This window comes from Stegostoma tigrinum, chromosome 2 (genome assembly GCF_030684315.1).
Source record: "Stegostoma tigrinum isolate sSteTig4 chromosome 2, sSteTig4.hap1, whole genome shotgun sequence".
Classification (NCBI taxonomy): Eukaryota; Metazoa; Chordata; class Chondrichthyes; order Orectolobiformes; family Stegostomatidae; genus Stegostoma; species Stegostoma tigrinum.
Window position 1 is genome coordinate 129,317,196 of NC_081355.1, and position 1,153,433 is coordinate 130,470,628.

At 42.2% G+C, this 1,153,433-nt stretch overlaps 3 protein-coding genes and 1 long non-coding RNA gene across 13 annotated transcripts; 1 reads left to right on the forward strand and 3 right to left on the reverse strand.

Moving 5' to 3' along the window:
• Window positions 1-135,287: 135,287 nt before the first annotated feature.
• Window positions 135,288-934,256, reverse strand: LOC125463564 (partitioning defective 3 homolog). 6 transcript variants are annotated; one of them, XM_048554960.2, is made up of 25 exons: window positions 933,519-934,256; window positions 795,170-795,271; window positions 603,168-603,348; window positions 550,007-550,182; window positions 546,891-547,052; window positions 475,641-475,732; window positions 474,564-474,647; window positions 461,629-461,754; window positions 460,869-461,251; window positions 446,751-446,890; window positions 438,376-438,504; window positions 434,232-434,270; window positions 405,577-405,765; window positions 399,845-400,015; window positions 387,057-387,207; window positions 359,813-359,996; window positions 346,735-346,883; window positions 342,432-342,476; window positions 333,105-333,341; window positions 326,588-326,855; window positions 243,494-243,619; window positions 222,719-222,982; window positions 151,090-151,207; window positions 144,286-144,413; window positions 135,288-137,468 (listed from the first exon to the last, which is right to left on the reverse strand). In XM_048554960.2, the coding sequence occupies exons 1-25, from the start codon at window positions 933,636-933,638 to the stop codon at window positions 137,096-137,098; spliced, it is 4,137 nt and encodes a 1,378-aa protein (XP_048410917.1). In that variant the 5' UTR covers window positions 933,639-934,256; the 3' UTR covers window positions 135,288-137,095. The 6 variants fall into 6 exon arrangements, with proteins under 6 accessions (XP_048410917.1, XP_048410907.1, XP_048410936.1 ...); XM_048554950.2 differs by having other exon boundaries at window positions 342,432-342,479; XM_048554979.2 differs by lacking the exon at window positions 933,519-934,256 and adding an exon at window positions 798,052-798,168 and having other exon boundaries at window positions 342,432-342,479.
• LOC125463578 (uncharacterized) lies at window positions 674,640-743,842 on the forward strand. The gene is made up of 3 exons (XR_007249862.2): window positions 674,640-674,851; window positions 722,007-722,168; window positions 743,238-743,842. It is a non-coding gene; the product is annotated as an uncharacterized LOC125463578 (long non-coding RNA).
• A 52,795-nt stretch (window positions 934,257-987,051) lies between the features above and the next one.
• On the reverse strand, window positions 987,052-1,083,634 carry cul2 (cullin 2). 5 transcript variants are annotated; one of them, XM_059639325.1, is made up of 21 exons: window positions 1,083,432-1,083,634; window positions 1,072,970-1,073,095; window positions 1,063,731-1,063,833; window positions 1,059,890-1,059,981; window positions 1,047,022-1,047,127; window positions 1,046,061-1,046,143; window positions 1,038,614-1,038,710; window positions 1,038,006-1,038,116; window positions 1,037,727-1,037,901; window positions 1,033,911-1,034,035; window positions 1,027,243-1,027,350; window positions 1,020,720-1,020,779; window positions 1,019,389-1,019,517; window positions 1,019,066-1,019,152; window positions 1,017,975-1,018,130; window positions 1,009,833-1,009,910; window positions 1,008,954-1,009,020; window positions 1,003,113-1,003,315; window positions 998,399-998,500; window positions 991,719-991,835; window positions 987,052-987,758 (listed from the first exon to the last, which is right to left on the reverse strand). In XM_059639325.1, exons 2-21 carry the CDS (start codon window positions 1,073,086-1,073,088, stop codon window positions 987,627-987,629), a joined length of 2,250 nt encoding a protein of 749 aa, XP_059495308.1. In that variant the 5' UTR covers window positions 1,073,089-1,073,095; window positions 1,083,432-1,083,634; the 3' UTR covers window positions 987,052-987,626. The 5 variants fall into 5 exon arrangements, with proteins under 5 accessions (XP_059495308.1, XP_059495317.1, XP_059495311.1 ...); XM_059639334.1 differs by having other exon boundaries at window positions 1,037,739-1,037,901; window positions 1,059,890-1,059,984; window positions 1,083,432-1,083,633; XM_059639328.1 differs by having other exon boundaries at window positions 1,033,911-1,034,038; window positions 1,037,739-1,037,901; window positions 1,059,890-1,059,984; window positions 1,083,432-1,083,633.
• Window positions 1,073,263-1,075,011, reverse strand: LOC132206648 (uncharacterized; the record flags this gene model as incomplete). Its single annotated transcript, XM_059641140.1, has 2 exons — window positions 1,073,263-1,073,282; window positions 1,073,820-1,075,011. Coding segments are annotated over 2 exons (1,212 nt in total), but the record flags the coding sequence as incomplete, so codon positions are not given.
• Window positions 1,083,635-1,153,433: the final 69,799 nt, after the last annotated feature.

Sequence of the window (1,153,433 nt, forward strand, 5' to 3'; positions counted from 1 at the left end):
CCCAATGACCTTGCTTCCACAACTGCTGCTGGCAACGCATTCCATGCTCTCACAACTCTCTGCGTAAAGAACCTGCCTCTGACATCCCCTCTATACTTTCCACCAACCAGCTTAAAACTATGACCCCTCGTGCTAGCCATTTCTGCCCTGGGAAATAGTCTCTGGCTATCAACTCTATCTATGCCTCTCATTATCTTGTATACCTCAATTAGGTCCCCTCTCCTCCTCCTTTTCTCCAATGAAAAGAGACCGAGCTCAGTCAACCTCTCTTCATAAGATAAGCCCTCCAGTCCAGGCAGCATCCTGGTAAACCTCCTCTGAACCCTCTCCAAAGCATCCACATCTTTCCTATAATAGGGCGCCCAGAACTGGACGCAGTATTCCAAGTGCGGTCTAACCAAAGTTTTATAGAGCTGCAACAAGATCTCACGACTCTTAAACTCAATCCCCCTGTTAATGAAAGCCAAAACACCATATCCCTGGCAACATCGTTGCAAATCCTTCCTGAATCCTTTCAACTTTAATAACATCTTTCCTATAGCAGAGAGACTAGAATTGAATGCAACATTTAAAAAGTGGCCTAACCAATGTTCTGTAAAGCTACAATATGACCTCCTAACTCTTAAACAGAATGCATTGACAAACAAAGGCAAACATACCGAACACCTTCTTCTCTACCCTGCGTACCTGTGAATCCACTTTCAAGGAAATGTGAACCTACTTTCTGAGGTCTTTATGTTCAGCAACACTCCCCAGGATCTTGCCATCAAATCTATACATCCTGCCCAGGTTGGCACTACCAAAATGCAGCACCTCACATTTGTCTAATTTAAACTCCATCTGCCACTTCTCGGCCTGTTTGCCCATCTGGTCAAGGTCCCCTTGTACTCTGAGGTAACCTCCTTTGCTGTCCACTACACTACCAATTTTTTGGTGTCATCAGCAAACTTAATAACCTCACCTCCTATATTCACATTCAAATCATTCATACAAATGACAAAAAGCAGTGGGCCTAACAGCAATCCTTGCTGCAAAGTGCTGATCACAGGCCTCCAGTCCGAAAAGCAACTCTCCACCAACCTCTGTCACCTACCTTCCAGTCAATTTTGTACCCAACTGGCTAGCTTCCCTGGATTCCATGTGATCTAACCTTGCTAACCAGTCCACCATGTGAAACCTTGTCGAGTGCTTGGTTGAAGCCCAGATAGACAACATCCATCGTGCTGCATGGGCAACGAGAGACCGGCAATTAATGCTGGGCAGCCAGGGTCACACATGTCCCATAAGTGAATACAAAAAAAGAAATATCAATTTCATTATATTCAGTCTAGCACCTTTCCTGCTGGGAACCATGTAGAATGAAAGAGTATCTTTGCTCCAAGCATTAATATTCACTGTGGACCATGATCTCCATCGCCCACACATAATACTTTACAGAAGAAGATCTCAGCCGTAAGATCTCAATTACTACTAGTCTTACTTACAAAATCACTTATTAAATAATAAAAAAAGATTTTCACTTATAAGTAGCCATCTTCACATCACCAGCCATCTCAAAGTGCTTCAGTCAACAAAGTATTTTTGAAAACATGGTTACTGTCGTGATAACCGTGTATGCAACTGAAAAATTCCTGAACTAATGCTTTAAAACATGTACCTTTACACCTTTTTTTTCCATTTCCTTTTCTAGATTTCAATGTATAGATAAGATTATTACTAAAAGTGAAGGAGCTAGTCCCAAGGCTACAGCAGTAAATTAATCAAAACTTAAGGAAGGGTCACTGAACCTAAAACATTGATTCTGCTTTCTCTCCACAGATGCTGCCAGACTTGGTGAGTTGCTCCAGCTATTTCTATTTTTGGAACAGTAAATTATTATTGCCATGTTAGGCAGAGATGCGTCCTGCAGATAAAACATCTCAGAAAGTGCATGTGTGCAGCTAATTGTTTTCCAGCTGTTAATGCACAGAAAACATTGAGCTGTACATCTACAAATTTCTGAGATGCATTTTCTGTGAGCAGTTATCGTGCCAACACACCAAATCAACCCTTGTATGTTCTGTTCATGCCAGCTACCAGGTGCAATATGCCAACTCATATCTGATTAGTCAGTAACCAATCATTAGGCCTTAGTAGGGAATTAGTTAAAGAACTTGTCTCATATCACCCATGTTATAACCAGGGAATGAAAATAGTAGAGCTGAGATGGAGATTTATCTAAGGACAGGCCCTCCACTCAAACCTCCATGCCTCATTGTCTTACAACTTTTGCTAACATTGCTTTTTGGAACCTCCCATTTCCAACTTCAATGGGAAATGAACAATTTGCTCATGATAAAGAATATTGAGGTAGTTTCCCATTGTCATCCATGTTTGCTTGCAAGAGACACAATTTCTTATCTGAAGGATCTTCCACCAAAGAGGACCTGTTATCCCTAACGTTCTAACTCTTCCACCATCAGCTTTGATTGCTCACAAGTTCTGTCATTGACCATGGCCATAATTTTGAACATTCAAACCATACCTGTGCCTTGGAATGCCCCAGAGGTAAAACAGGGATGACCGTCCCCGAAGGCTTAAATGTCCTGACAACCCTAAATAGTTGAGATCAGAAGTGGCAATGAAGAGGATGTAGAATTAGATGCTCAGCCTAAGGCCAAAAAGATTGGGAACAGCCTGGTTCAGTCTCAAATTGTGATGAAGGAAAGAATGTTGGTTTCAGGAACAGAGGTTTCAATGTCAATGAAATAATTTCTCCCGCCACTGAAAGAATAAATACAGAAAGATAATAAAGCGTTACTGCCAAACATGGCTTTCTTTGGCAGTCTTGGTCAATAACAATTGATGCAGAAAGTCATTGCTAAAATAGATAGCATGCTCCTGTCTTAATTTTTCTGGAAACACTAAACCTCTAGGTGAATTGTAGCTGCAAACAACAAGCCAATTTTAGCTGTCTGCGAGCCATGTTGGAATTTACAACGTGTTCAGCTTTCCTCTTAATTACATTTTTCTGCTTTTCACAATTCTGCTTAGCACTGTATGCAAAGGTGTGCAATTTTACAACAGTGAAAGGTTGACAATTCTCAAAACAACTCACCAATAGCCGTTTGTTTTTGTTCTCTTACAATCTGTGGTATGTCGTACATCTCTTTCATCTTATACCATTTATCTCGACAGTGATATCGTATCACAGCTTGTAGCAATGTCTTTGATTTTTGTCTGATTTCATCAAGTGCTGGCACATTTGCAATCACATAATGTATAATCATGATGGTACATTTGGAAATGTGATGAGCTGTTACATAAAGCTCTTTCTCTCTTTAACTCTTCAAACAATTTGGAAGAGCAGTTTCCATGGGACTCTGGGTTTGAGAGTTAAGATCTTCAATCTGCCTCATTCCAATAATATTTTTTTCTGAATTCTAGTTTTAAAATATCACTTACTAAAAGGATAAAAAGTAATTTTGATATCACTGCAGAACACAATTCTTCTTGCTGAGCACTGTAGCATTATAGCAGTCTTACGTAAACTCTGAAGCAAAAACAGAATCTGCTGGAAAAGCTCAGCAGTTCTGGCAGCATGTGTGAAGAGAAATCAAAGTTAACATTTCTGGTAGATGCTGCCAGACCTGCTGAGGTTTTCTACCAATTCTATTTTTGTTTCTGATCTACAGAATCTGCAGTTCTTTTGGTTATTATTTGTGTAAATTCTATCCTATTTGAAGTGTTTGTAAGATGGCCGTCTTCAGTCTGTGTGCCTCATGGCAGATGTCACAGCACTATGCCAGACCAGCAAGAACATTTTATAAATGAATTCACTTCAATCCTTTTCACAAACAAAAAGAAAATCAAATTTGTATGCACTATCGTTTTGAAACTGTGAGTTACTCTAGTTATAGCATTGTACAAATAAATATTCTTATATATTAGCAAAACAATTTTATTATTCTGCTCAACTGACTCTACTGAATTACATTGCTGCCTTAGATACCTCTTTCCTTTAGTTTACATTGTGCTTGTGTGTTTGTCTCTTCTTCAGTAAGTGTAAACCTGCAAATCACTGTAAAGTATTTCGGGTTATTATTCCAAGAGTTTGACCTGCTTCAAAGTTCCGTGCTCCAACGATGAGCTGCTTGGTTTTAGCATAATTTCTGATAGCTGGGATTCCAGCCTTGCAATAACTTGGAGCTTTCAGACTATTGTTCTCTCCAAATCATCCAGATCGAATTTGGGAAAATATGGTAAATCAAAGACTAGAGACAAGAAAGGAGAGATTGACAAGGGAATTGATGTATGGATCAAGACAACAAGGAATTGCGTTGGCAAAACTAACAGTAAATCCACAGCTAAAGGTGGAGGTTAAACAGAATAAAATAACAAATCTGAATGCGTGTAGATTGGAAAGGGAACAGATGAACCAATTGCTAAATAAAACTTAATAATACAGTCTACGGTCATCAAAGGGACTTGTTCTGCAGAATGACTTAGATTAGAACGTGAATATTGAAGGGTATGTGACATTTGAGAAGGACAGGAAACAAAAAAAATTTAGAGGAATGGTTAATAGAGCATGCTAATGATTTTATTAGTGTAATAAAGAAGGATGATCTAAGTTCAGGAAGACAAGATGCAGAAATGATTTGGAAATGAGACATTAAAAAGGCAAGAAATCACCTGTGAGAGTGATGGACTGGTCTCCAAACAATAAATACCTGTACAATAAAGAATAAAGGAAGAAATGGGATTTTGTCATAAAAGTATGGCGAGAATCATAGGGGATTTCAATCGATTTATATACTGGAAAAATTCTCTAAGCCTAGATGAGGATTTTATGGAATGTTTCAGGATAGTCATTCTGTTGTCGCCCAACGAGCAGGCTATACTAGACCTGATAAGATTAGTTTAGGGCAGTATAGCGGGTCACAGCACCAGGGACTTGGGTTCAATTCTAGCCTTAGGAAATTGTCTGTATGGAGTTTGTATGTTTTCCTTGTGTCTGTGTGGGTTTCCTCCCACAGTCCCAAGATGTGCAGGTTGGGTGGACTGGCCATGCTAAATTGCCCATAGTGTCCGGGAATGTATAAATTAGATGGATTAGTTATGGGAAATGTGGGATTGCAGGAACAGGGTAGGTGGGTGAGTCTGGGTTGGATGCTCTTCAAAAAGTCAGTGTAGACTTGTTGGGCCAAATGGCCTGTTCCCACACTGTGGGGATTCTATGAATTAATGACCCCATAGTGAAGGCACTTCCGGGTAGAAATGATCATAATATTGACTAATATAGTTGAATATTATGTTCTGTTTGAGGGAAAAGAAGAGTAGCACTTTTAATTTGAATAGGGCAATTATGATGGAGAAAAAAAGCAGAATTAGTTGCAGTGGATTAAAGGATAGGTAGTTAGAAACTCAATGGTAAACATTTAAGGGGCTATTTTAGAATACAGAGAATAGATATATTCTAATGAACATTATTCTAACTATATTCTAAAGAAAATGTCCAGGGTGAGATTCCATCATCAATGGTTAACGACAAAAGTTAAATATAGTGGTAAACTTAAAGAAAAGACGTGTAATTACAAACAACGGATCTATGGAGCAACAGTAATGTCCCTATATCTGGACTAGTTGTTTGAGTTCACCTACTCTGAAGGTGGTTCATAACAATTTTGAACAGGTTGATTAAAAATTATCTTTTATTATAAAAAGATGGATGACAGATTAGAAGAAGGGGCAAAATATTTTTATAAAGAAAGAAATACAATAAGGTTAGTAAGGGTGGCGTTATGATCCCAACTGATGTTATTACTGGACAAGTCAGATCCCTGACATTACTCTGGTTTAATCGATCATATTTTGATATGTTTTGGTTTTAAAAAAGTGGACTCTTGTTGAAACATAAGCATGCAGTGCTGCACATTTTGCTTTAATGAAAAAAAACAGAACTTGATTTACAAAAGAAACAAAGGTAAATGAGACAAACCCAGCCATCTATCCATTACACACATTCAAAGATATTTAAACAGAAAGTAAAAGTACACTCCCATTGATCTAAAATATTGTTATGAATTGAAAAGAAAAATATGTCAGCTTTGATCCAAAATACCTTTCTACACTGAAAGGAAAAATATGACAGCTTTTGAATAATACCCAAACACACCCCTGTTAAAGTATCCAAAAAACACTCATACAATATTCCATCAAAGTCTCTGTGCCCAACACTTTGGTAAGTTTAAGTTACCTGTGGTTTCACTTTTATTTATTGATCCAGAACAGCAGACAGCTCCTTTCTGGTGCTATCAAACACTTAAGCTTCAATATATTCAACTTTAAGTAGCCTGTTCAGGGTTTTCTCCCAATACTTCTGGTCGGGGTCTAACACTAAGTCCTCTCTCTAAGGTAATCTAGTTCATATTCTTCCTTCTGGAGTGTATGGGCTTATACAGCTATCCTATTTATTGAACATCACAGGACTGTTCCATTCAAAATAAAAACTGAAAATCAAAAGTCCGTCTTTGGCTATAGACACTTCCCTAAGTGTAAAAGGATTTCCAGACATTTCTCATAAATTTTACGGCCCCATTCTTTGTCCGGATTGTTGTGGGTCACACAACAATCTAAAATAAACAGAAGTCCATTACTGGTGCTCATTATTCTAAAACCAACTCTGTTTTAAAAGAAATCACTATGTCAACAAAAATACTCACAAATTCGTTACTAACTTCAGAAGCTCAAAAACTCCAGTGGTTGCCAACTCAAAAAACAGAAACTAAATTTACAATAAATAAAACTAAAAGATGAACTTTAAAAATGTTCCACAGTTTATACAACAAGGGAAAAGCCAAGAGTACAGGAGCTAGGGCATCATGCTGTGGCTGTACAGGACTTTGGTTAGGCCACTTTTGGAATATTACGTTCAGTTCTGGTCTCCCTGCTGCAGGTAAGATGCTGTGAAACTTGTAGGTGTTCAGTGAAGATTCACAGGGATGTTGTCAGAGTTAGAGGGTTTGAGCTCTTGGGAGAGGCCTAATAGGCTGGGGCTATTTTCCCTGGAACGTAGGTGGCTGAGGGATGACGTTATAGACATTTATAAAATCACAAGGGGCATTGATCGGGTGAATAGGCAAGGTTATTCCCCAGGGTAGGGGAGTCCAAAACTAGGGGGCATAGGTTCAAGGTAACAGGGGACAGATTTCAAAGGGATCTAAAAAGGACAACTTTTTCGCACAGAGACTGGTGTGTGTATGGAATGAGCTGCCAAAGGAAATGGTGGAGGCTGATTCAATAGCAACATTTAAAAGGTTTTTGGATGGGTATATGAATAGGAAGGGTTTACAGGGATTTGGGCTAAATGCTGGCAAATGGGACAAGATTAATTTAGGATAATTTAGCATATTCAATGAGGGGTAGATCATGCCTCACAAACCTTATTGAATTCTTTGAAGAGGTGATCAAACACATGGATGAAGGTGAAGCAGTGGATGTGGTATACATGGATTTAAGTAAGACATTTGATAAGGTTCCCCATGGTAGGACCATGCAGAAGGTAAGGAGGCATGGGATGGGGGGAAATGTGGCAGATTAGATTCGGAATTAGCTGACCTTTAGAAGACAGAGAGTGGTAGTGGATGGAAAATACTCAATGTAGTGCTCAGTTACGAATGGAGTACCACAAGGTTCTGTTCTGGGTCCTCTTCTATTTGTGATTTTTGTAAATGATTTGGATGAAGGAGCGGAAGGGTGGATTAGCAAGTTCACGGATGATACGAAGGTGGGTCGAGTTGCAGACAGTGCGGAGGGCTGTTCTAGGTTACAAAGTGAGATTGATAGAATGCAGAGCTGGGCTGAGAAGTGGCAGATGGAGTTTAACCCTGAAAAGTGTGAGGTGATACATTTTGGAAGGACAAACTTGAAAGCAGAATACACGGTTAACAGAAAGATTCTTGGCAGTGTAGAGGAGCAGAGGGATCTTGGGGTTCATGCCCACAGTTCCCTGAAGGCTGCCACCCAAGTGGATAGAGTTGTTGATTAGATTAGATTCCCTTCAGTGTGGAAACAGGCCCTTCAGCCCGACAAGTCCACACTGCCTCTTGGAGCATCCCACCAAGTACCAGCCCCCTATAACCCACATACCCCTGAACACTACGGGCAATTTAGCATGGCCGATCCACCTAGCCTGCACATCTTTGGGCTATGGGAGGAAACCGGAGCACCTGGAGGAAACCCACGCAGACACGGGGAAAATGTGCAAACTCCACACAGACAGTTGCCGGAGGCTGGAACCGAACCCAGGTCCCTGGCACTGTGAGGCTGCAGTGCTAACCACTGAGCCACCGTGCCGCCCTTAAGAACGCACATGTTGTGTTAGCTTTCATTAATAGATGGATTGAGTTCAACAGCCATGACGTTATGCTCCAGCTATACAAAAGCCTGGTTCGGCCATACCTGAAGTATTGTGTCCAGCTCTGGTCACGTCATTACAGGAAAGATGTGGAAGCAATGGAAAAGGTGCAGAGGAGATTTACCAGGATGTAGCCTGGAATGGAGAGAATGTCTTACGAGAAAAGGTTGAGAGAGCTAGGGCTTTTCTCTTTAGAACGACCAAGGATGACTTGACAGAGGTGTACAAAATGATCAAAGGTATAGCTAGAGTGGACAGCCAGAGACTTTTTCCTAGGGTGGAGGTAGCTATTATGAAGGGACATAGTTTTATAGTGAAAGGAGGTAAATATTAGGGAGAAGTCAGAGGTAGGTTCTTTACTCAGAGAGTGGTAGGGGTGTGGAATGCATTGCCGGAGAGGGTAGTGGAGTCAGCCTCATTAGGGGCATGTAAGTGGCTATTAGTTAGGCTTATGGATGATGGCATTAGGTCTCGGTGAAGGTTAGGTAGACCATAGGTTTCAGGTAAAATTTCAGCAAAACATCGTGGGCCAAAGGGCCTGTACTGTGCTGTACTGTTCTATGTCCGACTTTCTATGTTTGGTAAGGATGAGTTAGATTGAAAGGTTTGTTTCCATGCTGTACATCTTGATAACTCCAGAGCACAAGAGAAAATTGCTAGAAATATAAAAGCAGATGGTCAGAGTATTTATGTATATCTCAAATAGAAAAGAGTTAACCAAGTGAACATTGATCATGCAGTTAATGATCCCTGGAAAACAAGGAGACAGCAGATTATTTCAGAGATAGTAGGAACTACAGATGCTGGACAATCTGAGATAACAAGGTGTAGAGCTGGGTGAATATTGCAGGCCAAGCAGCATCAGAGGAGCAGGAAGACTGACATTTCGGGCCTAGATACTTCAGAAAATTTTTTTCTGAAGAAGTGCAGTGACTATCACTCATCTTACACAATCACGTAGAGGAATGGCCATCCTCCATGTGTGTCAAAGATAAAGAGGATAAATCAATGTGTATAGCAGGCAAATTTTTGCCCATGTTTGCATTTAGTATTATCTATTATTGTTTTTTTTAAAGAAGAGTCCAGACCCAAAACGTCAGTCTTCCTGCTCCTCTGATGCTGCTTGGCCTGCTGTGTTCACCCAACTCTACACCTTGTTATCTCAGTCAGCAGATTATGTTGGTCCTCACTATAAACGATACATGTAACATCCCAGAAATAGCTCCAAATCAGGAAATGGAAGGCAGAGAAGAACTCAAGAAATTACATTCACTGGGGAAGTTATTCTGAGCAAATTATGTGAACTGAGAATTGACAAGATTCATCCTGGAATATTGACTGTAGCTAGTGAGAAATTTGATGCATTGATTTTAATCTTCTGAAATTCTTTTGATTCAAAGATATTTCCATTCTATTAGAAATTAGCAAATGACACTTTATTCATAAAAGATGGGGGCATGGGGAAAAAGTGGGAAATTACAGGCCATTTAGCATAACATCTGTCACATAGCAGATGTTAGAAGGTATTATTAAAGAGCAGGACACTCAGGGAAATTCAAGGTAATCAGGCAGAGTGTTGTGAGATTTTGGAACGCTCTTCTTAAAAAGGGCAGTGCAAGCAGATTCTTTGAATATTTTTAAGGCTGAAGTAAATGAATTCATGATAAGCAAAGGAGTGAAAAGTCATTGGGGATAGGTGAGAATATCAGATTATTCATGATCTTATTGAATGGCAGAGTGGTTCGCACGTTTACAAGTAACAATAACCCTGACAGCATGTGTTCAGTGCAACTTATGTTTGAAGAAATTAGAATTGTGGTTACCTGTGAATTTGAAGCTGTGCAATGTGACTTGGCTTTTAAGGCCAATCATGTTGCTCTGTATCTTGCCCAATTTTGCATTCAGTATTCTCAGTCATTCGTTTTCCATATTATGTATTGATATACAGCGAAATCAGTGCATGTGCATGTTGAAATCATCCCAGGATCACACAGCCTCTACAGCATGATCAGTGATTTGAGTATTTATGGCAGAAACAGGTGTTCGCTCAGTAGTTTGCACCTCGTTACGGTGCAATCACTCAACGCTGACTGCAATAACGAAGTAAATAACAGCTTGTTAAGGTCCAAAGTACAAAGTAGCAGGTAGGTAATCTTTCATCTCCACTGGAGTGTGAATGTCACTGACTATCTTCATGACTGTACTTCACTTATCATTGTTTACTTTTCACTTTCCTTATTACACCCACCAACATTCAACTTACTTCATTGATATTTCAGTTCTTTCTTCTGAAGGTCTCAAGATGGATGATCTTCACTCTGTACACAATAAAACTATGAATCATCAGGGATGTAGAACTAAAGTGCAGTGACTATCACTCATTTTACACAATCACACAGAGGAATGGTCTTCCCCCATATGTGTCAAAGATAAAGAGGATAAATGTGTATAGCAGGCAAATTGTAATGCCTGCTTTGCACAGGGGACTACATGCAACTAAGCATAAACCCTGAAAGTAAAGATGCAAAGGAATCTCGCATGAAGTGTAAATTCAGTAAACAGAAATCTGTTGAATTATTGACTTTGAGTCGCCATATGGTAGCCTTCCTATGTTTAGTATATTGCCCATGTTTGCATTTAATATTATCTGTTATTGTTTTTTTTTCAGATTTTATCCACCTCATTCTACAATTTCAGCGCTGCCTACTCTGATTTCATTGCTTCTCTTATTTTGGAATCTTCTACAAATTTGATTAGATTGAGGTTCTAAAATTATGTAATTTGTTTAAATAGTGTAATGATTGTGCCTTCTTTAAGCAAAACAGAGCTTCTGGGGATGAAGGATGGTGAATTCATGCTAAATGTGTGATTTGGTTATCCTGGGAAAGGGGCATGGGCAGAAAGTGCTAATTTTCACTCTTTGACTCAAAAGAGGAGCCTGCTCTTTTCCAAACACTCTGAATACATTTGGCACAAAGTGGAAGATGTGAAAGTTTAATAAATGTAGGAGTTTTAAAGGGTAATTTCTTCTTTTAACAAGGGTTAATCTCTCTTTAAAATTTTGGGCTGATTGATTGTTTTTACCATTCAACCTGTAAGTAAGATTTGCTCTTTCAGTTAAATGTAAAACCCAAAGGCTTAAACAAGGAAATTCGCTACTGACAGCAGGAATGGTGAGTTGGATAATTAGAGAGCAAACTAAAACTAGTTCCTGAAGCATAGCAGAGCAGATCTGATTCTCTAAAGTCACAAGCTATACAAATACAGACCTGTAAAGTGCAGCCAGCCATTGTGCCCTGCAGGCACAGAATGGAAATCTTGACCTTGTGGAAATTTAGTGATCTGGAGAAAGGAGGTGCACGATTGTTTACCTTTTCCTTATCTGGACTGCACCACTTCAGCTGCTGGGAGCCAGCATGCACTTTGTCTACAAAACAGAATCAAAACCAAGAGTGATATCATATAGAGATAACAAAGTGTGGAGCTGGATGAACACAGCAGGCCAAGCAGCATCTCAGGAGCACAAAAGCTGATGTTTTGGGCCTAGACCCTTCATCAGAAAAAGATGAAGAGATGCTTTTCTGATGAAGGCCCTATGCCCAAAATGTCAGCTTTTGTGCTCCTGAGATGCTGCTTGGCCTGCTGTGTTCATCCAGCTTCACATTTTATTATCTTGGATTCACCAGCACCTGCAGTACCCATATTCAGTGATATCATTTAGGTCCGGTCCGTTCAGCAGGTCATTCAATGTTTATATACAAATTTCAGTTATACATGTTAACAGTATTTAATAGATACAATGAAGATGTGATAAACACTAACAGGAATTTTGCATGACTGATGGAATTAACAGTTTATATACTAACTAATTAACACACAGATATTGGTAAGAGCTTCTGGCCTCAAACTGATCCAGCGTAAATTTATCTGGAGCACACATCAAAAACTATAGGAATTCCAACTCAGTAATTGAATTGGAGGCTGTGTTGAAGACATTGTGATGCATCAGAGAGAGGGAGAGACCTGGACACACCGTTTCAAAAGTTAGTCACATAGTTAATGGTAGGGCAGTTTGATTCCTTACACAGTAGGGTGTGACCATGAGTGAAGCAGTAAGGAGTGGACCAAAGCAAAGTCTGTAGGGAGGAGGAGCTGACTGGCCTTAGTTTAGAATACCTTGCAAGTGGGTGGAATGAAAAGAACTGGAATGGTAGACGGATATAAAATGAACATAATGGTACTAATGGGCTGATGTTGATTTCAACACAGTGAGTATTCCAGATAAGGCACAAGAGCTTAGAGCCTCGATCAGTACATGGGATTATGGTGTTGTGGCCATTACAGGGACCTAGTTGAGAGAAGGACAGAACTGGCTGCTCAATGTTCTAGGGTTTTGTTGTTTTAGATGAGGTAAAGAAGAAGATAAAAGAGGGAAAGGAGTTGCTTACTAATCAGGGAGAATGTTACACCTGTACTGAGAGACATGGTGGAGGGTTCATCCATTGACGTAGTATGGGTAGAGTTCAAAAATAAGATGGGTGCAATCACATGAGGAATATAAAGAAAGCAGGAAAATACTCAAGCTGGGAATTAGGAGAACAAGAAGGTGTCGTGAAATGGCCTTGGCAAATCGGGTTCAAGGGAATCCCAAGGTATTCTACAGATACATTAAAAACAAGAGGATAAATAGGGATAATGTAGGATAAAGGAGGGAACTTGTGCTGGAGGCAAAGAATATGGGTGAGATCTCAAATGAGTACATTGCATTGGTATTCACCAAGGAAAAGGATATGGAGGATAGTGAGATTTGCGTGGAGCATGCTAATATGCTAGGGCAGCTTCAGGTCAATAAAGAAGTGGTGTTGGATCTCTTGAAGAACATTAAGGTGGATAAATCCCCAGGGCCCAATGGCATCTACTCCAGGTTTTTAAAACAGAAAAGAGTGAAGGTTTATGGGGCCTTGACCAAGATCTTTGTATCATCACCAGCCAGTGGAAAGATTCTAGAGGACTGGCTAGTAGATAATGTGGTTCCTCTGATCAAGAACTGAAAATAGGGATAATCCAGGAAAATACAGACTGGTGAGTCTCACATCGGTGTTAGAACATAGAACATAAAACATAGACCATAGAACATAGAATAGTACAGTGCAATACAGGCCCTTCGGCCCATAATGTTGTGCCGAACTTTTACCCTCAATCTAAGATCCATCTAACCTCCACCTCTACCTTTTACTATCATTCATATGCCTATCTAATAGCTGCTTAAATGTCCCTATGAGGCCGACCCCACTACCCTCTCTGGCAGGGTATTCCATGCCCCTACCATTCTCTGAGTAAAGAACCTACCTCTGACATCTCCCCTATATCTACCTCCACTCATTTTAAAACTATGCCCCCTCGTAATAATTACTTCCACCCAAGGAAAACGTCTCTGACTGTCCACTCTATACCTCTGATCATTTTGTACACCTCTATCAAGTCAAAGGTTAGGAAGCTTTTGGAAAAAGTTCTTAGGGACAGGAATTATGCACATTTGAGAAAGCATGGGCTAATTAGGGACAGTCAGCAAGGCTTTGTGAAGGCCAGGTCATGTCTTACTGACTTGATTAAATTTTTCAAGGGGGTGACAAAGGTGATCGATGCGCGTAGAGCAATGGATGTTGTTTACATGCATTTTAGAAAAGATTTCGACAAGGTCCCTCATGGTAGGTTCATCCAGAAGATTAAGATGCATTGGATCTGTGGTGACCTAGCCACGTCGATTCAGAATTGGTTTGCCCATAGAAGACAGAGGGTAGTAGTGAAAGGGTGATTTTCTGGCTGGAGGTCCATGACTAGTGGTATTCCGTAGGGATCCATACTGGGACCTCTGCTGTTCATGATATATATAAATCATTTAGATGAAAATGTCGAGGGGGGGTTAGTAAGTTTGTAGGTAATACAACGATCAGTGGTGTTATGGATAATGTAGAAAGTTGTCATAGGATACAGTGGAATACAGACTGCAGGATACAGCAGAGATGAGCAGAGGAAGTGCAGATGAAGTCTAATCTAGGTAAGTGTAAGGTGCTGCATTTTGGGAGATCAAAAATTAAGGGAAAGTGTACAGTTAATGGCAGGATTCTGAACAGCAGTGATGTACAGAAGGAACTTATTTGGGGTTCAAGTCCATAGCTCCCTCAAAGTGACCACACATGTAGATAAGGTGGTAAAGAAGGCATATGGCATGCTTGCCTTTATTGTTCATGGAACTGAGTACAACAGTCAGGGTGTTATGTTGCAGCTTTAGAAAACTTTGGTTAGGCCACACTTAGACCATAAGAACAGAAGACATAGGAGTGGAAGTAAGGCCATTCAGCCCATCAAGTCCATTCCGCCATTTAAATCATGGCTGATGGGCATTTCAACTCCACTTCCCTGCACTCTCCCCGTAGCCCTTGATTCCTTCTGAGATCAAGAATTTGTCGATCTCTGCCTTGAAGGCATCCAACGTCCCAGCCTCCACTGCACTCAGTGGCAATGAATTCCACAAGCCCACCACTCTCTGGCTGAAGAAATGTCGTCTCATTTCCATTTTAAATTTACCCCCTCTAATTTTAAGGCTGTGCCCACGGGTCCTAGTCTCCCCGCCTAACGGAAACAACATCCTAGCGTCCACCCCTTCTCAGCCATGCATTATCTTGTAAGTTTCTATTAGATCTCCCCTCAACCTTCTAAACTCTAATGAGTACAATCCCCAGATCCTTAGCTATTCATCATACGTTAAACCTACCATTCCAGGGATCATCCGTGTGAACTCCACTGGACACACTCCAGGGCTAGTATGTCCTTCCTGAGGTGCGGGGCCCAAAATTGAACACAGTATTCTAAATGGGGCCTAACTAGAGCTTTATAAAGCCTCAGAACATAGAACATAGAACATTACTGCACAGTACAGGCCCTTCGACCCTATTTCCTAGGTCTGTATAGGTCTAGGTCTGAAATGTCAGCTTTCCTGCTCCTCTGATGCTGCTTGGGCTGCTGCATTCATCCAGCTTCACACCTTGTTATCTCAGATTCTCCAGTATCTGCAGTTCCTACCATTCCATAATCGCAGTATGCTTTTGACAAGCTCTCATTATTTCTTCTTTGATACTTTGTCCTGCCATGTGGTACTGTTAGGGTACTGTGCAGAACTTCTACAAGTGACCTATTGCCTTTATCATTCCTCATCTTTACCCAGACTGTTTCTATGTCCTGGTTTCTTGAATTTAATTCATCCCTCTCTGTTTTGCTAATATTACCTTTATTTAACAAAGCCAAACATGTACACTTTCCTAGCTTCCTGCCCTTCCTAAACAACACACTTCAATATTCAGATCCCATTCTAGGTCATCCTGCAGCCAGTAGCTTATTTACATGCATTCGAATACAGTGCCTTAGGTTTCATCCTTCTATTACTTCTGTAACGTCAAGAGAAGCACACCGCTGCTTTTATATTCCAACCCTCTTGAGATAGACGACAACATTACATTCACTTTCTTAATCACGGACTCTACCTGCAAGTTAACCTTTAGAGAATCCTGGACCAACACTCCCAGATCCCTTTGTACTTCTGCCTTACAAATCTTCTCACCATTTAGAAAGTTAAGAGTATTAAGAGTATTGCATTCAGTTCTGGTCACCGTGTTACAGGGAGGATGTGGAGCTTTGGAGAAGGTGCGGAAATAGTTTACCAGGATGCTTCCTGGATTAGAGCTATAAGGAGAGGCTGGAAAACTCGAGTTGCTTCCTCTTGAGCAAAGATGTCTGTAAAAATACAAGATGCAAAGATATCGTTGACAGTCAGAAACTTTTCCCAGAGTTGAAATGTCTAATACCAGAGGGCATGCATTTAGGGTAAGTAGGGGAAAAGTTCAAAGAAAACGTGAGGGGCAGGTTTATTACACAGAAATGGTAGGAGTCTAGAATGCACAGCCAGGAGCGGTGGTGGAGACAGACACGACAGGGCCATTTAAGACACTTCTAGATAAGCACATGAATACGCAAGTAATGGAGGGATATGGACCGAGGCCAGGCAGAAGGGATTAGTTCTTGACTTGCTCACCGAGCTGGCTGGTTCTCGTACAGACCTTTCATCACCATGCTCAGTAACATCATCAGTGTGCCCTCCAATGAAGCTGTCCTCTTGATAAAATGTCTGTATAATAACCAGCCAGCTCGGCGAGCAAGCCAACAACGTCATCCGCAACCCAAGCTACAAATCTTCACAAGAACCTTAAAGAAGGGATTAGTTTCATTTGGCACTATGTTCAGCACAACATCATGGGCCAAAGGGCCTCTCCCTGTGCCTACTGTTCTATGTTCTTTGTTCTCTATATAGTTTGGGAGAGGTGTAACCTCATCTTTGCAACCAAGAGCATGAGGCCAGATGGATATTTTGTCCACCCAGATTGAAGGTGAACAGAGGTGTAGAGTGAGAAGAAGAGGATCTAGTTACTCTGATCCATATAGGTATGAATGTCATAAGTAGAACTGAGAAAGAAATTCTGCTTAGGTAGTGCAGGGAGTAGGCTCTAAATTGAAGAACAGACCGCAAGGATAATAATCTCTAGATTATGAACTATGTGCTAACTGGCAGAGGGTACATATGAACAGTGAAATGAATAGGTGGCTCAAAGACTAGAGTGAGAAACATGAGTTCTGGCTCATGGGGCACTGACATCGTCCTGGAGAAGTGGGGGCTGTGTCTTCGGGATGGTCTGCATCTGAATCATGCTCCAATCTGTATTCCAGAAAACTATACAACTAAGGAAGTAGAGCCAACATCACACAAAACAATGAGATTAAGGGAACAAGCTTGGATATATCTAAAAAATTAATGAGTATAGTCAAGGTCAAAGATCATAAAAACAAAATACGAAATGAAGGTCAGAGAATAGCAGCAAGCGACAGAAACAATCAGCCTACAGATGAACTAACAGTCAAATTTAGATGGTACAAAGATAACAAAAGACTAAAAATCTGGCACATAGAGTATAACATCAGAAAGTGTGAAGTTATTCACTTTGCCCAAGAGATTTAAAGAAAGGCATTATTTAAAGGGAGAATTACTGCAGAATTCTAAGGTGCCGAGGGATCTAGGTACCTGAATGACATACAGTTAGTCTGCAGTGCAGAAAATGATTCAGAAAGCTAATGGAATGTTATTCTTCATTACCTGTGGACCTAGCGAACTTTTAATTGCAATGAGTATTACTTTTAAGTAAGAAGATACAGCCAAAAGATGACTGTAAATTTAGTGACTGTCTGGAGAGGAATTCTGGAATGTTACATCTGTATAAGAGTCAGAAAAATTTGAAGATTTAAAAGGCAAAAAGATAATGAGTACCACACTAGCTAACACCCTTTCCATAGAAAGCCATCTCCTATTGATATGTTTCTACTTAACCTTCCAGGGATCCCAAAAATGTGGTTAACGGCAAGTTTCAGCCCTGGACTGTGTGTGTTGATGGCCTGACATTTTAGTGTGTGGATTAGTGTGTCGTGAAGGTCACAGTTTTAAAAACAGCAATTAAACATTCCTGCACTTTAGAATAAGAAAGGGAAATCAACTCTGTCACCCTGAATGCTGCTAGACAGTAACTATAAAAACAAACAAAAGAATTTCAATCAACGTGCAAAGCCAAGAATCTTAATCAAATGTTCAGCATACAATGTCAAAACTACTCGTACCATCGACTGCAATGGTCACAATGTTCTGCTATAAGAGTTAACAAAGTGTGGAGCTGGATGAACACGGCAGGCCAAACAGCATCATAGGAGCACAAAAGATGACATTTCGGGCCTAGACCCTTCATCAGAAATGGGGGAGGGGAAGGACGTTCTGAAATAAGTAGGGGGAGGGGGAGGTGGATTGAAGGTGGATAGAGGAGAAGATAGGTGGAGAGGAGACAGATGAAGTTACCCTCCTCCCTAACTTGTGTCTCCTCTCTACCTATCTTCTCCCCTATCCACCTTCAATCAGCCTCCCCCTCTCTCCCTATTTATTTCAGAACCCACACCCCATCCCCCTTTTTCTGATGAAGGGTCTAGGCCTGAAACATCAGATTTTGTGCTCCTAAGATGCTGCTTGGCCTGCTGTGTTCGTCCAACTCCACACTTCATGATCTCCGATTCTCCAGCATCTGCAGTTCCCATTATCTCTGACACAATGTTCTGCTATCCAGTTGTATGAATAATTCAGAGATTGATTCATATATCTTCTTACTTTAACTTTTATCTTCTTTTTGGGCTCACTTCTCACTTTTAATCAGTGTTCATATGGCATTTTTCTTTCTTCTCGTGTTTAGCAACCGATTAGCTCACTCTTCGGTTAAGTATATTAAACTTAGTTAAGTTGACTCCATTTGAAACCTAAATTCATTTGGCCTGGAAGAAAGGTGTCGACAGGAAAAGAATAATTTTTATTTGTGCATGCAACTAAAACGGTGGATAAACAAAGAAACAGAGCAGTACATTGGTCCTAACCTAGGAGCTTAATCATTTCAGGTAGCCTAACTGAACTGTTCTAAATTGGGGAACATTGGACAGTGTTGGTTGTAAGACACAAAATCTTCAGTACTGTGTGCAGTTTTAGTCTCCATTTTTAAAGAAGAATATAAATGCATCGGGTACACTTCAGAGTACATTTACTAGATAAACTGGAATGAGAGTACAGCCTGGGCTTGTTCCTACTGGAGCTTAGAAGCATGAGCAGTGACTTGGTTGAAGTAAATAAGTTCCTGAGCAATCTTAACAAGGTGGATGTGCTAAGGATGTTGGGTCTGTCCAACACTGCGGGACATTGTTTTAAAATTGAGGGTTATATGTTTAGGACTGATTTGTGTTAGGCAAGGGAATTCAAGGAAATGAGGAGTAGATGGGAATGTGGAATTCTAAACACAGAGAGATCAAGCATCGTCTTATTGAATGACAGAACAGCCCTGAGGAGCTAAATGGCCTATTCCTAATTTGGAAAACAAGCCCAAAGAACTGCAGATGCTGGAATTCCAAAATGAAACAGAAATTGCTGGAGAAATTCAGCAAGTCTGGAAGCATCTGTGGAGAGCAAGCAGCATTGCAGTTTCAAACTGAATTTGTTCTTAATTCGAGAATTCTATGTTTTTCATACTCTTAGACTCAGAGACCCAGAGAGAGACCGAAACAGATGAGATTGAACGAAGCAAAGAGAGAGACTGTTTTGCGATAGCCATCAAATAAAATGCTGGGGTTATTTGGTTTTGCATTTGAAGGATTGGTCAGAGTGGGGCTTGTTGCTGCAAATCATTTTGGGGATTTTCGTATAACTTAGTAAAATGACTTCTATAGGACATTGGAAGATCTGGCCAGGTGAGGCAGGGAGAGGGAACCTGATGAAAGGCTTGGAGCAGTGTGCAACTCAATCTACCAGGCTAACATTTCAGCTGGGAGTATGACATAACAAGTAGTTAATAAAATATTTTAGAATGAATAAGTAATTAATGGGGATGTACATTTCTTTGTAGTTTGGCATTTCTTTGATGCCTTTTAAATGATATGTCGTTTATGTTTGGTTTTGTTTGGTACAGTAAAGATTTTAAAACGGGAAATCTAATTTTCATTGCTGGGAAGTTCATATCTGTTTTGAATAGCTATTGGCCTCAATGTAAAACATAATAGTTGAAAATTGTAGTATTCCGATCATTAATCCTGGACATTCAATGTAGTATGTCCTCTGAACTGAACAACTATTAAATACACCTTAGCATAACTATTCGCTTTTGTGTTAAACTATGTCAATGCTTTTTGTAAGACTCATTGCCTCGTGTTCCATGAATTTCCTACTCAAATTATGTCGTTACTTCCTCAAAATTGAGAAAGCTAACCATTCAAAATCTTTCCCTTCTAAGTCAATGTTAACTGCTGTTTACTAGGGCTACATTATGCAAAGAGTCCTCAAGGTGATTTTCATTTATCATGGAGAGGTAATGGCCCAGTGGTATTATCACTAGACTACGAATCCAGAGACCCAAGTAATGATATGGGGACCTGAGGTTGAATCCCAGCATGGCAGATGGTGGAATTTGAATTCAATAAAAAAAACTGATGTTAAGATTTAATGATGACCATGAAACCATTGCCAATTGTTGGGGAAAACCATATGGTTCATTAATAAGAAAGGAAACTGCTGTCCTTATCGAGTTTGGCATGCATGAGACTCCAGACCCACAGCAATGTGGTTGACTCTTAACTGTGTTCTGGGCAATAAATTCTGACCTAGCTCCTGTGAATAAATTTTTAAAAGTTCTATTATTTTGAAGTAATACTAATGAATCTGCTTTGGTGAATTTATCTGAGATGCATTTAACCTAGCTTCCAATCAATTTCCTCTACCCAAGTCCAGAATTACCCTTATAAAAATCATAATGTTTCATAAATTTCTTCACTTATTTCTCTCCTGGTACTCTGGACAAATACCATCTGGACCAAAGGAGTTCAATGATAGATTTCCAGTCAATAATGTCCTTCGACAGATGTCCTTCTACTCCCAATGCTTTTGCAAGTGGCTCCCGTTTAGCTTGGGTATATCACTGCTCTGCAGAGAAAACAAAATAGTTAGCACAACCATCAATTCTTCTTATCATTTGGAATTAAAAATGGTTCAGATAAACAGGATTCACGTTGATTCTAAATTCTATGTTTTTCTCACCATGTTGAAATGTGACATTACAGAATCACTAGGAAATGAATCTTTCCTCTGCTGTAAAGCCTTGTCATGCTTGTCTTCCCATTGCAATTTTCCATCTATCATATTAGTTCATATAATATTTCCGTGATGCTGATGAGGGGAGACATAAAGCATGAACCATACAGTTCTCATTTCAATTGTTCACCATGTACCAATTCAAAACAAATGGGTTTTCATCGAATTCCATTGAAGTTTCTTTTTGGCAATTAAGAGTAAAAAGGTTTCCTCTGATTTTCACTGTGATTTTTATTTACTTAGAATTCTAGGGTTGCATTGTCCAGGATCCCCAGTCATCCATTCCTGGTTGAACATTATATGGGCTAGGCAAGTTGTGTGGAATCTATGTCAAGACAACTTCTGAATTCATTTGTGAACTTTGTGTTCTACACTGATTGTTAGGAAGATTCATAATGTTTTGAGACCCTGCTGATTTACAGAACTTCAAAGCCTCCTTACAGCCTTGCAACATACATAGCTATATGTAAATAATCATTATCACTATTTATAGGCACCATGACTACCAATGATATCCCAGCTGTACAGTACTTGATTCTTCAATTGTATTATTTCTATACACCCTTATTTTCTTTATTAGAAAGATGATTTTAAATTCATTTTTGGGATATGTGGAATAATAAGAAGACCATTATTAAATTGCTTATCTCGAGTTACTTTTGCCGAGCTGGTTGTCAACTGCCGAACCCAAACACATGATTTTTGTGTAATGAAGGTGCTTCACAATTGGGAAGTGAATTCCAGCAGTTTGATCCAGTGAGAATGAAAGGTCCCTGAGAGATACATTTAATCTGATGATTGGAGATGAACTTGAGGTTATTGCATTACTCTTCTGGAGGTGGTAGATTTGGTTAAAAAAAAGGCTTTAATTCATTCATGGAATGTAGGCAATGCTGGCCAGCCAACATTTATTGCCTGTTCTTAGTTACTCTGAGAAGGTGGTGGCGAGCTGCCTTCTTGAACCATAGCAGTCTATGTACTGGAGGTAGACAGACAATTCTGCTAGGGAGGGGCTGCCAGGATTTCAATCCTGTGACTCTGAAGGAACAGTGGCATGTTTCCAATACAGGATGGTGAGTAATTTGGAGGGGACCTTAAAGGTGGTGGTGTTGCCATCTATTAGCTGCCTTTATCCTTCTAGATAGAAGTGGTTGTGGGTTTGGAAAGTAAATGCTGCAATTCGGGCAACTGTCTGTGTAGAGTTTGCACATGCTCCCCGTGTCTGCATGGGTATCATCGAGGTGCTCCGGTTTCCTCCCACAGTCCAAAGGTGTGCAGGCTAGGTGGATTGGCCATGCTAGATTACCTCATAATGCCTAGGGATTAACCATGGGAAATGTAGGGCTACAGAGATGGGGCAGGGGGTTTAGTGTGGATGAGATGCTCTTTGGAGGGTTGGTGTGAATTTGTTGGGCCAAATAACCTGTTTTCACACTGTAGAGATTCTAAGGAGTGAGTGGATAGGTGAACGGCCATTGATCGGATGTATGAGGGAGCAGGTGAATGAAGTGGGGAGGGTGAGTGGGTAGACAGGTGACTCACCCCATCTGCAGACAGCATGAGGGAGAGAAGAAGGAAATTGCATTGAGGGCTCTCAGCGGCTATGGCTGATATTGCATTCCTGTCTTGACAACATATCGCGTTTGTAGACAATGCATTTCCCCCATTAATGCCCAATGACCAGTTGCAGCTGCTGCCACCTCCCTCAAATCTCACCTGACTTATTCTGGCCCACTGCAACTGCACTTGCTGATGGTCACCTCAATACTGCACACTTTCCATGTTCTTCATGTTGAAACAACAGCAAAAGATCCTCTGCCACTGGCTTTCAACCTCAGCTTCAATATGCCACAACAGACCCTCAAAATCACTCTCTCCTTTTTTGGTGCCTACTGCACCAACTTCTGCAGGTCATAACCCAACCTGTCTATATATGCCCAAATTTTGACCAATTGTGCTAGTCTGAACCGCATCAATGCAGTCAAACCTGCTTCTCCTGTATTTCTGCTGCAGTGTGAAATCCCAATGCATCTCGATGGACTTTGTAGCTTCAGCAGTATAAAGAGGTGGGTCAGAGGTTGGCATTCTTACAGCAACATCAAGGTGACCATTTTCCCCTGCTCTTAATGATGCATTTTGTCCACTTTCCTGATCCATGCCTTAAAAATGCTTAAGGACCTCCAGGAGGTTTGGTGTCATCAATGTTGGTGCAGACCATAGCAGTTCTATGTTTCCTTTTCCACCTTTATATATTTCATCTTTAAATGTGAAATTATGACTTAGTAAAAGACAGTAAAATAGTTCAGCTTCATCCAGGCTAAGAATATTTCTTGGTGCACAGTCAATCAGGACGTGGTGATGACACCATGCTCCTGGCAAGCAACTTCAGTTGATCCATAGTTCACAGTCCAGATCCTCAGCTTTTCACTGGGATCATTCTATTGAATGTCCTGTTCTGTTATCAGGAATGGTTGTCAATTTCAACGACTGGAGTTTTGGTTTATCCAAATTTGACTCATCACGATTTCAGCATAAGCACACCAGTTTCTGAGCTGAAACAACATTTTGGTGCTATTTCTTTACCCCTGCACTCTATCCATATAAATAACAGCGTTCTGAACAAAGGTCACTGAAACATTAACTCTGCTTTCTCTGCACAGGTGTTGCCAGACCTGCTGAATTTTCCCGGCAATTTTTATTTTCGTCTTCGATTTTTTGTGTTCACCTTCTCTATAGCTTTATCAACCTGTTCTCATAATTTGAGGATATTATGTATTTTAAAGCCAAAGGATTCTTCATTCAGACCACACAGAATCTGTCCACTGGTGTATACTCCCAGTCCTTGTGTTTCACCTCAAATTCTATTATCTCATATATTGTTTTATCCTGAGGCTGTGAAAGTTGCAATAGATATGCACATTATTTTTCCTTAATCTTTTTATCCCTGAGTACAAGCGAAAATGTATATCTTGTCATAGAGAGAGAAAATGAAAACGAGCATGAATCTGATATTTTCCCCTGGGCTGTGTCACTTCTAACATTCCTCCAATGCCAGCAACACCACTTATGGTCACTTCTTGTTTCTGCTCCAAGATTGTTTCTAGTGATCAAGAATCTTGAACCAAGAATCTAGAGAATGTGAGTTCAAATCCCAGCATGACCATTTGAGAAAGCAGATTTGATTTTAAAGGTCTCGACATAAAAGGTTGACTTCAGGAAACGTGCCCATGAAGTTGATGGATTGTAATTGAAAACCAACTCATTTGCAAGTGGAAGTTTGTCTTCATATGACTCCAGTTCCACACCAGAAGCACCCACTCTTAGAGTCATGGAGATGTACAGCACAGAAACAGGCCTTTCGGTCCAACTTGTCCATTCTGACTAGATATCCTAAATTAATCTAGTCCCAATTGCCAACATTCGTCCCACAGCCCTCTAAACCCTTCCTATTCATATACCCATCCAGATGCCTTTTAAATGTTGTAATTGTACCAGCCTCCACCACTTCCTCTGGCATCTTATTCCATATCTACATGCCACCCTCTGCATGAAAAATATTGCCCCACAGGTCCCTTTTAAATCATTCTCCTCTCATCTTAAGCCGATGCTCCCTAGTTTTGGACCTACCCACCCTGGAGAAAAAACCTTGTCTCAAAATGTCAGCTTTCGTGCTCCTGAGATGCTGCTGGGCCTGCTGTGTTCATCCAGCTCCACACTTTGTTATCTTGGATTCTCCAGCATCTGCAGTTCCCATTATCTCTATTTATCCTATCCATGCTGCTCATGATTTTATAAGATCACCCCTCAGCCTCCGACACTCCAGAGAAAATAATCCCAGTCGATTCAGCTTCTCCCTCCAGCCCTGGCAACATCAATGCAAATCTTGTCAGAACTCTTTCACATTTCACAACATCATTCTTACAGCAGGGAGACGAGAACTGCATGAGGCGTTCCAAAAGTGGCCTAACCAATGTCCTGTTCAGCAACAACATCACCTCCCAAGTGAGACAAGCAGACCAAATGCCTTTTCACTATTGTATCTATCTGCGACTCCACTTTGATGGAATTATGTACGTGCACTCAAAGGTCACTTTGTTCAGTGACACTCCCTGGGAACTTACCATTCAGTCCTGCCCTGATAGGCATTTCCAAAATGCAGACATTTATCTAAATTAAACTTCATCTGTCACCCTTGGCCCATTGGCCCATCTCATCATGATCCCATTGTACTCTGAGGTACTCTTCTTAGCTGTCCACTATGCCTTTAATGTTGATGTTATCTGCAAACTTACTAACCATATCTCCTATATTCACATCCAAATAATTTATATAAATGAGGAAAAGCAGTGGACCCAGCACCGATCATCATGGCACACCAATGATCGAAAAATCCACCACTCCACCACCACCACATTCTGTCTTCTCCCTTTGAGCCAGCTCTGTATCCATGTAGCTAGTTCTCCCTCTAATCCATGTGATCTAACCTTCCTAGCCAATCTACCATGAGGAACCTTGTCTAACACCTGACTGAAGTCCTATAGATAACTAATTTCTCTCAATAGGCAAATATACTTATTTGTATTTAAATGAAGACAAGAACAAAGTTGGTTGGACTGATCAGACAATGAATCAGGATATGGAAAAGTAAATGCTATTAGTCCCTCCTTACTAAGGTCTAAGGACTGGCAGCAATATTTGGCAATTCAATAAATGTGGAGCTGGAAAAGCACAGCTGATCAGATAGCATCCGAGGGGCAGGAAAGTCAATGTTTCAGGCCAAAACCCTTCATCAGGGCTGGGAAGGGGAGGGAATCCCAAAAATAAATAGAAGGAGGGGGGTGGGGCTGGGAACATAGTAGGTGAGATGGAGGTAGGTGGATGCAGGTACTGGGTTATTGTGGTTGATCAATGGGATTGCTTCAGATTGCGGTCAAAGAACTTCAAGGCAGAGAAGATAACCAAGAGGGCTACAGTGGGAGAGGGACTTATTGATCTCTCTTCGGAGGGAGAAGGAAAACTTCTTCAAGGTGGGCATCCTTAGCAGTGACTTTGCATTATGGTTTTCAGCGTCTTGGAGATCATAAGGACTACAGATGTTGGAAGCTAGAGTTAATAAATGTGGAGCTGGAAAAGCACAGCAGGTCAGACAGCATCTGAGGAGCAAGAAACTGACTGGCTGTGCTTTTCCAGCTCCACATTTATTAACTCTAACTTCCAGCATCTGTAGTCCTTATGGTCTTGAACTCAATATTAGGAGAGTTGTCTTGCAGATTGGTTAAGCAACAGTCTCATTGTCATAAATGATAGTTGGCAATTAAGCAGCTAAAGGGAAGAGCAAGCTGCAGAAAGAAACACATGAAAAGCCAAAAAAACGTCCAACCATCTTCCAACAGGAGTGCCAGGTGGGTGATCCTTCTCAGCCTCCTTCAGAGGTCTCCTGTATGGCAGTGAGGAACCTAACACTCATATACTGTCAGTCATTGGCATAATCACTATACTAGGCAATGCCACTGTTTTACATTGGTCATTTGAAGGACTCAGTTCTAGGCCATTAACTGCTGAGGATACTTTTCTCTTTCAGCACAAGCCAGACAAAAGCTTATAGCACTGTCCTGCATTAGAGGAGGCCAAATAGGGGGGAAATGAAACATTTACTTTGAAAAGAAATGACAATGCTGCACAATATTAATACAAGACATTTGTCAGTGTGAATAACCAAACATTTAGCAGTAAAAGTTTCAATCAAAACCCAGTGGCTGGGTTAAATTAACCCTATATATTTTTAAATCCCTTTTTAAAAAAATAATTAACTTTCCATATTTGCAGACATCAGACTTATACCAAGAGAGCAGAAACATGATCGAGTGCTGCAAGGTGTAACAGGAAGTAGGTCAGAAGGGACTTTATCAGGGTCTCAAATGCAGCAAATCAAATTATACAAAGCATGCCCTCCAGCTCTTGTCTAATTGTTAAATGACAGAGGCAGTTAATGCAGGTGGGAAGTGTGTTCACACTTGTTTGTTATTTCCTGGTGAGAGTGCAAATGGCATATGCACTGTCTCACTCGGCTGGGTCATCAATATGCATCAGAACAAAAAATATCTGATTTTTTTTGATGGGGAGAGACAATGAGCAGCCACTGCCTTACAAAGCTGAAGGCAAATAACATTTTGGTAACTCCTGCTACCGTCTATAAACTGTTCTGCTCTACAATTGAAACTGTAATAAGTAACAGTGAAAGAAATGTTTGTTTCTCTTCCAAGCTGGTTCCAAAATTGTATTTGAATGCAAATTTTATATTTTAAAAATGATTGAAACATGCAAGGTCATCTGTCACATTCTGAAGCAAACTGGGTAATTATGCTGCAGCAGATTGTATTGTTTCCATTTCCAGAATATAATGTATGAGTGCAGGAAATATTGATGGGCAAAATCAAAGAAGCAAATTTACTTTATTCCAAGTCTTGTTTTGCATTGAAAAGGGAAGAAAACTTGTTGAAAATTATTTTTTAAAATAACAAATAAGAATTCATTTGGGTGAACCAAGAACATGGTAAACTTTGATTATTCATCAACTGGGTTGAGTTTCTTGTGTTGTGTAAGGTTACCAGGGACTAACTTCCCTGTTGTTCTTCAGATATTGCTGTAGGATCTTTTACCTCCATTACAAGGATAAGTAAGACCTTGGCTTTACACCTAATCCATAAGACAGCACCCCCAACAATTCAGCACATCCTCAGCTTAGATTTCATGTTTATGTCTCTCGAGTGTGATTTGAATCTAAAACATTCTGATTCAAGTAAAAATTCTACAACAGCTGAATGCTAATTGAGACACATCAGGTCATAAGTAATGCAAAGCTATGGGATCATATGACTTTACAGGACAGTAAGAGACCATTCAGCCCACTCTGTCCCTTTGACAGAGCTACACAATGAATTCCATTCCTTTCTTCCCTGCCATGGCATTCCAAATCATTCTTTTTCAAATGTACGTCAGAATCTCTTGCAAATGTCATGACATGACCCCTGGCAAGAGTCTCCAATCAGTAATGCTTTCAAATGAGATACCCCAAATTGTTATGCTCCCAAATGAAGAGGGACAAGCTGGTTCCCCTTCTTTACTCAACACCCCCCAAAATTAAGGACCTTTCCCTCATGGCTATCATTCCACTGTCCAAATATGGTCATCTTTTAAAACGAGCCAATTTAACCAGTTTCTTGAGTTGAAGTGGGAGTTTATTTGCTACTAAAACATGAGAAAAAATGTGACAAGCATACACACTTGTTAGAAATGAGGGGTCAGTCCAAAATGTAAAATTAATAAAAACATACAAATCTGGGCTTGGCTTGTATGCGATGAATAGGTTGTGAAGCATTGTGGCTATTAAACTGAATGATTCTGATAGTTCTGACTTTGAAAGTTCTGAGGTTGCCCGGAGATTCTTGGTTTTACAGTTCACTGAAAGGAGTTTGCCCTCTTCTTTCAAAAGTGGCATTGCTGATGGATTGTTTTTAACAATGAGAGAGACTTCATTTCTTTTTGTCTGCACACACAGGAGTATATAGCAGAAGTTCTCAGCTGTGCCCCTTTTATGGCACTCTTTAGCACGATGGAACTTGAGCCACAAGCCGGCGCATCAGCACCCAGAGGATAGGGGTTGCAGTTGGTTTTTAATTCCTCTATTGAAGAAGAGCAAAACACAAACATGTATTTGCCCCAAAATTGCCTTTATTTCAACTCACATCACTGTCCACCCTCTACGACATTACTCCCTGGAGATCATAGTTCTGCTTTTGGAATGACAACTCTTCCTTTGAAGTATTGCTATCTGCAATTCCCTTTATACTATTCATGTACGGCAATCTATGATTCCTCTTGGAATTCAATTGTGGGTTTTAGACTACCACTGAATTTATACGCATAGCCATCCTTTGGCTTGTATGTTTTGTCTTTTACAACAAAATGTGTATTGCATTTGAAAGCTCAATCTATCCAGAAGTAACCTGGGAGCTATGATCTGTTGTGACAACAAAAGTTACTAATAACCAACCTTTCAGCAGTGCGTTTCAGATTGGTCTGTTTTCACAATCAAGGATACGCTTGCCTTGGACTGGCAATGAACAAAGTTCACCAGGTTGATTTCTGAGATGAAAAGATTGTCTTCTTTTTGACTAAAGGATTAACTATTGTGCATTCACATAGAATGAGATGTCAATTATAATGATCCCAAGATAATGTAGAGGCTCTATAAGAACAATCAGTAGTTCAGACCATACACTTAACTATAATATATATAATTAGAGATAAATAACTTAGAGTTAAAAATCTAGAATTAAAAGATAGCCTAATTACAAACATGTCTATTGATGTAAAAATTCATGTCATTCATGAATGTTCTTTAGGGCAGGCAATCCACCATCATTGCCTGGTCTGGCCTACATATGACTCCAGACCCATAGCAATGTGGTTGACTCTTAACCATTCTCTGGCCAGTTAGGAATGGACAATAAATGCTGGCCTAGCCGGTGATGCCCATGAACAAATATGTTAAAAAAATTAGTAGTATGTAAATTGAGGATTTTTTAAAAAATTCTCAGAAGCTTGTCAGACCCCTTTCATTGAGAAGTGCACCCAATATTCTCTAAGATGCTGTACAACAACAGACTTATAAGGAGAGTTTTAAGTAGAATCACTGTATTCCTCTTAGAGTTCAGAAGAAAGAGAAGTAAGTGGTATCATTGAGATATATAAGATTCTGAGAGAGTTAGCCATGCTGGATGTTGAGAGGTTATTTGTTTCAGGTAAAGAGTTCAGAAATGTCTTAAGTGCAGCCTTAAAATAAAGGGATGGCCATTTCAGACTGAAATGAAATGTCTTCACTCAGACCGTTACAAATCTTTGAAATTTTTTTATCCCAGAAGATTGTAAATATTCAGTTGTTAGGTGCATTCAAAGTTGAGGACAATTGAAGAGATTTGATACGGATTTTTAAAATCACAAGTGAGCTGGACAAAGTAGATAATGAGAAGCCTTTCCTGATCTTAAAAGAGAAAAGAATGAGTGAGCATAGATTTAAAGTGATGTGCAGATGAAGCAAAAATGATGTGAGGAAAAATGCTTTCACTCAGTGAGTAGTTAAGGTGTGGAGTGCACTGTCTGGAAATGTGGTGGAGGCACATTAAATTGAGGTTTTTAAGAGGGAAATGGATAATTATTTTGATAGAAATGCAGGGGCCTGGACAAAAAGCATGAGATAATGGAAGTACTGCAGGCATGATGGACGAAATGGCAGCACCATAACAATTCTGTGATTCTGTAAATTTGCCTTTGGTTCTCCACAGTGTGGAGCAATCTGCACTGTGAGCGGTGATACACTATACACTAGACTAAATTTAACAAAATTTTCAGGCTCCAAGGAATCGAGGGATTGGGCAAGAAAATGGTATTGAGAATAAGAATCAACCATGATCTTACTAAAGGGCACAGTAGGGCTGTGTCGCTTACTCTTCCTTTTCTTATGTTTCTATTGCAATAACACAAAATTCACCCTCTGATTCTTTGGCCAATTATTTTAAATCTTTGTCCTCTGGTTACCAACCCGTCCAACAGTGACAACAATTGTTTCCTATTTACCCGATTTAAACATTGCAACAATTTTGGACACTTATGTTGAACCTCCCTTCTACCTTTGCTGTTATAAGAAGAATCATCCCAGCATCTCTCTCTCTGTCCACATAACTTTGCTGCTGCTATCATACTGCCAAGTCCCCTTGGTATCCTTTTCAATATCCTGGGATTCTTTCAACAGAGTGTTGCTCAGAACTGGGTACGACACTTAAATTGAAGCATAACAAATGATTTATAAATATTAAGAATAACTTCCTTGCTTCTGCACTCTGGTTTAAAAGGAAAGCAAAGAGCGCATATGCTTTCTAACAGCTGTAAACAACATCAACAAACAAGATCTGACTTAATTTTACTCACATCCCAAACAAATGTACTTGCCGGGAGGCTCTTAACCTAAGATTCAATGCAAGTTTGACAAAGATAAAAGCAAAGACAAAAAGAACAAGTCCCTCTTTTAAACAGTTTCAGTTCCCAGATTAACATATCAGTTTATATATAAAGAGATAGAGTAAGTATTCTTAGTGGGTTAAACAGGATATGTCCTAGAATTGGTCCACTTTCTAATATTCAGTTAAGTGCATTCTATTTCTGTAGCAGAGAGCGGAAATGGCAGGTGCACTAAATTAACTCTTTGTATCTTCATAAATAATTACTGTGATGAAATTCTGGGCCATTCTATTGTGACTTGAGAAACTATAACCCAAGGCCAGGACTCTCTTCATGGTGAAATTTCTCAAACTAAATATCAAGAGGGCACCTGAAGCAGACGGCGCATGCTCTGTAACTGATGAAACTATCAGTGGAAATTTGGTTATTACTTTTCCAAGATCCATAAATGCAGCAGTTATATCTGAAAACTAGAGGAATAGCAAATGCTAACCAACTATTCAAACAGGAAGGACAACTGGAATTCGTAGGTTGCAAATCAGGTTGCATAACACTGTAAATGAAAGAAAATTCTTGCATGCATGGTAAGAAATGTCTTTAATATTCAGCTTTGGGGTGATTATCAATTACTGAGGCAGGCTAACAAATTGCCTTTTGTTTTCAGTCTTTGGGGAAACAACTTTAATGCCTAGCCACCTGCTCAATGTGTGACTATCTTTTATCTGTTTTTTTTAAAGTTGTGTAAATATGCTCAGCTTTCTAAACAAAAACACATTCAAATGTGATTCATCCTTTCCAGACACTTTGTATGGTGAAACGGTTAAAAATTCAAAAGGTAGCACATAAATAAATACCAGATACGCACTCAAGAATACTAAACACACATGTACATGATGAGGAATTGCTCAGAAAGCACTGAGAAAAATGGAGCTGCGTATGTTTTCTTTGAATTTACACTTAAATGTACAACTTTAATGAGACAGACTGAGTACACAGATATGTCTTAAGAGGTTTCCATTACAACATTTGAAATAAGCTCAATGAAAATCTGGTTAGCATTGAGGTAGAGAGTTACGGGGATGTATTGAGTCATAGAAAATCAATTAAGGAATGGGACGTGATAACTCCTGGACAGTTTAAAACATGGTTCTCTCACCTACAAAGAATAACTCATGTTCCAGGAGCAGAGATATGTGTATAGACATGTATTGTGAAGATATGCTTTGGGAATAGGGAAAGATATTAGTAGCATTCTCCTTCAAGGTGAATTCACAGTGTGGTTTGATTAGGTAAATGGCCTTTTATCATTGATTGCTTTCTACTACGTAGACACATGTGGGACTCAGATCTTTGCATTCTGAGATAAGCATACCTAAGCTTCAAGCCTACCTGTTCACTTTTTTTTGTTTCATTTGTTGCGAACTCATTTGATTCACTGATTGATTCACTTCTTATTAAAAAAATTCTACAGTTATTCAAAAATATCATCAGATTGAGCAGAGTCGAAGTGAAAACAGAGGCTAGATATAAGTCGGTTAAATTACATGGCTATAGCTAGAGGCCTCTGCACGTTTATCAGCCAATCAAACTGAACATCTGTTTGTCTCCTCTGTTGCCAACAGCAACAAGGATGTTCAGAGTTCATCTTCAGATGCAAAGACTCGCTGCTACTTTGAAATTTATGCATTGAAAATGTTCTTACAAATTTCAGAAAACATTCACGACATAAATGACAGCTTTTCAATGTTAATTAGTAAGGTACTAAATGTGAAAAATGTTAAATAGTTTATTCATGGGTTAGAATGTCCACCATTTTACTGTCATCTTTAATCAGGCACTTTTTCAATCTGATACTGAATCCCTGGACAGAAATTGCTGTGCAGACAAATTATTTGTGAATTACTTGTGAATAAATTAATGAGGTGTGTACTGTCATACAATTCTTAGTTAAACATGGTGACACCTTATGACTTTACTTGTGTAAAATGGCGTTTCCCATATTGAAACAGAAAGGGGCTTTGGTAATCTGTAATCTCATGACCCATCAGTACAATCAAATCAGAGACCAATGTTGATTTGAAGAGGAATGTAAGAGTTGCCTGTTTGGAGCAGCACTGACCTAAAAGTCAGGTACTAATCTGTTGCTGCAGCACTGCGTTGCTACCTGAGGTAGTTTCAAATAGACAGAGCAAAGTGAGTCCACAACCAACAGATCAAATGCTGTAATCCTGTCACAAATTAAACAACATTGAACAACTAAATGAGGAGAAAGCTGCATGAATGTCCTCATCCTCATCGACAGGGGAAGCCAACGCCTAACTGCAAAAGGCACAACTGAAGCATTTGCGAATACCTTCAATCAGAAGTGCAAAGTGGATGATCTTTCTCAGCCTCCCGCTCCAGTGACTCATGATCACAAAAGCTGGTTGCCAATTCCTTCTATGTGAGATCAAGAAATGCAGCAAATACAATGAGGCCTGACAGTGTCCTGGCTGTATTTCTAAAGACTTGTGCATCAGAACTAACTGCTCCTCAAGCCCAGTTATTTCAGGATATCTTCAATACCAATGTCCACCCAACATAGTGTAAAATTGTCAATGTTCTATTCACAGGAAAGGAGAAATCCAAGATAACAAAGTGTGGAGCTGGATGAATACAGCAGGCCAAGCAGCATCTTAGGAACACAAAAGCTGACATTTCGGGCCTAGATCCTTCATCCAATTAGGCCAAACGCTTGGAATAATGTGATAGCGCGATCTACTACTCACGATGTTCAACACACACTTGCATAAGCTTGGCAAAAATTTTTATCTTTCCAGATTTCATGAAGGTGGGGATCTTCATCCTTTATTTAATCAAACCGGTGGTGGAAATGCGAAATGGAATATGGGTAATATGGCGAGAATCACTGGTCTGTTTACAAGTCTGCCCATTGAGTCTGGCCAAGCTCTCAGGCCCAAATCGCTAAATGCCTCTGACCTCACCAGAATCTTGCTGTGGTGCATTCAAGAGTGTTACTGCCATTTGCATTACCGGGAGCCTGTACACCCATAATATTTCTTTAAATATTTGCCAAGGATTAATTGGCATTCTTTAGCACCGGCCATTAGTGAATAGCGACCTGGTGCATCTTTGTATAATACTTGAGGTGGAGGGAGAGGCCACAAACATTCCTGGTTTTTGTTTGATATGAAATGCAAGCTGGACAATATATTGTGAATCTAAAGCTCCTTAACTGCTTTCTGAGATGAATTCACTTGTCTTTGTGCAGTGGGGAAGCAAGATAAGAGAAATTTATCAGGAGAACAGCTGTCAGTTTTGAGGAAATGTGACGGCCAGTTCCCCATGGTGCTGTTGATCGTCTATATTTACAAATCAAATGTATCAGAGATTGCCTGATGGTTTTAAAATGTTAATGCAACGTGAGCTGGCAGTTTCATATCAGAGCCAAGTTACTTGATATACAATTTGGATGCCAAAATCAATTGAAGTCCGCCAGTGTCCAGAATTCTGTTCTCCACAATGTGTGTCTTCAGTGACAAGATTATTTAAAAATCACAGACAGTTGACTGGTTGGATAGAATCCTTTTATCCTTGAATAGAATTCTGCCTTGCAAGCCCAGAGGTAAGAAAATTGTTATAATAAGTTTGGAATTTCCTGCTTCACCCGTTCAACTGGCTTTGCACGTCCTGACTTGGCTATATATTACTGCTCCATCATTTCCCTGGCTCAGAATTGTGGAAGCAGCTCCTATTAGGATGGCAGGAGAGCCTTCAGCAACACAGATAGTTGTGGTTTATAAAAGAAGACTGTCAGTCTCTTCCCAGGGCAACTATGGATGGGCACAGCCACTTTGAATATTGCGTGCCAGGGAAAATAAATATATATTCACAGAATTGCAACAAGATGCTACAGAGACAAGAGTTAGAACCATATAGATTTGAGCTTTGGGAGAAGCTGTGTAGACCAGGACTATTTCCCCTGGAACATCAGAGGCTGATGGGTGACCTTATAGAGGGATATAGAATCATGAGCGGGGTGGATAGGGTGAACAGCCAAGTGTAGGGGAGTCTTAAACTAGAGGGCATCAGTTTAAGGTGAAATGGGAAAGATGTAAAAGACACGAAAGAGGCAACTTTTTCATACAGAGTGTGGTGCGTGTATGGAATGAGCTGCCAGAGGATGTGGTAGAGGCTGGCACAACTGGATGGGTACATGAATAGAAAAGGTTTAGAGGGATATGGGTCAAATGTTGGCAAATGGGACTAGAGTAACTGGTCGGCATGCACAAGTTAGACCAAAGGGTCTATTTCTGTGCTTTAAGTGCACTGTCACATTTTTGAATCTGTGTGCTAGATCCCTTTTTGGATGCATTATCAATGACCACTTCAATAAGTGAAGCTCTCGACCGGCATAACCCAAATATCTTTCTTTGGATCTTTCAGCCTTTGAACAAACAAATAACAGAAACAGAAAGCCAGACAGTCTCCATTTAAGGGTGCTCAATGTTTGGCCAAAGAACTACAGTTTTCCTTAGTCTGGAATATTAACAAGCAAAATAACAATCAAACTAAAAACACCAATCTGCAGCAATTGCTTGAATTTATGTATCATCTTTGACATAATAACACATCCAAAAGTGCTTTATTGTAGCATAACTACGTAGAGAAAGAAAAAGACAATCCTTTTCAGGAATGTCACCAGAAATCACAAGACACCAGGTTATAGCCCAATAGGTTTTATTTAAAATCACAAGCTTTTGTAGCACTGCTCCTCTGTTAGATGAAGAATCACTTCACCTGACAAAGGAGCAGTGTTTTGAAAGCTAGTATTTCAAGTATATGTGTTGGACTATAACCTGGTGTCATGTGATTTGAAGGATTGGTTGATCGATTCATTGGCACATGTACTGAAATACAGTAAAAAGCTTTGATTACAAGCGGTATAGGCAGATCACAGTGAGCAAAGGACTTCTAACTTTGTCCACCCTAGTCTAAAACCGGCACTCCACACCACTTCTTGGGATGTGTTCTGACAGCAAAATCAGACAGACAAAAACATCAGCCAAATAATCAAAGGGCTGAAAAGATAGGTACATTTTATGTGGGTCTTCATGAAGGGCAACAAGGTGGATAGAACATTTTTGGTGAGGGAATTGCAGAGCTTGGGATAGCTCTAGATAGCTGAAGGCACAGGGAAGGGTATTGTCAGGGCAGGAGAACATAAGATATCAGAACTGAAGGATTTGAGAGCTCACGGAAGTCACAGAGGTGAAGAGCAAAGCTACAAGGTCAAGAAAAGCAATAACAGATTGTGCATTTTGTTTGCAATTACAGAAGGTTTAATTTTCAACTTCCATAAGGGTTGTCAGTGCTACGGCAGGACCTGAAACCTGAATGGAGATGACACAGGGAAAACCAATATAGATATGGGAGGGCACAACATGTCCAAGGACTTTACAAAACTAGGAAGTTTAACAGTGCTCACACTTCTGAAAGGTGGTACTTCATGAGAAAAAGCCATCAGCAATGTCAACCCTACGACAAGTGCTCACCCAAACTAAAGACCCACGCCCCGGCATGGACAGGACCAATGTCATCTACAAGATCCCCTGCAGTGACTACGAGAAACACTACATCAGACAAACAGGAAGGAAACTAACAACAAGAGAACATGAACACCAAATGGCTACAAAAAGACACGACCAATACTCACTCATCTCAATCCACATGGACAAGGGGAACCACAACTTCGATCAGGACAGCACCAAGATCGTGGGACAGGCTATGCAGAGACAAGCACGAGAATTCCTGGAAGCATGGCACACCATGAAGCAGGCTATTAATAAACACATTGAACTCGATCCCATATACATTCCACTGCGGAGGAAATCTGGAAGTGAGGCAATCCATCGCAACAGACCCCAGAGTTTAACAACCAGGCGGGAAAACACACCAACGCTTCATTGGAGGCTGCACTGAGGATATCACCAAGCATGGTTACGAAACATCTGCGGATCAATGAGCCAGCTCGGCGAGCCAACCAACCTCAATGTCAGCTATCCTGGTGACAGCTAGTGGGAAGGAATATTCAGTGCTCAGTAGTTTAGATGGTGTAAGTTCAAGACCAAGTTGTGTGTTTTAATATAAGTTTGGAGAGGGCAGCGCACGACTGGTGATTGCAACAAAACTGGGCAGAAACCATGTTGGACCAAATATATGCCCAAAGGTTACAAAAAATGGTTAAACCACTTGTGTGCCAGGCATGTTCATGTTTACATCCCTTGGATTAGATGGGGCGAAGATAGGGGCCATAATAGGGGAAACCCAGCCAAGGAAAGAAGTTAGGGTTAGATAGAGAACAAGGGAAAAGATAGCACGAGGAAGTGATTCAATAGATTGATAACTGCTGCAGTAATGTGGTAAAAATGGAAAAGCTAGACAGTTGAGAAATTGAAAGCTCCAGTGTAATTGGTGCCAGATCTGTAAGGAAATGGGGATTGCAGAGGGAAGGGGTTGAGGGTTATAAGGAAATGATTAGATCTTTTGTGGTGATAAGTCCTCCCGTGCAGGCCAGAGTGTTACTCTATCCTCTTCATATTTCTGCGAAACGTGCAGAAATTGTAAATATGCTGTTTCTGAACACGTTTCAGTTACCACTGGAATGCAGGGAAGATCTCCCCTCAGCCAATACCACTCATGTTGACAACCCAGCTGCGACGCCAGCAATTTGATTCCATTTTAAAAATCAATTAGCACTCAGCTCTGGTTACAGGCTCTTCAACCATGAGAGGGTGAATTACAGTCTCTGAATGCAAATGTTAACAAAAAAGCTCAGACAGGTAATCACCCCACAATGTGCGAGAAACATAAATCGGACACTGAGAGGTCAACAGTAAAGCTGACATAATCCTGGGAATACCCAACAAGTCTTTCAACATCTGAACAGAGAAAAGACATGTGACGATTGCAAACCCGGATAAAACTGTCTTTCCTCTTTCCAAATGTTGTTGGGCCTGCTGTGCCTTTTAAAATTTTAAGTCTGCTTTTTCGTAGTGACACTTTTGAGATATTATCACCAATGTTCGGATTCTACTTTGATCCACCTTATACCGAACATAACACTAACACAGATACACCTGACCCTGGGGTTTTACAATTAAATGAACTTGTTTTAACTTCTGTGTCGTATGACTCTTTGACTGTGATTATAAAGCTTTCTTCACTCGTAATTCAAGCTTAATGCAAAACAAAGGAAACTGAAGTATAAACAGAAGAAACATGCCAGATTCATTGGCTGCTGTGAAGAAAGATTTTGGATTGATGTTTTGATACAAGGTGTTCAGGCCTGCAATGGGGTGTAGATCAAAATCAGCTTTGTAGATTCTCCAACCTGCTCTGCTGTGGAGAGCTAAAAGGGTGGCTCTTCAGGGATTAGTAAACGTTTTTCTTGTTTATTGATACACAAAACAATGAGGTGAATCTTATCAAAAACTATCATTGTGTCTCTTTTACAAGACGGACGTGCTTTTCTCATTCTTCTCCGCCAAGAAATATTTGCTGCTTCATTTTCATGAAGACTGTGTCTGCTTTTAACATAATAGTCTAATCCAACCTCCATCACATTCTCTGTTCTTCAAGTTATAAGGAAGGGTAGATCCACTTTCCTCTTTTCTCTTTATCCACAGTGAAGATCATATGTCCCCCTTGAAATCAGTTGAGTAAGCACTTCAAGTATGGCCATCCCCAATGGAATGCCTTCACGAGATATCACAACATTTTATACAAGTAAATCTTGAATTTAAACTCATCCCCTGACATCAAATGTGCCAGAATGGTTTGAACCACATTCTTGGTTTGCCAAATGTGGGAACATTTAAATAGCTGTTAATTTTTTTTATTGTACATTCTTGAACCAGCCAGCAAAAGTTGACAGCAAGCAGGATCGCAGCCACAGAAATATATTTCTCTTCCATGCTGGGCTCTATTACAAGATCTTGGGCCTTAGCCCCACAGCTGACACTTGCCCCTCATTCCTGGTGACAGTGGCTTTGCCAGGCCCATTGCCGTGGGGTCCTAGCAGTGGGCCTGATCACACATTCCGACTTCCGCCCAACAGCAGTGACATCAATCACTTTGTGGCTTTGTATAAGTATCCTCCCTGTTGATGAGACCTGGAAAAGTTAACAATTCTCAGTTCTCGCCTTGCTGGGAGGATTCTACCCTGCTGCATGTTCCAGGCTCCTCCAGTTTTGCTGTCCAAAAGTTCAAAAGCATGTCCATTGTTTGCCCAACCTGAGTCAGATCCCCTGCAGGTATGGCCCCAGACTCAAAGTTAAAAGGATCGCTATCCTGTTTGACTGATCCTGTGTCAATAATTTCAGATCCTCCTCCTTCGGGGAACCACAGCTCTCAGGAAAGCAGAGAATTCCACTCTTCCCTTCCCTGCTGCCACCAACTGTCATGGAATGAGGCCAGAGATTTAAATTTTGACAGCTCTCCTCTGTGTTAATAACTCTGTCGAGAGTGCCAACAGCTCTCAGCTGCTGATGCCTTTGCTCACAGTCAGAAACAACTGAATGCATGGCTGAAACTATCAAAGAATATTAAAAGAAAAACTAACTCACTGTAGATATATATAAGAAAAACAGAAGTAGAATTAAGATGGAACATAGCCACCAGGGGAATTTCTTTTTCTTTAGTGGGATGAGGGCATTGCTGGCAAAGCAGCATTTATTGCCCGTCCCTAATTGCCCAGAGGGCCGTTAAGCAAAAACCACAATGCTACAGGTCTGGAGTCATGTGTGGGCCAGACTGGATGAGGGTGGCAGGTTCCTTCCCTAAAGGATATTAGTGCACCAGATGGAGCCCCCCCACTGGATTCATGGTCATCATTAGACATATAATTCCAAATATTGCATTGAATTCAAACTCCACCATCTGCCATGGCAGGATCTGAACCCAGGCCCCAGGAACATTATGTGGGTCTCTGGATTAACAGCCCTGCGATAATACCACCAGGCCACAAGGGAGATGACTGAAAAGTACGTGATTGATATAAAATAGGTATTGTGCTTCAGTTTTGACTGAAACAGCAATGATAGATGATAGAAAAAGTAAAGAGACATTTCACTTCAACAATCAAGATGAAAAGGAAGGAAATAATCTAAACTAACCAAACTCAAGGAGGCCAAGGTTTACAACACAGTCCCCAGCTTTTGAAAGCAAAGTAGTCTTTTAGAATTCCAAGGTGTCAGTCAGGAAATTCCTACTTCATCATGAACCAAAGCTGTACCTCCCACCATATTGGTAAAGGCCAACCAATACCCCTCACACTGTAACCATGACTGAAACAGTTGTTTTGCAAATCGGGGGCCTAATGCTTCACTGCAGAGTAGGATAATTCATAAAGGAGTTCAAAACAAGATCATATAAATAAGGAGGTATTGCTCTCCACTGTCAGGAGCAACAGTCATCGAACTAACTGACAAGGGAACATGTCAGTAGAACCTGATGAGGGGAATTTTCTTTAGCACAGTGTGTTACGATGATCTGGAATACACTGCCTGATAGGATGGTGGAAACAGATTCAATGATATCTCTCCAAGAGGAATTGCACATGTATTTTAAAAAAGAAACGTCTTCAGTACTATAAGGAAAGACTAGTAGATTCGGACTATTACACGTGAAATCTCGGTTTGTTGAGTATATTCAAGACTAAATTCAATGGACTTTTGGATTCTGGTAGAATCAAGGGATGTGGGAATTTCTTGGGAAGGATCAGCAATGATCTGACAGGATGACAAAAGTACTTCAAGGGCATTTACTGCCTCCTTCTGTTACTATTTCTTATATTTTTATTCGGCCCTACCGTAAGGCATTCTAAGAAGGAATTTCCATTTTTGGTTCCCTGCAACTTCAATCATCGCAAATGATTATGTTGTTGCCTTTGCCCAAATGTGAAGCAGATAGCATTATTCAAGTTGATAAGGAAGACTCCATAGCTCACTCTGCATTGTCACCAGATCTACAGTTGTATCTGGTGGCAACTGAGCCTGTTGTTCTGCTGCCTGTCAGAAAAATCCTGGTGTTTCTAAGAAAGTTGGTTGGAGACATTCAGAATCAATGTTACTTTAACTTCTAATCTCTGCTAAAACAATTATTAGAGCTGCTAAACATACTTTGAAAGATACATCCACTGTTGCATTTCTTCACCTGCAGTATCAGTTTATTCTGATGCTTTGCCAAAGCTGTTCTTTATAACCTCTGTGAAACCTCCTACACACCTGTCATGATGATGCTGTCACTAACTCCTCTTAAAGCCTTTCACACTGACTTCTCTAATGATTAATTAGACAGTTATAGAGCTATAGAGTCATGGAGATGTACAGCAAGGAAACAGAGCCTTCACTCCAACTCGTCCATGATGACCAGGTAGCATTTGGCCCATATCCCTTTAAATCATTCCTATTCATATACTCATCTAGATGTATTTTAAATGTTGTAATTATACCAGTTTCCACCACTTCGTCTGGTAGTTCATTCCATGTCTGCACCACTCTCTGGGTGAAAACATTGCCCCGTAGGCCCCTGGTAATTAGTTCCCCTCTAACTTTAAACCTATGGCCTCTAGTTTTGGACTCCCCTACCCTGGGAAAAGATCTTGGCTATCCACCATAACCATGTCCTTTACTATTTTAACAACTTTTAAAAAGTCACCCTCAGCCTCTGACATTCCAGGGAAAATAGCCCCAGCCTATTAGCCACTCCCTATAGGTCAAACGCTCCAACCCTGGCAACATCCTTGTAAATCTTTTCTGAACCCTTTCAAGTTTCACAACATCTTTCCTAGAGGCCAAGAAACTAGCTTAAGTTCTGAACACTAGTGCCTTCAATCCATATGATTTTAACCATAATGTCAACTCCTCATTCCAACATCAATGGCCTGGAAATCCATTCCATTTGTTAATCATTCTCTCTGTGAAAAGATATTTCCAGCAGACCTCCTGTTGTGGAGAGATTTTGATGCCTGTTGTCCAGTGCATTGAGTCGTGACTTCCGACAAAGCAGATATAAACATACAAATTAGGATCAGATGTGGGTCATTGGGGTCCTCAACTCTACTCTGCCATTCAATGAGATTATAACTGATCTGATTACCCCACATTCCTAACTGTTCCTAATAACATTTCACTTCCTTGCTTAGCAAGAATCTATCTACCTCTGTGAAATAACTCTTCACAGTCTGGCATCCCATCACTAATCACACTTTGTTCACAAATGCATAGCCTTTGACAATGGCACTGCCTCTCACTTGAGTCAAGCATTCAACCACTCAATATTCTTGGCATTTATCCTTTTATGTCAGCCAAGGCTCCCCAACTGGACCAAGTTAACAACCCCAGTCAGGGAACTCATATTTTATGAGATCCAGCTGGCTGACCTCATTCCAATTCTACCTTAAAAATATTCAAGAGCATGTCTTCCACCACCTTTTTAAGAATAGAGTTCCAAAGACTTGCAGCCCTCTGTGAGAAAATAGGTCTTTTTCTGTATTATGTTTGTGACACCTTCTTTGGAAACAGTGACCACTCCTCCAGTTCTAGATTCTCTCACAGCACCCTGTTAAGGCCCCTCAGGATGTTACATGTTTCAATCAAGGCACCACTTACTCTCCTATTGTCCGACAGATAGAAGCCTAGTTTGTCCATCCTTCCTTCATAAACCCACCCATTCCAGCTATTGGCCTAATAAATCTACACTGAACTGCTTCCAAAGGATTTACACATCTCTTAAATAAGGCAACAGATACTGCACAGTACTCCAGATGAGGTCTTACCAATGTGTCCTGTATAATGGAAGCATAATCTCTCTGATTGTTTATTCAATCCCCTTATGATACATGATGACCTTCTAATTGCTTACCTAAAAACTTGCTGTAACTGTGTACTAGACATTTGGAAACCATGCACTAGGCCACCAGATCCCTTTGAATGTTAGAGCCCTACAATCTCTTACCATTTGGATAATAGGCTTCTGGTTGAACCTTCCCACCAAAATAGATATTTCCCAATGACCTGCATTGTATCCCACTAATCAGGTCTTACTCTTACTCTCTACCGTTCTTTTTCCCTGCCTTCCATTTCCTAATGCATCACAGCTTCTGGTATATTGGTTGTTTGCCTATATTGCAAATCAGTACAAAATATCTTATTAATTTATCTGCCATCTCATTATTTTCCTTCATTAATTCTCTAGACCCACTTTCTACAGGACCAATACACACATGATTAACTTTTTTCCTTTTCAGATTTCATAAGAAAAACTTACTATCTGTTTTTATACCACTAGCTAGCTTTCTCTCATTTACTACTATTTCCCTCCATATTAATTGCTTAATTTTTTTCAATATTTATCCAATCTACCCATCTCTGATTTTAGCATCTCATCTCTTTTTTTTAACCAATTCATTTGTTCCAATGTATACATTGACCACTGGCTATTCACCTTCCAACTTCAAGGTGCCTTGTAGCCAGTCTAAGACATGTTTGACCCTAGCACCACCTGGAGACAACACACCCTCCTGGAATAACAAGGTGTACAGCTGGATGAACACAGCAGGCCAAGCAGCATCAGAGGAGCAGGAAAGCTGATGTTTCGGGTCTGGACCCTTCTTCAGAAAATGAAGAAGGACCCAGACCCGAAATATCAGCCTTCCTGCTCCTCCAATGCTGCTTGGCCTGCTGTGTGTGTCCAGTTCTAAACCTTGTTATCTCAGATCCTCCAGCATCGACAGTTCCTACACTCTCCTGAGGCTTTGTTTGCAGGCACAGAAATGCTGTCTGTTCCCCTTATGGTTGAATCCCCTCCAACTATGGCATTCTCACTCTTTATACTCCTTCCCTGTGTAGCAGATACAACAGTGATACAATGAATTTGGCTGTTGCTGCTTTCTCCTGAGAGGCTATTCCCGTTACCACCATCCAAAGTGGGATATCTGTTTTGCAGGAGACTAGTCACAGTGGACTCCTGCACTGCCTCCTAGTCCACTTACTCTTCCTGGTTGTCATCCCTTCCCTTCCTGTCTGTGAATTCTGATCTAAACGTGCTAGCCACAATACTCTTTATTGGCAGATGCTCCACAGTGTCTCCAAAACCCAACTTTCCAGGGTGCAACGGTGGACACTTCCTGCACATGCGCTGGCCCTGGAAACTGGAAATGCCCTTGGCCTTACATGCAAAGCAGGAAGAGCACACCATCGTTTTGAGCTCTTCTGCCATAACTTACACCTTTTGGCACATGCTTAACATCAAACAGTATCAAGCACTCTGGGCCATTCATTATTCTCTGGTCCTTATTACTATAGAATACAGTCCTTAAAAACTTTAAACCAAAAATAGCAGTAAACAAAAATCACCTTTTCCGGTCAGCACTGAATTCCCACAATGTTCCCAATTCCCAGACGCACATACTCACTCTGGATGTGTCTAACTCCGAATGGGCTCTCTCCCAACTGCTCATGCACAAAGCCAACTATAAATTACACTTTGTGACATTTTCAGATAAATATTTCTTATGAATTGGCTCAGCTATTGACTCAGAATATACATCATCAATCTCAGTGACAAAATATTTTAAAATTCTTCCTTCCTTGCAAAGAGTTACAGCTCTTTTTCTTCTCAGATTAACCCTGATCTCCAGCCAACAGTAACTCAAAACCAAAAATCAAACTCACCTGCAGAACCTCTTTAATTCTGCTCACAACTGTGAAGTGGTTAAGAACAGTTCGCCTCTACAACATCTGGTTGGCATAGATTCGCCATTAAAGCAATAGCTGCAGCAACTCTATATTTTCCATTCCTCAGCCTCTGGAATGAACCTCCATCTTTCCAAGCCTGCCTGAACTGTAACACTGGGATTATCATCTGCTCCTGATTGCTCTGCATCATTTTCTATGGTTTCAATCATTTCCACACACCCCCAGAAGCTTCAGTTTCTAATAAAGGCAAAATAAAATCAGTTCTGAAGAAAAGTCATCCTGGAACCAAAGTAATAACTCTCTTTCTCTCTCCACAGGTGTCCGTTGGAGCTATTGAGTTTCTACAGCATTCTCTGCTTTTGTTTTGTTTCTTATCTCTGTTTCAGTTTTGAATTCCTTGGAAACTAGAAGGAACTATATCCAATAGGGCATCTCCACCTCAGTTTTCCATTACCCATATTTGCTGTCTGAGAAAATATCTCAGCGGATGGGGTTAAGAGTCAGGGAGGAATGGAGAAACATATTTACAAAAAAAGAAGCAAATGTTGAGGGGAGAAATAAAAACTGAAAGTGCTTGACAAATTCAGTAGCCTTGGTCACATCAACGAAAGTAATTCCTGCGATTCTCCTTCAAAACAAATAGCTGTGCTGGTGTCCCTGAGAATTGAGGTGGGTCTTCTAGTCAGCTCCAGCACTCTGCTCAAATTGCAATGCAACCGCACATGGAAACCACCCCTTGCTTGAAAACAAAAGAGTATCCTGAGCAAAGTCAGTTGGTCATAAGTCAAGTAGACACTCCAGAAGATGCAAAATGGACTCAGCCCATATTCCAACATTCCTGGGAGGAAATGCCAGCTCCATTATCACTTAGTATCTAATCTGATAACAATCTGTCCCTCTCAGTCTTAACTATTTTAAATCAAACCACCATTCAACATCCTTTGTGGGATGGAGTTGCACATTCCTACTAATTTCTTGCATGATAATGAATTCCTGATTTCATTGCTGGCAGGGCAGGGACCCATGTCTAATTTTAGGATCTTGTCTCCTACAGTGATTGGAAAGAAATCAGCTAGGTGGCCCTCATAAAATATTAGTTCCATGATTGGGGCTATTAACCTGGTCCAACTAGGGAGCCCTGACTGACAGATATGAACTGTTCAGTTATTTCACCTCCTTTGTTCTGATAGGCCCCACCAGACTTAGAAGCTTCAATATCAGTATCATTCCTATTGAAACCTTTCTCATCTAAAGCAGCAGATCACTTCTCAGTCTCTCCTTATTTATTTATATTTATTATATTGATATAGTGCCATTAATGCAATACATGTACCAAGGGACTTGACAGAAACATTACAAAGCAATATTTGACACTGAGGTATATAGGAGGCATATGGGTAGATGATCAATATTTTGATCAAAGTGGTAGATTGAGCATGTTAAGGAGGGAAGAGAGATGTTGTTAGGTAAAAAGAAGTAGGGAGAGGTTTCTGGAGCGCAGGCAACTGAAAAGAAGGCAATGTATGGTCAAGCAATTACAATTGAGCAAGCTCAAGAGCAAGAATTAGATTAGCATAGACATTTTGGAGAATTTCGAGCGGGCGGAGATTGCATTGATAGGGAAGGATGAGGCAATCAAGAGATATTGCAACTAGATAAGAATTTTAAAAATCCATAAATTGCACAACTGGGAGCCAGTGAAAACTAGTGAGCATAGGGATAAAGAATGCATGGGACTTCATACATTTGGATGGTCTCAAGCTCATAGAGAGTTGAATATGGGAGAAGCTACAGTCCACAAGACACGTTTTCATGATAAACCTTTGAAAAGTCTTGAGCTTTTATTTTGTAATGAGCCTCCCATTTGGTAATTTATCTTTTGGAAGTCTACATCATGATGTTTTGGATTGTCACCTCATAATAAAAGTCCATGCGGCTCACTAGATAAGATTTATCTCTTTTGAAGATGCATGAGCTGTCATTTATTATTTTATTTATACACAGGTCAAAAAAAAATTTCCATTGTAGTTTGGATTATAGTTTAATTAGTTTTACAACTATAGGGGCCTGGCTTGTAGATCTGTAATTGCCAGAGTAAGAGACAAAAATATTCTAAAAATGTACAATGTATCTAAGACCATCTATAATGCAGGACAATAAGCTGGGAGCAATTCTTCAGAATTCAAGTTATATTTACCTTATCCCTTTCTATGTGTTTATTGTGGAATTTCAATATTTGCAGTTTAAAATGTTTTCCTTATGATTTACAGTCACCAGTTTCACTTCAATTAAGCAAGTTGATTACAGGAAATTCATTTGTTTGTTTCAATCACTCAGAACATCCTTACTTTCAATGACTCCTTCAACATGACCAATCCCCTCTCTGTCTTTCCAAGTGAACTGGGGTATAATTCATCTGAGTAAGAAATTATTAGCTTTCAGGCCTTTGATACTCTCTAGGCTTTCTGCTTTGCTCGTGTCAAAGCCCCAAAGCAGAGACGATGTGCATTTGATGACGGATGGTGCAGTGCTCATATCTTTCTTGGTAAAATCAAACTTCAAAACATAGCCATTTATCATGTTTATCCTTATTTTCAGCTTCATTCTGATCCCTACAGATTTTAACTTCATCCCTGACTACCTCTCACTGTTATAGAATTTTTTTCACATTATATTTTATATCTTTTGACACATCCCTTCCTTCGTCTCTCGACACACTCTTTTGTTTTAATAACCTGTTCTGTTTATTGTTTATCCATTCTAATTATTCCCAAACAAACTCTGAAAATATTGATTTCTTAAACTTCCTTTTAGTGTCTGTACTTGTCTATTGTAATTTTGTTTTGTTTATATTATATCCCTGTTTCACTTGAAGCTAGGCTTAGTGTGTATACTGCATGTAATATTTCTGTGGCTATCCATCAACTGTCTACAGTTTTATCCATAGTGTTCTCCACTTCATGGATAGAATTTTAACTACAAAAGTTGTGGAATGAAAGGGCAGGGTAGGAAGATCGTGGGAGGGTTCTGATTGTAGTGGCAAGGAGGGCTAAATGCTCCCATAACGTCTGGCATGTAAGGAAATGAGATTCATCCTGTCCATTTCTGAATTTCACCTGAGTATGTTCCGAGGCTAGCACAAAATTCCAGTGGAGCTGGCAGGTCAGTGATTTGAATATTTAAGCAATTAAGGCTTTAGCCTGGAATTTGGCCTTCTACAGCTAGTGTATATATTTCCTGAATGAATGGAACATCGCTGGGTAAATAAGATGAGAGCACAGAAGGGAGTCAGTGATCAATGAAACTGATTGGAAAAGCCCAGAAGCTGTGGAACTGTAGAGTTACTAGCCAACCTAATGGAAAGCCTGTGATAATGGGAACTGCAGATGCTGGAGAATCCAAGATAATGAAATGTGAGGCTGGATGAACACAACAGGCCCAGCAGCATCTCAGGAGCACAAAAGCTGACGTTTCGGGCCTAGACCCTTCATCAGAGAGGGGGATGGGGTGAGGGCTCTGGAATAAATAGGGAGAGAGGGGGAGGCGGACCGAAGATGGAGAGAAAAGAAGATAGGTGGAGAGGAGAGTATAGGTGGGGAGGTAGGGAGCGGATCCCCTCCCTACCTCCCCACCTATACTCTCCTCTCCACCTATCTTCTTTTCTCTCCATCTTCGGTCCGCCTCCCCCTCTCTCCCTATTTATTCCAGAACCCTCACCCCATCCCCCTCTCTGATGAAGGGTCTAGGCCCGAAACGTCAGCTTTTGTGCTCCTGAGATGCTGCTGGGCCTGCTGTGTTCATCCAGCCTCACATTTCATTATCTAATGGAAAGCCTGATGCTTGTTTGCTCTGAGAGTGTGCTTTAATCATTTCCAAATTTTTGGGAGTCGTTTTGCCTATCTTGTAGATCACTCCTCTGGGCATTTATTCTATGCTTTTCCCCTTTGCCAGCCTCCACTGCAGGATGATAGTTTGTTATCAACCAAAGCAAGGGCCCCGATAAGGAACAAGAGCGCTGGGAACATATTATTTTTATAATTCAGGTGTTTCACATATTTTGTTTCAGCAGCTATTTCTTCTAAAGTGAAAGCAATTTACAGCAGAGGTCACGTGACTATGACAAGCAGCACAAATACATTTCTTCAATCTCTGGAAATCTAACATTTAGTTTGGAAGTGCTAAGTTTTTTGAACACGAGGTAAGTGAAAACAGAAATAGTAGGAACTGCAGATACTGGGAAATCTGCGATAACAAGGTGTAGAGCTGGATGAGCACAGCAGGCCAAGCAGTATCATAGGAGCAGGAAAGCTGATGTTTTGGGCCTAGACCCTTCTTCAGAAAGTGAAAACACCTGTTTTAAGAAACTGTAAAACTGACCCAATGGTGTTCAACTTCATTCGTGACTCCTCAGATAATACAGCAGTTCATTTCCAAATGCATGAAGATCAGGACAAATCCAGGCTTGAGCTAAAAAATGGCAAGTAATATTCACGCCACACAAGTGTCAAGCACTAATCAACTGCAACAAGAGACAATCTAATCACTACCTCTTAACATTTAATGGTGTCACCATCACTGAGACCACACAATCAAACTCCTGAGGGTTTCTGTTGATCAGGAACTGAACTGGGCTCACCATATAAATACAGTGACCACAAGAGCAAGTCTAGGAATACTACAGTGAATAAGTTGCCAACTGACTCCCCAAAGACACAAGTAAGGAGTGTGATAGAACATTCCCCCACTTGCGTCAATAGGTGTAGCACCAACAACACTCAAGAAGCTTGAGACCATGCAGGACAAAGCAACCTGCTTAACTGATTCAATATTCACAATATCTGCTCACTGATCCAAGATGGCAGCAGAGTAGCAACGCAATGCACAGGCTTTCAGTGCAGGAGCCCAGAGCTCATCTACTTCATCTGCTTTACTTTCTTTTCTTTCTATGTTCTTTTTTATGTTACCATTTATCTTGGTAACTTACATACTTCTAGCAACTTCAGCAGAAAGCATCTTGTCCCAGCCTAGGACCAGAAACAAGCTGGCTTCCAATTGCCCAGAATGGTGATATAGGCCTGGCGCCTGGAGGCATGGTCTCCCGCTGTGATGGTCTCGTCCAGCAGGGGCAGTCTCGGCTGGTATGGCAGTCTTGTCCCAGACTGGAGGTCTTCTTTGGTGGTTCTGGGTCTTCTAGCAGCTCAGCATGGAGGTCTAGCCCCAGTGTGGGGGTCTCATCTTAGCACAGCACAGTTGCCTTGGCACAGCCCTGGCGTGGCAGATTTGGCCCGATTTTCCAAGTTACTTCAAACCTAGGAACCGTTAATTGAACAGTGATGAACTTTGATTTTACCTTTCTTCTTATTTCTGACATTTGTCATTAATTTAGGACCATGGTTTGGCAAGTTACTAAACTTTTCTTTTTTTTGTATAATTACACGTGACAATAAATTGCTCTTCTATTCTATTCACCACCAATGCTCAGTAACAGGAGTAATTACCATTTACAAGATGCATTAGAGAAATTCACCACAGCACCTTATGCAGCACTTTCCAGTCCCATGACTATTTCTATCTAGAAGGACAAGGGCAGCAGGCACATGGGAACACCCCCAGGTGTAGGTTCACCTCCAAGCCACTCACCACCCTGACATGGAAATAGATCATCATTCATTCCTTGTTGCTGGGCCGGAAACCTGGAATTCCATCCCTAAGCCCATTATGTTTGTACCTGCAGCACATGAACTACATGGTTCAAGAAGGCAGCTCACCACCACCTTCTCAAGGGCAACTATGGACAGGGAATAAATGCTGGTCCAGCCAGTGTCATACATCTCCCATGACTTACATAAAAAACATTCAATCCAACTATTGACTCATATTAACCTAAGATTAGAGCCTGAGACGTGAAAGCAATAGACAACAGGTATTCCCCTCTTCGCTTCTTAATGGAGTTTGAGAGGCTGCTAAGAGTGTAATAGCCCCCATTCAAGATGTGAATTGTTTTTGCAGAAATAGGGCTATCAAAACTCAGAAGGTTTCTGCGTTGGTGTTAACGAGTAAGAAGGTAGTGCAGCCTATACAGAGTATCGATTGATTGTGGGGGTGCTCAGAAGTTATCTCTGGTTTTGGCTGACCTCCCACTGTCACAATCCAAACTCTATATTCTGATCCCCACTCCTCCCACTTGCATGGGATGACATTGAATATGTGTCATGGAAACAGGCCATTCAGCCCAAACAGGTAATGCCATTTTTTATGCTTGAAACATACTTGAAATTCTTTTCACCTTCCCTCATTCAAATTTACAATAGAAACCTTCCATAATTTTAAATATCTCTACGAGGACACCAAGTCAGCCTGTTTTGCAGGAAAGTTTCCTCATGCTTTCCTGGTACATGGATATCTTTTTGATATAATGTTATGAATCTTCTCTAAACTCTCTACAGTGCGTGCATATCCTTCTGTAAATACAGTGACCAGAACTGTCACAGTGTTCAATGTATGACCTAACCAAGGTTTAAGACAAGTGTTGGCATAACTTTCCGATTTTTCATTTTGAGCTCTCCAGAAATAAAGCCCAGCAAGAGTCCCCAGTTGTGGCCTCATGAAATACATTTTCCCACCCAACAACTGGTTTGGTTTCAGGGCAGGAAAAGAACGGAAACAGTAATGAGGTCCAGCCATTAAAATTGGCAGAAACTCTGCACGCAGCCCTCCTTTAGCTGCTATCAGTTTCTCTGCTCCCTCTGTCCAGGCTACAGATTGTTGCCTCATCTCATTACATGTATGGAGCCAGAAATTTTCTTTCTATATCTTACTTCTGTAATATTGACCGTATTACCTGACTTCCCAGGTAGCTCTTACACTTAATACAGCCTCTCAGTCATTCCTGTCTCCCTTGTCTTTCATGAATCTCCTGTAAGCTACAATTATTTTCTATCTCCTCAGCTGCCTTCATTTTGAAATTTTTACAACATCATAATTACCAGTTGCCATCTTCATCTCTTGTTTAACTACTTTACTTTGAATGCTTCCAGTCCTCGCTTCTCTGCCTGATTGCCAAGCCTTTGCTGCCTAGATAATATGATATTCCTTATGATGTTGTACTCTTGTTCCTAACATGTTCACTTCCAATTATTTTGCCTGTTTCTGACTCATCACAAGCCTCTGGATGCCTGTCCTATTTAAATGCAGCACCTGCCACATTGCATTGCCAAAACAAATACACTCATTGAGAATCTTCACCTTTTTTTGCACTGTTCAACTAACCAAATGTTAACTTTCTCAGTTTTCTCATCCATTTACTTAGCACTAGAAATAGACACAAAAATACTATCTCCTGTCTCTCACATTGCAACTTATTCCTACCCCAAATTACATATCATAAATAGAGCATAACCTCAAAGTTAATAAGGGTGAGAAGTTCAAGGTAATTTATAGCAGCTGAAAAGAAGCATTGGACAATTTAAATGAATAAAAGCCAAACGTTGCCCAGGATCTGGTGGCCTTCATCCTAAAGTCCAAAAAAGCTGGTTGTAGAGACAATGGATGCACTTGTTATGATATTACGACATTTCCTAGATTCCAGAATTGCCACAGTGGATTTAACGTTAGGAAATATAATACTGTTGTTCAAGAAACATGAAAGAGACAGGGAACAGGGAACTACAGGCTAATTAACCTGACATGCCGGAATCTGCAGTTAAGGAAGTTATGACAACATACTTAAAAAAATCAAGGCATGATTTGAACAAGCCTATAAAGTTTTGTGTAAGGAAAATCATTTTTGCCCGAGAATTAGAGATATTTTAAGCACCTAATTAATAATGCAGATAAAGGGAAACTTGTAGATGTTGTATATTTGGATATCCACAAAATTGTCAATAAGGTGTCATACAAAGGTTACAATGCAAATTAAGTACTCACGGGGTTTGGGATGATACATTTGCATGGATAGAATTTTCATTAAAAGACACTAAGCTGAGAGTAGGCTTAGAGCAAAGACATTTTCACAGAGCCAGGTTGTGACTAGCTGTGTGCTACAATGTTGGGGGATCTAGAACATGAGGCCAAGAGTAATGTATTGAAGACTGCTGACAGTACAAAGTCAAGTGGGAACGTAATCTGTGAGGAGGACACAAAGATGTTATCTAGATTAAATGTGCAGGCTACAAGACAAAAGATGGAATATAAGGTGGAGAAGTGTGTGTTTTCACTTTAGTTGCAAGAAGGGAAGAAGGGAATAAGTTCTTTAAAACAATGGCATTTGTAAATGTTGATCTTTAGAGAATTTAAGTATACTTGCAAAAGGTAGACAGAAAGTTACATGCACCTAGAAAGGCAAATGACATGTTGAACTTTAATGCAGGGGCACTGGAGTACAGCAATAAATAAATCTTGCTACAGTTGTACAGGGCTTTGGTGAGACCACATCTACAGTACTGTGTGCAATTTGGATCACCATATTTAAGGAAAGATATATTGGCCCTGGATGCAGTAGAGTAAAGATTGAATAGTTGGTCCTGGGTGGATGAGAAGGTTGTCCTTTGAGGAAAGGCTGAGTAAATTGGACCTTCACTCTCCTCAAAGAATGAGGTGATCACATCATACTGTGCAAGATTTTGAAGGAGACATGACAAGGTAGATGTTATTTCTCCTAGCTAGGGTATCTTAAACACAGGATCATAGTCAAGATAAGGAGTGGATCATTTAGGACTGAGATGTGGAGATATGTGGAGAACTCAAAGTGTTTTGTGAATGCCCCAGATGGTTGTCCATCATTAAGTGCATTTGATGCCTAAGATAGACTGATTTTTGCTCTCTCAGGAAATCAAGGGATATAGGAAAGTGGAGTTGATGCAGAAAATCAGATCTGATCATTGTGAATGGTGGAACAGTCTCAAGGAGACTCAAGTAAAGCTATACAATTTACTCATGTAGTTTTCTCATAATCTCTTACGTGAGGCACTATTGTCCTTTCATTATCTGACCCTTCAGTACTGCAGCAATTGTCTGCATATCATGGTCCTTCCAGTATGCTGTATTGGCAATGTGACCTGTCTCTGTGTAAGCAGGGCACTGTCAGCATGAATTACCCTTCTGTCCAATTTGTTCAGAATGAACTGTCCCAGTGCCATTGCATCTGAGTCTCATCTGCTCTTACTGGTTTTTGAACCTGTCTTCCAGTTTGCTCATAGCCATCTTCCAACATTAATACTTGTTTGAGAGTATTTAAAGCAAATAGTGCTGTTGCATACAAATTAAGTATGAATTAGAGCTGGAGTAGGCCATTCAAACTCTTGAAATTGCTTCCCTATTCAATTGGATCATATTTGATCTGTTGAAGTTTCACAATCCCCCAATAGCTTATGATTCGTTTATCTAACAAGAATTTATTTACCTCCACCTTAAAAAATATTCAAGTCTTAAACAATATTAAATGACCCCATTTGTTCCACCTTCTGAGACAGAGAGTTCCAAAGGCAGTCAAGTAGATTTCCCCTCATCCCTGTCCTAAAAGGGAGACCATAATTTTGTAACAGTGACCTTTAATTCTGGGTTCACCCACAAGAGGAAATAACCTTTCCATGTTCACCTTGTGAAGGCCATTCAGGACCAGAAACACTTCAAATCGAGTCACCCCTCATTCATGAAAAAAGCCTAGTATGTCTGAAGTTTCCTCATAAAATTACCTGCTTATTCCAATTATCAATTGAGTAAACATTCCCAGAACCACCTCCAGTGCCTTTACATCCCCTCTTAAATACAAACAAAACTGTACTTGATATGTGGCCTCACCACTGCCCTATTAAACAGAAGCAAATATCCCTAATTTTATGATCAATTCCTCTCATAATAAAGGATACCATCCCATTAGCCTTTTTGGTTACTAATTTTTAGAGACTCATGCATTAGAATACTTATATGCCTCTGCTCCTCAGCTATTCTCTATTTAATTCACACACTGCATTTCCATTCTTTCTGCCAAAGTGAACAACTTCACAATTTTCCCCAATATAATCCATCTGCCAGATTGTTACCCAAACTGATTTTTCTAATTTATTTGTCATTTAAAATCATCAACAATTATTGCTGTTCTTTTGTCACAAGCACCCCTATTTCTTGTACACTTTGTTCCACATTGTGGTTATTTTTAGGGGGTCCATGGACCACATTCATGAGGGATTTCATTCTCCTACTATTCCTCATCTCCACCCAAATCTGTTCTACATTCTGGTCTCCCGAACCAAGATCACTTCCAGTTTTTGCACCAGTGCCATTCCTAATGAACAAGCAAATGCTCCTCCTTTATCAGGTTTATATACAGCGTATAAAATAGAAGCAGAAGTGAACCATTCAGGCCCTTGAGCCCACTGTATCTTTCAAAAAGATCATTTGTGAATCACATCTGAAACTTCCATTCACTTCACCCTGGGCATTTCTGGGCTTCATTCTTTTATTGTAAGTCCCAAATTGTCTTTGCTTCTCAAAACTGTCAAATCATTTTGTCTTCATTTCTGTCAACAAAGAATTTTATGCCACACTGTTGCTTGTGATCGGTATTTAAGCAGTCGCACCAACCTCTAACATTGTTTCCTTTGTGATCTGTCATATGGTTGATGGTCCCATTTGCACCACAAATGCTGTTGAAAAGCAATGCTTTCTAATGATACTTTAGTGCTTTCAACATTTGTTCTGCCATTTGTGTTTATCTGCAAATTTAAGTCTCATCAAAACTAGAAATCTGTTTAAACATGATATTTTGGCACAGTTTAATTTTTCATATGCCAGCACAGTTTGGGAAATTTCCGAACAGGGTTTCTGCTGTCTTGCATACAATCTAATGAATTCCATTAATCAATAATCTTCATTCTTGTTGAATTTGTCAAAATCTGACTGTGTCTCATTAACAATTATTAAATCACCATATTGATGAATTCAATCCATGGAAGCTAATAATCAGATAAGGTTTGGCTTCTTTGTGATCAGAGATAATGGGAACTGCAGATGCTGGAGAATCCAAGATAACAAAGTGTGAAGCTAGCTGAACACAGCAGGCCAAGCAGCATCTTAGGAGCACAAAAGCTGATGTTTCGGGCCTAGACCCTTCATCAGAGCTCTGATGTACATTGGGGAAACCAAGCGGAGGCTTGGGGACCGCTTTGCAGAACACCTCCGCTCGGTTCGCAATAAACAACTGCACCTCCCAGTCGCGAACAATTTCCACTCCCCCTCCCATTCTTTAGATGACATGTCCATCATGGGCCTCCTGCAGTGCCACAATGATGCCAAACGAAGCTTGCAGGAACAGCAACTCATATTCCGCTTGGGAACCCTGCAGCCCAATGGTATCAATGTGGACTTCACCAGCTTCAAAATCTCCCCTTCCCCCACCGCATCCCAAAACCAGCCCAGTTCGTCCCCTCCCCACACTGCACCACACAACCAGCCCAGCTCTTCCCCTCCACCCACTGCATCCCAAAATCAGTCCAGCCTGTCTCTGCCTCCCTAACTTGTTCTTCCTCTAACCCATCCCTTCCTCCTACCCCAAGCCGCACCTCCATCTCCTACCTACTAACCTCATCCCACCCCCTTGACCTGTCCGTCTTCCCTGGACTGACCTATCCCCTCCCTACCTCCCCACCTATACGCTCCTCTCCACCTATCTTCTTTTCTCTCCATCTTCAGTCCGCCTCCCCCTCTCTCCCTATTTATTCCAGAACCCTCACCCCATCCCCCTCTCTGATGAAGGGTCTAGGCCCGAAACGTCAGCTTTTGTGCTCCTGAGATGCTGCTGGGCCTGCTGTGTTCTTCCAGCCTCACATTTTATTATCTTGGATTCTCCAGCATCTGCAGTTCCCATTATCTCTATTTCATTCCTCATTGGGTTCAGAGGGTTTGAGCTGAATAGGCTGGGGCTATTTTCCCTGGCGTATAGGAGACTCAAGGTGACCTTATAAAGGTTTATAAAATCACGAGAGCCACGCATAGGGTAAAAAGACAAGTTCTTTTCCCTGGTGTGGGGGAGTCCAAAACTGGACAGTATAGGTTTAAGGTGACAGGGGAAAGATTTAAAATGGATCCATGGGGGCAACTTTTTCACGCAGAGTGTAGTGTGTGTATGGAATGAGCTGCCAGGGGAAATGATGGAGACTGGTACGATTACAACATTTAAAAAGCATCTGGATGGGTTTATAAATAGGAAGGGTTTAGAGGAATTTGGGCCTAATGCTGGCAAATAGGACTGGATATATTTAGGATATCTGGTTGGCATGGATAAGTTGGACCAAAAGGGCTATTTCTGTGTTGTACAGCTCCAAGACTCTATGACTATATCCCATTCCATGCTTTAACAAGGAAATCATTTTTCTTCATTTCAGATGTTAAGGTTTCTGTATCTCTTTCCACAGATGGTTCCAGACCTGTGGAGGTTCTCCAGCATTTTCAATGTTTCTTTCAGATTCCCAGCATCTGCAGTATTTTGCTTTTATTAACTTTTCCAAACATACCTATAATTGTTAGTCCTGACAACATTCTTGTAAATCTTCTCTTGTATTCTTACTAAAGCAATTAGGTCCTTACTGTAATGTGGGATTGATTGAGCAGACTATTTTCTCTTAGATATTGCATTCTGAATCATATGCATCATGAACCTGAATTAATTCCAACAGCCCCATTCTCCCACCCAAATTAAGCTTGGTACTTAACATTCCCATCATGGACAGACAGAATTTTAAGCCATAATATGCAACTGTAACATAGCCCCTAAATTTCCTTCAAACAATTACTCAACGCCTAAATAAATAAAACAGAAATTCACCATATTCATGTACAAAATAATATCCCTGGCCTAATACATGACTTTTCCAGCCACATCAAAATTGACCTTCATACTATGATGATAGTTTTAAACTTAGATTTTACAGTTTTATGTATTATTAGGTAGCAATCAGCCCTGTGTCACAAGCTCTGATTGAATAGTCTGTAATCTGTGGGCTACTGACTGTGTGCGATATCTACAAGTTTTCATTAGTAACTCTCATGCATTGTTTTCAGTTTCCCTTGAATGGAAATGTACATGCATAACTGTAACGCTTAAGCCAGCAAATCTACAAATGCACATTTTAGCTGTCCAATTATAAGTTTTGGGGTTTCATTGAGCTTTATTCAATTATTAAGGCAATATGAACTGAGTCTATGAAACGTAGCTATAACCAAACCACTAAAACCAGTGTTTCCTGTCTAGAGATGAACAGCAAAAATACAAATTAGTCACATTTGTGAATGGCAGCAAGTTTACTGTGAAAATTATGCTGACATCTGGAATCAATTTACTCACATCAAAAAGATGTATTCCAGGTTTTCAAAACCATCATAGGCAAAAATAATTGTAATTTCTAAATTAGATGACCTAAGAAAGGGTGTAGAATTATACTTTATTCTTGCTATTGCCATAAAGAGTGTGGGAATGGCTTGTTGTCTCACATCTTTCTGCTGTTAATGTATGCTGCTGCTTTTATACAATAACCTCTTCTCCAATTAATTGAATCTATTTCCTTTTGTGCCGTGTCCACACCTTGTGACAACATAAGGTGATTCACCTCCCACCTTGCTGGAAAACATCTGCTTTCAATTCTTCTGCATCTCCCCGTTTTTGTTTTCATTGAATATGCACAGACCAACATTCCTGATGCAAAATCTGAAAAACAAATGGTCTTTTTAGGTCTCACAACATCAGATCTTTTTCAGATTTAACTGCTTTTTGTGAATTAAGACACAATTGATGCCGGTGAAAATTGAATGAACTAAACTAAAACTCTCACTAGGCATATTAGTCTTATAGATGGAGTACTGTGCTGGTGAAACTGACTTTGAGTAACACAGGTTCCTCAATATTTATGAGTTCAATCCGAGCCAGTGAGCAGAGACACTGCCTGAGAGTGACTGCATTAAATCAATCTCATTTGTGCACAGAAATTGGACTAATTGAAAAATAAGCAGCCGTATACACACATATATCCTCCACACATATACGTACTCACCATTACTCATATAGCCAAGTTCTATGTTTCAGATGCTTGGAAAGCCAATCATTCCATTAAAAAGTACAAATGCTTAATAAAGTGCATTAATTATCAATACATTTCTACATGTAAATGTAATTAATTAATGGCTAATAAGGTTTCATTCCCAGAACTTTAACATCACCAGCAGAATTCTACTGGATTTTAAACAGCCAGGTATCTTGCAATAATGGAAATCCAAAACTAAGTTCAGTTATATCTCAAACAAGAGGTTGACAAATTGGTGACTCTGTGGATCTTGATATTGATTACATACTATCTCGGTGTAAAACTACATAATGATGCAGCATGGAATGGGGGGGGGGGGGCACCATGGCAGTGGCAGCTTTCTGATGGAGTTATCCGATTAGCCTCATTCCACTGCTCTTTCCACATAGACCTGCAATGTAATTATTACAACGTTACTGTTGAATCTGCTTCCAGACTCACTGCGTAAAAAAAAACTTTTCTGAAGAAGGGCCTAGGCCTAAAACGTCAGCTTTTGTGCTCCTGAGATGCTGCTTGGCCTGCTGTGTTCATCCAGCTTCACAATTTGTCGTCTCAGATTCTCCAGCATCTGCAGTTCCTATTATCTCTTCACATGTACCTCTGGTTCCTTCGCTAGGACAATAATTTGGATGCTCTGCTTACTGAGTTTCAACCACTGGAAACAGTTTCCCCTTAATTATTTCTATCAAAACATATTTTTGCTATGTTTCCATCAGAACATACCCTCAATTTAACTGCCTAATAATGCCATGATAAAAAAGAACACTTGTCAGATTTCTGTACTAAACAAGAAAACAGCTATTTGTCGCAGACAGTTTGTTTTTAACTGATGGCAGAAAAGAAACATGAACAACTAATTTATAAATCTTCTTTAACTTAAACTCTCCACCAATTTTAAAAATTCACATACAAACAGACACACAAAGAGACAAGACAAGTCACAAGTATTATGACAAAGGAAAGAATTTTTTAAAAAAGGTCAGTTCCAGCATCAGTCTGGGTTGCAGGTGTCATCGGTTCGCGATCGGTTCTTTCTGACTTTTTGTGGAGAACATGAGGCTGTGGAAATATCGATTTTTGACCATTCTTTCACTGGTTGAGGGTTTTCCCTTTCAATATTTCTGATTAGGCTTCCTCGCTTTCCTGTTTTAAGAAGGGAATTTGCAGAGAGAGAGAATAGCTAGTTGCTTGGAATATTCTTGTACTTTGCTGACAGAGCAGAATGAGAGAGAGAAAGAGATGCTTCCTCCTTCATAAGCCCTTGACGTTTCTGCTGTATTGCCCAAATCATAGCCATTTGTGCAGAAACCATTCAGGAAATTGCTACTATGCTGAGTAACCCTGGACAAATACGACTGTTCCTGGTTGAAAGGCTAAGCAGAAGTCTGTTACTGGGCAAAATTAGACCTGGGCACAAACCTATGGAGCCAAAAGATCTTCCCTCTTCCCCCACTGGTTGAAAAAGACATAATTGTATACGCAACACACAATGTGCTCGAGTAAGATGTTTCTTTTTTTAAAAACTGCACCATTGTCTTCCACATCTCTTATTTAAAGCACTACCGCTTTCCATTTTAAATCCACAGTCCAGAAAAATAGAAGTTTTTTTATAATTTACAAGATCCTTAAGATGTCAAGACTTTAGAGATATCGTAGAATCCTTACTGTGTGGAAGCAGGCCATCCATCAAGTCCACACTGGGTCTCTGAAGAGCAGCCCATCCAGAACCACCTCCCTTACCCTATCCCTGTAATGCAGCATTTCCCATGGCTAAACCACCCAGCCTGAACACTACAGGGCAATTTAACATGGCCAATCCACCTAACCTGCACAGTTTTGGACTGTGGGAGGAAACTGGAGCACCCAGAGGAAACCCACGCATACACAGGGAGAATGTGCAATCTACACACTGTCGCCTAAGGCTGGCATCAAACCTGGGTCCCTGGTGCTGTGAAGCAGCAGTGATAACCTCTGAGCCATCATATCACCCTTATGCAAAGGATGTGCAAGGGATACCAGGAACAACCAAAATACACCAAATTTACCTAAACGTACTTCCCTAATCACTATGCTCCACTGCCAGAATGCAATCGACCGAACCCTCCCTCCCCGCCTGGCTCCGGGAGGTCTTTCTGAAACAGCATCTCCATGAGAGTGAAGAGCGAAAGGAGCAGATCTTAGTCACACATACTTGCTCTTAAGTACTGGTCCACACATTTTGATGTAGGGATGCCAGTGTTGGACTAGTGTGGACAAAGTCAGAAGTCAAACGACACCAGGTAATAGTCCAACAGGTTTATTTGCAATCACAGGCCTCCAGAGTGCTGCTCCTTTGTCAGGTGAACTCATATGCCTTTCAGCCAGCCATGTCCAAAAATTCAGATCCTGCTGTACTGTTACAATACCTTGAGAACAGCGACAACACTTCCATTACTGTCCTTAACAATGCACGTAAGGGACAGCCTCCTGTTCCTGCATACAAGCCCATATCTCACACATTATCAAATATAATTCTTTATTCATTCATGAGATGAGGGCATCACTGACCAAACAGCATTTATTGCCCAGAGGGCAGTTTAGAGTTAACCACATTGCTGTGGGTCTACAGTCACATGTAGGCCAGACAGATAAGGATAGCAGTTTCCTTCCCGAAAGGGTATTAATGAACCAGACGACAATTGAATGGTGGTCATCATTAGATCCTTAATTAGATATATTTTATTGAATTCAAATTCCACCAAAGCCATAGCGGGATTCGAACCTGGATCTGCAGGACATTACCTGTGCTCTGGATTAACAGTCCAGCGACAATACCACTAGGCCATTGCCTCCCTATAAAACTAGATACTATGACTGTTGTGGTGCAGTGGTAGTTATAAAGTCACAGTCATGAGTCGGGAAGTTCAGGTTCAAGTCTTACTTGCCCAGAGGTGTACAATAACATTGCTGAACAGGCTCATTTGAAGACAATAAAACTAGACACAAGCATGCATACTTAGGAAAGACCGAACACATTGTCTCTGCCATAATAAAGGAAATGGCCCTAGCTCCCTGGAACCATCAATGTATGCCAGCACATTTAGATCTCTGACTAAGGTAGTTCCAACGATTGATGACAAAGCACACATAAATAACTTTAAGTCAACACAATATGGAATATTGACATGTGGAAAATTGAACATTTTAAAACATCAATGCCATTTTGTGTCACCATGAAGTCTTAAATTTTCTCTTACAAACACTATACCTTGGTACAACCCTAACAACAGCATCTGTTTGATGTACTGTCTCACTCATGTTCATGATGTGGAGGTGCCACTGGTGAACTGGGATGGACAAGGTCAGAAGTCACACGACGCAGGTTACGGTCCAAAAAGATTATTTGAAATCACCTGACAAAGGAGCAGTGGTCCGAAAGCTTATGATTTCAAATAAACCTGTTGGGCTATCACCTGGTGTCACGTGACTTCTGATCTCTCCAACATTCATACCAGTCAGGAGCATTTCCAAAGATCCAAGGTCTTAATAGGCTCCAGACTGCTGGGTCTGTGTACTGCTGCACCGAATCATACTTCATGGAGAAAGACTCTTCAGTCCAATTTGTCCACGCCAACCATAATCCCAAATGAAACTAAATCAATGCAGTGTGGAGCTGGAGGAACACAGCGGGTCAGGAAGCATCAGAAGGGTAGGAGAGTTGATATTTTTGGCCTAAACCCTTCATCAGGACTGGGGAGGGGGCAGGCAGCTGGGAAATAAATGAAGGGAAGAGGGGTGGGGCTGGTGTAGGTGCAATGGTGATAGGTGGATGCATGTAGGGGCACTGGAGATTGATCAGTGGGAAGGTGGGGGTGGATAAGTGGGGAAGGAGACGTACAGGGTGTGTCAGATCAAGGACGCAGGGGTGAGAGGGCCAGTTGGACATGGGATGAGGCCGGGGTGGGGAGATTTTTAAACTGGTCAATTCTATGTTTAGGCCATCGGGTGTAGGGTCCTGGAGTGGAATATGAGGTGTTGCTCCTCCAGTCCGCGTGTAGCGTTTTGTGGCACTGGAGGAGGCTCAGGATGGACATGTTGCTGAGGGAGTGGGAAGGAGAGTTGACATGGCTGGCAACCAGAGGTGGTGTTGATTGGAGCGTACAGAGCGCAGATGCTCCACTAATCAGCCACCGAGTCTGCACTTGGTCTCTCTGATGTAGAGGAGGCCACATCGGCAGCAATGGACACAGTAGCCAGGGTAGGCGATGTATAGGCGAATCCTTGTTGGTATGGAAAGAGGTGAGTGGGTGGTGTAGGGGCAGGTGTAACACCTCCTGTGGTTGCAGGGGTAGGTGCAGGGGTGGTGGGGTTTTTGAGGAGGGTGGAGTGGACAAGGGAGTTGCAGAGTGAGCAGTCCCTACAAAAGGCAGATAGGGGTGGGGAGGGAAGTGTCTGTTTGGTCGTGGGTTTGGATTGCAGGTGACGGAGGTGGCAGAGGATGATAAGCTGGATGCAGCAGTTGTTACATGTGAAAATATCGGTGTTGAGACGGTTACTGGAGATAGGGACGGATAGGTTCAAGATGTGGAGGGAGGTGCTGGACATGATCCAGATGAATTTGAGGTTGGGGTGAATGGTGTTAGTAAAGTTGATGAAGTGTTCAAATTCCTCATGGGAGCACAAGGCAACACCAATACAGTCGTCAATGTAGCGGAGGAACAGGTGCAGGATGGTATAACAGAAGAAGAGGGACTGTCCCACATAGCCTACATAGGGACAGGCACAAATTGGAACCATATGGGTGTCCATTGCCACCCCTTTAATTTGTAGGAAGTGTGGGGAGTTAAAGGGGAAGTTGTTGAGGGTAAGGGCAAGTTCCAGTAAGTGGATGAGGGTGTTGGTGGAGGGGTCTTGGTTGGGCCTACGGGAGAGGAAGAAGTGAAGGGCTTTTAGACCATCTGCGTGGGGAATACAAGTGTACGCGGATTGGATGTCCATGGTGAAGATGAGGTTTTGGGGGAATTGTTAGCCTTGGAGGAGGTGAAGGGCATGGGTGGTGTCCCGGACGTAGGTGGGGAGTTGCTGGGCCAAAGGGGAAAAGACAGAGTGAAGGTATGTGGAGAGGAGGTCAGTGGGGCAGGGCCGGCAGAGACAATGGGTCAGCCAGGGTGGTCAGGTTTGTGGATTTTGGGAAGGAGATAGAAACGGGCAGTGCGGGGTTAGGGAATGATGAGGTAGGAGGCTGAGAGTGGGAGGACTTCTGAGGTGATAAGGTTAGGAATGGTCTGAGAGATGATCGTCTGGTGATCAGGGGTGGGGCCATAATCGAGGTGGTGGTAGGACGAGGTGTCAGAGAGTTGGTGCCTGGTCTTGACGATGCAGAAGTCAGTGCACCATAACAATACTGCACTGGGTCCTTATCCACAGGTTTGATGGTGAGGCTGACATTGAAGTGGAGCTCTGTGTGTGCCGATGGGGAGAGGTTGGAGGGAGTAAGAGGGGTGGAGAGATTGAAACAATTGATGGAGCGTCCGCCGTTGGAGATGAGGGATGGTGGGAGGCCATTGGGTGGTGTGTCCACTGGCACTTTCCTTCATCTCTTCCTCTGCTACATTGCTGACTGTGCCTCATTCTCCCATGAGGAGCTTGAACAGTTCATCAACTTTACTAACACCGTATCTGGTAACCATCACAGCAGCAACATCTGTCTAGGACTGAAACATCAACTTTTCTGCTCCTCTGATGCTGCCTGACCTGCTGTGTTCCTCCAGCTCCACACTGTATTGACTCTGACTCCAGCTTCTTCATTCTTGCTATCCCCAAACGAAACTAATCCCACTTGCCTGTGTTTGGCCCATATCTCTCTAAACCTTTCGCATCCATGTACCTGTCGAAATATCTTTTAAATGTTATAGTTGTACCTGCATCTGCCACTTCCTCCAGCAGTTTGTTCCACACATCCTCCAAGTCAAAAAGTTGCCCTTAAGGTCTCTTTTAAATCTTTCTTCTATCACCTTATAAATACTCCCTCTGGCTTTGAATTCCCTTTTTCCTCAGGAAAAGACCTTTGCTACTCACCTTATCTATGCCCCTTATGATTTTATAAACCTCTATAAGGCCACCCCTCAACGTCCTACGCTCCAGTGAAAAAAAATTCCCGGCCTAGATAACCTATCGTTATAACTCAAATTCTTCAGACCCAGCCACAATCCTGGTAAATCTCTTCTGAGCCCTCTCTGGTTTAATTGTATCGTTTGTGATCTATGCTCTCCCCTACAGGAGGCTATCGGATCAATGGCACAGGGAAAAAGGGGAGGTGCTCACTGAGGTGCAGTAAAGATGCCGAGACAGCGGCACACACTCATTCCTGAGGAAAAGGATCACCTTGAGGGAGATCTATGTGACTGGAAAAATCTTGCCAATGGCGCCCATGGCTGGAATGACAGAATGCAAGTCAGAGAGCTTGTGATTGCGTTTGATTAGCCATCACTCTCAATCATCAACCTCTCCCTCGAGGAAACTGAGTGTCTGAGACATGGATTGCACAGCGCCCTCTATTAGTTTTGCATTACCCCTGATAGCGATGCCATATTTTTCCAACAGGCTTCTCATTATCAGTGTGGGGCTTAGTTCAGGCCTGGTCCCCAGTAGACCTCTGAGTGGCAGGTGCCTTGGGTACACAGTCTCCATCAGTTGCTGAGATGTGTGTGCAATGCAGTCCCCAGATTGTGCTCCTGAATCTAAATGTGAGCACACCACGACCCATGTTCATGTAACTGTGCTGGGGAATGCTGGGCCAGGTGACAGTGCATGGTTTGAGTATTATTAGTCTCAGAGTTGATATCATCGGGTTCCTGTCATTGGCTGTGCCTGGGTTTGGGATTGTGAGGACCTGTACGGGTCAGCAAACAGAACCACATTAACAATATTAGCACAATCCATTTTCTTGATGGCTTCAGTGTCAGCATCCAGGCTGGGTGCAGTCTCTCCCTCACTTACTGCCGGCCTCACTGTCAGTGATTACTCCAGCTCAGACTCCTCTGCAGGAGTGAACACGTTCAGGTCCAGCACTCCGCCACCTGTATTTGACCTCAGGTTGGAGGTCTGCTGCTTCTCACCCTAACCCTAACCTGCAAATCTGGTCACACATCAAGTGACGACTAACGCTGAAACAAAGGGTACGACAGAGATACTACATCAATATTTCACTTCTGTCTTTACCAACTTAGAAGATGGTGACAATAGCTCAGTTGGAATTGTGGATTTTGAGCAACTGAGCAGTATAGTTCTAGATATAGAAGAGGAACTAAAAAGGCTGGCGGAACTCTAGTTAGAGAAGCCACCGGCCCAGATTGGATGCATCTTAGATTGCTGAGAGAGGTAAGGGAGCAAATCCCGGAGCTGTTGACAGAAATTTTCCTAGCCTTCTCTGAACGCAGGATTAGTTCTGTGGGCTGGAGTTGTGCAAATGTGACACAGTTGGGTTTGAGAAAGGGGCAAAGGAAAACTCAGGAAACTACAGACCTGTCAGCGTGACATCAGCAGTGGGAGAACCCATGGAGGCCACAATACTGTATAAGATAAACATAGAAAAATATGTTAATACGAGATAGTCAACAAGGCTTGGTCAAGGGCAGGTCATGTCTGATAAACGTATTTGAGGTCTTTGGTGAGGTGACACAGGCAGTAGATGAGGGTCGTGCCGTGGATGTGTATTTGGGCTTTCAGAAAATATTTGATATAGTGCCGTATGGCATGTTGGTTAGCAAATTAGAAATGTTTGGGATTGATGGTCCTTGACAACATGATTTAGAATGGAGCTAAAAGATAGGAAACAGATGATGGGTATGTATGGGCATTTCTCAGATCAGAGATGAGTTGAAAGTGGTGTTTCTCAGAGATAGGTGTTGAGAATCTTGCTTTTTCTGATTTATGTAAACGATTTTGAGATGGGCCATGAGGGAAAAGTCTCGAAACTGGCAGATGATACTAAGCGAGAGAATATTTAATTGTGAGGATGACACTGAGTGACTTAGAGAGACAATGACAAGTTAGCCAAATGGACAGATACCTGGCAGATGAATTTCAATGCAGGGAAACATGATTCCTGTCATCTACGTTCCGGTAGAAGAAATGTGGAAAAACAAATTTTGGCTCAATTGTGCAACATTGAGAGAAGCACAGGAGCAAAGTGACCTTGAGGTTCACATGCATGATTCTCTGAATGGAGCCAATTAAATAGACGTGAAACAGTGTTAAGAAGGTTTATAGGATCCATGAGTTTATAAATAGAGGCACAAAGTATAAAAGCAAGAAGTGATGCAACACCTCTGCAAATCATGGGCCAGATCACATTCGGAGTAGCCTGATCAGTTCTGGGCACCTTATTTAAGGAAGTATATTAAAACCTTTGGAAAAGTTCAAAGGAGATTTACCAGATTGATACCAGGAATGAGGGATTATTGATACAAAGTGAAATGAGAGAAATCAGGCTTTTTCTCCTTGGGGTAGAGAAGCTTAAGATGTGACCTTATTGACATATTCAAAATTTTGAACAATTTTGTCAAGGTAAAGAGGTTATTCTGTTTCCACTAATTTGTATGTCAGTAGTTAGGGGTCGCAATGTTAAGATTGCCAGCCAGAGAGCTAGGAGTGAGAAAAGGAAATAATCTCTACTCAGAGAGCTGCTAGTATTTGGAATGTGAGATACCAAGGTGTAGAGTTGGATGAACACAGCAGGCCAAGCAGCATCAGAGGAGCAGAAAAGCTGACGTTTCGGGCCTAGGCCCTTCATCAGACCCTTCTGATGAAGGGTCTAGGCCCAAAATGTCAGCTTTCCTGCTTCTCTGATGCTGCGTGGCCTGCTGTGTTCATCCAGCTCTACACCTTGTTATCTCCAATTCTCCAGCATCTCCAGTTCCTACTATCTCTGATACAGTGTTTGGAATGTGCTGCTTCAGCGATGGAGACGGATCCACAGGCGGTGTCATAAGAAAGCTGGATATATATTTGAAAGTGATGAAGTTTGAGGGTTACCAAGATAGGGCAGGAGAATGGGACAAGCTGGTAGATCTTTCAAGAGCCAGTACAGAAAAGGATTGAGTGGCCTCCTTCCGATCTGTAAAATTCTCCAATACTGCCATGGCAGGGTTCGAACCCAGGTGCCCAGAACGTTATCTGGGTCTCTGGATTAATCACCTACCATTACTACTTTAATGCCATCACCTTCCTCCGGTTACCATTGCTGTGAAAGACCACTTTCTGTCATTCTCCGTTGCCTGGATGAGAACCTAAAGCGAGACATCATTAAACTCTCGGGCAGTTTCATATGTATGCAATTGAAGGGGCTTGAATGGAAGGGGTAGTGACCAGGACACACAGGAATATTCAGGGAAGTAATTTGAGAGATGAGATGGCTAAAAAGGGCAACAACAAGAAATTGAACAATATAGTACTGATGGACAAGAGTTGGAGAGAAAAGTTGTGGCAGTCAGAGTGACCAGAAAGCTCCTTTATAACCAGCCATACCTGATGTATTGCCACAGACAGCAGGGCACCACATTGACCCCTTTACCGTCTGCATAATCACACATCTCCAGTGTCATCAACTGGCCCATTAAATTCCAGTAACAATTGTGTGTCTGTCAGTTTTCAACAGGGACGTACAGAAAAGTGGTACCCAATTTCAGTTCTGCCATTGTGGCCTGCATTCCTCTTATTGAATTCTGACTGAGGACTCTGCAAAAGGATATAAATAGATTAAGTGTACCTGCAGCAAGTTGGCAGATGGTGTATGATATGGAACGTGGGGTTGTCTCTTTTGGTAGGAAGAATAGAAAAGTAGGATAATACTTAAATGGAGAGCAACTGCAGGCTGCTGCAGGATCAAAAGGATTTGAGTGCCGTTTTGTATGAATCAGAAAATGTTGGTACGCAAATATTGGGTGGCACGGTGGCTCAGTGGTTAGCACCGCTGCCTCACAGCACCAGGGACCCGGGTTTGATTCCACCCTCAGGTGACTGTCTGTGCAGAGTTTGCACATTCTTCCCGTGTCTGTGTGGGTTCCCTCCCAAAGATGTGCAGTTTAGGTGGATTGGCTGTGCTAAATTGCCCATAGTGTTCAGGGATGTGTAGTTTAGGTGGTTACAGGGGAATGGGTTCTGGGTGGTAGGGTCTGAGGATTGGTTGGGCTGAAGGGCTTGTTTCCACCCTGTATGGATTCTGTGAAATAATTAGGAAGGCAAATGGAATATTCACTTCTATTGCAAGGAGTATGGAGCATAAAAATAGAGGCATCTTATCTCATCTGTATCAGGCATTGGTGAGATTATACCTGAAACACTGCATCTAGTTTTGGTCTCCTTACTTATGGAGGGATACTTTTACATTGGATGCAGCTGAGATAATTTTCACTAAGTTGATTCCTGGGATGGAAAGTGCTCTCTTAATTGAAAAGGTTGACCAGATTGAGACTGCACTCATTGGTTAAAAATGTGAAAGGTGACCGTACTAAAATTTAAAACATTCTGAGGGGGCTTGACAAGCTGGGTGTTTCAAGAATGTTTCCCCTTACGCAGAAAGGTAGAACTAAGAGGCACCATTCCAAAGTATGGCGTCTCATATTTAAGAGGGAGGTAAGGAGGAATTTCTTCTCTTCGAGGTGCATTAATCTTTGGAATTCTCTACCTCCGAGGGCAGTGGAAACTGAGTAATTGAATACATTCAAGGCTGAGGTAAACAGATTTGTGATCCACAAAGTAATCAAAAGAGGATAGACAGGAAAATGGAATTCAGGTCACGATCAGATCAGTCATGATGGAACTGAAAGGCGCAGCAAGGCGGAGAGCCCAAGTACTCCTGCTCCATTTCTTCTGTCGTGGTGCTATAGTTCCATAAAAACATAGAAATACAACTTGTTTAGTCAAGGCTAAGCGCTATTACAGTTTTCCGGCATAGTGAAATTCAAAATTCAGAAACCTTCGAGGAAGTTTCACAGCCCTCAGTTCTCAACCCCTTGTCCTGCTACCCTGGCCCCTGGCTCTAAGCTATCCGGATAGGTAAGTCAACCCCTTAGTTTTCACCTCATTGAACCACCATTAGTTATATGGTTCAATGTGATCTTATCTCATTCTTCTAAACTCAACAGCCTGCTGTATTCATCCAGCTCCACACTTTGTTATCTCGCATTGCAGGTCAATTTTATTCAATCTCTCCTCATAGAACAACTTTCTCTGCTGAAGGTTCAATCTATTGAACTTAAACACTGCTAAAGAGAGACATGAGGTCAAAGCTTTTTGTCCTCCACTCATCAGGCCCGAAAGCAACCTGAGAAAGGAAAAAAAATTTAGATGGCACAGTGAGTGAATGTTGATCGGTTGGCCTATGGTTTCCATGGAGAAGCAACAGGAACAGTGAACTGACTTAGTCAACTGATACGTTCACACATTATTGCCCATGGAGACAGTCAATCCCCACTACATCGTAATGGCAAAACTCTGACAAACTGCATCAATTTGCCTGTCTGAGTTTAATCAGTTAACTAAAACAGTTAACAATTCCAGGTGCAGTTTTATGTCAACCTCATCCAAACAATCAGCATCTTCTTCTTAATATGTACAAATTGGTCTTATCCTCTGAACATTGATTTTCTTTTACTACAGTGTGTTGTGATTCAAACAATTGGTAAAACTGGACACGTCATGGGCCAAAGTGGAACCTCGTTTAATAGTCCATAAGTTTTATCTTTATTTTTGTTTCCCACAAAGCTGTACATTTATACAAAAGGCTGCCAATGTACTTCCAATAAAATAACATAAAAGTTTGCTTCATAAAAGAAAACCACAAACTGTGCTGAACTAGACAAGAACAATTTGAAAAATCTCATCACACTCATTAAAAAGAAAGCTTCTCTTTTATCCTAAAAATATCTTCACAAAAACCTCAATGAAGAATCACCCCAGCTCCATGCAAAAGCTTATTGCTCAGCTGGGAGAGCTCTAAACATTTTCATTTTGACAAATTTCTGCACATTCAATGGATGCAACATTTTATTTGGTTAATGACGCAGCGCCAAGTTCCAAACAGAAACACTAACTCAGTCCACAATTACATAACGTGGGTTCCTCAGATTCGTGGTTTCAACAACTTTGTATGATGTCTTACTCTCTGACACCCTTACCACATTCTACTTTCTTGTCACTGACTTCTAAGGCCCTGACACCTTGATCCTAGCCCTGGCTGTTTGAACCCTGCTAAAAACAGCACTTTTGCTGTTTTGAGATTCCTCCCCTTCTTCCAGCTCCCCCACTTTCTCTCTCTCTCTGTTTCTGTCTCTCTCTCTCTCTCTCTCTCTCTGATGATTGTAAAACTCCAGCCAGTAAACTTAAATTAATATTAATAATTAGTTGCCAGGTGATTGCTGATCATTTTGCTGTATTTATATGTCATCTTGTAAAGGTTGTTTTGAACTTACAGCTCAAGATGACTTTCTGACCTTTCTTAAAAAAAAGCTCATCTTCTTGGAACTGAAAAACTAAAATCATTTGTTCCTGCACTTTAGAACTCAAATTTCATATAATAATGTATTACAAACCTTCAAAACAAGTGCAAGATGAAAAGCTTCGACTTAATGTCCCTTTTTAGTCGTGTTTCAGACTTTACTACCAAGCAATCTTGTGAACCTTTGTTGCACCCCCTCTGAGCTAAATACATCCTTCTTACAAAAAGGAGATCAAAATTGTACACATGCTGCAAAGTTCTTTCTTCTTTTTAAATGAAGAGGAAAAAAAGGATAACCATACTCTTCTTGCCTTGCTACAATCAAAGTGGTCTCTGCATTTCCGGCCAATGCTTAGTTGTTGCCAGTGTCACTATTGTAAGCCATCCCCTTAGTTCCACATGATCCGTAGCAGCATGAACATTGCTGACGCTCCAATGTATTGCAGTAGATTGAAGACAGAGGAGTTGGCTTAATGATTTCTTTAGCAATTAGTCTCCACTAATAGATGTCTTGCAGCGTGAACAGACTGCTTTAAGTTAATCACTGTTGTTTCTCTTGTAATGGGTTCCAGACGACAGATGATGTTTTCAGTTCCTTTTCCCCACACGACTGAAAGCTGCCAAAAGGCCGGACTTCTCCAAAGGGTAATGTGGTGGTGATTCAGACCGTCCCGGTGGCGATAATTATCTGATACTTGCAGCACTGTGAGGGGCCTGAGTTACAATGGAATTTATGAATGAGCCTGTGGGTGTCTTCATCTGAAATATGACTCTGATGAGGTGGGGTTAGCAGCAATAGCAGGTTCAGAAGTTGGGTAAAATTGTACTAAAGAGTTAACAGACAACTTAAAGTGAAAACTGGAGTTAAAATTGAATAAGATGTTCTCTGTCCATCGCTGATCTTATCCAAATATTGCAGTCTTATGTTATTGTCCTCATCTCAAATTGATTGCAGCTGAATGAAATCCCTCTGGAACATTTTTGGTGCTAGTCCTACTTTGAGCAGTGAGAATAAAATCTATTCTGTCAAATAACTCACTGGATTCTAATCTTATCTCTGGTTAGACCAAGGAGTTTTTCTTCCCCCCCCCGGCATTTGTGAAACATGTAGACTTTTTAGAAATAATGTTGGGTTGAGGCACTTTGAATGGAACAATACTCTTAAGCAATTTCTGTCTCCCAAATGATGTGTTTGTAAGAGTCTCAAGTAACAAGAGTTACTTCTCTGGTCTTTGCAACAGAGTTGTCAAAGTTCTGTATCTCTTCCAGCGTCTTATACATTTTTCATAGAAAGAAACTATGTTTGGTTGCCAGGTTTAAGCTTTACAAGTTAGAACAGTAATGCAAGATACAATGCAAATACAAATTATTTTTAACACTCAGGATCAACATGAGGTAAATATGGGTAGTATACTTCAACCAAACGCCCGGCAGTGTATATAAAAATAGCAATTGCAATTAAAACATATCCTATGGATTTCTCAGCAATTCCCACCAGACGTTAATGACACTGTGGGTTATCAAATCTCATTAAACTTCACAAGGATTACACTTCTTCACTTTTGCTGATCCAACCTTCAACGGGGAAAACAGGAGGTGGGCCACTATATTTAAATAAGCACGTGACCTTGTAAGACAATGGGAAAAGTGGTTGCCAATAATTGAACACTTAGTCAACATTGATCTGCCTCTTTTCTGCTTCTGTTACAGATGCGTGTTGGAGATCAAGCCAGATTAAACACAGAGGGATACGATTTTGTCTTCAGTGCCTGAGTAGTAATCTGAGAAATCAGTTCATTCAGCTATTATGGCATTAAATAACATTTTTTCTCATTGAAATTAATGAAATGGTAATTAAGCACTTTCTTTAACAGGCAATCTGTCAGTTACTGCTCGAGAGGTGAAGACTAGAAGTTGCTCTAGATTGTTCCGATGTACATTGTGGGGATAAACAAGAAAACATTCTCCCAGTGTTTCTCCTTTCCAAAGTATGAAAAGCAAAATGCAAATGATTAAAAGTTCACCAATTATTTTCCAGGCTGCATGTATACAACAGCAGTTACTCCTGCGCATAGATTTTCTTCAGGCAGGTGCTTTGCATCATACACATGCTTGTAATTTGCTTTTAAAAAAAAGCTTCATTAAAAAAAATCAGTGGAATCATCAGAAAGCAGCTGACCTCACAGTCAGCAGAGGAGCCATCCCGCATGGTCACATTGACATCTAAATAGACTCTTAATTAATCTCAATTAAACACTGATGTTTGCAGCTGATAATGTGATGCCAGTGGTGTATAACTTTCCATTGACAACTGGATGTTAGGATGCTGTACATTAAACACAAGGAGTCATCAACCCTGCGTTCGCTAAAGGCTTTATTGATGTCTACAGTATTTTTCAGTAACAATTACTTTTTGCCTTACATATAGCAATAGGTAATAGAACATAGAACATAGAACATTACAGCACAGTACAGGCACTTCTGCTCTCGATGTTGTGCCGACACGCCATACCAATCTGAAGCCCATCTAACCTACACTATTCCATGTACATCCATGGAATAGTGTAGGTTAGACGGGCTTCAGATTGGTATGGCAGGTCAGCACAACATCGAGGGCCCAAGGGCCTGTACTGTGCTGTAATGTTCTATGTTCTATGTTCTATTACCTATTGCTATACGTAAGGCAAAAGGTAATCACCTAATCCAATATTTAAAATGATTATTCAATTCAGAAAGCTATCTTGCTCACCTTATAGAAATACATTACTACTTATTATCATGAAATGTCTGTTTGTTAAAAAATATAATTGCACTCCTAATTAATTCTGGGCTACTCATTCTACCACTTACTAAGCATACAGTTGAATGTTTTCCCATTGACAGTATTTGATACAACTTTTAGATAAAGAATAATTAGGAAAGGGCAACAAAATGCCTGCCTTTCCAGCAATGTTAAAAGGAATGGAATGGAAAAAGTTCAAATGTGGTGATTCTTTCAGGACTGTATAGTGGGAGTGCTGAGCAGACTAAGCATCCTAGCCTCGACTGTGTTGTTCTCCACCGGAGGGTTCTTTACACAGAGGGTGGTGGGTGCCTGGAACGCGTTGCCAGCGGAGGTGGTAGAGGTGGGCACGATAGTGTTATTTAAGATGTATCTAGACAGATACATGAATGGGCAGGGAACAGAGAGATACAGATCCTTGGAAAATAGGTGACAGGTTTAGATAAAGGATCTGGATCGGCGCAGGTTTGGCAGGCCGAAGGGCCTGTTCCTCTGCTGTAACTTTCTTTGTTCTTCGTTCTTTGTTCACCACTCTCCAAACTCCACCCCACTGTAGTTACCAGTCTGCAGCCAATTTAGTTCAGTTCACATCATATCAAGGCTCCAGAATTAGCTACAGTTTAGCCGTACCATCCCAATACAGCTACAAAATTGTCACCTAGATAGTTTAAACCAACCCGTCAGGCCATGTTATTTCATACATCTACAGCAGGCTGGACTTGAACCAGGGACACCTAGGTCAGATGTAGGGACACTACCATTGTGCCACAAGTGATCTCTACAATACTATCACCTACCTAAAATTTTAGAAAAGATGTTCCAATGTGCCCTGTCTACAAAAGTCAGGACAAACCTGGTCCATATAATAACCATCTGCTCTCAATCGTCTGCAAAACACAGTTGACACGATCACTGACAACGCTACCTAGGGGCACTTATTTAGTTCAGCAACACTCACTTCGGGGTCCTCTGGGCCACTCAGCTCCAGACCTAATAACAGTTTTTGTCCCAACAAGAATGAAAGGGATAAATTCAAGAAATGCAGTGCGGGTCAAGACTTTTGACATAAAAGCAGCGCATCGACTAAGAGTGATATCAAGGAGGCCTGGTAAAACGTTCCAATGATCAGAGTAATACCTAACACCAAGGAGGATGATTGGTTGTGAGAGGCCATTTATCTTGATTCCAAGATACCATTGCTCAGGTTCCTCTGGATGGTACCCTTGGACCAACCACCTAAAACTGCTTCACTAATGGTCTTCCTTCCATATTATTAAGGGCTCTTGCCCTCGCTTCTATTCTGGGCCAAATGCAGATTTCCAGTGAAACCCAACAGACCATCCAAACCACAACTCTCAAACTTACCTCATTGTTTCGTTTGCATGGGCTTCTCTCAGAAAAGTTGGTCTATTTTCTACAATCCTCACCTACCATTATTTTGTGTTTTGCATCTATTTCATTCTAGCCATTAGCTTTTTCTTTGTCTTTGCCTCTGGGCTTCTGCACCATCTGTTCCATTCACTTCTCCCATTTTGTCAATAGCACAAACACCAACATTTGCCATTCTCCTTCAATTCCGAAGAAAATGATTAGACTCAAAACATTAACTCTATTTCTATCTCTGCAGATACTGCCAGACCTACTGAGTTTCTCCAGCACTATTGTTTTATTTCAAAAGTAGGGATCTTCACTGATATTTGCAACACCAGCGCCCAGAGCCACACACAACCCTGACTTGGAACGACATTGTCGTTTTTTCACCATTGTTAAGTCAGGTGGACTGCAATGGTTCAAGAAAGTTCAATGGTTCACAGCAACCTTCTCGACCATGATTAAGAATGGGCACTAAATGCAAACTTTGCCATTGACTCTCACATCCCGTAAGTAAATTTTAAAATCTGTCAGGTAGATAGTTCTGAGAGGTGATAGAAAACATAATAACAACTGTAAACAAAAGCTTGAGTTAATTGTGCTACAGAGAATTGAAGAGTCTCATTGTCGTCAGCTCCTGGACCTCATGGGATACCAACAAAAATGTAAAATATGGTCATATGCACTTGTAGGGTTGATAAGTATCAGGGTTATCTTTTGTTCAATATCACACATATAACATCAAATACAACAATGTGGCAAATGTGAATTTTTAGAACTGGTGATGGACTTTTTGATAACTTCATACAGTATATGTAGGGACGGCAGAGGGCTCAGAGCTGTCAAGGCAGCATTCTGTTTCGAGTGATATTGTTGCTTTAGCAACGTCTGTTTGAATCAGCAGCCAGACATCCATGAATGGAAAGAAAAGAGTCCTAAGGAATAGTGTCTTGTTGTCATTATCTTCAGGGCAGAATCTTGCAGCCTGTGGAATAAATTTGTACTCAAGGCATCACAAGGGTTGAAAAGCCTTACAGTGCTGATTGAGGAGAATCCTAAATCTACTTGCATTAAAATATTTCCTCACGTGGACAATGGTCAGGGGCTTTGTGTGAGGTGTTATCACAAAGTAGGATTTATAACAAAAACTAGTTGTAGACAAGTTCAACAAAATCTGTAAAACGCCAGGGCAGTGAGGAATGGCATGACTTAGATGTATAAGACGTCTATACATAAGGGCATAGGATAGACAGGACAAAATATTTTTCCCTTGCAGAAGAGATCACTAATCAAGGGGCATAGATTTAAGGTAAGGGGCAGGAGTGGATGTGAGGAAATGTTTTTTACCCAGAGACTGGTGGGAATCTAGGACTCATTGCTTAAGGGCAGAAACATTTGCAATCGTATTTTGATGTGCACCTGCAAAGGTTATGGACCAAGTTGTGCACAAAAGGTTCAGAATAATTAAGTGACAAAGTGTGGAGCTGAATGTACACAGCAGGCCAAGCAGCATCTCAGGAGCACAAAAGCTGACGTTTCGGGCCGAGACCCTTCATCAGAAAAGGAGGATGGGGAGAGGATTCTGAAATAAATGGGGAGAGAGGGGGAGGCGGACTGAAGATGGATACAGGAGAAGATAGGTGGAGAGGAGAGTATGGGTGGGGAGGTAGGGAGGGGATAGGTCATTCCGGGGAGGACAGACAGATCAAGGGGGCGGGGTGAGGTTAGTAGGTAGGAAATGGTGGGTGCGGCTTGAGGTGGGAGGAGGAGATAGGTGAGAGGAAGAACAGGTTAGGGAGGCTGGAGCAAGCTGGGCTGGTTTTGTGATGCAGTGGGGGGGAGGGGAAAAACTGGGCTGGTTTTGGGATGCAGTGGGGGGAGGGGAGATTTTGAAGCTTGTGAAATCCACATTGATACCATTGGGCTGCAGGGTTCCCAAATGGAATATGATTTGCTGTTCCTGCAACCTTTGGATGGCGTCATTATGGCAGTGCAGGAGGCCCTGGATGGACATGCCCACCGATGCCCTCATCCGTTGAGTCGAACTCATCCTCACCCTCAACAACTTCTCGTTCGATTCCTCCCACTTCCTACAGACAAGGGGGGTGGCCACGGGTACCTGCATGGGCCCAGCTATGCCTGTCTCTTTGTAGGTTATGTGGAACAGTCCCTCTTTCGCACCTGCACTGGCCCTAAACCCCATCCCTTCCTCTGTTACATTGATGACTGTATCGACACTGCTTCATGCTCCCCAGGTGAGCTCGAGCAGTTCATCCATTTCACCAACACCTTCCACCCCAACCTCAAGTTCACCTGGACCATCTCCAACACATCCCTTACCTTCCTGGACCTTTCTGTCTCCATTTCAGGCAACCACCTACAAACCGATGTCCATTTCAAGCCCACCGACTCCCACAGCTACCTGAAATACACATCCTCCCACCCACCCTCCTGCAAAAATGCCATCCCCTATTCCCAATTCCTTCGCCTCTGCCGCATCTGCTCCCAGGATGAGGCATTCCACTCCTGCACATCCCAGATGTCCGCATTCTTCAAGGACCGCAACATCCCCCCCCCCCCGCAGTGGTCGGGAACGCCCTTGACTGTGTCTCCCGCATTTCCCGCACCTCATCACTCACACCCCGCCCTCGCAATAACCGCAAAAAGAGAATCCCCCTAGTCCTCACATACCACCCCATCAACCTCTGGAAATAACACATCATCCTCCGACACTTCCACCATCTACTATCCAACCCCACCACTAAAGACATTTTTCCCACCCCACCCTTGTCTGCCTTCTGTAGAGACCACTCTCTCTGTGACTCCCTTGTCTGCTCCACACTCCCCTCCAACCCCACCACACCCAGCACCTTCCCCTGAAACCGCAGGAAGTGCTACACCTGCCTCCACACCTTCTCCCTCACCCCCATCCCAGGCCCCAAGATGACTTTCCACATCAAGCAGATGTTCACCTGCACATCCACCAATGTGGTATACTGCATCCGCTGTACACGGTGTGGCTTCCTCTACTTTGGGTAAACCAAGCGGAGGCTTGGGGACCGCTTTGCAGAAAACCCCCGCTCGGTTCGCTGTAAACAACTGCACCTCCCTGCCGTGAACATTTCAACTCCCCCTCCCATTCCTCAGACGACATGTCCATCATGGGCCTCCTGCAGTGGCATAATGATGCCACCCGTAGGTTGCAGGAACAGCAATTCATATTCCGTTTGGGAACCCTGCAGCCCAATGGTACCAATGTGGACTTCACAAGTTTCAAAATCTCCCCTCCCCCCACTGCATCCCAAAACCAGCCCGGCTCGCCCCCGCCTCCCTAACCTGTTCCTACTGTTACCAATCCCCTCCTCCCACCTCAAGCCGCACCCCCATTTCCTACCTACTAACGTCATCCCGCCCCCGTGACCTGTCCGTCCTCCCCGGACTGACCTATCCCCTCCCTACCTCCCCACCCATACTCTCCTCTCCACCTCCCCACCCATACTCTCCTCTCCACCTATCTTCTCCTCTATCCATCTTCAGTCCGCCTCCCCCTCTCTCCCTATTTATTTCAGAACCCTCTCCCCATCCTCCTTTTCTGATGAAGGGTCTCGGCCCGAAACGTCAGCTTTTGTGCTCCTGAGATGCTGCTAGGCCTGCTGTGTACATCCAGCCCCACACTTTGTTATCTCAGATTCTCCAGCATCTGCAGTTCCCATTACCTCTAGTATAATTAGGGGGTTGTTTTTGACTGGCACAGACATGATGGGCCGAAAAGCCTTTTTCTATGACACTACGATTCTGCAACAATGGTGGGTATGAATCAGAAGTCACACAACACCATGTTTAACTCCAACAGGTTTATTTGAAATCACACAAGCTTTCAAAGCACTGCCCCTTTGTCAGGTGCAGTGAGAGAACAGGGCGCACAGACACAGAGTTACATAGAACATAGAACATTACAGCACAGTACAGGCCCTTCGGCCCTCGATGTTGTGCCGACCTGTCATGCCGATCTGAAGCCCATCTAACCTACACTATTCCATGTACGTCCAGTTTGGAGGCAGACAGATCAAGGGCAGAGAGATCAAAACATCTCACAACTGATGTGAGTGGAATGTCAGATATAAGTCTCTGCAAGTGACCAAGAGTGTTAGACAGTGTGTAAAGTGCTTATAATGTCAAAGTCAGTGCTGTGCTGTCATGACAACCTGGCAGAGTGATATGAATATACAAAAGGTGACATCTCAGGTCAGAAACTGAATTGTGGGTGTGAGGTCTTGTTTAGAACCTATCACAGAGTTTTAACCTGGAATCAGGGTAGTTTTATTCCAAAGGCAGGAATTTATATCATGCCAAACTGGTTGACTGTGACTACAAACTGTGTGTTTTTTGAACAAAATAGAATGTATCTGCACAAAAACAAACATCTTGGCTGAACCGATTTGCCCCATATCTTTGTGCGTTTCTGTGAGGCAGAGTGAGAGAGGGAGAGACTGGGGAGAGAGGGTGATAGAGAGAAAGAGAGTGAGTGTGTGTGTGTAGTGTGTGTTTGAGAGAGAGAGAGAGAGAGAGAGACATGGTGCGTGTGTGTGTGTGTGTGTGTGTGTGTGTGTGTGTGTGTGTGTGTATTGTGTTGTATGTGTTTGAGAGAGAGAGAGAGAGAGACAGGGTGTGTGTGTGTGTGTGTGTGTGTGTGTGTGTATTGTGTTGTGTGTGTTTGAGAGAGAGACCGAGAGAGAGAGAGACTGTGTGTGTGTGTGTGTGTGTGTGTGTATTGTGTTGTCTGTGTTTGAGAGAGAGAGCGAGAGAGAGAGAGACAGGGTGTGTGTGTGTGTGTGTGTGTGTGTGTGTGTGTATATATTGTGTAGTGTGTGTTTGAGGGAGAGAGAGAGACAGGGTGCGTGTGTGTGTGTGTGTGTGTGTGTGTATGTGCTGTGTGTGTGTGTATTGTGTTGTGTGTGTTTGAGAGAGAGAGAGAGACAGGGTGTGTATGTGTGTGTGTGTGTGTGTGTGTGTGTATTGTGTTGTGTGTGTTTGAGAGAGAGAGCGAGAGAGAGAGAGACAGGGTGTGTGTGTGTGTGTGTGTGTGAATGTGCTTGTGTGAGAATGAGTGTGTGTACGTGTGCATGTGTGTGAAAGAGTGTTTGTGTGTGAAAAAATGTTTGTGTGAGACTCTGTGTGAGACAGTGTAAGAAGTATTTCAAAACTGTACCAACTAATTGAGGTAGAGAGATCATAACAATTTTTCAAGGTGATGCTGTCAAAACAGGAAAGTGAGGGAGATTTTACAGATACAGAACAGTGTGATGGTGTCACCTGTAGCACAACATGAGCCCAAGATCAGAGTTGAGGCTGTCTTCATGGTTACAGAGCTTGGCTATCAGTCTCAGCTCAGCGATTCTGCACTGTTGTGTATCTCAGAGTCCACCTTGGAGGGCACTTACCCGAAGATCGGAGACTGACACTCTTAACTGTTGAAGTGTTCCCCGGCTGGGAGGGAGCATTCCTGTTTGGCGCTTGTTGAGTGGTGTCCACTCATCTGTTGTTGAAGCATCTGCATGGTCTCATGAATATACCATGCCTCAGGGCATCCTTGCCTGCAGTGTTTAAGATAAACAACATTGGCCAAGTCACATGGGTATCTGCCGTATATGTGGGGGGTAGTGTTCCCATGTATGATGGTAGTGTCCATGTTGATGACCTGACATGTCTTGCAGAGGTTGCCATGGTAGGGTTGTGTGGTGTTGTAGTCGATGTTGTCCTGAAGTCTGGGTAGTTAGTTGCCAACAACGGTCTGTTTAAACTTTGATGGTTGTTTGAAGGTGAGAAGTGGAGGCGTGGGGAAGATCTTAGTGAGATGCACATTGTTATTGATAACATGTCAAAGGCTGCAAAGAACATGTCATTTTCTCTCCACTTTGTGGAAGTTCTGGACATGAAGGGTACTCTATCTGTCTAATGTTGTGTCTTTCTTCTGAGGAAGCCATTGCAGTTTTTTAGCTCTGGCACATAGGAACTGGCGATCGATGAGTTGAGCATCATATCAAAGAAAATTACAGCACAGGAACAGGCCCTTCAGCCCATGATGTTGTGCCAACCTATTATCCTGCTCTAAGATCAAACTAACCTGCATACCCTTCAATTTACTATCATCTATGTGCCTGTCCAAAAGTCGCTTAAATGTCCTGAATGTAGCTGACACTACACAGAGAGTGGTGGGTGCGTGGAATTCACTACCAGCAGCAGTAGTAAAGAACCTACCTCTGACATCTCTACTGTACCTTCCTCCAATCATCTTAAAATTATATCCCTTCGTGATAGTCATTTCCGACCTGGGAAAAAGCCACTGGCTATCCACTCTATCTATGCCTCTCATCATCTTGTACACCTCTGTCAAGTCACCTCTCATCCTTCTTCCCTCCAGTGAGGAAAGCCCTAGTTCCCTCAACCTTTCCTCATAAGACCTGCCTTCCAGTCCAGGCAGCATCCTGGTAAATCTCCCTTGCAGCCTCTCTATAGCTTCCATATCCTTCCTATAATGAGGTGACCAGAACTAAACACAATATTCCAAGAGTCGTCTAACCAGGGTTTTATAAAGCTGCAGCATAACATCACGAACCTTAAACTCAATTCCCCTGCCAATGAAAGCCAACACACTATATGCCTTCTTAACAACCTATCAACTTGGGTGGCAACTTTGAGGGATCTATGCACGTGGACCCCAAGATTCCAGTGTTCCTCCACATTGCTGAGAATCCTGCCATTAACTCTGTATTCTGCATTCAAATTTGACCTTCCGAAATGAATCACTTCACACTTTTCTGGGTTGAATTCCATCTGCCACTTCTTTGCCCAGCTCTGCATCCTGTCAATGTCCCGTTGCAACCTACAACAGCCCTCCATGCTGTCCACAACTCCACCAACCTTCATGTCATCAGCAAACTTACTAACCCACCCTTCCACTTCCTCATCCAAGTCATTTATAAAGATCACAAAGAGCAGAGGCCCCAGAACAGATCCCTGCGGTGACCACTGGTCACGAGCTCCAGGCTGAATATTTTCCATCTACTACCACCCGCTGTCTTCTATTTGACAGCCAATTCTGTTTCTAGATAAACAAATTTCCCTGAATCCCATGCCTCCTTACTTTTTGAATGAGCTTACCATGGGGAACTTTATCAAATGCCTTGCTAAAATCCATATTCACCACATCCACTGCTCTATCTTCATTGATGTGTTTTGTCACATCCTCAAAGAATTCAATAAGGCTGTGAATAATGGAGCTACATCTGCCCCTCACAAAGCAATACTGACTATTTCTAATCAAGCTGTGCTTTTCCAAATAATCATAAATACTATCTCCCAGAATCCTCTGCAATAATTTCCCCAACACAGAAGAAAGGCTGACTGGTCTGTAATCCCCAGGATTATCCCTATTCCCTTTCTTGAACAAGGGAATAACATTTGTCACCCTCCAGTCATCTGGCACTACTCCAGTAGACAGTGAGAACGCAAAGATTGTTGCCAAAGGGGCAGCAATCACTTCCCTCGAATCCCATAGAAACCTTGGGTATATCCCATCTGGCCCAGGAGACTTATCTATCCTCATGTTTTTCAAAATTTTTAGCACATCCTCCTTCCTAACACCAACCTGTTTGAGCATATCTGCCTGTTTCATGCTGTCCTTGCAAATGACAAGTTCCCACTCACTGGTGAATACTGAAGCAAAGTATTAATTAAAACCTTCCCTACCTCCTCTGACTCCAGGCACAAGTTCCCTCCATTATCCCTGGTTGGCCCTACTCTCAAGCTGGCCATCCTCTTGTTCCTCACATTAGTATAGAAAGCCTTGGGGTTTTCCTTACTCCTGCTTGCAAAGGTGTTTTCATGCCCTCTTCTAGCTCTCCTAAGTCCATTCTTCTACCTTGTAGCCCTCTAGATCCCTGTCCGAACCTTGCTTCCTCAACCTTAAGTAAGTTTTCTTCTTCCTCTTGATGAGATGTTCCACAAGCCTTGTCATCCGAGGTCCCTCCACCTTACCCTTCCTTCCTTGCCTCAGTGGGACAAACCTATCCAGCACTCGTAACAACTGCTCCCTAAACAACATTCACATTTCGGTGATAACAAGGTGTAGAGCTGGATGAACACAGCAGGCCAAGCTGCATCAGAGGAGCAGGAAAGCTGACATTTCGGGCCTGGACCCTTCTTTAGACCCTTCCTTGTTATCTCAGATTCTCCAGCATTGGCAGTTCCTACTATCTCTCATTCACATTTCTGTTATGCATTTCCTGGAGAACCCAATTAATGTTCCCAATTAAAGCTCCTGAGTTCCTGCCTAACAGCATGAAAATTTACCTTCCCCCAATTAAATACTTTCATATATCGTCTGCTCCTATCCCTCTCCATGACAACAGTAAAAGTCAGGGAGTTGTGATCACTATCACCGAAATGGTCTGCCACTGAGAGATCTGACACCAGGCCTGGTTCGTTGCCAAGCACCAAATCCAATATGGCCTCCCCTCTAGTCGGCCTATCTACATATTGAGTCAGAAATCCTTCCTGGACACACCTGACAAAATCTGCTCCATCCAAACTATTTTCACTTAGGAGGTTCCAGTCTATATTAGAGAAGTTGAAGTCACCCACGACAACAACACTATTTCTACTGCACCTTTCCAAAATCTGTCTCCCAATCTGTTCCTCAGTGTCTCTGTTGTTATTGGGGAGTCTATAGAAGACTCCCAATAAAGTATCTGCTCTTTTCCTGTTTCTGACTTCTACCAATGCTGACTCAGAAGACAAACCCTCGTCCACTACCTCCCTTTCTGCAGCTGTGATACCATCCCTGATTAGCAATGCCACTCCCCACCTCTTTTACCTCCCTCCCTGTTTCTTTTGAAACATCTAAACAACCATTCCTGCCCCTGCATTATCCAAGTGTCTGTTATGGCCACGTGGTAGCTCCAAGTACTGATCCATTCTAAGTTCATCAGCATTATTCCTGACACTTTTTGTAGTGAAGTGGATACGCTTCAACCCATTGCACTGACTGCAGCTTCACCCTATCAATTACTTATCCTTCCTCACAGACTCCCTGCACGCCGTATATGCCTGTACATCGGTTACCCCACCCTCTGATCCGTAGCTCTGGTTCCCATCCCCCACCAAACTAGTTTAAACCCTCCCAAAGAGCTCGAGCAAATCTCCCGCTCAGGATATTGGTGCCACTCCAGTACAGATGCAACCTGTCCTTCTTCTACAGGTCGCACCTTCTCCAGAAGTTATCCCAATGATCCACAAACCTGAAGCCTTCCCTCCTACACTAGCTCTGTAGACACGTGTTCAGCTGCACTCGTTCTTTATTCCTGGCCTCACTAGCCCATGGCACCGGTAGTAATCCTGAGATTGCCACTCCGCTCGTCCTGCCTTTTAGCTTCCAACCAAACTCCCTATAATCACTTTTCAGGTCCTCATCCCGTTTTCTAGCTATGTCATTGGCACCAATGTGTACCACGACTTCTGGTTGCTCACTGTCCCCCTTAAGAATCCCATTGACTCAATTCAAGACACCCCTGACCCTGGCACCCGGTATACTTATTATTGAGGGGAACAGGGGGTCCCTGCACAGTCGGTCTATTCCCTTTCTTCCTTCTGAAAGTCAGCCAGCTACATTTATCCTGTAACTTGGGCGTGACTACCTCCCTATAACTCCTTTCTATTACTCCCTCAGCCTCCCGAATGTTCCACAGTTCATCCAGCTCCAGCTCCATTTCCCTAACGTGGTGTGTGAGGAGCTGGAGTTGGGCACACTTCTCGCAGGTGAAATCAGAGGGCCTTACCTCCCACATTCTACAAGGGGAGCATGCAACTGCCCTAGCCTCCATCTCCTCTACTCTAGGCTGCCAAAAGATAAAGAGGAAAAAAAAGCTCACCTTACCAACCCACCACACAGCTTTTATTTTGATTGGAGGAGGAGCATGGGTAGGAGACACTACATGTGTGGTGTTTCGGGTTTAGCCACTGTCCGACTACATTAGTTCACTTACCCAGCAGTCCCTGTATCCACATTTACTCCTGCTCAGCTTTTGCTCTGCCTATTCACACTGCAAGTTTTTTTTGCATGGAAACCTTACGTTCCCGGCTGCCCCTGGCTCGCACTGCCACCACTCCTGTCGCTGAAATTAGTGGATGATGGCTTATGATTTAGTCCACCCGGCATCTCCACATAATATTATGGATGGGAAGACAATAACTTGCTGAAACATTAACTTAGCTTTTCAAGATACCACACTTGCGCAACATTAGTCCCAGATTTCTAACATCTGCAGATTTTTTTTTATTAAACTGCTTTTTAGTTTATTCCAGCAATTGTTTTGTTTCTTGGGAATGACCAGTCCTCTGAATGGTTGTGGCAAAATTGCACACAGCCGGATCTTACCTTCCTTTACAGCCTCCCTTCAGATTTCAATTTGAACAGAACCCACAATTAGGCTTTGTCTGTGAATAGAATGGGCTGGATGAACTTAATTCTTGTTTCTGGTCTCATATTTGAATTTCCTTATATTTCTCAGTCATCAATAACTTCCACCATTTAAAAACACTGGGAATAGCTTGTAACATCGTTCAGTTTCATTCTGTTTGCATCCAATCAGTACCTCTGTTGCACATCCATTCTGAATGCTTTGTAAGTGCCTGGTGTTATTTTCGTCATCGCACTACACTCATATGCACATCATTTATACAACAATGCTTAGACATTGTCCAACTTACAGCTATGTATAAAAATTATTTCCAGCCATGTTTTTGACAAACTTTTCTTAAAGGAACAAAAGCAAAGAGTACCTGGGTACCTCAGTGGTTAACTTGGAACTGAGCCTCACACAGCAGGACGTTGCCAGATTGATTAAAATGAAACAAAATACTACAGGCCTTGGAAATCTGAACCAAAACAGAAAGTGCAAGAAACATTCAGCAGCTTTGGCACAGGGCTGGCAAACTAGGTGGTCACTTAGAGCAGCAAAAGTTATGGTGGAGGAATGGCAAATAAACAAAATAAACTTCATAAACCAACAGAAGTGTCCAAAAAGGCTTGAATAAAAACAAAGTTGCTAGAAAAACTCAGCGGGTCTGGCAGCATCTGCGGAGGAGAAAACAGAGTTAACATTTTGGATCCGGTGACCCATTCTCTGAATTGAGTAAGGAGCCGAAACATTAACTCTGTTTTCTCCTCCACCGATGCTGCCAGACCTGCTGAGCTTTTCCAGCAACTTTGCTCCCGATTTATAGCGTCCACAGTTCTTTTGGTTTTTAAAAAGGCTTGAATAGTTGGGCTGAAAGTTTTAAATCTATTGGTATACATTCAGATAGAGTGACATCCACCTGGATTTCCATGTACTTAGATTACATTTTATATTGTATTCCATGCTGTGTTTTAGCAACATTTTTACCAATTTGTATGGATATCTATGTGACTATTCCAAAGCTGTGAAGGGGTAAATAATATTTTAAACCTACTTTGGTTTAACCCACATTCCAGTAATGATTATTAATTGTGTAAACTGTGCATGAAATCATCCAGCAATTGCTGCAGGAACACATAGTATGGCACCATGAGACGCATATCACAATGTGCATTTCTCTAATATAAATCCTGAAAAAAATGTAGAACAATTAGAACGTACAATTAATATCATAAAATTCTCCAAGTAAACTAAATGACAACAATGGATGCAGATTTGCCATTCACATTAATGCACAATATTGAATGTTGAGAGTTAATTTTTGAATGGTGGAGTGCTCAAAATTGAAGGCTCGCCCCAAATTACCTAAATTCTTGCACTGACCCTGGTCTAGAAGAACCCGTGGAGATAAACAGAGTGCCTGCTTTGTGCTAAATTTGACTATAATGTACAACATTGTCCTCAACACTCCTGGAATATTTAGTGACAGAATTCCTGATTCAGATCCTGTTGAAAGGTCACATCTGGAGGTTGCATGGGAAAAATAATATCCATTGCCAAGCTCTCACCTAAAGAATGCCCCCCTCAGGTTCAGTAATGGAAAGCTGCTGATATCCAAGTTACCACATACTTCAGCAACAGTCTGTTTTTAAGTAGTTGACAAAGTGGAAGGCAGGGAAGAGAAGAAATGCTTTTTGTTTTAAATTAGTGAAGGCAATTTTATGAGAAAGAAAGCATCCAACTGGTTAACAGACTTCTGCAGAGCTTTATCCAGTGTAGTGACATTTGTAGGTATACAGCTCCTTTACTTACTTATTGCTATTACAAGTATCACACCCACAATACACAGCTTGCTTACACTACCAGCTATTCAATCTTGACAGCAGCTTGACTGTTGCCAGGAAACTGGGTACTGACCTGCGTGATTCACTGCTTATAGGCACACATCAGCTGCATGGTGAGAGAATCAAAACCTTTTCAATTCTATATTTGGCAGAACAGGCAAGTGTTGTCACAAGCTACATACATACAGTCAACAGCAACCTGTAATCTCAAGGTCCAACATCTACCACACTCTAACATTATTACTAAACCAGGAAACCAACCCTAGTTCAGTGACCAGTACTGTTCTGAGGAAGGGTCACTTGACCTGAAACGTTAAATCTGATTTCTCGCCACAAATGCTGCGAGACCTGCTGAAGGCTGTTTCGGATTTCCAACATCTGCAGTTCTTTTGGTTTTTATTTAGTGCAGGACGTCATGCCAGGAATAGCATCAGACGTACCTAAAAATGGCGTGCCACCCTAGTGAGGCTATAGCAAAAAACTACATGCAGACTATACAACAGAAGCAGTGTACAGCCCTTAAAGGGGTACAGTAATAGAATCACTCAAAAGTGAAATCAAAATGCACGTTAAAATATCATTTAGGACATTAATAATTATGCGCTCCTGCCCTATCTGTGCCCACTTATCATGGTATGTTCAGTCATACTTGATGGACTATTACTTCTTAATTAACTAATTAACTTCTTTTTGACAGCTTTGCTCTTTGATCATTTATCCCAAGACAATCTAGTCACCAGATCATTTACTTGCCACTACAGAAGTCAGCAATTCAATATAAATTTTTTGACCTCAAAAGCATCATATGTAGAAACGAGGCAACAATGACTGCCCCTGGCATCAAGGCAACACATGAATTAGTGTGATAGCAAAGAATCTTAGCAAAATGAAAGTCAGTGGGAACTGCAGAAAAAAAATGTGGTGACCAGAACAGGTCAGAGACTGAGAAGTCTGGGGCAAGTGATTCAACTCTCGACATCTCTAATCCTGCCCATTAACCTCAAAGCACAAGTCAGGAATGTGGAATATTCGCTACTTGCCTGGACAAGCGTAGTACACTTGACACCATTCAGGGCAAAGCAGCCCGCTTGATTACGACCACATCCACAAGTATTCGTGCCCTTCTCCGCTGACAAAGCGGCAGAAGTCAGTACTAAACACAAGATGCAGTTTAGTGACTCACTAAAGGCACTTCAACAGTACCTTCCCACTCTGCATTCTCTACTATCCAGAAAGACAAAGACACCACTGATGTCTAGAAATGCCATAAATTGCAAGTTATCCTCTGATGGAAACAGCATCTTGGATGTTCTTTTACTACCAATGTGTCATAAATCTGGAATGTCCTCTCTAACTTGACTGTGGAATTACCTGTACCAGATGGACTGCAGTAGTTTAGGAATGCTGCTCACTATCACTGTCAAGAGGACTCAATGATGGGCAACAAATGCTGGCCTAGCAGGTAATGTTTACTTTCCACAGGCAAAGAGAAACAGATAGAGCGGACAAACTCTGGCTGAGGAGTCGTACTCCACTGCCATCTTGGATCTGAATATTAACATCATGATCTGCATGTTTAGGTGATGGCACTTTTCCCTAGGTAATGAACTTCTGGGTTCAAATCAAGCTGCTGGAAAATAAAGCAGTGCTCCACTTTGGAAGCGATGTGAAACTACAGCCCTATCTGTTCTCCCCGATGTAACCGAAGCCCAGCGGCCTTGGTAATGGCATTATTTCAATGAAAAACTTGGTGCGTATACCAGAAGTTCTCCTTAATAGATATCCCTTAATATACATCACAAAAAATGCATTATCTAGTCATCGCATTGATTTTTGTGGGAATTCGCTGTACTCAAATTGGTTGCCACATTTCCTATATTACAGTAACTAGAGTACAAATGTACTTGTCGAACAGTAAAGTGCTTTGAGTTGTCTTGTGGTTGAAAAAGCGTTATAAATGTAAGACCTGATGTGCACATAACAACATGGTGACCTATGTAATTTATGACAGGAACTTATTATCGTCCAGGCATTATTTTAGTTCATGAACAGTACAAAGTGCTCAAATGAAGGGAGCTGCCAAGCTCAATTTCATGTCTATTTGTGGAGACAATGAAAACTTATGGACATAAATCTACGGCAGTTAGCAATAAATCCAACAGAAACTTGAGGAGAACCTCCATCCAGAGTGTGTTTAAGTATGGAACTTACCATCACAGGGAATAGCTGAGATGAATCACATAATAAACCTAAGGAGACCTTGATAAGCAGACGAGGGAAAAAGTATGACAAGGTATGGCTGATTGGATTAGATGCCTGAACACCAACATGAAGCAGTTGGACCAAGTGTCTATTTTTCCAGTAACTTTATTAGGTATTTTCCAATCAACCTATTCAGAGATGTTATTATACACCTCTGGGACTGGTGGGACATGAGCCTGAACTTTATGTCTTCCTTCAGACAAGCAAATTGGAATCAGAAATTACATTTCAAAGTGGTGAGAACCAAATACGTATCAGCAAGTAGTTGAAAATCTGCTTGTATGTATTTTGCAGTTAAAGTAAAAATTACAGGCAGCAGATGCAGTCAGATCCTTTGATTTCCTTCTTCTCCGGCAGTATTTTATTTTGGTTTTATCAGTGAACCATGAATGAATTTGCTCTATCAATAAATTAATTCTTGATATAAACTTTACCATCAAAAAAGACATTTTCATTGTATTACATGTAAAAACTGAAATTGCCCGTAATCTACATGTAAGAATTATTATGTCTATTCAAGCATGTAATGGAAATTATTTGCAACTGTTTAAATATATTCTTTTCTCATTTTTGTGACTCAGTGTTGTAAAGATCAAAACTACTTATATGTGCTCACAATTGCACTCAAATTTCTGAAGTTAAATGCTAAGCACTTAAAAACTTTTGGATGCTAACCAGAGGAACCATTATTTGTTTTGCCAATTTCCTGTCTGAAATTTCAACTGTTCCCACGGTCCTTTGAAGGGTACTTTCAATACTTGCGGTAGACTATAATTCAAAATAATTCTCACAGTATGTGAAATATCAAAACATATATTGTTATAACATGTATTGTTGATTTCAAATATGTGAAACACAGGAAAATATACTTTTAATTTTAATAGACTTTTTCCTTTTCTCTTTTCGAGCATTTAGTTATCATGTTCCTGTTGAAGCAGTTGGTAAGTTTTCGCACCCATTCTTTATTAACAGCATGAAATAAAATATACGCTAACCAAATTAGACATACACTTGCCATGGAAGACAACAGAAGAAAATGGCTCAAAATTCATTACAACCACCATGCAACCAAAAAATCCTAAAAAAAACTCCAATCATGACTGAAACCAAAGCAGATAGTGTCAGAGAAACTCAGCAGGTCTGGCAGTGTCTGTGAAAAGAGAAACAAATTTAACATTTCGAGTCCAACTGCTCTTCATTGGGACCATTTGAACAAGATTAATTAGTCTCAAAATATTCATTTTGTTTCTTTCTCCACACATGCTACCAGCCCTGTTGAGTTTCATCAGCACTTTCTGCACTTGGAATTTCAGACTTCCATCATTTGCAACACTTATTTTATATTAAAAATATTATGAAATTTCATTTAGATGTCGTAGTCAAGTATTGAGACAGATGATTCTTTTATTTAGTGTGAAAAGTTCTGCCACCATAAAGCAAAAACATTCATGATAATTTAAAAGCAGGAAATAGCCTTTTATATTGAGAAACCTCTTGGTTTTGGGTCAATCATATCTCCACTACCTGCATTACAATGTTATCAGCTTCTGACAATGGCACTATTGAGTGAGGCATTTTTAACCAAATGGTAAAAGTTACGGCACAAATGAATAGAGAAATCCATAAAAATTAGAAAACAAGTTGATAAACATGTTAAAATGCAAATTAAGATCCTAAATGTATCAGTGATAATGGGAACTGCAGATGCTGGAGAATCCAAGATAACAAAGTGTGGAGCTGGATGAACACGACAGGCCAAGCAGCATCTCAGGAGCACAAAAGCTGACGTTTCAGGCCTAGACCCTTCATCAGAGAGATCCTGGTATACCTTCTCTAATTAAATGATACCTTTCCTTAAATAAGGGAATGAAGATATGGCCTCACCACCATCTTGTACCGTTGCAGGAAGACTTCCTTACTTTTATTCTCTAACCCAATGAAATAACGGCCTACATTCCATTAGCCTTCCAGATTACCTGCTCCACCTGTGTGCTAGCTTTCTGAGTTGTGTGCAGAAGTACCCACAAGTCCTTTTGTGTTGCAACATCCTGCAGCTTTTCTCCATTTAAATAACATTGTGTTCATTTGTTCTCCCTTCCAAAATAATAAACTTCGCATTTTCTTGCATTGTATTCCATTTGCCAACTTTGTGCCCAGGTGAAGCAGATAATTGTTTTTATTCATTAACAGGATGAGGGTGTTGTTGGCCAGGCAGCACTTGTTGTCCATCCCTAATTGCCCAGAGGGCAGTTAAGAGTCAACCACATTGCTGTGGATCTGGAGTCACATATAGGCCAAATCGAGTAAGGATGGCAGTTTCCTTCCATAAAGGACATTCGTGAACCAGATGGGTTTTTCCTGACAATCGACAATGGATTCATGGTCGTCATTAGATTCTTAATTCCAGATATTTTACTGAATCCAAATTCCAGCATCAGACATGGCTCAATTCAAACCCAGTTCCCCAGGACGTTATCTGGATCTCTGGGTTAACAGTCCAGAGATAGTACCGCTAGGCCATCGCCTCCCCTATTTACACAGTCATCACAAGGCAGGTTTTAATTCCAGATTCTGTTGAATTCAAGTTTCATCATCTGCAATAATAGGATTCAAAACCTTGTCCAGAACATTAGCCTGGGTTTCTGGATTATTAGTTTAATGGCATCACCACTACACCGCTGTCACCCACTCTTACCATTCTCTGGGAGCTGAATCACAAATGAAAACTGCTGAAGTTTTAAAATCTTTTGAAGGTAGCAAGGTGGCCAGATTTTGTTCAAAGAGCTAGAAAGGGACCTTCCATCACACATGCAGAAGGATGCAGAGCTTCAACATTGACAAGTGAGTCTCTGTGCACAGTCCCTCACATCTAGTGGCAGAATTATTGCTATAAATATATAAGCTATCGCAACATAAACTTACAATGATGAAACAATGAACTTTATAAAAAACACTTGCCAGTACAACTTGAAGCATCAAATCAGCACACCAAGAGGTAAATCAAGGACTGAAAACTACCACTGAGAAGCTATCCAAGGCATTTGTGACTAACAAATCCAAGTTAGATCAAGCTAATGATGAGAATTCAAACATTAATCTGTAAAAATATAAACTGAAACTGCAACTGAATTTCCTTTAGCAGATCAAGGAATGACTCCAGTTTTCTGTAAAGTAGTAAGTCCCCAGACACCAGACTTTCTAGACCTGAGCAGTGCCTCAGAAAAATTTAATGGTGAACATCAAATGAAACATGAGAATATTAGAAGTTCCTAACATTTGGAAAAATACAACGATCTAAATGTGACTTCGTAACTAACAATCCAGCTATTAGTAGCACACACTGTTCAACAACAGAGGGACTCTCAAAATAGAAATTCTACCGTGACAGAAAATTAACATGTTGCGGGAGAGGACTGTGTTAATGCTGTAATGCATCCAAAGAGACTACAAGAATGTCAGTGGAGCATGTTGACCACAGAGCAATTATCTGAAGGATCAAAATAGACGTCCTTCTTATTACCACATGCTTCTTGCATCAAAAATGCCAGATGACAACAGTGAACCTGTTGCATTCTCAATGAATCTGCAGATCGCAGGATAACTGGGTGTCATACGCATCTGAGTCCTGGTGCCAGTATACAAGAGGGTCTATATTCTGCCAAGTTTATGCTGCTAAGCATTTTGACTTGTCATTATCAGCAGAGGAGCAGCTTCAAGGTGAAGCAAGATTGGATGTAATACCACTAACCACAGAAAGAAAAAAAATACTGTCTTAGAAGCAGTAAGTAGCTTGTCAGTTCCTCATCTTCAAAATGTTCCTCATATTTCATTTCACCTTCTATAATCATTACTGAATGAAGTGCTAAATAGTTCTGTTATCATCAAAGCATCTGTGGACTATACAGCTCTAAAGTTCTTCGTAGGAGCTGGAGGTGCTTTTTTAATATTTTAACATTTCTCCAGTGTGAAAAGCAGAAGTTAAGAATGAGAATATCAATTTATTATTTTACTCTTCATGGCAAATGAGGTGGTTTCACTCCTGGAAGTTTGTTTCTTGAATCAGATATTCATTGATCAGTCTTCACCACCCTTACATTTAGAAACTTCGGAAGAGAAACATAGAAAATAGATGTAGCAGTAGGCCATTTAGGCTTTCCAAGCTGCATGGCCATTCAATATGATCACTGCTGCTCAGGCAACTCCATACCCTGTTCCCACATTCTCCACATATCCTATAGAACCGTAGGTCATATTAATGTCAAAACCCAGACACCAACTGTTCTCAGAGGCTGGCATCCATCTCTGCCAATGTGGCTACCTTTCAAGGATGAGGTAAAGGAACACAGACATTCATCATCACCCAAAAATGAACCAAGAATACTGCTGGAGATAATGGGAACTGCAGATGCTGGAGAATTCCAAGATAATAAAATGTGAGGCTGGATGAACACAGCAGGCCAAGCAGCATCTGCTGAATACTGCTGAAGTGTGACATCTTTAACAAAGGAGATGTGTGATGCATTGAAAGGTGGAATTGGAAGTTGAGTGAAAATGAAAATGAAAATGTCAGCATTTTGTAGGTGCAGCGAACTTGGAGGATATGCTGAGTCGTCAGTGGTGTTAGATGGCATCAAATCACATGCCCCTGGCACCCCGAGGGAAGAGGATCCAGTTGATTCTTGCTCTGCATTGTTTCTGCATATAGTTTAATGGTTAATGAATGCCACTGGTTTGCACTAGTACGGTGTCCAGATCTCATCTGTCTACTGGTCCTAGAAAATCGCTTCTGACACTCCTCCAAAAATCATAGTAAAACTGTCAACATTCACCACCATTAATCCTCCAAAACTGACAGCAATTGCTGGAGTCTGCAGACAAGTGGTTAAATGTAGAAATCCAGATGCTGCTTTTAATGATTGTACACTTCACCATGTTCCCAGACAGCAGGCAGCTAGAAATCACTGAGAGAGGAAAACCTTCCCTATTACAGTAAAGACTGATGTAAACACTTTTGAAAAAGTTACATTTTGTGGAATACAAGAAAACTTGGTTTTGATTTGTAGATTAATCTCATTATTACTGTTGAATTACGTCACTTAGTTATGATGAAAATATAAAAGATTTTACAATAATTATTTCCAAAAAAAGTTCATGATACTTTATCTTCAGTGATTATCCTGTTTATTAATGAAGCAGAGGAGACAATGGCATAGAGGTAATGTTACTACAAATGAACGATTTCATTGTCATGTGTATTTGAAGTGAGAACAACAATAAAATACAGTGTAAAGCTTTCCCACTGCTCTAATAATCCAGAACTCTAGGCAAATGTTCTGGAAACTGGGTTCAAATCCCATGATGACAAATGGTGAAAATTTGAATTCAATAAAATTATCTAGAATTTAAAAAACTGGGTTAGTGGAAACCACGTAACCATTACCAGACACCATAAACACCCACCTGATGGGTGTTTTGGGCAATGGTGGCAGATTTCATCCCTAGTCTGGCCTATGTGTTATTCCAGGGTCATAGCAACATGGTTAACTTGTAACTGCCCTCTGGGCAATTAGGGATGGGCAATAAATGCTGGGCTAACCAGTGAAACCCACATCCCATGAAAGAATGAAAAGAAATAGTCCCAAGTGATAACGTGTTTTAAATTCTGGCTTTCTCTCTATGAGAACAATCAATAAGATTGGGTTCAGAGATAGTAGGAACTGCCGATGCTGGACAATCTGAGATAACAAGGTGTAGAGCTGGATGAACACAGCAGGCCAAGCAGCATCAGAAGAGCCGGAAAGCTGACATTTCGGGTCAGGACCCTTCTTCAGAAATAAGATTGGGTGGATTTCCCTGCTTCATGGTACCATTGTTGCGAAACAACTAGTTATCACAACAACATAGCAGGTGATCCAAACAGATTTCAGGAATGGAGATTTCCACACCACAGAGATCTTTGGGTTGCTGAAACCACACATATTTTGTCAAATCTTTTTGTGTTGCACTCATCAGGACAGTTTGCAAGAAATACCAAAGGAAAGGGGAAGAAAAGACATTTATTCTGTCATTGTGTTGGTAAGTGGGCTGTGATTAGTAGAGATAACAAAGTGTGAATCTGGATGAACACAGCAGGCCAAGCAGTATCTCAGGACCACAAAAGCTAACGTTTCGAGCCTAGACCCTTCATCAGAGAGGGGGATGGGGAGAGAGTTCTGAAATAAATTGGCAGAGAGGGGGAGGCGGACCGAAGATGGATAGAGGAGAAGATAGGTGGAGAGGAGAGTATAGGTGGGGATAGGTCAGTCTGGGGAGGACGGACAGGTCAAGGAGGCGGGATGAGGTTGGTAGGTGGGACATTGTTATGGAGAATGCACAAGTTAATGATTACAGCCAACAGCCAAGCTTTGATTAAATTTTGAGCAAGGAACCTTGGCTCTGGTTAATCAGACCATTGCCCTGAAAAATTAAACAGAGAATGAATGTCACCTAGTTCACTGTGTTCACACAAGTACAGTGTGTGTACGTGGTTTTTCTGCCTGTAAAGAAGCCCCAGTGTATTAGAGATAATAGGAACTGCAGATGCAGGAAAATTCGAGGTAACAAAGTGTACAGCAGGGTGAACACAGCAGGCCAAGCAGCATCTTGGGAGCACAAAAGCTGACGTTTTGGGCCTATGCCCTTCATCAGAAATGACGGAGGGGAAGAGGGTTCCGAAATAAATAGGGAGAGAGAGGAAAGTGGATCGAAGCTGGATAGAGGAGAAGGTAGGTGGAGAGGAGACAGACAAGTTAAAGAGGCGGGGATGGAGCCGGTAAAGGTGAGTGTAGGTGGGTAGGTAGGGAGGAGATAGGTCAGCCCAGGGAGGACGGACAGGTCAAGGGGGTGGGATGAGGTTAGTAGGTAGGAAAAGGGGGTGTGGTTTGAGGTGGGAGGAGGGAATAGGTGAGAAGAAGAACAGGTTAGGGAGGCGGGGACGAGGTGGACTGGTTTTGGGATGTCGTTCCCAACCACTGCGTGGTTGCCCGAGATGGAGACAGAGAAGTCCAGGAAGGTGAGGGATGTGTTAGAGATGGTCCAGGAAGACAAAGGGATTGGCCGTAGGCACCGTCATGGGCCCAAGCTATGCCTGCCTCTTTGTAGGTTCTGTGGAACAATCCCTCTCCCGCACCTACACTGCCCCTAAACACCACCTCTTCCTCTGTTACGTTGATGACTGTATCAGCACTGCCTCGTGCTCCCATGAGGAGCTCGAAGAGTTCATCCACTTCACCAACACCTTTCACCCCAACCTTAAGTTCACCTGGATCATCTCTAATACCTCTCTCACCTTCCTGGACCTCTCTGTCTCCATCTTGGGCAACCACCTAGAAACTGACATGCATTTCAAGCCCACCGACTCCCACAGCTAACTAGAATACACCTCCTCCCACCCATCTTTCTGCAAAAATGCCATCACCTATTCCCAGTTCCTTCGCCTTCACCACATCTGCTCCCAGGATGAGGTATTCCACACCCGTACATTTCAGATGCCCTCGTTTTTCAAGGACTGCAACTTCCCTCCCGCAGTGGTCGAGAACGCCCTCGACTGTGCCTCCTGCATTTCCCGCAACTCATCCCTCACACCCCATCCCCGCAATAACAACCAAAAAAGAATCACCCTCCTCTTCACATACCACCCCACCAACCTCCGGATCCAACGCATCATCCTCCGACACTTCCACCATCTACAATCCGGCCCCACCACCAAATATACTTTTCCCTCCCCACCCTTGTCTGCTTTCCGGAGGGACCACTCTCTGTGTGACTCCCTTGTCTGCTCCACACTCCCCTCCAGCCCCACCACACCCGGCACTTTTCCCTGCAACCGCAGGAAGTGCTACATCTGCCCCATCCTCCCTCCCTCACCCCCATCCCAGGCCTCAAAAAGACTTTCCACATCATGCAGATGTTCACCTGCACATCTGCCAATGTGGTATACTGCATCCGCTGTACCCATTGCGGCCTCCCTACATCGGGGAAACCAAGTGGAGGCTTGGGGACTGCTTTGCAGAACACTTATGCTCGGTTCACAATAAACAACTGCACCTCCCAGTCGCAAACCATTTCCACTCCCCCTCCCATTCCTTAGACGACATGTCCATCCTGGGCCTCCTGCAGTGCCACAATGATGCCACCCGAAGGTTGCAGGAACAGCAACTCATATTCCACTTGGGAACCCTGCAGCCCAATGGTATCAATGTGGATTTCACAAGCTTCAAAATCTCCCCTCCCCCAACTGCATCCCAAAACCAGCCCAGCTCATCCCTGCCTCCCTAAACTGTTCTTCCTCTCACCTATCGTCTCCTCCCACCTCAAGCCGCACCTCCATTTCCTACCTACTGACTTCTTCCCGCCCTCTTGACCTGTCCATCCTCCCCGGACTGATTTATCTCCTCCCTACCTCCCCACCTACACTCACCTTTACTGGCTCCATCCCCACCTCTTTAACTTGACTGTCTCCTCTCCACCTATCTTCTCCTCTATCCATCTTCGATCCGCCTCCCCCTCTCTCCCTATTTATTTCAGTATACTCTTCTCCTCCCCCATTTCTGATGAAGGATCTAGGCCCGAAACGTCAGCTTTTGTGCTCGTAAGCTGCTGCTTGGCCTGCTGTGTTCACCCAGCTCTACCCCTTGTTAACCCAGTATATTAACATTTGTGGCTACCCGCACATGCAAGTTCTCTACTGCCAAATGACTGGATCAATAGATCCATATGTTTTCTATGAGGTCAGCTTCAAGCTCCATTGCCACCCTTAAAACTGGAGCCTTTGTGTAAACACCTTACGTTAGGAAGAATGCTGAAGCCATGCAATAGATTCACTGAAAACTGAGTCACTATGATTTTATCAGGGATCAGATGCTTAAATATTGCTAAACAATAGAGCAAATTGCAGTTTTTCCTCGAAGACTTTAGGATGCAGACCAGGAGTTACTTGTTGAGGCAACTGTAAACTACCAAAGGGTGCTGCTGATTGCTACATCAGGAAATTAAAAAGTATATCTTTTTTAAAAATTGCTAAAAAAGAGCAGAATCCATAATGGATTTAAAATAAGTGTGGATGAATATTTGAAGATGAATTTAATTAGTGTATGGGGAAATATCAAAATCAATTAAATCATACTAAGTGGTTACATTCTTTTCACACAGAAACAGAATGGTTACGGGCAGAACAAAACTAATCAGTTCTACATGTCTGTGCTGGCCTTTGAAGGAGCAATTCAAGTGGTACCAATTCCCCATCTTTGCCCATTTGGCTGAACGCATTTCTCTTTTTCAAATAATAATCTAATTCCCTTTGATTCTGTTGATTGAATCTGCCTCCACTGAACTTTCAAGCAGTGCATTCCAGAACCTAAAAACTTGCTGCATGAAACAGTGTTATTTGATATCACCCTTCTTTTTTGCCAATTACTTCAAAGGCTTCCCTCCAGTTTTCAATCCTTTTTCAATCATTCATGGGAGGTGGGCATAGCTGGCTGGGGTACCACTTATTACCCATTCTCAATTGTTCTTGGGAATATGGTAGTGAGCTGCCCTCTTGAACTGCTGCAGTGCTTCCATCAATCAAAGCAGTTTCTCTCCTATCTCTTCTATCCAATTTGAATACCTCTATCAAATCTCCTCTGAACCTTACATTTTTCAAGGAAAACCTTCCCAATTGCTCCAATCTTTCTACGTAATCCATTTTCCTCATTCACTGTCATACGCATTATTAATCACACTTTCAACATGCCAACTTCAATGACTCATGCACAAGAATATTAGGGTCTTCTGCACCTATACCTCTTTTAGAATCATATCTTTTATTTGCTATTGTCTTTGTCCTCTCTCATGATCTCCACTGTGAATCTTTCTTCATCACTATTCTCTGATTCCTGTCACTCGGCCAATTTTCTATCTATTTTGCTCCTATCTCTTTTATCCCGCGAGTTCTAACTTTGCTCACATTTCTGTTGTGCAGAACTTTATTAAATGCCTCTTGCAAGTAATAGAGACAACATCAACAGCAATAACCCCCTCAACTCTTCTTGTTATCTCGCCAGAGAGACTCAAGCACAATAAATTGACTATGATTTTCTCTTAACATATCAGTCCACTTTATAAATTAGTCCACATGGCAGGTGACTACTAATTTTAACCTGAATTATCAATTCTAAAAGTTTCTCCATCAATGAGAATAATATGTACTTTTTTGAGTTTATTTGAATCTTACTTTGACCAAGAGTGTGAGTTTTGTAATTTCTCGGTGAAAATCAGAAAATTAAGAGTAGTGATCCTCAACTTTTACTCTCATTTCCCTTGGCATTCTTGGATGCATCTCATCCAGTCCTCGTACCATATACACTTTACAGTTATTGAGTCATCAAGATGTACATAAAAACAGACCCCACAGTCCAACTTGTCCATGCTGATTGGATATCCTGGATAAATCTTGACCCATTTGCCAGCATTTGGCCCATATCCCTCTAAAACCCTTCCTATTCATACACCCACCCAGATGCCTTTTAAATATTGCAATTGTACCAGTTTCCACCACTTCCTCTGGCAGCTCATTCCATATACGCACCGTCCTCTACCGCATAGGTCATTTTTAAATCTTTCCCCTCTCACCTTAAATGTATGCCCTCTGGTTTTGGACTCCCCCACCCCAGGGAAAATACCTTTCTATTCAACCTATCCATGCCCCTCATGATTTTATAAGCCCCTATAAGGCCACCCCTCAGCTTCCAACACTGCAGGGAAAATAGCCTGAGCCTATTCAGCCTCTCTCTATAGCTCAAACCCTCAAACCCTGGCAACATCCTTGTAAATCCTTTTAAGTTTCACAACATCCTTCCTACAGCAGGGAGACCAGAACTGCACACAGTATGCCAAAAGTGGCTTAACCAATGCCCTGTACAGCCACAACATCACCTCCCAACTCCTACGATCAATGTCAATACAGTGTAGAGGAACACAACAGGTCAGGCAGCATTGAAGGAACAGGAAAGTCAACATATAGATCATGCTCACCACTCTGCCCTCATTAATCCTCTTCGTTACTTCTTCAAAAACTCAATCAAATTAATGAGACATAATTTCCCACACACAAAGCCATGCTGATTATCTTTAATCAGCCCATGCCTTTCCAAATCAATGTAAATCCTGCCCCTCAGGATTCCCTCCAACAATTTGCATACCAGTGATATCAGGCTCACTGTCTATAATTGCCTGGCTTTTCCTTAACACCTTTCCTAAATATTGGCACCACATTAGCCAACCTCCTGTCTTCCAGCATCTCATTGGCTATTAATGTTGAAAATATCTCAGCGAGAGGGCCTAGAAATCATTTCCCTTGTTTCCCACAGAGTTCTAATATACAGCTGATCAGGTCCCGGGGATTTATCCATCTTCATGCGTTTTAAGCCATCCAGCATCCCCTTCTCTGTAATATGGACATTTTTCAAGATATCACTGTTTATTTCCCCATGTTCTCTATCTTCCATATCCTTCTCCACAGTAGACACTGATATAAAATACTCATTTAGTATCTCCCCGATCTCCTGCAGTTTCACACATTGGCGGCCTTGCTGATCTTTAAGGGACCTTATTCTCTTGCTAGTTACGTGTTTTTCCTTAATGTATTTGTAAAATCCCCTTGGATTCACCAGAAACCTATTTGCCAAAGAAATTTGAGATAATGGGAACTGCAGATGCTGGAGAATCCAAGATAATAAAATGTGAGGCTGGATGAACACAGCAGGCCAAGCAGCATCTCAGGAGCACAAAAGCTGACGTTTCGGGCCTAGACCCTTCATTAGAGAGGGGGATGGGGTGAGGGTTCTGGAATAAATAGGGAGAGAGGGGGAGGCAGACCGAAGATGGAGAGAAAAGAAGATAGGTGGAGAGGAGAGTATAGGTGGGGAGGTAGGGAGGGGATAGGTCAGGCCAGGGAAGACGGACAGGTCAAGGAGGTGGCATGAGGTTAGTAGGTAGGAGATGGAGGTGCGGCTTGGGGTGGCAGGAAGGGATGGGTGAGAGGAAGAACAGGTTAGGGAGGCAGAGACAGGTTGGACTGATTTTGGGATGCAGTGGGTGGAGGGGAAGAGCTGGGCTGGTTGTGTGGTGCAGTGGGGGGAGGGGACGAACTGGGCTGGTTTAGGGATGTGGTGGGGGAAGGGGAGATTTTGAAACTGGTGAAGTCCACATTGATACCATTAGGCTGCAGGGTTCCCAGGCGGAATATGAGTTGCTGTTCCTGCAACCTTCGGGTGGCATCATTGTGGCACTGCAGGAGGCCCATGATGGACATGTCATCTAAAGAATGGGAGGGGGAGTGGAAATGGTTTGTGACTGGGAGATGCAGTTGTTTGTTGCGAACTGAGCGGAGGTTTTCTGCAAAGCGGTCCCCAAGCCTCCGCTTGGTTTCCCCAATGTAGAGGAAGCCACACCGGGTGCAGTGGATGCAGTATACCACATTGGCAGATGTGCGGGTGAACCTCTGCTTAATGTGGAATGTCATCTTGGGGCCTGGGATAGGGGTGAGGGAGGAGGTGTGGGGGCAAGTGTAGCATTTCCTGCGGTTGCAGGGGAAGGTGCCGGGTGTGGTGGGGTTGGAGGGCAGTGTGGAGCGAACAAGGGAGTCACGGAGAGAGTGGTCTCTCCGGAAAGCAGACAGGGGTGGGGATGGAAAGATGTCTTGGGTGGTGGGGTCGGATTGTAGATGGTAGAAGTGTCGGAGGATGATGCGTTGTATCCGGAGGTTGGTAGGGTGGTGTGTGAGAACGAGAAGAGGATCCCCCTCGTTCTCACACACCACCCCACCAAGCTCCGGATACAACGCATCATCCTCCGACACTTCCGCCATCTACAATCTGACCCCACCACCCAAGACATCTTTCCATCCCCACCCCTGTCTGCTTTCCGGAGAGACCACTGTCTCCGTGACTCCCTTGTTCGCACCACACTGCCCTCCAACCCCACCACACCCGGCACCTTCCCCTGCAACCACAGGAAATGCTACACTTGCCCCCACACCTCCTCCCTCACCCCTATCCCAGGCCCCAAGATGACATTTCACATTAAGCAGAGGTTCACCTGCACATCTGCCAATGTGGTATACTGCATCCACTGCGCACGGTGTGGCTTCCTCTACATTGGGGAAACCAAGCGGAGGCTTGGGGAGGGCTTTGCAGAACACCTCCGCTCAGTTCGCAACAAACAACTGCACCTCCCAGTCGTAAACCATTTCCACTCCCCCTCCCATTCTTTAGATGACATGTCCATCATGGGCCTCCTGCAGTGCCACAATGACGCCACCCGAAGGTTGCAGGAACAGCAACTCATATTCCGCTTGGGAACCCTGCAGCCTAACGGTATCAATGTGGACTTCACCAGTTTCAAAATCTCCCCTTCCCCCACCGCATCCCTAAACCAGCACAATTCGTCCCCTCCCCCCACTGCACCACACAACCAGCCCAGCTCTTCCCCTCCACCCACTGCATCCCAAAATCAGTCCAACCTGTCTCTGCCTCCCTAACCTGTTCTTCCTCTCACCCATCCCTTCCTCCCGCCCCAAGCCGCACCCCCATCTACCTACTAACCTCATGCCACCTCCTTGACCTGTCCGTCTTCCCTGGACTGACCTATCCCCTCCCTACCTCCCCACCTATACTCTCTCCACCTATCTTCTTTTCTTTCCATCGTCGGTCCGCCTCCCCCTCTCTCCCTATTTATTCCAGAACCCTTACCCCATCCCCCTCTCTGATGAAGGGTCTAGGCCCGAAATGTCAGCTTTTGTGCTCCTGAGATGCTGCTTGGCCTGCTGTGTTCATCCAGCCTCACATTTTATTATCTTGCCAAAGAAATTTCATGCCCCCTTTAGGCCTTCCTGATTTTTCTCTTAAGTACACTTCATTCAAGAGCAAACTATAAAGTAAATGGAAAAGCCCTGGGGAAAATTGAAGTACAGAGAGATCTATGTGTTCAGGTCCATTGTTCCCTGAAGGTGGCAACACAGGTCAATACGGTGGTCAAGAAGGCATACGGCATGCTTTCCTTCATCAGATGGGATATTGCATACAAGAGTTGGCGGGTCATGTTACAGTTGTAAAAGACTTTGGTTCAGCCACATTTAGAGTACTGCGTACAGTTCTGGTCTCCACATTTCCAAAACGACGTAGACACTGTGGTGATGGCACAGAGGAGGTTCACCAGGATGTTGCCCGTTATGAAGGGCACTAGCTGTGAAGAAAGGTTGAGTAGATTAAGATTATTTTCATTAGAAATACGAAGATTTAGGGGGGACCAGATTGAGGTCGATAAAATCATGAGGGGTATAGACAAGGTGGATAGCAAGAAGCTTTTTCCCGGAGTGGGGGACTCAATTACTAGGGGTCATGAGTTCAAAGTGAGAGGAGGAAAGTTTATGGGAGATATGCGTGGAAAGTTCTTTAAGCAGAGGGTGGTGGGTGCCTGGAACCAGTTGCCAGCGAAGTGGTAGAGGTGGGCACAAATGTGTCTTTTAAGATGTATCTGGACAGGTACATGGATGGGCAGGGAGCAAAGGGATACAGACCCTTAGAAAATAGGCGACAGGTTTAGACAGAGGATCTGCATTGGCGTAGGCTTAGAGAGCCGAAGGGCCTGTTCCTGTGCTGTAATTTTCTTTGTTCTTCTTTGTTCTTTATGCTCTTACTGCCCTTTTACTCCTCTAGGGATTCAACTCGATCTCTGCTGTCTTTTCCTGACAAATGCTTCCATCTTATTCTTAACCTGAACTTCAATTTCTCTGGTCGTCCAGTATTCCCTACACCTCCCATCCTTGCCTTTCACCCTAACAGGCACATACTGTCTCTGGACTCTTGTTCTCTTATTTTTGAAGGTTTCCCATTTTCCAACCATCCTTTTACCTGCAAAATTCTGCACCAATCAACTTTTGAAGATCTTGCCTGATACCATCAGAATTGGCCTCCCACCAATTTAGAACTTTAATTTTTAGATCTAGACTATACTTTTGCATCACAATTTTAAAACTAATAGCATTATGGTTACTGGCCCCAAAGTGCTCCCCACTGGCACACCTGACACCCTCCTTGCCTTATTTCCCAAGTGTAGATCAAATTCTGCACCTTCTCGAAGAGGAATATCCACCTACTGAATCAGAAAATTTTCTTGTACACACTTGCAAATTCCTCTCCATCCAAGCCTTTAACACTATTGCTGTCCCAGTCTATGTTTCAAACAAAGAAACAAAGAAACCTACAGCACAGGAACAGGCCCTTCGGCCCTCTAAGCCTATGCCGATCAAGATCCTCTGTCTAACCTGTCATCTATTTTCTAACGGCCTGTGTCCATTTGCTCCCTGTCCATCCACGTACCTGTCCAAATATATCTTAAAAGACGCTAACGTGTCTGCGTCTACCACCTCCGCTGGCAACACGTTCCAGGCACCTACCACCCTCTGTGTAAAGAACTTTCCACGCATATCTCCCTTAAACTTTCCTCCTCTCACTTTGAACTCATGACCCCTAGTAATTGAGTTCCCCACTCAGGGAAAAAGCTTTTTGCTATCCACCATGTCTATACGCCTCATGATTTTGTAGACCACAATCAGGTACCCCCTCAATCTCCGTCTTTCTAATGAAAATAATCCTAATCTATTCAACCTCTCTTCATAGCTAGCACCCTCCATACCAGGCAACATCCTGGTGAACCTCCTCTGCACCCTCTCCAAAGCATCCACATCCTTTTGGTAATGTGACAACCAGAACTGTACACAGTACTCCAAATGTGGCCGAACCAAAGTCCTATGCAACTGCAACATGACCTGTCAACTCTTGTACTCAATACCCCGCCCAATGAAGGAAAGCATGCCATATGCCTTCTTGACCACCCTATTGACCTGCGTTGTCACCTTCAGGGAACAATGGACCTGAACACCCAGATCTCTCTGTTCATCAATTTTCCCTAGGACTTTTCCATTTACTGTATAGTTCGCCCTTGAATTTAATCTTCCAAAATGCATCACCTCGCATTTGCCCAGATTGAACTCCATCTGCCATTTATCTGCCCAACTCTCCAGTCTATCTATATTCTGCTGTAATTTCTGACAATCCCCTTCACTATCAGCTACTCCACCAATCTTAGTGTCATCAGCAAACTTGCTGATCAGACCACCTACACCTTCCTCCAGATCATTTACATATATCACAAACAACAGTGGTCCCAGCACTGATCCCTGCGGAACACCACTGGTCACAGGTCTCCAATTTGAGAAACTCCCTCCTACTACTACCCTCTGTCTCCTGTTGCCCAGCCAGGTTTTTATCCATCTAGCTAGCACACGCTGGACCCCATGTGACTTCACTTTCTCCATCAGCCTGCCATGGGGAACCTTATCAAACGCCTTACTGAAGTCCATGTATATGACATCGACAGCCTTTCCCTCATCAATCAACTTTGTCATGTCCTCAAAGAATTCTATTAAGTTGGTAAGACATGACCTTCCCTGTACAAAACCATGTTGCCTATCACTGATACGCCCATTTTCTTCCAAATGGGAATAGATCCTATCCCTCAGTATCTTCTCCAGTAGCTTCCCTACCACTGACGTCAGGCTCACTGGTCGATAATTACCTGGATTATCCTTGCTGCCCTTTTTAAACAAGGGGACAACATTAGCAAGTCTCCAGTCCTCTGGGACCTCACCCATGTCTAAGGACACTGCAAAGATATCTGTTAGGGCCCCGGCTATTTCCTCTCTCGTTTCCCTCAGTAAACTGGGATAGATCCCATTCAGACCTGGAAAGTTTGGAAAGTTAAAATTCCCTGCCATAACCACCATATCCTTCCTACAGAATCTATAACCTGGAACATTAAGGTGCCAGTCCTGTCCATCACTGAGCTATGTATCTACAATTGTTATGATATTTCGCTGTCCTATGTTCCCAACCGTGCCCTGAGTTCATCTGCCTGAAATAAATGCAGTTTAATTTATCAGTCCTACCTCTTTCTCTTCTTTGTTCCTGCCTGCCCTGACTGTCAAACTTGCTGTTTTTCCCCAACTGCACCAGTCTCAGATTGATTATCTCCTTGGTTCCCATTCCCCACGCCCACCCTTACTAGTTTAAATCCTCTCATCAGCTCTTGTAAATCTTCCCACCAGTATATTAGTCCCCTTCCAATTCAGATGCAATTCACCATTCTTATACAGGTCACTTCTACCCCAGAAAAGATTCCAATGATCCAAAAATGTGCATCCTTCTCCCCTGCACCAGTTCCTCAGCTATGCATTCGGCTGCTATATCCTCTTACTTCTACCCTTGCTAGCTCCAGGCACTTGGAGCAATCTAGATATTACAACCCTCCGGGACCTCCTCTTTAAATTGCTGCCTAAGTTCCTATATTCTCTCCTCGGACTCCTATCCTTTTCTCTTCTTATATCATTATTTCTAACATATACAACAACTTTCTGCCGGTCCCTGTCTCCTTGGAGAATATTCTGCACCCTCTCTGAGCTATCCTTGATCCAGGTACCATGGAGGCAACACACAATTCTGATATCTTGCTGTCGGCCACAGAAATGTCTGACTGTGTCTCTAACTAGAGAGTTCCCGATCAAAATCGATCGCTTGGAACCTGGTGTATCCCTCTTTACATTAGAGCCTGTCTCAGTACCAGAAACCTGGCTGTCAGTGCTACATTCCCCTGACAGTCCATCACCCCTACATATTCTAATACAACATACTTGTTTGAGGTGGGGGTAGCCACCACAGTTTCCTGTATGGCCCGCTTGCTTCTGCAACCTTAATAAAAACTGAAAGAAGTGCGGATGCTGTAAATCAGGAACAAAAACAAAGTTGCTGGAGAAGCTCAGCCGGTCTGGCAGCATCTGTGAAAGAGAAAACAGAGTTAATGTTTCAGGTCCGGTGACCCTTCCTCAGAACTAATGGTGGCTGGGGAAACGTCAGTTTATATGCAGAAAAGAGGGAGGTGGGTGGGGTATGGAATAAACAATAGGATAGAGCCCAAAGAGAGAGAAAGACAGTTGGACAGACAAAGGAGTTGCTAACGATCAGGCTGGGAGAGTGAATAATTGTTAATGGTGACTGTTAGTGACTAACATCATGGGGTGTGTAGTGGCAGGCTCTGTGGAAACAAGGCCTGCTGTGTGGGTAGGGGTTGGGGCATGGGAGAGTTTAGGCCCTAAAATTATTGAAGTCAGTAGTGAGTCCAGAGGGCTGTGGGGTCCCCAAGTGGAAAATGAGGCATTGTTCTTCCAGCTTGCGTTGGACTTCACTGGGCCATTGTAGCCAGAGACATAGATGTTCACCAGGGAGCAGGGTGGTGCATTGAAGTGACAGGCAACAGGCAGCTCAGGGTCATTTTTGTGAGCAGAACATAGATGTTCTGTGAAACGGTCACCAAGTCTACGTTTCATTTCCCCAATGTAGAGGAGACCACATTGCGAGCAGTGAATGCAGTAGACTAGATACTGAGAAGTGCAGGTGAAATATTGCTTAACTGGGAAGGTATGTTTGGGCCTTTGGATACTGGGGAGGGAGGAGGTAAATGGGCAGGTGTTGTACTTTTGCTGGTTACAGGGGAAGGTGCCATGGGGCTGTAGGGAGGTGTTGGGGGTGAAGGCTGTGTGGGCTAGGGAGCCCCAGAGGGAATGGTCCCTGTGGAAGGTGGACAAGGGAGGGGAGGGGAATATGTATCCACTGGTAACATCTCGCTGGAGGGGACAGAAATGGTGTCTGATAATCTTCTGGATGTGGATGCGGGTGGGATGGTAGGTGAAGATAAGGGGAACCATATCGGTGTCAAGGGAAGGGAAGAGAAGGGATGAGGGCAGAAGTGCGAGAGATGGGTCAGACCTGGTTGAGGGCCCTGTTGACAACGGACCTGGGGAATCCTTGGTTGAGGAAGAAGGTGAGCATTTCGGTGGCTCACTTGTCAAAGTTGGCCTCATCTGAACATATGCGACAGAGACAGAGGAACTGAGAGAATGAGATGGCGTCTTTATAGGAAGCGGGATATGAGGATGTATAGTCCAGGAGCTGTGGGAGCCATGGGTTTGTAATCTGCTACCTTTCCTGGTGATAATCCATCACCTGACTGTATCTGTGGTTTTTCTCCCTTGCGACAGCTGCCATCCATCATACCCCTTAGCTTCTGTAAATTCTTCATTGTTTCTAACTGCCACTCCAAACAATCCATGCGATCCTATCAGATTCACAACCAGACACATTTCCTACAGGCATAATCATCAGTAACATGGAAACTCTCCCTAATCTCCCACATCCCACAGGAAAAGCATATCATTCTACTAAACGCCATCTTTGCATCTTAACTATCTACTGACCCAGAAAATAGCACAGTTTTACTGCTCTAAATATCACTACTCCAGACTAACTTAGTGAACATGTTTTGTATCTTTAGAGTTTAATCAAGAGACAGATTTCAATTAAACAACTAATCAAAAAAGAACCCATTCTGTCCCGATTGTAGCATTACAAAATAAACAGTACGGTAACACTTTAAAAAGCTACTTAGCTGCTCCCCTGCTGTGAGCTCTCCCACACAGGTTTCTGCAAAAGGTCAGCTGTGAATTTCACTGTTTGGTAGTTTTTCTGAACTGAACTCCAATGTCCAAAGATATTTGAAATCAAACAGAAGAGGAAGTGGCTGTGCAGATTTGCTGCTGGGTCAAAGAACATCAAAGGTTTCTTTCTCCATTTAAACTACTTCCTATGGGATCACTGTCTTTGTCTGTCTTCCTCCTTTTCTAAAGTGCTGTTTTAATTTTATTCCCTAAATTCCAAAACAATGCAACTGCTCATAAAATAGTAATTTTCAAGAACAGATAGCTGCTCCAATACTTTCTCCTTGTCAATTTTTAAACTTGCCAAATATCTGAATAATCTATTTTACTTTGAGCTAACATAATCTTAGTCCTTGCTGAAGACAGATGTCGGTCTTAAAATTAGCATCTCAACATCTCCTTGGGTCCATGTGTGAATCACCTTTTTGGTTTCTGCTCCACTTCTCCATTTACCACCATCTTAGCATGGGCCAATCCAAATGAAACATTCATGGTGGCATTAGATGATAACTTAAACAAAAACAATGCCTGTGGTCATGCATCAAAGACAAGAGATGGGCACCAAGTCATAATGCTCATTCAGTAAGACAGCACAGACATGATGGACCAAGAGGCCCCATTCTGCATCATCATAATTCTGCAATGTACCGATAGCCTATCATAGATAAGAAGTATAGGAGGCCCAACCTACAGTATTGTGGAATCGAGAGGACAACATTAAATTGGATTTGGTATCTCCTTCACTAAAAGAAGAGGAAAAGTTATATCCTCTCCCAAAATTGTCCTCTGGAATGTCTCAGGGAGCTGTGATGCGACCTTTAATCTGGATGTGAGTTTGCTTGCTGAGCTGGATGGTTCGTTTTCAGATGTTTCGTCACCATTCGAGGTAACATCATCAGTGAGCCTCCGACAAAGCCTCTTCGGGCCAGTTTTAGCGTATTGCGCCCATAGGTGCTAGGGAGTTTTGAAAAGATTTGTAGCTCGTCGGAGGCTCACTGATGATGTTACCTAGAATGGTGACGAAACGTCTGAAAACGAACCTTCCAGCTCAGCGAGCAAACTCACATCCAGAACCTCAACCTGAGCTACAAATCTTCTCAAAACTCGTTAGCACCTTTAATCTTTCTGATACACATCGATGAGCTCTTTAACAAATTAAAAAGATATGGTGTGATTATTTGCAGATGAGTAAGTGGTTTAAACATTGTAACAATTTCAAGATGATATTAATTTGCTACAAGATGACCCGGAACTGTGAAAAATCTCAGGTCCAAGAGGAGTAACTTAAAACCTGCTATACCGTGTTAATCATTGACAAAGAATATCCCCCAACAAATAGCTTTAAGCTCCATAATCAAACTCTCCACAGTTTGATATACAACTGCACTTGGACTTTCATCTTAAAAAAACGATCTCCATTCGTGCTTCCACATGGTGAATTTCTGACCATGGTTTCCAAAGAAGATTCAAACCAGACTCGAAATGTTAACTCTGTTTCTCTCTCCACAGATGCTCCCATACCTGATCACTTTCTCGAGCACTTTCCGTTTTCATTTCAGATCTGCTGCATCTGCAATACTCTCTTTTGTTTGCTTGTCCAATCCCACAATATGCAAGTTTTGCACTCTGTCCTTGTCGAACACAGGAGATAAATAAATTGAAGTGATCCAAAGACATACTATGTAATTCAGCATGAATCAGAATGGAAATAACATCAGTGCCACATCCTTGACCAAAAAGCATGGGACAAAAATAGTCTGTCCATGTTTGATACAATACGAAATGGACTGGTTGGATTTGACAGCAGAGCAATGACAAAACACAACTTTGTCATCCACACAAAATACAAAGGCCATTTATTTTTAAGACAGTGTATCAACATTCCCTAGGATAAACCCACACTGGAATAGGTCACAAAAGAAGTTATCATCCCATCATTTGAAATCTTTAAGACCCACTACAGAACATTCTTATTTAAAAGTTCTCATAATCAGGACTACTGTCTCAGCAGGCCAGGCCTGGTTAGTGCCACAAATATAAATGGTGGAATACAGATATTAGTCCATGACTCAATAAAAAAGTCAAAAGAACGGCGGATGCTGTAAATCAAAAACAAAAACAAAACTTGTGGAAAAGCTCAGCAGGTCTGGCAGCATCTGTGAAGAGAAAAATCAGAGTTAACATTTTGGGTCTGGTGGTCCTTCCTCAGAACATGATCCCTTCAGTACCTAATATGCTTCAATCAAATTGTTCTTATTAGTTCATGAAGCCCACACTGCTGAAATATCTCGGACACTGGGCATTCTCCCTCTGTGCTGAAGTTTTCTATGACTCTCCATGAATTATGTTTAACATAACTTCTTATCATTTAAATAAATTTTATTACTGTCTTTGGCTCATCTCTCCCCTGTTGCTCTGTTTCTCCATGTCCTGTAAATATTGGATAAAGCTGTTTGCAGGTAACAGTTATATGGAATAGGCATGCACAAGCTTTAAAAGGATTCTCAGTGAGAACTGGGCGTGAGAGTGGTATCTGAGCTCCAGCAAAAATAGAATCATGAATTAGGAGTGGAAGAAGTCCACTTGGCCCTTCAAAGCCTGGTCCACCAATCAAAACAATCATGACTGATCTTATTACTCTACAGTCCTGCCTACCTGTGATAACCTTAGAGATAATGGGAACTGCAGATGCTGGAGATTCCAAGATAATAAAATGTGAGGCTGGACGAACACAGCAGGCCAAGCAGCATCTCAGGAGCACAAAAGCTGACGTTTCGGGCCTAGACCCTTCATCAGAGAGGGGGATGGGGGGAGGGAACTGGAATAAATAGGGAGAGAGGGGGAGGCGGACCGAAGATAGAGATAACCTTGTCTCGCCTTTGTCTAACCCTTTGTCTAGCAAGCATCTCTCTATCCCTGCCTCAAAAATATTCAAAGGCTCTCCTTCCACTCCCTTTACAAGTACAGAGTTCCAAAGAGTCAATCATCCATGAGAAAAACATTCCTCTTATCTCTGTCTTAAATTGGGCAACCTCTTATTTTTAAACAGTAGGTCATCATTTTTGAGTCTCCCATAAGTGGAAACATCATTTCCAAAAGCATCCTATTAAGGCTCTTCAGGATCTAATATGTTTCAATTAAATTGTTTTTGATTCTTCTAAATTCAAGCCTGGCCTGACCTCATAAGACAAGCCACTTATTTCAGGTATTGGCCCAAGTGAATAACATTGAACGTATATTTATAAAGCAGTTACAATAGAATCAAGTAACACAAAATCAGCTATGCTGTAAAATTAAGTATATATTTGTCTCTGCAGTACAATTTGCTGGGAGCAAAAGGAACACAGAATTTACAGTGAAAATTGCTTTCAGAACATAATTTCCAATGTGTTTGCTTTAATTTAAAGAGCATTGTCCAAGAAGCTGACACCCACTAGAAAACTGGATCCACTCCGAGATAAGGTTAATCACCACAGTGAATCATGTTCATTTGAAGGTTTTTGAATAGTCTAAATGAACAAATGAATAAATGAAAAAGTACAGCATAAGAACAGGCTGTTCGGCCCCCCCAAACCTGTGCAGATCATTAAGCCATAAATAATCTAAGAACAAACCTGCCCCATTTTTCAATCCATATCCCTCTATCCCGTCCCTAATCATGTACCCATTTAGGTGCCTCTCAAATGTCTTCAACATGCCCGTTTCCAATTCTTCTGGCAGTGCATTCCAGGCATTCTTTGTATGAAAAACTTCCTTTGCACATCTCTCTTAAACTTGCCCCTTCTGACCTTGAACCAGTGTCCCCTTGTAATTAAAGCTTCAACCCTGGGAAAAAACCTTTGACTACCCACCCTCTCTATGCCTCTCATAATTTTGACCCTCTATCAGGCTCCTCATAGCGGCCGTCTTTCCAGTGAAAACAATCCTATTCTTTTTGACCTTTCCTCATAGCAACACCCTGGTGAACCTTCTCGGTACTCTCTCCAAATCTTCCATGTAGTTCTGGTAATGAGGTGACCGAAACTGCTCAAAACTGCATCCACTAAAGATGAGGTAACAAGGTGTACAGCTGGATGAACACAGCAGTCCAAGCAGCATCAGAGGAGCAAGAAAGCTAATGTTTCAGGTCTGGACCTTTCTTCAGCATCAGCAGTTCCCACTATCTCGCTACCAGAGATGAGTTTCTTTTCTGGGGTCAAGGACACCAGTAGGCATATGCAAAATGCTGTAAGTATTTCTTATAATTTACTAAGAAAATGGCACAAAAATAAACAGAAAGGCAAGTGGTTACGATGACTCAAAGAGTCCGCAGAGGGATATAGGTACAGTAAGTAGGCAATAAACTTTTTAGATAGAATACCATGTGGGGAAAATGTATGGTTATGCCTTTTGGCAGGCAAAAAGGAGCTGAATATTGTTGAAATGAAGAAATACTTTAGAAAGCTACAGAACAGAGTGATTTGGGAGTCCTTGTGCATGAACCACACAAAGCTAGCATTTCAAGTTCATTGGATATAGGGAAAGCAAATGGAATGATGGCCTTTATTTCAAGGAGAATGGAAAATAAAAGTAGATGGGTTTTGCTAAAATTAAACAAGGCAGTCAGACCTCACGGGGAACACCATGAGCAATTTTTGGGTGCCTTGTCTTCAGGAAGATACGCTGACAGTGAAGACAGTTCAGAGAATGCTCACTTGGCTGCTACCAAGCTCGAAGGCACTGTCTTATGAGGTAGGGCTGAGCAGGTAGGGCTGTACTCATTGGGTTTTAAAATGAGAAGCAATCTTATTAAAATATACGGGATTCCTAGGGGATGTGGCAGGGTAGATGTAGAGTGATTGTTTCCCTTGTGGGAGAAACTAGATCCAGAGGGTAACATCTCAGAGAAAGGGCCTGCACATTTAAGAGAGAGATGAGAAGGAATCTCATCACTCAGAGGATATTGAATTGATGGAACTTTTTGTTACTGCACAGGGCTATTAAGGCTGCATCACGTGCTAATGAGGTGAGGAATAGGGAGAGAGAGGAGTTGAACACGTGGCTACAGGGATGGTGCAGGAGGGAGGGTTTTGGATTCTTGGATAATTGGGGCTCTTCCTGGGGTAGGTGGGACCTCTACAAGCAGGATGGCCTTCACCTGAACCAGAGGGGTACCGATATCCTGGGGGGGGAATTTGCTCAGGCTATTCCGGTGGGTTTAAAGTAATTCAGCAGGGGGATGGGCACCAAAATTGTAGTTCAAGTACAGAAAAGGTTGAGAGTAGGGAGGTCCGAAATAAAGTTTCAGGGACACAAGATGGCACCGGCAAGCAAGAAGTTGGCTTGAAGTAGGTCGACTTCAATGTCAGGAGCATCGGGAATAAGGTGGGTGAACTTGCAGCATGGGTTGGTACCTGGGACTTCGATGTTGTGGCCATTTCGGAGACATGGATAGAGCAGGGACAGGAATGGTTGTTGCAGGTTCCGGGATTTAGATATTTCAGTAAGAACAGAGAAGATGGCAAAAGGGGCGGAGGTGTGGCATTGTCGGTCAACGACGGTATTACAATTGCAGAAAGGATGTTTGGGGACTCGTCAACTGAGGTAGTATGGGCTGAGGTTAGAAACAGGAAAGGAGAGGCCACCCTGTTGGGAGTTTTCTATAGGCCTCCGAATAGTTCCAGAGATGTAGAGGAAAGGATAGCAAAGATGATTCTCGATAGGAGTGAGAGAGACAGGGTAGTTGTCATGGGGGACTTCAACTTTCCAAATATTGACTGGGAACACTGCAGTTCGAGTACTATAGATGGGTCAGTTTTTGTCCAGTGTGTGCAGGAGGGCTTCCTGACACAGTGTGAAGACAGGCCAATAAGGGGCAAAGCCACATTAGATCTGGTACTGGGTAATGAGCCCGGCCAGGTGTTAGATTTGGAAGTAGGTGAGCACTTTGATGATAGCGATCACAATTCTGTTATGTTCACTTTAGTGATGGAAAGGGATAGGTGTATACCACTGACAAGAGTTATAGCTGGGGGAAAGGCAATTACAATGAGATTAGGCACGATTTAGGGAGCATAGGATGGGGAAAGAAACTGCAGGGGATGGGCACATTAGAAATGTGGAGCTTATTCAAGGAAAAGCTCCTGTGTGTCCGAGTTAAGTGTGTACCCGTCAGGCAGGGAGGAAGCTGTAGAGCGCGGGACCGTGGTTTATGAAGGAAGTGGAATCTCTGGTCAAGGGGAAGAAGAAGGCTTATGTTAGGATGAGATGTGAAGGCTCAGTTAGGGCACTTGAGGGTTACAAGGTAGCCAGGAAAGACCTAAAGAGGGTGCTCAGAAGAGCCAGGAGGAGACATGAGAAGTTGTTGGCGGATAGGATCAGGGTAAACCCTAAGGCTTTCTATAGGTATTTAAGGAATAAAAGAATGACAAGTGTAAGATTAGGGCCAATCAAGGATAGTAGTGGTAAGTTGTGTGTGGAGTCAGAGGAGATAGGGGAAGCACTAAATGAATACTTTTCGACAGTATTCACTCTAGAAAACGACAATGTTGTCAAGGAGAATACTGAAATACAGGCTGCTAGACTAGGTGGGATTGAGGTTCACAAGGAAGAGGTATTAGAAATCCTACAGAGTGTGAAAATAGATAAGTCCCCTGGGCCGGATGGGATTTATCCTCGGATCCTCTGGGAAGCTAGGGAGGAGATTGCCGAGCCTTTGGCATTGATCTTTAAATCGTCATTGTCAACAGGAATAGTGCCAGAAGACTGGAGGATGGCAAATGTGGTTCCCCGGTTCAAGAAAGGGAGTAGAGACAACCCTGGTAATTATAGACCAATGAGCCTCACCTCAGTTGTTGGTAAAGTGTTGGAAAAGGTTATAAAGGATAGGATATATAATCATCTAGAAAAGAATAATTTGATTAGGGATAGTCAGCACGGTTTTGTGAAGGGTAGGTTGTGCCTCACAAACCTTATTGAGTTCTTTGAGAAGGTGACCAAACAGGTAGATGAGAGTAAACCGGTTGATGTGGTGTATATGGATTTCAGCAAGGCGTTCGATAAGGTTCCCCACAGTAGGCTAATGTACAAAATACGGAGGAATGGGATTGCGGGAGATATAGCAGTTTGGATCGGAAATTGGCTTGCTGAAAGAAGACAGAGGGTGGTAGTTGATGGGAACTGTTCATCCTGGAGTCCAGTTAATAGTGGTGTACTGCAAGGGTCGGTGTTGGGTCCACTGCTGTTAATCATTTTTATAAACAACCTGGATGAGGGCGTAGAAGGATGGGTTAGTAAATTTGCAGATGACACTAAGGTCGGTGGAGTAGTGGATAGTGACGAAGGATGTTGTAGGTTACCGAGAGACATAGATAAGCTGAAGAGCTGGGCGAGTGGTGGCAAATGGAGTTTAATGTGGACAAGTGTGAGGTGATGCACTTTGGTAGGAGTAACCGGAAGGCAAAGTACTGGGCTAATGGTAAGATTCTTGGTAGTGTAGATGAGCAGAGAGACCTCGGCGTCCATGTACACAGATCCTTGAAAGTTGCCACCCAGGTTGACAGGGCTGTTAAGAAGGCATACGGTGTTTTAGCTTTTATTAATAGAGGGATCAAGTTCTGGAACCATGAGATTATGCTGCAGCTATACAAAGCTCTGGTGTGGCCGCACTTGGAGTATTGCGTACAGTTCTGGTCACCACATTATAAGGAGGATGTGGAAGCTTTGGAAAGGGTACAGAGGAGATTTACTAGGATGTTGCCTGGTATGGAGGGAAGGTCTTACGAGGAAAGGCTGAGGGACTAGAGGCTGTTTTCTTTAGAGAGAAGAAGGTTGAGAGGTGACTTGAGACATAAAAGATAATCAGATAGGGTGGACAGGGAGAGCCTTTTTCCTAGATTGGTGACGGCGAGCAGGAGGGGGCATAGCTTTAAATTGAGGGGTGAAAGATATAGGACAGATGTCAGAGGTAGTTTCTTTACTCAGACAGTAGTAAGGGTATGGAACGCTTTACCTGCAACGGAGTAGATTCACCAACTTTAAGTACATTTAAGTTGTCGTTGGACAAGCATATGGACGTACATGGAATAGCGTAGGTTAGATGGGCTTGAGATTGGTATGACAGGTGGGCACAACATCAAGGGCCAAAGGGCCTGTAGTGTGCTGTAATGTTCTATGTTCTATGTTCTATTATGCACACTCAAGGTTGATAATAGGCAGAATTTCAACCACCAAGGGAATTGAAGGTTTTGAGGAGAGTGGCGTTTGAGAATTGACAGTGAATGACAGAGCAGACTTGATGGGGCAATCAGCCTACTTTTGCACTTTTGTCTCTTGACCTTATGGTTACTTGTCCACCAACGTAATTAGCCAATGGTCCGAGTCAGCTGTTTTATAGAATGATGTCCAGTTCTTTAAAATCAGGTTACTCATCGGTGGAAGGTTAGAAACCAAGAGGAAAATGTTTATTTTGTGATAAACCCATTTATCCAGCTGGATCTAATTAGCATCCCTAAATGTAATCAAGGAGCAGCTTTAATGAAAAACATTTTTAAGGAACGTCTGCTCGGTTGCTCTGGTTCTTATCGATTTTGCATTTGACAATATGCAAATATGTTTGGGTACAAACCAAGGAAATGAAACTTCTCAAATGAGTGTAATTTTGAATCCAATTTGCTCAAAGCAGAAACCTTTCACCTTTATATTTAATGGGACACTGGCTTATTTTCTTGCTGGACTATTACATCGAAAGGAATGCATTGAAAAGAAAGCAACGAACTAGCACCTATATCAGATACTTCTGGTGCTATAAAGTAATGTAGTGCTGCAATCCTCAAATCAACCGCCTTACTGAAGGTGTGGACCACTGAGTAGTGTCTTATGGCTTGTTTTCAAGAGACCAAAAATGATTTAGGGCAGTGCATGAATCCTCAGCTACCAAGATGGAGAGACTTGTGCAAAGCAGAACATTCAGGTAAAATATTAAATAATGAACAGAAAATAAAGCTAAAGGTTAACTTGCTGCATATCCAGGTAGGCTTGGGTTCAGAGTGAAAAAGACAAGGAGCAAACTAAAGCAAAATTACTTAATTGGAGAAAGGGCTATTTCAGTTGTTTGAAAATGGATCTGTCGCAGGTAAATTGGAATCAAGGAATGGTGAGCTACATTGTACATACAATATCATTAAGGAATTGATGGTTTGGATACAGTCCAAGTATTCCAGGAGGGAGAAGGAAAACAAACAATGCCAGAGAAAAGCAAAGAGAGAAAACTAAAACATTGAAGCATTCAGGGGAATGTGACAGATGCCAGGTCATCAATACAACTGAGAACCAACATGAATATGAAGCTCAGAGGGGAAATGAGAATGGAAATGAGGGTGAAATAGAGGATATGAAAAGAGATAGCAGCAACGAATTCAAAAGCCTCCCATAGAGAGACAAAGAGTAAAAGGTTAGTATAGAGAGAAGTCCTAAATAAAGAGCCAGTAGACAGGAGAATTTCTAGTGCTATACCTTGGCTCCATAGAAGATGCAAGGCTGAATGTAGCAACTACAGGCCAGTCAAATTTCCAAATCAGCCTCTACTAAGGAGAGAAATACTAATTTCTCCAATCTATTCAGATCATTGAAGTTCCTCATCTGCTGGAATCCACCTCATAAATCTTTTAAGCAACCTCTCTAAAACTTCCATGAACTTCCTAAAGTGTTCAGAATTTAACATAATACTCCAACTAAGGGCAAACCACTGGTGGGAATGCTTTGAGAAACTATCATTTGAGACAAAATTTAAGTTGCTTGGCTAAATGTTAATATCAAATGTCAATTTTAAGAAATCGAAGGCAGATTTGTTGAAGGCAACTCATGTTCAACTTGATAAAGTTTTTTTTTGAGAAGGGTAATGTAGTTATAATTTTGTATCTCTTGAAGGATTGTCAGAATAATGTAAAATACGGTCATATAATGACTTAATCCACAAATGTATCGGACAAGTTTTGAACGCTGCTATACTCTGCAGGATGCAAGACCTGGAGAAAATAAAATGAGTCACCTATAATTTAAAAGAAAGATGCATAAGCTATTTGTAAATGTTTAAAGGAATGTAAAAAGTAATTAGTCTGTCAAGTAGGAAATTCAGATATTTCTTACGGATTTTCCCAATGAGGCCCATTTCATTGCAAAGTTATGCAAGCAGAACATGAATTATATTAGTCGATCTTACTGTTTTCTCCATTAATTTACTATATAGCAGATTGTTTGATGTTGCAATCTGTTCTTTGCATTTTATGTAACATGGACCATTTGCAAAATATCATTATACAAAGATACAACCACAGGACGACCACAGAATTCATATGTAATATTGAATACGTCCTTTTCTTGCAGTATTCATGGACGATACATTTGGCACAGAAGTAGATCTGTTCCAGAGCCTGTAATAGAATCCTTTGGCTAAAGATGTGTAAATAAAATTGCATCCAGATTGCTTTGAAATACATGTTTTGGTTATTTCTTCCTGGTCTTATTTACCTTTTTTCTTACTCTTCTGTGCTCAGAGTTATGAAGACTTTTTTTGTACTTTTATGTATGTAATCATTCACCTTTAGAATTTAAAGGATTTGCTAAGTTTCTTCTAGTAATTCGCTGTCAATCTTCACCTCTGAGGAAGTACTTGTTGGTTTTAGCTCTACACTAAGATTTGATCACTTTGGTGTAGCACTATTGGACATACTTTCAGTTGAGATGTTTAACTGTGACGCTGTCTGACCTTTGAGGTAGAAATCCACTTAACCATTTGAAGACGAGCAGGGAAGTCCATGTGTCCTAGCTTACAGTTGTTACACTGAATGTCCTGCTTTCTCATCCCTGGAACATCTAGGCAACAAAGACGCCTATGTCAGACTCCTGCTCTTTGACTACAGCTCTGCCTTCAACACCATTATCCCTTCCAGACTGATCTCAAAACTCCATGAAATAGGTCTCGGCTCTGCCCTCTGCAACTGGATCCTTAGCTTTTTGACCCACAGACCAGAATCATTGAGGATAGTTAACTGCACCTCCTCCACAATAACATATAACATAGAACATTACAGCACAGTACAGGCCCTTTGGCCCTCGATGTTGTGCCGACCTGTCATACTGATCTGAAGCCCATCTAACCTACACTATTCCATGTACGTCCATATGCTTATCCAATGACGACTTAAATGTACCTAAAGTTGGCAAATCTACTACCGTTGCAGGAAAAACGTTCCATTCCCTTACTACTCTCTAACACTCAACACTGGAGCCTCCTAAGGTGCGTCCTCAGCTCCCCACTGCACTCCCTGTACACCTACAACTGTGTTGCCAAATTCTGAATGAACGCCAACTACTGATTCACTGATGACACCACCATAGTGGGATGGATATCTGACAACAAGTCAAAATACAGAAGGGGGATAGAGGGCTTGGTGATGTAATGTAATGAAAACAATCTGTCTCTCAATATCGTAAAACTAAAGAACTAATAATCAACTTCGTAAAGAAAGGAGAACATGCCCTCACCTACATCAATGGGACTGAGGTGAGAGAGTGAAGATTGTCAAATTTCTCAGAGTGACAATGACTGACGGTCTGTCCTTGGTTTCACACATAAATGTGACAGTCGAGAAGGCATAATAATGCATCTTCTTCCTTAGGCAGTTCAGGAGATTTGGCATGTCCATAAGGTCCATCGCCAACTTCTTCAGATGCATCATTGAAAACATATTGTCTGGGTGCATAACGGCCTGGTACGGCAACTTCTCTGCCCAGGACTGCAAGAAACTACAGAAGGTGGTGTGCACATCCCAGACGCCAAACTTTCATCCATGGACCCTACTTATATGGCTGACTGTCACAGAAAGTTGGCCAACATCAAAGACCCATCACACCCCAGTAATGACCTCCTACAACTTCCTCCATCAGGCAGAAGATACAGAAGACTGAACACACACCACGAGCAGGTTCAGGGGTAGCTTCTTTCCCTGTTGTTATCAGACTCCAGCCTCAAATAGTGTAACCTGCAATGTAACCTAGATGCCTTCAAGTCTTTTTGATCTGTACACACTTGATCTGCCTGTACTACCCGTAAGCAAAGCTTTTCACTATATTTCGGTACACCTGACAATCAAACCAAAATCAACTTCAGCCCTTGCCTGCAGCATGGTAACTCTCAGCTTAAACCCACTGCCTCTATCTAATGAGAGAGCTGCACTATGATCCTCTGAGACTATGGTGACCCTACCCTAACCTATCTCTCAAAGATTATCACTAAAGCAAATTAATTGGTTAATTAGCTCAATGCTTCTTGGGTGTAAAATTTTATGGCTTATCTTGGTATGTCAATTGGAATGTGTGTAAAGTTACTTGAGGAACCCAGCAAAGCCAATTCAGTACAATTTCCCTCCAGTTCATTAGCATGTACACCAGAGTACTCTCAGAAGACTGGCATGACTTGCTACTTGCATCCTGTTTGCTGGACTGGTAATGCAAACTGTGATCCAATAAGACTCATTCTTCCCAGCTGGCAAGATGCACCTCCATGAGCTACTGTTAGTGATACAGACTTTGTGTTGTACCCCGGTGTAATGCACCGATACAAGGTGGCAAAATGCATCTCTGCAACCAGTTTATAGATTCAGTTATTGAAATGACTCATTTTATATCAAGAATTTTGATGCTTACAATACAGGTATGCTGCTGTTTTAAACAGAATGTGATCTGGGGTTTGGAAAATTTCTAATTTTGATTTCTTCAGGCTTTGAACCAGTTGTTCAAATGGGAACAGTCATACTGGGCAACAGAGGAGCATCAGTGTGTGGCAGCAGAGAGGGGCACTGGGCAAAGAAAACTAGGAGGACCAGGCAACAACAAGACAAATAATAGCATTGCAAGAGCAGAATTTAAACAGAGAAAAAAAGGAAAACTAATTAACACACTTGAATTCCTACACCAAGCAAATGTGAGGATTTAAGCCCAAATAAAAGCAAATTACTGCATATGCCAGAAATCTGAAATGAAAACATAAAATTGTGAATAAACCCAGGAAGTCTGACAGTACCTCCACAGATGAAGCTTTTATCCTCCAGCATTTTCTGTTGTTACTTATAATTAACATCAATGGCTTAGAGTAGATTTGCCACATGGAAATATGCCATGGTGCTCAAAGAGGAGTTTTCGTAGTCGAAATGGAATCTAAGCAACATTAGGGATGAATACATTCAGAAGGACTTGAAGGCCTTGCAGAGTGCACAGTGGTTTATCAGGGCAACACTACCAATGAGGGACTTCAGTTTCTGGAGAGTATAGAGAGCTATGATTGTCTCTTTACAGCAGCAAGGGTAAGAGGAGACTGACCAAACATGTTCACAATAACAAGGGTATTTGTTTCTTTTTGAAATTGAAGCAATATCTAGAGATTATAAATGTAAAGAAATTAGATTTAAAGTAATTGGCAAATGAATGTAAGAGAAAATGTGGAGAAATCAGATTAAACTGAGAGGTGTTATAATGTAGAATGCAATATACGAAAACACGATGAGTACAGAAAAACTACAAATGGCAATTGGATATATATTTGAAGGTAAATAATTTGCAGGAAAAGCTGAGTTTTGAAATTAAAGCACTCAGATTTGGACAGCTCTGGTAGGAATGTGGCAGAAGCACAATAGGCCAAGCGGGCTTTTCTACAGCATAACATTTGATATATGTCAAACATCACAAAGATATTAGTTAAATACCCTAAAATATGAATGCAAGTTGAAAGATAACCTTATACTGTGCGTCGGTAAGCACTGCACTATTATTTGAATCTGAGAATTCCCATCAATTTTTGGAAGTTAAAGAGATGCAAGTGACATACATCCATGGTGAGTTGTGCATAAATATGTAAATAGTTGCTCATTTTATGTGCTTTTAAGAACTTGGCTTAATCTCTCAAAATACAACCTGCTCTGCAGATTATCATATTACACTAATTCTATTCTTTTCCGCCAACCAATGACAGCACTTTTGACTGAAATTTAGAAAGCTGTGTGCCCAAGACTAATTGCACTAATCTAGACTGCCTCCTTAATAAAGTATCGAACATTGTTGGAGGTGCTGGCTAATGTTAAGTCGATCCATCTGTACTTTTGGATTTGAAAGATCTCATGGCTTTATTGGAAAAGCTAAGCAGTTTTTCTGAGTTAGTGGTTAACATTAATCATTCAATCACCATCACCAATAACAGGCTGACAGGTGTTGATATCATTCTTGTGTGCGTAGTAGCTATAATATTTCATTGACCCAATTAAGAAGTAATTCATTGATCGTAATGCACTTTGGGGCCTTCTAAGGAGGTGAAAGGTGCTCTATAAATGCAAGTTCTTCCTTTCACTTATTCAAAGGTGGGTAGGAGTGACCCTGCATATTACAGAGAGCTCTCTGAAATATAGATAACTTTGAAATCAAAGAGATAGACTCTAATTGATCCATAATGCTCACAATTTGATCTCTACTGGGACTTTTCCAGCCTTGAATTGGCTTGAGAATGGTACATTGGGGTAAATGTAGTGTGACCATTCGCAAATTAATAAAAATTGATTTACAATCCACAATTTTCTTTTGCTCAGAGCCAGTGGCATAATTTCAAGTAAGAGGTGCAGAGGGAATATCAGGAAGAATTTCTTTATTCACTAAGTAGTGAGGAACCGGAATGCATTGCCCACGAAGCTGGTGGAGACAGAGATGACAAAGTGTTTCAAATATAATCAATGTTTTCAAAAGAAAACTGGGCACACACTTGAAAGAAATATTACCAGGATAGACTGGAGCAATGGGGCAGTGAGTGACTCTTAACTATCCTCTGAAATGGCTTAGCAAAACACTCAGTTGCAATAAAATCTAAAGAAAGGAATGAAACTGCACAATCCATACGCCATCGACCTCGGCAAAAACAATGAATATGTGATAACAGCAAACATAACCATATCAACATTGTAAATTTGTTTTTACCAATATTTGGAGGCTTATGCTAAAAATGGAAAAACTTTCCCAAAGACTGGTCAAGCAACAGTCGGTCATTGTCCGTAAAATTTGATTCTGAGAATATGACAATGTCCCAGACAACACCTTACCTGGGTATGCCCTGTCCCATCAGCAGAGGTGGTGGCACAGTTGTATGCAGGATGGAGGGAATTACTCTGGGAGTCCTCAAAATGACGCTGTAGCCCATAAAGTCTCACAGCATTAGATCATACATGGGCAAGGAATTCACATGTTGATTACTACATTTCCGCTGCAAACACACACACCTACCCCCTGCCCCACCATTGTTGACGAATCAGTGCTCTCTTCAACGTTGAACATCACTGGGTGGAAGCAGTAAGGGTAGCACTACTGATGAGTTGGTCCAGCCCTTAAGGATATATCTGCTTGAATTGGTCAGAGGTAGATGGTGAGAGAAGTTGCCTGTTGAGGAAGTATTGGTCCATGGCTGTATCGGTAGGAATGACCAGCATACAGTCCATGTGGGACAAAAACTCACCTTCCCATTAAGCAGACCCTCCATGATGTGTGATCCCTATAGAAAGCGGGGCAATAACAAGGGTCACAAGTTATAAGAGGGAATTTGAGGGAAAAAAAGAATCACTGTCTAAAAGAGTGGCAGCATAGGAACACTCAATGCATTTAAGAACTGTTTTGATGAACATTTGAAATGTCATTGTACACGAGGCTATGGGCTGAGTGCTGGAAAATGGGATCAGAATGTTTAGATAACATGGTGTGAAGCTGGAGGAACGCAGCAGGCCAGGCAGCATCAGAGGAGCAGGAAAGTTGACATTTCAGGTTGGGATCCTTCTGAAAACCTGAAACATCAGCTTTTCTGTTCCTCTGGTGCTGCCTGGCCCACTGTGTTCCTCCAGCTCCATACTGTGTTGTCTCTGACTCCAGCATCTTTAGTCAGGACTTGTCAGGAGCGACACCAGAACAAACTTGAAAATGCAGTACCAACCTAGCAGAGCTACCACAGAGGACTACTTGCACACACATCAGATGCAGCATGCAACAGGCAAACCTAAGCTCTGCCAACCGACCACATCCATATGGACTGATGGGATGACAATTAAACATCCAAGTTCAACCAGAGTGCTCAATGGATGAGCCAGCTTGTCTCCTCTTGAGGTCTTAATCTTTATCCAATTAGATTCAGTACACATGATATCTAGAAATATTCGAAGGCAGCTGATGCTTCAAAACGGAAGGCCCTGAGATTATACCAGCAATAGTACTGAAGAGCTGAGATTCAGAATTGGTTGTACCATTAGCTAAACTATTCCAGTACAGGTTATAGACTTGCTCGCCAAGCCAGTGTGTTTGGTTGCAGTTGTTTCATCACCCTGCTAGCTAACATCATCAGTGTGTCTCCGGCGAAGCATTGGTGTTCTGTCCCGTTTGTTATTTATATGCCTCAGTTTGCTGGGTGGCTGGCATCACATCCGGTTCTGTTTCTCAGTGGTTTGTACATTGGGTCCAGTTCAATGTGCTTGTTGGGCCTGTACTGTGCTGTACTGTTCTATGTTCTATGTCTCTGTCTCTGTCTGGTTGTGTGATTATCAATGTGTTGTCCCTGTTGAATTCGTGTCCTTCTTTGTCCGTGTGTACTGAGTCCAGTGTCTCTTGGTGGCTAGTTGGCATTCACATATCCTTATTGTCAGTTTTTTTCCAGTTTGGCCTAGGTAATGTTCCTCTCAGTCCTTGCATGGTAATTTGTATATTACACTGGTTTTATTGGCTGTGGGTATGGGATCCTTTAGGTTCGTCAGTAGCTGTCAAAGGGTAATTGTGGGTTTGTGGGCTACTCCGATACCTAGAACTCCATCAACAGACACATTAAACTGCATCCAACATACAAAGCACTGAGAAACAAAACCGGAACTGAATACCAACCACCCCAGAAAACCAAGGCCTATAAATAATGAGCAGGACCAAACACCAATGCTTCACAGGAGGCACACAGACAATGTTATCTAGCAGGGTAACGAAACGTCTGCAATCAAACACACTGGCTTGGTGAACAAGTCTCTAACCTCGTCCACAACCCAAGCTACAAAACTTCTCAAAAACTTCATTCCAGTACAGATACAATGCTAACATTTATTGACGATAAAAATAAGAACAAATCCAACCCGGCCAATTGTTGTCCTATAAGTCCCTCTCAAGTATCAGCAAAGTGATTATTGAGTGAAACTATTAAGTGGCACTTACAAAGGATCATCATGCTTACGAACACTCAGTTTGGGGTTCACCAATTAGGGTCTTGACCTCGTTAGTAAGGGTGCATAGTTAGTATGAGGGAGACCTCACCAGAATAAGATAGAGATGGAAAGCTAGTGAGTACACCTGGGAACTTGCTTGAAATTGGAAATTTTGTGCTGAGGGGTAAGTAAGTTACTTTAAATAAGATTTACTGCAAGAAGTATGCTCAGTGGAGAGTCGAAGGAGGGCAGGGCAGGGCAGAGGTGGACTTATTGCTTTCAAGTTTTCTCAGCAAATTAATCGGATGTGGAGAAACACACCTGCAGGAAATTTAGAGAGTTGTCAACATGTAGAGAATTGTAATGGGAGACTTTAATCACCAAAACACTGATAGTGTAAGGGCAGCAAGGAGTAAGTTTTGCAAGATTGTGTTCAAGAGAAATTCTTACAGCAGTATGTGTCCATTCCAACATGAACAAATGCATTCCACCTGGTTCTTGGAAATGAGGTGGGCAAAGCAGATGAAGTGTCAGTGGGGAACATTTAGTTGACAGCAATCATTGTATCATAAGGTTTAAGACAATGATGGAGAGTGACTATGGTTGATATGGTATAGAGTTTAGAAGGTTGAGGGGAGATCTAATAGAAACTTACAAGATAATGTATGGTTTAGAAGGGGTGGACGCTAGGAAGTTGTTTCCGTTAGGCGGGGAGACTAGGACCCGTGGGCACAGCCTTCAAATTAGAGGTGGTAAATTTAAAACTGAAATGAGATGACATTTCTTCAGCCAGAGAGTGGTGGGCTTGTGGAATTCATTGCCGCAGAGCGCAGTGGAGGCCGGGACGTTGGATGCCTTCAAGGCAGAGATCGACAAATTCTTGATCTCAGAAGGAATCAAGGGCTACGGGGAGAGTGCAGGGAAGTGGTGTTGAAATGCCCATCAGCTATGATTTGAATGGTGGAGTGGACTTGATGGTCTGAATGGCCTTTCTTCCACTCCTATGTCTTATGGTCTTATGATCCAGAGAATGAAGGATCAATTGATATCAACAGGGCAAGAACAGAGCTGGGTAGAATGGACTGAAGCTGAACTGAAGAGGAAATAGTTCCAGTACAGTCAAGGCACATTCTGGAAAAGGGAAAGACAGGACAAATGAATCCAGAGCTCCCTGCATGACAAAGGAGATGGTAAAGAAGAAAATGTGTGGTTCTAATAGGCATATCGTTAAAAAATACAAACTGGAAAACCTAGTCTTCAACGGAATAGTAAGAAGCCTATTAGAGAAGAAAAAAGGAAGCATGAATAAAGACTGGCAGCCACTGTAAAGGAGAATTCCAAAGTCTCCTATAAGCATATGTAAAACTATTCATTCTACTCTTCTGACCCATCACATGTCATTGCACAGTTATGTTTTTTCTTTAAACATAATATTATTTCTAACTTTTCCTTGTTCACCCTATGCGGAGGATCCATCCCTTGGCTTACTTGTTGGAATGTATCTATTCTGTGTATTCTAAAACATTTCCTTAAATATCTGCTCCTGAATCCATAATGATCCATCTTTCAACCGAATTAGCTAATTCACTTTATCCAGCTCAACTTGCATGCCTTTGTAATTATCCTTACTTAAGTTAAAACAAAGTTTTAGATCAACTTCTCTCTCCTTCAAGCTGAACATAAAAGTCAATCATACAATGGTATGATTGGAACTAATCATAGCTGATGGGCATTTCAACACCACTTCCCTGCACTCTCCCCGTAGCCCTTGATTCCTTCTGAGATCAAGAATTTGTCGATCTCTGCCTTGAAGGCATCCAATGCCCGGGGTTCCTTCACTATGAGATAAGCCTACTTGGTTGCACAATATGGAGTCTGGAATAGGTCGCTCTTTTGTTGGCACCATCGTGTTCTAACATTATTATGAAAACTTTCTTGAACTTATTCACTAGCTGACTTTTGCCTACCTGACTTTTCCAATCTGTGCGTAAGTAATCTCACAATTATTGCTCACAATGGGACCTTTCTGACAAGTTCCTGTTACTTCTCCATTTCTGCTCCATACCACCCAAGTAGTTACTGTTGGGAGCCCGGACATTACTTCTTCTTTTTGTCACTTCTACCTCAACTGTTTTCACATCATGGTTTTCTGAACTGGTACCATCGCACTCTCTTGAGCTATTAGAATAATTGCACAATAGTCAGGACCATTCACAATGTATCAGATATTGAAGCAGTCTATGTCAATATATAGCAAGAGTTGGAAAACATTCAGGCTTGGGCAGCTACATGACAACTAACATTCGAGGTCTATGGTATTATGTTGCTGAATCCAGCACTATTTACATACTGCGCATTACTATTGATCAGGAACAAAATTGGACCAGCCATGTAAATATTATAAGAGCAGTTCAGAGGCTAGGAACTCTGCAACACATGACTTGCATCCTGTTTCTCCAGTGCCTGACCAACATCTAGAAGGTAGATTTCAGAGTGTGCTGGAATACTTTCAATTTTCCTGGGTGGTTGTAGTCGCCCAAACACTTAAGAAACTTCATACCATCAGGAAAAAATTAATTTGCCTGATGGGCACCCATTTCACCACCTTGAAGATTCACTCCATTACCGCTGCAGTGGCAGCAGTGTGTATCATTTACAAGATACAATGCAATAACTCACCAAGGCTCCTTCAATAGCACCTACCAAAACTGACAGTTCTGCCATTCAGAAGGACAAGGGCTGCAGGATGCATTGAAACACCCACACCTGCAATTACCCCTCTTGTGTTGCATACTCTGCTGACTTAGGACTATATATTGCTAGACCTTCACTGCCGTTGGGTCAAAGTCCTGGAACTCTGTACCTAACTGCACTGTGGGTGTACTCCTAGAATTACAGCAATTCAAGAAGATCACCACCTTCTCCGGGGTAATTATGAATGGAGGGGGCAATCCATGCTGGTCGAGACAATGATGCCCACATCCCTTGAGCAAAGGAAAATGGCTTTGCATGAAGAATGATAAATACCAAATAAAAAAGAAACATAATTAATGAAAGTATAGTGGTGAAGAGAAAAATAGGGTTAAGCAAAGGATAATTTTAAAACATTTTTGTAAATTGGCTTTAAATCGCATATGTGCCATGTACAGGCTGCAAAGTTGGAGGTGAGCACGAACAGTCAGCATTCCTTGTAGGGTTTCTACCAACGGACATATCAATGAAATAAAAGGACAGTAGGTACTAGATAGAGTGGGTCAAAAGACCACCTTCTGCACTGCAAATTACTTGAAGACCCTACCTCGTCCTAATTGTCAGCCGCATACTGACTGTACCCTCTTTCATAGCATATCTTAGTTTCAAATGGGAAGCTTAAACAGCATTACATATTCATGAGAAGACAATCACAAATTGAAAAAAGTCAATAAGTTGGTTTGGTATAATGTTTTACAAACTAACAGTACATTAACTCTCACCATCTAAACATTAACTTAACCTTATGCAATTTAATGTCCCTGCACACATCTTGTCTTACCTGACTTCTCAAACATGACACAGAATTTACCACATCAAGCAGAAGCATTCTACTCCCAGACAGCTTCTCTTCCTATCTGAAGCATCATTCCTCATTCCAGCCTCTGGATAGAGGTCAGGTTTGCTGTCCTAGTCAATCCTCACTTGGTCATCTGTTTAGCTTTTTAGTGACTGTCCCTGGACTACTCAGTCAATCTCTTTGCTAAAATCTTTTCCTTAACAACATAATTAGTTTTACCCTGAATAAAACGCCCTGTCCCATATTGTACCATAGTCCAGTTTCTCTTCCTGTGCCCAACCAGAATATTGCAAAATGATGACTTTTTCACTGTCCCCCACTTCCAGCTCTGCTGCAATTTAGTGTTAATGATTTTTAGTTATTTTATGTGACCTTTGTAGCTTATCAGAATGATTCCTGGGATGATTGTGACAATTATGTGTAGAGGAAGAAGCAGCTGGGGCTGTTCTCCTTACAGCAGTGTAAGCAAAGGCGAGACTTGATACATGGTGGTAAGACAAGTGCTAGGGAAAAAGCAATGCGTTAGCAGAAACATAGGATAACACAGCAATTGGCTTCCTGGATTGAGATCAGCCATGATCTCATTGAAGGGTAGAGCACACTCAAAAGGGCTGAAAGGCCTACTTATTGTATCATGGTCTTAACCATTGAAGTTAAATTCTGACTGTGCACGGTCACATTTGATTAAAGCCAATTCTTGTAATTTTTAAAAAATATTCTAACTTTTTTCTTCATTTTAACCACTCTGTTTTAGTTTATTTTGGAAATGTTGTATCCTCTACAGGCGCTTTATGGGTTTCAGCAAATATAGCCAGTGAGATATGGGGACCTGAGAACCCACTGATGCCAACCAGGGCTAGCTTTCATGTTCATGGACTCAGGGATGACCATAGCTGGGGTATCACCAGCGCTGCAGATGATAAATGGGACCAGCTCTGTCACCAATAAATCCAGCTCAATCCAGACAGCCAAGTGCTGTGTTATCCTCTGATTCCATTAACTCATCGCTTTTTCTCTGCCACTTGCTCCTCCCTCCCTTTCAGTTCTTTCTTCCTCTCCATGTCTTCTGCAGATTGAAAACGATTATGAGGCAGCTGATATCAGAGCTCACTTCTGAACCGTCCAAATAAACAAACGCCAACTGTCATTGCAGTGTAATCTATGAAAGCAATTGCTTTAACTGGCTTATTCATTAGCAAAGTGTTGGCTGAGGATCACTAAGCCTAATTTAATACAATCATATGCCATTTAATTACACAATTGTCAATAGTAGGCCTTTTACATAAAGCTAGCACACTTTAATAAGTTAAATAATGGCATGAAGAAACAATGCTGGCTTTCTAATTAACCATAGTTGACGCTCACGTAAGATTTTTACAGTTTTGAGTTAGGTTTACACCAGTTACTCCTGACCCATATTCAAACAGACTGAAATTTAATTAAGTGGTGTGAACTTGAACCAAAACTGCATTAATCAGAGAACAGCCCATCCCACTAACACCAGTCCTTCAAAATTGCAGTGGATATGGCAATATTTCAATTATTTAAATTCAAAGCAGCAGAAAATGGGGAAAAATAACAAAAAAATAGCTTTGTACAAGCTATGTACGTGCTTTGAACATCAACATTTTTTACCATCTCAAAATTAAATCTGACCTCTATGGTTTGTTTTCAAATCCATAAGCCACCCCGCATTGTTAGGAATCCACTCTGATGGGATTCTGTCTTCCCCAGGGCTGAATGCAGGGCCTCTGGCTGCAGCCTCAAGCCTTGTTCTCACTTTCCACCCAACTAGTCACTGCATTCATTTCCACCACCTCCAGCAGGACGCCATCACCAAACACATTTTATTTCCTCCAAGACACCCTGGTCCATTTCTGCATCACTCCTAAGACTTCCTCACCTTCACAGCAGTTTCCCATGCAATCACAGAAGGTCTGAAGTCACAAGACACCAGGTTATAGTCCAACATGCCCATTTGAAATCACATGCTTTTACAGCGCTGCTCCTTTGTCGGGTGAAGTGGAAGGAAGTGCACAGGCACAGAATATATAGATGGAGAGATAACGGCAAGATAATTCCGGGTAATAAGAGTCAACAGGTAAGTCCAAACGGTGTAAAGTGAAGTGTCAACAGGCTGACTAACAAGTCTTTGCAAATGATGGGGAGGCGAGGGTCTAGTGGTATTATTGCCGGAGTATTAATCCAGCAGATCCAGATTCTGTTCTGGGGAACTGGGTTCGAATCCCGCCATAGCAGATGATGGAATTTTTATTCAATAAAGCATCTGGAATTAAGAATCTAATGATGACCATGAATTCATTGTTGATTGTCGGGGGCAGGAGGGGGGGACATCTGGTGCACTAATGTCCTTTAGGGAAGGGAACTGCCATCCTTACCTGGTTTGGTCTACACGTGACTCCAGACCTACAGTAATGTGGTTGACTCTTAACTGTCCTCTGGGCAGTTAGGGATGGGCAATAAATGCTGCCTAGCCAGTGGCATCCTCATCCTGTTAATGAATAAAGATAAAAAAGATCAAAAGTGATAGATGTTGTGAGTAAAGTGTCAACAGCTGAATAGCAATTAAAGGGATGACCTATGGTGTGATTACTTAACGCAGAGAGATAATTACAAAAGAAATCAAAAATAAGATGGTGCTAGAGACAAACCAAATGGCTGGAATAACATGATTGGTATCAGAGTTGCATGACGAGGGTCTGGCCAAATTAGCAAGCAATCCAAAACTAATTAAGAGACATCATAACAAGTTATCAAGGTGATGGAGCCAAAACAAGACAGGAAGGAAGATTTTACAAACCCAGAACAGAGTGGTGGGTTACGTGCGGTATGACATGAACCCAAGATCATGATTTGAGGCCGTCTTCATGGGTACAGAACTTGGCTATCAGTTTCTGCTCAGTGATTCTGCATTGTTGTGTATCTCAAAGGCCGCCTTGGAGGACGCTTACCCGAAGGTTGGAGGCTGAACGTCCTTGACCTCTCAGTGTTCCTCAACTTGGAGGGAACGCTCTTGTCTGGCGATTGTTGTGTGGTGTCCATTCATCCGTTGTTTGATACTCTTGATCTGCTGCAAAAACTTATCATTCAGCCTGTCGACACTCCAATCACACTATTTGTACTTACTGGTTGGCACTGTTAAGTACCTGGAATTATCTTGCCATTATTTTCTGTGCCTGTGCACTTCCCACGACGCTACCTGATGAAGGAGAAGCCCTACGAAAGCCTGTGATTTCAAATAAACCTCTTGGTGTTGTGCAACTTCTGAATTTGTCCAACCCAGTCCAACACCGACACTTCCACACCCTCATAAAAAGTGACACAGACATTCTTTCTTCTCCTCCCTCCTCACTGCCCAAAACTCCAAACACACCTTCCATGAGAAGCAGTGGTTCACTTGCACTTTCAATCTTATCTACTGCATTCACTGCTCACAGTGCAGTCTCCTTTACACTAGAGACCCCAATTGCCAAATGGGTCGCCACTTTATGGAACACCTCTCCTCTGTCCATAAGAATGACCCTAAATTCCCAGTCACTTGTCATTTCAATAAACCACTTTACACTGAGGCTGTCCTTTTAGCCTTGGACCTGCTGCAGTATTCCATTAAGGCTCAATGCATGCAATAGTACCTTTTCTTTTACTGAGGTACTTTACAGTCTTCGGGATTCAAGAAAGAGTTTCCAACTTCAAAGCATGGCCACTGTCTACTTTGATTCCAACAATCTTTTGCTCTTCACCATGTCTTGTAGCTTTGCTTTCAGCACAGGATGCCCATTTTCTTCTTTGCGCACTGATCCTTCATTGCAATTTTACCTATTTTTCTCTCCTGTACAACAATTAGCATTGTCCTTGTCCTTTTCTCTGGGTACTCACATCATTTGTTCTATGCGCTCCTCCTCCTCCCTCTCTGTCAAAAACATGAAAACATTATTCTCTAGGCCATTTTAATTCTGAAGAGTTCACAATGGACTTGAGGTATTAGCTCTGTTTCTCTCCCCACTGATGCTCCTAGACACGTCAAGTTTCTCCAACCAGTTCTGTTTTTATTTCAAATTTTCAGCATCTGAGGTATTTTGCTTTGACTTGGATATATTTAGTTTTGCTGAAACAAAACTGCTTCATTGGTCACCATGATGATGTGATGTTTCTCTTCCGAAGGAATGAGTAGGAAGCTGTATAAAATAAAACAAAGTCCAGAAGCAAATGTTCCGAGTTAATTTGGAAACAATGCACTCGGTTTCTTAGCGCCTCAGTAAGCAGTATAATCGTAACAGGAATGTAATGGATAAGAAAATTCACCAGCAAGTGCATACATTAAAATATGATTTTATTCTTGCAATTCCTTTCTATACACTCATGTGACAGCTCCAGAAGCTGTGGCAAAATATTTTGTCTTTGTGAATGGTTGATTGCACCTTGCAGTCTTTTGTACATCTAATATCAGCCTTTTATGTGCAAAGGATCAGGTTTGTGTCATTCTCTGCCCAAAAGACAAAGTGCAATAAAACTAATTCTATATGACAACTATGGTGTCCTTCTGGGCTGCAAAACTCACTGATAAACATCAGTATTCGTAAATGTTTGAAAGCATTGCAAGTACTTATCGAACACTTGTTAAAGAATGATTAAAAATAGCACATTGTATTCCATTGCTGTGTTTATTTTAACCATTTATTATAAACATAGTTTAATCACTTTCTTCATGTACAATTACCTGTTTGTGGGGAGAAAGAAGTCTTGATAGACATAGCAAATGAAATAGCAAAATCACAGACTGTGTTGCAAACAGGATGAAAGTCATTTTTATTCTAAAGTGATATGTACAAGAAGGTTGTTTTATACACGGTGTAAAAGAGCTGTTAAAAACTGATTGCACTGTGCTTACATTTTGTTTGAAACATTACAGTAAAACTGGAATAAAGGCAACAACAGACAGGCAAACAAGACATTAATAGTTGTGCAGAGGTTTCACTTACACCAAAATAAAACAGCTTGACAACAAAAAGAAAGTGCCAAACAAAAAGAGGCATAGTCTTCCAGGTTCACACACTGCGCACTATGATTAGTGTGTGTGAGAAATGATCAAAATTCATTCTCTCTCATATCTGGAACAGTAGGCACTTAATTGTTCCAACCTCTGTATTCCACACAATTCATGGGACGTCAAGTTTTTAAAACAATTATGTAAAGGAAAGGTTTCCAAATTCCCAAATGTACACTAGGATCTCACTGTAAAAGCAATAATAAAATGTAAGTCACTTATTTGTATGTCTTTTTATATATTTATATATAAAAAAATGTCTTTTCTTCCTTTCCTTTCTTGAGCTTGCAAAGAAGTAATTGTATACAATATAATCATTGCACATCAGGTACAATACAAAGATATAATGGGCACCTGAAGCATTTAAACATGGTCTCCTGCTTGATTTAACGTTCGTAATGTTACAGACTTGTCCGCAAACCCATCGCATTTCCCTTCCTTATACTACCCATACTTTTCAATAGCCTGATGCGAGAAGAATTTTTCTCCTTGTTACCATGAGAGCTTGTAGTAGCCAGGACATCTTGGCTAACACTTCCTTTCTTCAGGTTATTGGCTGTAAACAGAACTGAAATATGGAAGATTTAGCATTAAAAAATGGTAAGTAATGGTGAATCCACTCTCTCTTCCCTGAAATCATAATATTGGCAGTTACTCCTCTTCTCAATCAATGAACTAAAGGATTAGTGTACAGTGGTATGGTATGCTGCACATTTTATCATGTTCCACAGTTTTCAAAGGCCTTCTCAATCAGATTTAAAACATTACACAGTCTAAAAGTACACTGAGATTAATTCTTTTTTTGAAGTGTGACCTATTCCATTCAAAGACAGTCAACATTTCTCCAAGAAAAGAATATTAAAGTCGAAGATAATAAATGACAGAACATTTTCTAGTCAATATTGAAGTGAGTTTTGCATGTGAAATTGCCCCCTTGGGACTAATGTGGCAGAATTCCAGTAAAAATCATTTTATGCCAAGCTTAGCATCTGTATCTATATGGGGGGAAATGGGGCCATGTATCTCACAATACAGTAACAGAAGAGCATTGTGAAGGTAGTAAAATGAATCCAGCTACAAATTGCTAAAAATCAGTCACACTGTCTGGAGAAGAATCACAAGATTAGATCCTCATGACAGCACACTTGTTCTTCTGCTTCCACCTGATTGTCAAACTGTGAGAAAGTCTTTCTGTTATCGACCGATGAATGTGACAGACAGAAGGAGGCAGATTAAGGCCAGTGAGTCTTTTCTCAAATTACTAAAGGCACTGGAATAAACATCATCACAAAAATCCTGCTACACATTTGAAGGCCTTCTCCTTTGATATTCAGAGGAACATACACTAACTTTTTTTTTCAAAAAAAGTGACTTATTGCCTTGTAGGTTTAAGTTCTAACTGCTTGTCAGGGATAGAATGGTCGTGCTTTGTCCTGCATTTGTAATCTGGCAAGCCTGGCAACCTGAGAAGGGGACGGAGGGACATCTTGCCTGTAAGGACCTTTCGGAAGGCTGTAGCTGGGATCAGCTTTGTAAGAGTCATAGTTGTTACGCCCTTCTGCAGGCTGATGGTCTTTCTGTCGTTGTTCCTCTTGGCGAAGCAGTTCTTGTGTTTCCATTAAAACCCGTGCATTGACGCCATGCCCTAAGTAGCCATTTCGAGAGCCCTGATAGCTAGAGTATCTAGGATTGTCCTTTGCACTCTGGAAACCGTCACCGGGGACACAGCCTTTATCCCATGCTTCCTGAGTCATGGAACTGGAATTCTTTTTGCTTTGCCTGCAGGGAGCAAAAATGAGAAAAAAATGCAGACAGAAATTTGGCTTTTACTTTGCCACTTAATGGAAGCACACAAGACATTAACTGCTAAATGGGAACATGCTAAACAACAGCCAAGACAATATTAATTATTTATAATTATCTTGTTCATAAATCATGCATACACTATTGATAAATGCAATTATAGTGTATCTGCATGATATCACCTAATAAATCACAATCTTAGTCTAGTGGGTATAATTAAGTGCTTTACAGTCTCTTTTCCTGCAGTATAGAACATTATTTCTATCAAAAAGTCTGTGATACTCATACCGTAGATAGACTGTGTTATCTACCTTGTTTAAATAAAAGGGTGCACTATAGTGCCTTCCCATACTATCAGTCCCATTGTTGCTGGTATTGAGGTGTAGAGAAGTACACAGTTTTAGCAGTGGACTGCAATTGCAGAATACAATATTAAAGAACATTGCGAGATATATAATTTTATTCCTAACTCTCTGTAACACCAAAGTTTTGATCTTAATCACAGAGAAGAATTTTTTTTAGTAAAATTCTTTATATGACAATCATACTGACATCCCATTCCATCAGGAATAACAAACAGCATGAGTGAAAACATGCATCAAGATGTTTGAGAGAAATGAATTTCAAACACAAGTTAAAATGGCACTGAATTAATGTAGTTTTGTTTTTTGGCTGTATATCAAAACTAAAAAATGGGTACACAAAATGCAGGACAGATCCAATTTGACTGAACAGCACCATATCAGTTTTCTCTTCGTCAGTGGTCAAGTAATAAAAGTTGCTATGAAACCCACTGGTGAGGAACCTTGATCCAAATTTGGACTAGAGAGCTGAATTCCAGAGATGAGGTGAGACTGACTGCCCTTGATAGCACTTTTGACCAAATGTGTAATTCGTAGGCCCTGACAAGTGAAATCAGTTCAGTTCCATTTGTAGCTCCTCACATAATGGAACTGTGTGCACAGTTAAGTGCCAGAAAACATTCCTAGTGCTAAGTAAAATTCATGCCACATAAGGGGGAAACGTACATCTCCAACAAAGTAGAATCTCACCATCTCCCTTTGACATTCAAAAGTATAATAATTCTCAAATTGTCCACCATCCTGTCCTAAGGGCATCAACCATTGACTAGAACCTTAACTGGAGCTGCCACATAAATATGGAGACCATAAGGAATGGTCATAAGCTTTCCATCTACTCGGCAAAATGAGCAGCTCCAAAATACTCAGGATAAGCTTAACATCACCGAGGTCAAAACAGCCAATTTTGGTTTTTGATTCACTTGTGGGACATGGTTGTCACTGGCTGGGCCAGCATTTATCACACAACCCTAGTTACGCTTGAGAAGGCGGTGGTGAGCTGCCTTCTTAAACCACTGCTGTAGGTAGATATACAATACTGATAGGGAGAGAATTCCAAAATTTACATCCAGCAATAGTGAAGGAAAGGTGTTATATTTCCACATGAGTGGCTTGGAGGGGAATCATAGCATCCCAATGGGGCATATAAAAGCCATTTGGCCCATCGAGTTAGCACTGACCCACAGTAAGACACCCATCCAGACCCAACCCTATCCCCCGCAGGCCTGCACATCCCTGGACACTACGACGCAATTTAGCAAATCCATCCACTGAACCTGCATGTCTGTGGGAGGAAACGTGAGCACTTGGAGTAAACCCACGCAGAAACAGGGAGAATGTGCAAATTCCAGACAGTTGCCTAAGGGTGGAATCAAACCCAGGTCTGTGGTGCTGTGAGGTAACTGTGGTAACCACTGAGCCACTGGGCCGTCAGTCAGGAAACCCATTGTCAGCTACTGATGGTCCCCATTAGCAGCTATTGGTTCCCCAGGCTGGCCTTTACCCATTCCTTTGTCTGCCCAATTATTCTTCTCTCTCTGTTCTCCTCTTCCCCTGCACCATTTTCAGCAGATATATTAACCATTTCCTAGCTATCACTAGTTCTGAAGAAGCGTCACCAGACCTGAAATGTTAACTTTTTTTTGTTTGTGGCAGCAGCCCATGTGATGACAAGGCCTAGTGTGCAGACATTGGGGTAAGGACATGGAAGAAGGTGCTCCAGCCCCAAAATTATTGAACTCGATATTGAGTCCCAAAAGCTGCAAATGAGTTGTTGTTCTATTAGCTTGTGCTGAGCATCACTGGAGCACTGCAGCAAGCCTGAGACAGGGATGCTGGCCAGGGAAGAGGGTGGTGTGTTGAAGTGGCAGCTAATAGGAAGGTCAGGGTCATCATTCCAGACAGAATGTAGGTACTCTGAAAAGTAGTCAATCGGTCTCTGTTTCATCTCCCCAATATCGAGCAGACCACATTGTGAGCAGTGAATACAGTAAACCAGATTGAGTGAAATTCAGGCGAATCACTGCTTCACCTGGAAGGTGGGTCTCGGGCCTTGGATAATGAGGAGGGAGTACGCAAATGGGCAGGTGTTACACCTTCTGCAATTGCATGGGAAGGTGCCATGGGGCTGTGTTGGGAATGAAGGAGGATTGGAGCAAAGTGTCCCCGAGGGAGCAGTCCCTGTGGAAGGCTGACGTTTCTTGTTCACGATCATTACTTTCATTGCTGTTACTGGCGTTTGACAACGTTATGTGCAAAAAACCCGCTTCCACAGCCACACCTCGTTCCTCAGTGACTGCTTCTGGCTCTTTCACACCCCACTAGGATTCCAACTCAAATTCACCCTTCATGTTTTGAATCTATCCAAGATCACTGGTAGCTCTGTGATGTTTAACACTCCCCAGACAGCTATTCTCACTGGCTCACGTATTCCCTGTCCCCCAGGTTCCATTTCATCCTCATTCGGCATGTTAACAGGAAAAATTTTCTTTTGGAAATTTCCTCCCCTTTCCTTCCTTCTGACTCCGTCCCTTTCCCCAACCCCACCTCCTACATTGTATTTACTATTCCTTCTGACCATCTGTTCTCTGGTGCTGAACGTTCTATACTCACCGAAGGTCATCATTTCAACTCCCTTTACCCCCCCCCGCCCCTTAATGAATTTTGGGCATGACATGACACTGGCACTTTCGCCTCCATGCCCATTTCTTTGGACAAGAGTCCACTCATTGTCCCACAGACACCTTCGTCCACTTCAACCCCTTTCTCTGGGCCTTTTATCTGCATTCACCCTGTTCATTGAGAGCTGGCAACGTGACATCGGTCACCTTAATTTCTCCCACCCTCTTACCCATTCAAACCCATCTCCCCTTTGAAGTGACTGCATTCCGTGCTCTCAGATCCAACCCTGAGTTTTAATTAAACCTGCCAGCAAAGGTGGCACTGTTGTTTGGCGGAGTGACCTCTACAGTGCAGATGCTCCCGCAAACCATCCTCCATCTCCTGCTGGATCATGACCCCACCAGCAAACGTCAAGTTGTTGCCTCAACAACAGTCACTAATCTCATTTCATCTGGTGACCTTCTCCCCACTGCCACCAATCTCATAGCCCCACACTACAGTCCAAGCCTCATCTACTTCCCACCTAAAATCCATATCAATGACATCGCCGGTGCTGCTTCGCGTTCTCATCCAGAATTAGAAAAGTTTATCAATTTTAATTCCAATTTCCACCCTGATCTCACATTCAAGTGGTACGCTGACTCTTCTCTTCCCTTCCTCAACATCTTTGTTTCCATTTCTGGGGATAGACTATCCACTACAAACTCACTGACAGCCACAGTTACCTTGGCTGTCCATCTTTACACCTTGCTTCCTGTAAAGTCTTTATCCCATTATCCCAGTCTCTCTGTCTCTGTCACATCTGTTCTGATGATGCCAGCTTCTACAGGGGGCCTTAAAAAAGTTCATCTTTTTCCTCAACCGAGGACTGCCCATCATGGTTGACAGGGCGCTTAGCCGTGTCTGACCCATCTGCCACACTTCTGCCCTCACCGTCTCTTCCCTCCCGCAACAGCGATAGGGTCCCCCTCACCCCCACCGGCCATCCCACCAGCATTCACATCCAAAGGACCATTAGATGCTATTTCAGCCACCTCTAGACACATATTCCCCTCCCTGCCTTTGTCAGCCTTCTGCAGGGACTGTTCCCTCCAGGGCACCCTGGTCCACTGCTCCTCCCTCACTCTCAACACTTCCCACGCAATTGCAGGTGTAACACCTGCTCATTTACTTCCTCCCTCCTCACCATCCAAGGCCTGAGACACACCTTCCAGATGAAGCAGTGATTTAGCTGCACTTCACTCAACGTAGTCTACTGCAGTTGCTGCTCACAAGATGAAATGCAGACTGGGCAACCGTTTTGCACAAAACCTACATTCTGTCTGCAAAAAATGACTGAGCTTCCTGTTGCATTCCTCTTCAACTTACCATAATGTTCCCTGACCAACATCTCTGTCTCGGGCAATTAGAATCCATACAGATATGCAGCACGGAAACATACCCTTCAGTCCAACTCATCCATGCTGACCAGATATCCTAAATTAATCTAGTACCATTTGCCAGCATTTGGCCCATATCCCTCTAAACCCTTCCTATTCATGTACCCTTCTAGATGCCTTTTATTGTACCAGCCTCCAACATATCCTCTGGCAGCGCATTCCATACATGCACCGCCCTCTGCATGAAAATGATGCCCCTGAGGTCCATTTTAAATCTTTCCCCTCTCACATTAACCTATCCCCTCTAGGTTTGTACTCCTCTGCCCGAGAGAAAAGAGCTTTGCTATCTACCCATTCTGTGACCCTCATGATTATACAAACTTCGATAAGGTCACCCCTCAGCCTCTGATGTTCCAGGGAAAACAGCCCCAGCCTATTCAGCTTCTCCCAGGTTTGAAACCTTCCAACCCTGGCAACATCCTTCCAAATCTTTTCTGAAGCCTTTCAAGTTTCACAACATCCTTCCTGTAGCAGAGAGAACAGAACTGAATGCAGTGTACCAAAAGTGGCCTGACCAACGTCCTGTACAGCTGCAACATGACTTCCCAACTCAAATACTCAATGCACTGATCTACAAAGGCAAGCATACCAAATGCCTTTTTCACCAACCTGTCTACCTGTGATTCCACTTCCATGGAACAATGAACATGCACCCCAGCAATTTCTGTTGTTGTTGTTAAACAGCCTCTCATTTTTTTGCTTGGGTACTGTTTAGCCTCTGGGACTCAATATCGAGTTCAACAATTTTAGGCATAAGCACCTTCTCCCATGCCCTTACCCCAAACCCCACACACCAGGAATTGTCATCACATAGGCTGCTTCCACAAACAACCCACTGTCAGCTACAAATGGTCCCAATTAGCAGCTATTCATATTCCCAGGCTGACCTTTACCCATATTTTGTCTGTCCAACTGTTGTTCTCTCTTTCTGGGCTCCATTTCCACCTACCGTTGACTCCGCCCTCTTCCCTCACCCCATTTTCAGCATATATACCAAGCTTTTCCTAGCTACAATCAGTTCTGAAGAAGGGTGACTGGACCCAAAACGTTAACTCTGCTTTCTCTCCACAGATACTACCAAATCTGCTTAGTTGTCCCAGGATTCTTTTGCTGCAGACAGTGGTGTTCACAAGTATCTGTTGCGCTTGTCCTGCTAGGTGGTAGCACTTATGAGTCTGGAAGGTGCTGTCTTAGGGCCTTTTGTGACTTTGGAAATATCCTTTTTCTTCATCACCAGGGGGTCAAAAACCTGAAACACCTGACATGATGGTATGCGTATTTGCCTGGTGTGACACTGCATGTGTACTTAATCACATGGGCTGCTGTACATCAAGAAAATGACTCCCCAAACCTTCTCAAGGGCCTTTGGGAAAGAGTAACACATGCTAGCCCTTGTCAACCATGTCCACATTCCCAAATAAGGAAGTAAACCTTTAAGTTGGGTCACTTAAAGATGCCAATTTTTGATTGCAGCAGGCCAGTTTTTAAAGAAGCAGACTGCATGGGAGCAAATTCAATGGAGCTTGTGGCACATGCCCACCAGTTTGGGTAAGTGAGATGTAGCCAATGCAAACTTATCTGAGTGATAAACATTTGTACAAAACAACCTGGCGAAAAGTCACAATATTTCAGTCCTCAAATAAACAGTCTACTGAATTACTTAATACATTTTCATGCGTCTGCGCTTTTGTTTTAATTTATTTTTGTGCAAAATGACTTTTATAAAGAATGTCCCAAATAGCATACCAATAACCTGTCTGACCCATCAGAACAACTAGAAGTTGTTTAAAGTGAAATAGATGAATTATCAACATTATATAGATTACTGCCAACAAACGAGCCTGAAGACAGACATATGGCAGAAAGCCCCTGAAAAGCTGTCTTTTTTCAACACTTTCTAATCCTTGTGTGTATTGTTGGGTTAATTTAGACATACTAGGAAACAGCTGTTGCCAAATTCACTTGCAATACACTGTCCAGCTAAGGTTTTTTTTATTGACTTTGCCATTCAAAGAATTGCAGTAGTGTAATTGCACCATTTCGTTTTTTTTTTAAAAAAACAATTTATTCAAACTGATTTGCAATTCTGGCAAAACTGTGCAGTAACGAAGTGACCTTTAACTACTTCACTTTTATTTCCTCTTCATGACATCCAGAATTTTAATTTTCCCAACCACAGCAGATTTACAGAGCATGTGGGGCAATGAGAAAACATGCTTTTGTACCGCAAGCTATATTCATTATTCAAAAATGTTTAATATGTAAACCTCGCATGTAGATTTGTATGTCAATTACTTTTATGGCTTCGGGTATAAAACAAAATGAACCACCCCCTCCCCCCTCAATAAAGTCATGTGACCTTGGTGCTCTTACCTTGGCAAGGAGCTGTACTGTCGCTGAGCCTGCTGGAAACTCTCCCTTTCTTCTTGTCTCTGTCGTTGGAGTTGAACCTCTACAGACACAGAATGCCGACCGCTTTGGGCATAGGGACCAGAGCTGGGCTACAGAGGAATTACAAAGCAAGTCAATGGAAAGATTTTGGAGTGATCTTTTGTCATAGCAGATCAATTAGGTCAACTGAAGCTATAGATTGGCAGCACTCCAGTCCAGAACTGATAATATAAAAATCAGCAGCTTGTCTAGTCCATAGGTTGTACGAGTGCCCCAGGATTTCATGTCCTTAATCGCTCTGGAATAGAAGTGGAAGTGATGGTGGGTGTAGCAGGGAGAGAACAGGATTTAAAAATGACAACTGGTTTCAATTCTGGGACTTCTGTTCCCATTTTTGGCAACAATTTTCACCAGTGTAAGAGAAAAGTTGAGGGTCACTAGCACCTTCTACCGCCTCGGTCAATTGGGGGCCAGTTAGGTTCCTCCTCACCTGCTGAAATGTTTATGGAGTCAAGCCACCTCCTCCACCCTCGTGGTTCATGGCCCCTCAGAAGAGTTCTAAATCACAATCTGGATGCGGGAATCTTTCAAAACCTAAATTCCCTGACCCGTTTCAAGCTCCCCACGGGCCTTCTCTACCCATCTCTTATCAATTCCATGTCCTCTCTGCTGCTTACGCCCTCACCATTCAATTCAGGATGCACTACATACAGAATCAATGAGCCATATAATAATAATGGCATGTGTAGAAATGCTGGGGGAAAGACAAAAAGAAGAGGCATCTGTCTTTGCACAAGACAACTGCCGCTGCTACCTATATCCATGGAAGTCTCAATCAGACAGTCAATTCGGATTTAAGCATGTGAGGCTGTACCCTCTTCATGCTTTGTTTCCTTGATCAAACAAACTGACGTTTGGCCATCTGATTCTATTGAAACAGTTCTCTCCCGCTGCTCATTACAAATGGTTGGCTATGAACCAAGAATCACAAATGTTTGGATAACTGAAGTGGATTGCTCACTTTGCCTGATTGACATCTTTAAGTGGTTATAGAGTCACAAAAGCATAGAGCTGTACAGTATGGAATCAGACCCTTCAGTTCAACTCATCCATGCTGCCCAGATAGCCCAAATTAATCTTGACCCAATTGCCATTTGGCCCATATCCCTCTAAATGCTTCCTGCTCATATATCCCTCTAGATGCCTTTTAAATTTTGTTATTGTACCAGCTTCCAGCCACCTCCTCTGGCAGCTCATTCCATACGCGCAACACCCTCTGCGTGAGAAAGTTGCCCCTTAGGCCCCTTTTAAATATTTTCCCTCTTACCATAAACCTATGCCCTTGAGCTTTGGACTCTTCTACCCTGGGTAAGAGGCCTTGGTTATTCATCCTATCTACGCCTCTCATGATTTCATAAACTTCTTATAAGACCACCTCTCAGCCTCCAATGCTCCAGGGAATGAAGAAGTCTTTCTGTGACAAAAACAGAGATTACTGGGAAAGCACAGCACGTCTGGCAGCATTGGTAAAGAGAAATCAGAATTAACGTCTTGGTTAACATTTCAGTTTTGAGGAAGGTTCACCTGACCCAAAACATTAATTCTGATTTCTCTTCACCGATGCTGTCAGACCTGCTGAGCTTTTCCAGAAATCCCTATTTTTGTTTCTGATTTACAGCATTTGCAGTTCTTTCAGTTTTTATTAATTCTTCCTGTGATCTCTGTTGTCAATGTCCCAACGTTTATTTGGATGGGACTAAGAGGTGTGAAGTGGGTAAAATTTCTCCAATTCAAAGTACAATTGTCCTGTCTGATTGACACTTTGTAGGAACGATGTATATTTTCAAAGAAGAATTGGGAATTGATATTTTTCTCAGTATTTTCATATTTATCATATGGCTTAATATTCCAAAGATGTGTGGGTTAGGTGGATTGGCCATGCTAAATTGCCCATCGTGTCCAGGGATGTGCAGGCTGGACGGATTAGCCATGGGAAATTGAGGGTTAGGGGTTGGTCTGGGTGGGATGCTCTTTGGAGGGTCAGTGTGGAATCGATGGCCTAACTGGCTGTTCCCACACTGTAGGGATTCTGTGATTCTAGTTTTTCAAAGAATGGATCGAGGAATAAACTGGGGGCTATGATGGGAGAATGGAGTTCAGAGATGGGCTATGTGACCATGAAGAAACATGGTGAGTGAGTGCAGGGTGAATGTGTGAAGGATGATGGCTAGATGGCCCAACAGTTTATAAACATCTGTGACAGATTTCCAGGGAATCACGCAGTGCCGACCACGCTATCACCCCACCTCTCTGGAACAGAAAAGCAGGTAACAGAGTCCTTTAAACCAAAGCAGGTCGGCAAGTAGGCAAATTTCTTGACCTGAGTTACTTGCTTTGGAAACAAAAGCTCAGCACAGAATTTCTGACACTGTTATTTGCTTTTAATTGTCAGATTCATTTTTCTAATTTATGGTTTGAAGATATAACAGCAACAACGGGGAAGGTCATTCCCATTTCTCTCATATTATTTCAGGTCAAACTGTTGAACCTGACATAGCATTGGATATCTATTTAACACCCTTTTCCTGGGCATACGTTGAAGCTATGTGCAATAATTATCCCCATACTTCAATTACTGTAATTATTTCTTGTTATGTGCTTTAATACTAGTACAGGGTTGCTAATTGGGTCATTTCTTGGAAATTGTAGTATTTCATAGCAAATTTATAAATTGCAAAGGAAACACTGCAGCTTTAAGCACTATTCTATGTAGTGAAAGGTGAACATTTATTCAGCTTCGCTATTTTGCGGCAGAACACATTATGCACCAAAACTGAGAAATATTTGTGGAAACACAAGCAAACACAATTCACCTTAAAAACAATTAGCAAGCAGATTTTCATCCCCATTTTGCTTCATACTCCTCAATAGGGCACAAACATCTACACAAAAGTTATATTACACTGACAAAGCGTAATTATAAAAACCATTTCCAGCTACAAAGCACTCAAAGGCACCGGTGGAAACTGTACTGCATTCTAAAACACAAATAATGCTAGATGGTGAACACGAGTGCGTCAGACTGTCAAGACTCTCAAAGTAAAAAGGTCGAAGACGTGTATGAGGTAGATAGTGTTACTGGAATGAAATGAAGCTTTCTCAGACTTTAACAAGAAGTAGCAAGGCCCAGGTAGACAAGGTGTGGGGAAGATGTGAATCTGAATGGTCAGTCGTACCTCTTATGCATGAGATGGAATATGCATTATGTCCTGAACTAACTATGAAAACTCTGCACAAGGATCTGTTTTGACCTTGACAAGCGGAAGTTAGAGAACTTGGAATATAATCAAATCTGTAAAACCAAGGGCAGGAAGAAATGCAGCACAAGCCTTTATTTGTTTTAGTCAGAAAAGAACCATTATCCAGTTTTATGTAAAGTCAAATGTACATTTTAATATGGAGTTAATTTAATCCATTCATTCTAAGCTTGGCTCATAAAAATTATACAGCGGAGAAGGTCGGCATTCAGTCAATCGTGTGCACCACTGTTAACTCTTTAATTGAAGCTATCTACTCTAATCCCATTTTCCTGTCCAAGCCACATCCTTTTTTAATGTTCTTCTTGGCAAGTACATGGCAAATTTACTTTTACAGCCCCTGTCTCAAAGGCCAGTAGCGCTAAAGAATGCCATACTCTAGTAAATCCACCATGTGAAAAAAAATCCTTCAAACTTTTGCTTTGTTCTTCTTGTAATGGCAATTTTGAGTCATTGCTCCCTCAACGCAGTTCCAGAGAAAGCAATATGTTTTCTGCTTGAGCACATCAAAATCTGTCATAATTCTGATAAAACCTAGTTAAATCCCTCATTAACCTTTTCTGCTTTAGTCACAAAATAGTAATTTCTTCATAACCTTGGCACACGCATTACTAGCGTTATTCTATTGAATCTTTGCTGAACTATTTCCAATGCCCTAATACCCTGAAGGTCATAACAGGATGACGAGAATATGCCACATAAAGATTAAAAATCACCGTTGTCACATACATTGAAAATCTATCATATATTCAATCATACTTGAGATAATCTTGAAGATTTTACTGTTCTCATAGAAACAAGCTGCCATTTGTACAATTCCATAGTATGTATATCAAGTAGAAAATTGCATATTGACAAGTTTTGAGCATCTGTAGTGAATTGCATCATCCATGTAATTTTTCAATGAAATTTCATGGTTGCTTATTCTGATGATCGAACACGCATTCTGAATGGATACTCTCCTTAAACAATAATTAGTTATCATAAGATGTACAAATATCTTTCACGTGTGTTTATTCTGCAGTATGCGCTGCACTCTTCATGCAGTTACATTGATAAATTCTGCACTGATCAACCACATTGAAATTTTTATAGATGCAAATATCATTTTAAAGTAGAACATCTGAAACTTTGGAGTTGGCTCTCACATCAAACATCAGATTGACAACACACTGAATGAAGTTCCTCCCAGTCTGTTTCAAGATTATGTCCTACCTTTCAGCTTCAGAATAGTTTAATTAATACATCAATATAAATATTTCCATGTGCTGCAACAATTTACTTTTTGGCCTTGTCTGCAAATTTTGTTTAGTTAGTCCATTTGTGATGAATTATGTAAACTATTGTGTTATTCTACTTGCCAAGAGCTGAGCAGAGAACGTGCCAAGCCAATAAAGTGTTTTCAACATGGAAGGAAAAGAGCAGACTTTCTTGCTTTCTGTGTTTAAAATGCCGATCCAAAGATAAAACAATGTACCAACTTATTGTGATTCATGTTTAACTTAATGTCATACTTTGGTTAAAAAAATTAAACACCAGGGTGAGAAGAATGACCAAAACAGGAAAATGTCAACAGTGAGGATGATGAATGAAACAGCCATATAGCTTGGCCAATAAAAAAAAACTTTCTATGCAACAATTAAGCAAAGGAAATACCTGGGTTTTGATGAAACATGCAGTAACACTTGGCCATAGTTTGTTCCAGCTCTGACTCATGACTCAGCTCAGAACCATTGTTTTTAATTAGATACAAACAATTCTATTTAAATATAAATAAAATGTGTGCCCATTATATTCAGGTTTGATCACAATAAGCTTAATTCTATAACTGATCTAAACTCACAAACTGAACCCTGCAATTTAGAAAATCATTCTATTCCTTAAACTAATTGTGCCCCTTAGGAATCCACTCTGTTCATTACAGGAAACTATAAACTAAGGTTAAAATAGTCTGTTTAAAACTGTTATGAAATTTAAATACACAACAGTTTGCTCTTTGACCCACAGTAGTTAAGTTTCAAGTCTTTCAGAGTCCAAGCTTTTCTCACAGTCCTAGCTCCCAAACCATATGTTGCCCCTCCTCTCTGTTCACCCCAGAAGATAAGGGACATTCTACAAAACGGAAGCTTGCTAACAAAACAATGCTGCACAATGGAAAGTGGCATGCACTTCCACAGAGAGAAACAACTTTGTTTCACAATGGAAACAAAAATCCAGACTGTAAAGTAAAACACAGATTTTATCTTTAATGCAATTTAAATAAAAGTGGAATACTGGCACATACATTATCAGAACCAGATTTTTAAAGAAATGTTGATAACGTGGCTTGTTGCAAAAATTGATTTATCAGTTGATCTAGTATTAGAACAAAATGAATTTTTACATAACATCACACGACAGTGAAGGTTTTGATTGCCAAGTTAACTACAACTACATAGTTTCTAATAACATTTCCAAAAATAATGTCAGGGCTCTCACTGATCCTAACTTAGAGAAAGCATACAAATTTGCACATTGCCCCAGCAACAAGTTTATTGGGGTTTTGCTTTGAACATAGCTTGCCATGAATTTAATGCATGTTCTCGAGAACATTGTCTGTTCATTATCTCTCAACAAAATGAATGAGCACATTTAACTCTTGGCACTACAAACAGTTGATATGCAAGCATGGATAATGCATTTGCATCTACGTAGCTGTTTCATATCATAAATTTATTCTTTCCATTTTCCCTACTGCAGACATCACCAACTCACTGCCTAAAACTGCAGAGCCCAGAGGGGCAACAATTGTTGGCAGGAGGCAGTATAGTAAGTAGTAAGCATTCAGTGATTATTTTTAAATTTTAATGCCAACACACAAGTCTTAGTCATGAGAAGGTGACAGTTTGCTCAAATCAATACACCCTAAGCTGTAAACAAGCATGGTTTTATAATTTACATTCAAAGTTTTGAACAAGCAGGCACGATAATCAATCCCATTAGAAAGTCCCATGTTAAATAAAAAGTTTTACTTATTTTGTTTAAGTTGCAAATGAAAGTGTTAAAGTACTTCATAAATGTCATTGTTCATCATCGGCTGGACCACACCCGAAACTGCAACACACACTACTTTGAAAAATGTATGTCACCAATACATTACAAAACACCCAGTGTGGAGTGGATCTCATTATTCTTCTAATAACATAGGTTGTCCCTGAAGAATAGGATAATCCAGTTCGTCAGGACAGCATCAGGTTCTCCAAGCAAACTCAGTCCACTCAAGCAATGACAGGTTGATATCGCATGCGATGAAATTATCAACAATGCACCACAGATGTAGATAAAGGTTTAGAAGGGAACAGGTTGAAAGGCATGTGACTCTTCGCTGCTTCTGTTGCATACGGACCCATTAGGATCAGAGTTCGCAGATTCTGCACTCTAGTTAAAGTTCATTGCCCTCCACACCCATCCGGACAGTCTAAACACTCACCCAAGGCTGTTCAAAACTGTATGTACGCCTCCGGTCCTCCAGCTCCTCTTGCTTTGCTTGCTGGAACTCATTTCTTAGCTTTTGTATCCGATCGTGGTTACTCGGAGCGAGTCTGTTACTAGGACGGAAAAGGAAGGGAAAAGAAACTGAAATACATGAAGCAATACACTGCATTAAGCAGCGCTAATACAATTTACCTCAAGGTTGACAAAACTGGTAGCAAAGACTTCACTTTTAATTTACTGGTGTGTAAATCAAGCAAAGTGATGAGAGAACCAGCTGGCAAGAGGCTGCTGCTAACATTTGCTTCTTCCCAGCAATCAAATTCACACATTCGTGCTGGGGAAATCACCAACACTGGAAGGCAAATCAGCCACTCAGACATATTTGCATATGCACAATCCAATATCTTTTTATTGCAAGGTGAAGTAACCTTATCACCACTGGATTCCAACCGGGAAGGATAATTCTCTACAGGAACGTGTCCAATTTTAACTTGCATTGGGAAACAAAGTTGTCCTCTGCTTCAGAGATAATGGGAACTGCAGATGCTGGAGAATCCAAGATAACAAAGTGTGGAGCTGGATGAACACAGCAGGCCAAGCAGCATCTCAGGAGCACAAAAGCTGACATTTCGGGCCTAGACCCTTCAAAATGTCAGCTTTTGTGCTCCTGAGATGCTGCTTGGCCTGCTGTGTTCATCCAGCTTCACACTTTATTATCTTGTCCTCTGCTTCACCTGTTTCTCAGTTCTGTGTTAAAAAGGCCTTTGTATAGAGCGTCCCATGAAAATCAATACTGCAGATTAGTTCATCAGTTTTAACAGAGGCATCAATCACTTTGGATTTTAAAGCTAATTACCTAATCAACGAAACAAAATCCACAAGTGAAGTGAGACTAATCAAGATATCCAAAGTCTAAGTGAGTATAATGTTCATATGTCCTAAAGATCATGAACTGTTTCTCTAATAATTACAACTCTAGATATGGCATAAAATAGTCAAAGTTTTTGAATAATTAACATTGTGACAGCATTCATTTCAATTATATTAACGCTTTCGTAATGATTCATAATATGTGGATCAGCCATAATCTAACTGAAAAGGGGCAGAAGTTTGAGGCCCTGAATGGCTACTCCTCATTGAATGGTCTCCATAAACTGGTTAAAACAAGATTGGATCAATGGCTCTGTTTGTACATTTCCCATAGATTCTTTCTTCAGGGGATGCATGTTCCTGTTTGCACTAATATCATGTAAAAGTCTTCAATATAAAGATAGAGTTGGACAGTCAGACTGCACTGGGATGACCTTGACAGACATGTACCTTCTGTGAGCTATTTCAGAATCAGAGAATTGTTCCAGTGCAGAGAAACACCTTATCCTCACTTGTTCTCTGCTAAGTGCCAATCTCCTGCCTTTCTCCATAATTTTGGTTCTACCTAACTAATCATCTAATGCCCTCTTGACAGCCTCAACTGATCCGCCATCCTCCACATTTCCAGTCAGTATGCTCCCAGGCACTCACAACCCAATGTGTGCAAAAATTGTTTTTTTATTCTCATTTCACATTTGCTTCTTTTATAAAATATTTTACATCTGTGCTCTCTGGTTCTTGATTATTTTCATGACCAGGAAGTTTGTTCCATATCCATTGTACAGACCCCTGATGACTTTGAAAAATTCTATCAAATCTCTCCTCAGCCTTTTTCTCTCCAAGTAAAACAGTTACAACTTCTCTGATCTATCTTCATTAGTGAAGTTTCTGAACCCTAAAGCTATTTTAGTAAACAACTTCTACACTCTCTCTGATACATTCACATACATCTTGCATTGTAGCATTCAGAACTACACATACTACACTAGCAGTAACCCAACTAATGTTTTACGCAGTTCCAATATAACCTCACTGTTCTTGTACTCGATGGACCTTTAATGTAACCCAGAATAGTTTATGCTTTATTAAATGCTGTATCTGCACTGGCTCTTTTCATGATTTCAATCTGAATAAGTGTGAGGTAATGTACTTGGTTGGGATAAATAAGGCAAAGGAATGCATGATGAGTGGTAGGACCCTGGGAAGCACAAAGGATCAGAGAGACTTTGGTGCGCAAGTCCACAGACCCCTTGAATTAGTGGTATGTAACGTGATTAAGAAAGCATATGGGATTATTGCCCTTATTGCTGAAGCACAGAATTTCAAAACAGGGAGGTTATGCTGGAACTGTATAAAACATTGGTTAGGTCACAGCAAAAGCAGTGTGCGCACTTCTATAATCTGCATTATAGTAGGGATGTGATTGTACTGGAGAAGGTTTACCAGAATATTGCCCGGGCTAGAGAGTTTTAGTTATGAAAAGAGATTAGATAGACTCAGAGCAGAGGACACTGAGCGGGGAGATGAGCAAAACGCATAAAATTACAAGGGGCATGTATGGGAAGAAACTTTTCCCTTGGAGGGATCAATGAGCAGAGGGCATAGCTTTAAGCTAAGGACAGGACGTTCAGAGGAGATGTGACGAATGTCTCTGCATGGTTCTTTGCACCAAGATGTATCACTGCATATTTCTTTGCATTCAACTACATCTGCCACCTACCCACCCAACTCCAACTTGTTAATGCCCTTCTGAGATTCCACACTGTCATGATATCATTATAAAAATGGAGAATAAAGACAATCAGCTTCTCAAGTATTCAATAGCTATTTGCCCCTTGTCTCAACGCCTCATTGGTGCCAGCTCCTCAACTACCTGATCAAGTCGTCACAACTCTGAGGTTGAGAATTTTCCTGAGAAATTCTAGACAGTTACTACAGGATCTGATTGAAATATTTCAGAATATTGCCCAGTTTACTTCTGAGCAACTGTCTACACAGCTCTGAGAATGACACTAAGAGGATGAATAGACATATCAATTTTCACTATTCAGCATTGTACAGTATCAAGACCAAACACCTTAAAATGCAGGAATATTGGAAGCAAGGAGTTGTTAGGCCTTCAAAAATTATCTGTAAAGTACTATGGACACAAACAGAGCTCACTAACAAAATATTTTTAAGGGCATGCCTCTGTAGCAGTAGCATTCTAAAAGATATCCCCTCCTTCACCATTTCATCAAATTTCATGAAGTTATATCTGACAAAAGCATGGAAAAATGTAAGTCTGTACTGGCTCCCAAAAGAGCTACTGGCTAGTTCCATTCTTCAACCCTATCTCTGTGGGCCTTTAAATTCATCACTATGAAACAGATATCCAGCTCTTCTTTTGAAACATCCTATGAAATCCACCTCCACCACTCTCGCGTGGCAGCATATTCTAATTCCTAACAACTCTTTACATATAGAAGTTTCTCTTAATCCCAGATCTCTTGCTGACAATCTTGAAATTGTGACCTCTGGTTATTGGCATAGAAACTAGTGGGCACAGAATATCCTTCTTTACCCCGTCTAAATTGTTCATAATTTTGAATATTTCAATAAGGTCAGCCCTCAATCTTCATTGCTTCAAGGAGAATAGGCCCAATCTCTCTAACCTTTCCTTGATTCTAAAATCCTTCCTTCTTGGTATCATTCTTGGTATATCACTTTTGAAGGTTCCTCCAGGGCTTTAACATCTTTTCTGAAATAAGGCATCCAACAGCTGAACACAATACTCCAAATGCAGTCTGATCAATGATTTGGTGTAATCTTTTCCTTGCTTTTAATGGACTTGGTCACAAACTAATACAGAATTTCAGAAATAACAAGGTGCAGAGCTGGATGAACACAGCAGGCCAAGCAGCATCCTGAAGAAGGGTCTAGGCCTGAAACGTCAGCCATCCTGCTCCTCTGATGCTGCTTGGCCTGCTGTGTTCATCTAGCTCTACACCTTGTTATCTGCAGTTCCTACTATCTCTGAAACAGAATTTCAGATTGAAATTTTATTAGTGTAAACCACTAAGATACAAAAGGAACTTGTGCTCCAGGTAAGAAAGTTGCACAAAAAAAAATCAGTAAATTACCGGTATATTTTACGTCAATTAATTAAAAGGAGTGAGAAAGCTACACATTACAAATTTCAAAGTGCAAAGTTTCTAAAATACTTTAAGACACATCAAGTAGCAGCTAAATATTGTAGCAACATCCTCGACCCCCTTATAGCTTGCAATCTGAGGATAATACCGCTGCCAAGTTGGGTAGAGTATTTGTGGATTGGGAAGTAGGACATTAGAGTTTGGTGTTTGTAAAATGCTAGGAAGGTGGAAAGCATTGTCTGGACCCTTTAACATATTGTGTTTTTTCTATGCTTGGAGACATCTGCTAACAGTTTGAAAGTACCCAAATTGAAACATTTGTATTGAAAGGCCATACTGTTATCAGGGGATCAGCATTTTTTCCAAGACAACAGGTTTTTGAACTTGACCAATCAATTTGAACCAGGCACTCAGATACCAAAAACCTACCAAATTTGAACATGATGGTTTTGACAACCTAGGACCAATCCAATTATAAGAAACTGATATGTCATCAGGGGTATAAAAGAACAGGGCAGCTGGACAAAGACAGGAGAACTACCTGCCATCTGCCAGAGTTCACAGTTCTCAACTCTAAAGAGAGAATGGCTGGCTTTCATAGACTCCTTTAGGTGTTAGAGAAAGCACCATCTAAATATCAAAGATACCAATGGCACAACTAATTAATATTCCTGACAGAAGAATCAATAGAAGAGGCGTTCCTTACAGAACCGTTTGATGGAGAAGGTACAGGGTATTCCAGAAGACACGTAATCTGGCTGTAGTTTGGAGAGATTAAATTTTACTTTATGTTAGTAGGACTCATATAGAATGGCAACTATTACAATCTTGTTTTATTTAGAAATAATTAGTAGTTAGAAGGGGTTCATTCGGTTTGTTAATAGTTTAGTTAATTTGTTCACTTGTTGATTTTTAAAGTGAGTATCAGGAGTTTATTTTATTTAACCAATAGAAATTGTTGAAAGGCAGGTTACACCACTTTTCACGCTTCTTACCAGATTATAGGGAGAGGTGCTCCTTTTTGGGTGTTTTGGTTTTGGTTCTCGGTGGTGGGAGGGAGCTGAGCCTCCACTTTGTAACAATATATTCAGGGGATATTTCAGTTACACGTTGGAAAATTACAGATACTAGCAGAAAATATCTGTTATTAATAGGAGACATAGCTTGGTGAAGAATGTTTCTTAAGTGATGTGGCATTAGTTTTTGAAGTGCTACCGTTGTCAGGCTCTTATGCAGTATTGTAGGAAAGTGTTTCCTAGTCTTTTCTTTCAGATAGCAAGTGACGATTTAAAAATGTGGCTGTTCTCTGACTCAGATAGGTGGACTGGTTATCACTGCAGACACGCTTTATCTTCTGAATAAATAAATCCATAGTCTGCAAAAGGTTTGGAAAAATCATTTGGATTCAATGCTACTTTGAAGTGAAATGAATGGCAACTGGTGCTCAAGAGAATTATTGGCAAAAAGACAAACTAGAAATCAGAGAACAATTGAAAGATCACCTGATTTGGGCTGCGTGTCCAATAATGTATCACAATGTACTGCACGGAAAAGTCAGTGTGGATTAAAGTGTCAAATTCCGGACTGAGGCTTTAATTTAACTTCTCTAATCCCATGTCCCTGCTCCTTACCCTTTCCTACATTTTGCTAAAAGTTTAAATCCACACAAATCCCGCAAGTGATGTGAAGTCAATATTTCTTGCAGCAAACCATTTAACCTTCAAATGTCAATCATGTGCAAGAAAAAATGTTCCACACTCCTTTTTGTGTTACTATTAATCCAGATATAAATCTAGAACGCGGGCCAGAGCAATTTTTGTTTCAAATTCATTCACAGGATGTAGCCTTTGCTGACTAGACTGGCATCTATTGTCCATCCCTAACTGTCTTTCAGGAGATGATAGTGAACATCTTCTTGAACCAGCATAGTCCTTTGAGTGTAGGGACACCCACAGAACTATTAGGAAGAGAATTCCAGGATCTTGACTGAACAATTGTGAAGGAATGGTAATAAGCTCTAAGTATTTGTAGGGATCTTACAGGTGGTGACTCCCATACATCTGCTGCTTTCGTCCATTGAGGTGCTAGAAGTCATGAGTTTGATAGTTGCAAAATAAGAAACTTTGGCGAGTTAGTGCAGTGCATATTGTTGATGGTACACACTTCTACCGATGTTGAAGTTCATGAAGTGATGCCAGTCAAGCAGATTGATTGGTCCTGAATGGTATGAATGTTGAAGGAGTGGCAGCTCCTCCAGGAAAGCTGAATGTATTCCATCATACACTCGACTTTGGATTGAAAACTGGCTGGCTGACAGGAAGCAAAGAGTAGTGATAAACGGGTCCCTTTTGGAATGGCAGGTGGTGACCAGTGGGGTACCGCAAGGTTCGGTGCTGGGACCGCAGCTGTTTACAATATACATGAATGATATAGCTGAAGGCATTAAAAGTAAAATTAGCAAATTTGCTGATGACACAAAGCTGGGTAGCAGTGTGAAACGTGAGGAGGATGTTATGAGAATACAGGGTGACTTGGACAGGCTAGGTGAGTGGACGGATGCATGGCAGATGCAGTTTACTGTGGATAAATGTGTGGTTATCCACTTTGGTGGCAAGAACAGGAAGGCAGATTACTATCTCAATGGAGTCAAGTTAGGTAAAGGGGAAGTACAACGAGATCTAGGTGTTCTTGTACATCAGTCAATGAAAGCAAGCATGCAGGTACAGCAGGCAGTGAAGAAAGCTAATAGCATGCTGGCCTTCATAACAAGAGGAATGAGTATAGGGGCAAAGAGGTCCTTCTGCAGCTGTACAGGGCCCTGGTGAGACGGCACCTGGGGTATTGTGTGCAGTTCTGGTCTCCAAATTTGAGGAAGGACATTCTTGCTATTGAGGGAGTGCAGAGTAGGTTCACGAGGTCAATTCCCGGAATGGCGGGACTATCATATGTTGAAAGATCGGAGCGACTGGGCTTGTATACACGAGTTTAGAAGGATGAGAGGGGATCTGATTGAGACATACAAGATTATTAAAGGATTGGTCACTCTGGAGGCAGGTAGCATGTTTCCGCTGATGGGTGAGTCCAGAACCAGAGAACACATTTTAAAAATATGGGGTAGGCCATTTAGAACAGAGTTGAGGAAAAACTTCTTCACCCAGAGAGCGGTGGATATATGGAATGCTCTGCCCCAGAAGGCAGTGGAGGCCAAGTCTCTGGATACTTTCAAGAAAGAGATGGATAGAGCTCTTAAAGATAGTGGAATCAAGGGTTTATGGCGATAAGGCAGGAACAGGATACTGATTGTGGATGATCAGCCATGATAATAATGAATGGTGGTGCTGGCGCGAAGGGCTGAATGGCCTACTCTTGCACCTACTGTCTATTGGCTTTACCCTGTAGACAGTTGGCAGGCACTGGGGAGTCAGGAGGTGAGTTATTTACTGTAGAATTCCTAGCTTCTGATTTGCTCCTGTAGTCACAGCATTTATTTGGCTGGTCAAGTTCAGTTTCTGGCAACCCCTAAAATGCTGGTAGTGAGGGATTCAGGCATGACAATTCTAAAAGCGTCAAGGGAGATGGTCAGTGGTTGGCACTTGTGTAGTGCAAATGTTATCTGCTACTTATTAGGTCAAGCTCAGATGTTGTCCAGTTATTTTGGTAAATAAACAGCGGTTGCTTCAGTTTCTGATTGCTAGTAATAATTCCTGAATATCATGCAATCATCAGCAAACATCCCAACCTTTGACCTTGTAATGTAAGAAAGGTCATTGATGAAGCATTAAAGGTGGTTGGGTCTAGGACATGACCTGAAGCAAATCCTGCAGTGATGTCCTTATACTGAGATTATTGACCTCCAATAGGCACAACTCTCTTTCTTTACACTAGATATGACTCCAACAAATGGACAGTTTTCCCCATGATCTCCTGAGTTTAGATTTGCTTGGACTACCTGATAACTTGTTTGGAGCAAGGCTGTAAGGATGCTAAGTGTTGAATGTACTGCAGAACCCTAACCGAGCACAAATAAGCAGATTATTCACTTACAAATACCATTTAATAGCACTTTTAATGATCACGTCCATCACTTGGTTGATGTTCAAGAGTTGACTGATAAGGAGGTAATTGGCTGGAGAGATTTATCCTGGGTTTTGTGCACAGGGCATTTCTGGGTAATTTTCCATGTGGTGAGTAGATGCCGATGTTGAAGCCGTAGAACAGCTTAGTTAGGTGAATGGCAAGTCATGATGGACAAGTGCAAGTGTTTGCAATATTGTCAGGACATGTGGCCTTTGCAGAATTCAGTGCCTTCAGCTATATCTTGGAATGAATCAGATTGGTTAAGATTACCTCTTTGATGCTGGGAATGCTTGAGTGGATCATCTATTCAGCACTTCTGGCTGTAGATGCATACAAATGCTTCAAGCTCTGTCGTTTGCAAAGATATGCTGGACTCCCCCATTATAGAGGATAGTATTTTTAGTTTAGCACCTCATGTTGCTTGCTTAATTGTCCACCACCATTGGTGACTGGATGTAGATGGATTGTAGAGCTTATGGGATTGCTTAACCACGTCACTTCTGCTGCTGCTTGCCTTGCAAGTAGTCATGTGTTGACAGTTTCATCAGATTAACACTATTTTAATGACAATCGAGAATGGTGGCATTGATAGCGTTAGAACAGTTTTCTATATTTGCGGCAGCTTTTGTCGACATCAATTTTCACCATTTACGATAGCGGAATTCCAGGTAAAGTTAACAAACCCTGGAACAACTGATTTGTTTTTCCCACAAATGATACGCATTTGTGCGTACTAGTGAGAGGTAGAACTAGCCAATCCCTTGCTTAACAAGAGTCTATCTAGCTCTGACTTAAAAATGTTTAAGCACTCTTGTTTATACCAACTTTTCAGGTAGAGATTTCCAAAGACTCAAGACAAACAGAGGAAAAAAAAATCACTTCATCTCTAGTTTAAATGAGTAGCCTCTAATTTTGACCATTAGTTCTGGACTCTCCAATAAAAGAAAGAATCTCACTACATCTACCATGTCGCGATCCCTCTGCATCTTATATATCTCAGTCAAGTCACACCTCACTCTTTTAAAGTCCAGCTGAAACAAGCCTAGCTTGTCCAGTCTTTCCTTATAAGATAATGCACTCATTCTCGACGGTAGTCTGGTAAATCTTGTGTGTTTCTTCCAATACATTTACATCCTTCCTTAAGTAGGGCGACCAATACAGTACTCCAGGTATGGTCTCACCAATGCTTTGTATACCCGAAGCATAACTTCCATACTTTTTTATCCAATCCCGTCATGATAATTTTTAAAGTATGTAAGCATCACTGGCAAAAGCAGCATTGGTTGCCTATCCCCATTTGCCCTGCATGTGGACTCACATGTAGGTCCGACTGGGTAGGGATGCAGATGTTCTTCCCTACACTATGTAAGTGAACCAGACAGGTTTTCGCAACAATTAGCAATGATTACAGGGTTACCTTTAGACTAGCTTTAAAAGATGTTACGCATTTACATTTCCTAATTATTTACAATTTATGCATAAAATATACCCAGATCTCTCTGTTTCAGAGATCTGCAATCTCTCACCACTTAGATAGAATGCTTCTCCTTTATTCTTCCTGTCAAGATGGACAATTCACATTTTTCTCCATGATACTTCATTTGCCAGATCTTTGCCTACTCTCTTAAGCCATTTTTTTTTTGTTTCTGAATGTCCTCTTAACTACTTACCTTGCTACCTATTTTTTGTGCTATCAGCAATTTGGCAACAATGCTGTTTGTGCTTTCATCCAAGTCATTGACATAAACTGCAAACAGTCAAGGTCCAAGTATCAATTCCTGTACTTATTACAGATTGCCAATCTGAAAAAGACCCATGTATGTCCACTTTCTGCTCCCTGTTTGCCAGCCAATCTTCTACTCATGCCAACATGCTACCTCCTATGCCATGAACATTTATTTTCCACAGTAACATTTGACATGGCACTTTATTGAATTCCTTCTTCATCCTTTTCAGTATTTACTCAGGTAGGACAGGCACGACTTCATTTGAAGAAGATAAAAATGCTGTACAACAGGAACAAGAAGAGACCACTCAAACTGCTAGTTTCCCAAAACTGAAAAATGTAATTGCTCTTTCCAATGAGTGAAGGGTCTTTCTTTCAAAATTGTTGACTTACAAGACTGAGTCACAACAAAAACGATTAATTCAGAAACAAGATGAGGTCATTTTGACTTTAATCTCATGGGGGTTGGTGACCAGAGGAGGACTGATATATCTATGAAACTTAGGGGGGAAAAAAAACAATCACAGCTTGTCAGATAGGCAGTGTTTCATGTTGCACACATCTCTATCAAAACAAACTGTTATCATTAAACAACAAGCCCAACAATGAGAAATGATACGGATGCCTATTCTAATAGAATGCCTGAGAATGGGGTGAACATTAATCTTTCAACCTCCGATTCAGATTCAACATTGACTTCTTTAATTTGGTATTATGTTTTGCAAGCATCAAGGGTTAATTGCAAAGGCAAGAAGATAGTAAAATCTTTATTCGAGGAAAATTAATTCCACGGATAGCTACTGGAATGTGAGATTACACACCTCCCTAGCGCTTACATACCTAGTTTCAAGCCTGTTTGGAATTGCCTCTAACTGTGTGCTCATAGGGCATTAAAATACATTTTAATGCTTCACAGGAAGACAATTCAAACACCCTTTTCGCTCTATCTATCTCTACCTCCTATATTCCTTCATTGCGTTTGAACATTTTAAACAACAATACCTTTCAAAACTGTGATCAGCACTTGTTCACAACTGTTTTTATGCTAAAAATTTTTTAAGAAGCCTTTATGGACATCTGCCTACCCACTGATCGACAGCAGATGCTGTTTTTACCAGAACAGTCAGCATTCCTATTTTCTAATCATTCATGGTAAACCAGTGGCAATAGCCACAAAAAAAACTAAAGAAGCAACTTTAAGTCAGGTACAAACGGATACAATGATTTAATACATTTATAACAACGCAAATTAATCTAATATTGGAAAACTGTAAATGCAGGACACGTGAATTAAATATTTATCAAAGTCTAAAACATTTTAGACCCATGCCGCATTAACCTACAGATCAAAGACGACAAATATAAAAGCTTTTCTAAAGTAATTTTTAAAAGGACAATGCTGCAATTTAATTCTAAAAGCACTTTTAGCATCTGACTAATGGTGCAGCTTAGACTGAAGGAGGTCTTATCAGTGTTTACAAGACCTACTTTGACAGCAAGCTGTATATTGCAAAACCTGTCCCCATCGTAAGTTTATTAATGTAATTAATGCAGATTAAATAGATTTTTGAATATTATAAAACATCTCCCTGCCACAATTTTGTAGGGCTTTCTCTTACTAAACTAATTCTATTTTGATTAAATATTCCAAACACAAAAAGTCTGAGATCTAATGTGATGTACTCAGTGCAGTATAATAGAGTGACATGTTCATTTACATTGAGAACAATTTTGGTCAGTAAATGAAACATCTGATCATTTATTTGTTTATAAGACAATAATAAATTATTGTTCTTTGCAATAATTTATGGTTCTGAAAAAAATATTTATGAAGAAAGTTGAACAGCAGATTTAGTTACATGTGGAAGCATATTGTCATTCTTTGGACAGCATGTTGACTCAGTGGGTTGTTGTACTACTGCGCTGCAATATTCAACTTTGCACGTTAAATTGCTCACAAGGTGAGTTTCCGATCTCGACTAGTCTCTCCTGAGAGGAGCAAAGTGCTCTCTGTGACAGGAGGAAGGCAGCTACACATTGTGGATAAGTAATGAGCTGAAAGGGAGAAATCATCATCATCTCTTCAGTTATGTCAGGTTGGGGAAATGTACTGAGTGAAGAGCTGTGGTGATCAGGCTGAGACCCCCCACTGCTGCTTATGAGCATGAATGACTTGAATTCAGAACAAAATGTGAAATTCACAGATGATCCAGAGCAGCAATGTTTGATGAGGCAGAACTACAGAAAATTAAATTCATACATTACGCATTGGAAAAATGGGAACCTACGAGTGACAGTGAAAGAGATCCAGAAACAATAACAGTCTCATCATTTGTCCAGGCAATGCACACAAACATATGAATTAGGAGCAACAGTAGGTCACGCAAGCCTGTTGTGCCATTCAATAATATTATGGCTGATCAGATTACTCTACATTCACATCTACTCCTAATAACCTTTCATCCCCTGGATCATCTAGAGTCTACCTCTGCCTTAAAAATAATCAAATAATCTGCTCTCGTTGCCTTTTTAGGAAGACAGCTCCAAACACTCATGACCCTCATCATCAAAATGATGAGGGAAAAATAATCCATATCTGGGCCTTCATGGGCAACCTGTTATGTTCAAACAACTCAAGACCATCACAAAGAAGTTATACAGATCTCAGTCTTCAATGTAATGGCATGACTAATGTTTGGTTCCGTTCAATAACACAAAACAGAAACATACAAAATCCAAGCAGAATTGCAGAGAAGGCCTAGTAGGCTCAATTCCAGTCTGATTCCATACTAAATTGACTAGAAAAAGAACCAAATACCAGGAAGGGCCTAAAAGGAAGTAATATGAAACACAGTTAAGGTGAGTAATAACTTGAGCAAACTTTTCAGATGGATGCTACAGATGGTGGAGTCAGGTTTCTTTAAAAGGAAGAGTTTGATGATGGCATACCCTCAGCTGCACTTATCCCTGAGTTGTACGTGCATCCTAAACCGCAGCTCACTATAGGCCTCAAATCACTGTGGGCTATCCTTTACAATCTCTAGCATGGGTCTTCTGCAGAACATCCACACTAATGGGAATCAACTGAAATCTGGTATCCATAAGCACTGCGGGCCAAAAACAGAAGCACTACAATCTGCATCTTCATTCATGCCATGGCTTCAGGTGGTGTTGTTGGAGAATCCCTGCCGTTGAACCAGAAAGTCTGTTCAAGTGCCTTTCTAGGACTTATTGAACTTAGAAGCAGGGTTCACACCATAGTTCAAACAGATCTCTAATCAGCTTGTTGATTTTACCAGCACTTCCTCACTAGTCCTGAAAGAAGCAAAACATATTTGTGAAGAATCCAAACAAACAATAGCATGGTATACAAACAATCACCATCAAGGCAGATGACCAATTATGGCTCACTGCATAGCATAGTATTTGTATCACAAGAAAGGCTATTTGACCCGAGATAATGAGAACGGCAGACACTGGAGAATCCAAGATAACAAAGTGTGGAGCTGGATGAACACAGCAGGCCAAGCAGCATCTCAGGAGCACAAAAGCTGATGTTTCGGGCCTAGACCCTTCTTCAGAAAAGGGGGATGGGGTGAGGGTTCTGGAATAAATAGGGAGAGAGGGGGAGGTGGACCGAAGATGGATAGAGGAGAAGATAGGTGGAAAGGAGAGTATAGGTGGGGAGGTTGGGAGGGGATAGGTCAGTCCGGGGAGGACGGACAGATCAAGGGGGCGGGATGAGGTTAGTAGGTAGGAAATGGAGGTGCAGCTTGGGGTGGGAGGAGGGGATAGGTGGGAGGAAGAACAGGTTAGGGAGGCAGGGACGAGCTGGGCTAGTTTTGGGATACAGTGGGGGGAGGGGAGATTTTGAAGCTTGTGAAGTCCACATTGGTACCATTGGGCTGCAGGGTTCCCAAGCGGAATATGAGTTGCTGTTCCTGCAACCTACGGGTGGCATCATTATGGCACTGCAGGAGGTCCAGGATGGACATGTCGTCTTAGGAATGGGAGGGTGAGTTAAAATGGTTCGCGACTGGGAGGTGCAGTTGTTTATTGTGAACCGAGTGGAGGTGTTCTGCAAAGCGGTCCCCAAGCAACTGGTTTACATTGGTGTTTATGATCTGCAGGAAATTCCTTCCACTTTATCAACATTCCTTCCCCTTCATACAAATACATGAACATATGGAATAGAAGCAGAGGTAGACTATTTGGACCTGTAAGCTTCTCTACTATTTGATAATATCATAGCTGATCTGTTTCGTTGTGAATTCCATAGTCATCTAGCACCCCGCCCCCACCGACCCCTGATTCCATTGCCATACAAGAATCTACGTACTTCTGCTTTAAAAATATTTAATGATCCTGCCTGCACCATTTTCTATGGCAGAGTTTCGAAGTCTCAAACTTCTCTGAGAGAAAAAATATCTCATTATCTCAGTTTCCCATCTATACAAAACCCTAATTTTCAAACAGCACCTCCTAGTTCTGGATTGACCCATAAGAGGAAACATTCTGTCGACATCAACTTGTTAAGATTATTGAGGATATTACAGCTGTCAGCCAAGTCATTGCTTTCTCTTCTCAACCCAGCAGAAATAAGCCCAGACTAATCTCATAGAACAACCCATTCACTCCAGGTATCACACGAGTAAACCTCTTCTTAGCCACCGCCAATGTGTTTACATCCTTCCCTAAACAAGAAGGCTGAAGCCGCACAATTTTTGAGATGTATTCTCACCAATATCACCAACGATCTATCTTGGTAAATCCACACCAATGCTACAGTCAAAAAAGCACATCGATTCCTCTACTTCCTCAGAAGGCTGAGGAAATCTGACATGTCCACAATGACTCTCAGCAATTTGATAGAAGCACCATAGAAAGCATCCTATCCAGAGACATCACAGCTTGGTATGGCAACTGCTCTACCCAAGACCTCAAGAAACTTCAGAGGGTTATGAATGCAGCCCAGTCCACTATGAAAAGCAACCTGGCTTCAACTGAATCAGTCCCTACTTCCTGCTGCCGTGGGAAAGCAGCCAAAATAATCAAATACCCCTCCCACACCAGTTATACTCTCTTCCATCAGGCAGACCATACAAAGGTTTTAATACACATACCAACAGATTTAAGAACAGCTGCTTCACTGCTGGTATCAGACTTATGAACTGACTTCTCATGTTAGAGTTGATTTTTTTCTGCATCTTCTCTGTAGCTATAACACTATATTCTGCATTCTGTTCTAGTATCCTGATGTGCTTATGTAAGGTATGATTTGTCTGGTTAGCACATAAAACACTACTTTTCACTGTATCTCGGTACATGTGACAATAATGAATCAAATCAAAATATAACCGAAGCATAAGCTTCTTACTTTTAAGTTCGATTACTCTCATATTAAAGGAGAGCACATATCACTAGCCTGCTTGATTGCTTAGTGGCACCTGCATATTAACTTTTTGTGACTCATCTACTAGAACACCTAAATTCCCTGCAACGTGGAATTCTGAAATCATTCTTCATTTAAGCAATACCTAGTTAGTTCATCATACCTGTCAAAGTGAACAATTTCACATTATCCTACATGATACTCTACTTGCCAGGCTTTTTGCCCACTCACAACTTATCAATATCTGCATGTTTTCTTCAGAACAGGCATTCCTATTGATTTGGTGTCACCTGTGAATTCAGTTACCAAGTTTTCAACGCCCTCCAAGTCACTGATGTAAATTATGAAAAGTTGAGGGCCCAGCAGAGCTCAGTGGCAGAACACTCAGCACATCCTGCCTACTCAATAATGACCCCAAGACACAGTCTTTTTTCTGGCCAACCAATACTAATATGTTCACCCACACACCAAATTCTTATTTTGCTCAATAACTTTTCACGTGGCAACCATCACATGCTTTCTCAAAATACAAATACAGTTAGGCTACAGGTTCCCCTTTATCCATAGTGCATTTAACTTCTTCAACAGCCTCCAATAATTTGTGAAACATGATTTCCCTTTGACAAAGCCAGGCTGAGGCTGCTTTGATTAGCTTGAGTTTTTCTAATCTCTTTACTGATTGATTCTAATGTCTTCTCCATGATAGGTGTTAAGCTAAGTGACCTGTCGTTCCCGATTTTCTAGCTTGCTCTCTTCTCAAATAGAGGGGTCATATTCACTATTTTCCAGTTTGATAGAACATTTCCCAAATTGAGAGAATGTTGGCAAATGCATCTTCTATATCATTAGCCACTACTTTTAAGACACTAGGATGAAGTCCATCCCATTTATCTGACTTCCTTCAAATACAACTATGCTACCACCTCAACCTGGCCATGTGGTACACAATCCCAACTTCTTGCCACTCTGAGTAAAAAGATTTGATCCGACACCTCTTCCACTATCCTAAACATCTCCCTCTACACCTTCAATGCTTTGTATTTTTGTATTTTCTACAAGGTGTACTGAAACAATTCTTCAAGGTTTCTTTGGCAATATCTAAGAGAAGCCAACAGCTTCAACAGATTGTCATCTTCACTAAGTCACAAAGCTTCCTGACTTGGACATTTCCTGTGGTTCCTCCAGCAACCTGGGTCAAGGTCCTGGAACTCTGCACCTACACAATAAGAGAAAGGAGAAGCCCCACCAAGAGCATCTCAGAGCAACTAGAGATGGGAAATACCTACCACATTGCTTGCATCTCCCACATCCCTCAAATAAATACTAAAAGAACTGACTCGTAGCAGTTTAATTCTTGTCCATTTGCCATGGTTTATTTCAAAACTGCGGAATATAGCATGGACATAAAATGCCTTTCAAGCTGCACAACTTATAATCAAAATTTGACAAGATGTTAGTTCTTATTACTAACTCCATCAACAATGAATGCTATAATATTTACAAGCATAATGAAAGAATAGGTCAGCTTGATTTGTTGACATGTTTTAGTCAACTTGCTCAGGTGAATAAAAAGAAATATTCTTTAAATCCAAAAGAAATACAATGGTGCTAAGTTAGAAAGCAAACGCACAAAGAGCTTGCCTGTTGTCAGATTCATCATGACTATCACAAAGGTGCAAACTGCAATAATAACCTTCTGAGGGCAGAGCAATTACTTCTCAAAGTACGCATCAAGGAACGAGAGAAAGACGCGCAGTTATAAAACACTTTTACAAGCATTGACCCTGACAGACGCACAGAAGGTTACCAAATGCTGAGCTGATGTTCCAAAAATAGTAGCTACCAGAATAATGCAACGATTAGTTATTGCACATAAATAACACTTTATAGCCTAGCTTTTTATCGCATCTGAATGAAGACAAGCATCACAGCCAGTGCAATGTACCTAGGATACCTTTTTGAAAAAGATGATTTTGTCATTCATACAAATATTTTCTTAGCCTGCTAGCTCTTGGATTTCTGTGCAGGAGAGGAAACAGACTAGGTGATGAACCAGGTGATCTACAAATTACTGCTACTCCATAACTGAATGTTGCTTGTGCAAAGTACAGGTGGACACAGCTTTACCATAATGTCTCCATATGATGAGCAATGTACAACAGAAGGACACTTCATTGAGTCACACATTGTTCAGCAGCAGCAGGCCTCTCCCACTTAAGGTACTTAAGTATGTGACAACAAAGGAGAGTTGGATAAGCCTTCAGCTTTACAAAAAAGCTATAGTTTACAGCTTCATGCTGATCTGATCACAGAGCTGCATGTTTCAGAGATGTGCATGAGATATTGTAAATGATTTGGCAATTCCTACTTCCCTTTGTAAACCAAGTATATAAGAATCAAAAGGATCCAGACAAAGAGGTTAATAAATAAGCTGTGATGAGTGATATGGTATGTAGCACTGCAGGATTTTAGGTCACGACAGAGGGATCACCACAAAGTATAATTCAAAAGTGGAGATAAATTGGCCACATTTCCACAGGCATTCCAAATCTTTACAGAAGTATTCCTTTTTTATTCCAACATGCAAAGCGACAGCCAATACAATCTGAATTCTGATCCAGATTAATCCAAATTCAATGAGTAATAGTCAATTTAAAATTACAAAGCACCATTCTCATTACAAAAAGGCCATTTCAATTATGTGATTGAAGGATGCAAGTTTGGGATTCCATCCAAAATATTGTTGATTTCACCTTCTGGTCACCGACCTTCTGTGCAGGGTCAACTATATGTTTACATCATCACTGTGCAGTGCTTCACCTGGTTTCCTGTAAATGTGTACTAGATCATTGTGACAGTAGACAAGTTACAGACATACCTTTGAACAGTACACTTTTGGATCACAGGGTAGTTTGATGACATTTCTCGGGGATATGTGTGGGTCAGGGTTTGTTGGAACGTTGATAATAGACTTTGTAGATTTTAGCAAAGCACTAGGGTAGCACTGTTGCTGTATAGGTTCCTTTTTGCCTTCTTGCACGTGACGTGGATTATGTGTTTGGGGATGGGGAGGTTGTACTTGGCTGCAGTGAGAGATGAGTATTATTTTGTGGTCGGGGATGACAGCCCAGTGAAGGTGATGCATAGGGCAACATTTGATGACACTTTTGTATACAGTGAGTCTAGGAATTCAAATTACATCCAAGATATTTGCAGCCAGATGCCACACAAAAAGGGAGGACACATAAACATGACAGAGAATGTCATGCTTGCGACAGCTGCAACATTGACATCTACCAGACAATGTGGAAAATTGCTCAGGTATGTCCTCAATGCAAATCAAAACAGACTACATACAATCCAGTCAATTCTCACCAATATTAGTCTCCTCTCAACTGTGAAAAGTGCCATCAGTGCTACTAAGCAGCACTTGCTGAACAATAATCTGCTAACGGATGTTTAGTTTGAGTTATGCTACGGCCACTGAGCTCCTGACCTTATTACTTCCTCAGTCAAACATGGACAAAAGAGGGGAGTTCCACATAGGAGGTGAGAGCGACTGTTCTTGACATCAATACACATTTGAATAAGTGCAGAATCAAGCCGCCCGAGCAAAACTGGGGCAAATGGGAACCAGGGCAAAAACTCTCTGCTGCTCGGAGTCATACTAGCACAAAGGAAGATGTCGGTGGTTGTTGGAAATCAGGCATCTCAGTTCTAGAGCATCTCTGCAGTTCTTCAGCATTGTGTCCCAGGCCCAACCATTGTCACCTTCATCAATGACCTGCCCTCCATTCTAAAATCAGAATAGGGATGTTCATTGAAGACTACACCTTATTTGGTACCGTTCGCAACTTGTCAGATATTGAGGCAGTATTCATGGCAACATCCAAGTTTGGAATCAGAAATAGCACAGAATATGCATGCTATACCAGCGCTAGGCAACGGTCATCTCAAACAAGACAGAATGTAAACATCACCCCTTGACATTCAATGCCACTACCATCATCGAATCCCCCACTATCAACATCCTGGGGGTTACCTCTGACCAGTAACTAAACAGGACTAACCATATAAATACACTGGTTACAAGAGCAAGTCAGAGGCTAGGCATCCTACAGCGAGTACTCATTTCCTAACTACCCAAACTCTGTCCACCATCTACTAGGCACAAGTCAAGAGAGTGGTGAAACCATCCCCACTTGTCTGAATGAGTGCTACTCCAAAAAACACTCAAAAGGCTTTACAACTTGAAATGCAACCTGCGTGACTGGCATCATTATCTCCATTGCCGACGCTCAGTAGCAGAAGTGTGTACAATCTACATACACTGCAGAAATTCACCAAAGATCCTCAGACAGCACCTCCTAAACCCATGTCCTTCGAGGTGGAGATGGGTAAGGACAGCAGATACATGGGAAGACCACCACCTGCAAACTCCCCTTCAAGCTGCTCACCATCCTAACTTGGAAATATACTGCTTTTCCTCACTGCCAGTGGGTCAAAATCCTGGAGCTCTCTCCCTGGCAGCATTGAGTCTCCCTACAGGACATAGACTGCAGTAGGTCAAAAAGAGCTCAAAATGATCTTCTCAGGGGCAATCAGGGATGGACAACAAATGGCCCAGACTGTGACTCCCACATCACATGAATGAAGAAAGAAAAATGTGGTCTTGTGTGAATACATTTCCTTTTTAATGCTTGCCTGGAGTTTTCTTGATTGATATGCGTTTTAGTGACAGTAAGATGTTTTTTCTCAACTAAAAATGTTTGTCAGTTTACATACACACATAGTAAACGATTTCATTCACTCACAAATACGTTGCCAAATACTGTTGATGATGTTGTTTTAAATGATAGCTATTATAACATACTACACCTTTATTTGGCAATGTGTGCATTTAAAATGTGTCATGTGATCAGTCATTAACAATGAACACATCTGTAGAAAGGCAACAATGACAAAAATATTCGACAAAAGCATGTTCCGTAGTCTCTCAGCACCATGCTTGGGACACAGGATGGTTATTATTTCCAGAATTGGTCAAATCTGATACATTAGCCCTTTTATAAATAAAACAGAAAAGAAACTTTCAACCAAACTGTTTCCCACTATGTCTCATTTTGCGACATAAGTAAAATTATGTAGCAATGTAACTCATGCACATTTTTAGAAGTTGTGAGAACAGTTGCAAAAGATTTTGGGAATGACATAGTCAGTACAGAAACAATTTGCCGGAGAACATTATTAAACTTGCAGGAAGGGCAAGTAATCCTCAAATGAAATTTACCACAGATAAACGTGAGATAACTCATTTTGTTAGGATGGTTTGGGGTGGGGGGGGGGGGGGGGTTCATCTATCACTTTCAATGTGCAAATCTGGTGAAGTAAAAGAACAAAGGGATCTCGTAGTACAAATGCATAAATTACTTCAAACTTGTGCCACAGGTTAGCAAGGCTACTAAAATAAACAAACCAAGCACTAGGATTTCTGTCTCAAGGGATAGGATTGAAGCTGCAGGCAAGTCATTTTAAGCTTGTATCTAACCTTGGTTCGGCCACACTATGCATTGCATGTAGTTCTGGCTGTCCTATCATAAAATAGACATAGAAGCACTGGAGAAGGTGCAGGAAGAATTGACAAAGATAATACTAGAAATATGATATATACATATTTCAGAAAAAGACTGACAGTCTGGTTTTCTTCATATTGAAAAAAGTCTACAGGTTGACCTCATCAAGGTTCTCAATTATGAAAAAGTTTTGTTAAAGCCTTAAAGAGAGAATATTGCCTATTGGGAGGGATTGGGTCATCAATATAAAATATTCACAAAGCAACTCAATAAGGAAAATGGTAGCTGGACAATGGACTACTCTCAAAGAAGAGGTGGTTCCAACACACTCAAGGTATATTCCCTCGAAAATGGAAAGGTAATGTAAAATAATCCAGAGCTCTCTCAATGACAAAGAGGTAGAAATTACAATCAAGTAGAGAAAGTACATTTATGACAGACGTCAATTCCAAAATAACTGAGAACCAAGCTTAACTTTGGAGGGCTCAATGGAGTGGTAAAAAAGAAATCAAGTAAGAGAAACAAAATGGAAATGTATCCCATCACACATCTGAAAAATAAAGTAAAAGTCTTCAATAAGAGGATATTATTATAATTTAACAATTTAAACAAAAAATCGTTCTCAAGGTATTGTAAATACATTTTTCCACTGCAGTTTTTCCACAAATAATGTACTGCAGTATACAGGCAGTAATTTTTAGACTTTTCATTTAAGGCAGTCTTGCAGTTTCATTGTGCCATATATATATAGCTGCAATTCTGAGTCATCATAAGTAGACAAATTTGAATCACATAATTTATACAGACAATGAATGACAGGCACTTGCCTTTCAGTGCGCTTACTGTTGAGCACAGAATTTACAGACTTTTATACCTCAACCTCTGGTAATTCGAGAGTCAAAGCAACATGACACCCCCAACAGGTGATTTTATCTGTGCCTTGAATGAACAGGAAAAACAACCACAATTAACCAAGTTGAAAAGTTATCTGAGATATTTAAACTCTCTACCAAGAGAAAAGGAAAACATTTAATTCAATGCCAAAATCATGTACAGCAGCCATAATAGGAGAAAGAGCAAAAGATGGAATTAGCTGCTTGGTGATACAGAACTTCAGTAATGTTAAAACATGAAAGGTACTGCCAAAGCTTTCATGTCATTGGGATAGGATTGTGAGAACACCAAATCTCAAAGATAATAATACTTTACACTGCATGAGAAGGTAAGTAGTGCTGGTTTGTAAGAAATGTTGCTATACAGAATGCACCTGGAGACAGTTAATCCCAAGCTACTGCTTAACAGCAAAGCACATTATCTCTAATTAGTCAACGAGGACTGCACCAGAAATGGCTTTGTTAACAAAGCACAATGCTTGTAAGTGTTCTTATTGCTTGCAAAGGATGGTATCCTGTTTGTGAAAACACGTTTGTGATTGTAATGAAGTTAGCCAGGTGGATGTCATAGAATATGAGTCCGCTGATTGGGGTCGTTAATGTAATCCAATCAGGGAGCCCTGGCTGACACATATAAACCAAGGTGTCAGAGATTCTGTTCACTGAAAGCTGGTTCTGAGGAAGCCGGACCAGTGTCGAGTACTACGCACATGTAAATAAACGGTGACTTGGTGACAGGATACCAGCCTCTGTGGAGTTACTTCAACAACAGTCTTCTAGCACATGTAACTGAGCCATACTGAGAGTCAAAATGATTGGTTCTTACAGCAATTTCTCAGCAATATACGTGTTATTTAGCAAGTGTTGTTAATTGAGGAATCACAGCTAACGTTGGACATTACGTTCTGTGTTTTGCAGGCATTGGCTGCTTGAAGGGACACTCTGTTTGGTATGGGTACCAGCTGGTGGGATACATAGTCTACATTACGATGACACTGAAACTTTTTATTTCTTACTCATTTCTGTGAATTGCTGCCCACCGATTTGCCATCTGACTTATTTCCTGACAATGGTGAGCAGTGATATTTTTTCTGTTAATTACTCTTTCCAAACCCAGGCCTTAAAAGCATCTGCATCTTACTAATACAGGGCACAATGTCGTTACAGTGTGGGACAGAAACAACATACAGATTATTAAAATTCTTCGTTTTTTTAATAATGTAGACTGTTGCGTAATTGTTCAATAAATACTAAAGATGTGTCTTACAATATTCAGCGCATTTAACTGATCTGCTACGGGGAAAACATTTAGTAATCGCCAAAACCCAATATTATTTTTCTGGTGCACATGTTTCAGAAACAACGTCTTCATTTTGAAACCTGTAGAAAGATTGTTTCAAGAAATCAGTACTAAATATGAAAGTGTAAATGTAATTTAAATGTAACTAGTAAATGAAATAACTGAAAATATGTAAAAAAAATTTCAAAACTTTAAAATGGTTAAATAAGCCAAAGCTAACAACTTTTAAAAGAAGTGATATTAGCAGTAGCTTTAGGCCGACAATGAAGTTTATAGATTCTTGTCTGAGATGGTATCCTTAGATAAGGCAATATTATTGTCTTTCAAACAAAACTTCTGCCATATGCTATATGTAAGCTATTCAAAGACAGAGTAACGAAGGAGATAAAAAGTTTCTGAAAGGGACAGATGACAAGATCCTTCCATCCATTTGATACAATGACCTGCTACACTGACATTTTCATATACTTTCTTCTGTAAGAAGGACAATAGCATTTTACAGCTTTCCAGCTTTAAAGCTGAGTTAACAGCTTTTATGTCTTAGCCACGGTGCCCATTTTTCAGACATGTGAGAGTCATGGTCCCGCTCAAACAACATGCACCTTCTCTGGATCATTCTTTGTTTCTTGCCCCATTATTTTCCCATTTCCTTGCCTTATCATCCCTTTCCAGATTTTATGAGTACTTTCCTTTCTGATCATAGACCTTCCTTATTTGACTTTTCCCCTCTGCTGCCTTCCCTGGCTTTGTACTCACCAAGACACCACTGAAGCTCTAATTCTTTCCAGTTCTGACAATAGGTCAATGTTCAAACATGATCTCTGTTCCTCACACCACAGACACCAACTGACCCAGAACTTTTGCTGCATTTTCTGTTTTGTCCTGCTACATTGCCTGGGTAATGTTTTGTCCACCAGAAGGGATAAGTGAGCCTTACACAGCCTTACAAACTAACAATGAGAAGTAGGCCATTCAATTCCTCAAGCCTACTATGTCATTCAGCAAGATCATGGCTGATCGAATTGTAACCTCAAATCCCCATTTCTGCTGACTTCCCATAAGCTTTCTTTTTACATAAGAGTCTACCTATCACTGTCTTGAAAATAGTCAAGAATATTCCACTTCAACTACTTTTTCTGGGAGTGAGCTCCACTGATTCCCAGCTTTCTGCAACAAGAAAATAAGCAGTCCACTTAATAGCTGTTTTAAATGGGCATCCCTTATCCTTTAAACAGTGATCCCAATTTCTAGGTTCTCTGAACAGAGGAATCATTTTCTCCACATATAGGCCCCGCAGGATTGTATATATTTTGATAAAGTCACGTCTTCCTCTTCTAAACTCCAGTGGATACAAGTCTAGCCTGTTTGACTTTTCCTCATAATACAAACCACTCATTCCTGACATTAGTCTGGGAAACCTTTCCGAACTGTTTGCAATGCATTTACCTTGAGGTGACTGACAATATGCATAGTATTCCAGGTGTGGTATCTCCAGTGCCCTGTACAGGTGAAACGTAATTTTTTTTTAAAAAATCGATGTCCCTTGTCACAAATGACAACTTTCCATTAGTTTTTTCAAATTACGTATTGCACCTGCATACTATCCTTTTGCGCTTACCCACATCCAGATCCCCCTCTATCTCAGAGCTCTGCACCATTTACAGAATGGGCTCATTTTTTTCTTCTTTCTGCTAAAATGAATAATTTCATATCTTCCCATGTTATGCTTCTAGGTGTCAGTTCTTTGCCTGCTCATTTTATCTACAACTTTTTGGGACCGCTTTGCTTCCTCTTCACAACTTACTTTCCTATCTTCATGTCATTAGCAAATTTAGCAAACATTCATTCTGTCCCTTCATCCACTCTGTCATTTCTATAAATTGTAACCAATTGAGGTTCCAGCACTCATTCCTGTAGAACACCATGCATTACATCTGAAAAGACTCATTTATGCCTTCTCCCTGCTTCCTGTTGGCCCACTAATTTTCCACCTATGTTAATATCCTACAACTTGCACCTTGAGCTTTAATTTTCAACAATAACCTTGAGGTGGCACTTTATCAGATGCCTCCTGGAAATCTAAATACAGTAGATCCACCACTTCCTCTTTATCTATAGCATGTGCTACTTCCTCAAGAATGTTTAGTGCATTGTTTAAACATGATTTGTCTTCTGTAAAACCACAGTGACTCTGCCTGATTCGCTAGAATTTATCTAAATGCCCTGCTGTAACTTTACCAACAGCTTCCAGCAATTTTCCTGACAGGCATAATGCTAACTAGTCCACACTTCCCTGCTTTCTGTCTCCCTCTATTTTTGAATAAAGTAGCTTCATTCACTACCTTCCAAGCTAAAGGGACAACCCACAAATCAAAGAAGTTTTGAAAAATTAAGACCAACGCATCGGGACTCTTGCTCTTGTCAGCCCACATCTTCACCAATTTGCTCAGTATTCCTTCTCCATGGTTATGATTTTTTTTGTTTCCCCCAAGTTCCTCCTTCCCTTCCAATTCCCGATTTGTCTCTGCTTCTGGGATATTACCTATACTTCTATAGCGAAGACATGAAGCAAAATACCTCTTCAGTTCATGCGCCACTTCTTTATTTTCCATTGTTGATTCTTGGTATCATTTATGACCATCACTCCGTCTGTTAACTGTTTTCTTTTTAAAATATTTTTAGAAATACTTAATACCTGTTTTCGTACTATGTTTAACATTTCTGGTAATCCACAGATGGTGGATCCATTCCTTGGAATTTATCTTGTTCTTTGGAATGTACCTATTCTGTGCATTTTAAAATATCTGTCACCACGTGTCTATTCACCCATAAATTTGCTAATTCACTTTATCTACATCTGCTTTCGCAGCCTCATCATCCTAATTCAATTGTTTTAAAAGAAAGTATCAGATGCATTTCTCTCTCCCCGAGCCATGTAAAATTCAATGATAATGCAAGTGCCGTTATCTAGGATAATAAAATGTGAGGCTGGATGAACACAGCAGGCCAAGCAGCATCTCAGGAGCACAAAAGCTGACGTTTCGGGCCTAGACCCTTCATCAGAGAGGGGGATGGGGAGAGGGAACTGGAATAAATAGGGAGAGAGGGGGAGGCGGACCGAAGATGGAGAGTAAAGAAGATAGGTGGAGAGAGTATAGGTGGGGAGGGGATAGGTCAGTCCAGGGAAGACGGACAGGTCAAGGAGGTGGCATGAGGTTAGTAGGTAGATGGGGGTGCGGCTTGGGGTGGGAGGAAGGGATGGGTGAGAGGAAGAACCGGTTAGGGAGGCAGAGACAGGTTGGACTGGTTTTGGGATGCAGTGGGTGGAGGGGAAGAGCTGGGCTGGTTGTGTGGTGCAGTGGGGGGAGGGGACGAACTGGGCTGGTTTAGGGATGCAGTAGGGGAAGGGGAGATTTTGAAACTGGTGAAGTCCACATTGATACCATATGGCTGCAGGGTTCCCAGGCGGAATATGAGTTGCTGTTCCTGCAACCTTCGGGTTGGCCTGCTGTGTTCATCCAGCCTCACATTTTATTATCTTGGAATTCTCCAGCATCTGCAGTTCCCATTATCTCTGTTATCTAGGAGGTACCTTCCCTACGAGATGTATAAATCATGCTTTGTTACATATATATAGCAGGGTGAGTTTAGCCAGTTTTCTGATTGGCAAGAAAGCATGCTGTTACAAGAAACCATCCTGAAAACATTCTAGGAATTCCTCACTTAGGCTACTATTGTCCTGTTCTTGGACAGTACATTTCTAATGTTCGTGAGGTAAAGCTTCAGCACTTGTAGGCTTGTACCGGTGAAAATTCTTAAGCAAGTACGTAAACATGCCAAAGAGTTCAAGTCCAAACATTCTTTAAACCAATTTAACACAGCACTTGAGCCACACCCCACGAGATGTTAAACCCTATAACATCAGACAGCGTCTCCCAAAAGGGTATCATGCCATTGCTCTTCTGAAGCCAGAATTCTGGTGCAGTTTCCACAATGTAAAGTAAATAAACATACAAGTGGCTATAAATACATTCTTAGAAACTCATCTCAAATGACAATTTTGGCTCACCTTCCATTCACCCTTCCCTTGGTATTGCCAAGATACAGATATTAACTTTGGAGAACCACATATGAAACTCTGTCTGGTCACTCAATAACAACCATGTTCGCAGCTGCCACATTGCCATAATAGCAAAACAAGCAACAATAAACATGCTAAATTACATGACATTATTTCTTGACCTTTTGCTTTTGTTCATAAATACATCTTGCGTGGTTCCTTGGAATAATGTCAAGGGTCATCTTTAAAATTAGTTTCTAAAATAAGCTCAAAACATCTTCCTGTCAATTATTTCTCTGGGCATATACCTAAAAATTATTTTTCCTCCTACATGCTTGGTCTTAACTCACTTCACTTCTGAAAATTTTCCTAAATAGAAACATAGACTTATTTCCACAAATATCAAACTAGGATGGAGGAAAAAATATGATGCTATAAACGCTTCCCAACTTTACCTTTTACTTCTAAATAAGTAGCTTGCTTGGTGTGGAGGCTGATGGTAGGAGAGCTTGAGAGGAATACTCTCTCTAAATGTTTTTGCTGAGTGTAGCTCCAAAGATCACGTGCACCAGCAACTTCTGAAACTAGATGTCAATATGCTGGTATGTTATCAAGCATTCGAGGAACCATGAAGAGGCTGCACGGCCTCTGAGCTCAGAGGAGATGTTGCTGGAGAGGTTGTTGATGGACATTTTTTTAAAAACTGCTGCTGTCTAGCATTTTGGCACATTTTAAAGTAAAACAACCACCTGAGATAGCAACGGTCCTCTGATTCTCAAAGCTCCATCGCCTTACTTTTTTTTCCCCTTTAAGACACTCCATAAAACCTACCTCTTTGAACACGATTTTGGGCATCTGACCAGTGTATTTCACGGTGTCAAATTTTGCTTAATAATGTCTCTGAGAGATACTTTGGGTACTATCCAAATATTACTGCCAAAAAAAGACGAAAAATTCATTCTTTAAAATTATTGTAGTTCTTTAAATATTACCCCTTATTTTTACAGGAATAGCCGCAAATACCAAACAGGCAGAATTTGACAAAAAAACTTTTTTACTACTTTAATAAATCTTTCTACACTGCAACAAAATACAAAATTGATCCCCATTTTTCAAAACCCTGTTCCATATATGGACATTGTATTGCTAGGTGGGACCTCATTGCTAGTATTACATAGCAACAAATCCAAGAACCTAGCAACAAGGCACAGAGAACAAGATAATTACTAAATAAACAGAATTCCAGATGCTGGATATTAGATGATATACATAAACAATTTGTGGTAAACTGTCTTTTTGAAAAGAAAACTTAATTTTAGATTTAAGTTTTTCTTTAAATCACTCTTTGGGCAATGAATTATGTAAATAGTTGCAAAGCTAAACAGGATACCTCAACCACCTGGAGTATTATGTTACTTTCAGGTACTGTTATGAATTATTTTTTCTAAATAAAATGTTTCGATCATTGCAAGCTGCAGTGAAATATCAAAGGAGTGAAAGCTTTACCATCTTCATTCAACAAATATGAAAACTAATTTTAAAGCTCCACAAATACAGATTAATTTGCGTTACCTAACTTCTTTTCTACTGCACAGATTACCCTTGATCTTTTAACTTCTATCCATCACACCAAACCCCCATACACCCCCTCCAAACCAACTGCTAAAGTGATTCTTTTTTTCTCCACTAGCTAATTAAATGTAGATGAAATGAAACTGTGCTGTCACTTCCTTCCAGCACTCTGACCTAATTAGCAAACCTCAATAAAACAGCAGGAAATGGACATTTGTTCTGCTGTATGCTAAGAAGATATAATTTTAAAAAAATCTTCACCAAGTTCTATCTCCAAACCCCGAGGTCTTATCAGAAGGACGTGCTGCACGAAAATCCATCCACACACCAGTCACAGCAACACTCACCTATTTTTCTTTGTTATGAATTTGTGGCTGCTGGGCCTGAAGCCAGCAATTATATAATCTACAAGCTTATTCTAGGAGTACCAGAATCATCATAACCTTTCTCATATGTTACTAATTCAATGTAAGGATAATTCCTACACAAGTTATTTTCCTAAATTACCAACCATATGGCTATTAAACACTGGGTGCCTTTTAGCTGAGAAATCATTATAGAAGAAGCACTTTCTGATATTCGGGTAGACAAGTTTCGTCATGGTTTTGATTACCATTCTTGAAATTTTTTTGTATTTCTATAGAATATGCTTTTCCATTTACAAACTTAAGATATTATGCTAAAGGCCCAAATTTCAAACTCTACTAAAAATAAAACCAATAAAAAGCTGCCGATGGTGCACCTTGAACAATTTATGTTCTGGAAAATCAAAAATAAGTGGGAAGGCTGGTTGCGCGAGCAATACAGTTTAGACAGAAATATTGATAGGCCAAGTCAGTCAGCAAAAAGGTTGGCAAATAGAGTATGACATGGGAAAATGTGAAATTGTTCGTTTTGGAAGGGAGAACAAAAGAACTGAGTATTGTTTAAGCAGAGGAAAACTGCAGAAAGCTGCAACAACATAAACATACTTGGGATAGCTGTGCACAAAACGCAGAAAGCTAGCACACAGGTGCTGCAGGCAATCAGGGAGGCGAACAAAATGTTGGAGGATGAGATCGGAGAAGTCTTACTACAACTATACAACGTGCTGGTGAGATCACGTCTCAAGTCCTGTGAACAGTTTTGGGTCCATTCTTTAAGAAAAGATAGTGTTTCATTGGACATAGTTCCGAAAGGGTTCACTAGGACGATCTCTGGTGTGGAGGGATTGTCTTATGACCAAAGGCTAAAATGTTTGGACTCAACTCAGTGAAGTCTAGAAGAAGGAGAGGTGATCTCATTGAAATATATAGTATTTTTAAGGGACTTGATAGGGTAAATGCTGAGAGTTTGTTTCCCCTCATTTTCCCTTGAGGAGCAGAGAGTATAACCTCAGAATAAATGGGTGCCATTTAAAGACTGCAAAAAGGAGGAATTTCTTCTTTAGAGGGTTCAGAGTCTTTGGAACTCCTTGTCACAGAGATGTATGGGAACAGAATCCTTGTGTACACTTAAGGCTGAGATAGATAAAATTCTTGATCAGTAGAAGAATCGAGGATTAAAGAGAATAAAGGGCAGGGGAGTAAATACAAGGAATGTTGGTTCAGCCATGTTCCTACTGAACGGCTTAGCAGGTTCAAGAGGCTGAATAGTCTACTCCTGCTCCTTTTCCTTATGGTTTCATATGGAACTTGAAATGTGAACTCTATCTCTCTTCACAGACCTGCTGAGTTTCTCCAGCATTTTGTCTTTTTAGTTCACATCATGCAACTGTATTATTGCACAGTATCAATAGTGTTTTGATTATTAAATGCAGCTTCGCTTCCCAAAAGCAATGCCCAAACTCAACCAGCTATGAAACATCATTACTGGGGAAATCCACCTTGTCCAAGTGCATTCCATAAATTCCACTTGAAATGTATTCCACTCTGATATAGCCATAAATGTTGCACAGGTTAACACACACCTACTGAATATTATAATTGTAAAGAAAACCAGTAATAGCCCTACATATCAGATAATTACTTGGGGAATAATGTCAAAATGTCAGACTACTTGTCTGAAAAGCAAACACATGAAAAATCTGACAATAATGCCCCAATTTATGCTTGAAGTGAATATCGTGAATGTAACTTAACATTTTCAATTGCTGGCTCAGTTCGTAATATACAGTCTGCTGTTTATAAATTTTACTAACTTTAATAAAAGTGAGGTTCACACTGGAACATCATTTATATGCAGTAGATTTACAACCCCTCTAATCTGGTAGAATGCTTTCTTTTCTGAGGATACCTGTCAATTCTTGACAAAATGCTCAGGACGGAAGATTTGAAGCTTTATTACAGTCTCATGTGCATTTACGAGCACCACAGGATAAGCCAGGATTTTGAAACAATTAATTATCAGGGTATTAATTGCTGCTATCTGTGATTTTAACAACTGCACATTTGGATGATGCAGTGCACTTGTGATAAATATTTCAGCTAGCTCTGGGAGAAATATTTCTGTGCTCCAAGAAAATGTCTCAGAAGGAATGGAAAATTTTTCAGTGTGTCTCAACGGAATAGGAATGAATTTTTTAAAAACAGCAAAAACAGTCAAGTACAAAGAACCTGAGCAATCTTGCCTTCCTTTCAAGCCAGACATCCCATTTGATGTTTCTTGAGTAATATGTGCACCAGCCCCCCAAATTTTCTCCCCTTTTTCCTGATCAAGACATTTACTTGTGAATATGACACTTCCATCGGTGTCAGTATTCCTCTGAGACAATACTTAAATCACCTCAACTGCTTCCATCATCACCTTTATCAGTCATTTTTTTTTTGACATCAGAGTACATAGTTTCACCCAGTCCTTTAGCAAGATGTACTTTCTTTGGATACCTACCCAAAAGATTGCTCACATACTTGTCGGCACAACATTGTGGGCTGAAGGGCCTGTTCTGTGCTGTACTGTTCTATCTATGTTCTATACTTAGTGCAAACTCACTTCTTGTTGAAAACTAGCAGAGACCAAAATCTCTCACTTCTTTTCACTCCTTTCTCTGTTGAATACATATCAAACTCTCTCACTGAGAAGGTCTATGATGTTCATTCTGCAAATTATTCAGTCCCTCTTTGGGAAGTGCCAGAGAGTTGCTGACATCTGTAAAACAATCACCGTCCAACAGCCAGTACCCTAAGACGGTAAGTCAAAGCAAGAAGTTATTCTTGTACGAGTAAAGATGTCAGAATCACAGAGATCATCATAATTCAGGGTCAATTCGACCTGTATATTTCCAGTTGGAATTGTGGGTGGTAGCTTGGAGCATGGCAGTCTGAATGGCTCTTACCCCTCCACCTCTTCGAGCTGGGGCATGAGACAGATTTTCCTCTTTTACTGGTCGTCCCTCGAAGTGACAAGGGTAACTGGAGGGACTACTTTGCTTGGACACGAGGAAGAGCCTGGTGCAAGAACCTGTCTGTGGAATTTTTAATGTGCTGCAGTTACCACATGCGAGGTTCTGCCCTACCAGGATACTCTCGTCCAGTTTAGCAAACTCAATGCAAACTGAGGATTAGACGTGGTTGGCCTGGCACAAAAGAGACTTGGAAAGCAATTTTATTTTTAGATAAATTAAGAGTCACATACACTTCGGTTTTGCTACTTTGTTCATTACAACATTAGTAAATTCCTGTACCAAAGTAAGGGGTAGACTCCCCGACTGAAAATTAATCTGAAACTGAATTTGACATTGGACCCCAAAGATTCAGACATCTGTTCATCTAATACCTGTTTTCAGAATACATACATCTGTGAGGTGTACTTGTCACATTTTTTTGCACTTGCAAATCGATATGCTATACTTAAGAGAAACGACAGTCTGCAAATTTATTGCAGCATTCCTGACCACTTGTAGCCTGTAACTGACCTCAGTGTGGGCGCATTTCGAACAATCAGTCTTGGCAGCCTCAAAGGCACACTGCGATTTAAAAGTGACTTTGGGTGTTATGTCATACAACAATGCTTGCTTAATAAAACAATCCATTAGTTTGTTAGAAATGCCTTGGAAGTTTGGGTAGTGTGCAACAGAAAGGAAAGCTACAAAAAAAATTGCTTTACAGAAATAAGTTATTATGACCCATCGTACCTGACACATTAATACTTTGTCAGTTGGAATTACCATTTAATAGGTGTTTTCCAAGTGCAAATCCCTTAACATTTTAAAAAGCTGCTTCGACTCAATTTGAATCATAATTCATTAATGATCCTATGAGAAACTAACTGTATTTTTAGCAATCATGAAACAAATCTAACCAAACTTTTCACTTCACACAAACAAGCCATTGTACCAAATGCACCAGGATGGCAGCTTGTTGTCATCACACTGGTTGATGCAGGAAGGAAGATCACATTTTAGCTTAAACGCCAAAATGACAGATCCCTTCAGGTCCTCTTTTATGCAAAAATATCCAGATAACTCATAACAAAATTTCCTTTCAGACCTCATATCTGAGGACACAAAGAAAAATGTGAAATTCTCTACTGCATCTCCACGCCATTGATGGCCCTACCAATCAACTCCCTCTTTTCATGCTGCATTTGCTGCTTTTCTCTCCTCTGTTCTTTTGAGTACAAGATAAACAGTTTCAGCTACTTGTCTCTTTTTAGCAAAGTTTATTTCTAATATTTTTAACTGAGTTACAATGGAACGCTCAGTTCAAATTCTAACTGTTGCAAGTAATTGGTGGCAATGATTTAACAAGATTGTTGATGTAGATAGCATACTGTTAAGATGATACAAAAGGGAAGAGATTCATAAATGTACTGTGTGCAGCAAGTTAGTTGTTAAAATGCAATAAATGATACATTTTGGATTGTGAGTTTGAAAAGATATCCTTTGATGATGATCTTTCCTGCTTAGGGACATGGTATTACACATATGAAGATTACAAAATTATGTCTATAAAAAGAATGAATGAACGGGGCTCATGCTCAAGGGGCCAAAAGGTCTACTTCTGCTACACTTTTACATGCTTGTCTGATCTATTCTGAATTCTGCCTGACAAGAAGCTTGGGTGGCTTGGTTGCTAAAGGTTAAATGGGAGTCGGGGTTGTTTTACTGGGAAAAAGATGCAAGATGTTCATTCCACTCTCACAGGAGATAGAATGTCAGATTTTATGAATAGTTACACTTTAAACTGCATTTCATTTCAAATAGAATGTGAGATTTAGGACAGAACTAATTAGTACTTCTTCCTGGATACAAGGCCTGTGTGGGACTAGGTTTTAGGGAATAGCCCATGGAAAGCCGTTATGGGATCGAGAGAGACAGTGAGAGAAGGCACAGGCTACCAGTTTCTATTGTTAACAATACAGAATGTGGGTCAGAACTAGCACTCAGATTGAAGAGTACAAGTTGTGAGGATGTGAGGATTGTGAGGACTGAAGATTCACCCAGTTTTTACCAGTGGGAGAAATCTCCAGAGTACCCCTTCACATGCGAGCCAGTTGGGGATTTTAGGTTGCCAGACTGAAAAAGGAAGTAAGTTCAGTTACTTTAAAAGCTGGAAAGGGAAAGACTTCTGTAGTTTAGAGTACTAGCCAAATACTGTTTATTCAAATGCTTCAACAGTGTTTGTTTGTTACAGTGACAGCCTTAAAACTTATGATCCTTCCGGTCACTCACTGGAAATTTACTGGTCGCCATATGGATCATAACAGGCTTAACTTTGAAACAGAAAACATAACAGAATGCAGCTGTATTAAGCCCCGTACTCAATTAAATATTCCCTGATTAGGCAATAACGTTACTCTAGGCTGAACTACATTGCGACAGTGCTATATATCAAGAACTTCACTGACGGTAAAGCACACTGGATGCTCTTATGTTGGGAAAGATGATTATACAAATGCAAGTCGACTTCTGTTATCATAAAAATAAATGACCAACTTAAATAATGGAGTGCCAATGCAAATTAATTACACATTCTTGTAACAAAAACAATTAAGTAGATTTCACCTCCACAAAAGATTGGGTGAGGTCTGGGTAGATAGAAACATTTAGGTCCCACCCCTAATCCTCCCACTTCAAGGTTTAATGTATTGGGAACATGTAGTCATCCCTGTTCTCAAATTTTTCCAATTACACTGGGAACCTCAAAGTTTCACCTTGGTAGGCAGGATTCCTCTGGCCTTGGGAGGGCCAAAAGATGAGAGCAGATTCGATTAAAACCAATGTGCCCTGACAGAATTGTTTGTGGGTCTGGAGGTGCAGGAGTGCATCCTTTCAGCTTACTGAGCACTCCTGTTTCTCTAGGATTGGACATCCCCTTGGAGTCAGGTATGGATCAACTACACCTTTCTACCAGTAGCTGCAAGCTTCTTTAACTGCAGCCTATTCCACAGTTCTTGTTTGCGGACTGGAAGTCAACTTGTTTATTGGCTGACTTCTGAGTGGACATTCTTTCAAAAACAAACATATGCTATGGAGTTAAAACTCATCAGCAGCCATTCGCCCTATCCCTCTCCTCACCTCTTTAGAGGCTTGGAAAACTCAGTTTTGCCAACACTGGGACCCATGTTCATCATCATAGCGACATCAGCATCCCCTAAAAGAATTTTTAAAATGCGGCTGTCACTAGCCAGGCAAGCATTTGTTGCCCATCTCTAAGTGCCCTTAACATGGTGGTGCTGATCTGTCTCCTTGAACAGCTGCAGTCCATGTAGTGTTATCCAGACAGGAGTTGTAGGATTATGATCCAGCAACAGTGAAGGAATTACAATATGCTTTCAAATGGATGCTTTGGATCGGAACTTGGAGGCTATGATATTCTTGTGCAGATGCTGCTCTTGTCCTGCTAGATGTTACAGCTTGCAAGTTCAGAACATGTTGTTGAATGAATCTTGTTAATTTTCTGCAGTGCAATTTATACATGGTACCAGAGTTTTGCCACATAGCTGCTCTGGGCTTCAATGCACGCTGACTGGCGTGCTGACACGTTGACTTACAGTCTTGGAAGCCACTGCGACGCAGTGAAAAACAATTTGAGGGAATATTGCATGATACATTTCTGCCACTATGGATCAAAGATGAAGGAAGTAAGTTCAATGTGAAAAGAAGAGGACTGGATCCAAATCAAAAGGTAAGCTTTGTCCTGAATGCTGCCAAGTTTTATTAGTTGTTGGATTTGCGCTCAAGCAGGCAAGCAAAGAATATTCCTTGACAACCATGACGTCAACCTTGTAGATCATGAACTGGCTTTTTGGGATTCAGCAGGCAAGTTACCACAGGATTTTCAAACTCTGATGTGTTCTTGCAGCCACTGTATTTATATGGTTCTGAAAGAGAGTTGTAACAGTCTTAAAATAGTAACTCCACTTTTCTTTCACCACAGGAGCTACCAGATCAGTTGAGTTTCTCCAGCATTTTCTGTTTTTATTTCTATGGTTAGTTTCTGAGCAATGGTCAATCCCAGGATGCACAGAGCAACTCTTCAATGATAAGTAATGCCACTGAATGTGGAGAGGAGATGGGATATGATTAGGCTCTTTCTTGGTTCAGCTGGTCATTTATGAGGACTAACGGTAATTTCCTACTTATCAGTTAAGCCTTAATGTTGCCCAAGTTTTGCTGTATGAGATTAAGGCCTGCTTCAGCATCAGAAGGGTCACAAACGATGCTGAACATTGTGCGGTCTTCAGTGAACATCCCCAATTCTGATCTCATGATGCAGCAGCTGAAGGTGACTGCTTAAAGACACTATCCGGAGGAACTCTTGCAGAGATGTCCTGGTGCTGAGATGGCTGACCAACAGCCACAGCCTTCTTCCTTTGTGTTTGGAGTGGCTTCAACCAGCAGAAAATGTTCCTCTCAATTCCCATTAACCTCAGTTTTGATCAGGATCGTCGATGTCTCACACAGGCAAATGCTATCTAAACAACCAGGGCTGTCAGTCTTATCTCTTCTAGGCTCCAGTGTGCACATTTAGATAAAGACCTTTAAATCATGAGTTCAGAAGTTGAATGGATAAGCAACTGAGCTACAGTGAGAAGCTTGTTGCTGATGTGTGGCAGCTCCTTCCATCACTGATTGAGAGTAGACAAATGGGTGGTCATTGACTGGTTTGGGTTTTGTTCCTTTGCTTTGTTGTCAGGACACGTCTGAGTAATTATTCATTTGTTGTGTAAAGTGCAGTTTTGTAGCTATACGGGAACTGAATGATTTCACGTGGAGTGTATTGAATTAGCTGAAAACTGGCATGGGAAGCTGGGGACCTCAAGAGGAAACCAAGATAAATCAACAGGAACTCTTCAGGCTTAAGATGGTTGCAAATGCTTCAGCCTCATACTTAAATACATCAACGGTTGTGGGGAAAAAGTGTGAATATGGCATAGAGGTAGACAACCAACCATGATTATGTTGAATACAGAACAGGATCAGCATGTCAAATGGCCTACTCAATGTCTTAGTTTCTATGTGGTCAGTTCTCACATCATGGAGGCTGAGGATATTTGTGGAGCCTCCATCCCATGTAGTTACATGATTGGCCACCTCAGGATGTGGCAGGAGTGCAGAGTTTTGATCTGCTCTGTTACTTTTTGGATGGCTCTACTGTTTACAATGCTCATGTAAGAAGCTTGCAGGCATTGCAATTTTCGAAACATAATTAAGAAGCCTCTGAAGCCATCTGACATCTGTGCAGGCAGTACTGGAGATCAAACATTAGACTTAATCTAATAAATATAGATGTGTTGCACTGTGTCAACACTAGGCAACAACATTGTTGAAAAATTCACATACGTGGATTAACGTTAAAATTTGGGCTGCATTTAGGTGCCTTTACATAAATTAAGTATTAAATAAACATACAAAAAGGCTTTTTTAAAAAACTTTTACAATGATTCAAAAAATCCACACACATATCTGGCAGTCTGGTATAGCTCTATCATGTGGAAAAAATCCCTAAAACATTGACAAGATTTATATTTTCCAAATACTAAAGCATCATTCTATCTTAAAAAAATTGAAATAATTTGGCATTGCAGACTTGTCTGTTATTTTTCAGACTGCAGCTTCTCAGGCCATTAGCAAGACACACAGTTCCTGGTGTCATATGTCTTGGATCATTAAGTAGCATCTCAATATGATGTCATTCTCAACTGTACTGGATTCTTGGTTATTCAAAAAAAACACATTGTCAGAACAACACAACAAAACATACCAAAGAAAGCCACTTTGATCTAAGGAATGAGCTGGAGGAGAAAGGACGCCATTCACATTTGGACCTGAAATGATCAACTGGGTAGCCAGCAGCAACAGTACAATCCCTCTTTTCATTTCATATGTTCTGTTGGACATGAGATTTCATTCTTTTACTTTGATAAAAAGTGTTCTAAATGCCTATTAAAAAGTCTTTAAGCCTGATCTTATATCCAAAATGTCAACATGCCTTCCACGGGGAAAACTAACTTTCAAGCTTGAACGTGCAATTTTTGGGATTTGTTGCGGTGCTTTGTATTCCATTTTCACACTGTCTTAGAGTAATAAATCATAACAAATTAAAAGCACAGTGCGTTTGAACCTGGGTTTCAAGAGCCAAAGTCATGAGATGCTAATACAATGGCTGCTTTTGTTGTAGTTACTGAAACTGTTTGGATGGTTGGCCGCTAACAGAGAGGTCATGTCACTGGACGAGCTCCCTTAAGCTGCAAAGCTACCTTTCACACAAATTCCAGTCGATCGTTTCTTGTCAGGACCATCACTCTGTATCCAGTGAAATTAGGGGAAAAGTAGTCTAGGAATCCACATGGGCGTAACTAATGTGTTGAATACAACAGTGCATTTTAATAAAACTATTCATGTCTTCACACCGTCAAAATAAGACTCAGATTGGGACTTTATAACTTCACGTGTACTTATTTTAATCAAAAATGTGAAATGCTTAGCTTTTCTTCAGAAAAACCACTAATAGTTTGGGCCACAATCAGTGTGGTTCCTGATCAAGAGCCTGGCATCTCCCGGTGATGATCTGTCATCACCAATCATCTCAGTTCACATGGAAGTCCAACACAAGTTTTAATCTGTATGGAGATGCTATGATAACAGAGGTCTTTGAAGCTTGATGCAACCAAAGGCTCAAAATTTTCAAGTTTTTCATATTAGATTATTGATTAGGCAGAAAGAATATGGACTGTGCTAATATTCTCACAGATACTAGAAAAAGGAGAATGAACATTGGATTGCTTTTAAAATTCAACCTCAATAAACACCATGACTTCAAATTCAAATGGATTTATATGCTGCAGGTGATATAACAACAGAGAACTAAATATTGCTTTTTGGATAGGATCCCACACTATTTTATAGTTTTGCATTCGAGTTACAGGTTATATATGCCTTAATACTTTTCTTACTGATGCATATAGACCATAAGACCATAAGACATGGGAGTGGAAGTAAGGCCATTCGGCCCATCAAGTCCACTCCGCCATTTAAATCATGGCTGATGGGCATTTCAACTCCACTTCCCTGCACTCTCCCCGTAGCCCTTGATTCCTACTGAGATCAAGAATTTGTCGATCTCTGCCTTGAAGGCATCCAACGTCCCAGCCTCCACTGCACTCTGCGGCAATGAATTCCACAAGCCCACCACTCTCTGGCTGAAGAAATGTTGTCTCATTTCCATTTTAAATTTACCCCCTCTAATTTTACGATTGTGCCCATGGGTCCTAGTCTCCCCGCCTAATGGAAACAACTTCCTAGCATCCACCCCTTCTAAACCATACATTATCTTGTAAGTTTCTATTAGATCTCCCCTCAACCTTCTAAACTCTAATGAGTACAATCCCAGGATCCTTAAACATCCAAAACAATTGTGCAACCAAGATGATAGTGTGATAGAAGTCTACGGTAGCAGAATCTAAACCTAGAAACGTTAGACAATAAAGTTACATAAATGGTTACTTATGAAAGCAAAGAGCTCCCAAACTCACCACTATTATCTTCATGAAGCTGTCAAAGCTAATTATCTGAAAATCTGATTTCAAAATTGGTTTTTAATGATTTTTTTTAACTTCTAAGAAACATCTATTGCAGAGATCAAGGCAATAGAGAGAAAAAAATTGCAATTATCTTCTTAATTAAATGGACATTGAGATAACACACAGATTTATAGAATCTGTTTACTATTTTACAACGAGCTTCTCTGTAAATTTAGCAGATGGCGAAACAGTAGTTTTCAATCTAAAGAACTATCCTGTCCTGGTCCCATCTTTCCTGCAATCATAAAATCTCTACAGCGTGAAGGTAGGCCATTCAGCCCATTGAGTAAACCCCGACCCTGCAAAGAACATCCCACCGAGACTCACCTCTCCACCTTTTCTCCAACCTTGGATTTCCAATGGCTAATTCACCTAGCCTGCACATCTCTGGACACTATGGGTGATTTAGCATGCCAAACCACCTAAAGTGCAAATCTTTGGTTCTATACGCTTTCATTCGTGTGCAGTACAGCAGGCAACACATTAAAAGGAAAAATAACCCTTACTAAGAAAGGCAGAATCAGCTATTTGATCTCTAGAAATCTCCCAAACAATATTTTCTGTGATTTGAAGGAACTTCATAGCTAGTTGTGCCCTCCCCTTCAGTGCTGACCCACCACTGCTTTTTGAGTTATGACAGTCTCATGAGTCTTGTCCTAATGTCAATCAACTTCAAAGTCACTTCATATGGGACGTTAAACAGAGACAGTGCAACAAGACAGTAATATTCAATTTCTCATGCTGGTTCAAGCATCATCCATTTTGCATTTGTAGCATATTTTCATCTTTGACAGTCTCAATTAATCTAAATTATATACAAATCTACCAAAAAAGATAGACATGCCACTTCATTATGGGAACCCCAGCACAGCCAACCGAAAGATTTAACCTGTTTAGCAATCACAGTGCAAATCAACTCCAATAATTTATTATAATATTATATGATTAGTAATAGGTTGAGTGATTGCTATTATAACTATACAGTTCTGCATTAAATGAAAATATGATCAAATCAAAGCAAGTCAAATTTATAGCCCTGTCTTGGATTTCACAGCAGCTGTCTTCTTAAGTCTGGCAGCAATATGCCCAGAGAGACTTTTTTTTATGATGCTTAAAATAATCTATTATCACATTATTTTTGTTCTATTTGCAATTGTGAACAATATATAAACAGTCACCTTGTCAATATAAGTGACATTTCAAGGAGTTTGAATTTGTTCCCATTAACATTTGGGATCAGAATTTTCTAAAAGCAGAAAAGGCTAGGCAAACAAAACAAATTCAGGAAAGTAAAGGATTTGCATCTATAGAACACTGCTTTTAGGGTCTCAGGATATCAGAAGAAATGAGCACAGTTGCAACACAGGCGGGCACAGTATTTGTACACAGCAAGGTCCCAGAAATAATCCATGAATCAATAGCTAGAGATGTTGGTTGAGTGGGAATTGTTTGCCAGGAAAACTGTTACTGTACTCTGAGTAACAGCATGAGATTTATAACATTAACCTGAGAACAGAGCTTCAATTTAATGTCTTATTACAAAGAATGCACTTCCAACAATTCCTTCTGTACTTCCCTCTATCATTAACCTAGCCTAAATGTGCAAGATCTAGAAATGAAACTTTGTAAACACACGGTAAACAGCAAAAACATTAACCCTTCTTTCTAGCAGCATCCTTTGCAGATACTCAATCCCAGTTACTCCTATCTTCACTTTAAAAATCACAGATATTTCTCACTGAACTCTATTTAATGAACCCAAGGCTCTGACAGTTTTCAAGTTGTTTTTGAATTGTTTTCTTCTGAATTGCAACTTGCTTATGGCTTCTCCCTGAGTAGGTCATAAAAGATCAAGTCAACAATAAGCTGCAATTATCTCGCCAAGTAGCTTATTGATTTATGCGTTAATTTGCATGTTTTTTTAACCTACTGTTCAAAAATGACATTCTAACCTCTTTAAAAAAACAAGTCACCTATACGGAACCTAAAAACTCATTCACTGGTACATCAGATTCTAATTCCCAAATAATATATAATAAAACTTTATCACAAGTAAGATACACCATATTTTCTGCACTATTTATCATTTGATGAGAAAATGTAAAAAAATTGCGAGCAACATAATACATTCTGCAGCAAAACAAAATCCTATATCTCTCATTTCACAAACATGCAAATTATGCATGTAGGAGACATACTTATGCCTAAAGTGCATGAGGCAATCAGAGAAACTGCAGCTGATTTTGAAATTATGCTTTAGCATAAAAAAAGAAAGAATAATGAATGATTTGAAGTGTTTTTGTGTGACAACCTTGATCTCCAAGCTGCAGGTAGCCCTCTGAAATTGAAACACAAGTTCTACCACAGCCTGATCATCTCCTCCTCCATCTCTCACTGTCACAAAAGGCATCAGTTCAGTTAACATTCAAAAGCCAAATTTATCTTCTGAAACATGAACCATTTCCTGTACTTTCAATGTAAATTACTTCCAGCTAAATGACAATTCTTTTCTTGTTAAGGCAAGGATTAAAAATGATTTTTAATTTTCAAGACTCAATGATATATACTTGGTAACTCAACACTCACGCAGTTAAACTAAAAATGCTTAACTGTTTCATTCATTTACTGCTATCACCATTAACCCTATTTGCTAATTGATGACTCTTTATATTCAATTTGCATTTCTACAAGGTGAGAACTTGGTCACTTCACTATGAAATCTTCTGTAAATAAAGGAGAGTATCATTACAATAGAAATATATTATCATTCTTCCCAAAATGAACATCAAAAATGTTAAATATATGACAGAAAAAGTAAAACCACTCAACCCTGACCCAGGCAGACACCTTAAACATTCATTTTAGCACAGTATTCACTTGTATGAATATTTCAAGCTCAATGGTATAAAAAAGATCCAAAGTGCTATACAAAAGGGAAAACCTCATCAGACAAAGGGATAAACTGCCTCAATACACATTATGAAGAACACTTACTAGCTCCCTCTAATCCCTTGGATTTTATCAAATTCTTAATTTCTTTTGAGGATTAATGTACTTTATGAAAAGTCACTTGGAGGTAGCAAGAACTGATGATACTGGAGTCAGAGTCATTACAGTGTGGAGCAGGAGGAACACAGCAAGTCAGGCAGCAGTGGAGTAGGAGGAGGAGGCCCTGATGAAGGGTCTAGGCCCTAAACATTGACTGTCATACTCCTCTAATGCTGCCTGACCTGCTGCGTTCCTCCAGCTCCACACTGTATCAACTACCTTATTACAATGTAATCATGAAACAATGCATCTACTTTGGACAATAAGTCATCTCAAAATGATACCAACACTAATATTATTCCAGGGTTTTATGACTGATGCATTCAATGGTCTCAGCAATTTTCGTATTATTTATCAATGGCACGAGACTTGCAGAGACTTTCCAGCTCAGTGATACAATACTAAGTAATGAGGGAGCAGATTCAATTCTTAATATCTTCACCCAGCCCATGAGCCTGAAGTAAAATGTTGGCTTAATAAGTTGCCCCATTACATTCATAAAGAGTTTTTTTATTATAAACAACACACGCTTCAGCACTGCTGTCGAGCACTTATCTAAATAAATCATAAAGGGTATGTAAGGCTCTCCTTTCACATCTCTCTGAACAGGTGCAAGTTCTGGCAGACAGCGACACTTCGACCCATCTAACACACATCTGATGAGCTTTCCTGTTAGTTCACAGCTCACTTCCCTACACCAAGACGCAAAATGACAGGAGCAAGTCTCAGCACATGCACCTTCGGTGAAAAGCTGCCTCCAACAGTCTAATTAACAGAGAAACATTCATGTCACATCAACGAAGAGCCTATGGTTCTTATATATCCAAATCAAGAAGAAATAAAACCTGTAAGGCATCAAAAATGAAAAAAAAACATTATAATATGAAAGGAATACACTGCCAGCTTGACAAATCCAGAATCTGAAAAGTTTCTACAAATTTAAGCAGTGACAATAATGCTGCGCTGTTAATTAAAGAAGAAAGCCAATGTATTGGACTCTATATCATATATTACGAGTGATTCAGAAGAACTATTTTGTTTTCTCTTGATTACGTCTCAGAAATGGCTATTAGACTTTACTCTTCAGGTATAAATGTGAACTACAATCATCTATATTCAAGGCAGAGTGAGAGCTCTACCTAAAATACATACAAGAAAACCAAATGACTGGCAGAGGTTCATACCGTGTGCTGCTGGTTTCTCAGTATAAGGAAGAACGTAAATCTGCTAAATCTCCTGAAAGAGGGCTAAATTCATCACATTTTCATGAACTGTGCACATTGAGGCTTCTTGTTTAATTCACATGATAAATTTATTTTAGGAATTGGAATTATCATGCTGAGTTTAAACCAGAAAATGAGGAGGTGCACATTATTTTTTGCTCTTCAGTCTTAGGCAAATTGAAGCTTGAATCTTGTTTGACTTCAATGAGAGTAGCTGAACTATTTTTAACCTCATAAAACCCAACTTATTTGCAGAATAAAAGCAGAAAAAATGCTAAAACTAATCTGTGAGACAGGCAGCATCGATGAAGAAAGAGAATGCTGATGCACATTAATCAGTTCTGATGAAAGGTCATTGACATGATACATCTGCCTATAAAGCAACCTGCTATTAAAACTATAGCAACTTTGAAAATTATTGAAGCTTCTTTCGCTGACTTTGGTATATGCAACGCAATTCAATATTTGCAAAGTGTGCTTGGTTTGATGATTGTAGGATGTATTAATCTTTAATAGATATATAAATTGAGTCCTGAACAGCAACTCTATAAAAATACATTCGTGGGCGTCTGGCTATCAACCTTTGTTTGCCTTTGAAAGGCATTTAAATAAAGCAAAGCAAAGAGATTGTTCTGGGATTACAGCTGCTTTTTCAAACATTTGTAAATAAATTATTCCCAACTGTTCAGGAACAAACATTTTACTGACATGAAATAACTTTGCAAAAAGGTCACTCTGGACTAAGATTGGAGTGCTAACTTTCAGTCAGATTTGCAATGTGTGAAACAGGCACACAATATGTCACACACCAGTCGAACATCAGCAACACAACATTAATACAACCGAAAGACAAGGAATGAACAAAGCTGCCAATCTGATGACTTTATTTTAGAAGTATATGCTGGAATAAATGTTTTGTTGCTGCTGATATTCTCTGGTTTCAAATGTGTGTTGCTTTTAACCAAACGAGGACTACTTGAGCCAAAGATATTAATTCAAATCAAATGGACACACCAAAAGGTAATGTTTAGGCAAAGAAACAATTATTTTGGAATGTATTATGTACTAGCAGCAGATTATAGGAAGTATGTTTTCTCACTACATTTCTCCTGAAACCCTCTTGTTGGAAATCACATTACTCTAGTGTGAGATGCAACAGTGAATGTTCTTGGAATGTGACACTAATGCTTAACTGATGCATACACACACTTTCAGCGAGAAGCCAAATCTCTGTACTTCTCTTTTCCCTGATCTGGGCCAACAAATGTTATTTCTACTGTCCTTGTCACAAGTCGTGGCTACGCTCAGTGAATGCAGTCCAGACCAAAAGTCAAACCTTGGATGTTTCGGGACTGGACAGCTCAGCTATTCAAATGACAAACCAGCCAAGCCATTGTGGAGTTAAACAAGTAGTATAAATCCATTGGCTCTTTAAGTTTAACATAGTACTTTCCTCTCATTTTGGAATTTAATCATATACAGTAGCTTATTTTTCTGTTTTACCCGACAATGAGCATACCAATGTTCTCCCAGGATAGAGAACTTTGTTTGAGAAACTGTGACAGCAACACAGTTAGTTTCTGTGATGATGAGCAAGCATCTTTTTTGGTATAACTTAATGCAATTTATTCATCTTCAGGAAAAGCACAATATAAAGAAGGTAGCTAAATACGGTCTGTATACTAGGAAAGAAAGAGAAATCACTGAGCAAGTCAAGCCTGTATAATTCACTCTGCTTCAGGCTTCTTGTGAGTTATGAAGCCTGTCACTTGGTGGTTTATCATTCTGCAAATCATTGCTCTCCACTGCGCAACCTACATATACACTAAACAGCTCTCTAATCATATTGCAACTTGCATAATGCCTAAAGCTACTGTATTTAGCCTTCCAAAACAGGCAGCAGTATGAAGATGCAACAATAATTTAGAACAACATCATTTTAAAAAAACAAAATTAAATTGGAGCCTGGATTATAGGATATGGTTACTACATGATTCCATAGATTTTTGAATAAAATGAGACATTTAGAAACAATTGCGCTTTTTGCAATGTATGCTAAACATCAAAGTTATTTTGAACTTACAACATTAAAAAAAAGGAAAATTCTGACCAAAATCTTTTTCCCATCATACAAATACTCTACATTTCTAATTCTGTTTTTAAAATAAACAGCTGCATAGAACTTTCACAGAGGGAATTTTACAATAAATAAATCTGTTCTTAGCTCTGGTGAGCAGAGAAGCTCGGCCAATTAAAAAAAAGGCAAGTTCTAACCTTTGCACTAGGCAATTATGTCCACTCTGTTTATTGTTTTGTATTTGTAATTGTGTACTGAAATGGAAGAAAGGAACCCAAGGATTGTAGAAGGGATTACTACACTGTTTACACTTTTTAAAAGCAAATTGTCAATATTTATTGTAAGTGGTGTTTACAATGTTGCTTGTGCAACCATTCGGGAAACGTTAGTTGCAGATATATTGGCAGCAGTGTGTGTATTGCAAGATTTGGCCGTTAAAAAGTAGCTTATTGGTCTTTGGAGTGGTGACTTGATGATGAAGACAAAGGCTGACTAACTCTATACAACTATATGGCTGAATAGTTTATGGCTATGACCAATATGGCCAGAAGGCTCCGGGCCTCTGAAGGGGCATGTGATTTCACAATCTCTTTGAAATAAAATACACAAACTCTGAAGAAAGCTGGTTTACTTTTCAACACCAGTCACTATAAGCTGCGACTTTTAACGTTTTGAGCCAATTTCTCTGTGCCTTTTGCAAGGAAGTGAATGTATCTGGAGAAGAAAGACCATGGAGCAGCAAGTGCCTGCAAGCAAAAAGGATCATCTCAGTGAATCCTATAGACAGGGACTACTGAGATAATGGGAACTGCAGACGCTGGAGAATCCAAGATAACAAAGTGTGAAGCTGGATGAACACAGCAGGCCAAGCAGCATCTCAGGAGCACAAAAGCTGATGTTTTGGGCCTAGACCCTTCATCAGAGAGGGCGATGGGGAGAGGGTTCTGAAATAAATAGGGAGAGAGGGGGAGGCGGACCGAAGATGGATAGAGGAGAAGATAGGTGGAGAGGAGAGTATAGGTGGGGTGGTGGGGAGGGAATAGGTCAGTCCGGGGAGGATGGACAGGTAAGGGAGGCGGGATGAGGTTAGTAGGTGGGAAATGGAGGTGTGGCTTGAGGTGAGAGGAGGAGATAGGTGAGAGGAAGAACAGGTTAGGGAGGTGGGGATGAGCTGGGCTGGTTTTGGGATGCAGTGGGGGGAGGGGAGATTTTGAAGCTTGTGAAGTCCACATTGATACCATTGGGCTGCCGGCGGAATATGAGTTGCTGTTCCTGCAACCTTCGGGTGGCATCATTGTGGCACTGCAGGAAGCACATGATGGACATGTTGTCTAAGGAATGGGAGGGGGAGTTATTTATTTCAGAACCCTCTCCCCATCGCCCTCTCCGATGAAGGGTCGAGGCCCGAAAAGTCAGCTTTTGTGCTCCTGAGATGCTGCTTGACAGGGACTACTGAACTGTCTTTCTAGTTTTTCCTTCCAGGTCAATTTTATAAGGGAGCTTTAATAGTGGAGTTAAATGTTGATGGGTCATTGTTGTTTACTTGTAGTTAGAATTTACTTACTTGCAATAAAGTCATTCTGGTTAAAAGCAGGAACTTGCTCTGTTTTTTCCATTAATCTGGATCTAAAAACACAGCTAAACTGGGGATTTTTGCACACTTTGACAGAATCATCTATCGTGACACCTCTGGAAACAACAGGGCATGATTCACAGTTCACTACTCCAATTAGGTGTGATACCATGCCAGAACTCTCATTGTACCAGTATATCCAGTTGTTTGAGATAACCAGGTGTAGAGCTGGATGAACACAGCAGGCCAAGCAGCATTAGAGGAGCAGGAAGGCTGATGTTTCGGGCCTAGACCCTTCTTCATTTCTTCCCACTTTTGAAGAAGGGTCTAGGCCTGAAACGTCAGCCTTCCTGCTCCTCTGATGCTGCTTGGCCTGCTGTGTTCATCCAGCTGTACACCTTGTTATCTCAGATTCTCCAGCATCTGCGGCTCCTACCATCCTTATCCAGGTGCTTGGTTGGGAGTCACTAACTTAACTTGGCTCTCTTTTACCATCATTCAGCTTCAGAAGGGTATCAAGCTGCGAGATTACGAGAAAGATGTTTAGTTAATGGCCAGGTTATCTACAGAAAAATGCTGTTATTAATACTTCAGAATCTCCCAGGACAATGTATGGTTCTATTTTTAAATGTTAAATCTGGTATAGAGTGGCACGTTTTCTTGTAATAACAAAACAGCACATTTATAATGGGTCCAAGAAGTCCAATAATTTTACAGCAGATTAGTCGGTGCACAAGTTCCATTCTGTTCAGCAGTGTCAACAACTGTTCCATCGACAGGCAGGTTTAACTCTACATTCCTTTTGTTCTCTCATCGTGATACAAAGTGGTACTATTATTCTACACCTAATCTATAACATAATTATGTGACCCGGAAGGTGCATATGCTTAGGCTTGCACAATGCATTATTTCACATATTTTATACATGAAATCTTCATGAAATAGCAGAATTTTTTTTAGTCCTGAGAACTGGGTGGCACAATTGACGGTACTGAAAGCCGGGGTGACAATTGCTGCTACTAGAATATTGCAAACGGAGAAATTCATCATGCCTCATGAGAGCAATTAAATCAGAGTCCTTCAGCAAATTCGAAGAGTGTTGTCATTGCCTCAATTGTTTACATGCATGGATAGAACAGCATTTATAAAAGGTCGATCAATCTCTCCTGCCTGTATTACGTCTAAACCACTGTCCCAACATTGTATTGGCAATATAGCCAAGGGTCACATAATCCTACCCAGCATCAATCTTTACAGTACAGCAGCAGCTTTACTCAAACGTAGCAGGATTCAAAACAAAACCACCTAATGCCTTTACAAATGTCAAGTCAAAATTAAGTCTCCATCATAAAATCATTTGTTATTGAAATATACAAGTTGCAAACCATAAGTACACACAAGATAGCAACAAAACGTGCCAGAAGAACTCAGCAGATCTGGCAGCATCTGTGGAGAGAGAAAGAGAATTAATATTTCAAGTCCAATATGAATCTATCTCAAGACACAGAAGAAGTGCATTCCGAAGATGTGGCCACTGACTGAGTTTCTCCAGCACTTTGCGTTCTAATCTCAGATCTCCAGCATCCACAGTAATTCAATTTTAATAAATACTTAATTGGAGCTAGCTCCTTGTCATGTACATCACTGAATATCAGGCTATCTTGCCCAAAATAAGCCCAAATTGCAGAGCTAACAAAAACTCCCATTTGACATAGTCACCTGTGTTCTCTACCAGACATGCATTAAGCTGTTGATATGTTGAAATGGCCCTGTCCTCAACGTTCCGCCTCAGTTTTGGCAAAGAACATTTCAAAACCATCAATTAGTTTTTCAGATGCACTTAGGTTTCTTCAGTGGGCTCTACAAACTCTTTGGTCCTCTGTGCTTTTCCACAGGTGCGATTTGAGCTTTTAACAAAGAATGTCAGAATATTTACAACATACCTGCTACAATATATCAGCTAATGCTTCACCATGAATCTGCAGCCATGCAAATTCTCTCTCTTCAGGTGGTTATCAAATTTCCTTTTCAATGCCACAAATTAATCTTTCTTCACCATATATTCAGACTGTACATTTCAGATCAAAACCATATGCTGTGTAGAAAAAAAAAGTCACTGTTGCTTCTTTTGCCATTCACCTTGTATCAGTTTCTTCCAGTTCTTGACCCTTGCTTTAATGGAAACAGTTTCTCTCAATTTAGTCTGCACAGAACTCTCATTGTTTTGAATGCATCGATCAAATTTCCTCTCAACATTAAGAAAACCAACTCCGATCCATCCATAAAACTGCAGCCCTTCATCTCCAGTAGATTCATATAAATCATTTCTGTACCTATACTGAAGCCTTTATATCTTTCTTCGAGTCTGGTGCCAGAATTGGACACAATATTGCTAGTTGAGGCTAAACATATATGCATCAGGTTCTTTACAACATCCTTGCTTTGTACTCTAATTTTAAAGCCAAGTACACCATATGTTTTGTGACAGCTTTCTCAACCTGCCCTGCCACCTTTAATGATTGGTGCATATACCTCCATGTCTGTCTGGTTCTGTACCTCCTTTTGAGCTGAATGCTGCAATGACCAAGCGGGGTGGAGGGGGCAAGGGGTTTAGTTCCCTAGATGTGTCTCAATTGATGGTCACTGCAAGATTTTAGATCAGTATTCCGCCATTTGTAAAAAACATTTTGTGTTCATGAAGCTCTCTGTTATTAAAATTAGATGAACTAAGTTGAACATCAGTGTTTAACATTGCCTATCACTATTTGATATTATCTTTCCTCATGGTTCCTACCAAAATGCATTGCTGCATTATAAGGTGCAGAGCTGGATGAACACAGCAGGTCAAGCAGCATCAGAGGTGCAAGAAACCTAAACCCTTCATCAGCAATGCATTGCTGCATAGTTCTCTGCATTAAATTTCATCTACCAGATCTTCATCCATTGAACTAGCCTGTCTTCATGCCCTTAATGAGGGTCAACTTAGGTCAGTTGGCTGGACAGCTGATTTGCAACGCACAGTTATGCCAACAGTATGGTTCAACTCCCACTCTGGCTAAAGTTACCATGAAAGATTCTCAACCTCCCATTACCACTAATCTCCCTCAACCATCACCAGTTGTCTCTCTCTAGAGCAGCCCTACAGTCAGGTAAGACTGTGGCGACTCTACCTTTACTATTTGCTCTTCAAAACTATCATACACAAACACAATTTTCTGCCAATAGATTGGTGCTGGCCTTCCTTAGTTAATCCACATGCCCAAGTGAGTGTTAATTTTGTCCGGAATAGTCATTTCTTACATCACCACCACTAAGTTTCAACTTATTAGCTTTATTGGTATGTTTTATTGCCTTTACTGAGGAAGGGTTTAACATTTGGTATTCTCAATTCTCTGGTGTCATCTCTGCATCCAAGGAAAAATGAAACATAATACCCGCTGAGCACCTTCAACTCCATTCTATCCCTTCGCGGTAACTTACTAAATTGAAAATAATTAGTTTTTCCAATATCTTTCTAACAATGTTCAGTCCAGCCAGAGTCTTAGCTATGTCCTCTTTTACTATCATTCCTATGGACTCCTTGATAAAGTTGATGTACCAAACTCAGTTAGTACCTCAGTCGTACCTTCTGCTTCCTTGTACAAAACTCCTGGTGACCATGTAGAGGTTTGTAAAGTCATGAGGGGCATAGAGAAAGTTTTATAAAGTACATGAGGGGCAACTTTTTTTTAATCCACAAAGAGTGATTTGTGTGTGGAATGAATGGCAGAGTAAGTGTGAATGCAGGTACAATTATGATATCTAAAAGACATCTAGATAAACATGTGGATAGGAAGTGTTTGGAGGGATATGGGCCAAATGCAGGCAAGTGGGACTAGTTTAGTTCGGGATTACGTTCACTGTGAACTAGTTGGACCAAAGGGTCTGTTTCAATGCTGCATGACTCCATGACATCCCTCCTTTTTATGAAACTTTTTCTTATTAATATAATGATTAAAAGTGTAGCTTCACTTTTACATTAGCTGCCAGTATCTTCTCACACATCTTTGTATTTCTGTCCTTCTACATTTACATTCCCTCTGTAATTTTAATGGATCTCATTTGTAATTTCAACATGACAGGTGTCATATGCACCATTTTGCTGTTATATCGGGCCTTGCATTTCTTTCATCAACCAAGGATTCTGGGTTAGCTTGCCCTACCTTTCCACTTTGCAGAAAAGTACCTCAACATGACCTGAGCCATCATTTCAAGGACATTCATTGACGGGTTACAGTTTCGCACAACAACCTTTTATGCTGACTTACCTGGCTCAAATCAATGAAATTGACTCTTCTCCAGTTAAGTACTTTTACTGTGGATTGTTCCCTGCCCTTGCGCTTGCCTATGTAATAGTGAATGCATAACAAAAGTAATTCATCGTAAAGTATTTCAAGATGATATCAGGCATTGGTAATCCATTAAATAAATACAAGCTTGCTCTTCCTTCTTATTTGTATTCGGTAATGCTTCATTCCTCAGTCTTTACTAGGATTTTCCAGTTTAAGAGTCATTCACACGTGCAAAGGGATCTATTAATTAATGAATCTGAATAAATATTTCTGCTCCTTAACTTACTTAAATGCAAAACGGGACCATTTTAGTCCAGCCTAGATCTCGTCTGATATAAGTTGAGAGAGCTAAGTTACTTCGGAGGTGCTGCAAAAAGACAGTAAACATGGCATGTACTTATTTTCTAAATCACTGTCTCAGTGTGATTACTTGATCACACTCAAAACTGATATGCAAGAGTGAAATGTGGATAGGAATGAAAATACTGAGAGGAAAAATAAAGCTGCTAATGATATAGAAAATGCATCACCTCCGGCTTCTAAGCACAGGTCAAGTGTAAATATTACTTTAACAGGTCTGAAAGCTCAGAAGAAATATAAAGCTGTATAACACTACCTCCTTATGACACAGCCTCTCCAATATAATTGATGCTCCAGGTCCCAAATTTCACATAAACCAGTTATTGTACACTGCAATCTAACAACTGGCAGAAACAGGAAACTACTCTGAACTCAGATCAATAGACATGTCAACACAAAGCCACCTAATCTAATTCTATCTCATCTTGAGAAAGTCAAATTCACAGCACCATTGCAGTGTGGATCCTCTACAGCGGGAAACAGACCAGAAAGTTTGTTCTTCAGAACTCTGAGGGATACATTATCCGCAGAGGCCTTCAATGTTTATCTAGTAGACTGGTTGTTTTAAGAAGTGTGCTAAATGGCAGCAAAGTAAACAAGCACACTGGAATTCTCATGTGCAAGGCATGGAACAATAATTTATTAGGCAAGCTGGAAATGGCTTTTTTTTGGTAGCTAAATCTAACAATGCTTTATTTACAGGATGGCCAAGTGACAAAAAGGTTCAACAAATCAAAAGGAATTCCAGAAACATTGCAAACTTTCGCATTGTTGTAAAGGCTAATGTTAGAATTGTGATTTCAAAGTTGAATTTAAGTATGATATTCAGCTTCTCAACAGTGAATTAATCAATCCACACATCAGTTTTAGACTGCTTTTCCAGACTCTCAGACAGTTACTACACAGGACACAAAAAAAATTTTCAAGTAAGGGTAAACTTTCAAGAAAGCTAAAAGCTAAGCAACAACAGAAATCCAATAATAGAATCCTGGACATATACACATGTTGGCAGTACATTTTGATACAAATAGCTTTCTATTTCAACACAGTGCCTTGATTTACTCAATTATCGATCATAAATGATATTTAAGTCAAACAAAAGCAAAATATTGCAGATACTGGAGATCTGAAATAAAATCAGAAATTGCAGAGACACTTAGAACTGGCAGCGTGTTCAGGGACAGAAAGTCTGATATGACTTGTTTAAAAAAAGGAGTGCTATGGGATTCAAGATGCCAATTCTGCTCTCTCCACAGATGCTGCCAGACCTGCTGAGTTTCTCCAGCACCTTTTGTTTTTATTTAATATTTAAGCCTTTTTGATTTGTTTGTGATTCTTTAGAAGCCTGATGATTACAACCAGAAGTAACTCATGATCTTTACTGAAGATTTTTAATGACTAAAACTATTTGTGCATTAGGCAGGTAAGTAGGAGAAGGTAACTTAGTGTGAATTAATCTGAGATAATATATTTGAAGGAAATTCAGTCAATAGAAGAATCCAACAATATTTTATGCAGTCATAGACAAAAAGAACTGAACCTCGCGTTTGTACAAACAATATTTCGAGGCAAAATATTGTACATATTTTGTGATGCTCCACTACAGTAAGTCACCAAGATGGGGCAGCACAGCGGCTCAGTGGTTAGCACTGCTGCTTCACAGTGCCAGAGTTTCGATTCCAGCTTTGCATAAAGGTCTGTGTGGAGTTTGCATATCCGACCCCTGTCAATTATGGGTTTCCTCTATGTGCTCCGGTTTCCAAAGATGTGCAGGTTAGGTAGATTGGTCATGCTAAATCACTGCGTAGTTTCCAGGGATGTGCAGGCTAGGTGGGGTAGCCATAGTAAATGTGGGATTACAAGGATAGGGTGGGGGTCTGGGTGGGATGATCTTCAGAGGGTTGGTGTGGACTCAGAGGGTTGGTGTGGACTCAGTGGGCCAAAAGGCCTCTTTTCGCACTGTAAGGATTCAATGATGGCTCCATAGACGACAACCATCAGTATCTGGTTAGTAAGTGGAGGGCACAGATTCAAGGCAAGTGGTAAATTGAGCAGTAAATAAGAGATATTCTTTTCCAACATAATTCTTATTGGGAATCAGATTCAATCATAAATTTCAAAAGCGAGTTGGATAAATACTTTAGGGGAGAAAACTGACCGAGGAACAGAACTAACTGCGAAGCCAACACTGGCCGTGACAGGGCTCCCAATGTAATGCATCATTCTATGATTCTAGGAGCTCTGAGAAGACACAAAAAGTAACAGAAATATTTCCACTGGAGGAAGTCAGGATATAATTTAACAGAGGTTCTTAACATGAAGAGAGATCATCTTCTCTGGCTGTAGAGTCTTCTATCAACAATTTCAGATGAAGAAAAAATTAATAATGCTGACTGATTTTGAAGCATGAAATACTTTGCCCTGGGGGATGGGTGAGACAGATGCAATTACAACTTTAGGGGAGAGTTATAAGACCATAAGAAATAGGATCAGGAACAGGCCACTCAGTCCCTCAAATATGCCCAAGCATCCAGTGGGATCAGAGCCAACCTGCACCAGACCTCAACTCCTGTCTCATGTCAGCTCCTCATAGCCTCAGCTCCTCCATATTTCAAAAATCTACCCAATGTCTCTTTAAATACTTTCAATGATCTCACCTCCATTGCACTCTGCAGGTACAGCATTCTAGGCATTCTGAGTGAAAAATTCTCTCATATCTCATTTACAATATAAGAGGACATTATTTGAAACTATGCCCCCCCCTTGTTTCAAATTCCCCAAAAAGTGAAAACATCTTTTCAACATCTACCCTGCCAAGTCCCTATTAGAACTTCACATGTTTCAATTAGATCAAACCCCATTCCTCTAAACTCTAATAAATATAGGCCTAACCTATTTAACTGTTCTTGAGTACACAAAATAAGTAGCTGAAGACTGAGGGACATTGAGAAGGGGAGGGGAAGAAGAACACACTAATTTGTGGTTTTGCATTGCATTCAAATAAAGGCAAGCAGGGACAAGATAGCCTGAACGGCCTCCCTATGAGTTATGAATGTCGATGGTGCTGTGGCACAGAAACAATTTTTGAGAAATTATTGGCTCATGATAATTATGTTAAGTATGGAATTTTAATTTTCCCAAATTAAAAGCAGCTGTCACATTTCAAAAGCTGAAAATAAATAAAATGTATGCTTAGGATAGAACTGGCATAAACAATCAAATACAAGAGAAGCAGAATTAATTGACAGCTTGTTAGCAATGCAGACTTTTGTGGTGCACTACACTCCACGCCCACCTTTCTCTCAAAAGCTTATAAGGATCAAATTGCAGAGTTAATCAAGTTCTTTTAAGAGACAATATCCTGAGCCAAACGTGGATGCACTAGGGAGTTGATCAATGAGATGATCAGTGTTTGGAAATAAGTCCGCACTGCTGGCAGCTTCCAAGGTTTTATTTTCTATCCTGGTCTGAAAATTAGATGCACGAATATGATTTGCAAACAAAATAAAAGAAACCCCTTAGCCTCTGATTCTGAGTTCAGTCCGGGATAGTGCATTTTTTCTGTTCGTTCTTAAAACTGGAAAAACTCATACACATAATAATTCAATTCTGAAGTGCCAAAGAATGCTTTATGAAGAGAAATTTATAGAGTGGCAGACATCAAACACGATAAGATTAAAAATCTCTACTCTAGGTAATGTGTTGACCTTGGCATCTTTGCTGTTTGTACGTGATCTGACACGTATGTATAACGCAGACCTTTACTGAGAAACCTGAACTGACTGAAAGGGCTCTTGATCAAATTTAAACATGTGCATGAACCTAAAAGGCTCGTGTGACTCCTATCCCAGCTCTGCACTCAATGCAAACCTATGCAATAAATAAAGCAACCTTTGATGGCTAAACAAAACACTAGTAACTGGGGTTTCAAAACAACTTGCAAAAGGGACCACATGACCTGACAGATGTTGAGGTCAGGGTATACCACCTCAACAGCTGAGAGAAAATCCAATATGTCTCAGCGTGGACATGATACCTTCTAAAACACAAGTTTTTTTTAAACTCTTAAGTACTGACAGCAAATTTGTTTCCTGTAGCCCTTTATTTCCACATGGTACCAGACGGTTCAATCTAAGGATTAGACATCAATTTGAAAGAGCCACTGTTCTATTTAGCCCACATATCCAGAGAACTCATGGTATATGTAGGTACACAGGTTTCTGCCTTCATGCAAAAATTCTGTTGAAAATAATTGGTCTGGACTACAAAACAGAAAACATTACCATCATTATTACACAGATAGTGAGATATATTTGTAATCTGGGAGGTTTAATTAAAGTATTTCTAAATTTTTAATCACTGCTTGTGTTTCCCAAACAGTACACACTGATAATTAAATCTTAAGGTACTTAAAGGATTTGTTGGTTAAGAATATTTTGGAAATAAAAGGTGAAAGTGGCCTATTAGCATGCTCTTTCATAATGCAAGATGCAAATAGTCAACACGAAACAACCAGCCTTTTCATGAGGTTTATTTTCAAATACTAAAGTCTGCTGGGTAATCTGCTGAGCATCCTTTGGCAGAAGAATGGTGAAAGCTTTCATTCAACTAAGAACTACCGTGATGGTAGTTGTAGTCAATTATTAGCTGAATGGTTATTTTCTAAACGTTGAAGGAAGATTCTGGATCAGTTTTACTGCAAAGAATTTCAGGAATGCCCCTCATTTGGAGGAGAAACAGAAGAGCTTTTTTTTGACATGATTTGCAGGAAAATAGGTTAATTTCTCTTTTTGGTGGGGGTTAAAAGAGCAGCATTACATTGATTGGGGTGTGCTGTTTTCTCAATATACACCTTAAGCAAATTATATGCATAAACATAAATTAGTTGTAGATCACCTAGCTTGTTCCAGAAAATGAATGGATGTATTTAGTAATTAGCGTAATTGATGTATTTACTAATTAGTCTCATTCGGAGTTTTTTTGCACCGTTCTATTACAGAAATGGAAATGTTCGTTAATCTCACATACCTGATTCTGACAGCTTGGAAATCCTTTCTTGAAAGTTTTACTGCAGTAATGACACTTGTAAAGATTAAATGGCTTTTGCCTTTTCAACCAAAGTGATTCTGTCAATAAATACTCACCACAAAGACATGGTTTTGTGACCTGGTTCATCACGCACAGTCACTGCATTCAGTGTTGAAATACAAAGGGTAGGCCATAAACTGTTTTATTATCCTGTCTGTGCCCTCATTGATTTCAATCAGGAAATGCCAGAGGGGTGTGTTACAGATAAAATTAAATGGGTCGATGGACAGAGAAGATAGAAAAAGAAAATAAATGAAGACTTGGTGACAACCTGGCCTTAATTATCCAGAGAACTAGAAATAGAACTGAACCCATATTAGTATCAAGTTGAATAAAAACAAGTTAGTCAAGTTGAGCTGAATACATCTTTACATTTTCAAGATGGTAATTGTATAAAATGGATATAAAAGGAAAGATGTCTCAAAACAGCAGAGAATGGATGTAAGGTTTATTAATGTGATACCACAACTACATGAATGTGTGATGGTGATGAGCTGCCACTTAGGATTTGGAGGAAAATCAAAAACACTCAGTGAAAGCAAAATGTCTGAGTTTGAGACTGTTTATTGCAATGGGCTAATCTGATTTGAAACCGAATATAAATGTGTGTATAATCTGAAAAGTCTAATGCTTTATTGCATTTGCATTCTATTCTTCCATCAAAACTGCTGAAGCTAGATAAGGAAAGCTGATCTGAGTCAATCCACCCTGTAGTATCTTACAGCACATGACATAGCAAACAGATCAGGACTGCTAATGCGAAGAAACTGGCAGCAGCTTCAAGAGCTTGGATCATTTTTCATAGAACAGCACAGCTGACAAGCAAACAAGGGGGATGGCTTGATTCAGGGAGTGGTCCTGTCACTTTGGCATTAAATTCACACTCCAAAAATAAACAAAGAAGCAAAAACTTTAGCAAGGGTGTTTTGTCTCATTTTAATACCCAAGGAGATGATCCTGCTGCAACACTTAAAAAAAATCCATTTTGGATCTTGTTTAAACTTTTTGCCCTAGATATGTCAACTCAATATTAGTACACTCTCATGGGAGAATATCATATCCTCATATATTTTAAAACTTCAGTCTCTGCATTGAAATCTAGCTACGGTTTTGCTAACATCCCTGGGAATTCGAGAGAACTCCCTGCTTAGTAACTGGCCTTTGTTACCAGGACCTATATCTTAGGAGAATGATTCCAGTCCTTAAAAGCTACAGAACATCAGACCTATTGAACAACCAGCCAGCAAGCATTTGGAAGGTAGTTATACCTTATTAACAATTACCCAACTGCAATAGACATCCTATCATACAATCCAAGTCAATAAAATAATAATAGCAAAGCTATGAATTGATAATGTTAACCACGTGCAATCTCAATTATTCTATACTATTACTTGGAAATTCAAAACAATATTTACTTTTTGTTATTTGTTCAAAGGATGGTGGTGTCCCTAGTTGGACATTTACTGCCTTAATTGCCACTTGAACTGACTTGCTTGTGCAATTTCAAAGGGTGGTTAAGAACCAATCACATAGCTGTGGGTCAGGAGTCACATGTTGGCAAGACGAGGCAGGGCATCAGTCAAGCAGACAGATTTTTACGATGATCAACAATGGTCGACAGTAGACTAACATTGATTGAAATTTCTCATCTGCCACGGTAGGATTCAAATCCTTAGCCCCAGAACAAAAGCCCGGATCACTAGCCCAGTGGCATAACCACCACATCATCATTCCCGCTTAAAGTAAACAAGTAAACTCTTAGGAGTTTCAATGACCTGAATAGAACAGCTCATTGACTTATTAAAACAAAGCTGTTGCCAAAGATATACTGGAGTTTTCAATGACAATTTTAAATCTGAGTTGCCCATCATATGGTCAGAATTACAAACCAAAAGCACTGTGGATGCTGCAAATCAGAAACAAAAACAAAGTTGCTGGAAAAGCTCAGCAGTTCTGGCAGCATCTCTAGAGGAGAAAGCAGAGTTAACGTTTTGGGTCCGGTGACTCTTGCTCAGAACTGATGGTCAGAATCATTGTTTCCTGTGTGATAAGATTCTTACATTTAAACGGATAGATACCAACTCATGGCTAGACAAGGATACCTTAACTTCATAATTGTTGCAGAATCAACTGTCATTGTGTGTGTCTTTAATTGAGAACAAAATGAATGAGGTCACGTACCTTGTGTCTGCCTGCCAATGGGCTCAGTGTCAAGGGCTGTTAAAAATTAAAATGAGGCTTAGGCTGTTTTGCTGGAAGGAATGTATAGAAGGTCACAGATACAAGCAGAGTGGAGGAAGCAACTAGAGAATGAAATTCTCTACGGTTTACTACACAGGAAGGCTAGTGGAGTTGGAGAGCATGCATTGAAAATATCAGATCCTAATGAGGATTTGAAACCAGGTTGGAAAATTTGTCTAGCTTGTGCTAGGAGAACCCCGAGAAAAAACCAAGGCCATGAAAGATAATTCAGCAATTAAAATTCCAGGAAAGGAACGAAATTCAAAGTTTAGAAGATTTTAGGCTGTCTTTATTGTGAAACAGGAATGTTTTATTTTGTGCTTTAAAATTTTAAATTTTAAATCTGAGTTGCCCATCATATGGTCAGAATTACAAACCAAAAGCACTGTGGATGCTGCAAATCAGAAACAAAAACAAAGTTGCTGGAAAAACTCAGCAGGTCTGGCAGCGTGTGAGGAGGAGAAGACAGAGTTAACGTTTCGGGTCCGGTGACCCTTCCAGTGTTTTTATTGTTAAAGTAAAAGCTTTACATTTGAATTGTTGTTGTGTCACTCTTTCAGCTATCAAGTCTTTATGGAGATTGTAACACTTGATGCACTTGAGAGGTTGAGACAGCAAGATTGAATAAAATTTCAACATTTCAAATGCATAACAGTTGAAATAATTTTAATGCAAGGAACTTGTCTAAAGACTACAGATCCTGCTTCACATTACATTTCCTGAATCATCAGCTCATTTCCTTTATCTAGGAAGGTTTAATGGTAATCAGTACCAAAATGAACAGTAGAAATATGCTTAACAATGAATTTTATATGCACCACAAAAACAATTTAAGTGGAAATTAGTATGGTACTGCAAGAATGATGCCAGCAAAATTTTAAGCAATAATTTCAGACAATGTTAGCATAAAAATCAACAAATTTAGCATTTGATTTTGCAGATAAGTGTGATGATATGTGTTAAAATGTTTGCACAAACAATCAAAATGAGAGAAACCTTTTTGAAAAATTGTTATAATTGCTCCAGATGGTTTGTTGAACTAATATAGCTGGAGCGGTGCCTGTAATTAGGAGATCTCCATATAGCATCACACCTAAGGTGCACTTTATTTACAACAGAAGTTTGGCTGTTTTCTTCCATACGACCATAAGAAGTAGGAACAGGAGCAGGGTGTTCAGCTCCTTAAGCCTCCTCAACCATTCAACAGGATTATGTTTGATCTGACATTCCTATGTTTTTCCACAAACTTTGTTTTCTCCAATGTTCAAGACTTTATCCCCCTCAGCCTTAAATATACACAAGGACATTTGCCCCACATTCCTCCTCATCTTGTGTTTAAATTGGCCTCATTAATTCTGTGACTGTACCCTCTGGTCCCAGGCTCCTCCATCAATGGAAACATTCTCTCAGCATTTACCCTGTCAAGCCTCTTAAGAATCTTATGTTTCCATGAGATCACCTCTCATTCTTCTAAACTCCGGTGAGCAGATCACTCAACTTTTGTTCATAAGACAATCCCTCCATACCAGCAACTATCCTAGTGAATCCTCTCTGAAATACCGCCAACGAAACAATATACTTCCTTAAATAAGGGGATAAAAACTGCTCACATGACTCCAGAAGTTGTCTTACCAGCACCTTATACATTTCCATTCAGACTTCTACACTGTTATACTCTAACCACCTTGAAATAAGGGCCAATGTTCCATTAGCCTTCCAGATTACCCGGTGCACCTGTGTGCTAGCTTTCTGTGTTTTGTGCACAAGTATTCACAAGTCCCTTTGTGTTGCAGCTTTCTGCAGTTTCACTCCCCCCCTTCTGCTCATGGCTTAATTTTACATATTGCTTCTCCCCCGTCTTGATTAAGAGAAAAAAAACGATTCCACAGTGTAATTCTTTTTTCCAAACAAACATGCACATTTTATGGATGATTTTTTTTTATTATTCATTCATTCATGGGCCGAGTGTTGTTAGATTGGGCAGCACTTATGACCTATCTGTAACTGCCCTGGAGAAGGAGATGGTACACCATGTTCTCAAACTGCTAAAGTCCTTAACATGTAGGTGCAGCCACATTGCTGTTGGAAAGAGAGTTCCAGGAATTTGACCAAATGTTGAGATGGTGTGCAACCTGGAAGGAAACTTGCAAGTGGTGATCCCATGCATCAATGATCCTTGTTCTTCTCAGAAGTAAAGGTTGCAGGCTTGCTACTGAAGGCGGATAGGTGTGCTGTTAATGTGCATATTCTAGATAGTACAACACTGCTGCCACTATGCACTGTGGTGAAGGTAGCAAATCTGGAATGCAGCAAATGGGGTGTCAATCGAGTGAGTTGTTTTTTTTTCTGGATGGTGTCAAGCACCTTGGATGTTGTTGAAGCTGCTTCCACACAGGCAAACCAGGAGTGTTTCATTGCACTGCTGAAATGTTCATTGTAGATGGTTGCCAGGAATGAGGAACACAGGAGGTGACTTACTTGACACAGAATTCCCAGCTTCTGACCTGCCATGGCATTCACATTGCTGGCCCAGTTCAATTTCTAGCCAAAGGTAACCCCGAGAGATTTAGTGATAGCAATGCCAATGAAAATCAAAGGCTAGATTTTCTTTTGTTGGGCACAATCAATTGTCCAGAAAGTGCCTGGCAATATTACCTTCCAGTCATCAGCCCAAGCCTAGACACAATCCACGTCATGCTGCATATATTTCTATATTCTAAGCCCTGGCTAATGAAGACAAGCATTCCATGTGCCTTCTTCATCACCCTCTGTACCTGTGCTGACATGTTCGGGGATCTATGGACTTGTACACCAAGGCCCTTTTGCTCCTTAGTACTCCATTCATTGTGTATGTCTTTCCTTTATTAGACCTCCCAAAATGCATCACCTTGCACTTATCAGGATTAAGTTCCATCTGACGTTGCTCTGCTCAATTTACCAGCTTAATAATACCAGACTGTGGTCTGAGACTATCCTGCTCACTATCAACAACATCCCCAATTTTCATGTCATCTGCAAACTTAGTAATTATAACTTCTACATTCACATCTAAGTCATTACTGTACATAACAAACAGCACAGGTCCCAACACTGAACCACTGTCCACCACTGGTCACAGTCTTCCAATTATAAAAATAACCCTCGAACACCACGCCTTGCCTGAAATTTGTGAAATAATTTTGGATACAGTTTGCCAATTCACCTTGGATCTCATGGGCTCTTAACCTTTGGACCAGCCTTCCATGTGGGACCTTGTCAAAATGTTTACTGAAATTCATGTAAACCACATCAACTGCACTACCCTCATCGATGTATTTAGTCATCTTTTCAAAAAACTCAACTAAATTAGTCAGACAGGATCTCACACTATCGGCACTGATTATCCTTGATCAATCCCTGCCTTTCCAAATACAGATCAATCCTCTTTTTCAGAATTCCTTTCAATAATTTCCCAACCAGTGACATCAGAGTATAGAGACAAAAAAACTGCAGATGCTGGAATCCAAGGTCGACAAACAGGAGACTGAAAGAACACAGCAGGCCAGGCAGCATCTGAAGAAAAGGAGCAATCAACATTTTGTGTATTACCCTTCTTCAGGACGTCAGACTACAGGTCTGTAATTATCTGGCATACCCCTGCTGCCCCTCTTGAACAACGGAACCATGTTAGCTATTCTCCAGTCATCTGACACATCACTGTGGTCAGAGTGTTATTAAACATCTCTGCCTGGGCCTCAGCAATCTCCTCTCCCCTCCCGTAACATCCTGGGATAGACATCATCAGGCCCTGAAGATTTAGGCACTTGTATGCCCATAAAAACATTTCAAATACCTCTTCCTTATTAATCTTAATGCGTTCTAAAACCTCACCATCACAAATAAAATCCCCAGCTCCAATATCTTTCTCCTCTGTGAATACAGGTGAAAAGTATCCATTTAAGACTTCACCCATGTCCATTGGCTCATGCAAAGGCTACCTCTTTGGTCTCTAATAGGTCCCTGTTATTGAATAGGTTATCCTCTTTTAATATACCTATGAAAAGCGTTGGAGCTTTTTTTGATAGAATCTGCCAAAGATATTTTGTAGCCCCTTTGTGTCCTCTTAACTTCCTTTTTAAGTGACTACCCACACACAATGTACTTTCAAAGGGCTTTCCCTGTTTTAAAACTCTGTACCAGGCATATGCTTCCCTTTTTTTTACAAAACTCTTGATATCCCTTGACATCCACGGTTCCCTGGACCTGCTATCGTTGTCCTATATTCTTTAGAAACACACTGGCCCTGAATTCTCACTATGCTATTTTTTTTGAAAAGGTTCCCACTTTCCAAATGTAAGACATATCTGCAAGTAGTCACTCCCACTTTGATTTTGCCTGATCCTGTATATGTTCGTAAAATGAGCCTTCCCCCAATTCAGACACTTCACTTCCGCAACATCCCTACTCCGTTCCGTAATGACTTTGAAACTTACAGAGGTATGGTCACTGTCCCCCAAATTGCTCACTCACTGAAACTTTAATCACTTGGCTAGTTTAATTCATAGGATGACATCTAGCACGGTCTCCAGGAAGACTGTCTATGTACTGGCACCTATCTCCCACCTTCCACCCCAACCTTAAGTTCACCTGGGCCATCTCTAACACCTCCCTCAAGTTCCTGGACACCTCTATCTCCATCTCGGGCAACCACCTAGAAACCGATGTCCATTTCAAGCCCACTGACTCCCACAGCTACGTAGAATACACCTCCTCCCAGCCACCTTCCTGCAAAAATGCCATCCCCTATTCCCAATTCCTTCGCCTCCACCTCATCTGCTCCCAGGATGAGGCATTCCACTCCCGCACATCTCAGATGTCCTCGTTTTTCAAGGACTGCAACTCTCCCCCAACAGTGGTCGAGAATGCCCTTGACCGTGTCTCCCATATTTCCCGCAACTCATCCCTCACACCCCGTCCCTGCAATAACCACCAAAAAAGAATCCCCCCTCCTCCTCACATATCACCCCACTAACCTCGGGATACAACGCATCATCCTTAGACATTTCCGCCATCTGCAATCCGACCCCACCACCAGAAGATATTTTCCCTCCCCATCCTTATCTGCTTTCTGCCACTCTTTCCGTGACTCCCTTGTCTGCTCTACACTCTCCTCCAACCCCACCACACCTGGAACTTTCCCCTGCAACCACAGGAAGTGCTACACCTGCCCCCACACCTCCTCCCTCACCCCCATACCAGGCCCCAAGAAGACTTTCCACATCAAGCAGATGTTCACCTGCACATCTGCCAATGTGGTGTATTGCATCCGCTGTACCCGGTGTGGCCTCCTCTACATCGGGGAAACCGAGCGGAGTGTTGGGGACCGCTTTACAGAACACCTACGATCGGTTCGCAATAGACAACTGCACCTCCCAGTCGCAAACCATTTTAACTCCCCCTCCCATTCCTTAGACGACATGTCCATCCTAGGCCTCCTGCAGTGCCACAATGATGCCACCCTAAGGTTGCAGGAACAGCAACTCATATTCCGCTTGGGAACCCTGCAGCCCAATGGTATCAATGTGGATTTCACCAGCTTCAAAATCTCCCCTCCCCCCACTGCACCCCAAAACCAGCGCAGCTCGTCCCCGCCTCCTTAACCTGTTCTTCTTCTCACCTATCTCCTCCTCCCACCTCAAGCCTCACCTCCATTTCCCACCTACTAACCTCATCCCACCCCCTTGACCTGTCTGTTCTCCCTGGACTGACCTATCCCCTCCCTACCACCCCACCTACACTCATCTTTACTGGCTCCATCCCCGCCTCTTTGACTTGTCTGTCTCCTCTCCACCTATCTTCTCCTCTATCTATCTTCTATCCACCTCCCCCTCTCTCCTTGATAACAAAGTGTGGAGCTGGATGAACACAGCAGGCCAAGCAGTGTCTTAGGAGCACAAAAGCTGATGTTTCGGGCCTAGACCCCACTTCTCCCTATTCATTTCTGAACCCCCTTCCCCTCCCACATTCCAGATGAAGGGTCTCGGCCCAAAATGTCAGCTTTCCTGCTCCTACAACGCTGCTCGGCCTGCTGTGTTCATCCAGCTCTACACCTTGTTTACCCAATCTCACATTTCTCTGGTGAATATTTAACTGCCAACTTCAAAATAAAGAAAGCAAACTATGAAACAACTAACCACTGCCTCAATTTCTGTCAGCACACTGGCTGTTCTCCAAGATTTTTGAATTTTGGAGAAAAAAGTAAACTGTCGCCGTTAGCATTTCACCAGCAGCAACAGCGAGGGAAGAGGGTCAGAATATTAAATCCTTTCAAAAGCTTTGGTGCCAATAGTATCATTTCCCAACTGGTGTCTGTCAATAATTGCGGACCAGTGGTCAAAACACTAATGCAACTTTTTTTTGAACAGTGGAGCACAATGGTCTTTCACTGATGTCATTAAAAGCTTTGTCCCTCAATTTATCCAACTCCCTCTGTGGAAGCGTGGTTTCATGGTATATTGCATTACGTCTTAATATGGTATTATCATCTTAAAAGGCCTGTCATTTCCTATTTAATGCTGTAGTCAGGGCAGGCTCAAACAGTGCCAGATGCACATGCACTTCTGTGTCTGTCTAGCCAGCAAAATAAATCTTCATTGGGGTAACAGGAAACCACATATATTGCAGTGCAAAAAAAGCTGCGATGATGCATTTTCTGGAGTATATGTCTTAAGACCAGATGGTGATCTTGCTTTCAGTTGTAATGCTAGTATGCAACACTGCAGCTAAAAAGTCCTTTTTTATTCAGGCTAGGGTGCACATTTAATGGTAATCATTGCTTTCAGGGTTCAGGGCCGCCACCTCTCCATTTCCAACTCTACCCCAGAACCCCAAAGTTTTCTGACAGTGAATTTCATTACGTTTCTGTCTCAACTGTGTCTGCTGCGTGGAACGTCTGAACTGTTAATGTCTGAATTGCAAACAATACAGCAAAAAAGAACACAATTCTGCTGCGATGCATCACTGTATTCTGTTGCTCGACATCGCTTGTTTAAATGCGAATGTTACAGCCAACACTGAGCCCTCAGCCTTGAAAAGCAGTTTATGAGCTTGTCTTCAGTGCCCGAGGTCCTTTAGCTGAAATTTGTTGCAGCATCTACCTTAACATATCATACTAGGATCTGTAATCGCATGGTAAACAAGGAACAATAAAGAAATTAACAATTAGGAATCAATATTCAATTTCCAGGAACAGCTTATGTCTAAATCATAATATCAGGATTTGCCTACTTTGTCCTTTAAGTGCTGGAGACTGTTAACTGATGAAACAAATTATGCCTATGAAGGTTGACGCAATTTGATAAAATATTAAGTTAAATGCATATTGATGGAAATGAAAAACTCACTGATTGTGGAAGTCTTGAAACGAAATGGATTACAACTCAGTCAGTTCCATTTGTTGTCTGGACTGCTGTGCTACACTATATGGAATCCAACAGGACTTTGAATAGGTTCCAGCCGATAACTGTCCCAGAAAGAGTTATGAGTTGAATGTGTTGGAAATCTGACTTTGTCTTCTCCTGTGCAATGCTATTGAAAATATGCTATACAGCAAGGTGTACTCACACTGAGAGCACTTCAAAGTCTACCTTCAGTACAAACAATAGCTGGGAATGCTTTATGATTCTGGATACATACAGTTAGGCCAATCCTTCCCTTCACTACTCAGCAACCCAAGACTGTACATGTATGGATCCCCAAAATAAGTTATATACAAAAAATAATTACATTTGATTAGCAGAAGCAGAAAATAAACAAGTATATATTGTACTTTGATAATGAAATGTGAGGCTGGATGAACACAGCAGGCCCAGCAGCATCTTAAGAGCACAAAAGCTGACGTTTCGGGCCTAGACCCTTCATCAGACCTTCTGATGAAGGGTCTAGGCCCGAAACGTCAGCTTTTGTGCTCCTGAGATGCTGCTGGGCCTGCTGTGTTCATCCAGCCTCACATTTCATTATCTTGGATTCTCCAGCATCTGCAGTTCCCATTATCACTGATACAATATATTGTACTTTCCCTGATTTAAAATGAAATGGTATGTTCTTTTGCTCAATAGAGTAGGCTGAAGTACACTAAACAACCCCAACTAAATAAGATAGTCTAAATCTTTTTACATTAGTTACTACAGTCAAGTACAACATGGTTCATGCTGTGTCCTTAATTGTTTAAGATAGCTATGCCGTGATGAAAGTAGACAAAGAGACAAACTTTTCCAAAAGAATGGCCTGCTGCACAACAGTTTTAAATTAAAATGTTTCGCATTCCGTACTCCATCCGAACACACAATATGTACAGAATAAGCCTGACACAGGAATGCTGTGCACTTTTAACACACTTTTCGAAGCCCCATAGAACTTCACTACCAGCTATTACCATAAATGTCATTTTCAAGTGAAGGGTTTGAAATGACCTTTTAATGGAAAGAAAGCTCTGGCTTTATCAGAGCTGACTTCTACCAAAAAACAGATGGGGCATGAAAGGAAAATGACATCGGAACTAATCCAACTGTTAGCACTGTTTATAGAGACACATTTTGGAGGTATACTACTGTGCAACATCGTTCCAAGGCACGGAAATGTCACAGTATATCAGCTCATATTGAATAGTTTGAGCATATATAATTTTTTTTAATTTCAGAAAATAACTATGTAATTCAAAACTAGGAAAATATGTTTTTTTCAAATGCTTACGATCACTTCATAACTCTCTTTGGGATAAACATTGATAAAAATGCTGAATAAGTCAAAAGATATCAAGCAGTAGCTTTGTTTCTGGAGACAGCGCTGTACAACTTGAAATGGAAAGCGCAAGTGGCAAGTAAGATTTTAAAATACTGCATACCAAAGGATATAGGACTGAAAGGAACAAGAAAAGACAATTTTGGATTATCTGAGCAGCTGTGCTTTGACAAAATCCTTAGACCCTTGGGTTCAGTTATTTAGTTTATACAAGTGTTGTCTTCAATTTATAGGTATGGTCCCTTTCTTGTTAATTAAAAATGCTCCCTACGCCACACGCCCCTGCACTTCAAGTACAATGGCAGTACTTCAATTAATTGGCAATCCAATTTTGAAAGCAGAGGTTACAGAGGTCACTGAATAGTTAAATGACAAAGACTTGTATCTGCAGAGTCAATTTCTGGGAAGGTGGAGGGAAAAAATGTAAAGAGTTAAAAAAAAGATTGTCCATTCCTGAAACTGAGTTGATAGTTTTTTTGTTCACAGTGACTTTAGCAGCAAAAATAACACTCTGAAGATGTGACATATAGGTACAGAAACGCATGTTAAATTTTGGCACATATACAGTGTACAAAAGCACACTTAAACACCAGCAAAATGGGTGAATTCTTCTTGTCATCTCTTGATCGGTCTTGGGCCAACCTCTGGAATTGGGGTGGCAAGGTGGCTCAGTGATTAGCACTGCAGCCTCACAGCACCAGGAACCCAGGTTCGATTCCAACCTCGGGTGACTGTCTGTGTGGAGTTTGCACATTCTCCCCGTGTCTGTGTGGGTTTACTCTGGGTGCTCTGGTTTCCTCCCACAGTCCAAAGATGTGCAGGCTAGGTGGATTGGCCATGCTAAATTGCCCGTAGTGTTCAGGGGTGTGTGGGTTGTAGGGGGATGGGTCTGGGTGGGATGCTTCAGGAGGGCAGTGTGAACTTGTTGGGCCAAAGGGCCTGTTTCCACACTGTAGGGAATCTAATCTAATCTAATTGTCCTAAAGGTAAGTGTTACACTTCTTTGGTTTAGGTAAACTCGTGTAAGTTTCTCATCATGTGGATAAAATTCACTTTGCCTTGACAGATGATCTTGCTGCACTTGCAATTTCCGGACCAAAACAATGGATTAACTGGAGGTTGCATATTGGAAACTCTGCAACATTTAATGCCCCATGTAAGAAACTGTACGACTACCATTCCTAATTACAGCAAAGATTGTTTACAAGATGCTGACATCAATAGTAATTACGGTCTACTATTCCTGGGTGGGTCCACACCTTCATCCTGTCTCATGACCTTGGATAGGAAGTGGACTTCCTTGTTACCATCTCCTGTGCATTCTTCCTCTCTAATCACAGACAAAAGCAAGAGCACTTCAAAGATTATTTTTCTTTTCAAAAAGGGAAGAGTCATCAGTATTGCAAACTAATTGCTGTACCTTAGAATCTCAAATATTTTTCAACTACAATCAGACATATATTCATGAGGGGGTAAGGAGGGAAAGCTTCCAGCTTCAATTAGAAAGTTAACTGCTAAAACTGAAAACTCACTTGTGCTTTGTACAGTATGCATCATTTGAAGAAATTACAATTGCATTAAGTTAAAAAAGCATCATAAAATCATCCATGTACAATCAAGCATAAACTTGTTTTGAATCAACCACAATTTCCAGGTGTAATATGAAACTGCACCCAATTAGAAAATAGCCCTGTAATCATGTTACCATATCAATAAAGTACATGCATTACCAAAATTTATGATGAGTAGCTTAACTTGCATTTGGGCACATCACAATAGTCATTAAAGGTTGGGAGTGCTGTGTCAAGCATAAAGCTTGTTGGCCTTCCTTTTGAATAAAATTTACCATTACCATATTGTTCTGAGCTCTATAGAATAGTCATGCAAGTGCTAGGACTCAAGCATAATATTGCAGCATGTGAGATCTACACTGTTGTGTTAAGATGTCATAAGAATTTTATGAAGGAAATATACTATTCGGTCCATTTTGTTTCAGCCATTGAGAAATATCCTCTATGGTCCACTTGTGACATTTAATAATTTCGTAAATAACTCAAGGGCTTTCCCCTCTAATACTTTTCTATATTTCTGATTGCTATATTTAAATCACTTCTTGATGTTACCCAAATTATACTTTGCTAGTTTCAACCTAGATTCCCTTGGGTCCCTCTCAAGTTTATGTCTCAAAAAAAATCCTGAATTAACCCTTTCAATTCCTTGAGCTCAGTATGGTGTCTCTTTTCCACACCAACTCCAGTACACGAATGACAGAGCCCTTTACAGTTCAAACACTACATCCTCCGAGTTGTATTCTACTGCTTTGGCTGATTATTCTCATAGCTTGGCATTCCAGTTGTGAATTCTAACCACTGATTTCTAGGTAACATTTATGTATCAATTTGTCACAGCGAATCACAACTAAGATTCCACAAAAATAAAGAAAAATACCATTCAGAGATGAGCACCGATTTAAGGACATCCATGTTAGTTGAAAGCTTTATAGCTTGAAAATGATCTAAACTTGAATGGATCTAAACTTGAATGAATCCAAACATTTCAGATGGACAAGTGCCTAATCTGTGAAAACCAAGACAATTTCTTCTATGATGATTTTTGTTTTCTCCTGCACAAGGTGCTTAGTAGCTGTGTCCAACTGAGCTCACATTGGAAAAATATACGCTTCTGATTTCCTGTTGTTCAATGCAGTTTTACTCTATATATGTTATAGTGAGGTAATCAAAATATATTTGCACCTATAGCAAAAGCAACATACTGCATTTTGTTTCCCCCACCATAACAGTTCAAAGGCATTGACTATGCTATACCTCCCTCACTAAAACCTTCCAAAGTCAAATAAACAAAGATATTTCATTTGGGCCACAGTAGGCACCCTAAAATTGGCGTATATCAAGAGGAAGGAGAGTAGATAAAATTAGACACAACTCAAAAACAACCAAACTCTAACATTAAACAAGTTGAAGGTTAGATTTGAGTGACACATCGTTAAAGATGTTGTTTTCCAACCTGCTGTGTTATGAGACTGTTAAATAAGCTGGAACATTAATACGTGCTGAAATAGAAGTTAGTGAAATATTTTGTATTAAAGAAAGGACTATGGAAATGTACAACCAGCGTACACATCCCATGCAAAATCTTCGACTGCAGCTCTGATATGGTGGCTTTAAATTCTAGATCAATCTTTCGATAGAATTTTGTGTGGATGGTCAGCCTTTCAGGAAGCAAGCGCATGCTGCAAAAAGGCTTTCGGATTAAACTGCAAGCTTAAAATACATCAGATTACCTTTCCACAGATGGAATTTTTCCATTTCTTGACTTATTCACTTGAGCATACACCACTTCCATTGGTTGTGTGTCTTCTCTCGCATTCTGTGTTCTAGTATTTAAAATCAGGTTGTGCCCGCTGTCTAAAGAAGACTCACACCAACTCATGCCAGCATATGTTGGGTCATCGTCAGATCCATAGGTTCTATTCAAATCTTGTGGATCTGCATAGTCTCGTTCCCGGGCCTGTCGCTCCCGAATTTCACGGTGTTTTGCCTGAATTCTGTAAAATTCATGAACATCAAGTCATCTTGTGACAAAAGAGTCTCCACAAATGTAAGTTAGACTGAAGCACCATGCTCAAAGTGTCAAGAGCTTAATATTTAAAAAAAAACTTAGTGACAGATAACTGACAGTATAATTTCTCATTCTAGTTTGGAGGATCCCCAGGTCCAAACTCCAGCCTTGACATAAATGGAACTCGGCTATAATCTGAGAGTGGATTTCTCTGTTCCTTCGCCAGACAGGAATACTTCACGATGCCAGACAACTTCTTCACATGGAAGAAAATAAAAATCACCAACCTAGGGTGGGTGTTTTAGCCACTGCTTAACACATTTACCATTGACAACATACTGGGATTGCACAAGCCAGAAGACGTGACAAATCAAAATGTCCATGTTTGGAAGAGAAAGCTGATGATGTAATGCGACTGAGGGAGGTTTATATGTATTTTTAAAAATATAACAATACAACACAAAAGTAGTCATGCGTATAATACATGTCCTTCACATTCCAGAGGTTACACTACGTCACAGATGCAAAACAATCTTTTAACACATCATTCTGAGTTGTGGCCAGATTAATCACAGGAATTTATAAGTCGTTGCAGTCACTTGGAGTTGCCTATTTAGATCACGTTCTCATATGGCCAGGCATTATTAGTAGTTAATCAACACAATCCTGTACTACTCTTCAGGCTAATCATGAGCAGGGCCATGGGAGATCATCCAGTAGTTAAAAATAACACCTTTAGTATCAATATCTATCCTAAAAGGGCATTCAGATGCTGTTCTTCGAAAGAATAATTTATCAATTCTTAAAGCACCTATGGCCCCAAAAAAGATTACCTGGCATCTGTCAGTCAAACTATTATTAGCTTTATAATTTCTAGCCGTGCAATTATATTTAAAAATTCTGTTCTTATCAGGTCCACTGCAGGTTATCTGAAGAAAAAGAATTTAAACTACCTTCTTTTCATTCCATTTTTCACATTTACCCTTTATTAGACTATCTAAATTATTTGAATTTCTAATCAAACAATTTTATTGAGTTGACTAATTGAATTACTCCATATGCAAAAAGAATCATAAATGCCTGTCAAGGTAAGGCACACACTAGGCCATCTGTCATGCATTTAAACATCACATTGTTCAATTAATGTGTTGTTATTTTAAAACGAAACTTCCCTTTGATGAACAATGTAGTGCTTTCTTCTATTCAATAAAATTAGCATCACAAATACTCTGAAGTTTCAGCATCACAGCACAGCTCAAATAAAATCAGTTTAGGGATGCAACTGTCAGGATTATGTAAAACAAATGTGCCATAGATACAAGTATACTTTGTTAGTTTTCATAGGTGAAGTGGCTTGGCAAGTGGATTGATCCCAACGGAAAATACTGATCTACGTTTTCTGAAGTCTTTGCACATTGTGAACTGGCACATCAAACGGTGGCAGACATGACGCAATGAAGATCCGCAACCAGCCCATTCCTCTAGCTGAAGCATGACGTCTGATAAAGTCAACAGTAGATATTCACTTCTGGCTCATTAGTTGAACAAATCTGATGTGGTAAGCAATTTGGCAAATTATACCAGGTTTTGAGATCTTTAAGACAATTTGATGTATGTATGCATTGCTGTCTTTTTCTAATGCTCAATAATTTGCGGTCTATATTTTCCAAAATAAAGTCGTTCATTTAAACAATAATATTAATGGATAAATCTCTTGTGGCTAAAAGAATCTGAAACAGAACTTAGGGTATTTGATTTTGTAAATTGCTGGTCTGGGTGGGTATATTTCAAATAATATTTGGCACTGGGGATGAAAACACAGACTTTAGAATAATAATATTATGATCTCAGGGAACTTCTAAGGACACGGATGGGGGTTTCCTGGAGTTTGACCTTTTGCAAGCCAGCTGATCTTTAGTAGTTCCAGATGGGCCTCAGTGCAAGACAACACCCAATTTTTCTTTTGATATGACCTCTGGGGTCATAAAGTACCTGCATGGTGCATTCTGCAAGGGAATGTATACAAATTATAGAAGATCAGACTTCATATTTAAACATTAAATTGGTCATGATATTTTTTAAAGTCATGTGATAAACAGCAAAGAAACTTGCAAATGCTTAAAACGTAAAACAAAAGTCCAAAATTGTAGTAGTAGAGTGATGTCAACATCTCAAAAGAGCAAAAATAAGTTAACTGCAGGTAGTTCTGCTATAATGCGTGTTCTGTGAACACAAATTGGCTATAACGCAATTGATGAATAGTGGATGCTGTTTGGATAACATCAACTTTCTGCTGTACAGATATACAGATTTTCTATAGCGATCTCCCTATAACACAATTTTAAGGAAGCGATTTTCTATAGTGTGAGGTCACACAAGCACACAACTATTGCATTCTAGGAGAACTAACTGATTTGAATAAAGAACTTTCGTTTTATTTTGATGAAATGCTAAAATTTTTGGGATTGAATTTTGTGTGTTTTGTTTTAAATTTGATTCACAAATGTAATAAAATTTTACATTTTCTTTACCGATACACTGAGAATAAGATGTTAATTTCAGTCATGCATATAATATAGGCCGCTACACATCTAATTAAAAAGTATGCTGTATATTTTGGGAGTAACTGCACCATATTACTGTTGCTATTCATTCGCAGTTTACTTTCACAGTGATTGCTGCATCAAATCGATGTTGCTAAAGTAACATGAAAAGAATCCTTCCATCACTGCCATATGGGCAATGACACCCTGAAGAAAAGTAGCGAACAAAAGTCACCCTGTTCAATTTCTGAATTCGTCCCAGAGGACTGGACAATGTTGACACATTTTAATTACAATCTAGGTTGGGTCCCACCAACCTCCCATCTTACTGCTGAGCGAGGTCATAGCTGGGTCAATAGGTTGCAGATGACCACTTGCCAAGTAGAAATTTCTTGTATCTGTTCAACTGAAAAGCTAACTGTGAGAAATACCCAAGTTACGGCTCATTTATCACTGAATACCAATCGCCAAATTTTGCAAATGTTGCACATTGCGCAATTAAAAATTATACTATTTAGATGCTGCAATTCTCATTTGCTAAGTACACAGTCACTTTCTTGACTAAGTTCTACAAACAAACAAGCACAGCCAAAATCAGACAACAACCTATCCATGCATATCCGATTGCCTTTGCTCACAAAATTAAAAACAATTTCTTTCATCCAACAAATGAATTTTATGTCTCCCAGCCTTTCAATTTTCTTTATTTTTCTAACTGCTTCTGACGTTGTCTTTCTATCTACTTCCATTCATTGTGAAGTCACAAACGTTCACACATGTGCAATGCTGATATGATTGGATTAGGCCAACAAAGACTGATCCTCCTACAGGCAATCTAACTTTATTGTAAATTTTAACCAGATTCAAAGTGACTGGAGACTGTTGAATTCAATATAATGTTATTTCCTATTCTCTACACTGAAGTTTATTAGGCTGTCCAGACTACTAGCAAAATGGCTTCACCCAATCACCTCAAGTACATAGAAAGAAGGCAAGCCATACAATGCATCCTTTAAAAAAACTCAATAAATTTTTTTTGTCCCTAAATGATCCCACTTTTATGTGAGGAGCTGGATTCCAATGACACGAACATGAATTTATTCCTTTTATAAGTGTAAAGTTCCTGGATATTTATTTAACACTAATCTGGCTAATAATTTAGCAATTAAATATCTATTTTAATCTCTAGATTTAGATCATCCTGTGAATTAAATACATCTGCTTCATCTGTCTTCACAAATTGATTGGCATGGCAAGGATACTTTTATCTCTCATATCTAATTGTCTTGAGGAAGCCAGAAGTCAACTCTTTTCCCCACCCCTTTGATGCGTTACAATGGTGGGAGGTAGGGAGTTCCAGGATACTGACTCAGTGACAATGACACATATATTAGATGTAAGTCTGGATTCTTTGTGACTGGGGAAACTGCCATGATTTGATGCTCCTATCTCTCTCATTGGTTGAGGCTACTGGGTACTGAGGTACTGCATAAATATGCATTTTTGCAAAACATTCTCATAAACATTAGAATTTATTTCCATACAATAAATCAATTTATAATAATTGAGCTGCCAAACAAACAGCTTTGGAAACTATATCCCAGTATAATTTTTTAAAATGAAGTTGGTTCATATCGCATTTCTTCAGAATTGTGAAGTTCTGTGGTTCCATCATAGACTCCCAGATGTTGAAAATGAATTTCTCCATTGTCTTTTCTTCCAAATTAAGTCATTTCAGGTTTCCACGCACTTTAGAATTGCTTACATTGAACACATTGCCAAGTTATTTGCAGTAAAAATACAGAGAGGCCATTGAATTTCATTGCTACTTGGATTAAAACTGGGTAGCAATTTTTGGGAAATACACTCATCTAGTTAACAGTGGAATGTCTAAGTTGTTTTGTTCCACCAGGAGGAACAAGGGAATCAGCACTGAAATATATGAAAGGACATGACACTTTACTAATACGATAAATATCCACTAAGCACTAAGAGTCTATTTCAATGCAAGTAATTTTTCTAATGCAGTGATAAATGTCAATTAGTCAAATAACTCCACTGGTCGTAAAATTTGATTTGTCAATTGTGCAGTCTCATTCCCTCAATATTGAATTCTCTTTTGGTCTCTCGTATGTCTTAATCACACCCGTCTTTCTCAATTTTATCTCATTGATAAATTCTTAGATATGATTGGTCAAGGACATATATTATTGCTTGCTGATTGCATAGGTCCTAAATTCCCCATAGACTGCGCTGTACCAAAATAGCTTTCATAACAGCATGATTAAGTGCTAAATCCCATAACTCTTAAGTGTAATGAATTGCTGACATTATTCAATCACCAGCACCCAGAAAGGCTGCATTTTTGGGTTTAACTAACTTGTAAACAGCTTCAGTCGTTAAGGCTTCTTCAGTGACAACTGCTATTTTCATGTACGGCACTATTTCAGGAACATGGCACTGCCTCATCTTCTAGGCAAAAATTTCCACCATCCTTCAACCAACAACACAAAATTAGCTGATTGGATGAACACTCAGTGTGTTGCTCCTTAGGGTGACACGTTCTCATTCCTCTGCAGACAAGTTTTCAAGGATTATTAAGGTTCAAATGCAACAAATTTTTGAGACAGCCAATGAACTGTCTTCAATTTTAATTATCATTTTCAGTTCACTACTTTGACCTTTCTAAAATTTCTTTTCAGTGAGAATGAGAGCTTCATATCCTGTGTTAGAGGATTTGTGCGCAGTTTGCCGATGCAGACTTTCGAATTTCTTTGGATATTGATTGGCAACGCTATTTCATCATTTACTTTCAGAACTGTGATTTCTCTGTAAAAAGAGATTGAAATTTCTCTTCACCATGAACATTTTGTCAGTAGAGAATGCTTTTTCTGCTCTAATTGTATAAAATTACAGTGCATTAGTTTTTAAATGATTTCAGCTACATTTTCTTTCAGCTCAGCTTTGAGACTGCACCCAAATGAATTGCTATTTAGATTCTTGAACTTTAGAATCAATCAACATTTTTACTGTTTTTTTTAAATCTATAGCAGCTCTGCCACCATTATTCACAACACAGTTCACTTTTTTCCAGTTATAACAATACTTTTCCTCTTCTAAACCACTACAATTAATGTCTGAATTCATTTTCTGAAGAAGTGTCCAGACCCGAAATGTCACCTTCTTGCTCCTCTGATGCTGCTTGGCCTGCCGCGTTTGTCCAGCTCTACTCCATGTTATCTCAGATTCTCCAGCATCCGCAGTTCCTACTATTTGTATAATTAATATCTTACATTTTTATTTGATTTTTTTTGCCCACTTGTTCTTAACTTTTCTATTTCTATCCTCAAGTATTCCTTACTCACGTAAATTGGTTTTGTTAATGTTTAACTTCTTGACAATACCAAAAACCCACAAAACCTGAAACAAATACAAAAAATTTGGCAAACATTCACCAAATCAGAAAACATGCATGAAGAGAACAGAAAACGTGTTTCTGGTTGAGAATCTTTGATCAGAACTAAATGGGAGGCCTAATCCCAAACATCTTGTCTGTTTTCTCCAAGATGGGGCTTGACTGCTTAAATGTTTCCATTTTCTTTGTGCAGTCAACGAACAATTCACCACTAATTTAGAAAAATTCTCTTCAATGTAAATTGCCAGTTTCCTAGTGAAAAAATATCTACGTTAATCAGTCCTGATCTATACCCTGGAACTACTTACCACTAATTCCATTATTCGCATTCAAGACCATCTCTTCCAAATTTTATTGAGCTTGTGAAAACATGTTGCTTCACAATTTGCTTGCTGCAGGCACCAGATGAATGACAATAGTTGTTTTTTGCATTTCAGTAATTAATTTTACTTGCATAGATTTGAATACAACAAGAGTTCCTCCACCCATCAAGATTGTTCGCTCAGTTCTCAAAATATTAAGTTCAACTAACACTGAAATTTTTTTTAGCTACTTGAGGCAATTAATTGCATTTGGAAACAGATCAGTGTGTGTTAACATAATGCCAGGATCCACACAGCTATCATTTGGATAGCAGACTCATGAATCACTCATTGTTTAACAGATTTAATGCAGGTATGTTTGGTTTTCTCTTCCATTCTTGTGGCAATTTATCAGGCATTTTAACCAATCTCAGGTTTGGATTTGAGTTTGAATAATAATTATTGAATAGAAATGAATTAATATACCAGACCAATATGAGCAACAATATCCTTATTCATTATCTTCAAAATCTCAGCCAGAAGTTTACCAAACGAAGAACAGAATTATCTCCACAACTAAGCCCTTTTGCAAAGTAAGTATTAGAATTATAACATATCTAATTCAAGATGTAATAACATAGGTATCACATTGAAAGCACTGATAGCTACTATGTCAATTTCTGGTCGAAGTACTAAACTACTGCTCAACAGAAATGAAAAATGCATAAGAAAGGTACCAGCAGAAGTCCAAGAGCAAGTAGGTTGCCCTGTGGCTCAAATTCCAGAAAGGAATCCAGAACTTGTAAAGAAAGCAAATTGACTGTAGGGGGTTAGTTAAGAATTCTAACCGTTCAACCTCAGGTAGGTAAGTTGACTAAAGGAGGTATATCAGAATTCAGTCACTTGAATTTCTTTTCAATTGTGAGACAGTAAGACAGTTTGTTTCTTTACCCTTGTCACAGTGAATTATTTGGTTCTCGATCAAGCTGATATGATTACTGAACATGCCAACTACGTTGGTTGAATGCGCCCTTCACACAGCTGAAAATAAACTGTACAAATGTCCGTTTCCATGCTTGGGAGTAGGAAGAGGAGCAGCTTTTGACTTGTAATCCTTTCCCAAATTGCTGCAAAGATTTGACATACAATGCCAGTGGCCACAAGCATCTATTGTAGGTTATACCATATCAATTCTACTCCACTTCCCCCCGAATAGCATTCAGGTCCAATTCACTGAATTGCAACAGCTGTCAATCAAGCTATCCCACTGCTTTACCTGAAGCAAAAAGTAACACCAATAGGAGACTAAAGTAACCTTTGAAAGATGGCAAATGAGCAAGGAAATATACAATGGGGGGCCAATAATGTAGAAGAAAAACATTTTACAATGCTTTCAAGACAATAGGAGCTTAAGGTTGTAACGATCCTGCAGCAGCCTTTCTTTATCACAGCCCAGTTTGTACATCATCTTTTGACGGCCCCTGTTGTCGAAACTTCCTTCACAATGACCTTGGAGGAATGCTTCTATTTCCACTGCTGCAGTGAGATACTTTTGAGATTTGATAAGGACTACTTAAATGCAAGTCTTTCATAATTTCCTCACTTTAGGACCCAGTGGGGCTTCACAGAACATCAAACAGTATCGTATGGAGGATTACAGTTGATGCATAATCAACTTACAATGAATTTCTTGTGTGGCAAACGCAATAATAGTTTTGACATTTTATAAAATACAATCTCAAATTACTTTTCATAACTCTATTGTTTTACGGAATATTATCCTATCCCAATAAATAACACCTCAGTAAAACGTAATTTCTGATTACCGAGCCTTTTGAATGTTAAGGATTCCAATATTAGACAGAAAGACATCTGGTTACTAAACGAGATTTCATGCTTCCAAACATTTTGATTCAACCACATCAAATTTTAAAGCAATTCAACAAACAGTGTATTCCAACTGCATGACACTGTTAGGACAGGACCCACTTCAGAAGCAGTAATAAAACAAGGCCCAGTTTGCTCAATTACTTGAAAATTATCATGTTGCGGTTGTACAGGACATCAATGAGGCCATTTTTAGAATATTACGTACAATTCTGGTCACATTTCAACAGGAAGGGTGCTGTTAAACATGAGAGGTTGCAGAAAAGATTTACAAGAATGTTGCTGGGACTGGATGGTTTGAGTTATAGTGAGAGGCCGAACAGGCCGGGACATTTTGTCCTGCAGCATTGGAGGCTGAGGGTTGACCTTATAGAGGTTTATAAAATCATGAGGGGCATAGATAGGGTAAGTGGGCAAGGTCTTTTTCCTATGGAGGAAGAGCCCAAAGCTAGAGGGCACAGATTTAAGTTTAGTGGGGAAAGATTCAAAAAGGGCCTGAAGAATAACCTTTTCACACAGAGAGTGGTGCATACATGAAACGAGTTGCCAGAGAAAGTAGCAGAGGTAGGTATAATTACAATATTTAAAAGGCATCTAGATGGCTGTATGAATAAGAAGGGTTTCCAGTGATATGGACCAACTGCTTGAAAATGGAGCACCGTCAGATTGCGATGCAAGGTAAGCAGGGGTGAGCTGGACCGAAAGATCCGTTCCCATGCTGTATGACTTTATGACTTTATTAGGGAACCACTGATAGTGAGGAGATTGTGGGCCTATCTCAGCTATTACCACTAAAAACACAAGGGTTGTTCATTCTTCCCATTTGTTGGATATTTTTGACCACCAAATAATTGCTGTAAGAGTCTGCAGGACCACGTTCGCTAATTTACTGTGAGCAGCACTGAGATATTTCTAAGATTTGATGAAATTATTTACAAAAAAGAACTTTTCTTAATCCTTCATTCAGAGGTCCTGTGGGGACTGTGAGAACATTAGACAATCTGGAAGGGTGAATGTTTGTGATAGTTGACCGGACTTGGACCTGCAAATTTGGATACCACAATAATCTGAAAACTGAAATATTGTGCTTTGAGAGGGAGGAGGAAAAGGAAGGGATGGGTTAAGGGAAATGCTATACAGACATTGAAAATGCTTGTCACAAATAACGCAATTCTTTGAGAACATTAATTGTTTGAAACAGAACTTGATAATGAGCATTTCAAGGGACAGCAATTTCTGCACTATCTTAATCTTCGCGGAGAAGAGTATTGCAAGAGATGGTTAAAAGCCTTATTCATATCTTGAGAGCTTATGATAAAAACTACCATTGGGGCTGCGAGACACAAGCATAAAAGGCCCAAGATAAGTAGCTTAACGACTACTCTACTGATTTACTGGATTTAGCTTTTAATTATTAATGTTCAGCTTTAAATAAATAAAGTGGGAATCCAGACTATACAACCTCCATTGATCTCCAGTACACAACTTTCTGAACTGCATTTGGATAGTTTGGAGAAATGGATTTGCACAGTGTGTTCTGGCTGGCTTGCCGCATTCTTATGACCTCTACATCTGTTGGAACTTGATTTCACTTTAGAACACATTACGTGAAACATGGTGTCAGACATGTGGAGGCGAGACTGAGTGAATTTTCAGAGCTGTGAGAGATTCACCCACAATTAAAAACAAGTAAAACCTCAGTCTGCAACTTTGAAATAGCTACAGAATAGCGTAAGAAGCAGGCCCATTGAATAGTAGGAACCATGTCAAAGGTCCCAGGAAGAAGTTCTACAAGCTCCTTATACGTAGGGTGGAGAACCCATGTTGTAAAGATTTTGAAAGCTCTGAAACACACATTGAACCACATAGTAATGGAGTTTCTTATGAACTGAATATGTTCAACATCAGAGATCAGTGGAGGGGGGAGAGACTGTTGATCAGTATTTGATAGCATTAACACATCTAGTTGAATCCTCAACATTTGGATGACTAAAAGGTAAATTCGTGAGGTCCACAGGCTTCTGACTGTCACAATGATGACTACATAAGGAAAGTGTCTCAATGTGGTGACCTGGTTGGAGGGATATGATGGAACAATATTCATCACAAGAGAACGCAAGAAGCAGAGAGGCCAATGCAACCTAGAGAATGAAAATCTGCAATTTCAGATAGAAAATTTCAGGTTATGGCCTTTCACAAAACACCAAGGATAGACGTTTTTCTCTCCATAGATGCTGCCTGACTTGCTGAGTACTTCCAGCATTTTCTGTTTTTATTTCAGATTTCTAGTATCTACAGTATTTTGAAAGTGTGCAGGTTAGGTTGCAGTTCAATTTTCAGCCAATTTTTTTTTTGCATAACGAGAAATGCAAAAAGTTCCATGAACCAATATAATCAGGCCATATCATAGGATATTTTCCATTTCCTTCCTATGGCATACATTTTAGGAATCCTTTTGCATCCAGTTTGAACATCAACATGATGCGCTTACTTAGCACCTGCACCACATCTAAATATCCCAAGACAACTGGCAAGAGTGTATCAAACAATATTTAACAGTGACGCACCTAAGGCTGTATGAGGTCAGCTTGGTCAAAGAAGTAGACTTTACAGAAAATATTAATTTTAATGAGTGAAACCAGGGCATAGGGTCTGGGCAACTAAAGGCTTGGTTGCCACAGATGGAGCAAAAAATACCGGGGTATTAAAGATGCCAGAATTCTAGGAGTACAGATATAACAGAGAGATGTGGGAGTGGAAAAGATTACAGAAATGGTGAAAGGTGCACAGGTTAAGATGAATGAGAGTTTTGAAATTGAAGCAATGTTTAACCACCAGCAGAGATTTGGCAGAGAGAAGAGTGATGAATGAAGGGAACTTGCTGTGAATCAGCAACGTAGTTTTGGATGATTTCATATTTATGAATCGTTGAAAGTAGGAAGAAAGCTAGGACTGCATTGGAATAATTAGTCTGGAGGGAACAAAAGCAAAAAGGTTAGCTGTAGTGGGATTCAAAGGCTAACACTCATCACTGTTGTTGTGGATGGGTGGTTCGGTTGCATTGAAAATAATGGAACAAGTTAAAGGAGGAGAGGACTCAGCAGAGGTTACTTAAGTTTCCAGAACATGTAACAGGACAGAGAGTATGGAAAGTGTTAGGAATCTAACTTCAGGCTCAGCAGCTGAGGGGACAGCTACGAGTCAGGAGCAGTCAAGGCAGGACTGAGGATGTTGAACTTAAACTGACATAGTATATGAAACATGGTAAATTAGCTTGTAGCACAGACTGAAATATTGTGGCAATCACAGAGAGGTGGCTGCAAGGGTATCAGGGCTGGGAACTAGCTATCCAAGGATACAGGTTTTATTGAAAGGACAGGCAAGTGGGCAGAGGGAATGGTGTTGCCTTGCAAGTAAGAAATGATATAGAGTAGGAAGATGTAAAATCTGTGAGAATGCAGCTGACCACATTGGACCACTGGAAAATGAGACTGGCAAAGTGGTGATGGGGAACAAAGCAGTGGAGGAACTGAGTAGGTACTTTGCATCAGTTTTCACAATGGGAGACCAGTAGTATACCAGAACTTTAAAACAGTCAGGGCAAAGACTCTGGATTAGTACTTGGAGTTTAGAAGAAGTGGGAGAGATTTTACTGAAACTTATAGAATGCTGACAGGCCTGGATAGGGTGAGGATGAAGTTTCCACTAATAGGAGAGACAAAGACCTGAGGGCAGAGCCTCAGGGTGAAGGGAAGATCCTTTGGAACTGAGATGAGAAATAATTTCTTCAGCCTGAGGTTAATCTGTGGAACTCAATGCCACAGAGGGCCGTGGAGGCCAAGTCATTGAATGTACTTAAGACAGAGATAGGTAGGTTCTTGATTAGTCAGGGAATTAGGGCTTACAGGGAGAAAGCAGGAAAATGGATTTGAGTAAAGTAACAGTCATGACCAAACAACTGAGAGATTCAGTGGGCCGAATGGAATTCAGCTCCTATGTTTTATAGTCACTTCAGTGTTTCAAAACACACCCTCGAAAAGGACATGATCTTTTAGAATTCAAATTCTCAACTGTCAGCTGTTTCAACAAGCTGTTTCTTGTTGCAATTTTTAACTACTTTTCAACATTGAGAAGCTTTTGCTTTTAAAGCATTGTAAACTGAAGACGACTCTGATCACTTTTCACTCACTGCTTCACAGAGAGCTTTCACTCTTTTCTGTCTGATGTAGATATTTCACATGACATTCTAATGTCTTATCTGTTGTTTTCCCAGCTGCAAATGAATCTGATGAGGTCACTTCTTCATCAACTTTCTCTGTTTCAATCTTGTGCAAGGATACACATTTTCAGCTGCATTGTTTTACATATACTCCCGTGGTTAGTCATGTTGGCCAATGGGAAGCCAGGTAACGTTTGGGTTGTGGGCCCCGTTGTACATACCCATATTAGTACTGCCAGCTGTTTGGGCCAGTTTAAGGTGGATTTGGGTTAATGCACAGCTCTGAATCAAATTAACATGGCAGCCATGTTGGATGGTGCAGCTATCTGTCCCTAATTTGGACTCCACGATACCACAGGTTTTTACAGTACTCATTGCAGAAAATGCAAATATGAGATTAACATGAAAATGGGCTGGGAAGGAATTTAGCAGGCAATGAAGCTGATGAACAATGGCAGACATTTAAGAAAATACATCATGCTCCATAGCTCCTGAACCCTACTGCACATGCCAGTTGGTGAGAGGACACATCACCATCCAATTCTGGAAGGCACAACCACGTGTGGGCCGTGAGGCTCTGCCCAACAGCAGGAAAATTAAAAGGAATGTAGGTGAGACAGAAACTTGGTAGACAAATTTTGGAAAAAAATGTGAGATTATGTACTGTTAAGCAGAATAGAAGACCTGAGTATTATTTAAATAGAGAAATACTGATGTGAGTTTGCTCGCTGAGCTGGAAGGTTAGTTTTCAGACGTATCATCACCATTCTAGGTAACATCATCAGTGAGCCTCCAATGAAGCGCTGGTGTTATGTCCCGCTTTCTATTTATCTGTTTAGGTTTCCTTGGGTTGGTGATGTCATTTCCTGCATTGGGGATGTCATTTCCTGTTCTTTTTCTCAGAGGATGGTAGATTGGCTCCAAATCAATGTGTTTGTTGATTGAGTTCCGGTTGGAATGCCATGCTTCTAGGAATTCTCGTGTGCGTCTCTGTTTGGCTTGTCCTAGGATGGATGTGCTGTCCCAATCAAAGTGGTGTCCTTCCTTATCTGTATGTAAGGATACGAGTGATAGTGGGTCATGTCGTTTTGTGGCTAGTTGATGTTCATGTATCCTGGCGGCTAGCTATCTGGTGGAGAAATACTGTAGAAAGCTGCAGCACAGATGCTCTTGGGAGTACTTATGCATGAATCACAAAAAGTTAACATATAAATTCAGCAGTAATAAGGAAGACAAATGGAATTTTACCTTTATACGACAAGTTTTGTTAAAATTCTACATGACATTAGACAGACCACACCTATAAAATTGAGACACATTCTGGTCCCCTTTGGAAGGGAAGCTAAATGGGACCTGGAGCTAGTATATTAGGATGATCCTGGATAAAGAGGGACTTCCTAATGAGGAGAGGCTTAGTGGATTAAGTTAATACTCAGTGATGTTTAGAAGAATTACTGAATTATTCAACGTTATTGAAACATCGATGATTCCTCGGGAGCTTGACAGGACGGATGCAAAAAAGTCATTTCCCTTGTGGAAGAGCCTAGGACCAGAGGAGATAATCTCAGCGGTCACCCATGGAAAACAAAGATGAGGAAAAATTTCTTCGCTCAGAGGTTAGTGAATCTGTAGAGTTCTTTTCAGCAGGGAGCTGCCAAGATTGGGTCATAAAGAATATTGAAGCTGTAATTGAACAATAAGCCATCAAATTTTATGTTATGAAGAAAAGGTAGGAAACTGGAGTTGAGGATTACTTAAGATTTGATGGGTCAAGTGGTCTCTTTCTGCTCTATAGTTTTAACTGATATCCTGATCATTGTAATTTAAGAAACAAACCATTAATATCTCTCTTCACTTAGCTTGTAATACAGAAAAGCACAGAAGATGCAGAGGGGGGTTAGCTGCTAGAATCCTCACATTTTCAATAATTCAAAACCCATGACTTTTTAAACTTGAAGTGCAAAAATTTGATTTGCAATGTTTTGAAAGAACAAGAAGCCCATGGACACTAACTGGAGATAATTTGCAACTTGCCTTAGTTAAATATTCAAAAGTCACATTCTATCTTTATGAAACTTAGGGGCTATATTAGTTATGCTAAAAAATCTGCTAATTGGACCATATTTACATATGCAGATGAATAGTCCAAAATTGCTTCCCACTGTAATTAAAATAGCACAAATGGTGCGCTACACCATGTCTCTGTCCATTTGTAGAGCTAATTTCTTCATTGAAATTCTAATTTGTACATTATACTTCAACAAAGCATTGAAGTGCAAATTCTGTGCAGTAACTTTTAACAAAATCTCAAATAACTCAATGTTCCCTTCAGTATTTGCTGAATTTCTTTAACCGAAGAATATATCCAATGGGTCTTTGATTCTCAATTAATGCTTGCTGCAAGAGGACGCAGAAGCTTTGGAGGAAGGGTACAGAAAGGCAACAAGAATAAATCTGAACGACTTAAGAAGGTTAAAAAAGCTAAATAACCGTGTAGAAAGGACAATTAAAGGATACATGGCAGACATAGATTAATATTTAATGCATTAGGTAAGGTAAATCTTAACACAACTTTAAAAATAAACCAAGATAACAGAGGTCAGTCGTATAAACCACTGAAAACTAAATTTGAAAGAAAATCTTCAGCAAAAGCATGACAACAGCATACATTATCTGCTGAATGAAGTAACAGTGAGCCTTTGGGTTTAGGGTATTCAATTTACAGCTGAACACTAGAATGAGTGGGCTATATATACTGAGGTACTTTGGGATCTTTTTGTATAGTAATAATATCTTTCCTGACAGATCAAACCTTTAAGTTGTCACATTTTTGTAACCCGTCCCCTCAGCAGGGTGATCATCAGAATAATGTCAGAACCCAGTCATTTATGGAATAACTGTGTGTTTGGCACAAAAGTCAACAATAATGCTGAGCCAGTGAACATAATCTACCAGCTTCCCACAGGCCCACAACTGTTCGTGTTCAGTGTTATTGATACGCTTGGTTTGAACTTAACATTGTTCTCTGGTAATTGCAAATAAATTTTAATATGCATTATTTTGCTGACTTCAGACAGATGGAGAGTGATAGATGTGACAAGACCACATAAAAATAATCCCAAAACAACTGCAATCCCTAAAAACAATCCAAACATTTTAAGCTAAGCTTAACTTTTCATTGGAGAATAGCTCACGAACAACTGAGGCCCTAAATATCATTTAGGATCAAAAATGATCAATTAAAGAGTATGCACACATTTCACTGGGTTTGAAAGACTCCTGTGACAGTTTGAAAAGTTGCTATGGCAATTTGTTAAAAAAAAGTGCATGCACCCGAATTTTCTTTCATTTCTATTCTTCATTCCTGGAGAACACCTGCTCCTGTTAGGCTCTGGCCTGGCAGTTAGCTAAAGCTGGTTGGACAAGCAATTTAGATCAAATTCACAAACATTGGCCAGTTTTGTCTCCTCTGCTCTTGAAAAGCTAACCCATAGGCCTATGATTCCCTGGTGGAGATTAATGTTCACAGTGTCTCAGTGGTTAGCACTGCTGCCTCAGCACTAGGCACCTGGGTTTGACTCTACTCTCAGGCACCTGTCTGTGTGGAGTTTGCATGTTCTCTCCATGTGGATTTCCTCCGGATGCACTGGTTTCCTCCCACAGTCCAAAGTTGTTCAGGTTAGGTGGGCTGGTCATGCTAAATTGCTCCTAGTGTCTAGGCTAGGTGGATTAGCCATGGGAAACGCAGGGTTACAGAAACAGCGTAGTGGTGTGGGTTCAGGTGGGATGGTCTTTGTAGGCTGGTGTGAACTTGATGGGCCAAATGGCCTGCATCCACATTGAAGGGATGCGAAGAAACTAAAGTTGACACTGTTTTCCCAGACCATAGATGATCGTGGCACTTTAACCAGAGGGTCACCACACCTCAGGTGAGGTGAGAGGTTGAGAAGCAAAGTCCTTTATGGAATCATCAGCTGGTGTGGGAGTCAAATCTACGCTATTGGCCTCACTCTGCATCACAAAACAGCCGTCCAGCTGACTGAGCTAACCAGCCTTCACAGATAATGAATGGCCAGATTACTTATGCGGCATCTTTAATCTGGGTACTGATTCAATACAGCTATACTGAATCCTGCTCTGAGCTGAAATGCGCACTTCCTAGCATGGGTCAAGCAATGCTAGGAGTCCAAGTCATTTCTTTACTTCCTGATCAATGTCATTTGCACTGTCCCAACTGTTTACCGTGAAGTTAGCATGGATCTTGAATTTAACCTAAGATCTTTCTCTTTGAAATTACAACATTCAGTGTGAACATGTTTTAATTCGAAAATTTGTAATCAGCACTCTCAAAATTAGCAAATCACTACTAACACACATACAGTGTTATTTTAAGCAACTCAATTTCTGAATTTCTACTGAGACTCATCTACCATTTTCCCTTGAAACTTAGTCGGTAAATTCCAAACAATGTAAGAAAAGGTGGGAAACAAACAAAATACGTATAATATAATCAGGAAACATGTTTCTAATTGAAACTGAGTTACAAAACAAGCTGTTGCCGTGATCATTTGCTCCTTATATTAGGACTGATACTCATATATACATACTTTGCAAATGAATCAAATTTCCGCGTTTTACAAAAAAACTTCTACTTTTATGGAGGTCAACAAGTCAACAGGTTGAGAGAATGTTCCCTAGACAAGTGTTCATTTCACCCAGTTGTTTAGACTGAACACCCCAGTTCACAAAGGATTGATGGCAGATAGCCAAGTTGTTTATTTAAAAACTGGGACACTTTGTGAAAAAAGCCTATAGAAATGACACATTAGTAGCAGACAATACATGAATTGTACCCGATCATAGATACAATCGTGGGCTGTCCCACATAACTTATTCTTATTTAGGGAGCGGTGATTAAAAAAGTTGGAACCACCACAATAATTTGAAAGAGTTCTTGTGCTAAATTGCTCAAGAGGTTTGCAAGCAATTGTGTTTGTGTCATTTTATGTCTGGATATAGTACTTACAGCAAATATGCTTTATCTGTTAGGTCGAAGACCTTCCCCATGGTCAACAGTAGGGTAGCAATATGATCACCATTCTGAGACAGACAACAAAATTACTCCCTGAAGAAAACTACGTGATTCTTGCAAGCAGAGCTACAAATCTTTCATAATGAAGAAACTGTGGCAGAGTTGGGGCATGGAATATGAAGGAAGAAATGTGAAAAATGTCAAATGTTGAGAGGGTATTTTTGTAATTATGATAGACAAAATCATGTAAAGTGTCATTTTGATGGATTTGCCAAGATGACTTTGATCAATGAAAAGCATTTAAGACCCAACATGATGGAAACAGAAATGCTATCTAAAATTATGCCTAAATAGTCGAGCTCTAATTTTAGATTTACAACATCCTGCTCTGGGCTCAGCAGCAAGAGTGAATAATGGACCTGATTTACTCAAGAGTAGAAACCTCTATACTTTTTAAAGTAACGGAACAGCAACATATTTCTGTCAAGAGATTCTGGTCAGAGCTCTGTCAGAAATGCAGAGCTGTCCCTCTGTTCTGAAAGATCCCTTGCAGCACAGACCATGGAGGCCCCAAAATCCACTGCATCAACTGCCTTATTTTGAAATCAAACTGCCACTCAGGCAGTTCATGTGAAAGGTTAAGGGCAAATGTGAGGTTACTGGACTGGGGGTTGGGATACCAGCTAAGCAGGATGCAAGGGAGCTGGTGCCAAGTGTGCCAGGGACATGGGGCAGCAGGAAAGCGATGAGTATATCACAGCGGAATAGTGAGAACAGGTTAGTGGGAGCTTTGGAGGTGGCCAGGGGCGAAAAAATGGTGGGATATCAAGCCTGGCATGCAAGGATGGGCCTCCTGCCAGAAGAGGGTGAACGTTAGTGGTATTGGATCTGGAACAGGGGCTGGGAGAGATCAGCCTGGACAGGCAGTGTGGGTGGAGGGGCTTGAGGGTTGTCGAGTCCCAGGCTAGAAAGGGTCAGATCGTGGGGGTAACAAAGAAAGGGAGCTGTTGGGGCAGGCTGCCGCTATTCAGGTTTTATTGGTGTAAGGGGTCTGAGAGGGGTATGTTTAAGGGTATGTAAACTATGTTTGGGGTCAATTTAATCGTCACGAATGAGTTAGACTAGATATTTTATTGCCTATCTTCTGAGAAGCTATTTACTTTACAGAAGATGAGCCCTCCAAATTCTCAGATTTAAATGGATACTTTCAGAGGGTTTCAGGAGCAGGGAACTACCCAGTAGAATCTTCAAATCCCAGGTAATTCCATACAAAAATAGGAACAGGAGTAGACCTTGTGGGCTCTTGAGCCTGCTCAGCCATTCAAGAGGATCATGGCTGATGTGACATTCCTCATGGCAACTTGTTGGCCCTTTCTCTGTAATTAACACCGCAGGGCTCCCTCAGAGCCTGCTATGATGGGGATTGCGCAGGGGGCCATATACGACCCTCATCAATGCTGGGAAGTCCCAGAGGGCCATGGGTTTGTAAACCGCTTCAACAGAGATGACGATAAGAAGGTCACCTCGCCTCAGGCAAGGGGAGAAGTTGAGGAAGTGGGATCCTCACGGTAACCTCAGACAGGTTGGGAGTGGAACCCATGCTGTTGGCATCAAAAGCCAGCAGTTCAGCCAAATGAGCTAAGTGCTGGAAAAACATCTGCCAGTTTTTTAAAATCCTGGCCAATTTCTCCTTGTTCAGCCAAACACTACCTATATTCATTCCAAACACACGAATTATGTCATCTCTTAGCCTTCTAAATTCAATGCTGTTCCAAATCCAAACCATCTAATGCTGCATGATGTAGTCGCAAGTAAATTCAAAAGGTGGTATTTCCTAAACATAACGATTTAAATATATAGTTAAATATATTATAAAAATAACCGCTGATATCATAATATAAACGATTGTTAAGTATTTTATTCGCGTTGACTCGTTCATTTAGGTACCCAACGAAATAAATATATAATGAGGAGGCCTTTTAAAATGTTGACAATGCTTCTCATACTCCATATTGGTAAGTAACATTCAAACCATACAAATGCCAGGCAATGATCATCCCCTATAAGAAAGAATCTAACCATTATCTTTTCATGCATGATGGCATTCCCATCATTGAATTGCCTACATTCCAGGGTTACCATTAACTAGAACCTGAACAGGACCAGCCATATCAAAACAGTGGCTACAAGAGCAAGTCAGAAAAAAACCTACAACTACCTCACCTCCTGTCCATCCAAAGCCTGTCGACCATCTACATGGCATATATCAGGAGGAATATGATGGAATACGCCCCAATGGCCTGGATGAATATAGCTCGAACAACACGCAAGAGGCATGCCAGCGTCCAGGACAAAGCAGCCTGCTTGATTGGCATCCAATTTGCTACCTTCCTGCATTGACTTCCTTCACCACCAATGCACAATGACAGCAGTGTGCACCATCCACAACATCTCTTGCAGTAGCTTACCAAGCCTCCTTTGTCAGCAACTTCAAACCTGTGAGCTATATCACCTAGTAGAACAGAAACAGCAGACCCATGGGAACATCACCACCTGCAAGTTCCCCTGAAAGCCACACAAAATTTTGACTTGGAACAAAATAATTTTTCCTTAATTGTTGCTGGGTCAAAATTCAGGAGCTCCATACCTAACAGCACACTGATGTAATGACACCACAGGGATTTTGGTGGTTCAAAGCGAGAGCTCACATCTAACTTCTCCAGGGCAAACTGGGATAGATGTTGGTCTAGCCAGCAATGCCCACATCCACGACCAAATAAAAATAATTCAAATAACCACGTAATATGAATGCAACTGGCTGTGAAACAACGTTAGATCCTTAACTACTGTGTCATAGATTTTCTCATAAATCAATCAGATAAAAATACCATTCTTGAATATAATTCAGAATTCCACAGACTGCTTTATATTTTTGTGTTAGGAATTCAAACAGTGAGAGAATCTCTTTTCACTGTTATGATGTTTTTGTGATGTGCCATGTTGCAATGACTGGATATGCTGTGTGTATATTTTGGCAAATTCTACATGCAGTATCAGAAAGAATACACTCTTTTTTTTATATGTACAACATAGTCATACCTCTCTTGTTCTTGCTTCATTTGTGTTCGCTCGTCCTCAGACGGGTATGTTTCTTCCACCTTGCCCTTGTTTGACCCTTTACGATCAAGCTTCCCAACTTTTTCTTCTTTACGGTATTTGCCAAACCTAGCAACCACAATAAATTTGAATACATGGTCAAATTTTCAGAAATAATCTTATTAATAATGCAATGTGTTATTCTGAAGAACTTGAATGATTAGTGCCCTTATATATGTCTTGCAAAGGTCTTAAGCAGCACAACTTAATAAAAGTATGCAAGACTTTGAGGAGATCGGGGAAACAAATGTGGTTAGACAAGCTTGTTAAACTGAATGCACGCTTCTTTGTATTCCCTTTTTTTCTCCCAGCCCTAGCATTCTCCCTCTTCAACCCACTGAAAACTTTGATTGCTTGTTGAGTTATGATTCAGTGAACACACAAGTGACCACTGTTCAAATCTGAATCTAACTAATGTGCATTAACAGATGGCGCAGTCATGCAGGGGATCCATACAAAGCCAAAAATCTGCAATCATCCAAAACCTATCTATAAACACTTCCTTTAAGGTTAATCTGAGCCCTTTTCAGTGACCTTGCTATGGCCCTAACTGAAGAGACCCCGCTGATTTTTATGGCTCAACTAAAAACCATCATATCCAGCTGTTATTGGGAAAACCATAGGTCATTATTTTCTTCTTTTTCTCTGCTATGCTACTTATTGAAAGCTGCCTAATTCAGACTAAACAGGGGGGAATTATCTTCCATTTAGAGTCATACAGCATGGAAAAGAGACCCTTCAGTCCAACTCGTCCATGCCAACCAGGTAAACTAAACTAAACTGATCTAATCCCATTTGCCTATGTTTGGCCTATATCCCTCAAACTTTCCTGTCATGTATTTTCCAAATGCCTTTCATATGTCCTAATTGTACCCACCTCCACCAGTTTCTCTTGCTGCTCATTCCATACATGCACTACTCTCTGTGTGAAAATGTTGCCCCTCAGGTCCTTTTCACATCATTCCCCTCTTACCACAAACCTACGTCCTTTAGTTCGATTTCTCCAATGCTTGGGAAAAAGACCTCGTTACTCACCCTATCCATGCAATTAATGATTTTATAAACCTCGATAAGGTCATCCCTCAACATCGATGCTCCAGTGTCCCAACCTATACACAGCCTCTTCTTATAACTGAAACCCTCCAGTCCGTTCGACATTCTCATAAATTAATTCTCTTTAAAACTTGTTTTCAGAAGGTGGAGGAGGCCTCCAGACATAGATATGTTCACACAGAGAATGAACTAAGTTCATGAAGTTGGCATTTGGAGAAAAGCATAAATCTGTGCGGCAGGACAGAGGACTGCACAGGACTTCCGATTAACATACACACGGTGATCCAAAATAATTAAAGAAGGCAGCTTAACAATACCGTGTGGAGCTGGATGAACACAGCAGGCCAAGCAGGATCTCAAGAGCACAAAAGCTGACGTTTCGGGCCTAGACCCTTCATCTGATGAAGGATCTAGGCCCGAAACGTCAGCTTTTGTGCTCCTGAGATGCTGCTTGGCCTGCTGTGTTCATCCAGCTCCACACTTTGTTATCTTGGATTCTCCGGCATCTGCAGTTCCCATTATCTCTGAGCTTAACAATACCTTTGGGTAATGCAATTAAGCATGGACATTAAGTGCCGACCTCGCCAGCAATGCCCACATCCTACAAACAAAATCAAAGGAAAAACAGGAGTAGGAGGCAATGGCCTGGTGGTATTATCGCTGGACAGTTAATCTAGAGACCCAGATAATGCTCTGGGGACCCGGGTTCAAAACCCGCCAGGGCAGATGGTGGGATGTAAATTAGAAAAATACCTGGAATTAAGAGTCTAATGAGACTGTAAATCCATTGTCGATTTTTGAGGAAATATTGCCCTTCAGGCAAGTAAACTGGTCTAGCCTACATGTGATTCCAGCCCCACAGCAATATGGTTGACTCTTAATTGCCCTCTGGGCAATGCAGGAAGGGCAATAAATGCTGCCTAGCCAGTGATGCCCACATCCCATGAATGAATAAAAAATAGAGTGGGCCACGATCAGAGGTACAGATAGAGTAGACAGCAGAGATTTTTCCAAGGGTGGAAGTAGTTCTTATGAGGGGGCACAGTTTTGAAGTGAGTGGAGGTAGATATAGGGGAGACGTCAGAGGTAAGTTCTTTACTCAGAGAGGTAGGGGTGTGGAAAGCATTTCCGGAGAGGGTAGTGGAGTCAGCTGCATGAAGGGCATTTAAGCAGCTATTAGATAGACATATGGGTGACAATATAAGGTAGGGGTGGAGGTTAGATAGACCTTAGGGTTAGGTAAAATTTCGCACAACATCGAAGGCTGAAGGACCTGCACTGTGCTGTACTGTTCTATGTTCTTGCACTTCCTCCCACTTCAACTGAGGTCATGACTGATCTGATCTTGGCCTCAACATCAAGTTTCTTCCTCCACCCCAGAACAGTTCAAGATCTATCCATCTTAGTCTGATGTTGCCCTAATGCTTGCTTCAGGAGCTAGGCTATTATGACATGAAGGACGTTAAGCTTCAAACAAAGCTAATGATTCCACATTGCATTCTCTAACTTCAGAACTAACCATTCCCAGATCATTACCTTCACTAGTCATTCCTACATTATTCTGTGAGTATATCTCACAGAACCATGACAACCTTAAGTTGATTGACTTCTAAAGCAGCTCAGACAGTGCTCTGGCTTTGTTGACCTTAAATACGATGCCAAAATCTTCCTGTTTTACGTCCTTTTAAGTCTTAAAAATTTAATAAATTTTTATTAAAAACATGTTCTCCCCATCCCAGGATTGCCCAACCAAGCACAATTATTTTTATTAACTTATTAGTCATACTTTAGCATCTCAATAATTCTATGAATTTCACATGGACTTACCACTGAAGAGCTGACAGGGCTCACTTTCAGCCTAGCAGTCTGAGTGATAATCTAGTGGGACTGATCAAACTGTCCATTATCAAATCTGCCCAATTTTCATCCCATGCAAATTGGTTCTCTTTGTGCATAGCCTCTTTAGCTGTTATATCTTTTGCAAACTGTCATCTTTAAACAATTGGAGTGGGTCATCAAATAGTCATTTTTGATTGGTCGGCATCCCAAGGAAGGCTTTTACAGTGGAAGTGCTTTGCTTCCTAACGATCTTATTATTTTGGTAATTTCACCATCAAAATACTTGAGCATTAAAACTCTTTGGGACACACATTTGAATTCTATTTCACAGGGAATCAAGTTATCTTTAGGGAAAACAGATTTTCTGTGTGTAGTATGTTATGATCCCAGCTGACGTTATTACTGGACAAGTCAAATCCTAGCTTGAAACCTGTATTTATAAATCTTACTTTGTTTTTTTTAAATGAGGTGGCCTTTCACTGAAACACAAGCATGCAATGCTGCAGATTTGGTTTTAACAATAAACAGAAATTTTTCTGGAAAATAAAATGAAAACAAAATAGAATAAACCAAAACTATTTACAAATAATGAGTTTAAATGTTTTGAAAAACACAACAAAATACCACCCATCTATTCCCAAAGCACTTCCTTACAATACTTTAACATCAGGAAGAATTCCCTTCTCCACTATATACAGGGTTTGACTTAGCTGCAGCTTCAATTTCTGGCTTCGAGTATCTGACAGCCACCTGCTTCAGCAGATGCCTTCAAGAGTGTACTGGATAATTATCTTAACACGATTTGCAGAAGTGCAGGGAAAAGGCCAGGGAGTGGTGCTCTTCCAGTTAGCCAGCACTGATGGGACTTCCTACTGCACCATAACTGTGGTGTTCAGCACCAATGCCCACCACTGATACCATGTAGGAAGCACAAGGCCCTGGACCAACCATTGACAGCTCATGATCAAGGTAGCTTTTTTAAATTCACTTGTGGGACAGTGTTTATTGCTTATCCCTGGTTGCCCTTGAGAGGGTGGTAGTGAGCTACCTTCTTAAATCACTTCAGCCATGTTCGGCAGATAGACCCATAATGCTATTAGAGAGGGGGTATTCCAGGACTTTGACTCAGTGACACTGAAGGAATGGCAATATATTTCCAAGTAAGGATGTCGGTGTCTTAGAGGGGAACTTACAGATGTTATTGTTTCCATGTATCTGTTGCCCTTTTCCTTCTGAATACTTGTGGTGTGCATTGAGAAGGTGTTGTCTAAGGACCTTTGGCCAGTGTTACAACCAATTCTATTTTCTTTACTAATACACACGGGATATTCAGCAGTCTCTAGTGGGATCTCTGCAATAAGTCTCAGCAGAAGAGGCCTATCTTATGTAACAGGATACCAAGGTGTAGAGCTTGATGAACACAGCAGGGCAAGCAGTATCAGAGGAGCAGGAAAGCTGACGTTTTGGGCTTAGACCCTTCTTCAGAAAAGAAACAGGATGCAAGTTTGTTATATTTCAGCAAATATCCCCAGCTTACTGTAACCCTTAGGCTTTTTAAATACTGCTAACACAAGCTAGAAAAGAATCATGTGCCTCCAACATGAGTCCAACTGATTTCCACCAAGAGGCTAGGACACATCACCAGATGAGGCCGAGCACAGTGTAGTTCAAATATTAACTCTTTCAGAACTATTACCTATTCACCAGTAACCAATCTATGATTCTGTGATCTTGGTTAGAACTATCATCTTTAATTTACCTCGGGAAGTAAGTATATTTGCAATGTGTGGCCTCAAATGGACTCGTCAATGTTAAACATAGCTGCACAGAAAGAGCAGAACAATACACAACACAGTGCTCTGTTTGTGACACAAGTCCATCTCGATGTATAGTTGGTAATAGTGGGAAGTTTGCTTGTACTTGATAACATTACTAAATAACACAAAGCTCTACTGATCACCTTCTTAGTGGTTACGATGATGTAGGTTGCAGGAGTGGACTGAAGCAAATCTATTGTGGTTTTTTTTCCAATTAATCCAGAAACAAATCAAATAACGTCCATGATTGTCCAACATGGCAGAAATCTTTGATGCATAGTCAGTTGGTAGTGAATTTTCAAGAAATGGGCAAAGGTAGGTTGGCCTTCAGTGTAGCTTGAAGTAACAGCTTCTATTGAAGATATCACTTGAGCAGGAGCTATTTTAAGAGAGTATTTTTTGAGAAAGTGCTTTTCTTTCCCAGCTCTCCTTTTCTTATAAGTTATTAATAGTCCACCAAGTTTGCAGATGTATGAAACGTTGATTTTGCAGACCTGGACTACCAATCATGTGTATGGTGTGTGATGTGTGCTAATAATTTTTGTAAGTTGAATTATTTTATGGCCTCTGCAAAATGGGCAGAATTACTTTTTAATGATTGGCGCACAGAACACACATTAGGAATCATAAACCTGACTACTTTAATAGCTCATTTTCAGTAATACAGCTCTTTAAGCAGTTCAACGCACTTTGTAAAATGCATTGTAGAGAATGAATACTGACAATTGAGCTCCTTGTGGTAGGGTGAGCAATTATTCCTTCTCGTTAACTATTCACGAATTTGGGTGTGAGCCCACATGCAAACAGCTTTCTCCTTACTGACTACATTTTATGCAGTTTTATAATAGAAAAAGTTTTATGATGACTGGTAAAACAGTACGAACAATGTTGAAAAGCAGGCATTACATCCAAATGATAATTTAACAAAGCCCAACAAAATAGCTATTGTTACTGAATTCCTCAGGAACAGGGAGGTAAAGAACCCACCTCAAGTGAAAACAAGAGGACTGCTGAAACTTGAAAATCGGATCCATTGTCAACAAAATAATGCCAAATATCCCACAGGAAATAAGGGTAAAACAAACATTATGGATTGGCTGCAGGAATGATATTACCTTTTCTGGTCTGACAGTAGCAGGCTTCAAAAGAAAGCCAGATGGCTAAAAATTTTGGAACAGGAGCAGAACATTCAGTTCGTTGAACCTGCTGTGCCATCTTGTTAGCCATGACACGTCTGTCTTTTTCGTCTACCTTCTTGGCTTTCCTCAATATTACCGTTCCAACGAAGTGGCTATTTTCATGCACATGCTTAAACTGACTTTGAATCTATAGTAGATAACAAAGTGTGAAGCTGGATGAACACAGCAGGCCAAGCAGCATCTCAGGAGCACAAAAGCTGACGTTTCGGGCCTAGACCCTTCATCAGATCCTCTGAAGAAGGGTCTAGGCCCGAAACGTCAGCTTTTGTGCTCCTGAGATGCTGCTTGGCCTGCTGTGTTCATCCAGCTTCACAGTTTGTTATCTTGAATTCTCCAGCAGCTGCAGTTCCCATTATCTCTGATCACATCTTTGAATCTATAGTGTTTGCAGGTTGCCTGATTCATAATTAATCCCGAAAAAAAAATGCACATTTAACTCGTTGAGATGTTGCTCTACTGCTAGATCCTGCTATGGGAAGAGGTCAGCCGCTGTCTAATTTACTTTGTTATTTTAACTGTCTTAGTAGATTTTTTCCATGCCTCCTATGAACACTGGTTTTCCAGGAATATAGCGCAAATTTACCCAATCTCATCTTAAACTGTATTTCCCTCTTGTGAATCTACCGAATTATTGATGGATTTTCTCTATGGCATGAGGACAGGGGAAGGTGATAGCATAGCAGGAATATTACCAATTTTGAAACCCATTGACCAAGAATAACAACCTGCAGACGGAGGTAAAAATCCCAACACAGGAGCAGATGCATTCAACTAAATTTTATTACAAAATTTGTGAATGTAGTTCGCAAATACTCTTGTTGGTTACTGTAAAACCCTTCTCGTATGTTAAATAGACAGTAGTTACTCCGTCTGGCTGAGATGTCACTTCAGACCTACAGCAATGAAGTTGGCTGGCCAGGTCAACTACAGAGAAGGTAAGGAGGAATGGAAGGGATCAAGCTAGAAATCTGAAATGACAATGAGTTCATTCCCACTGTGGGCCCCGCAAAGTCTTCCATACCAATAGCTGAGGGCTTGTGCCAAAATTGAGGGAGCTGTTCCATAGTGCAGCCAAGCAACTAGACATAGTCATATTCACAGGACATCATACTATACAGACAATGTTCTAGGCACCATCACCGTCCCTTCGGTGTGTTCCAGTGATTGTACCAAGTTTTCCGGCCATCTAGTTTTCTTGGAAGGCTGTTTCTAGACTCAGGCCAGAAAGGGATAATTACATTTCTGCAGTCAATCCACATTGCCTTTTGATCCATATTTCCTGTGGGATGGTTGGCATTATTTTGTTGACAATTGATCAGTCTATCATACAGTGGGGTGCAGCACAGTGGTAGACACTTGCCAGAGTAATCTCCGACACAGACTTCAGACCTCATTAAGCATCATAGCAAAAGGCCACATACACACAGGGGGGGAAATCTACAATAGGAAACCAACTTGACCGTGTCCTCATCCATCTGTCACAGATTCACCTGCCTATGACAGTATCTGTGGGACTGTCCAAGCCAAATCACTGTGAAGAGAAAGCCTTGTTTTCATAGTTAAGACACCCCTCCACCTTATTGCGTGGCAGTTAGCAACTCAAAACTGGGCGTCTATGGGGCACTTGGGCCATCAGCTTCACCAGTATAGTATTTAACCATAATCTAGAACCTTATGATTTTTACAAGTGCCATCAGTTTAAACCTTAGATCAATGAAGTTTGCTGGATGGCATTTTAGGACTAGCATTAGGCATTGTTCAAAATCATGTTCAGTGCGATGAAGCTACAGTCCAAGACCATCTGCATGCCAAAATGGAAACAGCATGCAATAAACAGGGCTAAGATGTCTCAAATAAATGCTCTACAGTCTTGCCATATCCAGTTGTGAATGTGCTGGTGGTGGGGGTGGTTCTACAATTATCCCAAGCCCCAATAATAGAGTTGTCCAGTACCTCAGTGCAAAAGGAAAAGTTGAAGTTGCACAAAGCTTTAGCTAGGAGTGCCGAGAGGATGAACCACTTTTGCCTACTCCTGACATCTCCAGTATCCACTGTCACTGATGCCAGTCTTCAGACAATTTGATTCACTCCATGTTATCAAGAAAAAGATTGAGGCAAAAGATAAAGGCTATGGCCCGCGTCAACATTGTGGCAAAGGTGCTGTAGGCTTGTGCTCGAGAAAGACCTGCGCTCCAATTCAAGCTGTTCCAGCCCAGTCACAATACAGGTACCCACGGACAATGTAGAAAATTGACCGAGTATGCTGTCTCCACAGAAAGTGGGACAAACCCAACATGGCCACTTACTGGCCTCTGAATGTACTTCCATCATCGAAATTATGTAAGAAGTCATTTGAACTTTCATGAGCAAGTTTGCTGACACATTAGTTTCTGTTGCCAGATGGGCGTGAACCAAGACCTCTGAACCAGAGGCAGGGAGACTGCCACTGTAATACAAGAATCACCACTGGGTCAAAGAGTTTATCTGGTTACAACTTATTATTATTGAGAGGAGACACTTGTCTTACCAAGATGGAGTTTATTGTGTGATGTCAATAGGTACAAGTTACATTGGCTGGTTAGACACTAACTATCAGGAGACACTAACGAGATATCTACCAGCATCAAGATCGTTCGCTGAACTCTTCCCCAGCCCAAGATAGTATGGCATCATCAAATTGGGTGGAGCTCAATGTAGTCTCCACCATTAACTCTTTCAGAATCTTTAACTGATATACCGCTAACCATCTCGCCTGGACTGTAATTGCATTGCTGTCACTGAATCCCTACAATCAAAGTTCTGAGGGTTACGTTCCCTCTAGGTTACACTGATCAGTGTGCCAATGTCATTGCCAGCATTCACGTCCAGTTTCAGAAGCTGCTGCCACTCATGGGCCTCACAGTTCTGCACAGCAAAAAATATAATGAGAGGAAATGCTGCCTGCGGGTTACTTTCATAACTTATTTTTTAAGCTTGATGTTACTTAAACTCTGAGAAAAGTCTCTAAACTGCTGAGAGGATAAATTAGGGTATTTTTTGATGATCTTGGGTTGGAGTAAATGTTATACCTAAAACATCAGATGACTAAATACTTCTGGGATTTTTGCCAATACTTGATGTATGTGTATTTGTGTTTACATACATTAATTTTAGATACACATACAAGGGTTATGTAAATGAATTGGCCCAATGAAACTGATTTATTAATGAGAAAACTCTTTCTTAATAATATTTGCATCAACACAATGCTGCAACTTTTCTACAATCCCATTGCTGACGGAGAAAAACAATTTTATCAAAACCTGTAAAGGCTGTATGTACTACGAACAGTGGACTAAGCTGAAATATTAATCTTGTTGTATCATTAAACTGGAATTAAAATAAGGTCTTAAAACATTACTAAATCATCACAACATATAAAAAGAGGCAAGTGATTGCAATGAGTAACAGCTGCCATTTGTTTTATTTTAAACATTGATGTATAAATAGCACTTAGTAAGCTAGAGACTTCACAAGCTTTGATGTGTATGCCTTACTGAATTCGAATATATAGCCTCATCCAAAAGCTAGAGATCCCACCTTTTTCAAATGTGGCTTGGAATTGGTTATAAACCTTGTCATAAATATAGCTAACATAATTGACAAAACTACAATTAACTTAAGTCACTAAACGAGGAGCTGGAAAAGCACAGCGGGTCAGGCAGCATCCAAGGAGCTGGGAAGTCAATGTTTCGGGCCAAAACCCTTTGTCAGAACTGGGGAGGGGGATGGGGAGGGAGAGGGAGAGGGTGGGGTCGGGCAGAGAGGAGGTGAGATGGAGATAGGTCGATGCAAGTAGGGGATTACTGTGGTTGGGTGGGAAGGGTGGAGTGGATAGGTAAGTTGGAAGATGGACAGGTTGGGGGTGGAGAGATTTTGAAGCTGGTGGAGTCAATATCCAAGCTAGTCCGCTTCACCCTTCTCACGGACCGACCACAATAACCCCCTTGCGCACATCCACCTATCCCTGTTTCATTTGTCCTCGCCTCAGTCCCAATCCCCTCCATCTATTTACTTCTGGGCTCCCCTCCCCAGTTCTGAAGAAGGCTTTCTGCCTGAAACATTAACTTACCTGCTCCTCAGATGTTGTCTGACCTGCTGTGCTTTTCCAGCTTCACATTTATTGACTTGAGCTTCCAGCTTCCGCAGTCCTTACAGTTTACAATTAACTTAGATTCTTGGCAGCGTGGAGGAGCAGAGTGATTTTGGGGTTCATGTCCACAGTTCCCTGGAAGCTGCCACCCAGGTGGATAGAGATGTTAAGAAGGAGTACGGTGTGTTAGCTTTCATTTATAGAGGGATTGAATTCAAGAGCCATGAAGTTATGCTCCAGCTGTACAAAAGCCTGGTTTGGCCACATCTGGAGTATTGTGAGATAACAGTGTGTGAAGCTGGATGAACACAGCAGGCCAAGCAACGGAGGAGCAGGAAAGTTTGACGTTTCAGGTCGACGTGAGACGTGAGAGGTAGGTTTTTTACTCAGAAAGTGGTCGGGGCTCGGAATGCATTGCCGGAGAGGGTAGTGGAGTTGGCCTCATTAGGGGCATTTAAGCAGGTAATAGGCATATGGATGACTGCATAAGGTAGGAGTGCAGGTTAGATAAACCTTAGGTTAGGGTAAAAGTTAGGCACAGCATGTGGGCCGAAGTGCCTGTATTGTGCTATGCTCCAACTTAAGTTGCTTTAGTTTAATCATAAACAGTTGGATTTACAGATAATTGAGTGTTCTGGAATGTGTTATTTTCTAATCTATACATGGATCCTATTCTCTTCTACATCAGAAGAATTGACAAATACTTCATTATCCAAATAATTCCTTGGTGCATCCTGAAGCTGTGAAAGTTAATTGCTTGCTTTCCCCCCAACTTTTGTTGGATACGATTTTGTCCTGTTCAGTATGTTACCACCCAATTCATTAAGAGAGAGAAAAATTAAGTTCTAGGAAAGTTACATGTTTGCATTGAATTCAAGTCCATTACTGTCATATTCAGTTGAACAAAAGTGCTCTACTAAATGCAGGAAAAGGGGTATGCATTTAATCTCATTTTCGAATGGTTGAATTGGATAAAACCAGAAATGGGTGAAGGGCTGGTCAATTTTGGGCTCTGTAAGATCCAGTTAACTTGGTAAAAGGAAAGCGCCTGGAAGATGTATACATTAGTGTGGAGTACAGCAACAGTAGAGTATTAAGGTAAGAGTACATGAATGGGTTTAATTGAAAAGCACTTCTGAAGACCCTGCAAAGGCATGATGACTCCAATGGACTCTTTCTGTGCTGTATAATTCAATGATCATGTTTGGCTTCACACAGCATGCGGTTTTGTGCCAAGACGTATAATAATTTCACAGCGTTAATGGTAGCCCCAGAATTAGAATAATTAAATTTTGCAATTTTATGCAAAAAAAAACCTGCTGCAAATTACTAAATAAAACCCAGGAGAACTGCAGATGCTGTAAATCAGGGATAAAAACAGAAGTTGCTGAGAAAGTGTCACCGGACCTGAAATGTTAACTCATTAAAATGTTAACTCAAAATGATTTCTCTTCACAGGTGCTGCCAGATCTGCTGAGTTTTTTCAGCAACTTTCATTTTGCTGCCGCTGTAAAATACTATTGATGCTTATGTAAAAACTTTTTCTTTAAAGGTACAGTGCAGCTTTGAACACAATAGAAAATATCTGTGCTAATGTGTTACAATTTCCATAGATAACTTCAGCAAAAGCAAGCCAGTCCTTTAACAGAGCAATTTCAAACTCCTCATTGTGTTTCGATATGAACTATCGTACTGGCTATAAGGGCAGTTCCCAATGTGTTTGATGAATTCTCTTCAATAGGGAAATAAAACTCAGGACATTCAAGACGGCATATTGTTTAACCACAAAATGGCCACATCAGGGAACCAGTAACTGCACAATTTGGAAACTAATCATAATCATACTAGAAAGGTACCAGCTACGGAACACAATAACTGTCAGCAAAGAGAAAATGCTGGAAATATGCAGATAGTATCTGTGAAGTGAGAGACAGATTTAATACTTCAGGATGTTTCTCCCTTACTACGGAGTAGTATTTTCTGCTTTTAGTTCAGATTTTGAGCATCAGTAGTAATTTGCTTTTGAATTTAATAACTGACTTTATCAGTAAGCTTATTTAAAATATTTATTTCTGGGATGTGGACATCACTTATATTGTCAATCCCAACTTGCCTAGGCTGAGCACTTAAGAATTAACCACATTGTTGTGGAACTGAGGCACATTGAAGACACATCAGTTAACGACATTAGACATCTGTGGAGCTTATTTTCTCAATCTGCTTGCCCAACATCCAGTCCTGGATGGATCACAATTTCTTCCAATAAAATAAATTACTAATCCATTAACTTTGGACCCGGTCACAGCCAACACAAGGCTCATAACTCTGCATCCCCTTTTCCCTGCCAATGTCTCAGGATCTGTGTAATGATGGAATCCTATCTGATCCTGACCTGAGCTCCAGCCTATAGCTCTTCATATGAACCAACTATATTTCCTTTTGTACATTACCCACTTCCACTCTTGACATAAAATCATTCCCAACTGGAATCCCTATACATGGCTTTGCAATTTTACCAACAGCTGTTTGCAAACTTCAGCTCATTAAAATCTCTGCCATTCACAACCCATAATGTACTAAATGCTTTTGTGCTCCTGAGATGCTGCTTGGCCTGCTGTGTTCATCCAGCTCCACACTTTGTTATCTCGGATTTTCCAGCATCTGCAGTTCCCATTATCTCTTGACCTAAATGCTACTCACCGATTATCACGGTCTTCACATAAACTATAATGGCTCCCAAACACCAACCATGCCAAATTTGAGTGTGCATTTAAATCCTTCCATACCAACACTGCCTGCAATAATGCCACTCGACCACTCCTCACCAAATGTTTCATGCCTCAAACAGTGTCTCTTTTGGGCTCTTACCATTTGCATTGTGCCACCATAGACAGCCATGACTTCAGCTTATCAGACTGCATGTTTTCTCCCTTTCCTGATTCACCATCTGGAACCCTGACTTCATGGCAGCCAACTCTGGCAGAGTCAGTGACGTTTGGGGTCTGCACAGAGAAGGGTAAACTTCTCTTTTTTTGCCAGGGTTGGAGGAGTGGAGAAAATGATGCGGTGAAGATTTCCAAGTGGGTGAGGGACAGTTGAGCGCATAAGGGAGACTGAACAATGTCAGGTAGTGAGGGAAGAAGATGAACATTGCTGGAAGGGCTGTCAAAGCAGTTGGATGGATTTAGAAGTCATTAGGAGTGTGAAGGGGGAGGGGTGAACATCGCTGGGTGGTGCAGGCCTGGGCAGCATCGGGAACGATGGCTCCACTTGGAAACGCGAGCCAATGAACCGAAGATGGATTTCAAAAGGACATGTCTTCTGTTCATGACCTGAAAAGGGTTGGTTTTGCTAGAATCATGATCATTCTGCGGTCTCCCAACTGTCGCTCCTTGTTGAAAAACTGCTGAAGCCAAGGCTGGAAGGATAAAAAACGGTAAGCAGGTAGTTGAAATAGCTGTCATCAGTGAGCACTGCTCTTCCATGCTGACCTGAAGTTCTATCCCATGGTGAAGTACCGTGGAATTTTTTTCAAATTAAACATGTCATGAAAATGCATGTTGTTTTTATATTGTCATTCTCGCAAGTCATGTGAGGATACTTTAAAAGTATACATAAATATTCCCTGATGAACTGTAAGTTCACAACATGGCCTTTAGAAAATGCTTAGGTTAGTTGTAGGCAAAATGGTAGGTTTGCAATACCTTTGTATGTTTCTCAATATCTTATTCCAGATTTGGGAATGCATATTCACTGTTGCTTATTACTACTCCTCTTATCACAATACAAGACAACGAATTTTGCATGAACTGAGCAATAAAAGAAGACAGGCACGTCCCTGGAGGACAGCTGGAAAAGACTAAGTTACAAATGTACCCAAGGCATGCTAACATTAATGGCCACAATATCCCTTAAACCACTCCATCCATGCTCAGCACAGAGATTCACAGTTATTATTGTTGACATTCCAGGAGGGTCATGTGAATACACTTGGGTTATGACAATAAATAGAAAACTCTGTGCAAAATTTAAATAAAGTGACACTGCATTTCAAGCCAACTTAACAGTTGTTAATATTTAAGCACATACACATATTTTATCAAACGATAGGCTACAGATGTACGACTATTTTCCATTTACTTCAGAAATTTCATGATTCAAAAAGGGATGCTGACCAATCAAATGAAACAAGTGACATATTTTCCATTTTACATTGGATAACAAATTTGCCTCACTGTTTGGCCTCATTATTGGGTGCAACAGTTCTATGGTGCAAACCTAAATGTGAACAAATAACTTAGATACACCTCGAGTATTATTGCAAGGATGGTGCAGTTTTTCATAATTCTTGCCAGTTAGAAGGTTTTTGCATTGACAAGATCTGTCCTTCTTCCATCTAGGGTCAACTTCAAAGTACCTCTTTTGTAAATGATCGTCTCTTCACACCGGCCCCCATGAAATTGTCAACTTATCAGGTTGTGAAGTCATCCATTTTAGACTGATAAAGGATGGATCAAGGTACTTGCTAGATGGTATTAAGCTAAATATGTTGATGCTCAAACAGCCTGCAAGGTTCAGGTGCACTGACCTTAAAATGCCATGAACAGGTGCAAAAGATATATAACCAAGCTAACGGAATGCCAGCCTTTACGTCAAGAGGTCTGGAGTATAAGATGAAGAAGTTACGCCGCAGTTACACAATACCTTGGATAAACCCCACTTGGAGTACTGAGAGCAAACATAAGCACCACTCCTTGGGAGAGAGATAGCAAGAACTGCAGATGCTGGAGTCAGAGACAACACAGTGTGGAGCTGGAGGAACACAGCAGGTCAGGCAGCATCAGACAAGCAGGAAAGTCAACAAGTCTGGGACCATTCACCTGAAATGTCGACTTTCCTACTCCTCCGTTGCTGCTTAACCTGCTGTGTTTCTCCAGCTCCAAACTGTGTTGACTCTGAAGAAGGGTCACTTGAACCCAAAACATTAACTCTGATTTCTCTCCACACATGCTGCCTGACTTGCTGAGATCTTCAAGCAATTTGTGTTTTTCTTCCTTGACTTCAGCGGTTAAGTTATGAGGAAGGACTGTGTATTATGAGGAAGGACTATTTCTTGGAATTTAGAAGCTTACAGGTTATTTGATTGAAGTCTTCAAGACATCAGCGCGGTAAACGAGGGTAAACTACATCCACTCATTGGAGATTATAGTACTCGGCAACATATTTGCCAGACCATTCAGGAGCAAATGAAAAAGTCATCTAGACTCAAAATGTTAGTTTGCTCTGTCTCCGTGGATGCTGTCTAGCCTGCTGTGATCTCCAGCCTTGCTTGTTTTCAGTCATTCAGGAGAGATGTTAGGAACCATTTCTACATACAAAGGGTGGTAGCGGTTGAGAACTTTCTTCCACAAATGGTAATGGATGCCAATTGGTCGTTAATTTTAAATCAGAGATAGATAAACTTTTGTTAAGCAAAGGTATCAAGGGATATGGGTCAAAGACAGGTATATGGAGTTAAACCACAGATCGGTCATGATTTCATTGGATGGTGGAATTGGTTTGAGGGCTGAATGGCATACTCCCATTCTTACGTTCCTGGCATCGATGTATACCTCAGCCAGAGCAAAATACAAACTATTCAATCATTACGGTATCACAGCTACACGCCCAACTCTGTTGCCATTTGGCTGTTCTTTCCTTAGGAGGCTCATTAGTTGCCAAGCAGAAATGAGAACACAGACTCATTCCTTCCTCAGTCCTCCGTGCCCTCCAATTGCAGCACATGGGCTGTAAGACTACTATGCTCAATGAAATCAGTTAATGCAATCGCTAATTAACCTGTTGATCTGTGAAGTGTAGAATGATGATGAGCAGTGCATTTGCTAACCTAACCCAATGGATGGTAGTTTTCATTGAGAAATTAATTAATACGTTAATTATGGAATTTCTTCATAGCTTCCAAGTTGCATTGGGAGAATTACTAACTATATTAGCAAAATTTTGCTGAATCTCTGACTTATGTGGATCATTATCTATCACTCATCCAAGAAAGTCTCTACAGTGAAAGGAAATTTCCACACTAATCTCACCCCAATCAATTTTAGCTGAACTGGAAGCTAAGTGTTTCTGGGCTCAGCAATTATATTGATGAGTGAGTACGAATGGACTGAAGATTTTCCTTTTAACTGTGGAATTGAAAAAAAATTCCAAAATTCACTTCATTTCCCTTTACTGAAAGAGAGGCCTGTCTCTGAAAATAGTAGGTATTGTTCTGAAACCTCTACAATTGGCTCAATGTCTGCAGTCGAAACATAGATTTGTGATCTCGGCTGAGGATCTGTCGCAATACACAGTACTGTATCTACCACAGCCCAAGTCGCAGCGGTGCTGAATATTACTTTTTTTTTCAGACTCTTCATCACTGATCCGTGAGCCATCTGGGTTCCTGGATCTTACATCAAGGCAAATGATTAGCATTATGACTAACTTTGCCAAGCTGGAATTTGAATGTCAAATCAAAAAGCAAAGAACTGAGAAAGCAAACATTGAAAATTGACATCCAGTTTAGCTTCTGTGGTAATATAAAAAGAAGCCTCTCTGCAAATGTGTACACAGAATCTGACAATTTCCCAGTTGCTGGATGCTTAAGCAGTCTAGGCTTATACAAGCAATTGTAAGCATGCTACAGCTTCTCATATTTCAGCTAATCCTTCACTAAATCTTGTGCTTTGACCATCACAAACAATGTTGACAGTTCATAGTCAACAACTCACATTCTACATATCTTTTGAGAAACTGCAGGCACAAAGCAACAAAGGAAGGATAAAAGCATGTTGGAAAGATTGATTTAGAGAAGACTTTAACAATCTGTGGAGAATTAATGGGCAAGGTATTTTGCAAAGGGAATTTCATGAATGCGGTAGTCAAAGCTCCTTCCAATATCATAGGAACAACAAGAGGGAGGAAAGCATCAGAAGGTAGAGTCAGAAGGAGAAAGATTTGGGTTGGATCTGGAGATGAAGGCTACCAAGTCAGAGTGAGTTAAGCATGACACAAAAGGGCATGAATGAACCATCTATGTTTTTGCAACAATCTCTCAGTTTTGTGGTCACTTGTATTGCCGTTAGTGATCAAAAGCCCACAGTTAGCAAATAAATGCATTATAAGCAAGTAAGAGGTAACTGTTACATATGGAAGTTGATTTTGAGTGAAGAGCAGAACAGCAATTAAACGAGAAAGTGAATGGTGAAGATGTTGTGTTACTCCTTTAAGAGATGAGTATGCTAATAAGCCAAGGATCAAGATGAAGTCAGATGACCAGCAGTGGCACGATGTGCTAAAATATATGACCATCAATTGTTCTGTATACTGCAAGTTATCAGTTTGCCTGTTAAAATAGGCCTGCAGGGATTTTCAAGTAAATTGAGCCTAACCTACTTAGCAATTTAGATTGAGAATAGCAGTTCTGTGTTAAGGAGCACACTTCAAGAATACAGTCACCACAGAAGATATAAAGTAACTTGGTGTTAAACAAGGGAAGGAATTCCCTGTAATGAGATCAGCATGAAGCTTTGGAGAACAGTAGTTGACAAGACATTTTAAAGATAAGGTTTGAGCATGGAGAACAACCCAGAGAGTAAGGATTTTTTAAAAAATCAAACATGGGATGTGGGCATTGCTAGCTGGGCTAGCATTTACTGCCCATCCCTAACTGCCAGAAGGGCAGTTGAGATTCAACTACTTGCTGTGGGTCTGGAGTCACAGGTAGGACAGGCCAGGTAAGGATGGCAAATTTCCTTCCCTAATGACATTAGTGATGTTAACAACAATTGACAGTGGTGATATGGTTGTCAATGGACTAGCTTTTTCCTCAACTCCAGAATTTATTGCATTAAAGTTTCACCATTGGCCACTGTGTAATTCAAACCCATGGCCTCAGAACCTTAGCCAGAGAGCTTGGATTACTAGCCTCCTTCCAGGTAACCTCCTTCCCAGCTGCATCATTGTATGATTGTAAGAATGGAAAGAGATTGCTTTAATGAGAGAACGGCGTTGGAGGAGCACAGAGAGATGCCTTAATGGGTGTGAGAAGTCTACACTATTACCGTAACAATTACGATGCAAGAAAGTTTGCACTTTGAGCCAAGAAAGCAGATTCAATTGGGTAAACTCTAAAAAAAAATATTCTTGGGATCAGATCAGTGCTGGCAAGGCTAGTACTTATTAGCTTCCCAAACTGTCCTCCAGATGGTGATGGTAAGTTACCACTGGTTTCCAGTCAGCCCCACAATATTTGTCAATTGAGCAAGGATTGCATCGTTTAAGATCTTAAATATTTTGAAGGCTGATAAAGAGAGGAGCCAAAAATGGATACCCTTATAGGCAAAATGAACTTACTTTGAAGTAGCAACCAATTAGATTAGAACAGCCCAGGTTTGCTAATTGTTCCAGACGGGTACCTTCTTGTTTTCATCAGCTATAAAACCATATAGAACATAGAACAGTACAGCACAGAACAGGCCCTTCAGCCCACAATGTTGTGCCAACCAATGATCCTCATGTATGCACCCTCAAATTTCTGTGACCATATGCATGTCCAGCAGTCTCTTAAATGACCCCAATGACCTTGCTTCCACAACTGCTGCTGGCAACGCATTCCATGCTCTCACAACTCTCTGTGTAAAGAACCCGCCTCTGACATCCCCTCTATACTTTCCTCCAACCAGCTTAAAACTATGACCCCTCGTGTTAGCCATTTCTGCCCTGGGAAATAGTCTCTGGCTATCAACTCTATCTATGCCTGACCTCCAAGAACCACGATGACTGACCTCCAAGAACCACGACCATCTTCCTATGTGTCAGGTATGACTCCAATCATTGGAGCGTTTGCCCCATTGATTCCGGTTTTGCCAGGGCTCCTTGAGGCCACACTCGGTCAAATACAGCCTTGGTTTCAAGGACTGTCACTCTCACCTCACCTCTGGAACTCAGCTCTTTTGTCCATGTCTGAACCAAGGCTGTAATGAGGTCAGGAGCTGAGTGGCCCTGGCGGAACCCAACTGCGCATCACTGAGCCGGTTATTGCTGAGCAAGTGCTGTTTGACAGCTCTGTTACTGACACCTTCCATCACTCTCCTGATGATCTAGGATAGACTGATGGGTTGTATTTTACCCAACAAGACATAAACTTCAAGTTCTCCAAATTTCAAGCATTGGGAGTACGCCTGAAAAAGGTTCAGAGATGATGAAGGCCCTGGGAGAAAACGCTCCATGAGGGAGTCCTGAGCTGTTCCAACAAGGAAGATGTTGCCTGACACAGGTTTAACATGACTCCTGGGACACCTGAACTTAGAGTCATAGAGGCTTACAGCCCAAAAAAAGGCCCTTAGGCCCATCAAGCCTGTATTAGTCAAGAACAACCATCCAACTATTCTAAACCCATTTCCCAGCACTTGCCTCGTAGCCTTGCCTTTGTACTTTTTTCTTTATTCATTCCCAGGATGAGGACCTCGCTGGCCAGGCCCAGCAGTCACTGTCCATCCCCAATCGCACAGAGGGCAGCCATGCAGTCATAGAGCTGTACAGCATGGAAACAGACCCTTCAGTCCAACCCGTCCACGCCAGTCAGATATCCTAAATTAATCCAAGTGTAGAGCTGGATGAACACAGCAGGCCAACCAGCACAGGAGGAGCAGGAAAACCGACGTCCCGGGTCCAGACCCCTCTCTGAAGAATGGCCTGGGCACGAAACGCCAGCCCTCCGGCCGCTCCGACGCTGCCGGGCCTGCTGTGCCCACCCAGCCCCACACCCCGTGCCGTCTCAGATACTCCAGCATCCGCAGTTCCCACCATCTCTGTAACTAAATTAATCCTGTTCCATTTACCAGCCCTAGGCCCCATATCCCTCTAAACCCTACCTATTCATGCACCCATCCAGATGCCTTTTAAATATTGTAATTATACCGGCCTCCACTACTTCCTGTGGTAGTTCACACTGTCCACTGCATTAAAAAGTTGCCCCTCGGGTCCCTTTTAAATCTTTCCACTCTCACTCTAAACCTATGTCCCTCTAGGTTTGGACTCCCCTACCCTGGGGAAAAGACCTTGGCTATTCACCCTATCCATTGCCGCTCATGATTTTATAAATTTTTGTAAGGCCACCCACGTCGCTGTGCGTCCGGAGCCACACGCAGACCAGACCAGGCAAGGCCGGCAGCCCCCCTCCCCAAAGGACAGCAGCGAACCAGATATTTTATTCCCCAACAATCGACAATGGAGGACTCACATCATCAGTAGATTATTAATTCCAGATATTATAGGTGTCACAGTGGCTCAGCGGTGCGGACCTGTTGGGCCGAAGGGCCCGCTTCCACACTGTAGGGAATCTAAAAAAAAATTTTATTGGATTCAAACTCCACCACTTGCTGTGGCAGGATTCGAACCCAGGTCCCCAGAACATTACCGGGGTCTCTGGGCCAACAGTCCAGCACCAATACCACCAGGCCATTGCCTCCCCATGTGGCCATGTCTGTGCCTGGGTGTCCATAGAGAGGGAACAGAAGGTACCTCCTAGCAGACATGAAACATTCCACAGCATGCTGCTCTGCATCATCAGCTGACTTTGATTTTGTAAGTTTCCATTGGTCAGGATAGTTTGTATTCCTTTAAGAACTGGTTCTTGAGTCCTTAGAGCATGGAAACAGGCTATTTGGCCCAACAAGTCCACATGCACCTCCAAAGAGCATCCCATCCCAACACCTGCATTTCCTATGTCTAACCCACCTAACCTAAACATTCCTGGACACCATGGCATGGCCAATCCATCCAACCTAAACATCTTTAGACTGCAGGAGGAAACCGAGGAAACCCATGCGGACACGGGGAGAATGCGAAAACTCCACACAGACAGCCACCCAAGGGTGGGATCGAACCCGGGCCCCCGATGCCGTGAGGCAGCAGCGCCAACCACCGAGCCACCGTGCTGGTTCTTGAAGTCAGTTGGTTAGTCAATTACTGATTAATGAGGTCATTTCTTTTCCCTCTTCCATCATTCTGCATTTTAAGTGTGTTGCAGCCTCGCCCACCAAAAGTTCTGGAATATTTTGCATCATCTAGAGATTCCCAAAAACTGCAGCAGCTCCTACCTTGAGAAAAACCTTCACCAGAATCAATTTTATTAGGGTCAATGATGGGGCTCAGTGGTTAGCCAGGACTGGGTTCAATTCCACCCTAGGGTGACTGTGTGTCTTGTGTTTGTACATTCTCCCCATGTTTTCCTCCAGGTGCTCCTGTTTCCTCCCACAGTCCAAAGACACGCAGGCTACGTGGATTCACCATGCTAAATTGTCCACAGTGTCTAGGGATGTGCAAGCTAGGTGAATTAGACATGGAAATGCAGGCTTTCAGGGATAAGTAGGGGGGAGGGGTTGATGGCAGAGGGGATCAAGGTGGGATCACTTCAGAGGGTTGGTATGAACCCAGTGGGCAGAATGGTCTGGAGACAATAAGGATTGCAGATGCTGGAAGCCAGAGTCTATAAGTGAGAGGCTAGAAAGGCACAGCAGGTCAGACAGCATCTGGGGAGCAGGTAAATCATTGTTTCAGGCTGAAACCCTTTGTCAGGACCTGGGGGGGGGGGACGGCCTAGAAATAAACACAGGGATGGGGGTGGGTCTGGGGAAAGTGTAGGAACGATGGTGATAGTTGGATGCAGTTACGGGCTTACTGTGATTGGTCTATGGGAAGAGTGGAGCAGATAGGTGAGCAGGATGATGGAGGTTAGGTCAGGTCATTAGGGGAAGGACTGGACATGGGATAAGGCTGGGGGTGGAGGGATTTTGAAGCTGGTGAAATCAATGTTAAGGTCATTGGGCTGTAAACTTCCAAGGCCAAATATGAGGTGTTGTTCCTCCAGTTTACGTTTATGTGTGGGCACAGGGGAAGAAAGTGAGCCCTTTGCTGAGGACTGCTTGTTCAGCCTCAGTGATGGAAAGGTTTCGGGGGTGGGGGTGGGGGGGTGGTGGCGGAGGAGATGGTAAATACCCGGAAGAGCTTGGGGTTTGGGTTGGGGCTGGATGTAAAGCTGGCGCCAGGAATGAGGGCGGAGGCTTCATTAGGAGTGGTTGTGTCACGTGGGTAGAAGTAATAGTAATGCGATTGTCACTGATGTTGGCAGTCACATTGTCGTCATCATCAATGTCAGCAGAAACAGAATGGTCTGCTTCCACACTGTGTGGAGTCTATGATTCTATGAAGATCCCAGATGCAGTAGACTTTAATGCTAATCCACATCTGAGCAGGAAACATGGGCTTTCAGTTTTGAATTTGGATTGCTTGGTGACCCATATCATCACTTCTACCTTTATCAATATTAGTTTCAGATGATCTGAAAAATGCAATTGGATGATGCACATGTATAACATCAGTGAGATTCTGAGTACTGCAATAGGTCAGAATTCATCTGTGAAAGGTTTCTGATGCATTGTGCAAAACAAATAGTTTGAAAGCTAACATTCTGATGTTTAATACAAGAGAATTCTATTTACATTGAATACTGAGGTACACTTTTAATGTTTCTGACATGAATATAGAAGTGTGCTGAATCATAACCTCTATGACATTATTACTGAAGAATGGCAACCCTATCATATCCTTACAGCACATGTGTAAAACAAAGTACTGCAAACCTGAGCCTGCCTACAAACACTCAGCAGGTAAGACCGAACCTCTGATTAACAAACAAGCCAAAGCCAGCAGAAACAGAAATTGCAGATGAAACTCAGCAGGTCCCGAAGCATTTGTGGGAAGAGAGCAGAGTCACCGCTTTGAATTTGGTGACTCTTGTTTGGTGTTCTGATGCTGCCAGACTTGCTGAGTTTCACCAGCAATTTCAGTTTTTGTTTCTGACTGGTCTGTTTAAGCTGATGTCTGCGGTACAAAGTCTTCACTGAAGGATACAGCTGGCCAGGAGTATCAACACAAGTCAGAGGTACAAAATTAAAATAAGTTGCAAATATCTTTTCATTTTCGTTGCCTGTGAAATGTGGGCATTGCTAGCATGACCGACATTTTTCTCCCATCACTAACTGCACTTGAACAAAAATGCTTCTTGCTACACCATTTCATGGGCATTTAAGAGTCAACCAGATCGCTGAGAGTCCAGAGTCACATGTGGGTCACAGCAAGTAAGGTTAACAGATTTCCATCGTGAAAGGGCATCAGTGAATCAGATGGATTTTTAGAACAATCGATAATAATTTCACGGTCACCACGATTAGCTTCAATTTAAATTCCCAGCTGCGATTCGGAATTTCAACCTGACACACCAGAGTATTAGTCTGTGCCACTGGATTACTAGTCTAATTACATGAGCACTATGCCACCATTTGCCTTATATTTTACAATATGAGGAAATTGCTATATTCATTCCTTTCAGGCATAAGCTATCAGGTTAGAAACTGCCTCAGAAAAGTATTGTTCTTGGTGCTCCTGGTAAATCTCATCGGACCGCGTTCAAGGCCAGTGATAGACAAATCAGGATAGTCAAGGCGGCAGGTTTAAGTGGTGAGACTGAGGTAGCTCAGTGTTGAGTCAGATTTACTCAATGTAGAGATGATGGTGGGCATCATATATAAGAAATTAGAAGAGGGAACATGATCTCAACAATACCTGGTGAATTTTTTTCTCACTTAATCAGATGCTTCTCCCCGGCATCTTCTGATGCAAACCCAACTTTATTATCTATTTTCTAAAACACTCCTTTCTCCTTCATGAGAGGAAGTGATGGCTCCTGGTATTATTGCTAGACCACTAATCCAGAGACACAGGCAATATTCTGGGGACCTGGGATCAAATCCTGAAACTGAATTCAATAAAAATGTTAAAAATATAAACAAAAGTCGCAAATTAAGAATCTATTGACAACCATAGTTGATTGTCAGAAAAGCCAACATCCTTGACGGAAGGGAAATGCCATCCTTAGCTAGTCTGGCTTACATGTGACTCTAGATCCCAGCTGTCCTTATCTGCCCTCTGAGCAATCAGGAGTTAGCAATGAACGGCCTAGCCACCAACATCCACTTGCCATGAATAAATTTTTTAAAAATGATGGAGAGATCAAACATTGATTGGTTGTCACGTGCACCAAAGTATAGAGAAAAGCTTTGTTTACAAGCAGTTCAGGTAGATCATAAAAACAAAGTAAGTACAGATCGAAAAGACTTGGAGGCATAGAGGTTACATCGCACAGGGTATGTGCTAGGCGAGATCAACATTAGCAAATCAGACTAATAATGGCCAGGAAGAAGCTGTACCTGAACATGCTTGTGCATGTGTTCAGTTCTGTATCTTCTGCCTGACAGAAAAGGTTGTAGGAGATTATTAGCAGGGTGTGATAGGTCAGGACTTTCTACAGCAGCGAGCCATATAAATTGAGTCGATGGAAGGTCGGTTTCTGTGATGGTCTGGGCTGTGCACACGACCTTCTGTAGTTTCTTACAGTCCTGGGCAGAGCAGTTGCCATTCCAGGCAGAAGAAGTGCTTGCGTTGTTGAATATTTCCAATTTTGTCCAAGCTACTCAAGCCCATCATTTTAACTCCTGTTCCGATTCTGAAATCCCGTAAAAAGCTTTTTGGATTGTTCCAGAAATCTACTAGATGTAGGCTTTGTACAGCAATCAAGCTTACATCAGTTGTACAAAATTTCCCTAACATTTTGGCTAGATTGCTCAAGCAGAGACCATATCTGATAAATAAAAGCGAGGAATGAATCAAGATGTGCAGTTATCAAAAGGAAACAAGGTCAATAGCTAGTGCAGTGAATTTATTAGGTATGTTCTGTACAAAGTCAAGGCAGTGTCTTGAGAGAAATTACTTCCTATTAAAAAACATATTTCATCCAGTGAGAAATTCTTCTGCAGCTTGATCTGTGATGATATAATATTCATTATACTTGCTGGTACTAGCTGTGAAAGCTTCAGATTTGAGTTGGAAATCCCACTGTTGACCTAATAGATTTTGACTGGAACTACTAATTATATCTTTCTTGATTCTAAATAGCAACACAAACCTGTCGAAGAACTATCAACCCTCACAGAATCGTAATCAGGTATCACAAATGTAGCACTGGAGAACCTGTGCAGTGTAGTGTTGGGAATCAATTTCAGACCTGTGTAGGAACCAGCCCAGCTCCTGAATACAGTTCCCTCCTCACCCTAATCTACCATACGAACACTGATACCTTTCAATCTCAGCTGTTTGCGATCTCAGTGCAAACTATGCAACCAGACCAATACTCTTATTCACAAGAATATATGTTAAATATTAACTTGGAAATATATTTCTCATGGCTACTGATGTCTTCCTCAGTCTCAGTTTTTTTTTGAGAGAAGGTATTGTTTAATTTGTTCTGTAGCAGGGTCTAAAGAAGTATCCACGTTCGCATATATCCTTGTACATGCATCTCTCTTTAAAGAAAAGGAAAAGGAGCTCCAGTTCACTGACCTCGATAAAGTTAAAATGCTTGCGTTCAAGGGTATGTGGTGGTCAAGAGATCTGATAAAGATTTGTGCATCTGAATTTCATAGAATTTTGTTTTTATTCTGAAGTTCAGGCAAGTTTTAACTGTTTCACTTCTCCAGATACATTTTTGCGCATTATTCAAACATTTCTTTCATGTCCAACATCAAAGACATTTCCCTTAAATTAACACACACTCCATGTGCACACTGAGAAGTGGCAGATCCCAAGTCTAAACGTGTATGCACTCAGCATCTATGTGATGTTTCAATTTGGGGTAATGAGCCTGGGAACTGTGGCAGATCTTTCTATATCTGTCACAGCAGCACTAACTGCAGCATCTTCAGTGTCAGGAAGAGAGGTGAGACGTAATCTGATTTCAGCAATACTAGCAGACGTGATATTCCATCGACCCACAGTGAATTTATAAATTTTTAGACCTATGTCATGTTCTACTTAAACTTTTCTTTCCACAAATAATTCAACAGAGCTCTGAGTACAAGCCTGTAAACACAAGTCAGGAGTGTGATGGAATAATCTCCACTCGCCTAAATGGGTATAACTCTAACATTCAGGATTTTTGACACCATCCAGGACAATTCAGCTCTCTTAAAGAACAAAGAACAAAGAAAATTACAGCACAGGAACAGGCCCTTCGGCCCTCCAAGCATGCGCTGATCCCGATCCTCTGTCTAACCTGTCATCTATTTCCTAAGGGTCTGTTTCCCTTTGCTCTCTGCCCATTCATGTACCTGTCCAGATACATCTTAAAAGACACTATCATGTTTGCGTCTACCACCTCCACTGGAAACGCGTTCCAGGCACCCACTACCCTCTGCGTAAAGAACTTTCCACACATATCTCCCATAAACTTTCTTCCTCTCACTTTTAACTGTCGCTCCATCTACCACACCTTCAACATTCACTTCCTCCACCACAACGCACAGTGGAAACACTAGTGTGTGGCATTTGCAAGATGTACTGCAGGAAAGCTCTTTTGACAGCAGGTTCCAAACCTGCAAACTCCAGCATCTAGATGTATGCTATTTCCCTCCATTCCACACAGCATCCTGACTTGGAACTATAATCATGTTCCTTCACTGTTGCCGGGCAGAAGTTCTGGAACTCCCTTCAAAATGTGGTGCGAGTGTAGTGATTCAAGAAGGCAGCTCACCATCAGATTCTCTGGGACAATTAGGAACGGGCAACAAACAGTGAACTAGCCAATGATGCTCACGTGCAATGAAAAATATTTAAAAAAAAACACATATCCTCAGATGATGTCCCACAATCAGGCTTACATTCCCATTCTATTCAGGGAGACTGAAAACTATTTTGGCGAGGGGAGTAGATATTAAGTGGCACAGTAAATAGAAAGATAGACGAGGGCTAGTTCTGAATCTGAAAATAAGTAGAAAAGATAGTCAAGAGCAAATCAGAGAACAAAGCAACCCTGAAGAATTAAACTGCATTTATTTCAATGCAAGGGGTCTCAAGGGTGAGGCTGATGAACTCAGGGCCTGTTTGGTAACACGGGATTGAGACAATACAGCGATTACAGGAACCTGGTTGACTGATAGACAGGATTAGCAACTCAATGTGCTGGGTTTCAGATGTTATCGGAAGGATAGAAAGGGAGGCACATGAGGAGGTGTAGTCGTGTTTTTGACTAAGGAAAGCATTATTGCTGTAGCTGGGGAAGGTATTTCTGAAAAATTGTCCAGCGAAAATATATGGGTTGAAATTAGAAATAAGAAAGGAGTGATCACCTTTATGGAATCGTACTGTTGGTACTCCCTCCCTTCCAACTGTGCCCCCACCCTCCCAAATAATCAGAGGAAAACTGGAGAACAAACATATGGAGATCTCTCTGATATATGTAAGAATAATGTTATAACAATAGGTGATCTTAATTTTTCAAACATTGACTGGGCCTACCATAGTGTTAGAGTTTGGATGGTGGAGAATTTAAATGTGGTCAACAAACATTTCTTTATCAATATACAAACGTTTCTATCAGGGAAGGAGTAAAACTCAACTGTCTCTTGGGTAATAAAGCAGGGCAAGTGGCTGAAGTGGCAGTAGGGGAAAACTGATCATAATTCATTTAGTTTTAAAACAGTTATGGAAAAGGATAAGGCTTCCATGCAAGTTAAAGTTTGAACTGGAGTAAGGCAACTTTTAATAGTACGAGACAAGAACATGCAAAAGTTGATTACAGCAGATTGTTCGCATGTAAACGGGCATCTGATAAGTGGGAGGCTTTCAAGAAGTATGATAATGAGAGTTCAGAGGCATTATATTCCTGTCAGAGTGAAATGCAAGGCTGGTAGGATTAGGGAACAATGGATGAATAATGATACTGAGGATCTAGTAAAGAATGAAAAAGAATCATAACTTAGATATAGACAACTGGGTTAAAATGAATCTCTTACACAATATAAAGCATATAGGGGCATTCTTAAGAAGGAGATCGGGAAAACTAAGACAGGATGAGATAGCCTTGGCAGATAAGAACGCCAACACTTCCTCTTGCTCCAGTGGCACAATCAGTTTGTGCGAGGTACTTACATTAGAAGCGTGTGCAACGGCGAGGTTGTGACTTCAAGCCTTGCCTGGAGCATGTTATGGGCAGCTCCGTGGCTCAGTGGTTAGCATTGCAGTCTCAAATGGCCAGGGACCTGGGTTTGATTCCACCCTCAGGCGACTGTGTGGAGTTTGCACATTCTCTCTCTCTATGTCTGCGTGGGTTTCCTCTGGGAACTCCAGTTGCCTCCCACAGTCCAAACATGTGCAAGCTAGATGGATTGGCCAAACTAAATTGCCCATAGTGTTCATGGATGTGTAGCTTAGGTGGGTTATAGGAGGATGGGTCTGGGTGGGATGCTCTGAGGGTCAGCGTGTCTTGTTGGGCCGAAGGGCCTGTTTCCACACCACAGGGATTCTATGATTCATGGCTCTACAAAGTTAAGAATAATTTACACATAGAATCTCTTTGGATTAAGAGCAATAAAGCAACGAGAGACAGAGTAGGGCCCCTTAAAGATCAAACAGGTCATCTCTGTTGAGCCTCGGGAGCCAGGAGAGATATTAAATGAATATTTTGCACCAGTTTTTACTGTGGGGAGAAAAAAGCGGAGAACTTGGGCAAACAAGTATTGCTGTTTTGAAAACAATTCACATTATACAAGAGGTAGTATTGGAGCTCTTCAAAAAATATAAATGTGGATAACTCTTTGTGACCTGATCTAGTGTATCCTAGGCCATTGTGGGAAGTTAGGGAGGTTATTGCTGGACCTTTTGCAGAAATACCTGTATCATCTCTAGCTACAGGTGAGGTGCCAGATGACTGGAGAGTGGTTAATAGAGTCAGGCTGCACAGAAACAGATTCTTTGACCTAACCAGTCCATGCCAACCATAATCCCAAACTAAACTAGACCCACCTGCCTGGGCTTGGCCCATATCCCTCCAAGCAGTCCTTATTCACATACTTATCTGGATGTCTTTCATCAAAGAAGTAAAAATGAATCAAAATAAAAATCTTATAACTACTGAAAAGCAATAAATGAGAGAAATCTGAAGTAAACCTAGAAATAAGCCTGAATCTCAGGCACAGTTGCAAGATCCACGCTACTCTCAGTAAACTGTTGTGCCTTTGTTTATGAGGGGATGGTAGGAGAAGCTTGGGAACTATAGATCTGAGAGTCTGACTCTGGAGGTAAGGTAGTGCAGATGATTCAAAGATAGGATTTACATTAATTTGGAGAGGAAAGGAATTATTAGGGATAGTCAGCATGGTTTTGTGCGAGGAAAATCATTCTCACAAACCTGATTGAGATTTTTGAGTAAGTAACCCAAGAAATGGGTGGCACGGTGGCTCAGTGGTTAGCACTGCTGCCTCACAGTACCAGGGACCCCGGTTTGATTCCACACTCGGGTGACTGTCTGTGTGGAGTTTGCACATTCCCCCCCACCCTGCATGCCCCACCCCCTTGTCTGCGTGGGTTTCCTCCGGGTGCTCTGGTTTCCTCCCACAGTGCAAAGATATGGAGACTAGGTGGTACTCACACTCAACAACTTCTCTTTTGACTCCTCCCACTTCCTACAGACTAAGGGGGTGGCCATGGGCACCCGCATGGGCCCCAGCTATGCCTGCCTCTTTGTAGGTTACGTGGAACAGTCCCTCTTCCGCACCTACACAGGCCCCAAACCCCACCTCTTCCTCCGGTACATTGATGACTGTATCGGCGCCGCCTCTTGCTCCCCAGAGGAGCTCGAACAGTTCATCCACTTCACCAACACCTTCCACCCCAACCTTCAGTTCACCTGGGCCATCTCCAGCACATCCCTCACCTTCCTGGACCTCTCAGTCTCCATCTCAGGCAACCAGCTTGTAACTGATGTCCATTTCAAGCCCACCGACTCCCACAGCTACCTAGAATACACCTCCTTCCACCCACCCTCCTGCAAAAATTCCATTCCCTCTTCCCAATTCCTCTGCCTCCGCCGCATCTGCTCCCACGATAAGTCATTCCACTCCCGCACATCCCAGATGTCCAAGTTCTTTAAGGACCGCAACTTTCCCCCCACAGTGATCGAGAACGCCCTTGACCGCGTCTCCCGTATTTCCCGCAACACATCCCTCACACCCCGCCCCTGCCACAACCGCCCCAAGAGGATCCCCCTCGTTCTCACACACCACCCTACCAACCTCCGGATACAACGCATCATCCTCCGACACTTCCGCCATTTACAATCCGACCCCACCACCCAAGACATTTTTCCATCCCCTCCCCTGTCTGCTTTCCGGAGAGACCACTCTCTCCGTGACTCCCTTGTTCGCTCCACACTGCCCTCCAACCCCACCACACCCGGCACCTTCCCCTGCAACCGCAGGAAATGCTACACTTGTCCCCACACCTCCTCCCTCACCCCCATCCCAGGCCCCAAGATGACATTCCACATTAAGCAGAGGTTCGCCTGCACATCTGCCAATGTGGTACACTGCATCCACTGTACCCGGTGCGGCTTCCTCTACATTGGGGAAACCAAGTGGAGGCTTGGGGACCGCTTTGCAGAACACCTCCGCTCAGTTCGCAACAAACTACTGCACCTCCCAGTCGCAAACCATTTCCACTCCCCCTCCCATTCTCTAGATGACATGTCCATCATGGGCCTCCTGCACTGCCACAATGATGCCACCCGAAGGTTGCAGGAACAGCAACTCATATTCCGCCTGGGAACCCTGCAGCCATATGGTATCTATGTGGACTTCACCAGTTTCAAAATCTCCCCTTCCCCTACTGCATCCCTAAACCAGCCCAGTTCGTCCCCTCCCCCCACTGCACCACACAACCAGCCCAGCTCTTCCCCCCCAACCACTGCATCCCAAAACCAGTCCAACCTGTCTCTGCCTCCCTAACCGGTTCTTCCTCTCACCCATCCCTTCCTCCCACCCCAAGCCGCACCCCCAGCTACCTACTAACCTCATCCCACCTCCTTCACCTGTCCGTCTTCCCTGGACTGACCTATCCCTACCTCTCCACCTATCTTCTTTACTCTCCATCTTCGGTCCGCCTCCCCCTCTCTCCCTATTTATTCCAGTTCCCTCTCCCCATCCCCCTCTCTGATGAAGGGTCTAGGCCCGAAACGTCAGCTTTTGTGCTCCTGAGATGCTGCTTGGCCTGCTGTGTTCATCCAGACTCACATTTTATTATCTTGGTATTCTCCAGCATCTGCAGTTCCCACTATCTCTGAGACTAGGTGGATTGGCCGTGCTAAATTGCTCAGTGTTCAGGAATGTGTAGACTAGGTGAGATAAAGGAGGATGGGTCTGGGTGGGATGCTCTGAGGGTTGGTGTGGACTTGTTGGGCCGAACGGTCTATTCCTACACTGCAGGGATTCTATAAATAAAAAAAAAAATCAATGAGGGCAGAGCGGTAAATGTCGTTTACTTGGATTTTAGTGAAGCCTTTGACAAGGTTCCAAATGGAAGACTAACTATTAAAGTTAGATCACATGGAATTCAGGGAGAGCTTGCAAACTGAACGTGAAATTGACTTAACAGCCGGAGATAGAGCGGTAGCAGAGGGTTTTTTGTTGGGCTGGAAGCCTGTTACTAGCAGTGTTCCACAGGGATTGATGCTGGGTCCACTTTTGTATTCATATAAATGATTTAGATGAGCATATAAAAGGCATGGTTAGAAAGTTTGCAGCTGACACCAAAATTGGTGGTACGATGGAAAGTGAAGAAGAATATTTAAGATTACAAAGAGGTCTTGATCAATTGGGTCAATGGGCTAAGAAGTGGCAAATGCAGTTTAATTTGGATAAGTATAAGATATTGCACATTGGTAAAACAAACAAGGGCAGAAATTATACAACTAAAAGTCAGGCCTTGGGTACTGTTACAGAACAGACAGAACTCGAGGTTCAGGTCAATAATTTTTTGAAGTTTGCATCACATATAGTCGGGGTGGTTAAGAAGGCATATAGCACGCTTGCTTTCATTGCTCAGACATTTGAGTAAAGGAGTCGGGACATCATGTTGAGTTTGTAAAGATGTTGGTGAGGTCTCTTCTGGAGTATTGTGTCCAGTTCTGGTCGCCCTGTTTTTGGAAGATTATTATTAAGCTGGAGAGGATTCAGGAAAATTTTACCAGGATGCTGCCAGGAATGGAGAGTTTGAGTTCTTAGGAGAGGCTGGGACTTTTTCTACTGGAACGTAGGAGGTTAAGGAGTGACCTTATAGAGGTTTATAAAATCATGAGAGGTAGCGATAAGGTGAATGGCAAGTATCTTTTCCCTACAGTGGGGGATTTCATGACTGGAGGGCCTATTTTTAAGGTGAGGGGAAGAAGGATCTTGGAAAGACATGAGGGGGCAAACTTTTTACACAGGTTGTAGTTCACGCATGGAATGAATTTCCAGAGGAAGTGGTGGATGTGGGCGCAGTTACAATATTTGAGAGATTTGGATAATTTCATAAATAAGAAATATTTGGAGGTGTACAGGCCAATGCAGGCAGATGGGACTGGTTTAATTCGGGATTATGGTCAGCATGGTCTGGTTGGACAGAAGGGTCTCATTCTGCATTGTGTGACTATGTGGCTGGAGCATTTAAGACAATGTACAGTAGAGAAAAGTAGCCAAACTTTACCCTTGTTTTCCAGTGAACCTGGTTTAGCATGCAGCAACAGAGAGAACAAACAGAATAGAACATGACATACCAAAAGAAAAAAGTCAAAAGTAAGTACAAGTAAGTAAGAACAAAGGACAAGAGGCATGGCAGGAATGGCAGGCGCTGACCAGTGGGGTACCGCAAGGTTCGGTGCTGGGACCGCAGCTGTTTACAATATACATGAATGATATAGACGAAGGCATTAGAAGTAATAATAGCAAATTTGCTGATGACACTAAGCTGGGTGGCAGTGTGAAATGTGAGGAGGATGTTATGAGAATACAGGGTGACTTGGACAGGCTAGGTAAGTGGACGGACGCATGCCACATGCCACATGCAGTTTAGTGTGGATAAATGTGTGGTTATTCACTTTGGTGGCAAGAACTGGAAGGCAGATTATTATCTAAATGGAGTCAAGTTAGGTAAAGGGGAAGTACAACGAGATCTAGGTGTTCTTGTACAACAGTCACTGAAAGCAAGCATGCAGGTACAGCAGGTAGTGAAGAAAGCTAATGGCATGCTGGCCTTCATAACAAGAAGGATTGAGTATAGGAGCAAAGAGGTCCTTCTGCAGCTGTACAGGGCCCTGGTGAGACTGCACCTGGAGTACTGTGTGCAGAGTTGAGGAAAAAATTGGTGGATATACGGACTGCTCTGCCCTAGAAGGCAGTGAAGGCCAAGTCTCTGGATACTTTCAAGAGAGATGGATAGAGCTCTTAAAGATGGTGAAATCAAGTGTTATGGGGATAAGGCAGGAACAGGATACTGATTGTGGATGATCAGCCATGATCATAATGAATGGTGGTGCTGGCTCGAAAGGCCAATTGGCCTACTCCAGCACTTATTGCCTATAAGAGGCAAAAACTTTGAGAAATAACATTAGAGGTAAGTTCCAATTCCAACAGAGTGAAGTCCATTACGATCTTCGTTGCCGGACAAATGCTAGGAAATGTTGAGTATAATACTAGGATCTCTTCACTGCAGTGATTGACCTGACAAAGCTTTTGACTAAGTAAATGGTAAAACTCTGTTGATTGTGCTCCAAAGACTTTGATGACTAAGAAACATCATCACAATCTTGCAATTGCTACATAATGATATGACTGCAACTGTCTTTAGTGGGACATCTGAAACAGACACCTTTAAAGTTTAGATGGGGTCTAAAAGTCTGTGAGAAAGGTATTACAAATCTTAGGATCTATTTGACAGTGTAGCTATAAGAGCTAATTACCTCAAAGATCAACAGCTCTCTGGTGTCTGAATTAAATATCTGGAGATACAGAAGAACATTTACAAATACATAATCACATCAAACAGAGGCAGGATGGCTTCACGAAGGGGAAACAATGTTTGACAAATCTATTATAATTTTCTGAGAAGGTTACAAGCAGGGTAGATTACTAGATGTAATATATTTGGATTTCCAATAGGCATTTGATAAGGTACCCCAATAAGACTACTGAAGATAAGAGGCCATAGTGTTATGAGCAGTATATTTGTATGAAGAGAGGACTGGCTAACAAATAGATGACAAAGTTAGGAGAAATGGGGTATTTTCAGGGTGGCACCATATAACAAGTGGATTGATAGAGGGATCAGAGTTAGGACCAAAATTATTAACAATATATTAATGAGTAGATGATGGAAGTAAATGTACAATTGGAAAATACATGACAATATAAAAATAAATGGGGAGACAACTAATGAGGAAGGCACAGTGAGTCTACAGAGATGGAGACAGATTAAGTGAGTGGGCAACAACCTGGCAAATGGACTACAATGTGGGAAAACGTGAAGTTATGCATTGCGCAGAAAGGCAATCCCTCCGCATCTGGAATCAAGACAGTGAACTTTCTCTGGAAAGTTTCCAAAGCCAGTATATCTTTTCTTAGTTAGGGTACCAAAAATGATCACCATATTCCAGGTATAGTTTGACCAATGCTTTATATAATTTCAGCAAGACTTCTCAATGTTTATATTCTGTTCCTCTGAAATAAAGAGGAACAGTGCCTTCCCTATTATGCAACAAATGTGGTAGAAAGCTTTTTGTGATTCATAGTGGGAACCAAGTGAAAAAAGGGGAAAGGTTGAGCTTGGTATAGTAGATAAGGGGAACAAGTAAAATAGTCAAGGTGGACAAGAGCTTGGCAGAGGAGGAGGCAAGACTGATAAAATACCTGCATTTACTTCAATGCAAGAGGCCTGACAGGTAAGGCAGATGAACTTAGGGCCTGGTTGAGAACATGGAGCAGGGAATCTCAGCTATTACAGAAATGCGACTCAGGCACGGATTAGACTGGTAACTTAATGTTCTGGGGTATAAATGCTTTCGGAATGGTAGAAAAGGAGGCAAGAGAGGAGGGGGAGTAGTGTTTTTGGTCAGGGATAACATTACAGCTGTATTTGGTCTCTGGTCTCAATATTTCTTTAATAACTTCAGGTCTCAACTGTATCTCTCACTTCCTCTCCTGCAGACAGTGTCGGGGACAATGCTAACCTTACAAATGAGCTGGGGAGGGAGAGCAAAGCTCCATGTGATAGGAATCTCCTGTCAACTACTTGGTGGGACAACCTGCACTCACGGTGATGACCCGTTCTTTTCTCTAGATTCCTAGGGCCCAGGTTGTATCTCAGCTTTATCACTTGTGTGTTTCCATTTCCACCCGCATTATTTCTTCCATCCTTCTTTTGATTGAACATATGTTGAGAAACCAATTCCACTTACAGGAGAATCAACAATCAAAGGGAGAGATTTAGGAAAAGCGGGGAAGCGAGAAGAAAAATATTTACTGTTTGGGTGGATACAGATTCACAATGAACTTCTAAATGCGAATTCAATATATAATTTAAAATAGACGGGGAGAAGGTGATGGAGTTGTGATGTAAACCAGTAACCCGAAGGTTCAGGTTAAAGCACTGGGGATACAGGTTCAAATCTCACAACAGCAGTAAGTTAACTTTAAATTTAAATTTAAATTCAATGAAATAATCTGGAATTGAAAGCTAGTCTCAGTAATGATGGTCATGAAGTTAAGACTGATTGCTGTAAAACCCATCTGGTTCACTAATGTCCTTTAGGGCACAGTGTAGGTGCTCAATTAGAGATGGGCACATGCTGACTTTACAGGAATGCCTGCAACCTATCAATGAAGAAAGACCAAAAATATACAGATAGCTGAGGAGAAATTTGGAGTGATCAATTGGTAGCTTTTATAAACCGCAGAAACCAAAGGCTGAATGGCCTATTTCCATGTTGAATCATCCTACAACTCTTACTTAGTCAGGAGTTCTGACAAAGGCTTTTAATTCCTCATATCATGCCCCCTATTGTCTGATGTTTATGTAACTTAAGCACTTAAAAGGTCATTATCTTTTTTTCTCTGATGTGTTTACACTCTATCTTCTGTCCTTTGTTCTGTTCCTTTCTACATGCCGCTTTGATGTATTGTCCAATTCTGGCAGCCTCCACATCTGAAATATTACCTCTTCATACTAATACTGAGGTGCTGTGTTTCTGATATTCTCTGTTTCAGCTTTCCAGAGCTTGTCATGTTTTCTAAGCCATTTGTTCATGGAATGCAATGAGTTTCCAGCACCAAAGGAAGGAAAAGAACATAAGTGGAAGAGGTGTGGTCGATACAAAATCTATAGGAGCTGGTGACTGTGACGTAAAGAGACACAGAAAAGCCAAGGCCGCCAAGGAGGAAAAACGTGATTGAAAATAGAGCATAAATTAAAGATATGCCGCAGTGGACGTGGGCTCTAAGAAAGAAAATTTAGCAAGGACATTTTACAGAAAATACTCAAAATGTATTTTAAAATTATTCACAAATATTTCATTTGTATAATTTGTTCAAGTCTTGGGAGTGAAACTAAGTTGCCTGACCTTGGTCCCCAAAAACATGTCAGGAAATGCTGTAAAACTACTGAACTATTTGTCAGATGGCAAACCTAAATTTCTATCATTGAATTCAATGGAATTACAAAACTGACAATATTTTGAGGTAAGAAACTAAGAGCTAGTACTGGCTGCTATGTGAAGTGTTTGAGTACTGTATTCAGCAGAGAGCAGGAAGGACACAATTAATTACATCAATTGTAAGGTACCGAGCATTCAAGAACAGGCAACAGGGGAAGTTATGCAGTTATTGGACTGATCTGACTAATTATTTCAATATTAAGCATATCAAATGGCAATATCAGATAGTCTCATGATTATGGTTCATAATATGTTTTATGTAGATCATTCTCATCGAAACACTAACAGCTGGTTACAGAATCATGATCATAGAGTAATGCAGCATAGAAACAAGCCCTTTGGCCCAAACTAGTCCATGCCAACCATGCTGCCTGCTCAGCTAGTTCCAGTTGCCCACATTTCGTCCATATCCCTCTAAATCCTTCTCATCTATATACCTATCTAAATGTCTTTAAAATATTGCTACTGTACCTGACTACACCGCTTTCTCTGGCAGCCCATTCTACATGCGCACCACTCTGTGCAAAGAAGTTGTCCATCAGGTCCCTCTTAAATCTATCCCTGCTCACCTTAAACCTAAGCCCTCCAGTTTTCAATTCCCCATCCCTGGGAAAAAGACAATATGCACTCATCCTATCTATGCCCCTCATAATTTATAGACCTCAATAAGGTCATCCCTCAATCTCCCACATTCGAAGGAACAAAGTCCTATCCTGGCCAACCTCTCAGGCCTACTAATCCTGGCAACATTCTCCTAAATCCTCTTTGCACACTTAGCTATGCACAGTTTAACTACATCTTTCCTATAACAGGATAACCAAAACTATATACAATATTCGCCGCACCAACGACTTATACAACTGTAATATAACATCGTAACTCCTATACTCAATGCCTCGACCGATGGAGGCCAGCATGCCAAATGCCTTCTTCACCACCCTGTCTACCTGTCACGCCACTTTCAACAAAGTATTTACTTATATTCCTAGGTCCCACTATTCCACAACCCTCCTCAGAACCTTACCATTTAATGTTTAAGTTCTTGGTTTGACTTTCCAAAATGCAACACCTCACAATTGTCTGTATTGAATTGTATTTGCCAGTCCTGATCACACTTCCCCATCTGATCAAGATCCATCTGTAATTTTTGATAACCTTCTTCGCTATCAACAATACCTCCTGATTTTGTATCACCTGCAAATTTAGTAATCATGCCTTGTACATTCACATCCAGATCATTCACGTAAATAGCAAACAACAAAAGGTCCCAGCCGATCCCTGTGAGACATCACTAGTCACAGGCCTCCAGTTCAACAAACAACCTTCAACCATCTCCCTCTGCTTCCTACTACTGAGCCAATTTTGAATCTAATTAGCTAGCTTTCCCTGGATCCCATGTGGTCTAACTTTCATGGCTAGCCTGCCGTGCAGGACCTTAACAAAGGCCTCATTAAAATCCACATAGACAATATCCACTGCCTGATCCTCATTCATCATCTTGGTTACATCTTCAAAAAACTCAAAAACATTTGTCAGACATGACTTCCCACACACAAATCCATGCTGGCCATCCCTAATCAGACCTTGACTACCCAAACGTTGGTTGATCCTGTCCCTCAGTAGCCCCTCCAATAACTTGCCAACGACTGACGTCAGGCTCACTGGCCTGTAGTTCTTTAGCTTGTCTTTGTTAACTTTCTTAAACAATGGAACGACATTAGCCACCTTCCAGTCTTCTGGAACTTCACCAGTGGCTAAAGGTGAAGCAAAAATCTCTGCAAGGGCCTCTGCAATTTCTTCCCCAGCCTCCCACAACATGCGAGGATGGACTTGAACAGGCTGAGGGAATTTATCCACCTTAATGTGCTTTAAGGCTGCAAACACCTCCTATCTGGTAGTACGTACGTGATGCAAAACATCCCCATTTGTTTCCCGTATTTCCTTAGCATCCATGATTTCTCCTCAGTAAAATGCTGAGGAAAAATATTCATTAAACATCTCGCCCACCTCCTGTGGCACCACACATAGACAGCCATGCCGATCTTTAAGGGGACCTATTGTCTCCCTAGCCACCCTTTTACTCTTAATATAACTACAAAACCCCTTGGGATTATCTTCAACCTTATCTGCCAGATCCATCTCATACCCTCTTTTTGCTCTTCTGATTTGCCTCTTAAGTGTGCTCCTACACTTTTTATAGTCATCTAGGGATTCAACTGAGCCCAAGTGGTTAAAGCCAAAGTATACCTACTTCTTTTTCCTGACCAGAACCTCAATGTCCCTCATCAGCTAGAGGTTCCCTAAACCTGCCAGCTTTTCCCTGCACCTGAACCGGGACATACTGTCCCTGGACTCTGGATATCACACTTTTAAAAGCCTCCGATTTGCTGGTTCCTTTTTCTTCAAACAGACTCATCCAACTGACCTCTGCTAAATCCTGCCTAATGGCCCCAAAATTGGTCCTGTTCCAATTAAGTACCTTAACCTGTGGCCCTGTCCTATCTTTTTACATAAATATGTTAAAACTGAGAGAGTTATGGTCACTGGATGCAAAAAGCTCTCCGACTGACGCTTCAGTCATTTGCCCAAACTCGTTTCCTAAGAGGAGGTCCAGTGTTGTACCTTCTCGAGTAGGTCCCTCTACATATTGACTTAGAAAACGTTTTTGGACACGTTTGATAAATTCAACCCTGCCCAGGCCTATTACACTCTGTCGAGCCCAGTCAACACAGGGGTAATTAAAATCTTCAACCAATACTATTCTATTATTCCTAAAGGTATCTGCAATCTCTCCACATAACTGATCCTCTAATACCTGCTGGCTATTTGGGGGTCAACAATACAGTCCTAAGAGAGAGACCATCCCCTTCTTGTTTCTAAGTTCTAACCATATGGCCTCACTTGATGACTCCTTAAGAACATCCTGTTGTTATGTCATCCCTTATCAAAAGGGCAATTCTCCTTCCTTGTTTACTTGTACTTCTGTCACATCTGTAGCTTCTGTATCCTGGAACATTGAGCTGTCAGTCCTGCCCTTCTCTCAGCCATGTTTTTGTTATGGCTATAATATCCCAGTCCCCAATGCCAATCCATACTCTGAGCTCATCTGCTTTACCAGTCAGGCCTTGTGTGTTGAAATGAATGCACCTTAAACCAGAAGTCTTCTCCTTCCCTTTACTGAGCCCCTGGCTATCCTGAATAGTAAACTTACTCTTTATGGTTATTGTATTTTCCCTTGACTTCTCGATGACCCCTCTCTTATACACAGTCTCCTGTCAAACCAGTTTAAAGCTTCCCAAATAACATGAGTAAATCTCTTCATGTGGATATTGGACCCCCTCCAGTTCAAGTGCAACCCATCCCTCTCATACAGGTCATCTCTACCCTACAAGAGATCCCAATGATCCAAGAAATGAAAACTCTGCCTCCTACACCAGCTTCTCAGCCATACGTTCATCTGGCCTAATTTTCTATTTCTACCCTCAGTGCTGCATGGCACTGGGAGTAACCCAGAGATGACTACCTTTGAGGTCCTGCTTTTTAACTTAACCAACTTCCTAAACTCATTTCGCAGGACCCCATCCCTGTGTCTACCTATGTCATTTGTACCAATATGCACAAGGACTTCTGGCTGTTCACCCTCCCCCTTCAGACAACACACCATCCTGGTGTCTCTTCTGCAGCCACAGAATCTGCTGTCTGCGTCTCTCACAACTGAGTCTCCTGTCAGTATCGCTCTGTCTGACTGCACCCCTTTCCTCCGAGCCTCAGAGCTGGTCATAGTGCCACTGACCTGACCTGATTGCTGCTATTAGCCCATGAAAGGTCATTTCCCTACCCCCTCTCCCCAAACAGTATCCAAAGCAGTATACCTGTTATTGGGGGGACTGGCCACGGCGGAACCCTGCACTATCTGCCTTCCCAGTTCACCTCTTCTGGTGGTCAGCCAGCTACCTGCAGCCTGCACTTCTGGAGTGACCACTTCACTATAGCTCTTATCAATAACCTTCTCTGCACCCTGGATGATCCAGAGTGCACCCAGCTCCAACCCCAGTTCCCTAACGCGGTCTGTCAGGAGCAGCAGCCTGGTCTACGTCTCAGGTGTAGCCACCAGGGACAGAGGAAGTCTCCCTGATCTCCCATATTGTGCAAGAGGAGCATGGCACTGCCCTAACTGCCATCCCCACTGCCTTCAGTATAGACAGAGAGAGAGTTTAAGAGCTCTTAACTGTCCCCCAGACTTGTGTTCTATGATCACTGGCCCAGAATTTGCTGACGAAATAGTAGTGAATTTAATGGTGGCCTTCTTTATTAATAAGGTAAACAATCAACTAACTTTGAAAATAAAATATTCATTTATGGGAGACAGTAGGAACGGCAGATGCTGGAGAATCTGAGATAACAAAGTGTCGAGTTGGATGAACACAGCAGGCCAGCAGCTTCAGAGGAGCAGGAAGGCTGACGTTTCAGGCCTAGACCCTTCTTCAGAAGGAGGGTCTAGGCCCAAAATGTCGGCCTTCCTGCTCCTCTGATGCTGCTTGGCCTGCTGTGTTCATCCAGCCCTACACCTTGTTATCTTCATTTGTGGGATGTGGGTGTCACAGGCTGGCCAGCGTTGCCCCATCCCTCGATGCCTTTGAGAAAGTGGTGGTGAGCTACCTTCTTGAGCCGCTGCAGCCCACCCTACTGTGGGTTGACCCACAATGCCATTAGGGAGGGAATTCCATGGTTTGGACCTAACAACAGTGAAGGAACAGTGATATATTTCCAAGTCAGAATGGTGAATAACTTCGAGGGGAACGAGAATGTGGTGGTGCTCCTATTTATCTGTTGCCCTTGTCCTTCTAGATGCAAATGATCATGGGTTTGGTAGATGCTGTCTGAGGATCTTTAGTGAATTTCTGCAGTGCATCTTGTAGATAACACATACTGTTACTCCTCAGCGTCGGTGGTGAAGGGAGTGGATGCTTGTGAAGTGCAAGGAATGACCAGTGAATTCCAAATCGATACATGTTGCTGGAGGATTTGCTCAACTCTGCTGGGAGCCACCCAGAACAATTTAGGGTTACTGTTTAACGGTGCAATTAATTTTTCACAATGAGGTTTATGTGTCTGTGACTTCAATCAAATGCTCCAGTCCAAAAATTGAAAACTTAAACTGGGCTGTCTCATTCCCATACATAGCAAATTGTTATTAGAACTTCTCCAAACTGACAGATTAAATTTTATTTTTCTCTCAGCTTTTCATTGGGTCACCTTCATTTTCCCTTAATCTAATCTTGATTCTTCCTTTTGTTTCTCTTTCTCTCCCTGATTTAACTCTAATCCACTCCATTTCCTTCTCAGTCAGCTCTCGTTTCTTTCACATTCCTTAAATCTCATTGATTAAGCAGATGCATGGTTTGTCCCATCACTTACTGAGGTCTCAGACATACCTGCTGCCTTTGCTGCACCATTACCAGCTTGCTCATAGCACATTACACAAAGCAAATACTACTCGAGTAAAAACCGAGGGAAAGTGTTTAATTCAGAAAGCATGCTGTGAGATGCCGTGTTCCAGCAAATTCTGTGCGTTGTATTGAAAAAAAATCATGAACAACCACTCTTGCAAGAAAATCTATCAGTTTATTATTTTAAATGCTGAAGGTTGCTTTACAACAGGTGAAAAATGTGATGTATTATAAATAATATTTTAGGCACGCACCAGACAGTATCAGAGCGACACTCTGTTTGAGAATTCGCACATGATCTAATCTTCTAAAGATTTTGTTTTAAACAATGACAATAGGCTTCACTACACATTTTAGAAATAAGAGGTAGAAAAGCATACATCTGTATAGAAACACTAGAAAAACTAAGCTATACAAAAAGAATCCCTCACAAACATGGTTTGATTCAACATTTGGCCAACTATTAACAAAATGTACATCACTCAAAGTAAAGTTGAAATAACAATCTCATATCCATTATCTCCAAGGCCCAAAAGACTCATTTTGCAATTATTGGCTTTCTCTGGTTTGACACACACATTGTTAAAACACACAATAAAATAAATTGCAACATTCCATTCAGCACGTGAAGTGAAAAGAAGAATAATACCATTACCATTTCTGACTGAATAGCTATGATGATAATGGCTACGAGTAATTGGGCTCCAAGCAATTTGAATTATCAGGGGTCTCCTGTTACATGTCTATTAGTTTCTTTTGTTAGAACCAACCAATTGCAAGGTTAACACAATGATTCAAAATGTATCAAATGACAAGATATACACATATTACGCACTCAGTGCAATTTTACAAAATTTGTGTTTTCAAACAAAGCTCCATTTAATAAGCTCGTGTCCGAACTTGCATAGGAACATATGCTCCCACTGATGTTTGAAAAATGATCAAGTCTGATACTAGTTAACGGAACCTTGCACTTGCGAGACTACCACCCTTTAAAAGTTTGTTATGGGGCAATGAGGTATCACTGTTATAATAGTTGTGGACCTGATACCTTCACCAATGTTGCCTGATCTGCCATGCATCTACGGTATTTTGCTCTCCGTTTATAAAGATATCTGGTTTGATAATTAAATTCAAGTGCAAATTAATCTTCATTTTGTGACATTACACTGCATTACTCAGTGAATAAATACATTACTCAACTGTTTCATATGGGTAAATATTTCAACCATACCTTCAAGCTGTATCAAGTACGCATGTTAACTTTGACACTTTGAATGGCTACCAATCAAACATTCCAAACAAATTTATAAACAATTAGTACAGGAATTTACATTATTTGCCGTTCCCTTACATTGTGCCATTGAGTATCTTCTGCACAATCAATTATCTCAGTCAATAAAAACTCAGTACAAATCAAAGTGACAATAATGTTTTGATTTACAAAATCTGCAACATTCAGAATTCAAAAAATGTAAATGCTGTTACTACTGTTAGTCTTTTATTATTTTCATACGGAATACAAAAGAGTATTTCTCATAACATTTGTAAAATGTTACAGATATTGAAAAAGAGCTGAACTCAAGATGTTAACTGACTTCAAATTCCAAACCTCTCAATTTGCAACTCTTCTATGAAGTCTGAATGAACAGCCTGCGAGACTACTCAAAGCATTCCTGCTCTCAGAAATTTGACGACAGTCCATAGCAACAAATTCTTACAGAGGACCTTTGCATCTCATGGCTGGTCACAATTTATGCAAACGTTATTCTAGTTACCCAGAATATTCAAAGTACGTTGTACTTGCATTTCATATCTCTGATACCACCGTCGATAAAACTTCAATGCATCGAGGAAAATAATGGTGGTGAAGTTTCAGAGCGTTTTAACGTCGCTTAGGTCTCATTACCCAGTGTATCTCACACATCTACCCGTCTTTCCTTCCTGTTTGGTTATTTATGAAGTCTTTTGCTATTTTCTCCCTACTTTACATATCATACAAGATAAAGCAAAACCAGTCTATTAAAGTCAGATATTGTTCAATATGAAAACCAGAATCTATAAATTATTAAATTTCAAAGGGATGCTATATCCTAAAAAAAATGACTTTTAACATTTTGTTTATTACTTTAGAGAATGGGGATTTGTGCGGCTGTGCTCTTGATTGCTATGCTGGCATGGCACGAACATTTCACTCTCTCAGCAGGACAGAAAAAGCCATGAGCGACAGTAATTTTGAACCATCACTTCCAATCACATTTATTTCCAATAGGATTATTATAAATTTCCTGAGCACAGCAAGCTGAACATCAGGAAGTAACTGGAAAGATTACCCTTAGGCCAACACTGGATGTTTTTAAACCTCTGACTCAAACCAAAGATGAGATGAATTTGAGGCCACATCGGCAATAGTGCTTTCTTTTACAACCCGAATTTATATCATGCCATCTTTAATGTAGTAAATTACAATGGTGACTACACTTCCCAAGTACTTCATTGGCTGAATCGCGTTTTAAACATTGTGCAAATGCAAATCTTTCTTTCTTGAAAATATCCCAAGGTAATTCACAAGTGTTAGAAATAAACGTGAAACCAGCCAAGAGGAACTGTTGGGAATGATGATCAAAAGTTTGCTTTTAATTAGTTCTTTTTGCAGAGGATGAATGATAAACACAAGTTCCAAATGATGCTTGACTTCAAAGACAAGCAGAAAGGAGCCCACCCCCAAATTTCTCAGCACACTTGAAAGGCAGACACAAATTTAAGATAATTGGCAAAAGAATGTGGGGGAAAATTAGGACAATTTCTTTCGATACAGCAAGCTGTGTTTATCTGAGATGTACTGCTTAACAGGGTGATGGCAGCATATTCAACTGCAACTTCCCAAACAGAATTAGATATCAACTCAAAAGTGAAACATTTTAAAATAATTAGCACACGAAGACTGAACTCAATAGCCCCATGTGTCCAGTGTGATTCTAAGATTTATCCGTGCCCACAAGCTACACTTTTTTTGGTTTGGGGAGCAAGGCTCGCAGCCGTAAAAAGACAGAGAGAAAGAGAAAGATTACACCATGTCATGGTTTCATTTGCAAACATACTCATGCATTATTTGCCCAAGGAGAAAACTCGGTCCTAAACAACAGAGGAAGACAGATTCACAGACTTAATGATGGATCTGTGTTCTGCTAATTTACCAAATGGAGTGCTTTCTTCAATCTTCAAACTGTACAAATAAAGCAAACTAAACTATGCATTTAGAAGAGGGATTAGACTGAATATCATTGGGACAATAGGATTTGACTGCAGATCAACAATATACACTCACAATTTTCTATTATGCTCAGCAGTAATTCCTCAAAGAAATGATACACTTAACATTTATAAACTAATGTTGAATATATTTAACGAACATGCCAAGTATATACTATACATGAAAAGCACAATAAATGACCCAGTGAAGCATAGAATTACATATCAGTGGGATTGACTTAATTATCAGGTCAATGAATTTAAATAGCGTCAACTGTATTTGACAGCTGCAATTCGTCAAAGAGACAAACACCGGCTCACTTCAAATTTTCACTATATTTCACTTTGAATTCTCAATTTTTCCAGTCTAACCTAACCCATTTAACGTATAATTTAGTTTTGTTTTCAGTAAAAAGGTAGTGTCTGCCAAATTTGATTAGAAATGGAGAGCCAATTTTCATCTAAGAGGATATGACTGCTTGTATTCCATACAGTCCATCACTGAGCACACATATCACATATTACTTCAATGAATTTGCTTAAAGGAAAACCTCTGACACATACACAATGGCAATAGTCTTGCCTGTCACAAGATACAGTAAACATGACAACTGAAATTCTGACATCAATTTTGTTTGTAGGTGTGAGCAGAAAGGAAGCAGACATGAAACAAAATAATTTAACTCAGAAAATTAGGACGCTTCATTTGCTCAGATGCAGGAGAGGGAACAAAGATATTTTCTTTAAATATTGCAGACCATATATTTTGCGCTTTGAGAGCTGCAATTCGAAGTTATTTGGTGCAAAGCGTTCATTATAAGAATATGTTTGACTTTTGTTTTGTAAGATAGTTCTGAATTCTCACAAAAACAGGCAGGTGTATTTAACGTAGAAATGAGGCCTCTCAATTTATAAATACATTGCAGTGCAGGGCAGAAACAGACCCTTTGGCCCACCAAGCCTGTACCGATTCCCAATTCTTATTTAGACCCACTACGCATTGCCCATGTGCGGTGTTTAGCCTATGTTTGCCTCACATTCATGTGTCTATCAAGATACACCCTAAACAATGCGAAAGTACTTGCTTCCACCACTTCCCCTGGTAATGCATTCCAGACACCCATCATCTTCGGTGTGAAAAATTTTCCCTGCGCTTCTCCCCCTCTCACCTTCAGACTGCGATTTCTTCAAGTTCACCCTCGCAGTCTGGTTGGTGGGGGGGGGGGGTGGGCGGGGGGGGACTCTGATGTTCTACCCTATTTATGTCTCTCATAATATTGCAGACTTCTAACAGGTTGCCTTAAGCGTCTATCTTGCCAGTGAAAACATTCCTGGTTATCCAACCTCTTCTCATAACAAAAACCCTTCAGACCAGGCAAAATCCTGGTAAACCTTCTTTGCACCCACTCCCAAACATCCACATCCTTCTGGTAGTGTGGTGACCAGAATTGCATGCAATATTCTAAATGTGGCCAAACTAAAGTTTTGTACAGCTGGAACATAACTTGCCAACTTTTATATTTGATGCCCCAGCCAATGAAAGCAAATGTGCTGTATGCCTTCTTGAACACCTTATCCACCAGTGTTGCTAATTTCAGGGATGTGTGGACCCGTACAGTTCAGATCCCTCTGTATGTCAGTGCTCTGAAGGGTTCTGCCATTTATTGTGTAATTTGCACCTGAATTTGATCTTCCAAAATGCATCACTTGCAGTTGTCTGGGTCAAACTCTACCTGCCGTTTCTCTGCCTAATACTGCATTCTATCTGTACCAAAGTGTATCCTTTGACAATCTTTCTCACTATCTGCAACCCCACCAATTTCGGCGTCATCCACAAACCTATACTTCCGTTAGGTCATTTCTATACATAAGTTACAAACAACAAAAATCCCAGCACTGATCCCCACTGAACACCACTAAATGATGACATCTTGTTCCAGAACTATCGATTAAATCGCAGTGTCTCTGCTGGCTTTGAACTGACTCGCACACTACAGCGCAAGCAGCCAAACGCAAATCCACAATTAAAAGTTCCAGGCCACAGAACTGTCCGTTTGAGACTACAGTCAATCATTGTCCCTCGCTTCTCACAGATTTACTTACTTTTCCATCACACATAGAGCTATCGATTCAACCTGGAATCTCAAAAAATCCCCCAGACCGTAATGTCTTAGAACATTTCAAAAATTTATCATGACGCCAAATACTTTCAATTGGTTCCATCTATACTTCCTGCTGCATCAGCAAAGTAGCCACATAATCAAAGATCCCTTGCACCCCACCTGTATGCTCCTCCACTCTCTTCAATTGGGCAGAAGATATAAAAGTTTGAGAACACATACCCACAGATTTAAGAACAGCCTTCTTCCATGCTGTTATCAGACTTTTGATTGGACATTTCATAAAATAAAATTAATCTGTCTCTGTATATTCTCTGTAGCTGTAATATTCTATTCTGAATTCTGTTCTATTACCCTGATGTACTTACCTTTAACACAGAACACAGAGCAGTACAGCACATTACAGTACAGGCCCTTCAGCCCACAATGTTGTGCCGAACTATTACCCGAAACCCAAGGTCTATCTAACCTCCACTGCTACCTTATACAATCATCCATGTGCCTATCCAATAGCCACTTAAATGCCGCTAGTGCGGCCGACTCCACTACCCTCCCTGGCAATACATTCCAGACCCCGACCACTCTCTGAGCAAAGAACCTACCTCAGATGTCTCCCCGATATCTACCTCCTTTCACTTTAAAACTATGTCCCCTCATAAAAACCACTTCCATCCGAGGAAAAAGTCACTGGCTGTCTATCTATGCCTCTGATCATTTTGTACACCTCTATCAAGTCACCTCTCATCCTTCGTTGTTCTCAAGAGAAAAGCCCTAGCTCCCTCAACCTTTCCTCCATTCCAGGCAACATTCTGGTAAATCTCCTCTGCACCTTTTCCAATGCTCCCACATCTCTCCTGTTATGAGGTGACCAGAACTGGACACAATACTCCAGGCGTGGCTGAACCAGGCTTTTGTATAGCTGAAGCATATCTTCACAGCTCTTCAACTCAATCCCTCTATTAAATGAAAGCTAACACACCATACACCTTAAAAACTCTATCCACCTGGGAGGCAGCTTTCAGGGAACTGTGGACATGAACCCCAAGATCCCTCTGCTCCTCGACACTGCCAAGAATCTTTCTGTTAACCCTGTATTCTGCTTTCAAGTTTGTCCTTCCAAAATGAATCACCTCACACTTTTCAGGGTTAGACTCCATCTGCCACTTCTCAGCCCAGCTCTGCATCCTATCAACGTCCCTTTGTAACCTAGAACAGCCCTCCGCACTGTCCACAACTCGACCCACCTTCCTATCATCCGTGAACTTGCTAATCCACTCTTCCACTCCTTCATCCAAATCATTTACAAAAATTACAAATACAAGAGGACCCAGAACACATCCTTGTGGTACACCACTCGTAACTGAGCACCACGTTGAATATTTTCTGTGCACTACCACCCTCTGTCTTCTAAGGGTCAGCCAATTGTGAAACATATATTTGTTTAAGTATGATTTGTCCAGTTAGCATGCAAAACAATACCTTTTACTGTATCTCTGTACATATGACAATAATGAATGTCCAAAGTCCACTTTTGCCTCTCTTTTGCCCCTTATAGACCTAAAGAAACTCTTACAGTCTTCATTTATATTATTAGTCAGCTACCCTCATATTTAATCTTCTCCCTCCTTATTTCTTTTTTTGTTGCCCTCTGTTGGTCTTTGCAAGTGTCCCAGCTATGTAATAATAACGGATGACAAACCCCTGCTAGAACTACTTAAAGAGGACAAGGCAGTGCACTGTCCATAGCTGCAGGCCAAATTCAGTGGTGGGCTCTAATATTACATGCCTATAATTACAAGGTAGAACTCATAGGGAGGCCAAGTAGCAAATGTGGATACACTGAGCCACTTCCCACTGGTAGATACTGATGGTACTTCCACTGGAAGGGTCTGCAATAGTTTTAAGCTTTCTGGACACACTTCCAGTCACAGCTGACAGTATCAGACATTGGATGCAGAGGGACCTGGTCCTGGCAAAACTGAAACAACTGGAGGTGTTGTGGGAAACCGAAGGGCCATCACAACCAGAACTGAAGACACTAGATCACAGCAGCTGACAGCATATTATTACAGAAGCAAGACTAAATGTCATGAGCAAAGGTCACTGCCAGATACTGGCTCAACTTCACCAGGGTCATCCAAAATGAAGTTGTTGGCAAGAAGTTACATCTGAGGGTTGGGATTTGATGCAGATATAGGTGTCTTGGTGGGGCAGTGCCCAGAGTGCTAACAAGGGCAAAAATTACCACAAACAGCTCCCTCACATTCATGCCTTGGTTACACATCACCTACACAGATCCTTTCATGAGCTCAATATTCTTAGACATTGTGGACACCTACTCCAAGTGGCTGAACATGCATAGAGTTCATTCATCAAACACAGGGACGTAACAGAATGCATCCCAGGGTACTAAAAGACAGTGGGGGAAATAGCAAATGCGGTTGTGGTAATTTACCAAAATTCGCCGGACGCTGGGCTGTTCGCCAGATTGGACTTTTCTGCCGGATTCTATATTTTGCAGCAGCAGCAGCAACAGAGGGACCAGTGACAGCAAGGACCCAGGGCCTGCTGGAAAGGCAAGTTCTTCATTTTGGCAGCAGAGCTGAGTGGGAACAGTCAAATTGTGGTCTGGGGAGGTGAGTCAACTGATATATTTGGGCAGTGGCTAAACCAGAGACACTACACATACAGTGTACACATCCTCCTGTGACCAAAAAAATAGTCTGTGGTGTGTTGATAAGGTGTTTTGATTAAATCGTGTGCTGGTAAGTAGTGTGATTTGGAACAATTTTTTTTCATTTCATTTATCTAGTATTTGATATTATAGTTGGAACTAAGTTAAGCTTAAGAGTAAAAACGACAAGAGATCCCAGACCCATGTTATGCTCCTCTTGCTCAAACTGGAAGTTCAGGGAAACGGTCAAGTCCCCCTGATCCCTACACATGCAGGAATAGGAAGGGTACGGTAACAATGTTGACCCTGTACAATAGGCATCCCAAAAGCGAGCATGAGATAGGGGTACAAATATGTGGACAGATTATGGAAAGATGTAGGAGCAACAGGGTGGTGGTGATGGGAGATTTTAATTTTCCCAACAGTGACTGGGATTCACTTAGTGTTAGGGGTTTAGTTGGGTAGAATTTATAGGGTGCATCCAGGAAGGTTTTCTAGAGGATTTGTAAACAGTCCAACTCAGGAAGGGGCAATACTGGACCTGGTGTTGGTGAATTGAGACCGGCCAGGTGGCTGAAGTTTCAGTAGGGGATTACTTTGGGAATAGTGATCTCAATTCCCTAAGTTTTAGAACACTGATGGACAAAGGCAAGAATGGTCCTAAAGGAAGAGTGCTAAATTGGAGGAAGGCCAACAATAGCAAAATTCGGCAGGAGCTGGGGAATACGGATTGGGAGCAGCTGTTTGAGGGTAAATCCACATTTGAAATGTGGGAGGCTTTTAAAGAGAGGTTGATTGGAGTGCAGGACAGGCATGTCCCTGTGAAAACGAGGGATAAAAAGGGTAAGATTAGGGAACCATGGATGACAGGTGAATTTGAGAGACTAGCAGAGAGGAAAATGGAAGTCTAGGTGACTGAAAACAGATGAAGCTTTGGACAAATATCGGGAAAGTAGGTCCAATCTGAAACAAGGAATTAAGAGGGCTAAAAGGGGTCATGAAATATCTTTAGTAAACTGGATTAAGGAAAATCCCAAAGCCTTTTATTCATACATAAGGAGCAAGAGAGTAACGAGAGAAAGGGTTGGCCCACTCAAGGACAAAGGAGACAAGTTACGCGAGGAGCCAGAGAAAATGAGTGAGATTCTTAATGAGTACCTTGCATTGGTATTCACTGAGGAGAGGGACATGCCCGATGTTGAGGTTAGGGATAGATATTTAATTACACTAGGTCAAAGTGGTATTGGGTGGGGGGGGGGTAGAAAAGTGTTGGGTGTTCAAAAGGTACGAGGGTGGGCAATTCCCCAAGTCCAGATGGGATCTATCCCAGGTTACTGAGGGAAGCGAGAGAGGTAGTAGCTGGGGCCTTAACAGATATTTTTGTAGCATCCTTGAGCATGGGTGAGGACTGGAGAATTGCTAATGTTGTCCCGTTGTTTATGAAGGATAATCCAGGTAATTATAGACTGGTGAACTGACGTCAGTGGTGGGGAAGCTGCTGGAGAAGATACTAAGGGATAGGATCTACTTACATTTGGAAGAAAATGGGCATATTAGTGATAGGCAGCATGATTTTGTGCAGCGAAGGTCATGACTTACCAACTTGATAGAATTCTTTGAGGAAGGGACAAAGTTGATAGATGAGGGAAGGGCTCTCGGTGTCATATACATGGACTTCAGTAAGGTTTTTGATAAGGTTCCCCATGGTAGGCTGATGGAGAAGGTAAATTGTACGGGGTGTAGGGCATACTAACTAGATGGGTAAAGAACTGTCTGGGCAACAGGTGACAGAGTTATAGTGAAAGCCAGTTTCTCAAAATGGAGAACTGTGACCTGTGGTGTTCCACAGGGATCCGTGTTGGGACCACTGTTGTTTGTGATATACATAAATGATGTGGAGGAAGGTATAGATGGTCTGATTAGCAGTTTGCAGATGACACTGAGATTAGTAGAGTAGCAGATAGTGAAAGAGACTGTCGGAGAATGCAGCAGAATATAGATAGATTGGAGAATTGAGTGGAGAAATGGCAGATGGAGTTCAATCCAGGCAAATGCGAGGTGATGCATTTTGGAAGATCCAATTCAAGAGCGAACTATATGGTAAATAGAAAAGCCCTGGGGAAAATTGATGCACAGAGAGGTCTGGGTGTTCAGGTCCATCGTATCTTGAAGGTGGCAACACAGGTTGATAGAGTGGTCAAGGCTGCATATGGCATGCTTTCATTCCTCGGGCGGGACAGCGAGTACAAGAGTTGCATGGGACTTTGGTTCAACCACATTTGGAATATTGCACACAGTTCTGGTCACCACGTTACCAAAAGGATGTGGAAGCTTTGGAGACGGTGTAGAGGAGGTTCACCAGGATGTTGCCTGGTATGGAGGGCACCAGCTGTGAAGAGAGTTTGAGCAGATTAAGATTATTTACATTAGAAAGACAGAGGCTGTGGGGAGACCTGATTGAGGCATGCAAAATCATGAGAGATATAGACAGGGTGGATAGCAAGAACCGGTTTCCCAGAGTCAGGGACTCAATTACTAGGGGTCACGATTTCAAGGTGAGAGGGGAGAAGTTTAAGGAGATATGCGTGGAAAGTTCTTTACGCAGAGGGTGGTGGGTGCCTGGAACACGTTGCCAGCGGAGGTGGTAGAGGTGGGCACGATAGTGTCATTTAAGACATATCTAGACAGTTTCATGAATGGACAGGAAGCAGAGGGATACAGAACCTTGGAAAATAGATGACAGGTTTAGATAAAGGATCTGGATCAGCGCAGGCTTGGAGGGCCAATTACTGTGCAGTAATTTTCTTTATTCTTTGGACAACGGCAAATGTGATGCCACTTAAAAAAATGGAGGCAGACAAAAGGTAGATGAGTACAGGCCAATTAGCTCAACTTCTGTAGTGGGCATAATACTTGAATCTGATTGTTTAATAAATAGAAAAAAGTGGGGATAAAAGGGTGTTTCTCTGGTTGGTGATCGGTGGCTAGTGGTGTGCCTCAGGGATCAGTGGTGGAACCGTAATTGTTTCCAAATTACATAGGTGATTTGGTGTTCGGAACCAAGTGTAGTGTGTCAAAGTTCACAGGGGGTCGAATTGAGTGGCAGAGCAATAAGTGTGCAGATGAGCATCGATAGGTTAAGTAAGTGGACAAGGGTCTGGCAAATGAAGTACAATAACAGTAAATGTGAGGTCATCCATTTTGGAAGGAGTGACAGCAAACAGGGCTATTATTTAAACTGTAAAAAATTGCAGCATGCTGCAGTACAGAAGAATCTGGGTGCCTTTGTGCATGAATCATAACCCGTTGGTTTGCAGATGCAGCAGGTAGTTAAGGAGGCAAATGAAATATTGTCCTTCGTTGTTGGAGGGATGAGGTTTAAAAACAGGAATGTTATGCTGCAGCTATATAGGATGCTGATAAGGCCACAGCTGGAGTTGTGTGTGCAGTTTTGGTCACCTTACTCAAGAAAGGATGTACTGGCACTAGAGGGGGTATAGATGAAGTTCACTAGGATGATTCCTAAGTGGAGAGGGTTGGCTTATGAGGACAGACTGAGCAGATTGGGACTATACTCATTGGAATTTAAAAGAATGGAGAGGGATCTTACAGAAACATGTAAAATTGTGAAGGGAATAGATAAGATATAAGCAGAGAGGATGTTTCCACTGGCAGGTGAAACTCTGGCTTGGCGGGGGGGGGGGGGGGGGGGGGGGGGAGAGCGTGCAGGGTGGGAGGTGTGCATAGCCTCAAAATAAGTTGGGGGGTGTGGCAGATTTAGGACTGAGTACAGGAGGAACTTCTTCACCCAAAGGGTTGTAAATCCTGGAATTCCCTATCGAGTAAAGCAGTTGAGGCTACCTCAATGTTTTTAAGGCAAAGATAGATAGATATTTGAACAGACAAGGAGTTAAGGGTTATGGTGTGCAGGTGGATAAGTGGGCATGAGTCCTTGAAAAGATCAACCATGATCTTACAGTATGGAGGTGCAGGTTTGATGGGACAGATGATCTACTCCTGCTCCTATTTCTTATGTTCTCATGCCCTTACAACGATAGAAAAATTCTTGCACATCTTTTGCAAAGCATGTACTCCCAGAAGTGTTGGTCACTGATAACGTGCCATCATTTACCAACTGGGAATTTCATATTTCCTACAGTCTAAGGGCAACTCCATACTATCCATCATCCAATGGTTTGGGACAAAGTTTAGACCAAACTTTGAGGTCAGGCTTGAATAACTAGCTACCAATTGTCCTGATTCTTATTTGACCACCCGTCAGGCAATGAGAGGGATAGCTCTAATGGAGTTGGTAATGGGGAGAAGAATGCGCACCAGGTTAAATCCAATCTTCCCAGGCGTGGAGACGGGGGTGAAACACCATCAGGAATGCCAATGCAGGACTCAAGGCTGTGTCAAGGGAGAGAAACAATTTACTTCAAGGGACAAACTTTGGTTTAAGAGCAACAGGAATGGCCCTGCATGGTCAACATGAGGTCCGGTCCAGTGACACAAAGTTTGGGTAGGCATGACAGTCCTGAACGAGCGTGTGAACTATATAAAAGCTGCAAACTTGCAAACAGTCGGAAACAAAACATTGTATCAGAGATAATGGGGACTGCAGATGCTGGAGAATCCAAGATAATAAAGTGTGAAGCTGGATGAACACAGCAGGCCAAGCAGCATCTCAGGAGCACAAAAGCTGACGTTTCGGGCCTAGACCCTTCATCAGAGAGGGGGGTGGGGAGAGGGAACTGGAATAAATAGGGAAAGAGGGGGAGGCAGAGCGAAGATGGAGAGAAAAGAAGATAGGTGGAGAGGAGACTATAGGTGGAGTGGTAGGGAGGGGAGAGGTCAGTCCAGGGAAGACGGACAGGTCAAGGAGGTGGGATGAGGTTAGTTGGTAGGAAATGGAGGTGCGGCTTGAGGTGGACCGCTTTGCAGAACACCTCCGCTTGGTTCGCAATAAACTACTGCACCTCTCAGTCACGAACCATTTTAATTCCCCCTTCCATTCCTCAGACGAAATGTCCATCACGGGCCTCGTGCAGTGCCACAATGATGCCACCTGAAGGTTGCAGGAACAGCAACTCATATTCCACTTGGGAGCCCTGCAGCCCAATGGTATCAATGTGGGTTTCACCAGCTTCAAAATCTCCTCTTCCCCCACCGCATCACAAAACCAGCCCAGTTCATCCCCTCCCCGCACTGCATCACAAAACCAGCCCAGCTCATCCCCTCCCCCCCACTGCATCCCAAATCCAGCCCAGCCTGTCTCTGCCTCGCTAACCTGTTCTTCCTCTCACCCATCCCTTCCTCCCACCTCAAGCCACACCTCCATTTCCTGCCTACTAATCTCATCCCACCTCCTTGACCTGTCCATATTCCCCAGACTTACCTATACCCTCCCTACCTCCCCACCTATACTCTCCTCTCCACCTATCTTCTTTTCTCTCCATCTTCGGTCCGCCTCCCCCTCTCTCCCTATTTATTCCAGAACCGTCTCCCCATCCCCCTCTCTGATGAAGGGTCTAGGCCCGAAACATCAGCTTTTATGCTCCTGAGATGCTGCTTGGCCTGCTGTGTTCACCCAGCTTCACACTTTATTATCTTGGAAACAAAACATGCCTGGCTCTTCAACAGCCTTTCCAACTGTTCCGGAACCAGTGGATTCTCAGCTTCCATCAAGTGCTGAAGATACCTCGGATTCTGAAATGGTCGCCGACAGAAACTAACTAGCTTCAAAATCTCCTCTTCCCCCACCGCATCACAAAACCAGCCCAGCTCATCCCCTCCCCCCCACTGCATCCCAAAACCAGCCCAGCCTGTCTCTGCCTCGCTAACCTGTTCTTCCTCTCACCCATCCCTTCCTCCCACCTCAAGCCACACCTCCATTTCCTGCCTACTAATCTCATCCCACCTCCTTGACCTGTCCATATTCCCCAGACTGACCTATCCCCTCCCTACCTCCCCACCTATACTCTCCTCTCCACCTATCTTCTTTTCTCTCCATCTTCGGTCCGCCTCCCCCTCTCTCCCTATTTTTTCCAGAACCGTCTCCCCATCCCCCTCTCTGATGAAGGGTCTAGGCCCGAAACATCAGCTTTTATGCTCCTGAGATGCTGCTTGGCCTGCTGTGTTCACCCAGCTTCACACTTTATTATCTTGGAAACAAAACATGCCTGGCTCTTCAACAGCCTTTCCAACTGTTCTGGAACCAGTGGATTCTCAGCTTCCATCAAGTGCTGAAGATACCTCGGATTCTGAAATGGTCGCCGACAGAAACTAATAACAAGAATCCCTACAGTGCGAAAGCAGGTCATTTGGCCCATCGAATCACACTAACCCTTACACTACATGCTATAACCCTGCATTTCCCATGGCTAATCCACTTCACCTGCATACCCCTAGAAACTGTGGTCAACTTAGCAACCCCGATGCACCTAAACTGCATGTCTTGGGACTATGGGAGGTAAGTGGAGTACCTGGAGGAAACCCACACAGATCAGGGAGAACGTAGAAACTCCACACAGACAGCCACCCAAAGGTGGAATCAAACCCAAGTTCCTGGTATTGTGAAGCAGCAGTGCTAACCACTGAACCGCTGTGCAGGCCTCAGTGCACGGTGAATGCTGCCTATTCTACCACCACAAGAGGAGAATGAATTTCTTTAATGACACTCCAGGTGTAAGAGGTTAACTATGATGCATCGCACACTGCCCATATCAGAGGCAGTGCTGAAGAAACCTGACCCGGTGCTAAAATGCCCCAGGAGGAGCTACACAAAAAAAGAATATTTGTGTCAAATATTTGCATCTCAAGCAGATACCTTCATTATCGGCTTTTAGATGTCATATACTAAGCATCAATGAAACTTTGAAGATCTTATTCTTACTATATATATTTCTCTGTCCATGGTAAAAGCAGAGTATTGAGGACAAATCTGAATTTGTGGCATGCAGTCTTATACTGAACCTGAAAATCTCAAAATGTGTGGACTCCCTCCCTGTGCGCTGACTCCAGTAAAGTCTCCCACCCATGGAACCCACGCCCCTGTCCCACAAGATCCTAAGATTAACTATCTATGAGAATATATCATTGACCAAACACCACAGTAAAACAGCAGTGAACCCAAAGTCCTACTTTCAGTTGTATCTGACCTGGAACCAACCTCATGGTCGCTCATATATGGTGGCACTTAACTGTAAAAAAAAAATCAACACCTAATTGCAAAAAACACTTGTATATCTTAAATTTTTTTTGAGTGTTTGCTCTCCTCAATGTACTTTGCAAATTTACCATTAAATAGAAAATAAAACTTGAGAAAATCATAACATCCAATTTTCCATGCAAACTCTCTCCCTTAAGCATATCCTAGGAGTGATAATGTATCAGGAAGATTGAAGCTGTCATCTTTAGTCTCTTTTCCTTAGCTACTGATATCATCCCTCCACTAAACATTTAAAAAAAAATTCACAGGAGGTGGACATGTGTGGCGAGGCTAGCTTTTGAGATCCATCCTTAATTACCCTTGAGAGAGTGGTACTGAGCCCCCTTCTAAAAATCACGACAGTCCTGTGGTGTAAGCGCACGCAGGGCTGTTAGGAAATTTCAGCATTTTGACTTTGCAACAGTGAAGGAATGAGGTAACGTGCCAAGTCAGGATGTCTAATTTGGAGGTAAATTTGAAATTTAGTCCCCTATGGATATTGCCCTTTCAAGTGATGGAGGATGTGGTTGTTGAATAAAGGAACATAAGAAATAGGAACAGGCATAGGAGCCTGCTCCGCTATGATCACTGCTGATCAGATTGCGACCCTAACTAGTTTCCTGCTGATCCCATCAGAATCCTCAACTCAAGTGTTGTTTGAAAATCTATCTAACTCAGCCTCAAATATACTCAGTGGCCCACCCTCTTCTGCTGTCTGAGGAAGATAATTTCAAACACTAACAACCCTCTGATAGAAGAATACTATTCCACCTTAAATATGAAGCTCCTCATTTTGAAGGTTGAAAAATAGAAAGCTGGTAATGAATGCTTTGGAATAGTCAAGTCTGGAAGTAAGACAACCACAGGTAAAATGTTTCAGCAGCAGATGAGCTGACGCAGGTGCAATGGCCTTCCACAGAGGAAATTAAATGATGGCCCAGAAATTGTGGCCACGTGTCAATCACAAAATCAAATATGACATCAAATTTGCAGTGTGTCTGATTCAGCCTCTGCATCAGGGTGTGGGATGGAGTCCATGAAAAAGGGAATAGAGACTGTGACAAGGAACAAAGACATTTGTTTTGGCCTTCCTAATACTTACTTGGAGGAATATACCGCTTATTCATTACATACTTTCTACTCTATTAGAGTAAAGGGTCAATTAGAGTGATCATGTGTGATTATAGGTACCCAATGTCACATTTCATCGCAAGAAGGTTGCAATTGTCCAGTGGGTCACACAAGAGTGTGAAACAACTCACCCGTGCGGGAATCTTTATACAAACTGCTCAAGGAAGGTCTTTAAAAGGGAGTTTATGACAATAGTGGCATAGGAAGCAGCCGGAATCGAATGGGAACACCACAGTCTAATTCAGGAATACAGCAGTGACTTTACAGAGGTCTTTCTTGGAGGAATGCCAAAAGTGTTGAGGTCTGTTATTCTCAGAAGACAGGAGCAATGATAGGAAATGAATGAATCAAACCACAACAACACACACACACACACAGATGAGCTTAATAGAGAGAAAGTGATGACAGAGAAGCACAATAAACCTGAATAAAGAGGTTTCAGTTGACAGACATCACGAAGTCTGCAACTAGGTTTTATTTGTTTAATACTCGAGTTTTTGGAACACTTTCTTTCGACTTTAAAGTTAACATTTCTTTTGTTATTCCTGACTATTTTATTTATCGATATAAAGTTTCTACAACTTATCAGTGACAGGACAAGTCGTCTTAACATCAAATGGCTTCGGATTCCTCATGTACTGTCATTGATCTCATTTATAGTTGGCTGGTCACTACTGCACAATGGAAGGAAATGCTTAACAGGCCTACTGAAGACTTCTCCAAATTGTCTGGAATCGTTGGTGGTCGAAGTGGAGATGACTAAGGAAAGAAATTTACTCCAACCTGACTAAAGAACTGAACATTCAAAATGCAATACATTTTGAAACTTTCCTTTCTATTTGAACCCTAGTCCTTCTTAATTTATTTTAATATTCCACTCCCATTCGTGTTTTGTGCTTCTTTGAAAAGCATAAATTCCATTTCAGATAAGGGTGGCTGAACGTTGATCTGAAAACATGACATAGTTCAGAGAAAAGTCAAAACATAACTTTCAACAGTGTTGTGAAGGTAAGCAACTTTAAACTTGGACCAAATGAATTTCTAGACACTAGTACTGCTTTCCTTTACAGTAACTTATCTAGCTATTCAAAAATCACAGGACAGAGGGTGGATCAGCATGACCACATCATACACATTAAATAAGTCCGAAGGATACAACTACAAGGCTAAATATGTGATTACTAAAACAGCCAAAGTAACATTAAAATCAAGAAAAATGCAAGAAGGATGTGCACAATCACTCCAGCATGAACCCTCCATCCCACTATTGAGAAACAAATAATTTCTCCCACTAAAAATTACAGGAGATACACACACAGTCAAGAGGCCCCGATTGTGCAAACAGACTGCAAGCCAACTTAAAAGCATATGGACTAGGCAGCATTAACTACAAATTCAATATAACTGACATGAAATATTCTGAGCTGTAGGTCATCATATTATTTCCCTGAGGTTCAGGTACAACGATGAGACTTGCATTAGGAATCTCTGTAGTTTACAGAAGCTCAATTACAATACTAGCTATTAGACTATCATAACGTACAGTGCATACAAGGTTAACTTTGTGCTAGAACCTCTAATTTTGTGTGTAAGTTTACATTCAAGGAAAGCCTTTCTGCTACAGCAACAGGCAAGTGTAAATGTAAATGTAAATAGAACTAACTGCTCATACAGAATGCAGCTAACTAAATTACTACATTCTCCATGGCAACAGATCACATTTACAAAAAAGACATTTGAACTTTCAGTTATTGCATAATTTTATAAACCTCAGAAGTGCAACAAAATATTTGGAATTATGTTTTGCAAATGATATCAGGGACCTTTTCAGAGACTAGCCTTTTATAGATAAGCGAGAACATCTCCTAATCGCTCCACAATAATGTTAATGTTTGTTCAAATACTTGTGACTGGAAAAAAGCTAAGTTCTATAAAACTTTAATATAGCAAAAAGAAACTGAGTTAATATTTTTTGATAATAATAAAAAAGTCAGCAAATTTGAACTCCAGTTGTCTGCAGTCACACCAATTTTGCCTAACAGCACAGCTGAAAAATTCTTTGCCTTTATAGGGGGAGGTCCATGTGAAATGTTTGGGATGTTAGGTGACTGACACAGCAGATATACAGGCCCAACAGATTTCAGAGCTACAAACAAGAGTAGATCCACTCAAACTAAAGCCTCAAAAATATACAGAATATGCCCAACTTACAACAAAGCAGATGTGTAGGAAAGTGAATAGTGTATCATGTTTCAACTAAATAACATTGAAAATTTAATCAAGGATTTCCTTTGCCAAACTGAGTAAAACATAACACTGGAAACTGACCCCAATAATTCAAAATGCAATTACACTTTAAGATTTTGATGGCAATACAACTATATTAGGTTTGCATTGGATTTACAATGGAAAATGCTTTCTAATCCACCAGGACCTTTGGTTAAAGAGCTGAAACACAAAGATTCAATTTATAAAGTTGTTTTCGGATTCTCAACAGTTACTTTTTATTAATATGAACATATATTGGATGAAAAATGTCAGGCGTACAGCAGTCTAGTGGTTACATTACTGGGCGAACATTACTGGCCAGGACTTGAGGTTTGAGAATTGAATTTGATTTTTGAAAGCTGAAAGTAAACAGCTGGTATGTAAAAGGTTATGAATGCATGAATAGAAGAAATGAATACTGTCTTAAAAAAACAGCTGATTACTCATGTCCTTTAAAGAAAGGAATCGACTATTCTTACCTGATTTGTTTAATAAATGACTCCACCAATGCACCAGACACCTGAACTGTAGTCTAGAGGGGACTAGGAATCGATCAGTTCCATCTAACTGTCATAAAGACTTGCTGCAATTCTAGGGGGCTAATAGAGATAGACAATAAACACTTTTTGCCAGCAATGTCCACGAACTGAAAATGATTTTGTTTCAAAGTCGAATTATAGAGAAACTGATGATTGTTTGCAGAAATAAGAAACATTTTAAAATTAGCACTGTACATGTAAATATAAGTGCACTAATTATGTATCTGTTAAAAGAATAATCACTTTATAGTTTAAGATCAACCTGATTGCTCTTCACAAGAAGGTACTAAAACAAGACATTTTGAAATGACTGAATTAACTATTTATTTTTATAATTCCCTTAAGCACGTTCAACTCATTCTGGGACTTTATACCATTATCGAACTCATGGATTATTCAAAACTCTACAATATTCGATGAACCAGTCTCTAAGATACAGGCACTGAATTTTTACTAATTATTTAACTTGACTTCAAACAAGTTTCCCTCAAATTCAGGTAACAAGCTCCTTCCTCCATCATTAAAGCAAATAGGCATGTGTCTGCTCTATTTGTATAAAATCGGAGAGTTATAGGCTAGCAGTTCTATGTAACCAAGTTTTGTTATGATGAAAATTCATAGGTTTTCCAGACAATCCTAAATAGCACTAGTTCTCCATTATCAAAATACGTCATATATTCACATCAGCAATTACTTTTCAGAAGACATCATAGCTAAGCAAAACAACCGCAATTCAACAACCACACTTTCAAGAAAGGGATTGTCATTTGTTGTTATGGCTTCCGTTGGTTTCTTAATGACAAGGTAGACACGTCAGATCCTCATTTTATAACCATATCCATTAAATTCACCAAAAAATTGAAAAAGGAAAATATGTCTCTACAGTGGGAGCACTGATTAGCCTTCATTCTCACTCAGCCGTGGAATGCTTTTCAGTCGGTCTCACTGTAATCACAGCTAATAGCAGATAATTCAACACAGACAGGAATCAGAAGCAGAAATTTATTAAAAGAAACCTTGATGTTGTTTTTCTGGTTTGAGACATTGGAGGCACAGCACACTATTGAGAAACCTGATTTAATCCACTTTAAAAATCTTAACCTTATTCAATAGAACAATGAACTAGTTAAATTCAGTGGACAATACTAATGTTTTCCATACAGAAGCAAACAGTCACAGTCTGCTAATGCTACTGAGTTAGAAATGCAGAGACCTCAATACTAACAAGGCCACTGAAGGGATCCGAACTGAATTACTAATTCCGGAAAAAAATGATGGTCCCAATAATAACGATCATGAAACTACCAGGTTGTTGTTAAAAACCCATCCAGTTTCATCGAGGGGAGCAAATCTACCTTCCTTTCCCACACCCACAATAACAAATCTCAACTTCCCTCTGAAACGGTCTAGTAAATTGTTCAGTTGTAAGCTGTCCAAAGACAATTAGGGAGGACAATGAAATCAGCCATGATCGTATTAAATGGTGGAGTAGGGTCAAGGGGCTGCACTTACATTTTTAAAAGTACTGGTGTTTCCAGTGACACACGCACTCGGGAGTGACTAAAAACTGTACATTAATTGCCTGTAATGGTGTGTAGGGAGTGAGAATTAGCCAGGGATTCACGTGTGTCCCTATATTGTAATTATATGGTGTCACTACATTGAAAATAGGGACAAACAATATTATGAGGTGCATATGTAGCCACAAGACTACATACTTATGGAAGTGATAAAATTTGCTTAAGTTCATGTCCCCATCAGGTGACTTTCTAGACTATTATACCTTTATCGTTCTCTGCATCAGAAAGTCGCAAATACGAAGTGTGACTTAATTAAAGCAGGCAATGGATACTCAGGCCACTAATTCTAGGCCAGGTAAAGGTTCTTTGGGCCTCTGGTGTGACTGAGAAAAAAACCTATATCAGCAAACAGAAACACGGTTACTGCAAACTCAAATCTATAAGCAAATAATGAAAATTAATCTCTGTAGTTGCTTCATATGAAATATGAACATATAAAATATTAGAATTAGGTCATTTGGACGCATACATAATTCAACTAATTAAATAAGTTGAGATGCCTAGACTCCTAAATTAAAAATACTGGGCGAGGCATATTAGAAAGGAATATACCATGAATCGTGCTTCATTCTTAAAAATTGTGGCGATCCAACTGGCAGATGGCAGAGTTCCATCAGTAACCAGCAAATCTCCTTCACGAATGAAAAAATAGCAAGAAGTATCAAGAGCAGAAGCTATTTATAGATGAGGAAGGCCTGGCTGATCACCTTAAGGGCAGTGGTGTAGTCATAATGTCATTGGACTAGTACTTCTCTGGGGAGCAAGCTAATGCTCTGGGGGACAGGAGATTTGAATCCAACCATGGCAAAGGTGAAATTTGAATTCAATAACTATCTACCTGAATGGCAACCATGTGATCACTGCCAATTGTTGTGAAAACCCATCTTGTTCAGTAATTTTTGTTGGGTAAAGAAATCTGTCATCCCTACCTGGTCTATCCTGCAGTTGACTCCAGACTCAAAGCAATGTGGTTGACTCTTAACTGTCCTCTGAAATGGTTTAACAAGCCACTTAGTTCAAGGGGCATCCAGGGATGGGCAACAAATGTTTGCCAGCCAGTGATGCCAAGATTCCATGACTAAGTTAAGATGATTGCTTAACCTTCTCGTGCAATGAATTAATATTGCTCATTAAGATCACAACTAACAAATAAACATAACAATTGATTTTTTTAAGAGGATTGTTTTTAAACCTTTTTTTCAGTGAGCAGTAAATTCAACAAAAGTTAGTCTGCTGACTGAATACTAATTTTTTTTAAGCAGTGGATGAGGTCCCCACTGGACAGGCCAGCATTTACTGCCCATCCCTAATTGCCCAGAGGGTTATTAAGACAGTCAAGCACATGGTTGAAATCACATGTAAACTAGACTAATTCCTTTCCCCAAAGGACATTAGTGAACGAGATGGTCTTTCTGACAATCAGCAACAGAATTATATTGAATTCAAATTCCACCATCTACAATGGCAGGATTTAAACCCAAGTCACAAAAAGGTGACCTGGGCCTCAGGATTAAAAGTCTAGTGACGATACCACGAGGTAATCGCCTGCCCAGTCAAATATTGCAAGACCCACTGCACATTTAACCATTACTCATTTAGCAGGGTGATTCAATCACGCTTGCATATTATCCCCAGCTATTCATCTTTAAAGCTATAATACAAAATAATTCGCAAGTTTTGAAATTTTATCACTTTTGACTGATTTAATATGAATGCTGATTTTAGTTTACACAGAACTACAATATACGAATCTCAATAAATGTACAGTTTAATTCCACCAATGGAACCTTTACCATACTGCCTCAGAACTGCTGTTCTAAAGTTGGAAAAACACATACCTGTTTCAAAAAGTAACAGTTCTAAAACACTTCATCTTGAAGACTCCAAAAGCTCCACCTAAGATGATGACGATACAAGGACTGAGGGAGGGAAAGCAGAACAGTTTTGGACCATAAAGGAGCTTCTGTTCAGATCACCTCATAGACTTCATAAAAATATCTATCATAGCAATGTAACTTGTACCGCAAATGCTATCATGCAGTAAACTATATCTTGCTTAAGACAGGCTTTGCATTGAGAATACTGAGTGGATTTTCTCTTCTACTTTAGACCTGTGCATCCCTATGTAAAGGGAAGATGGTGGCAGCAAACCTACGTTATGGTGACCACCAGCAATTTACATTTTTAACCCCAGGTAACACTTTTGCCGAACACTTCCTCTGTAGTTACTGAGGTAAGTAAGTTGGAACCATCCAAAATCTCCAGCTCTAACTTGAGACACAGACACTTTTCAGAGTGTCTCAGCAAGCAGAGTAACTGATCATCAGAATTCAAATTTCCAAATAATTCCAGACAGCCAGCGTATCAGGAATTCTGAAGATATCCCAAGCACGCCTTTGAATTGCGTGGAGACAGGAGGAAGTGAGCCATAATATTTAGCATTTCCCCATTTCATATTATAATTTAGTTCCAATTGCACTGTACCAAAATAAACTTTTTTCAAGTAGAATCACAACTTAAAGGTACCTCTATTTTCAGTTATTTTGCATATTCCTAAATTGAACTTAATTGCTCTTCGTTTTGAATTCTCAATAAAATTGTTACCTCTGTTCAAATAATAAATTAAGCACACTGCGGATGTTTATAATATGTGCTCAGATTTATTTAGCACATTTGACCCGCCAACCTTCACTTCATCTCCCTTTCCCACTTTGCTTTGATTAATTCTATGAAGACTCTTTCTCTTTCAATTCTGCAGAAGGACCTCTAGGGAATCTCTCTGCTTATGTATTTCCAATGCTGTGTTTTCAGTTCAGATTTTGAAAATTTACCATTCATGGCATATTCCTCTGTCATTTGTTGTCCCTGTCCTTCCAACTTAATACATTTCCCACTAATTTTCCAACAAAGTGCCTAATTCCCACATTTAAAAAATACAGACATATGTGAAAAAGTAAATACATTTCCCATATGATTACACAACTGAAAAGTGATATGTGCACATTATGTTGAGAAACCTTTTAATGGTTCAGGCCATTGCCTTACTTTCAGTTCAATGTACAGCAATTTGTACATGCTTAGCTTCCTCAGCTTCTTATAAGTCATCATTTTTATTTTTTCCAAGCTCCACCACTTGTTGGTTTTTTTAATGTATCATCTTCGTCAGCGGTCGTGTAATGCTTGGTTTCTCAATTAGGTGCTCCATGTTCTTGGTTAGGTTCTGATTCAGGTTTTCTTGAGTGCTTTGGTTGTACTTTTTAACCATATCCAGCAGATTTCTTCTCTCTCTCTCTCTCTGTCACAATTTATTTCTGAATGCTTTTTAAATCAGTCTTTATATCCACCTGCTCCTTGTTAAGCAAAATTTACAGAATTCAGCTGTTAGAATGAAGGAAAAAGTAGATATGCAGATTTTGTCCATTAGCTGCATTCGTAAGTATTACAGATGATGGAATCTGGACCTGTAAAAATTCTAACTTGAGTCTGGTGCTTTTTCTTGGTATCTGATTCATTGAGATAAATGGCATGAAACTAGCTCATTCTCACTGACTCCCTTACTCCATTGTAGAGTTCAATTTACGTAGAATGCCCAGTGTAAAAATGGAGAATACTATCCAGATGTCATTCGCAGCTGAAGTGTCTATATTTCCACAAAGCCAACTAATACTAATAAAACTACCATCTACGGTCTAAGGAAAAATCAGGGTTCCTGGCTTCTAATATCTCCATTAATAACATTTACTTCTGCATTTGCTTTTAATGGGGCCAGACTTTCTACAAATTACAATGACTAAACAATGAGCAACATCTGTCAGGAATACCTGGGCATGCACAATTAAGCTAGGAAATCCAGAAGCTGTAACGATTTCTCATGATTTGAACAATGAATACTTGTTGAGTGTACTGCAACTGTACCACCACCTCCAAGCCACTCACCAGCCAGACTTGGAAATATATCGCTGTCCCTTCACAGTCGATGGCTCAAAATTCTGGCATTCTCTCCCGAAAGGGACTGTGGGTCAACCCACAGCAGGTGGACTACAGCGGTTCAAGAAGGCCAGGCAATAAATGCTGGTCAGCCAGCAAAACTCTTTGACCGAAAAAAATATTATAAACAGCTTGGTTTTTAACAAAGTAGCAATCACAACGATCCCAAAAGACCATAGGGCTGCTCACTCATTAGAGACAATGACTGGCGGTGGTGGTTTAACCCGAGGGGTCACCATGCTTCAGGAGAGATTGAAAAGCAGAGTCTGTCATGATAACCTCAGCCAGTGGAGGAACTGAACCCACATTGTTCATATCACTCTACAACACATTCCAGCCAACTGAGTTGACCAATCCGCAAACAACAGTGATGTAGACTGTAGCCAAAAGGATTCAAACATACAAAGGAATACCCCCAATGGACTACTAAACCATCACCTTAACTATACAACCACAATTCATAAAAGTTCTATATGACAACCAAGAGAGCTAGCTGACTCCATGTAGGGAGGCAATGGCCATATGGTATTATTGCTGGATCGTTAATCCAAAGACCCAGATAATGCTCTGGGGTCCCAGGTTCAAATCCTGCCACAGATGGTGGAATTTGAATTCAATAAAATATCTGGTATTAAGAATCTAATGATAACCATGAAACCATGGTTGATTGTTGGAAAAACCCATCCGGTTCACTAGTGTCCTTGAGGTAAGGAAACTGCCATCCTTACTTGGTTTCACCTACATGTGACTCCAGACCCACAGCAATGTGGTTGATTCTAAAATGCCCTCTCGGCAATTAGGAATGGGCAATAAATGCTGCCTGGTCAGCAATGCCCTCATCCCGTGAATGAATAAAGGAACTTGTAATTTTGGCTCAACAATCTAAAAATATTGGTGGAATCATGACAAATCATAATAAAGGCAATATTATCTTCCCTTCTGTGCTGACCATTCCATAGATCTTAAAAGTTGTTTTTATGTTTTAACTTCTATTGTAATGTCCTATTTATGACCCAATATTTATTTTTTGTTGTAAAATTATAAAACGTAGAAGACTATATAATGTACTTTGATAGCTTTTCAATGTGATGGCTGCTTAGCCTGGTTGAGGATATCACTGCTGCTTGGTGTCAAATTTGTTAACTAGATTAATTAACACCGAAAATTCATGTCACAGAGTTGATCTGATCTTTGTGAATAACTTATTTTAAAATCAATGATGAATGACCATCAGGCAATAAGAATTAGGAGAAGTAGGCATTCAGCCCACAGCGTCTGCATCAATGAGATCATGGTTGATTTTCTCAACTTCACTATCCTGCCTTTTCCCCTTACTTTTTCATTCCATTATGGAATAAGACTATCTACCTGTGCCATCACAGAGCAGAGGAAATCCATAATGAACAGATCAGATCTAAGCTTGTAGTGTTGCTACATCAAGTCATGAATGGTGCTGGACTAAACCATTTACCGGGGGAGGAGTGTCCACAAATATCTCCCTGATCCTCAAATGATGAGGGAGCCCAGAACATCAAGACAAAAGATCAGACTTGCAACAATCTTCCGCCAGAAGGTGGATGAGCCACTTGGCCTCCTCCAGAGGTCCCCAGGATCACAGATGCTACTCTTCAAGGCAATTCAATTCACAAGTGATAAGAAAAGTGATCAAGTGATTAAGAAAGTGCTGAAGGCACTGATTACGGCAAATGCTGTGGGGCCTGACAATATTGTCGGAAGAGCATTGAAGACTTGTGCTCCAAATCTTGCCATTCCCTTCGCCAAATTCTTCCAGTACAGTCACAGCCATGCAAAATTTCCTAGATATGCCCTGCACACAAAATGCTGAACAAATCTAACTGAGGCTAACGGAGCAGTAATTGGCTCAATCATCATTAAATTGTTGAAAGGGGTTATCGACAGTGCTGTCAAGCAGCACTTGCTCAGCAATAACCTGCTCACTAATGTTCAGTATGGGTGCAGCAAGACCATTCAGCTCTTGGCTTAGTCACATCCCTGGTTCAAATATAGACACAACAGCTTAATTCCAGAATCAGGGTGAGAGTGACCGTCCTCGGCACCAAGGCTACATTTGGTGTAGTGCGGCATCAGGGAATCCTAGCAGAACTGGCATCAATGAGTACAAGAGCTCCACTGTTTGGAGTCATTTTTGAAAAAGCCATGTAGCTGTGGCTCATCTCAGTTCCAGGAATTTTTACAGGAGATCTGCAGGTATTGTGCTAGGCTTAAGCATCTTCATCTGTTTCATCAACGACCATCACTCCTTCATAAGGTCACGACTCCTCAGATACTGAAATGGTCCATATCCAAAAGCAGCAAGGTCTGGAAAGTGGCACCATACAAATGCCAGGCAATAAGCATCTTCAATAAGCAAGAATGTAACCTTCATCCCTTGAATTCAAATAGCATTCCATCACTGAATCACCCACTAACATCACCCTGGTGGATACCACGGGTGAGAAACTGGACTGGACTTGCCATATAAATACAGTATCTACAACAACAGGTCAGAGGTGAGGAATACTGCAATCAATTCCTGACTTCCCAACACCCATATCCCATGGCATAAGTCAGGAGTCTGCTGGAATACTCTCCAGCTGCCTGGAGGGTTGTAACTCTAACAGTACTCAAGAAGCTCGACACCCTCCAGGATTGGCACCATATCCAAAAATATGCATTCACTCCAATCCTATGCTCAGTAGCAGCAGCATGCGCTATGTACAAAATGCACGCAGAAATTCACGAGGCTTCATAGGCAGCACCTTCCAAACCTGATGTCTAGATGGTGGCATGGATATGGTAGATAATGTCCAGGGTCCTGAGCCCATCCATTTCCCTTCTCTCTCTCGCTCTTTTCATCTTTTTCTTTTTTTCTTTCTTTTCTTCATCTTATGAGGTCAGGGGGAAGCTGAAACAGTGTGGGTTAGGTGTTGGCTGCAGCAGCGCCTGTACCGAAAGTGAGGATTACTGGCTGCAACGTGCCTGGAGCCTGGACTTGAGAACTCAGTGGGTTGTCGGCTGTGGCAACACTTAGTACCTGGAACAGTGCTGTGGTAGCCTCACAGCATGGCTTTCAGGAATCGATGGGTCATCGGCTGTGGGGGCACTTAGAAGAGGACTCCTTGTTGTGGTAGACTCAGTGGGTCTTCAACAGTGGCCATGGCGATGCCTGGAGTGGAGAGTGGTGGTATGAGGGACGCGGGACACCTTGAAGAAACTTGCAAAAGCCCTGGAGCTGAGTTTGTACACCACTTGTACGGAAGACAAACTATGTATCTAATTTCTTGTTATTCTTTTTATAACTCAAAATGATGTACTGTAGCAACAATACACTTTTTCACCATATCTTTGTAGATGCATGTGACAATAAATAACTAACCTGCACCTACTTTCATTGAGAAAGAAAATAGCAGCAGAGAAAAATTGGGACAAATTCATTTTTCCATTATGATTTAACAGGAATGAATGAGAAATAACTATGATGCAAACATGGCTAGAGAAGGAAAGCAGAACATTTGGAGAAATAGAATCTGGAATTGAAAGCATTGGAAATAATGTAATTAAAACAAGATGATAGATTACCTGAGAGACAGAGCTGTGGAGTAGGAAAAATAAAGGCAAAGGTCTACCTGTAAACCTCCCTCCAAGATAATCAAACATTTTGAATTGAAAATATTGAATTGAAAATTGAATTGCTATACCTTCAGTGTCACTGGGTCAAAATTCTGGAACTCCCTCACTACAGCATTGTGCGCTTACCTAGAGCATATGGACTGTAGCAGTTCAAGAAATCAGCCCTCCCTATTTCTCATGGGCATTCAGAGATGTGCAATAAACATTGGTTCAGCCAGTGACAGCTAGCATTCTGTGAATGAATTAAAAGATAATTACTTGGCACTGACAGCAAAAATCCAGTTCCTGTGTTTCCTATTTTATTGGATTGCATTATTCCTTGAATAGAGCAGTGATTATGGTATTAGATCTATAATCAAAAGGTCACAAGTTCAAATCTTACCATGATAAAGTGTGAAATTCAATAAATCCAATACTCATGTTTCTTAAAGCTTTTGAGGGCAAGGAACTGAAATCTGTTCAGTCTGTCCCAAATGTGACCCCATAGTTTATTGTTGTCAGGGAGATGGAAGAGCAATGAAAATTAGCTTCCAAGAGTCAAAAGTATTCAACTTTTCAAAAAGAAGCAAGTGATGGACAAGGGAATCTTGAAGTGAAATAATCTCCACCACAACTGCCACAGCCCACTTTCATTTTTGTGAGCAATTTGGAAGATGTCTTAAACAAAAGGACAAACATCAATCATCTAACAGCTACAATGAAGGTGCTTCAAACAAATCCTTTTCTGTAGGTTTCACCCCAATATGATTCCTGCAGTGCTAAAATCTATCTTCAGCATAAAACTTTCCATTTACAATTGATTAGATAAGTTTCTCAGTAAGCACGACTGGTTTTCCAATACAAATTAGAAGTATTGTTCCAAGTACAGCAGAAACCAGTTAATTGGAAATCCGTGTTTGAAGTGAAACCATCCCATTTACCAGTCCATCTAACTAGAAGACTAACTCATCAATAACAATTTAAAGCTGCAGTCCTCCACAGCTATATTTGTCTGCAAAGTAAAGAAAAATAATTGACTGGAATCCATTTTGATGCTTTGCCAGCAGATAACTACCCAATTGTATCCATGTAGTACTCCCATAGTGTAATACCTATAATTCTACATTGTACATACGTAAAAATCCTATTCCTGTTTGAAACATGGCTTTTGTGAACCTTGTTTTAGTCAGGGTCTTAACTGAACAAGTTCAATGTTAACGTTATTACTTTCATAAACATAATGGGATTTATTAACATCTGAGATAATAGCCACAATTAAATCAATATCTCCTTAATTTCATATACTTAGCCATTAACTGCTGACTTTGCATATGAAATTCAGGTTTTCAATCTCTGCTTCATGAAAATATTTCACTTACAAATCTGAGTCCTTCCAATATTTGTTATTACAAAAGAACACAGAGATACAATAAAGAGAATCTATGCTGTTCAACCAGTTTATTGTTCAGCTCAAAATGATTTCCACGGCAACCACCAGTCAAAGCTGGCAACGCTGGTCATCACCAAGGATATCTGTTGGTTGACCAATCAGAAGGAGTGGCATTAGCACAAATCTAATAAACCTGTATGAACACCATGTTCCCATGACTATAATGATATTATTTTGTAATTAAATGTGTTTTATAGTCAATTTCTTTTTCTCATCATTCAGCAGCTTCTTTCATCTGGCATAATTGCTCCACAACAAATGTGATTATTAACTCACAACTATATGCTGGTTTATGCATCAAAGTAATCAACTGTTTCAAGTTGTTATTGCTGGGACAGACTGAACATTTCACTGTAATGCAATCACGACAGAATGAAATGAAATGCAGGCATAAATTGTACTGTTTTGCACTACTTTTGACGTTAGTCAAGGGAATGCCTTTTCAGTGAAATTCTTCCAATGATCACTTATTATAACGGTGAGATTGATTTGATTAATTTATTGTTGCCACATGTACCGAGATATAGTGGGGGGAAAAAAAGTGTTGTTTTACTTGCTTCTAGGCAGATTGTACCACAGAACACGCATCAGGGTAGCAGAAGAGTGCAGAATACTGTGCTACAGCCACAGAGAAAGTAGAGGGAGGCAGAGAGAGAGATCAACATTAACATCCAAGAGGTCTGTTCAAAAGTCTGGTAACAGTGGGGAAGAAGCAATTGTCTGAGAACACTTAAAACAGCACAATGTTATTAAGTCTGAATTACAAATAGATCAATTTTAATATGTAATTACAAGGTATGTTCTGTGGACCTATCCAGTAAAACCTAACTGTTCCAGTGGAAACCCAATTGCTATCATGACTTTACATACTCGCTGTGGAATTCAATGCATTTTCAGCCGACTTGTTATGTCATTTAGCTCCCATGAATAAATCCTTATATTCTGGAAGGGACTTAGAGTATTGGGAAATATCTAATGTAATATCTTGTTCAACAAAGGAGGGAGACAGAAAGCAAGAAACTGTCGACCAGTCAGCCTAACATAAGTCACTGGTAAATTTCTGGAACCCATTATAAAGGCAGTAATATCAAGATATATAGAAAATCATAATATGATCAGACAAAGTTAAATTTGAACGAATTTATTAGAATTCCTTTCAGTAGTAACAAGCAATATAGATAGTGGAACCTCTGGATGTGGTGTACTCAGGGGGGAAAAAAGGCATTTGATACATGTATCACAACACACTAGTTTGCAGGGACAATAAATGATCAGGAAAGCAAATGTAATGTAGCATTTAGTGCTGGGAAAATGCAATAAAGAAAGTAGGAAATTTTACTGCAACTCTACAGGACTTTGGTGTGTCCACATATGGAACACTACGCACACCTTTTGCTCTTCTTGTTTGAAAAAGGATATCATTACATTTGAGGCAGTTTGGAAATTATTCACTTGACATCCCTGGAGTGAACAGCATATCTTCTGAAGAAAAGTCAAACAGGTTGGGACTTTGTCTATTGGGAGCTGAATGTAGGAAACAAGGAGGAGCATAGGGCTTTTTTCATACTGGCTGCCTGTAGCCAGCAGCACAACTCAAGGATCAGTGCTGGATCTGCTGCTTTTAGTAATGTATATAAATGATTTGGAAATTAACACAGGAGCAATAGTTAGTAAATTTGTAGATGACACCAAAATTGGTGGTGTAGTGGACAGTGAAGGAGGTTATCTCAGAGTACCAGAGGACTTTGATCAGATGGATTAATGGCTGAGGAGAGGCAGCCAGAGCTTAATTTAGGTAAATTTGAGGTGCTGCATTTTGAAAAAGCAAACCAGAGCAGAACTTATAGAGTTAATGGTAGGGTCCTGAGGAGCACTGCAGAACAAAGAGACCTAGGAGTCCCCTGGAGCGTGTCCAGGGGAGATTCACACGGATGATCCCTGGAATGGTAGGTTTAACGTAAGATGAACGGCTAAGGATCCTGGGTTTGTACTCATTAGAGTTTAGAAGGTTGAGGGGAGATCTAATAGAAACTTACAAGATAATGTATGGCTTAGAAGGGGTGGATGCTGGGAAGTTGTTTCCATTAGGCGGGGAGGCTAGGGCCCGTGGGCACAGCCTTAAAATTAGAGGGGGTAAATTTAAAATGGAAATGAGACGACATTTCTTCAGCCAGAGAGTGGTGGGCTTGTGGAATTCATTGCCACGGAGTGCAGTGGAGGCCGGGACGTTGGATGCCTTCAAGGCAGAGATCGACAAATTCTTGATCTCTCAAGGAGTCAAGGGCTATGGGGAGAGTGCAGGGAGGTGGAGTTGAAATGCCCATCAGCCATGATTTAAATGGCAGAGTGGACTTGATGGGCTGAATGGCCTTACTTCCAGTCCTATGTCTTATGGTCTTAAAGGTGCATGGATCCTTGAAAGTGGAATTTGCAGGTAGATAGAATAGTGAAGAAAGTGCTTCCTGGGTCAGAACACTGAGTATAGGAGCCGGGATGTTATGATGCAGCTGTACAGGACATCGGTGAGGTCACTTTTAGAATACTGCGTTCAATTCTGGTCACCCTGCAATAGAAAGCATGTTGTTAAATGAGGAAGGGTTCCGAAACAATTTGCAAGGATGCTGTCAGGGTTGGAGAGTTTGAGCTAGAGGGAGAGACTGAATAGGCTGGGGCTATTTTCCCTGGAGGGTGGGAGGCTGAGGGGTAATCTTAGTGAGGTTGATAAAATCATAAGGGGCATGGATAGGGTGAACAGCCAAGGTCTTTTCCCCAGGGTAGGGGAGTCCAAAACCAGAGGGTAAAGTTTTAAGGTGAGAGGGGAAAGATTTAAAAAGGGCTTGAGGGGCAACATTCTCACACAGAGGATGGTACGTGTATGGGGTCAGTTGCCAGAGATGGTGGTGGCTGGTACATTACAACATTTAAAAGGCGTCTGGATGGGTACATGAATAGGAAGGGTTTAGAGGGATATGGGCCAAATGCACACAAATGGGACTAGATTAATTTAGGATATCTGGTCAACATGGGTTCCCAAGTGGAATACGAGTTGCTGTTCCTGCAACCTTCGGGTGGCATCATTGTGGCACTGCAGGAGGCCCAGGATGGACATGTCATCTAAAGAATGGGAGGGGGAGTGGAAATGGTTCGCGACTGGGAGATGCAGTTGTTTATTGCGAACTGAGCGGAGGTGTTCTGCAAAGCGGTTCCCAAGCTTCCACTTGGTTTCCCCAATGTAGAGAGAGCCACAACAGGTACAGTGGATACAGTATACCACATTGGCAGATGTGCAGGTGAACATCTGCTTAATATGGAAAGTCATCTTGGGGCCTGGGATGGAGGTGATGAAGGTGGTGTGGGGGCAAGTGTAGCACTTCCTGCGGTTGCAAGGGAAGGTGCCGGGTGTGGTGGGGTTGGAGGGGAGTGTGGAGCGGACAGGGGAGTCACGGAGAGGGTGATCTCTCCAGAAGGCAGGCAAGGGTGGGGATGGAAAAATGTCTTGGGTGGTGGGGTCGGATTGTAGATGGCGGAAGTGTCGGAGGATGATGCATTGTATCTGGAGGTTGATGGGGTGGTCTGAGAGGACTAGGGGGTTCTCTTTGGGCGGTTATTGCGTGGGCGGGGTATGAGGGATGTGTTGCGGGAAATGCGGGAGACACGGTTGAGGGCGTTCTCGATCACTGCGGTGGGGGGGGTTGCGGTCCTTGAAGAACTTGGACATCTGGGATGTGCGTGGGTAGAATGCCTCATCGTGGGAGCAGATGCGGTGGAGGCGGAGGAATTGGGAATAGGAGATGGAATTTTTGCAGGAGGGTGGGTGGGAGGAGGTGTATTCTAGGTAGCTGTGGGAGTCGGTGGGCTTGAAATGGACATCAGTTTCTAGCTGGTTGCCTGAGACGGAGACTGAGAGGTCCAGGAAGGTGAGGGATGTGTTAGAGATGGCCCAGGTGAACTTAAGGTTCGGGTGGAAGGTGTTGGTGAAGTGGATGAGCTGTTTGAGCACCTCTTGGGAGCAAGAGGCAGCGCCGATGCAGTCATCAATGTAACGGAGGAAGAAGTGGGGTTTGGGGCCTGTGTAGGTGCGGAAGAGGGACTGTTCCACGTGACCTACAAAGAGGCAGGCATAGCTTGGGCCCATGCGGGTACCCATGGCCAACCCCTTAGTCTGTAGGAAGTGGGAGGAATCGAAAGAGAAGTTGTTGAGGGTGAGGACGAGTTCAGCTAAGCAGATGAGGTTGTCAGTGGAGGGGGACTGGTTGGGCCAGCGGGACAGGAAGAAGCGAAGGACCTGCTTCGGGGGACCAAATCTCTCTATCTCCATTCTATCCATATATTTGTCAAGACACCCTCTGAAATTCACTATTATATCTGCTTCCACTGTCTCCCCCAGCAGAGAGTTCCAGGCAACCATCATCCTCTGCGTAAAAAAAAACTTGCCTTGTACATCACCTTTAAACCTTGCCCCTTGCCCCTTAAACCCATGGCCCCTGGTAACCAAACTTGACCTGGGGAAAAAGCTATCAGAGATAATGGGAACTGCAGATGCTGGAGAATCCAAGATAACAAAGTGTGGAGCTGGATGAACACAGCAGGCCAAGCAGCATCTCAGGAGCACAAAAGCTGACGTTTCGGGCCTAGACCCTTCATCAGAGAGGGGGATGGGGAGAGGGAACTGGAATAAATAGGGAGAGAGGGGGAGGCAGACTGAAGATGGAGAGTAAAGAAGATAGGTGGAAAGAGTATAGGTGGGGAGGTAGGGAGGGGATAGGTCAGTCCAGGGAAGACGGACAGGTCAAGGGGGTGGGATGAGGTTAGTAGGTAGATGGGGGTGCGGCTTGGGGTGGGAGGAAGGGATGGGTGAGAGGAAGAACCGGTTAGGGAGGCAGAGACAGGTTGGACTGGTTTTGGGATGCAGTGGGTGGGGGGGAAGATCTGGGCTGGTTGTGTGGTGCAGAGGGGGGAGGGGACGAACTGGGCTGGTTTAGGGATGCAGTAGGGGAAGGGGAGATTTTGAAACTGGTGAAGTCCACATTGATACCATTGGGCTGCAGGGTTCCCAGGCGGAATATGAGTTGCTGTTCCTGCAACCTTCGGGTGGCATCATTGTGGCAGTGCAGGAGGCCCATGACGGACATGTCATCTAGAGAATGGGAGGGGGAGTGGAAATGGTTTGCGACTGGGAGGTGCAGTTGTTTGTTGCGAACTGAGCGGAGGTGTTCTGCAAAGCGGTCTCCAAGCCTCCGCTTGGTTTCCCCAATGTAGAGGAAGCCGCACCGGGTACAGTGGATGCAGTATACCACATTGGCAGATATGCAGGTGCACTGCCACAATGATGCCACCCGAAGGTTGCAGGAACAGCAACTCATATTCCGCCTGGGAACCCTGCAGCCCAATGGTATCAATGTGGACTTCACCAGCTTCAAAATCTCCCCTTCCCCTACCGCATCCCTAAACCAGCCCAGTTCGTCCCCTCCCCCCACTGCACCACACAACCAGCCCAGCTCTTCCCCCCCAACCACTGCATCCCAAAACCAGTCCAACCTGTCTCTGCCTCCCTAACCGGTTCTTCCTCTCACCCATCCCTTCCTCCCACCCCAAGCCGCACCCCCATCTACCTACTAACCTCATCCCACCTCCTTGAACTGTCCGTCTTCTCTGGTCTGACCTATCCCCTCCCTACCTCCCCACCTATACACTCTCCACCTATCTTCTTTACTCTCCATCTTCAGTCCGCCTCCCCCTCTCTCCCTATTTATTCCAGTTCCCTCTCCCCATCCCCCTCTCTGATGAAGGGTCTAGGCCCGAAACATCAGCTTTTGTGCTCCTGAGATGCTGCTTTTCCTGCTGTGTTCATCCAGCCTCACATTTTATCATCTGGGGAAAAAGCTTCTGACTGTGCACTGTGTCCATGCCCTTCATAATCTTGTAGACCTCTATCAGGTCACCCCTCAACCTCCATCATTCCAGTGAGAACAACCCAAGTTCCTCCATCCTCTCCTCATAGCTCAATGTCCTCCAAGTCAGGCAACATCCTGCTAAATCTTTTCAGTACCGTTTCCAAAACCATCACATCCTTCTGATAGTGTAGCGACCAGAACTGAACACAATATTTCAAATGCGGCCTAACTAACGCTCTACAAAGCTGCAACACTACCTGCCCATTTTTAAACTCAATGCCCTGGCTGATGAAGACAAGCATGCCATTTGCCTTGTTTACTACCTTCACCATCTGTGTTGCCACTTTTAGCAACCAGTATACCTATACACCCAGATCCCTCTGCCTATCAGTACACTCGAGGGTTCTGCCACTTACTGTATATTTTCCATCTTGATTAGACTCTTCCAAAATGAATTACCTCACATTTTTCTGGATTAAACTCCATCTGCCATCTCCCTGCACAAGTCACCAACCAATCTATATCCTGCTGTATCCTCTGACAGTCTTCAGCACTATCTGCAATTCCACCAACCTTTGTGTCATCTTCAAACTTACTAAACAAACCAGTTACATTTTCCTCCAAATTGTTCATATATATTACAAATAGCAAAAGTCCCAACACTGATCCCTGAGGAATGCCACGAGTCACAGGCCTCCATTCAGAAACGCACCCTTCCACTGTTACTTTGTGCTCTATGACCAAGCTAGTTTTTTTTTAATCCATCTTCCAAGCTCACTTCTGACTCCATGCAACTTTACCTTTTGTATCAGTCTGCCATGACGGGCCCTGTCAAAGGCCTTACTGAAGATCAGGTGAATATTTTTTCTCTCAGTGGGTCATTAGTCTGTGGGCTTCTTTTCCCAATGGAGGGTAGGCCTTTGAAGTTATTCAAGACAGATGTTTAGTAGATAAGGGAATCAAGTGTTATGAGGGGCAAACAGGAAATTGGTATTGTGACTGCAATCAGATCTTCTTAAATGACAAGAGATAATGGGAACTGCAGATGCTGGAGAATCCAAGATAATAAAGCGTGAAGCTGGATGAACACAGCAGGCCAAGCAGCATCTCAGGAGCACCTCTCTGATGAAGGGTCTAGGCCCGAATCGTCAGCTTTTGTGCTCCTGAGATGCTGCTTGGCCTGCTGTGTTCATCCAGCTTCACACTTCATTATCTTATTTTCTTAAATGACAAGATAAGCTTGAAAGGACCAATGACCTGGTCTGATTCCTACATCTTGTGCTCCTAAACAAATCCTTTGGACTAAAAAATGTTGGAGCTTCATAAAGAGTATTCCTTGTTATCCCCCTCACAACTTGCGAACCGGTACATTTTTGCGCTGTGTCTGACCGCAGTGCAGGAGCAGATGAGATATCCTGGATGTATGTTCTCTTATCAATTTTTCCCTGAAAGTCACAACACAGGTAGCCAAGGCGATTCAGAAGGCAGATGGCTTGCTTGCCTTCATTGTCCGGGGTATGGAGTACAAGTGTTGTCAAAACATGTTGCAGCAATATAAAACCCTTGTTTAGCCTGCATTTGGAGTACTGTGCATGGTTTCAGTTGCCGCACTACCAGAAGGACGTGGAAGCTTTGGAGAGAGTGTAGGGTGTTGCCGGTCTTGAGGGCATTGATTAGGAAGAAAGGTTAAAATGACTAGGATTGTTTTCACTGGAAAGACGGTGGCTGAGAGGGGACCTGATAGAGGTGTCCAAAATTATGAGGCGCATAAATAGGGGGGATAGTTAGAGGCTTTTCCCCAGGGTTGAAGTTTCAACTACAGAGGGTCACAAGTTCAAGGTCAGCTGGGGTAGGTTTAAGGGAGATACGTGAGGGAAATTTTTCACGCAAGGAGTGGTGGCAACCTGGAACGGTCTGCCAGAAGAGATGGTGAAAACAGGCACACTGAAGACATTTAAGAGGCACCCAGATGAGTACGTGAATAGGGAGGGAATAGAGGGATATGGGTCAAAAAATGGCAGGTTTGTTTTTAGATTAATTAGAACATGATGGTCAGCACGGGTTAGAGGGCCAAAGGGCCTGTTCCTGTGCTGTACTTTTTCATCTTTTCATTTATTCATTTATTCTGAGCTCTTTACAAATAACGAAGCAATACAACAGTTCTAGTGAGCGGCATCTATTGAGTTCCTGTACGGCTATAGACAGTGAACAGTCTGTGCTCCCTCAGTGTGCATCAAACCTCCCATGCATGCATAATAAATACTTCACAAGAATGCTCTAATGTAGCTAGGCGCAGTCAAATCTCACCAGGAATAGCTGTCCATGGGTAGGACCAGGTTACAGATGCCTTCGTGACAAAACAATTTGACTCTTCTCTCGCGTGCAAAACATAACAATCCAGGGCTTTCTTTACAACTGAGCCCCCAAGATGACTAAATGGAACAAGAAAGCTGAATATTTCATTCCACTTTAAATGCCATTGGTGGTTTATTGCAGCTTTTTCTGGAAATCCTACCCCAGGCAAGAGTCAGAGACATAGGGTGTGTACTGATGTCATTCTGTGAAGTCAGTCAGTCTACTTTCTTTCAAAACAACCTCCCCTCATTGGATCAAAGCCACCATTATGTCCTACAAACACTGCGTTGATGGTATTTTGGGGTGGGACAGTATGAAAGGTCACAAAGCTTTCATAAAATTGCAAATGGAGAAAAAATATGGCAAGTGAAGGAATGAACAAGATCTGATGTTTTTCCAGACTAAGTTAAAAGATTAAAATCTAGCCTTGATCCCAATTCTTAGTTCAAACTGATGGAAGCTAGTTTTTGCCAATACGTAATAAAATGTGAGGCTGGATGAACACAGCAGGCCAAGCAGCATCTCAGGAGCACAAAAGCTGACGTTTCGGGCCTAGACCCTTCATCAGAGAGGGGGATGGGGGGAGGGAACTGGAATAAATAGGGAGAGAGGGGGAGGCGGACCGAAGATGGAGAGTAAAGAAGATAGGTGGAGAGAGTGTAGGTGGGGAGGTAGGGAGGGGATAGGTCAGTCCAGGGAAGACGGACAGGTCAAGGAGGTGGGATGAGGTTAGTAGGTAGCTGGGGGTGTGGCTTGGGGTGGGAGGAAGGGATGGGTGAGAGGAAGAACCGGTTAGGGAGGCAGAGACAGGTTGGACTGGTTTTGGGATGCAGTGGGTGGGGGGCAAGAGCTGGGCTGGTTGTGTGGTGCAGTGGGGGGAGGGGATGAACTGGGCTGGTTTAGGGATGCAGTGGGGGAAGGGGAGATTTTAAAACTGGTGAAGTCCACATTGATACCATATGGCTGCATATGCTCTTTTGCCAATACGTATTGTGTGACAATTGATCACTGCCCATGGCCACTGAAGAGATTAGGTCATAAAAGCTTTAATGTGCTCACAGCATCTCACTTGAGAACTTCAATCACTTGTCTTCTGAAAATAATGGAGAAAGTACAGGTGTCCTGGCAATGTTTTTAAAATGCCGAATACAGCTTTTCTTTTCGGTTGCAATTAATTTCAATCCCCCTGAGTTTGCTTCATTCCATGGCTTCCTGAAAATTCATCATAATGGCAAAATAACAGCATAATCATTTCTAAAGTTTATACCTTCGTGTCTTCCAGCAAATCCATCTGGGAGGCTCTCAATAATGATTCCAAGCTAAAGTGGGAACACTGTAACATGCTTCCTCTACTGGGATTTCACTACTTATACCGTGACTTAATGAAGATCCGACTACAAAAACCTGCAAGTTTAATTGAGGAACGAAGACTTACTTCAGCACATTATGTAGGTGCACGTAAAAAAGCTGTCAGTTTCAATCGTTATAAAAAGTCCCTGGGCAAAACACAGGTTCTAAATCGAAAGTATCAGTTACAGCAATTCTATCATTTGGAGCCATCTTGAGAAATTTCATATTTTTTTTAAAAAGTCACTACTTGCCTAAACAAAGCACTTCGTAGCATAATTATTTAGATCACAGACATGCTGTTGGAATATCTAGAGTCCAAAAGGTGAGGAAAAAAAATATATTTTGCAAAGGCAGTGAAAAGCTGAAATCATTTTCCATATGAATCAACAAAGATCATCAATTGTGTAGTTTTAACATGATCACTGTCTCGCGTGGTGCATTGCTTATACCTGTTTAAATAAGTGACAAACCACAAGCAAGAATTCTCCTCTGGTAAACAGAAGTTAGTCATCCAAAAATGTTACATCAGAAAAATTTAAATCTTATAAAGCACTGGGACTTATCACATGTATGCAATGCTGCCCTGACGAATCTCTGAGAATTAATCTAAATCCACTTGCCATTTCTAACAAATTGTAATCATAGTCTAAACTAGAAAAATAAAACTATTTCCAGACTAACATTCAAGAAAAACTAGCATCTGTTTTGTTCATTGCAAGCTGTTTACGGATTATGTAAATCCACTGCAGTGATTTTGAATGTAACGTTGGTTACATTTCTAATTTCTTGCCTCGTAGACGTATAGTAACATGAATACACTTACAAATTTATCTCAATAGAGGAAGAAAAACACAAGTCAGTCAGGCAGCATAAATTTCACAAAATCTGCTTCAGAAGCCAGCAAGGCTCATGTCATTAAACATTTTTGCAGCAGAATTAGGTAAGTGTCATACTTGGCTAGAGATTCAATGGTTGTTGGTGGCTGGATAGGAATACAGAAACCAAAACAGACACAGGTCAGCCACGATCTTAATGAACACCAGAGCAGGCAAAAGGGCTGAGCGGTCTACTTCCACTTATATGCTTGCAAAATCACCAGCGAAATTCAGGCAAGGCTCATTTGCAGTGGTCATTAGAAAAAGCTGATGATAGACTGTTAATTGGCCAACAATTTAAACCATTACTTGATCAGAATCTCCCTCCTGAAAAATGACTACCATAGTCTAACACTAACACAAAGTGCTGCCACAGCAGCTGTGATCAATTGTACTTGCATCAGTATTTCTCTACACTTTGTATCGTGTGAAACGCTCATAATTTCTTGACCTCCTTAATATCCACATTAAACATATCAAGTAGGGTTAAACGCTTCCTGTAAAAGCATTGATTCACATTGCCATATTAGTAACTATTAAAAAAAGTGCATTTACCTGAACATGTCGCCAAGGCCCTTCAACATCCCTTTCTTGGCTTTAGTTTTGTCTTTGTCTTTGTCTTTTTCTTTATCCTTCTCTTTGTCTTTCTTCTTTTCTCTCTCTTTCCCAGTCTTCTCCTTCTTTCTGTCCTCCTTGCTTCTGGAGCCATTGACCTGTTTTTCCATCGTCCCCGTCAGATGTCCACCAGCCAGCGATGGCTGATCACTGGCTGTTGATACAGACTCTCTGCCTGATCTGGAACTCTCCTCAGTATCTTCTTCCACTGTGAGTTAGAAACAAAAATTTATTACTGGCACGGAATGCTTAAACTGAAAATTTGAACAAATTTACACAAAAAGCGACAATTCCAGCTGCACAGCAAATTTGGAAGAGGTCTGAAGCTACAATCACCGAGAACTGTCTCTTCAGAAATCCTCCCTTGGCACTAGAAATAACAATTTAGATGTTCAGCCTGGCATCACATTCAATTTACAACTTGTAGGTATTGATGAGTAACATCACTTAAATCGCATTAACAATATTAGGCGTTTTTGGGGTGTGTCGTTTGAGATGCCACTTCTTTCTTTCTGTCACCAGTTTTTAAACACTTTTTTTTAATCTCATACCCAGTCCAGACCCAGTTGTACCCAATTTTGGGGCTTATTGCAAGATGCAATGTGCTGGAGGTGCCACTGAATAATAACCCAAGGTGGGCAATTTTGTTATCATTCACTGCATCCAAATTCATTGCTAAATGACTGTTTTCCCATCTCCAGGAACAGATGCGTTGATGGTACTCTCACGTCTAGTGCCCGAAGGCTGAGAGTTCAAATCCCATACAACTGCAGTGCTGAGGTGCAGCTGGTTGTCAGGTTCGGCATTAAACTGAGGACCAGTCGGTCAGGGGTGGGGAGGTCAAAATGTAGATACCATAACGCTAAATGAACAGGAGTTGGAAGATCTCTGTGGCCAGCACACACCCTTCAAACACCATGAAACACTCACTGCTGTTAGATCTTGCTTTGCTAGATTACATAAAAATGCAAGATTTTTTTCTTTCTGTCCCATTAAAGTTGCAAATCTACTCATGGTCTGGAGTACATCCTTACTGTGACTTTCTAGTAGTGTACATTAGTTGGAGAATTATCTCATTATTTCACCATTTTACTCAAGTGAACATGAATGTGAGGGAAAAGTCTCTGAGGAGTTGTTCCGATATTAAATGAAAGCTGACGCTTATGGCAGTAGATCTCAATTCACTGTTGGATCCCAATCAATTGCTACCTGAAAATAAATTTCTCAAGATGCTAAAACCAACTGCCAGAACAATCCACTTTCATGGATTCTTTCCAACCTGAACCATGAGAATTAGTTAGATTAACGTCATGACCCAGTTAGCAGCGCGAAATTCACAAATCGAGTGCTGCTACCATCTAGGAAAGGGCAACAACGTAGTCAAAAGACTTGTAAGCTTTTCATTGTTAGTAGAGTCCAAGGAAAATGACTCTTCCACACAACCTGCCATCAAAATATCCACGAAACATAGTCAAAATTTCCGAAGTGTTTCATAAAAACAGCATGCAGAAATTTGGACCAAAGTTACAGTTAAACAGCTGGTCAAAACAATGATCAAAGAGGTAAGGAGCATCTTACAATAAGTTGGACTGGCTTTGGGAAACAAATTCAGGAGTTTAAGGCTTTGGTCATTGAAGGCAAAGCCGCAACGGTAAAGTGATAAAAATTCAGAGATGTGTGGGGGGCAAGAATTAGAGGATTGCTTGCATTAAAGGGAGGGGCACAATCACAGTCTTGAAAATGACTGATATTAAAGAACTTTTTTTTAAGGTGTTATGCTGTTATACCACTATAAGCAATTATGGTTGCTACATAAAATGAGACAGTTACCAGGTAATATGGTACATACTTTTTAAAAAAACTCACTTCAATATGCTCAGTCATGAAATGCTGGAATTGACTGCTATCAGAAACAGTAAATTTCAATTCACTGAAGCATTCAAAAGGGAATGAGATCAATTTCAGATTTACCAAGAGGCACACAGAATTGTGTTTGGGTAGGATTTAAAGAAAGTTAGACTGTGTTCTGAAAATGACATCACTGATAAGAACAAACTGAACCACTTCATTTTCATATTCTTAAATGTTGTACTGTTAGTCAGGGATTCATTCATTGTACCTTTTCTGGTCATTCAAACTACTTTAACACTCACCCTCCTGGCCACCCACTGACCACAATCTCTAATTTGTCCGAAGTTCTGCTGCAAATATTTCACCCGAGCCCCAGTCATCCATCAGTCAAGTCTCAGCAATCTGCACTGGAAGCCCATTCATAACCATAAAATCTGTGTCCTTATCCTTAAATCCGTCACCTATCTCAACTCACTGTGTTTCCTTTTCCCAGCCCTCTGTCTTCACCCATCCTACGTGAGGTCATCAGAAGTCACCTTCTGCATCTCCTCACTGTGCTATTAAAAATACAAGCCTTCAGCCATCCTTGTCAAAATCTATGGAATTCTCTCCTTCAAGTCCTTTTCCTTAAACTCGTTTTTCCCTTTTAAAGACCTCACACAAACACATTTCTTGAGCAACATTTCTTCATTTTGTGAAGTGCAATGTGCCTTTTCTTTTTTAAGAACTAACACAGTAAGGTTATAAAGCTTGTATGCTGTTAGCTTACAAAGAAATTCACTCACTAAGTCAAGATCATAATTCAAGCCACTTTATCAAGTATGGGAGATAATAGGAACTGCAGATGCTGGAGAATCAGAGATAACAAGGTGTAGAGCTGGATGAACAGAGCAGGCCAAGCAGCATCTTAGGAGCAGGAAAGCTGACGTTTCAGGCCTAGACCCTTCATTGGAAAAGATCTAGGCCCAAAACGTCAGCTTTCCTGCTCCTAAGATGCTGCTGGGCCTGCTCTCTTCATCCAGTATGACTCTGGGTTTCATTTCAGAAGTTCACACAAACCTTTGACTTATTTGGAGGGAGATTTAATTCAAGCAATTCAAGCCACCACTATTTTACTGATTGTAGGCACTTAACCATTCAAAGAAACCGAAATTAGTTGTCTAAAGAGGAGGAACCAACTTTAAAAAAAAATTCCAATTTTTTTGGAACTTGCAAGACTGAATCTGAAATTTAAAAATGGGAAAATTGTAAAGAGCTGGCAAATCTATCAAAGGCACACTGAAGCAATGCCAATGTAATTGTAATAGTTCTGAAGCACAGCAGAGCACAATGTCAAAGGAACATCTTCGAGTAGAATAAATCAGATGGATATAAAAAAGCCTAATTATCGACATGAGCTGTACCATTACTAGGGGCATTTTCAAACCGATACCGACTTCTTTGCTGGTGTAAGAATAAAACCCGTGGTTATTTAAGCATTAATGTATTCCATGTTATGTGAAATTCATGTATAAGCAGTATATTATTGTTCACGACAACTGAATTATTCCCCCCCCTTTAGTACAAGTCATCCTTATGAGGTTCATATGAATACCAGAATAAATGCATGCACCTCATACCATATGCTATGACCAGTATAAAATGGTGACAATGCTGTTTAAACTTCAGCTAATACTCATTTTGGAACATACAAAATGAGAACCTAATGTTTCAAAATCCCACTAATGTTTCTCGATCCTAACGATTTGCTCTCAAGTAACAAATGAGAAATTGTAATCTTAATTCTCCTGGGACTCTCGATATGTACAACGGCAAACAATTCCATTACTTTGATTCAATAATTTTGCTGATAACGACAACTGTTGTCACTGCTGTGTGAGGAATAAAGCACTGATTCTCAAACAGAGTAGTAGCATGGTATGTACTCAAACTGGTGACTAGATTAAGAAATAAACTGGTGTGCACTAAGAGTTAAATTTTGTTGGTTCTCCCTTCCTTAATTCAGACTTTGTGTTTTAACACATAGTGTAAACAATTTTTTTAATCAATGAATTGGACTTTGAGGCCCCAGTTCTCTAAATTACTAGTTAGATGTATCATCTTGTGAAAGCTTGGCATGTAATTAAGAGCGCAAAATCTGCTTACTGAAACACATGCCTTTTCGCCTCAAACCCTGTTAGATATCAACATTTTCCAAATGAAAACCAACCACAAGAAATACAATTTTAGCATTTAGCTCACAGGATTTATTTTGTTCCATTAAATTTAGCTGGGTGACAAAATTCAAGTCAGAAAAATTTTCCAAAGGAAATAACTGAAAGATTTAGGTAACTTCATTGCTACCTACTCAGAAATTGCAGCACAGCAAGCCTTGAAAGCAAAATCCATTTTGCAAAAGTGACAGGTGGTTTTATCCATAGAAAGCATTTAATCCACACTTGAGAATCGAAAGAGGAAATTATATTTGTGTGTCCAAGCCATCAAAGTTCTTAGCCTACCTTGCTGTTTACACTTGCTAGACACCTAGAACACACTGCAAGGGTGAAATTACATTGTGTGACATCCTACATTTACGGTTGGCTAGAAACCAAGTTAAAACTGACAATATTAGCATAAAACTATAACAATGCCCTTCTCTCAACACAATGACTAACCATGTGACACAATCTTGCTCCCCTTTCAGAAGCATTTCCAACTGGCCACAATCCAGAGGTAGAGGTTCTTCACTGCTATGGTATAAAGTGACATCAAGGTGCCCTCTCGGCATTACAATTACTATCACCAAATTCTGCCTTCAGTGAAGGGAATACATTTATTAATTTGATACAAACATTATTGATTTGCTTAATCATATCCGTTTTCAACAAAAACATTTGGAACTATCCATTCTGCAAATGGCCCTTGAAAGAATCTTCCACCTGCACAGTCAAATTGCTAAGTGAAAGGAAGAATGGTCCTCAATAAAACAACAATGAAAACAATTTTTGTAAGAAGACAGGGCTTAGCATAGAGCTAAAACACAACAAAGCAGAGATAGCGAGGATAATTTTTGATACCTCTTGAACTAATTATGGAATGGGCAGACCTTTCACATTCCATACTCAAAGCCAACTATGGGAATCTGGGATAGTAGGAACTGCAGATGCTGGAGAATCTGAGATAACAAGGTGTAGAGCTGAATGAACACAGCAGGCCAAGCAGCATCAGAGGAGCGGGAAAGCTGATGTTTCGCGCCTAGACCCTCCTTCTTCAGTCTCTGGAACCACTTTCAGCTCTGGTTTCATCTGAATGGCGATGACAAGTTGTAGGTTTCGTCATCTTACTCCTTGTGTCAGGTCAAGGAGGAGGGAGGGAGGATGGGTGGAGCTGGGGAAAGGTAGGTGGGGTAATGATAAGCTGCATACAGGAAGGGGTAGTGGGGATTGGTAGGGTTCAATCTCCACTACCCCCTACCTGTATCCAACTTATCACCATGCCACCAACTTATTCCCCTCCTACCCCATCCTTACCCCTGCCTCCGTGACCAGACACAACCTGTCCATCTTCTCTTCCACCTCTCCACCCCATCCATCCCATTGACCAATCCCCACCATTCCCTACTGGCATTCACCTATCACCATCCCACCTACCTTCCCTAGCCTGACCCCTCCCCTCTCTATTCATTTCCCAGCTCCCTTCCCCCTCCCCATTTCTGAAGAAGTGTCCCAGCTTAAAATGTCAACTTTTCTGCTCCTCTGATGCTGTGTTCTGGGTTATTCCAGTTCCACACTGCATTATCTCTGACTCCTGCATCTGCAGTTCTTCCCATCTCCTTCATCTCACTCCTCGAAGCTCTGTACAAATTACATATTATTTACAGCCCAGATGTAGGCCATTTGGCCCAATTGTTGTATGATGGTGTTTCTGTTCCATATGAGCCTCTCTCTTCTCACTGCACTTCATCACACTACATCAGCATAACCATTGATTTTTTCACCCTTATTTAATTACCCATTTCACCTTGAATGGATCCATGCTGCCTGCCAGTTTCACATTCCAACTAATCTCTGTAGGAAAGAAGTTTCTCCCAAATAAACATTTCTGCCTCTCCTTAAGCATGAGACTTTTTAATATCTGCTACAAGTGGCTGACCTAAACATTTGTACCTGAGAAAACAAGAGCTTGCAAATAACCCAGATAATTATAAGCAATTTCCCATTGAAAACAAGGTTACCTGCTCAGGCAATTGCAAACCTGACTGGGAACCACATCAACGAGATATCTGCTCACCCCAGTCTCAGGTTTGCAATTACCAACTGCTCACTTTTTAAAGTGAGAAACAGGAAGCTAACAAATGAAAACTGGGCTCAGTAACTTTTCACCAATATAATTTGTTTGTATGTTATAAATAAAATTGTGTGCACTACCCAATGTTACAACAATTAAGATAGCAATTGAATTCACGTTAAACTCCTCTGTTACCCTACATTGAAGTTGAAACCTGTTTATTTAAAAGATCTATTTGAACATGTAACTAAGTACCAATAGACACAGCACTTCCCAAATTAATTCCATTCTGATGGGTTTGCAACCGGAACAAATTATTGTATTCAATTACATTACGTACATGTTTCCATCCCTTCATCATCATCATCATCATCTTCTTCTGCGGGTTTGTCGTACGACTTGTCAATAGCAGCTCGGAAACTTTCGTTGCAACCGCGCCCTCTGATGATTCGCGGTCGTGGGCGATGGAAGGGAATGTCACTATTCAAAGTTACTTCAGCAACTGCTGTCTGCAGGCTTTCTAACGAGCTTGATTTCTTCAGTCCTAATGAAGGCCCAACATCCCTGGTCGAGGAGCCTTGGAGGTCAAGATACAAAGTTGTTAATTAAGTTTGCTTTGATAGCTGAGGACCAAGTCTGGATATTTGATTATTCATCTCTGGCAAACGACTCCTCAGGGACATTCACATATAATTCAGATAACGTTCACTACATTCATTTGTGGACAGCTAGAGATTTATTGCTTTGAAGAACGATAGGAACATTTTAGCACAGTCATAGAATGTGACAGGTCAGCAGTGCTGCTCACAAACAAACAATAAAGCAATGCCAGGACTGGAGTGCTTTGCTTGTTTTCTTCAAAAAGCTAGTTTGACATTTACCACTCACAAGACATAAATTAAAACGCTGAAAGTAGGTTAAAAATAACCTTTGACATTATCCCAGTGTTTGGTTACTGATTGAAATACCTGTCCATTGGTTAATTGAACCATTAATTGTTACCTCATTAAAGTCTGGTCTCAGTTAAATGGCACCAGTTTTCCCAAAGTCCAAGTAAACATTACAAGGAATTCAGAAACTGCAGTTTCCCAGGAACATCAACTTTAAGTGTAACAACATGTTTACACTTCTCACAGTATTCTACAGGGACAGTCATTTGGGTTATGATCTTATACTCCCAGAATACAGTAAAAGCAATGATGGATTACATAAATAAGCTGGGTAATGCTGCAGTTGGGTGGTCGTCGACAGGGGCGATGGTGTGGTACAACAGAATCCTGCCTTTTGGATCCCCAAAGAAGGTGGATAAACACAGTTTAAGAATCAAAATACATCTGTTCCATTTCTACTACACATGATGAATGCCAGTGTATCAGGGATGTATTTGAAGGGAAGGAAGATTAACAAAGTCCAAGATTATAACTTGATCTGTAGTTTCAGCAGTTTCTATGCTTGGTTGTTGCTTTTATAAATAAAATCCCCAACAATTCAAGTATGCACAGAACTCAGATGTCACCTCATCTTCAATCTGATATTTTGTGTTAAAACTAATCTAATACTAGGAGGGACTGCAAAAATCACAAATAATAAGTCAGTTAACAGGAGAATTTCGACATGAAACACAGGTAAATGTCTCTTGTAACATAAAATCCTGACATAATTAGTTTTCTTAGTTCATGCCCTCAAATCTATGTCACATATAACACAAGGAAGTTTCAAAATTAGTGTCCATTAAATAACAGAGGTCATTGCCAAATAAATAAGAGAATTCTTTGAGAAGAAAGCTTTGACATTGCAAAGCTAGTATTGAATGGAAAAGGAACAATTCACTATAACTGTGAAGAAAAGGAAGGAATGTTCGAAATGCTACGATAATTATAGAATTGCATTTAGTATGTAATATTGCTCCATGCCTTTTGTTCTGGACAGTATAATACTGCTAACATCACACTATATTTCATTCAGTACCATAGCCATTTGGGTAGCAGAAATTTCAAGCTGAAGACTTCCCACTCAGTGGGATAGCAAAGCTCAGGAAATGCCCTTTAGTATGAGGACTGTGTGCATGTACGTTTGAGAGCTGGAGAGAAGAAAGAAGTCTACTGATTTGGCTTATTCCCTTCTCATCACTATACTGAGAACAGAAGGATTAGTTGGACTACATGTGAAGAACAGGAGAATTGGTCTAATTAGATCAAGGAGCAGCCACGGGGTCAACTGGCAATTTGCTTGAAACTTTGTCAGTTTCTTCATAAAAACAACCAAGAATAGGAAGTGCTAAAATTACAGAATAAGTTGTAATCTCATACCTTGTTCACCTCTGTTCTTGTCAAGTATATCCGTTACCCTGACATTCATCATGTACAGAAGTTGAACAGATGTATTTTAAGTTGATTCTAGTATGGCTTGTTTCTTTCCAGATATATTGTACCTTTTTCCTGATCCCATAAGTCTTGTCATTAGGACGACCTACTTCCACCTCTCAAACAATGCCGCACCATAGCCCAACCACAGTAGAATGCTAGAAATAAAAGCAAAAGTGGGCTAATTTGGCCTTTACAGTCAGCTCCACCATTAAATAAATAGCTAATCTTCTACCTCAGCACAACCTCCCTTGCTATCCACACATTTCTTATTTCCCTTAGTTTTCAAAAATCTTAGGTCTTGAATATACTGAACAGTTCTTGAGGGTAAAAAAATTCAAAGATTCACAAACTGTTGAGTGAAGAAATTTCTTATCTTAGAAGATGGGATTGGCCATTTAAGACTAAGACTCTGATCCTGTGTTCTAAATTCTCTTACCAGGGAAAACATTTTCTTAGCAATTTGCCCTACCAATTTCCCTGTAAGAATTTTACATGCTTTGAAAAGATCACTTCTCCATTCTTCTAAACTTCAGAGCATGTCTGTCAAGTCTACTCAATCTCTCCACATAGGGCATCGAGGATACCCAGGAACCAGTCCACTAATCTAGCATTGCACTCCCTCGAGGACATATTTGCCCTTTCACAGGTAAAGAAGTCCTGAACAACGTTTTATTGCTCTGGGTGTGGCTTCACCAATGCTCTGTATAATTGGGCTAAGATTTCTTTATTCAAAAGATTTGCAACAGAAGTTAACACTTTGCCTTCCTTATGACTTGCTTTGTGTATGTTAACTTTGAGAGGTTCAGATAAAAGGGCAAGCACTCAATCTTGCCAGTTCTCCCTAGGCTAGTATCCTTGCTCCACATTGTTGCACTTCAGATCGTCCCTTGCAGTATGCATCCCATTTCACACCAGGAGTGCCCATGTCGTTTCTGATCTGCAATGCTTTCTCATATCTCCATGTGTCACTCACAAGATTTGTCCCCTCCCACCTAAATTTCTCCATAGCCTTTCGTCTATCTCTGAAAATTTCCATGTGCTACCATACCCAATTGTCCAATAACTTCGGACTCTTTACTCGCACATTCTGAGCAACACTTCTTTGCTTCCACTCAGCCTGTCAGATCAAGCTTAAGGTCACCTTCTGATAAAACCCTTATTCATGCTTTTCTTACATCAGGACTCGACTGCTCCAAAGACCTCTGGTAAGCTTCCTGTTTTAAAAGCATCAAAGTCAAAAATATAATTGCTTTATACCGCACTTATTTTTCCAATATTTCCTTCCTTGAAAAGATGTTCCCATTATTCTGGCTGAGTTCACATGGGGCTTGGAAAATATAGACAAAGTGCTCATTTTAACATTGATCTGGAAATTTTAAGGTTCATTCATTCTGATGAAAAAGAAAGAAAGTTTTCATGCCTGTTTTTAGTTTTCTAATCAGCATTTTTAGTGTAAACAGTGAGGAGTCATGATATTTGGGAGGTTCACAAAACCTAACAGTTTAGCGAAATGCATTAATCTCAGTCAAGAAACAGTCATTGCAAGTGGCAGGCTCACTGATCAGGTCACTCAAGCTTCTTTAGGCTATTTAAATTATTTACATCACCTCACAAAAAAAACTTAGTAATGTCTCACAGCTAGCCTCCCCACTGTCACTGGTGTACAGTTCAGTGTGTCGTTTCAGTTTAGTTCCTTGTGACCAATCTTACAACAGCATGGGCCTATCCAATTTTCTTAGAATGTACTCCAGCAATTAGCGTAGTTACTGGCTCTCAACACAAGAAATTGGTTTAGAATAAAAACAGTTTCTGCCTTCAAAAATACAAACAGAGAACACAAATACAAAGCCATCAGAGGAATGATTTGAATTTAGAGCTTACATCAGGCCATGTTAGGCTGAAGGCTCATTTCAAAATATTATGATAAGCTAACTGAAGGAAAACAGATGACTGGCACAAGATCTTAGCTGTGCCCATTCCCATGTACTGCATGGGTCTTAAAGGTTAAAATAATTTATCAACTACTTAACTGGGATACAACATCACTAACCAGTATGTACACAGAGCAGTTACACGGCAGTAAAACTGGCAATTCCCAAATTTATTTTTTGAACAACGTTCATCATCTGGCAGAGTGAGTTTAAAGGAAAATAAATGGCTGTTTAATTTTCCACTGTCAACAAATCATGGAAGCTAGTTGCTGGATTAATCTGCAGGTCTTGTCTGTGGCAGACATCAGGAGTGTAGACTTCACATGCCCAACAGTTGTGAGGACATTCCATAATCAGCTGAATATTTTTGCAACTTAGGGAGAAAACAACAATTCCACATGACTAACTCTTCCCATCTGTTGACTTGATCTAAACCAAGTCAATTCTAATGAAAAGTGACAACATTGCTGAGTGCATGTGCATTAGAGTAGTCTTCCCTACCAGTCAATACACTGAAATCACCACAAATTACTTGTTGCCTCATTTTATCCTGCTGGTTTGTCACAAAACAAACATACTGTATAAAACCACGCAGCAGTCTAACAACCAACCTAGTGTAGCCATGACACCTGGATTTGTTTTCATGAAATGTTAAATGAACCAATGTTCAAGTGCACGGAGTTTGCTCTTTAACATTTTGTTGAAATATAAGTAAAACAAAACTCAATCATTAAAAAAAAAAGCCTGTCAGGAGATATTCTGAAAGAATGACAACTTAAGTGCTAGAAATAAATCCTTTAAACTGAGTATTTGACTCACAAGTATGACTTTTGTTTTAATTTTATAGACGTGTGCTTCTCTAATTTTTCAGCTTGTAGTGAGAGAGCTCACAATGGTTTCCATTTTTTAAGGCTAGAGCTAAACAAAGTAAATGGCCTGTCAAATGAATTCTTCAAAGTGGATGATGCAAAGCACTATTTTTACGGGGGAGGATTGAACAAATTATTAATACATATGTTTCATCCTTTTTCTGTAACTGAATTTTAAAATTAAATATTTACTTTGGAAGGCACAGGTGGCTTAGTGGTTAAGACATGGTTTTTAAACCACAGGCCATCCAAGTTCAAATTTCTGAAGGGTGATGGCCAGGACTTATTATTAAAACAAAAACATAGGAATTTGTATGCTCAGCCTTTAAAAGAAGCTATCTCTTTAAACCTGTTGCTGATTTAGGACCATTCGCATTTCTTACCAACAGAAAATTTTGCACATTGAAAACTCAAGCGCGTGAAGAACTCCAAATAAATGCTTCCAGATGCAGAGGGATCTGGGTGTCCTTGTGTATGAATTGCTGAAGGTTAGATGTAAACAGAGCAAGTAAATAGTGAAGCTAACAGAATGCTGTCTTTTATTGAGCGCAGAAACTGAATATAAACATAGGAGATGGTTTCAGTGTTATGTTTCAATGAATAAGGATATTGTTGAGACCATATTTGCTGTACTATGCACTGTAATGATCACTTTTTTAAAGGGTGCATAAATGCATTGATGGTAGTTACAGAAGTTTTACTAATCTAATACCTAGAATGGACAGGTTGTCTTATGAGGAAAGGCTGAACAAGCTGGGTTAGCACCCACTAAAGCTCAGAATTTACGAGGTGAGTTGGCTGAAATTCTCTTGGGATTTAGAATTAGAGGTCACTGTTTAAAAATCAGAGGTCACCCATTAAAATAATGATTAGGTCAAATGTTTTCTTGCAGAGGATCATGAGCCTCTGGATGTTTCTCCCTGGAAAAGCAACGGTCCTTGAATTTTTTTTTTAAGTTCATTCACAACATACGGGCATTGCTGGCTTGGCCAGTATTTATTGCCTGTCCTTACTTTCCCAAACAGCAGTTATGAGTCGGCCACATTGTTGTCAATTTGTAATCACATTCAGGCCAGACCAAGTAAGTACAGTAATTTCCTTCTGTAAAGGGTGTTAGCAAAGGAACTGATGTTCTTATTTATCTGGCCTGCCTGTTAAGGCAAAGGTAGTTAGATTCTTGTAAAAAGCAAGAGGTTGAAATGTTTTCATGGAAGGTGGAATTGTGGATTTAAGGTTACAATGACATCAGCCATAATTTTACTTGAATGACAGAGCAAGCCTGAGGAATTGAGTAGCCTATTCCTTCTCCTGATTGTATGTTTCTGATTAACAACCAGAACTAGAAGATTCTTGCATTTGCCCTCGCTCTACTGTTTTAAAAAGAGCTATGTTTTGCCAAGTATGTTCATACTTGAATTATCTTAAATATTTTACATAAATAAAGAAAAATATAAATGAATGATCCTTTTCAGATTGGTGATGTTAAATGTGGTTTCAACCAAACCCTCTTTAAAATAATGTTACTGAATGACAGTACAATTATTCAGGTTTAAATGGTACAGTGGCCCCATAAAAGCTTTAAAGTGGAACTGTAAATCGTCCAATGCTTTTTAATAAAAGCAATGGTGAATTAAACTTTACTGTCCCCATTGCCTTTAAAATATTCTCCTCATTTCACTTTGGTCATTTTTCTTCCACCTCTTTTACAATTCTCACTGCAGTATAGCATCACCATAGATTCTGCAAACTCTTAGTGCATAAAGATCAATGCTTGGATTACACAGGATATGAACTTCATGCTGACAGCAGCATTACTGAGTAAAAAGGTGCACAAACAGCTGCAGCTTTTACATTTAAGAAAAAAAAATTGAATGTGCAGTAGCAAATAAGATTTGCTTAGTCAGAGTCAAATCTTTGGTATCGTGTTCTAAGTAAGATTTCCTCTTCAATCTTGATTTAAATCAGGCCAAGTTAAAGTCAACACAATATAAGCAAAAAAAATCTAGTAATTTTTGAGCACTGCCGCTGCCTTCCAACTATTATTCATTTTTCAATATAGAACCATGCTTTTGGCTAAGGAGAGGGAGTGATCAGACTTATATGCACAGCTATCAAAAACGCTACTGTGTATCAAAACAGAATACACAAGAGAGATGTAATGAGATTTGGGAGGAAGGTATGTGGAGAGGAGTCCCACGAGAGATAATACTACTTTTTTCTAATGTGCTTTAATGACTGGGATATCAAAAGCAAATGTAAGCATGTAAAATTTGCTGAAGACACTAAAATAGAGAGAAGCAGAAGAGCCATAAGGACTTAAAAGATTTGCAAAGAGATTTAGATCAGACAAATAACAAATTAACTTAAATCTAAAATGTCGGATGAGAAAAGATCTTCCATAAGTATTCACAGAATGGAAGCCTCAGGAAAGGAGATCTGCAAGTGTTGGTAAAATTATGATGAAACAACTGAAATACTACCCATAATGCAGAGGTACACAACTCGACTAATGAAGCACAAGATTCGAAAGGTTATGCTACAACCTATTAACATTCCTGACACAATAATTCAAGCAATAATCACTTTTTAAAATAAAACAATTGTTCCCAGTATCTGTTTTAGATTTATTTTTCATTAATTTATATTCAAATCCTATTGTCCTAATTTCCTGTTTCAGCTTGAAACAACATTCTAGAATTATCTTTAATGCTATTTTTTTGTTTCAGACATTGCAAAGAGCTCCTCCCCTGAACTTTTTGCCAATGCACAGATTTCTAATTCTGATTCATTTCGGCACAAACAAATGCATATATTAGAGTGCAGAGAAGAGCTTCGCTGTGAGTTACAAACTGTGTTCTGAAACATCTGCCATTGTTCATCAACTGTCTTCTCTGCTAAACTCCGTACCTAGACCACTCCAGCCAACTCTGCACTCCTCCTTATGTAATTACCACTATTTCATTTTAGCTCAACTGTTTCAGACCCAAAACAATCACCGGGGAACAGTGGCCACACAAATTCAGCATTCAGTTTGAGAACATGGTCAGTACATTTCTGGCCAACACAATAATTTAACTCCCTTCTCTAAATAAATCTTCGCACACATGAGCCCAGGAGATTCATCTGCACCTAATATAATTTTATTATACATTTTACTTTATTGCCTCTCCTCATTCTTCTTTTCTGAAGGTAACACTTCACATTTCCCTGTATTAACTTTTATCTGACATGCGTCTACCCATTGCACCAGCCTGTCTCCTCTTGAGGTAATATCAAAATAACCTACAATGATTCGAAGTTCTCTTTCGTCTGTAAATTTACGAATTGAAAGTATATAAATTAAATGCATAAAGTGAAAAGTAAATTGGTGACTAATATTAGGAACAAAGTTGTTGTGCATTTCAAAAGCAATTATTATTTGCATTAGAATGCCAAAATTGCAGCTGGAACTCTAATGGCACAGTATGAGGATGACCGGTTTCATGGATTTGAGAAGTGGGAGTTGTTGAAAAAAGTGTTCGCCTGCCTATTAATTTTGGCAGCTGTTATACTGCTGCCCCCACATTATCTTCAAAATTAAATAATCTTAATGTAACTGTGGTTGCAATAAGTCCTATGGTATTTCTTCAACTGAAATGTTTCTTAAGGTTTGTTACTCTGCTTCCTCGTCATCTCCACAGCTTAGATGAATTGCACATATACTCAAACTACTGTAACAAGTAATTCCAGACTCTTAATAGTAACTGACAAACATTCCCCCCACCGAGGGCACAAAAATTAACACTATTTGATAGACAATCACAATCCAAATGAAATAGATAAATAGCAAAATATTTCATCCTCCTTTGTTCCTGTAAAATTCTGGAGGATCTGAGTATTTCCAAAAGATGTTATTCACTCTCATCCTGAATTACAGCTTGCTTCAGCAGTACCATACCCTAAATGAAAAGTCGGAACAGAGCAAGACCTCAACTATTTTGCCCCCAATTATTCAAATTAATGAAGATGAACCTCGTCAGCGCTTCTCCCACGCTTTGACATAACTTTACGAGAAACCCTGCCTAAATCTGTAAACAATGCAGCAAACTTCCGGCCGTGTTATGGCCCTGAATAAATCTACCTCTAAATTCCAGTTGCACACGAACAAATCAATTCCCATTTACAATGGTTAACAGTCAGCTGGGTTTGTAACTGTTCTTGATTTGATGGAAATGATCATCCAATAAAAATATCAGGCCAAGTATTTACTTGACTTTTTGCAATCAATAACCTACCTCATGGTTTCACAAGAAGTCTTATTTTACCCTTGGCTATGATTTATTTGAAACGAGTGAAAACCAGCATGTGTGAATTAACTCATACTGCAGGCAGCAAGGGTGATAAACATACACAATGCACGACTCAGAGATTTTAATGACTGTTTGCTGTAGTCATGGTAACAATGCTCCTGGTACACCACTTAGACTGGTGCAACAACTGGGTTGTTATTGACAATCCTTACCTGTGGTTATCTGTTCAGCCAAGGAATCAAGATTAGTCTCATCAGCTACTGCCAAAAAGGTAAAAAGGTCAAAAATTAATGAGATTAGTATCCCCCCATTCCACGTGCTTCATTCCAACCCACACATTCCAAGTTAGAGATCGCAGTTGTTACTGGTCATGCAGATCATTTCTCTTGACAAGCAGGCACACAGATTATAATTGCCATCGTTCAAACAAAAATGTTCATTATCATGCATTACTTGTGAGGTGTTTTAAGCTTAATTTTAAAATAATTACTTTATTTTGTGTTAGAGAATTACTTCAAGCCAAAGCTGCGCACAGATTTCTGTTGTTTTCACGTTGATTCTGTTACATAACAGCAGTCAATCATTTCACTATTCCAGCAGAGTTGTAATAATTCAACGAAGAGACAAATCTAGTAGATGATTTTCACCTTCCCATGGATCAAAGAAACTAAGAGCTTCCAATAGCATTCCAAATATATTTCTTCAGAGCCCACAATTTCATTTTAAAGAAAATAGCCAGGTAAGAGTGGTTCATCCTCTTAAAACAAATTCTGCTCAATACATGTCACTGCAACCAGTCTATGGTTTGCAATGGTGTCACTGGATATTTGGCCTGTGCTGAACTCCTAAAATGCCTTACCTGGTTCATCCATGCTGACAGGTACGTGAATCTACTGATTAATCAGTTGCATATCCTCTCATCACCATCAATACTGATTGAAAATTCTTTGCTTTTTCTTGGTGTACTCAGTCCTGAATCAGCATTCTAACTGGAATACTGTTCAGGTGATTCAATTTCACCCAGAAGTTAGCAAAAGCAGGGTTATCGATTAAAAGTCAAAGAAAGAACACAAATATATGGTGCATATTTCACATCCTCAGGATGTTTCAAAGCACTTTAAACCAATTAAGTACTTTTGAAGTGTATCGGTGTTCAAACATAAGCAACTGCAAGTCGATTTGCACACACCAAGGTTCCATAAAAGGCAATGACAGTAATTACCAGAAACCCTGTGCTGGTGATAGTAAGTAAGTCAAAACAACCCTCTATTTTTTTTTTGAATAATCACAGGACATGTTATTTCCACTTCAACAATGATTTTATGCATTATCCAAAAGACAACTCTTCTGATAATGCAACACTAAAACATCAACCTCAAATTTCTGAAGTTATTGACAGACAGGCAACAGAATGAGCCGCGGCAAACAGTTATAAAATGCACTGATACCAAGATGAGAGAGCGAACAACTGATTAATCAGTTACTTAAAACAAACTTCAGGATTGAGCAGCAATAAACAGCGGAGGTAAATACCAATTGTTAGTGATCACTGCTATTACTATCATCAAGTCTTACTGTACTAGTGTCGTTTCATTACGTGCCAAAGAAAAATACAAATCTTCTGAATTAAAAAGTAACAATCATTGACAAAATCAGGTTTGTTCAAAGTGGATCATTCTACTCAGGATCCACTCTAGGAAAGATAACAAACAGTGGTCTGCTCAGCACTGAATGAAAAGAAGAAGCCATCCAATGTACCTCATAATTTAAAATATGAAGTTTGTTTTATACATACTAAACTGAGTGACTCTACTGTGCAGAATTTAATTCAAATGCCCAGATATGCCAAGTTACAAACTGCAGGGGCAGGGAGAGACTGAGCAGAGATCAGGCATCCATTCAAGGTTGCTATGAAGAGCCATTAACAAGGCAGTCCTTTAATTTAGCTTAAATCTGGTTGGTTCAGGAGCAGCATGTGTCATACTTGGGAACAGGTTTCTTTTTAGAAGTGAGCTGAATACACTGAAGTACAACATAACATCACTCCAAGCAAAAAGGTGATATGTAATAACCAAAAGAACTGCAGATGCTGAGAATCAGAAACAAAAACGGAAATTGCTGGAAAAGCTCAGCAGGTCAGGCAGCATCTGTGGAGAGAAATCAGAGTTAACGTTTCAGGCCGAGTGGCCCTCCATCAGAACAGGAATGTCTCTCCTGCTGATAGTTCATCAATCAGTAGTAAAAGCCAGGCATAACTATTCTGTGATTGGAGAAGCAGTGAACATCATGATCCTGAGTGACCTCATTCGGCATTAGGCCTGGACAACGAACAGGGGAGAGGGGAAACATCCCCGGGCAGGGAGAGAAGGCTTTTCCATTCTCAAGCAGGTGCTACACCCTGAAGGATCTGGGGCTGGTGGTGCCATGAGTGAGAGAGTGACACAAAGTCTGTGAGCGAGGGAGAGGAAGATGCAGGAGTTTGACAGTGAGAGAAGACAACAGCATCTGTGGGCAGAAATGCACCCCTGAAGGAACGTCAGAAGCCAACCAACAGGTTCAGAAACAGCCTGTCCCACGGCCACATCATACTGTGGACAGGATAAATCTGGTGAAGACTAGGGATTCCACTCCTCATTGGGAGGAAATACCACCCTCAGGAGCTGCTAAACTTTCTGTCTGATTGCCCAGCAACTCCAGCAGTCTCATCAGTGTGAGACCTCAGGAGGAGAAGGGGCATTCGTGGACAGGGTTTGGTTGTTTTAGGAAGGTGGGGAGAAGGTGGAGCAAGGAACTGATTCTTGGGAGGAGGAATTAAGAGGGTACTATCTACTGAAACGTGCCCCTATTTGAAAAGGGCATCCCACAAGGATGGAACCCCACGTTTCTCCTGTTTGGAAAATCTTTTCATTAAAAAGGGCAGCCCACACCCACCTGACCGCCAACGTTAACTATATTATGATATGTACAGGGTAAAATTGGAAGCAGTGAAGCTTTTAGCAAGGTCAGTTGGCTTTTTTATTAACAGGTCATGGTCGGCTGACTCTGTTTTACAAGCCCTTGCAAAAAACACACCCAGCAAGGGTACGTAAATCCGGCCTTCTGAGGAAGAGAGGGACATAGAATTTGTCAGCGAGAATGGGACACAAAGCTAAGTCATAGAGTCATACAACATGGCAGCAGGCCCTTAATTCCAACTAGTCCACGGTGACCATGTTCCCAGTAAAAGCACATCTGAGTTTTCTTTTAAGTTAGCTCTGCTCTGCCAAATCTTACTTTGCTAAAATCTCCTCATTCAAAAGAGAATAAAATTGAAACGTAATCTGGTTGGACAGTCTTGGCCAAAAACAATGAGCTGTCTGCCACCAAATGAGCAATGTCAAATATGAATTTTAGTTCCAGTCTTATTGCAGGTACAGAGGACACAAGCTTCAGTGATTGGCTGATTGAATTAAAGAACCTACTCCTTTGATTTCTCAAAACAGAGATTTCTGTTCTCAACTTGGTAATGCTTTAAAAGATGGAAACAAGCCACCCCATGTTCCACATGATTGTGTGTTTGGGCACTCAACTAACAATTCCTAGTTTGGCAGTAGCTACAGTAGCCGCCAATTTGATGTAATCAATTGAGCTCAGAGCAGCTCATTAATGCCTGCTAGAAATAACATACACTCAAAAGGTCAGGACCCGTGATATTCAAACAAAAGGAATCTGCTCGTACTGTGCGTCTTTTCTGAATTGCCCAAGAGCTGCAGAGCTTTTATGTCACAGGTTTCTCGTGGCAATGCATCTACCAACTGGAGTCAGCTTGCCAACAAATCGAAACAGCCTTTTCTCCTCTGATGTAAACTGTTCTGATCACCTGTATTTGACTATTTGCTCCGATGAGTGCAAGTCAAAAAGCTCTTGGTTCCCTTTTCTGAAACATTTAAGTCCTACATTAGCCAGTGAACGTTTCTTACCCAAACTTCTGAAATTTACTTCAGAAGAAACAGGTAAAAGGCAGGTTGAGCCATTTGACATGAGAGGCAATGGTTCAACACCTGAACAATGATGGGCCTGCAGAATTCGGAAGCAGCGAAAAATATATTTGTACTTTACCGGGTGGCTGCAAGATTACAAAACAGATAACAAATTAGCATGTGCATTTAGGGGATGAGTTATTGCTAGTAATGAAAATGACTAGGTCAGAAAGAAGAATCTGCTCATGTAAAATTCAAAGGAAATTAATTTGAATGAACCCTACTTATTAAGCTGCAATAAATGTTCAAAATGGGATACCTTTCCTAATTTTGAACTCATGTTTATTTATCCATATCATTTGTCAACTGGTTTGTAGCCCTAATGCACGAAGATTTGTTGATCAAAAGGACAGCAATGGAAACTTCAAAATGATCTAATGTTCAAACTACAAAAAGAAAGCATAGCGAAGACAGAAAACATAGTGAGCCTCCTTAAATCCACGCATTTAAGACTTTCATGCTTCACGTAGATGATTAGAAAATAGCTGACTTCTACCTAAGTCCATGCTTTTAGATTTCCGCGTTTTAACAATGTCCAGCTGAGTGGCATCTCCAAACTGTTTGGTACGTTTTTCAGACATGCTTTGACGGCCGAATCCTTCTCGCTGGAAGGCAATGGCAGGATCGACATCTGGACTTAAAACACTAGAAAAAACAGAAAAGCACAATTTTTAATATGTCAGAAAGAAACTATTAACAAAGAATGAAAATGATAACTCTTGGCAACAAGTACAGGAAGGTAATCGTTTTAAGTTGCATTGTTGAATTTGGGAGAGGTTCTAAAAATACTTACATGCATTTATATTGTACTTGCTCAATATGTTGACGAAGAAAGACACGAGGTACGAATTGCTGCTTATCAAAAATCTACACTTTGACTGAACCAGATTTAATAGACAAACTCCTGTCCTTAAACCACACAAACTAGTGTTGAAAATGTCATTTTCACTCTTGGCAGGACAAGTGGCTTGCTGCGTTTGAACTCGTGTGTGATTACTTGGGATGTCAATCACAGAATATCCCGTCACTGCACGTTAAATGAAGTTGTCTTGTAAAATACAATGCAGGTTTAATGTGATGCTGACCTTTAGTAAAAAGAAATTCTGCTCAAGTATAAGACTCACATTGAATCAACACAGAACAAATGTTCAGTAAAGAGTGTGCAAAAGCTGCTACATTTGTACACCACATAGGAGTCCACAATCATGAACTGCAAATTCACGCTTTTTTTGCCTATTCTTGTTTGCTCTGGAAGGAAGAGTTAATTGGGAGAGAGAAAGCTGCACCATTAATGAGAGGCAGAGGTATTAATAGAAGGCAAACAAAAGAAAAATACAAAGATAGGATGGGTAGATGCACAAAATTTTATTCATTATATTATGGAATTTAAGCTTTCTGAGGCCATCTCTAATGGTCCTTGGAATTGTGGCAGCCACCTCCTTGAATTGTTGCTGCCTAATTGGTAGTTTCAGGATTTTTACCCAACGAAAGCAAAGGAACTTTTTAAAATTCATTCATGGTATCATTGGCTGAGTCAACATTTATTTCCTATCCCTACTTGCAGTGAACAAGGCCGTATCGAGCTGCCTACTCGAACCACTGTTGTCTTTGGTGTGTAAGAGATCTTCACAATGTTGTGACGATGGGAATTCCAAATCTTTGACTCAGCAACAGTGAAACAACGGTGACAGAGTTCCGTGTCAGAATTCTGTGTCACCTGAAAGGGAACTTGTAGATGACAATGCATCTGCTGCCACTGCCCTTCTAGGTAGCGCAGTTGAAGATGAATGAGAGATGAAGATACCATTGGCTGGGCCAGCATTTATTGCCTATTCGTAATTACCCAGAGGGCAGTTCTAGGTCAAGCTGGAGTCACATGGAGGCCATACTGCCTAAAGATGGCAAATCCCTTTCCCCAAAAGATACTTGCAAACCAATGTGTTTTTACGACAATTGAAAGTGGTATCAAGGTCACCTTTAGGCTACCTTTTTATTGCAGATTTTTACTGAATTCAAACATCACCATCTGCTAAGGTGGGATTCAAACTCAAGTCCTCAGAACATTCACTTGGGATTATGGATTACTCGACCAGCAACATTACAATTACACCACCACCTCCCATTGAGTGCCACTGTGCACTGGTTGCGAAGGGGGTGATGTTGAAACTGGTGGATGGGGTTTCAGTCAAGTGCGTTGTTTTGACCTGGATGTTATCAAACTTCTCAGCTACACTCATCCACACAAGTGGAAAGTATTCCATCATATTCCGGTGTCTTGTATTTGGCAGACAGACATTGGAAAATATATTGAAAAACAGGAGACGAGTTACTTGCTGAATTTCTAGCCACTGAGTTGCTGCTGTGACTACAGTCTTTATAACGCTGTTCCAGTTCGCTTTCTGGTCAATGGTAATACCTGGAATGCTGACAGTGGGGGATTTAGTGATGGCAATTCCAGTGATTGTCAAAGGACTTCTCTTGCTGGAGAACTGTGTGGCATAAGTCTTTCTTGCCACTTATCAGCCCAAACCTGGATGTTGTCCAAGTCATACTGCACGTGAACACAAACCACTTCAATGTCTGAATTGTTGCAAATGTTACTGAACATTTTACAATTATCAGCAAACATCCCCAATTCAAACTTTACCATGGTACAGTATAGACTAATGAAAAAATTTGAAGATGGCTGGGTATTGATCTCATTCCAAGTTAGCAGTTTGCAGGTGGTGCCGCTTGCATTTGGCTTGTTTTTCTATATGGTAGAGTTTTGGAAGGCACTGCTCAGTGAAACCTCTTGAACTGCTGTAATGTATTTTGCAAATGCTTCAACCTGAAGGCACTGTACGCCTTTAGTGAACATAGAACATAGAACAATACAGCACAGAACAGGCCCTTCGGCACTCGATGTTGTGCCAACCTGTGAACTAATCTAAGCCCCTCCCCTTACACTATCCCTTCATCATCCATATGCTTATCCAAGGACTGTTTAAATGTCCCTAATGTGGCTGCATTAACAACATTGGCAGGCAGGGTGTTCCACACCCTTACCACTCTCTGAGTAAAGAACCTGCCTCTGACATCTGTCTTAAATCTATCACCCCTCAATTTGTAGGTATGCCCCCTCATACAAGCTGAAGTCATCATCCTTGGTAAAAAGACTCTCACTGTCCACCCTATCTAATCCACCGATCATCTTGAATGTTTCTATTAAATCCCCTCTTAGCCTCCTTCGCTCCAATGAGAACAGAACAAGTCAGCCTTTCTTCATAGGGCCTGCGCTCCAGTCCAGGCAACATCCTGGTAAATCTCCTCTGCACCTTTTCCAATGCTTCCACATCCTTTCTGTAATGGGGCGACCAGAACTGCACGCAATATTCCAAATGAGGCCACACTAGCATTTCGTACAGTTGCAGCATGACATCACGGCTCAGTAACGCAACCCCTCTACCAATAAAACCTAACACACCGTAAGCCTTCTTAACAGCACTATCAACCTGGGTGGCAACTTTCAGGGATCTATGTACATGGACACCAAGATCCCTCTGCACATCCACACTACCAAGAATCTTTCCATTGACCCGGTATTTTGCCTTCATATTTTTCTTTCCAAAGTGAATCACCTCACATTTATCCGCATTGAACTCCATTTGCCACCTTTCCGCCCAATTGTGCAGTTTATCCAAGTCTCTCTGCAACTTGCAACATTCTTCCACACTGTCCACCACTCCACCGAAATTAGTGTCATCTGCAAACTTACTAACCCATCCACCCATGCCTGTGTCCAAGTCATTGACAAAAATGACAAACAGCAGTGGTCCCAAAACAGATCCTTGTGGCACTCCACTAGTAACCGGACTCCAGGCCGAATATTTTCCATCAAGTACCACTCGTTGCCTTCTTCTGCTTCAACTGTGTATTCTCCTGCCTTCATCCTACTGGGCAGCACGGTGGTTCAGTGGTTAGCACTGCAGCCTCACAGCGCCAGGGACCCGGGTTCGATTCCAGCCTCAAGCAACTGTCTGTGTGGAGTTTGCACATTCTTCTCATGTCTGTGTGGGTTTCCTCCGGGTGCTCCGGTTTTCTCCCACAGTCCAAAGATGTGCATGCTAGGTGGATTGGCCATGCTAAATTGCCCATAGTGTTCAGGGGTGTGTGGGTGATAGGGAAATGGGTCTGGGTGGGACGCTTCAAGGGGCGGTGTGGACTTGTTGGGCTGAAGGGCCTATTTCCACACTGTAGGGAATCTAATCTAATCTACATTACATATCTGAATTGTGCACTGTAGATGCCAGAAAAGGTTTGGGGAGTTAGGAGGGGAGTTATTCATTGTATTATTTCCTAGCCACTGACCTGTATCTGTGACCACAACATTTATTTGTGTGGTCCAGCTTAGTTTCTAGTCAATGGTAACCCACAGGATGTTTATGATGGCTAATTCATCAATAATCATGCTGTTGAACATCAAGGGCAAGCGGTCTTTCACTAGCACTTGTATAGTTTGAATGTTTCTTGCCTCGTATCAGTCTAAACCCAATTATCTCGATCTTGTTACGGACATGGGCTACTTCAGGATCTGAGTTGGTAAGGTATTGAACACTGTGCTATAATCATGGGCCATTCTCATTTGACTTTATGATGGTCGGAAGTCACTGATGAAGCAGATGAAGATGCTTGGGCCATGGGCACTACCTTGAGGAGCTCCTGCAAAGGTGTCCCCGATATTACTCAATACCCTCCCCCATTCTTCAATCTTGTCGAAGCTCTTTAATGCCAGGCAAATTTGGTCAAATGTTGCCTGAGCACTGCAGTGGAAAGTTTGCTTTACAAGTAGCTTACCAAGCTTTCACACTGGAGCTGGAAAGATACTCCAGAGAATTCCTTACACTAATGATCAGCAAGATTTTATACAAAATTTTTTTGTCAAGTAATAAAATTAGATGTGGAGAGAGGTAATTTGGCTGATTGCAAATACAAGGACTTGACGTTTGCATCAGCAACTGATTGAAAATTGTGCAAAATTCTCCAAATTTAATTGATATCACAAATTCACATTCTAGCATCACAAGAAACAGGTGGTGTTTTATATAGTCATCATTCCCTTCGTACCCAGAACAGAACCTCCCATATGATGAATAAAGAATAAAAGAAATTTCTGAAGAAAGTCAGCAGGTCTGGCAGCATCTGTAGGGAGAAGAATCAAAGTTTTGAGTCCAATGACTCTTCATAGAAGTTTCAGTTCTCACAAGGGGTCACTGACTCAAACTATTGTTGTTCTCTTCATTGATGCTGCCAGACCTGAGTTTCTTCAGTAATTTGCTTTCATTTGTTTCAGATCTCCAGCATACACAGTTCTTTATTTCATATTTTAAAGAATGGTTGTTTCCAAGCTAAATATGAGTTACAATTCTAATGCATAAAACATTGTATTAAAAGTAAAGTGGCAGATAAATTCACCAATACATCCATTTACTACACTTATTCTTAAGAATCACAGAGCTGTAACACAGACCACGCTTGCCTGTTGAATGATGCTGTGAGCTGAGGGTGAAAAATATGAAACTGGAAATGATTATTGCCTCATGCTAAACATAACAGACATGCAGTAGAAAATTTGCTTTCAATAATATGCACTAAACAGGTTCATCCTTAAATGGATGAGACAGGATTTGCATCCATCGCTTTACGAGCAGCACAGCAGAAACCTCCTGAGCACTGGTAGCAAATTCATCAAGTGATCAGCAGTTACTCTGAGCATTTACTGTCAATAGCAATAACTACCCCAAGAACAATTGCAAGAGAACAAGATAAGAGAACAAGATTTGGTCATAAACTAGTTCTTAACAGTCACACAAATTACAATAAATATTGATTTTAGCTGTTTATTCGATCAGCTACCTCTTATATTTCTTTTATTCACTCATGGGGCGTGGCTGTCACTGGCTGATATAGCATCTATTGTCTATTCCTGGATAACATTGAGAAGGTGGCAGTGAGCTCCCTTTCCAAACTGCTGCAGTCCATGTTTTATAATCTGAAGACACTTAGGTCATTGGCAGGCTACCTTACTGTGGATGGCATAATAAATCCACATCAATCTATCAATCCAGATGCATACAAGCTTTCAACATGAAGTACTGCTTATCAGTCATGTACAGGAATCCTTGTTGTTTGGGTTTAGAAGGAGGGGAAACAATTTTAATTATTAAGCAAGCATTCTTCCAACACACTTTTTTAAAAAAAGGATGAGTGCGTTCTTAGTTTAAGTTGTTCCTGCAATATATCAATCTGGTTGGCATTAGATATGGCCAAAACCATATCTCCTATAGATCAAAAGGCAGGTTTGCTAATGAATCCTGCTCATACATGCTTAGAAAAAAAAAGCCAGAATGATTTTTCTTAAATATTTACTTTCTGTAAGCAGATCACAAGATAGACTTATTCTGAAACTATGAAACTCAATGCCAGGTGATGACTCTCTCTGAGAAGATAAAATCTAACCTTTCACTGGCATTACCATTACTGAATCTCCCATTATCGATATCTTGGAGATTACCTTTGACTCCAAACACAACTGGACTTGCCACAAGTACAACTGCAGATCAGACGGAAGGAATAATGCAGCCAAAAGCTCACCTCCTGACTTCCAAAGCCTGTCCACCAACTGTAAGTAAGGAATGTGATGGAATACATACAGTTGTACAGCACAAAAACAGACTCTTCCGTCCAACTCATCTGTGCCAACTAGATGTCTAAATTCATCTAACTCCATTTGCCAGAGTTTGGCTCACATCCCTCTAAATCTTTCCTGTTCATGTACCCATCCAGATGACTTTTAAATGGGTACATGCATCCTATGTTTCCTACACCGCTTGAGATGTTTGACAGCATGTGGGAGTCCATTTGACAGACACCACAAGTACCCATTCCATATACCAACTGATGCTCAGTAGCAGCCATCTATAAGACACACTGCAGAAATTTACCAAATATCCTTATCATCTTCCATATAGCAAGTCAAGGGAAGCAGATCAACAGAAACACCACCATCTGCAAGATCCCTTCCAAATCACTCACCATCCAGACTTGGAAAATGTAAGAACGTTCCTTTACTGTTTCAGGGTCAAAATCCTGAAATTCCCTCCCTAATAGCATTGTGGGTCTACCTACATTGCACGGACCGCTGTGGTCCAAGAAGGCTCACCCCTCTATCTTCTCAAGGGCAACAAGGGATCAGCAATAAATGCTGGCCCAGTCAGACACACCACACCCAACAAATAACTTTGATTTCAGATATGCAAAATAAATACCATCCAAATTCTATCAGCTCAAAATTGGGACTAGCTGCACCCAGGTCACCAGTGAATTACTGAATTAAATATTATCAATTATGTTGATTCCAGAACTAACCTTCAGACTCACTCACTAAGCACTAAATAATTCTGACAAAGAAACTCTCAACTTCTGAAGACTTCCATCTCTTCCTGTGTAGCAGCCAAATCACTAAAATTGACTCCAAGGTCTGAACTAAGAAGGGGAAAATTCGGGTACAGTTCAGGTGTCTGATCACAATCCAACTACATATGTTGCAAGGTCTGTACGTGAGAGAGAACATGGGCCTCAAACAAGATGCTCTCCATCGCCAAATAGCTTTCTGGTCTCATTCTCTGAGTTAATACATTAAGAATGTCAGTTCATTGTTTGGTAGCACAGAACTTGAGTGTTGTTTTAATAAAAAAAAAGCAGACCATGTTGAAGGTTTGTTTCGTTTTGCACTCAACAGGGCAATTTGCATGAAATCCAATAGAATGGTAACATGCTTATACTGTATGAGAAGCGTGTGCTGATTCATTTCCCTGTTACTTCAGAGAATGCACCAACTAAGTGATGACTGACAGTTAACTGTCAAACTTTGTTCTAATTGATTCTGCTTGATCAAAGCATTGCCCCGGGGAATGAAGCAGAAAATCACTGTCACTTATTTTGTTCACTTTTAACATACAGAACTTATTTTTTTTAAACTAGTGAAGGACACTAATTCATTTCGGTCATATGGAGATCTGGTGCAGACATGATGGGCTAGATGGTCTTCTTCTATATTTTAACAATTCTCAGCACATATGCTCTTTGCGTCTGCAAAGAACAGGGCTTTTTGAAACAATACATGTATTTTCCTGTCCCATACTAACAGTTTAACTGAAAAGTTTGATTTTGGGTTGCCAATTCAATTCTTAGCATGCTTGAGATGATTTTACAAATTTGACTATTTGCAGAATCACATCTAAAACTGGCCACTGTTGGAGGTTTGTAAACACAAGCTGGTTGGATACAGTCAGTACCTTGCCAGTTAACAGGACAGATGGTTTTTACACGTTAGGCAAAACATCTTTGAATTGGATTGTTAGGGACAAGCATCACTTGTGTTGCAACTACATTGCAGTAACTTGAAAATGATGACCAATTTACGGTAGTCAGTTGGGCTCATAGTCTGGAGGACTTGCACTTATTGGCACTACATAAACATGACATTTTCTTTCCTGAATGACATACACAAATGTGCTTTCAACTGTGTAAAACAGGTAAGTGGCATTTTCTGGCTCATTCCTTAGGGTAACTTACCTGCTTGGCTTAATTTAAACAAAGTTTTGCAGTTCACCAACTGTCATCTAACTGGTACATTCGCCATCACAGCACCTCCAGCAATCACCTACTGGTCAACAAGTTAGTACGCTCTTTTCATGCCATCTTAACCTGTTGTTTTCCTTTATGTTGATATTCTTGCAAATTGTCCTAGTAGTGCAAAATTAAAAGCTTTGACAAACTGCATTTTTTAGTAGGCTCAACGATTAGTTAAATGAGTAACCAGTGGACCGCTGTAAGAATCAGTATCTTCAGGAGAAAACAAACAATGAATTTATTTTGTTACAGTTTATAATATTATTTTTAAAAATGTACAAGAACACCAGCAAGGTGCATTAAGAGGTTCTGTGAATTTGAGTGCAAGAAATAAAACTGAACATGTTAACTGTTGTTGATTAATTCACACTCCAAGAAAACCCGTAGATGCACTTGATGCTCAGCTCTTGGTCTCTATATTTCTGCAATAATACTTGTAAGAGTACACTATATCAGAAATGCTTCTTTCATACTCGGATTTATAGGAATTGAGGTTGTGCTCAAAATATCATGTAAGTTCTGTCAAGCTTTAGAATGTGTAGCTTATTTATTGTTCAGTGAGGTGACTTGTCTTTGTGAATGCAGCACAACTGAAGTGTTTCAAAAATCATTTCCAAGCCAACAGTACAAGCACCAAGCCTATAATGAGATCTGTCGGTACTGACACACTTAGGCTTACGATCAAGCATTTTTAACTCAAGGAAAGTTAAGATGTTTTTTCTATTACATAGATGGTTCTTGAGAAATGTAAATAAGTCTAAACCCTCTGAAGACTTTCATCTTTCAGCCTTCATTAAGTGAAGATGCAGTTTGTGCATTATGCATGCAACATTTCAGTAATCACAGCAATCACACTAATGTTCCATCTCCCATTGTACAAATATGATCTGGTCAGATCAAATGACCAAATAATGCTTGTAACATTAAAAAAAAATTATTACACAAACATCAAAGAATATATGTGCCATTTTTCCATTTGAATTACTCATCAATGGAGCTTCATCTGCACTTTTGAGCTTTGAATTCTTCAATTTTGTTGCAAAAAGCATATTTTGCCATGGTTTACAAAATTATTATTGATGCAACAAAATTAATGATCACAAGGGCTGATGGCATTCAGACTCTCAGTAAGTATTCTAGGTAATTCTGATCATCTTCAACTTCTCTTCAATACATTCTGCTGTCCACTTTATTGTGGATCCTAACTGAAGATCCTCCTGTGGTTTAAGAAAGTGAAGGGTTGAAAGCATCTAGGTGTTAATTCTGATGCAGGTTATCCCTTTGTCTACTGGTTTCCAGTGCAACAAATCAACAAGTCAACAGAGGAGGCACCTAGCCAGTGTGTTATTGTATTACACCAGTACATCAATATATTTTATTGTCACAACCTGCTGGGTTTTATTAGGCATAGAGGAGATATTTAGAATTTTTTAAAAAAAATTGCTTGGTGAATTATTTGACATATTGTTCAAGGATACAGCCAAAGGGAAATTAATTTACCTGTGCCTTATATATTTTATGATATGCATTTCACCTGGAAAACTAATTATGTGAAAAACTAAATAGACATCATTACAATTGAACTCTCATAAAAGAAATGAGAACACAGAGACCACTTGGTATTGACCAAGGCACCAGAAATTGCAACAATAAACACAGCACAGATGCCCTTGCAAAGTCTTCACTGATGAACATTTGGAAGCTTGTGCCAAAGCTGGGAGACCTATCCCACAAGCCAGACAACACAATCATATCTGATAGACAATGTCTCAGACAACACATCACCATTCCTGGACATGCCCTGTCCGACCAACAGGACAGATCGACCAGTGGTGGTGCAACTGTAGTATACAACTTGGGTGGGAGTTGTCCTGGGAGTCTTCCACATTGACCCTGAACCCCAGAAAGTCTCATGGCATCAAGTCAAAAATGGGCAAGGAAGCATCCTATTGATTTCCACATATTACTCATCCTCAGCTGATGAGCCAGATTTCTTCTATGTTGAATACCATTTAGACAATGAACCAAGGGTAGCAAGGCCACAGAATGTACTCTGGATGGGGATCTTCAATCTCCATCACCTAAAGCAGCATGGGAACACTGTTACTGAGTTGGCTGAGTTCTAAGGCACATAGCGCTAGATTGGGCCTGAGTTGGTGGTGAGAGAACCAACAAGGATGAAAAACCTAGGGCAACTTGCATACCAAGCAGTTTGAGGAGCCAGCAGTGAACAGGGCTAAGTGATCCCACAATAGCAGGTCAGACCTAAGCTCCGCATTCATGCCCCAGTCAGTCATGAATTGTGGAGGACAATATGTAATTCACTGTGGGAGGTAGCTCCACAAATATTTCCATCATCGAAGTTGAAGCAGCCCCAAAAGATCAGTCAAAAGTTTGATATGTTTGTGACCCTCTTCAGCCAGAAATGTGGAATGGAGGACTTTCTTGGTCTCCTCATGAACACACCAGCATCACAGATGCCAGATTTCAGCCAAGTGATTCAGCTCACGTGATATTCAGAAATAATGGAAGTCTCTGGTTACTGCAAGAACTATACGTCCTGATTAAATTCTGGCAAAAGAACTGAAAATTGTTCTTCAGATCCAGCGATATCTGTAGTCAAGCTGTTCTGGTACATTCGCAATGCTAAGATCCACCTAGCACTATGGAAATTTGCTCAGTTAGAGTTATTTTAATCAACCTATTCTGACATATTATGACAGAGAGTCCAGGGCAGCCAGGACCTGAACCCAGGCCTTTGGTGGTCAGAGATAGGGACACTACCACTGCCTCACAATAGCACCGAAAATGTTTCTGCCTGCTACTCCATCGACATCAGGCGGAACAAATGCAACCCAGCCAACTACCATCCCATCAATCTACTATCAAAATGATAGAGAGGGTTGTTGAACTGATATCAAGCAGCATTCACTCAACCAGAAAGTGGTCACTGACATGCAGTTTGGTGTACATCAGACCCAACCAGTTCCTGACTTCATTACAGGTTTAGTCGAAACACACTGACAAAAGAACTGAGCCCAAGAGAGAAGTGTGAAGTGAAGGTAATGGGTTAGGGTGAGACTGTACAGGAAGAGACAGAGAAGTATCATAGTTATTAACAAAATATCACAATTCTTCTGACCCTTATTTTCATTGAATACTTACAGCATGAAAGCAAGCCATGTGGCCCACTGAGTTCAGACTGGCCCTCCAAACAGCATCCCATGCAGACGTGCATTCATTATCCTATTTCCACAACCCTGCATTTCCCATGGCGAAGGGGCGGCACGGTGGCTCAGTGGTTAGCACTGCAGCCTCACAGCGCCAGGGACCTGGTTTCGATTCCAGCCTCGGGCAACTGTCTATGCGGAGTTTGCACATTCTCTCTGTGTCTGCATGGGTTTCCTCCGGGTGCTCTGGTTCATTCCCAAAGACGTGCAGGCTAGGTGGACTGACTAAGCTAAATTGCCCAAGACAATAAAATGTGAGGCTGGATGAACACAGCAGGCCCAGCAGCATCTCAGGAGCACAAAAACCGACGTTTCGGGCCTAGACCCTTCATCAGAGAGGGGGATGGGGTGAGGGTTCTGGAATAAATAGGGAGGGAGGGGGAGGCAGACCGAAGATGGAGAGAAAAGAAGATAGGTGGAGAGGAGAGTATAGGTGGGGAGGTAGGGAGGGGATAGGTCAGGCCAGGGAAGACGGACAGGTCAAGGAGGTGGGATGAGGTTAGTAGGTAGGAGATGGAGGTGCGGCTTGGGGTGGCAGGAAGGGATGGGTGAGAGGAAGAACAGGTTAGGGAGGCAGAGACAGGTTGGACTGGTTTTGGGATGCAGTGGGTGGAGGGGAAGAGCTGGGCTGGTTGTGTGGTGCAGTGGGGGGAGGGGACGAACTGGGCTGGTTTTGGGATGCGGTTGGTATACTGCATCCAATGTACCCGGTGTGGCTTCCTCTACATTGGGGAAACCAAGCGGAGGCTTGGGGACCGCTTTGCAGAACACCTCTGCTCGGTTCGCAATAAACAACTGCACCTCCCAGTCGCAAACCATTTCCACTACCCCTCCCATTCTCTAGATGACATGTCCATCATGGGCCTCCTGCAGTGCCACAATGATGCCACCCGAAGGTTGCAGGAACAGCAACTCATATTCCGCTTAGGAACCCTGCAGCCCAATGGTATCAATGTGGACTTCACCAGCTTCAAAATCTCTCCTTCCCCCACTGCATCCCAAAACCAGCCCAGTTCGTCGCCTCCCCCCACTGCACCACACAACCAGCCCAGCTCTTCCCCTCCACCCACTGCATCCCAAAACCAGTCCAACCTGTCTCTGCCTCCCTAACCTGTTCTTCCTCTCACCCATCCCTTCCTCCCACCCCAAGCCGCACCTCCATCTCCTACCTACTAAACTCATCCCACCTCCTTGACCTGTCTGTCTTCCCTACCTCCCCACCTACACTCTCCTCTCCACCTATCTTCTTTTCTCTCCATCTTCGGTCCGCCTCCCCCTCTCTCCCTATTTATTCCAGAACCCTCACCCCATTCCCCTCTCTGAAGAAGGGTCTAGGCCCGAAACGTCAGCTTTTGTGCTCCTGAGATGCTGCTGGGCCTGCTGTGTTTATCCAGCCTCACATTTTATCGTCTTGGATTCTCCAGCATCTGCAGTTCCCACTATCACAAGCTAAATTGCCCGTAGTGTTTAGGGGTGTGTGGGTTATTGGGGAATGGGTCTGGGTGGGATGCTCCAAGGGGTGGTGTGGATTTGTTGCGCCGAAGAGCCTGTTTCCACGCCGTACGGAATCTAATCTAATCTGTTTTCTCATGTAATCTTCAGAAGCTATCAGAAACAATAGTTTGAAAAAATGGTGTTAGAACCAAGAATTAATTGGTACAGTGCTCTTACCCATCTGTTTTATCTTTATCAGGTTCTTTCACCCACAGACCAGACGTTACAGAATTTATTTCTTGATGATAATCCATGGATGACTGGTTGGATAGTCGAGGAAGATTACCAGGTGGTCTGTCATCTTCAATAATAACAGTGTCATCCTGGGTCATGTTCACTGTCGGAGACATATGGTAGTTACCTGTTTACAGAAATGACGATTTAACTAAAAAAAATTGCATAGTAATATGGTCAGCACTCACTTCATGTTGCATTACAATCAAAGTTACAAAATACCTTCAAAGGTGCAAAGATTTCATTTTCAATCCTCTCTTGCAGCAGGTTTCAGACATTATGAAATCCTACATCCAAGCTTATGATCAGAATAAATATTACTAGTTTTAATACTGAATCCCATTTGTTCACATGAATAAAGGAAATCTGTTTTCGGTCACTGGCTGAACTCATAATTACCTTGCTCAGCTGGATAACATGAATGTATTAATGAAAGGAAGGGCTGGGCCACTCTTTTTGATCTTGGCTGTGCTACTGGGGGAGCAATGCTAAGGCAGCAGGACACCCTTCCACTGTGGAAGACAGAAGAACAAACAAGCTAATGTGATGGGCTTGGGCATCCGTTATGAGCAGGGTGCTGAGCACAGAAGAAAGCACCCAACCCAAACCATTGCCACATACCTTCTTCACAGCTGGTCCAACAGCAGCACTGCCAGACACCCAGAAACAGGTTGCTTACACACCTTGCGTCTTGCATTATAGTACATCGTGGAGGTTTGTGGAGTGCGGGGGGAGACAGGAAGAGGAGGAATCAGAGGGCAGTGACTGACTGGACATACAACAGTGGCATTTTTCTTTTACAAGGAACATTCAGGCCTCATGCATCTTATAGTTAAGGAAGAGAAGAAACTCTTACCTGCAGACTCTGGTATTTTTAAAACATGTTATAATTTTAATCATGTTATTAGAATTTTACAAACCAAAAGGTGAGCTTTTCTAGCCATATAATGGCAGGCATGACAAAGGAGGACATCATCACTGAATAAAACATATTACCACATATAAATGTATCAACTCAAGTCTGCTCCACCATTCAATACGATGCTGGCTTATCTCAGGTTTCAAATCTACTTTCCCACTTATTCCCAACTTCCCGTGATTCCTTGAGATCAGCCTCAAATATATTCAATAATGGAGCATACACAATCCTCTGGGGTGAGGATTTCAAAGATTTACAACCATTTGAGTGAAATAAATCATTGTTTCATTCCTAAGCGATTAGCCCTTTAAATAGAGACTGTACTCCCCTGTTTTAGATTCTGCGATCAGTGGAAACAAGCTGTCAGCACTTACCCTTTGCAATGTTTTATGTTTCAATGAGATTACATTTTCATTCTTCTTAGCTCCAAAAGAGCGTAGGCCTAATTTACTCTGTTTCTCATCTTAGGGGAATTCGTATTCTCAGGGACTAATTTGGTGAAATTTGCTGTTCCACCTATTTTCTCTGTCATTCTTTCATGGGAGGTGGGTGTCACTAACGAGACCGGCACTTGTTGCACATTTTTAATTACCCCGAACTGAGTAACCGGTTAGACTATTTTATTGGGCATTCTGGAGGTGAAGTTAGGCTCGGTAAGATAAGGAAGGCAAATACCCTTCCCCACATATATTCGTGAACCAGATGGGTTTTCATGACGATTGATGTCATTCATGGCTACCATTACTGAGACTGGTTTTAAATTGAAGATTTTTTAAATTTAGTTTAAATTCCACCAGCAGTTGTGATGAAATTTGAAACACTGTCCCAACGGCATGGCTATTCGCAATACACATCAAACTGAGCAGGAGTGTGAAAGACATCCAGAGGCTTCAGGGTGATTTGGACAAGTTGAGAGTGGGAAAACACATCGCATATGCAGTATATGTGGGAAAACGTGAAGTTGTCCACTTCAGTTGAAACAACAGGATGGCAGAGTACTATTTAAGCTGAGAGATATTTGGAAAGGTTGATGCATAAAGGGACCTGGTGTTCTTGTGCATCAGTGATCAAATGCAAACCTTCAGTTGCTGCAAGCAATTAGGAACAAACCCTCACTCCGAGGGTGTGAAACAATGAAATTCTCCAACACAGAAAGCTGTGGAGGGCAATTCACTGGATCTATTTAAGCAAGAGTCAAGGTGTGGGGAAGGACAGGAGTATCATGTTCAGACAGAAGATCAGCCACAATCATGTTGAATGATGGGGCAGGATCAATGGGCTGAATGGCCTATTCCTACCTCTATGTTTTTTTCAGCCTAGGCCAATAATTTACATGTCTTGTGGCATTACCACTCAGCCATCATCTTCCCTTGAATGCATGTACATCATACCTTAAATATGGAAGCCAAAACTGTATGCTGTATTCAAAATGTGCTTGCACCAAAGCCCTGGATCATTGGAACTGGACTTCTTTATTCTTGTAATCTAATTCCCTTTCCATAAAGATCAATATGCTATTTGCCATCCAAATTTCTTGCTGTGCTTGTACACTAACTACTTGTGGTATTTGTACGAGTACATGCTTCACACTTAAGAAAACATATGTTTCTGTTCTTGAAAACCAAAATAAAAAGTTACACATTTCCACCCACCACTGAACTCCATCTGCCATCATGTTGGCAGTTCACTTAACTGGTCTATATCTTGCTGCAGCCTACATGTTCTCCTCACAGGTGAATCCTAGTTAGAGTCTCCGCTAATGAGTCCTAGCTCAGGATTATCTTAAGGTTAACATACAGGTTCAGTTGACAGTTTGGAAGGCAACTGCAATGTTAGTACTCATTTCAAGAAGGTTAGAATACAAGAGCAGGGATATATAGCAGAGATTGTACAAGGATCTGCTCAAACTGCATTTGGAATATTGTGAGCTGCTTTGGACCCTGTATCTAAGGGAGGAAGCGCTTGCCTTGGAGGGGGTTCAGAGGAGATTTACAAGAATGATGATGGCGATGAAGGACTTGTTGTTTGAGACGCAGTTGACGACTCAGGATCAGAATTCAATGGCATTTAAAAGGATTGGGGCTGTGGGGGGAATGTTTCATTGAAACTTACAAAATACTGAGAGGCCTAGATAGCGTGAACGCGGAGGAGAGGTTTCCACTAGTAAGGCAGACTAGGGCCTGAGGGCACAGCCTCCGAGAGAAAGATGATCGTTCAGAACAGAGATGGGGAGAGTGGTAAATCTGTGGACCACATGGCCTCCAAAGCTTTCGATGGCAGAGTCATTGAGTGCATTTAAGACAGAGATAAATAGGTTACTGATTAATATTAATTTTTTTAAAATTCCCTACAGTGTGGAAACAGGCCCTGCAGACCAACAAGTCTACAACACCCCTTGGGGCATCCCACCCAGACCCATCCCCCTATAACCTACACACCCATGAGCCCTAAGGGCAATTTAACATGGCCGATCCACCTAGCCTGCACATCTTTGGACTGTGGGAGGAAACTGGAGCACCCGGAGGAAACCCACGCCGACACGGGGAGGAGGTGCAAACTCCACACAGACAGTCGCCTGAGGCTGAAATCGAACCCGGGTCCCTGGCGCTGTGATGCTGCAGTGCTAACCACTGAGCCACCGTGCCACCCAGTCGAGAGAAGGCAGGAGAATGGGGTTGAGAAAAATATCTGACGTGGTTAAACGACAGAGCATACATGACGGGTCGAATGACCTAATTCTGCTCCTATATCTTATTGTCGGAGGGGAGACATACAACAAGAACAAACCTAGATACACCACTCCGATTAACATGGATGGTAAATAGCCGAAGCACCAGCACTGATGGTTTGGCCCTCTACCAGTCATAAACTGAAGAGATGAAAATGTTATGTTTGCCTCCATTCTATCTTTTAACCAATTCTCTGCCCATTCCAGTTTATTATGCCAATTCCATGAGCCCTTGGTGTAGCATTTTAACAAATGCCTATTGGAAACTGAGGTACATTAGATCTACATTCAGCTCCCCTTTATTTAACCCACTACATATATCCTCAAAATAATCCTAATGAATTTGTTCAAGAGAAAATCTCTTTTGTAAAACTATGCTGGTTTGTTTTAATCAGATCATAATTTTCTAAGGGAACTACTAAGGCTTCCCTAGAAGACTGCCTTAGGCTGACAGTCAAGCCTCAGAGCTTCATTACAACACTTCCCTCAAACTGACATAATCCTCCCATCTTTGCTTACACAAATATATTGAAAAGAATTGTGGTTAATTTTACAAATTATCTCTGGTTGCAATTTATCTCAACAGGTTGCTACTTTCCTATATATCAAGGGGAAAGTCAAACACCATGAATTTTAAGTACAATAAACGAAAGGAAATCTTCAACTGTACACAGTTGTTTTTAATCATTTTGAGTTAAACATTCAGAATCAACCATTTTCAAAAGACTGAGAACCTGTCTTATGGGTTTTCGCTGTATCAGAAAGTGCTGTCAGACATCTTTAGCAAACAGGACCACAATATATAAATGAACTAGGGACATCTATTTGACAGTAGCAAACATCATTTTAACATTCGTATAACAGAAGTGTGTTAAAAAAAATTCCATCAAATTATGCAATTAAGTTCAACAGGAAAATTATGGTATCAGAGAAGTAGGAATTTAACAGATTAGATCAGTTCTTTTCATTATCAGTCTTACTGTGTGGCTTCAAAATAAAAAATGGCCTAACAAATTAGTGTCTCCAGAGAACCAATTTCTCTCTTTCCCCCACAAACTAAGCATGATTAAAGAAATGGATTCACTTAAAATGAAACCTTGTAACCAAACATAAATCAGGTTCTACTTTGGTTGCACTCCTTCTCTGGAAGCACGAAATGACTGCCATCTCATTTCATCTTCAAACATCATCTACCTTTATCTACTAGCTTACAAAAGAAGATTCCTCTTTGGGCAATTCTCAGATACTAGCCTAGTTCTGAAATGCAAGATTCACACCATCTCAGGGGAATGCAGCATGTCATGGAGAATATCTTCTTCCAGTGATGAGTTTGAATCTCTGTTCTCCCCTGCTGTGTTAAGATTGATTGCTTGTAATAAGCAGATAGTATTCTGAATAAAACTCCAGTCTACTTTCTTAATACATAATACATCAAAATAAAAAGGCGGCAGATGATTCACAGACTTCTCAAAATGCATGATCTCGTTCGTAGACGTTACACTTGTTAATAGGCTACTTCTTGGCAGATTACAACCTAATTTAATTTCTCTTTTAACTGTTCAGTATCAGTTTTCCATCACATTTGAAGATGCTTTGTACTGTGAAAGTCAATTCTATTGAACAGCACCTGGTGTGGTTCAGAAGCCCATCTCTGGTATGGTAATCCCTGTAGACCAAGATAGTGGGCTGAGAAGGTATACAATTCACTTGCTCTTTTTCCCCTATATGTTCTACTTGGTCAGCGGAGCTTTTTGTTTCTATTTATCTCTTTTAATGCTGTTCACAACAGTTAGTCTCAGGAGGTCATGGTCATCAGCAACTGTCTTGCAGTTGTCCATGCCAATGCCTACTACCTTCACTTGGATGTGGCCTTGCGGCAAAGGTCGAGATGCCCAGATGGTCATGATCCTGTAACCGTTCATCACATCAATGATCTTTGGGTAGCTGACTATGTGCATCCAATACATGTGGCTGAGCCAGTGCTGACATTATTGCCTTAGCAATGAGCAGGTGCTGATGGAAATGTTGTAGCTGACAGCAGCACAGAGAAGAATAAGCTACAATGTGCCAGGATTTTCAAATAGTTCTGATTACACCTCATATAGCGACATACATCCAACATTTGGTCATGGAAAGAGAATGTCAAATTGAGCAGTTTTGGCAGGTAGACAATTTTCTTCACGAGTTTAAATAGACTTCCACTGCTTATCTATTGGAATGCCTTCATAAGGTTGATGAAAGCATTATATTATCATCTCCTCCATTCGCAGTATTTCTCTTGCAGCTGCCAGATTGAGAAGTGCTTGCTAAATCTAGGTCACCGAGGTCTAAAACCACACAAAGAGTCAGGGTAGATGCATTCAACCAAGATCTGGAACTGAATATAGGCAACAAATAGTGTCCTTGGCCCAACAATCTTCAGCTGCTTCATTAACGTCCTTACTTTCATCATGAGCTCAGAAATGAGGTATGTCTTGAAGATTACACAATGTTTAACACCATTCATAATTCCTCAGATACTAAAGCAATCCATGTCCGAACATAGCAGGAACTGGGCAAAATCCAGGCTTGGGGTGACAAACAGCAAGGTGTATTCTTGCCAGACATTTGCAATGAACACCTCCAACAGGGAGAACCTAACCATTGTCCCTTGGTACTCAATGGCATTATCAATGCAGAAACCCTGATCAACGTTAGGAGGTCTACTATTGAACAGAAACAAAATCGGCTAGCCATATAAACACAGTGGCTACAAATACATTGGAGAGGCGCAGAATCCCACAGCAAGTAACTCACCTCAATTGCCCAAAATATGTCCACACCTACAAGGTACAAGTCAAGGGTGTGGAGGAATATTGTTCAATTGCTTGGAAGAATGTAAGTTCAAATAATATATATTAAAGGGGATGCAGGAAAACAAATTTGATTGCAAGCCATCTCAACAAACGTGAGATGAAAGTTTCTCCAGAAATTGCAGCTTCAATTTCCAGAGATAACTGGAGCAGCATGGGAACCGGTTATAATTCTGCCCTCTCTGCCAAAGACATGCTTGCTATCTTAAGAGGAGGAGTAAAAATCTGGGAATCCAATTTAAGTATCTTGTGAAACAGTTTTCAACTCGAATTTTCTTTCCAACATATGCCCAAGTAATTATCTCAGATGACATAAAAATAGCTATCAGCAATTTTAACACCACCACAATTATTTCATGAAATAACTTCTCCTTCGGAATGTCATCTATATTGGTGGTGTTCTATGTACACTTGGGACCACGATAGGAAATAGTATCTGAACCCTGGGAGATCCAAATACATCACCACTGCTCGATGTGAGGAAACGTGCTCCTGTCTTGGAGTGATTGCGAAGTGCAACAGACTGCATATTCCTGGCATTTCACATGAATCTATTTTCTGACACTAAACGGGAGATGTGTTATTCCATGGAGTCACATTAGGTAGCTACAAGGGAGAAATAAATGCCACAACATTCAGTTTCATGCCAACATCACCCTGCTGCCAAGGGAATCTAAGCATCTGTGAATCCCAAGTAGAGTTTCTCAGATTTTTCCCTTCTTACAGTGACAATTTGAATAGTCCTTCTGAGTGCATGAAGGAGAAACAATGGATGGTGGAGAAAAAGTTGAATAATTCTGCTTAAAATGATAACATGGGCAACAACTTATTTGTTGTAATCACTGTATCAAGGCATAGTTTGAGTCCATTTTCACATACTTTTGCTTTCTCCTATTTAGCAATATGACTGAATAAAATGAACCCAAATCCAATTTATAGACATTTCCATTGCTTAATTTAGAAACCGATATGAATCACAGCTTCATTAGTACTGCTCGACAGCAATCATCTTTTTAAAAATCATTGTCCAAGGTTTTGCATGAACAAGTTCTGACCATAATCATAAAGACTACAGTTGGAATACCAGCTGGCAACTCTTGGATTTTCCCCATATTCAGAGAGAATGTAATTAAATGGAAAGTGAGAGAATTTCACTCTTCATATGAAGTTCCAAACAGTGCACAGGGTAAGAGGGCTCATTTTGAAGGAAGCAGGTGTTGGTGATCAGATAGCAAATCATCTGGGACCTTGCGCTTCAGAAATAAAGGTATTGAGTAAAAGACTTTGATTCGGCCACATTTGGAATACTGTGTACAATTATGGTCGCCATATTACCAAAAGAATGTGGATGCTTTGGAGAGAGAGCAGAGGAGGTTCACCAGGATGTTCCCTGGTATGGGGGGGGAGGGGGGGGGGGAGGGGGAGGGCGCTAGCTATGAAGGAAGGTGGAGTAGATTAGGATTATTTTCATTAGAAAGACAAAGATTGAGGGGGGACCTGATTGAGGTCTACAAAATCATGAGGAGTATGCACAAGGTGCACAGCAAGAAGCTTTTTCCCCAGAGTGGGGGACTCAGTTACTAGGGGTCATGAGTTCAAAGTGAGAAGAGGAAAGTTTATGGGAGATATGTGTGGAAAGTTCTTTACACAGAGGGTGGTGGGTGCCTGGAACGCGGTGCCAGCAGAGGTGGTAGATGCAGACTTGATAGTGTCTTCTAAGATGTATGCGGACAGGTACATGGATGGGCAGGGAGCAAAGGGATACAGACCCTTAGAAAATAGACGATAGGTTTAGACAGAGGATCTCAATCGGCGCAGGCTTGGAGGGCCGAAGGGCCGTTTCCTGTGCTGTAATTTTCTTTGTTCTTTGAGTCAACAACAGTGAAATAAAACGGAACGTTTAGAAAGAGATAATGGGAACTGTAGATGTTGGAGAATCCGAGATAACAAAGTGTGGAGCTGGATCAACACAGCAGGCCAAGCAGCATCTCAGGAGCACAAAAGCTGACATTTCGGGCCTAGACCCTCCATCAGAAAAGGGGGATGGTAGAGGGTTCTGAAATAAATAGGGAGGGGGGGGGGAAGAGGCGGACAGAAGATGGATAGAGGAGAAGATAGGTGGAGAGCAGAGTATAGGTGGGGAGGTAGGGAGGGGATACATCAGTCCAGGGAGGACGGACAGGTCAAGGGGACGGGATGAGGTTAGTAGGTAGGAAATGGAGGTGCGGCTTGGGGTGGGAGGAGGGGGATAGGAGAGAGGAAGAACAGGTTAGGGAGGCGGGGACAAGCTGGGCTGATTTTGGGATGTAGTGGGGGAGGGGAGATTTTTGAAGCTTATGAAATCCACATTGACACCATTGGGCTGCAGGGTTCCCAAGCGGAATGAGTTGCTGCTCGTGCAACTTTTGAGTGCCATCATTATGGCACTGCAGGAAGCCCAGGATGGACATGCCATCTAAGGAATGGGAGGGGGAGTTGAAATAGTTCGCGACTGGGAGTTGCAGTTGTTTATTGCGAACCAAGCGGAGGTGTTCTGCAAAGCGGTCCCCAAGCCTCCGCTTGGTTTCTCCAATGTAGCCTTAGCCACAACAGGTACAGTGGATGCAGTATACCACATTGTTGGATGTGCAGGTGAGCATCTGCTTGATGTGGAAAGTCTTCTTGGGGCAAGGGAAGAGGTGTGGGGGCAAGTGTAGCACTTCCTGCGGTTGCAGGGGAAAGTGCCGGGTATGGTGGGGTTGGAGGGGAGTGTGGAGAAGACAAGGGTGTCCTGGAGAGAGTGGTCTCTCCGGAAGGCAGACAAGGGTGAGGATGGAAAAATGTCTTTGGTGGTGGGGTTGGTTTGTAGATGGCGGAAGTGTCGGAGGATGATGTATTTAGAAAGCTCTGTTTAGGCCGCACAGAGTACTGTATCTAGTTACCACAATTTAGGAAGGATGAGGGCAGTCTGGGAGAGTATAAAGGAGACTTTGAGAATCGTTACAGGAATGAGACATGTTGGCTATAGAATTAGTTGAGAGAATTATGGGGTCCTCTCATTGAAGGAAAGGAGATTAAAAGGAAATTTGAGACAAATAAGCTTGCAGACCTATGGGACTGGTGAAGGCTGAGAGACTTTTAAGAAAGAAACAGATGATTTCAAGATACGAAAGATGTCAAGGGGTCTGGAGGGATAGAGGGAGGATGGACTATCAGAGGGTCAGCCACAATCATACTGAATGGCAGAGCAGACGCAATGGGCTAAATAATCTTGTGCTCACAGCTGCTACGTTCTGATGACTGCTCGAATTTCTCTACACAGTGCTGTATGGAATTAATGGGCCGAATGGCCTCTTTTTGTGGCGTGGTAACCCTAAATAATCGTCACCACGATCTCCAACATTCTTAGCTCTAATCTGGTGCAGCCCTAAAACACTTCTGAGTTTTCTCTGTAATTTCTATTTTCTGCCTCTTACTCATCTCCAATTTCCTTAACTTCACCTTTAGCCATGCTTTCAGCTACCTAGGCTTAAGCTCTGGAATTGCTTCCAAAACTCATTTGGGTTTCTATTTCTTTCCCTTTTTAAGAAAGTCTGCAATACCTACCATTGTTAACTGCCTTTATTGCTAAATTATGTTTGGGAATTGTTCCTATGAAATACTGTTCCTGTGCAAAGTTTTACAATAATATATACACCATACAGCAACTAGTGAGGGAATATAAACCAGCCTGTTTCAGGCCTTACACATTTCATTTAACTGCAGAAACAAAGACACCACCCTCTGCTTTCAGACTTCCCAAGTTTGCTCCTATATTGTTCACATCCACAGGCTGATCAGCTACCTGAGAGCCTGTCAATAGTTGCTGATAGGCAGAAACCCTTTGTCATTGACAACGGGTCACCACTCCACAGACCGATCAGTGGCTTGCTGCCAGCCAAATCTCACCTCGTACACACTCCCTGGTGTCATTTCCTCTGGAACTGAATGACCCCAGTGGTTGAACAAACAGAAGTGCAACCAGCACTTACAGTGAGCATCAGTAACCTGCTTTAAAAAAAATACAGGGTTGCAATGCCTTCCATAATCCTCAATTTTTTAAACTGCTGCTTTTCCCATTTTGAGCTCACAATTAAAAAGAAAAATAAGAAGGTTTTGCCTTTACAGGGGGAGACTGCTTGACTTTAATAACAGGTTCCAGCACAATGATGACAAGCTCAAACTAGTCGGAATTCTCTACACCTATTTCTCATGTGCGAAGAATACAATGTGGTGTCCTAAAGTATGCTCCATTTTGCCTCTGCACTCAGTGGGGAAACGACAGAGACCATCCATTCAACTGGTTGAACAACTCATTGTTTGAAACGCTGGATGATGCACTATGGCTGATGTTGATGAGGAGTGGATTTCTGCTTTGAAGTTAAAAAATACATCAAGGGTTGCCTCCTAATCCTAACACAGTGATCTGCATCATAGAAAGCACTGTGGTAGCTGTATGTATCGAGAATGCTACTCACTGAGTTAATTCATGTGACAGTCAACTTCAGCTGGTGACAATGCCCTGAACTTGTTAGGACAGGGTAACTGACATGGAGGTCTCCCAACTTGTCAATGCCATTCATTTTTAAGCCGACTACATCTCTGTTGGCTTGGGCACATTCATCAGTTGAGTGATGACCATATAGCTGAAGACCTTGCACATGGTAAAATGCCAAATGGGTCACAACCACTTACAAACCTCAACTACCAGGATGCTTGCATGCATGATGGTGGAAGTAGCTGAGGGTTGTGACCTATGGAGGTGACTACTTTGAAAGGCATTGGAAGAGGCAAGCAGAAATGAAGAGTTCAAATGGTGGTGGAGAGACTCCAAAAAAAATAGAGGTCAACAAATTGAGCATCACCTCATCCCACTGTCTTCCTCTGCAGCAAATTAGAGTAGTTAGATAGAAACAAGTAGTAAAGGCGATGTGAGGGAAGTCTTTTTTTTGATTCAGCAAGTAGTGAGAGTATGGAATGCACAGTCTACAAGTGTGATTGAGGCATTCAAAAGGAGGGAATTGGATGATTATTTGGAAAAAATTAATGTGCAAGGATATGGGGTAAAAGGAGGAAAATGGCTGTAGATAACAATGATTATTTAATGAGGATGGGTCAACTGGCTTTGTTTTACACCACAAACACATTTGTGAAATACAGCAGGTTTGTGGGTGCCAGATTAGGGCTCCTGAGCCACATTAAGTGATGCTTAAGCAACAGTTGACCGCCATGGTACAAATCGTCACCTTAGAAAACAGAAGCGCGCCACCAATCATGTTTTACTCAGACTAATGCAGAGAATGCTAGAGAGACTCAGTAGATGTGGCAGTATCTGTGGAGCAAGAAACTGAGTTTACCCTTCAAGTCCAATCTAACTTTTCGTGAAAACATCTGTCTTGCTAGTACTCATTCAGAGAGGAATTTGTGGGAAATGGCGGTGTCCTACATGAATTCAAACCATCTTAGCCAACTTGCCAAATAAATTGAATACAGTATGGCTTCTTTCAGCAAACACACTTCCAGGGAATGGTCAGAAGGAAATGAGAGGATATTTCCCTTAGATAAAGGAAATTCCTTCTGGTGCAGCATAATTGTGTTTAAAACATCAAGAAGTTCAAACACAGAAACTAATCACTTATTACAAGTCTGCATTGCATAGGCTTCACAATGCAAATCTAACACTGGTCATTAGTTAATGATAAATAAATGAGGAAGTGATTTCTCATACCATATAGAAAGCTATATTTCTAGAGTCACCCTTCCCCTGGATGACTGGAAATATTAGCTCAGCTGCAATATCAAAAATAATACATTAGCTATTTGCTCAACCTCACTTAAAAAGGAAAAGCCGACACATTTTCAGCAAAAAATTCCAGTGTGCTTGTGAAAATATTCATAAATTCATTGATGTGGGATTGCTGAAGGAATATAGTGTTTCATGTAAGCATCTGTTACTCACATCTAAAGGGCAGCACTTTTAAATATGTCATTGGACGACTGTCACAGGACACAGATAAATTTAATATGCATGAATCTGCAAACATGAAAATGAGAATGTGATAATGAACTCCCTCACCTTTCCTTCCTATCAACCCTTAATTTTCTGTTGTGATACAATATGATCCTTTCACTCTCAGTCGTGCTTTGGGCCACAAATGTATTTGCATCCATAAACACAACTCACTTTGTTAAACAGTCTTGAAATGGCTTAAGATTTTTCCAAATCCAAACAACTGGGTGCTTGTTTTGAATTACACAAAAGCACTCTATTCCTAGTCTGTGCTGAGTAACAGGGGAAAATATTAACAAAGACTTCTCCCCTCATTATCCAGTGATTTCCACTGCAAAGTAAATAGGACAACATGACCGTGTTCCGCCGAGATGCTATCTCCTCCTTCCTTACACTCAATGAACGAACAATGCACTGGATTCTACAAAGGCTGAGAGACCCGACAACATTCAATAGCGAAAATTTGTAATTCCGAGCTTGCCATATCCCGAGCCAAACTGTTCCAGTCCTGCTGAAACGCTGGCATTTACCCAACAATTTCAAAAATTTCCCGGGTGTGTCCAGTACACAACAAGAAACCCAACTCAGCCAGTTACCACTCCACCTGTCTACTTTTGATCATCAGTAAAGTGATGGAAAGTGTCAACAACAGCACTATCAGGCAGCATCTGCTCAGCAACGCCCAGCTTGGGTTCTGCCAGGGCCACTCAGCTCCTGACCTTATCACAGACTTGGTTCAAATGTGGAAAAAGGAGCTGAATTCCACAGATAAGGTGAGAATGACAGCATGGACATCAACGCCACATCTGACTGAGTGTGGCATCAAGCAGCATACCTGGAGTCAATGAAAATTGGGGGCAAGGTTTTCCAACGGTTAGAGTCATACCATCCAAAGGCAGACTGTTGCGATCGTTGTAGTACAGTCATTTCAGCTCTGGGACATCTCTGCAGGAATTCCTCAGGGTAGTATCCGAGGCCTAACCATCTTCAGTTGCTTCATCGATGACCTTCTCTCCATCATAAGGTCAAAAGTGGGGATGTTTGCCGATGACTGTACAAGGTTCAGGACCATTTGCAGCTCCTCAGATACTGAAGCCTTCCATGTTCAAACACAATGAGATCTGAACAATATCCAGGCTTAGGCTGAAAAGTGGCAAACAACACAAATGCTAGGCAATGACCATCTCCAATAAAAAAAACCAACCATCACCCCTTGTCATTCATTGGTGCTATCTTCACCGAATACCCCACTGTCAACATCCTGAGTGTTACCATTGACCATAAACAAAACTGGAATAGCCATATAAACACAGTAACTACAACAGCAGGTTAAAGGTAAGGAATAATGCAATGAATAACTGATCTAACTTGCCAAAGTCTGCCCTCCGACTACAAGGCATAAATCAGGAGTGCGATGGAATACTGACTACTTGACTCAAATGGGTCTCTTCCAACAATGCTCTAAAAGCTTCTCCACCATCTGGAAATAAATAGCCTGTCTGATTGCCTCAATATCCACTATCTCCATCACAGATATTCAGTTCCAACAATGTGTACCATCTACAAGATGCGCTGCAGATATTCACCAAAGATCCTTAAACAGCAGCTTCCAAACACATGACCACTTCCACGTCGAAAGACAAGGGCAGCAGATCCATGGGAACACCACCATCTGCAAGATCCTCTCAATACCATTTACTATCTTGACTTGGAAGTGGATTATAGTGGTTCAAGAAGGCAGCATACCTCCATCTTCTCGAGGAGGGTTAGGGATGGGCAAAAAATGTTGGCTTAGCTAATGACAACCATAATCCCACGACATGTGTTTTTAAAAATTCATCTCACACCACCTATTGTTTCTAGAAAACAGTTTGTACCGTCTCCATCCTTTTGTGAGCACGTGTTTCCCAATTTCATTTCCTAAAGGTCTGGCTTGAAATTTGGATGTGAAATGCACCCTCCCTTCTCCAGCAGTTTGAGACTCCCAGCCATTAGAATATTTTCGGCCAACTTTGCTACAGAGAATTAACTGCATTAATATTTGCAAAATAAACAGTACTATTTGAGAAAAAAAGTAAGAGAGAGAGCTGAGACGAGACACTCAAGTTGAAGAGTTTGCACTGGTGCAGGCACTAAGGGTCAAATGGCCTCATGTTGGCCTGTAATTTCTTTGGTTCTAGTTGAATTTGTAAACTGGACTCCTGTCTAAGAAAGCAGTTTACTTCATTGATGCCCTGCACGGTGGGAAGTGGTGCAGTACATAGGGGTTCTATCTAAAGTAAGCCCACAGTAGAATCCTTTTATGGATGTGAGTTTGCTCACTGAGCTGGAAGGTTAGTTTTCAGACGTTTCGTCACCATTCTAGGTAACATCATCTGTGAGCCTCCGACGAAGCGGCGGTGTTATGTCCTGCTTTCTATTTATCTGGTTAGGTTTCCTTGGGTTTGTGATGGCATTTCCTGCGTTGGTGATGTCATTTCCTGTCCTTTTTCTCAGGGGATGGTAGATTGGCTCCAAATCAATGTGTTTGTTGATGGAGTTCCGGTTGGACACGCACAAGAATTCCTAGAAGCATGGCATTCCAACCAGAACTCCATTAACAAACACATAGATCCAATGTGTTTGTTGATGGAGTTCCGGTTGGAATGCCATTCTTCTAGGAATTCTTGTGCATGTCCAACCAGAACTCCATCAACAAACACACTGATTTGGAGCCAATCCACCATCCCCTGAGAAAAAGAACAGGAAATGACATCACCAACGCAGGAAATGATATCACCAACCCAAGTAAACCAAACCAGATAAATAGAAAGCGGGACATAACACCAGCGCTTTGTCGGAGGCTCACTGTTGATGTTACCTAGAATGGTGACGAAACATGTGAAAACTAACCTTCCAGCTCAGTGAACCAGCTTACATCCGGAACAAAATACAGACCCACTCTTCTGTGGACCGAGAGGAGGAGAGTGCTGTGTTGGAGGTGGAAGGAAGACGTCGGGTTGGCTGTGCACCCTTGCAACCGGTGGATCTTAATGCTGGCTTCGGCCTAATGCTGGTTCAGGGAAGCAGCCAACCTGCAACGATGGCTGCGGCGAGTGCTCGTGCCCCAGGTCAGGGGGTCCGGAACACCATTCGTGTCTCTGTGAAGAAGGTGGATGAAGGTACACCTGTGGACCGCACCTTCTTCGTGAAGAGAGTCCTGTTGGACTGTTGTGGGTTCGCTGCTGCGGACTTTTACTGCCTGCAGGATTTCCCCGGAGGGGGTTTTTACGATGTAACCTTCAGGACTGCCAAGCTTTGTGAGCGCTTCCTGGAGATTTTCAAGGAGAAAGGAGGTGAGGGCCCCCTCTCTGTATTGACCGCTGTCCGGCTGTTCATGATGCCAGCGCAGAGGAGCCTTATGGTGACTGTACACATGTACAACCTGCATGTGCCAGCAGTTGATGTCCTGACCTTCCTTGGAAGGTATGTGAAAGTGGAAGGGGACTGAGCCAACATCATGGACCCGTTTGGCATCTGGACCAGTAAGAGGCAGGTCAAGGTGACGCTTAGGATGGGCGCGGACGGGAACATTGTACACCCACTGTCCAGCTTCGCAATCGGCAGAAGCAAGGGCTACCTGACCTACGTAGGGCAACCTAGAGTCTGCCATGCCTGTGGTAGGTCAGGTCACGTGGCGGCCGACTGCAAAGCCACCATCTGCAGGGACGAGGGACACCTTGCAAAGGAATGCCCACAAGAAAAAAGCTGCAACCTTTGCGGGGAAGCGGGCCACCTCTATAGGGCATGCCCGCGGCAGGGGACCACCTACGCCCAGGTCGCCGACAGGGACAATGCGGGGCCAACCCCCCTGGAGGAGAGGAAGGCACCAGGGCCCTGCAAGGACTCCACTAATGAGCAGGAGGGCCAGGTCATGCAGGAGGGCCCAGCCCCACTGGACGGGCCCGAGGCCAGAAAAGCGCCCCTCCAGGCTCCGCTCCCCCCCGACAAACCGGAGTCGATGGAGGTGGCGACAGGCGACCCAGGGGAGTGGACAACGGTCCAGAAAGCGAGGAGGAAGGTGCGTCGGCGGGCCCAGGAACCGCAACCATCAGGCGGGAAGAGACAGCTACAGGGGGGCTATAAGATCTCCACTGACGAGGGAGATTCGGACGGGGCCCACCCAAAGCAGAAGCTAAAGATCTCAAGGGAGAAGGAAAGCAGCACCCTGCTTCCAGGTAACGGCAGGCATCCTGAGGCTCCCTCCGACACCCAGCCACGCGCCACTGGGGCCCTGGAGGGCCCCCCGGAACTTCCAGGCAGGAAAGAGGAAACAGCACGTCCCCAGCCTGACCCAGAGCCGGACTCTCCTGCCTCCGTACCCCCGACGGGGGGATGCCACCCAGAAGGCAGCACGGACGGTTTCCTCAGCCCAGAAAGCGTCCAGCAGTTAGCCCGGGCAATGGGCATGAAGGGACAGATGGAGGGGCTGGACCTTGGACTTGGGGAGGGTACTGCAGTCACTGCCCACAATGGGGGTACGAGTTGCGAGCATTAATGTGTGCAGCGTCAAGTCCACCACAAGATGTGTGTCCACGTTGGCCCACCTGACCACCGTCAAGGCGGACCTCCTGTTTCTGCAGGAGTGCGGGATACCGCACCTCAGCAGGTACGGGAAATGGTCTGGCGCCTGGACCTGTGGGCCTTCGATCTGGTCGGGGGGTAACGACTGTCGCTCCGCGGGCCTGGCTATTCTGCTGCGGGGGCGCGACTTCACCATCTCTCAAGTTCAGGTGGTGGTGGGGGGGGGCACCTCCAAGTGGCTGACGTCACCTACAGGAACGCTCCCCTGAGGCTGATCAACGTGTACGCCCCAGCGGTACGGAGTGAGTGGTTGGCTGTCCTGCAGCGGCTTCCACCCCTGCTGGCTACGTCCAGGCCAGTCATCCTAGGCAGAGACTTCAACTGCATCATCGATGCAGATGGAAGATCCGGCGTGGGGACAGCGGGTGGGGGGAGTCAACTGGACGTCACATCCAGATTCCTGATGGGCACAGTGCAGGATGCCATGTTGCTCGACGCCTTCAGCACCCCTGCAGATGGAGCGCAGCGGAGGTACACCTGGTTGCGGGCAGACGGGTCTATTCGCTCAAGGATAGACTTCCTGTTTGTGTCACGGGCATTCTCAGTCAGGTCCACCGGCGTCGAGCCAGTATTCTTCTCTGACCACTGCCTCCTGCTGGCCAACTGTCACTTACAGGGCGACCAGCCGGCCGGCAAGGGGACATGGAAGCTCAACACTACTCTGTTGACCCCAGAGAACGTCGAGGAGCTTAAGAGGGAGTACGCCGGTTGGAGAACCGTGAAACCCCTCTGAGTCTCCGGGCGACTGGTGGGAGACGGTGAAGGAGAACATCAAGAGGTTCTTGGTCCTAAAGGGTGTTCGGAAGGCGAGAGAGGGGTGGGGAAAGCTGGCGCGACTCCAGAAAAGGGTGCAGAAACTGCTCCTTCTGCAGTTGATGGGGGTCGATGTCACGGAGGACCTCCGCAAGGTGAGGGGCCAGCAAGCCTCGCTCTTCGCCGCAGAGGCCTCCAGGATAATCTTCCGGTCCAGGGTCCGCTCCGTGGAGCTGGACGAGATGTGCTCGCGTTTCTTCTTTCAGAAGGCGCCACAAGAGAGCTCTGTGCATAGCTGGCTGAAGGAGGACGACGGCTCGGTGACATCGTTTCGGCCCGACATTTTGAGGTTCAGCAGATCCTTCTATGCCGGACTGTACGACACGAAGCCCACGGACAGCACAGCCTCAGAGTTGTTCCTGTCGTCTATCACGGAGGTCTTAGACGATGGCACGAGGGAGTGGCTGGACTGGCCGATATCCCTGGACGAGCTGACCAGAGCCCTCAAGTCCTTGGAGAGGAATAGGACTCCCGGGAGCAACGGCTTACCGGTCGAGCTGTATTCCGCTCTGCTGGAGGTGTACGATAGTGTGCTTCGGGCAGGGGAAATGTGCAAGTCCATGAGGAAGGGCATCATCACCCTCATTTACAAGAGGAAGGGGGAGAGGGAAGAAATTAAGAATTGGCGTCCCATTTCATTATTGAACGTGGATTACAAAATCCTGGCCAAGGTCATAGCCAACCGGGTCAGGTCTGTCCTGGAGTCGGTGATTCACCCTGACCAAACCTGTGCTGTGCCCGGCAGGAAGATCGCTGAGAGCCTTGCGCTTATCAGGGATACGATCGCCTACGTACAGGACAGGCGGGTGGACACCTGCCTTGCCAGCCTGGACCAGGGAAAGGCCTTCGACAGGGTCTCTCATGCTTACATGAGGGACGTCCTCTCCAAATTTGGGTTCGGGAGGGGCATCCGCAATTGGATCCGGCTGCTCTACACCAACATAGTTAGTGCAGTCTCGATCAACGGGTGGGAATCGGACAGTTTTCCCGTCAGATCTGGAGTCAGGCAGGGCTGCCCGCTCTCTCCTGCCTTGTTCGTGTGCTGTGTGGAGCCCTTCGGCGCATCCATCAGGAAGGACGTGAGCCTGAAGGGCATGACTATCCCAGGCAGCGGAGGCCTTCAGGTCAAGACCTCCCTGTACATGGACGATGTCGCTGTCTTCTGCACTGATCGTCGGTCGGCGAGTAGGCTGTTGGACATCTGCGGCCAGTTTGAACTGGCCTCGGGTGCCAAAGTCAATAGGGGTAAAAGCGAGGTCATGTTCTTCGGGAACTGGGACGACCGCTCCTTCATCCCCTTCACCATCAGGACAGACTACCTGAAGGTGCTGGGTGTTTGATTCAGTGGAGCTGGGGCGTGCACTAAGACTTGGGAGGAGCGTATCACCAAACTGATGCAGAAGCTGGGCAGGTGGACGCTCCGGTCCCTCTCCATCGCGGGTAAGAACCTGGTTGTCAGGTGCGAGGGGCTTTTGGTACTGTTCTATGTGGTGCAGGGCTGGCCTATTCCCTGGACCTGCGCCTCTGCAGTCACCCGGGCCATCTTCCACTTCATTCGGGGGTCGAGGATGGACCGGGTCCACAGGGACACCATGTACAAAGACCTGGAAAATGGGGGAAAGGATGTACCGAGCGCCACCCTCACCCTGACGGCTACCTTTGTGTGCGGCTGCATCAAGCTGTGCGTAGATCCTCAGTACGCAAACACCAAGTGTCACTACTTACTGAGGTTCTACCTGTCCCCGGTGTTGCGAAGGATGGGCCTGGCCTCATTGCCGTGGAACGCTCAGAGTAGTTGGACCGTCGCGTACCACCTGTCCTTCGTGGAGAAATTTTTGAAAGGAAACACCTTTGACCACAAGGCTGTCAGGCAGTGGTCAGCACGTAGTATCCTCGAGACACTTCGGGAAAAGGAGAGGGTGGATCCCGTCGCGTGGTTCCCCACGCAGACTGCCAAAGTCGTTTGGCAGAATGCCTCATCGCCAGAACTTTCAAACAAGCACAAGGACATTGCTTGGCTGGCGGTGAGAGGGACTCTGGCAGCGAGATCCTTTATGCATGCCCAGAATCTCTGCGCCACCGCACGCTGCCCTCGAGGCGGCTGTGGGGGGGACGAGACTGTTGATCACCTCCTTCTGGAGTGTGCCTGTGCGCAGGAGGTCTGGAGGGGGATGCAGTGGTATTTGTCGAGGTTCGTCCCGAGCAGCTCCGTGACGCGGGGCTCCGTGTTCTATGGGCTGTTTCCCGGGACGCACACCGAGACCAACATCAACTGCGCCTGGAGGACCATCAATGCAGTGAAAGACGCTCTTTGGTCTGCCCGCAACTTGCTGATCTTCCAGCTGAAAGAACTGACCCCAACTGAGCGTTGCAGACTGGCGCACTCCAAGGTCCAGGACTATGTGCTGAGGGACGCGCTAAAGCTTGGGGCAGGCGCCGCCAAGGCGCGGTGGGGAAGACCACCGTATGAAACCCCTCGTCCAGAATAGAAAAAAGAACCCTATCTGGTAACTGGGCCCAGCTGGCGCCTTCCCCAACTGGTCAGGGGGCCAACGGGAACTGTGTGGGGAGACGACTGCTGGGGTATTTTCTTTGCTTTGTTTTTTTTTTCTTCTTTTATTTTTTTTCCTTTAGTTGGTGTACGTACCACCTGGGTAACCCAGAGCGGCTTGCATGACTGGGTAGGTGTATAACTATTTTTTTTTGTACATCTTATGAATAGAGTATATTTTTTCAAATAAAAAAGGTGACGAAATGTCTGAAAACTAACCTTCCAGCTCAGCGAGCAAACTCACATCCAGAACCTCAACCTAAGCTACAAATCTTCTCAAAACTCGCTAGAATCCTTTTATATTCACAACAGGGCCCCAAGGGAACACTATAAAAAGTGAAGGTGCTGACTTCCAAACAGCATTCTTCTCACTTACCATCTACCAATCTAACATTACTAACTCTGTAGCTGACTGGATACTTTAAGAAACAATTACACACACCTTTCACATTATGTTGTACTGTAGACAGCAAATCGCTGGATGCTTACTGTCAACGTCGCACTAGAAAGTGAAAAGCAACTCTTTCTGCCTTCCTGTGTAATGCTGAACCTATCAATCAGCAAAATAAATCATCGTACAATCTATCTGCTGCTTTAGAAAGGCATGAGAGATCCTTTCATTCCATGTAACGATGCATTTGCCGAATTACTTTGTCCCACAGGTTTCTTTTGTTCTTCTCTTACAAAGTGTAAGATGTGTTAATTCATCTTCCTATCATTACTCGTCAATCCTGTCACTTCTTTTAATTAAGCACTGCACAAGCCATTCATTATTGTCTATTGTGCAAGCTACCTCAGAAGCTAGAAACATTCTCCATTGTGTAGATTTTTAAAATATTGCATTGCCTATATAAATTGTCTTCTTCGAGCCCTGAAGCCAGAAGACAAAGAACAGAATTTTTTCCTCCTGCCAGACATAATCAGCATCTTCTTCAGTAGCAAATACTGAGAACAATATTAAGTGAAATGGTTACCTCCATATCTGCTCCAAAAACCTATGCCAGAAATTTCCTTCAAATATTTTGTTATAATTTGAACATCCAGTCATCTAAATCATTACGACTTATAGCATTATATATGTGCAACAAACATGACATTGAATAACTGGTACTAGATTAGGAGATCTGTAATTTGATCACTTTTCTGACATCTTTGATCCTAGGTGCAAAGTTGTTTGCTAATCTCTGTTGAATGTGGAAATGAAATTATAGCCTTGTAAAGTAGTTACAGCAGTATAGCAACAATTTCAGGTAGAAACCACATTTAGTCTACTCAGTCCATGCATAAAGTATTCCCTAATGTATCTCTGAGGTCCTGAATCTCATTGGTTGACAAGACTCTGTCCTTGAACTCCATGTAGATGTCTTTCTGCAGCACCAGTGTTGTTAATCCTTTCCATCCACTCACTCTTTAATTTGTGACTATGATTCCCTTCTACTTCTGTTCAGAAAAGCTGACTGAGATCTAATTTGTCCTGACCATTCAATGTTAAAAATATTTTTTTTAATATACCCACTTGGTCTTCTTTGCACACAATGGCACAGGAAAAAGCTGGAGCAGTCAGTGTGTGCACACTACCATATGTGAGGTTATCCATTTTGAAGTAAAAGGGTAAATTAGGGTACTTTCTAGATTGTATGAAGTTAAATACAGTGAACCTGCAAAGAGACTTGGGGTTCAGGTGAATAGATCTTTAAAATGCTGGCCTTTATGGAGTAAACTGGAGCACAAGGAAAAATAAGCTATGCTGCAGCTATACAAAACTCTGCTGGACCCCAGTTGGACTGAGAACAGATCTGGGGACAACACCTTTGAAAGCATATATTGGCCTCGGAGGGAGTACAACACGTTTAACAAGAATGTTACTTTGGATTCAAGAATTAAGTAATGAAGAGAGGTTACACAAATTAGACCAGTTTTCTCCAGAATGTAGAAGGTTAAGTGCTGACGTGACCAAAGTCTTCAAGACATTAACAGGAAGAAACTACTTCCACTGGTTGAGGGGTCTGCAACTAAAAGGAATAGTCCATGAATTCGGGATAGATGACTAGAAAGGATGTCAGGAAGTACTACACACAGAGTGGTAGAGGTTTGGAATTCTCTTCCACAAATGGCAGTTGATGTTGGATCAGTTGTTAAATTTTAAATCTGAGGTTGATAATGTTTTTGTTAAGCAGAGGTAACAAGGGATATTGGCCAAAGGCAGGTATATGGAGTGAGGCCACAGATCAGCCATAAATGGTGGAATGGGCTCAGTAGCCCAAATGGCCTACTTCTGTTCCTATGCTACTATGAAATACATCATCCCTTTAAGTTATAGTAGCAAATTGGAGCTAGTGTTGGAAACTAAGCTATTAAGTATTGCAGAAGGCACAAGTGAGAATGGCCAGTTCAAATAACAGATGTCACACAAACCAAATATTGAAGGAGACTGACATATCGGTCTACAAAGAGCTGGAAATGATGAAGTGAGTTGAGTGACTTCTGTGCTATTGAATCTATGGCTTTCCCAATCCTTAAACACCCTCACCTGCACATTCTGTACACACAACATTGACCTTCTACTTCCTTCAGTCCCATTGACAATTACACCTATTGCCTGCTTAGGCTTCGACCAGTGCAAAATACCACCCTAAAACACACTATCACTTCACCAACTGCTCTTCTTTCAAATCCATCAATCAAGTTTTGGTGAAACATTCCTGGTGGTTACCAACTGATTGCCCCGATCGCAAGCAACTCTGATCAGCAATTGCTGGGTCCTTATTTTGAGCCCACTAAAGGTTTCTGAAACTAATAAATCCCTTACTTATCAGATGAAAGGGTACTGGGTGGAAGTACTTGCACCAACTGCAAGCCTCTTCTGACCAAGTCCAGACTAATGAAAGCTGTCCAGAGTAAATGTTCAAGGGTTGGGACAAAGAAAGACAACCAAAAAATCATAGAATCTCTACAGTGCGGAAGCAGGCCATTTGGTCTGTCAAATCCACACCAACCCTCCAAAGAGTGCACCGGCCCCCACCCTGCAATCCTGTATTTCCCATGCCTAATCCACCCAGCCTGCAAATCCCTAGATGCTATGAACAATTTAGCATGGCTAATCCACCCAGCCAGCACATCTTTGGATTGGACAACTAATTCAAGGAGAGACAGGCTTTACTTTGATAGTGAAATATCAATGTGTAACTGTCCTATAAATGTACTGATTGCAGATGAAGCCTGAGTCACTTTCTTTTTTATTGCTGCCATAGCTAGAACAATTTATCCACCTGCCAGTTTCACACAGTTTATGCAAAGGTTTATCTGTGGAAATGGAAACTGTCTTAGTAAATTAAAAAGGAAAGCAACTGTGCTAAACAGCACAATGCCAACCTTTCCTTTCTCAGTATCAGTTTAAAAATAATCATTTATTGTGAGCGGTTTGCAGTGCAATGAGAAAGAAATAATTTAGACCAGAGAGAACAATGTTAATTTAGTTCTAGGGGAAACAATTTTTGATTTGAAGAGTAAAAGGGCAAACAATACTCAACATCACTATCCTATTCCACCTTCGCACAGGCATTACCTTCTGGAAACAAGACCAATCAGAACAGGGAATAGCTGTGGCAATTTTGTACATTTCTTAATGATGAAGTGAAAAGCCAGACTGATTCATTTCGTTGAGAAAAAAAAGCAACAGATTGACAGATGTTCTTGAAGGGAGGGTGAAGTTTAACAAGAGATATGAACATATACAAACTTCTTCGGAGCCTGAAAACATGATAAAACACAATAAAAGAGATTTGTATTTATACAGTATCTATCCTAACTACAGGATGTCTTAACACCCCTTACAGCCAATTAATTATATTTGGAGTGCAGTCACTGTAGAATTACAGGAGATGCAGTAGCGAGTTTGCACACAGCATGTTCCCACAAATAGCAACACAATGATGATTATGTTTTTTGTAATGATTATTGAGAAATAAACACTGGTCGGGTCAGGATAATTTCCCACTGAAATAGTGCCACGGTATCTTTTACATCCACCAAGATAGGTGAATTGGGTCTTGATCTAAAGCTGCATCTGAAAGACGGCACCTCCAATGGCACTGCACTTCTTCAGTACTGTACGGAATGTCAATCTTTACTTGTGTGCTCAAATTCTGGAGTGGAACATGAAGCCACAGGCTTCTGATTCAGATGAGGCAATGTTTCCTACTAAGCCATCACTCCAACTGTTAATGCTACAATTTCAGAAATACTGGTACTCTTATCTACAGCAGAGTTTCTAGTATGTACAACAGAACTAGACAATAGCTCACAAGAGTCACAACCAGAGGGCACGAACGTGATGCAAAAAGAAAGAAAGGACCCAAAAGACAACGACAGGAAGAAATGTAAGCATAGATGGATCAAGACGAGAACTGAGAAACACACGAGTTAATTCTTTGTCCTGGTTGTAATCCAGTGGTATTTGCACAAAAACTATTTTGACTTTACACATCAATGATATTCCTGATGGAAGCAATGCCCAGAACCTGGGGGCACAGTATGAGCTTTCAGGGTAGACGACTTAGGATGGAGATTAGGAGACATTTCTTCATCCAGACAGTGATGAGCCAGTGGAATTCATTACCACAGGAAGCAGTTGATGGCAAAACAGAGAATGCATTCAAGAGGCGACTAGATATAGCACTTGGGGAAAGTGGGATCAAAGGTTATGGGGAGAAAACAGGATTATGCTACTGAATTGGACAACCAGCCATGATTGTGAAGAATGGCAGAGCAGGCTCAAAAGGCCGAATTGGCTTCCTCCTGATCCTATTTTCTATATTTATGTGGCGGCTCAATACAGCATGCAAGCAGAACTTACCCGACTTAATCAGAACGATTTGCAGGTTAGGTATTTGAATGTCGATGGAGTAGCTTTTGCCATCTGAGTGAAATGAATTAACAGCCTGTCTCTGGGTCTTCTGGTTACTCAAGGCAGGTGCGTGGGAATGATGTGTTGAATCTGGCATCTCCAGCACTCTCCTGAACAGAACTCCCATTAACCTTACATTACTGCTGCAATCAATCCCCCACCACACACCCCTCCCCCTCTCTCACTCTCTCTCTCTCTCTCACACTCTCTGTAGGCACCTTATGCACCATCAGAGCAGTCGCAACACATTCTCACCTTCGACTTCATGCCCCTTTGAAACAAGTTTCACAGTTACCTACACGGTGTAATAAGTAGTCATATATCCCCAAATTAACATTTCGTAGGAGGCAGTACACAGTGGTTCAATTTGGGAAACCCATTTGTCTTGGATAAGTTGGGCCAAGGGATTTGTTTCCGTGCTGTGTGACTCTATGGTGGAGGGTGGCAGCTTTGCACTTGCCTCACAGTTCCCTTGACAAGTTACTGGCAGGCCAGGAAACAAATGTCCTTTTTTCAAAATCCTGAATGGATGGTTCAAACAGGACTAATGACTAATTTCATCATTTTAATTAAATATTCAACGTTAGGCATCAGGATTCTTCGCTTAGGTTTAATCTCACTCCAAAGAAATCTAGAACAAAATGTGATCCAGGTCCAATATCTCTTTTCAGGCAGCATCTGCAGTTCTTTCAGTTTTTAATCACTTTTCAGGGATTTATACCACCCTACATACACCCAAACCTGACTTGTACTGCCTGAAAAAATTTCATCCTGTTGTGATGCAATTAGCAAATAAAAAGTTGTATGAAAGTCAGTCAAGACTTAGTGGGTATCACTCTTGCCCGAGTCAGAAAGTAAGTGCTCAACTCCAAAGCTTCAAGCACCATATCAATATCGACACTCCAAAGAAGTATCATTGGTTTGCTGATTGTTGGAGGTGATGTCTTGCAAACATCTACCCTTCCAGATTAAAGATATGACCTCTCACTGCCTTTTCAGCAGCCAATATGTATTCCAACAATTAATATTATGTCAACTAAAAGATGAATATTTTGCTCCATTGCTGTTTGTAGGAACCTACTGCACAAAGGTTAGCTGCTAAGTTTTCTACAAAGGCATCACTTTCAAAAATTGCTTGATTGGCTATAAAGTGGTTTGGAATGTTCTGATGTAATGAAAGGCACTACATAAATGCAAATTTCTATTTGAGCAAAACCACTAAAACACTACCACAAAATCACCATGTTTCGAATACTCTGTTCCATGACTGAGCCACACAAATCCAGGAATGCATTCTTTTAACCCCTGAAGAATGTCACGTGTGCACAGGTAACTGAGTTCATGATCGAAGGAATTAAAAATGAAAATTAAAAGTGAAAAACATGTCTGAGCGAAAAGTAAACTCGCGATTGAAAAATCTGCCTTAGAAAATGAATGTGTGGATGTCTCCTGTTATCTACCTGTAAACTGTAACCTATTAAGCAAGTAGCTTTCCAAAGTGAGTGTTTTTTTTTGTTATTTATCATTCATTCACAGCATGAGGGCATCGCTGGCTAGGTCAGCGTTTATTGCCCATCCATTATTGGATCCATTGTCCGTTAAAAAACTACAAAAGCAAATGTCAGAAAAAAATCGCAAATGGCATACTAGGCAAAGGAAAGCAAATAAGCTTTTAATGGTTCTGTATCAGTGAAACAAAATATGGCAATTATCCTCTGTCAGATCCTGTAAGGAAAAACTGATCCATCAGATGGCTACTGGACTCACCCATCAATCTGTTAAAACCAATATTCCTAATGGGTGACTCATCCAATCCCTCGATTCCACTGTAAAGTGAATGCGAAATCCTTCGCTCTCTGTCGTCCATCACAGCATCTATTGGCAACTCTGGCCCAGAAGGGCTGCCAGGTGTCTCGAGCTGGGGGAGAAAGTGAAAATCTACATTGAAAAACTATTTAACAGCATGGGGGAACATAACTAACTGCCCTGGGCTTTCATTTGAGTGAGTACCCAATGAATTAGAACTCCTTACCAACATTCAAAATAATTTGCTATGACAGTCGTACTTAATGACTGACTTTCTATGCCATTTTGCACAATACCTCGCATGATGCCATACCAAACATCAATTTCTTTTTAAAAAAAACTAAAAACCATCAGAATCTCAAAAGTTATAAAAGCACAATGAAAGCAAAACGAAATGCAGTACAGAAATAAGAAAGCTACAGTTGCTAATGACAAGCCAGAATTTGCAGTCACAAGCTGATTTGACTTTTTTCACTCTCCCTTCCCAATCAACGTACAAGAATTCTCAAATTCCATTTCATTCAAAGACAGAAAATAGCCTTATTTAACTAGTTCTGGCATTTAATTAATTCTGAATTATTGATACGTGTCAATTAAATTAATCCATGCAACTCTAAGCAGAATATCAATACTGCTTGATTTGAAGTCAAGCTTTATGAGAAACCATAAGCCAATATTTCCAGTAAGATGCCCTCCATTCAATTTGTACATCTAGTTATCTCAAGAGGATTGGGTACAGTGGATTACACTCAAGCTGCTCATATCTAGGATTTCAATTGAAATCCAGCAGAAATCAAGGCAATAATTCTCTCTGGCTTGTAACTGCCCTAGGTGAGACAAGTTGGGGCAAATCACATCACACTACCAAGTGGGCACACAGCTCGCAATTGCCATTAAGTGAGTCAAAGTGGCAATTTGGTCCCAGGGTAGTTGGTGTGGCAAGAATAAATTGTCACACAATTTATCCTCTCAGGGTAGACCAAAGCACAATGCAAAAGCACTGTAGAGGATTGCTTAGAATGCATCTGAACTAAGTGTGCCGGACTTCTAAATACTTGATGACATCCCTGATTGCCTAGAACACCCAATGCCTCATTTACGACGCCAGAATCTCTCAAACCTCAAGAGTCCAATGCTCAAACATTCACAAAACATAATATTTACAATACATATAACTATACACATGCACAATGGATCACTGTCAACAGTTGAGGAACAAACCAGAAAACTGAGAGTAGGCAATATGAATGATTCAGGAGGATCTGTCTTTTCACAAGAAAAAAATCTGCTTTCAGAGGGTTAACATTCCTTAGCACCTTCAAATGCAAGATTTTTGCTATTCCTGCGCAGCTGGTACAATTCTCCCCTGAGCATGCATAGACCAGCTTACTATTAGCTTCTGCCCTGATGGGGATTATGTATAATGTGTGGCTGCAACAATATTATAGAGGAATTGAAAACCTTTAAAAATAGATTGCTTTTGATACTAATAACTATCATTGAATTCTGCAATAACCAAAAGTTCCCTAACAAGTTATTTGCAAGGGATATCATTCAGGAACTCAAAAATACATTTGATATTTAGTAGCGTGGTAATGGAGATTGTGCTTGATCTGGGTCCCCAGTTACTGAGGGAGTAGATGTAGTTCCACTAACTTTGAGACAGCCTGCATATCCAAACAGCTGGTAGAAAACAAGTGTCTTATAAAGAGACATTTGGCATGTGTTCAATGTGCTATGGGCAAGAGAAATGACCTCAAACACAAATACTTTGATAGTTTTAAAGTAAAGTCCCAAGTTGGAATCAACTGATTATTCATTCATATCACACTGAAATAGTCTGATTATTGTCAAAATAAGGAAGGCCTATGATTTCCAGCTGCCCTCAGGTGTGTAGCACTCACTGCTTAAAAAGAGGGGTACTTATTTAGTCAGAAGAACCCTAAAGAGTAATGCACCTTCCACACTGGAAAGGTACTTTTACAACCAAGATGGAATGCAACCAGTTGCTAAAACAACAAGAAACATTGACTAATAAAATATAAACTGACTAGTGCATGGGCTTTTCGAAACCTTATGGAAGTGCAACATGACGATGCTTCTTTCCATTTTCAATATCTCAATCAGTTTTTGCCCTAGCAAAATGAGAGAGATTTGGAACTATTCCAAGGATGTAGGTGAGGTTCTTAATCAGTACTTCATAATGGTATTCACCAAGGAAGGCATGGATGATGCTAAGATTAAAGAGGGTAATGTAGACATTCTAGGACAAGTCAATTAAGGAGGGTGTTGGGTGTCTAGAAAAACTTTAAGGTGGCTAAATCTCCAGGGCCTGATGGGATCTATTGTAGGAGGGAGGCAAGGGAGGAGAAGCCTTGACAAAGACCTTTGCATCCTTTTTAGCCACAAGTGAGGTCCCAGAGAACTGGATAATAGTCAACATTATTCCTTTGTTAAGAAGGGGGTCAGGGACAATCCAGGAAATTGTATGCTGTTGAGTCTTATATCAATGGCAGGGAAATTATTGAAGACGACTTTTATGGACAGAGTTTACTCACATTTGGAAAAGAATGGAATAATTGGGGTAGTCAGCATGGCTTTATGAGGGGGATGTCTTGTCTTAAATTTGACCAAGTTTTTGAGGAAGTAACAAAGAGACGAGTGAAGATAGGGCAAAAGCACATTGTCTACATGGACTTGACCAAAGCATTTGAAAAGGTCCCTCCTGGTAGGCTGGCACAGAAGATTAAGTTACATGGAACCCACATGAGTTAGTAAGTTGGATGCAAAACTAGCTTGGTTATAGAAAATGAAAAGTAGTTGTGGAAGGGTGTTCTTCTGACTGGAGGTCTGTGGCTTCTGTTCCTTTTTTCATGTGTGTGTGCATGGCCAATCTATCTAACCTGCACATCTTACGACTGTGGGTGGAAACTGATTCACCTAGAGGAAACACCACAAACACAGGGAGGATGCCCGTGTGCAGTTTGCATTGTCTCCTTCAGGATGGAATCAAACCTTAGTCTCTGGTACTGTGAGGCAGCAGTGCTAACCACTGAGCCACCGTGCTGCCCTCGTTTCACATTTGCAGAAGTTAAGATTCTTCCCAAGTTGGAACTCATGCAAACAGTGTTACAGTAAATCCTGATATCATGGAGGGCTGCCTTGGTTGAAAACGGACCTTGTCCAACACCAGCACTTGCACATTTTGATTGAAAATAAGGACCACCGTAACAGAGCCGCTTCAAAGTACTGCTCAAGTTGGTCACAATGAGAAGTGTCTATGCTCCAGCTGTAACAAGGCCGATTTGTAAAGAAAGTGGGGCCATATGCACCAAAGCAATCAATCACTCTGCTCCTGGGAAGATTTGAAGAGGATACAGGAAGCAGAACAGGAAAAGATTAACCAAGGCTGTTCCCAGGCCTTAACAATCTTGGGCATGAGTGTGCAATGTCACACCAATAACAAGCTGGATACACATCCTTGCCCATGAATAGCTTCTTACAACAAAATGTGCAACACAATATATGTAGAAAATGAACAGGAAAAACAAGCCTCGACTCGAAGATGGATGTGACAGCACTTTGAAAATTCCTGATGTATGTGGCATCACCATCAGTTAAGGGGCTTCAATCTCGATTCCCTCTCTGGGAATTTCAAACACAGTAGCTGTAAATCAGAGATTAGATTGAAAATACACAATGGACTCTGCATAAGAAAAATATTTTTGCAACTAGGTTTTGTATTCAATCATGCAAGTGGTACAAATTCCCAAACTGTAATTTTTAGCAAGTATTTGCTCAGTTCTCCTTCAATGCCTCAAATACAACCTAACTACACTACAGTTCTGGGCAGTACAGCGGTCTTCAGTTTCACAAAAATGATTCATCACTAAACACCGACTCCATTAAAATATTCTGCTTGTGTTGAGGCAGGTTTGCATTGCAGGTTCACCATAATGACAGTAACTATACTGTTCTCTTCTGACTTTATGCTTCTCAATGCACCATACCTTTCCAAATAACAATGTTATAAATGCTACATCATGGTTCTGTTCAGCATCCAGACATACAAAAAAAATGAGCTGCAAGTGTGTTGGGAATGTTCAAAACATATAGTGAACCAATCTGTGCCACATCTATTTATCTTAATGAATTAGTCCACAGTACAAAGAACCCAATAAATGCTAAAGAATTTTACTGAGCTGACAATGCAAATGTATGGATGATTTGTTGACTTATGCATATATTGAGGTTGGTTGGCTCGCCGAGCTGCTTTGTTGTTCCACAGACATTTCGTTACCGTGCTGGGTAACATCCTCAGTGCAGCCTCTGATGAAGCATTGGTGTGTTTTCCTGCCAGGTTTTTAAACTCTGGGGTCCGTTGCAATGGATTGCCTCACTTCCGGGTTTCCTCCGTAATGGAATGTATATGGGGTCGAGTTCAATATAATCCAAAACGTTGAATATACATATATTTCCAAAAGAGGTTACTGGATGTTGATCACAAAGAACAAGTCCAGTCTTTCCAGTTAGACTTCCAATTGCTGTACCAGCTTGAAAAAGGGGAATTCAGATAAGACCAAATGTTGGATTTAGAAGCTTCCTGACCCGAATTGTTGTGGGAACATAACAAATCGGAGGAGTAAAATATACATTTCCTTGAGACTACTCTGCTTATCAACACGATCATGATTGACATTTTGGGTGAGTGAAGAATATTTCCCATCTTGAACTGCATAAATGATTTCTCCTCTTAAGGCTGTGCTCCGTATCCTAGAATGCCAACCACTATTGATCTCATGAAGTCCACTATTGTCATTAATTGAGGAAGAACAACCTGAACTTAAATAAATCCTTGGCCATAAAAACATTCTTTTAGTCCTTGTCAATGAAGACCAAGAAAGAAAATGGACATCAAGACATAGGTGGAATTGTTTGGTTAGAAGTGCTGAAACTTGACCAAATAAAAAGCTTTAAGGTGTCAAAGGAAGGGAGGGAGGTTAACTCCATAAGATGGCACAGCCAGCAATGATGAGGCAAAGGGAGTGTGGACAGAGAGTGAGAGAGACAGGGAAAGAGCAAGCATGAGAGAGCAAAACCAAGAGTGCGAAAGTGTGTATGAGTGAGAGGGAGCGAGAGTGTGTGAAACAGCACAAGAGAGAAGGGAGAGAGACAGAGAGAGAGAGAGAGAAGGGAGAGAGGAGAGGGAAGAGGAGGAGACGGGGGAGAGGAGGAGACGGGGGAGAGGAGGAGACGGGGGAGGAGGAGACGGGGAGAGGAGGAGACGGGGGAGAGGAGGAGACGAGGGAGAGGAGGGAGAGGGGGGAGAGAGCGAGAGAGCGAGCTATCAAGGAAGGAAAGCCAAGGTGGATTGCATTACAAGCTAGACTCAGAAAAGTGTTAGAGCAAGAGCCAATAGAATTGTAGAGCTGGAGAAATTTACAATAATATAATATTAAGGCAACAGCAGGCTTGAATACAGGAATGACAATTTGAAATTTAATGCATATGGAGAAGGGTATGGGAATATAGAGGTAATTACAGAGGAGGACTAGTAGGAAAGGATCAGCAATACAGTTATGCGTAATCTCAAGTTGACAGGGATCTGACAGCAACTGATACTGCAATGGAATAGCTGTAGTTTAGGTGAGGAAAGAATGGATGAAGTTTTTCAATGACAGTTGGGTTGAGCTTGACATTAACGATATCACAAAAGCGAAATTCAACAAATGTTGTAATGGAGAAGATTTAGAATTCAATATGACTCCAAAGCCATAAATGGTCTAGTGCCACCCAAGGCACTGACAAGAGCACATAGTTACAAGGGGAAAGATCAATGAGTTAATTCTTCAAAATGTGTAGCTGGAGAAAACTACAGGTGATCGAAGGCTGGATGCCAAATAGTGAGATACAGTGCAGAGATTGAAAGAAGTGGTGGAAAGACAGAACTGAGTGTCTTCAACTTAAATCTGAAAATGATGCAAGGTCTGAAAAATGTATTGCTGACAGATAGCACCTTGGTGATGAATAGGAAGGTGGCAAGGATTAATCGTCAAAGGATACCCAAAATTAGCAGAATCGCCATAGGAAGGCATCAGATGGGTAAAAGTAGAACCAACCAAACCCCGTCCATCGCTGGTGTTCAAGGAGAATGGCACACTGTATCGGGGTTCCAGAGCTGCTTGAGGAGGACGTGGACTGACAATGAGCCACAATAAGAGCTCGAGATCCTGATTAGAAACATCTCAATCTGTGGGAGGCACAGAAAGCTGATGGTGAGCAAGAAATAAGAGAGAATCGAGACTCTTGATCATTGTCCAGTAGGCCTGCTGGCAAGGCAACACGTATGTATGTTGCACAGCAGGTAAGAAATAAAACAGAGCTCAGATACAGGCACAATTTGGATACCACACCATGGGGATATGCGCCTTTGGCAATCCAGGCACAGATTCATTGAGGTGAAAACACAACATGGCACTGCAACACAGCACATGTCACTGCTTTAAATGACAGAGAGGAGGGAAGGGGGAGGGGTGGGGGGGAGAGAGAGATGGGGGGTGAAGAGGGGGGGGGGAGAGAGAGAGAGAGGGACAGAGAGAGAGGGAGAGAGAGGGAGAGAGAGAAAGAGAGAGAAAGAGAGAGAAAGAGAGAGAGAGAGAGAGAGAGAGAGAGAGAGAGAGAGAGAGAGAGAGAGAGAAAGAAAGAAAGAAAGAAAGGAAGAAAGAAAGAAAGAGAGGCAGGGAGAGAGGCAGGGAGAGAGGCAGGGAGAGAGGCAGGGAGAGAGGGCAGGGAGAGAGGCAGGGAGAGAGGCAGGGAGAGAGGCAGGGAGAGAGAGGGAGGCAGGGAGAGAGAGGGAGGCAGGGAGAGAGAGGGAGGCAGGGAGAGAGAGGGAGGCAGGGAGAGAGAGGGAGACAGGGGGAGGGAGACAGACAGAGAGAGAGACAGAGAGAGAGAGACAGAGAGAGAGAGACAGAGAGAGACAGAGAGAGAGACAGAGAGAGAGACAGAGAGAGAGACAGAGAGAGAGACAGAGAGAGAGAGAGACAGAGAGACACAGAGACAGAGAGAGAGACAGAGAGAGAGGGGGGGAGACAGAGAGAGGGGGGGAGACAGAGAGAGGGGGGGAGACAGAGAGAGGGGGAGACAGAGGGGGGGGGGGAGACAGAGGGGGGGGGGAGACAGAGGGGGGGGGAGACAGAGGGGGGGGGAGACAGAGGGGGGGGGAGACAGAGGGGGGGGGAGACAGAGAGAGGGGGGGGAGACAGAGAGAGGGGGGGAGACAGAGAGAGGGGGGGAGACAGAGAGGGGGGGGGAGACAGAGAGGGGGGGGAGACAGAGAGGGGGGGGGAGACAGAGGGGGGGGGGGAGACAGAGAGGGGGGGGAGACAGAGGGGGGGGGGAGACAGAGAGGGGGGGGGAGACAGAGAGGGGGGGGGGAGACAGGGGGGGGGAGACAGAGGGGGGGGGGAGACAGAGAGAGGGGGGGGGAGACAGAGAGAGGGGGGGAGACAGAGAGGGGGGGGGGAGACAGAGAGGGGGGGGGAGACAGAGAGGGGGGGGGGACAGAGAGGGGGGGGGAGACAGAGAGGGGGGGGGACAGAGAGGGGGGGGGGAGACAGAGAGGGGGGGGGGAGACAGAGAGGGGGGGGGGAGACAGAGAGGGGGGGGGGAGACAGGGGGGGGGGAGACGGGGGGGGGAGACAGAGAGAGGGGGGGGAGACAGAGAGAGGGGGGGAGACAGAGAGGGGGGGGAGACAGAGAGGGGGGGGAGACAGAGAGGGGGGGGGGAGACAGAGAGGGGGGGGGAGACAGGGGGGGGGGGGAGACAGAGGGGGGGGGGGGGGGAGACAGAGACCGAGAGAGAGAGAGAGAGAGAGAGACAGAGAGACAGGCAGAGAGACAGGCAGAGACGGAGACAGAGAGACAGAGAGACAGACAGGCAGACAAGAGAGAGAGACAGGCAGACAAGAGAGAGAGACAGGCAGACAAGAGAGAGAGAGAGAGAGGCAGACAGACAGAGAGAGAGAGAGAGAGAGGCAGACAGAGAGAGAGAAAAAAAAATCACAAAAAAGGGGAATACGTGCAAATTAACAGGAATCACCAAAACAACTACTGGCTCATTGAAATGTTCAGAATTATCCACTAAAATATTACCGTTATTTCTACAAAATAATTTAAGCTGCCTTGGAGCTAAAATTATTTGGAACATTTCAGGACAACACAATCATCACAATCGCATTTAAAAATTACTTCTTCTTTATCAATTCCACACAGAGAAATTGATTTTTCACTGTAGTTTATTTGGATGTATTTACATAATAAGTAGTCACTTCAGAAAATGAAACCATTAAAACAAATCGGAAAAGATTGCTGGAGTTTGACTTGCATGATGTGAACAATGCGGTGGGAAAGCCTTTCACATTTAAAATGATCAAAACTGGGTAGGAAATGTATTGAACTAAAAGGTCAGTGAGAAGCTTAGAAGTTTCCAAAAAATCACAACAGCTTTTGAATGATCAGAAAGGCAGCCAAATCAAATACCACAGATATATCATTCCAAATTCTCGTTAACACCAATTATTCTATTCCGCATGTAAGTGTCAAGTGGAGCCCATCTGCACCACTTAGAAATCTGAATGATGACAGTTTAATGTCTTCTCTTCTGGGCAACTTTCGTTTTTTTTATTAAAATGTTAAATTACATCAACATCTATTACTATTGCAACATTATTTTAACATAGAAAATGTTTTAAACCAACAATTTATAACCCAATATTGTGCATATGTGCTAGAGGGCATTAAACAAATAACTCATCAGTTTTAAAAAGATCTTCAAACAAATTGCATCACAGAGCAGTTATAAAAGTAATCTCTATGGCAAATATCTTAAGTGTACGTGATATGCTGAAGTTATTTTTTCAGCTTCCAGGCAAGGCCAAGAGCAAACTGAAATAAGCTTTTATGACAAAGACTTTGAAGTCACAGCACTGGACTAATTCCTCCTGACATTTGGAAGTTGGCCGAATGCCACAGGCACTCGAGGGGGTAAGAAACATCGCACCATGTTCCAAACATAGGAGACAGATGTCTGGAGAGGTCATATCCTTGCAAAAAATATTTTCTGTTGCAAGTATTATCATTTTCATATAAATGAGTTAGCAAAATGTAGACTTACTTATTCAACTTCTATTTACTGCAGTGATGGATCAACATAATTACAGAGTTAGCAAGAACTAACTGAATACAGTAAAATCCTGCAGTAAACAAATTAAGTGCCAGGATTTTAATCATTAAGCAAGGATTTATTTTCTTAGCTTTAATTACAATTGAGTGATAATTTCATTAAACCTAGATTTAACAATTAGGTTAAAACAACCTATATAAAAAAAGCAGGCTCCTCAATTAAATTCATTTCTCTTCATTTCCTTCAAAGCTGGACTACATTTGTCAGTCAAAATAAGAACCAGAATCACATGTCCATAAGGATCTACTTCCACCAAATATAAGAACAACTACTAAGCATCTAATTATGCATTGACAAGTTTATTTTCAGCACTCAGGTGATACTAAATGCGTACAAATATTCAAATTGGTCTTTTTTTTCTAATCAGTTGTTAAATTAGAGGACTGTGCAATAATACCTCCCTGGGAAAACGTCAAGTCAAAAGGATATTAATTTCCGTGTGCAATAACCATATTGAGAGAGCAGGCATTCACCCTTTTGTTATTCTATTGTATGATGATTTTTAAGATGATTCGCTTTTAGCGCAACTTTCCACAGATCAGTTTTAACTTATCGTGAATACTGTTAATTAGTATTATTTGTGCAAGAAAACCTACACATTTAAATACATTTCAAAAAATGCACTGCTGGTAAAAATCCGAAGAAAAGGTCACAGAGCGCTCATCACCGTAAATCTGAGGGGATGGAAAGTGGAGCTCTCTCCCTAGTGCCATCACTAATGCTAAGAAAACATAATTTAGTAACCAGACCAATTGATAGCTCATTGCAGAAAAATCAATGCACACTACTTGTCCAGTCAATCTTTGATAAAGCCAAAAGATTCAACTCATTTCCTTTAATTCAGCAGACTTCACTTCAGCTTCCCTCCTGTCACCTTTAAATTAGTTATAACTGACATGTTTGTATGGAAACAAAACGCAGCAGCTGAACACAATTCTTTCTATACTTAGTACACAGAGATTGAAAGTGCTCATGTGTTACACAGGTATTATCCCTAGCTCTGGGCCAGGAGGCTTGAATTAAAGTCCCACCTGCTTTGAAGATTGATTGGACAAAACAGATTGAGGAAAACACGCTTTGCCTAGCTGCAACTTGCAGAAGTGCCAGGCAGTGCTACAGACACAGGAACAAAATGCAACATGAGGTACAATAATTATTTTTGTCTTTTTTTTCCTTTTTTAATTCATTCATGGGGTGGGGGCATGCTGGTTGGCCTGCATTTATTGGCTGTCCATAGTTGCTTTTGAGGTGGTGGTGAGCTGCCTTCTTGAATTGCTGTCATCCACCTGCTATGAATTCTAGGATTTAGACCCAGTAACAGTGAAGGGACGGTGGTATATTTCCAAGTCAGGTAAACGGCTTGGACGGGAAACTGAAGGTGGTGATATTTCCATATATCTGATAGCCTTGTCCTTCCAGATAGAACTAGGCACAACATTTATATAACATCTTGAATACAGCAAAGTGTCACAGGAGTTTCATAGGGTGAAATTAGACAAAGACAAATAACAGGGACAGAACGCTAACGTTTCACTGGAGGTGCACTGATCATGTTACTTAGTAAGGTGATGAAACATTTGCAACCAAACACACTGGCTTGGCAAGCTCGTCTAAAACCTCAAACTGACATTTTACCAAAGAAAGAAAATTTAGTAGCAGAGACTAAACTCTAGCAACGTATTTAAACTTTTCACCACGGCAAAATGAGGAAAACGGAGTGGTTCAGGGCTTGAGGCCTGTGCTACTGAAGTCACGACTACCATTGAGGGATTAGAAATAGGATTCTAAAATGCAGCAATATATCATGGAATGTAAGCGTATCACTGAGGTATGCCACTTATCTCCAGATGAAATAAAATGCTTTGGTGCACAGATGGATGAAATGCTCAGTTATCAACTGGCACTTGCAGAGTCAACATAAAATTCCACTCAGCAAAAGCCAATGAATGTCATCTCTCAGAATCAATTATTAGATCCTAACAAAGGTGAAGCATTTATTGTTTCAGAAAGAGGATACTTCAATTCAGTTGCCAAATTTTTGACTTTAAAACAAAATAAACAATCATGGATGCCAAAGAGCTGAAACAAACAAGAAAAAACCCACGAATTGCTGGAGAAGCACACTGCATTGGGCAGCAACGGTGGAGAGGAAAAAGAATTGATGTTTGAACCCTGTGACTGTCTCGAAATGTGAACTCTACCCACAGAACAAGCCAAACCTGCTGTTTCTCCAGCAAGCTCTGTTTTTGTTTGTTTCAGATCCTTTGGATTTCATTGGTTTAGTTATGCAATGAAGACATACAGAAACAACAGAAACTCTGCATCAAGACAAAGTCAGATTAATCTCCAATGACATTGAGAACAACCTGCGCAGAAGCTAAAGGACAAATGTTTATTCATAAGTTTCATCGCTGTGGACGGCCTGCATTGCCGAGTTGCTGACATTGAACGTTCCACTCAAACAAAAAAAAAGCCATTTTTTACAACTTTATACGTTAGAAAAACAATATTTGTTTTCCTGTCACCGGGAGTTCAGAAAGTAAGTCACGAGCTTTATATTTCAATCTCAGTTTAGGAGCAGCTTACGAACAGTAATTTTCCAAAAAGAAGTACATCACAAAAGGTAGTGCGTTGTTCTCACTCCAAGAAATGAGGTTACCTCAAAGCAAATTCGATATTAAAAGACTGATCTCATCATCACTTTAAAAAAAAAACACTAACTTACACAAGACACTAATATAAGAATTGCAGAACTGTTATGGTGCAGAACGAGGCCATTCAGCCCATCATGGCCACAACAGTTCTCGGAGCAGTCTACCTGAATGACAACCTCCTGTCATTTCCCTGTAGCCCTGCACATTGTCTGTATTTAAATAATCATTCACAGACCTCAGAACATTTAGATCTTTGAGGTAAATATAGCAGATTTTAGAACCTCAACAGCAGTTCAAGTAATCAAGTTCAAATATAAAAAGACTAAATTTTGCTGAATATTTTGCCTGGGCCAGACTGCACTTCACACAAAAGATGATAAAACTTAGGGAGAAAATGGAACAGAAAAGCTTCAACAAAAAAAACAATGAAGTCACATTTTTAAAAGTATATTTTACCTTGTCTAATTGGCATTCAAATCACTGTATTCAACAAAGGTGGAAATTAAGAAATACTCTAACCTCTAGAGAGCACATTTTTATCTGACCTAAATTTGAATACATATTAGCATCTGCAATAAAGAGAGAGAGACCATATCTTTGAAATCATATCTTATTCATGATAGCCTGAATTTTATATTTCTTGACGAATGTTCACTTGCTGTTACACAGCAAACTCAAATGTAAAATTTAATAAAAACATTATTGTTAACTTTAAGAGACTTACAAAAATGGGTATTTTTAGGAATTGAGTGCACACATTTTTCAACATTTCACTTCAAAAGAAAGTAATTAACTTTGTGTAGGTTCATATTTTGTGGCCTTACGTTATCAAAATCAACACTAATTATTACCTCATTGTGTTTTGTTATCCTCCTGGCAACAATCAATTGGATCATTCCCCTCTTATTTCCCTCTGTGGACATGGATCTCCGTAGTGTCTCCATGGCATCTTGATTTGTTTTTCCCAGCAATGATTCACTGTTCACCGCTATAAGCTGGTCATTCACATTAAGTCTACCATCCTGAAGTGAAGACAGAATAAAACTCTGCTGTCAAATCAGCTCTCAATTTTTAACATTTTCATTCAAAATCCAGTGATCAAATTCACTCAGGAAATATTCAAGTTCTTTGAACAAGGTATTTCTTTGCTGTAAGTACTCAGGAGTTATACTTGTCAATTTGAAAAGTATGCTAACAAAACAAGAGTAAACTTCCCAGAAAGACAAGAGAATATGTGTTTCTTTCAACAATATGAACATGAAAACAGTAAACAGTTTTGTACTGTCAATTTTCAAAATGATCATGAAGAACATCAATATCATGTCAACATGCTCCATCAACAATGTTCATGATGTATATCTAAACACTTTTTTAAAAAAAAATTACTTCTTCACAAAAAAAACTAATGTTGTTCCACCCAACTACAACATTTGGTCAATTCATTTTTTACTTTCTGAATCACTTCCTTTGATTTGAACACCATTCCAAAGAAAGCATGCTTGACAGTCTGTGCGAAGATTTTGAATTAAAGTTGATAGACTGCAATTGAAATGGTGCAAATCTTAACATCACTCTTTAATGCATCTCATTAAGGACTTCGCTGATCGCAACAGAACTCCTTTGTAGAGGTGAATGTGATGATCATTAATTTGAATTTTCATAGAAACAGGGCAAACCAAGCATTCAGTCAGCGTGGAGAAGAATTTGTGGAATGCATTAAAAATAGTTTTCTAGATCTGTTTCAAGGAACCAATTGGGGGAACAGGCCATTTTAGATTTAGTTTTGTGCAGTTAGGTGGGTTACTCAATTATCTCTCAAGAAAGGACACTCTTGGAAACATTGATCACATCAGTTTCTGAGTGATTTCGTTAAGCCCAAAGATGAGGTCTAAAATTCGAAAAAAAAACTGTTGAGGTGGATTAAGAAACTGGATTGAAACACACAGTACCCATTCACAATGCAAAATGTTTAAAGAATAATTCTTTATACACAAGGGATATTCATTTCCTTTAAAAAAAATCCTGCAGGAAGTTGGTCTGACTAACAACAAATGTTAATATTAATGTTGGATGATTAAAAAAGTCTGTTCGTACTCAAAAATAAAGTAAACCTGAGGAACCACAAAGTTTCCCAGAAATTGATGAACAAATAATTTGAAAGTGTCAAATAAAGTGATTGTAAAAGACTCAATACTCAGATACACAAGAATGGATTTAAAAATGGACATCACTTAAGACAGAACCAGCAAAGAGTAGAAAGTAAAGATTTAAGTGACATCCATCTGTCTGTACAGGAGGCAACACTAATAATTCCAGAAATAGTCAAGAATCCACTCTTTTGGAAAAGTAAAGAAATTAAAGAAAATTGTTTTAAAGTAATAATACTGTAAATATGAATAGAATTTAAAACCAATAAATACCCTGGAGCCAATAGACCACCTCCTAATACTTTACAAAAGAAATAGCCCCTTAGATCACGGCTGCATTGGTTTTGATAGCTCAGAATTCCCTAGATTCTGAAATGGTGTCTGCATTGGAAGATATCAAACAACTCCTCTTTCCAAGAAAGGAAGGAGAGGGGAAACAAAGGTGACAGATAGGTTGTTCCGACATCAGTAACGGCAAAGACATGAGAATCCATGACTAAGGACATGATAGCACAGTGCTTTTTGAAAAATCAAAAAACGATCGATCAAAATCAAGCCAAATTTTTGAAAGAAAAATTTTATTCAACAAAATCTATTAAAATGGTTTAATACTGTGGATTAGATAAGGAGGAATCAATGGCTGAATTCTGAATTTTCAAAAGTAAAATTGTTGCCCAAGATTGAGGGAATAAATTGATGATAGTATGTTATGCAATAATATATATTAGCATAAATTGAGTACTAATGGTCACTAAACACAGACTAGGAGTAAGGTGCTGGGATCAGTGTTTGGGCCTCAGATGTTCACAATCTTTTCTGATAACTTAGATGAGACAACCAACTGTTCTTGCAGTGCAGCGGTAGTGTCTCCATCTCTTGGCCAGGAGATGCAGGTTCATGTCCCACCTACTCTACATGTGTGCAAAAACATTTCTGAACAGGTTGATTAGAAAAAAAAACTTACAAGTGAACAAAGTATTGGGCTGGGCGCTTAATGGGCAACCAATGTAATCTAAACCGCTTTGTGCCCGATTATATGCTCAATGTTGAAGGACGGTATTTGAAACTGGCAGAAAGTATCATTCATGTAGATCATGCCAGAACAATTTAGGGTTTGGTGTAGTGGTAGTGTCCCCATCTATTGGCCAAGTAGGCCGGGGTCAAGTCCCACCTGTTCCAGAGGTGTGTCGGAACTCAAGTGGACAAGTTGATTAAAAAACACAGTAAAATGGTTGATTGGGCTTGGAGCCTGGGTTCAAATGGGATGCCTGAGGAATGGTGACACAGTAATGTTAACAGACTAGCAATCAAAAACCTCAGGTTAGAGTTCTGGCAGCAGGGGTTCAAATCCTACAACGGCAATGCCAGAACTGAATCCAATGAAGAGCTGGGATTTTTTTTTTAAAAAAGCTAGTCTAATGGTCACTGTCAATTTCCGTAAAAACCCATATAGTTCAACAAATGTCCTGTAGGGAAGGGAATTTGCCACCCTTACCTTAGCTGGCATACATGTGACTGTAGACCCGCAGCAATGTGGCTGACTCTCAATTGCACAGATCCGCAAAAAATATTAGCCTGGTCAGCAAATGCTCCATGTGTGTATCATAACATGTTTAATCAATTAAAAATTAACCGAATAAAGCATGTTAAAAATATCCAAACCATGAAATTAGGGTCCTGTGGTGCAGTAGCATTGACTCTACACCTGGGCCAGAAAATTCAGGTTCCCCAGGTGTATGATATTCAAGTTTGCTGACAACACAATGTTAGCTGGGAAAGCATATCGTGAAGAGAACACCCAGAAGGTTATAGAGATATGTAAACACGCTAAATGAAGTAGGCTTGAGCATTGTAGATGAAATATAACGTATGGATGTGATGTGATCCACCTGAGGGGAAAAAATGGCCTTGTCTCACCTATATGTGACTCAAAATGCACAGCAGACTTCTAACTGTCCAGTGAAAAAGCCCAGCAAATTCAAATGCAATAAGAGGTGGATAATAATGACTGGTCCAGCCAGTAATGCCCACATCCAATGATGAAAAACAAAAGAAATCTATGAAATTGAGAAGCACACTTGGGGGGTCAAACAGATAGTCCTGTGTTCTTCTGTTAAGGGAGGACGAAGAGACGATGCTGTAGTAACTGGACTAGAAATCCAGGCTGACATTTTGAGGAAGTGTGTGCCATATCTCATCAAAGCAGAAAATTATCATAGAAGCTCACAGAATCCCAACAGTTTGGAAACAGGCCATTTGGCCCAACAGGTCCATATAAACTCTCCAAAGAACATCCTACACAGACTCACCCCTCTGTCCTATCCCTATCACCCTGGATAATCCACTAAGCCTTCACATCCCTGCACATTGTGGGCAATTCAACATGGCCAATCCACCTCATCTGTACAGCTTTGGACAGCAGGAGGAAACTGGGGCACCCGGAGGAAACCCATGCAGACGTGAGGAGAATGTGCAAACTCCACGCAGACAGTCACCTGAGGCTGGAACTGAACCTGAGTCCCTGACATTGTGAGAAAGCAGTGCTAACCACTGAGCCATCGTGTCACCTGGGCACACTAAACATTATCACTAAAATGAAACAAAGATATGCAATATGCACATGCTGTAAATCATAAACAAAAAGAGAAATTCAGCAGGTCTGGTCACATCTGTGGAGAGAAAACAGTGTTATCACCCTGCCAGACCTGCCAAGTTTCTCCTGAAAATTATTACTGATTGTTGTAAAAGAATGTCTGTTTCATGATGTCCTCAAGGAAAGGAAATCTGCCGTCCTTACCTGGACTGGCCAACATACTACTTGAGACTTAATACTCTAAAATGCCATCTGAAATGGTTGAGAAAGCTCATTTCAAAGACAACTAGGGACAGACAGCAAATGCTGGACTTTCCATTGGAACTCTCAACCCATGGAAGAAATAAAAAGGTTCAAGAAAAAGGTTTTTAAAAATGGTGGGAGTCAACTGCTCTGTGGGAAGAAATTGAGTAGACTAGGCTAACATTTCCTCGAGACCTCATCTCATTAAAGCATGAAACTATTATGTGGGTGACAGGGCTGATGTTTCCTCTTAAATCTTCAACTGGGATTTCTTGCTGAGAACATAAAACTTTCTATTTAGAATATAAATAAGGAGAACTTTCTCCATGCAGCCAATTGTGAAACTCAAATTGTGGATTCTTGCATCCACAATGGGGATCTATAGATTTTTCGACAAATAAAGCATGGGATATACAGATGGGTCAGGACAACGGAGTAAGGACTGAATGAAGTAGAAGATCAGGCATATCTTACTGAAAGATGAGGCAGGGTTGGAAGTCTGCACAGCTGTTCCTATTCCTTACGTTCTTATTTAGCAGCTCTCTAATCTGGAATCAATTCTTTAGCCACTTCAAGGTTATATCCTGGAATCCCACAGTATTAAATAGCAACATATTTGCCGAATATTTTTACTGAGTAAACTACATCAAACATTAACACTGAACGGGAGACACCTCTCTCTTTCTTCATGTATGCCCTTAAGAGGGCTTCCATATGTTGGTCCTCGGTTAATTTTGAGAAGGTACTGATTTACATTGCTATTGCCTTCTACTGGTTTTCACTGAGCAGCTACCACAGGCTTGGGCAGGGGATGTACAGATTGATTATCAAATTGTTTGGTCATATTATGATTACACTATAGTAGCCATGAAGTTCTGAATTAGACACAAATCTGAAGCTTCTGGCTCAGAGAAGGCTTGGAACTCCTGGATAAATGTCAGCCATCCCGGTGTTTTCATGTGAGAATTTCCTTTAGGCACTTGGAGGCTAAGTCTTTAATCACATTTCGAAGTGTTGTTAATCCTACTTAGATTGGCATTATTCAGGCGCTTTCTTCATTATATTTACTGAGAAAAACAATTATAAATTATTTGCATTAAATTACTTATTTTTGGTTCATCCTCATTTGTGCGTCAATAGCTTCTTTCAGGATTCTTGCCTCCTAATTAGAATACTAAAGTAATTTCATATTGTTCAACTTTTAAAGCTTATTTCTCTTGGTACAAATTTCTGCATGCACTTTTCATTATCACTGAGGCACAGATGTTCAATTCTTGTTGTGTTAAATTATCTGCTCTCAGCATTTGTGGCAATACAAGTGCACCAGTTTAGCACAGCATTCTCGGGTGAGAGGGTAGGGTGGTCACTCAGAGTCTTTACTCAGCCCAGACAGGTAGATCTCTTCGAAGGAGAGGACCAGGTTCACCATTCACATTCGATCCGGGATCAGTGGGTGCCTCGAACCTAACAGAACTACCACCAACTTCAGTTGTGGAGGGGGATAAATATGGGCAAGTATTGCTTTGGTGAATTCCATTTGCAAATATCCTCTTACATGCAATCATTAGACTTAATTATCATCTTGATACCAGTGATTTACCTTAGATGCTGCTCCTCCATTGATGATGGATTTCACAAATATGCCCAGGTCAGCATGGTTTTCTTTTGATCTATTACCTTTGACACTAACTCCAAGGCCTGCAGATCCAGTATCATTGAGAGGAATTTCAAAAGTCAGGAACTCTCTGGTACCATCAGGTGTAAGCACCAAGTCATCATCCTCTGCTTTCTAATGTACAAAAACATAATTTTTATTTTTTACTGAATAACAGCTTAGATTTAAAAAAGTACAGCATTATATTGATCTGAATCAAGTTGAAAAAAAGCAAGTGCAAAAACAGTTTTTTTGTTGCAACAACTGTTCAAAGTTAAATAAATGCTTCAATGAGTTTTACATGGACAGTGAAGTACATGTGTATGTTCTGATTCACATATACTATGCCCTAAACCACACTTTACCTCGAAAATACACTGCACTGTTTCTCTACAGCACCATAGAAGATAGAATACCCGTACAAATTTTAGATTAACAATGCTAACACTATGCTGTACAACCAACGTGCTTTACCAGTCTACAACTATCTCAAGAATTATTGGAGAGAAATACAAGGCAGGCACTAATTCATGGCCCACTGAAGCTTAAAAATGGAAGATTTCAAATTCTACAGGCCAACAGCACACTTAGGAAGCAAGTACGAAGAAACAGTTAATCAAATTCAGGAATCCCGCTGTTTTTAACAAAACAAGGATAACTGTTATAAAAGAAGCAAACTTAAATTAGGAAAATAGATTAATAAGCTTTCTGTGAACACTTATGCAAGTTAATTTCTGACTACATTTTACTTGTTTTGCAGGCATTTTGCTCATACTTATGGGGTCAGTTAGCTCAGTCGGCTAAGATTACGGTGCAAAACTCTGCCAATGGATGGGGTGAAATCTCTTTACAAGCTGTGAAAGTTCACCATGGCTTGCCTCCTGGCCTTGTCCCAGGCTTGACACAGAGGGGTGCCCCTTAATCTATATACACATCAGTTCAGACTCGGTGGTAAATAATTCTCCTGCACATAAACACAAAAATTATACTGTAAATTTGAAGCCAGCGGTTAAGGTTGACTCCAAGGTAAAATGGAGAAACACTTAATGCCATGACAAAACCTAGCCATACAGATTCAGTCCAAAAGAGTTAGAGGTCTGGGAGGTAAGAGTGGGTTAAAATGCGAGAGGGAGGTAGTCAAGTTAGAGAGCAAGATAGGAGAGATTATAATTTATTGCACTGGAAGATAGGTAGAACTGGAAGGTTTTAGAAGATGGTGTTTAAGATATGACACTTGACTGGATCCAAGCAATTGGGTTGTGTGCAGGTAAAAGAGTTTACAAACCAGTAGAACATGGGAGGTCAGCAAGAAGAACACTGGAGTATTTGAGCACAGATAAATAAAAAAAAATTAGCTCATGATACAGGACTTGAGCATGGAGTAGAGGCCAGTGACTCTGTATAATAGGTAATAAATGATCATCTTGGCAAATAGGATGCAGACTGAATTTCAGCTGTGTTACACACAACAAAGTTTTCAGTGAGATAACAAGGTATAGAGCTGGATGAACACAGCAGCCAAGCAGCATCAGAGCAGCATGAAAGCTGACGTTTTGGGTCAAGACCCTTCGTCATTAAGGGGGGAGGGGCAAGGAAATTCTGAATTAAATAGGGAGAGGAGGGGAGGCAGATAGAAGATGGATAAAGAAGATGGATAAAGAAGATGATAGGTGGAGAGCAGACAAACAGGTCGGGGTGGAGTTGGAGCCAGTAAAAGTGAGTGTAGGTGGGGAGACAGGGAGGGATTAGGTCAGTCCAGGGAGGGTAGACAGGAAAAGAAGGCAGGATGAGATTATTGGGTTGGAGATGGTGGGGTGGGTGGGGGGCTTGAGGTGGTAGGAGGGGATAGGTGGGGGGGGGGGGGGGGAAGGACAGGTTAGAGGGGCAGGGACGAGCTGGGTTGGTTTTGGGATGTGGTAGCTGGAGGGGAGATTTTGAATCTTGTCAAGTCCACATTGATACCATTGGGCTGCACGGTTCCCAAGAGAAATATGAGATGCTGTTGCTGCAGCTTTTGGGTGGCATCATTGTGGCACAGTAGAAGGCCCAGGACGGACATGTTGTCCAAGGAGTGGGAGGGGGAGTTGAAATGGTTTGCAACTGGGAGGTGCAGTTGTTTGTTGCCAACCAATCATAGGTGTTACACATAGTGGTCCCCAAGCCTCTGCTTGGTTTCCCCAATGTACAGGAGGCCACAACGGGAACAGCAGATACAGTATATCATATTAGCAGATGTGCAGGTGAACATCTGTTTGATGTGGAAGGTCTTCTTAGGGCCTGGGATGGGGGTGAGGGGAGAGATGTAGGGGTAGGCGTAGTACTTCCTGCGGTTGCAGGTGGTGGGGCTGGAGGGGAGTGTGGAGGCAAGTGAGTCACAGAGAGAGTGGTCCCTCTGGAAAGCAGATAAGGGTGGGGTCATACTGCAGATGGCGTAAGAGGATGCTGTGTTGAATTCAGAGGTTGGTGGGGTGGTACGTGAGGACGAGGGGATTCTGTTTTGGTTGTTATTGTGGGTACGGGGTGTGAGGGATGAGTTGGGGGAAATGCGAGATACATGGTCGAGGGCATTTTTGACCATGGTGGAGGGGAAGTTGCGGTCCTTGAAAAACTGGGATATCTGAGATGTACAGGAATGGAATGCCTCATCTGGGAGCAGATGCGGCAGAGGCAAAGGAATTGGGCATAGGGGATGGCCTTTTTGCAGGAAGGTAGGTGAGAGGTGGTGTATTCAAGGTTTCACTAAGTTTGGTTGAAATACTCTTTACCACTAGGCCATAAACTTACCATAGGGAACAATCCTCCGAGAATGAAATACAACACGGCATGTTTATATAATGCTGTAACAAATCAGACTGGCCCCCTAAATTACACCACTGTGTCAATTTTACACCAGGAAAGTAGATGCAAGGGAATATAATTTCTCTCCAAAAGGAGGAGGGAAGTTCATCTTGGCTATAAAAACACAATGGGCTTGGCTTTTCTAATAAACAGCTGGAGGAAGTTGTGATTCACTCTCTTCATAGGAGAAGAGCACAAGAGCCAAGTATGAGCACAAGCAGACCATATGGCTCACTGAACCTACTCAATTGTACAATTATGACGATCAACCTTAACTTCACTTTTTTGTCACTTTCTATACGCGATTCCCTGAAACTGTCAGCCTCAGATATATTCAACAACAGTGCATCCACAACCACCTGGGTTACAGGTTTCAAAATATTCAAAAACATCTCAGTGAAGGAATTCCTCATTTCATTTCTAAGCAACTGGCTGCTTATGCCAAGATTGTGTCCATGTATTCTAGATTTCCCAGCTTGGGGGGAAAAAACCTCTTGGTGTCTATGTTGTCAAGCCCCTTCAAATGCTTGCATGCTTCAATGAGATTGCCTCTCATTCTTCTAAACTTGAGAGTATGGGCCGAATTAATTCAGCTTATCATACAACAAACCTCTCATTCCAGATACCAACCCAGTGTACTTTCATTCACTGCCTCCAAAGAAATGTTCAGTCTTTAATTACGGAAAGAAATCTGCACACGGTACTCCAGGTAATAGTCTCACCAAAGCCCTATACGATAGTAGTATGACTCACTTATTCTGATACTCTGTTAGAGCAGAGGCTTGCTATATCTGCATGCCAACAGTATGTTCTGACGAAGGATCACTGCACTAGAAACATTAACTGTTTTCTCTGCACAGATGCTGCCAGACCTTCTGAGTTTCTCTGGCAATTTCTACTTCTGTTTCAGACCTCCAAAATCCTCAGTTCTTTATTTCATTTTATGCTAACATTGTGATCCTTATATGACCAAGCCAAAACACTCTGAACGCCAGCATTTACAAGTTTCATGCCTTTCAAAACATATTATGTTTTTCTATCCTTATAACAAAAACGAATAGCCTCACACTTCCTCACGTAGTACTCCATCTGCTACCTTTTCCCCAACTTAGTCAACTCTTATCTCTGTATCCTGCACATAGCTTATATTCTGACTCAGCTTTGTGCTGTCAGCAAACTTCAACACATTACTCCTGTTTTCCTCAAAGACCATAGTATCAAATATACATAGCTGAGGGCCAAGGGCCAATTCTTGCAGCTGTGCACCTGCCGACATGAAAACGCACCATTTACTCCTATTCCATGCTCTGTTTATTGACCAACATTCAACTTGTGTTAATACATTTTCACAACTCTCATCTCATTTATCAGCATTTTGTCTGGTGCCTTATCAAATGATATATAAGGATAAGTGAGAGGTGACAAGGTGGTGGAGACAACAAAAAGCAAACGACTGCAGAGGTTGGAAATGTGAAGTAGAAAATGCAGAGAACATTCAGCAAGTCAGGCAACATGAACGGAGAGAGCCAATAAAGCATTTGGACATCATCAGCTCTTCAGAACAATTTGGTGTGGGATCAAAGAGTAAACAAATGCTAAAGATGATCTCAGTCACTTAAAAGAACCATGAAAGCCAAAGGCAGCATAATAAAGCTACTCAACAGAGAATTACTTACAAAAATCTTGCAACATAAAAGGCAATGTGACAAGGTTCCTGCATTGGTCAGAAATTAGGAAATTACTTGAAATTGTGCTGGTTAGGTTATTTTAATGTTCAAATCATTTGCACAATTACTAATGTAAAATCTTGCACGAACACAAGTAGTTGACTTTATAACAGACAATTATTTATTTTTGTGATTCTGCTAAGAATTATTCCTTGATATATCTGGGAGTGCTAATGTGGTATTGTTCTAACAGATGAAAATGGATTTATCAGCAAAATTAAACATGTTAATCAGAGCGCCAGTCACCTGCCTACGAATAACCACTGAGGATTATATTAAGAAACAGCAAGATTGAACTATTTGTTGTCTTATTGGTATATACCAAAAAAATCTGTTGGTATAAGTTTATAAGAAAAAACTACAGAAATACTTGTGCACCAAAGAAAATTAACTCTGTGCAAGGAGCTTTCAGAACTTTGCAAGTTCAACCTGGAGGTACTTTCTGTGGACTTATAACGGTAAGAGTGAATTGAATCTTGAACCAACACAAACACTATGGAAACTCAAGTTTAGAGTATCTTTCAATTGCATTGGGAAGTCACCAATCTTTCATATTGCTTTGGTCAATTCTACCCTTGTTGCGATTACATAACTAGCGGAAACTGATGCCAGTTAAGTTTAAATCCTACCATAGCACTGGGTATTGGCCAAGTTATCTGGTCTAAAATCTCAACTAGTTCATTCATGTCCTTCAGGGCAGGTAGCTGCCATCCCAACTCAAATTGGTCTACTTGACTATCATCCGATAGTGTGTGGTTGCCTCTGAATTCTGTCACAGCAACTTGGGTAATGGGAAGTGCTGACAAGGATGTATTTATTCTTATTCCAAGACCCTTTTCTTAAAACAACTTAAAAGTATTGAAGGGTCCTGGTGCTTGATCAGCTTAAATAATAGATATAAGAGGCAGAACTCTTGATACAGCTATCCATAACCTGCACAAGACCATTTGCATTGCGATGTAGATTGCTCTCTTAGGGACATTTTCAAGTATTTACCGTACTCAACAGAAATAGGAAAAGGAAGCTGGATGTACAATTATCTCTGTTTTGACAAGACAGTCACTGTTTTACCTATTATAGAAGTCGGAGACATTGAACCTTGGAAATATCAGTGGACACCACCAGCTGGGGACAGACACTGCAAAAACCTTTCTTGCTGCGTGACTGTGAAGTCAAAACTTGCAATAAATCCAACAGCTAAAGATTTCAAGTCAGAACCTGAAACATGTTCAAACATAATAATTGAACCCTAAGGCTGAAAACAGACATGCAAACAGAAAATATCTTTTATTTCTCAAGAGAAAGGGGCAAATACAACTGAGATGGAAAGCAAAAGAAACAGATAGCCACTCAGAAGCAATGAGGCAAGCAAAGACAGAGTCATATTGTTCCAACTGTAAAATATTTCATTCGCAGGCATATGAAAATTGTTTTGGGAAAGGCTGTCTTTGTTATTTGATGGTCACTTTAAAATGTTCTCCAAGTTTCTGCTTATAGTAATTTATCTGCATTTCTCTTCAGCTACAAGCTGTGTTAATACACACACACACACACACACACACACACACACACACACACACACACACACACACACACACACCAGAAAAGTCTTTCATGTCCTGATTGAAAAGCATTCTGCACTTGCATTGCATCACTCCCAATTGTAAACTGATAATAACACTTCATCAAGAGTTTGGTGATTATAGTTTTGATTTGATTTGGTTTCAAGAAATCCACACGAGTATCATGGCTACACATGACTGAACAATAGAAAGTGAAATTTCACCTTTGCTTCTGTATGATGGAATAGGTTTTACTTTTCTTTATATCTTAAATGGAATGGTCTGCTTTTACACAGTATTCCACTAAGTAGCTCAGCCAAGTCACAACAAACTGTACTTAATGAGAACAGCAGAGTGAGCAACAGGAGCAGGAATGCACAATCTTGTGGATTTGAGCCCCTCCCACTGACAACAGCAAATGGGCGGATAACTTCAGCCATTATATCAGGAAATAAGATCTCTCAAATTGTTGCATTTCTAATTTAACCAGTTGAAGTTGAAGGTTTTTTCACTAAGCACTTATTTATAAAATTAATACTATTATTAATGACTTGGATGAGGGGATTGAAGGATGGGTCAGCACGTTTGCAGACGACACAAAGGTTGGGAGGTGTCGTTGACAGTATAGAGGGCTGTTGTAGGCTGCAGCGGGACATTGACAGGATGCAGAGATGGGCTGAGAGGTGGCAGATGGAGTTCAACCTGGATAAATGCGAGGTGATGTATTTTGGAAGGTCGAATTTGAAAGCTGAGTACAGGATTAAGGATAGGATTCTTCGCAGTGTGGAGGAACAGAGGGATCTTGGTGTGCAGATACATAGATCCCTAAAATAGCCACCCAAGTGGACAGGGTTGTTAAGAAAGCATATGGTGTTTTGGCTTTCATTAACAGGGGGATTGAGTTTAAGAGTCATGAGATCTTGTTGCAGCTCTATAAAACTTTCGTTAGACTGCATTTGGAATACTGCGTCCAGTTCTGGTTGCCCTATTATAGGAAAGATGTGGATGCTTCAGACAGGGTTCAGAGGAGGTTTACCAGGATGCTGTCTGGACTGGAGGGCTTATATTATGAAGAGAGGTTGACTGAGCTCGGACTTTTTTCATTGGAGAAAAGGAGGAGGAGAGGGGGTCTAATTGAGGTATACAAGACAATGAGAGGCATAGATAGAGTTGATAGCCAGAGACTATTTCCTAGGGCAGAAAAGGCTAACATGAGGGGTCATAGTTTTAAGCTGGTTGGAGGAAAGTATAGAGGGGATGTCAGAGGCGGGTTCTTTACACAGAGAGTTGTGAGAGCATGGAATGCGTTGCCAGCAGTTGTGGAAGCAAGGTCATTGGCGACATTTAAGAGACTGCTGGACATGCATATGGTCACAGAAATTTGAGGGTGCATACATGAGGATCAATGGTCGGCACAACATCGTGGGCTGAAGGGCCTGTTCTGTGCTGTACTGTTCTATGTTCTATTTCATAATAAAATGATCAACCAGCTGCACAAAAAAGTGTGGCAGGTCAAATCAAATTAAGCAGCGTCTTCCAAATACTGAGACTATAGATGGATTATATTTATCTTTATTTCCAGAAACCTTAAAAATTGTATTCATATTCCTATAGGGTCAAAGGAAATTTCTATTTACATCTAAACACTTTGGCAGGGGTCTCAGTTTTAAAACTGAGAAACACTGATCACTGAATCTTCAAACAGAATCAAATTTTTAAAAAATACTCTGATAAAAATTTAAAAAACATTAGTAGTATTCCGGTAATAGTATAAAGCAAAATGCTTTCCACTTTAAAAAAAGTGAAGGAGAACTTGGAGAGGCTTTGTAACTATTAAGATTTTGACAATGTGAAAAAGGAATGACGATTGCCTCCAGTGGTCAATGATAAGGGGTATCAATTTAAAGTTGTCAGCAAGAAAGTGAAGCAACAGACAAGGAAAACTTGCTTAATACAAGAGGTTTATTGCAGCATAAACGGCTTTGCCACAGGGAGAAACAAGGCAGAGAACATATCAACTTGGAAGGGAAAATAGATTAAAATATTTGAAGCATAAGGATGTGCAGAATTATCAGCAGAAAAGAGAGTCATGGAATTAGTTTTAAGTTTCTCTTGCAAAGATCAAGGATGAAACAAAGATTGTCTGCCAATGTTACAACATTTTATGGTTCACACAATACTTTAGATCAGGATCAAAAGTATTTTCCAACTTAGAAAATTGTGAACATAAGATACAATTCATCTATATCCATTTCTTGTAACATTTTGACTCTATGTGCACATTTTACAAACATATGACCTATTTAATTCACTATAAACCAATGTGGGCTTAGATTAATACGAGTAATAAATTAGAACACAAATTATAATACTTTAAACAATCAAAAAAAGGACACTGAAGAACATATGATATAACTTGACCAAATGTACTACTTTATCAGTCAAGTGTGGAATGGGATTGTAAGAAAGTACTTAAATATCTATGAGCTACATCAGTCCACTGAGAATGGCACATAGGCAACGCACAAGGGGAGGATAAAAGGAAGTCAGTAAGGGACTAACAGATTTTTTCTCCTCTTTGAAATCAGAATTATAGTTATAGGTACAAATAAGAATATCTTCCTAAAGGGCATTGTGGGGCAACCTACCACATGTGAACTACAATGGTTCAAGAAGGCAGCTCACCACCACCTTGTCAAGGGCAACTTGGGGCAGGTAATAAATGCCATGCCAGCCAATGATGCCAACATCCCACAAGTAAATAACAAAAAAATTAAAGCTTATTAATGTTTTCAGAATTTGTTAGAAATTGTTCCTTGCAAAAAACCATCACTTAGCATGATATCTTGCAGTTATCTCAAAGTGTCTATTGGATTAAAGCCATACAAATTCATATTAATGAGGCAAGGTGTTTCAGACTACTCACCTGGATAATTAGATCTATCCAATCAATTAATACATTTTAAAATATACGATATGATGAATTCAAACAAGGCTTCATTCATTGCAAAATAAGTTTAAAATGATAAGTTCTATTCAACTCTTAGCTTTACCAGTTTTACAACACTGATGTTTTGAGCCCAAATTTACAATTTCCTTTTTAAATCAAAACTAAAATTTTAAAATTCAGCAAGGTGCTTCAAAACTAATTTTATCTGCAGTTGATTGTTGCCAAGTTATTTGAAATTAAGAACAAATTAAGTTAATGACTAGACTTTGTGAAGACAACACTTGTCAGGCTGCCTATAAATTAGTTATCTATTTAACTAATATTTGGTGTCAGTAGTTACATTTTCCTGAACAATTAAATTAGATACTACGGCTATAAATAGTTCAAAATTCCCAATTTGGGATAGCTGTTAATGGTCTAAAACTATTGCTTAAATACAAAATGAAAAGCAAGAAGGGGCACCTGGTTCACTGGTCTACATCTTTGCCGACAGAGTCATCAAACGTGAAACAAGAGGATGATACAGCTCCTACATAGCAGTAGTCACATGCTCTCCACGAGAGGTAAAAACACAAATAAAGCCCAAGGGCAATGAAGTGAAAATCCATCTTTATAAGCTCTCTCTGCCTCCTTTAGAGAATTAAAGAAAAACTCAGGAGACCACTGTAATTGCGCTTATATCAGTTGCAAGTTTGTTATTTCTTTTATAAAATAGAATCTTTACCCCAGCATAGAACCGGATGAATGTTCTGAAGCAGTCCAGAAATTCATCACAAATACAGATGACTCATTCCAAAGGTCAACACAATCTCTGGCAGAAGAACCACCACCAGACGTCTAACCCGTCTCTACCGTAGTAAAATACTGACTCTTAATTTTCAATTACAGTCATTTGATTTTTAATAACTGACACCTTTCATAGACCAAAACTGGTTACAAAAAAGGTAGAACAAAAACAAAGTTGCTGGAAAAGCTCAGCAGGTCTGGCAGCATCTGTGAAGGAAAAAACAGAGTTAACGTTTCGGGTCCGGTAACCCTTCCTCAGAACAGTTCTGAGCAGATCCCTTTAAGTTGTGTTAGCAGCAAATATAGTCTTTTTTAAAAGAAAGAAACTCAAGAACTCTAAGACCTTTCCAAGCTGCATGTTCTTTATCTTCCTTTTGTACCTAGACTCTGTTTCTTTTCAAGTGCTATATCGGCACTCATGAGTGTGCTTGATATAATTCGTTTTAGGCAAGTAATAAAATTCTTCTTTCTTTCATGCAAGAAAACCTCATTATTGGCTTCTTAATTTTGACCAATACTAGGTCCCAATTGAAGTGTGGTTTGGTTGCATGATAAAAAGAATTAAAATTATTTCTCGCAACTAACTGAGATTTAAAGAGAGGAGTGGATTCATCCCCTCTGTTGATTGTAACAAAAGAATTCTAATCTTCCCAAAAAATACATTTAATTGGCCTATCAACAGAAACATAACTTAGCCATTAAAAGTTCTGTGTGCTGTTTGAATTGTCTAAATTCTAGATCAGACCATCTTTTCTGAACTTTTTGAAGGACTAAGGTTTTTCTTAGAACTGTACTCAGACCGGAGGGTCTTTGATCATTTTCAAAATCTCTGTATCCTCCCACTGTCCAAGTGTACCCAAACTGGGTGAAAGTCTGTAAACATGCAAGCTCTCATAAGGATGAAATGGTGCACTTCATTTTATACTGAATGGCCCTAACAATACTATCTAGATGCTTTAGTCTCTGCATTGGCAATGAGCCTTTAGAAAACTGTGATCCATGTCACCAGGATGCTTCTCTTTCTCAACCAATTTCAACCTTGTTCCTTTAGGTGATCACTGTCAAGCGTGTGCTGTCAACTCTGCCCAAATTCATAACCCTGCATTTATGAACATGTAAGATGCAATAACATTTTTGATTGAAAACTTGGTTTAAATAAACTATGCAAACTATATTTCATATGTAACACCTTTGATATTCTGCATAAATTCTTTTCTACTTGGTTTATTTTATTTTTTTTCTTCCCTGTTTTATTTAATCCATCATCACATTTTTTCCCCACCTTTGCATTTTCTCCAAGATTCTATTTATTTCCATTTTCACTTCATCTTATTCTCTGTGGCTGCTATAAAGTAGTTTTTATTTCAATTTTACCGTACAAAAAATGTTCAGCATGCAAGTTCAAAGGAAGCAGATTCACCAAGGGCATTACTGTTTCAAATTGCCCAAAATTGTTGGATGAAACAGAGGCTAAGTGAAAACAGAAATGCAGCCCAGTATAAGTTCATCTTTTGCATAAAGGAAGACTCAATCTGTCAATGCACATTAGAAGCATAAACAGACTAACGACCAAGACAGTAATAATGACAACCAAACAGATTGAAGTCCCTGTCTTCTATCAACATAGATATGATGCAGCTTGTTAACTAGGTTCATAGTCTCAAAATACATTTTGCTTCATACTAACTTTATATTAACTACATGATTTCTTGGATTAAACGACAAATGGGTTAAAAAAAAAACTCGTGAAGCAGCAACGAAAGCTGCTACAATTAATCTCTGCACACAGATTTGAAAACAACATGGAGGAATTTTGCACTCACAATCATTACCCACTGCTGAAATGGAGTTGTGTGGATATCAGAAAGAACAGCTCTTAACTAAGTAGCGATTTTCAATTCTCCGCTGATGACAAATCACTTGCTGACACGCACTGTCTACAGGGTGAAATGAAGAAGTGATTTGCAGAAAGAAATACTATGCTCTGGGACCAGAAATGAAGAAGAGGGAAGAATGGTAGAGAACAGCAGGTCAAATTTATTTTAGACACAATGGCCATGGCTTTGGAAAAGATAAACTTGTAGATTTTTGGGCCACTTTTAGATTTTTTTTTCAAATTGAAACAGTATCTGTGTCATACAAGCAAATTTTGTGGCTGGTGATACAGGTTTGATTTGAAAATTTCATAGCAAGTTATACTTTATCACCTTCCCGGTTTTTACAATTTCAACATGCTATACTAAAATGCAAAAACAGACTGAAAAAATCGTGTTGGTAGGCACAAGTTCCAGATTTTCTTCTCCAGCTCTTGCAGACATAGGATAGGACAATTTCTCAACTTTATTCAAAAATTTCTGAAATCAATAACTCATTATTCAGAGGGATACTGTGCCCAATTCATCTCATTACAATCCATTTTTAGCATATTGATAAATATGATGTTTCTGAGGTTTAAAAAAATTGTGGTGAATCAGTTTATGGAAGGTCTGATACAAAGCAATAGCAGATGTCATTTGTCAATATCAATAATACACATAATATCAATTTTAGTCAGATGTTCCACAATTGCAAAGGTAGTTTTCACAGATACAGCCAGTATTATTTTGGTCAGTTTAGCTGCACAACTCTTTTACAAAGGAAATTACATCAACAACTGTTAGTTACTCATGTAACTAAATTTAGTGTTCATGTACAATCTAAAACAAAAAAAGAAAATAATTTCCACACCGCTTAAAAGAATAACTTTGAGCATATGATTTCCAGACGTCTTTTTCCGCTGGACTTCAGTTTAACGCAGGGGAATTTGAGTATTACCACATGTTTTATCTCTCAAAGTTGGCACAATACATCATATGTCCCTAGCTGAACGTGCATCTTTTCATTGCCATTCTAACGTGGTTAGAACATTTAATTCTGAAATAACCAGACTGTTACATTTTAACAGTTTTGATCACTGGCTATGGGTCCCAGACATCATGTTCCCAACGTCATGAATTTCTGGACTAGCAGGTTAGAAGTCTCATTCTAGTATCACTGGCTACATTCCACTCCCCCACAAATAACTGCCTGCTCTCGTGTATTTCACCAATACTTACACATTCTTTAAAGCTCTGAGACAACATTCATTTCCTTCAGAAAGGATTTCAGAACCAGATCAGAAAGGGAGCCTACTTGGTACCCCTGTGGTTTGTGTCAACTGAAGTGAGATTATATTACAACTTCTTAACCCACCAAAACGTCCAAGCATTAGCTCTTTGAGAATTATAGTAACATTTCTTCACTGGAATAAGTCAAAATTCAAAGTGAACTGACTACTCCAGAAGAAATTAATGCAAAGCATTTCATGGGAAGTTTCCGTACAATTGTGAAAAAAAACTAAGTGATATAGTCTTCAATATGTATCAATTCCTGCAGAGATATATTTAGGATGGTTTGTAAATATTTCTAAACTACAGGTACAGGTCCAAATCATTGTATGGTAGTTCAGAATGTGGACACTGATGAAAAAAAAAGATATTTTAGTACAGATTTCTTTTCCTTGCAGTTCACAGAACATTTCGAAGGAATTCCAATTCAAGGAAAAAAACCAACATTTACATTCCATGAGAGGAATATACAGACTGTTTGAAAAGTGGAATCTCACCAGTACAGCACGACCATGTAAATGCACCAAAAATGCAGATCTTCACTTAACAGCCAGGCTAATTTTAAAATGCCCTGACAAATGAACAAGTGAATTGCTATAATCTCTTTTGTTCAGTTGAAACAAGCACAGTACATCTGTGTTAATAAAATGTGAGGCTGGATGAACACAGCAGGCCAAGCAGCATCTCAGGAGCACAAAAGCTGACGTTTCGGGCCTAGACCCTTCATCTAGGCCCGAAACGTCAGCTTTTGTGCTCCTGAGATGCTGCTTGGCCTGCTGTGTTCATCCAGCCTCACATTTTATTATCTTGGAATTCTCCAGCATCTGCAGTTCCCATTATCTCCAGTACATCTAAGTACCTGCTCCTGCTGTCTGCAAAAACAGGAAGCCACTGACTGTGCCCAAGCAGTCTGCACTTGTCAGAACTCCAAAAACATCCAACATTAGGTGCGAGCTGAACAACATTTGTTGGATAATCCTGAGTGCGTGAAGAATTATGCTGATAACCAATTTAGGGTTACAGTCAGGTTTGCTGTGTATGTGCTTGGATGAAATAGAAACAGCACGTATTAATACACAGGATCCTGTTCTGTGTGGACAGAAAGCATTTTTAAGTACGCCAATTCAAACATGTTAGTGGAAAATGTTTGGGCAAGTGGGATTTGAATCCAGGGTTTCTGGTCCAAACATACAGACACTACTATGACACTAGGTTTCTTTCTTTGCAGACGCAGATTTCAATATCAACCTGTTCAGACTTGTATTTTGGACAGGTGTGACTTGAACTCTGGCTTTCTGTCCCAGAGGAATGGACACTACACCGCTATCAGCCCTCCTTACAGGAAGAAGGTATTTTCTAAGAAACCTGATCAGAGATGTTATTGCATACCTCTGGAGTAGGTGGGACTTGAACCCAGGCTTCCTGGCTCAGAAGTGGGGACACTCATCACTGTGATACAAAAGCTTTCAAATTGTAGGGACAAATAATTCAACAAATTTGGTCACAGTTGGTTCATGTCGCAAGACAATGCACTGACCATTTGGAGTGAACTTGCTGAGTTTAACAATTAAACCAAGTCTGGCTGTTAGCATTAATTGGTGCATTGTGCATGAGAACATAACTACCGATCAGAATCGACTGGGATCAGTCTTGGGACCACAACTGGTTACTAAATAAAAACCAAAAGAACTGCGTATGCTGTAAATCAGGAACGGAAACCGAAGTTGCAGGAAAAGCTCAGCAGGTCTGGAAGCATCTGTGAAGGAAAAAAACAGAGTTAACATTTTGGGTCCCATCCTCAGAACTCATGGTGGCTGGAAAAACGTTGTCTTATATACAGAAAATAGAGAGGGGGTGGAGTAGGGAGTAAACGATAGGATAGAGCCCAAAGAGAGAACAGCAGTTGGACAGACAAAGGGAGTTGCTAACCATCAGGCTGGGAGGGTGAATAGTTGTTAATGGGGACTGTTAGTGACTAAAAACAGGGGGTATGTAATGGCAGGTCATGTGGTAAGGCCTGGTGTGTGGGGCAGGGGGCTGGGACATGGAGAGTTCAGGCCCTAAAATTATTGAACTCGACATTGTATCCAGAGGGTTGCAGGGTTCCCAAGTGGAAAATGAGGTGCTGCTGTTCCAGCTTGCACTGAGCTTTGCTGGAACAGTGCAGCAAGCCAGGGGAAGAGATGTTGACCAGGGAACAATGGCAGGCAACAGGTAGTTCAGGGTCTTTTTTGTGAGCAGAATGTAGATGTTTTGAGAAGCGGTCACCCAGTCTATGCTTCATTTCACCAGTGTGGAGGGGACTACATAGTGAGCAGCAAATGCAGTAGACTAAATTCTGGGAAGTGCAGGTGAAGTGTAGCTTTACCAAGAAGGTATGTTTGGGCCCATGGATAGTGGGAAGAGAGGAGGTAAATGGGCAGATGTTACACGTTCGCCGGATACAGGGAAAGGTGCCTTGGGACTGGTGGGGGTGAAGGAAGAGTGGACCAGTGTGTCCCTGATGGAATGGTCCCTGTGGAAGGCGGACAAGGGAGGGGACAGAAATGTGTGTCCAGTGGTGGCATCTTGCTGGAGGAGACAGAAATGGCATCTGATGATCTTCCAGATATGGATGCAGGTGGGATGGTAGGGGAGAATAAGGGAAGCCTATCGCTGCTGCGGGAGGCAAGAGAAGGGGTGAGGGCAGAATTGCAGGAGGTGGGTCGGACCCGGTTGAGGTCCCCGTCGACAACGGAGCTGGGGAACCCCCAGTTGAGGAAGAAGGTAGACATATTGGAGGCTCGCTTATCAAAGTTGGCCTCGTCTGAGCATGTGTGAACGAAACGGCGGAACTGAAAGAATGGGATGGAATCTTTATAGGAAGCAGTGTGTGGGGGTGTATAACCCAGGTAGCTGTGGGAGTCAGTGGGTTTATATCTGTTTCCATTTCTGTAGACAGATGGGCCACTAATATCCACTATAAACCCACTGACTCCCACAGCTACCTGGATTACACATCCTCACAGCCCATTTCCTGTAAAGCTCCATCCCATTATTTCAGTTCCACCGTCTCCTTCGCACATGTTCAGACAAGGCCAACTTTGACAAGGGAGCCTCCAAAGTGTCCACGTTCTTCCTCAACCGAGAGTTCCCCAGCAGCGTTGTCGACACGGCCCTCAACCGGGTCCGACCCATCTCTTGCACTTCCACCCTCACCCCTTCTCTTCCCTCCTGCAACAGCGATAGGGTTCCCCTTGTCCTTACCTACCATCCCACCAGCATCCACATTCAGATCATCAAATGCCATCTCTGCCTCCTCCAGCGAGACACCACCACCAGACACATTCCCCTCCGCTCCCCTCCCTTGTCCACCTTCTGCAAGGACCGGCCCTTCCAGGACACACTGGTCCACGCTTCCTTCACCTCCAACATCCCGCTGTAGCCCCACGGACCCTTTCCCTGTAACTGGCAAAGGTGCAACACCTGCCATTTACCTCCTCCCTCCCCACTCTCCAAGGGCCCAAACATAGCTTCCAGGTGAAACAATACTTCACCTGCACTTCCCAAAATCTAGTCTACTGTATTCGCTGCACACAATCTGGTTTCCTCTACACTGGGGAGATGAAACTTGGACTGGGTGAATGCTTTGCAAAGTATCTACGTTCTGCTCACAAAAAAGATACTGAACTACCTGTTGCCTGCTACTTTAACACACCACCCTGTTCCCAGGCCAGCATCTCTCTCCCTGGTTTGCTGCAGTGTTCCAGCAAAGCTCAGCACAAGCTGGAAGAACAACACCTCATTTTCCACTTGGGGACCCTGCAACCCTCTGGGTTCAATGTCGAGTTCAATCATTTTAGGGCCTAAACTCTCCCACGTTCTAGCCCACTACCCCACACACAGGGCCCTGTTATTACATAACCTGCCATTACACACCACCTCTTGTTAGTCGCTAATAGTCCCCATTAACTATTCACCCTTCCAGCCAGATCATTATCAACTTTATCTGTCCAACTTCTCTTCTCTCTCGTTGGGCTCGATCCTATCCTTTACTCCCTCCCCCATCCCCTCCCTATTTTCTGCAAGTAAGCTGATGTTTCCCAAATACCATCAGTTCTGAGTAAGTGCCACTGGGCTTGAAATGTTAACTCTAATTTCCCCACCCTGACAGATGCCGCCCAATCAGCTGTCCTTTCCCAGCAACTTCTGTTTTTGTGCCACACCCGGTTACAACATATAATGACTGGATGAGGGAAATGAATGTACTGTAACCAGCTTTATGGATGATGCAAAGATAGGTGGGAAAGCAAGTGGCAAAGATGATACAAAGATGATACAAAGATTCTGCAGAGAGAGATAGTCAAGTTAACTGAGTGGATGAAAACTTGGGCTGATGGAATTTGATGTGAGGAATTATGAGGTAATGCACTTTATCAGGAAGAATAGTGGAGCTATTATTTAAATGGATAAAGACTGCAGAAACCCAGAGAACAGAAGGACTTAGGAGTCTGCTGCCATGGGGAACAAATGAGACTAGCATCCCAGTTCAGTGTGTAATAGGCAAAGCAAACAGAATGTCTTTATTTCAAAGGGAATGGAATAGGCAGCTAGGAAGATTTTGCTAAAACTAATGAAGATGTTAACCAGACCACAGTTGGAATACTGTCAACAATCTGAAAGATAAGGAAAGATATAATGGCATTTATGCCATCCGGGGAAGGTTCACAAGGCCAACAGCATGTACTCCTCAGAATCTTACATTTCAATATATTTCAACTGTTTTTAAACTGCAATTAGTACTGGCCCAACTGTTCCCAGGAATCAGTTTTATGATTATTATCCAAACTGTGTCAAGTACATCCAAACCTATCCCTCCTTCAATAATGAGCCTGAACCCATATGAAGTAGTCTAATAAAGTATCTAACCATACTCTGCTCATTTATTCTTCCAAAATAGACAATCGAGTTGTCCCACATTATACTCTGCTAACTTTCTGCCTGCTCACTGGACAGTTATCTGCCATTTTTGTGACATTAATACACATTGTATACTTTGGAGTCTCTGTGATATTCTAACAGTTAACATTTGCTAATCTGAAAATGACCTCTTCATCCTGAATCTATTTTCTGTGAATTCCGATATTCTAGCCATCCCAATAGATGATCCCCAAAACCAGAATCTCTGAGCATGTGCAGGAATCTTTCATATAATACCTTCTTAAATGTGTCTTAAAAATTCAAATAAATAAATGATTCGCCTTCAGCCAGCTTGCTTCCTCCACTCAAAGAACAAATTTGCTAAACACAATTTCAAAATGGGTGCCTTGAAATGACCCTCTGTGGATGTCATAAGAGGAACATAAGAAGATGACACCAAGCCTCTGTCACTAAGTAGAAAAGTTGCAGAGTCTCAAAACGCTGAGTGTAGGGAATGGAAAGGGCCGGGGGTTGGGGGGGGTGGGGTGGGGGGGATAAAGAGAGATACGATGGCAGGAGGGATGGTTCCAGGTGATGGGAAAGAAATGAAGTTTGTTAAAAAGACAGCTTTAAAAATAAGTTGTATTTATTGTGTAACTGAGGTAATCTTTTGTCATTGGTAAATAGTATCCTGTTAAATCATCTTAAAATCAATGGGAAGAAAGATGCTGTGCACACTCAACATAACATTACTATTTCAAGGTATTTTTACTTCTAATTATATGTTATTTATATTTTCAACAGGTTTGTCTGTCACAATCAAGTTGAAAAACCCAGCGGAACTCCAACACTGCAACCTGTACCAATAAATTACCAGAACTATCTAATTATGTATCTTGTCCCTTAAAAAAAACTCCCGATACAAAACATTAAATATCATGCTTATGCATCTCACAACTGGAAAACATTCAGAATATATTGGAACTTCCCATGAGTTCACCTCTCTTCCAATCATCAACATTATCCCTGCTAGCTTGTGGAATATATCGCACGATGCAAAACCATTATTCTTTGCTGTTTAATCCTTGCTCCTAACCACATAGATATAAATACCAACCAATCAGGGCTTCCAGCACCTTTGGAATACCAGATACATTTATAACACTTTCGCTTTTATTCATTCATAGGATATGTGCATCACTGGTTAGGCAAGCCTACAATATCCATCCCAAATTGTCCTTCAGAAGGTGGTGGCAAGGCCTTCTGGAATTGCTGCAGTGCATGTGTTGTAGGAAGGGAGTACCAGATTTTAACCCAGTGACCGTGGAGGCACTGCATATTGTTCCAGGTCAAGGTACTGGCTTGGAGGAAAACATGGAATTAGAAGTGGTCCCATGTGCCTGATGTCCTTGTCCTTCAAGAAAAGGAAGCTCATAGGTCTGGAATGTGCTGTCTAAGAAATCATGGTGAGCTGTTGCAATGTGTCATGTAGATGGTGTACAGTGATGTCACGATAAGTGGGTGGTGAAGGGAACCAATTTTGAAGATATTAGATGGGGTGCCAAAGAGACGGCTACTTTGTACTGAGTGATGTTGTGATTCTTCAGAGTTGTTGGTGTTTTACTCATCCAGGCGAATGAGGAGAACTCCATTACACTCCAGAATCATGCCTTCGAGGTATTGGACAGGCTTTGGGAATCAAAAGGTGAGTTACTCATCACATGATTACTAGCCTCTGACCTTTGTTATAACAAAGAACAAAGAAACCTGCAGCACAGGAACAGGCCCTTCGGCCCTCCAAGCCTGCACCGATCAAGATCCTCTGTCTAACCTGTCATCTATTTTCTAACGGTCTGTGTCCATTTGCTCCCTGCCCATCCATGTACCTGTCCAAATATATCTTAAAAGACGCTAACGTGTCTGCGGCTACCACCTCCACTGGCAACGTGTACCAGGCACCCACCACCCTCTGAACTTTCCACGCATATCTCCCTTAAACTTTCGTCCCCTCACTTTGAACTCATGACCCCTAGTAATTGAGTCCCCCACTCTGGGAAAAAGCTTTTTGCTATCCACCCTGTCTATACCCCTCATGATTCTGTAGACCTCAATCAGGTCCCCCCCTCAATCTCCGTCTTTCTAATGAAAATAATCCTAACCTACTCAACCTCTCTTCATAGCTAGCACCCTCCATACCAGGCAACATCCTGGTGAACCTCCTCTGCACCATCTCCAAAGCATCCACATCCTTTTGGTAATGTGGCAACCAGAACTGTACACAGTACTCTAAATGTGGCCGAACCAAAGTCCTATGCAACTGCAACATGACCTGCCAACTCTTGTACTCAATACCCTGCCCAATGAAGGAAAGCATGCCATATGCCTTCTTGATCACTCTATTGACCTGCTTTGTCACCTTCAGGGAACAATGGACCTGAACACCCAGATCTCTCTGTTCATCAATTTTCCCTAGGACTTTTCCATTTACTGTATAGTTCGCCCTTGAATTTGATCTTCCAAAATGCATCACCTCGCATTTGCCCGGATTGAACTCCATCTGCCATTTATCTGCCCAAATCTCCAGTCTATCTATATTCTGCTGTAATTTCTGACAGTCCCCTTCACTATCAGCTACTCCACCAATCTTAGTGTCAGCTGCAAACTTGTTGATCAGACCACCTACACCTTCCTCCAAATCATTTACATATATCACAAACAACAGTGGTCCCAACACAGGTCCCTGTGGAACACCACTGGTCACAGGTCTCCAATTTGAGAAACTCCCTTCTACAAATACCCTCTGTCTCCTGTTGCCCAGCCAGTTTTTTATCCATCCAGCTAGCACACCCTGGACCCCATGTGACTTCACTTTCTCCATCAGCCTGCCATGGGGAACCTTATCAAACGCCTTACTGAAGTCCATGTATATGACATCTACAGCCTTTTCCTCAATCAACTTTGTCACGTCCTCAAAGAATTCTATTAAGTTGGTAAGACATGACCTTCCCTGCACAAAACCATGTTGCCTATCACTGATAAGCCCTTTTTCTTCCAAATGGGAATAGAACCTATCCCTCAGTATCTTCTCCAGTAGCTTCCCTACCACTGACATCAGGCTCACCAGTCGATAATTACCTGGATTATCCTTGCTGCCCTTTTTAAACAAGGGAACAACATCAGCAAGTCTCCAGTCCTCCGGGACCTCACCCGTGTCTAAGGACATTGCAAAGATATCTGTTAGGGCCCCGGCTATTTCCTCTCACACTTCCCTCAGTAAACTGGGATAGATCCCATCCGGACCTGGGGACTTGTCCACCTTAATGCCTTTTCGGATACCTAACACTTCCTCCTTCCTTATGTCAACTTGACCTAGACTAAGCAAACAACTATCCCTAACCTCAACATCCATCATGTCCCTCTCCTTGGTGAATATTGATGCAAAGTACTCATTAAGAATGTCACCCATTTTCAGTTGCAGTAACAACAGTATGTGTGTCTCTAGTCAAATTCGGTTTCCAGTCAATGGTAACCTTCAGGATAATAACATTTCAGCATTCAGCAGTAACAGTGTCAGTGAATGTCAATGGGCAATGGTTACAATCTTTTGTGATAGAGGTGGTGATTTTCTGGCTCTTGTGTGATGAAAATATCATTTGATTGGACATTGCTCACATCCACTTTCCTGCCCTTTCCCCATAAACCTTCATTCCACAACTGATCAAGAAGTTTTCTATCTTCACCTTAAACATACACAAGGACTCTGCCCCACAGTTCTCAATGGTAAGGAGTTCCAAAGACAATCAAACCTCCGAAGAAATTCCTCCTCATGTCAGTTTTAAATTGGTACCTTTTTATTCTGAGACTACGCCCTCTGGTCCTAGACTTCCAATGAGGAGAAACATCCTCTCTACATTTACCCTGTCAAACCCTAATGAATCCTACATGTTTCAATGAGATCGCTCATTCTTCCAAACTCCACTGAGTCCCAAACTGTTTAACCTTTGCTTGTTAGACAATGCCCCCATATCAAAGATCATCCTCTGAACCTTATCTAAAATGCCTCCAATGAAATGATATATCCCCTTGAATAAGGAGACCAAAACTGCTCACAGCACTCCACATTTGGTCTCACCAGCACTTGGTGTGGTTGCAGTAAGACTTCCCTACATTTATGCTCTAACCCACTTGAAATAAGGGCCAACATCCCATTAGCCTTCCCAACTACCTGCTGCTAGCTTTGTGTTTCATGCACAGGTATTCACAAGACTATACTGCTGTTTTCTGCAACTTTCCTCTGCTTATATAGTACTTTGTTATTTTGTTCGCCCTTCCAAAATGAACACTTCACATTTTCTCACATTTTCCACCATTTACCAACTTCTTACCCACTTGTAAACATTCTGTATCTACCTTGTAACTCACCTATTTTTGTCTCATCTGCAAATTTGGCTAAAGTACATTCCCTTACATTCTCCAAGTCATTAATGTATGAACAGTTGTAGTCTCAGCACTGATCTACGTGGTAACCCACTGGTCACAAGGTGCCAATCCGAAAAAGAACCTCTTATTCCCACTCACTGTTTCTTGCCCGGGAGACAATTCTCTAACCATGCCAATATTATACCTCCAACAGTGGGCCCTTATCTTACGATTAATTATTTTATGAGGTATCTTGTCAAACACCTTCTCAAGGTCCAAATACAAAATGCCTATTGGTGCCTTCTATCTATCTTGCTTGAGGCTTCCTCAAAAATCGTTCATAAATTAGTTAGATACAATTTCCCTTTCATGAAGCCACGGTGGCGGCTTGATTAGCTAAGCTAAAGTAGATCTCCCTCTTGTTGGTTCCCTCACTTCCTGTTGCAGGTTATTAGGTATATTCAAGTCTGAGGGGGCGATGGCGATGGCGATTTAATTGATAGTGGAATTAAGGGTTATAGGGAAAAGCAGAATTAAGGATTGTCAGATCAGACATGATGTCATTGCAAGGAGGAGCAGACCCAATGAGTTGCACTATGTACTTCCAAATCTCTCCTGTAGGAAGATGAAAACGAGACCGGGTAACCATTTGTAGCATACTAACAGTTTATCCATAACAAAGACCATAAGCTTCCACAGCCTGCTACTCCAACTAACCACCATATTTGGTGGCCAATCTCTATCTCAGACTTGCTGCAGTGCTCCAGCAAAGCTCAATGCAAGCTGGTAAATCAGCATTTTCGTTTCTGCTTGAGAACCTGCAGCCTTTGGGACTAAATACTGAGTTCAATAAATACTATGGCCCGAGCATCTTCTTCCATGTCCTTAACCTGACGCACCCAGACGAGACCTTGTTGTCACATGAGCTGCTACCAGAACCAACCCACTGACAGCTGCTCATGGTTAACTCCACTTCCTCTCCTCAGAATTCTGCCAGATCTGCTGAACTTTTCCAGCTACTTTTGTTTCCGTTTCTCATTTCTAGCATCCACGCTTCTTTGCTTTTTTGTCATTTCTGGGGCCTCGGTTTACCTGGTTTCATACCATTTTATCACTTTTTAGACATTGTAGTGGTTCATAAGTCAACCATGCTGCTGTGGATCTGGAGTCACATGTCAGCCACAGGTAAGGATCAGAGATTTCCTTCAATAAAGAACATTTATATATCTCTGGGGTATTTAAATCTCACAGTACGCTATGGTGAAGAGTTCTTATGAGATACAGAAATTCATGCTCATTATGTATATTGGAATGGGGATATAGTTGAGGGTCAACTTAAAATAGATGCCGGGGGAAGGGAGGTGGAATAAGGGAGAGAGATGTTTGACAGTGTGAATATGAAATTAGGCAAATGCCAAGAGGAAATGAGAACTAGTATTCAAAAGGGGTGCAGGCAAGTAGCGCAGTATATTGAGAAGGGGAAGAAGAGCGTCAGTGTGAACTGGAGGTGAAGGTGAGGAGATTTTGCAGTGAAGTGCAAAGACTGTTCATTTGAATTAGCCAGGTAAGAGAAGATAATCGGTGACAGGAGCAAAATGTTAGTATGGATCAGGAGGTTGGAAAGGAGTGTTTGCATAAATTCAGGTGGGATGGAAAGAAAGAGGGGCAAAGAGGTGAATGTCAGCATGAACTTAGCACAAGAGTGTGAACAGCAACTGGGCAAATGAAACGATTCATGTTTTTGGAAGGCACACATGCCTTAGAAACGTATTTAACTCAAGCAAGATGGGTAAGTCGTAAACAGAGGATACTGACTCCGTAGTGGTGGTGGTGGGGGGGGGGGCGCATTAGTCAAGGTTTATAATCTGTGCTCCTTAAAGAAGCATGAAGGATATCAGTAGATCTGGCAATATCTGTGGGAAGAAAGCAGAGATATTTTTTGAGCCTGGTGACTCCTCAGTAGAACATCTTTGCTGTTTTTGTTTCTGATCTCCAGCATCCCCAGTCCTTTGCTTTAATTTATTGAAGGATATCAGTAACTTATTGGGTAAAGAATCTCGGCAGAGAACTTGATTCCTAACAACCCATCATTTACCTTGAATATTTAGTAACTTGGGGACTTCAAAAGCAGAGAGAGCTCGTTCACTGGTCTCTGAGACAATACTTTACCATCTTGATTGCTGAGCAGAGTAAAGGACCGGCAAAAATTCGAGTGGTTTTTCTGGGGCATTATACACTGCTCCTTTAGGCATTAGTCTTTGATGCAGGGCATGCTCCTACACACTACACATGACCTGGTTTATCAAGGGGAACAAGGGAGGGAAGATTAGCAATTGCTTGCGTTTTCTTTTAAGATGATATAAGGGATTCTGGTGGTCACTGGGTTAAAGCTCAGGTTTCTAAGTGACAAATTCAAGCAAAACAATCTGCTTCTAAGTCCTCCTATCAAATATCAATTCATTATTACAAGCAATTACGTCACGAATAATTCAACCAGGATCAATTAACATGGAGAAAACAGTTGTAGAATGGATGGTTGTGGGCCTGAATACCTCACAGCAAAGGACAAAACTGATCTGAAAGATATTAATTCTATCTTTTTTTACGAAAAACAGGTATTAACAGTGCCGAGGTGCAAAATAACCTTTTTCTGTACATGTTGCTGATTGGAGCAGTTAACACTGAACTCCTACCCATAGAACAATTTGATTGCAATAAATGAGAGTGAAGGTTTCCACAATTTTTGAACATGTCAGCATCATATCAGTAAACTGAAAATGCTTAAATCAAAGTCACCTATGTACTCATTTAAATTTTGGTGCTTAATACCAATGTATAAAATGTTGCTAAGTTAAGCAAAGGCCTCCAGAGTGATTGGTGATTTCTTTTAAATGAAGTTAATGGGAAGAAATTAAATGCTTTAAATGTGTTGAAGATGATATGAAATTTTAAAGTACAATAATGCACTAAACTATATTACTATGAATTAAGGAAGGTGGCATTACATTATAATGTACGAATTTATAAAGACCAATTTAAAGCAGATTTTGTTTGTTCCTCAAGATACAGCAAATGAGACAATACGGAAAAGAATACAAGAAAGTAAGAAAGTAAGACAAGTAGGATTTCTGAAGAAGGGTCCTGACCCAAAAACGGCAAGCTTTCCTGCTCCTCTGATACTGCTTGGCCCGCTGTGTTCATCCAGCTTCACATCGTGTTATCACAAGAAAGTAAGAGATGCTTTTCAGTGAACGTGAAAACGATTACTGTTTAATATTGAACAAAGTACACACACATGATTCACAACAGATGAAACAGGTAAATATGCAAATAAATCTTGATGAACTACTTTCATCTTGTTCTAGAGATTATGATTACCAAAGCCTTCACTTGGCTTTCATCAGGACAGAATTGCAAGAATACCCATTTCAAGGGGAATAACAATATATGCTTCCCAAGAACTATATTTCTCTAATACAATGCCTCTACCAATCATTTCACAGTGAGGTAAATCATGTGATAATTCCTAGAGGAGAGGAAAGTGTGATTTACAACCAATCATCTGCAAACCTCCTTGACAAATTGCAATTAGCCTGTAATTATCCTCAGAATTTATTGAGACTACTTCCTCACATGGAATAACTTCAGAAACAGGGTTTTGTTTTTAATCAAGTCAAGCAGGTTAGGAGCTCAAAATCTTAATTATGCTCTTGACCACAAGCCAGCAATGCACAGGAGAATAATACCTTTTCTCAATACCTTTTAAGTCACTGAAGTCTGTCAGCAACCGTCAATAGTACAACAGTATCTGTGCAGTTCAGCTGGGATTTTCTGTAACTTTGAAATAAATTTCAGTCATCATCAGAATGTTGGAAAGAAGCATAGATAGCCTTTGTTGCATGTACATTATCTCAGCACAATAAACTAGCTGAGGGCCCTGCAGAAATTTCAAGGTAATGATTCTGGCGAAGTATTGATAATCTCTCAATTTCACTCATTATAGCGATTTGCACCCTAGAGTTGACGCATCCTGTTCACCACAAGTATTTCCAGGTAATGAAACAATGAAAAAATGATAACTTCAACTGACCATTATTAAACGTCAATTATTTTAGTTATTTCCATGAAATTAAGTTAGTTATTCCTTTGTATCTGACTTAAACATAATGTTGATCACCTTTTCTAAAAAAGCAAAGTGGTCTTCCAACTTCTTACTTAAAAAAATGTTTTGAATTTTAGTAGCGGAACTTCTCCATCAATTTTCCCAGTTTCGCATGGCACAGTTTTCATTTTAAACAAGACAACATTTTTAAGAATAGCAGCAGATCAAACTATGGCTCCTTTGAATACATTTCCTAATTCAGCAAATATTCAGAGCCAGTCAACAGTTTTCTAAACATTTCTGACATATCTACCCAATGAATAACTGAACACTTCAAGTAGCGCATCTTTCATTCAGATGGTGATCCACGAGAGGCACTGTGGGTGATAGTTTCAGGGCAGGGAGTGAAGGACGGAATAGAAGGAAACATGATCAACTAATATAACAAAGTGTGAAGGTGGACAAATACAGCAGGCCAAGCAGCATCTCAGGAGCACAAAAGCTGACGTTTTGGGCCTCGACACTTCATCAGAGAGGGGGATGGGGTGAGGGTTCTGGAATAAATAGGGAGAGAGGGGGAGGCGGACCGAAGATGGAGAGAAAAGAAGATAGGTGGAGAGGAGAGTATAGGTGGGGAGGTAGGGAGGGGATAGGTCAGTCCAGGGAAGATGGACAGGTCAAGGAGGTGGGATGAGGTTAGTAGGTAGGAAATGGAGGTGCGGCTTGAGTTGGGAGGAAGGGATGGGTGAGAGGACGAACAGGTTGGGGGGGCAGAGACAGGCTGGGCTAGTTTTGGGATGCAGTGGGGGGAGGGAACGAACTGGGCTGGTTTTGGGATGCGGTGGGGGAAGGGGAGATTTTGAAGCTTGTGAAGTCCACATTGATACCATTGGGCTGCAGGGTTAGTTCCCATTATCCATGATCAACTAATAATTGTTTTTGCCATTCTTCATGTACTCTTGTCCTATTTGTTCTACTGTATAGAATCCTATAATGCAGCAGAGATCATTTGGCCCATCCAGTCTACACCGACACATGAGAAACATCGGACCTTCATCCTCATCCCATTTACCAGCACTTGGTCCATAGCCTTGATTGCTATGATATACATACGCTCATCCAGGTACCTTTTCAAGGATGTGAGGCAACACGCCTCTTCCACACTCTCAGGCAGCACATTCCCAATCATCACCATCCTCTGACTAAAAAAGCTTTTCCTCACATTCTCCCACCTTGAACCCATGTCCCCTTGTGACTGACCCTTTAAATCAGGGCAACAGCTGCTCCTTCTCCACACTGCCCACTCTCATAATCTTGTCACCTCAATCAGATCACCCCTCGATCTTCTCTGCTCCAATGAAAACAACCCAACTGTATCCAAACATTCTTCAAAACTTAAATTTTCTATCCCAGGCAGCATCGTGATGAATGTGCTTGGCACACCCTCCTGTAACATCTTTCACCATGTCAATGTGGTGACCAGAACTGCGCACAGTATTCGAGCTGTGATCTCAACAAAATTCTATTCTGTATGTTGGGGAAAAAAAATTAAAAGCTATTTGCAAATTAAGCACCTAAACGTAATTACCATAGCAAGCCATTTTCAACTAAAGATGCTATCATACACAATGACATTTACAAAGCAGACAGACAATTTTTAACGCCGTAATTGCATCCTCGTTAAACTACATAGGTCATGCATCTACCACACATACTGCTGCACTCTGCTTTACTAAAGCACCTTCATATACTTCACTTATACAATACATTCCAGATGGTACAGACATGTTCAATAGCAAAGGATTGAAAATAGAACAGGTCTTGTTCTGAAGAGAGACTAGCTGCCCCTACAAAATATACAGTAATGCCTAATTCACATACAAGTACCACTGTGGCCTGTAGCTGCTGTCAAAATGTTTTTCTGGGCAAATGTACTCAATCTCATGCTTCTATTGATGACGTTTTTATTTAGCTGTGTGTGTGATTTGATAGACTTCTGCAATGAAATATTGGATGGAACAACACATTTTGAAGCCAGGAAAGATAAACTGATGCAACAACTTAGTAAAACATTCCAATTCCTGGTAGAGTGCTCAGAACTGTAAGAAATACAAACCGCCCATCACCATTACTTTCTGATTTAATGTGCAACTTAGAACACAGAACTCTTACCAATTCACTTGATGCCTGCATCTGACTTGATTCTTTTTTCTAGAAGTAGAGATAACAAAGAATAAAACTACATGGCATAAAAGGCATTGGCATGTGTACTGCACAGATGAACAACAGTGACAGAGGCAACTCATGTTTCAAACATATCGCAGGCATCTTACACATAATCTGTTTTATAGCTGAGACCAATTACTATGATGGGTAGTAAAGTTCCAAGAAGCTTCTGAATTTTAAAGCCCTTCCTTCTTTTTAAGCAGAGTGTGGCCAAAAAGAGCATGCAACCGCTGGGATTTGAACTAAGTGTGAGAGTTCAGGCAAGTGGTGGAGATAGGGAGGGGAGCATTGCTCTGTTATTCCTGCCACTTTTGCAAGGGGCAACTTTGTGGTCGAGGTGTTACTGGCTAGATCTAATAGAGGGCCTGTGTGAACACCAGGGTTTGTTGACGAGGGCAAACAGCAATAAGGAAAGCGTCAGACCTTTTTATTCTCCTTAAGTCGCTAGTTGTTAAAGGGACAGAGATGGCAGTCAGTGGAGTGATATGGTCTTCCTGTCAAATGTGGGAGATCAGGGAACAGTCAACTATCCTTGATGACTATATCTGCAGCTCCTCTCAGATCTCATGGATCAGGTGGAGCAGCAGTTGGCTGCTCAGAAGCATACAGGAAGCAGAGAGTGTAACAGAGCTTCAAGGAGGTGGTCACACTACAGAGTCAGGTAGATGGGTGACAGTCAGGAGATATAGACAGGTAATGCAAGAGTATTCTGCGGCTTTCCCCCTCTCAGACAAGTGTATATTTTAGATACTGTGAGGGGAGATAACCTCTGGTGCAAAAATAGCAGCAGTAGCCAGGTTTTTGGCATCATAATTGCATCACAGCAGAGACAAAGTCCCAACAAGCAATTGTGATAGGGAAATCTCCAGTCAGTGACACAGACAGGTGTTTCTGCAGCCACAAGTGAGATTCCAGGAGTGTGTGCTGCCTCCCTGGTACCAGGGTCAAGGATATCTCAGAGTGGTTGCTGCAAATTCTCAAAGGGGAGTGTGAGCAGCCAGAGGGTGTTGTACACATGGTACCAACATATAGTCATATATTGAAAACAGTCCATATTACAGAACAGGTGGTCCTGAAGGCCTTAAAACACAAAGGGAGACAATACCGAGGACCTGATCAAGTGTCTCTCAGGCCACTGGAGCAAACTAGGGAAGAAATTGTAGTGGCCCTAGCAGAGATATTTGTATCATTGTCAGCCACCGATGAGGTGCCAGAAGACTGGAGGATGGCTAATGTTGTGTCATTATTTCAGAAAGGCTGCTTGGAAAAGCCAGGGAGCCACAGATGGGTGAGCAAGTCGTTGAAGGCATGAAGTTTCTTCAAAGTGGCGCCACAGGTAGACAGGGTGATGAAGAAGGCATATGGCATGCTTGCCTTCATCGGTCAGAGCACTGAATACTTGGAATTGGGACATCAAATTACAGCTGTACAAGACATTGGTTAAGGCTACATATAGAGTACTGCATCAGTTTTGTCACCCTGCTATATGAAAGATATTATTAAACTGAAGAGAGTGCAAAAATGGTTTTCAAGGGTGTTACCAAGACTGGAGGGTTTGAATTATCAGGATAGGACCAGACAGGCTGAGATTTTGCCCCAGGAAAGAAGACGACTGGGGGGTGGCTTTATAAAGTTTTATAAATGATGACAGGCATAGATGGTGAATAACCAAGGTCTTTTCCCCAGGCTACTGGAGTCTAAAACTAGAGGGCATCGGTTTAAGGTCAGAGTGGGTAGATTTAAAAGAGATCTGAGGGCAACTTTTTCACACAGAGATGCATGTATGGAACGAGCTGCCAGAGGGTGTGGTAATGGCAAGTACAATTACAACATTTAAGAGACATTTGGGCACATTCATAGATAGGAAGGATTTAGAGGAACATGGGCAAAATGCAGGTAAACAGGGCTAATTCAGTTTAAGGAACCTCGTTGGCATGGACGAACTGGACAGAAGGATCTGTTTCCATGCTAAATGACTTTATGACACATGAGGTGCAATGGTCTCTAACAGGCACTCAGTAGACATGAGAACTGCTATCAAGGTTTGAGAATCTGCCAATCATTTTCAAAAGGAGTTAACAAACTTTAATAAATTGTAGTAATTCAACTCAAACCAAAGTAAAATATGCATTTGCCTTAAATTGAATCTTTCCTTCAATTAGAAATGGCTGTATAACTTGCTGTGGTAATCCAGACCTGGAATTTGAGTTTGATTTCAATGAAATGCATGTGTAGCAAAGTTGAAAGCAAAATACTTTCAACATTCCCCAATAGCTTTCAATTCATCAACTATTTCTTCTGTGGAAATTATTAAATTATTTACACGTTCTGGTCATCTGACACTGACTCCAATATTGCTCAGACAAATTGGTTCTGCTTACAAAACTAGTCTTTCATAAATCCCACTCTCTTCCATCAGCATCAATCCAAATTGAAGACAACATTCTTCTTCCCTTGAATTTAAAATATGAAAATAATGTACTGTTTTCCATGTTTAATTTACTATTTTCACTTTGTTACTTATTACTTAACAAACTTAATATATAAAACACTGCGCCCAACAAAAAAAATCGATTTGCACATTAAGAAATTGTCGCAAGTCTGCGATTGCAAATGGCACTTTTAAAAAAAATTTGATGGAACAAAATTAAGAATTATCATTCATTCCTTTAATTATTTTTTACCTTGGTAGTAAAATGAATATGTAAGCTGCTCAAAATACAGATGGAAGTTGATAGGACTTTTAGAACATTCTCAAATTGAAATTTAAAAAAAATATCAGCGCAGCGCAGAAAAGAATTCACTGAAGAACACAGCTCAGTACAACAGCTGTGGAACTCCAGCACTGGACATCCATGTGAACAAAACAAATTCAAATCCCAGCTATGGTTGGGACTCATGATTGAGGAACCCATAGGGAAGTTTCAGTAGTTCTCAGCTATGCTGTTGGATGGAGAGGCTCACAATAGCAGCATATTGCATCTCAGAGGGAGTAATTATTGGCAGGGGGTATATACTGTTCTGAAAAGCATATCTTTCATCCACCAGTACAAAAAATGGCAAACACAAATCTTTGCCTCAGACTATTTCATCACAGCCAAAGGGAGACAGCACAGACAGCAAATTAGAGGTGGGAGATACAAAAATATTACAATTCCCTCACGTCACCTCCACCCCCACTAATCCTGCGGTACAATGAAACAAGGAGTATATTCTGCCAAGTATGAAAAAGACAACCACGAGGACTGGACCTTTTGAAATAAAATTGCTCAAGCATTTCTATTCATATTAGTGTACAAGAACTGGTCCAGTGTAGAAACACACTTGGATTTCCATTATTTTGCATGTATGCACTTTGACATCACTTATATAAAGCCTAGTAAATAAATACAGCTGAGGTGTTCACAATAACTTCAAGTTCACTTCTAAACAAAATATGTATGTTCTACTTGTGCTTTTAACTCAATGTATCGTAGTTGTTCTTACATTATTAATTTAGCTTTAAAATCATCAAGCATAGCACTTCCTTTTTAACAGCAGAACTGAAGACAAAATTGAAAACTTGGTTGCTTTCCAAATTAGTTACAAAAACAACAATTATGAATTCTGCGATATAAATGTGGCTACTTGAACTACAGTTCAGCAGTTGATTACCACTGCACTGGCAATAGGTCAACTGTACAAATGTAAATTCAACCCCATTATATCAAATTCTGCCTGCGACAAAACAAATCGCTTACTTGTATTAAAAAGTATGGAGGTATATAATTTGTCACCCGAACCAAAGCTTTACATCCTCAGTAATAGTCATGAAGAGTGTTTTGATCAAACACTTGCAGCCTGCTCCAATGATGAAAACATGGGATAAAATATGAATTCTGATATGTTTTAGCCTTGTTTAAAGACTTTAAAACTGTGATGGAGGGAAGATCATGAAATTGTAAAATGGCAACAAATGGAATGAGACACTAATCACAAACCATCCCACCTCATCATATGGTTAAAGATGGATGCCATGAAAAATTACATGACAGACAAACGGTTTCTAGTTATTTAAGTATATCTCCAATTTTCCAGGTGTTCTACGCACCAGCTCCCGAGGGAGGAAGGTTTCTTCCTGCCGGAGAACCAACAGACTGACAGTGCCGCCCATCTTGGTGTTCCTCAGCAGCGTCACCACTTCCTCTTGGACTTTCCCAGTTAGATCTACACCATTTACCTGAAATCACACCAATAAGTCATTATTAACTTCAATCCCAGATCCGCAACAAAGGCAAAAACACAAGATTTGGGCAAGACATTAATTGTGGAGAGGTTAACGGCTACCGAAACTGGTGTTTTTCCTTGGAAATTACTTCTGACAGACAGGTGGAACTAAAAATGAAACTAAGTCAATTTAAGATGATTCCAATGTCCATTTCTCTACATCAGCACCTGGTTCATTGAGGTCTTGTTGACCATAAATCACAGTAACCAGCTGGAAACTTCACTAGTTCAGTTGAGATCCCACACTGACAGTAGCCATCTCAAACTCTCACCATCTATGAATCACACTTCACCGCCATCTTGACCCGGTAATCATTAGAATATTAAGAATACCTGCAGTCTATTGCAGGGATTTATTACGTTGATTTTACCAAGGCTGAAATACCAAAATTGAAAAACTGGATAGAACTACATATTTCTTAAGTGTTAACATCTCAAGATAAACTGGAAATCCATACTTGAGTAAAGGAAATTTTTCATTAACTGGCAACTATGGGACGAGTTGATCCAATATTCTGGCTTATCAAGAGATACGTATAACTACATAAACTTTGACCAAGCAAATCCTTAAGTCATCAACATTCCTCAAAAATCTTTGCAAAAACACACACACCTCCTAAAATCAACGTAAAAACACATTGCTAGTAACAGAAATGTAATGCAGTGGATAGAGACATCACTGCTGTACTTGATTTACAGCAGAAACACTCAGACATCACAGCAGATCAGGTGTTTGTGGTACATAATTTTTACCAGTTTATCAAGAGCAGTAGTTTAAAGTTTGTTGTACATGTCTATGCTTACAAGGAAAAAAGAATTGTGACACAGCTCTCAAAGGAATCATTTACAAGTCTAGCACATTTTTCACATTGTGCTTGAAAACTGTTGATAATTAAACGAGTTGTTGCAGTTGAAGTGTCCACTATTTAAGTGTAAGTTTTCTGTTACATCACCCTCATTTAAATTAACTTTGATTAAGATGTTTCTGTTTGATAATGCATTATTTGCAATCCCTCAAAACGGCTAGTATCAAAGGAGAAGAAAGATTAAAATAACAAGGCTCTGTTTTCAGTTTCACCACTTCAAAATGTTTCGAACCACTACTTGATTTTGAGCCAATCCCTTAAATACTGACAAGATAACAGAAGACATCTAAACAGCAGACATGAAAGACCAGCTGAGTGATGCTCTGCAAGAAGTTGCATTGGTAGTATAAAGCTCTATAATTGAGATTCTGTGCAAAACACACAAGAGAATCTTCTCCTAAAGGAAACGGCCATCTCTAAGAGCAGCAGAGTAGGAGTACAGTATGCAAGCTCCTTCCTGAAACACCATCTGCTTGTACATTTTTTCTTCATTCACTGCTCTCTTTTTCTGAATTTAATCTACTCGACTTGTGTGGAGAGCGAGTTGTGCAGCGCAGAGACCAAACCAACACTGAGGCAAAAGGGGTGCCCTGGCATCTGCAACGATGACAAGCATGGGGAGTGAGCACATTGCAGAGCAGATTGAGCCCTTGTTGAACTTGTAACTTTATTCCTTCATTTTTCAACTTTATAAGGGCTGCATTGTCAAACGTGTAAATTCTTTGCACCAAATATTTTGTAACTAGGTACCATTGTACCGAACGTGGCACCAGGAATGGGGGCTTTGTATACTTTTCACTGTATTCTTGCATCCCTGTACTCGACAACATGTAACATTAAAACCTATTTCTTAATTTATTTATTATTTATGGAGTGATTCATGGACATAACTGAAAGTATTTTTAAAATCATCTTCTCAGTGATATTCTTTAATATTCGTAACTGCTCCAGGGTATTTGCTCGATCGATTTTGCTCCTCCATCAGTTAAAGCAAAACTCAAAAGCTAAGATGGATAGGACTCTCGTTTTAATTCAAATTGATATTCCCAAGCATTGAGATAATCCCTTAAATTGGCAGCTGGATGTGTTTGAAGTTTTCTTTGTAGCTCAATCTTTTGATGTATTTGTCCAACTCCTGAACTGTGTCAATCTAGGGTCAGAGTTGCAGTCCGATAGAATTCTTTCACTTTGCAATATTGTGGCACCATTATACTAAATTAGTCAATAAATGTGAAGAAATAGATCAAATTGAAGTTTTTTTTTGTAAAATTCATTCATGGGATCCACGCACCCTGCTAGGCTAGCACTTGCAGCCCAGAGGCAGTTATGAGTCAACCAGATTGCTGTGGGTCTGGAGTCATCACATAGACCAGACGAGATCAGGACAGCAGATTTCCTTTCCTCCTGGACATTAGTGAATCAGAGGGAATTTTATGGTGATCAACACTGGTACAGGGTCACCATTGAGTCAGGTGTCCATTTTTAGTGAATTCAAAGTTCAATATTTATATGGGATTCAAAACAAAGTCCCCAAAGTACTGTTTCAGAGATAGCAGAAACTGCAGATGCTGGAGAATCTGCGAGAAAGTGTAGAGCTGGATGAACACAGCAGGCCAAGCAGCATCAGAGGAGTAGGAAAGAAGCGGGGTCTAGGCCCGAAACATCATCTTTCCTGCTCCTCTGATGCTGCTTGGCCTGTTGTGTTCATCCAGCTCTACATCTTGTTTTCCCCAAAATACTGGCCCAGTGAACATTCTAAAAGCCCGATCAATTTCGACCTGTATTACCACAACACCAGCACCTCTCGGAAATTTAATTAGAATTCAATATAACCTCACTAACCCTCTCCACTGACCTACTAGCTTCCACTTCCATCACAAAACAGCCTACTCCTAGTAAAGAGGCCTATCTAGGAAAAAATGGTAGCCACTGGATTGCACGAGGTCAAAAGTCACACAACACCGGGTTATAATCCGACAAGTATATTTGAAATAGAACAGTCCAGGCCCTTTGGCCTGTGATGTTGTGCCCAACCATCACCCTAAACCTAAGATCGATCTGACCTCCATCCCTACCTCATAATATCATCCATATGCCTATCTAATAGTCACTTAAATGCTCCTAATGAGGCTGACTCCACTACCCTCTCTGGCAATGCATTCCATTCCCTGACCTCTGAGTAAAGAACCTACCTCTGACTTCTCCCCAATATCTATCTCCACTCACTTTAAAACTATGTCCACTCGTAATAGCTACCTCCACCCTAGGAAAAAGTCTATTCTATGTATTCCTCTGATCATTTTGTCCACCTCTATCAAGTCTCCTCTTATCCTTCGTCGTTCTAAAAAGAAAAGTGTGAGCTCTCTCAACCTTTCCTCATAAGACCTTCCCTCCATTCCAGGCAACATCCTGGTAAATCTCCTCTGCACCGTTTCCAAGGGTTCCACATCTTTCCTGTAATGAGGTGACCAGAACTGGACACAATACTCCAGATGTGGCTAAAGCTGGCTTTTGTATTGCTGGAGCATAACTTCGCAGCTCTTCAACTCAATCCCTCTATTAATGAAAGCTAACACACCATACGCCTTGTTAACAACTCTATCCACCTGGTTGGCAGCTTTCAGGGAACTACGGATGTGAACCCCAAGATCCCTCTGCTCCTCCACGCTGCCAAGAATCTTTCCATTAACTCTGTATTCTGCTTTCAGGTTTGTCCTTCCAAAATGTATATCACCTCACACTTTTCAGGGTTAAAATCCATCTGCCACTTCTCAGCCCAGTTCTGCATCCCACCAATGTCCTTTTGTAACTGAGAACAGCCCTCCGCACTGTCAACAACGTGACCCATCTTTGTATCATCCGTGAATTTACTAATCCACCCTTCTACTCCTTCATCCAAATCATTTACAAAAATCACAAATAGAAGAGGACACAGAACAGATCCTTGTGGTACACCACTTGTAATTGAGCACCACGTTGAATATTTTCCATCCACTACCATGCTTTGTCTTGTAAGGGTCAGCCAATTCTGAATCCAATCTGCCACATTTCCCCCCTCCCATGCCTCCTTCCCTTCTGCATGAACCTACCCTGGGGAACCTTATCCAACACCTTACTTAAGTTTATGTTTACCACATCCACTGCTTTACCTTCATCCACGTGTTTTGGTCACTCTTCAAAAAAATTCAGTAAGGTTTGTGAAACATGACCTACGCCTCATAAATCCATGCTATCACAAATCAAACTGTGCCTTTCCAAGTGATCATAAATCCTATCTCAGAGCCCTTTCCAATAATTTGCCCACCAATGACGTAAGACTGACTGGCCTGTAATTTCCAGGGTTATCCCTACTCCCTTCTTTGAAAAAGGGAACGACGTTTGCCTCTCTCCAACCTTCTGGCACTATACCCGTGGACAGTGGAGACAAAAACATCATTGCCAAAGGCCCCACAATCTACTTCCAAGCTTCCCATAGAATCCTTGGATAAATCCCATCAGGTTCAGGGACTTAACTATCTTCAACTTCCTCAAAATTCCTACTACATCTTCCTTACTAACATCGACCTCCTCTAGCCGACCAGCCTTTTTGACACTGTCCTCCTCTTCAACTAGGTCCCTCCCAGTTGTAAATACCGAAGAAGAGTATTCATTAATGACCTCACCTATCTCTTTAGGCTCCAAGCACAAATTATCTTTACAATCTTTGATCGGCTCTACTCTTTCCCTGGTTTATCTCTTATTCCTCAGGTAAGTGTGAAAAGCCTTGAAGTTTTCCTTGATCCTATCTGCCAAGGTTTTCTCATGCCCCCTTAGAGCTCTCCATAGCCCTTTCTTCAACTCCTTCCTGGATAACGTGTATCCATCTAGAGCCTTTTCCATTCCTTGTTTCCTAAACCTTACATAAGCATCCTTCTTCCTCTTAACCAGTCATCCGACCTCTCTTGAGAACCCAGGCTCCCTCACTGGACCGCAGCTTCCCTGCCTGCTAGGGACAAACATATCGAGCACACGGAGTATGCATTCCTTAAACAATCTCCACATTTCTATAGTGCTTTTCCCTGACAGCATCTGTTCCCAATTTATGTTACCCATTTCTTGCCTAACAGAATTGTAATTACCCTTCCCCCAATTATAACCCTTACCCTGCTGTATGCACCGATTCTTTTCCACGACTATTGTTGCTACCACCAAAATGGTCTCCTACCAACAGGTCTAACACTTGGCTCGGTTCATTGCCAAGCACCAAATCCAAAGTGGCCTCGCCTCGTGTTGGTCTATACACATACTGTATCAGGAATCCTTCCTGAATGCACTGGATAAAATCTGCAGCATCTAAACCATTACAACTAAAGTGTTTCCAATCAATATTTGGAAAGCTGAAGTCAGCCCTGACTACAACCTTGTGGCTTCTGCACCTTTCCAATATGTGCCTCCCAATCCACTCCTCTGCAACTATGAGGGTGTCTGTAAAAAACCCCCAACAAGGTGATTGCTTCTTTCTTGTTCCCGACATCAACCCAAACTGACGCTGTGGACATGTCTTTCTTGAGCTGCCTTTCGGTAGCTGCTATACTAGCCCTGACTAGCAATACGACTCCCCCACCTCTTTTTCCACCCTCCCTCTTTCTTTTAAAGCATCTAAATCCCAGAACTTCCAACAATCATTCTTGTCCCCGCGTTACCCAACTGTAATGGCCACAATATCACCAAATCAATATTCTTTTCCTAAGTTTTGGAGTGCTGCTCCTTTATCGGGTCACCAGGGAGAAAAGGTACAGGGAAGGCTGGAACAATCCTGTCATGTTATGGACATAAATAATAGACAGGAAGGAACAATGAGAGGACAAATCAACAAAGAAATTCAAGAGCTCAAATAGCTAAGGTGAACAAAGAAAATGAAAGCAACAAGCAGAAATTTGTAGAAAAGGAACAACAGGACAGCAAAGATTATATTAGAAATATTAAAACATACATAAGACTAGTTGAAGGAAAACAGTTGTTTGAGTGCCCCTGGAAAAAAATACACGCTGTCAAAGGCTTTTTGTCTAGCGCTCAACAGGACAACTTGCAAGAATACCAATTCAAGGGAAAGGTCAACATTTATAGAGGAGAGTGACGAATGTTGGCAAACTGTTATCATTTATCAAATAGATTCTAAGTTTAGAGCTGAATGAACACAGCAGGCCAGGCAGCATCATAGGAGCAGGAAAACTGACATTTCAGGTCTGGAACCTTCTTCAGAAAAAAGATCTGAAGAAGGGTCTAGGCCTGAAATGTCAGCTTTCCTGCTCCTCTGATGCTGCTTGGCCTGCTGTGTTCATCCAGCTCTACACCTTGTTATCTCAGACTCCAACATTGGCAGTTCCTACTATCTGTCATTGGTAAATGTGTTGCCATGGAGAACATTTAGCCAAAAATGATCAATAGTTGGCCTGGTTTTGTTTAGGTTTAAAACCAGGCAGGTTGGTTCCAATAAGTTAAGGCACTGTCCTCAGAAATGAGTCAGTGAATGGCTGTCACCTACTTTGTTATGCTGAAAAGGGCACTTACATGTCTGTTCATCCCATCTGCAAGGAATAGGACCCTGCTTATTAATATAAATAGCTTGCAGTACATGCAAGTGTGTCACACTGTGTGCACGACTGACAATCCAAAATTGTCTGACAGAATGATTCTTCACACTCAAGACTATCCATCAAATGTAGATCAATCATGGAATTACATGTCATGTTGGGCACTGTGCTGCAAGTTTTTTTTTGAACTAACTAATTAGGTAAATATGGTGTGTGCCTTGTCTGTTGAGAACAGCTCAAAGGATATGGTGTTTGATCTGGTATGTCAATGCTTTGGACATACGAGGCGGCGCAGTGGCTCTGCTGTTAACGCTGCAGGCTCACAGTACCAGGAACCCGCATTTGACTCCACCCTCGGGTGGCTGTCTATATGGAGTTTGCACATTCTCCTCTTGTCTCCGTGGGTTTCGTCTGGGTGCTCCGCTTTTCCTCCGATAGTCTATAGATTAGGTAGATTGGCCAGGCTAAACTTCCCAGTGTCCAGGCATATACTAATTAGGTGGATTAGCCATGACAAATTCAGGGTTACAGGGATAAGATGAGGGTGAGTGTCTAGGCGGAATGCTCTTTGGAGGGTCGGTGTGGACTTGTTGGGCCAAATGGCCTGCTTCCACACTGAATGGATTCTATGATTTTATATGGCTTACTGAGTTGGTATCACATTGGTATATGAATTTCAACACCAAACTGATAGCAGCAGTCTGTTAGTAGCAAATATCACTGCTTTGTATGTTCAGCTAGATTCAAAATCGGTCCAATTTTTGAAATACCTGACTGAAATATACTGAGCATTTTTCAGATCCTAAAGGGACAGCCTTAGGGCTGTGTAATATGTTGTGAGAAATTGGCTTTTTTGGCGATTTGATAAATAGTACCCAAGACATTTGCTTAGCATGCAAGCCTGACGTTGAAACAGGGTGCATCAAAGCCACTTTTGCAGCGTAATAGCTACCCTGATAAGATCATTTTCACTAGACCGTTGTATAATATAACTGTAATGTGTACTGCCATCACTGCATATATTCCTCTACTCAAGGAAGCAGAGTTCCAGTGACCAGCACCAAAAATGCTGTTAATTATACACATAAATTGAAAACTTAGTCCAGTAGCTTCTTCCCATTGCTAAGTAATTTGCTAAACAAAAGTTCATTTCTTTTCAAATTTGCCATCATTTGATATCTTTTATCATGTAGCCTGCAATAAAATGAGGTTATGTTTCCTTTCAAAGCACAAATCTTTTTACAAGCAATACAAATTTAAAGCTTAATTACAGCAAAAATGAAGAACAGAAATATCATTTTTTTCACAAAAGAAACATCTGCTGATACACAAGCACACAATAATGACAACCTTCAATCATATAATACAAAGCCACTGCTGCTAAATGCAAAGCTAGTATGATAATGTAGTAAGCATTTCAGGCCAAATACACTTGAATTCCATTATTGAGTTCTGGACATGCTATTTCAGTGCATTAGCTCCACCTACAGAATGATAAGCATGCTTGATGCTCTCCCAGTAGACACTCGTCTTCAAAGCAAGTCATCTGTGAGCACAATTTTAAAAAGGGAAAAGGTCAAAGTCCTAGAGCTCCCTTCCTTACAGCGCTGTGGATCAACCTACACCAAATGGGCTGTAATGGTTCAAGAATGCAGCTCACCACCACCTCCTCAAGGGCAACTAGCAACAGTCAACAAATGCTGGCCTAGCCAGAGGAACCACCATTCTGCATGTGAGAGTGTAAAAAAAAATCCACTCACCTCTAGAAGCCGGTCTCCTGCCTTCAGTCTGCCATCTTGGATAGCTGCACCTTTTGGAAGAATATTTTTCACATAGATTGGTGCTGAGCCACCAACAGGAACATCTCTTGATGTTATGCTAAACCCAAGACCTTCAGGACCTGTACACACAGAGACGGGAATGTTAACTTCATGTTTAAGTGGAATACTTATTTAAATCAAGTTATCAGTACAGGATGGGCAAATAAAACATTCATTGCTAAAAGTAAAGATCGACAATTCCTTGAACTGTACTGTCTGATAGGAAAGTGCAACATATTATTGGTTCTAAGGCAGAATTCTAAATAAAGTTTCACAATGAGTGGGAAGTATATGTAGGAACTTTTGGATCTTGTGGATTTATGGGATTGTTTCTGCATGTCCAAATGTCAAGTAGTTCCCTGTTACTGTCAGACTTCAAGACACTCACAATGACAGCCTGGTTACTTTGTAATAAGATGCCTCTCTGTACAAATGTCAACAAAGATGCAAGATAGCAGTCATTTTAATGCAGTTGGATCAGGTAAAAGGCACTACTACTTAACACGTCTTTGACCACAGTTCACACCCTGACAAAGAATGAAACACCAATTATCTGGTTTAACGTCAATCACTCAATCAGGAAGATCAGTCTGGGTTCAATTCTCATACCTATTGAGGTCACCATGAAGACTATAGCTTCTCAACATCACTCCTCATCAGAGGCGCAGTGGCCCCTCAGGTTAATCTTACCTCTGGTCATCTTTTTCCAATGACAGAGTGACCCTATGCTTCACTAGGAAATGGTGACTTTTACAGAGCATAAATAATATCAGAACAAACGTGATATAGGGACATATATGAGGGGAAAAAAAACAAAGTTAACGTTTCGGATCCAGTGACCATTCCTTCACAGATGCTGCCAAACCTGCTGAGCTCTTCCGACAACTTTGTTTTTGTACCTGATTTACAGCATCCGCAGTTCTTTTGGTTTTTAAACAGGATACAATGTCCTTGTAACCAGCACCAATGGCCATATGTTTAGGGTATATTGCCAGTTTTCACTCAGATTTATGACAACACACAACAGGTCGATGAGAGGAGATAAGGGTCTAACAACTTTGTTAAGAAAGGAAAAATCCAGAAGTTGGCCACTACTATGGTAAATGAACTAAGACTGAAGATGAAGTAATGAATGCATTTTACCAAAACGAGCAGATTTTTTGAATGGTGAGGTAAATAAGTAGTTAAATTTCAGGGTGGCAGTAAAGGGAAAATAAAACGAAAAGTGAGTGATTTTGACCAGCAGATAAGTGATGGCTAGGGAAAATGGTAAATGCTCTATGTCAACCATCCAACGGCCTCGGCATGTATACTAGCCCAAAGCGATCCAGTATCAATAGGCTACGAACTCAACGAAAATTTCCCACGACTTTCATTCTATCTTTCAGTATGTGGCGAGCATTATAAACACAAATTTGAAAACACCAAATGCTTCTGCACACCTCAGAAGATCTGCCAACTAAGACGTTCACAAGCTGACCTTTCCATAAGACAAATGAATGTCAATTACCTTGCATCATGGCAGGTAACCCTCTCATGTTGACGCAAATGGATTAGTGACCTTATTCAATAATTAGAATAAATACACAAATTTCTGAAACGATGATTGCTTCTATGAAATACCAATGATAAACCCAAACCCCACAAAGAGTGAGATTCCATCACAAAAATTAAAAACCAAGTTCAGTGTGGTCTTTTCTACAAGGAAATAAAGCCATTATCATTTGACAAGAAGGTTCATGGTGGATAGGAGGTGTATTAGAACGGTACTGCAATGCGCATTATTTTCCATTCAAGTATGAACTACAAAGTAAATGGACAACATTTCAACTGGGTGAATGTTCTTTTCATACTCTAAATAATTTTGAGTCAAAAATACAACTCTGGATTCAATTCAGACCTTGTAGATGGAATGCATGCCCCTTGTCCATTTAGGGATCCTGGGTGAAATTTAACAAACAGCAGCAACACAGCTTCTAGTAGCTACCTGTTCTCCGCTACAGAATAAGCAAGAACCATGATGCTAGCAGAGGGAATACAGACTGTAATTGCGCAGTGGGTAATGTTGTTGAGGTTACAGACAATAACATTGTTGTAGTAGTGCAGGTCAACACAAATAGGGAGCAGAAGATTTCTGCAAACCCTTCCATCTTAATTCATGGACAAACTGAATTTCTATAGTACTCATAACATGGCAAACATTCTTGTTTCATTTTACTAATTTATTTAGTCATGGGATTCAGGCATTGTTGAGCAGGCCAGAATTTATTCTTCGACTGCTCTTAAGGCAGCAGCAGTGAGCTGCCTGTTTGACTGCTGTAATCCAGGGGGTACAGGTGCATTTTCACTGAGGAGCGGAATTTTAGGGTTTTGACCCAATCACAGTGACGTAAAGGCGATTTGGTTCCAAATCAGGATGGTGTGCCATTTGAAGAACTTGGAGGCAGTGGTGTTCCAGTACATCCAATGATCTTGGCTTTTTAGGTGACAGCTGCTGTCAAGAGTGCCATGGTGAGTTGCTAAAGTGCATTTTGTCCACAGCACACACACTTGCCACTTTACATCATTGTTGGACGTTGTCAATGAATGGTTGAGCTTTCAGATTATTGTTGGAGCTGCATTCATGCAGGCTAGTGCAGAGTATTCCTGGCTTGTGTCTTGCAGACGGTGGACAACCACAGAAGGAGGAAAAGAATTACTCAAAATTGTCAGCCTCTGACTTATTCTTGAACAAACATAGTTGGGCCAGTTAAATTTCTGGTCTGTGCTGATGTTATGATATTGATGCTGAGATGTCAGCAATGGCAATGCCTTTGAATGCCAAGGGGAGAAAATGAGATTTTCTCTTGTTTAAGATGTTACTTGTCTGGTCTGAATGTTACTTGCCCTGATTAGCACAAGATTGAATGTTGTCACAGGAATGTTAGTTCCCAGACAGTGGACTACATTAGAAAATATTAGAACAGGATTATATGCAGGTTTAAGAAGCATCTCAAAGGAAAAGTGAGTATTGGAAAGTCCAAACAGGATCAGAGGTAGGATTGAAGGATTAGCTCAAAAGAAAAATTAAGTGTTGGAAGGCTAAAGACACTTACTGAGCAAATTCAGAGAATGGGGCTGAAACAGCTGAAGGCATTATCACTTCCAAATTAAAGTTAGGAAGGAAAATAAAAATTGCCGAACAGACCCAGCAGATCTGGCAGCATCTGTGGAGAGAAATCAGAGATAACGTTTTGGGTCTCGTGACCCTTCTTCAAAACTCTCTGTTTTTCTCTGATTTCCAGCATGCACAGTTCTTTAAGTTTTTTTGTTTAGAAATTGAAGTTGGGTTTGTTCAAAAGGCAACAACTGCAGAAGAGATCTGACGGATGTAGCGCTAGATAACAAAGAGGTGACAGCGAGAGAGAGTGGAGTCCATTTTAAGCAAAGAAAATGCTGACCAAAGGGGTCGTTAGGCCAAATGTCAATGTTGGTCAGTGGGCAGAGGAGTGTTGGACAAACAGAACTTTGTGACTTCTTTCATGTACAAAGTTACTAGCTTTTTGTGGAGCATATCTAAAGGTTCTACGGCAGCAACATATAGTCATTAGTTACCTTGATATTAATAACGTCCTAAGTGCATCCTGAGGGAAAGCTGATAAAAGATGAAGATCTGATAAATAATATTTCATGCTTGCACTGAGAGTAACTATGAGCCAGAGGACTGGAGAGTGATTAATGCAATGCCCATTTCTAAACCAGAAAGGAAACCAAACCAGATAATTACAAGGTAATTAAATATATGACAATCTAGATGTTGGTGTTTTTAATTAAAACTGAAATTATTTAATATTAGAGATACAGCCCAGGAGGCCATTTGGCCCATTTTGCTTATGTCAGCTCTTTAAGAGAAGTCTCCAATGAATCCTGTTCATCTCTATTTATATTTAGGCCTATGGCTAGAGTACCCAACATGGATTGCAGTAAGGTAAGTCATGAACAACAAACTTAGCAAAATTTAGTTAAAGTGGTGACAGACATGGTGGATGGGGCAAAAATAATGTTTGATGTGTCAATCCACTTGTACATGGCAAGCTCCCACAAGCAGCAACAGAATAAATGGTTCAACCGTCCATCTTAAGTGCTCACTGAGGTGTAATTATTAACTAGGATGTCAGGAGAATGCCCTGTAACTTTTCTTTGAACAGTGCAGTGGCTGTTCTCTGCCATCTAAGAGGTCAGACCACCATTTGGTTTAACCAAAAGAGAATACTATAACTACCACTTCCTCAGTATTGGATACAAAATGCTGGTCTAGGAATTTTGCACTGAAGACTTAAGTGTTTCACTACAGACTTTGTATCAATGAGTTAAGGCCAACATAGTAACTGTTCACATGAAATACTGCAAGCATTACGCCCAGTTCTTGCACTGGACTTAAGAAAGGATGTGAAGACTTTAGAGAGGATGTGACAACATTTATGGAAATGTTTCCAGAGATGAAACGGTTTCCTTCTAGGACAAGTGCAGCAGATACTTAGGAATACCACCATCTACAAGTCCCCTGTCAAGCCACCCACGACCCTGACTTGGAAATGTATCTCTCTACCTTCGCTGACGCTGGGTCAAAATCATGGAATTCCCTCCTCAAGGGCATTGTGGGTCAACCTACAACATGTGGACTGCAGTGGTTCAAGAAGGCAGTTCACCAACTTCTCAAGGGCAACTAGGGATGGGCAATAAATGCCAGTAACACCTACATCCCACAAATGATTTTAAAAACAAGAAACTTCAGTTGTCTAATCTTTCAGTCTTCCCTGGATTCAGTGGCAATGCCAGAAGGGAGAATTGCAAACACTATAACTTTGTTCAAAAGATAGTAGAAGCTGCAGATGCTGGAGAATCTGAGATAACAAGATATAGAGCTTGATGAGCTTAGCAGGCCAAGCAGCATCAGAGGAGCAGGAAGGCTGACATTTTGGGCCTAGGCCCTTCTTCATTTTCTGAAGAAGGGTCTAGGCCTGAAACATCAGCCTTCCTGCTCCTATGATGCTGCTTAGCCTGCTGTGTTCATCCAGATCCACACCTTGTTATCTAAGAATGAGAGGGCAAAGGTTGAAAGTGATGCGCAAAAGAAACAAGGTGGATGTGAGGCAAAGAAACTTGCTCACACAGCAAGTAGTAAGGATATGGAGCCCTCCGCTTCTCCCTATCCCGCAGGCCCGACCAGTCCCCCTCCACCGACACTCTCATCCGCCTAGCTGAACTCGTCCTCACACTCAACAACTTCTCTTTTGACTCCTCCCACTTCCTACAGACTAAGGGGGTGGCCATGGGCACCCGCATGGGCCCCAGCTATGCCTGCCTCTTTGTAGGTTACATGGAACAGTCCCTCTTCCGCACCTACACAGGCCCCAAACCCCACCTCTTCCTCCGGTACATTGATGACTGTATCGGCGCCGCCTCTTGCTCCCCAGAGGAGCTCGAACAGTTCAACCACTTCACCAACACCTTCCACCCCAACCTTCAGTTCACCTGGGCCATCTCCAGCACATCCCTCACCTTCCTGGACCTCTCAGTCTCCATCTCAGGCAACCAGCTTGTAACTGATGTCCATTTCAAGCCCACCGACTCCCACAGCTACCTAGAATACACCTCCTCCCACCCACCCTCCTGCAAAAATTCCATCCCCTATTCCCAATTCCTCCACCTCCGCCGCATCTGCTCCCACGATAAGACATTCCACTCCCGCACATCCCAGATGTCCAAGTTGTTTAAGGACCGCAACTTTCCCCCCACAGTGATCGAGAACGCCCTTGACCGCGTCTCCCGTATTTCCCGCAACACATCCCTCACACCCCGCCCCCGCCAAAACCGCCCCAAGAGGATCCCCCTCGTTCTCACACACCACCCTACCAACCTCCGGATACAACGCATCGTCCTCCGACACTTCCGCCATTTACAATCCGACCCCACCACCCAAGACATTTTTCCATCCCCTCCCCTGTCAGCGGTGCGGCTTCCTCTACATTGGGGAAACCAAGCGGAGGCTTGGGGACCACTTTGCAGAACACCTCCGCTCAGTTTGCAACAAACAACTGCACCTCCCAGTCGCAAACCATTTCCACTCCCCCTCCCATTCTCTAGATGACATGTCCATCATGGGCCTCCTGCAGTGCCACAATGATGCTACCCGAAGGTTGCAGGAACAGCAACTCATATTCCGCCTGGGAACCCTGCAGCCATATGGTATCAATGTGGACTTCACCAGTTTCAAAATCTCCCCTTCCTCTACTGCATCCCTAAACCAGCCCAGTTCGTCCCCTCCCCCCACTGCACCACACAACCAGCCCAGCTCTTCCCCCCCCACCCACTGCATCCCAAAACCAGTCCAACCTGTCTCTGCCTCCCTAACCGGTTCGTCCTCTCACCCATCCCTTCCTCCCACCCCAAGCCGTACCCCCAGCTACCTACTAACCTCATCCCACCTCCTTGACCTGTCCGTCTTCCCTGGACCGACCTATCCCCTCCCTACCTCCCCACCTACACTCTCTCCACCTATCTTCTTTACTCTCCATCTTCGGTCCGCCTCACCCTCTCTCCCTATTTATTCCAGTTCCCTCTCCCCATCCCCCTCTCTGATGAAGGGTCTAGGCCCGAAACGTCAGCTTTTGTGCTCCTGAGATGCTGCTTGGCCTGCTGTGTTCATCCAGCCTCACATTTTATTATCTAGGATATGGAGTGCATTGCCTGGAAATGTGATGGAGGCACATTTAACTGAGGCATTCTAGACAGTACGGAATGATTGTTTGGCTAGAAATAGAGGGCAAGTGTGTGGAAGGGCCAGAAAAAATAAATAGGAGACTGGCAGTAAGTAAGGATGCTCACTTGAAGAGTTTGCACAGACACAAAAGGCCGTGTGGCCTCCTTCAGCACCATAACAATTTTGTGATCCTGTGGTAAACTGGAGAAGCCGGGATTGTTCTCCTTGGGGAAGAGAAAATAGAGAGGAAATTGCTTTTCACAGGGTCATTCTTGAATCAAATTTTGCCACAAAGGTCAGATGACCCAAACTTTGGTCAAAAGGTAGGTTTTAAGAGGTGTTTCAAAGGAAGAAATGGAGGTAGAAAGGCAGGGAAGTTCAGAGAGGGCCAAGACACCTGAAAGTGCAGCCAGTTTGCACACTGATTAAAACTGGGGATACACAAAATGCCAGAATTACATGAGTTCAGATATCTCAAAAGGTTGTTGGTCCAGAGGTAATTACAAAAAAACAGGGCAGTAAAGACCATGAAGGGATTTGAAATCAAGATTCAGAATTTTAGAATCAAGTCGCTGCTTGACCAGTAGTCATACAGGTCAGTGATAGATGAACCGGACTTTGCTGAAGTTAAGACACAGACAGCTGGCGTTTGGATGATCTTAGGTTTATAATGGGCAAAACATTGGAAACAAGATCGGAGTGCATCGGATTAGTCAAGTCCAGAGACACCAAGGTAGGTTTCAACAGTTGAGTTAAAAAGTGTTGTTGCAAGGTCTAAACAAGTAGCACTATGGTGGCACATGTACATAGTTCAACACTCAAAACAATCAAATAGGACAGTCATGTTGAGAACAAACTGATTTAATCTCAGATTGGTCAAGGAGAGAAATGGCGTGCACAGCTAGGGAAAAGAGTTGGAGGATAAAATAAATAACAATGTTTCTTCTTATTTATTCCGAAACTAACGTAAAACTAACTTTAATCCAAATGTGTAAATGTTTTATTACATTCTCCAGACATTTTTTCCTAATCAACCTATTCAGAGATATTGTTACACACCTCTGGAGCAGGTGAGACTTGAACCTGGGTCTCCTGGCTCAGACATAGGGCCACTACAATTAAGTCACAAGACCCACTGACACGCTGTTGCTTGTCATATTTTCCATGTTTGTTAGCTCATATCAGCAATAGTTTTGGTACTTGCAATTTTTTCCCCAACTAGTTTTAGAAACCAGTGCTCTTGTCATACTCTCCTTCTTTCATTGTTAATTTGATACAGTTCTGCACCCTCCCCTCAGGTAGCATGTATAGTACAGGACTACCTCAACGTAAACTTTACAGGACTACCTCAACGTAAACTTAAGTTTCGTGAACCTGAGACGCGCGGTAATTTGGTTCTACCCCTAGCATTTACCTCGAATAAAATAAAAACAGGATACTTGATCCACCTGACAAATACTAATGCCCGTGCTGCACATAAAATCATTCTGTCCTCACTTACTGCATCTAACACCATCGAGCACCACCTCCCATTTATTTCTCCCTGTTCGTATTTAAGTTATTCCTAAAACTATTGCATGCTATACACCTCAACTACTGCACACATAAGCAAGTTCATTATTCTAACCACAATCAGGTAACGGCTTGAGAGATTTTGTTTTCCTCACAATAGGAAAGTAAAACACATTTTTATACATTCAGGATCATAGAGCTAACAGAGCAAGGAAGGCTTGCTGCCGTTTTTCTGCTTTCTCCCCTCTAACCATGTACATTGTAACCATTCAAATAACCATCCAATGCCTTCCTGAATGCCTCAGTTGAACATGCCTCCAACCATACTCTCAGGGAGCACATTCCAGACCCTAACGATTCACCACATGGACAAGATTTATTTCTCACATTGCTTCTCTTGCAAAATGCTTTAATACCCGTGCCCCCTCATTCTCAATCATTTTACGATTGGAAACAGTTTGTCTTTCTCTACCCTGTCCAGGCTCCTCAGGATTTTGAAAATTCTGATCAAATTTCTCTCGAGCCCTGCCCTTTCCAGAAAAAGGAATCCCAAAGCCTCAAATTTATTTTCATAGCTGAAGTCCCTCAACACTGGAACCACAGTCATAAACTGTCTGCACTCACCCAAATTGTGTACACATCTTTCCTGAAGTATGGCAGCCAGAATTGCCTGCAATACTCAAGCAAATGTGTCAATAATGAATTATGTCAGCATAACCCCACAGCTCTTCCCTCTTCCCTAGTCGCCAGCACCATGTGTGCCAGTCTTCAGCCAATTCGACTCATTCCACATCGTCTCAGCAAATAGCAGAGACACAGGATATAGAAAAAAAGCTATGGGACCTGATGACATTTCGGCAGCAGTGCTGTAATTGTGAGCTACAGAACATACTGTGCTCCTTGTCACGCTGTTCCTGTAAAATTAAAATACTTGCATATATCCAACAATGTAGAAGCTGCCCAGGTAAGTTCTGCATACAAAATGCAGGATAAATCCAACAAAATAATCACCATCCCATCAGTCTACTCTCAATCATCAGTAAAGTGATGGAAGGTGTCATCAACTGTGCCATCAAGCTGCACCTGCTCAGTAATAAACTGCCAGTGACGCCCAGTTTGGGTTCCACCAAGGCCACTCAGACCTGGGATAACACTGTGTGAAGCTGGATGAACATAGCAGGCCGAGCAGCATCAGAGGAGCAGGAAAGCTTGACGTTTCAGGCGGGACCCTTTTAACGCCTTAGGCAAAACTTGAGGAAATTGGCTCAAATCCAGGGGGGAGGTGAGAATGACTGACCTTAACATAAATGCTGCATTTTATAATGTGGCACTGAACAGCCCAAACAAAATTGGAGTCAATGGGAATCAGTGGGAAAGATCTCCACTGTTGAGTCATACCTGGCAAGAAGAAAAATGGGTCTGGCTGTTGAAGGGCAGACAACTCAGCTTCAGGACATCTCTGCAGAAAATCTTCATGGTACTGTCCAGGCCCAAACATCTTCAGCTGCTCAAATAATGACCTGCTCTCCATCATAAGTTCAGAAATAGAGATGTTCGCCGGCGGTTGCAAAACGCTTAGAACTATTCATTACTCTTCAGATACTGATGCAGTCCATATACAAATGCAGCAAGGCCTGAGCAATATCCAAATTTGGGCAGACAGGTAGCAAGTAACATCTGGGCTACATAAGTGACACGAAGTGACCATCTCCAACAACAGGGAACCTAACCATCACCCCTTGATATTCAATGGTTTACCAACACTGAATCCACACTACCAAAGATCATAAATAGAACTGGACTATTTAACTGTAAGGACAGGTCAGAGGTTAGGAATCCAATACACAGCATAAGTCAGGAGTATGATGGAATACTGAAGTGTAACAAAAAAATACTGGGGACGATGGTGACCCGAAAAGAAAACAGAAATTGCTGGAGAAACTCAGCAGATCTGGCAGCATCTGTGGTTAAGAAAAAAAGAGTTAACATTTCGAGTCAGTGACAACGGGTCACTGGACATATATTCTGCCAAGTAAACAGGTTATGGCTGATTGGTAACCCAAGTTCACATCCCTCAATACATGAAGGTTACAACTCATTTAACATCAATTGCCATTTGTGAAAGAGAAGTCCAAACATCTCGCAGCCTTTGAGTGAAATACAAGCGCTGTGCAGTCTCAATCCTGACAGGCCAGAGGAAGTGGTATGTGTGGGTGTGTCGGGGGGTGTGCATGCATGTGTGTATGGAGTGGAAAGGGCTGGTGGTCAGAGTTACATTGTGTTGAGGTGAGGGAGTTGGGGAGGTGTGGAGACATGACTGTTGGGTTGTCGGGGTTAAGATAAGGAAAAGACTAGCAAAAACAAATACTTCAATTAGACTCTGACCATTCTTTTCATGCTCGTTAGACTATGTCACATCAATGCTTCGGAATGTAATTTATTAACCACGTATCACTAGCTAACCTCAAGCATTTCCATGTCATGTAGAATACAGCTCTTTTTTGGGATAAAGAAAGGTGACAGGCCAACCCATAATCTGCACAACATGAAGTTTCAAAACAATATGAGGGAAGACAAAGTACATCATTAAATAGTAATCCAATGACAACCAGCTCAAATTTTATAAAACTTGGAGGTTTTACAAAGACAGACCTGGAGGTCACTATCTTCCCTGAATCTGCAGGGGAGAATACTTTAATGTGGAAAGCAGTCCAATCAGTCTTGATTTCAGCACTGAATGATTGTGGTAAAGATGATTACCAAGCTTCTTAGAGGCAGCCTTACTATTGGGGAAATGTAGAAATTCCATTAGTTCGAGATGAGAGAGTTATCCAAAATCCCTGCCCATTTTGTTCAAAAATAATCTCATACTCTGAAGTGCTGAAACATTCTGATAAAAGCCACTGTAGAAACACACTGCTATTTACAAGGTTTGTTTTGTAATGAAGAATGACTCAGACTGGAATAACTACAGTGCTACTTGGTAGTTAGATGTGAGAAAGAAACTAAGTTACGTTTTTGGAGAATTGCAAGAAGCTTTCCTTGCCAAAGGCCAAGAGATCAAGGTGTAACAAGAGAGCTACTGCACGCAAGAAGATTTGAGTTTGCATTCACGCATGTAATGTGATCAGAAGGAAACCGATCAGTGGAATAATCAGGAAAAAAAAATGACAGTTTTGTAACCAACTGACGAGATCAGTCATAGGATGTAGGAGCAGCGTGGGGGAGAATGACTGGGAGCCACAGTTAATGTACAAGGAGTTAGATCCTTCAAACAGCACGAATTATATAAACGGAGGCATACACTTCTCTCCATTACCAAAGGCTTTTAGTATCCACAACAATTACAAATGATACAATAAAGTGTTCAGGAACAAAAGCGTGATAATTATAATAGATCACCATACATCAAACCAAAACAGAGATCATGAACTAGCTCAAATTAGTTCATTTAAGAGGTAACATTACCTTACATAATTTTAGGAAGTACTCTCTTCCTTGTGTTAGGTCATACCCTATCCTGCACCCACTGCGTTTCAATGATTGTCCTTATCTTTAACGTTGCTTAGACCCTAACTCCCTATGCCCCAACTTCACCACAACACTACAGGATAAAATTATCACCTCATGTTGAAATGACTTCATGGCCTTAACAACCCTTGCATCTGTAACTTCCTGCAGCACTGCAAAATCTCCATCTATCTGCCTCTAGCATCCTTCTTCTTCCTAACACCCTTTGCCCTTCACACCACTGTGCCTTCAGTTTCTTGACAATTCAACAAGCCACCACGCAAACTCCCTTCCAAAACACATCATAATCTCACATATTTTCTTTTATACTTTGGTTAAATGAAACAACACTGTAACCTTAGTTGTCTGGAGATCATTGATGGGGAAATAGTACCAGTGTTTCCAAATGTCTTGAGTATTTATAATAGTGGGAGCTACCAGTGACTTTTTGGTATGATGCCTTTCAGGAATATCTTGAGCAGTATGGTTTTTGTCATGGCACTAAACTGTTGAATAGCTTAATCAGCTTAGCAAAAACAGGAAAGTGACGTCAAGCAGAATTTTTAAAAGGATTTGTAAACCTCATTGTAACAAGCAACATTCATATACTTCTCTGAAGTGTCAACGATATATTTTAAATGTGAGAAGTGGAATAGTAACCTTGCTAAATCTCCATCTGATCATCTTGTTTACATGTTAAGAACTGACAACCAAATACAATTTGTATTCTTATTTTTATTTTGCACATTGATTTTTGTACATGAATGCTATCTTTCTGAAAGCATCACTTCCTGCTAGCTCACTGTACTGGTTCCCCATCAGGAATCTGTGAAAGTTATGCACAGTGTGTCTCAGGCAAATGTCACTGATCTGTTCAGTCTTGAGGTCACTACAGCCCAATACCTTTGCAAGAGAGGAAGGATCACAGGAGAGCCACAAGAGTCAGACCTCAGCTATCTTTTCTTTCCCCCTCTCCATATCCGATCATGTCAAGGGCAACGGCAACACTACTCGAATTGCTCCTGGAACTAATTTGAGCTAACTCAACAAAAACCAGGCATTTAATCCTGGACCTTCATCTAATAAACCTCTATCTGCTCTGCAAGATCAATGAATGTGTTGGTACTACTCAGCTTCATGCTCATCACTTTCATAATTCCATGCTTGACGGCACTTTGTTGCAGTGAAGTGCTGATGCTTCAAGTCCCATTCCAGGATGGCAGTAAGATGTGTGGCAGGCTAATTCAGTTCCAAAGGTGAATTGTTAAACCGAGGACTGTTTGCACTCTCAAGAACTCAACAGGCACTGGGTTTAAGTAAAAACTCAATTAGTTCATAAATATCCTTCAGGTTAGAAATCTGTCAACCCAGGCACTGAGATAACAAGGTGTAGAGCTGGATGAACACAGCAGGCCCAGTAGCATCAGAGGAGCAGGAAGGCTGACATTTTGGGCCTAGACCCTTCTGCTCCTTTGATGCTGCTTGGCCTGTTGTTTTCATCCAGTTCTGTACCTTGTTATCTCAGATTCTCCAGGATCTGCAGTTTCTACTATCTCTGAACCCAGGCAGTGACCTCAGTTTCACTGACTCAGATTCAAATTCCAACTTGCTTTACTCTCAGCCTTCAGAAGTTCTTTCCACGTTATCTTTTAATGCATTCAAACAACTCACTTTTTAGTGAAACATTCTGGGATATTTTGTCAGTTAAAAAGATGTGGTATGACGGTGAATTACCGTACAACAGCCTCCTGATAACCTACAGCCTATAATTCACTCCACTGAACCCTGATGTAAGTGCGTAGAGGTAGTTATATAATCAGTCCAATTTAAATATATAATTTAAGTTCTGGCTCATGACGTCAGGGTTTTCTGTGTGTCTGAAGTTGAAAATTAATGTGCAGGTACTTCAGAGAAAGTCCACCTTGTTGAAATGAAAGCAACAAAATATGATCGATCAAACCAGGCTCCAGTCTGGGATCTGACTTGTCCAGCAGTAACATCTGCTGTGATAACACAGTGGCAGAACAAAGGTTTTTTTTAAATCTAAAAATGTTAACCATTGTATATTAGGCCTGAAAACAGCCCTATCCAATTTTCAAGGCAGAGAAGCTGCCGAACAGCCAGGTCTTTAATGTGACCATTTGGATTGATTTTTGCCAACTTTATTAAGTATAGAATGTGTCATGCTTTCAGTTGCATAAAGCTCATCAAAACCTTCCAATGAATTCAATAAAAGCAGAATGCCTTCAGTATGCTGATCAGCAGCATTAAAATACAACAAAAAAACTTATTACCTTTTTTCAATTGAATATTGAGTTTCTTCCCTACTTTTTTGGTGCTGAAACCTGTAGTGGGTGTAGAACTCAGTCTTTGGGGAGTTAGATTCTGGCCAGTTGGAGGTTTTGACATTGAGTTCTGATTGTGAGGTAGATGAGAGTAGGAAGCAGTCTGATCAGTCTCATTGCTTGATCTTGACAACCTCTGTGGTGTTTCATCAAAGCTTGCATTCACAGCACTCTTTCGATCACCGGGCTGAGAATCTGTGTTGACTCGATTGGAATAATAGGCATTTTTTTCTGCAAAAGAGACTTGTTCGTATTGCTCCTTATTTGCTGCGGGGACCACATGGAACCAAATAATCTGTGAACGCATGGCTTGGCGAAACATATGTTGTGCTCTAGATTTAAGAAGGATGAGAAATTAACAAATTAAGGCTGTCAATCATAACAGATTATTAACATAATTACCATCATTAATTACTCTGCATGGAAGGGTTTTTTGATGTAAATGCAGCAATTGCATAAATATTAGCTGGATAGAAGTATTAATTACATCAATAACTTACATTCATCATTGGTGTGGGCTGAGAGATTAACAGTTACACACCTATCAAATTGAACGCATGAAATGAAACTACAAAACGAAGCGCATATCAACATATTGCAAAGGGAGTGCAAATTCTTTTACTTTCTTATACATTTCCTGAAATATCCAGAAACTAGGGACATAGCTTAAAGCAGTATTTAAACTTAAATGTGAAGCCAAGGTACATACTGTTCAAAGCGTGTATTTCGCAAATCACCACCATTTATTTTGACGATACAATCGTTCTCATCAAACAGTTTCTCGCGCTCAGCTTTACCGCCTTTCTCCAGACGTTTCACCAGTAACCCCAGAGTTCTACAAGAGAATGATCACATCTCTTTACTTCACACTTCAAACAAGGTGCATAAAATATTACAGAATGCAAAATACACTCCAGTTTTTATTGCAATGTGAATATATTTGCACTTCACTGGCCTTCAGACAAGCTCATCAGATTTAAAAATGTATTTGCATGCCCCAGAGAGACTCAAAACCACTCACCTTAAGATATGTCTACTGGAATTATTGCATTTGCAGCAACTACTACCACAGAAAACCACATTTTTCAAGTGGTTATAAGATGCTAATATTTCAAAGTTACAACATTAAATTTATGCCTGCAATGCACCTGATATTACATAGCTTATTTACACTTGCTTTTGTGTGCTCCAAGATGGAGATCATGATTGGAATTCTATGACTTCTGAAAATTCTTTTGAAATTTTGGGGTTCATTCCAAAGTGACAAAAAAACCCTTCATATCATATACAAATCAAGTCGAAAATATGCAGCGTTAGTTCCATTTCATTTCCCCATGTGAGGGATACTTGCCCAACCAAAGACAATTAGGAATAGATAGTAAATGCTGAATGTAAGATCACATAAATGATTTTAAAAAGCACAGCTAATTACTTAAATCATATTCCTGGCCTTGAGCACACAATCTCAACAACCAATAGATATGGAGGGCTACATTGTTGGTGTTTTCATTAAAAGGAGATATTACTTAAGTGAAGGCCTACCTGTTTGTTCAGGTGGGCACAAAAGATTCAAATGCATTTTTTTGAATATAGAACTGTATTCCTTCCTCAGCTAGCATCAACAAGAGGCCAGAACAGAAACATATTACATTTGCTGGTTTACCCTCCTTTAAAATTAATTCCCCAGTTTGTGAAGCACTTGGAAGGCATTCTGAAGCTAGGATAAGACACTGTAGAAATCAACTTCCTTCTCGTGCAATAACAGCTTGTCATTATTACTTCTATCTTATGGAGGTTAGCCATTTGTGCCATATTCATTTAAAATACTTCTTCCCTTAAATTCAGAGGGGAAACCAAACAAAAAGTCAAAGTAAAGATCTTACTGAGTTAAAGGGATATTTTAACAGTAAGATCTCTGATTCTACAGTAGAGTTAAGGTCACCCATCTCTGGTGGAACATGATGATGATTATTTCTGAAATATGGGAAGAAAGCGCAACAACTTTACATGAAAAGCCAAATTGTCATTTCAACCATCTTATTAACAGTTACAGCAGAAAAATTACTAAAGGGTGGAAACGTGGTTGGAAATAATATTTGTTCAGCTTCCAACATTTTTGCAAACCAGGATCAAAGATCACTTACTGTTAAGACATGATTAATATGATCCCAAAGTCACTTTTAAAATTCACACAAATGGTTTCTCCTGATGGTGGGATTTTCGCAAAAGCATTTGGTGGCTTTAAACTGAGGTTTATAGCTGTGAGAAAAACATGAATTAACCGCCTCCAAAGTCAAATATGGCTGGGTGCTCTTCATTGAAGACAAATCAAGACAAACGGGACAATAGTATCATGGAGACACGATTAATATTTGCGATGCTCATCACAGATGGGCGCAACACAGAATTGGTAAATGTTACTTCCACTTTAATTAACTATAACACCTTTTGACCATCAACGGAACTATCATATGCCATTCAATGCGCATCTAAAGCTAAACGTTCAGCAGACAAGTGGGTGAACCAGCTTCAGTCAACGAAACAATGGTCCAAATAACAGTAAGGTTGTACTACCTGACTTATTACTGAAAACAATCTGCCAGCAACATCAGATATTAGCAAGTAAAAACCAAAAGAACTGAACACACCATAATCAGGAACACAAACGAAGTTGCTGGAAAAACTCAGCAGGTCTGGCAGCATTGGTGAAGGAAAAAAAAGTTATTGCTTCGGGTCCAGTGACCCTTCCTCAGAACTAGGGCCTAAACTCACCAATGTCCCAGCCTCCTAGCCCACACACCAAGCCTTGTTACCACACAGCTGACATCACACACTATCTGTCACTAATAGTCCCTATTAACAACTATTCACCCTTCCAGCCTGATAGTTATCAACTCTTTGTCTATCCAACTGCTCTTCTCTCTCTCTAGGCTCTATCCTATCATTTATGCCCTACCTATCTCCCTCACTTTTTTCTGTGTATAAACTGACGTATTCCCACCACCATCAGTTCTGACGAAGGATCACTGGGCCTGAAACATTAACTCTGTTTTTGCTTTCACAGCTGCTGCTAGACCTGCCGGGCTTTTCTAGCAAATTTGTTATTGTTCGGGTATTAGGATATCTGCAGTTTAAAGTGAAAATCTGCAAGCTGTTGTCAAAGATAATTTGATCCTTTATCAGGTATGGTGTTGTGAAATATTTACGGGAAAATCAACGTCAAAATCACTGATTTTGTATGATCTTTTATTATTCATTCATATGATGTGGGGATCACTGGTTAGGCCAGCATTTCCCACCCACAGGGCAATCAGGAGACAACCATATTGCTGTGGGTCTGGAGTCATACGCAGAACAGATCAAGTAAGAATGGCAGATTTCCTTCCCTAAAGGATACTGGTGAACCAGATGGCTTTTTCCAACAACAAACAATGGCTTCACTTCAGTTCTAATGAGTCATAAGTTTGCTCTCTCTCTATGGATAATGGGAACTGCAGATGCTGGAGAATCCAAGATAATAAAATGTGAGGCTGGATGAACACAGCAGGCCCAGCAGCATCTCAGGAGGACAAAAACCGACGTTTCGGGCCTAGACCCTTCATCAGAGAGGGGGATGGGGTGAGGGTTCTGGAATAAATAGGGAGAGAGGGGGAGGCAGACCGAAGATGGAGAGAAAAGAAGATAGGTGGAGAGGAGAGTATAGGTGGGGAGGTAGGGAGGGGATAGGTCAGTCCAGGGAAGAAGGACAGGTCAAGTGGGTGGGATGAGCTTAGTAGGTAGGAGATGGAGGTGCGGCTTGGGCTGGGAGGAAGGGACGGGTGAGAGGAAGAACAGGTTAGGGAGGCAAAGACAGGCTGGGCTGGTTTTGGGATGCAGTGGGTGGAGGGGAAGAGCTGGGCTGGTTGTGTGGTGCAGTGGGGGGAGGGGACGAACTGGGCTGGTTTTGGGATGCGGTGGGGGAAGGGGAGATTTTGAAGCTGGTGAAGTCCACATTGATACCATTGGGCTGCAGGGTTCCCAAGCGGAATATGAATTGCTGTTCCTGAAACCTTCGGGTAGCATCATTGTGGCACTGCAGGAGGCCCCTGATGGACATGTCATCTAAAGAATGGGAGGGAGAGTGGAAATGGTTCGCGACTGGGAGATGCAGTTGTTTATTGCGAACCGAGCGGAGGTGTTCTGCAAAAGGTTCCCAAGCCTCCACTTGGTTTCCCAATGTAGACGAAGCCACACCGGGTACAATGGATACAGTATACCACATTGGCAGATGTGCAGGTGAACCTCTGCTTAATATGGAAAGTCATCTTGGGGCCTGGGATAGGGGTGAGGAAGGAGGTGTGGGGATAAGTGTAGCAATTCCTGCGGTTGCAGGGGAAGGTGCCGGGTGTGGTGGGGTTGGAGGGGAGTGTGGAGCGAACAAGATAGTCACGGAGAGAGTGGTCTCTCTGGAAAGCAGACAACGGTGGGGATGGAAAAATGTCTTGGGTGGTGGGGTCGGATTGTAGATGGCGGAAGTGTCGGAGAATGATGCGTTGTATCCGGAGGTTGGTGGGGTGGTGTGAGAGAACGAGGGGGGTCCTCTTTGGGTGGTTGTGGCGGGGGCGGGGTGTGAGGGATGTGTTGCGGGAGATGCGGGAGACGCGGTCAAGGGCGTTCTCGACCACTGTGCGGGGAAAGTTGCGGTCCTTGAAGAACTTGGAGATCTGGGATGTGTGGGAGTGGAATGCCTCATCGTGGGAGCAAATGCGGCGGAGGCGGAGGAATTGGGAATATGGGATGGAATTTTTGCAGGAGGGTGGGTGGGCGGAGGTATATTCTAGGTAGCTGTGGGAGTCGGTGGGCTTGAAAGGGACATCAGTTACAAGCTGGTTGCCTGAGATGGAGACTGAGAGGTCCAGGAAGGTGAGGGATGTGCTGGAGACGGCCAGGTGAACTGAAGGTTGGGGTGGAAGGTGTTGGTAAAGTAGATGAACTGTTCGAGCTCCTCTAGGGAGCAAGAGGCGGCGCCGACACAGTCATCAATGTAACATAGGAAGAGGTGGGGTTTGGGGCCTGTGTAGGTGCGGAAGTGGGACTGTTCCACGTAACCTACAAAGAGGCAGGCATAGCTGGGGCCCATGCGGGTGCCCATGGCCACCCACTTGGTCTGTAGGAAGTGGGAGGAATCGAAAGAGAAGTTGTTGAGGGGGAGGACGAGTTCGGCTAGGTGGATGAGGGTGTCGGAGGAGGGGGACTGGTCGGGCCTGCGGGACAGGAAGAACCGGAGGGTCTTGAAGCAATCTGCATGTGGAATACAGGTGTATAGGGACTGGACGTCCATGGTGAAAATGAGGTGTTGGGGGCCAGGGAATTGGAAGTTCTGGAGGAGGTGGAGCACGTGGGTGGTGTCACGGACGTAGGTAGGGAGTTCCTGGACCAAAGGGGAGAAAATGGAGTCCAGGTAGGTGGAGATGAGTTTGGTGGGGCAGGATCAGGCTGAGACAATGGGTCGACCAGGGCAGGCAGGTTTGTGGATTTTGGGAAGGAGATAGAAACGGGCCGTGCGGGGTTGGGGAACAATGAGGTTGGAGGTTGTGGGTGGGAGGTCCCCTGAGGTGATGAGGTCATGAATGGTGTTGGAGATAATGGTTTGGTGCTCGGCGGTGGGGTCATGATCAAGGGGGCGGTAGGAGGTGGTGTCGGAGAGTTGGCGTTTGGCCTCAGCGATGTAGAGGTCAGTGCGCCATACTACCACTGTGCCTCCCTTGTCTGCGGGTTTGATCGTGAGGTTGGGGTTGGAGCGGAGGGTGCGGACGGCTGCCCGTTCTGTGCGGGAGAGTTTGGAGTGGGTCAGAGGGGTGGAGAGGTTGAGGGGGTTAATGTCTCGACGGCAGTTGGAGATGAAGAGGTCGAGGGAGGGTAGGAGGCCTGGGGGTGGTGTCCAGGAGGAGGACTTGTGTTGGAAGTGGGCGAAGGGGTCAGTGGAGGGAGGGTTAGGTTCTCGGTTGAAGTAGTAAGCGTGGAGGCGAAGGCGGCGGAAAAACTGTTCTATGTCCAACCGTGACTGGTATTTGTTGATGTGTCGTTGTAGGGGGACAAAGGTGAGCCACTTGCTTAGGACTGACCGTTCGTACTCAGTCAGTGGGAGGTCTGGGGGGATGGTGAAGATGCGGCAGGGCTCAGTGTGGCTGTCTTCTCTGGCGTTGCTGGCTGTGGAGGTTGTGGGCGGAGTGATGAGGTCGTCGGCCGTGGGCGGGGTTCCGTCAGCGTCGGCCGTAGAGGTTCACCTGCACATCTGCCAATGTGGTATACTGTATCCACTGTACCCGGTGTGGCACCCTCTACATTGGGGAAACCAAGCAGAGGCTTGGGGACCGCTTTGCAGAGCACCTCCGCTCGGTTCACAATAAACAACTGCACCTCCCAGTCGCAAACCATTTCCACTCTCCCTCCCATTCTTTAGATGACATGTCCATCATGGGCCTCCTGCAGTGCCACAATGATGCCACCCGAAGGTTGCAGGAACAGCAACTCATATTCCGCTTGGGAACCCTGCAGCCCAATGGTATCAATGTGGACTTCACCAGCTTCAAAATCTCCCCTTCCCCCACCGCATCCCAAAACCAGCCCAGTTCGTCCCCTCCCCCCACTGCACCACACAACCAGCCCAGCTCTTCCCCTCCACCCACTGCATCCCAAAACCAGTCCAACCTGTCTCTGCCTCCCTAACCTGTTCTTCCTCTCACCCATCCCTTCCTCCCACCCCAAGCCGCACCTCCATCTCCTACCTACTAACCGCATCCCACCTCCTTGACCTGTCCGTCTTCCCTGGACTGACCTATCCCCTCCCTACCTCCCCACCTAAACTCTCCTCTCCACCTATCTTCTTTTCTCTCCATCTTCGGTCCGCCTCCCCCTCTCCCTATTTATTCCAGAACCCTCACCCCATCCCCCTCTCTGAAGAAGGGTCTAGGCCCAAAATGTCGGCTTTTGTGCTCCCGAGATGCTGCTGGGCCTGCTGTGTTCATCCAGCCTCACATTTTATTATCTCTCTCCATGGACGCTGCCTGACCTACTGTGATCTCCAGCATTTGTAGTTTTCAGTACAGGTTTCAGAATCTGCAATAATATATTGTGACAACAGTTTCATGGTCATCAGTAGACTCTTAACTTCAGATTTTTATTGAATTCAGATATCATCTGCACAGCAGGATTCAAACCCCAGTACCAAGAACATTACCTGGGTCTCTGGACTAATGGTACTACACCATCCCCTTCTCTAGCTTCAACTAATTACCCACTGTTCTCACTGTAACGATAAATTACAAAACTTTTGTTCAATCAAGAATAACTTGAGTTTTCTGGTGCATTAGATCAATTACTTCAGACTTCCTTCTGGGTTTGAAAACTAATTTTATAAAAGGTAGAGACTCTGCCGAAGAGGAAAATTAAAATGCTGCAGATTTTAAAATACATAAAAATAGTTTGCCTTCTGTTGTTTAAATTTCTCCCTTAATCTCACATGTATGCTCCAATCTTAAATTTGCATTCTGTGCAACAATTTCAGTGTGACTGATAGTTCCTGATATGTCCTACTTTAAACTCTGTGTGAATTCTTCAGTCTTATCAGCCTCCGTGCTGCTTTCTCTGTTCCTGAACATCACAAGCTCACTGCAGAAGACAAATGCAAAGTAACTCTACAAAATCAGAAGACTGTGCGACAGCACAAAACCATTGTTGGCAGCCTTTCTCAAGATCAATGCAAAGTGTCATTCCTTTTTACTCCTGACCCTAGAGTCACAGCCATTGTTGCAAAGTGCCCATGATGTCTAACGGCAAGCTTTTAGTTTGTCTGCTGAAAACATGTACATGAATTTAGTTAGTGATCATAGATAAATAATTTGCAATATCAAAACAGATGCAATTTTTTTCAACAAAATCACATTGTCACAGCACACACAAGAATCCAATCAATGCACAGCTTGCAATTTTATAGATTTCACAGCTAATTAACTAATTAAATGCAATCACTGTTGCAAAGACAATTGAGGAACGCCTTTTTTGTTGAGTAAGAACACAAATTGGAACAAATGGTCATAATTTTTTACTAGTCCCAATACTACTCCCTTTGGCCTTCCATCATGAAGTCTTTTGGTATTGAGCCTCTCCTGCTTTCCACTTGACACAGCTATTCCCCTGTGTTCTATCTGCCCTATCTCTTTTCACTTGCTCAAAACTTATCATGACTCTAATGTGTCAAACTGACAGCTAAGCCCTCAAAGTCATACAGTCATTGGGATGTACAGCATGGAAGTAGACCCTGCAGTCTACCTCTTCCATGCCAACCAGATATCCCAAACTAAGCTAGTCCCATTTGCCAGTCTTTGGCCCATACCCCCCCCTCTGAACGCTTCCTATTCATGTACCCATCCAGTTGCCTTTTACATGTTGTAATTGTACCAGCCTCCAACACTTCCTCTGGCGGTTCATTCCATACACACACCACCCTCTGCATGAAAAACTGTCCCTTGGGTCACTTTTAAATACTATCCCTCCCATCTTAAACCCCTGCTCTGTAGTTTTGGACTCCCCTAGCCTGGGGAAAAAGACCTTGACTGTTCCCTATCCATGCCCTGCAATGCTTTTATAAACCTCTACAATAAAGTCACCCCTCACCCCGGAATGCTCCAAGGAAAAATGTCTCAGGCTATTCAGCCTCTCCCTACAGCTCAACCCTCGGGCTACATACCCTTTAAGATCCTTTTCTTTTAAAAAAAATCTCTTTAACAAGTCTTTTGAAAACTCCTGGGAATTTATTCTTTTTGGCTTAAGAGCAACAAATATTCTTCAGGGAAGGAAATCTGCCATCATTCACCATATAGTGAAATTTACCTCTGGTCAGGCAGGTAGATCTCTCAGAATATGAGTTTCCTGATTAGGGCTGTTAGCCTGGACCAGTCAGGGAGCCCTGGCTGACAGATATAAACAGGAGTGTCAGAGGTTCTGCTCACTTGGACATTTGGCTCTGAGGAAGCTGGATTAGTCTCAAGTACTAACTTCATGTAAAGTAAAGGGTGACTTGATGATGAGTTACTGTCCCAATGGAGTTATGCCCCCCTTTAGCACTTTGGGCATTTATTTTTACATTAAAGATGCAGGAATAAGTTTTATTATGGAAAAGTCAGAAAAAAATTAGATTGGTGTGAACAACGATAAACACTTGAAAACATTACAAAGATGCATTCAAACACTTTGATGTAAAGTACAAACCAAAAGAACTGCAGATGTTGTAAATCAGGAACAAAAACAAAGTTGCTGGAAAAGCTCAGCAGGTCTGGCAGCATCTGTGGAGGAGAAAATAGAGTTAACTTTTCGGGTCCAGTGACCCTTCCTCAGAACTGAGTCAAAGGTCACTGTACCCTTGTCTCTTCTGCTCACCACATGGAAAATTGCCAGCATTTATTGAAATCTTCTAGGTTATAGGAAAATATGTTTAAAAACATAATTCTGTCATTAGTATTTGGTAGCAACGGTCATTTTCATTCACCCTGTTTCTGCTGTTGAATAGGATTAACATTTGGTGCAGATTTTTGTTGTTTCAAAAGATTCATACAACTTTTAATCTTCACAAGCTTAGAATAACAGCAAACTATTTGCTGCACTGCAACTGTCAAAGAGCTTAGAAAGGGGCAAACCTACCTATCAGCTTTCTTATCAAATTTTATGCAGCAACACAATTTCACAGAGACAGATGGCTTTTCAGGTGATCGTAACATTCTGTCTGCTCGAGCCCTGCAAGTTGCTTGCTGTATTTTGTCAGCTGCTCATGAAGATGCAGTGAAATGACTTTTGTGACCTTTCCAAGTTGTAAGATCAGAGATGCGGCACCACCAGTTTTGAATATTCAATACAGGTATTATAGTCCGCTCAGGCTTTTGTAGAAGTGCACACAAACCTTCACTTGTAAACAAAGCTTTGGTTTTGAGAATAAACATACAACTCAAACTCCTGTGCACAACCGGAAATGATTTATTTTTAAGCTGTCCTGATCATTAGAATGCAAATGACATTACTTTATTACTCTAAAAATGTATATTTGAGAGACCAGTTTTGTTCAGCCACACCAAGAAACAGCCAAAGACAATTTCTTACAAATTGGAAATCTCATCAACCAAATCCACTTCATCTGAGTCAACCTGGCACAGTAGGTGAGATTTGTTTGCTGACTGTATATAGTATTTCAAGGTCTATCACCTGACAGCTTTTCTTTAAATATAATCCATTTCAAATTGAGATTTTTCTGTTCAATACTGTCATTACAACCTCATTAGGGGCCAGTAATCTTATGCTAAATTAGATAAATTTGTAAGTTATAGTTACTTCCTCAAGTAATAAGACTAGAATATTCCTTAGTTTTAAATAAGCAAGAATTTTTACTGACCAGAAATCAAGTAAACACTAAATATTCTCAAAGATGGACTCGAATATCCAAAAGGAGGTAACAAGATTTAACTGTTAAATTATGATTGAACCTAAATCACAAGCTGCTCATCACCACTTCTCGAGGGTAACTGAGGATGAGCACTAAATGCTTGCTCAGCCAGACGTGTCCACATCTTGCAAATTTTTGTTTTAAAAAGCAAATAGCAGACACAGCCAGGGCAAATTAATTTTGTCCACACCTAGTCCAGATATCAGGGACCACTGAGTCACAAAGTCCTTCAAACTACTGTTTTTCTCATGAGGAATTTCAGCCTCCTTACTGTGATCCCCAGTCAACTGCGAAGTCACTCCATCCAAACGTTATCGATACAAGTCTAATCTAAAATGCACAGTCTTCCAGCTATCGCTCTGATTTGCTCCCAAAGCCAGTCTTGCTTCTTTTTTCCTCCCCTGCTAAATTAATCTTCCACTCCTGTGTTTGCTGCTCACCATATTGGCCAGCTACATCCACTCTGCACAGGCATAGTCCCAGCTGCACTCTTGCTAATTAAAGTTGCTGAGCTTCTTTTTCCAAGACTGTTTACATATTTCCCCATGCACCAAAATAGCACATTTTGCCAGTTTCTGCCCAAGGGCTTTTCTGTGTCCAAGCTGTGCTCAGCTGGTAACAATGACCATCCCCTCAAATGAGCTTTGTGCTGTGGCAGTGGTCTTGGGTGCATGCCACAAAATGTTGATCTCTGTTCGATGACATACGTCAGCTTGAACCCAGCACATCTTCAGTTCTCCTCTGTCCCAACACAGAAAACCCAGATTTCAGTTAACAATGACCCACTTGGATTGGGATCTCTATTTCTAGGTGTGGTGCAATGAGGCTGCAGTCTCAAGATCGGCAGGTTTTAAAACAGGTTTAAATTCATAGAACTTAGAACTTAGAACATTACAGCACAGTACAGGCCCTTCAGCCCTCGATGTTGTGCCGACATATCATACCAATCTAAGCCCATCTAACCTACACGATTCCATGTACGTCCATATGCTTGTCCAATGACGACATAAATGTAGTTAAAGTCGGCGAACCTACTGCCGTTGCAGGCAAAGCGTTCCATACCCTTACTATTCTCTGAGTAAAGAAACTACCTCTGACATCTGTCCTATATCTTTCACCCCTCAATTTAAAGCTATGCCCCCTCATGCTCTCCATCACCATCCTAGGAAAAAGGCTCTGCCTATCCACCCTATCTAACCCTTTGATTATCTTATATGTCTCAATTAAGTCACCTCTCAACCTTCTTCTCTGTAATGAAAACAGCCTCAAGTCCCTCAGCCTTTCCTCGTACGACCTTCCCTCCATACCAGCCAACATCCTAGTAAATCTCCTCTGCACCCTTTCCAAAGCTTCCACATCCTTCTTATAATGCGGTGACCAGAACTGTAAGCAATACTCCAACTGCGGCCGCACCAGAGTTTTGTACAGCTGAAGCATAACCTCCTGGTTCCGGAACTCGATCCCTCTATTAATAAAAAGCTAAAACACTGTATGCCTTCTTAACTACCCTGTCAACCTGGGTGGCAACTTTCAAGGATCTGTGTACATAGACACCGAGACCCCTCTGCTCATCTACGCTACCAAGAATCTTACCATTAGCCAAGTACTTTGCATTCCAATTACTCCTACCAAAGTGCATCACCTCACACTTGTCCACATTAAACTCCATTTGCCACCTCTCAGCCCAGCTAAATTTTCTGAGTTGATTAAGGTAGAACCTCGTAAGTCTCTAACTCAATTTGGAGACGATTTCAGAATGCTCCAGACTGCAGTTAACTGCTCACCTGAAGTTTACATTTTCTGGGAAATTACCATGTAGTCAGTGCATTGGGAAATCTGAGCAGTCCCAGCATTCAACAATTGCCCATTCTTCAACTATCCAGAAACTGGAAGACTTGTGCAAATACGTTCCCTCACAAAAGACCTGGCACCAGATGTGCTGAGAAACAGGAGATGTCATTGGGCAGAATTAAGCTCTATTAATAGATTTCAGCATCTTGCATCCATCTTAACATGGAATCTTTCACATCACTTTTAACATTATTTTCACCTACCTAAGTTGTGTTGGTAATATTTCTAGCCTAACAGTTTTATTTTGACATATATTGTCAAATGCATCATTCAAATCAAATCTGCTTTAATGAATGATTCTCTCTGGATTACAAAGATAAGACAGACAACAGGTTAAAACCAATTACGTATGTTGTGACGAGAGAAACATTTTACGAGTCTGTGCCTTCATGTCAGTTCTGTTGGAGACAACCTGTCAGGAACATGGTCAGAAATCACAGGACACCAGGTTATAGTCCAACAGGTTTATTTGAAAATTCAAGCTTTCAGAGCTTTGGTCCTCTATCAGATATGTGAGAGAGGTAGCATCAGGTACAGGATTTGTTAGTAAAAGATCAAAGGGTCACACTACTGATGAGGACATGTTAAACAAACCTAAGATGCTGCTACATCTTTAATCCATTAGAAGGCTTTAATTGATTAATATGTATATGTAAATCTGACATTGATATTAGGTTTGTTTAATCTCATCCTCATCGGTGGCGTGGCCCTTTGATTTTTGACTGATAAATCCTGTGCCTGATGCTACCTTTCTCACTAACATCTGAAGGAGGAGCAAAGCTATGAAAGCTTGTGCTTTCAAATAAAGCTGTTGGACTTTAACCTAATGTCCAGTCATTTCTGACCTTGTCTACCCAAGTCCAAAACAGCACCTCCACGTCAGGAATGTGGCTTGAACGGCAAATGTCCTAAAATGCACAAGCAAAGCAAGAATATGCAAGAATAAAATGGTGAATTCACAAAGGCAGAAATTCTGAAGCTGCTGTCACTCACCTTTTTTTAAAAAAATGCATTGTTTAAAAATCGAGCACCATCTTACTAACAGTGTAAGCTGCATTATGCTGGTTTCACATCCTAATCAGTCATTTGCATACAAACCTTAACTAATAAATAGACAAACACCAATTGTCCCCTAACTGTAATGTTCATTAACTTTATTAAGACACTGTACAAAGAAAATTACAATTTCTGGTATATGAGCAGAGAACTTCCCAAATGTTTCATTTGAGAATCCACCATTTGTTAGACACTGCGGATTTAAGTAAACATAAAATTAAGTTTTTAAAAAAGGGAAATCAAACATATAGAACAAAATGCTTTACCTTCCAACCGTAGAACTGAAAGGCACTACATGGATTCCCAAAGGCCCTCCATCATTGGAGACTTCAACCAGCTTCAGTACATCACTGAGAGACAATGATAAATGGGGGAGCATAAAAACATGAAGCAAACTACACCAAAAAATCAAAATTTTATAATATCTAGAACAACAAGTATTGTGCGCAGCATACCTGAACATTTATCTAGGAGTATGAGAAAAGGCCTGTCACTTAATAAAACAACCAAGACGAAATTATGGTTCATTTTATTTGCTAGCACTATCCTAATGCAAATTACTCAGATGGTCCCTTGTGATTATATTTCCTTACTGTATTAAAACTGATCAGAAAGAAACTGCATCACCAGTTAATTAATCAATAATGAACAAATATGTTAATAGATAAATACAAAGAAGATGTACCAAAATGTCAAACTCTGAGGCAGCTTTTAAGATGACTCTACCATTAATTCAGGCATGGGAGACTTTTATTTGAAAAGTTAATTCAGGACTGAACTGATCTGCACTGTTTTCAAATGAGTAATGTAGGATTTTGATTGATTGGTGGTCTGATCAGTAAAACACTGACGATAAAGGCAAAGTTATTAATAAGGTTTCAATGTAACATAGTGAATCCTTCAGTAACAGAAAAGGAGTAGACTATTATTATTCTGATGAAGGTTCTCCTTCTGAAAAATTAATGACACCAATGGACCTGCTGACTCTCTCCTGCTTTTTAAAGCAAAACTTTTGGGCCTCTTTTAGGATTTATTTCAGCAATACTCGCTATATTGTTCACTTTTGAAAGATAATACCCACCAATTAACAGTCATTCCAATAGGAACTCTTACTTCAGTCACCAATTATTTCCCTGCTGTTTGCAACAGTATTTAATAAGTATGATTTTGTAGGAAAGGGAATGATTTTCTTGCCAACTTGGCCATTTCTCTTCAGTGGGTTTCACTGTCCAATAATAAACTTCACTTCTTAACACAATAACCATTACAAGCTGATCTTTTGTGGACTGCCTACATCTAAAAGATTGCGTGTGATAATTAATATGTTACTAATACAAGCGTACCCGAGCAAAAAATTGTGCCCATGCTCAAGGCAAGAATCAGCACGTCCAACTGGCTCGATCCTGTTGCTCTCCTCTTCTGTTCCATCTTCCTCCTGTATAACAACAAAAAAATTCCAGTCATAATAAAATTCTAATCACAACTCTATCATGCACCATATTCAGGTAACATATTTCAGTGTTTATTGCATGCCAGGGATCGCCACAATGCTTCCCATGTAATGCCACATTACACACAATTTACAGTATCATCACAGATGTGGAAATACTAAGAATTGCATCATTTTTCTGTTCTTTCATTTTAAAATTTGACTTCTATAATTATTTCTATTTACGATTTATGTAAATCAATGATACTATCTTGTCACGTGTAGGAGGGCACTACCATATTAGAACCAGGATAACATCTTGTTTTTAAAAATCAGAATTTCAGTACAATCAATATGCTGAAATAATTAAGGTTCCGACTCGATTCCATGATGCCTTTTTGCTAGTATCTAACTACTAAGTTCAATACAAAAGATCACTGTAAACTCATAATCCCCCCTTTCATTTTCTTGTCCACAGCTGCTTTTTCAGTACAACTTTAATCACAGCAACATGAGCCTCTGGGTAGACATTTAAATAAGGAAATAAGATTGCTTCAATGAACTAAACTCCCTCAGTAACACTGGTTTATCACTATGAACATCTTAAGATGAACAATTCAAGACAAACTGGAATAACTGACCAGTCTGAGAAAAGGAACAACATTTTTATGAATTGTCCCTTAAAAGAAAGGAAATTTTATAATTCTCTACTAGTAATTCTTTCACCAGACTAATGCTTCTGTTCTTCAGTGACTTTGTTTGTGAACTCTGGAAACACAGTTCAGATTAGAGTGTGCAAGTATAGATTGTTTCAGCTGTTGTTTCCATTTCTGTATAAATCGGTGACCAAGTTTGAAGAATTATGGAGGACTGATGGATAACAAATAGACTAGACAAGACCCCGTTTTGGAGATTAAAGGCAATGTAGATTGCTCAGATTACTAAAATTAATGAAACACACAAAGGTTTTAGATCAAACTAAGTTTACAGTACTTGTAACTCTATTGTTCAGATGCAACACTTCCAGGCTACGGTCACAGCCTTTATCTGGGGGCAATGGCTAGAAAACCAGCAACTACACTGTCAAAGTGTGTCAACAGTTGGCTGACTATTGAGTAGTGCACAGTGGCTCAGTGGTCAGCACTGCAGCCTTACAGCGTCAGGGACCCAGGTTTGATTCCAGCCTCGGGTGACTGTCTGCGTGGAGTTTGCACATTCTCACCCCGACTGAGTGGGTTTCCTCCGGGTGCTCCGGTTTCCTCCCACAGTCCAAAGATGTACAGGTTAGGTGGATCGGCCATGTTAAATTGCCTGTAGCGTTTAGGGGTGTGTGGGTTATAGGGGAAATGGGTGTGGGTGGGATGCTTCAAGGGCAGTGTGGGCTTGTTGGGCTGAAGGGCCTGTTTCCACACTGCAGGGAATCTAATCTAAACTAATCTAGGTGCAGAAGGCACTCAACCCCAGGACCTTCTGCAGCTGAAGGAAACTTCCAAGGGCTGGTGAATAGTATGTGGGTGACAACAAGAATGGAACATCACAAATTTTTTATGCAGTTTTAACAGTTCACACTTGCATTCTGGTGTTGTTTTTCACAGGGATTATTCTGTCCGATAGATTTGTGCAATACGGGATATTTTTCAATAATTTTTTTTCAAAACTGAAATGCAATATTTTTCTGCAAATTTTACGGCAGTTCAGCAGAGTTTAAAATTCAGTGTTACCCAAGGGTTAAGGCATCATTAGCACAATAACGAAAAGTTGAAGAGCTGTGAGCTTGGCACACATCAAGAGGCAGCGTATTTAATAATCGAGAAGATATTACAGATAAGCATAAGCTGGCTGTAAATTTGAAAGGAAATGTCCTCAGAGATCCTTTAAGCACAAAACTTTGACTATCCGTCTGCACACTGGCCACGAGCCACATAGTTACTATAATCCTTCAGTATTTTATATCAGGACAGTGAATCGAAAAAGCAAAACAAAAGCGATATTATTTCAGGGTAATGATATTTTCTTTCACGAATATCATCATTCATTTCTGTTCCAATTGTGAAGCATAAAGAATCAAGCAAATTGTAATTTTTAGAGGTCAAGCAGCATCTTTTAAGGTATACAAACATAAATTTCAATTAAAACGGTACAAATAAAACAGTGATGTGAATGTTATCTAGGCTTTTCATCCATGTATTACAAATGTAATCACTGCATTTGATCAGACACACAGTTTAAAAATAAACATCAGCCTTTCAAACAAAATGTCTGCTGCCCACTAGCAAGTCAGTCATTCACGCCAGATATGTTTTAATAAAGTGGTTGCCATGATATTTAAATATTTATGCTCTGACACAAACTCTGTTGCTTGTTGTATTTCATAGGTTGTCATAAAGATTAGGAGTAAAATGGATTGAAACTTCATCTGACGTTCCCAAGAAGACATTTCACTATTTGTCACACATAGAAAACTGACCACACTGGAAAGCTTGAACTTTAACACTGATCATTTAAAAAAAAACTTCCTTCATCTTCAAAGTTTTACGTTGAAAACTAACTCCAGGCTTGAGCACAATTAAATCAATCAAGGTTGTCACCTGAACGCAATACTGAAAGAACATTCCACAGTCGGAGGTGTTGTCTTTGGGATCAGGTATTAAACTGAAAAGGACACTCGCATGGTTGTAAAAGATTCCTTGGTATAATTTTATGTGACTGCAGCAAAGTTATCCACAAAGATCACAAAAATAAGTAGATAATAAAATGTGAGGCTGGATGAACACAGCAGGCCAAGCAGCATCTCAGGAGCACAAAAGCTGACGTTTCGGGCCTAGACCCTTCATCAGATGCTGCTTGGCCTGCTGTGTTCATCCAGCCTCACATTTTATTATCTTGGAATCTCCAGCATCTGCAGTTCCCATTATCTCTGATACAAAAATAAGTAGCTGTTTTCACACTGAAGACTGCAAGATTTGCTGCACCCAAACTGTTGTTGCACTTCTTACATTTCATCCGTGACTGTACTGCAAAAATGCTGGTCAATTAGCTCAGGTGGCTGGATGGTGGGCTTGCAATGCCAACATTGTGGATTCAATTTCCACACTTGGAACGGTTACCATGAATAACCCTCCTTCGCAATCTCTTCCCTTGCCCGAGGTGAGGTGACCTTCAGGTTAAACCATCACCAGTTGTTGCTCTGTAATCAGACAGCAGCTGTATAGTCTGGTAGGACTATGGCAACTTTACGTTATACTTCGAACAGTGTAGCAGCAAAGCCCTTCAAAATGCTCAGTGAGCAAGAAAAATCACTATACAAATGCAGAGCTAGTAGGAACTGCCCATGCTGGAGAATCTGAGATAACACGGTGTGAGGCTGGATGAACACAGCGGGCCAAGCAGCAGAGGAGCAGGAAAGCTTGACGTTTTCGGTCGGGACCCTTCCTTCTGCGAAACGTCAAGCTTTCTTGCTCCTCTGATGCTGCTTGGTCCACTATGGTCATCCAGCTTCACACTATACAAATGCACGTACTTTTTCTCTTTATCTAAAAGAACCAACATCCTGTTTAGTTCACTGGTGCAATGACACCTCTTTCCAATTACAAATAATAGGAAATATTTAGAAATGTACTGTGTACAGTATTTTAACTTTAAGGACGTGGCTAAAATGCTATACAGATTTATAAAAGTAATTTTAAAAGCACGCATTATTTTTCTGTGCAGAAGGTCCACGACTTATAACAGATGTTTTAAGAATTCTTCCACATGGTTGCCACTGGCAAAACAGCCAATTCCTATCTGTCCCTGAGAAGCAGCACTGAATTGTATATGGAATCTTCGCTTGAAGGTAATTGAGCCATAAGAATAGCAATATATTTGAGATGCCAAATTTGCACAATACAACCTGCGTACCAAAGTTACGCTGCAACCAGTAGTTTGATGAATCCTGCCCTCTATCCAGAATGGGCAGTTTAGTGCACATCTGATTACATATTTACAATGCATCCCACTTCCAGCAGGTTTGTTTATTTCTCCCTGAAGAGTCATAGAATACAGAAGAGGTCCTTCAGTCCGTTAAATCTCCATTGACATAAAACTACTGTAAATCAAAATTAATCCCACATTTTCCCCAACCCAGGCCCACAGACTTGCATGTTACAACATTTTGAGTGCTCCTCCTTGTATTTTTTAAAGAGGTTGGGAGGCTTCCCACCATGACTGCCGTCCAACACAGTGCATTCCAGATCCCTACCACCCTCTGGGTGAAAAACTATTTGCTCAAATCCCCAGTACACTTGCTGTGTTTCACCTTAAATATATGTCTCTTTGTTACTGACCCTACAATGAAGGGAAACAGCTGCTTTCTCTCCACCCTGTCTTCACCTTAATCAGATCCGCCCAGCCTTCTCTACTCAAACAAAAACAGCTGAGTTTATCCAACCCATCTTTGTAGCTAAAATGCTCCACAGCGGGCAACATCCTGGTGAAACGCTTCTGCACCCCTCCACAGCAATCAGACACTTCCTACTGTGAGGCAACCTCAACTGCACACAGTTCTCCAAAGTTTTGCACAGCACCTACATGTCCTCTCTGCTTGTATTATCTTATGCCACGAATGATCAAGGCAACTGTCCTCTATACTTTCATAACTACCCTGTCCTACCATCTTCAGGGATCTGTGGTCAAGCACTCCAAGATCCCCTTAGCTTCTTAGTGTCTTGCCAGTCATTGAGTTGTCTTGCCAGTCATTGAGTAGTCTCTTTTTGTCACTTCTTTTACAGTACAACACTTATTGGAGTTAAATTTTATCTGTCACTGATCCACCCATCTAATCAATTCATCGATATGCTCCTGTAACAGGAGAACTTCTTCCTCATTATTAACCATACAATCTTCATGTCATCCACAAACTTTGTTGTCATTTCCCCCTGCCTCTGACATATTCGCTTGTAGAAATCATGAACAATAATGGACCCAGTAGTGATCCCTGTGACACGCCACTACAGTGGCTTCCAGTTACGCAAACAAACTTCGACAAACATCCTCCGTCTCCTAGTGCTCAGCCAATTTTGGATCCCACTTGCCAAATTAGTCTGGATCCAAGTGATCTTTTCTTCTTTATCAAGGTCCTATGTGGGACTTTACCAAAGGCTTTGATAAAGTCATATAAACCACATCAATTACACTGTTTGCATCTACACACCTGATCACAATAGGTGCACAGAACATAGGAAGGAATGTCCATTATACAACTACAGCTCACATTTATAATGTCCTTTCAACATGGTGAAATGTCTAATAATGACTTACAGAACAATTATTAAACCAAATTTGAATTACTGACATGGTGACCAAAGGCTCAGAGAAGGGCAAGTAGAAAAATTTTAAAAATTAAGAATTTCAAAATTTAGGGCCTGTGTAACAGACAGCATGGACATCAAATGGGGAATGATGAATATCTGGGTGGCTAAGAGGTCAGGGTTAAAAGAACTGTCCTAAACAATTAAACAATCCGAAATCATTCATCCCTAGGTACTCCAAAGCATGGCTCATGAACACTGGAAAACAGTACAACCAAAATGTACAGCAGGAGCTGAGGGGCCACCTTCCAGGTGCAGTCTTATGACCTCATCGTTGCTTTAAAGGCAAGTCTGCAACAAATATAAAGAGGTTGATGAATAAATTAGCTCAGTCAGGGAATACTGTCAAAGCAGTGATAATGGGAACTGCAGATGCTGGAGAATCCAAGATAATAAAATGTGAGGCTGGATGAACACAGCAGGCCCAGCAGCATCTCAGGAGCACAAAAGCTGACGTTTCGGGCCTAGACCCTTCATCAGAGAGGGGGATGGGGTGAGGGTTCTGGAATAAATAGGGAGAGAGGGGGAGGCGGACCGAAGATGGACAGAAAAGAAGATAGGTGGAGAGGAGAGTATAGGTGGGGTGGTAGGGAGGGGATAGGTCAGTCCAGGGAAGACGGACAGGTCAAGGAGGTGGGATGAGGTCCGTGACACCACCCATGCCCTCCACATCCTCCAGAACTTGCAATTCCCTGGCCCCCAACACCTCATTTTCACCATGGACGTCCAGTCCCTATACACCTGTATTCCACATGCAGACGGCCTCAAGGCCCTCCGCTTCTTCCTGTCCCGCAGGCCCGACCAGTCCCCCACCACCGACACCCTCATCCGCCTAGCCGAACTCGTCCTCACCCTCAACAACTTCTCTTTCGATTCCTCCCACTTCCTACAGACTCAGGGGGTGGTCATGGACACCCGCATGGGCCCCAGCTATGCCTGCCTCTTTGTAGGTTACGTGGAACAGTCCCTCTTCCGCTCCTACACAGGCCCCAAACCCCACCTCTTCCTCAGTTACATTGATGACTGTATCAGCGCCGCCTCTTGCTCCCCAGAGGAGCTCGAACAGTTCATCCACTTCACCAACACCTTCCACCCCAACCTTCAGTTCACCTGGGCCACCTCCATCACATCCCTCACCTTCCTGGACCTCTCAGTCTCCATCTCAGGCAACCAGCTTGTAACTGATGTCCATTTCAAGCACACCGACTCCCACAGCTACCTAGAATACACCTCCTCTCACCCACCCTCCTGCAAAAATTCCATCCCATATTTCCAATTCCTCCGCCTCCGCCCCCACGATGAGGCATTCCACACCCGCACATCCCAGATGACCAAGTTCCATAAGGACCGCAACTTCCCCCCCCAACCACCCCCCACAGTGGTCGAGAACGCCCTTGACCGCATCTCCCGCGACACATCCCTCACACCCCGCCCCAACCACAACCGCCCTAAGAGGATCCCCCTCGTTACCCCACCAACCTCCGGATACAACGCATCATCCTCCGACACTGCCGTCATCTACAATCCGACCCCACCACCCAAGACATTTTTCCATCTCCACCCTTGTCTGCTTTCCAGAGAGACCACTCTCTCCGTGACTCCCTTGTTCGCTCCACACCGCCCTCCAACCCCACCACACCCGGCACCTTCCCCTGCAACCACAGGAAATGCTACACTTGCCCCCACACCTCCTCCCCCACCCCTTTCCCAGGCCCCAAGATGACTTTCCACATTAAGCAGAGGTTCACCTGCACATCTGCCTATGTGGTATACTGTATCCATTGTACCCGGTGTGGCTCCCTCTACATCGGGGAAACCAAGCAGAGGCTTGGGGACCGCTTTGCAGAACACCTCCGCTCGGTTCACAATAAACAACTGCACCTCCCAGTCACAAACCATTTCCACTCCCCCTCCCATTCTTTACATGACATGTCCATCATGGGCCTCCTGCAGTGCCACAATGATGCCACCCGAAGGTTGCAGGAACAGCAACTCATATTCCGCTTGGGAACCCTGCAGCCCAATGGTATCAATGTGGACTTCACCAGCTTCAAAATCTCCCCTTCCCCCACCGCATCCCAAAACCAGCCCAGTTCATCCCCTTCCCCCACTGCACCACACAACCAGCCCAGCTCTTCCCCTCCACCCACTGCATCCCAAAACCAGTCCAACCTGTCTCTGCCTCCCTAACCTGTTCTTCCTCTCACCCATCCCTTCCTCCCACCCCACGCCACACCTCCATCTCCTACCTACTAACCTCATCCCACCTCCTTGACCTGTCCGTCTTCCCTGGACTGACCTATCCCCTCCCTACCTCCCCACCTATACTCTCCTCTCCACCTACCTTCTTTTCTCTCCATCTTCGGTCCGCCTCCCCCTCTCTCCCTATTTATTCCAGTTCCCTCCCCCCATCCCCCTCTCTGAAGAAGGGTCTAGGCCCGAAACGTCAGCTTTTGTGCTCCTGAGATGCTGCTGGGCCTGCTGTGTTCATCCAGCCTCACATTTTATTATAATACTGTCAAAGCAATCCATTTTTCAAATAAGATGGGGTCAGTGGTAGGGTGTCATTCAAATTTAGCCCAAAGTGACACGACAGTGATCTCCAAGCAATTGCAAGTGGTTTCATAACATGCAGTCTTCCCATAATCCAGCACTAATAGGCACTAAACTGCAGGCTTACTCAAGATCCATTAAATTTCAAACTGTTTGTTAGTGGGCGTTTGCCGAGGCGTTATGCATGATTTCGGAACAGAGAAAGTACTCTGAACCAAAGCAATACAATAATGTGCCCAAAAATGAAGATGTTTATTTGCATATTCATTAATTTGCATCTCAAATTGAGGAGTACAGAAGTGTACACATCAAAAACAAAAAACTGGAAATGTATCAGATTTGATTAGGGACAGAATGTATGCAGAATCTGTAACTCATTTTCTGAATTCAGTTAATTTAAATTTGAATTTTAGCTAAATCTAAGAGAACTGCCAGTTTGCACAAAACAGAGAAAAAAAAATTCTGTTCACATTAGAGATATAGGAAGGAGAGAAATTTGATAAACGAAGATAGCTTTGATATTGAACTAGCACTGGCACCAACCCTTATGGGTAAAGTGGCCTCCTACTGAGCTGGCAGGGAAATGATCCCAGGGCTCCCAACGCTTCATGTATAATAATGCTTTCAAAGTCAAAGAAAATTCCTGCAAGCCTCACTATTTTCGGATTTGCTAGCGGAACATAACCAATGTAAAAACGAAACAAAGTTTTGTTGCAGGCAAGGTTCATCTCACTGTCACCATTTAACAACTGTTCCCTCAATGCTTTTAAGTTGCTAATTGCTGGATAAACTATCCTCGGCTCTAGCCGGGAGAAAAAGCCACTCTCCAACATGTTCTAATTTACTAGATATACTGAATTTCCTAAGTGCCGAATTGGAAGTTTACATTGATCCAAACGCCCTATCCAATTATGAAAAATCCATGTCCATTTTATCTCAGTGCTAATATTCACTTTATCTCCAAATCAACCAAGATCTCCAGGGACTGGAACACCTCAGCAACCAACCTCCAGAAGCAGATGTTGCTGTTTATCTCCAGTCAATGGACAGCATGAACAATCTGCTTGCCAGCATTCTCCAGTGATACAATTTACCAACTGCTGCCTCATATGGCTCAACACAGCCACTGTGGAAAACATGACAGAACGATTATCATCGCCCACTTGTAAGCACATTTCCTTATGAAGCAGCCTGATGCATCCCTCCATCACTCTAATGTAAAACTGGATAAATCACGTAAATCTGTTGATGTTTCACAACAACGTGCATTTAAATCGTTCCTCTGAAAAAACAAAATATCCCAAAGTACTTCACTTTAGTGAAGACAATTTGGCACTCAGCCATATAAAGGAGGCACCAGCAAAATCTTAGGCAGAGAACTTTTATACCAGGTCAGGTGAGGAGAGGTGGTGAGGCAATTAGATTTAGGGAGGAATTTTGGAGCCCAGGGCCCAGGTGGTGACCACAAGTGGAAAAAAGTGTATAAGAGATGCACAAGAGGTAACAGTTGGAACAAAACAAAGGTAAAGTTAGATCAAGGAAAACATAGCGAATAAAGTGATAAAGACCTTGCATTTTTAAGCACCTCCAAAATCATTTAGTAACTAAATTACTTTTCAGATGCATTGACTATATTTATGTAGGTAACTATTCTAATCAGTTTTACATAAGGTAAGAAGCACAGCCATTGAGTAGAACGGTCAAATTAATAACTTTTGGTGGTGTTTGATGAAGGTGGATCATTGGCCAGATTTGGATAGTTATTTTTTCATCACCTCAGCAGGAATACCAAGGTTTGATATGAAATTTCATCTGAAAGACAGATACCGCAATGATGTGGCACTCTCTGTACACGCTACTCAAGTGTCAATTCAGGTAGTTATCAGCCCAGTCACTCAGTGGTTAGCACAGCCGCCTTACAGGGCTCAGGACTTGGGTCCGTTTCTATCTTCATGTGACTGTCTGTGTGGAGTTTGAACTTTCTCTGCGTGGGTTTCCTCCAGGCAGTCCAGTTTCCTCATATATAGTCCAAAGATGTGCAGGTTAGGTGGGCTGGCCATGCTAAATTCCCCAGTGTTCAGAGATGTGAAGGCTAGATGAATCAGCCATGGGAAATGCAGGGTTACAGGGACAGGGTAGCAGGATGCTCTTTGGCGAGTTGGGGGGGGGGAATTGATTGTCCGAATGGCTGCTTTCACACTGTTGGGATTCTATGATTGGTCACGAAATGAACTGTCTCCAAAAAGGGATAAACCAGCACTCAGTGCGTACAATGTACTTGGAATATCATCACACCACACAATATCAATTGGCCCATTTTCAGCCCACTGCAGATTGCATTAGGAAACAGTGAATTTCTTGCAAAAAAATCAATATTAGACTGAACTTTATTATTTTTGTCTTGCAGCTATACTTATTTGCCAGACCTACAACATTAGCAAGCTAAAATCTCATTTGTTATATCTTTCTGTCAGTTTTAAGTCTTTTATTTTCACTCATGGGTTGTGGGCTCCCGCAGCTGAGCCAGCACTTATTGTCCACTCTCAGTTGCCAGCAAAGGAATGGCCATATATTCCCAAGTAAAGCTGGCCAGTGTATTGGAGGGCAACTTGAGAAGATGACGTTCCCCTGTATCTGCTGCCTGTGTCCTTGTACATGGAAGTGGTCATATGTTTGGGAGCTTTCCTGATGAAGGGTCTAGGTCCAAAACGTCAACTTTTGTGCTCCTAAACTGCTGCTTGGCCTGCTGTGTTCATCCAGCTCCACACTTTGTTATCTCATGTGTTTGGAAGGGCTGTCTTAGGATCTTTGGCAAATTTCTGCAGTGCATCTTGTAATTAGTACACACCACGACTACTGTGTGCTGGAGAGATTGGGCATTTGTGGATGCAGTGCAAATCAAGTGAGCAACATCGTTCTGGATGGTTCCAAACTGCTTGAGGTGTTGTGAGTGCTGCACCATCCAGGCAACTGGGGAGTATTCTATCACATTTCTGACTTATGGCTTGTATAGTGTGGACAGGCTTTTGGTCTCTCAGAACTTGTTTTGGAAAAACTGGCTCAAGATTGCAAACCAACTGAAAATGACCTGTTACTAATCAGTCACTGTAATCCTTGAAGCTTTGACCAATTTAAAACTAAATTTTCTGGAGAAGTGCAATTTTTATTTTAATTTAAATTCTTTTAGCATGTTGAGGCACTTAGGGAGCTTCGGCTCCAGTAGGCAAATTGGAATCCCTCAGGAGGCACTTTCTTTGTTCATTGTTTTGTTTTGCAAATTATTTCAGCTGCAAACATATGGCGTGGTATTTCAACTTTTATGTTGGCTTTTCCAGGCACAACATGTCTTTGGTAACCTAACTCGCCCTTTAATATCAATTTGATAGGGTTACATGCTTCAGTTGAAATCACTTCAGTTAAATTCAAAATTTTCAGCAATGCAACCACAGCTTTAGTGCGGATACCTTGCATCCTCAGCTACAATGCTGTGCCACCAGATCCACCTTAAACTATAGAAGTATAAGAGTAGCTTTCACACTAATTTCTTGCAGATCTTTGACAGCATTGATATTTGCAGGAACTAGCACCATGAACTCTGGACTTGTTCAGTATATAAAATTTTGAAACAAGCAAGTGCTGCTTTAACCATGGCTGAATGTCAAAGAATAGTGGGCATGTATGGTGCAACAGGAAGTGTTGTGGACAATCATGCATATACTAATTCTTTGAAAGAGCTGTCCAATTAGTCCCTTACCACTGCACTTTCCTATTGACATGCAATGCATTTCTCTTTAAGTATATATCCAGTTCCCTTTTTCAAACTGCTATTGAGTCTGTTACCACCATCCTTTCAGGATGGTGGTACATTCAAAGGCTTAAGTCTGCATAAAGGAACTTCATCTCCCCTCTGGTTCTCAGACAAGCATAAACCTTCACAGATGTAGAGATAATGAAATTCATGGAATAACTTTATGGCCAGTATTTAGGCTGTGATTCATATTATTTAAAGTCATCTACTACCCCAAAAAAAACACTGAAGATGAAGAGACACAAAATGTTTTGTCTTGCTACCAACATATTTCGAGGGACCATGTCACTGTCCTCCAAGCATTTAATGAGGGGTTAATAGTGGCTAAAGCTCTGAAAATACCTCCATATCCTAAGCTATAAAAGTCAGCTTTTTGTGATGGACTGGAAGGTTAAGGTTAAGGATCCAAAAAGAAATTAGTTGTAAATGAAAGCATTTACTGATGGCTATGATGTTTACTGGCTATGCAAGTTTTCCAATACCAGCTAATTCAAAACATAAAAGCTAATGAACTGGAACACATAGACTCCAAAAGATAAATTAAAAAAGTGAAATATTTGAAGGCACTTGCTTTTCTCACAGTAACAAACATTCTTTAATTATAGCAAATGATTATTCAGTTCAAAAAAGTTGCAACACAGTAAAGTTGGGAAACTTTAAAACTATTTTCTTTTACTGCCATTTTTAGTCTATTATTTTTTCAGGTGCTGGAAGATTACTGCAGTATCATGCCCATACCATGGCTCAGACAACAGGAAATTTATTTCCTTACTGTAAAACTGGTCTTGCTAATTTATTTCTTCCTTGAGAAAGTGCAGCCTAAGAAACAGGACTGAAGTAGTGCAATAAACTGCAGACCAGAAAACATCATAATAAATAATGAGAAATTGAATACCAAGCGTTTCACGAATGTATATAACCAATGAAAAACTTTTGAAGAACTGACAATTATGTAGAAGCCACACAGAAGAAAGATTTAAGACGGAATATATTTTCTTCTGTTCTGCTTCTTTCCCAGAGGTAGTGATAAAATGAATCTGAGGCACACATTACACGTTATCTATTCAACCCGTGCTGTAACTTAAGGAATTGCTCACATGAAGACAAGGCAACTAGATTCACAGTACAAGTTATGAATTTGAACAACTGAAGTAGGTGTTTAAATTACTGATATTATGGTCTAGACTTTCCTCACAGTACCATTTGCAACTGCTCAGACGCAAATATCCCATGCTTGCATGCATTACCACATGCACAACTTTCAGACTTGAACAAGCGATCATCTTGCCACACAGATGGCAGGCAACAACTCACCTTTAACAAGAGAGAATTCTCCCTTTCATGTTGAACAGCATTAACATTACTGATTTCCTGCAATATCAACATTTAATGAATTAAATTGATGAGAAGCTTAGCTGAATCAGATGTACAAATGTTATGGCTACAACAGAAGATCAATGGCTGTGAAATGTGAAGTGACTCACTTGCTGGTAACCCCTCAAAAAAAAAGCCAATAGTGAACAATTACTAGAAGGAAATTAAAGGAAAACCTGTCATCAGAACAGTATGCTATTCGCATACGTAGACTGGAATACATGGTCTCCAAAAGATAAATTTTAAAAAGTGAAATATTTGAAGGCACTTTTCAAACATTCTTTAATTATAGCAAATGATTATTCAGTAAAAAAGTTGCAACATACTAAAGTTGGAAAACATTGACAAAAATGAGAGAGCTTGGTAGAATATAAAGGAAAAAATATTAAGGAAAGTAAAGGTTGCAATGAGAATTGTTCGCAGTCGAAACAGTGCTGTTAAATGTGAGGTCGAAAGGAATATTAGTTAGAAGGGGACGAGCAGGAATTCGTAAGAACCCCTATTAAATATATTACATTGGTGTTGACAAAAGTGGATATTGGGGATGAGGCAAAACTGAACAGGTTATAAGTGAGAACACAACTATTATAAAGAAATGGAAAGGATAGGAAGAAAAATAATGTTAGGATACATGAGACCCTGAGGGAGATTTTGGAAAAAATAATAAACCATAGAAATTTTTTTTCAAGATTCTACTCAGTGAATAGATGGCATACTGGAGGGGCCTAGTTTTATATACATACAACACTAAACTTTGAATTAACCAGCCTAGAATTACAAAATTTAGTAAGCCTGCAGTGGAGAAAATATTAAGATTAAAGAGAAAATTATTAAATTTGTTGAGAAGAGAAAAAGAAACCTCAGAAGGAAACTCCTAACAAGAGTTTGTTGACGACTTAAAAGATATGGAGGATCAGAATAATTCAATGAATGTGGCATAAATGGATTTTAGCAAAGGCTTTGACAAGGTATCACGCGGGGGACCACTTGAGACAAATAAAGAGAATGGAATTTGAGAAGACAATAAATCTGATTACAAAGGACAGAGAGAGCTGTCCATAGTGGCTAGAATCTGATGCCGTATCACACAGAGTTGTTTTTTCCGGACATGCTTCCTAATTTCTAGTCAACAGACTGGGGAGGTAATTACTATTACTAAAATAAATTAGCAACTGCATCCCAATGATTTCCAAACATATTCATAAACAAGTGTTGAAGCAGCCCTGTTAAGCCACATACCAGTTTTCTGATGATTCTGTTGGACTGTATTGTACTACAGTACACAATGGGGTTAAAAAAGATGTGATGAAAGCATTGAAAGAATTGCACCTGATAACATAATACAGCATTTCACAGATAAAAAAGGTAAAGGGTACCACAGTGCCAGGAATCTCCCAGCATAAAGATGAAGTACTCGTGTTTCTGAAAAATAACAAAGCCTATGCTTCAAGGAAGCAATTTCAAGCTGTGGTTGTGAGACAATAGGGTTTCCACTTGAAATATGCTCGTCTCCCCATTCATTCTTTCATTCAATGGGCAGCACAAAACAAAGCTAATAACTAACATAAACAAATCTGAAAATAGCAGCACACAGGGAAGTGACCCAGCATTGTTCTCCTCATTGGGCAACAAGCCTGCTTTGATGAATGCCACATCGGTATTACAGACCTGCGCACACAAGCCGAATAGAAACCTGCACAGTGCTTCACTGGCAACTTTAAACTTTAGCCCATTTACTCAAACGCTTTCATCAAATGATTTCAAATTATACGCAGTAATTTGGGAGCACTTCCATCGAGATCTTAAGATGGCCAAAGAAAAGCGACTGGATACAAGTAATTGAATCCTTACTCACAGCATCTACCATGGAATCTCACATTTCATAAGTATTTCATAAAATCCCCACAATGCAGGAAGCAGGCCATTCAGCCCATCAACTCCACACGGACCTTCCGAAAAGCATCCCACCCACACCCACCCCTCTATCTTATCCCTGTAACCCTCTTAAACTTTGCTATTACATCTGTTTCTACTACCTCCCCTGGAAGCACAAGTCTCACACATCTCAGAGTCTTTGCTGTATGTCTCTCAGAAACAGACCATTAGTCCAACTCGTTCATGCCGACCAGATATCCTGGATAAATCTAATCCCATTTGCCAGTATTTAGCCCACACCCCTATAAACCCTTTGTACTCATATAACCTTCCAGATGCCTTGTAAAAGTTGTAATTGCACCAGCCCCAACCAATTCCTTCAGCAGTTCCTTCCAAACACTCACCGCACTCCACATGAAAAAGCTACCCCTTATGGCCCATCTAAATCTTTCCCTCTCACTCTAATCTTATGTCCTCTAGTTTTGGACTTCCCGCACCCTGGGGAAAAGACTGTGTCTATTTACCCTAGCCATAGCCATGATTTTATAAACCTCTAAAATCACCCCTCAGCCTTCAATGCTCCAGGGAAAATATCCCCAGCCTATTGAGCTTCTCCCTATAGCTCGAACCCTCCAACCCTAGCAATATCCTTGTAAATCTTTTCTGAACCCTTTCAAGTTTCATAACATCCTTCCCATTGCAGGGTAACCAGAATTGCACACAGTGCTCCAAAAGTAGCCAAAACCAATGTTGTGTACAGCCTCAACATGACCTCCCAACTCCTACAGTCAGTGCACTGCACAAAAAAGACAAGCATACCAAACGCCTTCTTCACTATCCAATCTACCTTTTAAGGAACTATAAACCTGCATTCCAATGTCCCTCTGTTCAGCAACACTCTCCAGGACCTTACTATTAAGACTATAAAGTCCTACCCTGATTTGCCTTTCCAAAACGCAGCACATCACAGTTATCTAAATTAAACTCGTCCTGCCACTCCTCGGCCCATCTGATCAAGATCCCGTTGTATTTTGAGGTAATCCTCTTCACTGCTGACTGCACCTCCAATTTTAATGCCATCTGCAAAATTACTAACTATACCTTCTATCGAGTTTTGAGAGGATTTGTAGCTCAGGTTGAGGTTCTGGATGTAAGTTTGCTCGCTGAGCTGGAAGGTTAGTTTTCAGACGTTTCGTCACCATTCTAGGTAACATCATCAGTGAGCCTCCGATGAAGCGCTGGCGTTATCACCCAAGGAAACCTAAACAGATAAATAGAAAGCGGGACATAACACCAGCGCTTCATTGGAGGCTCACTGATGATGTTACCTAGAATGGTGATGATACGTCTGAAAACTAACCTTCCAGCTCAGCGAGCAAACTCACATCCATATACCTTCTCTGTTCACATCCAAATCATTTATATAAATGATGAAAAGCAGTACACCCAGCACCAATCCTTGTGGCACACCACTGATCACAGGCCTCAAATCTGAAAAGCAACCCTCCTTTAAACTTTTCTCCTCTCACATTAAAATTATGCCCCCAAAAGGCAGATATTTGAGAATACAAGATTGCCTAACATTATCATTCAGAATGAAGAAACTTGTTCTTACATCCAACAGGCTGCTCTGCAAGAGTAAAAAACTGATTGAGACCTTCAGCAGCATGTATCCAGTCAAGAACTTGCAGTCTTTTCGAAAAGCAACCACCAGATTCAACTTAAGTTCAACTCAAAATACTGTGATATAATTAAGTTTTTGGTAATTTGATATTCTTTTCAGAGACAAGTACAAATACACTCATTAAACATAGAAACATAGAAAATAGGAGCAAGAGGCGGCCACTCAACCTTCGAGCCTGTTTTGCCATTCTTCACGATCATGGCTGATCATCCAATCCCATGGCCTAGTCCTGCTTTCTCCCCATAACCTTTGATCCTATTCACCCCGACTGCTATATCTCATCAACTCTTGAATATATTCAGTGTTTTGACATCAACTACTTCCTCTGGTAACGAACTCCTGAGGTTCACCACTCTCTGTGTGAAGAAATGTCCCCTCATCTCCGTCCTAAATAGTCGACCGGGAATCCTCAGATTGTGACCCCTCGTTCTGGAAGCACCTACCATCGGGAACATCTTCCCCGCATAGATCCTGTCCAGCCCTGCTAGAATTCCCTAAGCCTGAGCTCTCCTCTCATTCATCTGAACTGCAGCGAAAACAATCCTAACCGAGTCAAAATAAAAACCGAAAGAACTGCAGATGCTGCAAATGGAAAGGGATAGGTGTATACCACTGGGCAAGAGTTATAGCTGGGGGAAAGGCAATTACAATGAGATTAGGGAGCATAGGATGGGGAAGAAAACTGCAGGGGATGGACACATTAGAAATGTGGAGCTTATTCAAGGAAAAGCTCCTGTGTGTCCTAGATAAGTATGCACCTGTCAGGCAGGGAGGAAGCTGTAGATTGCGGGAGCCGTGGTTTACGAAGGAGGTGGAATCTCTGGTCAAGAGGAAGAAGGCGGCTTATGTTAGGATGAGATGTGAAGGCTCAGTTAGGGCACTTGAGGGCTACGAGGTAGCCAGGAAAGACCTAAAGGGAGTGCTCAGAAGAGCCAGGAGGAGACATGAGAAGTTGTTGGCGGACAGGATCAGGGTAAACCCTAAGGCTTTCTATAGGTATTTAAGGAATGAAAGAATGACGATTAGGCCCAATCAAGGATAGTAGTGGGAAGTTGTGCGTGGAGTCAGATGAGATAGGGGAAGCGCTAAATAAATATTTTTCAACAATATTCACTCGAGAAAACGACAATGTTGTCAAGGAGAATACTGAGATACAGGCTACTAGACTAGGTGGGATTGAGGTTCACAAGGAAGAGGTATTAGAAATCCTTCAGAGGACGAAGATAGATAAGTCCCCTGGGCCGGATGGGATTTATCCTCGGATCCTCTGGGAAGCCAGGGAGGAGATTGCCGAGCCTTTGGCATTGATCTTTAACTCGTCATTGTCTACAGGAATAGTGCCAGATGACTGGAGGATAGCAAATGTGGTTCCCCGGTTCAAGAAGGGGAGTAGAGACAACCCTGGTAATTATAGACCAGTGAGCCTTACCTCAGTTGTTGGTAAAGTGTTGGAAAAGGTTATAAAGGATAGGATTTATAATCATCTGGAAAAGAATAAATTGATTAGGGATAGTCAGCACAGTTTTGTGAAGGGAAGGTCGTGCCTCACAAACCTTATTGGGTTCTTTGAGAAGTTTGACCAAATAAGGTAGATGAGAGTAAACCGGTTGATGTGGTGTCTATGGATTTCAGCAAGGCGTTCGATAAGGTTCCCCACAATAGGCTATTGTACAAAATGCAGAGGAATGGAATTGTGGGAGATATCGCAGTTTGGATCAGAAATTGGCTTGCTGAAAGAAGACAGAGGGTGGTAGTTGATGTGAAACGTTCATCCTGGAGACCAGTTACTAGTGGTGTACCGCAAGGGTCGGTGTTGGGTCCACTGCTGTTTGTCATTTTTATAAATGACCTGGATGAGGGCGTAGAAGGATGGGTTAGTAAATTTGCAGACGACACGAAGGTCGGTGGAGCTGTGGATAGTGACGAAGGATGCTGTAGGTTGCAAAGAGACATAGATAGGCTGCAGAGCTGGGCTGAGAGGTGGCAAATGGAGTTTAATGCAGACAAGTGTGAGGTGATGCAATTTGGTAGGAGTAACCGGAAGGCAAAGTACAGGGCTAATGGTAAGATTCTTAGCAGTGTAGATGAGCAGTGTAGATGAGCAGAGAGATCTCAGTGTCCATGTACACAGATCCTTGAAAGTTGCCACCCAGGTTGACAGGGCTGTTAAGAAGGCATGCAGTGTTTTAGCTTTTATTAATAGAGGGATCAAGTTCCGGAACCCAGAGGTTATGGTGAAGTTGTACAAAACTCTGGTGCGGCTGCACTTGGAGTATTGCGTACAGTTCTGGTCACCACATTATAAGAAGGATGTGGAAGCTTTGGAAAGGGTGCAGAGGAGATTTACTAGGATGTTGGCTGGTATGGAGGGAAGGTCTTACGAGGAAAGGCTGAGGGACTTGTGGCTGTTTTCATTAGAGAGAAGGAGGTTGAGAGGTGACTTAATTGAGACATATAAAATAAACGGAGGGTTAGATCGGGCGGATAGGGAGAGCCTTTTTCCTAGGATAGGAAAGATATAGGACAGATGTCAGAGGTAGTTTCTTTACGCAGAGAATAGTAAGGGAATGGAACACTTTGCCTGCAACAGTAGTAGATTCGCCAACTTTAGGTACATTTAAGTCGTCATTGGATAAGCATATGGACGTCCATGGAATAGTGTAGGTTAGGTGGGCTTGAGATCGGTATGACAGGTCGGCACAACATCGAGGGCTGAAGGGCCTGTGCTGTGCTGTAACATTCTATGTTATGCTATCTATGTTGTGCAGATCAGGAACAAAATCAAAGTTGCTGGAAAACTCAGTAGGTCCGGCAGCACCTGTAAAGTTGACGTTTCAGGTCCAATGTTCTGAGGAAGGGTCACCAGACCTGAAACATTAATTCTGTTTTATGGTTCACAAATGCTGCCAGACCTGCTGAGCTTTTTCAGCAACTTTGATTTTTTCCAACCGAATCAATCTCTCCTCATGTGTCAGACCTGCCATGCCAGAATCAGGCTGGTAAACCTTGCCTGCACTCCCTCGAGAGCAAGAACACCCCTTCTGAGAAAAGGAGATCAAAACTGCATACAATATTCAAGGTATGGTCTCACAAAAAGCCCTGTACAACTGCAACAATACATCCCTGCTCTCACAATGAAGGCTAAACACATGCCAAAGCTTGTAACATCCCAAAAGTACACACACCCAAAAGTACACACTACTACAGATCCACAGCAATGCAGTTGACTCTTAACTGTCCTCTGGACAATTAGGTTTGGGCCATATACACTGGCCTCGCCAGAGACGCCCACATACCATGAACGAATAAAAAATATAGGAACAATAATAAACCATAAGGACCACTGAGTTCTGGCATTTGACGTGATAGTGGCTGATCTTGTGCCTCCACCTATGGTCGTAGTTGATGACATTACTGAACAAGTTACGTCACAACATGAAATCTGGTTTAATAATTTTTTTAAATACAATGAGGTGTCCTTTCACTGAAACTCACATTGCAATGTTGCCAATTAAGGTTTCAACAATAAAAAGTTTATTGTGCAACAGGAAAAAATAGAAAACTAGAATAAACCAAGCTATTTGCATATAACACAATTCTAAAGATTTTGGAATACATGGTAAAATAAAAATATTCCATCTAATCTATCAACACTCCTTCAGAGAACTAACACCAGTTGGAGACCCTTCTCTCAAACATCAACAGTTTTGATTTAAACATGCTTTCAAGTCCCTGCTTGGAGCATTTGATGGCCTCTTTCTTGAGAAATACACAAGAGCGTAGATTTTCTCAGCTTAAAATAAACCCTTTAGGATTCTTACCAAATACTTCTGGTCTGGAACTTTCCAAATAAACTCCTTACACCAAGGTATCCTATTTTAGGATAGTTCTCAGCCACCTCCTTTCTTCAGGAGAAACTGTTTCACATCTAACTTGCACCAGGCCTTCTGCAAACTCAAAACAAAAGACTTTCCAAGCTGAGTGTTTCCTTGAAGCAAAACAAAACTCTAATTGAAAGCCTAATGCAATTCATTGTTTGCTCATTAAAAACTCACCTAACGCAAATGATTTCCCATTCCATCCTTAAAACTATTGAACTCATGAAGGCATTTAATAAATCACAACTCCAGAAAACCTGAGAAGTAATCAGTAAATCCCTTCGTACACGCAGACCAAAACCCACCGCTACTCATTCAAAATCTAAACTGTAAAACACATGAGATTATAACATATTGAAATCTCACTTTCCTTCACAAGCTCCACCTCCTCCCCACTTACCACTTTGCTAGACTTTCTGAACAGCCTAAAATAGATCTGCTAGATGTATTCAACCAGGAAGCACCCGCACTCTGCACAGCAGAGAATTAAGATTCATAACTCTTCAGAGTGTAGAGGTTTCTCATTTCAGCTGAAATGATCAGCCCCTACCATGAGATTGTGCATTCATATTCTAGATTGCCGAGAAGAAACAACACCTCAGTTTCTATCCTGTCACGTCTGCTTGAAATCTCATATATTTTGAAGAGATCACTCTTCTGAACTCCAAAGAATACAGACCAAATTTACCCAACCTCTTATCAATAGGTAACTCCCTTAGCCCAGTGACCAAACTAGTGAACTTTGACTGTGCAGCCTCCAAAGTAACTATATCATTTCTTTTGAAGATTGAAATGGCAGACTGTACCAAAGGTGCAGTCTCAGCAAAGCCCTGTATCTCTTCACAGGCTCTTTGGGTCCTCCTTTCAACCTTTATTGCTTAGCTTTGAAACACTAATATACTTCGATTAATTGTTATCTCTTCATCCAAGATAATTGTAAATAGTTCTGGCCCCAGTACTATTCTTGTGGTACTTCACTTGCTACAGGCTGTCAGTATGAAAACGAACCAATGATCACAAACCTTTGCTTCTGATCCATTAACCAATCCCCTACTTGAGCTAATATTGAACTCCCTATTCAATGGGCCCTTACTCATGCAGTAATCTATTAGAACATAGAACATAGAACAGTACAGCACAGAACAGGCCCTTCAGCCCACAATGTTGTGCCGACCATTGATCCTCATGGATGCACCCTCAAATTTCTGTGACCATATGCATGTCCAGCAGTCTCTTAAATGACCCCAATGACCTTGCTTCCACAACTGCTGCTGGCAACGCATTCCATGCTCTCACAACTCTCTGCGTAAAGAACCTGCCTCTGACATCCCCTCTATACTTTCCACCAACCAGCTTAAAACTATGACCCCTCGTGCTAGCCATTTCTGCCCTGGGAAATAGTCTCTGGCTATCGACTCTATCTATGCCTCTCATTATCTTGTATACCTCAATTAGGTCCCCTCTCCTCCTCCTTTTCTCCAATGAAAAGAGACCGAGCTCAGTCAACCTCTCTTCATAAGATAAGCCCTCCAGTCCAGGCAGCATCCTGGTAAACCTCCTCTGAACCCTCTCCAAAGCATCCACATCTTTCCTATAATAGGGCGCCCAGAACTGGACGCAGTATTCCAAGTGCGGTCTAACCAAAGTTTTATAGAGCTGCAACAAGATCTCACGACTCTTAAACTCAATCCCCCTGTTAATGAAAGCCAAAACACCATATGCTTTCTTAACAACCCTGTCCACTTGGGTGGCCATTTTAAGGGATCTATGTATCTGCACACCAAGATCCCTCTGTTCCTCCACGCTGCCAAGAATCCTATCCTTAATCCTGTACTCAGCTTTCAAATTCGACCTTCCAAAATGCATCACCTCGCATTTATCCAGGTTGAACTCCATCTGCCACCTCTCAGCCCATCTCTGCATCCTGTCAATGTCCCGCTGCAGCCTACAACAGCCCTCTACACTGTCAACGACACCTCCGACCTTTGTGTCGTCTGCAAACTTGCTGACCCATCCTTCAATTCCCTCGTCCAAGTCATTAATAAAAATTACAAACAGTAGAGGCCCAAGGACAGAGCCCTGTGGAACCCCACTCACCACTGACTTCCAGGCAGAATATTTTCCTTCTACTACCACTCGCTGTCTTCTGTTGGCCAGCCAATTCTGTATCCAAGCAGCTAAGTTCCCCTGTATCCCATTCCTCCTGACCTTCTGAATGAGCCTTCCATGGGGAACCTTATCAAATGCCTTACTGAAGTCCATATACACCACATCCACAGCTTGACCCTCATCAACCTTACTAGTCACATCCTCAAAAAACTCGATAAGGTTTGTAAGGCATGACCTACCCCTCACAAAGCCGTGTTGACTGTATTTGATCAAGCCATGCTCTTCCAGATGGTCATAAATCTTATCCCTCAGAATCCTTTCTAACACCTTGCAGACGACAGACGTGAGACTTACCGGTCTATAATTGCCGGGGATTTCCCTATTTCCTTTCTTGAAGAGAGGAATTACATTTGCCTCTCTCCAGTCCTCAGGTACGACTCCAGTGGAGAGCGAGGATGCAAAGATCTTCGCAAGTGGCGAAGCAATTGCATTTCTCGCTTCCCAAAGCAGCCGAGGACAAATCTGATCCGGGCCTGGCGACTTGTCAATCTTAATGTTTGACAAAATTGTCAACTTATAAATTGCCTTTTGGAAATCCACATTGACAACATCATGTTTCCCCTTTACCTACTCTATTAGTTATAGCCTTTAAAAAATCTTGAATGACATTCCCTTCACAGAATCATGTTGACTTACAGGATCATAGTATGATCTGCACAGTGCATTGTTAAGGCTGCCTAATTAATTCGAGCACTTTCATAGCAATTAATAAAATAATAACTGGTATAGGAATGTAAAATTTGGGAGCAGGATTAGGAATCAGCCTCTTGAATCTTTGATATTCCATAACATCTTGGCCGATTTAAATTGTGGTCTCAACTCTACTGGTCTCCATAGCAGTTTACTCTGTTTACAAAATATCTAACAGCTTTGACTAAATTCAATGGCCCAGCCTCAACTGTTTTCTGGGGCACAGTATTCTTCATATGAATAGCCCTTTTGAAAAAAGAATTTCTCCTAATCTCAGTCTTAGAAATCAGAAGTAAGAGGCCCAATTTCCCCGAAAAGGGAAAACATCCTCTCCCTGTTAATTATACTCAGGATCTTACATGTTCCAATAACACAACACCTCATTCCTCTAAACTCCAGTATGAAAAAGCTCAATCTTCTTTCACAAGCTCTTCATCTCAGTGACGAGTTAAGCAAACTTCCTTTCAGATAACACCTTTTCTCAAATGAAAAGATAAAAACTAGGCACAGTACTCTAGGTGATTTCTCACCAAGACCCTGTGCAGCTCTAGAAAAGCTTCGCTACTCTAATATCCTATTCCACTTGAAATGAACATCAATACTGCATTTACCTTCCTCTTCATTTGCTGTATCTGCATACTAACTTAAATGATTCATGTACCGGGCACCCTGCTCCCTCTGTACGTCTGTCATCTGGAACTTCTCCCTGTTCTTCCTACAAAAGTTTATATTTTCACACAATATATACCATCTGCGTAACTTCTGCCCACTTGCTGAATCTATTTATACCCTTTTGAAGTTCTCTACCTCCTGTTGACAACACAGTTTCTTCCCTATCTTTGTGTCAGAAACAAACTTAGCTAACATGCCAGACCACACATCCAAATCAGTGATACAGACAGTAAACACTGGAGGCCCCAGCATTGATCTGTGTGGAAACTTAGCCACATCTTGCCAATCTATTATCCACAAGACACAGGAGCAGAATTAGGCCATTCAACCCATCGAGTCTGTTCCACCATTCTCTACCTTTTTCCTGTAATTCTTGATCCTTTTACTAATTAAGAACCTCTCCCTCGTGCGCTCTCTCACTCTCTCTCTCTGTCTGTCTTAAATACACTCCATGACTTGGCCTCCTCAGCCTTCTGTGGTAATGCGTTCCATAAATTCATCACCTTCTGGCTGAAGAAATTCCTCACACTAGTTCTAAAGGGTCATCCCTTCACCCTGAGGCTGCGCCCCCCCCAGCTCCTAGTCTGAGTTCTGGAAACATTTTCTCCATATCCACTCTATCTAGGCCTCTCAGTATTCTGCAGGTTTCAAATTTCCCCTTATCCTTCCAAACTCCATTGAGAACAGATCCAGTGTCCTCAATTGCTCTCATATGACAAGCCCTTTATTCTAAGGATCATTCTTGTAAACCTCTTCTGAACCCTCTGCAAGATCAGCACGTCCATCCGTAGCTATAAGGTCTAAAACTGCTCACAATATTTGAAATGCGGTCTGGCCAGAGTCAGACAGCTTCACCAGGATCTCTGCTCTTATATTCTGGCTCTCTTGAACTGAAAGCTAAAATTACACCTGCCTTCCTAAGTGCCAACTGAACCTGCATGTTAACCTGAAGAGAATGGTGAACCAGGGCACCCAAGTCCCTCTGCACTTCAGATTTCCAAAACTTTCTACCATTAAGAATATAGTCAACACCTGTGTTCTTCATACAGGAATGTATAACCTCACACTTTGCCACACATATTCCATCTGCCACTTCTTTGTTCACTTGCCTAGCACGTTCAAGTCCTTGTGCAGAATTCCTCATTATTTCTTCCTCCGCCTATTTTTGCATCATTCTGAAAACTGATCAACAATAGCCTCAATTCTTTGGCCCAGATTGTTAGTGTATAACATGAATAGTTGTGGTCCCAACACTGATACCTGTGGAACTCCACAAGTCACCTGTAGCATCACGAAAAAGACCCTTTTATCCTTACAGTATGCCTTCTGTGAGTCAGCTAATCTTCCCATGCCACTTTGTTTGATATTGTTCTCATGAAGCATGCCTGGATACTTTAAGATGCTATTTAAATACAATTAATGTTTTTGTTTACAGCAGGAAGCTGGACATGGAATAGCAAATTAAGAAACTTGGGTAGTGCAAAGGGAGAAAAACTGAAGATATGGATAAGGTAGATGAAAAACAAATGGAAAAGTCAATTAGAATTTCAACCAGTAATATTAGCACTGAGAAACCTTGTAGCAGAGAACTTATTTTCACCAAGAAAAACACAGATTGAAAAATTAGCTAAATCAGATTTGTAAAGGACAAACTATGCCCACAAATACAGTACTTAGTGATATAATACAGTATTGATAAAGAAAGTATAGGAAATGCAATGCACTTGTCCAGATATCATTTGATAATGAAAAACAGCAAATACTTCTCGACAAATTATTATTTTTTAAAACATTAAGCAGAATGTGGCCATGAGATACGGAACTTGCCACCAGGCAAAAGGTGTCATGATGAAAGCATGCTTTCAGATGTAGGTTTAAGATTGGTGCTTTGAGTGTGATTAACCAGGTAAAAGATGAGATCTGGCTTCAGAAGAGCGCACGCTGTGTAGACTACACAGGTAACACTGAAGGGAAACACAATGTGGGGAACTGACAGCCAACATATGCTGCTTGACGGATGAGAGAAGGAAGCAAGTATGTACCAAATATTACAATTTTACTAGGATAAGGACAGAGACACGTCAAGGCTCAGACAGAAAAATCTTTTAAAGTGGAAAAAGCACATGGCTGTAAGCGCATGGAGTTCAAAAACAAAGAAGCAATACTAACTTGCACACTTCAGCAGGAAAGTCACAGTCTGAACACTGTATCCTGTTTTGATAAAAATATTAATCAAAAATGTGTAGATAAGTAGCCAAAATGACACGAATACAGAAGAAGAATCAGTGTTGGAGCTAACTACTGTACTGTTCAAAATATGGAACAGACTTGTTTGGTCAAATGGTTTCCTTTTATGCTGTAATATTTTACAAATGCTGCAGTTTAAAATTTCAGCAATAAGGTGATTTGAAGGATGAGACTTCATTATTGAAGAGCATCAGCCGAACTGTAACACATTTCATCATTAGAAAACATTGAGTGCACGCCATAGGGACATTCAAAATTGAGGGGTACCATTTGATTAATTGTAAGATTTTAACTCTGTGTAACATATTGCCACAAGATTACAACATTTGCATTGCCTACTTTAGCGATTTATAGAAGACAGTTCGGAGAAAGCCAAGGATTATTCTAGCTTGTAATTATGAATAAGTTGTAATGTCATCAACTCCAAATGCATTGAACTAAATCTCTTCACCTTTGTAAAACCAAATATGAATAGCACAGAACTGAAACATGACAGCAATACCACGATTAGTTTACATTCTGATGAAAACTCACAACTACATGACATTGAGAGAAAAATGTGGGTCAGTTGTAGAACATACTTAAAATTACTTCTCCTCCCACAGCAATAGCTTATACATTAAAGATGGGAGGGAAAACTGAAGAAAAATATTTCCAAATGAAGGCTGAATATGGGTTAAATTCAATTCAACAATTATATTAACTTGGCTGTAAGCTGGCAAAATTCATTACACGTTCTATTTTAAGCCTCACCATCTGATAAGAATTGATGGGATAATACCTAATCCTCTGGGCATTCTCTGCTCAAGCTGCCAAGGCAAATATTAGGACATACATTTGTCCCTTTTTAAGGTTCAATATTAATCCATAATTGAACAGATGAGGGGCAAGTTAAAATAAACTGTGCAAGGCTATTTTCTTTGATATGCCAAACTTGCAAAGTCTCAGGTCAATTCCTCCATTAGAAGCAGCTGCTCAAGAGAAAATGCCTGGACAAGGTTAATTTCTAGATCATGATTTTTTTTTGAACAAAAAATATTAACATACTCTTCATTTCAACTCCATTCTGCTGTAAAAGTTGGAATACAATGAGGCATGTCACAGATCACTTTAATTTACCATCAACTACTCTAATACCTGAATTTAAAATAAGATTTTGAAGTACTCTTCAAGATATATGCACTGCCCAAAATTACATTTCATGATCTAAGTCTCAGGATAGTAACTGAAGGAGAAAGGAAGCCTTGCAGTTAATGACCTTAGGACGTCCCCAAGCTTCTTATAGTCATTCAAGTGCTTTTGAAACAATAATCACCATTCTAAAGGGGACACTCAGCAGCCAATTTTCACACAGCACACTTCTACAGAAAGCAGTGTGAGAATGACCAGATTCTCTGTGGTTGAGGGATAAATATTCGGTGGAACGCCAGGCAAAGTCTTCCTGCTAATCTGTGAAAACCAGCAAAAGATACTTTATGTCCATACGAGTGAGCATACAGAACCTATATTTAGCTTCTCACAGAAAACATGGTACTTCAAATGATGCAGCACTTGCTCAGTTGACTACAACCAAGTGTCAAACTGGACTGTGTTCCGGTCTCAGAGTATAGCTTAATCCCAAAACCTCAGGTTCAGAGACAAAATTGCTACCGCTGAATAATGGATGACATATCATTAAGGTAGGACAAGTGGCATCTGTCAGTATATTTGACAGCAAGGATAAGAAATTCCGCAGTTCTGATTTCTCAAAGCATCAGTCAGCAATTAGAGACAACATCTGCGGACTTCAATGACCTTCTTCACAATGTTCCCCGTTGCCAGGCAGCTGCCGAATGGCATCTAGAATCACTGACTTCCATTTGCAAAACAAACTGCAGTTATACACGAACCTTGAAGGTCTGTGCAGCAGAAAAAATTACAGGGAAGATAGCTCACCATCACTCTTTCAACTCTCATGTCAAGAACAAAACCATTTGGGCAAGGAAGCAGATGATGAATTGTGGAACTGTCTCTCAATATACATTCATTGCTTCAAAAAGGAAGGAAATGGGAGAAGAAATTTTTTTTAAAAATGTGAGCTCAGAAAGTTATTAAAATAAGTGCCACTAATCCATGGTCCAAACCCAATCAGCTTCAGCATAATCCATCATGTAACCCAAGGCCCTCATTTCTACCGCCAAGATTTTCTTCCCCCTTCCCACAAGATTTAATTTAATCAATGCAATACTTGAACCTTAAGTGCATTGTGGTGCATCGGGTGATGGAGAGTGACTGTCACACACAAAAAAAAAAATCAGTAAGTGGTTTGAAAATCAATTGTTACCAGTGTGTTTTGCTAGAAGGATTTATGCCTAATCGTTACTTTAATTTTATAAATCCTGCAGTTGCACAAACTGATTATATTTAGCATATTGTTTTGAACACGACAGTTGTTGCAATGGTTAGGCTCAGCCTTAGATTAGATAGCTTTTGTCTTTCAATATTATCACTTCAACAACACTGGACAATTTTTTCTTCCAAGGAGCACTCTTCATACAGTCCTAATGTTATAACAGTAAGCATCTATAACATGCACCAGTAAACTTCACATCACCTTCACTCAACAACAATCTGCATTAACAAGGCAATTTTGACACAGCGATACGTCCTGAAGATGCTGACCTAGAAGGAGGGGTTTAGAAAAGTGATGAGAAAGCTCGAGAAAAAATGAGCTTTACATCTCAACAGTACTGGAGAGTGGGAACAAGACAAGTGCTAGGAGGAATCGTGATGGGAATTCTAGAGTTGAAGGCACAGCTACCAATGATTAGACAAAGAAGGATGCATAAAAACGGTGCCAGACTAAGTGGAATGAAGAATTGCAGAACAGAACAATTAAGGGAAATATATAAGTAAGGTGTGTGAGAACGTGAAGGATTTTTAAAAATTTTAAGCAATGCCAATTTGATGAATGACTTGTCTCAAGTGAGGGCATGGACAATGGGCCACTGAGACACAATGTAGTTCAGAATCAGGGCACAATGGTTTCAAAGTGGTTGCAGGCTGACCTTTTAGCCAATTTATTCCTTTTGCTTTAGAATAAGGAGATCTTGAAACACATCTATACATCTATGCTGCAGCAACATGATTGCTTGTATCTACAGACAAGACTGTAATATGTTCCATCCATCAAAAACTCCTGCTTCCTTAATGTATGCTAAACACACGTGGTCATCATGGTGCACCCAGAACCGATATAAATCCCCATAAATATCTAAGTTTTGCAAAAAAAACTGATCAGTGCGACATATTGTTCCTCATCCTTTCTTTCAAAAAGCCTTCACGTTTCTTTGCTCTACTAACACACACTCTCTCCTGATTTTACGAGCAAGTAATCCACTGCAAAATGGAGAAAATATGTAAAGGAGGATCTATTAATTGGGTAATGCAGCAAACTTTGGGGGGGGGGGGGGTGGTGGGGAAGAAAGGGAGATGGCAGCATTGATAGGGGAAGAGCTATGAATAATTATTTCTAATTATTATTAGAAAAATAGTACAATACAAATTGTTTACATTACAGCTTGGAAAGAAGCCAATCTGGCAACCGGTCAATGCACCATGACAGCATCCCCTGACTCCATCAGTCTCACCTTCTATCCCTACACCCATGGTGTATTTATCCAGTATTCCTTTTACTCCATGTATTTTACTGACATCAACTGGTCCATCTGATTCTGCATTCAAATCACTTTTTGGGCAAAGACTTTTCTCTCCAGTCACTTATTGCTTTATTCATTATTCCATTGTATCTAATGATCTCAACTTTGTACTGTTAACTAAACTAAACGGTACCAAGCGCTGGCCAGAAATGTTGATGTCATTTTTAAGAAGCATCACTTTACTGTGTTTTCATGTTTTGAGGGTTTGGGGGCAAATAAAATTGTATGCTTTCCCTGGACTGCAGAGGTGTTTTTACATGGTTAAGACAAGAGCAAGCTCCCCTGGCCAACATTCTGGAGTCATGACAGCAAGGACTTCAGAACGCTGCTAGAAAAGACCTCCATTCACAAATGCACTACATACAGGTCATAAATCAACTGTCTTTCCATTAATGTCCACTGAATTGAGGTGGCATTAATGTTGGATTTTCAAAAAAAAACAAATTAAGATATTACACAAAGTTACTTGTGCAAAGCATGGAGATCTTTTGAAAAAAATTGCATTTATTCATTGCGATGTTTAAAACAAACATTTGAATATATGGTTTGTGCAACCTTTAAAAAAAATTGGTTGTACTTCAATCTTCTGCTTATTTGATTAAATGGATCAAGTATCAAAACAACAAAAAGAACATTTCCAAAGAAAAGCAGTCAATTAGTGGGTGATTTAAAAGTGAATGAATTATGTCAGGCACCCAGGAATAATTAGATATCAAGAGATTGCAAAACAATCCAGCAATGTAATCTGGAGGGAAGGTGATATAGAAAAGCTAGGCCTTCCACAAACCTGGGCATCAAGCTGCTACCAAGTCAATATGCAAAGCACTTCTATTATGCCACTTTAATTAAAAGCAAACAATTTATTTGTAAATTCATTATGTGCAAGTATTCTACCTTCAAAAGAACAAAAGACAAGAATAGAAATAGGGAAGGCTTCCTATATTTTACAAGGCAGATGTAACAAAAAGAAAGTTAACTACAGTTGACAGTTATTTGACACATTCTTAGGGACCCTTACTCAACAATAGAATATCCTCCCTAACAGCACTATGGGTCTATCTACAGCTCACTGACTGCAGCAGTTCAAAAAGCAGCTCACCACCTTCTCAAGGGCAACTAAGAATGGGTCCAGCCAGTGATGCCCATGTCCCACGTCTGAATATATTTAAAATAAAGGTCACCAATATCAATATCAAGAATTAAAACTTGCATTTCTCATGTTAAAATAAATATCTTTACAATAAAATATCTCTTGTGACTCCAATGCAGCAGCTATTTAATTACCAACTTCAGCACTTCCTGTCTTCCTTGATTCATCAGAAAAATCCATGAGTCAGGAAGAGAAAGGACCTCAGTGCTAATATTTGGTGCAATCAAACTGAGTGTCAACCTTTCGCTTTCCCCACACTGCTTCTTATACAGTTCTGGCATTCTTTGTACATACCCCTTTATTAGCCATATGCACTTTTCAGGAACTCCACAAATTCTCACATCTCCAGACTTCCTCATTAGGGATCCAGTTATAAGCCTTTACATTATTTCATGATGAAAAGAATCTTTATGCTGCATTGACCGTCACAATATTTCTCAAACATTTGTTTCAAAAGAAAAATAGTTCTTCTGGGCATGAATGTGAAAAGATCTTCATACATTTCCACTATTATTCCTCAGCCTTTGGTTGGCAAGTCTCTTCCAAATCTTGAAGATATGGAGTAGGCGTTTAATTCCCCAGTAGTTCTTTCAATCCTGAATGCCATCCTTTCAATATTTGCGTCAAAATACTATGTGTCCAAACACTTGAAATGGTCTCTTATAACACAGCTAAGCAGATTGTTCAGAGCTGAACCCTGTATCTACCAAAGCTGCTAATACTTCCATTAATATATTAGTCTTGTCTTAGCAGTTTTCATTCCTTTTATTGTTGCTCTGATTTCTTCCAGCTACCTTTTGCATCTTTGTCCTCAGATGTCCTTCATTCACCAGGACAAAACATCAACGGAACTGAGGTTGAGAGGGTGAAGACCATTAACTTCCTGGGAGTGATAATAACTGACAGCGTGAGCTGGAGTTCTCGCATAGATATGACAGTTCAAAAGGCACAACAATGCCTTTTCTTCCTGAGATGGCTTAGGAAATTCAGCATGTTCATAAGGAACCTCATCAACTTCTACGGATGCACCATTGTGAGCATACTCCCTGAATGCATAATGGCCTGATATGGCAACTGCGGTAAGGGGGCATAAGAAAACATTGGCGGATAGGATCAAGGCAAACCCCAAGGCTTTTTACACGCATGTGCAGAACAAGAGAACGTCCTGAGAAAGGGTAGGGCCGATCAAGGTTTGTAAAGGGAATTTGTGCACAGAGCCTAACGAGATAGGAGAGGTCCTTAATGAATACTTTTCTTCAGTATTCACAACTAAGAGGGGCCTAGTGGTGGAGGAGGATATTGTGAAACAGGCAGGTAGGCTAGAGGAAGTTGATGTGAGTAAGTAAGACATACGAGGAATTCTGAGGAAGTTAAAGATAAATAAGTCCCCCGGGCATTATGGGATTTATTCAAGGATTCTCTGGGAAGCGAGGGACAAGATCGCAGGACCTTTGGCGATGATCTTTTCATCCTCACTGCCCACACATATAGTGCTGGAAGATTGGAGAGAGGCAAACATCATTCCCTGTTCAAGCAAGGCAAGAGAGATAACCCCGGAAATTACAGGCCAGTTAGTCTTACGTCAGTGGTGGGCAAATTATTGGAAAGGGCTCGGACAGTCAGGATTGATGATCACTTGGAAAGGCACAATTTGATTTGTGATAGTCAGCATTGATTTGTAAGGGGTAGATCATGCCTCTCAAACCTTAATGAATTCTTTGAAGAGGTGACCAAACACATGGATGAAGGTGGAGCAGTGGATGTGGTATACATGGGTTTAAGTAAGGCATTTGATAAGGTTCCCCATGGTAGGCTCATGCAGAAGGTAAGGAGGCATGGGATAGGGGGAAAATGTGGCAGACTGGATTCAGAATTGGCTGACCCTTAGAAGACTAAGGGTGGTAGTGGACGGAAAATATTCAACATGGTGCTCAGTTACGAGTGGTGTACCACAAGGATCTGTTCTGGGTCCTCTTCTATTTATGATTTTTGTAAATGAATTGGATGAAGGAGTGGAAGGGTGGATTAGCAAGTTCACAAATAAGAAGGTGGGTCACGTTGTGGACAGTGCGGAGGGCTGTTCTAGTTCACAAAGGGACATTGATAGGATGCAGAGCTGAGCTGAGAAGTGGCAGATGGAGTTTAACACTGAAAAGTGTGAGGTGATTCATTTTGGAAGGACAAACTTGAAAGCAGAAAACAGGGTTAACGGAAAGATTCTTGGCAGTGTGGAGGTGCAGAGGGATCCTGGGGTTCATGTTCACATTTCCCTGAAAGCTGCCTCCCAGGTAGATAAAGTTGTTAAGAAGGCATATGGTGTGTTAGCTTTCATTAATAGAGGGATTGAGTTCAAGAGCCGTGAAGTTATGCTCCAGCAGTACAAACGCCTGGTTCGGCCACATCTGGAGTATTGTGTCCTGTTCTAGACACCTCATTACAGGAAAGACGTGGAAGCGTTAGAAAAGGTGCAGAGGAAATTTACCAGAATGTTGCCTGGAATGGAGGGAGAGTCTTACAAGGAAAGGTTGAGAGAGCTTGGGCTTTTCTCTTTCGAACAATGAAGGATGAGAGGAGACATGATAGAGGTGTACAAAAATAATCAGAGGTATAGATACAGTGGACAGCCAGAGACTTTTTCCTAGGCTGGAAGTAGCTTTTAGGAAGAGACATAGTTTTAAAGTGAGTGGAGGTAGATACAGGGGAGACGTCAGAAGTAGGTTCTTTACTCAGAGAAAGTGGTAGGGGCGTGGAATAAACTGCCAGAGAGGGTAGTGGAGTTGGCCTCATAAGCGGCATTTAAGTGGCTATTAGTTAGGCGTATGGATGATAGCATAAGGTAGCGGTGGAGGTCAGATAGACCTTAGTTTTAGGATTAAAGTTTGGCATAACATCATGGGCTGAAGGGCCTATACTCCACATTCTACCTAGGACTGTAAAAAACTACAGAAAGTGGTGTGCACATCTCAGACCATCACTGAAGCCAACCTCCCAACCATGGACTCTATTTACACAGCTTGCTACCATGGAAAGGCAGCCAACATCATGAAAGAGCCATCGCATGCCAGTAACAATCTCCTACAACCACATCGATCAGGCAGAAGCCTGAACACACACTTCAGCAGGTTGAGGAACAGGCTTCTTTCCAGCCTTTATCAAACTGTTGAATGGACTCCAGCCTCAAATAATGTAACCTGCAATGTAACCTTGATGCTTCTCCGACCAGTCCCCCTCCACCAACACCCTCATTCGCCTAGCCGAACTTGTCCTCACCCTCAACAACTTCTCTTTCGATTCCTCCCACTTCCTACAGACAAAGTGGGTGGCCACGGGCACCCGCATGGGCCCCAGCTATGCCTGCCTCTTTGTAGGTTACGTGGAACAGTCCCCCTTCCGCACCTACACAGGCCCCAAACCCCGCCTCTTCCTCCGTTACGTGGATGACTGTATCGGCGCCGCCTCTTGCTCCCCAGAGGAACTTGAACAGTTCATCCACTTCACCTACACCTTCCACCCCAACCTCAAGTTCACCTGGGCCATCTCCAACACATCCCTCACCTTCCTGGACCCCTCAGTCTGCATCTCAGGCAACCAGCTACTAACTGATGTCCATTTCAAGCCCACCGACTCCCACAGCTACCTAGAATACACCTCCTCCCACCCACCCTCCTGCAAAAATTCCATCCCCTATTCCCAATTCCTTCGCCTCCACCGCATCTGTTCCCACGATGAGGCATTCCAATCCCGCACATCCCAGATGACCAAGTTCTTCAAGGACTGCAAGTTCCCCCCCCCACCCCGCAGTGATCGAGAACACCCTTGACCGCGTCTCCCGCATCACATCCCTCACACACCACCCCACCAACCTCCGGATACAACGCATCGCTCTCCGACACTTCCACCATCTACAATCCGACCCCACCACCCAAGACATTTTCCCATCCCCACCCTTGTCTGCCTTCCGGAGAGACCACTCTCTCCGTGACTCCCTTGTTTGCTCCACACTGCCCTTCAACCCCACCACACCCGGCAGCTTCCCCTGCAACCGCAGGAAGAGCTACACTTGCACCCACACCTCCTTCTTCACCCCTAACCCAGGCCCCAAGATGACTTTCCACATTAAGCAGAGGTTCACCTGTACATCTGCCAATGTGACATACTGTATCCATTGTACCTGGTGTGGCTTCCTCTACATTGGGGAAACCAAGCAGAGGCTTGGGGACTGCTTTGCAGAACATCTCCGCTCGGTTCACAATAAACAACTGCACCTCCCAGTCACGAACCATTTTAACTCCCTCTCCCATTCTTCAGACGACATGTCCATCATGGGCCTCCTGCAGTGCCACAATGATGCCACCCGAAGGTTGCAGGAACAGCAACTCATATTCCGCTTGCGAATCCTGCAGCCCAATGGCATCAATGTGGACTTCTCCAGCTTCAAAATCTCCCCTTCCCCCACCGCATCCCAAAACCAGCCCAGTTTGTCCCCTCCCCCAACTGCATCACACAACCAGCCCAGCTCATCCCCTCCCCCCACTCCATCCCAAAACCAGCCCAGCCTGTCTCTGCCTCCCTAACCTCTTCTTCCTCTCACCCATCCCTTCATCCCACCTCAAGCCGCACCTCCATCTCCTACCTACTAACCTCATCCCACCTCCTTGACCTGTCCGTCTTCCCTGGACTGACCTATCCCCTCCTACCTCCCCACCTCTACTGTCCTCTCCACCTATCTTCTTTTCTCTCCATCTTTGGTCCGCCTCCCTCCCTATTTATTCCAGAACCCTCTCCCCATCCCCCTCTCTGATGAAGGGTCTAGGCCCGAAACGTCAGCTTTTGTGCTCCTGAGATGCTGCTTGGCCTGCTGGTGTTCATACAGTTCCACACTTTGTTATCTTGGATTCTCCAGCATCTGCAGTTCCCATAATCTCTGCCTCTAAGTCTCTTTGATCTGCACATCCTTCGCTCACTGTGATCTGCCTGCACCACTCGTAAACAAAGCTTTTCACTGTATTTCAGGACATGTGACAACAAAATCAACTAACCATGATATCTGTCACAGGGACTTAGTCTCTCTTAGAAGTAAAGACTAAGTGTCCTAGCAACATGAACTGCCGAAAGTTCAAAATATTCAGCTGGAACATGGGATAGAATATCTCAAATCATGTGCCAGTTGCACAACACATGGCAGACTGCCATAAGGAGGAAAATCAGGAAAAGTGCACGACATGCAGCCAGTGTTCTGTTTTATGTTTCCACTGAAGTTGCAAGTTACACCCAATTCTCATTGGACTGACCACTGTGATCAAGGCAACTGCATGACAGCCCTGCATTTCCACTTGACAATATGTTTTGAAAATGGTGAGATAATCAATTCAGAGACACAGTTGCAGAATAGGTTAATTACTTAATGATACAAAGGCTTGCAGCAAAAGTTCATGCATTCATATTACAGGCAGGTAACTTCACTCATGAGAAAATTGAATTAAAGGTGATGGCTTTTTAAATATTTCAAACTGCACTTCAGGGGCACAGTGGAACTCTATGGGGAAACAAGAACAGGAATGCAATTTTAATGATATTAAACTGATGTTGGCAAAATTGGCAGCAGTACAATGGCAGCAGTTTTCCGTTAAAAGGCACACTTACCAGGTGTTTGGACATACATCAGGCTGCAGTTTTGCTGCGCTTCAGAAAATAGCAGCCAACTTGCTGCTTCCATTTATCTATGCTTACCCATCACAACTTTAGAGACTATTGCTACTTGTTTTCCAGGCTGTGTGCTTTATTTTAAACTAAAGTATTTGATTTTTAAGACTTCTAAAACTTATACAGCTTAAAATTCTTTCGTAAAGCTATAATAGTGAGTAGGGCAGGGTTTTTTTTTAATGTTTTACTGAGATCTGTCTTTTGATTAAAGTTTTGTATGCACAGAACACTGGTTAGGGTACGTTTGGAATACTGCATTGAAGTCTGGTCTCCCTGCTGTTGGAAAGATGTTGTTAAACATGAAAAGGTTCAGAAAAGATTTACAAGCATGTTGCCAGCGTGAGAGGGTGTTAGCTTTAGGGAGAGGCAGAATGGGCTTGCGCTATTTTCCCTGGAACATCGGAGGCCGAAGGGTGACCTTACAGGAGTATACAAAATTACGACGGGCATGGGTAGAGTGAATAGCCAAGATCTTTTTCCCAGATAAGCAAGTCCAATACAGGAGATCATAGGGTGAGAGGGGGAAGATTTATAAGGAACCTGAGGGGCATCCTTTTCACACGGAAGGAATGAACTGCCAGAGGAAGTGGTGGAGGCTGGCACAATTACAACATTTAGAAGATCCCTGAATGGGTACACAAGAAGGAAGAGTTTAAAGGGATATGGGCCAAATGTTGATGAAGGGTCTAGGCCCGAAACGTCAGCTGCTCTCTGAAGAAGGGTCTAGGCCCGAAACGTCAGCTTTTGTGCTCCTGAGATGCTGCTTGGCCTGCTGTGTTCATCCAGCCTCACATTTTATTATTATGTTGGCAAATGGGACTAGGTCAGTTTAGGATATCTGGTCAGTACAGAAAAGTTGGACCAATGGGTCTTTTCCATGCTGTATAACTCAATGATGTGATCCAGAAGGACTCCAAATTACCATCAAATATGTCAAGATACATTGATGCGCACAATCTCAAAAACAAAACCAAGTTTTTAAACAAAAACATCAAGTTAGAAACTTTAATTGACTGAAGGTCACAATGCAATACAAGTAATAAAACAAACATTTAGCAACATTCTCGGTTTTATGTGATACAGCAATAGGTTAACACAATGGGTGACGCCAAGAAACAGAGCTTATTAGGCATTGTAAATCTTCTTATCTTCTCACTGGACTCATGCTTTCCTTTGCACAACAGCTGGAAAATAAGAACACTTGTCAAAACTGTTTAACATACTCAGTTCTGTCTGAAAATATTCATGACGAGAGGAACCGAAGATTAGAGACAGGCCATATTCAAATGCACTTGACGTTATAATAATTCTCCTGATTTATAAAATCTTTGCCAGTATTCTTATACTGAGCACATAATTAACAGAAATTAACCAACACCTGCTAAAGATTATACTGCAAAAGTGACTTCCAATTTTATAAGAACACATGGATGATGAACAAGCTTTTTTGAACATCCGGTAATGACATGAAATTAAACTCCAAATCATAATCTAAACAACTTCAGTGAACAAAGTCAGCTTCCTCTCTGTGAAGGCACACTCGCCTTCCAGTCAGTGGGTCATGAGTCAAAGGTTCTCTCCAGAAATTTGAGCAAATAACTGAGGTGATGGTTCAGTACAGCAGAATAAGAAGTGCTGAATTTTAACAACAATTTTAAACTTGAATCTCATCTATCCTTTCGGGTGGACTCAAATGATGCAATAGCATTATTGAAAGAAGGGAAGATAATGTGTCCTTTAAGTCCTTAAATTTTACAACACAAATTACAGGGAATGGCCATTCATTCTAAAAAATATTTTACAGCTCTTTGCACAACTTGTCCAACTTATTCTACAAGCTAGAGATAGCAGGAACTGCTGATGCTGGAGAATCTGAGGTAACAAGGTGTAGAGCTGGATGAACACAGCAGGCCAAGCAGCATCAGAGGAGCAGGAAAGCTGACGTTTCGGGTCTGGACCCTTCTACAGAAAACATAGCAATATAATTGCAAGTTCATTTTTCTCAGTATATTTTTACATTCGACTAGAGAAAACATTTTCTCTCAATGTGCTGATGATACTATGTAGTCGCGAGTTCAGCAGGTGATGATTCAAACCTCTATTCATTTAATTATTTCAAGCAACAAAATGGTTCACAATTGACCAAATAAAAGGTAGACAAGAGCAGATACTAGATTTGAAGCCTCCAGCATATTAGGATGGGTTTAAGTTAAACATTACAAATAGACTTATGTTAGTTATTTTCACAATTCAAGATTGCTACTCCAATTTACATCCCTATAAAAAAATTTGGGGGCAGGACAGTGGCTCAGCAGTTAGCACTGCAGCCTCACAGCACCAGGGACCCAGGTTCGATTCCATCCTCGGGCGACTGTCTGTGCGGAGTTTGCACATTCTCCCCATGTCTGCGTGGGTTTCCTCCGGGTGCTCCAGTTTCCTCCCACAGTCCAAAGATGTGCAGGCTAAGTGGATTGGCCATGCTAAATTGTCTGCAGTGTTTAGGGGTGTGTGGGTTATAGGGTGATGGGGATGGGTGTGAGTGGGATGCTTCAAAAAAAGGGGCGGTGTGGACTTTTTGGGCCAAAGGGCCTGTTTCCACACTGTAGGGAATCTAATCTAATCTAAAATAAAGGTATTGTAAAGTGGCTCAGTCAAGAAGCCATCATTATTAACACTCTTGAATCTAAACAGTTGGCATCATACTAAATGTTAAGAACATCAGAAGGTGAAAAGCATTTCTTAATCAGCTTGTTTTCAGATATCTGTTCAATTTCCTAATTGTTTTTAGGATACAGCATCACAGCTAACCATGCAGAACTTGAAAAATATACTCACACATTAACAAATTATTTCAAAATCTAGCCTAGAGAGGTATGACCATAAGATCATATTAGTATGTTTAAAAAGCCATGGATTTTGAGAGCTTACTTCATCAATCCAATGTTATCTGCTCCTCCAGCATCCTTACGTCTGTGTCCAATTTATTCCATTTCTTTACAATACATCTCTTCTAATTTTCCACGACTGCTTTTCTCATTAACATGCTGCTCATAAGTATATTGTATTTGCTTGACTACTTTCTGTCATTATACACATTAGTATTTCCTTGCTAGTAGCTGACAGTTCATTTTACAGAATTTGCTTGCACAAATCCTTCACCTCGCTCAGTTTTTAAATCCACACGGCAGGGTCAAACAAAGCCATAACCACAGTTTTGCGCTTTCTCACTTTTGCCACTGTGCAGTGTTTAAAATGTGCCTGACCCATTTTTTAGAATCACAAAGGCTCCGAAAATCAACAAGAACTAATCAGAATGAAACTGAACTTTATACTATTCAATGGAGATCCTTGGTCCCAAGTTATCTTTAACTTGGTTTAATCTGCTGGGGTCTTCTGCAGCTAACAAAAACCACAACACCCCAATAAACTTCACATGTTTTCCTTTTGAAAAGAAACAATGGTCTTCCCCATCATCTGATCTTACTCTATCTTGCAGGTTTACTTTAGCATCTAACAAGAACCATCTAATGAGAAATAACTATGGCAGACCTTTGACCAAGAATAACATGAAAACAACTACCACAAAATCCAAGAGAAAGAGATGATATTCTCACTTCAGTAACTAGTAAAAAATGGCCCAGGCTTTTTTGTATTAATAATAAGGTTATCAGTACTCATCACTACCAGAGGCAAATTTGATTGTATTTCACTCACACTTGCAAACATCAAAACCTAGAAACTGAGTCAAGGACACCATGCTCTGCCAAAGCGTGCATTGCTGCAGTTCTAGTTGTAGACTCAGTATCAAAATTATTTCAACGGCATAGAAGAGCACAAGAAATTGGAGCAGAAATAGGCCATTGTCCTGTTGAGCCTTGCTAACCCTCGTCTTGAAGACATCCTGGAAGGAGCATATTTGCAAGATTATGCTCATGTTTATTGACACACCATTCAAAACTTGACACAGCGAATGACAGATTCAAGTTGGTTAAGTGCATATAATCTATCAAATTGTTTTTTCAACAGAAAAATGTGCGTATACTTAAATTGTTAAATGTAAATCAAATGAAAGTTTAAACTTAACTCAATGGATTAGAAAATTCAAAATTGCTTTCTCGATCTTTTCATTAAGGTATTTGATTTGATTTTTATTGTCACGTGTACTGAGGTACAATGAAAACTTTTGTTTTGCATGACGTACAGGATGATCATACTATACAAATTGCATCGGGGTAGTAGAACACAGTGAGGATGACAATGTTATGGCTGCAGAGAAGGTGCACAGACAGCGGGATCAACATCAAATTTAAAATTTGAGAGATACATTCAATTGAGAGATACATTTAATACCAGTGGGGAAGACGCTGTTCTTGTTTACATTCATTTGTGTCTACAAATTTTTATATCTTTTGCCTGACAGAAGAGGGTAGAAGCCAGTATAATCCACGTGGGAGGGGATCTTTGACTGGGTTGGCTGCTTTCTTGAGGCAGCAGGAAGTATACGTTGAGTCAACAGATGGGAGGTTGGTTTGTGAGATGGACTGGGCTATGTTCACAATTCTCTGCAGTTTCTTACCATCTTGAGAACAGCAGTTGGCAAACCATGCAGTGAAGCATCCAGATAGGATGCTTACTATGGATGCATCTATAATAATTGGTAACAGCCCTTGCGGACTTGCCAAATTACCTTAGCTTCCTGAAAAAGTAGAGACATTGTGTGTTCTTGGCTGTCGCATCGACATGGGTGGACTAGGACAGATTGTTGGTGACCATCAGTCCCAGGAACTTGAAACTCTCAACCCTCTCCACCTCAGCACTATTGATACAGACAGGGATGTGCCCTCTACTCCGCTTCCTGAAGTCAATGGCCAGCTCCTTCCTTTCGCTGACATCGATGGAGAGATTGCAGACTTTAGAACATGACACTAAGCATTCAATCTTTTCTATCTAATAAAATGGTGGTGTCACCGGCAAATTTGTAAATGGAGTTGGGCAGAATTTTGCCACACAGTCATGAGTGCATGGGTAGTAACGTAGGGAGCAGAGAACAAAGCCTTGCAGGGCCCCAATGTTGAGGATTATGGTGGAGGTGGCGTTGTCCTCTATTCTTACTGATTGCCGTCTATGGGTCAGGAAGTGGAGGATCCCGTTACAGAGGGGGGAGCCCAGGCGTAGGTCTTAGAGTTTAGAGATAAGTTTGTTTCGAATTCTGGTGTTGAAGGTGGAACTGCAGTCAATACATAGGAGCTTGACATAGATATCCTTGTTCTCCCAAAGTTCCAAGACAACGGCCTCATGTTATTATTACTAGATTGTGGATCTAGAGATTCGGGTAATGTTTCGGGGACCCAGGTTCAAACCCCACCATGGCAGATGGTGGAATGTGAATTCAATACAAGTCTGGAATTACAAGTCTAATGACGACAATGAATCCATTGTCAACTGTCGGGAAAAACCCATTTGTTTCATAAATCTCCTTTAGGGAAGGAAACCGCCATCCTTACCTGTCTGGCTTACATGTGACTCCAGGAACACAGCTTTATAGCTGACACTTAACTGTGCTCTGGACAATTAGGGATGTGTAATAAATAAGTGATGCCTTCATCCCATGAAAGAAAGAAAAAGAAATACACAAGAGGCTAATTTTCAGTTTTAAAGCTAAGGAAACTGGATCATCTTTCCCCTTTTAACCATTTTAAAGTAGCAAGTCATTTAAAAATTACTCTCAACATTCTGGCCTTCTATATCTTGATGCAATTTAGACATGAAATGTCACCATATGCCTTCACCCTATCAATGGATAAATACCAGGTTATCGTTATGTTTTATCTTTGAATGCATTATGAATTCATGAACAGAAACAGCAGCAAATACACGTTTAAGTCTAAACAGGACACATCTGTTCATACTTATCCTAAAACCTTTATCAGATGAACTGACAATAGGCTGCATCATTGTTGATCGGTAGAAAAGGAACCATCGATTCCATAAGAAATAAATGATAGCTGCACAACAAAATGAGTAATACGAGTAAAATGCGAAAATTTCTGAGCAGAACACTCGTCTTCTAAATTTACGTTTTCTTTCTATGGCCACGAGGACAGATGGGAAACATGACAGAAACCCTTTGCCAACAACATAATCAAGCTAAATGCAAGAAAGTTAGACTGGGAATCTCAGGCTGACAACATCTGCCTCCCTGCAATGAAACACCTGATCTTTGTTTAGTGCATTCCCACAGCAATACACCAGATCAAAACTTGTGCCACTTCTTTCAAGAAGTGAATCATTTTAAAAACCAGCAGCATTTTCATCTTTTCCAGCACACTTCTCCAAAACAAACCACAAGAGGTTGTTTTACAAAGTAAACTGTTAGGACATGCTCACAATTAGACTTCAAATGGTGACACAAGTAGGCTTATATAATAAAACTAAACAGCCATCGCAAAAAGAGTAAAATTATTTTTATCAACAAGGTTGTAAAAATTCTCTCCAACTCCCACCTTGTCAATATAGTACAACTCACTGCACTTCAGCACAAAGAGGTCAAGGTTCTGGCAGTTATCATCTGGTATTCTGCAGGGGCACTGTAAAGCAGTTGAACTCTCCAGGTTTTTCCATCCTCCAAACTACCACAGCATACTGTTATAAAAGCATGGAAATGCAGCAGCACAGGAGGTGGCCATTCCACGCATCTTGTCCATCCCAACCCAAAGACACCTGACACCCTGGAATGGCATGTAGCCACAAAGCTAGAATGGTGGAAACATATAAGATTTTGTAGCTAAAATCAAAGGGACTGTTTGTGTTGCAGTTACAGGTACAATTTGAGCTCCAGAACAATAGTATATTGTATGCACATCACTCAACATGTATATCTATGGCACAAGCACTTATCATTAAACCTTGGGCAACTGTGTGTGGAGTTAGAGATAATGGGAACTGCAGATGCTGGAGAAATCCAAGGTAATAAAATGTGAGGCTGGATGAACACAGCAGGCCAAGCAGCATCTCAGGAGCACAAAAGCTGACGTTTCGGGCCTAGACCCTTCATCAGAGATGGGGATGGGGAGAGGGAACTGGAATAAATAGGGAGAGAGGGGGAGGTGGACCGAAGATGGAGAGTAAAGAAGATAGGTGGAGAGAGCATAGGTGGGGAGGTAGGGAGGGGATAGGTCAGTCCAGGGAAGACGGACAGGTCAAGGAGGTGGGATGAGGTTAGTAGGTGGATGGGGGTGCGGCTTGGGGTGGGAGGAAGGGATGGGTGAGAGGAAGAACAGGTTAGGGAGGCAGAGACAGGTTGGACTGGTTTTGGGATGCAGTGGGTGGGGGGGGGGGGGGGGGGAGGAGAAGAGCTGGGCTGGTTGTGTGGTGCAGTGGGGGGAGGGGACGAACCTAATGGTATCAATGTGGACTTCACCAGTTTCAAAATCTCCCCTTCCCCTACTGCATCCCTAAACCAGCCCAGTTCGTCCCCTCCCCCCACTGCACCACACAACCAGCCCAGCTCTTCCCCCCACCCACTGCATCCCAAAACCAGTCCAACCTGTCTCTGCCTCCCTAACCGGTTCTTCCTCTCACCCATCCCTTCCTCCCACCCCAAGCCGCACCCCTATCCACCTACTAACCTCATCCCACCTCCTTGACCTGTCCGTCTTCCCTGGACTGACCTATCCCCTCCCTACCTCCCCACCTATACTCTCTCCACCTACCTTCTTTACTCTCCATCTTCGGTCCGCCTCCCCCTCTCTCTCTATTTATTCCAGTTCCCTCTCCCCATCCCCCTCTCTGATGAAGGGTCCAGGCCCAAAACGTCAGTTTTGTGCTCCTGAGATGCTGCTTGGCCTGCTGTGTTCATCCAGCCTCACATTTTATTATCTGTGTGTGGAGTTAGCACATTCTCCACATGTCTGCACGGGTTTCACCAAGGTACACTGGTTTCCTCTCACAGTCCAAAAGATTTACAGGTTAGGTGGAATGCCCATGGGAAATGCAGGGTTATAGGGATAGGAAAGGGAGTGGATCTGAGTGGGATGCTCTTCGGAGGATCATTGTGGAGTTGATGGGCCAAATGACATGCTTCCACACTGTAGGGATTCCATGATTTCCAAGGTGGGAAAAGGCTTAGCAATTCAATGCTAAAAAACTACAGGCAAATACCTTTTAGTATAAGGCACTAAAATAGGCAGTATTGTGGGCAGCGAGGAAGGTTATCAGAAATTGCAGCGGGATCTCAATCAGCTGGGGAAGTGGGCCAAGAAATGACAAATGGACTTTAATATAGCTATGTATGAGGAGCTGCATTTTAAGTCAAATCAAGGTAGGAGTTTCATGGTAGATGGTTGGGCCTTAAAGAGTGGAGTGGAACAGAGGGACAGTGGAGTTCAGGTGCACAGTTCTCTGAAAGTGGAGTCACAAGTAGACAGGGAAGTGAAGGCGGCTTTTGGTGCACTGGCCTTCATCAGTCAGGGCATTGAGTATAGAAGTTGGGAAGTTATGTTGCAGTTGTACAGGATGTTCGTGAGGCTGCACTTGGAGTATTGTGTTCAATTTTGTTCACCTTGCTGGAGGAAGGATGTTATTAAACTGCAAAGAATGTAGAGAATTTTTACAAGGATGTTGCCAGGACTGAAGGGCTGAGTTATAGGGAGAGGCTGGATAAACTGGGGCTTTTTCTCTTTTGAGCACAGGAGACCAAGAGAGGGAATCTTATAGAAGTGTTTAAGATCATGAGAGGCACGGATAGGGTAAATGCACTCAGTCTTTTTCCCAGAATTAGGGAATTGCAGACTGGAGAGTGTCAGTTTAAGTTAGGAGGGGTAAGAATACATGGCAACTAGAGGGGAAGCTTTTTTTTTTACACAGAGGGTGGTATGTATATGGAATGAGGTGCCAGAAGTGCTTGAAGCATGTACATTAACATATAAAAGGCATTTGGAAAATACATGGATAGGAAAGGTTTAGAAGGATATGATCCAAGTGCAGGGAAATGGGGTTAGTGCGGATGGTCATTTTGGTCAGCAAGGACCAGTTTGGGCCAAAGGGCCTGTTTCCATGCTGTCGTGCTCAAAGATTTAACTGTACTTTAAATATTTAAGCTTGCACTCTGAAATATTTGTAGTACAAAATGGTGTTTGAGGTTCTTGCAGTGAGAGAATTCAGCCTGAATTTCCAACTTTAAAGGCAGGTAATGCAAGTTGAGAAATTTGCTAACTTACCAGACATGGTCACAAGAAACTGTCCCCAAATAGTGGGACCTGAAATGGAGGGCCATAGCTTACAGCTGGAATGGGATGGAAGCAGACTACTGAGAACTGCCTCAGCTCCGTGATGCCTTTCTACTCATTTGGTAACACTTTCGGTACTCAAACCTTCATTCACTTCCATACCCAAACCCTGCCAACTCTTGTTGCCAGCCAGCCCCATGGTCTTTTACTACAGTCAATGCCAATTTAATGCCAATGATTTAGAAATCCTGCTCATCCATCCATCACTCTTTGCCAATACCCCATGTTGATTCACCCAATCTTAAGCATGGGCAGGCTTGAAGAGCCATGTTGCAATGAAATAAACTAAATTCCTAATTAATGTTTACAATTTGTAGAAAAATACTTGCTTTGTGAAAGCCCATTCAAATTAGCTCAAGTGTTTAATCACTTATCAAAATGAATTAACATGTATTCATAACCTTGTATCAATGATAGATAATCATTCAATAACCTCTTACAGCTGTCAATCAAACTGCACTCATCAACTCCTGCTGGGATAACTGTATATTTTGGAAAGCAGCCAAGTATTTAAAAGGGTATTGTCGGAGCACTTCAGACATTGTCAACAAACAGTTATTTTATTGCTTGACTAGTTTTGTTTTTAACCTCTAGCAGACACAGGAAGGCTGTTGATTACAACTGTTCATGAGCCTGGGATTTAAATAACTTCGCAACTTGACAGCTCAACAAACCACCTCCAGCATTCAAAAGCATATACAGCTACTGTTAAAAAAAACTTCTGATGAAGGGTCCCGACCCAACAGTGAGCTTTCTTGTTCTTCTGATGGTAATTGGCTTGCTGTGTTTCTCAGCTCCACACTGTGTCGACTAAACAAAATTGTAACTCCCAAATGTCTTCCCCAGCTACAGCAGAAGTGGGATTTGTTTGAACTCAGCATTGCTTATGCCTATTCCCTTGCCCCACCTCGCAAATCTATGAAAATGGACATGATGCAACAGCGACTATGTTGGAAGGTCTGCTAAGAAATCCAGAACTTCATTTCCAGACTATTTCATTCTTATTTCTTCTGGGTGAAAGGCACTAAATTTTAGAGCCTGCCTTTCAACTCAGTTTCTCAGATTAAAAAAAGACAAAAGCACATCTAATCAAAATATAAAGTGCACAAAATTATTTCCCATTCTCCCTTGATCGACAGTTAAGTATTTCTTGGGTTTTCAAAATGTTTAATACCTGGTCAAATTGCAACTAGAGACAAAAGACCATTTCAGAAAATGCAATCATTTGCAATTCTTTCTACAGTCGATGAAAATTCTGGTTCACGTGTTGAATATCTAATCGAAACAGTTGCAAGTTTGTAACTCAACTAAACATCACCTGCCACTCCTACACATAGCTGTTAGGAATACAGTTTTTAAAAAATGCAGCGTAAATTATTCTGTTTCTTTATGCAGGTTCCTTAACACATTAAAAAAATTGAAAAATGATTCTAACCAATAACAAACACTGATCAAATGCTGAAGCTAACAGTGTTAATTCCATGCAACGTCGTAGCTGGAACCCAAGTAGTTCCAACATTTTCAAGGCAAAAAAAAGATAAATATTCATTTTATGATACCCTGTGGCTAACACTGTGTACTTCAACTACACTAATCTAATTCAGTGAATATCGCAATAGATTATAATTTCCTCAGGACACAAAAAAATTTCTCAAAGTTTTGATGCAACTTTAAAGATAGGTTCCTCTTCAAAAGAAGGCAAACAGAAATGATAGCACAATTAAATATATATTTGCTCTTCACCAGTTTTGCTACAAAGGACAGTGGTAACATGAAGTTTGGCTTCTTCATTTCACACTCATACTGACATTTCGCTAATAGCAGTAAAGGTTAAAAAAACATTTCTGTACTACCAATTACATCTGAGTATTAATGAATAATACTGCATCCAATTTGCACCCAATTTTATTTTCAGTGAAGACATTACTTCTTTACAATTTAATTTAAAATGTATGATGAACAACACAGTTCCATTAGGCAGCAAATAACTATGGTTACGCCAGCATTTTAACAAATCAAGTTTTGAAACCCAGAAAATGGAACACACAATTTTCTATTTTTTAAATTAATAACATGGGAGTTGAAAATATTTGAAGACCCCTTTGGATGGTTTTCTAGTTGAGGTCTCAACACTAGAAGTGAGGTTATGAGTGAAACAAAGTTAGTAAAGCATTAACACAGAGCATCACACAGGAGAAAGAGGGGTTAGAAATATTTTACCCCATGCAATTATCAAGTTTCCCTGAACACACATGGCTACTGCTAGAATTACCACTCCACATGGGATGATCTACATCATTGTTCTTTTCTCCACCAACAGTGGGCATCCTTTGAGCTGTGTAGATCTAAACTCTAGGATTTCTCACTTAAGAATTCTCCTTAAACATACTTTCTTCAAGCTTTTGGTTGCTTATTTGCCCTAATGACTCCTTCCCTTGGATTAACCCCTCTGCCCATGATGCCTGATAAGGAGTTAGGATTAGGACACAATACTTCAAATGTGGTCTTACTAAGGTTGACAGAACTTGAACTGATTGTTACATCTGCCCATAAATTAACGTCCATGCTAGATTTTATACTTTTAATGGTTTTATTCAGCAGCACTGTGCTGTTTCATGCTGTGAATCTCTCCATTGAGATCCTTTGTTCTTCTGCCTCATTTAGGTTGTCAATATCCAAGAAATATGCAATCCCCTCATTATTTTGACCAAAATGCAAAACTTCATATTTATCTGTACTGGAATTAATTTGGCAATTACACACCCATTTTTGCCTTCTTACGCTTTATTGCGCACTTAGAATCAGAGTACAGAAACAGGCCCTTTGGCCCAACTACTAAATTGGACTAGTCCCATTTACCTATGTTTGGCCTACATCCCTCAATCTTTCCTGTCCATGTACCTTCCAAATGACTTTTAAACGTTGCAATTGTACACACGTTCTTCTGCATTAACTACATTCTCCTCCCAAAAATTTGCTATCAAACTCAAATCTTAAACTTGTATTTCTGGTTTCCAAGCCCAAACTGTTAAAATAAATTGTGAATAAGAATGTCCCATTACTGACCTCCATAGAAGATCATTTATTTCTACCTTTTGCCAGTCTGTTTTTACCAGTTCATGTTGAAGAGGATTTGCAAACTTGTAGATTTTTTTTTAAAAAAATCGAGTTTCATGTTCCTGATCTAATTTTCCACCTGGTTTTCCTTTGTTGGCAAAAGGAACAACATAAAATATGAAAACCAGTTTCAGAATTAAGTACAGCAGAAAATTCACTAACTAAAGGCTGCTTAATTTTGATAACCCTTTTTTTAAAAATGAGATGTGACCATCTTCAAAAGACTCAAATGTATTTGAGATTCAGAGCTTATGGTGTAGTCCAAACACACCAACCTAAAACCAAAGGATTGGAGAATCCAAATTTCCAACTAACAATAATTGATGTTCACAAATTTTGGGAGTCTTTTCAATTCAAAGGAATGCAAATTTAACTGGTTAGTTATGGCACTCATTTTAAACGAGATGTAAAAGCTCCTTGCTTTGTTCTCCATTGAGTGAAATCTTCATCAGTATTTAAGCAATCTTCAGCCTCCAAACACATTGTTATTAATAACTGGATCCAAAATCAGCAATTGTGGCACATTGAGACCAGTACTAGAAAATTATTCACATTATATCTTATTATCCACCCATCATTCACTGTTAACAATTCAATTTTTTTCCATAAATTCAAGCTTAACCTTATGTTTTATTTGTGATAACTATTCATTGGATTTGCAGTCTGACTGGTTTTGTTGAGATATACACCGACCACGGTGCATAGAAGACGCCTGTTAAATGGATGAAAACCAAGTATTTTGATAGATTGAAAGTTTACACTGAAGCTTGAAAGTCGAATGTATAATTTTTCTAATTATCCAGAAGTCATACAGGACTTGATAAGTAATTCAAACTGTTCTCTTAGGACAACAATAAGAAGTTTTAATTCTCAGGTCTCCAAGGTTGATCTCAGAAAGCTGGATTACACAGCTACAGAAGGATGTAGTCATCAAGGGACTTAAAAACAAAGACCGAAATTTTTAAAATTAGTGAGTTAAGAATTTACCACTTAAATCACATCAACGGCAATCAAGATCATAGAACAAAAATATTAGCACTTCTGTTTCTCTGAGTTACTGATTTTTTTCTAAAATGCATGGAAGCATGTAATTTTGTCAAGCTTAACACAGTACAGGATGAGTGATTACTGATAGCAGATATGGTCCCTCTATCTAATGAAAGATGTTCTATCATTGGAGGCAGTCCAGAAAAGGTTCACTCAGCTGATATCACATATGCAGGGTCAGCCTTATGTGATGTTAAGTAGATTGGGTCTGAATTCCATGGAGTTGAGAAGAATGAACGGTGACTTTAATGAATCAGAAAAGATTGAGTGGACTTGAAGGATATATTTGGAAAGGCGATTTTCCCTTGAGGGAGAATCTAGGTTCAGAGGGCAGAATTGCAGAGTAAAGGTTCATCTATTTAAGACAGAAATGAGGAGGAATTACTTCTCAGTGAAGCGGTCAAATTGTTTAAGACACAGGGCAGTAGAAACTGAGTTGTTAATTAATGTAGGGTTCTCGGGTATTGAGCTCGAAGACCAGCCACGATCACATTGAATGGTGCAGCAGGCTCAAGGAGTCAAATGGCCTACTCATGCTCCAATCTACCATGATTCTATGTTAAGTATTTTCAAGGCTGAAAAAAGGCAAATTTATAAATCAGTAAGAGAATCAAGGGATGTGGGGAAAACGCAGGGAAGTGGAGTTGAGGATTATCAGATCAGCCATGACCTTACTGCTGGTGCGGCAGACCCAATGGGCTGATCAGGCTAAGATAGCACAGTGTGACGCTGGATGAACACAGCAGTCCAAGCAGCATCAGAGGAGCAGGAAAGTTTGATGTTTCAGGTAGAGTCCCTTCTTCAGAAATGGGGGACGGGAAGGGGATTCTGAAATAAATAAGGAGATGGGGAGGCGGATAGAAGATGGATAAAGGAGAAGATAGGGTGAGAGGAGAGGAGAGGAGACAGACAGATCAAAGAGACGGGATTAGAGCCAGTGAAGGTGAATGTAGGTGGGGAGTTAGGGAGGACGGACAGATCAAGGAGGTGGGATGAGGTTAGTGGGTAGGATATGGGGGTGGGGCTTGAGGGGGGAGGAATGGTTAGGAAGGCGGGGACTAGCTGGGCTGATTTAGGAATGTGGTCGGGGGAGGGGAGATTTTGAAGTTTGCGAAGTCCATATTGATACCCTTGGGCTACAGGGTTCTCAAGCAAAATATGAAATGCTGTTCGTGCATCTTTCAGGTGGCATCATCGTGGCAATGCATGAAACTCAAGATGGACATGTTATTGGGGGGGGCGGGGGGGGGGTTGAAATGGTTGGCGACTGGCAAGTGCAGTTGTTTGTTGCAAACTGAGTGTAGGTGTTCCGCAAAGCGGTCCCCAAGCCCCCGCTTGGTTTCCCCGATGTAGAGGAGACCACAACAGGAACAGCGGATACAGTATACCAGGTGAACATTTGTTTGATGTGGAAAATTTTCTTAGGGCCTGGGATGGGAGTGAGGGAGGAGATATAGGGCAGGTGTAGCACTTGCTTCGGTTGCAGAGAAAAGTGCCAGGAGTGGTGGGGCTGGAGGGGAGTGTGGAGCGGACAAGGGAGTCACAGAGAGAGTGGTCCCTCCAGAAAGCAGATAAGCGTGGGGAGGGAAAAATGTCTATGGCAGAGGGGTCAGATTGCAGAAATGTTGGAGGATGATGTGTTGGATGTGCAGGTTGGTGGGATGGTAAGTGAGAACAAGGGGGATTCTGATTTGGTTATTATTGCGGAGAAGGGGGTGTGAGGGATGAGTTGCAGGAAATGCGGGAGACACAGTCGAGGGCATTTTCAATCGCTGTGGAAGGAAAGTTGCGGCTCTTGAAAAAAAGAGAACATCTGGGATGTTCAGGAGTGGAATGTCTCATCTTGGGCTGATTAGGCTACTTCTGTTCCTCTGCCATTTGGTCTTACATTCGACCTCAATAATATTCCTTATTTTCTGCAGATGCTTCCCCCTGGATTGCCACTGACCCATGATCATTCTTACAGCATTCTTCAACATAATCCCAGAAATCAAGTGCATACTCTGCAGCAAAGCTGTGGAAACAGGCCAAAGCCATTAAACTCTTCAAAATACAAACTAATTTTTTTTTGAAATAAATATGATGGTCCAAATTTTTTTTCCAAATTAATATACTGAAATAGGCCTCACTGAACTGTGCAATTAAATAAACTAAGTGGATAATGAAATGTGAGGCTGGATGAACACAGCAGGCCAAGCAGCATCTCAGGAACACAAAAGCTGACGTTTCGGGCCTAGACCCTTCATCAGAGAGGGGGATGGGGTGAGGGTTCTGGAAGAAATAGGGAGAGAGGGGGAGGCGGACTGAAGATGGAGAGTGGAGAGAGTTTAGGTGGGGAGGTAGGGAGGGGATAGGTCAGTCCAGGGAAGACGGACAGGTCAAGGAGGTGGGATGAGGTTAGTAAGTAGGAGATGGAGGTGCGGCTTGGGGTGGGAGGAAGGGATGGGTGGGAGGAAGAACAGGTTAGGGAAGCAGTGGCAGGTTGGACCGGTTTTGGGATGCAGTGGGTGGAAGGGAAGAGCTGGGCTGGTTGTGTGGTGCAGTGGGGGGAGGGGACGAACTGGGCTGGTTTTGGGATGCGAGGGCCATCTCCAGCACATCCCTCACCTTCCTGGATCTCTCAGTCTCCATCACAGGCAACCAGCTTGTAACTGATGTCCATTTCAAGCCCACCGACTCTCTCAGCTACCTAGAATACACCACCTCCCACCCACCCTCCTGCAAAAATTCCATCCACTATTCCCAATTCCTCCGCCTCCGCCCCCACGATAAGACATTCCACTCCCGCACATCCCAGATGTCCAAGTTCTTCAAGGACAGCAACATTCCCCCCACAGTGATCGAGAACGCCCTCAACCGTGTCTCCCGCATTTCCCGCAACACATCCCTCACACCCCGCCCCCGCCACAACTGCCCCAAGAGGAACCCCCTTGTTCTCACACATCACCCCACCAACCTCCAGATACAACGCATCATCCTCTGACACTTCCGCCAACTACAATCCGACCCCACCACCCAAGACATTTTTCCATCCCCACCCGTCTGCTTTCCGGAGAGTCCACTCTCTCCGTGACTCCCTTGTTCGCTCCACACTGCCCTCCAACCCCACCACACCCGGCACCTTCCCCTGCAACCGCAGGAAATGCTACACTTGCCCCCACACCACCTCCGTCACCCCTATCCCAGGCCCCAAGATGACATTCCACATTAAGCAGAGGTTCACCTGCACATCTGCCAATGTGGTATACTGCATCCGGTGTGGCTTCCTCTACATTGGGGAAACCAAGCAGAGGCTTGGGGACTGCTTTGCAGAACATCTCCGCTCGGTTTGCAACAAACAACTGCACCTCCCAGTCGCAAACCATTTCCACTCCCCCTCCCATTCTCTAGATGACATGTCCATCATGGGCCTCCTGCAGTGCCACAATGATGCCACCCAAAGGTTGCAGGAACAGCAATTCATATTCCGCTTGGGAACCCTGCGGCCTAATGGTATCAATGTGGACTTCTCGAGCTTCAAAATCTCCCCTTCCCCCACCGCATCCCTAAACCAGCCCAGTTCGTCCCCTCCCCCCACTGCACCACACAACCAGCTCAGCTCTTCCCCTCCACCCACTGCATCCCAAAACCAGTCCAACCTGTCTCTGCCTCCCTAACCTGTTCTTCCTCCCACCCATCCCTTCCTCCCACCCCAAGCCACACCCCCATCTCCTACCTACTAACTTCATCCCACCTCTTGACCTGTCCGTCTTTCCTGGACTGACCTATCTCCTCCCTACCTCCCCACCTATACTCTCTCCACCTATCTTCTTTTCTCTCCATCTTCAGTCCGCCTCCCTCTCTCTCCCTATTTATTCCAGAACCCTCACCCCATCCCCCTCTCTGATGAAGGGTCTAGGCCCAAAACGTCAGCTTTTGTGCTCCTGAGATGCTGCTTGGCCTGCTGTGTTCATCCAGCCTCACATTTTATTATCTTGGTTTTGGGATGCAGTGGGGGAAGGGGAGATTTTGAAGCTGGTGAAGTCCACATTGATACCATTGGGCTGCAGGGTTCCCAAGCGGAATATGAATTGCTGTTCCTGCAACTTTCGGGTGGCATCATTGTGGCATTGCAGGAGGCCCATGATGGACATGTCATCTAAAGAATGGGAGGGGGAGTGGCAATGGTTTGCGACTGGGAGGTGCAGTTGTTTATTGCGAACCGAGTGGAGGTGTTCTGCAAAGCGGTCCCCAAGCCTCCGCCTGGTTTCCCCAATGTAGAGGAAGCCACACCGGGTACAGTGGATGCAGTATACCACATTGGCAGATGTGCAGGTGAACATCTGCTTAATGTGGAATGTCATCTTGGGGCCTGGGATAGGCGTGAGCGAGGAGGTGTGGGGGCAAGTGTAGCATTTCCTGCGGTTGCAGGGGAAGTTGCCGGGTGTGTTGGGGTTGGAGGGCAGTGTGGAGCGAACAAGGGAGTCACGGAGAGAGTGGTCTACCCGGAAAGCAGACAGGGGTGGGGATGGAAAAATGTCTTGGGTGGTGGGGTCGGATTGTAGATGGCGGAAGTGTCGGAGGATGATGCGTTGTATCCGGAGGTTGGTGGGGCGGTGTGTGAGAATGACGGGGATCCTCTTTGGGCGGTTATGGCGGGGGCGGGGTGTGAGGCATGTGTTGCGGGAACTGCGGGAGACGCGGTCAAGGGCGTTCTCCACCACTGTGGGGGGAAAGTTGCGGTCCATGAAGAACTCGGACATCTGGGATGTGCGGGAGTGGAATGCCTCATCGTGGGAGCAGATGCGGCGGAGGCGGTGGAATTGGGAATAGGGGATGGAATTTTTGCAGGATGGTGGGTGGGAGGTGTATTCTAGGTAGCTGTGAGAGTCGGTGGGCTTGAAATGGACATCAGTTACAAGCCTCACATTTCATTATCTTGGATTCTCCAGCATCTGCAGTTCCCATTATCATTCCCTCTATCTGCAAATTGTTTTCATTTCTTTTCATTTAAATAACATTCTGCCTTTTGATTCTTCCGACAAAAGTGCATGACCTCACACTTTCCAACAGGAAACTCCCTTTGCCACAGATTTTGCACACTCACTGAACCTGTTCATTACTCCCTGGAGGTTCTTTATGCTCCTCATCACAACATACACTCCCACTTATTTTTACATTATCAACAAATTTGAACATATTTCATTTCGTCTGCTCCATGTCTTCATCTACTCCACGTCATTAATATACATAGTCGTGAATGGAAGTTCCTACAAATGATCTATGTGGCACTCTACTATTTAGTATGATAGGAATAGGAGTAGACCATTCAGCCCATCAAGCCTGTACTGCCATTCACTACAAACATGTCTGACTGAACACTAATGTTTTTTTCCATATTATTCTTATAAAGCTTTACAACACTGGTATTGAGAAATTGATCTACCAGTACATTACAGACAGAAAGATTGAACTTCCACTGCTCTGTGATGTAGAGAACTGCAAATGTGAGGTTGTTGACAAGTCAAAACCTCATCCACAATCCAGGCTACCAATCTTTGCCAAAACTTTAAATTGCAAAGGATCACAACCCTCTCACTTAAAAACATTGTCAACCCTCTGACATTGCCCTTACTTTGAAATTATGCCCTCTGGGTCTAGACTCCCCAGTCAGGAAAAACTGGTTACCTCCATCTACTCTATTCATCCTTTAAGTGCTCTGTAGATTTCGAAGAGATCACCCATCATTCTTTGGCATTCTCGAGAATACAGGCTCAGTTTGCACAAACTCTCTCCATTAAGTGCAGTCCCACCATCCAGGGAACAAATCTTAGGAGCCTTTGTTGCATTCCATCGAGAGAAATATCTTTCCCGAGGTAAGGCAACCAAACAATTGCACTTGGTACTTCAGATGCAATTGAAACAAGCTTCTATGCATTTGAAGCAAAATTTCATTACTACTGTTGTTTTTTTTTAATTCATTTGTGGGATGTGGGCATCACGGACTGGCCTGCATTTATTGCCAGTCCCTAGGTGCCCTTGAGAAGGTGGTGGGCGCTGCCTTTTTGAACTGCTGCAGTTCACCTGTTGTGAATTGACCCACAACACCATTCAGGGGACAATTTCAGGATTTTGACCCAGCAACAGTGAATGAATGGTGATATATTTCCAAGTCAGGATGGCGTGTGGTTTGGAGCGGAATTTGAAGATGGTGGTGTTCCCATGTATCTGCTGGCCACTTTCCACACTTTCCTACCTCATCATTTAAGAAACACTCTACACATCTGTTCTTCCTACCAAAGTGGATAACGTCATATTTTGCCCATTATATTCCATCTGCCATGTTCTTGCTCTCTCATTAAGCCTATTCAAATCCTGGTGAAACTGTTTGACATCTTCTACATAAGACACATTACACATTTGGTTTTGCATCATCTGAAAATTTGAACTTCACCTGATGAAGCGGCTACGGTCCAAAATTTGTGACTTCAAATAAGCTTGTGGGGCTACAACCTGATGTTGTGTGACTTCTGATTTTGTCCACCACTGTCCAACACCAGCTCCTCCACGTCATAGAAATTTGGAAAGAATACATTTGGCCCCCACCTCCAAACTGAATAGGTGAAGCCTGAAGTACTGATCTTTGTGGTGCCCCACCAGTCAGTTGACCATTGTAAGAGCTACCTGTTAAGTTCTGCTCTCTACTTCATGTCTGTCAGCCAATCCTTAAGCCATGCCAGTACATTACATCCTTCCCTACGATTTTCCATTTTGCTAACCAAACACCTGCGGCGAACCTTATCAAAAGCCTTCCACAAATTGCAATTAAACTATTGCTACACCATTTACACCATGCATTGACTCCTTTATCAATTTCGTTCGTAACTCCTTCAAAAATTCCAACAAATTCATCAAACATAATTTTCCACTCACGCAGCCACACTGATTATGTCCAATCACATTTTTATCCCAGTGTTGAATTTCCACATTCTTTACTAAAAGTTCTAGCATTTTTCCTACTACTGATGTAAGGCTAACCGATCTGTAATTACAAGTTTTGCTGCTTTCTTAAACAGGAGGATAACATTGGTTAGCTTCCAATCTGCAAGAATTACTCCAGAATCAATGGAATTTTGGAAGATGTTTAGCAATGGATCAACTATCTCTATAGCCAACTCCTTCAAATGTCTAGGATCACACAGGTTCAGATCCCAGGGACTTACCAACTTGCAGCTGCGTTAATTTATACAGGACAACCTTGTCAGTAATACTGATTTCCTCCCACGTCTCATTATCTCTTGTTTGTTTCATTTCTAATTCTGGGGGATTTTGATGATGTTCTTTGGTGAAAACAGATATACTCACCTTCCCCGTTTGTCTATTTTGCCCTTATTTAAATTGAAGAAACAAGTTTGAGGGCTGGGTTGCTCTCCCTCAAACTGAATTTAACAACTGTACAACTGTTGTGATCATGGCCCCTAGAGGATCCTTAACCATGGGATCTCTCATTAATCCTACATCATTACGTACTACCAGCTCTAAAATAGCCTGTTCCCAGGTAAGTACTGCAACGTTCTACTCTAAGAAACAATTGGCTGAAGCACACTACAAATACTTTCTCTTGCACCAATTACGAAGATGCTGCCCCAATCTCTTTTGCTCTGTTTCAAATGCTCATCTGGGAGCTCTGAACTCCAATGCCAGCATGGACTATGAGGATATCTGCCCAATCCTATGCTTGAAATTTCTCCAGCTGTATCACTATTTTGCTTGATAAGGATCTCAGCTAACCGTTTGAAAATCACTTTACGTTGAGTCATTGCAGAAGAGGAATCTGGACATTTTTTTATTAATGGAAGAAAATATACCTCATTCCACCCACATACAAAGATGATGACTCATCACAGTGCTCTGCAATGTCGATATACTTTGCTGGGCCAGAGTAACTCATTTCATAGTCAACCCATTTGTGCACAAAAGGCTGGAACTGCTTTAAATTGACTGAAAGCTAGCAGTGAGCTGATGTCTTCAAATTGAATTTCACTCAAACTCACATACCAGTGTTACAATCGATCCAGATGATTCAAGTACTTTAAAACTATAGCAACCACCAGCTGCAATGCGCCTAGACTTTATGCCAAAGTCTGTCCAACAATACTGAAGGTAAAACAGCATTTTTAAACAGTCTCAGAAAAAAAACACTCAATTTTCAAAGGAAGTGATTTGTGCTCAAGTCCATTTGATCAGAAAGTCATTAACAACAAAATAAAATTACTCACTAGAATTAACATCACCGTTTGACAAAATTCAGGACACCCAAACATCAGGACCAGGGCAAAGTCCTCAGGACTCAATGATCAATGGAATTCTTCCATCAAAATTTCTGTGTAGTGTTGACTATACAACAGTGATTTGCTCAATCCTTTTCATGTCTTACACAAAAAGCAAAAACCAAAGAAACTAACAAAAATGCTGGCAATATTCAGCAGATTAAGCGACACTGTGGAAACAGTAGAGGAATGACAATCCAGGAGCAGACCACTTATTTTCAAAACAAGGGTATGGGCAGCATTAAATATCAAATCTTCACACTAATATTCAAATCAACTTAAGTTACAAGTGGAATAAAAGCAAATTACTGCAGATGCTGAAAATTTGAAGCAAATTTATCAAAAAGTCATACCAGAAACCTACGGGGCATATTTCTAAGGCGAGAGGTGAGAAGTTTTAAAAAGGACATGAGGGACAACTTTGTTTCTTAAATACAGTGTGGCTTGTATGCGGAATGAACTGCCACAGGAAGTGGTGGATGCAGGTACAGTTACAACATTTAAAAAGACCTTTGAAAAAGGACATGAATTGAAAAGGTTTGGAGGGACCAGAGCTAAATGCAGGTGAGTGGGACTAGATAAGTTCGGGAAACCTGCTCAGCATGGACTAGTTGGACATAAGGGTCTGTTTCCATGCCATGTGACTCTATGACTCCAAATTATAACTCTGATTTGCTCTCCCCAAATGCTACTAGACATGCCAAGTTTCTCAAATATTCTGTGGGTATTAATTTACAATGGATTACCATGCAAGTTTTTGAAGGCAAAAACAATAGTCTAACCCTTGACATTGGGTGAATTAGTCATAACGGCCTTTGTAATAGCCTGATCATACTATTGTTCACATCTCATATCACAGTATTTGGGACAAGAGCTACATTACTAGTGACAAGGATCCAAATCATGCACTCACTTTCTTGCATTTCCATCTGACCAAGAGAAACAGTGTCCTTACTGTAATGAAATGTTGGAAGCTGCTTCACAGTAGCATTGTACAACAGAGTATGATATAGAAAGACGTTAGGTCAGACTTGACACCAAGGTTGCAATCAGAATGACTCAAACCTAGACAGTTGCCAGGAAAAGGAATAGAATCAGTAGATACAGAACAGATTTTGGAGCAGTTACCGAAAACAGTGGCTACAATCTGCCCAAAAGTTAATAAGTAAAAATTAATAACAGCATCTCTCCACTGCTCACATTGCTGAGGTCAGCTCAGGCCATGACTGATCGGAGGTACTCTGTCATAAATCTGAATTAGTGCATCTCCCTCTGTCAAAACGTGTCAACGCAAAACTTTGAGCGAGCATTTGCTTGATAAAGTTTCTTAAGCAAGTTTCACAGCTATTGATATCAACTGTTAACTGTATTTAATTTGCCTCATCCTCGAAAGGACAGAGAATATCCTCAGTTGCCACGGTTACATGATTGCACTAAATGTGGAAAAGTTACCTGTAAAGTTGACCAAAGTTGAGCTCAAATAAGAAGGATGAACTGTGAATAACACAAACAAATTGATGTCCTATCAGTTCCTGACTACTAGTCCTGCTAGTGAGACAATTCAGATTGATATAGAAGGGTTGAATCAGACTTTACTAGAAGTTGTAGTACAAGTAGTATAAAGGGTTCAGTTTGTATGGCATACAAATGAGACCTTGTATATCATTACAAGAGCTGATGCAATGATTTTGGCTCTTTCTTGCTGCCTTGTGGCAAGACACAGCCACAGTCAAGATGCTTGTTCAATAGAGTTCATGCTTCCCTTACATCGGCAAACACTGAGTATTCTTCAGCTGCATAACAAGACCAATATTACACAGGTCAGCTCTCCAGGGATCAGAAATCAAATTATGCCAGCAAACTGCTTTACTACAGTGAACAATTGCACGTTTCATCTACTCTCGGGATAATCAGCACAAGTGCAGCCCAAGTGCAAAATAAAACCACCCAAACAGGATTTCCACCTCAATGCATCCCAGGGTAAACATCTGTAATAGTCACTGAATTGAAACAGATTTCCACGGGAGATAGTAAACTTCCTTCCACCACCCTCTGCCAATTACATGTTTACAGTGACTAATTAATTGGTGCTCTTATTTTAAACTTGTATGAAGTCCAACGGAACACTTAAATGAGACTAAAATTCAGCAGGACCACTTCAGCCCATTAAACAAACATAAGCACTGTCTTCATTCAGTATTAAGTTCACCAATATTTTGCAAAAGACCAGGAGAAATTTCTTCTCTCAAAGTGGTGAGCATGTGAGCTTCTCTGCTGCACAAAGTGGCTGAGGTCAAAACATTCAATATTTTCAAAGAGAGTTAGATACTGTTGTTCAGACTAAAGGGATACAAGAGTATGGGGTATAAGCGGAACTAAGGCATTGAAACAGATGATCAGCAGTGATCATATTGAATGGCACAGCAGGTTGAAAGGGCCAAATGGTCTTCTCCTGCTCCTGTAATTTCTATGATTCCCATGTTTTGAGCTCAATTTTCACTTTGAAGAATCTGTGCCGCAGGAATTTCTACAGTCTTAGGAGCTTTGCAACATCCATTACTCACCTGGAAGGCTGCAAGGACAACTTGAAAGTTTAGTACCCATTGAGGTATAATGACTTATGGCAGGTATTTTGCCATTGAATTCAATACCCCTTTATTCTACCACCAGTAGAATTTGCGGGAACATGCACCAAGAGTGATACTGTAGCTGTTCATTTATATGGTGTGGACATGAAGATAACGCCAGACAGGATTTGCGAAACATGCCAGTTATTTGTAATTGGTTGGACTTCGCAGAATTGACAGCCAAACTTATGAACAACACAGCTGTCAGGTCTTTTAGAATATCTCCAATCGTTAAACAAGTAAAGAAGATGCAGTTATATTGCACTTTGCACAACTTAAAGAAATTCCCGAGGTCTCAAAGCTAATCGAGTACTTCCAGACTTTTAACCAATGTTAGCTTTGTACATGACATCAGTTAGGTGTCATAACATAGATGCTGAATTGAAGGATAAATACTACTCAAGCGCTGGTTTTCACCTCCACCATCCAGCTAGAAGAAACTGCATTCAGATGAGAAACTGGAATGTGCTGTATTGCCAGAAGGAGGCAGAAATTCTCATTTACCAAAGTACCATTTCACAACCTTGAGATCATCACAGGGTCAAAAATAAGGGAATATCACCATTCTCAAGTTTCACATGATACTAACTTGCAAATTCCTTCATTAGCACTGGCTCAACGACCTGAAGGATTAGGCCTACCTTTAAAAAGAATCATGAATGGTCCACCTTTGCAGCTAAACTACAAAAGGGTAATAAATGCGATCTTGCTACATCCAAAGAACAAACAAGTCTAACACACGGCAAATGACTAATGTTTCTGATGTGTTAAATCTGCATTATTAGAAAAGGCAAGTCCAAACAAATAGTTCCACTTACAACATGTTGAGCTGGTAATGAAATAGATATTAACCAAGAAGCAAGCTATTCGTTATAAAAATATAAAGTCAATACAAAACATAGATAGTAGGAACTGCCAATGCTGGAAAATCTGACATAACTCGGTATGAAGCTGGATGAACGCAGCAGGCCAAGCAGCATCAGAGGAGCAGGAAAGTTTGACGTTTCGGGTTAGGATCCTTCTTCAGGGAAAAAAGATACAAACATAGATTTGTCTCACTCTCACTCAAAATCTCAAATATTTAAGTCTTAAATTTTGCAAAGTAGTATGGATAAGGACTCAACCTGTCCCTTAAATTCCACGCATATTTGAAACACTTTTTAATCAACCTGATTGGACATATTTGACACACTGGGAGGTGGGGCAGGAACCTTGACCTTTTAGCCTGGATGTAAGGGCGCCTGCAGGGGGTGGGGGATTCAAATTTGTACTTGAGCCCTGGAGTGGGGCTTCACACCAGAACCTTATGTACAGAGCTGAGACTACTCCCCACTGAGTCCCAGTTAATACACTCTACCTACACAAAAATCTCACTTTTAAAATGATTTTTGAGTGCTCGAAGAAGATTGCATCAAATTCCTGTTTTGCACTCTCCCCGATTACTTAAATGGAGAACTAAGTCAGATGATCTGTAAAATGGCTCTCTCATCAGACTGCAATCTCACTTTGTTGGAAAAAGGGAGGTCTAACTAACAGAATTATAACCACATTTATCATATTTATACATTTTGGAAATTTGAGATTGCAATAAGTTTTATACAAATGTATGTCTTTCTTCTGATAAAGGCTTTGAGTCATGTTACAAATAGCCCTTTTCCATTATTTTCCTCAGTTTTTTCATGAATATGGCTCATGTGAACAAATTTAACCAGATACAAGTGACCTGTATGTTTAACAAAGCCTGAATGGTACAATCTCCTTGTACACATCAGAACTTAGATGAGCACAATAGCATTCGTAATATAAATGTCTACAAATAAATTTCTCTTGTGCAGTTGTCTTGGACCATTTGAAAATCTACAAATACAATCAAAGTAAGCTTATAACAGGGTGTTCTGTGGAACGGTCAATTGGCCCAACACATTAACTCTGATTTCTTTTCACAGATGCTGCTAGGCCTGCTGAACTTTTCCAGCAACTTTTGTTTTTGTTATAACATGGATTCGGAGCCCAACAATCCTCACAGAATCACAGAAACCCTGCAGGGCAGGTAGATGCCATTCAGCCCAACAAGGCTGCACTAAACTCTGAAGGCTATCCCAATTAGATCCACCCAGCCCACTGCACCCCCACCCTAACCCCACATTTCCCAAAATTAGACCAACTGGCCTGCATACATCCTGGTCATTACAGGGCCATTTAGCATGGCCAATCCACCTAACCTACATATCACTGGACTATGGGAGGAAACTGGAGCACCCAGGAGAAACTCTCGCAGACATGCAGACTCCATACAGACAGTCACCAAAGGCTGGAATCGAATCTGGGTCCCTGGTGCTGTAAGGCAGTAGTGCTGACCAATGTGCCACTGTGTAACCAATTGAATCAGTGCTATAGCTGGATCATGTTAATAAGAAATTTCCATCTTTCTCTATTTTTAATGAGCAAAGTGAAGATTTACATAAAGATGGACTTTTTTTGGGAGATATGAAACCCCTTCATTAGAAGCAAGTTTGCAAAATATTACACCACATTATAACAGACTTCAACCATTCTTCTTTCAAACAGTCACCACTGAGATCCGAAGGTTTACCTGAGGAGTAAGTAGCTGAGAGGGGATTTGAGGAAAATTGCTTCACCCAGAGCGTGGTACAAGTATGGAACACACTGCCTGAGAGGGTGGGAGAGACAGGTACTCTCCCAACACTCAAGAAGCATATAGACAAGCACTTAAAATGCCAGGGGATTCTAGGTTACAGACCAAGTGCAGGTAAATAGGATTAGTTTGGTGTTTGCTGGTTGACACAACTGTTTCAACACTGTATGACTATGAAAATCTGGTCACATCTGAAAACGATCAATGACTTCCAGGCATATTTAAGACAATCTGAAATTGAACAGCAGATGCGAAACTGAGGCATAAGGTTTGCATGCATGCACAGGCACTTTAATCCTCAAGTTCAGACAGAAATGGCTTAAATAAGCACAATTTCCATGCACGTTTTTCTGGTAGGGGTGATTGTAAACCGCACTGAGACCACTGCAAATTGTGAAATACAGTTATCAATATTTTTTAAGCTGCAAACATTGTATTGCCTAATTCTCTGAGGGTCACTAAAACAACCTTCAGGGACACGAATAAACAGTTGCTTGGATCATAGGTCACAAATGAAATATCAGACTCTCAGCATTTCAGAAAGGCACACATACATAGGGACCAAACTTTGGTAAGTCATATATTACAATACCATATTACTGTATTTCATATCTATCATATCATATAGATAAGTGCGTTAACATGCACACAACTTGACTTTCAACAACACTATGGGCACCACAGAGGCTCAGTGTTAACTGCTGCTGCTTCACAACATCAGGGACTCAGGTTCAATTCCACTCTCTGGCAACTGTATGTGGAGTTTGCACATTCTCCCCGTGGCCGCATGGGTTTCCTCCGGCTGCTACGGTTTGCTCTCACAGTCCAGAGATGTGCAGGTTAGGTGGATTGGGCATGCTAAATTACCAATAGTGTCCACGAATGTACAGACTAGGTAAATTGGCCATGGGAAATGCAGGGTTACAAGGGTGGGATGCTCTTTGGAGGGTCAGTGTGGACTTGATGGGCCGAATGGCGTGTGTGTGTGCGTGCGCGCGCGCGCGCGCGCGTTAACAATATGAATTAACTTTATTCAGTCACATACAAGATACTAAAACAAGAAATAAAATTAATTCACTCTGGCTACATGCAAACCCCTTTCTCAAGTCAGAATACAGTACATGAACGCAAGTATAAAGGGAACTTTGTTTCATTACTTTTAAGGCATAAATAAAATGACCACTTGGCAAAAGCCATGACTCTACATCACTAGTGGTTCTTACTTATGCACCCAACAAATTTTCCATCTGGTAATTCTGCTATTAGTGACAGTTACAACACACCTAAATGTAAATGCAGGTACATGGTCGACAAGTCCTGGAGTGTATAACACACCCAGAGAGTGGAGGACTGTAGACTTGGAAATCTGGCAGTTCTTGCGATCCAATTCTTATTTTTAAAAAGCTTCTAGGAGTATTGCCAGAACCCAGCCAGGGGTCATCTCCTACAAACATGAGGAGGAGGAGTTTGGCGGCTGGAGACCAGGGCCAGGGCCCCATCAGAATACACGTACCACTTCTAGAGGTGAGCCTTGCAAGACACAACCCACTTGTCAAATGTTCAATGCAAACCATTTTTCTCTCCAGGGGTCAAGCTACTCAAATTCACTGCGGGGACTGGGGTAGGAAATAAGAGCTTTGCTCAAAACCACCAACTCTCTATATGTTGTCATCATGCAGATCATAAAACAAGAGTCAAAGGGGAAAACCTACAGAGCAAGTAAGGCATAAAACTCACTGGAATTACTGAAGTTGTGATTGCAATTACTTTAATTTCTTCCAGTAGAAGAGGAAGAAGTCAAAGTGCTTGGAATGTTTGCATGTACATCAACAGGTCAGTACCAATTTTGCTGAGCCCCAGGATACTTTGTAATCTAGATTTAAAGTCTGAATTCATAAAAAGCAACTAATGATTTGATTGTAAAGTGACAATAAAATGAAAGGAGTGTCCAGTGTCTTCTGAAGTCTCTGGACAGCATTAACCTGCATCTCAACGTCCACCTCCTTAAAATTTGGGAAGCTGTGCCTGCAGATGAAATATACAAACATTTGGGTGAGTCCCAGCTGCCCTGGAGGCATGTTGAATTAAAGGGGTCCTCTTGTAGTGTGGCGGTAGTGTCCCTAGAACGGGACCAGGCCTCTGGGTTCCAGTCCCACCTGTTCCAGATGTCTGAACAGGTTGATCAGAAAAATAAGTTAAATTTCAAAACAAACAGACCTACATCACTCCAACTCCATTTCAAGTTGGTCTCTTCCCCCTATGCCTACCAACTTTCACCAATGATGATTTGCATTGCCCCTAATGTGATTTGCTTGCAAATATTTAATTGACTACATGGGTGATTACTGGTGGCAGTCAGCAGTTTAAACAAAAGGGGTGAAAATACCATGACGATTTTAGTGGTGAGAAAGTCACTCAGTTGTGCTTGATAGCACTTCTTGGTATGAAAGAAAAAAATAGGGGGAAAAAAACATACCCAGACTGGGCTCTTTTGGCACAGTGGTAGCATCCCTACCTCTGGATCAAGATGCCAGGTTCATGTCCAACCTGACCGAAAGGTACGAAATATCTCTGAACAGGTTGATTAGAAAAGAAAATACAGTGAATCCAGAGGGGCTCCTGTGGTGCAGTAGTGTCGCTAGCTTGTGGTAACAGGACGTGGCCTGCCCAGTTAGTAATACGATGCCTCAAAGCAACAGACAAAAAGAAAGCCAAGTGTGGAGCTGGATGAACATAGCAGGCCGAGCAGCATCTTAGGAGCACAAAAGCTGATGTTTCGGGCCTAGACCCTTCATCAGAGAGTCCTGATGAAGGGTCTAGGCCCGAAACATCAGCTTTTGTGCTCCCAAGATGCTGCTCAGCCTGCTGTAGTCATCCAGCTCCACACTTTGTTATCTCGGACCCTCCAGCATCTGCAGTTCCCATTATCTCCAGAAAGAAAGCCACTTGTCTAGAATGATATTGTAAGGGTATCCTATGGCTTAGGTATGTTTCCAACACAACATCACCTTTATAAGTTAGTGCTGAACAAAATGGGAATAAATTAAAATTCTGTATCAGCCGACAGAATATTTTGAAGTATTTTACATTAAAATACCAAAACAAGAAACATTTATATTGTTACGCTACTTATTACAAGGTGAACCTCTCAGCACTCATGGCCTTATTCATACAACGGCATGGAGGGTAATAAAAAGTGTGCACACAGATCAACTGAGCTAAAATAAGAATATTCATTAGGCCACTAAGAAAGAAAACAGAAAACTTGCTCAAATGGCACTTCCCCTAGAACATGTCCAGAAGGCATTTAATTTTAAGAACCACACAGTACAAGGAACATTACAGTAATACTCTTACACAAATTACCTTGGTAAAGCTACCAGGGGCATGTGCCCTCCACTACTTGGCTTTGTTGTGTACTGCAGAGACGTGCCAACCATTACAACATATATAAATAGGAATGCACATCGTCCATGTATTATACTAAAATTAATAAAGAGATGGTCTGAATGTGAGTGAAAACCTTCACCAGCTGCCTGGAATACAACTCAGAAGTTGAGCTTGTGTCACTGTCAAAAGGACACTGGTGTTGTCAATAAACCTTGTCTGAGCCACTTGGGTTTAGATCAGGTTTATTGACAACACCAGTATCATATTGATAGTGACATGAACTAAACCCCTGAATTGTACTCTATGCAGATTAGTGACACATTTGACCAAAACTACAGAATTGTTTGAGGCTAGAAACTGCTTATTTCTCTCCATACAGCTTCAAAAAGGCAGTTGTAATACTTTTAGCAGAAAAATACACACATCCTACATCTCCAAACAAAATATTTGTACAAAGCAGTTTACTGACAGTGAGTGATGTTGAAACCAATAAAAGTATGCAGTTGTCATGCATTATTTAAAATCACAAGCATTGGATCCACACCAAACTGCCAATCATTCGCAGGGAAACATCACGGCTCAGTAGCTGGCAAAGACCAAACTTTACATATCCCGTTCAGTCAGAGGAACACACACAGATTCCCAAAAATTTCAAGTTGGAAGTAAAATGTTCCCAGACAGTCTATAAATGAATTTAAGCAAACCAGCTGCAACAGCTTATTTCTGTAAAGATCAAGCATCATTATTTGGTGCAGAAGCCACACACTGTCATGTGCTTTGCAAATTAGATCATTTCAAAACAAAAGTTAAAATATACCACATGGAATGTATGCATACACAAATTATAAGCAACTGTACTATCACGCGCACAACTATGAGCTCTCTCTACCACACAATGTGACTACAGGGCTATAGAGTAGAATTTGTCCGATGATAAAACATTTATAAAATTCAAGGTTGCAGCAGTAACTAGGTTCTAAAATACATGCAGTTGTTAGCAGTTTTGGACATTTTCTCAAAAAATATTGGGAGCTGAGGAAAAAAATCATAGTTTTCCAGTCCCTTCCCTCCATCATCTTGGATTACATGGCAGACTCATAATGCAAAAGGATTACCCCTGAGCAATGGTATGAGTGGCCTGGAGGGCAGTCAGGGAGCGTACAGGCTAAGTGAGAAAGGAAGACTGCAAAATGAAAGTTGGGAAATAGGGTTTCATGAGAGTGAAGTTGAGAATTGTCACATGGCGTAGGCACATCGGCAAACAGCAGTAGCACAGTGCAGATAAAGGGAGGATTGGAGTTCTTATGGATAGGAGAGTCTGAAAATGAATGGTGGGAATCAGCATTTTCATGAGAATCCAAACAACAGCCACGTGATGAGTTGGAACAGTGCTGAGATGGGAATGTCCGAAGAACAGGACTACGGATAAACTGCAAAAGATTGCTTCCATTGGTGGAGCGATGAAGACAGAGATCCAGCATCTTCACTGAGAAAACCAAACAGTCAGGATGACCCATGGGTTCAAAGATTGTGAAGAGAGGGTGATCTGAGGGTTAGGTCAGTGTGCCCTGTGAAATGTGGCTGTTTGTGTGCACTGGCTTATGCTAGCCAGTGACGTGTGAAGCCTAACTACAGGTTAACACTGACTGATGTTGAGCTGTAAGCTTTACACAAAACCCAAAGCCCCAAAGTGTCCATGGTGATATTGTGACTGCCAAAGGATAGAGCCCCAGGTTTTGATATTGCAAGTTAGTTGAATCAGATATCTATGATGCATGTATTGTCAGGTGGCACGGTGGCTCAGTGGTTAGCACTGCAGCCTCACAGCACCAGGAACCTGGGTTCGATTCCATCCTCGGACGACTGTCTGTGTGGAGTTTGCACATTCTCCCAGTGTCTGCGTGGGTTTCCTCCGGGTTCCTCCCACAGTCCAAAAATGTGCAGGCTAGGTGCATTGGCCATGCTAAATTGCCTGTAGTGTTCAGGGGTGTGAGAGTTATAGGGGGATGGGTCTGGGTGGGATGCTGCAAGGGGTGGTGTGAACTTGTTGGGCCGAAGGGCCTGTTTCCACACTGTAGGGAATCTAATGTAAATCTAATCTAATCGAATGAAATCCAATCTTGAATGCCAACTGCCAAAGCATCATGCTCCCAGGTCTAGCAATAATCCTTACAGACATGGACACCATGATAGTTACACAGGAGCACAAAGAAAGGCATAGGCCATAGAGCCTCTTGAGCCAGCGCCATTATTCAATGACTTGAAGGCTGCTCTGTGGCCCAACTCCATACGTCTGCCGTTGGCCCATATCCCTCAATACATGAACTCAAGAAAAACTTTTCTACCTCAGATTTAAAACGAACACCAATCCAGCATTCACTGTCATCTATTACCTTCTGTGTATAGAAATGCTGCCCAACATCTCTCCCAAATGGTCCAGCCCTAATTCTCAGACTATATCCCCTACGTCTAGAATTTCCAACCAGTGGCAACAGTTTATCTTTATCTACCCTGCCTGTTCTTTTGGAAAGACTGCAATCAGATCACCCCTTGCCCTTCTAAATTCTACAGAAAATAGGCATAATCTCTTCTCACATAAAAACCAAAAGAACTGTGGATGCTGTAAATCAAAAACAAAGTTGCTGGAAAAGCTCAGCAGGTCTGGTAGCATCTGTGAAGGAGAAAACAGAGTTAATGCTTCGCGTCTGGATCTCTCCTCACTCCTGGTCCAGGGGTTAAGTCATCCTTCTTGTAAATCTATGTTGCACTCCCTTCAAAGCCAACATGCCCTTCCTATGGTGTGGTGCGCGGATCCTCTCCCAGTATTCCAAGTGGGGCCTAGCCAGGGTTTTGCACAGCTGCAGCATTACCTTTGCATCCTAGTACTCCAGTCCACTAAATATAGAGACTAGCATTCCTTTTTTTTTTCTTTTTTTTTGGATAAACATCGATGCAAGTCACTCAATTTGTTTTATTTCATTTTAATTTGTATACAAGATTCCATTTTGCAGAAAACTACATGCAGAAACAGTCAGTCCTTGCATGTCTTGAAATTGTACAGATTTTTGTTGCTTGACAGAAGAGAAATCTTACCAACAAGGCTTTGGAAACTGTCTTTTGTTGTTACAATATAAAAATAGTGAATGCAATCCACTTGCTCAAAAGCATCGCAAACTACACAGTGGATTATGAACACATTCTGTTTTCTTCACGTACAATGGAACTGTGATTTTAATTATTTTAGCAGTGGGCTCTAGACAGGATGACATTATTGAACAGTTTGCTTTTGAATGAAGCAGAAATTTGAAAAACACAGCAAGTAGATTACAAACCAGATATTTCCTCACACTGCCAACATAATGGAAGGATGTTGCTGACAAAGAAGATTTTTTAAAAAAAAACAATACATTACCTTTAGTATTTGGAACAATACAGAAGAAAAATTCCAAACCTAACAGCAGAGTAACAAGAAAATGTTGCCATCGATGCCACATGCAGTGCAATTCACACAGGCAGCTGGATAAGATTAGGGTTCTTTCATCACAGTGGTAATGTCCCTACCTCTGAGCCGAGACAGCCGGACTTCAGCCACACTTGTTCCAGAAGTGTATAATAACATTTCTGATCAGGTTGATTAGGAGGCACGTGCCATGACTATTTAGACCGAATCTGTGCAAATGTAAATATTAGCATGCAAATTCTAAGGAAGGGTATACAACTGAAACGTTAATGTACTGACACATTATCCGATGCTGGCAAAGCTGAACTTTTTGGCTTTCTAATTTTGTTTCAGGTCTTCGGTGCCAGTAGATTTTTGCTTTACAGTTCATTACCATATCAAGTTGCCTGATAGTTCTATGGAACAGATTTCATTAAAATTACCTGTTCCTGCCTTTCCAGCCATTTGTCCACCATGGGGTGAGTGGCACTCAAAGATGATCGGGCATTATCTCGCTGAAACTGATTTGACCAATGGCCAGCATCTCTTGGTAAACTCCTGTAGTTGTCCTGTCCATTCACTGGATTCCTCGGAGTTGTTTCCTTCTGTACAATTTTGCAAATAGAGGGTCAGAGGATTATTTTGTCTTCAGCAGGTAATGATTAAGCTTTAATTTTTTAATCAAAACCAATTCAATCAGTGCCACTATCATCTGTATATAAAAGTCATTTATTTTTCAGTCCTTTTTATGATTAATGCACCTGAATTTACAACTTGGTGGTACGCAAGTTTATTTAAAGCAGTTAGAATTTATAGGACCCCATTTGCTCGATGAAGTAGTGAACATTTTCCTACCCAAGTTTACGTTTGAATTGAGCATTATGATAACCAAATTTGAAGATAATCTCCAGACTTCAGCGAGGATTACCAAGGAATCTCCCAGAATCAATGACTTGCCACAAGCAAGCTGGGAGAAGTAGTTTTTTTAATAAAACAAATTGCTAGGAAAACTCAGGAGGTCTGGCAGTAGTGTGGAGAGAAAGCATAATTAACATTGAGGCCAGTGGCCTTTCTTTAGAATCTTCTCTCCACAAATGTTGAGTTTTCCCAGCAATTTTGTTATTTTTTCTGAATTCCAACATCCACAGTTCTTTCATTTTTATGTTAAAAATTTTTAATGGATTCTTCTAGTTCCCCAATAAGAAGTGGCATTCTGATATGTGGCACTTCCACCAAACAGCATTCCCTTTGCAATTTGAAAAGTGTTGGCTAAGATTATAAACACAAGTCTACAGAGAGTGAATCCAAGACATTTTAACTCAGAGGCATATCCTATGAGCTGACACAGGCTCTACAGGTTAAAGATAACCTCATACCAAGAAAAAAATGCCACTATTGAAAGGATTTAACATGTGCTTTGGAAGTTTATGACTGGTTAAACTCGAACATATTTGCACTGATAACGGACTTTCATTTCATTTATACCCAGATTTGTTTATTTTCTTAATGATTGCTTCAAATTCATAAACACTGTCACGTTGAGTTATGAAGTAGAGTCTGCAGTCATCTTCTCCATCACCAAATTTAACAAAATAACAATCACCTGCTGAATCTTCTTTCAATGTGAATGGGATCAAGACCCATGAAGACCAAAAAAAAAGTCAAAACATCATCCTCATGGCAAGGACTTGCAGCCAAACTCAGTTTTACTACAAGGAAGGGTTTTATTCAACTATCTGATCTCTTGGGCTGGCTTGGTGCACTTCAGAAAGTATATTTTATCTGTATATACAGTGTTTCCACAGGCAATTATTGAAAACAATCAATTTTCAATCTAGGTAAACAGGACAGTGAAAGAAGGCAGGAGACTCAGTTAGTATATACTGGCAAACTACCAAATGGGCTATTCACATCAAATCTATTATTAGATGGATATTGTTGACCTCGAAATGATGCAAAAGAAGATAATTCAGCAGGTTTTGGCAACTAAGTTAGGCTTCAAAATCAATCCGTCATTCAATATTTTTGAATAAACAAAGAGCATTAAGGGGAAATTAATAGGATTTTCAAAATCATGGAACTTTTGAGAGGCTGACAGAATGTCTTTCCTTGAGTGATGAGTCAATCAAGAAATTTAGAATAGAATAAGAATTATCATTGAAAAATGATAGAGATGTCAAAAATGATGTTTTTCTGCAGCACATTAAGAAAAACTTGAAATGATTTTAATCATGATCTGAGGCAGATCATCATGTATTTGATAAGGAAAGATATAAAGTGAAAGGAAGGTGGGGCAAATGCAACTGATCATTTTTATTTGAAAAACGGCAAAATTTATGGGTTTGATGGGCTCAGTGGCCCCTCTCCATAATGTAATTTCCAAAATTCTATGAATCCTCGTGAGAGGAAAGAAAAGACTAAGGTTACTCTTCAAATTCTACTGAATAATAATGCTACAGGATAAACTGAAGGTAGCACTGAAAATGAAAAAACAGCCATGAGATTTTGGATTGGAAAAGTAGGCTTGAAGGCCAAATAGCTGATTTCTTCTCGTAACTTTTGATGTTCTTATAATATGTCCATTATGCAGATTGTGTTGTACAAGCAACTAAAAGCCATACAGCACCTATTTCCTTTACAAGCAATGCAGTTTACAGTCAATCATCTCAACTATTTCAGTATCTCCTAGGCACCTCAGATAAGTGTCTTCATTTTAACAGCACTGAGATAATGATCAAATCATTTATACTGCTGTCTTATAAAATTTCCAAGTGGTTCTGACGTTTCCTAGCCAATTGACTGCTACACAGCTTTAGACACTTAAAGGCATGCTAATGATTGGTAGCTCCATAAGAATATAGTTTGAACAAGGCTATATATTGAGTTTTCCCAAAAGAGCCCTGTTGTAGACATTACGGCAGTTTTTGCTGTAATAAAACGTGACTCAGACAGAGGATTGGAAACAAAACTAAAATATGTGTTACACAAAGACTGTAGATTTATAGCATCTGAATTTGCAAGTAGCAAACACTAAGTGAAGGAAAAACATTGCACAGGATGAGTCTGTATTGGCAGCTATTACTACTGAAATAGGATTAGCGAAGTGATATTTTAACAACTATATTCATCATTAATGGGTCAATGTGCATCACTTTACGAAAGCATTTTCTCAGTAATTTAGTATGCTGCCATTTTTAAAGGAATGTGATATTGTCACAGTTGTACAAATCAACCAATGTGGTTAAGTAAATTGTACACCCATTCTCTTGTTCTTTGAGAATTTAGATTTTGCTACCTTCTTGATCACTTGGAATGCCCTTTACAGGGCATATATCTGATGAAATTCATTTAGTTAGAATTTCACCAGAAAATTGCAGGAAAATCAAGTGATATCATCTCTTTTGCTGCATCTTCTTGAAATTCCAACAACACTTTTAACAGTGTAGTTTTAAAAGTGACTACACTTTTAAAAAATGCTTTTGCCTGTGAAGTGCTTCCAGATGCCCCAATATGCAATACAAATGGAACTACAGACTGAAGAACAAAACTGTGAACCCACCTTTTTTCTATCAAGGCTACTGGACGTTTGGCTTGGTTTTGGAAAGCCGGGTGTTGTGGACCAACGGGTAGGGTTTTTGCGTGATGGCTCTGCTGAATTAAGGTTAGGTCCCGTTACAGAAGACAAAAGACCAATCAGTGCAGGATCACTGCTCCGTCTCACGTGAAGTGGCATGTCTGATGGGAAAGAAAAAATAATATTAATACTACCATAACCTAATACCAACAGTGAATCAATACTAAATAGCGATTGCAACTCCCAAGTAAAACATTCACTACACAAGTGCTTTCAAATACAAAGAAAACATGAATAGTTGTATACTAATTCAAGAGTTTTCAGTTTCTGAAAATGACGGAGCTAATGCTTTTTATGTTTCTTTCTTCCAGAAAACAAATTGTTTTCTTCCTGTTATCCTTTTACCAAAATCCTTCCAAACAAGCAGAACTGATTATTTTTCAAAAAGACAGCTTTAGCAATCTCACAATGATTTTACAAATTTAAAAACAACATGCTTTAGCACTCAAAATGATGGTCCTTTACATTAAATCAACAAAACAGTTCTCATTAAACATAATTGTTTCGATGGGTTTCTAGCTATTACTGTGAAACAAAAACGAAGACATAAAACTGCAAATATCTTTTGATGGTGCATCCAGCTGGACCACAGGGATGCCCAATTTCAGTCTTAAATCTTTGCTCTATTAGTTGTGGAGTAGCATTACAATTCACCGCAGCATCACCAAATTAAAAAAGATAAAATTCCATCAGGATTTCTGCTTCAAATCTTAACTCCCGAAATTCTCCCGGAAATATACAAAAACATCGAGTGGGGAGACAAATCGGTTTGATTTATCCCATAGTTGATTAACTTATCAACGCTCTCAGTATTAGTTCGACACTTGGGCAAGGCACTGGAAGGCAATCAACACCCAAGCATAAATTGACTTCTTTAAGGTAGCAGACAGGAGAAAGTTAAATAGGCAAATAAAAGGTTTTACATTTCGCACAGGCTGCCCTTTGGTTCTAACTAGAATTTCTATTACAAGGTACGAGTAAGGCAGCTGTCTTGAATTTTTGGCAAAACGCCACACAAGTAGAGTTTCATCAATCTAAACCAGTGGTTCTCCTCGTCTACAAAAGGGTTCATTCCCTGGTCCATAACATAAAAGCCACTGATGTGCAAAAGCACAACCGAGACCATCTAAGAGAACAGGCCAGAACCCATATGCCCACCACTTTGGGTAACATCACACATGCTTACGCATCTCCTCGAGCAGTCATCATAAGCACGACCAACAATTCAGATTTATGAGCAGGGTTTACATTGTAACTGTGGTGACCAAAACAAAATTAGCAAAAAGATGCAGCATTAAAGTTTCAAAAAAAGATTATCGTTGATTATTGTAGCATTGATGGTTATAATGAAATGTCTATACCTTAGCACCTGGCAATTATTGGCAATTTATTAATGTTATTTTTAAAAAGTACAGAATTTTATAGCATTTTGCACAAAAAAAAGATTCCTCAAGTGAATACACAAAAGCTGACCCAGGTGTATGAAAACACCAGAGTGGAATTTGGTGTGCTCTCTTGCATAGTTTAACGGTCTAAGTTCAGACATGATTCTTCCAGCTGACCGCATTAAATGTTTCAAACCTGGCTTCTGGTTCTTGACTGTGCTTCAACAGTTGTGAATTTCTTGCGCAAACTGAAAGTCTTGACTGCCGTTTCACAAATACTCTGGTTTAAAAATAATTCTTGAGGGTTAATACCAGACAATTGGTTTGAATCTGGTATTCAGAAATGCTAATCCGCTGAAGATTTTTAACAGCATGAATGCAAAATAAGTGGAAAACAGTACTGACAATGACCATGGGTGATTTCTTAATTAGAACTATGACACACTGATTCTGTTGTCCATAGCATGGAAAACGTAGCATATAATGAAGCAGGAGTTGTATTTGACATGAACAACTTGTTTACTTTACAACTGACAAATAAGAATGAAGTGGCTATTAGTAAATTATTGCAAAATAAAATCAAAAACAAACTAAGAATATGAGTGATCAAAAGAGCTTGAATATTAAAAAGGAGGCCAATCAAGATGGTGAAGTCAAGCCAATTAATGCTTTCAAAAGATGGGCACTTGACGTAAGGGCTGTCTCATAAAGCTTTAAGGGTCCAAGGTGTGAAAGGAAGGAAAAGGAGACTGACTGAGATAACAAGGTGTAGAGCTGGATGAACACAGCAGGCCAAGCAGCATCAGAGGAGCAGGAAGGCTGACATTTCAGGCCGAGAACCTTCTTCAGACTGACTGGTTGTTTTACAGAGAGTGACCATGGATTCAATGGACAAAATTATCTGGTCTATTCAAATAATGATTCCATAACAGTTATAGCTTGAAAATGAGAATTTTCTGGATGGGTGGTAGAGAACATGCCAAACCTTACTGATATTGTGTTACAGAACCCTGAGTCATGAAGCAATGAAATCTTCCAAGCTTAAACACCATTTTGAATATAGACACAAGAACACATTGAAAATTTCCCAACAGCTTTGTTAAGAAAAATGTGTGAAGAACTGATCAACAATAATCACACTCCACATTTTGTTGCATTAGCATTTTAGCCACAAAAAGTAACAGAGGCTTCATACACAATATCACTATTGTTTGCAAAGATATGGAAGAGTCATACAGTAGCAGAAACCTTCATCTGAGTTATGTTCTTAGACACCAAAAACAGTATTTTTGGAAATCTGAAAAAAAACCCAATACTTGTAAAAGTATACAGCTATGAGTTTAACTATTTAAACCAAAAGAATTTTAGCAGACAAATCAAAAACATGAATAGCAAGGCAGAATTTTTAAGATAGCATAGTGATAGTAACAGTACAATGAACAGTCACATTCTAAACTGAACTTATTAAGTTTTCTTATACACATACCCACTAAACTCAAGTCACTCATCAGAAAATAGGACATTTGTTACTCGGTTTGGGGACTGTATCAAAAATTTGTCAAAGAATGAGCATATTTTGGGCTTTGTGCTCAATTTCATTTATGTTGCCCACAAATCTCCACCAGCCTCCGCATGATTGGAGACTCCCTGTTCAACACAGGTGTCATAGTATCTTAAGCACAGTCACTTCAGATCAGAATGCTCCTAATTCTAATCTTCTTTAAACTCTACAGTCTTGTATCCAGGAACTCCGTCTCTTCTCAGCCTGGTTATCCCAGAAGTCTAATTCGAATAATTGGTAACTGAATTATTGACTAAGTTTTAGAAGTCTTTCGTCCAGCACAAGGAATGTTGATCGCCATTGTCTTGGAAAAAAATGTTCCCAGCAGGTAGCTTGTTCTAAAATAGACTGGTTGAAAGCAGGATGACATGCAGGATCATACTCTACCTGGAATGAACTACTTGCTGACGCTGTGTTCATTTCTCCCAGGCAACTTGGTCACTGCCACTGATCATTGAAGCATTTGCCTGGGACTCTGGATTATTTGTCTGCTGACACCACTGCTATGCTAACTTGTCCATAGTTGTGAATATTTATCAAATGATGCCCTTGAGCATGTGCATTTTTAAAGCAGAGAGTGTGAAGAGGTGGGAGGTCAAACTTATGAAGCTTGTATCGATTGCCATACTGACGTAAGCAGGTTGTTGCTAACAAAGTACTCACCCGCCTTTGGAACTGCATGAAGTGATCAAAATCTGTCAGCAAAACAATGGCTATTAACAGTATACCCTCTCAGGCCACATACATAATTTCTCATGACACTTACAACCAATGAATTGATGAAACGTGTTCAGCACCCCAACTGGGATTGAACCTCTCAGGGAAAAGCTAATCACTATCTGTGATCAGAGATAATGGGAACAGCAGATGCTGGAGAATCCAAGATAACAAAGTGTGAGGCTGGATGAACACAGCAGCATCTCAGGAGCACAAAAGCTGAAGTTTCGGGCCTAGACCCTTCATCAGAGAGGGGGATAGGGAGAGGGTTCTGAAATAAATAGGGAGAGGGGGGGGTGGCGGACCGAAGGTAGACAGAGGATAAGATAGGTGGGGAGGGGATAGGTCAGTCTGGGGAGGACAGGCAGGTCAAGGAGGTGTGATGAGGTTGTTAGGTGGGAAATGGAGGTGCAGCTTGAGGTGGGAGGAGGGGTTAGGTGAGAGGAAGAACAGGTTAGGGAGGCGGGGACCAGCTGGGCTGACTTGGTGATGCAGTGGGGGGAGTGGACGAGCTGGGCTGGTTTTGGGATGCAGTGCGCAAGGGGGAGATTTTGAAGCTTGTCAAGTCCACATTGATATGAACCCCCATCCCAGGCCCCAAGATGACTTTCCACATTAAGCAGATGTTCACCTGCACATCTGCCAATGTAGTATACTGTATCCACTGTACCCAGTGTGGCTTCCTCTACATTGGGGAAACCAAGTGGAGGCTTGGGGACCGCTTTGCAGAACATCTCCGCTCGGTTCGCAGTAAACAACTGCACCTCCCAGTCACGAACCATTTTAACTCCCCCTCCCATTCCTTAGACGACATGTCCGTCATGGGTCTCCTGCAGTGCCACATTGATGCCACCCGAAGGTTGCAGGAACAGCAACTCATATTCCGCTTGGGAACCCTGCAGCCCTATGGTATCAATGTGGACTTTACAAGCTTCAAAATCTCCCCTTCCCCCACCGCATCCCAAAACCAGCCCTGTTCGTCCCCTCCTCCCACTGCATCACCAAACCAGCTCAGCTCATCCCCGCCTCCCTAACCTGTTCTTCCTCTCATCTATCCCCTCCTCCGACCTCAAGCCGCACCTCCATTTCCTACCTACCAACCTCATCCCGCCTCCTTGACCTGTCCATCCTCCCCGGAATGACCTACCCCCTCCCCATCTCCCCACGTATACTCTCCTCTCCACCTATCTTCTCCTCTATCTTCAGTCTGCCTCCCCCCGCTCTCCCTATTTATTTCAGAACCCTCTCCCCATCCCCCTCTCTGAAGAAGGGGTCTATGCCCGAAACGTCAGCTTTTGTGCTCTTGAGATGCTGCTTGGCCTGCTCCGCTCATCCAGCCACACACTTTGTTATCACTATCTGTGATGTTCAGAATAGAGAAAAAGCTTTGTCCGTGAAGATGGGATTGTAGAGTGACCAGCCTCATCACTGGTAATTTGATGTTCCACGACACTGAGCCACATCTCACTTACATTAAGGAAGAAATAAATGGATAGGAAAGTTTTAAAGAACACCAAGAGGCCTCCCGTGGCAATTTGGGAAGTATTCCACAGAACAGAAATGGGATTTAAGGGGGCAAAGATGTATTTGCGAACATGCGCCACATTGAAGTGTTTGATATCGATCCATTCTGACAATCTAATGAAGCTTGTGTCAGCTGAATGACTTAAACGCATTTTAAGCAAAAGACGTTAAGTGGCCTTTTGGTTCAATACATTTGATCTGAGCATTGTGAAGTTGCAAACACAGGTCTGAAGCACATCCAGCAACAGTGAACTGCAAGCTTGAATTTTTAATACTAATGGGCCTGAAAACAAAGAGGAACCAGATGTATATGCATGCTGATTGTTGAGTGAAGTTTTCCAGTTTGGGATCTGGTATTGCCGCTTGGGGTGTCTTATTAAAAGCAGCATTTCTCCAATTAATTCACAAGTTTCTTTTCACATGGTAAGCAGAAGTGAGTCGGGTAGAGCTTGTAGGTGTTCCATAGACTCCTTTAGCCCATCTAAGCAGTCAGCACGCAAAATGGTTTGAAAACCAAGTTGGACTTGTTGCTTACTGCACCCTTCTCCCTGCTCAAAGCGCAAAAGGGACAACAGCTGAATTAAAACTCATGGCTTTCACTGGCGATCCAAGTGGAGGACTTCAACAAATTTTGAAAAAAGCAAATCTGCTCCACTTAATAGCGATAGTGAAAATCTATTCATCAAATGTATATTTAATGCAATCAAAACTAACTAACTGATTCATCAAGTTAATTACAATCAAATTCATCATCATCCAAACTCATTCCTGGTACAACACACTGCTTTCACATAGATCTGGCTGACCAGCTAACAAAAAAGTGCATTGCCAGTGTCGACAGCAAGTCTGCTTGCAATTCTAATGTTCCCAAGATCGATGAACACAGTGCTGGAGGGAGAAATTGAAAGACAAAGCCTAATCACTAGCATCCCTCCCTTGGGCTTTCCCATAATGGGTATAATCTTGACCTTTTCCTAAAGGCCCCACTCTCACACAAACCATTCCTTAGCCAATTCAATTCATTCCACTTGCTATCAAGAAACAGCTGAGTGTACACTGAATACAGCAAAGCCTGTGGGGCTGCAACTGACGACTTGGACTCCAGGGCTGGATGAACCTTTAGTCAAAGTCTTCCAGTACATCTACACCACAATGGCAACTTACACAACAATGTGGAAAAGTTGCCCAGATGTGTCCTGTCCACCAAAAACACAAGTGCTTTGACCCTGTCATTACTAGGCACTTGTTCCTCAAAATAAAAATGAGCAGGAATCAGTAATTTGGCCTTTCGAGGCCTTGCTGCGTTTTAACAATATGGTGGCTGATCTTCTACCTCAGCTCCACTTTTTTGCAACTTGCCTGTGCATCTTTGCATTCAAAATCTAGAGACTGAATACGTTTAATGACAGAGTATCTGCGAATTCAAAACCCTTTGAGTGAACACATCTCACCAATTACCTGCCCATTGTTTTAAGATTGTATTCAACTTGAGGCCTCATTACAAAACTCGCCCAATCACTGACAAAAGTGTGAAATTCAGAGATAAGACAACAGTGACATCAAGGCAGAAGAGACCAAGTGTGATATTGAGGAATTCTAGAAAAGCCTTGGGAGGTAGGGATAGGAGCCTTAAATGGTTGGACATATGCCCAGCATTAAAGAAGATGATTTGACTATTGGAGGTTAATCTTTTCAGTAGCAGGGCGTCACTGCAGGGATCCCTCAGGATACTTTTCTAAGCTCACCCCATCTTCATTTGCTGCACTAATGACTCTCCCACTGCAATATGATCACAAACTGATGACTGCAGAATGCATGGTCCCATTCACAGTTCACAATAATGAAACATTCCATATCTGCTTGCGACAAGAACAAGACAACATTCAGAGCTTGTACGTTAACTTGAAAGTGATATGATGAAGATATATGTGTCAAGTAATGATTATATTTATTGCAGGAAAGTAATGCTAGCTTCCCTCAATATTCATGACAATGGGCATCAACAAATCCCTTACCATCCAGATCCTAGAGGTTCTGATGAATTACATCAGCATATAACGCCAACTGGGCCAGTGGGGTCAGTTCACTCATTTGGATGGATGACTGCTTTATGATGCACAGTGGTTCCAATAACATGGATTCAATTCCTGCACTGGCTGAGGTCCCATCTTCTCAACATGCTCCCCTACCTGAGGTGTGGTAACCCTTTGGTTAAGCTCACTATTACTCACCTCTCTGAGAGACAGCAGCCCTATAGCTCTGTGGGATGGTGGAGACTTGACTTTCACGGATCAGTTCACTCAGTGGCTGGACAGTTGGTTTACAATGCAGAGTAGCACCAGCAGCATGCATTTCATTCTCACAACAGCTGAGGTTACCAGGAAGGATTTTCCTTTTCAACTTCTCCCCCTGCCTGAAGCCTGTACACCCTCAGCTTAAATCACCACCAGTCATCTCTCTCAAACGAGAGAGCAGCCCTGTAGTCTGGTAGAACTGTGTCAAATTTACTTAAATACTACCGAGACAACAACTGACAGAACTTGAACACACCAGGGAATGCAACAACTGAATTAAAATAGTAATTTTCATCAAAGGATGCATGTTACACAGCAACTGACTGATCTCCTGACTCTCCACTTGTTGATCATCTGTAAGGTTCAAGTCAGCAGTGCATTGGAATACGCCCCATTGCCTGATCAAAAACAGGTCCAACAACACTCAATGTTCAACCACATCCATGGCAAAATAGTCCATTTGATAAGCACCTTACATACCAACGTAAATATTCACTCTCTCACCACTGGCAGATCACGTCACATTTACATGCTGTACTCCACCAACTCATCAAGATTTCTTCAACATAATCTCACAAACACGTGACATCTGTAACCGAGGTGGTCAGCTTCAGCAGGTGTATAGGAACAACATCGCAATCAAGTTACACACCATCTTGTCTTGAAACCATATCACCATTATAACACTGTCACTGTCAAAATCCCTCCTGCTCAATGTCACAGTGAGTATACGAATCCCACACAGACTACAATGATCGAAGTGGTTAATCATCAGCTTCTCAAGGGCAGTAATGAATAGTTTTAGCTTCCCAGATTGGAATAAGTTAATGCCAATAAGCCTTACATATAGCCTGGAAAAATGCAACTTCTGAAACTAATTTAGATTTTTATATACCAAACACCTGTAATAATCATTCGATCACAAACATAATTTGGCTAGAAAATTTAGTATTCCGTTTGCTCTCAACTCAATTGCTACAACTTGCTGTCTTCAATGTTGATTTGTAATTCAAATGCATATCATTTCTCTCTACCACATCCCCATGAATCTATGGCATCAAATATTAATTTCTCAAAAGATTAACCCTGCATGAATAACATTCAGAGTATTTACTGCATAAAAATCTAAATGCCCAACAGAATTTCTTTCAAACAAATTACAACCTATTTTTGAAAACTGGGTTTTTGCAAGACACCAAAAACAAAGGAATAAAGAAATTGATTAAATGTTGCATCAACAGAAGGGCTAACCCAGCATCCTTCTAGTCTGGAGGTCAGCTGAAACAGAACCACAGTCTATTCCAGTGCTGGAATCAAAGTATTATAAAAGCAGCAGATTCTCACCTCTAAGCTCCCAATTTAGTGTGTTTTTTTTCTGTCAGGAATGGCTTTGGTGACAAATAGGATAGTTTATGGAAGTTATCAATCTAGACATTGATTTCAGCTCCACTCCTTGGAACACTGGCCAAGATACATTCCACTTTGTTACTTCAGTTCTCTCAGTTGGAGGGTTTCATTGACTTTTTTTTAAAACCCCTGCTGAGAAAGCTATTGTATTAGTCCAAGAGCCCCATTTATATTCATTTTAAGGTTTTTTTGTTTTGTGGCTGACACTTTCGATTTCTTACAATAATTTTTTCCTTCTGATCTACACAAATTTTGCACAGCACCTGGAAATATGGAAATAATAGCATATGTGATGGATGTGCAAAGTAAAACACATGATACAGTTCATCAGTTAGGTGCAGTACACCTACACAAAGAATTACAAAGTCGTGTTGCCGAGGACCTCTGAGCAAGATGATCAGCTATTTCTAAAAAGAAACACAAGCAAAACAGAGAGGTTTCAGAACTTAGTCATCTGCAGATAGAAAGGCCCACTGAAGCAGAAGGTAGGAAATATGTGACCACCCTAAAATGCTTGGCATTGGAGAGGTCAGTGGGGGCTTGGGGGAGGAGGGGGGGGTGAGGAAAATACATAAGAAATCTTCGTGCATCTAGGTTGGCTATCTGGGTATACAATCAAAAAAAAAATCTGAGGATTGGGCACAGAACAGGTTATTCATTAGCAAATGACAAGGGCAAGATAAAACAAGTAATTAGTCATTGGGAAGTGTGCCAGTTCCAAGACAACAAGCATATATTAACTGGTGGGACATTCTATATTAGGACAGCCACATCAGCAGAGGGTTCAAATTTCTGTATTGTTTATCTTGAGTACTGAAACACAATAAAACGGAGAGGGGTATAAAACTTTTCTGGTAATGGGAAACAAACAATGGCTGGAAATTAGTGCCACATGGCTTAGTTCAGGGGAAAAGCATTACTGCATTTTAAGGGTGAAGAAAGATAAAAATATGAGGGATAAAAGATGAGAAGCCTGAAGTAATAAAGTGAAAATGAAGCTTCTGTGAAGCATAAACAGTGACCGAGAGCAGTGGTGCAAAATAGCCTGTTTCATGTATGTGGAGATTTGTGTTACTTGTCTTGTGTTTTTAAAAATTAGTAATGTTCCCTGTTATTACATCAGGAAGAATGTTGGTTAGCAACAATTCCAAAATGTTCAACTCCATTTCCAGCTTCCTTAAGCAATCCACGTCAGAAAACAGCAATATGTTGAAATCATGAAGAGGGCCAACAAATGAAAGAGAATGATTATTCCAAATAAACATCAGTAAATAATAATCCTAAACAAAAGAAAATTCAGTCAAATCCTTTATTGCTATATCTATCCGAAATCACCATTAACCAAATGCTGGTTGAACCAGCTACATCAACGCCATAGCTACATTTTGGGGTTTACTGTGTAATAAGCGTCTCACCTCCTGAAGTCCCAAAATTTTGCCAGAGACTTTGAATTCAAATCTCTGATGAGACCTAATTTGTGACCCTCAGCAGTGAACTGGATAACGATCTGAACAAAAACACTTAGAATCACAGGCAAAAGACAACAATGGGACTAGATGAATGGCTGGGATCATAAATGTTGTGAATACAAGCGGAAGTCACAGACTAGGTGTTCTACAGCAAGCAACTCCCCTCCTGTCTCTCCAGTACATATAAAGCACGAGTCAGGAATGGGATGAAATACTGTCTACTTTCCGGGATGAGTACTGCTCCAGCAACACTAGAGAAACTTGGCACAATTCAGGAGGCAGCCACCAACTTGATTAGACCCTATCATTCACACAACATTGGGGGAAGGTGCCATTAAGCTACTATCTGCTGTCTCAATGATAATGAGCACTTTGCCCCGTTTTTATACATATACATGTATGTCTTTTAAAACATGCTCGATGAAACACTAGGAAGGAGAAAATGAGAAGGCTACAAAAAACACAAAAAGTGTGACAGTAGATTAAAAAAATTAAAGCAAAAATTTTAAAAATCCAATAAAGGATATGAATGTCAAATGACAAAAAAAGAGGAATTCTGCAAAGTTTAAGTTTGAGCTATTAAATTGGTTACATAAGTTTCAGAAAAGTTTGTTTTGCAGAAGTGACCTGCAATACAAGAAATCCAAAAACATGGTTCATGGACTTTGCCAAATTTTCCAATCACGTATTGGTTATGGAAACAATTCAAAAAGAAGGATGTAAAACAACTTTCCTTTAAATAGTAATTTAGCAATAGAAACAAAGGATTTGAGGAAAAAATTCATCAACATGGAAGCTAAACAATTGAAGGAACTGCCATTAATGATGAGACAAGCAGAGGTTAATGATTACAATGCTCATGGGGAAGAGAGTTGCAGACCGAGAGATGATAAGGTACCTCTCGCTCTAATAAGGTATTTAAAGAATAAATAAATTCATCTATGTTTTAAACACATGCACACTTATTGCTCTTTAGAATTTCACAGCAAAACTTCCAGATACTTGATTACCAAAATCATGTATGGAACTAGCCACTTTGAATAACATCAGAAAAATGCTGATTTCCTGAGCCTCCACAACTTTCCTTTCATCAAGAGATAGTAGGAACTGCAGATGCTAAAGATGAGATAACAAGGTGTAGAGCTGGATGAACATAGTAGGTCAAGCAGCATCAGAGGAGCAGGAACGCTGACGTTTCGGGCCTAGACCCTCCTTCAGGAAAATTGAAGAGAATGCGTATCAGGGTGAAAAACTTCCTGCTGGGGCAGGATGTACCCATGGATGATGTTGTTGTTGACTGGGACATTAAGTTAAAGGATACAAAAATATCAAATGGTCGTTACGGTATTTTAGAATCAAATTATATTAGAGGCAATATGAGAGGGAGACAAATATCTGACTTTTCTTAGTACAGCTCAAACTTACTGTCATGACTAGTGCTTTAGGTAACTAATTTGAGGTAATACTTCTGGAAATAAGAATATGCACAGCTCGAAGCACTTCAAAATAATTGACTGGTGGAAAAGAAGATAATGTGATTTCCAATTAAAGTCTGGTGAAGTATTTTTGATATCTCATATTGCAGAATAACCTTCAGACAAATTCATTCCACAATATGGCACATGTACAATCTACTCATTTGAATGCCATCATTTTGGCTTGAACATTTCCAGTTTTCAGTTGCAAGGAAACTTGGAAACCTGGGGCGAAATTAGCATATGAGGTTTCATTCGGTTTTATTCTTTTATGAGATATGGCCCTCGTGGTAAAGCCAGCATGTGGTACCCATCCCAAAATGCCTTCCACAAGTGGGAGATGAGCCACATTTTGAACCGCTGCCACTCCTATGGTGTGAGAATATCCATCATAGAAATGGAAATGGAATTCCAAGCTTTTACCCCACTGACAGTGAAAGAACAGCGATGTAGTTCCAAGTCTGGTTGATGTAGCTTGTAGGAGAACCTTCAGTTGATGCTGTCCTTGTCTTTGCAGGTGGCAGAAATGATAGTTTGGAAGATGATATCAAATGGTTTTGGCAAACAGCTGCAGTACATCTTGTGTTGAATAAACAGTGATGCCACTGTGCATCAGTCAACGGAAGCTGAGGGGATTCAAACTGATGGTTTGGGTGCCAATCAAGCAGGCTGCTTTGACCTGGGTCATGTCACGATTCTGGAGTTTAGTTAGAGCTGCACTCACGCAGGTGAGTGAAGGGCATTCCATCACATTCTGATTTGCATCCCGTAAATAAGGAGACAACACTACGGAGACAGCAAGTAAGCTACTCGCTATAAAATTGTCAGCTTCTGACCTGCTCACATAGACACTGCATTTATGTGGCTGCACAGTATGGTTTCTGGTGAACAGCCACTCAAGATGGTGATGGTGAGGGAATTGAGTGATGGCAATACTACTGAATTTCAGTGGGAGATTGTTAGATTCTCCTGGTTGCAGGTGGTCACCACCTGACACTTGTAAGATGTCTTTTAGCGAAGGAAAATCCCCTCCCTGGTCTGGCCTGATCCCAAACTCATGGCACTGTGTTCGACAGTTAACTGTCATTGTCAATACTGACAGGATTGTCTCACAGCTGGTCAAGCAACAGCTCGGTGCTATCACATGCATAGAATCATAATTGCTATGGCCCAGTCAACATCATCCTCCTCCACGGGCACATCCTGTCCCGCCAGAAAATCTTTCACTCCAAATCCCACTCTGTTCAATTTTTCCAAAGCTTCTTGAGTTCAAGAGCATTCATTCTACTACAGCTCAGGATTTCAGTTTTGGCCCAAAGCTGTCATGAAGTTAGTAGCTATGGGGAAATTCAACACTGGTGAGCAGCTTATTGCTGTGGAAGTGTCGCCTGGTAACACAGTTTGTTAATCAGTCAGTAATTGGCTAGCTGGGATGGGATTTTGCAGACAAGAGGCATCAGGGCAACTTTCCAACTTGAGCTGAGCCAATTCTGCATTTCTAGAGTTGTAAATGTACTGGAACAGCTTGGCTGGGATGGCAGCTAATTCTGGAGGTGAAGATGTCAACCGCTGGTAAACTGTCAGCAGTTGAGGAGATGCCTCTCTGATGAAGGGTCTAGGCCCGAAACGTCAGCTTTTGTGCTCCTGAGATGCTGCTTGGCCTGCTGTGTTCATCTAGCTCCACACTTTGTTGTCAGCAGTTGAGGTTTTGCAGTACTCAGTGGCTTCAGCCATGTCTTGACTATAATATACAGACAAGTGAATTAGCTGAAGACTGGCATCTGTGATAATGGGACCTCGGTCAAAGGCAGAGAAGGGTCATCCACTGGGAACTTCTGCTGAAAAATGGTTGCAAATTCATCACTCTTGTCATTCGCACTCTAGAGGCATACCTACTGTCATGCTTACACTACTAAGAAAATAATGAATTTGACAGGATACAAGTAATAAGATTAAATTAAGCCTGAGCTCACTGAATGGGAGAGGGGGGTTTCAGAGTTGATCAACCTACTCCTGTGACTATTTTCCTAACTATTCAGACAAAAGTCCAAGTTATCCCAATTTATCCAGTGAGTGGCTGAATTAATGTCTTTACAAGGCCTTCAGGGATGATCCATGACCTGTGCAAAGCTGGTCAATGAGACCCTTGTGTGAAACCACAATAATTCAATGCTTTGAGAGGACAGAAGTATCAAGCTATTATCAGAAAAGAGGAACAGGCAGAAGCACAATATGGCCTTATGTCACACCGCGCAACAGATCCGTTGAAACTGAGGAATGGTAGAATTGGGGAGGAAAAAAAAAGATGAAGGCAAAACAAGATAAAGACTTGTACAGAAAATGACCCTTTTATGACCTCAACATCTCAAACAGCTTCACTCCAATGAAATAATTTGGATGTGCAGACACTATTACAACACCAACTCCACCCTCACACTAATATAATCTGCTTCAATGGTATTGTTTGAGATATGTACTGACACCAGGACAACATCCCCATGTACGCTGAATAGGGCAATAATTTACATTTACCCAAGGGGACAAGGGAAGCCTGTGATTTAATGTCAAATGGAAATCAAATAAGTGCAGGCATTTTTATAGTGTTGCATCACATGCTTCAGAGATATCACAGAAGTGTTTCACACAAAAAGATGCCTTTTTTAAGGAAAAGCAGCAGCTAATTAGTGTATAATCTTGTCTGGGAAACAGGGCAGTTAGTCTTCCCCCCACCCCCCACCCCCGGCCCCGAGAGAGCTGACCAAGAATAAGAGCTTGCCACTTTTCTTTTAATACAATCGTAGAACTTTCAGTACATAACCTGCTTTACTCTAACAAGCAGAGTATACTTCAATTCTGTACGTTATCTGAAGAAGAGTGCAACTAACAATTCAGTGATCAGTGTTATGCTGATGGTATGGGCCAAATGAAGTGTGCAAATGTGGAGTGGGGATTAAACAAAAACAACCTCTGACTCAGAAGCAATAAAATATGGAACTATTGTGGAAACAGGCAGATGCGTCCTTAGAATAATTTTATCACATAATGCTATTTTAAAATCAAAAAAATGCAAATGTCCTGCTAGACATTTATTTCTAAAGAACTATAATATTTCAAATTGAAATACTACAAGCATTAGGGTCATAGATTAAAATCAACTACATATTTTTCCTTTTGTAATCTGTACCTATGACTTTGAGCTATAATATGCAACTCATAATTGAGTATAAATGTTAAGAAAATGTAATTATACATGTCACTCAAGCAGTCGAGTGTTTGAAATTCATTGCAAACAAACTATATTAGTTTTTTTTTAAATTTTATGTCGCAGAATTATCCCCCGGAAACCAGCTAAGAACAGTGATGCATTTTCAGTCATACCAATATGCAGGAAACGTAAATGTGCAGTTTTTTATTAGTGAAAATTTGCATGAAAAGATTGCAATCAAGCAAGTGATTTTTGAGATGTATTTTAGGGATTTTCAGATCATTAAAATCATAAAGTGATTTAATTCATTTAGGTACAGAGCAGCTGCTCCAGTCTTTAAATGAAAAATAATAAGATAGAGATTCAAACTTGGAACAGGAACATGAGTTGATTTATAAATCCCATCCACTCATCACCACTATGCTCACTGATTGACATTAGCTCCTATTTAAGCAGTTTTTCAATGTTATAATTTCACCCCTGCTTTCAAATTTGTCCCCAGGTTTCTTCCCACCTTACATTACTACGTTCATCTCAAGTCACACAATGTCCAAATATCAGAGCTCACCATGAACCTGTTTTTTCAGCATCCAAGTTAATCATTCCCGTGTCATCTCATATTAAACCAGATGCGTGAATATAATGCTTTCTCCAATACATCAATAATATGTTTGTGCTGTTTCCTTCTCTCATTTGGGATTGCAAAAATTTATTGTTTTCACTTCAATTTGCACCATGCTCTAACCTTCAGCTGGACCACCTCAGACTCGTCCTTGTCCTCCCTCGACATATTTTTCCTATTTTAGAGGATAGGCTGGCCACTGATATCCACCACAAACTCACTAACTCCCACAGTTAGCTCAACAATACATCCTTGAACCCTGCTATTTCATTTTCTGCTTCTTTTGGTTGCATCTGTTCTGATGCTGTCACTTTCTCAGGTTCGGGGGCTCACAAACATCTGCCTTTGTCCTTAACTGAAGGCTTTCCCCTGCCATGGTTGACAAGACACTTAGCCAAGTCAACTCGCACACTTCTGCCCTCGCTTCTTCTCTTCATTCCCATAATAATGGCAGGGACCCTACCATCTGACCAACCTCCGCGACAAAAGGGCATGAGTTGCTCTTTCCACCAAAAGATACATATTTCCTCACCTTGTCAGTATTATGAACTGACCATTCCCCTGATCCATCTTCCTGCATTCCCAACACCACCTTCCCATGCATCTGCCTGTTTAGCTCCTCCCTCATTACTATTCAAGGCCAGAGACCTAACTTCCTGGTGTCCAGCTACTAAGCCAGAGAAGAGGGGGAGTCAGATAGATGATAATGGGGGAGTGAAAATGCTGACTGTACTGCAAGCAACCCACATCATGACAGTGCCTGGGATGGTGGGGCTGGATAAAAGTTGTGAAACTTGACAAGGTTCAGAAAAAACTTGCAAGGATGTCTAGACCCAAAACGTTAGCCTTCCTGCTCCTCTGATGCCGCTTGGCTTGCTGTGATCATCTGGCTCTACACCTCATTATCTCAGATTCTCCAGCATCAGCAGTTGCCACAATCTCTGTTCCAAGGCTGATGGCAAGCTTCAGCTACAGGGAGAGGCAGAATAGGCTAGGGTTATTTTCCCTGGAACTTCGGAAGCTAAGGGATGATTTTCTAGGGGTTTATAATATTATGACAGCCATGGATAGGTGAATAGGCAAAGTATTTTCCTTGGTGTGGGGAAGACCCAAACTAGACAGCATGGGTTTTAGCTGAGAGGAGAAAGATTTAAAAGGGACCTAAGGAGCAACTTTTTCACACGGGGGTGGTATGGATATGGATAAAATCCAAAAAGGACTGTGGATGCTGTAGATCAGGAACAAAAACAAAGTTGCTGGAAAAGCTCAGTAGGTCTGGCAGCATATGTGAAGAAAAAAAAATCAATTAAAGTTTCAGGTCCGTGACCCTTCCTCCAAACTCCAGACCCAAAAGGTTAACTCTGGTTTTTGCTTCACAGGTGCTGCCAGACCAGCTGAGCCTTTCGAAGAGGTAACCAAGAGGATGGATGGGGGGAGGGCAGTGGGACTGAATGGTGTCCGTGAATTTTTTGACAAGATCCCTCACGGCAGGCTAGTCATGGAAATTAGGGCATATGGGGTTTAGGGAGAGCTAGCCAATTGCATTCAAAATCGGCTCGATGGTAGGAGGTAAAGGGTGACAGCTGAGAGGTGTTTATTGGACTGGAGTTGGGATGTTATGTTACAGTTGTATAAGGCGTTGGCTGTACTTGAAGTGTTGCACAGAGTTTCGGTCACCCTGTTAGAGGAAAGATGTAGTTAAACTGGAAAGTGTGCAAAGACGATTTACGAGGATGTCGCCAGGACTAGTAGGCCTGAGTTGTAGAGAGATGTTGGCCAAGATAGGGCTTTATTCCTTGGAACACAGGAGACTGAGGGGCATAGAGAGGATGAATGCATTTAGTCTTTTTCCCAGGGATGGGGAATTGAAAACTGGAGGGCATAGTTTAAGGTGAGAGGGGAGAGATTTAAAACAGACCTGAGGGGCAACTTCTTCACGCAGAGAGTGGTGCGCATATGGAATGGGCTGCCAGAGAAAGCGGTTGAGGCCGGTACAATAGCAACATTTAAAAAAAAATTTTGGGATAGATACATGGACGAAAAGGGTTTAGAGGAATATGGGCCAAATTCGGGGAACTGGAAATAGCCGAGTGGGCACCATGGTCGGCGCAAACCAGTTTGGGCCGAAAGGCCTGTTTCAATTGCTGTATTATCTACATCTCTATGAATATGGTATTCCTGACGGATTGTCCGACCAAACTTCTGCCCAATAGAAGTTAAACTTCTTTACTTTTGAACTCGAATCCTTTTTTGACAAAGACTAGAATTTAAGAGTCCTTTTGGAGTCCTTTTTGCACTTAGCTTTTAAGAGAACGGTATACTTGGACATCCAAATATCTTTACTTCTCCAGGGCTTCTAGATCCTTAAATCATTAAGGAAAATAAATTTTGCCTTTCTTAAATTCTTCCCAACTTCCGATGTAGAAATCTATCTTCCTTATTTAATCTGTCTCTGATCCTTGCAAATTCCTATTCCTACTGAAACAAGTTACGGGCTTCCTCACTTTGTATCATTTGCAAACTTAAAATACACAATTTACTACACTATCATTGATAACATAATGAAAACCTAAGGCTCCAGCACAGAATTTATTGAACCTTACTTCTGCAGTTCAGCTTTGCAACACAAAGCACACAATTTCCAACAGAGGAGAAAAAAACAAACTCTTCACTTCCCACAGAGCAGTAGAAATCTCCAACAGTTCAAAAGCTATTTGCTAAGAATTCAGGTGAAAAGCAGCCAGTTGGATGACATTGAAGGCGACATGGAGAAATTCAGTCAGACTTAATTCATTTAAGGACATATTCATTATTGAATCCATGGAGTCAAGAAAGCGTCATCTGAATATCTGATGAACATTTTGAAGAAAACCTAATGGCTGGAATACAGCCTATCAACAGATAAATCATGTATGATCCATACAGTCTCAATCATCCCTCATTTCAGTCCTTGCACATCAATATCGTGCATATATCCAAGTCATCAAAATAGTCCAGAAAGCATCGACTGATCCCAGGGTTATATTCTATAGGATTCCAATTGTCATCCACAACCCATCCAAATAATATGCTAGAACCTAGGCAGTGAACGCTAGTCAATTATTCCTGCATCAATTATCAGCATTACAACCTATGGCCAGGGGCATTCACGTCATTTCCAGTTCTAGTAACCAAAGGTCTAGAACACATTTTCAGAGATTTCTGGTTTCATAGATTTTTTTTTCCACAAAATCCCTACAGTCGGAAACCACTGGGAAATCCAGTAGGAAACAGGCCCTCTGGTCCAACAAGTGTACACCGACCCTCAGAGCATCCCACCCAGACCCATTCCCCTCTAATCCTCCAAAACTACATATCCTTGAACACTGCGGTCAATTTAGCACGGCCAAACCACCTACCCTGGACTTTGGATTGTGGGAGGAAATGGAGCACCTGGAGGAAACCCAGGCCGATACGGGAATAATGTGCAAATTCCACACATACAATTCCCGAGGGTGGAACCCGGTGCTGTGAAGCAGCAGTGCTAACACTGAGCCACCATGCCATGTAGCATAGTACAAAATTGTCCAAAAGAAAAGATAATCTAGCAATTACAATCTAAACAATTTAACATTAATACTGAGAAGACTGGAGAAACAATACTCTAAGACAAAATTAACAGTACTTGGACAAGCTTCAGATAACAGAGAAGTCAAGATAAAAGAGACGTTAAGATTAATGTGATTAAGATCAATGGTGAATGAGTTAAATTTGTGCACATGTAATTTCAAACGATATTTGCTGAAGTACCACATAATATTTTTGCGAGCAAACCCAAACCTAAGGGATTAATTGTGCACAACCGGAGGACAAAAGAATAAAAGGAGACGGGAAGTTTTGGTTTTGACGCAGCAATTGCCAAGGATTTAGAAGCACTGTCTGATAGAGCAGTCAAAACATTCAACAGTCGCACCAATCAAACAGATTGATGAACTTGAAGCCCTACCCTGTTCTGTACAATGGATGATTGTGTTGGATCCAAGAAAATTTTAAAAAGTACAGAATATAATTCTTAACATGGAATCAAAGGAACTGAGTTCTGAGGAAGTCACCAGACCCGAAGTATTAGTTCTGCTTTCTCCTCCACAGACCTGTTCAGCTTTTCGAGCAGTTTGTTTTTGTTCCTGGTTTACAGCATCCACAGTTCTGACGGTTTTTATTCTTAACACGGAGGAGGACTCACTGCATTCTATACTATGCAAGATGACTTTTCAAATAAAATTATCCACAAGTATAATTTAGAAATTCTTGAAGCGGTTACCACTTTAGGAAAGTAAATTACTGTTCAGTTATATCATGACTTCATGTATGACCTAAAATAATGCAGCATTGACCATACTGAAGAATATAAATGGAGTCCAAATGGAAAATTTCAAACAAATTAATCGACAAAATAACAGATCCAATTGCCATTTGTGCAAACACAGTTTTTATTATTTAGGATTTGGATTTTAAAGTTAAGAAAATTATCTTCTGGAATGAACTTCATGCAGAGGAGATTCTCTCTCTGCCTCTGTCCCCCATCCCTACAAAAAGATGTCAGGGAATTATTTTTGAACAATGCCCTTGAACAACATTTCCAAGAAACGACGTGGTATGAGCCAAATGTCTAACACACTACCTGGTGAGTTAATTGTTGGAATTAATGCTTCCAAAGGTAAACATGAATGATACACAGAAAGACACAATCTGGTTTCACTGAGGAAAAAAATAACAATTCAAACCAGAAAGGCAGTTTAGGTTGTGGCAGTCTCCTGCCTAACAGAGCTGGAAATAAATCTGAATCCGTTAAGCAGTTCAAATGGACAGATTTTTTTAACTAAAATTAGGAAAGGTCAGTTAGCTGGTATCTGCATTTCACCAAGAGCAAAAAATGACAGTGTTGCAAAGTTGGGTATAGTATTTGTGGATTGGAAGGTAGAACACTAGAATTTGTTTGTAAAGCGATAGGGGAGGAGGGGGGCAGGGTGGGATGAGTTTGTGGTCCCTTGAAATGATTTTTTTTGGACTTGGAGATTAAAACAATGCCTGCAGGCAGCAGCGGATGAACAGAGTGTTTTCGAATTAAAATATTGTATCAAAAGGCCAAACTGTTAGCAAGCAAAGCAGCATTTTTACCAAGACAACAGGTTTTAGTCATTTATATAAATGATTTGGATGTGAACATTTAAGGTATTGTTGGTAAGTGGCAAATAGAGTTTTAACTTAGATAAATGTGACGTACTGCATTTTGGAAAGGCAAATCAGGACAGGATTTGTATATTTAATGTGAAGGTCCCGGAGAGTGTTGCTGAAGGCTAAGACCTTGGAGTGCAGGTCCGTAGTCTCTTGAAAGTGGACTCTCAGGCAGATAGGATAGTGAAGGCAGCATTTGGTACGTTTTATTGGTCACTGCATTGAGTATAGGAGTTGGGAGCTCATGTTGGAGCTGTATAGGGCATTGGTTAGGCCACTTTAAGTACGGCGTGCAATTCTGGTCTCCATCCTAAACGAAGGATGATGTGAAACTTGAAAGGATACAGAAAAGATTTACAAAGATGTCGCCAGGGTTGGAGGGTTTGAACCATATGGAGAGGCTAAATAGGCTGGGGCTACTTCCCTGGAGTGTCAGAGGCTGAGGAGAATCTAAAGCTAGAGGGCATAAGTTTAAGGTGAGAGGGGAAAGATTTAAAAGGGACCTAAACAGCATTTTTTTCCAGAGGGTGGTGCATGCATGGAACAAGGTGCCAGAGGAAGTGGTGGAGATTGGTGCAATTACAACATTTAAAAAAACATCTGGACGGGTATATGAATAGGAAGGGTTTAGAGGGGCGTGGGCCAATTCCTGGCAAAGGGAACTAGATTCATATAGGAAATCAGCATGGACATGTTGGACCAAAGGGTTTGTTTCCCTGCTGTATATCTCTACAACTCTACGTTGTAAAATCTCATCTGGTTTACTAATGTCCTTTATTCAACTGCTATCTGAGAAATTAGAAATAGGCAATAAATGCTGGTCTAACCAGCAATGTCCAATCCCACAACTGAATTCAAATAATGCAAATCAATGTATAACTGTGACTTGCACAACAACTCATGGGAATCTCTCACCCAAGATTGCCCAAATGAGAGAAGCAGCATCTGCAAATCATTTTTCTTTACATAAATTCTTTCATGCAATGTGGGCATTGCTGGCTGCCCATCATTGCTGCCAATTCCTAACTGCCCTGGAAAAGGTGGTGATGGGTATTTCCAATAGGCCCAGCTAGAGGCCAAGCTCATAGTGGAAGCAGCAAATGAAAATCCCACCCATCACCTCCCATCTGTGGCAGGCTGTGTAGACCCAGCATTGGGCTGCTTAGTGACCTCAGTACACACAACTCTGGAATTGAAGGGAATCATGTGATCCTCAGCAATTGCTCAAGAAGAAGAAGAAGAAGAAGAAGAAGAAGAAGAAGAAGAAGAAAGAAGAAGAAGAAGAACTGACTTAACATGCAATTCAGTGGCAATGAAGTACTTTGGGAAATGAGGAGGACATGAAATGTACAATGTAACCAATTCTGATTCAAACGAAGGATAACTTGCATTTATGTTAATAACAAGCATAATTTTAATTGTTAGAAAGGACAAGGAAAGATGACGAGTTCATGAAGCCCAAAACAAAAAGAAAATTTGCACATCATATGCAATTTTCAAACAATCGGTTTTTCCTTCTCACAGAAATAGAAAAGTTGAATTATTCAGGTTTCTATGTACTCAGGCATTGTGGTACCTAAACGTTCAGATAAAGCTCCTTCTAAATAAAAAGGCATTCATCTTTGAACTTTGTTAGAAGTCCTGTGGGATAAAGGATATGTGGGCAACCCTGAGATGTTGCCGTCTGTGGGTTAGGGTTGGATTATTTTAAGGATGAAGGAATGTAGAATCTCCAGATCTTTATCATTTCATGTTTGGAACATGAGGAGGCAAAAAAAAGGTCACCATTCAATCTCTGTCAGGCCTGTCCCCATTTTCAACCACACCATCTCCCAAAGGCCAAATACCTTCAACCCTTACTGATGTCAATAGTCAAGCTGGTGCAGAGATTCTGCAATCAAGCACTACGCACCATAGAGCAGTCTAAACTAACTTTTTCCATAAGGTTTTTTTTTGGATAACCTGTTCTGACAGTGGCAACTCATCCTTAAAGGAAACTATGGTCCAAACCACAGTTTGTCATTCAGGGACACGAGATATTTGAGTGCCAAAAAATTGTACATATGTCAATACTGTTGATACAAAACAACAATAACATGATAAAAAAAAAACTGGCTGCCGCTACAGAAATCATCATGTACCTTCTTGGCCTTACCCATCAAACCCCATCTCCATCCAACTGACATCAGGTAGAACATTCCAGAAACAGGCGGACTCATTATTGCCCATTTGACCCCACCGTTGAGAACAGAGTTTGCCCTCAACCTAATAAAAAAAGGATCTTTTAATCTCCATCACCCCCCCTCCTCTGCTACCCCACCTTCCAAATTGTAAATGCCCAGCTGAAATCCATGTTCATTCTTTGAAAATGACTTCTTATTCTTAGGAAAGCGAAAAATGACACAAATAAACTAGAATGGAATATTTTCAGCAACTCTGAAAAATGCATTCTATTCAATCTGGAATTGAATAGCTAGTACTGTTACACTGCAGGAGCCACTGACTGGGGATTGCCATTGTGAACGTTGTTTATAAGGTGGGACAATCAGCCTTAGGCAATGTGTTACACTCCACCTAATCAAAGTCTCCAATCCTCAAACAGCTACATTGCTGCAATCGTTTTTCCAAATGCTGACTATCTCTTGACTGCTTCCAAAAGATGGTAATAGAAGTGGGCTAACGTGGTGAACAATGAGTTAAATGCCAGCTAATTACAGACATAAACTTTAGCACAGATCCTACAGAGTAAACTCTTCAGAATTTGACAGATCAAGAGGAGGTTCAGAACACCACAATCAAACTGCAACTTCAATTGTTTATGCATTTTTTTTTGTTCAGTACACTTTAACTGCATACCTTTACAAAACAAATAGCTGCCCCTATGGACTGTCTGGAAGAAAGGCTTTGTACTTTTTTTAAAAAGTAGAAGATTCACAAATACTCAGTCTGTGTAATTCCATTTGTCAATGTTCCCATGCTCAGGCCGCTTCCATACATAATACCCCGAACTGTCAGTCACCATGATGAAAAAGTTCCATCCCCAATGGGCACAGCCCAAACTGACAAGATCATTTCATAAACAGACCGTCTTCACAGAAAAAAGCTGTCAATTTTTAAGGTTCAACACAGTAATTTTATGAACTAATGCCACTTGAATGTTTCCTGACAAGTGTACTTCAATACATGATGATAGAGAATTAAAAATGAGGCCAAAGGAAATAAAAATGGCATTTTTTTTCCCAATTTAACCAAATCTCTTGACTTCTCTTTTACTCCTGTGAGCACAGAATTCCTTTTTATCCCCCCACCAAAACAGAAGATCACAGGTATCTGGGAGGAAAAATGCAGAATTGATGCCTTGTCATAGCTGCCCTACAAATGTCATGCGAACACCATTTGTATTGTGATGCTACAGGGAACTACTCAGTTATACTGACTGCTTGGGAATAAAACACTGGCAAATGAGCAAGGAGTTCAATTTACTGGCCCGCAGTATCATTTTGTACTCGTGAATGGAAAACAGCTTTTAAAAAATGTAGTTTATTTATGAAAAGAAATTCAAAAAACAGAAGAATTCTTTTAGTTTGCTCAGATGTCATTTCAAAATATTTTGACTCAAGGTTGAACATTTTACGCAATGTAAATTTAGGACCTAGCACATGAAAGAAATCCCCATGGATTCAATTATTTCTTACTGTCACTTTTTCAAAAAAAATTACGGTGACTACGTCCTCTTCTGGGTTGCTCCTGTTCTAGACTGCTCCCTGAATCTTCTCTTCACCACTCCTCTGCTGACAAGTTTAACTCTTACTATCTTACTTAACAGCGTGTAAATAGGCCAACTCAGGTAGGGGCAATACTGCCCTGGTGTTAGAGATTGAGCCCGACCAGGTGACTGAAGTTTCATTAGAGGATTACTTTGGGAATAGTGATCACAATTCCGTAAGGTTTAGAATACTCACGGACAAAGACGAGAGTGGTCCTAAAGGAAGTGTGCTGAACTGGGGGAAGGCCAACCACAGCAAAATTTGACAGTAGCTGGGGAATGTGGATTGGGAGCAGCTGCTTGAGGCTGGGAGGCTTTTAAAGAGAGGTTGATTAGAATGCATGACAGACATGTCCCTGTGAAAACGAGAGATAAAAAGGGCAAGATTAGGGAACCATGGAACACAGGTGAAATTGTGAGACTAGCAAAGAGGAAAAAGGAAGCATACATAAGGTCTAGCCGACTAAAAGCAGACAAAGCTTTGGACAAATATCGGAAAGTAGAAGCAATCTGAAATGAGGAATTAAGAGGGCTAAAAGGGGTCATGAAATATCTTTGGTAAACAAGGTTAAGGAAAATCCCAAAGCCTTTTATTCATACATAAGGAGCAAGAGGGCGACTAGAGAAAAGGTTGGCCCACTCAAGGACACAGGAGGGAAGTTACGCGAGGAGCCAGAGAAAGAGAGAGATTCTTAATGAGTACTTTGCATTGGTATTCACTGAGGAGAGGGACATGGCAGATGTTGACGTTAGAGACAGATGTTTGATTAATCTAGGTCAAGTCAGCAAAAGGAGCGAGGGTAGGGCAGAAGAGTGTTGGGCATTCATAAAGGCATCAGGGTGGACAAGTCCCCAGGTCCGGATGGAATCTATCCCAGGTTGCTGAGGGAAGAGAGAGGGGAAATAGCTGGGGCCTTAACAGATATTTTTGCAGCATCCTTAAGCATGGGTAAGATGCCAGAGGACTGGAGAATTGCTAATGCTGTCCCCTTGTTTAAGAAGGGTAGCAAGGATAATCCAGGTAATTATAGACCGGCGAGCCTAACATCAGTGGTAAGGAAGCTGCTGGAGAAGATACAAAGGGATAGGGTCGATTTACATTTGGAAGAAAATGAGCTTATTACTGATAAGCTGCATGGTTTTGTGCAGGGAAGGTCATGTCTTACCAACTTGATAGAATTCTTTGAGGGAGTGATAAAGTGATAGATGAGGGAAGAGCTGTAGATGTCATATGCATGGATTTCAGTGAGGTATTTAAATGAGGTTCCCCATGGTAGGCTGATGGAGAAAGTGAAGTCACCTGGGGTCCAGGGTGTACTAGCTCGGTGGATAGCGAACTAGCTGGGCAACAGGAGACAGAGAGCTGTAGTGGAAGGGAGTTTCTCAAACTGGAGACTTGTGACCAGTGGTATTCCACAGGGATCCATGTTGAGACCACTCATTTGTGATATACATTAATGATCTGGAGGAAGCTACAGATGGTCTGATTAGCAAGTTTGCAGATGACAGAGGTTGGTGGACTAAAAGATCATGAAGGGGACTCTCAGAAATTACAGCAGAATATAGATAGACTGGAGAGTTGGGCAGGTAAATGGCAGATGGAGTTCAATCTGGGCAAATGCGAGGTGATGCATTTTGGAAGCTCAAATTCAAGGGCGAACTATACAGTAAATGGAAAAGTCCTGGGGAAAATTGATGAACAGAGAGATCTGGGTGTTCAGGTCCATTGTTCCCTGAAGGTGGCAACGCAGGTGGACAAAGTGGTCAAAAAGGCATATGGCATGCTTTCATTCATTGGACAGGGTATTGAGTACGAGAGTTGGCAGGTCATGTTACAGTTGTATAAGACTTTGGTTCCACCACATTTGGAATACTGCACACAGCTGTGGCCGCCACATTACCAAAGGGATGTGGATGCTTTGGAGAGGGTGCAGAGGAGGTTCAGAAATACTTTCAGAGATAGTAGGAACTGCAGATGCTGGAGAATCTGAGATAACAAGGTGTAGAGGTGGATGAACACAGCAGGCCAAGCAGCATCAGAGGAGCAGGAAAGCTAACATTTCAGGCCTAGACCCTTCTTCAGAACCTTCTGAAGTTTCTAGGGCAGCATGGTGGCTCAGTGGTTAGCATTGCAGCCACATAGCACCAGGGACCCGGGTTCGATTCCAGCCTCAAGCGACTGTCTGTGCGGAGTTTGCACATTTTTCCCGTGTCTGTGGGTTTCCTCGGGGTGCTCCAGTTTCCTCCCACCGTCCAAAGATGTGCAAGCTAGGTGGGTTAGCCATGTTAAATTGCCCGCAGTGTTCAGTGGGATGCTTCAAGGGGGAGTGTGGACCTTGTTATCTCTTCAACAGGATGTTGTCTGATATGGAGGGTGATGGCTATGAAGCAAGGTTAATTAGATTAGGATTATTTACATTAGAAAGACGGAGGTTGAAGGGGGGACCTGATTGAGGTCTACAAAATCATGAGGGGTATAGACAGGGTGGATAGCAAGAAGCAAACTGACCACATTGTATACATCTCAATTTCATTCTAGAACAGGGTCTCCCAATTTCAACCATGACCCCTCTGATACTATTTTCTTCCTGTTCTCTGTTTACATCAAGGATGTACCTAAACTAATCATCTACCATACCTCTGTGACCAAAATTTCCAGTTTCTACCACCGCCATATTTCAGCTATCACTCAAAATCCAATCCTGTTGCTTCTGACTATCGCCATCCTTTTGCTCTCTTCTTGACATGTTTCTTGAGCACCTTTCTTCCAAACTGATTCCTTCATGTTGTTTAATCGAAGGAATTTTCACCAGTTGCTTTTAAGGCAATTCAACCCCAAAACAACACTTCAATTCTTTTACTGACTTCCTTCTTTCCTCCTTAGGGCTTCAATTCACTTTTCAGTCTGTATGCAGCTACATTCGGTGCATCATTAGATATTCTCCAAATGGCTCACCAAAGCCCTGATAATTTCTTCCTCCCAACCAGGAACCTCCAACTACCCTTTTATTAATATCCCTGCACCAGATCTCCACCGTAAACATTCTTCACCTTACCCTCATGTCAACCATTAAAGTGCTGTAGGGATAATGGGTTTTGCAGAGTTCTTTCAAAATCTCTTTTTGACTAAACTCATGAAAAGGCCCTTGATATTCACAATCATTTGTACATAACATCAAAGTCTGATGGGAACACAATTCAAGGGTGATGATACTTGGCCCTTGCTGAGAATTTCCATTTGGCATGACCCGAGTCACCAAATTATACAAATAATCAGTCTCTTCCTTTTTCACCATGGAATGTAGATCTGTGTGCGTCAGATGCACATGTGGTCAAGCTGCCCATTCTCACAGCAATCTGAGCCACAACAAAATGCTGGCCTCCTCTGTTAAAGCTGCTCAGTACTCTAGGATCAGCTCGGAATATAAACTGATTAATTTTGGAAGATTGAATTTGAATGCAGAATACAGGGTAATGGCAGGATTCTTGGCAATGTGGAGGAACAGAGGGATCCTGGATCCACGTCCACAGATCCATCAAAGTTGTGACCCAAGTTGATAGGGTTGTAAAGAAGGTGTATGGTGTGTTGGCTTTCATTGGCAGGGGAATTTAAGAGCCGTAAGGTTATCCTGCAGCTCTATAAAACTCTCGTTAGACCACACTTGGAACATGATGTTCGGTTCTGGTCACCTCATTATAGGAAAGATGTGGAAGCTGTAGAGATGATGCAGAGGAGATTTACCAGGATGCTGTCTGAGCTGGAGGGCAGGTCTTATGAGGAAAGGTTGGGGAAGCTAGAGCTTTTTTTCCAGTGGAGTGAAGAAGGATGAGAGATGACTTGATAGAGGTGTACAAGATGATGACAGGCAGACGGCGAGCGGAAACGACTGTTACAAGGGGGCATAATTTTCAAGGAATTGGAGGAAGGTACGGGGCAATGTCAGAGGTAGGTTCTTCACACAGAGTGTGGTGGGCATGTGGAATGCACTGCTGGAGGTGGTAGTGGAGTCAGATACTTTAGACTTTTAAGCAACTCTTGGACAGGTAAATGGAGGATAGTAAAATGTAGGGTATGCAGGGTAGATTGATCTTAGTAGGATAATGGGTCGGCACAACATCGTGGCCTGAAGATCCTGTACTGTTCTATGTTCTATGTATGAAACCCTTCTATTTGCTTCTTACACAATAAACTCCAACAAGTGCAAGGAGATCAATACAATTCTTGTTCTCTTTAGATCAAGATAATTCATTTCTATGTTGGTGCCACAACCACCTTCCATCCCCACTCACCCTTACTGATTTATTCATACCTCCCCCAAGAAACACTGCTCCCAATTCCATCTGTGCGTTTATCCAGCTTCTGACCCAGCTCTCTTGTCCCATTCAAAAGCATCTCGCCCATGATTCATCCCTTGCCCTCTTAACTGGGCTTCTACAAATTGCTGCCCAGTCACTGTCCCTTCTTGTTTTACACAAACAGATTGTTTCTCCATAGGTATTACACAGTTCCCTCTTAAAATCAACATTGACTATTTGCCAAAAATGCCTATCCCCCACAACCATACAATGTTCACAAAGTAGCACACTATCTCCAACTGTCCCAAGTTTCTTAAACATATCTCTGCCACTTAAATTTTGCTCATAATCCATTCCTGATTTCCATTAATGTGTTGATGTATCATTAAATTAAACCAATCTTAACCAATATCAAATGTATTCCTCTGTGTCTGTGACCTTTGGTACATTATCTACCTTCATCCACTACAGTCTGTGACATGGTGATCGCTGTATTCACACACGTGCACTGTCAAATTCATATAGCTTGTGCTAAGTTTGGTTGTATGTGACCAACACAGTCACAGAAATTCACTCCATGGACTTCGTTTCTGGATTGCCCAAAGAACCCTGTCACTCTTCCACACCTACAAACCTCCCACTGGTCAGGTTTCACATGCAGTAATCCCTGGAAAGTCTCCAGTGAATCTGTCTCGCCAGGTTGCAGAAGTCACAATAAAAACTCAAAAGAACTGCAGGTGTTGTAAATCAGAAACAAAAACAGAAGTTGCAGGAAAAGCTCAGCAGGTCTGGCAGCATCCGTGAAGAAAAACTAGAGTTAATGTTTCGGGTCCAGTGACCATTCCTCAGAACTGATGGTGGTTGGGAAAATGCCAGCTTTTATGCAGAAGATACAGTGGGAGCAATGGGTAAGGAGTAAATGATAGGTAGGGATAGAGCCCAAAGAGAGAGGAGAACAGTTGGGCGGACAAAGGAATCGATAACCAACTGGCTGAGAGGGTGAAGAGCTGTTAACTGAGACTGTTGGTTGCTAACAATAGGTACTGTGTAATGGCAGGCTATGTGTGAACAAGGCCTGGGGTGCGGGGTAAGGAGCTAAAATTATTCAACTTGATATTGAGTCCAGAGGACTGCAGGGTCACCAAGTGGAAAATAAAGTATTGCTCTTCCAGCTTGTGCTGAGCTTCACTGGAGCACTGCAGCAAGCCAGAGACAGAGATGTTGGCCAAGGAACAGGGTGGTGCGTTAAAGTGACAGGCAACAGGTAGCTCACGGTCTTTTCAGCAAGCAGAATGCAAATGATCTTTAAAGCAGTCACCCAGTCTACGTTCATTTGATATGCCAATGTAGAGGACACCACATTGTGAGCAATGAATGCAGCAGACTGGACTGTGAGAATTGCAGGTAAAGTGCTGCTTCACTTGGAAGGTAAGTTTGGGCCCTTGAATACTGAGGGGAAGGAGGTAAATGGGCAGGTATTACACCTTTGATGGTTGCAGGGGAAGGTGCCAAGGTTCCAGGGTGAAGAAAGAGTGGATCAGGGTGCCCCGGAGGGAATGGTCCCTATGGAAGACAGACAAGGAAGGTGGGGAGTATGCGTGTGGTGGTGACATCTTGCTGGAGGTGGCAGAACTACTGTCTTATGATCTTCTGGATGTGGATGCTCATGGGATGGTGGCTAACAACAAGGGGAACCCTATTGCTGGTGCAGGAGAGAACAGAAAAGGGTGAGAGCAGAAGCTTGGGAGATGGATCAGACTCAGGTGAAGAACCTGTCAACAATGGAGCTGAGGAATCCTTGGTTAAGGATGATGGTGGACACTTAGGAGACCCGCTTGTCAAACAAGGCCTCATCGGAACATCTGCGACAGAAACAAAGGAACTGGAAGAATGGAATGGAGTCTTTACAGGAAATAGGGTGCGAGGATGTCCAGGCAGCTGTGGGAGTCAGTGGTGTGTAGTCGATATTAGTGGTTAGTTACCCCTTGAATGGAAACAGATATATCGAGGAAGGGAAAGGAGGAGTCAGAGATAGACCGGGTAAAAGTGGGGGCAGGGTAGAAACTGGAAGCAAAATAGCTGGATTTGGAAAAGTTCATCGGAGAGAGGGATGCAGCACTGATGACACCATTGATATATCTGTCTCAGGCCTGCTGCATGTTCTAGCAAAGCTCAGTACAAGCTAGAAGAACACCACTTCATTTTTCTGCTTGGAGACCCTATAGCCCTCTGGACTTAATATCGAGTTCAATAATGGTAGGGCCTAAACTCTCTCATATCTTAGCTCCCTGTTCCACGCATCAGGCCTTCTATTCTCAGTCTGGTATTACACACTACATATTGTTGGTCACGAACAGTCACCATTAACAGCTATTCACCCTCCAGCCTGATTGTTATCAACTCCTTCGTCTGCCCAACTGTTCTTCTCTCTCTTTTGGCTCTATCGTATCGTTTACTCCCTAACCCCACCGCCGCCACCCACCTCCCCACCCCGCCCCCCTGCCTCGCCCCGCCCCAACCCTCTCTTCTGCATATAAATCGACATTTTCCTAGCCAACATCAGTTCTTAGGAAGGGTCTCTGGATCCAAAATGTTAGCTTATATTTCTCTTCATATAGTCTGCCAGACCTGCTGAGCTTTTCCAATTTCTGTTTTTGTGCAGGAGTCACAAAGTTCCTCCATTTAGACACCCAGAAGACTTAGAGCCCTGCCACAAAGACCATACCCTCCACTTTCAATTCTTTTTAGGATCACTAGCTCATGTTAGAAATATAGCAAGATCAGCGCCATCTTGAAGACCTGCCAGGGATTTACTGTTGTCATGGCGGTGCACTCTGTCAAGGGAGTTGTTGACCAAGTCATCCAACATCTATCCACCTGACAGCATCACATCTGGCAATTAATTATATTTTTGCTTGTTGCAACTTGCACTTTGGAAACTACACGCTACAGTTAACTGCATTCAAAATGCCTGCATTGCAAAAAGTGCTTCATTGACTGTGAAGCACTGTAAGGATATCCCGTGCTCATAAAAAGCAGTCTCTCTTTGTAATGAATATCATAACAAACCAAATGTGTACTGTGGTGTGAATTACATTTTCACGTCTAATATTTTATTACATTTCTACCAAATGTATCGTCAAGATTATGGCATTATACAAGAAAGGACAGAAAAACATTAAAAGAAAATAATGTCAATTCTGAAAAACAGAAACTAAAACAGAATACACTAGAAATTTCCAGCACATGATCAGCATCTGTGGAGACAGAAACAGAGTTAACATTGTGGGTGCATGGTCTTACATCAGAAATTGGCTAAGTTAATAGATCTAACAGCATCTAAACAAGTATTTTGTCAGTGATAGGAGAAAGCCATGAAATACTTACCGTGAAGATCTTAAATATGATGATAGGCAGGAGAGACTGAGCAACAAAAATGGATGGAAGAGAAGCAAAACAGAAAGAGGATTAAAAATAGACAACACATGATGGGTCTGGATGAATTGAAAGTGACAACAGCAGAATTATTAGCAGCAGCTGCAGTAAAACAAAAACATAAGAACAGCGACAATGGTTATAATCTGAAATTGCTGAACTTAATTTTGGGTCTGATTTTGAATCAAAGATGAGACACTATTTGTCAAGCTTCCATTGGGCTTCATTTGAACAGCATCGGGAGCCCAAAACAGTGAGGCCAGTGTGGGAGTGGGGCTGTGCATTAAAATGACAAGGGGAAGCTCAAGGTCCCCCATGCAGATCGACTGAAATGTCTCGAGAAATAATTGCTTAAGGGGCAACACATTATGGAGGCAAAATAATCAAATGGACAAAGTTACATTATTTGTAAGGAATTAGAAACTATATTGTTACAAACATACAAACATGCGCGCACACACACACACACACACACACACACAGACACACACACACACCAGTAACTCCTGCCCTACGGTCAGGTACCAAGAAACATAGCCTCAGTTCACAGCAACAGAAACAGAAGTTGCTGGAAAATCAGAGCAGTTCTGAGGAAGGGTCATCAGACCCGAAACATTAAATCTGATTTTTCCTTCACAGATGCTGCCAGACCTGCTGAGCTTTTCCAGCAATATAATAAAATGTGAGGCTGGATGAACACAGCAGGCCCAGCAGCATCTCAGGAGCACAAAAGCTGACGTTTCGGGCCTAGACCTTTCCTTTTCCAGCAAGTTTTGTTTTTGTTCCTGATTTACAGCATCTGCAGTTCTTTTGTTTTTTTTCTCTCAGCTCACAGTACACGATCTAGTCCAAGAAATACACTGATTGAAGCTTCAACATTTTTGACTAAACACATTATTTTTTCAAACTTCTGCGAACCACAAGGCATACGCTAAATATGCCAACTGACAAACAAGCTGAACACAAAGCATTTATTTAACATAATTGTACAAAAACATGTTACATAATGAGTACAGTACACTAAAATATGTTCACTGTGAGGATGCGTAGAGTCCACTGACATTTGTTTTTGGGAATTGCACAAGTATGTTCTGAAGTTGTTCTCAATGCCAGCCAAAATTTCTACAAATTGCTCAGTCTGCATTGCAAACCACTGTTTCTACATCACTCAGCCACTTGTCCAAAAATCCTTGGGAGATTTGGAAGTTCCTGACTTGCACAATAGCTTGGAAAGTTGCTTCACAGGTCAATTGAAGTAAAAATACTGCGTTGAACAATGTTGTTCAGTCTGTGAGCAAAATCTGGACAACTGGGGTCGCATATATTTCTTTCAGAGGCTGTAACGCTTCTACACAAGTGGCCAACACCACCTTATCGAATGATATTCACAAATGGGCTGGCAAAATAAATGTCGCATCAGCTGCAATCATGCTTGACATGCATGAGGTATCATGTACCTCCTTTGTGGAGATATTGATTACACATCCCCACTTATGGCTGACTCCATATGTATAAAGAATTTGAAAAAGATTGGACAATTATTTGTGCTAGATATAACTGAACATCTGACTAAATTCAGGCAGAAATTCATCAACATCTGTAAACAGTTCAATCTCTAATGAGTAACTTAATTTGAAGAGCAATTTAAAAACACTTATGCCAAGTATATGAGGTACAATGCTCAGATTATTTCACAACAAAAATACCTTAAGGGCATATCTTTCCCAATTCTCTTCTCTTCCAAATGCTCCAACTGAAAAGAACCTGAGAGAGAAGCTGTATTAAAAAGTCAAAGTGCTCCAAATGCAATTTTCACCATTTTCTCTCAGATATTTTCTTTCAAGCCAATTAATGCAAAGTCAAAGATGGCACTTACATCGCTTTCACCTTCTTCACCAACTTGAACTCAGGTTTTTGTTGTTAAACATTTGCAACTAATGTGAAAACTTTGCATTAAATTTCATTCATGATCCTCTTCTATTTCCTCCGTGTTGAGTATCATTTGTCAAGCTTACATTATAAAATACTTACATTTACATTTGTTCAATGATTTTATTATTTTACGTGAAATAAAGTTCGCATTAACTGGTCTGTGACTGACAAGGCCTGTTTTCTTCTCCATTTTTAATAGAAACTATATTGGTCCATTTTTAACGCATCTCAAAATGGTCAAACGTGCTTCTCTAATATCCTCCCGAGTCTGTCTCAAGAACATCTTCGATATGATATCTTTAATACATGTGCCAATCTACTTCACAGAGGCAATATAAAACAAAATATCCCACCAAGACACAGAGTCATACAGCACGGAAACAGAACCTTTGGTCTAACTCATCCATGTTGACCAAGGCATCCCAATCTGACCTAGTCCCATTTGACAGCATCCGGCACATATCCCTCTAAACCCTCCTTCTTTGCATACCCATCCAGATGCCTTTTAAATGTTGTAATTGCATCCACCTCCTCAAGCAGCTCGCTCCATTCACGCACCACCTCTACGAAGTCACCACCTCAGTCTCTGATGTTCCAGGGGGGGGAAAAAGGCTTCTTCATATAACTCAAAGCATATTGTCACTGACAGAAGGAAAATAATGCACTGTCCTAATAGTTTAAACAAAAACAACATTAATGGTTGCCACCGGAAAGGTCAGCATTTGTTGTCCATCTCTCAATGAGCTTGAAGAGTGATTTGTTAGTCCACTTTACAAGATAGTTAAGCGTCCACCATAGTGCTGCCAATCTAGAGTGACATATAGGTCAAATCAGACCAAGACAGAAGCAAGTCTGTTGTCAGGAATGACGGAACCAGATGATCACTTACAACAACCGACGAGTTTTAAGGCACCATTAACGTGGCTCGATTTCAACACAATATTTTTGCTAAATTAGTTGAAAGTAAATTCCACCAGCTGTGAAGGGAGAACCTGAACCCACACCCTCCAGTGCCTTAATCTAGACCTTGGGTCTACTGGTCCACTTATATTAATTAGTGGAGATTGTGGTGCAGTGGTCAATGCAGTAAAGGAGTGTGGAAGACAGAATCAGTGAGCTGCTGCTCCTCTGGTCTCAAATGTTGTTCCTCCTATGCTTGATGCTTCAGTTCCTCCAATTGTAGGCTCCTTTCTCCTGTTGCTGCTTTGGTTCAAGAGATAGAATCTTTGATTTGAGGAGAAACAGAGTTGGGGGGAGGGGCAAGAACCTTTGATTGCGGGAGCTGCAGTTGTTATTCCAACAGTCCTGCTACCACAGTACAGAAGACTTTCATCTGTACCACTGGCAATCGCATTTTTTTTGGGGGTGGGGGGGGGGAGGAGAAGAAGCCAAAAATGACAAAAAAAAGGGAGAAACACAGAAAAAAAGGTAAAACAAGGCCTAGAGGAACCGATATTCATCCCTGTGTCAGCATGGACCTGGCTGCTGCCCATGCAGATGGGACAGGCTGTTTGGCTGACGATTCAGTTTTTCAGTGACAGAGCCCAATGAGTTGGCATAAGACTGGTTTGAAGGCAAAGGATTAAACAGTGAACACTTAGAGAAACATCGGTTAAGTGGAGGTTTGGGGTTCTGCGTTTAGGCTCGGTGCCACTTGCTTGCTGATGGTTAGCTTGGTGCTTCAGCAGCAATTCACACATATTCCCCTTGGTGCACAGGTGGACCCTTGTAAGTCTGCATCATGTTCTGCAGCACTCACTTCAAACAGAAGTACTGAGGGAAAAGAAACTTGAACTTGGCAGATGAAAATGAAAGAATGCTGGAGTGTGCTAACTGCTTGAATTTAATTCGTATAAGGAGCTGCAGATGTGAGACCAAACCGTTCCAACTAAGTTACCTTGTGGTAAGATACTAAATTCTCATGTTGGAAATGGAGACATTCATTTATAATAAATTAAGAATGTATTCATAGAGACACTTTCATACCATGAAAAGGAATTCGCAGCTCCCACATTAGAAGTACAGGCGGACATGGAAAAGTTGTCCTATCTATCGAAGAAGGAAACAGAATAAATGCAGACGATAATGTGACTGCAATACCAAATAAAGGAATCAGTGAAAATGGAAGAGAAACTTCTGAAAAATAACAAGTAACTTCTGACATTCAAAAGGTAGCTCACATGAAAGAAACATCTTTTGAACTTTGTACAAGAGCCAGAGTAGCTCTGTTACCAGCTGGGAAAATGGGATTTGGTGCAAATAAGGGCTCAAATTGCAGTATTATGGATGACCTCATAGATGTTGAGAGTAAATTACTAAGGCAGGCCAGATGTCTGTTAGTATAGTCAAAGGTGGAGATCATAAAGGCTTGGATGACGGTTTTAGCAATACAAGCTGAGTCAGGGGAACAGGAAGGCAGTATGACTAAGGTATAGCTTTCGTGTGGAATCATATACATTCAAATGGAGATAGCGCAGATCATTGCTGGTGTCAATATCTGTTAGCAATTTGCCCTTGTGTGGTGGCTTCACTGGGTTAGCACCTCATTTTTATGCATGCTTGGTGCTGTGCCTGGCATGCCCTTCTGTAATATTTGCATTGTAAAAGGGTTGATGATCATGGCTGAGTGGGAGATGTGCCAAACCATGAGATTGCAGATTGTGCTGGATTATACTTCTTCTGATGTTGATGGCCCACAGCTCCTCAGTGTGGAAATGCTAGGTCTGTTCAAAGTCTGTCTTTTTAATTTGCACGTTGATACTGACACACAACATGGCAGACAGTATTCTCAACCTGAAACCAGGACTTCATCTCCACAGGCCGTTCAGCCCAACATATCCACACTGACCCTCAGAGCATCCCACTCAAACCCAACCCCATAACACATCTAATCTACAGATCATGAACACAACAGGCAATTTAGCATGGCCAACCTGCCTAACCTGCACATCTTTGGACTGAGGGGGGAAATCGGAGCACCTGGAGGAAACACACGCAGATACGGGTAGAATGTGCAAACTCCACACAGTCACCTGAAGTTGGAATCAAACACCAGTCCGTAACGCTTTGAGGCTGCAGTGCTGACCACTGAGCCACCATGCCTTTGAACTTGCTCCAGGGCTTGGACATTGTTTCTTAAATAAGACACCCAGAATTGAACACAATACTCCAAATGTGATCTAACTAATGGTTTGTAGGAGGTGTAGCATCACTGCCTTGCTTTTATACTCTATACCTCTACTTATAAATCCAAAGATTCTGCAAGCCTTCTTAGCAAGTCTTTCTACTTGCCTAGCCACCTTCAGAGAATTATTTGCAGGATTCCCAAAGCCCTGCTGCTTCTATAGTCCTCTCACACTTGTACCACTGAGCCAGTGTTGTCTCTCCATGCTTCTTCTACCAAATTTCATGACCTCACATTTCTCTCTATCGGAATTCATTTGCCAAGTCTCTGCCAATTTGGCCAACTCAGTGTTCCTCTGAAGTCACTCAGCATCACCCTCACAATTAACTATTCTCCGCAGCTTACCATCATCTGCAAATTTAGAGATTTTGTTACTATTCCTGAGATTTAGGAATCTAAGCATGGGTTGGAAAATATCCAATGCAAAAATGCAACAGAACCATACTCCAACTCAAGCTGCAACTTCACGCCCTAACCTACCTCACTCATCCATTAGCATCATGGCAGGGAATCAATCCCAGTTCAATGAAGAGAGGAAATGGGTATACTTGGAGAAGCACCAAGTATATCTAAAAATGAGGCTTCAATTTGATAATGCTACAGAATAGGACCCCCTGCGACAGAGTCTAAGCAGCAAGTAACAAAGCGATCCCACAATCAGAGGATCAGACGGAAGCACTGTAGTCCTGCTACATCCAGTCATGAATGGTAATGGACGATCAAACAACTTACTGAGGAGAAATCTTCATAAACATCCCCAGCCTCAACAATGGGAAATCCCAGCACATCAGTGCAGAAGACAAGGTTGAAACATTCACATCAATCTTCAACCAGAAGTGCCAAGTGGATAATCCATCTCAACCTCCTCCAGATTGCCCCAGCATCACATGCCAGTCTCCAGCCAATTTGATTGACTCCACACGACATCACAAAATGGTTGGATGCAGGGGATTCAACAAAAGCTACGAGTCCTGACAATACTTCAGCAATCGTACTGAAGACTTGCACTCCACATCTTGCTGCTCCAGTACAGTTATAACACTGGCAACTACCTAACAACGTGGAATATTTCCTAGAGTCCTATACACAAAATAAAGGGCAAATTCAAACCAGCCAACGACCACATTATCAGTCCACTCTTGATCATCATCTCAGCAATTGAAGGGGTTATCACCAATGCTATCAAGCAGCATCTGCAGAGCAGTAACCTATTCAGTGAAGCCCAGTCACGGCTAGTGAGCTCATGATGTCATTACAGCTTTGGTTCAAGCATGGACAAAAGACTTCAATTCAAGAGAAGTGAAGTCAGAGTGACAGCCCTTGACATCAAGGGCCACATTTGACTGGGTGAGGCATCAAGGAGCTCTAACAAAACAGGAATCAATGGGGATCTGAGTGGTAACTCTGCTGGTTGGAGAGTTATCGGCCTACATCTGGCATGTAGGAAGACAGTTGTGCGTTGGAAATCAGTTACCTCAGCTCCAGAACACCTCTGTAGGAGTTCCTCAAGATAGCGTTCTCGGCCCAACCATCTTCAGATGCTTCATCACTGACCTTCGCTCCATCACAAAGACAGAAATGGGCACATTTAGGTGATTATTGCAGAATGTACAGTGCCATTCACAACTCCTCAGATACTGAAGTAGTCCAAGTCCAAATGCAACAAGATCTGGACCATTTCAAGGCTTGGACTGACAAGTGGCAGGCAACATTTGCGCCACACAAATTCCAGACAATAGCCGTCATTAATAGGAGACGAAATAAATACCACCTCTTAATATTATCACCATGCCACCCCCCACTATCAACATAACAAAGTGTGGAGCTGGATGAACACAGCACGCCAAGCAGCATCGTAGGAGCACAAAAGCTAACGTTTCGGGCCTAGACCCTTCATCAGAAAAGGAGGATGGGGAGAGGGCTCTGAAATAAATAGGGAGAGAGGGGGAGACGGACCCAAGATGGATAGAGGAGAAGATAGGTGGGGAGGAGAGTATGGGTGGGGAAGTAGGGAGAGGATAGGTCAGTCGCGCCGCCTTATGCTCCTAAGAGGAGCTCGAACAGTTCATTCACTTCACCAACATCTTCCACCCCAACCTCAAGTTCACCTGGTCCATTTCCAACACATCCCTCACCTTCCTGGACCTTTCTGTCTCCATCTCAGGCAACCAGCTAGAAACTGATGTCCACTTCAAGCCCACCGACTCTCACAGCTACCTGGAACACACCTCCTCCCACCCACCTTCCTGCTAAAATTCTATCCCCTATTCCAAATTCCTTCACCTCTACCGCATCTGCTCCCAGGATGAGGCATTCCATTCCCGCACATCCCAGGTGTCCGCGTTCTTCAAGGACCGCAACCTCCCCCTGCAGTGGTCGAGAACGCCCTCAACTGTGTCTCCCACATTTCCCGCAACACATCCCTCACACTCCGCTCCCGCCATAACTGCCAAAAGAGAATCCCCCTAGTCCTCACATACCACCCCATCAACTTCCGGGTACAACGCATCATCCTCCAACACTTCCGCCATCTACAATCTGACCCCACCACTAAACGCATTTTTCCAAACCCAACCTTGTCTGCCTTCCGGAGAGACCTCTGCTCCACGCTCCCCTCTAACCCCACCACACCCGGCACTTTCCCCTGCAACCGCAGGAAGTGCTACACCTGCCCCCACACCTCCTCCCTTACCCCCAAGATGACTTTCCGCATCAAGCAGATGTTCACCTGCACATCTGCCAACGTGGTATACTGCATCTGCTGTACCCAGTGTGGCTTCCTCTACATTGGGGAAACCAAGTGGAGGCTTGGGGACCGCTTTGCAGAACACCTATGCTCGGTTCGCAATAAACAACTGCACCTCCCAGTTGCGAACCATTTCAACTCCCCCTCCCATTCTTTAGACAACATGTCCATCCTGGGCCTCCTGCAGTGCCATAATGATGCCATCCGCAAGTTGCAGGAACAGCAACTCATACTCCGCTTGGGAACCCTGCAGCCCAATGGTATCAATGTGGATTTCACCAGCTTCAAAATCTCCCCTTCCCCCACTGCATCCCAAAACTAGCCCAGCTCGTCCCCGGCTCCCTAATCTTTTCTTCCTCTCACCTATCCCCTTCTCCCACCTCAAGCCACACCATCATTTCCTACCGACTAACCTCATCCCACCCCCTTGACCTGTCCATCCTCCCCAGACTGACCTATTCCCTCCCCACCTCCCCACCCATACACTCCTCTCCACCTATCTTCTCCTCTATCCATCTTGCGTCTGCCTCCCCCTCTCTCCCTATTTATTTCAGAACCCTCTCCCCACCCCCCCTTTTCTGATTAAGCGTCTAGGCCCGAAATGTCAGCTTTTGTGCTCCTAAGATGTTGCTTGGCCTGTTGTGTTCATCCAGCTCCACACTTTGTTATCTCAGATTCTCCAGCATCTGCAGTTCCCATTATCTCTCCCCGACTAACAACAACTTGAGATTACCATTGTATGTAAACTTAACTGGACTTACCACGTAAAAACAATGGCCACAAGAGCAGCTCAGAGGCAAGACTACTGCAGCAAACAACTCATCTCTAGACTCAACAAAATCTGTCCATCAACCACGAGGCACAAGTCAGGAGTATGAGAAATGCTCCCCACTTGCCTGGATGAGTGCAGCTACGTCAATACTCAAGAAGCTTGACAGTATTCACACAAAGGAGCCCACCTGATTGATGCCACATCCACAAGCATCCACTCCCTCCACGACTGACACTCTGTAGTGGCAACGTGTAGTGTCCACAAGATACATAACAGAAATTCACCAAAGATCTTCTAAACCCACGACCACTGCCATCTGGAAGGACAAGGGCAGCAGGTACCTCCACCTGCAGGTTCCCCTCCAAACCACTCACCATCCTGATTTGGAAATATATCGCTGTTGCTTCACTGTCACTGGCTCAAAATCCTGAAATTCCCTCCCTGAGGGCATTTGAGTCTATCTACAGCACATGGACTGCAGGAGTTCAAGGCGGCAGCTTACCACCTTCAGATGTCTGAATTGATATTTGGGCTTCTGAAGCTGTAGCATCCCCGAGCAACAAAATGGGAAAATAATGAGGTGCAAATGCACAGCACTGTGCTCATCAAGTTTCAACAATAAACTGAAAATTATATTCTGTCTCAAAGCGCTTAACAGACTTGAATTAGCAGTTATTAAAAGAAACCTATTCCTTGTTGCTTTCTGTCAGGAATCAGCCAATTTAAACTCTGCAATTTCTCTATGCCATTCAATTATTTTCTTCCTCAATCCTTTTTTCTGAAGGAAATACACAGACACAAATCACCACGCAGCTGTCTTCGCACGTTTCAAAGTAGCTTTGCCATCTATTCAGCAATAGAAACCATTTCAAAAGACTGGGATAAGAAGCATCACTCATGCCAATGATTCTAGTGGAAATAGCTGAGGCCAACTGATATTCTTTTACTATCTCGGCAAAATTAAGAATTCAGTGCACTGAACATACGCAACTCGTCTGAACTGTGCTTTGTTAACCAAGTGTAGGGCTGCATGAACACAGCAGGCCAAGCAGCATCTTAGGAGCACAAAAACTGACATTTCGGGCCTATAGCCTTCATCAGAAAAGGGGGATGGGGAGACGGTTCTGAAATAAATAGGGAGGGAGGGGGAGGCGGATCAAAGATGAATAGAGGAGAAGATAGGTGGACAGGAGACAGACAAGTTAAAGGGGTGGGGATGGAGCCAGTAGAGGTGAGTGTAGGCGGGGAGGTAGGGAGGGGGTAGGTCAATCAGGGGAGGACGGACAGATCAAGGAGGCGGGATAAGGTTGGTAGGTGGGAAATGGGGGTGCGGCTTGAGGTGGGAGGAGGGGATAGGTGAGAGGAAGAACAGGTTAGGGAGGCAGAGATGAGCTGGGCTGGTTTTGGGATGCAATGGGGGAGGGGAGATTTTGAAGGTTGTCAAATCCACATTGATACCATTGGGCTGCAGGGTTCCCAAGCGGAATATGAGTCGCTGTTCTTGCAATCTTCAGGTGGCATCATTGTGGCACTGCAGGAGGCCCAAAATGGGCATGTCGTCTAAGGAATGGGACAGGGAGTTGAAATGATTCACGAATGGGACGTGCAGTTGGTTATTGCGAACTCAGCATAGGTGTTCTGCAAAGCGGTCCCCAAGCCTCCACTTGGTTTCCCCAAAGCAGAGGAGGCCACAACAGGTACAGCGGATGCAGTATACCACATTGCCAGATGTGCAGGTGAACATCTGCTTGATGTGGAAAGTTTTCTTGGGGCCTGGGATGGGGGTGAGGGAGGAGGCATGGGAGCTGGTGTAGCACTTCCTGCAGTTGCAGGGGAAAGTGCGGGGTGTGGAGGGGTCGGAGCGGGGTGTGGAGCGAACGAGGGAGTGACGGAGAGAGTGGTCTTTCCGGAAAGCAGACAAGGGTGGGAAGGGAAAAATGTTTTTGGTGGTGGGATCGGATGGTAGATGGCGGAAGTATTGGAGGATGATGCATTGGATCCGGAGGTTGGTGGGGTGCTATGTGAACCGAGGGGGGATTCTCTTTGGGCGGTTAGTGCAGGGACGGGGTGAGAGGGATGAGTTGCGGGAAACATGGTCGAGGGCATTTTTGACCACTGCGGGGGGAAGTTGCGATCCTTCAAAAACGAGGACATTGGAGATGTACGGGAGTGGAATGCTTCATCCTAGGAGCAGATGCGGTGGAGGCGAAGGAATTGGGAATAGGGGATGGAATTTTCAGAGGAAAGTGGGTGGGAGGAGGTGTATTCTAGGCAACTGTGGGAGTCGGTGGGCTTGAAATCGATATCGGTTTCTCAGTATCTGGTTTCCTCATGTATTGCTCAAAACACAATTCCACTTTAGGCCGTGTGCTGTTTCTACCCCTGAAATATTTTGCAGAGAAATAATGGAGGCATTTTCATGAATAAATAGTAATGTTCCCTCTTCAAAAATAAATATTCCACCAAAAAAAACTTTGTAAAATGACACTCGATGAATCACAGCCAGCAAATTCTGGATTTCAAATGAACTAAGTTCTCATTTCCACAATAAGACTGCTATTGCCAAGACTAGTTACAACCATAACTTTGGAAATGTTTAAAACACTGAAAAAAATTGAGAATGTACACACAGGAGCAACACCAGTGTATTTCACATACTATTGGGCAAGGTAGAATTATTATTTGTCATACCATGCTGTTGGGCCTACTTCCTTGGGTGCAATTTTAAGATTTTGCAAACTTAAATAAAATCTCATAACAGAGAGAAGGCAGCTCGTGAAATTGGTCCGAAACAAAGAAAGTAGGTGGTCCTGAACTCTGATCAACTGGTCAAAGAAACTTGGTTCACAGAAGGACAGGTTGGGCAGTTCAACATTCCAGGTTTATTTGCATGTTTCAGGCATGATGGATAGGGTCAGAAAAGGGCAGAACAATTGCAACATTGATTAAGGAGAATGTGATAGCTACACAAACAGTGGACACCCTGGAGTGTTCATCCTGCAAGGCCATGTGGGTAGGACTGTGGAACTAGAAAGATGAAATCATAATGATGGGGTTACACTGTAGGCACCCCAATAGCCAGCAACAGATAGACAAACAGCTAAGTAAGCACATCATGGAAAGATGATTGAACAATACAGTAGTGGTAGTGGGTGATTTTAACTGAGCCAAAACTGAGAAGGACTCATTTAGTGCCAGGGGCTTAGATAGGGCAGAATTTGTTAGGTGTGTCCTGGAGGGTTTCTTGAAAAAAAAAATGAAGATAGCCTAACTAGGGAAAAGGTTTCACCAGAACCAAACCAGGGGTGGCACGGTGGCTCAGTGGTTAGCACTGCAGCCTCACAGCGCCAGGGACCCGGGTTCAATTCCAGCCTCGGGCGACTGTCTGTGCGGAGTTTGCACATTCTCCCCGTGTCTGCGTGGGTTTCCTCCGGTTTCCTCCCACAGTCCAAAGATATGCAGGCTAAGTGGATCGGCCATGCTAAATTGCCCATAGTAGTGTTCAAGGGTGTGTGGGTTATAGGGGGATGGGTCTGGGTCTGGGTGGGTTGCTTCAAGTTGCAATGTGAACTTGTTGGGCCGAAGGGCCTGTTTCCACACTGTAGGTAATCTAATCTAATCTAATCTAAAGAATTTGTACTGGGGAATGAGACTGGCCAGGTGATCAAAGTTTAAGTGGGGGAGCATTTGGGAACAGTGATCATAATTCAGTAGATATATATCTGGTGAAAGTGCTAAATTACGGGAAGGTTGACTACAAAAACTTCAGGCAGAAACTGGAGAAATCAGATGGGGCCAGCTATTTGAGCATAAATCTACATCTGACACCTGGGAGTCTTTTAAACACCAGTTGATCAGAGTTCAGGACCAAAATATTCCTATGACAATGAAAGATAAGGATGACAAGATTCAGGATCCCCGCATGATAAGATATTTTGAAAAAGTTGTCAAAAAGAAAAAAAGGAAGCATATGTCAGCTTTAGGAAACCAAGGTCAGAGAAGGTCCGTAAGGAATATAAAGAAAGCAGGAAAGAACCTGAACAAGTAGGAGGGCTAAAAAGGGCCATAAAATGCTCTTGGTAAGTCGGATTAAGGAGAATCCTAAGGCATTTTATATGCATAGAACACAGATATTTTTGGCCCACCATGTTGTGCCGTGGAATATTCCTAATCCAAAAATAAAATAACCTAACCTACATTCCCCTCAATTCACTGCTGTCCATGTGCATGTCCAGCAGTCGCTTAAAGGTCACTAATGACTCTGCTTCCACGACTACCGCTGGTAAACTATTCCATGCGCTCACAACTCTCTGCATGAAGAACCTCCCTCTGACATCTCCTCTATACCTTCCTCCTAACACCTTAAAACTATAACCCCTCGTGGCAGTCAATCCTGCCCTGGGGAAAAGTCTCTGGCTATCGACTCCGTCCATGCCTTTCATTACCTCGTACACCTCAATCAGGTCACCTCTCTTCCTCCTTCTCTCCAGAGAGAAAAGTCCGAGCTCAGTCAACCTCTCCTTGTAAGACAAGCCCTCCAGTCCAGGCAGCATCCTGGTAAACCTCCTTTGCACCCTCTCCAAAGCCTCCACATCTTTCCTATAATAGGGCGACCAGAACTGGACACAATATTCCAAGTGTGGTCTCACCAGGGTTTTGTAGAGCTGCAGCATAACCTCACGGCTCTTAAACTCGATCCCCCTGTTAATGAAAGCCAAAACACCATATGCTTTCTTAACAACCTTATCCACCTGGGTGGCAACTTAGAGAGCTATGCACTTGAACACCAAGATCCCGCTGTTCCTCTACACTGTCACGAATCCTGCCTTTAATCCTATATTCAGCATTTAAGTTCAACCTTCCAAAATGCATCACTTTCCATTTATCCAGTTGAACTCCATCTGCCATTTCTCAGCCCAGCTCTGCATACTGTCAATGTCTCGCTGAAGCCTGCAATAGCCCTCGATATTATCAACGGCACCTCCAACCTTTGTGTCATCAGCAAATATACTAACCCACCCCTCAACCTCCTCATCCAAGTCATTTATAAAAACTACAAAGAGCAGAGGCCCAAGAACAGAGCCCTGCGGGACACCACTCAGCACTGACCTCCAGGCAGAATACTTACCATCTACAACCACTCTCTGCCTCCTGTCAGCCAACCAATTCTGAATCCAGACAGTTCTGAATTCAGTGCATGTTGGGAGTAATCATGTATAAAGAGTGGACTTATGCGGGATAGTCAGCAAGGCTTTGTGCTGTGGAGTTTTGTCTTCCAAGTTTGGTTGAGTTTATTGAGAAAGTGACGAAAGTCATTGATGAGGGGAGGGAAATATATGTTGTCTACATGGACTTTAGTAAAGCATTTGAAAAGGTCTTTCATGATAGGCTGATCCAGAAGATTAAGTCACATGGGATCCATGGCAAGTTAGTAAATTGGATGCAAAATTGACTTGTTTACAGAGGACAACAGGTAGTTGTGGAGGGGTGCTTTTCTGACTGGAGGTCTACTATCAGTGGTATTCCATAGTGACCAGTGCTGGGGCCTCTGCTGATTTGTAAAAAAATAATGATTTTGATGAAAATGTCAGTTATCTGATGATTAAGTTTGCAGAAGACATGAAATTTGGAGGAGTTGAGAATAGTGAAGGTGGTTGTCAAAGGATACAGCAGGATGTAGATTAGTTTGGAGCGAGTGTGAGCTGATGCATTTTGGGGGAGGCTAAATCCAAAAAGAAAGTACACAGTAAATGGCAGGACCCCTAGAAGCATCGATAAACAGAAGTATCTTGGGATAAAAAGTACATAGCTCCCTGAAAATGACAACACATGTGGATAAGGTGGTTTTTAAAAAGGTTTAAAAAAGGACAAGTTTTGGGGAGTGAGCAGTATTCCTAGCCTCTGACCTGCTATTGTAGCCACTGTGTTTATGGGGTGAGTCCAGTTCAGTTTCTGGTCAATGGGAACCCACAAGATCTGGATAGCTGTGGGAATTCAGTGATGGTCAAACCATTCAATGTCAAGGGATGGTGGTTAGATTACCTTTTAATGGAGATGGTTACTGCCTGGCATTCATGTTGCGCAGATGTTACTTGTCATTTTTCAACCCATGCCAGGGTATAGTCCATCCTTATCCTTTGCACTGCTGTGCAGGGCTCTTCAATCATGGAGAATGGGGATGTAAGTGGAGCCTCCTCCTCTAGGGAGGTGTTTAACTGTCCACCACCACTCACGGCTGGATGTGGTGGGACAGCAGAGCTTAGACATGTTCCACTATTTGTTGGTTTGCTTAGCTTTGCTCTCATATGCTATTTGGCAGCTTCATCAGCTTGACACACTGTAAAAACATGTTTGATGCTGCTCCTGGCATGCCCTCCATCACTGCTCATTGAACCAGGTTTGATTCCCCTGGCCTGATGGTGATCACTGCGTAGGGGCATATGCTGGATCGTGAGGTTGCAGATTGTGTTGGAATACAATCTTTTGCTGTTGATGGCCCACAGCGCCTTGTGGATACCCAGACTTCAGTTGCAAGATGTGTTCAAAGTCTGTTCCATTTTGCACAGCGATAATGTCACCCAAGAACATGCAAGGTATATTCAATGTGAACGCAGGACTTCGCATCCGCAAGGACTATGTGGTGATCATAGTCAGAGTTGTACAGCATGCAAACCGACCCTCTGGTCCAACACGTCCATGCCGACCAGATACCCTAAATAAGTCTGTCCAATCTGCCAGCATTTGGCCTATTTCCCTCTAAATTGTTCCTTGTCGTATACCCATCCAGATGTCAGTGAAATGTTGTAATTGTACCAGCCTCTACCACTTCCTCTGGCAAGGCATTCCGTAACGGCATCGGTCTCTGCAGGAAAAAGTTGCCCCTTAGTACCCTTTTAAATCTTTCCCTCTAGTTTTGGACTCTACCACCCCATTGTTCAAACCTTCAAACCCTGGCAACATCCTTGTAAATCTTTTCTAAACTCTTTCAAAAAGTTTCACAACAACCTTCCTATAGTAGGGAGACCAGAACAGCATACAGTATTCCAAAAGTGGCCTATCCAATGTCCTGCACAGCCACAACATGACCTCTTAACTCCTTAATGCATTGACCAATACAGCCAAGCATACCAAACACTACTTTTACTATCCTATTTCCCTGGGGCTCCCCATTGCAAGGAACTGTGAACCAGCTCGCCACGGTTTCTTTCTTCATCAACACTCCTCACAACCTTAACATCAAGTGTATAAGTCCTGCCCAGATTTGCCTTACTAAAATGCGGCACTACACATTTATCTAAATTAAATTCCTTCTGCCTATTAGCCTATCTGATCATAATCCTATTGTACTTGGAGGTAACTTTCCTCACTGTCCACTACATCTCCAATTTTGGTGTCACCTTCAAACATATTAACTATACCCCTTATTTTCACATCCAAATCATTTACATCAATGACAAAAAGCAGTGGACCCAACACCAATCCTCTGGTACACCACAGTCAGAGGCCTCCAGTCTGAAAAACAACCCCACACCACCACCTTCTACTTTTGAGGCAGTTCTGTCCAAATTGCTAGTTATCCCTGTGATCTAACCGTGCTACCCAGTCTACCATGAGGAACCTTGATATATGCCTTACTGAAGTCCACGTAGATCATGCCCACCGCTCTGCCCTCATCAATCCTCTTTGTTACTTCTTCAAAAAACTCAATCAAGTTAGTGAAATGTGATTCTCACACACAAAGTCAAGTTGACTATCCCTCATCAGTCCTTGCCTTTCTAAATACATGTAAATTCTGTCCCTTTGGATTCCCTCTAACCATGCGCTTCCCGTCACTCTTAACATACCTGTCACGGACAGGCACATCTGCAGCTGGCACATTTGTAAGAATTGGTCCTTAAGACCCAACCAGTTCGAGGAGAATGCTACTGCCGAGTCACTGATTGTGGCAGACATTGATATTCCCCCACCAAGAGTACATTTAAAACCCCTGCCATCTTCCGTGCTTCCTCCAAGGTTGTTCAACATGGAAGAGTGCCAGTTCATCAGCCGAGGGAGGACGGTATGCAGCAACTGCAGGTGGTTTCCTTGTTCATGTTTTACCTGAAGCCATGAGACTTCATGGGGTGCACAGTCATATTGAAGACTCCTAAGGCAACTCTCTGCCAATGTATAGCACTGTGCCACTATGTCTGTCGGATACAGGACATAGGCAGAAATAATAATTGTCATGGTTGGGACATTATCTATAGGTATATCTCTGTGAATATAACGGTCTGTTGTTTGACTAGTCTGTGAGATAGCTCTTCCAGTTATGTCGGTAGCCCCAGATGTTAGTAAGGAGAACTTTGCAGGGTCAACAGGGCTGTCTTTGCCATTGTCGATTCCAGTGCCTAGTTTGATGTTGAATCTCTGTCAAGTTTCATTTCTTTGCTGAGACTCTGTCACGATTGATACTGAGTGGTTTACTAGACAATTTCAGACTGTATTTGAGAATTAAGCATATTGTTGTGAATCTCGACTTACATGCAAGCCAGGCCACACGTCAACGACATATCTCCTTCCCTTAAGGGCATCAGTGAACTAGAAAGGTTTTTCTGACAATTGACAATGGTTTCACAGTCACCAGGAGATTCATTGTTCTGGATTTTTTTTAAACCATTTGCCGTGGCGGGTTTTGAACCCGGATCCCCAGAACATTAGCTGAATTTCTAATAGCACTTGGCTGTTGTTTCCCTACTGCCATAAGACCATAAGACCGTAAGACCATAAAACATAGGAGTGGAAGTAAGGCCATTCGGCCCATCAAGTCCACTCCGCCATTTAAATCATGGCTGATGGGCATTTCAACTCCACTTCCCTGCACTCTCCCCGTAGCCCTTGATTCCTTTTGAGATCAAGAATTTGTCGATCTATGCCTTGAAGGCATCCAACATCCCGGTCTCCACTGCACTCTGCGGCAATGAATTCCACAAGCCCACCACTCTCTAGCTGAAGAAATGTCGTCTCATTTCCATTTTAAATTTACCCCCTCTAATTTTAAGGCTGTGCCCACGGGTCCTAGTCTCCCTGCTTAACGGAAACAACTTCCTAGCGTCCACCCCTTCTAAGCCACACATTATCTTGTAAGTTTCTATTAGATCTCCCCTCAACCTTCTAAACTCTAATGAGTGCAATCCCAGGATTCTTAGCTGTTCATCATACGCTAAACCTACCATTCCGGGGATCATCCATGTGAATCTTCACTGGACACGCTCCAGGGCTGGCATGTCCTTCTTGAGGTGTGGGGCCCAAAACTGGACACAGTATTCTAAATGGGGCCTAACTAGAGCTTTATAAAACCTCAGAAGCACATCGCTGCTTTTATATTCCAACCCTCTTGAGATAAATGACAACATTACATTCACTTTCTTAATTACAGACTCTACCTGCAAGTTAACCTTTAGAGAATCCTGGACCAACACTCCCAGATCCCACTACTGCCACTACACTATCACTGCAAAGCAGTGAGGAGAATTCTAAGTCAGGAACGAACATTGAAGATCTTTAAAATTGTGGGAACCGGTTTTCAATTCATGCATACTCTTTCTTTCAATGATGAACAAAATATTACTTCTGAGCAGAAGGAATGTAATAACCACCATTGTCACAGCAATACCAGTTGTTATGGTAGCACCTTTAATTCACACTGTGGGATCAGAAATGTGAATCAGACATCTACTTGCCTTTGCAGATCTTATCCAAAAGATAAATCACAAATGGTCATACAACAGCGGCAAAGTTGCTGCCTGAGATGTCTACACTTCAAAACTGTGTCTGGGAATGAATTAATTGTTCACGTACTTGAAATGTTTAATTCTATTTGTCACGTTGGTAATAGCCAAAGTGCAGCAGTTAAGGTTTCAACGCACTGAATTCAAATATGTAATTTAAGCACGTGACCAAACTAATTCAGTTTCAAGGCATTATTTCGAACTGTCTGGGGAGGAATCAGTCAGCAGTGGTTTTTAGTTTCTACAAGCACAATACAGTATTCATAATAAGTACATGGGTACCACAGCAATTAGCAAAAAATTACATCAGTTGTCACAATTTTCCAAGTCTTAGTACAACTAATAGTCAATTGCCCCAGGCAGACATAATAATTATGGGTCATAATTACTGAATTACATGTCATCAACAGCAAATGCTTAATAATAAAATTACGCTGTATCACATGAAGTAGTATTCAATCAACAGAAAGATCTTCAAAATACAAATACGGAGACAATAATTTGAGAGTGAGCTACGATTAAAAATATAAAATCGAGGTTAACAATTTGTCACCACCTAGCATCTGGATCGCAGAACAATTACAACCTGAATCAGGCTGTTCAGCCCAACAGATCTCAGCCATTCTGATTGACAGGACATTTTTCCAGCCTACATCATCTAATCTTTTTATTGCATCCTTCTCCTCCCACAGACATGTACCTAGCTTCCTTTTGACTGCTTCAATGCTACCCATCTCAGTGATTCCTTTTTCCAGCAAGTTCCACATTCTACCTTCATTGCCTCAGTATTTCTATTCCAAAGACCTTCCTGTTGGTTGAATGCTTCAGATAATGCTTTCTATTTCCTCACTAGATTAATCCTGACCTATCTTATGATCACAAATATTGAATTGTGCTCACAAGTTGAAACATGAAGGTTTCATAGAACTATTGACACCAGTCCATACAACTCGGATCTCATTCCAAAACACCTCAGGTATGCATGATATCAAACTGAGTAAGTTCAGTACATTTGTCAATAAAATTTGACAGTCAAGGGAATTCTCAGAATGTCCTTGAACCTTAACTTTATAAACATTTGGCAATCTATAATTCATTCCATGAAACCAAATATTGGTGCAATTACTATTGCAATAGTAATGCCAGTTATCATAGCAGTACCAAATTAATGCCAGCTGATTGGTGTCATTTAATGTTTTTTTTAAACTTTGCTGCCTTAAAGACACAGGTTGTGTCAAACATGGGTCATATGAGTACAAAATAGTTGGTATATTGCAGGCATAACATTGCAATCATTACAGAAGCCATGATAAATGTCCCAGGAAATGTGCTAGTCGCAATAATAAGTTAAGCCATTTGGGCTAATTAGCCACTAGGCAAACTGAAGTACTAACTGCAGCAGTCCCATAGCCAACCCGTACTGTCAGATGATTTTCTTCATTGGCATGATTTTTGTCCTCCATAAATTCTCATGTAAATTAATTAACAAATTGGAGCAAGAGTTAGATATTTCAGGAATAAAGGTTTTTTGATACTGCCAGGAATTCTTTATACCTCAGGTTTTGAAGTCATGCTGTGGGTTTGTCTACAAAGTTATTTTTATAGTGAATTATTCATTGTTAGACTATCACACACTTTAAGATATATTAGAAAGGTGGGGGTGGGACATTAGTAAATGTAAAGAGGAAATATTTTTGAGCCTGTGTGTGATGAATTTGTGCAACAGATTTATTTGGCTCTTTGCAATATTCTGGTCATCTAGGAGGGAATATTGCTCCAATTATTCACAGGGAGATTTAATAGAAGCAGTACCAAATGCTCTTCACATTCAAATTTTTTTTCTTAAAAATCACATCTCATGACTTTATTTCTCTACATTCGGCTGCTTCTGAGTATTAAGTGAAGTTATTGTATTGGGGAAGCATTCTATTGCAAACAACTTTACTCTGCTCTGCTTTTAAAACTGTGTTTTTCCACTTTATTTCTCCTCACCAGCCTTTCACCGAAAGCTTTCTACTTGTGGTTACCATTTCACAGTTGCTTGATGTCCGACATCCATATGTGTATATCCCAACAAAACAAAATGGCAGATTATGAGCAGAAATCTAAACTAGATTTGCTTTCAGGTATCAGAGGAACACATCCAACAATATGGTTCAAATGAGCACATTTCAAAAAAGGAGGCAGAAGTGTTCAAAACCGAAGAAACTCAATGCTTTAAAGGGTAAGCCAAACAAACAGTTGAAGAATATACGAATGTGCAGGCCCGGAAGTTTCGCTTTACAAGTGAACCAGCACATAAAAGTACTTACTTGATCGAAGGACGGATGGCGTGACCTCAATCTCACTTGACGTTTGATAGGGTTGGAACGCAGACAAGGTGGTCGGTGCAGGCTCACTGCCAAATATCTCTGGGCTTTGAGTACCAGTTGAACTGGCACTTGTACCATCACCACCATGGTGTGGTTCTTGTTCTTCAAAGATAGCCACAAGCTGCAGAGGACAAAAAGAAAGTTAAAAATAAAACTACTATGTTGACTTTAATGCATGTTGAAGTACTGTCCATCCCAAACTACCAGCAGGGAGCAATCCAGCAGGTTGTCTTTGACTTTTGCCAAGTGTGGACTACTGATTTACTTTTTTCCTTGCCAGCATAATTTGATAACTTTATGATACATTTCTTTGATCATTAAATTTGTAATTGCAACTTACTTAGGAGTACTTATTGAATTGTAATTTAAGAACTGTATGAGCTATGGAACATTTGTGTTGCAACTTTCATGTCACTGGAGTGAAGCAAATAATTAAAGAACTTTTTTGTCTTATGAACAAGCATGCTTCTGCAGCACTTCTCGCAGACCTAATTAAACAATGCCACAACTAAAAAGAAATGGCTATTGATCACACTAATTGCGTAATAAAAATGATCCATGAGCTAAATCCAGCTGGCCCTCTGACCCTGGCCATCATCATCCATAAACTGAGCCACAAGGCTAAAGGGGAGTCAGCAGTTGGGGGGTAATGGCAGCAAGAAACCTTCCCTAAAATGCAAAGAATTTACTACAAAAACTCAAGCAACAGTTTGTTTTTAACATTTGCTTTTCAAACACTAATTGTCAGCTGAAAGGAATTTAAATAGAACTTAGGCAGTGTGTCAAGAACCTTGCATGATGTTAGCCATAACTGCAATGGTTCAATCATTATTTTGTACAGCAGTAATTAACACCAAAGTTACAGAAAGAACAAGGAGCCTCTCATTGAAGACCAATTTTTCAATCTGATTCAATCACGTCTGCTAAATTGGATGAATCACTGATGCGATGACTGTAGGGCTAGTCCTCATTTTCATAAATGCACTTCAAAAGGTACCGTAACTCATCCATTGAATGAACAGCAGCACACTGCAAGGAGGGCAGTTGTCTCAAACACCTTGCATTGATGGAAAACAGCTTTGAATTCAGAGATGCAGAAACATACAGGCTTAACTAAGTCAAGTACACAGGAACTTGAATTGGACCCCATCAAAGCAGGTCAAGCATGCAATGCATAACTATATGACTAACAGAAGAACATCACCCAGTTATTCCGCAGTTCAGGATCTATTTACTGGTGGTCCATTGGACCCAATAAAGTGTTGATCATGTACCAACAGCACACGAAATAGTCGGCTAAGATTAAAATATTTCACTGGTATTTCAGCTGCCGACAAGCCAGTGTCTTAACCTGGGTTACAGTATGCATGGACAAGGCAAGATCTGTCCATCACTCCAGGAAAAGCAGCTGCAGTTTGGCTTTTAGCCATCCAGAAAAAAATGTTTACATTGTCACAAACTCCAGCAATGCTGCTCTGTATGCAGTGAATACACATGTCCACAAGAGCTCTCTGCTGAGGGGGAGGGAAAGATAGTACACCTGTTCCCCAAACAGTTCAACAACGGGAACTGAAAAGAGGCAAGGAGAATCCAGGCACTTTTTTTTAAAGAAGTCACGTTAGATACCACAGTGCATGTACAGTGTATTCCATTTCTTACATCAGGGTTGAAACCCAACTTCAGGCATCCATTGCACGCTCAGCATTTAACATTCAGGAAAAAAGTCACTGGCATCATACCAATCTTAATGTAAATATTGCCCCTCAATCAAATACCCAAGCCTGTTGCTGAACTTCAGAACAGTTCAAAAATGGAAAGTGCTGGCCAAACTCAGCAGGTCTGGCAGCATGCATGGGAAGAAAGTAGAGTTAACCCTTCAAGTTCAGCAATTCTTGGTCAGCTGGGATCAGGCTGCATCAGCGGGAACGGCCCATGTGGAATCCTGATAAGGGAGGGGAGGGGACTACTTGTCTTGGTGGTGGCATCAAGCTGGAGGCTGGCGGGGTGCTAAGTGAGGACTATGAGACGGGTCCTCTTGGTGTTGTGGGAGGAGAGAGAAGGGATCAGGGCAGAAATGCAGAAAGTGGGCCGTTCATGGCTTCTTTTTTCGGGGGGAGGGGTGGTGGTGCTGAGTTGCATTGGAACAAGAAACATTCCAATTATCCCACACAAAAAAAAGACTTGACGAGGGCCCATGTTGGTACCTTTAACTCCTCCTACTTTCTTCAGGTCAAAAAAGAAGCTGTTCAAACCCAGGACAGAGGAGGGTGGTGGCAGAAGGGGATGGTTCAAGTTTTCCTTCTGGGAAAGAGTAGAGAGCCATGAGGCCATCCTCTTGGAGGACATTTGTACAGGGATTGCACTCCCATGCTGCAGAAGTGGTGGTTGGAGTCTGTGAACTGGAAATTCTGAGGATGACACAAGGCATCAGAAGGATGACAGATTTAAGCTGGGAGGGACTAAACACAGGACACAATAAATGGCAAGAGAGTTAGTAATAAATGAGCTCTGTAGGGCAGGAACATGCAGGAGCAATAGTTCTCCCTGAGCAGTCCTGTTTGAGAATTTTGGGAAGGAGGTAAAATCGAGCTGCACAGGATTAGGGGACTGTGAGCTGGGAAGCTGTGACAGGGAGATAACATGAGATTGGTGATAGTTGTGAAGACAACGGCCTGATGCTCAACAGTGGGGTTATGTTCCAGTGAGATAGGAGAAGGTGTCCAAGGGCTGGTGCTTGGCCTCTGCAACGTAGAGGTCAGTCTGTCAGACAACAACAGCACCACCCTCGTCAGCAGGCTTGATAACAAAGTCAGGACTAGATCTGACAACATGTACTGCAGTCAGTTCAGTGAGAGATAGGTTTGAATGGATAAATGAAGGCAACCAAGGCCACGTTGCCAGTTCTCAACAAACTGTGTGAATATAGGTGAAAGACCGAACAAAAGGTTCCAGGTGGGGGAAATTGTTGGAGGTGGGTGAAGGGATCTGTGGGACAATGAAAGGACTCCTGTCAGAAGAAACAGGCAGGCAAGTGGAAGCAATGGAAGAAGAGTTTAACATCATGTCCAAAACTAATTGAGCTGGGGGTGAAAAGGGCTAAAACTAATGACCTTGGCTGAACACAGAATGTTCAGCATCAGAGAGCGGAAAGTCAGAAGAAATACTTGACAAGAGGTGGTGGGGTCAGGATAAAGGATGCAGTCAAAGGGAAGGGCAGGGGCCTGAGGTTCAAGAGGGCTGTGGAAATCTCTGAATTGTTGCAGCTGGCGTTTCTTAATGCCTGAAAAGGAAGGGAAATAGTTCCTTGTCAGAATGTTAAATGAGCCAGAGAATGAAGCAGAACTGGGGGCGGGACAGCTCTGAGACAGCATGAGGCCGTGCTCATAGGAAAGAAGCCCAAGAATATGCATATGATGGGGCACAGCACTGAGTGTGGATCAATGCTGAGTCCAGTAACTTTAGAGCCCAATTCCAGCCTTCCATACTTTGCCCCACCCCACACCCAACCTAGTTACAGACACACATTCCCCAACCCTCCCTTGTCCGCTTTCTGCAGGGACTGTTCCCTGGATGTGAGTTTGCTCGCTGAGCTGGAAGGAAAACTAACCTTCCAGCTCAGCAAGCAAACTCACATCCAGAAACTGTTCCCTCCAGGACACCCTGATCGACTCTTCCTTCACTCCCAACACCCCCCCAACAGTCTCATGGCACTTCCCCTGCTGCTGCAGATGGTGTAACAACTGTCCAGTTACTTCCTCCCTCCTCACTCCAAGAGTCCAAACGTACCTTCCAGGTGACGCAGCAATTTACCTGCACTTCCCACAATCCAGTTTGTTGTATTCACTGTTCACAATGCAATCTCCTCTACATTAGGGGGGGCACGAGGCACAGACTGGGTGACTGCTTTGCAGAACACCTACATTCAGTCCACAAAAAAAATCAGACCCTGAGATTCCAGGTGCCTTCCACTTTAACACACCACCCTGTTCTCTGGCTGACATCTGTGCCTCAGGCTTGCTGTAATACTCCAGTGAATCTCAGTGCAAGCTGCAAGAACAAACATCTCAATTTCTACCCGGGGACCGTGCATCCTTCTGGACGCAATACAGTTCAACTACGTTAGGGCTTGAGCACTCCCAGTTCTGTGAAGGTCATTCAACCCAAAAGGTTAACTCTGATTTCTTGCCACGGATGTTGCCAGACTTGCTGAGCTTTTCAAGCAATTTCTGTTTTTCTTTCTTTATACATTCACAGGTTGAGGACGTCACTGGCCAAGCAGCATTTATTGCCTGTACTTAATTGCCTAGCAGGCAGTTCTGTGTCTATCACATTGCTGTAGGTCTGGAGTCTCATGCAGGCCAGATCAGGTGAGGATGGCAGTTTCCTTCCCTAATGGACATGTGTGAACAAGTTCAGTTTTTCTGACAATTGACATTAGATTCTTAATTCCAGGTATTTTATTGAATTCAAATTCCACCATCTGCCATGGTGGGATTCAAACCTGGGTTCCCAGAATGTTATCTGTGTCTCTGGATGAACAGCCCAGCAATAATCCTATGAGGACATTGCCCCCTTTTTGTTCTGGTTATTAGATGAGTTGCTCTTAGCACAGCCAATCTATTGTCACCCACTCTCAGGTTTATTATTGCAGTACATGATTTGCATTCAGCAGAGATTACCCATTCTCTGCTACACTCAGATCTCACCATCATTTCTTCAGTTTGTCTTCTGTCCTGACCTACTATCCTTAATTTCCTCATTTATCTACTCTTTTCATATTTCTCTCTCTGGGCCCCAACCTCATTTATCCACTCACCCTCTCCCTACTATCAACCACCTTGCCTTCAGCACAAATGCTAGTATGTCCCAGCTCGAGCATCTGCAGTTCTGTGCTTTATTTCAAGACATTTGCTACTCAGCCTCAAGATAGAGAAAACTAGCCAGAAATCAACTGAAAGTCCCCACTAAAAATATACTTTGGCCAAAGTATGAGGGTTACAACATGTTTCATAGCTTACAATGCAGGAAAAATTTGACTGTCAATTTGAGCTTACAGAGTACTCCTCTTGCTCTACTTAAAAATTAAGATTCCAAAATCCAATTACGTGGAATTGGTGACTAACATGTTCGTGGTTAATTTGCTGTGGACTGGCAGTGTACGAGCAAACCCTCATCTACAGAAAGTAAATGTTGGCAGCCACCTCAAAAACCAAACTGAGGAAGGGTTAGTACAAAGAATGCAGTAGTTTGGCAAACCTTGGGATTTGCCTGACTGGATGTGAAGCTGATTATCATTAACTTAATGCAACAAATCGGCCAATGCAGTCAATGATTTCAACAAATTCCTTTATCCGGTTTATGGCCTGAATCAGTCAGACATGAGGCCCACAGAACTGCAGAAATTTCCCTTGTGATTTAAGCTTCATGCTTAATTCCATTGAATTACGAGCTACTACACCAACCACAGTGCCCAAAGCCATTAATGCCACCACTGCTTTCAGTTTTGACTCAATTTCTCTTCTCCCATTATTCGCGCCAAGCACAGTTTCTGAGACGAGTTCTGCAGTCCCTGATGTCAACATCTCCTTTCATACGTCCCCTTTGATCTTGTAAAATTTGGCACTGATCCAACTACTCAACAGCATTAGCATTTTCCCTTTAATGTTTAAGCAGTGTCCTTGATGAAAAGCTTTGAGATTTAGAATACATAAAGGCTGGTTGAAATACAGCAATTTCAAGGGTACTGGGAGTGTCACCAGTTTTTGTGCCAGCAGCTCCAGACGATAGTTTTGTTCTGAACTTTCCAATTCAGTATACATTTGCACAAAAACATAAACCTTCAGATTCATTTACTTAATTATGACAATGTCAGAAAATTTTAATCTGCCTCAGTCATGTTTCCTCTTCAAAATATTTGGAATTCTCTCTGTGGGAGATATAATTCAAGAGTAGTTCCCTTCAAATTATACAATATACACTGTATTTTGCATATGTGAATTTACATTTAAAACAGTTGCATCTTCTTAATACCAGCAACCCACTCTGTGACACCTCTAACTCTGCCCCTGTTTAAATTAAAATGTGTTGAACAACAGGCACCAGTGAAAGACTGACATCCTTTGAATGATCTGCACAGAATGCATTTATATGGTGCCTCTAATTTATAACAATCAAGTCCAAGGCACTTGAGAGGTAATTCGATACCGACCCAAAAACAAAGACATCAGCGGCGGGGGAGCGGGGGTGACCAAATGATTCGTCAAAGAAATTGATTTCGTTGAGGGTGTTCAGGAGGGTAAGTGGAGCCGGAGAGGCATAAAAGAGTTGGGAAAGGCTATGTCAACAACTATGTTGTGACAACCTAGTGGGCAGCATGGTGGCTCAGTGTCTCCTGGCTCCCGCACAGCACCAGGGACCAGGGTTCAATCCCACCCACAAGCAACTGTGTGGAGTTTGCACAATCTCCCTGTGTCTGCGTGGGTGGGTAGGTAAGGGTGGGGAAGAGAAAGAGCACAAGAGAGGGCGAGGGGAAGAACGCGTGAAGGGGGAGGAGGGGAAGAGAGATGGTTAAAAGCACTGGCTGTAGCTAAGGCTGAGGTTATTGGCAATGTGCCATCTGTGGTATTTAAAAATGTGTGTTACAGAACTCACTCCAAAATTTAGCATTTCCAAGCCAATTCGGGTTTGAATCCTGCCAAGATGAATGGTGGAAATTGAATGCAATAAAAAAAACCTTGCATTAAGAATCCACTGATGACCATGAAATCAATTGTTACAAAAAAACTGTCTGGTTCACTCATGTTCTTCAGGAAAAGGGATGTCCAATCCTCACCTGCTCTGGTCGACATGCGACTCCAGAATCACAGCAATGCGGTTGACTTTCAATTGCCCTCTGAAATGGCCCATTGAGTTATGGAACAGAAACAGCTGCAGCAGAAACAGCCCTGTTGACCCTGCAAAGTCCTCCTCACTTACAGCTGGGGGCTCGTGCCAAATTTGGGACAGCTGTTTCACAGACTAGTCAAGCAACAGGCCTGATTACTTATGATCATGATACCACCATTCCTGGATCCGTCCTGTACCACTGGCAGGACAGACGCAGCAGAGGTGGCTGCAGAGTAATATAAGGTTGGGAGGGAATTGATCTCAGAGTTCTTAACATGAACTCCAGGCCCCACGAACTCTCTTGACTTCATGCTAAACATGGGCAAAGAAACCTCCTGCTGATTACCACATACCATCCTCCCTCAGCTGATGAAACAGTATTCCTCAATGATGAACGCCACTTGGAGGAAGCACTGAGGATGGCAAGGGCACAAAATGTACTCTGGGTGGGGGATTCCGATGTCTGCCACCAAGAATGGCTCGGCGGCAGCACTACTGATCGAGCTGGTCTGGTCCTAAAGGGGACAGCTGGTAGACAGGGCATGCGGCAGACTGTGAGGGAACCAAGAGGAAAAAATTATACCTGACCTCATCCTTACCAATCTGCCAGCTGCAGTTGCAGCTGTCCATGGCAGTATCGGAAAGAGCAACCACCGAACAGTCCTTGTGGAGATGAAGTCCCGCCTTCATATTGAGAACAACCTCCATCGTGTTGTGTGGCATTATCACTGTGCTAAATGCTGACAGACAGACTTCGCACAGATCTAGCGACTCAGGACTGGGCTATTAACAGCACCAGAATTGAACTCCAGCTCACATTTGACGACTTGCATGTCAAAACAGCATAAGCAGCAGGTGACAGACAGAGCTAAGCGACCCCACAACCAACGGATCAGATCTAAGCTCTGCAGTCTCGTCTCCTCCAGTCGTCAGTAATGATAAGTGATTTATATAGCTCACTGGAGGAGGAGGAGGATCCACAAATATCTCCACCCTGAATGATGGAACAGCTCAGCACATCAGGGCAAAAGATGCAGCTGAAGCATTTGTAGCCATCGTCAGCCAGGTGTGCCGAGTGATCCATCTCAGTCTCCTCCCGTGGTGCCTAGCATCACAGATACCAGTCTTCAGCCAAGTCGATTCACCACACATGACATCCAAAAATGTTTGGAGACGGTAGACATTGCAGAGACTAGAGGCCTGACAATAATTCCAGCAATTGTGCTGAAGACTTGTGCGCCACAACATGCTGCTGCCCGAGCCAAGCTGTTTCAATACAGTTATAACGCTGGCATTTGCCTGGCAGTGTGGCAAATTCCTAAGTATGTCCTGTACACAAAAATCCATCCCGGCCAATTACTGTCCCATCAGTCTACTCTTGATCGTCAGCAAAAAGTTGTGGAAGGTGTCATCAACAGTGCTACAAAGCAGCACCTGCTCAGCAATCACCTGCTTCGTGATGCTGAGTTTGGGTTCTGCCAGGACCACTCAGCTCCTGACCTCATTACAGCCTTAACTCAAACATGAACAAAAGAGCCAAATTCCAGAGGTGGGATGAGAGTGACAGCCCTTGATATCGAGGCTGCATTCGACTTAATGTGACATTGAGAAGCCCAAGCAAAACTGGAATCAACGGGTATTGAGGCAAACTCTCTACTTTTTTTTAAGAACATTAGAGCACAGTAAGGCCCTTCGGCCCTCAATGTTGTGCCAACCTGTCATATCGATCTCAAGCCCATCCAACCTACACTATTCCATGTACGTCCATATGCTTGTCCAATGACGACTTAAATGTACCTAAAGTTGGCGAATCTACTACCGTTGCAGGCAAAGCGTTCCATTCCCTTACTACTCTCCGAGTAAAGAAACTACCTCTGACATCTGTCCTATATCTTTCACCCCTCAATTTAAAGCTATGCCCCCTCATGCTCGCCGTCACCATCCTAGGAAAAAGGCTCTCCCTATCCACCCTATCTAACCCTCTGATTATTTTATATATTTCAATTAAGACACCTCTCAACCTTCTTCTCTCTAATGAAAACAGCCTCAAGTTCCTCAGCCTTTCCTCGTAAGACCTTCCCTCCATACCAGGCAACATCCTAGTAAATCTCCTCTGCACCCTTTCCAAAGCTTCCACATCCTTCTTATAATACAGTGACCAGAACTGTACGCAATACTCCAAGTGCGGCCACACCAGAGTTTTGTACAGCTTCACCATAACCTCTTGGTTCCGGAACTTGATCCCTCTATTAATAAAAGCTAAAACACTGTATGCCTTCTTAACAGCCCTGTCAACCTGGGTGGCAACTTTCAAGGATCTGTGTACATGGACACTGAGTTCTCTCTGCTCATCTACACTGCTAAGAATCTTACCATTAGCCCTGTACGTTGCCTTCCGGTTACTCCTACCAAAGTGCATCACCTCATACTTGTTGGAATCATACCTGACACACAGGAAGATGGTCATGGTTGTTGGAGGTCAGTCACCTCAGCTTTAGAACATCTCTGCAGGAATTCCTCAGGTAGTGCCCTCAACCCAACCATTACTACTGCTTCATGAATGACCTACCCTCTATCTTAAAGTCAGAAGTTGAGATGTTTGCTGATGATTGCACAATTTTCAGCACCATTTGAAATTCTACTGGACTCACCATACAAACAGTGCCTGCAAAAGTAGGCAGAATACTGAAGTAACTAGTTTCCTGACTCCCTAAGCCTATCCACCATCTACAAGGCACAAGTCAGGAGGGGGATGGAATACTCCGCACTTGCCTGGATGAGTGCAGCCCCAACGCTGAAGATGCTTGATGTCATCTAGGACATAGCAGCACACTTACCTCTACAAGCATCCACTCCCTCCAGCGCTGATTTTCAGTAGAAGCAGTGCATACTATCTACAAGATACACCACAGGAATTCACCAAAGATCTTCAAGACAGCACCTTCCAAACCCACAACCACGTCCATCTAGAAGGTCAGGGCAGCAGGTACATGAGAAGACCACCACTTTCAAGTTCCTGTCCAGTGCACCCACCATCCTGACTTGTGATGACATCATCACTCCTTCACTATCACTGGGTCAAAATCCTGGAATTTCCTCACTAATACAGATGGACTGGAACAGTTCAAGAAAGCAACTTATCACCACCTTCTGAACAGCAACTAGGGATGGGCAACAAATGATGGCCAGCCAGTGCCACCCACATCCCAAGAATGAATTTTAAAAGCTCTTAAACCATAGATACAACACTAGCACCCAGCCAGTATTCTGCATTATGGTTTGGGTTGGTAAGCTGGGAGAATCCAGGTGTACACACACAGCTTAATGATATGATTGGAGTTCAACACTGAATCCTCATTGAGCAACGGCACAACAATGCTGAGAAAGTTAAAGCTCTCAACACAGCAGTCATGAGATTGCTCAAAATTTCTGTCAAGACCAGTAGTAAGCTTTGTTGCTCCACCAGCGACCACAAAATAATGGCCTCAAAATGAACATACAGGGTGTAGATGCAAAACTTGCAGCTGGCACTAAATGTGAAAGTTTTGACGTGTCTAACTCTCAGAAGCTCATATGTACAAAAATAATTCCATACAGGGTGTAATTTTAAAGATCTAACAAATGACCGTTTGCTGTACTTATGATTGGCAACTTGCATACAAATTGACTTGCAAACAGATTAAATAATGGGACCCATTCACACCTTGGGGATTGTCTATTTAGTGAAATGCATGGATCTGGTGGTAGACGAAGGGGACAAAGACAGGTTAGTGGAACGTTTGAACAAGTGGCAAATTTAACGCAGTGAAATGTGAAGTGATATATTTTAGGAAAAACAAGGATAAGCGATACAAAATGAAGGAGTACAATTCTAAAACATGCAGAAATAGAGGGACAGATGTCACTGAAAGCAGTTAAAAAGGAACTAGTCAGATTTTTGCAAAGTCAGGGAGTTAACGGTTAAGAACAAAAAGACAGGTTGAGGCCTGGGCAGATCAGATCAGCCATGATCCTGCTGAATGGAAGAGAAGGCTTGAGGGGAAAGATGGGTTATACCCACTCCTATTTCTCACATGCTCAGGTACCTGTGCTCAAAGTGGTTAAGAAAGCTCATGGGATTTGAGGCTTTGTAAATAGAAGCATTCAGTACAAAAGCTTGGAAACCACCAAGAACCATGATAAATCACACTTTCAACTGTAGCTGGAGGCCAATTCCATACTTTGAGGAAGTGAAGGCTTTAGAAAAGGTGCAGTAAAGGTGAATGACAATGGTTCCAGAGATTGTCAGTTACTGGGATAGATTGGAGAAACTAGGGCTGTTCTCCACAGAAAAGCAACATTGGAGAGGAGATCCAATAGAGGAGTTCAAACCTAGAAGGTGTATATAGCGGAAGATGGTCTGCAAATGAGAAAGTGTTCCTCTTGGTGGTAAGGTCAAGAACCAGAGAACAAAAATTAAAGGACAAAGACCCCAGTTATGCCTGTCTCTTTGTGGGGTACATGGTACATTTCTTGCCCAGTCCTATTCCATGCCCAAACCACACACTGTCTGTTACACCAATGATGTCATCAGTACTGCTTCCCACTCACATCCGGAATTGAGAAAGTTCCTGAATTTCACCTCCAATTTCTGTCCTGCTCTGCAACTTTCCTGTTCTCAACATCTGTTTTCATTCCTGTACATGGCTGGCATCATTGGATCATTGGTGGTCAACCTTCAACAAAGCAGCCTCCAAAATATCCATCTTGTTCCTCAATCAAGGATTCTGTCGCACCATGGTTGACCGGGCCCTCAGCCATGAGCAACCCATCTTCTGCATTCGGCCCCAATCCCTTCTCTTCCCTCCCACAACAGTGGTAGTGCCCCCCATTGTCCTCACCTATCATCCCGCCAGTATACACATCCAAAGGATCTTTAGCCGCTATTTCCAGCACCTTCAATTGGGTGCTACCACTGGACATTTACCCCACTCCTCTCCCTCATTGGCCTTCTGCAGGGACCTTCCCCTCCATGTACTCTGATCTATTCCTCCATTCCCAACACCCCCTGACACCTTTCTATGTCTTCACAGGAAGTGTAACACCTAGCTGTTTATTTCATCCCACCTCACAATCCAAGGACCCAAGCAAACCTTCCAGGAGAAGCAGCAATTCATCTGAATTTCACTCAGTGTAGTCTACTATATTTGCTGACCCACTAAGTTTTCCCAGCAATTTGTTTTCATTTCTGATTTCCAGCAACCACATTTCTTTGGGTTTTTTTGGCAAAAATTAAAGGTTATTCGCAATAGTGGTCGTACAAGGATGAATTCTTTGAGGATCTGGAGGCTGATCCAATCATGCTTTCAAAAGGGAACTGGATAAGCACTGGGAGTGGAAAGCTCTGCAGAACTACAAGGAAAAAATCAGAGAAGTGGGATGAGCAGTGTTGCTTTAGAAGACAGCTGACAAGGACGCAACTGTATTGTAACCATTCTATGATACTCTTGGGCCAAATTTTTGATTCTCTCTTCTCATATCCCATGTGGCTCAGAGTTAAATTTCACTAGATTACACTCCTAAGGAAGCATTCTGGCACATTTTACAATGTTAAAGACACCACATAAATAAAAGAGTTGTATGCGGCACCAAGTTTAACTCGGTCTCAAAACGGCAAGGTGAAAAAGAAATCAGTGAATATAATAAAGGAAAAGACACAAATGTGCTTAGCTTCACAACCGGCAAACTAATACTGAGACAACACATGGAGGCAAAAACAGAGATTAGAAGTGGGAAAGGCAAACATCAACAATTTTGATGAAATTAAATGTAACATAGTTAAAATTAGTATTGGAGAGAAGTAATGAAATATTGCCTGAAACATAGATAAATAGTATTCATTTATTATAAACTGTTAAACTGAGTATCCTGGCATAAGAATGAATATTGAACATTTTGACAAAGTTCATTGAAAAAAAAGGAACTGGTCCTGTACAGGACGTCGCTGGGCAATGGTGATATGTACTTCAGGCTGAAAGCCAGAAAGCACAGACTGACCACATTCTTTCAATCCTCTTTAGATATGTAAATTGTGTGCCAGGAGTGCAGAACAGGCAATTTGATTCCTCTTGTTGAAGATTGAAAAGGAGGACAAATTGGGTAACCATAGGCCAGTTATTATAATTACAGTTTCAGGCAATCTCTTCAAATCCATAATTCCAGATAAAATTAGCAAGCATTTGAAAATGCTGGGTTAATCAAAGAGAGCCAGAGGTTTTGTTAAAAGCAAGTCATGTTTGACAAAGTTATTTAAAGAAATGACTAACTGGATAGATAAAAGGAATGTGGTAGATAAAAATAAATAAAAGGAAGAACATGTACTGGTGCAGTGCCTGTCAATAACCTGAGGACAGTCCACCGTGCTATACAGCCAATAAAACATATTTGAGATGCAGTCACTGTTGTCATGCAGATACATGCACATTCACAAACTGTTCAATAAGGTGCCTTACAAGATGCTTGACAGAAACATTTGGGTATTTGGTACAGGTAGGAAGAAAACACCGTAGAGAAAACTGGTTGACAGTCTCTAGTTAGGGCAAATGGGTCCTATTGGTCAAACTGAAGCTATGTTGTAACAGTTTAATCTAGAGTTTGGTGCTTGTTGCTGCTGAATTGAATTTGAATACCAGCAACAAAAACTTAAAAGTCACTGGCAACACAAGATAATTGCTTATTGCAAAATTAAGACACATGCAGTTATGTGCAAACGATAGACTGATGTCAAGCAGAAGTTAATGCACATAAATCTAAGGCATTATTGAATCGAACTGAATGAGCTTTACTGTCACATACACTCAACAAGTACAGTTAAAGTTCATACAATGCCACTTACAGTGCTATCTTAGATACAGGTATTTCTCCTATAATGCAACAGCTGTGTTCTTGCGTGACCTTGCAGTATAGAAAATCTCATTATAGGGAAATCTCCACACCTGTACAGCGGAAAGTTTGCATTATCCCAAGAGTCAACGATTCATCAATTGCATTACAGCCAATTCACGCTAACATGATGTACGTTATAGCAGAAATGCCTGTACAAACGTACCTCGGTACAGCTCCTTTCGTTATAAATCTTAGGAGATACAGAAATAAAATGTCTAGCTTTGCAGAAATAAAAGTCCAGAAGAGCAGTCTTCCACTCCATACCAAGGCGGCATCTAACCTTCAGTCTGCCCTGGCTCCCAACCATGCTGGACTTCACCGAGAAACACTAAGGTCCATTACATTCTACCTGTGCTCTGCCCAAAGGCAAGTTCTTTGCTCATTATCTGCTGATGTTTCATCCAGAACTGTTTTTAATGGCATTATTTTTCATTAATAATGGTTTGTTATCACTTTCCTATCTCAGGGGTCAGGATCAGAGGCAGTTCCAAGTCTACCTCAGTGTGAATGGAAATTAAGCCTATGCTGTTGGCACTCATCAGGACCAGCTAAATAAGCGCATACAGGATACATATAAAATACTGCAGCCCGAGAAAAAGCTATTCAGCCCACTGAGTCTATCCTAGTGTTCACATTCCGTACAAGTCTCCTGGCACCTTAGTTCTTTCAAAATTAACAACATGGTAGAAACTAAAATAAAATAAAGAATGCAAACAATTTATGGCAAGATACTGAAGGTTAATGAACTGTAACTTTTCAAGTTCGCTCAAGGTGCAAGACAAAATCTGATCTGCTTTCATATTTATTATATGTATATGCACAAAACAAGCAATCTCCTAAAGCCAGTCTTATTTACCAAGCTTGTAGTCATACTTTGTTACTCTAACTTTGTCATTCAGTGTTAAAGCGATTGCATTGACAGAGCAGTTGTCAATGAGCCTGTTCTCTCTTGGGAGTGAGGTTACATTTTTTGCTGCTCTAGAAACGTGAACAGCAGCATGTGGTGAAGCAGAGACAACTGAACACAGGAGCCTCGGGCATTCATCTGTGGGAGCAATACACTGACGGCAAAGTCACAAAAGACCAACAGTTTCTATTACTTTCAATTAACGCGCACTTTGAAAATACAGGAGCACAGCGCACAGGTTGCATCTCACATACAATTCATCTGTGACATGTCATTTATGCAAAGTTACCAACGGCAGTTTCATTCTTGCCAAGGATCTTGATGCACCAACACAGATTATGGTGCAAAACCGCAGGGGGTGGAAAGCAAAATGAAATGAATCACAAGTAAAACAATATACTGTAACTAATTCAATCATCAAAACCTAGAAGGAAATGATGGTCTGATATTCAAATAAAGGTATCTTGAAATCACGGTTGTTATTTAACCGACCAAATAGTGCAGTGTTTCCAGCTCAAACCTTTCAAGGTGCATCCCAATTTAGCATCACTACAAAACTTGTCTGTATTAACAACTCAGGGATCAGGTCAGATTCAATGACCAAAATAAAAATGCTAATGAATTCTGCACCACTAAGCAGTTCTGAACAAGTATCCAAGAGCAGGCACCAACCAAGATTAATTCAGACAGCAATAATACAAATGTTTTGTGAATTTGCAGTCATTTTCTCAAACCTCACTGTGCTAGCCCTCCTTTCAGCAAAACAATTTCCGTATTTAGAAATGGTGTCTGATGTACAGATGGGCACGTGGCAGCCAATGAGTGTGCAAAAATGTGTGCAGACAAAATACAAAACGCTGATATCTCTGGGGCTCACCACTTTAAGTCAACACAATAAACTATGCTGCAACATTCAACTCTCCCTTATGAATTTACAATATATTTAGACCACCCATGATAAACAAAGTATGACATGCTGAGCATACACACTCCATTAGATTATCAGCGATGTTAATTTGAAGATATTTGTCAGGAAATGAATCCTGCTTCTTTTACACTGCTTATTTTTGATCACTATCTTAATTTGATTTGAGAGTTCCCTTTTACATGCATGGTCACTGGTTTACTGAAATGCCCAACCTACTTTTGGGCTCTTTCCAGTTTGGGAACTTGTCATCATACTGAAACGCAAGAGAGGTCTTCTTTCCTTTAATTTTAAATTTTCCATAACAATATGATCATAAGAAAGCATTTGGGTGATATTTAGTTTAAATGCATATATGAGTGTTTATTGTTATTGACAGCATTAGGTCATGTTATCTTTTCAATAAAACAGGAAACCTGTTTATTCTGATGTGGTGCGTCAGATTGAGATGCATTTATCTTAATTCAAACCGCAGGTGCTTCCTATTGGCCACATCCAAAAAAAATCTCTGGGAACACCAGACCCTGAGAATTTCAGATTGACTCACACCTGCAGTTCTATTGTCCTTGCTGCAAACGAACCAAATAGAAAAATTGGAAACGTAAAATACTTGCTTTCTGCCAGATATCTGAAAGCAAAATAAACTCATGTAGCACTTCTTCCGGATACTTCATGTGTAACAAGGGCAAAGATCTACAAAAGTAGTATGTAAACAATCAAGATAAAACAAACTTCATTTCGCAAAACTTCAGCTGTCTCCATTTTTCAAAATGCCTACAGAGTTTCTTCAATCCATCGAGACACAAACTTTCCCTCATAGCATGCTTAGATCAGATTATATAAACAAAGTAATATGGTATGGAGCAGGCATACTCCACTAGGTTATCAGAGATATTAAATGTGTCATTAGCAGTAAATGAATGCTGCTATAACATCACTGCTTATTTTTGACCTAATTAGACTTGAGACAGTTACCTCCTACGTGCATGGTCACTGCTGGCCTAATAGGTTACTAAAATTACACCTGCTTGGAAACTTTCCAATTTAGACGTCTCAATATCAGCTCTCGTGTTGACAGATGCATCCAGAAATTTGTTGTGGATGAGAAGTTGTTACAAGATGCAAATCAAAGCAACCTTGTTCTTCAATTGACAAATTGGCCCCAGTGCAAATTGATGAACTTATGCTTCACTCAATCCCAAGATATCGGCCATTTTCTAAATGGCCGATTCTAAGCTGAAAGTTCTTTGTAATTTTATGGAAAAAAACCTTTATAGAATCTTTAATATGGCACAGCACACCACTTGAGAAGTTATCTTCTTTTGGCACACTGTTGAGCTGAGTTCCTACAAAGGATGGCAATTTTCAGTTGAACTTTGGTTACAGACCCAAACCAAGAACAGAATAGAAAATGTTATCAAAACTTATACTTTGCATGTAAACACAAGTGTGCAAAATTTTCTGTCAAGTTAATGGTTTACATGCACGGAGAAATTTGAAAAATAAAGTCATTATTATGATATTTAAAGTTAAACTATGTTATTGGTATTTTTCCTTGATGGTCTCCAACTTGTTAAAACTTTCTGGAAACATGCTCAAAACAATGTGTACTAATGAAGTTTTGCTCAAAAATTAAGTAACTGCGAGTTTAACATGGCTCCATATAGGACGCATCAATTCTGAGCCCAAAATATGCCAACTAAACCTAGCAAGGGGGAAAAAATGCATTTAATTAGAGCTTAAATCTCAGCTTATCTTTTGCAGGAATTGTTGATTTCATATCCTCTGCCCAAAGACAGGTCTTAACCTATAAGAATCCATAGATAGGAATGTGCTCCTTGAGAACTCATCAGCACTGCCCAACTCTATGAACAGTCAGTCAAGTCAATCAGAATTCTAAAGATTATTTCAAAAAGGTAACAAAACAATTGTCAAATTAGCTGATTTGTAAGTAGTGCGGCATTAAACAGCTTGCAGTCCAAACAGTCTAACTCTGCCAGCTAGTGGAGGTTCTGTAACTACAAATAGCATCCAAACGTATACAACAGATGCCAAGTGTAAGCATATCAACGAGTAACAGATTTGCTCTAGGAATATACATTATTTTCTTTTTCAAAAAGAATCAGTTCATTCTGCAAGGAACTGGGTCACAGAAATGGATTTGTGTATAATGAATCTTTCAAGGGTTGTTAAAAATCCTTCGATGGGGTAAACCTTCATTTTTGTCTCAAAAATAATTAAATGGCAAATGATTTGTATAAATAGATCTGAATTGATCAAAAAATGATATCCATTAGAATGCATTGGGAAATGAGTATTACTGTCTAAATAGAGTCTTTTATCCTAAGGTTCCATTGGTAGTTAATGAGCTGCTTCTTATTCCACTGATTGACAAAAAAACTGCCAACTTTACAGAACAAACATCCTTGCTTTGTGGTGCTTTAACAAATAGGATCATTAGGTTTCTCATACGTCTCTGCATGAATTGTAGAATGGAGTATACTTTCCAAACACTGTCACCATTTGATGCTGATGTTTTCTCCATTATCGTAATTATAGTAAATTGCAAATGCATCTAAAACCTATTACAATTTATAAATCAAGTCTTTAAGGCCAAATTTCACATATTGGTCATGAAACAAAGAGCTGATCTTTCCTCAATTTCTTCTGATTTCCTGGGGCTAGATAGACACAACTTGCACCAAGGTGTGTAATTCCTTGGTCATCATGATGACCGACTGACTGACAGGCCCAGAGGAAATTTTAAGGAGTTGATTTCAAAAGAATTGTTTTCAAACCCTTCTGTGGCCATATCCCTTCACAAAAAGCTGGCATCCAAATTCAACAGGTAATAAGGGCGGCAAATCATTATTTCAATGGGAATGGAATACAAAAACAGCTAAAACAATACCAGGCTGGAATGCTGTGAAAAGATTTGGGCCCTTTTATCAAAGGGAAGATGCACTGTTTTGGAGACAGTCCACAGAAGGTTCACGAGGCTGATACAATGAATGGAGGGACTGTCTTATGATGACAGGTTGAGTAGAATGACCCTGTACTCATTGCAATTTAGAAGACTGAGAGGCATTGAAACATAGATGATGCTCAGAGGATTTGGCAAGGTAGATGCAGGGCAGTTATTTCTCCTTGTTGAAGAGTCAAGGGCCCAACGACATAATCTCAGAATAAAGGGTCATGTATTTAAGGAGACGATAAGGAGGAATTTCTTTTGTCGGAGTTGTGAACCTGTGGAATTCTTCACCTTACAGGGCTGTTGAGGCTGACCTTGTCAAGTATATCCACAGCTGACACAGACAGAATTTTAAGCAGTAAGGGAATTGTGGGTTATGAGGAAAAGGCAGGAAAGTGAAGTTATAGATTGTTTATTGTTTATCTCTCCAGTGTGGCAACAGGCCATTCAACAAGTCCACAGTGACCCTCTGAACAGCATCCCAGTCAGATCTATCCCCTTACCCTATTCCTGTATTTTCCATGGCCAATCTACCTATCCTACACATCTTTGGACTGTGGGAGGATGCCACAGCTCCCAAGAGGAAATCAACACAGACACAGAGAATGTGCAACTCCACACAGATGCCTTAAGTTGGAATTAAACCCAGGTTCCTGGCACTCTAAGGCAGCAGTGCTAGCCACTGAGCCGTCGTGCCAGCCTAAATCAGAGCAGCCATGATTTCACAGAATGACGGTGCATACTTGATGGGCTGAATGGCCTAGTTTTGCTCCTACAACCTATCCTGAACCTCCATTAGCTCAACAGTCCTCCGTTTACGCGCTTCTCCAATTTGGGCTCATGCATTCCTGTTAGTGGCTTTCCCTTGAATTGACTGTGCCTAGAAGTTTCAGAATTAACTTCCTAAACTTCTCCAACTCTCTCTCTCTTCCTTTAAGGGTTTGTAGAAAGCCTACTTACCTACCCCAAATTTCTCATATGGCTTAGTTTCCTATTTTGTTCTACAATGCCACTGCAAGTGCCTTAGGATATATTGAAATGTATTAAAAGTGCTGTTGGCAATTAGTAATACCTAATGTTCTCACCTTGCCAACAAGACTCAGATTATAGAAAGCGTGCCATTGTTATTTCATTAATAACATATTTTGCCTGTTGCAAATACCATGGCACAATTGCCAATTGGCAAGAGACGTTTTTGAAAATGTAAATTTTATTTTGACTGGCCTTCAGATAATCTTTGCATCTTGCAAACTGATCCATTGCGTGTGCTCAAGATCCATCACATTACTTCAGAATATCATGTTGCATAGGTCCAGGGCCATGTATTCAGACTGTAATGACTAACTCACTGCACCAATACCACGACTGTCTCCTTTCCTGATCTATTTGCTATTCTGTGCAGCTCAGTATCTAAAAGCTTGAGCTGTCACCATAATTTCAGGAATTTCCTGACACTGAGGTGCACAAGTCTGCAATTTAGACAGGAAATCCCACAGTTTCCAAGTCATTCACAAACCAAAAAGGCCTTCAGACCAATTAAACTTCCTGATGTTTTAGACTCACAAAGGTTCTTTTTTTTGTGAACAGGAAACAGAACTGTGCCTTGGAACATCAAAGCTACGTATCGTAAAAACAATTCCATTCACCAACCTCAGAAAATAGCTCTAAGGCAAGTACTGGCTTCAAGGTATAGTATTTCTCTTTTTGATCACTATTTCATTATCTCCTAACCCCACTCCACCTTCAGAGGAGTTTTAGAGCTTTCAGCATAAAAATCGTCCAGATCTGACACTATTACGGAATGTACAGGAGAATACTCAGCGCCTCATTTAACAGGCTCAATAAAGCATTTGGCATGTCCAGCAACCTTCCAAAACGGTTTTGAACTCAAGACACATGAGAACACACGCAGAACAGCCCCTTGACTGTGGTTTAATATACAATGTTGAGAGCAAAAATATATTTGAAATATTTTTGGGCTTACTAAATAACAATTATTTATAATTTTAAATGCATGGCTGCAATAGGTCTATAACATATTTACTTTATTTTTTACTTGGTTATTTATTTTTTACTTCATTATTTGCTTTGTTATTTTTGTTAATACAACAGTGCATTCTGAATTGTAAGGTTGTAAGACCTAGTCCCATGTCAGGATCTGAGGACAATCTATGCCTGCATTTCTTTGCAATCCTGAGTGAGTGCAACATCACCTGCAGTACTGTCTTGCTGGACTGATCAGGATACTGCTCGCTCAGCCCAGTATTTCAAGACAACATGGAAGATCTTGCGACACCACTTGTGCCTGGGTGTTTTGACAAATATTTAATACGCAATTAACATCAGTGGATCAAGTCAACATTAATCCTTTCTGTTGCTCCTAGGCAAACTGGTGCCGTGTTTGCCTGTAGAAACTACAAAATAACTTCTTTTTTGTGTCTGCACTTTGGGTCTGATGTGCTAAATAAAAGGCATTTTTAAAATTTTTGTAGAAAAATCTCACCACCCAATGTATAGATGAAAACTAACAGTAGCATAAAAGCAACATAAAAGTAAATTTCTTCTTCTCTACAGCACCTGAACGCTGCTTAACGTTATACTCTCAATGCCATCTGACGCAATGAACCACACATCTAATGTTCAGTTAACACTACCTTAAAATCAAATATCCTCTTTTGTTTAAAAAGAAAATGAACACCACAGTTAAGTTTAAGCAGTTGGTTTAATTTGGAGATTATTAGGTTAAAATAAATTACATTTGTGGGTGCCATTACCAGGAACTATCTCCAACTTTTATCCATGGCAATAAATTTTTCCACTGCAAACTCTCAAATTCGTTACATAAAGCAGGGTTAAAAATTTCACTGAATTTGTCTTTGCCTTGATAATTTAGCCGGTTTGACGTTTAGATTTGCACATGTAAACAATCGACAAATAAACATAATTTGTAAAGCCACATTATTCTAAAGTGGTACGCAGACAGATTCCTGTTGAAAAGTTAAAATTTTATTATATCTCTAAGCATATTTACATCTGCACAACCACAATATTTTGATAAACCATTTAAGCTTAGGAGAGAGACTGAAAGGCAATTACTTTCCACAATCTGTGGATGCCCTTCACTCTTAATTGTACGCACAAAGCTAGAAGATAATGATTAAAAAAAGAAACAGTATCTGGGGACAGGATTGAAAGTCTTGAAACATTGTTGGCTCCCTGGTGTACAACATTTGTACCTCAGTGCACCAGAAGGATAGAGAAAACATATCCTCAAAGTTTTGTCAAATATTCTACTCACTCTGGCCAATAACCTCCTTATTAAAAGCTAGAAATTGTACAAATATGCTGTTACAGTTTAGCAATTATTAATGAATCCATACACTTCACTCATCTTCTGCAGTTTTGTTTTTATCCCATCTCTACATTTGTGCAAGACCACAGATTCATATTGCATAAATGGCAATGGCCATTAGGTCCATTGCAGTTGTGACAGCTCTTAGTACACTAATTAGTCTCACTGTCTGGTATTTCCCCACAGCACTGGAAAGTTTTATTCATCTTCTTAGGATGTGCCTTATGCAAACACAGGCAAGCTTTATAAAATTAACCAACCACTACAAATCAATGTTCTTGCATATAGAGCTTAAAGTAACAAAGCACAGCTTTCATTAAAACACTGAAACTGCTGGTTTAAATTCACAACAGCAAGGAACAGGTAACAAAGGAAACTACTGGGTCAAACAAGCAAGCAAATTACGTGAAAGACATCAGATCAAGTCTGGTAAATGATTCAGCTCAGTTGCCAAGCAGCATGAAAGAGCTGATTGGATTCAAACATGCAACAGATTCTGACAAGTGGCATTTATCCCGACTGATCTTCAGACAGCAGAGTTTCTTCTGTTACCTGTGCCATGTTGCTCATGTGTGCATCACTTAAGCAATTCTTCTTTGTTAGGGCTGACCTGCTATGGCACATCGTTATGATGGCCTCAGAATAAATTTGAAAACAAAATAATTTGTGAATTGAAATTTGGGGCCTCCTTTCAATTGACTTGCTCAATTGTTTGCCTGTCCCTGTGCAATACATCATTGTATTATTCCTTTGGTGCAATACCTGGGTAAAGAGACAGCGTACTTTTTAAGCTGCAGGTACTTTCAATCTAACTGTTTATAATATGAAGAGGATTCTAGAATTACATAGCAATTGATACACTGAAAAGACAGATTAAGGAAGGTTTGCAGAATCATGCTTTCTTTAAAGATGCTAATAGACTTGTTGTATATTTCCTGAATCTTGTTTCTTTTAAGCTAATCTACAGAAAACCAAATCTAAGTGCTGACCCTTCCCAAACTAAATTTCCTGGTCATTTCTATAATCCAAAATTCTTAAACTGATACATTAGCATTTATAAACATACAACTCACACAACTGCATGCAGTTCTGGCTGCCACACTATAAGAAGGAAGTAGATGCTTTGGAGAGGGTGCAAAGATGGTTTATCACGATATTGCTTGTACTGGAAGGTGTTAGATAAACTCGGATTGTTTTCACTGGAAATATGGAGGCAGAGTGGCAACCTGACAGTGGTCTACAAAATTATGACCTGCATAGACTGGGTGGATAGTGAGATGCTTTTTCCCAGGGTTGAAAAGTCAACTACAAGAGGCATAGGTTCAATGCATGATGGGGAAAATGTAGGTGAGGCGTATGGGAAGTTTTTCCACAAAGAGTGGTGGGGTGCCCGGAACACAGTGCCAACGGAGGTGGTGGCAGCAGCCACATTAGCAGCATTTCAAAGGTTCTATCCTGATAGTCACATGAATGTGAGGCAAGCACAGGGATAGATACCGCACATGGGCAATAAGTAACAGGTCTAAATAAGGAATACAAACTGAAAGAACTGCGGGTGCTGTAAATCAGGAACAAAAACAAAGTTGCTGGAAAAGCTCAGCAGGACTGGCAACATCTCTGAAGAAAAAAGTGTTAACGTTTAGGGTCTGACGACACTACATCAGGGTTCCGAGGAAGAGTCACTAGACCCGAAACGTTAACCGTTTTGTCCTTCACAGATGCTGCCAGTCCTGTTGAGCTTTACCAGCAACTTTGTTTTTGTGCCTAGGTCTAAATACGAATTAGGAATTAGCGCAGGCTTGGTGGGCCGAAGGGCCTGTTCCTATGCTGCATTGTACTGTATTCTTGCATAATTATCATTCACCAATACTTAGCAGAAAATATCCACAAGCTACCAGCTAATGTCACTTGAAAACAGCTACAGATTCTTTCCCACCACGACACCTTATTAATCACCCGCAAATACAACAAACAATGGGTACAAGTTTTACAAATTGGCCACTTTATATACAACCTTCAGGAACACTTGTTTCAGTGTACAGTTTTGCTGCAAATTAGTCCTGTGTCCAACAGGTCAGGAGTGTGGCAGCAAATCAATTCATTTAGATTTGAAGATGCACATTGTAAGCAGAATCATTTAATAAACAAAATGCTTATTTGCCAGAGAAGAGGCAGATGCTAATGACTAAACTGTGACAGCAAGGCTTTTAACTGTTGATTGCATTAACTAAACATCTGGCCCCAGTGTTTACAGCTCAGATTAAGACAAAAGATTTAATGCCACAGTGAACATTGATCTCGGCTATCTACATGAACAGTTAAATCCTAACTGTGAAAAAATACGTTGCCTCAGTAAGCGTGTTAGAATATCTCAAAGTGGCCTGACATCAAGAAGTGGATAATTGGAAAAGAGCTGGTACAGCTTTAACGTTTAGTTACCAAAAACCCAAGTGTCACTATGTCAAATGATCCCCATGGATCTCGAAGCTTAAAGTCTGTACCTATTCTAATTATAATGAACAGCGAAAGCAAAAAGGCTGTTTGTGATCACCTTTGCCATATCCATAGCCAGCCCAGCAAAGCCATTTGTTAAAGTCGGAGTAAAGCCTGCTGAAAACAATCCAATCTGAGATATTTGATTTAGAGTCAGGGACATGGGGAATGTGCAAGTGTGGACATGCATGTATGTGCATTTAGGTGTGCACATGCACCCTTATGAGAGTGGTAATGGTGGGTGCGTTGGTTAAGGGAACATGCACAAATGCTTCGCACAACTCAATTTGCTCTTCCAGCAAGGTCTGTTTCTATGCATACCAATATCATTTTCCAACCTCAATCAGGCATTATTCATCATTTATGAACCCAACAAATTCATGAAATATATGACCGGGGGACATTTTAAGGAAAACCTATCTGCCCTCACCTGTCTTTTAACATTGATCGTCAAAAGGAGTCTTTAGTTAATTCAAACCCAGGTATCTCAGCTGACTGTTTCTGCCCTGAGTCGGAGCTTCAGCAAGATATGTTATAACGAGACCAGTTATAAGATAGCAGCAACACCCCAGCGAACGAAGCACTTATCAGGAATCAGACCAGAGAAAGGATAATCCTGGATTAGCTAAATGCACGATACACTTCACAATCCATTTACAGTACATCATGATCCTTACCCCAAAAAACATTAAAGAAACTTATGAACAATACTTCTGAAAGAGTAATTCTCTACTACTCCAAAACGCTTGAAATTCCTCAGGATAAATTAAGACAAAACAACCACAGTGTAATACAAACTGATCTTCGAGTGAGCCCAACTAAAAGTTACTCTGAATTGTCATGTTGACTCTTATACTTAACACCAGTGTTCTCTGAAAGTTAGACAACACATTGTAAATGATATGATGCGTCCAGACTGTTGGGGTATCAGTTTTTCCTCTTTAAAGACCTATGCAGGCAACATAGAACATAGAACAGTACAGCACAGTACAGGCCCATCAGCAGACAATGTTGTGTCAAACCTTTACCCTAATCCTCAGGTTTATCTCACCACCACCCCTACCTTACACTATCATCCATATGCCAATCTAATCATGGCTTAAATGCTCCTAATGAGGCCAACTCCACAACTCCAGCAATGCATTCCACGCCCCTACTACTCTCTGAGTAAAGAACCTACCTCTGACGTCTCCCCAATATCTACCTCCACTCACTTTAAAACTACGTCCCCTCATATTAGCTGCCAACGCTCTAGGAAAAGGTCTCTGGCTGTCTATGCTATCTTTCCCTCTGATCATTTTGCAGACCTTTATCAAGTTACCACTCATCCTTCGTCGTTCTAAAGAGAAAAGCCCTAGCTCTATCAACGTTTCCTCGCAAAACCTTCACTCCATTCCAGGCAACATCCTGGTAAATCTACTCTGCATCTTTTCCAATGTTTCCACATCTTCCCTGTAATGAGGTGACCAGAACTGGACACACTACTCCAGATGTGGCCAAGCCAGGCTTTGGTATAGCTGGAGCAAAACTTCACGGCTCTTGATCTCAATCCCTCTATTAATGAAAGCTAACACACCATATGCCTTCTTAACAACTCTATTCACCTGGGTGGCAGCTTTCAGGGAACTGTGGACATGAACCCCAGGATCCCTCTGCTCCTCTACAATGCCAAGAATCTTTCTGTTAATGCTGTATTCTGCTTTCAAGTTTGTCCTTCCAAAATGTATCACTTCACTCTTTTCAGGGTTAAACTCCATCTGTCACTTCTCAGCCCAGGTCTTCATTCTATCAATGTCCCTTTGTAACCCAGAACAGCCCTTCGCACTGTCCACAACACGACCTACCTTTGTATCGTCCACAAACTTGCTAATCCACCCTTCCACTCCTACATTCAAATCATTTACAAAAATCACAAATAGAGGACGACCCAGAACAGATCCTGGTGGTACACCACTCGTAACTGAGCACCCATGTTGAATATTTTCCATCCACTACTATCCTTTGTCTTCAGGGTCAGCCAATACTGAATCCAATCTGCCACATTTCCCCCCATCCCATGCCTCCTTACCTTCTGCATGAGCCTACCATGGGGAGCCTTATCAAACGTATTACTTAAATCCAAGTATACTATATCCACTGCTCTACCTTCATCCACGTGTTTGGTCACCTTTTCAAAAAATTCAAAAAGGCTTGTGAGGCATGATCTACCCCTCATAAATCCATGCTATCACAAATCAAATTGCGCCTTTCCAAGAGATCATCAATCCTATCTCTTAGAGCTCTTTCCAATGATTTGGCCACCACTAACGTAAGACTAACTGGGCTGTAATTTCCGGGGTTATCCCTATTCCCTTCTTTGAAAAAGGGAATATACCCGTGGACAGTGAGGACAAAAAGATCATCACCCAAGGCCCTGAAATCTCTTCCTTCGCTTCCCATAGAATCCTTGGATAAATCCCATCAGGCCCGGGGGACTTATCTATCTTCAGCTTCCTCAAAATTCCTGCGACATCTTCCTTACTAACATCGACCTTTCTTTAGCCTACCAGCCTGTTTCACACTGTCCTCAACTTCAACTGGGTCCCTCTCAGTTGTGAATACCGAAGATAAGTATTCATTAAGAACCTCTCCTATCTCTTTAGGCTCCATGCACAAATTCATTTTACAATCCTTGATCGGCCCTACCCTTTCTCTGGTCATTCTCTTATTCCTCACGGAAGTGTGAAAAGCCTTGGAGTTTTCCTTGATCCTATCTGCCAAAGTTTTCTCATGCCCCCTTATTGGTCTTCTAAGCTCTTTCTTCAGCTCCTTCCTGGATAACTTGTATCCCTCCACAGCCTTTTCCGATCCTTGTTTCTTAGACCTTACACAAGCATCAAAGAAACAAAGAAACCTACAGCACAGGAACAGGCCCTTCGGCCCTCCAAGCCTGCGCTGATCAAGATCCTCTGTCTCCATCCTTCTTCCTCTTAACCAGTCGTTCGACCTCTCTTGAACTGAGGCTCCCTCACTCGACCGCAGCTTCCCTGCCTGTTCAGGACAAACATCTCGAGCACACGCAGTATGCATTCCTTAAACAATCTCCATATTTCTACAGTGCTCTTCCTTGACAGCATCTGTTCCCATTTTCTGTTACCCAGTTCTTGCCTAACAGAATTGTAATTACCCTTCCCCCAATTATAAACCTTACCCAGCTGTGTGCACCGATCCTTTTCCATGACTATTGTAAAAGTAACAGGGTTATGATCGCCACTGCCAAAATGCTCTCCTACCAACACTTGGCCCGGTTAATTGCCAAGCACCAAATCCAAAGTGGCCTCGCCTCGTGTTTGCCAACATACTTTATCAGGAATCCTTCCTGAACGCACTGGACAAAATCTGCTCCATCTAAACCATTACAACTAAAATGTTTCCAAATCAATATTTGTAAAGTTGAAGTCACCCGTGACTACAACCTTGTGATTTCTGCACCTTTCCAGTATCAGCCTCCCAATCCGCTCCTCTACTTTTCTGCAACTGTTGGGGGGGGGGGGGTCTGCAAAATAAAAACCCAAAAAGCTGACTGCTCCTTTCTTGCTCTGGACCTCAACCCAAACTGACGCTGTAGACATATCATTCTCGAAATGCCTTTCAGTAGCTGCTATACTAGCCTTGACTATCAATGCCACTCCTCCGCCTCTTTTTCCACCCTCCCTCTTTCTTTTTAAGCATCTAAATGCATGAGCTAAATTGATATTAGTACAAAGAGAAAATGTAAATCAATTTGCACTTGTTGAAATTATGCATTTACCATATTTCTAAACAATCGACTTAAAGCTTTTAAGTGCAATAACTTTGGAAAATGAAATATTGAATGTACAGCAAGATTCCATAAACATCACTGGTCGGTATCGAGACACAAGAAACCTTTTCCCTCCCTCATATCGTACTCAGGTCGTGAGAAGGCTCCGTGTAAAAAAAATCACTGGCGAGCCCCAATTTAAAGTCAGTCCTCCCGACAACATAAAACTCTTGTACTAAAATGTCACTTCTGATTCTCTATTCAAATAATGAGTTTGAGCTGAACCGCTTGTAAGTTTGTTGCACTTCCTTCCATCCTAAGGTCAGAAGAGTTCACCAATGATTGCACAAATTTTAGTACTATTCACAATTTGTCAGATACTGAGGCAGTCCATGTTCAAACACAACAGATTTAGGACAATATCCAGACTTGGTCTGACAAGTGGTAAGTAACATTCACGTCACACAAATGCCAGGCAATGGCCATTTCCAATGAGGGATAATCTTATACCGCATCCCCTTAACATTCAACAGTGTTATCCCCCACTATCAACATCCTGCAGGTTACTGTTGACCAGAAATTGACTCACCATGTTATGGCTACATGAGCAGATAAGAGGTTAGGAATACTGTTGAGAGTAACTCACCTCCTGACTCCCCAGAGTCGGTCCACTATCTACAAGGCACAAGTCAGAAGTGAGATGGCATATTTCCCACTTGTCTGCAACAAGACAAGAAGCTTGGCACCATCCAGGACAAAGGAGCTGCTTGTTTGGCACCACATCTACCTGTTCCACTATTGTCGCTCAGTAGCAGCAGTGTGTACTGTCTACAAGATGCACTGCAGAAATTCACCAAAGATTGCAGATAAACCTTCCAAATCACGACCACTTCCACCTAAAAGGGCAAGGACAACTGACATATGGGAACATCACCACTTGCAGGTTCCCATCCAAGCCGTTCACCTTCTTGACTTGGAAATACATCGCTGTCCCTTCACTGTCACTGGGTCAAAATCCTAGAATTCCCTCAAGAGCATTGTCAGTCTGCCTTCAGCACGCGCACTGCAGCAGTTCCAGAGGCAACTCACCATACCTTCTCAAGTATAGCTAGGGAGCTAGTTTCATCCCACAGATGAATGAAAAAAAATGCTCCTAGTTTAGAATGTTTTTTTCAATCATGTCTTCAATGGCTTGTCAGTCTTACATACTGTATATCATGCCAACTAACACCTCACTCGCAGCAAATTAAACTCAACACATTTTACCACAGTTGAACATCTGTTGAAACACTTTCATTCTGTCGTACGTATCTTTCACACAACAGCTTACTAATGAAGATGCATTAAAGGCTCTAAACTTCAGCACAGTTGTTTTTACAGAGAATCTTAATTGCTCAAGCTCACCTTTTACAACAGTCCACAGCAATACCAGTTTTCCTTTAAATGCTTTTAGTGTAAATCTTTACATGTTAATTGGCAGCAATTTAACAACACACTTGAGCAGAACAGTTTAAACAGAATGCACAATGGGGAACAGCAGGTCACAGCATGTTTTCAGGTGAAGGTCACAAGGTCCCAGTCATGCATTACCCTCTTAATTAGGTGCCTGTCTGCAGTCCACCCTCATCAGTGATTTTCCTACTGAAACTGCATTAAAAAAATCTATTGCTCACTCAGATCTGAATAGAAGACTGGCAGAGAAACTCAGGACAAATGTTGAGAACAGAGACTCATGTCAGACCTTAATGGGTGCCAGCTACAATAATAAACTGTGGATCAATCTCATGCAACCCAAAAGGATTTTTTGGAGGGCATGTATACATTCAATCAATTCAAAGTAACAATCAATGGATGTCAAAAGATTTTAAGCTTATTTACTCAAATGAAATATTCATCCCGTCACCCAAGTACACTTGAATCAACCATAATGTACTTAGTTTGTAGGTGCTGCAGAAAAACAAACAGGATCACAGCAAGTCTGAGGGGCCAAACAAAGCAAGTTTGTCATTTGTTGCCTGGGGGAGGAGTGTTGAGGAGTTCAGCTAGAGGTGGCATAGGCCATAACTCAATGTTATTGTCTGTTATTCTGACTTACATTTTATTTATCCTGTTGTAATCAGGTACAGTTCAAACAGGAAAAGAATTCTCCGTGATTTCCATCTTTGTGTTAAGCAGTTACCCTTCCTGTCAGGTTAGGGTGAACTTGTCAGGAGTTTCCATGTTAGGGAATAAACTGTGAGATGTGCTACCAAAGTTTGACAAATAACTGCTTCTGATGTTGCAAATAATTTCAACGTTATTACAACAATAATCAACCATTGTGTGTTCAAATGTCACAATGGCAGCTTGAGAACGTAAAATAGATTTTGTTTTAAAGCCAGAGATGTAATTTTCCTTACATAGTCTGGCCCATAAATAATTCCTATCAAAAGGACTGAAAAAATGAAGGAGTAGACCATCTATAACTCTTGTGTTTGTTCCACCATTCTATATTATCATGGCTGACGTTCTACCTCAATTGCAACTCAACTTTTCCACCAATCCACATGGTTACCAGGAGATCCAATATCCATTTTTCCTATCTTTAATGTAATCAATAATGGGGTATCCACAATCCTCTGGAACAGAGAAATTCTAACTATTCATGACCCTTTGAGTAAAGAAATTTCTTAGCTCAGTTCCAACTCATTGAGCACTGATGCTAAGGCAGTGTTTCTCTGTTCTGGGCTTCCCTGCCAAGAGAAGCACCTCCCAGTGTCAGGGACCCTTCTTGTCTGCTTTAATTCACCGGAAAGTATAGGCCCCATTTCCTCAGTCTCCAATATTTTGTTTGAAATATATTCAATGAATCACTAAGATCCCATCCAAAGGCAAAGCCAGAATGGAAAAAATGAATGGAAAAAAGACAGGCTTGCATTTACATTTCACCATTCAAGGCCAACGGACTTACTAAACTGCTTCACAGCTAATCAAGTATATTTTGAAATGTAGGCACTATTGTAAAATGAGAAGCATGGCAGAAATTGCATTCAGCTAATCAACCACACACAGCAATGTAAAAATTTTGTTGATTAAGGTTTTAGTGTTAGTCAGGACATTGAGGATTATCTCCACCTGAAAGAGGAGGCAAGGTCCTCGATCAGAAATGCAGTGGTGCGTCATCCTTGGTTATGCTGATGTCTTGGGGATAAACTTGAACTCTCAGCCTGACTCAGATGCTACCAATAAAGTCACCCCAGAAGGAATAGGTCAGAAATTGAGATTTCAATCCAACTCCAGACACTCGAGCACAAAAGTCTGGATACCAGTGCTGACAATGAGGGAGGTGTAAGCTGTGTTTGCATTGAGGTGTCAAATTGAGTAATTGTCTGATGTCTCAGGTGGATATAAAAGCTCCTGCAGCACTAATTAAAAGAAAATCACAGAGTTATTGCCTATATCCGTGCCAGTATTTTATCCGTGATTGATATCAGAAGGAACAAATTACCCAGTCACAATCACGTTACTGTTTTTAGGGAGGTTACTGAGCTCAAAGTGGCTGCTGTCTTTTTCTTAAACATTAAAAGTGTGACTTGGCTTCAAAAACAGACCTTAATGGCTGTAAAGTGGTTTGGGTCATCTCTAGGTAACATTTGGTGCTACAAAAGTGCATGGCTTTCTTTTTAAACAATGCTACATCTTCCACCACATTCTTATGCATGTGCCAGCCTCAGAAGTATAAGCTGTGTCTCTTAGGGAAACAGCTCACGGTGGCCAACAATAGAGAATTACTTAAAGAGAGATTAGCAAGATAGATTGTTAATTGGGTTCTATCAAAATCTTTTTGGCAACTTGCTTTTTCTTTCCCCCCTTAGTACCAAACTGATGCTATTATCTATTATCACTCCTGTTCAATTTTGATAAATGAGAAGTCAATATGAAAGATCCCTACAACTCTTCCTATATAACCATACAATGCAGTCTCACCATTGAATATCGCACCCTACTTAAACACACTTTAAAACAATGGAGCTAGAAAGGTTCCTAACAGTAAAACTATTCTCCATTGCACAATCACTTGCAACTACATACCAATCACAAAGTAATCATCAGATGCACTTCCAAACACAAGATATGCTGAGAACGCAGCAGCTGATGCATTTCTGAAAGTGGACTTAAATGCATCATTTGGGGTCACAGTAACTCCTGCCATGTTAGGCTGTGCTGCAGTTAGTGCTGACAGAGTGCAAAACATAACCAAGTGTTCAAAAAATGAATTTAAACAAGTGCAAGAAATTATTCTATACATTTCTAGCTGCATATCAGATTAGCAATAAACTGATCAAAAAAGGCACTTATCCTTACCAATTGTAATCCCAGCAGCTAGAATTTAAAAGCTAGTCTTTTAATAATACAGAATACCCTTATAAGGACAGACAAAATTACCAAATTAAATTTCTTCCAACGTTCCACTATATTAGGCAAGTAATGCGGAAACTAAATATCTGTATTCGTAACGCATGCATTTATCATTTGTCTCAGTGGGAAAAGCAACTTCCAGATTAACTGCATATCAATGAGAATTGTATTAAAAAATTATCAAAACATTGCCGAGGAAAAAGTGAAGTGTTCATATTTCAATATAGTAATGATGACATTTTAGACAAAATAACGTTAATGATTTATTATGACAGGGTTACTTTCTCTTGAGCTGTTTTGGTGTAAATGTTTCCTATGTGATTACAAATAAGAGTGATATCAATGGCACGTAACGGAACACGCCTCAACATCATGGCTTAGGCAAAGCATAAAATTTATTCCCTCTTATGGCGATGCACCATTGAAGCAGACACATGTATTGCCAACCATCATGTCATGCTATTGACATAAAGATGGCAAGATCCAATTCTCTAACGTTGCTTAGGAGTTAATTGCTCATGTTCCAAGTATAAAAACACAACAACAATGGACTTCTCCTTAACTGTCTTTCCAAATGGTACTAGCAGTAGGCTGGATAGATTTTAAAAAAGATGACATTAGAAGTTATGAATTAAGGGGGTCTAGTCAACATCACTTTCCCAGTATCTCAGTACTGATAATACAAGGATCTGGCAATCCCTCTCCTCTATGTGCTGTCAGTATGTCCCTTAAGTCCACGCAAAAGAATATCCCAATTATACCATTTGTTGATTCTACTGAAAACTGAAAAATATTACATACTGCTGTGGTTATAAAAAGAAACAAATCCACCAGATTACTTCAAATTGTGTGTCCTTTTTGTGATTAAAGCATCTCTTAAGATTCTAGCTTGTCAGTTTCACAGGTGACATTACACAACTGCCTAAAAGTAAGAATGGAGTTCAAAGTAAAAAAAATGTAATTTGTCTGCTGCATTCTTGTGTTGTAGAAAGCATTGGCTTACTATTTTAAATTGGTTGCTTGAGCTGCTCCAGTGATAGGTTGATTGATGCGATATTAACGCGGAATCATGCATCCCCCAGTCACCTCCTCTGAGAACACAGTTACACACTTCTCAAAAGGGAATATGTTTGCAAACATCTGAGAACTTCTTTATTTGAAGAGAGCCCTGTCATTTTACCAAGGGGGGGAAGCAAAATCTCACACCATTGAGACAGAGATTTATCATTCTTATAGATGTGAGTCAGAGCAGAAGTCCTTCTAAATAAATTAGGTATAGTCACTAATGTTGACCAAAAGCCCACCGGTATTTTATTTTATTTCATTCCATTTTCCAGGCCATGGATATCAATTTCCCCTCTGTTGCCTTAGATCAAATATTTTCTACAGCCTACACACAACGTAAAGTAAAACTGCACTTAGTCCACAGCAACCAAAACAATAATTTAGAGGTTTATGGAGTGTATGCAGCCCAAGGATGTGACATCCAAAATGGAATAATATAGCTCTTGCAATAATTACATGCTAAGTGAGAAATTAATATTTATATACACTGCTACCATCTCTAAGCAGATGTGAACTTCACCGTTCAAGTTGTCTCACAAACAGCAACACCAATTGGGGTAAGGAAGTGTTAATTTTATCAAGAATGGACTGGACATCTTCCAAGGCTTTCTTACACATGATATCAGGGGTGAGCTGGCAAGAACTGGCTTGGTCATAGGAGACAGAGGGTAGTACTGGAAGGATGCCTTTCAAAATGGAGGGTTGAGAATAGTGGTGGTACACAGGGATCAATACTACAACCTCTGCTGCTCGTGATCTATACAAGGGATTTTGAGGAAAACATGGCTGCTCTAAATAGTAAGTTTGCCGTTGATACAAGGACTAGTGGAGTTGCAGATATTGAAAAGGATGTCAAGGGATACAGCTGGATATAGATCAGTTGAAGGCGTGGGCAGAAAAAATGGCAGATGGAGTTCAATCCAGGCAAACGGGAGGTGATGCATTTTGGAAGGTCACACATGCATGGAAACTCTCCAGAGAAGGGCAGAACCCTTGGGGTACTGATATGCAGATGGATCTAGGTGTGCAGGTCCATAGATAACTGAAGGTGGCAGTGCAGGTAGACAAGGTAGTTTAATAAAAAGGCCTGTTATATGCTTGCCTTCATTGGAAGGGCGTTGAGTATCAGGATAGATAAGCTATGTTGCAGCTTTATAGAAATTTCGTTAGGCCACACTTGGAACATTATGTACAGTTCTGGTCACCATACCACCACAAGGATGTGGATGTTTTGGACAGGGTACAGAAAAGGTTTGCCAGGATGTTGCCTGTTATGGAGGATTTTAGCTATAAAGAAAGGTTGGACAGACTGGGTTTGTTTTCACTGGAACGCAGGAAGTTGAAGGGTGACCTGACAGACGTTTACAGGATTGTGAATGGCATGGACAGAGTGGAAAGTACGAGGCTTCCCCCCATCCCCATTCACGCACACCCCCCTCCAATTCCCACCCCGCCCCACCCCCACCCCCAATTCCCACCCCAAGGTGGAGGGGTCAATTATTAGGGCCAGAGGTTTAAGGTGCAAGGGGGAGAAGTTTAAAAGAGGTGTGCGAGGCACGTTGTTCACACAAAGGGTGGTGAGTGCCTGGAAGGTGTTGTCAGAAAAGGTGGTAGAGCAGACACAAGAGCAGCATTCAACAAGCACCTGGACAAACACATGAATCGAAGGGAATAGAGGGATACAGATCCTGTAAGTGAAAACAGTTTTAGTGTGGAAGGGCAAAATGTGTCAGCACAGGCTTGGAGGGCCAAGGGGTGTGTTCCAGTGCTGTACTGTTCTTTGTTCCTTACAGATTAGGATTTTTTCTAATGGTGACCCGAGTGTGTCTATACGTCAAAGAATCAACCTGTTGTTCCTTCTTTCTGAAGGCATTTGGAATTTTCTAGACATTGCTAACCATCAACTCCAACTGAAAAGTGCAAACTAGACACTGTCTCAGAAAAAGTATCTGCCAAATATATATGATATTTGCAGGTGTTATGAAATTGTGCAAAGTATCATTATACATTAACATTATCTGCAGGTGGTTATAGTGATAGTGACAAAGACCATTCTTAGACCATTCCTATTATTTATTATGTGCTCCTCAAGGTGCACTCTCCTCATGCTTCACAAGGTCTACATTTCAATAGCATGGCAACAAATACAGACACTCATTTGATGGAAGTGGTATTCATTTTGGGGTCACTTCTGCAGGGTGTGTTAAATCTCAATCTTGAGAATTCAGCCCATTGATATCGTTGTTTTTTGGTTCCAAATCTTCCCTGCAGTCAAATTAAAGAGAAGAAAGGTACAACAGCATTTAATCGACAATGGGGAGTCAACTGAAAGTGCCAGCCATGGTTCAGCGATAGCACGAGTTGCCTCAGAGTTTGAGGCTAAGTCACATTTCAGAAATGAGAGCACAAAATCCATCCTGCTACAGTGTTACCTTACTGGTAACGCAGAAAACCAAGTTCAGGGTAGTTCTCCCTCATATCCTTAGCAACAATATATCTCAACAGCACCTAATATAGATAATCTGGCACCATCACACTGTGCAAATCTCTGCCACATTTCCCACATTACAACAGTGTCTGTATTCAAATGTATTTTACAGCCTGTAAGCTGCTTTGAGACATTCATGAGCATTTAAAAGTCAGAATATAAATGCAAAGTTTACCCACAGCCAAAATTATTTGCCTTTAGCATTACAAAGATCCACTTCCTCTTGCTAGAAATAGTATTCAGACACTGGTGGGAAGGAGCAAAGCCATCTGGTATGGCAATAATCTGTGCGCCCAGAGGTACATGACTAAATATTTATACAGTGGGATGCCAAACAATTTGCTGACCAACATCATTTTAACTCGCTGAGCAACGGGAAAGGGTGAAGGAACTGACATCATAAAAAAAAGCCACAAAACAGCACATCCTGAATCCTGGATGACAGAAACAGGAAGCACTGGTTTTGCACCAAAAAAACTCTGTGTCATTTGGGCTTTAAGAATCTGTAGGCAGCGGGATATCAGATTCCAAGGTAACACTGAAGTCTATGCATCATTCAAAAAAAAAAGCACCAACTTCCCAATGCATGAACGTACGGTAGATATTTTACCAGCAATCAAGGTGCATTCATTTTGGAGATTCTAAGAGCATAAATCTACCAGCATCAGCCAACAAACTGCTAGAATCCTAAGAGGTACAGTCTGAAAGCTACCAAATCATAGGTGTGATAACAAGGTGTAGAGCTGGATGAACACAGCAGGCTAAGCAGCATCAGAGGAACAGGAAAGCTGATGTTTTGGGTCTGGACCCTTCTTCAAAAAAAATTATAGGTGTCACCACTTCTGAGTCCTAATTTAACAAAGTCTGAATATACCCATTTGCACCTGTAAGTCGCAGGATAAACAATGTGACTTGGTACCAGTTAGATCCATTACCCATCCCAAGTGCCCTGAGGTCATTTACAGCACCTCCACTGGATAGGGATTAAAACCCCCCATAAAACACAGAACCCAAGTGCCCAAAGTGTGCTGGAGAAAAGTATATGTTGCAAGCAGAACATGAATGAATGTCTACCCAGATGTCAATCGCTGGACAGAAAATACAACATTTTTCTACATTAAAAATACACACAAGATTTGGACACAGCCGAAGTACATTCAAACTGCACCCTATTTATAACTATCCAGCTGCACGACAAGATCACCTAGAAGCAAGTTCCGTATTGCTTTTTTAAAAATATTCTAATCAACCTGTCCAGTGATCATGTCACACCTCTGCAGCAGGTGGTACTTGATCCCAATCCTCCTGATCCAGAGGTAGGGACACTATCATTGCAGTACAAGAGTCCTTCACATCATTTAATTATTGTCTACAAAGAGTGCACTTTTTCAGCCTCCTAAAGTACAACTTGTACAGACTGAAAATAGCATGAAGAAACTGTTGGCTTTCAACCAGTCCTAGAAAATAAGGTCTTGTGATAGGATCAGTTAAATTTTCTTTCATATATATGGCTATTTTGAAAAAAAAGTGTAATTTTCATGTGCTATTGATATGCTTTGATTGCCACAAATCAGAAACAACAGAATGCTGTTTGTGAAATGACTTGCAAAAATCCAACAATTTTGTCTGCACAGTTATGAAATGCTGGCTGTCTAATAAGTGAATGAAGAGTCAAATTAAAAACTTATGGTAAGGATTTATGCCCAAGAATCCAGAGTATGTATATTAAAAGCTGTAAATAAGACTGGAGGACTTTGCTAAGATAGTCTGGCATTGAAATGTATTGTGTTTGAATATATCATACAGAGAACTGAATCATTGCAATTTGCTAACATACATCAACATATGAAAGACTTTATAAGATATTTCTAACAAGGTGAAGAGATTGTAGTTCTCTAGAGACTAACGCAAAAGCATAATTGATATGAATATGAATGGTATGTTAAGCAACCTCTCCTGACAGTGTTTGGAACAAAGATTTAGCTACTTACAGACTCCACTTCATATTCCCACAAAAGCAAAATTTTAAATTTTAATCATTTGCGGTGACTAACAGAAGCTGACAGAATTACTGTATTTTGATCCCAGCCCCTCATGCACACACAGTGACACTGAAGAATTGACAAGAGAAATGAGGGGAAATAGTTTTCGAAGGGGCAAGGATTTATAAGATTCAAAAATTACTTTTGTCCCCCAACCTTAATTGTCTTGATTCTCTAAATAGAAGAAAATGAGAAGTTTTCTTTTCCCCTAAATATCTCATGGCTGGTATAGCATCTGCAGTAACAATTATTTATCTGAATTGTTTCAACTCTTGACAGACTAATTCTGCTCAGCTGTTGTCAGGAAACACATCAAGTATTCTGACAAACCTAGAGAGATGGTTGTGGAAATGCCGTCATGAATTTAACATCAGTGGAGTATTAAGCACTTTGGATGGATCGGGGAGTTGAGTAGAATGAACAGACAGTAACACACAAGAGAAAAACTGTGCTTATGTTTTTTTATTTGATATGCATAAAAATGAAAAACAAAAAAGCAGAGATTTTAAAAATTCTTCTCAGAGGTTTGTTAGAAACACAATCATGAAATGTATTAATGGTGCTTTTCTTCAAAAGTAACAATGCACCTGAAATGTGACTCAACGCTGGTGAACAATGCTCATTTTTGTACCTGGAAACTTAAAAGCAAGGCATCGGAAGTGGTCCCCCGCTATCTAAGGTATTTTATGAAAGCCTAATGGAACATATCAACAGATTTCCGCAATTACTTTGACATGCATGCAGTTAGCTCAAATTTATTAATAACATGTACAGAGTTAATGTGTTTTCAGAAAACACAATTCCACTTTACTGCATCATTCCTTATTAACAGTCCCAGACACCAATTAACACCTTGTCAGTACTTTAGGCGTGTGTCCAAGGTTTTGCTAACGATTATCTGTCCAGAAAGGGCACCATACATAAAAAACACACAGGAAGGGAACTTTCAACTATAGGAAAATGGAAATTACAGTTTAAAAGGTTATATAAAAAACAAACAAAAAAAGTGTGTGTAATTTCAATTTGCCTTTTCAAAAAAAAAATCAACATATTGCTTTAATAAGGCTTCTTGGCTTTGTCCTCCAGTGATGGGACCAAAATGAGGGGGGATAATTTTCAAATCAATGCTGGGTTAGTTAGAAATGAAATCAGGAAGCTTTTGTTTTAAACTCGGGGGGTGGCGGAAATCCGTAACTTGCTTGCAAATACCTAAATACTAGGTCAATTAAAATTTAAGGCTGTATTAGATTTTCAACGTTAAGGTATGAAAGAAAAATCAAACAGATGTGTGTAGATGGAGTTGAGGGATGGTCTCATTTAATGGCACAATAAGCTCAAGGAGCTGACTGGTTTACTTCTGTTCCTGGGTTCCTTTTACAGTCACGAAGCATTCTGTTTGCTGACTTGTGAGTATTGTAGAGTCACTCCCAAAGGAAGTGAGCCTACATCTTAAGTCTACTGGCGCTCTTTTGTTCACAATTGAAGCAATTGCACAGATGTTCAGAAGTACACATTAAACCAACTGCATGCCATGATAGTAAACGTAAGCAATTGCCTGAAGTCATGTTTCAACTCGATTCTTCTGTAATGAGATGATTTTATGCATGTCACCAATGTCAAAACTCAACAACAATATGAACATTATTTCTTGCTAGCAGTTAACGAACAGTGTATATTTTGCCAAAATAACGAGTGACGATCTGAACTCCTCAGTAAAACACATTCATATTTGCCGACATCTCTGACACTGTAATTTCAGTGCATTACAAAAAATCTCTTGCATCTGAAGAGCTGCCATTAACAAGTGAATGTAGAACAATCAACAAGGCAAACGGTCTACACTTGATCCCACGTAATGGGTATATTCAATATATTTGTTTCTGAAACTTTCCATATAACGTTCATCTTTAAAATCACCATTTGGTTCTGTTTGTCATGACATGAGTATTGTTGTGAATTATAAGACATGGATGACACAGTGGCACAGTAGTTAGATGAGCACAGCAGGCCAAGCAGCATCTCAGGAGCACAAAAGCTAACGTTTCAGGCCTAGACCCTTCATCAGAGAGGGGGATGGGGAGAGGGAACTGGAATAAATAGGGAGTGAGGGGGAGGCGGACCGAAGATGAAGAGAAAACAAGATAGGTAGAGAGGAGAGTATAGGTGGGGAGGTAGGGAGGGGATAGGTCAGTCCAGGGAAGATGGACAGGTCAAGGAGGCGGGATGAGGTGGTAGGTAGGAAATGGAGGTGCGGCTTGAGGTGGGAGGAAGGGATGGGTGAGAGGAAGAACAGGTTAGGGAAGCAGAGACAGGCTGGGCTGGTTTTGAGATGCAGTCGGGGGAGTGGACGAGCTGGGCTGGCCCCACCTCTTCCTCTGTTACATTGACGACTGTATCGGCACCACCTTTGCTCCCCAGAGGAGCTCGAACAGTTCATACACTTTACCAACACCATCCACCCCAACCTCAAGTTCACCTGGGCCATCTCCAACACATCCCTCACCTTCCTGGACCTCTCAGTCTCCATCTCAGGTAACCAGCTAGAAACTGATGTCCATTTCAAGCCCACTGACTCCCACAGCTACCTAGAATACACCTCCTCCCACCCACCCTCCAGCAAAAATTCCATCCCCCATTTCCAATTCCTCCGCCTCCGCTCCCAGGATGAGGCATTCCACTCCCCCACATCCCAGATGTCCACGTTCTTCCAGGACCGCAACTTTCCCCCCGCAGTGGTCGAGAATGCCCTTGACCGCGTCTCCCGCATTTCCCGCAACACATCCTTCACACCCCACCCCCACCACAACCACCCCCAGAAGATCCCCCTCGTCCTCTCATACCAACCCACCAACCTCCAGATACAACGTATCATCCTCCGACACTTCCGCCATCTACAATCCGACCCCACCACTAAAGACATTTTTCCATCCCCACCCATGTCTGCCTTCCAAAGAGACCACCCAGAATGACTTTCCATATCAAGCAGATGTTCACCTGCACATCTGCCAATGTGGTATATCGTATCCATTGCACCCGGTGTGGCTTCCTCTACATTGGGGAAACCAAGCGGAGGCTTGGGGACCGCTTTGCAGAACACCTCCACTCGGTTCGCAATAAACAACTGCACCTCCCAGTCGCGAACCATTTCAACTCCCCCTCCCATTCCTCAGACGACATGTCCATCATGGGTCTCCTGCAGTGCCACAATGATGCCACCCGAAGGTTGCAGGAACATCACCTCATATTCCGCTTGGAAACCCTGCAGCCCAATGGTATCAACGTAGACTTCACAAGCTTCAAAATCTCCCCTTCCCCTACTGCATCCCAAAACCAGGCCAGTTCTTCCCCTCCCCCCACTGCATCCCAAAACCAGCCCAGCCTGTTCTGCTTCCCTAACCTGTTCTTCCTCTCACCCATCCCTTCCTCCCACCTCAAGCCACACCTCCATTTCCTACCTACCACCTCATTCCTACCTATACTCTCCTCTCTACCTATCTTGTTTTCTCTCCATCTTCGGTCGACCTCCCCCTCTCTCCCTATTTATTCCAGTTCCCTCTCCCCATTCCCCTCTCTGAAGGTGGTTCTAGGCCCAAAACTTCAGCTTTTGTGCTCCTGAGATGCTGCTTGGCCTGCTGTGTTCATCCAGCTCCACACTTGGTTATCTTGGATTCTCCAGCATCTGCAGTTCCCATTATCACTGGCACAGTAGTTAGCACAGCTGTCTCTCAGTGCTAGGGAACGAGTTTCAATTCCAGCCTTGGGCGACTGACTGTGTGGAGTTTGCACATTCTCAAATGTGTCTGCATGGGTTTCCCTCCACAGTGCAAAGACATACATATTAGGTGGATTGGCCATGCTACTTTGCCCCATATTAATCAAGGAACGTGTAGGCTAGGAAGTTAGCCATGGTTAACTCAGACTGACGGGAATAGGATAGGGGAGCTGGTCTTGCTGGGATGTTCTGCGCAGGGTTGCTGCAGACTCAATGGGCCAAATGGCCTCTACCAGTACTGGAGGGATTCGATGATTCTACGGTTTGCACATCTTTTCAGTACTTCCAATACAGCAAAGGTGACATGACCAGATCTAAACCCAAAAAGATGCCAAGAACTAAAACATTATTTCAAATCTTAACCCCTTGTCAGCATTTTCATTCAACATGCTTAGTCATTTTGCCTGTCAAAATAAAGCAAGGTTTTCTGATGCAGTCCCATCGGGGGTGGGGGGAAAACAACTTTGCAGTTTTTCTCATTCAAGGAACTATGAAGCAAATTTCAATGAGATAAGGATCACAATACAATAAAGATCAACTCCATTAAAAAAATTCCAAAGAAATGAATCAGTACTTTAGGTAAGTTATGAGTAAAGGGCTGAAAACAGCAGAAATTGCTGGAGAAACTCATATCTGTGGGAAAAAAGTACAAGTTAACATTTTGAGTCCAGTGACCCTTCATCTGAACTGATTTGGGCCTCATTCACTCAAATCCCACTCTCAACTCTCAGTATTGTCTTCTGCCACACTCAAGCAGCAGGCATCCTGTTCTTCGTAGCCTCGCCACCACTTGCTCTGCCTCGAACAGCTTAGTGTTGTCACCACCCCTGCTGCACGGGCTTTATGAAGCTGCTCACTCACACAACTCATTACTCCCTACCGTCAAGGGCCTGCTTCCCTTCCGCATTTGCTGTTTTCTGGGGCAGACCACTTCTGACTGGAGGGGCATCTCCTTATAGAATCTCCCACTTCTTCCCGTTTGTGGACCATCTGGGCTTGGTTTCAGAGTTCACAAAAGCGAGAAGTGAAAGGGTCAAAGTTTTGACAGGTTGGCTATGGTGCTGATAGAGCTACCAGAAATACATCAGTCAGGAGAATGGATTAGGGTGGAGGCAAGTAAACATCACAACATATAGATTGGTCAGGGCCCAAAAACAATACAGATGTCTGGAAGTGAAAGTTACTGTTTCCTATTGATATATTGAATTGAAGGGTCTTCTGGTGGTGTGGCAGTGCCCCTACTTGTGAATTAAAAGGCCCAGGATCAAGTCCTGCCTGCATGTGCCAGTGGTGTATCTTATAAATTGACTGACTAGGTTAATTAAAAATATCGCATTTGCTCAGTTTAATGCCGATTCATGGGGAACCACTAACGATAACTAAAATGTCTAGCTAAGGTGTAGGGCTGCAGATACACTAGACAAATCCTTCACTTACCAACCTAAGGGAGCATTTCTTCACGTTTTATGTGATTTGCTGTAGATTGGTTAACAAGAGTCCAGACATGACGGGGAAACCAAGATTAACAAATGCTGAGTCCAGTCGCTTATTCAGCAGTAAGTATTCTGCCAAAGACAACCAGATGCAAACAATATATCTGGCTCCAGGGTAGACATATTAAAGCCAGGCAAAGCACTTGATGGGTGTGAGCACGCGCCAGCAGCCTTGGAGAACATTCCTTTGAGAAATAAAGAATCCCCAAGCTTTGCTTAAAACAGCACCTTGTTTTAGAAATATGAGCTTTAAACTGACAATAACTATCACATCCTTTTGCAGATTGTTCAAAATTACTAAGACAGATCTGACCAGGATCCAAGGAAAAGAAACAGATGAAAATCACACTAAGTTTTCAGTTCTCTTTAAGAAATAGAAGAATAATTCCTTCAGAGCAAATCTCCTGCACAATTCAGGTTACAAACAAAATATCAGACATGAACTTATCAAATAATGTGGTGGCTATTAACAAGCCTCTTATATAACTGTCATCTTTCCAATGTGAATTGAAAAAAATGGCATTGAGAGATCGTTTGGACTTCTAATACACAAAATTGTGACTTGAACAATGGTTTCTAATTGAAAGCCCGTAACCCAATATGGCAAATGTCTTATGATCATTGATCACACATAGAATTATTGGTTAAAGATTTGCAAAATCGGAAAATGGTTAAGGCACAGAAGGAAGTAACGGTGCAATTATCTCAGCTAGTCCCAACCGTCCACCTTTACCATATACACTCAATATTTCTCTCCAGTTTATTATAGAATTTCCAGTTTAAAGTCATGATTGAATCCGACGTCACCACACTCTCAAGTAAAATGTCCAGATCCTATGAACTCAAATGTAAAATAATCTCATTGAAGCACATAGGATTCTTAAGGGGTCTGACAGGGTAAATGCTGAGAAGAGGTTTCCCTTCATGTGAGAATCTCAGACCAGAAGAGACAAATTTGACGGATTCTCTCTCTCCCTCTGGAAATTGATCCTCCTCGTTTTTTCAAAAATCTTTTTGACTTAAATATTGGTGCTCTCACACTATTGTTGGTCAAAATCCTGTAACTTGCTTCCTTCATAGCACCTGAACAAAAAGGATTGAGGCAGCTGGAGAAGGTGGCTTGTCACCACATTCAAAGGGCAATGTGGGCTGGGCAATATATGTTAGCCTTGCCAATGATGTTTGAATCCTATGGATGAATGAAAAAAAAGGCAATTTTGGAAATGAAAATTTTCCAACATACTTTATGCAAAGAGGTCATGTGGTTTGAATCAATGAAGAAATCCACAGCGCAGAAATGATTTCTCTTTTTTAAGATAATACTCTGCAGTAAGTAGCAAAGTTCAAAGACAGTCTGCCAATTTCTCCATTAACGTATCTTTGAAGGGCTCTGTGTTAACACTGACAAGACCCATTCAGAAGCGAACAGGTCAATTAAAGGTCTTCAGCAAAAGCAGTCACGAGATTCTTCCTCCTTCCTAAAACTGCCAATTGCTTGACCTGGTGAGATCTATTCATTTTGTCGAATCACAACAATATCGAGACTAGACAAATTTCTTAAGCTGATAAATTATTCCTTTTACATGCATGGAGGTTAATGAAAATCAAATAGAGGTGGAGCCAGAAAATAGTTATAGCAAACACATGACTGAAGAGTTTCTAAAACAAAAGACAAACTTAAAAGTCTTAAGGCTTATCTTCCATCTTATATTGATCACTTTCCAGCCATAAAAAGGAATCTAACTGTCTCCATTCTGACAGTTAACTGGGAGTTTCTTTGGGAAGAATCGAGAAATGAATTCCATAAGATGGAAAAATAAAGTACCAACACTGTCCTATCAGACTTAGGTGAAATAATTCTCCTTCGGCAGCACCTTCCAAATCCAGAAGGGCAACCATCCAGAAGATCAAGGGGAACAGATGCATGAAGACCTGATCCCAGAAATGAAGGGTTTGTCCTATCAGGAGTAATTGAGGATACCAGGTCTGTCCTCAAGAGACTTTCAGAGGAGAGGGCAGTATCTGATTGAAACTTACAGAATACTGAGAGGCCTGAACGGAGTAAACATGGGAAAGATGTTTCCACTAGTAAAGAGGATAGGACCTATGGGCAACATCTCGGACTGACCCTTTAGACTGAAATGAGGAGGAATTTCTTCATCCCGAATGTGGTGAATCTGTGAAACTCACTCCTCAAAGGACTAACGGCCAAGTTATTGAGTGCATTTCAGACAAAGATAAATAGATGCTTGATTAGGAAGAGGATCAAGGGTTGCAGGGAGAAGGCAAGAGAATGGGGTTGAGAAACACATCAGCCACAATCAAATGGCAAAGCAGACTCAAAGGGTCAAACAGCCTAATTCTGTCTTCTGGTGCCATACCAGCATCACTTGCAAGTTCTGCTTCAAATAATTCACTACCCTGATGTGAAATTATATCAATGTTTCTTCACTGTTACAAGGTCAAAATCCTGAAACTCCTTCTAGAACAGCATTCATACAGGCAACCCACAACTATTACCTGCAGAGCAATTAGACAACAAGTGGTGACCAATGTCCCAAGAACTAATCATCAAGGAAAAAACCAGGCAACACACGCCCAAGCAATTATGAACAGCAGACTGTGTAATGCAGTACTAAATACGAAAGGCATCTGCTCTGATCTGTACATTCATGTTCAGTCTGAGAAGAAAACACTGTCGACTATCAGTGCTCTTGCTTAATAATTTTGGCACACACTTTAAAGTTTCTTTTGTATACAATCTTTTCAACTCAATCCTTGTGTAATTGGACACTAGGCCAACATATAACAAGATCAAGTATTACCGACTGATTCGCTCAACTGAGAAGTTTGGAATGCTCATAAAGCAAGTTATTGCTCCCCGTACGCTGGAGCTATTCAGTCACTACTGCCAAACTGGGTCAGCCTAAAGGAAAATACATTCAACTCGTCTGAAGTTTGCATTCAAGCTCAATTCCAAGCAGGAATGTAGCCTGCCTGGTTTGGAATGTTACTGGCAATTTCACTAAAGGTGGAGCAGGGGAAAGAAATGGATGAGGGGAGAGGGGTAGATATTATCCAGCTGGGCTGATGCAAATAGACAGCAGAAGCCTTTTTAAATTTTGCATATAATTTGTATGTAAAAAGATTAAGTCGAGAAGAAATTGCACTTTCATTATGGCTTCAGAATACATGACCATTACCACAGAAATAAGACAAAACATATCGCATCAATGTCTGACTCTGCAAGAAATCAAGTGATGCAACTGATCTTAGTCATCTCCAGAGTAGGAAATCATTTTTCATACAAATAAAAAGTTTACGCTCCAATCACACCCAACTGATCATTCCTGGGAAAAATAAAACATATCTATGAAGGGTGTTTCACAATCTCACGATGCTCCAAAACACTTCACAACCAATTAATTGTAGTCAATTCTACAAAAGAGGCAACATGGCAGCTGAAGTACACAGAAAGCACACAACTTACAATTAAAGTGATCCATCAGATTATTTCTTCCAAGCGTTGGTTGAGCCATAAACATTTGTCAGTACTCCAAGACAATTTTCTCATTCTCTGATTAATGCCACATACACTCTCACCCATTTGAGGGTACAGACAGGCCAGAAAGTTTAATAAATCCTCCAAAAGGTTACAAGGAGCCATTGCATGGATTACTGCTCAACTTTTATACAGTGAGGCTTTAATCAATGATTTCCTGATTTACAAGTGAGGCAATGCTAAGAGTTTTAGACTCAAGACATCAATTTGCAATCACTGCAGTCTCAGAGGTTACAGGTTCAAGTCCCACTTCAAGCATATTTTCTGATAAACCAATATTTCAGTAAAACATTGAAGGGGGAGTGTTCCATGGTCAAATGTGTCAATTTTTGATCCATTATTACACCAATGTTCAATCTGTCTGTTCTGCACATTGTAAATAGCAATGCTGTATGTGTTATTCATAGAGCTACAAAAACTACCTTTTGGCTAAAATTCATCCCTCACCCACTACATCCAAACAAAAAATGTCAATCGACCCAATTTCTGTTTACTGGATCTTTATTTATCTAAAATTACTTCTCTAATAAATGTGCTTCAAATGCAAGCAATTCCTTTCGGGCAATTATGAACAGGTTAAGATGCAGGTCAGCACATTACAACATGGTCTCCAGTAATTGAGAGAGCACTTGAATGAGGACTTAACAAGGTGTAAAAAGTAAATAACAGAAACTAACAGTCAACAAATTCCTCACTGTTAGGTCTACAAATAAAATATTTCAATTTTTTTAATAAAAGCAGGATTCAGTAGGAAACGCAACAATCAGATTGTAATTCTTTGGCTGCGTTCTGATTTCCTGGTGTTGGGAAATATGTGGGATCACAGTTAACAATGGTGCTTGCTTTATTTTTGCCAGCTACTGACTGCTGAGCAAACATCAGACAATGATGTCACACAGGATGCTAGTCTGAATGAGACCAATAGCAGGAAGAGCTGATCCCACAATGCCGTTCACAGATGTGTCTGAAAAAGCCTGCTTTGCCTGGGAACAAAATATTCATGTAACAAATTAATATTTATTTCCCAGGTAAATACTGGGTCCTAACTTGCAGCTATGTGGTGCCCTCAGTACTCTTTAGAAAGGAAATATTATTTTACAGCCATCTATAACAAGATATATAATCGATGGTCAAAGAAGTTGATACCTTAATGGAGAAGAGAGGAGAAGAATGGCAGAGAAGCTCATTCAGTTAATTACAAAGTTTAGGGCCGAGGCAGTTTCAGGCAAGCAAACCAAAAGAAAAATGAATCACACGACAGACCAGAAACAGCGCAGTGCAAAAATCTCAGTTTGGGTCTACGCCTGCTGGAAGTTACAGAGAAAGTGTGTGAGCTCAATAAAAAGGACACAAATGCAAAGGATGAATGCGCCCTGCAAGACAGTGAGGTCTCAGCTTTCAGTTCCAAAAGATCCAAAACATTCACATTTTTTAAAAAATAGATCTGAAATAGAAGGGGCAGTGAGAACTGCCAATGTTGGAGTCAGAGATAATAGTGTGGAGCTGCAGCATTGCAGGCCAGGCAGCAGAGGAGCAGGTAAGTTGACATTTTGGGTTGGGACCCATTTCTGAACAAGGGTTAGGGTGAGGTCAACTTTCTTGCTCCTCTGATGCCGCCTGGCTGCTGTGCTCCTCCAGCTCCACACTGTGTTAGATCTGAAATAGAAGTTGCCGGAAAAGCTCAGCAGGTCTGGCAGCATCTGTGAAGAAAGAAAATCTGGGTTAACGCTTTATAAACAATAGACAATAGGTGCTGGAGTAGGCTATTCGGCCCTTCGAGCCAGCACCACCATTCATTATTATCATGGCTGATCATCCACAATCAGTATTCTGTTCCTGCCTTATCCCCATAACCCATGGTTCCACTAACTTTAACAGCTCTATCCATCTCTTTCTTGAAAGTATCCAGAGACTTGGCCTCCACTGCCTTCTGGGGCAGAGCATTCCATATATCCACCACTCTCTGGGTGAAGAAGCTTTTCCTCAACTCTGTTCTATATGGCCTACACCTTATTTTTAAACTGTCCCCTCTGGTTCTGGACTCCCCCCATCAGCAGAAACATGCTTCCTGCCTCCAGTGTCCAATCCCTTAATAATCTTATACGTCTCAATCAGATCCCCTCTCATCCTTCTAAACTCAAGTGTATACAAGCCCAGTCGCTCCAATCTGTCAACATATGATAGTCCCGCCATTCCGGGAATTGACCTTGTGAACCTACGCTGCACTCCCTCAATAGCAAGAATGTCCTTCCTCAAATCTGGAGACCAGAACTGCACACAATACTCCAGATGTGGTCTCACCAGGGCCCTGTACAGCTGCAGAAGGACCTCTTTGCTCCTATACTCATTCCTCTTGTTATGAAGGCCAGCATGCCATTAGCTTTCTTCACTGCCTGCTGTACCTGCATGCTTGCTTTCATTGAATGATGTACAAGAACACCTAGATCTCGTTGTACTTCCCCTTTACCTAACTTGATTCCATTGAGATAGTAATCTGCCTTCCTGTTCTTGCCACCAAAGTGTACAACCTAACATTTATCCACATTAAACTGCATCTGCCATGCATCCGTCCACTCACCTAGCCTGTTCAAATCACCCTGTATTCTCATAACATCCTCCTCACATTTCACACTGCCACCCAGCTTTGTGTCATCGGCAAATTTGCTAATATTACTTATACTGCCTTCGTATTTGTCATTAATGTATATTAGAAACAACTGCAGTCCCAGCACCGAACCTTGTGGTACCCCATGTTGCCATTCTGAAAGGGACCCGTTTATCACTACTCTTTGCTTCCTGTCAGCCAGCCAGTTTTCAATCCAAGCTTTGGGTCCGTGGCCCTTCTTTTGGTTTTTGATTTTTAACACACCTGAAATGCCCAGCTGAGTAATTTGCACACTCCTAATTAAGGTTAAACTTTGTCATTTTGTCTGCACATTGCATTTGATGCTGCCAGTGGCACAATATATTGCAGACTTCACACACACAACAGATTCATCAATATATGTTATTAATACTGTGCTGAGGCAAAGGCATTTGACTTCATTTCAATAGAAAGGTATAAAAGTCTGGAATGAAGTTTTAGAATTGAGTTCTGACAAACGTTAAGAAAATATCAATTGTCAGAGTTTACCTTGTGAACCAACCCAAATGTGTCTGAATTTCTCCCTTCAGTCTGTGATATTTCAACCGCATAGGGAATAAATAATGTTAGCACAATTGGCCTTGCTGCTTTCAACTACAAAAAGAGAAAGTGTGACCACTAGCCAATGTAGACAGGATCGTTGATGGTGGTGGTTGAGAGTTGAGGAGAATGATGGGTATTCAGCATTGATTATAGCCCCAAAGCTCCAACAATCGCACTTCCAATATTCATCATGAATATTAAACTGAAAAATAATATCCATGGAATAAGCTTCTGAAGGGCAGGCCATATTTCCAACTGAAGAGTTAATGTAAGGAGGGAAAGTGAGCAAACATGTGAGGGAGAGATAAAACAAGAATAAAGACACCTAAAGATGATGATCTCACACCTGATTCAACAGACAGCACATTTATCTTCTAAGCACCATTTTTATTCTATTCTTAAAATATTGCCAAAGTTCTGCCTTGGCCGATTACCAATAGCAATTTGAATGGGCCTAGATTTTCAACAGTTTGAATAGACACCTAATGTTTTGCCTTGATTGGCCACAAAGCTGTGGAAACAGATGTGTAAGTCAGCACTGCCAGTTCTGTGCAAGGAGGAGTGCCTCTCCCAGAACAAACATGTTCAAGTACAACAATGCTCAATGGAATGAAATCTAGTTCACATTTTGTTAGCAATCAATAAATATAACTATGCACGGAGGTGAGAGCTGAACTCAGATTGACTGCAACATTTCCATGTCCAGTGTCAAACGAAACACTCCAAATCTCAATCACAGAAGTCAGATAGATAGCACTTTCTGGTGCCACTTGGAATCGTACAAGTTTATCACGCACCAGGATGGCTTCTTCCCTTCTTCTTGGTGAGTCCATTTCAAATGGGCTCCAACATGGATGTTCAATGTGTAATCTGCAGACTGTCACATGCAGGGCAGGTGGTATACAACAGCTCAGGCAGATGAATCACACGGAGGTCTGAGGACTCACTGCGCTCAAATTTGTCTCCGTGTTGGGGGACTTCAACAGCGGCAATGAGTTCAGAGCCTTTCTGAATGAGCCTTCCCCATTTTGGTTGCGGATTGGGGCCCTCAGGAGTTGGTAGGGATGCCAGACTTCCTCACAGACTGTTCGAAGGCATCTCTAAAACATTTTCACTATCCTGCACTGACCAAGTCCAGAGAACAGCAGTCGATTCAGGATTCTGATGTCAGACATATGAATGACATGACATGCCTGTGCAGCAGATATGATTCAGCACAATGGCACAATCCCAGAAAACGTAAACCATTGTCAAATCCTTGGCAGACTTCCCTCAAAAAAGGTAGACATGAACATGAAGATTTGCACAATGGAGACAATGGCAAACTCAGACTAACTGCAGTGGAGGTTTTGTGGACCAGGATATCAAACTGAAAGCTGTGGTCATGATTTAGGGGAGGGCAGTGATCCCTGTACAGTAATACACTTTGGAGACAAGGATAACTCTTACCAAGTACCTCAAAGCACTGGAGAAGTACAACCAGCCATGCCTTCCGAAAGACCTTCCAATCCCATAGCTTAAAAGGTAGCCCCCCAACAGTAGGGCCCACTCCCAAGCCAACGTGCTGGCATCAAAACACTAAACACCAATATGTAAAGCAGAGAGAGCAACATGTGTATTTAACTAAGTGAGTAAAGATATTTGAAGTTTAGGAGGATTTGAGGGCTGATGGAAGGAAACCCCACAAACAAACCAAGTCACGGTGCACCTTGCACCTGAAATTATGAGAATACTTCACTTCTCTTCATAGGTCATTGGTCAAAGTTACAATCTATTCTAAAGGAGCTATTACCACATTATAAATGAAAAATCAATATGAAAAAACTATCCCCTTTTAATGCAACTAACCAGACAACATATTTGCCATTAAAATGTCTTTTCAATGCAAAGGAAATTGGATATCATCTGCAGCCAGACATTTTAAACAGCTAAAATAATTTGTTCCTAACCTTTTAAGTCTATTTTGCAGAAATTTAAATAAGAAAGGACAAGAAAAGTAGCTAAATACAAGAATCATACCATTAATGGTATTTATTGTTCATCTTAATCAGAGTGGAATTGTTATATTAGATGGCGCAGATGCAGACTTAAAACAATTCATGTTTCCTGTACACTGGTCCAATTAGATCATGTTATTTTTAAATGCTTTTTACCTACCTCATTTACAGTACATTCCAACTAAAAATTTAATGTTCAGCATAAATGTAATTGCCTCAACTAGCAAGACATTTCACAATGTACTGTCTCAATCTGTTGATTAGTTTCACTTCTTTTTAAAGAGAAGATTTTTGAACAAACATGGGACCTCAACCCAATGTACCATATGTTTAAATAATACGACATCCACTTGCTTTATTAAGGGCTACATTTAGTCCTATTTTTAATATTTTCATGAACATCTGCAGAAGCTCTATATATTATATGCTTGCCATATTTTTTCAACACATCCTCTGCAACAGTAAATCACTAATAGTGACAACTTTCCTGGACGGCTATGTTCCCTACAGATTCGCACACATATGGTGTAAGCATATGTACCCACACAGAAGGAGAGATGGACAAGACAATGAAGAATATAATACACAAAAGTGTTGTATTTTACTTCATACATCAAAAGACAAAACATTTCTGAAAAGGTCTTTAACTCAGTTCTTATTGCACGAATCTTTGAGACATATTTCGCTGGTATTAACATAATTCTATTAAAAACTTCATTAGTGAATTATGTAATTTTTAATTGACAGTCATATTAAGAAATGGCCAACAACCATCAACCGTTGACAGCAAAGACTAATGTGACCTACAGCCACTACTGTAGGTCATATAGGATCATTGAAAAACATTGCCTCAAATTTCTGAGCTACATAAAAATTTACTGAACACGGAGCTGAAGCCTGGCCACTTCTTCATACTTCCTTCTCTTGAAAAGGCACCACCTACATTTTTACCAATGACGATTCTAAGTTTTATCAGTCAATTACGAAACAACAATTGATAAAAATATTTTTTAAAAATTTCTGTTTCTCTCCCCAAAAAAAGGCCCAGTTCCCCAAATGGCAGCAAGCAATTGATTCTCGATTAAGCCCCAGTGATCAATTGTCCAAACGATAGTCTTGAATGAAATTTGCATTTACAAAATCATTCTGTCCAGAACAGGTCCTCCATCCATCTCACTTGCACCATCAAAACAATGCTAAATCTCCACTTATCCCCCAGCAGCATGAGATAGAGCTTATCCAGACTTTTTTTTTGGGAGGGAGTCCACTTGTAAGCCTGTCAAGACCTCCAATTCCTCCTCAGTCCCTGTATCAATCTGCTCAAGAAACTCTCAGTCCATCTTCCTGAAATCTGTACCTAAGTTCTCCTTTTCCTGAGTGAAGACAGATGTGAAGAATACTCTACCAATATCCTCTGGTTCCACACACCAATTTCCCTTTGGTCCCAAATGGTCCCTACTCTTACTGTCTTCATTCTCTTGCCCTTAACATACTCATAGAATATCTTGGGATGCTCCCTTATCTTCCCATTTTTTCCTGCCACCTCTTTACCCTAATTACTTTCTGAAATTCCTCCCTGACATTTAATATTCCAGTCAGGCCTTTGTTCCCCTTGTACCTATAATATGGCTCTCTTTTTGATATCCTTTTTATCAGAGGTATCCTAGGTACTTAGAGCTTGTTGCTTCTACATTTCACCCTAAAGGGAACATGTTGGGCATAAGCTTTACCCCAGTCCCTTGTTGAAGGCTTCACTATAGATTTACCTTGAAACACTGTTCCCAGTCAACTTGGGTCAGATCTTGCTGTATTTTCATAAAATCGTCCTTCCCTCAATCCAAAGCCCTTTTTGTCAGACCATCATTTTCCTTTTCCATAACAAACCTAAAACCTGTAATGTTGCACTGCTTTCACTACAATGCTCCCCACTACCACTTCAAACACCTGTCTGGCTTCATTCCCCAGAATTAGGCTCAGAACTACACTATCCTTAGTTGGACCATTTATATGTTGATATGAAAAGCTCTCCTCAATACACTTCAAAAAGTCTCACCTCTTGAAAGCCTTTATACAATGTTTATCTCAATTAATGCTGAATCCCCTAATGTAATTACCCTGATAACAAGGTGTAAAGCTGGATGAACACAGCAGGCCAAGCAGCATCAGGGGTGCAGGAAGGCTGACGCTTTGGGACAAGACTTTTCATCAGAAATGGGGGAGGGGAAGGGGCTTCTGAAATAAATAGGGAGAGAACGGGAGGCAGATCGAAGATGGATAGAGGAGAAGATAGGTGGAGAGGAGACAGCCATGTCAAAGAGACGGGGATGGAGCCTGTAAAGGTGAGTGTCAGTGGGTAGGTAGGGAGGAGATAGGTCAGTCCAGGGAGGACAGACAGGTCAAGGGGGCTGGATGAGGTTAGTAGGAAGGAAGTGGAGGTACGGCTTGAGGTGGGGAGGAGGGGTCGAGCTGGGCTGGTTTTGGGATGCGGTAGGGGAAGGGGAGATTTTGAAGCTTGTGAAATCCATATTGATCTCATTGGCCACCTCCAGCCGGATCATGATCAGATGGGCCAATGGACTGAGCAGTGGCAGATGGAGTTTAATTTGGATAATGAGGGGTGCTGCATTTTGGAAACACAAATCAAGGCAGGACTTTACACTTAATGGTAAGGTCCTGCGGGGTGTTGCGGAACAAAGAGACCTTGGAGTGCAGGTTCATAATTCCTTGAAAGTGGAGTCACAGGTCGACAAGATAGTGAAGGCAGCATTTGGTATGCTTTGCTTTATTGGTCATTGAGTATGGGAGTTGGGGGGGGTCATGTTGCTGCAGGACATTGTTTAGGTCACTTTTGGAATACTGTACAATTGTGATCTCCTGGCAATAGGAAGGATATTGCGAAACTGGAAAGGGTTCAGAAAAGATTTACAAGAATGTTGCCAGGGTTTGATCCACAGTGAGAGGCTCAGTAGTCTGGGGCTACTTTCCCTGAAGTATGGGAAGCTGAAGGGTGACCTTAGAGAGTTTTATAAAATCACAAGGAGCATGAACAGGTTGATTAGACGAGCTTTTTTCCCCCCTGGCATCATGGCGTCGAAAACTGGATTTACAAAGAGGCCTACAGGGCAACCTTTCCATGCAGAGGGTGGTGCATGTATGGAATGAGCTGCCAGAGAAAAGTGGAAGAGGCTGGTACAATTACCACACTTACAGACATTTGGATGAGTATATGAATAAGAAAGGTTTAAAGGAATGTGCTGGCAAATGGGGCTAGAATTATTTAGGATATTTGGTCAGCATGGACGTGTTGGACCAAAGGGCCTGTTTCCATGTTGTACTTCTCTATGATTCTATGACTCTATCTGGCATAAGATTTTTTAAAAACATTTTTTCCCTGATGCCATAAACCTTGCACCCGCGTACTTCATATAGGCAATAGGCAGTACCAAACTCCTATCATCACTCTGCTCCTTACTTGCATCATTGTTCCTTACCTTGTCCTCTTCCGTTATATTTCAAGTTCTCTTGTTCAAGTTAACTTATTTAAGTTTCTTAGATTATAATTTTGAGAACTTTATTAGTTTATTTGGACCCAATCCTGTTAATGTCATTCATGCCAATTTTCCCAAACCAACTACTGAAATGTACATTTGAAGAGGGAGCTGAAAACCAGAAATCACCAGTGTGCTTAACATACTAGAGCTCAATTCAGAAAACGGACCGTTCAATTGTAAAACAATGCAAACTCTGCATTCCTTGAGGATAACTAACATCAAGTAACTAGGCATAGTGCAACTTCCAATATTGCCTTATTCAAACCAAAAGTCACAGAACTATTGCATCTTCAGCAAACAGCAACTGCAGCACTTAATACTGAGCATCTGAACATTGTTGGGGGCAAGCGAGTCCTTGGCTGGCTTATACTAACCATCAAACCATTGGATCTTACAGTGCCTAAGAAACTGAGTAATTTTGTGTGAAAGGTTTTGATTATTATTGTCGGATGTGCAAAGAATTCTTTTCTAACTTGTTCAAAATATGCCAGGCAAGGCATTCCTCCAACCAGAGCAAGACCTCTAAAATGCAAAAAGCAGCACACCTCCATTCTACACAACAGCAAAAAAATTAGAGCTTCAAGTCACTTCAGTGCCAATTCTTCTCCCAGCTAGAACTGAAGTCTTCACACATCAGAAGAACATTTCAGTTGCTCAATGATGAGAGACTGAGTTCACCACCTGGTGCTCGCATCAGATGATGTCAGATCTCCTAATGAAGCGTTAAGTTTACTGAATGAGTCTTCGGCTTATATAAAAAAATTAAGTGGAAACAAACTGCAATCTACTTGAGGGGCCAAAGAACTCAGATGTGGATCTAAATTCAAACATCAAAGATTTGAGTAAGAAGAGAAACTGAGTTTCCTTCAGTGGCAAGGAGAACAGGCAGCTGGTTAGGATAGCAGAGGTGGAACAAAAATCAAACTGCAATTTCATAGAATGGCCATAACTTGATTGGTGGTTGTGTACTGCAGCCTTGTTTCCCATTTTCCAAAGTTACTGCTTAGGCTAAGCAGCTGGGAACCTCAATGTTTTTGATGCTAAGGGTTTGATCAAACATTTCAATTAGCCTATTTAAAAGACAGAGGATAAGGAAAGGTCAGTTCCTTATTGACACAACTTACCATTACTGTTGTTATAGTGCTTCTCGACAATATTAACACATCACAGCATAATTCACAAGCTTCACTGCAACAAAGGCAATTTGCAAGTATCATTAAAACAAAAGTTATCCAAAAAAAGAAAAATTGGTCATGAGAGTTAGGAAAAGTAACTTAAATATTCGTCACGCGCCCAAACACAAGTTGATGCATATTAAAACCCGAGACAACAATCACTCTGCATATATACAATGTAGTGTCTGAAATTTGAGGTAATGGAAATCACACAAGCTTTTCTTTAAGTTTTTTACAACACTGGAACTCTTAATTTTGTCTTCTTGCATTATACCAGTAATCCTATTTTGTTATACTATATTGCACAGAAACCAAAACAAGCCAATCACTAATTATGTGTACATGTGTATAATTGTAAGAGTTGTAAGATGTTGAATATAATCAGTTAAAAGTCCTGAAATTGGCTTGCAGATCACAAACAGATGCAGATGAGAAATTAAAGCTGAGAAAAGACCTTTTAGCTCATGGATGCTTGATCCAGAGTCTCATTTTGCAAGTTTCAGCTTCATTTGAATTTTCTTCATGCTACTGCCTCTACAACACGAGCAAGAATAATGCAATTCATTTGAACAGAACAGATCAAGCCAGCACTATCTTGGAGCTGTTACTGCTCTATTGGACAGTTCAAACATCACTGTCTTGCTGGGTGTGTAAATTGGGTTGCTCAGAGAATCTCATCTCAGCAGTGCAATGAACAAGTTATACTGTACGATTCCCAATACCAAGGCTGAATTCATGCTGAAATGTCAGTCAATCCAACAGTGTGGATACACATGGGTGAAGGCCACAGAAATGTAATTACACAGATACTGTGCTGTGTCCCCTTCCAATCTTCTTCTGCCATGGAGATAGAAAGCTGTGGGCCCAAGTCTCAAAGTTTTGGGCACATAATCTGGGCAGGCAGTACAATGTGCTATTTAAGGAGTGCTGTACTAACAGTGGGTCTGTCTCCTATTTGGGCCATTAAACTTCATCGATCTTGTCAGGTCTCATCATCCTATTTTTAAGATGAACAGTGGGAGTTATCTATAAACCACCATCGCTGAACATTGATTATCTGTCTATTATCACACCACTGCTTTTGGGCCCACATTGTACACAAATTAGCTGCCAACCAATGTGTCCATTTCAACAGTGACTATTTTTCAGAAGGCTGTAAAATGCTTTGGTCCATCCAGAGATCCCTCCTGAAAAATCCAACAATGATAGGTTGGAGACCCGATGAGTCCTGTGCAGAGAGGCCTTCCAAATTGAAACTGAGAAATTTAGATAGTAACTGCAGCAATTGTTGCAACTTTGCCTCACGCTAACCAGGAGCTGGAAGGAGAAGAAAACAGAACAAAACTGAAGGGGGATGTTCAGGCTAACAAAGAAGTTACACTAATTTGGATAATCTTAAGTATAATGCAGATATGTGCAACAATCTGCTGCAGAAGAGTGGCTAAATAGATTAGGCCAATAAGACCAAGGCAGGAATAAGTGACAATAGTTTGAAATGCTGACAGTGTTATGATCCCAGCTGGTATTACTACCAAACTGCAAAGGGAAACCTAGCTTAATAGATCCTACTACGCTTCGTTTTCAACCACAGAAATCGGTTACCTTACATATTTGCAAGGGATGACACAAAAGGCACTTGTAACACAAATCATAAAGTGTTCATTAAACAATAAAAACAAACAATATTACACAGGACAAAATGAAAGGTTGGAAAGATCTTGTTGCAGACATCAAACAATAGATACAAATTCACACAAGCTTTATTCCTTTAACCCCAACATATCCATACAAACACCCAAACCAGAAAAAGTTTATGCTTACTTTCACATTGGTCCAGCTAAAACCAGTACCCTTGCATCTAATTTCTGTGTAGGCACTAGATTCTTATCCCTTCATCTGGTGGCTGTCTCTCTCCGTGCATAACACCTCAAACAAACCATAAACTGAACTCACGATTACTTTTAACTTCAGAACAAATACATGCATTTCATCTGCCTCATTGCTTGATACACAGATTGATTGTCTTTTTCTGGGTTATTCTGATTTGCTGTGTGGCAATGGATCCCAATGATAGACAACAGTGTTCTTTGTGTCTCTATTTTTTGAATGCACAAAACTTCTCATTAAAACACATTGAAACAAATCAGATGTCCCAAGGAAGGTTTCACGACCCAAAATGTTAACTCTGATTTTTCTCCACAGATGCTGCAAGATGTGTGGAGCTTTTCCAGCAATTTCTGTTTTTGTTTCAAATCTCCAGGTCTCCCCAGTACTAAAGTGACTAATCATGCCTTAACACACCCAAGTACAAATTCAATTTGAAGTTCAACATTGCCCTCAACAATAACTTGGGTTTTTTGCCAACCCCTACCTCCTCCCCATGACAGTTTAGTAAGAATTTCTTCTTCCTAAGTGTCAAGTGTTTGAGGCTGAAAAGTGAGATCACAGAATCTCTAAAATTTGGTATACTCACTCAGAAAGCTGAATGTGACAACAGGGGAGCTAAATTACAACAGCAATAGTTTGTTCCTGTTATTGAGACTGACACAGTGGCTGAGTAGTTAGCATTGCTGCCTCACAGCACCAGGGTCCAGAGTTTGATTCAACCCTTGGGTAACTGTGTGGAATTTGCACTCTTCAGTGGGTCAATATAGATTCAATAGGCTGAACAGCCTGCTTTCAAATGGCAAGAATTTTATGATTCTCTGACTGAACTTAAGACTTTATCCTTCAGTCCTGAAGGAGGGTAATACCCAAAACATTGACTGCTCTTTTCCTTCAGATGCTGCCTGGCTTGCTGTATTCTTCCATAATTTGTCTACTATGAGACTTGTTCTACCATTCAATAGAATTTTTATTTTCACCCCATTTCAGCCTTAAAATATTAAGAATTAATGGCCTTCAGAATTAGACTGAAGAGTCTGTGAGGAGACTAGCCTGAAGCACAGACACTGGCAGAGACCTGATTGACCAAAGGTCCCATATTCCTGTGCTTTACAACATCTTAAATTATCCAATACTTATCAGATAACACACTACAAAGCTTTCACTAACACAAAACAGCTCTTTAACAGATGTTACAAACACATGGATACCTTGTTAAATCCCTCCTTATGGGAAATATTATTCATTCTCCAACTGCCTACAAATAATAATTTATCCTGCAAGATGTTCTGAACACCTACTTGAACAGGAACCCATGTTGACAATAAAGTTACAATAATATGATTTACCAGTGTTAGAAATTCTACTCCCTCATACACAAAGAACTGCAGTTTCACTGTAACGCAGTAAAGCAATTGCCAGCCACACAATGATGCAAGTCTTTTTTTACTATCTTGGACATCCTTTTTCCAGTGTGCTGACAGGCATGAATAAGCTAAGCTCTCATAACATGGTTCGACTGGGAGACACCAGCATGCTCCCCTATTCAGGGAGATTTTACATTGATAGCCACGTGTCTGCAATCAGTAAGGTTATAAACCTTCAGTGAGCACCAGTGGCAGGTGCGAGCCATCAATGACTGACATCACGTGTCAGTAAACATTACTGACAAGCTTCTTCTCACCAAAAGTCACGGGAAGAGTCAACAGGCCAGCACTTGTGGTGATTAGACCTCACAACAGGAGTCCTGTTGGCTGCAATCTTCAGACTATGAGGCACTGCAGCTTTGACCCACTTCAGTGGGGTAGATTGGCAACTCAAACTGATATTTGATCAGCCCGAAAAGTGAGTTGAAAAGGAAAGATAACAAGCTGTTTCATTTATAAGTTATTTAATAAAGCTGTTCAATTAACCGTAATGAGATTACACATAGAGATTTAATACTCTTGCATAGTGCACTAATTTCCTACTCGATTTGAACTTGCATAAGATTACAGCATTGGTGGTGTAGTCAGATATCAGACATCCTGTAACTGATCTGTCCATTTCAAACTGAAGGCTTTTTATACTTCTGAACAGCTCTCAGCTCATTCAGAGAGTGAACTGACTTTTAATAGATTCAAACTAAATTAATTCCAAATTAAATTGAATTTGTATGCAAATATTAACACACTTTAGTTATATTTTCAAACTATCGTTCAAATTTTATAACGATCAGTATTTGTAACAGATTGCAAAGTCACCATCTTCTATTCTGAAGCTCCTTACATATAATGAATTAAATTATGCCACTGTTGTAACATCCAAGAAATGGCTCTCTGGTGTACGAAGTAAATACTTAACCTGCTTCAACAATAAAGACACAGACCTTGATTAACATAACACAAAAAGGTTGTACTTCTGCTCCATTCAATTTGTATTTGCTGGATTTCCCTGAATCTCAATGGATGGAAGTTTAAGACACAGGGACATTCTTCTCTTTGTCAGATAAATTTTAAAACACCTCACACTCCCAAGATTTGCAAGTCATGTCAGTTTTAGATAAAACCAAAACAAAATTTAAACTCACTCAATTAGGATTGCGTTGACTCTAGTGGTCTATTATAAAGCCTAGACCTTCGGTGATTTGCTGAGTTAATGTATATTTTGAATCTCCTAATGTTTTGATAGTTCTACCTCAACTAGATCCAATATTTAAGTAAAAACGTCCAGAGACACGGGTGTTAAATTACCTTTCTGACCAAGTTTGTGTGTTACACACTGAATCACCCCCTTGGTCAGTTCATCAATTACTAGGCTAGTTTCAGAATATGCAATTCATAATTTTTCAAATTTCCCAATTCTAACCCTGCCAAATCACTTAACTGCTTGCTGCTCCCACCCACCCCCTGCAAAACTGCTTTGGAATCGGTATAATGTAAACCAATGGAGAATCAAGGTCTACAACTAAAAAGCATTGTTTTCCTGTGTTAAGTTATGCATTTCAAGAAGCTTGTTTCTTAGAAGATCAGATTCACAAATTCCAAAAATGATGTTTTCAGGCACAATGCACTATAATAGTTGGGACCACTGAAGTTCTGATAGACTGTCTTCCACTTTCAGAAAATTGGGCCATCCAATGGCACAAAATACAGGCACAGCGAAATCTTCAAGAGCGGTGTGAAAACAAAACAAACAGACCAAGCCATCGTGTCTGAATTAACTGGTTCTGTTATGTTAGGAAATGCCACAAATCAATAAAAGTCACCAGCAATTAAGTTCCACAGTGTAACTAAAGAGTTAGAGATCAGAAAATACAAAAGAGATTGATAACTCGCACAGTGAATGCAATGTTTTGCTAAGATAGGAACATGCAATGCTGCCAGCAATTTTGTTCTGTCATCTTCCATTGTGACAGGTGTACAGAATAGTCTGACTTCAGTCTTATGAATACATATGAAGCCTACGGGAATGTGCTCTTTGTGAAGGCTGGACATTATTAGAAACATATTTTGATATAATAATAGAGTATATTAAATCTCTTTCTATTCATGCCACACAGCGATTAAGTCAATGTGGCAGGTAGGTTTGCTACTCTCAGGCTGCTGAAGCCCATTCAGACCCCATGCTGGGAGACTGCAGAAGGGTTTTGCCTTGATACCAGTGCTCATCACAAATTGCATTCTTGGCAGATTTCTGATTTTGCTCTGGGACAGTGCTCATGTCTGCAAGTACTACTATTTAATTTTTTTTAAACAAAATAGTCAAGCAGTCACTATTGATGAAATCAAGATAGTACCATCTGATCAGCTGTTTTGAATTCTACATAACTCTTCCAGATCATCCATGCACTCTTTCCCCTCTCTCTCTCTCTCGTTCCATAAGCATAATATTTCAAGTAGTATCTGAAAGCTGGTTCAAAAAATACTTCTGCACGACAACAACACTTTCTAGTTCATTTTAAGAACAGAAATTTAATAATTCATGGCTATCTTAGCATCTTCTCACAGAGCCACCAGAAGCTCTGGAAATCTGTTTCAAAACTTACGCATTATATTTGCAATTAACCCATGCCTATTCTCTGTTCTGCACCTCCGCCTGCTTTAGCATCTTTCCTACCTAATTATAACATTGACAAGGCTAAAGTCTTGGTTACCCTGAGGTTCAAATGTTCCAATTCTGATCAAACTGACTACTTATCTTTAACCTCTGTAAACTCTTGCTCATCTTGAACTCTGTTGCCCTTGTCTTTGGAGTTGTTGGTTGGTTCACCGAACTGACTGATTTCCATGAAAACATTTGGTCAAAACATTTCCTCTCCCTTCTAGGTGACATCATCAGTGCTGCGTAGCCCCCACTGAAGCGCTGTTGTTCTGTCCCATTCTGAAGTTTATAGGGTCCAGTCTGTCATGGTGGGGAGTCGTGTTTCTGGTTTTCTACCGTAGTAGTATGTAGACAAGAGTATTTCAACATGTTTATTTATCGCATCAGCAGTTGAAAACCAGGCCTCCAGGAATTCTCATGCTTGTTTTTGCTTCGCTTGTCCCTAACACCGTAACTTTGTCCCAGTCAAATTGACGTCTTTCTATGTCAGAGTGTATTGAAATGAGGGAGAGTCGGTCATGCCATTTTGCTGAGAGTTGGTGTTCATGTATCCTGGTGGCGGGTTTCCTGCCTGTCGGTCCTATGTAGTGTTTCTCGCAGTTGCTGCATTGTCTTTACTTCGACCCAGCCTTCTTACCCAGCACCTTATAATCAATACTCTACACAGACCTTTTACTTCACACAGCATTAAATTTAAAATTTCAATCCATTTGCTTCAATCCTTCATGGCCACACTTCCTGCAACTCGTCACCTTTTCAATTTCCTTCAATACTGCAGCACGGCACAGACTTGTGGGGTCAGAGGCGAACTTAGGTTCCCTGTGGCTGCTGCATCGACGAGACAGTCTGAGCGCTGACTCATGGCTGCTGTGGTGGAGGCGAGTTTGGGCTCCTCATGACACCTGCAGATTCGGGGGGTGGTGGTGGCGCAGGTGAATTTGGGCCCAGTACAAGTCTCTGTGGCATTGATACTGGTGAGGTCCGGTAAGGATCCACAGTGGTGACAACACTGGTGAAGGCAAGAGGATGCTGAAAAGTGCTACCTTTTGTTGCAGCAGCAGCAGTGCAGTGAAGTGGACTCATGGCTGGCCACTAGGCCCATGGCAGAGCACTGAACAATAAGGACTGTAAAGTTTAACACTTTTTCTTTATTTTTCTGCTGCTATATTCTATGTTTTAGTTTATTTTTCCATGTTTTAAGATGGTGCAGGAGAGTGGCAACACCGTACAACACTTTTCACTGAATTTTCTAACAAAATACAAGTGACAAAAAATAAACCAGATCACTAAATTGTTATTGCTTTCAATATGGCTTCTTGCTCATTCTCCTTAACATTCCAACATTGTCCCATCATCATTTCAGCATCTTGGCAAATGATGCAAAAATCCCTCTCGAAACAGGGGAAACAAAAGTAATATATGAGATTTAAAGAAACAAAAGCAAATGAAATAGATCTTAAGTGCAAAATGCTTTCAAGATAATATCAGAGCTTTAAAAGCAATCTGGAATATGTGCAACCAGCTGCTTGAAACCCAAGACGAAACCCAAATCTTCCACTTATAAAATGACTTTCTGATCAAAGACACACAAATGTCTCAATAACCAGCCCATATTCTGAGTACAAATTATTGTACCAGTGATAATGCCATAGAACAATTATGAAAAATAAGTCAATGAGGAGACACACCAGGGAGTTGCAATTAAACCAATTCCTGTCTAAATGTGAGGCCGAAATTAATAACTCAAGCATCTTCATGACCAATTTGTTAATTTCTCATTTAATAATCTGAAACCTCTTCAAGTTGTTGATTCTCTTCAATGCAACAATTGAGATACTGGGGCAAATTAAACCTCCTCCCAACCTATTATTTTAAGCTCATATTCACAGTTAAGACAACATGGCAGAGAGTTATGGGACTGGACTTTATATGGGGCAGGGGACATACTCTTAAATAGATCAACTTTTTAAAAACCTACCCTGCCGTGACAGCATGATCATTCAGCAACATATTCATGTAATCTTTCAAATCAAAACTTTGACTGGTCCTTACTGCAAATATCCCAACTTGTCTTGTTCACCATACGCAAAATGGCCACAAAAAAGTCAGACCAGGTGACAGCATTTGACATGCAAGAACAAAACTGGGTAAAACTTGAAAATTTGCTCCTACTGGATAAGCCACGTCTAAGCTTTTATTCCAGGTGGATTTGCATTTGTAAGTTACCTAAACATATTGCATTTTGTACGAATAACAGCATCTCCATTAAACCCATCACTACTCTAACAACAGGATCAATATTTACAAGATTAAATTTCCAATAATTGGCAGTTGCACACTTGGTGTTTTGTTTCAGTATTGGATTCAAGGGAAGAACTTAAGAAACCACAGAACAATGCAAACATCGTTCAATATTACTTACATAAGCCAGAAATACTTCATTTACCATGTACAAAGATTTGATTATCGTAACAAATATAAATACTAGATTTCCACATGTTTCTTAGTATCAAATGCAACAAATAATCACTGTGGTCTTCCCTCTCTCCTCACTGAACATAGAATATGTGCAAAGGGAAGAAATACAGATGGTTCTGCATTTGAAATAACTATTTGAAATAGGATCTTAAATCAAGGGACAAGTTCACTGTATTGTGTGTACAGTGCGACTGAAGGAGGTTCAAGACAGATTATCGGTCCCCTTCCTTGGCTAGGGAAGGTGCAGGAAAAAGGAGTTGACAAATACTATGTCCCAGGCCTTTAACAGTGAAATATATACCAATAGTATGACTAAAGAATAGGAGGGATTACATGCAGCTTAACTGGGTCCTCAGTACTTTTTTTTAAACCTTGTGCACCCTCTAGTGCAGTAATTTGCTCTTCACTACATTCACCTAGTAGACTACCTGGTACTGTTCATATACGGCAAACATCAGCAATGACTACATGCAGGTCTGCCATCTCCTCAGATTGTCTATTTTCACATTTGACATCATTCTCATTAAAAACAGTCTTTTTCAGTACGCTTGTAAGAAAACTCACAATTAATTCAAAATTTATGATTGTGAACATTTTGCTGATACATTCTATGATATTGAGGGTGCAGGCAGCGCTGTACCAACAAAAAGTCAGATACTGGTTCTTGATGACAAGGTATCGGAGCACAAAATGAAGCTCCTTCACATACCCAGCCTTTGCTGCTATTACGAGCTACCCAATTAGCATCACTGACAGACTGTCTTCTCATCTAAAGATTCCCCCCACGATCCCCGCTTTTCTACTTTCCAGTATAAATAAAACTCTGGCTGAACCTTATTGTAAATATGTAGGCTTTACTGTCTCGATTCATGAGGAACATGGATATTAAGTCCACAGAGTTTGTACTCTGTGTCAATGACTAAGTTCACATGATCCTCAACTTAATCAGCAGTCCAAAAGAATAACTTCAACAAGCAATAATACTTACGAAGGACAATGTTCAGCCGGCATTTAGAGTACTCTCAACATAAAGACAGATAGTGATTTTTTTTTGTCTATAACTATTTTCAACCTATTTGGTTGCAATTCTCTCTCCTGTTTTTAAGAAAAAAGTCCTAAAAACAGTGTAAAAGATACTTGTTCATGACTGCTCATTCCAGTTGTGCTCACTGTTCTCCTTTGTGAAGTACTTTGAGAGATTTGGTTCAAACGAATCGTACAAGTTACCACCTGGACAGCTGATGTGCATACTATATATAGTGTGTGTGCGTGCGTTCTATGTGTGTTTCTACACAAACACATATGGAAGGAGTAACCAAGAACACAGTGTAAAAGATATTTCTTGAGGATTTTTTTTTCTTAAAAGCAGGAGAGAGACAGACAGAAGTGCAACCAAATAGGTTGAGAGAAAATGATGAAGAAAACACCACATCATCAGAACTCTGAACATTAGTGCTAATTGTTCTTATGGAAGGACATTAATGCAGTTCATAGGAGTTTTATTAGATTAATAACTGGAGTTAGTGGACTACCTTATGAAGAAAGTCTGGACATCTTAGGCCTGTATCCTCTCGAGTTTAGAAGCGTCAGGGGTGGCATAACTGAAACATGAGATCCAGAGGAAGCTTGATCACGTGGATGCAGAAAGGAGGTTACGTCTTGCAGGAGAATCCAGGACACGGTACCATAGTTTAAAAAGGAGGGGTCAAATATTTAAGACAAAGATAAGGACATTTTTTCTCCCTTTGATTTTTGTCTTTGGAATTCCCTCACACAAAAAAAATAGATGCAGATCTTTAAGTAATTTTAAGGCAGAGGTAGTTATCTGATCAGCCATGATCTCACTGGAAAGGTGCAGCACATTCAAAGGGCTGATTCGCCTTCCTTTCTTAAGAAGCCATACAGTGTGGAAACTGGCCATTCAGCCCAACAAGACCATGACCACCCCCTGGAGCATCCTGCCCAGATCTGTCCCCCTACAACCCACCCAATCTACACATACCTGAACATTACAGGCAATTTAGCATGGCCAATCTACCTAGCCTGCACATCTATGGACTGTGGGAGGAAACCCACACAGGCAAGGGGAGAATCTGAAAACTCCACACTGATAGTTTCCCAAGGGTGGAATCAAGCCTGGGTCCGTGGCACTGTCAGGCAGTAGTGCTAATCACTGAGCCACCGTGCTGTCCTTGCTTCTGTCATGTACTCAAATGTACGAAATAGGGAAGTGCAATAAAGCTTGCCCAGACTTGGCTCACCAAGGAAACCAATGATGAATTTGTTAAAGTTCAAGATATTCTATTAAGTCAGTTAGTTAACAAATATTGAGTTACAGGCAGGGTGTGTATTTTTAAAAGCAGAAGTATTTCCCAGTGAGCCATGCATTGGAGTTTCAGCCCAGTGTTTAAGAACCTGCCCTATGAAGCTGCTGGAATTGAATTGTGTGTGCTTACGTCTTTGCAGGCCCCATGCACGAGTTCACAGAAATTTTCATCTCTCTAATAGTGGACAAAACTACACAATTCCCTTGAGAAAACTTTCACAACTAAGTCATCCAGACTATCCAATGACCTCTTGCACTCTGGCCAGAATGACTGATTTCCGCCAAGCTCCAGGAACGTGAATGATGAAAACTGTGAAACCTTACACTGTGGTGACAGCATCTTAATGCAAACTGCTAAATGACGTCACACAAGTGCAGGCGCTTCGTCAGGTGCAGAGAGAGAGAACGGGGCACACAGACACAGAATTTATAGGCAGGGAGATCAAAACATCACACAACCGATGAGAGTGGAATTTCAAACAAGTAGTCTCTGGAAGTGACCAAGAGTGTTAGATGGTGCGTCAAGTGCTTATAATGTCAAAGTCAGTGCTGTGCTGTCATGACAACCAGGCAGAACGATAGAAATATACAAAAGGTGTGTTTTTTTTGAACAAAATAGAATGTATCTGCAAATAAACAGCTTGGATGAATTGATTCGCCCCATAGATTTATACGCGTGAGAGCTGACCTGCGCGAATGGGTGTGCGCATGAGAGCGCTCACATGTGAAAGAGTGTGTGCACTAAGCAATTCAAAACTGGACAAAGTAAGGTAGAGAGATCATAACAATTTATCAAGGTGATGCCGTCAAAACAGGAAAGTAAAGAACATTTACAAATACAGAAGTGTGGTGGGCGTCACCTGTAGGACACCATGAACCTGACAAAGGGGCTGTACTCCGACGGCTTTGAGAATCCAAATAAACCCGTTGGACTATAACCTGGTGACTTTGTCCACCCCAGACCAACACTAGCACCTCCACATCATGCTGTGACTTTTAACTTCTTGGCAGCCTTTTCAGAACCTTGGTTTCCCCCGTGTAAAGCAACATATACACTAGCTTCCTGTACGGAGGACAATCAAATAAACAAGTACCAGTCTCCAAAGAGGAACACGTGTTAAGATTTGGCATGGGACAGGCAATGGCAACATGCTCTGTGAAGTCTTTTTCATACACAGATGGTAATATTACACCATTTGAATTAACAAACACTAATATGGATTTTTCATCAACTAAAGCAATTTTGTGGAGGTCTGGAATGTAGTTATGGGAGCTTGTACTGTCTTGGCTTCAAACCTGTTGCAGTCTAATCACAGACAGCCCAGAGACGTTTAAGTTTCTTTCTCCAAAAAATTTTGACGTTTCACTCAAGCAGAATTTCAGTTTGAATAAGGCAGAGTTCTATACGCAGCCAAGTTGGGGAAGGATGGCTCCACGTCACCTGTCGTCAACTTTAGGCTCGAACTGGTAGCTGTAGTGAAATGTGCCTTTGATTTTCAAAGCAATTCCTCTCTATGCAGCTTTCTGTGAATTCTTGATGCAGACTTGTGGCTGTATTTACTCAGCAATGACTAATACATGTGAATTGATCTGATTTGCATTCAGGTCCTATTTTCTGTGCGCTATTGTTTCAAAACAATTACACGCAATCCATCCAAAAATGTCAACTCAGGGATAAATTTTGTATCGAATAAAAAAAATGTCTCTCCACCAATGTTGAGCAACTTCTCTGATGAAGGGTCTAGGCCCGAAACGTCAGCTTTTGTGCTCCTGAGATGCTGCTTGGCCTGCTGTGTTCATCCAGCCTCACATTTTATTATCTTGGAATCTCCAGCATCTGCAGTTCCCATTATCTCTTGAGCAACTTCTTGTTATGTTTAGCAAGGAGCCAGAATAACAATAGGATAAGAAACTTGAATGGTCTGTGAACCACTGAAGCCATAAAAGGGTGAAATCTGATCAGACAGCACCAAAACTCAAAGACCATTTTATGATTTGTGATTTGTCTTAAAGACATGAAATAGTTTGAAAACTGAATTTCACATTTGTAGTTTAATGAACGTATTTATGAAATATTCTAGAAGTATTGGCTGACTGCCTTCTGGTAGCAAATGGAGATTTGGTCGTCTAGAACGGACAGCGTAGCCAATATCACCAAATTATCAAGGACACAATCCCTGCAAATTGTCCTGCCATCCAACAAAAGGTGCACATTCAAGATCGATGGAATGGCATTAACAGCAGGAGTTTAAACTAATTTCATTCCCTGTACCCACACGTGTATTGCACAACTAGAGGGGGTGACAAGGCTAATTGTGACATGCAAGCAGCTATCCATTTCATCACAAACAGAATAAACAGCTTTTTGAGCACACAGAAATTGATGTCTTCCTATGCATATTACTAAGAGTTGTTAAGCTTTCCATTTATTGATTTTTAAGCTTTACGTGGGGCTCCATGAACTCCTTAGTTAAAGTTAGTAAAGTTCTTTCATTGCTCAGATGGCGAACAGAGAAGAAAATGGCCCAACCTTCAGTGATGCCACCCCTTCCCCAGCATCCATCTGGGAATTCCACCTGCTTCCCTTGTTCTAGATGACAATCAACTGGTAAATCCCAAAGTCTCTGAAAGTCAATCTCACCGTCCACCCTCGTTCTCTCACCATGATCACGTCCCTGCATATCTGCTGCTTTCATGGCTTGATAAAAGGGCATGCAGTTACCAGGTTTTGCCTACTTTTTGCACTGTGTTTCAGTTTGGCCCAGGTAGAGTTTCATGGGTAAGCTAGGTTTTAGGTGACAATGCAAAGAAATGAGGAAGAAATATACAAGGAACTGATGGGTGCTATAATACTGCACGAGAAACACAGGAGGCTTTTTGTTTCATTATGACCCATGTGGGCGCTCTCAAGAGCAGCTGAGAGACCCACTACTCTGCCCACTCTTTGTCGAGCTGCAGTCTCCAGCAGTATGAGAAACATCTCGACTACAGAAGTGACACCTGTGACCCCGACATGAAAGCCTGCAGCACTATTTTCGATGTTGGAATATGGGGCCTTACCTGCAGGAGGAACATCAAATTACAAAGTGAAGCAATAACGATGAGTGAAGAACCTGAACTATCTGGAAAGAAATCTAAAAATGTACAACTTCAACATGGAGGTGGAAAAAATGTCAGTTCATAATTGTAACTGACAAGAGCTTTTGCCTTACGTCCCCAAGTGTATCAATAAGTGAAAAGGGGAATTTGGAGTAGCACAACTACAATGATGCACAGTAAGTTTAAAGGCAGCTTGCCCTTGGGCAGCACGCTTCAGAAAAAGAAAGTTGATGATTGAATCTGAAGAAGGGTCTAGGCCTGAAACGTCAGCTTTTGTGTTTCTGAGATGCTGCTTGGCCTGCTGTGTTCATCCAGCTTCACACTTTGTTATCTTAAGTTGATGATTGAAGGCCATTTTGAACACTTGACAGTCTTTTATCTAAACAAGCCAAAATTCAGCCTACGCTGAAACACCATAATTGTCATTTTCTGGAAAAGCACAAGAAATCATTCACAGATAGCAAACTAATTGAATAAACAATGACTGTAGCTGCTAACTTTTAGCTCAAAGGTCTTAAGAATCAGCAAAGAAAATAGTAACAGCAATCCAGACAAGTTACTTTGTGTTTCCACGGTAGCAAAATGAGTGCAATATTTGTCGAGAGATGTTGTTCAGAAACTATAGTACGACCTGAACTGCTGTGAACGCTTCTCACTGCAGTTTGATGAGTCCATCGACAGGAACAACAGAGACCAGTTAATTTGTTATGTCTTTAAAAACCATGCATGCAAAAACAACTGAAGTAGATATTCTCACCTTGTTGGCTGCGTGAAGATAAAGAAAAGGTAAGAAGACCTACGACAGTTTAAATGCTGTGTTTGAGAAAATAAATTCCAATTAACAAACTGTTTTCCACTACAAGTAATGCTATACTAGTCATGCGCATCACAAATGCAAGCTTTGTTGCCATTTGCAAAAATGATCCAGCCATACTGTTATTTACCATTTCCCACTGTGTAAGCCACCAAGCATTAGTCAATAATATTATGGTTTTTCTCATGAAATGACAGTTGTTAAGACTGTAAACTCAATTCAAGTAAGAGCTCTTCAGCGCCACTTGCTTAAACCCCTACTTGATAAACTCCCAGTGGTTTGTGGTGAACTAATCCCCTATTCTGACATAAGGTGGTTAAATTGAGGAAAGGACCTGCAAATAAATTTAGGTCTGATGCCTGAAATGGCCACTTTTCTCAGATCATGGAATGAAATGCAAAGTGAGCATCAGACAATATGTGGTTCCTTGACTTTGGGTTCCTGACAAACAATATCATAAGTGAGCAAGTTGAACAGTGAACTGTTAAGGACAGATTTAGCACATATGATCAGGGCTGAGAACTGATTTAAATTTAATCTAGTCCTGCAGTCTGACCAAATTAAAAATAAAACATTGCAATACTTCAAGGCCAGAGAAAATTCTCCAAAAAAAAATCAAAAACAAGTAAAATTGCCCCACCCAGAAACCCTCTGTGCACACCTTGAGGAAGTCAGCATATCAATTTAGCAAGTGATTGCAGGAACCAATTGTCTCAAGTCCATTCTTTCAACTCAACGTTAATGAATTGACTACCAAATACTATCAGTTGTGTGATTGACAAAGACTATGTCCAAGCATCACAATGTATGCGTATTTAATGAAGCAGTGAATGGAGTCGGTGGTTTGGGGAAGAGATACAGGCACAGACTTGGGAGAGGGAGGTTAGATATTTGGGGTGGGCACTCTGAACCTTCTGAATCCTGTTTCAATATCACGCTTCTATTGCGTACCTTGTGTGGCCATACAACAAGGCCTTGTGTAGCTGGTCTGGAATAGGTTATATGCGCGCTCATCCGGAAATAGTTTCCTTCATTTGCAAGTGTCAGGAGACACTGCCACTTACAAAACAGTGGAGTTGATATGGAAATAATTACGCTGCAAAATAATCATGAGCTGAAAGTCAGATCAAGGGAAAGTCATCTTTGGGAACTTGTAAACAGTGAAAATACCAGCTATCATTTTGTGCTTTAAAAATGTTAAGAAATACTTTGGCTCCAGTAACCCCAGTGGGACAGCGTTCTCCCAAAAGATGCTAATCAAGCGCAAATCATGCACCTGTGTCACAGATAACCATTTGATGAGCATCTCAAACCTAAACCAGATTTCAAGACGTTGGTAAATAACGTGCAGTCAAAGGTATCAAATTGACACTTGCTGAGTACAGGACAAAATTACGAATTATTCATAGGGTCTAGGCCCGAAACGTCAGCTTTCCTGCTCCTATGCTGCTGCTTGGCCTGCTGTGTTCATCCAGCTCTACACCTTGTTATCTCAGATTCTCCAACATCTGCAGTTCCTACTATCTCTGATACTATTTATTCATACTTGGTTTTACATTTTCATAGCACTAAAAATCAAGTTTATTCTATATTTTCTTATGGGTTGTTCTTAGGTTACACTTAAATCCAAAATGTGATCATGTGCCTTAAAAGTTTGCCGATCACTGCCCAAAACACACAAAGGTCCGAGTCTAATAGAGAAGTACGCCATTCTCCCTGAGCTGCAAACTAGGCACAGTCATCTGTAGCAGATTCAAGCATCGAAGGAAATAAACTCCCAGTGGTCTGATTCTCACAATACAACTAAGTTTGTTGTGCCAATAAAATTATACATACAACTGCTAGTATCTGCTGCATGTAACTTGCTGTTGGATCTAACTGCGGCCTTAAGAAATAAATTGATAATCCTTGGGTCTGTTAATTTTCCAGGAATGGCCTGGGGGCTTCAAGAATGGAACATTATTATCCAGTAGACAACAGCAAGCAATTGTAGAGGAAAAATCATAGCAGTAATAACAGGATTGTGTTTTATTCATTTTCTTCAAACACTGACAATCTAGCTCTTCATCTGAGAGTCAAGAATTTTCCATTATCATAGATCATGAGCTTTTAATCTTTCCAATTGCCATGCAAAGGGCAGTTCACAGGAAGTTTATTGTGTGGTGATGCCAATAGGAGGATTATGGGGATGGGCAGTTGGAGGTCAAAGACCATGTATTGAAATCTCCAAGAACACACTCACCAACTTGAATCCACGATGCTGCTCATTCCAAAATCATTACATTTATTTGATTTAACGCAACTAATGAAACACTAGTATAAATACAAACTTGAGTAAAATAGCAGTACAATGTGATACAATTAATTACTTGATGCACACACTTGCCTAAAAGAAATACATTGGAGATTTTTGTGATAAAAACAAAGCATACTGGAATAACACTAAAGGTCTGGCCATATCCATGGACAGGCAATGAGGAGATCATGTCTCAAGTCCAATATAATTCTTCTTCCTCCAAATGCAACTTTAAAGCATACATTGCATTCCTTGAGGATTTCTACACATGTACTCACTATCATGGCGTATGAATGACAGGTAAGAAATTCTGATTTTCATGATGTGAAATTAAGAGCCCCCCCTCCTTCCTATCAGAGTTGCAGCAACAGACAGGCAAACAGGGAATCTCCTCATTGCATGATGGCAACTTCAAACATTCATCATTCCTAACAATCTCCCAAGGTTTGCTTTTTTTAAAAACGCGTGTATTTTGTCACTGCTAAAAATAATTACACTTGCATTGAAAAAATGCAAGCTCTGCTCTTTCCCTGGCAACCATTATTGTTTCGTTGCTGGGATTGCCTACTACCATGACCTTACACAACTTTAGTGCTTCATTTTTCACTCAATGGACTGGGAAACAGATTCGTTCCAAAAATGGTGAAGCAGAGCAAGTGGGGAAATCCCAGTGGTCTTTTTTTAATGCAGTTGACAACTTTGAGATAATATTGCGCCTCGTACATTGTTGGAGGTGGTGCATGTTATCGATTCAATTCCCCAGTGAAAGAAATACATTCAATACATGTATTTTTCTTGTATCCAGTGAGCAAATCAAACCAATTATTTCTGCACAGGGACTATTGTGTATAAAGAATTCAAATGCCACTTCTAAGTTATTATACTGACCCAGATTTTTGGGCAATCAGTCAAACAGTAATAGGCTCACAGGGTATTCTAAAGCCCATGGCACAAATAATATGTATATGTGCACTGCATGTAAACAACATAGCAGTGGTTTGAAGACTGAAGATTGGCAGCTTTTCTACAGGATTCTAACATGCTGATCTAACATGCTGAGGAGTAAACAATAGGAACCACTTGCACGAATAATGTGGGTATGAAGTGCCAAAAATTTTGGCACTGATAACATAACAACCTCAAATTCACAGTCAATCGCATCGTGACAACGTTCACCGATGGCCACAAAGAAACATGGCACAATTATCTTGCTGTTTCTTTGAAATGGAAGTCACCTTTTCCCCAGTGTCGACGTATTTCTGATATCAGCATCAGGGGATCTATAAAAACACAGCGATGTCATTGAGCAGGCTAAGCAGTCAATCACACTGTTGTTTGCTCTCTGGGTGAATTAGCAGCAAAAAAACACTGACGCCATTTCAGGTTTAACCCATTTTACAGGGAAGGAAATAAATACTGGGTCATTTACATATCATTAAGATGGAAGCTAAAATATCAAAATTCAAAACTGATGGGATAAATAAAATCCAAATAATGCTATGGAGTCTGTAACTCTACAGTTATAGGAAGAGGTTTTCTAGGCCAGAGAAATTGTTCAACAATAAAATGACCTATTTCAAGAAATGGCAACTTCTTGAAAGATTTTTTTTAAAGCAAGACATGACTGAAAATGTCTAAGGTCTCTTCAATTCAAACAATTTTGAACATTACCATCAGCAAGGACTTTAACCATACATCCAGTGGATGATGAGGAAATTACGACAATCAACTTCTAGGTCTCTCTACTTAATTGTACCTGTGCAGACATCAGAACCTGTTGTCTGTTTTAGTGCAGTAAAAACAATGAACACTGATGCTTTCAATCATTACAACCACAGAGGTCAGTGACAGTCCATGCATTTTCCATCACTTACGCAGATCAGAAATGGTCAGTACCAATCAGTACTCTCTGGAATTTAACAGCACCTTCTGATTGTACCAAAGAACAACATCATTATAGATCTGCTCAGTGCTGATAGACACTTTGAACAGCTCATTCATCAAATGTGCATCATTTACTCTTTACATTAGTACTTAAATATCAATTCAGCCATTAAGATCAGAAAATCTTTTTGATTGCCTGGTTTTAATCGCAAACTGCCACGCTAAGCACGATGCCGATCAGGGCTAATCATCACTTTAAACAGATAAACCACAAAAACATTGCAAGTCTGCTGCAATGATCGGCCCATTAAACTAATCAGTTGGGCTATTGGCCAAATTGATTACTAACCAGATTGTACTGAAATTGTATCCATACAGTACACATAATAACTAATGTAGCCAAGTCAGCATTTTTACAATGTAAATCAGAAAATAATAAAGTTACCTCCTATTCAATATCCAAAAGGCTTTGTACTGAGGTTAATGTGCATTTTGCTTCTAAAAATCGGCTTTCAAATCTAAATCGAACCATCAGAGTTGTAGAGCACGGAAAAAGACTCTTCAGTTTAACTCATTCACACCAACCAGATATCCCAAACTGTTCTAGGCCCATTTGCCAGCATGTGACACATATCCCACTAAACCCTTCATATTCATGTACCCATCCATATGTCTTTTAAATATTGTAACTGTACCTGTCTCCACACTGCCTCTGACAACTTGTTCCATTTACACACTGTCCTCTGCATGACAAAGTTGACCATTAGGTCCCTTTTAAGTCTTTCCCCCCTCACCTTAAACCTATGCCGTTCAGTTTTAGATTGCTCTACCTTGGGAAAAAGTCCTGGGCTATTCACCTTATCCATGCCCCTCATGATTTCATAGACTTCGAAACAGTCACCTCTCAGTCTCCAATGCTCCAGGGTAAAAAGCCTCTCCCTCCAGCTCAAACCTTCTGATTTGAGAAACATCCTTGTAAATCTTTTCTGCACCCTTTCAATCTTTACTGAAGCATGGAAATCAGAACTGAATGGAGTATTCTAGAAGTGGCCTAACCAATGACCTGTACAGTCACAACATGACATCCGAACACCAACGCACTGACCAATAAATGCAAGTATGCCAAATGCCTTCCTCACCACTCTTTCTGCTGCAACTTCACTTTCTAAGAGCTATGCACCTGCACCCCTAGATCTATTTGTTCGGCAACCCTCCACAGGGCCCTACTATTAACTGTGTAGGTCCTGTCCTGATGTGCCTTAAGAAAATGCAACAACTCACATTCAAGAGATTTCTGGGCCCCTTGCTGAGATATTGGCATCATCGAAAGAGTGAGGTGCCCGAAGCCTGGAGGTTGGCTAATGCAGGACCACGATTTTACAAAAGGTGTTAAGGAAAAGCTAGGGAACTACAGAGCAGTGAGCTTGATGTGACTGGTGGGCAAGGCTCTAAGGGAAGGATTTACACACATTTGGAGAGCAAAGGACTGATTTGGAAGAGTTAAGTTGGCTTTTTGCATGGGAAATCACATCGCACTAACTAGATTGAGTTTCTTGAAGAGGTGAAGATGATTGATGCAGGCAGAGTGGTATAAGCTGTCAATACAGACTTCAGCAAGACGTTAGACAAGGTCTGCTAACAGACTGGTTGGCGAGGTTACATCATATGGAATATGGGAGAGCTAGCCAATTGGAGACAAAATTGGCTTGAAGGTAGTTGACACAGTGGTGACGGGCTGTTATACAGACTGGAGACCTGTGCTGAGCAGTGTGCCTCAAGAATCAGAGCGAGGTCCAACTGCTTTTCATCATTTACGTAAATGACTTGGATGGGAACATAGCAGGTACGGTTTCTAAGTTAGTTAGTAAGTTTGCGATGACACCGAAATTGATGGCATTATCAGACAGTGAAGAAAGTTACATCAGAATATACCAGGATCTTGATCAGATGGGCGATGGCAGCAATCCCCAATCTAGCTTCCTATAAAGTTACGATGAACAATTGGACTTGATTATACTTAAAATGTATTGATAGATTACATTATTTTACTCCACAAATAAGGACATCTGAACATATTTAGCAAGTATAAAGGCTGAAAAAACTAATCGATATTTTGGAAAACAATGACAGGATAAAGATACTGAGACAACAAGGCGTAGAGCTCAATGAGCACAGCAGGCCAAGCAGCATGAGAGGAGCAGGAAAGTTGATGTTTTGGGTCTAGACCCTTCATCAGAAAACTGTCAGCCTTCCTGCTCCTGTGATGCTGCTTGGCCTGCTGTGTTCATTCAGCTCTACACTTTGTTGTCTCAGATTCTCCAACATCGCAGTTCATACCATCTCTGGAAAAAGATACTCGTGTGTTATATTAATATACAAAATGCTACCTTTTAATAGAAAGATCGATACATTTTGAAATGTTACCATTTTTACTGAATGGATTTAACCATGTAAGACTCCATTGTAGCACTGAGGCAGTGTTAAACTGTTTGTCAGTTCATATACGTAAATGAGATATGCCTGTTCCAATGGTGCTGTTTAGCATTAAAGGCAAGGCCCTGACTGCCTGTTGACATAATTCTGATGAATACAAACAATCCCACAGCACTTTGGAACAGCATGGAGTTACCACTGTATCAGAGATAATGGGAACTGCAGATAGTGGAAATTCCGAGATAATAAAGTGTGAAGCTGGATGAACACAGCAGGCCAAGCAGCATCTCAGGTGCACAAAAGCTGACGTTTCGGGCCTAGACCCTTCATCAGCGAGGGGGATGGGGTGAGGGTTCTGGAATAAATAGGGAGAGAGAGGGAGGCGGACCTAAGATGGAGAGAAAAGAAGATAGTTGGAGAGGAGAGTATAGGTGGGGAGGTAGGGAGGGGATAGGTCAGTCCAGGCAAGGCGGACAGGTCAAGGAGGTGGGATGAGCTTAGTAGGTAGGAGATGGAGGTGCGGCTTGGGGTGGCAGGAAGGGATGGGTGAGAGGAAGAACAGGTTAGGGAGGCAGAGACAGGTTGGACGGGTTTTGGGATGTGGTGGGGGGAGGGGAGATTATGAAGCTTGTGAAGTCCACATTGATACCATTGGGCTGCAGGGTTCCCAAGCGGAATATGAGTTGCTGTTCCTGCAACCTTCGGGTGGCATCATTGTGGCACTGCAGGAGGCCCATGATGGACATGTCATCTAAAGAATGGGAGGGGGAGTTGAAATGGTTCGCGACTGGGAGGTGCAGTTGTTTGTTGCGAACCGAGCAGAGGTGTTCTGCAAAGCGGTCCCCAAGCCTCCGCTTGGATTTCCCAATGTAGAGGAAGCCACACCGGGTGCAATGGATACAGTATACCACATAGGCAGATGTGCAGGTGAACCTCTGCTTAATATGGAAAGTCATCTTGGGGCCTGGGATAGGAGTGAGGGAGGTGGTGTGGGGGCAAGTGTAGCATTTCCTGCGGTTGCAGGGGAAGGTGCCGGGTGTGGTGGGGTTGGAGGGCAGTGTGGATCGAACAAGGGAGTCACGGAGAGAGTGGTCTCGCCGGAAAGCAGACAAGAGTGGGGATGGAAAAATGTCTTGGGTGGTGGGGTCGGATTGTAGATGGCGGAAGTGTCGGAGGATGATGCGTTGTATCCGGGAGGTTGGTGGGGTGGTGTGTGAGAATGCGGGGAATCCACTTTGGGCGGATGTGGCGGGGGCGGGGTGTGACGGATGTGTTGCCGGAAATGCGGGAGACGCGGTCAAGGGCGTTCTTGACCACTGTGGGGGGAAGTTGCGGTCCTTGAAGAACTTGGACATCTGGGATGTGCGGCAGTGGAATGCCTCCGACACCACCTCCTACCGCCCCCTTGATCATGACCCCACCCCCGAGAACCAAACCATCATCTCCAACGCCATGACCTCATTACCTCAGGTGACCTCCCACCCACAGCCTCCAACCTTATTATTCCCCAACCCCGCACGGCCCATTTCTACCTCCTTCCCAAAATCCACAAACCTGCCTACCCTGGTCGACCCATTGTCTCAGCCTGTTCCTGCCCCACCGAACTCATCTCCACCTATCTGGACTCCATTTTCTCCCCTTTGGTCCAGGAACTCCCTACCTACGTCCGTGACACCACCCAGCCTCTCCACCTCCTCCAGAACTTCCAATTCCCTGGCCCCCAACACCTCATTTTCACCATGGACATCCAGTCCCTATACACCTGTATTCCACATGAAGATGGCCTCAAGGCCCTCCGCTTCTTCTTGTCCCGCAGGCCCGACCAGTCCCCCTCCACCGACACCCTCATCCGCCTAGCTGAACTCATGCTCACCCTCACCAACTTCTCTTTCGATTCCTCCCACTTTCTACAGACAAAGGGGGTGGCCATGGGCACCCGCATGGGCCCCAGCTATGCCTGCGTCTTTGTAGGTTACGTGGAACAGTCCCTTTTCCGCACCTACACAGGCCCCAAACCCCACCTCTTCCTCCGGTACATTGATGACTGTATTGGCGCCGCCTCTTGCTCCCCAGAGGAGCTCGAACAGTTCATCCACTTCACCAACACCTTCCACCCAACCTCAAGTTCACCTGGGCCAACTACAACACATCCCACACCTTCCTGGACCTCTCAGTCTCCATCTCAGGCAACCAGCTTGTAACTGATGTCCATTTCAAGCCCACCGACTCCAACTGCTACCTAGAATACACCTCCTCCCACCCACCCTCCTGCAAAAATTCCATCCCCTATTCCCAATTCCTTCGCCTCTGCCGCATCTGCTCCCACGATGAGGCATTCCACTCCTGCACATCCCAGATGACCAAGTTCTTCAAGGACTGCAACTTTCCCCACACAGTGGTTGAGAACGCCCTTGACCGCGTCTCCCACATTTCCCGCAACACATCCCTCAGACCTCGCCCCCGCCACAACCGCCCAAAGAGGATCCCCCTCGTTCTCACACACCACCCCACCAACCTCCGGATACAACGCATCATCCTCCGACACTTCCGCCATCTACAATCCGACCCCACCACCCAAGACATTTTTCCATCTCCACCCTTGTCTGCTTTCCGGAGAGACCACTCTCTCCGTGACTCCCTTGTTCGCTCCACACTGCCCTCCAACCCCACCACACCCGGCACCTTCCCCTGCAACCGCAGGAAATGCTACACTTGCCCCCACACCTCCTCCCTCACTCCTATCCCAAGCCCCAAGATGACTTTCCATATCAAACAGATGTTCACCTGCACATCTGCCAATGTGGTATATTGTATCCATTGCACCCGGTGTGGCTTCCTCTACATTGGGGAAACCAAGCGTAGGCTTGGGGACCGCTTTGCAGAACACCTCCGCTTGGTTCGCAGCAAACAACTGCACCTCCCAGTCGTGAACCATTTCAACTCCCCCTCCCATTCCTCAGACGACATGTCCATCATGGGCCTCCTGCAGTGCCACAATGATGCCACCCGAAGGTTGCAGGAACAGCAACTCATATTCCGCTTGGGAACCCTGCAGCCCAATGGTATCAATGTGGACTTCACAAGCTTCAAAATCTCCCCTCCCCCCCCCCACCGCATCCCAAAACCAGCCCAGCCTGTCTCTGCCTCCCTAACCTGTTCTTCCTCTCACCCATCCCTTCCTCCCACCCCAAGCCGCACCTCCATTTCCTACCTACCACCTCATCCCGCCTCCTTGACCTGTCCACCTTCCCTGGACTGACCTATCCCCTCCCTATCTCCCCACCTATACTCTCCTCTCCACCTATCTTCTTTTCTCTCCATCTTCGGTCCACCTCCCCCTCTCTCCCTATTTATTCCAGAACCCTCACCCCATCCCCCTCTCTGATGAAGGGTCTAGGCCCAAAACGTCAGCTTTTGTGCTCCTGAGATGCTGCTTGGCCTGCTGTGTTCATCCAGCTTCACACTTTATTATCTTGGAGTTCCCATTGTGCCCTGATTAATCATGCTCCTTCAAGCAACACTAAAAGAAGACTAAATGGCCATTCATTTCATTGTTGAATGCGACACCTTCTGGCTGTCATATTTGCCTTCACATATCAGTACATTTCAAGTTTATTTGTTCTTTGTGAAGCACTTTAAGTTGTTTAAAGATATGATGAAGTGCTTTGTAACTACAAGTATCTGTGCAGAGTGAGAAAGATCAAGTAAGGATTAGATTCAGTTGTCAACAGACACTGGTAATGCAAAGTTTTGCCTCACCCATTGTGGATGGCTACTTGCTAAAAGAAATGTCATGCCGATAAATGTTAATACAGAAAAGGGTTATGATCTGTTTCCCACACGGTTACTGATCAATACTAATAGCTGCTTCTCAGCTCCTTAGCATCACACTTTGTTAATAATCAGGCAGTAGCTAGCAATTCAACTAATCAGAGTCCATGGGGAAAGGAGTCTTAGAAATACATACGTTGATCACACAACATCAATTGTACAAGCCACTAGAGCTCAGGAGCAGTCTAGATTGTAAATAGACCCACTTACCATTGCTACTTAATTTTTAAACTAGCATCAGTCAATTGTACTGAGTGAAGTACCTATAGTACAGAAAAAGTCCTTTTGGCCCACTGTGTCCGAAGCTATCAATAACAACCACTTAACTATTCTAAACCCCTTTCCAACACTTGGTCTATAGCATTGTATGCTGTGGCATCGCAAGTGCTCATTTAAGTATGTAAATGTGCAGAGGGTTTCTTCTGCCGCTATGACCCTTATAGGCAATGAGTTCCAATTCCCACCAACCTCTGGGTGAAAGAGATTTTCCTAACATCTCCCTCAAACCTTCTGCCTTTTATCTTAAATTTATGCCCCTGCTCATTGATTCCCTCAATCAGGGGGAGTAGTTTCTCACTGTCTACCCTTAGCCCCTCATAGTTTTATACATTGAATATCAGAGTTGAGAGGTCATGTTGTGGCTGGACAGGACACTAACTAAGCCACTTTTGGAATACTGCGTTCAATTCTTGTCTCCCTGCTTTAGGGAGGATGTTGTGAAACTTGAAAGGGCTCAGAAATATTGACGAGGATGTTGCCAGAGTAGGAGGATTTCAGCTATAGGGAAGAGCTGAACAGGTTGAGACTATTTTTCCTGGAGTTTTTCTTCTTTATTCTTTGATGGTATCTATTGCCCATCCCTAATTGTCCAAAAGGCAGTTATGAGTCAACCACTCTGCCGTGGATCTGGAGTCATATGTAGGCCAGATCAAGTAGGGATGGCACATTTCCTTCGTCAAAAGGACATTACTGAACCCGATGGGATCTTCTGACAGTCATCATTAGATTCTTAATTCCAGACATTTATTTAATTCAAATTCCACCATCCATCTGGGTCTCTAGATTAACAGTACAGTGACAATACCACTAGGCCATCACCTCCTTCTGTCAAAAGCTGAGGAGTGACCTTATCGAGCTTTATAAAATGATGAAGGGCATGGATAAGGTAAACAGGCAAGGTCTTTTCCCTGGGGTAAGTGAGTCCAAAACTAAAGGACATAGGTTTAAGGTGAGAGAGGAAAGATTTAAGAGAGACCTAAGGAGCAACTTTTCCACACAGAGGGTGGCGTGTATACGTGATGAGCTGCCAGTGGTGGAGGAGGAGTCTGGTGTGATTGCAACATTTAAAAGGCATCTGGACGTGCATATGCATAGGAAGAGCTTGAGAGAGATAGGAGCCAAATGCTGGCAAATGGGACTGGATTTATACAGGATATCTGACCTGCATGGAAGAGTTGAACCAAAGGGTCTGTTTCCATGCTGCATACCTCCATGACTCTATGACTATGACCTTTCTTATTTTCCTCCGGCACAGGGAAAACAACCTCAGTCTGTCCAATCTCTCCTCAAACTCTCCAGCCTAAGCAACAGCCTGGTAAATTCTCTCTATACACTAAACAGGACCTCTTCCCATATAAAATCAATAGAAGGATTATCAAAATTGTGTAAAAACAAAATGTATTGCCAAAATAGAGATCACTTACACAATATCATACTATTAGTAGCCTTTAATTGATGTGGCGCAAGTAGGAAATACAGCATTAGCATTGTTTGAAGCACACAGAACTGAAGATCAGCATGATCATAATGAGAAGCATGACTGAATTATGTTACACACCTCACTGTAGTGATTATTGCCCAGCTACTGGAATTCCTAACTGAAAATCCTCCAACACTCCAACTTCCTTGTCATCAAGGTGGATGGTGGGATCACACTCACCTGGTTCTATTCTTATCTTACCAAGAGTAACCAGAGAAATGATCTGCAATAGCTTCTCTTCCATTTCCACACCAATGCCTCTGGTCATGTAGGATTGATCTTTAGCCCGGTCTTAATTCTGATCAACACGTCAACTTCATCCAAGAACATATCAGATTCTAAATGTAAATTACCTCTACAATAATTCCTCAAATCCCTCCACTGCCTCCAAATTGTCAGATTTCTGTTGACAACTAAAATACTGGAGAAACACAAATTTCTTCCAACACATACGGAGATGACCAGAGCCAGACTACCTAATCCCTTGCTGCAAATTCTGCCACTGACTCCATCTCTCCTTATCAACACATGCCTTTAGCTATACTGGTATTGGACTTGATCCCGAGATGGCTTTCTGTTCATAGATCACAGATTACCAACTTTCATCTGTGTAATGTCATTCCAGGAACCCTTCATCAGCTCATCTACTGCTGAAACCCTCATCCATACCTTTATTAATGACAGACTGAAGTATTGCACTTCATTTCTGGTCAGAGTCCCACTCTCCCACCTCCTTAAAATCGAAAGCCCCCAAAACTCTGCTGCCTGAAGCCCAACTTGGACGAAATCACATTCAACACTCTGTTCACTCACTGGCCCTGGTTCAGTAAAGCACTGATTTTAAAATGCTCATTCTAGTTTTCAAATTGTCTCATGGACTAATCCCTCACTACCTTCTTTTAATTTGTTCTTAGACCTCAGTCATTTTAAACATTCATCACAGATGGTTATGCATTCTGGTACTTGGGCCCAAGTTCTGAAATGCCTTCAGTGAATTTCTTTTTTCCCTGTTTTTCTCTTTCAAGGCACTCCTAAACTAACTTTTTTGACTGAGCTTTCAGTCATCTATCCCAATATCCTGTTATATGGCTCAGGTTAAACTTGGTTTCAATCTGTCCTCAAGAGGATTGTCTCCAGAAACGTTACAACATTGAAGCTGCTATTTAAATGCAAGTTCCTGTTGCTCATCTTAAAATATAAAATAATGGACCACAAATAGATCATTCAGCTCATTGAGTTTGCTCTGCTAATCATTTCGATCATGCCTGATCTGAACATCAACTTCACTTTCTTGCCTATTCCCCAGAATCCTCAATTCCCTTACTGATTAAAATCTACCAATTTCAGCTTTGAATCTATTTAATGACCCAGCTTCAACAGCTCTTTGTGGTACAGAATTCCACAAATTCACAGCCCACAGAAGAAATTCCTCCTTATTTGCTTTGAAAGTGGCACCTCATATTCAAAGATTACGAACTGCCTGAAGTTTTCACTGTTCAAAATCAACTCTTCACTTGATAACCAAAAGAATAAAATGTAATTGTTGTACTATACATTCCAATCATTGTGAACTGAAGAGAAAGTAATTTGGCAAATGTTTCCCATTATGATGGGGGTAGCAGCCATTCTCTAGAACCATCATGGTAACATCACATGCAAGTCACACTATTTTGTACACATATAATTTATATTTCCTTCATAAACATACTATGGCTTGAGTTTGGAATATTGGCAAGGACATATGACAACTTCTCATTCAACACAAAAGGTATATTGTGGAATCTGTCATAGAGATGATAGCTGTGCCCCCACCTCACATAAAGAAGCCCAGATCATGCAATGGACATTCAGATCCTGCACAGGGAAGTTAGACTCCCTGGGTGCTCAAAGTGATGAACTTCTTAACCATGACACAATGCTGATTACACTTTGGACTTTCCTGATCTGTGTAGATCAAGACCATCTGGTGTTTTTTTTAAGCCCACTCAATTTGCAAGAATTTTGGTTTTGGGTAAACATCAGAGTGGAGTCAGCTCACAGGCAAAATGTTAGCCAACTGATGGTTTTCAAATTAAAACAGGATGAGTTTCTCGGAAGGCATCAAAATATGCAATGATTATCTTAATGTTTATTGCAGGCAGTAACTTCGCTCTTATCACTTAAGTCATCAAAATCAGCCAACTGTTGCAGTCTGATGGTTAACTGCACACAGTAGTCTTGGAAAGAAACAATTTCTGCAAGCTATTAGTTACCTCATAACCATCAGTGCAATGTTATGGATTTAAGAATAAATTCCATCATCTCTTGCGCAGTGGCACCTTAGCAGAAGATTAAAACCAAAACAAGCAATGTGAAGACGTGCAGGCTCATTCCATTACAGAGCACTGGTGAGGGCGCAACACAAATTAAAGCAAAGTTTGTATTAAAGCTACTACACTGAACTGAATAGGCTATTAAGTTTAATCTGAATAAATTGGGTTTCTGTATTGCAATCCCACAAATGACTTCATGTTAAATGCAAAATGAGCACACAAATAACACTACCAAATCTATGGATAGATTAAAAAATAACAATTACTTAAGGTTAGTCATATAGCCACGAACAACTAACTCTACTACAGCAATGAAGTCACTATCTCAGGCATATTTTCCTAGTTTGAACAAAATGTTTTCAAAATTAACAAGAACTGAATGAAGTAAACATGGCTTTTCCTTAAGTTGTCATGCATGAATAAAAATTACAATCAACTCAGGAAAGACAATGAGGGAAGTTACCCTCCATCATCATAATACAATCTAAAAAATTCTATCAATTTGAATAGCTTTCACTGTAAGAACAAACGACCATTTTCAAACTTCAGGATGTCAAAAGCTTCTCCAAAGCAGACAAATTTTTCAAGGCAGTCACTGCTATAGAGGCTAGGAAGTGAAGTATCTAATCAGTACAAAACAAAGCCTCACAAACTGATACAAGATTAAATTGGACATTTGGCCAGTTTGTGTGTTGGTGGACAGAGAAATATTGGTCATTCCACGTGGAGAACATTTTTGCTCTTATTCATAGAGTGCAATGGACTCTTTTCAAGAACAATACTTTAATTTATACAATACTTTGCATAACCTCAGGAGAAACTTCAAAACTATTTAGGTTCTTGAGAAAAACACTGTAATATTATGGGAAATGTAATCACCTAATTGCTCTCACCAAGCTGCGCAAACGGTATGATACAGATTGTCCAGTTTAGGCATGTTGATCAAACCCTATTAATATTTCAACGAAGACATCAAGTCATACTCTTTGACGAAGGCACTACATTGACACATCCACCCGAGAACACACATCTGGCCTTGGTTTAACACCTCATCCAGAAGATATCCATCTAAGATGTGCAAGGCAATTTTATTTAAAACACAGAGGGTGGAAGGTGCCTGCAATGTGTTGCCAAGGGAGGTGATAGAAGCAGAGACTACAGCAATGGTTAAGGGGCATTTAGACAGACAGATAAACGAGCAGGGAATAGAGGGATATGGACCATGTGCAGACAGGCTTGATTAATTAAAAAAGCATTGTGGTTGGCATAGATATGGTGGACAGAATGGCCTGTTTTTGTGCTTTCCCTGCTATAATTTTAGACCTTGTAACAAATAAGATGACAATGCAATCTTAGGATTAACTGAACTTTGCTTTCTTTCCTTGTTCTTTCAGGTGAATGTATTACAGGGTTGGTTGATCCATCACCCTTTACATCATCCATTATTTTGGATATGGCAGCTTTTTTTAAATAAGCTGGAAACCTTCCTGTCACTAACCCTCCCATTTCTACAGGTTCGTGACCAGGACTGGCACAAACCATCCATGTGCACGAGTCTAACAGCAAATTATTGCCAATGCTGGAATCTGTGCAGAAACAACAAATGCTGGAGGTCACAGCTCTGATGAGGAGTTATTGAGATGCACAACGTCCGCTTTCTCTCTCTCCACGGATGCTATCTGACCCGCTGTCATCTCCAGCACTTTTTGTTTTTATGTGCACTAATGGCTGGTTTCCCAGGACTAACTCAATTTACGAGTAAAATACATTTCCTTTTTCTCATCATCATCTGTTACTTACCATGTTAAGAGACTATATCCCTCCTTCTAAAACCCACACATTACATGTAAAAAAACATTGAATCTTTCATTTAAAAGGACAACCTCATAAGTATCAAACAGGAGGTCAATGCTGAGAAATGCTTTCTTTCTGTATTTCTTATTACTATGATCCAACTATCCCAATTCAGGTTTCTTTTGTAGTCTATGGCATTTCATGTGTCCTTTAGACTAATTTAACATTTGAATTGCAAAATTAACCCAAGGGATTCATTTTCAAATAGGTAAAAAAAATAAAAATCATTTGTCAAATTTTACATATTCAACAATTCTGACACATATTCTGACATTTCAGATACCCAAAAGATTTTCCAAGGAAGCATTTGACGAAATGGAGAATTAAGCCTGTAAGAAAAGAACTAGATAGGTAGGTGCAGGTTTGACCCTCAGTCTTCGCTGAGTTATCTAATGTCACTTCTTTTGTAGTGGGGTTCTTTTAATTTGGATTTTTGCTGCAAACATTTAAGTGGACCCTTTTGGTTCCTTTATCCGAGTCGCTCTGCACTGCCATGTGATGATTAGCTTATTCACATCAAAGGTTAAGTACTCTGAGCATTTAAACTCTCAGAATCTTTATGTTAGATTAGTAAGTGTTAGCAAGATCATAAGTGCTGTTAAATCAAATTGACAGGCCAATACAGACCAATGCTGCATTGTCCTCCTGCAGAGAGACCAGCTACATAGGAAACCACCTCTTCATTCTGCACCACCAGAATGTTTATCTGCAACATTATCCCACAACAGGGTTCATGTCATGTTTTGATCAATTAAAAAAAAAACCACCTATGATGCCACCTTAACTGTACTAAAATGCACATTTCAAAGATCAAATTATGATGACAGATTATACAAATTAGGCTTACTTTCGCCGGAATTTCGAAGGTTATGGGTAATCTCATCGAAGACTTCAGCCAGTTCAATTCTATGTGATGTTAAGAAATGGCTGCGAGAACTGGGTGCTGCAAAGTCTATGGGCCTTGACATTCTGGCAATAGGGAGGAGGATCTGTGCTCCATAACATGCCGTACCCCTAGTGAAGCATTTCCAGGACACCTACATCACTGGCATCTGCCAACGTAGAAAAATATCTCAATATGTCCTGTACACAAAAAGCAGAACACTCCAACCTAACCAATTATTATCCCATCAGTCTATCCTTGATCGTCAATAAAGTTCTAGGAAGTGACATCAACAGCACTATCAAACAGATTTTGCTCAGTGATGGCCTACTAACTGATACGCTGTGGTTCTGTTATGGTCACTCAGCTTCTGACCACAGTACAACCTTGGTTCAAACATGTACAAGGAGGTTGAATTCCAGAGGTGAAGTGGCAGCAACTTCCCTAGATATCACTGTCACATTAAACCAATTATGACATCAAGAAGCCCCACCTCAACTGAGTCAACAGTAGTCAGAACTGCAGATGCCGGAGAATCTGAGGTAAGAAGGTGTGGAGCTGGATGAACACAGCAGGCCAAGCAGCAGAGGAGCAGGAAAGCTGATGTTTCGGGCCTAGACCTTTCTTCAGAAATGCTCTCCACTGGTTGGAGTCACACCTGGCACATAGGAAGACTGTTGAGCTTGTTGGAGGTCAGTTTTCTCAGCCCCATGACATTGGATTCTATGGATTCTATCACAGAATCCTGCAGAGTGGAAGCAGGCCATTTAGCCCATCAAGTCCACACCGACCCTCCAAAGAGCATTCCACCCTAATCTGCCCCTGTAGCCCTGCTTTTCTCATGGCTAATCCACCAAGCCCACACATCGCAGGACACTGTGGTCAATTTAGCATGGCCAAACCACCTAACCTGCACAGCTTTGCACCATGAGAGGAAACCGGAGTACCGGGAGGAAACCGGAGTACCGGGAGGAAACCGGAGTACCGGGAGGAAACCGGAGTACCGGGAGGAAACCACCACAGTCTTGAAGACAGCTTTCGAATTCTGAACAGACAGTCCCCACAGGATGCAATCAAACCCAGGTCCCTGACGCTGTAAGGCAGCAGTGTGAACCACTGAGCCATCGTGTCACCCCATCTAAACTTCACCTGATAAAGGATCAGTGCTTCGAAAGCTTGCGATTTTAAATAAACTTGGACTGTAACCTGGTGTCGTCTAACTTCTGATTTTGTCCTCCCCAGTCCAACAGTGGCATCTCCATATCATGCCACCCGAGTACCTTGGAACAAATATCTCCATCAAGAAATAATTCAGCCATCTCCCCTGAACATTCAACAGCACTACCATAATTTAATCCACAACTGTCAATATTCTGGATGACCACTGACCAGAAATTCATTGGACTAGCCATATGAATACACTGGTTACAACAGATCAGAGGTTCGGAATCCCGCAGCAAGTAACTCACCTCCTGACATCCCAAAGCCTATGCACCATCTAAAAGGCAAAAGGCAGAATTAGGATAGAATACACCCTACCTGCCTGGATGAGAGCAGCTCCAACAGTAAAAGAAGCTTGGGCAAAGCAGCCCGCATGATTGGAACCACATCCAACAGCATCCCCTCTCTCCAGCACAGATGCTGAGATGCAGCAGCATCCAATGTCTACAAGATGCACTGCAGAAATTCATCAAAGCTCCTCAGACCTTCTACAAGGGCAAAGACAGCAGATACCCACCAGCTGAGAGTTCTCCTCCAAGCCACTCACCATTCTGACTTGGAAGTACATCACCGTTCTTTCACTGTTGCTGGGTCGAACTCCTGAATGACATTGTGGGTTTATATCCACCAGATGAACTACAGCGATTCGAGACATCAACTCACCTCTACTGTCTCAGGATCAATGAGGAATGGGAAACAAATGCTGGCCTAGTCATCAATGTTCACATCCCATTAACAATTAAAGCAAGAGAAGCTCTCGATACAACATGACCTGCAGCTGCTGCTGCTTCCAGGCAGGCACAGAGGACCTCGAAAACAGTCTGAAACTTTGGCTCCTATTGCTGACCAATGGTTTATTTCTGGCAGCTGAAACATCCCCAAACATTTCCATCAACCTGGTAGTCAAGTTAAACGTCCAATTAGCTTTTTCAAGCTCGCCCCCTCATCCTGTTTCCAAGGAAACCACCTGCAACCTGGAAGCAACACACAGACAGTGTAATTGGTACAGTGGGGTTATCTAGATAAGCAGATGAGGAGTTATAATCAAGAAAATATTGGCACTGCCAATCCCTGGAACATCAGTATGGTTATTTTGTATCAGTTAGCTGGAGCACACATGCCCAGAGTTATGCACTGGAAAATAAAATACTGACAACATACCTTGGAGATAGAGAATCAAACTAGAGCAGTACAGTCAGCGTCTGAACAGAGTTGATATACTGATCTTCTACAGCTTGAGCTCTGAAGTGAGTTTTCAAATTTCATTAAGATCTTTGCTATGTCTTACGTAAGATCTCCTCAGGTGTTCTGCACTTTTAGATGATAAATGAGAATACAATACAGTCACTGAAGCCATGCAAGGCCATGGAACACGGAAGTGTTAAGAATTCAGTTTATAAACAAGGAGCCCAAGTAGTACATATCTTACATTTGCAGACTGGAGGTAGTAGAATATTGGGAGGGAACGGTATCGCTTACTTTTGATTCATCAACCTTTGGTGGCCAGCTCATGAAAGAAATATTCTGCTCTTGCCCTGAATAAATATTTAGGTCTACTGCTTCTCATCTGGTTAATTAATTATTTGCACAATATGGGAAATGGTCAGTTAGATGATGTTGTGACAGTGACATTTGTGTCATATAAAATCGCATTATAAATCTTATAAAGAACACTAAGTTGTAAAAAAGCGTTAAAACCCATTTGAAATGGTGTAATAAGGCTCCAGTTTAAAAGCAGCAATGAAATCTCAACTGGAGCAGTGCTGCATCTGTGTCAATTGAGTCCTGACCTGGAATCTGAATTGAGGAAAGCAATTCACAATCACCTCTTTGCTCAATTCTAACAAAGTCCGTTCACCACATATTGCGATCACAAGTACATATCAAAAACTACACAAATCTTCCCACGTAAACTTGTGCTAACACAAAATCATGCCAGTACAAAACCTTTCGGCACAAAGGCAAGATTAATTTCAAGTGGAGTTTTTTTAAACAAAACTTATTATGACTTATGTTCGAGTGCTTTGTTCAGCATAGCACCTTATTCCTTTTGTTACTTTAATAGGTTTACGTCTGTCAAATTATTATGCTAAACTATATTTCTGCTACAAATACCCTCGTCTCCAAATTGAAAAGCAGGAGAATAGCTTAGTAATTATGCTTAACTGTCGCAAGGTAGCTAAGCAATGACCTCTATTTACTTTTCTTATGAAGAGGATGAATGCAGCAAGGATTGTAATCATTTTACATGTCCCATTCTCGAGACCAATTGCTCTTCAGAACCATATTTCTAAAGAGCACAAGTAAAAGTGATTGGATAAAACCACATATCACATGAAAAATGATCTTTGGGGAGGCCCATCATCTTTGTCTAGTACATGTCAGACTGCAGTCTTTCAGCCTGGGACCGATTTTATCAGGCTTTCCATCTCCAGCTGGCAGGTCACCTGCACTCAGCAAGAAATGGAGTTAGTCATTGCTTAGCTCAATAGCTGAATTCAATTTGAGAACATTCCTGCAGAAGAGAAGTTAGAAACAATTATCGAATCTGGTGGTCCGGCCATTAGGAGCTCCTGAATTCTACAGTGTAAAGAACAGTCTTCCGGATATCAACTTGTACTGATCCACGTCTGCAGCAACAATTGCTTCACGTGCATTGCGAGAACATGCTATTTCATTAGGACTTCTGCAACCCAAATACAGCACATATTGAATGTGTGGGTGCAGATCCTCAATTCAAAAGTAAAAACAAAGGCTTCGGCTAAGAAAATGTACAATTTTGGCACTTATCCAATCACTTCATCATTACCTAACTTTACTAAAGAATCATAGTTGGTTTGTGGTTATACTTATTGTAAAGACCACAACTTTTTAATTTTTCTTTATTTTTAGATTGTGGGCCAAAATGCAAAAAGGATACCAAATTAAAACAAGAAAACCATAGATGGAGATGATGCAGTTTTAAACCAAGACATTGAAACATATTGTCCTTTGTATTTATACTGTAACCCTTTTTAAGCAATGCGGGAGTGTTGCTACAGTCATCAGCTCTGAGAGTGCATATTCAGGGCAGTTTTACCCAGCAACAGCATGCGCATTGGTCTTTCACTCAGAACCAGTTATGGGGGTCCGGAACATTAAATGTGTCAACTCTCCAACTGTCACCTGCCCAGGAGCCAGTTTGTTTTTGAATGATACAGCAGCAGACAACCTCCAGACTCGAAACACACAAAATTCTAACTCTCTCCTAGCAAAGAGGTAACTATGATTTAGAAGATGGTGAGCTATTCTTACTCGCCATTTCCCTCTAACCAGAGACTGAAAATCTGAACCATTATTGTACCAATCATCCTGTCTCTTCAGTAAAGAGCAGAGGGACTTCAAATTTAGATGATCAGAGATTAGAACGACGCAGAACCAGTAAAACTGCATCTCACTGAACTCTGTGGGCTGGCGCTATTGACCAATATTTCCCTAATATACTTATTTGCTTGTGCCTGTTTCTTGGCCATATTGGTTTTAAGAACAGATTGAGTTTAAGTTGTAAATTAAGTTATATTTTGCTTGCCAGTGGCTAAAACTTATTTGTAATCAACAACAGTGCCTTAATTACAGAAACCTGGTCAATGTATTCTGTTAACCTGTGCTTGTCAAGCTGATAATAGGACATAGAACATTGAACAGTACAACACAGTACAGGTCCTTCGGCCTACGATGTTGTGCCAAACTATTACCCGAAACCTGAAGGTCTATCTAACCTCTACCTCTGCCTTATACCATCATCCATAAGCCTACCTAATAGCCGCTTAAATGCCCCTAATGAGGCCGACTCCACTACCCTCTCTGGCAATGCATTCCACAACCCAACCACTCTGAGAAAAGAACCTACCTCTGACGTCTCCGCTATATCTACCTCCACTCACTTTAAAACTATGTCCCTTCGTAAAAGCTACCTCCAGCCTAGGAAAAAGTGTCTCTGGCTGTCTACTCTATCTATACATCTGGTCATTATGTACATCTCAATCAAGTCACCTCTCATCCTTCGTCATTCTAAAGAGAAAAGCCCTAGCGCGCTCAACCTTTCCTCGTAAGATTAGGAGTGTGGTCCAGGAAATGGCTGATGAAATTCAACGTGAGTAAATGCGAGGTTTTGCACTTTGGAAAAAAGAATACAGGCATGGACTATTTTCTAAATGGTGAGAAAATTCGCAAAGCTGAAGTACAAAGGGATCTGGGAGTGTTGGTCCAGGATTCTCTAAAGGTTAACTTGCAGGTAGAGTCTGTAACTAAGAAAGCGAGTGTAATGTTGTCATTTATCTCAAGACGGTTGGAATATAAAAGCAGCGATGTGCTTCTGAGGTTTTATAAAGCTCTAGATAGGCCCCATTTAGAATACTGTGTCCAATTTTGGGCCCCACACCTCAGGAAGGACATACTGACACTGGAACGTGTCCAGCGGAGATTCACACGGATGATCCCTGGAATGGTAGGTTTAACGTATGATGAACAGCTAAGGATCTGGGATTGTACTCATTAGAATTTAGAAGGTTGAAGGGAGATCTAATAGAAACTTACAAGATAATGTATGGTTTAGAAGGGGTGGCCGCTAGGAAGTTATTTCCGTTAGGTGGGGAGACTAAGACCCATGGGCACAGCCTTAAAATTAGAGGGGGGAAATTTAAAACTGAAATGAGATGACATTTCTTCAGCCAGAGAGTGGTGGGCTTGTGGAATTCATTGCCACGGAGTGCAGTGGAGGCCAGGACGTTGGATGCCTTCAAGGAAGAGATCGACAAAGTCTTGATCTCAGAAGGAATCAAGGGCTATGGGGAGAGTGCAGGGAAGTGGAGTTGAAATGCCCATCAGCCGTGATTTAAATGGCGGAGTGGACTTGATGGGCCGAATGGCCTTACTTCCACTCCTATGTCTTATGGTCTTATGGTAAGGCCTTCCCTCCATTCCAGGCAACATCCTGATAAATCTCCTCTGCATCTTTTCCAACGCTTCCACATCTCTCCTGTAATGAGGTGGCCAGAATTGGACACAATACTCCAAATGTGGCCAAACCAGGCTTTTGTATAGCTGGAGCATAACGTCATGGCTCTTGAACTCAATCCCTCTATTAATGAAAGCTAACACAACATATGCCGTCTTAACAATTCTATCCACCTGGGTGGCAGCTTTCAGGGAACTGTGGACATGAACCCCAGGATCCCTCTGCTCCTCCACACTGCCAAGAATCTTTCTGTTAACCCTGTATTCTGATTTCAAGTTTGTCCTTCCAAAACGTATCACCTCACACTTTTCAGGGTTAAACTCCATCTGCCACTTCTCAGCCCAGCTCTGCATCCTATCAATGTCCCTTTGTAACTTAGAACAGCCCTCCACACTGTCCACACCGTGACCCACCTTTGTATCATCTGCAAACTTGCTAATCCACCCTTCCACTCCTTCATCCAAATCACTTACAAAAATCACAAATAGAAGAGGACCCAGAACAGATCCTTGTGGTACACCACTTGTAATTGAGTACCATGTTGAATATTTTCCATCCACTACCACCCTTTGTCTGAGGGTCAACCAATTCTGAATCCAATCTGCCACATTTCCCCCCATCCCATGCCTCCTTCCGCAAAGTTAGGAATTTTGACAACCATGATTAAATATTCAAACTTTTGAGACTAGCAATGGAACTTGAATATCAGTGCACTTTGCCAAGTGAGTCATGACAATATTTTGATGCCATACTAATTCCAAGGGAAAAACTCAAGAAAGTCATAAGCTTTACTAGACTGCAATCCTACCTTCAGACGAAATCCCATAATGAATTTAGGAGCAGTTGGCTTTCCAGTTTGTGTCACAAAACAAAGTGAACACAAGTCACTGACGGGACCCAAGGAGCAAAACACCACTGGAGACAAATAAGTGAATGCGCCAGTGGGTTCAGGCCATTTCTGCCCTTTACATTATGGACAGTCACATGCTGTCTGAGAAGAGCTGTGGCGAGAAGTCTGAAGCCACAACTGAAGCATCTCTCAGCTGTTACACATGCATCACTGATTAAGTACTATCATGTCTTAGAGAGTGGAGGTCAACCTCCCTCTGAAAAGTAAAACCAAAACACCCAAAGAAGCTCACTTCACTTTAATCTGTTAAAGAAAGTGCGAAAAGTGGTATAACCTGCCTCTCACCAACAACCCCCCAATCTGTTATAAAGGGGAGGTTAAATGAAGCAAACTCTTGACACTTTATAATCAACAAGTAACAACTTCTTTATCCAACTCTAACAGTAAGCCAATTAACAAATCTAACAAACCAAAAAATTCCCCCTTAATTATGAACTATTCCCAAATAGTTCAAAATTCTAATGGTATGCTGTTCCAGTAAGTATAACTCCCATTTATTTTATTAATTTGGGTGGTATAAAAAAAAACTTACAACTTAATCTCTCAAAATTACAGCCAGGATACACCTTCCAGAATGTGCTGAGACTTGTCTGCTGATCTTCAGTCAGGAATACCCTTTCTCTGCCCAATGTGTGTGTCAGGAATATTAGCTGGGAATGCCACTATACCTTTAATCACATGGCAGTTTTGAAAGCTGACAGAATTCCGTGACAGCCAGTCATTTTTCCCTTTAGGGCTCCTGGTTGTTAACTCTAATGGATGGCAGTTACTCTCACACCAATTTTGACATACCCTCTTCTTTTATACCTTTGATGACCTGCCAATTTCTTGGTCCTAGGTTGTCAAAACCATCAGTTGTTTTAATCTTTTTGCGTCTCTAAGTGCATGGTTTAGATTAATTGGCTGATATTAAAACTGGTTGCCTTAATTACAAAACAATCTACAGCCTGGGTTGCTAACCAAACAGCCCTTTGGTACAATATTTCAATTTCAGGAGCTCTCTGTGCATCTGAACCTTTTTTTTTCCAAAACACATCATCATTGAAAGAGACCATGTGCTCTTCTCACTTTCCCCCCTATCATTTTACAAGCTTCAAGTTTAACATCATGCCTTCCAATCCACAAATACTCTGCCCAACTTCACAACGCATTCAATTTGTGCAGTGTTGATTTGAAAGGGAGAAATACAGAATACCAAAAGGTGTCACTTAACACCCACACAATTTGTTTCTTGAACAATCTCAGAGTAAACCAGAGTTAATCTTTTTTTAAGAAATACCTTTGAAGAGGCTATTTAAAAGGGGCTTTTATTGGGAGCAACACCACAGAAGGAACTCCTACTTGCAAATGGATACTCAGCTCATCAGGGCACAAATTTATCATTTATTTCAATATTTCCAAATACTGCTGAAAGGTAATGCCTACAGCTGTGCTGCTAGGCCTTCGTCACAGCCCTTCAGTGTGCTCCCAGGAACAAAAGTGCACAGACATATCACATTAAATGCTGGTGTATTCTTCCGAGGGAAACCTTACTTCAGTTTCCCTTCCTGCTATTCGTCAGAGTCCATCATTCGTAAGTGCCTATTACGTTTATCAAAACCTCCAGTCGTGGGACTAATAAATCTTATGCAGGCTTCTACTCACATTAGAAAACATTAATTCCAGTCTCAGAGCTAAATTACATTTTGCAATTTCTGTTTCTGAGCTAGACTGTAAATCACAGATGATTAATGCACTTACCTAGGTTCACATCGGCAGCTTACACCATGGGCACCATTTAATATCTTCCCAAACCTTGAACATTGCACTTTCAGACAGCAGCTTGAGTTATTAAGTTTGCAACAAAAAAAATTAAATAGGAAGTATTAATAACCCAAACACTTACTTTAGTTCAAAGTGCTTAAGTAAATTATGGAATCTCACAGATATCGAAGACCAAACGGATTCTAGGATGTTGAATCTTTGGCAAGACCAGCATTATATCAACTACCTTTAGTTACCCTAATAATGCGGGATATCTGTGCTTTAACGATAATGTGACAGCTTCACATTCACTCCGTAGTCCTGATTTTACTTTATTTTAAATTTAATTCAAATAGTCAAATACTCACCATCTGGCTTATTCCTGCAGTAACAGAAGCACATGACTGTATTCCCTACTCTAATTTTGCTCAGGAGAAATAATACATTAAACAAATATTTTTGCACACATTGACCAATACGCCCATGAATTTGTGCATTCCTCAAGTTAGCTTAATGTGCACTACTGGCACTTAGTTACATGGGAACATAGGAACAGGAGGAGGTCATTTCATTCCTTGTGCCTGTTCCACCATTCCGCAAGATCATGGCTGCCTTTGGTCCATTCTCCTTACTATCTCTGCTCAACAAAACTTTATCTAGCTCAAATTTAAAACAAAGAACTGATGCAGCATCTGCAGATTCTCTGGAAGACAGTACCAAATCTCTTCTACCCTGTGTCTCGAAGTGCTCCCTAACGTCTCTCCTGAATGGTCAGGCCCTAAGCTTTAGGCTATGCCCTTTAGTTCTGGAATCCCCAAACAGTGGAACTAGTTTATCTTGAATACTTTGATAATTTTAATCAGATCACCCCTTACCTTGCTAAATACTGGAGAAAACAAGCTTGTTTTGTTTAATCTCTCCTTTTTACTTAACCCTTTAAGTCCAGATATTATTCTTGTAAACCTATATTAAACTCCCTCAGAGGCCATTATATCCTCCCCAAGGCATGGGCCCAGATCTGCTCACCGTACACTAAGTGGGGTCTATCCAGTGTTTTGTGTAACTGCAGCCTAACTTCTACCCCCTTTGTACCTCAATCCTTCAGATAGGAAGGCCAGCATTCCAAATGCTTTATTAATTATTTTCTGCACCCATTCATAACATTTTAAAGATCTATCCACCTGAAACCCCCAAATCTTTTTGGGCATCCATTCTGTTTTAACAAATTATCAAAAAATATTGCACACATATGTGCATTTACTTTACAGTCACATAATTGCACAAAATAGGAGTTTCCATATGTTGATTAACCTTCATTTGTATATAAGAACAATGAGTATTTTGGTCCGGCCACATATCACTCCATCACCAACCCATGATACAAAGTATCAACAATTAGCAAAAATAAAACAAGACTTCTACCCAGCATTACTATGTAGACAACTAATGGTGCTGTACAGAGAGCAAGTATCACAAATCACTCACTTAGTTTCAAAACACTCTGCATTAAGAGCTTGTTAAGATCTCACACTGATTGACTGTTTCACTTGTATTTCCCGTTTAATACAATGTTTACAAAAACTGTCATTCACGCAACTTTGCCAAACTCGACTGAATGTAAGCCATCATCACTTACAATCTTATCATGGCAAAGCAACAGGAAATGCCTTCAGAGGACCCTTAAAAAGCCCAGTTTGATTAATTTTAAGTGTAACTTAAACTGAGTGGAAGTGACTGAAATTTACAGAACAACTGGTTTCCAGTGCCAATCTAAATTCCACTGAACAAAGCGTCTTGAATTTATTACAGCATTCAGAGTGAAATTCAGTAGTTTCAAGAGACAATCAGCTGTCTTGTATTCAACACGAAGTTGTGACCTCAGCAATCAAAACAAACCTCTTTGTTAATATAACTGTGATTGTCCAGTAGGATGTGGATAAAGCAGCAGAATTTAAGAAAAATCACACTGCACAAAAAGACAACATTAAAGGTCTAGTCCATAAAGCAAAATGCAACTTTTAAACATTTCCCTAGTAGAACACACAGAAACTTTGGGTAAAAGACTATTTAAGTCAGCAAACATTTAAAATAGTTAACCTCTTAAGGCCACACTTAACTATCATGCAATGTAAGCAGGTTTTTCCACTGAGTTATCTGTCATTACTGAGCAATTTCCCGCACAATTTTAAAATCAAAACAGCTTGTTTCTATTACTGTCAAAACAGCATAACAGAACATCTCCAATTAGCTTGCTTTTCTCTTCCTTCCTCCTTTTAAAATTGCCAAATGTATTTTACATTGAAGTCAAGAAAAAATCCTAAGGCTACATGACCTAGCACACGACAACCATAAGCAGCTCTTGGCTGCAAGATATTTTAAAATAAATTCTTTCCAATGCTTTTGATGGCTATAGGTTTCAATGCCCATTTCAAAAAGCCTGGCTTTTGTACGAATGCATCACCCAAGTTCCTCCTTTGTCAGATGAGGTTTAGGTCAGAGACCTAAGGGTTAAATTGAGTCTTTCCAAAATGGGTTCTACCACCAAGTGTCAATGTTTGACACAGATATCACTGTAAGAGGTTCAATTATCTCATCCTTACTCTCAACATCCCTCTCTTATCCTGTGCTGAACCACAGCTACCTTGGCTAGCTGCACCAACAGGATCTTTACTGCCAGGTTCTTAGTGCTGGCCCTCAATACATTGCTGTTCGAAAACCAGCAACAATGCAACAGGGTTCAAAGCTTGTGGGGGGGAGGGAGAAACACATGGCTTCCAAATGACTGCCCTACCCCAGCATGTAATGGAGAATGGGAGCTTGTTGAGAGGCAAGGGTTGCAAGTCAAACCTGACATTGCACTGTTTTGTATACAGTGCTCTGAACGTATAGACAGCATGACCAAAAAACTATCCCAGCAACTTTAAATTAACTACACCCAAAGACTTCTCTATCTGTATATCAGAGAGCTTATGGGAACGATAATAGAACATGGCAAATTTAATAAAAGGGCAGTGGTGGACTGGGCCAGTAGGGTGATGTTATACAACTGTAATTACACAAACTGCTTTTGGCTAATTTAATCTTTTCAGATCAAATGACAATTTTTTCTCCATTATTGGGCAGAGTAATTATGTTAACTAAATTAACCAAGCAAATTGCAACCTCAATTGTACATCAAAAACGTCATCTGAACAAGAACGGGCTATACACGGATTGACATTTAAACAGACAACCAATGACACCTTCAGAAAAACATAACTTGCCCTTACTTATGGCAGGGACAGAATTTTCTCCTTTGGAGAATAACGCAGAGACAACCGGTAAAGTAGCACACAGAAGCTGTCCAGAATCAAACAGGCAGCCAGTGACTGTGGAAAATTATAACGACTAAAAATATCTTTTTGCTCATAAAAAGAGATTTTAAAAAGAAACTAATGAACTGTGTGCCTTAGAGCTCCAGGGCAGAGCCCAAGTCTTCACTGACAATACCTCAATGTTCATGACAGAGGACAGGATAGGGCCCCTTGAACCTTCTCCTCCATTCTGCATCATGACTGATCATTTACCTCAAATGTCATTTTCACGCACCATCCCCATATTCTTTGATGGCAAAAACAAAGCATCTATCAATCTCTGACTTAAATACATTCAATGACTGACCTTCAAACACCTCAGATACTGTATTCTGAGAAAGGGTGTAAATGCACTAGAGGCATTTCAGACAAGGTTTACTAAACCAATACCTGAAATGATGGGGTTTGGACAGGGTAGGCTTCTATCCATTGGAGTTCAGAAAAGTAAGAGACTTGACTGAAACAGAAAGGCACTGACAGGTCTTCACACCCTAGAATAGAAGGGATGTGATGGTGGAAGATTCAGGGGAGCTGACTTGTAGCACTCCTATCAGAGGTGGTCAATGCCACATGTGAGACACACGTCTTACTTTCCATTTGCAGCCCCAAACCCAAATGTTGTCTCAATTTTGCTGGATGCAGACACCGACTCTGTAGGAATCCAAGGATTTCTGAAAGGATGTTTTTGCTGGCTAGGGACCAATAATCAAGTGACCATGTCACAATAAAAGACATACCATTTAGAACTCAAATGAAGGCTAAGGTCTTTACTCCAAGGACTTTCTTTCCACATGCGTCATCAAGATCTCTCAGGATCTCCTATGTTTCAATGATGTCACTTCTCACTTTTCTGAACTCCAATGGGTGGGAGCCCATCTTGTCCAAATGTCTCTCATCACGTATTGGTCTAGTAAATCTTCTCTGAAATGCGTCCAGTGCATTGGCATCCTCCATTTAATAAGCAGGCCAATACTGCACAATGATCAACAAATGCCGATCCTGTCCATAATGCGCACATACCATTAACAAAGTAAAACAGATCTGAGATTGAAGTATAGTGGTGTACTTTGACAAAAGGCAGAGAGGGTAGAATAAAGCTAGTGAATTAACTGATATTATTCGGGTTCTTGATATTATTCTCTATTCCCTGGCTACATTTCTTTGAATTTGCACACTGGGGCAAAAGTATGTATGATGTTTATATTAGCAAATACACAGCAAGCTTGGGCAATTGTACTATCTGGTAGATGATCAAACAATAACCAATGCCAAAGAAACCCTTCCTTCAATTACTAGAAGTAAAAGTTTTTGAACACTATCCTCTTCCACAATGGTGCATTACGCTCCTTGAAAATATTAACAAGCTGACTTTTTTAAAAAATCCGATCAGCAAGTAAGGGTCATGAATTTACATGGGTTTGTCAGTGACACTTCTATATATTTAAGTAGTGTTACTACGATTTGGTGGAATCAAGCTGCAAAGTAACATCATGCTTATTGGTCATCCTTCAGTTAAGTTAAAACAAAGTATCACCTTCACTCCAAGGACAGTGTAAAAGATCCTATTATCCTCGTGTTCTGGCTAACACCTACCCTTCAATCAACATATAAAACACACATGACTTGTCCATCCTGGGCCTCCTGCAGTGCCACCCGTAGGTTGCAGGAACAGCAACTCATATTCCGCTTGGGAACCCTGCAGCCCAATGGTATCAATGTGGATTTCATCAGCTTCAAAATCTCCCCTCACGCCACTGCATCCCAAAACCAGCCCAGCTCGTCCCCGCCTCCCTAGCCTGTTCTTCCTCTCACCTACTCCCTCCTCCCACCTCAAGCCGCACCTCCATTTCCTACCTACTCACCTCATCCTGCCTCCTTGACTTGTCCGTCCTCCCCAGACTGACCTATCCTCCTCCCTACCTCCCGACTCAATGTCTCCTCTCCACTTATCTTCTCTATCCATCTTCTGTCTGCCTCCCCCTCTATCCCTATTTATTTCAGAATCCTCTCCCCCATACCCCTTTTCTGATGAAGGGTCTAGGCCCAAAACATCAGCTTTTGTGCTCCTGAGATGCTGCGTGGCCTGCTGTATTCATCCAGCTCCACACTTTGTTATCTCGGATTCTCCAGCATCTGCAGTTCCCATTATCTCTGATCACAATGTTTAATTATGTTTTGTGGAGTTTTACTGTCAGCAAACGTATTGATCATTAGCTTAACATTTCCTACACTGCAATAGTGATGACACTTCAAAAACACTCAACTATTGGGTTAAATTTAACCAAATAAAATGCCAGTGAATATTTTATTATTTCAAGGTTAGCTAAAGTGGTAATCATTGCAAGAACTTTGTTTTTAACTAGCACAACTGTACTTATATTAATTAACATGTGATGACAACATAACAGTAACATTGCAGTTATTCTTCCAATAATGAAGTCTCAATTATAGGACTGTCCTAAACAGGGCTTTTGGTAGAAAACAGAAGCAGAACGTTTCGATTTGCAATGCCTCAAGAATCTTTCAAAAGTTTACAAACCTAAAAATAAAGTCGCTCTTTGAAAACAACATCCTTTCTCCAGATTACTGAAGATCTTATTGTATGGATTTGGCTTAATACTGGTCTGCAATTGGCAATCTAACTTCCTTTCAGAGAGGCATGAACTCAACTTAAAAAGTATGCATCGGTCTTGTTACTTAGTGAACTGCATGGTCACTTATTTTTATCACAAGCTGTAATAAAAACAAATGGAGGGTAAAAAATAATCACATGAAATTCAATATTTGGTAAATTTAACAGTGAAGCACTGAATAGGAATATTTGGAGCTGTTTACATCAGGAGACTGAGCAAAGGTCAAAAGGGGCAAGTAATACACTGATGCATCCATAGGTCAAAACCTAAATATTGTTCATAACCACATTTAACATTGTACAACTTTTTTTTAAAAAAGCATTTTCATTTCTAATTTTCCTCTTTACATTTCACAAGACCGCATACACCTGAAGAATGTATCTGAGTTACTTCCAATTAATATTCATACGATCTAAAATTCACATTCAATTTTTAAATCACAAAAACAAGGCATGCAGGAACGCGAGTAGGAAGAAGTTTTACGTATCTTCCTTGGGCTGTTGGCAAAATCAAATGCAGGCTGAAAGTGAACCACCTGGGAAATTAAACTCAATTCCCACAACTATAACAACAGATCTTGGACTGAAAAACAAAACAAAATCAATCCAATTTGAGCTGGAATTGGGTCTTTTCCTGATGTGTCAAATCAATACAAACTCAAATTCTTCTTCCACACTCTTCCATATGGTTAATGACGAGCCATTTCAATCATAATGTCGTGGAGTCTCTATTGTTTTGACTACATTGTGTTTGTCACAAAATCACTATTAATGGATGTACTGCATTTGGGAAGGAAATCCTACTTGACTAAGTATGTGGGAAGGAACTTTATACAATCAGCATCCTCCCTCATCCCAAATCCATAATTAACATGTGTCAACCCTGCTTGTGTGAATAGAAAAACAAGTTCCAATTCATTCATCCATTCTACAACGAAAACAATGATATTGCAGAAGCGATTGCCTTCTAGTGAAAAATAGAATCAATGTCATTCCAAAATTAAAAACAATGTATCACACTGAATAATGAGCTTCCAATCAACTCTCATCAATCAATGAAAATTTCACCTTCCCTCATGGAATTTCTAACTTCTAATGAAGTCAAACCAGGTCGCAATTAGTTTACCTTATTTACTTCTATGCTAGCACTGCCTTCGGGAACTTGCATAAAGGTACGTACACTAACATGAGAAAAACGGAAACACTGTCACACCTGTGCAGTACTAAGATTTCTAAAGAATATGGTCCGGAAATTTTGCTTATTGATAAGTGTGCATGTGTTGTCCATCTGCTACATGCTTGCAAGAAAAGAGTTCATTAGAAATCTGAAGATGGAAATTTCATTGCAGCACAGCCCTGCAAAACACTATATGCCATCCAATACTGACATTAAAAGGTGCAAGCTGAGTGCAGCGAATAGATCTGTCTGGCCTGCCACAACCACCAAATCAGATGATGCACTTCTAGATACCAAAATATCAGGAAGGGTAAACTGGTCATAAACATCATCAACATGACAACAGGAAACTCAATTACTTCCATCTCGGTTAACTCAAAGATTTATTAAAAAGCAATTACAAGAGATCCCGGATTCTAGCTTCTCAGAAGACCAAGTATGGCAAAAACAAGTCAACGATTGCATAGGCATAAACAAGGTGGGCTGCTCGGCACGAGACTACCCAAGATATGTTATAATCGCCAAAAGGTCAAGCTAAATAAATAAAGGTCAAATAAAAATTGTCAACAATGCCAACATCTCACATATTGTAATGGGAGCGTAAAACACAACAGGAAAATCAGCAAACAACATTCAATGATGGCAAAAAACTTGAAGATTACTAACAAGCTGGACAATGAGTTTAATTCAGATTCCAGAAGGTATTGCTCATGGGTTAACACTCCCTGTTTACAAAAAAGTCTGGCTATTTTGTCCTGGAAACCAATCATAGGACGTTTTGTTTTAAAACAGTCTGAAGCAAGAGACAGAAGAAAGTTAACATACATCAACCTGCAGGTACTCGAACTAAGCCAGCAACAGTTTTGAAATGCCTCGGAAAGGCTCCTTCCTTTTATCCAGCAAAAAGCAGGCATTTGTTGGCAACACCATCACCCTTTCTGTCAAACACAAAAGGAAGGATTGGACTGGGAGGTGATGCTGTCATCCGCTTCCCACAGTCTGTTAAGTTCTGACGCTTACCATCAAAATCCACATGAAATAATAACCAAGAATACAAAGTGTGTAGCTGGATGATCACAGCAGGCCAAGCAGCATCTCAGGAGCATAAAAGCTGATGTTTCGGGCCTGGAAACAGTTCCCATTATCTCCAGAATAATAACCAGTTGGCTAGGATGCCAAATAGCGATTATGGAATATTAACCCAAACAATGTACATTTCCATATACAAGAGGGAGACAATTGACAAAAGCAGGAACAGCAGGCGATGCCAGGTTATACAGGGAATATCAGGTGATTGGATCTCTAGCGTTCTAAATGGGGAAGCAAAATAATATTACATTCCAATTGAATATTTAGCATTGATAAAGAAACAATGAGCCAAATGGTTTCATGTACTTCAATGTATATAGTTTACACAAACTTGTAAACACAAACTTGATCCTACATTGCCTTAAGAGTCATAAAGTCAAAGAGATGTTCAGCACGGAAACAGGCTCTTCAGTCCAACTCATCATTGCTGACCAGATATCTGAAAGTAATCTAGACCCATTTGCCAGCATTTGGCCCATATCCCTCTTACCCATCCTGTTCATATGTCCATCTAGGTGCCTGTACAATGTTGTATCTGTACCAGCCTCCACCACTTCCTCTGGGAGCTCATTCCATCTACAAACCACTCTTTGCATGAAAAAATTACCCCTCTGATCTCTTTTAAATCTTTCCCCTCTCATCTTAAACCTATGCCCTCTATTTTTGGACTCCCCACCCAAGGGAAAAGGCCTTGTCTATTCACCCTATCCATGCCTCTCATGATTTTATAAAGCTCTGTAAGGTAACCCCTTAGCCTCTGACACTCCAGAGAAAACAGCCTTACTCCATTCAGCCTCTCCCTATAACTCAAACCCTCCAACCCTGACGACATCTTAATTCTTTTCTGAACCCCTTCAAGTAGGGCAATATCTTTCCTATAGTAGGGAGACCAAAATTGCACGCAGTATTCCAGAAGTGGGCTTGAACAATCTACTTATATTTTTCACAACATCAAAATCTCACTGCAGATGCGCATCCCAACATAGTCTGCAAATCAGACTATAACTTCTGTCCTGCAAAGCTCAAACCAAATGACTAACTGCTACACTTTGATGGACAATTTGCTTTGACCTCCCACATACTGCCACTCTCTTCGGAACATGGCACAGAGAACTGTTATTACATCTTATGGAAACTTATGATATAACATTTTATGCGAAGGTTTAGAAGCAAGATGGGTGGTGATGTGTGTAATAGCAGACAGGCTTCAACATGCCAATACGTGATGGATTGTAGTGTATGGAAATTAAAACTGTAGTCAATGTGGGGAGAGACAGCCACAGAACACAAAAATGTGATTGCCATGGTCTGCTTGTCTGTGTATGAGGGGCTTTTCTATGATCAATAACCTTCATCACAACAGACTACAGTAACCCTGCACTGAAGGTAGAGAATTCACCCGTCAATACATGTTTGAAATCTGTGCTTCAACAATCTGATAAAGCACCTTCATCAGCGACATGTAATTATAACAGTTTGATCAAGTTGTTTCCATTCCTTAGACATTATATTTCTAATCAGTCTGCTGAAATATTATGATAATTATGTCTTACGTGACACAAGTTTATTTGACTTCACATGAGGTGTCGACATTTTACTCACATGTCAAACCCTATCCTTCACTCCATACAAACAAGGAAATGCTGTTTCAAACTGTTTCAGCTGCCAAACAAGTGCTAAATATTTTCGTATGTGCCCTTTCAAAGAAAATAGCTTTTATTTAAGTATTTAACAACGCTGAATCATTATTGGCTTTGCTCAATTTGAAACTTAAGGGACGTTAAATTCCATCTCCTACAAGCCAGGTTTCCTTCCCCATCATAAACCTCAACGCAATTATCAGTTTTGCAGGAAGATCTGCAAGGCAGCTGGAAATTAGTAAATGCTGGCCAATTATGCTAAATTGTCAGTCACTAAGACGCTGGCAGATCAGTTGGCAGGTTAAAGATACCAAGTCCTGTGGTCTTGCAGCAAACATATCATGTCTAGCGTTGCAGCAAGAGACTCATTTCAGATAAAAACAAATTAATGACAGTTGTTTCCAGACACAGTTGCTCAGGATGTACAAGCTATAAGTTGCAGATATGATGTTCAACTGAGTATGCAAACTCCCAATTCCCTTTGCAAGTTTCAGACGCTGTGAGCCGTAATTTACGTATTTATGCAAACAAGTAATTATTCTCAATAGCTTCTGGCCACTTTGTGTAGAAATGCATAACTGTATTGAAATATTTCTGAGAACCATGAAAGACAGCACAATATATTTATTCCACCCTGCTAAGGTAACATGATGTAAGATCAGTTGACAGGTTCCTTATATCCATCTTTTTTTTTTATTTATGAACAAGATGAGGACGTCAATGGCTAGGCAGCATTTACTGTCCATCCCTAATTGCCCAGAGGGCAGTTCAGTGTCAATGACATAGCTGTGGGTCTGGAGTCACATGTAGGCCAGGCAAGGATGGCAGTTTCCTTCCCTAATGGACATCAGCACCTACCATGTCAAGGTGCAGAAGACATTACCAACTCTCCTTGAAGCATTAGTATTTATCTTAAAGTCACATCCAATATTCTGCTTTAACTTTTAAGCCATTTTAAAGGCTTTGCCAAGTATTTCCAACTTGCACATCTTTAACCTGTTGAAAGAATGTGACATTTTATTGTAACAAAGTGTAGAGCGGGATCAACACAGCAGGCCAAGCAGCGTCTTAGGAGTAGGAAGGCTGACGTTTCGGGTCTCGGCAGTTCCCATTATCTCTGACATTTTATTATCATCACTTTACTTCCATATCCCTTTCCTGTGACCAACTGCACTTGAAAGTTTGTAAGCATTCTGTGCCCCAGTTTCGTTCTCTCCCCCAAGACTATTATTTGGTTCCACATGCACCAAGCATTGTTGCAGTGTATATTTAGCCATAATATCTCTCACATGCGCACACGCGCGCGCACACACACACACACAGACAAAACTAATCGTTCTTTTGCCTTGCCAAAGTTCACCAAAACCAAATAAAGCAGTTCAACCCCAACTCCATGCAGAGATCAGGTTTCAAACCTAGGCCTTCTCTCAAACTGTATGTCTGCACTTACTTCAATGAGTGCTTTATAAAACAGTTATGAAACACAAAAATTACTGAAAACATTAACATTTAATCAGAATAAGCAACAAATACCAGAAGTTAGTAAATGCAAATGGTTGCCTGGTAACGACAGTACAACATTACATCTGGAAGATTTTTTATGCCATCATTTAACAACCCTGTAGCGACCCCTGCTGTACAGCGCAACCAAGCACAACATTTATTCTATCTGTATGACAGCTGCAAATGAAGACTGGCACAAATTGACAAATGTTATTACTTAAACTGCACCATTTAAATGCATTTGGTGTCCTAGTTCTGATGTTGCTTGGGGGATACTGGATGTAGCCTGCTAACACTTGATTAAAGCTGGTTTCAAAAACAGTTCAAATCTCACTGGCATAGCACACTGATCTCAATGTTCACTGCTTAAATTGCAGAGGGGCTGCATTCACAGCTCAGTTAAACAATGTAACACAGCTGCAACCCACTGTACTTCACCACGGATGGGAGGCTTGCTGCCACAATCTTCTTGAAGCGTAGATCTCTACAGGGTCTCTTGGTTTGGAGTGGTGCAGGAAAAACTGGTCTCCTGGAGGAGGCTCTTGTAGTAAACAGGAAATAGTTTACTTCATCTTATCACTAAGTACAAGTCACATTGATACAATAGGCATCGTTACAGAGACTGAGGCGGATCTGAGCACCTTACCCTTGTGAAATCCTAAACTGTGTCCCCCTCATCAGGTTCTTAGTAGGTGGTGTATTCACAGCTCAGTTAAACAATGTAACACAGCTCAAACCCACCACTCAAAATGGTTTGGAAACAGAGTGCAATAGAACATAGAACATAGAACATAGAACAGTACAGCACAGAACAGGCCCTTCAGCCCACAATGTTGTGCCGACCATTGATCCTCATGTATGCACCCTCAAATTTCTGTGACCATATGCAGTCTCTTAAATGACCCCAATGACCTTGGTTCCACAACTGCTGCTGTCAACGCGTTCCATGCTCTCACAACTCTCTGTGTGAAGAACCCGCCTCTGACATCCCCTCTATACTTTCCACCAACCAGCTTAAAACTATGACCCCTCGTGCTAGCCATTTCTGCCCTGGGAAATAGTCTCTGGCTATCAACTCTATCTATGCCTCTCATTATCTTGTATACCTCAATTAGGTCCCCTCTCCTCCTCCTTTTCTCCAATGAAAAGAGACCAAGCTCAGTCAACCTCTCTTCATAAGATAAGCCCTCCAGTCCAGGCAGCATCCTGGTAAACCTCCTCTGAACCCTCTCCATAGCATCCACATCTTTCCTATAATAGGGCGACCAGAACTGGACACAGTATTCCAAGTGCGGTCTAACCAAAGCTTTATAGAGCTGCAACAAGATCTCACGACTCTTAAACTCAATCCCCCTGTTAATGAAAGCCAAAACACCATATGCTTTCTTAACATCCCTGTCCACTTGGGTGGCCATTTTAAGGGATCTATGTATCTGCACACCAAGATCCCTCTGTTCCTCCACACTGCCAAGAATCCTATCCTTAATCCTGTACTCAGCTTTCAAATTCGACCTTCCAAAATGCATCACCTCACATTTATCCAGGTTGAACTCCATCTGCCACCTCTCAGCCCATCTCTGCATCCTGTCAATGTCCCGCTGCAGCCTACAACAGCCCTCTACACTGTCAACGACACCTCCGACCTTTGTGTCGTCTGCGAACTTGCTGACCCATCCTTCAATCCCCTCATCCAAGTCATTAATAAAAATTGCAAACAGTAGAGGCCGAAGGACAGAGCCCTGTGGAACCCCACTCACCACTGACTTCCAGGCAGAATATTTTCCTTCTACTACCACTCGCCGTCTTCTGTTGGCCAGCCAATTCTGTATCCAAGCAGCTAAGTTCCCCGTATCCCATTCCTCCTGACCTTCTGAATGTGCCTACCATGGGGAACCTTATCAAATGCCTTACTGAAGTCCATATACACCACATGCACAGCTCGACCCTCATCTACTTTTCTAGTCACATCCTCAAAAAACTCGATAAGGTTTGTGAGGCATGACCTACCCCTCACAAAGCTGTGTTGACTGTATTTGATCAAGCCATGCTCCTCCAGATGGTCATAAATCCTATCCCTCAGAATCCTTTCTAACAATATGAACGCTTAGGCACGTTTGTTTCACACCAGCACACATGGAATTTGACAGTTCCGTCTCTCCGAACTTCCCTCCTTCAGAAGTTTGGTGTTCCTGTGGAATATTGCTTCAAAGGCAAAAATCGCCCACTGGGCGGATCTCCAGTGACTAATTTCATGTATGTCATAACAACACATTTTAGCAGGCCAACTCAACTGTGAGGGGCATCACAGCTCATTCGCAATCCTACTCATTCCCAGTGATCAGATGTAAACCTTTTCTGAATGCATCCTTTCTGCCCAGAACATTGAAGGGATGTGTGGTGCCTGTAAAGCCACTGATCACATTTGGTTCTGATGAAATATAATCCAACCAGCAGCCTTAATTCTGTTTCTCTCTCCATAGATGAACTGTAGAAGGGTGTCAAAAAACAATTTAATACCGAGGAATGCCATAAGTACGACTTAAGAACCTAATGGGGGGTCACAGTTTAGGATTTCACAAGGGTAAGGTGCTCAGATCCGCCTCAGTCTCTGTAACAATGCCTATTGTATCAATGTGACCTGTACTTAGTGATAAGATGAAGTAAACTATTTCCTGTTTACTACAAGAGCCTACTCCAGGAGACCAGTTCTTCCTGCACCACACCAAACCAAGAGACCCTGTAGAGATCTACACTTCAAGGTGATTGTGGCAGCAAGCCTCCCATCCATGGTGAAGTACAGACTCAGTTTAGCTGCACAGGTAGAAGGAACTACCAGCTTTGCAGAATTTTTAGATTCCCAGGAATCAAGGTACTTGGTTTTAATGCTGCACTGAGACCAGCTGGGTCACCACACAGTTGGACAGAGCCTTGGGCATTCAGATATGGCTTAGCTGCTTGGCAGGCAACTCTTGTTTGATTCTTACCCCGTCACCTACAAAATAAAAAAAAGCTCAAACATTCTGGAAAAAACACATTTTATTGATGTTATTAATCGTGAGGACCAACACCACAGCGCAATTTTTTTTACTCAATTACAAGACATTTTTCACGAAGCGGACATTTTATTATCTGACCTGCAAATGCATCAATGTGTCTAACAGTCTCAAATTCACATATTAATTTTGTCTGTTCAATTTGGAGTCTGCAGTTTCTCATCATGACATGCCCATCCAAGTGCTTTGATTTCCCTGCCTCCACTATTCAATCAGATCGTGGCTGCACATGAAAACCAACTCCACTACCTTGCCCAAGCCACACATTTCTTAATTTTAATAGCATTCAAAAATCGATCAAACTCAGCCTTAATTATACACACTGATCTAGTGGCTTCACTTCTCCAACTTCCAATGATTCACAATCCTGCAAGAGATGTAACCTCACTATCGTTGTGTTGATGTATTACCCGTAGACTGCAGCATCCATTGACTCAAGGTGGTAGCATACTAGTAATGTCACTGGACCAGCAAATTTGTTCTGAGGAAGGGTCACCGAACCCGAAATGTTAACTGATTTCTCTTCAGAGATGCTGCCAGGCCTGCTGAGTGTTTCCAGCAACTTCTGTTTTTGTTTCCAATTTACAGCATCCGCAGTGCTTTCAGTTTTTTAGTAAATCCTGAGACCCAGGCTAATACTCTGGGTCAAGGCACCACAGCAACTGCTGTCCTTTTCATGCAAGATGTCGGCATGACTACTGCCATCCTTCATTGTCCTGAAGAAATGGTGGTGAGCTACCTTCTTGAACTGCTGCAGTCCAAATGGGAGTGCAGGTATAGTCACATTGTTTTACAGACAGATTTCCAGCATTTTAAAAAGAGTGAACACAATAGTTTCAAGTTAGGATTGTGTGCAGCTTGGAGGGGAATTTGCAGGTGATGTTCTTGTCAATCCACTGCCCTTGTCATTCTAGCTAGTGGAGGTCACAGGTGTGGTTGCTGCGGAGAAGGAATCTGGGTATTTTACTGCAGTGCAGCAGTAACAAACAGTATTGCTACAGTGCATTGGCAGTGAAGCGAGGAAGGCTGCAGATGGATTGCCAATCAAACAGGCTGCTTTATCCTGGATGGGAAGAAGTTTTGAATGTTAGTAGAGATCCATCCAACCAGGCATGCGAAGATAATTTCATCACAGTCCTGAATTCAAAAGGGGAGGTGAAAATGACTGCCCTTACATCAAGGTGGGTTTGAAGGACTGTGCAAACTGTGCGGTGCCTTAAATGTAGCTGAAGCCAACGGGAATCACAGCGAAAACTCTTCAGTCATTAGTCACACATGACACTAACGGAAAATGAAAATCCGAAGAACTGCAGATGCTGTAAACCTGAAATAAATACAAAAATTGCTGGAAAAGCTCAGCAGGTCTGGTAGCATCTGTGGAGAGAAATCATGAGTTAACACTTGGGGTCAAGTGACCCTTCCTCAGAACCTCAAATCAAAGACGGTTGTGGTCACTGGAAATTAACCATCTCTGTCCCGATACATCAGTGCAGGAGTTCCTCAATCAGCGTTCTAGACTCATGCATCTTCTGCTACTCAAACGACCACCATCCATAAAGTTAAAAATAGGAGCTTGCTGACCACACATTCAGTACTGATCTCACATCGTCAGTGAAGTAGTCCATGTTGTTACAGTCTCTGGCAAGATGCCAAACTATGTTACTATCTAGCTAGGCTTCAAGTGAAAAAAAATCTCAATTACACAGAAAATAAATAAAGCAATAAGACTTTGAACAAACCAAGTTTTACAACACAAAAAGTTAGAACAAAACATAGAATTTACAATTTATGCCCAAATTGAGGATTGACAAGAAGTGACCACAAATTAACAGCAAACCGTGGTCAAGTACATGGCAGACTGGCTGAGCAACTGCTCATATCTAAGCAATTCAATCTCTCACACCTGGGATTATTCCAAGGTAACTAATGACCAGCACAATTTCAGCTTTGAGCAAGGTATCTGTGAATTTCTGAGCTTCAATGTGTCTCAGCTGTATTATCCAAATACAGTATAGAGACTTCCTTCACACCATTTTCAGCATGCACGAAACTGCCCATGACTTTCTGGGACCTATGCACCCAAACCGCCTGGAGTTGCCAGAAGCCATTTTTTTGTTACAGCTTTTGTCCAACTTCAAGTTGCGAATAACTTCCCCAGCAATCACACCACTATTAACTTTAAACCAGAGGACCTTAAGTTTCATGCATTTTCAATGCAATATAGATGACTTTGGATGCCCTTTACCTGACTGTCAAAGTTTACTGAATGCTTTTAAGCTTCTTTAATTCAAATTCCTTCTGAACTATCATCACTGCAAGCTTTGCAGATGCCAATCTCCAGTAAATGAGCGACTGTTTTTTGTAGCTCTATCGCTTCTAGTCTAATTGTATTAAACAAACATTGGTAACCTTCTGAAACATCATTTAATTTGGGTGTTGTGGCAATCCCCAAAACCCTCTGTTTTACCTATGGTTGTTAACCTCTATGGTAACAAGTCTAACCATAGAAATCCTCTCAAAGGGCTCTTGTAATACAGGAGCAGCATCCCTGCTCTGAGCCAGAAGAGCCAGGTTCAAGTTCCAACTGCTCCAGAGATGTGTCATACTGTAACAGTTACATCATGGATCACATTCCACACACATCCAAGGCCAGTCAAAATGTTCACAATCCAGCAATCTTAACATCATATGTAAAGAATGGATACTTATTTTCACCATTCTTTGTCCAAATGAAGCACTCTTATCAGATATAAACAGTTAAAAGCAGCACTTTCTCAAGATCAAATTTACAATTTGAGACACACCAAGAAAGTTTCCAGTAAAATGGTAATTACTACAAGATCCAGTTGCAATTGTGATTGTCACTGTCATCAATACTTAGATAGTAAAGATTAGTCACAGGCCACAACAAAGTCTGCATCAAGCTGTTAAGTACATACCATTTCATACATGTAGTCTTTTACCCTCAGGTTGATGCACAAAGGAAAGTTTCATACTGCTCACTCCTTATCAATTTTTGTCACGCACTGTCTGTTTGCATCTTTATCCAGTTTTGTCTCCTCTGGACCTTTAGTCAATCAATCTTATGCTGTCTGTTTTTCAATCCTCTGTCGCCCAAACTGGATGTCACTTCAGGGTCACTCTTGACCACTTAGCTTCAGGCACCTGACAGGTTTAAGTAAGCAGTGTCACTTAAGGCCTTCGAGGCCAAGTGTTTGCAACTTGAATGCTAAACTTCAATGAAAATTGGATATGAATATCTTCATGGTGCAAACATGTAGGAGTTTCCTGACCCTGTATTTGAACAATAGGACATGCATCTTGTTGTATGAAGCCTGAATAAAGTGAGCACACCCAATTAATGACCATTTCACAGGCTTTTGTCACTGCTTCTACAAGCTAGTCACTGAAAGGGGCCCAAGAGTAAACTGACCAGACTTCATCCGTCTTGTTCTGTGTTGACAGCCAGCATTTCATGCTGGTGACATTAAACGAAAACATTTCACAACGAGGGTACAGCTGGCAAAATGCAAGTCAGGTGGTTACGTGCAGTTTGGTTAAATATGCAAACAGTTAGACAGAATTTCAGTTGTAAATTGGAATTGAACAGCTTATTTGAGAAAATGACTTCTAACAAGGAAAACTGATTAAGAACCAATGTGTGAAATTAAAATATAATATCACAGTGAATATTCAATTATTTATTTCATCACTTCACAAGTAATTTTTTTAAAGAAATTATGCAAAGTACAACTCTACCAACAACAGCTCTGTGATATTCAAGCTCAAAAGAACAGAACAATTATTGCCTTCAGTAAGTGAATGCAGCAAGTCAGTGAAAACAGTAGTTTTCCAACTAAACTATAATAACGTTGTCTGATATGTTCATTATAAATTGTCAACAGTTAATTCTGAACTTTACAACATACACACAGCAACACATAATCCATAACAGGACATAAGAATAAAATTGAAGACCACTGACTCAACCTTTCTGCAGCAAGCACCACACTCAACTTGTTAAATATTTGGTTTCTAATTTAAATTGTTCCATGGTTCAATTACAAACTCATCAGTAACATTTATTGGTGTCGGACCCAGATCATATCATATATACTGGATCTAAATGAGGCTTTTACGGTGAAGCATGAAAGTTGAATTTCTGCATTTGGTATAAATTGGTGACGATCATGTTCGCAAACTATGGTCTCTTTTGTTATTGGTAGAATGGCAGTCCACTCTGCATTCAAAACATAGATATCTTGATTCCTCAGCAGATAAGGGATATGACACATTCAATTTCAGTTAACTGTCCAGATCAATGCCCGAAGGAGCAGTACAATCCTGGGTGGTCAAGCAATGGGAGATTGACCATTGTTCTTCAAGGTCCACAATCTTAAGTGATTAAACTCCAGCAATAATTTAGCATGAATTGTCCAAGTCTTGACCTAACTTATGCCCGCATACTTTGATTCTGGTTGCAGGGTTCAACTGAGAGAAAGAGACAAATGATCACATATTGAACAAACAAAACTCTCCCCGGTTTTGTTTACGGTAAAGTTTATATAGCACCTTTAACAGTACAAGCACTGCAGTGCCTGCAAAGGTAGTTTTGAAGCGCAGTCAAGATGCGGCCTGCAAGGCAATCAATTGATGCCTGAAAGTTCCCACAACAGCAACAAATTAAATAAATACCCTTTACTGAGCTATGTTGAGAAGTAAATATTCCCAACACTTTTCAATTTAAATGTACACCACAAAAATTTTATTGAGTTCATTCCCATTTTTGCATTACTGGAATGTAATACTTCAACAAGATCGATATAAATTCAGTCATTTGAGGGCCAAGGACTCAGATAGGCTAACTATTTTCAAGCTGTGCAAAGATTATTAAGGGCACCATTGTATCAACAATGTATCTAGCAAACAATAATCACTGCATGTTTTCTGTGAACATCGCAGATTCTCTTTTAATCCATCTCTTAATCTGGTTTCTCCTTTAACACTTCAGAAGGATTCACATTTATGCCAAAACAGAAAAATACTGTCTTCCATGGTTCAAAAAGGACATTGCACAAACCACAGGATGAATAAAAGTCAGCTAGAACATTTTAAATTATACAAATGTTAAATCTCAATTAGAAAGGAATCTTCCCTTAGTTTGACTACTAGATGGAAAAGACGAAAGCTCAACGAACAAGGCAAACAGACATATTCATTAGATTTTCACAATAACTCTGGCTTAAACCAAACAAAATTGTGGCCACAACTTCTGGTACTACTTTCTCAACTTGATATAATGGGTTATTTATGGAGATAAACATCATCTGTAAAAGTAGCAATGAGCCTAAAACATAATGCTTAATGAACTGGATGTCAGAAAACATTTGGTTTTAGAGACTAAAACACAAATGCCAAGAAACAAATTGCAGGGGAACGGTAGTTTGGACAGTCAATTCATTTTCATTGGGATTTGATGTGCATAGATTTGCTTTCTGCTTATGTAGAGTGACTAAATAAATTTTAAATGTAGACACGTTATCAGTGTCCACTTTAAAATATAAACCACTGTAAAGAACAAATTAAACATTGGTTTTATAATGTCTCTGATTCCTAATACTTTTTGGTATTTTTAAAATAATTAGGGTTATAGACTTAATAGTTACTGAGCTCAGCATACTGAAACAGCTGAATTAACATCAACAGCTAATACTGTCAGCCCAGCATGTATAGGCAACCACATCATTTGAACTGTCTTCATGTTAATTCATCTCTCTCACAGTCATGCAGATTAGCTCCTCCTAAACAGCATCAGACATTAAACAGTGAAAGAAAACACAATCTTGAAGCCAGAGAGCAGGTAGTCCACAATTAACATTGTGGCTAAATTCCTGAAATTCACAGCATTAAGCAAAGCAATATTATTTGAATCACAGATTCCTACAGAAACCCAAGTAAGTATTCAGGTTATTTTCCTGAAATGTCAAACACAGACCACAAGCACAATTTTAATAGAAGCCTTAGTATAAATTGATATGGAACATGTAAAAAGCACACCTTTCAGTCTTCTTTGCCTCATACAAAAGATTTGCTTATTGGGAGGTGAAAGGTTGTGGATCTTCACCCAACTCATCTGTGACCCTTGAAATTGATGTTCGAGATTCATCAGGTTGCTCTTCCACAACTTTGGAGTTGAAGGGTTGTGTGTGTCTGGAAACAGTTTTTAAACATTTATCCAGTCTTAACCAAGTAGATAATTTCTCAAAGCAACGAGTAGCAGTATGTTTAAGTTAGACCATACTGCAGCTCCACATCATTCTCATCACAGATGTGCAATGCTGACTCAAATCAACCCGAGTGTTTCTAGTGGCCTCTCAGTGGCAAGATCTGGAAAGGCAAGGACTTCAAAGTCATCCTCTCCGTCAAATCAGTAAGACCCAAAGTTCTCCAAAAATCCACATTTCACTCACCATACTTGATCTGGAGTCAAGTCTACATTTAATACTCAGCAGCATGGGTTTCCAGCTTGTCTCAGCTATAACTTCTTTGCTTTCACAGCTCGAGTGCTTCAAAGCCACGGTAAACAGAGATGTTACTCAGATAGGTAACATTCAATATGAGCTGGATGAACAGGAACTTGTCCAGGAACGCTGGGTTTTGGCGCACAATTATTCTTCTGCACTTCTGGAGTTGGATGAAAACCACATCACTGTGAATCAGGTATATGTTATTCGAACAAGCAGGAAAGTAAAAAAATTGTGCTATGGCAAAACTGCATAAAGAGGACTTCCTTTGGTTATTTTGCATGATTGAAGGACTGATGGGTCTTGCCATTCAAAACAAAACTGTTGGGGTAATACACATCAAGTATAAAGTTGGATTCATAAAAATCTAAACATACTCATGGCTTGCAAATGTCCACTGCACTGTTTTCATCAGGGGATTAATTGTTCCTTGGCATATTTCTTTTGTAAAGTTACATCAGACTGGGATTGAGTGAATTTAAATAACTACATTTTTGGGTGGATATAATTTTTTAAATGTGTATAGAGTCATGTCTCACAATATTCTTCTGGTGTCACTGCCTCAGAGAGGGTGAAAATGAGCCATCTTTTGGAACTGATCTAGTCCAGATACTATCATTTCATGGGATGAGCTAGACTGACATTTATTGCTCATCTGAGGGGGCAGTTCAGAGTCAACCACATTGCTGCAGGTCTGGAGTCACATGTACTCCAGATCAGGTAAGGATAGCAGTTTCCTTCCCAAAAGGATATTAACGAACCAGATCGGTTTTTCTGCCAATCAACATTGGAATTAACAGTCTGATGATGACCACAAAACCAGATTTTTATTGAATTAAAAAATGCCACCAATATGTTGTGCAGGATTCAAAACTGGGTCCCCAGAACATTAGCCGAGTCTCTGGACTGTTTATCCAAAAATAATACAGCCTGGTCATTAACTCCCCCAGGCAGGAGGTTCTAGCACGCTGGTCCATCGACATTGAAGGATCAGCAATATCTGTCCAAATTGGGATGACGTCCAATTTGGAAGGGAAGCTGCAGGTAGTGGTGTTTGTGCTCATGTCCTTCTGATGGCAGAGATTGTGGGTTTGGATAGTACTCAGTCATTTGGAAAGTTATTGCACTGCATCTTTTACATGGCACACACAATAACCATTGTGTGCTGGAGGTGAAGGGAATGAACGTTTAAGGTAGTGGGCAAGGTACCAACCAAGCAAGCAGACTCTTCTGCCCTGGTTGGTTTTGAGCTTCTTCAATACTGCTGGGCAGGTGATACTTTCTTCCCCATATTTCATCCAATGCCATGAGACTTCACCTTTCCCAGCATCAACATGGATGATTTCCAGGCGACTTCTTGCTTAGTGCAGTGCTACTACGTCTGGCCTTCCAGAAGACAATGCTGAAGTCTGGGACACTGGTTATAAGATATGATTTAGTGAATGTCACTGTCAGACTGATGTGAACTAGTCTATGGGCCAACACACATTAGGAGAATTAAGTATTAATGAGGAGGAATTTGCAGGATCGACTCAGCTGAGGTACCTTTGTTGGATCTGAACATTATTGTCTCTTATTGCTCAATATATGGTCGGTGCAATAAATTAACTCATCATATTATAGTTACCAATGTTTTTCATTGTTCAATGCAAAAAACATGCCCTGACCCTATTCATTTCATCGCTTAAAAATTCTCATTTTGCAATTATGTCAAATGAGTGCTCTTAATTTTTGCAAAACCATGATTAAGCTACGATCTTAAACCAAATGTTGCCATCAGATTTAAATGAACTGCTTATACAATCAACCAGATTCCATCATTAACAACTGGATACAGAAGGACCGTTTGGAAATACCTCATTAAAATACAAAGATACATTGCATGTGTGATTTGAAAACTGACATGGTGCTCAAACACATTCAGAACCATGACAGTATCAATTCCCAATCCTAATATTCCAGGAGCAGAAGTTTCATTAAATCAAAAACTAAAATGAGAGAAAGGAAATATGCAGCTGTGTGGGATTCTTTGGCTCAGTCTGTTTATCAAACTACTTTCATAAAATTAGTCAGCCGTGTATCTCACAGAAACTGTCAATCCCCAACCACCACCTTCTTTTTAATGAAACCTCAGGGAGGGGAACTTCGCACATACGTCAAAACTCTTATTTCGCAGAAATGTGGAACTGTATTTTCATTTTTAGTTTTCAATTTATTTTGTGAATAAATCTTTTATTATCAGGTATTAAAAAAAACACAAGGTTAGTGAGGCTATTGCTATAACAACTTTAGGTTCTCAGATCTGTTGGGTTTGTGTCAAAACTTGGTGTTCCCAATGGCGATGGTGCCTGGTTTTCACAGTATGTAACCGGTCGACTACAGCACAGATACTGCCAACAGCTTTAAATTGTTGAGGTTAATAGATAACTTAAAACCAGGAAATGGTCTCTTAGTTTCAGCGAAATCACAGTGCATCAAAAAAAATGCTTCACTGTACCATTTACAATACTTTCAGCAAAGGTTCTTACTTTACTGAAAGGCAACGTGGTGAAGGAGAACAAAATGGATGGCAGACCACATGTTTACAGTTTCAGAAAATAACCTACAGCAGGATTCATTATATCTTGAGCTCAGTAATGCCTTTACATTTTATAGCTATGTATAAAAAAATTTGCTTGCAAGTGTAACAAATTCCACTACTCTTTCTCCACATCCTGAGGCCCTCTCTGTCATGTCAGAATAAAGCAGGTGGTGTTGACCATGCAAGTAAGTGGCAGAGGGGGAGCTTGGCAACACAAACAGGGATATTTAGGAGAGAGGGAATCAGATGGCCTGAGCTTCAAGCGTGATATTGTATGTGTGCACATGGGGGAGATGCAATGGTTGGGGACAGCAGGCCTTGCCTTAAACAATGCTGTGTTTCCATGGTATCCCACCAGCTAATGCCAAAATCAACCTCACCATCCTTTGTGTAATCTCTTAGCTTGGTTCAGTTGGATCTGCGTTTCCCTGTGAAGCCCAAGTACAAATCAACTCTGACCGAAGCATCCAAAACAGATTTGTGAGCGTCACACCCACAGTGAGCCCGAGGATATAAGAAAGAGAAACAGTGATATCAAATGATCAAACTCTCCAGGAATGTCGGCAACCAGAGCCTGGCAATCAAAATCAGTATAAATGGTCAGGACTGCAGGATTCTCTCCAGGTGGTTCTATCATTTCTGAAACGCACATGGGATATATAAATGGTCAATCAATTGCCTTTTCAGCAAGAGCTCCAAGGAGCACAAAACATATGAAAGGACAAATGTTGGGAGGTGAATGCAAGAGCAATGAAAATTGAAAACTGAAAACTGAAATAAGGTCAAACAGCGTCCAAAAAAAAAGCAATTAAAATGGTACAACATTTCATATTCCAGCTCTCTAGGGGAAGTATGAAATAATTAACAGGTCAGATTAAAGATTTTGCTCAAATGCATTTTCACTAACAAACCAAAATTTTGAAACTGGCACAGTGAAAGGTCACAAATAGCCAAACTTGTGACCAGTGTGGACAATAGTGCAGATGCACCACCATCCTCTTTAAATTACAAGCCCAGCCTATTTTGCTGCTTTGATTGTTCAAGGACGGAATGCAGATATAAGGCCATAAAATTTCCTGAATGCTTATGAATTGCTGGCTCTGTAGTCACTAGGCAAAAAGTGATTTAGTAAAATGCTAATTTATATGCAAATTAATTAGAAATATTTTACTTACATTTGAAAATTCTATTATATTAGAGGTAACCCATTAACAAGTGATGATAATTAGATTTCATTTGCATATGTTAATTGGGTCAATTAAGAAATATGCATTTTTAATTTTAAAATGTCGACTTTTACAGGCCATGGAGTACACAGATCGTTATAGCACCTGTTAGGCAAAGGAAGTGTGCCAGAAGCCAATTTATCCATGCAGTTACCAACAGTAAATAATTGACTGAACATTAACCATCTAATTCGCCTATACTCAGGGAAAGTTTAAAGAGTATTGAGACCACATTTTTACAAAAGTTTGCTTTCTACAACCAAGTCCTGCCCAACACCATTAAAAGCTGGGGGAAAAACCCTGAAAGCACTGCATATATTGAAAATCAGAAAAAAAAAGTGAAATTGTTACAAAAGCTCAGCAGATCTGGCAGCATCTGTGGAAAGAAATTAACATTTCAGGTCCAGCAACTCTTCTTCAGACCACATTTTTACCATTAGAGTTGGTATGCTTCTGCAAATTTTTTTCTCATCATTTCTCTAATTTCACTGTAAACACAGTTTCTGCAAGTAACAATCCCCAGCAGAGGAACAGACCACCATCCACTGCCTGTGAGTATCGCTCACTGAAAAGTGTATGACCATGGTCTATGGGTGGGGATGACATAACAGTACAGTCCTGATCCACATGAAATAGGAAGTTGTCGCTGAACAGGAATTACAAATTCCATGCATGGAGCAGCTTTGGGAGGAGGAAAGGGAGGGGGTAAAAGGTCAGCCCACGATCCTGCTCTTACTAAACTTCCACTAAATCCAAATGGAGGACATGTACTTGGGTACCAGTGCAGGTCAGGATTAATGCCTTTATCACTTTTTCATCTCATTTCCATTTGCAAGCAAAACCTTGAACAAAATGAAGGCACATGACTGGTTTGTGCAATTTTCTTTTAAGTAGAATTTATTAATAGAATCCTACAGTGTGGAAACAGGTCACTCGGTCCAAGGGGTCCATATCAACTATCTGAACAGCATCCATTCTGCTAACCCAGACCCATCCTGCTAACCGATCGTTGTAAGTCTGCACTTCCCATGGTTAATGCACACAACCTACAAATCCTTGAACACTATAGGCAATTTAGCATGGCCAATCCACCTAATTGCACATCTTTGGACTGGGGGAGGAAAATGGAGCACCAGGACGAAATCCACGCAGACATAGGGAGAGAATGTGCAAACTCCACACAGTCGCCCAAGCCAGAGGGTGGAATCGAACCTGGGTCCATGGGGCTGTGAGGCAGCAGTGCTAACCACTGAGCCACTGTGCTGCCAAATTATAACAACCATTGGAATATCTGTCAAGCACAATTGCTATTTATTGTGCAGTATATATACTGCATGTTATAACAGTAACCACAATAGTAATGGAACAAAGTATTGATACTCATCATGTTGCATTAAAACAATTTCAAAATCTCAACTCTTCAAATGCTTTAACATTATAAATTTGCCACTGGCTGAGAAATGAAGGCAGACAAAAGAATGGAAATATTGAGAATTTTTTTTGATGAGAGAATAGTCACATGCAACAGTACATGGCAGTGACTTATTAATTTTATACACCACTCTGCAATAAAATACACAACCTCCTTTAGTGAGCAGCCATCCAACTCATACAAATGTGTTTTTAAACAGATATTAAGAAATGTGCATTATTCATTTTAATTTGCAAATTGAAGATTTAAGTTTAAACACTGAAGCATGAATGCAAAATGGGAAAAAGGTGTAAGCAAGCCAATTAACCAAGGGTCAAGACTATGCTTAATAGACCACGTTATGCATTGCTAGCAACAATTAACGAGGAATTTTCTATCTATTGTCAGTTGTACCCCAGTTAACGATGAGAAAAAATTGTTCTGCCATCTGTTAAAAGCTAGAGGAAACAAAAGTTAATTTTTCCAGTGTTTTTCATACTACCACACTTTCCCAAATCCTACCAAATAGTCCTTCACTGCATTACTGATTAAATAATAAGGCTAATTCCAAAAGTTAGACTTAATTGTCTGGAATGACTGTTCTGTTACTTTTGTCACAACAATGCAAAATAATAATAGACTATGCACAGCCATGATCTTCAGACCATTCACAGAAAGCGCAGGAAGCCATCCGGCCCCATTGTGGCTGCAACAACTCTAAATGAATAACTCACCCAGTACAATTCACTTGTCTTCTCCATGGAATCCTGCACATTCTTCAGATTTTTCAAAAAAAAGTATCAAATTCCCTTTTAAATTCCTTCAACTGAACCTACCTCCATTACTCTCCACAGCAGTGTATTCCAGATCCTGAACACCTGTCGCATGAAAAAAATATTCTCACATCACTTCTGCCTCATGGACCAATTACTTCACATTGAGACCCTCACTGCATTCACGTTGGGATGATTGTCTGTTTCCACTGACCAGACCCCTAACTTTTAATATTTCATAAACTCAACGACAAGATCTCAAGGGCTTCCATCACGGGTTAATCACCCAAGTCACGCACCAATGGATACAGAGGGCACGTAAAAACAGTGAAATGAACAACTACCTCAAAAACTAACGTGGGAGACGTGGCTTGTAGTGCATACAGCGTTGACTTAATTACTGGGAAAAGTAGGGGCTATAGCATTGGAATGGTGTGTTTTGAGCACAGTTTGGATGCAATCATCTTGCAAAGCATAAACCAGGGACAGAGATTAATTTAAGCTAACTACTGGGGTGAAGGATCAATCACAAGTTGATGTAGCAAATCAAGAGGTCAAGTCAAGTTAGTAGATCAATAAGGTAATATAGAAAATGAAGGGTGGCGAACGGCAAGGAGGGCTGGATAGAAGGAACCTAAGAATATACTAAGAGTTTTTAAAAAAATGTAACAAAGATAAACAAAAAGACAAAGCTACAGCATGCTGTAGTGAATAAATATTGGTAGGTTGTCAAGAAGGCATATGGTGTGTTGGCTTTCATTTGCAGGGGAATTGAATTCAAGAGCTATGAGGTTATGCTGCAGCTCTATAAAATCCTGATTAGACCACACTTGGAAAATTGTGTTCAGTTCTGGTCACCTCATTATCGGAAATATATGGAAGCTTTGGAGAGGGTGCAGAGGGGATTTACCAGGATGCTGCCTGAACCGGAGGGCTGGTCTTATGAGGAAAGGTTGAGGGAACTAGGGCTTTTTCCATTGGAGCGAAGGAGGATGAAAGGTGACTTGATAGAGGTGTACAAGATGATGACAGGCAAAGATAGAGTGGATAGGCAGACTTTTTCCCAGGGTGGAAATGACTGTTCCAAGGGGGCACAATTTTAAGGTGATTGGAGGAAGGTATTGGGGAGATGTCAGAGGTAGGTTCATCATACAGAGAGTGGTGGGCACGTGGAATGTGCTGCCGGCAGTGGTAGTGGGGTCAGATACTTTCGAGGCTTTTTAGCGACTCTTGGATAGGCACATGGAGGATAGTAAAATGTAGGGTATGCAGGATAGATTGATCCTATTAAGACAGTAAGTAAGCACAACATCGTGGGCTGAAGAGCATGTACTGTGCTATGCTCTATGTTCTTACATGTGATCTGAAGGGTATTTGACACTCAAGAAGAATTGGAAACTAGGTGAAGAGGAAGGGATAATATCAAGGGTAGCATTGGCACCAATGATGGATGGCTAGTTTAGGAGATCAGGATTGGGCATACATGAGGAATGGACTGGGAAAGAAGGCCTTACAGGGAAATGGTCCACGTGTCCCCGAAAAGTAACCACAATGTAAGATGAAAAAATACACAAAATAAACTTGAATTCATGTGATAAAGGGATGGCATAATGCATACATTCATTGGGAAGATCAGATTGGTAATGGTAGCTGCCTGAGGAACTCATAATTGATTGTTCAGGTAGTTTCTCAGAGCTTTACATTCTGAACCAACCAGCAAACAGGGATATGCCAGACTTGGCATCCTGTCATGTGAGAGGATTAATTAACGACTTGGAGCAAAGGAACCCTTGAGTAGCAGTGACCACTAATTGTTTTTTTTTAATCCATTTTGAAAGAGTGGGATTAAGGCTAACATTTTAAGTATACGGAAGAGCAGCTATGTGGCCATTAAAACTAAGCTGGTTGGGACACTATCAGATAAGCTACGATCCCATCAGATGGCACAGCAAACCTGATGAGTCAGACAGCTTACTTCAGCTCCAAAGTCTTATGGTCTTCTGTTTGAGTCTAGGGGACTGATCAAGAGAGGAATAACAGATATTTAAAGGGTATCTCAGAATAAGTGTATTTCTACTGTAGGGAAAGTTCTACCCACTTTCTGTGCTTAACCACAAAAATTAAGGACAGCATGAAACTGCGCAAAAATTGTGCAAAGATGAATGCCAGGTCAGGCGAATGGTCAGAATATAAACACAGCAAAGAATGACTGAAAGATTCACTCAGGACAAAAAGATTACAGTTGGAGAGAAAGTTAGTTAGGAATGCAAAAGTTAATAGAATAAGTTTCTACAGGTAACTTAAAAAGAAAAATAAATTAGGTAAAATAAATGTTGGGCATTTGGACAGTAAGAATGAAGAGGTAATTACCAATAACACGTTGGATGAAATGAGTAAATACTTTGTTTGATTCTGGGAAGGTTCCATCAAACTGAATTGCACCCCCTTTACTGCACATTTTATTTCCATGTTCACCCTCCCAAAAAATGTATGACTTCACCTGCCACTTATCCACCCACTCTGCTAACTTGTCAATGGCCTTGTGAAACTCTACAGCGTCCTTCCAGGATACATATCATCTGCAAATTTTGAATCAGAGCCTTGGACTCAAAGATATAGACCATTAACAGGAAAGTCAGGGTCCAACAAGGACACCTACAGAATTACATTACGATCTTACCCCAGTGAGGGGAAAACAATCCATTATTCATTGCTGTTATCCAGCCAATTCCATGTCACTAATATCGTTTTTATTTCATGAAATATTAATTTTGCTCTGTTTTGTTTCAAAGAGCTCTGGAAAGCCATGTACACTACATCAACAATGATCTTATTAACTGGGTTACCACTTCAAGAAACGTCTATCAACTTAGTTAAACATGACCTGGTTTCAGAAATCTGTGCTGGCTCTCCTTAGTTAACCCTGATTTGTACACGACTATTAGTTTTGTCCAGATTTACTATTTCTAGAACTGAACCTATTACCAAATTAAACTGTGAAATAAAACAAAGACTTGCAGATGCTGGAAATCAAACAAAAACAGAATTTTCTGGAGAAACTCAAGGCGTCTTACAACACCTGCGCACAGAAAGCAAAGCAAACATTTCGGGTCCAGTGACCCTTTCTTCAAGTTTGTTGCCCTTTCCTCTGTAATGTCTACTCTCACTTCTGTCAATGTCCTTGCAAGCATCTCATTTCATCTCGGTGTTATCATCAATTTTATACACAGGCGACCTACTCAATACCTCCTCCCCCATCAATTTCAAATCCTTTAAACAATGAAATTTCCTCCTGTTTTCACCATGGCCTGGATAGCACCATCATTCTTGGCAAAGAATTCATTTACTCAAAAATACCTAAAAGATGTAAAGAATTCATTTAATACCACAGCCATACGCTGTGCTTGTATGTACAAATTCTCTTTTTGGTCTGGAATCAGTCTCTTTTTATTCTCTACCATTGTTCTATTTACATGTTAAATGAAGCCTTTAGATTCCCTTTTATGTTAGCTGCCAGTCTCTCTTCCCTCTGCAGCCGTTATTTGCTTTTCCACCAGCCTTCTGAACGTCCTATATTTAACTGGGTTCTCAATGCTATGTTATACCTGGCACCTTTCACAAGGAAATGTTCTTCTATGGAATTCCTACCTCTTTTAAAGCTTAGCACAGTAACAAAGAGATTTACTTTGATAATATTTTCATAAGTAGGTTTGTATTACATCACATTTCCTTTTTCCTACTTTCCAACCTTCCACAACGCGTTGTCTTGTATTTTTAAGTTGAAACTTGCATCAATAATATTTGGATCATCATGTCTCTAGACAATAATGCACAATATTTCAGCAATTGAGGTTGACCAAGTTGATAAGTTAAAGCATACAAGTCAACAAGATGTTTCTTTGACAGTGTTTAAAGCGTGCTGCTTATTTAATGAGACTCTTCACTGACTGACTGCTTTGGCTCAATTAGATCCACTTCTTGCTACTTGAGTCAGAAGGTGCTGCTGGATTTCCCTGATTGAGTATAATAATTAGATATTGGGGCAATGCTGAGTCATTGGAGGTGTCAACTTTCAGATTCAACCAAGGCCCCATCTGCCCTCTGCTCTGAGCATACAACAGTGTCTTCCACAGTTGAGTATGTATGTGTATGTTGTTAACTGCATCTCCAAAAAAAAAATGACTCCACTCCAAGTTACATCATAAGCTGTAAAATGTAATGTGGAGTCCCGGGGTTATGAAAGGTGCCTTAAACATTAAAATGTCTGCGCTTCAGTTATAAAGTTATTGATGAAGCACCAAAGTACATTTGATTGCAATGTTTATGTCACTGTAATTTACTGAACCTGCTCATTTTGTATCATTAGATGGATGGGTGTGGAAGGCTCAACATATGTGTGTTCTGAACACATGCAAATCAGCTGATTTCAACACAAAGGCCACCCACGACATTATTTTGAATCCATGCAGGAACCAGCCAGCTGGCTTTCTGCCATTTATTCTGAAGACAGCTGTGGGGTTAAGAGGACAACTGATGAGCTAATGGAGGGAGAGGAGGGTGTTAAGAGGGGAAGGAGCTTGACAGACAGGGAGACACGCAGAAATGGTAGGGGGAAGGGGAGGGGAAAGAGAGAGCGAGCAAGAGCAAGCAAGCGAGAGCGAGCACGCGAGAGAGGAGGAAGTAGGGGAAGAGAGATTTTGAAGTGGGGAACACAAGGAGGTATAATGGAGTGGGGGGGGTGGGGGTGGGGGGGAGTGGGGGGGTGGGGGTGGGGGGGAGTGGGGGGGTGGGGGTGGGGGGGAGTGGGGGGGGTGGGGGTGGGGGGGGGTGGGGGGGGTGGGGGTGGGGGGGGGTGGGGGGGGTGGGGGTGGGGGGGGGTGGGGGTGGGGGGGGTGGGGGTGGGGGGGGGTGGGGGTGGGGGGGGGGTGGGGGGGGGGGTGGGGGGGTGGGGGTGGGGGTGGGGGGGGGTGGGGGTGGGGGGGGGTGGGGGTGGGGGTGGGGGGGGGTGGGGGTGGGGGTGGGGGTGGGGGTGGGGGTGGGGGGAGAAGGGCAGGAGGGGTAATGGGGGGGAATGCGCAGAGGGGAAAAGTGGCAGAAGGGGGAAGGGGCAGTGGGCAATAGCTGGGGAAGAGGCAGAGGGAGAGGGAAAGGCAAAGGGAGAGGGAAAGGCAAAGGTGGAGGGAAAGGCAAAGGTGGAGGGAAAGACAAAGGTGGAGGGAAAGACAAAGGTGGAGGGAAAGACAAAGGTGGAGGGGAGGGGAGGGGAAGGGAAGAGACTGAATGAGGAATAAAAGATAGGCACAAACTTATGCGTGAGGGACATCCAAGAAACAGAGCAAGGTTTCAACATCCAAGCGGCCCACAGACAATGACAATGCTCTGAACACTATTGCAGAGTTTAAGTCAGAAAAATATTGAGAAACAAAAATAGAAATGCTGGAAAAGCTCAGCAGGTCTGGCAGCATCTGTGGAGAAAAACCAGAGTTAAAATTTTTGGTTGAGTTACCCTTACTCAGAGGAAGTATCACTCGACTTGAAAATCTAATGCTGATTTTTCTCCCAAGATGGTGCCAGACCTGCTGTGCTTTTCCAGCGATTTCTGTTACTGCTTATGATTTACAGCGTCCTGAGTTCTTTTGGTTTTTAACAAAATGTTGGGAATCATGCATTGTTAGACAACACTTTCCCTTGAATGAAAATATGTTAATTTGCACAGGAAACTAAAATATTTCTACGCAAAGAAATGTAAACGTTGAAGATTGAGCAAAATTACACAGAGAAATTGTATGCTGTTACAAGAAGTAACAAAGTAAATGCCCTTTCAAAAGGTTGATTTTCAAACTGTAGAAATTTTAAAACGCAAGCACTTAATTACAGAATATATGATGAATGTGAACAAAGCCCACCTGGCTAATAATTAGCAGATGTGAGGTTTTAATTGGATCTAATTGCACACAGTTGGTGGGTAAAATTGCTTGTTTTCGTGAACGAAAGAAGAATGATGAGCACAGCAGTACAAACGAGGAGACAGTGCCTTCACATAGTTTGGGAAGCAAGTTACATTTTAATTAGATCTCTCAGACATCACACACAGAATGACAAAGCTACTACACACCTGAAATTTCAAGATAACAAACATCGCAGATTCAAAATCCGAGTATATAGCATTTCTGAAATAAGCTCAAAGCTTTTCTTCCCCTTTGAGGTTATTGTTTATTAATAGTCATCTCGCATTTATCTGTTTAGGACAATTTACTGTGCCTTACTGCACAAAGTGTGAGCTCAGCTATTCAAATACATTGTTTTTGTTTACTGCACAATACACACAATTTGTTAACAATAATTTACAACAAATACATGGCAAAAGAGATTGAAATTCTAATAGAACACTTAAGGCAACAGTTCTTTATAGTCCTATAATTTAGGACATTGAAACAGTGCAAAAACAAAGTTGCTGGAAAAGCTCAGGTCTGGCAATATCTGTGGAGGAGAAAATAGAGTTAACTTTTCGGGTCCAGTGACCCTTCCTCAAAAGGGTCTGAGGTAGGGTCACTGGACCCGAAATGTTAACTGTTTTCTCCTCCACAGATGTTGCCAGACCTGCTGAGCTTTTCCAGCAACTTTGTTTTTGTTCCTGATTTATAGCATCCGCAGTGCTTTTGGTTTTGATTGAATCAGTGCATTTACATTACTGCCATTTCTCGCAGATATCACATGTTCAGCCATAAGTCTGATAGCACTCAGTAAATCTGCCGTCATCTGCAAGTCAAGGTCATCCAACAGATCTTCTACTTGCATTTAATTATAATTTTGCCAGTGTTGAAAATTAGATTATCAAAACCCTGCTGAACACTGCTAGTGGATCCACAACTACAGTTTGCTTCGAGGATGAAGAATGAACCATTTTATCCTGTTTTTGATGCAGGTACAAATGACACCATATCCCCTTTCTCCAGCATATTGGTCAGAGCTCAGAATTGCATTAGTATAAGAATTCATTGAGACTTCCCAACCATCATCGTCACGTTCTCAGATAAAACAACTAGGGCAATAAATTGTGATCAGAGATAATGGGAACTACAGATGCTGGAGAATTCAAGATAACAAAGTGTGGGGCTGGATGAACACAGCAGGCCAAGCAGCATCTCAGGAGCACAAAAGCTGACGTTTTGGGCCTAGATGAAGGGTCTAGGCCCGAAACGTCAGCTTTTGAGCTCCCAAGATGCTGCTTGGCCTGCTGTGTTCATCCAGCCCCACACTTTGTTATTTAGGGTCATAAATGCTCACCCAAGGCAATAAATGCTAGCCCAAGGTAGCAAAGTCTACATCCCCCAAATTATAATAATCTGGTGCTGTCCACTGATACAGATATTATAAATGAGCAAAGTTGCTGAATGCATTTTTAAAAATCAGTGCTCATTGGAATCAGTGATAAGTATAGACAAAATATATCTTCTTCTGGAGGGAGACTAATGCACACTATGACACCTGAAAAGTCAGGCTGAATTCCTCATCCCACATCTTTATCTATGATTAGAAGAATAAACAGAAAAAGAGACTGTGTAAAAGGGCACAGTAAATGGACACTAACTACTTTTCTTTAAAACATTCAAAATTGATCTATCAATCATAATCAGCACTCAGTCTGTTATTTTTATTGTTTTTATATAACACTGTAGGTATTTCCAAATTATTCACAATAACAATAATTAAATGACTGGTAATGAGGGTCTTCTCACAACTGTAGCTACTTCTGTCTTCACTTTGCTATTAATTAGGTATATAGGAGAATACGTCACAGATTTAAATGTGAATAATAAAGGTACTACTATAGACAACAGCAACCAATTTAAGCTACACCCTGCTGAATCGACCGATTCATTTCTTTAGGTTGCATTTATGCCTTCATCTCTGTGAGCAGATGCTAGATAGAAAATGATAGCCAGTGATTTTTTTAAAATTTATTTCAGAAGCATCACATAGGAAAAAGCAAGTGTGCATTTTGGGGTTTGTGGTGGCGGAGCAGGAGGACATATGACTTTGATGGAAAGACATTTTATTAAACGTTACAACACATTGCCTGCATGCACTCTGGCGCAATCGAAGGACATTCGCCACTGACACAGCACTGCTGGCTTTTAGCTTCTTCAAGGCTATCCTCTCGAGGCTTAAGTTACTCATTGCTGACAGGATTTAATGTAACTCCTGCTGATCCACAGAGCTATCTAGCACTGCATGAATCACAAAGAAAAGAACAGAAGCAAAACCAGGCTTTAATAATTTAGATCATCCAGAGGATGTTTGTCAGTGCCCTATTTTTGAGTAGGAAAATAACTAGTGAACTCAGAACACCCATTTAAAAAAACATTTCATCACGACTGAAAACTATAAATAAAAAGATGCCTTTTGTGAAGCTCATGAGATTCCATCTCCCCCTCGCTTGCAATAATTTATTTGCTTGTATTGTTTCAGTGAATAATCCAAAGATAATTCATGTTCCAGTGTTTTCAGCTCCAAATTTTACTTTTTCTCGTTGGAAGGTCAGCAAACTACAGTAAACTGTCACGCTGCTGACAACTCTGCCCTTTAATCATCGACCAGGAAACCCAGGGCAGATGACAGCTGCCGGAGTAGCAAAATGCAGAGGAACTGCAAAAAGACTTAATTTTGGCCGCATAATGCCAAAAACTAAAAAATGCTTGAAAATGGTCAAGCAGCACATGACAGCAAATTATACCTTTGGTACTTAGGATCATACCAAGTCACAAACATGCACAAACATTACAGATGCTGTCTCCTCCTCGAACCAAAGAATCTCAGTCCACAACACGTCTGTCTGACCATCTCTCCAAAGGTTGCGCTGATAGAGAACCCACTGCCCACCTTCCTCAGTATTATTCAAAAGGGTCCTACCCAATCTGTTCAATGCTATTCCCTGATTTCCACCAACCTAGTCAGTCCAACACCGATTATCATCTGCCTCCCACCTTAGGTTAGGTCAAGGTGATGCTGCAGTGATATTATCACTGGATCACTAATTCAGATGCCCAGGGCTACATTTCTGGGTACAATGGTTCAAATTCCACCACCAGCACTGGTGGAATTTAAGCTCAGCAGGTCTGGAATATAAAAGCTCACCTTTAAAATGGTGACGAAGAAACTAGTCTAAGTAAAACCAACATGTGACTCTCAGTGGGTCAATTAGGAACCAAAGAGTGCTGTGCCTTGCCAGTCATGTTCACATCCACAATTTTTAAATAAAAACATGCCCAGGCTTCTCTTCCTGGTCAAATCATGTTGAGTGTTACTAAGTTTTCTTTGCCTCCAGACCATACTTTCCAAGATGCCTCGTTCCTATTGTTTATTCAAAATGCAATTATAGAATGGAAGAGAAACCAGCAGGTTCATCATATCCATGCTGGCCTCTGCAAGAATAATTTAGGTGAGCCATTCCAATGTCTCCTTTCCATAGGCCAGCAAATTTACTCTTCGGACTTCTAAAAGTCAGGATTGAATCTTCCTCCATCCCACTGAGAGGCAGTGCATTCCAAAGCAATTGCGCATAAAAATGTTCTCCACATCTTGTCTTTGCTCCTTTTGCCAATACCTTAAATATCTGCCCTTTGATTCACCATCTTTCCATCACTAGGAGTAGTTTCTGCTGAGCGACCGTATTGAGACTCATAATTTGGGTTACATTTCATCTAATCTCCTCTCAACTTGCCCTTCCCCAAACAGCACAGCCCCAGCATCTTCTGGTCTTTCCACAGACCTGAAGTCTATCCTACCCAGAACCACTCTCATCAAGTGAGGTCAAACCCACATTTTGTACAGGTTTTTCAGAACTCAATTGTTTTTGTATCCCGTGCACCATTTATCAAGTCACGATCTCGTGATTTTTAAAACAAACTCTCGATCTGCCCTACCTTCACTGATTGGTACATATGCACCCTCAGTTCCTCTACTTATTTATTCCCTTGAAAATTGACTCTTTTTCATATTTTAACGACTTCACACCTCTCCATATTAAAATTTCACACAATCCAGCAGCTTATATCCTTTTTATGTTTTATTGTGATCTTTCTCTAAATTCGTAACACATCCATGTTTTGAGATGTGCTCAAACTGAGACTTGGACGGAAGTCTAAGTCTTTTATACATATTAAGCAGGATTCCCAACACAGATCTCCAGGGATAATGGGAACTGCAGATGCTGGAGATTCCAAGATAATAAAATGTGAGGCTGGATGAACACAGCAGGCCAAGCAGCATCTCAGGAGCACAAAAGCTGACGTTTCGGGCCTAGACCCTTCATCAGAGAGGGGGATGGGGGGACGGAACTGGAATAAATAGGGAGAGAGGGGGAGGCGGACCGAAGATGGAGAGTAAAGAAGATAGGTGGAGAGAGTGTAGGTGGGGAGGTAGGGAGGGGATAGGTCAGTCCAGGGAAGACGGACAGGTCAAGGAGGTGGGATGAGGTTAGTAGGTAGTTGGGGGTGCGACTTGGGGTGGGAGGAAGGGATGGGTGAGAGGAAGAACCGGTTAGGGAGGCAGAGACAGGTTGGACTGGTTTTGGGATGCAGTGGGTGGGGGGGGAAGAGCTGGGCTGGTTGTGTGGTGCAGTGGGGGGAGGGGATGAACTGGGCTGGTTTAGGGATGCAGTAGGGGAAGGGGAGATTTTGAAACTGGTGAAGTCCACATTGATACCATATGGCTGCAGGGTTCCCAGGCGGAATATGAGTTGCCGTTCCTGCAACCTTCGGGTGGCATCATTGTGGCAGTGCAGGAGGCCCATGATGGACATGTCATCAAGAGAATGGGAGGGGGAGTGGAAATGGTTTGCGACTGGGAGGTGCAGTTGTTTGTTGCGAACTGAGCGGAGGTGTTCTGCAAAGCGGTCCCCAAGCCTCTGCTTGGTTTCCCCAATGTAGAGGAAGCCGCACCGGTTACAGTGGATGCAGTATACCACATTGGCAGATGTGCAGGTGAACCTCTGCTTGATGTGGAATGTCATCTTGGGGCCTGGGATGGGGGTGAGGGAGGAGGTGTGGGGACAAGTGTAGCATTTCCTGCGGTTGCAGGGGAAGGTGCCGGGTGTGGTGGGGTTGGAGGGCAGTGTGGAGCGAACAAGGGAGTCACGGAGAGAGTGGTCTCTCTGGAAAGCAGACAGGGGAGGGGATGGAAAAATGTCTTGGGTGGTGGGGTCGGATTGTAAATGGCGGAAGTGTCGGAGGATAATGCGTTGTATCCGGAGGTTGGTAGGGTGGTGTGTGAGAACGAGGGGGATCCTCTTGGGGCGGTTGTGGCGGGGGCGGGGTGTAAGGGATGTGTCGCGGGAAATGCGGGAGACGCGGTCAAGGGCGTTCTCGATCACCGTGGGGGGAAAGTTGCGGTCCTTAAAGAACTTGGACATCTGGAGTCTCTTTGGTGCAACCAGTCCATGGTGAACACAGTTCCTAACTAAATTAGTTCCACGTGCCTGCTCCTGGCCCACATCCCTCCAAACCTTTCCTTAGTAACTGAGCTCACCATCCTGTTGATGTCCGGCACTTCTTCAAAAAGCTTTCAGAATTCAAATACACAGCAACATTGTACACATTCACTTACTTATTATCTCGTCAGGATAAGTTAATTTAATATGAAAAAAATTAACAAATTTATCCTGAACAAAAACCAGAGTTGGCTTCCTTTCAATTAAGCCACACTTGTCCAAATCATCAGTCATTTTGGCCTGAATTATTATTTCTAAAAGCAGATAATTCTTACAACTGAACTCCCACAATGCTTGGGCACCAATGGAAAAAAGGTAACAGTGAGAAGGAGACAGCAAGAACTGCAGATGCTGGAGTCACAGCAAACACAGCGTGGAGCTGGCAGAACACAACAGGTCAGGCAGCAGAGGAGCAGGAAAGTTGACACCTCGGGTTGGGACTCCTCTTTCTTCAGATAAGAGCGATGCCATTTTTACGTCCAGCAAATGCAGTTAGATGATACTTGAAATAAGATGGGCGTGCAATGAGAGAGATGTTTATTGCACAAAAGTAGGTCAATTCAACCTTGACATGTCCAAGATTGACATGTCCATTCAAATTTCTTTTTTTCCCTCAGGAAACTGACAGATTGTGCACACCATTCTTCTTCATCTCCCACTCTTCCTGGCTGCACTGGCTTTAAGCATACCACTTTAAGCAACTGACAATAATATTATACATCAGCAAGTCAAGTGAGCAGCAAAAACCTAATAGCAAAGTAGGATCAGATGTTCTGTAAAACAAGTGAAGTATCAACTAGTAATTGTGGTACAGTTTCAAAAGAAATGAGTGAATAGGCCATGGACAAAATGGGATTTTCTAATCTCAGACATGTTATTAGATACCTCTAGAGCAGGAAAAAGATGAACTCAGGCGTTCTGACAGGCAGGAATGCTGCCACTGTGCCACAGAACGATCTCAGGGGGTGTGATGTAAGCGTGTGTCTTTCATTCCAAACAGCTGTTGTCCACCAATCAAGGGCTTAGCAACACACTAAAAGTCAAACAAACAACTTTAGATGCTGTCACACGTGCTAAGTTTGTCCAGCATTTTGTTTTTACTTAACAAGGCAATCATCATTTGACTCGTAAGAAACTAGTGACCATTCTGCTATTGGAGCTTGTCCAGGTGAGAAAGGTACAAGCTGTGTATTTTGTTTTTGAGGCGGCTACAAGAAAATGTATCAGGCAACAACATGCAATGATCCAAACAAAATGAATTGTCTGCAAGTGTCTTGGCAAATGATATTGTTTGAAGAAAAGCACTTCAGAGATACCTCAGTGGACTGACGATTGGCCAGGCATATTAGGTCACTGATAAAAACTAAAGGGATGACTTTCCAGCTCGGGTAAATCTATGTTTTAAATTTAAACAAAAGTGGGCCTTTATTATCCAAGCCATTACAGGCTGACCAGCACTCCATGACAGACAGTACAGGTTTTTTTTTAATTGAAGTGGGTGTAGAGCACTGCCACACAAGGTGCCACCTAAGCTGCATTTAACCTCGCTCAAAGAAGTAGTAGCTTGATACAAAGTGCATAATCAGAATCAGTTAAAAATCTCATTTTGTCAGGTTTGCAATGGATAGTTTTGGAGATGGTGAAGATCACATATTCGTTTAAAAATATCTGAACATGCTTGGAACTCAATTTCTGGAAATTCACAGGACAGTAGCTGTTTATCTTTCACTCCTCCCAACTTACTGACCCCAGAACTCTATTTAGAATTGGCTGTGGAGACAAAATGAATGTTCAGTCATTAGATAACTCCTTCACCTGATCTCACACATACTGGAAAAAAAGCAAGTCTAGACCAATTAGCACGTAAGATTTAAGAGCAGAAGTAGGTAATTCAGTCCCTCAAACCTGCTGCACCATTCATTATGATCTTGGCTGATCTCATCTCAGTCACAACTCCACGTTCCTGGCCACTCCCCATAAGCAATCGACCGAGTACTAATTAAAAATCTGTCTCTCTCTCCTCAAATTTATTTAGTGTTTTATTCTGCCAGGCAACATAAAGTTAGTTATCAGCTCCACAAAGTTAAAATAACTGATATTTCTGGTGTTTTTTTTAAGACATTAACTGTTACTCTCTCCATCTCGGTAACAGCTTGCCTTCGAGAACCCCCACTATGATCTCTGACATCTTCCCACAGTCTCACATTGTAATTTTCAAGTGCAGCCAAATGGCTTCCTACAATTTTCCAAAAGGACCAGCTGTTCAGAGCTGACACTTCATTGTTGTTTGCACTCATCCTACCAGAGGCAGAACTTCTTTTCCAATTCTGTAGCGCCAAAAGCAACACATTTCTGGAATTGAAACACATGGGTAAAATTTAACAAGAAAACACTTCTACACTGAGTGCAAAGAAACGGGTTATTTGGTTTCAGTGTACATTGAAATCCAGGAATCTGGAACAACTGTTGATTGTTGAGTCATTTTAAAGTCACCTATTCAGCTATTATCCTTTCATTAGATATCTATCTGACCCCTGCAGGCTTGCTCTTCAATGTCACTGACTGTTCCAGCTGCTACTTACACTGGAATTTGCCAACGCTCTTAAAACATTCTTAAAACGTGCTCTGCATCTTAATGTTGCATGTTCAAAATGTCTTGTTAATGTGATAAGCTTACCATCTGCTTGTATTTCAAAAACGTTACAATGATTCAGCACCGCATCGAATGACATTAAGACACAAATATGGTAATGTTTAAAAAAATTCAACTTGCTTTCCAAAGAATAAATCAAGCTTTATATAAATAACAACATTGGTTTACCACAGAAGAAGTGACAAAAACAGGTTCAATTTGAAACTGTTCTAGTGAGACACTGAGGCAACTTCAATTTAGACAGCCTTAAAAATGTACAGCTATCCCATGGGGTACAAGAACAGACATGAAACAAAAAAAACTCCACTCAGTTTCAAAATCAATTTTTGCTAGCATACTAATTGCATCTTTAACTTAATTCCACTCCTTAGTCCCGTCTCCAAAAAATATCAGCTTCTTTTTACTGCTGCGGGTTGCTGTGCCGAAGTTTCGTGGTAGTCTGTTCCTTGTGTAGCTCAGTCCTTGCTGCCTGTACCTAGATGTGGCATGCATTGTCATAGGAGCCGTCACTTTCTGACCAGATCCAGCTTTCACCAATTAGCTGTACTGTCAATTTTCACACTCCAACAAGAGTTCATTGATGAGCTTGAGCAGGCAAGGTCCAGTCAATACCTTCAATTTCTCACCTTCTGGCATTGATCAGCTCAGGTTAGCATGTCAAACAGCTTCCCAAGTCCTTTTAGAGTTGAAGTTTTGGGGGTCTACCTTTGATAATTCACTAATTTTTAGGCAGTATCAGAGGCCATTCAGCCTATCGAGCATAATCTGTCATTTAATACAATCAAAACTGACTGAGCAATTCAATGCCTTTTGCCTATACTATTAGCCTAACCTTGCATGCCATTAATCATCACAAATGCATCAATATACTTAAAAATACTATCCATAGGCTTCTAGGCTAGTGAATTCCAAAAACTCTCAACCCTCTGAATAAAAAACACTTCATTTTGGCCCTAAATTACATCTTTTATTTCAAAATCATCTCACCTGGTTTGAGGCTCCCTAACCAAGGCAAACATTTTACTGGTGCCTACCCTGTCTATCAGTATTTTACAGGTTTCAATGAATTACCTCTCATTCCGCAAAACTCTGGAGAATACAGGCTCAGTTTGTCCAATCTCTCTTTATAGGACAGTTCCACCCTGCCAGGAGGAAGTCTAGTGAACCTTTGTTGCACCCCCTCTCTGGTTATAAGATTTTTCCTGGGATAAGGAGACTAAAACTGCAGATGGTACACGTGGTTTAACCAAGCTCCTACACACATGAAGCAGGAAAAGCAAAGAAAAAGGGAACTGTGTGTACCAGCTGAGGGCCCCACCTCAGGGTCTTTGGCAGCTGGCTACTAAGCGATTAGCATGCTGGGCAGAGCCAGACTCTGGCAACATGGAAGAGGCTGGATGGCCCAAAGCAGTACCACAGCTGGACTCTGGTGGCCTGTGGAGAGGCGTAGCTGATGAGCCTAGGTGGCAGTAAGCACTGAGACTGCAGCACGCTTGAGCGGAGGTCGAGCCCAGCATGTGGGAGGACATTGAACCCGAGGGGCAAGCCCAGCGTGCAGTGATTGCAGACCTTTGGCTGAAGGAGGACTGTAATGTAATGTTGAACTTCTAACTTTACTACTTATTTACTACTTTGTGCTGAAAAGAACTGTAAAGTTAAACTTTTAGCTTATTTCTTTATTTTTCTATATTCTATAAGATTTTGTACTTTGGTATCTTGTGTAAAATGGCAACAAATTGACACCATTGTAAAAACATTTTCACTGTACTGATGTATCCCTGTACTTGAGTACATGTGACAATAAAACCTAATTCTAATAGAACTATTTCTTAGCATAACATGCTCGTGAGAAAACGAGGGTCTACAGGTACTGGAATTAGTTCGTAAAAATGACCCTGACAGAGTGCTGAACCTCCAACATGATAGACACCTGGAAAAAACACGAACAGATTAATCCAAACTGAAGTTACCTAACATGCAACTCGAGCTTCAGATTTCAAGGAAGCTTGATTTGCAAAGGCAGCAGAGGGCAGAATCTCAACCAGACAGGTCATAGACCACAAAAAGAAAACCTGAATCATTGGAATTTCAAATTTTATTTTTAAATGGAAAAAATAGTACTGTCTTCATGGAAAGAGATAGTGACTGAACACAGAGTTTTTGGAGAAATTATGCCTTTGGCTTAACATCACAAACATACTTGTACCGTAGTGCATTTCATACTTTCTATATTATGTGACATACTTAGGGTGTTTACCTTCCTTGGCTTTCAATCATCCATAATTAGAAAACGTACATCAAAACAAGTATGAACCTAGTCAAGACAGAATTACTCCTTAGGGTCAGTGAATAAATCCACCACAGAGACACGCAAACAAGCAAGTCTGAGTGAGCTTCAGTCTTGGTCTGTGCCGAGTTAACCAAACTCAGATGGTGTGGTTTCGTGATTACACAGTGTGTGAGTGTGCTGCTGGGATTCAGATGGCCAGGCTTCTTGATCAGGATCCAATAAACACTGGTGGAAGATTGGAGTCTGCCTCATGCAAGGACAGAATCTGACTTAGCTGCAATGACTTCCACAATCAAATAATCCAATAACATTCACTGTCCTGAGTTTCTCAGTAAACAGCAACTGTTTAAATATGTTACCACAGAATTAACTATACACAAGAAACTGCGTCTCTGGAATCAGTCTCCATCTTCAAATCTGTAGGAAAAAGAACACAAGGCTGGAGAAAATCTCACTCGTCAAATTGAGAATATTTGCCCCCATGTTAATGAGCAGTGGACCATCACATCTGTGTAGGATTCCAGAAGCTGAAGATGAAATTAATTAATCACCACTTCCAGAAATCAGTGATTAGGTTAAGATCAAGGTTTCCCAATCGTCTACCAGTCGTTAATTTTTCAAAATGTGACATTGAACTCTGCTAGTTCTTCTGAAGCTGCTCAATTTAAACAGGGACAAATGGTGCAGCCAGATGCTAACACATGGAGGCAAATGCAGCAGTCTTTAGCTTTAATAAAGGGAGGTTCAGGCATGCTGCTTGAGTTAATGCCCTTTTATGAAAGGGGGTCTCAAGGGTTTCAAAAAATTCCTCTCATTTTAAAAAAAAAAGTTTTACAAAATATCATTTTTCTTTTGTAAAGTGTGCATCAGGGAAATTAAAAGATCCATCTGCAACTTTGTTAATCCAAACCTTGGCAGTTTAATAGACCCACTTACATGAAAAAGAATAAGCAAGAGCCAAAGAATTTACTGCGCAACATTGAAGCAATTCAGCAAATAGAAAAAAACTAGCACGTCAATTGCTGAAGCACTGTCCGATGGGACAAAATCAACTTGCTATCTTTTAGCGATGCTTATAGGCAGTTAATGGAACGAAGCAGCGCAGCAAGTCGACACATACAAACTAAATACTCTGAATGCCGCAAATCTGAAATTAAAAACAAAAAATGTTGCTTTGAATCCTGTCCATTCAAGACGAGTTTTTGGACTCAAAATGCTAGAATCTGTGGAGAGAGAACAGCGCTATCAGACCTTCGGCATTTTCTGTTTTTAGTACAGCAAGGCTAAGAGATTACTGGACTCCCGGTCTGTGCAGTGTTGTTTATCAATAGGGCTGTAGTACTCAAGCTCTATCCTGGGTTTCATTTTGGGGAAGGGAGGATAGACAAAAGGAATCAGCTTGTCTTGGCTCTTATGATTGCTACACTGGACAGGCGGGAACGAGACTATGATGGCACAGGTCAGGGTTGCCGAAAGAAGAAATTCTCCCAAAGGAACAAGATTTTAAAAAGCACAAATCGTGCATTCCTAAGAGTACCTTGCATGACCATGGAATGTATCAAAGTACTTCCAATCCAATTAAGCACTTTGTGAAGGGCAGTCATTTTTGTCAAATATACAAACGTAGAAACAGAGAGAAAAAAAATAGGACCAAAAGGCATTCAGCCGATTCTGCCATTCAACGTGATGTTAGTTGATTCTCTATCCCAATGCCATACACCTGCTCTCTCTCCCCTGCATTTTTGATACTAGTTCTTTTGCCATTTGTTGTATTTATTTCCCTCCTGTGTGAAGGCACTGAAATTCCTTTGGTCCAGGTCAATTTTTTTTTATTAGCTCTTGGGGAATTTTCTGGATTGTTATACATAGAGTTTGCAGCTCCAAAATAAGCCCTCCAAAAAAAAGTTATCAATCTGAGCAGGAAACATCAACTTCCAGTCAGAAATCCCACAGAGTAATCGGTGGGGGTGAGCAAGTGAGAGTTTAATGTGGTGGTGTATGCACACATGAATATAATTAAGAAAAATATTGATGTAATTTTTCACATAAACCATATCACTAGCTGCAGATGATAAATATGTGCAATATCCAGGTGAAGTCAGGATGAAATATTTCTATTCATTAACATGACAAAGCATCAACACAAACTGACGACAGCAAAAACAAAACACTCAACATGTTGAACCATCTGCACAACACAACAAACCAAACTTATGGGGCAGTCAGATTTACAATTGGTGAACCCCCAGCAAAATGTAGACTTCAAAGGCTGAAACAGGTTTTAATCCTAAAAACAAAACAGATTTTTTTTTAGTGGAAATTTTGCCAAAAAGAAGAGTGCCAGAAACTAGGCATGTCAGGAATAAATAAAAGAATGACTAGTGTAAGATTAGGGCCAGTCAAGGACAGTGGGAAGTCTGAAGAGATAGGAGAGGTGCCAAATGAATATTTTTTGTCAGTATTCACAAAGGAAAAAGACAATGTTGTCAAGGAGAATACCGAGATACAGGCTCTTAGGCTAGATGGGATTGAGGTTCGTAAGGAGGTGGTGTTAGCAATTCTGGAAAGTGTGAAAATAGGTAAGCCCCCTGGGCCGGATGAGATTTATCCTAGGATTCTCTGGGAAGCAAGGGAGGAGACTGCAGAGCCTTTGGCTTTGTTCTTTATGTCATCATTATCGACAAGAATGGTGCCAGAAGACTGGAGGTTAGCAAATGTTGTCCTGTTGTTCAAAAAGGGGAGTAGCAATAATTCTGGTAATTATAGACCAGTGAGCCTTACTTCAGTTGTGGGTAAAGTGTTAGAAAGGATTATAAGAGATAGGATTTATAATCATCTAGAAAGGAATAATTTGATTAGGGATAGTCAACACGGTTTTGTGAAGGGTAGGTTGTGCCTTGCAAACCTTATTGAGTTCTTTGAGGTGGTGACCAAACAGGTGGCTGAGGGTAAAGCAGCTGATGTAGTTTTTATCGATTTCAGTAAAGCATTTGATAAGGTTCCCCATGGTAGGCTACTGCAGAAAATACAGAGGCATGGGATTGAGAGCAGTTTAGCAATTTGGATCAGAAATTGATGCCATGCTTCTAGGAATTCCAACCGGAACTCCATCAACAAACACATTGGCTCCAAATCAATCTACCATCCTCTGAGAAAAGAACAGGAAATGACATCAACACAGGAAATGACATCACCAACCCAGGGAAACGTAAACAGATAAATAGAAAGCGGGACATAATACCAGCGCTTCACCGGAGGCGCTCTGTTGATGTTACCCAGAATGGTGACGAAACATCTGGGAACAAACCTTCCAGCTCAGTGAACCAGCTGACATCCGGATCAAAATAAAGACCCACTCTCTCGTGGACCGAGAGGAGGTGAGCACGACTGTGTTGGAGGTGGAAGGAAGACGTTGGGTTGGCGGTGCACCCTTGCAACCAGTGGATCTTAATGCTAGCTTCGGCCTAACGCTGGTTCAAGGGAGCAGCCAACCTGCAACGATGGCTGCGGCAAGTGCTCGTGCCCCAGGTCAGGGGGTCTGGAACACCATCCGCGTTTCCGTGAAGAAGGTGGATGAAGGTGCACCTGTGGACCGCACCTTGTTCGTTAAGAGGGTCCTGTTGGACTGTTGTGGGTTCGCTGCTGCGGACTTTTACTGCCTGCAGGATTTTCCCGGAGGTTTCTACGATGTAACCTTCAGGGCTGCCAAGCTTTGCGAGCGCTTCCTGGAGGTTTTCAAGGAGAACGGAGGTGAGGGCCCCCTCTCTGTATTGACCGCTGTCCCGCTGTTCGTAATGCCGGTGCAGAGGAGCCGTATGGTGACTGTACACATGTACAATCCACATGTGCCAGCAGTTGATGTCCTGACCTTCCTTGGAAGGTACATGACGGTGGAAGGGGACCGAACCAACATCATAGACCCCTTTGGGATCTGGACCAGTAAGAGGCAGGTCAAGGTGACGTTAAGGACGGGCGCGGACAGGAACATCGTACACCCACCGTCCAGCTTCGCGATTGGCGGGAGCAAGGGCTACCTGACCTACGCAGGGCAACCTAGAGTCTGCCATACCTGTGGTAGGTCAGGTCACGTGGCGGCCGACTGCAAAGCCACCATCTGCAGGAACTGCAGGGAGGAGGGACACCTTGCAAAAGATTGCCCACAAGAAAAAAATCTGCAACCTTTGCGGGGAAGTGGGCCACCTCTATAGGGCATGCCTGCGACAGGGGACCGCCTGTGACAGGGGACCACCTACGCCCAGGTTGCCAGCAGGGGCAATGGGGGCAAGCCCCCCTCGAAGGAGAGGAAGGCACCGGGGCCCTGCAAGGACTCCCCTAACGTGCAGGAGGGCCAGGTCGTGCAGGAGGGCCCAGCCCCGCAGGATGGACCCGAGGCCAGAAAAGCACCCCAGAGGCTCCGCTCCCCCCTGGCAACCTGGAGTCGATGGAGGAGGCAACAGGTGACCCAGGGGAGTGGACGACGGTCCAGCAAGCGAGGAGGAAGTCGCGCCGGTGGGCCCAAGCAGTGCTACAATCAGGCGGGAAGAGGCAGCTACAGGGGGGCTATAAGAGCTCCTCTGACGAGAGAGATTCGGAGGAGGCCCGCCCAAAGCAGAAGCTAAAGATCTCAAGGGAGGAGGAAAGCAGCACCCCGCTTCCAGGTGACAGGAGGCTCCCTCCAACACCCAGCCATGCGCCGCTGGGGCCCTGGAGGGCCCCCCAGAACTTTCAGGCAGGAAGGAGGGAACAGCGTGGCCCCAGCCTGACCCAGAGCCGGACTCTCCTGCCTCCGTACCCCCGACAGGGGGATGCCACCCAGAAGGCAGCACGGACGGTTTCCTGAGCCCAGAGAGTGTCCAGCATTGAGCCCGCGCAATGGGCATGAAGGGACAGATGGAGGGGCTGGACCTTGGACTTGGGCAGAGTACGGTGGTCACTGCCCACAATGGGGGTACGAGTTGCGAGCATTAATGTGCACAGCATCAAGTCCACCGCAAGATACGTGTCCACATTGGCCTACCTGACCAACGTCAAGGCGGACCTCCTGTTTCTGCAGGAGTGTGGGATACCGCACCTCAGCAGGTACAGGAAATGGTCCGGTGGGCCTTCGATCTGGTCGGGGGCGGGGGGTAACAACTGTCGCTCCTTGGGCCTGACTATTCTGCTGCGGGGGCGCAACTTCACCATCTCTCAAGTTGGGGGAGGGGGGACGCATCCTAGTGGCTGATGTCACCTACAGGAACGCTCCCCTGAGGCTGATCAACGTGTACACCCCAGCGGTACAGAGGGAGCGGGTGGCCATCCTGCAGCGGCCCCTGCTGGCTATGTCCAGGCCGGTCATCCTAGGCGGAGACTTCAACTGCATCATCGATGCAGATGGAAGATCCGGCGTGGGGACAGCGGGTGGGTGGAGTCAACTGGACGTCACATCCAGATTCCTGATGGGCACAGTGCAGGACGCCATGCTGCTCGACGTCTTCAGCACCCCTGCAGACGGAGCGCAGAGGAGATACACCTGGTCGCGGCCAGACGGGTCTATCCGCTCAAGGATAGACTTCCCGTTTGTGTCACGGGCGTTCTCGGTCAGGTCCACCGGCGTCGAGCCGGTGTTCTTCGCTGACCATGGCCTCCTGCTGGCCGACTGTCACTTACAGGACAACCAGCCGGCCGGCAAGGGGACGTGGAAGCTCAACACAACTCTGCTGACCCTAGAGAATGTTGAGGAGCTTAGGAGGGAGTACGCTGGTTGGAGAACCGTGAAATCCCTCTTTGAGTCTCCGGGCGACTGGTGGGAGACGGTGAAGGAGAACATCAAGAGGTTCTTTGTCCTCAAGGGTGTTTGGAAGGCGAGAGAGAGAGGCGGGGAAAGCTGTCGCGACTCCAGAAAAGGGTGCAGAACCTGCTCCTTCTGCAGTTGACGGGAGTCGATGTCACGGAGGACCTCCGCGAGGTGAGAGGCCAGCAAGCCTCGCTCTTCACCGCAGGGGCCTCCAGGATAATCTTCTGGTCCAGGGTCCGCTCCGTGGAGCAGAACAAGACGTGCTCACGTTTCTTCTTTCAGAAGGTGCACAAAAAGAGCTCTGTGCTTCGCCAGCTGAAGGAGGACGACGGCTCGGTGAAATCGTCTCGGCCCAACATTTTGAGGATCAGCAGATCCTTCTATGCCGGACTGTATGACACGAAGCCCACGGACAGCACGGCCTCAGAGTCGTTCCTGTTGTCTACCACGGAGGTCTTAGACGATGGCACGAGGGAGTGGCTGGACCGGCCGATATCCCTGGACGAGCTGACCAGAGCCCTCAAGTCCTTGGAGAGGAATAAGACTCCCAGGAGCGACGGCTTACCGGTCGAGCTGTATTCCACTCTATGAGACCTGGTCAGCCAGGACCTGCTGGAGGTGTACGATACTGCGCTTCGGGCAGGGGAAATGTGCAAGTCCACGAGGAAGGGCACATCACCCTCATTTACAAGAGGAAGGGGGAGAGGGAAGAAATTAAGAACTGGTATCCCATTTCACTATCGAACGTGGACTACAAAATCCTGGCCAAGGTCATAGCCAACCCGGTCAGGTCTGTCCTGGAGTCGGTGATGCACCCTGACCAAACCTGTGCTGTGCCGGGCAGGAAGATCGCCGAGAGCCTCGCGCTCATCAGGGATACGATCGCCTACGTGCAGGACAGGCGGGTGGACACCTGCCTCGTCAGCCTGGACCAAGAGAAGGCCTTCGGCAGGTTCTCTCATGCTTACGTGAGGGACGTCCTTTCCAAATTGGGGTTCGGGGAGGGCATCTGCAATTGGATCCGGCTGCTCTACAGCAACATCGTTAGCGCAGTCTCGATCAACAGGTCGGAATCGGACAGTTTTCCCCTCAGATCTGGAGTCAGGCAGGGCTGCCCGCTCTCTCCTGCCTTGTTCGTGTGCTGTGTGGAGCCCTTCGCCGCATCCATCAGGAAGGACGTGAGCCTGAAGGGCGTGACTATCCCAGGCAGCGGAGGCCTTCAGGTCAAGACCTCCCTGTACATGGATGATGTCGCCCTCTTCTGCACCAATCGTCGGTCGGTGAGTAGGCTGTTGGACATCTGCGGCCAGTTTGAACTGGCCTCGGGTGCCAAAGTCAACAGGGGTAAAAGCGAGGTCATGTTCTTCGGGAACTGGGACGACCGCTCCTTCATCCCCTTCACCGTCAGGACAGACTACCTGAAGGTGCTGGGTGTTTGGTTTGGTGGAGCTAGGGCGTGCACTATGACTTGGGAGGAGTGTATCACCAAACTGAAGCAGAAGCTGGGCAGGTGGACGCTCCAGTCCCCCTCCATCGCGGGTAAGAACCTGGTTGTCAGGTGCGAGGGGCTTTCGGTACTCTTGTATGTGGCACAGGCCTGGCCTATTCCCTGGACCTGCGCCACTGCGGTCACCCAAGCCATCTTCCACTTCGTTTGGGGGTCAAGGATGGACCGGGTCCACAGGGACACCATGTACAAAGACCTGGAAAATGGGGGAAAAGGGAGTACCGAACGCCACCCTCGCCCTAATGGCTACCTTTGTGTGTGGCTGCATCAAGCTGTGCGTAGATCCTCAGTACGCAACCGAGTGTCACTACTTATTGAGGTTCTACCTGTCCCCGGTGTTGCGAAGGATGGGCCTGGCCTCGTTGCCGTGGAACACTTAGTAGTTGGACCATCGCGTACCACCTGTCCTTCGTGGAGAAATTTTTGAAGGGAAACACCTTTGACCACAAGACCGTCAGGCAGTGGTCAGCACGTAGAATCCTCGAGACCCTTCAGGAAAAGGAGAGGGTGGATCCCATCGCGTGGTTCCCCACGCAGACTGCCAAAGTCGTTTGGCAGAATGCCTCATCGCCAGAACTTTCAAACAAGCACAAGGACTTTGCTTGGCTGGCGGTGAGAGGGACTCTGCCAGTGAGATCCTTTATGCATGCCCAGAATCTCTGCACCACCGCACGCTGCCCTCCAGGCGTCTGCGGGGTGGACGACACTGTCGATCACCTCCTCCTGGAGTGTGCCTGTGCGCAGGAGGTCTGGAGGGAGATGCAGTGGTATTTGTCGAGGTTCGTCCAGAGCAGCTCTGCGACACGGGACTCCGTGCTCTACGGGCTGTTTCCCAGGATGCACACCGAGACCAACATCATCTGCGCCTGGAGGACCATCAATGCGGTGAAAGACGATCTTTCGTCTGCCCGCAACTGGCTGGTCTGCCAGCTGAAAGAACTGACCCCGGCCGAGTGTCGCAGACTGGCGCACTCCAAGGTCCAGGACTACGTGCTGAGGGACGCGCTAAAGCTTGGGGCAGCCACCGCCAAGGCGCGGTGGGGAAAGACCACCGTATGAAACCCCTCGTCCAGAATAGAAAAAAGGGCCCTATCTGGTAACTGGACCCAGCTGGCGCCTTCCCCAACTGGTCAGGGGGCCAACGGGAACTGTGTGGGGAGACGACTGCCGGGGTATTTTCTTTGCTTTGTTTGTTTTTCTTCTGTGTTTTGTTTTTTCCTTTAGTTGGTGTACGTACTCCCTGGGTAACCCGGAGAGGCTTGCATGACTGGGTAGGTGTATAAATGTTTTATATTTTTGTACATTCGATGAATAAAGTATATTTTTTCAAATAAAAAAGTGACGAAACGTCTGAAAACAAACCTTCCAGCTCAGCAAGCAAACTCTCATCCAGAACCTCAACCTGAGCTACAAATCTTCTCAAAATTCGCTTGTACAGGGAGTAATTGCAACACTGCTCAAATGATAAGAGTGCCTTTCCTTGTGTGAAATCACTTGGATTTTACATACATTTGATCATCAAAGTTGCTTACTAATCAGACTAAACAGCTTTATTCATAACATGAATGCATCAACTTCTTGGAATTGTGCTTTTTTTTGCCCAACGTGACCCAGGTGGCCTCATTCCTCAGGCACTAAAAGAAAGCATGCAACAAGCAAATCAGGAAAGTTACCTTTATCTCAAGAGCAAAGGATTTTTGCTTTAACTGTATAGAACACCAGAGAGAGACTGCATCTGTGGTGCTAAGAGCAGTTCTGGTCCCTTTACCTAAAGGTTGTATATGGTTGCCACAGAGGGATTGCAATGGAGGTTCACCAAACTGACAACAGAGATATGGGAATTTCTCTCAAATTCCGTCATGGATTGTGGAAGTCACTGGCTAGGTCAGCATTACTGCTCATTTCCAACTGCCTGGAGGACAGGGAAGAGTCAGCCACTGTGGGTCTGGAATCTCTTGTAGGCCAGACCACGTAAGAGCAGCAGATTTTTTTTCCCCTCAAAGACAGTGAACCAATTAGGTTTTTATGACAATTAACAAACGGTTATACGATTGCCCAGAGGCCAGATCTCTCGTTCAGATTTTATTGAATTCAAATTTCACCATCTGCCATTGTGAGATTTGAACCCATGTCCCAGAGCTATGGTAAAGGGGTTCCAGATTGCTAGTTCATTGGCATTACCACACCTTCCATACCTTGCCTCAAATCTTATGACAGGAGATTCAGGAGATGGGGGGATTTCATTCTCTGGAGTTTAGAAAAGTGAGATGTGCTCTCTGAGAAAGGCAGGAATTCCTTCAAGGGTTATATCAAGTAGGTGCAGAAAGGATCTATCCCCTGGCTCTGGGGTCTAAAATCAAGGGACTGAGTTACACAATAAAAGACAAGCCATTTAGGACTCAAATGAGGAGGAACCTAATCACTAAGAGAGTGGTGAATCTTTGGCATTCACCACCCCAGAGGTCTGTGGAAGCTCAGTTATTAAGTCCAAAACAGAGATTAAAAGATTTCTAGTTGCAAATAATATCAAGAATGCAGGGATAATGTATGAAGTAAGGTAAATGATCAGCCATGGTCGAGAAAGGCAGAGCATACAAGATATTTAATGGCCCACTCCCATGCTCCTGTGGTCAGTACTGAAATTGCAAAAGGAATGTCTGCCTTAATGAGGCAAGGTTATCTATAAATGCCAGGCACAGGTTATGCAGAGAGTCCAAGTGAAGTGTTGCTGCTTTTAGCACTGTATTGCTTTAACACTGCTGTAGTAACAATATCATCTGTAAAACTTATCAGTGTAGAATCCTTGCAATAATTCAAACAACCACATCAAGTTTGCCATTTTGCATTTGGTCCATTGCGGGGATAACAACTGGGCATCTGTTCACCTGCTGGCTGACATTATTCCCATAGTAGCAGGCAGTGGTGCTCCAGATGCAATGTGTTCATGTCTAAATCCAACAAAGTAGCTGACCTGGTGCACTGAGGCACAATGGCTGGATATGTTAACCTATTTGACTAATTGAAATTCTTTTTCTCCCTCGAGGAATTAATTTACATTCAGCATTGAAATAAATGCTTGCAGCTAATTTTTAAAATGCTGATTTGCTGAAGCTCTGGTCAACTTACAGGGGAGATGTGCAGAGCAGTTCAGATCCTGCAGCCTCCTCTGCTGTTAAAGCAGAGTGATTATTAGACATCATTTAAATTATGCACACTAATCTGCAATGCAGTCTCCCATATTTCTCCAATTTAGCACAAGAGTGCAGGGAACGTAGTCTGAAAATGCTAACACATAAAGATTATCTCCACTGATTGATGAACGAGTTAGCTTGAAAATTTATGAATAAACAAGTGGATGGGAGATGTCATTTCTTCCCACAGAGGATTATTGGTACATGGAATGCCCTGTACCACAAGTAGTGACTAAAACAGATTTCAGCATCATACAGAAAGGAACTGGCTAAGTATTTGAAAAAGGGGAATTAAAGAACACAATTAAAGATAGTAAATAAGATAAGAATAGATGGCTTTCAAGGCACCAAGGACTGGGCATGAAATGCAGTGTTTAGCTAAGAGTACAGAAGTTTGTGTAGTTGTATATTAACAATGACTTAGGGTAGTTTAGTGGTAATTCACCTTGATTTACTACTGTGCGGTACCAATGATTGATATGGTTCAATATTCCTTGTGATGTGATAAAGTGTCAGCTTGCTCAGAGAGACATTGTAAAACAGAAGCTAAATCAAATTATATTATTGAACTTACAGCCAGAAAATGCACACGGTAACACCAGCAGTTGCCAGAGAATACCATCTTCTTGATGTTTCCCTCACTTAGCATTATTTTTAACTATTATTTTACATATTTACTGTGCAGTAAATAACAAATGGAAATCTGGAGCAACATTGTCCAATTTACCAAGTGCAGGTAACTATTTGAGGAACACATTTTCAGTGAGTCCTCAATTGTTTACCAAATTACTTTTCATAGATGCTTTCCAGGACTTAACCCAATTCAGGTACATTTATCAATCATTACAAATGATTACATCTTAGCCATACCCCATTAGCTGTGAAGGGCTTGGTTATGTTACAAGACAGTGTATAGAAAGAATGTGGCTTCACAGCCAGTCAAAAAAGTAACATGTGACTTGCAGAATAAACCCCGAGTCAAAATCAACCTAAATATGCAACTAGAACTTCAAGTGTATTTTGGATAATTACATTCTGCATGTTATCTTAAGCATTGCCTCAGCCACTTGATAAGTCCATGTGTATTTAATTTTAACCTAGAATGAGTTGGGATGCTCCCTCCTATCGCAAAAGTAAAGGTATCCTGGAATGTGCAGAACTGCAGCTGAAACACAACAGGCAAAGTTCCAGTCTCAATCATTCTACCTGACTGAAACATTTGCCATGTGCAAATTATCCTGTCACATAGAATAACGTGAACAAAATAAGAATTCTGCCTTTCATTAATTCCATGCATGCCGCCAATTCTTTAAAAGAGTACAGGTTTCAATAGTTCCTTAATGATCCTCCCATCATTCTTGTGCTCCACCAAGTGGGGCTAACAAGCGAGTGCAGCAAGACTGGTTAAGTTAGTTGTATACAGGTACGAGAATTAGCATGAGTGCCTAGCAATGAGAACAAAGTCCAAAATGAGTATCATTTTTTGGGCTTCAGTGAGCTCATCCAGTTTAACTCCAAGTCATTCCTGTAGGCCCGTTTAATTAAACATGCACCCTCCAAGATTAAGATTGTCAATTTCTCTGCCATTGGACTGTCATGTGTTCAATGCCCCTCTCTGCTTAAGAGTGGGAGACACGCAACTGCACAAAAGGGAAAGAAAATCTCAACAAAAATAAACTGCAGATCAAATCACACCACTTGGCAGATGAAAATAGTTACTTTTGCTTGATCAGGTAAATTTAGTTTCAGGTGTTTTGATTGAATCTGAGCAATTTTAGCTTTGGACAGAAGTAGGCTGTTCGCCCCTCAAGCCAGCTCACTGTTCATCAGGATTGTGGTTCTAACCCTTTTAAAGGCATAATTTAGCAACTTAAGAGTTGAGAACACTATCTAAAACAGGCTGCAACATGTCAGACTGGAAAAAAATTAAGTTACATCAAGAATAGGGACAGGGTAAATTATAATCCTGATGGTTTCTGCTGCAGGACTTTTTGACCTAAAACTTTAGCTATTTCTCATTCCGAGATGCTGGTAGATCTGATGTCTCTTTACAGCCTTTGTTTTAATTCAGGTGTCCAGCATCTTTTCTAGTTTACTTTTTGTTCAAGTTGTAGCCCTGTCATTTTCAAGCCCATTGACATCTCTCCCACTGGGAGGAACTAGGGAAGCAAACACATGGGAATATGACCACCCAAAGGTTCTCTTATGTTTGAAACTATATCATTCCTCCATCGTCAGTGGATCAAAAACTTGGAACTCCACCCTACCAGTATTGTGCGTGCACCTCATGACTTTCAACAAGTGGTGATTCACCACTGTCTTCTCAAGGCCAATCAATACATGTATCATCGAGATCCCATGAACAAAAACATATCTACCAGAGGGAGTTCACAGGAAGGTAGATTCTGTCCTGAAGAACTGTTCGAGGACATTCAAAAAATTGTGCAAAACTTAACATACCGTTAAGTTATAACTCTTAACTGCGACATGAAATTGTCTAAAATTTGTGTTCAGTAAATAAAGTCCCTATATTGTCTATTGCTGTCTCATAAACAGTGGGCTATAATAAAAGACAGTTGAGAGAAATTCAAAATACTAGCTGGTCTATATGCACTGATCAGAGTTTATTTAGATTTATTCTGTTATGTACAGAAGTGGAGCTAGGAAAAAAGATCAATACACAATCTCACTACTTATTGTTATGAAAAAGCAAACAGACTGCATATTCATTATTCAACCGAGGATGATTCAATGCGCTGCATATTAATTAGGCCTGATTTATATTGGCAAGATGCTGTATTATTAGTGCAAATAAATAAAAAGTTATTGAATAATGACTAACACATCTTCATGTCAACATGTAAAATGCAAGTACATTTTTGTGCTAAGCTCAATGAATACAGTGACCCATTAGAAATGCGTTCTCGTGATTCGGACCAGTTGCAATAACTTTAGTCACTGCTGAAAAGAATACAATTTCATATTCCAATTTTTTTTAATTAAAAGCAGAAAATGCTGAAAATACACAACAGGTTCTGGGGACGCAGAAACAGATTGACCACCTTTTGTCAGAACTTTCATTTTGCTGAAACTAATTCCCTCGCTGTTTAGCTAACACAGCAACTTTAACATCTCAGCTGGTTTATCCTCGTGATTTGTATAACACTATCACCCTTAACGAGAGCTCTGATGCTGCTCTCTCTGTAGTACCATCCATCCGTTTCCTTTCATTAACATAAGCTAACACTCTCTGATCGTCCAGTTAAAAAATGGGCAGCTGAATTCATGCCTTCACATGCTCAAATTTGACTCTAAAAACAAAATCACCAGTGGTTTCACTGAAACACAAAGAAAGGATTTAAAAAACAGCAAGTCTATAAGAACAGAACTGCTGCTGATATTAATTTGAACTAATTATGGTTTTGATTAAGGAAGTGTGTGCTCCTGTCGTGCTGGCCAAAATCTATTCCCTAATCACAACATTAAAAGAGATTAATTACTCATTAAATAAACATGCATCAGATCTGCCAAACTAGTAGGCTCTCTGATGAAGGGTCTAGGCCCGAAACGTCAGCTTTTGTGCTCCTGAGACGCTGCTTGGCCTGCTGTGTTCATCCAGCCTCACATTTTATTATCTTAGTTTTCTCAATTCCATGCATTACAATAGTGATCACAATTCAAAATCGGTGATATACATTGGGGCATCTTGAAACACATTAGAAAAGAATGAACTTTTTCTGATTTTTTTTAAAAACTTTATTCATAAAAATTTATTTATACACAGTAGAATAATTCAATTCTAGACAATTTCTACCTGGAACAAGCAAAACCCAAGGCATTTATTATTTATACAAGACTGGATCCGAGTCACCAGGAGGGTCCAACAATTGTACTTGAACAGTACGTCATGTCTTTACTATGCTTTGGAATGCCTTTGAGTCAGAGTCAGAATTGTACAGCACGGAAACAGACTTTTCGGTCTAACTTGTCCGTACCAACCAGATAACCAAAATTCATCTAGACAAATTTGCCAGCATATAGCCCTTATCCCTCTAAACGCTTCCTAGTTATGAGTTCATCCAGATGCCTTTTAAATGTTGTCATTGTACATGCCTCCACCACTTCGTCTGGCAGCTTATTCCATACACACACCACCTTCTGTGTGAATAAGTTGCCCCGAGAAGGTCCCTTTAATATCTTTCCCCTCTCATCTTAAAAACTTGTGCTCTGTAGTTTTGGGTCCCCGACCTTGGGGAAAACACCTTGACTGTTCACTCTATCCACGCTCCTCATGATTTTATAAACTTCCAGTGCTCCAGGGAAGATAGCGCCAGCCTATTTAGCTTCTCTTTGCAGCTCAAACGCAGCCACCCTGGCAACATCCTTTAAAGTCAAAGCGCGATGTAAATACAAAGTTGTATTTTACAGGGCACAAAAATGATTAAAATTCTAAATTTATAATAATTCAAGGAAAGCACGAACTAATTCAGATTACTCCTTCCAAATTACATCCATGTTAATGCATAGGTCACACGCATTGTGCATGAAAATAAGACTAGCTTACCCCAATAAAGCAGCACAGTATTAATAGTTAACTAAGAAACTTGTGAAAATTGACAGCAGTAAGTTCAGCAGCTTTATTCAACCGCTAACATCTATCAATCCTCATGTTCGGATATAAACAGCATGAAAAACTATCGTTATGTTTTCCAGCTGATATATACATTGAACAACCTATTAACATCATTGTTTTCCTCTTTACAACAGGTGGCTAAGTAGATGCAAGTTATACTCACGATGGACTAATAGCTCCCACAGCATCTCTTTCAGTGTAAAATTTAGAAGTACTCATTGTCATATGTATTTTGTTCAATTGGTGTCTCAATTATGTTGAAAACTCAACTGCTCCCATTGCAGTATTAAGAGCAGAGCCTAAATTCCTTGAGAACATCTATGCCTTAAATTAAACATGACCCAGACTGCCTTCTTAAATGCTGGATAACCTGGAATTGCACAGATATCATCACTGTCAAGTAACACCACAACGAACGCAGCAGTTCGAGGCAGCAAGCCTCAAGTACAATTACAGGACAAGTTATTCTGCAACAACTACGGCCTTGCCAGTGTCACCCATTTTGAGAGAGAAAAAGACAGGCTGCACAGCTAGCTGCAGATTTGCAAGTTTGCTCTACAGTGAATCCCTTATTTTAAGGCACCCAATTGCGGTGAAGATAAGGGCAATACCACTACTAGTCAAATAAAAAATCCTACGCGGTGTAGATTTACAGATGTAAAGAGTCACATGGGTACTGAAGAGCTTCATTTTGTGTCAACACTGAACAAGAAGTGAAGGTGATTCTGGAAAGGGGGTGCGTGATCCTGACAATATTTTCTTTGAAAGAAGTGGTCTCACCGTTCTGCCTCTGTCATTTAGTTCATAGGCATCAGACCTAATCAAACCAAGAAAATTCCAGTCCTGCTCTTGGTCTGTCCCAAGTTTTCTCATCTCAGAAAGGTAACAAGGATGATTCTGCATGCCTGCCTGCAGCATCTCTTCCCAGGCCAAACAAAGTGAATCAGTACATTCACTTGCAGTGTTCACCTGGACAGGGCTCTGAAAAAAAGCCCAGCATGCAATCTCCCGTTTGTGCACCGAGGTTAAAAAACAGGGAGGAAAAAATTGACCTATGTTCTTGCCCCTAATGAAAACTTAATGACTCCTACAGAAAGGTGAACTTTCTGAATTCTACACCAATTCTCTCCATGGTTGAACTGTTTGCAGCACTCCTTGCTTAAACTCCAGATCAATATTCCCAATGGTCAAATGCCCAGTAGCACTCCCTATGTACACACTCACATCTAGATCATCTGGACTGATCTGGAACAAAACACAGTCAGTATGCACCAGTGCCCATGAAAGCCTACCTCTGCTGGAGGGGGAAAAAACCCTCTACCCCCACGACACAGTTTTTTTTTTAAAAGCACAGTAATTATCGAAGTACACATCTGAATCTTGTAAGTTTACAAATCACCCTTACAACACGTGGTACGGATGCACTAATGGGTATCCTGTCTCTGGCTCCTGCTGCTCTAGAGGGAAGTGGGGACCATCTGGCTTAGAGATGCCTCACAGCAAGGAACAAGAAAAATGTTTTATTGAAAAGTACATCTCTGCTCTTTCCCCGCCTATTAACCATGCCAAGGAAGCCGAGCTGAATTTCAAATATGTCTTAAAGTGGTTTCTGCACAATTGAATTTCACCCGCTCATCACCATTTTGTTTCTCCATTTCTACCCACAAACCCTCAAAACTCAGTTAGTACTCATTTTCCATATAAAAATAAAGCACTTCAGTGTATGACATCACAGATACAGTTACAAAATGAACACCTTGCTGGGACCTGGAGGAGAGAGTTCAACAGGGTCTGATACAAAAAAGACATTTGTTCTTCAGGCCCCACAAAATATTTGATCTGCTTCTGAACAGCATTACATCTTTGCTTCCACCAAGTACCACAATTGCCTTTTAAACTGAAGCAGCAAAACTAGTTGCCAGGTTCCAATTTGCCATGCAAATAGTGGCAGAAAGGCAAAAAAAATCGTGTTTGACATAAGGATCTGGGAACACTTAAAACAGAATAGATTAGAAGAGAAGAGAATAAGGCTTATAAGTAGGGAACACAGTGAAGAGTTTACAATGTCACTCCTCGTGACACCATCCTAGGTACAAAGTACCTAGGTACAAATCTTAGATACAAACTAGAGAAATAAAAAAGAACAAGATCACATCATATTAGTGATTCATAATATAAATTAAAAATAGGAAAGTTAAAAGGATAGGTATTACATTGCAATCGATCAGCACACGGACTTCCACATGTGGTCTGATCAGCCTCGCAAGCCACTGACTACGTACAACAATCCCCAGTTTCAACAACCATCCCTGTTCTGCTTTGCTCCAGGCCTCCAGCTCTCTCAGTTATGCTCTGGGCCTCCAGCACATTCTGCAGTTAAGTTTTCTTTTTGTAAAGAGCCTCGTGACCCCAACATCTAAAATTGTCTATTTGCAAGAATTAGAGAATTTTTTTTCCCCGAAGACAAGAAGCCTTGATTCTATGACAGTGATCAGCGCTACAACAAACAGGGATAGGTCCTCTGGAAGGGACAAAAACAAAGTTGCTGGAAAAGACTAGCAGGTCTGGCAGCATCTGTGGAGGAGAAAACAGAGCTAATGTTTTGGATCCGGTGACCCTCAGAGCTGGAAGATAGCAAGGTGAAGTACCCAAGATAGCAGAGTAAGTCAGAGGGACCAAATGGCCTTCTCCAGCTCCTAATTCACATACATGCCGTACAACTGTAGGAGTAGAAGGTGGCCGTTCAATGAGAACATGGCTGATCTGATAATTTTCAAATTCACTTTCCTGCCATAGCCTCATAATCCTTCATTCTCATAGAAATTAAAAATCTGTTTCTCTCGGCCTGGAATACAGTTAATGATCCAGCCTTAACATCTCTGCAGTAAAGAATTCTATGGGTTCTCTATTCCCAAGAAAATAAATTCCTCACTTGTTTTAAAGTGGAGTATAACATCACTAGGCTATTGTCGCTGGAATGTTAATTCAGTGACTTAGACAATGTTCTGGGAAACCAGATTTGAATCCACCATGATAGGTGGTGGAATCTGAATTCAACAAAAATCTGGAATTAAGAGTCTAATGGCGACCATGAATTCATTGTTGATTGTCAGAAAAAAAAATCTCTCTGATTCACTAATGTCCTTTAGGGAAAGAAACTGTCATCCAGACCTGGTGTGGCCTACATGTGAGTCCAGACCCACAGCAACGTGGCTGATTCTTAAACTGCCCTCTAGGCAATTAGGGATGGGCAATAAATGCTGCCTCGTCCTGTGAATGAATGCATAAAAACAAAACTCTGTGGCCTCTCTTTGAGATTATGCCCTATAGAACTCCATTTTTCCCCACAAGGGGAAACAGCTTTTCTACATTCACCCTGTAAAGTTCCCTGAGACTTGTCTGATGTTTCAATAAGGTTGCCTTTCATTCTTCTAAAACAAAATACAAGCCCAACCTCCTCAAGCTCTCAAAAAAAATCCTTCCATCCCCACAGTCAACACAGCAAACCTTCTCTGGACTGCCTCCCCTCCAGTGCCAGTTTACCTTGCATAGGTAGGGCAACAAAACTGGTTACAGTATTTTTTCCAAGTGTGGTCTAACTTGTGCCTTGCATAGCTTTACCGATAAGTCCCTGTTTTTATACTCTGTTTCCTTCAAAATAAAATTTGTTTGCCTTCATTATCATCTGCAGAACTTGGATGCTAACTTGCGATTCGAGCAGGAGGACTCTCAAATTTCTGGGCTGTATGCTTTTCAGTCTTTCTGCACTTGAGATCCAGTTTGGCCATACTTCCTGTCCAGTGCATAACCTCATATTTTGCCACATTATCTTCCATCTGCTAAGATGTTGTCCACTCACAACCTGAATAAATCTGTTTCTGGACTCTAGTCCTTACCCACTTACCTTCCAATCTACTCTTAGTTCATCCACATCCAAAAATCCGAATCAATGTATATTATAAATAATTATGGACCTAGAACTACCCTCTCAGCAGACTGGTACTAAAGGGGAAGTCACGTGGTATCAAGGGTGAGCTGTTAAGATGGGTACAGAACTTAGTCAAAGAAGAAAGGGGATGGCGGTGGAAGGATGCTTTTTGGAATGGAGTTTTATGACAAGTGGTATTCTACAGGGATCAGTGCTGGGTCCTCTGCTGTTCGTGGTCTACATAAGTGATTTGGAGCAAAATTATACTGGTCTAATTAGTAAGTTTGTGGACAATGCAAAGATTGGTGGAGTTGTGGATAGCGAGGAGGATTGTCGGAGGATACAGCAGGATATAGATCAGTTAGAGGCATGGGCAGAAAAATGGCAGGCAGATTTTAAATTCAGACAAATGTGAGGTGATGCATTTTGGAAGGTCAAGTACAGGTGGAAATTTACAGTGAATAGCAGAACCCCCCCCCCCCCCCCCCCCCCCCCACGGGTATTGATATGCAGAAGGATCTGGGTGTGGCAGGGCAAGTATATACTGTAGTTTTTAAAAAAATGTCTATGGCATGCTTACCTTCATTGGAAGGGGCATTGAGTATAAGGATAGGCAAGCTATGCTGCAGCTTTATAGAACTTTAATTCGATCACATTTGAAATATTGCATACAGTTCTCGTCACCACACTGCCAGAGGATATGGTTGCTTTGGAGAGGGTACAGAAAAGGTTTACCAGGATGTTGCCTGCTATGGGGGATTTTAGCTATGAAGGAAGGTTGGATAGACTGGGGTTTGTTTTCACTGGAATGCAGGAGATTGAGGAGTGAACTGAAAGAAACTTAAAAGATTGTGAATGACAGGAATAGAATGGAAAGTACGAGGCTTCAGGGAGGAGGGGTCAATTAGTCGGGGACACAGGTTCAAAGTTTCTTGGCGGGCGGAGGGAGGGGCGTAAGTGGGTGGGTATTGGTTGTGGGAGGTGTTTAAGAGAGGCAAATTTTCCCAAACTAAAGGGTAGTGTGTTCCTGGAACATGCTGCAACATGAGGTGGCAGAAGCACAAAAGCAGCATTCAAGAAGCACCTGAACAAATACATGCTTATGAAAGGAACAGAGTGATACAGATTCTGTAAGTGAAGACAGTTTTAGTATGGAAGAGCAAAATGTGTCAGTGCAGGTTTCAAGAGCTGAACTGCCTGTTCCTGTTCTGTATTTTTCTTTGTTCTTGATCCCTGCAGCAGTCTCACAAGATACATGCTGCTATCCTGAAAATGCCCCACATATCCCAATTCCCATCTTCAATTTGAGAGTCAATTCCACATATATTTGTAAATGGCAGGTATGACTTCCTCTTACTGAAGCCATGCAGATTCTGTTCGACCACACTGTTTGCAATTGCCATTATTAGATTCTCTCTCTCTGTGTCTCTCTCACTCCAAGGAGGGAGAGCAGCCCTGTGGTCCTCCAGGACTGTGGTGAGTTCACTTTTACAAATGGGCTTTCATATTTTCCCAAATTTTAAGATAACTGGCCTATAGTAGCTTTTTTGGTCTCTCTCCTTTTGAATCCGAGTGCTAGACTGGCAGTTTTTCAATCCTTCAGGATTTTTCCCAAATCTAAGGATTTTTGGAATATTAACATCAATGCACTCACTAGTTTGGTGGCTACTACTTTAAAATACTAGGGTGCAACTCATCAGGTCCAGCGGAATAATTAATGTTTAACCATGTTAATTTCCATAGTATAATTTTCTCCAGTGATATCTGTAGTATTTGTTTAGCCTTTTGATCATTTAGTGCTTTTGGATTGCTATTAGCGTCCTCCAAAGTGAAGACTGATGAAAAGTGTTTACCAACTCCTTAGTTACTTCCTGGTCCTCCTTTATTAATTTTCCCAGTGTCATTCTCTAATTAGCCAATGTTTACTTTAGCCATGGTTTTTTTAATATATTTGAAGACATTCTTACTGTCCACTTTTGTTTTACTCTCTCAGCTGTTTCATTTCACAATTTCTTGGGTCCTGCAGCCTTAGAATTTGAACCAAAATAAATGTAGTTTGAGATGGTACTACTACAATACACAGAAGCTATAATTCACTTTGCAAAAAGTAGATTGCAGCCTCTATTCCTCCCACCACCCCACGCCACATTAGCAGGTCTGCCTTCCAAGCTGTACTGTCAAGGGAGAGACAGGTGCTTCTCCACAGGAAGGGTGAGTAGATCAAAGGGCAAGTCACCCTCGGCGAATGGCATTTTGAAGCAGTGACAAAGAGTGTCGCTGACAGATGCCTGGCAGCAGGTTGGCTACGTGCCAACACAGCAGGGTTTTATTGCACATAGTCAAGTGCAAGATGATGTAAAATAAGAAGGCCAAAAGCATAAAAACAAAATCAAGGAGTCTTGTTACAAAACTGTAAATTTAAAAAGTCAATATCAGTAGTACTCGTCTGTCTCCTGACTTTCAACGTCCCATTTCGTGGGAAGTGGCGGTTGAATACATGGGTCAAAAAACTTTGACGAGAGATTCATAAAGCAACATTTAGAAGTCACAGTACTAGGTTTAAGATTTAGATAAGAGAGTTTTAGTAGACAATCATTTTCACTTCACTTTTTGCTAACAAGAATTTAACTGCTTTATAAAACTGAGGAAGCAACAGCTTCCTTCAATTCTGTAGAGACAGCGAACTTAGCCTTTGCAAGTATAATTTAGTAAATTCTTTCAATAATAAATATTTTTGTATTATATCACAGAACAAAGCTATTTTGTGCCTCCGTGGCTGTATTCAAGTATAAGGCATTCAGAGGACCAAATAAACTTGGCGATTTGAACTATTTTACCTCCCGCAAAAGTAAATTACAACAAATGTCATTGTCATTTTACTGTGGGAAGCAAATGGGAAAGTAAGATAGATAGGCCCAAGACACTTATCCAGCCATACAATCACTTCACAATGCATCCAGAGTTGAGAAGCACAAGGTGTAGAATTCAGAATCTTCATTTAAATGGGCAATAATGATATGACCACATGTACAGTCAGCACCAAAAATACAAACTGTTTAATCACTCCTTGTAACTCAGCATGTCTCTAACCAAAATTTCAAACTATATCCAGCTGCACATTTTTAATTTTGCACATACGTAGCCAGTGCAAAAATGAACAATTTGTTTGATTTTCACTGCCATTGAATAGGGGCGTGGGGCTTGTCATTCTTATTCTAAGTACTCAGGTGAGTAACATATCAAGGAGTCACCAGGTCTGATTTTGAGAGACATTTCTTTTGAAGGTGATTCAGCACACATCTTAACAAAGAACACACAACTCAACACAACCTATTGAGCAGAGTTTTTCCAGCTATCACCCATTTGTAGAAAACATTACAAATTCTGAGCAGTTCATTTACAAGTTTCTGCTTGCATATTTGTAATGTATCTCATAAGATACATTTTGTGAAAGTATCTCAGGCATATAAAATATGTATAAAATGCCATGCATATAGGGTTCAGTGGTGTGCATATATCTCACAGAGAGATGCAGAAATGACTGAGCAGTTACAACATCACTGATCGGCAATGCCTGCTACAGCAGCCAATATTAAATCCTTCTGCACTAAGAAGCACTGACTCTAAGTCACCAGAGGTGGTTTTACTGCAAATCTAATAATGATTCTGACATCCAAGTAATGCTTGACTTTCCATGGTAAGATCCAGCATTAACTGCATTTATCAATGTCTATGCAAGAGTGTCAGGTCTGTTATTTGTCCTGTCAGAACAAACAGGTGTACCAACCAGATAGAAGGAAGACTGATGCCTCATTTCTTCATTTCCAGTCCTACATTATGACTGTCATCAGCATAATGTGATCATTTCTTTTAGCAACAGCACCACAGGGAGTGTTCTCTATTGAATTATGAGGACCTTGCATAATATTGTACGAACAAGTCGTCACAATTGTCTTACATTCATTTTGAAAAGCATGTTGCAAAAACACTTTGCCTTAAATGATACAAAACGGAAAAATTAACCTAAAGATAACAGTCCTAAACATGTAACAAAGGAGCAAATAATCTAATATATGAACACAGCTTCCCTTTGACAACACATCAGTGTACATGTATCATACATTTAATGTCACAATTTTCTTAACTGAATTTTCTTAACACAATTTTCTTAACAGCCCTTTCAGGCAGCTTTGAAGGAAGTAAGATAGGCACACACAGGTATATGACTGTTGAATACTTTAAAATTACTCACAGGGAATATATTTAAATTTTTGCTTATTATGCTAATTATTTTCTTTCATTGCATGAACTTGCAACAAAATGACACTGTGTAAAATACTTGTTCGACCAAACTGGAGTATTGCACACAGTTCTAGGCGCTCCATTTAAGGAAGAATGTGAATATGCTGTAGAGAGCGCAGAAGCAATTTACAGAGATTATAAACTTTCAGTATTGAGGATCAACTGAAGCAGCTGGGACTGTTCTCTTTGGAAGGAAGGTGATGGGGTTTTCAAAATTATGAATCAACTGGCTAGAGTGGTTGGGGAAAAACTGTTCCCTCTTGCAAAAAGCAACAAGAATAAGAGGATTAAATTTAAAATGATTGGTGAAAGAAGCAAGGATGATAAGAGAAAAAAATCGTTGGGAACTCTGACTGGTGAGGCTATGGAATGCACTGCTCACAGGTGGGGTGGAGGCACATTCATTTGAAGCATTTAAAAGTGCATTGGATAATCACTTGTTTAAAAGTAATGTGCAAGGGTATGGTGGGGGTGGAAAGAAAGAGATTGGCACTTGATAATGCCACTTATTTTGAAAAGCAGGTAAAGGCATGATGGGGCAAATGACCTCTTTCTGTGTTGTCATACCTTTGAGATTCAGTGAAAAATCTGGTGAATTGGAGCCATTGGGACAGCCTTCTGTCTGAGATGATAGAAAGGGGAGAGCACTAAGTTCTTTTTGCCGTTTTCACAACTTACTTTGCAGATAGAGAAGGGGACAGTCACAGAATGCAGCAGAATATAGATAGATTGGAGAGTTGGGCGGAGAAATGGCAGATGGAGTTCAATCCAGGCAAATGCGAGGTGATGCATTTCAGAAGATCTAATTCAAGTGCAAACTATATGGTAAATGGAAAAGCCCGGAGGAAAATTGAAAGATGTGGGTGCTCAGGTTCATTGTACCCTGAAAGTGGCAACGCAGGTGGAGAGAGTGGTCAAGGCAGCATACGGCATGCTTTCATTCATCGGCTGCAGTAATGAGCACAAGAGTCGACAGGTCACGTTACAGTTGTATAGGACTTTGGTTCGACCACATTTGGAATACTGTGTACAGTTCTGGTCGTTACATTCCCAAAGCATGTGGATGCTTTGGAGAGGGTGCAGAGGAGGTTCACCAGGGTGGCCTCCTGCAGTGCCACAATGATGCCACCCAAAGGTTGAAGAAACAGCAATTCATATTCTGTTTGGGAACTGTGCAGCCCAATGTTATCAATATGGATTTCACAAGCTTCAAAATCACCCCTCCCTCGACTGTATCACAACATCAGCCCAGCTCATACCCACCTCCCTAACTTGTTCTTCCTCTCACCTATCCCCTCCTCCCACCTCAAGCCACACCCCCATTTCCTTCCTACTAACCTCACCCCGCCCCTTGACCTGTCTGTCCTCCCCAGTGTGACCTATCCCCTCCCTACCTCCCCACCTTCACTCACCTCTACTGGCTCCATCTCCATCTCTTGAGGTTGAGGGGGGAACCTGACTGAGGTCGACAAAATCATGAGATATATAGACGGGGTGGATAGCAAGAAGCAACTCCCAGAGTGGGGGACTCAATTATTAGGGGGTCACGATTTCAAGGTGAGAGGGGAAAGGTTTAAGGGAGATATGTGTGGAAAGTTCTTTATGCAGAGGGTGGTGGGTGCCTGCGACGCGTTGCCAGCAGAGGTGGTAGAGGTGGGCACGATAGTGTCATTTAAGATGTATCTAGGCAAATACATGAATGGGCAGGGAGCAGAGGGATACAGATCCTTGGAAAATAGGCGATATGTTTAGATAGAGGATCTGGATCAGAGCAGGCTTGGAGGGCCTGTTCCTGTGCTGTTATTTTTTTTCATTCTTTGGTCTTTCCTATCTATCTTTGCGTCATCAGCAAATTTTGAAACCATTTCTTCTGTCCCTTCTTCGAGGTTCTTTTGTATAAATTCTAACTAGGTGAGGTCCCAGCCATGTGATAGTGATAATGGGAACTGCAGATGCTGGAGAAACCAAGATAATAAAATGTGAGGCTGGATGAACACAGCAGGCCCAGCAGCATCTCAGGAGCACAAAAGCTGACGTTTCGAGCCTAGACCCTTCATCAGAGATTCAGCCTCACATTTTATTATCGAGGTCCCAGCCATGATGCCTATAACATCCTCCTGATTACCATAGAAACATATGGTACAGAAGACGACATTCAGCCGATAAGTGATCAGAGATAATGGGAACTGCAGATGCTGGAGAATCCAAAATAACAAAGTGTGAAGCTGGATGAATACAGCAGGCCAAGCAGCACCTCAGGAGCACAAAGGCTGACGTTTCGGGCTTAGACCTCTCTGATGAAGGGTCTAAGCCCGAAACGTCAGCTTTTATGCTCCTCAGATGCTGCTTGGCCTGCTGAGTTCATCCAGCTCCATATTTTGTTATCTCAGCCAGTAAGTGTACTGCCAACATTAAAAAAAATTATGCCTAAGGTATGCTTCCTGTTTGCATTCCAATTTTATACCCAAGCATTGTCATATCCCAAACACAGTGTACTTTTACTTTCCATATTAAACCTTTTAATTGGCACCTTACCAAATGCCTTTTGGAATTCTAAAGTTAGAAGCAGGTGCTTCTAACATTTTCCCCATGACTGATGTTAAGCTAATGCCACCTAACTTCATGCTGTCTCTCTTCCTTTTTGAAGAAGAGTTACATTTGTTACCTACCAATTTAATGGGACCGTCCCCAAATCAAGTGACTTCTTAAAAATTAAAAATTAAAACCAATGCATCAACTATTTTACCTGCCACTTCTTTCAAGACCCTAGGATGAAGCTCAACAGGACTTCAACACATCAATCCGCCGTTACAACAATTTATACAATACCTGGTGATCGCTGTTTACCTGGGTTCCTTCCCAATGTTTCCAGATTTATCACTGTTCTACCATGTTACTTGTCTCCTCTGTTATCAAGACTGATGCAAAATACCTGTTTAATTCATTTGCCATTTTCTCATTCTCCAGTTTCACTTTCTATAGGACTAATGCTCACTTTGCTACTTCTGTACTTTAAAATGTTTATTTAACTCATTGCTTTATATTGTTGAATAGCTTTCTCTCATCATCTAATTTTTCCCTCATTAATTCCTTTGGTGCTTTGTTGCTTTTTTAAAGTATTTTATCCACTTTTTGACCTGCCATTGGACTTGAAATAATTAAATGCCTTTTGTTTTAGTTTGGTGCTATTAGCATTTCTAGTTAACCATGAACTGGGTCCATCCCTTGGAATGTTTCTTACTCTTTATCCCCTGAATTATCTGCAAATGTATCTCTAGTAACTTATCTTTAATCTAATTTTCTCTCAAGCCAGCCTGCTTTCATGCTGTTATATTTCCCTTATTAAAGGGCACAGAAAAGACATCAAAATTTAGGAATTGTGAGCCATTTTGCCCTTCAAGCCCTCTCCACCATTCAATATGATCATGGCTGATAATCCAATTCAGTACAGTGTTCCCATCTTCTCTCCATATCCTTTGATCACTTTATCTACGTATTTACACATTTTTTGAAAGAGTTCAAATTTGGTCTCAATAATTTTGAGGCCACGTATTCCACAGGCTCACCACAACCTGGGTGAAGAAATTTCTCATTTCAGACCTACGTCAACTGTGATCCTTGGCTCTAGATGTCCCGGTCATAAAGAAAACCCTTCCCATACCTACCTCATCTAATCTTGCTAGAAATTTACAGAAATTATATAAAATTTAAGAAAATACAAGTTGTTAAAACACAAAATTTAACAGGTTGCTTACCCAAGTTTGGGGACATTGGTGAATGCAATGCCTCATGTAACATGGTCAACTCAGTGTATAGAAGTAAAATGCTAGTAATAGGATTTTTGTTACCATATCATCACTTTGTTAAATGACAACTTGTGTAAATTGCATGGATTTCTCAATCTTTCTCCAATGATAGAATACTTTGAGTAAGAAATCAACTGCATTTTCTGTCCAACGAATAAATACAGCTTCAGAACAATGGACTTAATTTAAGTTCCTCATTCATCAAACTTATAGAAATCACGGCAAACAGTTCCTTCCTTGCTCAGATTGTACTTTTCACCCTCCATGACATATTAACACAGTAAAACAACAGCAGTGAAAATGGATTTTGAGGAAACAAACAAAAGATCAAGGAAGGGTGAAATGAAAACAAAATTTGGGAAGATGATCACACTTTTCCATCTTACCAAACTCTCTCACTTTAACATGATCAGCCAATCAGAAGCCATTATGATTATCCATGTTTCAGAGATAGTTGGAACTGCAGATGCTGGAAAATCTGAGGTAACAAAAGGTGTAGAGCTGGATGAACACAGCGAGTGCTGCTTGACCATCCAGCTCCACACCTTTTTATCTCATGACTATCAATGTCCCACCCTCAAAAGACAGGTTGACTCATCCGAGAAAAACCAAGATCAATACAGGACCCAGTGCCAAGATATTATCATATCACATCCTAAAAGACATGTACCCCAGCAACTGGCGCCCATTGTATAATCTACAAAAGACTGCCTTTTTGCAAACAGCAGACTACCAATTCCGTGCAGAGAAAATCACACTGCAGTTTAAAAAAAATGCAAGCTCAGCGGAGATTCCGAAAATCTTCAAAATGCCAATGGCCCAGCCATGCCAAGCGTACCTATGCATAGATCTTAGCACCATAGCCATTCATGGTTTGAATCTCATACCAACAGCAGTAAACAGCCACGGGACGTTCTTCAAGAACAGGAGGATGGTGAAAGAGAAAACAAGTAACGAGCAGATAGTGAACAACCAAATCCGCATCCCAGCAAGAGAGAGAAAACCAGAATTCCAGTCTCAAATACCTAGTCACAGCAAAAGCTTTGAAAGCATGCAATAAGCCCAACTGATATAGAGTCATTTCTGATCATGGTGCTACGAGGAAAGTGAAGCCAGTTCAAGCCAATAAACGCCATGCCAGTCATGCACAGAGTGTGGACAAGAAAACTCCTAATAACAATGGTTTGCGATAATGCTGCTGAGGATGAGCAACCAGCAGCAATACAGCCACATCGTCAGTCAAACACACCATTCCAATTGCCTGTACAACCGCCAATGACAATTTATCCGTGCTCCAAATCACATTGAACTTTGGATTTGTCATGGGTAAATTACTGCAATCTATCAACAATCCTGAAGTTGAATTCTTATAGGATTTTCTGTCTGATGAATCTTCTGATGTGACATTATTGATGGTACCATAGATCCAATTATCCCCAACACTGATTCCACTTCAGAAGTTATCAAGTCTGTAGCTTGCCTGCTTATCAGAAGCTTCCCTGTTTCTTGCTACGTTCAGTATTAACTATCTGTTCAAAACAACTTCCCTGTAATTCACCCCTTTACCTCAGAACATTCCTTTTGCAAGCCATCTTAATTGCCCATTTGTCATAGGAGCAGGTTATCAAGCATTTGTAACCTTTTCTCTCCCAGGAAATAGCTAATTTATGTTGCTTCAACTCAAGGATGGTTAATTGTTTCCAATTCCTGTATAAGTTTGTCATTGTCCCTTAACAGTTTATTTCAGACAGATTTATTGCTGATTCTTCCAATCCATGAACGGTTATTAAAGTTTACACGACCACCTGCTAATCTTGTTAACTCTGTTTTGCCTTTTTGTATAATTATTAGATTGACAACACATGCCTAAGTGGAACTGCATGTGGTTTTCTCTGGGGAAAGGGTGATCTTGCATTATGTCTCACAGCTAGTACATGATAATGCCAAGAGACATGCTCACGAAGTCTTCACCATATCATGGCATGTGGCCTGATGGTGTACAGATCTCAGTCTCCATCGAATAGTGTCCTCTTGCAGCATGACAAACTAAGGGAGGCATGTCATAGTTTGTGACTAAATTGCTTAGCTTCAGCCCAGATAAGCAAGTACCTGCAATTTTAACAGAGAAAGGTATCGGGAGCTGTAATAAAGTCTCTTGAATCCCATTTATATATATTTCCACATCTTGTGTTAGCTCCTGTAATACAAGAGCAAGTATCACTGCATCACATTCAAATACCCTGAAGGTAAAAAGCCCGTCACTGCATTCACATGAGGGCAGAACTGGTTTCGTAGCAGTAACTGTTTATAAAGAAGCAAATTCCAGGCTGACACTATGTCAGGCAATTGATGGTCTCCAGTTAAGCTGGTTTCCACTTTTCTGACTCCCACTCAAACACATTATTGCAATGTAAGAATGTCAACATCTCACAATGGGGCCAAACACTGGGGGTGAGTCTAAAAAAATCATATAGTCAATGCCTCATATCATGGTATGGGTTGTGAAGAACGATCAAACTAGAGGGGAAGCTTTACAGGATCCTACAAGCAGAGCCACAGTTAGCTGGAGACAAGTAAGGCCACACAATCGCCATCAAGGAATCACACCCAATTTTCATTCCATTTCAATCAACAGCTTCCAGCCAAATCTTACTCACAGGCCCATGAAAATCTGCTAGAGGGCTTTTCAACCTCGTAAAGTATTCGCAGATTTATTATTTAACATCAATTTTGAGATACGCAACACTGATGCTGAAAAATCATGCACAGAGAGACAGCCAATGAACTGGGGAGCCAATGAATAATTATCCAATGAATAAAACTGGGGAGAAAATCAAAATATCTGGAATTTCCTGCTGCTTTCATCCTTCTCATCCATAAATAATAATCATCAACAAATTCAGTCACAACCTGAATGAATGTGATTTAGATTTTCATTTTTGACCGGGTGAAAAATGTTGACTAAATCATCTCCACCCTCAACCAAAACTCAGCCTTTGCACACTTTACCTTCACACAGAACAGTCCAATTGAACTCTATGAATTGATTACTACACCAGTGCCGATGCAGTGAGCCTTAATTAACTTCAGTTAAAAATGCAAGCAATTCAGCCACGGCATAAATGAATTAATAGTAAAATGTAAAGTAGTAACATAAAATACAGCTTTCTCGATCAAGCCATAAAACAAACCGCCAAAAATAGTTGGGAGTTGATATTTTTAGTGCAATTTATAGTTGCAATTTCCCGAGGCAATGAAGGTAATATTTATAGTTTATAGTCAGATATTATCTTGTGCAATTATCAGGCAAATTTATTTTTGGTACGTGCAGTCTGAATGTACTGGGGCAAAAATTGCTGCCATAAGTCTTCTGTTCTCCAAGTGAGCTATTAAATGAAACCATGGCAGAACTCTTAATCATTTCAAAAAGTATCTGTGAAGTTACTGGAAGAAATTCTCTCACAGGCACGTGCAAAACTAAAATTGAATGACCTCAAAAAATTTAAAGATTCATTTCTTCCACATGGAGTCAAAGGCCTTTACAAAGCTTTTACAAAGTTGACAAGGCGGCCTGCCTTTTGGCCCAACTCTCCAAACCTGAATCTCTGAATCCCCCACGGAAGACCCGAGCAGAAACTCCCTCCTGGCACTGATATCAGTTCTAATTGTGTCATGATTGATTAAGTGAATGCTTTTATAGTGAATGGACAGTCACTTGATAGTGTATTTATTGGATGCCAAGAACGAGACTTTTGAACACCAATTATGCATTAAAACTGTTGGTCAAGATATCCTGTTAAAGTATGGGGATTTGATCACTTCAGGGGATTTATGGAAACAAAAGTCAGTATTAAGTCTTATCTGGAAAAAAATTAGACCCCGCTTTTTATATACTGAGACTTACACTGTGAAGATTTTTTAAATTAATTTTATAAAATCTTAGTTTCTGAACGGTAAGATGTAACCTGTTCCAAGTTAAACTTTAAAAAACCTTTCTAGTCGCATTATGAAGAAAGCTACACCTTTCAACAGTTCTGTACATTAACTAATGACAATATCAGCCTTTATTTTAAAGGAGAGATAGATGTCTACGGACATTTATTCAATTGATGAATGCAGTTGATAAGTAGATACACTGAGCAAAGAAAGAAAATTGAAAAGCCAAATCAAAGAAGGATGGGAATGAACGGTCACTGCTGAAGGGGAAGAAACTTCTTCCTTTGACTTAGCAAGTCAGAAAAATGCAGCAGCTATGTGACATGCAGCTCATTTCCACATCCTAAATCACAGCTGGGTATGTTAAGAAATTGAGTTCAATAAAATAATGGCTGAGAAAGAAGTTCCGCAACATCCCAGCAGTAAGAAAGCTTGCCACTGCCATTCTGCCTGGTCTGCTTGTCATAACATTGCCTGTTATCAACTAAAACATGTGTTTCATTTTTGAAAAGGATGAAAACTAACCCTCAGATGAAGGCAATGCAAGGAGGAAATGGTTATTCCAACTGCCTGAGTGGTTGCCTCGTGCTCATTTCCGAAAAGGATTCCAAGTGATTTTCAGTGTAGACTGTCAGTCCCACAAACAGGGTGAATCAACAATTTCTCAGAGTCAGAGGGTTTGTCTTAGTAGGGAGCACTCTTGGTACGTGACTTGTCTTCTTCAGGTGGAAGACAAGGACCAGAACACAATGAGGGAAGATCCATAGAGGACTTCCATAACAGTTTAAAAAGCAAGGATTCAGCCATTAGAACTTTAATGAGATTGATGAACAGACAGTTCTGAGCTTGCCCTCTAGTATCAGTGAACCAACCTCAATCACTAGGGGACGCATTTTGTGTCTGATTAACAAATATATCATGTCCAGAAATGCTGCTAACAAACTTAATAAACTAGAAATCCTCACTAATAGTCAACTGCCTATATTAGATTATTTAGTGATCAGCCCCTAAATTCTAACATCTTTGTGAAACACATTCAATATCATAAAAATTAGCTCTATTTTAACGACACACTAACTGTGGTTCATTTGCCAATTGAATTAAATCTGTACGCTGTTTGGTTACCTACCTTTTTGCTAAACCTCACTCACTACACTTTCGGGAACTGAGAATGGGGTCAAAAGGAGCAGCAGATTGGAAGTGTCAAGAACATAAAGGTTACTGCTGATATTCTGATCTGTAAACAACAGTACAAAGAAGCAGTAAACTCCAAGAAGGAGAAATGTCCTTATTTAAATATCTCAAAATGAGACAGAATTCTGAAACGTTAAATAGAAAAATTGTACTCTTAATACATGCCCTTTAAAGCAACTGATCCCTCTCACTCGGAAACTATTCTAAATAAATGTTAGTCACCATTAAAGTGGCACTCACTTGCCACTCATGACAGAGATGTAAATGAAAAGCTCAAGGAAATGCAATTCTTCCCTTGCATTACCACTTCTGAAGGTAGGGAATTATTAAATGGAAAATAAACATATGCAACAAGGTTTTCAAGTCCAGGCATGTCCCTGCAATCGCAATGCTCTGACCTTTAACTCTGTTTTCTTTGCGGGTGGGAAAGCAATACTGTACCAGCTATTTTGTAGTTTCATTGCCTGAAAAACCTGTCTAACAAGTTGCTGAAACTCAACCAAAGCAGTATTTCTAACAGTTCTATGATCGCAACCAGGAACTTCAGTGGCTTTGAGGATAACTTTTCAGATCCTTCAATCTGTCTCTGCAGTATTTTCAGTCAACCACAAGGAGGTGCCAGATATCTTCATTACACCGACCAGCACCGCAAGCTTCTTTCCTCAGTGACCGCTGCAGGTTAAAGGTTACAATTTGAACAGCCAAGCATTAACTTATGTTCTATCCCACTGAGAAAAAAAACTTCAGACTCTGAGGTCATGCCGCATTCATTTCTTTAACCATGAGACTGAGATGTGAGAGAGGTACATAGTGATCCTCAGGCAAATAGCAGCTCAACAATCAAAATATGAAGAATTGTTCCAATTGCCTTCCATCAGAACATGCCTGTTATGGTAGCTGTATTAATTTCATATACATTAAAGCTGGTTCAGTCAGTCAGGAGGACTGTTCTTCCAAACTGTTGTGCAAAGGACCCATTCAGAGACAGAAAACTACAGTATTTTTCACAGATTACAAAAAACATTGAGTCCCTGGTTACCTTCCTGAGACTTAAGTTACTTTTCACAAATTATTCTATCACTTCTTTTTGAACTGTTATTGCTTGCTTGCACGGAGTTCAGAAAATTGTTAAGTTCATTTTGGAGTTAAGGTAGACTGCACTCTCACCAGTTTACAAATTCCTCAGTTCACCCTGATAAAGTAAAATCAGGAGGGTTGAGTGTGTCAAGTTCCTAGGAGTGACAATAGTCAATAATCTGTCCAGGACCTCCCACACAGATGCAATGGTCAAGAAGGCACAACGGCACCTCTTCAGGAGGCTCAGGAAATTTACCATGTTCGTAAGGTTCCTCACCAACTTCTACAGATGCACCATTGAAAGCATGGCGATATGGGTAGATAACAATCTGGCAACTGCTCTGCCCAGGACCATAAGAAACTACAGAAAGTTGTGCACACGGCCAAGACCATCACAGATTCCATTTACACTTCTCATTGCCATGCAAAGCCTGCCAACAGCAAAGACCCTAACCCCCACCCCAGTAATCTACTTTTCCAACGTTTTCTATCAGGGAGAAACTTGAACACACACATCAACAGGTTCAAGAACTTTTTTGCTACTGTTCTCAGACTGCTGACTGAACCCAAGGAGTGATTTTGAGGAGGACAGCCTCCTGTGCAGCTGTAAATTTGTATGCCTCACTCCGTCTGAGCATTCTATGATCTATATGTCGTTGTTTGTTATGATCTGCCTGTAGTGCTCACAATATAAAGCTTTTCACTGTACCTAGGGACATGTGACTACAATAAAATATCAAAATCCCAATTCCAGACTCTCTTTTTCAGAAAGGCAAAAAAGTTAAAGAAAGCAGACTGCAGCATTTTGTTTAGATTTCAAAGTTTTTGCTGTCAATATTCTGCCCAGTTCTGCACTTGCCAACCCCAACAAAAATTTCTAAGGTAGGAAAGATTCGTTTCTCCCAGTTTTTCATTCCAATCCTCCAATGTTTTTGCACTTGTGGAAACTACGTCAAAATCTCAAAATCAGATGCAGTGCAGAAGTAATGTGTTCTCCTCTAATACATTGGTTGTTTATTAAAGAAAAACATCAAGACTATTGCCTCCCTCACAATTTTGTCTCTGTCAGGATTACGGTCACATCATTATAGCTAACCATACTTTTCCACAAAATCCTGCAGCACAGAAGAGGTCCTTCGGCCCATTGAACCGGTTCTGACAAAACTAAATCTATATTATGCCCACTTTCTACGACTTGGCCCAATGCTTTAGACCCTAAGATACAAGAGCAGAATTAGGCTATTCGGCCCATTGGGGTTGCCATGCTATTTGATCATGGCTGATACGTTTCTCAACCGCATTGTCCTGCCTTCTCCCCGTAACCTTTGATTCCCTTATAACATTTTCAAGAGCTCATCCAAATTTTTTGTTTAAATTTGAGGTTTCCTGCCTCAACTATACCCTAGGCAGAGAATTCCACATTCCAAACACCCTCCAAGTGAAAAATAATCCTCTGAGCCTCTGCGTTTCACCCTAAAAATATGTCCTCCTTGTTAGTGACTCATCAACTAAGGACAGCTGCTTGATATCCAGCTTGTCCATGCCCTTCATAATCTTATACACCTTGATCAAGTCCCCTCTCAGCCTTCTCTACTCTAAAGAAAACAACCCTCAAAAAAGACTGTTACTGATTTTCACTTGAGGACCACCACCTAAAAGCCAGTACAGAAACTGAACCACTACTGATGGCGGCAACCCGAATCAGAAACTAGCCACCCAGAAACTGAGCTAACTAAATGCCCCCCAATTTTGCTGGGATAGTGAAAGAGTTGGCAATGGTAGGGAAGAAAAGAAAAATCAGCTGGGTGTTTGAATTCTGATCAGTGTTCAGTAGCCACTGAAACAAAGTGCCTGTGGATAACAAGGAGAATGAAGGTGTGGAGCTGGATGAACACAGCAGGCCAAGCAGCAGAGGAGCAGGAAGGCTGACTTTTCGGGCCTAGACCCTTCTACAGAAAAGGAGAATGAATATTGGTTGACATTTGAAAGGTCTGTCAGCACTCAACTGAGAGTCATACATAACCACTAATAACCTACTGGATTCATTGAACTGGACCTAAATGACCACCTCCATCATAGAACATGCGAAAAGGAGAAATATCGTACACAACAAACAAAAAGGTCAAGGCAAAGGAATCATTCACAATGTCCATATGCTCTGCCTGTCACAGAGAGCTCAGTTAATTCACTGCAATCAGCAAAACCAAACTGAGCTGAATGTCTTCAGAACAAGCTCACCAAATTAAATTTGCTGCTGTTGTCCTGAAGGTAAGATTTCAAAATCGGTTTCTGAGCAAGTTCAGGCCAAATGCAAAGTAATACTGACAATGGAGACTGAAAAATAGAGAAAGGCACCATCACTATGTGCACCAGCTTGTGTGGTGCCTAAATGTCATTCTTTGAAGTATGTCTCAAAAAGAAAATGTACTTATTCTCCACCTGTTACTATTTTTCAATAAATTACCTTCACATTCATTGCAGCAGTGTTTTATTTTACATCACATAGGGACTAAAAGCAGTAATCACTTAAGTGTAAAGGCCTTCAGAACAATTTGAAATCTTCAGTTTATTGCAATACTGTCATAAAGGAAAGAGAGTATGGAGTGTGTAATTTTGTGCCACTTGCAGCTGTAAAGGTCATTAAACAACACTATCCATTCTAATATCTGCTCATTTTTGCAAGGCAACAATGAAGGAATTTTTCCCTATCATACCAACTTACAAACCTGGATGCAGATAGCAATTCAGCAACCAGCTGCTGTCTCAATTGATTTAACCATTTACAATTCTGTCACTCACCTGCCAGATAGGGGAGAGGCAAAGTAGCGTAATTAGCCATAATTTGGAGTCAACCCGAAATGAATGGCAAGGAGAGTCATTTTTTTAAAAGAAAGAATTGTTTAGTGCTTTAGTGCTGGTTAATATGAAATACATATCACAACTAACCACAAAATCTAAATACATAATCTTTGGGCAGCAGCACATTGTTTATTCTTCAGGCCATTTAACATAAATATTTCTGAAAGAGTGAAGATATTGTAAGTCATACTTCTGGATTAAAGCCACCTTTTTGTGTTATATGAAACTGCTGCGAAGGGAAGAGCACAGTGTATACTGGACTGAACTGGGTTCACCAACATATCCAGGCAGACAGCTCTTCGACAAGGAAGTGAGTTGAGCAATTCTGATTTGACTGCCATGGCAACGCAGTTTATCCACTGCATAGTAATGAACCGCAACAAAATCTATCACAAAATCTACTGAGCATTAAGAATGACACCACCAGTTTTGAGCCAAGCTGCAAGCTGAATCGGATGCTAACAGTTTTTATTGAAGCAGTGGAAATACTGAACAGGTCTTTGAGGCAAATTCTGCAGATCCTAGGTTCACGTTCAGCGGTCTCCATCATTCCTGATGCAATGTTCATACTTTAATGGAAATTAGGCCAGATTCTTTCAGCAGCCACCTGGTCAAGTCTTCTCAAAATCGTATCTGTTGAGCTATGTAGCTGAACATGTCCATCAAGCATGTTATAACGCAGGAACTAGAACAGATACCTTGGAGACAAGACAGCAAGAAACCTGCAGCGGAAATCTTTGAGAACAGTAAAACAGAGAACATGCAACAGAAAGAGAATATTGAGGCTGTCCAACTGGTTAAAGCATTACCTAAAAGCTAGGTGCAACTCTGCAAGTGAACCGCATTTCAATGTTCCCCTTACACTAATTCTGTCTAAATCATGCATTTACACGTGTAATTAAATATCTTGCAGCTGGCACATACCAATAATGCACGTCAAAGCATATGATATGCTTCAAAGTGCAACATGCACAGAGCACCATTCACAGTTACAGCTGAATGATTCAAATAACTGCTGTTAAATTAGTCACACTAATGTACTTGGACAGGTAGACAGAAATAAACTAACGTGCACAAACACAAGCCGACTGCTCAAAAGGTCTCTCAATGCAGCAAGGTGAAAGCAAAAATTAATCCAAAACAAGTCAAATTGGATCACTTTCTATCAGTATTTTGCAGCCAGTACTTTCCTGCTGTATTTGTGCAAAGCACCTTTGACCTACATACAGTTCAAAGCAACAAATGTGATACAAGTTTCTCTCAGACGTGAAACTCGAATATCGGGTTTTAAATCACCCTGTGTGCTACATTCTAGCTTATGCTGACCAGCTGTGAAGAAAAACGCCTCATGTTTGGCTGCCATATTTCCCATGACTACACTTCACAAAGCTTCATTGGCTACAGCTTCTGGAAGTAGTGAAATCTGCCTCACAGAACTAAGCGTTTTCTTTCTATATCTAGAGTTTTAGTTTTAATTCAACGCCAATGGAACTAGAACGTATGTAACGCAGCTGTCAGCCTAATATCACAAGTGAAAGGATTCTTCAGCAAGGCTTCAGTTCCTATTGAGAAATTCTGTGTACGTAAAATGTTCAACAAGATTTACATGCATTTGGAAAGGCAAGGGCTGATAAGGAATAGTCAGCATGGCTTCGTGCATGGGAATCAAGTCTCACTAACTTGATTGAGCTTTTTTGACGAAGTGAAGAAGAGCGACAGAGTGGTAGACATGATCTATACTGACTTCAGTGAGATGTTCGATAAGGTTCCTCATGGTAGGGTTGTTAGCAAGACTAGTTCACATGGAATTCAAGGAGAACTAGCCACTTGGAGACAGAATTGTTTCACAAGTGGAAGACTGCAGGTGATGACAGAGGGTTGCCTTTTTTGGTCAACATATTTAGCATAGGTGTTGAGAGGTCATGTACAGCCGCAACATGAATTAGGCCACTGCTGGAATACTAAGTGCAATTTTGGTCTCCTTTCTCTCGCAAGGATGTCGTCAAACTTGAAAGGGATCAGAAAAGATTTACTGGCATGCTGTCTGGGTTGGAGAGTGTCAGCGATACGGGGAGGCTGAATAGGCTGGGGTTACTTTCCCTGGAGCGTCGCAGGTTTACAGAGGTTTGTAAAATCATGTTGGGCATGGATAGAGGAAGGACCTTGTCTATTTTCCCTGCAGTGGGGGAGGCCAAAACTAGAGGGGCCAGAGGTTTAAGGTGAAAGGGGAAGGTTTAAAAGGGATCTATGGGGCAACTTTTTCACGCAGAGGATGGTGCGTGTATGGAATGAGCTACCAGAGGAAGTGGAGGAGGCTGGTAGAATTACAACATTTAAAAGGCATCGGGATGGGTATATGAAGAGTGTGTGTTTAGAGGGATATAGGCCAAATGCTGGCAAATGGGACTAGATTTATTTAAGACATCTGGTCCACACGGACGAGTTGGACAGAAGGGTCTGTTTCCCTGTGTCTATCTCCTTGACAGAGACAAATCGCATGCCTGCCTCCCTCTGACTGACATAAAAGATCCCAGGTCATTCTCTGAAGTAGCACAAGGCGCACTCTGTCAATGGTGCTCGGCAATATTTCTCTCTTAGCAGACATCAACAGATATCTGGTCATTATCTCATCGTAGTTTGATTCTGCTTGTTTTGCACAAATTGGCTACCACCATTCCTAGATTAGAACGCTAACATCAGCGCTTCCATACACCAGAATATCATGAAATAAGCTTTAGTAATATACTTTAACACAATATGCAATGTCTAACTGGGTGCCACAGGGATATGCACTGTGCCCACTGCTATTTACAGTTTATACATATGATTTCAGCCAAGGGAAAAAAGGTATTGGCAGATGACACCGGGGATTGTATTCAATCAGCTGGGAAAAGAAACTCTAATGAAGAAATAAGTTACCAAACGGGGTTTAATGTGGACAAACAGTATTGAAAGCAAGGAAAAAATAAATAGTAGCTTTATAAACGAAGTGATTGTAGGCCTCCGAGACAAGTCAATGGATAAATCTAGGGCACTGATGGATTTTAACTCAAGGTTGTAGCAGCAAAAGAAAGCCAGTCAGATTTTCAGATGGGAATCAGATGTGGAATACAAACAAATCAAAGAAAACGATACGAGTCGACACAAGGCAGTGGTATGCAAACATCTGATTATTAGCGAACGCGGGTCTGGTCGTCACAGTACAGTACAGATCACGGAACAAGGGAGGAAGTGCAGGAAGGGAAAACAATCCATGGTGACTAAGGCACCTGAACTACATTAAGGTGGTAAACAGGGTGTCATTGCTTTCACAAGGTTAAGGGAATGCAGCAGTCAGTTCTGTTGAGATAACAGATCTACTCATAGTATAAAATGACACACATTCCCATTAAATCTGAAATATGTAACGTTAAAGAGAGTCTTATGTGCACAGTTAATTTATATTAAAATGTCTTTTCCGGGGGATATGCAAGTGAACAGACAATGCAGAAAGAGAATGATTTACGGGAGAACTGCTAAGTTACCGGGTTAAAATTTGGACAGCAGCAGATGGGCATGATCCATACAATCTGCCAGAATAGACTATCTCAAAATCATCCTGAATGAGCCTCACCCTCTCAACCTGATAAACTGTGGACCCTAAATGGGTGACCTGACGCAACTTGGTTCCTCATCAAAACTGGGGCTTATTCAAAAGTCAAGTCAAATTTAGAAATTCACACTGGAAACGGACACAGGCATTTCAAGTCAGGCAGCCACTAGAGATGCATGAAGACAAACAGGTCAGCCATACAGACTGTACACAAGCTTCAGTCATTGATCATCAGTGCACTCATTTTGTGCCCTTGAAACAATGTTAAAATGATGCTTTGTTCACTTCTGGAAGCCAATCAGATGGCCTTTTCTACCTGTGTACTCACCAAATTAACTTTTTGAATAAACAAGAAAACTTAAGCGGACTTTCAAAATGCATTTGGGTTTTAAACTCCTTTTTCATTGAAACGTTTCTCTTTATTGTTTAACATGTGCAAAAGCAAAAAGCACCAAAACTCTCATTGTATAAAATTAATGAGGAAATGTTACAAACTCTCAGCCTGCTCTGACCAAGGAAGAAAAAGAAAATGTTAACTGAGCCCTCCCCTCTCTGCAGATGCAGCCGACTTGCTAAAGTCTACTGAACAGAGACAGTAAAGACTGCAGATGCTGGAAGCTAGAGTCAATAATCGTGGAGCTGGAAAAGCACAGCAGGTCAGACAGCATCCAAGAAGCAGAAAAGTCACTGTTTCAGCCAAAACCCTTCCCAAACGGTGACTTGCTTGCTCCTCAGATGCAGTCAAACCTGCAGTGCTTTTCCAAGATCTACTGAAAGACTGGGTATCGATTCAAATTGGATCAGTAACAATCATAGTCTATTTATTAAACATTATAAAGTGAGAACTTCCTAGGCTTTGTTCAAAATTTGGCACAAGAACAAATCCAGGTCACTGTTGCAACCTGCTTGCCAAGGCAGCCAACTTCATCTAAGAATGAATGCAAACACATCTGATTTTAATGCCACCACGCCAGCGTAGATAATTAAACATGACTGAATAATACCACATCAAACAATAACTCATTCTGTCACAGAAAACATCTGCTTGCTTGCTATCTTTTTCATTACCATTTTATTCCAACAAGTGCAAAATAATCACACTAATTGCAGCAGAATCTCATTTGTCCATGTGAGATTTGAAAGGAAACTAATACCTTAAAAAAATTACTGTCATTTTCCTCAGAGTGTGCTTAAATTCAGGAAAACCAGAACATAGAACATAGAACATTACAGCACAGTACAGGCCCTTCGGCCCTCAATGTTGTGCCAACCTGTCATACCGATCTCAAGCCCATCCAACCTACACTATTCCATGTACGTCCATATGCTTGTTCAATGACGACTTAAATGTACCTAAAGTTGGCGAATCTACTACCGTTGCAGGCAAAGCGTCCCATTCCCTTACTACTCTGAGTAAAGAAACTACCTCTGACATCTGTCCTATATCTTTCACCCCTCAATTTAAAGCTATGCCCCCTCGTGCTCGCCGTCACCATCCTAGGAAAAAGGCTCTCCCTATCCACCCTATCTAACCCTCTGATTATTTTATATATTTTAATTAAGACACCTCTCAACCTTCTTCTCTCTAATGAAAACAGCCTCAAGTCCCTCAGCCTTTCCTCGTAAGACCTTCCCTCCATACCAGGCAACATCCTAGTACATCTCCTCTGCACCCTTTCCAAAGCTTCCACATCCTTATTATAATGCGGTGACCAGAACTGTACGCAATACTCCAAGTGCAGCCGCACCAGAGTTTTGTACAGCTTCACCATAACCTCTTGGTTCCAGAACTCGATCCCTCTATGAATAAAAGCTAAAACACTGTACGCCTTCTTAACAGCCCTGTCAACCTGGATAACAACTTTCAAGGATCTGTGTACATGGACACCAGAGATATCTCTGCTCATCTACACTGCTAAGAATCTTACCATTAGCCCTGTACTTTGCCTTCCGGTTACTCCTACCAAAGTGCATCATCTCACACTTGTCTGCATTAAACTCCATTTGCCACCTCTCAGCCCAGCTCTGCAGCTTATCTATGTCTCTCTGCAACCTACAGCATCCTTCGTCACTATCCACAACTCCACCGACCTTAGTGTCGTCTGCATATTTACTAATCCATCCTTCTACGTCCTCATCCAGGTCATTTATAAAAATGACAAACAGCAGCGGACCCAACACCGATCCTTGCGGTACACCACTCGTAACTGGTCTCCACAATGAACATTTCCCATCAACTACCACCCTCTGTCTTCTTTCAGCAAGCCAATTTCTGATCCAAATTGCGATATCTCCCACAATTCCATTCCTCCGCATTTTGTACAATAGCCTATTGTGGGGAACCTTATCGAACGCCTTGCTGAAATCCATATACACCACATCAACCGGTTTACTCTCATCTACCTTATTTGGTCAGCTTCTCAAAGAACTCAATAAGGTTTGTGAGGCACGACCTTCCCTTCACAAAACCGTGCTGACTATCCCTAATCATTTTATTCTTTTCTAGATGATTATAAATCCTATCCTTTATAACCTTTTCCAACACTTTACCAACAACTGAGGTAAGGCTCACTGGTCTATAATTACCAGGGTTGTCTCTACTCCCCTTCTTGAACCGGGGAACCACATTTGCTATCCTCCAGTCATCTGGCACTATTCCTGTAGACAATGACGAGCTAAAGATCAATGCCAAAGGCTCGGCAATCTCCTCCCTGGCTTCCCAGAGGATCCGAGGATAAATCCCATCCGGCCCAGGGGACTTATCTATCTTCACCTTCTGAAGGATTTCTAATACCTGTTCTGTGTGAACCTCAATCCCATCTAGTTTAGTAGCCTGTATATCAGTATCTCAGAGGGTTATAATACCATAAATATGAACCCACATACATCTGTACACTTCAAACATTGCAGTACTGCATCATACCTCACGGAGTGGATGTGCAAAACAGAAGAATAACTGGCGTCAAAGTCAGGACTCCAGCTGATGTTCTCATTCATTCAGCCATCAATTCCTTACCCACTTTTTGACATTGCTGGACCAGGAATCAAGGTTTCAATTTAAAATTCTAATTTCATTCTTCACATTTCGATACAGCCTCACTTCTCTGTATCTCTTGAAACCACCTCCAACCCTTGGTGACTTCCGTAATCCTTATTTCTGGACTCTTACCTATCGCATGGCTTACGATACCAGTGCAAGGGCGTTAGCTGCTGAGGATCTAAACTTGAATTTGGTCTCACAACCTCTCCACCTCTGTCCTCCTTGAAACTTAACTGTTTGGTCAAGTTTGTGGTCACCTTTCTGCCTTTTGACTTTGTGCCAAATTAGGGCAAACTAAATCCTTCTGCCAAGTTCCCAGGAACCTTTTTAATAAATTAAATGCAAGTTATGGTTGACAGCCATTTTTGGCGGAGGGGTGGAGAGAGACTGGAAAAAGAAATTGGGTGGGGACAATGTGGGAGGAGAACCAAAAGGGGGGGTGGGGTGGAAAACCATGAGAAGTATCTCAAATTGTACAAGTCACTCATTGAATGAATCAAATTTTTAGGCAGGGCAGTTCATTTTGGATAAATTATGACATTGCAAACGTTTACCTCCCTGACCTCCAGCTGAGTGATCCCTATGGGCAGAAGGCCTGTCACCAAAATCTACTGCATCACCACAGACAGCCCTAACTGGGGAAGCAAGCAGAATAACGGCCTAGCTCAATAAACAGACTTGCATTTGGACAGACCTTTGACACACAAAATACACGAAAGTACTTTACATTTCTGCATATCATTGGTTGGAGAGTTGAGGTTAAAATCAGATCAGCCATGACCTTACTGAACGGCAGAGCAGATTCAAAGGACTATGTGGCTGACTCTTGATAAATTCAACACAGTGTGGAGCTGGAGGAACACAGCAGGTCAGGCAGCATCAGAGCAGCAGCAAAGTGACGTTTCAGGTCAGAACCCTTCATCAGGATCGACTGAAGGGTCCCAACCTGAACCATCGAGTTTCCTGCTCCTATGATGTTGCTTGACCTACTGTGTTCCTCCAGCTCCACACTGTATTGACTGTGACATCTGCAGCTCTTGCTATCGCCTACTCTTGATCCTCGTTCCTGTGTTTGAATAAACTGGGAGAAGCCGAGGCTGCTCTCTTCGGAGAAAGGAAGGTTGAAAGGAGATTTGATAGGAGGTGTTCAAAAGCAGGAACCACCTAGAGAAACTAAACCCACACCTATTTGCGCACTCAGAATTTAAAATCATTGCCAAATGAAGAAAAGCATTTCTAAGTGGAGTGAGAATGCATAGCCTGAGTGAAATTGAGAATAATACAGCAGCAACTTTGCTAAAACAAAAACTGGATAAGCACTGGAGGGGAGGAGAAAACAATCATAGCACTAGAAAAACAAGGCAAGGGAGTAGGACCAGTGGAGTCACTCTTGCAGAGAACTGGCATGACTACTGCTTCCATCTCTGCTGTTAACATTCTATAATAATGATTTATTTGGCTATTAACCTCAAAAGTATCAGTCAAATATAAAGCCTACATGAAGATTCTTCAGTGTAAAATATCAAAACATCATTTATCCCTAAGCAATGTTTAACAGGGCACCTCTGGCGTGTCACAATGCCATCTAATGTCCAAGCAAATCTCATTGTTTTATATACTGATTCTCAGTTCAATGGAGCACTGCTTGCTATTGTCTAAGTTGAGAGTTACACCAGAATCCTTTCTAAATGTAGTGTTGATGATTGTACAAACGTAAACATCATGGAATGTGATCAGAGAAGTGTACCACGTACACAATGCTCTTTTTCAGATGAGATCGTTTGATTAATTCCAAAAATCTCACAAAAGAACATGTTATTCAACACAATGTCAAGCTCCGCCTCCATAGTCTAAATACAGTAATTAGGCATCATTTAACCATTTCCAATTACAACCATTGTCTCGGATTATTTTGAAAAAAGAACAAATTGAGAAATGGCAATAATGCAGGTTCCCCACCTCACCAATGCCCAGAAAATTGAGACCAACTCCACGCCTTATCGACTTCATATGCCAGTAAGTACAGCACTCCCAGCCTCTGCACAAGTTATTCAAGCTACAAACAACAGAAGAACATCACACACTCCACCTACCCCGTTCATTTAAAAAAATCCTCCAACAAATTACTGAAAGTGTAGTGAGAAGCTTGCAACTGAAATTTGCTTGCTCAGTCTTCATCTCTCCCTTCTGCTAGAAAAATCTATTGGTGCTATTTAGCCTGCCAACAGTCCTTCACTGGTTGTTCTTTATAATTCACATTGGTACATTCTCCTTTTCCTGGAACTTATAGATATTGCACAAGCATATCCAAGCTGTGAACAAACAGGTGTCTCTCTGCCTGTCATCACCTGGGAGAAGCTGCACCGTGCAGTAATCAGTGTAAACCGCCATGAATTAGATGTCCCAAAAACTGCCTTCAACCCCAGCTTTCTGCCTGATCCTTATGTCTTCAGTTGCAAAATTTCTCCATCCCAACTGTAAATGTACTCAAACATGGGGCATCCATCGGCCGTTGTAGCACAGATATCCAAAGATTCACAACCACATGAGGGAAGAAATATCTCCTTAGTCCAATATGTTTGGCCCCTTATCTGAAGGCTGTGCTTCTTCGTCTGAATTCCCCGTCAAACAGAAATAAATTCTCATTATCGAGCATGTCAAGGCCCATTCGGAATTTTGTTTCAATGAGTTCACTTTCCGTCTTGCAAACGCCTACCAGCAAAGGGCGTATTTACTATTGTTTCAATCACAGAACAGTCCCTTCATTCCATGGATGAACAGTGTGTGCCTTTGACATGCCACCTCCAATACAAGCACATATTTCCTTAAACATGGAGCCCAATACTGCAAAGGTATTCAAGATCTTGTCTCATCAGAACCTGGAACAAGTGCAAGACTTCCTTATTCCTTGTACTTCCAATCACCTTGCACAAAAAAAGGCAAATTTATCTTCTTAATTGATTACTGCGCCTGCACATTAACTGTGTGTCCTTTTATGAGCACACCCCCAAGTCGTCTTCTACATCAACACTTACAAGTTTCACACAATGTAAGAAATATCCCACTTTACTATTCTTACAAACAAGAGAATAACCTCATAATTCCTCACATTATGTGTCGTCCATCACCTTGCTGCCCACTCACTCAGCTACATCTTATTACATTCTCTTCCTGGGCTGACAACTTACAACCCCATCTAGCTTTATACGGTCGTCAAGCTCAGGCAAATTATTCTCAGTCTCTTTGTCAAAGTCATTAACACAGACTGTAAAGAGGCCATGATTCATGACTCACCTCAACATGGCACAAAGAACACCAATGCCAATGTCATTTTTTTTTGTAAATTTCACTCATGAGACAGGCCTCTGACCTGCTCTTGTATCAGCATGTTTACGTGGCAAGTGCAGTTTAGCTTCTGGTCATTGGAAAACCCCAGGAGGTAGATACTGGGGGATTCAATGATGATGACAACATCATTGAATGTGAAGGGGTGGTAACTTGACCGTCTCTTAGTGGTAATGATCAATGCCTGGCAATTATGTGGCACAAATGTTTCTTGTCACTTGTCAGCCCAAGCCTGGACATTGTCTAAATCTTGTTGCATTTGAACATGGACTGCTCCACTATCTGAGGAATCGGGATTGGTGCTGAACATCTTACAAACATCTGCGAACATCTCCACTTCAGAGCGTATGATGGAGGGATGGTCACTGAAGCAGCAGCTGAGGGACTCCTGCAGAGATGCCCTGGAGCTAACTGACCTTCAACAACCGCAAGCATCTTCCTGTACACCAGCCTTGACTCCAACCATTGCTAAGTGACAGAAGTCTCAAAGTGGCACTCCACAAAGTGTATGTTTAGAAAGGTTCCTCAGAATTCACCGTTAGAAAAAAAACTACACAAAATAAACAAAGAAAGATCAGTTCGCTCCACCCCCAGGATAGGTTATTCATTTTTAGAACTCCAGATTGCAGTCTCTTCAGTTCAGTGCTGCACTTTAAACCACTCAGTTTCTCTTGCACTTTTTCCTCTGTTGATGGTAATCCTCCCTCGTTTTTTAGCCCCGAGATTATCCATTGTTTCTAGTATGCAACCTGTACTTTAAATACAAAGACAAACAGCAAGTATTCGCACGATTGAGTCAGACAACCAGGAAGATCTTAGATCCAATCCATACTCCAAGCCAAGTTAAAAAGACTCAAATATTTTGATGTGGTGAGGTACTAAAATTGCTTTCTGCTAACATTTTAAATTGAGTAAAATCTCAAGTGCTCAAACATCAGATCAATAGTCAACAATCCCTGTTAGAATATAAACACTTGAACATCACGTAAAACCAATGGGTGTCTCCAGCTCATCAAGACCGAAAGTGAACAGCGATGTGTCAAGACATGAGAGATCCACCCATGCCCAACCCAGCCCAATTTAGTTAATCCATCAAGGAATACCCTCAAGTCTGCTCAGAGTACTTAATGCTTTTTGAACAAAGTCAATATTTTCATCTTGGACATCCACCTTCGCATTAAGTTCTTTCACCAAGAATTGGTTTTTGTTTCACTGATGTTATGCTGGCTGGATCAGCATTCATTTCCTATCCCTATTTGCCAAGTGTGCAAGAGTTACCCACAATGGCATGGGTCTGAAGTTAAATGTAAAATGCGACCAAGTATGGGGGGGGGGGGGGGGGGGGGGGGGGGGAGAGACACATGTTTTGTTACAATAGTAGCCAGCGGTAATATGTTCATTATTAGGCTAAACATTTGCCAAATTTAAATTTCATCATGTGTGCTGGTGAGTTTTGAACAGACGCCCTCAGAACAGGAGGGTGGGATCCAGGATTACTAATACCATAACAGTAACTTTATGTTCGCATCTAGACCAGAAAGGCAAGGTCTAAAAATCTAAATTCAAGGACTGAACAATGAAACAGATAGTTTTCTAAAGCAGATGTGTCAATGCCATCTTATTTCTTTAGAAGACCGTTTTAGTCCCATTCATGCAACAAAATTGATCCCTTTGCTATCATGCAATGCATTTGCACTGCTGCTGTTAGCTATGTTTGGACGTTGTTATGTACATGACAGAGCAACACACAGCAAAACTGTCGATACTACAATTTATGGCCAAACAGATGGGTATCAAGAATAATCAATACTGCTAGAAGTAATCATGCATCAACAAATTGGTTTGAAGGGAAAATCCCAAACTTAGTCATCAATTAATGCATGTAAGATTATAGCCTGCTGTTAAATTCAGTACATATTTTCTAATACGTAATATATACACAAACTAAATCTTATGCAGTTTTGGTAGAGAATACTAATGCCCAGTATTTTGGAATGCGGTTTACCATGAAACGGCTGCCCATTGTACACTGGTGACATTCATGTGTCTTCTAATGACTTTGGAAGCTGGTACCAACGTGAGTTGGGAGATGGACGGGGAGAAAAAAAATCCTTGCTGGGAGAGGATGAGAAGAGTTGATTAGGCAGATCAACACCTTGGACTTATCGTAATAATTGGACAAACAAATGCCAAATATTTGAATGATACAAAGTTGTTTAAGCACTGAAAACCCATCCTTCATTTGGCTTAGCGAATGTAGAAGGTAATGGAGTTATCAGCAGCTACGGGAATGTGGATTTTGGGGCTGCGAGGAAGTAGTTGGAACAAGTTGCTGGAAAAACTCAGCAGATCTGACAGCATCTGTGAAGAAAAAAAAATCCGAGCTGATGTTTCGGGTCCAGTGACCCTTCTTCAGTGCTGATAGTAGCTAGCAAAACATTGGTTTATATGCAGAAGATAGGAAGGGGGAGGAGGTAGGGAGAAAACTGATAGGTGGGGCAAGAGTTGGAGTAAAATAGCTGGAGCGGATCTCAAATTATCATAACCACAGGTCCATGGAGGATGGCAATACCATAGTGGTGGCTTGAAATACAGGCTGGTAAATTTACGTGAAAGGAAAGCCCTGAATTTAGAGAGGAACATGCAAAGAAAGCAGGCTTGGAGATTGAAACTACCAAAAAAAATGAGGAATCACTCAGAGTCTGAGGGAGGAATAAAAGGGACAATTCCTTGGAAGAACGTGGGGATAAAGCTCGAGTGAGCAGCCAACAAGGTTGCTAGAGGAAACCATAAAATACAGAAAGAAAAATAGGCAATTTCAGCCCATCAAAGCCACTCTGCCATCAGTGAGATCCTGGTCAATATTACAATCCTCAACTCCACTTTCCTGCCTCTAAACCTTGTGAATTAAAATCTTCTGTCAATCTAAGCCTTGAATATACATAAAAACCCTGCCTTGACAATTGTCTTGTGAAGAACTCCATACATTCATTGTCCTCACAGAAGAAATTCCTCCTCATCTCAGTTTAAATGTGCAAGCACTCATTCTGAGATGTGTTCTTTGGTTCTAGATTCTCCAACAGGGGAAGCAGCTTCCTCGCATCTACCCTGTCCAGTCATTTAAAACACTGTTTCAATAAGGTCAATGCTCATTCTTCCAAATTCCAATGAGTACAAGCCTCAACTACTCAACCTCTCTTTGTAAAGTTCACCCCTCTACATTTGATATCAGTCCAGTGAACATTCTGTAGACTACCTCCATCACCAGTATATCTTTCCTTGGGTAAGGGACCCAAAACTGTTCAGTATTCCAGCCATGGTCTGATTAGTGCCTCGTATTGTTTTAACAAAATCTCCCTACTTTTATATAACATTTCCTTTGAAATAAAGGCTACAGAGCAGTTGGTCATATGTAAATTTCAAGCGATCATTACGTAAGAGGAAAACAACACTGGCAATACGATGAGTGACCAACTGGGCTGAATGCAACAGGTTTCTGCTCAGACAACAACTCGTAAAATGAATGGAAAAAATCCAAAAAGTCACCGGACTCAAAATGTTAACTCTGCTTTCTTCCCACAGATACTGCAGACCTGCAGAGTTTTTTTTCAACAATTTCTGTTTTTCATTTCAGATCACCAGCTTATATAGTCTTGGACAAAAAAAAACTATTTTCACCTCTGGTCTTCACCAGTCAACTTTTCCAAGAACAGTCAAATGTTTTCATAGCGAAAACAAATGGTTCAATAGCCCAGATCTGTACAGTGTAATACACTGCACAGCTACTGGCAACAATCTACTAACGTTTTAATATGAGAAGTTAAGAACCAACAAATCTAGCCCAGTTACACTTAGTAAGTGAAGTGAAAAGGCATGGAATAGCTGCTTCCTCCCTCCCATGAGATATCCTAATTCTATCAAGGCTGTTCATATACAAAACAAAGCAATCTAGTGAATAACTATATACGCCTTAAACTTTAATCTATCCTTCCTCCCTTCACAGCCACTGCTGATGGTTTCCAGTGTCATCCACTCCTATGTTCACCTCGACAGTTGTGCTCAATCTTATTTCCTTTGTTCTTTTACCACCCCCCCGCCCCCCCCGCAATTTTTGGGATGAACAACACACAATACAGAGATAGAAGCTTCTTCAGGTGTGAATGTAGGTAGTGACAGTCAGCTGGAATATGGGATAATCTCAATTAAATGTAACTGCCTCTTTAACATAGATGTGCTTCCAGTAGGAATACAAGTCCTTGCAGTACAGGGAGGACAAAACCTTCTGCACTTCACCAGATGAAAGTAACTGCTAAACACAGGCCAGGTGCTGAGACATAGGATCGCCCTGGTCTCAGAAATGAGAACACTCACTCATTCACTCAAAAGCTGTTTACCCACCATGGGAGATTTCCAACATTAATTATGTGAGCTGGCATCATTCCATCTGAGAGACAGGATGAGCATACAGCTTCAGCATTTACAAATATAACCATTTTCCACATGAGAAAAACTGCCCAAAACTGTTAGCATCCTCTGGGATGAAGAGCTGAGAATGGAATACAAAACATTGTTTGCACAGAACTCACTCGGTCCTTATCATCAGCAACATCAGAGAGGATGTCATCAAGATCCAAGATGCCGCCATCACTGTGCTCCAAACGATGCACTTGTACCCAATAACCCGGATCCTGGTGGAAAAAGAAACAATATTAGTCCCACAAGTTGACTCAAGGAAACCTCCATCAGAAAACTGGATTTTTAATGTTATTTGACCAAACCAATACAAGATACACCAAAACAAAATTGCCAAGCAGGAGTTCTAGGAACTGGCTTACCATCACTTTAGAAAGGGCAAGAAGAATGGACACGAAATGCTGGCCTCACCAGAAACACAGACATCCCATGAAATAGTTAAAAATATTTCAAAAAATAAGATTCAAATGATAGCAAGAGATTTAGTAGTCTAGGAGTCGCTCTCATCAGTAACCGTCTTTGTAAGTTTTATTTTTGGATAACTTGCACAAGGTATTCGTTCAGTGTACACTGAAAATACCTGCTATTCTGCAAGAAATACCTTTAAAATTCAGAGATAGGAGAATTTAACTAAAGATACAGCCATTAAGATGACACCAAGGAACAATGATTAAGTAACAGATAAAAATTTGAAAAGTTAACATTAAAAGATACAGCATACAAATTCTTAGACATGCACTGAAACAGCAAACATCAAGTAAAATTTAGCCCAGAAAAATGAAATGTTAAACATTAACAAGTTAATTAACCGGTAAAGCACTTTGCCATGAAAAATCACTACATAAACACACGTTCTTCCTTTGGCCGGAAACCCAACTTATTTGGTACTGTTTTTACTTCTAGTTAACTGAACGAATTCATAAGACAAACCAACAACTCACTCATGACCAAGTATCGGTACTGTCACGCATTAGAGGAACAGTAGAGTAATTCTATTTTCAGGGAAATATCACCGGTCAGTCCTTTAACCAAACATATCTTAATGACCGAATTTAAAGAGGTGTACTTGGTCCAGGTTTCAGTCATCAATGTGCACATATTGTATGCTGCATGCTACACAAGCAATGCAAACCAGACAGGGAATGGTTAAGGGCACTAGCTGCTGAAAAACAAGTAACCCTTCACATGAGCTATGTTGAAGTTTGAACAAAATATGAACTGGAGGTCAATGGTACAGAGTTTATGTACTTAAGCCACTGATATCTGCTCTTTGTCTTGGATCAATTTTAACATTCAGGGATCCCACAACCAGACAGCAAAGATCAGAGATTAACACTTGGAGTGTGAGGGCAGTAACAAAGTGAATTAAGTAATGAGATGAATAACTTTAAACGTTATGTCTTGCAAATCGATATTTGATCCAACTTGTACTGGGTGCTCAAACTGTCACGTAGGGAAACGTATTGCGATATATCCATGCATGGAATGTGAGATAATAACAGATGATGCACTTTATAGATAACACATTTTATTTTCTCTAACTGTACCTGACTTGATAGGATTCAGAATGCTGGAGTCATTGTCATTCCATTTATAACAGCACAGGTAAAGAAATATACCTAGCTCCTACAGCTTAAAAACATAATTACACCATGTAATAAAACAATTAGGAATTAAATTATTTGATGTAAATTAACACAGCATACACTTTTTGCTTCATCTTTCAACTAACTTTCCAGAAAACGTTTTGGTTTCACTAGAACACTACCCTCAGAATTTTATGACACATTTTGATACGTAGTGAATGTGGAAAGACAGCTAGGCTAATTATACCATACCCTACTCCAATCTAACACTGCATTCACCAACTATCTCAGCAGTACCATTTAAAATAAACAGTATTTACATATAAATGACTATGATAATCTGGTTTCTGCCCACAGGAACAGTAAATACTCTCCACCCTCTGTAGTCTTTGCTTTATTGACAAATGACAGACGTAGCAAGGTCTTTCTTTTTATACAGAAGTGTTTCTATACAGAATTCTGCCAAACAGGTTTTAAAATAGACCCAAGGGTATTGGCCTTAATCAAAGCTGATCTATTAAAAAAACAGAAACAAATCTCCTTATGGGTCACCCCCTCTCACCTCATTGCAGAAATCTATTTGCACCTCACAATAAATAACTTGAGTTATCTATCAGTGAAGGTAAAACACATAGTATAAAAATAAAGCAGTTGATTTTGTTTTCAAAAGGATCAAGGAAACAAGCTCGGGTTAGCAAACACAAGCTACCCAAAGACTTTTTAACTGCAGGAATGGGCTTCAGTAGCACATCACTGTAGTTCAATCTGCATCCGCTGCACTCATAGGCAAGCATTAGAGGATGACTGTGGACAATAATATATGTGCACTAGCCCACTCTCAATTTTCTTCTCTAAATCACAACTCATCTGTAAGCAATATGAAAACAGTTCTTAATCTGTCCTCCCCTCCCCCACTCCCCAACCATGCTCAATTAGGATCACATTCTCATCTTTGCAAAAGAAGCCAGTATTCAGTTTCTAGAGGATATTTAACTGTGAACGTGATCTCAAGAGGGCATATAAAGGGGGTTGGACCACATTCAGCTCAGGTGGCAGATGGTATTAAATTACCAGGTCAACGTATTTTCTGTTCAGATACAGGAGAACAGAAAATTCATCTGCCATTTCTAAACAACAAACAAAATCTCTTATCTGCATATCAAGATAAGCATCATTATATTTACTTTGAAACACGGCTAGGAGAAAATTACAGGTTGATTCAATGTAATTCACTGAAAATAAAGAGCAAATGAAGGCTGAATTTAAAAAGCAAAATTTCATCAAGTGAGCAATCATTGCACATATTGTAATCCAAAACATTTTAAAGCTATTTTATAATACCAGAATTATACAAAGGCACAGATTTAAGCAAAATGATGATCAATACAAAATGCAAACGGATGGTATACTTCATCTGTAGTATACGGTCTCATCTGAATGTACAAGTGCCGTCTTCAAGGATAAGTCGCCTCAGGGAACAATCGCAAAGAAGATCTCACCATAAGGAACCAGTGGCTCTGTGCCTTCTGCGCATGATCCAAGCAACAGTGGAAAAGACTGCATTCTTTATCCATCACACAGCAATGCTAAATAGAGCTGAGAGGTTCATTCAGCCACTTGAGCAAAAAAAAGTGAATTAACCGTGCAATGAGAAATTAAAGCCAGGGGTGGTACAGACCAAATAGTGCTAGCAGGCTCAATTTGCTGTAGGTCATTTGTGAATCAGATGGTTTTCAACAAAAACTAGTGATTTTCACAAATATATTCTTCTTTTGTTACCATCCCACAAATGAGCAGATTTACTGAGGATGACTGACATTTGAACTCAGGCCTTTGGTTTACTCATGCTGTATAAATAGCCACAAACTAACTACAACCAAAATTGAAAATACAGTAAAAGGGGTTAAGTCTGACTGTGATACACTGAGACAATATACTGCATCACACTTTCACTAGACAATATCACCTGACGATATTATCTCTCTTGCAGCCTTGCGGCTAGATGAAAACATGTCAGAAGTTTCATAAGGAAAGGTAATCTTTTCCTCATGTCAACAGACGGTGCAAATATTCATCAGCAACACAACACGACAAAGAAAATTTAAGGACAGCCTTAAACTAATTCAACAATTGTGAAATTAACAGGTGATGGACACACTTGATTAGCCATAATTATCATCCATATGAATGTCAACTCTTAACAATAATGTTGCCAAGCACACAGTATGGAAATGAGAATAGAAAACAATCAACATGAAGGTAAGTTTGCAAATACAGGAGTCAATTCAAAAGATACATTAGCAAAGTAGCTGGAAATGGAGTAAATTAAGAGAAGAGAATTGGGGCAGCAAGAATAGTGAGCTGAACGACATTAGTGCATATTGATATTAACAAGGATACAAAATGATATTTTTACAGCTGCATGCATGACACATGAATTCACAGCAAGAATAAGTTATTTGACCCCCTTAGTCTGTTCCACAGTACAACCTTTTATTTTTGCAAGAGTGGTTGTTGGAGGCTTTAAACTAAAACTGCAGGCAGATGGGAATCTATGCAGGGAGTCAGAGGATGAAGAATCAAGGACAAGAACTAAACAGAGAAAGGGGGAACAAACAAAGGTGAGAGAAATCAAGGACCAGGGTCAAACTGGCAACAGTGGAAAAACAATGGGAAAGAAACAAAATGTCAAGCCCTAACACTTTGTGCCTTGATATATGGAACATTCTCAACAAAGTGAATGAATTAATTATGCAAGTAGATGAAAACAGGTATGATATAGTTAGAACGACAAAGACACGGCTACAGGGTGACCAGGGCTGGGAACTAAATATCCAGGGGTATTCGATATTTAGCAAGGACAGACAAAAAGGACAGTGGAGTTGCATCGTTGATTAAAGAGGAAATTAACACAACAGTGAGATCGGAAAATTAGCTCTGATAATGTGAAATATGTATAGGTAGAGCGGAGAAACACCAATGGGCAAAAAAACATGAGTGGGCTGAAGGGCCTGTACTGTTCTATGTTCAAGCAGGAAATTACAGACACATGCAATAAAAGAACATCTCTAATTATGGATGACTTTTCTAAATACAGATTCAGTAAATCAACTACCACACAGGAAGAATTCCTGGAGAGCATAAAGAGTGGTTTTCTGGACCAACATATTGATGACCCAACTCAGGAACAGGCCATTCTAGACTGGGTTTTGTGGAACAAGGAAGGAACAAAATCGGCAATCTTGCTGGGTGAGACGCCTTGGAGATGAGCAATACAATATAATGGAATTCCTCATCAAAACAGAGTGCAACCTAGTCAATTTGGAGACTAGGCTCCTGAATCAAAAAAGAACATCCTTGAGCATTAGAATATCTAAGGGCTTTACAGCAGATTTGTAGCTCAGGTTGTGGATGTGGTGGTTGGTTGGCTCGCCAAGCTGGTTCGTTGTTTCGCAGACGACTATTACTCTGCTAGGTAACACCATCAATGCAGCTGCTGATGAAGCACTGTTGTGTTTTCCAGTCTGCTATTTAAACTCTGGAGTCCGTTGAGCTGGATTACCTCACATTTTTTCCTTTGCAGTTTAGTGTATACGGGGTCGAGCTCTGTATGTTTGTTGATGGCTTCCCGTGCTTGTCCCAGGGTCTTGGTGTTGCTCCAGTCAAATTGGTAGTTCTCCTTATCCACATGCCTAGCCCCAGTCCAAAAAAACCATCCCACTCCAGTCCACCTTACACCAGCAGTCAGCTGCCCCAAGGCAAGTAAATTTCCTCCTGGACCCACTCTTCACACTGGCCCGCTGTGCCAGGACTGCCACCCAGGCTTGCAAACTCCTCTGTTCCCCTAACTCAAAAGGGGAAAGAAAAGGAACAGGCACAGCAGAGGTTCTTGGCTGCCGTCTTCCATGAGAGAGAGTAAACTATAAAGGGATAAAGCGTGAACTGGCTATGAAAAATGTGGGTCCTTAACTTCAAGGAATAATGGTTAAAAGGTCATGATAACATTCGACAGAGGTGAACTGTAACAACTATTTTCATTCCTGTCAGGTGCAAAAGTGAAATGGAGAAAGTGGCCAGACTGTGGTGTACAAGCTCGAGACAGTCTGAGATTCAGGGAGGAGGCAGACAAATTGGCTACAGTAAACAACAGACCTGAGGAGTAGGAACAGTTATGCAAAAGAAGAACAAAGGGATTGGTTAAAGGAAAAGCGAATATGACCGTAAGCTTGCAAAGAACAAAGAAACTGACTAAAAGTTTCTATAGATATGTGAACAGCAAAAGACTGGCAAAGATAAACGCAGGTCCCCTGCGTTAGAATCAGGGCCAAAGAAATGGTTGACCAACTAAATACATACGTTGGTTCGATATTCACACAACACATGAATAACATGACAGAAATGCTGGGAAAATGCAGGATTACTAAGAGGGAGGTACTGAGGGAAATCAGTATTGGTAATGAAAGTGTGTTAGGGAAATTGATGGGATTGAAGGCCAAAAAATCCTCAAGGCCTGACAACCTACATCCCAGAGAACTTAAGGAAGCAGTCCGAGAAATGCCAGATGCATCAGTGTACATCTTCCAAAATCCTGTAGCTTCTGCAACAATTCCCACAGATGGCAGGATGGTTAACATAACCTGTCTGTTTCAAAAGGGAGGTAGAGAAAAGCATGAATTACAGGCCACACATCAACGGTGGGGAAAATGGCCAAGTCCATTATAAAAGATACAAGAGCTCAGCACTTGGAAAACAGTGAGTTTGGATAGACACAGCACAGATTTACCGTAGGGAAACCTTGCTTGACAAACCTACTGGAATTCTTCTAGGACTGTAATTCATAGGACAGATGAAGTACAGCCATTGAATGAGGTCATCCAATTTGGGACCAAAAACAGGAAGGCAGATTATTTTCTAAATGGGTAGGAGAACTGAGGCAGGAGAATGTGCAATGAGACCGGTGTGTCCTCTTTCATCAGTCACTGGAGGTAAACTGTAGGGGCAGCAAGCGATCAAAAAGGTAAATGGTATGCTGACCTTCATAGCCAGAGGCAAGAGTACAGAAGTCTTGCAGGGCTCTGATGAGACTATACCTGTATTAGTTTTGGTGTCTTTATCTGAGGAACGATGATTTGCTATAGCAGAAGGGCAGCAAAGATTTACCAAACTGATTCCTGGAATGATATGATTAACATGAGGAGAGGTCGAGTCAGCCAGGGTAACAAATCACTGGCATTCAGAAGAATGAAGTGGTATCTTATAGAAGCTGAAAATTCCAATAGGACCAGACATGAGAAGGATGTTCCTCATGACAGGCTAGTCTGTACCAGGGACCACAGTCTCAGGCTTCATACTGAGGAGACATTTCTTCACCTACAATGTAGAGGGCCTTGGAGTTTACTACCACAGAAAGAACATCCTCCTATGTCAAAGAGGAGTTGGATATAGCCTTTGGGGCTAAAGTCATCAAAGGATATAGGGGAAAAAGTGGGAACAGACTATTAAGTTGGATGATCAGCCACGATCATAAGCGAATAGCAGAGCTATAGGATCGTAAGACATAAGAGCAGAAATTAGGTCATTCGGCCTACCAAGTCTGCTCCACCATTCAATAATGGTTGATGAGCTCAACCCCATAACCCTTGATCCCCCTGATAATCATGAACCTATCTCCAACTTAAATGTACCCAATGACCTGGCCTCCACAGCCTTCTATGGCAGTGAATTCCACAGATTCACCACTCTCTGGCTGAAGTAGCTTCTCCTTATCTCCGTTCCAAAAGGTCTTCCCTTAACTCGAAGGCTGTGCCCTTAAGGTCCGAGTCTCTCCTACCAATGGAAGCATTTTCCCAACATCCACTTTGTCCAGGCCATTCAGTATTCTGAAAGTTTCAATTTGATCTCCCATCATCCGTCCGAACTCCAATAAGTATGGTCCCATAGTCCTCAAACATTCCTCATATGTTAAAGCTTTCCATTCCTGGAACATTCTCGTCAACATCCTCTGAATCTGCTCCAGGGCCAGTGCATCCTCCCTGAGATACGGGGCCCAAAACTACACGCAATACTCCGCATGTGGCCTGACCAGAGCCTTATAAAGCCTCAGTAGTACATCCCTGCTTTTATATTCAAGTCCTCTCAAAGTAAATGCCAACACTGCAATTGCGTTTCTGACAACCGACTCAACGCACAAGTTTACCTTGAGAGAATCCTGGACTAGAACGCCCAAGTCTCTTTGCACTTTAGACTTCTGGGACAAGGAGCCAAATGGTCCATCCCTACTCCTATTTTCTAAGTTTATTTGTTTCTAAATAGCAGAAGCCAAAGGATTACATCAACTCTGGAAATAGTAAACAATGCTAGTGACTGCTATAGTTGTAGTTCTTGTATTTCAAAATGAGCCAACCATCGAACTAAGAGACCTGCCAGACTGGAGGTATTTGCAGCATTTTCCGATTTTACACTGGATCTCTCTGTAGTTCAGTTCCAATGGTTTAAATATAAATACACGAATTATGAGCAGGAGTAGGCCATTTGGGGCAATATGGTGGTCCAGTGGTTATCACTGCTGCCACACAACGCCAAGGTGGCCCTGGTTCAATTCCACACTCAAGTGACTGCCTGTGTGGACTTTGCACATTCTCCCCGCGTTAGCGTGGGTTTCCTCCAGTTTCCTCTGGTCCTTGGCGCCATGCAAACATGTGCAGGTTAGGTGATTGACCATCCTAAATTGCTCAAGGATGTGCAAACTAAGTGGGTCAGCCATGGGAATTGTAGAGTTACAGCAATAGGGTTGCGTGTACGCGCGCGTGTGTGGGGGGCAATGGGATGTTCTATGCAGAGTCGGTATGAATTCAATTGGTTGAATGACCTGTTTCCACACTGTGGGGAGTCTGGGATTTGGCCACACAAGCCTGTTCCACCATTCAATAAGATCACGTCTAATCCGACTATGGCTGCATTCCTATCTACCTCCAATAATCTTTCAAGTTGCGCACCACTCGTTCTTTGGGACAAAATCCTCAACTCACTCTCACACTGTGCTGTGATGTACTTGCAACACATGGCCCACTGCAGTTCGAGGAAGCAGATCACCACCACATTCTGAAGAGCAATTATGGATGGGCAATAAATGCTGGCCTAAGGAGCAACACCCACGTCCCGTTAGTGAATTTTAAAACATTATGCAAGACTGGGTAGACTAGTTGGTTCTGACCACGTTTAAATTGGTGCACTTAAAGAGGATCACTCCCACAAAAGTTTTCCACAACTCATGCCTCCTGTATCTGATTCCCTGCCCAACAGTTAACAGTTCGATGCTCTCTGTCTCTTGGAGTTACAGTTGTTTTCAAGGCAACTTTCCACTAACCAAAGCCATCACTGAGCTTGGCACATGTTTAACATATTTTGAAATCTTAGAATTCTAAAAGGATCTGCCAGAAAAAGGTACTGCATCATAATTTTTTGGCAAGGACTCAGAAGGACACAGAAAAAACTCTTAGAGAACTGGCACCAGCTGGAGGTTGAAGGTGAATGGACTGTAACTGAACCCTAGTATATGCGGGTGGCCTGAGAATGTAGCAAACACATTCGTCAGAAACTAAATTTAGAAATATTTTCTAGCAACGTTAAGCAAATCACAAGCAACATTTTCGCCCACGTGGTGTAAAAATTCAACTCCTAGGACTACAGCCAAAACACGCCATGCAGTTCCAGCTCTCCGGCATTTCAGTAGTTCGAGACAATGCGCAAACGAGAAATGTAGAATAGATAATCACAGGTTCAGAACTCTGTCTACACTGAGTTATCGATCATATTAGTCATGGCATTAGTATGTTCAATCTACTACAAAATCCAAGGTTTAGATGCAGGGGTATAATTTTTTTTAAAAAATCAGGAATGCCTGCTCCTGATGGAAAGAGGCCATTCAGCCATCGACTTTACACCAGCCCTCAAAGAGCATCCCACCCAGACACATTCCCTACCCAATCTCTTGAACCCTGCATTCCCCATTGCTAATTCACCTGAACCACACATCCCTCGACACTATTGGGAAATGTTTAGCATGGCCAATCCACCTAACCTGCACATCTTTGGAGTGGAAACCAAGGCACCTAGAGGAAACCAAACCCACACAGGCAAGGGGGAGAACATGGAATTTCCACACAGATGGTCATCCAAGGCTGGAATCGAACACAGGTCCCTGGCTAACTGCTGTGGGACAAAGTACATTGAATGTCAGTGACTTTTACTACAAGTTGGGGCTGTGCTCAGCACAGTGGAACAGTCAACCCAAACTCACTAGTTAGCTTCCTGAATAAAGAAAGGCCATTTCAGTAAAGGCAGAGTTGAAAAGGGGTCAGAGTGAAAAACAAACAACACCACGCTGTCTCCAAGCAACTCTCCCCAATGGAGATCTGAGTTCTTTTGTTCTGAGTGGTTGAGGAAAAATTACTCCTATTTAGGTGAACAAATTCTTTTATTCACTCAACTGGGACAGATTTAAGCCACTATCACTACAATAAGAAAAACAAGTTTCTTATCAACATAAGCATTCAAATATGACTATCTCTTTTCAACAATTCCTGAACTTTTACCGCCTGAACCTCAGCCTCTGGATCATTAGGCCAGTTACACAAACAATAAACCACCACGTCAACTGTAGAAGAGATATTCAGTCAGGTGAGCAAAATCTATCAGAGGAGCTATGTTTCAAAGAGCGTGAATTTAAAGCACAAAGTGAGGTAGAGAGGCATCAGGCCATAGGGAGGGAATTCCAGAGCTTAGGCCCCAGGCAATTAAAGGAATGGCCAACAATGGAGAAATGACGATTGGGAGCACATACAAGAGGCCAGAATTGAAAGAGTGCAGATATCCCAGAGGGTCATGGGGCTTGAGACAGGGACAGGCAAGCCCATGAAGGGATGTGAACATGAGAATGAGAATTTTAAACTCAAAACCTTGCTCTCTCAGGAACCAATGTACATCAGTAAGCTGAGGTGTTCCAGAAACTGGATTTACTGTGGGTTGGCTCTCTGCACTTCAGTCTGAACCCCCTGGAGACCCCAATTACATCCTCTCCACCACTTGAGGTGCCTTCTGTTGCCTCAACATTAAATTCTGGAATTTCCTAAAAAGTATCTACCTCACGATATTACATTTTCTTTACGACACTCTGGTATGACTAAGCTTTTCATCAAGTGGGCTACTTAACGGTGCTCTATAAATGCAATTTGTCAATTTTGGCCCATTTTATGCAAAACATGTTCCCCACTTATCCTTCAAAAATATTATGCAGTGGTTGTCTTCTAAAAGTTCCCATAGTAGCTCTGATCTGGGGGCTAAGCCACATTGTATGAGCCTCCTTTGAGCAACAATTCCCCCAGAACATGCAGGTGAATACTTTGTTCAATTGTAAGCACTTGAACAATGGCAGAACAGCCAGATAAATTATCAGTACTGCTTTTGGCATTTGGACAACTGCCTCAGCTTATATGATTGAAGTACAGTTGTCCAAACCTTGAAGCTTGCCACCAATTGTCATGTGACAGCAAGGTCTCTTAAATCATTAACATTTCACTCGATGAGCAGCAGTCTCTATGTTAATTGATACCCCAGAGAATGAAAAGTATGAAACACACAAAAGACTATTTTCATACCATTTTACAAGTCTGCCAAATGTACATCACAAAGCTTTGGCCAACTCCAAATACAACATTTTCAACAATACTATTCAATAATGGGTGGTGGTGGTGGTTGTGGGTGGGGTTGAGGTGGGGAAAGATGGAGGAATCACCTCAGAATCTCAGAGTAGAAGAGAAAATGCAGCCCATTGTAACTGAGCCAGTTTTCTGGAAGAATAATTCATCTGTGGCCTTTTTCACATGAAAATCCAAATCTCTCTTGAAAATGTCAACGGTATAACCCTCAAACAGATTCTCGAGTTATATTCCAGATCCTAACCTAGCACAGTTTGGGAACATTTTTCACAAGACTAACGCTTTTTATTGCCAACTTCCTTAAAACTCCCTTAAAATGATGTCCTGTGGTTCTCCAAATGTGATGGACTTCCCCCTATCCACCTGGTCCACAGCCTTCATTCCTTAACTCCTATCATTCTCCTCAAAATACTTTCTCCATTGAAAACATCCCCAACATCTCCAATCTCATCATATCACTTAAGGTGCTCATCTCAGGAATCTTTTCTGTACTCTCTCTAAATCATTCAACATTTCCTGAGGGGTGGTGTCTAGAGCTGGTCAAAACACTAGTTGAAACTGAGCCAGTGTTTTACACGAGTTTAGCACAACTTGCTTTTGTACTGATGTCTTGATTAATAAAGCCTAGCGTGAGAGAAGTACAGCATAGAAAAGGCCTTTCAGTCCAACTCACCCATACTGACCAGATATCCTAAATTAACCCAGTCCCATTTTCCAGCATTTGGCCCATATCCCTCTAAACCCTTTTTAATCATGTACCCATCCAGGTGTCTTTTAAATGTTTCAGTTGTACCAATCTCCATCACTTCCTCTGGCAATTCATTCCATACATACTACCATCGGCATGGAAAAAGTTGCCCCTTACATTCCTTAAGTCTTTTCTCTTTCACCTTAAACCTATGCCCTCTAGTTTAGGACTCCATCACCCAAGAGAAAAGACCTTGTCTACTGACCCTATCCAGGTCTCTCATGATTTTACAAACCTCAACAAGGTCGAGGGGGCATATACTTGATTAACCATCTCTCATCCAGTCCTATCACACTCAGTGATTTATGCACACAAACATTCCTATGCTCCTGCACACTTCACAATTATATCCTTTATTTGATAAATATCTTTCTACCAAAAGTAATCAACTTGTACACCTCCACATAAAACCTCATCTGCCAACTGTCCAAGCATTCCACTGAGCATTACCCATGACCTTACAAGTTCCACACTATCCTCCTCATAATTTGCATTACTTCCAAATTTGTATTGTCTATAAATTTTGAAATTGCATTTAATACAGCAAAGTCTAGGTCATAGGTATCTACAGGAAGTTCAGGGATCCCAATACTGGCCTATGAGGCACTCACTCTAACACTTCCTCCAGTCCCACAAACAGACTAACAGTTGTTTTCTGCTTTCTGTCAGAGGCAATTTTGCATCCATGCTGCGCTTTACCTTCTATTTGATCAACCCTCACTTTGGTCACAGATCTGTTGTGTGCAACTCATTCAAATACCTTTTGCCAACTTCCTTAAAATGATGTCCTCTGGTTCTCTGAATGCGATGGACTTCCCCTGTCCACCTGGTCCACAGCCTTCATGATATTCCTTAATGTTCACATCCACGTCCACCACATTAAAAACATCACTCAAAGCTCATCAAAAATTCATGCAAGTTTGTTAGACATGATTTTCACTTCACAAAGTCATGTTAGCTTCCTTTAACTAGCATGTAGTTGCCTGAGTGACAATTAATTCTGCCCAAAAAATCTCATTTCCAGAAGAGTCCCTATCACGAAGTTTATGGTCAATGTCTCTGTAACTTCTATCGTCACTCCCCTTGGTATCCTTTGATTCATCTTAACTGGACTTGATGCCTTATGAACCCTAAACATCATCAACCTACACAATATGTCTTTCTTATCAATGTTAAACCCTTCAAGCATAGTGAATCAAAGTTAATAATGAGCTATTTGAATGGCAACAAATCTCTCAGAAATGGCTTGTATATGTCACATGCACAGGATCCACAATTACAAAATCCTACTGTCTGAAAATGGGAGTACTGAATTAAGAATTTAAGGCAAAGACCATTTGAAAATCTTACTATTATCAACAGAACATCAGTTCCAGCAGGAAATACATCAATGCAGTGTTCTCGTAGGCATTTGTTTCAGTGGAGTTGATTATTTTAACATGGCCATTTATTCTTCCTATGATCTCAGACGAGACACTAATTTAGTATTACAACCAGTCAGGGGCCAGTAACTCAATTTTTAAAATCAGACAAAACTATCCAAAGACCTAAGCAAATGAGGTCACAATTCCACAGTTTTGAACAAACAATACAAGCTTAAACAGTTTTACAACCTACAGTAAGCGTATAACTTACTGCTAACACCGAGAACTAGTATGTGGTCAACAATGGTAACATTCTGTAATTGAACATCCTACACAGTACATCAAATAGTAAATGTCATCAAGACAGATGCTATGGACTTGTCAGTACTGCATCCCAGATTCTAACATCACGATGGGCCATCAAATTTCAAAATCAACTTTACCAGTAATTACAATGCTTTATTTTTGCTGATCTCAGTTTGAAGCATCCTCACAAGAGCTATGCTGTAACTGACTACGTCAACGACTGCACCATTTTAGCACAATCCCCTTGGAATCTGAAAACGGCGCTCCAGTATTTATTCACAAGCACAACTCCAGCTCTTCACCAACAACAACAAAAGCCCAAAGAACCCGCGGATGCTGTAAATCAGAATCAAAAATAGAAATTGCTGGAAAACCGCAGTAGTCTGGCAACTCCGTGGGCAGAAAGTGGGAGATAACATTTCGGGTCCAGTAATCCTTTCTCAGAACTATTCAGCTCTTCAGCAGCATCAAGCAAACACTGCTTGTAGTTTTCCAATACCCATTCTCAAAAAATTGCACATAAGTATAAATGTGCACAGGCTTCTGAACACATCACAGCAACTCTCATCACAGAGCCAGCGACTTTTCCACTTTCTCAGCTCTTTGGACTTCTTCATTCTCAATCGAACTCTCATCTGAGAAATAGTTCTGAGGAACTACTTTGAGAATTTGTTTTGACAGCACTGAGCCATCTGTTTGACTTCTTCCCAGCATAAAAAGCTAAAAATCAGCAATTGCTTATTTTCAGTCCACCTGCCTCTTTCACACAACTACATTCATCCTTGGAACTGCTTCTCAATGACTCCTAAATGTGCTGAGAAATGTATTGAAACCCTTTCACTAAGCCCCCAGCCCTACCATAGAACAGAATCAAAAAACGTCATATGCTAACTATGTTCAGAGTGTGTTCTGAATGCCCTATATTGTCTGAGAATACGGACTTCCCTGGTGCAACTGATTACACAGGAAATGGTCTTCATCATTTTATCATGTGTTTTAAAAGTTACAATAATATACTGAAGTCAGCATATAAATCTAAGTCAAAAAATGTTCCGCATCATATGAAGCCAGGAGAGAACATGGCTACTAAGTTTTGTCTGTGTGCACACTTCATGGCACATTTCCAGTCAGAATACCAGTGAGCCATGGCAACAACATGCACCAGATACTTCAATCAAGTTTCACTTCAAAACCAAAAAAATAAATGCACTTTCATAATCTTCACATTCCACTCATATAGTAATGCTATTTCTCAATAAGTAGTTACAGCTCCAAATATCAAACGATGTCTTTCTGCAAGGACTTGCTCCATCATGATCTTTTTTCTTTCATCTCTCTTGCCTCTCAACCTATTACAAAACCTCTCTGATGAAGGGTCTAGGCTCGAAACATCAGCTTTTGTGCTCCTGAGATGCTGCTGGGCCTGTTGTGTTCATCCAGCTTCACCCTTTGTTATCTTGGATTCTCCAGCACCTGCAGTTCCCATTATCACAAAGCCTATTTTGTTCTTCCACCTGCTCTCCCCTCCTTAAAATTGATTAGCACCCCTCACCTGTCCAGCTCTGATGTCACAGCTTCGACCAGTTGCTCTTTCTACACATATTGTCTGACATTACCTCATTTTACTTTCAGCTATTCAGATAGTTACTAAATTTATTCAGTCGGCTTTGATTTATTTTGTATTTAAACTGTTGGCCAATCTAACATTAAATGCAAAAGCTAAATCTATACTGAAAAACAGTAACTTGAGAGCAATGGACAATAAAGAAAGAAAATATACTGAAAACCTCAAACAGAAAGAGGACAAAAAAAAGCATTAGAAAACACTTAATTGTATAAAGCGATAACCTCTGGAATGCCCTTCCTAAACATCCACACATCCAGGGCAGTTCTGAGCGAGTCCACACTGCTGGAGCTCCCATCTTATCACTAAGATGCTAAGCCAAGGCCAGACCTGCGCTCTCATGTGGACATGCAAGATCCCATGGCACTGGGGAGCTAAACATAGCCACCTGGCTAATATTTACCCCTTAGTCAACAACATAAAACCAGACTTTGTGGATAGTATTCCGTTTGAAAGAAGAAAACCGCCTGCTGCATTTCCTACAGAGCAATTTTGGCTACACGTCAAAGATGCATTGGCTGTAAAGCAGTTTAGTACACTGGAACACTGCAAAAGGCACTATAAGAATGCAAGTCCTTGTGTCTTTGACAATCCTTTGATTCGACCATGCAAGTAAACTCAAGTTTCATTGTTAATCAATGCTGACATCAGGGACACAAAACAGGAAATATTCCATTCCAAATGCTAGCAACACTCACTGCGATAACCAGACACATTTAAAAAATGGAACGTGAGTACTGCATAAGCTAAATACACGCACTTTCAGCTCAGTCTGGTTTCCTAACTACTTAAGCTCAAATTCGCTACTAGTTAGTAGAATGGACCCAGAAAATGCTGATTCAATGAGAAATTAACTGACAATCTCAGTAAAATTTTTCAGTGCCCTACATCGACAAACTATGATTTTCCCAGAACGGAAGTGCCACTGACATAAAATGAATCACACCTCAATTAACTCATGCAGTTCTATCGTCCCAAAAAACTTCAGAAAAAACACCAATAGTCTTTCATGTTTCTTACATCTTAATAGTCACCCACTGTTCAATGATAAGTGATCCACGCTTGATGGAAATAACTCTTGAAACAAAATAATTTCTGACTACAAAAGTCTACGTTACAGTTATTCTACAAAGGTCATTCTTCCATCAATTCAAGTCAGGTTTACTTCAAAAGTGAAGTACTGTGGATACCGGAAATCTGAAAGAAGAAACAAGGCAGCTGAAAATACTCAGCAGAATTTGCAGTTTAAATGGACATAGCAAAAAGAATGAACATTTTACACTATAAAGTGTTAAATCGAGCAGAAACTTTAACTTTCCTTTTTCCCTAAATGCCCTAACACCGACTGTTTCCAGCATTTTCTGTTCTGACCTACTTCACCTAAAGTACATCAGCCTTCATGCAGCAAACTATAATTTTCCATAATGTTAATATTTCTCCTTCATTAGTTCTGCTTCTCATTTTTCATCTATCTGGGCATTTACATTCAAGCAACTGTTCTGTATGATTATGTCACATCTTAATGTCATACCCTATTTTAATGGCATTAGCCAAAATGACTCAGTAAGAACTTGCTCAGAGTTGTTTGCACTCTTCTGTCCTAACTGTTGTGCAGCAACAGATCCTGTAACGCTGTGGAAATTCTTAACGAGAATGTGGGTGTACGAACTGTCACAATTCTGAAAGGTGTTTGTATAGTACCTTTCAAGAAAAGGTTACAAGGTCATTTAAATTACAGATACAACAAACATAACTTTCAAGGCTATGAGCCAAGCGCTGGAAAGTGGGACCAGAGTAGACTTACAGTAGTCAATGGGCCAGAGGGCTTCTTCTGTACTGTATGATTCTATGAAACAAAGGGTAAAGGGTGTTATGGACAAAATGGGTAGCTTCCTTGCCTTGGAGCAAGAAACTCTGGGTTCGAGTCCAACTCCAGGACTGGGTGGCCACAAAAAGATCCACCTAGAACATGAGCAGGTTGATTGTCAACCTGTAACTCCCTGCGATATGCCTATGGCAGCCAGTAAGATTAGGACAGTCTCCAGTTCAGCGCACTTGATGGGCAGTGGGGATTCTCACACTTTAGCCTCTGTTGCAGGAAAAAACTAGCAATGTAGACAGCCATGAAGATGTGAGAAAGACTCAAGTCCAAAAGAAAGAAAATGTATGATCTAAATTAAAAAGCATACTTCCACAATCTGAGATGGCTCTGAGTAACATTTCAATCCATGTTTTCGTTAATTTTCACACACTATTTCACACTTTATGTGCAAAGTAAACTCGGTATCACAACTTAAAAACCATCCAACAATGAAGCTGCTGTAATACAAATCATGCCAAACCAACTATACCAGACACAGCAATTCTAAACAGGAGGTATCAAGGAAAAGATTCACATGTGTAAGATCGTGTTATCTGAGCTTCCAGAACCCAAAGGGAATCAATCAATAAGAAAAGCAAAAACTAACAATCGGAAATTAAAAGAAAATAGAGAAAATACTTATTATGTCGCACAGCATTTGAAAAGAGAAGCAGAGTTAACATTTCAGGTCGATGACCCTGGGAACAAATGAATTTGTCATCTCTGCCCACTTGTGTTTTTTTAAAGCTATCAGCAGTATTTCACTAAAGAACAAGACTTGGCTTTATCAAGTATCTTTCAAATTTTTAGGATATGTCAATTTGTACTACAACTAATAAGTGACTTTCAGTATATATTCACTGCTGTACAATACTGCAACGTGGCAGATTTACAGAGAACAAGGTTCTTCAAATTCGAAACACTTCACCTTATGCTTCAGCTCTTTCACGTCATTGCCCTTTTCAACCTCTGTAACCTTCGCCAGTCCTCAAACTCTTCATTTACGTGGCCCCTCAAGTGACATCTTATGCAAGCTGGCAACCATACTTCCTGGCACTTAAATCCTGCATTTAACAGGTTTCTCCACGAAAATTCCTCTGCTTGACCACACCTCTCTCCTCCTTTTAAAAGGCCTTTACTAAATCCCAATTCTTCCTTGTTTTGCAGAGCCTCAGAGTAGAGAATGGCTTGCTTTCGCCCGGGTCCAATCCTGGAGCTGCAGATTCTGCTACAGGTGGGGCAAAGGGATGTTTGTTGAGATGGTGGGCCAGAAGTTCTGGATGGTGTGCACTCCTTTCCACTGCTCACGCTTGACCTCCACATGCTCCAGTAGGTGATGCCTAGTGGGGTGCCTTCACGGATGCTTCTTCTCCGATTTGCAATACAAACGATTCCCGTGTGTTGGTGGGAAAGATGCATTTGTTTTGGGAGGCCTTCAGAGTGTACTTGTAGCATTTCCTCTGCCCTCCTAAATAACTGATTAACATTGCGAAGCTTGGTACAGAGCACTTGTTTGTTTACGCAAGCTTGAAGTCACCAACCCTCCATCTACGCCTTTAGTTCAGAGACTATATTTTTCCACGTATGCTGCTTCTAAAGGGGAATTCAGGTATTTTCTGATACTTAAGGTGCTTTACAGATCTAGCAGATTTGTTAGTATGCTTTTGTGAGATTGCTTAAGCAATAAAACATTAACCAGCATGCTGAGAAAATCTCAGCCTTTTCCATGAGCGTTTTCTTCTTTCATGTTTAATTCAAGTCCAGGAACAATGTTCGAACTCATTATCCTGTGATTCAAAGCTAAGAACATTATATGTGTGAGCATGAAGCGTTTGACCGTCAACGAACTTGACAATTCATGCATAGGGAAGCAAGCAGCAACAGTTTCTCAAGTTGCATCATCATAGTTATGTCAGGAATGGGGGAAAATTCATAAATAATAAAAATTATGTGGAAGGAACAAAAAAAAGACACTCCTAAAGAATACAACAATCCTTCCCTGGTAATGCAGCAAGAACATGGCATCCATTCACCTCATTTGCTTTTGAACTCTCAAACCACTGTGGCAACTAACTGAAGGGAGTAACTACAAACAAGTCAGTCAAAGCTGCATTCAATAACAGAACGCAGTGCTCACAGCCTTGATCTGCAAGATGACCCTTAAAGAGAAGTTACTACTTCCTTCAAATAATTCTAGCTTTTAAGTATCTTTAATTTGTTAGAGTGCATTGTGACTAATTTCAAAACATTCTCACCATTGAAGCTCTATAAATGTACCAAAATTCTAGGCCTTCAACCTACCACAATGTCCACATAGACATTTTTGTTGATTAAAGCTGGCTCGTCCAGAATTGCAGAACAATCTGCTCCTCTGATTCACGTGCATTTGTATCACACACTTCAGCCCACCAACTGTGTTCATGTCTTCAAATGCCTTCAGACCCTTCGTTCAATCACTCTGAATCCCCTCCTTCAGTGTCTGTCAGTTTCTCAATCATTCACCTTGTCCCTGAAGGTATTCCTTAAAACCCACATCTTTGACCAACCTTTCTTGCCTGAACATCTACCTTTGTCTGATTACACCTGATAGACACCTTGGAGATTTCTGTTACTTAAAATTGCCAAATAAGTACAAGAGGTTATCATTGTTACAATAACTGTTTCCATGTCTTTCAAGCTAAACCATCTTGAGGAAGTATACTAAATTTTTGAAACACGAACTTCTCCCCAAAAAAGTAAAGAAAGAAAAAATGTAGCATATTTCATATTTTTACTGAACACCAAGGCACCACAGCCAGTTAAATACGTTTGGATGTATAGTCAATGGTTGTGTTAGTAAAGCCAGCAACCAATCTGCATAACATAAACCGACGCAAACAACAATCACATGGATATCCAGTTCATGTAGCATCTTAGGTGCTGCTTGGCCTGCTGTATTCATCCAGCTCTACACCTTGTTATCTCAGATTCTCCAGGATCTGCAGTTCCCATTATCTCTGATATCCAGTTCATCTCCCGTTTCTCGTCAGTGTAAGCATTTGGGGTTTATTTGAACTTCAACTGAAAAAACTAAGTCTATTCATTTGTAGAATGAAATGATAGCACCACTGTAAAAGTTTCCTAGTCTTAGTTAATTATCTAATTCATTCAAATTTTAATATGCTTTCATACATTTCAAAGCACTTATTAAGTTTATGGCAGTGATTTGATTGAGAATTTAGGAGGAATGGTTAGTATATTTGCAGATGACACCAAAATTGGTAGTATAGTCAACAGTGAAGAATGTTACCTAAGATTACAAAGATATCATGAACAATTTGGCCAAATGAAGAGGCACATGGAGTTTAATTGGGATAAACTCAAGGTGTTGCATTTTGCGAAGATGACCAAAGGCAGGACTTGTACAGTTTACCGTAGTGCTCTGGTCAAACAGAGCCCTAAAGGTTCCGGTACAAAGTTTTTTTTTGACAGTTGCATCACAAGTGGACAAGGTAGTTAAGAAAGCATTTGGCATGCTTGCCTTCATCGCTCAAATTGAATATAGGAGTTGGGGCACTATGCTGAAGTTGTACAGGAATTGGTGAGGCCACTTTTGGAGTACTGTGTACATTTCAGGTCACCTTTGTTACAGAGAAGGATGCTAAATGAAAGAAAATCCCTGATATTTACTTTATAAATAATAAGCAATAATTTATTTATTTATTTAACCCTGACAGTGAACAAATTAACAGAATTACTAACAAATCAAACAATTCCTCCTTAAACTATTTCCTAATTGAACTAAATTCCACTGGTACGCTATTCCAATAAACACAAGTCCCACTTATATAAACCCAAGTAATAAGAAAGTAAATTAAAACTTAGCCTCTCAAAGTCCACACACCTTTCTTCTGCTGATCCAGCTGTGAGGATGCTCTCTCTATGAAGTCTATTGTAAAGACTCTCAGCTAGAACTGCCGTGGTACTTTTTACGGATAGATGGTGCTTTCTTAGAGAGCTCAGCAATTTCTTGAGTGCTTAATGATTATTTCTCAAATGGTGGTTTGGTCTCACACTGATTTCCAAAAACCCTCTCCTTGTATACATTGGATGACGTGATTTTCTAACATTGGTCCAAGGTCATCAAAATCATCAGATTTAAATTCAATTAGCTTTCAATCGCTAAGGGCTTGGTTTAAATTAATTGGCTGATTCTAGCTAGTTGCCATAACGTCAAAACAACCCTCAGGTTCCCAATCACGTATAGCCAACTGATACATTTCAATTTTAGAACTGACTATACATCTTCAGCTACATTCAGACACTTAATTTTTCCCTGTATCAATCTCTAAGCTTAGAGAAGCACTTTACCTCTTAAAAAAAAACCACGTGCTCCTCTTTATTTTAGAAAAAAACAGAAGAATTCTAGCTTTCTGCCTTTCAATTCATGATTATTCTACGCAACCTCATAGCAGCTTGCTGTAGGAAAGGATTTTATTAAATTGAAAAGGGTTCAAAAAAGATTTACCGGGATATTGCCAGTGCTGTAGGATTTACATCACAAGGAGAAGCTGGGACTTTGGTCAATGGAGTGTTGGAGGTTATGGGGTGACCTAAAAGAGGTTTATAAATATCATAGGGGGCACAGATAATGTGAATAGCAAAGATCCCTTCTCTTGGGTGGAGGATTTCAAAAATAGTGGATATATTTTTAAGGTGAGAGGTCAAAGATTGAAAAGGGGCCTGAAGGGCAACATTTCACACAGAGGGTATTTCATATGTGGAGCGATCTGCCTGAGGATGTGGTAGATGCGGATACAGTTCCAACATTTGGGCAGGTGCATGAAATGGAAAGGTTTGGAGGGATATAGGCCAAATGCAGGCAAATGGGACTAGCTCTCTGATGAAGGGTCTAGGTCCAAAACATCAGCTTTTGTGCTCCTGAGATGCTGCTGGGCCTGCTGTGTTCATCCAGCCTCACATTTTATTATCTGGGACTAGTTCAGTTAGGGAAACTTAGTCAACAGAGATGACTGCACAGCATGTACAAATGACATGCTGTATGACTCCATGACTCAAATTCACAAACAAAAAACTGAATAAACACTGATTTTCAGTGGATCCACTATGTAACACCAGGTCATGACACTGGTTGATTGGGCAGAGCGTCTCTCCTACTCACTGAAGTTCTCCTTCTATCTTTAGACTTCCTTCGTCATGCACAGAACCAACAGCAAGTTGTACTCATTAACCCTAGCTAGCCACAACTCCCAATGCATGATCAGTGGCATCCAGAATCCTATTAGCTTACTAGTGCATAGCCAGTCTTGTACTGGACAAATATTTGCCAGTTTTATGGTTGCTTTCTTGAAAAGCAATGGCTTTACTAAGATAAGATGGTACTCATCAACAATCTGTCTATCAGCTTAAAAGTACATAGTGTCACCACGCAGTGATTTAATGTCATCCCAAATGGCACATCCAAAGGTTCTCCAGGACCTAACAATATCCTTTAACTAAAGAAGCCAAGTGAGACTCCATGATAACTGTTGCTGGCTAAAACAACTTAAAGTTCAAAATAGAAAACTAAAAACTTTATATGCATAGGCCTGTTAAACAAATAGCATGGTCATTTAGGTCTGCTGGCTGCATAACTGGTTTGTGACATAGATTGACACGAACAGTACGGTTCGATTCCCTCACCAGCTGAAGTTACCATGACAATCCTACGTTCTCAACCTCGCCCCTTACCTGACCCTCAGATTAAACTTGCCACCAGTCAGCTCTCTTTAACAAAAGCACAGCACTTAGATCCTTTGGGAGTATGGTGACTCTGCTAAATAGCAAAGCAGGTTTCAATGGAAATATGCTAAATATGACATTCAGATTTCTCAAAACACATTTCTCAATTAGGAAATAATAGTTGATATAAATTGGATTACGTTTCAGTCAACTGTTTTCCAATAAGGCTCATGTTTATCTACCAATTAAGTTTAACGTGGTATCCATACAACATTGATATTACCATTAGTCACAACAGCTGACTTTTCAAGTGCCCTGAGTACAGATTCAGGGAAAACAAACTAAGGATCTTTTAATTATCACAAACATCAAGTTAATAAACAAATCCATTTATATCATTACCAATAACAAATAATGTGTAGATTTCTATGCCTTGAACTCTCTAACGTACTAATTCCAATTGGAAGCAGTTACAGTAAGAAGTTGCTCCACTTCATTGTTAGTTGTCAGCTTTAGCTATCTCATGACTAAAGGTGGTTGTGGGTTCAAATCCCACGAGAGAGAAGCGCATGATCCATCCTCTATGTTAGTACATGAGCAGGAAAGAAATAGAGTGCTGTGGGAGGTTAAAATAGTATCAGAGATAATGGGAACTGCAGATGCTGGAGAATTCCAAGATAATAAAATGTGAGGCTGGATGAACACAGCAGGCCAAGCAGCATCTCAGGAGCACAAAAGCTGACGTTTCGGGCCTAGACCCTTCATCAGAGAGGGGGATGGGGAGAGGGAACTGGAATAAATAGGGAGAGAGGGGAAGGCGGACCGAAGATGGAGAGTAAAGAAGATAGGTGGAGAGTGTATCGGTGGGGAGGTAGGGAGGGATAGGTCAGTCCAGGGAAGACGGACAGGTCAAGGAGGTGGGATGAGGTTAGTAGGTAGATGGGGGTGCGGCTTGGGGTGGGAGGAAGGGATGGGTGAGAGGAAGAACCGGTTAGGGAGGCAGAGACAGGTTGGGCTGGTTTTGGGATGCAGTGGGTTGGGGGGGGGGTGGGGGGGAGAAGCGGGGAGAGAGAGAGAAGAGCTGGGCTGGTTGTGTGGTGCAGTGGGGGGTGGGGACGAACTGGGCTGGTTTAGGGATGCAGTTGGGGAAGGGGAGATCTTGAAACTGGTGAAGTCCACATTGATACCATTAGGCTGCAGGGTTCCCAGGCGGAATATGAGTTGCTGTTCCTGCAACCTTCGGGTGGCTTCATTGTGGCACTGCAGGAGGCCCATGATGGACATGTCATCTAAAGAATGGGAGGGGGAGTGGAAATGGTTTGCGACTGGGAGGCCCTCACACCCTGCCCCTGCCACAAACGCCCAAAGAGGATCCCCCTCGTTCTCACACACCACCCTACCAACCTCCGGATACAACGCATCATCCTCCAACACTTCCGCCATTTACAATCCGACCCCACCACCCAAGACATTTTTCCATCCCCACCCCTGTCTGCTTTCCGGAGAGACCACTCTCTCCGTGACTCCCTTGTTCGCTCTACACTGCCCTCCAACCCCACCACACCCGGCAACTTCCCCTGCAACCACAGGAAATGCTACACTTGCCCCCACACCTCCTCCCTAACCCCTATCCCAGGTCCCAAGATGACATTCCACATTAAGCAGAGGTTCACCTGCACATCTGCCAATGTGGTATACTGCATCCACTGTACCCGGTGCGGCTTCCTCTACATTGGGGAAACCAAGCGGAGGCTTGGAGACCGCTTTGCGGAACACCTCCGCTCAGTTTGCAACAAACAACAGCACCTCCCAGTCGCAAACCATTTCCACTCCCCCTCCCATTCTTTAGATGCCATGTCCATCATGGGCCTCCTGTAGTGCCACAATGATGCCACCCGAAGGTTGCAGGAACAGCAACTCATATTCCGCCTGGGAACCCTGCAGCCTAATGGTATCAATGTGGACTTCACCAGTTTCAAGATCTCCCCTTCCCCAACTGCATCCCTTAACCAGCCCAGCACAGAATCCAATTCCCATTAAGAGATCATAACAAAACACTTTCATTTAGATTTCAATTGATTAAAAGAAACAGAAGAGTTACGTTCACCACAAGCCATGAAACAGTCTTTGGGTTTCCGGTATTACCAACCTCAATGATCACTATCAGTGCAAGACATCCGGCTATGGAACAGTCACATTTCAAAAAGCCTTCATGTGCCCAGCAACTACCAGCTTGAACCCAACATTTCATTCAGTTCAGCTCTCTGCCAACAAGTCTCTTGATAGTAGAAAGTATTCTTTTATCATTGTAATTTAAGATTACTAGAGCAGATTCAAGAGACCTAATGCCTCCCCTGCTCCTAATTCTTGTGCTTCTGCACTCTCCATTCTTGGTGATTCATCTTGTATCGATTTGCAGTGTTTTGTCTGTTCTACATGCAATATTAGACTGTAAAATAGGGGAAAATCTGTGATTTGTCAATGTACTTGACAACAAGCTTTCATCATTTCTGGCTCTGCAAATTTTGCCACAATGCCCACTTAAGTGGCTCAAGCCTGTCCAGAGTCACTTTTTGAACTAGTGTCAGATTTTCAGATGTGAACTATAATTGTAAGACCCAAGGTGGTTTGAGCTAAGTGCTATCTTATTCACTTGTTGGATATAGAATCATTGGCTGGTTCAGCATTTACTGTCCATCTCTCACTGCTCTTGAAAAGGTAGTGGTGCCTTCTTGAATCACTGATGTATTTACCGATGCCAGTGGGGACAGAATTCCAGGATGCTGTCTTCACACCATGCATTATTGATGCGCTAAACACACAGGCTAACCCTTGCTAGCCAACGATCCCTTTGCACGTTCAGAGGCATTCTGAACTTTCACTGAATTATCAATGCACAAACAGTACACAGTCAATCTTTGATTGGCGAACCATCTGGTGCCCAAATTCTTTCAAAATAATAGTCACCTTAAGAGTGTCACTTCCAAATGTCCTGATTCATTCTTTCAAATGCCAATCACATTCTTTTATAATTTTGTCTCTCTCAGATTACCAACTCTAGAGAACTTTAGCAAGACAAGGTCGCACCAGTGAGGCCATATATGCTTAGAATGTGCAGTGTTACCCTCCAGTGATTTACTATCATCCTAAATGTCCTAATTGATACACCTAAAATATCAAAACAAGCATGAGACTGCAAAACTCACTACACAGCCTAATTTCAACCTCTTTTTGAATAATAAAACTCACTCAAGTATACGAAACATATACATACATGTAAGTAGGTCTGTCACACACTCCAAAACACACAACCAAATCAATTTGAAACAAAACGGTGCACCCGGGTAACAGATTTTTTTTTTAAAACACCTTGAAACATTCCCACAAGTGTTAGCCTCACTTTACAGGGCTTGAGCTAGAGAACAAGAGCACAGACCTTCTTTTGACCTGGTCCATATGGCACTCTTCATTCAGAAATCTCTTCTACAACTAACTATACTCAAACAGAAAAGAACTTAATTATTTACTCATTTATTGAAAACCAATGTGTTCAAGGTTTTTCTGAACAGGTTGATTTAGAAATACCTCTACTTCCCACAAAGTCTTTACAAGAAGACTGGCCAGTTTTCAGTCATTCTAAATTCACAGCACTGCTCACAAATACATTTCAAATCCTTCCTCATTGAACAGTTAAATAACAGGCAAATACTTCTTGGAAAATCGAAACTCGCATTAAATCTAACTTGTCAACTTTCACTGCTACTCTGTGTTCATTTAATCTAACTTTGTTTGGTTGATATCAAATTTCCTAACTTCTACCTCTCTCTGCAATTTAATATTTGCCTTTCCTAAGTTTTCCTTTTCTCATTCACTTTCAAATTTAAACTCAGAGCTCTGCAATTCCTTTTCTTCAGACTAAGATTTTTTTAAACCTGAAGTCTGTTTTGAATGATTTGTGATTGATTTGTAGCTAGCTCAATCTCCGTGCTACTGGGATTACTTTTTTCTTTTCTCAAAGTTCAGGCAGAATCAATACCTCAACATTTAAAAAATGTGTCTATGTTTAATCTATAGCTAACTTCTCAGACACCTCGTTATCAGTCACAGGGCATTCAGAGAGACATCGTTTTGAAAAATGTTAACTTTTCATCAAATGCAGCGAAAGCAACTGCAAAATCTTGTTTGTTTGAAGGCCAGCAGATTCCAGTATACTCATGCCAGCTTGACTCATATCGCACAAGGGCCCTCGGTTTTGTTATCACTGTCAATTGGAATAAGTTGCCAAGTGTTGATTTCACTTACCAAATATTTCAATCAAAACTTCCGCCAAGTCTTTTAAGGGAGATTTGTTACTATACCTTTTGTTTGTTGCTGTTTTGGTTGTGTTACTGTTTCTATACGTTCACCACCAAAACACTCATTCTATATAATAGGATGACAAAGTTCATGTTTTCTGTTTACTACTAACTACTTTACATCGATTTTTGCCTCAGGAAATGTAAAGCGGAATCCTGACGTGGCTGAGAGCACCAACACAGGATGCATTCTAGAATTCTGGGGGCGTTAGACTGAGAAAGATGCTTAGACCCAAGCCACAATATTCAAGCGATCTACCAAGTGTAGACTGGAAACCTGGGAGAGTAGCTAACTCGATTTTTAAAACAGAGTAAAAACCACCTCCAGGTTGTACACAATTCCAACTCAGAATACTTTCATTGTCACTGGGTCAAAAACCTGGATTTTGCATTAAATGGCACTGGAAGAGTACCTTCATGACATGTTTCCGACAGCAATTAGGAAAAGATATGAAATGTCAACTTTTCAGCAATGCCCAGTTCTGAGGAAGGGTCACAGGACCTGAAATGTTAACTCTGAACTCTCTTCAAAGATGCTGCCAGGCCTGGGTTTTGCCAGCAACTTCTGTTTTTGATTCTGATTTACAGCATCCATGGTTCTTTCAGTTTGTACTAGATAAATTAAGAATGGTATGAATTCAAAAATCACAGCGAGGAGCCTCCAAACTGAAATCATGGCAGAAATGCACCTTCAGATAAAGTCACTATTTCAGGGCATCAATAATTAAATGGAATATGAATGGAAATTGTGCACACAGTTCTTTAAGTCAGACTAGGAAGTGCTAGAACATTTATGGTATGTTTTCTGCAGCGTACATACCAGTCAACAGCAAACGTGTGCAGATACAAATCTGTTCTACACAAAGGAGGTCAATACGATCAGTGCCTTGGTTGCTTGATACTTTGACATAGATCTGTTCATTTTATCTGCAGACATCACTTCACAAAAGTAACTGAATTTTTTTGGGAAAGATTAACAAAGCTAGCTAATGCAGCACACCTTGCACTTTCCAAACACTGACCAAAAATAAAATCACTGCTTAGCTAGACAACCAAATGAACCAACATAGTTGACATTTTCTCACTTCATACAATGGCCCTTCCATACCAAGGCACTCTAGATATCTGAATAGCCCATGGACTGAAATACCGTGCAAATATGATTGTCTTAAGGGTCTTTTGTGGTGCAGAGGTAGTGTCACTATCTCTGAACAAGGAGGCCCATTTCAAATCCCACCAGGTGGTATGTAACATCATCTCTGAACAGGCTGATTCAAAAATATCTAAAGAAAAACACTGCTGATGGAACAGGAACATTAGCTTGTCACAGAGCTGCTCTCCACTTTCAGCATTCCTATATATTAAACAATTTCTTTCTAAATGCAGACAACACAAGGATTCACATGTACATGTTAACATTCTGCAGTTGCTCCTCAAACAAGATCCCTCCCACTGTAAGGATACTGAACCAAATGGTAAGGCAAAATAAAGTAGCACCAATTAACATACAGTGCGTTTTTTTAGAAGCCAATATCTAGAGAACAATTACTCTTACACTGCTGCCATGATCCCAGTTGATGACAACACTGGTCAGATCACATCCTAGAGTGAAACCCAGCCTAATAGATCACAAGTTTCTTTTGCTATTTGTTTATCATGGTAATCTGTCACTGAATGTAATTACAAGAGGCTGTCGATGTATGTGCTTTTAACAAAATATAAAACTTGATTACACAGAACGAAAAATAGCTGATCATATGACCGTATTCAAGAACACTTTGAAACAGCCTTATTACAGGTAAAGTCAAGTAATGAATCAAATCTTTTACCCACTATAGCAAGCTTATAAATATTCAAGCCCTCCAGAAAGGATAACCCTTTTGCCAACTTAAAAACTGCTTGTTTGGGTGGGATGCTGTAATCAGTTCCTACAGCACTCTTCTTAGCAAACATCCAGCTTTCAGCATTTTTCTGATTCCAAACTTTTCTTCTGAGCCACTCAGGGCTTTTGGTCAAGCCCTGACTCTTTTTTTTTGAAAAGACTGTTGAATTAACAGCACCTTTCCACTCGGACCGAATCTGCACACATTGCACACCTTCTGGTTCAGCTCTGTCTTCGAGAGTGGAGTCCTGCCACTTTTTTTAAAACAAAGAAAGTCTCATCTACATTTTTACCCTAATCCTGGACTCTTCACCTCAAGCACTACCCCACAGCTTTAAAACATTACCCAAAACGCATGTATCAACAAACTTGAGACAACACAGCGTCACACTCGGAACAAATCAAAATTGAAATTAAAACCATATCTCACTTTTGTAAATATAAAATCAAACTTAAACCTGGTTCTTCAACTTTAGCACCTAAATTTCCAAACATGAATCAAAACATCATGAACCTTCAGTTCACACACTTATTCCAACGTCGTCACCCAATAATTTTTGTTAATTTGAAGTTTGATGACCATAGTTGTTAGGCATGGAGAAACACATTCAACTATTCACAATATCATCAGGGACACTGATTTGTAATGACTGTTTATTTCCAATAGACCTCTGCTATTGGAATTTGACAAAGAATTACATCAATCTCACAACGCAGAAACGCTAGTCCCAGTAATCCAAGCCAATAGTTACATTCAATAAAAGCTTCTATTTGATTTTCTTCTGCAACATGGTTGCACAGTATTCTGTGCTCTTATTCATTATGTGCCCTTCAGGCATCCACTTAAATCTAGAGAAAGAGAGGAATGTACATTTAAGAATTGCTCATTGTGAGCTCAGTGGCATCCAAAACAGCTTCGCAACTGATGATTTTCTTTTGCAGTGTAATCACGTTTAATTCCAGACAATATATAATGAGTAAATGTGGTCATATATTAGATTGGAAGGCACAGATCTATATGGATAGATGTAAGAATTAAAAAGGGAAGATGGCGCTGCTAATAGTAGTCTATAGGTCCCGCTAATAATAGCTATACGTTGCAACAGAGAATAAATGAGGTGTTACTTACAGGCTTGTAACAAAGGCTGTGTATTAATTGTGAGTAACTTGAGTCCTCATGTTGATTGGATCAGTCAGATTGGCAGAGAAACTTTTATGGAAGAATCATGAAGTGCATTCCAGACAGTGTCTGGCAACTAATGTGGATCCAACCAGGGATCAGGCGTTTTTGGATCTGGTGACGCATAATGAGGTCGGCTTAATAAATGATAGAACATAGAACATAGAACATAGAACAGTACAGCACAGAACAGGCCCTTCAGCCCACAATGTTGTGCCGACCATTGATCCTCATGTATGCACCCTCAAATTTCTGTGACCATATACATGTCCAGCAGTCTCTTAAATGACCCCAATGACCTTGATTCCACAACTGCTGCTGGCAACGCATTCCATGCTCTCACAACTCTCTGCGTAAAGAACCTGCCTCTGACATCCCCTCGATACTTCCCACCAACCAGCTTAAAACTATGACCCCTCATGCTAGCCATTTCTGCCCTGGGAAATAGTCTCTGGCTATCAACTCTATCTATGCCTCTCATTATCTTGTATACCTCAATTAGGTCCCCTCTCCTCCTCCTTTTCTCCAATGAAAAGAGACCGAGCTCAGTCAACCTCTCTTCATAAGATAAGCCCTCCAGTCCAGGCAGCATCCTGGTAAACCTCCTCTGAGCCCTCTCCAAAGCATCCAAAATGATGTCAGAAGTAAAAGGTCCCCAGGGAAACAGTAAACATAACATGATGGAATTTAGCATTCAGGACAAGAGGGAGGAACTGGACTCAGAAACAACTGTTCTAAGCTTCAACGAGGGCAATTACAAAGGAATGTACACAGAACGGACTGGGGAGTACTAGGACGGTATTTAGCAGCAAAGACAATTGTTTCACAGCAAAGTTATATCTCGATAATTCTCAGAGGAAGATAAGAATACTGCATGATTAACCAGGAAACTTAAAGAAATCAAATTGAAAGAAACAAAAGAGTGTACAACTGGGACAAATATCAGTGGCAAGCCAAAACCCAACAAAAGATGAACAAAGGGAGAAAATAAACTCAAAGTAAATGTGCAAATAAGATCAAGATGGACAGTTAGAGCTTCTTTAAACAAATGAAAAGGAACAGAGAAGCCAAAGAGAAAATAGTCTCCGTAGAATACAAAGCTAGGCAAATAACAATGTGGAAGCAGGAAATGGCAGAGGAGATGAATAAATCTATTGCATCGATCTTCACAGTAGAAAACACTAGTAGCATTCCAAAATTACTAAACATCAAGAGTCCACAGCAGGAGAGGGAAACTTATGGGGCTAAAGGCCAATAAGGCCACTAGACTTGATAGGATGCATCAGAGGATATTAAAAAAGTAGTATCTACAGAGATACTGGATACACCAGTCATAATCTTACAACAGTCCTTAGGATTTTGCAGCAGTCCCAGAGGATTGGGAAACCGCCAAATTTCACACTTTGATTTAAAAAGGGAAGGACATGGAAAAAAAACAATGTAACTATCGGCCAGTTTACCTAACATTTGTTACTGGAAATACGATAAGGGTCTATGATAAAGAATGTAATAGCAGAGCATTTAGATATATAGTATAAAAAATAAAATCAAGCACAGCCAGAGCAGCTTCACGAACAGGAAAACTTGCCAGACAAATTTTCTATAATTCTGAGAGGTGGTAACAACCAGGATAGATAAACAGGATTTTCAGAAGGCATTTGATAACGTACCACACATCAGATTGTTTTTAGAGTGTTAGAAGGAGAACAGTAGAATGGAGAGGTGATTGGCTGATGAACAGAAGGCAGAGATTTGCACTAAATGAGGCATTTTCAGGGAGGCAACGCATAACTAGTACCATCGTGATTAGTGCTCGGGCCACAACAATTTACAATGCATATTAATGATGTGAATATTCTGCAGTAAAATTTGCAGATGGCACAAAAACAAAGTGGGAAGGCAAGTGGTGAAGATGACGGAAGGATATCGACAGGTCGTGAGTGGATAAAAACTTGCCAGGTAGAATATGATGCTAGAAACGTGAGGCTGTGCGCTTTGGACAAAAGAAGTGAATATCAAATGGAGAAAGGCTGCAGAATGCTACAAGAGAGAGATATGGAATTCTTTGCCCATAAATCACAAAAGGGAAGTATCTTAAGTTCAATGGCTAACTGGGAAGGCAAATGGAATGGAGGTTTTCCTGAAGGTATACAAATCATGAGTCAGACTGCAGCTGGAATACTGCAGAGTGTTTTGGGCCCCTTTTCCAAGGCATATTGTACTAACATTGGAGGCAGTCCAACGCGAGACCTAATTAGGCTGATATCCAGGTTTATGCATAAAAACATCTGAGATAGGAGGAGTAGGCCATTCAACCCCTCGAGCCTGCACCACTATTCAACAGGATCAAAGATGATCATCCAGCTTATTACTTCTTTTTACCCAAACGGTGGAGGAGTCCAGAAGAGTCCCTGAGTGGCAAGCCTGTGGCGTTCACTACCACAGAAAATGATTATGGCGGGACTGTTTCATGAAAAAAGACCGAGTAGGTTGACTTTTACGCAATGGTTTTGAAAAGACCGAGAGGCAACTTTATTGAAATACACAAGCATCTTTCGAGTAGACAAGGTAAATACGGAGAGACTGATTCTTCACGGGAGTTTTAGGAGCAGACGGCATAATCTCAGAACCATACATTTAAGAAAGAGATGAACGGGGATTATTTCTCTCAGACAGTAATGAATGTGTGGAATTCTTTACCGAATAGGCCATTGAGACTCAGTAAAGCATTTTAAAGCCTGAGATAGACACATTTTTAATCAGAAAGGGGATCAAGAGCAAAAGGGAAAAGGCAGGAAAGTGGAATGGAGGACTGTCAGACCATCTATGATCTCATTTAATGGTGAAGCAGATTTAAAGGACTGAATAGCCTACTTCTCTCACTTTGTCTTATGATCTTATAAATATAAATAAGTGTCTCCCTTTCAACATTACTGACTTTCTGAAGTAAAACGTAGCTTTTACTTAAAACCTGAGCTTCATGCTACTCAAACTTAATCATTTTACACCAAAGCACGTTATTTTTCAGTACGTGTCACAAAACTGCAAAATATTCAATTACTGATGAAAAAGGATAATTATTTTTAAATTGCATTTTCATTCGTGCAATTGATTGACATTCGCCATTCATGAAGTGCTGTCCAAAACGGTCAGAATCTATTGACTTCAAACTTCCCATTAATGATTATCTAACCATCTTTTTATTTGTAAATTCTCCCCTTGTTCAGTATTAGGTTGTTTTCTGTCTTATTATTAAACAATTGGCAAAGAACAACCAGAAAACATGCAATACACAGAAAAAGATACATGTTTCAATCTTCCATGTATAACCAGATCTCCCATGGATGTGCTGAAAGTGAATGCAAGCTAATGTTGTTTCATGCTATTTTACAGACAACAAAGTAACCTATACTATCATTACTGGGATATTCCAGAATCTTGTCAAGTGTTTTGGAGATTAAATTCTGAAACGCTAACAAACTTCCCATAGAAATAAATTATGTTCTACACCTTTGAAAAGTTCTTTGATGAAAACTAAGTATTGCAACATTTAAGGCTAATCAGTCTACTGCAGCAAAGTGGGACTAGTGTAGGTGGTAGTGTATTTTTCGTTGGCACAGACTCAATGGACAATCTTGCATACTGTATGATTTTACCATTGACTTGATTTCTTAATCTCAACTTCAAGGTGCAAATATTGTGCATTGGCATTATTGGCGAGGGTTTATGTTACACATTCATAATCTGTACATATTGTATATGGATTACTGAAAGACAAAAGAGTTCTCTTCACATCCTGCATAATAACTTTCCCTTCCAACATCATGGCACCTTCACTCAATGTTCTTCTTCGCTTGAGTCATCAACTCAGAAGAACCATGGGAACACGAGTATGCCACTCAGTCCTTCAAGCCTGTCCCACCATTTAATGAAATCATTGTTGATCAGTGGCCTCACTCCATATACCTTCCTTTGGCTTATATCCCTTACTACCCTCACTTGTCATGAGTAGGTTAAGCCAGTACTCACTGTATTTAGAAGAACAAGAAGCAACCTTATTGAAATACACAAAATTCTTAAGAGTAGACGACGTAAACGCAGAGGAAAAAAATAGAAATTGCTGCAAAGGCTCAGCAACCGAGGAAGGGTCACTCAAACCAAAACATTAGCTTCTCTCCAAACATGCTGTCAGACCTGCTGAACTTTTCCAGCAATTTCTATCTTTATTTCCGATTTACAGCAGCCACAGTTCTTTCGTTTTTTTAAATGCAGAAAGGCTAATTCCTCTTGTGCATTTCTAGACATGGTCATGCTGAATGGAGGAACAAGCTCAAGGTACTCGTGGTCTTAAAAATTTACTTATCTCAAATTTAAAACCAACAACTTATCTAGCATCAACTGTGATTTGTGGAAGAGAGTTCCAAATCTCTACTACCCTTGGCAAGCAGAGATGCTTCTCAGCATATCTCCTGATTGGTCTGGCTCTAATTCTCAGACCATGGCCTCCAGTTCTAGAATCTCTAGTCAGTGGGAAAAATTGAACTTTATCTACTGTCTTTTACCTTTTAATACTATGAAGGCTTTGATCAGATCACACCTTAACCTTTAAACTCAAGAGAAAACAAGCCTAATTTGTATAATCTCTCCTCATAACTTAACCCTAGAAATTCAGGTATCATGCTTGTAAACTATTGTTGCATTCTCTTCACAGCCAACGTGTGGACCCGAAGTTGTGGCATCCAGAACTGCTCGTAGTGCTCCAGTGGGGTCAATCATCTACAAAACAGCAGGAAAATTGGCAAAAGTTCTCTCAATGGATGTCATACATTTTCTTATATTCCAAGGATGTAACACAGTGCTACCAGAACTCGATTTTGCCATGTTTATTCAAAAGAATGAACTGGAAAATTCAGAGTTGCAGCTTCCAGAGAACGCCAGCGACCGCTCTTTTACACTCTGCATTTAAAACTGACAATCAAAAATTTGAACTAGATAATATAGACCAAATGAAAACAATACGTCAAGAACGTCCTTTCGGGAAAGAAACTGCCACCCTTGCCTAGTCTGGCCCACACGTGACTCCAGTTCCACAGCAATCCGATTAACACTTCACTGCCTTCTGGACAACTGGGGATACATGACACATGCTGGTCTAACTAGTGATGCCCATATCAAGCTCATAAATAAAAAAAAGCTGCTCAGTGAATGATGAACTCCAAGTCGTTTGCTTTTAGCGTATTTTTTTAAAAAGCGAGACAAGCTATTTTATTTCAATATCTGTCATTCCTTGTTGCAAAGATGTCAATCTCAAGATGCAAATGATGCAAGTTTGCAAGTGGTCAGGAAAGCATCAGTTTCACCAATCATTCAACACAACACCAACGCACACTCGCACCATATCATTAAGTATTTTTTTAAAACTTTGTCACCAAGGATACCATGGACAGTTATAATTAACTATTTTGGATGATGTCTGAGATACACAATATCAATGAATCATGCTAAAATGCCTCTGATTCAGTGTCAAAAATAAAGCAGAAAAAGGAGAAATTTTGATTTTAATTGCTAAAGCATATTCTTCATTCAGTATTTATTGATAAAAGCAGGTTTGGCATGTTTTTGATCACCCACTTGCTTGGTTCACACTTGTGTTGCTACTTTTAAACATATCATATCAAAAAGCATCACCCGTTTTCACTCATAGTAGGAACTGCACATGCTGGAGTATCTGAGATAACAAGGTGTAAAGCTGGATGAACACAGCAGGCCAAGCAGCAGAGGAGCAGGAAAGCTGACATTTCAGGCCTAGACCCTTCTTCAGAGGAGATTGTGGATCCTGCAAAGAATGAAAAAGAGGTGAAGTCCTTTGAAGGTCTGGCAGAGGGAGGGTCTGAGCTGGGGTAGGCTTGATCGAAGGGCCAGGAGATGCTGGCACATTCTCTGCGACTCCTTAAGCGCACACTCGCAGCAAAAACGTTTTCTGAAGGATCTGAACATTCTGTATGTAGCAGTCATCGCGGTTGGGACCAAATTGGGAAGGCCTGAAGGAGGGTCCAGACCCAAAACGTCAGTTTTCCTGCTCCTCAGATGCTACCTGGCCTGCTGCATTCATCCACGTCTACACCTTGGTTTTCACATACAAAAATGGGCAATCCTGATCAAATTAATAAACACTGCAAACATTTTAGGATGGAGGTTTGTCTTGGCATGGCAGTTTCAGCCTGGCTCTGCGTGGTAGTTTCACTCTGGTTTTCCAGTGTCCCCCAAACCCAGGAGTCATTAATTGAACTATGATAAACTTTTACTTGACTTTTCTTATTATTTATGACTTCTGTCATTAATTCAGGTGCTGTGGTATGGCAACATATAAAACCTGTCACCTTGTTTTGTGTAAAAATACTCGTGGCAATAAATTGCTATTCTATTCTTTTACTGGCAAAGCATAAATATCAAACTTTGCAGCAATTCTGCAAATTACTCTACAGATTGCCACAGAACCAAGTAGATAAGCCAAGTGAAAGAGACCAACTTACGACTCTCCACTAATCATCAGACAAAACAAGGTTAAGAGTAACCAAACCCAATGATCATGGAATTGGGAAGTAAGGCTAAGAATTATGTGACTGTTGGCAAAAGCATAAATAATAATACTAGGACTTGATGCACTGTCAAGGAAGTGCCTTTTTTTTTCAGGAAATTTTCAAATAGTATGATCATAACCATATTAGCAGGCACACTGCAAATCACCTCATCTCTTGACAATCAACCACTTGCTATGGTGTGAAGAGGAACTTCAGTGTTCAGACTGTATACACCACAAGGCTAATAAGAGAAACAAAAGCCATATCCATAGCTTGTTAAAAAGCTAAATGACAATGCACTCTTTCATCACAAATAATACTTCATAGAAGGATTTGACAGGCAACCAACTTCAGTTACTTTTCTATTCATTATTTTTCTTGCTGCACCAAAGTGAAACAATTCCTGCAATAATGGAGCCAAAAACACCCCCGAGAAGTTCAAAGGCAAACACACAAAAATCATGCAAGTCCTCAGTAATAGGAAAAATATCCTTTCCTCCAATAGTGGAAGTAATAACCTAAAATTTGTACTGATATTGTGACACTTACAAGTAAAACACAAAATACCACTGATGATATAAATTAGTTCAAAGGAAAATCGCAAGGTCATAACATTTTGACAAGTGACCAATAAGATTAATACAAATGAAGGCAAAAATCTGCAACTCAATTTAGCTAAACACAACCAATGAGATTGAAGCAAACAATTTACTCATTAACCAATCTATACACAGAACAAAACAGCCCTCACAAGGTTCCTGTTTTTCCAAAAGCCCTTACTCAAACGTTCAAGAGGATACGACTGATTAAAGTCTTGCCAACTGAGCCACAGTCAGGGGATCTCCTGTAACGGAATCTCTTCTTGTCCCACGCAAGAGAACTCTGAAGTTCTCCAAAGATCTGTGCTTCAGCATCTCCAATTCCTTATCCGTATACTGCCCCACGGTTATATTATCCAAAGACAATTTCATGTTATATATGAACGATGATAACATCTCACCACTTCTCACAAATCTTTGCGTTGTCAGTCTGCTTGTCCAACATCCTGTCCTCAGGTGCAAGGTTGGAGGCTGGCAAGGTTAAAATAGCCAAGTTTAAAAGGTGACAAATGCACGGGTGAGGTATTCTCCCATCAAATCCATCTCTTATTTCAATCAATTAGACCCCCCATTCCAATCTCTGCTTTCTAGTTCTGATGTCAGATTTTGTTCACATACTTCTTGTCTATAACAAATGATGGCAGTAGAATATACCCAGTCACTGCTCTTCGTGACTGAATCCACTGAAATTTACCATCTATGCTCGTACAAGAAGAATACACCAGCATGATACTCCATCAAACAGACCAAAAGGAAAAAAAAAACTTAGCAATGAAACAGCTATTGTTTGCTGAAGTGTTACTGACAACCAAATTGTTCACCTAGTTGATAAATCAAATACAGCACATCATCTTTTACTCAAAGCTGAAAAATGGGATATAGCAATGTAAACAACACCCACAGATCAGTCACAAACTTGGCAAAAGGTGCAGTATAAATGGACACACCACTAAAACTGCGAGGTTTTGCAATAATAGACAGTTTTCAACTATTCACAATGAAGTGGGCACAGATCAGACTGGGGCTCTTCTTTTTCTAAGGTAGGCTAATAACTTTTGTTGTAATTCTACAAATTTTTGATAAAGTTAAAAACAGGAAAATATTTCAACTTGTCAAGTGTCCAGAAATAGAGATCATCAATATAAAAGGTTATTAAAAAATCCAACAGGGTACTGCAGAGCTATCTCTTTGTTAAGCATGTAATAGATTGTGGAACATAGATGCATTTGGAGGAAAACAAGATAAGCAGAAGTTGGAGAAAAGAATCAAAAGAATCACTGGTCAGTCAGTGAACAGCATATTTGAGATGGGTGCCCTGTTCCTGTGCTGTAGATGCAATGCAATATATTAAAAGGTACGTCTCTCCAAGATTTCACCAAAGTGAAGGAAACCTTCATGATTTCAAATGGCTCGCAGACAACCCAAAATGAGAGTTAACAATTTAAGAGTTTAGTCGACAGCCACATCATCAGGGTCTCCCACTGGAAGCAGAAGCCAACAACAGCTGAGCAGGATATCACAATCCATAGATTGTAGGTGCTGCAAGAATCACAAAATCAAAAGCAATGCGAGCTGATATTTGCCTGGACCATTAAAAACACTTGGTTGTCATGTAAAAATGATCCACAAAAACATGAACATCTTTTAGCTTAACACTGCCTTGAACTTTAAAAATGAGTAGCTCCTTCAAAGAAATTACTCTTCCCATAATTATTCAGTCTTGAATAACTGAAAGACTTTGTGAAACAGATACTTAACTCCCACATGATTGTACGGTGTAAGCTTTTGAACTATATGATTCAAAATAAAATTATATGGTGATATTTCCTTTTTTCATCGTTAAGGGCTCCCAAATTAAATGGTGTATTTTGCAATAAAAATGAGTAACAACTTGTTTGAATCAAGGTTCCAACATGCATGTCCAAACACGCACAGTAAATGTATTTCTAATGCAGGCTTTGTTGGCATGAAGCTATCCAGAAAGTCGCACAAGGTATGAAAAACAGAGAGGTAAGACAAAGTTTTATTCTGTATTACAATAGATGCCATAATAATGTTGGAAACAATTCAAAAACTATCAAGATGCTTTAAAATCTGAAGTAAAAATTGGGCAATTTGCACTTGCCAACATGGTAATTACAAGTTTTACAGAATTCAGACAGCATGGTCACAGAAAACCCTGCAGTCACCATGATTCTGAAAGTGTTCATGTCTACAAGCCTCCAACACTGCAAAACCTCTTACCAGAATTAATACGGCAAGAGTGACTAATTACATTCGGAAACAGTGGTCCACAAGTGGCAGAATGATAACCAAACAATTCATGGGGCTAGAGATAATGGGAACTGCAGATGCTGGAGAATTCCAAGATAATAAAATGTGAGGCTGGATGAACACAGCAGGCCAAGCAGCATCTCAGGAGCACAAAAGCTGACGTTTCGGAAGGGTCTAGGCCCGAAACGTCAGCTTTTGTGCTCCTGAGATGCTGCTTGGCCTGCTGTGTTCATCCAGCCTCACATTTTATTATCTTGGAATTCATGGGGCTAGTTACTTTACATCATCCACCCATTGTGTTGCAGGTGGAGGACAGACCACTACAACAAAAATACGTTCATGAGATAATTTTCTGGAGATAACGCAAGCATTAACATGAATACATTTCCATGTGAACATAGACTTCTCTTTTCAATTTTATATTTGAATTTCCTTAATTTCTGTTCAAATTTAACTAATGAAAATTTTAACAAGTACAGATTAAGTTACTCACAAGAACAATTCATTGTAACAAAAGCATTCTTCTCACGAAGTGTCATGAAGAAAACAGATCAGCAAGGTTCAAATTGAACTACAGCTGGACAACTTGGAGTGAAAGTGTCAGGGTCTAGTTGGTGTGGTCAATGCAAGTACCCGTGACATAGGGACAATGGGGAAAATGATTCTGCATACAGAGTATGAGGAGCTAAGTACCAAGTTTAATAGAAGAGCCTCAATAATTTATAAAGTCTAGATTATTACCAGAGTTAGGTGTAAATTGACATAGGACGCACAAGATTAGACAGATGAATACATGGATCAAAGACTCAAAGATAAAGTGTGGGGCTGGATGAACACAGCAGGCCAAGCAGCATCTTTGGAGCACAAAAGTTGATGTTTGAAATGTCAACCTTTGTGCTCCAAAGATGCTGCTTGGCCTGCTGTGTTCATCCAGCCCCACACTTTGTTATCTTGGATTCTTCAGCATCTGCAGTTCCCATTATCTCTGATCAAAGACTCATGTGGGAGAACTGGCTTCTGGGCCATTGGATCAGCAGAGGGGAAAAGTCAGATCTGTACCATTGGGACAGTTTCACCTAAACTGTGCTAGGGCCAATGTTCTTGCCAGCTACATAAACAGTAAAGTAGAGACAGTTTTAAGCTAAATAGTGGGAATGAGGGATTAAAAGTGGAAAGATATGATGCATCTAACAGAAGAGAGAATTTAAGAGAAATGACCATCACCAATAAGAGACAAAGTAATCACTGCCCCTTGACATTCAAAAGGTGTTTCCGCCACTATCAACATCCTGAGGGTTATCATTGATCAGAAACTCAACTGGACTTTCCACTTGCCTGGATCAGTGAAGCCCCAAAAAACCTCAAGCAGCTTGATACCATCCAGGACAAGGCAGCCCATTTGATTGGCGCTGCATCCACAAGCATTCACTCCCTCCACCACAGACGCTAACCCTAACCCTATCACAAGTGTGGATTCTCTAAAAAGATGCACTGCAGAAATTCAAAGATCCTCAGACAGCACCTTCCAAACCCATTACGACTTCCATCTAGAAGGACAAAGAAACACCACCAGCTTCAAGTTCCTGTCCAAGCCACACTCAATCCTGGCACGGAAATATCTTGCAGTTCCTTCACTGTCGCTGGGTCAAAATCCTGGAATTCCGTCCCCACCGGCATTGTTGGTCAACCCAAAGCAGATGGACTTCAGCAGTTCAAAAAGGCAGCTCGCTACCACTAGGCCAACTAGGGACAGGGCAATAAATGCTGGTCAACCAGCAACACCCACATCTTGCAAAATGAATAAATTAAAACAAGGGATACTTGTTTTCATCAGTCGTGGCACACAGTACAAGACCAAGGAAGTGGTTGAAGTTGCACAGAGCGTGGTCAGGCTACAGCTGGAGTACTGGGTGCAGTTCAGGTCACATGACTACAGGAAGGATGTGACAGCACTAGAGGGGGTACCAAGGCGGTTAACCAGGGTATTGCCCAAGATGGAGCAACTGAACTACAAGGAGAGACTAGACTGGCTTGGATTGTTTCCTCTCGAGCAGAGAAGCCTGAGGTGAGACATAATTGAGGTGTATAGGATTATGAGGGGTACTGACAGGGTGGAGACAGAGCAGCTGTTCCCCTTGGTTGAGGAGACAATCATAAGAGGATATTGTTTTAGGGCAAGGGGCAGAAGATTCAGAACGGATGTGGGGAAAAAAAACTTCCACTCAGTGGGTTGTGGAAATCTGGAATGCACTGCTTGGCAAGGTAGCAGAGGCTGGAAACCTTAACCTTTAAAAAAAAAGGAGGTAACAAGGTGTAGTGCTGGATGAACTCAGCAGGCCAAGCAGCATCAGAGGTGCAGAAAGGCTGACGCCTTGGGCCTAAACCTTCCTTCAGAAAATGAAGACTCCTTTTCTGAAGAAGTGTCTAGGCCCAAAACGTCAGCCTTCTTGCACCTCGGATGCTGCTGGGCCTGCTGAGTTCATCCAGCTCTATCATCTTGTCACCTCAGATTCTCCAGCATCTACAGTTCCTACTATCGCTGAAACAACCTTTAAAAAATATTTGGATGAACGCTTCAAATATCATAATATTCAAAAGATAAGTAATGAACGTAGGAAATTAGGATTAGCACATCTTGATCACACATTTAGTTATCAATTTGTTGGTGCAGACCTGACAGGCTGAAGGACCTATTCTGTACTGTTTGAGTCTACGACTAATGATAAAAGAACAGCAATGATCATTACAGACTTTAATTTGTACATAAAATGAAAAAAGAACAGAAAATTCAGAAAACTAGATAAGAAGTTCATAGAATGCTTTCAAGATAGTTTCTTAGAGCAGTGTAATTTTGAGCCAACCAGAGAAAGATTACATTAGAGCTGGTATCATGCAATGTGACAAGATGAATTAACAATCTCAGAAAAAAACATCCCTTAACTGACCGCAATAAAATTGAATTTTATATCCAGTTTGAAAGGAAGAAAACTGGGTCTAAGGCAAGTTTGTAAAATCTAACAAAGGATTGCTGTATGGACATGAAAGGTGAGCTTGCTAAAGTGGACTGTCTTACTGGGCTAGGGAGTAATTATAGGCACAGTTGCAGACATCTAAGGGGATATTTCAAAATATTCAGAATGAGTATATTCCTACTTTAAATAAAATTCTAAAGCAAGGTCTCACCATCCACAGTTAAGGAAAACAGCATATAATAGTCTGGATTAGAAGGGTCCAGACTCAAATCACCAACTTTCCTTCTCCTCTGATGCTGCATGGCCTGTGTTCCTTCAGCTCCACACTTCCCTCTGACTCCAACATTTGCAGTTCTCCCCTTCCCTGAATGAGTTTAAGCAGCATAAGGGGGAGTGGCAGGTCACATGATTGGTCAGAATGTAAAGTATGACAGAGGGAAACTACAAAAGTTAATCAAGAAGAAAAAAATTCAGAATACAAAAGAGAACTAGCTAGGACTAGTGATAACGTAAAGCAAAAGCTTCTACAGGCGTTTAAAAATCAAATCAGAAGATTAGGTAAGGTGTGTGTTGGTCCTCCATCGAGTGAGGATCAGGAGTTAATTGTGGCCATTCAGGAAACGATAGACAAAAAAAATTTGCTTCCAGCTTCAATATGTAAATACAAAATACCTTCCCATAATAGTTGTAAACCAGGAGATTGAAGGAGGAAAGGAAACGAGTGAAATAACTAACATGATACAAGTGGCAGGAGGCAAATTCACACTATGGACTGAGAAGTGTCCACGTCCAGGTGAACTTCATTCTAGAGTTTAGAAGATGTCGCTAATGAGGTAGCAGATTCATTTGATTTTTCAAAATTCTCTATACTTAGCAAAGGTTTCATTGGGCTGGAACAGTACAAATATAATCGCGTATCCATGAAGTGAGGGAGATAGAAAAGTGGAAACTACAGACTTGGGGAAGGTTTTAGAGTTGATCAATGAAGAGATAATAGCTGCACACTTAGAAAATCTATTTGTGATAAGTATGAAGAAATGAACTTGTGGTTTTAGAACTACAGCTGGTTATTGACATGAAAAAAAAGCATCTCCACCTTAAACAAAAACATATGGTGGGAAACAGCCAGAATGAGGTAATGTTTACCACGACAACAGAACGCACCCTGGAGTAATTGAGTTCATAACAGTATAAACTTTTTCCCTTTGTTTAGGAAGCCGGACTGCAATTTCTGTCTGAATCCAATTTTCACCCTTGCAACGACAGATATACTAAGCATTTTCAGTTAGGGAGAAATGCTCAACTTCACACCAACATGAAACATGCAGTTTTACTCCGATGAAACTGGCATCAGTTCAAATTTGTAACTCAAGTGCAAGGAAGCATTTATGATTCAGCTGAATTCACGCCACTAAGTATTTTCAGTACAAAATGAATTTCACAAGTTCTCTTAGGCTCACAGCATCACAGTTAAGAGTGGTTCTCAATCAGCACCAAGACACATCAGTGGTGGCAAGGTTACTTGTCAGAAGTGAATTCCTGCTGATCTTCGATAGTATCAGAGATAATGGGAACTGCAGATGCTGGAGATTCCAAGATAATAAAATGTGAGGCTGGATGAACACAGCAGGCCAAGCAGCATCTCAGGAGCACAAAAGCTGACGTTTCGGGCCTAGACCCTTCATCAGAGAGGGGGATGGGGGGAGGGAACTGGAATAAATAGGGAGAGAGGGGGAGGCGGACCGAAGATGGAGAGTAAAGAAGATAGGTGGAGAAGGTGTGGGTGGGGAGGTAGGGAGGGGATAGGTCAGTCCAGGGAAGACGGACAGGTCAAGGAGGTGGGATGAGGTTAGTAGGTAGCTGGGGGTGCGGCTTGGGGTGGGAGGAAGGGATGGGTGAGAGGAAGAACCGGTTAGGGAGGCAGAGACAGGTTGGACTGGTTTTGGGATGCAGTGGGTGGGGGGGAAGAGCTGGGCTGGTTGTGTGGTGCAGTGGGGGGAGGGGATGCACTGGGCTGGTTTAGGGATGCAGTAGGGGAAGGGGAGATTTTGAAACTGGTGAAGTCCACATTGATACCATATGGCTGCAGGGTTCCCAGGCGGAATATGAGTTGCTGTTCCTGCAACCGACGGAACCCCGCCCCACGGCCGACGACCTCATCGCTCCGCCCACAACCTCCACAGCCTGCAACCCCAGAGAAGACAGCCACACTGAGCCCTGCCGCATCTTCACCATCCCCCCAGACCTCCCACTGACTGAGGACGAACGGTCAGTCCTGAGCAAGGGGCTCACCTTTGTCCCCCTACAACCACACATCAACGAATACCAGTCACGGTCGGACATAGAGCAGTTTTTCCGCCGTCTTCGCCTCCACGCCTACTTCTTCAACCGGGAACCCAACCCTCCTTCCACTGACCCCTTCACCCGCTTCCAACACAAGTCCTCCTCCTGGACACCACCCCCAGGCCTCCTACCCTCCCTCGACCTCTTCATCTCCAACTGCCGTCGAGACATCAACCGCCTCAACCTCTCCACCCCTCTCACCCACTCCAACCTCTCCCCAGCAGAACGGGCAGCCCTCCGCTCCCTCCGCTCCAACCCCAACCTCACCATCAAACCCGCAGACAAGGGTGGCGCAGTGGTAGTATGGCGCACTGACCTCTACATCGCCGAGGCCAGACGCCAACTCTCCGACACCACCTCCTACCGCCTCCTCGATCATGACCCCACACCCGAGCACCAAACCATCATCTCCAACACCATTCATGACCTCATCACCTCAGGGGACCTCCCACCCACAGCCTCCAACCTCATTGTTCCCCAACCCCGCACGGCCCATTTCTATCTCCTTCCCAAAATCCACAAACCTGCCTGCCCTGGTCGACCCATCGTCTCAGCCTGCTCCTGCCCCACCGAACTCATCTCCACCTATCTGGACTCCATTTTCTCCCCTTTGGTCCAGGAACTCCCCACCTATGTCCGTGACACCACCCACGCCCTCCACCTCCTCCAGGACTTCCAATTCCCTGGCCCCCAACACCTCATATTCACCATGGACGTCCAGTCCCTGTACACCTGCATTCCGCATGGAGATGGCCTCAAGGCCCTCCGCTTCTTCCTGTCCCGCAGGCCCGACCAGGCCCCCTCCACCGACACTCTCATCCGCCTAGCTGAACTCGTCCTCACACTCAACAACTTCTCTTTTGACTCCTCCCACTTCCTACAGACTAAGGGGGTGGCCATGGGCACCCGCATGGGCCCCAGCTATGCCTGCCTCTTTGTAGGTTACGTGGAACAGTCCCTCTTCCGCACCTACACAGGCCCCAAACCCCACCTCTTCCTCCGGTACATTGATGACTGTATCGGCGCCGCCTCTTGCTCCCCAGAGGAGCTCGAACAATTCATCCACTTCACCAACACCTTCCACCCCAACCTTCAGTTCACCTGGGCCATCTCCAGCACATCCCTCACCTTCCTGGACCTCTCAGTCTCCATCTCAGGCAACCAGCTTGTAACTGATGTCCATTTCAAGCCCACCGACTCCCACAGCTACCTAGAATACACCTCCTCCCACCCACCCTCCTGCAAAAATTCCATCCCCTATTCCCAATTCCTCCGCCTCCGCCGCATCTGCTCCCACGATAAGACATTCCACTCCCGCACATCCCAGATGTCCAAGTCCTTTCAGGACCGCAACTTTCCCCCCACGGTGATTGAGAACGCCCTTGACCGCGTCTCCCGCATTTCCCGCGACACATCCCTCACACCCCGCCCCCGCCACAACCGCCCCAAGAGGATCCCCCTCGTTCTCACACAACACCCTACCAACCTCCGGATACAACGCATTATCCTCCGACACTTCCGCCATTTACAATCCGACCCCACCACCCAAGACATTTTTCCATCCCCTCCCCTGTCTGCTTTCCGGAGAGACCACTCTCTCCGTGACTCCCTTGTTCGCTCCACACTGCCCTCCAACCCCACCACACCCGGCACCTTCCCCTGCAACCGCAGGAAATGCTACACTTGTCCCCACACCTCCTCCCTCACCCCCATCCCAGGCCCCAAGATGACATTCCACATTAAGGAGAGGTTCACCTGCACATCTGCCAATGTGGTATTCTGCATCCACTGTACCCGGTGCGGCTTCCTCTACATTGGGGAAACCAAGCGGAGGCTTGGGGACCGCTTTGCAGAACACCTGCGCTCAGTTCGCAACAAACAACTGCACCTCCCAGTCGCAAACCATTTCCACTCCCCCTCCCATTCTTTAGATGACATGTCCATCATGGGCCTCCTGCACTGCCACAATGATGCCACCCGAAGGTTGCAGGAACAGCAACTCATATTCCGCCTGGGAACCCTGCAGCCATATGGTATCAATGTGGACTTCACCAGTTTCAAAATCTCCCCTTCCCCTACTGCATCCCTAAACCAGCCCAGTGCATCCCCTCCCCCCACTGCACCACACAACCAGCCCAGCTCTTCCCCCCCACCCACTGCATCCCAAAACCAGTCCAACCTGTCTCTGCCTCCCTAACCGGTTCTTCCTCTCACCCATCCCTTCCTCCCACCCCAAGCCGCACCCCCAGCTACCTACTAACCTCATCCCACCTCCTTGACCTGTCCGTCTTCCCTGGACTGACCTATCCCCTCCCTACCTCCCCACCTACACTCTCTCCACCTATCTTCTTTACTCTCCATCTTCGGTCCGCCTCCCCCTCTCTCCCTATTTATTCCAGTTCCCTCCCCCCATCCCCCTCTCTGATGAAGGGTCTAGGCCCGAAACGTCAGCTTTTGTGCTCCTGAGATGCTGCTTGGCCTGCTGTGTTCATCCAGCCTCACATTTTATTATCCTGCTGATCTTCGTTGCTCCAAATTAGCAGCACCAAAAATCAGTCATTGCACTCTCACTCCACATGCTGAACAGTAGGAACATTTATTCCACTGGCTCAAAATAGATCCATCTCAACCCGAAGAGTGAACAACAGATGGACAGATAAAAGGGAAGCAAAGCGTTAGATAAATAAGGATTTGAAGAGGAAAATTCATCTTTTCAACATACTGATCAACCTGGAACTTCTCTAACGGTTTGACTGAGCTGATCACTGCACAAGTTGCAATGCACAGGAGGGGCCAAAAATGGGGTGGCATGGTGGTTAGCACTGCTGCCTCACAGCACCAGTAACCCGGGTTCAATTTCATCTTCCGGCGACTGTCTCTGTGGAATTTGCACATTCTCCCTGTGTCTGTGTGGGTTGACTCCAGGTGCTCTTGTTTCCTCCCACGGTCCAAAGATGTGCAGGCTTGGTGGACTGGCCATGCTAAATTGCCCATAGTGTTCGGGGTGGGTGGGTTAGGTGGATTAGAGGGATGGGTCTGGATTGGATGCTCCAAGGGTCGGTGTGGGCTTGTTGGGCCGAAGGGCCTGTTTCCACATTGTAGTGATTTCAGGAAAAAAGTTGGAAAGCCATCAGCCAAATTTGTTCCACAAATTTTCAGTCTCAGATTTTTTTGAAATATGATAATTCCAGAGATTATGTCACCATTATTTCCCAAGGGACTCCACTGCAAGAGGAGAGGGGAAACAAACTGGGGCAATATTTCCTCTAACTCATAAGATGATGAGTGACTTCGTTGGAATATAAATGTTTGAAAGGTCCTGACAGGATTGAAAGAAAGAGTGAGGTTCTTGATGCTGGGGTATCTGCGACACAACAGTCACAGCTTTAAAATAATAACAACTTGTATTCATAAGGAAATTTTCATGATTACTCGACATCCCAAAGTATTTTCAATCAATGAAGTACTTTAGGTGTGTAGTCACTGCTGTAATATGGAAAAGAATCTATTTGTGTCAAAGCCAAATAGGGCCGAGAGAAGGAAATTATTTTCACGAGCAAGGTGGTAAATCTTTAGAAATCTCGACCCCAGACAGCTTTCAATGCTCAAGCACTGAATGCAGCCAAGATAAAGATCAACACATTTTAGGGGAACAAAGAATACTGCATCAAGATGAAACTGAAATTGATCAGCTATTATCACAATGAACAGCAGTGCAGGCTCAGCAATTGGCCCACTCTTGCTCCTCTCTCTCATATCTTTGTTATTCCATGCAAGCAACAGCCTGTCATCAATCCAAGTATGTCCTTAATTAACCTAAAACTGTCTGCACTCAACAGCTCCACAAGGGACAGTAAAATTCAGGTTTTGTTTGGATCAAACTCAGCATCATACCATTCTCAATGCATTTAGCCACTATGTGCAGTACCTTGTCAAACACCTCTGGAAATATAAACATATAACATTTAATACTGAGATAACCAGGTGAAGAGCTGGATGAACACAGCATCAGAGCAGCAGGAAAGCTGACGATTTGGGCCTAGAATCCAGCATCTGCAGTTCCTACTACCTCTAACATTTAATGCTTCTCCTTTTGCTCTGATGTGAGTTGCTGCTTTAGAGAATTGCAGGCATCGTATTTTCTTTGGTCAAGTTTCTGAGACATCTCAATTCTTGGTTTAATGCGTTTTCTGGAATTTTAAATAGATCTGTATGCGGGTCTTCAAATTCCAAAGAAGAGCATGTCAAGACTCATGAATAAAAGAATGCATCTTTGTTACTTCAAAACACATTCCTCAAGTTATTTTTACTAAATAAAAACAATGACAGAACATCCTCTCTAGTCGTCTCATTGTGCAGTATATGTTGAGCTTGTTCAAAGTTGTTGATTTAATTTTACTGCTTTTAGAAGATGAAATGTAAAATAAAGCTGCTCATTTCCTTAAATCAATATTTTAGGGCACCTAAAAGGCTTATTTACTAAATACATAATTATTTTTGTTTACTTATAGGTTGTAGGCATTACTAGCTTGGACGGCATTTATTGCCCATCTTGAATTGCCCTGGAGAAAATGATAGCAAGCTCCCTTTTCGAACTGCTGCAGTCTACTGCAATGCTCACTGCATCCACAGCGCAATTATGAAGATAATTCCAGGATTCTGACCCAGCAACAATGAAGGAACATTGATACAGTTTTTACCCTCATCACTGTAAATGGTAGATGTGACAAGTATGAAAGGTGCTATCAGCACAGCTTTGGTTATTTGCTGAAATGCACCCAGTAAAAGGTACCCAATGATGCCACTCTTCATATATGCTGGAGGAAGTGAATGTTTAAGGTGGTGGGTTGGGTGCCAGTTATATTCTTATGAAGCATGCTGTTACTGCCACATCGAGTCATAGAAGATTACAATATACAAACAGATTCATTCACATCAGAGCAAAACAGCAATTTTCTCCATGGGCTACCTGGTTCCACCGCAGGTTCTTGCATATCTGCTTTGATATTGTTCTTTTTCGAGCAATTATTTCTCTTTTAGGAAGATTCTGCGTTACGAATTGCTTAACCAAACATCAAGCAGGAACAGGATTATAACATCAAATCCCTCAAGCCTAAAATTGCCATTTGGTAAAATCGCCATTTGGTAAAATCACATCTGGCAAAACTCAACTTCATTTTCACATTACCCCACTTTTCTTCATTACAGTTCATGTCCAACAGCTGTGGGAGAGAATTTAATGTTTAACAATCCTAAACCTACAAGCTCCATCCTTGTTCTATGTCCTGCATTTGGCCCATATCCCTCTGAACTCTTTCCATTTATATACCCATCCAGGTGCCTTTCAAATGCTATAATCGTACCAGCCTCCACCACTTCCTTTGGCAGCCCATTTCCTGCGTGCACCAGCCTGTGTGTGGAAAAAACTGCCCCTTAGGTTCTTTTTATATCTTTCCCCTGACACCTTAAAATTATGTTCTCGAGTTTTGGACGCTCTCACTTCAGGGAAAAGACCTCGTCTATTTACGCTATCCATGCCCCTCATGATATTCTGAACCCCTGTACGGTCATTCTATGCCGTACTTCTCTACGACTCTATGACCTTCTGTTAAGTGATTTTGTTAAGAGTCAAACTTTCTCTGCTTTAAATTTGACATCCAATATCACTTAAATCCAAAGTCATGCAAATGAATCTTTGTCACCTATTTTATCTTGATTTCCAACAGAAAGCATATGAGAATCAGCATCAGATCTATTGGGTACAGCCCAAATGCAATATTTTGAGAAGAATTTTACAAGGTTTGAATATAAAATGAGGGATGTACTCCTAAGGCTTCATTAAGCTCTCGTCAGGCCACATTTGGAGTATTGTGCACAGTTTTGGGCCTCATATTTCAAGAAAGAACATACTGGCCCTGCAGTGCATTCAGTCTAAGTTCAAGGGAATGGTCCCAGGAATGAAAAGCCTAACATATGAGGAACATTTGAGGACTCTGGGTCTCTCCTCAATGGAGTTTGGAAGAATTTGGGGGGGGGGGGGGGGGGGGGGGGAGAGAGGTGGTGGCCTAATTGAAACTGAGAATCCTGAATGGCCTGGACAGAGTGGATGTTGGGAAGATATTTCCATTGGTACGAAAGAATAGGACCCGAGGGCACAGCCTAAGAATAAAGGGAACATCTTTTAGAACAGAGATAGAGAAACTTCTTCAGCCAGATAGATGTGAATCTACGGAACTTATTGCCACGGAACGCTGTGGAAACCAGGTCATCGACTACATTTAAGATGGAGAGCTAGGTTCTTGGTTGTCAAAGGGATCAAGGGTTACGGGGAGAAAGCGGGAGAATGGGTTTGAGGAACTTATCAGCCATGATTGAATGGCGGAGCAGATTTAATGGGCTGAATGGCCTAAAAAGTTCTATTACCATGTCTTATGGCCTTAAGTCACAGGTTTCACACCCCAAAGTACTTTCTAAGGTTTTTTTTTCAAAACTCCAAAATCCAAATTAATTGTTTTTAAACAGCCCTTAATTATTTCCAATCACTTCAGTCAACTTTGGTACAGCAATTGTTGCCATGAGGTCAAAATGGCAACCACATTGGACATAGCAAGATCTCAAAATTAGCAAATGAATGCACGGAAACTTTGTATTTTTTGATGAAGCAATGTTGACGGGATACCGAAACAGATCTCGGTTTTTCTTCTGATGTTGCCAAAGGTCCTGGCCACCAGTTTTGATCTCTGTTTAACATTCACCTGAAATAGAACACCCTCTACAAGGCAGTACTTTTTGAGAATAAAGCTACACTAATTTCAGCAATGGATCCTGAACCTATAAGTTTCTGATTCTAAGACTAGAATTTTTGCCTGTGGTGATTATACTGCTAATTACTTTTGAACCTAGGAGGGAGCTTAAAACAGAGCAGTCATTGAGATCAGGTATCGTAAGACGTTTCATGCCACAAAGCAAACCCAATCAAATATTTACAGATTTACTGTTCATTGCATAAATTCAGATCATTACTAAGTATTTATTTTCAGGATTGAACACTTGCTGGAAAATATTGACTGGCTGTTTGAGGAGAGGAGGCTAGAACTTGGCATGGTAGCTCAGTGGTTAGCACTGCAGCCTCACAGCACCAGGGACCTGGGTTCAATTCCAGCCTCTGGTAACTGTCTGTGTGGAGTTTGCACATTCTCCCCACATCTGCGTGGGTTTCCTCCAGGTGCTCCAGTTTCCTCCCACAGTCCAAAGATGAGCAGGCTAGATGGATCAGCCATGCTGAATTGCCCATCGTGTTCAGGGGTGTGTGTGTGTTATACGGGGATGAGTCTGGGTGGGATGATCAAAGGGGCGGTGTGGACTTGTTGGGCTGAAGGGCCTGTTTCCACACTGTGGGGAATCTAAATCTAAACTGAGGTATCTGAACGCTGAAACAGAACTGAATTAAACTTATGATCATACAATATTGCCTACCATGAAAAGAGAAGCAATGAAAATCTACATTTAAAGTTTAAAAAAAATTGAAACTGCACAGATCAGTCAAAGTCCAAAAAAAACTGGCTCAATTCATCATCAGACACAGAGGGAAGACAAAAGATCAGTCCATTCAAAGTAGTACTTACAAAAACAAACAAGAGTAAATAAATGGCCAACAGTACACATATGCCAACTCCTACTACAAAGACTGAGTTTGAAATGGGTTAAAAGCTAGTCTTTTTCGAAAGAAAGCCAACAAAGGGGTGAAAAGTGCTGAATTATATATAGAATTAACTTTGTCAAGTTTAAAGTTAATGAATAAGGAGATATTAAGTGGCTATGTTTCAATGAAGTTTATATATTAAATCAATGCGTAAAGATTTGTTAGGTGTCCTTTGTTTTCACAGTGTAGAGAACTCATTCCATTACTTACAATGCAACTACTTTCTTCTACCCACTCAAAATTTGGAACAAGAGTCAGAAGTAAGTTCAACACAGTGATACCATCTTGGGTAAGTGAATAATCTTCATGAGTGAGTGAACAATTTCCAGCATCGTATCTGACTGAACCTGATCCAATTTTCAACCATTACCAATGCACACACTTTGGTGCAGATCCTTGAAAGCAGGCAGAATTAGAAAAAAAACATTTTTCTGAACATCCCAAAAATCACACAAGATAATTCTGATAGCCTGGACAGTGGGGTATCTGATAACTGAGGACATAAAAGCATTGCAGGTCATGCAAAAAAAGGAATGAAAAGAGCTAAAAAGATATACTTGTACTTGAGGTAAGATCGAACAGATTACGGCTCTCTTCCTTGGAAATATCCGAGTTAATTGGTTTTAATACACACTACCTTGTTTCTCCAGATGTTGAATATCCACATATACGCTCTTAGGGGTTGCTTCCTTTCTACTAGGCATCCCCAGTTCATTTTTATCTCACAGGAGTGTTCTCTGGCTCAGTTCAATCGTTACTTACAAATACTTTTGAGTTACTGAACAGAGCCCCTTTGACGACTGTCCTAGGCCTTGTATCTTTTGTATGCTTCTCTGATATATTCCATTCTACACTTGTAAGAAACACTTTCTACTTATGGGGGAGTTCAAAATTAGAAGTCAGAAACATTCATTAGACACTAATAATCCAATTTTAGGTACCAATAAATAAATCATCCATTTGCGAGGTGAAAATCCGAAGCTCACTATTATTGTGAAAATGGCACGTTGTGGCTGAACAGAGGCCACATGGGTCAAAGTATGTGTCAACTTAGACTTTTGCACCCACAACTAAAAAGTACCCTTTTCAACAATCTTGTTAACAATTGTACTGACACCAGAACTGTATCAGTGCTGTAACTGCAGCGTAACCACACAGTCTGAGAGAGGTCATTGAAACTTTGCTATGTTTGAATTCTACACAAGTAGTAAACTGCAGTGCTTTGTTGACATTACTAATAGCTTGCTGACCTCGGAAACTGCTTTTAACAATTTTCTCCCTGCACCCTAAATCCAGCTGCCCTTTTATCCCATTCAACTACTTGTTACTACAAACAAATGTGAACAGTGTTTCCATGCTGTATAGCTTCCAGCTTCAGTTCAACTTAGTCTAGAGTATAGTTTGTTGGGCAAAGGCGAATGCTGCATTTGATCTTCCAAAAAAAGTGAATAATCTTTGAAATTGGTGATGTTTTGCAACTACATATGATACATAAAACAAAACCATCTTCTCTATTCACTATTTTAAAGATGCTAAATAATTTCTCCTCTTAAATTGGCATTGGTTAATTGATTTACCCAATGTACACTGCAATGTACAAGTGTGTTACAAATCTCATTCTAACAAAAACTTCAAACCATTGCTTTTACGTACTGTGGCACTGGTATTTTAAATCTCAAAAATATTTTGACAGTACGGACTCAAGTACAAGACCAACTGCCATTTAAAGATAAAGGCACTAGAAAAGCAGAATCTGACCTTGACTTTCAGAGATAATGGGAACTGCAGATGCTGGAGAATCCAAGATAACAAAGTGTGGAGCTGGATGAACACAGCAGGCCAAGCAGCATCTCAGGAGCACAAAAGCTGATGTTTCGGGCCTAGATTTTCTAATGAAGGGTCTATGCCCAAAATGTCAGCTTTTGCAGTCCTGAGATGATGCTTGGCCTGCTGTGTTCATCCAGCTCCACACTTTGTTATCTCTGACCTTGACTTTGCTCTTCGAAATGCAGGTCCAAACAATGTCAATCTATCTTTTCTTAAGTACTTACATTTCCATAGCATTATGACGTTTCCATAAGTCCTCTTAAACCCCCACCTCATTTTTTGTTATCATAAATTCATGATCCCTCTATTACCAACTCCCAATCAAAATTAAAAACTTCTTCTCAAATTCGTTGTATTGCATGCCTTCAAAATGGTATGGCCTTCTCCATTTCAATGGAAACAGTCACTGTCTTATGTTTCTCCTCAATTCGAGCATCAGCTTGGTGAATCTACACTCTGCAAGTTTTATGTTATCTTTCCTCGGTAAATCACCCAAACTGTTCAAAGGTCCTGTATAGATAACCAAAGTTTATTACTCCTGTGCTTTTCAACTGACAGACCCTGTCACAGAGTCATACAGCAGAGGAGTGTCAATTGTCCTCCAATGTCTGTGCCAGCTTTTTTTGGAAAGGGCTGTCCAATTGTTGCACTTGCCTGCGTTACACCTGTTACCATCGCTGCATCTGAAATTAGCGACATCCCCAGAAAATACACAGGCTGCAGTCATTTTTAAGGAATCATAAAATCAAGCAATAGTTACAAAACAGCACCAGGCCATTTCACCTGCCTTGACTGTGCCACTTCTATGCACCTTTATCTATTGAATGCTGTCCTTTAAGTTGGAACATATATTTGAGAGAAAATGTACACAAAATTAAAGGCTGAAGTAAATCCCTGTGCTGTCAGAAATGTTGCAAGTTACATTTTAGTTCCTAAATCCAGATCACTAATACCATGCGTGGTACGATGCCTCAGAGAAACTGGCCTCAACAAAATGGATGAACATTCGAATCGCTGAAAGGAATATCGAGGAGATTATTCCTAACAGACTGGACTCAGAGTCAAGGTCAATGGCTTTCTAAAATAAAATGTTCATTGTTGGGTGGACTGTGGGAAATTTCCTTCTTCTTGTCCCAAATTACTTAACTGCAATACATCAAATCTTGTCTTCTTAGGATCAATGTTCTGGTTTAGAAATACAAATAATTTTCTTGTGCATCATTGTTAAAAATAAAAAAAAACTGTATATTAAATGTTGGCAATCACTTCTAGCCACTCCATAAATTCCATCCACTTCCATATTTGCGCATTTCTCATCCTTAAGAGATTCACTCCAAACAATAGATGGTGAAACCTAATGTTTACAGAAGATGAACATACTACAAATGTGAAAATATTAATTTATACAGTACGGTGTGTTACTAATTGAGGGTTCTGGCCTTCCGATGCACTGGGAGGAAAGGAAAAGAAAAGAAATCATGTATGAACATGTACAAACACTGCACAAACGCCAAAGTCAGACAATGTATCACGGACACCACAATGCCACAACACTAACAATTAGATTGAAGTTACAGTGGGTGCTGCCACCAAGATATACTGGATTAACAAAAGACGACAGACCAGTTGGAAAACCTGTTCGTCACCTGGCAACAGGCATTCTTTTTGACAATGACCCTGGCTAGAGATAGCATTCTGAAATAAAAATCTTAAATGCACAATCAAAAGAGATTAGATCAGCAATTTACCAGACTGGAGGTGAAGCTTCTCGTAAAGAATTGGATGCTAATGGAACTCTTGTTTCAACAACAGAAGAAAATGATTCTCAAAGTAGCCAGTTCAGTACACAGAATGGATGCTGATTTCTAACATTTGTGGACTGGTCTTCTCTGATGTTACTCACAGATGGTCTCTGATCGATCAGAGGTATTCAGTCACTGCAATGAGCATACGTTCAACCTGTCCCACCTTTTCACTATCATGGTTCACCCGAAAGGTTACTAGTGATTAAATTTACAAATGTGGAGATCAGCTATTCCACACTGAAAACAGATTTTTCTACCACTGCAAAAGCTTAGAAAATGCTCTGGGAAAAGGGTTGTTTATGAATGCTTAGGTAAACTTTGGGAAGGTAGCCAGTGAGGCAACAAGAGGGATGAAACAGAAGGAGAATTGGTGACCAGGAGAATTGGCCTACATAGATCCAAGGATAATCACTTCAATCCCTGCTAATGTCAATAAGCAGCAGAGCAGTCTTCTTGTCCAAACATAATACAAATCTGAAAAACTCTAAATTAACTGTATTGCTCACACATAGGCTACACAAAGGTAACCAACATTCTCAGGATAGTGGTGAAAAATGGGGGCGGCAGCAGTGGACTGTAAATGCGACACAACTAGGCAGTTGCATCCTACACAGGATCATTTTGAAATTTAATTCAAATCCAAGGCACAATTCAGCATATGCAATTTGATTAGTTAGCCATCAAGTCCCATGGAAATAAGCTCACAAAGCTCCAAAGAAGAGAGATACCAAAGTGTAGAGCACAGCAGGCTAAGCAGCACCTTAGGAGCTCAAAAGCTGACGGTCTGGGCCTAGATGCTGCTGCAGGGACTTAGAATTAACAAGAAATTGGAACTAATCCATCAGTAGATCAGCACGTCCCTCAACTAAAGGGCAGTTTTCAGCTGAACATAAGGTTGCAAAAGTTCAAGGAAAAATGTAATTTCTTCCCTAAAGCTAGAGGCCATGAAAAATCAAAAGCAGGTACGACAAGAGTAAGCCACGTCGACCTTTAATGTATTCTAAACGGCTGAAATGTTACAAAGTAAACTCAACATTCTACAAACAGAATCATACATAAATTCACAATATATATTAACAATTTAGATGAGGGAATTAAATATCATATCTTGATATTTGCAAACAGCACAAAGCTGATGGGAGGGTAAACGATGAGGAAGATCTAGAGATGCTTCAGTATAATTTGGACAAGTTGAGCGAGTGGGACAATGCCCAGATGAAACTAATGGGGATAAACGTGAGGCTATCCATTTTGGAAGGAAAAGCAGAATGGCAGTGGGAAAGAAAGAGGTGCAACAAGATCTAAATGCCCTGTACACCAGTCACTGGAGGCAAGCCCGCAGGTGCAGCAGGCGGAAAAAGGTGACAAATAGTATGTTGGCCTTTCAATGAGAAATGATTAGAGTACAGAAGCAGGATGTCTTGCTACAATTGTACAGGGCCTTGGTGAGACCACACCTGGAGTATTCTGCGCAATTTCAGTCTCCTTATTGGAGGACATGGCCATTAGAGAACGTGCAGCAAAGGTTTACAAAATTGATTCCTGGGATGGCAGAACTGACATATGAAGAGAAGCTAGATTAATTAGTACTACATTCAAGACATACATGCACAAAACACAAGGTTAGCGCATAGATGCAGAGTAATCAGGAAGGCAAACTGATTCTTGGCCTCTATCACAGGGCTTGGAGTATAAGATTAGAGAGATCTTAGTGCAACTATACAAGGGGTGCTCATGAGAACACATCAGCAGCAGTGAGAGCAGTTTCAGTTCCCTTATTCAAGTATTTGAATCAATTATTTCATTGAAGGCAGTTCAATGAACCTTCACTCGGATAATTCCAGTAAGGATGGATGGTCTTACCAGCAAAGACTAAATGGGTTGAGCCTCTGCTTAATGGAATTAAGAATGAGAATCAACCTCACTGAAACAAGTCAGATTCTTAAGGGGTTTGACACGGTAAATACAGAGCAAATGTTTTCCTTCAAGGGAGTAGCTAAGACCAGAGGGCATAATCTGTGCATAAAGGGGAGCCAATTTAAGATTCAGATGAGGAGCAGCTTCCCCTGACAGAGGATTGGCTCTCTTTGGGACACTTTGCCACAGAGTCCTTATGTACATTTCAGACTGAAATGGATTCTAGGTCAGCAGAGGAATCACGAGTGAGGCTGTGAAAGGGCAGGAAAGGGGACACGGGGAATGCTGGATCACCCGTGACCCTACTGAATGGCACAGCAGGTTCAAGGCACCAAGCAGACCATTTCTGCTCCTGTGTCTGATGGTCTTACCTTCACTAGAGTTTAGAAGAATGCAGGGCGATCTCTCACAAATATATAAAATTCTAATAGGGTGGAAGAGGATAAATTCATGAAGGATGTTCCAGACGATTAGGGAGTTCAGAATCAGGAATCTCACAAAGGATATGTAGTAAGCTATTTAGAATGGAGATGAGAAGAAGTAAATATCATCTAGAGTGTGGTGAGCCTGGTGAATTTACCGCATAGACAACATCCGAGGCCACAACATTCAAAGTGCGATTTAGTTCTTCCGGCGGATACATCAATGGGCCTGGGGAGGGAGGAAAGGGGGGGAAAGGGGGGGAAAGGGGGGGGGAAAGGGGGGGGGAAAGGGGGGGGAAAGGGGGGGGAAAGGGGGGGGAAGGGGGGGGAAAGGGGGGGGAAAGGGGGGGGAAAGGGGGGGGAAAGGGGGGGGAAAGGGGGGGAAAGGGGGGGGAAAGGGGGGGGAAAGGGGGGAAAGGGGGGGAGTGCTGATTTGGATGATTAGCCATGATCACGTTGAATGATGGGCCAAGCTCAAAACAGCAAAATGACCCACTCTTGCTATTTTCTATGTTGACTATAATGTGCAACATAAACCAGCAGTATTTCTCTCAGTCTGGACAATGGCACATGTAAATAAGGACGTATCACTCACACACACGCTTATTTATTAGTCGATAAGGTCTTACAGCACAAACACTACAGAATTTCCACTTACTTAGCGTTGCAAACATCATAAAGATACTGAGGTGGTTTGCCAAAATGAAAACAGAAGCGATACAGTTAAAAACATTGTTGCAGTCATGAGGAAGATGCATGGTGAAAGGAAGGTGGAGATAAACAGAATCAAAAAATTGCTTACATGAGCAATATCTCAGAAAAATACTAAACTAAGGAGGCAAATTTTTACATTGAGGAAATCAACATAAATCAGTGAACTCGGGGTTCAATTCTTCGATTTAAAAAAGGGAGGTGGAGAAAAATCCAGGAATTATAGGCCGGTCAGCCTGAAAATCAGTACCAGGACAAACGCGACAAGATTTAATAACTTAACACTTTGAAACCAGTGCAAGGATTGGACAAAATCAACATGAATTTACAAAGGGAGATCATGCTCAACAAATCTACTCCAATTCTTCGAGGCTGAGGGGAAGCCAAAAGATGAGGTATATTTTGCCTTTCAGGCGGTTTTCACCAAAAGTCCAATGTAAGAGATTAGCATGTAAAGATGAAATCATACTGAAATGGACAGAAAACTGGCAGGCAGACAGGAAGCAAAGAGTAAGAATAAATTTGTCTTTTTCCAAGTGGGGGGCAGTCACTAGTGGGGTACTGTAGGGATCACTGCTAGGACCCCCGCTATTCACAACAGACATTAATGATCTAGATGTGGAAATTAAATGTAATATCTCCAAATTTGCAAATGACAAAATCTGGGTTGGAGGGTGAGCTGTCAGAAGGATGCAGAGTTGCTTCTGTGAGATTTGAACTGACTGAGTGACTGGACAAATACATTGCAGATGAGATAAGGTGGATACATGTGAGGTTATCCACTTTCTAAGCAAAAATAGGGAGGGAGAATATCTTAAAAGCTACAAAGTGAAAGAGGGAAATAGGCAATGACACCTGGGTGCCCTCGTAGAGGAGTCACTGACCATAAGCATGCAGTTGCAGTAAGCAGTCAAGGAAGCAAATAATAAGCTGATGCTCAAAATAAGACAATTTGAGAACTTTTGGTCTCTTTATCAGAAAAAAAGATGTTCTTGTAATATAGGGAGTGCAGCAGAAGTTTACGAGATGGATTTCTGGGATGCCAGGGCTGACATAGCCTAACTATTCAACCTTTGCTCATATTTGCTGCATTTCTAAAGAATGAGGGAGGATCTCAGAAACATTTAAAATTCTAACAGGAATAAATAGGATAGATGTGGGAAGATTGGTCCTAATGAGGGGTGTCCAGAACCAGGGGTCATAGCATAAAGGATAAGGGAAAAACCATTTTGGTCTGCGATGAAGAGAAATGTCTTCACCCAAAGAGTAGAGACACCTTGTGGAATTCATGACCACAGAAAACAGTCAAGACCCATATATTTTGTCATTTCAAGAATAAGTGGGATATAGCACTTAGGACTAAAGGGATCAACAAATATGGGGAGAAATAGCGAGAACAGGCTATTCAGTTGGATGATCAACTATGACTGTTATGAATGGTGGAGCAGGCTCCAATGGTCAAATAGCTTACTCTTGCTCCTATTTTCTTTATTACTATGAGTGAGCTATGCGAGATTTAGGACACTGGCAGATGTTTGAACATTTATGGTGGATGGAAGCTGGGACTATAGTCAGGAGTATATTGGAAAACTTAAATCCAAGGAGGTACCCAAAATGAGAGTTTCAGCAGTTGGTATACTCGGGCACAGCAGCGTTAAGTAATGTTACGGAAATGTACACGGTGCAGACAAGCGATGAGAAACTCATCAGATGGTCAAATACAACATCACATTTATGAACAAGCAGGTCTCGTTTTGCTCAAACAGTTGCCTGCAAGAAAGATGGGATCAGTGGTTTGGGAACAGGTTTGTAGCTGGGGCAGAAGATAATGGCGTTTCAATAATGAGCTGGAGGAAATTGCTGTCCATCCAATAATGAATGTTGGACAAGAAAAAATGTGACAGATTAGAGATGACCTAGAAGAGATGCTCAAGTGCAATAAGCAGACTGCCTGGTCTTTGTACAGCTGCAGGAAACCAAGTTTACTTCAACAGCTCTTCCAAGCGCTACGGCAGATGTCACCAAAAAGGACATTAACAGTAGGGTCATGGACCCATCTACAAATTAGACATTCTGCTGACTCTACCATGCATTGTTATTCAGTCACTGTTTCTTATTAAAATCATGGAATTCTTTATACCCATAAACAAAACTACTACCACATTTCTAGACATCTGTCCATCACCATTTTCTTCAGGCAATTTTATGATAACCAAAGAATTTCAGCTTTAACACGATAATTCACAACACAAAAATAAACTAAAAGGTAAAACTATTGCAACTCTTTCCCGTCATCTATAAAGTGAAAAGATAAAACCAAGCTGCTCTTGAAAAAAACAATTTAAAAAGCACACGAATGCAGGTGGTAGAGATCTGAAATCAAAATCTGACAGCATCTGTGGATTGCGAAGTAAATTTAATGTTTTGAGACCAATAGGATTTAGCTTGGGGACTCAGAGTGATTTCAAATGTAAAAGACCAAAAAACCTAAAAGACAGGCCTAAAAATACAACCGGAGCAGTAACCTTAGTCAGCCCCAAAACCCAGGAAGGTCAACTACTTGAGCTGGGTGTGGTGTTCTCTGGGATCTAAATTTAGGCTTCTGAAAGCTCCAACTGCTGTTCGTAATCGGTCAGTTAAAAGTTGTTTGTAATGGAGCATCTCGACATATTTCAGCAACAAATCAAAGGGAAAAACCTGTGACACACGTGTGAACCATTATAATGGTGCTATTAAGGTTAACCATCAACTGATCCTAGAGTATTGTATCTGAGCAAATTCAAGACACAGCAGGTTGCATCTGGGCAAATGGTTATTACATGTAGTGTTTTCCAGAATAGTACATAAGTTCAGTAGTATGTTAGTTCAATTTGAAGAATTCCCAGCATTTAAAATATATTTCTCATCCACTACTGAGAACTTTTCTGCAGGGGAGATGGGGCTTTGTATGGGAGGTTCCTGGACAAGAGAATAAATTGGGTTTTTAAGAAATAAGCCACTGGAAAAGAAAGATGAAGTGAAATGATCCAAATCACTCTTATAGAGGCCTCTGACAGTGAAGAAAAGAAAATTTAAAAATACAAAAAAACAGTAACGATGCTAAACCCCAAGATTCCAGGGACATGCAATCCCCACAAAAGTCCAAAAAATAAATTCAGCCTTCAGTACACAAAAGCTATGACTTCAAACACAATAGTTTTGTTAATTCCAACCCTTATCAAAACAGACAGACTGAAGGCCACCATCAGACTCCTGTTCTTTCACACACATTGCTATTCTGAATTGCTGAACCAGAAAATTTGTATAGTGTTAACTCAAACCAGGTGATTGGCACCAAAATAAGTACTGGCACCTTTCAGCAGACAAAAAAAAAGACAACTACAGCAGCTCCAATGCCAGGAGCTTTTACTGATAAAAATTATTTCTTCCCAATTCTGTTCTGTGTAGAATAATACTGGACAGGTGCAGGCCCTTCAGCCCACCATGTCTGGGCAAGCACGATGTCATTCTAAACTAATCCCATCTGCCTGCATATGGTCTGTATCTCTCTATTCCCTAACTGTTCACGTGGCAAGATGCCTCTTAAATGTTGCTATTGTATCATCTTTTAACACCTACCCTGACATATGTAAGTAAAGCACACGGGCTTTTATTTTAAGCTTCTTGCAGCATTAAATTGGCTGCAGAGCTCAGGCATGAACTAACAAGCAGGAAAATTGGAAAATCAGGTGTCATGAGAGAAATGCCATGCCTGTTTCTGACACACACTTCTGCCTGGTATTTTATCAGCAACAGGGAAGTGGCATCAGGTGATTTCTTCCAACCAACACCGGTACTTTACCGGCCCTAGTTTATTATTCAAACCTGGCCCCATCAATGATGACCTGGGAGCACCCTGAGAAGCAGCCATCACTCCTGGTGACCTCAACAGGTCAAGATAGTTGCTGACCATCTGACTGGCAGGCAGCACTTGGAGGTGGGATATCTTCCCACATGGGAACAGAAGTTCCACATCAATGAGTGCCCTGATGGGCATGGCTACTGTGTACAATTCAGACAGCAGAGCGTGACAAAGCTGCCCGAAACATTTCACCATCTTAGCCAACAGACTTTAGGTCAGGGTTGCAATAAGGTCCTGTTAAGTTCCACCTTTTTGTTTTCAACTTAGCACTTCATCTTAAGTTAGATTTTGTGGTGAACTGAAGCCTCAAAATGTTTCTCTGAACAGAAGATCAAGGAAAGATGATGTTCCAAAAATATACAATGGCCAACACAGGCTTTCTTTTAAAAAAAAACTGATCTTTTAACATCATTCAAGTCCTCGAAGGTGTACAGTAATGGCAAACACTATGGTTGCAAGTGATAGAAAAGAAGCAAATTATTCAATGCAGATTTTACATCAAGAGTTTAAAATTAATCCAAATAGGAGTCAAGCCACTCATGTTGATTCACAGTGAAGATCTGAACTATGTTGTCATTGTATTTTCTGGTCTATTGACTTCAAGCATTATAAGGAATGCACTCAGCACTAACATTTCTGTACTTTGACTATAAAATTCCATTTTCCAAAGGCAGGTTTAATCAGAAAGGTGGTTCTTTCAGCTACCTCAAAGATGTACGGAATAGAATATTCAAGGACAAAAGATGCTGTCAGCAAAGGAAGCTCTTTGAAACAGAAGGAATGCCAAACTTACAAAAGAGTAAGTAAAGTGAAGCAAAATTCCACCAACTTTTTGGAGAGCTTTCAGTAAAGAAGAATTTGAAGGGTCCCAACCTGAAACATCAGCTTTCTTGCTCCTCTGATGCTGCCTGGCCTGCAGTGCTCTTCCAGCTCCACACTGTTATTTCAGCAAGGAGTGTTTCTTTTGAGAATATTTGAAAAAGGTCCTGTACAACTTTGGAAATCACTCTACATCTCTCCTAGCATTTAATGAAAATACTTCTGCAGTTGTGTCTCATTTAAATCATTTAAGGTGTGGGATTTCATTGGACATAAAAGCTCCTTGCAGGATACTATATAAAATAAAAAAACACAAAGATTTTGGTTTCAGTGAACAAGTTAGAGTACTCGTGAGTTTGTAATTTAGTTTTGACCTGTCCAGTATCAATAATAGACTTAACAGAAATTCAACTGTATTCACCTCAAGTGAAGCATTCAGCTCTCCATAAACTTGCAAGTTTGACAATTCAAGAGATAACAAGGTGTAGAGCTGGATGAACATAGCAGACCAAGCAGCATTAAGAGGAGCAAGAAGCAGAAGTTTCGGGCCGAGACCCTTCTTCAGAATTCAGAATTTCTGAACAAGGGTCTAGGCCCGAAATGTCAGCCTTCCTGCTCCTCTGATGCTGCTTGGCCTGCTGCGTTCATCCAGCTCTACACCTTGTTATCTCAGATTCTCCAGCATCTGCAATTCCAACTATCTCTTAAAGAAGTTTGACAATTCAATTACTTTATCTAGTTATAATTTTTCTCCCGAGTATTTTGACTAAAAGGATCACTCTTTCATCTTTGTGTACAGGTTGAGGGGATCATCTTTCGGAGTAGCAGCCTTCAATTATCAAGGTCATGTCAAGGAAAACTTGCTTATTCAGGTGCTCCCGTTTACAGGCGCTATCTTCAAGGACCGGCTTATTTTACAGAAAAGCAAATTGCTTTTTGATTTCTACAATTCTCAGATTTACACTGCTCCTACCTGGCCTAATGTACATTCCCAATATGGTTGATCAGCCTAGCACTACCTGGCCCCAAGTGCTGAAATTGCCTTAATAAACATTTCTGCCATCCTTAAAGGCGTTCATTAATACCTGCTTCTCTGACCAAACTCTCCTTTAAGTCACCTACCCAAAGGTCACTATGTGGTTAACGTGGTATGCTGTTTAATAATGCTCCTAACATGCACTTGTGATTTAAAATTTAAAACCACTGCCTAAATGCAAGATGTTGTACCCTAATTTGTCAAATTTACAATCACATTCTTTAACTGTGTCAAGGACCCATCACCTTGAATTACTGCACCCTTAAAGTAGTATCAGTTTGTAACGTCACGCAATATCACAACCACCTCCATGTTAATGCTTCTATCCCCCTCCAGCCTTTTCAGAACAGTGAACCCTCTCTATAAGCTTACCAACAGTTTGAAACTTGAATGTGTATTCAAAAATTGCTGTTTTATAAATTCTTGTGTAATTTTTCCAGACTGAATTAATAGCGACTTTGGCCTTGGCATTACCAAAATTTCACTGCTTTGTTAAATACGCTGAAAAGCTCACTCTTGATCCTCAGACTGTTTAATGTCTTGACTACTTGACAGCTACCTGCTAAATACTTCAAAATTGCTTGCTTTTTAAACACGCAGTCAGGAATTAGAGAACTGTTACAGGCAATTCAGCCTAAAAGCCTGCACCAGCTCTTTAAATGAGCATTACTACCAAATGCCAATCTCTGCTTTACCCCCACCTTTGCATTCTATTTCTATCCAAATAAGCACTCAACATCCTCCTTATTCACATCAATTGAACTCCCATCCACCACATTTAAATGCAGTTCACTCCTTACTCCAGCTACCCTCGGTGCACTGTTCCTTATACCCACCACAAATGGCAGCTCTGTTAGGCAAACCTTCATTTTCAAGGACAGAAGACTCTGGGCATAAAGTGATCTACCTGGCCGCAAGTCAGGAGTGTGATGGAATATTCCCCACTTGCCTGGATCAATGCAGCTCCATCATCTTCCAACAAAGCAGCCTGCAAGACTAGCATCACCTTTAACATTCACTCCCTCCACAAGTGATACAAAGCGACAGCAGTGTATCCTATTTACAGGGCGCAAATCGATCCTCTTTTGGTAACAACTTATTAATCCATGCATTTGGACAAAGGCAACAGATATGTAGGAACACTACTACTGCAAGTTCCAATCCTGACTACTCACTCACTAACAGCTCCATGAACGTATGATGCAAGAGTTCAAGGCAGCCACCTTTCTGGGAAATTACAGATGGGCAATAATTACTGGTGTCGTTAGCAATGCTCAATTCCCATGAAAAATTATTTAAAAAGCATTAAGGGATGGCTGTTAAAGTGAATCCAAACGACAGGAGCTTTGAACTATAGTGACAAGGTTAAAATGACAACCCATCAACAAAATTCCTTTAAATGGCTTTTCCTGGATTGGTTTCAATCAAATGACTTTTGAAAACCTAGCAGAAACAAAGGAGCCACTCAATTTCTACACCTTAGTTACTTTCAGAGATACAACGGAGGCTACTATCAAATGAAGTCCTCTTGGCCTGGCATTGCTGTGACCAAGATAAAATCACAGTTAACCAGAACATCATTAGTGTCTCAACATGATGTGCAGAAAGACCAAGCCTGAACAGAACTTTAGTTAGGCTACACTTGGAATGCTGCATACACTTTTCGTCATCACACTACCAAAACAAAGTGGATGCTTTGGAAAGGGTACAGAAAAGATTTGCCAGGAGGTTGCTGGAAATGCTCAGCCGGTCTGGCAGCATTTGTGAATTTTTTAAAAATCTGAGTTAATGTTTCAGGTTCAGTGACCTTTCCTCAGAGCTGAAGGCAGCTACGAAAATGTTGGTTTATATACAGAAAATAGGGAGGGGGTGGGGCAAGGAGAAAACATTAGCATTAAGGATAGAGCTTGAAGAGAGAAAAGAGCAGTTGGATAGACAAAGGAGTTGATAAGTCTGGCTGGTAGGGTGAGTGGCTGTTAGTAGGGACAGTTAGTGACTAACAATAGGTGTGTGTGTAATGGCAGGCTATATGATAAGAAGGCCTGGTGCATGGGGTAGCAGGGCTATGACATGGGAGAGTTTAGTCCCGAAATTATCAAACTCTACATTGAGGTCTGGAGGGGTACAGGGTCCCCAAGGAGAAAAATGATGTGTTGTTCTTCCAGCTTGTGCTGAATTTCTGCTGGAATACAGCAGCAAGCCAGAGACAGATGCTGGCAAGGGAACATGGTAGTGTGTTAAAGTAGTGGGTAAAATGGAAGCTCGGTCTTTTTTTGCCAGCAGAATGTAGATATTCTGCGAAGCGGTCACCCAGTCTATACTTGGTTTTCCCAAAGCAGGAGGAGACCATATTGTGATCAGAGATAATGGGAACTGCAGATGCTGGAGAATCAAAGATAACAAAGCGTGGAGCTGCTCGGCCATATTGTGATCAGCAAATGCAGCAGAGTGGATTCTGGGAAGGAGGGGTGAAGTTTTGCTTCATCTCGAAGGTATGTTTGGGGCCTTGGATACAGGGGAGACAGGAGGTAAATGGGCAGGTGTTACATCTTCGCTGGTTGCAGGGAAAGATGCTATGGAGGGGACGATGAGGGTGAAGAAAGAGTGGATCGGGAGTCAAAAGAGAAGTTCTCTTCCGCACCGACACAGGCCCCAAACCCCACCTCTTCCTCCGGTACATTGATGACTGTATCGGCGCCGCCTCTTGCTCCCCAGAGGAGCTCGAACAGTTCATCCACTTCACCAACACCTTCCACCCCAACCTTCAGTTCACCTGGGCCATCTCCAGCACATCCCTCACCTTCCTGGACCTCTCAGTCTCCATCTCAGGCAACCAGCTTGTAACTGATGTCCATTTCCAGCAACTTCTATTTTTGTTCCTGATTTACAGCATCCACAGTTCTTTTCAGTTTTTAACCAGGATGTTGTCCGATTGGATAGATTGGGTTTGTTTTCACTGGAACGCAGGAGTTTGAGTGGCGACCTGATTGAAGTTTCTAAGATTGTGAATGGCATGGATAGAGTGGAAAATACAAGGCGTTTTCCCCCCAGGGTGGAGGGGTCAATTACTGGGGGACACAGGTTCAATGTAGGAGGGGCCAAGTTTAAAAGTGATATATGTGAGCCACATTTTTCACACAAAGGATAATGAGTGCCTGGAACATGCTGTGGAAATAGACACAGAAGCAGCATTCAAGAAGCACCTGGACAAATACATGAATAGGAAAGGAATAGAGGGATACAGATCCTGTAAGTGAAGACAGTTTTAATATGTGAGGGTAAAATGCATCAGCACAGGCTTGGAGGGCCAAAGGGCCCGTTCCAGCACTGTATTATTCTTTGTTCTTAAATCACAGAAATAAGTGTAAATTACTGTGGATGCTGGAAATGTTTGTTTCTCCAATTTTTTGAAAAACACCACATTTCAACCTCTCCATTTCCAAAGAATCATATTTGACTTGAAACATTCACCATCTCTCCGGAGGCTGCCAGATTTTCTAGTTTCTGTGGCATTTTATATATTTATTTCTGAAACATAAATTTAGCTTTGAACAGCAAACTGCATAACGCAGATGCACGAAGGTAACCCAAAAGACATGCAAGACAGGATTGTCCAATGAAAAGGGATTTCTTCCCAATTTGATTATGCATGCTAATTGTTTCTGTGTGGTGCCGTGTAATTACTCGCAGATGTCTGAATACAGGAAAACAAATAATTATCTGTATTGGTCAGATTGGCTTCATTCTAATGCATTTCATGCAAAACCAAAATGATCTAAGCTAGTAGCCAACTGGCAACTCTCAGACTTTTTTTGAGAGAAGAACTGCATTTAAAAAAAAGTATGCTTTTAAGCAAAGGTCACAGTGCAATGTAAACCCTTAAGCAATGAGAAGTAGGCCATTAAACTCAACGAGTTTCCTCTGCCATTCATTCAATGAGATCACGGTTTATCTGAGCTAATCCTCAACTCCACTTTCCTGCTTTATCCTCATACCCTGGAATCCCTTACTGATCAAGTAACTGATTTATTTATCACAGTCTTGATTATACCTAAAAATAAACCTCGTCAGCCCTCTCGGGTAGACAATTCTACAGATTCCTACCCTCAAAATTCTCCCCCATCTGTGTCCTAACTCGGTGAACCCTTCTTCTGAGATTATGCCCTCTGGTCCTAGCCTCTCCCATAAAGGGAAACAATCTTTCCACATCTACTCTGCTAAGTTCCCCAAAAATTCTGTATGTTTAAATTTGGTCATCTCATTTTTTTTAACCTCCCTCTGCGGAAGAGGGACTGTTCCACGTAACCTACAAAGAGGCAGGCATAGCTGGGGCCCATGCGGGTGCCCATGGCCACCCCTTTAGTCTGTAGGAAGTGGGAGGAGTCAAAAGAGAAGTTCTCTTCCGCACCGACACAGGCCCCAAACCCCACCTCTTCCTCCGGTACATTGATGACTGTATCGGCGCCGCCTCTTGCTCCCCAGAGGAGCTCGAACAGTTCATCCACTTCACCAACACCTTCCACCCCAACCTTCAGTTCACCTGGGCCATCTCCAGCACATCCCTCACCTTCCTGGACCTCTCAGTCTCCATCTCAGGCAACCAGCTTGTAACTGATGTCCATTTCAAGCCCACCGACTCCCACAGCTACCTAGAATACACCTCCTCCCACCCACCCTCCTGAAAAATTCCATCCCCTATTCCCAATTCCTCCGCCTCCGCCGCATCTGCTCCCACGATGAGACATTCCACTCCCGCACATCCCAGATGTCCAAGTTCTTTAAGGACCGCAACTTACCCCCCACAGTGATCGAGAACACCCTTGACCGCGTCTCCCGTATTTCCCGCAACACATCCCTCACACCCCGCCCCCGCCACAACCGCCCTAAGAGGATCCCCCTCGTTCTCACACACCACCCTACCAACCTCCGGAAACAACGCATCATCCTCCGACACTTCCGCCATTTACAATCCGACCCCACCACCCAAGACATTTTTCCATCCCCTCCCGTCTGCTTTCCGGAGAGACCACTCTCTCCGTGACTCCCTTGTTCGTTCCACACTGCCCTCCAACCCCACCACACCCGGCACCTTCCCCTGCACCCACAGGAAATGCTACACTTGTCCCCACACCTCCTCCCTCACCCCTATCCCAGGCCCCAAGATGACATTCCACATTAAGCAGAGGTTCACCTGCACATTTTCAGCACTATTTTCCTCTTCCAATCTGCCAATGTGGTATACTGCATCCACTGTACATGGTGCGGCTTCCTCTACATTGGGGAAACCAAGCGGAGGCTTGGGGACCGCTTTGCAGAACACCTCCGCTCAGTTCGCAACAAACAACTGCACCTCCCAGTCGCAAACCATTTCCACTCCCCCTCCCATTCTCTAGATGACATGTCCATCATGGGCCTCCTGCACTGCCACAATGATGCCACCCGAAGGTTGCAGGAACAGCAACTCATATTCCGCCTGGGAACCCTGCAGCCATATGGTATCAATGTGGACTTCACCAGTTTCAAAATCTCCCCTTCCCCTACGGCATCCCTAAACCAGCCCAGTTCGTCTCGTCCCCTCCCCCCACTGCACCACACAACCAGCCCAGCTCTTCCCCCCCCCCACCCACTGCATCCCAAAACCAGTCCAACCTGTCTCTGCCTCCCTAACCGGTTCTTCCTCTCACCCATCCCTTCCTCCCACCCCAAGCCGCACCCCCATCTACCTACTTACCTCATCCCACCTCCTTGACCTGTCCGTATTCCCTGGACTGACCTATCCCCTCCCTACCTATCTTCTTTACTCTCCATCTTCGGTCCACCTCCCCCTCTCTCCCTATTTATTCCAGTTCCCTCTCCCCATCCCCCTCTCTGATGAAGGATCTAGGCCCGAAACGTCAGCTTTTGTGCTCCTGAGATGCTGCTTGGCCTGCTGTGTTCATCCAGCCTCACATTTTATTATCTTGGAATTCTCCAGCATCTGCAGTTCCCATTATCTCAGGTGACATTCAGAGATATTTTTAACCCTGGTCAAAAACAATTGAAGAAAGATTTTGGAAACATCCTTCCTGATATCCTCTGTTAAGGACTTCATACATAGGACTCGGGCATTCTTAAAATTTCAGATTTGAAGTTGATATCTTTGCTGGTCCTTTAAATCTATTAGCTGGAGTTGTCCAACAACCCTTTCGCATGAAATTCACAGCCTGTCACAATATTGCTACTTTACTGAAGTAATCCACCAACACCAACATCACTACCATCAACATCCTGTGACCTACGATTGACCAGAAGCTGCAATGGATGAACCACAAAGAGTGTGATTGCAAGAACAAGTCTGAAGCTGGAAATTCTGTGGCAAATGACTGCCCAAAGACTGCCTACCAACTACAAGGCACGTCAAAAGTGCAACGGAATAATTTCCACTTCCGTGATGTGCAACCTCAACACACTAAGGTCAATGCCATTCAGGACAAGCTACTTGCTTACTGTGCCATCAAACCCATAGAGTGCAGTAACAAAGATGATGCACCACAGCAAGTCCCCAACACTCCTGCAATAGCATGTACCCAGCCCATAACCTCTACAGCAAAGATAGACAAGGGCTGTAGACACGAGAACACTATCAGGCACAAATTCTGACTTGAAACCACAGAAGAGATTCTTAACTGTTGCTAGGTCAAAATCCTGGAACTCTGGAACAGCAATGTGGTTGTACCTGTACCAGATGGACTGTAGACATTAAGGAAGTTGGTTGATGACGATTTTCCTAAGAGGAAAATAGTACTGAAAAACACGATCTGGTGAATGCAGACCACCATCTTGGACAATACAAAGCATATGCTGACGGAAAAAAATTCGTGTACAAATGTGTTTGTTCCTTGATAAGCCAGGCAAAGCTATTGAGAAGGTGGCGACATTGTGGCCATGCCACTGGGCTGGTAATCCTGCAACCCGGGCTAATGATGTGGGGACATGGATTGGAGTCCCATCATAGCAGATGATGGGATCTGAATTCAAACAAATGAAAGAGAATCTGTAGTTCTTGAAAAAAACCAGTATAATGGCTATCATTTAGCCACTAACAACTGTGATTCAAAACAAAAAAATCGCTTTCCTACAGCTTTTATGGAAAAGAATCTACTGTCCTCACCTAGTCTGGCCTACATGCAACTCCAGGCCCATAGCATTGAGAGACTTTTAACAGCCTTCTGGGCAATTAGGAATGAACAATAAATACCGGTCTGGTCAGTAAAGCCCACTATACATGAACCTTTTTCTGTTTTTTTTAAAAAAAAAGATTGGAGTCAGCTTTGAACACAGAACAACGCAGTTAAATCAGGTATCTTTTTAGAAAGGCTCAAAATAAAGGCTTCCCAACAGTGATGGACCAAACAGTAACTCAAGGACTCCATGAAATTCGACTATTTATGTACTAAAACAGTTTCACACAGGAACATTTCATTACACGTGATACAATAGAAAAGTTTGAGAAATCCAATTTAGGAGTCAAAAGAAAGTCCAATTCTAATGAACAAAAAGATGCTTCAAATCATTGCTGATACTAACAAACCACAAAGAAAACATCCTAGCAGCTGGCCTTCTAGTCTTCGTAAATTAAAGAACTTAATATTAATTTTAAATATTTGAAATAAATGGTAACCAACTTTTGCATACATTCTGCACTAAACAGGTTAATACAATTAAGCACATTCATATCCAAAAATAAGTGGAGATGGAGGAATCTATCTGTGCAAATGCAAGCAAGCCTGTACGTTTCAAACAGTATAATAGTGCTGTACAGGAAGGAGGTTAATGTTCATGAAAGAACATTGCATCAATGTAATCAGTTATTTAATACTGTATGACAATCAAGCTTCTGTTGCATCAGCCTTGGCTACCACAAAGCAAAAGAAATCTATTCCAGACACGATAAAAATGTTTACATTGTTACTGTAAAAGAGTCAATTTGGAAACAGATAATTCTAGGAGACATGCCAATGGCACTTTGACTAAAGAACTGAAAATGCCCATCATGTGAAATATTATAATGATTCAATGCACCCTGTGGATTTTGGCGAATAGAAAATTTCTTGATGCACTTAAAGATTGCTATTATCAGACAACTTAAATTTATAGCATTTTTTTCAATAAAACCCAGAAGAAAAATTGCAGTTCCTCAAATCTACTGAAAAGCAACAAAATTTTGATAATAAAATGTGAAGTCCATTACTACCAATGCACGAGATACTTATTGCATTTAGTTTTATTTTAAACATTGTGGGGGGGAAAGGAAAATCACAAGTTGCAGCTGTGTAGCTTCATCACATCTTCAAAATGCAAAATGTATCTCAGGTGAATTCTTCTTGAAGCGCAGTCATAGGTTCATACAAAGTCAGAAGTCTCACAATACCACGTTATAGTCCAATAGGTTTATTTGAAAATCACAAGGTTTTGAAGTGCTGGTTCGTCAGGTGAAGCAGAGGGAAGTGCACAGGCACAGAACTTACTGGTGGAGAGATAATTGCAAGATAGTTGCAAATAATTCAGCATGTAAAAGATAAGTACAAATGATGTTGACTGGAGCATCGACAAGTCTTTGCAGGGTGATCAAAGTGTCAAACGGTGTGTGTAAAGTGTCAACAGCTGAATAGCAAGTGAAGGGATGATCTTTGATCCGAATAAATAAGACAAAGATAATTACAAGAAAAATCAAAAATGGGATGGTGTTAGAGACAAACCAAATGGCTGGAACAACACGATAAGTGTAAGAGTCGCATGATGAGGGTCAAACCAAAGTAACAAGTAATTCAAAACTGTACAAACTAATCAAGGTTAAGACATCATAAGCTACCAAGGTGTGGTATCAAAACAGATCAGTCAGGAAGATTTTACAAATACAGGTTAGAATGGTGTGGTTACATGTGGCATGACATGAACTCAAGATCACGGCGGAGGCCATCTTCTTGGGTACAGAACTTGGCTAACAGTCTCTGCTGAGCGATTCTGCATTGTCGCGCATCTCGCATGCCACCTTGGAGGACCCTTACCTAAAGATCAGAGGCTGAATGTCCTTGACCACTAAAGCATTCCTTGGCTGGGAGGGAACATTTCTGTCTGGTGACTGTTGTGTGGTTTCCGTTGTCAAACCATCTTCATGGTCACTGCCATATACCATGCTTGTGGTATCCTTGCCTGCAGGGCATGAGGTAGACAAAACTGGCCGAGTCACATGAGTATCTGCCGTGTATGTGGTGGGTGGTGTTCCCAGTGTGACAGTGATCCATGCTGATGACATAGCATGTTTTGCAGAGGCAGCAGTGGAATGATTCTGTGGTGTTGAGATTACCCAACCTTCAGGAGAATGGCAGTTTGTTGCAACACTGGAGATGGTCCAGGATGGTCATGTTGCCCAGGGAGTTGTGGGGGGTGGGGTGACATTGAGATGGTTCACACCTGGGAGATGTTGTCATTTGTTGCATACAGAGCATAGGTTACTCTAAAAAACGGTCTGATGCAGAAGGTTAAGACAGAGGGTCACCTGCATATCCATCACTTTGGTTTACTGCATCCATTGCTCCCTATGTGGCCTCCTCTACATCGATGAGACCAAGCAAGGGATCAGGTATTTATCCATCTGCAAGAAGCAGTTTACCATTTGCTTGGAATCCCAACAAAGGTGAAGGAACTAAGCTATCTGGCTGCATAAAATCAACACAAGCGGTATTGCCCATTCTGCAAACTGCACTGGTTTGATGATTCCTTCTCTCCAGCCTCTTGGATTCTGCCTCTACTTCTGCCCTCAAGGCCAATGGCACTGGGTGGGCTTTGCAAAATCTTGGATTGCCTCCTGGTCAATATGTAAAATGGCTTTGACCCCTTGGATGGTCCCAAGCTCTTCCTGAAATACTCCCGGGGAATTCACTCGGACTTCACTCAGGCAGCCATCTTTTAATCGAAGTTTGTTGTGACAATTTAAGTGAATTTTTCTCAACCAATTCCACTCCAATAGTTTCAGAGATAGGAGGAACTGCAGATGCGGGAGAATCTGAGATAACAAGATGTAGAGCTGGATAAACACAGCAGGCCAAGCAGCATCAGGGGAGCAGGAAGGCTGACATTTCAGGCCTAGACCGTCAAGAAATGAAGAAGGGTCGAGGCCCGAAACGTCAGCCCTCCTGCTCCTCTGATGCTGCTTGGCCTGCTGGGTTTATCAAGCTCTACACCTTGTTATCTCCACCCTAACAGGCTTGGGCCTGAGCTTTTTACTATCAGTGCATCTGCACCAATTGCTTCTCATAGGAGCCCAGAACTGAACTCGTACCCTTACTCTGCAATAGCTCCCCAATATATATTCTCAGTCTGGCTGAGGTCTTGCGCAAACTGAAGGGTTTAAGGGTTGGGGCCCTGAGTGAATCTTGTTGAAGACACATTCTGCAACTACAGGTACAGGTGCAACGCTGTTCATCTCCAGGAGAACTGGGCAACTGTTTAACCAAACATTAATTTTAAATCGGTTCCAATTTGGATGCCACTAAGCAATTTAATTGTTTCAACCCACGTGTAGGGCAACTTTCCAGGGTGTGCACTCTCCTGTGTACCAGCGTACAAGTATCTTTACTCACATGAGGCTTTGTAGGACTCGTTTGCTGTCTCAAATCCACATTTGGCAGTGAACACAATGGCCTGCCAGCCTAGATCCTGAAGAACTGTTCAGCCACTTCACCGAGGCTTGGCTTTGTTGTCGGATTCTGCTATGGACTGGCCTAGGAACCCTCTGCTCAGGCTATGCCCTGCATGAGGCTCTGCGATTGCCTACACTCAAGCAGTGTTCCTCAAGCATGGTCGGAGAGGTGAGGGAGGCCTATATTTCCCATGCTCCACTTAGCACATTTTCTAATGACGAGACCAGCTGCAGTACCTGTTTCAAGTCCAGTTAGACTTCAGCTCCAGGCACTTCTACATGGATATGTCATTAATCCCACATACCAAACAGTGCCTCAGCGTCTCATTCAGGGTTAACCAAAATCACATGCATTTGCCAGTTCTCTCAGCCATGTCACGTGTCCCAATATGGAATTCCCCTGGGTCTCAAACAACTGAATAAAACAGATAGCATATCAGAATCAGAGGAAGTTTAGAGTTGGAACATCCATTAACCAAATCGGTCAATCTGTCCCCTGAACGGAGGAGATTTGAAACCTACCCTCGCCATATTGGTCAGCCAGGGCTTTCCAGATTCAAGTTAGGCCAATCAAGGATCGCGCCGTCAAGAAGATGCAGCTGATTCTAGTCAGTGCAAGTCATTATCAGCTAAATGATTTGAATTTTGGCTGGGACTAAGTCAGCCAATGTGACCTCAGAGCCTGGTTATAACTGTGACAGCAACACATCAACGAGAGTGCAACAAATTATGGGCAAATTAACTTTTGTAACATGAGAGAAATTCAAGAACTGAGGTTTTAAATTTCAAAACTTTTGAAATTATACACATGTTCTTTACACATATTACTGACGGTCAGTAGTCAGATGAGGCTAAGCCAAGAACAAAAAGCAACTAACTTCTCTGAAAATATATATTCGCTTGAGCATATTGCAGGTCAATTTCAAGCTCTGGATCTTGGTTGTACTAAGTTAACTCGGTCCTCACTTGGATCACCATGAACATAAATTTAAATCAATGCGACATTATCATGCATTCTCTGGACCATATTTGATTCTCTTACTTTTTTTAAAAACGCACATTATCTCCCTGGTGAGTCCATTCCAGACTTTCAGTGCCCCTTGCTAAGGACATTAAATAAGGTGCCTGTGCAACTTATTTCTTCCAAAACTGACTTCTTTTCCCTTGGTTCAAACATCCTGGTCAATTCTCCAATGATACATTTCCTGCATCTACTGAAAATATGCCTCTCAACTATGTTGAGAGAAGAGATCTGCACACTTCATGAATCTGTAATGGAGTAGAGTAAAAATTACTGACAAAGTGGATAGAGTTCTGCACTAGCTGATTAGCCTGGCACTGTAGTATAAAATGAAACAAAACTGTGGATGCTGGAGATCTGAAATTAAAAAAAAACAGGAATTGCTGGAGACACTCAGCAGGTCTGGAAGCATCTGTGGGTAGAGTAAATGTTTCAAGTCCAGTAACTCTTCATGAGAGCTAAGCAACGGAAAATATATCTATCAAACCAACAAGCTCAAATAGTGAATTGATGGCATTGTATGGTTAGGATCAATGTTGATTCCAAATTTGTCAATTCTAACAATGAAAACAATTCATTCAACCCTCACAAATAATACAGGCAATCTTTTTCATAAATAGTTAACATGAGAAAATTACAAACTGAACATAAAATAAGTGACGTCTTGTTCTAAATAGTTCTGTTGTAACACTGTCTTTGTGTGACCCTCAATATACCATTCAATATTTTTTGGGCAACAGTCACTGACTGCTTTGGTGATTCTGTTCCTGCTTCTTATGAATTTCAATACAAGAGCTTGAATTTCCAAATTATCATTTATTCCAAAGTTCACGTTTCTTATAAGCCAGTTTTGTCAGGCTATACTCAAGGTTTTAAAATGTCTAACAAAACCTTACTGTCTCTAATTATAGAGTACTATTTATACGGTCTTCAGGAAACTCAGTTTAGAACTATGATATTGAAATAAGTAAACTTGATACATCACTTAATGCAGCTTTTCTCAGTCACTGTAGCATTTACTAAAGTTCTCCAATATTAGAATTTGGTTTTGGTATTTGATTTAATGGCCTGCAAGGCTACAGGCACAAGTAGTGGCTGGAATTAAATAACTGATCAACAAAGCAATGTGGCAGATCGCAAATTTCTATGCAGCTATAATCATTTGCCAAGATTCTACAGTATTGCAAGACATCGACACAGAAAAATCAGTGGCTATTCAAACTACACCCCGTCCATATCACAATTTAATCCAAATGGCAAACAATAGCAAATGGCTCAATATTAACCAAACTACCAGTTGGAAAGAAAAGTAGTAGTTGTTTCTTTTTAAATTAAGGATATACCCAGAAGAGAAAACAATGGGAGTCATTTGAAATGCTGCGGAGGCCCTCCAAAGGTTTTATATTAAAAAATTGATTGTACAATGATTGTTTCCACATTTTCTCATTGCCATGCTTCATTTAAGGTCATTTGATGATTACTCATAAACAATGTTTTGACAAAAATATTTCATGGCTTGTGGCACTGTCTGTAGGTCTACACGGCTACTAAAGAAATGGAGTGAAGCCAAGGAACAGAGCAGTCAAGTTCGAAATAAAAATGAACATGCCAGGTTAAATCACAAAATGGACATGAATACCACTTACTGTTCAGGAGCAAATTACCACAGATGCTGGAATCTGTACTCAAAACAAGTTCTGGAGATCATGGGGAGTCAGGTAGCATCCACGGAGAGAAAGCAAGCTAACATTTTGAGTCTAGATGACTCTTCACTTACTGTTCACTTTCTTCAGAAATGTTTACAACCCTGCTTTTATGTCTTTGTCACATTAAGTGCACGGCAACCTACAGAAAATTTAAGCTATACGATGGCTTTGAACCATATGAATTCACGATCAATCCTTTGCAAACTGAAAACCCCATGTGTTTTCAAACTTTCTCTCCTTCCATTTGAACACTGCTCTCCAACGCTTTCCTCATGTTGCCAAGGAACATTAAGCCAGCAAGTACACCAGTAACTGAACAGATTTCTGAGTCACTACAAAGTAGCACAAAATATCTTACGGCAAAATGGGTAGTTTGAGCTTGTTTTACTGTTGTCACATCTGCAGAGGTGCAGTGAAGTGTTGTTTTGTATGCTATACAGGAAGATCATATCACTCGGAGTGCATCAGGACAGAAGACAGTGCTACAGTCACAGAGAAGGTGCAGAGAGAGATCAACATTAGCATTTGAGATGTCATTCTAAAGTCTGATAATGGGGAAGAAGCTGTTCTTGAATTTGTTCATATGTGCATTCAAACTTTTATATCTTCTGCCAGTCAGAAGAGAAAATAACCAGGGTGGGATGGGTCTTCGATTATGTTGGTTGCTTCCCCGAGGCAGCAGGAAGTATACACGGAAGGGTCTAGGCCCGAAACGTCACTTTCCTGTTCCTATGATGCTGCTTGGCCTGCTGCGTTCATCCAGCTCGACAGCTTGATATCTCGATGGATGGAACATTGGTTTGGATTTACATGGCAAAGAAAATACTCAAGTACATTCTGATGTATATTACAGAGTTGGTCAAAACCATTTTTGGCTTGTACTTGCCATTGATACCTCTAGGGCAGCTATGTAATTCTAAGTAATAATGGCATACAAAGCAGTAATTGTTTTTTTCTCCACCAGACCAGAGTTTGTTTTTATTTCAATCCTCCAGCATCTGTGGCATTTTGTTTTGTATTTTTACACACTCATGTGCAGACTTTTAAAACATGAGCACACTTGGACATATTGGCAAGACATTCCATTTTAAAATAAAACCTACAAAGTGAAAAACACTGTCTGAACCTATACCTCATTAAACAGAAAAAAGAAACAGACAGCAGTCAAAGAATTTCCATAATCAATGTGGATCTGAATCAGATTCAGACCTCCCAAATGACTTGCTCAGGAGTACTTAACACAAACTGCTGCACTGTTCGGAATCAACCAGATAATTACTGAGTTGGGCCGAAAAGATAAACAAAAACAGAAAATTTCTGGTGGAACTCAGCAGCTCTAGCAGTATCTGTGGAGGGAAAACAAAGTTAAGTTTTAAATTCTGTGGCCTTTCCCTTGAACTGATAAAGGGTCACTTGACTTGAAACATTAACTGTTGTCTCTCAACAGCTGCTGCCAGATCGGAGTTTTTCCAGACATGTGTATTTTAATTTGTTTCAGATCCCCAGCATCTGCGGTTCTTTGTTGAATTTCAGAGGTTAGCCAAGCCTGGGCACTCCAGTAACTGGGATTTAGCGTGTACTTGGAAACTGGGCTGCACGTGAACTTTGGCATTTTCCCTATCCATTGGTCAAAAGGCTATTCCCTTCTCACCTCTTCTAAAACACAGACTCATATTTGGAGTACAATGACATACAGTAGGTGCTAGACATGGTCTGTCTGGTGGTCATTTGGTCATTATTCAACTGTGAAGACTAAGAGCAAGCACCAGCAGGCTTCTGGGGCACCATTATGTTATATGAATTTAGCTCTGCTGCCAGTATGGTGTTTTAAAGGCAAGCACAGAAATAATCAATAATTATGGATTATTGGAGTCAGTAATCAGGCAGATATGAGAACATAGATCATTTGTTTTTCTCCTTTCAACAAGGCTTCTGATACCAATGGCAATATTCTCACCAAATAGTCATCTGACACTGGCACAACCCAGATCACATTTTGGATAGCAAGGTGTAGAGCTGGATGAACACAGCAGGCCAAGCAGTATCAGAGGAGCAGGAAGGCTGACATTTTGGGCCTAGACCCTTTTTCAGAAATGGGGGAGGGGAGGAGGGGTTCTGAAATAAATAGGGAGAGAGGGGAAGGCAGGTAGAGGAGAAGATAGGTGGAGAGGAGACAGACAAGTCAAAGGGGCAGGGATGGAGCCGGTAAAAAAGGTGAGTGGAGGTGGGGAGGTAGGGAGGAGATAGGTCAGTGCAGGGACGACGGACAGGTCAAGGGGGCGGGATGAGGTTAATAGGTAGGAAATGGGGGTGTGGCTTGAGGTGGGAGGAGGGGATAGGTGGGACGAAGGACAGGTTAGGGAGGCGCGAATGAGCTGGGCTGGTTTTGGGATGCAGTAGGGGGAGGGGAGATTTTGAAGCTTGTGAAGTCCACATTGATACCATTGGGCTGCAGGGTTCCCAAGCGGAATATGACTTGCTGTTCCTGCAACCTTCAGGTGGCATCGCTGTGGCACAGCAAGAGGCCCCAGATGGACACCGCCTAAGGAATGGGAGGTGGGGGGGGGAAAGAGTTGAAATGTTTTGCGTCTGGGAGGTGCAGTTGTTTATTGTGACCCAGCTTAGGTGTTCTGCAAAGCGGAAGTCCCCAAGCCTCCTCTTGGTTTCCCCAATGTAGAGGAGGCCACAACAGGAACAGCCCCACCACACCCGGCAGTTTTCACTGTAACCGCAAGTGCTATACCTGCCCCACACCTCCCCCCTCACCCCCATCCCAGGCCCCTGGAAAACTTTTCACATCAAGCAGATGTTCACCTGCAAATCTTCTAATGTGGTATACTGTATTTGCTGTTCCCCTGCCTCCCCATTGACACTCACCTTTACTGGCTCCATCCCCACCTCTTTGGCCTGTCTGCCTCCTCTCAACTATCTTCTCCTCTATCCATCTTCTATCTGCTTTCCCCGTCTCTCCCTATTTTTTTTCATAATCCCCTTCCCCTCCCCCATTTCTGAAGGTGCGGTCTAGGACCGAAACGTCACCCTTCCTGCTCGGCCTGCTGTGTTCATCCAGCTCTGCACATTGCTATCTCACATTTTGGATGCCTACATTTATATGCTTCAGAACTCAGTCATAACATGTTTAAATACATTATAATTCAATATGTTCAAGGTAATTCCTCAACATATATTAGATTAATTAAAATTCAAGGTTTTAAGTTGTCACTAAAACTTCAGGAAGCCATCTGTTTTATATTTCTATTCATGACCACAGCATAGACAATGGAATATTCCTTCGTAGTGTCAGACAAAAACATGTTGAAACTGAAATACAGTAGAATTGGCTCAACTCAAAATAAATAGAAAAATTACAGGATTACAGTATTGTCTCATATTGAGAATAAAAAACAGGATATCATTTGGGTCAAAACTTTTGATCAGGATTCAGTGATTCTTTTCAGTGTTTCATTTCCTTTTAATCTCCTCTTACATTTACTCAAACGGCCAATGCTCCAGAGAAGCGCACAAAATAATTGCAAACCACTCTCTGAAGTTCTCCTTAAAAAGCACAGCAACATAGTTCAGAATGATTGCAAAGAGCTTGCTACCAATCATTTAGAATTGTGACAACACAAAAGAATACACCAGATTTGGGAGAAAGAATAGTATTTTGGCCTATCAAGCTGCCACTTGATGGAATTATGGCAGCTCTGATTGTAGTCTCATCTCCACTTTCCTATCTATCCCCGATAAACACCCTTGATCAAAAGTTTACCTAACTCAGCTCTGACTGTATTCAATGAGTGAGGTCCAATATTCTCTGGAGAAGAAAATATCACAGATAATGGCCACCACCTCCAGAAGAAAATTCTCCAGCACCACAGGAAAATGAAGTAAATTCTGAACTCTGCTCGCTCGGCAACAACTTGTTCAATGTGCCCCAAGGTATGTAGGCTGAAGATAAACCTGTTCAGTCACAAGATGATCCATGACAAAAATTAGAGATAGCCGATGACAATGAGGTAGGGCCAGCTGCAAAATTAGTCATTCAACAACAAAACGAGCATTAAGAGCTCCTCTTACATATAAAGACAGACACACACGCACGCACTTTTTTAACACATAGTTAGGGTATGTCTGAATATAGAACTTGGGGAGCACACAGTGGGCTTGAGATTAACAGAGGCAAATCAGTGTTCTTTACTAATTCTCAATTCCAATACCTTTTGAAGCTATTTACTTTTAGGTGGTTAGTGAATCAATAGTTAGTGGTTTGGAAAGGAAATGATGTTCTGAAAAAAAATACTCTCCAATGGAGATGTTATCCTCTTCTACCTTTAGAAATGCACCTGCTATGTATTTCCAATGTTCTTCTGTTTGTATTTCTGAAACTGAATTAGGAATGTAATACAAGCAAAATTTGATAATGCTACTTCCCAGAAGGGTCTGAACGGTCAATGCTACAGATCTTAACACCATGAAATCAAATCTACCTTAACAGCCATTGCAAAATTCAGCTAATTTACAGTGTAGGCTTATTCACTAAGTTTAACGAATCGAGAGAAATAAACAAGTTACAATCCCAAAAATAATGGTATACTCCATCAGAAGGCTTACAGTGCCAAGACGTTATCTGAACTACAAAGTATTTAATCCTGATCATACTGAACAATCTGCTATTGCTTACAGTTGTAAATCTGCAGTCACCACACACGCGCGCAGAAACAACCTTAAGACTTAAGCAAAACTGAACTTGAATAAGTACTTCTTTTGTAAAGTAGAATTCATTCCCCATTTGTACTCCTACTGCTGATGACAGCATTACAACTTCATAGTTAAATCAAACACCTACACCCTTATGATTATTTGAAAATTGTCTTGCCAATAGCATTCAGAGAAACCTTTGTTTTAATGCAAGAAATTATCCATATCACATGAACAGAAAAAAAAGAGTGTCAGCTGTCCAGAGTTTAATTCCGTTCCCTCAAAGAAGAATGGCTCTTTATAATTACCAAGTTAGCATTCCCTTCATTACAGCATTCATTACCTTTCTAAAATGACAGAAGTATAGCTTTTACCTTGACGCTACAACAAAGACGGGACTAAATGAGATATGATGGACATGAATTACAGGACGCTACACAGAATAAAGGCGGCAACTAAATCTGAGGATTGCTGAAAAGGGAGATATGTTGCCAGAGCTTTTTGTCTTGCACACATCAGGACAAAGACAAGAGTGCCATATCAATGTGGCATTATTTTGTTGGCTACAAGTGACAGGCATTCATCTACATGGGTCTACTCTCTGCAAGTAAACGGAATATATTCATACCTTGCATGTCCTCTAAATTACTATAGTTCCTCATGCTTAGTCCACAATCAATCCCAAAGCCAGAGTCTACCTCCAACCAACCAACACCTTTTTCTCCTGCTGGATAAATTATTCTGATGACTTGAAATTTCTCATACATGTTTAGATGCATACAAAACAAAACTGCTTTCGCTATACTGTCTCTCTTTTCAGGAGTATTCAAGTTCTTCCCATCAAGCAAATGTTCCTAATAGAATCTGGAGGCATTCAGCATAAATCTGCATATTTTAATTAGAGTTTGATCTCTCCCCGAAATCCCTTCAGCAGCAAGCTACTACCTCTTGAAAACAGTGAACAGCAATGCAGTATTTCAACATTCCAACTGTAGATCATCCCCGAGGAGAGATTCACCATACCTATTGTAATTACGTTTATATTTTATCTTCCTCATTCAGGAAACACAGTTACGTACCATGCCAAGAATGGTGGGTATGAGCAAAAATAGGAATTTTACTAAGCTTGCAAACTGGCATTTTCAGAGCTCAGTGCAGTAAAACATTGGACTGAACAGAACTGAGCTTCTTACTCTCAGACGCCTGTTCACCAGCTCAGATATCTAAACACATCAAGATTACATTAAAAAGTCAATGTACTTATAGGTTTGACTCCGTGAAGTCAACAATATTTGCAGCTCTCAAAATGAATCACTATCATCTCTACTTTTCCATGAAATTTAGTACTGTGCAAAATTGGTCAAGAGTGAGAACGTACAATGACAATCCATCATTAAACATTCCTGTATCTATCAAGTCAACACTCCTCCAAAATCCAGAAACACCTTAAGATCCAGAGAAAAACATCAATTTTCAAAGGGGGAAAAAACCTTTCAAAGATTTCAAAGTTACAAGGATATTTGAGGTGACGTGCATTCACTCCCTTAACCTCACATCCTTTACTGCACTAAATATACCAATATCTCATGCATATTGATAGTGTGCTTCTAGGCTTTAACCATCATCACCCCTGTCCCTCATCTCATCAATATTTCAGCCTCTGCCCTAAACAGAATGGACAGTTCCATAGGCAAATGAAGTCTCTTCAATCCAAAACATGCTCAGAATAAACCATGTGGAGTTAATAACTCCATTTGCAGCACAGAGGATACCTGGATGCAAAGAAAATTCCCTCGACCTATTAACCATGATAACCTAAACATTTCTGTACATAAAAATAAAACTATAGCCACGCTACAAGATCTATGTATCCTTTTAAGAACACTTTTCTCAGGAGGCAAATGTCCTAGCAGCTTTAAATTGCTATTCTATTAACCCAGACACCCAGGTAATGCTCTGGGGAGCTCGGCTTGAAGCACACCAGAGCAGATGATGGTATTTTAAAATCAATTTTTTTTAAATATCTGGAATTAATAATCTAATGATGAACATGAAACCATTGCCAATTGTCAGGAAAAAAACCCATCTGGTTAACCGAGGCTCTTCAAGTAAGAAACTACTATCCATACCTTGTCTGGCTCACACGTGACTCCAGACCCACTGCAATGTGGCTGACTCTGAACTGACCTCCAAACAATTAGAAGTGAGCAACAAATACTGGCCGAGCTAGTGACACCCACAATCACATGAATTAATTATTTCAAAAAGCTATTTTACTTATGGACCTCAGAGCCAGGATCTTTAATTGGGATGATCTTCTAGCTGCAACATCCTCTGTGGATGTTACTAAATTCAATTCATTCACAGATCATGAAGCTTTTCCAAAGCTAAAGAGGAACTACCAGGGCACTCAACTCTGTCTTGGGACAATTTTATCAAGTAACTAATCCCTTGGTAAATAAAAATTGCACATTTCTCAACGTGATGCAAAGGAACTTAGTCTGGCCTCCCATCATTTCATCAATAAGTTTTAAGGATAACTATTTGAATAATCAAGTCCAATCAGTGATTGTGCAAGTTGAAATGACAAATCAAGCGACTGTAACAATGAAGGAATTGCTGATTTCACCCCTTTCTCCAAATAGGTATTGAAGCAAGGAAATCCAAGTTAGCCAATGTTTTAATTCTTTGCACGAATTGGCAACTAGTGGAACATAAAAACTGACCCTCCCGCAGAAAAAAAAAACTTACTGCAGTCAAAAAAAGCTTTAAATTTCATCAACTGAAATCACAAAATACAAAGAAATTTCCATATTCTGTCATGGAACAGCAATGTCAAAATTCTGAATTGTTATTCATTAAAAAATGAGTCGTAAAAAAAATGTATAAGTGATGCCGAAATGGACACAAGTGTCAAGGTATTTGCAAAAGAATGAAGAAAGCAGGAAGACAACAACACTTTTAAAAAAGTCATTACATTCAGTCTGTTGAACATTGCAGTGGGCATTTGGGGTCACAATGTGTTTCCTTTACAGAGGACAAAACTAAAGCATCTTACAAATACCAAGCTAAGCATCCAGCTTTAAATAGATCCAGTTATAAATCCGGAAACAACACTGGCCTAATTTCATGTATTTGAATACCAAACAGAAAATTGTTATAAATTCAACCCTCCCAACGAAAATTATCAATGATCATCAAAGTTTAAAAATATTCCGGTTTTGGAAGTTGACTTAATTTCCACACTGCAAGACATTAATCCAGTAGACAACTTCGAGGAGTTAATTTTTGCACAAATAGTGTACTTGAAGGTGTAGATGCACCTTAGTTTCATCTGTCAAGCTAAAAAGAAACAAGCTCAAGTGTACAGTCCGCACCCTACCAGCTCTTCTGCATGGAATCATATCTTCATTATCGGAAACAAAAAGAACTGCTTGCTTGTTAATTTCATCAGAATCAAAGAAGTAACTTCAGTGACAAGGGGTCCAATTTGAAGCAATTATCAACCTACCTCTGATGGAAAGGTTTTAAAATCAGTTTTCCTGATATACCCTCAATGATGAACTCAGCAGTGAGTGAAATTAGCAGGAACCATTGGATATACCACCTATCTGAACTCTTCACCATATTAATTGCTGCATTAACAACAGAATTCTACAGTAGCTGGAAATAGGAAATGCAACTCTTTCAACAATGTTGTTTAATAAAATGTAATGGTCCAAAATAGATTATATGCAAAATAAATCCAAGAATGATACAGATTATGGGGGTGGAGAACCAAGTCATTTTAAAACCAAAAACACGTGTCTGTTTCCAAACAGCTGCAGAAATAGAGAGGAACACAGAAAATCCAAACTAATAAAGCAATAATACACCAGGATATTAAAGCAAACTGTTATGGCTGCTGGAAACAGGGAATAAAACCAGAAAATTCTGGAAACAGTTTGTAAAGGGAAACAGATACTACCTAGCCTGGTGATTGCGTCCAGCACTTTGTTGTTATTGCACAGTATATACAATACTGGCAGCTCATGTTTCTGTATACTCTCAGATCCCAGTACTTTACCCAAACAACCAAAAGCTTCACAAATGCTCAGTGTAATAACAGAATTAAACATAAGGATTAAAGGCATACAAGAAAGCTAAGCCCTATAACTACTTTTAATACTTTGATCAAGATAAATCTGCATCTGGTTCAGAGGTGGAGCTCCAATCAGGAAGGTTGTTTTTTGCTTTTTCTCTCCCCACAAGAACACCACCTTTACACACCAGTGTTATCGAGTTTAATGAATCATCTCAATCTTTTAAATATTATTTGCACCAACTTTGTACAGAATAATTCAGCCAAAGAAAACAATTTTATATGATTCACAATAGTTAAGCAGTATATTCCGCATACCATTTGTTACTAAATGTCCTTTTTCTCAATATGAAAGTTAAAATTTTCAACTGAGTAGAAATGCATACTCATGGGCAACTTAAAACGGCAACTCAAAATTCCTGAGGGAGATGAAACAGTAGTCTCAGTACCAGCTTTAGGACGAAATAACATGCTAGTCAACTACAATTTAGGTAAACTTAATTTGTTCCAAGATCTACAGCAGAGATTTCAATCAAATATCTCGAGGTCTTTTCTCTTACATTATATCTACTGACAGATATTTGCAACAGCCTTCATCAGCCAACCTGAGGGGGGAGACAGCCTAGGGATGAACCACTGCATCTTGAGAAACAGCTGATTATCATTAAATATTTTCTCTTTATTCTGCCTATGAAATGTAGAAGTTGCAGAAAGGTTTTTTACTGCTGCAGCAGTCCATTCCAGTAAATTATACACAATGTAACAACAACAACTTGGTGGCCTTGAAATTTCAGATCAAACCGATGGACAGTAACCACCTATGAATTCAAACCAATATTCGGGTTTAGTTTTGTTGAAACGCTTTGCACCCAGTTTTTTCCAAATTAATATTCCTCCTTCAACTAATTATATTAAATCAGCAAAGTGATCATTCATCTCAGTTGACAAGTGAGAGACTTTGCTGTGCTTACTTAGCTGCTACATTTGCCTACATGACAACAGTGCTCATACGTCAGTAATCAGAAATTTCAGCAATTTCAAGTAATCCACAGACTGTAAATTATTTCAAGGTATGAGGAATCCTGAAGTTCAATGTGAGGCCTTGCATCCTGAGTAGTCTCCAACAGACAGCAGCCTTGCTAGAGTACAGTCCCACAAACATCAGCATTTCTCCACGATCTTGCCCACTTAACTGTTCATCATGCAGGTACGAATCCAGGATAACAACTGAGCCCATCCTGTTCCTGTCTTCAACAAATAACCAAACACATGTACTCACTCCAACAGAGTGACTGAATAGCAACCAGGATAAAGCATTAGATAAAAGTAAAGTTGCCATCGAGCTGCTCTCACATTACAGAGGAACAACTGGTGATTGTTTAGCTTGACGGAGACTACATCTCAGGTGAGGGGAAGAGGTTGAGATGGAGCTTCCTCCATGGTAACCTCAGTCTCAGTTGGCATCACTATTTCAAGGATTGGAACATAACATAAGAACGCAAGAATGAGGAGCAGGAATGGTCAATTCAGCCTCTTGAGCCTGCACTGTCAATTAATGCAATCATCTCAACATCAAATCTACTTTCTGGACCACACTGCACAACACTTCAACCCATTACTACTCAAAATCAGTCTATTTCCTCCTCAAATTTACTCAATGTTCTGGCATCCACCACAGTTTAAATTCCACAGATACATGATCCATTGAGAGAAGGATCTTCTCATTTGTTTTAAATCTGCTCATCCGTCTCTTAAAACAATGACCTCTCATTCTATTTCTGGTCCATGTCTGTCCTTTCAATAACCAGGGTTTAGGGTGGGGTGGAGGGGCAAGATGTGCAACTGGACTGCTTCAATCATATAACAAATCAAAACTGAATTTCAGGTCTCAGTCTTTGTGCCACTCAGGTGGCGTCTTTAAACTTCTTCACCAGAAGAACTGTTTTGGTGTGCAATATCCATTGCAAAATATTCATGATTCTCAAGTAGAAAGTGCTTTCACACAATAAACAGCTGTTTCCTGTAGCATGTTTGCAAACTGGAATTCAAAAGATGAAGCACTTAAGAAGCAATTTTCTCGTTTTCATCCAACTGATATAGCAGTGTATCAATCTCACAGCAGTGAAGGGGATTGGCAACAAACCTGCTGCCAGCAAATCCTCCAAAAGCCACCTAGTCACTGTGTGCGTGCGAAAAAGACCATGGTGAGATTTTTTTTGGGGGGGGGGGGGGGGAGGGCGGAGAATTCTTTGTACTGTGGGGAAGCAAACTTACTTCTCAGATATTTCAAGTAGGATCTGCATCTCACCTGAAGAAAACCAGTCCTGCAGCTTTTGTAATTCCACTCATTTAAACGTGACCTGCTGCCTCGCAGGAGACTTTAAACCTTAAACTGGAGAACAGAGCAGTAACTCAATGCAGCACTCTCTGTCGAGGTTTTGTCTGTTGCAGTACTTGGACTGCCAACAAGTGCAGGTCTCACATCAGCAGTTACAGTATGGAGACTTCATCAGCAACACATGATTTATAATACACAGCTGAAAATTTGACTCAACTCAGAGACAGAGGCAGAGAGCGAGGGAGATGTCTCAGTACAGGGCCAGTAAATCTTCACAATGTTTTGAAAGCACCAGGAGACAGCCTGGCAACACAATCAAAACAGTGACCTGTCTTTGCACTTTTGAATTACGCATTACCACTACAGCAGAACTCTATCCCTGAGACTTCAAACTGAATGAAGCAGGCGAGACAACTTCTGTTAAGTCTCTCATTGCTACAACCCAAAGTCAGGTTACAAGCAAATTGGAAAACCAAAATACTTCAAGCAGTGAAAAGCTGAAAAAGAAAATGCTTAGAACATTTAAGCTGGTCAGCTAGCATCTGATGGCAGAGACAGTGGTTGGGAGTGGGGGGGGGGGGGAGAGACGGATGGACGGACGGAGTTAATCCAAATTGAATTCAGCGCCCCTGTTCTTACATATTACTGCAAAGAAATTAATCATTTCAAACTAGGTCCAATAGTATAATTACACACTGACATCTCAATAGATTTTGCTCCCTTGTCAAATAAATAGTATTTTGCTCGTACCAAAAGCAACTGTTGCCTTGGCCTTCTTTACGTAGCTTAGTTTTAGTTTATCTAGTTTGCAAATGAATTGGAAGCAGTTCAGAGAAGGCTTACTAGACTAATACCTGGAATGATTGTGCTCCCTTTTGAGGAAAGTTGGGCAGGCTAAACCTTAATGCACTGGAGTTCAGAAAAGAAAGAGGTGACATCATTGACGGTCACACAAAGCAACGTGAATGAAACACACAAATGGAGGTGAGGAGAACTGTTTTTTCAGAGGATTGCAACTCTTGGAATTCTCTTCCTCAGCAGGCAATGGTAGCAGACTTTGAATACGTTTAAGGAACGAAGTGAGTTTATTCATAAGCAAAGGAGTGAAAAAGAACTTAGGTAGTCAGAAATATGGAATGATTAGATTATCCATGATCTTTTTGTATGGTGGAGCAGGCTCAAAAGGGCCAAGTGGCCTACTTTTGCTACTAATTCATATGATCTTATGTGCCTTAGCCTAATATAAAATTACATAAATCTGCTCAAGAATCACCCAATCAGAAAGCTCGTCATTCAGAACAAGATGTCTAGTTTAATCTGAAACATTGCAGAAACCTGCCCAGAGATGGCTTGAGGCATTTCCACTGTTAAAAAGCAAGTCCGGTTTAAGGTTTTAGAAAGGCTTTTCATTTACATTTTCATTATGTCTCATCTGGAACTCCCCATGAATATTAGGAGCTTCAAACTGAGTTTGTGAAAGCTTAGTAATTTGTTTGGCATTCAGGCTGCCTTAAATGGTTAAATGTACTATTCAATTCAATACTGCATCATACAGATCAGGCTACTGAGGCATCTCTGGTCTGCATTTAGCCATCTGATCTCATGAGCTTCTGCAGCTCAAGGATAATATGACTGGCTTCAGCATCCCTAAGCTCCAGCAAGGATAATGAGAAAACTAAATAATTTGCAGCCTCTATACCGATTGCAAGTCATTGACTAATCCCAGTGCGCAGTATTTGGGCAAGGGACAGCACAAAAAAAACTGAACAGTACACAACAGTCAGAGATAATGGGAACTGCAGATGCTGGAGAATCCAAGATGACAAAGTATGAAGCTGGATGAACACAGCAGGCCAAGCAGCATCTCAGGAGCAGTACACAACAGTCATCAGGATTACTGATACTCATTACCACGTTATTGTCCTTGCCTCCATTACTTTCAATGTCATCGTTGGCCCTTTATTTCTCTCGTTCTTTTCATATGCAACAAGTTAGTTTCACCTAAGCTGAATCACTTCTGCAAGAACATCTGAATTTGTATTGGAAACCAAAAGAACTGCAGATGCTGTAAATCAGGAACAAAAACGGAAGTTGCACTTCTGAGGAAGGGTCACTGGAGCCGAAACGTTTACTCTGATTTCATCTTCACAGATGCTGCCTGACCTGCTGAGCTTTTCCAGCAACTTCCGTTTTTGTTCCTGATTTAGAGCACCCACAGTTCTTTCGGTTTTGACTTTGTAATGGGTTATGTTAAGTTTATTATAACCATATAACATGACCTGACCTTTGAGGTACCTATTAATAAGATATCTCAGTGCTTACTAATTGCTATTAAATATGTTGTTCAGAAAAATCGAGCAGTATATTAAAATCAACCATTGAATGAACGACAAAGCTCCTAAAACGAGAAAATAATAATCACTGTTACACCGCCAATGTGTAATCGATTAAAAGCACACATTATCACACTCTAGCAAGGTCTGAACACGAGATCATTATCATACACCTCTATAATTTACATTTTAAGAATCGAATAAAACAAAAAAAGTGTGGTCCATTACCCACAGTGCAGGATGACACCAATGTAGAATAGAACAGGAAACCAGCTAAGTGGGGCAACAATAAAAACTTTTGATATTAAAAACCCGCACCAAAATGTCATCAGCTGAAAATGAAGGCAGTATAGTTATAAAGAGACAAAGTATTAAATATAGGAGAAAATGGAAGGGAAAGCAGAAAATAAAAGCATAGTCCAGCAAATATCATTGGTCCATTGATGTTGTTTAATAACTTCAAACAAAGCCCTCTGCTGTAATCCCATAAGTTTGGAAAAAAAATGGAATAAGTGTTCAATATGAATCAAATAAAATTTTTAGCAACATCTAGTGGTGGCATGATTTCAAGCAATCCAAAAAGATACGGTACATCAGCACTTTAATAAAGTCACTCTGACATTTGGAATACACACTGCTTTGTTCAGATTCACATGAGCCTTAAATTGAAAATTCAGGAGACAACTCTCAATCAAATTTCTCTTGAGTAAATAAGCATCCTGGTTTCTGTTTCTTTATAGCAGCCGAATATAAAAGAGCTACCAATAATGGCAGAGAATTTGTTCACACATTTACAAATTTCATGAAATCACCAAAGTGAACTGAATGCAAACAATTCTTCAAGGAACTACTATAACTATAATTTCTACAACTGTGACTTAAAATGCCTTAAAATATCACAGAACACATCTCTGTGAAAACAATGAGCAGAATCAAGTAATCACAAAGAAATTCAATGTACTATAGATTATCTAATATGTGATTCTAGTTTATTCCAAGACTCTGATTAACTTATTTTTCATGGCAGAGTCACAAATCTGGTTAATTTTTTTAAAATCTGAAAATGATATTTACTCAACCATGTTGGGTAAAACAAAGCAAGCCATGCCACAGGTTAGTCAATGCTTACCCTTGCATTTTCAACATTCATGTTATAGCCTGAAGCTCAAACAATGCATCAATTATTGGCTTACAGATCTGAACCAACATAATAAAATTAACCACCGTAACCTACTGTACCTATTCAATCACTAATACTCTTAGTTAATTGACTTAGCTGACGTGCTCCCCACTGCAACATGGAAACATTTTTCCCCACAGGAACAGGCCCTTCGGCCCTCCAAGCCTGCGCCGATCAAGATCCTCTGTCTAACCTGTCATCTATTTTCTAACAGTCTGTGTCCATTTGCTCCCTGCCCATCCATGTACCTGTCCAAATATATCTTAAAAGACGCTAACGTGTCTGCAGCTACCACCTCCGCTGGCAACGCATTCCTGGCACCCACCACCCTCTGTGTAAAGAACTTTCCACGCATATCTCCCTTAAACTTTCCTCCTCTCACTTTGAACTCATGACCCCTAGTAATTGAGTCCCCCACTCTGGGGAAAAAAGCTTTTTGCTATCCACCCTGTCTACAGGGTGTAGACCACAATCAGGTCTCCCCCTCAATCTCCATCTTTCTAATGAAAATAATCCTAATCTATTCAACCTCTCTTCATAGCTAGCACCCTCCATACCAGGCAACATGCTGGTGAACGTCCTCTGCACCCTCTCCAAAGCATCCACATCCCTTTGGTAATGTGGCAACCAGAACTGTACACAGTACTCCAAATGTGGCCGAACCAAAGTCCTATGCAACTGCAACATGACCTGCCAACTCTTGTACTCAATACCCCGCCCAATGAAGGAAAGCATGCCATATGCCTTCTGGACCACCCTATTGACCTGTGTTGTCACCTTCAGGGAACAATGGACCTGAACACCCAGATCTCTCTGTTCATCAACTTTCCCTAGGGCTTTTCCATTTACTGTATAGTTCGCCCTTGAATTTGATCTTCCAAAATGCACCACCTCGCATTTGCCCGGATTGAACTCCATCTGCCATTTATCTGCCCAATTCTCCAGTCTATCTATATTCTGCTGTAATTTCTGACAGTCTCCTTCACTATCAGCTACTCCACCAATCTTAGTGTCATCAGCAAACTTGCTGATCAGACCACCGACACCTTCCTCCAGGTCATTTACATATATTACAAACAACAGTGGTCCCAGCACAGATCCCTGTGGAACACCACTGGTCTCCAATTTGAGAAACTCCCTTCTACTACTACCCTCTGTCTCCTGTTGCCCAGCCAGTTTGTTATCCATCTAGCTAGCACACCCTGGACCCCACATAACTTCACTTTCTCCATCAGCCTTCCATGGGGAACCTTATCAAATGCCTTACTGAAGTCCATGTATATGACATCTACAGCCTTGCCCTCAATCAACTTTGTTACGCCCTCAAAGAATTCTATTAAGTTGGTAAGACATGACTTTCCCTGTACAAAACCATGTTGCCTATCACTGTTATATATCCACACGGTCATTAGTTTAGCCACCAGATCAAGGTGTTTCATTATTTGACAACTATTATAAGAACCAAAGTATGGCATCAATTTTTTTTCTTTACCAGCAGTGTCAAAAAATTTCAAGTATGCTAAACATACTCGATCTTTTAGTAGTATAGAACTTGAGCATTCCTGTAAAGACAATTTGGCAAACCATTGGATTTCACACAACAGGACAATTTGCAAATTAATTTAAGGAGTACATCCAACACTTTCAATTCATTAGAAAAAAAGTTACTGCTTAACAAATGAAGAAGCACCAATTAATTATGACTGACCATTAACTGCCAGGCTTGAATTAAATTTACACCTGAATTGTTGCCATCCTAGACTCAAACTCAACACTGAAACAGGAGTCACATGAGCTCCCTTTCCCAGGAAGTCTTCGATGAAAAAAAATCAGTTAGTGGGTTCCTTAATACTGTCTATCATAAACCTGCCTTTGATGGTCAGTATACACATTGGAATTCTTCTGGTTTGACATTCTGTAAGATTGGCCTTCTCAGCAAGCTCATCAATAAGGCCTGAAACAAATGATCAGTGTGCAAGTTGGTTGCACCCTGTTTCAGCATCAAAGGCACCCTGTGGAATTTCGGCTATCCTGTCAGGTAACTTCCTATTGTGCTTACTGCACAAACTCATGAATGATCCCAAGACCTTCGCTGCAATCCCTCAAGAGCAAGAGCATCCTTCCTCAGAAAAGGAGACCAAAACTGCACACAATATTCTAGATGCGGTTCCAGTCTAACTCAGAAAACAGCAAGGTTATTCCAATACTTCAGCAACAGATATAGTTAGTTGTTTCATATTGCTACTACACATTTGCAAAAGGTGTGATGTTCACCACGAACAGGATGCTGTTTTCAAGCCAAGATGATATTCTCCCAAACAGATAAACAAATAAGGTGGCAAATGAATTTCAGTGCTGGTCTGGTGGTGCTAAGTAGGCTATACGTTCCAAAGATTGGCGGGTTATTGCAAGCAGCATACCCTCTTAACAGTTTTCAACAAGCAAGGCACTGACAGTATCCAACCAGACTACATTTGCAAAACATTCAAATATTTCTTCGACAGAAACATAGAAGATAGAAGAGGTGGCCATTCAGCCCTTCGAGCCTACCCCGCCATTCTTCACAATCACGGCTGATCATCCAACTCAATCGACTAATCCTGCTTTCTCCCCATAACCTTTGGCTCTATTCACCCCCAAGTGCTACATCCAGTCACCTCTTCAAGACAATCAATGTTTGGGCATCAACTACTTCCTATGGTAATGAATTCCACAGGCTCACGACTCTGGCTGAAGAAATGTCTCCTCATCTTTGTCCTAAATGGACTACCGCCAATCCTGGACAACAAAGTGCAGAGCTGGATCAACACAGCAGGCCAGGCAGCATCTAAGGAGCACAAGAGCTAACATTTCACGCCTAGACCCTTCATCAGAAAAGGGGGAAGGGGAGAGGGTTCTGAAATAACCAGGGAGAGAGGGAGAGGTGGACCAAAGACAGGTGGGGAGGAGAAGACAGGTGGGGAAGTAGGGAGGATGGACAGGTCAAGGGGGCGAGATGAGATTAGTAGGTAGGAAATGGAGGTGCGGCTTGAGGTGGAAAGAGGGGATAGGTGGGAGGAAGAACAGGTTAGGGAGGCGGGGACAAGCTGGGCTGGTTTTGGGATGCAGTGGGGGGAGGGGAGATTTTTGAAGCTTATGAAATCCACATTGATACCATTGGGCTGCAAGGTTCCCAAACTGAAAATGAGTTGCTGTTCTGTGACCCCTGGCTCTGGATATAGAGAACATTGTCCCTGCGTCTACCTTTCCCAGTCCTGTTAGAATTTTACAAGTCTCTATGCAATCAATCCTCATTCATCCAAATTCTAGCAAAACAATCCCAAACGAGTAAATCTTGATCCATACGTCAGACCTGCAACCCCGGAAATCAGCCTGGCAAACCTTCGCTGCAATCCCTCAAGAGCAAGAGCATCCTTCCTCAGAAATGGAGACCAAAACTGCACACAATATTCTAGTTGCGGTCTCACCAAGGCCCTGTATAACTGCAACAGCACATACCTGCTCCTGTACTCAAAACCTCTCGCAATGAAGATCAAAATACCAGTTTCCTTCTTTACTGCCCGCTGTATCAATTCCTGCTGCATACTCCTCTCTCCCCATTTACAGCCATTCAGGGAGTAATCTGTCTTCTTGTTTTTGCTTCCAAAGTGAATAATCTCACATTTATCCAAATTATACTGCATTGGCCACTGATGTGCCCACTCACCCAATCTGTCCAGGTCATGCTGAAGGATCTCTGATCCTCCTCACAGTTCACCCTCCCACCCAACTTGGTATTCATCTGCAAACTTGGAGATGTTACGTTTTGTTCCCTCATCCAAATCATTAATATATATAGTGAACAACCAGGGTTCCAGCACCAATCCCTGTGGTATCCCACTAGTTACTTCCTGCCAATTTGAAAAGGGCCCATTAATTCCTACTCTTTGTTTCCTCTCTGCCAACCAGTTTCCTATCCATCCCAGTACAACTACCTTATTCCCATTCGCTTTAATCTTGTGCATAATAACTTATGTAAGACTTTATCAAACGCTTACATTAGATGCAATTCCATGACTGATCAAATTTGCTGGATGATACCCAATTTAGAATTGTCTGCCAAGCTTGCAGTTGGGCCCATGTGAGGTTATGGGCTTTGACAGGAAGAGCTGAATTTTATTTAACTGGGCAAAGATTAAACATGTTGCAGTAAAGAGTATGGGTGTCTTAGTGCATAAATTATAAACATGCCAGCATCCAAGTTCAGAGGGTAATAGGGGAAGCAAACAGAACGTTGGTTTTTATTTCAAAGAAATTGGAGTAGATAAACAGGGAGATCTTGCTAAAACTATTCAAGGCACCGGTGAGACTATAGCTGGAACACTGCCAACAGTTTGGGTCCCGCTGTCTGTGGAGAGAGCGCGCATGGGAGGCAGCCCAAAGAAGGCTCACCAGATTGATCCTGGGTATGGAGGGATTTTTAAGAGGAGAGGTTCAGTAGTTAGACTTGTACTTGAATTTAGGAGAACAAAAAGAGGCCTTACTGAAACACAGAAAATTCTTAGTAAGTGTTATAGGGTACATATGGAGACATTGTTTCCCCTCATGAGCGATTCCAGGAGCAGAGGGCATAAAGGGTCACCGAGTTAAGACAACAATGAGGAGGGATTTCTTCTCTCAGAGGGTAGTGAATCTACAGAATTCTTTATTACACAGGGATGTCAAGGGTGGAGTCTTAATTATCTCCAATGCTGAGACAGATCGACTTCTAATCATGAAGGAAATCAAGGGTTGTGGGACTAAGTGGCATTTTGATTCTTAGGTCAAGTCTGACACAAATAAATGGTACAGCAGACTCACTAGGCCAAATGGCCTACCATTCGTACATCTAATGGTCTTGTGAACCCGTAAGCTAGTCATCAGCTGAAAATAATGATCTTTTTAAATCAAAGTAAATCTATTCTTTTCTTTGAATGGACCAATAATTACAAAAACAGGTCGGTTGAGAAGTAATGAGCAATGTCTTGGCACGGTGCAAACCTTCGCAATGTACAATTTTGCTTATCTCAGGAAAATCACAAGGAAGCTCCATCGTGAATAATCGTTGAGCAACAGTTGAATACTACAGTTAGTTTTTTTTAAAAAGCTGCACGTCAAGACGGTAGGCAGTCCTGTCTCTATAATTATCGATGTTGCCAAAGCATGGCATGTGGTTTGAATTTAATCAGCGAACTAGGTTTGACATTTCACATTTTCTACTACATCATCTTCAAGACAACCAAATCAGAACCTTCTGCTCATGTGGTGTAATTTGTTGTTCATTTTCTGAGTTTGCTTTCTTTGGACTACGGGCTTGATGAATACAAGATGAAAAGCTTTGACTTTGCTTACATTCTGTACGACCTAAATGTAAAGTCTCCACAAACCCAGATGACCACAGGGCTTCTCTCTCATCAACTGGTGATGAGACAACTGGTGGTGGATTAATCTGAGGGTCACCATGTCTCAGGAAACGGGAGAGATTGAAAAGGACAATCCTTCATGGGAACTTCAGTGGCTTCAGGAATTGAACTCACATTGTTGGTGGCACTCTACATGGCAAGCCAGCTGATTCAACAATGTCTAGCAAACAAGATAATAAAGGCTTAATAGTATGATATAAAATACTTAAAATATCTAAATGAACAATAAATACAGCTAATGCAATTCTAATTAATCCATCAGGACAAACAATCCACATCATTAAAATACCTTCAACGTAACAAAATGAAAACATGAAACAAAACAGGAAAAGAAAGTGACATTAGCTGAGATATCCACAAGTCTCAGAGGCAGGTTTCAAGATGTGTCATTAAGGAGCACAGAGAGCTGTCCGGAGAGAATTAGAGTATAAAGCCGAGGCAAGTGAAAGAACAGTCACCAACTGTCAAGCGATTAAAATTGCAGACGCTCAGGATTCAAGAAATAAATGAGTACAGATATATTATAGGACTATGAGAATGGAAAATATTACCAAGGCAGGGGGTTACAACAGCATTCAGAGATTTTAAAATAAGAATCAGAGTTTTAGTATCAGTGCTTTACCACACTACAAGCCAATATCAGTCAGCGAACACAGGGTCACATATAAATGTTAGATAGTTCAAGTTAAGATACCGACAATATCTTTGGAAGAACTCAAGTGCGGGGATGACAGAAAATGGGAAGACAGTCACAAGTTGGAATAATCAAGGTAAAAGGTAACAAAAAAGTGTGAATAAAAGGAGTCCAATGTTAATGTTGTTGGATTAGTAATCCACAGATCATGTTCTGGTATCTGTGCCCCTCGTGATTTTATAAATCCCTATAACGTCATCTCTCAACTTGTTATACTCCAATGAAAAAGTCCCAGCCTATCCAGCTACTTATAACTCAAATCCTCCAGTCCTGGCAACATCCTTGAAAATCTTTTCTGAACCATCTCCAATTCGCATTTTAGGGTAATCACAAGTACATGCAGTACTCAGAAAGTGGCCTCAATTGCACAACCCCAAAATAACACTCCAACTCCAATGCTCAGGGCTAAATGCCTGCTTAACCATCCTATGTACCAGTGATGTAAATTTCCAAGAATTATGTATCTGAACTGTTAGGTCTCTGTTTGACAACACCATCCAGGGTCCTACCATTAAGTGAACAAGTCTCACCCTTGTTCATCTTACCAAAATATAATGCCTTGCATCTCTCCAAATTAAACTCCATCTGCCACTCCTCAGCCCATTGGTCCAACTATTCAAGATACTTTTGTAGTTTTAGATTACCTTCTTCACCATCAACTATACCACCAATTAAATACTGTAGTTTTTAAAAAGAGATTTGTCATGCCACTAGAAAAAATGGAAACTAAGTGTTAAAAGTTACAAATTATGCAACCAAATCTAAATGCAGATTACGTGCCATATGCTGACATTTCTTTGGGGGTACAGGGGACTGCAACAGCACAAAGACAGCACTTTACAAAGCCTTATATTAAGTAACTGAATGCAAATGGATTGTGGCAAATTTATCAACTGTTGAGTATCAGACTATTTCTGAAGAAATTGCTGCTGCTGAATCACATGGTTGTGGGGTTTAGGGCTATGAGTACTAATTAAGGTCAACATTAGTTTCACAATCAAAATGCTACACTTTCAGAGGTGCTATCTTTCAAATGAGATGTTCAACCACATGTATCTATCCGCACGTGACTGGAAAACTGACATAGTACCGTACCATTCAAAGAGAAGCAGGGAACAGGGTCTGGCCAATGCTCACTTTCCCAACATTATCTAAAGCAGACTGACCTTATTCTAACCATGGAACCTTGCTGTTGTTCCTGCTGGCCAGTGGCCTTTTCCAGATCCACGTTTCTTTGGGTTGCCTTTCAAGTTATCGTGATTTAGTATAGTGTTGACCAACGGATTTGACCAAAAAGTTAGAAAATATGGATGATTCACCCCCCACCCCCCCAATCATACAAGCCATGAGTTAAAATCCATGCTGTCCCCAGCTCCTGTTGAAAACACTGATCAGCACAAAACCGACTGGAAACTTGCAATCTTCAAAAAAATAGACAAGTTTAAAAACTCAATAATTGTACAGAGTTTTTTTTGGCTATGCAGTTTTACTGCATAGTGTTCTGGTGACATGTGGGTAAAAAGCAAATATTCATTTATGGGCAGAGAAACCAAGCTCTCCCATTAATTTACACAGTCATTTCAACACAATGAACATCACATTGAGAGATCAGATTGTTATCAGATTACTCCAGCACAATTGTTGCAGAAAGGCGTAACAAAAGAAAGACTTTTCCCAGTTTGAACTACAAATAATGAAAATAAAGAATGCTAATAGCTCAGTTCTGAAGATTTCTTTCCCCTCGCCTTTCTTAAGTTCTCCACTCTGGCCAAACACCGCATTCCTTACAGAGACAGAACAGTTTTGTTGATTGAAACATCTCTTCAAAATGCCCTGCCAAACGTCACTTGAAAACCCAAATACATAAAACCTTCAGATTCCCTTGTATTAACCCTGTGTTACACATCAGGAAAAAGCTGATTGATTTGTCAAACATAATTGCCTTTCCACAAAACCATCTTAACTCTGCATGATCACATTACAATTTTTCAAATGTCCTGCTAATACCTACTCAATGAAGGATTCTAGCACCCTAAAACCAGGATTCAGGTTTCAGTTTCACAGCGCAACGGTGCATGTTCAATATTACATGGTTGAAATGCAGTATTGTCTCAATTTAAATCTTAGATCTTCCATATTTCCCTAAATTCCCGCTTATCATGCTTTCCCAACTTGAAGCAATTTGACAACATTTATCAGAGCTGCTCTGATGAAAGATCATTGACCTGAAACATTAATGCTGTTTCTCTCTACAGATGCTGCCTGGTCTGCTAAGTATTTTGAGATAACAAAGTGTGAAGCTGGGTGAACACAGCAGGCCAAGCAGCATCTCAGGAGCACAAAAGCTGACGTTTCAGGCCTAGACCCTTCATCAGAGAGGTCTAGGCCCGAAACATCAGCTTTTGTGCTCCTGAAATGCTGCTTGGCCTGCTGTGTTCATCCAGCTTCACACTTCGTTATCTTGGATTCTCCAGCATCTGCAGTTCCCACCAAGTATTTTGAGATTTGTGTTTTTATTTTATCTTTATTTCATTATATTTTTAAGGTCACCCGACAACTGTCAAAAATAGTTAATGCATCTTCAGTTCTGGAAAGCAATTTTTTATCCTTGTCTTTCATCTCAAATCAGATCTGGAGTAGTGGTGATTAATTTGCTGGTTCCTCTTTCATGGTTTTCAGCACCTTCTGTTCCCCTTGCACCACAGTGCCCAAAATTGTGCACAGAGCTCCAGATATGGTCTGATTTCAACAGTAAATAGTTTAGCCACAGCTTCCATAAACACTTTTGGCTGCTGTTCAAAACTCATCCGGTTTTGTTCACGTCTACTCTGCAATGATATAGTATATTGAATGTAAAGGTTATCGGCATTGAGATTTCCTTCAATTTCACCTTGAGTAATTTCAAAAGTACTTATGAAGTACTTGCTACTTTCTCTTTATATTTGCACTCAATATGCACCAAAATTAAAATCTAGTCTGTCCTCTTCCATAGTTTTTCACACTTACATATTTCACAGGTTATGCTATTGCAAAACAATGGAATTCCATTTAATCTGGTGGTTGAAAACTGAAGTTTTGGTAATTCTTCAGATCATTTAACTGATGTAACTAATTCTAGCAGAGCTCTGAGGCACAGCATTTTCATAAGGCTTTTACCTCCCCTGTATTTTTCCTCTTTTCATTCTACAGTTTTGAAGAATGGCATTCATGTAAGAGTACTATTTCTTAAAAAGTCACTCATTACCAGCAATCCAAACTCATGACTTCTACCATCGAGGAGGGCTCATAGGAATACCAACACCTCCAACCCACATCTCATTCCTCTGGACAATTCCAAAGATGCACCACCCTCTGAAAAGTAAAGAAGTGCTGTTACAATGTCATAAGACATTGGTGAGACCACACCTGGAGTAGCATGTCCGGTTTTGGTCTCCTTGCTTGAGGAAGATGTGTGGCAGTTCAGAGAAGGGTCGAAGGATTGAATGCCTACTTCCAATCCTAATTCCTATGCTGCTCTGAGTAAAATGATTTCTCATTGTGGTCCTAACACGAAGCCTCTCTTTCTTCATCTGTGCCCCTTTGTTTCGAGATTCCTCAAACAGAAAATAAATAGTCAAATATCTTATCTACATCTACTCTAATCATTTGTACTATTCTGTAGCTTTCAACAAGGTCACCTCACATTCTTCAAAACCCCACAGAGAATGCAAGCACAGTTTGTCCCATTTCTCTTCACAAACCATCCCAGGAACAAGTCTGGTGGACCTTTGCTGATCCTTCGAGATAAAGAGACCAAAACAGCATCAAGTCCTCCAAGTGCAGTCTAGCCAAGTTTTTACACAGTGAAAGAGGACTTCCTGGGCTGCAATCCATTTGCAATAAAGGCCAACACTTCATTAGTTTCCTAACAGCAAATCAATACAGCTGTTTTTAAACTTTTCCCCTTTCTTTCAAACAGAAACAACATCCACAAGCTTCCAACCTGCAGGAATCATTCTAGATGGAATTTTGGAAGAAGGTGACCAATGCGTTGACTATCACACGCTTGTTATTATTTATCATGAGATGAGATGTGGTATCACTGATCCATCAGTATTTATTGTCCATTGAACCAACTGACTTGCTAGGATCATTTCAGAGACGAGAGTTAACTATTTCCATGGATCAAGGACTTCATGTAGGTCAAACCAAATACAAAGAAACGACTTCCTTCCTTAGTTAACCAGATCTGTCTTTCTGACAAAGATCACATTCTTATTTAGGCTAACTTCTAAATCCACATCTTTACTGAATTCCAATTTCACTACCTCCCAACGTGAAATTTGAACCGATGTCCTCAGAGCACAGGTCTGGGGTTTTGAATTTCTACTCTTGTGGTTCTACCAATATACCACTGCCTCCCCTAGGCATGCATGTAGTCATGTGTTGTTACATCACCAGGTTGGCACCTCTTTTTCACTGTTCAATCTGGTTTTCCTTCTCAGCATGCCATCCTGCACTCTATTCTGGTGCATGAATGATCCTCTAGTATGATGACAATCATGGGGTGGGGAATATATCATGCCATTAAGTTACAAATGGTGTTGAATACAGTTTTGTTGCTGCTAATATCACTGAGCACCTCAGTTATAATTTGCTTGTTTTGTTCAGACACCATCCTATCCAGCAAAATGCGAGTGGCACACTCAAAGGACACTTCAATGTGAAAGTGGGTCTTTGCCTCCACAAGGTCTGTGTGGTGTTCACTCCTACAAATACAATAATTGACAGCTGCATCTACTACACGAAGACCGGTAAGGAAGAGGTCAAGTACATCTTTTCCTCTTGAAGTCCTCACGTCCACAGATTCAACCAGCATGGTCAGTGGTTCCAGAAAGGACCCAAAACATTAACCATGTTTCCCTCTCCACAGATGGTGCTAGGCCCACGGAGTTTCTCCAGCACTTCTGATTTTATTTTGGTCGGTGGTGATGACCGGGAGGGCTGGACATGGGATGAAGACAGCGATGGGGAGGTTTTGAAGCTAGTGAATTCCATGTTGAGGTTATTGGGCTGGTTAGTGTGGAGTGGACAAAGGAGTCATGGAGAAAGTAGTCCCTACAGAAAGCAGACGGGGTGGGAGGGGAAGCTGTCTTTGGTGGTGGAGTTTGATTGCAGGTAGCAAAAAAGTGACAAAGAATGATGCACTGGATACAGAGGTTGCAGAGTGGCATACGAGAACAAGGAATAAGGTGCTGTTCCTCTAATTCTTGCATTGCCTCATTGTGACATTGGAGGGGGCCCAGGATGGACATACTGCTGAGGGAGTGGGAAGAGAAGTTGAAATGTTCGGCAACCAGAAGGTGGTGTTGATTGGAGCGTACAGAGCGCAGATGATCCGCAAATCTGTCACCGAGTCTGCGCTGGTCTCACCCATGTAGAGGAAACCACATCAGGTGCAACAGATGTAGTTGACCAGGCTGAAGTACAGGTGAATCCCTGTCAGATACAGAATTGTTTCTGGCATTGGAAAAAGGTGGAGGGGCAGTGTAGGGGCAGGTACTCCCAATTCCTCAGATAATGGGAACTGCAGATGCTGGAAAATCCAAGGTAACAAAGTGTGGAGCTGGATAAACACAGCAGGCCAAGCAAGTCCTAAGATGCTGCTTGGCCTATGTTCATCCAGCTCCACACTGTGTACTCCCAATTCCTCCACCGCTTCTGCTCCTGGAATGAAGCTTTCCACTTCAAGGGCCTAAATTTCCCCTCTCGTGTGATTCATATTACCCTTAAATGCATCTCTTGCATTTCCCACACTTGTGCCTCCAAACAACCTTCCCCCAACAAGGATAGAGTCCCCCTGGTCCTCCCTCATACGCCATCCCACCAACCTCTGAATCCAATGTATCGTCCTCCGTCACTTTTGCTACCCACAATCAGGCACCACCAGAGATATTCCCCTCCCAGCCCTCTACTTTCTGCAGGGACAGTTCTCTCGGTGACTCCCTTGTCCATGCCACACTAACCACCAACCACTCCACACCCAGCAACTTTCCCTGCAGCCGCAGGAAATGCTATACCTCCCCTCTCACCTCTGTCCAATGCTCCAATCATTGTGTCTGACAGGGATTCAGCTGTACATCTTCCAACCTGGTCTACAGCATTCGGTGCAACTGATGTGTTCTCCTCTACATCGGTGAGACCAAGTGCAGACACTTGACAGATCTGCAGAGCATCTGTGCTTTGTACTCTCCAAACAACACCACCCCTTCTGATTGCCAGCCATTTCAATTCCCCCTCCCCCTCCCTTAACCACATGTCCATCCTAGGCCTCCTATGTCCCAATAAGCCACACAAAAACGCCACCTTTTATTCCACTTGGGAGCTTACAGCCCGATGGCCTCAACATAGAATTTACTGGCTTCAAAATCTCCCCACCCCCAAGCCTTATCCCCAGTCCAGCCCACCTCCTTGACCCGACATAACCTCTCACCTATCTGCCCCACCTTCCCAGTGACCAATCTCCACTATCCCCTGACCTGCATCCACCTATCACCATACCCCCAGCCTTACTCCCTGTATTTATTTCTGAGCTCCCTCCCCTATCTCCAGTCCTGATCAAAAATGTCAAATTTCCTATTCCTCTGACGCTGCCTGACCTGCTGTGTTCCTCCAGCTCCACACAGTATTGACAGAGTGGAGGCTGATGGGAGAACTGGACTTGGTGCAGGTTAGGATAAAAAGAGTTTTCCAAACAAAAATAAGGAACAGCCATTTAAATCTTCTGAAAGGAGTTTAGATTTTAATGAGTCATGTGAAAGCCAAACCAGTTCTATTTGAAATTAGACTGTGTAATTTGGCCAAAGTTGATAAAGGAATCCAAAGTTTGTGTTACTCTAAACCAAGAGCTTCACTCAGTATTATGTCAGAATTAAATTATAAACATTGTATGCAATGTTTGGAAATGTTTCCACAATCTTCTGCTTATTAGCTTACTTAACCTCTCTCTCACCCGCTGCAGTGGCCAGCTAAATACACAGGTTTAAAGGCAAATCTTATAAATATTAATCATATTGATACAATTCCCAAGTGTCTACTTAAAATCAATGCCCAACCATATATCCAGATTAACCAACAGGGATTGGGATGTCAACTCAAGCTATTACGAGGTGACTCATTTATTGAGCACTATTGCAGCTTTCATTTTCTGCTGAACACGGTACTAAATGATTGATGTAGTGTTCCTGAATCACCTCCCCATTAAATATCCTGAAATAAACAACACAGTTCAAATAGTGTTTAGAAATAATTCATTTGTCTATGTATGACGGACAAGTACGCCAAAAGATTTTCACTTACAGGCAGTCCCCAGGTTACAAATGAGTTCCATTCTTCAGTACACTGGGTAAATTAATGCGCAAATCAGAACACAATACAGTATAATATCAAATTACCATTTGGAAGGACATGCAAAGACTCACATTAGATCTTTAAAAATCAATATTAATACATCCTGGTACTGGATCATGTTCCCAAGTACAGTGTGGAAGATATGCCCATCTGTATCAGTGGTGACAAAGAGGTGGTCAAGAGCTTCAAGTTCTTTGCAGTAAACATCAGTAATCTGTCCTCATCCATCCATGAAGGTGCTAAACTTAAGAACACCCCTACTTCCTCAGAAGACTAAGGAAATTCAACACGTACACAATGGCTGTTTCCAATTTTCACAGATGCACCATCAAAAACATCCCATCTGTACGTGTCACACCTTGGTGTGGCAAATACTCTGCCCGACGCTGCGAGAAATTACGGACTTGTGATGAAACCAGCCTTCCTTTCATTGATTCTATCTGCACTCCCCACTGCCTCAGGAAAGCAGCCAACATAGTCAAAGATGCCTCCCACCCGGTTACACTCTCTTCCACTCTCTCCAATTGGGTGGAAGACAGAAAAGTTTGAAAACATGTACCAACAGATTCATGAACAGCTTCTTCCCACCTATCAGGCTTACGTATGGACCAGCCACATATTAGGTTGGATCTTTCTCTGCACCTTCTCTGTTGTAACACTACATTCTGCATTCTGTTTTATTTCCCTTATGTACTTCTTGTTATAGACCCAGCTAAACAAAAGAAAGAAGAATTCAATTTACTTAATTCTCATGGACAATTTAACAGAATAACACAGATTACTGAAGCACTAAACAGTAACTGCTCTAACATAGTAGCATCCCATAAACACACCAGTGACAAAGGCAATTTCAGTGAAATTGATTGTCTCACATGGAATTATTGCAGCATGAAGAGAACCCCAGTTTTTAGTTGTAACAGAGGGGTGCAGGAGTTGCTTGAGGAAGGGTCACCGGACCTGAAACGTTAACTGTTTTCTCCTCCACAGATGCTGCCACACCTGCTGAGCTTTTCCAGCAATTTTGCTGACAACACCCACTGTCTTGTTTGGTTTTTATTTAGTAACTTCTCACCAACATCTGGGGGTTAGTGCCAAAATTGGGAGAGCTGTCTCATGGCTAGACCAGCAACAGGCTGACACAGTCGCACTCTCAAAATCATACCTAACAGACAATATCTCAGACTCCACCATCATCCCTGGTTGTGTCCTGCTCCCAACTGACCCAGCGATATAGTCAGGAGTGTGTTGCCCTGGAAGTCCTCAACAATGACTCCAGTCCCCATGAAGTTTCATGGCTTCAGGTTAAACATGGGCAAGGAAACCTCCTACTGATTACCACATACCAGCTGATGAATAAGTACTCCACAATGTTGAAAACCACTTAGAGGAAGCACTGAGGATGGCAAGAGCACAAAATGTACTCTAGGTGGGGGGATTTCAATGTCCACCACCAAGAGTGGTTCATTAGCAGCATTGCTGATCAGGATGGTTGGGACCTAAATGACACAGCTGATAGACTAGGTGTGCAACAGGTTGCGAGGGAACCAACAAGAGGGGGGAAAAAATATATACCTGACCTCATCCTTGCCAAACTACCAGCTGCATCTGTCCATGACAGTATCGGCAAGAGCGACCAGTCCTTGTGGAGACAAAGTCCCACCTTCACACACACACACATTTTGTGTGACACTATCACTGTGCTAAATGGAACAGATTTCAATCAATCAAGATTGGGCATCCATGAAGCATGTGGGCCATCAACAGAATTGTTCTCTAGCACATTCTGCAAGCTCATACCCCAGCAGAGGCTCCACTCTATCAGTACCAGCAAGTCAGGGGATCAACCCTGGTTCAATGGAGAGTGCAGGAGGGTATGCCAGGAGCAGCACCAAGCATACCTGAAGATAAGGAATAAACCCAGTAAAGCTATCAAAACAGGCCTACAACATATGCAGCAAGTGATAGGCACAGCTAAGTGATCCCACAACCAACGGATCAGATCTCAGCTCTGCAGTCCTGCCATATTCAGTCACGAATGGTGGCAGATAATTAAACAACTTACTGGAGGAGGAGGAGGAGGCTCCTCAAATATCCCCATCCTCAATGATGCAAGAGCCAAGCACATCAATGCAAAAGATCAGGCTGAAGCATTTGCAGCAATCTTCAGCCAGAAGTGCCAAGTTGATAATCCATCTCATCCTCCTCGAGTGCTACCCAGCATCACAGATGCCGGTCTTCAGCCAAGTCAGTTCTCCCCGGTCATATTAAGAAATGGTTAAAAGCACTGGATGGTACAAAGTCTATGGGCCCCAGCAATGGTACTGAAGACCTGTGCTCCAGAACTCACCATTACCCTAGCCAAACTCTTCCAGTGCAATTACAGTACTGGCATCTACTTGACGATGTGGGAAACCGCCCAGGTATGCCCACACTCGAGCAAGACAAATCCAAACTGGCCAATTATTGCTCTCAATCATCAGTAAAGTGATGGAAGGTGTCATCATCAGTACTATCCAGCAGCACCTGCTCAGCAATAACCTGCTCAGTGACGCCTAGTTTGGGTTCCACCAGGGCCACACAGCTCCTGGCCTCATTACAGCCTTGAATCAAACACGGACAACAGAGCTCATTTCCAGAGGTAAACTGAGAGTGACAGCCGTTGACATTAAGGCCACATTTGACTAAGTGAGGCATCAACGAGCCCAAGCAAAACTGGAACCAACAGCTATCAGGAACATGGTTGTGGTTGTTGGAGGTCTGTCATTTCAGCTCCAGGACAGCTAGTGTATTGGCCTAAGCATCTTCAGCTGCTTCAATGACCTTACCTCCATCAGATGACAAGAAATGGGGATGATCACCAATGGTTGCACAATGTTTAGAACCATTCATGATTCCTCAGGCACTGAAGTAGTCCAGGTTCAAATGCAACAACATCTGCACAATATCCAGGCTTGGGCCGACAAGTGGCAAACAACATGTTTTAAAAATTCATTCACAGGATGAGGGCATCGCTGACCAGGCAGCATTTATTGCCCCTCCCTAAAATTGCCCAGATGACAGTTAAGAGTCAACCATATTGCTGTGCGTCTGGAGTCACATGTAGGCCAGACCAGGTAAGGATGGCAGTTTCCTTCCCTGAAGGACATTAGTGAACCAGAAGAGTTTTTCTCACAATTAACCATGGATTCACTATCATTAGACTATGAATTCCAGATATTTATTGAATTCAAATTCCACCATCTGCCATGGCGGGACTCAAACCCAGGTCTCCAGTGAGTTATCCGGGTCTCTGGATTAACAGTACAACGCTGATACCACTAGGCCATTGCCTCCCTGGTTAACACCACATAAATGCCAGGCTATAAACATCACCAATAACAGACAAATCTAACCACTGCCTTTGACACCCTTTAACGTCACCGAATCCCCTATTATGAGCAAACTTAACACTGACAAGAAACTCAGCTGGACTCATCAAATAAATAGTGGCTACACAGAAGGTCAGAGGCAAGGATTGGTTAACGTTCTAACACCCAAAGCCTGCCCAGAATCTACAAGCAGAAGTCAGGAATGTGATGGAATACTCCCAACTTGCCTGGATGGGTGCAGCTCGAACCATACTCAAGCTTAACACTATTCAGGACAAAACAGCCTGCTTGACTGACACCGCATCCATAAACATCCATTGCCTCCACCAACAGGACTCAGCAGCAACGGTGTGCACTGTCAACAAGACGTACTGCAGAAATTCACCAAAGATCCATAGACTGCACCTTCCAAACTCACAACCACCACCACATAGAAAAAGGAGGGCAGCAGACATAATCACAACCTGCAGTTTCCCTTTCAACCCAGCCATCCAGAGTTGGAAACACAATAGTCTTTTCCTTAACTGTCGCTGGGTAAAAATCCTGTAATTCCCTTCCTAAAGGCTTTGTAGATAAAACCACAAAACGAGGACTGCAGCGGTTCAAAAAGCAGCACACCACCACCTTTTCAAGGGCAACTTGGGATGAGCAATAAGTGCTGGCCAGCCAGCGAACCCCACATCCCGTGAAATACTGAAAACAAAAATCATAGATGAGAAAGTGGTTGGGGACAAAGAGAGGGCCAAGAGTGTGTTTACTTAGTAGATCAGCTATTTTTCGAGGTAAGACTTTGGATGGACAAAGATCAAGAAGCAACAGGGTGTTGCCCAGCAACTTGACCAAGATTCTTTCCCTGAACGATCATAAAAATACAGAACAATTGGTTGTCTCTCTCATTACCTGTACAACATTTCTGTGGTCAATCTCAAACTTCAAATTATCCTACCTCTATAAATAGTGCCTGACTACTGAGCCTGTTCAACTTTTTTTTAAATTGCTATTTTTGCCTCACGAACAGTAACCACCTTGAAAGCAACAAATTGATCGTGAAATATTTTTGAACAGCCTGAGGCTGACATATGTCAACTTTTAAGGCTATTTAAATACTATGCTTCCTTATTGTGATACAAAATTCTTTATCACAAGTGGCTACTGAAGCTGAGTCAATGACATTTGCAAACAAACTCGGTGAATGTAAGCAGGATAAAACAAAAACAGTGAACACAGCAAAAATCCAGTTAACAAGAACAAGTACGGTGGTCAATGGCTTCATTTAGCCATGAATACTTTAATGGCTGACTACATGAAGACAATATAATTCTCAGATCAAAAGGGCTATTGAATTGGGAGTAAGTGACATCCTTCATCTGCTTTGTATAGAAACATGCTCCTGAATACTATCTTGTTCTGACGAAAGGTCACCTGACCTGAAATATTAATTCTGATTTCTCTCCACAGATGATGCCAATCCTGAGCTTTTCCAATGTCTGCCTGTTTTTGCCTGACTTCCAGCATTCACAGTTCTTCGGCTTTTTTAAACACTTGTTTACATTGTACAAGTGAGCCAGAAAACCACTTCAACAAATTTTGCATAATTTGCAAGACATTTGAAATAGTGACAAAGGTCAAATAATTTCAAATTTTTGAATGAAAGAAAAATCGGTCTTGCTCGACTCACCAATGCAAATTTGCAGAGTTTGCAGAAGTAAACACAGTAACTGCGTTCATTTTACTAAGAACAATTTGTTACAGGATTTCACAAGAAGAAATGGTGGGTAAATGTCATGATCCTGATTTAACGTTTACAATATCTGCAATATTGCAAACTTTGTAGCAACTACCTAATTTGGAGATGAGAGGAAAACTAATTACCTTCAAACAACGCAAGTCTCATGACAAGTTTCATTATCATTCTCCAAACAATCTTAATTCCCTGTTAATCACAACAATACTATCAATTAAGTGGCTTAAAGTTCTTCTTTCTATGTTACATTGCTTGTTAGTAATTGATATTTTAATTGATTTTTGGCCTGGTCCCCACTTCTGGCATCGTTACAGAACACAGCAGTAGAAAACAGACTCTTTTCATTAGAAATGACGTGTCCCAACTTTTCCACTATTACAAACTTCCAAACATCCTCTAATGCCTGTATATAAAGTTCTGGGCCATAGCCCAAAACACAGCTCAATACCATGAACATGTTTCCAGAATAAAGCTTTTCCTTCTTGCAGTATTTTGATGTGGTAAATTCTGCCTTCTCTGCAAATCTAAAACTGTACACACAGTCACACTACACATTGTCACAATGTAACACTTATTCAAAAATTGAAGACATAAAAAACAAAACAAGCAACTGTCAATTCAAGCTAAATGACCTGTCATTTGAAAAATTATAAAGGTATGATGACAGAACATTTATAAATACATAATATAATCAGTCAGTATGGCTTTATGAAGATCACATCTGAGAAATCTGTAACAGTTCTTTGAGAAGGTAACACGTAGCGTGGATAAAGGGGAGCCAATAGATGTAATATATTAGGATTTCTAAAAGGATCTTCACAAAGATACTACTCATTAAAGTCTACTTGGGATAAGAGACCATGGTATTTTCAGTACAGATAGAGATTGAAAAACTAATGGAAGGCAGGGCGGAATAAAAGGGGTGTTTTCTGGGTGGTTGCCTATGACCAGTGGAGAGGGACAGGAATCAGCATCAGGCCCACAATTATTTACTAAATATACTAATGACTTCAAAGACAGAAGTGAATGTACTATTCCCAGGTTTGCAAACGATACAAAAATAAGCAATAGAAACAGGAGCAGGTCCTTTCCGTCAGATCATGGCTGATCTGACATTCCTCACGCCCATTTTCCTACCCGATCCTCATAACCCTTAATTTCCCTGTTGATCAAACATCTACCTCAGCCTTAAACGTAGAAGGAATCTACCCTACTGTTCTGAGGCAACAAATTTCCAACACACTCAACCAAGAGTAGAAATTCCCCCTTATCTCAGTTTTAAATATGCTCCCTTTTATTCTGTGAGACTATGCCCTCCAGGCCGAGACACTCCTATGAGGGGGAACATCCTCTCTGTATTTACCTTGTCAAGCCCCTTCAGAATCATATTTGTTTCAGTGAGATCCATTCTCGTTGTTCTTAATTTCAATGAGTAGGGTCCCAACCGTTTACTGCCTTTGTTCATTAGATAATCCCTCCAAACCAGCAAACATTCCAGTAAATCTTTTCTGAACTGCCTCCAATTAAACATCTTTCCTTAAATAAGCGGACCAAAACTGCTCATAGTACTCCAGATGTGGACTTCTCTACTGCTATGCTCCAAGCCGCTAAAAAGTCCAATGTGGTGCCGTTTTCTGAATATTTTCTCCAATTTAAATAAGATTTTGTTCTTTGGTTCTCTCTTTCAAAATGAACAACTTCACACTTCCCGCATTATACTCCATTTGCCAACTTTTTACTCAGTTACTAAATATATCAATATCTGTAAAACATACTTCCATCCCTCCTGCAACATGCCTTTCCATCTATTTTTGTGCCGTCTGTAAATCTGGCTACAATACATACTCTTCACTCCTCCAAATCATAAACAGATACTGTAAACATTTATGGTCTCAACATTGATCCCTGTGGAACTCCAGTGGTCACACATTGCCAACCTGAAAAAGAATCCCTTGTTCCCACTCACTTTTAGCAAACCCCCTAGCTATGCCAATGCAGTACCTCCAACACTGTGGGTTCTTATGACTTAACCTTTTGTGAGGCACCTTAGAGAATGCCTTCTGGAAGTTGAAATACAACACAAGTACTGATTCCCCTCTGTCCACCCTGGTTGGGACTTTCCTCAAAACTCTAATAAATTAGTCAGACTGACTACAGCCATGATCACCCGTTCATGAAGCCATGCTGACTCTGCTCAGTTAGGATTTTCCAACAGTCTGCCTCAACTTCCTTAGTAATTGATTCAACATTTTTCTGACAAAGACGTTGTGTTAATCAGCATTCGTCCCTTTCTGATAGAGGTGTCACATTGGCAGTTTGCCAATCCTCTGATAGTCTTCCTGAATCCAAGGGTTTTTGGAAGATTATAATCAACCAAAACACCTACTATTGCTGCATCTACTACTTTTAAAATTCCAGGATGCAAGCCATCAGGCTGAGGGGCTGAGCTGCCTTTCGCCCCATTAGTTTGTCTAATACTACTACTTCAGGTGATGCTACTCAATTCCTCCTCTGAATTCTTCAGATTAATATGATAATTGAAGTATTTTCTACCATAAAGACAGAGGCAAAATATCTGCTTAAGCCCTCCACCACTTCCTTGCTCCTTGAAGGCAAACAGCAAGGATAGGAGTCGAAAGTGGGATAACAACAGGTTAAAGCAAAGGGCGAGGTTATGCACTTTGGCAGGTAAAAATAGAATAGCTGAATAATAATTAAATGGAGAAAGACTGCAGAAAATTGCAGTGGGATCTGGAAATTCTAGTGAACGAATCACGAAAACACAAGTTCATCAGGTAATAAGAAAGACAAATAGAATATCAGCCTTCATTTCAAAGAGAATGGAGAATGAAATAAAAAGGCTTTGCTCAACTATATAAAGCATTGATCAGACCACAACTAGAATACTGTAAACAGTTTTGGTCCCCTCATTCAAGGCAAGATAAACTGGCAGTGGAAGTTGCCAGAAGTTTACTCAGGCTGATTTTGTGAATGGGAGGATTTGATGTGGAGTAATTGAGTACGTTGGCCTTTTACTCTTTTGAGATCTGTTTGTAACATAAAAGATTCTCAGGCGTTTAACAGGATAAATATGGAAAGATTGCTTCCCATTGTGCGAGAGTCTAAGACCAGAGACAATCATCTCAGAATAAGGAATCACCCAGTTAAGGAAGAAATCAGAATTCTTTACAGCAGAGGGCTGTCGAGGCTTGGTCATTAACTGTCTTCAGCCCGAGACAGACAGATTTTTAATCAATAAGGTAATCGAGGGTTACGGAACAAACGCAGGACAGTGCAGTAGACTATTATCAAAACACCCACTTGCCTGTATAAATACAGCAACATTCAAGGAGGTTACACCAGCCAAAGCTCCACATCCACAAGTAATCACACACTCTACCACTGATGCTCAGTACCAGCAGCATGTATCATCTTCTCCATAAGTTCACCAGGGCTCCTTAGATAGCAACTTCCAAATCCACAAACACAACAATCTAAGAGCACAAGAACTGCAGATACTTTGGAATACCACCAGCTGCAAGCTCTTCACCAAGGCACTCACAATCCAGACTTGGAAATGTCTCGCCACATCTTCCGTGTGTCTGGGTCTCCTCAAACTCCTTGGATAATGGTATTGTTGGTGTATATGCACCAAAAGAAAGCAACCCACTACCAATTGCTGATGCAAAATCTTTTCTTTTGGCAGTAATTTGAAACTGTTTGGGGTGTGCACTGACATGGCAGATTAGAATTTGAGAACCTGGTTGTTGATCTAGCACTGAAGCCAGAAGTGAGTTGTCGACCTGTCACCGGATGGGCATGAAATGTTGGCCCAGTCAGTGATTCTCACATCTCAGAAATCAACAATTAAAAAGAAAGCACATCAAGGTTCACTTCCAGGACCAACATTAAAGTTTGGACTATCAAAAATTTCATCTTGTGACAATCTGCAGCTGGGTCTGTACTAACGAGCAACTTACTACATCCACTTCAAAGGCAGTTAAATGCAACCACATTAGCATGAGACTGCAGTAACATACCAGCAAGCTTTGATAAGGACAGTAGTCTTCCCTCCTGAATAAATTTTGGTGATGCCAGTTGGGTACAACAATCTGACAACTTCATGGTCATTGTTTTTTGAGGTCAACTTTTAGTTGCTACATTCTCAAAGAGAAAATGGGTTTGAAACTTTAAATACTCATTAAACTCAAGTCTACTCAGTTACATTAGCAGAAGATAGAAAAGGAAACAAAAAAAGTGTCTTTAAAAGTGTCAGTAAATTAATGCCAATTAGTCGTTAAAAAGGTTCTTCTTGGAGAGTAGGGAGGGATCATGGTTAAGGTAATAGATGAGTATTCTGCACAGTTTCACTCAGGGCAAAAGGACACTCTCAATGCTATGAAAGGCAGGAGTCAGCAGAAAATTTTGATATGGCTAAAAATAGATAAAAGAGCGAATTCAAAGAATGTCAGTGCTCAAAATAAAAAAAGAAGTTAGAATTCAGATGATTCCAAGTAACTAAGGATGTAAGGGTGGAAACTGCAGGGGTGCTGTCCAAAAGCAGTACTCCTCGCTGGGTGAAAACAGAATCACAGAACTGTTGCACCAGCAGCAAGAAACTGGAAATAAAAATGTTGGAAATACTCAGCAGGTCAGGCAGGAAAAACAGTGAGAAAGCAAAAGTCAACAGAAGCTTCTGGGAGCTGGAAATGTGACAAGTTAGGGATACTGAATTTTATGGAAAGATGAAATCTGGGAATTATGGTGAATATTGCTGAAGCTTGTTGTCTTACTTTCAAACAGGGTAAACATAAGAATGACATGTTTCAAACAGTCACAATAATTTATAATACAGGGTTGTAACTGGTTTGCAAACTGACTTTAATTGGCAGATGAGCGTTCAAAAAGAAAGCAGCCATTGGCCCAGAGCTCCCTAAGCTCGAGAAATGATTTGGATATATTGCTTTCATGCTCTGAACAAATCCCTGTACCTAAACAAGACCCTGCGATTTTAAATAGGACTGTTGACGACCGACCTATACAGCCCTCTGCAGTAAAAATTCCCATGAATTCACTACGTTCCGTGAAAAAAAAAGTCAATCTCTACCTTAAAAGGGCAACCCTTTACCCTGAGATGATGAAGCTTTTTGTGCCTTGTCCAAGTGCCTTTTTTTTAAAAAAATATGAACATAAAACTGTGGTGAACAGTGACAGGTTGACAACTTGCTTCTGGCTTCAGTGCTAGATCAACAGCCAGGTTCTCAAATTGTACTGCCACATCAATGCACACCCCAAACAGTTTCAAATTACTACAAAAAGAAAAGATTTTGTATCAGCACACCTTGTGATCCACAGTTAAACATACATCAGCATCCTATTTCACTTCGAGGGCAATTACAATGTAACATTATGAAAGGTTGTAATTTCATCCCAGGATTGTGAGCACTTGTATTTTATCCTCACTATTCATGACATTATCAAATCTTTTGTCTGAATTAATTCCTCCTCAGTTTTTTGCAAATGCCTGCAATTATCCTGCGGGTGCCAGTTTTGCACTGATATCTATGTACAGTGCACTATGAGCAAATACAAATCAAATCAGCATCTCTAGTTTGAGCTGAGCTCATGACAGAAGCATACTTTCCTTGCATACGTGACTTACAAAGCTTCACTCCTTTAAATGTCAATGTTACACTCAAGGTAAAAACATTGCTGCTGTGAGAATTTTTATAGAAGTTAAGAAAACTTCTCGGCAATCCAGGAAAAGTCCGGGCAACATTTACAGTACAGATTCAAACCGGGCTGGAATTAAATGACAGCAAGTGTGAATATCAAGTATGACAGGCTAGCCACCACAGGCAGCTGTACAACTCATGACTTTGGGGACCAGACAACACCCAAACTCCAAAAGTTGCACAGCCGACAGTTTATCAGTGCACACCATTTCAAATTGAGGCCAAAGAATTTGTCTAGCTGCATCCTGTAATCCTAAACATGAATAAGTCTTTGAAGATTTTGTTTTCTACACTTGTGAGATTTGGACATCATTGGCTGGCCAGCATTTATCACCCGTCTGCTGCTTGAGGCGCACCTTTTGACTGTGCTTGACCGAGTCAGCTCCTTTATTCACTCTAAAATCTTTTAAAGCTGAGAATTTCATACCAAATCCCAAAAGGGAAATAAAGATTCCCCAAAACTTTTGGAAAAGCATGTTGTTTAGTAATTGAGCTGATAGTCTTGCTAAAAAATAATTTCATTGATGAGAATGCAGGAATAGAAGGAAGCAATTTCCATCCAAACACAGCATCCTCTTAAACAGCACTATTATTCGGAAAAATAGTTTTTAACGTGGATTCACATAGGCATCTTTATTGTAGTAAAATACTCCAATGCACTTCATATAAGAATTGAAGAGGTACAGAATCTTAAGAATTATCTTAGAAATAAGGATTGAGACGATTATAGATTCGCGAAAGGCAATACAAAGTAAGGATTTAAAATGTACAATATTAAAGCATATTGCATTTTTCAAAACTGAGGAAACTGGGAATAAATCAGACCACTCAGCAGAAGATTCTTCCACCAGGAAGAAATACAGAAAACTAATTCATTCAATAGGAAATCAGAGGAACTGACACAGCACAGATTTCAGTCACATCAATTTCACAGTATCAGATTTATTTCTGTTCAGTTAAGGCATATCTCTGATCATTTGATTACAGAACAATGAATTATGCAGCAAAAACCCAACTAAGTGCATCAGGAAATATTCTGAAATGTTGGCAGAGACAGAAGATTGCACAGGACATAGACAGTAAACAACTGTGACTGTCAGAAATATGTTGAACTGCGTGAAGGCATTTTTCAAATGGTGCTTCTTTATCCTGGCTGCAGAATGTTCGACACAATTATCTATAGATATCCATTCAGCTGCCAAACCAAGGAAATTAGCGTTGCCAAAATAAAAACACGTAGACGTGACTCACCCAGAGTAGAAATTTTTAAAAAAACAGTAAAAGAGGTTTATGTGAGCCAGTGCATTCCTCGCACAAAACTGAAATTGTAGGTTTGGGTTCCAATCCCGGACTGTGTTGATCTCAGGCAGGGCGACTGCAGAAGCCCAATAATTGCTCTCAGAACACATGACTCAGGAGTTGTCAGGGAAGAAAAATTCAACTGGGTTCCTAATTCAGATCAACAGTTACAGCTCAGGATGGAGCTTCAACATGAGATCTCCCCCACCCCTATAAAATCACCATAGTCAAGGGCTCCTTTGCATGAAGGATGACAACTCATTGAGGCTGAGATGAAAGTTATCAGCACATACCTTGATGACACACTTGGTGTTATGCAATCATTGACAAACTCTGGGATTATGCACCGATGGAAAGAACCTAGCAATGTTTAAATAAATTAACACACAGTGGAACATTTAATATGCATACAGCCCAGACCATCATGAAAGCCAACCTTCCATCCATTGACTCCACTTACACTTGGCATTGCTGCAGAAAGACTGCCAACATCAAAGACCTGCCCCACCCTGGAAATGGTCTCTCCCAAACTCTCCAATCAGGTATAAGATAAAGAAGCTTGAACACTCACTAAAGTTCAAGAACAACTTCTTTCTTGCTGTTATTAGACTGCTGAATGGACCTCTCTAATGTTAAAACTGATATTAATCCCGCTTTGTGCGCCTCCTGTCCAGTCATAACCCTGTATGCCTCAGTGTCTTAGCACCCTACTCTATCTAGTTTACCTGCAAATCTACAATTGTTACTCTGTCTACATCTCCACGGGTATACAAATAGTGGGATACAGGCTCAATGCTGGCAAATGGGACTACATTAGGATATCTGGTCGGCATGAACAAGTTGGACCAAAGGGTCTGTTTCTATGCTGTACATCTCAATGATTCAATCCTGTATGTCCTTGCTTGCTATGATCTGCCTGCACCACTCGCAAAACAAACTTTTCACTGTACTTTGGTAAATGCGACTACAATAAATTAAATGAATATTCTTCAATAGTGATTCTGTGAATGAGATTGTCAATGGAGCTAAAAATTACCATTCAGTACTGACTGACATGCGTTAATTGTTCAGGCTAGTGGAAGAGAGAATTGGGAGGGCAAACCTACACGCAGGTTTTTCTCAACATTAAATTCACACTCTAGCACGTGCCAAATCTGCACCACCAAAGCAGCTTAGATTAGATTAGCCCAGTATTTGTGAACAGTATTATTATCTTCATTGTAGGAGAAGAGGAGCACGCAACAACAAACACACATCTGATGAACTACAGTCCATTTCTCTTGCAATGCATTGCATACAATCCAGGGCTGAAAATTAGTTCCAATAAACTGGTCAGAGAACAGTTGGGACACCCAATATATGTGGCACAAACCTGGAAGCCAAAAACATAATACTTTGTGGTGGATAAAAAAATTTCCTTACAATCAAAGAGTTTTACATAACTGAGAAAGAATCTGGCAATAATTTTTAATATTTGAGGAATTCCACATTCCATAAGGAGTCCAATAGTCCTACTTTAGAGTGATACTTTGCGAGCTCCTTGAAATAAACGTCTACCTTGATAAATATGATCTTTCACTTGCACAATTTTTTGAGCTACATTTTAAAGCTACTGGGCAATCCTCTCAGGTTCTACTTTCCACATATTTGAGTTCACCTAAAAAACCTGGTTGCCAGTCCTAAATTGCACCAGGTCCAGCTATCAGCTGTCACTCCTCTGCCTGCTGACTAACACTGACTCCCAGTTAAGCAAAGTCTCAATGCTAAAATTCTTTTCCCTGCTTTCAAATTCCTCCACAGCCTCGCGCATTCCCATCTCTAATCCTGCCAACCCTACAACGCTTGAAGGAAAAAACAGGAAATATTTGGTCAGGCAATATCTACGAAGACAGGGGAAAAAAAAAATCAGTTCACATTTCAGGACCTTTCATCCCAACCTCAAAGATGTGTGCACTCCTCAAAATTCCAGCGTGTTAAATATCCAATTTTAATACCTTCAATACTGGCTCGAATTTCAAGGCTGTACACTCTGGAATTCTCTCCCAAAACTCCTTTTCCTCTTCTAAGTTGCTGGTAAACACCTACCTCTACAACAAGGTTTGTAGTCACCTAATGTCATATCCCTTTATCCAGTTGAATGACGAGTCTTGCTTGATAATGCTTCTAGAATCATTTCAAATGGATGACATTCAATCTATCAACTCCAAGCCAGCTTTCTAAGGGACCCCTCTTCAGGGTCCAGGCCCGAAACATCAGCCTTCCTGCTCCTCTGATGCTGCTTGGCCTGCTGTGTTCATCCAGCTCTGCACCTTGTTATCTCAGATTCTCCAGCATCTGCAGTTCCGGCTATCTCTGAAACAGCTTTAAGCCCACTGCGGAGCCTCTAAGGATGCCCACGCCGAACAAGTTACCCTCCTCCCTCCGGAAAAACCTCAGTGGATCTCTTGCCCACCACAACTCTCTCGTAATCTCTTCGGCCTTGAAATCCCTCTCATGCAATAGCTTTTATCCCTTCAATTAGTAGTTATGTGAATTTCCCAGACAACAAGTTTCAACAAGCTGTGTCTTTCGTCAGCAATACTGATTTAGCTTTTGACTTAATTCGATTAAACTTTTTTTGAATAAAAGATTAATTCTTACGTGAGAGAGAAGGATGGCAGTTTCATTATCACTACCACAGGAAAATCCAGGCCACGAGTTTACTCTTCCACCATCACATACAGCCTATCATGTATTAGGTATGTAGAACTTACATAACTTCCTCAAAATTTCACAAAATGAATTAAGCAAATCGCATAATATTTAGCCAATTATCCTAATCCCTTCACTTCCAAACAACTCCTGCCTTTTCTGTTTCCAATTTCCTGCAATACACCACACCCATCCAAATTAAGTTCATCTCCAGAGTTTGAGTACATGTTCCAGATGGGCACAGAAGGCAGTTTTAGATGATATACTAAATCATTCTTTCACATTGATGTCAAATGTTCCATACCATTACTCAAAGCAAATTGATCTCCTGGTGCCCTGACCATTAAATCACTCGATTGAAATAATTCAAATAGATTACCCAGTTATATAATTTATTGCTGTTTGTGGGACCTTGTTGCTTCCAAATTAGCTGTGTTGCTTCCACTGGACACAGCAACAACCAAATCTCAAATGTACTTGCCTGGTTGAAAATTGACTCACGACCACACCATGGAGTGAAAGGTCAAAAAATGCTTTCAAATCCTATGAGCTAACTATGTCAATAAGCGATGCCCTTAACATGGTGCAATACATATTAGCTTCTGCACAAATTAAGCTTCTTCAAATCCCACTCCATTCATCGTACTGATCTGTGTTGATGAAAGAAAATATTCAACATGTTTTCAAACAAAAGAAGAATGTTAAAAATTCCAGTACTAGAATGATGGTATGAATATTAATCCTGTACAACAATGGCACAGCAAATGACAGTGATGCAGCAGTGAACATGCTCCTGATGACGAGCAAGTCCAGAACCAGGGGTCACAGTCTACGGTTACATGATAAACCATTCAGGAAAGAGATGAAGAGAAATTCCTTCACCTGGAGAGAGTAGTAAGCTTGTGGAATTCACTACCACACAGAAACCAAAACGAGGCCAAAAATTCTACGCGTTCAAGGAGGAGTTAGGCAAACCACTTACGGCAAAAGGGATCAAAGGATATGACAAGAAATAGAAATAAGATATTGAATTGACGATCAGCCATGATCATAATGAATGGAGGATCAAGCTCAAAGGGCCAAGTGGCCCACTGCTGCTGTTATTTTCTATGCTTCTTCAAACAAGTGAGGCATAGTTCTTAACAAACATACGTATCAACACATTATTACAAAAACATTAAGAGTCTATCATAAAGGATTGAACAGCACATTTAGAAATGCACAACATCAAACAGAATCAGTATGGCTTCAAAGGTCAAAGAACAGTACAGTACACGAACAGGTCCCTTGCCCATCAAGACTGTGCCAACACGTTATACCTTTCTGAAATAATTTTTTTTTACATCTACATGGTGCATATCACTCTATTCCCTGCCTACTCAACTGTCAAGATACCTCTCCAACCTTGCTATTACATCTGCTTCTACCAGCTCCACTCGCAGCACATTCCAGGCACTTACCACACTCTGTAAAAAAACCTTGCCTTTCATATTTCCTTTAAACTTACCCCCTTTTATCTTAAATCTGTGTGCCCTAGTTACTGACATTTCTCCTCTGGCGAAAAAAAAACTGACTATCCATGCCTCTCAATTTTGTAAACTTCTTTCAGATCACCCCGCAGCCTCCAACATTTAAGTGAAAACAAACCAAGTTTGTCCAATTTCTTCTCAAGTTAATGCTCTTCAAACCAGGCAACATCCTGGTAAACATTTCTGTACTGTTTTCAAAGCATCCACATCCATCTGGTAGTGTGCACACCAAAACTGTACACAATGTTCCAAATGTGGCCTAACTAAAATTCTATAAAACTGCAACATGATTTGCCAATTTCTATGCGTTACGCCCTGACCAATAAAGGCAAACATGCCATTCTCCTTCTTGATCATCCAACTCACATGTTTGTTACTGCAGATGCCTAATCCTTCTGTATACTAATGCTTCTAAGAGTTCTCCCATTTACCGTACACTTCCTGCTTTCAGACATTCTAAAATGCTTTACCTCACATTTGCCCGGATTAGATTCCATCTGCCATTTCTCTGCCCAAATCATAAAGGAGGTGGTGGTAACAAGCAGGATTCAATAAGTGGGAAACAGTGGGTGCAACATATTAACATTTCCAAAAGGCATCTGATAAGTAACTTAAACCTGAGGTATGTTAAGATAACAGCACATGGTGTGAGAGCAAGATTAGTTAACTAACAGAAGACAGAGTTGGGATGGCAACCTACAACTAGTGCAGCACCAGAAGAATCAGTGCTAAGGTCACAGATATTGATATATTTGGATGAGGAATGTACATGCACTACAGCCAAGTTTGCAGATGACAAAATAGAAGAGAATGCAAGTGGTGAAGATAACACTAGAGTCTCCAGACGGACATAGGTTAAGCAAGCGGGCAAAAATTAGGCAGATGAAATAAAATGAGAGAAAATAAGTGATTTAAGGAAAGAGAAGTTGAGTATAATTTAAAATGGAGAAAGCTACAGCATAAGGGATGTGGGATTCCTCATACATAAATCATGAAAAGCCAGTATACAAGTTCAGCAGGAATTAATAGGGAAATGGAGTATAACAATAGCAAATTCTCACTAACAAATATAGAAAGCTGCACTGAGACCACACCTGGAATACTGTGATGGGTTTTGGTCCTCTTATCTCAGCTAAGATTTACTGACGTTGAAGGTAGTCCAGAAAAAAACTCATGAGGTTGATCCCAGCTATGGAGAGAGTACAGAATGGCTGAGTAGACTGGGCCTGTACTTTTAGTTCAGCAGAATGAAGCGTGAGCTTATTGAAATATGCAAGATTCTTACAGAACTTGACAGAGTAGACGCAGAAAGGTCATTAACCCTCATGTGAGAATCTGGAACTAGAGGGCATAATCTCAGAAAACACTGCATATTTAAAAACAGTAACAAGGAGGAATTTCTTGTCTTGGGGGTAGTGAATCTGTGGGTTATCAAGTATATTCAAGAAACTGTCAGATTTTCAGCCAAAACAAAACATGCAGAAAAGGTAGCAAAGGGGAGTTGATAGTTTTCAGATCTCACTAAACAGCAGAACTTGCTACCTCTGCTCCTACATCTAATGGCATTAAGATATTGAAATGGTTGAAAAGAAATATTTAAATATCATCCAAAAAAAATTTTACATCTAACTATACTCTAGAGTATAGAGTTTATTCTCTGTTCTCAAAATTCTACCAGAGCTTTTTTGGACACTGAAGATGGGGAAAAAAGACACTAGAGAAGTTTTTGCAGAAATGACCAGGAGATTAATTAAAACTATTCAGCCGATTTAGAAAGTAGTAACTTTACCCTCAGAACAAGAAACATTAAGAATTGATTGGCTTTGGTTCTACGATAGGGACTTATTTTGCGAAGACTAGGATCGAGTTCAGGTGTAATGCTTTCCATTTCACACAGTCCAGTAACACTCAATGTCAAGGTTCACAGGATTCTAGACACTTGGAATTAATTTTATTGGAAAAATTTAACTTGCTGCCTGGGGATTAAGTGGCATAACACAGTCACTGGAAAGAAGTGCAAAAGGGAAAATGGAGGGCAAGAAAGTGAATTGGTATTCCTGTCCAGACTTCTGGAAGATAGTTACAGGAACTCTGATGATGACAGTAATGAAAACAATTTTCTTGGGGGTTGAACTAGGAGTCATTTATGGCCGATTACTGAGGGGGTGCATCTTTTTATTTTACTGCTGCAGTCCTTAAGCGAGAATATTGCCCTACTATGAGTGTGGCACAAGTTGATAAATGAATTGTCATACAAACAAGAAAGTCAGAATGGTATGTATCATGGAACAGAATCTGGCATGTAATGGTGTTCTGAAGAGAGGCAGCAGCTATCTAAGTACACTCTCACATTAAGAAAAAAAGGTGTAGTCCTAATCTAGTGGCAGAGGGAGGATAATTTTGACTGATGTCAAGACATCTTGTGTATTATCGTGACTAGCTATCCAGACCAGCGGTAAGTATTTGACTGTCCTCCTAACCTTACATTTGTAAAGTGAAGGGACTAAGTCACCACGTGACAAGAAACCAAAATTGCAACCCTGCTCTAATAGTCAAAATACACATGGTTCATGGAAAATTGTGACCAGTGCTTTGGGGCCTGACAACCCTATTTTTTTTTTAAACTAAGTATCTTGGAGGAAAGCATAGAGATGGTGAGTTCAAGATCCATTCAAGGAATTTCCGCTGTGATGCCCTGGAGCTGAAATGGCTTGCTCTAAAATCCAAAGCTAATTCCAAGGAAAATTTGCTATGTCTCTAGGGATTTGAGGATCTTCTTCAGTTTTGCAGGGGTCCCTTGATGGCCTAGTCAGTCTAATGCTGCTCTAAATGCCAAGACCAATACCCTTGCCCTTCCTTTAATATTAAAGTCTTGATCCAAATCGAGGGTCAAAAAGGTACAAAGAAGAAGTCCGAAGCAAAGTAGCAACTTGTAGAACTCAAGTGAATGCAATAGCGTAAACTGTCCCTTGCTGATACTATTGACCAATCGGCCATGATTTCAGGAATGTGTATTGTGTCAATTTCTTTTGTCATTTCTCCCACTGAGCCCGATTCCCTCATTCTGGAGGTGTAACACTAAATTGAGTTTCTTTTCCACAACTCTGTCAAATAAAAAGGAAGCAGTTCACAGCTGCCAGTCTCCAGAATCCAAGCCAAAAAGGTGCAAATAGACAAATAATGCGTGATTTCCCATAGCCAAGTAAACCTTCCGATAAACCTAACTCAAAGTTGGTAAAGACTCTTCCAGTGATGCCTAACCTGAAGTTACCCTGCTCCCTCCGGACAAACCTCAGGGGATCGCTATCCCACTGCAACTGTCTTGTAATCTCTTCGGCCTTGAAACTGCTCCATCCCTGCCCCTTTAACTTATCTGTCTCCTCTCCACCCATCTTCTCCTCTATCCATCTTCAATCCACCTCCCCCTCTCTCCCTGTTTATTTCAGAACCCTCTCGCCATCCCCCTTTTCTGAAGAAAGGTCTCGGCCCGAAACGTCAACTTTTATGCTCCAAAGATATGGGGGGGGAGAGAGAGAGAGAGAGAGAGAGAGAGAGAGAGAGAGAGAGAGAGAGAGACTCCACTGGAGTCGTACCTGAGGACTGGAGAGAGGCAAATGTAATTCCTCTCTTCAAGAAAGGAAATAGGGAAATCCCCGGCAATTACAGACCGGTAAGTCTCACGTCTGTCGTCTGCAAGGTGTTAGAAAGGATTCTGAGGGATAAGATTTATGACCATCTGGAAGAGCATGGCTTGATCAAATACAGTCAACACGGCTTTGTGAGGGGTAGGTCATGCCTTACAAACCTTATAGAGTTTTTTGAGGATGTGACTAGTAAGGTTGATGAGGGTCAAGCTGTGGATGTGGTGTATATGGACTTCAGTAAGGCATTTGATAAGGTTCCCCATGGAAGGCTCATTCAGAAGGTCAGGAGGAATGGGATACAGGGGAACTTAGCTGCTTGGATACAGAATTGGCTGGCCAACAGAAGACAGCGAGTGGTAGTAGAAGGAAAATATTCTGCCTGGAAGTCAGTGGTGAGTGGGGTTCCACAGGGCTCTGTCCTTGGGCCTCTACTGTTTGTAATTTTTATTAATGACTTGGACGAGGGAATTGAAGGATGGGTCAGCAAGTTTGCAGACGACACAAAGGTCGGAGGTGTCGTTGACAGTGTAGAGGGCTGTTGTAGGCTGCAGCGGGACATTGACAGGATGCAGAGATGGGCTGAGAGGTGGCAGATGGAGTTCAACCTGGATAAATGCGAGGTGATGCATTTTGGAAGGTCGAATTTGAAAGCTGAGTACAGGATTAAGGATAGGATTCTTGGCAGCGTGGAGGAACAGAGGGATCTTGGTGTGCAGATACATAGATCCCTTAAAATGGCCACCCAAGTGGACAGGGTTGTTAAGAAAGCATATGGTGTTTTGGCTTTCATTAACAGGGGGATTGAGTTTAAGAGTCGTGAGATCTTGTTGCAGCTCTATAAAACTTTGGTTAGACCGCACTTGGAATACTGCGTCCAGTTCTGGGCGCCCTATTATAGGAAAGATGTGGATGCTTTGGAGAGGGTTCAGAGGAGGTTTACCAGGATGCTGCCTGGACTGGAGGGCTTATCTTATGAAGAGAGGTTGACTGAGCTCGGTCTCTTTTCATTGGAGAAAAGGAGGAGGAGAGGGGACCTAATTGAGGTATACAAGATAATGAGAGGCATAGATAGAGTCGATAGCCAGAGACTATTTCCCAGGGCAGAAATGGCTAGCACGAGGGGTCATAGTTTTAAGCTGGTTGGTGGAAAGTATAGAGGGGATGTCAGAGGCAGGTTCTTTACGCAGAGAGTTGTGAGAGCATGGAATGCGTTGCCAGCAGCAGTTGTGGAATCAAGGTCATTGGGGTCATTTAAGAGACTGCTGGACATGCATATGGTCACAGAAATTTGAGGGTGCATCCATGAGGATCAATGGTCGGCACAACATTGTGGGCTGAAGGGCCTGTTCTGTGCTGTACTGTTCTATGTTCTATGTTCTATGTTCTAAAGATGCTGCTTGGCCTGCAGCGTTCATCCAGCTCCACACTTTGTTATCCGTAAAGTTGGTAAACACAACTCATGAATAACTAGCTTCAGGTAACAATCACTAAAATTGTTCTCCAGGCAGGGGAAGCTTTGCCACGGCATTTTGTTAATTTTTTTTAAAAATTGCATAATGTGGTTAAGTTCCAGCAATTCTTCTGCCCTTGGCACAAAACAAAGACTGACTAGAGCTGCATCTTCTCTACCATTGCTTTAGTTCAAATTCAAACAACTTTTATTTTTGCAAGCTAGCCAGTTTCTGGCATTTATACGACATAGCCCAGCTTCTTTACCCAGTAGCAGACTCAGACCAGGTATTTCACTAGCATAGTAGATTTAAATAGTAATTTTGGTGGTTAACCGCTGCATAATTGTTGGAAGACAAAAAGGGCCCGTTTGTCTGTATTACTCACAATGTGAAAGTAATTTCTTGTTCTTGCACACAGTGGCTCAGTGGTTAGCACTGCTGCCTCACAGTACCTTGGACCAGAGTTCAATTCCAGACATGGGCAACTGTGTGTAAAGTTTACACATTCTCCCTGTGCCTGCGTGGGTTTCCTCCGGGTGCTCCAGTCTCCTCCCACAGTCCAAAGATGTGCAGGTTAGGTGGATTGGTTATTGTAAATGCAGGGTTACAGGGATAGGGTTGGGGATTTGATTCTGGGTGGGACGCTCTTCGGAGGGTCAGTGTGGACTTGCTGGGTGGAATGGCTTGTTTTCCACACCGTAGCGATTCTTTGAAAAACACCAATATGGACAGCAGAATCTTAACAATTATGAAATTTTAAAGAACACAATAGGATTAAAAAAACATGAAAATACTAAAATGTAATAAACCAGTTTAATTTCAAAATATTATGACCCAGGCTCATTTGTTATATCCAACTTACATCCAAAACCAATCCTTCAGAAAACTAAAGATAATTTGTATTCAGCACTAATATAGACACTAGAATATTGCTGAAATCAAAACTTTTGTTTGAAGAGACACTTGTCAACAAAAAGAAGCAACTTGTATATTCTTTGGAGCTGTCATGGTTTCAGCAGGCAATGCCTAGGAATTTGTCACATCAAGTAATTACACTTCCCCCACTATACAATTTTTCTACAACCAATTATATGTTGCTGTAAACCCAAATAATTCAGATAATTCTCTGTTCAATGACAGACACACCCTCCCCACACTCTGGCCAAAAAGATGAACAATCATGTTGATACTAGTCTTTATAATAACAAAAATACATGGAGAACCTTTTCTCCTTGGTCTCTGGAAAAATAAACCTTGCATCCAGTCCTTACCAATAATAATAGGACAATGGATGAAGAAACATCAAGGGCATACATCTACATCACACTAAAGTGCAATACATCAGTCGGGATCATAGTGTAAAAAGAGGCCATTGGGCCTATCACGTCTGCACCAGCTCTGAGCATTTTGACTTACTATCAATCTCTTGCCTTTTTCCCCACAAACCTGACAGTGTTCCTATTTAAATATTTAGCTAGAGCCCTCTCGAATGTCACAACTGAACGTGCCTCGACCACACTTCCAGGCATTCCAACCCTTAACCACAGTCTATGTGAAAAAGTTTCTTCTAACTTTGTATTTGTTTTCTTTTGCCCTCACTGACATTTCCAATGTAACAAGTTAGCACAGTTTGCAATCTCAGAAATTTAATTAGTAATGCGTTAATGGGTTATGGAAAGCAGGCAGGCAAGCAGAATTGAGGCCTAGATGAGATCAACCATGATCATATCAAATGGTGCAGCAGGCTTAAGCGGTTGAATTGCCTCCTCCTGCCCCTAGCTTTTATAGTGAATTTAATATTCGTAAGAGAAAAATCAGAAAAAAAAAATCAACATTTAAAAAGTAGTTTGTGAACTGCAGGATCACATTCTTGTCGTCCACATGCACCCATCACATTTCACAGTTACAGTCCATATCCAAGTTAGCACCTAGTTGAAACCAATTCGGTTACCTCACATGACAGTAAGCGGCTATGTTGTGGTTAGTCTTTGTAGAACCCAATTATTGTTCTCCATATTAACTCTACCCTGCACTGCTATATAAGTGCTTGGCCTTACTGACCTACTTATCGAGAACATCCGGCTAATTTGAACAAATGGGAAGGAAGGAGTTACATTTGTAAATATGATTTTAGAACTTAATGTTCGTTAACATCTGCAGTTCTGATTCCACTCAGTCGCAGAAATTCCACACAGTCTATTTCAATGGATCTAGAAATATACAAATGAAATTAGGTTCAAGAGAACAAAATTTCCCCTGTTCATACATTGAAAACTACAAGACTAATGTCCCTTCCCCAACACAATCCAAGATAATAAAATGTGAGGCTGGATGAACACAGCAGGCCAAGCAGCATCTCAGGAGCACAAAAGCTGACGTTTCGGGCCTAGACCCTTCATCAGAGAGGGGGATGGGGAGAGGGAACGGGAATAAATAGGGAGAGAGGGGGAGGCGGACCAAAGATGGAGAGGAAACAAGATAGGTAGAGAGGAGAGTACAGGTGAGGAGGTAGGGAGGGGATCGGTCAGTCCAGGGAAGACAGACAGGTCAAGGAGGCGGGATGAGGTGGTAGGTAGGAAACGGAGGTGCGAATTGGGGTGGGAGCAAGGGATGGGTGAGAGGAAGAACAGGTTAGGGAAGCAGAGACAGGCGGGGCTGGTTTTGGGATGCAGTGGGGGGAGGGGACGAGCTGGGCTGGTTTTGGGATGCAGTGGGGGGAGGGGAGATTTTGAAGCTTGTGAAGTCCACATTGATACCATTGGGCTGCAGGGTTCCCAAGCGGAATATGAGTTGCTGTTCCTGCAACCTTCGGGTGGCATCATTGTGGCACTGCAGGAGGCCCATGATGGACATGTCGTCTAAGGAATGGGAGGGGGAGTTAAAATGGTTCGCGACTGGGAGGTGCAGTAGTATGTTGCGAACCGAGCGGAGGTGTTCTGCAAAGCAGTCCCCAAGCCTCCGCTTGGTTTCCCCAATGTAGAGGGAGCCACACCAGGTGCAACGGATACAATATACCACGTTGGCAGATGAACATCTGCTTGATATGGAAGGTCATCTTGGGGCCTGGGATAGGGGTGAGGGAGGATGCGTGGGGGCAAGTGTAGCACTTCCTGCGGTTGCAGGGGAAGGTGCCGGGTGTGGTGGGGTTGGAGGGCAGATTGGAGCGGACAACGGAGTCGCAGAGAGAGTGGTCTCTCCGAAAGGCAGACGAGGTTGGGGATGGAAAAATAGCTTGGGTGGTGCGGTCGGATTGTAGATGGCAGAAGTGTCGGAGGATGATGATACGTTGTATCCGGAGGGTGGTGAGGTGGTACGTGAGAACGAGGGGGATCCTCTGGGGGCAGTTGTGGCAGGGGCGGGGTGTGAGGGATGTGTTGCGGGAAATGCGGGAGACGCGGTCAAGGGCGTTCTCGACCACTGCGGCAGGGGGGAACGTTGCGGTCCTTGAAGAATGTGGACATCTGAGATGTGCGGGAGTGGAAAGCCTCATCGTGGGAGCAGATGCGGCAGAGGCAGAGGAATTGGGAATAGGGGATAGAATTTTTGCAGGAGGGTGGGTGGGAGGAGGTGTATTCTAGGTAGCTGTGGGAGTCGGTGGGCTTGAAATGGACATCAGTTACAAGCTGGTTGCCTGAGATGGAGACTGAGAGGTCCAGGAAGGTGAGGGATGTGTTAGAGATGGCCCAGGTGAACTTGAGGTTGGGTGGAAGGTGTTGGTGAAGTGGATGAACTGTTCGAGCTCCTCTGGAGAGCAAGAGGCGGCGCCGATACAGTCATCAATGTAACGGAGGAAGACGTGGGGTTTGGGGCCTGTGTTGGTGTGGAAGAGGGACTGTTCCACGTAACCTACAAAGAGGCAGGCATAGCTTGGGTCCATGCGGGTACCCATGGCCACCCCCTTTGTCTGTAGGAAGTGGGAGGAATCGAAAGAGAAGTTGTTGAGGGTGAGGACGAGTTCGGCTAGGCGGATTGGTCGTGCCTGCGGGACAGGAAGAAGCGGAGGGCCTCATGGCTCCGGACACAGATGGTTTCTTTTTGTTTTCCTTCCCTGTCGCACCTTAGAGGAAGTTGTGACTAAAAGTATGATCCAGCCTGATGGATAAAATATCACCATTTTCTTGATTTATCCATGGGATGTGGACATTGGTGGCAATCCAAGATCTGTTATACATCCTTAAATGCACGTGAAATGACAGCATTTAAGAGTCAAATGCCTTGCTGTGGATCTGGAGTCGCATGTAGGCCAGACCAAGTAAGGGCAGCAGTTTCCTTCCCTGAAGGACATTTGTGAATCAAGTGGGTTTTTCTGAATTTTTTCATGATCATCATTAGAATCCAGAATTTTGTTCAAATTCTTCTATCTGCCATGGTGGGATTCAAACCTAGGTCCCCAGAACATTACCTGGGTATATGGGGATTAACCATCCAACAATTACAACACGAGGCATTCGCCTCCCTGCCAAGGCAGGATTTGAACCCTCCTCCCAAAACACATCTCCAAACTCCAAGACCTAAGACCCTGCCCCCTCTTCTGCATCTAGGTCCTTGACATCCTGACCCGCAGACCACAATCAGTAAGGAGAAGCGACAACTGAGCATTTGGAAAAAGGTGACAGAATCAGTCATAGTCAGCATGGACTCACTATAGGGAAATCACGCTTGAGGAATTTTCCAGAATTTTACAGAATGTGACCAGTAGAGTGGACGAGGGTTAATCAGTAGATATTGTGCAACTGGACTTTCAAAGGCTTTTGACAAAGTTCCACACAAAAGATTAGCAAGGAAAATTAAAGCTCATAGTTTCTAGGGTAATGTATCAATATGGATAGAGAACTGGTTGACAGACAGGAAGCAGAGAGTTGGAATAAATGGATCCTTTGACTCGCAGGCAGCGATGATTGGGTACCCCAAGGTTCAGTGCTGGGACCCCAGCTGTTCACAACTTACATTAATGATCCAGACAATGGAGCTGAACACAGTATCTCCAAATCTGCAGATGACACTAAGTTGGGTGACAATGTGTGCCGAGGGGCTGTAGGATGACTTGGAAAGGCTGGCTGAGTGGAAAAATGCAATGTAATGTGGATAAGTGGGTACTTATCCATCTTGGTCACAAAAACAGCAAGGCAGATTATTGACTGAATGGTGCCAATTTAGGATAAAGTGAAGTGCAACAAGACCTGGGTGTCATGGTGGAACAGTCACAGAAGAATGGCATGCAGGTGCAGCAGGCAGTGAGTAAAGCTAATGGCATGCTGACCTTCATAGTGAGAAGATTCAAGTATGGAGTAGGGATGTCTTGCTGCAGTTATACAGGACGGTGGTCAGGCCACACAACTGGAGTATTTTCTGCAGTTTTGGTCTCCCAGTTCGGGGAAGGACATTCTTGCTATCGATGAAGTTCACCAGACTGATTCCCAGAATGACAATACTGACATACGAAGAAAGACTGGATCGAGTGGGCTTGTACTCGCTGGAATTTAGCAGAATTTGGGGGGGGGGGGGGGGGTGGAATCTCAAAAACATAAAATCCTGCTGGGACTGGACAGGCTAGATGTGGGAAGAAACTCCCCAATGTTGGGGAAGTCCAGAACTGGCAGTCACAGTCTAAGAATACAGGGGTAAGCCATTCCAGGCTGAGATGAGGAAGAATTTTGTGAACCTGTAGAATTCTCTTCCACAAAGCTGTCAGGACTAGTTTGTTAGATGTATTCAAGAAGGAGCTGGATGTGGCCTTGTAGCTAAAGGGATCAAGGGGTATGGAGAGAAAGCAGTAACTGGATATTGAAATTGCATGATCAGCCATAAATATATTGAATAGTGGTGCAGGCTCGAAGGGCTGAATGGCCTATGCCTGGACCTATGTTTCTAACACCTCCTCCACAATAATCCTCAACACCACAAGACTGCATACTTAGCACCTTATACGCTCACAACTATATGGCCAAATTCACTTCTTCTTACAATTATAAATTTGCTGATGAAACCCATGTAGTGGGATTGATCTCAAACAATGAGACAGAGTACAGGAAAAAGAAAGGCAGCTTGCTGGCAAGGTGTAAAGGCACCAATCTCTCCATCATCACTAACAAAATGAAAGACCTGGTCATTGACTTCGGGAAGCAGAGTAGGGGGGTCATCCTTGTCTGCATCAATGGTGCAGAGGTGGTGATCAAGAGCTTCAATTTTCCAGAAGTAAATATCAACAATCTACCCTGCCCTCTTCCTGAAGCTACAGTCAAGGCGGCTCACCAATGTGTCTACTTCCTCAGAAGGCCAAGGAAATTTGGCATGTCCACAATGACTCTTACAATTTTTATTGATGCAGCACAGAAAAAGTGTCCTATCCACTACATCACTGCTTGGTATGGCAACTGCTCTGTCCGAGACTGCAAGAAATTATATACGAAGGCAGTCCAGTTCATCACAAAATCCAACTTTCTTTCCATTTACTGTCTTTACTTCCCACTGCCTTGGGAAAGCAACGAACCTAATCAAAGACCCTTCCCATTGTCTTCCTTCATGCAGAAGATATAAAAGTTTGAATACGCATACAAACAGATTTAAGAACTGCTTCTTCCCGCTGTTATCATACTTATGAATGGACCTTTCATATTAGATTTGATGTTTCTCAGCACATTCTCTGTAGTTGTAATACTGTATTCTGCATTCTGTTCTATTACACTGACGTAATTAGGGAAGGTACAATTCATCTGTTAACACCACTGTTTTTTGGTACATGCGACAATATTAAATCAAATCAAATTCCAAGCAACTTCAGTCTAGGTCTCTACATTGATACTTAAGTGGAATTTCCAGTACCACCTTGATTCATTAGCAAGTTCCTCCCAGTCATTAGTGTCAACATAGGTGTGCTTCAACAACAGCTTCAGGATGCCTTTGCAGCATTTCCTTCATCCTCCCCATAACATCAGACATTTAAGAACTGAGGAAACAGGACCCAGAGGAGACATTTTCAACAATCTAGGTGTAGCACCCAGTCTATCATGGTTGATACTGCAGGAGCATTGCCTGAACGCTTGTGGAGCTGGACACCAAGGTGTCAAGTTGCATTTGATTTATTTTCATTTATTTTCTAAACCTTACTCCAATTCTCTCAAGTGTTTAGACTTATATTCAATCATCTGGAAACATTAATATTTCGAAGGAAATGGTGATAGGACTAGATCAAGCAAAATGGGAGGAGATTCACATGAAGCATACACACTGTGTGAAGTAGTTGGTCCAAGTTTCTGTGCTGTAAGTAATTTGTAATTCATGTTTTAATGCTTGTACTCATCTTAGAAATTATGCTTCCTACTTACAAGTGAAAATAATTTTTAAATAATTTACACATTCAATGCATCATAAAATATATACTGTTATTTGTTTTAGGTTTTTCAATTCAGCTGCATCCTTTCATTTTTGATATATCATCCCTGTTAACCACTACTGTGCCATTTTATTGGCTTCCAATACTTCTTTTTTGACAATTCATTCACAGGATGTTAGTGTCATTGGCAGTCTCTAATAGAAGTCCAAGGATGATGATGATGATGGACACCTTCACAAACTACTCCATCCACAGTGCTGTTAGGAAGGAACTCCAGCTGTTTCACTCAACAGTGAAAGAGCAGCAATACTGTTGCAATTTGGGATCATGTGTGATTTGCTGAAGAAACTTGGTAGTTACTCTGTATGCCTGCTGCGCTTGTCCTTCTAAATGACAGAGATTGTGGACTGGAAAGCGCTGTGTGTAGACTGAGGTCTTAAATTAGATGCTTGTGAGCAGGCCGCTTGCACGTAATCTAGTTCAACACCTCAGCCTATTACTGAAAGAACACAGCATTGTCAGAGGTGCTTATCTTCACGTGGCACAAAAAACCAAGTATTAAGACTGTGTATTCAAACAAGAACAGCAAGGTTTCCTCAACTGTTCAACAGCTTTTCTTCAGTAAAGATCATTCAAAACAAAACAACTGAACATTCATCTCATTACTGTTCGAGATTGTGCTGTCTGCAAAGAAACTGTCACTCCCCTCTGCAAATTAAGAATGACTGCAGTTGAGAAGTAATTCAACATGCATCAAGTGTTTTGTGACATCCTCAATGACCTGTTCAAGTGCTGTCTGCATATAAATATGAGATCCATTATTCCGCTCAATTCATGAATACCTTGTTTTCATTCTTAATGCATTTACAGATCAAATCCTGCATTCCCACCTGTATCAGTATTAAAACTTTTTCTTTAACCTAAATAGCAACCAACAATTTTTCCGGTGATGAATGACTTGCTTTAGATGAGAATTTTTTTTTCCCCCACAGGAATTTGTTAAGGCTTTATCCAGTGCAAGGTCAATTGAAAACTAGACATTAAACATGCAACCAAGGTGAATGAATAACATTTAAAATTAAGTTTATGGGAAGTCATCAAAAATTGTCCACTCATTACAAAACTTACTGCTTGGGTGGCAAGGATTATAACACAAAGGATATGTCATCACATTTTTTCAAAAATCAATCCAAAAATATACCTCAAGCAAACTATTTAGCCAATTATTCGAATATTTCTTGCACAGTAAATACACATTTGCAAATTCTAACTACACAGGAACATACAGAAAATCACAATAATTATAATCAAGGAACATTAAATATTTAAGATAACAAAGTGTGGAGCTGGATGAACACAGCAGGCCAAGCAGCATCTCCTGAGATGCTGCTTGGCCTGCTGTGTTCATCCAGCTCCACATTTTGTTATCTTGAATTCTCCAGCATCTGCAGTTCCCATTATCTCTGATACAACGTTAAATATTTAGCCAGTAGTTTTGTGGCACTGTGAAGTAATACATTTACAGCAGGCTACCACTAATACCTAACCTTACATTTCCGGTACATCTCAACTATTGATTAAAAAGTTAGTCCATGCACAAAGTAGGCAATACAGTTTGTGCGACCAATTATCCGATTCAACACAAACCTCCACTTTCAGTTTAACTAGAGTTGGAATACAATTCAACTCAACCAAATAGATTTATATGTATATGCTTTTGGTCAAGAGTTAAAAGATGCACGTGGCAGGAATTTCAAGGTCACAACTGTTCACAGCTCTTCAAAATAATTGACAGGTTTGTGAAAATTACACTTTCATTTGCTTGTGCTAACTATGCAAAGAATAAAAAAAAACGCACTTTTTAATCATAGTTCACACTAACAGTACATTAACTTCAACAATTGATCAGTATTAAAGGTCCATGTAGTTTAGTTATATTTTCCATTTACCTACTTTGGCTAATTGGCCAAACTTTCCAACTCTTATTTTTAACACTTTTCTGAGAAAGTAAACCCTGTTTTAATTACCCAACAGACTAGTCTGAAAACGTTTAGAGTTAATTTTAAAGTTACGAATCTAATTTACTACAATGAGATGACTTTAAATTAGACACCAGTTAGAGGGGAGCAATGTGTCCATCTCAAGCAGAAATTCGTTTCTTTTGTTGCTTGATGCGAAAACAGCGTTATTAGCCAATGAATTCCGATCCTACTCATGCAATCATCTCACTGACAAGACTGACTGGAAATGAGAGAGGGGGAAATAACGCTTCTGTTCCTATTCGTATTTCGGTATCATCAGTAATCAGCGACTCGTCTACGGAATTTAATCGATCGTTCGAAAACATGAAACCCAAATTCTTGTCAAATACTTCCCAGGAAAGGAGTCCGAGGCCTCCGTGTTTGGGAAAGCCTCGAGCTGGAGTTGAGTCACCTTCTTCTCACAGTCCGAGGCCGCTCCATTTCACCTCACACCAGTTTGTATTTTTCTCCCCCGCCGAGGGAGGGGAAAGAAAATAAATTTACAGACAGGAGAAAAATACACCCAAATCTGCCGGGGGATAAAGTTACGAAAAACTTTTTTAATAATAAGAAAAAAAAGATTTCAAAACTTGTGGAGAAAAGGGAGGGGAGGAGGCCGTGCGAAAAGCTTTAACTTTATGGTCGCGGCTTTTGTATTTTGTTTTCGTTTCCTCTCCTCTTTCTGCACTCACCCTCCCTTCGTTAAGCACAGAGGGAGGTGAAAGCTTGTATCCAATGTGAATATCAGGAAGCGCCATGTTGCTCCTGGCTGGTCTCTGGATACATTGTGTCCGCCGCCACTCCGCTCCCCTTATTTTGCCCTCACTCACCTTGGCGATGGCACGGCGGTACCTGGTCACCGCCTGCTGGATCAGGCTGTGCACCGTGATGGCCCCATTTCCACAAGGAACAACCACCCTGGTCCTCGCGAAGCAGACGGTCACTTTCATCACTCGTCTCGGTAACAACAGCGCGCAGCTTCTGTTGCACAAGGGTCTCGTCGGCTCAACCCAAAATAAAGAAAGGGTTGGCGGTTAATCTGTTTCCTTTCCTCTCTCACCGCTGCCGGCTGCAAGGTTGTATCTTTCCTTTATTCCGCCCCGTGCGATGAAATGCTCTGTTTCATGGTGGTGCGAGCGGCCCCGCTCGGGTTGTACACGGCGCCTCTTCCTGCCGCCACCTGTTCCTGTTTGTGGGAGTGGAGCCGAGCACAGCCTTGCCGGAGGAACAGCCCAAAATCAGGGAAGCAAAACCTGGAGCACCCAGTGTCTCCCCGCCCTGGCCGCTCACGGCACCGCAACGTTGCAAATCCAGCGTTCAGCTTCAACCACAGACGTGCAAAGCGCGTTCCTAGCCGCACAGACTGAGGTGAAGATAAATCATTACGGTGTTGCGCTGAGGGCCAAACTTCATCACTAAATACTGCATATATTCACTACCACGCTCCCAATGTCTTCCTTCCCTTGGAGATAGCAAGAACTGCACACATGATCTGATGAAGGATCCCTGAAACTGCTTGACCTGCTGAGTGCCTCCAGCTCCACACTGTATCGACTGGTCCTCTCTCCCTTGCCGTCTGTTCCGTGAATTCGAGAGCTGGCACTGAGAGTGTGCAGGCAGAGCTGGATTGGGTGACCGGAAGACAATCAGCTATTGAGTGCATAGAAGACAATTCGCTCTTTCATGGAAGAGAGATGGTTCCTTGGCATGACAAGTGCAGTAGTGACGGAATATACATGAAAGGAAATAGCTGTTTCTGCAGTTATGAATCCAGAAAGGTGTGTTGTCTCCCCAATGCCAGAGGCCGTGATATATTGTGTGGCTACAGGGCACTTGGAAGGGGAAAAGTGAACAAGCAGAGGTCATGATCCAAATTAGTGGGCACAGGTAGAAAGAGGGGTGAGGTCTTATAGGAAGACCTTTGTGGGCTGGCATGGAGACTATCATTCAGGACCTCAAAGAATTAGTCTCCAGACTACCTCCAATGCCAAGAATTAGATGGTACAGAAGCAAAAGCACAGAAAAATGTGTGGTTGGAGAGATGGTGCAGAAATGAGGGATTCCTACATCTCTGGGGATCGTTCATGGGAAGATGGGACCTGTACAGGCTGACAGGTTGCACCATAACAAAGCTAGGACCAATGTCCTCATGGGATGCTTAGCTGATTGGCAAAGGTTGGGAAATAGCATGTAACATTAGAAAGAAGAAACAAGGTCTGCAAAAGATTCAGAGAGATAGCATTGAACTAAGCAAAAACCAAATGAACTGCAGATGCGGTAAATTAGAAACAAAAACAGAAATTGATAGAAAAGCTCTGCAGGTTTGGCAACATCTGCGGACAGTCATAGAGAGAAATCAGAGTTTAATATTTCAGATTGAGTGAACCTTCCTCAGAACTTCTGAATCTACTCAGAGCAAAGAAACAATAAAGGTGTAATACTGGGTGTTTTCTAGAGTTCAGAAGTTACAGAGGAATAAATTTGCAGCTAAATTACACACAGAGATACAAACAAACTGAAGAATATTGAGAATAGGGGCTTTAATAATCCAGCTACATTTTGAGGTATACTAACAGTATAAAGAGCAGAGATGGAGAAGCATTTTGGAAATGCATTAATGGAAATTTCCTTGATTTGTATGTTCCTGGTCCAATGAGCTCAGAGGGCATTGTGGAACCTCGATTAAGGGAATGAGTTGGATCAAGTGTCAGTCAGGGAATGTGTAGGAAACAGTGATCATTGTATCATAAGATTAAATTGGCAACTGAAAGAAACAATATGTCATTTAGAGTCTAAATGCTTAATTGGAATAGAGCCAAATTCTGTATGGTGAGAACGGATCTGCCCCAGGTAAATTGGCATTAAACAGTAGCAGACAAAACAATGGTCTTATTTTTAAAGAAGAGCTGGAACAGTTGCAATCAAGGTACATTGTTAGGAGAGACATGGGTGGGGTAAGCAAAGACAAAAAACACAGAGAGTAAGATGCCGTCAGGTTGAGAAGTCCAGAGGGGGATGAAGACAAAACTGACAAATGAACATTTTAAAAATCCAAAAATCTTTAGAATATAAATAGGAAAGTGTCGTCTGTCTAAGTTTTTACAATCTTTGATCTGTGCATCCTTGCTTACGATGATCAGCCTGTATGACTCGTAAACAAAGCTTTTCACTGTACTCAGGTACACATGATAAATCAATCAATCAATCAAATATCCCATTCTCAATTATTGAAGAACCCAACACATTAGTACAAAACATACAGCTGAAGACAGAGGCATACAGGTTACCTCGCACAGGTTGTACACTAAGTGAGATCAGTGTTAGCAAGATCAGCATTATTTGAGCCTAAGGCATCTATTCATCAGTCTAATAATGGTGCATGTGTTCAAGCTTCTGTATCTTCTGCCTGACGGAAGAGGTTGTAAGAGGTCATTACCGGGGTGCAATGGGTCTTTGATGTTGACAGCCTTTCCACGGCAATGAGTCATGTAAATAGAGTCCATGGATGGAAGGTTGGCTTCTATGATGGTCTGCGCAATTTTAACTATCTTCAGCCAGAAGTGTTGTGTGGATGATTCATCATGGCCTTCTCCTATGATTCCAGCATCTCAGATACCATTCTTCAGCCAATTTGATTCACTCCACATAATATCTAGAAATGGTTGGAGGCTCTGGGTACTGCAAAGCCTATGGGCCCTGACAACTCTCAAGCAATAATACTGAAGACAAGTACTCCAGAAAATGCCACTCCTCTGGCCAAGCTCTTCCAGTACAGTTCTAACACTGGCTTCTACTCAAATTTGGAAAATTGCAAAGGTGTGTCCTCTGCACAACAAGCTGGCCAAATCCAACCCAACCAAATACTATTCAGTCTATTCTCAATCATCAGTAAAGTGATGGAAGGTGTCATCAACAGTGCTATCGTCAAGCAGCACCTGCTCAGCAATAACCTGCTCAGTGATGTCCAGTTTGGGTTCTGCCAGGGCCACTCAGCCACTGACCTCATTACAACCTTAGTTCAAACATGGGCAAAAGAGATGAATTCCAGTGGTGAGGTGGGAGTGAGAGCCCTTGACATCGAGACTGCATTCAACCAAGTGTGCCATCAAGGAGTCTTAGAAAAACTGGAATCAATGGGTATCGGGGAGTGTGAGGCCATGCAAAGGCTCTGCTGGTTGGAATCATACCTGGCAGATGATGTTGTAGGAGGTCAGTCATTTCCACTCCAGCACATCTCTTTAGGAGTTCCTCAGGGTAGTGCCCTAGGCCCAATCATCTTCAGCTGCTTCATCAATGACTGTCCCTCCAATATAAGGTCAGATGTAGGGATTGCACAATGTTCAGCATCATTCACGACTCCTCAGATGCTGAAGCAGTCCATAATGAAATGCAGCAAGATCTGGAAAATATCCAGGTTTGGGGTGACAAGTGGCAATTAACACTAATGCCACACAGATGCCAGGCAATGACCAAATAAGAGACAATCTAACCATCACCACTTAACATTCAATGGTGTTACCATAATTGAATCCGCCACTTTCAACATCCTGGGGATTATCATTGACCAGAAACTTAACTGGACTAATTGCACAAACACAGTGGCTAGGAGAGCAGGTCAAAGGCTAGGAATACTGCAGTGAGTAAGAAGGCATTTGGTATACTATTGGGTAGTGCATTGAGTACCGGAGTTAGGAGATCATGTACAGGACATTGGTTAGGCTAGTTTTGGAATACCGAGTGCGATTCTGGTCTCCCTGCTTTAGGAAAGATGGTGTGAAACCTGAAAGGGTTCAGGAAAGATTTACAAAGATATTGCCAGGGTCGGAGGTTTGAGCTAAAGGGAGAGGCTAAATAGGCTGGAGGTATTTTCACTGGAGCATCAGAGGCTGAGGTTTATAAAACCATGATGGACTGGATAGAGTGAATAGACAAAGTCTTTTCTCTGGGGTTGGGCAGTCCAGGACTATAGGGCATAGGTTTAAGGTCAAAGGGGAAGGGCCTATGGGGCAACGTTTTCAAACAGAGGGTGGCATGTGTATGGAAGGAGCTGCCAGAGGAAGTGGTGGAGGCTGGTACAATTACAACATTTAAAAGGCATATGGATGGGCATAAGAATGGGAAGGGTTTAGAGGGATAGGGGCCAAATGTTGCCAAATGGGACTAGATTTGTTTAGAATAACTGGTTGGCATGGACAAGTCGGACCAAAGGATCTGTTTCCATGCTGTACATCCCTATGACTCTATGACTCTAAGTCAGATGTGTGATGGAATACTCTCCACTTGCCTGCTGCAACAACAGTGTAGAAGCTTGGCACCAACCAGGACAAAGCAGCCCACTTGATTGGCACCAAATGCACAAACATTCACACCCTCCACCACTGACACTCAGTAGCAGCAGTATGTACTAGCTACAAGATGCACTGCCGAAATTCACCAAAGATCCTCAGAAGCATCTTACAGACCCACACCCATTTCCATCTAGAAGGACAAGGGCAATACATACATGGGAGCAACACCAGTTGCAAGTTCCTCTCCAAACCACTCATCATCCTGACTTGGTAATATATCACCATTCCTGCACTGTTGTTGGGTCAAAATCCTGGAATTCCCTTTTGAAGAGCATTGTGGGTTAACCCACAGCAGGTAGACTGCTGCAGTTCAAGAAGGCAGCTCACCATCTTCTGAGGGCAACTGGGGACTGACGATAAAATACTGCCCTGCCAGCAAAGCCCGTGTTCCAGGAATAAAAATTTACACATGGAAGCAGACAGCGTGGTTGATGCACTTGTTCCAGAGAAGGGGTAAGTCAAACCCGTCTAATAGGATAAAACCAAAATACTAGTCGTACTAGAGGGTTCCCTTCTGAAACACCCAGAGAAGCTCGCCTCGCCTTTATAATTTGTTAAAAGTGTGGTTAAAAATGAAAGAAAATCCCTGATATCCACTTTATAAGTAAGACATAACAATTTATTTATTTTTCTTAATTAATTTTAAAGGCCGTCTTACTTTGTGTCTGAATGTCAACTCAAATGGAGTAAACTAAGGTGATTTATTTGGGCCATCTCTAATGCCAAACATTATAAATGGGTCCGTTTATTGCAATAATTTGGCTAATCCTGGCAATAAGCCCTCAGCATGGTTTTTAGGGTCTGGTGCCACCTTCCCAATGCTCCCTGTGATTCAAGATGGTACACACTTAATTTAAAGTGTTTGATGCCTAAACTATTCATGATCTCCTTAAATAGTTTGGCAGTAAAATTGGACCCTAGTTCTGACTGAATCTCCCTGGGTAAAGGAAGCAAGCAACTCTTCCACCTTGACACTCCATAATGGAATTGCCTCCAGAAATCTGGTTGACACATCCCTTATGGTTAGCAAATACTGGTTTCCACTTTTGGTTTTAGGGAAGGGACCTGCACAATCAACCATAATCGGCGTACAAGTTTCTTCAAATGCGGGAATTGGCATCAAAGGCCTTGGTTTTATTACTGCATGAAGCTTTCCTACCATCTGAGATGTATGACAGGTACGGCAAAATTCAACCACATCCTTATATAATCCAGGACTTTAGAAATGCTTTTGTATCTTAGCCTGAGTTTTCCTTGCTCCTAAATGACCCCCCACCAATAATTTGTATGCTACCTGTAATATTCCCGTTCATATGCTGCCCACAGCACAACCTGGTGAACCGCCACCCATTTCTCCTCTGCACCAACCTGCCAAGGTCTCCATTTCCACCTTAGGATTCTATCCATAAAGTAATAAAGGGGCGGCATGGTGGCTCAGTGGTTCGCACTGCAGCCTCACAGCACCAGGGACCCGGGTTCAATTCCAGCCTCGGGTAACTATGTGGAGTTTGTACATTCTCCCCGTGTCTGTGTGGGTTTCCTCCAGGTGCTCAGGTTTCCTCCCACAGTCCAAAGATGTGCGGGCGAGGTGGATCAGCCATGTTAAATTGCCCGTAGTATTCAGGGGTGTGTGGGTTATAGGGGGATGGGTCTGGGTGGGGATGTTCCAAGGGGCGGTGTGGACTTGTTGGGCCAAAGGGTGTGTTTCCACACTCTAGGGAACCTAATCTAATAACTTTCTGGAATACATTCTGATTCTTTTTCCAAGTAGGCTTTATGATATACATCTTTTATTGTCTCATCTTTTTGTTGTAACTCCATTAATCTTTCAGAACTAAACACCTTGCCTGTTCCTCTACCTGCCTAGGTTTTTCCTTTATCATTTCATCAAACAGGGTTTCAGTTAACTGGCCCTCAACTCCTTTCTCTTTCTCTTTAGTTTTTTCTTCATGCTGTAACTTATGACTGTAGGATCTTGTTACCATGCAGTCTGTAAAATTCCAGGGTATTTTTCTGTTAACTCCTCAGTTCCCTGGTTTTCCTTTGACTTCTTCACTGCAAGTGCTGTCACTCCCACTCTTAATCCTGTTAGGTCATTTCAGAGAACAGACTCTATTCCTGGAATTGACAGTCTTTCAATCACTCCCACTTTCACATTCCCAGTCTTCATTGGACTTCCACCCTAATCTTACACAAAGGAAAGCTGCGTCTCTCTCCACCTATTCCACAGATTACCACATTTCAGAAGGAGTGCAAATAATTTCATCTCTTTCTATTAGAGACCAACCAGCTCCCATATCTCTCAATATTTTACCTTCTTTACCTTGTCCCCCTGCTCTTCCTAAGCAAACTCTACCCCCAGAGATGAGGATTTTGTAGCGATCAGGCAATATTTTACTATCTAGCCCATAACTAGGCTGTGCCATCTCCTGCAGCTCCTCAACTTCTTTTGGGATTTCCTTCACTACCTCAACCAATCTCACTGGTTTAGCATCTTTCACCACACCCTTTTCCCAGTACCTTTTTTAAACCACTGGCACTGTGACTTTTTGTGTCCCACTCCAATGTAGAGACAACACCTGAGGCCTTTCACCTCCTTTTGCCCTCTTGGGTTTGTATTTTCATATGTGATAAACTGTTCCCAGTGTGATCTAATTTTTGTTTCTCATTAAAGGATCTTGTTCTTTCCCAATTTCCATCCCTCATGGAATAAAATTGCTGTCAGAAGCTAAGTTTTGATTGATGCAGTAACTCATAATCATCAACCATCCGTACAGCTCTCCTTGATATTTAAATGTTCTGTTCCACAATATGAGTTTTCATCATCTCTGGAAGTGAGTTTTTAAACTCCTTCAGCAGAATAATCTCTCTAAGATCCTCTTACGTCTTTTCTATCCTTAATGCTCTCATCCATCTATCAAAGTTGTTCTGTTTAATTCTTTCAAACTCAGAAGAAGTCTGACCTGGTTCCTCCCTTATATTTTCTGAACTGTTGCCTATATGCTTCTGGTACTAATTAGTAGACACTCAAAATTTTCTGAAGGAGGGTCTTGGTCCGAAACGTCAGCTTTCCTGCTCCTCTGATGCTGCTTGGCCTGCTGTGTTCATCCAGCTCTACACCTTGGTATCTCAGACACTCAAAAGAGCCTATCTTACTTCTTCATATTCTCTTGACACCTCCTCTGACAGCACTGCAAACACCTCACTAACCCTGCCTACTAACACGATCTGAAGAAACATTACCCACGCAATCTCTGACCAATTCATTTGCCTGGTCAGTTTCTCAAGGGAAATGAAAAAAGGCTTCTACATCTTTATCATTGAATTTTGGTAATGTTTTGACATATTTGTATATATCCCTACCATGTCTTTGGCTACAGAGATGATAGGAACTGCAGATGCTGGAGAATCTGAGATAACAAGGCATAGAGCTGGATGAACACAGCAGGCCAAGCAGCATCAGAGGAGCAGGAAGGCTGACGTTTCAGGCCTAGACCCTTCTGCAGAAAATGAATTCAGACCCTTAGGCCCACAACACCAGCTTTCCTGCTCCTCTGATGTTGCTTAGCCTGCTGTATTCATCCAGCTCTATTTCTTGTTATCTCATGTCTTTGGCTACGATGGGTTTGCTCAACATCACTCTCCTCCTCACTAAGCCTAAGTTCTACCATCATCTCCATCCTTTAAATTGACTTTCCTGTTTAATTTGCAACTTCTGAAGTTCAAACTCGGTCTCTTTTTCTTTTTGCCCAGCCAAGAACATTCTGTCCTTTTCATTATCTTCTAACGTGGCTCTTCTTTACCTTTCTTTCTTTTCTGCTTTTGACTGTAATTCAAAATCTCTTTCTTTTCTTTCATTCTCTAACTCCAGTTGTCTCATTTGCAAATTAATTTTTTCCTAACTCCACTGCACTTGCCTGTTTCTCTGACATACCTAGGTGTTTGACAAACTTCATTACAATTTCAGCTTTTCTTTTTATCCCTAGTTAAACCAAATTCTAGCCTGTTTGCTAATTCGAAAGCTATATCGTTCCTGTTTTTCTAAACTTGCTTGGCAAACTTCAAAAGCATCTTCAAGCCCCAGAACCTCTTTAGCAATGTTAAGAGCCATTTCCCTCACTTTTAATTTAACCAACTGCAAGTAACCAAAATTAAACATATTTTTCTCAATATGTTCTATTTAAAGGACATTCATCCTCAAGTCTGTTTAAATCTGTCTAAATCCATTCAGGTATCCCATTCACGAACCAGCCAGATCCCGGTCTTGACCCCCCACATGACGAACTACTCCCCAACTGGCCTAAATTCGACTGGAATATTATTCAAATAAACCCAAGTCCCATTTACATAAATCCAATTAAAAGACAACAATAAATTAAAAGTTAATCTCTCCAAATTCGCGCAGTTTGTATCTTCTTGAATGCTCTGCTTTCTCCGTTATGCCAAAAACATCTTTCTTCCACTGATTCTGCCATCAGGGATGTTTTCTCTGTAATTTCTTCAGCGAGGGCTTTGAGCTAAAATGCTGTGGTACCTTTTCCGGATAGATGGTGCTTTCTTAGAGAGCTTAGCAATTTCTTGCGAGAGTTCAGGGCTTATTTCTCAGATGGCGGGCTTTCCCCTTAGCTGACAGTTGGGTCTCGCACCAATTTTCGAAAACACTCGTCCTATATACTCCTCAATGACATATCAATTTTGTATAAAATGATTGCTTCAGGTCGTCAAAAGCATCAGTTTTAAATTCAGTCAGTTTTCTTTATCTAGGTACTTGGTTTAAATTAATTGGCTAAATTCAAACTTGTCTTGATACCAAAACAAACCTGCTGTTTTATCTGCCAATTGTAAGGCCTTTTGATACACTTGTTTCAATTTTGGGGGTCTCTGTACAGTACTTATAAACTTCCAAACACAGACAAAGCACAATATCTTAAAGAGACCACACATGCTTTTCCCCACTGTTATTTTGACCAACAGATTCTAACTTCCTGCTTTCCAATTCACAAATACTCTACACAACTCTGGAACAGCATTAAATGAGTCTTTTCCATCTGTCTTTATCAAGCAAGAAGAGAGCCAAAGCAAGAAGGGAGATATCCAATGTGCTAAAATTGATAAAATATAGGTACGTTATGAGAAAGGCCAACTATACTGAAAGCTGATAGGTCACCAGGACCAAATGGAATGCAACTGAGGATGCTGAAGGAAGTAAAAGTAGAAGTTGCAGATGTATTGGCAAGCTTCCTTAGATGCAGAGGATGATTCCACAGGAATGGAGAGTTTCAAATTGTTTTTAAAAAGTATACGTGTAAACCTGGTCAGTTTAACCTTGGAGGTATGGAACATTTTAGAAATAATTGGCAGATTGCATTCATGGTGGCAGGAATCTCACCACCATTTAGGGAATTGGCAAGTACTTTATGTTCCTTCCTTTGGAAATATCCATATTAAGTACCTATTAAGTATGAGCCTTCCCCTGAAAAAGGGTCCCAGGGTTGGAAATAAGTGTGCAAATCATGAGTTGAGTTAGTAGTTAAAAAGATGCACATGGTCCTATGCTTTTTAACTCAAGACATAAAGTAAATAATGCAATGATGAACCGTTATAAACATTGATGTGACCAGGTAATGGATACGAATATGTGAATTAGGACCAGGAGTAGGCCATACTTGGGCATGGTACACCATTCAATAAGGTCACCATGTCATAACCTCAAATCTTTATTCCTGCCTACTCCTCATTACCTTTTATCCCTTGCTTAAGAAGTATCTATATACTTCTATTTTAAAAGTATTCAAGCTCTCTGCATTCACCACCTTTTGAGGAAGAGAGTTCCAAAGAGACACAAACCCCAGAGAAAAATGAAAAGCCTAATCTCTGTTTTAAGTGGATGACTCCTGATTTTTAAACAGTGACTCCTTGTCCTAGACTCTCTCAAAAGGGAAGTAATCTCTCGCTATCCATCCTTACGAGATCCCTCAGAATTTTATATGTTCACTCAAGTCAGGTCTTACTCTGTGAAACTCCAGCCTCGCCTCTCTAATTTTCCTCATAGGACAATTCTCCATTCCTGGTGTTAGTCTGGTAAACTTTCTCTGAACTGCCTTCAAAGTGTTAACATCCATTCTTAGATGAAGTGACCAATACTGTACACAGTACTCTAATTGTGGTCTCAGCAAAAGCTTTATAACTAAAGCATAACATCCCTACCTCCATAATCAATTCCACTTCTAATAAATTATAACAATTCTATAATCAGTCCAAATTACTTGCTGTACCACACACAAGAACGCCCAGACCCCTCTGCATGTCTGTTCTGCAATCTTTCACCATCAAGATAATATGATACTGTTTTCATTCTTGATGCCAAAATGGACAATTTTACATTTTCCCACATTATACTCCATTTGCCACATCTTTGCCCACTCACTTCACCCATCTATAGAAATTTTAATGGGGAACTCATCAGGCAAGTTGCTTTCTCTTGGATGGTATTGAGGTTCTTAAGAGTTATTGGATCTTGTTCTCATCTAAGCAAGTCAAAAGTATTCTATCATAATCATCACTTCTACTCTGTAGGAAGTGAAAAGACTTTGGGAAGTCAAATGATGAATCATTACACAGATTTTCCAACCTCTGACCTCCTCTTGTACTAATTTGGCTGTTCCTGTTTAATTTTTGGCTATTGATGACCCTCATGACATTGATACTGGATGATTCAGCAATGAAATTCCTTTGAGTGACAAGGTGGGCAGTTATTCAATATTCTCTTGTTAGATATGATAATCACTTGACACATGTATGATGCGAATTCTACTTGCTAATTGTCATTGAATTCTGAGTGTAAGCTATATCTTGTTCCAGTGACTTCCTTACCTAAGAAGTTGTGAACAAGTTGACACTGTGCAATCATCAGTGATCTTACCACTTCTGGCCTAATGACTGAGAAAGACCATCTAACAAGCAGCTGAAGATACTGGAGCCACGGACCCTACTCTCAGCAGTTAGGGTTCTTAAGGCTCAGTTATAGTGTCCTTACCTCTGATCCAGAAGGCCTAGGTTCAAATCCCACCTGCTCCAGATGTGCGTTAAAACATATCTGAACAGATTGATTTGACAATATCGACAAGAGCATAACTTGAACATTGGTTATTAGATTATTGATTAGATAGCATTGTTGATGATGCTTTTCACCTTTCACTAATGCTTCAGTCAGCACAAACCAATGGATTGATAATTAGTCAGATGTTTTTTGTGCTCTGGATATCCACCTCACCCAACATGAAATGACACAATACTTTTAAACAAGATTTTCCAGTTTTACTGTGTGGTGTGGGTATTTCCAAATTATTTTATTCTGTACTTTGTGAGAACGACAGCTATGAATCATTTATATTTTAACAATGTGTTTTATGGTCTATGGTCTCTACCATAAAATCCAGTTCATTACCACCGATTCTAAATGCCTGAGACTGTCAGCATGTGTTTGAGATTGAATCAAACAGTTGGTATCCTTGATATTGTATTTGATCCAGGGTGGTACTACTAATCCAGTATCCATAGCAACCATGTATTTTGAAACACTTTAACATTATCTGACTCTAGCTTGTATCAGCTGTTTTACTACTTGGAACCCTTATCTGTGACTTTTTATAACCTCTAGATCTAACTTTTCAGACACACTCCTGGCTAATCTCCTATTCTTTCATCCTTAAACTTAAGCTCATCTAAAACTCCAGGTGACTTATCAACTTTAGTACATCTATTTTATCGAATAGCTACTTTCATTAATTTGTAACCCTGCAAGTATTTCAACTTCTTTCCCTTTCAGTATGAGTGTGGTATCATTTTCTTCCTTGGAAAAGACAATACAAAGTACTCATTTACGACCTCAGCCATGCCCTTGCCTCGATGTATAAATCAAGTAAAATACTGCAGATGCTGGGGATCTGACACAAACAAAACCAGAAGTGCTGGAGAAACTCAGCAGGTCTGGCAACATCTGTGGAGAGGAAACAGAGTTAACATTTTGAGTCGAGGGCCACTTCTTCAGTTCTTCAGACCCTTCTTCAGAACCCACCTTTTGTCACCAGAATGAATACTTCTGTGGAAACTCACAAACAGATGGAAGAAAATTGATATAAAAACTTAAAATTCAACATTTGTGAAGAACAAATCAGAATTATTGTTTCAGGTCTGTGATACAAATTATATGTAAGTAAATTGATATTGATTCAAGGCACTGATGATCCTGAATTGGAAATACATCGCCAAGCAAGATAGAGAATCCTGCATGGTGTGTTTCCTGCCCAGTGCTAGGGTGTGAGACATCTCTGACCGGCGTGAGAGGATACTAGAGAGGGAGGGGAGGGACCCAGTTCTTGTGGTCCGCCTCGGTACCAACAGCATAGGCAGGACTAAGAAAAAAGACCTGTTTCGGGATTATGAAAAGCTGGGAACAAAATTTTAAAAACAGGTCTTCAAGGGTCATAATCTCTGGATTGCTGCCTGAGCCATGTACAAATTGGCATAGGGAGGCAAGGATCAGGGAAGTAAACATGTGGCTAAGATAGTAGTGTGGGAGAGAGGGTTTCCTTTTCATGGGGCACTGGCATCAGTTCTGGGACAGGGAGGGATCTATACCTCTGGGATGGACACCACCTGTACAGGGCCGGGTCCAGTGTTCTTGTGAAAAGGTTAAATAGGGTGGTCAATAGGACTTTGAACTAGTAAGTAGGGGGAAAGGGAGGAGTGAGCGTAGGGGGAGTATAACAATCAAAAGAAGGCAAAGCAACAGGTTAGCAGGTGATGAGGAAGCTTCACTCCCTTGAAAATTAGGAAACAATGTTAAAGGGAAGGAGAACTCAAGAACTGTTAGTAATGGGGGTGACAGGACACAAAAAGAAGGTGCAAAAACTGGCATTAGGGCACTTTATCTGAATGCTCAGAGCATTCAAAACAAGGTGGATGAGTTGACGGTGCAAATCATGGCAAATGGGTATGATTTAGTGGCCATTACAGAGACATGGTCACAGGATGGTCATGACAGGGAGTTAAGTATCCAGGCTATCCTTGATCTAGTCCGCTGTAATGAAACAGGAATAATTAATGATCTCACAGTTCAGGATCCTGTTGGAAGGAACGATTGTAGTATGGTCAAATTTAAAATACAGATGGAATGTGAGAAGCTTAAATCTAGTACCTGTGTCCTGTGATTAAACAAAGGAGATTTTGATGGGATGAGGGAGGAGTTAGCTGAGGTAGAATGGGAGCAAAAACTTTCTGGTGGGTCAATTGAGGAACAGTGGAGGACTTTCAAAACGATTTTTTATAGTGCTCAGCAGAAGCATATTACAGTTATAAGGAAGAACTGTACGAAAAGAGAGACCCAGCCATGGATGTCTAAGGAAATAAAGGAAAGTATCAGAGTGAAAAAAAACATACAAAAAAGCAAAGAGTAGTGGGAAACTAGTAGACTGGGAAATCTTTAAAGGCCAACAGAAAGCAGCAAAGAGTTAGAAAGAAAAGTAAGATAGATTATGAGAGTATATAAACAGGCAGCAAAAGTTTGTATAAATATGGGAATCGTGGCGGAGGTAAACATTGGTCCTTTAGAGGATGAGAAGGCCAATTTAATAACTGGGAATGAGGAAATAGCCGAAGTGGAAGACACAAACAACATGCCAAAAATTGATGGCAAGAAGGTTACAGCAGGTGAGGTCCCAGAAACTATCATTATCACTAAGGAGGCAGTGCTGAGCAAGCTAATGGGGCTAAAGGTAGACAAGTCTCCTGGCCCTGATGAAAAGCATCCCAGGATACCAAAAGAGGTGATTGGGGAAATAGCAAACGCACTAGTAATTATTTACCAAAATTCACTGGACTCTGGGGTGGTTCCCGCAGATTGGAAAACAGCCAGTGTGACGCCACTGTTTAAAAAGGAAGTAGACAAAAAGCAGGTAACTATAGGCCAGAGATAATGGGAACTGCAGATGCTGGAGAATCCAAGACAACAAAATGTGAGGCTGGATGAACACGGCAGGCCCAGCAGCATCTCAGGAACACAAAAGCTGGCGTTTTGGGCCTGAAACGTCAGCTTTTGTGCTCCTGAGATGCTGCTTGGCCTGCTGTGTTCATCCAGCTTCACACTTTAGTTTCTGTAGGCCAGTTAGTTTAACTTCGGTAGTGGGGAAAATGCTTGAATCTATCATTAAAGAAGAAATAGCAAGACATCTGGATATAAATTGTCCCATTGGGAACACCCAGCATGGATATGATGTATCTGGATTTCCAGAAGGCATTTGACAAGGTGCCACACCAAAAGCTGCGACATAAGATAAAGTTGCACAGTATTACAGGTAATGTATTGACATGGATAGAGGATTGGTCAACCAGTAGAAAGCAAAGAGTAGGGGTAAATGGGTGTTTTTCTGGTTGGCGGAGGTGGCTAGTGGTGTGCCTCAGGGATCAGTGTTGGGACCGCAATTGTTTACAATTCACATAGATGATTTGGAGTTGGAGATGAAGTGTGGTGTGTCAAAATTTGCAGATAATACTAAGATGAGTGATAGAGCAAAGTCTGAAAAGACATTGACAGTCTGCAGAGGGATATAGAAAATCTAAGTGAGTGGGCAAAGTTCTGTCAGATGGAGTACAATGTTGATAAGTGTGAGGTCATCCATTTCAGTGGGAATTACAGCAAAATGGACTATGTTTTAAATGGTAAAAATTGCAGCACGCTGCTGTGCAGAGGGACTTGTGTGTCCTTGTGCGTGAATCTCTAAAAGTAGGATTGCAGATGCAGCATGTAATTAAAAAGGCAAATGGAATTTTGTCTGCTAATGCTCGAAGGATGGAGTTTAAAAACAGGGAGGCTATGCTGCAGCTGTATAGGGTCCTAGTGAGGCCACGCCTGGAGTACTGTGTGCTGTTTTGGCCTCCTTACTTGAGAAGGTATATACTAGCACTGGAAGGAGTGCAGAGGAGTTTCACTCGGTTGATTCCAGAGTTGAGAGGATTGGATTATAAGGAGAGACTGAGTAGACTGGGATTATACTCATCGGAATTCAGAAGAATGAGGGGAGATCTTAGAGAAACATATAAGATTATGAAAGGAATAGATAAGGTGGAGGCAGGGAGGTTGTTTCTGCTAGCAGGTGAAACTAGGACTAGAGGGCACTGCCTCAAAATAAAGGGAAGCAGATGTAGGACTGAGGTCAGGAGGAACTTCTTCACCCAAAGGGTTGTGAATCTGTGGAATTCCCTGCCCAGTAAAGCAGTTGAAGCTACCTCGCTGAATGTTTTTAAGGCAAGGCTACATAAATTTTTGAACAGTAAAGGAATTAAGGGATACGGTGAGTGGGCAGGTAAGTGGAGCTGAGTCTCAGAAAGATCAGCCATGATCTTATTAAGTGGCGGGCAGACCCAGGGGGCCGGATGGCTTACTCCTGCTCTGAGTTCTTATGTTCTTATTTCTTCAGTGTCATTGAGTCTAAATCCTAGAATTGTGGATCTACCTGTAGCATATAAACAGCAGCGGTTCAAGAAGCCAGCTCACCACAACCTTCGCAGGGACATCAAGGGATAGGCAATAAATGCTGGCCCAACAAAGGCTTTCTTTAATTTAAAAGAATGAAAATCAGAAAGAATGAGGTTGGTGATCAAATAGATATGGTTTGTGGAGATTTTTTTTTACTAGAGAGACAGAGAGAGGTTGGAGAAGGAGCTCTGGGAAATGGAACCAAAATAGATGCAATTTATTACCATCACTTGGAAGAAAGAATCAGTGGAGATGTGCATTAAAGGAATAATATAGGACTGAGGAAGATTGCAGATGTACGTCAAGCAGCAAACTGTTTAATCATTTCACAACCACTAAATATTTCATAGTGCTTTCCTGCTAATGAAATTGTCATTAAAGTAGCTGTAGTGGTTACTTTTGTGGGGGTTGGTTAGCTCTGTTGATTGAATGGCTGGTTTGCAATGCACAGTGCTGAGAAAAGCCCAGGTTCACTTCCCATACCAGCTGAGGATACCACGGAGGACCCTGCTTCTCAACCCGTCCCCTTCCCTGAGGTATGGTGACTTAGGCTTAAACCACCAGCTTTGTACCTGTCTAATCAGAGACCGCTGTAGGGTCTGGTAGGACTTTGGGGAGATTGCCTTACCTTACCTTTAGTTACTGTTGTAATGTGTTATATACTTTTATAACAGCAGCAAATTCCCACAAGCAGCAGGTTTGCAAATTGTTCTTTTGTGATATCTTCCTTGGGAAGTGGTGATTGAGGACTGGAAAATTGTAAATGTTATACTATTATCAATAAAACAAACAAAGGTGAGCCTGGAAACAGTAATTCAGGATAAAATTATCTGAGGAGAAGCAAGTAGGAAAGCCAGGATTTATTAAAGGTGGTGTTCAATTGAGTTGCTGGGGATTTGAGGCGAACAGACAATATTGCTTCAGGAAATTCTTTCTTTTTTTATTCTTTATTCATTAATGGGATGAGGGCATTGCTGACCAAACAGCATTTATTGCCCATCCCAAATTGTCCTGAGTGCAGTTAAGAATCAACCACATTGCTGTGGGTTTGGAGTCACATGTAGGCCAGACCAGGTAAAAATGGCAGTTTCCTTCCCTAAAGGACATTACTGAATCAGATGGGTTTTTCCTGACAATCAACAGTGGATTCACAGTCATCATTGGATTCTTAATTCCAGATATTTTTTATTGAATTCAGATTCCATCATCTGCCATGGCAGGATTCAAACCTGGGTCCCCAGAACATTATTTGGGTCTCTGGATTAACAGATAATACCACAAGGCCATCACCTCCCTGCTATTGTTAAATGGCATTTAACAATCAAAATCCACCACTACATCCTGCCCTGACCCAGGTTTACTGACAGCGGAATTCAATGTAAGTCACATTACCCCTCCTTCATTGCTTTATTTTACCTTATATTAAATCATGGTTCCAAAACATGGCAATCTTATAAAACATAAGAATATGTGAAATAGTAGGCCATTTAACCCCTGAAGTCTGCTCTATCATTCAAAAAAGGTCATGACTGATTTGCCCAAGGTCTCACCTTGACGTTTGCACCAAATTGTCCTAGCTGTCAGCACCTCAATATTTCAAAAATCTGTCTACCTCATCTTTAAGTACTTTCAATGATCTAGCCTCTACATCTTGCATTCAAAGGTAAAACCTTGCCCTTCGAGTCATAGAGATGGACAGAATGGAAGCAGTCCCTTCAGCCCAATTCGTTCATGCCAACCAGATGTCCTAAATTAATCTAATCCCATTTGCCAGCATTTGGCCCATATCCCTGTAAACCTTTCCTATTCATATGCCCATTCAGATGCCTTGTAAATGTTGTAATCGTACCCACCTCCAACACTTCCTCTGGCAGCTCATTTCATGCATACACCCCACTCTGCGTGAAAAAGTTGTCCCTTAGGTCTGTTTTAAACCTTTCCCCTCTCACCTTAAACCTATGCCCTCTAGTTTTAGACTCCCCCACCGCGGGTGAAAGACCTTGTCTATTCACTCTGTCTATGCCCCACATGATTTTATAAGCCTCTATAAGGTTACACATCAGCTTTGGACACTCCAGGGGAAAAAGCTCCAGCTATTCAGCCTCTCCTTATACCTTAAACTTTTCAAACCCGGCAAAATGCTTGTAAATCGGGAAACACAATTGAACATAATATTCCAAAATAGTAACAGGAGACATTCAAAGTTGGCTTTCAAAAGGAATTGGTTAAATAACTGAAAAGAAAATAATCTGGAGGGCAACAAGGAAGGGACTGGGGTGTGGGTCTGGCTAAGATGCCCTTACAGAGAACCTGCACAGTTATAACATGTCAATGATTTATGAGTAATCCACACTGCAACCAATTTATCACTGATGCACTGGAATTTGAATGAAGTAGAGACCTTTTGTAGTATATGTGAGAATAACAAAGGCCACTGATTTCCTGTTTTCATTTAAAATGAGCAGTTGCAGAATCCAATTCCTAAAATATTGGCCATGTAACAAAAAGGTATCACTTATTCAGTTGGTGGTCTTGACAATATGGTGATAGTCACACAGCCTGACGCTCCATATGGCTCAGAAGAAAAATTGGTCTGCTGACTCGGAGAGCAAAAAGCTGCAGAAATGTTAATTTAGTTATTGCAGATCATGTTTATATACTTTGAACAAAACAAGTAACGATTGAAAATATAACGAATATGCTGGTCCTTGAACACATTATGCTGATGCAAATACCAGCCACAAGTTTTAAATTAATTAAAATAATGTGTACTTCAGTTAGCAAATGTTAAAGGTGGACTCACAATATTGTTGTATCTGAATACCAATTAAACAATGCAATTTATTGAACATTTACCAGAATTGGGACTCTGATTGTGATTGATATTTGAGATGCTTTCTCATCAGTCAAGTTTGCTCTTGATAGACACACACACTATGCATAGTTCTTTGTTAAGGAAGAAAATAACCATTGATGCTTTACCATTTTCCAAAGGATGTATCAGCAGTTAGAAGGTTTTATGACAAAATCTATCATTTATTCACAACACATTCAGATTCCTTCTGTGAAATCATTTGTTTGGACGGATTGCTCTGAAAATATCCAATTAAAACATTAATTGGATTGAGAACATGAGATGAGAATAAGACAAATTCTCATCCTCCTACAGCCAGATCCAAAACATTGACATATTTAACTTGTCCTCATTATGCATTGAGAAATACAAGTGGTTGTGTCTCTCTGGTTGTGTCTCTCCAGTTCTCTGTCCAAGTGATTTTTGTTTCCTCATTCATAGAATCATAGAATTTTACAGCACAGCAGAAGGCCATTTGGCCCATCGTGTCTGCACTGGCTCCTGAAAGAGCCACCCAGCTCGTCCCACTCTCCTGCCCTATCTCTATAGCCCACTATAAAATCATAGAATTTCATTTCATTTCTTTTCTCCATGTTTGACTCTTCCTTTATGGACAGTGTTAACTGGCACAGGGGTAAAGGTCTAGTACGAGCCACAATGCTTTGGCGCCTCAAGCATCCTGGCATTTCTCATGTGTGAGGTTCACAGAGAGTGCTCATATGCTATTCAAAGTCTAACCCTAACCCTAACCCTATCACAGCATTTTTAGCATTTCTGAGACATACGTTAAAGCACTATATAAATGCAACTTTTAAGCATATTAATTAAAAGCAAAATTCTGCAAATTCTGGAAATCTGAAATAAGAAGAGAAAATGTGGGAGAAGTTCAAAACAGGTCTGGCAGCGTCTTTGGAGAGAAAATGCAGAATTAACATTTTGGATTTGATATGACTTGTTCTTCAAGCCAACTGAAAATTAAAAAATTAACTTTCTTTCACCCTCTCTCCATAGACAATGCCAGACCTGTTGAGTTTCTCCAATATTTAGTCGTTTTATTTTAAGTGTATTATGTTATAATAATTGTCTCCAACTGTTGTCTGTCATACTGGATGCTTTTACTTTGGTTCAAAGTTTGTGGATTCTTGAAGGTGAACTGTCAGCATTCACCCCACCTTTGAATTTGAGAACTTCAGGGATTAACACAAACACAGATCAACAGAAATTCTTCAGTTGTGGTCTGTCGTTCACTGCACTGCCACAGGCTGAACATGATGTAGAGATGCTGGTGTTGGACTGGGGTGGACAAGGTCAGAGATCACACGACACCAGGTTATAGTTCAACAGGTTTATTTAAAAACACAAGCTTTCAAGGCTTCACTTCTTCTTCAAGTGTTGGTCAGAGCTAGTATCAAACACGGGATTTATAATTGAAAGGTCAAATGTTCACACCACTGATGAGGAAGCCTTAAACAAAACTAAGATGCTGTTAAATCTTTAATCAGAAAATTTTAATTGATTAATATTATTAATAATAATTGATAAATCTCCAAATTCCATTCAATTCATGGTCCTGAGAGAACTGAAGGTTTTATCAATGTAAAGAAGAGGTGATGTTTTAGGTCAGACTATGCATGTTAGTTGTGTGGCCTTGTTTAGAATTTGTTTATATTTTATTTTGGAGTCAGGCTGGTTTTATTTCGAAAGTAGGAATTTATAAAATGCCACAATGACTGACTGACAGGTTGAAATGCAGACTCCCCATCCACCTACCCCAATCTGAGGCACAACAGGCAATCAGTTGAGTCAGTTGATTTGTCAAGAAATTTATGTGCCCTTCAAGAGAAGTGCAGGGGCAACATCCAATACCGTACATGTTATTCACAGATCTAACAAAACATTCTGCCATTATGAGTCAACCTTATCTTTGACACTTTCTTTCCCAAGCACATTTTTCGAAATTCGTTGCTGATGACATAATTGCAGTTAAATTCTGGGAAACTTCAGTAAACCACAATATTATCAGTTGCACATCTTGGAAGATAAACCACATGCCACAACAGTTTCTAAATCTCTGAGTGATGCTTTTCCCTAAGTCGAGAAAACAGCAGCCTTGCTTCAGCACTGAAAATAAAATATGTGCCATTGTCACTTTTGAAATCTCTGGATTTCTACTTGTTGATGTTTTATACTAGCTAACGGGATTGTGCAAATATTGTTCACCATTGTCTCTGTATTGTGTGGTATATCCGGTTTTACATGGCAATGGTGTTTGGTGACTTATCAGTGCAGCATAGGCCTGAGCTGATGCTATTCTAAATTGGCATCCTTACTTTGCAGTAATTCAATAACATCTCAGTGACAATCTTCACATATTTGCATACTCAGTTACGAGTGGATGTCTGTTCAAATATTACACTCAAGATGAGGCCGATTCTTAAGGATAGGTATGCACTTTCCAATCTAGGGGTGAAGGGCTAGAGAAAATACACAGGCAGTAGTGTTATTGCACAACTGTGGAAAGTTGCCTTTCTTACTTGACTCATTACAGAGTGATTTAATGACTACCCCAATTGAAATCTACTCACTCAAGACAGAAAATCAAACATTACTGATGAATTGTCACAGGCATTATTGACTTACACTAACAAAGCAAACAATTTGCCCTGTATTTGCTCAATGTATCAGTATCACTATTCTCATCAGGTCCATGCTTACTCGAAGATAAAACTGTCATCAAATCCTAAGCTTAGAGGAAATGGCAAATATTCATGACTCACCAAACAAACTAAATATTATTTCAAAATTCTATTCAACAGGGCTTATAAAAACATGACAGCAATGTCAAAGAAGATGAAGGAAATGCATGCACATGACAGACCACAGATATGAGGTAGAGAACTGCAAGAATGTTAGGAGACAAAGCACCATTATGCTTGACACGAAATGGGAAAAGTGAAAGACCCACAAAAGAAAAATTGACTGATTCATGTACCATCAGTTTAGTATACTAGTTAATGTAAACATCATAAGGGAGAGGAGATTAAATACTTTATGGAAACACTTTCTGCAAAGTTGAGGAATGGTTATCAGCACACAATCATATTCAAAGAATCATTCATGATAAAACCCATTCAATCTCAGCCAATAGACACAGATTTCAATGGAAACAAAACAGATTTAGATCTGGATTTTATTATCACATACTCAAGTACAGGAGTACAGTGAAAAGTGTATAATGTTGCTGCACATGGTGCCATCTTAGGTACCTAAGTGCAAAAAAACTTAGGTACAAAGTAGTAAGAGAAAGGAAAGTTAAAAAGTTAAGTATTACTTCATTGAATAAGGAGAAAAATAAAGAAATAAAGTAGTAGTTAACATTAAAGTGTTTTGCAGTTTAAACTAGGAAAATAAAGGAATAAGTTAAAAGTTCAACAGTGTTTGATGAGTCCCTTTCCAGGAGGCCTCAGGTGTCTGTTCTCAATGCCACCACCACAGTTACCGCCACTGCTGCTGAAACTGCTGCCTCTCTGATCTCTCTGGTGCCTCGGAAATATGCCGGGGCAGGATCCACTCACACACCGAGCTGAGACACTGCAACAAGCTGCCAAGAGACCAGCAGACATACCACTGAGAGGCCAGGCTGACAGCCACTTGAGACTAGGCCAAGATCCTCCATGAATGACTGAGACCAGACCAGGACCGACCATCAACCGCCAAGAGGCCAGGCCAGTACCTGCCATGAATCACCGAGAGACCAGGCCAGAACTCACCACGAACTACTGAGAGACCAGGCCAGGACCCACCACAAGCTGCTGAGAGACCAGGCTGACAGCCACCAAGAGACCAGGCTGAGACCTGCCATGGGATGTGAACACCAAGCAGGGGAAAACACCAAAAAGGGGAAAGAAGAGAAAAAAAGGGGGAAAAAGAGAAGGAAATGAAAAATAAACAGAATGAATGGAAGAACTCCAGTTGGAGTGTTCTCTGGAATGATTGCTCTGTTGCCATTAAAACTTAGAACTTCAACTCCATTCCACAATGTTTCATTTCATGAAAATTATAGTCCATTTGATACTGGTTCTGAATCCAAGCTGACAGCAGCTTATGGTTTATCTGCTTGGGTATTTTTCTGAAACTGTTATGTTGAGTGGTCCATAAATCCCAAGATTATCATGTTTATCACCAAATACTGGAATTATGCATGCTCTTGTCTATGCTTGGAGAAAGGATCTGTATTTATGTTCTTATGGAGCTCCAGAATAATTAACTGGAATTTCAACTATTTCCTCTCTCATTTAGTTAAACATGCTAAGGTTTCAGAGATGTGGTCCAGGAGCGCAGTTAGTATTTATTGTTTCTTCAACATTGTTGAGTCAATGCCCTAAAGCTCCTAATCTAATAAACTTGTCCAGATTATCCCATAGACACTGAGTCAAGGAGATAGCTCCCCACAACATTTTCATTAATAATGCTTGAAATATTCAGAGAATTTTCTTCATGTTATTTTTCAGTCTTTAGTAATGTACACCGTACTGTCATTCGTGTAAGTTACAAGTTCCTGAACAGGAATATGGCTGCACCTTTGAAAGGTAACATTGTAAACATAAAGTTGAAGTCCCTCCTTCCAGCCCTTGTGTAAGGTCCGATGCTGCTGTGCAAATTCAAGGGCTGACTGAGATCTGGTGCCTTGTGCAAGTGTCAAGTTTTTCGAAAGTGAACATAAACAATGAGTGCAAGGCTAACAATTCGGCTACAGAAGATATGATGGTGGAGGCTGAAGGCTGGATATTCACTGAGCCATGCAAACTCCATGGATCTATAAAAATAACCGGCAAGATCCTGATGTGGAAATTCCACCTCCATTTCCTCCTGCTACAATTTTTCCCAGTGTGGAAATGGGTGGAGAATGACTTACAGGTGTAAAAACATGAATCTAAAAATGATTTTGAGCGGAAATAGATGCAACCTTTGCTGTCCCAAGTGCCTTTGCATGCGGTGAGGGCACATAAATTTCTGGTGGCATTGTAAACACTTTTGGATGCTCATCAGTGATGTACACCCTTTGTGGAGAGGTCTGCAAAGTAATGTTAAATACTGAAGCCCACTTCAGAGATACAGGGTGGTGGCAGCTCATATGGGACTGTGAGTTTGTAAAAGGGAGATGATGGTATAGAAGTAACATCAGGGGACATGCCAGCCTCCAGGCTAATGTTCTGAGGACATAGGTCCAAATGTCACCAATGCAGAGGAAGGAGTTTAGTTTCAACCAATAAATTCAATTTATAAATCAATATTTGGAATTGAAGCTAGCCATGTTCTTAACACTGGTGTGATGATGGTATGGCTTAAAGAGGTGTATTTTGTTCTGTGTTTTAATGAAGAAAGGATGAGGTCAGAGGTGCCGATTGGTCTGCATCAAAGCCCATTGAGCAAACAGCTTGTGCAGCGTTGGTTTTTTTTCTGAGATTGCAACAACAGAATAGCCTGAATGGGTGGGGTCAAACTTCCACTGAACCAGAAGTTTTTAGCTTCAGTTTTTCAGCCGCAGTTGTTGCTGGGGTCTTGAACCTGGTTTTGGAAGCTGCAGTATCTCTGTCCCTGCTACACTGTCTCTCAGAGTGTTCTCTGATCTTTTTCCTCCTGACTGGAGAATTGCCTGTGAGGCAATCTATTTTTCTGAACTTGCCTTTGGCACGCGTGTGTTTGTGGGATGCTACTATATTGGAACAGTTAATTAGTAGTATTTAATACATCTGTTACTATGTTAAGCATTTCGATAGAGTTACAGGGAATCCAATTATTTTTTATTTTATCTGTATTTAACTGTAGTGTAAAAATAAAGTGTTCTGCTTAACATTGAGTGCTTTGACCAAGTGAATTACATCTAGAATGCAATGCCTTACAATTTCCCTTAATATAAAGATATACTAGGGTCTAGGCTATCTTCTGAATATATTTTGAAGGGGTTAGGTCAGGTCCTTAACGCCAGTATCAGTTGGAATTGAGACTGTAATGATGACCATGAAACTATTGTCAACTGTTAGAAAAACCCATCTGGTTTATACATCTGCTCCCAGGATGAAGCATTCCACTCCTGTATACCTCAGATGTCCTCGTTTTTCAAGGACTGCAACTTCCTCCCCTCAGTAGTTGAGAATGCCATCGACCGTGTACATCGGGGAAACCAAGCGGAGGCTTGGGGACCGCTTTGCAGAACACCTCTGCTCGGTTTGCACTAAGCAACTGCACCTCCCAGTCACAAACCATTTCAACTCCTCCTCCCATTCCTCAGACGACATGTCCATCCTGGGCCTCCTGCAGTGCCACAACAATGCCACCCGAAGGTTGCAGGAACAGCAACTCATATTCCGCTTGGGAACTCTGCAGCCCAATGGTATCAATGTGGATTTCACAAGCTCCAAAATCTCCCCTCCACCTACCGCATCCCAAAACCAGCCCAACCCATCTCCGCTTCCCTAATCTGTCCTTCCACCTATCCCCTCCTCCCACCTCAAGACCCACCCCATCTCCTACCTACCAACCTCATCCCGCCCCCTTGAACTGTCTGTCCTCTTTGGACTGACCTATCTCCTCCCTACCTCCCCAACTACACTCACCTTAACTGGCTCCATTCCTGCCTCTTTGACCAGTGTGTCTCCTCTCCACCAATCTTCTCGTCCATCCATCTTCTATCTGCCTTCCACTCTCTCCCTATTTATTTCAGAACCTCCTCCCCCTCCCCCATTTCCGAAGAAGGATCTAGGCCTGAAACGTCAGCTTTCCTGCTCCTTTGATGCTGCTTGGCCTGCTGTGTTCATCCAGCTCTACAGCTTGGTAACTCAGATTCTCCAGCATCTGAAGTTCCTACTACTTCTAGTTTATGTATAACCTTCAGGGAAAGAAACCTGCCATCCTTACCTGGTCTGGTCCGTGACTCCAGATCTACAGCAATATGATTGAGTTTTAACTGCTTTCAATGGTTGGTTATATTGGACAACTGATGTTAGCCTTCTCAATGTTTATGCATCCAGGGAAGAATATTTTTTCAAAAATTCCATTCTTGGACAGCCACGTTAGGAGATAAAATAAAGTCCCGGTCTTAGTGGGTGAAAAGTATTCATGAAGGAAGTTGAAAATGTGCCCACACTACTTCCCCAGATATAGGTGATAGAGTAGTGAGTAGCACTAACATGTGACCAGACCTAGGGTATTACTGTGGGTTTTCCCTTCAGGATATTTTTGTTTGATGCAGCAATGCTTGTGATATTCCTCATTTGATTTGATTTATTGACAAATGTAGCTAAGTACAATGAAAAGCTTTGTTTGCAAGCAGCACTGGCACATGATAATAAGCAAGGTCATACAGATCATAGGATGAAAGAAAGACTTGGACAGAGTACAGCATATAGGTTACACCGCACAGGACGTACATGAAGCGAGATCAACATTAACAAGATCAGCATTGTTCGAAGATAGACAGTCCATTCATCGGTCTCATAACAGCAGGGAAGAAGCTATTCTTGAACCTGCTGGTGCGAGTGTTCAGGCTTCTGTATCTTCTGCCTGATGGAAGAGGCTGTAGGAGGTCATTACCATTGTGCAATGGGTCTTTGATGATGTTGGCAGCCTTTCCACGGCAACAAGAAGTGTAAATGGCGTCCATGGATGGGAGGTTGGCTTCTGTGATAGTCTGGGCTGTGCCTACCACCTTCTATAGTTTCTTACAGTCCTGGGCAGAGCAGTTGCCGTACCAGGTTGTTATGTACCTGGACAATATGCTTTCAATGGTACATCTGTAAGTGTTGGTGAGGATCCTTATGGAGGTGTGAAATGTCTTGAGCCACCTGACGAAGAAGAGGCATTGTTGTCCCTTCTTGACCTTTGCATCTACAAGGGACGTCCTAGCATAAGAAACCAGGTGTGGATAACATGCTTTTGAAGAATTCATCTAATATTTGCTGTAGCTCACTAATAGATACATATATCGCATTCACAGGCACTTCAATGTCTGGTCTCAGGTGTACCTATTCAGATACAACACAGCAGCATGTTAATTGTTGTAAACTCTTCAGATTCTTCTACCAAGTGAAGAGTTTCTACATCCAGGTGATACAAGTGCTAATAATGGAGTGATGATACCAGAGAGCAATTTTTTGAGGGTGCTGATCTGAAGGAGGAAAATGTTGTCCAAGCTCATCGTGGTGTAGAAATTTTTTAAAAGTGTTTTTTTAAATACTCTTTCTAAGTTTTAGAGGAGGCTTTTTACAATCATGCCAAGAAAACAAACCTTTTTTTTTAGTTCGAACTGAATGTTTATAAACAGAGGGACAGAGGACTCATTGATGGGCATCTTTGGTTTTGCTTCTATTGGTAACTTCAACCATTTTGTTTTACCTAAAGGGACTCTTAGAAGTGCTGTATTATTTTAAGGAACTTAGATTTTAGTCACAAAGAAATTAACGCTGTCTTTTTGCTGGTCAATGCCCTAGAGGGCTGTTAAGGCTGGATCATTGAAGATATTCAAAGTTGAGATACATGGTAATAAAATGTGAGGCTGGATGAACATAGCAGGCCAAGCAGCATCTCAGGAGCACAAAAGCTGAAGTTTCGGGCCTAGACCCTTCATCAGAGAGGGGGATGGGGAGAGGGAACTGGAATAAATAGGGAGAGAGGGGGAGGCGGACCGAAGATGGAGAGAAAAGAAGATAGGTGGAGAGAGTATAGGTGGGGAGGTAGGGAGGGGATAGGTCAGTCCAGGGAAGACGGACAGGTCAAGGAGGTGGGATGAGGTTAGTAGGTAGATGGGAGTGCGGCTTGGGGTGGGAGGAAGGGATGGGTGAGAGGAGGAACCGGTTAGGGAGGCAGAGGCAGGTTGGACTGGTTTTGGGATGCAGTGCGTGGGGGGGAAGAGCTGGGCTGGTTGTGTGGTGCAGTGGGGGGAGGGGACGAACTGGGCTGGTTTAGGGATGCAGTTGGGGAAGGGGAAATTTTGAAACTGGTGAAGTCCACATTGATACCATTAGGCTGCAGGGTTCCCAGGCGGAATATGAGTTGCTATTCCTGCAACCTTCGGGTGGCATCATTGTGGCACTGCAGGAGGCCCATGATGGACATGTCATCTAAAGAATGGGAGGGGGAGTAGAAATGGTTTGCGACTGGGAGGTGCAGTTGTTTGTTGCGAACTGAGCGGAGGTGTTCTGCAAAGCGGTCTCCAAGCCTCCGCTTGGTTTCCCCAATGTAGAGGAAGCCACACCGGGTACAGTGGATGCAGTATACCACATTGGCAGATGTGCAGGTGAACCTCTGCTAAATGTGGAATGTCATCTTGGGGCCTGGGATAGGGGTGAGGGAGGAGGTGTGGGGGCAAGTGTAGCATTTCCTGCGGTTGCAGGGGAAGGTGCCGGGTGTGGTGGGGTTGGAGGGCAGTGTGGAGCGAACAAGGGAGTCACGGAGAGAGTGGTCTCTCCGGAAAGCAGACAGGGGTGGGGATGGAAAAATGTCTTGGGTGGTGGGGTCGGATTGTAAATGGCGGAAGTGTTGGAGGATGATGCGTTGTATCCGGAGGTTGGTAGGCTGGTGTGTGAGAACGAGGGGGATCCTCTCTGGGCGGTTGTGGCGGGGGCGGGGTGTGAGGGATGTGTTGCGGGAAATACGGGAGACGCGGTCAAGGGCGTTCTCGTTTGGGGAAGGACCGCAACTTTCCCCCCACAGTGATCGAGAACGCCCTTGACCGCATCTCCCGTATTTCCCGCAACACATCCCTCACACCCCGCCCCCGCCACAACCGCCCAAAGAGGATCCCCCTCGTTCTCACACACCAGCCAACCAACCTCCGGATACAACGCATCATCCTCCAACACTTCCGCCATTTACAATCCGACCCCACCACCCAAGACATTTTTCCATCCCCTCCCCTGTCTGCTTTCCGGAGAGACCACTCTCTCCGTGACTCCCTTGTTCGCTCCACACTGCCCTCCAACCCCACCACACCCGGCACCTTCCCCTGCAACCGCAGGAAATGCCACACTTGCCCCCACACCTCCTCCCTCACCCCTATCCCAGGCCCCAAGATGACATTCCACATTAAGCAGAGGTTCACCTGCACATCTGCCAATGTGGTGTACTGCATCCACGGTACACGGTGTGGCACCCTCTACATTGGGGAAACCAAGCGGAGGCTTGGAGACCGCTTTGCAGAACACCTCCGCTCAGTTCGCAACAAACAACTGCACCTCCCAGTCGCAAACCATTTCCACTCCCCCTCCCATTCTTTAGATGACATGTCCATCATGGGCCTCCTGCAGTGCCACAATGATGCCACCCGAAGGTTGCAGGAACAGCAACTCATATTCCGCCTGGGAACCCTGCAGCCTAATGGTATCAATGTGGACTTCACCAGTTTCAAAATCTCCCCTTCCCCAACTGCATCCCGAAACCAGCCCAGTTCGTCCCCTCCCCCCACTGCACCACACAACCAGCCCAGCTCTTCCCCCCCACCCACTGCATCCCAAAACCAGTCCAACCTGTCTCTGCCTCCCTAACCGGTTCTTCCTCTCACCCATCCCTTCCTCCCACCCCAAGCCGCACCCCCATCTACCTACTAACCTCATCCCACCTCCTTGACCTGTCCGTCTTCCCTGGACTGACCTATCCCCTCCCTACCTCCCCACCTATACTCTCCTCTCCATCTTCGGTCCGCCTCCCCCTCTCTCCCTATTTATTCCAGTTCCCTCTCCCCATCCCCCTCTCTGATGAAGGGTCTAGGCTCGAAACGTCAGCTTTTGTGGTCCTGAGATGCTGCTTGGCCTGCTGTGTTCATCCAGCCTCACATTTTATTATCTTGGAATTCTCCAGCATCTGCAGTTCCCATTATCTTTGAGATACATGGTGTTTTAATCAGTAGGAGCATCCAGGAGTATTATTTATCTCCTGTTCTGATGGAGCAACCATCCCTTTTTTAAAATCACAAAGTAATTGCATCAGCTTCTGGCGTAGTCTGGAGCAAGGTTGCAACGTTTATTTGCTAAAGAGGAGCTGCCTTTTTCTTTTTAGGTAGTCAGTTCAAGGAAGTGGTCTAAACAAGCATAGTCTAAAATGTAATATCTGCCAGTTAAGGTAAATTCTCTGCTCCAGTCTTTGGGGCAAGGCAAGTTATTAACAACTGTCATTTATAAATTCTTAAACATCCCAAGTTTCATGATCAGAAAAAATACGGACTTCCTTTCTAATTTTGATAATTTGGAGTATAAAGAATGTGCTGTAGGTATAAGGCTTTTACAATTACAGATCAATTAGTATAATGTATGTTCTAACTATCTTAATATATTGTAAACTTTGGAAGAGTGAATATATTTTACTGGTTTTATTATAACCATTAGTATGTATAGCTCCCTGTTAATAGTGCTGAAGGCTGACAATGCATGGAGAAAATCTTCAAGGTTTAATACATGGGCCAAATTTGGCTCACTGGCTCCATTCAGCTGTTCAATGCTTCTCTCCATCCTTGTGTTCACAGCACTGGTTCAGACCCTGAGGTGTTTGTACGTAACAAGTTAAGGTTTCAGCATAACCTTTAATCAGGAAGCACTGATACAATGTTATGACTGAAATGTAAACTTGGCACTTCTCTCCACACATGCTGTGCCTGACTTGCTGAATGTTTTACATTTTCAACATCTGTATTTTTAGCTTCATTTAGCAACAGCCTTTGACTACCAGTCAATCTTCCGAATTCGAAGGAAATAGGGCCACGGAATGAGGTGGGGTAGGAGTGTGGATTGGAGCATTTTAAGTAGCTGAAACTGGGAATTTTCTAGCAATCAAACAGTATGGTACAAAACAGGAGGACAAAGAGATAGAACTGCCTACAATGGTGGGGAGCTGCAACAGACTTTGATGAAAACTCAGCAAGTCACAGCTAAGACAAAGGGATACAAATGAGCTGGCAATATTTTTTAATTCAGTCATGGGATGAGGGCACGCTGGCTAGGTAGCATTTGTTGCCAATCCCTAATTGACCCGAGGGCAGTAAAGAGACAACCACATTGCTGTGGGTCTGGAGTCACGTGTTGACCAGACTAGGTATGGATAGCAGTTTCCTTCCCTAAAGGGCATTAGTTAACCAGGTGACTTTTTCCCCAATAATCGGCAATTGATTCATGGTCATCGTTAGTCTCTTAATTCCAGATATTTATTGAAATCAAGTCCCACCATTTGCCATGGCAGAAATTGAACCCCGGGTCCCCAGAACATTGTCTGGTCTCTGGATGACCAGTCCAGTGATAATACCACAAGGCCATCAAATCCCCAGAAAGGAGAAGCAAAAAAATTAAGTGAGATTCAAATTCTTGTTTAGCTTTGGGGCTTGGGTTTTTACAGTGGTGCTGAGAAAGGCATGATTTTGACAGTGCAAAAGCCTCATGTTTTAGCAAGTATGATGAAGTACTCAGGAACAAAAACAGAAGTTGCTGGAAAAGCTCAGCAACATAGATAGGGTGGATAGGGAGAGTCTTTTTCCTAGGATGGTAATGGCGAGCACGAGGGGGCATAGCTTTAAATTGAGGGGTGAAAGATATAGGACAGAAGTCAGAGGTAGTTTCTTTACTCAGAGTAGTAAGGGAATGGAATGCTTTGCCTGCAACGGTAGTAGATTCGCCAACTTTAGGGACATTTAAGTCGTCATTGGACAAGCATATGGACGTACATGGAATAGTGTAGGTTAGATGGGCTTCAGATCGGTATGACAGGTTGGCACAACATTGAGGGCTGAAGGGCCTGTACTGTGCTGTAATGTTCTATGTTCTATATCAGTGAAGAAGAAATAAGAGTTAGCGTTTCAGTTCTGGTGACCCTTCCCCAGCTCTAAGGAAGGGTCACCGGCCCTGAAATGCTAATTCTGATCTTTTCATTACAGATGCTGCCAGACCTGCTGAGCTTTTCCTGCTACTTCAGCTTTTCTTCCTGATTTACAACATCCCACAGTTCTTTCGGATTTTACGATGAAGTACTCTCCATGTTCCTGGATGAGTGCTGTTCCAAACACTCAAGAAGCTTGGCACCATCCAGGACCAAGCCCAGCTGATTGGCATCACACCCATCACCTTCCATATTTCCTCCCTTCACCACTGAAATACAGTGGTAGCAATGTGCACCATCTACAAGATGCTCCACAACAATTCACTGAAGCTCCTTTGACAGCACTTTCCAAACCCACGGCCTTACAGGCTTGTGGTTTTATTTCACTTTGAACAATATCTGCACGTCACTGTTAATCGAGGGCAATTATTTCCAATCTATTCACTGACTTGATCACCATCCTTGGTGTATTTGGACTCACTTGCTCTTGCGGCCTTTATTAATGAAGCTTTCCAGTTTCCTGAACAAACAGTGGAGTTTGAACAAAATAAGACTGTAGATATTCAGTTTCTTTTTTAAATGACTTTGCCTTCAGATTTTATACCTGTTGTCGTGGTAATATCACTAAACTGTTCACTCCACACCTGGAGTCTCAAAGTTCTTCTGTTTTTCTCATTGATTGTTCTCTATATTTCCTATTCTGTCATGGTCATCTAATGTTATATTTGGTTTTAGTTCCGCTTCAACGATGGAATTGATAAATTTGACCTTCACCCTACATGTAACTCTGCTGGCAAAATGCATTTCTCAGGATATTATTCCATAATTCAGCAATGCTAAATCCCAAGCACTACTATTCTTAGTCATTAATATTTTAATGCATTACCTGTCTCTCAGCTTCTTCAATGATCTTTGGGTGAAGAGGGAGAACTAGTAATGTGATTGATTCCATTGTCTTGTGCCAATGTTGTAAATTACTCATTCTGGAAATGTGGACTATTATTGAAGACAATTATTCTGGAAAACCATGAATTAAAAATGTAATCTTTAATACCCGTATGACTATTCCAGCTGTCATATTGTGGAATCAAGTAGCTTCTAACCATTTAAAATAATCCACTGTGAGCAAGTCGACTTTTTCTCTTAAGTGAAAGTGATCAAGTCATGACATTTTCCAAGGCCTGCCTGGGAAATTAGTTGGAAATAAAGGTTCCATTATCATTTTAATTGCACAACCATTGCAGTATGAAGTCTTCAATTATTCTAGAAATTCTTGGCCACAGTACAGATTATTGCACATGAGTGTTTGGCTTCACTATTCCCAAATGAACATTGTGGATTCTATGAAGAATTTCTTCCCTTACACCCTTAGGTATTACTAATTTCTGGTTACATATGAGAAGATCATTCATTACTGTAGGGTGTTTATTCTGTTCACAATACTTTCTTTAGAGTTGGTTGTTTGGATTATATTTTGACCAACTTCTGGGCAGAATTTCCTTTTATTTTGACGTACAAAGATGCCGAACCCCACTGCAAACTGGGATGTGTGAACATATTGCTTCTCGTCTTTGGCATTCAATTCTGATATTGTTTGGGCAGTGACTGCATGACGAGAGCTGACATTGCAACTGGTTCTCGGTTTGCCTCTCACACAGTTAAGTCTTCTTATTCTTACAATGACAAAGTCTTCTTCTAACTTCTGTCTGTGGAATTTTATTGATGGCACCAACCAACCACAGAAGAATATTGATTGGAAAAGAAAAGGAGGAGGTAAACAGATTCTGAGATAATAAACTGTGGAGGTGGATGAACACACAGGCCAAGCAGCATCTCAGGAGCACAAAAGCTGACGTTTCGGGCCTAGACTCTTCAGCAGAGTGGGGGATGGGGAGACGTTTCTGGAATAAATAGGGAGAGAGGGGGAGGCAGACTGAAGATGGCGAGAAAAGAAGATAGGTAGAGAGGAGAGTATAGGTGGGGAGGTAGGGAGGGGATAGGTCAGTCCAGGGAAGACGGACAGGTCAAGGAGGTGGGATGAGGTTAGTAGGTAGGAAATGGAGGTGCGGCTTGGGGTGGGAGGAAGGGATGGGTGAGAGGAAGAACAGGTTAGGGAGGCAGAGACAGGCTGGCCTAGTTTTGGGATGCAGTGGGGTGAGGGGAAGAGCTGGGCTGGTTGTGTGATGCAGTGGGGGGAGGGGACGAACTGGGCTGGTTTCGGGATGCAGTGGGGGAAGGGGAGATTTTGAAGCTGGTGACGTCCACATTGACACCATTGGGCTGCAGGGTTCCCAAGCGGAATATGAGTTGATGTTCCTGCAACCTTCGGGTGGCATCATTGTGGCACTGCAGGAGGCCCATGATAGACATGTCATCTAAAGAATGGGAGGGGGAGTTGAAATGGTTCGCGACAGGGAGGTGCAGTTGTTTATTGCGAACCGAGCGGAGGTGTTCTGCAAAGTGATCCCCAAGCCTCCGCTTGGTTTCCCCAATGTAGAGGAAGACACACCGGGTACAATGGATACGGTATACCACATTGGCAGATGTGCAGGTGAACCTCTGCTTATATGGAAAGTCATCTTGGGGCATGGGATAGGGGTGAGGGAGGAGGTGTGGGGTTCTAGGCCCGAAACGTCAGTTTTTGTGCTCCTGAAATGCTGCTTGGCCTGCTGTGTTCATCCAGCTTCACACTTTATTATCTTGGATTCTCCAGCATCTGCAGTTCCCATTATCTCAAGTAAACAGATTCTGTCTGGTTTTGGCAGATGTAGAGTCATTTTTGGAAGATTTAAGACTGGCCACTGTCTTTATAGTCTCTTTCTCGTTTTCTGTCCAATTAAAGGGTTGCTCAATGTTCTGAGAAAATAATTCCAGTTGATAAGAAATAAGTGAATAGTTTTGGCACTCTACTGAAACTGTTTGCATTCTCTGGTTACTTTGGAGTTATATGCATAATCATGCCTGTGAATAACTCATTATCCAAGGATTGCATGGAGGTTTGGTTTCTATTGCTGAAGTTGTTTATTGAACTGGCAAATTACAATTCTGTCTTTTTAAAAAATGTATCTGTGAACTGTGTTTGTCTGTATGTGTGAGGTAATGATCAAAGAAGTTTGGGTTTAAATCTTAGGTATTAGGTTACCTGCAGAGATAAAGGGAACTGCAGATGCTGGAGAATTCCAAGATAATAAAATGTGAGGCTGGATGAACACAGCAGGCCAAGCAGCATCTCAGGAGCACAAAAGCTGACGTTTCGGGCCTAGACCCTTCATCAGAGAGGGGGATGGGGAGAGGGAACTGGAATAAATAGGGAGAGAGGTGGAGGCGGACCGAAGATGGAGAGTAAAGAAGATAGGTGGAGAGAGTATAGGTGGGGAGGTAGGGAGGGGATAGGTCAGTCCAGGGAAGACGGACAGGTCAAGGAGGTGGGATGAGGTTAGTAGGTAGATGGGGGTGCGGCTTGGGGTGGGAGGAAGGGATGGGTGAGAGGAGGAACCGGTTAGGGAGGCAGAGGCAGGTTGGACTGGTTTTGGGATGCAGTGGGTGAGGGGGAAGAGCTGGGCTGGTTGTGTGGTGCAGTGGGGGGAGGGGACGAACTGGGCTGGTTTAGGGATGCAGTAGGGGAAGGGGAGATTTTGAAACTGGTGAAGTCCACATTGATACCATATGGCTGCAGGGTTCCCAGGCGGAATATGAGTTGCTGTTCCTGCAACCTTCGGGTGGCATCATTGTGGCAGTGCAGGAGGCCCATGATGGACATGTCATCTAGAGAATGGGAGGGGGAGTGGAAATGGTTTGCGACTGGGAGGTGCAGTTGTTTGTTGCGAACTGAGCGGAGGTGTTCTGCAAAGCAGTCCCCAAGCCTCCGCTTGGTTTCCCCAATGTAGAGGGAGCCGCACCGGGCCCAATGTAGAGGAAGCCGCACCGGGTACAACCGCACGCAACAAACAACTGCACCTCCCAGTCGCAAACCATTTCCACTCCCCCTCCCATTCTCTAGATGACATGTCCATCATGGGCCTCCTGCACTGCCACAATGATGCCACCCGAAGGTTGCAGGAACAGCAACTCATATTCCGCCTGGGAACCCTGCAGCCATATGGTATCAATGTGGACTTCACCAGTTTCAAAATCTCCCCTTCCCCTACTGCATCCCTAAACCAGCCTAGTTCGTCCCCTCCCCCCACTGCACCACACAACCAGCCCAGCTCTTGCCCCCCACCCACTGCATCCCAAAACCAGTCCAACCTGCCTCTGCCTCCCTAACCGGTTCTTCCTCTCACCCATCCCTTCCTCCCACCCCAAGCCGCACCTCCATCTCCTACCTACTAACCTCATCCCACCTCCTTGACCTGTCCGTCTTCCCTGGACTGACCTATCCCCTCCCTACCTCCCCACCTATACTCTCTCCACCTATCTTCTTTACTCTCCATCTTCGGTCCGCCTCCCCCTCTCTCCCTATTTATTCCAGTTCTCTCTCCCCATCCCCCTCTCTGATGAAGGGTCTAGGCCCGAAACGTCAGCTTTTGTGCTCCTGAGATGCTGCTTGGCCTGCTGTGTTCATCCAGCCTCACATTTTATTATATTAGATTACCTTGTTGTTTTGCTTTGTCCCGCTAAAGCTCAATATTAATAATAAAGTATTCACAATATATATTAATGACTTAGAGAGAGGAAGTGAATGAATTGTAGTCAAATTTTCAGATACAGAAAAATAAGTGGAAAGGAAGGTTGCAGGACAGGTACAAACAGTTTACAGTGAGGTTGATAGGTTGAGTAAATGGGTAAAAAGTTAGCAAAGGGAGTATAATGTGGAAAATTGCAAGGTTATCCATTTTGGAAGGAAAACAAAGAAATAGAATATTATTTAAAAGGAGAAGAACTGCAGAAAGCTGTAACGTAAAGGGACTTGGGAGTATTTTTACACAGAAATTTAACACACAGACGGAGCAGGTAATCGGGAAGGTAAATGGAAGGTTGGCCCTTATTCTGGGAGCTGGAGTATGAGTAGGGAAGTCTTACTGTAACAAAGAACAAAGAACAAAGAAACCTACAGCACAGGAACAGGCCCTTCGGCCCTCCAAGCCTGCGCCGATCAAGATCCTCTGTCTAACCTGTCATCTATTTCTAACGGTCTGTGTCCATTTGCTCCCTGCCCATCCATGTACCTGTCCAAACATATCTTAAAAGACGCTAACGTGTCTGCGTCTACCACCTCCGCTGGCAACGTGTTCCAGGCGCCCATCACCCTCTGTGTAAAGAACTGTGTAACCGTACAAGGATGCTGGTGAGATTACAACTGGAATACTGTGAGCAGTTTGAGTCCCCTTATTCAAGCAAAGATATCATTTCGTCAGAGACAATTTAGAGAAGGCCCATTAAGATGATCCTTGTTATGCAAGGATTGTCTTTTGATCAAAGGTTACATGTTGGCACTTTACTCACTGGAGTTTAGAAGAATGAGAAGTGATCTCATTGAAGGGCATAGGATTCTTAAGTGGGGGGCTTGACAGGGTAAATAATGGGAAGATATTTCCCCCTATGTGAGAGTCTGGGATCAGAGGGCATGGTCTCAGAATAAAGGGTTGCCATGTTAAGACTGAGATGAAGAGGACTTTCTTCTCTCAGAGGGTTGTCTTTGTAACTCCTTGCCACAGAAAGCTGACTCTTTGTGTGTATCTAAGGCTGATGTAGAGAGATTCTTGATCAATAGGGGAATTGAGAGTCACCGAGAAAAGGCAGGAAAGTGAATGTGAGGAACGTCAGATCAGCCATGACACTATTGGTTTGCAGATCAGGCTCGAGGGCTGAATGGCCTACTCCTGTGCCTGTTTCTTACAGTCAAATGGTCTGCTAGATATCGCCTGCTTTCTGCCCCTGAGCACTTCTTGATGTATCTATTCTTTCCGATAGCAAATGCTGTTGATCAATCATCTGAATCCTTTTGACCAATGACACTGGGAGAGCTGCTTTCATGGTGGAGTACTGTTGTTCCCCTGCCTATATCTATTTGAAGGTCATTTTCATTCCTTACAAGAACAAAAACATCTTGTTTTGCAAAACACTGCACTCATAACAAGCACCTTGTAAGTTTTTTATGCTTGCAGAAGTCTAGTTCCTATGATAATACAGTTAAATGCTACACATGAAATAATAAATATGGAATGCTAACAAACCACAACTTTAAAGGGAACCTCAATTTCAAATGTACTCCTGGCTATAAAAATTCTGAAATGTCTTGGTGATAGCTGTTAGGAAGGGCATTTTATGGGTGCCCCTACAAACTCATCAATTCTTCCCCTTGCGTCTGACTGATGCCAATATATAATAAACATTCAGTGCTCAGTGTGTGGTCAAAGTTTTCAAGTTGTCTTTTAACATAAAAAATTGCGCATGTACCATTATGTAGTCATCGGAGTATGTGCTGACCATCTGGTTATGTTACTGAATTTCAGAGCACTGAATTAATGATCCTGAATGACTGAACTCAAATCAGCTCAAATACCATCAGATGGGCTGCAGAATTTAAATCCAAATGATTAAAGAGATCTGGAATAAAATACTAAATCTGTCATCATGATCATGAACTCACCAAATTGTTCGTCAAAATCCATTTGGCACAATATGGCAGGGAACAAATCTTGAAGGAATGAAATTTACTCCCGTTACTCAGTCTGACTTACACATGTCTCCAGATTCTCAAAAATGTGGTTGGCGCTCAAATGCCCTCTGAAGTAGCCTAGAAAACTACTGAGTTGTATAAGGGTGAGCAATAAATGCTGGCTTTTCCTGCGACACTCCACATCCGGAGTTCTAAAACAGACTGAAATCCTATTTTCTGAAGAAGGGTCCAGACCCGAAATGTCAGTTTTCCTACTCCTCTGATGCTGGTTGACCTGCTGTGTTCATCCAGCCCTACACCTTGTTATGTTAAATACAAGTGCTCTTTCTTTGTATTAGAACTAACACAGAGAATAAATTAGAAACAAAAACTGAAGTTGCTGGAAGCTCAGCTGGTTTGGCTGCATCTGTGAAGAAAAAATCTGAGGCAATGTTTCGGTTCCATTCCTGTAGTATGTCTCCCTCTTGTGGCCATTGTCAATTTGACAGTTCAGTATTTTGAGCAGGTTTGTTGTAGTTCACAGCAGAATGAAAAAAATCATAAGATTCATCCCAAAATACACAATGATTTCACTCAGCATAGCATAAATAAAAAATGCATAATTGCATTTTCTGATGCAAGGACATGAGCTCCTCTCCAGAATGATACATCTCCATTTTTATTTTATGATGTAAGGTGGGCAATTTATATGAGAAAAACATTTATTTTAAGAGCTTGCATTTTGAACTAGTGACATGTAGGTTTTGGTCTGTGTTTATCAGGGAATTTAATGATTGACTTGATAGTCTTTCAGGAGACTTGTTTTTGTTTTTAAAAAAACAGTATGAGAGAGAGCTCCTAGAGTGATAATGTAAATTTATTTGAATTGAGAGTGTTATCATCAGAGAGAATAAACATTAAAAAGTATTAGCTTAATTCTTGTGAAGAAGAATTGCAAATTGATTTTTGTTTAAAAGGGTAAAGCCTATAGACTGGGCAGCTTTTGGTTTCAGCTCGCAGAAGCCCTGGTTAAAGTTAGATGTGAGAACTGTTTGTCCTGGAGAAAGGAGTTAGTTCAGACTGATTAAGAAGTAGGATGCCTCACTATCAGGGTTTTAGTATCGGACCAGAAATGTTTGGTTTGAAGAAGTTATTTGAAATTCAGAATGTTGAAATTCTTCTGTATGAATAATCGAGGAGAAGAGGTTATTACATTCTTAAGACAAGGAATGGAAAGAATGATGTTAAACCTAAAGACATCACAGAGAAGGGAACTCTCTCTGGTACTGGAGCATTTTAAAGCAATAGGATTGATGGGATTGGTCTTTGAAAACGTTTTGAAACTTTTAAAATTGTGCAATATGTAAATTCCTGTTTTGTAGTTAAAACCAGATATCCAGCATTGTGTGCTTGTATTTCAGTAAAAGATCACCTCTTATCTGGGGTCGTAACAATGTCCTACTTTTCAGCTATATTGATTTATTTAGGGTTCTGAGATTGGAAACAGCCTGCATGTTTCTGAAGTCAAAAAAGAAGACAGAATTGGTGGTGACTGGATCAAACTTGTGATGGGACAGAAGCCAATTCTTCCCAAAATTTGGAGGAAATTGCAATTCATCATTGGATAACTAGGTTGAAAACACAGAAAGGAGCACATTACAGAAAATGCTGAAGTCTGTACTGAAAAAAAAACCAAATGCAGGCTATCTCAGCAGGTCAGACAGCAGCCATGAAGAGAGAGCAAACTAACACTTCAAGTCTACATGACTTTTCAGCAGAGCTGAAGTGAAGTGTGGAGGGAACAGCAGTGATTGTGGTGGGTGTAAGGTGCTTGTGGAGAAAAGATATTGATAGTTCAGATTAAATGATTGGAATGTGAAAATGGCAGAAAAATGGTGTGTCAAACCGCCAGACTTGAAAGAACAGACAGTCCTACTTCTTGTTTTCAGCAGCAGCAGCGCAAGCCAGATTGGCAACAGGAAGGTAAGGCTGTTTCCGTCCCTGTATAACAACTTACCTCGTGCAGCAGCGGCCTTCTTGTTTTCAGTGGTGGGGGTCCGGGAGAGAGCACGAGGGCATCCGGGAAGGTAAGTTTTCGGTATAACAGTCTTACGTCACGTGACTGTGGCCTTCAGTGGTTCAGTGCCAGAGCGGGCGTGAGTGATCAGCTGGGTAGCGGTTATCTTTCACCCAATAAATTTAGGAAGGAACAAACACCCGAGACATTGCACATGTAGTGTCTCCCACCCCTTCCACCTCTTCTAACTTAATAGTAACGAGTAAGTGTGCTGGGCAGGTAAGCTTTTTGCATTTTTTTCTCATCTCTTGCTTACCTTTTGGGGAGGTCACCCAGGCACCAAATTCTCTGGGAGCAGTTCGGAAGGCAAAACCGGAGTTGGTTTGAGTATATAGCGGCGTAAACTTAATTTTAAATAACTAATTAGAGATGGCAGGTGATGTGCTGTAGCTGTATGATGTGGCAGCTAGCTGATCCCATTGACAGCGGCAGTGACCACATCTGCAGCAAGTGTTGGCTGCTTGAGGAGCTCCAGCTCAAAGACCTGGATGCTGTGTTCCAAGAGCCAGTCACACCTGGTAGATTAACTAATGTTAATTCAATTGGCGGGTTGGGACAGTAGTGTGTGACTGCCAGTGAGGCAGGTAGAGGGACCCTGCAGACAGGAACACAGGAGCTGTAGCCCTTGGCATTGTCCCACAGGTATGAGGCACTTGCTTCCTGCGTGGCTGAGGAACAGGGCTCCAGGAAGGATGAGTCAACTGACTATGGCACCATGGTCCAAGAGGCCATTCAAGAAGGAGGAGCAAAAAGACAGAATGTAGCTGTAGCGGATTCCATCATCAGGGGGATAGACAGTGTCCATTGCAAGATAGGGAATCCTGCATGGTGTGTTGCCTGCCTGGTGCCAAGGTGCGAGACATCTCTGACCAGCTTGAAAGGATACTAGAGAGGGAGGGGGAGGATCCAGTTGTTGAGGTCCATGTAGGAACCAACAACATAGGCAGGACTAGGAATAAAGACCTGTTTTGGGATTATGAAAAGCTGGGAACAAAATTTTAAAAAAAAGGTCTTCAAGGGTCATAATCTCTGGATTGCTGCCTGAGCCATGTTCAAATTGGCATAGGGAGGCAAGGATCAGGGAAGTAAACACGTGGTTAAAAGAGTGGTGTGGGAAAGAGGGTTTCCTTTTCATGGGGCACTGGCGTTAGCTCTGGGACAGGGAGGGATCTATACCACTGGGATGAACGCCACCTGAGCAGGGCCAGGTACAGTGTTCTGGCAAAAAGGGTAAATAGGGTGGTCAATAGGACTTTAAGCTAGTAAATAGGGGGGAAAGAAGGAGTCAGTGTAGGGGGAGTATAACAATCAAAGGAAGGCAAAGCAGCAGGTTAGCAGGTGATGAGGAAGCTTCGACTCCATTGAAAATTAGGAAAAAAGTTAAAGGGAAGGAGAACTCAAGAGCTGTTAGTCATGGAGGTGATAGAGCCCAAAAAGAAGGTGCTAAAACTTGCATAAGGGCACTTTATCTGAATGCTCGGAGCATTGGAAACAAGGTGGATGAGTTGACCACGCAAATCATGGCAAATGGGTGTGATTTAGTGGCCATTACAGAGACACGGTTACAGGATGGTCATGACTGGGAGTTAAATATCCAGGGGTATCAAACTGTTCGGAAGGACAGGCAGGAAGGTAAGGGAGGTGGTGTCGCTCTGACTTTTAAGGATGATATCAGGGTGGTAGTGAGAGCTGATATAGGATCTACTGAACAAAATGTTGAATGCATTTGGGTGGAAATTAGGAATAGCAAGGAGAAAAAGTCACCGATAGGTCTGGTCTCTCGGCCACCAAATAGTGACATCTTGGTGGGGCAGGCAATAAACGTAGAATTAGCTAATGCATGTAAAAATGGTACAGCAATTATCACGGGGGATTTTAATCTACATATCGATTGGTCAAACCAGGTCAGTCATGGCAGCGTTGAGAAGGGGTTCACAGAATGCATCTGTGATAATTTCCTTGAACAATACGTAATGGAACCAACAAGGGAGCAAGCTATCCTAGATCTAGTCCTGTGTAATGAGACAGGAATAATTAATGATCTCATAGTTAGGGATCCTCTTGGAAGGAGCGATCACAGTATGTCGAATTTAAAATACAGATGGAGCATGAGAAGGTTAAATCCAGTACCTATGTCCTGTGCTTAAACAAGGGAGACTATGAAGGAATGAGGGAGGACTTAGCTGAGGTAGAATGGGAGCAAAAACTTTATGGTGGGTCAATTGAGGAACAGTGGAGGACTTTCAAAACGATTTTTCACAGTGCTCAGCAGAAGTATATTACAGTGATAAGGAAGAACTGTACGAAAAGAGAAAGCTAGTCATGGATGTCTAAGGAAGTAAAGGAAAGTATCAGATTGAAAAAAAAACACATCCAAAAAAGCAAAGAGTAGTGGGAAACTAATAGACTGGGAAATCTTTGAAGGCCAACAGAAAGCCACAAAAAGAGTTATAAAGAAAAGTAAAATCGGTTATGAACGTAAACTCGCTCAGAATATAAAAGCAGGTAGCAAAAGTTTCTTTAAATTTGTAAATCGTAAAAGAGTGGTGAAGGTAAACATTGGTCCTTGAGAGGATGAGAAGGCCAATTTAATAACTGGGAATGAGGAAATAGCCAAGACATTAAACCGTCATTTTGTGACGGTCTTCATAGTGCATGACAGAAATCACATGCTGAAAACTAATGGCAAGAAGGTTATTCAGATTTGGATTCAGAATTGGCTGACCCTTAGAAGACAGAGGGTGGTAGTGGATGGAAAATATTCAACGTGGTGCTCAGTTACGAGTGGCCTACCACAAGGATCTGTTCTGGGTCCTCTTCTATTTATGATTTTTGTAAATGATTTGGATGAAGGAGTGGAAGAGTGGATTAGCAAGTTCACAAATAAGAAGGTGGGTCACGTTGTGGACAGTGTGGAGGGCTGTTCTAAGTTACAAAGGGACATTGATAGGATGCAGAGCTGGGCTGAGAAGTGGCAAATGGAGTTTAACCCTGAAAAGAGTGAGGTGATTCGTTTTGGAAGGACAAACTTGAAAGCAGAATACAGGGTTAACAGAAAGATTCTTGGCAGTGTAGAGGAGCAGAGGGATCTTGGGGTTCATGTCCACAGTTCCCTGAAAGCTGCCACCCAGGTAGATAGAGTTGTTAAGAAGACGTTTGGTGTGTTAGCTTTCATTAATAGAGGGATTGAGTTCAAGAGACATGAAGTCATGCTCCAGCTATACAAACGCCTGGTTCAGCCACATCTGGAGTATTGTGTTCAGTTCTGGTCACCTCATTACAGGAAAGATGTGGAAGTGTTAGAAAAGGTGCAGAGGAGATTTACCAGGATGTTGCCTGGAATGGAGGAAAGGTCTTATGAGGAAAGGTTGAGAGAGCTAGGGCTTTCCTCTTTAGAACAATGAAGGATGAGAGGTGACTTGATAGAGTTGTGCATAATGATCAGAGATATAGATAGAGTGGACAGCCAGAGACTTTGACCTAGGGTGGAGGTAGCTATTATGGGGGGGCATAGTTTTAAACTGAGTGGAGGTAGATATAGGGGAGACATCAGAGGTAGGTTCTTTACTCAGAGAGTGGTTGGGGTGTGGAATGCATTGCCAGAGAGGGCAGTGGAATCGGCCTCGTTAGGGGCATTTAAGTGGCTATTAGATAGGCATATGGATGATAGTATAAGGAAGGGTTGGAAGTTCGATAGACCTTAGGATTATGGTAAAAGTTTGGCACAACATCGTGGGCTGAAGGGCCTGTACTGTGCTGTACTGTTCTCTGTTCTATGCTCTATGTTCTATGTTATAGCAGGTGAGGACCGAGAAACTATCATTATCACTAAGGCGGCAGTGCTGGGCGAGTTAATGGGGCTGAAGGTCGACAAGTCTCCTGGCCCTGATGAAATGTATTTCAGGATACTAAAAGAGGTGATTGGGGAAATAGCAAACGCACTAGTAATTATTTACCAAAATTCACTGGACTCTGGGGTGGTTCCCGCAGATTGGAAAACAGCCAATGTGACACCACTGTTTAAAACAGGAAGTAGACAAAAAGCAGGTAACTATAGGCCAGAGATAATGGGAACTGCAGATGCTGGAGAATCTGAGATTACACAGTGTGAAGCTGGATAAACACAGCAGGCCAAGCAGCTTTAAAGGATCAGAAGAAGGGTCTCGACCCGAAATGTCAAGCTTTCCTGCTCCTCTGATGCTGCTTGGCCAGTTGTGTTCAGCAAGTTTCACACCATGTTATCTTAACTATAGGCCAGTTAGCTTAACTTCGGTAGTGGGGAAAATGCTTGAATCTGTAATTAAGGAAGAAGCAACAAGACATCTGGATATAAATTGTCTCATTGGGAACATCCAGCATGAGCTCATGAAGGGTTCGTCATGTTTAACTAATTTGGTGGAATTCTTTGAGGATATTACTTGCATGGTAGACAATGGGGAACCTGTGGATGTGGTGTATCTGGATTTCCAGAAGGCATTTGACAAGGTGTCACACCAAAGGCTGCTACATAAGATAATGTTGCACGGTGTTACAGGTAATGTATTGACATGGATAGAGGATTGGTCGACCAGTAGAAAGCAAAGAGTAGGGGTAAATGGGTGTTTTTCTGGTTAGCGGTCAGTGGCTAGTGGTGTGCCTCAGGGATCAGTGTTGGGACCGCAATTGTTTACAATTCACATAGATGATTTGGAGTTGGGGACTAAGTGTCGTGTGTCAAAATTTGCAGATGACACTAAGATGAGTGGGAGACCAAAGTGTGCACATGACACTGAAAATCTACAGAGAGATATATAGATAGTCTAAGTGAGTGGGCAAAGGTTTGGCAGATGGAGTACAATGTTGATAAGTGTGAGATCATCCACTTCAGTAGGAATAACAGCAAAATGGATGATGTTTTAAATGGTAAAAAAATTGCAGCATGCTGCTGTGCAGAGGGACTTGTGTATCCTTGTGCATGAATCTCTAAAAGTAGGATTGCAGGTGCAGCAGGTAATTAAGGCAAAAAGAATTTTGTCTGCCATTGCTCGAGGGAGGGAGTTCAAAAAACAGGGAGGCTATGCTGCAGCTGTGTAGGGTCCTGGTGAGTACTGTGTGCAGTTTTGGTCTCCTTACTTGAGAAGAGATATACTAGCACTGGAGGGTGTGCAGAGGAGATTCACTCAGTTGATTCCAGAGTTGAGAGGTTTGGATTATGAGGAGAGACTGAGTTTATACTCATTGGAATTCAGAAGAACGAGGGGAGATCTAATAGAAACATATAAAATTATGAAGGGAATAGATAAGGTGGAGCCAGGGAGGTTGTTTCCATTAGCAGGTGAAACTGGGATTAGAGGGCATTGCCTCAAAATTAGGGGAAGTAGATGTCGGCATGAGGTCAGAAGGAACTTCTTCACCCAAAGGGTTGAGAATCTGTAGAATTCCTTGCCCAGTGAAGCGGTTGAAGCTACCTCGCTGAATGTTTTTAAGGCAAGGCTAGATAAATTTTTGAACCGAAAAGGAATTAAGGGATATGTGAGTGGGCAGTTAAGTGGGCCTGAGTCTCAAAAAGATCAGCCATGATCTTATTAAATGGTGGGGCAGGCTTGAGGGGCCAGATGGCCTACTCCTGCTCCGAGTTCTTATGTTAGTGGGGAGAAGACATGGTGACAGAGAATGTAGCAAGTAAAGCTAAAAAAAGGGAAGAAGTGGGAGTTGATTCACAATGTGAAGCTGCTGAGTTCCTATGAATTCCAGAAGGCTGTAAAGTGCTTTGTCTGGAGATGACATATTGTTGCTCCAGTTTGCGCTGAGATTCTCTGGAACCCTGCAGCATGCCGAGGACGGACGAGTTGGCATGTGAACAGGACGCTGTATTAAAATGACTGGTTGTGGGAAGGCCAGGATCATGCTATGACAGTTCCAAAGGATTGGAAGATGGCTAATGTTGTTCCATTGTTTAAGAAAGGTAGCAAAGACAGGCCAGTGAGCCTGACATCAGTGGTAAGCCAGTTATTGGAGAGGATACTGAGGGACAGGGGATCAACCAACATGTGGATAGTCAAGGTCTGATTCGGGTTGGCCATCATGGATTTGTGTGCAGGAAGCAACGTCTGACAAACCTGTTAAGAGTTTTTCGAAGAGGTAACCAAGAGGATAGATGAAGGCAGGGCAGTGGATGATGTCTATGTGGATTTTAGTGAGGCACGGCAGACTCGTCATAAAGGTTAGGTCACATGGGATCCAGGGAAAGTCAACTAATTAGATTCAAAATTGGCTCAATAGTCAGAAGCAGAGGGAGATGGTAGAAGGTTGTTTCTCAGACTGGAAGCCTGTGACAAGTGGTGTGCCACAGGGAGCGGGCTGGGACCTTTGTTATTTCTTTTATACATTAATGATCTGGATGTGAGTGTACAAGGCATACAGACAGGATGCTGGAAGAATACAGCAGGCCAGGCAGCATCTGGAGGAAAGGAGCAGTCAATGTTTTAGGTGTAACCCCAGTCCTGAAGAAGGGTAATACCCGAAATGTCGACTGCTCCTTTCCTCCAGATGCTGCCTGACCTGCTGTGTTCTTCCAGCATCCTGTCTGTCTACCTTGGATTCCAACACCCGCAGGTTTTTTTGGTCTCTAACCAATATATAAAGCATGATTAGTAAGTTTGCAGATGATACAAAATTAGGAAGAAGGTTATTGAATATTACAGAGGGATCTTGATCCGATGGGGAAGTGGGCTGAGGATTGGCAAATGTAATTCAATACAGACACGTGTTGAGGTGTTGCAGTTTGGGACGTCAAACCAAGATAAGACTTATACAGTAAATGGTAAATGGTAAGAGCCTGAGGAGTGTTGTGGATGAGAGGGACCTAGGAGTCCAAATACATTGTTCATTTAAAGTAGCATCACAGGTAGACAGATGGTGAAGGAGGCATTTGGCATGCTGGCCTTCATCAGTTGAGACATTGAGTATCAGAGTTGGGATGTTATGTTACAGCTGTATAAGTTGTTGGTGAGGCTGCACTTGGAGTAGTGCATACAGTTTTGGTTAACCTGTTATGGGAAAGACATAATTAAACTGGAAAGTGTGCAAAGAAGATTTATGAGGATGTTGACAAGAGTAGTAGGCCTGAGTTTATAGAGAGAGGTTGGCCTGGATAGGACTTTATTTCTTGGAACACAGGAGACTGAGGGGTGACCTTATTTAGGTGTATAAAATCCTGATGGGCATAAACAGGATGAATGCTTATAGTCTTTTTCCCAGGGGTGGGGAATTGAAAACTAGAGGGCATAGGTTTAAAGTGAGAGGAGATAGATTTAAGAAGAGCCTGAGGGGTAACTTCACGCAGTGGTGCGTATATGGAATGGGCTGCCAGAGAAAGTGGTTGAGGTACAATAGCAACATTTAAAAAAACGTTTGGATAGGTACATGGATAGGAAGGGTTCAGAGGAATATGGGCCAAATGCGGGCAATTGGAACTAGCTGAGTGGGCACCATGGTCAGCATGGACCAGTTTGGGCTGAAGGGCCTGTTTCCATGCTGCATTACGGCATGACTGGCACAGATGATGGACCAGAGAGCCTTTTGCTGTGCTGTAGCTCTTTATGATCCTGACTCCCACTTGGCCTATATTTTCCCGACAAGGTAAATATTTTACACATATACTCTAATAGAAATTGAGAAATTATGAGGTGTAGGCCATTTGGCCTTTCAAACATGCTCCACCACTCATATGATCTTGGCTGATCCTCTACCTCTGTGCCATATTCCTGCTCTCTCCCCATATCCCTTGATACCATCAATGTCTAAAGAAAAGCTACATATTTCTTGGATAGGATCAGTGAGTTGGTAGAGATTTCTGCAGGTTCGCTACTGTTCTGAGTGAAGGAATATTTTCCTCACCTGTCTGCAATGATACCTCATATCCACAGATTATGTCTTTGATTCTAGATTTCCCAACCCAGAAACCGATACTCCTGCGTTAAGTTTGTCCAGCCCTGTTAGAATTTTGTATATTTCAATTTGATCTCCTCTCATCCTTCTAAACTCTAATGCATACAGGAGCCCAGATGAACTAATCTCAGACGACAGTCCTATGATCAACCTTGTGAAGCTCAGCTGAACTCCCTCTATTTCTTTCCTAGGTCGGGAGACCAAAACTGTGTGGAATACACAGGCCTCACGTCCAACTTCTTCCTCATAAGAAGACAGCCCTCCTTTTTCAGATATTAGTCTGGCAAACCTTGGAACTGCTTCTAACACATTTCCATCTTTCCTGAAATGAGGAGACCAATATTGCACACAATAATCTGGATGTGGACTCAGTGGTCCCCTATTGATGGAAACAAACCTCTCTACTTTACTATTCAATTTCTTTTGCAATAAATCAGAGTACTGCATTAGCTTTTCTACTTATTTATCAGAACTACACATTACTGTTTTGCAAATTGTACTATAGGTCACTGAGGTCCCTCCAAATCTCCATACATTACAATCTCTCACTATTTAGAAAATTGGCTTTTTCTTTAATTCTTATTGCCAAATGGGTAATTTCAAGTTTCCATTATACTCCAATTTTACAGATCTTTGCCATCTTAATCCATCCATATCCTCTCAAAGCCTATGAATGCCATCTTCACAATTTACTTTTTAACCTATTTTTGTTGGGTAATTTGCAACTTTAACAACCAGAGCTTCAGTCCCTTCGTCTAGTCATTCATATAAATTGTAGCTTGAGGCCCCAGCACTGATATATCTGGCACACCACTTACCATCATGCAATCCAATAATAGACCCATTTATCCCTGCTTTGTTTCCTGTTGGCTACCAATGCCAATAGGTTGCCTCCTACACCTTGAAACTTTATTTGTAACAATAACTTTTATAATGGCCCCTTACCAAACGCATTTTGGAAATCTAAGAACAACACACCCACCTTTATCCACAGCACTTCTTAAAAGGACTGCAACAAGTTGCTTACCATAATTTTCCATTCACAAAAATATGTTGTCTGTCTCTGATTACCTTTGGGGTTTTTTTTCCTAAGTGTCTTGTATAATTTTTTAAAAACATGACTGCTTCTCACATTTTCCCTATGACTTTTTTTTGGGGTTTAGCAAAAGGGAAAGGGGAGAAGTTAGTCATCTCTAACCTGCCATCACACTTAGACAGTTCTTATGAATTAAGATGCTCAATATGAGGTAGTTGGACCGCAGATGCTGCAAGTCAAAGTTGATAAAATGCTGGAAGATCACAGCAAATCAACCAGCATCAAGGGAGTAGGAAAGTTGATATTTCAAATCTGGAACCTTCATCAGGTGGTTATTATGTTGGCTCCCTAGTCAGATAACTGTATTTTGTTATCTCTGCTTCAAATTGAAAAACAATAATCTTGGTAAGGTACCAGATATATTGCAATTTTCAACTCAGCTGAAACATTACTCTCAGGTTGGAGGGAGTAGGAGTATGTGTGGGCTGGGGGGAGGGGGGCATGTTTTCCAGTAATTTTAAAAACAAGCATCTTCAAATAGTTTAGTATTACAATAACCAGTCCATTTAATTGTTAAAATGTGATGGATATTCAAATAAAATATTAGTTTGAACTTTTCACATTCTTTCATTTTTCCGATTAAAAGAATACAGAAGTTTGTCAGCTTTACAAAATCCGTGCAGTTGAAACAACCACTAGATAAAAATATTAATTTACTTTGTATCTTTTAAACTCTCAGGCGATCCCAAGGTGCTTCACAGTGGTGGAAGACTTCTGAAACGTTGGCACTGGCAACGCAATAACATTTTATCCAGTACAAAGTCTTATGGCACATAACATTAAGCTTATAATGAAGATACACAAAGAAATCAGAATTCACTCTCCCCTTCACCTGAATGTAACATTTTCTCCCCCCAAAAAAATGACATTTTCTTGGATGAAATGTGATACTTTGGATTTTTGAGATTAGCCTATCAGAAAATCACAGAATATTAAATCACTTAGGCCATAGCAGACTAATTTATTTTTAGTCACATTCAATTTCACTTTGCAGTTCTTAAACACAATCCTTAAATGTTGCAGTCTAGCTAATAACTACACTGAATGTCACTCAGTTTGCTAAAATTTGGGTTATTGTTCAATTTTCTCTCCCTGTTCATTGGTGCTGTAAGGTTCCTTTGGTGCCAGCAGTCTTCAAGTAGCTCACAGGCATTCTTCTTTGTCAGGTAGATTCTGCCAGTTATTCAACAGCGTAGAGTCAAATCTGATGATATTTTCATTCTCTATTCTGGCACTTTCACAAACTTTCTCTTGATGACAATCAGGAACAGGAATGCAATTCCCCTCCCCATTCTCTACCCTCCACCCCCGTTCCTTGGTCCATGAAAAGTGAAACCAATTATAAATTGACCAAACTACCGTTTCAAAATGCAACTAAATTAAAACAAACCAAGAACACAACTCAAGATATTTTAACTGGAACGGTTTCATGGTGCAATGGGCAATGTGTTTACTCACTACAATAGGGGATGAGAAATGCAGTTTTGTCACCTTAAAAACCTCTTCAAATGTAGAAAACCCAGGTGTCAGATCTTTCAAAAACAGTATTTCGGGTTTAGTTTTTCAAACTCCAACTTCAATTTTGAAACAACAATCCAACCTGGAGGCAAAATCACAAGTCGCTATCAAAAGTCAACACGGCCACAGAGAGGCAACATCCTCACATTTCCAAACACAGCTACATTCAGGTCTAGAGAAAGAAAAACATACACCTCAGATGGGACAGTTGTCCTGCTTCCTAAAATTGCTAACAATCTTGAACAGAGAACATCTGTCATTGGTGAAGTACCTTATACAACATTAATGTAAGAAAATGGCTTTGGGGAGGTACAAAAGAACCGAGATTCTAATCATCTAATTTAAAAAAACTATTCAACATATAGATTCCAAAACACAAATTCACTGAAACTGCTAGGCTAACACAGCATCAATTGTAGCTTTCAACGAATACGTTCTAATCACTACTGTAATCAATTAAGGTTTGCCTTCTCTGAATGATTTCCCTCAATCGGTAAGTTAAATCTCACCCACTGTTTCAACACATATGGCTGTTGTTTTTTTTGGATTGTTGTAGACTGTTAAAATATTGTGGGCTACTACTACAGAACTACAGCAAGTCCCTTTGCAGTGGGCATAACAAATATATCCAGTTATTTCAAAAGACCTTTTTTATATCACAAATGCTTCAGTATTTTTGTACAACTGATGAGTTTTCTCTTGTGCCAACGTGCAGAAATCAGGACTTGAATGAAATATAGTTTTTCTCCCAACCAGCAATGAATTGCTTATTTTGTATATTTGATTGATCCCATAAAATGGAAGTAACAGGTCTTATAGAAACAACAAAGATCACTATATTTTGTTCAATCTGCACCATGTGAAAATGAAAGCCTACAATCAAGAGAATTACATTCCATCTGAAATGACAGCAAAAAAGGTGATAATTTCTTCACAAAAAATGTAGATGTGCAAACACCATTTGGTTATACAAACACAACAATTTAATTCCTGAGACAGTCCTCAGTCTATGTTCAGGATGCCAAGAATGCACCATAGAATAAAATAAATTCAAAGCAACTGGCATGAACTAAAACAAAAATCATAGGGTCAATTTTAACTGGGGAAGGAAAACCTCCCTTGGGAAGCTCAGCATAAAGCTGCAGTTTGAGTAATTGTAGTACATTCTCCAGCCATTAATTAGTAGAAATGATGCCAGAATGGAACAATGGAACATAAAATTAGAACAATGATGAGGATAATAACTACTATCAGTGCTAGCAAGCACAGGTAGGATGACAGATAACGCAGTCCAAGTACATTTTGCCCACAGCAAGAGGAATACTCCTGTTCCTCATGGCCTATCTGCACCAAAGTTACATTTTCGAAGTTATTGTGGCCTCTTCTGGCCACTCAAGGGTATATTTTGTTGGGTATGCCAGGCTGCAACATTCTCTTGACTTTCCAAAGTAGAAGGTTCACTTGTTCTCCAGTGATTTAAGATTGGGTTGGGGTGGTAGGCCCTCATAATGGACGTTAGTCAATTCAGCAATAGACTGCTGTATGTGGATGAGCTTTCCCAAATTAACAAACTTGCTTGAAAAGACAAAATGCTCAGATATATTCAAAATTTAAAACGGCATTTGCAACAAAAGATTTTAAAGAGGTCAAGAATAGCCACACTCAAACTGTAATAAAACAGTTTTATTCCTCACTATTCCAGCTGCACTTGGTTCCTGGTAATACAAAGGACACACCAAACAGTTAATAAAAAGCTTTTAAAGAGATTGCGGGCACTATTGGTAATCATAGGTAGCCAGTTCTCTTTAAAAACATTCAAACTGTCAACACCATGCAGGGTTGAAGTCTGGAAGACCTCAAGGACACGAGTCAATTAACAAACCAGTCATCTGGCCTCATTCGATCAAGTAAGTTCAGTTAAAAAATTTTCATGCAAAATTCCTGATTTAATAAGTGGCAGATTCATCTTTTGTTGGATGTTAATAATAGATATCTATAATTTCATCAGATATATTTACTTATATGGGTTTTATTTTAAAAGTTTGGTGTTGCTAAATATGGTAGATCAGAACTGTTGTAATAGGATAATTTTTGTGGACCTTTGTAAGTAACAGTTCAGTGAGCATGAAATTCCATAATGATGGCTTCCCAGCTCAACAAGTTCTTCAGTTTCAATTGTAATATCCAATGGGTGATGCCTGGTGGGGCCAGTCACTGCCCCTACTGGAAGGTAATGGGAGGGGGAAAGGTCAATCTAGACTGGTAGCAGCATAGACAACCTCCTCTTTGCCCTGGTTGCTCTGAGCTTGGATTCTCCACCATCAATTGCACTATACAATTTTTAAAAATGCATTTAATAAATGTGTTTTGTTGGACATGAAGTTGATTCAGGCCAAGACGATGAAAATATTATTAAAGACATGACCATCTTCACCAGTCATGAAGGCAATTGCCTGCTCAAAAAAAACCCTGCAGCATTCAGGCTGAATATTTAAGGCTTTGGAGGGTTTATGACAATCATCAATGCACACGAGAAACACTGAAAGAAATTAATCTGAAAAAAAATCCCTTTAATGGAAGTGCAAACTGGTATAGACATTCCTCATGATGTTCCTGTAGTGATAGTTCAGGAAAACTGCATTTTTGATGTACATAGATCCGTTCATCTGGGCGATCTGCAGAGAACACTGATGTAATGGTCTAGTTCACTGAAACCTACATATATACTTCAGGTAGTATACAGGCTTTATTTTGTGAAGGAACACGAGCCATATTTGTTATCGGCAGTCTTGGATGAAAAATTTACAGTGTAAACACAATTATTTTATCGCCATGTTACAGTGTTTAGTTTTAAATTACATTTTAAAATATATCAACTGCACCTGTGAGATAAACATGGCACCAAAGCACTCCCCCATTACAGCAATGTTGCGATGACGAGTTGGGATATCTATAGGCATTGACACTTGCAATGTGGCACTGTAACAGCAGAGAAAGGGCTGCCAGGTGATGGACTGAAGAACCTGGTGTAGGCACATCTCTGCTTCATCTCACAGGAATACATCAGTGACACAGCAGGTCTTTGCACCCATACTCGGACAAAGCCAAACACCAACAGCTTGTTTCATGCTACATAACTGTATTCGTCTGCTGAGGTCTGGCTACGCTCAATATATTGTTTGTCAATGAGGACTTCAATGCACTTCTTGATCATGCTGATACTAGGGTTGAACCTTGTTCTTGACTGGCTGATTACCTGTTGAGAAGGGAACAAATGTTAGGAAGTCTTCATAGAACATAGAACATTACAGCACAGTACAGGCCCTTCGGCCCTCGATGTTGTGCCGACCTGTCATACCGATCTCAAGCCCATCGAACCTACACTATTCCATGTACGTCCCATATGCTTATCCATATTAATGTTAATAATTATGAAAAATAATCCATCTGAAGAGACAGCAGAATGGTAAATTGAAAAGAAAATGCTTACTATGAACAATAAGATAATCAGTTTCTGAATACAACAAAGTTTTTTTGCGTTAAAATGGTGAGCTTCAATTCTCCTTTAGTGATGATTGGCTAGCTGCCTATTTCTAGCATCTTTTTATTTTTATCTTTATTTCAGATTTATCCCGCTAGAAATTAATTTCTGAAGGAAAAATATTGCATTTTATCTTGTGCCTTTCATGATCTCAGGACATCCCAAAGTGCTTCTTTACCAAGGATGTTATTTTGTAGAGATAGCAAGAACTGCAGATGCGGGAGTCAGAGATAACACAGTGCCGAGTTGGAGGAACACAGCAGGCCGGGCAGCATCAGAGAAGCAAGAAGGCTGATATGCAGAGGGAACCAGGAATTACGATCAAGTAACCGGTGATTACCTTGTGAGGAATACATTTTTTTAATTCAAAACACAAACTAATGGCACAAGGTCCACCATTGCTGATCGAGAGGCAAAAGCAGACATTGGGCCGCTCCAAATTGATGCTGGAAGGCTAGTGATGGGAGATAAGGAAATAGCTGAAGAACTTAATAAGTATTTTGCGTCAGTCTTCACAGTGGAAGACATGAGTAGTATGCCAACAGTTAGGCAGAGTCAGGGGACAGAGTTGAGTATGGTAGGCATTACAAAAGAGAAAGTGCTAGAAAAGCTAAAAGATCTAAAAATTGATTAATCTCCTGGCCCCGATGGGCTACTTCCTGGAGTTCTGAGGGAGGTGGCTGAGGAAATAGCAGAGGCTTTGGTTGTGATCTTTCGAAGGTCACTGGAGTCACGGAAAGTCCCAGATGATTGGAAAATTGCTGTTGTAACCCCTTGTTTAAGAAAGGATCAAGGCAAAAGATGGAAAATTATAGGCCGATTGCCTAACCTCGGTTGTTGGTAAAATTCTAGAATCCATTGTCAAGGATGAGATTTCTAAATTCCTGGAAGTGCAGGGTCAGATTAGAACAAGTCAACATGGTTTTAGTAAGGGGAGGTCATGCCTGACAAACCTGTTAGAGTTCTTTGAAGAGGTAACAAGTATGTTAGACCAGGGAAACCCAGTAGATGTTATCTATCTAGACTTCCAAAAGGCCTTTGATAAGGTGTCCCACAGGAGGCTGCTGAGCAAGGTGACGGCCCATGGTGTTCGAGGTGAGCTTGGATTGAGGATTGGCTGTCTGACAGAAGGCACAGAGTTGGGATAAAAGGCTCTTTTTCGGAATGGCAACCAGTGACGAGTGGTGTCCCACAGGGTTCAGTGTTGGGGCTGCAGCTGTTCACCTTATATATTAATGAACTGGGCGAAGGGACTGGGGGCATTCTGGCGAAGTTTGCCGATGATACAAAGATAGGTGGACAGGCAGGTAGTACTGAGGAGGTGGGGAAGCTGCAGAAAGATTTAGACGGTTTAGGAGAGTGGTCCAGGGAATGGCTGATGAAATTCAACGTGAGCAAATGCGAGGTTTTGCACTTTGGAAAAAAATACAGGCATGGAATATTTTCTAAATGGTGAGAAAATTCGCAAAGCAGAAGTACAAAGGGATCTGGGAGTGTTGGTCCAGGATTCTCTAAAGGTTAACCTGCAGGTAGAGTCCGTAATTAAGAAAGCGAATGTAATGTTGTCATTTATCTCAAGACGGTTGGAATATAAAAGCAGCAATGTGCTTCTGAGGCTTTATAAAGCTCTTGTTAGGCCCCATTTAGAATACTGTGACCAATTTTGGGCCGCACTCCTCAGGAAGGACGTACTAGCCCTGGAGCATGTCCAGCGGAGATTCACACGGATGATCCCTGGAATGGTAGGTTTAACGTATGATGAACGGCTAAGGATCCTGGGATTGTACTCATTAGAGTTTAGAAGGTTGAGGGGAGATCTAATAGAAATGTACAAGATAATGTATGGCTTAGAAGGGGTGGACACTAGGAAGTTGTTTCCGTTAGCCGGGGAGACCAGGACCCGTGGGCACAGCCTTAAAATTAGAGGGGGTAAATTTAAAATGGAAATGAGGAAACATTTCTTCAGCCAGAGTGGTGGGTTTGTGGAATTCATTGCCAGGGAGTGCAGCGGAGGCCGGGACGTTAGATGCCTTCAAGGCAGAGATCGACAAATTCTTGACCTCACAAGGACTCGAGGGCTACGGGGAGAGTGCAGGGAAGTGGAGTTGGAAGTGCCCATCAGCCATGATTTAAATGGCAGAGTGGACTCGATGGGCCGAATGGCCTTACTTCCATTCCTATGTCTTTTGGTCTTGTCATCATCCATGAGAATCTATCCACCTCAGCTAATCAGAAATGACACGGACTTGCTCTGTGCTTACCTGATAGGAGTACTGCAGTCCTACAGTGTTTCTGTCGAAAATGTTTTTGAGTGAGCATGTCAATTTATTAATTCAAGGTGTAGAATGTCAATACCCTGGAATAGAACACTTGTCCTACTTTTTCAGCCAGTTATCAAAGCACTGCTCAGTGGATTTAGGACAGATTTGATAAAAATTTAGTTACCTTATTTAGTCTCACAATATTTGACTCCAAATGCATAAACTACTTCCAAGCTGTGTACCTACTTTTTCTAAGATTTCAAAGGGGTCTTGATCAAATAGATCAATGGCTGAAAAATGGCAAATGGAGTTCAATCTGGATAAATGTAAGGTATTACATTTTGGTCCAACAAACAGGGATAGGGCTGATATAATTAATGGTAAGGCCTTGGTTGGTTTTGTAGAACAGAGGGACCTAGGGGTTCAGGTGCATAATTTTCTTGAACAGAGAACATTTGTCATTGGTGCAGGTACCTTGTACACCATTAATGGTAAGAAGCCTTACTGTGTCCAGTTCTGGTCGCCAAGTTACAGAAAGGATATTATCAAGGTGGAGAGAATTCAGAAGAGATTTACCAGGCTGTTGCCGGGTGTGTGCAAGGTTTGAGTTATAATGAAAGGCTAGATAGGCTAGGACATTTTTCCACTGGACCATAGGAGGTTGAGAAATGGCCTGATAGAAGTTTATAAAATAATGAGGTATGATAGAGGTGGTGGTTGTCTTTTTCCTAAAATGGAAAATTTTAAGAATAGGGAGCACATTTTTAAGGTGAGAAGAGCGATTTATAAAACACCTAAGAGGCAAATTTTTTTTTACACTGACAGTGGTTCACATGTAAAATGAACTTCCTGATGAAGTGGTAGATGTGCCTAAGATGTTTAAAAGACATTTGGATAGGTACATGAATAGGAAAGGTTTGGAGGCATATGAGCCAGGAACAGCCAGGGGGACTAGTTAGGTTTGGGATTATGTTCGGATAATATACGTGGATCTTTTTAAATTAATTTGACAAAGAGATGGCAGAGAAAAAGAAGACTTCCACCCCATTAGATAAAAACCGAAAGAAGTGCAGATGCTGTAAATCAGGAACAAAAACAGAAATTGCTGGGAAAGCTCAGCAGATCAGGCAGCATCCGTGAAGAAAAAAAAAAGAGTTAATACTTTGGGTCCGGTGACCCTTCCTCAGAACCTGTTCCTTGCTTTTCCAGTGACTTCTGTCTTTGTTCCACCTCATTCAAATCGTCTACATGTAAATAGAGGTCCCAGAAATGAAAGACATTATTCTTATCTGTTTATGTGGCCCCGAGCAACAACATATTTCAATTTAGAGATCAAATATCTTCAATTTGCCTTATACATTAAACACATTTTATGCTTTTGATAAAGTTTTGGTTACCTAAAAAGAACATTTACCTCTTGAATAAGTGCATTGTGTCGGAGCACTTTACGTGCTTTCATGATGCGGACTATAGCAGCCTGCAGATACATTTTCCTGTCCTCATCGACTGCACTTCTAGTTTGTTCCATCTCCTGAAGGCAATAAAGCAAGAACTAGAAACTTAACATGACTGTTTCAGCAGATCTCAGTGGTAAGCTATCCTTAGTACTTTCGTTATGCACATAACAGGTGTAAATGATTAATTTTAGGAAGTGCATTTCTTAATCTAGCCATCAAATCAAAATCAGAAAAGCACCAAAAAGCAATTTACTATCACTTTATATTTTGTGAACAGAATCACAGAATTATTATAGCGAAGAAGATGGCCATTCAACCCATTATTCCTGCACCAGCTCCTTAAATGAACGTCATTAGCTAGTGCCAATCTCCTGCTTTTTGCCTCACATCCATGCACATTATTTTTATCCGAAAAATCATCCAAAGTTCTCTTGAATGCCTCAATTGAACCTGCCCTACTACACTTATAGACAGTGCATTCCATGTCCTAACTATTACAGAGTGAATGTTTCTTTATTTCACCCTTGCATTTTTTGCATATCACTTTCAATCTATGCCCTCTCCTTTTGGTTCCTTTCAGAAACAGGAATGCTTTCCCCCTCTCTGCTCCATCCGATCTGCTTCGATTTTGAAAACCTCTATCAGATCTCCTCTTAGCCTTCTTCTTTTCAAGATGAACTGTCCTAGCTTCTTTAATCTATCCTCATAACTGAAGTTCCTCATTCCTGGAACTATTCTTGTAAATCGCTTCTGCGCTCTCTCTCCAATGTATCCACTTCCTACCTATAATGTGGCACCCAGAACTGTACACAACACTCCAACTGGGATCTAACAAGTTATCTTATACTTTAGCTCAATTGACTAGTTTTTTAACCTCTGTATATAACAATTAAAGAATAAATATATATTTTTCTGTTTCCGATCACTATCCAGTGCCAAATATTACTTGTTCCAAGGTTGGTCCATAATTTTCAGATTTTTCACTGCAAGTTTTGGGCGTTTTGTGATTAACTATTAATGAATCCATAATAATATGCTCATCAATTAAATTAGATATGGCAGGCTACGTTTATACCGAATGCCATTTTACTGCAAAAGCAAGGAAGCTAGGAACCTTCTCTGTTTACTTTCTGGGCTTTTGCATCCCATACATGTTTCTGGAGCTGCCCAGTTCAGATGCCCCATCTCACCAATCATGAATCTGTCAAACGTGGATTTGAAACGGGCAAAGGTGACACCTTTATTGAAAAAAGAAGACAGGCAGGAAGTGGGAAACTACAGACCAGTGAGTTTGACCTCTGCAGTAGGGAAGTTGCTGAAATCAATCATGAAGTAGGAGATAACTGAACACTTAGTAAAGCAAAGCTCAGTTCACCAGTGTCAGCATAGTTTTATGCTTGAGAAAACTGCTGGAGTTCTTTGAGAATGTAACCAGTAAGGTGGATAATGGGGATTCAGTGGATGTGGTATACCTAGACTTACAGAAGGCATTTTACATGGTGCCGCATAAATGACAGATCCAGGAGGTTAGGTCCGGGGAGGTAAAGCATAGACGACTGGCTTAGATAGAGGATTGGCTGACTGACAGAAATCAGGGGGTCAGGATAAATAGGTCCTTCTCTGGATAGTGAACTAAGAGGGTGCTGCAGTGTTCAGTTCATTTACAATCTACACAAATGCTCTGCAAGCAGGGACAGAGTCTAACATAGCAAAATAGGTGGGAAAGCAAGCTAAGATGAGGAAGTAAACAGTTTACAGATGGATATTGATAGTCCAGGAGAATGGGTGAGAATAAGGCAGATAGAGTTTAATTTAATGTGGATAAGTGTAAGGATATCCACTAAGGTTGGAAAATAGAAGGGCAAATTATTGTTTAAGTGGGAAGCAGATTCAAAGTGTGTCGGTGCAGAGGGATCTGGGTGTCTTTGTGCATGAAACACTAGAAGTGGTTATGCAGATGCAGAACACAATAAAAGGGGAAAACAGAATCCTGATATTTATTACAAAAGGAATGGATTATAAAGGAATGCTGTTACAATTATATAATATATTGGTAAGACCACACTTAGAATATTGTGTCCAGTTTTTGACTCCTTACTTGAAGAAGGATGTGGAGTCAGTGGAGGCAGTTCAGAGGAGGTTCACCAGTTTGATTCCAGGGATGAAAGGACTGTCATATGAGGAGCAGTTGAATAGCTTGGACTCGTACTCACTGGAGTTCAGAAGAATGGGGGGGGGGGTGGTGGTTTCTGATTGAGGTATATAATAAGCTAAGGAGGACTGATAAGGTGGATGCTTAACAATCTCAAACAAGAGGACATAGATATAGAGCGAGTGAGAGGAATAGGTTCAAAACGAAACTACTTCTCTCAGAGGGTTATGAATCTGTGGAACTCACTGCTCCATAGTGCAGTGGAGGTAGAATCAATCGGCAGATTCAAGGAAGAAATAGGTGTGTTTCTGATTAAAGCAGGACCTGTAAGGTTATCATCTCTGGATTTCTCCTGGTGCCATGTGCTGGCGAATGTAGAAATAGGGGTATTAGGCAGGTCAATACGTGGCTCAGAAGCTGGTGAGGAGTGTTAGAGAATCCTAGTTCACTGGCTGTTTCTGGGGAAGGTGGGACTTATATAAGCAGAACAATTTTCACCTTTACCAGAATGGGACCAACATCTTGTGGCTGGGTTTGCTAATGCTGCTGGGAAGAGTTTAAGCAAGTTCAGCAGGGGCGGGGAAACAGACCATTATCACAATTGGGACACAGTATAGTATAGTAAAGGAACAACAAGCCCAGAGAACCATGCCTGTCTAGGAATATTCAAGACACGACAAGGAGCAAAAGAAGAGGCATTTAGCAGGTGCAAAGGAGACAAATCAGCTGAGATGATTGTGAGGCATAGGAAGTACATGGGAAATTTAACAAAGCAATTAGGAGCGCAAAGAGGAATGAGAAAACACTAGTAAGCACAATTAGGGAGAATCTGAAGATATTCTATCAGTAAACCATGGGGAAGAGAATAATCAGCAAAAGAGTGGGGACCATTTGAGATCAAAGGGCAATCTGTGTGTGGAGGCAAAGGACATGGTAGGGCATTAAATGAGTACTTCACTGTTGTTTTCACTTGGGAGGGGGGGGGATGTGGATACAGAATTTGGGGAGAGGTTCTTGAGAAGATTGGCACAGGGAGAGAGGTTTTGGCACGCTTAGAAGTCAGACAAGTCCCCAAGTCCGGCTGAGTTGTGTCCCAGGCTGCTGTGGAACGCAATGAGCGAACTACAGGGTGTCTGACGCATATTTTCATTCCTTTCTGGTCACAGGGTAATGCCAGATGACTGGAAGAAAGCTAATGTGGATCCACTTTTTAAAAAGGTGATAGATATAAATCAGGGATTAACAGACAAGTTAGTCTCACATCAGTGGTAGGGAAACTACTGAAGAAAGTTCTGAAGAACAGAACGAATATTCTCTAGGAGATGCAAGGTTTGATCAAGGATAATCAGCACGACTTTGTCAAAGGGAGGTTATGCCTAACAAACTTGATTGATTTTTTTTCAGATGATCAGGTGTGTAGATTACAGGAAGATATGATGAGTGGTCAAATGGAATTTAACTCTAAAAGCTGAGAAAAAAATTCATTTTGAAAGAAGTAGTGAGACAAGGGAGTATTCAATGAATAGCAGGACACTAGGAGGAACAGAGGGTTCTTGGGGTGCTTGTTCACAGATCTCTGAAGGTAACAAATCAATAGGGTGTCTAATAACAATAGGGTGCTATAAAAGACAGACAGGACACTTGCCTGCATCAGTTGTGGCATAGCTTATAAGAGCAGGGAGGTTATGTTGGAGCTATACAAATCTTTGGTTAGGCTACAGCTTGAGTTCAGTATGCACTTCTTGTCACCACAACACAGGAAGGATGTGATTGTACTGGAGAGGTGTAGAGGAGATCCACCAGGATGTTGCCTTGGTTGGAACATTTCAGTTAAGAAGAGGCTGAATAAGTCTGAGTTGTTTTCTGTAGAGCAGAGAAGACTGAGGGGAAGGGCCTGATAGAGGTTTTTCATTATTCATTCACAGGATATGGGCATCACTGACTAGTCCAGCATCCTTGCTGTGAGTGTGGAGTCACTTGTAAGCAAAACCAATAAAAGTAACAGCTGTCCTGCCCTACATTGTGATCGAGATAGTTTTTTTCACAATCTGAAAATGGTGTCACAATCATCACTTGACTCTTAATTCCAGAGTTTTAAAATTAAATTAAAATTTCACCATCTACCATGGCTGGATTTGAACCCAGATGCCCAGAACATTGCCTGGGTCGCTGGATTAATAGTCCAGCGACAATATTATTAGGCCATGACCGTTCATGACGTGGAGGCAGTGGATGGAATGCACCCCCTTTGGTGAATGCTCCCCTTTGTTGAACAGTCAATACCACAGTCATGCCCATCTGTATCATTGGTGCTGAGGGGGAAGTGGTCAAGAGCTTCAGGTTCCTAGGAATGAATATCACGAACAATCTGTCCTGGTCCATCTACGGTGACGTTGCAGTCAAGAAAACACCTCAACTTCCTCAGAGTTCTAAGGAAATTTGGCATGCCTACACTGAGTCTTACATTTTTCACAAATGCACCATAGAAAACATCCTATCCCATCGTTTGGCATGGCAACTGATACACCCAAGACCACAAAAAATTAGAGTTGTGAACGTAGCCCAGTCCATATTGAAAACCAACCTTCCATCCATTGTCTCCGTCTACACCATCCACTGCCTCGGGAAAGCGGCCAATGTAAAAAAACACCCTTCCCATCCCAGATTTACTCTCTTCCAGCCTCTACATTGGACTGAAGATACAAATGTTTGATACTAACGTGCCAATGGATTCAAGAACTGCTTTTTCCCTGCAGTTATCAGACTTATCAATGGGCATATATAAAAGAAATCTGTACTTTCTCTGTAGCTGTAACACTATATTCTGCATTCTGTTCTATTAACTGATGTACTTTTGTAAGGTTATAGTTTGACTGATTAGTATGCAAAACAATACTTTTTACTGTTATCTCGGTTCATGTGGGGTTGGAAGGGGAGCATGGTGGCTCAGTGCTTTGCACTGTTGCCTCACAGCACCAGTGGCCAAGGTTCAATTCTTGCCTCAGACAACTTTCAGTGTAGAGTTTGCAAATTCTCTCTGTATCTGTGTGGGTTTCTGCTGGTGCTCCAGTGTCCTCCCACAATCCCAAGATGTGCAGGTTCAGTGGACTGGCCATGCTAAATTGTCCATAGTGTTCAGGGATGTGTGGATTAGACGGGTTACAGGGGTAGGGACATGGGTATGGGTGGGAAGCTCTTCAAAGGGTCGCTGTGGACTTGTTGGGCCAAAGGGCCTGTTTCTACACTGTAGGGATTCTATGATTCTATGAAATCAAATCAATAACAAGGGGGCATAATTTTTAAGGTGGAGGGCAGGATGTTTATGGGGGATTTGAGGAAAATCTTTTTCACCAAGAGCGTATTGAGAATCTGGAATGCGTTGGTTGGCATGCATCAGGTAGCATGGTGGCTCAGTGGTTAGCACTGTTGCAACTGTCAGTGTGGAGTGTGCACATTCTCCCCATGTCTGCCTGGGTTTCCTCGGAGTGCTCCAGTTTCCTCGCACTGTCTAAAGATGTGCAGGCTAGATGGATTAGCCATGGGAAATGCAGCATTACTGGGACAGGGTAGGGAGGCAGGTCTGGATGAGATACTCTAGGAGGGTCAGTGTGGACTCGATGGGCTGGATGGCCTATTCCACACTAGGGATTCTCTGATTCTATAATGGGAGGACAGGAGGGGCAGGAAATCTCAACCTTTAAAAAGTACATGGGTGAGCACTTGAAATATCATTCCAGACTACAGGCTAAATTTTGGAAAACAGGATTGATGCGATAGCTTGATGAGCTGTATGGTCTTATATACGCTGAATTACTTTATGACTTTGGTAGAAAGATTGTGGAAAGGTACTAAGAACTAAATGGTTAGATTTTAAAGGTGGATGAGGAACAGAGGTGTATATTCAAAATCTTTGAAGGTGGCAGGACAAATTGAGAAGCTTTCTAAACTAAAATAGATTAAAATGTTAACTTTATTAATAGAGACAAAGAATATTAAAACAAATAAATTGTGCTCAAACTCAAATTACTAGCAAGGCCTTAGTTATTATTCAATTTTGGGCACCTTCTCATTTTTCCCCTCATAATTCCTACAGTTTTGAGTGAGCAAATAAGGAAAAATTGTTTCCGGGGCAGGGGGCTCAATAACCAGAGGGTGCATATATAAGGTTTAAGTCTGGCAAAGGAACCAAAGCAACACCTTAATTTTATACAGTTCTGATCTGGGTTGAAGCAGGTCATAGTAACTTTGAAAAAAAAATGAAATATATACTTGGAAGAAAATAATTTTACTACAAAGTTAACATGAGCAATTTAGCACAGGAATGAGAGACTGAATGGCGTATGGAGTTACACTACTCTATGAAATAAAATTTAAGATTAAATAGAATTGAAGTGCCGATGTACTGCTTTATTTTTTAACAACTCATTTAAGGCAGACAATAACTTGTTTTACAAAGATCATCATCCAAGAAAATAAACCTCTTACCTGTGGTGTATCTTTTTGCATGGAAGTTGTAATTTTAAATTTTGTTCTTTTACTGCTGAAGCCCATATTTAAAGAGAAAACCGAATCCAAGTCAACATCTTCCTACAGTAAGGAAAACATAAGCACAATTCTGACTTTATAAAGCAAAAGGCAACCTGAGGGCAAAGATTTTTTAAATCATTATTTGCAATAGTGCGGAGGATTAACAACAAATCCCCTTCTTGCAGAGACACACAGAAACATAGGAAGTGAGGCCAAATGGCCTACTCCTGCCCATGAAGCCCACTCAGTCATTCAGCATGATTGTGACTGATTGTCTACCTCAATGTCACACTTCTGTTCTTTCCCCATAACCCTCAACTTCTTCAGCCTCCAAATATACTCAGAGACTTGACCTCTAGACTCTTTTGTGGAAGAGTGTGCCACAGGCTTCTTCACTGTTTCTCCTCAACTCTGTCCAAAATGGCCTACTCTGAATTCTGAGACCATGACGACTCACTCTGGACTCTCCAAGCCAGGAGAAACATCATTCTTGCATCCAGTCCATCAAGCTCTGTCAGAATTGAATACATTTAATTGAAATCCCATCTCATTTTTCTTAACTCAGTGAATACTGGCACAGTCAACCCAACCCCTCCTTATACGAGAAACATTCCAAACCAGGAATTGGGCTACCAAATCGTCACCGCATGACCTCTATGGCAAGCATGTATTTTCTTAGTCAATACAGTGTGGAGCTGAAGGAAGTCATTAGGTCAGGCAGCGTCAGAGGAACAGCAAAGATGATGTTTCGGGATGGGACCTCTCATCAGGACTGAGGAGGGGAAACGAAGCTCAGAAATAAATAGAGGGAGGTGAGTCTGGGGCTGGGCAAAGGCAGGTGGAGAGGTGATAGGTGGATGCAGGGAGGGGGTTGTGTAAATTGATCAGTAGAAAGGGTGGGGTGGATAGGTGAGAAGGAAGATGGACAGGTTGTGTCAGGTCAAGGAGGCGGGGATGAGAGCGAAAGCTGGAAATGGGTTGAGGCTGGGGGTGGGGAGATTTTGAAGCCAGTGAATTCTACGTTGGGGCCATTGGGCTGTAAGATCCCAAGGTAGAATATAAGGTGGTGGTCCTCCAATTTTTTAATGGCCTCATTGTGACAAAGGAGGCGGCCCAGGATGGACATGTCACCTAGGGAGTAGAAAGGGGAGTTGAAATGGCTGGCCACAGGAAGGTGGTGTTGATTGAGTGTACAGAGTACATATGCTCCACGAATCTGTCACCGAGTCTGCGCTTGGTCTCAGTGATGTAGAGGAGACCACATTGGGAGCAACGGATGCAGCAGAAAGTCACAGAGAGCCACTGACCAGTACAGCATGGAAATGAACTCTTTGGTCCAACTCATCCATGCCAACGAAATATCCTAAATAAATCCAGTCCTATTTGCCAGCATTTGGCCCATATCCCTCTAAACCTCTCTTTGCATAACTACCTAGATGTCTTTTAAATGTTGTTATTGCCCCAGCCTCCAGATCTTCCTCTGGCAGCTTAGCACATACACGCACCACCCTCTGGGTGAAAAAGTTGCTCCTCAGGTCCCCTTAAATCTTTCCCCTCTCACCTTAAATCTATGCCCTCCAGTTTTGGATAACTCCCCCCTGGGAAAAAGACCTTGTCTACATAGCCTTATCATTCCCCTCATGATTTTATAAACCTCCATAAGATCATCCCTCAGTCTATGATGCTCCAGGGAAAACAGCTCCAGTCCATTCAGCCTCTTCCTATCGCTCAAACCGACCAAGGTTGGCAACATCCTTGTAAATCTTTTCTGAACCCTGTCAAGTTTCACAGGGAGACCAGAATTGAACACAGAATTCCACAAATGGCCTAACCAATGTCCTGTACAGCTGCAACATGACCTCCCAACTCCTATACTCAATGCACTGACCAATAAAGGCATGCATGCCAAACGGCTTCTTCACTATCCTATCTACCTGCCTCTCTACCTTCAAGGAACTTTGGACCTGCACTCCAAGGTCTCTTTGCTCAACAACACACACCATGACATTCCCATTAAGTGTATAAGTCCTGCCTGATTTGCCTTACCTAAACCTCACATCTATCTAAATTGAACTCAATCTACCACTCCTCGGCCCACCAGATCAAGGTCACGTAATCTAACTTTGCCGACTAGTCTACCATGCGGAACCCCGTCAAACGCCTTACTGAAGATCATATAGATTATGTCCACCGCTCTGCCTTCATCAATCCTCTTCATTACTTCTTCAAAAAACTCAAGTTAGTGAGACACGGTTTCACGCACAAAGCAATGCTGACTATTCTTAATCAATTTTTGCCTTTTCAAATACATGTAAACTCCTGTCCCTCAGGATTAGCTCTAACAACTTGCCCAGGGCTGATATCAGGCTCACTTGTCTATAGTTCCCTGGCTTTTCCTTACCACCTTACTTAAACAGCTGCACTACATTAGCCAGTCTTCTGGCACCTCACATGTAGTTATCAACAGGAGATTAAAACAGTGCTGAATATTCCCAGTTGTGGTTTCATCAAAACTCTTTATAGCTTCTTTGCTCTTGTATTCAAACTGTTTTGAAATGAAGGCCAATGTACAGCTTGCTTTCTAACTGTTTGCTGTACCCACAGGCTTGCTTTCAGTGACCCAGGTTCCTTCATCAACAACATTTTCCAAATTATCATCATTTAGATAATACTCTGGCATTCCATTTTTTCTGAGTTCCTGTGAAAAAGTCTGTTGCCCTAGCAGCTAATCTAAGTTTTCTGAACTTTTCTTTCAAAATTTTTAAATGCTGATTTCCCTTCTTCCTCTGATATAGACTACCAAACGTGCTAATAGTTTCCTCCTACAAGCACTGTTTTTCTAAGTGAGCCCCAATCGCAAGCCTTAACATGCTAATTCACCATGAAGGTATAAGACCATAAGACATAGGAATGGAAGGAAGGCCATTCGGCCCATCAGGTCCACTCCGCCATTTAATCATGGCTGATGGGCATTTCAACTCCACTTCCCTGCACTCTCCCTGTAGCCCTTGATTCCTTGCGAGATCAAGAATTTATCAATCTCTGCCTTGAAGACATTTAATGTCCCGGCCTCCACTCTGCTCAGTGGCAATGAGTTCCAAAGGCCCACACTCTGGCTGAAGAAATGTCTCCTCATTTCCATTCTAAATTGACCCCCTCTAATTCTAAGTTCTCTTAGTCTCCCCGCCTAACAGAAACAACTTCCCAGCATCCACCCTTTCTAAGCCATACATTATCTTGTAAGTTTCTATTAGATTTCCCCTCATCTTTCTAAACTCTAATGAATACAATCTCAGGATCCTCAGCCGTTCATCACACGTTAAACCTACCATTCCAAGGATCATTCCTGTGAATCGCCACTGGACACGCTCCAGTGCCAGTTTGTCCTTCCTGAGGTGTGTGGCCCAAAATTAGACACAGTATTCTAAATAGGGCTTAACTAGAGCTTTGTAAAGTCTCAGAAGCACATTGCCGCTTTTACATTCCAACCCTCTTGAGATAAATGACAACATTATTCATTTTCTTAATCACAGACTCAACCTCCAAGTTAACCTTTAGAGAATCCTGGACTAGCACTCCCAGATCCCTTTGTACTTCGGCTTTATGAATTTTCTCACCATTTAGAAAATAGTCCATGCCTGTATTCTTTTTTCCAAAGTGCAAGACCTCCCATTTGCACATGTTGAATTTCAGCCATTTCCTGGACCACTCTCCTAATCTGTCTAAATCTTTCTGCAGCCTCTCCACATCCGCAGTACTACATGCCTGTCCACCGAACTTCGTATCATCGGCAAACTTCGCCAGAATGCCCCCAGTTCCTTCATCCAGATCATTAATATATAGCATGGACAGTTGCAGCCCCAATACTGAACCCTGCGGGACACCACTTGTGACCTGTTGCCATTCCAAAAAAAAGCCTTTTATCCCAACTCTCTGCCTTCTGTCAGACAGCCAATCCTCAATCATAAAAAGCCAGTAGCTCACTTCGAACACCATGGGCCCTTACCTTACTCAGCAGCCCATGAGGCACCTTATCAAAGGCCTTTTGCAAGTCCAGACAGATAACATCCACTGGCTTTCCCTGGTCCAACCTACTTGTTACCTCTTCAAAGAATTCTAACAGGTTTGTCAGGCACGACCTCCCCTTACTAAATCCATGCTGATCACAACCACAAACATGCATTTTTCAGTAGGAGTCATGATTAAGAACGGAAACGCTTGACACATTGCCCTGCCAGGCTCCCTGGGAACCGGAACAGACGATACATGAGGTTTTGCCAACATAACCTCATAAGAATCAGCCAACTCCATACAGCTCCTAGATGAAATTAAAGACATTCCTCACCTGCGGATTTAATAATCACAAGAAGCTGAAATATTCTTTTCAATTTTATTAATAATGCATTTATTTCTATTAATCTGAGCCTTTCACTAAATTGATCTAGAAAGTGAAGAACAATGCCAAAAAATTAAATATCTTACTCACTCACAAGGTTAGATGTGCTTATTGTATTCAGACTTTAATGCTGCACAGACTACTAAGTATTTCCAGCACTTTAATCCATCAAAAGAATTAGTTATACATTAATTCTTGCAAATCAGTATTTAAACAGGAAAGGGTGCGAAACGATACCAAAGTTAAGTGTTATCACCACTTCAACAACATACTTGCCTTGTTTGAATCATGGTTGATCATTTTTACATCAAGTAAGGATTTAATGGTTTTGGTAAGTTCTTTTTCATTCATCCGTGTGCTGTCTTCTAGCTCTTTGTAAGTGACTATTTCACTGTTGTTAAATGCCAGCAGCACAGCCATTTGGTATGTGGTAACCATTGCTACATAAGGCTTGGATAAGTAGTTCATTTTTACTTCACCTTTTTCCCGACAATAGTAAAAAACAAAGAAGAGAAAACAAAGAAATGTAAAATTAATTCCAAAAGTTTTCATTATCTGAGAAACAGTTGTCTTGAAATACACTTTAAAGCCTTCTGATTAGTCAACGTAAAACAAAGCTGTGAAGCTTTCACTGTAATCAAACTGAACAGCAGAGGAAACCAGATACATAATTCTTTCTGCCAAGTATGTCCAATTTCTTTTTGAATAAACTATATGTAACAACCCAATACGTTGATGGATAGGCAACTCCATACATTCACCATCTTTAAAAACTGCAAGTATGAGTCCAGACGAGGAAGGCCAATTGACCTGCCTGTCTGATCCATCCATGGAAATGGCTGGTTCCCCTACCTCGACATTTAACACTGTCCCAAGAGTGACTGAGTTCATGTCTCCACCATACAACACTGAGGACCATTCCAGGCATTCCTGAGATAAAGTCTGTACCTGATTTTACAGTTTAAAAAAGTGTCCATAAGACCATAAGACATAGGATGGAAGTAAGGCCATTCGGCCCATCAAGTCCACTCCGCCATTTAAACCATGGCTGATGGGCATTTCAACACCACTTCCCTGCACTCTCCCCGTAGCCCTTGATTCCTTGTGAGATCAAGAATTTGTCGATCTCTGCCTTGAAGGCATCTAACGTCCCGGCCTCTACTGCACTCCGTGGCAACAAGCCCACCACTCTCTGGATGAAGAAATGTCATCTCATTTTGTTTTAAATTTACCCCCTCTAATTCTAAGGCTGTGTCCACGGGTCCTGGTCTCCCCGCCTAACGGAAACAACTTCCCAGCGTCCACCCTTTCTAAGCCATGCATGATCTTGTAAGTTTCTATCAGATCTCCCCTCAACCTTCTAAACTCTAATGAGTACAATCCCAGGATCCTTAGCTGTTCATCATACGCTAAACCTACCATTCCAGGGATCATCCATGTGAATCGCCGCTGGACATGCTCCAGGGCTAGTGTGTTCTTCCTGAGGAGTGCGGCCCAAAATTGGACACAGTATTCTAAATGGGGCCTAACTAGAGCTTTATAAAGCCTCGGAAGCACATTGCTGCTTTTATATTCCAACCGTCTTGAGATAAATGACAACATTACATTCGCTTTCTGAATTACGGACTCTACCTGCAAGTTAACCTTTAGAGAATCCTGGACCAACACTCTCAGATCCCTTTGTACTTCTGCTTCACGAATTTTCTCACCATTTAGAAAATAGTCCATGCCTGTATTCTTTTTTCCAAAGTGCAAAACCTCGCATTTGCTCACGTTGAATTTCATCAGCCATTTCCTGGACCATTCTCCTAAACTGTCTAAATCATCAATTCACCATCCTCTGAGACTGGAGATTTGCCCACTTGTTGAACAGAGATTATGAAAATCAATCATTTGCCAATTTTATCTACAGCCCAACATCCCAATAAGATTGACCCTGAGACCCTCTTTTCTCTAGTTACATGTATAGTAGCCAATCCAAGTTTAATTACTTCCCACTGTGACCATGCTGAACAGAACTGTCCACTTCGGGGGCTGGACCAGTTTTTCATACAATCTCATAGAGACTTCCTCAGACTTGTAGTCTAATGATTATTGGAAAACTAAGAACAGAAAAAAGATATTGTTTAAAGCATTACAAACATCCACTACACCTTTATTTATGGAACATATTGAAGGTTATGGTGGGAATCTGGCTGACCATTTTGTTGAAATCTCACATTCTCGTGCACAGTTAAGACAGTAGCCAGGAATTTTTTTAACTTTGGGCATTTAACAATAAGAACATAAAATGTTGAAATAACCAGCATGTCAGGAAGCCTAAGTTGCTGGAAAAGCTCAGCAGGTCTGGTAGCATCTGTGAAGAAAAACAGAGTTAACGTTGCAGGTCTGGAGTTCTGAGGAAGGGTCACCGGATTCGAAATGTTAACTGATTTTTTTCTTCACAGATGCTGTCAAACCTACTGAGTGTGTCCAACAACTACCCGTAGTTCTTTTAGTTTTTATGTCAGGAAGCATCTCTGGAGAGAAACCGAGTCAACATTTCAGGTTGATGGCCTTTCAATGAGACTGTTCCATCCCTGCAAACTGGAGGAGCAACACGCCAAAACCACAAACTGGAGGATCATGGGCTCCAGCTATGCCTGCCTCTTTATAGGATACATGGAACTGCCCCTTTTCTGCTGTTACACTGGCACTATCCCCAACTATTTCTTCCACTACATCTGATGACTGCATCAGCGCTGCTTTGTGCTCCCACAATGAACAGTTCATCAATTTCACTAAAACCTTTCACCCCAACCTCAAATACATCTTGACTATCTCTGATACCTCCCTCTCCTTTCCGGACCTCTATGTCTCCATCCCTGGTGACTGCCTTGAAACTGACATCTATTTCAAGCCCACTGACTTCCACAGCTACGTGGATTACACTTCTTCTCACCCACCCTCCTGCAACAATGTGATCCCTTACTCCTCCGATTCCACAGCATCTGCTCCCCTATGGAGTGTTCCACTCTCATACATCCCAGGTGTCTTCCTATTTCAAGGAGTGTACCTCCCCCCCCCCCGCATCTGGTGATCGAAAATGCCCTCAACCGTATCTCTCGTATTTCCCATACTTCTGCCTTCACACCCCCTCCCCCGCAACAAAAAACAAAGGCAGAAATCCCTTGTCGTCACATATCACGCCACTAACCCCTGCATCCAATGTATCATTCTCTGTAATTTTCGCCACCTATAATCTGACCCCACCATGAAGAGATATTTCCCTGGATGTGAGTTTGCTCACTGAGCTGGAAGGTTCGTTTTCAGACGTTTTGTCACCATTCTAGGTAACATCATCAGTGAGCCTCCGATGAAGCGCTGGTGTTATGTTCCGCTTTCTATTTATCTGGTTAGGTTTCCTTGGGTTGGTGATGTCATTTCCTGTTCTTTTTCTCAGGGGATGGTAGATTGGCTCCAAATCAATGCGTTTGTTGATGGATTTCGGTTGGAATGCCATGCTTCTAGGAATTCTCGTGTGCGTCTCTGTTTGGCTTGTCCTAGGATGGATGTGTTGTCCCAATCAAAGTGGTGTCCTTCCTCATCTGTATGTAAGGATACGAGTGATAGTGGGTCATGTCGTTTTGTGGCTAGTTGATGTTCATGTATCCTTGTGGCTAGCTTCCTGCCAGTTTGTCCAATGTAGTGTTTGTCACAGTTCTTGCAAGGTATTTTGTAGATGACGTTCGTTTTATTTGTTGTCTGTATAGGGTCTTTTAAGTTCATTAGCTGCTGTTTTAGTGTGTTGGTGGGTTTGTGGGCTACCCTGATGCCAAGATGTCCGAGTAGTCTGGCAGTCATTTCGGAAATGTCTTTGATGTAGGGGAGAGTGGCTATGGTTTCTGAGCCTGTTTTGCCTGTTTGTTTGGGTTTATTGCTGAGGAATCGGCGGACTGTGTTCATAGCATGGGTACCCTATGAACACAGTCCGCCAATTCCTCAGCAATAAACCCAAACAAACAGGCAAAACAGGCTCAGAAACCATAGCCACTCTCCCCTACATCAAAGACATTTCCGAAATGACTGCCAGACTACTCGGACATCTTGGCATCAGGGTAGCCCACAAACCCACCAACACACTAAAACAGCAGCTAATGAACTTAAAAGACCCTATACAGACAACAAATAAAACGAACGTCATCTACAAAGTACCTTGCAAGAACTGTGACATACACTATACTGGACAAACTGGCAGAAAGCTAGCCACCAGGATACATTAACATCAACTAGCCACAAAACGACATGACCCACTATCACTCGTATCCTTACGTACAGATAAGGAAGGACACCACTTTGATTGGGACAACACATCCATCCTAGGACAAGCCAAACAGAGACATGCACGAGAATTCCTAGAAGCATGGCATTCCAACCGGAACTCCATCAACAAACACATTGACTTGGAGCCAATCAACCATCCCCTGAGAAAAAGAACAGGAAATGACATCACCAACCCAAGGAAACCTAACCAGATAAATAGAAAGCGGGACATAACACCAGCGCTTCGTCGGAGGCTCACTGATGATGTTACCTAGAATGGTGACGAAACTAACTCTGAAAACTAACCTTCCAGCTCAGCGAGCAAACTCACATCCAGAACCTCAACCTGAGCTACAAATCTTCTCAAAACTCGCTAGATATTTCCCTCCCCATCCCTATCTGCCTTCCATAGGGACTGCTCTCTCCACAACTCCCTCATCCGCTCCACACTCCCCACTAAGCCTCACCACCCCCAGCACCTTTCCCTGCAACTGCAAGAGTGCTACACCTGCCACAATACTACCCCCTCACCAGCATTCAAGGCCCAAAACAAGCCTTTCATGTCAGGCAAGGGTTCACATGCACACCTGCTAACTTGGGTCTGCTGTATCTGGTGCTCCTGATGCGGCCTCTTCTATATCAGTGAGACCAAGCATTGACTTGGTAACTGATTTGCACTCTGTACGCTCCAATTAACACCACCTTCCAGTTGCCAAACATTTTAACTCGCGCTCCCACTCCCACTCCTTCAGTGACATGTGCATCCTGGGGTCCTCCATTGTTAAAATGACATCACCCACAAACTGGAGGAGCAACACCTCATATTTTGCCTTGGGAGCCTACAACCCAATGGCCTAAACATAGAATTCATCAGTTTTAACATCTCCCCACCCCTTACCATCATTCCATGTCCAACCATCCCTCTCATCCTCGCCTCCTTGACCTGACACAACTTATCCATCTTCTCTCCCAACTATCCGCACCACCCACCCCATTGACCAATCCCCAGTGTTCCTCCAGCTCCACGCTGTGTTGTCTCTGTTTCATCTATATTCTGTTTCTCTCTTCACAGATGATGCCATAACTGCTGGGTATTTTGAGATGTTTCTGCTGACTACAGTAACAACAATTATTTACTTCTGTCTTCCTTTCAGATTTCCAGCCTCTGCAGCATTTTGTTTTTACATTTTAATTATAAAACACAATGATTTCAAAGACAAGATTCACCACTGAATATGTCTGCCATTAATAAAGAAAAAACATACTGGAAAACAATGAAAATTAAATTGCAGCCCTCCAATTTCGTGGGAAATATAGCCTTCCCAAAACTCCCATTTACCGCTTTAATTTTTCTAATGCCAGTGAATCAAATGCCCTACTGTAGCTGATAAGTAGCTTGCACACAACTGTAACTGATGAGTAGCTTGTACACAACTGTAACTGATGAGTAGCTTGCACACAACTGTAACTGATGAGTAGCTTGCACACAACTGTAACTGATGAGTAGCTTGTACACAACTGTAACTGATGAGTAGCTTGTACACAACTGTAACTGATGAGTAGCTTGTACACAACTGTAACTGATGAGTAGCTTGTACACAAACATGCAAGTTTTACTTCAGTTCTGATTTATGCAAATATATTAGAACTGAAAAGGGCATATCTATAAACGGAAAAACAGAAGTCCTGGAGAACAGAGGGAGGTTTATTAAGAAACAAGAACACAAAGTGCTAGAGAAACTCAGCAGATCTGGGAGGTCCATGGAGACAGTGATATTTATGATGAATCTGATGTGTTTTTATGTGTAACCTTACCTGTACATAGATAGTGCAGCCAAGTAAGTTTTCTACCACTGAAGTGCTGGTTGTAAAACAGCTCAAACTGCAAAAGGAAACATGATTACATCTGACAATATTCGAAAACTTTGCTTTGATTACATTTTTAGAAAACTGTACACATGCTGATGGAGACTTGAAGCTGACTATTAATTTCAATTTTAAAAAACCTTAAGAGAAATATATTTGAGAGTAGGGAAGGAATACTGATCCCCACCGCGTTGAAATCAAATTCTACACTGAAAGCATACAAGTCAAAAACTTGCTCCACTAATGTCTGATTTTTCTTTTTGACTTTTTGCATTTTACTTCCTCAAAGAATAGTGATAAATTAGTCAAAAACAATCTTCCTTTCACACAATCATGTTCACTTTGCCTGATTACATCAAGATTTTCTAACTACTGTGACATAACCTCTTTAATAATTCCAAAATTTTCCCTATGACAGATATTAGGCTAACTGGCCTGGAGTTCCTGTTTTCTGTCTTCCTCCTCTATTAAATACAGCAAAGTTAAGCAAATCAGCACTGACTGTTCGGCTAGCTACACTGGCATTGCCTCAATATGTACTCCATCCACCATGACACACAAGAGCTGTCATGTCATGTTCCAAGATGTATTACAAAAACTCACCAAGTTTATTTTCACAGCACTCCCTTCACCTGTGACTTACTTAGTAGCAGCTTTAATGTCAGCTTAGCAAACTTCAAATTTTTTCATACTTTAAAATGATTAAGGCATTAAAATGATTAGACTTTAAATTGCACGAGAAATTGCACAGGAGATTCAATAGCATATAAAATGTGTCAATTTAATTTCATTCTTAAATTTCAAAGTATGTGCCACCTACTAACCTACCATCTGTACGCTCTTTTCCAATTCTTGAGGAATGGCAAACGTAGATGAAGGTGCTTGAGTCAGTGGCCATGCGCCAGCCTGAAATAAGTACAAGTATAAGGTTTCACCATCAAAAACAGCAAGTAGATGTGATACTTTAGATTAATTTTCAGAATATTCTATAGTTTTAAAACAAAAAATTACTTAAAACGGGTGACTTAATATCACCTTGTATTACAGGTCAATTTTTTTTAAAAGAGGAGACATTGAGTTCATCTTGTACAAAGGCATGAAGAAAGCTATCCTAATCATAAGTCACCAAACCTCCGATCATATTATAGCCCCGATCACAGTACTGAAATTTTCAAACAATGTTTTTATCCAACTTTATGGTGCTAGTCCTCACTGTGCTTTTCAACATGTTAAATCTTTGTCCCTCGTCGACAGTCAAAAGATGAATTTTAATTAATTTTCAGCTCTTATCTTTAAAAAATATTTAGTATCCTATACACATCTGAAACATCCTCTAAACTACCACCTTTTAAGGTAAATAAACCAAAGCTTTCTAGGTTTTTCTCTTAGTCCTCTGAGCAGTACATCAGTCTGGCAGTTCTCTGAAATGCCTTTAGGACAAAATGTGCAAGATTTTTATGCATTTCCTGAATCACGTACCTGCTGCCTATATAATTACATGTATAGCTATAAACTAGCTTGTCATAATAATAAATAAGAAAAATGATATATTTGTAGAAATAGCAGGAACTGTAGATGCTGGAGAATCTGAGATAACAAGGTGTATGGCTGGATGAATACAGCAGGCCAAGCAGCACCACAGGAGCAGGAAAGCTCCTTAGAAGAGGCTTCGCAGTGGGGTTAAAATTGTTCCTGCTTGGCTTGCTGTGTTCATCCAGCTCCACACCCTGATATATTTATAGAGCATTTTATTCAGATGGAATATTTCAAAACATCATACAGTCGCACATTCATACAACCACATAGACAGGTATGAGGTAAGTTAAACAATTGATTTTCAGGTGCAGTATACCTATCTGAAGAACATTTATCTTTTAAAGCAAATCACCAAGGGCAATTCGGAACTTCTCTCATATAATTATAAACACATTAACAATGCAAGAATTTCTTCTGTCTATTAGACCTCATTCTCTGGCCCTTCAGAAAAAGTGATAATATTTCTGCTTTTCTTTATTTTTCACAAAATGAATTGTCTGCTTGTTGATGACTATACATCTCCCCAACCAAGAAACAATTTTAGTCACTGGCCAAATTTATTCTAAGTGTGGAGATTTCCATAGAACATAGAACAATACAGCGCAGAACAGGCCCTTTGACCCCTGATGTTGCGCCGACCTGTGAACTAATCTAAACGCATCCCCCTACACTATCCCATGGGTTGGACAAACAGGATTTGATGCCTCTTGCGATACATGTCCAACAGAAGTCCTGCTTCATTAGACATGGATTCATGTGCATTAACATACCAATGATGGGATAGGTTAAAAAAAGTTGAGAGTACTATTGTAGATGTTGGAACAAATTTGGAAAAAGCTGCAAGTTATCTATTTGAATTAAATCAACAATTTGTCGGCTCCAACTGAATACATTCAAGTGCAACAAAACTGTGCAGACCACAAAACTTCAACATCTCATTTGTACTGACACAATCAATTCAAACGAACAAAAGTGGTTCTGGTACTTTACAAGCAAAGAAACTTGGACTGACTCAGCAAATTAGCTCTTGCAATTAATATTGGACTTAACAGAACAGATCTGGATGTGAGTTTGCTCGCTGAGCTGGAAGGTTAGTTTTCAGACGTTTCGTCACCATTCTAGGTAACATCATCAGTGAGCCTCCGCTGAATATGTCCCGCTTTCTATTTATCTGGGTAGGTTTCCTTGGGTTGGTGATGTCATTTCCTGTTCTTTTTCTCAGGGGATGGTTGATTGGCTCCAAGTCAATGTGTTTGTTGATGGAGTTCCGGTTGGAATGCCATGCTTCTAGGAATTCTCGTGCATGTCTCTGTTTAACTTGTCCTAGGATGGATGTGTTGTCCCAATCAAAGTGGTGTCCTTCCTCATCTGTATGTAAGGATACTAGTGACAGTGGGTCATGTCGTTTTGTGGCTAGTTGATGTTCATGTATCCTTGTGGCTAGCTTCCTGCCAGTTTGTCCAATGTAGTGTTTGTCACAGTTCTTGCAAGGTATTTTGTAGATGACGTTCGTTTTATTTGTTGTCTGTATAGGGTCTTTTAAGTTCATTAGCTGCTGTTTTAGTGTGTTGGTGGGTTTGTGGGCTACCCTGATGCCAAGGGGTCCGAGTAGTCTGGCAGTCATTTCGGAAATGTCTTTGATGTAGGGGAGAGTGGTTATGGTTTCTGAGCCTGTTTTGTCTGTTTGTTTGGGTTTGTTGCTGAGGAATCGGCGGACTGTGTTCATAGGGTACCCATTCTTTTTGAATACGCTGTATAGGTGATTTTCCTCTGCTCTGTGTAGTTCCTTTGTGCTGCAGTGTGTGGTGGCTCGTTGGAATAATGTTCGAATGCAGCTTCGTTTGTGGGTGTTGGGATGGTTGTTCCTGTAGTTCAGTATTTGGTCCGTATGTGTTGTTTTCCTGTAGACGCTGGTTTGAAGTTCCCCATTGGCTGTTCGCTCTACTGTGACATCTAGGAATGGCAGTTTGTTGTTGTTTTCCTCCTCTTTTGTGAATGTTATGCCAGCAAAGGGTATTATTGATGGTCTTGAAGGTTTCCTCTAATTTGTTTTGTTTAGTGATGACAAAGGTGTCATCCACATAGCGGACCCAAAGTTTGGGTTGGATGATTGGCAGTGTTGTTTGTTCGAGTCTCTGCATTACTGCCTCTGCTAAGAACCCTGATATCGGAGATCCCATGGGCGTACCGTTGGTTTGTCTGTAGGTTTTGTTATTGAAAGTGAAGTGAGTGGTAAGGCATAGGTCCACTAGCTTGATGATGTTGTCCTTGCTGAAGAGGTTGGTGGTGTCTGGTGTATGTGTCTTCTGTTCTTCTAATAGTGTAGTCAGTGTTTCTTTGGCCAGGTTGATGTTGATGGATGTGAACAGGGCTGTTACGTCAAAGGAGACCATTATTTCATCCTCTTCTATCTTGGTGTCTTTGATGGTGTTCACGAATTCTTGGGTGGAGCGAATGGAGTGGTGGGAGTCTTCTACTTGGTGTTTTAGTCTTTGGTGTAGTTCCTTGGCTAATCTGTAGGTTGGTGTTCCAGGTAGTGACACTATGGGCCTGAGGGGGGCTTCTGGTTTGTGAATTTTTGGTAGTCCGTAGAAGCGTGGTGTGTTGGATCCATCTGGTTTCATTTTTGGAAGTCTCTCTTGTTTAATTCTCCAGATTTTTGAAGTTTTTTTGAGTAAGGCTGTGATTCTGTTCTCTAGTTATGGGGTCGGGTCTATCGCCACCTGTTGGTAAGTGTCGGTATCTGCAAGCAGTGTGTTCGCTTTCTCAACGTAGTCTGTTCAGTTTAAGATGACTGTCAAGCGTCCTTTGTCTGCAGGTAGGATAACGATGTTTTTATCTTTTTTGAGTCCTTTTAGGGCTTTCCTTTCTTGTGTATTGAGTGTGTTTTCTTCCTTTTTCCTGCTTAGTGTTGGTGTGACTGTCTGTCTGATGGTTTGCTGGGTTTCTTCCGAGAGATTCTTGTCTTTCAGTGTTGCTTCTAATGCTGCTAAGAAATCTTTCTTGTCCGCATCCTGGAAGTTGTAATTTAATCCTCTTACTAAGACGGCTTTTTCAGTGTCTGTTAATGGTCGGTCAGGTAAGTTTTTTATCCATGCTTCTGTGCTGTCTGTGTTGTTATTTTGTGTGAGTTTGTCTAGTTTATTCTGCAGCGATTACACTATTAGAAGAACAGAAGACACATACACCAGACACCACCAACCTCTTCAGCAAGGACAACATCATCAAGCTAGTGGACCTATGCCTCACCACCCACTTCACTTTCAATAACAAAACCTACAGACAAACCAACGGTACACCCATGGGATCTCCGATATCAGGGTTCTTAGCAGAGGCAGTAATGCAGAGACTCAAACAAACAGCTCTGCCAATCATCCAACCCAAACTTTGGGTGCGCTATGTGGATGACACCTTTGTCATCACTAAACAAAACAAATTAGAGGAAACCTTCAAGACCATCAATAATACCCTTTACGGGCATAACATTCACAAAAGAGGAAAACAACAACAAACTGCCATTCCTAGATGTCACAGTAGAGCGAACAGCCAATGGGGAACTTCAAACCAGCGTCTACAGGAAAACAACACATACGGACCAAATACTGAACTACAGGAGCAACCATCCCAACACCCACAAACGAAGCTGCATTAGAACGTTATTCCAACGAGCCACCACACACTGCAGCACAAAGGAACTACGTAGAGCAGAGGAAAATCACCTATACAGCGTATTCAAAAAGAACGGGTACCCAATGAACACAGTCCGCCGATTCCTCAGCAATAAACCCAAACAAACAGACAAAACGGGCTCAGAAACCATAACGACTCTCCCCTACATCAAAGACATTTCCAAAATGACTGCCAGACTACTCGGACCCCTTGGCATCAGGGTAGCCCACAAACGCACCAGCACACTAAAACAGCAGCTAATGAACTTAAAAGACCCTATACAGACAACTAATAAAACGAACGTCATCTACAAAATACCTTGCAAGAACTGTGACAAACACTACATTGGACAAACAGGCAGAAAGCTAGCCACAAGGATACATGAACATCAACTAGCCACAAAACGACATGACCCACTGTCACTAGTATCCTTACATACAGATGAGGAAGGACACCACTTTGATTGGGACAACACATCCATCCTAGGACAAGCCAAACAGAGACACGCACGAGAATTCCTAGAAGCATGGCATTCCAACCGGAACTCCATCAACAAACACATTGGCTCCAAGTCAATCTACCATCCCCTGAGAAAAAGAACAGGAAATGACATCACCAACCCAAGGAAACCTAACCAGATAAATAGAAAGCAGGACATAACACCAGCGCTTCGTCGGAGGCTCACTGATGATGTTACCTAGAATGGTGACGAAACGTCTGAAAACTAACCTTCCAGCTCAGCGAGCAAACTCACATCCAGAACCTCAACCTGAGCTACAAATCTTCTCAAAACTCGCTAGAACAGATCTTTCAGAATGCTTTCAAAAGATCATAGAATAGAACATAGACTAAGCCCAACAAATCCACACCGACTCTCTGAAGAGGATCCCACCTAGATCCACTCCAGCCCCATCCCTAAACCTGCAACCCTGCATCTCCCATGGTCAATCCATCTAGCCTACACATCTCTGGACTTTATGGATAATTTAGCATGGCCAATCCACCTGCACACCTTTTGTGACTGTGGGAAGAAACCGGAGCACTCAAAGGAAACCCACGCAGACACAGGGCGAATGTGTAAGCTTCACACAGAGTGGTGCGAGGCTGAAACTGAACCCAGGTTCCTGGCGCTGAGAGGCAGCAATGCCAACCACTGAGGCTACCGTGCTGGCCCTATATACCATGACACAAAAATTCTCACCTTCACATTACAACTGTAGTAATGCCTGGTTACTATACATTTGTCCTTACAAATATTTTAGATGCCTCACAGTGAAAATTTCTTGAAACATGCTTCAAAAATACATAGAAACAAGGAGCACGAGTAGGCCATTGAAATGATCGTGGCTAATCCTTGAGATCAACACCATTTTCCTACTTTCTCTCCATACCTCTCGATGCTTTCACTATCAAAAATTATCAGTCTCTTTCTAGAATATACTCAGTGGCCTGGCTTACACAATGTCAGTGGTATCAAATTCTACACATGACCAACCTTCGAGTGGAGAAATATATGGAATGCTCTGCCCCAGAAGGCAGTGGAGGCCAATTCTCCGGATACTTTCAAGAAAGAGATGGATAGAGCTCTTAAAGATAGTGGAATCAAGGGTTATGGGGATAAGGCAGGAACAGGATACTGAGTGTGGATGATCAGCCATGATCATAATGTATGGTGGTGCTGGCTCAAAGGGCCGAATGGCCTACTCCAGCACCTATTGTCTATTGCTTTCTCTTCTTATCTCAAATGGCCTACTCTGTATCCTGAGACTGTGGCCCATCACTGTAGACTCCTTAACCAGGGGAAAGCTCCTCCTTGCATCTAGTCTGTTTAGCCCAGTTAGAATTTTCAATCATTTCATCTTTTAATTTTTTAAAAAAATTCTGGTAAATGAATGCCCAGTCAAACCAATCTCTCCTCATATGACAATCCTGCCACCCCCAGCATTAGCCTCGTGAAATTTGCCCCACTTCCTGTATGACGTGTATATCCTTCCTTAGGTAGGGAGACCAAAACTGCATTCAATACTCCAAGTGTAGTCTCAATAAAGCTCTGTATAACTCAGTCAGACATCTCTACTCCTGAACTCAAATTCTCTTGCAATGAAGGCCAGCATTCCATTTGCCTCTTTAATTGCTTGCTGCAAATGCCTCTTTATTGGTATACAAGAACATACCCAGATCCCTCTGTCCATCTACATTTCCCAAGTTAGCAGCATTTAAATAATAAAACCTAAAAGTTCTGAGGAAGGATCACTGGACCTGAAATGTTAACTCTGATTTCTCCTTGCAGATGCTACCAGACCTGCTGAGCTTTTCCAGAAAGTTTTGTTTGTTTCAGCACTTAAATTATATTCTGCCTTTCTGTTCCTTCACACCAAAGTGTATAACTTCACATGTATCCACCCTATACTGCACCTGCCAGTTGTTTGCTCAAACACTCAACTTGTCTAGACCACTCTGAAGTTACAAGTCCACCTAGTTTCTTTATTGTCAGAAAACTTGGAAATGAGGGATTTGGTTCCTTAATCCAAGTTATTTATATACTGTGAATAGTTGAGGGTCAAGCACCGATCCCTGTTGTGTATCTCTGGTCACTGCCTGTCACTTGGGAAAAGACACATTTATCACAGGAGCCTTCTTGAAGTCCATTTCTGCCACATCCACCGGTTCTCCCTTTTCTATTACACTCGTTACAGCCTCAAAAAATCCAGGAGATTTGTAAAGCATGATTACACTTCCATAAACCCATGCCGACTGTATTTTTTTGCTTTATTCGGCCACAGGATGAGGGCTTTGCTAGCTAGGCAGCATTTATTGCCCATCCCTAATTGTCCAGAGGGTAGTTAAGAGTCAATCACATTGCTGAGAGTCTGGAGTCATGTATAGGCCAAACCAGGTAAGAACGGCAGTTTCCTTCCCTAGGAAACATCAGTAAACCAGATGAGTCTTTTGAGCAATTGACAATGGATTCATGGTCATCATTAGATTTTTAATTCCAGATACTTACTGAATTCAAATTCCACCATCTGCCGTGGCAGGATTCGAATTCAGGTCCCCAGAACGTTATCCAGGTCTCTGCATCAACAGTCCAGCGATAACACCACTGGGCCATTGCCTCCCCCTAATGTCCTATTAATGATGTCTAGTCCCATTAATACTTCCCAAGTACTCTATTGTCAGATATTTTATAACAGACTCTAGCTCTATTCCCTCACCACTTATGTTAGGCTAACTGGTCTATGATTGTCATTATTTTTCTCTTCCTCCTTTTTAAGTAGTGGGTTACATTTGCCACCCACTAATTAGTAGGAACTGTTCTAGATCCTGGGAACTTAGTACCCCATTAATTTCACAACTACCTTTTTTTTTAAAAAGTAATATTGATTTTCTTTAATTCTTCCTCATTCTCTATGCTCTTGGCTCCCTAATATTTTTGGAAAATTATATTTCGTAAAGACAGAACGAAAACAAGTGTTCAATTATTCTGCCATTTCTTTTCCTGTCTATAATAAATACCCTCATTTCTGACTGCAAAGGACTTAGATTCGTCTTTCTTCACTTTTTCCCATTCACATATTTATAAAAGCTTTTCCAATCAGTTTTTATGTTCCTTGAAAGTTTAAATTCAAACTCTATTTCTGTCCTCTATGAGGGATACTTTTCACAGCATACTTTATGTTTTCTCCATTTAAAAAAAATCAGCAAAGAAAGGATAAAGTGAGAAGCGAGTGCGCTTGGTTAGAGTTAACCTGTGATCCAACCAACCTGAAGTACGTAGATCTGAAAACTGATTCCAAGATCTATTACGGTGTCCTGTTGCCTTAAAAAAGTGGCTGTAAATTTGTTGTTTAAGTCAGCACTGACATTCATATCAGTGTACATCCTGTGAAGCTTGCTCGTGAATTCATAACCACAGGCTTGCTGCATAGAAAGAGTAAAAACAGTGTTATTTCCTCAAAGCAATGTGTTATAACAATCAAAATAATATTTCCAGAAGACTAATAATAAAGGTATACTATCCAATCCTCTGTCAGCAGATTTTCAGGCAAGGCCCTTAACTGAGGCATTAAAACTTAGAGGCCAGCAGCAGAAGTTCAGAAAAAGGGGGTGAATTGACATGTGGTGGAGGGGAGAGTGCTCACTCAACATCAGGAGCCTCAACTCTTTCAAGTTCTGACGCCTCTGAAGGTCCTCCCTCCATCAAAACTCTCAACACCTCACTGGCATCCCCTCTCATTTCTACCATGATACTCACCCAGGCCTATCTAGAGCTGGGCTGCAGGTTTTACAATCTGGGGACTGCTTGTAATGGCCGTCCTGCCCACTGCTACTGGAAATACAGAACTAACAGTCAAGTGAGGGGGAGAATTCCTGTCTCCAGCCAGCTGGGGCTGCTATGATTGGCAGGGAAGTGCTTCCTGCCAAGTCTTCAGGTGGCGGGGGGGTAATACTGCCATTTAAAAGAAAAGTCTGCCCGTAAAATCATCTCGTCTGAAATAAAACAATCATTCGAGACTTTACTGCACTGAACTATTTCTCTCCAAAACTAAATGATGGGACAACAATACTCTGTTATATTTATGGTATAATCTCTTGTAAAAAAAATAGGATAATGATTAATGTTATTATAGGCCCTAAAAGGCTTTTTCTTAATACAACATTCTGTCAAGTTAAACTCTGTTTAAAAAGCAAAACCGTCATTTGTTTTAGGTCAGCCACCGAATACTAAGCTTTTTGTGCTCTCACAACTAGATTTGCAAAGGAGTGAACTACAAAGAGTTGGAACAGCCCCCAAAGTACCTCTTCTAGGCTTTGTGAGACATACTTCAATTTATTTTTAAAGATATGTTACAAACCTTGAGCTTATTTATCATAGCTTCTTCAGAATCCATAGACATCGAAAGACCATGTATCAATCGCTTCGCCAACATTCTGGCATAGAACTGAAGTTGGAGGAAAGGTTAAATTGAAAAATTTGATTCAAAGAGATACATTTGAATACACATTTGATGAACTTGATGAAAGTGCTTAGGAAAGATATTGATCATGTGACACCACCATGAACTACAGATTTTTAATTATTCACATGTATTAACTTCTCTTTACTCAAACAAGTTCAAGCTGGATGGATGCAAAATGTTGCCTGATTTTGCCATAAGCAAACGGAACTACTATTTACCTTTTGAAAGACATCCTTATCATCAATGTACTTGAAAACTGTGATGAAGCTGGTCAATTTGTCCTCAACTTCATTTTCAGTCATTCCTTTTGCAGACTTCTTTAATAGATTGTCACAGTACTTAGCTAGCTGTAAGGAAAGTTTTATTCAGAAACTTTTATTTTTCTAACATCAATCATCACCAGTTTAATTTCTAATATTATATTCTGTGCATTAATTTGGTTCCATCCACACTAGTGATTTTATCTGAGGCTTGAAGAAAGAAAAACAGACTCCACTCTCATCCCCAATGTCTTCCTCTTCCATTCAGAAGGTGGTGGTTCATTTTCCATTTCTGTGGCTGATGTCAGTCAGTGCAAGTTTTGTTTCACGTGTGAACCCAGAAAGTAAATGAATATTAATAGTACTGACAACCAGACTGCAAAATGAGCCATTTACAATCCTGTCTTCAACTCTGCAATAAGCAGTTATCAGAAAATCTCTCAAGAAAATGATAGTCTCATTATCCTGCCCCTCTGTGGCCTCAGCTGAGGTGTATGTATAAAATTATGAAGGGCATAGATAGAGTGGATAGGAAGAATTAGTTTTTCTTCGCAGGGAGATCTATAATTAGGGGGCCACAGATTTAAAGCAAATGGTAGAAGAGTTAGAAGGAAATTGAGGAGAAACCTCTTCACCTGGATGGAGATGGTAGTCTGGAACTCACTACTTGAAAGGATGGTCCATGCAGAAACCCTCATCACATTACAAGTGTACTTGGATATGAACTTGACGTGCCACAGCCTTCAAGGCTATAGGCGAAGAAATGGAAAGTGTAATTAGGTAGCTCGGCCCTTTTTGCCCAGCACTGACACAATGAGCTGAATTAATGCTTTCTGTGCCATGAAATTTCACAATTCTATGAAATCAATTCACTAAGGACTCAATGTGGTATCTTTCTGGTGTCTATGGTGTTAAAATTGTGTTTCTGAAAGCACAGAGGAGGTCCAAAGGACATTAAGGTATAAATTGATATCTCTCTTAGTCTTGAGAACTGAGGAATAAATGATGCTGCATCCCACTTGGGGAGAAACATAAGTAGAAACCTTGAATTATTAACTAGTCTGCTTTCTCCACAGACCCTACCTAATACGAAGAGTGTTTCAGCGCTTTCTGCTTCTGTTCAGGTTCCAGCATCTTTAGTGTTTTGCCTTTGGTTGGTTTTATGAGGTTGATTGCAAGATAAGTCAGCATTCCTAAATGCTGGTCCAGACCCTGAGTTAATGTCCTTCCGAAATGTCAGTTGAGAATTGGATAAAAATATTGCGGATCGTAACGTTTTCCATACTCACCAACTCTGGAGCCTTGCAGGAAGATTTGGGTTCTCTATAGTTTACTACTGATGTTAGGGCCTACAGGAGAGAAAAAAAAAACCTCTCAAACAGTATTTCAACAAGTTTCCAATTCCAAGAGCAATTGTTCATTGCTCTTATCTTCAATTGTACACAATGAATGCTGACTGAATGTGAGTTTGCTCGCTGAGCTGGAAGGTTAGTTTTCAGTCGTTTTGTCACCATTCTAGGTAACATCATCAGTGAGCCTCCGACGAAGCGCTGGTGTTATGTCCTGCTTTCTATTTATCTGGTTAGGTTTCCTTGGGTTGGTGATGTCATTTCCTGTGCTGATGTCATTTCCTGTTCTTTTTCTCAGGGGATGGTAGATTGGCTCCAAGTCAATGTGTTTGTTGATGGAGTTCCGGTTGGAATGCCATGCTTCTAAAACACATTGATTTGGAGCCAATCTACCATCCCCTGAGAAAAAGAGCAGGAAATGACATCACCAACCCAAGGAAACCTAACCAGATAAATAGAAAGCGGGACATAACACCAGCGCTTCGTCGGAGGCTCACTGATGATGTTACCTAGAATGGTGACGAAACGTCTGAAAACTAACCTTCCAGCTCAGCAAGCAAACTCACATCCAGAACCTCAACCTGAGCTACAAATCTTCTCAAAACTCGCTAATACTGACTGAGTTTCAGAAGCAGCGCACAGAAAGCCACTGGAGTTTAGAAGAATGAGAGACAACCTTGTTGAAAAATATAAGATTATAAGGGGACTTTACAAAGGAGGAGCGGAAAGGTTATTCCCCCTTGTGGGACAGTCTGGAACCTGAAAACATAAAATCATGCTACAGGGTCACCATTTAAATCAAGAGATGAGGAGGAAATTCATCTCTCAAAGGGAAGTGAATCTGTGGAATTCTTTACATCAGAGTTATGGAGGCTGGACCATTAAGTATATTCAGAGCTGAGATCAATTTTAATCAGTAAAGGAATCATGGGTTAAAGGGAAAAGGTACAGTTTGGGACAGGACTTCCCTCATAGATGCAAAGGTCAAGAAGGGACAACAATGCCTCTTCTTCGTCAGGTGGCTCAAGACATTTCACACCTCCATAAGGATCCTCACCAACACTTACAGATGTACCATTGAAAGCATATTGTCCAGGTACATAACAACCTGGTACGGCAACTGCTCTGCCCAGGACTGTAAGAAACTATAGAAGGTGGTAGGCACAGCCCAGACCATCACAGAAGCCAACCTCCCATCCATGGACGCCATTTACACTTCTTGTTGCCGTGGAAAGGCTGCCAACATCATCAAAGACCCATTGCACAATGGTAATGACCTCCTACAGCCTCTTCCATCAGGCAGAAGATACAGAAGCCTGAACACTCGCACCAGCAGGTTCAAGAATAGCTTCTTCCCTGCTGTTATGAGACCGATGAATGGACTGTCTATCTTCGAATAATGCTGATCTTGTTAATGTTGATCTCGCTTCATGTACGTCCTGTGCGGTGTAACCTATATGCTGTACTCTGTCCAAGTCTTTCTTTCATCTTATGATCTGTATGACCTTGCTTATTATCATCTGCCAGTGCTGCTTGCAAACAAAGCTTTTCATTGTACTTAGCTACATTTGTCAATAAATCAAATCAAATGAGGAATATCACAAGCATTGCTGCATCAAACAAAAATATCCTGAAGGGAAAACCCACAGTAATACCCTAGGTCTGGTCACATGTTAGTGCTACTCACTACTCTATCACCTATATCTGGGGAAGTAGTGTGGGCACATTTTCAACTTCCTTCATGAATACTTTTCACCCACTAAGACAGGGACTTTATTTTATCTCCCAACGTGGCTGTCCAAGAATGGAATTTTTGAAAAAATATTCTTCCCTGGATGCATATAACATTGAGAAGGCTAACATCAGTTGTCCAATATAACCAACCTTTGAAAGCAGTTAAAACTCAATCATATTGCTGCAGATTGCAACAGAAGCTTGAACACACTCACCAGCATTGTCATGAACAGCTTCCGCCCTGCCATTATCAGACTGATGAATGAACTCCCGAGCATCAAATAATGCTGACCTTGCTAATGTTGATCTTGCGGAGCACATGCCCCATGCAATGTAGCTTATGTCTCTTAAGTCCTTTTATAACCTCTGATCTGCGTATCCTCGCTTACTAAGTTCTGCCTGCACTGCTCGTAAACAAAGCTTTTCACTGTACTTTGGTAAACATGAGAGTAAAATAATTGATTAATCATATCAGCCGTGTTTTCAATGAATGGTGGATAAGACTTGATGGGCTGAATGGCCTACCTCTACTTCTACGGTCATATGGTCTTATAGCATGTGCTCTATCAAACTCTCAGTAAAGAAAATCAAGTTGGCAGGAAAAAAGGTACAAAGTTGATGATGGTCTTCTCTTTCATCACCTCAGGGCACAGAAACTAAATCTAGTTCATTCTAAGACAGAAAAAGTTCTCTGTCATTTTGTCACATGTAAGAATATGAGAACTAGGCGCAGGAGTAGGCCATCGGGCTGATCTTTTTGTGGCTTCAGCTCCACTTACCCACCTACTCACCATAAACCTTAATTCCATTAGTGTTCAAAAAATTAGCTACCTTGGCTTTAAAACATTCAATAACGACGCCTCAACAACTTCACTGGGCACGGAATTCCACCGATTGACAACCCTTTGGGTGAAGACATTCTTCCTCAGTTCCATCCTAAATCTGCTTCCCCTAATTTTGAGGCTATGCCTTCTTGTTCTAGTTGCACCCACCAGTGGAAACAACCTCCTTGCTTCTATCTTATCTATTCTCTTCATAATTTTATATCTTTCTATAAGATTCTCCCCTTATTCTTCTAAATTCCAATGAATATAATCCCAGTCTATCAGCCTCTCCTCACAAGCCAGCCCTCTCAACTCAGGAATCAACTAGTGAACCTTTTCTACAACCCATCCCCAGTACATTCTTTCTCTAGTAAGGAGAATAAACTACAAGCAGTACTCCAGGTGTGGCCTCACCAGTACCTTACAAAGCTGCAACATAACCTCCTTGCTTTTAAACTCAATCCCTCTGGCAATGAAGGACAATATTCCATTTGTCTTCTTAATTACCAGTTGCACCTGCAAACCAACCTTCGCTGATTCTTTCACAAGAACACCCAGGTCCCTCTGCAGAAAAGTATGCTCCAATTCTTTACCATTCAACTAATAGCCCTTTTCACTATTATTCCTATCAAAATGGATGACCTCACATTTATCAACACTGAACTCCATCTGCCAGACCTTCTCCCACTCACTTAAACTATCTATATACCTCTGCAAACTTTCAGCGTCCTCGGCACACTTTTGGTCTATCATTCAGCTTCGTGTCATCCGCAAACCTTGACACACTACGTGTGGTGCCCAACTCCAAATCGTCTATGGAAATTATAAAAAAAATTGCAGTTCCAGCACTGATCCCTGATACACACCACTAGTCACTGATTGCCAACCAGAAAACTCTCATTTATCCCCACTCTTAGCTTCCTGTTAGTTAACCAATCCTCTATCCACGCTAATTCACTGCCTGTAACTCCATGCACCTTTATCTTATGCAGCAGACTTTTGTGAGCACTGTGTCCAATGCATTCTGCACTCAATTCATCAGGTCAGTCTTTAGCTTATGCAATGCACTTGCACCCACCCGCAAACGAAATGCTACTGACATTGAGCTAATTGATGTAAGGTGAGGTGTCTTAATCTGAGGCTGTAAGGATATAAATTACAATAATTCACATTAATGCAGCAGACTTCAGAAATTCTGAACGTAAATTCTTTACAAAGTTGAGTGAAGACAACTTCCCTTCAGGTAAGTGTACTAGCCACTGAATAGAAGAACTGAAAACTACTACCGTCTTTGATAACAACACAATTTATTTCCTCAAAATGTTGTACAGTTTGTAAATTCTCATGGAAACAAAGAAACCCTCACAGTTTAACAAATGGTGTGTAATATACAGCTACTGGTCTGACTGTGATCTAACAGAAACACAAGTTCTTTTTTTCAGTCATTCATGGGATATAGGTTTTTCTTGTTAAGTCAGCATTTACTGCCCATTCCTAGTTGCCCTTCAGAAAGTAGTGCTGAGCTGTCATTTTGAACTGCTGCACTCGGAGTCCTGTGAGCACATCTGGGCATGCGGCCTTCAGAAGGATATATTGGCTTGGAGGGAGTACAGCAAAGATTTACAAGAAGGACTTAAGTTATGGTTAACTATGGAGGAGATACAAATTCGGCCATTTTTTTAGAATCCAGAAGATTAAGGGGTGATATGATTCAGTCTTCCGCATATTAACAAGAAAAACACAGGGCAGATAACAATAAACTATTTCCACTAGTTAGGCATTCTAGAACCAGAGGGCATAATCTGAGGTTCAGGGCCAGACCGTTCAGATGTTAGGAAGCACTTCTATACACAAAGGGTAGTACAGGGTTGGAAACCTCCCCCAAAAAAGGCTGTTAATATCAGATGAGTTGTCAATTTTTGCTCTGACTTAGATAATTTTTTGTTCAACAAAAGTATTAAGGGATAAGGGCCAAAGCAGGTATATGGAGTTCGGCCACTGTTCAGTCACGACCTCATTGAATAGTGGAACAGCTCTGGAGGGCTGAATGGCCTATTGCTGTTCCTACTATATGTTTCTAAAAACATAAGTCATTCCATAATGCTACCACCAGAGGGCTCTATCTCATCAGAACAAAAGTTAAACATCAGAGATAATGGGAACTGCAGATGCTGGAGATTCCAAGATAATAAAATGTGAGGCTGGATGAACACAGCAGGCCAAGCAGCATCTCAGGAGCACAAAAGCTGACGTTTCGGGCCTAGACCCTTCATCAGAGAGGGGGATGGGGGGAGGGAACTGGAATAAATAGGGAGAGAGGGGGAGGCGGACCGAAGATGGAGAGTAAAGAAGATAGGTGGAGAGGGTGTAGGTGGGGAGGTAGGGAGGGGATAGGTCAGTCCAGGGAAGACGGACAGGTCAAGGAGGTGGGATGAGGTTAGTAGGTAGCTGGGGGTGCGGCTTGGGGTGGGAGGAAGGGATGGGTGAGAGGAAGAACCGGTTAGGGAGGCAGAGACAGGTTGGACTGGTTTAACATGTTACACTTAGAAAGAACAATCCTCATTTAGGTACTTTGTATCTAACAAAACACTGTCAATTGCTGTACTGGCTCATTTAACCTAAGAAGGATGGGCTAGTAAATTTTCAGATGACATGTCGGTGGAGTTGTGGACAGTGACGTAGGATGCTGTAGGTTGCAGATAGACATAGATAAGCTGCAGAGCTGGGTTGAGAGGTGGCAAATGGAGTTTAATGCAGACAAATGTGAAGTGATGCACTTTGGTAGGAGTAACCGGAAGGCAAAGTACAGGGCTAATGGTAAGATTCTTAGCAGTGTAGATGAGCAGAGAGATCTCGGTGTCCATGTACACACATCCTTGAAAGTTGCCACCCAGGTTGAGAGGGCTGTTAAGGCGGCATACAGTGTTTTAGCTTTTATTAATAGAGGGATTGAGTTCCGGAACCAAGAGGTTATGGTGAAGCTGTACAAAACTCTGGTGCAGCCGCACTTGGAGTATTGTGTACAGTTCTGGTCACCGCATTGTAAGAAGGATGTGGAAGCTTTGGAAAGGGTGCAGAGGAGATTTACTAGGATGTTGCCTGGTATGGAGGGAAGGTCTTATGAGGAAAGGCTGAGGGACTTGAGGCTGTTTTCATTACAGAGAAGAAGGTTGAGAGGTGACTTAATTGAAACATATAAAATAATCAGAGGGTTAGATAGGGTGGATAGGGAAAGCCTTTTTCCTAGGATGGTGACGGCGAGCACGAGGGGGCATAGCTTTAAATTGAGGGGTAAAAGATATAGGACAGATGTCAGAGGTAGTTTCTTTACTCAGAGAGTAGTAAGGGAATGGAACGCTTTGCCTGCAACATTAGTAGATTCGCCAACTTTAGGTATATTTAAGTTGTCATTGGATAAGCATATGGACGTACCGATCTCAAGCCCATCTAACCTACACAAAAGGCTGTCAATATCAGATGAGTTGTCAATTTTTGCTCTGACTTAGATAATTTTTTGTTCAACAAAAGTATTAAGGGATAAGGGCCAAAGCAGGTATATGGAGTTAGGCCACTGTTCAGTCACGACCTCACTGAATAGTGGAACAGCTCTGGTTAGGTTAGATGGGTTTGAGATCGGTATGACAGGTTGGCACAACATCGAGGGCCGAAGGGCCTGTACTGTGCTGTAATGTTCTATGTTCTATAATCTAGTCCCTAGGCCATATTATCTTTTTCTTTAAAAAGGTTATATTTTAACACATTTATCCAAATTTTCTGAACTATCAGAGAAGTTCTGTTCATCTTCCACCAGGAGTGTAAAATCAAACACATCAGATCTGCTAAAGGTCACAACAAGCAAGAATTAGCTTTGCAAAAAAAAATCTGATTTATTTAAAGTAACTTACCTTATCAAGTGCACTCATAAAGTGTTGATCTCCATTAAGAACTGAACTGATAAGTTGAAGAAATTTACTGTGAACTTCAAGAACAGATTCCACAAACTGTGTAGGCATCTGGTCAAAAGGAGAAAAAATTTAATTGAGAAAATAAAGTTAAAATCTAGACTGTATGGCTACTGGGTCTGGGGTCTGGACTGTCAGACGTGATGGGCAACTCGGTTTGTAAAACTGAGGCTAATACCATCAATGGCTGATTCAGAAAGGAGATCCATAACGCCACAATTAGCAACACAGAAAAGTTAAGTTTTAGACTTTATTCCTAGCTTCCTTTTTTCAGTTGGTGGGGTTGAGAGGGCCAGCAAGTAAATCAGTCAGAATCCTCACTGCTGATTTGACCACTGGTCTGTTGAAACGAATGAACATATAGACATCAGGCCACAAATGTGTTGGGCTCTACCAAGAACGCAGGACTTAGGGGTAACAGTAGGCCATTTGGTTTTTAATGCTTAAAGTTCTTAAGATTCTGATCATAACTCAAATCCATTTTCTTGACTGCCTCCCATAAATCAGGTCTCTCTTGTTTAGTCTAAGTCATTGTCAAATGTACTCAATGACATGACTTTTAACAAGTACTTGAATGAGCATGTGAAGTTTTTTTTAGATTAGATTAGATTCCCTACAGTGTGGAAACGGGCCCTTCAGCCCCTTAAGTCCACACCGTCCTTTGGAGCATCCCACGCAGACTCCATCCCACTGAACACCCTTGAACACTACGGGCAATTTAGCATGGCCAATCCACCTAGCCTGCACATCTTTGGACTGTGGGAGGAAACTGGAGCACCCGGAGGAAACCCACACAGACACGGGGAGAACGTGCAAACTCTGCACAGACAGATGCCCGAGGCTGGAATCGAACCCAGGTCCCTGGGGCTGTGAGGGTGCAGTGCTAACTACTGAGCCGCCTTGCCGCCCGGTGTCAAACCATTAAAAGCTGTGGGCCTAGTGCTGGGAAGTGAGACCAAATGAGATGGAAAGTAGGATCTTTCTGGCAGTACAGACTTGATGGGCCACAAGGCCTCCGCTGCACCAAAAGGCTCCATGATTTTACGGCTTCTGCTACTTTCTGGGTAAGACAAATGATTCTCAGAGAAAATAAAATTCTTTTCATCTGTATCTCAAATGGGAGCCCTCTTTTCCTAAACTATCTCCTTTAGTTCTAGTCTATAGGTGTGAGGCTGGAAAAGCACAGTGGGTCAGACAGCATCCGAGGAGCAGATAAGTCAACTTTTTGGCCCACCGCATTAACATACCTGCTCCCTGGATGCTGTCTGACCTGCTGTGCCTTTCCAGCCTCACACCTAAAGGACTCTGGCTTCCAGCATCTGCAGTCCTTACTGTCTCCAAGTTGCCACCATTCTAGTCCTGCCTACGAAAGGAAATTCAACAATATCACCTCTCTTTCATTTAATCCTGGATGGGGAAAGGCTCAATTGGGACAATAATTTTCTTGGCAAAAAGCTCTTCATTCAGGAGTTGAGTGAATCTTCTCTAAACTGCTTCTAATGCAATTGTATACTTTTTGAAATAAGATGACCAAAACTGTATATAATTTTCCAGTTGTAGTTCTTGCCAATGCTCCGTCCAGCAACGTTAAAACTTGTGGGTAATGGGAACTGCAGATGCTGGAGAATCCGAGACAATAAAATGTGAGGCTGGATGAACACAGCAGGCCCAGCAGCATCTCAGGAGCACAAAAGCTGACGTTTCGGGCCCAGACCCTTCATCAGAGAGGGGGATGGGGTGAGGGTTCTGGAATAAATAGGGAGAGAGGGGGAGGCGGACCGAAGATGGAGAGAAAAGAAGATAGGTGGAGAGGAGAGTATAGGTGGGGAGATAGGGAGGGGATGGGTCAGTTCAGGGAAGACGGACAGGTCAAGGAGGTGGGATGAGGTTAGTAGGTAGGAGATGGAGGTGCGGCTTGGGGTGGGAGGAAGGGATGGGTGAGAGGAAGAACCGGTTAGGGAGGCAGAGACAGGTTGGACTGGTTTTGGGGTGCAGTGGGTGGAGGGGACGAGCTGGGCTGGTTGTGTGGTGCAGTGGGGGGAGGGGATGAACTGGGCTGGTTTTGGAATGTGGTGGGGGAAGGGGAGATTTTGAAGCCGGTGAAGTCCACATTGATACCATTGGGCTGCAGGGTTCCCAAGTGGAATATGAGTTGCTGTTCCTGCAACCTTCGGGTGGCATCATTGTGGCACTGCAGGAGGGCCATGATGGACATGTCATCTAAAGAATGGGAGGGGGAGTAGAAATGGTTTGCGACTGGGAGGTGCAGTTGTTTATTGCGAACCGAGCGGAGGTGTTCTGCAAAGCGGTCTCCAAGCCTCCGCTTGGTTTCCCCAATGTAGAGGGGGCCACACCAGGTACAATGGATGCAGTATACCACATTGGCAGATGTGCAGGTGAACCTCTGCTTAATGTGGAAAGTCATCTTGCGGCCTGGGATAGGGGTGAGGGAGGAGGTGTGGGGGCAAGTGTAGAATTTCCTGCGGTTGCAGGGGAAGGTGCCGGGTGTGGTGGGGTTGGAGGGCAGGGTGGAGCGAACAAGGGAGTCACGGAGAGAGTGGTCTCTCTGGAAAGCAGACAGGGGTGGGGATGGAAAAACGTCTTGGGTGGTAGGGTCGGATTGTAGATGGCAGAAGTGTCGGAGGATGATGCGTTGTATCCGGAGGTTGGTGGGGTGGTGGTGTGTGAGAACGAGGGGGATCCTCTTTGGGCGGTTGTGGCGGGGGCGGGGTGTGAGGGATGTGTTGCGGGAAATGCGGGAGACGCGGTCAAGGGCGTTCTCAAACACTGTGGGGGGAAAGTTGCGGTCCTTGATGAACTTGGAGATCTGGGATGTGCGGGAGTGGAATGCCACATCGTGGGAGCAGATGCGGCGGAGGCGGAGGAATTGGGAATAGGGGATGGAATTTTTGCAGGAGGGTGGGTGGGAGGAGGTGTATTCTAGGTAGCTGTGGGAGTCGGTGGGCTTGAAATGGACATCAGTTACAAGCTAGTTGCCTGAGATGGAGACTGAGAGATCCAGGAATGTGAGGGATGTGCTGGAGATGGCCCAGGTGAACTGAAGGTTGGGCTGGAAGCTGTTGGTGAAGTGGATGAACTGTTCAAGCTCCTCTGGGGAGCAAGAGGCGGCGCCAATACAGTCATCAACGTAACGGAGGAAGAGGTGGGGTTTGGGGCCTGTGTAGGTGCGGAAGAGGGACTGTTCCACGTAACCTACAAAGAGGCAGGCATAGCTGGGGCCCATGCGGGTGCCCATGGCCACCCCCTTAGTCTGTAGGAAGTGGGAGGAATCGAAAGAGAAGTTGTTGAGGGTGAGGACGAGTTCGGCTAGGCGGATGAGGGTGTTGGTGGAGGGGGACTGGTCGGGCCTGCGGGACAGGAAGAAGCGGAGGGCCTTGAGGACATCTGCATGCAGAATGCAGGTGTATAGGGACTGGGCGTTAAAACTTCCTAACTTTTATACTCCTTTCCCCTAGCGTTGAACACCAACACTCCATCTACTTCCTAATCACTGGTTCAATCCATATAATCAAATAGGCTGCAAACCACTGGAGTCCACTGATTAAAATCTGCTGTATTGCCAATGGGTACTAAGCTCTGAATTATCTGCTTTCAGCACAATTTGACGCTTCAGAGCAAGGAGGGAAAAGTCTATCAAAGCACTCTGAAAGGAACTAGAACTGTATATTTACCAATTAGTTTTACAGTATATCAGTGCACTTTTTTAAGATTAGATCCTTTGAACTTCGGTGGAATTGCTTACAAAGGTCATTTCAAATGTCATGCATTACTGTTTAATTCTTTTTATACTTCTGTTCATATTTCACTAAATCCTATTCTCTCCCATTTCATTTCATTCTTCACTTCAGAGCACAACTGTCTTTGAGTCTTGCTCACTCTTTCTATCCTACTTTCCCTTAGAAAAAAAAGGTGTTTGCTCTCTTTTAAATAAAGCTATATAATTTGGCTGAAATTGCACCAGAATAGCTAGGTCAGAAGTCTTTTACAAGTGTGAACCTGTTACATTGCTTGGAACATCCTTGGAAGTTTTCCCTTTATTGCCAACAAGCTATAAACGGAGTTTTAAATGATGTTCATGCTTTTGCCTTTATCAAAGAAAATATGTATTCAGAAAAATAAACCAGCTGAAACGCCATCATCACCTTCTTTGTCAGCTCTCAGGATAACTGTGCTTCATATTTTATAGCAGAAATATTTCAACTATTCCAAATGACACAACCACAATTCATGTTCACACTCTTGGTCATCAAATTTCTTCTTGTTTGTTTATCCTGGAAACCACAGAATTTTACACGTTATACTGCTAATGGTGCTACTGGGCAATCAGGAGAAGTACCCCCGACAAGTCATGATAATAATCACTGGATTACGGCTTCGGCCATGGGCAAGTTGGCTTAAGATCAGTAAGGTCAGAGATTTGAATGCATGGCAAAAATCACGGTATGGGAGGTCTGGGTTTCAATCACTCGCACCAGAAAGAGGGAGCTGTTCCACTGGAATGATCTTCACTTGACCATTGGTGACACCATTGTCATGAAAGATTGAAAAACTATATTTTGATCTACCAAACAAAGATCATTTCATATTACTGTGCTGATATCATCTTTTATTAAGAAAGCTACTCCATTTCCTTGTTTCCTATAAATTCTGAAAACTTAAGTACATCTGAATAATCAGAAGTTTTGATCATCTTGCAATCATGTCTTTGTCATGGCCATCAGATCATATTCATTTGCTTCTATTTGCATCATCAATTAATCTGTCTTTTAGGTTAACAGCTTTTAATTTGACCTTTTTAACGACTTTTTTTTAATCCACCTTTACACTGTTTGCAGGTGATTTCTTATGTTTGTGTACTGTTCCTTCCTGTCACAGTCTGGTTGTGATTATCCATGTCACCACCCTTCACCATTGCATGTTTCACTGTCTTTAACTTTCTAAATTTTCCCTCAATTGAACGCTTTGGCTACGCATTAACACACAGGCACAGTGAAGCTCATTTTTTAATTTCAAAAATACATTTTATTCATAAAAAAGCTCTCGAGCAGTTCAATTCTGTACAGTCTTTACCTATGGAGAATAAGCAAACCCAGGGCATTTCTCACTTATACAAAACTATATTTGCATGCATTTAAGGCATTGGGAAGGCCCAATAACTGTAGCATCATCAACAGATCTCCTCAGGTACTGAAACAGTCCATGAGGACCTGAACAACATGCAGGGCGAACAAATGGCAAGGAACATTCAGATCACTCAAGTGCTAGGCAATGACCATCACCAATAAAAGACAATTTAACCACCACTCCTTGACATTCAATATCATTACTTTTGCTAAATTCCCCACGACCAACATCCTGGGGTTAACACAGACCAGAAACTGAATTGGATCAGTGATACAAAGGCTACAAGAGCAGATTAGAGATTTGGCATCCTGTAGCAAGTAAGCTACCTCTTGAATCCTCAAAAATCTGCCCACTACCTATAAGGTACAAGTCAGGAGTGTGATGGAATACTCCCCACTTGCCCAGATGAGTTCCTGATCCAACAACACTGAAAAAAACTTGACACCCTCCAGATCAATGCAACTTTCTCGACTGACACTATATCCACAATCATTCCCTCCACCATTGACACTCAGTAGCAACTACGCGTATTATCTATTAAGATGCATGGCATAAATTCACCAACCTACCTTAGACAGCACCTTACAAACCCACAATCACTACCATCTAGAAGGACAACCACAACATGAGGTGCATGAAAACATAATCACATGCATGTTCTCCTTCAAGCCGTTCACCTTCCTGACTTGGAAATGTATCACTACCCCTTCAGGTCAAAATCTTGGAATTCCTCTCTGAAGGTATTGTGGGTCTGTCTAAACTAAACCGACTGTCATGATTCAACACAGCAGCTCACCCTCCACCTTCACAATGGGAAATAAGGGTGGGCAATAAATCCTCACCCAGCAAGAAACACCTATATTCATGAATGAATTTTATAAAAGGTGAACATGAAAGTAGGATCTTGTGGTACAAGTTAGTTTCTTGTGAAGACAAAATTTAATACAAAAGAAATAGATCTAGGAATGGAAAACAAACAAAATGTTATTGTGATATGGTCAATATTTATCCCTCTATGGCTAAAATGAAACACAGACTATCTGCTCATTGTCACATTACTGTTTGTGGACGAAAGCAAAATCAAAATAGTGCAGATGCTGGAGATCTGAAATAAAGACAGCAGGAAGTTGAGAGGGAGAAAGCACTTCCAATTTTTGTACAAACTCTGGGAATTTGCTAAGTGCAAATTGGCTGCCACATTCCCTAAAACAGCGATAAGATTTTTTGGTAGTCCTTCACTGGATGTTAAGCGTTTGGGGTGGACTTATGAAGCAAAGTCATTCTTTTACATTCTGTGACTGCAGCAATCACTTGCAAAAAAGCACTACCTTTGGCGAAATATTTACTTTCCTAGATCGAAAACCAGACAGTACTAACGATGAACAGAGATGCTACGTAATAGTTAAGTTAGCCCACAACATGCTATTAATCTTACAATTAAAGGTGAAGAAATCATGCAGACTCACATTTTCCTGAGAGAGGTTACTGATGGATCTAAGGCCCTCATCATGAATGTGATTCTGAAGCTCCTGAATCATATGAGGTAATCCGTTTGAGACAGCACGGAGCAAAGTATATATATTTGCCATGTCTGCTGGAGGGTGAAGGGGATATGGAATAAAAATGGGGAAACTGCTTATTTTTATTGGCATATACTCATTCAACAATCCTACAATACAGGTGGTGAAACCCACCAATCTGCAAAAAATAAACATGTTAACAATAAAAAACTATCATGGTTATTTTAATGTAAGATAATAAAGTGTGAAGCTGGATGAACACTGCAGGCCAAGCAGCATCTCAGGAGCACAAAAACTGACGTTTCGGGCCTAGACCCTTCATCAGAGAGGGGGATGGGGTGAGGGGACTGGAATAAATAGGGAGAGAGGGGGAAGCGGACTGAAGATGGAGAGAAAAGAAGATAGGTGGAGAGGAGAATATAGGTGGGGAGATAGGGAGGGAATAGGTCAGTTCAGGGAAGACGGACAGGTCAAAGAGGTGGGATCAGGTTAGTAGGTAGGAAATGGAGGTGCAGCTTGGGGTGGGAGGAAGGGATGGGTGAGAGAAAGAACAGGTTAGGGAGGCAGAGACTGGCTGGGCTGGTTTTGGGATGCATGGGGAGAGGGGATGAGCTGGGCTGGTTGTGTGATGCAGTGGGGGGAGGGGACGAACTGGGCTGGTTTTGGGATGCAGTTGGGGAAGGGGAGATTTTGAAGCTGGTGAAGTCCACATTGATACCATTGGGCTGCAGGGTTCCCAAGCGGAATATGTGTTGCTGTTCGTGCAACCTTTGGGTGGCATCATTGTGGCACTGCAGGAGGCCCATGATGGGCATGTCATCTAAAGAATGGGAGGGGGAGTTGAAATGGTTCGCGACTGGGAGGTGCAGTTGTTTATTGCGAACCGAGCGGAGGTGTTCTGCAAAGCGGTCTCCAAGCCTCCGCTTGGTTTCCCCAATGTAGAGGAAGCCACACCGGGTACATTGGATGCAGTATACCACATTGGCAGATGTGCAGGTGAACCTCTGCTTAATATGGAACGTCGTCTTGGGGCCTGGGATAGGGGTGAGGGAGGAGGTGTGGGGGCAAGTGTAGCACTTCCTGCGGTTGCAGGGGAAGGTGCCGGGTGTGGTGGGGTTGGAGGGCAGTGTGGAGCGAACAAGGGAGTCACGGAGAGAGTGGTCTCTCCAGAAAGCAGACAAAGGTGGGGATGGAAAAATGTCTTGGGTGGTGGGGTCGTTTATTTTAATGATAGTCAAACGCTAGGTTTCATAATGCAAAAACATGAGCGGTTCAATCCCACAGTTAGAGTTTGAGAATATGAACTCAAATTTAAAACTCTAAAATTTGTTACTGACTAAAAGACATGCCCATAAAAACTGTGGGATACTCATAAAAACACATTCTTCAGAAAAGGAAACCTTCCAACTTTACTGAGACAATTCTGCAGTTGACTGCCCTCTGGTGGTGAAGGAAGTTACAGAAAGTATTACACGAATGGCAGGTTAACATTGATTTTGAAAGGAGATCTGACTCTCACAGTAAAATTCCAAGGGTGTTGACAATGCTCCAGCATTCCTTCAAGTCTTGATGTGTAATCTAAAGAGTTTAGTGCTGACAGTGCTGAGAGGGGAACAGCACTGAAAAATTTCAAATTCAGTTTGCTCAAACACCCTCCACAGTGATATATACGGCTTTCCAAACATTTTGCAAGACAAACCCAGGTTTCAATTAGATCATAATAGCATTATAAAGTTCCATCTTCTTCCAGATAGTACCTTTAAATTATAATGTAACTGGCCTAGTCATTTGAATTTGAACCTATAACAGATTTGACGTTTTATCAATTCAAGGAAATGTCAATTGGACAGGTGTATATTTCAATTGATTTACATCATAACATCTATGAATCAGTGGCTCTTCTTCATACCAAGCAGCATCTCGGGAGCACAAAAGCTGACGTTTCGGGCCTAGACCCTTCATCACAGAGGATGAAGAAGGGTCTAGGCGCGAAGCGTCAGCTTTTGTGCGCCTAAGATGCTGCTTGGCCTGCTGTGTTCATCCAGCTCCACACTTCGTTATCTTGGATTCTCCAGCATCTGCAGTTCCCATTATCGCTCTTCTTCATACTGCTGATTTGAAAGTATAAGTCTATGAGAAGTATACGGCAGTACCAGAAGTGTAAAGTATTTTAAAAAGACGAAGTTCAAGTTTTATTAATGTGCATTTCATAACAACCTGCATTTGAATAGCACCTTTAAGCCAGTAAGACACAACAAAGTGCTTCACAGGAGAATTAGCAAACTAAATTTGACCCCGAGTAAGGAGATCGATGTTCCAGATCAACATTGCCTTTATTTTGTTCACTACATTTTTTTTGAAAGGTGAAAGCCTGCAGAAAGCTGCACCACTGGGATTGGAGGTCCTCATGCATGAATCACATTCAAGTTCAGCAGGTATTAGAGAAGGAAACTTAACTTTTGGAATTTATTCCAAGGGAATAGGTTATGAAAATAGGGAGTTCTGCTAAAACTATACAAAGCATTGCTCACACCACAGGTGGAATTCTGTGAACAATAATGGCTTGCTGAACTGAGAAAAGGTGTATAGCCATTGGAGACAGTTCAGAGAAGGTTCACTAGGATCAGCCCTGGTCTGTACAGATTGTCTTATGAACAAAGACTAAACAGGCTGGGACTCTACTCACTGGACTTTAGAGGAATGAGAGGTGTTCTCGTTGAAACATACAGGATTCTTAAGGGGCTATTCTGAGAGTACATTTCCGTCATGTGAGTCTGGCACCAGGGGGCTAGTTTCAGAATAAAAGGGTGCCAGCTCAATGGATTCCAGAGTTTAAAAACCAGGCGGGAAAACACAACAGTGCTTCATCGGAGGCTACACTGACCATGTTACCCAGCAAGGTAATGAAACATCTGCAAAACAACAAACCAGCTCGGCAAGACAACCAACCACAACAAAGGGGTGCCAATTTAAGACTGAGAAGAGGAGGAATTTCTTCCCCTGGTTGAGTGTCTTCGGAACTCTTTGCCATAAACAGCTGTGACAGCAGAACCCTTGCGTGTATTTAAGGCTGAGATAGATGGATTCTTATCCATTGGGGAATCAAGGGCTACAGGGAAAGGGAAAGAAAGTGAGTACCAGCAGTTTTGAATCAGTCAAGATTCTACTGAATAGCACAGTAGGCTTAAGGGGCTGAACAGCCGACTCCAGTTCTTCCTATTTGTTATGACCTTTTGGATTATTGAATCAGCCATAATTTCACTGAATGCCAGAGCCATCTCAGTGGATCAAAAGGCTTACTTTCGCTCTTTCTCTTACATTCGAGCAGCAGCAAGTTTCATTTTACCACCTGGATGTTAAGTATATGGCACTTGACAGATGGTTGGTCTAGTTGTGCAGATTACAGGAAACACTGGTCGAGAGAGATGAGTTTAAATCTGACCACAGCAGCGAAGAATTTTACTTTCATTAATCCAGAAATCAAAAAAAATCTCAAGAACGGTGACCATGAAACTGCTGAATTGCTTTAAAAACCCTTACTTCCTTTAATACATTCTCGTCTGTTTGCAACTCCAGACAGACAATGTGATTAACTCATAACTCTGAAATGCTCTGGCAAGACACTAAAATATGAAAAGGTTGTATAACACCAGATGACCATTTGACATCAACTCAGATGACAATTACAACAACAGGCAAATTCATTCAGACCAACAAATGATTTGGTCGACAAACTTTTTCGGTAGTGAACTGGAAACTGACCATATTTCTCACCTTCTCTCCTTTCTTGTTTAATTATATTTTGGCATTCCCCATGAAGAAACTGCAGGTGGTCTGCTACCATTCGTTGCTGGCATTCATGAATTACTTTGGCATATGAGCTAGGATGCAAATATTTCCGACATCGAACTTCTTCATCTTTTAATCTTGCTAAAACCTGTGACAACAGGAGAGTAATGAACGTTCTCTTAGGTGGAATCCAAATGGGCATCACTGAAAACTGTTCCACGCAAGTATAACTGTACTGTAAATACTGTATACCTTTTCCATATACTGCGAGCAGTTTGACTCTTGAAGCAAATTTGAAGCTTCTTGTTTGTAATACTCTCCCGTTTCTGTTAGAAATGAACCTTCAAAGAGATCCTGATAAAACTGAAGTTGGAAGAACAATTACTTAGAATGCCTACAAAATCTCACAGGACCAAGGATTAAAAATTTCAAATTGTGAAGCTCATGAAAGTCAGAAATCCCAACATTAATTGAGCAATTTGTCACGCATATGTTCTCTTTTTGTTCTAAATTAGGTATAGATAATTTGACTGAAACAGACAGACAGTAAACTAAAACATGTAAATAATCATTGAAGGACCATTATTTTCTGTGTCTCCAAGTGCAGTGAACTGTTTAGTGTCCAATATAAACTTGCAGCAGGCACATGAAAATCACAAGCACATTTTGGAATACAGACAGTGTACAAGTTTTATAACATGTGTTGAGCTGCCATCAAATATCAGACAATTTCTTCCACTTTGCTTAAACTAAATGCACATTTCCAACACAGTTGTCTGGAAGGTGACATGGAAACTCAATAGTTAGAAGATAAAAATATATTCCTTGTTATTAGCACACAATTTCCAGAATTTTCTTACCTTAAGTGGGAACTTTTTCTTGTACTGTTCAACATGAACAAAGGAGTTGATAACCCCGTGGATTACTTTTTGATTTGGGTTCTCTCCACAGCGATCACTGCATTACAATGGAACAAAAGAAATCTTCATAAAATACATTAAGTTGTTTTTAAACCTACTTTACTTTGGTTTGCCTATTGATAAGAACAGAAGTAGTCCATTCAACCTGTCGAGACTGCTGCGCCATTTAATACAATCATGGCTCATTGAACACTTCAAAGTCTTTATCCATTGTTCTTTGTATTATGCAGAAGCAAAGAACAAAGAAAATTACAGCAAAGGAACAGGCCCTTCGGCCCTCCAAGCCTGCGCCGATCAAGATCCTCTGTCTAACCTGTCATCTATTTTCTAACGGTCTGTGTCTATTTGCTCCCTGCCCAAATATACCTTCAAAGACGCTAACATGTCTGCGTCTACCACATCCGCTGGCAAAGCATTCCTGGCACCCACCACCCTCTGTGTAAAGAACTTTCCACGCATATCTCCCTTAAACGTTCCTCCTCTCACTTTGAACTCATGGCCCCTAGTAATTGAGTCCCCCACTCTGGGAAAAAGCTTTTTGCTATTCACCCTGTCTCTCCCCCTCATGATTTTGTAGACCTCAATCAGGTCACCCCTCAATCTCCATCTTTCTAATGAAAATAATCCTAATCTACTCAACTTCTCTTCATAGCTAGCACCCTCCATACCAGGCAACTTCCTGGTGAACATCCTCTGCACCCTCTCCAAAGCATCCACATCCTTTTGGTAATGTGGCGACCAGAACTGTACACAGTATTCCAAATGTGGCCGAACCAAAGCCCTATACAACTGCAACATGACCTGCCAACTCTTGTACTCAATACCCCGCCCAATGAAGGAAAGCATGCCATATGCCTTCTTGACCACCTTATTGACCTTCGTTGTCACCTTCAGGGAACAATGGACCTGAACATCCAGATCTCTCTGTTCATCAATTTTTCCCAGGAGTTTTCCATTTACTGTATAATTCACGCTTGAATTTGATCTTCCAAAATGCATCACCTCACATTTGCCTGGATTGAACTCCATCTGCCATTTATCAGCCCAACTCTCCAGTCTATCTATGTTCTGCTGTAATCTCTGACAGTCCCCTTCACTATCTGCTACTCCACCAATCTTAGTGTCATCAGCAAACTTGCTGATCAGACCACCTACACCTTCCTCCAGATCATTTACATATATCACAACAACAGTGGTCCCAGCACAGATCCCTGTGGAACACCACTGGTCACAGGTCTCCAATTTGAGAAACTCCCTTCTACTAGTACTCTCCATCTTCTGTTGCCCAGCCAGTTTTTTATCCATCTAGCTAGCACACCCTGGACCCCATGTGACTCCCCTTTCTCCATCAGCCTGCCATGGGGAACCTTATCAAACGCCTTACTGAAGTCCATGTATATGACATCTACAGCCTTTCCCTCATCAATCAACTTTGTCACGTCCTCAAAGAATTCTATTACGTTGGTAAGACATGACCTTCCCTGCACAAAACCATGTTGCCTATCACTGATAAGCCCATTTTCTTCCAAATGGGAATAGATTCTATCCCTCAGTATCTTCTCCAGTAGCTTCCATCAGGCTCACCGGTCGATAATTACCTGGATTATCCTTGCTGCTCTTCTTAAACAAGGGGAAAACATTAGCAAGTCTCCAGTCCTCCGGGACCTCACCCGTGTTTAAGCCTTTATTAATTACAAATCTAAGACAGAGATGAGAAGAAGTTTCTTCTCTGAGAGGGTGGTAAATCTTTACCGTAGCGGGCTGTTGAGGCTGGGTAATCAACTATACTCAAAGCCGAGATAGACAACTTTTTTTTTAACCAGTCAGGGAATCATGGTTTATGGGGAAAAGATGGTAGTATGGAGTTGAGGATTATCAAATCAGCTAAGATCTAACTGAATGGCACAGCAGACTGCATGAGTTGAATTGCTTACGTTCCCACATCTTATGATCTTATATATCTCTCAACCTCTACTTTAAATATACTCAAAGAGCATTTGCAGACCTTTGGAGTGGTGATTCACCACCCTCCAAGTAAAAACATTTCTCCTTATCTCGGTGCTAAACGATCCTTTTGTTGCAGGAACATATGAACATTTTGATAGTAAGAACTGCTGATGCTGAAGTATCTGAGATAACAGGGTCTGAAGCTGGATGAATACAGTAGGCCAAACGGCATCAGAGGAGTAGGAAAGTTTGACATTTCAGGTCGAGACCTTTCTTCAGAAGAAGGGTTCTGAAGAAAGGTCTCGACCCGAAACGTCAAACTTTCCTGCTCCTCTGATGCTGTTTGGCCTGCTGTGTTCATCCAGCTTCACACCGTGTTATCTCTGAACATTTTGAGAATCTATTTGCTGAAGGTGGATATATAGTTAACCTTGAAAAGTTAAATCAAACTCAGAAACATACAATGGGCATGAAGTAGTTATCTGGTAACTGTCCAAATTCAGTGTCAGAAAATTACATTTAACTCCCTCTCCAGCATTTGAGCATCTGGGCTGTTACTTCACTAACATCAATGCTGCACTGAATGTAACATGATGGGAGCTGTTTGTTTTGGATGAAACGTTAAGCCCAGGGATAACGTGCATGCTCAGTAGGACAAAAAAGATGCCATATCTTATTCAGCATGCACACAGCTCTGCTGACATATCTTGTTGAACAAGCTCCTCCAAAATAAATAAGCCATTCAGCTCACTGCTATGCAAAATATTTTCTGTATTTGATTGTCTGAAAATACTGGACTTTAAAGAAATCAAAATATATGAATTGCTTGATCACATTTAAAATTACATAACAGAATTAATACTCTCTCTAGGCTGTGCATGTGCACAGCTGCACCAAGGTTCGATGTACAGCAATTGGTGTTGACGACAGCAATTGTTCTGGAAGTCACTGCCACACACAGACCTTACAAGCCCACATATCTGGAAAGAAAATTAGAGGGAATGCAGGATAGAAAGCAAAAATATTTACTTATCTTTGAAAAGTTACTGTAAGTGGCATTTTTCAAAATACTGTCAACTTTTTATTATCCGGCACCTATAGGACCAGGAGTGTGCTGATTGATCAAATATTCCAGACAATCATGAGGTCCACGTAATCAATGTAAAAACACACAGTGAGCAATGGAAACATAATGCAGGGGATGTATGCTTCACTGTCACACTTTATTTAAAGCATAAATCACTTGAACAAAAATGGAACTTTGCCTTAAATAAAACTTACTGGCAGAGAGCCTTCTCACTCACACCTTCAACTGACTTACTCAGACATCGTGATATTCGAGGTGAAATAGACTCAAAACTGTTGATATTTTATGTGGCTATTAAATCGAACAACAAGTGCGTTTGCAGTGAGGTAAATAAATCAAAAAAACCATCATATTTGGACAGGATAAGACAGATATATAATTTTTGCCAGTTTACCAAGAGTGCTGGTTCATAAGGCACCAGTTAAAACAAAAGTTTGCTGTATTCCCATTTACGGTATTCCCATTTCAGTTTCTAGGCTTTCATTACAAATAGGTCTCATTTTACTCAACATATTCTAGCTCACTGACCTGTATTATCTAGTTATGAATGGATGCAATACACTGAGGAGCTTAGACAACTGCTTACAGCTATCCCTTGGCATTAATGATGAAATAATACTGCTCTCCCTCACTCTCCAACCAAAGCAACTTTTCCTTCTGGAGAATTAGGACAACAGATTCCACTCCGGAATGAAGAACATTCAACTCCAACTGCATTCTCTCTCTACATGTAGGCAAGTAATGACTTTCTTTTCCGTCTCTGCAAAGTCAAGATTGTTTACTCTAAGCCTTGGCTCACACCAGCTGTGGTCCAGATTTTTTTTTAAACTTTCAAATGATATTTTATAGCACCTACAAGAACAGGAGACTTGACTTGTGGGATCACTGAGTTAGAAAGGAGCCACAATATTGATTTCCTGACTTGAGACAAAATAATTGCAGATACAGGAATCCAAGGTAGACAAACAGTCTGCTGGAAAAACACAGCAAGCCAGGCTGCATCTGGAAATGTCAACGCTTTGGGTATTATCCATCTTCAGGTCCTGAGCAAGTGAAATACCCGAAATGTTGACATTTCCTCCACTGATTTCCTGACACAGGGTTGAGATGCGGGGATTAAGTCAATAGCATGCTTGTGCCTTGTCACAAATACATATTAGCATAAAACTATCCTCTTAAACTCTGTCCTAACTCCAAGATAAAGTCAATGGTGCATGAGAATACCGTCAGCACTTGATGCATGCTTATCTTGTAATGAAATGCAAGTCAGTTTGTTTAATGACTCCAAGAGCGGTGTTTTGCTTTTGCACAAAGGAGAGGTATGAATGCATGGCGGTCTGCTTGACGGCTCAGGACCTGCATGGATTCTGTGTGTGCGCGTGTGCGTGTGTTTGATTTAATGAGCCAGTGAGTGAATGTGTGCGCGCACACAGATATTTGCTAGTGAAATTGAGCAGGGAGCACAACGAAGGGAAGATCCTGGTAAGAAAATGAGGGCATCTAAATGGCGGTGTCAGGATTGGCCATCTCATTGTACTGTCAGGTACAGTCAAATCTCAGGATCCTGAGTTTACCTTCAACATGTCAATAATCCCCATTGAGAATTATCTTGGGCAAGAACACTCACGATGCATAGGAACGACAGGTGGCTGACCATACAAGTTCAGCCACATCCTACAGAGTGGTGTGTGCAGCACTGCTGCTGACATAAACATTCAATAAAGAATGAATTCAACAATACATCACTCTTTGTTCCACAATGAAATGCCCTCAACTCTCCTAAATCCATCAATGCATGCCAATCAGGAGTTGTGCCAGGCTGGTGTCAATCAATAGCAATGAATCAGATTGATCCAATGTAATGTGTGACACACAGACAAATGAAATTTAAATTTCAAAAACTTCCATACCACTCTCACAAAATCTTATGTGAATGAATGGAGTTGAGCAGGCAAGTTGAAGGTGCAATGACAAGTCTCACTGTTTATCAAGAAGCTCTTTCATAGCCTGGCTGTAACTGGAGTACTGTCAACTGACGGCAGATTTCACTTCAATGCCACCTGATTGGCATCTTTCCTGTGTATGTTGTCTGGCACGTCGTGTTAGTTGGAATTGGATGGAAAAACATAAAAAGAAAAAGAACAGCAATTGCGTCTACTTCCTGTTTTAACCATCAGGGCCAGCACACGATGGTTAAAATTCACCTCGTTCTCCATTCAGTATTTACCGACCTGTCTGAAACACTTCCATATGCTCTCAACTCTCATCCAACAACTATCTTGTCTTCAAAATAATCGCTGATATTATCTATATTTTCCTTTAAGTGATCATCTGTGGCATTTTCCTCCACGGCTTTGTCATGCTTGACTTGATGACACTGCACTTTTAGTAACATCACTACTTGCCACAATGCAGGCAGTACATCTCCGACACACACAACAACAACAAAAACAAAGTTGCTGGAAAAGCTCAGCAGGTCTGGCAGCATCTGTGAGGGAGAAAGCAGAGTTAACATTTCGGGTCCAGTGACCCTTCATCAGATGGTGGCTGGGAAAACGTCAGTTTATATGCTGAAAACAGGGAGGTGGGTGGGGTATGGAGTAAATGACAGGATAGAGCCCAAAGACAGAGAAAGACAGTTGGACAGGCAAAGGAGTTGATAGTGATCAGGCTGGGAGGGTAAATAGTTGTTAATGACTATTAGTGGCTAACAACAGGTAGTGTGTAATGGCAGGCTATTTGATAACAAGGCCTGGTGTGTGGGGCTGGGACATTGAAGAGTTTAGGCCCTAAACTTACTGAACTCGATATTGAGTTCGGAGAGGTGCAGGGTCCCCAAGCGGGAAATGGAGTGTTGTTCCTCCAGCTTGCATTGAGCTTCACTGGAACACTGTAGCAAGCCAGAGACAGAGATGTTGGCCAGGGAACAGGGTGGTGCGTTAAAGTGGCAGTCAACAGGTAGTTCAGGGTCTTTTTTGCAGGTAGAACATACATGTTCTGTGAAGTAGTCCCCCAGTCTACGCTTCGTTTCCCTAATGTAGAGGAGGCACATTGTGAGCAGCAAAGGCAGTAGACGAGATTCTGGCAAGTGCAGGTGAAGTGCTGCTTCATCTGGAATGTATGTTTGGGCCCTTTGATAGTGGGGAGGGAGAAGGTAAATGGGCAGGTGTTGTATCTTCACTGGCTACAGGGGAAGGTGCTGTAGGGCTATGGGGGGCTGTTGGGGGTGAATGAGGTGTGAACCAGGGTGACCTGAAGGGAACGGTCCTTGTGAAAGGTGGACAAGGGAGGGGAGGGGAATATGTTTGGTGATGACAACTTCAATAAGGGAGCCTTTGAAATGTTCATCCTCATCCAGGCGGCACGGTGGCTCAGTGGTTAGCACTGCTGCCTCACAGTGCCAGGGACCCAGGTTCAATTCCACCCTTCAGCAACTGTCTGTGTGGAGTTTACACATTGTCCCCATGTCTGCATAGGTTTCCTCCCACAGTCCAAAGATGTGTAGGGTAGGTGGATATCCCATGCTAAATTGCCTGTAGTGTCCAGGGATATTTAGGTTAGGTGGCTTAGGCATGGGGAAATGCAGGGATAGGGGAATGAGTCAGGGTGGGATGCTCTTTGGAGGGGCGGTGTAGACTTGTTGAGCCAAATGGTTTTTTTCCCCACGCTGTAGGGATTCTGTGATTTCAACTTTTCCAGCAACTTTGTTTTTGTTCCTGATTTACACTACATCTCATCTCCTATACAGGCTGCTCCTCTTGGTTCAGCGCAATCATAACAAAAGCACATTAAAGTCCCATCCCTCTTATCCTTGCAATTTTATACATACACGTGTAAAACAAGCTCACGGTAAGCGCCACCATCTACACTGTGCGGCTAACTAACATTATGCTGTCAGACTGCATGTCAAGATGTGGATCAGCTGAGTTTTTTCTAACTTAATACAGACTTAGCATTGATCCCTGTGGCACTCCATTGCCAACTTGAAAATGATCCACTTATCTCAATGGCATCAATCCAAATATTCTCTATAATATCCAAATTACTGCTGAAAACAGCAACAATTGTGCCTTTGGTTTGGCTGTATTGTAGCTTTCTGAAGTGAGCATTTTCCATTCTTCTACATTAATTTTAAGTTTTCAAATCCATTGCTTGCAGAATAAATTGTTAAAGAATTACAGGACTGTAGCTACTGCCTTGTCACCATGCTAGAATCGCCTTAAAACGATAGAACTAGAATTTGAAAGAAATAGGATAAAAATACAACCTGTCATGTTTCAGAAGAACTATTCACATTACTAGGTCAGTGGTATTTCTGAATAAGTAATTTAATATTAATTGATATTCACTCACTTTTTTACTTCACGGAGGAGCATTCGGATGAGGATGGTTTGTAATGGCTCAATCATCAGTTTCTTCCACATGTCCAGAGCTAGCTAGAAATGCAAAATTTTTGATTGGAATTAAGCTGAAACACACCAATTTTCTAAATATATTGGCAAAAACAGAATGGGAGATGGTGGCAAATTTTTGAGAACGAGAAAAGCTATGATAGTTAAAATGGAAAATCAATATGTTTACGTATTTAAAAACAAATTGCATAATACGATTTTGTTTGTTCCATTCTAACACCTCTTACTTTTGAAAATGCTATTTCTTTTTGCACAGATATTAAATGTTCTTGCCTAAAAGTTATACAAGTCAGATGAAAAGATTCCGTAAGGAATATAAAAGTCGGATGCAATAACTGTTAAAGGAGTCAACTTTCTCTTGCCTGAAAACAGCAAGACACTGATAACAGGAGAATATCAAAACTGCTGCCAGAAAGCAGCTGTTTATAGGATGCAGAACATACAAAGGACAGAAAGAGGGAGAACATGAAACTTTTTTTTAAAAGGGTAAAGTGATTAAATCATTTGTAGCAGAAGAACATGCAGTCCAATGGATTTTGATTTGAAAACAGCTTGAAAAAATACATCAACACTGGCATTAACGGACAGAAGTACATCTTTGGTATCATACGCAATACCACTGAGGAGACTTGCGTGCATTTCTTCAGGTCTGAGAGCCTGTTATTTTAAAAGACATTGCCCTGTGACTGTGAATATCAATTGGATCCACCCCACTATATATGGATGATTTATGCACTATATATGCACTTTTATGTAGATTATGCAACCAGGAGTTTAAAAGCTTTGATCTGCACTGAACTGTCAAAATTTCAGTTACTGCTCCAACAGAATTTCAAATAAACATGTTGATCAGATCAATGTTTCAATTCAAATAGGAATTTCTTTTTGCTGGCTGGCCTTACCTCTCCTATCTCCATCAGCGGTTCAATAATATCCACTCCACCATACCCATATTGCAGGTCAGCTTCTGTCAATTTGTTTTTCTTGATGAACTGTGTGTTGAGATATCTGCAAATGGCAAATTTTAGAAATGTCAAGGCTGTCTGAGAGACACGTGTATATTTTGGTAACCATACTAATAGGTTGATTAATTTAGTAATAAGAATTAAAACAGCAACTAATGAACTTAAAAGACCCTATACAGACAACAAATAAAACGAACGTCATCTACAAAATACCTTGCAAGAACTGTGACAAACACTACATTGGACAAACTGGCAGGAAGCTAGCCACCAGGATACATGAACATCAACTAGCCACAAAACGACATGACCCACTATCACTCGTATCCTTACGTACAGATAAGGAAGGACACCACTTTGATTGGGACAACACATCCATCCTCGGACAAGCCAAACAGAGACATGCACGAGAATTCCTAGAAGCATGGCATTCCAACCGGAACTCCATCAACAAACACATTGGCTCCAAATCAATCTACCATCCTCTGAGAAAAAATACAGGAAATGACATCACCAACCCAAGGAAACCTACCCAGATAAATAGGAAGCGGGACATAACACCAGCGCTTCGTCGGAGGCTCACTGATGATGTTACCTAGAATGGTGACGAAACGTCTGAAAACGAACCTTCCAGCTCAGCGAGCAAACTCGCATCCAGAACCTCAACCTGAGCTACAAATCTTCTCAAAACTCGCCAATAAGAATTAAGAATCAATGACACTGTACAATGTTTTTGTGGCGTGTGCCCGAGCGCCAATAAGCAACAGCTCAACTTATTTATCAATAGGTATCAATATCTATTTGGTTCAGTTCCTGACTGCAACACAAATAACAGACGCAAACATCTCACTGGTTAGCCAAAGATGTAGTACAGTTTTAAACTGGACAAGGATGATTTGAACTAAGCACAAAATTTACTGCCTGTACAAAATCTGTTGCTTTCAGCTTCTACAACGACGCAATCCGAGATTACACAAACTGCTGTGCTATACAATAATTACATTAGAAGCTGTCCTCCTCTGAAACGCTCCTGAAAAGCCACATCTTTAACCACTTTCTTGGCTTAGCATCTATTTCCTTCATACTTGTCCATAAAGTATCATATGCAAGTTTGTTTTTAATAGTAAAGGTAGCAACCCCCACCTTTATATATCATAGTTTTGAACATGGCATATTTCACGCCGGTTCCAGATAGGACCTGTCCCTTCACACAGCCTAAGCCTCATTTGTTGGCCTATACAGTTGAAGCTTAATGGGCTAATTCTTATTTGCTGATAAATTTTACACATTGGCATGAAAAGCTTCCTGTTATACATTGAACTAGGATCATTTGGAACAGTGACAATTCAATCTATTCCAGGGAAAATGGGAAGAATTCCAATGGTAGATCTTCCACTCCAGTTACTGCCAATGATTCAATTTGGCAGGTTAATCATTAAAAAACCCTGGAATAATGTACTCTTGACTGGCCAGTATAAGATGACTGAGTTTTTATATACAGAGTCATACAGCACAGAAACAGACCCTTTGATCCATCCAGTCCATGTAGAACATAATCCCAAATTAAACTAGTCCCACCTGCCTGCTTCTGGCTCACATCCCTTCATGCCTTTCCTATTCATGTACTTATTTAACACTTTAAATGTACCTGCATCCACCACTTCCTCAGGAAGTTCATTCCACACGTGAACATCCTCCCTCCCATGTAAAACATTTACCCCTCATATCTTTTTGAAATCTCTCTCCTCCCACCTTTAAAAATAATTCTCATCTTGAAATCCCCCATCCTAGGGAAAAGATACCTACCATCAATCCTATTTATACCCATCATGATTTTATAAACCTTTATAAGGTCACCTCTCAACTTCCTATGCTCCAGTGAAAAAGATCCCAGTCTATACAGTCTTTCTTTGTAACATTTCCCACAACATCCTGGTAAATTCTGAACTGTCTCTGGCTTTCCTGAAGTAATGTGCCTTGAACTGTCCACACTCACTTGTTTCTGAAGAAGGTGCCCACGAGTTCTGAAGCAGAGTCAGACCAGACTCAAAATGGTAACTTTGTTTCACTCTCTAAGAATGATGCCACACCTGATGGGTTTCTGCAGCTTCCTTTGTGTTTGTTTCAGTTTTCATATCAAGCTTTCACTGAGCTCATCTTGTCCCCCAGAATTATTACCTGCTGCCCCTAATTTAATTTTCACTGAACTGCTGATCACATTGCTTACCTGTATTCTTATCCACCCTATTGCGGGCAGATCTTCACTTTCTCACTACTGCATGCTTACCTGTGGAATCTTACAAAAGACCTGTTCTCTCCCCTTCCTTTCCCACCCATGTGCCATCTGAGTTTAACATGTTCCACAGATATGGGGAATCCCACCTTCCCTCTCTCGAACAAACCACAACGTGTATATTACTAGACAATTTACTCAATATTCAATCATGGGCAAGATAAATTTCATCTACCTGAGAATTGGAGGGACAAAAATTCATATCACAAATTCTATATTTTTCAGTGTAAGGGATCACGCATTGAAGACAGAGAAAAGGAGACATTTAGTCTCTCAGAAGGTAGTGAATGTGTGGAATTCTTTACCACAGAGGGCTGTACAGGCTGTGACATTAAGTATATTTAGGATTGAGACAGACAGATTTTTCATCAGTAAAGGTATTGAGACTATAATGAAACAAAAGAACTGCAGATGCTGGAAATCTGAAACACAATCGGAAATTGCAGAAGAAATGCAGCAGGCCTGGCAACATCTGTAGGGAGAAAGCAGAATTAACATTCCAAGTCCAATGGCTCATGATCTTCATCAAAAACCATTTCTCTTCTCATTCACCCACTTTGAGACCATCCTTAAAACAGACCTCTGACTAAGCTTTTAGTCATTTCTCCTTATATCGTATTTAGTGTGCCATCTCATTTTTGATGAAATATCTATAAAACCTTTTGAAATATTTTTCTACGTTAAATTTTCTGCATAAATGGACGTTAATGCTATGGGCGTCAATGATGATCCAAGTGTAGGCTATTCACCTGCCTTTTCAACTGCAAGCAAGAGGTTAGATGGTTGTCGAAGAAAAGCTGGCAAAAAGAAAATCAAAGGAAAAACATATCAAATACCTTACTAAAAATGAAGCAGATCTTTACAGGACCTAATTCCATCCAATGTGTCAAGGTATTATACATTTAACTTCGAAGAACTATATGAATTTTATTTAACCTACTATAAACATACAAACATAAGATCAGTGACTTGTTTCACTTATCAAAGATCCTTCCTACTGGATTGCAGTACTGTCCTTGCAATTCCTAGCACTTTGGACATCAGTTCTTCTTTGGCTGTTATTTAATTTCCATCCCAATCCTTCAAGACAGTCTGAAATACAATGCAGCGGGAACAGACTTCACCTGTTAAATGTAACTTGCAAATCCCTACAAGCTGCTTCATCACTTCCAGAATGTTCTGAATCACAGCTGTATGATGGCAGATCATCAAACTGTCCATATATTTTATACAGGTAAAAAAACCTGGAACCCTTTGGGGTAGGATGGTAGCTCAGTGGATACCCTGCTGCCATTGTACAAGACCATAGTGAGACCGTGCCTGGATTATTGTGAGCAGCTTTGGTTTCCTTGTTTTTAGAATTCATTTGTGGGATGTGGGTGTTGCTAGCAGGCCAGCATTTCTTGCCCGTCCCAAGCGGCCCTTGAGAAGGTGGTGGTGAGTGTCTTCTTGAACCACTACAGTCCTCCTGCTGTGAGTTGACTTACAGTACTATGAGGGAGGGAATTCCAGAATTTTGACCCAGCAACAGTGAGGGAACAGCAATATATTTCCAAGTAAGGATAGTGGGTGACTAGAAGGGGAACTTGGAGACAGTGGTGTTCCCATATGTCTGACACCCTTGCCCTTCTAGAAGGAAGTTGTTGTGGGTTTGGAAGGTGGTGTCTGAGGATCTCTGGTGACTTTCCACAGTGCACCTTGTAGGTAGTACACACTGCTGCTACTAAGCATCGGTGGTGGAGGGAATGAATGTTTGTGGATGCAGTGCCAATCAAGCAGGCTGCTTTGTGCTGGATGGTGTTAAGCTTCTTGAGTGTTGTTGGGGCTGCACTAATCCATGCAAGTCAGGAGTATTCCATCACACTCCTGACATGTGCCTTATAGATGGTGGACATCCCTATCTGAGGAAGGATGATCTAGCCATGGAGAGAGTGCAACCAAGATTTACCAGACTGATTCCAGGACAGACATATGAAGAGTGTGTGGATTGGTTCGGTCTATATTCACTGGAGTCTAGAAGAATGAGGGAGGAATCTCATGAAAAATACTATAAAATTCCTATGGAACTAGCCAGGGCAAATGCAAAAAGGATTTCTGATGACCGGGAACTATGACTGGGGTCACAGTTTAAGAATACAGGGTAGACTATTTAGGACCAAGATGTTAAGGAATTTCTTCATCCAGGGAATGGTGAACCTGTAGAATTCTCTGTCACAGAAAGTAGTTGAAGCCAAAACACTGAATGCTTTCAATGTGTTATTTACAGTTCTTAGGGCTAAAGATATCAAAGGGTTTGGGGAGAAAGCAGAAACAGGGTACTGAGTTGGATAATTAGCCATGATCATGCTGAATTGCGGGGTGGGATTGCAGGGTCAAATGGCTTAACCTTGGATATATCTTCTATGTTTCAGGAAGGACAGCAATTGACTTCAGGAGATTTTGGGTGTTGTACAAGGTAACGCTAAAAGTTAATGTTGGAGACTGCAACGGGCTCCACTCAATCTGATGATGTCATAAAGTTTAGGGTGGAAAATTGAAAAGTCAAGCTCAATTGCCCATTGGGGTCAAATGTGTCATCTTAGCATCTGTTAGTCTTAGCAAATATATCTACCTAGCATATTGACTTGTATCTATTACTACCATGCAATAAACTATATCTTGTTCATAAGACAAATGCCTCTTCTTGTTAATACTCACTGTTAATACTCATTGTTAATACAGTTAACCAATCAGACCCTTAGACAAAGTCTGAAAAGGACAAATGTCTAACTTGTTTAAGGTTTTATTTCTAAGAATAAAAAGGATTGGTGGCCACACACTACCCTAATCATTAACCGGTGGTTCTGAAGAAGGGTCCAGACCTGAAACGTCAGCTTTCCTGCTCCTCTGATGCTGCCTGGCCTGCTGTGTTCATCCAGCTCCACACCTTGTCATCTCAGACTCCAACATCGGCAGTTTCTACTATCTCATTAACTGGCAGTGGTTGGTTCTAAAGTGTGAAGTGATGCAGTTTGTAGACAAGAATAAGAAGACGACGACTTAATGGTACAATATTTCAGGGGCAACACAAACAGAGGCCAATATTCAGATGCCAATATCTTTGAAAATGTCAGGTCAAGACAGGAAGGCTCTTAATTAAGAAGAGTAATAGAGGCAAAATACAAACGCAGCCAAGTTATGCTAGAACATTTAGGCATCACAGGTAAACCAGAAGAGCCTGGAGTTCTGCGTTCAATTCAGGATTTCATTCTCTTTCAACACATGCTGCCAATTTTCTGACTATCTCCAGAAATTTCTGTTGCTGGTTTTACTGGTATTACTGAAAGACTCATAGAACTGACACAGTACAGAAAGGGGCTATTCAGCCAATCTTGTATATGCCGACCCAAAGACACCCAAATGCCCTTTCTAATCCCATTTTCCCACACATGGCCCACAGTCCTGCAGATTACAGCACTTGAGGTAATGATCAGGTACTTTTATAAAGGAGTTCAGGGTCTCTGCCTCCGCCACTAACTCAGGTAGCAAATTTCAGACACCCAACACCACCTGTACATTAATTAAATTTTCATCACGTCCCCTCTAATTCCTCTGCCACTCAACTTAAATCTATGACCCTGGTTTAGAACTTTCTGCTAAGGGAAACAGATTATTCCGACTGACTTTATCAGTACTCCTCACAATTTTTTAAAACTCAATCATACCACCCCTCAGCCTTCTCTGTTCCAAGAAAAACAACCCTAACCTCTCCAATCTCTCCTCGTAGCTACAATTCTCCAGCCCCGGCACCATCCTAGTAAATGTCTCCACAGCAATTATGTCCTTACTGTAATGTGGTGACTAGAACTACACACAATACTCCAGGCGCAGCCTCACCAGTTTCTGGTACAATTTCATTATTATATCCGTGCTTTTGTGCTCTATACCTCTGACAATGAAGCACAGCATTTCATATGCCTTCTTTACAACCTTCTCTATCTGCATTGCTACCTTTAGCAACCTGTGCACATGCACACCAAGGTCTCTCACTTCATCTACTCCTCTCAGTATATTCCTCCTTGCTGAGCATTCCTTTTTACTGTATGACCTCCTGAAATGCATTACCTCACACTTTCCACCATATATTTGGTATTTGGAGAAGCTGGGGTCGTTCTCCTTTCAGCAAAGGAGGTCAAAAGGGAAACTGGAAGAGATAAAAGCAATGCTCAGAATCATGAAGGGTTTTTGCAGAGTTGTTAAGAAGCTGATTTCAGTCGCAGAAAGGTTTATAGCGAGATAATACGCATTTAATGCAACTGGCAAAAGAATCTGAGGTGATGAGAAAAATATTCCTTCTCATGGCATGTTGTGATAAGGAATACACAGTCTGATAGGGTGATGAATATAAATTCAACGGCAGCTTTCAAAAGAGAATTAAATAAGCGTTTTAAAAGGAAACATTTACAGAGTTATGGAAAAGAACAGGAAAGTAATTGATACCTCTACCAAAAAATAGTTACAATGACCAGACTCTTTTGGAGCTGTATTATTCCACAAGTCAATGCTACACTGCTGCAGTACATTGTGATTCGTAAATGAACAGAGGCTTAAACAATATTTCATCATAAACGCATATCTGAAGAGCTGCTGGTGTATTAATAAAGGAGGTTGCAAATTCAAATCCTACAGGAATATCTTAATTGAAAGCTTGTATACAATATTAACCATTGGCCCAGTGTAAGATGTCTCAAGGGCTGTTCAAACAACACAAATCACATACAAACATAAAAGATGGGGGCAGGCAGCAGCCATTCGGCCCTTTGAGCCTGCTCTGCTATTCTTCACAATCATGGCTGATTGGCCAACTCAATCACCTAATCCTGCTTTCTCCCCATAACCTTTAATCCCATTCACTCCCAAGTGCTAAATCTAGCCATCTCTTGAATACATTCAATGTTTGGGCATCAACTACTTTCTGTGGTAATGAATTTCACAGACTCACCACTCTTTGGTGGAAGGAGTGTTTCCTCATCTCTGTCCTAAATATTCTACCCAGAATCCTCATACTGTGACCCCTGGTCCTTAACACAGGCACCATCAGGAACACCATCCCTGCATCGACCCTGTTCAGTCCTATTAGAACATTACAAGTCTCTTTGAGATCCTATGTCATTCGTTTGAACTCCAATGAAAACAATCCCAAACTAGTAAATCTCTCCTCATATATCAGTCCCACCATCCCTGGAATCAGCCTGGTAAACTTCTGCTGCACTCCCTCGAGAGCAACAGCATCCTTCCTCAGAAAATGAGACCAAAACTGCACACAACAATCTAGGTGTGGCCTCAACAAGGCCATCAATAACTGCACATCCCTGCTCCTGTACTCGAAACCTCTTGCTATGAAGGCCAACACACCATTTACCTTGATAATAAAATGTGAGGCTGGATGAACACAGCAGGCCAAGCAGCATCTCAGGAGCACAAAAGCTGACGTTTCGGGCCTAGACCCTTCATCAGAGAGGGGGATGGGGAGAGGGAACTGGAATAAATAGGGAGAGAGGGGGAGGCGGACCGAAGATGGAGAGTAAAGAAGATACGTGGAGAGAGTATAGGTGGGGAGGTAGGGAGGGGATAGGTCAGTCCAGGGAAGACGGACAGGTCAAGGAGGTGGGATGAGGTTAGTAGGTGGATGGGGGTGCGGCTTGGGGTGGGAGGAAGGGATGGGTGAGAGGAAGAACAGGTTAGGGAGGCAGAGACAGGTTGGACTGGTTTTGGGATGCAGTGGGTGGGGGGGGAAGAGCTGGGCTGGTTGTGTGGTGCAGTGGGGGGAGGGGACGAACTAGGCTGGTTTAGGGATGCAGTAGGGGAAGGGGAGATTTTGAAACTGGTGAAGTCCACATTGATACCATATGGCTGCAGGGTTCCCAGGCGGAATATGAGTTGCTGTTCCTGCAACCTTCGGGTGGCATCATTGTGGCAGTGCAGGAGGCCCATGATGGACATGTCATCTAGAGAATGGGAGGGGGAGTGGAAATGGTTTGCAACTGGGAGGTGCAGTTGTTTGTTGCGAACTGAGCGGAGGTGTTCTGCAAAGCGGTCTCCAAGCCTCCGCTTGGTTTCCCCAATGTAGAGGAAGCCACACCGGATACAGTGGATGCAGTATACTACATTGGCAGATGTGCAGGTGAACCTCTGCTTAATGTGGAATGTCATCTTGGGGCCTGGGATAGGGGTGAGGGAGGAGGTTTGGGGGCAAGTGTAGCATTTCCTGCGGTTGCAGGGGAAGGTGCCGCGTGTGGTGGGGTTGGAGGGCAGTGTGGAGCGAACAAGGGAGTCACGGAGAGAGTGGTCTCATCTTGGGGCCTGGGATAGGGGTGAGGGAGGAGGTGTGGGGACAATTTACCTTTTACCTTCTTTACTGCCTGCTGCACCTGCATGCTTACCATCAGCAACTGGTACACAAGGACATCCATACCCTGCTGCACACTCCCCTCTCCCAATTTACAGCCATTCAGGTAGTAATCTGTCTTCTTGTTTATGCTTCCAAAGTGAATAACCTCACATTTATCCAAATTATACTGCATTTGCCATTGATTTGCCCACTTACCCAATCTGTCCAGATCAAGCTGAAGGATCTCTGCATACTTGTCACAGTTCACCAACCCCCAGCCACCCAACCTGGTATCACCTCAGACCTGGAAATGTTACATTTTATTCCCTCATCCAAATCATTAATATGTATTGTGAATAGCTGAAGTCCCGGTTCTGAACCCTGTGGCATCCCACTAATTACTGCCTGCCAATCTGAAAAGGACGCATTAATTCGTATTCTTCGTTTCCTCTCTGCCAACCAATTTTCTATGCATCTCAATACACTAATCCCAATCCCATGTACTTCAATCTTGAACAATAATCTCTTATAAGACCATAACAAATAGGAGTGGAAGTAAGGCCATTCGGCCCATTGAGTCCACTCTGCCATTTAATCATGGCTGATGGGCATTTCAACTCCACTTACCCACACTCTCCCCATAGCCCTTAATTCCTTGCGCGATCAAGAATTTATCAATCTCTGCCTTGAAGACATTTAACGTCCCAGCCTCCACTGCGCACCATCGCAATGAATTCCACAGGCCCACCACTCTCTGGCTGAAGAAATGTCTCCTCATTTCTGTTCCAAATTGACCCCCTCTAAATCTAAGGCTGTGCCCACGGGCCCTAGTCTCCCCGCCTAACAGAAACAACTTTGCAGCGTCCACCCTTTCTAAGCCATAATGCAGGACTTTGACAAACATTTTCTGAAAGTCCAAATATACTACTTTGATTGACTCCGCCTTGTCAACTCTACTAGTTACATCTTCATACAATTCCAACAGATTTGTCAAGCATGATTTCCCATTCATAAATCCAAACTGACTCAGTCTGATCCTGCCACTGCTTTTTAACTTAGTGTTTTCCACATAAAGTTTTCAACTGCTCACAATTTAATAAAAACCTACATTTAAAATTGCGTAGGCAACATTTGCACTACATAAGCACCAAGTAATAACAATCACAAACAAGTTCCAACTTCCCTCCTTAGAGTTTTAATGGCACCACCATTATTAACTTTCCTACCAGCAACATCGAGTTGTAACTTCAGCCAAAAATTTGACTGCACTGGCCATATCAGCATGACTACAAGAGCAGAAGCTGATCCACAACAATGAGTAGTTAACCTGAATGTCCTTCAAAGAATCTTTAATAGCCAAAGATTCTCGCCAATTTTTACTGTGCTTATGCAAGTAATTTCTTGAAATTTATGGTTTCTTTAAATTTACTTATGCAGTCAAACAAAAATGGGAATTTAAAGTGACTAATTATGCAGCAACTTTCAGTTTGCAGCACAGTTGGAGTGCTTAAATGGGACATTTCTGGAAGGTACGAGTCTTAAACCAGGAATCACAGAATTGTGACAGAATGCACCAGTTCTATCACCTAGTACCAACCTCGGGCCTTTTCCTCATATTCTTGAACATCACTTCTATCCAATTAGTCATCCTCTTGAATACCTCAATTGTACCTGTCCCCACAATATTTCCAATTGCTGCATTCCATTCCTTAACTACATACTGCTTGAAAACATTTTTTCCTTCACATCACCAGTGCTTCATTTGTACATCACTTTAACCTATGCCCTCTCATTCTTTTTTTCTTTTGTGAGCAGGAACCGTTCTCCCTTTGACTGTGTTCTGCTCATTATTTTGAAACCCGCTATTAATTCTCCTCCTTGTCATCTTATCTCCGGGAAGAACAGACAACTTCGTCAAGTTACAAAGTTTCTCATCTTGGAACCATTCTTGCTTAACCTGTCTATATCCCCCTGCAGACTCTATGTTATCATCAGCAGTTGTGTTTGTATCATCCCCAAACTTTGTTACAGTACATTTATTGTCCTCATCCAAGTCATTCACATATACTGTAAATAATTGTGATCCCAGTATTGATTCCTATGGCACATCACTCATTATAGATTGCCAGCCTGAAAAGGCCCCCTTGATGCCAACTCTCTGCTTTCTTTTAGCTAATCAATTCTCTATCCATTCAATATATCACCTCCAACACAATCTTACTAAATTGCCTAAGTTATGGCACCTTATCAAACACATTCTAAAAATCCAAATGTGTTACAAGCACTGCTGCCCCTTCATCTATATTGCTTATTAACTCTTTAAACATTCTAGTAAATTTGTCAGGCATGATATTCCCTTTAAGCTGATTCTGCTTAATCATATTATGCATTTCTAAATGTTCTATCACATTATTTATAATAGACTAGTATCTTCCCAATAATAGACATTAATCTAACCATTTTGCACAGTCTGCCTTTTGTCTTCTTTCCTTTTCAAATGAAGGTGTTACACTGGCAACTTCCCAATTTTCTGGGACTTTTTCAGAATCGAGAAGATTATTAGCAATACATCCACTATCTCCATAGCTCGTTCCTTTAACATTCTATGATGCATCCCATTAAGTCCGGAGACCTATTAGTCTTCAGAAACATTTGTAAATTGCTTCAGTACTCTCTCCAATGTATTTACATCTTTCCTATATGGAACCCACAACAGTACACAACACTCCACTTGAGGTCTAACAAGTGCCTTGTACAAGTTCAACGTCACCTCCCTGCTCCTTGTATTCTATTCTCCTATTAGTAAAGCAAAGGATACTATACACTTTACTTACTGTTCTCTCCGTATTTATCCTGCCGCTTTTAATGATTTGTGCATATGCACACCCTTTCCTCCTGCCCCCTTTAGAGCTGTGTCCCCATATTATCTTTCAATGTCCTTCCAACCACTGTGCATCACCTCACACTTCTCCGCACTGAAATTCATCCAGTGACTCCATCAACTTTTCAATGTCTTTTTGGAGTTCTACATTGTTCCCTTCACAGTTTAAATTCTTCCAAGGTTGATTTCATCTACCAATTTTGAAATTGTCCCCTCTACACCTGGATCCATGTCATTGGTACATATTAGGAAAACCAAGGGTTCCAATAACAACTCTTGGGAACTCCCCAGAAACATTTCCCAGCCCAAAAAAAAAATCCATTGAACATTACTGTTTCCTTTCAATCAGCCAATTTTGAATCTATATTTCTACTGTCCCTTTTAAACCACAACCTATAACTTATCTCACTCACAAGTCTGCTGTGTGGCAGTGTATTAAACAGCATCTGTGATAAAGTACTCAGCATTGGTTTAGTGAGGTGCAGTCACAATGGCAAGCAATTGATACCATCTAGGACACAGCTGAGTGTTCACCTGCCACTTCTGGCACACAGTGGCTGCAGCATTGATAGGAAGTTCCATTTTACTTGGGCAGCATTTGCAAAACCTCATACCCCCATCATTGAGAAGAACGAAAATTGTGAACTCATTTAAACGCTTAACAGAACTCTTCCCATGAACTGTTGAAACAAAATAGTCGAATTTCTTATCATATGTGTAAGTACTCCACCACCATAAAGCCTATGGCAAATGAAGAAGGCCCACCTACAACCTCCCAAGGCAACAGCAGACAAGAATTAACTGCAACTTTGCAAGCCGCACAGATAAGCAAAACACAAATGCAAAGAACATTAGGAAAATGTGTCCTGTTGTGAAAAAAAATTCAGCTGGTTACTAATCTGAAGCATTCACAAGGAATGTGTTTTAGATTTCAATACAATTTTTAAAAACAGATGCACAGTAAATCACAACAGTTCAAGGAATGTCATTGTGGATTCAGAGATTAATTTTAACTTTTTATTTAGGTCAACATTTAATAAGCAAATTGGTTCTGGAACAACACACCACTCCCACTGACAATTAGGGAAAAGGATTAACGGTAACTTCATCAAGGTGGAAATCACAGGTAGAGGAAAATGACATATGTACAGCTGCTGCTCCATTCATGGAGATCTTCCTCTTACTAATAATCTAACTGTCAACTTTAACATGTCTTGAAAGAAAAAGATTAAATTTGAATTGTATATAAGATAAAGTTATTTACCTATATAAGCAGTCCATATAATCAGCACCCTTACTGTACTCTTCCCAATATTTATGGTACATAGTCAAAATCTTTTCTTCGGAATCCAGAACCTTCTGTAAATAGAAGTATATCAAGGACATATCCTTTTGAATTACAAAAATTATTTCCAAAATCAGGAGAACTGGATGATTGGGATGAATAGAAGTTATACAAGTCAAAACTCAAGATTGGCAGCTTACTGCAGAATCTGACACCTTTGTTGATTTTGAATTTTTTGGGAAATTGCATAGCACACTGCAAGAAATACTCTGAAATTTTAAATTCAATGCTTTGATGTTAAGTTGAGTCACTTTTATGGTACATTTCTTCTTCAAAACAGTTATACTTTGGAACCATTCAAATTACTACCTCTACTTCCACAAAAGGTGGGGGTCCTGAGAATTTGAAGCATTAGTATATCTGTCTGGTGCACATGTTTTGGAGGAAAGTGGAGCAATCAGTATCTTCTGCACATGTTGCTTACCAATGCTATTCTACTGATGCATGTATCATTGTAAACATACATTGCAGCTTCAATATATTAAAGTCATGAATTCACTGGATTCTCAGCTGGCCATTCATTGCAAGATTTGGAGTTCGCTTGTAGCGCTTGTCCCAGTTTTAAATCAGTAGATTATTCATTGGTGAAAGTCACAAGAAAATTTAGTAGGGAATTCAAAGAAAAAAAAGCACTGACCTAGACAATGGAAAACATTGAGTTCATTACCTCAGGGAGTGACTGAAGTAAAAAGTGAGAGAAGTAAGGAAGAAGGAAATAGAGGCCAAGAATGGCAAATTCAAATGAGCAAAAATGGGAGGAAGCTGAGTTGAACACAAACGCTAGTGTGGACCAAATAGCCTGTTTCTATGCAATATAAAAAAACAATGTACTATATTCCTCTCCGTTACACAGCGGTTCTGAGAATAAGATGAAAAGGAGCTGCATTATCCCAAAAGTAAATCTTTCCAATACATTCCTTTCAGATAAATTAGTACAGCTCAGACCCTTGTTTGGCAAACAAAATATTTTACTCAATATTTTTCTGCTTCAATAAGCAACACCAAAAATATGTTTACTCAATTCAATTTGCATTTTATAGCAATCCAATATTCAAACTAAAATATTCAATAAAACCTATGACTAGACAATGGCAGATAATGGATTGCCCCAATCACTAAATAAAAGTTCCCATCTCAAACTCTGAATCAAGAGAAGGTGATGGGTCAGACACATCTTGACAAAAGAATGGAGCAAAAACAATAAGCATCTCCTATTTAATTCCCAGGGCAAATGTCAGTAAAGGGAATCATGTCAGGTTATTGTCCCCCATTGTTCAGGGCGCCAAGACTAAGTGAAGCACATTAATCGTTGGGAAACTTGTACCAGCTAATTCAGCACAGACAGGAAAATGACTGGAACTCTGCTCTATATCATTTCGGTAGGGAACTGGAAAAAAATGACAATGTTATCAATTGATGATGAGTGAGTTTATGTGACGATTAGTTTCTAAAATTTACTTGCATTGACAAAACTCCTTGTTTGAAAGGAAAATTATCCCCATTTTTGAGAAGGTTTAGGGAATTGCAGAAAATTGCAGACAAACAAGATCGAATATTTTGACTGTGATCTGATCAGGTCGGTAAAAGTATCATCTGTAGAACACAAATAACATAGATGATAAGTTTAAGTATCTTAATATTTCCCTTTGATTACCTTTGAGGACTTTTAGCAAAAGTACAGTTTTATCTACGTTAATACACACCTGAGGAAATCAAACAAATTGAAGAGTTGAGGTGAGTTCAGATGTACACAGACACAAGAAATCATGCCTTTGGGGGTGTCAGCAGTTCCAACTGACTGTGTGTGGGGTTTGCACATTCTCCCCGTGTCTGTGGGGGTTTCCGCTGGATACTCCACTTTCCTCCCACAGTCCAAAGATGTGCAGGTTAGGTGGATTGGCCATGCTAAATTGCCCGCAGTGTTCACCGAGGTGTATATTAGGTGTGTTAAAGAGGGATAGCTCTGGGTGGGATGCTCTGAGGGTCACTGTGACTTGTTGGGCCGAAGGGCCTGTTTCCACTCTGTAGGGATTCTATGATGATGATGATGAAGTCTACCTCAGTGACACAATTAGATTTTCAAAGGAAGGGCAGGAAGTTGGAATGGGGAGTTGGCAACTTGCACACTTCCAATTAATTGCTTGCAGAACTCATTCAAGTTTGGTGCATGGGCAGAACAGTTAACAGTTTTCACGTAGCAAGCAAGGGGAGCACAAAGGGTCTGGAACACATTTGAGTCAAGCTATTAGGAATACAGTGAAGAGACATTCGTGCTTATGACAGTAATGTGAAAATGGTAAATAAAAGGGGCAATGGAAACTCAGTTGCTCATACAGTGGCACAGAGTTGGCTCGAACTTACGACGAGTGTTTGTTTCAACTCGAGAGGAACTTAAGCCTGCTGGTATCTAGATTCACCTGTTTTGCTATTTGTGTGGTTTACTAATGCTCTTCTCCCAGACAGTGAGAAGAATTATCTCTTGTCCAGCACAGTCACGGTCAGGGCCTCAAGGGAAGAATCAGGAAATTGTGGCACTGCACAGGAATGGTTTTCTACCCTGGTCTCCTTTTGCCAAAAATCAGATGAAACTAAGATAATTAAGTGTGAGGCTGGATGAACACAGCAGCCCAGCAGCATCTCAGGAGCACGAAAGCTGACGTTTCAGGCGTAGACCCAACCTCACTGCAAAGCCTCTCCCATTATCACATCAGATGAAACTGTTGTTTGCCTCATAAATTATCCTGCTGTGCTTTTTTCCTACCCGCAGCCTAACTGGGCACTGAGCTTGGCTGCAAGCCAATTAGTAAACATAGAACATAGCACAGAAACAAGCCCTTCAGCCTACCATGTCTGCACCAACAATGATGCCATTCTGAACTAATCGCATGCATATGGTCCGTATTCCCTGCCTGTCGATATGTCTGTCTAAGTGCCTCTTAAATGTTCCTTTCAAATCTGCTTTTATCATTCACCCCTTACCAGCACGTTCCAGGCATCCACCATCCTGTGTTAAAAAAACTCTTTCAGAATTTCTTTAAACTTCCTCCCTCTAACCTTAAACCTATGGCCCCTAGCATTTGACATTTCCACCCTGGGAAAAAGACCCCATCTATCTACCCTACTTATGCCTTTCATAATGTTATGTATTTTTATCAAGTCACTCATCAGTCCCCAAAGATCTGACAAAAACAATCCAACTTTGTCCAACCTCCCCTTATCGTTAATACACTCTAATTCAGGCAACATCCTGGTAAACCTCTTTTGCACCCTCTTCAAAGCCTCCACATCCTTCCTACATTGTGGCGACCTGTAACACATTCAATACTCCAATGCGGCAACCAAAGTTTTATAAATCTGCAACTTGAACTGCCAACTTTTATATAAAATACTCCAACCGATGAAGGCAAGCATTTTGACTGTGTCCTTTACCACTTTACCCATCTGTCCTGCCGCTTTCAGAGACCTATGGACTTGTACCCAAGATCCCTCTATATATCAATGCTCTTAAAGGTCCTGCCATTTACCGTATACTTTCCACTTGCATTTGGCCTCCCAAAATGCAATATTACTGGCTAATACTTTGAAAAGTTCTTAGTACTGCAGTTTCTCAAATGGTGCAGGATCTTGGAAAGTTCAAAGTGTCATGTTTGTGATCTCGAAATGAAAATTTGGCCCCACATTCCTTTCTTGCTCTGCACTTTCTGCACAGTATGCAGCCATTTAAAATCTACAGTAAAGGTGATTAAACTGAAAAAATTACCTTGTACAAATGCTGGACGTGATTTTCCAGAAAAACTTTTGTTTCTGTGTATAGTCGTTCTCCCAGAGGTTCTGGATAAGCAACACACAAAGCATAAATGTCTCTGGATAGAATATTAAGGGCCTTCATTGCAACAGGTAGGGGAAAATAGTTAACAAAACATGTTTAATAAATGTGAAAAGTAAATCTTAAATTCTATGAATGCTCTTGAGATACAGCTACCAAAGTAAACTTTAATTAAACTATAGTCTGATGAGGACTGACATACCTCTAAAATTTGTCTTTTCCCAAGCAAAAAGAACTTTACACAAAAAGATACATAAAAATAAACAATTTATATTTTACATTTCATTTCAGCCAATGTAGTTTTTTCACAACTTAATCAGAAACTGAACTATTTTTAGTGCTTGAACCATGTATAGCTTATTTGATATACACCAATTAGTTACTTGCACGGATAACTGCTTCTTTCAGTATGCACAAAATGTGCATATTACGTCATAATTTACGAGCTGTGTTAACTAAATTCCTGTCACACTTTCTTACTGCACTCTAAATAAAATCTTTCAATTACAATCAAACAAACAGGTCAATTCTTGATCTGTTTTTGACTTAAAACAGTACGCACTACTGCTTTTCACAAATTGCTTGTGCATGGTTCACCATGAAGTTGTGAACGCATTGTCTTAAATGTAATACTGATGCAGTACATTTCTCACATTTCTTTGGTGTTATTTTGTTTTCCTCGATGACAAAATGCTGGACTTTCAAATATTATTTCAGCTCCAAGGGAGACATTGCATATTGTTTTCCCAAGTTAGCATTAAAAGTGTCTTTGGATTTCTAATTCTCATACAATTCAAACATGACAGAATTCCTATAAGATCAACAAAGTACAAAGTGTCCAGCAGGTTACAGAAGTTGTAAGAGTAAAGATATTGTGACCAGATGAACAGGAGCACATAATTCAACTTCTTGAACTCACTCCACCATTCAAAACATGGCTGATCATCCACTTCAATGCATTTTCCCACACTATTCCCATTTTCCTTTTAGTCAGTGAAATTTAAAAATCCATAAATCCCTATTTTAAATAGATTCAATGATTGAGCTTCTGGATCTCTTGGAGATGGATAATTCCAAAGATTCACAACAATGAGTTTAAAAAAATCTCATCTCGCCCCTAAGAAGCTTTATTCTTATTCTGAAATCATCTCCTCGGTTTCGAGATTCCCTGACCAGTGGAAATATCTTTTTTCCCAATTTTCCCAATCCCTCTTCAGTAAACAGCTTTAATATCCCAGGAACAAGTCTGGTGAGCCTCTGTTGCACTTTCTGTACAACAAATAATATCCTTCGTAAAGTAAGGGGACCAAAATTGTAAAAAATACTCCAAGTTCAGTTTAACAAAGGTTCAAAACAGTTGAAGCAAAACTTTGCTACGCCCATACTTAAATCAAATTGCAATAACGACTAACGTATTATTCACCTCGAACTGCTTACAGCACCTACACAACAGTCTTCAAAGTCTTATTGACGAGAACACTCTGGGTCAACATTCTACAAGTGGAAGACAATGCATTGGCGCATTTATCAGCATGTGTCCAATTTCTCAGCACTTCAGAAGTTACACATCTTAGAGGGAACATCGTCCAGTTCCCTTGGCACGTCTAAGCTTCTTAAATTCTTACCATGTTAAAAATAATCTGCACATCTATTCTTCCAAAGGTGGATAACCTCATATAACCTCCATGTTATATACCATCTGCCTTGTTCTTGCCTATTCACCAAATCTGTCAAAATTTCATGAAGCTGCTAACTTCCTTATAGACATTGCCACCAAGCTTTGACATTCTTGAACCTGGAAACATTACATGTCGTTGCTCATCCAAATCTTTGATGCATATTATGAACAGCTGGGTCCCCAAGTACTGATGCTTGCAGTACCCCACGAGTCACAGCCTGATTCATTACATACTTGCTGCAAAGCAGAAAATCTGCACACTACCTGATTAAACAGACACTAGCTTCCTAGTGATTGACATCATTTCTTTTTACATATGATCAGAGGAACGGGAGTAGGCCACTTGGCTGCTCGAGCATCTTCTGCTGTTTCTACAGCTTCCCTAATTACTTAATTTATCAATTTCCCTTTGTAGTTTTAGATTTCCATCTATGTCATTTACAAAGTCATCATAAATTTTGATATGCCATTTTCTGTTGATATATCATAACTGTTAATCAGTGCAGTATAGCAAATGGCTGAGGCCCAAGTACAGAATAGTACCAGAATCCACAATTCAGGCAAGCAGTACTGGTCAGTCGTTCAATAGTTACAAGCACAGACAGACATTTCTGTGGCCGTATATAGGTCTCCAGGATGGTGTACGCCTCCCTGGTGCCAGGGTCAAGGATGCCTCCGAGTATATTCAGGACATATTGAAGGGGGAGGGTCAACAGCCAGAGGTCAGGGTACATGTTGGTATCAATAACACAACAGGAAAAGTGACAAGGTCCTGCAAGTAGAGTTCGGGTAACTAGGCTGTAAGTCGAAAAGCAGGATTTTCAGGGTTCAATATATTTTCAACATCAGAAGCCATTTAGTTCTGAACAGCTGTCAAACTGGACTTGAAAAATCAACTCTGACTCTCTTTCCAGAGATGTTGCCAGATCTGCTGGGTTTCTCTAACACTTTCTATTTCTATTTCTGAAGATAGGCCACAGTTTTGTTTTTATTAGTCGTTTGGTACCTTCCCCTTCTCGTTTTCAAATTGCATCAAACATACATAACCAAAACTGAAAGAAAACAAATTAAGCACGTCAGAAAACTATTTCTGAAATGTAAATGATAGGCTGTATTTCTAGCCGCTGACATTAGAAATATATTTGGAAATGCACTTCTCCTGGTGACTTATTTTGTGGCAGACCACTTTTGAGAATGTAATACTGAATCGACAAGGGGAAATTTTATTTCCTAGGTTTCTAAATTAAAACTCAAAATTCCCAGTCACTCTGCTACTTGAGAGAGAGAAAAACCAGGCAGTTATGATCACTTAGAGTATCTATCTATCATCAGGAAATGGCTAGATTCTGTTGTTAAAAGCTGCTGACAGAATACCTTTAAAACTTTCAGCTGATCAGAGATAGTCAATGTTGATTTCTAAAGGTGCCTAGGGACTCTGATTTAATTTTTTGAGTGAATAAAGTGGGAAAGGGAATATCTTATCAATGTTGTTTGCATGGAATACCAGATGCATTCGATAATGTCCTTCATAAGCAACTGTCAGCTAAAGATGATGATAACAGACTTGAGGGATACCTATTGATCGTGAGGAAATTGACAAAGTACAAGGACAAAGAACCTTCAGTTTTTCCTGCATTTCTGTCTTTATTTCAAGTCTCCAACATTTGAAATATTTTGTTTTGCCTATCTGTTGTTCCTGGAGCAAAAGGGGGTTTAAATAGATTCTCCAAAGAACAAAATACTGGTTCAAAAAAAACCCTTTTTAAAATAATAACCAATTCCCAACACTATAATTACCTAGTTAAACAAATGCTAAGGCAACAAATACACATGACGAAAACATACATTCATAAGAGCATAAAATATAGTAGCAGAGGTATAGAAATATAGCCCCTCAAGAATGCTCTGCCATTCAGTATGGTCAGGGAGCATCTTCTGCCTCAATCCCACTTCCCTTCCTCCTACCCATATACCCTGAGACACCAATGTCTATCTGTCTTAAACTTAAATTTATTCATAGACCAGAAACAACTCTCCAGGATAGAAAAAAGATTTGCAACTGTTTGAGTGAAGCTGGCTGAGGAAAACAATTTTTAAAAATTCTTGCCACACAAAAACGTTTCTGCCACTAATGTGGCCCACTATAGTTGTTGACATTGCCATTGCTGACAGGGTTACTATGCATGTATGTGAATGTAGTAAATGTGGTAAGAGTAAATAATTACATGGGACTTACAGATTGAGAACACCATATGAAATTTCAATGTCATGACAATGAGAGAGACCTGGCTTATGGATGGGCAAGACTGGTGGTAAATACTCTTGGGTACAAGGTATTCAAAAGAGATATTAGAGAAAAGGAAGGAGGCAGAATAGCAATACTGGTTAAGAAAGGCACTGCATTGGTGAAGAAAATGATCTTGCAAAAAGTCCAGTCATGAAATAAATTTTCCCAGAACTAAAGAACAAAAGGTTACAAATACATTGCACGGTATAGACCAGTAACTAGTGGAAAGGATGTACAAGAACAAATTTGCAGGGAAATTACTGAGATATGCCAATGTTATGGAGTAGTTATTCTGAAAGACTTCAATAACTCAAACACAGACTGGGATACTCGTCATCTACTGGATATCGAGGGTCAGGTATTCCAATATTGGGTGCTGGAGAGCTTCCTATAGCAGTACGTTTCCTGTCGAACAAGAACGTTGGACCTGGTCTTGGAAATGGGCCGAGTGGATCAAGTATCAGTTGGGGAATATTTATGAGACAGAAATCATTGTATTGTAAGGTTCATGATGATGGTGTTGAATGGCATGCAACAATCCATAGCAAGTAAATCAAATCGCAGCGAGTGGACTTCAATGGGATAAGATCAGAATTGGACAGAATTTGCTGGAATGGGAGGTTTGCAAGAAAACAGTGACTGAGCAACGGGCTACCTTCAAAGAGGAGATGGTTAAGGTACAGTAAAGGTATATTGCCACAAATGGGAAAGTTGAACAGACAAACCCAGAGCTCACTTGAATGACAAAGGAGTTCAAAATTAAAATAAAGAAGCAAAACTGTGCTTATGACAAATTTTAGGTCAAAAATAAAATTGATAATGAAGAGAAATTACGAAGGCTCAGCAGGAAGGTGATAAAGCAAAGAGGAATTATGAGAAAATAATGGCCGCCAATAGAAAGAGGTGTCCCAAAGTCTTCCATGGCCATAAAAATAGAAGAATAAGGTTGATTAAGAACCAAATAGGGGATTGACACCTGGACGTCAGTTACACCTAGGAGTTCTCAACAATGACTCCCATCCCCATGAAGTCTCATGGCTTCAGGTTAAACAGAGGCAAGGAAACCTCCTGCTGATTACCACATACTTTTCTCCCTCAGCTGATGAATCTCTACTCCTCCATGTTGAAAACCACTTAGAGGAAGCACCGAGGATGGCAAGGGCACAAAATGTACTCTGGTTGGGAAATTTCAATGTCCACAACCAAGAGTGGCTCAGCAGCAGTACTACTAATTGAGCTGGTCAGGTCCTAAAGAACACAGCTGCTAGACTGGGTCTGCAGAAGGTGATGAGGAAACCAAGAGGGAAAAACATATTTTACCCTATCCTTACTAATCTGCCAGCTGCAGTTGCTTCTGTCCATGACAGTATCAGTAAGAGTCACCATGGTACAGCCCTCGTGGAGACAAAGACTTCCCTTCACATTGAGAACTGCCTTCATCATGTTGCGTGGCACTATCACCGTGCTAACTGGGACAGATTTTGCACAGATCAAGCAACTTAAGGCTGGGCATCCATGAGGCGCTGTGGGCCATCAACTGTATTCTAGCACAATCTGCAACTGGATGAGAGTTTCTCAAAACTCGCTAACAATCTGCAACCTCATGGTCCAGCAAATCAAACACTCAACCATTTCCATCAAGCCAGGGGATCAACCCTGTTCAATGGAAAGTGCAGGAGGGCATGCCAGGAGCAGCACCAGGCATACCTGAAGATAAGGTAACTACCTGGTGAAGACACCAAACAGGACTATCTGCACACCAAACAGCGAAACCAGTAAGTGATAGACAGAGCTCAGCAATCCCACAACCAATGGATTAGATCTAAGCTCTGCAGTCCTGTCACATCCAGTTGTGAATGGTGGTGGGCAATTATCAACTCACTGGAGGAGGAGGCTCCACAAATATCCCCACCCTCAATGATGGAGGAGCCCAGCACATCAGTGCAAAAGACAAGGGTAAAGCATTCGCAGCAATCTTCAGCCAGAAGTGCCAAGTGGATGATCCATCTCAGCCTCCTCCAGTGGTCCCCAGCATTACATATACCAGTCTTCAGCTAATTCGATTCAGTCCACCTGATATCAAGAAACGGTTAGAAACACTGGATACTGCATAAACAATGAGTCCTGACAACATTCTGGCAATAGTCCTGAAGACTTGTGCTCCAGAGATTGCCAGTCCCCCAGCCAAGCTGGTCCAGTACAGTTACAACACTGGTATCTACCAAACAATGTGGAAAGTTGCCCAAGTATGCCCTGTACACAAAAAGCAGGACAAATCCGACCCGGCCAATTGCTGTCCCATCAGTCTACTCTCGATCATCAGTAAAGTGATGGAAGGTGTCAGTAACAGTGCTATCAAGCAGCACCTGCTCAGCAATAACCAGCTCAGTGACACCCAGTGGTTCTGCCAAGGCCACTCAGCTCCTGATCTCATTACAGCCTTGGTTCAAACATGGGCAAAACAGCTGAATTCCAGAGGTGAGGCGGGAGTGACAGCCCTTGATATCAAGGCTCCAATCAACTGAATGTGGCATCAAGGAACCCAGAAAAACGGAAATCAATGGGTATCACTGGACAAATTCTCCAGTGGTTGGAGTCATCCCTGACATATAGGAAAATGGTCATGGTTGTGGGAGATCAATCATCCCAGCTCCAGTACATCTCTGCAGGAGTTCCTCAGGGTAATGTCCTAGGCCCAACAATCTTCAGCTGCTTCATCAATAATCTTCCCTCCATCAAAGGTCAGAAGTGGGCATGTTCTCCAATGAATGCACAATGTTCAGCACCATTCGTGATTCCTCCAACACTGAAGAAGTTTGTGTTCAAATGCAACAAGATCTGGACAATATCCAGGCTTGGGCTGACAAGTGGCCATGGACATTCCTGCCACTCAAATGCCAAGCTATGACCATCACCAACAAGAGACAACCTAACCACTGCCCCTGGACATTTAATGGTGTTACTATCACTGAATCCCCCACTATCAACACCCTGCAGGTTACCATTGACCAAAAACTCAATTGGACTCAACACAGTCACAAGAGCAGGCCAGAAGCTAGAAATGCCGTGGCGAGTAACTCACTTCCTGACTCCTCAAAGCCTGTCCACCATCTACAAGGCACAAGTCAGGAGGGTGATGGAATACTCCCCACTTGCCTGGATGAGTGTAGCCCCAACAATACTCAAGAAGCTTGACACCATCCAGGGCAAAGCAGCCTACTTGATTAGCACTATATCCACAAGCATTCAGTACATCCAGCACCGACACTCGGTAGCAGCAGTGTGTACTATCTACAAGATGCACTGCAGAAATTCATCAAAGATCCTCAGCAGCACCTTCCAAACCCACAACCACTTCCATCTAGAAGGGCAAGGGCATCAGGCATATGGGAACACCACTACCTCCAAGACACTCACCATCCTAACTTGGAAATATATTGCTGTTCCTTCACTGTCACTGAGTCAAAATGCTGGAATTCCCTCCCTAACAGCATTGTGGGTCAACCCACAGTAGGAGGACTGCAGTGGTTCAAGAAGGCAGCTCACCATCACCTTCTCAAGGACAACTAGAAATGGGCAGTAAATGAGTCAGCTAGTGATGCCTGCATCCCACATATGAATAGAAAAAGAAACGCAGAGGGCACAGTGGAGGCGTTAAATAAATATTTTGCACCTGTCTTTACCAGAGAGAGAGAGAGAGAGATGCTATCAAGGCTATGGTGATAGAGGAGGGACCTCAGTCACTCGGAGGGTTCAAAATTAATTGGACAGAAGTGTTGGGTAGACTGTTTGTACTTAAAGGTGATGGCACCAGGACTGGATGATATGTAACCAAGGATTTTGAAGGAATTGAGAGTGGAAATTGCAGGGGCACTGCCACAATCTTTCAGTCCTCCCTAAACACAGGGGAGGTGCCAGAAGTCTGTAAAGTTGAAAACAGAAGGCCTTATTGAAGAAAGGTTGTGAGGATAAGCCCAGCAATTACAGGCCAATCAGGCTAACTTCAGTGATGGGGAAGCTTCTAGAGACGATTATTTAGAATAGAATTCGTGGAAAAAGTTGTGCTGATAAGGAAAAGTCAGTGTGGATTTCTAAAGAGGAAATCATGTTTAATTAATTTGTTAATTTTTTGACAAGGCAACAGAAAGGCATGGACATTCAGAAGATGTTTGATACTGTGCCGGGTCACAGACTTATGAGGCAAGTTAGAGGCCATGGAATAAAAGAATCAGTAGAAATGTAGGTACTAGACTGAATGAGTAATAGGAAACAGAGAGAAATAGACAGTGGATATTTGTTGGGCTGGGGGAAGGTTTGTGGGGGAGTTTTCCAGGGGTCGGTATTGAGGCCCTTGCATTTCCTGATATGAATTAATGATCGGCATCTCGGTGTGTAGGGGGCAATTTCAAAGTCTGCAGGTGACCCAAAACTTGGAAGAATTGGAAATGCAGGAATGTGGGGGTGGATATGCATACAAATCACAAACCGGCAAGACACAGCAGTAAAGCATACTGTATCCTAGGCTTTATTAATCAGGGTATAGAGTACAACAGGTGGTAATGTTGAACTTGTATAAAATACCTGTCAGACCTCAGCTGGAGCGTTGTGTACAGTTTTGGGTATAACATTACATTCAAGATGCAGAAGTGATTTACAAGAATAGTTCTAGAAGTGAAGAACTTCAGCTATGAGGATAGATTGGAGAACTGTTCTCGTTGGAGAGAAGGCTAAGCGGAGATTTGAGAGGTTTTCAAAAGTGGAGAGTAGATGAGAAAAAACTGTTCGTGCTTATAACAGGGAAAAGAGAAAGAAGATATAAAGTGATCTGCAAAAGAAACAAGGGTGAATTAAAGAAAATCCTTTTCACTCAGTGAGTACAGGAAGCACTGCCTGGAAGTGTGATGAAGATATGTTCAATTGAGGCATTCGAGAGATTATTGGCTGACTATTTGGAAATAATATTCAAGAGTTTGGGAAAAAGCAGGAGATTGGTACAAGGTAATGATGCTCATTTGATGAGTCCCTGCAGGCAAGGTGAGCTAAATGGCCTCGTTCTGCATCATAACACTACTCTGTCCCATTTTACTACCAATAATACCCAATCATTTTTTGATGACCAGCAACTATTAGACCATTGAATTATTTTAAAACACTGCTATTACGCAAAAACATAATTCTTTCATTTGGCCATTACACAATGAAGGATACGAGAACCGGTCATTCCAAGTAGATCTCTCAACGTAATCCAGCATGACAACTGCTTTGATTGTTGTCAAGAGTTTGTTCCATGTTTCATCAAAATCCACCACACGTGGTTTCAGGGACATTTTATGACTGCATTTGAAAAAAAAGTGAAACTGCAATTAATTTTTAAAATGTTAAAAAAAACATATCTTAAATGAACTCCGCTTAATTTAGTGGTGACTACTTAACAGTGGCAGCTTTTGGACCAAGGTAGAGGGGAAGGCAGAGAGAGGGGTAAGAGACCAGCGCTGAGGGTGCTAGACAGAATAACAGATGCCTGAGATGGGGGAAGGAGGCAAGATGGCAAGGACACAAGTATCTCAAGGTAAAGGGCAGGGGGGGAGTGGAAAACATATGGTAGGTGATGGGGTAAGTTGGGGAAGCAGAAGAGACTGGTGGAGAGACCAGGTTTGGGCAGGGTAGCAGAAGAGACCAGTGGTGGGATTCACACTGGGGTTGGAGGGGACAGAGCAAGGGGCATGGCAGGGAAAAGCAATGGGGTTACAGGGATGGTGTAAAAGAATAAAGTTTGGGGAAGGAAGGTGAAGAATAGAGACTGATGCTCACGTAGGAGGAATTCATAATGGAGGAGTCAGATTGACAATAGGGGAGCAGGGATGATGATGATGGGGAAGGGAGGACTGACAATGAGAGAACAGTGTTGATGGTGGGGGAAGGGAGATGAAAGTGGGGAAGGGAGATGAAAGTGGGGAAGGGGAGGAGATTGACGGCGGGGAACGGGGAGGGATTGACGGCAGGGAACGGGGAGGGATTGACGGCGGGGAACGGGGGGTGGTGATTGACGGCGGGGAACGGGGAGGGATTGACGGCAGAGAACGGGGAGGGATTGACGGCAGTGGGGGTGGGGGGGGGTGGGGGTTGGGGGGGAGTGGGGGTTGGGGGGGGAGTGGGGGTTGGGGGGGGAGTGGGGGTGGGGGGGGGAGTGGGGGTGGGGGGGGGAGTGGGGGTGGGGGGGGGAGTGGGGGTGGGGGGGAGTGGGGGTGGGGGGGGAGTGGGGGTGGGGGGGAGGGGGAGATGGGGGAGGGGGGTGATGGGGGAGGGGGGTGATGGGGGAGGGGGGTGATGGGGGAGGGGGGGAGGGAGGGAGATGGGGGGGTGGGAAGGAAGGGAGATGGGGGGGTGGGGAGGGGGGGAGATGGGGAGGGTGGGGAGGGGGGGAGATGGGGAGGGTGGGGAGGGGGGAGATGGGGAGATGGGGAGGGTGGGGAGATGGGGAGGGTGGGGAGATGGGGAGGGTGGGGAGATGGGGAGGGTGGGGAGATGGGGAGGGTGGGGAGATGGGGAGGGGGGGAGATGTGGAGGGGGGGAGATGTGGAGGGGGGGATGGGGGGAGATGTGGAGGGGGGGATGGGGGGAGATGTGGAGGGGGGGATGGGGGGAGATGTGGGGGGGGGGATCGGGGGATGGGGGGATGGGGGGGAGGGGGGAGATGGGGGGGAGGGGGGAGATGGGGGGGAGGGGGATGGGGGGGAGGGGGTAGGGGGGAGGGGGTGGGGGGCGAGGGAGGGAGGGGAGGGAGGGGAGGGGGGCGAGGGAGGGGAGGGAGGCGAGGGAGGGGAGGGAGGGGAGGGAGGGGAGGGAGGGGAGGGGAGGGAGGGAGGGGGGGAGGGAGGGAGGGGGGGCGAGGGAGGGAGGGGAGGGAGGGAGGGGGGCGAGGGAGGGGAGGGGAGGGAGGGAGGGGGGCGAGGGAGGGGAGGGAGGGGGGCGAGGGAGGGGGGCGAGGGAGGGGGGCGAGGGAGGGAGGGGAGGGAGGGGGGCGAGGGAGGGGAGGGAGGGGAGGGAGGGGAGGGAGGGGAGGGAGGGGAGGGAGGGGAGGGGAGGGAGGGGAGGGAGGGAGGGGAGGGAGGGGAGGGAGGGAGGGGAGGGAGGGAGGGAGGGGAGGGAGGGAGGGAGGGGAGGGAGGGGAGGGAGGGAGGGAGGGAGGGAGGGAGGGGAGGGAGGGGAGGGAGGGGAGGGAGGGGAGGGGAGGGAGGGGAGGGAGGGGAGGGAGGGGAGGGGAGGGAGGGGAGGGAGGGAGGGAGGGAGGGAGGGAGGGAGGGAGGGGAGGGGAGGGGAGGAAGGGAGGGGAGGGGAGGAAGGGAGGGGAGGGGAGGGGAGGGGAGGGAGGGGAGGGAGGGAGGGGAGGGAGGGAGGGGAGGCGGAGAGGGAGGGGAGGCAGGGAGGGGAGGGAGGGGAGGAAGGGAGGGGAGGGGAGGGGAGGGGAGGGAGGGAAGGGAGGCAGGGAGGAGAGGGAGGGGAGGCGGAGAGGGAGGGGAGGCAGGGAGGGGAGGGAGGGGAGGCAGGGAGGGGAGGCAGGGAGGGAAGGCAGGGAGGGGAGGCAGGGAGGGGAGGCAGGGAGGGGAGGCAGGGAGGGGAGGCAGGGAGGGGAGGCAGGGGGGGAGGGAGGGAGGGGAGGGAGGGAGGGAGGAGAGGGAGGGAGGGGAAGGAGGGAGGGGAAGGAGGGAGGGGAAGGAGGGAGGGGAGGGAGGGAGGGGAGGGACGGAGGAGAGGGACGGAGGAGAGGGACGGAGGGGAGGGAGGGAGGGCGGGGAGGGGGGAGGGGAGGGAGGGAGGGCGGGGAGGGGGGAGGGGAGGGAGGGAGGGCGGGGAGGGGGGCGGGGAGGGGAGGGGGAGAGATGGGGTGGAGGGGAGAGGTGGAGGGGAGAGATGGGGGGGGAGGGGAGAGATGGGGGGGAGGGGAGAGATGGGGGGGAGGGGAGAGATGGGGGGGAGGGGAGAGATGGGGGGGCGGGGAGAGATGGGGGGGCGGGGAGAGATGGGGGGGCGGGGAGAGATGGGGGGGGCGGGGAGAGATGGGGGGGGGCGGGGAGAGATGGGGGGGCGGGGAGAGATGGGGGGGCGGGGAGAGATGGGGGGGGCGGGGAGAGATGGGGGGGGCGGGGAGAGATGGGGGGGGCGGGGAGAGATGGGGGGGGCGGGGAGAGATGGGGGGGGCGGGGAGAGATGGGGGGGGGGCGGGGAGAGATGGGGGGGGGGAGGGGAGAGATGGGGGGGGGAGGGGAGAGATGGGGGGGGGAGGGGAGAGATGGGGGGGGGAGGGGAGAGATGGGGGGGGAGGGGAGAGATGGGGGGGGGAGGGGAGAGATGGGGGGGGGGAGGGGAGAGATGGGGGGGGGAGGGGAGAGATGGGGGGGGGGAGGGGAGAGATGGGGGGGGGGGAGGGGAGAGATGGGGGGGGGAGGGGAGAGATGGGGGGGGGGAGGGGAGAGATGGGGGGGGGGAGGGGAGAGATGGGGGGGGGGAGGGGAGAGATGGGGGGGGGGAGGGGAGAGATGGGGGGGGGGAGGGGAGAGATGGGGGGGGGAGGGGAGAGATGGGGGGGGAGGGGAGAGATGGGGGGGGGAGGGGAGAGATGGGGGGGGGAGGGGAGAGATGGGGGGGGGAGGGGAGAGATGGGGGGGGAGGGGAGAGATAGAAGAGGGGGAGGAAGTGAGTTTGGAAAGGATGACAGGGTAGGGAGGAATGGATGGAAGGGGGGTGCTAATGGTTGATGATGGGGTTGAGTGCTGAAAGGGTTAGGAGCTGGATATTATGGAGGGGAAGGAGCCCGTTGGGGAGCAAAGGATCTCTGAGGGGATGAGGGGGAACGGGGTGAGGGGATGAGGGGGAACGGGGGGGGGGGATGAGGGGGAACGGGGGGGAGATGAGGGGGAACGGGGGGGGAGATGAGGGGGAACGGGGGGGGAGATGAGGGGGAACGGGGGGGAGATGAGGGGGAACGGGGGGGGGATGAGGGGAAACGGGGGGGGGGATGAGGGGAAACGGGGGGGGATGAGGGGGAACGGGGGGGGAGATGAGGGGGAACGGGGGGGATGAGGGGGAACGGGGGGGGGATGAGGGGGAACGGGGGGGGGATGAGGGGGAACGGGGGGGGATGAGGGGGAACGGGGGGGGATGAGGGGGAACGGGGGGGGATGAGGGGGAACGGGTAGGGGGATGAGGGGAAACGGGGGGGGATGAGGGGAAACGGGGGGGGATGAGGGGAAACGGGGGGGGGGATGAGGGGAAACGGGGGGGGGGATGAGGGGAAACGGGGGGGGGATGAGGGGGAACGGGGGGGAGGTGAGGGGGAACGGGGGGGAGGTGAGGGGGAACGGGGGGGGGAGATGAGGGGGAACGGGGGGGGATGAGGGGGAACGGGGGGGGGATGAGGGGGAACGGGGGGGGGATGAGGGGGAACGGGGGGGAGATGAGGGGGAACGGGGGGGAGATGAGGGGGAACGGGGGGGAGATGAGGGGGAACGGGGGGGAGATGAGGGGGAACGGCGGGGGGATGAGAGGGGATGAGGGGGAACGGGGGGAGGGGATGAGGGGGAACGGGGGGAGGGGATGAAGGGGGAGGGGATGAGGGGGAACGGGGAGGGGATGAGGGGGAACGGGGGGGGATGGGGGGAACGGGGGGGGATGGGGGGAACGGGGGGGGATGGGGGGAACGGGGGGAGGGGATGAGGGGGAACAGGGGGGATGAGGGGGAACGGGGGGGATGAGGGGGAACGGGGGGAGGGGATGAGGGGGAACGGGGGGGATGAGGGGGAACGGCGGGGGGATGAGAGGGGATGAGGGGGAACGGGGGGAGGGGATGAGGGGGAACGGGGGGGGATGAGGAGGAACGGGGGGGATGAGGAGGAACGGGGGGGGGATGAGGAGGAACGGGGGGGATGAGGGGGAACGGGGGGGATGAGGGGGAACGGGGGGGGATGAGAGGGGATGAGGGGGAACGGGGGGGGGATGAGGGGGAACGGGGGGGGAGATGAGGGGGAACGGGGGGGAGATGAGGGGGAACGGGGGGGGAGATGAGGGGGAACGGGGGGGGAGATGAGGGGGAACGGGGGGGGATGAGGGGGAACGGGGGGAGATGAGGGGGAACGGGGGGAGATGAGGGGGAACGGGGGGAGATGAGGGGGAATGGGGGGGAGATGAGGGGGAACGGGGGGGAGATGAGGGGGAACGGGGGGGAGATGAGGGGGAACGGGGGGGATGAGGGGGAACGGCGGGGGGATGAGAGGGGATGAGGGGGAACGGGGGGAGGGGATGAGGGGGAACGGGGGGAGGGGATGAAGGGGGAGGGGATGAGGGGGAACGGGGAGGGGATGAGGGGGAACGGGGGGGGATGGGGGGAACGGGGGGAGGGGATGAGGGGGAACGGGGGGGATGAGGGGGAACGGTGGGGATGAGGGGGAACGGGGGGGATGAGGGGGAACGGGGGGGATGAGGGGGAACGGGGGGGATGAGGGGGAACGGGGGGAGGGGGGGAGGGGATGAGGGGGAACGGGGGGGATGAGGGGGAACGGCGGGGGGATGAGAGGGGATGAGGGGGAACGGGGGGAGGGGATGAGGGGGAACGGGGGGGGATGAGGAGGAACGGGGGGGATGAGGAGGAACGGGGGGGGATGAGGAGGAACGGGGGGGGGATGAGGAGGAACGGGGGGGGGATGAGGAGGAACGGGGGGGGATGAGGAGGAACGGGGGGGGATGAGGGGGAACGGGGGGGGATGAGGGGATGAGGGGGAACGGGGGGGGGATGAGGGGGAACGGGGGGGGATGAGGGGGAACGGGGGGGGGATGAGGGGGAACGGGGGGGGATGAGGGGGAACGGGGGGGGGATGAGGGGGAACGGGGGGGGATGAGGGGGAACGGGGGGGATGAGGGGGAACGGGGGGGGATGAGGGGGAACGGGGGGGGGATGAGGGGGAACGGGGGGGGGATGAGGGGGAACGGGGGGGGATGAGGGGGAACGGGGGGGATGAGGGGGAACGGGGGGGGATGAGGGGGAACGGGGGAGGGATGAGGGGGAACGGGGGGGGAACGGGGGGGGAACGGGGGGGGAACGAGGGGAAACGGGGGGGGATGAGGGGAAACGGGGTAGGGGGATGAGGGGGAACGGGGGGGGATGAGGGGGAACGGGGGGGGGATGAGGGGGAACGGGGGGGTGAGGGGGAACGGGGGGGGAGATGAGGGGGAACGGGGGGGGAGATGAGGGGGAACGGGGGGGATGAGGGGGAACGGCGGGGGATGAGAGGGGATGAGGGGGAACGGGGAGGGGATGAGGGGGAACGGGGGGAGGGGATGAGGGGGTACGGGGGGAGGGGATGAGGGGGAACGGGGGGAGGGGATGAGGGGGAACGGGGGGAGGGGATGAGGGGTTACGGGGGGAGGGGATGAGGGGGTACGGGGGGAGGGGATGAGGGGGAACGGGGGGGAGATGAGGAGGAACAGGGGGGGATGAGGGGGAACGGGGGGGATGAGGGGGGGATGAGGGGGGATGAGGGGGGGATGAGGGGGGGATGAGGGGGGGATGAGGGGGGGATGAGGGGGGGATATGAGGGGGGGATGAGGGGGAACGGGGGGGGATGAGGGGGAACGGCGGGGGGATGAGGGGGAACGGGGGGAGGGGATGAGGGGGAACGGGCGGAGGGGATGAGGGGGAACGGGGGGATGAGGGGGAACGGGGGGAGGGGATGAGGGGGAACGAGGGGGGGATGGGGAGGGGATGAGGGGGAATGGGGAGGGGATGAGGGGGAATGGGGAGGGGATGGGGGGAATGGGGAGGGGATGGGGGGAATGGGGAGGGGATGAGGGGGAACGGGGAGGGGATGAGGGGGAACGGGGGGGATGAGGGGGAACGGGGGTGGGGGAACAGGGTGGGGGATGAGGGGGAACGGGGGTGGGGGATGAGGGGGAACGGGGGTGGGGGATGAGGGGGAACGGGGGTGGGGGATGAGGGGGAACGGGGGTGGGGGAACGGGGTGGGGGAACGGGGTGGGGGAACGGGGTGGGGGAACGGGGGTGGGGGAACGGGGGTGGGGGAACGGGGGTGGGGGAACGGGGGTGGGGGAACGGGGGTGGGGGATGAGGGGGAACGGGGGTGGGTGATGAGGGGGAACGGGGGGGTGGATGAGGGGGAACGGGGGGGTGGATGAGGGGGAACGGGGGGGGATGAGGGGGAACGGGGGGGGATGAGGGGGAACGGGGGGGGGAGATGAGGGGGAACGGGGGGGATGAGGGGGGGATGAGGGGGGGATGAGGGGGGAATATGAGGGGGGGGATGAGGGGGGAATATGAGGGGGGGATGAGGGGGGAATATGAGGGGGGGGATGAGGGGGGAATATGAGGGGGGGATGAGGGGGAACGGGGGGGAGATGAGGGGGAACGGGGGGGAGATGAGGGGGAACGGGTGGGGGAGATGAGGGGGAACGGGGGGGAGATGAGGGGGAACGGGGGGGGAGATGAGGGGGAACGGGGGGGGTGAGTGGGAACGGGGGGGGTGTGTGGGAACGGGGTGGGGAGATGAGGGGGAACGGGGTGGGGAGATGAGGGGGAACGGGGGGGGATGAGGGGGAACGGCGGGGGGATGAGAGGGGATGAGGGGGAACGGGGGAGGGGATGAGGGGGAACGGGGGAGGGGATGAGGGGGAACGGGGGAGGGGATGAGGGGGAACGGGGGGAGGGGATGAGGGGGGAGGGGGGGAGGGGATGAGGGGGGAGGGGATGAGGGGGGAGGGGGATGAGGGGGGAGGGGGGAGGGGATGAGGGGGAACGGGGGAGATGAGGGGGAACGGGGGGGATGAGTGGGAACGGGGGGGGATGAGGGGGAACGGGGGGGGATGAGGGGGAACGGGGGGGGATGAGGGGGAACGGGGGGATGAGGGGGGAATATGAGGGGGGGGATGAGGGGGGAATATGAGGGGGGGGATGAGGGGGACCGGGGGTGGATGAGGGGGAACGGCGGGGGGATGAGGGGGAACGGGGGGAGGGGATGAGGGGGAACGGGGGGAGGGGATGAGGGGGAACGGGGGGATGAGGGGGAACGGGGGGAGGGGATGAGGGGGAAGGGGGGAGGGGATGAGGGGGAACGGGGGGGGATGGGGAGGGAACGGGGGGGGATGGGGAGGGAACGGGGAGGGATGGGGAGGGGACGAGGGGGGATGGGGAGGGGACGAGGGGGGATGGGGAGGGGACGAGGGGGGATGGGGAGGGGATGAGGGGGAACGGGGGGGTTGAGGGGGAACGGGGGGAGGGGATGAGAGGGAACGGGGGGGATGAGGGGGAACGGGGGGGGATGAGGGGGAACGGGGGGATGAGGGGGAACGGGGGGGATGACGGGGAACGGGGGGGATGACGGGGAACGGGGGGGATGACGGGGAACGGGGGGGATGAGGGGGGGATGAGGGGGAACGGGGGGGATGAGGCGGAACGGGGGGAGGTGATGAGGGGGAACGGGGGGAGGGGATGAGGGGGAACGGGGGGGGATGAGGGGGAACTGGGGGGGAGATGAGGGGGAACGGGGGGGGATATGAGGGGGAACGGGGGGGGATATGAGGGGGAACGGGGGGGGATATGAGGGGGAACGGGGGGGGATATGAGGGGGAACTGGGGGGGAGATGAGGGGGAACGGGGGGGGAGATGAGGGGGAACGGGGGGGGATGAGGGGGAACGGGGGGGGATGAGGGGGAACGGGGGGGGGATGAGGGGGAACGGGGGGGGAAACGGGGGGGGAAACGGGGGGGGGGAAACGGGGGGGGAAACGGGGGGGGAAACGGGGGGGGGGAAACGGGGGGGGGGGAAACGGGGGGGGGGGAAACGGGGGGGGGGGAAACGGGGGGGGGAGAAACGGGGGGGGGAAACGGGGGGGGGAAACGGGGGGGGAAACGGGGGGGGGGAGAAACGGGGGGGGAAATGGGGGGGGGAACGGGGGGGGGAACAACGGGGGGGGGGAACGGGGGGGGGGAACGGGGAAAACGGGGGGGGGGAACGGGGGGGGAAAACGGGGGGGGGGAAAACGGGGGGGGGAAAACGGGGGGGGGGGGAACGGGGGGGGGGGGAACGGGGGGGGGAGAACACGGGGGGGGGGAACACGGGGGGGGGGAACACGGGGGGGGGAGAACACGGGGGGGGGAGAACACGGGGGGGGGAGAACACGGGGGGGGGGAGAACACGGGGGGGGGAGAACACGGGGGGGGGGAACACGGGGGGGGGGAACACGGGGGGGGGAACACGGGGGGGGGGAACACGGGGGGGGGGAACACGGGGGGGGGGACACGGGGGGGGGGGACACGGGGGGGGGGACACGGGGGGGGGAACACGGGGGGGGGAACACGGGGGGGGGGAACACGGGGGGGGGAACACGGGGGGGGGGAACACGGGGGGGGGGGAACACGGGGGGGGGGGAACACGGGGGGGGGGGAACACGGGGGGGGGGAACACGGGGGGGGGGGGAACACGGGGGGGGGGGAACACGGGGGGGGGGAACACGGGGGGGGGGAACACGGGGGGGGGGAACACGGGGGGGGGAACACGGGGGGGGGGAACGGGGGGGGGAACACGGGGGGGGGGAACACGGGGGGGGGGGAACACGGGGGGGGGGGAACACGGGGGGGGGAACACGGGGGGGGAACGGGGGGGGGACGGGGGGGGGACGGGGGGGGGACGGGGGGGGGACGGGGAGGGGGAACGGGGGGGGTGGATGAGGGGGAACGGGGGGGTGGATGAGGGGGAACGGGGGGGGTGGATGAGGGGGAACGGGGGGGAGATGAGGGGGAACGGGGGGGATGAGGGGGAACGGGGGGGGATGAGGGGGAACGGGGGGGGGATGAGGGGGAACGGGGGGGGGATGAGGGGGAACGGGGGGGGGATGAGGGGGAACGGGGGGGGATGAGGGGGAACGGGGGGGGGGATGAGGGGGAACGGGGGGGGGATGAGGCGGAACGGGGGGGGGATGAGGGGGAACGGGGGGGATGAGGGGGAACGGGGGGGGATGAGGGGGAACGGGGGGGGATGAGGGGGAACGGGGGGGGGATGAGGGGGAACGGGGGGGGGATGAGGGGGAACGGGGGGGGGATGAGGGGGAACGGGGGGGGGAACGTGGGGGGGGGAAGGGGGGGAACGTGGGGGGGGGGGAAGGGGGGGAACGTGGGGGGGGGGAAGGGGGGGAACGTGGGGGGGGGGGGAAGGGGGGGAACGTGGGGGGGGGGGGAAGGGGGGGAACGTGGGGGGGGGGGAAGGGGGGGGGAGGGTGTGCAGGTGAGAGTTGGGGCAGAGGAGGGCGGGTAAAGTGACATGATGTTTAATTCTCAGCTGTTTGCTCCCGACCCCTGAAGCTTCTTTCCACAGCCCAGCCCTGGCCTGGCCCGGCCCCGGGGCGCCTCCCGTGCCCTTCAACGAGACACTGGCCCTGGACACAGGCTTTGAAACCTCCTACAACAGCCGGCACCCCCGCCGCGGCCTCTCCGCTCAGGCCCAGCCCGAGAGCAACCCGAAGGCGCCGAGTCACCGTTAAACTGACACCGGGGGCCGACAGGCCGCATCCTCCCCCTCCCCGGCAGGGCCAGGACGGCCTGGGGCCCAGGCAGACAGCCGGCTACCCGTTCACAAAAACGCCGACCGTGTCCCGCACCGAGCTCCTCACCGTCCGAGCCCGGCCTCCAACTGATCGTCTTCGCTGAATCCACGGCGGCCGCTCGGCTCCGGGGCTGGGCTGTTCCCAGCGGCGTCTCTCTCAGTCTCAGTGTGAGTGTGTGCGGCAACCGCGGCTCCCGGACTGACACACACGGAGAGAGAGAGAGAGCGACCCCTGTCCGCCTGGCAATCCGGCTCACACTCACTCACAAACACTCAATCCGGATCACACTCACTCACACACACTCAATCCGGATCACACTCACTCACACACACTCAATCCGGCTCACACTCACTCACAAACACTCAATCCGGATCACACTCACTCACACACACTCAATCCGGATCACACTCACTCACAAACACTCAATCCGGCTCACACTCACTCACAAACACTCAATCCGGATCACACTCACTCACACACACTCAATCCGGCTCACACTCACTCACAAACACTCAATCCGGATCACACTCACTCACACACACTCAATCCGGCTCACACTCACTCACAAACACTCAATCCGGATCACACTCACTCACACACACTCAATCCGGATCACACACACACACACACTCAATCCGGCTCACACTCACACTCAATCCGGATCACACTCACTCACTCATTCACACACTCAATCCGGATCAGACTCACTCACTCATTCACACACTCAATCCGGATCGCACTCATTTACTCAATCTGGATCACACTCACTCAATCCGGATCACACTCACTCACTCACACACTCAACACGGATCACACTCACTCACTCAATCCGGATCACACTCACTCAATCCGGATTGCAGTCACTCACTCACTCAATCCGGATCATACTCACACTCAATCCGGTTCACACTCACTCACTCACTCACACACTCAATCCGGATCACACTCACTCAATCCGGATTGCAGTCACTCACTCACTCAATCCGGATCACACTCACTCAGTCAATCCGGATCACACTCACACTCAATCCGGTTCACACTCACTCACTCACTCACACACTCAATCCGGCTCACACTCACACACACTCAATCCGGATCACACTCACTCACTCAATCCGGATCTCACACACACTCAATCCGGATCACACTCACTCACTCATTCACACACTCAATCCGGATCTCTCTCACTCACTCACTCAATCCGGATCGCACTCACTCAGTCATTCACTCACTCAATCCGGATCGCACTCACTCAGTCATTCACACACTCAATCCAGATCACACGCACTCACTCATTCTCACACTCAATCCGGATCACACTCACTCACTCACACACTCAATCGCAATCAAACTCACACGCTCAATCCCAATCAAACTCACACACTCAATCCAGATCACACTCACTCACTCAAACACTCAATCTGGATCACACTCACTCACTCATTCACACACTCAATCCCGATCACACTCACACTCACTCAATCAATCAATCCAGATCACATTCACTCAATCACACTCAATCCAGATCACACTCACTCACTCACTCAATCCGGATTACACTCACTCACTCAAACACTCAATCCGGATCACACGCACTGACACACTCAATCCGGATCACACTCACTCACTCATTCACACACTCAGTCCCGATCACACTCACTCACACACGCAATCTGGATCACTCTCACAAACTCACACACTCAATCCGGATCACACTCACTCACTCACACACTCAATCCGGATCACGCACACTCAATCTGGATCCGGATCACATTCACTCACTCATTCACACCCTCAATCCCGATCACACTCACTCACACACTCAATCCGGATCGCACTCACTCAATTTGGATCACACTCACTCAAACACTCAATCCGGATCACACTCACTCACACACTCAATCTCAATCAAACTCACTCACTCAATCCGGATCACACTCACTCACTCACTCAATCCGGATCGCACTCACTCAGTCACTCAATCTGGATCACACTCACTCACTCACTCAAACACTCAATCCGGATCACACTCACTTACTCACTCAATCCGGATCACACTCACTCACACACTCAATCCAGATCTCACTCACTCACTCACACACTCAATCCCAATCAAACTCACTCACTCAATCCAGATCACACTCACTCACACACTCAATCCAGATCACACTCACTCACTCACTCACACACTCAATCCCAATCAAACTCACTCACTCAATCCGGATCACACTCACTCACACACTCAATCCGGATCACACTCACTCACTCACACGCTCAATCCAGATCACACTCACTCACTCACTCACACACTCAATCCCAATCAAACTCACTCACTCAATCCGGATCACACTCACTCACACACTCAATCCGGATCACACTCACTCACTCACACACTCAATCTCAATCAAACTCACTCACCAACTCACTCACTCACACACTCAATCCGGATCACACTCACTCACACACCCAATCCGGATCACACTCACTCACTCACTCACAGACTCAATCTCAATCAAACTCAATCCGGATCACGCACACTCAATCTGGATCCGGATCACATTCACTCACTCATTCACACCCTCAATCCCGATCACACTCACTCACACACTCAATCCGGATCGCACTCACTCAATTTGGATCACACTCACTCAAACACTCAATCCGGATCACACTCACTCACACACTCAATCTCAATCAAACTCACTCACTCAATCCGGATCACACTCACTCACTCACTCAATCCGGATCGCACTCACTCAGTCACTCAATCTGGATCACACTCACTCACTCACTCAAACACTCAATCCGGATCACACTCACTTACTCACTCAATCCGGATCACACTCACTCACACACTCAATCCAGATCTCACTCACTCACTCACACACTCAATCCCAATCAAACTCACTCACTCAATCCAGATCACACTCACTCACACACTCAATCCAGATCACACTCACTCACTCACTCACACACTCAATCCCAATCAAACTCACTCACTCAATCCGGATCACACTCACTCACACACTCAATCCGGATCACACTCACTCACTCACACGCACAATCCAGATCACACTCACTCACTCACTCACACACTCAATCCCAATCAAACTCACTCACTCAATCCGGATCACACTCACTCACACACTCAATCCGGATCACACTCACTCACTCACACACTCAATCTCAATCAAACTCACTCACCAACTCACTCACTCACACACTCAATCCGGATCACACTCACTCACACACCCAATCCGGATCACACTCACTCACTCACTCACAGACTCAATCTCAATCAAACTCACTCACCAACTCACTCACTCACACGCCCAATCCAGATCACGACATGCTCAATCTGGATCACACTCACTCACACACTCAATCCGGATCACACTAACTCACTCACTCAATCCGGATCACACTCACACTCAATCTGGTTCTCACTCACTCACTCACTCAATCTGGATCACACTCATTCACACACTCAATCCAGATCACACTCACTCACTCACACACACTGAATCCGGATCACACTCACTCACTCACTCACACGCTCAATCCGGATCACACTCACTCACACACCCAATCCGGATCACACTCACTCACTCACTCACTCACACACTCAATCTCAATCAAACTCACTCACTCAATCCGGATCACACTCACTCACTCACTCACACACTCAATCCGGATCACACTCACTCACACACCCAATCCGGATCACACTCACTCACTCACTCACACACTCAATCTCAATCAAACTCACTCACTCAATCCGGATCACACTCACTCACTCACTCACACACTCAATCCAGATCAGACTCACTCACACACTCAATCCCGATCACACTCACTCACTCACACGCTCAATCCAGATCACACTGACTCACTCACTCAATCTGGATCACACTCACTCACACACTCAATCCAGATCACACTCACTCACTCACTCACACACTCAATCCCAATGAAACTCACTCACTCAATCCGAATCACACTCACTCACACGCTCAATCCAGATCACACTCACTCACTCACACGTTCAATCTGGATCACACTCACTCACTCACACACACTCAATCCCAATCAAACTCACTCACTCAATCAGGATCACACTCACTCACACGCTCAATCCGGATCACACTCACTCAAACACTCAATTTGGATCACACTCACTCACACACTCAATCCAAATCAACCTCACTCACTCAATCCGGATCACACTCACTCACTCACATGCTCAATCCAGCTCACACTCACACACTCAATCCGGATCACACTCACGCACTCATTCACACACTCAATCCCGATCTCTCTCTCTCACTCACTCACTCACTCACTCACCCACCCACACACTCACTCAGTCCGGATCACACTCACTCACTCATTCACACCCTCAATCCTGATCACACTCACTCACACACTCAATCCGGATCGCACTCACTCACACACTCAATCCAGATCGCACTCACTCACTCAAATACTCAATCCGGATCACACTCACTCACTCAATCCGGATCACACTCACACTCAATCCGGATCACACTCACTCACACACTCAATCCGGATCACACTCACTCACTCACACACTCAATCCCAATCAAACTCACTCACTCAATCCGGATCACACTCACTCACACACTCAATCCGGATCACACTCACTCACACACTCAATCCCAATCAAACTCACTCACTCAATCTGGATCACACTCACTCACTCACTCAATCCGGATCGCACTCACTCAATCCGGATCACACTCACTCACTCACTCAAACACTCAATCCGGATCTCACTCACTCACTCAATCCGGATCACACTCACTCACACACTCAACCCCAATCAAACTCACTCACTCAATCCGGATCACACTCACTCACTCACTCTCACACTCAATCCAGATCTCACTCACTCAAACACTCGATCTGGATCACACTCACTCACTCAATCCGGATCACACTGACTCACACACTCAATCCCAATCAAACTCACTCACTCAATCCGGATCACACTCACTCACTCACTCACACGCCCAATCCAGATCACACTCACTCACTCACATGCTCAATCCGGATCACACTCACTCATACACTCAATCCGGATCACACTCACTCACTCAATCCGGATCACACTCACACTCAATCTGGTTCACACTCACTCACTCAATCCGGATCACACTCACTCAATCCAGATCACACTCACTCACACACTCAATCCGGATCACACTCACTCACTCACTCACACACCCAATCCGGATCACACTCACTCACTCAATCTCAATCAAACTCACTCACTCAATCCGGATTACACTCACTCACTCACTCACACACTCATTCCGGATCACACTCACTCACACCCTCAATCCGGATCACACTCACTCACTCACACGCTCAATCCAGATCACACTCACTCACTCACATGCTAAATCCGGATCACACTCACTCAATCCGGATAACACTCACTCACTCACTCACACAATAAATCCGGATCACACTCACTCACTCATTCCGGATCACACTCACACTCAATCCGGTTCACACTCACACACTCACTCAATCTGGATCACACTCACTCACACACTCAATCCAGATCACACTCACTCACTCACTCACACACTCAATCCGGATCACACTCACTCACTCACTCACACGCTCAATCCGGATCACACTCACTCACTCACTCACACACTCAATCTCAATCAAACTCACTCACTCAATCCGGATCACACTCACTCACACGCTCAATCCAGATCACACTCACTCACTCACACGCTCAATCCGGATCACACTCACTCACTCACTCACACACTCAATCCCAATCAAACTCACTCACTGAATCCGGATCACTCTCACTCACACGCTCAATCCGGATCACACTCACTCACTCACTCACACACTCAATCCCAATCAAACTCACTCACTCAATCCGGATCACACTCACTCACTCACTCAATCCGGATCGCACTCACTCAGTCACTCAATCTGGATCACACTCACTCACTCACTCAAACACTCAATCCGGATCACACTCACTCACTCACTCAATCCGGATCACACTCACTCACACACTCAATCCCAATCAAACTCACTCTCTCAATCCGGATCACACTCACTCACTCACTCACACACTCAATCCAGATCTCACTCACTCACTCACTCACACACTCAATCCCAATCAAACTCACTCACTCAATCCGGATCACACTCACTCATACACTCAATCCGGATCCACTCACTCACTCACTCACACACTCAATCCCAATCAAACTCACTCACTCAATCCGGATCACACTCACTCACACACTCAATCCGGATCACACTCACTCACACACTCAATCCCAATCAAACTCACTCACTCAATCCGGATCACACTCACTCACTCAATCAATCCGGATCACACACACTCACTCACTCAATCCGGCTCACACTCACTCACACACTCAATCCCAATCAAACTCACTCACTCAATCCGGATCACACTCACTCACTCACTCAATCTGGATTGCAGTCACTCACTCACTCAATCCGGATCACACTCACTCACTCACTCAATCCCAATCAAACTCACTCACTCAATCCGGATCAAACTCACTCACTCAATCCGGATCTCACACACACTCAATCCGGATCTCACACACACTCAATCCGGATCACACTCACTCACTCATTCACACACTCAATCCCGATCTCTCTCACTCACTCACTCAATCCGGATCGCACTCACTCAGTCATTCACTCACTCATTCCGGATCACACTCACTCACTCACTCAAACACTCAATCCGGATCACACTCACTCACACTCACACGCACAATCCAGATCACATTCACTCACTCACACACTCAATCTGGATCACACTCACTCACTCAATCCGGATCACACTCACTCACTCACTTACACACTCAATCCAGATCTCACTCACTCAAACACTCGATCTGGATCACACTCCCTCACTCATTCACACACTCAGTCCCGATCACACTCACTCACACACTCTATCCGGATCGCAGTCACTCACTCATTCACGCACGCACTCACTCACTCAATCCAGATCACACTCACTCACACACTCAATCCGGATCACTCTCACTAACTCACACACTCAATCCGGATCACACTCACTCACTCAGACGCTCAATCCGGATCACACTCACTCACTCACTCACACCCTCAATCCGGATTGCACTCACTCACTCACTCACACGCTCAATCCAGATCACACTCACTCACTCACACGCTCAATCCGGATCACACTCACTCACTCACTCACACACTCAATCCGGATCACACTCACTCACTCACTCACTCACTCACTCAATCTGGATCACACTCATTCACACACTCAATCCGGATCACACTCACTAACTCACTCTCACGCTCAATCCAGATCACACTCACTCACACACCCAATCCGGATCACACTCACTCACTCACACGCTCAATCCGGATCACACTCACTCACACACCCAATTCAGATCACACTCACACACTCACACACACCCAATCTCAATCAAACTCACTCACTCAATCCTGATCACACTCACTTACTCACACACTCAATCCGGATCACACTCACTCACTCACTCAATCTGGATCACAATCACTCACACACTCAATCCAGATCACACTCACTCACACACTCAATCCCAATCAAACTCACTCACTCAATCCGGATCACACTCACTCACACACTCAATCTGGATCACAATCACTCACACACTCAATCCAGATCACACTCACTCACACACTCAATCCCAATCAAACTCACTCACTCAATCCGGATCACACTCACTCACACACTCAATCCGGATCGCACTCACTCACTCACTCAATCCGGATCACACTCACTCACTCACTCAATCCGGATCACACTCACTCAAACTCACACGCAAAATCCAGATCACATTCACTCACCCAGACACTCAATCTGGATCAAACTCACTCACACACTCATTCCAGATCACACTCACTCACACACAAACACACTCAATCCAGATCTCACTTACTCAAACACTCGATCTGGATCACACTCACTCACTCATTCACACACTCAGTCACGATCACACTCACTCACACACTCAATCCGGATCACACTCACTCACTCACTCACTCAATCCAGATCGCACTCACTCACTCACTCAAACACTCAATCCGGATCACACTCACTCACACACTCAATCCGGATCACACTCACTCACTCACTCACACACTCAATCCGGATCACACTCACTCACTCACTCACTCACACGCTCAATCCGGATCACACTCACTCACACGCTCAATCCGGATCACACTCACTCACACACCCAATCTGGATCACACTCACTCACTCACTCACACACTCAATCTCAATCAAACTCACTCACCAACTCACTCACTCACACACACAATCCGGATCACACTCACTCACACCCTCAATCCGGATCACACTCACTCACTCACTCACACGCCCAATCCAGATGACACTCACTCACTCACATGCTCAATCTGGATCACACTCACTCACACACTCAATCCGGATCACACTCCTTCACTCACTCAATCCGGATCACACTCACACTCAATCCGGTTCTCACTCACTCACTCACTCACTCACTCACTCACTCACTCACTCACTCACTCAATCTGGATCACACTCATTCACACACTCAATCCAGATCACACTCACTCACTCACTCAAACACTCAATCCGGATCACACTCACTCACTCACACGCTCAATCCGGATCACACTCACTCAGTCAATCCGGATCACACTCACACTTAATCCGGATTACACTCACTCACTCACTCAAACACTCAATCCGGATCACACTCACTCACTAACACACTCAATCCGGATCGCACTCACTCACTCACTCAATCCAGTTCGCACTCACTCACTCACTCAAACAGTCAATCCGGATCACACTCACTCACACACTCAATCCGGTTCACACTCACTCACTCACACACTCAATCCGGATCACACTCACTCACTCACTCAATCCGGATCGCACTCACTCACTCAATCCGGATCACACTCACTCACACACCCAATCCGGATCACACTCACTCACTCACTCACACACTCGATCTCAATCAAACTCACTCACCAACTCACTCACTCACACACTCAATCCGGATCACACTCACTCACACACCCAATCCGGATCACACTCACTCACTCACTCACACACTCAATCTCAATCAAACTCACTCACCAACTCACTCACTCACACGCCCAATCCAGATCACACTCACTCACTCACATGCTCAATCTGGATCACACTCACTCACACACTCAATCCGGATCACACTCACTCACTCACTCAATCCGGATCACACTCACACTCAATCTGGTTCTCACTCACTCACTCACTCACTCACTCAATCTGGATCACACTCATTCACACACTCAATCCGGATCACACTCACTAACTCACTCTCACGCTCAATCCGGATCACACTCACTCACTCACACGCTCAATCCGGATCACACTCACTCACTCACATGCTCAATCTGGATCACACTCACTCACACACTCAATCCGGATCACACTCACTCACTCACTCAATCCGGATCACACTCACACACAATCTGGTTCTCACTCACTCACTCACTCACTCACTCAATCTGGATCACACTCCTTCACTCACTCAATCCGGATCACACTCACACTCAATCCGGTTCACACTCACTCACTCACTCACTCACTCACTCACTCACTCACTCACTCACTCACTCACTCAATCTGGATCACACTCATTCACACACTCAATCCAGATCACACTCACTCACTCACTCAAACACTCAATCCGGATCACACTCACTCACTCACACGCTCAATCCGGATCACACTCACTCAGTCAATCCGGATCACACTCACACTCAATCCGGATTACACTCACTCACTCACTCACACACTCAATCCGGATCACACTCACTCACTAACACACTCAATCCGGATCGCACTCACTCACTCACTCAATCCAGTTCGCACTCACTCACTCACTCAAACAGTCAATCCGGATCACACTCACTCACACACTCAATCCGGTTCACACTCACTCACTCACACACTCAATCCGGATCACACTCACTCACTCACTCAATCCGGATCGCACTCACTCACTCAATCCGGATCACACTCACTCACACACCCAATCCGGATCACACTCACTCACTCACTCACACACTCGATCTCAATCAAACTCACTCACCAACTCACTCACTCACACACTCAATCCGGATCACACTCACTCACACACCCAATCCGGATCACACTCACTCACTCACTCACACACTCAATCTCAATCAAACTCACTCACCAACTCACTCACTCACACGCCCAATCCAGATCACACTCACTCACTCACATGCTCAATCTGGATCACACTCACTCACACACTCAATCCGGATCACACTCACTCACTCACTCAATCCGGATCACACTCACACTCAATCTGGTTCTCACTCACTCACTCACTCACTCACTCAATCTGGATCACACTCATTCACACACTCAATCCGGATCACACTCACTAACTCACTCTCACGCTCAATCCGGATCACACTCACTCACACACCCAATCCGGCTCAAACTCACTCACTCACACGCTCAATCCGGATCACACTCACTCACACACCCAATTCAGATCACACTCACACACTCACACACACCCAATCTCAATCAAACTCACTCACTCAATCCGGATCACACTCACTTACTCACACACTCAATCCGGATCACACTCACTCACACCCTCAATCCGGATCACACTCACTCACTCACTCACTCAATCCGGATCACACTCACACTCAATCCGGTTCACACTCAATCACTCACTCACTCACTCAATCCGGATCACAATCACTCACACACTCAATCCAGATCACACTCACTCACACACTCAATCCCAATCAAACTCACTCACTCAATCCGGATCACACTCACTCACACACTCAATCCGGATCGCACTCACTCACTCACTCAATCCGGATCACACTCACTCACTCACTCAAACACTCAATCCGGATCACACTCACTCAAACTCACACGCAAAATCCAGATCACATTCACTCACCCAGACACTCAATCTGGATCAAACTCACTCACACACTCATTCCAGATCACACTCACTCACACACAAACACACTCAATCCAGATCTCACTTACTAAAACACTCGATCTGGATCACACTCACTCACTCATTCACACACTCAGTCCCGATCACACTCACACACACTCAATCCGGATCACACTCACTCACTCACTCACTCAATCCAGATCGCACTCACTCACTCACTCAAACACTCAATCCGGATCACACTCACTCACACACTCAATCCGGTTCACACTCACTCACTCACTCACTCACACACTCAATCCGGATCACACTCACTCACTCACTCAATCCGGATCACACTCACTCACACACTCAATCCGGTTCACACTCACTCACTCACTCACACACTCAATCCGGATCACACTCACTCACTCACTCAATCCGGATCGCACTCACTCACTCACTCAATCCGGATCACACTCACTCACTCACTCAAACACTCAATCCGGATCACACTCACTCACTCACACGCTCAATCCGGATCACACTCACTCACTCAATCCGGATCACACTCACACTCAATCCGGTTCACACTCACTCACACACTCAATCCGGCTCACACTCACACACACTCAATCCGGATCACACTCACTCACTCAATCCGGCTCACACTCACACTCAATCCGGATCTCACACACACTCAATCCGGATCACACTCACTCACTCATTCACACACTCAATCCTGATCTCTCTCACTCACTCACTCAATCCGGATCGCACTCACTCAATCATTCACTCACTCAATCCGGATCGCACTCACTCAGTCATTCACACACTCAATCCGGATCACACTCACTCACTCATTCTCACACTCAATCCGGATCACACTCACTCACTCACACACTCAATCGCAATCAAACTCACACGCTCAATCCCAATCAAACTCACACACTCAATCCAGATCACACTCACTCACTCACTCAGACGCTCAATCTGGATCACACTCACTCACTCATTCACACACTCAATCCCGATCACACTCACACTCACTCAATCAATCAATCCAGATCACATTCACTCAATCACACTCAATCCAGATCACACTCACTCACTCATTCACACGCTCAATCCAGATCACACGCACTCACACACTCAATCCGGATCACACTCACTCACACACTCAATTTGGATCACACTCACTCACTCACTCACACACTCAGTCCCAATCAAACTCACTCACTCAATCCGGATCACACTCACTCACTCATTCACACACTCAATCCTGATTACACTCACTCAATCCGGATCACACTCACTCACTCATTCACACCCTCAATCCCGATCACACTCACTCACACACTCAATCCGGATAGCACACACTCAATCCGGATCTCACTCACTCACTCACTCACTTAAACCGGATCACACTCAAACTCAATCGGGTTCACACTCACTCACTCAATCCGGCTCACACTCACTCACTCATTCACGCCCTCAATCCTGATCACACTCACTCACACACTCAATCCGGATCGCACTCACTCAAACCGGATCACACTCACTCACTCACACGCTCAATCCGGATCACACTAACTCACTCAATCCGGATCACACTCACTCACTCATTCACACCCTCAATCCCGATCACACTCACTCACACACTCAATCCGGATCACACACACTCAATCTGGATCACACTCACTCACTCACTCACACACTCACTCACTCACTCAATCTGGATCACACTCATTCACACACTCAATCCAGATCACACTCACTCACTCACTCAAACACTCAATCCGGATCACACTCACTCACTCACACGCTCAATCCGGATCACACTCACTCAGTCAATCCGGATCACACTCACACTTAATCCGGATTACACTCACTCACTCACTCACACACTCAATCCGGATCACACTCACTCACTAACACACTCAATCCGGATCGCACTCACTCACTCACTCAATCCAGTTCGCACTCACTCACTCACTCAAACAGTCAATCCGGATCACACTCACTCACACACTCAATCCGGTTCACACTCACTCACTCACACACTCAATCCGGATCACACTCACTCACTCACTCAATCCGGATCGCACTCACTCACTCAATCCGGATCACACTCACTCACACACCCAATCCGGATCACACTCACTCACTCACTCACACACTCGATCTCAATCAAACTCACTCACCAACTCACTCACTCACACACTCAATCCGGATCACACTCACTCACACACCCAATCCGGATCACACTCACTCACTCACTCACACACTCAATCTCAATCAAACTCATTCACCAACTCACTCACTCACACGCCCAATCCAGATCACACTCACTCACTCACATGCTCAATCTGGATCACACTCACTCACACACTCAATCCGGATCACACTCACTCACTCACTCAATCCGGATCACACTCACACTCAATCTGGTTCTCACTCACTCACTCACTCACTCACTCAATCTGGATCACACTCATTCACACACTCAATCCGGATCACACTCACTAACTCACTCTCACGCTCAATCCGGATCACACTCACTCACTCACACGCTCAATCCGGATCACACTCACTCACTCACATGCTCAATCTGGATCACACTCACTCACACACTCAATCCGGATCACACTCACTCACTCACTCAATCCGGATCACACTCACACACAATCTGGTTCTCACTCACTCACTCACTCACTCACTCAATCTGGATCACACTCCTTCACTCACTCAATCCGGATCACACTCACACTCAATCCGGTTCTCACTCACTCACTCACTCACTCACTCACTCACTCACTCACTCACTCACTCACTCACTCACTCAATCTGGATCACACTCATTCACACACTCAATCCAGATCACACTCACTCACTCACTCAAACACTCAATCCGGATCACACTCACTCACTCACACGCTCAATCCGGATCACACTCACTCAGTCAATCCGGATCACACTCACACTCAATCCGGATTACACTCACTCACTCACTCACACACTCAATCCGGATCACACTCACTCACTAACACACTCAATCCGGATCGCACTCACTCACTCACTCAATCCAGTTCGCACTCACTCACTCACTCAAACAGTCAATCCGGATCACACTCACTCACACACTCAATCCGGTTCACACTCACTCACTCACACACTCAATCCGGATCACACTCACTCACTCACTCAATCCGGATCGCACTCACTCACTCAATCCGGATCACACTCACTCACACACCCAATCCGGATCACACTCACTCACTCACTCACACACTCGATCTCAATCAAACTCACTCACCAACTCACTCACTCACACACTCAATCCGGATCACACTCACTCACACACCCAATCCGGATCACACTCACTCACTCACTCACACACTCAATCTCAATCAAACTCACTCACCAACTCACTCACTCACACGCCCAATCCAGATCACACTCACTCACTCACATGCTCAATCTGGATCACACTCACTCACACACTCAATCCGGATCACACTCACTCACTCACTCAATCCGGATCACACTCACACTCAATCTGGTTCTCACTCACTCACTCACTCACTCACTCAATCTGGATCACACTCATTCACACACTCAATCCGGATCACACTCACTAACTCACTCTCACGCTCAATCCGGATCACACTCACTCACACACCCAATCCGGCTCAAACTCACTCACTCACACGCTCAATCCGGATCACACTCACTCACACACCCAATTCAGATCACACTCACACACTCACACACACCCAATCTCAATCAAACTCACTCACTCAATCCGGATCACACTCACTTACTCACACACTCAATCCGGATCACACTCACTCACACCCTCAATCCGGATCACACTCACTCACTCACTCACTCAATCCGGATCACACTCACACTCAATCCGGTTCACACTCAATCACTCACTCACTCACTCAATCCGGATCACAATCACTCACACACTCAATCCAGATCACACTCACTCACACACTCAATCCCAATCAAACTCACTCACTCAATCCGGATCACACTCACTCACACACTCAATCCGGATCGCACTCACTCACTCACTCAATCCGGATCACACTCACTCACTCACTCAAACACTCAATCCGGATCACACTCACTCAAACTCACACGCAAAATCCAGATCACATTCACTCACCCAGACACTCAATCTGGATCAAACTCACTCACACACTCATTCCAGATCACACTCACTCACACACAAACACACTCAATCCAGATCTCACTTACTAAAACACTCGATCTGGATCACACTCACTCACTCATTCACACACTCAGTCCCGATCACACTCACACACACTCAATCCGGATCACACTCACTCACTCACTCACTCAATCCAGATCGCACTCACTCACTCACTCAAACACTCAATCCGGATCACACTCACTCACACACTCAATCCGGTTCACACTCACTCACTCACTCACTCACACACTCAATCCGGATCACACTCACTCACTCACTCAATCCGGATCACACTCACTCACACACTCAATCCGGTTCACACTCACTCACTCACTCACACACTCAATCCGGATCACACTCACTCACTCACTCAATCCGGATCGCACTCACTCACTCACTCAATCCGGATCACACTCACTCACTCACTCAAACACTCAATCCGGATCACACTCACTCACTCACACGCTCAATCCGGATCACACTCACTCACTCAATCCGGATCACACTCACACTCAATCCGGTTCACACTCACTCACACACTCAATCCGGCTCACACTCACACACACTCAATCCGGATCACACTCACTCACTCAATCCGGCTCACACTCACACTCAATCCGGATCTCACACACACTCAATCCGGATCACACTCACTCACTCATTCACACACTCAATCCTGATCTCTCTCACTCACTCACTCAATCCGGATCGCACTCACTCAATCATTCACTCACTCAATCCGGATCGCACTCACTCAGTCATTCACACACTCAATCCGGATCACACTCACTCACTCATTCTCACACTCAATCCGGATCACACTCACTCACTCACACACTCAATCGCAATCAAACTCACACGCTCAATCCCAATCAAACTCACACACTCAATCCAGATCACACTCACTCACTCACTCAGACGCTCAATCTGGATCACACTCACTCACTCATTCACACACTCAATCCCGATCACACTCACACTCACTCAATCAATCAATCCAGATCACATTCACTCAATCACACTCAATCCAGATCACACTCACTCACTCATTCACACGCTCAATCCAGATCACACGCACTCACACACTCAATCCGGATCACACTCACTCACACACTCAATTTGGATCACACTCACTCACTCACTCACACACTCAGTCCCAATCAAACTCACTCACTCAATCCGGATCACACTCACTCACTCATTCACACACTCAATCCTGATTACACTCACTCAATCCGGATCACACTCACTCACTCATTCACACCCTCAATCCCGATCACACTCACTCACACACTCAATCCGGATAGCACACACTCAATCCGGATCTCACTCACTCACTCACTCACTTAAACCGGATCACACTCAAACTCAATCGGGTTCACACTCACTCACTCAATCCGGCTCACACTCACTCACTCATTCACGCCCTCAATCCTGATCACACTCACTCACACACTCAATCCGGATCGCACTCACTCAAACCGGATCACACTCACTCACTCACACGCTCAATCCGGATCACACTAACTCACTCAATCCGGATCACACTCACTCACTCATTCACACCCTCAATCCCGATCACACTCACTCACACACTCAATCCGGATCACACACACTCAATCTGGATCACACTCACTCAAACACTCAATCCGGATCACACTCACTCACTCACACGCTCAATCCGAATTCACTCACACGCTCAATCCGAATCTCTCTCACTCACTCACTCACTCACTCACTCACTCACTCACTCACTCACTCACTCACTCACTCATTCACTCACACACTCAATCCAGATCACACTCGCTCACACCCTCAATCTGGATCACACTCACTCACTCACACGTCCACTCCAGATCACACTCACTCACTCACAAGCTCAATCCGGATCACACTCACTCACACACTCAATCCGGATCACACTCACTCACTCAATCCGGATCACACTCACACTCAATCCGGTTCACACTCACACACTCACTCAATCTGGATCACACTCACTCACACACTCAATCCAGATCACACTCACTCACTCACTCACACACTCAATCCGGATCACACTCACTCACTCACTCACACGCTCAGTCTGGATCACACTCACTCAATCCGGATCACACTCACTCACACGCTCAATCCAGATCACACTCACTCACTCACACGCTCAATCCGGATCACACTCACTCACTCACTCACACACTCAATCCCAATCAAACTCACTCACTTAATCCGGATCACTCTCACTCACACGCTCAATCCGGATCACACTCACTCACTCACTCACACACTCAATCCCAATCAAACTCACTCACTCAATCCGGATCACACTCACTCACTCACTCAATCCGGATCGCACTCACTCAGTCACTCAATCTGGATCACACTCACTCACTCACTCAAACACTCAATCCGGATCACACTCACTCACTCACTCAATCCGGATCACACTCACTCACACACTCAATCCCAATCAAACTCACTCACTCAATCCGGATCACACTCACTCACTCACTCACACACTCAATCCAGATCTCACTCACTCATACACTCAATCCGGATCCACTCACTCACTCACTCACACACTCAATCCCAATCAAACTCACTCACTCAATCCGGATCACACTCACTCACTCACTCACACACTCAATCCAGATCTCACTCACTCACTCACTCACACACTCAATCCCAATCAAACTCACTCACTCAATCCGGATCACACTCACTCATACACTCAATCCGGATCACACTCACTCACACACTCAATCCGGATCACACTCACTCACACACTCAATCCCAATCAAACTCACTCACTCAATCCGGATCACACTCACTCACTCAATCAATCCGGATCACACACACTCACTCACTCAATCCGGCTCACACTCACTCACACACTCAATCCCAATCAAACTCACTCACTCAATCCGGATCACACTCACTCACTCACTCAATCTGGATTGCAGTCACTCACTCACTCAATCCGGATCACACTCACTCACTCACTCAATCCCAATCAAACTCACTCACTCAATCCGGATCAAACTCACTCACACAATCCGGATCTCACACACACTCAATCCGGATCTCACACACACTCAATCCGGATCACACTCACTCACTCATTCACACACTCAATCCCGATCTCTCTCACTCACTCACTCAATCCGGATCGCACTCACTCAGTCATTCACTCACTCAATCCGGATCACACTCACTCACTCACTCAAACACTCAATCCGGATCACACTCACTCACACTCACACGCACAATCCAGATCACGTTCACTCACTCACACACTCAATCTGGATCACACTCACTCACTCAATCCGGATCACACTCACTCACTCACTTACACACTCAATCCAGATCTCACTCACTCAAACACTCGATCTGGATCACACTCCCTCACTCATTCACACACTCAGTCCCGATCACACTCACTCACACACTCTATCCGGATCGCAGTCACTCACTCATTCACGCACGCACTCACTCACTCAATCCAGATCACACTCACTCACACACTCAATCCGGATCACTCTCACTAACTCACACACTCAATCCGGATCACACTCACTCACTCAGACGCTCAATCCGGATCACACTCACTCACTCACTCACACCCTCAATCCGGATTGCACTCACTCACTCACTCACACGCTCAATCCAGATCACACTCACTCACTCACACGCTCAATCCGGATCACACTCACTCACTCACTCACACACTCAATCCGGATCACACTCACTCACTCACTCACTCACTCACTCACTCAATCTGGATCACACTCATTCACACACTCAATCCGGATCACACTCACTAACTCACTCTCACGCTCAATCCGGATCACACTCACTCACACACCCAATCCGGATCACACTCACTCACTCACACGCTCAATCCGGATCACACTCACTCACTCAATCCGGGTCACACTCACACTCAATCCGGTTCACACTCACTCACACACTCAATCCGGATCACACTCACTCACTCACACACTCAATCCCAATCAAACTCACTCACTCAATCCGGATCACACTCACTCACACACCCAATCCGGATCACACTCACTCACACAATCAATCCCAATCAAATTCACTCACTCAATCCGGATCACACTCACTCACTCACTCAATCCGGAGCACACTCACTCGCTCACTCAAACACTCAATCCGGATCACACTCACTCACTCACTCAATCCAGATCACACTCACTCACTCACACGCTCAACACGGATCACACTCACTCACTCAATCCGGATCACACTCACTCACTCACTCAATCCGGATCACACTTGCTCAATCCGGATCACACTCACTCACACACTCAATCCGGATCACACTCACTCACACGCTCAATCCGGATCACACTCACTCACACACCCAATCCGGATCACACTCACTCACTCACTCACTCACTCACACACACACTCAATCCCAATCAAATTCACTCACTCAATCTGGATCACACTCACTCACTCACTCAATCCGGATCGCACTCACTCACTCACTCAATCCGGAGCACACTCACTCGCTCACTCAAACACTCAATCCGGATCACACTCACTCACACACTCAATCCGGATCACACTCACTCACTCACTCACTCAATCCAGATCGCACTCACTCACTCACTCAAACACTCAATCCGGATCACACTCACTCACACGCTCAATCCGGATCACACTCACTCACACACCCAATCCGGATCACACTCACTCACTCACTCACACACTCAATCTCAATCAAACTCACTCACCAACTCACTCACTCACACACACAATCCGGATCACACTCACTCACACCCTCAATCCGGATCACACTCACTCACTCACTCACTCACACGCCCAATCCAGATCACACTCACTCACTCACATGCTCAATCTGGATCACACTCACTCACACACTCAATCCGGATCACACTCCTTCACTCACTCAATCCGGATCACACTCATACTCAATCCGGTTCACACTCACTCACTCACTCACTCACTCACTCACTCACTCACTCACTCACTCACTCACTCACTCAATCAATCTGGATCACACTCATTCACACACTCAATCCAGATCACACTCACTCACTCACTCAAACACTCAATCCGGATCACACTCACTCACTCACACGCTCAATCCGGATCACACTCACACTCAATCCGGATTACACTCACTCACTCACTCACACACTCACTCACTCACTCAATCTGGATCACACTCATTCACACACTCAATCCAGATCACACTCACTCACTCACTCAAACACTCAATCCGGATCACACTCACTCACTCACACGCTCAATCCGGATCACACTCACTCAGTCAATCCGGATCACACTCACACTCAATCCGGATTACACTCACTCACTCACTCACACACTCAATCCAGATCACACTCACTCACTAACACACTCAATCCGGATCGCACTCACTCACTCACTCAATCCAGTTCGCACTCACTCACTCACTCAAACAGTCAATCCGGATCACACTCACTCACACACTCAATCCGGTTCACACTCACTCACTCACACACTCAATCCGGATCACACTCACTCACTCACTCAATCCGGATCGCACTCACTCACTCAATCCGGATCACACTCACTCACACACCCAATCCGGATCACACTCACTCACTCACTCACACACTCAATCTCAATCAAACTCACTCACCAACTCACTCACTCACACACTCAATCCGGATCACACTCACTCACACACCCAATCCGGATCACACTCACTCACTCACTCACACACTCAATCTCAATCAAACTCACTCACCAACTCACTCACTCACACGCCCAATCCAGATCACGCTCACTCACTCACATGCTCAATCTGGATCACACTCACTCACACACTCAATCCGGATCACACTCACTCACTCACTCAATCCGGATCACACTCACACTCAATCTGGTTCTCACTCACTCACTCACTCACTCACTCAATCTGGATCACACTCATTCACACACTCAATCCGGATCACACTCACTCACACACCCAATCCGGATCACACTCACTCACTCACACGCTCAATCCGGATCACACTCACTCACACACCCAATTCAGATCACACTCACACACTCACACACACCCAATCTCAATCAAACTCACTCACTCAATCCGGATCACACTCACTTACTCACACACTCAATCCGGATCACACTCACTCACACCCTCAATCCGGATCACACTCACTCACTCATTCACACACTCAATCCCGATCACACTCACACTCACTCAATCAATCAATCCAGATCACATTCACTCAATCACACTCAATCCAGATCACACTCACTCACTCATTCACACGCTCAATCCAGATCACACGCACTCACACACTCAATCCGGATCACACTCACTCACACACTCAATCCGGATCACACTCACTCACTCATTCACACACTCAATCCTGATTACACTCACTCAATCCGGATCACACTCACTCACTCATTCACACCCTCAATCCCGATCACTCTCACTCACACACTCAATCCGGATCGCACACACTCAATCCGGATCTCACTCACTCACTCACTCACTTAAACCGGATCACACTCAAACTCAATCGGGTTCACACTCACTCACTCATTCCGGCTCACACTCACTCACTCATTCACGCCCTCAATCCTGATCACACTCACTCACACACTCAATCCGGATCGCACTCACTCAAACCGGATCACACTCACTCACTCACACGCTCAATCCGGATCACACTCACACTCAATCAGGTTCACACTCACTCACACACTCAATCCGGATCACACTCACTCACTCACACACTCAATCCCAATCAAACTCACTCACTCAATCCGGATCACACTCACTCACACACCCAATCCGGATCACACTCACTCACACAATCAATCCCAATCAAATTCACTCACTCAATCCGGATCGCACTCACTCACTCACTCAATCCGGAGCACACTCACTCGCTCACTCAAACACTCAATCCGGATCACACTCACTCACTCACTCAATCCAGATCACACTCACTCACTCACACGCTCAACACGGATCACACTCACTCACTCAATCCGGATCACACTCACTCACTCACTCAATCCGGATCACACTTGCTCAATCCGGATCACACTCACTCACACACTCAATCCGGATCACACTCACTCACACGCTCAATCCGGATCACACTCACTCACACACCCAATCCGGATCACACTCACTCACTCACTCACTCACTCACACACTCAATCCCAATCAAATTCACTCACTCAATCTGGATCACACTCACTCAATCCGGATCGCACTCACTCACTCACTCATTCCGGAGCACACTCACTCGCTCACTCAAACACTCAATCCGGATCACACTCACTCACTCACTCAATCCAGATCACACTCACTCACTCACACGCTCAACACGGATCACACTCACTCACTCAATCCGGATCACACTCACTCACTCACTCACTCAATCCGGATCACACTTGCTCAATCCGGATCACACTCACTCACACACTCAATCCGGATCACACTCACTCACTCACTCACTCACTCACTCACTCACTCACTCACTCACTCACTCACACGCTCAATCCGGATCACACTCACTCACACACCCAATCCGGATCACACTCACTCACTCACTCACTCACACACTCAATCTCAATCAAACTCACTCACCAACTCACTCACTCACACACTCAATCCGGATCACACTCACTCACACCCTCAATCCGGATCACACTCACTCACTCACTCACTCACTCACTCACTCACTCACTCACTCACTCACTCACACGCCCAATCCAGATCACACTCACTCACTCACATGCTCAATCTGGATCACACTCACTCACACACTCAATCCGGATCACACTCACTCACTCACTCAATCCGGATCACACTCACACTCAATCCGGTTCACACTCACTCACTCACTCACTCACTCAATCTGGATCACACTCATTCACACACTCAATCCAGATCACACTCACTCACTCACTCACACACACACTCAATCCGGATCACACTCACTCACTCACTCACATGCTCAATCCGGATCACACTCACTCACACACCCAATCCGGATCACACTCACTCACTCACACGCTCAATCCGGATCACACTCACTCACACACCCAATTCAGATCACATTCACACACTCACACACACCTAATCTCAATCAAACTCACTCACTCAATCCGGATCACACTCACTTACTCACACACTCAATCCGGATCACACTCACTCACACACTCAATCCGGATCACACTCACTCACTCACTCACTCAATCCAGATCGCACTCACTCACTCACACAAACACTCAATCCGGATCACACTCACTCACACGCTCAATCCGGATCACACTCACTCACACACCCAATCCGGATCACACTCACTCACTCACTCACACACTCAATCTCAATCAAACTCACTCACCAACTCACTCACTCACACACTCAATCCGGATCACACTCACTCACACCCTCAGTCCGGATCACACTCACTCACTCACTCACTCAATCCAGATCGCACTCACTCACTCACTCAAACACTCAATCCGGATCACACTCACTCACACACTCAATCCGGTTCACACTCACTCACTCACTCACTCGCACCCTCAATCCGGATCACACTCACTCACTCACTCAATCCGGATCACACTCACTCACACACTCAATCACACGCCCAATCCAGATCACACTCACTCACTCACATGCTCAATCTGGATCACACTCACTCACACACTCAATCCGGATCACACTCACACTCAATCCGGTTCACACTCACTCACTCACTCACTCACTCACTCACTCACTCACTCACTCACTCACTCACTCAATCTGGATCACACTCATTCACACACTCAATCCAGATCACACTCACTCACTCACTCAAACACTCAATCCGGATCACACTCACTCACTCACATGCTCAATCCGGATCACACTCACACTCAATCCGGATTACACTCACTCACTCACTCACTCACACACTCACTCACTCACTCAATCTGGATCACACTCATTCACACACTCAATCCAGATCACACTCACTCACTCACTCAAACACTCAATCCGGATCGCACTCACTCACTCACACGCTCAATCCGGATCACACTCACTCAGTCAATCCGGATCACACTCACACTCAATCCGGATTACACTCACTCACTCACTCACACACTCAATCCGGATCACACTCACTCACTAACACACTCAATCCGGATCGCACTCACTCACTCACTCAATCCAGTTCGCACTCACTCACTCACTCAAACAGTCAATCCGGATCACACTCACTCACACACTCAATCCGGTTCACACTCACTCACTCACACACTCAATCCGGATCACACTCACTCACTCACTCAATCCGGATCGCACTCACTCACTCAATCCGGATCACACTCACTCACACACCCAATCCGGATCACACTCACTCACTCACACACTCAATCTCAATCAAACTCACTCACCAACTCACTCACTCACACACTCAATCCGGATCACACTCACTCACACACCCAATCCGGATCACACTCACTCACTCACTCACACACTCAATCTCAATCAAACTCACTCACCAACTCACTCACTCACACGCCCAATCCAGATCACACTCACTCACTCACATGCTCAATCTGGATCACACTCACTCACACACTCAATCCGGATCACACTCACACTCAATCCGGTTCACACTCAATCACTCACTCACTCACTCAATCTGGATCACAATCACTCACACACTCAATCCAGATCACACTCACTCACACACTCAATCCCAATCAAACTCACTCACTCAATCCGGATCACACTCACTCACACACTCAATCCGGATCGCACTCACTCACTCACTCAATCCGGATCACACTCACTCACTCACTCAAACACTCAATCCGGATCACACTCACTCAAACTCACATGCAAAATCCAGATCACATTCACTCACCCAGACACTCAATCTGGATCAAACTCACTCACACACTCATTCCAGATCACACTCACTCACACACAAACACACTCAATCCAGATCTCACTTACTCAAACACTCGATCTGGATCACACTCACTCACTCATTCACACACTCAGTCCCGATCACACTCACTCACACACTCAATCCGGATCACACTCACTCACTCACTCACTCAATCCAGATCGCACTCACTCACTCACTCAAACACTCAATCCGGATCACACTCACTCACACACTCAATCCGGTTCACACTCACTCACTCACTCACACATTCAATCCGGATCACACTCACTCACTCACTCAATCCGGATCACACTCACTCACACACTCAATCCGGTTCACACTCACTCACTCACTCACACACTCAATCCGGATCACACTCACTCACTCACTCAATCCGGATCGCACTCACTCACTCACTCAATCCGGATCACACTCACTCACTCACTCAAACACTCAATCCAGATCACACTCACTCACTCACACGCTCAATCCGGATCACACTCACTCACTCAATCCGGATCACACTCACACTCAATCCGGTTCACACTCACTCACACACTCAATCCGGCTCACACTCACTCACTCAATCCGAATCACACTCACTCACTCAATCCGGCTCACACTCACACTCAATCCGGATCTCACACACACTCAATCCGGATCACACTCACTCACTCATTCACACACTCAATCCTGATCTCTCTCACTCACTCACTCAATCCGGATCGCACTCACTCAATCATTCACTCACTCAATCCGGATCGCACTCACTCAGTCACACACTCAATCGCAATCAAACTCACACGCTCAATCCCAATCAAACTCACACGCTCAATCCCAATCAAACTCACACACTCAATCCAGATCACACTCACTCACTCACTCAGACGCTCAATCTGGATCACACTCACTCACTCATTCACACACTCAATCCCGATCACACTCACACTCACTCAATCAATCAATCCAGATCACATTCACTCAATCACACTCAATCCAGATCACACTCACTCACTCATTCACACGCTCAATCCAGATCACACGCACTCACACACTCAATCCGGATCACACTCACTCACACACTCAATCCGGATCACACTCACTCACTCATTCACACACTCAATCCTGATTACACTCACTCAATCCGGATCACACTCACTCACTCATTCACACCCTCAATCCCGATCACACTCACTCACACACTCAATCCGGATCGCACACACTCAATCCGGATCTCACTCACTCACTCACTCACTTAAACCGGATCACACTCAAACTCAATCGGGTTCACACTCACTCACTCATTCCGGCTCACACTCACTCACTCATTCACGCCCTCAATCCTGATCACACTCACTCACACACTCAATCCGGATCGCACTCACTCAAACCGGATCACACTCACTCACTCACACGCTCAATCCGGATCACACTCACTCACTCAATCCGGATCACACTCACACTCAATCCGGTTCACACTCACTCACACACTCAATCCGGATCACACTCACTCACTCACACACTCAATCCCGATCAAACTCACTCACTCAATCCGGATCACACTCACTCACACACCCAATCCGGATCACACTCACTCACACAATCAATCCCAATCAAATTCACTCACTCAATCCGGATCACACTCACTCACTCACTCAATCCGGATCACACTCACTCACTCACTCAATCCGGAGCACACTCACTCGCTCACTCAAACACTCAATCCGGATCACACTCACTCACTCACTCAATCCAGATCACACTCACTCACTCACACGCTCAACACGGATCACACTCACTCACTCAATCCGGATCACACTCACTCACTCACTCAATCCGGATCACACTTGCTCAATCCGGATCACACTCACTCACACACTCAATCCGGATCACACTCACTCACTCACTCACTCACTCACACGCTCAATCCGGATCACACTCACTCACACACCCAATCCGGATCACACTCACTCACTCACTCACTCACACACTCAATCTCAATCAAACTCACTCACCAACTCACTCACTCACACACTCAATCCGGATCACACTCACTCACACCCTCAATCCGGATCACACTCACTCACTCACTCACTCACTCACTCACTCACTCACTCACTCACTCACACACGCCCAATCCAGATCACACTCACTCACTCACATGCTCAATCTGGATCACACTCACTCACACACTCAATCCGGATCACACCCACTCACTCACTCAATCCGGATCACACTCACACTCAATCCGGTTCACACTCACTCACTCACTCACTCACTCAATCTGGATCACACTCATTCACACACTCAATCCGGATCACACTCACTCACTCACTCACACACTCAATCCGGATCACACTCACTCACTCACTCACTCACATGCTCAATCCGGATCACACTCACTCACACACCCAATCCGGATCACACTCACTCACTCACACGCTCAATCCGGATCACACTCACTCACACACCCAATTCAGATCACATTCACACACTCACACACACCTAATCTCAATCAAACTCACTCACTCAATCCGGATCACACTCACTTACTCACACACTCAATCCGGATCACACTCACTCACACACTCAATCCGGATCACACTCACTCACTCACTCACTCAATCCAGATCGCACTCACTCACTCACACAAACACTCAATCCGGATCACACTCACTCACACGCTCAATCCGGATCACACTCACTCACACACCCAATCCGGATCACACTCACTCACTCACTCACACACTCAATCTCAATCAAACTCACTCACCAACTCACTCACTCACACACTCAATCCGGATCACACTCACTCACACCCTCAGTCCGGATCACACTCACTCACTCACACGCCCAATCCAGATCACACTCACTCACTCACATGCTCAATCTGGATCACACTCACTCACACACTCAATCCGGATCACACTCCTTCACTCACTCAATCCGGATCACACTCACACTCAATCCGGTTCTCACTCACTCACTCACTCACTCACTCACTCACTCACTCACTCACTCACTCACTCACTCACTCAATCTGGATCACACTCATTCACACACTCAATCCAGATCACACTCACTCACTCACTCAAACACTCAATCCGGATCACACTCACTCACACACGCTCAATCCGGATCACACTCACACTCAATCCGGATTACACTCACTCACTCACTCACACACTCACTCACTCAATCTGGATCACACTCATTCACACACTCAATCCAGATCACACTCACTCACTCACTCAAACACTCAATCCGGATCACACTCACTCACTCACACGCTCAATCCGGATCACACTCACTCAGTCAATCCGGATCACACTCACACTCAATCCGGATTACACTCACTCACTCACTCACACACTCAATCCGGATCACACTCACTCACTAACACACTCAATCCGGATCGCACTCACTCACTCACTCAATCCAGTTCGCACTCACTCACTCACTCAAACAGTCAATCCGGATCACACTCACTCACACACTCAATCCGGTTCACACTCACTCACTCACACACTCAATCCGGATCACACTCACTCACTCACTCAATCCGGATCGCACTCACTCACTCAATCCGGATCACACTCACTCACACACTCAATCCGGATCACACTCACTCACACACTCAATCCGGATCACACTCACTCACTCACTCACTCAATCCAGATCGCACTCACTCACTCACTCAAACACTCAATCCGGATCACACTCACTCACACACTCAATCCGGTTCACACTCACTCACTCACTCACTCACTCACACCCTCAATCCGGATCACACTCACTCACTCACTCAATCCGGATCACACTCACGCACACACTCAATCACACGCCCAATCCAGATCACACTCACTCACTCACATGCTCAATCTGGATCACACTCACTCACACACTCAATCCGGATCACACTCCTTCAGTCACTCAATCCGGATCACACTCACACTCAATCCGGTTCTCACTCACTCACTCACTCACTCACTCACTCACTCACTCACTCACTCACTCACTCACTCAATCTGGATCACACTCATTCACACACTCAATCCAGATCACACTCACTCACTCACTCAAACACTCAATCCGGATCACACTCACTCACTCACATGCTCAATCCGGATCACACTCACACTCAATCCGGATTACACTCACTCACTCACTCACTCACACACTCACTCACTCACTCAATCTGGATCACACTCATTCACACACTCAATCCAGATCACACTCACTCACTCACTCAAACACTCAATCCGGATCGCACTCACTGACTCACACGCTCAATCCGGATCACACTCACTCAGTCAATCCGGATCACACTCACACTCAATCCGGATTATACTCACTCACTCACTCACTCACACACTCAATCCGGATCACACTCACTCACTAACACACTCAATCCGGATCGCACTCACTCACTCACTCAATCCAGTTCGCACTCACTCACTCACTCAAACAGTCAATCCGGATCACACTCACTCACACACTCAATCCGGTTCACACTCACTCACTCACACACTCAATCCGGATCACACTCACTCACTCACTCAATCCGGATCGCACTCACTCACTCAATCCGGATCACACTCACTCACACACCCAATCCGGATCACACTCACTCACTCACACACTCAATCTCAATCAAACTCACTCACCAACTCACTCACTCACACACTCAATCCGGATCACACTCACTCACACACCCAATCCGGATCACACTCACTCACTCACTCACACACTCAATCTCAATCAAACTCACTCACCAACTCACTCACTCACACGCCCAATCCAGATCACACTCACTCACTCACATGCTCAATCTGGATCACACTCACTCACACACTCAATCCGGATCACACTCACTCATACACCCAATCCGGATCACACTCACTCACTCACTCACACACTCAATCTCAATCAAACTCACTCACCAACTCACTCACTCACACGCCCAATCCAGATCACACTCACTCACTCACATGCTCAATCTGGATCACACTCACTCACACACTCAATCCGGATCACACTCACTCACTCACTCAATCCGGATCACACTCACACTCAATCTGGTTCTCACTCACTCACTCACTCACTCACTCAATCTGGATCACACTCATTCACACGCTCAATCCGGATCACACTCACTCACACACCCAATTCAGATCACATTCACACACTCACACACACCTAATCTCAATCAAACTCACTCACTCAATCCGGATCACACTCACTTACTCACACACTCAATCCGGATCACACTCACTCACACACTCAATCCGGATCACACTCACTCACTCACTCACTCAATCCAGATCGCACTCACTCACTCACTCACACACTCAATCCGGATCACACTCACTCACACGCTCAATCCGAATCACACTCACTCACACACCCAATCCGGATCACACTCACTCACTCACTCACACACTCAATCTCAATCAAACTCACTCACCAACTCACTCACTCACACACTCAATCCGGATCACACTCACTCACACCCTCAATCCGGATCACACTCACTCACTCACTCACTCACACACCCAATCCAGATCACACTCACTCACTCACATGCTCAATCTGGATCACACTCACTCACACACTCAATCCGGATCACACTCCTTCACTCACTCAATCCGGATCACACTCACACTCAATCCGGTTCTCACTCACTCACTCACTCACTCACTCACTCACTCACTCACTCACTCACTCACTCACTCAATCTGGATCACACTCATTCACACACTCAATCCAGATCACACTCACTCACTCACTCAAACACTCAATCCGGATCACACTCACTCACTCACACGCTCAATCCGGATCACACTCACACTCAATCCGGATTACACTCACTCACTCACTCACACACTCACTCACTCACTCAATCTGGATCACACTCATTCACACACTCAATCCAGATCACACTCACTCACTCACTCAAACACTCAATCCGGATCACACTCACTGACTCACACGCTCAATCCAGATCACACTCACTCAGTCAATCCGGATCACACTCACACTCAATCCGGATTACACTCACTCACTCACTCACAAACTCAGTCCGGATCACACTCACTCACTAACACACTCAATCCGGATCGCACTCACTCACTCACTCAATCCGGAGCACACTCACTCACACACCCAATCCGGATCACACTCACTCACTCACTCAAACACTCAATCCGGATCACACTCACTCACTCACACGCTCAATCCGGATCACACTCACTCAGTCAATCCGGATCACACTCACACTCAATCCGGATTACACTCACTCACTCACTCACACACTCAGTCCGGATCACACTCACTCACTAACACACTCAATCCGGATCGCACTCACTCACTCACTCAATCCAGTTCGCACTCACTCACTCACTCAAACAGTCAATCCGGTTCACACTCACTCACACACTCAATCCGGTTCACACTCACTCACTCACACACTCAATCCGGATCACACTCACTCACTCACTCAATCCGGATCGCACTCAGTCACTCAATCCGGATCACACTCACTCACACACCCAATCCGGATCACACTCACTCACTCACTCACACACTCAATCTCAATCAAACTCACTCACCAACTCACTCACTCACACACTCAATCCGGATCACACTCACTCACACACCCAATCCGGATCACACTCACTCACTCACTCACACACTCAATCTCAATCAAACTCACTCACCAACTCACTCACTCACACGCCCAATCCAGATCACACTCACTCACTCACATGCTCAATCTGGATCACACTCACTCACACACTCAATCCGGATCACACTCACTCACTCACTCAATCCGGATCACACTCACACTCAATCTGGTTCTCACTCACTCACTCACTCACTCACTCAATCTGGATCACACTCATTCACACACTCAATCCGGATCACACTCACTAACTCACTCTCACGCTCAATCCGGATCACACTCACTCACACACCCAATCCGGATCACACTCACTCACTCACACGCTCAATCCGGATCACACTCACTCACACACCCAATTCAGATCACACTCACACACTCACACACACCCAATCTCAATCAAACTCACTCACTCAATCCGGATCACACTCACTTACTCACACACTCAATCCGGATCACACTCACTCACACCCTCAATCCGGATCACACTCACTCACTCACTCACTCAATCCGGATCACACTCACACTCAATCCGGTTCACACTCAATCACTCACTCACTCACTCAATCTGGATCACAATCACTCACACACTCAATCCAGATCACACTCACTCACACACTCAATCTGGATCGCACTCACTCACTCACTCAATCCGGATCACACTCACTCACTCACTCAAACACTCAATCCGGATCACACTCACTCAAACTCACACGCAAAATCCAGATCACATTCACTCACCCAGACACTCAATCTGGATCAAACTCACTCACACACTCATTCCAGATCACACTCACTCACACACAAACACACTCAATCCAGATCTCACTTACTCAAACACTCGATCTGGATCACACTCACTCACTCATTCACACACTCAGTCCCGATCACACTCACTCACACACTCAATCCGGATCACACTCACTCACTCACTCACTCAATCCAGATCGCACTCACTCACTCACTCAAACACTCAATCCGGATCACACTCACTCACACACTCAATCCGGATCACACTCACTCACTCACTGAATCCGGATCACACTCACTCACACACTCAATCCGGATCACACTCACTCACTCACTCACTCACTCACTCACTCACTCACACACTCAATCCGGATCACACTCACTCACTCACTCAATCCGGATCGCACTCACTCACTCACTCAATCCGGATCACACTCACTCACTCACTCAAACACTCAATCCGGATCACACTCACTCACTCACACGCTCAATCCGGATCACACTCACTCACTCAATCCGGATCACACTCACACTCAATCCGGTTCACACTCACTCACACACTCAATCCGGCTCACACTCACACACACTCAATCCGGATCACACTCACTCACTCAATCCGGCTCACACTCACACTCAATCCGGATCTCTCACACACTCAATCCGGATCACACTCACACTCATTCACACACTCAATCCTGATCTCTCTCACTCACTCACTCAATCCGGATCGCACTCACTCAATCATTCACTCACTCAATCCGGATCGCACTCACTCAGTCATTCACACACTCAATCCGGATCACACTCACTCACTCATTCTCACACTCAATCCGGATCACACTCACTCACTCACACACTCAATCGCAATCAAACTCACATGCTCAATCCCAATCAAACTCACACACTCAATCCAGATCACACTCACTCACTCACTCAGACGCTCAATCTGGATCACACTCACTCACTCATTCACACACTCAATCCCGATCACACTCACACTCACTCAATCAATCAATCCAGATCACATTCACTCAATCACACTCAATCCAGATCACACTCACTCACTCATTCACACGCTCAATCCAGATCACACGCACTCACACACTCAATCCGGATCACACTCACTCACACACTCAATTTGGATCACACTCACTCACTCACTCACACACTCAGTCCCAATCAAACTCACTCACTCAATCCGGATCACACTCACTCACTCATTCACACACTCAATCCTGATTACACTCACTCAATCCGGATCACACTCACTCACTCATTCACACCCTCAATCCCGATCACACTCACTCACACACTCAATCCGGATCGCACACACTCAATCCGGATCTCACTCACTCACTCACTCACTTAAACCGGATCACACTCAAACTCAATCGGGTTCACACTCACTCACTCAATCCGGCTCACACTCACTCACTCATTCACGCCCTCAATCCTGATCACACTCACTCACACACTCAATCCGGATCGCACTCACTCAAACCGGATCACACTCACTCACTCACACGCTCAATCCGGATCACACTCACTCACTCAATCCGGATCACACTCACACTCAATCCGGTTCACACTCACTCACACACTCAATCCGGATCACACTCACTCACTCACACACTCAATCCCAATCAAACTCACTCACTCAATCCGGATCACACTCACTCACACACCCAATCCGGATCACACTCACTCACACAATCAATCCCAATCAAATTCACTCACTCAATCCGGATCACACTCACTCACTCACTCAATCCGGATCACACTTGCTCAATCCGGATCACACTCACTCACACACTCAATCCGGATCACACTCACTCACACGCTCAATCCGGATCACACTCACTCACACACCCAATCCGGATCACACTCACTCACTCACTCACTCACTCACACACTCAATCCCAATCAAATTCACTCACTCAATCTGGATCACACTCACTCACTCACTCAATCCGGATCGCACTCACTCACTCACTCAATCCGGAGCACACTCACTCGCTCACTCAAACACTCAATCCGGATCACACTCACTCACTCACTCAATCCAGATCACACTCACTCACTCACACGCTCAACACGGATCACACTCACTCACTCAATCCGGATCACACTCACTCACTCACTCAATCCGCATCACACTTGCTCAATCCGGATCACACTCACTCACACACTCAATCCGGATCACACTCACTCACTCACTCACTCACTCACACGCTCAATCCGGATCACACTCACTCACACACCCAATCCGGATCACACTCAATCACTCACTCACTCACACACTCAATCTCAATCAAACTCACTCACCAACTCACTCACTCACACACTCAATCCGGATCACACTCACTCACACCCTCAATCCGGATCACACTCACTCACTCACTCACTCACTCACTCACTCACTCACTCACTCACTCACTCACTCACTCACACGCCCAATCCAGATCACACTCACTCACTCACATGCTCAATCTGGATCACACTCACTCACACACTCAATCCGGATCACACTCACTCACTCACTCAATCCGGATCACACTCACACTCAATCCGGTTCACACTCACTCACTCACTCACTCACTCACTCAATCTGGATCACACTCATTCACACACTCAATCCAGATCACACTCACTCACTCACTCACACACTCAATCCGGATCACACTCACTCACTCACTCACTCACATGCTCAATCCGGATCACACTCACTCACACACCCAATCCGGATCACACTCACTCACTCACACACTCAATCCGGATCACACTCACTCACACACCCAATTCAGATCACATTCACACACTCACACACACCTAATCTCAATCAAACTCACTCACTCAATCCGGATCACACTCACTTACTCACACACTCAATCCGGATCACACTCACTCACACACTCAATCCGGATCACACTCACTCACTCACTCACACACTCAATCCAGATCGCACTCACTCACTCACTCAAACACTCAATCCGGATCACACTCACTCACACACTCAATCCGGTTCACACTCACTCACTCACTCACTCACACACTCAATCCGGATCACACTCACTCACTCACTCAATCCGGATCACACTCACTCACACACTCAATCCGGTTCACACTCACTCACTCACTCACTCACTCACTCACTCACTCACTCACACACTCAATCCGGATCACACTCACTCACTCACTCAATCCGGATCGCACTCACTCACTCACTCAATCCGGATCACACTCACTCACTCACTCAAACACTCAATCCGGATCACACTCACTCACTCACACGCTCAATCCGGATCACACTCACTCACTCAATCCGGATCACACTCACACTCAATCCGGTTCACACTCACTCACACACTCAATTCGGCTCACACTCACACACACTCAATCCGGATCACACTCACTCACTCAATCCGGCTCACACTCACACTCAATCCGGATCTCACACACACTCAATCCGGATCACACTCACTCACTCATTCACACACTCAATCCTGATCTCTCTCACTCACTCACTCAATCCGGATCGCACTCACTCAATCATTCACTCACTCAATCCGGATCGCACTCACTCAGTCATTCACACACTCAATCCGGATCACACTCACTCACTCATTCTCACACTCAATCCGGATCACACTCACTCACTCACACACTCAATCGCAATCAAACTCACACGCTCAATCCCAATCAAACTCACACACTCAATCCAGATCACACTCACTCACTCACTCAGACGCTCAATCTGGATCACACTCACTCACTCATTCACACACTCAATCCCGATCACACTCATACTCACTCAATCAATCAATCCAGATCACATTCACTCAATCACACTCAATCCAGATCACACTCACTCACTCATTTACACGCTCAATCCAGATCACACGCACTCACACACTCAATCCGGATCACACTCACTCACACACCCAATCCGGATCACACTCACTCACTCACTCACACACTCAATCTCAATCAAACTCACTCACCAACTCACTCACTCACACGCCCAATCCAGATCACACTCACTCACTCACATGCTCAATCTGGATCACACTCACTCACACACTCAATCCGGATCACACTCACTCATACACCCAATCCGGATCACACTCACTCACTCACTCACACACTCAATCTCAATCAAACTCACTCACCAACTCACTCACTCACACGCCCAATCCAGATCACACTCACTCACTCACATGCTCAATCTGGATCACACTCACTCACACACTCAATCCGGATCACACTCACTCACTCACTCAATCCGGATCACACTCACACTCAATCTGGTTCTCACTCACTCACTCACTCACTCACTCAATCTGGATCACACTCATTCACACGCTCAATCCGGATCACACTCACTCACACACCCAATTCAGATCACATTCACACACTCACACACACCTAATCTCAATCAAACTCACTCACTCAATCCGGATCACACTCACTTACTCACACACTCAATCCGGATCACACTCACTCACACACTCAATCCGGATCACACTCACTCACTCACTCACTCAATCCAGATCGCACTCACTCACTCACTCACACACTCAATCCGGATCACACTCACTCACACGCTCAATCCGAATCACACTCACTCACACACCCAATCCGGATCACACTCACTCACTCACTCACACACTCAATCTCAATCAAACTCACTCACCAACTCACTCACTCACACACTCAATCCGGATCACACTCACTCACACCCTCAATCCGGATCACACTCACTCACTCACTCACTCACACACCCAATCCAGATCACACTCACTCACTCACATGCTCAATCTGGATCACACTCACTCACACACTCAATCCGGATCACACTCCTTCACTCACTCAATCCGGATCACACTCACACTCAATCCGGTTCTCACTCACTCACTCACTCACTCACTCACTCACTCACTCACTCACTCACTCACTCACTCACTCACTCAATCTGGATCACACTCATTCACACACTCAATCCAGATCACACTCACTCACTCACTCAAACACTCAATCCGGATCACACTCACTCACTCACACGCTCAATCCGGATCACACTCACACTCAATCCGGATTACACTCACTCACTCACTCACACACTCACTCACTCACTCAATCTGGATCACACTCATTCACACACTCAATCCAGATCACACTCACTCACTCACTCAAACACTCAATCCGGATCACACTCACTCACTCACACGCTCAATCCAGATCACACTCACTCAGTCAATCCGGATCACACTCACACTCAATCCGGATTACACTCACTCACTCACTCACAAACTCAGTCCGGATCACACTCACTCACTAACACACTCAATCCGGATCGCACTCACTCACTCACTCAATCCGGAGCACACTCACTCACACACCCAATCCGGATCACACTCACTCACTCACTCAAACACTCAATCCGGATCACACTCACTCACTCACACGCTCAATCCGGATCACACTCACTCAGTCAATCCGGATCACACTCACACTCAATCCGGATTACACTCACTCACTCACTCACACACTCAGTCCGGATCACACTCACTCACTAACACACTCAATCCGGATCGCACTCACTCACTCACTCAATCCAGTTCGCACTCACTCACTCACTCAAACAGTCAATCCGGTTCACACTCACTCACACACTCAATCCGGTTCACACTCACTCACTCACACACTCAATCCGGATCACACTCACTCACTCACTCAATCCGGATCGCACTCAGTCACTCAATCCGGATCACACTCACTCACACACCCAATCCGGATCACACTCACTCACTCACTCACACACTCAATCTCAATCAAACTCACTCACCAACTCACTCACTCACACACTCAATCCGGATCACACTCACTCACACACCCAATCCGGATCACACTCACTCACTCACTCACACACTCAATCTCAATCAAACTCACTCACCAACTCACTCACTCACACGCCCAATCCAGATCACACTCACTCACTCACATGCTCAATCTGGATCACACTCACTCACACACTCAATCCGGATCACACTCACTCACTCACTCAATCCGGATCACACTCACACTCAATCTGGTTCTCACTCACTCACTCACTCACTCACTCACTCAATCTGGATCACACTCATTCACACACTCAATCCGGATCACACTCACTAACTCACTCTCACGCTCAATCCGGATCACACTCACTCACACACCCAATCCGGATCACACTCACTCACTCACACGCTCAATCCGGATCACACTCACTCACACACCCAATTCAGATCACACTCACACACTCACACACACCCAATCTCAATCAAACTCACTCACTCAATCCGGATCACACTCACTTACTCACACACTCAATCCGGATCACACTCACTCACACCCTCAATCCGGATCACACTCACTCACTCACTCACTCAATCCGGATCACACTCACACTCAATCCGGTTCACACTCAATCACTCACTCACTGACTCAATCTGGATCACAATCACTCACACACTCAATCCAGATCACACTCACTCACACACTCAATCTGGATCGCACTCACTCACTCACTCAATCCGGATCACACTCACTCACTCACTCAAACACTCAATCCGGATCACACTCACTCAAACTCACACGCAAAATCCAGATCACATTCACTCACCCAGACACTCAATCTGGATCAAACTCACTCACACACTCATTCCAGATCACACTCACTCACACACAAACACACTCAATCCAGATCTCACTTACTCAAACACTCGATCTGGATCACACTCACTCACTCATTCACACACTCAGTCCCGATCACACTCACTCACACACTCAATCCGGATCACACTCACTCACTCACTCACTCAATCCAGATCGCACTCACTCACTCACTCAAACACTCAATCCGGATCACACTCACTCACACACTCAATCCGGATCACACTCACTCACTCACTGAATCCGGATCACACTCACTCACACACTCAATCCGGATCACACTCACTCACTCACTCACTCACTCACTCACTCACACACTCAATCCGGATCACACTCACTCACTCACTCAATCCGGATCGCACTCACTCACTCACTCAATCCGGATCACACTCACTCACTCACTCAAACACTCAATCCGGATCACACTCACTCACTCACACGCTCAATCCGGATCACACTCACTCACTCAATCCGGATCACACTCACACTCAATCCGGTTCACACTCACTCACACACTCAATCCGGCTCACACTCACACACACTCAATCCGGATCACACTCACTCACTCAATCCGGCTCACACTCACACTCAATCCGGATCTCTCACACACTCAATCCGGATCACACTCACACTCATTCACACACTCAATCCTGATCTCTCTCACTCACTCACTCAATCCGGATCGCACTCACTCAATCATTCACTCACTCAATCCGGATCGCACTCACTCAGTCATTCACACACTCAATCCGGATCACACTCACTCACTCATTCTCACACTCAATCCGGATCACACTCACTCACTCACACACTCAATCGCAATCAAACTCACATGCTCAATCCCAATCAAACTCACACACTCAATCCAGATCACACTCACTCACTCACTCAGACGCTCAATCTGGATCACACTCACTCACTCATTCACACACTCAATCCCGATCACACTCACACTCACTCAATCAATCAATCCAGATCACATTCACTCAATCACACTCAATCCAGATCACACTCACTCACTCATTCACACGCTCAATCCAGATCACACGCACTCACACACTCAATCCGGATCACACTCACTCACACACTCAATTTGGATCACACTCACTCACTCACTCACACACTCAGTCCCAATCAAACTCACTCACTCAATCCGGATCACACTCACTCACTCATTCACACACTCAATCCTGATTACACTCACTCAATCCGGATCACACTCACTCACTCATTCACACCCTCAATCCCGATCACACTCACTCACACACTCAATCCGGATCGCACACACTCAATCCGGATCTCACTCACTCACTCACTCACTTAAACCGGATCACACTCAAACTCAATCGGGTTCACACTCACTCACTCAATCCGGCTCACACTCACTCACTCATTCACGCCCTCAATCCTGATCACACTCACTCACACACTCAATCCGGATCGCACTCACTCAAACCGGATCACACTCACTCACTCACACGCTCAATCCGGATCACACTCACTCACTCAATCCGGATCACACTCACACTCAATCCGGTTCACACTCACTCACACACTCAATCCGGATCACACTCACTCACTCACACACTCAATCCCAATCAAACTCACTCACTCAATCCGGATCACACTCACTCACACACCCAATCCGGATCACACTCACTCACACAATCAATCCCAATCAAATTCACTCACTCAATCCGGATCACACTCACTCACTCACTCAATCCGGATCACACTTGCTCAATCCGGATCACACTCACTCACACACTCAATCCGGATCACACTCACTCACACGCTCAATCCGGATCACACTCACTCACACACCCAATCCGGATCACACTCACTCACTCACTCACTCACTCACACACTCAATCCCAATCAAATTCACTCACTCAATCTGGATCACACTCACTCACTCACTCAATCCGGATCGCACTCACTCACTCACTCAATCCGGAGCACACTCACTCGCTCACTCAAACACTCAATCCGGATCACACTCACTCACTCACTCAATCCAGATCACACTCACTCACTCACACGCTCAACACGGATCACACTCACTCACTCAATCCGGATCACACTCACTCACTCACTCAATCCGCATCACACTTGCTCAATCCGGATCACACTCACTCACACACTCAATCCGGATCACACTCACTCACTCACTCACTCACTCACACGCTCAATCCGGATCACACTCACTCACACACCCAATCCGGATCACACTCAATCACTCACTCACTCACACACTCAATCTCAATCAAACTCACTCACCAACTCACTCACTCACACACTCAATCCGGATCACACTCACTCACACCCTCAATCCGGATCACACTCACTCACTCACTCACTCACTCACTCACTCACTCACTCACTCACTCACTCACTCACTCACACGCCCAATCCAGATCACACTCACTCACTCACATGCTCAATCTGGATCACACTCACTCACACACTCAATCCGGATCACACTCACTCACTCACTCAATCCGGATCACACTCACACTCAATCCGGTTCACACTCACTCACTCACTCACTCACTCACTCAATCTGGATCACACTCATTCACACACTCAATCCAGATCACACTCACTCACTCACTCACACACTCAATCCGGATCACACTCACTCACTCACTCACTCACATGCTCAATCCGGATCACACTCACTCACACACCCAATCCGGATCACACTCACTCACTCACACACTCAATCCGGATCACACTCACTCACACACCCAATTCAGATCACATTCACACACTCACACACACCTAATCTCAATCAAACTCACTCACTCAATCCGGATCACACTCACTTACTCACACACTCAATCCGGATCACACTCACTCACACACTCAATCCGGATCACACTCACTCACTCACTCACACACTCAATCCAGATCGCACTCACTCACTCACTCAAACACTCAATCCGGATCACACTCACTCACACACTCAATCCGGTTCACACTCACTCACTCACTCACTCACACACTCAATCCGGATCACACTCACTCACTCACTCAATCCGGATCACACTCACTCACACACTCAATCCGGTTCACACTCACTCACTCACTCACTCACTCACTCACTCACACACTCAATCCGGATCACACTCACTCACTCACTCAATCCGGATCGCACTCACTCACTCACTCAATCCGGATCACACTCACTCACTCACTCAAACACTCAATCCGGATCACACTCACTCACTCACACGCTCAATCCGGATCACACTCACTCACTCAATCCGGATCACACTCACACTCAATCCGGTTCACACTCACTCACACACTCAATTCGGCTCACACTCACACACACTCAATCCGGATCACACTCACTCACTCAATCCGGCTCACACTCACACTCAATCCGGATCTCACACACACTCAATCCGGATCACACTCACTCACTCATTCACACACTCAATCCTGATCTCTCTCACTCACTCACTCAATCCGGATCGCACTCACTCAATCATTCACTCACTCAATCCGGATCGCACTCACTCAGTCATTCACACACTCAATCCGGATCACACTCACTCACTCATTCTCACACTCAATCCGGATCACACTCACTCACTCACACACTCAATCGCAATCAAACTCACACGCTCAATCCCAATCAAACTCACACACTCAATCCAGATCACACTCACTCACTCACTCAGACGCTCAATCTGGATCACACTCACTCACTCATTCACACACTCAATCCCGATCACACTCATACTCACTCAATCAATCAATCCAGATCACATTCACTCAATCACACTCAATCCAGATCACACTCACTCACTCATTTACACGCTCAATCCAGATCACACGCACTCACACACTCAATCCGGATCACACTCACTCACACACTCAATTTGGATCACACTCACTCACTCACTCACACACTCAGTCCCAATCAAACTCACTCACTCAATCCGGATCACACTCACTCACTCATTCACACCCTCAATCCCGAGCACACTCACTCACACACTCAATCCGGATAGCACACACTCAATCCGGATCTCACTCACTCACTCACTCACTTAAACCGGATCACACTCAAACTCAATCGGGTTCACACTCACTCACTCAATCCGGCTCACACTCACTCACTCATTCACGCCCTCAATCCTGATCACACTCACTCACACACTCAATCCGGATCGCACTCACTCAAACCGGATCACACTCACTCACTCACACGCTCAATCCGGATCACACTCACTCACTCAATCCGGATCACACTCACACTCAATCCGGTTCACACTCACTCACACACTCAATCCGGATCACACTCACTCACTCACACACTCAATCCCAATCAAACTCACTCACTCAATCCGGATCACACTCACTCACACACCCAATCCGGATCACACTCACTCTCACAATCAATCCCAATCAAATTCACTCACTCAATCCGGATCACACTCACTCACTCACTCAATCCGGATCGCACTCACTCACTCACTCAATCCGGAGCACACTCACTCGCTCACTCAAACACTCAATCCGGATCACACTCACTCACTCACTCAATCCAGATCACACTCACTCACTCACACGCTCAACACGGATCACACTCACTCACTCAATCCGGATCACACTCACTCACTCACTCAATCCGGATCACACTTGCTCAATCCGGATCACACTCACTCACACACTCAATCCGGATCACACTCACTCACACGCTCAATCCGGATCACACTCACTCACACACCCAATCCGGATCACACTCACTCACTCACTCACTCACTCACTCACTCACACACTCAATCCCAATCAAATTCACTCACTCAATCTGGATCACACTCACTCACTCACTCAATCCGGATCGCACTCACTCACTCACTCAATCCGGAGCACACTCACTCGCTCACTCAAACACTCAATCCGGATCACACTCACTCACTCACTCAATCCAGATCACACTCACTCACTCACACGCTCAACACGGATCACACTCACTCACTCAATCCGGATCACACTCACTCACTCACTCAATCCGGATCACACTTGCTCAATCCGGATCACACTCACTCACACACTCAATCCGGATCACACTCACTCACACGCTCAATCAGGATCACACTCACTCACACACCCAATCCAGATCACACTCACTCACTCACTCACTCACTCACACACTTAAACCGGATCACACTCAAACTCAATCGGGTTCACACTCACTCACTCAATCCGGCTCACACTCACTCACTCATTCACGCCCTCAATCCTGATCACACTCACTCACACACTCAATCCGGATCGCACTCACTCAAACCGGATCACACTCACTCACTCACACGCTCAATCCGGATCACACTCACTCACTCAATCCGGATCACACTCACACTCAATCCGGTTCACACTCACTCACACACTCAATCCGGATCACACTCACTCACTCACACACTCAATCCCAATCAAACTCACTCACTCAATCCGGATCACACTCACTCACACACCCAATCCGGATCACACTCACTCTCACAATCAATCCCAATCAAATTCACTCACTCAATCCGGATCACACTCACTCACTCACTCAATCCGGATCGCACTCACTCACTCACTCAATCCGGAGCACACTCACTCGCTCACTCAAACACTCAATCCGGATCACACTCACTCACTCACTCAATCCAGATCACACTCACTCACTCACACGCTCAACACGGATCACACTCACTCACTCAATCCGGATCACACTCACTCACTCACTCAATCCGGATCACACTTGCTCAATCCGGATCACACTCACTCACACACTCAATCCGGATCACACTCACTCACACGCTCAATCCGGATCACACTCACTCACACACCCAATCCGGATCACACTCACTCACTCACTCACTCACACACTCAATCCCAATCAAATTCACTCACTCAATCTGGATCACACTCACTCACTCACTCAATCCGGATCGCACTCACTCACTCACTCAATCCGGAGCACACTCACTCGCTCACTCAAACACTCAATCCGGATCACACTCACTCACTCACTCAATCCAGATCACACTCACTCACTCACACGCTCAACACGGATCACACTCACTCACTCAATCCGGATCACACTCACTCACTCACTCAATCCGCATCACACTTGCTCAATCCGGATCACACTCACTCACACACTCAATCCGGATCACACTCACTCACTCACTCACTCACTCACACGCTCAATCCGGATCACACTCACTCACACACCCAATCCGGATCACACTCACTCACTCACTCACTCACACACTCAATCTCAATCAAACTCACTCACCAACTCACTCACTCACACACTCAGTCCGGATCACACTCACTCACACCCTCAATCCGGATCACACTCACTCACTCACTCACTCACTCACACACTCACTCACTCACACACTCACTCACTCACTCACTCACTCACTCACTCACTCACTCACTCACTCACTCACACGCCCAATCCAGATCACACTCACTCACTCACATGCTCAATCTGGATCACACTCACTCACACACTCAATCCGGATCACACTCACTCACTCACTCAATCCGGATCACACTCACACTCAATCCGGTTCACACTCACTCACTCACTCAATCTGGATCACACTCATTCACACACTCAATCCAGATCACACTCACTTACTCACTCACACACTCAATCCGGATCACACTCACTCACTCACTCACATGCTCAATCCGGATCACACTCACTCACACACCCAATCCGGATCACACTCACTCACTCACACGCTCAATCCGGATCACACTCACTCACACACCCAATTCAGATCACATTCACACACTCACACACACCTAATCTCAATCAAACTCACTCACTCAATCCGGATCACACTCACTTACTCACACATTCAATCCGGATCACACTCACTCACACACTCAATCCGGATCACACTCACTCACTCACTCACTCAATCCAGATCGCACTCACTCACTCACTCAAACACTCAATCCGGATCACACTCACTCACACACTCAATCCGGTTCACACTCACTCACTCACTCACTCACACACTCAATCCGGATCACACTCACTCACTCACTCAATCCGGATCACACTCACTCACACACTCAATCCGGTTCACACTCACTCACTCACTCACTCACTCACTCACACACTCAATCCGGATCACACTCACTCACTCACTCAATCCGGATCGCACTCACTCACTCACTCAATCCGGATCACACTCACTCACTCACTCAAACACTCAATCCGGATCACACTCACTCACTCACACGCTCAATCCGGATCACACTCACTCACTCACTCAATCTGGATCACACTCACTCACTCATTCACACACTCAATCCCGATCACACTCACACTCACTCAATCAATCAATCCAGATCACATTCACTCAATCACACTCAATCCAGATCACACTCACTCACTCATTCACACGCTCAATCCAGATCACACGCACTCACACACTCAATCCGGATCACACTCACTCACACACTCAATTTGGATCACACTCACTCACTCACTCACACACTCAGTCCCAATCAAACTCACTCACTCAATCCGGATCACACTCACTCACTCATTCACACACTCAATCCTGATTACACTCACTCAATCCGGATCACACTCACTCACTCATTCACACCCTCAATCCCGATCACACTCACTCACACACTCAATCCGGATCGCACACACTCAATCCGGATCTCACTCACTCACTCACTCACTTAAACCGGATCACACTCAAACTCAATCGGGTTCACACTCACTCACTCAATCCGGCTCACACTCACTCACTCATTCACGCCCTCAATCCTGATCACACTCACTCACACACTCAATCCGGATCGCACTCACTCAAACCGGATCACACTCACTCACTCACACGCTCAATCCGGATCACACTCACTCACTCAATCCGGATCACACTCACACTCAATCCGGTTCACACTCACTCACACACTCAATCCGGATCACACTCACTCACTCACACACTCAATCCCAATCAAACTCACTCACTCAATCCGGATCACACTCACTCACACACCCAATCCGGATCACACTCACTCACACAATCAATCCCAATCAAATTCACTCACTCAATCCGGATCACACTCACTCACTCACTCAATCCGGATCACACTTGCTCAATCCGGATCACACTCACTCACACACTCAATCCGGATCACACTCACTCACACGCTCAATCCGGATCACACTCACTCACACACCCAATCCGGATCACACTCACTCACTCACTCACTCACTCACACACTCAATCCCAATCAAATTCACTCACTCAATCTGGATCACACTCACTCACTCACTCAATCCGGATCGCACTCACTCACTCACTCAATCCGGAGCACACTCACTCGCTCACTCAAACACTCAATCCGGATCACACTCACTCACTCACTCAATCCAGATCACACTCACTCACTCACACGCTCAACACGGATCACACTCACTCACTCAATCCGGATCACACTCACTCACTCACTCAATCCGCATCACACTTGCTCAATCCGGATCACACTCACTCACACACTCAATCCGGATCACACTCACTCACTCACTCACTCACTCACACGCTCAATCCGGATCACACTCACTCACACACCCAATCCGGATCACACTCAATCACTCACTCACTCACACACTCAATCTCAATCAAACTCACTCACCAACTCACTCACTCACACACTCAATCCGGATCACACTCACTCACACCCTCAATCCGGATCACACTCACTCACTCACTCACTCACTCACTCACTCACTCACTCACTCACTCACTCACTCACACGCCCAATCCAGATCACACTCACTCACTCACATGCTCAATCTGGATCACACTCACTCACACACTCAATCCGGATCACACTCACTCACTCACTCAATCCGGATCACACTCACACTCAATCCGGTTCACACTCACTCACTCACTCACTCACTCACTCAATCTGGATCACACTCATTCACACACTCAATCCAGATCACACTCACTCACTCACTCACACACTCAATCCGGATCACACTCACTCACTCACTCACTCACATGCTCAATCCGGATCACACTCACTCACACACCCAATCCGGATCACACTCACTCACTCACACACTCAATCCGGATCACACTCACTCACACACCCAATTCAGATCACATTCACACACTCACACACACCTAATCTCAATCAAACTCACTCACTCAATCCGGATCACACTCACTTACTCACACACTCAATCCGGATCACACTCACTCACACACTCAATCCGGATCACACTCACTCACTCACTCACACACTCAATCCAGATCGCACTCACTCACTCACTCAAACACTCAATCCGGATCACACTCACTCACACACTCAATCCGGTTCACACTCACTCACTCACTCACTCACACACTCAATCCGGATCACACTCACTCACTCACTCAATCCGGATCACACTCACTCACACACTCAATCCGGTTCACACTCACTCACTCACTCACTCACTCACTCACTCACTCACACACTCAATCCGGATCACACTCACTCACTCACTCAATCCGGATCGCACTCACTCACTCACTCAATCCGGATCACACTCACTCACTCACTCAAACACTCAATCCGGATCACACTCACTCACTCACACGCTCAATCCGGATCACACTCACTCACTCAATCCGGATCACACTCACACTCAATCCGGTTCACACTCACTCACACACTCAATTCGGCTCACACTCACACACACTCAATCCGGATCACACTCACTCACTCAATCCGGCTCACACTCACACTCAATCCGGATCTCACACACACTCAATCCGGATCACACTCACTCACTCATTCACACACTCAATCCTGATCTCTCTCACTCACTCACTCAATCCGGATCGCACTCACTCAATCATTCACTCACTCAATCCGGATCGCACTCACTCAGTCATTCACACACTCAATCCGGATCACACTCACTCACTCATTCTCACACTCAATCCGGATCACACTCACTCACTCACACACTCAATCGCAATCAAACTCACACGCTCAATCCCAATCAAACTCACACACTCAATCCAGATCACACTCACTCACTCACTCAGACGCTCAATCTGGATCACACTCACTCACTCATTCACACACTCAATCCCGATCACACTCATACTCACTCAATCAATCAATCCAGATCACATTCACTCAATCACACTCAATCCAGATCACACTCACTCACTCATTTACACGCTCAATCCAGATCACACGCACTCACACACTCAATCCGGATCACACTCACTCACACACTCAATTTGGATCACACTCACTCACTCACTCACACACTCAGTCCCAATCAAACTCACTCACTCAATCCGGATCACACTCACTCACTCATTCACACCCTCAATCCCGAGCACACTCACTCACACACTCAATCCGGATAGCACACACTCAATCCGGATCTCACTCACTCACTCACTCACTTAAACCGGATCACACTCAAACTCAATCGGGTTCACACTCACTCACTCAATCCGGCTCACACTCACTCACTCATTCACGCCCTCAATCCTGATCACACTCACTCACACACTCAATCCGGATCGCACTCACTCAAACCGGATCACACTCACTCACTCACACGCTCAATCCGGATCACACTCACTCACTCAATCCGGATCACACTCACACTCAATCCGGTTCACACTCACTCACACACTCAATCCGGATCACACTCACTCACTCACACACTCAATCCCAATCAAACTCACTCACTCAATCCGGATCACACTCACTCACACACCCAATCCGGATCACACTCACTCTCACAATCAATCCCAATCAAATTCACTCACTCAATCCGGATCACACTCACTCACTCACTCAATCCGGATCGCACTCACTCACTCACTCAATCCGGAGCACACTCACTCGCTCACTCAAACACTCAATCCGGATCACACTCACTCACTCACTCAATCCAGATCACACTCACTCACTCACACGCTCAACACGGATCACACTCACTCACTCAATCCGGATCACACTCACTCACTCACTCAATCCGGATCACACTTGCTCAATCCGGATCACACTCACTCACACACTCAATCCGGATCACACTCACTCACACGCTCAATCCGGATCACACTCACTCACACACCCAATCCGGATCACACTCACTCACTCACTCACTCACTCACTCACACACTCAATCCCAATCAAATTCACTCACTCAATCTGGATCACACTCACTCACTCACTCAATCCGGATCGCACTCACTCACTCACTCAATCCGGAGCACACTCACTCGCTCACTCAAACACTCAATCCGGATCACACTCACTCACTCACTCAATCCAGATCACACTCACTCACTCACACGCTCAACACGGATCACACTCACTCACTCAATCCGGATCACACTCACTCACTCACTCAATCCGGATCACACTTGCTCAATCCGGATCACACTCACTCACACACTCAATCCGGATCACACTCACTCACACGCTCAATCAGGATCACACTCACTCACACACCCAATCCAGATCACACTCACTCACTCACTCACTCACTCACACACTTAAACCGGATCACACTCAAACTCAATCGGGTTCACACTCACTCACTCAATCCGGCTCACACTCACTCACTCATTCACGCCCTCAATCCTGATCACACTCACTCACACACTCAATCCGGATCGCACTCACTCAAACCGGATCACACTCACTCACTCACACGCTCAATCCGGATCACACTCACTCACTCAATCCGGATCACACTCACACTCAATCCGGTTCACACTCACTCACACACTCAATCCGGATCACACTCACTCACTCACACACTCAATCCCAATCAAACTCACTCACTCAATCCGGATCACACTCACTCACACACCCAATCCGGATCACACTCACTCTCACAATCAATCCCAATCAAATTCACTCACTCAATCCGGATCACACTCACTCACTCACTCAATCCGGATCGCACTCACTCACTCACTCAATCCGGAGCACACTCACTCGCTCACTCAAACACTCAATCCGGATCACACTCACTCACTCACTCAATCCAGATCACACTCACTCACTCACACGCTCAACACGGATCACACTCACTCACTCAATCCGGATCACACTCACTCACTCACTCAATCCGGATCACACTTGCTCAATCCGGATCACACTCACTCACACACTCAATCCGGATCACACTCACTCACACGCTCAATCCGGATCACACTCACTCACACACCCAATCCGGATCACACTCACTCACTCACTCACTCACACACTCAATCCCAATCAAATTCACTCACTCAATCTGGATCACACTCACTCACTCACTCAATCCGGATCGCACTCACTCACTCACTCAATCCGGAGCACACTCACTCGCTCACTCAAACACTCAATCCGGATCACACTCACTCACTCACTCAATCCAGATCACACTCACTCACTCACACGCTCAACACGGATCACACTCACTCACTCAATCCGGATCACACTCACTCACTCACTCAATCCGCATCACACTTGCTCAATCCGGATCACACTCACTCACACACTCAATCCGGATCACACTCACTCACTCACTCACTCACTCACACGCTCAATCCGGATCACACTCACTCACACACCCAATCCGGATCACACTCACTCACTCACTCACTCACACACTCAATCTCAATCAAACTCACTCACCAACTCACTCACTCACACACTCAGTCCGGATCACACTCACTCACACCCTCAATCCGGATCACACTCACTCACTCACTCACTCACTCACACACTCACTCACTCACACACTCACTCACTCACTCACTCACTCACTCACTCACTCACTCACTCACTCACTCACACGCCCAATCCAGATCACACTCACTCACTCACATGCTCAATCTGGATCACACTCACTCACACACTCAATCCGGATCACACTCACTCACTCACTCAATCCGGATCACACTCACACTCAATCCGGTTCACACTCACTCACTCACTCAATCTGGATCACACTCATTCACACACTCAATCCAGATCACACTCACTTACTCACTCACACACTCAATCCGGATCACACTCACTCACTCACTCACATGCTCAATCCGGATCACACTCACTCACACACCCAATCCGGATCACACTCACTCACTCACACGCTCAATCCGGATCACACTCACTCACACACCCAATTCAGATCACATTCACACACTCACACACACCTAATCTCAATCAAACTCACTCACTCAATCCGGATCACACTCACTTACTCACACATTCAATCCGGATCACACTCACTCACACACTCAATCCGGATCACACTCACTCACTCACTCACTCAATCCAGATCGCACTCACTCACTCACTCAAACACTCAATCCGGATCACACTCACTCACACACTCAATCCGGTTCACACTCACTCACTCACTCACTCACACACTCAATCCGGATCACACTCACTCACTCACTCAATCCGGATCACACTCACTCACACACTCAATCCGGTTCACACTCACTCACTCACTCACTCACTCACTCACACACTCAATCCGGATCACACTCACTCACTCACTCAATCCGGATCGCACTCACTCACTCACTCAATCCGGATCACACTCACTCACTCACTCAAACACTCAATCCGGATCACACTCACTCACTCACACGCTCAATCCGGATCACACTCACTCACTCAATCCGGATCACACTCACACTCAATCCGGTTCACACTCACTCACACACTCAATCCGGCTCACACTCACACACACTCAATCCGGATCACACTCACTCACTCAATCCGGCTCACACTCACACTCAATCCGGATCTCACACACACTCAATCCGGATCACACTCACTCACTCATTCACACACTCAATCCTGATCTCTCTCACTCACTCACTCAATCCGGATCGCACTCACTCAATCATTCACTCACTCAATCCGGATCGCACTCACTCAGTCATTCACACACTCAATCCGGATCACACTCACTCACTCATTCTCACACTCAATCCGGATCACACTCACTCACTCACACACTCAATCGCAATCAAACTCACACGCTCAATCCCAATCAAACTCACACACTCAATCCAGATCACACTCACTCACTCACTCAGACGCTCAATCTGGATCACACTCACTCACTCATTCACACACTCAATCCCGATCACACTCACACTCACTCAATCAATCAATCCAGATCACATTCACTCAATCACACTCAATCCAGATCACACTCACTCACTCATTCACACGCTCAATCCAGATCACACGCACTCACACACTCAATCCGGATCACACTCACTCACACACTCAATTTGGATCACACTCACTCACTCACTCACACACTCAGTCCCAATCAAACTCACTCACTCAATCCGGATCACACTCACTCACTCATTCACACACTCAATCCTGATTACACTCACTCAATCCGGATCACACTCACTCACTCATTCACACCCTCAATCCCGATCACACTCACTCACACACTCAATCCGGATCGCACACACTCAATCCGGATCTCACTCACTCACTCACTCACTTAAACCGGATCACACTCAAACTCAATCGGGTTCACACTCACTCACTCAATCCGGCTCACACTCACTCACTCATTCACGCCCTCAATCCTGATCACACTCACTCACACACTCAATCCGGATCGCACTCACTCAAACCGGATCACACTCACTCACTCACACGCTCAATCCGGATCACACTCACTCACTCAATCCGGATCACACTCACACTCAATCCGGTTCACACTCACTCACACACTCAATCCGGATCACACTCACTCACTCACACACTCAATCCCAATCAAACTCACTCACTCAATCCGGATCACACTCACTCACACACCCAATCCGGATCACACTCACTCACACAATCCCAATCAAATTCACTCACTCAATCCGGATCACACTCACTCACTCACTCAATCCGGATCACACTCACTCACTCACTCAATCCAGATCACACTTGCTCAATCCGGATCACACTCACTCACACACTCAATCCGGATCACACTCACTCACACGCTCAATCCGGATCACACTCACTCACACAACCAATCCGGATCACACTCACTCACTCACTCACTCACACACTCAATCCCAATCAAATTCACTCACTCAATCTGGATCACACTCACTCACTCACTCAATCCGGATCGCACTCACTCACTCACTCAATCCGGAGCACACTCACTCGCTCACTCAAACACTCAATCCGGATCACACTCACTCACTCACTCAATCCAGATCACACTCACTCACTCACACGCTCAACACGGATCACACTCACTCACTCAATCCGGATCACACTCACTCACTCACTCAATCCGCATCACACTTGCTCAATCCGGATCACACTCACTCACACACTCAATCCGGATCACACTCACTCACTCACTCACTCACTCACACGCTCAATCCGGATCACACTCACTCACACACCCAATCCGGATCACACTCACTCACTCACTCACTCACACACTCAATCTCAATCAAACTCACTCACCAACTCACTCACTCACACACTCAGTCCGGATCACACTCACTCACACCCTCAATCCGGATCACACTCACTCACTCACTCACTCACTCACACACTCACTCACTCACTCACTCACTCACTCACTCACTCACTCACTCACTCACACGCCCAATCCAGATCACACTCACTCACTCACATGCTCAATCTGGATCACACTCACTCACACACTCAATCCGGATCACACTCACTCACTCACTCAATCCGGATCACACTCACACTCAATCCGGTTCACACTCACTCACTCACTCACTCACTCAATCTGGATCACACTCATTCACACACTCAATCCAGATCACACTCACTCACTCACTCACACACTCAATCCGGATCACACTCACTCACTCACTCACATGCTCAATCCGGATCACACTCACTCACACACCCAATCCGGATCACACTCACTCACTCACACGCTCAATCCGGATCACACTCACTCACACACCCAATTCAGATCACATTCACACACTCACACACACCTAATCTCAATCAAACTCACTCACTCAATCCGGATCACACTCACTTACTCACACATTCAATCCGGATCACACTCACTCACACACTCAATCCGGATCACACTCACTCACTCACTCACTCAATCCAGATCGCACTCACTCACTCACTCACTCAAACACTCAATCCGGATCACACTCACTCACACACTCAATCCGGTTCACACTCACTCACTCACTCACTCACACACTCAATCCGGATCACACTCACTCACTCACTCAATCCGGATCACACTCACTCACACACTCAATCCGGTTCACACTCACTCACTCACTCACTCACTCACTCACTCACACACTCAATCCGGATCACACTCACTCACTCACTCAATCCGGATCGCACTCACTCACTCACTCAATCCGGATCACACTCACTCACTCACTCAAACACTCAATCCGGATCACACTCACTCACTCACACGCTCAATCCGGATCACACTCACTCACTCAATCCGGATCACACTCACACTCAATCCGGTTCACACTCACTCACACACTCAATCCGGCTCACACTCACACACACTCAATCCGGATCACACTCACTCACTCAATCCGGCTCACACTCACACTCAATCCGGATCTCACACACACTCAATCCGGATCACACTCACTCACTCATTCACACACTCAATCCTGATCTCTCTCACTCACTCACTCAATCCGGATCGCACTCACTCAATCATTCACTCACTCAATCCGGATCGCACTCACTCAGTCATTCACACACTCAATCCGGATCACACTCACTCACTCATTCTCACACTCAATCCGGATCACACTCACTCACTCACACACTCAATCGCAATCAAACTCACACGCTCAATCCCAATCAAACTCACACACTCAATCCAGATCACACTCACTCACTCACTCAGACGCTCAATCTGGATCACACTCACTCACTCATTCACACACTCAATCCCGATCACACTCACACTCACTCAATCAATCAATCCAGATCACATTCACTCAATCACACTCAATCCAGATCACACTCACTCACTCATTCACACGCTCAATCCAGATCACACGCACTCACACACTCAATCCGGATCACACTCACTCACACACTCAATTTGGATCACACTCACTCACTCACTCACACACTCAGTCCCAATCAAACTCACTCACTCAATCCGGATCACACTCACTCACTCATTCACACACTCAATCCTGATTACACTCACTCAATCCGGATCACACTCACTCACTCATTCACACCCTCAATCCCGATCACACTCACTCACACACTCAATCCGGATCGCACACACTCAATCCGGATCTCACTCACTCACTCACTCACTTAAACCGGATCACACTCAAACTCAATCGGGTTCACACTCACTCACTCAATCCGGCTCACACTCACTCACTCATTCACGCCCTCAATCCTGATCACACTCACTCACACACTCAATCCGGATCGCACTCACTCAAACCGGATCACACTCACTCACTCACACGCTCAATCCGGATCACACTCACTCACTCAATCCGGATCACACTCACACTCAATCCGGTTCACACTCACTCACACACTCAATCCGGATCACACTCACTCACTCACACACTCAATCCCAATCAAACTCACTCACTCAATCCGGATCACACTCACTCACACACCCAATCCGGATCACACTCACTCACACAATCCCAATCAAATTCACTCACTCAATCCGGATCACACTCACTCACTCACTCAATCCGGATCACACTCACTCACTCACTCAATCCAGATCACACTCACTCACTCACACGCTCAACACGGATCACACTCACTCACTCAATCCGGATCACACTCACTCACTCACTCAATCCGGATCACACTTGCTCAATCCGGATCACACTCACTCACACACTCAATCCGGATCACACTCACTCACACGCTCAATCCGGATCACACTCACTCACACACCCAATCCGGATCACACTCACTCACTCACTCACTCACTCACACACTCAATCCCAATCAAATTCACTCACTCAATCCGGATCACACTCACTCACTCACTCAATCCGGATCGCACTCACTCACTCACTCAATCCGGAGCACACTCACTCGCTCACTCAAACACTCAATCCGGATCACACTCACTCACTCACTCAATCCAGATCACACTCACTCACTCACACGCTCAACACGGATCACACTCACTCACTCAATCCGGATCACACTCACTCACTCACTCAATCCGGATCACACTTGCTCAATCCGGATCACACTCACTCACACACTCAATCCGGATCACACTCACTCACTCACTCACTCACTCACACGCTCAATCCGGATCACACTCACTCACTCATTCTCACACTCAATCCGGATCACACTCACTCACTCACACACTCAATCGCAATCAAACTCACACGCTCAATCCCAATCAAACTCACACACTCAATCCAGATCACACTCACTCACTCACTCAGACGCTCAATCTGGATCACACTCACTCACTCATTCACACACTCAATCCCGATCACACTCACACTCACTCAATCAATCAATCCAGATCACATTCACTCAATCACACTCAATCCAGATCACACTCACTCACTCATTCACACGCTCAATCCAGATCACACGCACTCACACACTCAATCCGGATCACACTCACTCACACACTCAATTTGGATCACACTCACTCACTCACTCACACACTCAGTCCCAATCAAACTCACTCACTCAATCCGGATCACACTCACTCACTCATTCACACACTCAATCCTGATTACACTCACTCAATCCGGATCACACTCACTCACTCATTCACACCCTCAATCCCGATCACACTCACTCACACACTCAATCCGGATCGCACACACTCAATCCGGATCTCACTCACTCACTCACTCACTTAAACCGGATCACACTCAAACTCAATCGGGTTCACACTCACTCACTCAATCCGGCTCACACTCACTCACTCATTCACGCCCTCAATCCTGATCACACTCACTCACACACTCAATCCGGATCGCACTCACTCAAACCGGATCACACTCACTCACTCACACGCTCAATCCGGATCACACTCACTCACTCAATCCGGATCACACTCACACTCAATCCGGTTCACACTCACTCACACACTCAATCCGGATCACACTCACTCACTCACACACTCAATCCCAATCAAACTCACTCACTCAATCCGGATCACACTCACTCACACACCCAATCCGGATCACACTCACTCACACAATCCCAATCAAATTCACTCACTCAATCCGGATCACACTCACTCACTCACTCAATCCGGATCACACTCACTCACTCACTCAATCCAGATCACACTCACTCACTCACACGCTCAACACGGATCACACTCACTCACTCAATCCGGATCACACTCACTCACTCACTCAATCCGGATCACACTTGCTCAATCCGGATCACACTCACTCACACACTCAATCCGGATCACACTCACTCACACGCTCAATCCGGATCACACTCACTCACACACCCAATCCGGATCACACTCACTCACTCACTCACTCACTCACTCACTCACTCACTCACACACTCAATCCCAATCAAATTCACTCACTCAATCCGGATCACACTCACTCACTCACTCAATCCGGATCACACTCACTCACACACTCAATTTGGATCACACTCACTCACTCACTCACACACTCAGTCCCAATCAAACTCACTCACTCAATCCGGATCACACTCACTCACTCATTCACACACTCAATCCTGATTACACTCACTCAATCCGGATCACACTCACTCACTCATTCACACCCTCAATCCCGATCACACTCACTCACACACTCAATCCGGATCGCACACACTCAATCCGGATCTCACTCACTCACTCACTCACTTAAACCGGATCACACTCAAACTCAATCGGGTTCACACTCACTCACTCAATCCGGCTCACACTCACTCACTCATTCACGCCCTCAATCCTGATCACACTCACTCACACACTCAATCCGGATCGCACTCACTCAAACCGGATCACACTCACTCACTCACACGCTCAATCCGGATCACACTCACTCACTCAATCCGGATCACACTCACACTCAATCCGGTTCACACTCACTCACACACTCAATCCGGATCACACTCACTCACTCACACACTCAATCCCAATCAAACTCACTCACTCAATCCGGATCACACTCACTCACACACCCAATCCGGATCACACTCACTCACACAATCCCAATCAAATTCACTCACTCAATCCGGATCACACTCACTCACTCACTCAATCCGGATCACACTCACTCACTCACTCAATCCAGATCACACTCACTCACTCACACGCTCAACACGGATCACACTCACTCACTCAATCCGGATCACACTCACTCACTCACTCAATCCGGATCACACTTGCTCAATCCGGATCACACTCACTCACACACTCAATCCGGATCACACTCACTCACACGCTCAATCCGGATCACACTCACTCACACACCCAATCCGGATCACACTCACTCACTCACTCACACACTCAATCCCAATCAAATTCACTCACTCAATCTGGATCACACTCACTCACTCACTCAATCCGGATCGCACTCACTCACTCACTCAATCCGGAGCACACTCACTCGCTCACTCAAACACTCAATCCGGATCACACTCACTCACTCACTCAATCCAGATCACACTCACTCACTCACACGCTCAACACGGATCACACTCACTCACTCAATCCGGATCACACTCACTCACTCACTCAATCCGCATCACACTTGCTCAATCCGGATCACACTCACTCACACACTCAATCCGGATCACACTCACTCACTCACTCACTCACACGCTCAATCCGGATCACACTCACTCACACACCCAATCCGGATCACACTCACTCACTCACTCACTCACACACTCAATCTCAATCAAACTCACTCACCAACTCACTCACTCACACACTCAGTCCGGATCACACTCACTCACACCCTCAATCCGGATCACACTCACTCACTCACTCACTCACTCACACACTCACTCACTCACTCACTCACTCACTCACTCACTCACTCACTCACTCACTCACTCACACGCCCAATCCAGATCACACTCACTCACTCACATGCTCAATCTGGATCACACTCACTCACACACTCAATCCGGATCACACTCACTCACTCACTCAATCCGGATCACACTCACACTCAATCCGGTTCACACTCACTCACTCACTCACTCACTCAATCTGGATCACACTCATTCACACACTCAATCCAGATCACACTCACTCACTCACTCACACACTCAATCCGGATCACACTCACTCACTCACTCACATGCTCAATCCGGATCACACTCACTCACACACCCAATCCGGATCACACTCACTCACTCACACGCTCAATCCGGATCACACTCACTCACACACCCAATTCAGATCACATTCACACACTCACACACACCTAATCTCAATCAAACTCACTCACTCAATCCGGATCACACTCACTTACTCACACATTCAATCCGGATCACACTCACTCACACACTCAATCCGGATCACACTCACTCACTCACTCACTCAATCCAGATCGCACTCACTCACTCACTCAAACACTCAATCCGGATCACACTCACTCACACACTCAATCCGGTTCACACTCACTCACTCACTCACTCACACACTCAATCCGGATCACACTCACTCACTCACTCAATCCGGATCACACTCACTCACACACTCAATCCGGTTCACACTCACTCACTCACTCACTCACTCACTCACTCACACACTCAATCCGGATCACACTCACTCACTCACTCAATCCGGATCGCACTCACTCACTCACTCAATCCGGATCACACTCACTCACTCACTCAAACACTCAATCCGGATCACACTCACTCACTCACACGCTCAATCCGGATCACACTCACTCACTCAATCCGGATCACACTCACACTCAATCCGGTTCACACTCACTCACACACTCAATCCGGCTCACACTCACACACACTCAATCCGGATCACACTCACTCACTCAATCCGGCTCACACTCACACTCAATCCGGATCTCACACACACTCAATCCGGATCACACTCACTCACTCATTCACACACTCAATCCTGATCTCTCTCACTCACTCACTCAATCCGGATCGCACTCACTCAATCATTCACTCACTCAATCCGGATCGCACTCACTCAGTCATTCACACACTCAATCCGGATCACACTCACTCACTCATTCTCACACTCAATCCGGATCACACTCACTCACTCACACACTCAATCGCAATCAAACTCACACGCTCAATCCCAATCAAACTCACACACTCAATCCAGATCACACTCACTCACTCACTCAGACGCTCAATCTGGATCACACTCACTCACTCATTCACACACTCAATCCCGATCACACTCACACTCACTCAATCAATCAATCCAGATCACATTCACTCAATCACACTCAATCCAGATCACACTCACTCACTCATTCACACGCTCAATCCAGATCACACGCACTCACACACTCAATCCGGATCACACTCACTCACACACTCAATTTGGATCACACTCACTCACTCACTCACACACTCAGTCCCAATCAAACTCACTCACTCAATCCGGATCACACTCACTCACTCATTCACACACTCAATCCTGATTACACTCACTCAATCCGGATCACACTCACTCACTCATTCACACCCTCAATCCCGATCACACTCACTCACACACTCAATCCGGATCGCACACACTCAATCCGGATCTCACTCACTCACTCACTCACTTAAACCGGATCACACTCAAACTCAATCGGGTTCACACTCACTCACTCAATCCGGCTCACACTCACTCACTCATTCACGCCCTCAATCCTGATCACACTCACTCACACACTCAATCCGGATCGCACTCACTCAAACCGGATCACACTCACTCACTCACACGCTCAATCCGGATCACACTCACTCACTCAATCCGGATCACACTCACACTCAATCCGGTTCACACTCACTCACACACTCAATCCGGATCACACTCACTCACTCACACACTCAATCCCAATCAAACTCACTCACTCAATCCGGATCACACTCACTCACACACCCAATCCGGATCACACTCACTCACACAATCCCAATCAAATTCACTCACTCAATCCGGATCACACTCACTCACTCACTCAATCCGGATCACACTCACTCACTCACTCAATCCAGATCACACTCACTCACTCACACGCTCAACACGGATCACACTCACTCACTCAATCCGGATCACACTCACTCACTCACTCAATCCGGATCACACTTGCTCAATCCGGATCACACTCACTCACACACTCAATCCGGATCACACTCACTCACACACCCAATCCGGATCACACTCACTCACTCACTCACACACTCAATCCCAATCAAATTCACTCACTCAATCCGGATCACACTCACTCACTCACTCAATCCGGATCGCACTCACTCACTCACTCAATCCGGAGCACACTCACTCGCTCACTCAAACACTCAATCCGGATCACACTCACTCACTCACTCAATCCAGATCACACTCACTCACTCACACGCTCAACACGGATCACACTCACTCACTCAATCCGGATCACACTCACTCACTCACTCAATCCGGATCACACTTGCTCAATCCGGATCACACTCACTCACACACTCAATCCGGATCACACTCACTCACTCACTCACTCACTCACTCACACGCTCAATCCGGATCACACTCACTCACACACCCAATCCGGATCACACTCACTCACACAATCAATCCCAATCAAATTCACTCACTCAATCCGGATCACACTCACTCACTCACTCAATCCGGATCGCACTCACTCACTCACTCAATCCGGAGCACACTCACTCGCTCACTCAAACACTCAATCCGGATCACACTCACTCACTCACTCAATCCAGATCACACTCACTCACTCACACGCTCAACACGGATCACACTCACTCACTCAATCCGGATCACACTCACTCAATCCGGATCACACTTGCTCAATCCGGATCACACTCACTCACACACTCAATCCGGATCACACTCACTCACACGCTCAATCCGGATCACACTCACTCACACACCCAATCCGGATCACACTCACTCACTCACTCACTCACTCACTCACTCACACACTCAATCCCAATCAAATTCACTCACTCAATCCGGATCACACTCACTCACTCACTCAATCCGGATCGCACTCACTCACTCACTCAATCCGGAGCACACTCACTCGCTCACTCAAACACTCAATCCGGATCACACTCACTCACTCACTCAATCCAGATCACACTCACTCACTCACACGCTCAACACGGATCACACTCACTCACTCAATCCGGATCACACTCACTCACACACCCAATCCGGATCACACTTGCTCAATCCGGATCACACTCACTCACACACTCAATCCGGATCACACTCACTCACTCACTCACTCACTCACTCACACGCTCAATCCGGATCACACTCACTCACACACCCAATCCGGATCACACTCACTCACACAATCAATCCCAATCAAATTCACTCACTCAATCCGGATCACACTCACTCACTCACTCAATCCGGATCGCACTCACTCACTCACTCAATCCGGAGCACACTCACTCGCTCACTCAAACACTCAATCCGGATCACACTCACTCACTCACTCAATCCAGATCACACTCACTCACTCACACGCTCAACACGGATCACACTCACTCACTCAATCCGGATCACACTCACTCACTCACTCAATCCGGATCACACTTGCTCAATCCGGATCACACTCACTCACACACTCAATCCGGATGACACTCACTCACACGCTCAATCAGGATCACACTCACTCACACACCCAATCCGGTTCACACTCACTCACTCACTCACTCACTCACACACTCAATCCCAATCAAATTCACTCACTCAATCCGGATCACACTCACTCACTCACTCAATCCGGATCGCACTCACTCACTCACTCAATCTGGAGCACACTCACTCGCTCACTCAAACACTCAATCCGGATCACACTCACTCACTCACTCAATCCAGATCACACTCACTCACTCACACGCTCAACACGGATCACACTCACTCACTCAATCCAGATCACACTCACTCACTCACTCAATCCGGATCACACTTGCTCAATCCGGATCACACTCACTCACACACTCAAGCCGGATCACACTCACTCACTCACTCACTCACTCACTCACACGCTCAATCCGGATCACACTCACTCACACACCCAATCCAGATCACACTCACTCACTCACTCACTCACACACTCAATCTCAATCAAACTCACTCACCAACTCACTCACTCACACACTCAATCCGGATCACACTCACTCACACCCTCAATCCGGATCACACTCACTCACTCACTCACTCACTCACTCACTCACTCACACGCCCAATCCAGATCACACTCACTCACTCACATGCTCAATCTGGATCACACTCACTCACACCCTCAATCCGGATCACACTCACTCACTCACTCAATCCGGATCACACTCACACTCAATCCGGTTCACACTCACTCACTCACTCACTCACTCACTCAATCTGGATCACACTCATTCACACACTCAATCCAGATCACACTCACTCACTCACTCACACGCTCAATCCGGATCACACTCACTCACTCACTCACTCACATGCTCAATCCGGATCACACTCACTCACACACCCAATCCGGATCACACTCACTCACTCACACGCTCAATCCGGATCACACTCACTCACACACCCAATTCAGATCACATTCACACACTCACACACACCTAATCTCAATCAAACTCACCCACTCAATCCGGATCACACTCACTTACTCACACACTCAATCCGGATCACACTCACTCACACCCTCAATCCGGATCACACTCACTCACTCACTCAATCCGGATCACACTCACACTCAATCCGGTTCACACTCAATCACTCACTCACTCACTCAATCTGGATCACAATCACTCACACACTCAATCCCAATCAAACTCACTCATTCAATCCGGATCACACTCACTCACACACTCAATCCGGATCGCACTCACTCACTCACTCAATCCGGATCACACGCACTCACTCATTCACACACTCAGTCCCGATCACACTCACTCACACACTCAATCCAGATCACACTCACTCACACACTCAATCCGGATCACACTCACTAACTCACACACTCAATCCGGACCACACTCACTCACTCATTCACACACTCAGTCCCGATCACACTCACTCACACACTCAATCTGGATCACACTCACTCACACACTTAATCCGGATCACTCTCACGAACTCACACACTCAATCCGGACCACACTCACTCACTCACACACTCAATCCGGATCACTCTCACTAACTCACACACTCAATCCGGATCACACTCACTCACTCTTTGACACGCTCAATCCAGATCACACTCACTCACTCATTCACTCACTCAATCCGGATCACACTCGCTCACTCACTCACACGCTCATTCCAGATCACACTCACTCACTCACTCACACCCTCAATCCAGATCACTCACTCACTCACACGCACAATCCGGATCACACTCACTCACTCATTCACTCACTCAATCCGGATCACACTCACTCACTCACTCACACGCTCAATCCAGATCACATTCACTCACTGACACGCTCAATCCGGATCACACTCACTCACTCACTCACACACTCACTCCCAATCAAACTCACTCACTCAATCAGGATCACACTCACTCACACGTTCAATCCGGATCACATTCACTCAAACACTCAATTTGGATCACACTCACTCACTCACTCACATACTCAATCCAAATCAAACTCACTCACTCAATCCGGATCACACTCACTCACTCACTCACATGCTCAATCCGGATCACACTCACTCACTCACACGCTCAATCCGGATCACACTCACTCACTCAATCCGGATCACACTCACTCACTCACACGCTCAATCCGGATCACACTCACTCACTCACTCACATGCTCAATCCAGCTCACACTCGCACACTCAATCTGGATCACACTCACACACTCATTCACACACTCAATCCCGATCTCTCTCTCTCTGTCACTCACTCACCCACCCACTCACTCACTCAATCCGGATCACACTCACTCACTCATTCACACCCTCAATCCCAATCACACTCACTCACACACTCAATCCGGATCGCACTCACTCACTCACTCAATCCAGATCGCACTCACTCACTCACTCAAACACTCAATCCGGATCACACTCACTCACTCAATCCGGATCACACTCACACTCAATCCAGTTCACACTCACTCACTCACTCACACACTCAATCCGGATCACACTCACTCACTCACACACTCAATCCCAATCAAACTCACTCACTCAATCCGGATCACACTCACTCACACACTCAATCCGGATCACACTCACTCACTCAATCAATCCGGATCACACTCACTCACTCACTCACACACTCAAACCAGATCTCACTCACTCAAACACTCAATCTGGATCACACTCACTCACTCATTCACACACTCAGTCCTGATCACACTCAAAACACACTCAGTCCCGATCACACTCACTCACACACTCAATCCGGATCGCACTCAATCACTCATTCACACACGCACTCACTCACTCAGTCCCGATCACACTCACTCACTCACATACTCAATCCGGATCACTCTCTCTAACTCACACACAATCCGGATCACATTCACTCACTCACTCAGACGCTCAATCCGGATCACACTCACTCACTCACTCACACACTCACTCCCAATCAAACTCACTCACTCAATCCGGATCACACTCACTCTCACGCTCAATCCGGATCACACTCACTGAAACACTCAATCCGGATCACACTCACTCACTCACTCACTCACTCACACACTCACTCCCAATCAAGCTCACTCACTCAATCCGGATCACACTCACTCTCACGCTCAATCCGGATCACACTCACTCAAACACTCAAATTGGATCACACTCACTGACTGACTCACACACTCAATCCCAATCAAACTTACTCGCTCAATCCGGATCACACTCACTCACTCACTCACACCCTCAATCCGGATCACACTCACTCACACACCCAATCCAGATCACACTCACTCACACACTCAATCTCAATCAAACTCACTCACTCAATCCGGATCACACTCACTCACTCACACACTCAAAACGGATCACACTCACTCACACCCTCAATCTGGATCACACTCACTCACTCACTCGCACGCTCAATCCAGATCACACTCACTCACTCACATGCTCAATCCAGATCACACTCACTCACACACTCAATCCAGATCTCACTCACTCACTCACTCAATCCGGATCACACTCACTCTCAATCCGGTTCACACTCACTCACTCACACACTCAATCTGGATCACACTCACTCATCACTCACATACACAATCCCAATCAAACTCACTCACTCAATCTGGATCACACTCACTCACTCACTCAATCCGGATCACACTCACACACTCAATCCAGATCATACTCACTCAAACACTCGATCTGGATCATACTCACTCACTCATTCACACAATCAGTCCCGATCACACTCACTCACACACTCAATCCGGATCACTCTCACTAACTCACACACTCAATCCCAATCAAACTCACTCACTCAATCCGGATCACACTCACTCACACACTCAATCCGGATCACACTCACTCACTCAATCAATCCGGATCACACTCACTCACTCACTCACACACTCAAACCAGATCTCACTCACTCAAACACTCAATCTGGATCACACTCACTCACTCATTCACACACTCAGTCCTGATCACACTCAAAACACACTCAGTCCCGATCACACTCACTCACACACTCAATCCGGATCGCACTCAATCACTCATTCACACACGCACTCACTCACTCAGTCCCGATCACACTCACTCACTCACATACTCAATCCGGATCACTCTCTCTAACTCACACACAATCCGGATCACATTCACTCACTCACTCAGACGCTCAATCCGGATCACACTCACTCACTCACTCACACACTCACTCCCAATCAAACTCACTCACTCAATCCGGATCACACTCACTCTCACGCTCAATCCGGATCACACTCACTGAAACACTCAATCCGGATCACACTCACTCACTCACTCACTCACTCACTCACACACTCACTCCCAATCAAGCTCACTCACTCAATCCGGATCACACTCACTCTCACGCTCAATCCGGATCACACTCACTCAAACACTCAAATTGGATCACACTCACTGACTGACTCACACACTCAATCCCAATCAAACTTACTCGCTCAATCCGGATCACACTCACTCACTCACTCACACCCTCAATCCGGATCACACTCACTCACACACCCAATCCAGATCACACTCACTCACACACTCAATCTCAATCAAACTCACTCACTCAATCCGGATCACACTCACTCACACACACTCAAAACGGATCACACTCACTCACACCCTCAATCTGGATCACACTCACTCACTCACTCGCACGCTCAATCCAGATCACACTCACTCACTCACATGCTCAATCCAGATCACACTCACTCACACACTCAATCCAGATCTCACTCACTCACTCACTCAATTCGGATCACACTCACTCTCAATCCGGTTCACACTCACTCACTCACACACTCAATCTGGATCACACTCACTCATCACTCACATACACAATCCCAATCAAACTCACTCACTCAATCTGGATCACACTCACTCACTCACTCAATCCGGATCACACTCACACACTCAATCCAGATCATACTCACTCAAACACTCGATCTGGATCATACTCACTCACTCATTCACACAATCAGTCCCGATCACACTCACTCACACACTCAATCCGGATCACTCTCACTAACTCACACACTCAATCCGGATCACACTCACTCACTCACTCACACACTCAATCCGGATCACTCTCACTAACTCACACATTCAATCCGGATCACACTCACTCACTCACTCACACACTCAATCTGGATCCGGATCACACTCACTCACTCGCACACTCAATCCGGATCACACTCACTCACTCACTCACATGCTCAATCCAGCTCACACTCACACACTCAATCCGGATCACACTCACTCACTCACACACTCAATTTGGATCACACTCACTCACTCACTCACACACTCAATCCCAATCAAACTCACTCACTCAATCCGGATCACACTCACTCACTCACTCACATGCTCAATCCAGCTCACACTCACACACTCAATCCGGATCACACTCACGCACTCATTCACACACTCAATCCCGATCACTCTCTGTCTCTCACTCACTCACCCACCCACTCACTCACTCAATCCGGATCACACTCACTCACTCATTCACACACTCAATCCTGATTACACTCTCTCACTCACTCAATCCGGGTCACACTCACTCACTCATTCACATGCTCAATCCGGATCACACTCACTCAGACGCTCAATCCGGATCACAATCACTCACTCAAACACTCAATCCGGATCACACTCACTCACACACTCAATCTGGATCACACTCACTCATTCACACACTCAATCCCAATCACACTCACTCACTCAATCCGGATCGCACTCACTCACTCACTCAAACACTCAATCTG

What these genes read in the sequence shown, in the direction of transcription:
- LOC125463564 (XM_048554950.2), bottom strand. Translation starts at nt 933,638, where the DNA reads ATGAAAGTGACCGTCTGCTTCGCGAGGACCAGGGTGGTTGTTCCTTGT. An exon ending in ATCTAAAAGCATGGACTTAG is followed by an intron (nt 342,480 to 346,734) that starts GTAGAAGTCAGC and finishes CCTTTTTGGCAG; the next exon opens with TAGCTGATGAGACTAATCTT. An exon ending in TGATGAAGGGATGGAAACAT is followed by an intron (nt 326,856 to 333,104) that starts GTACGTAATGTA and finishes TCTAACTCACAG; the next exon opens with TGGAAGAAGATACTGAGGAG.
- cul2 (XM_059639322.1), bottom strand. Translation starts at nt 1,073,088, where the DNA reads ATGTCCCTGAAACCACGTGTGGTGGATTTTGATGAAACATGGAACAAA. An exon ending in ACGTCCAGCATTTGTACAAG is followed by an intron (nt 1,059,985 to 1,063,730) that starts GTAATTTTTTCA and finishes TTCTATTTACAG; the next exon opens with AAGGTTCTGGATTCCGAAGA. An exon ending in CTATGATAAATAAGCTCAAG is followed by an intron (nt 1,018,131 to 1,019,065) that starts GTTTGTAACATA and finishes CTTTCTATGCAG; the next exon opens with CAAGCCTGTGGTTATGAATT.